Source organism: Schistocerca nitens, chromosome 2 (genome assembly GCF_023898315.1).
Source record: "Schistocerca nitens isolate TAMUIC-IGC-003100 chromosome 2, iqSchNite1.1, whole genome shotgun sequence".
In the NCBI taxonomy this organism is placed as follows: domain Eukaryota; kingdom Metazoa; phylum Arthropoda; class Insecta; order Orthoptera; family Acrididae; genus Schistocerca; species Schistocerca nitens.
The window spans coordinates 1,062,641,308-1,063,555,298 of NC_064615.1; the positions used below are offsets into that span (position 1 = coordinate 1,062,641,308).

General features: G+C 42.6%; 3 protein-coding genes, 1 non-coding gene and 1 pseudogene across 4 annotated transcripts; 1 reads left to right on the forward strand and 4 right to left on the reverse strand.

The window, feature by feature from the left end:
* Nucleotides 1-124,530: 124,530 nt before the first annotated feature.
* Nucleotides 124,531-124,648, reverse strand: LOC126237786 (5S ribosomal RNA; annotated as a pseudogene).
* A 110,918-nt stretch (nt 124,649-235,566) lies between these two features.
* Nucleotides 235,567-578,329, forward strand: LOC126237437 (protein quick-to-court). Its single transcript, XM_049947552.1, has 9 exons — nt 235,567-235,617; nt 384,462-384,528; nt 403,020-403,241; nt 492,752-493,042; nt 516,792-517,333; nt 527,201-527,375; nt 532,294-532,389; nt 551,225-551,314; nt 577,959-578,329. Exons 2-9 carry the CDS (start codon nt 384,514-384,516, stop codon nt 578,169-578,171), a joined length of 1,644 nt encoding a protein of 547 aa, XP_049803509.1. The 5' UTR covers nt 235,567-235,617; nt 384,462-384,513; the 3' UTR covers nt 578,172-578,329.
* Trnaa-cgc (transfer RNA alanine (anticodon CGC)) lies at nt 473,106-473,188 on the reverse strand. Its single transcript has one exon. It is a non-coding gene; the product is annotated as a tRNA-Ala (tRNA).
* A 204-nt stretch (nt 578,330-578,533) lies between the features above and the next one.
* LOC126237436 (mitogen-activated protein kinase kinase kinase 7-like) lies at nt 578,534-747,681 on the reverse strand. Its single transcript, XM_049947551.1, has 12 exons — nt 747,490-747,681; nt 738,206-738,437; nt 725,780-725,897; nt 708,990-709,132; nt 691,751-691,937; nt 680,101-680,234; nt 678,328-678,408; nt 677,889-677,998; nt 647,656-647,851; nt 603,129-603,253; nt 595,168-595,329; nt 578,534-580,853 (listed from the first exon to the last, which is right to left on the reverse strand). Exons 1-12 carry the CDS (start codon nt 747,565-747,567, stop codon nt 580,725-580,727), a joined length of 1,695 nt encoding a protein of 564 aa, XP_049803508.1. The 5' UTR covers nt 747,568-747,681; the 3' UTR covers nt 578,534-580,724.
* A 60,822-nt stretch (nt 747,682-808,503) lies between these two features.
* Nucleotides 808,504-822,467, reverse strand: LOC126235541 (serine/threonine-protein phosphatase 6 regulatory ankyrin repeat subunit C-like). The gene is made up of 5 exons (XM_049944258.1): nt 822,267-822,467; nt 822,012-822,143; nt 821,677-821,871; nt 821,433-821,577; nt 808,504-808,889 (listed from the first exon to the last, which is right to left on the reverse strand). The coding sequence occupies exons 1-5, from the start codon at nt 822,465-822,467 to the stop codon at nt 808,504-808,506; spliced, it is 1,059 nt and encodes a 352-aa protein (XP_049800215.1).
* Nucleotides 822,468-913,991: the final 91,524 nt, after the last annotated feature.

Sequence of the window (913,991 nt, forward strand, 5' to 3'; positions counted from 1 at the left end):
CTAGTGATACGAGGCCGTTGGGATCCAGCACGGCGTTCCGTATTACCCTCTTGAACCCACCGACTCAATATTCTGCTAACAGTCATTGGATCTCGACCAACGCGAGCAGCAATGTCGCGATACGATAAACCGCACTCGCGATAGGCTACAATCCGACCTTTATCAAAGTCGGAAACGTGATGGTACGCATTTCTCCTCCTTACACGAGGCATCACAATCACGTTTCACCAGGCAACGCCTGTCAACTCCTGTTTGTGTGTGAGAAATCTGTTGGAAACTTTCCTTTTGTCAGCAGGTTGTAGGTGTCGCCACTGGCGCCAACCTTGTGTGAATGCTCTGAAAAGCTAATCATTTATATTTGAGAATGCCGCGATTCATTGCATTCACGGATAAGTAGAGTTTTCAGGGGTTTCTCTGGCTCACGTAGTACTGGATGTAAGAGTTTGCCACCAGAGCAACACAACCAACCGTTTCTCCCGTTTAATGTGTTGCAGTGCCCATATTTTTGATCCACGCCCCTAAGATTATTAATTTATGATTAGCATAGTCAGTTAATAGATCATTATCAAATGCAGGCTCGCAAAACGCCTCTCGCGCTCCACATGTACGACGTTCTGCAGCGAAATGTCGGTCGTCATGAGATTGCTCTGAGGTTTGTTGGATTCGAATAACTTTCGCAGCTGCACTAAATCAGACTTAACGTTTGCGAGGTTTATAAATATGGTTCCCGGGCTCACTATCCGATTTTATTGTTGTTATCTCCACGTAAGCTCCAGGTATGCCAGATGGTGTAAGAACTCTATATCACAAACAACGCGCTCACAGTAACATTGAATTTGCACTGTCACGGAATACTCTACAGACACTAAGAGTCACCAACCATCGCGCCAGATTTGTCTACGTGCCACTAGTGTATACCGTATTTAAAAATGTTAATGGTACTCAAAATGATACAACTTTCTAAAGTAGCCTCTCTATACCGGTTCAGCGGTAGAGTCATAAAAATGTGAGTTATTTTCGCAATTAGTAACACTGGTATTAGTATGGAAGTATAGATTAAACATGTTCAGAACTGAATAAGCATTGAATTGATCGTGCTGAATGGTAATACATAGAACATGTCAACCAATAAAAGCATTTTCACAAATGTGATAAAGTTCAAAAGTGAAAGAGTAAATAGCTTTTTCAAACAGTAAATATTTTTCCTTAATTTGCGTAAAATTTTTCAAATCAATAAATATCTTGTACTACAACTTTGTAAAGTAGCTTGTCTTCTTCATCAGGATTCAAGATACCTCACCCCAAATTTCATGGATGTCGTTCAGCACTTTAGTCGTTACAGGCTAACTAATTATTAGTGTGGAGTATGGATTGGCATGGATTAAATACTTCGAGGATTGTATAAGCATTGTGTTCTAACTGCTACCCACGGCTGCGCTAGCGTAACAGTAAAAAGAAATAAAATGTGCATATGGCTTTATTGGCTAGGAGACCACAGTTGAGAGGTTCGGGAGCTTGGTGCAAATGTTTTTATTTGACGCCACTTCGGTTACTTGTGCGTCGATGATGACAAAATGATGACACACATATCCAGAATGAGAGCACGAAACAATAACTCACCGAGGAACCCATCATCGTATAACAACAACGCTAACCGCCAAGACCACGGGCTATTCACGCGAATTTGAATGCAACAAAGTAGTTATAAGAGAAGCATGACGCTCAACTTCTAAAATGTGACGCGTTTGTGAGTAATATTAGTATGAAGGTATGATTAAATATGTTGAGACTTGTAGAAACATTGTATTCATTATGTTGAATTGTATGATGTAGAACATTTCAAACAATAAAGGCATTTTCACGACTATCATTAAGTTAATAAGTCAAAGAGTAAATAGCTTTCTCAAAGAGTAATTATTGTTCAATATTTCGCGTTATATTCTTCAGATGAATAAATTTACTGTAATACACACTTTCTAAAGTAGCCTATGTTCTTCCTCAGCGTTCAGGCTATCTCCAAATCAAATTTCATCAAAATCGATTCAGCGGTTTAGCCGTGAAAGCGTAACACAGTTACTTTCGCATTTATAATATTAGTATGAATCTTATCTAGGATTGCCATCCGTCCCGATATATCAGGACCGTCACCGTTATGGATGTTCTTGTCCCAACATGACCCAATTTTGTCCCGACTTTGCAAAAGCAGTTAGGAGCTTGGGTCAAGTACTGCATTATCGCCATATGTTAGCACAACATGTACATGCAGTTGGAATTAGTTTTTATTTATGTCAACTAGTTGATGTTGACAAGACCCTCTCACAGAAGGCATTGCGTGTTGCGTATCCTGTATCGACGATGCGAGCACCTTCTAGAGCCAGCGCCATCATTCGGAAAAATACTACTCCAGTAGCACGGGGGTTGAACTATTGAAGTAGCGCCACGCAGAAGAATCGGGCAGTTCTCATTTGAATAGCGATCTGATAAGACGATTCTTTCTAAATGTGATACGAACAATTAGTGCAAGTTAGTAATGTTTGAAGTGTTTACTGCGGATATACGAGGTGTGGCTAGAAAAAAACCGGACTAGTACTGGTGAAACAATAAAACGAATGCAATAAGGCTGAAAGTCGCGTGGCCTGTCACGTGACTCTCGCTCCGCCTGCTGCTCGAGTTTCATCTGCCTCCTGCACTCAGTCTGCCCGTGGCGTCTGTTTTAAGTAGTTGACGTTTTGTCTGTGCGTCGGAAAATTTTGTTTCAAACTAGGAAAATCTGCAAGTGAAACGTTTGTAATGTTACAACAAGCGTACGGCGATGATTGTTTATCGCGAACACAAGTGTTTGAGTGGTTTAAACGATTTAAAGATGGCCGCGAAGACACCAGTGATGACACTCGCACTGGCAGACCATTGTCAGCAAAAACTGATGCAAACATTGAAAAAATCGGTAAACTTGTTCGACAAGATCGCCGTTTAACAATCAGAGCAGTGTCTGAGTTAACAGGAGTTGACAAGGAAAGTGTCGAACAAGTTTACCGATTTTTTCAATGTTTGCATCAGTTTTTGCTGACAATGGTCTGCCAGTGCGAGTGTCATCACTGGTGTCTTCGCGGCCATCTTTAAATCGTTTAAACCACTCAAACACTTGTGTTCGCGATAAACAATCATCGCCGTACACTTGTTGTAACATTACAAACGTTTCACTTGCAGATTTTCCTAGTTTGAAACAAAATTTGATGTTAACATGCTGTTCTTTCTGTACACTCAACATTTTCCGACGCACAGACAAAACGTCAACTACTTAAAACAGACGCCACGGGCAGACTGAGTGCAGGAGGCAGATGAAACTCGAGCAGTAGGCGGAGCGAGAGTCACGTGACAGGCCACGCGACTTTCAGTCTTATTGCATTCGTTTTATTGTTTCACCAGTACTAGTCCGGTTTTTTTCTAGCCACACCTCGTATAGTGCGTGAAGTGTATAGTGACGGGTACTTCAATGACTAAAGTGTTATTGAGGGGTCTGGTAAACTTATCACAACTTACGAAAAGGCCACTGTGGATAGAGTATTTTCGCTGATGTATGCCCAGTACCTCAGTGGACTGATGAAAGAAATCGACTGCTGCCAGGGACTGTGGAATCAATCTTACAGTGCTAGTTTAACAAGGCGCCGATTTGCACGAGTTTCGTAAATACGTAAAAGAGAAAGAAGACTTGCTGGAAAAGGTGAAATCTTCCGAAAAATATGTCAACGAACTTCTTTTGCCCAACAAGATCCATATAATTGTGTTCTAAATAAAAAGTAATTATATTAAATAAATTTCTTACTTCATTTATACACCCCCATCTCAGAGTGTCCCGACGAGGTCCCAGCTACGTATGGCAATCCTAATCTTATCAGATGTTAATAATCAATGACACATTCCGAAGAATTTATTCTTGCGTTGTGTATCAAGAATTGTAATCTTTGCTGTTTTGTACATACGCAATAAATCATTAGATGCTGAAAAAAGTATCACAGGATTATTATCATTAATTATTGTTATTAATTGTGCATGTACAATCCTGCTAAGTGTAAATGTTGACTTGAAAGATCGTACATATTAACACAGTCGCAGCTGTTTCTTGCTATACTTAACGTATTCGGCGCCAAGTTTTTTTTTTACCATTCCTTTTTACAATACCATACACCAAGCCAAAAGGACGAAGAAAGGTCATGTTTTGCTCTTGGACCTCCTACTAAGCGGTAGCTTCCGCTTCGAATGGAAAAGTCTCCAAGACCAAAATTGTTGATTCCATGCTCCATGTATCATTTACATGGTTTCTTTCAAAACGTGTAGAACAAGTTTGTTATTCGGTGCCTACGCACAGAATAGGTTTATGGGAAACATCTGTAGGCTGCACGGAACAGTTAATCTGCAGGGAACGCAAATTGGAGACGCACACGAAGGCTTGAATAGAGTTGGTAGGTTCAAACGGATGTTTGAGCCAGTAATTTTGCAGATATGAAAAGACCCATAAGAAGGCTACGCTAACAGCCGCCGAATCGTTGGTTTCACCAACAATAGTTATTTATATTATGACGCGATACCATGCCCAGAAAACATTTATTTTGACTGGCTCTGGCCGTGGAAGTCTAAACTGTAAGAAAAGACTTTTTTTAAAAATTAGAATAGCGTGAAGGCTGCATCAAGCCAGTAGCAGACTAACAACACCAGCAACGACAACACATGAACTGCTTGTGTGTAAAAACGAACATATTAGGCTCTCATATCAGATGTTTCTACTGAAATACGCTTAAATTTAACAACAGCAGTAAATATCTTTGCCTTGTGCATTACACATGCTACAAGTTTTTAAATATAAATCCATCTCAGAAAGGGAAAGATCTGACCAGGAGTAACGATTTCGGGTTAGATTAAAATATTAATTTGTTACCGTGCAAGTGAACAGACATTTTAGGGTTGGACGTTAAACTTATTTCTGAATCACCGCCAGTTTCAGTGATAAGTAATCAAGTTAACTAGTTTCTTCGACTGTTGTAGCTATTGCTTTCAAAAGCTAAAGACAATTTTAATTAACTCTTAACATGTGATCAGCATGCCCATTACATAGATAATGCGCTACACATTATTCTCACTTTAGCTTTTATTCCGTTAATAGTTTCTTCCAAAATGATGAACTACCCTTGAAATATTACGCCTTAGGCTGAGAAATTAATGAGTGGCAATGTGTAGAACATGTTAAGTTGTTCCCGAGACAAAGAGGTCAACTTGGTTGTTTGATAATTGCAATAGTAAGTTTCTTCCACTCCCAATTTTCATCCCTCTGTACATCCAAAATTTTGAAATATTCTGGCCTCCTCACTAATTGCTGTCCATGTGCTACTTCCATCATTGTTATTGATATGTATGTTGCACAGAACTGAATGTACTGTTTCCCTTTTGTTTCAGGACTAAGGAAAATCTCATTTTCAGAGAGGTACTTTACATTTACTTGAAAGCATTTGAGATATTTTCTTCTATTTCTGACTTTCTAATAGGGTTAATTGAAACAATCTTCGTACTAGACTGGTACTTAGTGAAAACGCATTAAATGTTTTGCAATTTTTATCAGATAACACTTGCTAATAAACAATGCCTTGTATTCGTAAAATTTAACATTTAAACTAACATCACTCACGAAGTCATTCATGTATGATGAGAACATGAGTGCTCATATCATTCTTCCTGGCAAACACTGCAAATTCTTTCTGTGCTGTGAGTGAGACGTCCAGGATAAATTTTACTTAGACTATATGTGGATAAATCTAACGCAATGAAAGGATGCAGATTACTGTTGTAAAATCGCCTTTTCTAAAGTATGCGAAATGTGTTAAATTTCTAAACCTCTCGACAGAATGCGTTTACTTGAATGCATGTTGCAATCCGTGTAAGGTCCGGAGTAGCGGCAAAAGTGAACCAAGTAAACGTCATAGGGAATATTTCTTACGTTTTAGTATCCTAAAAAGCTTAAAGAAGCAGGTGGTACAAAGGAGAAAGCGTATACTGGTAAGATTACGAGCTGAACATTGGCATTCCTAAGCAATTTATTTCTCTCTTCATTACAGGGAGTTACGGAACTTTTACAGGAGTTTTCCTTTCAAGATTCAAGAGTCCTGTCGTAATAAATATGCAAACAAGTGAAATGAAGTTACACAGAGATTTAATTTACTACTTCAAGTTGGCAATTACGGCAAGCTGCGAGCAACTGACAGCAACTCCGTATAACGTGTTTATGCTGCAGCAGAACTGGTTCTGCTCTCTGTAGCAGATATAACCTTGTCACATAAAACTTCTGTTACAGCATGCTCTGGCCACATTAACCCGATCAGACGAACCATCCACGATGATGATACAAGTATTAGCGCGTGTTTTATTACGTGGATTAAACAAAATGATTGCTTTCTCGGTTAGTAGGTGCGAATAAACGTAAGGCGGAATAAGGTATACTTAGTCTAATAGCAGAGAACTACTCCACGAACCTTCATCACAGCTATCATTCGCTTTGGCGTACACTTGTCAAGTTAGTGACGCAGGGGACACATCACTCTGACTCATCACTTTTCATTTTTTTTTGTTGAGCTTGGTGTCCATACCAGTCACCGGCGCCTTTTCATGTAAGTAGTACATCTGACGAAGAAAAAAATTCTGTGTAGAAGAAATTAAGTTATATCATTAATTTTGTGTTCGTTTGCGGGTAATGTTACATGTATGCAGTCCTGGTACCCATTAGAATAGTCGCGGCACACAACTGCAGCACGTCGCTAGAAGAGCCAAATCAAAATGGCGGAGGCCACACGAGTGACATAAAATTGATAAGCTACAACTGGCGTTCGGCATTTGCCTGGCGTTCGGGTCACGTGACGTCCTTCGCTCGCTGTGTTGTACGATCTTTGTCTCGACCGCCGAATTTACGAAGGCATTGTTAACGATACCTTCCTCGAGACAGAAACGCTTCTGTCCACCAATCAGCACGGATTTAGAAAGCATCGCTCGTGCGAAACTCAGCTTGCCCGTTTCTCACGTGATATCATACGAACTATAGATGGAGGGAAACAAGCAAATTCCGTATTGCCAGATTTCCGGAAAGCATTTGACACGATGCTCCACTGCAGACTGTTGACTGTTGACGAAAATACGAGCACATAGTTGAGTTGCCTAGATATGTGATTGGCTCGAATACTTTTTAAATAATAGAACCCAGTACGTTTTCCTCGACGGCGAGTATTCATCAGAAACAAGGATACCGTCAGGAGGGTCCCAGGGGAGCGTGACTGAACCGCTTTTATTCTCTATATACATAAATTACCTGATGGTCAGGGGGAGCAACAATTTACGGCTGTTTGCTAATGAAACTGCGGTGCACGAGGAAGTGTTGTCGTTCAGTGACTGTACGAATGTACAAGGTTACGTTGACAAAATTTCTAGTTGGTGCGATGAATAACAGCTTGCTCTAAATGTTGAAAAATTTAAGTAAAAATTAATGAATAGGAAAAAAAGTCCTGCAACGTTCGAATACAGCATTAGTAGGGCGCCCTTTGAGGCAGTCACTTCGATTGAGTATCTTGGTGTAACGTTGCAAAGCGATAAGAAATGGAACGAGCACCTCAGATTGGTAATACGGAAGGGGAATAGTCGACTTAGTTTCATTGGGAGGACTTTGGGAAAGTGTAGCTCATCCATAAAGGAGACGCCGTATACAACGCTAGTGCGACCCATCCTTGAGTACTGTTCGAGTGTTAGGGATCCCCACCAGGTCGGATTAAAGAAAGACATCGCAGCAACTTAAGAGGCAGGTTGCTAGATTTGTTTCCGGTAGGTTCGGTCAGCACGCAAGTATTTCGGAGATGCTTCGTGAACTCAAGTGGGAATCGCTGGAGGGACGACGATCCTCTTTCCACAAGGCACTGCTGTGCAAATTTAGAGAGCCGGCATTTTAGGCCGACTGCAGAACGATCCTGCAGCCACCACCGTACATTTCGCGAAGAACAATGAAGATAAGACGTGAGAAATAAATCATACGAAGCCTTTTACACAGTCGTTTTTACTCGCTCTATTTCGGAGTGCAATTAGTAGTGGGGCAACGTACCCTCCGCCACGCACCGTACGGTCGTTTGCGGAGTGTAGATTCGATAGCAGCTAAATATTTGTGACAAGCTAGAATATAAATGTCCTTGCTGCTTCTTTCACTCGCTACCCACTTAGGTTCGTGTGTAACCACACCATCGGTAATCGCCACGGAAAAAAGGGCCAAATATTTGTGACTATAAAGAATACAGATAGCATTGCTGCTCGTTTCACTAGCAGGAGTTTTACTTAGACTGAACTCAAAAAATCGAAGAAACTTGTTCCTGGCAGAGCACACTCTTATATGTAAATGACATCGGTTATTGCGGAACATACTTCTAGTACATGAATAAAAAAGAGCTAGAGCCTGTTACCAATGCGAAGATGGAAAAAAGACATTAACATGTAGCAGGATGCAAACATACTTCCTTCGAATCCATGAACACACATCTCTAACCACAGGACCACTGTGATCACATACAACTCTGAGCAGGAGTATAGTTTATCTTAGGATCTCCGAAACGCTTTTTACCACCCATCTATCGTTAACTGACAGTTAATTATAACAAATCGTACCAAGAGTGTCATTTGTAACAAATCTTCAGTGTGCCATTGCCTTGAAACAGCACACTGTCGTAAGAATAATTCAGAACTAACAAAATACGATGAAATCCAATATGGCGTCTCCAAAGTAGCGGGCGAAGGACATCACGTGACCTTTCCCGGTCCGGATTTTAAATCATTCTTCTGATAAGCTGGAGATGAACTGTGTCGTTTTCGTTTGTCTTCCCTCTAGCAACGTGCTGCGGTTGTGTTTCGCGTCTATTTCTAAGTGCACTGGTACTGCATGCATATAACTTACCTGCAAACAAACAAAAAATTAATGGTACAACTTAATATTTTTATGTGATAATTGAAACTACTACATGCGCAAATTCAGTTGACACTCGGCCCAGGGCTAATGAGAGTGTTCGTACGGACATTTCCGATTTACAGCAATTCACATGAGCCACCGCGCCGAGCGTCAATTTAGTTTGCACATATAGTATACGAATATTCTCGCAGCTGGTGACAGATCACACTACCACATCACAGTAACTGGAAACTATCTCAGTTCCTTTAGATTAGGGCGGAAATTAAAGTGAAGAACAGAACAAATACACTAATTTGTTGTGAAATAAAACTGATGCCTAGTCTTTTGCTTAAACGATGATGTCCATAAATTGAGAGATTAAAAAATGAGTTCAGTCGAAAATATCGCCTGAGAGAAACAGAGTTATAGTACGGAGTCTCTCTGTGGTAAGAACACACTCAACTATATGTGCAGCATACAATCTTCTAAACAGCAAATGATCATTCTGTAAGTTGTTAAATTTGCTGGTGCGGGAGTAGTGATGAGACCAAGGAAGTTAGTGTGTCAGGTTTGTTCGTTTCTCGGTCAAAGTGACTTGTTGGTCGTGCTACCAGTAAAACGAACAATGTATCTATGTACAAGGTGTAACGCGTATAACTGCAGATATTAGGTTGGTCTGTAATTTCGTAGTGTTTTTGTTTTTGCATGCTGGTATTCCGGTTGCCATGGTTTATTTATCGATTGTCATTTTTTATTTGTACACTACTGGCCATTAAAATTGCTACACCAAGAAGGAATGCAGATGATAAACGGGTATTCATTGGACAAATATATTATACTAGAACTGACGCAGTTTGGGTGCATAGATCCTGAGAAATCAGTACCCAGAACAACCACCTCTGACCGTAATAACGGCGTTGATACGCCTGGGCATTGAGTCAGAGCTTGGATGGTGTGTACAGGTACAGCTGCCCATGCAGCTTCAACACGATACCACAGTTCATCAAGAGTAGTGACTAGCGTATTGTGACGAGCCAGTTGCTCGGCCACCATTGACCAGACGTTTTCAATTGGGAAGCAGGGCAGCAGTCGAACATTTTCTGTATCCAGAAAGGCCCGTACAGGACCTGCAACATGCGGTCGTTTATTATCCTGCTGAAATGTAAGGTTTCGCAGGATCGAATGAAGGGTAGAGCCACGGGTCGTAACACATCTAAAATGTAACGTCCACTGCTCAAAGTGCCGTCAATGCGAACAAGAGGTGACCGAGGCGTGTAACCAATGGCACCCCATACCATCACGCCAGGTGATACGTCAGTATCGCGATGACGAATACACGCTTCCAATGTGCGTTCACTGCGATGTCGCCGAACTCGTATGCGACCATCTTGATGCTGTAAACAGAACCTGGATTCATCCCAAAAAATGACGCTTTGCCATTCGTGCACCCAGGTTCGTCGTCGAGTACACCATCGCAAGCGCTCCTGTCTGTGATGCAGCGTCAAGGGTAACCGCAGCCATGGTCTCCGAGCTGATAGTCCATGCTGCTGCAAACGTCGTCGAACTGTTCGTGCAGATGGTTGTTGTCTCGCAAACGTCCCCATCTGTTGACCCAGGGATCGAGACGTGGCTGCACGATCCATTACAGCAATGCGGGTAAGATGCCTGTCATCTCGACTGCTAGTGACACGAGGCCGTTGGGATCCAGCACGGCGTTCCGTATTACCCTCCTGAACCCACCGATTCCATATTCTGCTACCAGTCATTGGATCTCTACCAACGCGAGCAGCAATGTCGCGATACGATAAAACGCAATCGCGATAGGCTACAATCCGACCTTTATCAAAGTCGGAAACGTGATGGTACGCATTTCTCCTCCTTACACGAGGCATCACAACAACGTTTCACCAGGCAACGCCGGCAACTGCTGTTTGTGTATGAGAAATCGGTTGGAAACTTTCCTCATGTCAGCACGTTGTAGGTGGCGCCAACCTTGTATGAATGCTCTAAAAAGCTATTCATTTGCTTATCATAGCATCTTTTTCCTGTTGGTTAAATTTCGCGTCTGTAGCACGTCGTCTTCGTGGTGTAGCACTTTTAATGGCCAGTAGTGTAGTTCATTGTTGCTATATGAGTTTACATATTGTGTTTTGTCATCTTGAGATAGTGAGTGGAGCTGTGGACGCTTGAAAATGGAGTGCCAAGTGCAGAAATCGTAATAACTCCTACATATTCTTCTGTTTGAGTTCGATAAAGGAATGACAGCAGCGGAGGCAGACAGAAACATTTGCGCTGTGTGTGGGGATAATGTCATCGGACAGAGCATTGCAAGAAGTTGGTTTTCTCGTTTTAAGAAGAATCGTTTTGATATTAGTGACTCTCCACATTCAGGAAGACCTTCAGAGTTTGATGAAGATCGTTTAAATGCAATAATCCACCATGATCATCGTCAGTGCACAACAGAACTGGCAAATTTGATGAACAGTGGTCATTCCAGCATCGTGAACCATTTGCATTCAATGGGGAAGGTTCAAAAATCCAGTGTATGGGTACCGCAAACTCTAATCCAAAATCACAAAAATCAGCGGCTGGCCATGTCTGCATATCTGCCTGGTCATCAATTGGCTCATGACCAACACCAACCATTCCTATCCTGTATCGTAACTGTGACGGGAAATGGTGTCTTCATGATAACATAAGAAAAGAAAAGAATGGTGCAGCCCAAACAAAGGAGCAACTCTGCCTACAAAGACCTGAGCGCATGCGACGGTGTGATGTACTACGAATTGCTTCCCTGAGGTGTAACCATAAATGCTGACATTTATTATTAACAGCTGAGATGTCTTGCAGACGTAATCCAAGAACAACAACCAGGAAAACAATAAACTGGTAGCCAAGATCGTAGGAATTCTTTTTATTCCATGATTACCGGTTTCGGCGAAATTAAAGCCGCCGTCATCGGATCTTAGGACACATACAGGTTACAACATCAAGGCAAACAATGGTGATATGTAATAACCTGTATGTTCCTAAGATCCGATGATGAAGGCTTTAGTTTCGTCGAAACCGGTAATCATGGAATAAAAAGAATTCCTGAGATCTTGGCTACCAGTTTATTGTTTTACAAGCACCTAGATCGCTCCCACGTGAGCACAATGTGCTCGATACAAAACCAGGAAAACTACGTGATATGATACTACTCCACAATAATGCCCGTCCGCATTGTGCTAGACTGAAAAGAAAAAAAAAAAAACACTATACAGGGATTGAGCTGGGAAGTCATGCCGAACCCGCCTTACTCACCGTATCTCGAGTCCTTAAATTTTCACCTTTTCCGCACTCTATCGAACAACATTCAAGGAACTTCCTTTCCAGATGAAAATGCGCCCCAAACGGGGTTCGGAGATGCCTTCGCCTCAAAACCACGTCAATTCTATAGTCGTGAATCGAAAAGATACCACAGCGTTGGCAAACTGTTGTTAACAGCGAAGGATAATACAGTATGTGTTTGATGACTAAAGCCTCTTCATGAGGTTGTCTCCATACTCCTACATGTCCATCCGCTCAATACAATTTGAAACGAGACTCGTCCAACCAGGCAACATGTTTGCAGTCATCAACGGTCCAATGTCGGTGTTGACGGGCCCAGGCGAGGCATGAAGCTTTGTGTCGTGCAGTTATCAAGATACATGAGTGGGCCTTCGCCTCCGAAAGCCCATATTGGTGATGTTTCGTTGAATGGTTCGGACGCTGACACTTGTTGATGACCCAACATTGAAATCTGCAGCAGTTTGCGGAAGGGTTGCACTTCTGTCACGTTGAACGATTCTCCTCAGTCGTCGCTGGTCCCTTTCTTGCAGGGCCTTTTTCCGGCCGCAGCGATGTCAGAGACTTGATGTTTTAGCGGATTCCTAATATTCACGGTACACTCATGAAATGGTCGAACGGCAAAACCCTCACTTCATCGCTACCTCGGAGATGCTGTGTCCCATCGCTCGTGCGCCGGCTATAACACCACGTTCAAACTCACTTATATTTTGATACCCCGCCATTGTAGCAGCATTAACCGATCTAATAACTGCCACAGACACTTGTTGTCTTATGTAGGCCATATTCTGCCGGTTTACATATCTCTGTATTTGAATACGCATACCTATACCAGTTGGCCGGCCCGGGGTGGCCGAGCGGTTCTAGGCGCTACAGTCTGGAACCGCGCGACCGCTACGGTCGCAGGTTCGAATCCTGCCTCGGGCATGGATGTGTTGATGTCCTTAGTTATGTTTAAGTAGTTCTAAGTTCTAGGGATGTACGCGTGGTCTAGGGGTAGCGTCTTTGATTCATAATCAAAACGTCTTCGGTCCCGCGTTCGATCCCCGCCACTGCCTAAATTTCGATAAATAATCAGCATTGGCGGCCGAAGACTTCCGGCATAAGAAGTCAGCCTACTTCTGCCAACGGCCTTGTCAAAGAGGGCGGAGGAGCGGATAGAGGTTCAGGGCACTCTCTTGTCCTAGGGGTGGGATATTACCCCCAAAGGCGGAAGAATCAGCAATGATCAACGACATGAGGATGCAGAAGGCAATGGAAATCACTGCATTAAAGACACGTAACGTGTATCCACAGGACATGTGGCCTGTAATTGAAGAAGTGTCATGATGATCTCTCCATTGGCAAAAGATTCCGGAATAGTCCCTCATTCGGATCTCCGGGAGGGGACTGCCAAGGGGGAGGTTACCATGAGAAAAAGATTGAATAATCAACGAAAGGATAACGTTCTACGAGTCGGGGCGTGGAATGTCAGAAGCTTGAACGTGGTAGGAAAACTAGAAAATCTGAAAAGGGAAATGCAAAGGCTCAATCTAGATATAGTAGGGGTCAGTGAACTGAAGTGGAAGGAAGACAAGGATTTCTGGTCAGATGAGTATCGGGTAATATCAACAGCAGCAGAAAATGGTATAACAGGTGTAGGATTCGTTATGAATAGGAAGGTAGGGCAGAGGGTGTGTTACTGTGAACAGTTCAGTGACCGGGTTGTTCTAATCAGAATCGACAGCAGACCAACACCGACAACGATAGTTCAGGTATACATGCCGACGTCGCAAGCTGAAGATGAACAGATAGAGAAAGTGTATGAGGATATTGAAAGGGTAATGCAGTATGTAAAGGGGGACGAAAATCTAATAGTCATGGGCGACTGGAATGCAGTTGTAGGGTAAGGAGTAGAAGAAAAGGTTACAGGAGAATATGGGCTTGGGACAAGGAATGAAAGAGGAGAAAGACTAATTGAGTTCTGTAACAAGTTTCAGCTAGTAATTGCGAATACCCTTGTAAGTAGGCTGTTTAGGTTTTTCTTATTGGTAACGCCACGTAGCGCTCTGTATGAAAATCACTGGCTGTGCTGTGTGCAGTCTGTAGCTAGTTTGCATTGTTGTCTGCCATTGTAGTGTTGGGAAGCTGGATGTTAACAGCGCGTAGCGTTGCGCAGTTGGAGGTGAGCCGCCAGCAGTGGTGGATGTGGGGAGTGAGATGGCGGAGTTGTGAGAGCGGATGATCTGGACAGAGACAGTAAATTTGTAAGACTGGATGTCATGAACTGATATATATATAATATGACTTTTGAACAATATTAAGGTAAATACATTGTTTTTTCTCTATCAAAATCTTTCATTTGCTAATATGCCTATCAGTAGTTAGTGCCTTCTGTAGTTTGAATCTTTTATTTAGCTGGCAGTAGTGGCCCTCACTGTATTGCAGTAGTTCGAGTAACGAAGATTTTTGTGAGGTAAGTGATTTGTGAAAGGTATAGGTTAATGTTAGTCATGGCCATTCTTTTGTAGGGATTTTTGAAAGTCAGATTGCGTTGCACTAAAAATACTGTGTGTCAGTTTAAGCACAGTCCTGTAAAAATTTTTCAAAGGGGAAGTTTCATATGGCGACCGTGCCAGGTTAACTCACTGGAATCTTCTGATTTTTTTCTTGTAGTTTGTGTAATTAGTGTAGCTATTGTTTATTGCTAGTGCGTAATTGTAGAGAGAATCTTCTTTGTAGTTGCAGTCTTTCATTGTTGTTGTGGCATAAAAGGATGTTGGAAACCAAGAATCGTACTTTAAGAGTTATGAAATGTGTGTAAATGCGTGAATGTATCACAATGCCGGCGAAAATTTTTTTGACAGTGTTATATTCATAAGATTTTGTTTCTACACATTTGCAACGCAAATTCTCGACCTGTGAAATTTATTATATGAGACTGTCACTGTAATGCAAACTGGTGTCATAAATATTTCAATAAGAAAGTTAAGTGGCCACCTTCACGTAATGAGTCGTGGGCACCCAGCTGTGCGACAGTCGCCTGGAAAAAAGCCATTAGTGTGTGCCTTTCAGAGGCACAGGTGTAAAAAAAAAAGAGACCATTATCCTTGCTATTGACATTCCTTTGTAGAAAGCATCGCAAATACGACACGCTCATTACTTGGAAACATATGATTACTCGTACTTTGTGCTACTTATGCTTATGAATTGATGGGAAATATTCGCACATCTGCACACCTGATTAGGACAAGTGTCTTTCTACAAGAATTGAGAGAATTTCTACTAACGTATGAAATGCCTCATGACTACTGAATGATGTTCTTATGCTTTACTTTGAACATAATTGCTTATTTCCTTTGATATCTGGTTTCCAGCTGTCTTGCAGCATTGGTTTCATAAAATAAAATTAAATGCATTTGCTAATGTGAACACTTTCTGTCAACAGATCTATTAAATAATTATTTTATGATCCACATTCTTCGAAAAAGGAGCTCTTGGAATGGAAAGAACAATAAGAAGGGACTAATAACAGTAACTGCATATATAATTTTCTTTTCAAGTACTTGGTAATTTTTTGTAGAATTAGGTTTTGTGGTGCACCACTTTAATGACATAGATATTAAGATGTGAATAGACATTTCCCTTATCTGCATTGTTGTCTTTAGTGTACTATTTTTTCTGCTTGAGCTTTGTCATGTTTATGTATAAGTTATTGCATTTGCTGCTGCTGCTTGCCAGGCATAGTGTTACTGAATTTGATTTTGTATTACTCTGTTAAGCCAGTTTTACTACTGATTTATTTTTATTGTTTGCTGCACTTTGCTTTATATTAGTTGTAATATTGCAATTGCTCTGCTAATTTATTTTACTGCTGCTTGCTTTGCCATTTGTATTTTTTATCATTGCTGTTTGTGTTAATTGTTTTGTGCTGCTGCATTGCCTCGTTCCTTAGTTTAGCATCTGAGCTCAGTAGATTTAAGTTAGCTTAAGATGGGGTAGGCTGTATGAGAGAACGAGTTGTGATGAATTGGAAGAAATGCATTGAGAAGCTATGAGAAAGTGGTTTGGCCAAAAATAAAGTAGTGTACAGTGGAGAAAAACTATTTTTGAAAGAGGATGTGAACAGAATACAGAAATCAGGCTTAGATAGGACTTTCGGGAATAATGATGAACGAAGGGAGATCTCCATGCAAAATACTGCAGTAAAACAAACCCTGTCCTTTCCTTGTGTTATCCCACTATGTGTTTGTGTACCCTTCTATATTTGTGTTTTTCCTGTCTTTATGTGTTTAGCTGATCCGAGTTATGTTGTAGAATTTTTCTAATAATACACTCCTGGAAATTGAAATAAGAACACCGTGAATTCATTGTCCCAGGAAGGGGAAACTTTATTGACACATTTCTGGGGTCAGATACATCACATGATCACACTGACAGAACCACAGGCACATAGACACAGGCTACAGAGCATGCACAATGTCGGCACTAGTACAGTGTATATCCACCTTTCGCAGCAATGCAGGCTGCTATTCTCCCATGGAGACGATCGTAGAGATGCTGGATGTAGTCCTGTGGAACGGCTTGCCATGCCATTTCCACCTGGCGCCTCAGTTGGACCAGCGTTCGTGCTGGACGTGCAGACCGCGTGAGACGACGCTTCATCCAGTCCCAAACATGCTCAATGGGGGACAGATCCGGAGATCTTGCTGGCCAGGGTAGTTGACTTACACCTTCTAGAGCACGTTGGGTGGCACGGGATACATGCGGACGTGCATTGTCCTGTTGGAACAGCAAGTTCCCTTGCCGGTCTAGGAATGGTAGAACGATGGGTTCGATGACGGTTTGGATGTACCGTGCACTATTCAGTGTCCCCTCGACGATCACCAGTGGTGTACGGCCAGTGTAGGAGATCGCTCCCCACACCATGATGCCGGGTGTTGGCCCTGTGTGCCTCGGTCGCATGCAGTCCTGATTGTGGCGCTCACCTGCACGGCGCCAAACACGCATACGACCATCATTGGCACCAAGGCAGAAGCGACTCTCATCGCTGAAGACGACACGTCTCCATTCGTCCCTCCATTCACTCCTGTCGCGACACCACTGGAGGCGGGCTGCACGATGTTGGGGCGTGAGCGGAAGACGGCCTAACGGTGTGCGGGACCGTAGCCCAGCTTCATGGAGACGGTTGCGAATGGTCCTCGCCGATACCACAGGCGCAACAGTGTCCCTAATTTGCTGGGAAGTGGCGGTGCGGTCCCCTACGGCACTGCGTAGGATCCTACGGTCTTGGCGTGCATCCGTGCGTCGCTGCGGTCCGGTCCCAGGTCGACGGGCACGTGCACCTTCCGCCAACCACTGGCGACAACATCAATGTACTGTGGAGACCTCACGCCCCACGTGTTGAGCAATTCGGCGGTACGTCCACCCGGCCTCCCGCATGCCCACTATACGCCCTCGCTCAAAGTCCGTCAACTGCACATACGGTTCACGTCCACGCTGTCGCGGCATGCTACCAGTGTTAAAGACTACGACGGAGCTCCGTATGCCACGGCAAACTGGCTGACACTGACGGCGGCGGTGCACAAATGCTGCGCAGCTAGCGCCATTCGACGGCCAACACCGCGGTTCCTGGTGTGTCCGCTGTGCCGTGCATGTGATCATTGCTTGTACAGCCCTCTCGCAGTGTCCGGAGCAAGTATGGTGGGTCTGACACACCGGTGTCAATGTGTTCTTGTTTCCATTTCCAGGAGTGTATGTTATTTTCTTTGTAAAGATGTTTATAGACATTATTAATTCTGTTCTGTTTCAATTCTCGTGTGTGAAAAACTATTCTCATTATTTTATATATTTACTAATGTCATAATTCCTGTAACACTGATGTATATGTTTATTTCTATTCTTTTGTAAAGCCTGTGTTACTACAAATGTTGGTTGTAGTATATGTACAATATGTGAAACAAAAAGAGAACTGTTAGTGCTTGCATGTGTGTTAATAATTCAGTAAGGGACTGGTTAACAGCATTGCTGGTGCTAAGGTCAACTCCAAAAACTTTGTGAGTGCACAAGTGATGGTTTATGGACTTGCTATATTGTCCGCAAGACTCTTCGATGGTGATTGTGCTCCTGCACAGTCGCAACAGATGGCTGCTGGCCATTTCTACAAGGACTATAGTTGGTCTACAACTTTGCTGACTCACCAATACCATTATTTCTACAAGGACTACAGTGGGTGTGCACCTTTGATGACCCACCAATACCATTATTTCTACAAGGACTGCAGTGGGTCTGCACCTCTGGTGGCCCACCAATACCATAATCACTAGTAGGACTACAATGGGTCTGCTCTGTGATGACCTACCTACCAATATTTTTCAAAACTTCGAATGACTCTGCTGTGGGTTTGCTCTGTTGTGGCCCATTACCTGTCTGCATGTCAAGAGTCAGCACTGTCTTTCCGTTGGAAGGACAACACTACTTCTCCAAGACTGCATGGAAATCCACTACTTCCGTGTGCATTTTCTTTTACTGCTAAGACTTTGAGAAAAACACTGCTATTTCACTGTGATGATCGATCAGGACTGTCTTTATGGACTGTGAGAAAATTTTAGCTTTTGACCAACATTGTATCAATAAGTGTGTGCATTTGATATCTTTGTTATTGTAATTATGAAAAATTTTATCAAATCATTATTGGCCAGTGCCCAAAACAATTTGTAAAATTTTTTGTGGGGAGCATGGGGACTATGTTAGTAGGCTGTTTAGGTTTTCTTATTGGTAACGCCACGTAGCGCTCTGTATGATAATCACTGGCTGTGCTGTGTGAAGTCTGTGGCTACTCTGCATTGTTGTCTGCCATTGTAGTGTTGGGAAGCTGGATGTTAACAGCGCGTAGCGTTGCGCAGTTGGAGGTGAGCCGCCAGCAGTGGTGGATGTGGGGAGTGAGATGGCGGAGTTGTGAGAGCGGATGATCTGGACAGAGACAGTAAATTTGTAAGACTGGATGTCATGAACTGATATATATATATAATATGACTTTTGAACAATATTAAGGTAAATACATTGTTTTTTCTCTATCAAAATCTTTCATTTGCTAATATGCCTATCAGTAGTTAGTGCCTTCCGTACTTTGAATCTTTTATTTAGCTGGCAGTAGTGGCCCTCGCTGTATTGCAGTAGTTCGAGTAACGAAGATTTTTGTGAGGTAAGTGATTTGTGAAAGGTATAGGTTAATGTTAGTCAGGGCCATTCTTTTGTAGGGATTTTTGAAAGTCAGATTGCGTTGCGCTGAAAATACTGTGTGTCAGTTTAAGCACAGACCTGTATAAATTTTTCAAAGGGGAAGTTTCCCCTTTTCAAGAATCACAAGAGGAGGAGGTATACTTGGAAAAGGCCGGGAGATACGGGAAGATTTCAATTAGATTACATCATGGTCAGACAGAGATTCCGAAATCAGATACTGGATTGTAAGGCGTATCCAGGAACAGATATAGACTCAGATCACAGTATAGTAGTGATGAAGAGTAGGCTGAAGTTCAAGACATTAGTCAGGAAGAATCAATACGCAAAGAAGTGGGATACGGAAGTACTAAGGAATGACGAGATACGTTTGAAGTTCTCTAACGCTATAAATACAGCAATAAGGAATAGCGCAGCAGGCAGTACAGTTGAAGAGGAATGGACATCTCTAAAAAGGGCCATCACAGAAGTTGGGAAGGAAAACATAGGTACAAAGAAGATAGCTGCGAAGAAACCATGGGTAACAGAAGAAATACTTCAGTTGATTGATGAAAGGAGGAAGTACAAACATGTTCTGGGAAAATCAGGAATACAGAAGTACAAGTCGCTTAGGAATGAAATAAATAGGAAGTGCAGGGAAGCTAAGAAGAAATGGCTGCAGGAAAAATGTGAAGTCATCGAAAAAGATATGATTGTCGGAAGGACAGACTCAGCATACAGGAAAGTCAAAACAACCTTTGGCGACATTAAAAGCAACGGTGGTAACATTAAGAGTGCAACGGGAATTCCACTGTTAAATGCAGAGGAGAGAGCAGATAGGTGGAAAGAATACATTGAAAGCCTCTATGACGGTGAAGATTTGTCTGATGTGATAGAAGAAGAAACAGGAGTCGATTTAGAAGAGATAGGGGACCCTGTATTGGAATTTAAAAGAGCTTTGGAGGACTTACGGTCAAATAAGGCAGAAGGGATAGATAACATTCCATCAGAATTTCTAAAATCATTGGGGGAAGTGGCAACAAAACGACTATTCACGTTGGTGTGTAGAATATAGGAGTCTGGCGACACACCAAATGACTTTCGGAAAAGCATCATTCACACAATTCCGAAGACGGCAAGAGCTGACAAGTGCGAGAATTATCGCACAATCAGCTTAACAGCTCATGCATCGAAGCTGCTTACAAGAATAATATACAGAAGAATGGAAAAGAAAATTGAGAATGCGCTAGGTGACGATCAGTTTGGCTTTAGGATAAGTAAAGGGACGAGAGAGGCAATTCTGACGTTACGGCTAATAATGGAAGCAAGGCTAAAGAAAAATCAAGACACTTTCATAGGATTTGTCGACCTGGAAAAAGCGTTCGACAATTTAAAATGGTGCAAGCTGTTCGAGATTCTGAAAAAAGTAGGGGTAAGCTATAGGGAGAGACGGGTCATATCCAATATGTACAACAACCAAGAAGGAATAATAAGAGTGGACGATCAAGAACGAAGTGCTCGTATTAAGAAGGGTGTAAGACAAGGCTGTAGCCTTTCGCCCCTACTCTTCAATCTGTACATCGAGGAAGCAATGATGGAAATAAAAGAAAGGTTCAGGAGTGGAATTAAATTACAAGGTGAAAGGATATCAATGATTCGATTCGCTGATGACATTGCTATCCTGAGTGAAAGTCAAGAAGAATTAAATGATCTGCTGGACGGAATGAACAGTCTAATGAGTACACAGTATGGTTTGAGAGTAAATCGGAGAGAGACGAAGGTAATGAGAAGTAGTAGAAATGAGAACAGCGAGAAACTTAACATCAGGATTGATGGTCACGAAGTCAATGAAGTTAAGGAATTCTGCTACCTAGGCAGTAAAATAACCAATGACGGACGGAGCAAGGATATCAAAAGCAGACTCGCTATGGCAAAAATATCAAATACCGGCCTTAATTTGAGGAAGAAATTTCTGAGGATGTACATCTGAAGTACAGCATTGTATGGTAGTGAAACATGGACTGTGGGAAAAACGGAAGAGAACAGAATAGAAGCATTTGAGATGTGGTGCTATAGACGAATGTTGAAAATTAGGTGGATTGATAAGGTAAGGAATGAGGAGGTTCTACGCAGAATCGGAGAGGAAAGGAATATGTGGGAAACACTGATAAGGGGAAGGGACAAGATGATAGGACATCTGCTATGACATGAGGGAATGACTTCCATGGTACTAGAGGGAGCTGTAGAGGGCAAAAACTGTAGAGGAAGACAGAGATTGGAATACGTCAAGCAAATAATTGAGGACGTAGGTTGCAAGTGCTACTCTGAGATGAAGAGGTTAGCACAGGAAAGGAATTCGTGGCGGGCCGCATCAAACCAGTCAGTAGACTGATGACCAAAAAAAAAAAAAGTTGTAGGGGACTGATGACCTCAGAAGTTAAGTCCCATAGTGCTCAGAGCCATTTGAACCTTAGTGGCGAGGCTACATTCAGCGTATGAGGTTGTTCGCACCATACTCGGTATGGTTGAGCGAGTGCGCCACTAAATGATACGTAGATGTCAGGCATGCCTCGACGCTGGAGGCAGGAAGTTTGAGCACCTACTACACTGAGGCGGCAAAGAAACTGATATAGGCATGCGGATTCTCGGATAGCACGCCCTCTTTCCGTGCAAACTCTAATTTCTCATAGTTTACTGCAATGGTTGTATCTCCCTAGGTAGAAGGGAGTCCACAAAATGTTTTCGCATCGGGGAGACGGGAACGTTGGTGATCGAAATTTCATGCAAAGATTTCGCTACAACGAAAACGCCTTTGTTTCCATGTCTGTCACTCCAACTCGCTTATCAGATCTGCGACACTATCCCCCATATTTCGCGATAATACAGTACTAGCTGCCATTTTTTTTAACATTTTCGATTTCCTCTGTCAATCATATCTCCTGAGGATCTCATATTGTGCAGCAATACTCCAGAAGAGCCACACAAGCCCAGTGTAGGCAGTCTCTTTAGTGGATTTGCTGTATTGTCTATGTGTTCTGCCAGTAAAACGTAGTCGTTGGTTCGCTTTCTCCACCATTCGCCATGTGATGAATCCATTTAAATTGTTCGCAGTTGTAATCCATAGGTATTTAACTGAATCTACAACTTTTCAATTTGTGTGGTTTATCGTTCAGCTTAAATCCAACGGGTATTTTTTAATACTTATGTGGAGCACCGCACCTTCTTTATTTTTTAGTATCAGTTGTCACTTTTCATAACAGAACGTACTCCATATTTCTGGGTTATTGAGAGGCGACAGTACGATGGTAAGCTGAAAAGTAATGCCTCCGAATTTTTTATGGGAAAACTAGTAAAGCTTTTTAAATGAAATAGCCTTCGTTAACACTTTACATCTGTTTTGTTCTGCACGTCTACATATTTATTTCTCAACACAGTCACCCTGGTGCCGAACACATTACCCCCACGACAGACAAGTTTGTTGAAACCGTCACTGCACGTTTGTTCACGCAGCCACATCCACACCTCTGCTTGCACCGCTTCATCACTATCAAAGCCAAGTCCTCGAAGGTGTCCTTTAAGGTTTGGAAACAAATGAAAATCGGATGGGGTCGGGACTGTACGGGGAATGACCGATGCCAGCGATGCCTCGTGTAAGAAGGAGAAATGCGTACCATCGTTGCACATGTCGTAGCGCTCGTGTGTGGTCTGTCGCTGTCGTGCTGAAAGAGACGGTGCTCACTTGGGTAGACGAAAGTTTTCTGTGGTTACAAACTCGACCTTCTCTCTCACGCACCGACACAGTTACGTCACACACCGCAACGTTACACGGTACAATTCAGAGCCCTCTAGCGGCAGAGGGTTGCAAGTTGCGTCAGAAATGCGGGAAAGTCGGCCGAGTAATATACACTACTGTCCATTAAAATTGCTACACCACGAAGATGAGGTGCTACAGACGCGAAATTTAACCGACAGGAAGAAGATGCTGTGATATGCAAATGATTAGCTTTTCAGACCATTCACACAAGGTTGGCGCCGGTGGCGACACCTCAAACGTGCTGACATGAGGAAAGTTTCCAACCGATTTCTCATACACAAACAGCAGTTGACCGGCGTTGCCTGGTGAAACGTTGTTGTGATGCCTCGTGTAAGAAGGAGAAATGCGTACCATCACGTTTCCGACTTTGATAAAAGTCAGCAGAATATGGAATCGGAGGCTTCAGGAGGGTAATACGGAACGCCGTGCTGGATCCCAACGGCCTCGTATCACTAGCAGTCGAGATGACAGACATCTTATTCGCATAGCTGTAACGGATCGTGCAGCCACGTCTCGATCCCTGAGTCAACAGATGGGGACGTTCGCAAGACAACAACCATCTGCACGAACAGTTCGACGACGTTTGCAGTAGCATGGACTATCAGCTCGGAGACAGTGGCTGCGGTTACCCTTGACGCTGCATCACAGACAGGAGCGCATGCGATGGTGTACTCAAAGACGAACCTGGGTGCACGAATGGCAAAACGTCGTTTTTCGGATGAATCCAGGTTCTGTTTACAGCATCATGATGGTCGCATCCGTGTTTGGCGACAACGCGGTGAATGCACATGGGAAGCGTGTATTCGTCATCGTCATACTGACGTATCACCCGGCGTGATGGTATGGGGTGCCATTGGTTACACGTCTCGGTCACCTCTTGTTCGCATTGACGGCACTTTGAACAGTGGACGTTACATTTCAGATGTGTTACGACCCGTGACTCTACGCTTCATTCAATCCCTGCGAAACCCTACATTTCAGCAGGATAATGCACGTCCGCATGTTGCAGGTCCTGTACGGGCCTTTCTGGATACAGAAAATGTTCGACTGCTGCCCTGGTCAGCACATTCTATAGATCTATCTCCAATTGAAAACGTCTGGTCAATGATGGCCGAGCAACTGGCTCATCACAATACGCCAGTCACTACTCTTGATGAACAGTGGTATTGTGTTGAAGCTCTGTTTGACTCAATGCCGAGGCGTATCAAGGCCGTTATTACGGCCAGAGGTGGTTGTTCTGAGTACTGATTTCCCAGGATCTATGCCCTCAAATTGCGTGATAATGTAATCACATGTCAGTTCTAGTATAATATATTTGTCCAATGAATACCCGTTTATCATCTGCATTTCTTCTTGGTTTAGTAATTTTAATGGCCAGTTGTGTACATGAAATGTAACATCTCAGCTGATATTGAGGACAGAAAAAAATTCGTAGCCATTACTCTTCAGCAGACCCTCGTACATTTGACAGATGTGTATCTTCCAGTACTAATGCCCTGAGAGAATGGGTATGCAGACTTACTGCGTGTATACCATCTCCTTGTTGTCTCGATTGTAATTCAGAACACCGGTCTGGTGTAGACCTACACACTAATTTATCCTGTGCAAACCTCTTCATCTCTGAATAACTACTGCAACCTACATCTGTTTCTGCCTGCTTACTGTATTCGTCTCTTTGTCTCTGATGTGTCGACAGAGGTGCCGACACAGTGTTTTTGAGGGGGCCGAAATGCACGCTATAAGCGCACGAAGGATGGCGTGAGGTCTGAAACAGGATACGTAATGAATGCTATAAAGAAAAGTACGTAGCTGCTATAATACTTAATTTTAATCCATCATTTGTATACAGCATTCTTGATGATACAAGTGAGACTGTTTAGATTCATGAAGTAACTATTGGCGCCTTGCTAGGTCGTAGCCATGGACTTAGCTGAAGGCTATTCTAACTGTCTCTCGGCAAATGAGAGAAAGGCTTCGTCAGTGTGATCGCTAACAAAGTCGTCGTACAACTGGGGCGAGTGCTAGTCAGTCTCTCGAGACCTGCCGTGTGGTGGCGCTCGGTCTGCGATCCTGACAGTGGCGACACGCGGGTCCGACATGTACTAATGGACCGCGGCCGATTTAAGCTACCACCTAGCAAGTGTGGTGTCTGGCGGTGACACCACAGTCTCCCTCTACAATTTTTGCCCACCTCCACCCCATTCCCCCCCCCCTCTCCCCCCGACTCCAAATACTGAACTGATGTACGGCTTTCAGTGGGGCTCTAATATTGACTTTGAGAGCAAGTGTAGATCTGCAACTGCACCTGAACTTCTCTCACACGTGCAATACTGGCTACAAGAATTGCACTCCTGGGTAACAAGCAAACTAAGTTCAGCTCAGGACGACACATACTCATTCATAAGATCACAAAATTGTAAGCAGAACCAAATAGTAATTTAACTTGTGTCACAAAAGTTGTTTCTCACATAACGACAAGAGAGTGAAAAAAAACTGCAATATTACAACGTATCAGTAATCACTACTACACTACAACATCAATCAAACATGTATTATAGGCCAATGAAGACACCTCACAAATAAAAAGATGAAAAACGCTTATGGTACAAACAGCCCTTTATTTAGTTGCACAGACGGACCACATCTTCTTAAATGAAAGCAACTGAGGAACGACGGAAAACATAAAAAGTTAAGGTAAAATAATGTTACATTTCTCCTAAAGACAAAAGGCAAATTGGAACATTTGCTTGTCCGGCAGGACGAAAAAGGCGTTTTATTTGACAGTACCTGACACTTCCATCAAAGGACTTCTTACTCTGTGTACTTGAAACGTCCCCAGAAAATCACAGAACTTGTACGGCTTCCGCCATCCCCTGCACACAGTTCCCCTGAGGATACGCAGTTATGGTGATGCGGTGTGTAATTCACATGGTAGCCGCCAAAAGAGGAAAGAATTTGAATTTTCTTGGCGTGCAGTAAGGGGTGAAAGCGGCTCGGCTGGAATATATGTCGGTTCTACGTCGGTAAGAGCGCTTGTTTCACGACCATGCGCATTTCCCATTTACACTGAAGCGCCAAAGAAACTGGTATAGGAGTGCATATTCAAATACAGAGATACGTAAACAGGCAAAAGTCGGTGATGCGGTCGGCAACGTCTGTGTACGACAACAAGTGTCTAGCGCAGTTGTTAGATCGGTTACTGCTGCTACAATGGCAGGTTATTAAGATTTAAGTGAGTTTGAACGTGGTGTTACAGTCGACGCAAGAGCGATGGGACACAGCATCTCCGAGGTAGCGATGTAGTGGGGATTTTCCCGTACGATCATTTCACGAGTGTACCGTGAATATCAGGAATCCGATAAAACATCAAATCTCCGACATCGCTGCGGCCGGAAAAGAGCCTGCAAGAATGGGACCAATGACGACTGAAGAGAATCGTTCAACAAGACAAAGGTGCAACTCTTCTGAAAATTGCTGCAAATTTCAATGCTAGGCCATCAACAAGTATCAGCGTGCGAACCATTCAACGAAACATCATCGATATGGGCTTTCTCAACAGAAGGCTCACTCGTATATATTGATGACTGCACGACACAAAGCTTTACGCCTCGCCTGAGCCAGTCAACACCGACGTTGGACTGTTGATGACTGGAAACATACTGCCTGATCGCACGAGTCTCTTTTCAAATTGTATCGAGCGGATGGACGTGGACGGGTATGGAGACAACCTCATGATTCCACGGACCCTGTATGTCAGCAGGGGACTGTTCAAGCTGGTGGAGGCTCTGTAATGGTGCGGGGCGTGTGCAGTCGGAGTGATGTGGGACCCCTGATAGGTCTAGATACAACTCTGACAGGTGACACGTACATAAGCTGATCACCTGCATCCACTCATGTCCATTGTGCATTCCGGCAGACTTGGGCAGTTCCAGCAGGACAATGGGACACACCACACGACCACAATTGCTACAGAGTGGCTGCAGGAACACTCTTCTGAGTTTAAACTCTCCCGCTGGCCACCAAACTCCCCAGACATTATTGAGCCTATCTTAGATGCCTTGTAATTTGCTGTTCAGAAGAGATCTCCACCGCTCGTACTCTAAAGGATTTGTGGACAGTCCTGCAGGATTCGTGAAGTCGATTCCCTCCAGCACTACTTCAGGCAATAGTCTAGTCCATGCCACGTCCTGTTGCGGCGCTTCTGCGTGCTCGCGGCGGCCCTACGCGATTTTGCTATGCTGAAATGTTTATTATGTATATGGTCCAATACGAAGGGAGTGAGTGGATGCTAACAATACATTAAGGTAACACAGTTCTAAGCAAATTTCCGCTGTAACATCCGGTCGATCCATTTGAGAGCTGCACTGTTCGCTCGCTGTTTTGACTCACGAATTTGAGTCACTTCCACATTCAACCACTCAAGTCCACTGGTCATCCATTCGTGAGCGTAGCTGTTACATAATTTGTTCCGTCCACATGACGCGGCGGATTCACGCAGATATGAGCTTACATCATGCACGATTCGGCTTAAGTTTTGAATTCCACGAACTGTCGGCGCTATAACGCGACACACATGCGTACACGCACCGCCCCGTTAGTAAGTGTTTTTTAATACAAAATTCATTAAGACTATCAGGGAACATTAAACACGTACAAAGAAAAGCAGCACGAATCATCGTAGGTTTGTTTGACTCACGGGCGAGCGTCACTGAAATGAAAAACCTGAACTGGCAGACGTTATAATGTTACTTATAATTCGTCTTGATTGCAAAAATGTTTATTCACATGACCGGTTTCGGTTCCTCTAGAACCATCTTCAGATCTGCAGTTTCGGTTACAGGAGTAACCCGTCCACACACAGCAACCTTCAATGCGTCACATGTGAAGGTTGCTGTGTGTGTGGACGGGTTACTCCTGTAACCGAAACTGCAGATCTGAAGATGGTTCTAGAGGAACCGAAACCGCTCATGTGAATAAACAGTTTTGCAATCAAGACGGATTACAAGTAACATTGTATAACCAGTGATTGCGGTATCTCATCAGACATTATGTCTGTTTTTTCAGTGACGTTATAATATAGACGCCAAATATCCTGCGAAAGTCTGCTTTGAATGCTTTAAGAACCATGCGCGTTCGGTGAAATTTATGAGATATTCAAGCAGTCAGTGCTGATTTACATGCGAACGTTTTCGCGGCACGCCGATGCAATGGACTCTTCTCGGCTTCCTAACAGCGTCAAATCCGCAGGGTGCGTCCACGACGTTTCGGGAGGCAAATTCGCTCCTCCCGCTTTATTGGTTGCGATACGATTAGTTTCTGGGGGAGCTTAATTAAGGAGGAAATTGAAATCCGGGTGACACCGAATCTCGTCACTCGGGATAAGGATTTGCGCTCAGCGCGGCTTGCCAGTCCGTGTCGCGTGCGACGAGACAGGAGTGACGTCATGCTGCATGTCGTGTGACAGCGCGGGTAAACATGGCAGCCGTTACGTCACACTGCTGTGGAGCAGCCGTCACATGAATAACTCGCGCTCCGCCACCGATGCCTACATGAAGTTCGTTTTACACGCCAGCGTACTGCAGCGCCCCTGGTGTGTTATTCTTGTACTGAGACCCGCCTGTCTCGAGTAGGAACATAAAAAAGTACCGATACTTTTTGGTATCGAGTACTTTCATCACGACACCGATATCTTCTTACCCTTAATTCGACAGTTTTCTACCGATATTTTTACTCACATTAGCACTTTACTGCAAGTTCCGTATCGAATGACCCTAGTAATAATTTATTATTATTTACCCAAAATTTTCGCTGCATGACTCAGCTCCAACACTTTCAACAACCGAACGCAAGAGAAGCAAAAGGCCAACAACTGAATGAGTAGTGTGCGTGCGAACCACAAGCGTCAGGTGTACGGAAACATTTGCGACGCCTCGCCAAGCAGGGAAATGTTTCGTTCACTTGGGAAACGCTTGTTTTAAGCATTCGACTGACTTGTGTGTTTTTGTATTGTGTTGAACACAGTGCAAAGACTGCTGAATCAGTAGAAAGAAAGGCACTACCAAATGTGAAACTTGGCAGTATTTTCATGAACTAGGCGATACTGAAGTGAGGTGCAAAATCTGTTTCAAAAATTTTAAGCATTCAGATAATACTTCAACCTTGAGAAAGCATTTAAGAAAACACCCCACCACTACAGCAAGGTAAAATTTACTCAGTAAGTTTGTAAGAGAGTTAATTAAGCGTTACATTTTTTTTAGTATAAACAGTATGAATGGAAGAAGAACGAAAAAAAATAGTATTGAGATAACAGAGTTGCAACAATTATGGTATTAAAAACTGTGATAAGATATTACACTTAGCAATGTAACCTGCCATTATAAGCTTGATTAACAACAAGAATTCACCCCAAATTCCTTTCTTTTCACTTATTACGATACCTCAGATGAGAGAATTATCAACGATTGCAGCAACCTACCACATCGCAATCAGAGCACTTAAAATTATTCTCCAGAGTGAAATTCGGATTGATTAATAATTCCTCCGACAACTCTTCCGTATCGGCGTTTTCGAGTCCTTCCTCGGGCATGGGTGTGTGTGTTGTCCTTAGCGTAAGTTGGTTTAAGTTAGATTAAGTATCGTGTAAGTCTAGGGACCGATGACCTCAGCAGTTTGGTCCCACAGGAACTTACTACAAATTTCCAAAAAACTTTCGGCATAAGAAAGATACATTACAGTTGAACACTAGGATTCGCTAAACTGTGCTCCACAGCTGTGATACCGCGTGGTTATGAATAAGGTCACAGAAGTCCAGTATGCGGTGTAATTATCGTATGGCGGCGAAACTTGGTAGATATTCTAGTGTGTTAATGAGCAACAGATTTACACTGAACAAAAATTAGTTCACATTTTGGCCACCAGGTGCGTATCTGGCACTGTGAATCCAAGGAAGACGTATAGCAATTTTTCCACATGTAATGGATTAGGAACGCGAAGTGGGCAGAAAGGGTCTAACAAGTGACAAAGGCATAATGTTGTTTTTATTATTAACCGCCACTTGTACAATTTGTTCTCTACGAGCACCGGAGACGTCGATGAAATGCTATACAGCACCAGATTTGCACGTGGTTGCAAAATTGGAACTATTTTTTTTTTTTTCAGCATTAATCGGTGACACGTTAACGCATTACCGTATCTACCAAATTTCGTTGCCATATGATAATTACAGCCCACACTGGACTTCGGTGAGCAGCTACTCTTTAATTTAAACACCCAGTATACTGCAGGAACGACATTGTGAATAACACTGGCAACTGTTGAACCAAACGTCTTACCACTACCAGTTCACGCCTGATGATCGTCTTCAGACACAGAACTTGAATTTCATATCTTGCGTGCATTGGCGTCCACAATGGAGAGCAAAAAGGGGGGAGGGGGCGATGGTGCACATACTACCTCCTGAAATCTGTTCACACACTTTTTATTTGTTACATAACCCTGACGAATTTATGGCAATACTCAAAGCCGCAATACATCAGACCAGCCAAAGAACTATCGCCAAACACTAATGAGCGCTATTTATAACTTCCTTGTACGAATTCTATACAGTCGGATTAGTCCAGTGATCTTTCAAAACCATCCTATTGAGCAAGCTCGATTCCGCCGACCAGGACGGAGCTGCGGTGAACAAGTTTTATCATTACCAACATTTACTGAAACAGCATAACCGATGAAGCAGAGGATATCAGTTGCTTTCTTGGATCTAAGTGCAGCATGTGACACGGTTTGGAGGAATGGGCTGCTTTATAAATCACTACAACGAAACTAACTGAAGTGTTAGCTGGAAGGATATTTAGAGTGAAACTGTAGGAAAAAACCTGTCCAAAAGTACTAAATAATGGTTTACCACAAGGATTCGTTCTTTCTCCTCTTTTGTTTAATTTATATACAGAGGGGTCCAAAAAAATGTATCCACTGTTAAAAAGTCCATAACTTGCAAACTAATTGACGGAGTTGTCTCATTTTTGGTGAAAGTGTAGCTTAAAGTCCAACTTAAAGATATCACTGTAGGTGTTCGAAATGGTCACAGCATCCACACACAAACGATGCCGCCGAACTGCAGCACGAACTACTGATTGTTCAGTTGGATATTTGCACATGAATGTACGATGGATTCTCGAAGTTCATCCAATGTGCGTGGCTTTTGTCGATAAACGACGTCCTTTTGTGTTCCCCACTGGTAAAAGTCCAGAGGAGTTAGGTCTGGGGAACGTGGTGCATACTCCACAGCACCTCTACGGCCTATCCATCTTCCTGGTAGATTTTCGTCGAGATACGACCTAACACGATTTTGGTAGTGGGCTGGGGCACCATCTTGTTGAAAGTAAACTCTTCCACCTCCTTACAAGTCTAGGATGGCAGGTAAAATAGATGTCTGAAGCTTCTGAAGGTACACCTCACTGGTAACTGTGCCGTCAAAGATGAATGGCCCGATCAAGCCCCGGTAAGACAACCCACACCACACATTTACTCCTAGCAAATTCACAGCTTTGTCTACATGGACGTTCGGATATTCTATGGCCCAGTAGACGCAATTGTGGCGATTTACTGTACCATTGAGTTTGAACTGTGCCTCATCAGACCACACAATCATCGCTGCAAACTCCTCATCATTGTGCACCATGTTAGTAAACCACTCTCAGTACTCCATTCTATAATCTGGATCGTACTCGTTCATTGCTTGTAGCAATCGTGGGATGTAGCACTTCCACTTTGCTGTCTTCAAAATTCGCCAAACACTTGGGCGATTCACTCCAGTTTCATGGGCACACTGTCTCACAGACTTCTGTGGTGAGCGAGTAACTAGGTGCAACTAAGAACAAAACACTGACTATCTGGCGACTGTCATCTGACAAAACAATGCAATACAACGCTTGTGTGACGATTGCCGGAACTACAAACTATTACACTACCAAAGATGAGACAACTCCCTCAATTAGTTTGCCAGTTATGGACTTTTAAACAGTGGATACATTTTTTTGGGCCCTTCTGTATATGAGGGTAAATCAACAAGTATTTGCCCCCATTTTTAGTAGACAAATATACATCCTATTCTATTTCCCTTACACCATTTTTCTACATAATCCCAACACCGGTTCACACATTTGTCCCATCGCAGCACTAAATTTGAGATGCTCCTGAGGTAGTATTCATCTGGCTGACTATGAAACCACTGTCGCTGTCCTGCCAGGAACTTCTTCAGCGGTCCGAACACATGGTCATCACTAGGGGCGAGGTCTGGACCGTATGGTGGATTTTCCAGTGAAATGCCTGGAGCTTTTCGGCAGTTCTGATTGCCACAAGTGGTCTCGCTTTGTCATGAAGCAGAATCACATTGTCCACACCGAGAATTCCTCAGTAATTTCACCTGATGGCAGCCCTCAGATGTGACAGTGTGGAACAATAACTGTCGGCATTGATGGTTGCACCTTGTGGTACGAAGCCCAGCAGGAGCGGTCCACAGCTATCCTAGAAGGCCGTTAATATCCCTTTCGCAACGGGTGGCGCTGAACAGAATTTTTTTGATACAGGGGAACCAGGATGTTCCCTTACCATGATCTGCTGCTTGGATTCCGTTTCATCCCAAGTAACAATGCGGTCCAGGAAACCTTCAACCTCCTTGGAGTACCGTTCCAGGTGATTCAGTGAAACATGATTTGCTTGTCTTTCATCATGTCATCCAACTGCTTAGGCACCCACCGACATGAAACCTTCCAGTACCTTAGGGACACACGAACGATGTCGTAAGCACTCCCATACAATATGCCAAGCTTAAGGGAAATGGCCATGATGTGCACACACCGATCTGCTTTCACCACTGCATCCACGCGGGAAATGTCAGTCAGCGACGAACGCAGCCTCATCGTCCGCTCGTTGTCACGCAAGATTTTATGGTTGTTGTCGAACTCACAACACCACCTCACAGTTTTCAAAGCGAGACAGTTTTCCCCATATGTGGGGAGCATTCTCCTGTAGATCTAGATGAGCGTTCGTCCCTTGCTCCGCAGAAAATTAATCACACTTCGCTACTCTGACGCATTGGACGTCTGAAGCACAACCACCATCTTTTAACAACCGATAGCACCGCCGTGCGGCGGAGCTACCGGCAGATAAGGGCGGCACGAACCAAGAAAGGTCGAACACTGGGAATGGATAAGGTGACTCCGCATTCACAGCCGTAATTTGGCTGAAAAAACATGGGGAAAGACTTTCTGATTTTCCCGCGTATACATACACTGAAGAGCCAAAGAAACTGGTACACCTGCCTAATACCGTGTAGGGCCCCCGCGACCACGCAGAAGCGCAGCAACAATACGCGGCATGGACTCGACTAATGTCCGAAGCAGTGTTGGAGGGAACTAACACCATGAATCCTCAAGGGCTGCCCATAAGTCCGTAAGACTACGAAGAGGTGGAGATCTCTTCTGAACAGCACATTGCAAGGCATCCCAGCTGTTCTTCATAATGTTCACGTCTGGGGAGTTTGGTGGCCAGCGGAAGTGGTTAAACTCAGAAGAGTGTTTCTGGAGCTACTCTGTACCAATTCTCGACGTGTGGTGTGTCGCATTGTCCTGCTGGAAATGCCCAAGTCCGACGGAATGCACAATGGTCATGAATGGATGCAGGTGATCAGAGAGGATGCTTACATACGTGTCACCTGTCAGAGTCGTATCTAGACTTATTAGGGGTCGATATCACTCCAAGTACACACAACCCACACCATTATTCGCACGCTGACACTTGCTGACGGCCCAACAGTGAAATCTGCAGCAATTAGCCGAAGGGTCGCACTTCTGTCACGTTGAACGATTCTCTTCAGTCGTCGTTGGAACCGTTCATGCAGGATAATTTCCTGTCCGCGGCCAATGTCGTAGGTTTGATGCTTTACACGATTCCTAATATTCGCGGTACACTCGTGAAATGGTCGTACGGGAAAATCCCCACTTCATAGCCACCTCGGAATAGGTGTGTCCCTTCTCTCCTGCCCCTACTATAACACCAGGTTCAAACTCACTTAGCCGGCCGCGGTGGTCTCGCGGTTCTAGGCGCGCAGTCCGGAACCGTGTGACTGCTACGGTCGCAGGTTCGAATCCTGCCTCGGGCATGGATGTGTGTGATGTCCTTAGGTTAGTTAGGTTTAAGTAGTTCTAAGTTCTAGGGGACTGATGACCACAGCAGTTGAGTCCCATAGTGCTCAGAGCCATTTTGAACCAAACTCACTTAAATCTTGATAACCTGTCAATGTAGCAGTAGTAACCGATCTAACAACGGCGCCAGACACTTGTCTTATACAGGGTGAGTCACCTAACATTACCGCTGGATATATTTCGTAAACCACATCAAATACTGACGAATCGATTCCACAGACCGAACATGAGGAGAGGGGCTAGTGTAATTGGTTAATAAAAACCATAAAAAAATGCAGGGAAGTATGTTTTTTAACACAAACCTACGTTTTTTAAATGGAACCCCGTTAGTTTTGTTAGCACATCTGAACATATAAACAAATACGTAATCACTGCCGTTTGTTGCATTGTAAAATGTTAATTACATCCGGAGATATTGTAACCTAAAGTTGACGCTTGAGTACCACTCCTCCGCTGTTCGATCGTGTGTATCGGAGAGTACCGAATTACATAGGGATCCAAAGGGAACTGTGATGGACCTTAGGTACAGAAGAGACTGCAACAGCACATTACGTCCACATGCTAACACCTTTTTATTGGTCTTTTTCACTGACGCACATGTACATTACCATGAGGGGTGAGGTACACGTACACACGTGGTTTCCGTTTTCAGTTACGGAGTGGAATAGATTGTGTCCCGACATGTCAGGCCAATAGATATTCAATGTTATAAACTACACTCTTTGTTTTGCTTTTGGGTACAGATACGAATAATTTTGTCCAACACGCTACACACAGATGTCCATGCGAGAGAAACGAGTCTTTTAAATTCATTCTGCAATATTGGAATTTTTGCCCTTATGCCGTTTTGTGCTCATACTGCACGCTAATTGTACCAGAAGTCGAAGTTTTTTGAAGTAGAATTACTGGTTGGAATGATGGAACTCGTGGTACAAATACTGACTTACCTTTTTCTTATATCGTTAATACTTCCGCTTCTATCACGTTTAGAAGCATTTTGGAGAGTACATACAGGGAACATTGGGCGAATGTAGAAATCCTTCTTCAGTCAAAACTTCCCGCCTGAGAGATTGTGGTCGGTTCATATACACTATAAATGGAACCAGCGGAGAGAACAGAGTCATACACAGCGCTGACAGGGCACTGAACGACACAATGTGACCGTAGCACGGGATGACTACCATCTTGTTTGCTTGGCTGTAACGGACAGATGTTGGCGAGACGTAGGAGCACTGTAACGGGTGTGGGCACGTCTGCGTCGTTTCGACGCCGTCTGCTGCGGGCTGTAGTAGTGGTATGTATGCCACTGACCAAAACCAGCCAGTGCCGCAGACTGCAATGGGCACATGAAATCCGACACTGGCGTGGCGAGTGGCAAAATGCAGTGTTTTCGGATGTGTCCCGCTTCAGCTTGCCCTACAGTGACGTTCGCACACGCGTTCGACACCACTATGGTGAACGCAGTAGAGTAGACTGTACTGAGCGGCGTAACGGATAAACACCATTACATGTAAGACACGATTTCGCCTCCTACGTCTTGAGCACAATCCGAATGTTGTTGTTGTTGTGGTCTTCAGTCCTGAGACTGGTTTGATGCAGCTCTCCATGCTACTCTATCCTGTGCAAGCTTCTTCATCTCCCAGTACCTACTGCAACCTACATCCTTCTGAATCTGCTTGGTGTATTGATCTCTTGGTCTCCCTCTACGATTTTTACCCTCCACGCTGCCCTCCAATGCTAAATTTGTGATCCCTTGATGACTCAAAACATGTCCTACCAACCGATCCCTTCTTCTAGTCAAGTTGTGCCACAAACTTCTCTTCTCCCCAATCCTATTCAATACCTCCTCATTAGTTACGTGATCTACCCACCTTATCTTCAGCATTCTTCTGTAGCACCACATTTCGAAAGGTTCTATTCTCTTCTTGTCCAAATTGGTTATCGTCCATGTTTCACTTCCATACATGGCTACACTCCATACAAATACTTTCAGAAACGACTTCCTGACACTTAAATCTATACTAGATGTTAACAAATTTCTCTTCTTCAGAAACGCTTTCCTTGCCATTGCCAGTCTACATTTTATATCCTCTCTACTTCGACCATCATCAGTTATTTTACTCCCTAAATAGCAAAACTCCTTTACTACTTTAAGTGTCTCATTTCCTAATCTAATGCCGTCAGCATCACCCGATTTAATTTGACTACATTCCATTATCCTCGTTTTGCTTTTGTTGATGTTCATCTTATATCCTCCTTTCAAGACACTGTCCATTCCATTCAACTGCTCTTTCAAGTCCTTTGCTGTCTCTGACAGAATTACAATGTCATCGGCGAACCTGAAAGTTTTTACTTCTTCTCCATGAATTTTAATACCTACTCCGAATTTTTCTTTTGTTTCCTTTACTGCTTGCTCAATATACAGATTGAATAACATCGGGGAGAGGCTACAACGCTGTCTCACTCCTTTCCCAACCACTGCTTCCCTTTCATGCCCCTCGACTCTTATAACTGCCATCTGGTTTCTGTACAAATTGTAAATAGCCTTTCGCTCCTTGTATTTTACCCCTGCCACCTTCAGAATTTGAAAGAGAGTATTCCAGTTAACGTTGTCAAAAGCTTTCTCTAAGTCTACAAATGCTAGAAACGTAGGTTTGCCTTTTCTTAATCTTTCTTCTAAGATAACAATCCGAATAGCTACCGCTAAATCAGGGAGGTGTTACAGCCCGAGACACTGCCCATCCTGCAGGCCGTTTCATATGCCATATTGCGGCATGACAACGCTCGACCGTATGTGGCGAGGATTGGATAAGACTTCTTCGAAGAACAATGGGTACCATTGCTTGTCTAGTCTGCCCGTTCACCTGACATGTTGCCCACCGAACTTGTCTGGGATATGGTCGGGCGACAAGTCCAGGTCCTCCTGCAACCGCCGTTGGTGTTTTGTGGACATCCCTGCAAGCTACGGGGCACATTAAACCCTGGAAACATAAGCCACACACAATTGCAATCTCTGGCGTAATGAATGTCGTACACGCCACAGTACATCTGGTGTAATGTCGCCGCAGGCTGCCACAATACGTTGTTTCACATCCTCTGGGGTTATAGGCACATCACGGTACACATTCTCCTTTAACGTACCCCACAGAAAGAAGTCCAGAGGTGTAAGATCAGGAGAACGGGCTGGCCAATTTATGCGTCCTCCACGTCCTATGAAACGCCCGTCGAACATCCTGTCAAGGGTCAGCCTAGTGTTAATTGCGGAATGTGCAGGTGCACCATCATGCTGATACCACATACGTCGACGCGTTTCCAGTGGGACATTTTCGAGCAACGTTGGCAGATCATTCTGTAGAAACGCGATGTATGTTGCAGCTGTTTGTTACAACACGCAACTGAATGTCGGAGGTTTCAAGCGTCAACTTCAGGTTAAATATCTCCGGATGTAATTAACATTTTCCAATGCAACAAACGGCACTGATTACGTATTTGTTTATATGTTCAGATGTGCTAACAAAACTAACGTGGTTCCATTTAAAAAAACGTAGGTTTGTGTTAAAAAACATACTTCCGTGCATTTTTGTATGGTTTGTATTAAACAATTACACTAGCCCCTCTCCTCACGTTCGGTCTGTGGAATCGGTTCGTCAGTATTTGATGTGGTTTACGAAATATATCCAGCGGTAACGTTAGGTGACACCCTGTATAGACGTTGCCGACCGGAGCGCAGTATTCTGGCTGTTTAATTACCTCAGGTAGACCACGTAACTAATGAGGAGGTATTGAATAGGATTGGGGAGAAGAGAAGTTTGTGGCACAACTTGACTAGAAGAAGGGATCGGTTGGTAGGACATGTTTTGAGGCATCAAGGGATCACAAATTTAGCATTGGAGGGCAGCGTGGAGGGTAAAAATCGTAGAGGGAGACCAAGAGATCAATACACTAAGCAGATTCAGAAGGATGTAGGTTGCAGTAGGTACTGGGAGATGAAGAAGCTTGCACAGGATAGAGTAGCATGGAGAGCTGCATCAAACCAGTCTCAGGACTGAAGACCACAACAACAATTACCTCAGTATTTGAATACGCATGCCTATACCAGTTTCTTTGGCGCTTCAGTGTTGTTCAGAAAGTTGGCTATGCGAACGACTGGGCAATGTAGATCCAATACAAAACCTTTTAAACAATTGAATAAATCCTATCTTTTGATTTAGACATCTTAAGACAATAATTCCGCATTGCAGGTTACAACTAAACTCAAATAGGTTAGCACACGGAGCCCTTGATGTCTATTTTCAGGGAGACAAACTTAGTCATACGGTACATTCAAAATAGTTTGGAATCACGTTATAGAGGACATTTCCTTTTAATGTGCCCTTGACACGAGCATCTGCTAAGGTGAAAAGCAGAAATAGCATTCCCTGTAAACTTTGTGTGACAAGTTGGGAATCCTAAGCAGACACTCCTCTATTAGCAACTCCCGGACTGGTATTTTCAACTGCAGAGTATTGTACGTCCGTCTAGCTTCATAGTTCATGCGTAAAAGAAAATGATAGCTATACAACTTAAGGGCGCCTTGCGCGTTTTTAGTGGATCTGATGTCAGGCGGAAGACCGCGCTACTGTGTGCATACAAAAAGATTGCTGGTAACACCGACCTTCCAGCATCGAACGATGTATTCCCCGCGGGGCGAAACAGGCTAATATCCAAACATTCCACTTTTGTTACAGCCAGGACTTCACGGAAATTGAATTCAATGCCGTCGATGAATGGAAACGCTGCTGGCTACAGAAATGCGCTCCGCAATCCTGAAAGCGCCATGCTTGCAGAAGAACCCCCCCCCCCCCCCCCCCCGCATAAGACCAGCCTCGGGCAACCCTGAACCGAAAACGAACGGGCCATGGAAGATACGTAAATCATCAGGTTACCTTCGATTTGGAAAGTGGATGCACTCAGCGACAGTATGTGACTTATAGAGTGCAGCAATCAGTCGTCTTTTTTAGATTTTATTATGCAAAACCAGATTTCGGGTAGTACCTAGCCACTCTCAATGCGCTATTCAAAGAACTGTGACTGAAGCCCGAACAAGAGGGACTTACATGCATTGAGAATAAAAAATAGCGCGTGGAGAATGGCCAGCTACTAGCTGAAATCTGGATTTGCATAATAAAATCTAAAAAGGACGACTGATTGCTGCACTCAATAATTTATAAGATATGTAGACACTCTCCCCAGGTAGCGGGAACCTTCATCACCATCTTGGAACTGCACTGCGTAACGACAGACAGTTGTTGACATCAAATGAATTGCAACTGCGAATGAGGTCAGCCATCAGCTGTAGAATGGAATGACGACAAAGAAAATTTGTGCCAGACCGGGACTCAAACTCGGATTTCCCGCTTATCTCGAGTGGTGCCCTTACCTTTTTTTTGCATTATTTATTTATTTATTTATTTTTCGTTTTTGATCGCTGTGTTTGGTCGTTGCGGACGTCACATCACATCCGTTCAAGTTCGTTGTTGATCCTTCCACTCAGTTTTTTTATTACAGAGACCAACCAGCTCTCTGACCGAACACGGTGAGCTACCGTGCACGACTCACGGCCACACCCGAACTTCCATATGTCGTCAGCCTAGCGTCTGAATATACGTAATGGGTGTACGAGTACAGGTCGCAGACGCAAGGTTCACGACATATGATAGATAAATAACTGTCTGCAGCTCCATGAAACTGCAGACTTAGCATTTCCAAGTGCCAACAGCAAATACAGTGACTTTAGTAGTCACTATATACAAAGTGATCCATTTGCAACGTCAGAAACATAAAATACTACACACAAGGAACTTCGCAAATTTATTCTTTTTATCGAGACATACATGTGTAGGAGAGTCTGGACTTTGTGTATCTCAGCACATTAGCAATGAACTTGTCCGCCACTGCGAATGCGGCGCGTATCATACCTCGCGTCCAAGTTGCGACACGTGGCGCTGAGCGTTTCTGGAGTGATTTTCTGGAGGGCCGTTGTAATCCGTCTGCGAAGGTTCACCAGATTCTGTGGTCTTTGTGGATATACTGTTGACTTGAAAAATCTAAAGGCGTTAGGTGGGGGCTGTTAGGAGTCCATGAGATAGGTCCATCACGGCCGCACCACCGATCGTTGAATATCTAGTTTCATTGTTCCGGCACTATAACAGCCCAGTGCGGTGGGAATGTCGCAGTGTGCATAGATAATTGTGTCCAGTATCCCGTCTTGTTTAACTGACGGACGACATACTACTCGATCACTTCAAGGAAACTGACTGCACTAACAGTCTCCCCCGGGAGAAAGATGGACCATACACTTTCTCATGGGTCATTCTACACCACACATTCACTTTACAGCTGGCTCTTTCTAGTTCATACGAGACATGTGAATTGTCAGTTCACAAAATGATGCAGTTAAGCGTTTTGACTCGTCCACTCACACGAAATATCGCTTCGTGAATGAACATCCATCGACTTAAGCATATGGTCCGCGTCCTTAGACCCACACATCGTAACAAATTGGCGTCGAGGTCATTAATTCAGCTATGTCAGTGCTCGCGTGCGCTGAATACGGTATAGATACGTGTTAAGGCACCGTCTAATAATCCTCAAACATGCTGTATATGATGTATTCTGTTCTGCTGATAAACTGCGGAGTAACTTTCGAGATTAGATTAGATTATTTTTCGTTCCATAGATCCGTGTTGAGGAGATCCTCGTGAATGTGGAACATGTCAATTTTTTTTAAGCTAAAATAACAATACTAATATTATGAGTGTATACAATACATAATTTTTTTAAGCTGAAATAACAATACTAATAGTATGAGTATATACAACACATCATTTATTTCTATTGAAAAATTCGTCAATGGCGTAGAAGGAGTTGGCCACTAGTAAGTCTTTCACGCTCCTTTTAAACTGATCTTTATTTGTAACTAAATTTTTTGTGTTTGCTGGCAAATTATTGAAGATGAGTGTCCCTGGCTAGTGGACCCCTTTTTGAACTAAAGTAAGTGCTTTTAAGTCCTTGTGCAGATCATTTTTGTTCTTGGTATTGTATGTATGAACTGAGCTGTTTGTTGGAAAAGAGATATATTATTTAGGACTAATTTCATTAAGGAGTAAATATACTGAGAGGCAGTATTTAGTACACCCAGTTCTTTGAAGAGGTTTCTACAGGACGTCCGTGAATTTACTCCGCAAATAATACGTATTACACGCTTTTGGACTCTGAAAACTTTTGTTTGACTTGAAGAGTTACCCCAAAATATTATATGACAGTAGGGAATGAAAGTAGGCAAAGTATGCAAGCTTTTTCATTTTTATGTCGCCTATGTCTGCTAACACTCGAATTGCAAATACAGATTTGTTAAGGCGTTTCTGCAGTTCTGTGGTGTGCTCCTCCCAACTGAATTTATTATCAAGTTGTAATCCCAGGAATTTAAGACTGTCCACCTCTTGTATCTGCTCTTCTTCATACTTTATGCATATGCTGGGTGGAAATATATATATATATATATATATATATATATATATATATATATATATATATATATACACTCCTGGAAATGGAAAAAAGAACACATTGACACCGGTGTGTCAGACCCACCATACTTGCTCCGGACACTGCGAGAGGGCTGTACAAGCAATGATCACACGCACGGCACAGCGGACACACCAGGAACCGCGGTGTTGGCCGTCGAATGGCGCTAGCTGCGCAGCATTTGTGCACCGCCGCCGTCAGTGTCAGCCAGTTTGCCGTGGCATACGGAGCTCCATCGCAGTCTTTAACACTGGTAGCATGCCGCGACAGCGTGGACGTGAACCGTATGTGCAGTTGACGGACTTTGAGCGAGGGCGTATAGTGGACATGCGGGAGGCCGGGTGGACGTACCGCCGAATTGCTCAACACGTGGGGCGTGAGGTCTCCACAGTACATCGATGTTGTCGCCAGTGGTCGGCTGAAGGTGCACGTGCCCGTCGACCTGGGACCGGACCGCAGCGACGCACGGATGCACGCCAAGACCGTAGGATCCTACGCAGTGCCGTAGGGGACCGCACCGCCACTTCCCAGCAAATTAGGGACACTGTTGCTCCTGGGGTATCGGCGAGGACCATTCGCAACCGTCTCCATGAAGCTGGGCTACGGTCCCGCACACCGTTAGGCCGTCTTCCGCTCACGCCCCAACATCGTGCAGCCCGCCTCCAGTGGTGTCGCGACAGGCGTGAATGGAGGGACGAATGGAGACGTGTCGTCTTCAGCGATGAGAGTCGCTTCTGCCTTGGTGCCAATGATGGTCGTATGCGTGTTTGGCGCCGTGCAGGTGAGCGCCACAATCAGGACTGCATACGAACACTGGCCGTACACCACTGGTGATCGTCGAGGGGACACTGAATAGTGCACGGTACACCCAAACCGTCATCGAACCCATCGTTCTACCATTCCTAGACCGGCAAGGGAACTTGCTGTTCCAACAGGACAATGCACGTCCGCATGTATCCCGTGCCACCCAACGTGCTCTAGAAGGTGTAAGTCAACTACCCTGGCCAGCAAGATCTCCGGATCTGTCCCCCATTGAGCATGTTTGGGACTGGATGAAGCGTCGTCTCACGCGGTCTGCACGTCCAGCACGAACGCTGGTCCAACTGAGGCGCCAGGTGGAAATGGCATGGCAAGCCGTTCCACAGGACTACATCCAGCATCTCTACGATCGTCTCCATGGGAGAATAGCAGCCTGCATTGCTGCGAAAGGTGGATATACACTGTACTAGTGCCGACATTGTGCATGCTCTGTTGCCTGTGTCTATGTGCCTGTGGTTCTGTCAGTGTGATCATGTGATGTATCTGACCCCAGGAATGTGTCAATAAAGTTTCCCCTTCCTGGGACAATGAATTCACGGTGTTCTTATTTCAATTTCCAGGAGTGTATATAGTGAATCTTTTCGAAGTTTAATGTCAGTGAGGTGGCTTTAGACCATTTATTAATATCGATGAAAATATCATTGTCAGATCTTTCTAGAACTACACTCGACATACTATGCAATACTTGTCTCATCTGCAAACAAAACGAACTCTGCTTCTGGCAGTGTAACTGATGAGAGATCATTAATGTACACAAGAAAAAGCAATAAAAGCAATGGCCCTAAGATGGATCCTTGTGGGATCCCTCGTGGACTCTTGAGTCCTGACTTGTCGAATATCTTCCTCTTTGTATCTATAAGCTGCCTTCCGCCCCTGTGAGGCATCCGTAATCAATTATCCAAGAACATGTTGTTTTTGTCTCGACCTGATGGGGCATACCTACCGTTGTACCCGGTGCCGGATTAGCCACATAGCGGGAGTTAGAAAATGCTACAGGCACGCACATTGGGGGGGGGGGGGGGGCGCTGGTCGCGAAAGCTGTTGTCAAGTTAGAGGTCTTTTTTTCTTTTCTTATTCGTCAGTCATTTCAAGTGTAGCACTTATTTGTTGCAAGTAGACTAGTGAAAGAGGTGAATTATCTCACCTTTTGGTTAAGTTCGCAACATTCTGCCAACTGATTAATCATGTTTCTGGCGTCACGATGAAGAACAGGGTAATCGGTGCGTCGAAGCTAAACTCGATGGCCAGCAATAGCTTCTTAGCGACATTTAGTTCATGCAACAAACGCCTTGCATGCAACCAACGCCACACAGTACAACAATTACAAATGTAAAAGCGTGGGAGTGTTGACATTGGCAACGGCGATTCAAAAAGGGCAGTCCACAGAAGTCCCGAGAGGTAAAGACATCTAACAGTCGGTGCTTGGAGGCCAATCGTCAACTTCTTTTACAAAGTAGAAGATTATTAATTGGGTGACATGGATTTTATTTAGTGTTTCCAAAGTTGCTGACTGAAAAGAGGGAACCACTGAAGCATAAAGTAAGGTCCTTGTTTGTCCATATATATCCTGAAGTTTAAACAATAAATTATTTGGATGATTTCGAATACAGTAGACATTTATTTAGCACTCAGAATTTGTTCAGCCTTAGTACAGGTACATACTTAGAGTTTTTAATACCACAATGGAAAGTCATCGACTTGAAGTCATATTTTAAAGAAGTAAACAGAACACTGGTGAAATAACAACCTTGCAATCGATTCTGCGTAAAAATTTGAGCAATAATTTTGATAGTGCGCGGCTTTGACCATCTGTGATGTACATTTTAAGTATTAGCACGTTGCAATGCTCCGCCCCGCTGCATCCCCTTAATGGTAAAGCGTGAAGACGAACACAACTAATTGGTTAAACAATTATTTTAGTGACAGGTTAAAAATGTTCAATTTATAAATCCGTAGCGTTGAAGAACGGTGTAGCTCTTGAATCTGTACTTCACGTTAATATTGTCAGCTTTACAATTCAAAGGAAGTATTCCCTTACGGTACCTCTAACAATTGTTCAAATGGTGGTGATCTGGAGTGACGTCCACCCAGCTACTCAAGACGTTGGCAACGAAAATCATTCAATATTGGACATAGCTGCTTTGCTGCATAAGTCCGAACTCTCTGAATAATGCGCTCAGTGGCTTCCACTGCATTGTGTATTTACACATATAATAAAACTGTAAATTGAGGTATTTAAGAAAACACTATGAGGGTGTTTTTTATAGCAGCTATGGAAGCGAAAAAAAAAACATTTTTAGAATTCTTGTGTGTATTCCTGTACACACACCACGCAAAAACGAATGCACGGAATTGTATGCGATTTTCAGTTGCATTTTTGCAGGTCTTACTTAAAATGTGATACAGTTTTAATTCTGACACGCCGGGTAGAATCAAAGTTGTCGCAGTTTTGCCATAAAATCATGCGCTGTTACACACCATTGTCGCTCGCTGCAAACAATCAAATGTGGTGGCATGACGGCAAAGCTTTGTGAGCCGTTGCTCGCGCTGGCGTCTTTTATGCGCGGACGAAGTCACGGGTAAAGGCTAGACGCAGTATAGAAATGTACAAAGCAAAGATGTCTCTGGCACAAGTTACAGACTAACAAAGCAAGTGAAGTCTCAAAACTACATTTCGCGGGAAGTGGCGAAAAAAACATGTGTACAGGAGAGCGGTTAAGTGTGCGGGGCATGTCCGTTGAACGAAACTACGCACGCAGCTGTCACCAGTTAGTACATTTTTAGCAAAGAGTGTTTATTAATGTGTTGTTTTCAATCATGCTGATTTCTCCGACAACAGAAGCAAGTCTGGGATAATTTCAGGCAGTCCCTGCCCCCAATGGGCAGCCTTGCATGCGGTCAATGCGAAGACAAATCCGGAGAAAGCCAGACTTGTGACAACTCTAAACCAGTAGGCAATCTTCTTCTACCTGGTTTTACCGTCATTCCAGAAACGGCAGATTCTTTAGTTCCATGTTCTTCATTCATTGACAAGGTTTTGTGACGTGAAAACTTTTACGGAATGAAAACTATTCTACTGTAATCTTGGATGATTTTAGAAAACACGTCTTCTCGCGACATCCGTCAGTATTCCTTGTCTATAAAACGACCTGTCTGCTAAAATATGATCCCCATAGAACAAATTTTGCTCATCTCGTGCCACTAGTATGCGCGTAGCTTCTTTTAAAAGTAGAAACAGAGGCGACACCAAGTGTCGAATCTGCAGTTACCGCTGGCATGTTGTGTAGCTTTATACAGTATTACTGACGCACAGACTACACGAGTGTGTCATACTTCGTCCCTTTTTGATAGGACGACGACCATACGTGATTTCTAAAATAAAAATACGCTTATATATATTCTGTCCATCGAAAACTCACAAATTCATAGTAGCTAGGGTGTCGTTGAAAAATTCTTTACACACAGTAAATATGACTCTTTCGTAACGATACCTAGTTGTTTTGTTGTAGTAAGATGGGTTACCTTTCGCACCACAATAGAACTCTTATTGAATACGTACACCCACGTAACAGACTGTTTTTAAAAATTGATCCCACTTGTATTGTGGCTATAACGTCCGTTTGCTCAATATGTTAACGTCGCGTACCGTCACGTTATTGTAGTATACGGTATTAAATTTATGTAAATCGATTATGATAACGTATGAAAACATTAGCACAAGCATTCATCGCTTTCTACCCTGTTTACTGTTAATTTACAGTTCGTTTTTGTTATAATAATTAAAAAAATCTTGACGGCCCTGAAAGATTCAATTCTTTATAGTCTTCCAGAAAGTGACAGACCGTTTCGTATAACCCTTCGCTATCATCTCGAGCTATCACTGATGACTTCAATCTCCAGAACAGGCTTCATTACCACTTACGTCCTCATTTTAGCGTCCATTGCCCTTATCACCATTGGAGGTTATAAAGAAGCATCGAACGTCAGTCCATTATTTGCATATTCATTTGGAAAGTTGTCTATGATATCTGCAACGAAACTGAAACGTATAAATAAGAGCGCGAAGAAAAGCCCATACACTTCCATTTCCACGTGAAATAGCCGGAAAATAATGATTTTAGTCAGTGATGTCTTCCCTAGCTTTACATTCACCTGTTTCAATTTAAAGTCGAGGTTACGTGTCTAATTCGCGCTTAGGCTTAAAATGGCTGCAGTGGGGCGGAGCGAGTGACGAACAACCAGTGCGCACGACTGTAGCCAGGTGTTAACTGCATATTTTCACTATATGGCACACATTCTCAAGCTAGGTCGTTTGTGGGAGCCGATATTTTACTAGCTTCCCTTATTAAATAAAAAAAAACATGAAGCCAAGTGGGTGATGTTTTGTTGAGAGCGCTAGTTACTAATGATGTGCCTGAGTTTGTATTCATGGGTAGATAGCAGCTGAGAGCTCACTCTCAACTCGTTTTCTTCTTCCTGCGTAATTTTTATGGGCAGGGATTCAGTAGATCTCGATAGGCGGGAAGCTATAGTGGTCTAAACTCTCGGACGGCGATTGTCGGTTTCGCCTCCCTCTCGTATAGTGCTGGTGAGCAGACTCTCGCTTCTGCTTACACGGCACGTGTCATTCGCAAAAGCTCTATGGGTGAAAAACTCTCCTATATAAAGCTTAGCATTTGCGCAGTCAACTGGCACTGTCTTCAATAGAAAATGGACGTATATTATTTATGATGCTTACACGTTACGCAATCCGATTAAATAGTGGTGTTCCATTTTAATGGGTAATTTATTTTCCCTTCTACACGTATCGAGCCAACCACCATGAGCAGCAGACATGGAGATACTGGACGCCACTAAGCTCCTGGATGTGCAAAGCGTAATGCAAGAGATGAAAATAGAGAAAGGCACATGCTGTTATATCTAAAACACGTAAACTGTCTGAGTTTTTTAATGTTCGGAAAGATTTTGCCGAATATAAAGAAAATGAAGTACAAAATACAAAAGCTGTAGTTGGCTGTAAAGATGATAGTTATACTGCAGAAGATTAGTCAGAATATGCAACTCTTTCCAATGTAGTTACGTTTTCCACAAGTGACACAGATATTGAACAGACGGCACGTCTTCCCCGTTCAACCATATCGTCTGCAAGCCAAACTGAAGTCGAAAAAATGTTACAGGCTTCTGATGTCACTGCATCTTGTACAAATGGAACACAAAGTGAAAGTAAAATGTACTCTAACGATATTGGTGAGTGCCCAAACAACTTTGACAGAGATTATTGGATTATGAAAGGAAGCAGCGAAGTTCAGCATATGAACAGTAGTTTTTTGTCTCCAATGAAAATGTATGAGAAGGAAAATAAGCCAAGATTCTGTGGAAAGTCGTTTTTCACATATAAACATAAACTAAGAAATAAAACTTAAATGAGAGATTGGTTTTGCTATTCAGAAAGAAAAGGGCGACCGTTCTGTTTTGTTTGCAAAGTGGCAGATTCTGATGGCTCGCCACGGTTTACGAAAGACGGATTAGATGACTGGAAGGACGCAAATATTTTGCTGAAGAGACATGAAGAAATTTCCCTGTTAGTTCTGAAAAACGAGGATGCACGTGTCGATTCTCAACTTGTAAGCCAAATTGAGAGCGAACAAAAGTATTGGCGAACACTCTTAGAACGAATTGTTGTAGTTATAAGTTTTTTAGAGGAGCGAGGGCTAGCATTTCGAGGTAGTGACGAATTTGTTGGTTCATCCCACAACGGAAATTGTTTAGGGTTATTACAATTACTAGCCAAATTTGCTGTGTTTCTGGCCCATCATATACTTATTTAAGTAAGTAAAGGAAAGGGGCATACGAGATATTTGTCGAAAACAACGGGACAGGAATTTATCCATCTAATGCATCAGCAATACTGGATGATATTATTTGCGAAATTAAGAGATTCAAATACTATTCAGTCTCATTGGATTCTACTCCTGGTACATCTCACATAGATGAACTGACTCGAGTGCACTACATCCTATCATCCGGAGCACTGGAAAGATTTGTGAAGTTGTTGGATATGGGTTCTACTGCTGAACAACTCTCTCAAAGCTTTTTTAACAGAGAATGGCATTAACATCAGAAATTGTCGTGCGCAAAGCTATGACAATGCCAGTAACGTGAGTGGCTGGTACACCGGCTTAGAAGCACGAATTAAGGATATAAATAAGTACGCTGAATATATTCCCTGTTTTTCACATTCGCTAAATTTGGTCGCCAAAGTGTACTGCAGAATGTTGAACAGAAGCATCCATTTTTTTTGATTACCTTGAAAGCCTCTATAAATTTTTTTCCGCTTCTACCTATCGATGGGGCCTTCTTTTGAAAGCACTGAAAAATGGTAGGACTAAAATTCCGATTTTGAAAATATTATCGAACACTAGGCGGTCGGACAGAGCTGATGCTATAGAGGCTCTTTTATTTGGTTTTCATATGCCCAAACAAGTTTTGAGTGACATATCTACTAATATGCATCAAAACGTAGAGTGCCCTAATCAGGGTTATGGACTGGTTTTGAAAATGAGTAAGTTGGAAACGGGAACATGTGTGCCGCACGGAACAGAATCCTAGAACACTTGCAAGCGACTGGCATTTCGCTGCAGTCGTCTGATCGAGATCTGAGCACCGGATATGCACATCATAAATCCTTACATGGATGTAGCCAAATCCCTGACTAGCTGTGAAGAATATCAGCAACAAACTTCAAGACGACACTAATGAAATACAAAGTACGACCATTTTAGTGGATCAATTACACTCGATGAAGTTGTAGAAAATCTTAAATCTCTTACAGCAGAAGAGATCTTGAAAAGAACTCCTAATATCGTGAATGCTTCCCCAGATGATTTAGAAGAGTCGCTAGGCGACGAACTGATAGCGTTCGCTGAGCTACAAAAAATATATCACCGCTGCTGCCATTGACAGAAAAAGGAATGAAAATTTGGAACTAAAAATTTTTAATGAAAAATTCGTTAGGATCGTGTTTTTACTTTTTCTTCTCTTTTTTTGTGGTAAGTTCCTATGGGACCCAACTGCTTAGGTCAGTCCCTAGGCTTACACACTACTTAATCTAACTTTAACTTACGCTAAGGACAACACACACACACACCCCTGCCCGAGGGAGGACTCGAACCTCCGATGGCGGTGGGGGGGGGGGGCGGGGGGGGCGGGGGGGGGGAGCCGACCCGCACGAATCGTGCAACCTTGGCAAGGCGCTTCTAACAAGGGAACCTCCCCATCGCACCCCCCCCCCCCCCCTCAGATTTAATTATAAGTTGGCACAGTGGATAGGCCTTGAAAAACTGAACACAGATCACTCGAGATAACAGGAAGAAGTTGTGTGGAACTAGGAAAAAAATAAGCATAATATACAAACTGTGTAGTCCATGCGCAAGATAGGCAGCATCAAGGATATCGTGAGCTCAGGAGCGCCGTAGTCCCGTGGTTAGCGTGAGCAGCTGCGGAACGAGAAGTCCTTGGTTCAAGTCTTCCCTAGAGTGAAAATTTTAACTTTTTATTTTCAGACAATTTTCAAAGTTCAGGTACTCACACAAAATAAACTTCGCTCTCCAAAATTCCAGGAAATGTTCAGATTTGCTTGGACATATGCAGGATTTGACGGTCTACACACGGAAAAATTTGAAAACATTAAAAACATATGTTTTGACAGAGCACAGGGAAAACTGAGCGACTGTGAAACTGTTGCATTCATTTGTTGCAGCTTATGTGACAAACTCTTATGTTTTCATCACTTTTTTGGGAGTGATTATCACATCCACAAGAAAACCTAAATAGGGCAAGGTACATATTCCTGTCATGTGACGCACATGCCGTCACCATTGTCGTATAGAATATATCAGACGTGTTTTCCTATGGAGGAATCGGTTGACCTATAACCTTGCAATCAAATGTTTTCGGTTCCCATTGGAGAGGCACGTCCTTTCGTCTACTAATCGCACGGTTTTGCGGTGCGGTCGCAAAACACAGACACTTAACTTATTATAGAGAACAGAGACGTCAATGAACGAACGGACAGATCATAACTTTGCGAAAATAAAGAAAGTAAAATTTTCAATTGAGGGAAGACTTGAACCAAGAACCTGTTGTTCCGCAGCTGCGCACTCTAACCACGGGACCACGGCGATCCTAAGCTCATACTAACATTGATGTTGCTTATATTGCGGATGGACTTGTCAGTTTGTATATTTTGCTTATTTTTTTCATAGTTCCATACAACTTCTTCCTGTTTTCTCGACTGATCTGTGTTCAGTGTTCGAAGACTTATCCACTGTGCCAACTTATAACTAAATCTCAGGGGGTTGCGATGGGGAGGTTCCCTTGTAAGCACGCAGCTACCCCTCGCGACTCGTGTTTTCCAAATGTAGAAAAAGCATTACAAGCGCATTAAAAACGAATGAAGAAATACGATGGGACAGGAATGTCTAAATGACCTCAGTATAATGAACACTGAATACGATTTGCTCAGAGACATTGATCTAACTTGTATTACTTCTTAACTTTCCGAAATTAAACCGAGAAAAGTTTATTTGTAACAGTCTTGTTTTATTTTATATCCTAACCGTACGACCTAAAGAAACCAAGAATCACAAGTTTGTTTGTGTGGCTATCCTCCGCAGCAAGCATATAAATGCTTGTTTTGTAAATAAAACTGCCTTTTCCTGCTGATAGTTACTTTATTTATCCCATACCTGTTTCGCCTTCTCCTGTTCTAAGGCATCATCAGTGGGATCTATAACGATACAGTTTTGTTAGATTATCAAACAGTTCACTTCGCGATTTTTTGTAAAAAAAGTAGTTACGATTTGCTGACCTGCGTTTCCTCACATCTGGCCTGGAGGTCGCACCACCACTTTTATCACTGCCATATGATCACATCTTTGTGTTCTCGCCCACCACAAAAAAGAGTGAGAAACATGGTGAACAGTGCGTGGAAGGCGAGAACACAAAGATGTGATTATATGGCAGTGATAAAAGTGGTGGTGCAACCTCCAGGCCAGGTGTGAGGAAACGCAGATCAGCAAATCGTGAGTAACTACTTTTTTTACAAAAAATCGCGAAGTGAACTGTTTGATAATCTAACAAAACTGTATCGTTATAGATCCCACTGACGATACCTTAGAACAGGAGAAGGCGAAACGCGTATGGGATAAATAAAGTAACTAGCAGCAGGAAAGGCAGTTTTATTTACAAAAAAAAAGTATTTAAACCAAGGGTCCCTTCTCAGAAGGCCGAACGGTTGTAGGCGCTACAGTCTGGAACCGCACGACCGCTACGGTCGCAGGTTCGAATCCTGCCTCAGGCATGGATATGTGTGATGTCCTTAGGTTAGTTAGGTTTAAGTTGTTCTGAGTTCTAGGGGACTGATGACCTCAGATGTTAAGTCCCATAGTGTTCAGAGCCATTTGAACCATTTGAAGCCTTCTCAGAATTTGCTACGGTGTCCGCATTTTCTTAATCCGGCACTGGTTATACCGAAATCTAAAAGCTCGATAGGTTTCTAGGACACTTGAAAATTTCGCATATCATACGACACATCCAGCGCATTGTTGCAACTAACAACGATTTTCGCTTAACAATCGAGACACACTTAGCGCACTAACTTGTGTCACGGCCGTACAACTTTTTTCTTGTAATTGTGATAATTGTGACATTAACAAGGGGAGGCTACCAATTGTGAAATTCAGATTCGATTCATACTGCGCATAACAAAAGCTCATGGCCAGAGGTGTAATGTGGCAAAGCACCAAGATGCACTTCTCAGCCGTTGTCGAGAAAATCGACAGTTAAAAGAAACCGTTGTGGTGAAATACTCTCTACGATTAATCATTTTCTACAGCGTCGTGGTGCAGCGGTAAACGCTCGGGTTCGTAATCCGAAGGTCGCCGGATCGAATATTGCGCCATGCAACATTTTTTTTATTCGCGGCAATCAGTTGCAACAATTATGCATATAACAAGTTGTTGAAAGTCGTTTCTCGTGGAAAAACTGGCGACTTCGAACATCATTATGTTTTCCGCAAACAAAGTTGTATTTCACAAATGTTATTAGTTGTCTTCATAATGTTAACCACGTATAGTTAACGGAAGACGTAGAAACGATATTCCGAAACGAATACGTATAGTGTAAGTCAAACGTTCGAATTAGAACAGAGACCCCACGAACACAAATCTGCTGTGGCAGGTATGAAATATAAACTCCGTTACTCGCTCGTTACACATGAAGGACAGATGTTGAATGGGCCGAAACGAGCAGCCGCATAACAGCGTAGTTGCCTGCTAACTTCGAAAGAAGGTAGATGCGGTCCCTAGCGCAACGCCGGCCGCGGTGGTCTCGCGGTTCTGGGCGCGCAGTCCGGAACCGTGCGACTGATACGGTCGCGGGTTCGAATCCTGCCTCGGGCATGGATGTGTGTGATGTCCTTAGGTTAGTTAGGTTTAAGTAGTTCTAAGTTCTAGGGGACTGATGACCACAGCAGTTGAGTCCCATAGTGCTCAGAGCCATTTGAACCTAGCGCAACTTATAACATCGTCGAAAATCAGTGCGGACGGGAGAGCTTTGGTACACCCTGTTAAACAAACGGAAAAATGGAGGCGGTACAATTGGAGAGCGATCCGCCTTCACCAACATGCATAAGCAATTCATTAATAGTTTATATATATATATATATATATATATATATATATATATATATATATATATATATATTTGAATTACAAAAAACTAATAAAAAATTGCATAGCGCGAGATTCGATCCGGCGATCTTCGGATTACGAACCCGAGCGCTTACCGCTTTTCTCGACAACGGCTGAGAAGTGCATCTTGGTGTTTTGCCACATTACACCTCTGGCCATGAGATTTTATTATGCGCAGTATGAATCGAATCCGAATTTCACAATTGGCGGCCTCCCCTTGTAAGTCACGCAGGAAGAATGTGACCACCTAGGAAATAGATAGAAGAACTGCGCAACTGCTTTACTGGTCACTAAATAAGAAGCCACCAGCTGATAAATCAATGACTTTATGTGACGTGTTTCGGATAGAACCCATCTTCAGACTGTCTGAAGGCCAGCTGTGCCACTCAATGAACGTCCAGTTACGGTGGTGTGCAAATTCCAGCCGTCGTCGCCGATGAACAGTAGTGAGCACGGGTGCAGGAGCGAGTAGTGTGCTGCGGAGGCCCATAGGCAGCAACATTTATTGAACGATCGTAGAGGAGACACTGTTCGTAGCCGCTTGGTTCATCTGGCGGTCAGTTGTTCAACAGTTGCACATCTCTTCGTCCATGCACATCTCCGCAGCTGATGTTCACCCCTGTCATCAACGGCCTATGGTGGACCACAATTGCCTCGGCGCGGGTTGTGGGTAGTGGCATTTTGCCATGCATGGTATACACTACTGGCCATTAAAATTGCTACACCAAGAAGAAATGCAGATGATAAACAGGTATTCATTGGACAAATATATTATACTAGAACTGACATGTAATTACATTCTCACGCAATTTGGGTGCATAGATCCTGAGAAATCAGTACCCAGAACAACCACCTGTGGCCGTAATAACGGCTTTGATACGCCTGGACATTGAGTCAAACAGAGCTTGCATCGCGTGTACAGGTACAGCTGCCCATGCGGCTTCAACAAAGTACCACAGTGCATCAAGACCAGTGACTGTCGTATTCTGACGAGCCAGTTGCTCGGCCGCCATTGACCAGACGTTTTCAATTGGTGAGAGATTTGGAGAATGTGTTGGCCAGGGCAGTAGTCGAACATTTTCTGTATCCAGAAAGGTCCGTACAGGACCTGCAACATGCGGACGTGCATTATCCTGCTGAAATGTAGGGTTTCGCAGGGATCGAATATGAAGGGTAGAGCCACGGGTCGTAACACATCTCAAATGTAACGTCCACTGTTCAAAGTGCCGTCAATGCGAACACGAGGTGACCGAGACGTGTAACCAGCGGCACCCCATACCATCACGCCGGGTGATACGCCAGTATGGCGATAACGAATACACGCTTCCAATGTGCGTTCACCGCCATGTCGCCAAACATGGATGCGACCATCATGATGCAGTAAACAGAACCTGGATCATCCGAAAAAATGACGTTTTGCCATTCGTGCACCCAGGTTCGTCGTGGAGTACACAATCGCAGGCGCTCCTGTCTGTGATGCAGCGTCAAGGGTAACCGCAGCCATGGTCTCCGAGCTGATAGTCCATGCTGCTACAAACGTCGTCGAATTGTTCGTGCAGATGGTTGTTGTCTTGGAAACGTCCCTATCTGTTGACTCAGGGATCGAGACGTGGCTGCACGATCCGTTACAGCCATGCGGATAAGATGCCTGTCATAACGACTGCTAGTGATACGAGGCCGTTGGGATCGAGCACGGCGTTCCGTATTACCCTCCTGAACCCACCGATTCCATATTGTGCTAACAGTCGTTGGATCTCGACCAAAGCGAGCAGCAATGTCGCGATACGATAAACCGCAACCGCGATAGGCTACAATCCGACCTTTATCAAAGTCGGAAACGTGATGGTACGCATTTCACCTCTTTACACGAGGCATCACAACAACGTTTCACCAGGCAACGCCGGTCAACTGCTGTTTGTGTATGAGAAATCGGCTAGAAACTTTTCTAATGTCAGCCCGTTGTAGGTGTCGCCACCGGCGCTAACCTTGTGTGAATGCTCTGAAAAGCTAATCATTTGCATATCACAGCATTTTCTTCCTCTCGGTTAAATTTCGCGACAGTAGCACGTCATATTCGCGGTGTAGTAATTTTAATGGCCAGTAGTGTACTTTAGCCGAAGCGATATGCGAAAGGTTTAGCCGTTTCCGAAATGCTTCCACCCTAGGCCTGATGGTCAATGATCATACCCTTATGGACGCCAGATAAATCAATCCGATTACGTATTACGACAACAGCTGTACTGTTTTCCACGTCTGCCCCCTCCCCTCCTCCCTCTCCCCCATCCGAACGCTTTATGTACCCTCCAGTCCTAGAGATTCCCCCTGCCGTTGTGAGAGTGGTAATTCCACATTGGCGTCAGACACAGGCTGTTACGTTAATATGACTGGGTCGTATACAAAACAGTTATGCCAAAGGCTAAAATATCGTAATATCATTTCGTGGTGAATAAAGCTGTCTAATCTAATAGCAGAAGGTGCTAATCACAATGTCGTTCGTTCAACACTAGTATTGTTTCTCTAACAAGGCCGACGCTAGTATTGTTTCTCCAACAAGGCCGACGCTAATCCCTTCCACCTTTGCTCTCCAGCCTAATCGCTGGTATAAATAACTTGTGACCGTCTTCGTGGCTGACTGGTGAGCGCAGCTGAGAGGCATGTGGGGAGCCGGGTTCGATTCCCATACTTCCAGGGATGCTTCCTTGGTGGGAGGACTGGCACAGGGAGCATCCTACTCGGCTGGTCAGTAGCGGCTCCAAGGTCAAGAAACCCGACACCGGCTGTTAGAGCGGTGTGCTGATCACATGACTCTCCATACCGCATTCGATGACATCATTTGTAGTGAATGACATGGCGGCCGATCGGGCCTGACTGCCCCATTTAGAAGCAGAACACGGAACTTCACCTTTTACTTTGTAAGTAAATTCTAAAACGAACTGAAATTATATCTGCTTGACAACTCCTAAATGGCTCTGAGCACTATGCGACTTAACTTCTGAGGTCATCAGTCGCCTAGAACTTAGAACTAATTAAACCTAACTAACCTAAGGACATCACACACATCCATGCCCGAGGCAGGATTCGAACCTGCGACCGTAGCGGTCGCTCGGTTCCAGACTGTAGCGCCTAGAACCGCACGGCCACACCGGCCGGCAACAACTCCTACTCCACGCAAAAATTTCTGCGTGCGTGTGCGTGCGTGCGCGCGCGCGTGTGTCTGTGTGTGAGTTTAAGAGAGAGATACACGGAAGACTCAAAGAAACTGGTACACCTGCCCCACGAGCACGCAGAACTGCTGCAACACGACGTGGCATGGACTCGACTTACGTCTGAGCGAGTGCTGAAGGGAACTAACACCATGAATCCTCCAGGGCTGCCCATAAATCCGTAAGAGTACGTGGGGGTTGAGATCTCTTCTGAACAGCATGTTGCAAGGCATCCCAGATACGTTCAATAATGTTCATTCCGGGGAGATTGGTGGCCAGCGGAAGCGTTTAAACACAGACGTGTGTTCCTGGAGCTACTCTGTTGCAATTCTGGACGTGTGGGGTGTCACATTATTCTACTGGAATTGCTCAAATCCGTCTTAATGCACAAAGCAGGTGAATGGATGCAGGTGGTCACATGTATGTGTGACCTGTCAAAGTAGTATCCAGACGTATAGGGGTTCCGTATCTCTCAAACTGCACACGCGCCACACCGTTAAAGAGCCTCCACTAGCTTGAACAGTCCCCTGATGACATGCAGGGTCCATGGATTCATAAGGTTGTCGCCATGCCCGTACACGTCCATCGGCTCGATACAATTTGAAACGAGACTCGTCCAACCAGGCAACATGTTTCCAGTCATGAACAATCCAATGTCGGTGTTGACGGGCCGAGGCGAGGCGTAAAGCTTTGTGTCGTGCAGTCATCAGGGGTACACGAGTGGGCCTTCGGCTCCGAAAGGCCATATCGATTAATGTTTCGTTGAATCGTTCCCACACTGACAGTTGTTGATGGATCAGCATTGAAATCTGCAGCATTTTGCGGAACGGTTGCAATTCTTAACGATTCTCTTCAGTCATCGTTGGCATCGTAATTGCAGCGTCTTATTCCGTCCGCAGCGATGTCGGAGATTTGATGTTTTATAGGACTGCGGTTATTCGCGATACACTCGTGAAATGGTCGTACGGGAAAATCTCCACTTCATCGCTATCTCGGAAATGCTGTGTCTCCAACGCTCGTGCGCCGACTATAACACCACGTTCAAACTGACTTAAATCTCGATAAACTGCCATTGTAGCAGCAGTAACCGATCTAACAACTGCGCCAGCCACTTGCCGTCTTATATAAGCGTTGCCGACCGCAGCGCCGTATTCTGCCTGTTTACATAACTGTGTATTTGAATATGCATGCCTATACCAGTTTCTTTGGCAGTTCAGTGTTCAAATATAGATTAGCACAGATCACTGTATGTAAAAAGAAGCATAAGACAATCACGTTAAGGGGCTCCGGAACGCCCTATACTTGCAATGTTAAAATAACGCTTATAAATTACATCTTTCCTCACAAAGTATGTGAGGTAGGAAGTTGAACTTTTTACAGATTATTTATTGGAATATGGGCTACAACTTAACACAGGGATTTTACAAAATTTTAGTTCAGTTATTAAAGATAATTTTGTTTTCAATTGTAATGAAAATTCACAACATTTTTTTGCAATTTTTTATTTATATATTCAAAAATATACAGTTTTTTGGAAAAAGGCTGTGTTAAATTATGCAGAAGATACTGTGTAACATTTACTGAAAGTTTGAAACAAATATGTTTGGAAGATCCTTAGAAAACATGTAATTAGTATGAGAAAATAAAAGTTTTGGGAATCGAGCGACAAAGATTGGATTAACTTTTTAGTGCATTCCAGGTCCATAGGATGGATTATCTTCATCCTCTGCAAACTTCTCCTCCAGCTTCCTCTTGTTCCTCCTCCTGTTTACTCTTGCTTGTATTTCTAGACTCTTTACAGCCCTGACTGCAGCCCGAAGGCGTTCCTTGTCTAAAGCAAGCATCGCTCGTACCATGTTAGAACCTATCTTCATTCCCATATTTCTAAATACCTTGCACCTTACAATGTTGCCATCATTGAAAGTCGCAACAGCATCATACACACCAAAGTGAAGTGTTTCTATTCCAACAAATACAGTCTTGGGGATTCTCGACCATATAACACTATTTACACTTTCATTGGGGTTTTGAGTTTTTCCGTGAATACACTTTTTCAACAGTTCAGGTGCTGCTAAGTCTCTGAAAATAGGTTTTATACTTTATCTCACATCACTAAAATGTACCTGATGAACACGGACGTTAATAATAACACCATTTGACAGCAGTTTAACAGCGCCACTGTGGGTCACGCCCACGTAGAACACATTTCAAAAAAAATTTAAAAATAGTTGTAGTCTTCGGAATTGAATAAATTATATATCTATTAAAAGGTAATAGTCTGCAGATTCAGAAAACGCAAAAAAGTAAAAATTGAACTTTTCATGATTTTGAGCCTTTCCGGAGCCCCTTAATGGTCTGCATGTTGCAACATAATTCACAGAAAAAGTTCACTGTCTGATTCCACATCACTGCGAGAGGTCGCAGGATGCAAGTAACTGAGGAAAAAAAAATCACAGCATCAAGAAGGAGCTGTGCGATTTAAACGAAAAGTGGTAGGCGTGTTTCTACATTTGAATCATAACGTCTTTTCAAATTTCGTGCCAGTCGCATAAAAGTAGCGCTATTAGTGCCACTATTAGGATGCAAGCCAGGTGTGCTTTAAATATCCGCTGTGACGGTCGCGAGCGTTAGTTACCTTTCAGGTTGGACGTGGTGAGTTGATGTTAGTCAAGAATGCCTTTAAGGTCACGAAAACTCCATTATCAACACCTTACTGAGGTTTAACGAGGTCATGTAATAGGGCTACAAGAAGCTGGATGTTCCTTTTGTGATACTGCAGAAAGACTTGGCAGGACTGTAGCCACTGTACATTATTGCTGACAGTGGTGGTTACAGGAACGTATGATCACAAGAAAGCCGGGTTCTGGACTGGCAGGCGACACTACCGAGAGGGAAGACCATCGTGTTCGACGTATGGCTGTGGTGCATCGTACTGCATCTACAGCAGGAATCTGATCAGCAACTTGCCCCACAGGGACACAACAAAATGTTATAAGTAGGTTATTTCAAGAATAGCTCCGAGCCAGACGCCCTGTAGCGTGCATTCCACTGGTCCAAAACCACCACCATGTGCAGCTTCAATGGTGTCAAGCGAGAGCTCATTCGAGGGCAGGGTGGAGGTCTGTTGTGTTTTCTGATGAAAGTTGGTTCTGCCTCCGTGCCAGTGATGACCATCTGTTCTACATCTACATTTATACTCCGCAAGCCACCCAACGGTGTGTGGCGGAGGGCACTTTACGTGCCACTGTCATTACCTCCCTTTCCTGTTCCAGTCGCGTATGGTTCGCGGGAAGAACGACTGTCTGAAAGCCTCCGTGCGCGCTCTAATCTCTCTAATTTTACATTCGTGATCTCCTCGGGAGGTATAAGTAGGGGGAAGCAATATATTCGATACCTCATCCAGAAACGCACCCTCTCGAAACCTGGCGAGCAAGCTACACCGCGATGCAGAGCGCCTCTCTTGCACAGTCTGCCACTTGAGTTTATTAAACATCTCCGTAACGCTATCACGGTTACCAAATTACCCTGTGATGAAACGCGCCGCTCTTTTTTGGATCTTCTCTATCTCCTCCGTCAACCCGAACTGGTACGGATCCCACACTGATGAGCAATACTCAAGTATAGGTCGAACGAGTGTTTTGTAACCCACCTCCTTTGTGGATGGACTACATTTTCTAAGCACTCTCCCAATGAATCTCAACCCGGTACCCGCCTTACCAACAATTAATTTTATATGATCATTCCACTTCAAATCGTTCCGCACGCATACTCCCAGATATTTTACAGGAGTAACTGCTACCAGTGTTTGTTCCGCTATCATATAATCATACAATAAAGGATCCTTCTTTCTATGTATTCGTAATACATTAAATTTGTCTATGTTAAGGGACAGTTGCCACTCCCTGCACCAAGTGCCTATCCGCTGCAGATCTTCCTGCATTTCGCTACAATTTTCTAATGCTGCAACTTCTCTGTATACTACAGCATCATCCGCGAAAAGCCGCATGGAACTTCCGACACTATCTACTTGGTCATTTATATACATTGTGAAAAGCAATGGTCCCATAACACTCCCCTGTGGCACGCCAGAGGTTACTTTAACGTCTGTAGACGTCTCTCCATTGATAACAACATTGATAACAACATGCTGTGTTCTGTGTTGGTTAGAAGGAGGCCAGTTGAGAGCCTTCACCCAACCTGTCTGCGTGCTAGGCACTGGAGTTACGGTCTGAGGTGCGATTTCGTAGGACAGCAGAAGCTTTCTCGTGATTATCCTACGCACGCAGTCCGCAAATCTGTACATCAGTCCGGTGATTCGACCTGTTGTGCTCGCCATTCGTGAACACCATTCCAGGGGCTGCTTTCCAACAGGGTAACGTTCGCCCACATACCGCTGTCGTCACGCGACATGCTCTACAGAGTGTCGACACGTTGCCTTGAACTGCTCGATCGCCAGATTTGTCTCGAATCGGGCACATACGGGACATGTATTGACCGACCAAGTGTAACAGACACGAAACTACATCCCACAAATTGGCATCCGGCACCTGTACAACACAATACATGCACATTTGCATACTTGCATTCAACATTCTGGCGCTTAAACTGGTTGTTGTTGTGGTCGTCAGTCCAGAGACTGGTTTGATGCAGCTCTCCATGCTACTCTATTCTGTGCAAGTTTCTTCATCTCCCAGTACCTACTGCAACCTACATCTTTCTGAATCTGCTTAGTGTTTTCATCTACTGCTCTCCCTCTACGATTTTTACCCTCCACGCTGCCCTCCAATACTAAATTGGTGATTCCTTGATGCCTCTGAACATGTCCTACCAACCGATTTCTTCTTCTAGTCAAGTTGTGCCACATATTTCTCTTCTCCCCAATTCTATTCAGTATCTCCGCATTAGTTATGTGGTCTACCCATCTAATCTTCAGCATTCTTCTGTAGCACCACATTTCTAAAGCTTCTATTCCCTTCTTGTCCAAACTATTTATCGTCCGTGTTTCACTTCCATATATGGCTACACTCCATACAAATACTTTCAGTAACGACTTCCTGACACTTAAATCTATACTCGATGTTAACAAATTTCTCTTCTTCAGAAACGCATTCCTTGCCATTGCCAGTCTACATTTTATATCCTCTCTACTTCGATCATCATCAGTTATTTTGCTCTCCAAATAACAAAACTCATTTACTACTTTAAGAATCTCATTTCCTAATCTAATTCCGTCAGCATCACCCGATTTAATTCGACTACATTCCATTATCCTCGTTTTTCTTTTGTTGATGTTCATCTTATACCCTCCTTTCAAGACACTATCCATTCCATTCAACTGCTCTTCCAAGTCCTTTCCTGTCTCTGACAGAATTACAATGTCATTGGCGAACCTCAAAGTTTTTATTTCTTCTCTATGGATTTTAATACCTACTCCGAACCTTTCTTTTGTTTCCTTTACTGCTTGCTCAATATACAGAATGAATAACTTCGGGGAGAGGCTACAACCCTGCCTCACTCCCTTCCCAACCACTACTTCCCTTTAATGTCCCTCGACTCTTATAACTGCCTTCTGGTTTCTGTACAAATTGTAAATAGCCATTCGCACCCTGTATTTTACCCCTGCCACCTTCAGAATTTGAAAGAGAGTATTCCCGTCAACGTTGTCAAAAGCTTTCTCTAAGTCTACGAATGCTAGAAACGTAGGTTTGCCTTTCGTTATCTATCTTCTAACATAAGTCGTAGGGGCAGTATTGCCTCACGTGGTCCAATATTTCTACGGATTCCAAACTAATCTTCCCCGAGGTAGGCTTCTACCAGTTTTTCCATTCTTCTGTAAAGAATTCGCGTTAGTATTTTGCAGCCGTGACTTACTAAACTGATAGTTCGGTAATTTTCATATCTGTCAACACCTGCTTTCTTTTGGATTGGAATTATTATATTCTTCTTGAAGTCTGAGGGTATTTCGCCCGTCTCATACATCTTGTGGTAGAGTTTTGCCAGGGCTGGCTCTCCCAAGGCTGTCAGTAGTTCTAATGGAATGCTGTCTACTCCCGGGGCCTTGTTTCGACTTAGGTCTTTCAGTGCTCTGTCAAACTCTTCACGCAGTATATCTCCCATTTCATCTTCATCCACATACTGGTTATTAACGTACAAACATTTCATATTTGCAGTGGCTTGTCTTACACTAACTACCTGTGATCTTACAACGTCAAACAGTTAAATATCTTAGCTAGACAAATGTATTCCAGAAATTTCATTAGTGTACGTTAATTATTTTTTGATGTACCTAAGTAACTGACTAACCAGTAAGCTCTATAGTGCTCCATTCCTAATATCCAGGATGCCGATGGGACATTCGACTCCAACCATCCTTCCTTCCTTCTCCATCTAGCGAAGTCAATAGCTATTGAGTTAATCATATAGAGCATCGACTGCTTGTTAGCCTCTGAATATAGAATTATGCATGTTCCTTCTCGCCAGTATGTAGCTGGCCGTGGCCATACTGTGTGAGGCAAACATGCCGCTACTGGAGCGACGAGCTGCTAAGTGAGCCATCAGGCAGCATTTACGCTACGAGCTGCGCTTTTGCCTGTCCCTAATTTAGCGGTAGGTCGTCGCTGTATCTCGCCGCGTCCCAGCGTGCTCTTAATAGCTTCTTTAACGACGTTAAAAATGGCGCCTTAATTACGGTACGTCCCGTCCCGGACGCGCGTAGCAGGATAGCAGAGAGGTTCACCGTCCTGCCGCGAACGGCAGGCGTACAGTTTTAACCGTCATCTCGAAAAAATAAATTAAATACAGGGCGATTCAAAGAGAAAGAACATGTGTCAGTAGTTTGTTGCAGAAAAAACTATAAAAGGCAGAAACACATTGCGCATGCCAGTAACAGATAAAGGTTCAAAGTTTTGACAAAGGTGCCCTGTTATTTGTGTGTAGCAAGACAAGAGACTGGATTGGAAGAGTTGGGGGGCAACAAGATCTTGTTCATTGTTTTGGCGTCCCAGGGCACCAGACCTCACACCTTGCGATCTTTTTTCCGCGGGAGTGCATAGGAGACAGAGTCTTTGTACCAACTGTGGCAGCTACTCTTCGAGGTCTAAGAAATCGAATCGTTGAAACTGTCGATTCAATAAATAGGGACCTAATTAATTCGCGAGTGGAATGAAATGTACTACCGTTTTGATGTTTCTATAGAAACGCATGGTGCTCATGTTGATTGTATAATATAGTGTCTACGCAGTCATAAAACTTTGAACTTCCTTCTATCCAGTGACATGTGCAGTGTGTTTCTATCTTTTACAGTTTGTCAATAATAAAGAACTGAAATCTGTTCTTTCTTTTTGGATCACCTTTTATTTGTTTGTCTCTTTGCAGCTACTCCTTCAGTTTCGAGACTAGGTTAGTAAGAAACAGATAAACGTTAAGGTGGTGGTTTTCATGCTTCAGGTGTTCCACATAGCCTCACCCACTTGAGTCCAACGCACAGAACACTCATGCAACCACGTGAAACTATCAGAAACGTCCCTCTGTGAGTTGTTGTTCAACATGTCCGTCACATTCGCACCTCCTTCGGTCTTGGCGAACCGTCAGAGCCCCTTTCTGCACGATGTCATTTTGTGGGCGATTCCTGTACGACCAAGTCTCGTCACCCGTAGTGACCTGTTCCAAAAAAGAACCACGTTTTTCACTTCAATCAAATCTCGGCAGACGTTCAAAAATGGTTCAAATGGCTCTGAGCACTATGGGACTTAACATCTGAGGTCATGTTGTTATCAATGGAGAGACGTCTACAGACGTTAAAGTAACCTCTGGCGTGCCACAGGGAAGTGTTATGGGACCATTGCTTTTCACAATATATATAAATGACCTAGTAGATAGTGTCGGAAGTTCCATGCGGCTTTTCGCGAATGATGCTGTAGTATACAGAGAAGTTGCAGCATTAGAAAATTGTAGCGAAATGCAGGAAGGTCTGCAGCGGATAGGCACTTGGTGCAGGGAGTGGCAACTGTCCCTTAACATAGACAAATGTAATGTATTGCGAATACATAGAAAGAAGAATCCTTTATTGTATGGTTATATGATAGCGGAACAAACACAGGTAGCAGTTACTTCTGTAAAATATCTGGGAGTATGCGTGCGGAACGATTTGAAGTGGAATGATCATATAAAGTTAATTGTCGGTAAGGCGGGTACCAGGTTGAGATTCATTGGGAGAGTGCTTAGAAAATGTAGTCCATCCACAAAGGAGGTGGGTTACAAAACACTCGTTCGACCTATACTTGAGTATTGCTCATCAGTGTGGGATCCGTACCAGATCGGGTTGACGGAGGAGATAGAGAAGATCCAAAGAAGAGCGGCGCGTTTCATCACAGGGTTATTTGGTAACCGTGATAGCGTTACGGAGATGTTTAATAAACTCAAGTGGCAGACTGTGCAAGAGAGGCGCTCTGCATCGCGGTGTAGCTTGCTCGCCAGGTTTCGAGAGGGTGCGTTTCTGGATGAGGTATCGAATATATTGCTTCCCACTACTTATACCTCCCGAGGAGATCACGAATGTAAAATTAGAGAGATTAGAGCGCGCACGGAGGCTTTCAGACAGTCGTTCTTCCCGCGAACCATACGCGACTGGAACAGGAAAGGGAGGTAATGACAGTGGCACGTAAAGTGCCCTCCGCCACACACCGTTGGGTGGCTTGCGGAGTATAAATGTAGATGTAGATGTAGATCAGTCCCCTAGAACTTACAACTAGTTAAACCTAACTAACCTAAGGACATCACACACATCTATGTCCGAGGCAGGATTCGAACCTGCGACCGCAGCGGTCGCGCGGTTCCAGAGTGATGCGCCTAGAACCGCTCGGCCACGGACACAGTTTCCTTTAAAACCGTCTGGAGAATAACTTGAGAACTTGTTTTAGGGATAACGGACATAAATTTCTTCTCAAACCATTTCGAAAGTTCTGCACACTGTAAGACAGAATTGTAGAAAGTAATTTATTGTACAAAATACCTTTACATGTATTCAATACAATTTCCATGCTTGCTTGTTACACCTTCCGAACGTTTCGGGCTACTTCTGTATTCCAGACAGGGCACCTCATTGTTAAGCTGTCTGATTACTCGGGGTCACCTCACTGGAAGCTTCATAAATTGTATCAAAACGTTTTCCACGGAGTTGTTCCTTCAATTTGGGAAACAAATCAGAGTCTGTCGGACTCGTATCAGGACTGTATGGCGGTGAGGAAGTACTTCCCATCCAGATTTGTCGAGCGTTTCTCACACTGGCTGGGTAATATGTGGTTTTGCATTATGATGCAGAATGACGACACTAGATGCAAGCATGACAGGCTTTCTTTGACTAATTTTTGGGCGCAAAATATTTTACAGAAATACACTCCTGGAAATTGAAATAAGAACACCGTTAATTCATTGTCCCAGGAAGGGGAAACTTTATTGACACATTCCTGGGGTCAGATACATCACATGATCACACTGACAGAACCACAGGCACATAGACACAGGCAACAGAGCATGCACAATGTCGGCACTAGTACAGTGTATATCCACCTTTCGCAGCAATTCAGGCTGCTATTCTCCCATGGAGACGATCGTAGAGATGCTGGATGTAGTCCTGTGGAACGGCTTGCCATGCCATTTCCACCTGGCGCCTCAGTTGGACCAGCGTTCGTGCTGGACGTGCAGACCGCGTGAGACGACGCTTCATCCAGTCCCACACATGCTCAATGGGGGACAGATCCGGAGATCTTGCTGGCCAGGGTAGTTGACTTACACCTTCTAGAGCACGTTGGGTGGCACGGGATACATGCGGACGTGCATTGTCCTGTTGGAACAGCAAGTTCCCTTGCCGGTCTAGGAATGGTAGAACGATGGGTTCGATGACGGTTTGGATGTACCGTGCACTATTCAGTGTCCCCTCGACGATCACCAGTGGTGTACGGCCAGTGTAGGAGATCGCTCCCCACACCATGATGCCGGGTGTTGGCCCTGTGTGCGTCGGTCGTATGCAGTCCTGATTGTGGCGCTCACCTGCACGGCGCCAAACACGCATACGACCATAATTGGCACCAAGGCAGAAGCGACTCTCATCGCTGAAGACGACACGTCTCCATTCGTCCCTCCATTCACGCCTGTCGCGACACCACTGGAGGCGGGCTGCACGATGTTGGGGCGTGAGCGGAAGACGGCCTAACGGTGTGCGGGACCGTAGCCCAGCTTCATGGAGACGGTTGCGAATGGTCCTCGCCGATACCCCAGGAGCAACAGTGTCCCTAATTTGCTGGGAAGTGGCGGTGCGGTCCCCTACGGCACTGCGTAGGATCCTACGGTCTTGGCGTGCATCCGTGCGTCGCTGCGGTCCGGTCCCAGGTCGACGGGCACGTGCACCTTCCGCCGACCACTGGCGACAACATCGATGTACTGTGGAGACCTCACGCCCCACGTGTTGAGCAATTCGGCGGTACGTCCACCCTGCCTCCCGCATGCCCACTATACGCCCTCGCTCAAAGTCCGTCAACTGCACATACGGTTCACGTCCACGCTGTCGCGGCATGCTACCAGTGTTAAAGACTGCGATGGAGCTCCGTATGCCACGGCAAACTGGCTGACACTGACGGCGGCGGTGCACAAATGCTGCGCAGCTAGCGCCATTCGACGGCCAACACCGCGGTTCCTGGCGTGTCCGCTGTGCCGTGCGTGTGATCATTGCTTGTACAGCCCTCTCGCAGTGTCCGGAGCAAGTATGGTGGGTCTGACACACCGGTGTCAATGTGTTCTTTTTTCCAATTCCAGGAGTGTATTAATCAACATTGCTAAGTTGAGGTTCTTGCTCAACTCCATGAGAAAATAAGAAAAAAAAAGAACGACTCGACTTGTGGAAGAACGAGTCATGGGCTCCGCATCAAGACAAAGCACCGACACATCCCTCGCCCCACATATCCCGTTAAGAGGATTCACGGGAGTACATCATTCGAGTGTTAGACCTCTCACCTTGTTAGCCTGACCTTGCGCCATCTGTCTTATCTGTTCCCCAAGGTCAAATATGCTTCAAGAACATCACGGAGGAAGACTTCCAGCACTGTTTCTATCAATGGAGCGCTGTAGGGATAGAGGAGGGAAGTATATTGAGGGTGACAATAGCTAGCTACTGCATGGTTTCGAAATAACATGTTTTACGGCAATAGTCCCGTTATTTTGTAGCCACACCTCGTATCAGTCTCATAGAGGGACCACATTACACTCATAATGCACATTGGTTTGCCAGTAAAAATGAAAATTTAAGATCCACATAGATCCAAAAGTGGTCGCTGAAGTGAAATGGCGTAGATGTCAAATTAATCGTCGTAAACCGACAACATGAAGATAGGAACTCTTTTTTTTTTTTTTTTGTTTACGACGTAACATTTTTGACACCTAAGCTGTTTCACTTCAGCGAACACTTTTGGCAGTGTGCGTATTTTATATATTCATCTTCTTATTACTGACAAACGAATGTAATTACGCCGCATTATGAGTGGAGTGTGTTTCCACTATGTCATTAATATGTATGCACTTTAAATTTCCAAAGATCAGATGATGACAACAAGCTTCTGTCGAAACCAGTCATCGTGAGAAAAATAACAGTTTGCGATCTTGGCTACAGAAGAAATTTCTTTCCATTAAATCGACAGATCACCACTCCTATCGTATAACACGTGTAACCTACGATTTAGGGATGTTCAGTTCGTTACTCCATTGCGATTTCTGATACAACAACGTTGACACAGTACGGCCGTCCGTCCACTACATAAAGTAACTGGTCGGATGCACTTCTGTTGTTTGCAGTTGTTTGGTCACGCTGCATACTTACTGCGCTGCCGTCGCTTATACGTCAGGAATAAAATCAGCCTCGAAACTTTTGGCACAGATGGTGCAGGCGTACATGTCAGGTGCTCCGGGACGTACTGGAACACTAGCACCACAGTGCTGAAACATGCTGTTAAGAGGTTCAAAAATGGCTCTGAGCACTATGGGACTTAACTTCTGAGGTCATCAGTCCCCTAGAACTTAGAACTACTTAAACCTAACTAACCTAAGGACATCACACAGATCCATGCCCGAGGCAGAATTCGAACCTGCGACTGTAGCGCCTAGAACCGCTCGGCCACCACGCCCGGCTTGTTAAGAGGTGCCACAACAAAAAGGCACAACCCATTGATACATCTACATCTGCATCCATACCCTACAAACTACTATGAAGTGCACAGCAAAGAGTACATCCTATTCTATTAGTTATTAGGGCTTTCTCCCTTTCCGTTCCGGTACGGAGTTCAGATAGAATACACAAAAAGCCGATGAACTACGAAAGAATTATCCGAATGGGACGAAAACTCGTAGATGTGACGTACATGCAAAGACAAACATATGATTACAGTTTTAGAAAAGTTGGATGATTTATTCAAGAGAAAGAGCTTCACAAACTGAGGGACTCAATAACGCGTTGGTTCGTCTCTGGCCCTTATGGAAGCAGTTATTCGGTTTGGCATTGGTTGATGGAGTTGTTGGCTGTCTTCCTGAGCGACATCGTGACAAATTCTTGCGGGCGGTAATTATCTTGCCGAAATGTAAGCCCAGAATGGCTTGAGATGAAGGGCAACAAAACGGGGCGTAGAATGTAGTCGACAAACCGCTGTGCTATGAGATTGCCGCAGATGACAACGAAATGGGTTCTTCTATGAAAAGAAGCACGCCTTTGCTGGACATTGGAGCTCAGTTCGAAGGGGCTCATCATTGCAGACAACTGTACTCCAGTTAGATTCGAGGCAGACAGGCGAAAACGTGTCCGTAGACGCCCCAGACAGAGGCCGTATGGCGCGACAACCAAGAGTGATTTCATATCACAACAGGAACGCGTTGGTTGTCATCCGCGGCGTACTTAGAGTACAGCGGTACCTCGATATTATTCTACGTCTCATTACGTGCCCTTTCATGGGAAGCCATCCTGAGCTTCAATTTCAGCAAGATAATGCACGCCCGCACACGGCGAAAATTCTACTGCTCGTCTTCATGGTTACCCATGCCTACCTCTGCCAGCAAGATCACGGGATCTCTCCCCAAATGAGAACTTTTGGAGTTTTATGGTCAAGGCCCTTCAACCAGCTCGATATTTTGACGCCAGTTGGGCAGACTTTGGCACTCTAACTCCCAGCAGGACATGCAACAAGTCTGTCAGTCAATGTGAAGTCGAATAATTACTTGCAAAGGCAGGAGCGCGAGCAATGCGTTGTTAACTTACTTAGTTTGTGGAGCTCTTTTTCTCGAATAAATACATCAGCCAGTTTTTCCTGAAATTTTAAACATTTGTTTTTACGTCACATCTACCGACTTTAGTCCCATTCGGATAATTCTTCACGGTGCGTCGTGAGAGGATTACCGAGCTGTAGTTCCTTTACTGCACCGAAAGAGGAAAATGCTGCAACAATTCATGCCGAGTCGCTGGAAGTGTACAGCAACAGTGCGCCATGATATGACACAGTTGGTAGGTGGCCCAGACGCTTCCAGTGTGGTCAAAGCATCCAAATGACGAAGAACGAAGTGGCAGACTGTCTCTCTGTAACGAAACAGGGATCACAAAAGAAGTCGAGGACATAAGGGAATGTTCGCGAAGGAAACCAAGAAATAGTAAGACAATTTGGATAATTTTTTGGGAAAAACATTATAAATAACAATAGCGATGATGCAACGAGTTTTATAAAACGACTCTATAATGCATTCATCAAAGCAAGAGAGGCAAATGAATTGCAGAAACTTTTCTAGGGATTTACAGACTGTAATGGACAAAGTTCTTGCAAATATTTTGAAAATGATAGCAAGGTCGACCAGGTTTTAAATTGTAAGACATTTCCAGGGGCAGATGTGGATTCTGACCACAATCTATTGGTTATGAACTGCAGATTGAAACTGAAGAAACTGTAAAAAGGTGGGAATTTAAGGAGATGGGACCTGGATAAACTGAAAGAACCAGAGGTTGTAGAGAGTTTCAGGGAGAGCATAAGGGAACAATTGACAGGAATGGGGGAATGGGGGAAAGAAATACAGTAGAAGAAGAATGGGTAGCTCTGAGGGATGAAGTAGTGAAGGCAGCGGAGGATCAAGTGGGTAAAAAGACGAGGGCTAATAGAAATCCTTGGCTAACAGAAGAAATATTGAATTTAATTGATGAAAGGAGAAAATATAAAAATACAGTAAATGAAGCAGGCAAAAGGGAATACAAACGTCTCAAAAATGAGATCGACAGAAAGTGCAAAATGGCTAAGCAGGGATGGCTAGAGGACAAATGTAAGGATGTAGAGGCTTGTCTCACTAGGGGTAAGATAGATACTGCCTACAGGAAAATTAAAGAGACCTTTGGAGATAAGAAAACCACTTGTATGAATATCAAGAGCTCAGATGGCAACCCAGTTCTAAGCAAAGAAGAGAAGGCAGAAAGGTGGAAGGAGTATATAGAGGGTTTATACAAGGGCGATGTACTCGAGGACAGTATTATGGAAATGGAAGAGGATGTAGATGAAGATGAAATGGGAGATAAGATACTGCGTGAAGAGTTTGACAGAGCACTGAAAGACCTGAGTCGAAACAAGGCCCCGGGAGTAGACAACATTCCATTAGAACTACTGATGGCCTTGGGAGAGCCAGTCATGACAAAACTCTACCATCTGGTGAGCAAGATGTATGAGACAGGCGAAATACCCACAGACTTCAAGAAGAATATAATAATTCCAATCCCAAAGAAAGCAGGTGTTGACAGATGTGAAAATTACCGAACTATCAGTTTAATAAGTCACAGCTGCAAAATACTAATGCGAATTCTTTACAGACGAATGGAAAAAGTGGTAGAAGCTGACCTCGGGGAAGATCAGTTTGGATTCCGTAGAAATGTTGGAACACGTGAGGCAATACTAACCTTACGACTTATCTTAGAAGAAAGATTAAGAAAAGGCAAACCTACGTTTCTAGCATTTGTAGACTTAGAGAAAGCTTTTGACAATGTTGACTGGAATACTCTCTTTCAAATTCTAAAGGTGGCAGGGGTAAAATACAGGGAGCGAAAGGCTATTTACAATTTGTACAGAAACCAGATGGCAGTTATAAGAGTCGAGGGGCATGAAAGGGAAGCAGTGGTTGGGAAAGGAGTGAGACAGGGTTGTAGCCTTCCCCGATGTTATTCAATCTGTATATTGAGCAAGCAGTAAAGGAAACAAAAGAAAAATTCGGAGTAGGTATTAAAATTCATGGAGAAGAAGTAAACTTTGAGGTTCGCCGATGACATTGTAATTCTGTCAGAGACAGCAAAGGACTTGGAAGAGCAGTTGAACGGAATGGACAGTGTCTTGAAAGGAGGATATAAGATGAACATCAACAAAAGCAAAACGAGGATAATGGAATGTAGTCAAATTAAATCGGGTGATGCTGAGGGGATTAGATTAGGAAATGAGACACTTCAAGTAGTAAAGGAGTTTTGCTATTTAGGGAGTAAAATAACTGATGATGGTCGAAGTAGAGAGGATATAAAAAGTAGACTGGCAATGGCAAGGAAATCATTTCTGAAGAAGAGAAATTTGTTAACATCGAGTATAGATTTAAGTGTCAGGAAGTCGTTTCTGAAAGTATTTGTGTGGAGTGTAGCCATGTATGGAAGTGAAACATGGACGATAACCAGTTTGGACAAGAAGAGAATAGAAGCTTTCGAAATGTGGTGCTACAGAAGAATGCTGAAGATAAGGTGGGTAGATCACGTACCTAATGAGGAGGTATTGAATAGGATTGGGGAGAAGTTTGTGGCACAACTTGACTAGAAGAAGGGATCGGTTGGTAGGACATGTTTTGAGGCATCAAGGGATCACAAATTTAGCATTGGAGGGCAGCGTGGAGGGTAAAAATCGTAGAGGGAGGCCAAGAGATGAATACACTAAGCAGATTCAGAAGGATGTAGGTTGCAGTAGGTACTGGGAGATGAAGAAGCTTGCACAGGATAGAGTAGCATGGAGAGCTGCATCAAACCAGTCTCAGGACTGAAGACCACAACAACAACAACAACAAACAGCAAGGTCGACGAATTTGCAGTGGAAGCCCAAGCGACACCGAGTCAGCCAAAACCGTCAGAGAGCCACGATGCCACATACGTCCACGCCTTATAGCACAAAAACTACCAAAACATATTCAAAAGTCACACATACGTGTGCAAAGCAAATTGAGAGAAAGTTATGTCTTGACTGTGATGGTGCAAGGGGCATCGTGAGCTGAACCCTCATTCTGTGACATCCTACTAATGGTGCTTGTGGTCCCTGAAGCACCAGTTGCATGTCAGACAGAGAAAATAATGTATCCAGGATCCTGAGTGCATATATGACGACTGCTGGGGTCTCCCGTCGTGTCGCCTCTCTAGGTCGACTGCTTCCTTGCTGACGCTGTGTTCGCCCAGGGTTCACACATTCCTGCGAACATCGTCGAATAGTGACGTTGCCCTTTGAGCGCAGCAACACTCCCTCTGTAAAATACTGACCTCTTTCTATAGCATTCACGCGCCTGTCAGCGAGGCATAGTTACTGTCCAACCGAGTCCACGGAATGAAATTCGCAGAGACTTTATGCCCTGGTATCGGCATGCCCATTGTTTACTATCTAGCTTAGGTGAGCGGTGAAACTGCGCTGCAGTGTCACACATTCTACCATCGCTCGGCAAAGTTTACAAATTTGCGTTTTCCGTCAATACGTATATACAGGGTGTTTCAAAAATGACCGGTATATTTGAAACGGCAATAAAAACTAAACGAGCAGCGATAGAAATACACCGTTTGTTGCAATATGCTTGGGACAACAGTACATTTTCAGGCGGACAAACTTTCGAAATTACAGTAGTTACAATTTTCAACAACAGATGGCGCTGCAAGTGATGTGAAAGATATAGACGACAACGTAGTCTGTGGGTGCGCCATTCTGTACGTCGTCTTTCTGCTGTAAGCGTGTGCTGTTCACAACGTGCAAGTGTGCTGTGGACAACATGGTTTATTCCTTAGAACAGAGGATTTTTCTGGTGTTGGAATTCCACCACCTAGAACACAGTGTTGTTGCAACAAGACGAAGTTTTCAACGGAGGTTTAATGTAACCAAAGGACCGAAAAGCGATACAATAAAGCATCTGTTTGCAAAATTTCAACGGACTGGGAACGTGACGGATGAACGTGCTGGAAAGGTAGGGCGACCGCGTACGGCAACCACAGAGGGCAACGCGCAGCTAGTGCAGCAGGTGATCCAACAGCGGCCTCGGGTTTCCGTTCGCCGTGTTGCAGCTGCGGTCCAAATGACGCCAACGTCCACGTATCGTCTCATGCGCCAGAGTTTACACCTCTATCCATACAAAATTCAAACGCGGCAACCCCTCAGCGCCGCTACCATTGCTGCACGAGAGACATTCGCTAACGATATAGTGCACAGGACTGATGACGGCGATATGCATGTGGGCAGCATTTGGTTTACTGACGAAGCTTATTTTTACCTGGACGGCTTCCTCAATAAACAGAACTGGCGCATATGGGGAACCGAAAAGCCCCATGTTGCGGTCCCATCGTCCCTGCATCCTCAAAAAGTACTGGTCTGGACCGCCATTTCTTCCAAAGGAATCATTGGCCCATTTTTCAGATCAGAAACGATTACTGCATCACGCTATCTGGACATTCTTCGTGAATTTGTGGCGGTACAAACTGCCTTAGACGACACTGCGAACACCTCGTGGTTTATGCAAGATGGTGCCCGGCCACATCGCACGGCCGACGTCTTTAATTTCCTGAATGAATATTTCGATGATCGTGTGATTGCTTTGGGCTATCCGAAACATACAGGAGGCGGCGTGGATTGGCCTCCCTATTCGCCAGACATGAACCCCTGTGACTTCTTTCTGTGGGGACACTTGAAAGACCAGGTGTACCGCCAGAATCCAGAAACAATTGAACAGCTGAAGCAGTACATCTCATCTGCATGTGAAGCCATTCCGCCAGACACGTTGTCAAGGGTTTCGGGTAATTTCATTCAGAGGCTACGCCATATTATTGCTACGCATGGTGGATATGTGGAAAATATCGTACTATAGAGTTTCCCAGACCGCAACGCCATCTGTTGTTGACAATTGTAACTACTGTAATTTCGAAAGTTTGTCTGCCTGAAAATGTACTGTTGTCCCAAGCATATTGCAACAAACGGTGTATTTCTATCGCTGCTAGTTTAGTTTGTATTGCCGTTTCAAATATACCGGTCATTTTTGAAACACCCTGTAAATGCCAGTTTGTAACAAATTTGCATAACTCCTACGTGGTGTGTCTCTTTTTTTTTTTTTTGTTAGACTCTACTTACATTTGTAGGGGTTAAAATAAAAAAGGTTATATACTCACAAATTAAAAAATAAATATAATAGTAATATAATAGTATATTCAAAAGTCATTCAGGCACCGACCGAGGTGGCGCAGTGATTAGCACACTGGACTCGCATTCGGGAGGACGACGGTCCAATCCCGCGTCCGGCCATCCTGATTTAGGTTTTCCGTGATTTCCCTAAATCGTTCCAGGCAAATGCCGGGATGGTTCCTTTGAAAGGGCACGGGCGACTTCCTTCCCCGTCCTTCCCTAATCCTATGAGACCGATGACCTCCCTGTTTCGTCTCTTCCCCCAAAACGACCCAACCCATTCAGGCACAGGAACATGGTTACAGAAGCCGGCAGATGAGCAGATTTTCTAGTAGCTGACTTAAATATCATATCTGTTCGGACTAGGGTTGTTTATAAAATATCGATATATTTATGTGTCCTCACTTTCTCCAAAAGATATTAAGGTATTTCTTTTACAATATATATCGATATCGAAACGCCAATATTCTACTTTTTGAGCTTTCATCACGTCCACTCTTTCTCTTTGACTCTGTGAAGCAAGTGTAGGTGGCACAAAAAAAAAATGGTTCAAATGGCTCTGAGCACTATGGGACTCAACTGCTGTGGTTATCAGTCCCCTAGAACTTAGAACTACTTAAACCTAACTAACCTAAGGACATCACACACATCCATGCCCGAGGCAGGATTCGAACCTGCGACCGTAACAGTCGCACGGTTCCGGACTGCGCGCCTAGATCCGCGAGACCACCGCGGCCGGCTGGCACAAAGAAGAAGTCCAATTGCACTGGTAGGAGGAGTGAGAGGGAGGGGGGGGGGGATGGCAGTGTGAATAGAATAACAAGATTTCCGATGTGAAGAAACAGCACACCAGTTGCGTTAAAAACAATTTTTAACGTAACTAGTGTGCTACTTTTTCAGATTGTCATTCATCAAAAACAGTTGCTAAAAATTATGAACAAAACTTTAAATGCGAAGATTGGTCTCTGGGGTGGGCGGAAACGATTGAGGGGAAATTCTGACGTAATAAGCGCTCAAAGCTACTAACAGAAACTGCTACGTTTCAATTTTGGTAAACATTTTTGGAATACAGTGATCAATAGATTATTATATTTTGACTAAAGTTCAGTCTTGATCACGCCATTTATGTTTCAATGATATAGGTAACCAGTTTCGGTTATTTTCACATAACCATCATCAGACTTCGTAGCAGCTGAGGAGAGCTCCGCCTACCATCCTAAGGGAGCCATGGGTCTGATGATGGTTATGTAAAAATAACCGAAACCGGTTACCTATATTATTGAAACATAAATGGTGTGATCAAGACTGAACTTTAGTCAAAATATGCTACGTTTCACTTCACGATGCAATTTTGACACTACAACTGCTGGGTCGCTGGCGATTGCAGAAATGAAAAGAACAGGGAAGTCGACATGAAGTGTTCCAGAAAAATCCAGTAGGTGACGAAACCGAACACTGGACCCATCGGACAGCTTTTATTGTGCCACTTGCCTGCAGTTGCCATCGTTAGCAAAGTGGTTATCGCCAAGTGTGAACGTGTATCGTTTTCCTTTCAGTTCTTTCTCTAAGGGGTATAACCAGACTGCTAGCTTGTTCATGTACAAAATATCTAATAATAAATCGACACTTAAAGATACAGCTCTGAAACCGGCAGTGTATTTACAACGTGCAGCTGATATTTTTATAGGCCAGCACGTCGACATTTTTTCGTCGATATATCTATACTTTTTTCGACATATCGGGGGCCGATAATTATATTTTTTTTAAAATACCAATATATCGGATTCCCGACATTCTGAAAAATATCTTCACCTTCTCTTCAGGTATTAGGCAGGAATTGCCTGTTACGGAACCCATCTCTATCGGGGTCATCCTCTGTCTCTTCTCCCATAGCGCTTATAATTTCTTGCCTTTAAGGGAAGTCTCTCACTCTCCATTTTTTGTAGATGTTCAGTCCATTTTCTTCTATAATCTCGAATTTTAACCTTGAGGCTAAAGACTTGCAGTTCTTCTCTAATATCTTGATTTCTTGTCTTCTCTTCTGCAACCTTTAACACCTCTAAGGGATCACATTTCTTGTGCCTGAATCCGGCTTTCTTGCTACTTGGTAATCACCCATGTCTCACTTCGATAGAACAGTGTGTGAATTCCAATATTTTTGTAAAACTTAATTTGACTGTCTCTCTTGGTTTTTTTTTTAGGTTCCTGTTGATTGTTCCACATACCCGACTGAATTTACTAAGCTTAATTTCAATATCTCTCCTGTAGCCATATGTCATTTCACATCCGAGATAGTTGAAGTAGCTTACTTGCTCTAAAATCTTCTGCTCTATCACTATTTTAGTTCTGATTAGTTCTTTCCCCATGAAGGCCATTGTCTTAGTTTTTCCTTTTGAAATTTCGATGTTAAATTTTGCACTTATTTATTTTAGCAAATAGAACCCTTTCTGAAGGTCATCTTCCTTATCTGCTAGGATCACTGCATCATAAGCATATAGTAAATTATTTAAAAGAATGTTCCTATCTAGGTAGATGCCTTTCTGAAATTCTGATTTCCATATATGTATTATTTCATTAATGTAAACGCTTAACACAGCTGGAGAGATGCAGCAGCCTTGTCGTACCCCTATGCTAGTTGGTATCTCATTAGATGTTTTAACACTGAGATCTAGAGTGATATTTGTCTCCTGATATAAACTTTTTATCGCATTTACTAGATGTTTTGCATATCCATGATTTGTCATTATTTCTCAAAGTTAACGTCTATTGACATTGTCAAAAGTTTTTTTAAAGTCAATAAAAGCAATGTGTGTTTCTTTATTATACTCTCTCTGTTTTACTATTTTTTGAAGTAAAATAAAAACTGCATCTATTGCGGAGCGTTCTTTCCTAAAACCCATTTGTACCTCATGCAGTACTGTTTCTGCTATGTTTTTAAGTCTTGTATTTAAAATCTTAGCATACACCATGTATGCCAAGTCTAGTAAAATTATTCCTCTGTAATTACTGCATAGGCTTTTATTTCCTTTTTTAAAAATTGATGTCACTCTCTCTGTTTTCCAGTCTTTGGAAATACTCTTCTTCTTCCAACATTCACTGAATAGATGTAGCAGTCGTTGATGTAGCATCATTCCTCCATATTTTGATACTTCAGCATTAATGCCATCTTTTCCTTTTGCTCTGAGAAATATCAACATTCCTATTATGGTCAGCCAAAGATGTGGTGTCATATCAAATGCAGTAATTGTTCCTTGTAGAAACGCAGTCACAACACAAAAGGAGACCGTGGTAATGTTGTTGTTGTTGTTGTTGTTGTTGTTGTGGTCTTCAGTCCTGAGACTGGTTTGATGCAGCTCTCCATGCTACCCTATCCTGTGCAAGCTTCTTCATCTCCCAGGACCTACGGCAACGTACATCCTTCTGAATCTGTTTAGTGTATTCATCTCTTGGTCTCCCTCTACGATTTTTACTCTCCACGCTGCCCTCTAATACTAAATTGGTGATCCTTTGATGCGTCAGAATATGCCCTACCAACTGATCTCTTCTTCTAGTCAAGTTGAGCCGCAAATTTCTCTTCTCCCCAATTCTATTCAATAACTCCTTATTAGTTATGTGATCTACCCATCTACTCTTCAGCATTCTTCTGTAGCACCACATTTCGAAAACTTCTATTCTCTTCTCGTCCAGCTTCCGGAGTGGCCGAGCGGTTAAAAAGCGCTACAGTCTGGAACCGCACGACCGCTGCGGTCGCAGGTTCGAATCCTGCCTCGGGCATGGATGTGTGTGATGTCCTTAGGTTAGTTGGGTTTAATTAGTTCTAAGTTCTAGGGGACTTATGACCACAGCAGTTGAGTCCCATAGTGCTCAGAGCCATTTGAACCATCTTCTCGTCCAAACTATTTATCGTCCACGTTTCACTTCCATACATGGCTACACTCGATACAAATACTTTCAGAAACGATTTCCTGACACTTAAATCTATACTCGATGTTAAGAAATTTTCTTCTTGATAACCGCTTTCGTTGCCATTGGCAGTCACATTTTATATCCTCTCTACTTCGACCATCATCAGTTATTTTGCTCCCCAAATAGCAAAACTCCTTTAGTACTGTAAGTGTCTCATTTCCTAATCTAATTCCCTCAGCATAACCCGATTTAATTCGACTACATTCCATTATCCTCGTTTTGCTTTTGTTGATGTTTATCTTATACCCTCCTATCAAGACACTGTCCGTTCCGTTCAACTGCTCTTCCAAGTCCTTTGCTGTCTCTGACAGAATTACAATGTCATCGGCGAACCTCAAAAGTTTTTATTTCTTCTCCATGGATTTTAATACCTACTCGGAACTTTTCTTTTGTTTCCTTTACTGCTTGCTCAATATACAGATTGAATAGCATCGGGGAGAGGCTACAACCCTGTCTCACTCCCTTCCCAACCACTGCTTCCCTTTCATGTCCCTCGACTCTTATAACTGCCATCTGGTTTCCGTACAAATTGTAAATAGCCTTTCGCCCCCTGTATTTTACCCCTGCCACCTTCAGAATTTGAAAGAGAGTTTTCCAGTCAACGTTGTCAAAAGCTTTCTCTAAGTCTACAACTGCTGGAGACGTAGGTTTGCCTTTCCTTAATCTATCTTCTAAGATAAGTCGTAGGGTAAGTATTGCCTCATGTGTTCCAACATTTCTACGGAATGCAAACTGATCTTCCCCGAGGTCAGCTTCTACCAGTTTTTCCATTCTTCTGTGAAGAATTCGCGTTAGTATTTTGCACCTGTGACTTATTAAACTGATAGTTCGGTAATTTTTACATCTGTCAACACCTGCTTTCTTTGGGATTGGAATTATTATATTCTTCTTGAAGTCTGAGGGTATTTCGCCTGTCTCATACATCTTGCTCACCAGATGGCAGAGTTTTGTTAGGCCTGGTTCTCCCAAGGCTGTCAGTAGTTCTAATGGAATATTGTCTACTCCGGGGCCTTGTTTCGACTTAGGTCTTTCAGTGCTCTGTCAAACTCTTCACGCAGTATCGACGTGGTAATAGCAGGCGGTAAAAGGAACCTCCACAAGTGAGTGAAGAATATTCTCCACAGCGGAGTAATGGAGCTGCGTGGAGCGGCGCTGAGCAGTCGTGTACAAACAAGTGTCGCACCCCGGTCCGTTGACTGCCCGTCTGGTACGGTGCCAGAGAGGACCACAGGGCCGCGCGCTGGCAGGGCAGCCCACTTCTCTGCCGTGCCAAAAGCTGTAGACCGCGAGCGACCATCTGCTGCTCGTTCATCAGCCGGAGCGCTGACTCAGTGCCGCTGTGTTTCAAAGGGATGCGAACTTATGACGCTACCCTGCTATATTACAAGTTGAATAGCACCGTATTAATTTTCTTAATTCTCTCTCAGTCACAGCTAACGAATGTGACTCATTTACAGTTCATCACTGTGACTCTTGTTATTTAGGTTCAGACTTGAGCAGGATTTGTTTCTCAAATTTAAAGTCGCTTTTACACGTGATGAACTCTGGTATTTATTGAGAATAAAGATTGTAGCAAATTAGAACATATTTATGAACTTCTCTTGATACTCTTATATCAGAAATCATTGTCATTTCATTCCACAACTCCACGTACAGAGACAGAACGTACTGCTACGAGACACCCACGTTCCGCAAGCAGCGCCGGCTATTGGTGGCCGAGCGGTTCTAGGCGCTTCAGTCTGGAACCGCGCTGCTGCTACGGTCGCAGGTTCGAATCCTGCCTCGGGCATGGATGTGTGTGATGTCCTTAGGTTAGTTAGGTTTAAGTAGTTCTAAGTTCTAGGGGACTGATGACCTGGGCTGTTAAGTCCCATAGTACTCAGAGCCATTTGAACAATTTGTTCCGCAAGCAACACAGTCGACCTACACTATTCCTTTCTTTCTTTTTTTCCCCTTTTTCCGAGAGGGTGGGGCCTTCAGTCTTCTGGCTGTTTTGGTATGCCCTGCCACGACTTCCTCACCTGTGCCAACCTCTTCAGCTCAGTGTTACAAATGGTTCAAATGGCTCTGAGCACTATGGGACTTAACATCTGTGGTCGCCAGTCCCCTAGAAGTTAGAACTACTTAAACCTAACTAACCTAAGGACATCACACACATCCATGCCCGAGGCAGGATTCAAACCCGTGACCGTAGCGGCCACGCGCTTCCAGACTGAAGCGCCTAGAACCGCACGGCCACACCGGCCGGCCCAGTGTTACACCCTACGTCCTCAGTTACACTGGGGTGCCAAAGAAACTGGTATAGGCTTCCGTATTCAGATACAGAGATATGTAAACAGGCAGAATAGAGCGCTGCGGTCGGCAACGCCTGTATGAGTCAAGTGTCTGGCGCCGTTTTTAGATCGGTTACTGTTGCTACAATGGCAGGTTATCAAGATTTAAGTAAGTTTGAACGTGGTGCACGAGCGATGGGACACAGCATCTTCGGGTTAGCGATGAATTGGGGATTTTCCCATACGACTATTTCACGAGTGTACCGTGAATATCAGGAATCCGGTGAAACATCAAATCCAACATCGCTGCGGCCGGAAAAATGTCCTGCAAGAACGGGACCAACGATGACTCGAGAAAATCGTTCAACTTGACAGTAGTGCAAAAATGCTGCAGATTTCAATGTTGGGCCATCAACAAGTGTCAGCGTGCGAACCATTTAACGAAACATCATCGATATGGACTGTTGATGATGGAAACATGTTGCCTGGTCGGCTTAGTTCCGTTTCAAACTGTATCGAGCGGATGGACGTGTAGAATATGGAGACAACCTCATGAACCCATGGACCCTGCATGTCAGCAGGGGACTGTTCAAGCTGGTGGAGGCTCTGATGAGTGAAGCGCCATTTCTGGCCGCTCTTAGACAAACGACAATGGGCAGATAGGAGGTGGTACTGTTGGATGGAATGAACAGTCTAATGAGTATATAATATGAATTCAGTGTAAACCGGAGAAAGACAAAGGTAAGGAGATGTAGCAGAAATGAGAATAACGAGAAACTTAATTATCATAATTGGTGATCAGGAAGTAGACGAAGTGAAGTAGTTCTGCTACCTTGCAAGCAAAATAACCCATGACGGACGAAGCAAGAAGGACACAAAAGGCAGCCTAACACAGATAAAGAGGACGTTCCTGACCAGGGGAAGTCTACCAGTATCAAACATATGCCTTAATTTGACGAAGAAATTTCTGAGAATGTACTGTACACTTGGAGCATGGCATTGTATGGTAGTGAATCTTAGATAGTGAGAGAACCGGAACAGAAGAGAGTCGAAGCGTTTGAGGTGGTGCTACAGAAGAATGTTGAACTTAGGTGGACTGATAAGGTAAGGAATGAGGAAGATCTCTGCAGAATCGGCGAGGAAAGCAACTTACGGAGAACGATGGCAAGAAAAAGGGACAGCATGACAGGACATGCGTCGAGACATCAGGGAGTAACTTCCGTCGCACTAGAGGGAACTGCAGGAAGTATAAACATGAGGAGGGAGACATGGTTTGGAATGCATCCAGCGAATACGCTGAAGAGCCAAAGAAACTGGTACAACTGCCTAAGCCAGCCGGGGTGGGCGAGCGGTTCTAGGTGCTACAGTCTGGAACCACGCGACAGCTACGGTCGCAGGTTCGACTCCTGCCTCGGGCATGGGTGTGTGTGACGTCCTTGGGTTAGTTAGGTTTAAGTAGTTCTAAGTTCTAAGGGACAGATGACTTCAGAAGTTAAGTCCCATAGTGCTCAGAGCCATTTGAACCATTTGAACACCTACCTAATATCGTGCAGTGCCGCTGCGAGCACGTAGAAGTGCAGCAGCACTACGTGGCATGGACTCGACTAATGTCTGAAGTATTGCTGGAGGGAACTGACACCATGAATCCTGCAGGGCTGTCCGTAAATCCCTAAGAGTACGAGGGAATAGAGATCGCTTCTGAACAGCATGCTCCAAGGCATCCCAGCTGTGCTCAATAATGTTCATGTCTGGGGAGTCTCGTGGCCAGCGGAAGTGTTTAAACTTAGAAGAGTGTTCCTGGAGCCACTCTGTAGCAATTCTGGACGTGTGGCGTGTCTAACTGTCCTCATTGGCCAAGTCCGTCGGAATGCACAATGGACGCGAATGGATGCAGGTGATCAGACAGGATGCTTACGTACGTGTCACCTGTCAGAGCCGTATCTAGTCATTTCAGGGGTCCCATATCACTTCAACTGCACACGCCCCGCACAATTACAGAGCTTCTACCAGCTTGAACAGTCCCTTGCTGACATGCTGTGTCCGTGGGTTCATGAAGTTGTCTCCATACCGTACACGTCCATCCGCTCGATACAATTTGGAACGAGACTCGGCCGACCAGGCAACATGTTACCATTCATCAACAGTCCAATGTCGGTGCTGACGGCCCAGGCGAGGCATAAGGCTTTGAGTCGTGCAGTCATCTAGGGTACACGAGTGGGCCATCAGCTCTGAATGTCCATATCGATGATGTTTTGTTGAACGGTTGGCACGCTCATACTTGTTGCCGGCCCATTATTGAAATCTGCAGCAGTTTGCGGAAGGATAGCACTTCTGTCACGCTGAACGATTCTCTTCAGTCGTCGTTGGTCCCATTCTTGCAGGCTCTCTTTCCAGCCGCAGCGATGTCCGAAATTTGATGTTTTAGCGGATTCCTGATATTCATGGTGCACTCGTGAAACGGTCGTCCGGGAAAATCCCCACTACATCGCTACCTCGGAGATGCTGCGTCCCATCGCTCGTGCGCGGACTGTAACACCACATTCAAAACTCACTTAAATCTTGACAACCTGCCATTGTAGCAGCAGTAACCGCTCTAACAACTGCAGCAGACACTTGTATACGCGTAGCCGATTGGAGCGCCGTATTCTGCCTCTTTACATATCTCTGTATTTGAATAGAGAAGCCTTTGGCGCTTCAGCGAAGAAAATACCATCGGCAAAAAAGAGAGGCATGTAAAATGACAGTTAGGCAGAAAAAAATTCCAGAACAGTTAGATAAATTCAAACCCTCATATAAAGTTACATAAATAAAACAGTCGAGGCGTAAAGCTATGTGTCACGCAGTCATCAAGATTACACGCGGGGGCCTTCGGCTCCGAAAGCCCATATCGACGATGTTTCATTGAGTGCTTGTCAAGCTGACACTTGTTGATGGCCCACCACTGAAATCTGCGCAATTGCAGAAGGGCTGCACTTCTGTCACGTTGAACGATTCTCCTCAGTCGTCGTTGGTCCCGTTCTTGCAGGATGTTTTTCCGGCCACAGCGATGTCGGAAATTTGATGTTCCACAGGATTCCTGATATTCACGCTAAACTCGTTAAATGGTCTTACGGGAAAATCCCCACTTCATCTCTACATCGGAGAGGCTGTGTTCCATCGCCCGTGCGCCAATACCTCGTTCAAAGTTGGTTAAATCTTGATAAGCTGCCATTGTAGCAGGAGTAACCGATCTAAGAACTATGTCAGACACTTGTCTTCTAATATAGGCGTTGCCGACTGCAGTGTCGCATTCTTACTGTATTCTCTGTATTTGAATAGGCATGCCTGTACCAGTTTATTTGGCGCTTCGGTATATTTATCTCTTACTGGGAAAGAAATCTTTCAAATATCTTTTGACCTGGTTAGGCGTTTGTTTATCAGATGTGCCACAAGGACATTTGGAGCTTCAAATAAATATTTTCGGATACTGTGTCCAAATTCCAATTAGTTTCTTGTACAACTATGAAAAGGCGGATTGTCAGTGTGAAAAAAAAAAAATACAATTCTGAGTCTTTTATCGGTGAACAACAGGCATCCAGTGATACCAAAGGATTCGATAGCACAGGCACAGCCGTGGAACGTATACGGCATTTAGTGTTGGAAGAACTTGGTGAGATGATTTTTCAGATCTGGTAAAACGGAAATGCGGTGTGACTAGGGCCTCCCGTCGGGTAGACCGTTCGCGTGGTGCAAGTCTCCGGAGTTGACGCCACGTCGGCGACTTGCGTGTCAGTGGGGACGAAATGGTGATGATAAGGACAACACAACGCCCAGTCTTGAGCTGAGAAAATCTCCGACCCACCCAGGAATCGAACCCGGGCCGGTAGGTATGACATTCCGTTGCGCTGACCACTCAGCTACCAGGCACGGACTTCAGATCTGGTTCTATTGAATGATTTTGATGTCAATCGCCGCTTTTCTACAATCAAGCTGTAGTCGCCAGTACGTTATTAATTCTATTCCCTAAGATTCAAATGGCTCTGAGCACTATGGGACTCAACTGCTGAGGTCATAAGTCCCCTAGAACTTAGAAGTACTTAAACCTAACTAACCTAAGGACAACACACACATCCATGCCCGAGGCAGGATTCGAACCTGCGACCGTAGCGGTCGCGCGGTTCCAGACTGTAGCGCCAGAACCGCTCGGCCACCAGCGGCCGGCTATTCCCTAAGACTTACCAATGTACTGAAATACACCTTTACACGAATCAGGACATTCAAAGGATCACCCGTGACAATTTGAAATCCTGCTGAATTATGTTTTATATTGTCTTTGCCGTCGTGTAAATTACGTGAAGAAATTTCATTCATTTTATGTGCATGGTGTTAAAAAAGCAATGTTTTAAGCCTTTCCTTACAGATTATCATTATTGTAATTATTTTATATGGCAATAATGACTTACTTATTATTCTCAATTAACAAGAGACTCGTATGTGAAACGATAAACAAAAAAAAACATGAAAGTAAAATGTAAAATAATAGTTTAAAAAGTAAAAAAATATAAGTAAAATAAATAATTAGAATAGTATTGAATGTTTAGATATTTTACTCTAGCTTAGGAAATGTTATGGGATAGTGAGGCACAGATGGCAGAGGTGTGTTGTATGCGCTCCATATTCCCTCTGTGCTAGCTGTAGTTGTATGCAAGACCTACTGATAACTGGTTGTGCAAGTGATTTGTGTCACATACAACGTCGTCGTGAACTGACGCTCTTCCAACTGGGTATGGTGGTCGCTGCCCGACGGATGGAAATTTCGATTTCGGCAGTGGTGCAGGAATTCGGCTTCACACGCCCAACCGCATCGCTCACACATCGCCCGAGAGTGGTTCCAGAGACATGAAGAGGAGATCCAAAAACTGAGATGGCCACACCGAAGCCCAGATTTGAACCCCATCGACAGAATCTGGGATGTCATGGAACACAGGCTCAGTGCCGTGGATCCTGCACCCACGAACAGACAAGAATTGGCTGCCGCTCTGCAAACGATTTGTTGTTAGCTGCTTCCAGAGGAGTACCAGCGTCTTGTAGACTCACTTCCACGGCCAGAGGAGGCCTCACGCGATATTAGATGCCCGTCCCAAGACATGTCCTAAGTCACTGTAATTAGGTACGTTGAAAATACTCCGACAGTATATTGTGTACAGCTTATTTTCCAAAAGTGGTACTTCCAGATCCAGCTTTATTGCACGGTGATGTACGCGGCTTGAAAGCTTTGTTAATTTATGTTGTAACAGAGGTTTTTCTTTCAAAATTAATTAATGTTGGCGGAAACTAGGAAATTTGGGGTAAGGTCTTATGGGACCAAACTACTGAGGTCATCGGTCCCTAAGCTTACGCACTACTTAATCCAACTTAAACTAACTTACTCTAAGGACAAATCACACACCCATGCCCGAGGGAGGACTCGAACCTCCGACAGGTGGGAGCCGCGCGGACCATCACAAGACACCTCAGACCGCACGGCAATGTTGGTGGCTTATTTTGTAAAATTTCGAATTCTTATAAACGTTGATTGTACAGTTTTCAAGGACATTAATTACATACCAGATTTTATATGAAAAACATTTCTATATAAAATCGTTTCAAAGCTTTCCCTCCAAACCTAAAATGCCTAGTTACCTTTCGGGATGTGTTTTACACATTAAAAGTGAAATTCGGCACAAAAATAGTACGTATTGCACTGTTTTGCTTCCTCTACACACCCGCCAGTTTTCATCAAGTTAGTTTACTGACAATTGGGAATACTCCCTTGTTACTTTCACTATATAGCGTATCCGTAAAACTAGACCTTAATCAAACAGCGATTTTTGGGAAGTATTTCACTATACAGAGGGGCATAAACATCCAGATGATACGTCATAGAATGTAGGGAAACATACAGTTTCCTTTTTGTAACAGTTTCACATCCATAAGTACTCAACAAATTGATTACATCTATAATATAATCGTTCGTCTGTAGCTTCTGCATCACTGAATAAAACTGGGCCAAGAATTTAATCAACTCAAAATGCAACTTAAGTATGATTCTAAATTTCAAAGAAATTTTTATCATCATAAAGAGTATTTGTTCCTTTTTTATATTTTACCTAGGAACAGAGTAGAAACACCAGTTTTTTACGTAATGCGCACGTTATAAATAATGTTACTAGTTACTTATTTGTTGTGAATTTCAGCGTTTTGTCCAGTACAGCTTGGATTAAGTTAATTAAGTTAAACATTTTTCTAAGCGCAACCACCCTCCGCCGCCCAACAGTAATCATATGAATATATGAATATGAACGTCCACGATCCGGCCATTCACTTCAAGTGATTTGCACCTTACGATATCTCTAACCACCCTAGTCATATCGTTCCGTTATTTCATTCCCTAGAAATTAGGTTCAAGCTAAGAGAATCGTCAGTAAGACAGATTCGTAGGCAGGAGCAAATGTCCGCAGCACACAATTCGACGAAAGCAGCTTCTATTTTGTGTGAAACGAAACAAATACGGAATCATTTACTGCATTCAGTATTACGGATGCGAACAAAAGACAATGAATAAATTCACAACGCAAATCAAAGAGTGAAACACGCACATGCACACACACACACACACGCGTATGTTGTCACAGACAGACGCTGAAAACCAAGTGGATTGATTACATGAAAAATCTGGGAGTACTACACAGAATCCGAACGTGTGGAAAACATGTACGAGAAGAGTGGTTCCCAAACTTTCTTGGGCGATTACCCCTGAGTGCAATTAGACATTAGCTCTACCCTGTCCTTCCCCCCTCCCCCACCCGTGCCGACTGGTGCCCCCTTCTCCCGACACCCAACTTTAGGACCTAAATAAACTGTAGATTGAAAGACATTTCATGGAACACTTTTCTTTTTAAAATGATGAAAGATGAATGATATTCAGTTTTTTTTAGTGTGTGTGTGTGTGTGTGTGTGTGTGTGTGTGTGTGTGTGTGTATGTATGTATGTGTGTGTTAAAATGAATGACGAATGAATTCATGTTGCATCGCAAGTGTTACCCTTAACCCCTTATAAAATGCAGCTAACTATCCACGGTGAGGGTGCACAGTTGTTACAAAGCAAACTTCCCTGCACTTGCTTGACCTGCACACTGCAACTAAATTTAAAATCAAACAGGTTGCGTTGAGTGCATTATACTTACTTTTTGTAAATCACTTGATTGCTGCACTCCTTACTTCTGAACTGGCAGAAATTGGAAGATTTCAGGCTGTTAATACTTTGTGTCTGATTGCAGGCACTAATAGTAATAATAACAATAATAATGGGCACTAGTTGTAGTAATTCCACAATATACTAACTTATTTTGAGTTACTTAAGTGCTGTTTTATTATCAGTTAAGCAGTCCACAAATTTATTTCATTATTCATTGTATTATGAGTTTCATCTTCCAGCATTTCTATCAGGGAAGACGCAACGCTTCGATGCGGTACCGATTCGCCATTGGCGTGATTTCATTACTAATTTGCAATGTCCATTCTTACTTATTGTGTGTGAGGAACCTGCAACCATTCAAATAAGAAGTCCGAGTTCTTTCAGATCAGTTATACAGAACAGACCGACTACCAAATCACGATACGCAAATTCCTAAAATTCTACGAAATTCTAAAATATTTGAGTTGGTGGAGGTAAACGTCAAACGCACAGAGTGCGATCTTTGCATATACTCGTATATTACTTTCGAGGGCTCATAACTCTTGTCGCAGATGTATCACATTTGTGAAATTCATATTTTCTCGTTTGTGCACTTCTCGATTACTCTATAAAACAAACTTACAACAAACAACTAACAATGAGGTAGCTGTTGCACGCTCGCAAACTTTCGAAGAAAAGCGAAACGGTATTGCTTCCGAAATTTATCCAATGATTCCGAATTCAGTTGTAGTAGGTATAGAAATTCTATTTATTTGAAACACATGAAAATTTTTGGCGGTGCGGGACACGAACCTCGATTTCCAGCTTATCGTCAATGGTCACCTTAACCATACCGGCTAGCTGTGCACGCTTCCGACACCGATTTAAACCTCCATTCCGCACATTGTCTGCACACCGTGACGCTCGCACCTTACTGGATTGTCGCAACGAGGAGCATGAGACTTCAAGGAATGAAGACCAATGTTATTTTCGTCGTTTTTGCCCGTCGGGGCTTGTAATAATTATTTTATTTTTACAATAGTTATTCGTTTAGACAGGCATATCTGAAGGAATAGATATTGTAAAAAAAATGAAAAGAGATACTGTTTTCGCACAGATATGTGACTGCAGCGCTGTCATTGAGGGAAATAGGAAACCTAGGTGACAGCGAGAGACAAGAATTTCCAGACAAGGAGAGAGATAGATGCTGCACTGCAGTACGAATTATTCTCCATCCTTGGTCGACAACATCGGCAACCCTTCAACAATAAGTCGGCAACTATCTGCAACATGAGCAACGTTGCCCGGCCAGGCCGTAAAATTGTTGTGTATTGCAGCCACATTACAGCAATGATGGCCTTACGCTATTGCGGACAAATATTGCCATGAAATATGGTCATTGTAAACGCACTTTAAGAAGCAGGTGCGACTACTGCTGGTGCAAATGTTGTTTGGAGCAGTCTGGCGGTAGCATCGTGGGAAGCGGGTGGCGTGTAGCTGAACGGGCAATGAGCGGAACGTCACGGTCCACGACTGCAGCGGTCTCCGGTTCAGACCCCGCGTAATAACCACTGCCGTTACACGGCGTGACCGGCTGCTGAACCGACCGGATGCGCGCTTTTTCGCGGCACGAAGACAACCTCAGTCTTTGTTACCACAGTTTCAAGAAATGCGACACGAGCGAAACTCGAGCTGCTCATTTCCGTGTGTCTGATAGAACGCAAGAGACGTCTGCAATAATTTGGGCAGTAGCCGACGTAATTACGATTGTTAAACATTTCATTCGTAATTTTGACTACACAGTGAGTTTTCTGGGCCTGGTACGTCACACCACCTGCCTCTCACAGTTGATAATCCTTCAGGCAAGCGCGTTGCAGGCCATTAATGCTCAGAAGTGCCTCACCAGAAACAATTCGGCAGCAAAGAGGCTCTCTGCTACTACTTAGGCTCTTAAATTAATGGTGAAACAACGCTCTGGTGGGCGGTTTGCGGGTTTAAATCACCGCGGGGTATGACCATGCGGTGCATTTGACCTGCGGTCGTCGCACGGTGGCGCTGGCAGCAGTCCACATACTCAGAGGTGTGTTGGTGCATGTCAGAGTACGGTGCAGCGAGTAAGTGTGCAGACGTTTTCAGACGTGCTTATGGTGACTCTGTGTTGAAAATGGCCCAAAAAACACATATTGACGACGTTATGAGGGGTAGAATACTAGGGCGACTGGAGGCTGGTCAAACACAGCAGATCGTAGCACGGGCCATCCATGTGCCACAAAGTGTGATCTCAAGATTATGGCAACGATTCCAGCAGATAGGAAACGTGTCCAGGCGCTACAGTACGGGACGTCTACACTGTACAACACCACAAGAAGACCGATATCTCACCATCAGTGCCCGCAGACGGCCACGGAGTACTGCAGGTAGCCTTGCTCGGTTCCTTGCCGCAGCCAATGGAACAGTTGTCACCAGACACACAGCCTACAGACGACTGAACAGCCATGGTTTATTCCCCCGGAGACCTGCAAGATGCATTCCACGGACCCCTGGTCACATGAGAGCCCGAAAAGCCTGGTGTCAAGAACACAGTAGAAGGTCATTGGAACAGTGGTCCCAGGTTATGTTCACAGACGAGTCCAGGCATAGTCTGAACAGTGATTCTCGCCAGGTTTTCATGTCGCGTGAACCAGGAACCAGATAACAAGCCCTTAATGTCCTTGAAAGGGACCTGTATGGAGGTCGTGGTTTTATGGTGTGCGGTGGGATTATCATTGGTGCACGTATACGCCTGCATGTCTCTGGCAGAGGAACAGTAACAGGTCAGGTGTATCGGGATGTCATTTTGCATCAGTATGTTCGCCTTTTCAGGGGTGCAGTGAGTCCCACCTTCCCCCTGATAGATGATAACGCACCGAGCTGCCACCGTGGAGGAGTACCTTGAAACAGAAGATATCAGGTGAATGGGGTGGCCTGCCTGTTCTCCAGACCTAAAGCACATCGAGAACGTCTGGGATGCTCTCGGTCGATGTATCGCTGCACGTCTTCAAACCCCTAGGACACTTCAGGAGCTCCGACAGGCACTGGTGGAATAATGTGTGGCTATACCCCAGCAGCAGGTAGACTACCTGATCCAGAGTATGCCAACCCGTTGTGCGGCCTGTGTACGTGTGCACGGTGATCATATCCCATACTGATGTCGGGGTACATGCGCAGGAAACGTCGCGTTTTGTAGCACGTGTGTTTCGGGACGGTTGTCTCAACTTATCACCAAAACCGTGGACACACAGATCTGCGTAGTGTGTGGTCCCTATGTGCCTATGCTATTAACGCCAGTTTTGTGTAGTGCCACGTTGTGTGGCACCACATTCTGCAATTATCCTTAATTTATGAGCATGAATGTATTTTGTACGCCATTTATTCGGTGTAGGCTTGAGTGTAGAAAATGTATGAACGGTATGTTCGAGAATAGAGAAGTTCCACTTCAAACTGCTTCATCATACATTGCTGACAGCTTGTGCAGATTGTCGGACTTAAAATTCCGCTCTCTAATTTCGCCTTTATCCGTAATACACTGTCCAGGCCACATTAAAGTGACCAACTATCAAAAGCGTGAATAATGAACTTCTGCAGTGCGAACCACTGCGAGAAGTGCAGGAAGAGAGTCATTGAGATTCTGGAAGCATCCGGCAGGTATGTGGAGCCACGTTGAGTCCAGTGGAGTGGCCAACTGCGCTAGGTTTCTCGGCTGATAATCATGGAGCGTACAGCCCGACCGAAGTGGTCTCACAGAACCTCGGCTGGGTTTAAAGTCGTGGAGTTTGGTGGCCACGGAAGTAGGGAAAACTCATTCCGGTGCTCTTCGAACGACGCACGTACACTGTGAGCTGTGTAAAACGTTGCATTGTCCTGCTGGCGGATGCCATCGTGCCGAGTATAAACAAACTTCACGTAGGGGTGGACATTATCCTCAAGGATAGATGCAAACTTGTTTCGAACCGCTGTCCGTTCCAAAATTATGATGTCAGCCATGGAATACCGCGATAATCCCCAGACCATAACGCTCCGTACTTATTTGCTTTCAGTTGCCGCGCGGGGTAGCCGAGCGGTCTGCAGCGCCTTGTCGCAGTTTCACAGTTCGGCGGTCCCCCCCCCCCCCCCCCCCCCGTCGGAAGTTCCAGTCCTCCGGCTCGGGCATGGTCCCATAAGACCTTAACGAAAATTTCCAAGTTATTAGCTTTCAGACGTTTCACGCCAAACTTGCCAACGGCCGTCTGGCCGATGGAACATAAAACGTGATTCGTCTGGAAAGGCCACCTATCGCTTGTCAATGGACGTCCATTGCCGGTATTGGCGTGGAAATTCCAGTCTTCGTCGCCAATGAACAGCAGTCAGCATGGCTGCATGAACCAGGTACGAGCTGCGGAGGCCCATACGCAACAATTTTCACTGAATCGTCGTCGAGAAGACACTGTTGGTAGGCCCTTGATTCATCTGTGCGGTCAGCTGCGTTAACAGTTGCACGTCTGTTCACCCGCACGCATCTCCGCCGCTGTCGTCCACACCTGCCATCTATGGCCTGTGGCGCACCACAGTTGCCTCGGCGCCAGTTTTGGATAGCGCCAGTTTGCCATGCACAGTATACCTTAACCTCGGCGGCAAGCGAACAGTTTACGAACTGTTTCCGAAATTCTTCCACTCATGTCCGGAGAGCCAGTTATCACGCCCTTTTGAATGTCAGATAAACTGCTCCATTTCCGCATTACGTCAACGACTGCAGTAGTTTCGAGGTCCCCCTCCCCCCCGCCCCCGGCCCACTCCACCGACACACTACGCACCATTGCTAGTGGTGCCATCTGTGAGTGGTTATTGCTCGTTGTCGTCGGACATAGACGGTGGTCACATTAATGTGACTGAACCATGTAGAAGCACTCTTCACTGTCATGCGCACGTTACATACACAGCTCTGCCACGAGGAGCTGTTTGTCTTTCGCATTATAACTTCGGACAAATGGTAATAAGAAACTTTCTGTTTTGTCCTGAACATACATACGAGGTGCGGCTAGAAAAAAACCGGACTGATGCTGGAAAAAACATTTATTTACAATTATTTACAATTTCATGTTATCTCCTTCAATGTACTCTCCTCCTCGGTCTCTACACCGCTCCATACGAATTTTCCACTGTTCATGGCAATGCTGCAGATCATTTTCGGTAAGTCCATACATTACTTCCGTCGCTTTTTCTTTTACTGCTTCAACAGTCTCAAATCTAGTTCCTTTCAAAGCTGACTTGACTTTAGGGAAAAGAAAAAAGTCACAGGGGGCCAAATCAGGTGAGTAGGGTGGATGATCTAAGATGGGAATGTTGTGTTTTGCCAAAAACGTCTTCACTGACAACGCACTGTGAGCTGGGGCATTGTCTTGGTGAAGGATCCATGACTTTTTTCTCCACAAATCGTTCCGTTTTCTCCGTACTCGCTCACGTAGGGTAGCCAGGACGCTAATGTAGTAATGCTGATTCACTGTTTGTCCCTCTGGTACCCAATCAATGTGCACAATCCATTTGATGTCAAAAAAAAACAATCATCATTGCCTTGAATTTCGATTTTGACATTCGTGCTTTTGTTTGTCGTGGAGAACCAGGAGTTTTCCAATGCATCGATTGGCGTTTAGTTTCGGGATCGTAAGTAAATAACCACGATTCATCGCAAGTAATAACATTTTGTAAGAAGGTGGGATCACTTTCAATGTTTTCCAGGATGTCAGAACAAATCATTCTTCGGCGTTCCTTCTGTTCAATTGTGAGACACTTTGGAACCATTTTTGAACACACTTTGTTCATGTTGAAACTTTCATGAAGAATCTGCCTAACACTTTCCTTGTCAACTCCTATTAACTCAGACACTGCTCTGATTGTTAAACGGCGATCTTGTCGAACAAGTTTACCGATTTTTTCAATGTTTGCATCAGTTTTTGCTGACAATGGTCTGCCAGTGCGAGTGTCATCACTGGTGTCTTCGCGGCCATCTTTAAATCGTTTAAACCACTAAAACACTTGTGTTCGCGATAAACAATCATCGCCGTACACTTGTTGTAACATTACAAACGTTTCACTTGCAGATTTTCCTAGTTTGAAACAAAATTTGATGTTAACACGCTGTTCTTTCTGTACACTCAACATTTTCCGACGCACAGACAAAACGTCAACTACTCAAAACAGACGCCACGGGCAGACTGAGTGCAGGAGGCAGATGAAACTCGAGCAGTAGGCGGAGCGAGAGTCACGTGACAGGCCACGCGACTTTCAGCCTTATTGCATTCGTTTTATTGTTTCACCAGTACTAGTCCGGTTTTTTTCTAGCCACACCTCGTATAACTCTGTTTGTCCAATTTTTCATACCCAGTCAGAACACGTCACAGTGATGCCCTCACAGCCAATGTACACATTTCCTCTGGTCGGACTGTCCACACTCGTGCACAGACATTTATTATGTGCAAACCACTGTAAAGCGCACATTGTTAAACACCGACCTCTGCAGCAGACGACCTCTACGTGTTTACATGTTAACCCAACGACATCGTCAATTACGACTGGACTCGGCACCTTTGATTATTTGCTTGATTTGGAGGAGGGGACCAAACAGCGAGGTCATCGGTCCCATCTGATTAGGGAAGGATAGGGAAGGAAATCGGTCGTGCCCGTCAAAGGCATTAGCTGAAGCGATTTAGGGAAATCACCGTTGGGCATGGGATCGCGGAGGTTGAACCGTAGATCAGTGGTTATGTGTCACCTGGTCGGTTGAACTGCGTTTCTCGCTACACCAGGTCGATGGTCGTATCAGGATACTCTGTGGTTCAGGTGAAAGGCTTTCTCATACATGCAACGCACCACGTACGCAGGCCGGTCTTTTGGGTGACATTCACTGGGGCTTCCATACGACCTGCGGCAGTAGTCGAAAGCACCATACGGCTGTGGACTACGTCAACGTAATTGTGCACTATGTCCATCCATTCATGCTTCATGCTATGGCATCTTCTAGCAAAATAACTGTCAGCATTAAAAGGCCAGAACCGTAATACAGTGGTTTCAGGAGCGTAATAGTGAACTCACGTCACTTGGCCACTAAATTCGCCTGATCTGAGCTCGATGGATCACATCGTGGGTGATATAGGGTGCTGAGCCGTGCGCGGCTCCCGGTCATGCCGTTTGTTGCTCGTCATCTTGTTTTTGTGGTTCCGTCGCCAAGTTTTTCTTTTAATTCGATTTACTGGCGTCACTAGGTTGCTGGTTTGCTTGCCCGTGAGTGGCAGCAGCAGCACTTACCGATAAGTGCGCTGTCGTACCATCTCTCGAGCGACCGATAGTATTTCCGGGTCGTCGTGTGTCGTCGAGTTCAGTTGTGGACGGACCACCAGTGGAGGCAGTCGGGTACGGCAGTTCAGTCGGGACGCAGCAGTGAAGTCGGGGACGGAGCGCCACTGACAAGGGGAGGCCGCCAATTGTGAAACTCAGATTCGATTCATACTGTGCATAATAAAAGCTCATGGCCAGAGGTGTAATGTGGCAAAGCACCAAGATGCACTTCTCAGCCGTTGTCGAGAAAATCGACAGTTAAAAGAAACCGTTACTGTGAAATACTCGCTAGGCCAAATAACTTTCTACAGCGTCGTGGCGCAGCGGTAAGCGCTCGGGTTCGTAATCCGAAGGTCGCCGGATCGAATCTCGCGCAATGCAATTTTTTTTAATTATTTGTTTTTTTTGTAATTCAAATATATATATATATATATATATATATATATATATATATATATATATATATTTGAATTACAAAAAAACAAATAATTAAAAACACACACATATATATATATATATATATGTATATATATATATGTGTGTGTGTGTGTGTGTGTGTGTGTGTGTGTGTGTGTATATATACATTTGAATTACGAAAAAAAACAAATAATAAAAAAAAATTGCATGGCGCGAGATTTGATCCGGCGACCTACGGATTACGAACCCGAGATCGTCCACCACCAATTGTCTTCTATGATTTTTGCCGATATGATACGATACGCATGGTATGCATCAAACTTGACGAACGATAGAACAATTTTTCATAATATCAATCAGGTGTGTTTCCCAACAGATAATTTAAAAAACGATTGTTCTTGTAAAAACGCATTGTTTATCAGATGTGCTCGATGTCGTGCTGTTTTCTGCTTTCCATGTTTCTATGATAACTATCACTCTGGTTCGTGCGATACTCCAGCTACCTCTGGTCACTAATTGTTAATTATGTGTGAGTGTATACCGAACTTTTCAATAAATTGTATCCACTTGAATATTATTTTTGATATTGTATTTTATTTCAAGTTTTATTTTTTCACGACAAACGACTTTCAACAACTTATTATATACATAATTGTTGCAACTGATTGCCGGGAATTATATATATATATATATATATATATATATATATATATATATATATATATGTGTGTGTGTGTGTGTGTGTGTACATTTGAATTACAAAAAAACAAATAATAAAAGAAAGTTGCATGGCGCGAGATTCGATCCGGCGACCTTCGGATTACGAACCCGAGCGCTTACCGCAGCGCCACGACGCTGTAGAAAACTTAATCGTAGAGAGTATTTCACCGCAAGGGTTTCTTTTAACTGTCGATTTTCCCGACAACGGCTGAGAAGTGCATCTTGGTGCTTTGCCACATTACACTTCTGGCCATGAGCTTTTATTATGCGCAGTATGAATCGAATCTGAATTTCACAACTGGCGGTCTCCCCTTGTGAGGTGTGGACAGCCAGTGCTCGCCGACCGCTGCCGACAGGCACGAACTGTCCGGCGGAAGGAGATGGAAGCGGGACGACCGTTGGTTGGTCGTTCGGTTGGTCGTCTCATCGGACGGCGTGTATTTGGTCGCCGACCGCTTGTGGAAACTCTCTGTGTGTCTAATTGATTCGTCCTGTGTGTGTTGTCTTGTGTGATCCCCAGTTCTTTAATGTCTTCTTCTGCTTCAGTGATCCTCTTTGTCTTGTTTTTGCTGTTGTTCACTATCTCAAAGATTTGTCTTGTGAGCCTGCTTTTATTCATCCTGCTGATATATCCATAAAATTTCATCCTTCTCTTTCTAATAGTGTCTGTTTTTGTTTCTATGTCTTTGTAAATCCCTCTAGTTGGCCACTTCATCCAAATTCCTTCCCGAAACACTGGTCCATATTTTTTTCTAAGAATTTTTCTTTCCTGCTTTTCAATCTCTCTGATCTTAGTGTGACCATGAATCACCTAGTTTCTGCAGCATAAAGGGCTTCTGGTAGGACTACTGTGTTGTAATGCCTTAGTTACGCATTGACAGAAATATATTTCTTATTATAGTGATTCCAAATGAGCTTGTATGCTTTTTGTAATCTGGAGATTCTATCTTTATTGGCTATTGAGTTCAGTCCAGATGGTTGGATTATCTCCTCCACATATCTGTAATGGGCAACTTGTGCGGCTTTCCAGTGGTCCATTGATCGTGACCGGGCCAAATATCTCATGAAATAAGCGTCAAACGAAAAAGCTACAAAGAACGAAACTTGTCTAGCTTGAAGGGGGAAACCAGATGGGGCTACGGTTGGCCCGCTAGATGGTGCTGCCATAGGTCAAACGGATATCAACTGCGTTTTTTTTAAATAGGAACACCCATTTAAAACATGTTCGTGTAGTACGTAAAGAAATATGAACGTTGCAGTTGGACCACTGATTTCCCCCTTCAAGCTAGTCGAGTTTCGTTCTTTGTAGTTTGATGCTTATTTCGTGAGATATTTGGCCCGGTCACTATCAATGGACCACCCTGTATACCGCATAGTACGTCACATACGACAGATGGATTAAGTAATGAAAATAAATTTCGCAGGAACGCAATTAAAAAAAAAATGGCCAGACGCCAGCAGGACTCGCGTTGTTAGGGCTCCGTACAAACTTAATTATGTATACAGACAGTTCACTCGCTGCAGTAATCGATAATCCCAACGGTTTTTGCCCGTTATCCACATTGATACTGGCAAGGTATCTGCCCTGAGGATTCCAAGACTTTAGAGAATGTTTTCCATTCAAATTTGAGATCGGATAACAAATGGCTACATTAAGGAGAGGCAAACCTACGTTTCTAGCATTTGTAGACTTACAGAAAGCTTTTGACAATGTTGACTGGAATATTCTCTTTCAAATTCCGAAGGTGGCAGGGGTAAAATACTGGGAGCGAAAGGCTATTTACAATTTGTACAGAAACCAGATGGCAGTTATAAGAGTCGACGGACATGAAAGGGAAGCAGTGGTTGGGAAGGGAGTGAGACAGGGTTGTAGCCTCTCCCCGATGTTATTCAATCTGTATATTGAGGAAGCAGTGAAGGAAACAAAAGAAAAGAAGTTTGGAGTAGGTATTAAAATCCATGGAGAAGAAATAAAAACTTTGAGGTTCGCCGATGACATTGTAATTCTGTCAGAGAGAGCGAAGGGCTTGGAAGAGCAGTTGAAAGGAATGGATAGTGTCTTGAAAGGAGGATATAAGATGAACATCAACAAAAGCAAAACGAGGACCACCCTATAAAAAGACCACCCTATATATATATATATATATATATATATATATATATATATATATATGTGTGTGTGTGTGTGTGTGTGTGTGTGTCTGTCTAGTCAATATCAATGTGGCTACCACAAAATCTTTCTGCAGTATCACCTTCGATTTCTGTAACTTCTTTTACTGTTCTTTTAGATCCCTGATATGCGTTCCAAGTGTTTTAATTCTGTCAGTCACAGAAAAAAAATTTTTGAGAACGGGAAAATAGTATGTTTGCTTTCAAAAATACCTCGATTAATTCGTTTCCTTGTGTTCAGAGCGGAATTTATACTACACGTACATCTATTCAAAAAATGGTTCAAATGTCTCTGAGAACTATGGGACATAACGTCTGAGGTCATCAGTCCCCTAGAACTTAGAACTACTTAAACCTAACTAACCTAAAGACATCACACACATCCATGCCCGAGGCAGGATTCGAACCTGCGACCGTAGCGGTCGCGTGGTTCCAGACTGCAGCACCTAGAACCGCACGGCCACTTCGGCCGGCCGTACATATATTTTTCTTTTTTGTAGATGCTACAGTAAAACTAAACAACAATGGAAATACAGAACTCCAAAAGACCTAGTTAAGGAAGTTCAGTTGTCGGGAGCAGGTAGCGGTGTTTCCTGTATGACATCCACAGAGAAATTGCTTGCTGTGCGCGCCAGCCTGCGTCTGCAGATAACAGCGGCTACGCGGGCAGCAGCGCAAGCCGTGAAAATACGAGCGGTGCGGGAAGCGCTCGGCCGTTAGTTAGCACGTCCCGCGGCGGTGCTGCGCTTGCTGCAGATAAGCCAGGGGCGTGCCACATGCTCTCGGGTCGCCGTGTACTCTGCGGAGCGAAACGTATCTCGCCCATGATTCCTGGTCACTTGTAATCCAATTTCGCCGCACTTTTCTGGTTCTGATTGGCCGTGCTTGAGTACCTGCATTTCCTTGCAAAGGACACCACACACAACGGGTGCTCGGTCAACTCTGATTCTGATGATTTCGGCTACGCCGGCCGCTGTGGTCGAGCGGTTCTAGGCGCTTCAGTCCGGAACCACGCGGCTGCTACGGTCGCAGGTTCGAATCCTGCCTCGGACATGGATGTCTGTGGTGTCCAAGTTAGGTTAGTTAGGTTTAAGTAGTTCTAAATATAGGTGACTAATGACCTCAGATGTTGAGTCCCATAGTGCTTATAGCCATTTGAACAATTTTTTGATTTCGGCTACATCCCGGGCATACACTGATGAGCCACCTGTTTAACAGTGTGGTGGTTCACCTTTGAAACACAGTACGGCAGCGATTCTGCGTGACCTGAATGCGACAAGTCGTTGGCAGTTTCCGAGAGTAATGTACGCTATAGGGCTGTTGATAAAATACCGAAACTTCGATATATATTTTTTTTCCGAGCAATGTCGATATATATGGGCGAATATCCGCTACTGATGAATAGATATCAAAACGGCAGTATGGATGGCCGATATTTTTATTTTATATTATACTCTTTTCACAATTTTCGGAAAGTATTGAAACGTCCCCTTTTGAAAAATTATATACCTGACTGTGCTTAAACTGACACACAATATTTTTAGCGCAACGCAATCTGACTTTCAAAAATCCCTACAAAAGAATGGCCCTGACTAACATTAACCTATACCTTTCACAAATCACTTACCTCACAAAAATCTTCGTTACTCGAACTACTGCAATACAGCGAGCGCCACTACTGCCAGCTGCCGGCCGGTGTGGCCGTGCGATTCTAGGCGCGTCAGTCTGGAACCGGGTGACCGCTACGGTCGCAGGTTCGAATCCTGCCTCGGGCATGGATGTTTGTGATGTCCTTAGGTTAGTTAGGTTTAAGTAGTTCTACGTTCTAGGGGACTGATGACCACAGATGTTGAGTCCCATAGTGCTCAGAGCCATTTGAACCATTTGAAGTACTGCCAGCTAAATAAAAGATTCAAACTACTGAAGGCACTAACTACTGATAGGCATAGTTAGCAAATGAAAGATTTTAATAGAGAACAAACAATGTATTTACCTTAATAGTCATAATATATATAGCAGTTCATGACATCCAGTCTTACAAATTTCAAAACTCCGCCATCTCTCTCCCCACATCCACCAGTGCTGGCGGCTCACCTCCAACTGCGCAACGCTACGCGCTGTTCACATCCAGCTGCCCAACACTACAATGGCAGACAACAATGCAAACTAGCCACAGACTGCACACATCACAGCCAGTGATTTTCATACAGAGCGCTACGTAACATTGCCAATAAGAAAACATAAACAGCCTGCTTACAGTATTTGAAGTTGTTCCTTTAAAATTGTAGTATGACAATTTTACTTTCACTTTGCCAAAGGAGTATTACTACTTTCTGAGCTTTCATCACGTCCAATTTTTCTCTTTCACCACGTGAAGCAAGTATCGTATATGTGGCACAAAAGAAGAACTTCGATTGCACTCTGGCGCGGGGGATGCGGGTGTGAATGAAACAACAATTTTTAACGCAGCTAGTGTGGTATTTTTTCACATCGACATTCTTCAAAAACAGTTGCTGAAAATGACGAACAAAAATCTGAATGACAAGACTGGTCTCTGCGGTGGGAGGAGACTTGTGAGGGGAAATCCTGACGTAATCGGCGCTCGGCGCTACCAATAGAAATTGCAACGTTTAGCTTCACCACGTAATTTTGACACTAAAAAAAAAAAAACAGGGAAGTCGACATGAAGTGTTCCGGACAAATCCCATATGTGACGAACGACGGACCCATCGGACAGCTTTTATTGTGCCACACTTACACGCAGTTACCATTGTTAGCAAAGCGGTTATCGCCAGGCGTGAACGTGCATCGCTTTCCTTTCAGTTCCTGCTCTAAGAGGGATAGGCGGGCTGCTAGCCTGTTCATACGAGGTGCGGCTAGAAAAAAACCGTACTGATGCTGGAAAAAACATTTATTTACAATTATTTACAATTTCATGTTATCTCCTTCAATGTACTCTCCTCCTCGGTCTCTACACCGCTCCATACGAATTTTCCACTGTTCATAGCAATGCTGCAGATCATTTTCGGTAAGTCCATACATTACTTCCGTCGCTTTTTCTTTTACTGCTTCAACAGTCTCAAATCTAGTTCCTTTCAAAGCTGACTTGACTTTAGGGAAAAGAAAAAAGTCACAGGGGGCCAAATCAGGTGAGTAGGGTGGATGATCTAAGATGGGAATGTTGTGTTTTGCCAAAAACGTCTTCACTGACAACGCACTGTGAGCTGGGGCATTGTCTTGGTGAAGGATCCATGACTTTTTTCTCCACAAATCGTTCCGTTTTCTCCGTACTCGCTCACGTAGGGTAGCCAGGACGCTAATGTAGTAATACTGATTCACTGTTTGTCCCTCTGGTACCCAATCAATGTGCACAATCCCTTTGATGTCAAAAAAAAACAATCATCATTGCCTTGAATTTCGATTTTGACATTCGTGCTTTTTTTTGTCGTGGAGAACCAGGAGTTTTCCAATGCATCGATTGGCGTTTAGTTTCGGTATCGTAAGTAAAAAACCACGATTCATCGCAAGTAATAACATTTTGTAAGAAGGTGGGATCACTTTCAATGTTTTCCAGGATGTCAGAACAAACCATTCTTCGGCGTTCCTTCTGTTCAATTGTGAGACACTTTGGAACCATTTTTGAACACACTTTGTTCATGTTGAAACTTTCATGAAGAATCTGCCTAACACTTTCCTTGTCAACTCCTGTTAACTCAGACACTGCTCTGATTGTTAAACGGCGATCTTGTCGAACAAATTTACCGATTTTTTCAATGTTTGCATCAGTTTTTGCTGACAATGGTCTGCCAGTGCGAGTGTCATCATTGGTGTCTTCGCGGCCATCTTTAAATCGTTTAAACCACTCAGACACTTGTGTTCGCGATAAACAATCATCGCCGTACACTTGTTGTAACATTACAAACGTTTCACCTGCAGATTTTCCTAGTTTGAAACTAAATTTGATGTTAACACGCTGTTCTTTCTGTACACTCAACATTTTCCGACGCACAGACAAAACGTCAACTACTTAAAACAGACGCCACGGGCAGACTGAGTGCAGGAGGCAGATGAAACTCGAGCAGTAGGCGGAGCGAGAGTCACGTGACATTCGTTTTATCGTTTCACCAGTACTAGTCCGGTTTTTTTCTAGCCACACCTCGTATACAGTATACCTAACAATAAATCGTCTCTAAAAACAGCAGTATATTTACAATGTGCAGCCGATATTTTTATTGGCAGGTACGTCGATATTTTTCCGTCAGTATAACAATTTATCGATACTGTTTTCGACATAACGTTTCAGATATTGATCTTTTTCTTAATATCGATATATCGTATTCTCCACTTTTTAAAAATATCAACAGTCCTAGTGCACCGGATGTCTACGCACAGATCACGGATTACGGACCAGTGGTTTGCGGGCGCGGACCTCGCGCCCGATAGCGTCCAATAACTATTTCACGGGTTACACATCAGGCGACCTTGGTAGTCAACACATCAGCGTGAGTTCAATTTCCTGCTCCTCAAACCACTGTAGCACCATTCTGGCCTTTTGACACGGACAGTTACCCTTTCTGGAAGATTGCACAGCAATCTGGGATTTCGATAAGCATGAAGGGGAATGTTAACGTAGTCCGCAGTTGTCATGGTACCTTCCCTTGGAGGCCCTTGTGACTCTCCCCTATACCGTATTACCGCTTCACACCGGCGGGTCTCCACTGCGCGGTGGACATTTCGAGGAGCCGTTCGCCTGGGTGCAGGTCTGTCTCATACGACCATCGACCTCGTCTAACAAGAAAGGCGATCCACCTCGCTGGTCCCACGCCTACTGCAATCGTAACTGACTATATACGAGGGCTATTCCGAAAGTAAGGTCCGATAGGTCGCGAAATGGAAACCATGGTAAAAATCAAAAATGTTTTATTTGCAACAGTTAGATACACCTTGCAGCTACTTATCTCCATAGTCGCCGACCCGACTTAGACGTGTATCGTAGCGTTGTACCAACTTTCCCATACCCTCGCTATAGAAGGCAGCCGCCAGTGCTCTCCGCCAATTCTCTACGCTGGCCTACGGCTCGTTGTCTTGTGCCGAAATGTTGTCTTCATAACCAGCGGTTCATGTGACCAGAGCTGAAACTCAGAGGGAGACAATTACGGGCTGTATTGTGGGTACTCTCACATTTCCATTTGAAAACGATGCAGGAGCATCTTCATTGCCCCTGCAGAATGCGGCTGAGAATTGTCTTGAAGACGAAACAGCACGGCAGTTATGTAATGTTAGCTGCATAGCTTCAGGGAAATTTCTCACCAGGCCCCCGTACTTGGCGGCAGACACTATTTTCTAGACATCTTTACGCACTCACTGCGAGCTGAGAAATGAGAAGAGCGACGTGATGCTAACTGGGGTTATACTAGAGACACTACCCAACACATCTGTGCAAAGCTTTATCGGATTTTCATAGTCGTTTCCATTTCGTGACCGATCGGACCTTACTTTCGGAATAGCCCTCGTACTTGAGTCAACACCTGAAAACACATAGGGATCGTCTGATGTGGAGCTTCATATTCAATGACGTGCGCTGGACAGTGTGCTCCGAAACACTTGTGCGTGAACCGGTATTGTACTATGTCGCCCGCTCTGCCACAGGTCACCATTCTTGAACCACTTTCCGTGGAGCTGACGACGGTAGTACACGAACAGCCGATCAGCTTGGCTGTTTACGATATGCACTTTCCCATTTGCCATGCCATAACAATCTGCCCTTTGTTGAAATCGCTTATGTCAATGGATTTCCCAGGAGGGGGAGAACAGTGTTTAACGTTCGGACTACACTGAGGTCCTTAGAGACGGAGCACAAGCTCGGATTCGGGAAGGATGAGGAAGGAAATCGGCCGTGCCCTTTGTCAAAGGAACCACCCCGGCATTTGCCTGAAGTGATTTAGGGAAATCACGAAAAATCTGAATCAGGATGGAGGACCCGGGTTTGAACCGTCGTCCTCCTGAATGCGAGTCCAGTGTGCTAACCGCTGAGAAACTCCACTCGATCGTGGGTCTCTCGAATCGACACTCCACTTATACAGTGTGATTCAGCCGTCCCTACACATAGATTTTATGCAACCCACATCGCCTTTAAATATCACGTGCAAGATTTTCGAATCCTCTCATTCACTATGTGCTAACTATTAGTCCTACAGAAATTGTGAACATAAATTTTATGTAGTTAAATTTTGTACTGGGATGCGTTCTCGTGAGAGGCCATAGTTTTTTAATAATTCAAGAAAAACGAACAGAAGTGACCTTCAAACGGGTTTTTCTCGAATAATCTGAAAACTGTGGCCGCCAGCGAAAACGTACCCTGTACAAAATTTAACTATATTAAATTTATTACGAAATTGTCCTGTTCATTTTTTTCTATAGGACTAATGGCTAGTTTGCGCGTAGCAAGCGAGAAAATATGGAAGTGTCGCATGTGGTTTTTGAAGGCATTGCGGGTTGCATAAAACCTATCGGTAGGACCAGCTGAACCACCCTCTATACTTTACTCGCCGTGTCATGTACCGTCTGGCGGCATTAAATCTTGGAATGGCAGCGGCCGTAATGTTTTTTCTCACCAGTGTTTAGACAGCTATGGCTTTCAATCAGTCTTACAGCAGCCGCCTGCCGTTCGCTGTTGAATACTGGCAGCAACACCGGTAGCTGTCAAGGGTCATGGAGCATAATCTTTTCAATATGAAGTAAATATAAGGTGTACAACTTTGCTTCCGCCGTTTGCCGATAGGTGGCGGAACGGTAGGCAGCGGTCGAAAGAAACAGATCGCAGACGTCAGGCAGTTAGCTGGACCTCGGTCAAAATAACCTCATTCAAACATTAATCGATTTATGCCTGCGTCATAAAGTTGTTCTTGATTGCAAATGTCAGTTTACGAGCATAATTCTCGTCATTTGCGGGAGGTGTTTTGTTCCAATATGAAGAAAATAGCGGCTCATCGAATGCTCTCTAGTAAGTATGTTAAGGACGCTATTAGTGAAAGAACGTGTCGTGAGTGGTTTCAGCGCTTCAAGAACAGTGATCTTAACGTCGTAGACCGGCAAGTGGTGGAAGAGAGAATGCTTTCAAAGATGCAGAATTGGAGACATTGCTGATTGAAGACTCGTGTCAAACTCAAGGAGAATTGGCACGATTACTGGGAGTGACAGCGCAAGCCATTTCAAAACGTCTCAAGGCTATGGGCATGATTCAGAAAGAAGAAACTTGGATAGCGTGTGAGCTGAAACCAAGAGGCGTTAAACGGCGTTTGTGTGTTTGTGAACTGTTGCTTCAGAGGCAAAAACAGAAGGGATTTCTGCATCGCATTGTGACTGGGGACGAAAAATCGGTTCATTACGATAACCCCATGGGGATATCCCGGCCATGCTTCCACGTCTACGGCCAAACCGAATATTCACGGCTCCAAAATCATGCTCTGCATTTGGTCGGAGCCGGCCGGAGTGGCCGAGCGGTTCCAGGCGCTACAGTCTGGAACCGCGCGACGGCTACGGTCGCAGGTTCGAATCCTGCCTCGGGCATGGATGTGTGTGATGTCCTTAGGTTAGTTAGGTTTAAGTAGTTCTGAGTTCTAGGGGACTGATGACCTCAGAATTTAAGTCCCATAGTGCTCAGAGCCATTTGAGCCATTTGAGCCATTTGGCGGGACCTGCTCAGCATCGTGTACTATGAGGTTTTAAAATCAAGTGAAACAATCACAAGTGCTCGTTATCCAACGCAATTAATACGTTTGAGCAAAGCATTAAAAGACAAACGGCCGCAATACAGCGAGAGGCACGATAAAGTGATTTTTCAGCGCGACAACGCTCGACCCCACGTTGCAAGAGAGGTCAAAACGTACTGGGATACGTTAAAACGAGAAGTCTTATCCCACCCGTGGTATTCTACAGACATTGCTCCCTCTGACTATCACCTGTTTAGATCAATGGCGCATGGCCTGGCTGACCAACACTTCCGATCTCATGAAGAAAATTGGATCGATTCGTGGATCGCTTCAAAAGATGAACAACTTTTTCGGCGCGGGATTCGTACACTGCCCGAAAGATGGGGGAAGTAGTTACCAGCGATGGGAAATACATGTGTAACCAATTTGTTTCATTAAAGCCTCAAATGTTGGGGAAAAACGGCGGAAGCAAAGTTGTACGCATTGTACATTAAATAAAATTATCCGTATGTTGGAAACTCGACTGAAGTGTACGAATGTACCAATTGTTAGATCCTGTGCAAAATTATTATTACTCTTATTTAACAAGGAAATTGCGCCCCATAAATAGAATACAAAGCAACAAACGTCATACCATCGAAGTGAACAGAGGCAAGCTTATTTTTAAAGAAATATTAGGCCTTACCCGTGGACTAGGGGTAGCGTCTTTGACTCATAACCAAAACGTCTTCGGTCCCGGGTTCGATCCCCGCCACTGCCTAAATTTTGATAAATAGTCAGCATTGGCGGCTGAAGACTTCCGGCATAAGAAGTCAGCCTCATTCTGCCAACGGCCTTGTCAAAGAGGGCGGAGGAGTGGATAGAGGTTCAGGGCACTCTCTTGTCCTAGGGGTGGGAAATTGCCCCTAAAGGCGGAAGAATCATCAATGATCAACGACATGAGGATGCAGAAGGCAATGGAAATCACTGCATTAAAGACACGTAACGTGTATCCACAGGACATGTGGCCTGTAATTGAAGAAGTGTCATGATGATCTCTCCATTGGCAAAAGATTCCGGAATAGTCCCCCATTCGGATCTCCGGGAGGGGACTGCGAAGGGGGAGGTTACCATGAGAAAAAGATTGAATAATCAACGAAAGAATAACGTGCTACGGGTCGGGGCGTGGAATGTCAGAAGCTTGAACGTGGTAGGGAAACTAGAAAATCTGAAAAGGGAAATGCAAAGGCTCAATCTAGATATAGTAGGGGTCAGTGAAGTGAATTGGAAGGAAGACAAGGATTTCTGGACAGATGAGTATCGGGTAATATCAACAGCAGCAGAAAATGGTATAACAGGTGTAGGATTCGTTATGAATAGGAAGGTAGGGCAGAGGGTGTGTTACTGTGAACAGTTCAGTGACCGGATTGTACTAATCAGAATCGACAGCAGACCAACACCGACAACGATAGTTCAGGTATACATGCCGACGTCGCAAGCTGAAGATGAACAGATAGAGAAAGTGTATGAGGATATTGAAAGGGTAATGCAGTATGTAAAGGGGGACGAAAATCTAACAGTCAGGGGCGACTGGAATGCAGTTGTAAGGGACGGAGTAGAAGAAAGGTTACAGGAGAATATGGGCTTGCGACAAGGAATGAAAGAGGAGAAAGCTAGTTTCAGCTAGTAATAGCGAATACCCTGTTCAAGAAACACAAGAGGAGGCGGTATACTTGGAAAAGGCCGGGAGATACGGGAAGATTTCAATTAGATTACATCATGGTCAGACAGAGATTCCGAAATCAGATACTGGATTGTAAGGCGTACCCAGGAGCAGATATAGACTCAGATCACAATATAGTAGTGATGAAGAGCAGGCTGAAGTTCAAGACATTAGTCAGGAAGAATCAATACGCAAAGAAGTTGGATGCGGAAGTACTAAGGAATGACGAGATACGTTTGAAGTTCTCTAACGCTATACATCAGCAATAAGGAACAGCGCAGTAGGCAGTACAGTTGAAGAGGAATGGACATCTCTAAAAAGGGCCATCACAGAAGTTGGGAAGGAAAACATAGGTACAAAGAAAGTAGCTGCGAAGAAACCATGGGTAACAGAAGAAATACTTCAGTTGATTGATGAAAGGAGGAAGTACAAACATGTTCCGGGAAAATCAGGAATACAGAAATACAAGTCGCTGAGGAATGAAATAAATAGGAAGTGCAGGGAAGCTAAGACGAAATGGCTGCAGGAAAAATGTGAAGACATCGAAAAAGATATGATTGTCGGAAGGACAGACTCAGCATACAGGAAAGTCAAAACAACCTTTGGCGACATTACAAGCAACGGTGGTAACATTAAGAGTGCAACGGGAATTCCACTGTTAAATGCAGAGGAGAGAGCAAATAGGTGGAAAGAATACATTGAAAGCCTCTATAAGGGTGAAGATTTGTCTGATGTGATAGAAGAAGAAACAGGAGTCGATTTAGAAGAGATAGGGGATCCAGTATTAGAATCGGAATTTAAAAGAGCTTTGGAGGACTTACGGTCAAATAAGGCAGAAGGGATAGATAACATTCCATCAGAATTTCTAAAATCGTTGGGGGAAGTGACAACAAAACGACTATTCACGTTGGTGTGTAGAATATATGAGTCTGGCGACATACCATCTGACTTTCGGAAAAGCATCATCCACACAATTCCGAAGACGGCAAGACCTGACAAGTGCGAGAATTATCGCACAATCAGCTTAACAGCTCATGCATCGAAGCTGCTTACAAGAATAATATACAGAAGAATGGAAAAGAAAATTGAGAATGCGCTAGGTGACGATCAGTTTGGCTTTAGGAAAAGTAAAGGGACGAGAGAGGCAATTCTGACGTTACGGCTAATAATGGAAGCAAGGCTAAAGAAAAATCAAGACACTTTCATAGGATTTGTCGACCTGGAAAAAGCGTTCGACAATATAAAATGGTGCAAGCTGTTCGAGATTCTGAAAAAAGTAGGAGTAAGCTATAGGGAGAAACGGATCATAAACAATATGTACAACAACCAAGAGGGAATAATAAGAGTAGACGATCAAGAACGACGTGCTCGTATTAAGAAGGGTGTAAGACAAGGCTGTAGTCTTTCGCCCCTACTCTTCAATCTGTACGTCGAGGAAGCAATGATGGAAATAAAAGAAAGGTTCAGGAGTGGAATTAAAACACAAGGTGACAGGAAATCAATGATACGATTCGCTGATGACATTGCTATCCTGAGTGAAAGTGAAGAAGAATTAAATGATCTGCTGAACGGAATGAACAGTCTAATGAGTACACAGTATGGTTTGAGAGTAAATCGGGGAAAGACGAAGGTAATGAGAAGTAGTAGAAATGAGAACAGCGAGAAACGTAACATCAGGATTGATGGTCACGAAGTCAATGAAGTTAAGGAATTCTGCTACCTAGGCAGTAAAATAACCAATCACGGACGGAGCAAGGAGGGCATCAAAGGCAGACTCGCTATGGCAAAAAAAGGCATTTCTGGCCAAGAGAAGTCTACTAATATCAAATACCGGCCTTAATTTGAGGAAGAAATTTCTGAGGATGTACGTCTGGAGTACAGCATTGTATGGTAGTGAAACATGGACTGTGAGAAAACCGGAACAGAAGAGAAAAATGGTTCAAATGGCTCTGAGCACTATGGGACTCAACTGCTGAGGTTATTAGTCCCCTAGAACTTAGAACTAGTTAAACCTAACTAACCTAAGGACATCACAAACATCCATGCCCGAGGCAGGATTCGAACCTGCGACCGTAGCGAACAGAAGAGAATCGAAGCATTTGTGATGTGGTGCTATAGACGAATGTTGAAAATTAGGTGGACTGATAAGGTAAGGAATGAGGAGGTTCTACGCAGAATCGGAGAGGAAAGGAATAGGTGGAAAACACTGATAAGGAGAAGGGACAGGATGATAGGACATCTGCTAAGACATGAGGGAGCTGTAGAGGGCAAAAACTGTAGAGGAAGAAAGAGATTGGAATACGTCAAGCAAATAATTGAGGTCGTAGGTTGCAAGTGCTACTCTGAGATGAAGAGGTTAGCACAGGAAAGGAATTCGTGGCGGGCCGCATCAAACCAGTCAGTAGATTGATGACAAAAAAAACCTTAAAAAAAGAAGAAACTGGCTCTTTTGGGCTGCTAATTTATTAGGTGTGTATTCAGTTTAAAAATGGTTCAAATGGCTCTGAGCACTATGGGACTTAACATCTATGGGCATCAGTCCCCTAGAACTTAGAACTACTTAAACCTAACTAACCTAAGGACATCACACAACACCCAGCCATCACGAGGCAGAGAAAATCCCTGACCCCGCCGGGAATCGAACCCGGGAACCCGGGCGTGGGAAGCGAGAACGCTACCGCACGACCACGAGATGCGGGCGTATTCAGTTTATTTCTGTTGCTAACTTCCATCTTGCTTTATGGGTAATATTCGCCCATTTTTGCTGGTCATTATTCTATGACTGAGAATCAATATTGTAATATGTGTAATTATGATAACTGCAAAGTAAGGTACGTATTATTCCGAAGTTTTACTCATATTTCTACCTTGCATTGGAAGAATAATAAGACGAAAGTTGTAATAGGCGTCCTAACGATTACAAAGCAGAACAAAACGTCAAACTGTGTGTCGATGCTTTTTATTCGTGGAAGACCACGTGATGATGTTACAAACTTTCAAGGACGATGGAGAAGAGTAAATTTATCAGCCAGAGGTAAGGGATCCTATACCGGAAACGTCCGTGTCAAAGGTACAAGTTGTGTCCAAATGTAAAGGAGACTACAGGTGCATGTAAAGAAATTTTTATAACAATATTATAATTAGACTTTAAGTGGAACAGTGCAACTGTATGTAACTACCATTGATATCGATGCACGGATCACAGCACGTAGGAAGGGAATAGCTGGCTTCAGTGTAGAGATTTCTAGGCTGCTGACGAATCCATTTTTCCACGGTGCTCGTCACTTCCTTGCCACAGATTTACATCTGATGTTCTAGAGATTGTTTTAAGACGTCAAAGATACGCGAGCCACTTGGGAGACATCGGGGTGTAAGGAAGATGTTCCAGGACCTTCCACTGAAATTTTTGAAGGAGCTCGAGGGTCCTCTTGGCCACACATCGCATCTCATAACGTTGACACCACCGCATATTGATCATCGAGCGAGACACTGCTCTCCATACACCTCTTTCATCTTGCGATATGTTTGTAAAGCATACTGCCCTTCTGCGCGAAGAAATTGGATAACTGCTCTTTGTGCTGATCGGTAGAAATCCATCATGCAACGAACTGCGGGAACAACTCTCCAGAATTGAGGAAAGTGTTGCGAAGCCGTCAACTCCGCTTGTGCAACTGGGAATAGCACTGCACCATCTCACGGTAAACTCACTTGAATGACATACAACTCCGCTACAGCGATGGTCTCATTTCCGATTGAGCATACATTATACAAGCGAAAACGGCCTCAACTTCCGCATCTTGAGCATAGCGTATAAAATTCCCGCTGAATACTCCCCAATAGCCACAGATAACTTCCCCTGTGGATAGACTAGCAGTGGCACACGCAACTTGAAGTCAGAGAGATCGAAAATTCTAAGCCTACGGAACAATAATAATGAATTCCGTTTAACTGCACAGGTTTCACAAGCTACTAAATTTACTACAGTTGTTCAAAGTGGCGTCCTCTAGCGTTAATACAGTAGGACATCGACGCACCAAGTTCTGTTGTAGCCGTTCTAATTTAATCGGAGTCATCTGAACAGCGTCAAAGCACGCACTTAGGGGAGTAGCTGCATTTCCCTTTATACTCGCCACACAGTACTCTGCAAAACATTCATTTCACGTGCAACTGACCGAGTGCTGACTGCAGGCGTCTCATACACTTAACAAGAACATTCGTTCTGCCTTCACTAAACAATTTATGCCAACGAAAAACTTGAGCTCTTGACATAAACTCCTCTCCAAAAGCCTTCTGAAGCTTACCGTCGCGTTTTGTCGTCGCGTTTTCACCCAATTTAACGCAAAAAGAAATGGCATGCCGTTGGCAATATTATGCGGTTCCATTTCCGCGACGAGAGATACAAACACATGTTGACTTATTACAGTACAACTCACGATTGAGCAGTTGCATCGATGTGCCTCTTGGAGTAGAAGCAGATTATAGACCAAGGGCCGGCCGAAGTGGCCGTGCAGTTAAAGGCGCTGCAGTCTGGAACCGCAAGACCGCTACGGTCGCAGGTTCGAATCCTGCCTCGGGCATGGATGTTTGTGATGTCCGTAGGTTAGTTAGGTTTAACTAATTCTAAGTTCTAGGGGACTAATGACCTCAGAAGTTGAGTCCCATAGTGCTCAGAGCCATTTTTATAGACCAAGGTCAAAGATATCGTGCCTACGCTAGCCTGCACGGTTGCCACAACTTGAAAAGAAAATCAGTCTCGTTACTTTATTGTCGCACCTCGTATAAGCGGTCACGTGAACATTCTCACAGCCACAGACGGGGTTCTGGACGTTCACATACCACAGACAGCCCCCAGGATCGTCGTATTGTGAGGGCAGTAATGGCAGATCGTACAGTGACCACAGCACAAATAAGGGAGCATGTGAACCCAGACGTGTCAACACGAGCCGTTGAGAACCGGTTATTAGCAGTGGGAGTAGGGACGCGCACGCCTCCAGCCCGTCATCCACCCACGCCACAGCACCGACGTGCACGGTTCGACTGGTGGCTTCAGAGGATCACTGACAAGGTGGAGCGGCGCGCCGTCGCCTTCAGCGATGAAAGTAAATTCTGCCTTCACGCAAGTGGTGGTCGTTTTCGCGTGCAACGTAAACTGGTGAGCGCTGTCTCGTACAGTGCATTCGTCCAAAACTCACTGGCCTACCCCACGGCTTATGGTCTGGGGTGCCATAAGCTACAACTCTTGTTCACCTCTGGTGTTTCTGGTGCGCACGCTATCTTTTGCCGTTCTTTCAACAGGAAGGTGATGTGTTGTTCCAACAGGATAATGCTCATCCACACATTCCCCCTGAAACTCAACGCGCTCTGCAAGACATCTACATCTACGTCTACGAGGTGTGGCTAGAAAAAAACCGGACTAGTACTGGTGAAACAATAAAACGAATGCAATAAGGCTGAAAGTCGCGTGGCCTGTCACGTAACTCTCGCTCCGCCTACTGCTCGAGTTTCATCTGCCTCCTGCACTCAGTCTGCCCGTGACGTCTGTTTTAAGTAGTTGACGTTTTGTCTGTGCGTCGGAAAATGTTGAGTGTACAGAAAGAACAGCGTGTTAACATCAAATTTTGTTTCAAACTAGGGAAATCTGCAAGTGAAACGTTTGTAATGTTACAACAAGTGTACGGCGATGATTGTTTATCGCGAACACAAGTGTTTGAGTGGTTTAAACGATTTAAAGATGGCCGCGAAGACACCAGTGATGACACTCGCACTGGCAGACCATTGTCAGCAAAAACTGATGCAAACATTGAAAAAATCGGTAAACTTGTTCGACAAGATCGCCGTTTAACAATCAGAGCAGTGTCTGAGTTAACAGGAGTTGACAAGGAAAGTGTCGAACAAGTTTACCGATTTTCTCAATGTTTGCATCAGTTTTTGCTGACAATGGTCTGCCAGTGCGAGTGTCATCACTGGTGTCTTCGCGGCCATCTTTAAATCGTTTAAACCACTCAAACACTTGCGTTCGCGATAAACAATCATCGCCGTACACTTGTTGTAACATTACAAACGTTTCACTTGCAGATTTTCCTAGTTTGAAACAAAATTTGATGTTAACACGCTGTTCTTTCTGTGCACTCAACATTTTCCGACGCACAGACAAAACGTCAACTACTTAAAACAGACGCCACGGGCAGACTGAGTGCAGGAGGCAGATGAAACTCGAGCAGTAGGCGGAGCGAGAGTCACGTGACAGGCCACGCGACTTTCAGCCTTATTGCATTCGTTTTATTGTTTCACCAGTACTAGTCCGGTTTTTTTCTAGCCACACCTCGTACATCGATACTCCGCAAGCCACCTGACGGAGTGTGGCGGAGGGTACCCTGAATACCTCTATCGGTTCTCCCTTCTATTCCAGTCTCGTATTGTTCGTGGAAAGAAGGATTGTCTGTATGCTTCTGTGTGGGCTCTAATCTCTCTGATTTTATCCTCATGGTCTCTTCGCGAGATATACGTAGAAGGGAGCAATATACTGCTGGACTCTTCGGTGAAGGTATGTTCTCGAAACTTTAACAAAAGCCCGTACCGAGCTACTCAGCGTCTCTCCTGCAGAGTCTTCCACTGGAGTTTATCTATCACCTCCGTAACGCTTTCGCGATTACTAAATCATCCTGTAACGAAGCGCGCTGCTCTCTGTTGGATCTTGTCTATCTCTTCTATCAACCCTCTCTGGTACGGATCCCACACTGCTGAGCAGTATTCAAGCAACTTCCCTGGCCAGCACGATCTCTGGACTCGTCTCCAATCGAACACGTGTTGTATTGTTGGACGAGAAGTGACCCGTGCGACTCGCCAACCAACAACTCTTAGAGACCTGCGTGAACAGGTCAAACATGCGTGGCAGGATGTACCCCAAGGACAGTATTTGCCATCTGTACGATCTACTATATGGCAGCTTCTGTATTGCCGCCCGTGGAGGCTACACCACGTACTAATACGGGTGATTCAGCATGGGTCGATACCTGGTACATCAGAATCACTTGCGCTGTTCGTCCGCAAATGTAATCATTTTATGTGCTCCATATGCACTGTTGCAACAATAAATCCTGAGTAAGTTGGAAAACTCTAAAAGATTCTATTAATTTCTTTTCCGGTAGTGTATTTTCTCACACGTTCTGCTGTGAGGGCGCGGGAGCTGCATCTCGAAGAGGACAGTTGTAACTGGCATTTACTAATCATATGCATTGAGTAGTGTTTCGCAGTAGCTTAAGATAATGAGCTCACATGAACTTGGGAAAATCAGGATTCAAATTCCTTTCCGGCGCTCCTTTTTACATTTTCTATGGTTTCCCTAAATCATTGGAGGCGAATGCTAAGATAGTTTCATAAATAAGATCGCTAATAATTTCCTTGCTTTTCCAGTCGAAGCAGGTCGTCTGTCTGTGATGACGCTGTCGTTGATGGGCCGTTAAACCCTGCTGTTCCCTTCTAATCATCTTGTCAACGGGACGTCAAACTATCTGATCTTTCTTCATTCCTTTGAGAACCTTCATCTACCTTCACAGGTGGAAAACACAATTTGAGTAGCAGACTACTCCTTATATTTACCATATGCAAACATACTAGAAAACACTCTAAAAGTGAACTCGTCGTATCACATGGACAGAGGAACATCTTCTTCCGATTAGCTGATTTTATAGAGATTTAGCTGCAGTAATTCTACAAGCCATGTTTACGGAGCTTCTGCAGTAGTGTTTTCATTGACTCTGCATTCTCTAGACGCATATTAAGCTCATCACTGAGTGCAGTGTATGGTGAATAATAGTAGCATACGGAGTTCATGACAAAGCGTCGTCTCCAAATATAAGAGCAGAAGAAAAATTAAACTTAATGGAATGTTTAATGTAAGCGTAGGCTTCCGCGGCCGTTGTCTTCTTCAATAAAATTCTTCAGGGTATCAGACCGCATCGTCATAATTTAAAATGCGCCAACGTTTCGGCCAGCGTTGCAGCTAGCCTTCATCAGGGCCTTACGTTAACTGCTAAATGAACACACTTGGTTCCTTAAATAGCTGCACGAGAAAACCGTGTCGTTACTTGATTGGCTGTAAAAGGAGGAGGTGGAGGGGTGAAAGGAATGCTGTATTGGTGTTTCCTTTATTATCTGTCATTGGCTGAAATAGCTGTTTTCTATTGGTCTTCATATTAATCCACCCCATTGGAGGAGACGGACGAATAGCGAACAGGTGATGGCTGTGACGTCACACTGTTTCCATGCTGTCCAGAAGCCGGCTGCGGCGTGCCATTCCTTTGTGTGCTCGCGACCACTACTGCGGCTCTCCGCGTGTCTGCATGGGCCGCCACGGCTCTGCCGCCGCTCCGTAGCCCTGCTATTGCAGGCAGCCAAGACCTCGGAAGCTTGTACCCGTCCTCTCTATTCATGTTGGCGGGAATGTTTAAGGTAATTTTCTTTTATTGTTCCGACTCAGTTGTACATTTTTCATTAGATTGCGTGTTTTTAACGCTCATGATCATCTTCAGATGGAAGCAGTTGCGCCAGCAGCCCGTCTTGTCTATTCTGAACCACATGTCAGAGTCCTCCCTCGGACATGGGTGTGTGTGTTGTTCTTAACATAAGTTAGTTTAAGTAGTGTCTAAGTCTAAGGACCGATAACCTAAGCAGTTTGGTCCCTTAGAAATTCACACATTTGAACATTTCAAACATTACAATCGCAAGGACATGCTGGAGCTTGTTACTCGTCATACAACACATTACGCACTTCATAAATCGTATCCTAACACGTGGGAAGAATATAGGATACGTAAAAGGAAGGATTCGTCGAAGAACACGCATATTCGCACTAGCAAACAACATAGAAAGAAGAATAGATTCCATAACGATAATTCCGATCACCGAACTTACGCGCACTGATCCGGACAGTAACTATTCTTACTGGTCTACGAAACTCGCAAAATGAAATGAAATGGAACAACAGAAAAAGAAATTCGAGAACAAACACATTGAATATACACAACGCATTCACACATAACCGACACACACAAGCTGAACGGAGATATTTAAGTTGTGGTAGGACAAGAATCGAGTTAAGGAAACTGGACGTTAATAAACATGGAACCACTCCCTAATTGAAATAAATTCTACAGTATGATTTGCAATGGTTACATGTGAAAGAAAAGTCTTACAATTCCAAGTTCCTGACTTACTTTACTGGAGATAACACCCTAACTTACCGAAGCTCCAGATAACGCTACCGGATCGAAGTCGATAGGTAGCAGTGGAAACGTCAGAGAAAATACGCCTCAGTTAAGTGTACCAACCTACCAACCTACACAATAGCTGCTGACCAGTGTTCAGTAATACCTCTTTGACCCAGCTGAATTCTAATTAACTCTACAGATAAACTTGGATAAACTGCCACTACTATTCAAAGAACGCATCCCCATGATCCGAACTACAGGGTAGTTACAATGAAACTTTCGCTACTTGAGAGGGCCCCCACGAAAAACGAGTGATCGTACGAAAATGAAACTTCGTGGGAATATTTGTAAGGACATGTGGAAGAGAAATCACGAATAAACCACTGAAAGAAACATATTTTAATTTCCAAATGAGAGGTTAACATTTGTTAATTGCGTACCATGTTTACGTTCCATACTACAAACGTTGCTCAGTGTGACGACCATCTGCATCCGCGGCAGCTTGGAGCCGCGCTAGTTCAGTACTTGTGACACATCTCGTGCACTGCTTGAAGATCGCACACTGTCTGCAGCATTTTCAGCCGTAGCAACTGTAACTTCTTCAACAATTTGGCGCCGTTGGCCTCTCCTAGAAGCAATTCTCAAATCGCCAGTTAATTCGAACTTCCGAATCGTGTTCTTCAACTCCGTTGAAGAAAGAGGTGCTCCGTTGATGCGTCGACACTCGCGAAGAGCAGCAGTGCTATCGCTGTTGACTCGATAGAACAGCTTTAAGAGTAAATAACTGTAATATCTGACAGATTAACGGATATTACATACCACTAAAAAGGGCAAGAAAATGGACCTTCTAGAGGAACTAGAAATATACATTCACGCCCAAACTCACCCCAATACATTCTAAATGAACAGCTGGAGGTAGAAAATAAACACTTTCTAAATAATTTCCATGGACTGTTCACAGAAATCAAACACAAATTGCCCGCTAACAGTCACACCACTTCAGTTTAAGATACCAATACATAATTATATAACTATAAATTACCGTGATGAACAAATGCGTTGCTCTCATCTCATCCTTCAACTTTTTTATTCTATATTTCCTGCAATTAACTTATGAACTGTAGTGTTAATCAAATATCTGTATTATACAGCAGTTGGCTTGACGTATTCAGTAATTTCCGTTGGCAGTGAAAACAAAAATTATCCTCCTGTCTTTTAATAATAAGTTTATACTTAAGGTGCAAACATTTTTCTATTATTAACATGTCACATGTTGCACATCTCACACATCATCTTTGTTCTGTTTACATCCTTGGTCAATACTTTTGCATTGTAAAGTAAAACATCAAGTGTATAACACATGTGCGTTGCTCAACAAGCATTTTAAGAATATTATCAAGTGTGTCAGAGTGATTTATTTACAATATGTGTGCTATGGTGGAATTCAAGAACATATACATCGAGATATAAAACCACATGGACCACAACAAACAGATCGCTATCTACTGGAACGTATGTAAGTGAACACAACTATTTTGCATCAAATATTAGCAGCACTTTAGCGTATTTTTATTAATGAAACAACTGATAAAGTGACACTTAATGCTCTTGTGCAGTGTGGCGCAGGCGATATGCTGTTGATCAAAACATCTATGTGACGAAAAGTATTATCCATCTGAAGATGGGCATTTTAATCCGAAAGCGCTTATGGCACTAAAATAAAACATGTAAAAAGTGTTTGTGGCTAGTTGCGTCATTCACCAATTATCATTAACGGCCACGGAGTTCACAAGACCCAACAAAAATAAAACAACATAAACATGGTTATATACACATATACATTTTAACAGATATGTAACTGTGTGAAACATAAAATATAAGTTGAGAAAACACAGGATCTGCCTGTCTGATGAAATGCTCTGCAGTTAGTCTTTTTCCCCAGATCAAAAGCACAGATGCAGCGACAATTACATGTGCTAAAATGTGTCAGAAGGCCGAAGTCAGCTCAACACAACCAATGGAACGGCTCAGAGAGAGACGTTTCAACAGTTTATTCAAAATGGCGGCAACCGTTAAAAATTGATCAAGTCTTAAACGAGCATCTTCTTCCTTGTGGTAGGCGTAATGATAAAGTGAAAACCGTCTTTCCAGTATTTGCGGCTGAGCCAGTATAGGAAATCCTGTGGCAAAAAGGAAAGCTACTATGCCTGAGCAGGCAGGCTCTGGCTCCTTGGCCTCCCATGTAGTTGGCTATGGCTCTACTTTTTGAAGTCGGAAGACTACCAGAGTGTGGCGCCAGCTATGCCACAAAAGGTCTGGCCGTAACTACACTCCTGGAAATGGAAAAAAGAACACATTGACACCGGTGTGTCAGACCCACCATACTTGCTCCGAACACTGCGAGAGGGCTGTACAAGCAATGATCACACGCACGGCACAGCGGACACACCAGGAACCGCGGTGTTGGCCGTCGAATGGCGCTAGCTGCGCAGCATTTGTGCACCGCCGCCGTCAGTGTCAGCCAGTTTGCCGTGGCATACGGAGCTCCATCGCAGTCTTTAACACTGGTAGCATGCCGCGACAGCGTGGACGTGAACCGTATGTGCAGTTGACGGACTTTGAGCGAGGGCGTATAGTGGGCATGCGGGAGGCCGGGTGGACGTACCGCCGAATTGCTCAACACGTGGGGCGTGAGGTCTCCACAGTACATCGATGTTGTCGCCAGTGGTCGGCGGAAGGTGCACGTGCCCGTCGACCTGGGACCGGACCGCAGCGACGCACGGATGCACGCCAAGACCGTAGGATCCTACGCAGTGCCGTAGGGGACCGCACCGCCATTTCCCGGCAAATTAGGGAAACTGTTGCTCCTGGGGTATCGACGAGGACCATTCGCAACCGTCTCCATGAAGCTGGGCTACGGTCCCGCACACCGTTAGGCCGTCTTCCGCTCACGCCCCAACATCGTGCAGCCCGCCTCCAGTGGTGTCGCGACAGGCGTGAATGGAGGGACGAATGGAGACGTGTCGTCTTCAGCGATGAGAGTCGCTTCTGCCTTGGTGCCAATGATGGTCGTATGCGTGTTTGGCGCCGTGCAGGTGAGCGCCACAATCAGGACTGCATACGACCGAGGCACACAGGGCCAACACCCGGCATCATGGTGTGGGGAGCGATCTCCTACACTGGCCGTACACCACTGGTGATCGTCGAGGGGACACTGAATAGTGCACGGTACATCCAAACCGTCATCGAACCCATCGTTCTACCATTCCTAGACCGGCAAGGGAACTTGCTGTTCCAACAGGACAATGCACGTCCGCATGTATCCCGTGCCACCCAACGTGCTCTAGAAGGTGTAAGTCAACTACCCTGGCCAGCAAGATCTCCGGATCTGTCCCCCATTGAGCATGTTTGGGACTGGATGAAGCGTCGTCTCACGCGGTCTGCAGGTCCAGCACGAACGCTGGTCCAACTGAGGCGCCAGGTGGAAATGGCATGGCAAGCCGTTCCACAGGACTACATCCAGCATCTCTACGATCGTCTCCATGGGAGAATAGCAGCCTGCATTGCTGCGAAAGGTGGATATACACTGTACTAGTGCCGACATTGTGCATGCTCTGTTGCCTGTGTCTACGTGCCTGTGGTTCTGTCAGTGTGATCATGTGATGTATCTGACCCCAGGAATGTGTCAATAAAGTTTCCCCTTCCTGGGACAATGAATTCACGGTGTTCTTATTTCAATTTCCAGGAGTGTACATTCGACTCCTTCAGTTTGTGTTTCGAGATGAACTGAAAGCTGCAGCTATTGTCACCGTCGTGGCCGCCATGCTGTAGTAGCAGTTCAGCTGTTCATTTCTTTGAATAGAAAACATCAATGTCGATCGAATACTCACGACGTTTCGTTCACTTGGCGAACGCGATTATCTGGCGCTAGGACTGCAACCCAATGTTGTCAGCCATGTGCCAATAGCCACCGAAATCTCCTCTGTCACCTTCGACTGTTTCTCATGGTTCAGCATTCTCTCTCAGACTTTATCGTACTATTGTGTCTATAGATAAGATTCAACTCATGTTTTCTGTGACGTTTATCATTGTGTAACGTCAGAGGCTTCCCACGGCTTAATGTATGTCGGGAATCAGAACATACGTATTCTAAATATGGATGTACAGGGTATGTACGTATGTTCCACATCACCTCCTAAACCACAGGACCGATTTCAACCAAACTTGGTACACGTATCCCTTACTGTCAGGTAACAATCGCTGTTGGGATAATAACCACCAACTCATGATAGTTCAGGTGATGTGACGTCATAAACAACAAGAGTCGCGAAAAGTTGGTGCATCATGCATCATGTAGTTTATTACTTCTGTGCTACTAACTCTATTCGCAGTAAATTTCACAGATAGTATCCACATATACCGCTAAATGCACATACAAAATTACGTCATTCTATATGACGCCTAGGCCAGGAGATATGACGTCATAGACACTGAGACGTGTGAAAAGCTGTCGCATCATGGATGACGTATAAAATTATTACTTCTTTGCTACTAACTTTTTTTCCAAGCATATTTCGAAGACAATATTCACATCTGTAGCTGAGTGTATCTACACGCATATATCATTCTATGCCACACAGAACAAGAGATATGACGTCATAAACACTGACAGGAGTGATCAAATGCCGCATCATGCACGGAATCTTAATACACTTATCTTTCGCTAGTAAAAAGACACACCTATAGTTCAGTCAATTTAAGCATATTCCTGACACCTAGCAGCACTTTCAACAGTTTTCAATTGCGAAGTGCAAACGGCTGTAAGTGAAAACAATAGTCGTCTATAGAGCTATGAAGAGGCGTTGCCATAGAGACGTTTACAAAACCGCGTTGTTAACACACGAAGGAGCTGCACCCAGCTACCTAGACATGTAACTACAAATATTGTTTATAATCAAGTTCTGAATTAAATAAACATTACAGAATTTGTATTCTGCATCTGACGTTAGTTTATTTCGATATTGTTGCTATGCAGTTGTACATTATACATATTTGTTTGTACGATTTCTTTTTATTTCAAAAGTTATTTCACAAATACGTCGAAATGAAACTTTTTCCACATTACTCTACAAACAGTTCTTTTTTTGTTTCTTACAGAAAATTGGCAAAATGAATACCAGGGCACTGCCTTATTTCTTAGCCAGTACGTTAATATTTTGTTTTGCTCAATTCTGAATTCTGAATATAACTCTCTTTACTCTGTTTTTATTACTTCTTAAGTTCTGTCTTATTAGTGTTGTGATATCCTCTCACTTTTCCCAGTATCCAAACAAACCAGTGTCTCCCCGTAAGTAGGAACGTTGCAGACGCCTTACACAGGCGGATACTGGATAGGAAATACATTTGAAGTCCCCGTCGACTGTCAATATTTACCGCGGCCGCAGACTGGGGCAAGCGCCTTTCATTTTCACCGCCCCTGATTGCAAGAGCTGTGGGAAGCGACTGGGTGAGGTAGCGCTAAATTTAACCCTGTATCTTTGGTAAACGGGAGGTCGGACGACCCTTAATTAGACCGGCTTTAATAGTGTAGCAGCGCAGATAATTAATACGGATACGCCAATAAGAGTCTGCTCGTTAATCTTCGGAGCAGTACGTTGCGTCATTTTGTCTCGCGTGCCGCATACTGATGGCGGAATCCCACCAGACAGCGGGGAAGTGATATCGGCTTTTTACCTGCTGTTCCTACACGTCCCACAGGCCAGTCTAGGTATAACAGGGCGCGGGAGTGGTCGGAAAACCTGTCACATATTCTTCCAGCCCGATGAACTACGTAGGATCGTTCTACTGACGGCGATGTGACTCGCTTGGTTAAAATCAGTTCACGGAGTCTGTAATGTTCTGGAAGTCCAGTGTGAAGTTGATTTCGACACACGAAACTTTTTAGCTCCTTGACATACTTGGCTTCAAGATGATGTGGGGCTTTAACCTAACTTCCCATTTATTGTCCTTAAATTTTCAAACGCCTCCTTGGGAAAAAAAAAATCTGCAAAGCTTGAGAACTACTTCGCGTTAAACATTTCAATAAACTTTATGTCAGGCAGCGAATTAAATCTGTTGTTTAACAGCATGATTATAGTATCTAATATCTAAAGGTACATCATCTTGTAGTTATTCTATACAGTTGTTTCTGTGCCCTTTTCCTATCTTCTCTTGCTTGGTATGCCTTCAGCATTGCATCATATTTCCATTGTACCCCCTAGTGCGCAGACTTTCCTTCAAGTCTTCCACTTTTTTCTGTAAAATTAAAAAAAAAACAACTAAAAGCTCTTCTCGAACAGGCCATGAAGGCCCAACGGTACCGACCAGCGGCCATGTCATCCTCAGCCCACAGGCGTCATTGGATCCGGATATGGAGGGGTTTGTGGTCAGCACACCGCTCTCCCGGCCGTACGTCAGTTTCCGAGACCGGAGCCGTTACTTCTCAATCAAGTAGCTCCTCAGTTTGCCTGACAAGGGCTGAGTGCACCCCGCTTGCCAACAGCGCTCGGCAGACCGGATGGTCACCCATCCAAGTGCTAGCCCAGCCCAACAGCGCTTAACTTCGGTGATCTGACGGAAACCGGTGTTACCACTGCGGCAAGGCCGGTGGATGTAAAATTTAAGTAAAAAAATGGTTCAAATGGCTCTGAGCACTATGGGACTTAACATCTGAGGTCACCAGTCCCCTAGAACTTAGAACTACTTAAACCTAACTGACCTAAGGACATCACACACAGCCATGCCCGAGGCAGGATTCGAACCTGTGACCGTAGCGATCGCGCGGTTTCAGACCGTAGCGCCTAGAACCGCTCGGCCACTCCGGCCGGCTAAAATTTAATATCTAAGTAATTTGACTGCACAAAAGGAAGTTAAGTCGAAAAACTCTAACAGCGTGAGAAATCCACAAGCTTCAGTAACGGCAGTTCTATCCCAATATTGAGGATTTTCCTAAAGTACTTGTACAAATCTTCAACCCTATGACTTGCTAGTTTGTACCAAGAGACTTGCACAACTCCATCTTGTTGGTGTAAGTTTTGGAAATCAGTTCTTCAGTATTACATCTAATAAGTTTATTTTCTTCGATGAATGGACAAAAAAAGTTACAAAACCACTCAGATTAGCAAAAGCACTCTACACGCACTACACAACTTGTGAGCGTAACAGTGTGTAAATGTGGCTTGTGGAATTACTTTTCCTATTTTTGTTTGCACGCCATTGAAATGTTCCGTCATGACGGCCCTCACATCAAACGTCTGCGCCATCAACTTATATTTTTCATTCAAATTCTTCAGGACACCTCTGTTATTGTTTCTGTCGGTATACGGCTGCTAACGTCACTAAACCCCACAAATCGACCGTAAACTTCTCCCTTGCATGTATATACAGGGTGTCCTGTCCCAAGAGTCGTCAGACGAATTTTCTCCACTGTTACGGCAAATATTTGCAATTTCTTTTTGGCAATGTATAGCTGGAGTCAGCCCAGATATATACTGCTCATCAAGTCTTTCATGCAACGCTCAGTGCCAACAGAAAGTGTTGGTTTTGTTACGAGCAAAATGATTGTTAGAGCGGACTTTTGTGTGCCCAATCGATTGAGCGGTCCCAGATTAATCTAGCGCGGTATTTGTTTCATCGATATGTATTAACAGGGACAGTAAAATAAGAAGGATAACCAGTAGCCCGCCGCTGTGGCCGAGCGGTTCTAGGCACTTCAGTCCGGAACCGCGGTGCTGCTTCGGTCGCAGTTTCGAACCCCCCTCGGGCATGGATGTGTGTGATGTCCTCAGGTTAGTTAGGTTTAAGTAGTTCTAAGTCTAGGGGACTGATGACCTCAGAAGTTAAGTTTCAAATTGTTCAAATGGCTCTGAGCACTATGGGACTCAACTGCTGAGGTCATTAGTCCCCTAGAACTTAGAACTAGTTAAACCTAACTAACCTAAGGACACCACAAACATCCATGCCCAAGGCAGGATTCGAACCTGCGACCGTAGCGGTCTTGCGGTTCCAAACTGCAGCGCCTTTAACCGCACGGCCACTTCGGCCGGCCAGAAGTTAAGTCCCTTGGTGCTCAGAGCCATTTGAACCATTTTTGATAACCAGTACTCCAGCAGCAGCGATTGAGCAGCGCTGCTGCTGACACGGCAGTCAGCATGGGCCAGCTAAGGATGCGGTTTGAACTTTTTCTTTGGAGGAGAGGTGGTGTGGGGCCACTCCAGGTATTGCCGCTTTGCTTGCGTTTCGGAGTGATGAACCGATGTTTCAACGCCTGTGACAAAGCTCAACAAAAAATTGTGAGCAGCAGCCTCTCAAGACACAAGCAATTCCGCACACATGGTCCTTCATTGCTCTTTATGGACTTCTGTTAGCATGCTGTCTTCAGGCCACAAGTGGCCCATCGGCACCATTCGACCGCCGTGTCATCCTCAAATGAGGATGCGGATGGGAGGGGCGTGTGGTCAGCACACCGCTCTCCCAGTCGTCATGATGGTTTTCTTTGACCGGAGCCGCTACTGTTATGTCGAGTAGCTCCTCAATTGGCATCACGAGGCTGAGTGCGCCCCGAAAAATGGCAACAGCGCATGACGGTCCGGATGGTCACCCATCCAAGTGCCGGCCACGCCCGGCAGCGCTTAACTACGGTGATCTGACGGCAACCGGTGTATCCACAGCAGCAAGGCCGTCGCCATGGACTTCTGTTAGGCTGCGAGAAACTCAGCGAGTACACACTTTTGAGTACCCCAACTGGTAGACGAGTGTGGCAGTAATACCAGCAGAGAGGGCAGGATGTGGGGCACAAAGCGCACTGAAGCATGAGGCTTGTGGTTTGTCCTTATCCACTATCACAGGACGTATCTTCTGTTATGAAGCCCCATCTCTTCAGGTTGTCTCTGGATCGCCCAACTCCTGATCGTAATCTATTTAAAGATTTCCACACCAGCCAGCTCTCATTGCGTCCAGGTGGTAGTTCTTCAGCTTCTGGCATCCATCCATATAGGTGAGGCGTCGACTTCTTCCATAACTCCAGCCTTGCCTTCTCTGGTGAAATGGTGAGCTTCTCGGATGTCCTCAGGAAGCTCTTTCGCGAGCTCAGCCGTTGCTGTGGTGGATTATGTCCGTGCAGTGGGTGGGCACTGTTCTGTTCCACTTTCAGTCTCTACTTGTTGGCAGCCACTGCTCTGCGTACCCAGCCAGGTAGTAAAGCTTATCAGTTGGGGTAGGTCTTAACCAACTTGCGATCAACCTGCAGGTTTCGTTGAGAGCAATGTCCACTTGTCTGGCATGAGATGACCTGTACCAGACTGGGGAAGCATATTCCGCAGTAGAGAAGCACAGTGCCATTGTAGAAGAGCGAATAGTTTGTGGATGTGATCCGCACTGTGTCCCTGCTAGTTTGCGAATGAGATTGTTTCGAGTGGAGAGCTTCATTTTGGTGTTCTTGCAGTGAGTTTTGAATGACAGAGTTTTGTCGAGAGTGACTCCAAAGTATTTAGGGGCGTGATGATGCTGGATTTGGATGCCTGACCACTCAATATGTAGCTCACGATTAGCTTCCCTGTTCCTTAAATGAAAGGCACACACTTGTGCCTTCGAAGAGTTTGGTCTGAGTTGGTTCCGATTGTAGTAGCTTGACAGTGTTCTAAGTGCAGTTGTCAGGTTTCTTTCCACTCTTTCAAAGCATGAGCTCTGCGTAGCAAGAGCTAGGTCATCTGCATATGGCTCTGAGCCTATGGGACTCAACTGCTGAGGTCATTAGTCCCCTAGAACTTATAACTAGTTAAACCTAACTAACCTAAGGACATCACACACATCCATGCCCGAGGCAGGATTCGAACCTGCGACCGTAGCGGTCTCGCGGCTCCAGACTGCAGCGCCAGAACCACGCGGCCACTTCGGCCGGCATCTGCGTATAAGAATCTCCTTGTACAGGAGGTGAGTGGCTCGTCATTGGTATAAAGGTTGAAGAGAAGTGGAGCCAAGACGCAAACGGGCGTACCTTGGGCGTCAGATTTCTCTGGCGGATGATCCTTTCACACCAGAAACATCATCTTGGTCCTTTTCAGGACCACAGTTGACCATCATATCGGTGAATATAGAAGTTGAGGGCAGTTATGAAGCGAGGTGTTTGATTGGGATCCGTCAATCACCTCGAGTGAGAGTGTCCGCACGTTCCAACACTGCAGGAGTCACAGCTGTGGTGGGATGGCCGGCGTGCGGGAGATAAGGCAGGATTGAGCTGCCTTTGGATAATGACAGGTGCCTCGTCCAACGACTTACCTTACTTCTTTTCACTACCAGGTCTCCATAGACATTATGCAAGCGCCTATGAATATCTGCGATGCTCTGGTTCTCCACCAAATAACAGGTCCCTGCTTGGAACAAACCTCCATTACACATGCCATTTTGAAGGCTATGTATATTGTCGCCACCTATCGGAACTTCATTGAACTGTAGGGGCTGAAGCGGAAATATTCCACGATACCCCACAACAAATTCCGCATTTTTTCAACCGAAATTGGACGAGGAAAAAAGTATTGAACGCAGCAAGCAACTTTCGAACATTCTTCAGTGCCGTTTCCCAACATTGACTGATCACAGTCACATGTCTGACAGTGCATACGAAAAAATGTTGGTATAAAATTAAAATTTCATCTTTCTATAATCTTGGGGACGGGCTGATTAGAGAATACAGTGTGCCACCTCGCTCGGGGCAAAAGCACGACTCGTTGGTCTACAATACACGCCTCCAGTCAGCTACTGTCCACTTACTTCGTCGTTTGGTCCATTGTAGAAGTGCGTATTTGTTCAAATGTGTGTGAAATCTTATGGGACTTAATTGCTAAGGTTATCAGTCCCTAAGCTTACACACTACTTAACCTAAATTATCCTAAGAAGATACACACCCATGCCCGAGGGAGGACTCGAACCTCCGCCAGGACCAGCCGCACAGTCCATGACTGCAGCGTCTCAGACCGCTCGGCTAATCCCGCGCGGTGAAGTGCGTATTTATGCGCTGTTGCAAGCAATGGTGTTCTGCGTAGTACCTGACTTCTGTTTCCAGTGCCTGTCGGTTAGTATCTTCTTAACACACCATTTATACGCCCTGTTAAATGACTGCCAGCTATGCACCATTCCTTGTGAACACGTTTTGCACTCCATGTTGATACACCAACGATTACAACAACAACCAGGGGGTGCTCGTGTTAATGAACAAACACGATACCTCCATTCTGCTATTCGGTCACGGCTGACCATCTTACTGAGGTTATTTTATACAACCGACTAGCACACAGTCACGACTTCACCGCCGAAGCTTACGTCAGCGATAGAGGATCACATGACCTTCAGGAATCATTTCCTCGGCATCTACAGCACTACAAAATCCCAGTCTGTTCTTTTACGGGGGTGCCTAACGCACTATCTAGTAACATTAATGGGACCACCTGTTAAAAGCCTGAACAACCACCTTTAACAGCACGGACCGCTACGAGACGTCCAGTAAGAGAGTCAGTGAGAGGTTCTGGAAGGTACCGCCAGGGGTGTGGAGCTATGGCAACTCCAATTCCGTGACCAGCTGCGCTAGGTTTCTCGATTGAGGATCCATGACGTGAACAGCCCGACCGAGACAGTCTCACGGATTCTCTATTGGGCTTAAATACGGGGAGTTCGTGCTGAGGGGAGTACTGGTGCTCTTGGAACCACCCACGTAAACAACGAGCTGGGTGGTACGTTGCATTGTCCTACTGGTAGATGTCATCGTGCCGAGGAAAAGTAAACTGCATGTAGGGGTGGACATAGTCCCCCCAAGGATAGATGCATACTTGTGTCGATCCACCATGCCTTACAGAGTGACGAAATCAGCTAGGGAATGCCACAAAAACATTCCTCAGACCATAACGCTCCTTCATATGGCCTGCTTATGATTGTTGCAGGACGCTTCTTTCAGTCCCGTGGAGCAAGAAACGTGATTCATCTGAAACGGCCACCTGTCGCCACTCATTTGACGTCCAGTTACGGTATTGGCGTGCAAATTCCAGCCTTGTCGCCGAATATCAGCAGTCAAATGGGGTACATGAATCGGGCGCCTGCTGCGGAAGCCCATATACGAGTACACCAACGTTAAAAAAAATGGTTCAAATGGTTCTGAGCACTATGGGACTTAACTTCTAAGGTCATCAGTCCCCTAGAACTTACAACTACTTAAACCTAACTAACCTAAGGACATCACACACATCCATGCCCGAAGCAGGATTCGAACCTGCGACCGTAGCGGTCACGCGGTTCCAGACTGAAGCGCCTAGAACCGCTCGGCCACCCCGGCCGGCTACACCTCGCTGAACGGTCGTTGAGGGGGCGCTGTTGGTAGCCCCTTGTTTCATCTGGGCGCTCAGTTGCTCAACAGTTGCACGTCTATTCACCCGTACACAACTGCGCAGCCGTCGTTCACACCTTTCATCTATGGCCCGTGGTACAGCACAGTTGCCTCAGCCCAAATTTTGGATCACCATTTTGTCATGCACCGCAAACTTTAATACCGGCAGTACGCGAACAGCCCAAACTTAGCCGTCTGGGAAATACTTCCTCCGTTGCCCCGAAAGCCAGTGACCATGCCCTTTGGACGTCAGATATATCGCTCCATTTCCGCATTACGACAACGACTGCTCTGGGCGCCTACCAGACTCGCTTTAGTGTATATATGCTCCACTGTTACTGCTTCCATTTGCTGTCTTTGGGTGGTTATTGAATGTTGACGTCGAACATAGGCGTTGCTCGTATTAATGTGACTGGACAATGTTTTTTGTCCGGTCATCTCACGAGGAAAGGGGTAGATGCTTGAGCATTACTGAGCCCAAGCTGACGTAGCTATAGAAGGGAATTAATATTCTTAACATAGGAATCATACAGTAAACCGGATGCAAATAATTGTTTGGTACAATGACCTAGCTTTCGACACCTCTAAGGATATTTTCATCAGAATGAAATTTTGAGAAATCACGTTGCAAGAAAGCAATGGTGAGAATTAACAGCCCAGGTATACTCAAGTCAAAAAATAAAATAAAACACGTTCCAGCCTGTGGCACGTCTACCTAGCTAGGAACAATATCTGATTTTCCTAGCTAGGCACGCATGCCAAAAGCTGGAACGTATATATATATATATTGAGCATATCTGCTCTTAATTCTGACCAATGCTTTCTCGCAATGTAATTTTACAATTTCTCAAAATTTCATTCTTATGAAGGTACCCTTAGAGGTCTCGAAATCTAGGTCAGTGAACCAAACAGTTATTTGCAACCGGTTGGCTATATGATTCCTAAGGTATGTTGACTCTAATATACGCTTTCTGAGAAACAGCCATGTTTAAAACTGGAATTAATAATGTGTCTGCCTACTGAAACACACCGACAGCGGACCCCCCTACCGAACTGTGGTCTTCCCGATCTGGCAGCGAGGACACCGCGGCGGCGGGTATTGATCTCTCACCGACACGGCGCTGTGTTTTTGCCCGCCCCGGGCTTACAAGGTCCCCTCTGCGGCGCAAAACCAGAGAGCGGCGTCCCAGACCAGCGCTACCTGCCGTCTTCCTGACTTCCCTCTGGTTTTCTAACTAGAACAAGTGCACATCTGAAGCTAGCGCATCGCTACGATTGTCATAAGGACGCGAGTTCTAACTGAAAAGGAAGGAACAGAGACTACAGTTTGACGGCCCATCGCCGTCGAGGTCATTTGAGGTGAATACTGAAGCTCCTGATTTCATTTGTATGCACCGCATTGTACATCACATACGACAAATGGATTAAGTACATGAGAATAAATTTCGCTGGAGCGCAATTTCAAAAAAAAGTGGCCAGATGTCAGCAGGACTCGCGCTGTTAGGGTTCCTTACAAACTTAATTATGTACACAGACAGTTCACTCACTGCAGTAATCGATAATCCCGACGGTTTTAGCCTGTTACCCACATTGATACTGCCAAGATATCTGCTCCGAGCATTCCGAGACTTTCGAGAACGTTCCCAATTCGAATTTGAGATCGAATAACAAATGGCAAAAGAAATAATTTTTTTACAGGTTAACGATTTTTTGTTTTTTTTTTTTCTTAACTTGTACTATGAAACATTCCATCTTGCCAAATTTCACGATTGTAGGTAACGAGATGTACCTTACAGGTTCTGACGAGTCAGATTGCGAGAGTCAAAATAAGCGACATAAATGACCTCATCGGATTGACTTAGAAGCATAAATTTTTTCACCGCCAAGGAATCATAGACGAGACATAAATTTCAACTTGATAGGTCTATTCTTTCCTGAGAAAAAGGGATCATAGCAGACGGGCAGTCGGATAACACACAACAAAGAAATTTTTTCATGTGATGTAATTACAAATTAACACTTTTGGGATTTTTTCCTTTACTTGTGCAGTGAAATCATACTTCTTGCCAAATTTCATGAATCTATGTGAAAAGAAAGAACCCTGAATTTGCGAGCATAAAAATAAGTGACGTAAATGGCCGTACCTATTGGTTGCATTGACTTAGGAGCGCCAATTTTTTAGACGGACAAGGGACTGTAGGACTTGGTATGTAGCATAAATTTCTACTTGATACATGTACTTGTTCCTGAGAAAAAGGGCTTTTAACAGTCGAACCGACGGACAGAGAGGCAGACTGACGGATAACAATGTGATCCTGTAACTGTTTTGTTTTTACTGATTGATGCACGGAACCCTGAAAATAGAAGAGCATATCTCAAACGTCTAAGTAAATGAATTTGAAGGCAGTATTTGCAGAAATGGGAGAGGAAGTAAATGTACATGTGATAGAGATATGCAACCGCGAGAACAATATGGGAGAGCACTGAAAGACCTACGTAGAAACAAGGTCCTTGGAGTAGACGACATTCCCTCAGAATTATTGAAATCATTGGGAGAGCCAGCCGTGACAACATTATTTCACCTGGGGCGGAAGATGAGACAGGGAAATGTCCTCAGACTTAAAGAAGAATGTAATAATACCAATTCCAAAAAACGACAGATTCTGACGTAAAAACTACCGAACTATCAGTTTAATAAGACATGGTTGCCAAATGCTGAAGCGAATTATTTACAGAAGAATGGAAAAACTATTATAGACCGATCTCGAGATTTCTATGAAACGCACGAACACGCAAGGTACGTAATACTGACTCTACGACTTGTAAAACAGTCTAAAGTAAGGTACAACTATGTTCATGGTATTTGCAGATATAGAAAGCACTTGACTGTCTTCACTGGAGCACAAGTTTTGAAATTATGTTCTTTATTCAAATGGTTCAAATGGCTCTGAGCACTATGGGACTTAACATCTGTGGTCATCAGTCCCCTAGAACTTAGAACTACTTAAACCTAACTAACCTAAGGACATCACACACATCCATGCCCGAGGCAGGATTCGAACCCACGACCGTAGCAGTCGCGCGGTTCCGGACTGCGCGCCTAGAACCGCTAGACCACCGCGGCCGGCTGTTCTTTATTCCTGCTAGGAATAAAGCACAGGAAACGAAAGGTTATTCACGACTTAAAGCAGATTGCACTTGTAGGAGTCGATAGAAAAGAAACGGAAGTAGTGCTTGGGAAGAATGTCAGACAGTTGCAGTCTGTCTCCGATGTTATTCAATCTGTACACTGAGCAAGCGGTAAAGGCAACCACGGAGAAATTTCAGAGCGGAAATTAAAGTTCAGAGAGAAGAATTAAATCTTTCGCGATTGGGCGATGACGCTGTTAATTGTCAGAGGCGGCAAAGAAATTGGTAGATCATTTGAACAATGGATATTAAGTTGAAATCAACAAAAGTAAAAAAAAGTCGATGCTGAAGAAATGAGGTTAAGAAATCAGACACGGAAAATAGTAGACAAGTTTTGCTATTTGGGCAGTAAAATATCTGAAACGACGTGTAATGCACACCGGCTATAGCACGAAAAGCACTTCTGAAAAAGAGAAATTTGTTAATATCTATATTACTACTATCAAACCCGGCAATGCTTCACAATTGTTAAATATGTATGGGAATGGCACATACATCCTAAATTCCTTGCACGCTCTCTCTACCCACCTTCTCGAACCCCCTCTCACCAAACATGTAGTCCTCCCCCATCTCTCTCCGTATAACCTCCTCGCCCCTCTCTCTGTCCATCTCTTACCCCACCCCCAACCCCACCCCTCTCTATGTCCATTTCCGTCTGACAGTTCATTTAGAGTATCGCGTAAAAATTTATATATATATAAAACACGCAAACATATTTTTTGTGAAAACACGTGACAACAGCACTGTCAAACTGAATGCAAAATATTTTTTATTTTATTTTTCATACCAAGAGTGCCATTACCAGCCACAATCACAAACACAGCACATGTGATGACCTCTCAGAATTGATTTTAATTTCCGACTTTTCCGGCGGATTTTCCAAAATTTTCTTTCATACAAACCTTGTCCTGACAATTATGAACGCAACAGAGGCAAAAACGAAACGTATTTGTCCCGTGTCTGTCGAGTCTTTCTTAACAGATGATGATGATGATGTTTGGTTTGTGGGGCGCTCAACTGCGCGGTCATCAGCGCCCGTACAAAGTCCCAATTTTTACAATTCATTTTCTTTTCACAATCCAATCTAGTCAATCACAAACGATGATGATGATGAAATGAGGAGGACAACACAAGCACCCAGTCCCCGGGCACAGAAAATCCCCAGTCCGCCGGGAATCGAACCCGGGACCCCGTGATCCAGAGACAGCAATAATTGATGATATTTCGTACACACGGCGATTGATGTTAATTTCAACTTTTCCTTTAGATTTTGCAAAAATTTTCTTTCATATAAACCTTATCCGGACAGTAATGACTGCAAAAAAAAGAAATCAAGCAACTTGGTCAAACCGTTCTCACGATCTCTGGTACATGCGGCAATAGACTTTTAATTATATAGATTGGGTTGGGGTAACTTTCCGATTCCGCGACTGTAGAAATCACGTGGTTTTGAAGCGAAGAACTCGTCGAGCCATGTTTGGAGCGCATTATCTTCCGGAAAGGAAGATGCTTGAACGTTGTTCGATAGAGAGCTGAAAACCTGAGGGCGTAAGACGAATGACTTCCCAACTCCTACATTGTGTTTTTTGTCGTCAAGCACGATGCGAGCGTTATCGTGGAGTAGCATCACTTCACACAGTCTTCCTGGCCGTTGTTCTTGGATAGCGTCTGCAAGACGCCTCAGTTGTCGACAACAAATATCAGCAGTAATAGTTACATCTGTGGAAAGCAATTCGTAGCGCACTACACCGTCGGTGCTCCACCAGATGCATAACATCATCTTTCGTGAATGCACGCACGTCTTTTACAGCGAATTTCTGTTTGTTTGGGCTCAATCACTCCTTTCTTATCCTTGTGTTTGCATAAAGACGCCAGTGCTCGTCACCAGTAACGCCATAGGACAGGAATGGTCGCTGTTTTTCACGAGCCAATTGATGACAAGCAAACACAAGATACACACACGGTCACCCAATGAGTTTTAGGATTTTGGCTTAGAGCTCCACTCACTATCTAAATGGTTCAAATGGCTCTGAGCACTATGGGACTTAACAGCTATGGTCATCAGTCCCCTAGAACTTAGAACTACTTAAACCTAACTAACCTAAGGACATCACACAACACCCAGCCATCACGAGGCAGAGAAAATCCCTGACCCCGCCGGGAATCGAACCCGGGAACCCGGGCGTGGGAAGCGAGAACGCTACCGCACGACCACGAGATGCCACTCACTATCTCCAAATAACAAAATGACAATATGTGAACTCAAATAGAATAGCAATAGTGAACAACAAATACAAAAAATGACAATCGATAACCAAACCCATAGCAACAGGAATACCAACATACAAAATGAAAACGCTACGAACTTATGCTCCATCCTAATTCTCGTACATAAAGACGAAAGTCATATGCTAAGTCTCCAGCTACTCGCAGATCCACTTGACGGTAGACATGATATTCTAAGTTTGATACAGTGGTATTAACGACGCCTGCATTACTTCTTCAAGTATTGGGCCAACGAATATTTTTTATATAAATAAAACTACTGGTGGGCCCGCACCGCCCACCCTATATTTCACTAGTGGTACTGCTAGCTTTAGTCCAGGGGTGGCCAAGAATTCTGCTCACGATCCGTGTTCTGGCACGAGCGCCATAGCGGTCAACCTGGCAGGCACGTTTCCCCCTCCGCCGCGCCACGGTGTCGGGGAAAGAGGGGAACGGCGAACGCGTCGCGTTTGAACGGCAGTTCAGTCGCACTGCATACGACTAGTTTTATATTTTACATTTCTCAGCAACACAGATCAAAAACAAAAGAAATTTTCAGTATTACTTAATTACTTTTTGCTTGTGAAGACTTTTTTTTTTTCTGATACAAGCTGTCGGTGTACGGACAGACACTGACAATTTCACAGATTTTCGGACTCTTGTTACCACGTTATCATGACTTATTTAGTTTCATAATTGGAAAAACTGTCGGATGCCTGCACGGTAGCTCAGCGTGTTCGGTCAGAGAGCTGGTTGGCCTCTGTAATAAAAAAACCGAGTGGAAGGATCAACAAACGAACTTTAACGCATGTCATGTGACGTCCACAATGACCAAACACAACGATCAACAAAAAAAAAAAAAAAAAAGCGGTCAGCGCGACAGATTGTCAATCCTAAGGGTTCCAATGGTACAAATGGCTCTGAACACTATGGAACTTAACATCTGAGGTCATGAGTGCCCTAGAACTTAGAACTACTTAAATCTAACTAAGCTAAGGACATCACACACATCCATGCCCGAGGCAGGATTCGAACCTGCGACCGTAGCAGCAGTGCGGTTCCGGACTGAAGTGCGTAGAAACGTCCGGCCACTTTTAAACACACCTAAAATACCTTGTAATTCAGTTAGGCGAACTTTTTAAAGTGACGAAACAATACAGCAAATGGTTGGTTCAAATGGCTCTGAGCACTATGGGACTTAACTTCTAAGGTCAACAGTCCCCTAGAACTTAGAACTACTTAAACCTAACTAACCTAAGGACTTCACACACATCCATGCCCGAGGCAGGATACGAACCTGCGACCGTAGCGGCCGCGAAAACAATACAACAGAAAAAGAGAGGAAGCGGAGACTCGACTAAACCAGGGCCGGTCTTTTCACTCGTGCAGCGTGTGCGGACCGCTTACAGGCCGAGGCCCGGCCCTTCACTCCGCTTTTCTCGGCCCTTCTCGGAAATATCCGGAATAACGCGACATTTCATTTAACAGAGCGGTGCGGCATTTTCCCGTCGGCACAGCTCTCTCGGTTCTGTAGAATCGTTGTGTCAGAACAGTTTACCCTTTGCTATTTGTTCGTGGTACGAAGGGCTTGCCGGCACGGTAGCTCAGCGTGTTCGGTCAGAGGGTTGGCAGCCCGCTATAATAAAAAAAACTGAGTTAACCGATCAACAACGAACCTAAAACGGCTGTCTTACGATGTCCGCCCCGAGCAGATGCAACGAACAAAAGCGAACAAAATGAGATTAAAAAAAAAAAGGGGGCTTTGGTCGTACGGTAGCGTTCTCGCTTCCCGCGCACGGGTTCCCGGGTTCCATTCCCGATGGTGTCAGGGATTTTTTCTGCCTCGTGATAACTTGGAGTTGTGTGATGTCCTTAGGTTAGTGAGGTTTAAGTAGTTCTAAGTTCTAGGGGACTGATGACCATAGATGTTAAGTTCCATAGTGCTCAGAGCCATTTGAACGAGGGGCTTTCACGTGTGCAGTGGCTGTTTGCACAAAAGGAGTCAGTCTAGTGATCTTCGTCACGGTTCATTAACCATCCCTCTGCAATGTATGGGTCAGAATGTCCCGAGAGCGACAAATACGTGCATGTATCAGTGGCAGAGGGGTGAAGTATGTATTTAAAAAAAAATTGTACGTCATTGTTTTCTAAAATGCTGAAAATTACACATGCAACTTAAAAAAAATGAGTGGGGGCAAAAAGACCCGACATTGTAGCACATGTCCTGGCATTTCACACGTAGACTGAAGGTTAAAAATGAATAGGAATGACAAAACAGAAGGATGAGAATTCTCATTTCGCTTAACCTACGGGAACTGCATATTTGCTATGAAGCGACAGTACAGTACCATGAACAAAGTATGAAAGAGCAAAAAAAATTCAAAGATCCGCAGACGGGATTGATTGTTCTGTACATGAAGAAGCGCTTTATACTAAATTTGCAGGCAACGAGCACATGAAAATTGGCGGTATGAATAGTGAAATTTTTGAAGTCGCACGCACTATTCCATTTTCAGTTGCAACAGTTTTCAATGGAACTGAATGAAGGGGATAGAGACTTCATATATCACTGCAAAGTACATTTGTTAATTCCAGGGGCATGGCTGAAACGATTTTTGGATTTAAATCTCGCTGTTGTTGAGTTCCCTAAGCTCAGGCGTTAATGAAAAGCCCAGGTCTGAGTAATTCAAAGAAGTACAACGATAGTTTCCTAAACGTTTTGAGGGCATTATCAGTCTATTTTCAAGCTGTTTTCGGGACCGTTTGCTGTTTGCTTTCAACGAAAGCGCCATTGTGCACTTGCAGATGTGACTGTTTGATCTGCAAGGTAATTCCCTTTTTAAACGCAAATACCTCTAACGTTAAAACTGTCCAGGACGTCTACATTGGTTTCTTCAGGTAGAGTTTCCACGCCTCCATAATGAGATTGCAAAAGAGCTACAATATTTCTATCAAAATATGTGTGTGAAAGAAGGTTTTCCAGTATCGTGTGACTAGGGCCTCACGTCGGGTAGACCGTTCGTCGGGTGCAAGTCTTTCGATTTGACGCCACGTCGGCGACTTCCGCGTCGATGGGGATGAAATGATGATGATTAGGACGACACAACACCCAGTCCCTGAGCGGAGAAAATCTCCGACCCAGCCAGGAATCGCCGGCCAGTGTGGCCGATCGGTTCTAGGCGCTTCAGTCTGGAACCGCACTGCTGCTACGGTCGCAGGTTCGAATCCTGCCTCGGGCATGGGTGTGTGTGATGTCTTTAGGTTAGTTAGGTTTAAGTAGTTCTAAATCTAGGGGACTGATGACCTCAGATGTTAAGTCCCATAGTGCTTAGAGCCATTTCAAACATTTGTAAGGTTAGGTCTTAGCTTCCACTTCCTTAGCCAAGATTCCAAACTGTTTATAAATTCTTCGACAGCATATTATGCATCGTGGTGTAAACAAAGATGCTGCTTGTGTCGTATAAGCTTGCACATGCACGTTTACTTCACAGTGTATAGTATTTTAAAAATCTTGCCGGCGCCTCCCCTTGAGAATGCCTGAGACGTTGTCAGTTCAAGACTTAAAATAGCGTATCTCCATATTTCTCAAAATACGAAGTGTCTTATATCAATATGAGAATTCCAATTAGACATCCGTTTTACGCAAATATGATAAGTAACTGAGCCTGCTTTGGTGAACTTATTTCGTCGACAATATTGCACCATAGCTGTTAATACTTAAACGAAGATAAAACCAGGTGAAAATATGTAATATTCAAGTGTCGTTATTGTCGCAAAATGTAAAGAAGCAGTATCGTCCAAAATCACGTGAGTAGCCCGGTTTAATGCACTGGGTGTTCAAAAGGTCTCTCGGCAGTGCGTGCCGTATGCCGCAGTGAATATACCGAAATGAAACTCAGTAAAATACAAATTATTTATTTATTGAATATTCATTTTTACTTTCATATTTTCACATTAAAAGTTGAAAGTGTCCCTCCTGTTGTTGAGTACACAGTTCAGTTCGTCTAATCACGTTTCCAAACACAAGTTGCAACATTTCTTCTGTAACAGAAGCAGTGTAAGTGAATATTGCAGTTTTCAATTAATCGATCAATTTTGGACGGTTTTTATAGACAGTTGCTTTCGCTGCACCCCAGAAGAAAGATTCAGGTGGTCTTAGGTCAGGTGACCGTGGAGGCCAAAGTCCCTGTGAAATTACGCGATCACCAAAAACATCAGCAAGCAGTGACATTGAAACGAGAGCTGTATGCGCGGTTGCACCATCTTGTTGGAAATAACTGTTCAGTATTTCACTTAATGCAAGTTCTCCTATGAATGGGTACAGAATATCACTGCACTATCGTTGTGCGTTTATTGTTTCGTTGAAAAATATGGGACCCACAATCCGACGTCTAGAAATTGCAACCCAAACTCCTATTTTTACAGAATGAAGTGGTTCCTCATGAATACACAATGGATTTGCAGTACTCCACATACGAGAATTTTGCGAGTTCATGTACCCGAATAAATGAAACCACGCCTCATCAGTGAAAAACGTTTCATTAAGAATATCGCTTCCGTTTTGTTGAATAAAATTTTTGAACCATTGACAAATGGAGTCTCTATTTTTCAGTTCTTGCACTACTGTCACTTTGTATGGGAAAAGTTCTAATTTTTTCGTTAGAGCTGTGTGGGCCGTTCCGACACTAACATCGATTTCCTGGGCGAGTTTTCTTACTGACTTGTTCAGACTCATGGACATTTATCGGACGACCACTTCTCGGTGCATCTGCCCCTGGACCCGTACTTCGAAATTTGTTAATCAAATCTCGCACAGTATCGCGATGTGAAAACTGAATTAAATGTTTGACGAACTGAAACTCTGTATTTACCGCCAGCTTTGAACACTTGTTCGGCTAAAAACACACGTTCTTCAATAGTTAGCATTTTAACAGTGACAAAGACGAAACAAACGAACAAAGGAACTAAACTTAAACGTTCACGTCAACACGTAACGACACACACCAACGATACTACTGACGCTGGCTGAGATAAACGAAACAGTGGAATGTTGGGAGAGTCCACTTGAAGGGAAGTAACCCAGGCAGGAGAACAATCACACGGCACGCGCGGCTAACAATCATACGGTACTCGGGAGACACTTTGTACAGCCCGTAGAAAACATGCGGAATGGGCTACGCTTAGTAAACAGATATACAGGGTGTCCCAGCAGGAATGGTCTATTCAGGCATATGACAGTAAGGATCACTTGAAGCAAAAAGGTCTAATAAACATGGGCGCTAAAATGCATACCCTAAGAGCTATGAGCAACTGTTCAGTAGAAGAGATGTGTTTCACAGTGGCGAATATGAAGGCTCATAGCTCGTAAGGCGTGCATTTTAGAGGTCATGTCTACTGGATTTTTTTTGCTTCGAATGATCGTTCCTGTTACGTCCCTGAATATTGACCATTCGTCCTGGGACACGTTCCACAGTCACAGTGGTCAATTCTTCGACTTGCAGTTGCTTTCCTGACGAAGAGGATGGTGGATATTGTCCAAAGCTCAGATTTAACAGAGTACTGACTCGACAAAAGCACCGAAAACATTTAACACGATTATGTGAAACACAACTCATAAACGCACATGTAGAAAAACAGAGAAATAAAAAGAAAATATGCGAAATGAACTACAAAACTGTTGAAATAGAGATTACTCACCTCTTGGATGTAGCTATTCTTCGGTTTTACACAACTGGTCGTTCTCACTGCGACGGAGCAGAATTCCCAGTTCGACACGGTTGTCCCGTGGCGTCAGTCAATACAGGCTCGACTGGTGTTAACTTGCCGACCGACTGCACCACGATTCGCCGCCGGAACGTGATACAAAATTTTTGACAACTGTTGAAGTACCTACCCGTCACTATGTGGTAAACCACACTCCGGAGCGTTTATGGTCAGCATCTCATCATATCATCTGCCTCAAGCCATCGGCACTTAAGACTTCACAGTTGCTTCAGTGTGTAATAGCGACGGAGTGGTACGATGCGGTGCGGTACGGTTTTTCTTATTACGTAGGTGTTCGATCACATGAGAATCACGGGAGTTACACATTTTAAATTTTTAAAAAATTCCTCATTTTTTCCATTTTCCGTCGCTCCTTAATTGCTTCAAAATTCATGGAGGTATGTTCCATCTTTGCAATTTAATGAAAGGCAGTTTGTCTTTTGCCATACCCGTTCCGCTTCTTTTATTTATGGAGCATCTTAAGTTGCCTTTAATGCATGCTTGTTCTTATATACACAATAAATTTCTTATGCAGCAGTTAAAAATATGTTACCGTGTTGAGTTCGCTCACGTTTTTCTCTTCTTTTTCACATTAGAAACACCTTCTGTAGCACGAGTTTTCGTGAGGTTACATTGTCTTTTGGCGTTACTTACGATTTCCAATGTTACTAGTCCACGCGTGTGGCCCTGAAGATATGTCCATTAGGTTCTCATACTACAACTGACCGATTGCCATTTATTACAATACATCACCGGCACTTTTCATTCTACTCTCTCTCTCTCTTTCTCTACGTCTCTCGACGCCCCCCCCCCCCTCCACCCCACAATATACCCCCCCCCCCCGCGCACACACATATATACACAAAAGCTCCCTTGTTCTCTAACAAGGACTGACACAATCACACATAACAAAAAACACACACATAAATACACACAATAAATGAAAAATATCGAACCACAAACACATACACACAAACAATAGACGAAAAATAAAGACACATCGACAGTTGGCAATTCTACACGCTGTAAACACACACATGTTGTCACACAATGAATAGTGCAAGTGATGCGTTGTAATGAATGTGGATGAAAAAACGCTGGAAATCTGCCAGCTGAAGTATGGGGACCGAATGAACACATCTCAAGCACCACACGTGGACTAGCTACGTTGCAAACCGTGAGTAACACCAAACGATAATTTAACCTGACGAAATGTGTGCTACAAAAGTTGTTTCTAATCTGAAAAACAAGATAAAAACATGAGAAACGTGACACAGTAATGTACATGTAACTACTATATATTTTACAGGCCACTGAAGATGGGGCCGGCCGGAGTGGCCGAGCGGTTATAGGCGCTACAGTCTGGAACCACGCGACCGCTACGATCGCAGGTTCGCATCCTGCCTCGGGCATGGATGTGTGTGATGTCCTTAGGTTAGTTAGGATTAAGTAGTTCTAAGTTCTAGGGGACTGATGACCTCAGAAGTTAAGTCCCATAGTGCTCAGAGCCATTATGAACTGAAGATGTTACATAAATTAAAGGGTATTACCGGTTACTGAAGATGGTTCAGATGGCTCTTAGCACTATGGGACTTAACATCTGAGGTCATCAGTCCCCTAGAACTTAGAACTACTTAAACGTAACTAACCTAAGGATATCACACACATCCATGCCCGAGGCAGGATTCGAATCTGCGACCGTAGCAGCAGTGCGGTTCCGGACTGAATCGCCTAGAACCGCTCGGCCACAGCGGCCGGCGACTGAAGATGTTTCATAAATAAAAGGAATGAAACGCGTGTGGCAAAAAAACAACCTGCCTATCGTTTAGTTGCAAAGACGAAACGTACCTCCATGAGTTTTAAAGAGTTTCTACAGCGTTTTCACAGAAGAGTAATGGTACCTTAACGGCAATAGCGAACGCTGTGGTAATGTGGCGTTGCGCCACACGTAACGTTTTCAGGCACTACAGGACAATGTGCACTGCGCTTCGTTAACTCACGCACTACTGAGGCCGAAGGCGACAATAGACGGACCAGATCTCGCGGCTTGCGCAACGGCCTTTGTTTCGGCGCTGCTTTATCGCCGGAGATGATGCCTGATCAAACAACCCGCTGGAGCTCTGTCTGTCAGTCGGAAGTACGGCGGCCCTGCAAAGGGAATGAGATGCGAAAGGCGAGGGTGCGCAGTCAGCAGCCGGCCTCATTAAAGAGCCAGGGTTCAGCCAGTTATAATGCAGCCACTGCGGAACTAGCTCTCGTTAAGGGAGCTTCCGCTGCATGCTCGCCATAATGCAGACGAATATTAAAGGCTGCGAATAGCGCTGCTGCTGCTGCTAGAGCTAATGTTTTCACGGTCTCTCTTCTGCACCACCTGAATGAGGCGTCTAATGTTGATGGCACAGGAGCGAAGGACTGCGGCATCGAGGAGAGAAAAATGAAATGAAATGATCGTGTGGCATTGGTGGCCGAGAGGCCCCATCTGAGGAAGTTCGGCCACCGGGTTGCAAATCTTATTTCAGGAGACGCTATACTGGGCGACTGGTGTGTCGGTGATGATGAAATGGTGAGGAGGACAACATAACATCCAATCCATGAGCGGAGAATATCTCCAACCCGGTCGGGAATCGAACCCGGCCCTCTAGCCTGGTAATCAAACACGTTACCACGCAGCTAAGCAGGCGGACAGCAGCGAGGAGAGGCAGTTTAAGATAGCGCGCAACACGTAGCTCTGATGGGTCCATATTCAGCAATATGTGCTCACAACCCCGCGCTGTTTAAGGGGTCTTGCCACGGCCCGGGCGGCTGCCCCCGTCGGAGGTTCATTCGAGTCCTCCCTCGGGCAGGGGTGTGTGTGTGTTGTCCTTAGCGTAAGTTAGTTTAAGTTACGTTAAGTAGTGAGTAGGCTTAGGGACCGATGACCTCAGCAGTTTAGTTCCTTAAGAATTCACACACATTTGAACATTTGAAACGTATTATTTTGCTCATATGTCAAGGTAAAGTCAAATAAAAATTTATTTCTCTCATTTCAGCGCTGATGCTACGCACTTTCGAGTTTTTGAGCACTTAGTTTTTAAATTACTGAGTCTCTATAGCCTTTGATGATGTCTGCACCATTTAGAGACGAAACGTTACGCAGACAACGAGAACACGGCAAGGGCTACAACTCGATTTTCCAGAAACTTCGCTCAGTGGAAGAGGAGTCAAAATAATCGAAAACGTGTACCTGCTTATTCGAAGATAATCGACCGTTTCTGAGAAAACAAAAGTCAAAGTCTTTGATGTATTTATATGCCGTTCAGCGTGTTACTGCCTCAGTCGACGTGTTGACAGAGTTCGTAGTATCGCATGTGGACGCTTTCGAGCCCTGTGTTCGAAGCCCCATTATTGTTTTCTTTTCTTTTTTTTTTCTTCCTCATTTATCTACCCATGTCCGTAGAAGGTTTCAAAATGGTTCAAATGGCTCTGAGCACTATGGGACTTAACATCTATGGACCTCAGGCCCCTAGAACTTAGAACTGCTTAAACCTAACTAACCTAAGGACATCACAGAACACCCAGTCATCACGAGGCAGAGTAAATCCCTGACCCCGCCGGGAATCGAACACGGGAACCCGGGCGTGGGAAGCGAGAACGCTACCGCACGACCACGAGCTGCGGACGTAGAAGGTTTCCTGTCAAGTTAGGGGATACGAGGGCGTTATATTAATTGTAAAGTAAGAACTGGGTTTCACAGTAAGCACACATTTATTATGTAATATATGTGTGTATGATCCATTGCTGTCTGTTCGCTTTGAGAACTAATTCAGGTGTGATGTGTTTCCCTTACAGATTCGCTCAAGAGGACAAGACTAACTGGACAGGTCAGAATAAATTAAACTGAAGACCATCCTTGCAGGCTGCAGGAATAACCGGGTATACTTGCTCGCCGACGGAAACCCATTTCTCGCAAACAAGTAGACAACACTACTAATATCATTGACAGGCTACACAACACGAATTTGATTAAAAACATTTTCAAATTTTTCTCGTTCATTTATTGTTTTCCACATTCGTGTAGTAATCTTGTACAGAGCAAAAAATTAAAAAATAAAATGAAAGCAATAATCGGATTTCAAATATGGTGCGCAAACAATGCAAAGCCGCGACACCTGAACTGGTTATATGCTGAACGACATATAAAACGCCTCAAAAACTTGTCGCTTCCTCAGGAATGGTAGGGTGTCCATAGGTAAGACAAAACACGCCTTCTCTTATTTCTGCTCGTCTTTCACCGAGCAAAGTTTCTGGGAAATCGGGTTATGGCACTTGCCGTGTTCTCCTCGTGAGGCATCGACCCATCGAGTGTGCCTCAGGGAAGTTTGCTTGGACCCTTTTTGTTCATTTTGTATATCAATAACCTTGTAGACATTGAGGACAATATTAATATTAACCAAAGAATTTTCACACATGATGCAGTCTTATATAATTAAATACTGTCTTAAGAAGGTGCCCATATTTTATGCCATTTACAGTCTCTCCCATCTGCCACCGCGCTGAGCGTCAGCTTGAACTGCGCGAATTGTACCGTACCTAGCTAATAAACTGAGCAGCTTTGCATTTGCAATATAAATACACTACTGGAAATGGAAAAAAGAACACATTGACACCGGTGTGTCAGACCCACCATACTTGCTCCGGACACTGCGAGAGGGCTGTACAAGCAATGATCACACGCACGGCACAGCGGACACACCAGGGACCGCGGTGTTGGCCGTCGAATGGCGCTAGCTGCGCAGCATTTGTGCACCGCCGCCGTCAGTGTCAGCCAGTTTGCCGTGGCATACGGAGCTCCATCGCAGTCTTTAACACTGGTAGCATGCCGCGACAGCGTGGACGTGAACCGTATGTGCAGTTGACGGACTTTGAGCGAGGGCGTATAGTGGGCATGCGGGAGGCCGGGTGGACGTACCGCCGAATTGCTCAACACGTGGGGCGTGAGGTCTCCACAGTACATCGATGTTGTCGCCAGTGGTCGGCGGAAGGTGCACGTGCCCGTCGACCTGGGACCGGACCGCAGCGACGCACGGATGCACGCCAAGACCGTAGGATCCTACGCAGTGCCGTAGGGGACCGCACCGCCACTTCCCAGCAAATTAGGGACACTGTTGCTCCTGGGGTATCGGCGAGGACCATTCGCAACCGTCTCCATGAAGCTGGGCTACGGTCCCGCACACCGTTAGGCCGTCTTCCGCTCACGCCCCAACATCGTGCAGCCCGCTTCCAGTGGTGTCGCGACAGGCGTGAATGGAGGGACGAATGGAGACGTGTCGTCTTCAGCGATGAGAGTCGCTTCTGCCTTGGTGCCAATGATGGTCGTATGCGTGTTTGGCGCCGTGCAGGTGAGCGCCACAATCAGGACTGCATACGACCGAGGCACACAGGGCCAACACCCGGCATCATGGTGTGGGGAGCGATCTCCTACACTGGCCGTACACCACTGGTGATCGTCGAGGGGACACTGAATAGTGCACGGTACATCCAAACCGTCATCGAACCCATCGTTCTACCATTCCTAGACCGGCAAGGGAACTTGCTGTTCCAACAGGACAATGCACGTCCGCATGTATCCCGTGCCACCCAACGTGCTCTAGAAGGTGTAAGTCAACTACCCTGGCCAGCAAGATCTCCGGATGTGTCCCCCATTGAGCATGTTTGGGACTGGATGAAGCGTCGTCTCAGGCGGTCTGCACGTCCAGCACGAACGCTGGTCCAACTGAGGCGCCAGGTGGAAATGGCATGGCAAGCCGTTCCACAGGACTACATCCAGCATCTCTACGATCGTCTCCATGGGAGAATAGCAGCCTGCATTGCTGCGAAAGGTGGATATACACTGTACTAGTGCCGACATTGTGCATGCTCTGTTGCCTGTGTCTATGTGCCTGTGGTTCTGTCAGTGTGATCATGTGATGTATCTGACCCCAGGAATGTGTCAATAAAGTTTCCCCTTCCTGGGACAATGAATTCACGGTGTTCTTATTTCAATTTCCAGGAGTGTATTATCAACCACAACTGAAATGGACATACGAAAAGAAGCATATACAAGTTACTCCGAATCTGTTATTGATTATTGTATTGTCTGAAGGGGAAAATCGGTTTACTTAGTGCGAATACTAAAGACACAGAAATAAAAAAAAAACATTCGAAATATGTCCACTGTACATCATAAAGAACTGTGACACCCATTATTTGCGAACCTACAAATTCTAACTTCCCCATCTCTCCTTGCAACCACTACCAGTACACATGTCTCTGCCAGAACATTTCGCGTCAGTTAAATCAGACTCTAAATGTATCCCACTTCAGTCATGGCATAGTCGAGAAGGAGTTTGTTGGCGTATGGATCATGATGGTCAGAAACGTCCAGGGTGATGTTCTCCGACGAATCCCACTTCATTGTGGCACGTGATTCTGGTCAACACTTAATAAGTGTGGTGAAAGAGGAGAACACGTTACACAAAACAGAATGTTAATGAACATCATAATTATCGCCTAGACGTCATGTTGCGAACAGGCGTAATGCACAGTGGCCGAAAACCGCTGCATAATTTTGCATGAGGTATGTTACAGCACAGCAGGGAGATTATTTTGGATCATGTCCGTCTGTTTAGGGGTGCGGTAGGTCCCGACTTTCTGCTTGTTGACAACAATGCCCTCCCACATATAACAGCTGAGGTGTCGGACACACTGCAAAGTTAACATAATGAACGTGTGGATTGGCTTGCGTATTCTGCTCACCTAAACCATATAGAGCATGCTTGGTATTCTTTACTGAGTGTCCGATATCGACTTTTATGGTGGGAAGTGTTATTTATGTCTGTTATCCAGCTTTCCCATGTGGTAAAATTTGTACCATAGTTCGTTATAAATATACCACTCCACCTCTACACTGAGGGGACAAAACTTTTGGGATAGCGATATGCATGTACACAGATGGCTGTAGTATCGCGTACACAATGTATGAAAGGACAGTACATTGGTGGAGATATCACGTGAACTCCGGTGATTTATGTGGAAAGTTACTTTTGAATACATTGTGGGAGTGAACAGTGATCAATATGTTACAAATATTTACTATCAAAAACAATGTGAGACCTGAGTTTCTCCTGGCGTATACAACTTTCAAATAACTTCCGGGAATTCAGCCAGGTAACACTTTCAGCAACCGCCGATATTTCGGCGGGAGAACACCCCGCCATTTTCAAGGCAAACTGCAACGGACAGGCGGCGTACATGCAAATTTAATACCTCGGTTCTCCGACAGGAGCAGGAAAGATAACACACACACACACACACACTGAACACTAGTGCCACCAAAGATGACCAAAGTCAGAGCTATCGATAGTGAGACTATGAATTCGCAGGTGAGGCAGCATTGACTCTGTTCCTCTGTTCACACGTCCAATAAGATCGGTCGTATTTTACGGAAATACGATGTGAAATGTGTTTTCCGACCTCCATCTAAAATTAGAGCACTTTTGAGTTCCGTTAAGGATGATCTTGGACTGCGTAAGGCGGGTGTATATCGCATTCCTTGTAGCTGCGGCATGGCATATATTGGTCAAACTATCAGGACCGTGGAGGACAGATGTACTGAGCATAAACGGCACACACGATTACAGCAGCCAAATAGATCTGCTATTGCCGAACATTGCTTGGATACTGGTCACCCCATGTTATATAATAACACCGAGATATTGGCATGCACGTCCAGCTATTGGGACAGTGTCATTAGGGAGGCAGTTGAGATTAAATTAGCGAGCAACCTCGTTAACAGGGATGGAGGTTTCTGTTTAAACTCTGTTTGGAATCCGGCTCTCTCCCTTGTCAAAAAACAGAGGAACAGAGTCAATGCTGCCTCACCTGCGAATTCATAGTCTCACTGTCGATAGCTCTGACTTTGGTCATCTTTGGTGGCACTAGTGTTCAGTGTGTGTGTGTGTGTGTGTTATCTTTCCTGCTCCTGTCGGAGAACCGAGGTATTAAATTTGCATGTACGCCGCCTGTCCGTTGCAGTTTGCCTTGAAAATGGCGGGGTGTTCTCCCGCCGAAATATCGGCGGTTGCTGAAAGTGTTACCTGGCTGAATTCCCGGAAGTTATTTGAAAATATCAAAAACAGTCTTGACCACAATTTTTTTATTACGGTGACCGGTTTCGACCACTACTGTGGTCATCTTCAGACGAATGAGTAAGAACCTCCTTCTGGTGGTAAATCAGTTGTGATCAAGACTGTTTTTGATAGTAAATTATGTGGAAAGGTTTCCGACCTGACTGTGGCCGCACGAGGCGCATTCACAGACTTTGAACGCGGAGTGGTAGCTGGAGCTAGAGGCATAGGAATTCCATTTCGAAAATCGTTAGGGAATTCAAGATTCCGCGATCCACAGTGTCACGAGAATACCAAATTTCTGGCATTACCTATCACCACGGACAACGCAGTGGACGACGGCTTTCGCTTAGAGACCGGGAGTGTAGAGTCGTCAGTCCTAACAGACAAGCAACACTGCATGAAAGAACCCCAGAAATCAGCGTGGGACGTACAATGAATATATCCGTTAGGACAGTGCGGCGAAATTTGGCATTAATGGGCCACAGCAGCAGACAACTGCCGCGAGTGCGTTTGCTAACAGCACGACAGCGCCTGCAGCGCCTCTCTAGGGCACGTGACCATATCGGTTGGACCCTGGACAGCTGGAACACCGTGACCTGGTCAGATGAGTCCAGATTTCAGACTGCACGAAGCCATGGACTCCGAGCTGTCAACAAGGCACTGTGCAAGCAGGTCGTGACTCCGTGATGGTGTGTGCTGTGTTTAGATGGATCTTTGGCTGGAAATGGTTATGTTCAGCTACTTGGAGACAATTTGCAGCCGTTCAGGTACTTCCTGTAGCCAAATAACGATGGAATATTTTGTGACGACAATGCGCCAAGTCACCGGGCCAGGATTATTCGTGATCGGTTTGAGGAACATTCTGGACAGTTCGAGCCAATGATTTGCTCGTCCTGATCGCCCGACATGAATCTCATCGAATATTTATGGAACACAGCCGAGAGCTCAGTTGGTGCACAAACTCCTGCGCCGGCAACACTTTCACAGTTATGGACGGTTCAAATGGTTCAAATGGCTCTGAGCACTATGGGACTTAACATCTGTGTTCATCAGTCCCCTAGAACTTAGAACTACTTAAACCTAACTAACCTAAGGACATCACACACATCCATGCCCGAGGCAGGATTCGAACCTGCGACCGTAGCAGTCGCGCGGTTCCGGACTGAGCGCCAGAACCGCTCGGCCACCAACGGCCCGCTAAGTTATGGACGGCTATAGAGGCACCGCGACTCACAAGGGAACCTCCCCATCGCACTCCCCTCAGATTTAGTTATAAGTTGGCACAGTGGATAAGCCTTGAAAAACTGAACACAGATCAATCGAGAAAACAGGAAGAAGTTGTGTGGAACTATGAAAAAAATAAGCAAAATAAACAAACTGTGTAGTCCATGAGAGAGATTGGCAACATCAAGCATAATTCGAGCTCAGGAGCGCCGTGGTCCCGTGGTTAGCGTGAGCAGCTGCTGAACGAGAGGTCCTTGGTTCAAATCTGCCCTCGAGTGAAAAGTTTAATTTTAGTGTGTGAGTAGACGTGATTACCATTCATCCAGGTTGTACACCTCTTGTGCAACCGGTAGATGTGTTTGGCTTTCGGCAAGTGAAATACTTTGTGAAAAGATTCTATGATTTTGCGGAGCTGCACAGGTACACAGAGCAGTATTGCTTACGTGATCGTGTGTCAGTTATCAAAGTTCAGGCACTCACACATAATCAACTTCGCTCTCCAAAATTCCAGGACATGTTCAGATTTGCTTGGACATATGCAGGATTTGACGGTCTACACATGGAAAAATTTGAAAACGTTAAAAACATATGTTTTACAGAGCACATGGAAAACTGTGCGACTGTGAAACTGTGAAACTGTTGCATTCATTTGTTGCAGTTTATGTGACAAACTCTTATGTTTTCATCACTTTTTTGGGAGTGATTATCACATCCACAAGAAAACCTAAATCGGGCAAGGTAGAAGAATCTTTTTACCCATTCGCCAAGTGTACAAGTTAGGTGGGTCGACAACATATTCCTGTCATGTGACGCACATGCCGTCACTAGTGTCGTGTAGAATATATCAGACGTGTTTTCCTGTGGAGGAATCGGTTGACCCATGACTTTGCTATCAAATGTTTTCGGTTCCCATTGGAGAGGCACGTCCTTTCGTCTACTAATCGCACGGTTTTGCGGTGCGGTCGCAAAACACAGACACTAAACTTATTACAGTGAATAGAGACTTCAATGAACGAACGAACACATCATAACTTTGTGAAAAAAAAAGGAAGTAAATTTTTCACTAGAGGGGAGACTTGAACCATGGACCTCCCGTTCAGCAGTCGCTCACGCTAACCACGGGACCACGGCGCTGCTGAACTCTCTTTCGCCTTGTTGTTACATATCTTGCACATGGGCTACTCAGTTTGTATATTTTGCTTTTTTTTTTTTCATAGTTCCACACAACTTCATCCTGTTTTCTCGATTGACCTGTGTTCAGTTTTTCAAGGCCTATCCACTGTGCCAACTTATAACTAAATCTGAGGGGGGTGCGATGGGGAGGTTCACTTGTCAGTACTTCTCGGGGGGCCGGCCGAAGTGGCCGCGCGGTTCTGGCGCTGCAGTCTGGAACCGCGAGACCGCTACGGTCGCAGGTTCGAATCCTGCCTCGGGCATGGATGTGGGTGATGTCCTTAGGTTAGTTAGGTTTAACTAGTTCTAAGTTCTAGGGGACTAATGACCTCAGCAGTTGAGTCCCATAGTGCTCAGAGCCATTTGAACCAACTTCTCGGGGGCCTTCCAACGACTGAGTCCATGCCGCGTCGAACTGCTACACTACGCCAGGCACAAGGAGGCTCGACACGATATTAGGACGTATCTTATGACTTTTGTCACCTCAGATAATTTCGCGTGTGCTGTGGTTCATGTTGTCAATCGTTCAATTATTCAAAAACAGTCTTAATCACATTTATTATTATTGTATCGCCTACCGGTTTCAAGCTGACCTAGGGGTCATCTTCTGGGCGTTTACACTGTGAAATTATAGATATCCGTCAGAAAGACTCCATTATACAACAGCTAAAATTACGTAAATTTAAAATATGTTACCCATTGATCGACTGCTGGTGGCATCTATCGGAAACCTACCACTACAGATACCATTATCCCTGCAAAGTGATGCCACTCAAATGGATAAAAAAAATCTTTCTTCTTCACAATGATACAGAGGTTGAATAGAATACCTCTAATACCGGAACAGAGACAGAAGCAGACTAACATATTAAAGCAAACTGCAATATCTAATGGATATAATGCAAATATAGTAGAGACGATTCAACAGAAAATACACTTCACACAGGCGAAAATATCCGGAAAGAGAACTTTTGCGAAGATGCTGTATATGGGGATTATATCAGATAAGATAAACAAACTGTTCAAGAATTCGGATGTTACGATTGCTTTCTCTCCAAATACCATAGCTAATAGTCTTAGGCATAGTATAGGAGATTTTAAAAACAAGATGCTTGCTAAATCAGGAATTTATAAATTGACTTGTAAAGACTGTAGCAAAATTTACATCGGGCAAACAGGGGGCAGTTTTAATACCAGATTTAAAGAACATGCTACTGGAACAGCACGTAATAAATCACTCTTCGGACAGCATTTAGATATGGAAAAACATGAAGAAATCAATATAAGGGAAAATCTGAAGATACTGCATGTAACCCAAAAAGGACCTATGATGGATATTCTAGAGAGCCTGGAAATTTTTATACATAATAAACGGAATCCAGCAGCGATGCTGAATGAACAAATAGAGTCACGATAACAATTTTTTCGAGCTATTCGAAAATATTATTTGTAGACAATGATGCTACTTTTCCTTTTATTATTTTCCTCGATACACAGACTAGAGGGCGCCTGATATACGCTTTATAATCCATGGCAACGGCGTCCTCACCACAAGGAATAGAGGGCTTTGTAGTCCTTCCATATTAGCCGTTTTAGTAAACTGACTCAAATGTTTTCTACGTAAATGTACGAATAGATAATTTATAATACAAGACGACACCAGTTTTTGTGTCACAAATTGTTTTACTTTATATTGTGGCACATAATCTAATATGGCTCTGAGCACTATGGGACTCAACTGCTGTGGTCATCAGTCCCCTAGAACTTAGAACTACTTAAACCGAACTAACCTAAGGACATCACACACATCCATGCCCGAGGCAGGATTCGAACCTGCGACCGTAGCAGTCGCACGGTTCCGGACTGCGCCCCTAGAACCGCGAGACCACCGCGGCCGGCCATAATCTAATATACTTTTACGAATTTTACGAGTTGACTACGGAACATTTGTTATTATTTCATAATTAACACTATAAATGTAACTCTTTTTACATGGAATGGTTCCGTTTTCTGTTATTTACTGTCTCTTAAATTTATGTTAAACCAAGGTGACTGGGACTTACATAAAATAAACAGGATTAAAGGCCGTTGATCGTCGCTGGGAGTGTTGCCGTCTACTCACGTGATCACAGCACGCTATTTAAGCCCATACGAAGGGCTAGTCTCGCATAGTTTCCTGCCGTTATGTAGACAGGAGTGACACCACCAGCAGTCGACCAGTGGGTAACATATTTTAAATTTACGTAGTAATATCTGTTGTATAATGGAGTCCTTCTGACGGTTATCTATAATTTCACAGTGTAAATGCCCAGAAGATGAATCCGGTTGGCGGTATAATAATAATAAATGCTATTAAGACTGTTTTTGAATAATTGATTAATCATACTAATCGCTGGTTCATCTCCACAACCATGTTGTCCAAAAATCATTGTAAATCGTTGCCTGTGATCGTTCCTGTCCAACAACGTCCCTGTTCCGTAGAAATGATCAAGCAGTGTAGCAGCTACGAGAACGCTCTAAAGGCCTGGCCAGACAGAATCCGGCCTGCCGCTGAGACGGACGGCGCAGCGGGAGGCCGGGCCAGTCAGCGGCCAGGGGCGCCACACAGGCAACGGCCGGCCGCAGCGACTCTTGATGCGTCGGCTGTTACACTGTAGAAAGGGCCGAACCTCATTATTAAGCTTGCGTGCGTAGCGCAATTGTCTTGGCGTTAGACGATTTGGAAGCTTCACGCGGGACACGTTATCTTTGTGCGGGTTATTATTATTATTATTTTTTTTAAGTGCAGAAATGAGTAGCTCGCACTAGCCATACGAAATTGCACCAAGAAGAGGTGGTGTTGGGTGCACGACATTAATAGCAAGAAAGAAAGCTTAGGAGAAAACTATCATCTGTGTATTGATCTAGAGTCTGACGAAGATAGGTTCTTCAAATATTTTCGTATGTCGCGAGAATGTTTCGAGGAACTGCATCGCCTGATAAAAAAGGTAGCACCGAGAAGTGCACAACGAACTGGAGAAAGCCAGTTGATACAGGGCACAGACTAGCCATTTGTTTGCGGTAAGTTTTACCATTTTTTGCCTTTTTGTGCTTCAAACGGAAGTCTTATAATTTATTCCATTTCAGTTTTGCTGTATCATATGAAAGATTCGGCGGAAGAAAATGCTATCCCACAACGTAGTTACGAGTGGAGTGATAAATTTATCTGCAGTGTTTACGAATACAGCAAACGATAGTTACATCTAGTTCCGTATGTCCCGCTAGAGAGAACTTTCTACTTAATAGATTGTTTTGTTTCATTGTATTCATAACATTGTCATTGAATTTAAACAAACATATCTTTCATCGTTAACTCATCTATTCGTTCTATCGGCATAAGATACTTGACTACAGGCAACAGTCACCAGACCATAGCTTTTTGTTTTCGGTTAGGACGTTCAACAGTCTCAGAAATTGTGAAACAAGTGTGCCAGGCAATATGGACTGTTCTACAACCCAAGTATTTACCCACTCCTACAACAGAGATGTGGAAGAAATCTGAAAAGGATTTCTAGAACTTTGGGGGTTTCTGAACTGCCTTGGAAGCATAGACGGAAAACATATCAGGTTAAAATGCCCGAAGGATAGTGGATCCCAGTTCTTCTGTTACAAACAGTTCTTTTCGCTGGTTCTCCTGGCGATCGTTGATCCATACTACGAGTTTACAGTAGTTGATATTGGAAATTATGGACGTCACAGTGACAACACTATTTCTGAGAATTCAGCTTTCTATCAAGAGTATATCGAGGGCAAAATTATTCTACCTCCAAATCAGGATTGCGTGTATCGTTCAAAAAGTTGTATTGTCTCACCTCTTCTATAAGTCTTTCTGTGTCCATGATGCATGCCCAACGAGCTGCAAGACAAAAACCGCCTCACGCAGCTGCTTCCAGTGTGACCACAGAGCGGTTGAGTGCGCCAACGGAGGCAAGCAGCCGCTCCGGCTTGCGGCGAATCTGTAATCTGTGACAACCCGGCGGCGACCGGTGCGGCAGGCCGCGTGCCGAACCCGGCGGCGGCCGGTGCGGCAGGCCGGCTGCCGCTGCGTCAGAGCCGCACTCTGTGTGACCGCCGCCATACAGTAACGAGCGATTCAACAGTGCGGCCTGCCCGCTGCGGTTCAAGGCCACAGGCCGGACGGCCAGGCCGCATTCTGTCTGGCCAGGCCTTAAGAGAGCATGTCGACAGGCGGCCGCGCTTTTGGGACATCGGCATACATTTGCCCGGCGCTGAGAACAAGAGCGCCTTTCCGCGCATAGCCACGCTATTTCACACGTGCTCTACGTCAAGAAAGAGTGCAGCCAGCTGGGTGACCGTGGGACAGAGCGCTCGCCCGCCGTGTCACGCGAAAGCGGCGCTGGAAGCACGCTACCCCGGTCACGCTCCGCGTCTGCCCACTCGCTTATAACAGACCGCGCTGGCAGCTCTTCTGCATCTTACACAATGGAACTCCTCGGCGTGCCGGGCCTTATCGCACCGGCCTGTCCTTCTTATCTGATGTGCAGAGCTTCAGAAACAGTCCTTTCGGTACGCTCGTTAGGAGAAACCATGTGACGGCGCTGTGCTGCATGTCTTAGGACGCGCAGGAGAAGGCAGGAATAGAATTACACTCCCTTCTCTGGAGAAAGCGTTATCGTAAGCAGGCCGCTGTGTGAGCTGCACTCTACTATGCCTTCAAGAATACATCGGGCAAATTACACTCTAAGGAAAAAGAAAAAAAAGAAGTAATAGACGCACCACGAAGAGTTATCGGAATGGGACGGAAATCGGTAGATGTTATGTACATGTACATGAAACAATTAACAACAATTTCAGAAAAACTGAATTATTCATTCAAGAGAAAGGGCTCCACAAATTGAGCAGGTATACATCTACATCTACTTTTATACTCCGCAAGCCACCCAACGCTGTGTGGCGGAGGGCACTCTACGTGCCACTGTCATTACCTCCCTTTCCTGTTCCAGTCGCGTATGGTTCGCGGGAAGAACGACTGCCGGAAAGCCTTCGTGCGCGCTCGAATCTCTCTAATTTTACATTCGTGATCTCCTCGGGAGGTATAAGTAGGGGGAAGCAATATATTCGATACTTCATCCAGAACCTCGAAACCTGGACAACAAGCTACACCGCGATACAGAGCGATTCTCTTGCAGAGTCTGCCACTTGAGTTTGCTGAACATCTCCGTAACGCTATCACGCTTACCAAATAACCCTGTGACGAAACGCGCCGCTCTTCTTTGGATCTTCTCTGTCTCCTCTGTCAACCCGACCTGGTACGGATCCCACACTGATGAGCAATACTCAAGTATAGGTCAAATGAGTGTTTTGTACGCCACCTCCTTTGTTGATGGACTACATTTTCTAAGGACTCTCCCAATGAATCTCAACCTGGCACCCGCCTTACCAACAATTAATTTTATATGATCATTCCACTTCAAATCGTTCCGCACGCATACTCCCAGATATTTTACAGAAGCAATTGCTACCAGTGTTTGTTCCGCTATCATATGATCATACAATAAAGGATCCTTCTTTCTATATATTCGTAATACATTACAATTGTCTACGTTAAGGGTCAGCTGCCACTCCCTGCACCAAGTGCCTATCCGCTACAGATCTTCTTGCATTTCACTGCAATTTTCTAATGCTGCAACTTCTCTGTATACTACAGAGTGATGCGTTGGTCCACCTCCGGCCCTTATGCAAGCAGTTATTCCTTTGGCACTGATTGATACAGTTGTTGGATGTCCTAAGTGATATGGTGCCATATTTTGTCCAATCGGCGAGTTGCATGGTCAAAATCCCGAGCTGGTTGTAGGATCCTGCCCATAATGGTCCAAAGTGGGGAGATATCCGTCAACCTTGCGGGAGACGTTAGAGACACGTAAGCACGAAGAGAAGAAGTAGAAACTCTCGCCGTATGCGGGCGGGCATTATTTTGCTGAAATGCAAACTCAGGATGGCTCGCCCCGAACGGCAAAAAAGCGGGACGTAGGACATTGTCGACGTATAGTTGCGCTCTAAGTGTTCAGCGGATGACAACCAAAGGAAATGGCACCACAGATTATCACTCCAGTTTGTCGGGCTGTATGTCAAGGTATAGTCAGGTTGGTATTCCACTACTGTCTCGAGCATCTCACTGACTGAAGTAGAATTGTCTTCAGTGATGAGAGCCCCGCTTCGAACTGATCTCTGATGACGTGTCTGGAGACGGCAGTGAAATACCAATCTGTCTGTTGCCCGACATAGGGCCCAACAGCCAGTAGTGCTGATGGTATGGGATGCCATTTCTTTTCTTTGGCTATTATCCGCGAAACCCTTACAGCACTCGTGTACGTCGACGCCAGTGTACGTCCCGTGTTGTTGCCATCCATGAAAAGCCATCGGGGCTTACATTTCAACAATATCCGCCCCCACGTGGTGAGAGTTTCTACTGGTTGTCTTCGTAGTTGCCAAAGCGTCCGTTGGCCAGCAAAGTCGCTAGATGTCTCTCCAATTGAAAATTTTTGAGGATTTTGGGCAAGGCCCTCTAAGCAGCTCGGGATTTTGACTAGTCAGCGTGCCAGTTGGACACAATTTGGCATGTTATCCCTCAGGAGGACATCCAACAACTCTATTAATCAATGCCAAGTCGAGTTACTACTTGCAAAAGAGGCAGTGGTGGACCATCTTTACTGACCTGCTCAATTTGTTAAGCTCTTTCTCTAGAATAAATTACCCAATTTTTCTGAAATTGTAATCACTTCTTTTCCTTCGAAGTGCGTCTTTTTTTTCTTTTTTTTCTTTTTCTTCATCCAGTGGAGACGTCGCGCTAATACCGTATAACACTGCCAACTGCCTTGACAAAGGCACCAATTCGGCGAGGAAGAGGGTTCACAAGTTTCTTCAGCCACACCGTATCCCGGTGAAGCCACTCAGTGATTGTTAGATCCGATAGTGCTACTAAACTGAGGGTATCCTGACTGCTCAATTTCAATGGTGTTGCAAATAGTCCCAGACATTGCCTATGGGATTAAAATCGGCTGATTTAACGGGCCATTCGAGGTCCCGTAAGGTGCCTGATTGTCGGTCAGACCCGAAAGTATGCGTTCAACACCGTGAACACGGCTTTCGTCACCTTGGAAGATAGCAATGTCCTCAGTACATACTTATCACGAGAGCGTCGAGGAAACGGTAGCAACTGGTTGAAATAAACAGCCCCGGTTCATGTCCACGGTAAACTGAACAAAGACCATTTCATGATACAAGAAACAGCCCCAAAACATCACACGACCACCTCCGGCCTGAACTATAAGGGGCGATCAAAACGTTTGATTGCACTGGTGCAGCGTATACACAACTTAGCGCGACTCCTATGCGGGTATACAAGTACCGACATGCAGACAAGAGAACGACAGTGCGGCTGAGCCGTGGCTGGCGCTAGGGTGTTCTACTTGCATCGCTGATATCGATATTCGGCTGTCTCGCTGTCTTTGACTGCTCCCCCCCGGCAGGTTTTCCGGGTGATCGTGTGACGGGAGAGTCTCCGGTCGGCGTTCAACGAGCCACATTGTGTTGAAAACAAGCCGGCGTCCCTAACCGTGGTGCATGGGCCTCGCCGTGCTCGCCTTTTGTCGCGTCGGATGTACGGTGCCGATCAGTGGGCGCCTTGACATGCAAATTAGTGGTGGGTTCGTCGTCTCGCCGGCCGCGGTGGTCTAGCGGTTCTAGGCGCTCAGTCCGGAGCCGCGCGACTGCTACGGTCGCAGGTTCGAATCCTGCCTCGGGCATGGATGTGTGTGATGTCCTTAGGTTAGGTTTAAGTAGTTCTAAGTTCTAGGGGACTGATGACCATAGATGTTAAGTCCCATAGTGCTCAGAGCCATTTGAACCATTTCGTCGTCTCACGCTGAACAGCTTCCCAACTCGTAATTTGCAAGCTCCAAGTTATTCTGTGTTTAACTAAGAAGGTTGTTGAAACTTATTGTGGTATGGGTAGCTGCCGGAGTTGGTTCTGACGTTGGTTCCACAGCGGCTACTTTAAGGAGGCTGATGTTCCTCATTTCGTTTCTCATCATTTGTGGAGTGTGTGTTTTAAGTGGTTTTCACGCAAGTTTTAACTTGTTTTAGGACATATTGACCGCTTGGGGACTGGTTGCCGTTGTGTACGCGCCCGGCAGCCGTAGAGTTAATGGTTTAATCATTTGTCACGGCAGGATTTGGTACGTTTATTTAATGTTGTAAGTGCCTTAAGGCAACTGCAAGTGATGTCTAAGTTTCCTGCTAATTTACTGGGAGACGGGTATGTCAGAGTAATTGCTCCATAAGAATTTGGGGGCATGCTTATTATATATTCCAGTGTGGCTGTGATTTGACCTTATGTTCATTGCAACCTATTTGTGCTGCAGGCCATTTGTTAAGTCTGCTCGTTTCCTGGCTTCGGTGTGGTTATGGATTCGTGTCAGGACCGCGCATTGTGAAGCCGGTCGGATTATATATATATATATATATATATATATATATATATATATATATATATATATATATATATATATATATGTGTGTGTGTGTGTGTGTGTGTGTGGTCAGATTGTGATTTTGATTTTCTAAAGAAATGAGTAGTACCACGGTTTAGTGGCATTCGTGTCTTTCTGACGTGAGTGCGGTGAATGCGGAAACCTGAACTATGGCGACGTTATTACCAAATGCGTCCAAACAGGAACAACGTGCTGTTATTCTGCTTTTGGCTGCTGAAGGACAAACACTGGTGGACGTCCATCGGACGATGGACAGTGTACATGGGGCAACATGTCTGTCGAAGACTACCGTTGTGGAATACGCGGCAAGGGGTGCTGCTGCTCCATGGCAAATCGCAAATGTCGTAACACACAAGTCACGCCAAATCAAGTGGGGGAACTCTCCTCATGCGATTATCACACCCTCGGTCTCTTGAAAAAGGACCCTGGACGGCTGACAATTCTGTCGGGCGAGGATGTGCAGAAGACAGTGACGGACTTCTCCACGCAGCACGATACGGTGTTTTATCAAACGCGCGTTATCTTCAACCTGGTGCGTCTGTGGAATGTTTGCCTCAATGCTCACGGTGATTTTGCATCACTGGCGTAGTGATTCTGGACTGTACGGCCTTCGAACGGAAACTTTTTGAATCCTCGTTACACACCCTCTACACATTGCGGTTTGAACGTAGGCTCTCGGTCAACCCGACGTCTTGCGTCATTTGGAAAGCGGTAGAACCGCGTCTTGTGAGACCACACTACACGTCTCAAGTACGGTCCATTCTCTATGTTATTCAGCTCTTCGAGACGCGCAGCTTCGTGCGCCGCTGCGAACAATAGCATTTTTCGAAATCCCCTTCGCCATTGGAGCAATTCTCTTCACTATGTTCGCTCCTAAACTGGTTGAGACGGATCATCACTAACAACTGGAATTCCTGTAGTGTTCGAAATCGATTGTCAGTGACGAGGCGTGGTACTCGTTTCCGTTTCTTATCGTTTAGGATGTTTTTACGGCCACTGTGCTTACAGTGGGTTACATCACCACAAGTGAGACACCGTTCCTGTTAGACACGTTGGAGAGTCCACGTTGATACGCCAACATCTCGGGCAACATATTCGCCGGGTGGTCATTGGCTCATCCAAATAACATAGATCGTCTGAGTTTGTCTCTCACGTCACCAAGTCGACTCATACTACAGCGCTGACTCCACTCAACCGAGTGGCGCGCACACGTCTTGCAACGTAACTTTGTCAAGTAAATAACGCATATGGCGAGACCATAACGTCTGTCCAGACACGTCCCCACCACAAAGGAAGAAAGAGCAATAAAATGAATCCTTTAATTCTCATCACAGATTCGAGATCCCAATGAAATTCCGAGTAAAATGCTATCAAACACAGATCGATCGTCTAAAGTGTTGTGCTGTGGAGCATCATGTATGGTTAGAAATGGAAGAACACACTTCGTGATCGCAGTATAGAAACTTTTATTGTTTCAAGACGGCGCTTTAAACAGTCTTATGGGCCTTCATCTGATCTAAGGGAGGAACATGAAATTATAACGGAGGGAGGGGGGGAGAACTTCAATTAATTTTACCTATTATGTAAAAACAAAAAATTTCACGTACCTTATGGAACTTCTCATTAAAGTTGAAAGGTCTCTGTTGGATTCCTTTCATGTTAATTTCTTAAATCTGTTGTCATTTACGGCATAAATTCCTCTTCTAAATTTACTGTGGCGTTTCTGACTATCTGGGAGGAGACTGAGTAGTGGAACGTGTTACTTTTACACATAAACAAGAACGATCTGTCACACTACTACACTTTAAAACACAGTTTATATGTAATTCATGTCACACAGTCTCATACGGAACCTACATCCGCTTTCTTTTATATACTGTATATGATAACATATTGTCATCCCCCTTCCCTTCTGTGTGAGAGGATGAATGAGCAAATGTATTTCTAGTTGCATGCTTGAGGGTAGCAGACAAGCCTGTCTGCTAGAGAACAGTAGGACCAACGTCGGAACAGGTAGCTACGCTTTCTAAAAGCAAAGAGGTTTCTATCCTTAGTATGGTCCTGTCCGTTCCTTGTGATGTTGGTATAGGGAGCTGCCTCTCTGGTCACTTCCGTTTGTATTTGTAAAGCACGCTCGGTAGGAGCCCAGCAGGTCAGTCTGTCCGCAGCGAGCGTCTGAAGTGGTAAGATCTCCGGCTAAGCGCGTGTCTGCTAAGTCCGTAGGACAATGGATTTCTTAAGTTCAGCCTAACTGAAAATTTAATCACCTTTATTTCAGGTTTAGCTCTAAAATATCTAATGTTATCTTAAATTGCAACGCAGTGTAATTCGAGTGTGAAGTTCAGAATATATTCCGGTAGTTGCTTTGTCACTACTTTGTGAGTAAAGTGGAACCACGTGTTGATCAGTAACTCTAAGTTCATCAATCTTAAATGCGAATGTGCGTGAGATTATAACGTCTCGTCTTGACAATATTTTTCAATACAGCAACTTTTCTTTATGTTCAACCCACGTGGGTTGTACTTTGTGAGACCAGTACCACGTGCTTATACAATTGTTTGACCCATCAGGTTAATAGTAAGACGATAGTAACCAGTTCGAGGTTTTTCTTTTGTAAATTGGTTTTCGATCTAATTTATTTTAATTATCAAAATTATTGTGGAGTTACACTCTTTGTGTAAACCAAGCTGACCACGTGAAGCATGTGGTGTAATCATCAAAGTAGCCCTCAGCTATTCTTTTCGGGAAGATTTCACAGAGAGTTAGTACGAATTTTGTATACCAGTGTGTGGTAAATACATGACGGACAGGATTACGCTACGAACGTAACTTCTTTGGGTGAAAATTGAATCGGTTGGTTGTGGTTCATTTTCCTCTTGCATATGTTTCAACGTTCTTCGTGTGTTATTTTATGAATGCAGTGTTGTATGCAGTCTCCCAATCTTGGCTCCATATTTGATGTGTTCCGTAAGATTACAAACTCACATTTTCACAGTCCTAAATAAGGCACCAGCTTAGTTATGACTCACGTTTAATATGCTGAAATTTCAATGATCAATGTTAAAATAAATTTCCAAATATAAACTAATTTATTTCTTTTTATTTAAATTCTCTTATATATATATATATATATATATATATATATATATATATATATATATATATATATATATATATATATATATATATATATATCACCGGTTGTCGTGTGACTATTAAAAGATTATAATTAATGTTAGTCTGGTTGGTAATTTGGTAAGCTAGACTGGATACCTGGTGAATCAGTTGCTCAGTAATGCAAGGTTAACTTCCCCAGACAGCTCACAGCTTTTAACCCGCTTTTATTGTCTATCAGCACCGTAATCAGAACAAATTAAAGCAGCAACATTACAAGGTACCATCTTACATTACATGATTCCAGAGCACAAAAGGCAGTCCACACCGTGCAGAGTACAGCACTATGGGTTTAGGTTAGCACTAGCCGCCTAGGCCTAGGTTGGTCATGCTTCCTCTCGGCGGTATGTAATGAAACGTTGTGTGGCGAGGGCCTGGTGAAAGTCTTTTTAATTGACGTTACTTCGGCGACTTACGTGTCGATGTAGATGATATGATGATGATGATGACCCAGCCAGGAACCGAACCCGCGCCCCGCGCATGGCATTCTACCGCGCTGACCACTCAGCTATGGAGGCGAACTTATCGGCGGTGAGACAACCTCTCGTGGGGTCGCTGGACATTAGCTGGAGCCATATGGCCCGAGGAGGAAGTAGGACGCAGCGGAGTGCTGGAGTTGTGTTATGGACGAGCAAGTGGCGGAGCGGAGTGTTGGGCATGACTATAACGCGCCGGCTGGAAGTGAAGCTTGTTTCCCGATGACGCTGTGTCACTGAGATACTGTGTTCAACCAATGTACCAACCGGCCTACATTCTGTTCATTCGTCTGCAGCGCGCTGCTCATGGATGACTGATTTGTTTCTTGTGAGTCTTGAATTATTTACCCCCGGCAGACCGATTTTGAGGATGCAAGAATAAGGTCTGTGTGCCTTGTTGTACGAGCAGGTCGCCTGTGGAAAATTTTTGGAAATTTGTCGTAATTTCCTATGGGACCAAACTGCTGAGGTCATCGGTCCCTAAGCTTACACACTACTTAACCTAACTTAAATTAACTTAACGCTAGGGATAACACACACACCCATGCCCAAGGGAGGACACGAACCTCCGACGGGAGGGAGCCGCGCGAACCGTGGCAAGGCGGCTTCAGACCACGTGGCAGGACGCGTGTGGATATTGATACTAACTCCCTCTTTCCAAGCATTTATCCCGACTTGCGGGGTCTGCTGATTAATCGGATGTGACACGTTAATTTTAAGGGGTGGCCGGATGCCCTTCCTGTCGCCACCCCATACCCGCCGGGAAGGAATTAGTGTACCCCAACTGTCTGCGTCTAGTGTAATCCATGGAATAGTGCGAATGTGTTGAGATGTCTGCGAGTCGTGTAACTGAGGCGGAACGTGGGAACCATCCCGGTATTCACCTAGCGGGATGTGGAAAACCGCCTGAAAACCACATCCAGGCTGGCTGGCACACTGGCCCACATCGTTAATACGCCAGTTGGATTCGACCCAGGGCCGGCGCACTTACCAGAGTCTAGCAAGTAGCGCGTTAGCGCTCTTGGCTACCCTGGCAGGTGATATTGATACTAACTAGTATTCACAAACTAGGCTACGGTCGCAGGGTCGAATCCTGCCTCGGGCATGGATGTGTGCGATGTCCTTAGGTTAGTTAGGTTTAAGTAGTTCTAAGTTCTAGGGGACTGATGACCACAGAAGTTAAGTCCCATAGTGCTCACAGCCATTTGAACCATTTGAACAAACTAGCTTCGTGCCCTGTTACTATTTATAGAAACGTCTGTGTTTATGCATTGTGCATTGCTGGTGTCTAATACCGCCCTGTTGCAGGTGCGGTCTAGGTTGTTCTCTCTCTCTCTCTTTTTTTCCAAGGTGGTACGATTCGCATTCGAGGACTGGATGAAAGACGAGCGCCACTAGGAATCCACACCTATAAAAGGAAAGGGAAAGAACCGTTACTAGTGTTTTATATACTACCATATTTTGGGGTATGGGCTATTACACCTCTGTGTAATCCTGTTCATAATTGTTTGGAGTATGTAAATTTAATGTGCCTCAACGGTATTTGTTCCTTAGTTATTGCGTTGGTTCAGACTCTCCTTCCGAACAAGCCTTCGAAGGCCCAGGGGTACCGACCGGCCGCCATGTCATCCTCAGTCTACAGGCGTCACTGGATGCTGAGATGGAGGGGCATGTCCAGCACACCACTCTCCCGGCCGCATGTCAGTTTACGAGACCGGAGCCACTACGTCTCAATCAAGTAGCTCCTCAGTGTACCTCACAAGGGTTGGGTGCACCACGTTTGCCAACAGCGCTCGGCAGACCGGATGGTCACCCATCCAAGTGCTAGCCCAGCCCGACAGCGCTTAACTTCGGTGATCTGACGGGAACACGCGTTACCACTCCGGCAAGGCCGTTGGCGTCTTAGTTCAGCTCAAAGTCAAAATATGACGATTATAGCTTCTAGATATCATTTCTTGACTGTTATGATGAATCTCTGTACTGGACAACACATAAACATATCTTGATAAAATGCACACAGTTGATAACCTTCTCGTACCATCCGTGCATGTCGGCGTCGGACATGACTCTCCCAAGTTCGCCGCACTGCACTGTGCTACAGGCGGAGTGTTAACACAGAGACGGCTGATCCGCTACAAAGTTACCTATTCCTCCGTTGAATGGTGTAAGCAGCACATGCTAAATGATCAGATGCTGAGGTTGCGAGCAGTGTATAGCGGTGCACCAGAATGAAGGTGGATTTTTTTAAAATGCCCCCCCCCCCCATTTATAGTAGTTTCTGACACACGGCATGAATCACAGATATCCGTCGCACACCGTCATGACATTTACGCACACGCATTGTTACGACCCATTCATACCTTTAATTTTATTGTAGTTGTCTACGCTGCTTTTTACAGTATACCTCAATTCAGACACCTTGCACCCAGTAGGCTCGCATCTCTGTGAGATGGCTCTTGAAGTAAGTTCAGCTCCGCGTGATTTTTACTTACGCTAACCCCTTTCATGGGTGATACTTTGCGGGACCCTTCCAGGTCTGACCGGCTTAACATTCGCACTCGTACCACTGCGATTTTATCTTTACGTCATGTTAAGTGGTTAATCAAAGGTGTAGAATATTTCTAAATTTTTTACGAATATTTTGATTATCACAGTAATTTTCTCTCTGTACAATAACAGAATGTATGACTAGAGATTTATGATGAGGTCCCATACTCCGAGGAGCGTAGAGAACGATGCGGGAGACCCGCACCGCCGTACTAGGCAAGGTCCTAATGGAGGTGGTTTGCCGTTGCCTTCCTCCGACCGTAATGGGGCTGAATGATGATGATGAAGACAACACAACAACACCCAGTCATCTTGAGGCAGGGAAATCCCTGACCACGCCTGGAATCGAACCTGGGACCCCGTGCGCGGGAAGCGAGAACGCTACCACAAGACCACGAGCTGCGGACTTTATAGCGTAAGCCCATGGTAATTTTAAATTTATGATCAGTTGGCATTCCGTAAAGTTATATTGGGCATTTTGAAAAATCCACCTCTATTTCTGATGCACCGCAATGCATTGCTTGTAGCCTCAGCATGAGGTCATTTAACATTTACGCCATTCAACGGCGAGGTGGCTAACTTTTTAGCGGATCTGTCGCCTCTATGTTAACAATCTGCCTGCAGCACAGTGCTGTGCGGAAAACTTGGAAGAGTCATGGCCGGCGCCGGTATGCACTGGTGGTATGAGGGTGTAGTATTAACTGATTACTTAAGGTGTGCATTTTATCAACTGTGTATTTTTGATCAAGAGACGTATATGTGTGGAGTGACTTTGGCGTTTTGACTTCATGTTATCGACTTCATGTTACGCAACATGGTACTTTTACAAGTTCCTTCAGATACGTGAAATTTTGTAGCTTGTATGTATAACAGGTGAAATTAATTGTAGTGTCCCCCTACTCATTATCTTCATGTTCTCTTCTCAGATCAGACGTTGGCAGCATAAGACAGTTTAAACCGGTCATTGTATTGTTCATAAATGTTTCTGAACCGGGACCGCAGTGTAGGAAGTGTGTTCTTCACTTCGTTCCTCATAGTCCGATCGGTTACTTAATTATCAAGTCGTCAACCTTAAGTAATCAGTTAATACTACTAAAGTAATTTTCTCAGGTCCGCAGACACTACCGAGTTATTGTCTAGGCAGGTGGCGGATACACACAAAGTATCCCGCGTTCTCGGAATCCACGGCAGTTCGGGCCACCAAACTTGAAGGCAGGAACTCGGGCGCTCCAGTCGGCCACAGCCGCAGGAACAGCTACAAGGACCTTCGTGTACCGCGGAGTTGTTCGTCGACTGAGGCTTTAAATAATTCAGAGAGCGGCTCTTCAGCTGATTCCGTTGCATCAGTCTGTGGTTGCAGTTACTAAAGGTGTCAACTTCGCGAGGCTCATCGTACAGCAGTTACCGCCATTTTGCGGCAAAGTGCCGTCTTCCATTACCTTGGGAGCCGCCTTGTGGTAATTATACGAAAGTTACTCGTGATGTTTAGAATTACGAAGCACGATGCAACTACGATGGTTGCGTCTGTGCTATCGTCGCGTTTGCACAGCGAGATATCGGCGCTGCAAATTAATGTGTAGCGTGGAAAGGTCTATTTTCCGACCCCTGTCACTTTCATTACATTATTGACCCATGGCTAACGTCTTTGTTGTAGTGATTCATATTAATTCATTTTTCGCTCTCTCTAGCGAATGGTCTTTATTCTGATGACATTATTGTTTGTGTAAACTTTTGCTCTTTTCAGTTGTCCTATAAGAAGTCCATTACTCATGCAGCGGCTGCTTTATTGCGAATAATAGTTTAGGAAACTTGTGACAAAGTTACCACTCAGTTATGCGTCCATTTCTAAACGCGAATGGCCTTCATTAAGAAATACAACACATTTTTATAGCCCAGTTTCAATTCCAAAAATGCGGAATTTCTCGCGAGACATCATGGAATATTTCCGTTTCAACCCCTACAGTCCTTTAGTTTCATGAAGTTCCTAAAGGAGGCAGCGATATATGGCGATATATGGCGTCTGTAACGGAAGTGCTTTCCAAGCAGAGAGCTGTCATTGAGTTTCTTTAGGTCGGAAACATAACACCGTAGATATTCAGAGCCGCTTGGATAATGTCTACGTCGACCTAGCAGTGAACAAAAGCACGGCGAGTCGTTGGGCGAGGCGTCTGTCATCATCACAACAACGTCGTGCAAACCTGTCCGACCTCCCGCGGGCCGGCCAGCACACACAGCTGTGACTCTTACAGTGTCTCCATCGCCACAAAAATGCAGACGAATTCGTCCTTCTCCACAACAACGCAAGGCCTCACACAAGTCTGCGCACCCGAGAGGAGCTCACGAAACTTCATTGGACTGTCCTTCCTCATCCACTCTACAGCCCGGATTTCGCACCTTCTAACTTCCACCTGTTTCTCCCAATGAAGGGTGCTCTCTGCGGAAAGCAATACGTGGATCATGTGGAGGTTATTGACGCAGGAAGACGCTGGTTCTGACGTCGACCAGTAGAGTGCTACCATGCGGGCCTGCAGACCCTTCCGGTAAGGTGGTGGAATGCCGTCGCATTGAACGGAGATTGTTGTTGTGATCTTCAGTCCTGAGACTGGTTTGATGCAGCTCTCCATGCCACTCCATCCTGCGCAAGTTTCTTCATCTCCCAGTACTTACTGCAACCTACAACCTTCTGAATCTGCTTAGTGTATTCATCTCTTGGTCTCCCTCTACGATTTTCACCCTCCACGCTGCCCTCCAATACTAAATTTGAGATCCCTTGATGCCTCAGAACATGTCCTACCAACCGATCCCTTCTTCTAGTCAAGTTGTGCCACAGACTCCTCTTCTCCCCAGTTCTATTCAATACCTCCTCATTAGTTATGTGATCTACCCATCTGATCTTCAGCATTCTTCTGTAGCACCACATTTCGAAAGCTTCTATTCTCTTCTTGTCCACACTATTTATCGTCCACGTTTCACTTCCATACATGGCTACAATCCATACAAATACTTTCAGAAACGACTTCCTGACGCTTAAATCAATACTCGATGTTAATAAATTTCTCTTCTTCAGGAACGCTTTCCTTGCCATTGCCAGTCTACATTTTACTCGTATATCCTCTCTACTTCGACCATCATCAGTTATTTTGCTCCCCAAATATCAAAACTCCTTTACTACTTTAAGTGCCTCATTTCCTAATCTAATTCCCTCAGCATCACCCGACTTAATTCTACTACATTCCATTATCGTCGTTTTGCTTTTGTTGATGTTCATCTTGTACCCTCCTTTCAAGACACTGTCCATTCCATTCAACTGCTCTTCCAAGTCCTTTGCTGTCTCTGACAGAATTACGAAGTCGTCGGCGAACCCCAAAGTTTTTATTTCTTCTCCATGGATTTTAATTCCTACTCCAAATTTTTCTTTTGTTTCCTTTACTGCCTGCTCAATATACAAATTGAACAATAATGGCGATAGATTACAATCCTGTCTCACTCCCTTCTCAGTCACTGCTTCCCTTTCGTGTCCTTTGACTCTCATAACTGCCATTTGGTTTCTGTACAGATTGTAAATGTCCTTTCACCCCTGTACTTTACCCTTGCCACCTTCAGAATTTGAAAAAGAGTATTCCAGTCAACATTCTCAATAGCTTTCTCTAAGTATACAAATACTAGAAACGTAGGTTTGCCTTTCCATAACCTATATTCTAAGATAAATCGTAGGGTCAGTATTGCCTCACGTGTTCCAACACCTCTACAGGATCCAAACAGCTTCCCCGAGGTCGGCTTCTACCAGTTTTTCCATTCGTCTGTAAAGAATTCGTGTTAGTATTTTGCAGACTGGCTCTCCCAAGGCTGTCAGTAGTTCTAATGGAATGTTGTCTACTCCCTGGGCCTTGTTTCGACTTAAGTCTTTCAGTGCTCTGTCAAACTCTTCACGCAGTATCATATCTCCTATTTCATCTTCATCTACATTCTCTTCCATTTCCATAATTTTGTCCTCAAGTACATCGCCCTTGTATAGGCCCTCTACATACTCCTTCCATTTTTCTGCTTTCCCTTCTTTGCTTAGAACTGGATGTCCATCTGAGCTCTTGATATTCATACAAGTGGTTCTCTTTTCTCCAAAGGCCTCTTTAATTTTCCTGTAGGGATTATCTATCTTACCCCTAGTGAAATAAGCCTCTACATCCTTACATTTGTCCTCTAGCCATCCCTGCTTAGCCATTTTGCACTTCCCGTCGATCTCATTTTTGAGACGTCTGTATTCCTTTTTGCCTGCTTCATTTTCTGTATTTTTATATTTTCTCCTTTCATCAATTAAATTCAATATTTCTTCTGTTATCCAATGATTTCTACTAGTCCTCGTCTTTTTACCTATTTGATCCTCTGCTGCCTTCACTACTTCATCCCTCAAAGCTACCCATTCTTCTTCTACTGTATGTCTTTCCCCCATTCCTGTTAATTGTTCCCTTATGCTCTCCCTGAAACTCTGTACAACCTCTGGTTCTTTTAGTTTATCCAGGTCCCATCTCCTTAAATTCCCACCTTTTTGCAGTTTCTTCAGTTTAGTCTACAGTTCATAACCAATACATTGTGGTCAGAGACCACGTCTGGCCCTGGAAATGTCTTACAATTTAAAACCTAGTTCCTAAATCTTTGTCTTACCATTATATAATCTATCTGATACCTTCTAGTATCTCCAGGGTTCTTCCATGTATACAACCTTCTTTCATGATTCTTGAACCAAGTGTTAGCTATGCTCTGTGCAAAATTCTACCAGGCGGCTTCCTCTTTCATTTCTTACCCCCAATCCATATTCACCTACTACGTTTCCTTCTCTCCCTTTTCCTACTGACGAATTCCAGTCTCCCACGACTATTAAATTTTCGTCTCCTTTCACTATCTGAATAATTTCTTTTATCTCACCAAACATTTCATCAATTTCTTCGTCATCTTCGGAGCTAGTTGGCATATAAACTTGTACTACTGTAGTAGGCGTGGGCTTCGTGTCACCATACTGGCACCGAAACGGACGATGACAGGCTCGCTCTATTTGTCCATGAAGTCCAAAGCGCCATAGCTGATGCCGTGTTCCTTGGTTTCCGAAAGGCATTCGATACAGTTCAAACCCTGTCGTTTAGAGAACAAGATACGAGCTTACCGAATGTCGAACCGGATTTGTGACTGCATTCAGGACTTCATTTGCAGATAGAACTCAATGCATTATTCTTAATGGGATGAAATCGACAGATGAAGGATAATTTCTGGGGTATCCCAAGGGAGTGCTATAGGGCCATTACTGTTCGCAATATATATATAAAAATGATCTAATGGATAACGTCGATAATATTGCTGCACCTGTTTATTCAAAAAGATTTCGGGCTTGCAGCCGGTCGTCGTTAGCTTCCATCCAGCTAATGACGACCGACTGCAAGCCCGAAATCTTTTTGAGTATTTAGTTCGCCGGGAAAATTTTAAATTTTGCATTACTGCACCTGTTTTCAAGGTCAAGGCTGATCATGTGGAATGTACGAAGTACCACCCAATCCGGCTGCTCTCCCACACTATGAAGATAATCGAACGTATGCTTGAGGAGCCTGCGAATATATTCCAGCTCTCAATAAATCAATGTATGTTCGTGAATGAATGTAGCAAAACAGACGCAATTTTTGTTGCGCTCTAACTGTTGGAGAAATTCCGAAAGAACAGGAAGTCACTACATCTTGCCTTTCCTGACCTCGAGAAGCCATCGACTACCACATCAGATGTTTTTTTATGCTCTTCGCGATCATCGAGTTTCTGAAACCAACATCAACTGGAAAAGGTGCAGTACAGAAACACCAGCAGCCGGGTGCGATGTTCTGCCTGGCTGCATGTCAGCTCCCCTGTGACAGCTGGCGTTAATCAAGGCTGAGCTCTGTCTCTGCTGCTCTTTGTTACCGTTTAATCGATACCATAATGCGCAACTTACGGAAGTGTGTGCCGTGGACAATGCTATACACTGGTGCTGTGGTGCTTGTGGCGGATACCAGGGAGCATCTTGAATCTCAAATCTGAACATGGTATAACCATCTACAAAGATTTGGACGCCGTTTAAACATCTACGAGACAGAGTACCTCGAAACGATTCCGTGTCCTGGAACTATACACATTAATGGAGTTTCTTTTACAAAGGCGGACACATACTGATGTCTAGGTTCTCGACTACAGAGTGGCTGTGCGAATGAGGACGTGCGAGCAAGAATCAAAGAGATCTGGATGTGATTCAGTCACTGGTTTTCTTTGTGTTAAGATGCCAACCCACCTACTAGTGCTGAGCAATTGCAACATGTCATGGAAACGTGGGTACTGAAAAGATGATTACGTATTCTTCAGCTAGCGCACATCAACAATGCAACAATCCGACGACTAGCTGAAATCACTTGGGCGGTATGGACACATCATACGGGCATCAGCTCAGCCTATCGTCTCTCTGTCGAAGGCCAGAGACAACGTGGAAGACCTAAATTACGGTGGCTAGGCACTACAAACGCAGATCTAGGATGAAGGCTAAATCTACAGGAAATGTTGGAGAATAAGAAATGGCGTACATTATCCTAAAAGCGCATCCCGCTCCAACTGGAAGGCGCTAAGAAAACGAAATCGTTGATAGGATGGTTTGAGTACTAGGAGACTGTTGTGAAATGTAGAAATATCTGCAGAGGAGTTTGGTGCAGGAACTGGCAGTTGAATCTGAACGCAAATAAATGTAAGACATTGCGCGTTAACAGGCGAAGAGATCCGGTACTGTTCGATTACGCTACTGGAGAAACATCTCTGAAAAGAGTAACAACCATGAAATAGCTTTGAATAATTGCCCGGTGGAACCTTCAGTAGAACAGCCACATAAAACAAACTCTGGGAAAAGCAGCTGGTGGATTGAGATTCAGTGGGAGAACCTGAAGCAAATGTAATTCATCCACGAAAGAAGTGGCTTACAAAATGTTTGCGTGCACTATTATTATTGTTCATCAGTCTAGGGACCTTACCAGGTAGATCAAGTTTGTTGACATTATCAGCCAGATCTTCTGTAATTTTTTTAATGTTATAAATTGAATTGCAACGGCTTTGCCGCAGTGGATACATCGGTTCCCGTGAGGTCACCGAAGTTAAGCGCTGTCGGGCGTGATCGGCACTTGGATGGGTGACCATCCAGGCCACCCTGCGCTGTTGCCATTTTTCGGGGTGCACACAACCTCGTGATGTCAATTGAGGAGCTTCTCGACCAAATAGTAGCGGCTTCGGTCAAGAATACCATCATAACGACCGGGAGAGCGGTATGCTGACCCCACGCCCCTCCTATCCGCATCTTCCACTGAGGATGACACGGCGGTCGGATGGTCCCGGTAGGCCACTCGTGGCCCGAAGACGGAGTGCTTTTATAAATTGAATACACATGAATCAAGATCTCACAGGAAACCCAGCTATTTTCAAATCATAATACATTATTGAGTGGTGTTGTTGCCATTACGGCTTCACACATCGTTAAAGTCTTTCTTAAAATGGCAACATCTATACGTGACATAAATAAAAACAGATCTTCGTTGTTTTTGACCAGTGTAATTGAACGACCTTCATCAAAGGAGGCGTTATGCCGTTGCAACTTAATAACTTGACACAATCAATTTTTACATCATTTCGTAACAGACATCATATAATATACGACATCATACATACACCGGTATTGATGTTACAGCAACATACACACTGACAATCCAAACTATTATAACCACTGCCCACCGTGACGTTGGATGCCGCCTGGTGGCGTTACGGAGACGTGACGCGGTAACTGAAGAGTATGTAAGCGGAGCAATAACGGACGGGGAAGGTATGGGCTGCAGATGGTGAAATCCATTGACACAAGCGACTTTGACAAAGGGCAGATTATTATTACGCAGAGCCTGTGAACAAATGTCTCAGAAACGGCGAAGCTGGTGCAATGTTCACGTGCTACTGTCGTGATCATCTACGGGAAGAGGTAGAAGGACAGTGAAACTACCACTAGGCGCTAAATACGCTCATGCTCATAAATTAAGGATACTTGCAGAATGTGGTGCCACACAACTGGCGCTAGTAGCATAGGCACATAGGGAACACACACGACACAGATCTGTAAGTCCACGGTATTGGTGATAAGTTGAGAAAACCGTCCCGAAACACATGAGCTACAAAACGCCACTGTTTCCTGAGCATGTACTCCGACATCAATATGGGATATGATCACCATGCACACGTACACAGGCCGCACAGTGGCTTGGCATACTCTAAACCAGGCGGTCGAGCAGCTGCTGGTGTATAGCCTCCCATTCTTGGCACCAGTGCCTGTCGGAGGCAGGCGATGTCGACCGAGAGTATCCCAGACGCGCTCGATGGGGTTTAGGTCTGGAGAACAGACAGGCCACTCCATTCGCCTGATATCTTCTGTTTCAAGGTACTCCTCCACGATGGCAGCTCGGTGGGGCAGTGCATTAGCATCCACCAGGAGGAAGGGCGGACCCATTGCACCCCTGAAAAAGCGGACATACTGGTGCAAAATGACGCCCCGATATGCCTGACCTGTTACAGTTCTTCTGCCAAAGACATGAAGGGGTGTACGTGCACCAATCATAATCCCACCCCACACCATCAAACCACGACCTCCATACAGGTCCCTTTCAAGGACATTAAGGGGTTGGTACCTGGTTCCTGGTTCACGCCAGATGAAAACCCGGCGAGAATCACTGTTCAGACTATACCTGGACTCGTCCATGAACATAATCTGGGAAACGGCCGGAGTGGCCGAGCGGTTCTAGGCGCTACAGTCTGGAACCGCGCGGCCGCAACAGTCGCAGGTTCGAATCCTGCCTGGGGCATGGATGTGTGTGATGTCATTAGGTTAGTTAGGTTTAAGTAGTTCTAAGTTCTAGGGGACTGATGACCTCAGAAGTTAAGTCCCATAATGCTCAGAACCATAACCTGGTACCACTGTTCCAATGACCATGTACTGTGTTCTTGACTCCAGGCTTTACGGGCTCTCCTGTGACCAGGGGTCAGTGGAATGCACCTTGCAGGTCTCTGGGCGAATAAACTATGTCTGTCCAGTCGTCTGTAGACTGTGTGTCTGGATACAGCTGTTCCAGTGGCTGTGGTAAGGTCCCGAGCAAGGCCTCCTGCAGTACTCCGTGGCCGTCTGCGGGCACTGATGGTGAGATATCGGTCTTCTTATGGTGTTGTACACTGTAGACGTTCGGTACTGTAGCGCCTGGACACGTTTCCTGTCTGCTGGAATCGTTGCCATAATCTTGACGTCACATTTTGTGGCACACGGAGGGCCCGTGCTACGACCTACTGTGTTTGATCAGCCTCCAGTCGCCCTAGTATTCTACCCCTCATAACGTCATCAATATGTGTTGTTTGAGACATTTTGAACACACAGTCACCATAAGCACGTTTGAAAACAGCTACACACTTACTCTCAGCACCGTACTCTGGCATGCACCAACACACCTCTGCGTATGTGAACTGCTGCCAGCGCCACCGTGCGACGACCTCAGGTCAAATGCACCGCATGGTCAAACCTCGAGGTGATTTAAACCCGCAAACCGCCCACCACAGTATTGTTTCACGATGTATCGTCATTATCCGTAATTTATGAGCATGAGTGTAGTTGGACGTCCAGGACTCTTCACAGAACGGGGAGTTCGGAGGCTTGTCTGATCTGAAAAGTAGGAGAGATGGTGATCTGTGACATCTCTACCGAAAGAGCACAATGCTGATGCACGCATAAGTGCTTCGGAGCACACCGTTCATAGTACATCGTTGAACACGTGTTCACATGTGGATTCACCGACATCGTCAATTACGACTGCAGTGAGCACCGGACCATCGGGATTCGACCATCGGTCAATGGAAACGAGTCGGCTCTTCGGGTGAACCACATTTTTGCTACACTAGGTTGATGGTCATCTCCACAAACGCTGTCATTGAGGTGAACGGCAGCTCGGAACGTGCAGCGCGCCACTGAAGCAGGGTGGTGGGAGAAGTATTATGTTATGGGGGACATTCTTCTGCTCTTGCATGGGAGCTGTGGTAGTAATCGAAGACATGCTGACAGCTGCGAACCGTCTGCATCCTTTGATGCTTGAAGCCTTCCTCGAAGGCAATGTCAGGATTAAAATTGTCCATGTCTTGGAGTGAGAAGAGTGTTACAGTTGTTTGAGGAGCGTTATAGTGAACTCACGTTGATGCCTCAGCTACCAAATTCGCCTGATGTAAATCTTCAGAAAATGGTTCAAATGGCTCTGAGCACTATGGGACTTAACATCTATGGTCATCAGTCCCCTAGAACTTAGAACTACTTAAACCTAACTAACCTAAGGACATCACACACATCCATGCCCGGGGCAGGATTCGAACCTGCGACCGTATCGGTCGCGCGGGTCCAGACTGAAGCGCCTAGAACCGCTCGGCCACACCGGCCGACTGATGTAAATCTTATGGAAGCCATCTGGGTCACCATCGGGCTACACCATAGCGTAAGCAAATCAGTGGTCCATTATTTACGCGAATTACATGATCTCTGCATAGACATATACTACAAATCTATCAACAAACTGTAGGATCCCTGATACACAGAATCAGTTATATATTTCGTTCCAAAGACGGAAAAACAAGCTATTAAGCAGCTGGTTATAATGTTTTGGCTCATTAGTATGTATGATGACCTCTCTACGAAATGATGTAAATACTGATTGTCTCAGTTACTAAGTTGTAACGGCATAATGCCTTTGTTTTATGATCGTCGTTCAATTACACAGGTCAAGAACGATGAAAAGCTGCTTTTAATCACGTTTTGTAAGAACGCTGCATTTTAAGGATTTTTACGACGTGTGAAACCGTAATGGCACCAACACTAATCAAGAATGTATTATGATGTGAAGATGACTAGACTGTTATCCGAAATTAGCCGTGGCGGCTGGCGCTAGGGTGTTCCACTTGCATCGCTGATATCGATTTTCGGCTGTCTTGCTATCTTTGACTGCTCCCCCCGGCGGTTTTCCGCGTGAACTTGTCATGAGAGAGTCTCCGGTCGGCGTTCAACGAGCCAACTCGTGTTGAAAACAAGCCGGCGTCCGTAACCGTGGTGCATGGGCCTCGCCGTGCTCGCCGCCCTTGTCTTTCGTCTCTCCGGATGTCCGGTGCCGATCACAGGGCGCCTTGACGTGCAAAATTGTGGCGGGTTCGTCGTCTCACGCTGAACAGCCTCCCAGCTCAAAATTTGCAAGCTCCAAGTTAAGTATGACTTTCACTCTGTGTTTAACTAAGAAGATTGTTGAAACTTATTGTGGCACGGGTAACTGCCGGAGATGGTTCTGAACTTGAATCCACAGTGGCTATTTTAACGAGGCTGATGTTCCTCATTTAGTTTCTCATCATCTGTAAAGTGTGTGTTTTAAGTGGTTTTCATTCAAATTTTAACTTCTTTTAGGACATATTGATCGCTTTGGAACTGGTTGCGGTTGTGTACGTGCGCGGCAGCCGTAGAGTTAATGATTTAATCATTTGCCACGGCTGGATTTGGTATGTTTATTTAGTGTTGAAAGTGCCTTAAGGCAACTGGAAGTGATCTCTAAGTTTCCTGATAATTTACTGGAAGACAGTAATGTTAGAGTATTGCTCTATAAGAATTTGGGGGCATGCTTATTATATATTCCAGTGTGGCTGTGATTTGACCTTGTTTTTATTGCAATCTATTTGTGCTGCAGGCCATTTGTTAAATCTGCTCGTTTCCTGGCGTCGGTGCGGTTATGGATTCTTGTCAGGACCGCGCATTGTGAGGCCGGTCGGACTATATATAAATATATACCGCCTGCGTGTGAGTCTGTGCACAAGCTGTGGGGAGTGAACGCTCGTGTTGCCTGCCGGTCGTAGCGTTATTGCTTCCAAATGCTACTGTGGGCCTTAACGCTGTTCTCTAAAATTAAGTGCAATTTGCGAATCATTGAGTCATTATGTCCGTTAGGTAAGTGAGGCAACATTGTTAATATTAGCGTTTCTGTAAGTCATTTTACTGGCTGAGTTATTACTAGCCATTCTTATTTAACGCTTATGTTAATCATTTGTTTATCTTTAATGAATGTGCAACTTGTTATTTTTCCTGTGTGCCAGTTTTGCGACCTTGGTTGGCCCACTGTGCATTTTTAGTATAAGCATGCTTCACTGTGGACCTTTATGTGGGCAGTTCAGTTTTATTAAGCTTTAAGGTCTTTGTTTTTTTAATGAAGTTGTGGTATTATGTGGCTGTGTAACTTTGGGTTGGAAGTGGATAGTGTTACTAGCCTTTTGAGATATGGTTAAACAAGAACGATTGTTTATGATTGATTATTCACCGTGCCTACTGTCTATGTTTTTGGTTGTGGGCGCAAAATATGATTCTTATTCGTGTTTATGTTATTCAATTACAGTGAAGATTTGTATATTGCATCAGTAAGAGTGCAAATGTCCGAATTGAAGTTTATAATAAAGTCTGTTTTAAGTCAAATTAAAATTGTAAAACAATCACAAGCTTGTCCATCATCAGTGGTCCCGAGTTTCCCATTTCCTTCAAATAACTGTGGTGAGATTGTAATTTTTGATTTTCTAAAGAATTGAGTAGTACCACGGTTCATGAAACTAGTAATATATCCAAATAAAGAAGATTTCATGTACGAGCTTGACTTCATGGGTTTTCGGTCCCTAACAAAATAAAAAGAACGTTACCAAGTAAGTTTAACAGAAGAGCCAGGGAAGATCCAACGAAGAGCGGCTCGTTTCGTCACGAGATACTTCAGTAAGCGTGAGAGCGTTACGCTTGTGCTCAACAAACTCCAATGGCAGACGCTACAAGAGAGGCCTTGTGCGTCACGGAGAAGATTACTGCTGAAATTCCGAGAGCGTACGTTCCACGGAGAGTTGGGCAACATATTGCTTTCTAACGTATATGTCTCGCGAAATAATCAAGACCAAAAAAATCAGAGAAATTAGAGCTCATACGGAAGTTTATCGGCAGTCGGCACCATTCGCGAATATAACAGGTAAGGGGGATATACTTGCAGAGTGTAGATGTAGATACAGACTAGTGCAGACTCGGAGGTCCCGTTAGGGCCCTGGAGCACCTGCGGGCAGAGCACGAGTGTGTTTCTCCACACCTGCTGGTCGCAGCCCGGAAGACGGCGCTGCTTCTTTTACGTACCCAGCTCTTCTGGTAGGCTCCCCCTAATTATCTGTGTGGGGCGCCGTTAGGCGTTCTGCACGGCGGAAGCGTCCGTAACGAGGGTGTAGCAGCTTCAAGAGCTGCACGCAAGACACTCACAACTGATTTCCAGCCTGCAGAAGGGACTGCAGAAACGATAGCGTGTAACACCGTAAGCCGCTATCAAAAGTGTTCTTTTATGAGGGACCATTTTCCAACACTTGTTGTACTAAAGTAATGCATACAGACGCTGCCAGCCGAAATGTGCATCTACATACCGGGTGATCAAAAAGTCAGTATAAATTTGAAAACTTAATAAACCACGGAATAATGTAGATAGAGAGGTAAAAATTGACACACATGCTTGGAATGACATGGGGTGACTCACTACCAGACAGACGACGACCCGGAAATATATCGGGTTCCCCAAAGATGGTACGACAGTGCACTTATCGATACGTGCTGCTGCTGCTCCCGCTCACGAACAAAAGCAGGAAGCTAGTGAGGCCAGTTAATGGAATAACAAAACGAGGCGGCAGTACCGTAATAGAAGATGACAAACAATAAATGGCATGAACACGAGCCATGCACAGCACAGATATACTCCGCAAGACACCGTAAAGTTCTTGGCGGTCTGCTTGGTGGTCTGCTGAGCACTGACACCAGGATCAGTCGGGAAAAGTTGGCAGCCAGCAACAGTCGGGTCCGTATGGTGTTAGTATTCGGCGGGACCGCTGTCGGCGAAAGCGGGCTGCCGTTGGTCGTTTGCTCTGCCGGTCGTCTTAGTCGACGACGTCTTTGATCCTCAGGATGAACACCATTTTCCGAGTCTGGATGTGGTTGGACCTTGTTGGTTCGTTGGAACTGAGCAGCGACGCAGTCCCCACAGCGCGAAGCCAGGCTGGGGCTTTTGGCGGCGGGCACGCACTGTTGCATTTCGAGGCGCTAGCTGCGAGAGCGACTTTTCGCTTTCCTCCGAAGCAGGATCCTCAAGTTGAGTAATTAGTTACTTCTTTTTAAATCTCGACTGTTACGATTTGTTCGTTATTTGTGGAGTGTTGTTTCCTCAGCCGTTCACGCGTGTGATAACAAGTGGTGTGTGTTGTTGTCTACAACCCGCAGCCTTCTTCCTCAGTGATTCGACAGTTGTGACTTGTGTTTTCTGTATTCTTTAAACTCGTCTTCAGTGGTTTGATGCCTTGATCTTGGTGGGGCCGAGTTAGAAGGTGTAGGTATCTTGGTTTACTCGACATCGGCCGACATTCTCTGTTGTTTGTGCAGTTGCATCCGAGGGGCGGAAATCGGTCAGATTGTCGGTCGGAGTGCTACTATGTCTGTCGTTCGGAGCTGCCTCTGACATGTTTGTCGGATTCGGTGTGTTAACGAATTTATTGCTTGGAGTGTAACGGCCTAATTCCTGAAATATATTTTTATCTTGCCTATCATCTTGAGAGGCGGTATATATGTACTGTAGAGCATGTTAACTCGTTTGGCCAAGCTTGTATAATTTTTTATAAGATTGCATTTCATGGCCTTTTATTTAAATGGTCATTTTAGTATATAAAGTTGCCACCCTTCCACCGTAAGACTTTTCTTAGAAGTTAAAATCAACTTGCACCTTCGGTCGCAAGTTAATCTTTTAATTTTAGTGTTTTGTACCATTTCCATCCCTCCTATGGGGTGCATAGTTTTTGTGCTTGTATGAATTGTTAAAACTTTGCTTTAAGGTAATCTGGTGTGTTGCAGACTTGCACCAGTGTAGTCTTTCAGAGGTTGTTGTGAGCGGTCGTGACTACGGCCGCGCTACGGTCGCAGGTTCGAATCCTGCCTCGGGCATGGATGTGTGTGATGTCCTTAGGTTAGTTAGGTTTAAGTAGTTCTAAGTTCTAAGGGATTGATGACCTCAGAAGCTAAGTCCCATAGTGCTCAGAGCTATTTGACTACGGCCGTGTCAAAAGGGACCGGCAAGGTTCTCAGCCCGAAAGCTCATACACTCAAAAATTTGTTTCTTTCTGCCTCTGAATAAATTGTAACTTGATATTTAGAGAGTGCTTTCTGCTTATAATTTTAAATATGTTTCTTAAAAAAGGCTTTTAGGAATAAAATTCCCATTTGTTAAAAGCAATTTGATTTTGATTTCATCACTTACTCCCTGGCAACTACTTCCACGCTCACATAGTGTGATTAAATGTGTTAATGTTCTTGATGAATCGCTAGTAAATAAAATAAAATTTTAAGAATATTCTGTGAAATTAAATCCACGGTTCAACATGCTTGTTCCATTTCATATCTCTTCGCAACGTTACGCCCAGAAATTTAAACTACGTGACTGTGTCAAGCAGGACGCTACTAATGCTGTATTCCAACATTACAGGTTAGTTTTTCCACATTAACTTACATTTTTCTATATTTAGAACCAGCTGACATTCATCATACCAAGTAGAAATCTTGTCTAAGTCATCATCACTCAACTTCGACCCCTTTCCATACACCACAGCATCATCAGCAAACAAAAAAAAATGGTTCAAATCGTTCTGAGCACTATGGGACTTAACATCTATGGTCATAAGTCCCCTAGAACATAGAACTACTTAAACATAACTAACCTAAGGACACAACACCCAGTCATCACGAGGCACAGAAAATCCCTGACCCCTCCGGGAATCTAGAACGCTACCGCACGACCCATCAGCAAACAATCGCAGACTGCTGTCCTCCCTGTCCGCCAAATCATGTATATTATGTATACATAAAATGTGGTCCTATTTGATGTGTCGGCAGAAGTGCCAACACCGTGTTGTTTGAGGAAGCCGAAATGCACGCTATAAGCTCACGCAGGATGGCGTGAGGTCTGAAACAGGATACTTAATGAATGCTATAAAGAAAAGTACGTAGCTGCTGGAATACTTAACTTTAATCCACAATTGGTGAACATTGGTCTTGTTACTGTACATGCTTCATTAGATACATAGCAAAGGATAAATGGCGCCTTGCTAGGTCGTAGCAATTGACTAAGCTGAAGGCTATGCTAACTATCGTCTCGGCTAATGAGGGCGTAATTCTCAGTGAACCGTTCCTAGCAACGTCGGCTGTACAACTGGGGCGAGTGCTAGTAAGTCTCTCGAGACCTGCCGTGTGGTGGCGCTCGGTCTGCGATCACTGACAGTGGCGACACGCGGGTCCGACATGTACTAATGGACCGCGGCCGATTTAAAAGCAAGTGTGGTGTCTGGCGGTGACACCACACTATTACACTTCCATGGAGCTCTCCTGGCGATTCCCTCGTCTCCGATGAACACTCGCCTTCGAGGACAGATACTGGGTTCTGTAAGTAAAAAGGTCTTCGAGACACTCGCAAGTCTGGGAACCTATTCCATGTGCTCCTACCTTCGTTAACAGTCTGCAGTGCGGTAACGTGTCAAATGTTCTACGGAATAGTTCGCAGTGTATATTGTGTGAAAATAACAAGCTGAGTTTCACGCTAGCGATGCTTTTAAAACGGTGCTGATTCGTGGACATAAGCTTTTCTATCTCTAGGAAATGTATTACATTCGAACTCAAAAATATGTCCTAGAATTCTGCAGAAAAGTAATGTTAAGGATATTGGCCTGTAATTTTGCGGTTTCGTTCTTTTACCCATCTTATACACAGAAGTCATCTAAGCCTTATTCCAGTGGCTTGGGATTTGCGCTGAGGGAGAGGTTCGCGATAAATGCAAGCTAAGTAAGGATGCTATGCCGTACATTCCTCTTTATAAAGCCGAACCTGGCGACTTACTTGTTTTCAAATTATGTTTCAGAATTACAGCAAAAATACAGTCAAACATGTTGTTGTTGTTGTTGTTGTTGGTGGTGGTGGTGGTAAGTTCCTATGGGACCAAACTGCTGAGATCATCGGTCCCTAGGCTTACACACTGCTTAATCTAACTTAAACTCACTTACGCTAAGGACAACACACACACACACACACACACACACACGCCAATGCCCGAGGGAGGACTCGAACTTCCGACGGGGGAAGCCGCGCGAACCGTGACAAAACACCTACACCACGCGGCTATCCCGTGCCGCTTGTTGTTGTTACTGTCTTCAGTCTCAAGACTGGTTTGATGCTGCTCTCCATGCTAGTCAGTGCTGTGCAAGCCTCTTCACCGCTACATAGCTACTGTAACGTACAGCTGCTTTAGCCTGCCTACTGAATACAAATCATGGTCTCCCTCCACACTTTTTACCACACCCCGTCCCCCTTTCCTCATACAAAACTGACGATGTGTCCTATCAACTGATCTCTTCTTTTAGTCCGGTTGTTCCAAAAATTTCTTTTTTCCGCAATTTGATTCACTACTTCCTCATTAGTTATTCCATATAGCCATCCAGTTGTCAACATTCTTGTGTAGAATCACATTTCAAACGTTTCTACAGGATGAGTCAGGAAACGAGGAAAGATATATGCTTTGAGGAGTGATTGTCACTACTGGACATTAAAATTGCTACACCACAAAGGTGACGTGCTACAGATGCGAAATTTAACCGACAGGAACACGATGCTGTGATATGCAAATGATTAGCTTTTCAGAGCATTCACACAAGGTTGGCGCCGGTGGCGTACCTACAACGTGCTGACATGAGGAAAATTTCCAACCGATTTCTCATACACAAACAGCAGTTGACCGGCGTTGCCCGGTGAAACGTCGGTGTGATGCCTCGTGTAAGGAGGAGAAACGCGTACCATCACGTTTCCGACTTCGATAAAGGTCGGATTGTAGCCTATCGCGATTGCAGTTTATCATATCGCGACACTACTGCTCACGTTGGTCGAGATCCAATGACTGTTAGCAGAATATGGAATCGGTGGGATCAGGAAGGTGCTGGATCACAACGGCCTCGTATCACTAGCAGTCGAGATGACAGGCATCTTATCCGCATGGCTGTAACGGATCGGGCAGCCACGTCTCTATCCCTGAGTCAACAGATGGGGACGTTTGCAAGACAACAACCATCTGCACGAACAGTTCGACGACGTTTGCAGCAGCATGGACTATCAGCTCGGAGACCATGGCTGCGGTTACCCTTGACGCTGGATCACAGATAGGAGCGCCTGCGATGGTGTACTCAACGACGAATCTGGGTGCACGAATGGCAAAACGTCATATTTTCGGATGAATCCAGGTTCTGTTTACAGCATCATGATGGTCGCATCCATGTTTGGTGACATCGCGGTAAACGCACATTGGAAGCGTGTATTCGTTATCGCCATACTGGCGTATCATCCGGCGTGATGCTATGGGGTGCCATTGGTTACACGTCTCGGTCACCTCTTGTTCGCATTGACAGCACTTTGAATAGTTGACGTTACATTTCAGATGTGTTACGACCTGTGGCTCTACCCTTCATTGGACCTATGCGAAACCCTACATTTCAGCAGGATAATGCACGACCGCATGTTGCAGGTCCTGTACGGCCCTTTCTGGATACAGAAAATGTTCGACTGCTGCCCTGGTCAGCACATTCTCCAGATCTCTCCACAACTGAAAACGTCTGGTCAATGGTGGCCGAGCAGCTGGCTCGTCACAATATGCCAGTCACGACTCTTGATGAACTGTGGTATCGTGTTGAAGCTGCATGGGCAGCTGTACCCCTACACGCCATCCAAGCTCTGTTTGACTCAATGCCCAGGCGTATGAAGGCCCTTATTACGGCCAGGGTGCCGACCGGTGTAGCCGAGCGGTTCTAGGCGCTACAGTCTGAAACCGTGCGACCGCTACGGTCACAGGTTCGAATCCTGCCTCGGGCATGGATGTGTGTGATGTCCTTAGATTAGTTAGGTTTAAGTAGTTCTACGTTCTAGGGGACTGATGACCTCAGAAGTTAAGTCCCACCGTGCTCAGAGCCATTTGAACCATTTGAACGGCCAAAGGTAGTTGTTCTGGGTACTGACTTCTCAGGATCTATGCACCCAAGTTGCTTGAAAATGTAATCACATGTCAGGTCTAGTATAATATATTTGTCCAATGAATACCCGTTTATCATCTGCATTTCTTCTTGGTGTATCAATTTTAACGGCCAGTAGTGTATTTTCACTAATGGTAGCAAAGTCATCAGTGAATCTTACTTTTGGTATGCATTCACCCTGAATTTTATCCAACCCTTGAACCTTTATTTTATTTGAGCCATCGCTTTTTCGATGTATAGTTTAGGGGTGATTATAAAATACGATATATCGATATTTTTCCTAGAGACATTCAATTGTGTAGGCCATACCTTTACCCCAGATATATCGATATCAAAATGGCATTATCGAGTGCCGATATTTTTATGTTATATTACATTTTTTTCGCAATTTTCGGTAAATATTTGAAGTTGTTGTTTTCAAACTGTAGAAGAACGTAATTTTACTTTTACTCTGTGAAAGAGTCTTAGTACCTTTTGCATTTTCGTTAGATCCAGTCTTTCACTTTGACTGTGTGAAGCAAGTATATGAGGCACAAAAGAAGTCCGATTGCACTAGGGGTTGCGGTGTCCATTGAATAACAAGTTATGCGATGTGAAGAAATAGCACACCCTAGTGCTTTAAAAAAATATATTTAACGCAACTAGTGCCCTATTTCTTCACATCGGTATTCTTCAAAAACAGTTGCTGAAAACGATGAAGAAAAATTTAAATGACAAGATTGGTGTGTACGGTGGGCGGAGACGTGTGAGGGAAAATATCGACGTAATCGGCGCTCGGCGCTACCAACACAAACTGCAACGTTTAGCTTCACCATATAGTTTTGACTCTACAACTTCTAGATCACTGGCGTTGGCAGAAATGGAAATAAGGAAGTCGACTTGAAGTGTTCCGGATAAATTTGATACTTGACGAAACCGAACGACGGAACCATCGGACACCTTTTATTGGATCACTTACATACAGTTACCATTGTTAGCAAAGTGGTTATAGCCAAGAGTGAATGTGCATCGTTTTCCTTCCATTTCCTTCTCTAAGGGAGATAGGTAGGCTGCTAGCTTGTTAATGTACAGAATATCTAATAATAAAACAATACTGAAATATACAGCTGTAAAATCGGCAATATGTTTTTAATGTGCAGCCGATATTTTTATAGGAATGTATGTCGATATTTTTTCAGTCAATCGACCGTCTTGTCGACTCTTTTTCAATACGTCGGTGGCCGATAATGCTGCTTTTTAAATATCGATGTATCGCATTTCCGATATTTTTAAAAATATCGACAGTCCTAGTATGGATTGAACAATAGGGGCGAAAGACTGCACCCCTGTCTTGCACCGTTTTTAATTCGACCACTTCTCTCGGTCTACTAATCTTATTGTTCCTCACATATTCAGGCTGTCTGAATGTGGAAGACGTGTGGTTTACACATGAGATGAAGTGGTTACTAATTTCTAATACGATGTTTTCGATCTCAGATTGCAATGCCGCTGTATTACTCCACGTATGGATGAACATATGGAATGGTTTTTTCGATTGTATGACAGCAAGTGCGGCATATCGGGTACTGCTTTTGAATAAGCGGTGGAAAATGACTTAACAATCAAGACTGGCCAATCGCACAACAAATAAAGGATAACTGTGCAGCCTACTACGGACAGTGTCTTCTTTCACAAAATTCTTGGAGGCTATGGACCCACAGAGGAACAAAATATTAAATTTCTATACTCACGTTTTGCCGAAGTTTCCTACCCTTTACGAAACTCGTTTGAACTAAGACCACTATCTCTTCTAAAAAGTTCTTCGGTGTATTCCTATCCAGAACCTTTAGTCTCTTCATTTGTGATAAGTAAACCTAATAAAAGCTTGCGGGGATCCCGTCTGGTCCGGGGATTTACTTTTATGGCCTTATTCGATCACGTCTTCCACTTCTTCGTCGATTTCTTTTGTTAAACTCTCTTAGTTCTTCCTCAATCTTCCTTGACGGTTTATTGTCATACGAATTGTTCATGGTGCGAACTCAAGAATGTCCTACAGAGGCCTGTTCACTGAATAAGTACTGCTTCCCTATGTAAATATATCTTATTGAAATTTGTCATAAATAATAGATCTTTTCTTTAAACCAACCTCTCAGTTTGATGTGTTAATATGAACAGTGTAAATAAGTGTTGTAAACTACATGCTGTTTGATAGAAGTTCATAATGGCTTGTAATACCTACTCAGAACAGAATTCTAGTCAAGGAAAAGAAAACTGAGGCTATTACGATAATGAATGTCATAGTCGTACTCGAATTGGTAGGAGTGGTAAAACTCTGACACCTAAGAAAACGATACTGTACTGATTGCTAATGAAGAAAGGCATAAAAGAATACGGATGCACATGAATAAAAATACATTGCTATGAAATACTGACCTGGAATAGATGAAGAAATTTCTAAACATGCTCGTGAATAGACAGCGGTAAAACTGGATGGGAAAATTTCGAGGCTTTTCAAATTTTGTCACAAATATTAAATAACTTAGACTTGAAGCATCAGTTCCGAAATAGAGTAACATATTCCTCTTTAAAATTACACTTCAGTTCTTCAAGGATGTATATATTGTTGATTTGAAATCGAAAAGCACTGCTGGAATATCCCGTGGTTGTTTTCAACGAATTTACTGCACAGAAAGAAAGTTACATCGCCAGTCAATATCCTTTTGAATAAAAAGATTTTCCAGCAGCTGTCATTATTTCCCCACAAAACAAATGCAAGCGCTTGCGGTCAGCCGTCCGAATAGCCAGCCACTGCCCTCCGGCGAAATCTTTTTTATCGCCTGGAATGTGAGTCTTACAGAACACCCGCACGGAAGTTTGATTGCTGTTGTCCGTGCGCGTTGACTACGAGGAAAGCAATTCCTTCGCGTTCAGCTTTATGTCTCGTCGGCAATAAAATCTGACTTTAAAATGGCCGAATCGAAACCATAGCCTCCTGTCTGAAGCGATATAGTCCGATTCCGTAGCGCTGAAGTGAAGTATTCACCCTCAGGAGGCATAAGCCAAATTTAACCCGAAAGGTGCCTCTCCTGCACTTGTTTGTAAGATTAAGGTCACATCACAAGTGGGAATTTCAATTATTGCATTGACGGATGACATACAAGTAGACGATCTTCGTTAAACGTTGTTCTGGCGTCAACAATGTGCAGAGGGCAGAATATTCTCAGTGAGAAAAAACTGCCACACTGACCGTGCTTCGTTGAGTTAAAATATTCTTTTTCTTTGTATTCTTCACTGCTGTAAGTTTCGGTTGTGTAGCCATTTTTATGAGTGCAACATGCCAAACGAACATATAAACAATTAAACGAAGTCAACATTAGCGTAGGGAGAGACTTGCGTGAAGTGTTCAACGAATTCGAAAGTAAAATTCTGTCCATTTTCTTGACAGGAAATCCGTAGAAGTTTTGGTCTTATGTTAAATCAGTAAACGGATCGAAGGCATCTGTTCAAACATTCTATGGCCATAATGACATTTAAACGGAGGACGACACAGAAAAGGTTGTACGAGGTGCATTCAAGTTCTAAGGCCTCCGATTTTTTTTCTAATTAACTACTCACCCGAAATCGATGACACTGGCGTTACTTCTCGACGTAATCGCCCTGCAGACGTACACATTTTTCACAACGCCGACGCCATGATTCCATGGCAGCGGCGAAGGCTTCTTTAGGAGTCTATTTTGACCACTGGAAAATCGCTGAGGCAATAGCAGCACGGCTGGTGAATGTGCGGCCACGGAGAGTGTCTTTCATTGTTGGAAAAAGCCAAAAGTCACTAGGAGCCAGGTCAGGTGAGTAGGGAGCATGAGGAATCACTTCAAAGTTGTTATCACGAAGAAACTGTTGCGTAACGTTAGCTCGATGTGCGGGTGCGTTGTCTTGGTGAAACAGCACACGCGCAGCCCTTCCTGGACGTTTTTGTTGCAGTGCAGGAAGGAATTTCTTCTTCAAAACATTTTCGTAGGATGCACCTGTTACCGTAGTGCCCTTTGGAACGCAATGGGTAAGGATTACGCCCTCGCTGTCCCAGAACATGGACACCATCATTTTTTCAGCACTGGCGGTTACCCGTAATTTTTTTGGTGGCGGTGAATCTGTGTGCTTCCATTGAGCTGACTGGCGTTTTGTTTCTGGATTGAAAAATGGCATCCACGTCTCATCCATTGTCACAACCGACGAAAAGAAAGTCCCATTCATGCTACCGTTGCGCGTCAACATTGCTCGGCAACATGCCACACGGGCAGCCATGTGGTCGTCCGTCAGCATTCGTGGCACCCACCTGGATGACACTTTTCGCATTTTCAGGTCGTCATGCAGGATTGTGTGCACAGAACCCACAGAAATGCCAACTCTGGAGGCGATCTGTTCAACAGTCATTCGGCGATCCCCCAAAACAATTCTCTCCACTTTCTCGATCATGTCGTCAGACCGGCTTGTGCGAGCCCGAAGTTGTTTCAGTTTGTTGTCACACGATGTTCTGCCTCCATTAAACTGTCGCACCCACGAACGCACTTTCGACACATCCATAACTCCATCACCACATGTCTCCTTCAACTGTCGATGAATTTCAATTGGTTTCACACCACGCAAATTCAGAAAACGCATGATCGCACGCTGTTCAAGTAAGGAAAACGTCGCCATTTTAAGTATTTAAAACAGTTCTCATTCTCGCCGCTGGAGGTAAAATTCCATCTGCCGTACGGTGCTGCCATCTCTGGGACGTATTGACAATGAACGCGGCCTCATTTTAAAACAATGCGCATGTTTCTATCTCTTTCCAGTCCGGAGAAAAAAAAATTGGAGGCCATAGAACTTGAATGCACCTCGTACTACCACCTTTAAATCGTCGCACGAACGCCAAAATAAGTGACTGAGGGACAGAAAAGCAACTGAAATCGCTTGGTAGACGGAAGGCCGCAGCACATGACGGGATACCAGTACGGTTCTGCATGGAGTATGCGGAAGAGCTGGGCACTAACGCGCCACTCTGCAGTGGCGAAGTGCTCCTGATAGTTGGAAAAAAGCACTGGTCGCGCCGTTTTCAAGAACGGTCGTCGAAGAGACGCACAAACTGGAGGTCTATGTCTCTGACGTCGGTTTGTTGTAGAATTTTGGAACGTGTTTTATACTCGCCTATTATGACTTTCCTGGAGATCGAAACCCTCCTCTGACTTGCAGTCCGAACGAAACACTTAAGCTACGAATTCACGACAGCCAAAAATATATAGCCCCAGTATGCCAATATCTTTTTTTTTTTTTTTTTTTTTTTTTTTTTTTTTTTTTTTTGAGAATTGCATATGGGGCGTGAAGATGCCATAATGATTTGCCGAAACTTGTAACGAAATTAAAATAGAATATCATCTCAATTGCACGGCTGTCTGGCGAATTTCATTGTTAAATATTTGACCAGCTGCTGTCCCATGTCCACAACAGAGTCAACAGAGACTATTTTTTCGCATGTGTCTGTTTCTTATTATTTGAAGCATCGCCGTGCAAGAGAGTGACGTCACAGGGCGCCACACGTTTATCCCATTACAGAGGAAGGTTGTAGGCGCCTTTGAGCCAAATTTCAAATTTATGCGTCTCAATGGGAGAAATTTACGGAATTTCAAATGAGTGATCCATTAATAGTGTCGTACGGTGTTTATAAACAGAACAGAGACGAATGCTATATCACTTACACGATGATACGGGCTTCAAAGAAGGACTCCACTGACATAAAAGACTTTGACAAGTGGCAGATTGTTTTGTCCCGGAGCTTGGGAACGAGCTTATCGTAACGGCGCTGCTGGTCAGCTGTTCGCGTGCTACTGCCGTGGACACGAGACTGAAGGACAATGAAACCACGAGGAGGCTACAAGGTGTTGGGCGTCCACGCCTTATCAAAGAACGTGGAGGTCGGAGACTTTCCCGCTCCGTAAAGCAGGATAGACAGCGGTCTGTGGTAGGTCTGAAGACAGAGTGCAATTACGGTGCAGGCACATATGTTTCGGAGTACTCCGTATAGCGCACATTGTCGGACGTGGGACATGCAGCGGACCTAACGACATTGCCAATAGATGCTGTCGGCCTGTATCGCTTGAAACGTCTGAAAGCAAATGGGTACAGGCCTGAGGAGGGAGCTTTATCGCCTGTAGAATGTTTTCGTGGCATTTTCTGGGTGTCTCGTCATTCCGGAAGGCGCACTGGATCAACACAAGTACGCATCTATCCTTGGAGATCATGTCCACCCCTAGATGCACTTTGTTTTTCCTCCTCACGATGGCATCTACCAGCAGTACAATGCGACATGTCACACAGCTCGCAATGTACATAGTGATTCGAAGAGCACCATGACGACGCCTGTATATAAGAAGGGTACAAGGACGGATCCTCAAAATTACAGACCAATATCCCTAACATCGGTATGTTGCAGGATTCTCGAACATATTCTCAGTTCGAATATAATGAATTTCCTTGACTCAGAGAAGTTGCTGTCCATGCATCAGTACGGCTTTAGAAAGCATCGCTCCTGCGAAACGCAACTCGCCCTTTTCTCACATGATATCTTGCGAACCGTGGATGAAGGGTATCAGACGTATGCCATATTCCTTGACTTCTGGAAACCGTTTTACTCGGTGCCCCACTGCAGACTCCTAACTAAGGTACGAGCATATGGGATTGGTTCCCAAATATGTGAGTGGCTCGAAGACTTCTTAAGTAATAAACACAGTACGTTGTCCTCGATGGTGAGTGTTCATCGGAGGTGAGGGTATCATCTGGAGTGCCCCAGGGAAGTGTGGTAGGTCCGCTGTTGTTTTCTATCTACATAAATGATCTTTTGGATAGTGTGGATAGCAATCTGCGGCTGTTTGCTGATGATGCTGTGGTGTACGGGAAGGTGTCGTCGTTGAGTGACTGTAGGAGGATACAAGATGACTTGGACAGGATTTGTGATTGGTGTAAAGAATGGCAGCTAACTCTAAATATATATATATATATATATATATATATATATATATATATATATATATATATATATATATATATATATAAATGTAAATTAATGCAGATGAATGGGAAAAAGAATCCCGTAATGTTTGAATACTCGATTAGTAGTGTAGCTCTTGACACAGTCACGTCGATTAAATATTTGGGCGTAACAATGCAGAGCGATATGAAGTGGGAAAAGCATGTAATGGCAGTTGTGGGGAAGGCGGATAGTTCTCTTCGATTCATTGGTAGAATTTTGGGAAGATGTGGTTCATACGACCTATTCTTGAGTACTACTCGAGCGTTTAGGATTCCTATGAGGTCGGATTGAGGGAGGATATAGAAGCAATTCAGAGGCGGGCTGCTAGGTTTGTTACTGGTAGGTTTGATTATCACGCGAGTGTTACGGAAATGCTTCAGGAACTCGGGTGGGAGTCTCTGGAGGAAAGGAGGCGTTCTTTTCGTGAATCGCTACTGAGGAAATTTAGAGAACCAGCATTTGAGGCTGACTGCAGTACAATTTTACTGCCGCCAACTTACATTTCGCGGAAAGACCACAAAGACAAGATAAGAGTGATTAGGGCTCGTACAGAGGCGTATAGGCAGTCATTTTTCCCTCGTTCTGTTTGGGAGTGGAACAGGAAGATGCTAGTTGTGGTACGAGGTACCCTCCGCCACGCACCGTATGGTGGATTGCGAAGTATTTATGTAGATGTAGATGTAGAGACTTTAACAAATGGCAGATTGTTTTGTCCCGGAGCTTGAGAACGAGCTTATTGTAACGGCGCTGCTGGTCAGCTGTTCTCGCGCTACTGTCGTGGACACGAGACTGAAGGACACTGAAACCACGAGGAGGTGTTGGACGCCCACGCCTTATCAAATAACGTGGAAATCGGAGACTTTCCCGCTCCGTAGAGCAGGATAGACAGCGGTCTGTGGTAGGTCTCAAGACAGAGTGCAATTATGGTGCAGGCACATGTGTTTCTTAGCACTCCGTATAGCGCACATTGTTGAACGTGGAACATGCAGCTGACCAAACGACATTGCCAACAGACGGCTGTCGGCCTGTATGGCTTGAAGCATCTGAAAGCAAATGGGTCCATGCCTAAGGAAGGAGCTTTATCGCCTGGCGAATGTTTTCAATATGTTCAAATGTGTGTGAAATCTTATGGGACTTAACTGCTAAGGTCATCAGTCCCTAAGCTTACACACTACTTAACCTAAATTATCCTAAGGACAAACACACACACCCATGCCTGAGGGAGGACTCGAACCTCCGCCGGGACCAGCCGCACAGTCCATGACTGCAGCGCCTGAGACCGCTAGGGTAATCCCCCGCGGCGGCGAATGTTTTCGTGGCATTTTCTGGGCGTCTCGTCATGCTGGAAGGCGCACTGGATCAACACGAGAACGCATCTACTCTTGTAGACCATGTCCACCCCTAGATGCACTTTGTTTTTCCTCCTCACGGTGGCATCTATCAGCAGGACAATGGAACATGTCACACAGCTCGCAATGTACATAGTGATTCGAAGAGCACTATGGTGGCCGATCGGTTCTAGGCGCTTCAGTCCGGAACCGCGCTGCTGCTACGGTCGCAGGTTCGAATCCTGCCTCGGGCATGGATGTGTGTGATGTCCTTAGGTTAGTTAGGGGACTGGTGACCTCAGATGTTAAGTCCCATAGTGCTTAGAGCCAATTGAAGAGCACCATGGCGAGTTTACTGCACTCCCCTGGCCATCAGACTCCCGTGTTTTAAACTCAGTCGAGAATATGCGGGACCACACTGGTCAGACTGTTCGCGCCATATATCCTCAGCCGAGGAATTAGCGCAGCTGTTGCAGCTGCAGTTGCCACGGGATGATCGAGATTGCATCGTGTCACAAGGTCGTATGAGTCGTGTTTCTTGTTACAACAGATCGATAGCCGTGTCTGGATACGCAGGCATTCAGGCTATCGGCTGCTCGAAACACGCACCACGCCGCGGATGCATGAGCTACCACTGGGACCCGTCGAAGGCACAATCAAAGCTGTTGACTACGTGAATACTTTTGCGAACCACCCGTATCCTTTCATGGTTGATGTCTTCCGCGAAGGCGATGACATACCTCCCCGTGCCACAAGGCCAGAGTCGTGCTGTAGTGGTTTGAGGAGCATCACAGAGAACTCAACGTTGATCTGTTGACCACCAAATTCGCCCGATCTGTACCCGATGCAACATATTCGGGACGATATCGGGAGCCAGCTCCGTGCCCCAATCCATTGACGCGCAATTTACGGGAATTTTGTGAAATGTGCGTAGATATCTGGTGCCATATACCTCTGCAAAACTACCAAGGAGTTGTCGGATTCAAATGGTTCAAATGGCTCTGAGCACTATGGAACTTAACATCTGAGGTCATCAGTCCCCTAGGACTTAGAACTACTTAAACCTGAGTAACCTAAGGACATCACATACATCCATGCCCGAGGCAGGATTCGAACCTGCGACCGTAACAGCAGCGTGGTTCCGGACTGAAGCGCCTAGAACCGCTCGGCCACCGCGGCGGCGTTGTCGGATTCACGTCATGCAGAATCGCTGCTGCGATGCGTTCTAAAGGTAGAGCAACATGCTGTTAAGGCAAGGTTCTCATTCAAAATGGTCGAAAATTCTATTTTTTTTATAATTGCAGTTTTGAAAGGTAGTCTCCGTGCGGTACAAAAGTTTCTACAGCCCATCGTTCGAAGCAGTGTCACGGTTACCGTGGAACACTTTCAGCAGGAGACGCCCGGTCCAGATAGAAAACTTGCCGTGCCGCGACGTACGTTCAGAAAATGATTTATACTGCAGTATGCACGCAAATATATTCGCCGAAAAGGCTGACGTACAACGTGTGCAGACAGCCGAACGCAGCATATACAGCTCAGCCAGAACGGCGTTTCTCGCCAAGAAAAACGAGAGAACTGCTCTCCAGGAACAATTCGAGTTAGAGGAAGGGTTGATATACGGTCCTGGAATTACAGACTAAATGTAAGTGACGAAAACACTGTTCTGGTCAAATTTTACTCAAAATTGGCCAAAATATAATTTTTGGTCTCTCATGTTGGATTAGCCATTTTCAGTTTTGAAAATCTGGCTTCAGATTCATGTTCAGCGACATCAAAAATGTATAATAACACGTAGTTTATGCAAATTGAACTAATAATACATATAAAAGTTTACCCTAAACTTTAAGCAGGTTTTTCTCGACAAACAATTTTTCAAAACAGCGTGAACCAAAAATAAAAACGCTTCATCCTATTAACTTTTAGTTTTGACCCCGAAAAGTACACACTTTTCTTCGGAGTTCATACCTATAATATCTGAAATTTGTTAATATCAACTATATTTTGTAAAGCCATAAAGAGTGAAACAAACCCCCAAAAATCGAACTCAAGAGTTCGAAGTAGCACCATATCGTTGAACTTAACGTTATTTCAATGTGGTTACGTACAGCCTCCGGTAAATTTAATGTAGCATGGACTGATGTTATCCGTTTCTGATTTCAGATAACTCCTGCGGTGCTACACTGCACGCAGTTTGCGTACCTGAAACTCACATGCCCTTGATCAAATCATAATTACAGGCGCCGTTTTGTTTTTGTATTGAAAATCTAAAATAAAGTTCACAGTATCATCAATCACAATCCGCAAACATATCGTTTGTATGTCTTTCCACTTTCTCAAAAAAATTTCCAAACTTTGCCTATTTTTTGCTCATTTGAATGAGAACCTGGTCTTAACCAGATGGTCAGAATACTTTGGCTCATCACTATACATGAAGATAAGCTTGATTTGTTGGTGACTACCGATCAGTCAAGATAGAGAGCTGCTGCGCCTGCCTGTACGACACAGCTCTTCAAATCTGAACTACACATTACTGGTCCGCTCAGTTCTAAGTTTGAATTGATGCGGTTCATTTTTTAAAAGTATTGCATTAGTGTGCTGCCATAGCACAAACCCGATGGACATAGCCATATTCGATTAAACTTCACACTAAAGCTTATAGGAGTTTCAAGATTCGCCTTGTAAATCATCAAAACGTCGATGGAAAACATTTTTATAAAGGAGTAAAAACTCTCTTCCCAGTATCTAAAATTTGGAGGTGGAAGGCTATATACATGAGCTACGGCGATCATACTATGTAGCGACAAGCGTGTTTATCTCGATGGACAAGCCACGCCTTGTTCATTGTGCACAACTCAACGTTAGGTGCATTTGCTAGAACTGCTTCTTTTTAATTCATCCTGCTTTGTTCATTGTTGCAACATGACTGCATTGCAGGAACGGATGCTCGCCTACATACTGAATGCCAAGACATGTGACGGTGTTCGTGCCGTAGCTATACCTACACTTGTGCATAGCAAGTTCAAGAAATGATTATTCCAAGAGGGGAACCGAGTTCGAACAAATGTGCGGCTTCGACCACATCTCAAACAGAAGAGTAGCACAGATATGAAGTTCGTCGAAGAGGAAGTGGAATTCGTCGAATGCCCAGTTCAAGACTGGGCGTCGTCGTGAGAGACTAGGAGCTCCGAAACATATTTCCTCGTCGGTTGTCACAAATTGGCTTCAGTGATTGCTGACTGCTACGCCTGCATCGAACCATTTGAATTCCAGAAAGCGCTCGTGTCTCAGGAATGAGTGTGGGAAAATTATGCAGACTGAGGTAGAAATCAATAGGGCCGAACTGGCGGCTAATACGTTTCCTTTTCTTATGTTGTTACTGTGTAGACTTTCAGAGGATTATATTTAAGGTACTAGAGATTACAAAAGGAAATCAGATCTACGTGGGAGAACAGAGAAGGTGGTGCGTCGCCATATTGAATCAGGTAAACGGGGAACCTTGGCACACCAGACGAAAAGTTGGTCGCTCCAGGAGACATCACGCTAAAATAATGAGACACCGTCTATATTTAGTCTTGAAAATGGGATCATTTCTGCGAGGTTGTGAGTCAAGAAGTTTCTTCAGGTAAGCCGTATCCCGCTGTCGCCAATCATTGATGGTTACGTCCCCCACAGCTACTAGATTGTAGGGATGTAGACTGTCGTGTTTCTCGCGCTGTCCCAAACAGTCCCAGATATTTTATATGGGTTTAAGGTCAACACTGTTCTTGTCATGTTCTAAGACGGAAGTATGTAGATTGCGTACGTCGTGAAGATATGCGAGGACGGTTGGAAAGTAATGGCTCCGGATTTTTCATTCTGTTCTCAAATGGTTCAAATGGCTCTGAGCACTATGGGACTTAACATCTGAGGTCATCAGTCCCCTAGAACTTAGAACTACTTAAACCTAACTAACCAAAGGACATCACACACATCCATGCCCGAGGCAGGATTCGAACCTGCGACCGTAGCGGTCGCGCGGTTCCAGACTGTAGCGCCTAGAACCGCTCGGCCACCCCGGCCGGCATTCTGTTCTCAATATCGGTTGAGGTATTACATGTCATGCATGTTACTCGGTCGATTTTCCGGCTAAAGTCAAGCGAGTTGCAACCCTCTGCAGCTCGACGGCTCCGAATTGTAGCGTCTAACACGATGGTAGGGTAAAGCAACTATGTTGGTGCGTGAGGAACAGCATGCTGTAATCGAGTTTCGAATTCTAGAGTTCGTCCACACATGGAACACCCTCTCTTTCAGCATGACCATGCCAAACAACACACGAGCGCTGCGACATCTGCAACAATCCGACTCCTGGGGTTCATTGTCAGCGACCATCCTCCAGCCAGTCCCGAATTGGCCCCAACCGATTTTCTGCTGTGTTGGCAGAAGAGCCAACACCGTATTGCTAGAGGAGGCCGAAATGCACGCGTTTAATTACACGCAGACTGGCGTGAGGTCTGGAACAGGTCAGAGAAATGAGAACTTAGAAAAGCGGACGCAGTTGCTGGAATACTTACCTTTAATCCATAATTGGTGTACATCGCTCTTGACTGTACATTATTTCCATTTCAATATAAACTGGTAATGGCGCCTTGCTAGGTCGTAGCAAATGACGTAGCTGAAGGCTATGCTAACTATCGTCTCGGCAAATGAGAGCGTATTTGTCAGTGTAGCATCGCTAGCAAAGTCGGCTGTACAACTGGGGCGAGTGCTAGTAAGTCTCTCTAGACCTGCCGTGTGGTGGCGCTCGGTCTGCAATCACTGACAGTGGCGACACGCGGGTCCGACGTATACTAGCGGACCGCGGCCGATTTAAAGGCTACCACCTAGCAAGTGTGGTGTCTGGCGGTGACACCACATTTTCATCTGTTCCCAAAACCTAAAGAACAATTTCGAGTACTTCACTTTTATAGCGATGAAGCGTTGCAAGCAGAGGTGAAGTTTTGGCTCTGTCAACAAAGTAAACATTCTACAGTGACGGTATCAACAAATTGGTTTGTCTTTGGGAGAAATATGTTCGTCTCCAGATTGACTGTTTGGGATATAAATGTGTAAATATGAAGAATAAAGATGCGGAATGTTAATAAAGTTCTTATTACTTAAGAAGCATTAGGAGTTTTCACATAAAAAAATTCGGAGGCATTACTTTTAAGCACGTCCTCGTAGGAGAAAGAGCAAATCTTGGTCACTGAGTATACTGAATCTCACATCCTGGTTAATTTTTAGAGTAAAGTGCATCACTAGGCCCAATTCATGGTACGAGAAATAGCCCCAAAACGTCACAGAACCGCCTCATGTCTGAATTATACTCTCCACACAATGTGTAAAAGTGACGTCTTGTGTTATTTGAAAAGAGGCATAGCTGCGTCTCGTCAGGTCATGTTTCACACCTCCAGTCAGATGCTTTCTTCTCTGTAGCTTCATCCATTAAAGATGAGCAGCTTTCATGTGCTGTTCGGGAAAATGCCCTTTTGATATGTACCCGTCCTTAAATGTCCACTCCATGCAGTTCCCTCCGCAGAGTACATTGGGAAACTGGTAGAGACGGACCTGCCTTCACTAACGACAGGAATTCCTATAGGATCCGAAACCGACTTTCATTGTCAATGACTGAAACTCGTCTCTGGTCCTTGTCGTCAAGAAACTTTTACGACCACTGTTATTATGCCGTATTATATGGCTGCGAGTGGAACGCATTCCTTGTGGAGTATGTTGGTGAATCGGTGCTGATACACAAACAGTCGGGCAATTTCATTCACTGTGTTCTCATGGACATGTCCAAACACGAGAGCCCATGTCAGCCATTCTGCTATGTCTTCACATTGTAAGAGGTCCATGACTAAGGAATTTGTTGAAGCCCACTCGAGCAGATGTGATTTCGATGGATTGTTCACGCGCTGCCTGCGATATGTAAGCTATAAGAGAATCTCAGACCAGAGAGCAGTGTTGGCTGCAGTAAGAGCAGTGTCGGTAGGATAAGTAGTAGCTAGCAGTCTGGTGTATCGAGATGGCTGGGCCGGTCGTGGGGAGCGATGGCGGTGCCTGAGCGATGTAGTATAAGGTAAAAGCAACCTCGCACATAAGTACTATTGTTATATCAAGTCCCATGTAAATGTTTAAAAAAACTCTTAATAATAATCTTTCTTATAAAAATTGACTTTTGACAATCATTCATCTCAATTTAAAGAATTTACTAATTTCTCCAATACATGGTCAACCCGATTGTTGTAAAGAAAAATCAGTTGTTTCTTTTTATACATGACAAATCTATCGGCCAGCATCGCACTGGGCTGTGCGAGAAAAATTTCTTATAGGAGCAGATATATATTGCGTTATCCGGCATCCGGCGACTTCATTGAGGTAATAATTTTCAATTTATTCAGTATGATCTTTCAGGGCCATGACGCAGCACTGCTGACGTCCAAAATTTACCAGTTTAAATTCACAGTTAATTATTGAAAGGTTATATAAGTGAGCCACATTTTTTATTAGGAGGTTAGTCACATTCCATTATTGGTAGGCTACGGAATTTATCTGTTGGGAGGTTGCACTAAATGTTAATGAGATAACTATATATTTTTTATCTGTAGGGAGGTTACAACATGGACCTATCCTATTGCGCTGACTCCATACAAGCGACCGGCACACACACACACACACACACACACACACACACGACTTCACTGACATGACTTGGATCAGAGGTGAAGGGTCACGTGACCGCCTGGTACCAGTTCTACGTCGTCTACAGCTCTCCAGAGCGACCGGCGTGCTCTTTTAAGGAAGTTTCTAATGTCTGTCCAGTGAGTTTAGTTGAGGCATATCAGCAATACAAAGAATGTCTGGGTGTCCTTATGGAACGGTGCTTGTACATTCCTGCAGATCGACGAAAGACGTAGGAATATTTGCCGTTACTGCCAGCACTAAAGCGGATTGCCAAACTTCAGTTACAAAATCTTGGTTTGCTAGTTAGCCCATTTTGTGCTTTCGACCGTACTTTCGAGTGTTTTATTAAAATTTTGTTTCTTCCTTTACAAAAGGATGAGACAAAATGCAGTTCAACACGTTGTTGTTGTTGTGGTCTTCAGTCCTGAGACTGGTTTGATGCAGCTCTCCTGTGCAAGCTTCTTCATCTCCCAGTACTTACTGCAACCTACATCCTTCTGAATCTGCTTGGTGTATTCATCTCTTGGTCTCCCTCTAGGGTTTTTACCCTCCACACTGCCCTCCAATACTAAATTGGTGATCCCTTGATGCCTCAGAACATGTCCTACCAACCGATCCCTTCTTCTAGTCAAGTTGTGCCACAAACTTCTCTTCTCCCAAATTCTATTCAACACCTCCTCATTAGTAATGTGATCTACCCATCTAATCTTCAGCATCATTCTGTAGCACCACATTTCGAAAGCTTCTATTCTCTTCTTGTCTAAACTATTTATCGTACATATTTCACATCCATACATGGCTACACTCCATACAAATACTTTCACAAACGACTTCCTGACACTTAAATCTATACTCGATATTAACAAATTTCTCTTCTTCAGAATCGCTTTCCTTGCCAGTCTACATTTTATATCCTCTCTACTTCGACCATCATCAGTTATTTTGCTCCCCAAATATCAAAACTCCTTTACTACTTTAAGTGTCTCATTTCCTAATCTAATTCCGTCAGCATCACCAGACTTAATTCGACTACATCCCATTATCCTCGTTTTGCTTTTGTTGATGTTCATGTTACACCCTCCTTTCAAGACACTGTCCATTCCGTTCAACTGCTCTTCCAAATTCTTTGCTGTCTCTGACAGAATTACAATGTCATCGGCGAACCTCAAAGTTTTTATTTCTTCTCCATGAATTTTAATACCTACTCCGAATTTTTCTTTTGTTTCCTTTACTGCAGTTCAGCACACCAAGTGAAAATGTTGTCTAAGTCGTTCTCCTTTTCCTTATGCGGGTGGTGGACAAAAATATGGTAACACCAATCACACAACACAATATTATCTCTAACACACTGTGGGAAAACCGTCGGTATTTAAAACGGCTTCCAGTCCAATGAAGGTTCTGTATGGTTTTCAAGGGAATCTTATACCAATGTTCCCGAAAATAGTGGCAAATTCATGTAACAATGACGGAGATCGCATCCTTCTCTCCAAAGTAGACACGAAGGCTGAGTAATATTGACATCTGATGACTGCGGAGGCCAGGGGAGATGCGACAATTGACCCTCGTGCTCACAAACCAAGTCCTGGACGATGCAAGCTGTGGGAACAAGGGCGATGTCGTCTTGGAACACAGCGTCACTACAAATATTGTACTATGGGAGCGATCTGATCAGCCAAAATGGTCACATAATCCTTCGCGGTAACGCGATTTCGCAGAGAAACCGTGGGGCCCATGGTATGCTACGGCATGGCTGCCAAAATCGTCACCGAACCCCAGCCAAGTTTTACCCTTGGGACGTGAACGAGGCCAGAAGTTGGGAACAGTGTAAAATAAGATTCATCCCGCCAAATTAGTTTCTTCCTTTGCTCCTTAGTCCAGGTTTTGTGACTTCGGGCCGGCCGCTGTGGCCGTGCTGTTCTAGGCGCTTAAGTCTGGAACCGCGCGACCGCCACGGTCGCAGGTTCGAATCCTGCCTCGGGCATGGATGTGTTCATGTCCTTAGGTTAGTTAGGTTTACGTAGTTCTAAGTTCAAAGGGACTGATGACCTCAGAAGTTAAGTCCCATAGTGTTCAGAGCCATTTGAACCATTTTTGTAATACTAAAACAAATTACTTTCCACGATATTCCAGTTGTGATTCTGGATACCACTTACCTTCAGCCGAACGCGCAGCGAAAATTATTCTACAAGCTGAATCGAGGTTCATCTGTCAAGAGCAAATTCCTCCCATTGATTTCTGCTCCGATCTGAATCTACCACAGGCAACGCACATATTACCGCACACTACTGGCCATTGAAATTGCTATACCAAGAAGAAATGCAGATGATGAATGGGTAATCGTTGGACAAATATATTATACTAGAACTGACATGTGATTACATTTTCACGCAATTTAGGTACATAGACTCTGAGAAATCAGTAACCAGAACAACCACCTCTGGCCGTAATAACGTCCTTGATACGCCTGGGCATTGAGTCAAGCAGAGCTTGGATGGCATGTACAGGTACAGCTGCCCATGCAGCTTCAAAACGATACCACAGTTCATCGAGAGTAGTGACTGGAGTACTGTGACGAGCCAGTAGCTCACCCACCACTGACCAGACGTTTTCAATTGGTGAGAGATCTGGAGAATGTGCTGGCTAGGGCAGCAGTCGAATATTTTCTGTATCCAGAAAGGCCCATACAGGACCTGCAACGTGCTGTCGGGCATTATCCTGCTGAAATGTAGGGTTTCGCATAGATCCAATGAAGGGTAGAGCCACGGGTCGTAACACATCTGAAATGTAACGTACACTGTTAAAAGTGCCGTCAATGCGAACAAGAGGTAACCGAGACGTGTAACCAATGGCACCCTATAGCATCACGCCGGGTGATACGCCAGTATGGCGATGACGAATACACGCTTCCAATGTGCATTCACCGCGATGTCGCCAAACACGGATGCGACCATCATGATGCTGTAAACAGAACCTGGATTCATCCGAAAAATGACGTTTTGCCATTCGTGCACCCAGGTTCCTCGTTGAGTACACCATCGCAGGCGCTCCTATCTGTGATGCAGCGTCAAGGGTAACCGCAGCCATGGTCTCCGAGCTGATAGTCCATGCTGCTGCAAACGTCGTCGAACTGTTCGTGCAGATGGTTGTTGTCTTGCAAACGTCCCCATCTGTTGACTCAGGGATCGAGACGTGGCTGCACGATCTGTTACATCCATGCGGATAAGATGCCTGTCATCTCGACTGCTAGTGATACGAGGCCGTTGGGACCGATTCCATATTCTGCTAACAGTCATTGGATCTCGACCAACGCGAGCAGCAATGTCGCGATACGATAAACCGCAATCGCGATAGGCTACAATCCGACCTTTATCAAAGTCGGAAACGTGATGGTACGCATTTCTCCTTCTTACACGAAGCATGACAACAACGTTTCACCACGCAACGCCGGTCAACTGCTGTTTGTGTATGAGAAATCGGTTGGAAACTTTCCTCATGTCAGCACGTTGTAGGTGTCGCCACCGGCGCCAACCTTGTGTGAATGCTCTGAAAAGCTAATCATTTGCATATCACAGCATCTTCTTCCTGTCGGTTAAATTTCGCGTCTGTAGCACGTCATCTTCGTGGTGTAGCAATTTTAATGGTCAGTAGTGTAGTATTAGTTCGCAGTGCCATGTTACGTAGCACTGCACCGTTTGCGTTTCTGCCTTTCATTGCTCTGAGGTTGTGTAGCAATGCTCGCATCATACCCTGATGCTTGTTATCTCGGCAGTACACCTTATGGACATTCTGATTAGCACACCACACCAGAGCTTGACTTCTCTGCTCTGAGCACATCTGGTGGAACTTTTTTTTAAAAAAAAATGAACGTGCACATTAAATTACTCTGCTGCACACTGCGAGCTCAATACAAGACATTCCTGCAGATGAAGAATGGCGTAACTAAGTAGTTGATGGCTGCTGAGTGAGATACGGGTTACTGGAAGTCTGCAGGTGGCGACTGGAACACAGCGTAGCTCCATATTTAGCAGTTATATACAACCGCTCGCTCACAGAAAGTTCCGTACCTAAAGACTGCAAAGTTGCTCAAACCACACGAATACCCAAAAAAAGAAATAGGAGTAATCCGCTGACTTATAGGCCCATATCACTAACGTCGATTTGCAGTAGTGTTTTGGAACATATTTTGTAGTCGAGCATTATGAAGTACCTCGAAGAAAACGATTTACTGACACATAGTCAGACGGATTCAGAATATATCGTTCTTGCGGAACGTAACTAGCTCTTTATACTCATCAGGTGACGAACGCTATCGACGGGGGATGTCAAATTGACTCCGTATTGTAAGATTTTCAGAAGGCTTTCGACACCGTTCCTCACAAGCCTCTTCTAACCAAACTACGTGCCTATGGAATATCGCCTCAGTTGTGCGACTGGATTCGTGATTTCCTGTCAGAAAGGTCACAGTTCGTAGTAATAGACGGAAAGTTATCGAGTGAAACAGAAGTAATATCCGGCGTTCCCCAAGGAAGTGTTATAGGAACTCTATTGTTCCCGATCTATATTAACGACATAGGAGACAATCTCAGTAGCCCTCTTAGATTATTTGCAAATGATGCTGTCATTTACCGTCTTGTAAAGTCATCAGATGACCAAAATGAATTGCAAAATTATTTAGATAAGCTATCTTTGTGGTGCAAAAAGTGGCAATTGATCCTGAATAAAAAAAGTGTGAAGTTATTCACACGAGTACTAAAAAAAATCATCTAAATTTCGATTACGCGGTAAGTCATACAAATCTGAGGGCTGTAAATTCAACTAAATATTAGAGATTAGAATTACAAATAACCTAAGTTGGAACAATCACATAGATAATATTGTGGGTAGAGTAAACCAAAGACTGCGATTCATTGGCAGAGCACTTAGAAGGTGCAACAGATATACTAAAGAGGCTGCTTACACTTGTCCGCCCTATTCTTGAGTATTGCTGTGCGGTGTGGGATCCGTATCAGGTGGGACTGACGGATGACATCGAAAAAGTTCAAAGCAGGGCGGCTCGTTTTGTACTATCACGAAATAGGGGAGATAGTGTCACAGACATGATACGTGAATTGTAGTGGCATTCATTAAAACAAAGGCGTTTTTCGTTGCGGCGGGGTCTTCTCATGAAATTTCAATCACCAGTTTTCTCCTCCGATTGCGAAAACATTTTGTTGGCACCCACCTATATAGAGAGAAATGATCATCGCGATAAAATAAGAGAAATCAGGGCTCGCAGAGAAAAATTTAAGCGCCCGTTTCCCGCGCGCCGTTCGAGAGTGGAACGGTAGAGAGACAGCTTGAAAGTGGTTCATTGAACCATCTGCCAGGCACTTAATTGTAAATAGCAGAGTAATCACGTAGATGTAGATGTAGATGTAGATGTAGATGCCCAGAGGATGTGCATATGCAGCTTATCGCCATAGTTCTGAACATGAGATTGGTCGAATCATTGGAAACATCATATCGACAGATCGCACAAGTAGTTGTCTCTAGTTAAATGATTACAGAACCTAGTGGTGATGACATGAACGCTGTACAACACTGTGGCAAGAAGAATAGGCACGAATCTTTCCAGAAGGGCTGTACCACGAGAGGATCGTAGGATCATTCGAGTGTCTGTGACAAACACACGGATGAAAACAACTAGAATATGGGCAGAAGGTATGGCTAAGTATCACCACGAACCTTCGGGAATAGATTGTTGTAAGCTGGGATGCGTTCTCGAGTTGCCGTGCGACGCTTAATTCTGACAACGTACCACAAGAAACTGAGACTTGCTTGGCATAGAGCCAGAGTCAACTGGAGCATCGACTGGCAGTCTGTGGTGTTCAGCCCTGAGTCTCGCTTCAGTTTGTGGCGGTGAGATCGACACCAACGTGTCCATTGATGACCTGGTGAAAGGTTGCAGGAAGCACCAAGTCCCGAGACTCATACCTCTCCAGTTTCTGGAATCGTGGCGTGGGGAGCTATTGGGCATGACAACAAGACTGGTTTGGTAGTTTTTGAAGGGAGCCTGACCATTATGAGGCAAGAATGGTCGTCGCTGCAGTCATACACGTCATGACCAGACTACAAAATGGCATATTACAGCAGGAGAATACAGGAGCCTACACTCAAATGCCTTGAGTAATGTATGGATCCTTGACAGATCTGTCCAGTGCCCTGATACTTCCCGAGTGGGGGAGGGAGTCACACGTCATACTGATATTAATAATGGATATCAGTACCGAATGGAATAAAAGTTTAATCATTTCAGATCCATTATAGAGGATGATACCGTGATGATAATACAAACTTTCAAGAATGATGAAGACGGGTATATGTTTCAATTTAAGGTGAGGGAACCTGGTCTGGAAATGACAGAGTCGAAATTTATATTCGGGAGGACGACGGTTCAATCCCGTCTCCGGCCATCCTGATTTAGGTTTTCCGTGATTTCCCTAAATCATTTCAGGCAAATGCCGGGATGGTTCCTTTGAAAGGGCACGGCCGATTTCCTTCCCAATCCTTCCCTAACCCGAGCTTGCGCTCCGTCTCTAATGAACTCGTTGTCGACGGGACGTTAAACACTAACCACCACCACCACCTCGAAATTTATAAGCGAAAACCGTTCTGATACCTCCTACAGTGGATCTCTTCTCGTGCAAGTTCTTTGCTTTCAGTATGTTGGGAGGAGGCAGTATGAACTAAAGCAAGAAAAAATTGCGTAGTAAACATGGGCTCTAGAAGGCATACCTTAAGAGCTATGAGCACACACTTCTTCTACCGAACAAGTGCGCATAGCTCCTAAGGTATGCATTTGAGACCACGTATTTACTGGTCATTTTGATCTTGTTTACATCCGCAGTACCTCCTCCAAAAATATGGAAACCAAAGAGCTTGCAGCAGAAGAAATTAGTTTCACAGTGTCGAAGATGAAACAGTACTGATAGCCGGCCGCTGTGGCCGAGCGGTTCTATGCGCTTCAGTCCGGAACCGCGCGACTGCTACGGTCGCAGGTTCGAATCCTACCTCGAGCATGGATGTGTGTGATGTCCTTAGGTTAGTTAGGTTTAAGTAGTTCTAAGTCTAGAGGACTGATGACCTCAGATGTTCAGTCCCATAGAGCTTGGAGCCATTTGAACCAGTGCTAATAGCTCTTTAGTCCCCATGTTTACTGGACAATTTTTTTCTTGTTTTGCTCCATACTATCTCCTCCCAAAATATGGAAAGCAAAGAGCTTGCAGTAGAAGGAGTCCACCGTCGGACATATCAGAATGATATTCGCTTGTTAAGTTTCGACTCGGCAGTTTCCGCAACAGGGCACCTTACCTACAATTGGGACATCTACCATTCTTCAACATCTGTGGAAATTTGTAACATTATCACGAAATCACACTGTATGATGAACATTTCCACAAAGTTTGATAAATATTGGACAGGCACTTCATGCTGTAACACTTTCCATTCCGTCAGTGTATTCACATTCATGAGTGGTTACTCTTATCCGAATTCATAGTGGTCTCCGTAGAATATTTCCTTGCTCGGAACCGCCGCTAAAACAACATTTTGTGGTCCATTCGATGTAGACGAAATCGATCTGCGTCGGAATTACTTCAAGGAGTCGGAAAATTCTACACTACAAAAGCGGCTTCGAATGGTGTCTTTGTGGAATTATACAATTCGCAACAAAACTGTTAACACGACTAGACATTATGGTTCTTATACAGTGCTTTTCGGCATCTTCCAGTCACATCCACTTTTAACTCAGACTATTTCTCTGCGCTAATGTGATGTTCTTCAGAGTTATACAGACGTATTTGGCTGTGATCTCCCAGTTCTCGTTACCGCTGCCTGTTGTTACGAGTTAGGAGCCCGATTTTCTCGCGCACTTCACTGCACTTCGCATTAGTACCGCTTGGTTGGCTGTAATTTGTTCCGCAATCTGGTCTGCGAGAAATTCGATGCCGCAACACTGGTGAAACATGTTTGGGCTGGAACAAATAAACATTATGCTCTTGTATGGAGACAGAGAGCACTACCCAATGAGTAAATCAACGCATTAAATATGAATAATAATGAAAACAAGCGGAAAGCATAATCAAGGGCACTGGTATTGTTCCTGCAGCGTAATACCCCTCTGTAGTTTATGGAACGGATGAAGTAAACTTGCGTCATAGATTTCGATGTCATTTGCATAACACATACGTCAACACAACCATAAACTGACTACAAGAGATATTAACTTGTAAATCCTAGCAATGAACCAAAGGAACACTTCAACGTGTATCATAACACAATAACAGAAAACGCGAGCACCCAAATGGTCGATCGGAGGTGGCAAACAACACGCTCTTAAATTATTTGAGTATAAGACATATAGTTAAATATAGCCATAGGACCCAATCTTCTTTCTCTGGCATATCTTACGATCTGCCCAATTTCTTCATCCTTACCTCTACCTCTTATTCTTAGATCTATCTACCATCAGTGGCTGCCAACCTGGCGTATTTACCTCCTGAGAGGTGAGGCGTAATTTTCTGAGCGGTAAAAACAAAAAGAGTTTAATTTTGTTTCCGCGCGAAATTAAATTATTTATTTAAAGAACTTTATTATTATCACAATTTCGTGAGACTGTAATACTATTTACTTAAGTTACCAATAATTAATTTTTTTCCAAACACCCTAGACTCTCATTTAAAATCAACTGTATGAAAACGTGTGCGCTTTTCTTGAGCCTTGATTACTGGACTCCTTACTTCTGAACTGGCGGAAATTGGAAAACTTCAGGCTGCCAGTGCTTTATGTCTCATCACTGTCACTAATAATAATAATATAGCGTAGGTTCTACAACAGTGTAATAGTCATTACATAGTTACTATTGTGTTGTACTGTCAGTTAGTACCTTTATTGTAACGAAGTGGATAATGAGGCAGTTTCAGGTCTTCTGTGGGAACTACCTACAACTCGGAGAAGACACTTTCAGCATATTTGATGTATATGCTTCAATTTTACTCTCATACATGCATGATTGAATGTGCAAAGTATGTGTTTAGTGAGTGGTCTATTGTGAGACACATGTTGTTCACACATCTTTTCCATTGTCAAATTTAGTTAGGTGCTAATGTTGACGATGTTGGGAAAGGAGGGGATACTACACTACTGGCCATTAAAATTACTACACCAAGAAGAAATGCAGATGATAAACGGGTATTCATTGGACATATATATTACACTAGAACTGACATGTGATTACATTTTCACGCAATTTCGATGCACAGAGACTGAGAAATGAGTACCCAGAACAATCACCTCTGGCCGTAAGAACGGCCTCGATACGCCTGGGCATTGAGTCAAACAGAGCTTGGATGACGTGTACAGGTACAGCTGCCCATGCAGCTTCAACGCGATATCACTGTTCATCAAAACTAGTGACTGGCGTATTGTGACGAGTCAGTTGCTCGACCACCATTGACCAGACGTTTTCAATTGGTGAGAGATCTGGGAAATGTGCTGGCTAGGGCAGCAGTCGAACATTTTCTGTATCCAGAAAGGCCCTTACAGGACCTACAACATGAGGTCGTGCATTATCCTGATTAAATGTAGGGTTTCGCAGGGATCGAATGAAGGGTAGAGCCACGGGTCGTAACACATCTGAAATGTAATGTCCACTGTTCAAAGTGCTGTCAATGTCAACAAGAGGTGACCAGGACGTGTAACCAATGGCACCGCATTCCATCACTCCGGGTGATACGCCAGTATGGCGATGACGAATACACGCTTCCAATGTGCGTTCACCGCGATGTCGCCAAACACGGATGCGACCATCATGATGCTGTAAATAGAACCTGGATTCATCCGAAAAAATGACGTTTTGCCATTCGTGCATCCAGGTTCGTCGTTGAGTACACCATCGCAGGCACTCCTGTCTGTGATGCAGCGTCAAGGCTAACCGCAGCCACGGTCTCCGAGCTGACAGTCCATGCTGCTGCAAACGTCGTCGAACTGTTCGTGCAGATGGTTGTTGTCTTGCAAACGTCCCCATCTGTTGACTCAGGGATCGAGATGTGGCTGCACGATCCGTTACATCCATGCGGATAAGATGCCTGTCATCTCGACTGCTAGTGATACGAGGCCGTTGGGATCCAGCATGGCGTTCCGTATTACCCTCCTGAACCCACCGATTCCATATTCTGCTAACAGTCATTGGATCTCGACCAACGCGAGCAGCAATGTCGCGATATGATAAACCACAACTGCGATAGGTTACAATCTGACCTTTATCAAAGTCGGAAACGTGATGGTACGCATTTCTCCTCCTTACACGAGGCATCACAACAACGTTTCACCAGGCAACGCCGGTCAACTGCTGTTTGTGTATGAGAAATCGGTTGGAAACTTTCCTCATGGCAGCACGTTGTAGGTGTCGCCACCAGCGCCAACCTCGTGGGAATGCTCTGAAAAGCTAATCATTTGCATATCACAGCATCTTCTTCCTGTATGTTAAATTTTGTGTCTGTAGCACGTCATCTTCGTGGTGTAGCTAATCTGTGATTGCACTTAGGAAACGGTCTCTGAAAAATTTGGGAAATCACAGATTTACGCCTATACACCGCAAGCCTCGTTGCGGCGTGCGGCGTGCGGCGTGCGGCGGAGGGTACTAATGGTTCAACTCCTATTTTCCCCTCTTTCCTGCTCCTTTACAAATGCACACACACACACACACACACACACACACACACACACACACACACACACACACACAGGTAAACGTAGAGATAATACAAAATCTGCAGGGGGACTTCCTCGAAATCACAGATAAAGTAAACGGAGGCCCACTATTATTGCACTGTTTGGAAGCACGGACAGACGGGGAGAAATTTTGGAAATATGAAGTTTCAAATCAAGAAATTGATGTATACAAGCAAACCCGGTGCCAGTTGCCAAAGTAGTAGCCTTCAAAAGGACTGGGCAAGATGAAACTGGAGAACGTATTCATTACATCGATTCCAGCCACTTGACGTTACACGCAGTTGCCATCAAAACATACAAAACCCGGGAAAAATGCTGAAATTAAAAGTGAAAATATTTGAAGAACCTATGGGACCAAACTGCTGAGGTCATCGGACCCTTAGTTTACACACTCTTTAATTTAACTTTAACTTACCCCAAGGACACCACACACATCACACCCATGCCCGAGGGAGGAGCCGAACCTCCGACAGGGGGGAGCCGCGCGCACCGTGGCAAGGCGCCATAGACCGCGCGGCTATCCCGTGCGGCTAAAGGTAAAATATTGCGTTCTTAAGCACAGCCGTTTTTAAGTTGGTTCAAATGGCTCTGAGCACTATGGGACTCAACTGCTGAGGTCATTAGTCCCCTAGAACTTAGAACTAGTTAAACCTAACTAACCTAAGGACATCACAAACATCCATGCCCGAGGCAGGATTCGAACCGGCGACCGTAGCGGTCTTGCGGTTCCAGACTGCAGCGCCTTTAACCGCACGGCCACTTCGGCCGGCTTAAGTTGTAATGATCAAAAGAAACAGATAAATTGTGTTGTAATGTTTAAAACCCAACCACTGGCAGTGCTTTGCCAGTAAGAGCCAAAAAGGACTGCTCGGTTATGATGAACGTCAAGCCAACAGGTACTTTTCTCAGAAATACAACTTTTATGAATCATGGATAGATGAATTTAAGAAATATGCGTTATTGGATCCTTGGGAATCTGCACTGGCTGAGAAAAATTTAAACATCATGGACAGAGGAATGTATATGCTCCGTCATTACAAGCACTTAATGACATAAACGTGATTTTATGAAAATGTCTACGATCACTTTTTTTCGATTTCCAATTTTTTTCCTTTATTTTTTTTTTGTAATAAAAATTTTACAGTGAAAGTGTTTATCTCCAAATTAAACTCAATGTGTTACTAATACGAGAGCTGAGTGAAAAGTATTGCCTCCGAACGTTTTATCTGGAAACATTCTACCTCTGTTTATTCTTCAACTCTACATATTTGCGGCTCTCTTCCACTAGCGGGTTCCGCTAGAGGGCTCACAATTGCATGGTGTAACAAGGAGTTTTGTACAGTAAATACATCTGTGTGTGAGAAACGGTGCACCGTAATCGAGTTTCGAATTCGAAGAGTTCGTCCACACAGTGAATACCCCTCCCTCCAGTATTACAATTCTAGCGCACACACGAGTGCTGCGACATCTCAGCAGTCCGATGCCTTTGGTTTACTGTCATCCCCAAAGACCTTATAAAAATAACCAGATTCCCCGAGGGCACTGTAGTCGCGGGATTTTTTGAACCTTTGGCTGGACGCCTTTGTGATGGCAGGAGTCCGTTAAGTAGAAGTGCGATGTGGCGAAAGGACACAGAGCGAACATTACGCATTTATCGGGGAATATACAGTATATACTGAAACTGCTGGTCGTAGTTGTACTGTCTACACAATGGTGAAGACTGGCGCAGCATTTAATGTGGCAAATAAATTCGAGAAAGGCACTAATATTACCTTTCATAGGTACGCGGATCTTTTTAGATACTTTGTATGTTATTGCAGTTGGCTGGGAAAAGCGTCTACAACATGATAGCATAATGACTGTGCGTTTAATTGCAGGTTCGCTGTTCAAAGCCACATTATTTAGAAAAATGGTTGAATGCTCTCAGGAGGCAAGGTTCCCGATCCACAGATAGCCGTTTTCTTTGTTCGGAACATTTCGGGGGAAGAAGTTTCCTTGTGACCATGTAAATTTCAGAAAGACGAAAGATGTTGCTGTTCCATCTGTCTTTCGTTTACCGAACCGCATGTAGCAGAATGTAAATCATTTTTGTAAACAATAGGGTGTATTGTGTTTTATTTTAGCCGTGGAATTTCAAACACACTGAAGCGCAAGCAAGAGGTGACTTCGCGTTTATCTCCACAATGGCCGCTATTCAATTTGTCTGGTGTACACTTCAGACCACTTACGAGATTGCGGGGCCTTGCCCATCCATCAAACTTCATGCAGTCCTGACTTGGCCCCATCCGATTTTCATCTGTTTCTAGCACTCGATGAACACCTTCGAGGACTTCAATTTGATATTGATGAAGCAGTGCAATGCTCAGACTCTCTCAGCTACGTCAACATGGAGCACTTGAAACTTATTTATTTAAATGTGTGTTTCTGTACTTAAATTACTGAATGACTGAGAAGATGAAACTTCTATGTTATTTGATTCTGAAACAGCTGAGTAAAACTGAACGTATTGAGCCTACTTTCTCTTTACTTTTTCTTATCATGTCAACACTGACCCACAATATTCTAGCGCAACGCAATCTGACTGCTCAGAAAAATTACAACCTGACTTCAAATAATTAATCCGAAAGAATGGCCATGATTAAAAAGAAATCTTAACAATAACCTGTACATTTCATTAAGCACTTACCTCACAAAAATCTTCATTACGCGAACTAGTGCAATACAGCGGACGTCAATACTGCCAGCTAAATAAAAGATTCTGACTACTAAAGCCACTAACTACGAGGGTCACTCCAAAAGAAATGCACACTATTTTTTTTAAATCCATCTTTTATTCTACATGTTTGAAAGTTTTACAGTGTAGATACATCCTTTAGGACCAATATTTTCATTTTTCAACATAATTTCCATCCCTCTCAACTGCCGTACGCCATCTCAGAATCAGCGACTGTATACCCGCACGGTAAAATTCTGGACCAACCTGTTGGAGCCACTGTTTGGCAGCGTGCACAAGGGAGTCATCATCTTCAAACCTTGTTCCACGAAGAGAGTCTTTCAGTTTCTCAAAGAGATGATAGTCACATGGAGCCAGGTCAGGACTGTAAGGCGGGTGTTCAGTGTTGTCCATCCGAGGTTTGTGATCGCTTCCATGGTTTTTTGACTGACATGTGGCCGTGCATTGTCGTGCAACAGCAAAACATCCTGCTTTTGCCGATGTGGTCGAACACGACTCAGTCGAGCTTGAAGTTTCTTCAGTGTCGTCACATATGCATCAGAATTTATGGTGGTTCCACTTGACACGATGTCCACAAGCAAGAGTCCTTCGGAATCAAAAAACACCGTAGCCGTAACTTTTCCAGCAGAAGGTGTGGTTTTGAATTTTTTTCCCTTGGGTGAATTTGCAAGATGCCACTCCATTGATAGCCTCTTCGTCTCTGGTGAAAAATGATGGAGCTATATTTCATCACCTGTCACAATTCTTCCAAGAAATTCATCTCCACCATTCTCGTACTGTTCCAAAAGTTCGCTGCATACCGTTTTTCTTGTTTCTTTGTGAGCCACTGTCAACATCCTGGGAACCCACCTGGCACAAACCCTTTTGCAACGCCGACACTTTCAGTACTCTGCAAACACTTCCTTCCCTTATCCCAACGTAGCCTGACAATTCGTTCACTGTGATGCGTCTGTCAGCAGTCACCAATTCATTAACTCCTTGCACATTGTCTGGAGTGTGTGCAGTACGAGGCCTGCTGCTGCGAGGACAATCGTCAATATTGCCGTGCCCGCTTTCATCACGTAACCTGCTTGCCCACCGACTAACTGTACTGCGATCGACAGCAGCATCTCCATACAGCTTTCTCAACCTCTTGTGGATGTTTCCCATTGTCTCGTTTTCACAGCACAGGAATTCTATGACAGCACGTTGCTTCTGACGAACGTCAAGTGTAGCAGCCATCTTGAAGACATGACGTGACGGCGCCAGTCACGGGAACAGGTTGAACTAAGTTTGAGAACAAGCGGGAAGGATGCATCTTGAAAGGTGGCTACACTGAGCCACAGCGCCAGAGATCGCTAGAGAGCATTGTTCCGCCGCCTCCACTGGCAGTGATTATTGAGATGTCGTAGTGGGAGTGCTTGTCGAGGACTCGTAGTAGTCAGTTCATGTTGAGATGTGCTAGTAGAGAGTGCTTGCTGAGATGTGATACTGAAAAGTTCTTGTTGAGATGTGGTAATAGCGAGTCGGTGTGGAGATATATTGTAATGATTAGAGTGATTTTGGTCAATATATGAAGGTAACGAAACCTGATTTATTTCTCATTATTTCAATGTCCTGAATAATGCGTCATTACAGGTTCAGTCAACAAAGCATCTGGCTTGTGTTCTTGTATTAGAGTGTAATTCTGGTTTTCTTGAGTAATTATGGTATTTCTATTTTCTTTAATTAATTCAGTATAAATGATATTTAAAATTTCTTGTGTTGTTGAAGAAGAACCGTGCCAGATGCGTACGTTGAGTCATACTTCCACACACAGAACAGTTACACTTGTGCTTTGGTTTCGTAGGTTTTATAGTTGCTGGGGACTTAATTAATTAATTGTGTTAATGAAAATTTCCATTTCATTCTTTGTTATTGTTCTATGCAGTCAGATAGCGTAATAATACTAGTCAGGGCCAACCGTTACGAGACTTCGTAATCGAACAGACAGCTACTAAAATCAAAAATTAAAATTATTTTCATTATATATTAATTAAGCCCCCATGCACGTGGCGACCGCTGCTTCGGATCGTCCCTTGGAATCCTCTGATTGTATAAATAGTAGACAGTAGCATTGTTGTAGTAATTTGTAGTTTAGTAATTATAGTCTATTTTGCATGTGTAGATTTGGTAATTGTCATTCTTGTAATGGTATTTTTTCTCTGAATTTGATTTGTTGTCTTGTATACGCGTTTGACGATTTAGTGCAATTATTTCAATTGTTCGTTAATCGTGTTTGAAGGAAACATTTCGTGTAAATGGTATTGTTGGAGATAAGGTGTCATTGTGTGCAATTTTCATATAGTGACGAGTTTTGTATATTCTGTAAATGATTACGCGATCAATGAAAAAGGCAAAAATGATGAATAGTGAGAATGACGAAATTGTTAACATGGCGAACTCGCCAACAGAGGAAAACAGTGTGATGAATAATGAAGTGGAAAACAATGTAATAAGTCGGGAAAATAGTCCGGAACCATTTCAAAATTATTCTCAATCAGAAAATTCACAGAATACGAGATTAACGATAGAAGATTCTGAAACAGTATCGAACACAGATAGCTTTACAGCCATGCAGAAGGAAGTTAGTTTTGCGGGAAATGTTAGGGGCGAAAAGAATTTCGAACCGGCTATTATGGAGCAGTTGATGGGTGCAATATTAAATCTGGGATCACAAATGGGAACAATGGTAACACAGATGGGAACAATGGAAGCACGGTTAGACTCACGAATAGGAACAATGGAAACACGAATGGAAACTTTGGGATCTGAATTAAAAAATGATATGGGAACAATGGAAACACAGTTTAGATCTGAATTAAAAACACAGATGGGGACAATGGAAACACGGTTAGGATCTGAATTAAAAACAGTGGCAACACGTTTAGAAACAGAGATGGAAACAATGGAAACACGGTTAGACTCACGAATAGGGACATGTTTCAAAAATATGAAAGATGAGTTAAAGAAAGAAATCAGAGAAGAAGTACAACCGATTTTGAATTCTCACAATAATAGATTAATTGCAGTAGAGATTAGACAAAGAGAACAAGATACAGAACAGGAAGAAAGAGATCGCGTGATAGTACAAAAATTTTCAGAGTTAAATTTACAACGTGCACACGATAAGGAAGAAATATTTGAGAGAATCGAGGAATCCGTACCAAATGACAGAATAAATAACTTAACGCAACAGTGTGAACAGTTAACTACTAAATGTGACAATACTGAAACCCGAGTCGCGACACTTACGGAAGACGTAAATAAACAGAAAGAGCAATTAGGTGACTTATCGGAGAGAGTTGAGGAGATTTCAGATAAATTGACAAGTCTTAGTTTAAATGGGGACAGAGAATCGGATGATACAGCTCCATTGCCATTTGCAGAAACCGAAGAGTACCAGAACATAAATAAACATGTTGAAAATCAGGGAAAATTTAATGAACGCGTTAAAAGGGAAGTTGAGGCATTACGAATGCAAGTCAAACAAATTGAAGGCGAAATCGTAGGAAAAGACAGCAAAAGAAATTTAGAATCACAGATACCATGGGGGTTTGAAGAAAGTAATTTGTTTCATTTACGGGATGCAACAAGAGAGCGCCAGACGCGCGAATTTGACAATAATCAACACTGGGACTGGGACAGACGCGGTAGGTCTTTGTCGCCACGAGGCGAAAACTTTGACTATAAACACTTTTTGACTGTTCGGAAATTTAAGATCTTCCGCAATTCTAAGAATGACATACATCCATGTGCATGGCTAGATCAATTTATGTATGCACTCCCACCAAATTGGCCACTAAGTCACAAACTGGAATTTATGTGTGGATACTTAGAAAACGAACCGGCGACGCGGATGCGCGCACTCATTAGAGATTGTAATAATCTGAATGATTTTTATCATGCATTTCTATCGGCATATTGGTCCGAAAACACACAAGACAGAGTCAAACATAGTCTGATTATGTAGTGTAATTTTAAACAGTCTGAGTTCCGCACGCCGGCAGAATACTTTGAAGACATGATTCGAAAGAATCAGTTCCTGTCCAACCCTTATAGCCCGACTGAATTAATTCGCATTTGTTTAACTAAGCTGCCACAATCCATAAGACAAATTGCTTTAGCTGGAAGATGTAAAGGTACGTTTACACTGGGATACATGTATCGCGACATGTATGAGCGACATGTCAATTTGACATGTCGCGATACATCACCTCATACAAAAATTCACGGAACTTGTATGCGGACCCTCCAGCTCATACATGTCGCGTATACATTTTGTATATCGCTTTTTGGCCATATACGCGACATGTATGAGCGACATTTGAAGAATTTGCGCTTGCGCAGTACTATCATTTCCTGTCGTCTTGTCGACTGCCGCTTATTTCGACGATTAGCGCATGCGTAGTACCAGGCTCTTTGGCGGCTGTTTGAGTTTTGAAGGTGCCGACTGTCGTTTCGACGTTAATGTATCTGCATAGAATATCAAAAAGTGCCATATGCAACATTATTCTTCGTGTTTGCGAGGCCATTGTGCAAGTTTTATCCCAAGAAGTGAAGGTGAAAGTTTTATATATATATATCAGTGTATGTAATTCATTATATAATTTTTTCACGCATCTGGCACGTATATCAATGTTTTGCTATTATTCCGGCGGCCTCGCGTGATAATGTTGACAACGGATGCCGACAATCGTGTGTGAGACGTTGGCATTAGCAATCGCGCGACAATGCAAATATTTGTCATGAAATCTTCGTTTTACGAGGAATCCCCAGTGGCTAAAAAACGAAGTGTTACTGCCAACTGATCCTCTCGTGGAATTGCTTCCTGAAAGTTTGTGTTGGTTTTGGACACAAGAGGAGCCACAAGTGATAACAAACCGCGGAAATCTTCCATATTCGTCCTAACATAATTTCTAAAATATGCGCCATCCTCTAGCGTTAATTCGCGAGAAACTCTCTGTCCCACCATCTACGCTTCCTCCGCCTTTTCTTCCTATCATCTTCCAAAAGAGCAAGTGTATCAGCACATAAAAATGTGAAATCTTCCAAATCGTCGTCGGAAACTATCGCACAGTGATACATATCAACCAGTGTAAACGCACGCTCATACATGTATGAGGTTGATACTTGTCAACTCATACAAGTCGCGATACATGTCACAAAGTCGCATATACATGTATCTCATACATGTGCCGATACAAATCGCAGTGTAAACGCACCTTAAAGACGACATTGAGACTTTTAAGACTTTGTTACAAGAACTTGAGTATGACAACGACGACGGGACTTCTTGTAACTTTTTCAGTAACAGTAATTACGATAGATTTTCAGAGAAAAGGGATAGTGATCGGAACGGGCGTTATATGGGTAATTTTGAGAATGACAGATGTAACAGACAGGACAATAGATACCAGCCCTATGACAATAACAGACGTTCTAACAGAAATTACACAGACAATTATAATGACGGTAATTCGTACCGGAATGATCATTCATACGGAAACAGTAATCGGTATCATCAAGACAGAAATTATCCATACAGTAATAGAAATTCTTACTACAGAAATAACCAGGGTAGTAGGTCTAACAATAATTTCAGAAGTGACAGTCGAAATTATACAAGAAGTAGTTATGCACACAGACAGGAAAACAGAAATTTTAATAACAGACACAACCAAGAATTTGCATCTAACAGACAGGAAGGACCTAATTGGCATCCTCCGCGTGACAGAAATTCAGAGAGACAAGTGGAAATAGTAGAAATTGATCCGCGAAATGTCGGGAATAATCAAAGACGTGACGCAAACAATCGACAATGACTAGCAGCTTCGGCTTCTGGCAGCAATATAGACGGTTCAGAAAGTAATTACACTACAGCTTTACACTACGTACGCCTGGAAGATATGAGAGACATTTTGCTAGATGAAAAGGAAAATAATGTAGACGCATTTTTACATCCTGTTATTGAAGTATGTGTGGGTAAGAATAAGTTCACGGCAGTTTTAGATTCTGGGAGCCCATTGAACGTCATTAGTGAATCAGTTTTTCGTATATGTGAAAGAACTATTGACTGTCCTGTGTTACCTATTTCTAAAACTACAATTCGAGGAGCGATTTCTGGAAAAGGTGTGGAAGTTAAACAACAGACCAACCTAGATTTCATTTGTCAAGGATACGAATTGTCTGCTAATTTTATTATTGTTCCATTACTCAGTACACGGATTATATTAGGTATGGAGTTTCTTAACACACATAAGGCAATTTTGAACTTTAAAGAAGGAAGTGTGAATTTGACTGTTGCCGGAATGCCGGAATGTTTGAAATTTTTCGAGTGTTTAGCAAGATCTGAATCAGATACAAAATGTTTAAGGTTTCTTACTTCTGATGTTTTCGTTGAGCATTATGACGACAGTGTGTTTATTCATGACAATGACAATAGATACAGAGACGCGATGGAGGATATAATTAGTAGCGAAGAATTAATTAATGAAAAGGTTGAAAAAGCTGAAGTGCCAGATGACGTTGCAAAAGAAGAGCTGCACCATATTTTGACTTCACATGCTACAGTGTTTAGTCATCACACAGGAACTATACAAGGCTTACAATATTTATTTAAGGTAAAAGAACACATACCATTTCGCGGGAAAACGTACGCTATTCCTTTGGCTTACAGAGACAAGGTTAAGAATGAACTTCAATACATGTTAGATCAGGGCATTATTGAGCCAGCTGTCAGTCCTTATACCAGCCCACTACACGTTGTTCTTAAAAAGGATGGGTCAATTCGTTTGGTTCTGGATTCCAGACAGATAAATAATATCATCATTCCTGAAACTGACCGCCCACAAAATTTAGATGAACCTCTTCAACATTTCCATGGAATTAAAGTTTTATCCACGATTGATATGCGCGCAAGTTTTTGGCAAATAGAACTCCACCCTGATTGTAGAAGATATACTGCCTTTTTAGCCTTTGGTAACTGTTACCAGTTTCGGAAATTACCGTTTGGACTTACTGTATCTTCTGCAGCATTCATTCGTAGCTTAAATGAAATTTTACCTGTTTATCTTCGTGACAATATTACTTCATATGTTGACGATATTCTTATTGCTAAACGTTCTTGGAGTGAGCACAACAAAATTTTGGATTCATTATTACGTATTTTTGCACGAGTTGGCATGACAGTGAACTTGGAAAAATCTGAATTTGGTCGTTCTCAGGTGAAATTTCTAGGTCACATTATTTCTACAGAAGGTATTCTCCCTGATCCAGAGAAACTAGACGCTATTCGTAATTATGCTGTTCCTACCACAAAACGTGATGTTCGTAGTTTTCTTGGTGTCTGTAATTTTCTTAGACGCTTTGTTAGATTGGACAATTTGGCTACACCTCGTTTATGTGAACTATCTGGAAAGAATTCTAATTGGTGTTGGGATGAGGAAGCTCAGTCAGAATTTGAACAACTTCGTGATGCTTTAGTTGCTGCTCCACTTCTTTCACATCCGGATTTATCTAAAGATTTTTGTTTGGCGACGGACTCATCATACAAAGGCCTAGGTGCACATTTATTTCAAGAGATAGAAGAAAACGGCGTTGTAGTACAGAAGACTATTGCATTTGGAAGTCGTGTTCTCTCTAAATCCGAAAAGAATTATTCGATTACGGAACTTGAAGCTTTGGCTGTTGTTTGGGCTTTCACAAAATTTCGCACATTTTTGTTTGGTAGACATACTAAGGTTTACACTGATCATCGAGCTTTGGAATTTCTTATGTCGACAAAATTAACTCATGGCAGATTGTCACGATGGGCGCTGTATCTACAGGAATTTGATTTTAGTATTGTTTACATACAGGGATCTTCAAATATTGTTGCTGATGCTTTATCACGTGCACCTATGGGTTTGAAACAAAGTGCTGAAGAGGACTGCAAAGAAAACCATTATTGTTTGATGTACATTCAAGGTGTTGCGTTTGAGAACTTTATTTCATCTTCGCTCCAGGACATCGCTAAGGAGCAAAATAAGGATCCAATCTGGAAGGACATTAAGGAGAAGTGGAGGAGAAAGGAAAGCGTAGCGATCAGACAGTATTATTTAGTTCGCAATGATATTCTTTTCAAACGAAAATCGGTCGACAACTCTGTTTGGTTAGTTTGTATTCCTGATGAGTGGGTCAATAAATTGATTTGGTACACACATTTTAGTTATGCGCACTTTGGTCCCAGAAAATGCTTTCATAAATTACGAGAAAATTGCTACTTCAGTAATATGGAAAAACGTATTCGATCTGTTCTTGCCAAATGCAAATTATGTCAAAAGGCTAAGCCGCCAACAATTTCTCACAGAGCACCGTTGTTTCCTATCATTCCAGCGAAATTAAAGGAGATGGCTGCAGTTGATTTGTTCGGTCCAGTGGTTCGATCTACTAATGGTTTTGCGTACATTTTTGTAGCAGTGGAATTGACATCAAAATATGTGTGTTTTACACCGTTACGCAAAGCAACAGCTCGTTCAGTATCTAATGCTTTCATCAAACATTTTCTTAAAGAAGTGGGTCATGTTGATAAGGTTATATCAGATAATGGATCACAGTTTCGCTCTAAAATTTGGCTTCGTACTCTACGGCGTCGTAAAATTAAACCAATCTTCATTTCACTTTTTCACCCTCAATCTAACGCTTCAGAAAGATGGATGAAGGAAATCAATAAATTGTGCCGTCTTTATTGTCATCAGAATCACAGAACTTGGGATCAGTATCTTCATATTTTTCAAAACATTCTGAATGAACTTCCTAATGACTCAACTTCTTTACCGCCTCTATTGATATTAAAAAATAAAGTACCAACAAATCGCATTTCTGAAATCGTTCCTTTTCCGCCTTCACGGAAACTGCGGCATTCTGAAGTTGTCAACCTGGCTCTACGAAATATTGCATCTGCGGCTGCTAGAAGAGAGAAATCAGCTAAACGTCCTGGTCGTTTAAAAACTTTGTCAGTTGGTCAGAAGGTATTAATTAAGTCTCATCGTTTGTCTCGCAAAGGAAAAGGCTTGTGTCGCAAATTTTTTCTGCTTTATAACGGTCCATATAGAGTTCGCAAAATTATTCATGATAACACTGTCGAAGTAGAAACTCTTAAATCTCGACGCTCTAAGGGAATACATCATATATCGAACGTAAAAATTTTTGTGGAATGACATACTTTTGAGAAACCAACAGTTATACGTAAACAGGTGGAGAATGCAAGGATACCGCGCCGTGTTCCGGCGGCGGCAGATACTCAAAGCAACAGTGAAGTCTGCGCGCCGCAAAAGGCAGTCGCTGACCGCAAACAATTACTTCATACGTCACGCGCCTACAGCTGATCGAGCGCACAGTGTGAATGCACTGACAGCCGTAAATAAATACACAGTCTAATTTTTCCGACTAAATTCTGTATAATGCTATGGTGACTTTATAAATTATGTTATTAACGTTCAGTATTTTTCAGGATACGGTTGTGTAAAATATTTAAGACCTTTAGGTAAATTCTGTGCGTGTCCGACGTTAAGACGACTTGCTATGGAGAAAATTTCAGGAAGAATGTAATTTCGAAGAAGAAACTAATAAACTAAAAAGGGTAACTATTAATTGAGTTTATTTTTCAGGTAACATATTTCCACTTAGGTACGTACTTTAGACGTAATTTGCTGCTTGCGATTACGTGACTCATACTTTGTGCTAAATTTCATGTTCTATGAATTTACTAGTGAAGCGACGTGCTTGCGCACATTAACTGATTTTGACAATGATTGACTAATGAACAGGGTTGTTATTTGTATATATTATGCATTGCTTGGCTGCACTGCTTTTTCACTGATGTCATATTTTTTAATTATGTGCCTGCTGTGCTTATTTATTTAAATTGTAATTGTCACCTGATTAATTGTGCTGATATGGTTATGTATGTAGGTTACACTTTGTGATTTCTCTGCTTGCGCCTTCATGTTTACTTATTAAGATTACATACGGACATTTATTTGCTTATGCTGATATGATGCTAATGACTTGTTTATTACGTAAGATATATGTTTGCTGCTTTTTGTATGGATTGCATATTTACACATTTCTGTTTTGTTGTCATAACTACTCTTCAATTTGGAATATAGCAATGATGATGTACAGTGTACGAACATAGAGTTTAGGTTACACTGTGGTATTAATTATAGATTGTTCGCTTGGCAGAGCCTCGTTGTAAGAACTGTGCTGCATCCACTTGTTGACATTCTGTTCTCTACTGGTATATTTACTCGCTATTGCATGTTTTGCTTATGCTCAGTGCCTTATATTTTTAAGATAAGAAAATGAACTGCTATAATTCGACGAACGACATTAGTACAAGAAAGTCATAGAAGTCACATGAGCTGAGGTTTTATGGAAGCTGTATAAATTTATGCTAATAGGAAGGAAGCTAACGACATGACATACCAAAACTAGGTTTAGACCATTGACAGTATTACACTGCATTTTTCGTGAGCAATTGAAATAGGAAGTGACACTTGACACAAAAAATACTCCACATGTTTGCTTCTGCTATGATTCTTGAAGTGGGTACTCACTGTGTAATATTATGATCATTCACACTCCGTAATCGTACTTAATTACTGAGAGTTATTCGAACTAAGTCTGTTAGAGCTCATGTATGCATTTCTTTTATTTAATGATGGACAAGGAACCAAAATGTATCTTACAATTTATAATGAGTAGAAAATTTGGGTCAGATGGATTACACAGAGGTTGTGTGTAGACACTGTGTCTTCGGATTGTATGGGATGATGAATTGAAGTTGCACTAGGATTTTGTCTGTACTTGTTCGAGGAGACTGACTAGAGGAAAGAGTTGTTATGGAAGTGAAATGATATTGGTGCTGAGGTTTATATATATATCGACGTAGTGAAGAGGTATTATTGAAGTATTAAGATTAAGTGATGATTATTGGAGTTTTCGTGGACAAGAGGTAAGGTAAATGATATTGATGATAAGGTTTATATGTATCGACGTATTGAAGAGGTATTAGTGAAGTATTGAGATTATGCTGATGATTATTGGAGTTTTGGTGGATAAGAGGTAAAGTAAGTGAGGAGCATATTTTTTTTGTTGGTCCATATGGAACAAGGAGGATGAAGATGGCAGACTAGAACACTCAAGTAGAAGGAAGATTGTCTACACACACACTTTGTCAAATCACAAAGCAGTATATACTTTTTTTTGAGAGAGGAAGCATTTGCATATCTTGGTACACTGACAGTTGTTCAGCAACCGTACATTTTGATCTGGCTTGGCAAATATTGGTCTTGACATGATGACTATGACGTTGACTTAACTATTATTGACTGTTATACATTGCTGCCACTACTACTTGGTACACATGATGAACATCAAATCTTGGACAGAGTTACATTTACACAGTTAACGCTATTCAATTACACAGTAGTACTTAATGTGGTTGAAAGATGAGTGAGTGTGTTTTGTGTGTTTTCCTTTCCTAATCCTACCCACCTATCTCCTAAATATTTTATTTATTGGTAGTGGCTTGCACTGACACCCATAAATGTTATAGCTTTACTGGTATTTGTGTATTGTAATAGTTAATAGGACAATTATCTGATCTCATTTGTGTGTTTGTTATGATTTGTATGTTTAGTGTAAAAGCATTGTATGTGTATTCAAACTATTGTTCATGCCTGAACTGTCTGATTAGTGATGGTGCTGCACTTTTCAACATGATGTGTGACATTTAGTCATGTTTAATTTCTGCTGATGAACTGTGTGATCAGTGATTGTAAAAATTATGGACTGTTACTTGTACCTTTTCTACATGATTGGTGCCACTAGGACATGTTTAATTTCTGCTTATAAACTCTGATGAACAGTGTGATCAGTGATACTGAATTTTATGGAACTGCTTCTGCTGAGAAATGTGACTTGTTGCTGTGTGTACCTGCTCAACATTGCTGGGTACCACTGATGGACTGCTTCTACTGAAATGATGTTGCTTCTTGCTGTCTGCACCTGGTCAACATTACTGGGTGCCACTGATGGACTGCTTCTACTGAAATGGTGTTACTTGTTGGTGTCTGCACCTGCTCAACATTGCTGGGTGCCACTGATGGACTGCTTCTACTGAAATGGTGTTACTTGTTGGTGTCTGCACCTGCTCAACATTGCTGGGTGCCACTGATGGACTGCTTCTACTGAAAAAATGTCACATGTTGCTGTGTGCATCTGCTCAACATTGCTGGTGCCACTAATGGAAATGCTTATACTGAAATGGTGTTACTTGTTGGTGTCTGCACCTGCTCAACATTGCTGGGTGCCACTGATGGACTGCTTCTACTGAAAAGATGTCACCTGTTGCTGTGTGCACCTGCTCAACATTGCTGGTGCCACTAATGGAACTGCTTATACTGAAATGGTGTTACTTGTTGGTGTCTGCACCTATTCAACATTACTGGGTGCCACTGATGGACTGTTTCTATTGAAAAAATGTTACTTGTTGGTTTTTGCACCTGTTGACCATTGCTGGGTGCTACTGCTGGAACTGTCAACTGCTTATTCTTGAGCTATGGAAAGCGTTTATGTGAATATTTGTATAAACTGATTTTTTGTGTATTACTGGTTGTGAAAAGTTATGAGACTCTTACCTGCACATATTCGTCATTGCTGACGCTATTGATTGAATGTTTAACCACATAATACTTGTGTAAACTATTATGTAAAGTCACATGTATGAAAGAATTTGTATTGCTTACTGTATTCTATATAATAGGTTATTGAAAGGTCAGTGCAAAGCCAAAATTTTATCTAGTTATATGATATTTACGTATTAATATTATCTTTTATTTTTGTCTGTATTTTTTGACGAATTTGGTGGTATTTTCACCACCAATGCTGGCAAAAATACCATCAAATTCTAGCCGTGGAGGAAGGGCATATGAAAGGTGGCTACACTGAGCCACAGCGCCAGAGATCGCTAGAGAGCATTGTTCCGCCGCCTCCACTGGCAGTGATTATTGAGATGTCGTAGTGGGAGTGCTTGTCGAGGACTCGTAGTAGTCAGTTCGTGTTGAGATGTGCTAGTAGAGAGTGCTTGCTGAGATGTGATACTGAAAAGTTCTTGTTGAGATGTGGTAATAGCGAGTCGGTGTGGAGATATATTGTAATGATTAGAGTGATTTTGGTCAATATATGAAGGTAACGAAACCTGATTTATTTCTCATTATTTCAATGTCCTGAATAATGCGTCATTACAGGTTCAGTCAACAAAGCATCTGGCTTGTGTTCTTGTATTAGAGTGTAATTCTGGTTTTCTTGAGTAATTATGGTATTTCTATTTTCTTTAATTAATTCAGTATAAATGATATTTAAAATTTCTTGTGTTGTTGAAGAAGAACCGTGCCAGATGCGTACGTTGAGTCATACTTCCACACACAGAACAGTTACACTTGTGCTTTGGTTTCGTAGGTTTTATAGTTGCTGGGGACTTAATTAATTAATTGTGTTAATGAAAATTTCCATTTCATTCTTTGTTATTGTTCTATGCAGTCAGATAGCGTAATAATACTAGTCAGGGCCAACCGTTACGAGACTTCGTAACCGAACAGACAGCTACTAAAATCAAAAATTAAAATTATTTTCATTATATATTAATTAAGCCCCCATGCAATCTACACACTGTAAAACTTTCACACATGCAGAATAAAAACTGTATATTTACAAAAATAGTGTGCATTTGTTTTGGAGCGACCCTCGTACTAATAGACATTTGGTTAGCAAAGGAAAGATTTTGTTGCCAACCAAATAATGTAATTTTTTTTTTACCTTAATAATGCGATACCCAGCTCAGACACGAATATAAATGGTCATTGACATCTAGTAAAAAGGTATATAATCATGAATAATATTCAATCTCCAAGTCGAACATGTACAGATCCTTAGCCTACGCCGGCCGGGGTGACCGAGCGGTTCTAGACGCTACAGTCTGGAATCGTGCGACCGCAATGGTCGCAGGTTCGAATCCTGTCTCAGGCATGGATGTGTGTGATGTCCTTAGGTTAGTTAGGCTTAAGTGGTTCTAAGTTGTAGGGAACTGATGACCTCAGAAGTTAAGTCTCATAGTGCTCAGAGCCATTTGAACCTTAGCCTAAGCTAACACCTCAGACCTCTACCCCCCATCAATGTTAACTTCTCACATCTAACATCCATCACTGCTAGCTGTTCACCTACAACCACCCAACAGTACCTTCATCACTGCTGGCGACTAACTTCCAACTGCCCAACACTACTGGCGATTAGCTTCCAACAACGAGTCCAACCAGCCACAGAGTCTCTTACAAAGAAAGCGCTGTCAGAGGTCCAATGCAAAGCGCTACACAGCGCTGCCAACACAGAAGCAGCCCACTTACACACTCCTTTAGGAGGAAGTGACAGTTCCGTATAATACAATAATGGATCTGATTTTCAAAACAGATACACGAATCAGCCAGAATAATTATGACCACCGACCTACTATCGATATAAACCTGTCCAGCGTCACCTGGCGAGGAATGACTGCTAGTTCGACGTACCCTAAGTGTATGTAGTATCAATGAGCGTGCTGTCCGTGTGTAGAATGGGGAAGGCGCGCGATCTATATGTGTTTGACCGTGGGCAGATTGTGATGACCCGGAGGCTCGGCACGAGAATTTACGAAACTGCACGACTGTCGAGTGTTCGATAAATGCTGTGGAGAGCGTCTTCAACACGTGGCGAAACCAAGGTGAAACCACGTTCAGATGTCGTGGGATCGGACGGCCCCCCTTCATTACAGATGTCGGACGTCTTAGACTGGCCAGACTGGTAAAACAGGACAGGCGGCGAAATGTGCCGAAACTGACATCAGACGTTAATGCTGGACAGAGTACATGCGTGTCTGAACGCACAGTGCACCGAACGCTCCCAACGATGGGCCTCCGCAGCCGACGACTCATGCATGAGCCAATGTAAACACCAGGACATCGGCAACTACGAATAAAATCGAGACATGACTATCGGCACTGGACGTCGGCGCAGTGGCAGAGCGTTGCATTGTCTGATGGATCCCGATACCTTCTTCATCATGCTGATGGGAGGGCGCGATCCGTCGTCTTCCAGGGGAAAAGCTCCTTGACACCTGCTCTGGGGGACGGAGACAAGCTGGCTCCATTGTGCTCTAGGGAACGTTCACGTGGGCCTCCGCGTGTCCAGTGGAGCTCGTGCAAGGCACCATGACGGCCAACGAGTATCGTACACTGGTTGCACACCACATACACCTCTTCATGACGAACATGTTTCCGGATGGCAGTCGCATTTTGCAACAAGATAATGTGGCACAAGACCAGGAGAGTAATGTGTTGACCCCCAGCTCGCTAGATCTAAACCCGATCGAATATATCTGGGATGTGGTTGAACTCGGTATCAGAGCTCATCGTCCCCCTCCACGGAATTTACGAGAATTAGGTGACTTGTGTGTGCAAATGTATGCCAGCTCCATCCAACGACCAACCAAGATATCACTGCTTCCACGAGACGACGCGTCGTCGCTGTTATCCGTACCAAAGGTGGACATACCGGCTATTATATAGGTGGTCATAATGTTCTGGCTGGTCAGTGTACATCCGAAGTACTAAATATTGCGAATTATATATTCTAATACTACACTACTGGCCATTAAAATTGCTACACCACGAAGATGATATGCTACAGACGCGAAATTTAACAGACAGGAAAAAGATGCTGTGATATGCAAATGATTAGCTTTTCGGAGCATTCACACAAGGGTGGCACCGGTGGCGACACCTACAACTTGCTGACATGAAGAAACTTTCCAACTGATTTCTCATACACAAACAGCAGTTGACCGGCGTTGCGTGGTGAAACGTTGTTGTCATGCCTCGTGTAAGGAGGAGAAATGCGTACCATCACGTTTCCGACTTTGATAAAGGTCGGATTGTAGCATATCGCGATTGCGGTTTATCGTATCGCGACATTTCTGCTCGCATTGGTCGTGGTCCAATGACTGTTAGCAGAATACGGAATCGGTGGGTTCAGGAGGGTAATACGGAACGCCTTGCTGCATCCCAACGGCCTCGTATCACTAGCAGTCGAGATGACAGGCTTCTTATCCGCGTAGCTGTAACGGATCGTGCAACCACGTCTCGATCCCTGAGTCAACAGATGGGGACGTTTGCAAGACAAAAACCATCTGCACGAACAGTTCGACGACGTTTGCAGCAGCATGGACTACCAGCTCGGAGACCATGGCTGAGGTTAGCCTTGACGCTGCATCACAGACAGGAGCGCCTGCGATGGTGTACTCAACGACGAACCTGGGTGCACGAATGGTAAAACGTCATTTTTTCGGATGAATCCAGGTTCTGTTTACAGCATCATGATGGTCGCATCCGTGTTTGGTGGCATCGCAGTGAACACACATTGGAAGCGTATATTCGTCATCGCCATACTGGCGTATCATCCGGCGTGACGGTATGGGGTGCCATTGGTTACACGTCTCGGTCACCTCTTGTTCGCATTGACGGCACTTTGAACAGTGGACGTTACATTTCAGATGTGTTACGACCCGTGGCTCTACCCTTCATTCGATCCCTGCGAAACCGTACATTTCAGCAGGATAATGCACGACCGCAAGTTGCAGGTCCTACAGTGGCCTTTCTGGATACAGAAAATATTCGACTGCTGCCCTGGCCAGCACATTCTCCAGATCTCTCACCAACTGAATACGTCTGGTCAATGGTGGCTGAGCAACTGGCTCGCCACAATACGCCAGTCACTACTGTTGATGAACTGTGGTATCGTGTTGAAGCTGCATGGGCAGCTGTACCTGTACACGCCATCCAAGCTCTGTTTGACTCAATGCCCAGGCGTATGAAGGCCGTTATTACGGCCAGAGGTGGTTGTTCTGGGTACTGATTTCTCAGGATCTATGCACCCAAATTGCGTGAAAATTTAATTACATGTAAGTTCTAGTATAATATATTTGTCCAATAAATGCCCGTTTATCATCTGCACTTCTTCTTGGTGAAGCAATTTTTAATGGCCAGTAGTGTACTTACCGGATTAAGGAGATTGAAACTCATTTGAATTCGTCACTTTGAGAAAAAGCGAAGCTGACAGCGATATCTCTGTAATTAATGGACTTATGACCAGAAACTATAAAATGTGTAGTAAATTTCTATTTCTTAAGCGGTTCCATATACATTTGAGGTGAATTAGTTAGCTGAATCACACTATATTGACAGGGATACCTTTCTCTAAAGTTAGTGAAGTAACGTGATCGCTTAGAACGAAGTGGTAGGGGAAGAATAACAGTTGAGGAGTGTAGGTGGAAGACGAATGCGTATTTTAAAAGTTGTTGCTTTTCTCCAAATATGTTTATAAAAAATATTCTAGAAGTACTTGTATGATGGTCAATGTGAGTAGATTCGCACTAGTTGCAATTTGTTCTGAGCATACTTCACAGAGACAGAATACAATGGCTGATTCTGCTTGTTAACGTTAACTCTATCCTCCCACATTTGTGAAGTATCTCCTTCATGATGGGGTTTAAGAGACACATTGTGTGGATGGGCTATGACCCACCGTTCTGCAACGATTGAGTTACACGGCATTAATTATTTGACTATTTCACGTGGTATATTTCCGCTCGCATCTTCGAACTGTTCGTTTTGCATCCTTTCCGAGTATAAGCATTTGATATTCTCCACGCCTTTTACAAAATTTGTTTATTTGGGATCATTAGGATTTCTGTCCTACGCATCCTGCAAAGCTTGTTCAGACATAGTGGCGCTGTTCTGCAAACAACTGCACCTCTGCCAGATTACACAGGGTGAGTCAATAACTGTTGCCACCAAGAAAAACTCCGAAAGTATGATAGGAGCTGAAAAGTTTGTGCGACAGGAATTGCATGGGACAACGGGGGCCATAATATGACGTTGGTTTTTTGTTGCTAGGTGGGGTCGCGCAGAGATATGAAGGTCAGCGAAGGTCACAAAGGTGGCATGAGCGTCCATTTACAGAGGGTGTTCGAAGTGTAGACGATGGGTATCAATGCAGTGCTGCAGTCTTCTTATCATGGATTGATTGGTATTCCTTATCAGATCGGCACTTATCGAAACACATGCTCTGACAATTCTCTCTCTCATATATCTTCAGGTGTAGTTGGAACGTCTTAATCAACAACGTCTTTTACAAATCCCCACAAGAAAAAAGTGCAGAGGCGTCAAATCTGGCGAACGATCCGGCCACGACACAGCCCTCCGCGTCCAATCCAACGATTTGGAAATTGTTTCTTGAAGTCATTTCTAGCCATCAGCGAAAAATGTGCCGGACACCCTCCGTTTTGATATCACATTCTGTTCCTTGTTCCTAAAGGTGTTACTTCCAATAACAGACCTAACGTTTCTTGCAGTAATGTGGTGTATTCCCTACCATTAAGATTTCCTTCGCTGAAATAGAGCCCTATAATTCTGTCCTCCAGAGTCCCACACCATACATTCACCGACCACGGTTTTTGGTGTGCAACTTGCCGCAGCCAACATGCATTTTCAGTTACCCAATAATGCAAGTTATACAAATTAACGTTTCCATGTTTTGTGAATGTAGCCTTGTCATTAAATAAAATCAAATTAGAAAATGTGTCATCCCTCTGAATCTGAAATTGAACCCATCGGCAGAATTCAGTGCGACGCATACAATCCGTACCACTTAATTCTTGGTGGAGACTGATATGTTAAAGGTGATATTTATGGCGATGCAGAACACGAACAACACTACTCTGGCTCATGCCAGATTCCCTTGCGATTTGACGCGAACTAACAACAGAATATTAAAGCGGTAATACAATATAACCCAACTGGCGAGAGGAACTTGAGACGTCTCTTAAAGAGATGATGTGAACAATTCTGAGGCGGAAAGGGCCAAATGGACTAATCCTTGAAGACGATGATAATGATGATAATGAATCTCGCCACCTTCTCCTCCCGCATATTCCTTAACTGTGTGTTATCACATTAATCTTCCCCTTTTTTGCCCATTCCTTTGTTCGTGCTAATGCTGATAGCACTCATATTTAAAATCCTACCGTATCGTAACCTGTAATTATTGTTGTGTTTACCATGTACGAATATAACTGTGTGTATGGTTTTCTTATCTGTACTATTGTAATATTTATTTTTCTAACTTAAATATAACATACTAACAGTGATATATGCAATGTAAAATATGTAGAACCAATGATGTCCCTCATATTGCCAGGATAAATAAATTAATGTTACGTTAGTGCGTAAGTTGGTAGCGTTTTTGTTTTGCATGTTGGTATTCCGATTGCTATGCATTTATTTGTCTAGTGTCATTTTTTATTTCTAGATGCTGTTGCTTGTTTTGAGTTCAATGGAGGGGGGACACAGCAGCGGAGGCAGCCAGAAATATTTTCACCGTGTATGTGGTTAATGGCACTAGACAGATCACGGGAGGAAAATGGTTTTTTCTGTTTAAGAAGGATCGTTTTGACATTAGTGACTCTCCATGTTCAGGAAGACCTTCTGGGTTTGATGAAGATCATTTAAACGCATTAATCCATAATGATCCACGCCAGAGTACTCGAGAACTGGCAACTGTGATGAACTGCGATCATTCCACCAATGTGCGACATTTGCATACAGTTGGGAAGGTTCAAAAATTGGGTGTATGGGTAACGCACGGTCTGAGCCAAAGTTTAAAAAAAAAACAGTGCCTGATCATACGTGCATCTTTGCTTGTTCGTCATCAGTTGGCTCCCGAACAATACTGACCATTCCTGTCGTTACTGGTGACGAGAAATGGCGTCTTTATTCTAATATAAGGAACAGGAAGAAATGACTAAGCCTAACGAAGCAGCAACTCCCCATACAAAGACGTGCGCGAATCCACAAAAGTCAATGCATCTTGTCGAACAGCGACGGAGAAGTGATTCTACTCCACGTTACCACCTGCCCGCATTCTGCTGGATTGACAAAAAACACTGAACAGGCGTTGGATTGGGAAGTCGCTCTCAGGTTTTCACCTTTTCCGCTATCGAATAGTCATCAAGGAACTTCCTTTCCGGATGAAAATGCCCTCCGAACATGGCTCTACGAGTTCTTCGTCTCAAAACCGTGTGATTCCTACAGTCGCGGACCTGAAAAGCCCCAGCGTTGGCGAACTGTTGTAAATAGTGTAGGAGAATATATTATTGAAGACTAAAGTCTTTGTCATGTGTGTCTGTTGTGTTTATTAAACTTATGGAAAAATGCTTCGAATTTACTTATGCACCGGTGTAATTAATAAAAAAATCAACTTACAATGCAGTGTAGATAAACAATTAGAAATCGTGTAAGAGGGTATTTCTGTTTAGCATTTGTTTGTGAAACCAGAGAAACAACTTCAGCAGTGTGATCGGAATTACGAGAGCACCTTCATTTTCAATACTAGTACAAAATAATAGCGTCGATAATTGTATGTATAAACGCACTGTAGACCAATAGGCCTGTTGCAGCGTAACAAGTTTCAATGATTGTACATTGTAGAGTTGACATTATAAGGTTCCTATTATCACTGATGGAAATCGCGTTTGTTGCCGTTCACAGCGTAGCGCTACCAAGCTTTGCTTCCCTTTCTCTGACGCCGGCAGACGAGACGTTGCTATGGCAACTGGGAAAGCGTTGCTTCGCGCATGCGCCGTGCGACGCTACTCGTGTCAGCTGATCGACGCGTGGATGTAGGTGGCTCTGGCACCGCAACGCGCTTCAGTAGTGCTGACGCAGCCGTCGAGGAAGGACTGTTGCGGCGAGCGCCTCTGAGGCTGTCTCAAGTTTAAGGTAAAGCCAATAATCAGCGACTGATAGAACAATTAAAATTAAAGTGCGGCAACGTTTGTTGATTGTTGCCAGGGTCACTCTGTATAATTTTTGTTTTTTTGTTTTTACAGTTTTCGGTTTGTTATACGAAAACACATTTGCATCGAAAAACGAAATTGTGATATCGAATTGATTCGCGCTGTTTTGCTAAATGTGTAATAATTGTGTTTTATACGTTTCACCTGCTCCGAATAATCGCCAGAATTGTCTGTCTGTCGATGTCGTCCAGAATATGTTAGCGAAAGTGAAGGTGTAAGATACGTGGCCAAAACCAGCGCTACAGCCGCAAAGTTGCGTAACTGCCCGGTTCGCTTGTCGGATCGGCGCTTCATTCAAAACTGGTTTCCTGACTTTCTCACCTTCATCTGGCTCTCGATACGAGTATGTTTTTGCATATTACCTTCAGGATGATAATCCTGTCCCTTTTACGGAAGAGAAAGTGGTTCCTAATACGGGTTCCGGAGGACGTACTAGGTTTTTTTGCTGTTAACAGTGGTTAGTTATGGTTACTCGTTCGATGACATACGGATTTGCAACGTATCAAAGCAAAGTTCTAAAGTGTTTGTGTGTTTCTAGTAGCAAACAAAACTTTTCTTTTTCTCTCTTTGTAATGTGTTTTTCCTAAGGCACATCGAGCATAAAATATCTCCTTGAAGGCTGCTTTTTAATCTTCTTTGAACACATATTGTGTTGTCACTATTTATTTACGACCAAAGTATTGCGCATGTTCTAAGTTAAAAACAACGACAGTGCTCTGTAGTACACATTATTTCACCACATACTAAATTTGCATGTTAGTAACTTGGTTGTATATTCCAATAGACATTAACGGCACAAACGCCCGGGTTGTCAGAGCGTTTTGCGTTTAAAGAGTGTGGCACAACTTCGCCTACACCATGCTTGTTACGTCCGCCTCATGTTTTTCATTCTGTCGTGATGGATGTGAACGGAAAGCGAAAGACGTCAATCTGATGTTTTGCACGGTCAGACTGAGAAGCACACTGGTGGCCGTATCGATTTAACTCCAGGCGCCCGCCACCGCAAGATTCATAAAGCGCCGGGAGCGGTGCTGAGTAAAAACAACTCATTAAGCAGTTCCGTGGACGCACATCACGTTTCCTGCAGGATATATAACAAGGCTGTGCTATGGAGCATTGATTCACTCACCCAAACTCCGCGTCTCGATTTAAAGTGAGGCGGTTACAGCGAAGCTCTTGTTTTACAGTATTACGTTACGTTTTTTCTTGAACTGCTTATATTTACTACGAAGTAGCATTATATGTGAGTCATAGAATTCATTGCTTCTGAATTTCTGCGCTGCTTATCGGTCAACTGAAATACCTGCACGGGACAATTCGTGGGGCTAAAAGTGGAATCACCACATAGGCTCAATCATAGGTAAGGCAAATGGAAGGCTTTAGTTTACTAGGTTACTGGAAAAATTTAACCAGCCTACAAACGAGAACTGTGCGTCACATCTTAGAATATTGCTTAAGTGGGTGGAACCCATACGAAATATTTTTTATAGTACCAACAGAGAATATTGAACGTATACCAGAAGTTTCACAAACTGCGACATTGTCGCGAATAAAACAGTGACCCGTATATACAATAAGTTTCCTTTAATTTACATCTATGGTCACAAACTTTTTTTATCAGATTACCGGTTTCGGTCTATAATGACCATCATCAGATCTGCATCAAAAAATGGGAAAAACATAAATACACTCGCAGATTGTCTACAGCTTAAAAACGCTACATTTACGACAATGACAATTACAAATGGTACCAGAAGGGCTGCACGAAGAGAGAGCGTCATCGAAACGCCGAAAAGCCTGAACTGGCGTCAGCTGTCCTGTGAAGCCTGCTTACAAATTTTCAAGAATCATTGTTAAGTGAGAAATCTAGGTATATACTACAATCCCAGTAGTATCGCTTCCGTGGAGACTGCAAAAACAAAGAACTAATGTCGAAATTATATCTGTTTGACCTCAGACTGAATTAACAATTACAAGATTTTTGTGGTTGGAGTAAGATAGTGGCAACTCTTGATACATCTAAAACAAAAGCCTGTCTATTGTTCGCATAACTTCCTCACCTCAGTGTTCGTTGAGGAGGGCGGATAAACCATCGTAGCATTTTTGTAAAAGAGCGCGCATTAAATCGCTGTGACGATTCAGACAACTGAAGTTGATAACTCTAGTTAATGTATTCCTCATTGTTGAATATATGAATGCATTGTTGTGTATGTTGTCAGATTTCCTGTTAAGACAGCTCTAGGTAAGTAATTTAAAAGATTAAATTTTTAACTCATTTCAGTATTGGTTCTCCTGGTTAGTAAGCTCTTCCTGCACCGGATATATTTTGGAGACTAGAGATCAGCAGTGCGAAAGCGATAGATGCACAGCCGTGTTGAGACAGCTGTTGTGGTGATATTTATTTGCGTCAATTCCGAAAAAGTTATGGTGACGAGTGAGACTCTAATACTAGTTTCCATGGTGAAGTGAAGGCAATGAAAAACACAGGAACATCTTTGAGGGAACGTCTCTTAGTCGATATTTGGCCGTTGGTTCTACAGCATTTAGGTATGACGTACCGCTAAAAAACGAGAAAGTTGTTTTACAGTACATAACAAATGACATCCGTGATAAAGATTGCTTACTCCTAATCGAACAAAAAAACAGAAAACTTAACCATCTTCGGAAGCAGACGTAAGTGAAACCTGCGAATGTTAACAATGCTGCACAATAGGAATAAATTATAGTTTTTACGTACAAAAACGTTGGAAACCTCTTAATAAATAGGAGTAATTGCTTCCTTTCAGCAATCGTTATTTCAACGTAACTGAATCAAACTATGCACTTCAATTTGTAAGTTCTTATGATGGTTATTGATTCTCGTAAACTTTCGCCTTTCATACCAATAACCGTAGAATTCTACTGTCAAATAGCGAATTTTTCATAAAATTACGAGCTTTGCGGTGAATGATTTATTGTCCTTTTAATTGTTGAGTTTATATTTCTTGTTCGTTTCATATTTACTATGTTGAGTTATGTTGCGACTTCGGTTCGCACTGTTGCTTTTGTTTCTAGTTGTCCTAATATTTCTCTCTTCTCCATAGATATATGCTTTTCTGTGTATACTGTTTTCATGGTTTCTCCACAAATCTTTTCATTTTAAAATGCTTATTTCCGATTGTTGAGCCTTATTTCTTTCCAGGTCTTCCTTGGCCTCTTTAATGTCTTAATTGAGTGAAAACTGCTTTCTTAAGCAGCGCAAAACAGATAATACGTATTTTCCTACGTGATAGCGAATCTGAATGTTAGTTCAACGCTTTACTTCCCAGGTCATTTTTTTGTCCCACTCTGTCCCAGGTGCGGTCTGACACACCGCTATGTTTAAATAGCCATAAAAATTACAGTAAAACAGTTCAGTTTTTATGTAAAAGATTACATTAATACGACACAAAAAATATATTCAAATAAATTTTAAAGTTCAATATTTACGAAAAAATTGCATCTCAACAGAAGACTGCGCAAATTGAACATAATATTACATGATAGCATTATTACTAAGAAAATTCAAATAATCTGCGCTCTTTAAATTTTACTCTTTGCTGTTACTTACTATACACGTAACAATAAGAGCATAAACTCCCACAAAACAAGAAAAAATGAAAATTACACTAGTAATTTTCAAGTTCATAGTTTTCTTTGCACCCGCTGAAAATTTTTGTAGAGAACTCAAGCTAGATTGCCTTCTTGCAACAACGACAAATAGAAGCCGTCTTTCTCTTCTTTTCTTGGGTCACAAGTGGAGTATGCTTTGCGTTCTTCCAATCGTTCCACAACGACTTCTACTCTTGGTTCCGCTAAATCCAAAAACCACGGTGAATAGATACACGAAGTTCACGGGCTATGTGATAGCTGTTGAGTAGCAATTTATCTGTGGCGTCACCAACGAGTTTGCAAGCTTCTTCAAAAAATTAAAGCGGCTCACCTGAGTATCGTTTTTGTAGGACTTGTGAAGGCCAAAAGCACTCACTCCACTTATGTCCAGCATGCGGAAAAATAATACCATTGGCCATCGTTGGAAGGCTTCGACGGCCAGCAATATTTGTTTCAGCCAAATATATTTCTAGGATAACTTTTAGTTAAAGATTCAGTGTCTACAATTCTGGCTTTGATCACTCGTCTCATTCATGGATATCACAGGTGGCAAAACAAAATTCGTCTACACTTTCGCGCTCTTCCTGTTATGAATTACGTTCACTTACAATTTCGTTGTCATTGCCTAATCCAACATCGCTTCCTAAACTGTCCTCAAATCATTTTAAAACAGTATCGTGAAAGTCAGGATCCGTAACATGAACAGCAGATTAAGACTTGGCTATTGAATCCATAACGCAAAGTACCACGGGTGATCTCAGAGACCGCTAGCTCGAAAGAAGCAGTAATAGTATAGGTTCACGTCATATTAAAGTGGCTACTGACAAAGGAAATCACTGCAGCTTCCAGAAGGAACAACTAGATAACGCTGTAATCTCCTACCCCACCCATACGCATTATCAACAGAGTAACAATAAACGCTAGCGGTCTGCGAGACCGCACCTGGGACGTTAAGGGTTAAATGTCCAGTGACGGGAAACTAGCATTGCAAATAATTTTCTCACCACACAACAAAATCCACATTGATTTCCTGATTCAATGTGTACGCAATATGTTGTGTCGATTCCCTAAGGTCTCGACACAATGAGTGGCTAGGTGCACGCGAAACTAACGCAGACGGGCGTAAATTCTGAAACAGGAGACTGGATGAAAAACTATAAAGAAAAGAAGAGAGATTGTCATCTACTTAACTTTTAATGATGTTCTTCTTGTTGAAATACATCTCTTGCATAGTAGTAAGCAATTAGCAATGATACACATGGCGCCTTGCTAGGTAGTAGCGATGGACTAGCTGAAGGCTATTTAATCTGTCTCTCGGCAAATGAGAGGAATACTTGGTAGGTCTAGTCGCAAGCTATGTCGTCCGTACAACTGGGGCGAGGTCAAGTCCGTGTCTTGTGACCTGCCCTGTGGTGGCGCTACGTTTGCGATTACATAGTGGCGACACGCGGGTCCGACATGTACTACAGGACCGCGGCCGATTTAAGTTACCACCTAGCAAGTGTGGTGTCTAGCGGTGACACCACATTCCTCCCCCGCAAATCGGCGAACGGTCGTGAGATAAGGCTTCCGCCCGCCGTGGGGAGGACCCCATGTTGACGTATGCGATGAGGTGGGGAGCCTAACAACAGGCGAGGCTGTGCCACCCGCACCCGGCCATTCGGTCCGAGGGGAGCTAGGAAACGCCTGCAAACCTAGTCCAGGGTGCACGTCAACATGAGGTGTATGCGCACGTAATGAGACAGAAGGGTCGACCTCCATGTGGTCGGAGCACCCGACGGGCGAAGACGACATCTGGTCCGGAGCGGGCAAGAAGTCCATGGCGGAGGACGGCTGGTCACGGGAAGCGCGCGGCGGCGCGTGACCCAGGGAGGCGCCATGCGGTTGCAGCGAAGCGTCCGCTGCGGGCGGCGCCGGCGGCGGCTGCGGCGGCGCGACGCCATGAGGCAAAATGGAAGGCAGCGTCGGTAACACCTGGGGATGAGGCGAGCCAGTAGATGGGTCCCCAGGGCGCTGACCTGACGGCTCCGTCGCTGAAAGCAGACGGGGAGCGGCAGAACCCAGGCGACGACAGAGGCGCAGCTGATTGAGATGCCGACGCACCTCACCAGAGGCCCCCAAAACCAAATACATCGCGCGGCCGAGGCAGCGAAGAATGCGCCCTGCGAGCCAACGCTGTGAACCGCGATAGTTGCGATAATAGACAACGTCGCCAGGAGCAAAAGCAGGAGTCTGCCGCTGCACAGGAACCTGATGTGGCGGATGCAGCAAAGACATCAGAGTTCGATGAGGACGACCATGGAGCAACTCAGCCGGCGAGCGACCATCGCGGGGCTGAGAGCGATATGAGGACAAAAAGAGCAACAAAGCGTCCTCCCGAGAATGCGACTCTTTCAATTTCAACATCTGTGACTTGAAAGTCCGGACCAATCGTTCCGCGGCACCGTTTGACTGAGGCGAAAACGGCGCGGATGTCAGATGTTGAATACCATTGGCCTTGCAGAACGACTGAAATTCTGCGGACATGAATTGTGGGCCATTGTCGGAAACAATAGTCTGCGGAAGACCTTCAATGCAAAAGATAGCAGACAAGGCTTGGATGGTGGCAGAAGACGTCGTGGAAGACATCCGGACAACAAAAGGAAAATGACTGAAAGCATCGACCACAACCAACCATCGAGCATTCCAGAATGGACCAGCAAAATCGATGTGCAAGCGTTGCCAAGGGGAAGTGGCTTTCGGCCATGCAAAGAATTTCCGCGGCGGTGCGGATTGTTGTTCGGCACACGCCACACAAGAGGAGCACATATTCGTAATCGCAGCATCGATTCCGAACCAAGTACAGTGCTGTCGAGCAAGTTGTTTCGTACGCACTATACCCCAATGTCCTTGGTGAAGAAGCTTTAAGACAGAGGACTGTAACGAACGTGGGACCACGACTCGAGACTGATCATTATCGGAACGCAACAACAACACACCACGTCGTACAAAAAGTCTCTCCTTGTGAGCAAAAAATCTGCGAACCAAAGGATCCTCGATCCGTGACTTTGACAAGGGCCATTGCGTAGCAACAAAACGCAAAACGGGAGCAAGGACAGGGTCAGCAGCTGTGGCTGTAGCTACACGACGAAAATCAATCGGAAACGATGCGACCACGTCATCGGCTTCCGAATCAATGAACATGCAAGCAAGTGCGGAAGAATCGAATGCTTTATCCTCAGCAACAGGCAAACGGGACAACGCATCAGCGTTGCCGTGCTTAGCAGTGGACCGATACAAGATATCGTAGCGGTACTGCGAGAGAAAAAGTGACCAGCGAATGAATTTCTGCGCTGTACGTGGAGGTACAGGCTTGTTCGGATGAAAAAGCGATGTCAAAGGCTTGTGGTCCGTGATGATGGTAAAGGGACGACCATACAAGAAATCGTGAAACTTTGTTACACCAAACACAAGAGCCAAAGCTTCCTTCTCTATTTGTGAATAATTTCTTTGCGCAGATGAGAGCAATTTGGACGCAAAGGCAATAGGGCGATCATGCGAGCCATCCTTGTGCGCAAGCACAGCACCGATCCCGAAATCCGATGCATCGACCATCAACAAAAGGGGTTTTCGGGGATCGAATGGCGTAAGGCAAGTATTTGAAAGTAACGCCGATTTCAACTGGCGAAAGGCGCGTTCGCATTCCGTCGTCCAGACGAACGGAACACCTTTACGGCGTAAGCGATGAAGCGGAGCTGAAATGGAAGAAGCATTGCGCACAAATCGGTGATAATAATTTACCGTACCCAGCACACTCTGTAGCTGTTTTAAGTTCCGCGGTGACGGCAAGTCCTGAATGGCACGAAGGTGCTCTGGACTCGGATGTATACCTTGGGCATTTATGACATGCCCCAGGTACGGTAAGTCACGAGCAAAAAACACACATTTGTCCTTCCTCAAGCGAAGCCCATTCTGACGCAAGACCTGAAATAATGTCCGGAGATTCTGCAAATGTTCGGCTTCTGTCTTTCCTGAGATTACAATATCGTCCAGATAGTTCGCAGCCGTAGGGACCGACGCACAAATAGTTTGTAAATATTGCTGAAATAAAGCAGGGGCGGATGCACACCCGAATGGCAGTCTTTTGAAGCGATACAAGCCAAGATGCGTGTTGACCACTAAGACGCGCTGGGATGCTTCGTCCACAGGTATCTGCAAGTACGCATCTGCTAGGTCCAATTTTGAAAAATATTTTCCCGGGCACAGTTTGTCAAAAAGGTCTTCCGGGCGGGGCAAAGGAAAAGTAGCAGTCACTAGTTGGGGATTCACAGTTGCCTTGAAGTCCACGCAAAGTCTCAATTTTCCGGAAGGTTTTGGCAAAATGACTAAGGGTGAGGCCCAGAGAGAAGCCTGCACACGTTCAATTACACCTTGAGATTCTAATTCGGCTAACGTTCTTGCGACCTCATCACGCAATGCGTGGGGAACATTGCGCGCTCTGAAAAATTTTGGTTGCGCGTTAGCTTTCAGTTCCAAATGCGCTTCATAGTTCTTAGCGCAACCAAGGCCCGGTGCAAAAATGTCTGCAAATTCTTCACAAAGACTAGAAACACTGGCGGAAGGCACAGTCTGATTCACTGATAGGACCTGATTTACAATAGACATATTAAACAATTGAAACAAAACTAAGCCAAACAAGTTCACTGCACTAGAGGAACGAAGAACATAAAATGACACAAGTTTTGTCTGTCCCTTGTATGTTGCAAGAAGGCTGCACTGTCCTAACACAGGTATATGCTGTCCTGAGTAACTAGTTAACTTAGCATTTGCGGCACGCAATGGCGGTTGGCCCAGTTGTTTGTACGTGTCGTGATTAAGCAATGAAACAGCAGCTCCGGTATCGAGCTGGAATGGTATCACTTTTCCTGCAAAGTCTAAGTCCACAAAAAGTTTATTGTCTTGTTGACGACAAGAGGGACTGTCTCGTGCAATGTGAACTGAGACAGGTACAGAAGCACTTGCGACTTTACGGGATTTCCGGCGACGTCGACGCACACTTTGGGTGGGACGAACACAGTCACTGTTAGCTAAAGTGTCACTGGACGGGTGGAAATGAACTACATTAATGTCCATGGGCGAAGGTCCACGAGCCTGATTGTCCTGGATTCGATTCCGGCGCGAAGCAAAAGGCCTGGAATTTGTGTGATTGTCTGTTCTTAGCTTTTTCTGGCAAACACTTTGTACATGTCCTTTCTTTTGACAGTAAAAGCAAATAGCTTGGCGTGACGGGCAATTTTCACGCGAATGTCTAGTGGCACACCGCGGGCAAGATTTCACTGCATTTGCTTGCTGACGCGGCGCACGTGGTTGCAAGCTAGGCGGCCGCAGCGAAGTCGGGCGCGAGGGCCGCTTAGCGTCCCGCGCAGCGGGCCCGGCGGGCCGATTAACGTGACACACTGCCGGCGAAGGTTCAAATGATGCCTGAGCAAAGTCAAGTGTGTCTTGCCTGTCCAATATGTCTATCACTTGTTGCAGGGAGGGATTAACGAGTTTCAAAATCTGTTCCCTTATGCGAACATCAGAAACGTTCTGTGCAATTGCATCACGCACCATAGTATCTGAATATGGGAGGCCACATTCACAGGCAAACGCGCAGTCTCTAGTAAGGCCTTGCAAAGTTGCTACCCACTCCCTGTTAGTCTGACCGGCCGTACGTTTTGTACGAAAAAACGTATACCGTTTGGCAACTACATTTACTGTTTCTTTGAAATAGGCATCCAAAGCAGACAAAATTTCTTCGTAGGACAGAGTTGCTACGTCGCGTCGGGGAAACAATTTCACTATCACACGGTAGGTAGACACACCGACACAAGAAAGCAAAAACGGCTGCCGCTCTTTACCTTGAATTCCATAAGCTGTGAGGTGGAACCGGAACTGATCGGCCCACTCAGTCCAGCTTTCGGTTGTGGCGTCAAAGGGCCGAAATGGCGGTGCGACAGCGTTGTGTGGCTGCGGTAGCGATGAAGCGGCGGGTGCCGCATCGGTTTGCAGCGCACGTTGACCCTGGACGAGCTGTCCAAGGGCTTCCAATAACGCCTGCGTCTGCTGATTCTGCAAGCGAAAAAATTCGGACAGTACATCTGGAGAATGCGGCGAAGCCATGACACAAGCAAATTAGAGCAAGTATAACACAAAGACTGCAACGTGGGCGCGGCACCACTCCTCGGCGCCAAAATATTGTTGTGTCGATTCCCTAAGGTCTCGACACAATGAGTGGCTAGGTGCACGCGAAACTAACGCAGACGGGCGTAAATTCTGAAACAGGAGACTGGATGAAAAACTATAAAGAAAAGAAGAGAGATTGTCATCTACTTAACTTTTAATGATGTTCTTCTTGTTGAAATACATCTCTTGCATAGTAGTAAGCAATTAGCAATGATACACATGGCGCCTTGCTAGGTAGTAGCGATGGACTAGCTGAAGGCTATTTAATCTGTCTCTCGGCAAATGAGAGGAATACTTGGTAGGTCTAGTCGCAAGCTATGTCGTCCGTACAACTGGGGCGAGGTCAAGTCCGTGTCTTGTGACCTGCCCTGTGGTGGCGCTACGTTTGCGATTACATAGTGGCGACACGCGGGTCCGACATGTACTACAGGACCGCGGCCGATTTAAGTTACCACCTAGCAAGTGTGGTGTCTAGCGGTGACACCACACAATAAATCGAAGCAACATTAATAATTATCTCATCATTATTTACAAAAACTTAATCATCTTAATGAGTTAAGTTGTTGCAATGTCTGTGTAAACCAAGATTTCAAAGAACGAAAGTGAAGATGTTCCACTGCACATTCCCTGGTTATGCCTGAACGGGATTGTGATTTACTTTTACATCGCATGAGAATTTCCGGAGGGATTGAGAAGCGGGAAGTCGCTTATCCTAATAACCAGAATTTCCTGAAGAATTTTTGGAAATATTGGGAATAGTAACGCAGTAATTTAGTGTCTGGGGGACTGCATATTGAGATTACAGTATACAAAGAAAACTAACATTTGGTGCTGCAACACATCTTGTTATTACAATAACTCTGTGTACGTGTATCTGTGTACATTGGATTATCTTTTCTCTCTGTGATTGTTTAAAGGTAAATGAAATCATTACGGAGTGACCTTTAGTGACCGATGACATTTTCAGTGTTGTTACCCATGAGTGGGCGCGATATCAGACAGTAAAGTCTCAAAATGCATTGTGGTTTACCGTTTTTGCGATAACGTATGTGGCTTTATTCGCTGGCGCCGTGGAGGTTTGCTGTAATCGAAGGGAGGTCGCACCGCTATCACGAATCTTGCTTTGCTGAGACCTGCTTGTTCAGTTCTGTATAACATAGGTTTTTATTCTCTTTGGTTGAAATACTCTGGGCCACCAAAAACATATCCTTATGACCGTTCATTTCGTGAAAATTATAGTTTTGATGACAAGAGTTCAACTCTGGCATGTATGCATGCCGTATGCGATTAGAACATCGCACGCAGTTTTTTTTTCCAAGATTATAATTATTTGATAATGTGGGGGATTTTAAGTACAAAACCTTGAAGGTTATGTTTTTAAAAGCCTCTCAACTTTAGAGCATTATTTCATTTTAACACTGTCACCCTAAATTACTATGAGATGATTTCAGGATGGTGATAAAAACTCTTGCCGCTGATTATCCCTGGTATGGAGCACTTACTTCAGATCCTGTCAAGACATATTCTTTACTTGGACATATTCGATGCTCATCGATATTTACAAAATATCGAAGGTTGTATTGAAACATTGATCTACATATATACTCCGCTAGCCACCGAGCGGTGTGTGGCGGAGGGCACAATTCGCGCCAGTCATATTCCCTCCCTCCCCCCCCTCCCCCTCCCTCTGTTCCACTCGCGACTCGCAAGAGGGAAAAACGACTGTCTGAACGCCTCCGTACGAGCTCTTAATTTCCCTTATCTTTGAATGGTGATCGTTGCGCGATTTGAAAGTTGGTAGTAATAATATATGCTCTCCATCCTCGGCGAAGATCGGATTTCGGAATTTAGTGAGCAGCCCCTTCCGTTCAGCGCGTCGTTTATCTGCGAGTGTATCCCACTTCAAAATTTCTATGAGATTTGTAACGCTCTCGCGATGGCTAAATGTACCAGTCACGAATCTTGCTGCTCTTCTTTGGACCTTCTCAATCTCTTGAATGAGACCCAACTGGTAAGGGCCCCATACAGAAGAACAATACTCTTAACACTGGACGAACTAACGTATTATAAGCAATTTCCTTTGTTGAAGGACTGCATCGCTTCAGGATTCTACCAATAAACGGCAATTTAGAGTTCGCCTTGCCCGTTGCTTGTGTAATCTTATCATTCCATTTGAGGTTATTTCGAATAGTCACACCCACATACTTGACGGATGTACCGCTTCCAAAGACTGGGCATTTATTTTGTACATTAATGAGGATTTTCGCCTTGTTATACGCAGTAGGTTACACTTACTAATATTGAGAGATAACTGCCAGTCATTACACCACGCATTTATTTTCTTCAACTCCTCATTGATTTGTCACTACTTTCGTCTGATACTTCTTTCCTGATATTGCAATATCGATACCGAAATTTTGAAACGTCGCAACGTCAATGTTTTTCGACGAAATATCGACCTTCGATGTTGGCAAAAGAAGGCTGCATGCTACCGCTGTCAATGTTTTCGCCATTTAAACGATTATTTTTCTGAACATGTGTCAGCCAACACCAGAACAACGCATTTGGAAGTTAAACGTGACGACGGAGTGGTAGGAGCAGCAGTATTTTTGAACGAAGACCGGAACATTGACGATTGTTGTAGTTGAGGGTCGAGTAAAGCTCCCCGTAAGCGACCAAATAATTTGTCAATCTTTACTAGTTATGTGAAATATTTGACAGTATGCGGTTTTGTTTGGCGTGTTTATTCAAATGTAAAGCGTATTTAACAGAAATTTTGACGGACGTCAGAGTCGGCAAGACGGTGGACGTTTTTTGTATTGATGTTTCGCCAACTATGGAAACTACGATCAAGGATAAGAACAAAATGGCACGGGCTATCGCCAAAATTCTAAAGGTGTAGCGTCTTTCCCAGCCGTATATTACGCAGCGAGACGTTAAGAAGATCAATATTCTACGCACAAGATACAAGGGGGGGAGCGCAATTAAATTAAATCGAAGCACTCTGGTTCTTTCACTGACGATATACGGTATAATTTTCAACGATAGTTTCTGGTGGACAGTTGTCAGAGGATCAGGTAGAACATAAATTTTCTCGTATTTGTGTCTTCATTTTCAACGTTAGGGTGGAGAAACAAATAACGCATTGAAAGTTTGACTGTCAGTTCCGAAAAAGTTAACGTAATCATCATGTTCTGAGCGTAATATTTCCTTTAGCAGATTTTCATGAGTATATTTCTCTCTCAATTTGAACCATTGCGTAGACCAATATCTTGTTTTCCTTCGTGTTCTCAGAGCAGATTATGTTCTCTTTCAACAGCGCAATCGACTGAAGGGGAATCCTCTCTCAAAAATGTGTTAATAAACTGTAAACAAAAAGTTATGGGATTTGTAATATTAATTATTGCTGTATTTGTTGATTAATAAATATTCTAAATCTATTTGTATCTTCCTTTTTGCGCCTTTCTATAAATTCATCATGTAACATTTCTTTGAAATCGATTGCTATCAGTTGTCGATTTAGCATCGATGATGTACTCGAGATGCGCTTGTTTGTTCCGTATTCCCTTAATTGTATTGAGCGATTTAAGTACTGTGCGAGTATGTTCCAGTGTGGTTATATGTCTTTAAGATTTTAGAAAATATGAGCAAAATGTGTCTTTTTCAAAGAAAACGTTTTGTGGCATAAGCTTTTAGTGTTTTACATGCGTGAAAGCTCTGTCGTCAATAATTAGGGCTCGAAGGCCAAACCGGTACTTGAATTTCGTAAAATATGCTCAGAGTACACACCGCTTTTAGCAGTTTTCACAATTTTGATTATTTTCCTTGTTCTATAATCTGCTGTACCCGTGACAGCTGAAACATTCTCTGATACATAGGAGTTTCTATTCTTATGTAGTAACAGGGGGAGTTTTGACTGAATGGCAGATTATTCCATATGTACATATATTTTTATAAGGGATTAAAATGCATATTCCGCCAAATTTCTCTTAGTTAAATAAAAAGGAAGCGTCATTTACGAAATGCAGCCACAACAGTTAGCTTGACATGGTAACGTAATTATGCCTTGAAGACAAACGAAGTCTTCACTCCTATAGGCAATTGTGTGCTGTTTTGAAAAAACACTTCAATACATGCCTGATACACGTTTTGTTCAGAATTAAGTGCATGCAATAATTTTCAGCGCAAAGAAGTTGTTCGTAAAAGCTTGTTAGAGAGCAAACTTTTCACGGAATTGTTTCGAACCCTATTTAACAAGAGCGTCGCATAGTTTGACGCTGCTTTATTTACTACTGTAGTTGCTTGAAGTGTTACGATGGCATATTTCTCGTAGCACTATGTAAACCTCAAGGCAACTTTTACCAATCCAGTCTGCCACTCTACGTGCGGTGTGACCAAGACTTTTCATAATTCAATGTAATGTTCCAGGAACCTGTGCTCGTATTTAGCCCTTTTGTAGTGGCATTGCAAGATAATTGTTTTAAAATAAGTAAGATGAAGTCGTAGACTGTGGGGCTGCGTTCTATTCATGATGTCTCCTCTATGCTAGCAAGGAAATCAGGGAAACATTTGAAGAACTATTTTGTATCGGCATTACTGCGATGGAAATCTAGAGTCTAAAGTAATGTGAAACGGAGACAACCAAAATACTTGACATTCCTGGAAGATTTCACGCTGACACTCTTTCAGCAAATGTGGTTCTAACATGACGGCATACCCGCACATTTTGCACGCGGCTTCCGCTAACGTCAAACGCGGTTAGGTCGAGGTGGACCAACTCCTGTGGCAACCATGATCGCCAGATTTGACTACTTTTGACTTATTCTCGTAGGGCCGTATGAAGAGTCTCTACTAAGAGAGTCCGCAGCTCGTGGTCTCGCGGTAGCGTTCTCGCTTCCGGAGCATGGGGTCCCGGAGCATGGGGTCCCGGGTTCGATTCCCGGCGGGGTCAGGGATTTTCACCTGCCTCGAGATGAGTGGGTGTTGTTGTGTCGTCATCATCATCATTCATTCCCATTAAGGTCGGAGGAAGGCAATGGCAAACCACCTCCGCTAGGACCTTGCCTAGTACAACGGTGCGGGTCCCTCGCATCGTCACCTACGCTCTGTCAAGGAGTATGGGACGTAATTATCTATTATGAGACTCCTGTAAGAAGAAGATCACTTTGCACGAGTTCTGGCGGCATCACAAACTGGGGTTTGTGGTCCGTGTGCACGCGAGCAGCAAGGTCACTCTGCACATACCGTAAAGTGGGAGATTTGAAAGAATTCCGCTCTTGAAACTTATTTTACATGCAATCGGTACATTTCTGTACGTTGGTTGTTTGTCACAACTGTATCAATGAAGTCCTCTATTATCCACAGAATCCCGCAACAGGAATTACAATAAATCCGTAAAAATTATCTAGAAGATTCCTCAGAAGAGCAAGGCAGCGAAGATGTCACCGAGGAACCAGTTATCGCACGCACCAATCATCGGCATGCGTTGATATGTTGTTAGGGTATGCAGGACCAAATTCGTTCAGCTATACTGAGTGTTTTTTACTCTTCGGGAAATGTGTAGCGTCGTTGGCAAGGAAGTGAATGGAAAACAACCGGAAAAATGGAAGAGTATTTCCCGAAAACGAACTGAAAGCAACTGATAAGAAACACAGTACGTGTCAAGCTTAATTCTGTAAATAACTTGTCAGTGTCCGGCGTGTAAATCGTAAGTACTACCCAACCACAATATTACTGAACCTCGCCTCCCGTGACCAAACAAGCGGTGACGTTACAGTAAACAAAAACCATATCCATTTTTTCGACTTTATATACATTGTGGGAGTCCGAATAGCTTCACGAGCAAGGACAACAGAACACATTCTGATGGCTTCAAACGCACAGGTAAACACACGAGCCGACCGAAGCGCCATCACCCCCAGATTCAATAATGTTGTGGTCGACTATAGTTCAATTCTTTTATCTTGGCGGCTCGCGCATGCCCGCCTAGACGCGGGAGATTGCTGCGTTGCCAGTTGCACACGACGCACGCGCCAAGAGAAGCAGCGCCATAGTATAGCATAGTTTGCAAGCTTACGTTTAGGGGGGAGCGCGCAGTTCATGAAGTAAAGCCACCACGGCCGCATTAACCCTTTCGGTGCTACAAAGACGTGCTCCCTGCATTCCGCGCTGTGGGCGATTTTGTCACTGCACTGCTCGCCTGTGCAGATACATTGTTTTCCGACTGCTTTGACACTCTTTATCATTCGATTCCACAAAAACTATTTGGCTCAAAAATTAGATTTTTACCTATCTTCTTGACTGATACCTTCCCCCCATAAATGACTTAATTTTGTTTCGATGTTCAACGCATTTATTATGCAGCATTAAATATAGTAAACCATTACACGAAATTTTGAAGAGTTTGCAGAGGTAAAGTCCACAGAGTATACTTTCCGGATGGTCGATTTTAGTTGCCACAATGTTGAGAATGAAATGTGGACAAGATACCTATATATTTCATTTAATTTAAGTACCACATAAGTGTCGTATGTAATATTGAGAAATATTCCACCTTTCGCGACTGTAACAAAAGTTTGACCTACACTGGGCACGTTTGGCTTTATTTTAAAGCACTTCAATCAATCAAAAGGAAGTAGACAAAATACATTAATCAAAACTGTGAACTTACAAAAACATTAGGATTTCAATGTACCGTCTGTCAGTGAAGTGCTCAGAGCTATGTCAAATATAATTTGGCACACACAAACAGCATTTATTTGCTAAAACACTGATGAGCCAACACAAACGTTGAATATTGTGCTACCACAGCACAAAACTACGAAAGGTGACTTGGCAATGGAGGACACAAAATACAGTCCTCTTATGATGCTTCAAAAGAGAGAAACGCGTCTGGTCTAAATAAGTCGCTTAATACAGTTGCAGAAGAGGGATATATTTCAATACCATTGGTAAAACTGCGACTGTGGAACAAAAACAAGAAATAGAACATGAATACCATTGTGTATGTACCATACCTTTCACCGATGGAAGTGCTTTAAAATAAAGCCAAACGCGCCCTGTGTAAATAAAACTTTTATTACAGTCGCGAAAGACGGAATATTTCTCAATATTACATACGACACCTATGTGGTACTTAAATTAAACGAGATATTGTTATACAGTAAATACTATATAAAATTTAGGTATCTTGTCCACATTTCATTCTCAACATTGTGGCAACTAAAATCGACCATACGGAAAGTATACGCTATGGACTTTTACCTCTGCAAACTCTTCAAAATTTCGTGCAATGGTTTACTACATTTAATGCTGCACATCAAAACAAAATTAAGTCATTTATGGGGGGAAGGTATCAGTCAAGAAGACGTGTAAAAATCAAATTCTTTGGCCAAATAGTTTTTGTGAAATCGAATGATAAGTGTGGCAAAGCAGTGGGAACACCATGTGTCTGCACAGGCGAGAAGTGCAGTGATGACAAAATCGCGCACAGCGCGGAATGCTGGGAGCACGTGTCTGCAGCAGCGAAAAAGTTAATGAAGAGTCAAAGCACTAGAAATTTCATTCAAACTAATAAAATTCGTGAAGTAAGGGACTCCAATATTATTTTTAAATAAAGAAAATATTAAGCACCACACAAGGTTTGAACTCATAACCTTTCACTTGGCAGCCCAACACCTTAACCGTTCCGCTACCTCAGCTCGTCAGACAGTGTAATTACATAAGGACTCTAACACCTCACGCAACTACTTATAAACACTGTTGGTATGACTATGAATTACTCACGCTTCGTCGAAGTACAATATGAAATAAACAATTACCGCTGTTCTTTATTGCGAAAAGCGATTAGTGAGAATGATACTAACACCTTTCCTTGCTGTCGCCTAAATTAGGAGGCTTATTGGTTGTTTGGTTTAATTAATTAATAGAATATGAAGCAATTGGTATAAAGAATGCTTTTTCCAAACTTTCTATAAAAGAAAGTCTGCTATCAAGACATTGCTTTTGTTCAATTACTTTATTTATGACTGAACGTTTCTAAAACTGAACACACTCGTCAATGCTCTGCACTGCAGTCGAGATCTGGCAACGTCGTTCTCTGTTCATTGGCTGACTGTTTTGTGACGTCAGATGCGCAGAACGAACCTAAACTCGGCCGCCAAGATATATGACGCGCACTTTAGCAGTGCGGTGTGTTGTCAAATGTGACACGCTTGTGCTGTAAATACAGTATATAGCAGTTTCCTGTAAAAACGTGTATTTTGGATTATGTGTGCAGTGTAGCGTCCGCAGTAACCTGGATAATTGGGAGATTCCTGTGTATCGAGTAAAAGATATGACAGACTGTCGTGAGCGAGGTGAAATTACCACTGACGTTAGAAATGGTGCATTTCTCTCGAACGTTAGCAGAGTGGTGTGTGCGCCACCTGTGCAAGTTTTCTATTTGTGGGAAAGCTATGTGCAGAGCGCTGAAATAGAGAACGGACTAGTAGGCGTGGAGTACAAAGTGGGAGTTTCCGTGGCGGCGCAGCACGAAGAGCTGCTCCCGGTGCAGGAAGTGTGTGTGTGTGTGTGTGTGTGTGTGTGTGTGAGGGGGAGCCTGCAGATAATGCGCCAACGCTATTAAAGCAGCGCCCTAGGACAGCGTGTTCACAGTTTCACTCCTGCACTTTAGCCACCAGCGTTACAGTGCATGCTACGGGGTATCCACGTTCGATCCTCTAAATCGCTTTTTAGCGCTTAGTGGAGAAAACAGTCACTTTTCCCTTTTACTCAGTCCAAAGATGAAGGCATTGGATTATGTCAAATGGAAGAAGAGAAAAGTGTGCGGTGTGTGTGTGTGTGTGTGTGTTGTAATTTCTCCCCTCCTTCCCAATTCCAGTTATTGTCCACAATAAGCAAAGCCTTTAATGAAAAATTTGAGAGGAGCGAGGATTACAATAAATTTTCTAGTTTACTTAGCTTTTCGTGTAGAGTTAGCTCCAGTTATTCTTGTCTAGGAGTCGGGTTCTTGGAGATGAAATTCTCACATTTTAGGTTCTCATGCTTGACTTAATCTAACCCGCCAGGGTAGCCGAGCGCGCTAACGCGCTGCTTCCTGGACTCGGGTAGGCGCGCCGGCCCCGCATCGAATCCGCCCGGCGGATTAACGACGACGACCGATGTGCCGGACAGCCCGGATGTGGTTTTTAGGCGGTTTTCCACATCCCGCTAGGTGAATACCGGGCTGGTTCCCAGGTTCCGCCTCAGTTGCACGGCTCGCAGACATCTGAACCCTTTCGCACTATTCCATAGATTGCACTCGACGCAGACAATTGGGGTACACTAGTTCCGTCTCGGAGGGGTACGGGGCGGCGGCAGGAAGGGCATGCCAAAGCCAATTAACGATGGTTGACCCTGCGTAACTGTGGGACGTGGCTCAAGCGATAGATAGATAGAACAGTGACGATGTAACAAAATAAACACACAGTTCCTAACTGTAATACTAACCTGATTCTGTTAAGCTTTTAACATAAGATTATTCCTATTAATGCGTAGATTATGACAGCATTTAAAATTTTTAAATTCAGTCAATAATTACGCGAATTATTGAGTCAGTTTTTTGTAGCCCTGTATGCTGTTAGATACGCAACTTGCACCTGGTCCAGGGTATCATGAACCAGGTTAGCCGTTTAGTAACACTGATGCTCAGGCACTGTTTCTACCGATAGTGTGCGAGAAAGTGGCTATTTCGCTGTGGAAAGGATAAGTGTAACATCTCGTCGACGGCAAGGTTTTTAGTGACGAAATGAGGGGTGTTCAAAAACGTACGAAACGACACTGAGGGCATAACTGAAGTCTTTACTCAAAGGTAATCACAAAAGGCCTGCGCAGAACTATCCTCTGTTTCACGGGGCCGAAGTATTCTGTGTTTCCAGAATTTCTGTGACTGTGATAGGAGCCAGTCTCCTCCACTGTGCCTTCAGTTCGTCGGTAGTGTTGAAATGCCTTTAAATAGTTTTGGGCCAAACACATCAAAGTCGCAGGATGACATGTCCGGGCTGTAGGACGAATGCTCAATCTGCTGCCACTTCATCTTGGCCATAACACTTGGTGTGACCTTGGAGTCGTGTGGACGCGTGTTGTCGTGGAGCAGAATCACTGGCCCCGTGAGAAACCTAGGCTGTTTCGTGTTGATGGACTTAGGTTAATGATTTTTCCGTGCTCGAGGTATTCGATGAGTACCGAATCTCGGATGTCGACAAAGAGGGTGAGCATTATCTTGCCTGTCGAGGGCACAGCTTTGAACTTCTTAGGGGGAAGTGATGATGTATGCTTCCACTGCCTAGATGTCACTACTTCATCAAAAAAAAAAAAATGGTTCAAATGGCTCTGAGCACTATGGAACTTAACATCTTAGGTCATCAGTCCCCTAGAACTTAGAGCTAGTTAAACCTAACTAACCTAAGGACATCACACACATCCATGCCCGAGGCAGGATTCGAACCTGCGACCGTAGCAGTCTCGCGGTTCTGGACTGCGCGCCTAGAACCGCGAGACCACCGCGGCCGGCACTACTTTATCCCAAAGCAGCATATGCAAATTTCAACCGGTGTGGTTGTTACAACGTTCCGTACCTGTTTATTTGAACAACAACACGGACAGCGAAGGAAATCTGTCAGATCCTATTCAATGAAATCATCGAAACATTCGTTTCAGTCGATTTAGGGAAGCAACGGAAAACCTAAATCTTATCGCTTGACAGAAATGGGATTTCAGTCTTTCTCTCGATTGAGAGTCCACATCGGACTCATTAAACTTGTTTAGTGTAAAGATCCCTGCAGAATCTCCATACATACATGCCTCCCAGTCACCACATCGGGCTCGTTATACTTGTTTCGTGTACAGATTCCTGCAGAATCTCCACACGTACATGTAGCAGATTCTATCATCGAGCTGTTTGGTTTGCGCTTCTGTCATCAGGGCAGGAGGAGGAGCCAGTTTCTTTGGCTTTTTAATGAGGTTCATTGTATCTTCTGTATGTGGTTGCTTAATGGTGGAAAAGATGTAAATGGTTCCGGCTCCGTCAACAATAAATCGCTGTCAAAAATAAATTGTTTCTTGTCGCAACAGAAGAGCAAATCGTACCTAATGACCTCAGACATTTATTTAAATGTGTCTACATGCAAGGTAATCTCATTACAAAGACAAAGAACACGATTAGCGGTAAAACTCAGCAATCTGTTATCATTGTAAAAATATCGAGGTGCTGTACTGTGAAACGATATGGAATGGGACGAGAATAGTGTAGTAGGAAAGACGAATAGAAAGCTTAAAATGTGTTGAAGTAGTGGTCCATTTGTAAATGAAACTGCATAAAAATCGCTAGACCTACCAATTCTAGAGCACAGTTCCAACATTTGGAATCCACATCGGGCAGGTATGACATCCTGTAAGAAAGTGTAACAAAGATGCCCTGGGAACTTAACTAGAAATATTTGGAAGAAAAGTTATTCTCTAGGAACCCTATGGGGTAAATTTAGGGAGCTGCCACATTAGAAGATATTCTCACCCGTCATGCACTGAACAGTTGCTGACACGTTTACAGGAGGTATCCAAATTAAAAGAGAAAACAGACGCGGATGAAAGCATACCACAAAAGAAGCAAAAGCGTTCCAGTAAACTTTGGTGCGCAAACGAGCTGTCTGCGAGGTAACAGCGAATGTGTGGTTACCTCAGTATGAAATATTGTTGTACTTAGTACAAAGGCATTTCTCTGAAATTTAAGCATTATAAGCCCCAATTGAATTGGGCTCAAAATACACCCGTGGACTACCTCAGCAGGAAATACATTATCTTTTTAAAACTATCCTAATACCTATTAGTGGACATTAATATCTGGTGTGTCCACCCTTCGCGTTTATGACGGCTTGAAATATACTGGGAATCCTTTCAGTGAAGTGTCTCAACGTCGGCCGGCTACTGGCCGAGCGGTTCTAGGCGCTACAGTCTGGAACCGCGTGACTGCTACGGTCGCAGGTTCGAATCCTGCCTCGGGCATGGATCTGTTTGATGTCCTTAGGTTAGTTAGGTTTACGTAATTCTAAGTCTAGGGGACTGATAACCTCAGATGTTAAGCCCCATAGTGCTTGGAGCCATTTGAATTTGTCTCAGTGTCTGCGGAGAAGAAGCAGTCCATTCGTCCGCAAAAGCTGAAACCAGAGATGATAGACAAGATAGCTGTATGGTACAAAAATTGGCAATTAACCCTAAATAATGATAAGTGTAAGGTTATCCACGTGAGCACTAAAAGGAATCCGTTAAAACTTCGGTTGCACGAAAAATCAGTCAAATCGAAAGGCCATAAATTCAGCTAAACACCTAGGACCTACAATTACGAATAACTTAAATTGGAAGGAACACATACAGAAAATGTTGTGGGGAACGCTAACCAAAGACTCCGTTTTATTGGCAGGGCACTCAGAAAATGAACAGATCTACTAAGGAGACTGCCTACACTACGCTTGTCCGTCCTCTTTTAGAATACAGCTGCGCCGTGTGGGATCCTTACCAGATAGGACTGACGAAGTACATCGAGAAAGTTCAAAGAAGCCAGCACGTTTTGTATTATCGCGAGATATGGGGGAGAGTGTCACTGGAATGATACAGGATTTGGGCTGGACATCATTAAAACAAAGGCGTTTTTCGGTGCGACGGAATCTTCTCACGAAATTCCAATCACCAACTTTCTCCTCCGAATGCGAAAATATTTTGTTGACACCGACCTGCATAGGGAGGAACGATCACAACGATAAAACAAGGGAAATCAGAGCTTGTACGGAGAGATATAGGTGTTCATTCTTTCCTCGCGCTATACGACATTGGAATAATAGAGAATTGTGAAGGTGGTTCGATGAATCCTCTGCCAGACAAATGTGGTTTGCAGAGTATCGATGTAGATACTGATGTAGGACGCTGGGATCCGGAGCGAAGTCGGCGTTCTAACTCATCCCAAAGGTGTTCCATTTGGCTCAAGCCGGGTCTCTCAGCAGGCCAGTCGATTTCAGGAAGGCTGTTGTCTACAAACTATTGCTTAACAGGTGCTGCTTTGACTGGATGCAGTTTCATGCTGACACAATCATCATTTCCGAACTATTTCTCTTCTGTACCCAGAACATAATGCTATAAAAAGTGTTTTTATCATTCAGCATTTTCTTAGGTACGTTAGGGTGCTCACACCGAACCACGTAGAGCACCTTCCCCTACCGTGAGACCATCTCCTCCGTACTTTGTTGGCACTACGCACTATGGCACCAAGCGAGATGGCGCAGTGGTCTCTCATTCGGGAGGACGACGGTTCAAAGCCGCATCCGGCCACTCTGATTCAGGGTTTCCATGATTTCCCTAAATCGCTTCAGGCAAATACCGGCATGGTTCCTTTGAAAGGGCACGTCCGATTTCCTTCGCCATTCTTCCCTACTGCGATGGGTGCGATGACCTCGCTGTTTGGTCCCCTCCCCAAAATCAACCAACCAACAAACACACGATGGCAGGTGAGATTCTCCAGGCATTCGCCAAAGCCAAACCCTTCCATCTCATTAGCACAAGCTAGAGGCGTGATTCATCATTCCAAATCAGTCGTTTCCAGTTATCCACTCTCCAGTGGCGCTGCTCTTTATACCACCTCAAGCGTTGCTTCGTACTGACAACAGAAATGTGTGGCTCACCACTGTACCCCATTCTTTTTAACTTCCTGCGTACAGTCACTGTGCTGGCTGCACTCATGGTAGCACACGTTTTCCTCTCACTAATTTCATGCGATTTTTAACAACCATCGGTAGTACCTGTCCGTCAGTACATGAGATATACCTGGTCTTGGCTTAGCTTTAGTTCTTCCTTCGCGTCTCCACTTCTCAATCACTCCACCAGTAGTCGACTTTGGCACCTTTAGAAGAGACGTAATGCGCCTCAGGTGACGTCCAAAGACTAGTACATGTCCGAAGCCATTGAGCCCTCTTGACTGGCACCTACTGTTAATGCGTCTACTGACTACACAGTACTGCCCGTCTCCTTTTATACTGGCGCCTCTGCCGCTCTTGACGTCTGGTGGTCAATTCCGCATTACGTAGCAGTGTCAGGATACTTCTCATGAGATAGTGCCCCTCCAGCGAGTATTCTTTCAAACATCCCCAGATCATCTCATGACACAACTGCACAATTCGCTACTCCAATTCTTCAAGCGTATCAACGGGATTTGTGCACACTTCACTTTTGACGTAGCTCACAAGGGGACCAAACAACAATCGGATTTTTTATTTTTTTTATATTAATTGTACGTAAAGTTCTCAACTTAAATACGAGGGGCGTTTGAAAAGACAGTGCGAAAATAAAAAATTACATACATGTTTGGGGTAAACCGTTTTTATTTTTCGACATAGTCTCCTTTTAGACCTATACACTTCGTCCGCGGTGTTCTGATTTGTTGATCCTTTCCGAATAATAGTCCAAGTCTGCAAAGTAGCTATTAGTTGCTGCAATCACCTCTTCGTTTGAATAAAATCTTTGTCCCGCCAGCCATTTCTTCAAATTGAGCAACAAATAGTAGTCTGCGGGAGCCAAGTCTGGAGAATAAGAGGGGATGTGAAACGAGTTGGAATCCTATTTCCATTAATTTTGCGACCACAGCTGCTGAGGTGTGTGCTGGTGCATTGTCATGATGGAAAATACCTTTTTTGAGGTCCACTCGCTTATGTTTTTCTTCCAGCTCGGTTTTCAAACGGTCCCTTTTGCAGATAGTCGATGAGGATTATCCCTTCCGAATCCCAAAAGACAGTCGCCATAACCTTTTCGGCCGAAGGAATGGTCTTTGCCTTCTTTGGTGCAGATTCTCCCTTGGTAACCCATTGTTTAGATTATTGTTTGGTCTCAGGAGAAAAGCAATGTATCCATGTTTCATCCACAGTAACGAAACGACGCTTAAAGTCCTGCGGATTCTTCCTGAACAGCTGTAAACCATGCTTACAACACTTCACTCGATTCCGTTTTTGGTCAAGCGTGACCAATCGCGGAACCCATCTTGCAGATAGCTTTCTCATGTCCAGATGTTTTCTTTAAACATTATGTACCCGTTCATTCGAGATGCCCACAGCACTAGCAATCTCGCGCACCTTAACTCTTCTGTCATCCATCACCAAATCATGGATTTTAACAATGATTTCTGGAGTCGTAACCTCCACAGGGCGTCCAGAACGTTCTGCATTACTAGTACCCATATGACCAAGATTAAGAAATACTAACCTTGCGACTTATCTTAGAAGAAAGATTAAGGAAAGGCAAACCTACGTTTCTAGCATTTGTAGACTTAGAGAAAGCTTTTGACAATGTTAACTGGAATACTCTCTTTCAAATTTTGAAGGTGGCAGGGGTAAAATACAAGGAGCGAAAGGCTATTTACAATTTGTACAGAAACCAGATGGCAGTTATAAGAGTCGAGGGGCATGAAAGGGAAGCAGTGGTTGGGAAAGGAGTGAGACAGGGTTGTAGCCTCTCCCCGATGTTATTCAATCTGTATATTGAGCAAGCAGTAAAGGAAACAAAAGAAAAATTCGGAGTAGGTATTAAAATTCATGGAGATGAAGTAAAAACTTTGAGGTTCGCCGATGACATTGTAATTCTGTCAGAGACAGCAAAGGACTTGGAAGAGCAGTTGAACGGAATGGACAGTGTCTTGAAAGGAGGATATAAGATGAACATCAACAAAAGCAAAACGAGGATAATGGAATGTAGTCAAATTAAATCGGGTGATGCTGAGGGGATTAGATTAGGAAATGAGACAATTAAAGCAGTAAAGGAGTTTTGCTATTTAGGGAGTAAAATAACTGATGATGGTCGAAGTAGAGAGGATATAAAATGTAGACTGGCAATGGCAAGGAAATCGTTTCTGAAGAAGAGAAATTTGTTAACATCGAGTATAGATTTAGGAAGTCGTTTCTGAAAGTATTTGTATGGAGTGTAGCCATGTATGGAAGTGAAACATGGGCGATAACCAGTTTGGACAAGAAGAGAATAGAAGCTTTCGAAATGTGGTGCTACAGAAGAATGCTGAAGATAAGGTGGGTAGATCACGTAACTAATGAAGAGGTATTGAATAGGATTGGGGAGAAGAGAAGTTTGTGGCACAACTTGACTAGAAGAAGGGATAGGTTGGTAGGACATGTTTTGAGGCATCAAGGGATCACAAATTTAGCATTGGAGGGCAGCGTGGAGGGTAAAAATCGTAGAGGGAGACCAAGAGATCAATACACTAAGCAGATTCAGAAGGATGTAGGTTGCAGTAGGTACTGGGAGATGAAGAAGCTTGCACAGGATAGAGTAGCATGGAGAGCTGCACCAAACCAGTCTCAGGACTGAAGACCACAACAACAACAATGACCACTCCGAAAATTGGAAACCACTTATAAACTGTTCTAATCGAAGGTGCAGAGTCACCGTAATGTTTATCAAGCTTCTCTTTAGTTCCTGAGGCATTTTGAATTTCATAAAGTAATGTTTAATCACCATACGAAATTCTTTTTCGGCCATTTTTGGACAATCAATCGACTTCCTTGATTCACACGAATGCCAAACACAAAGAAATAGACCAATATAGCTGAAACTTGGTGTTCGTTCTTTCCAAAGATACTACTAACTAAACATGACCTCGCTACGCGCCGGTCCTGCCATCTCTAGAACTTTCCACGGACTTTTCAAACGCCCCTCGTATAGGCTACATCTCTCAAAACACTTCGATGCAACTGTCAAAAATTCTCGAGAAGATGACTTTGAAGTTTTCAAATGATGTTTAATGTGGTAAAAACAAGAAGCTACATAGTTTCCGACGTGCAGTGTGGCTCCGTCGTAGAGTGCATGCCTGACAAATGGAGGGGGGGGGGGGGGGGGGGCGAGGGTCCTAGGTTCTATTCCTGGTGGAATCAAATTATTAAATAAATGTGCATGTTCTACGAGGATTTCCGTGAAGCGTAGGATACAAAAAGCACACGAGACTCGTAATCACTAGATCGAGTCTAGTTTCGGTCATTATATTTTTTCGTTCAGTTCGAATACCTAGGTCATTTAAATATAGAATTCATTAAATATATGCTAATTAACACATCTTATTATTATTTTTGTGAAAATGAGTCTTCTTATTTGTAATAATATCATCAGCAGCAGCAGCAGCAGCCAGTTCAATCACTTTGTTGTGCGGCCTCCTCGAGTCGGCATACAATATAAGATCACTGCAGGTTCTTGTATTTCTGCCGATGTTGAGCTTCTTGTTGCCAAATCATTCCGACTCTGTCCAATTAGTTCGGTGGTGTTCCTCTTGGTCTTTTTGGTAATTTGGGCTCCAATATAGTACTTACTTTGACCACCTGCCATCTTTTCTTGGAACGATATGATCAGCCCACTGCTATTGAAGGTATTCACTGTCCTTTCTCTTCTGTCTGACATAAACTGTATTCATTCTTTCTTTGTGTGTCCCAACTTCGATCTTTTCATTCTTCATTGGACTGTTCTTAGCTTTCTAACAATGAATCCATGTGTCACAGCCTTAAATTATTATAGATAGTATACAGTGGTCAAAAACTGTTCTTCAGCTCGGCCGACATCTAGTCTAGTTTAATATGTCGAAATATTTCTGGTTTTAGGTCTCCTTTTCTATTTAGCAGTTGAGCTAGACATACATATTCTGTGACCCTTCGCAGTTGCGTACTTCCAACAGCTATATTTCCTTCAGGTGTCCATTCATTCATTATGATCTTGGTTTTATCGTAGCTCATTCTTAAGCCATTTTCACAGCAAACTAACGCAAGTTCACTAATGCGTATTTGAAGTTCTATACTATTCGCAATATATTGCACATGAAAATCCAGTTTTCATTGCAAACAACAATTCTTAACATTATCATGTTTTTGGGTGGGGTCCGACTTCAGTAAAACACAATTTTGTTTGTTTTCCCAGACAGCAGTTGCAGCATCATCAGTGGGTTTTTATTATTATGGCTTCTTACCACATGGTGCCGTTTTCCTGCTGTATTACGTTTTTACAGTGTCAGTTTTCCTTTACAGTTTGTCATCTGCAAGTTTTCTGTTTTCGTCATCTTCTTCATTGTCAAGTTCTGCGTGTTGAGTTGTCACTGTCACTGTTTTCCAGCTATAAAACAGAATAACTGACGCTGTAAAAACGTAATACAGCAGGAAAACAACACCATGTGGTAAGAGCTATAATAATGAAAAACCCACTGATGATGCTGCAACTGCAGTGAAACATTTCTGGGACAACAAACATAATTGTGTTTTGCTGAAGGCGGACCCCGCCCAAAAACATATGATATTGTTAAAGAAAATACAGACAAAAGCGTCTCAACCTCAAGATGAAAAATTCTTAATTATCAATCTATTATAAGAGATTGTTAATCAAGATTAGAATATAAAAAATTAAAAGTTAAATTTTTTCTATCTATATGTATATTAAGCTTCAAAGGAAGTATCAGTGCGGCCCAATATGTGAACATCTTTTACACCTCTGGTTTAGCATATTAAAAACGTTTGAAACAGTCGAAAGTCGATTTTCTCAAGTGTTTTTGAGAGTTGCATCGAACTGCCTTAGGAGATGCATATATAAGTTCTGAACTTAACGCACTATAAATACAAAAAAAAATTGCAAAAATTGGATTGTCCTGCGGTCGCCTCTTCAGACGGAGAAGTCCAGAGGAATGAGGTCAGGTGATTTTGCAGGCAAAGTGCAGGGCCCTACACGAGCTATCCACTATGCACCATAAAGGCGCGTTACAAGTCGTCTTACAGCATTAGCCGGTACCCAACATACACGTATCACGTTCCCCGACGTTCCGAAAGGGACGTGGGTAAAATTTGAACCCGCACAGACGGACAGTTAATCGAAAAAGTTTACTTCCCAGATATTTTTCTATTAAGTAGGTTAATATTCCATACTGAAACCAGTGGTTGTTAGTAACCAAACATTCGAAATTACCTCGCAAACTGTTTGTTTGCAGCTTCATGTTTGCTCGACGTTTTTGCTTCTACTGTCGTATACATTAATCCCAGTCGGCTTTCGCTGTTACGATAATCCCTGTGTATGTACTATATAACATCATATAAAGCGACCGCTTTTTTAGGAACTTATCAAGTAAGGAAGCAAGAAACGATATCTATCCAAGAAGCCATCTCAGAAATGTTCGGGTGATTAAGTTTGATGTCGTAGTTATTAGTAATGCTTTGAAAAGCAAACAATTGGAGGGAAATTTTTCTCTTTTGGCAACTTCATTAAAAAATTAGACGAATTGCAGCTTACAGCTTCGTTAAAGATTTTGAAGAAAAAAGTTCTGAGAATGTACATCTGGAGCACAGTCTCGTATTATAGTAAAATATGGGCTGTGGGAAAACCGAAACAGGAAAGGATCGAAGCATTTGAGATATGATGCTACAGACGAATGTTGAAAACTAGCCGGACTGGTAAGGTAAGGACTGAGGTAGTTCTCCGCACAATTGACGAGGAAAGGAATACATGGAAAACACTGACAAGAAAGAGAAAGGGACAAGATGATAGGATACCTCTTAAGGCAACAGCGAATAACTTCCATGGCACAACAGGGTAAAAACTGTAGAGGAAGACATAATTGAGGATGTAGGTTGCAAATGCTACTCTGAGATGAAAAGATTGCCACAGGAATGAATTCGTTCGTGATTTGAACCAGTCAGAAGACTGAAAAACTGTGAGACAGAAATGTGATACCAAACTAGCGTTCTTGCGAGAGTACTCCTAGAAAGTTGTGTTCAGGTACCAAATCATGTCGTCTGTTCAGGATGAAATTTTCACTCTGCAGCGGAGTGTACGTTGATATGAAACTTCCTGGCAAATTAAAACTGTGTGCCGGACCGAAACTCGAACTTCGGACCTTTTCCTTTCGCGGGCAAGCGCTCTATCGACTGAGCTACCCAAAGCACGATTCACGACCCGTCCTCGTAGCTTTACATCCGCCAGTACCTTGTCTCTTACCTTCCAAACTTCACAGACGCTCTCCTGCGAAACTTCCAAGGCTAGCACTCCTGGAAGAAAGGATCCACAGTTTTAATCTGCCAAGAAGTTCAATTTCGTCTCTTGTTCCTTCGACGAAGCGTGCCGCTCACGCTGAACTGTAAACGACGCTCCATTAAATACCCGGATGAACCCACTGAACGCCTGGCCATCTGAGCATGTGACAGAGGAAAATGCTTGTCTAATATTACCCCCATTAGTGCCTACCCTGAGTGTGTGTGGTCGTTAATGACGGGTATTTAGCCTCCACTAATCTGAGAACCGGAGTCCCCATTCGGTCCGCCGTAGTCGGCGGAGCATAGGCGCGAGTGATGCAGAAATGAGCTTCGGGGTAACGGCCGGCCAAATGTATTGGGGTCACGCGAGCCGTGCTAAAGGGTTGCTAACCCCAGCCCCGTGGGCTGGCACTTCCGTATCGATCGCTCGGCGCCTGCCCGCCAGACCCCTGCAGCTCACGACATAGACGCCCTGCGGGGCTAGCACGCCGTGTTAAGCGCTCGCCTCATTGTGCGACTGGCGTCACTCAACAATAGCAGGCACTTCGACGACGCCCAGGCTGTCATAAAAGCACTGCTCATTACGCAAGAGACATCGACGCGTTGTACGAGATCTGTTCAAACAATTCCGCAAAATTCGCAATTTCGCGCCTGTTTTAGGAAACAGCTGTCATGCGAGACACAGCAGGTCCTCTTTGTGCATGATATACAACAGGCTCTAGATACCGGCTCCCAGGTTGATGCCGTATTTCTCGACTTTCGAAAGGCGTTCGACTCAGTTCCGCACTGTCGTTTGCTACAAAAAGTGCGCGCTTACGGTCCATCCGATGACATATGCGGTTGGATAGAAAGTTTTCTAACAGACAGGGAGCAGTATGTCGTCCTGAACTGGGTGACTTCAACAGAAACAAGAGTAACTTCAGGTGTGCCCCAGGGCAGCGTAGTAGGTCCTCTGCTTTTTACGATTTACATAAACGATCTTGTTGATGGTATTGACAGCGGCCTTAGACTGTTTGCCGATGATGCTGTAGTCTACAGGAAAGTAGTATCACACGAAAGTTGTGAACAAATCAGTGAGGATTTGCAGAAAATAAATGCGTGAAGTAATGACTGGCAGTTATCTCTCAATATTAGTAAGTGTAACCTACTGCGTATAGCAAGGCGAAAATCCTCATTAATGTACAAAATAAATGCCCAGTCTTTGGAAGCGGTAACGTCCGTTAAGTATCTGGGTGTGACTATTCGAAATGATCTCAAATGGAATGATCAGATTACACAAGTAATTGGGTAAGGCGAACTCTAGATTGCGGTTTATTGGTAGAATCCTGAAGCGATGCAGTCCTTCAACAAAGGAAATAGCGTACAATACGTTAGTTCATCCAGTCTTGGAGTATTGTTCGTCTGTATGGACCCTTACCACTTGGGTCTGATTCAAGAGATTGAGAAGGTCCAAAGAAGAGCGGCAAGACTCGTGACTGGTACATTTAGCGATCGCGGGAGCCCTTAGGGTGTCCCCGTAAGTTTTTACTGTGGCTAATATTACGATTATCTCCTTCCGTACAAGATCCTATATTTTCTCCAGGATCGTGCTGTCTTTCAGTTTCACTTCCGTCATTTTGAAGCAAACAAAACAGAAAATGAATTTACGATTCTGTAGTGCATTATTAGTGAGAGGGCCTTGAGTATCCTCTTGGAGAGACAAGCTCTTTCCAAAGTTTGCGCACCTGCTGTTCATTGCAGGGTTTTCGTGTGCGTTGAGCGATTATCCAATCTCCAGATCATTAAATTAATTCGTTTTAGCCTGGGTTATATCGGAGCGAATACAAGCGAACGAGAATTCTCTCTGGTATAAACGGTAGACGACCATGAGCGAATAATATGCGGTCACTTTCGCATACCTTTCGCTTGTGCTCGCTCATGTTTTTGTGGTTGTCGGTTTTTCAGCGAATCATCGAACGACGTTCCCCTTCTGTCCGCTTCGGCGCTAGTAGCAGAGAGGGTATTTGTCTCGTAATTTGCGTGGTAATTACTTTCATGGGAGATATGAGTTGTGTGAGAGATGGAGTCACAACAGCGTTAACCCATTACGGCCACATGTCACTACTCAAAACTCCTGCTCAAATCGAAAGTTTAAGTACACCTCAGTTGTTTACACTTGTTAATTCAAGATGCCACCATAGTTATTCACTGGCGTCGTGTGCGCCAGGAATATAATCAGTCAAGGAACTTTTAGGACGGATGATGTAAATGCTAGACTTTCTTTAAGTTACGCTGCTCGTCGGGAATTACTGTTATGCTGTTAAATTTCTTTCAAGTTTTAATTAGAAGTCAGCGAAAAGCTTCAGCCGGCCATATTTGGGAAGTTTTGGATTAATGCTAAAGAAGGCTGTTGTTGCATTTCAGTTTGAAGCGAATGTCTACATGTTTAAAGCTTACGTGTTCACCCACACACGTACATTTTTCTTTTCCTGCGCTATTTTGCTTAAACAGCGCGCTCACCGTGCGAGTAGTCTAGCATCACGTTTTTGCATTGTAGCTATGACTTGCGGTGTACTGAGGGAAACGTGTGACGTTTCTAAGTGCGGAATAGTAGAGTTCCGTAGATTGATACAGTTATGCTGTTTCTCTCGTGCTCTTTTCCTTTCCTCTAGTATAAACGCTTCTTCACAGATACAAACGAAAGATTGTGAATACTGGCGAATTATCTGTAAATGCTCTTTCCAGTTCGCTCCGGTGTAAACGAGGATATTTCTGTCAATTTCTCCTCCAGGGAAAAGAATGAATAGGGTGCCTCTTTGATGTTATCACATTTCGAAATAAATAGCACATTGAATAAATATTTAATGGACGGACGCCCCTCACTCGAAACTTTTTTCTGCTGCCACGAATAGTCAGTCTTGCCTTGTAGATTTAATGAGGAATCCAAGTAAGCCAGAGTACATGTGAAGGACTCGCGTGACAGGTGTGCTGGAGTGTATGTAACGTGCAGATAAGGTATCGCTCGGCGCCATTGCGCTAATGGTCTGTCTTGTCACTCGGAGTGTTCGGAAGTGGCCGAATTCAGCGTACAATTCTAGCACAGAAATCCATGGCCTTCGCGTGCTACGCCCGGCTTTGGCGTGCAGAAGGAGCTGGTGGTATTTTTGTCATAGAAATAAAATTTATGTCAGCAATCGCTGATACGTTCATGGCTGTGCAGCCTATTCAGGAAGGAGGAGTGCACTCGAAGAACGTGAAACGGGAGGGCTCGTGGTCGTCGAGGGAGACAACTTAAATTAGTCAGACCCGTAGGACCACACTACGATTGCCTATCGGTACAAACAGGACGACATTGACAGTGTTCCATATCGGCGCTGCTGTGCACAGGACAGTTTAATAATAATAATAATTATTATTATTATTATTTAGTCTGGTGCAAGTAGTTCAATCGGACGCCACTTCGGTGAGTTGCGTGATCCTAACCTGTCCCAGTAAAAGGGGACCTATAATGCAACGTAGAATCTTAACCACGTGTCGTTGCTGTCGAATCTTCGGAGCACTGAGAGGTGAAATTGCATGATCCGACTGTCATTCGAGCCCGCATTTACCGCAATATCAACACGCTCTACTGGTGCTGTAATAGTACCAGAACTATTGTACTTGTTAATAAATTAGGTGCCGGCCGCTGTGGCCGAGCGGTTCTAGGCGCCTCAGTCCGGAACCGCGCTGCTGATACGGTCGCAGGTTCGAATCCTCCCTCGGTCATGCATGTGTGTGATGTCCTTCGGTTAGTTAAGTGTAAGTAGTTCTGAGTCCCATAGTGCTTAGAGCCATTTCAACCATTAGTGCCAGTTAGTAAATATTGGTAAGTTCTTCGTTTCTCCAACTGTGATTTCGATTAACCTTTCCCTCCATAATTCGTTCTGCACACTGTTCCGTACATTACTCTATTCGCAACAATGAAGTATGCCACTCCTCTGACATACTGTTGTGTTTAGATCGCATTGTTACGATATGCCAATCCGCTTTCACCTCACGAGTTTCAATGAGCCTAGGCGAATTAGAGTTGAGAGGTAAAACCTTACAAAGGGCTGTCAGTGCTGTTACCGTAAAGCGTATGTTGGTAACACCTGCCGCGAGCGGTGACGGGTATAAGATGGCGGAAGAGCTGATTTATGTAGACAATAATAACGACGTTTTGGTTTCGAATGCGGAATAAACAAATGTTGCATTTTTGACAACATCCTTTAGCACAATACGTATAGTTATGGCAATGGAACTTAACGGATACACAAAAACACGTAATAAAAGATTTAACCGAAGTGATATATCTACTGTATATTCTTGGAGATGTGGCCTCGCTATGGAACAAAACAAAATTTTGTTTTCAACATACACAATTTCGCTACTTTGTATTTACAAAACGCCATGTATTTCAAGCCATTAATTATATTTCGTAAATAAAAGGAAGCGAAACGTGTATGACAAAAACAAACGGCTTTTTATTTAGTTGCATAGACGGGCCACATCTCCAAGAAAATAAAAATATAGAGACAACGAAGGAATTCTTAAAACCATAAAAACAATAACCCCACGATTTTATTGAAACCGACACATCACACAAGGGCTTATACACTATTGCTGCACTCTTCATGTATAAATAAATTGAGCTTTTGAGAGGACCTTCTGCGTCACACGTTTTCGAATAAGTGACTGCCAAAAATTTTTTTACACTGTCTGGTACCGTGAAGTGATCTGCTTATGGGCGAGCAGGTGCCTTCGGTACTACTAGTGTGTGTGCCCGTTTCGGTATCTTTAAATGTCGTTAACTGTAATATGCTTGAATCCTTCATCGTTCAAGCTTTTGTAAGACCGAAAACAGTTTGAAATGGTAGTCGTTCCTGGAAGGATGTATTCCTTGATGATACCGAACAGCACCTTCGTACGCCTGCTAACAACTTTGAAAAAATGCTTGTGGGTTCCTCGATGGATTCCTCAGAAAACCCATATTCCTGTTTTTTTGCTCCCTCTGCCGTATCTTCTTCTTCCGAACATAGCCTCGTCGATCTCAACAGTGACTCCGTCGCCACCAATTTTTCCACTTCCGCTGAAGCACATTTCAATAGCTTGTTCTCTGCAAAAGCTTTAATCAGTCTACCTCTTGTCTTCTCGGATAACTGTAGTTCACCAGTAATAAAGTTTCTGCTCCTTTTGACCCAGGGACGAGTTATTTGTAGATTTTTTGCGATACGTAACTTGCTTGAACCATTAAATCACGAATTTTTCCTAATACTGCAGAAAGCTTTGTAATCAGTCATTCTGCAGCTCCATTGCACCCCCTTTCGTACGAGAAATATAGTCCCACCACACTTCGGACACTTACTACGACTTGCCATGAAACCGTGGGACATACACAAGTTAACTACTGTACATTGCCTTCCTGTTCCACAAGGACAAGGTCCCTATAGCGAACTCGTTCGGAGACAATGGAGTCTACATCTACATAGATACTCCGCGAGCCGCCGTACGGTGCGTGGCGGAGAGTACCATGTAGCACCACTAGTAATTTCCTTTCCTGTTCCACTCGCATATAGACCGAGGGAAAAACGACTGCCTGTATGCCTCCGTATGAGCCCTAATTTCTCGTTTCTTATCTTCGCGGTCCTTGCACGCAGTGTATGTTGTCGGCAGTAGAATCGTTCGGCAGTCAGCTTCAAACGCCGATTCTCTAAATTTTCACAGTAGTGTTTCTCGGGAAGAACGTCGCCTTCACTCCAGGAATTCCCATTTGAGTTCCCGAAGCATCGCCGTAACACTTACGTGTTGTTCCGACCTACCGGTAACGAATCTAGCAGCCCGCCTCTGAATTGCTTTGATGTCTTCCTTTAACCCGACCAAGCACGGATCCTGAACACTCGAACAGTAGTCAAGGATAGGTCGCACCTGCTGTCTCCTTTACATGTGAACCACACGTTCCTAAAATTCTCCCAATAAACCGAAGTCGACCATTCGCTTTCCCTACCACAGTCCACATGTTCGATCCATTTCATATCGCTTAGCAACGTTACGCCCAGATATTTAAACGACTTCACTGTGTCAAGCAGGAAACTACTAATACTCTATCCGAACGTTACAGGTTTGTTCTTCCTACCCAAATTGAACTGTGCGCTCAAAAGTGGCTGAGTGCAGCATTAATATCTATGGTTGTCTTATAAGGTGATTAGAAATAATGAAACTCAGGTCAGAAAATTAAAAGGTAATATCTTCGAAAATAAATACACTTCCGTAATTTTAGGTTAGGGCGAAGTACCACCCCCCCCCCCCCCCCCCCCCGTTCTGTAAACCCACCCCCTTTCGTTGTGATCCGGTCAGAAGAATCTGTGCAACTCAGAAAAAACTATCAATGTAGCTTAAACTAGTACCTATTTATCACTGCCAATACTGTTACAGGTTGAGACACATCGCTCTTACATAAACCTTGGGCTAAGCTACATGTCAGTCCGACAACATAACTAGTTTGCCAGCTTTCAGATTCGTTGGCTTCGCAAACTCACAACCAAACTGTTGCCTCCCAACCTAACCTAGGCCTCGGGCTACGCTACAGGTCAGCCTGACACCACAACCAGTTTTTTTTGCTTTCTCATTTGTTGGCTTCGTCAACACACAAACTGTCAAATTACCACCTAATCTAGATATCGCTAGAATACAGATCATAATAAAAATACCAATATACTGTAACCGCAAGAAGTAAAGGAAAGCTCATCTACACAACGCATGTAATTCATCTCTCTTCGCAACCAAAATTGACTATTGTAGACAATATACTTCCGATCAGAATGTCACAGAACAAAAATATCTGTAGTTTAGACATACCGCGTAATAACTTCAACATTAAAAACGCCAAATTGCCTATATACATCGATAAGGCGAGTAATTCATTGCTGTCACCAACACAACATTACACATTTAAGAAAAAAATCATTAGCAATATTTCACCTGCCTCAGGCATGGATGTGTATGTTGTCCTTAGGTTAGTTAGGTTTAAGTAGTTCTAAGTTCTAGGGGACTTATGACCTCAGCAGTTGAGTCCCATAGTGCTCAGAGCCATTTGAACCAATATTTCACCATACAGATTGCTGGATACATCGATAATAGAAACATCAATATGCTGGAATAGTAAAAATTAAAGAAAGGGCCGTCTATACAACGCGAATAATTCTTGTGCTTCCGTTAGCACAAGTGAAATATGGTATTGTGCTCTTTATTTTCTTCATAAACGTAGATATCCTGCGAAAAACGTATGTGTGAAAATAACGCGAGTCATTCGTATTTTCTCATTTGCTGGCTAACTCATTAGTTCTAAAACCGCTTGTCTCCAATTGGCTACCACCAATGATACAAGCAGAAGTGTTACCAACATTTAGGCTGTACCGCTAACACGAGCGGCTCGTGGACGGCCCATAGTAAAGTTGGACCGTTAGACCACACTGTTGCGTCTTCCTGCAGTGTGTTAGCTTTGTCAGAAATTCTGCCAAGGAAATCACTTTCTCAAAATTAGGGCACCGAAGTCCATTTTGTAATCCTAATACCCTCTAATCATGAGATTTGTTTTCTTTGGGAGAGGAAAGCCTTTGAAAGAAAACCAGTATTTCAATACGTTCAAAATTACGTTTTCATCTCCAAGATAAAACACGCTATACTCAAAATTAGCCATGAAAATAGGAGCATTCGCTAATATTACTGAGCTTCGCACTGCTGGCGAATGTCGAGCTGTTACTTCTACCGCCTTTTGTTTGCGTTAATTTCTCGGAATAATAAATTGAGATAGAATAAACAAACAGCGGTCTTTCTTTCTATTTTAAGCATGTACATAGATAAATTAAAAACAACAATTTTAGAGATAATTCAACATTAAAAAGTACAAATAGTGACGCAACGAACTACAAATAGATAATGAATATTCGCAGTGTCATTTAACCAGTTCGACAGGAAAGTCAGTGAAAGTCGGGCTTCTGGCGGTGGTGCTGATATTGAACCGCCGACGTCAGCAACGAGATTACGCTCAACGCCACAGTCTCTTACGTCATTTGAGCTTCCTACATGCCACACGTTGAAATAGATAACATTTATCTTCACCAAGTAACCGTAAGTATATCTGCGAGGTAATGTTTTCAGTCATATCGATCTGCTATATTAATCTGTAAGCGAATTGAAAGCATGGAACTTCCCGTTTCCAAACTCGGTATTCATTTGTTTTGTCATACGCTTATTGAATTATTTATTTATATTTGGTGCTATTAACAAGTGCCTCTGTCACAGAGCGAAGATTATTTGTGTATGATCTGTACTTTATAGAAACAAAAACAAAAATGCTAATATGAAACTTCCTGGCAGATTAAAACTGTGTGCCCGACCGAGACTCGAACTCGGGACCTATGCCTTTCGCGGGCAAGTGCTCTACCATCTGAGCTACCGAAGCACGACTCACGCCCGGTACTCACAGCTTTACTTCTGCCAGTATCTCGTCTCCTACCTTCCAAACTTTACAGAAGCTCTCCTGCAAACCTTGCAGAACTAGCACTCCTGAAAGAAAGGATACTGCGGAGACATGGCTTAGCCACAGCCTTTCTTTCAGGAGTGCTAGTTCTGCAAGGTTTGCAGGAGAGCTTCTGTAAAGTTTGGAAGGTACGAGACGAGATACTGGCAGAAGTAAAGCTGTGAGTACCGGGCGTGAGTCGTGCTTCGGTAGCTCAGATGGTAGAGCACTTGCCCGCGAAAGGCATAGGTCCCGAGTTCGAGTCTCGGTCGGGCACACAGTTTTAATCTGCCAGGAAGTTTCATATCAGCGCACACTCCGCTGCAGAGTGAAAATCTCATTCTGGAAACATCCCCCAGGCTGTGGCTAAGCCATGTCTCCGCAGTATCCTTTCTTTCAGGAGTGCTAGTTCTGCAAGGTTTGCAGGAGAGCTTCTGTAAAGTTTGGAAGGTAGGAGACGAGATACTGGCAGAAGTAAAGCTGTGAGTACCGGGCGTGAGTCGTGCTTCGGTAGCTCAGATGGTAGAGCACTTGCCCGCGAAAGGCATAGGTCCCGAGTTCGAGTCTCGGTCGGGCACACAGTTTTAATCTGCCAGGAAGTTTCATATCAGCGCACACTCCGCTGCAGAGTGAAAATCTCATTCTGGAAAAATGCTAATATTGGTCTCTCTCGCGCTCGAGACATTTTCAGTGTTTCGCTCTCTCAGGCTTTGTGATAAGTCAATCTATTAGAAAGCCGGCCGCGGTGGTCTAGCGGTTCTAGGCGCTCAGTCCGGAGCTGCGCGACTGCTACGGTCGCAGGTTAGAATCCTGCCTCGGGCATGGATGTGTGTGATGTCCTTAGGTTAGTTAGGTTTAAGTAGTTCTAAGTTCTAGGGGACTGATGACCATAGATGTTAAGTCCCATAGTGCTCAGAGCCATTTGAGCCAATCTATTAGAAAACCGTCTCGGTTAGCACACAGTTTACGAAACAATGCTTGACTTAATTTCCTTTAAAATATCGTGTGGAATTGGAACAGCGTGGGATTGCTGCCTATACGGGGCAGGACTTTACTTTCAATTTACCACGAGCAGTTAGCATATCGCTGAATGTGCGGAACAAATGAGGGTGTTCAGACATATGCAGTCTACAGATTGACTCAAGTAAACGGAAAAAGAACGCTCCACAGACGCATTCGTCAATTCGTACTCTAAGTCCTTTCATTTCCCAAAATCTGTTAAGGCACAAACGATTTACAAATCGTGGTTTTCCAACTGCACTAGCACTCCATTTCTGATAATATTTATGTCAAACAGTGCTTCCTTCGCGTAAATCTTTTAGAATTATTAACGTAATTTCTTAAATTTACTTGAATTATGGTGCAGTCAACGTGCCACTAACTTCTTTTTCTGTCTTTGTCAGGAGAGGAGAATAATACAGTGTGTAAAACGCTTTTGTTACGATGAAAGTATCTAAACTCGAGCGGTTACGTTACAACGGAATAAAAATTATTTTAACCCTTTCGTGAGCGAATTAATCAAAATTTCGCATATTACTGTAAAAATTGGTTTTCTGCTTTTGGAATGGATGCTGAGTGAGGCCATGTTTCTAAATTTCTGTTGGTGTTGATAGTTTTATAATTATTTTAAAAATGGTTCAAATGGCTCTGAGCACTATTGGACTTAACATCTGTGGTCATCATTCCCCTAGAACTTAGAACTACTTAAACCTAACTAACCTAAGGACATCACACACACCCATGCCCAAGGCAGGATTCGAACCTGCGACCGTAGCGGTCACGCGGTTCCAGACTGAAGCGCCTAGAACCGCACGGCCACACCGGCCGACAATTATTTTAAGTGGGACACGTATGTCCCGCTGTACTGGAGGAGGAATAAATGGTTCCCTAAATTTATTCCTGCTAGAGTCGAGTGAGACGTATAAGTCACATTTAAAATATATTTTTTTTAGCTAGGGAATAGGGTAGGATCTGTAAAAAAAAGGAAGTAAGTACCTTTATTATGTCAAACAAATTCCAAGATAATACGTGAGTTGCAGTTTTGTCATCACCACCCGAAAGATACATGATTCGGCACAAGAACAAACCTCAGCTATATCCTGCCCTACATCCGTAGCAGAGAATTGAACACAGAGATGTAATGTAGCTGTAGATCCATTCGAGTAACGATAGGTCCCTCTAATTGCGCCAACGACTTAATTTTTTTTTCGGGCGATCCAATAGTAGTTTAATTGTGTGGAACTGTAATAATGGAGGAAAAAGTGACGAACTTTTTTCAGCTTGATTTTGTAAGGCAGCTTTCAACTTGGAGAAATACAAGGGGAAGGGGAAGGCAAGCTTTCATCTCAAATCAAGCGAAATAAGATTACAGCACCGAATAAAATACACAAATGTAAAAATTTAGACACAGATATGAATAAAAGGCACACTTATAAGTTCTCTACATGACAAGTCTCCAAACTGACCAACTCATTTATAACAAACATGACTGACAATTTGAGTCTTACAGCCCCCCCCACCCCACCCCACCCCCCCCCCCACTCAACCCTCCATAAATCAGTTTCTGCTGGGGACCATGCAATATATTAAAGAGTGATAGTTCCCAAAACGGAAGTTGCTGTGTTATCGTAAGTTCTTCCATTATTCGTCATCGAACTGAATTGATAGTGTAGTGTATCGAATTGCGGAAATTGGAGATTTGTGGTAAGGACTATGGGACCAAACAGCTCAGATCATCGGTCCATAGTCTTACGCACTACTTAATGTAGCTTAAACTAAGTTACACTAAGGACAACACACACACCCAGGCACGAGGGAGGACTCAAGCCTCCGGCGGCGGGGGGGAGGGGGAGCGTGCGAACCGCACAGGACGCCCAAGACCGCACGGCTACCCCGAGCGGCACGAATTGCGTGTTCCATCACTGTTGACGTATATTGTCAAGAAATGAGATTTCTTTCAGACTCAGTCCAAGAACAGCGACGAGGAAGATATGTGGAGTGGTGCTACTCCACGATAACGCCCGCTCGTATTCTGCTAGACTGTCAGAAAAACACTATATAGGAGTTGATTTGGGAAGTAATTACCCTCCCACCTTATTCACCTGATCTTGCGCCCTTGGATTTACACCTTTTCCGCTCTCTATCGAACAACTTTCAAAGGAACTTCCTCTCCTGACGTAAATGCGCTGCGAACATAAAGTTCAAATGGCTCTGAGCACTATCTGAGGTCATCAGTCCCCTAGAACTTAGAACTACTTAAGCCTAACTAACCTAAGGACATCACACACAACCATGCCCGAGGCAGGATTCGAACCTGCGACCGTAGCGGTCGCTCGGTTCCAGACTGTAGCGGCTAGAACCACTCGGCCACTTTGGCTGGCGCTGCGAACATCGCTCGTTCGCGTCAAAACCACGTGATTTCTATAGCCGCGGAATCGAAAAGTTACCCCAGCATTAACAGATTGACGTAAATATGAAGACTAGATTACTGATGCCTCTGTTACGTGTATCTGTTGTGTTTATTAAGCTTATGGAAAAACGCTACCAACTTATGCACCAACCCAATATTTTTATTTTATTATGTTCAGTGCGGCAGTAGCCGTCGCGTGTGATTCCACGTTAACTGCCCTGGTACGTGCGAAGCAGTACTTGCGAAGCGCCCACTTAGGAACTGTAGCGCCTTGTGTTCCTTTTTGTTTCCGCTTGGCCCTCTCGCCCCGCCTGCGGCTGTACCGCTGCCTGTGCTGTGCTGTTGTGCTCCTGCCAGACGGCTTGGCACCGCGCCGCCCTGGGCCGGCAGCGTCCATTGCTCTCAATTGCCGATCCCGCCCCACTGCCGGCCTCGCCGCCTACGCACACATTCGGGGACCTAGTGTCGCCACATCCCCCACCGATATACCCTCCGTGGAGCAGTTAGCCGCAGGACCAGTCCAACGAAACTACGTACAAGAGAACTGCCCATAGCACTGCCCCCTCCCCTCCAAAAAAAAAAAAAGTTCAAATGTGTGTGAAATCTTATGAGACTTGACTGATAAGGTCATCAGTCCCTAAGCTTACACACTACTTAACCTAAATAATCCTAAGAACAAACAGACACACCCATGCCCGAGGGAGGACTCGAACCTCCGCCGGAACCAGCCGCACAGTCCATGACTGCAGCGCCTCAGACCGCTCGGCTCATCCCGCCCCCCTCCCCCTCCCCCTTCCCCATAAGATTTAGTGGTAAGAGGGCCCAGTGGAAAGCCCGTCAAAAACTGAACGCAGATAGATCAAGCATGCAAACAGGAAGGAGGTGTACTGAACTGTGAAAAAAAAAAAAAAGAAAGATGGAAACAGTGAACGGTCCAAATGCAAGAAGTGCAAATGGACGCCGGCACGGTAGCTCAGCGTGTTCGGTCAGAGAGATGGTTGGCCTCTGTAATGAAAAATTGAGTGAAAGGATCAACAACGAACTTCAACGGATGTCATGTGATGTCCGCAGCAACCAAATACAACGATCAGCCACAAAAAAAAGTGGTCACGATGTTGGACTGGTAAGCAGGCGACCCATGCTCAAAGCTCCCTCGTGCCAATTTTTTTTTTCACCAACTGTATTCAAATTCGTCTATGCCATGATGTAAGATCCATTACCAACAACGAGGTTAGCGATCTACGGGGTGTTCAAAAAGTCTCTCCGCAGTGTAGTATGATTGTTAGCCGCGCGTGCCGTTTGCCTCAATGAATATAACGAAATGAAACCCATTGTCAGTAAAATACAAGTTATTAATTTATTGAATATTCATTTTTACTTACAAATTTTCACATTAAATGTTGAAAGTGTCCCCCCTGTTGTTGAATACACTGTTTTGACTACGACAGACACTTTCAATGTATTAAGTACACTGCACAGCTGCCGTTCACGGTCAAATGCAACAGCACAACCTGTAGGCTTGGTTAGCAATTGCATTTATGTTCTCGCATGCATTTCTCACGGTGAGCCTGCTTATTATATTCATCTCTTGGTCTACCACCTACAATTTTACTTCTATACTGTCCTCCAATTGGAAATTGACGATTTCTTTACCCCTGAGGATGTGTTCTATCAACCGATCCCTTCATTTAGTTGTCATAATTTTTTTTTCCTCACTTCCAGTCAGTACCACTTCATTCGCTATTCGATGTACCCATGAAATCTTCAGCTTCTGTATTGCCATATTTTAAAAGCTTCCATTGTATTCTTGTCTGTACTGCTTATCGCCCACAAACACTTCCGTACGTGACTACACAAGAATACCTTCGGAAATGACTTCCTAACACCTTCTTTAATATTAGATATAAACAAATTCCTCTTTTTCAGAAATACTTTTCGTGCTGTAGCCACTCTGCATTGTATATTCTCTGCTTCAGCAGTTGTTTTGCTGCATAAATAGCAAAACTCATCGACTTTTGGTTCCTCATTCTCTAACCCTCTAACCTAATTCCATTACCAGGAGTACCTTCTTTCCCGGACCAGTGTTGCAGCTGTGAGAGGCCAATCCAGAAGACTTCTTTACCGATTTCAGATGATCAGGCACAGCTCCAACATTTCCGATGCTCCACCAGTGGTCTGCGCGGTTTTGTTTCGGCGCCCCTAACGGCGTTCTACGGTGCTGGCGCGGTGATTTCATCGTGGCCAGGACTGCAGGCAACTATTACAAACAAACAAAAAATTACTTACGTAACTATTTTTTTTCAGTGTGGTAATTGCAACGTTGACTAACGCTCGTATATCTGTCACCTTGCGATTCTTCTCTTCCAAAAAACTACCCCCGAACAGGCCATGAAGGCCCAAAGGTACAGACCGGCCGCAGTGTCATTCTCAGCCCAAAGGCGTCACTGGATGCGGATACGGAGGGGCATGTGGTCAGGAAACCGCTCTCCCGGCCGTATGTCAGTTTCCGAGACCGGAGCCGCTGCTTCTCAATCAAGTAGCTCCTCAGTTTTGCCTCACAAGGGCTGAGTGCACCCCACTTGCCAACAGCGCCCGGTAGACCGGATGGTTACCCATCCACGTGCTAGCCCAGACCGACAGCGCTTAACTTCGGTGATCTGACGGGAACCGGTGTTACCACTTCGGCAAGGCCCTTTAAATACAGTTTTCAGCAACGACTCGTGTCGTAATATTCTATCTCTTCGACTGATAATCAGCTTTTTTGGGTATTTTTTTCTCGTTGACACCGTGAAAGACTTGGTCATTCCATAGCCAATCAAATGGCTTGATCTTTCCTTAACACTTCATTCCAAAGGCTTCTAATCGTTTCACATCTCTCTTCCCACTGTCCATTTGTCACATCTACTCAAAACCAGCTGTTCCTGAATCTTTTTGTAGTCTCGTGGTGTAAATTTGTGGATGTCGACAGCTGCTCAGTACATTAATACGACCACCTGCCAAAAACCGCAATAACCACCTTTTACAGCACGGACCACTGCGAGACGGGCAGGAAGGGAGTCAGTGAGGTTCTGGAATATACCGACAGGAATGGGAAGCCATGTCGAATACAGTGCAGTGGCCAGGTGCACTGCTTCTATGTATTCAGCATCCATGGTGCGAACAGCCCGATCGAGGTTGCCTCACACATTGTCGATTGGATTTAAATCCGGGGTATTTGGTGGCTAGTGAAGTACGGTAAACTCGTTCTGATGTTCTTCAAACAGCGCACGTACTCCGCAAGCTATGTAGCACGAACAACGCACGTACACCGCAAGCCATGTAGCACGACGCGTTGTCCTGCTGGTAGATGCCACCGTGCCGAGGAAAACGAAACTGTATGTAGAGGTGGATATGGTCCCCAATGACAGATGCATACTTGTGTTAATCCATTATACCTTCCAGAATGACGGGATCATCCAGGGAATGCCTCGAAAACATTCCCCTTCCGACGCTTGTTGCAGGAAGTTTTGCTTTGAGACGTTTTCACGCAGCACACCCAAACGGCCCTCTGCCCGATGGAGCATAGAACGTCATTCGTCTGTAGGTCACCTGTCGTCACCCAGTGGACGTCCAATCGCGCTACTGGTGTGCAAATTCCAGCCTGCGTTGCCGTCGAACGGCAGTCAGCTTCGGTGCATGAACCAGGCTTCTGTTATGGAGGACTATACGCAACAACATTCGCCTAACGGTCTTCGATGAGATGGTGTTGATAGGTCGTTGGTTCATATGGCCCGTACACATCTCTGAAGCCGTCGCTCACCCATGTCATCTCATCGGTTTTGGATAACCTTTTGCACAGTACACGTTACTGACTTAGCTGTTTAGAAAAAGTTTCCATCCTTGTCCCGTACTACGACAACGACTGTACTGTTCTCAAGAGTCCCCCCCGACACGCTTTATATACCTTCCACTGCTGGTGCCGCCGTCTATTAGTGGCTATTGACGCCGAAGATAGGTGGTGGACACATTAATGTGACTGGACTGTTAAGGAAGCTTTTTTGTCTTTCATTATCCTTGGCGCTACGACTTCTGACATCTACACTCATGCTCATAAATTAAGGATAATGCTGATACATGACGAAACAACGCTCTGGTGGGCGGTTTGCGTATTTAAATCACGTCGGGGTATGACCATGCGGTGCATTTGACCTGCGGTCGTCGCTGGGTGGCGCTGGCAGCAGTACACATACGCAGAGGTGTGTCGGTGCATGTCAGAGTACAGTGCAGCGAGTAAGTGTGCAGACGTTTTCAGACGTGCTAATGGTGACTGTGTGTTGAAAATGGCTCAAAGAACACATATTGATGACGTTATGAGGGGTAGAATACTAGGGCGACTGGAGGCTGGTCAAACACAGCAGGTCGTAGCACGGGCCCTCCTTGTGCCACAAAGTGTCATCTCAAGATTATGGCAACGATTCCAGCAGACAGGAAACGTGTCCAGGAGCTACAGTACGGGACGTCCTCAGTGTACAACACCACAAGAAGACCGATATCTCAACATCAGCGCCCGCAACGGCCACGGAGTACTGCAGGTACCCTTGGTCGGGACCTTACCGTAGCCAATGGAATAGTTGTCTCCAGACACACAGTCTACAGACGACTGAACAAACATGGTTTATACGCCCGGCGACCTGCAAGGTGCATTCCACGGAGCCTTGGTCGCAGGAGAGCCCGTAAAGCCTGGTGTCAAGAACACAGTACATGGTTATTACCGAGCGAGGTGGCGCAGTGGTTAACACACTGGACTCGCATTCGGTAGGACGACGGTTCAATCCCGTCTCCAGCCATCCTGATTTAGGTTTTCCGTGATTTCCCTAAATCGTTTCAGGCAAATGCCGGGATGGTTCCTTTGAAAGGCCACGGCCGATTTCCTTCCCAATCCTAGCCTAACCTGAGCTTGCGCTCCGTCTCTAATGACCTCGTTGTCGACGGGACGTTAAACACTAACCACCACCACCACCATGGTTATTGGAACAGTGGTCCCAGGTTACGTTCACAGACGAGTCCAGGCATAGTCTGAACAGTGATTCTCGCCCGATTTTCATCTGGCGTGAACCAGGAATCAGATACCAACAACTTAATTGTCCTTTAAAAGGACCTGTATGGAGGTTGTGTTTTTATGGTGTGCGGTGGGATTATGATTGGTGCACGTACACCCCTGCATGTCTTTGACAGAGGAACTGTAACAGGTCAGGTGTATCGGGACGTCATTTTGCACCAGTATGTCCGCCTTTTCAGGGGTGCAGTGGGTCCCAACTTCCTCCTGATGGATGATAACGCACAGCCCCACTGAGCTGCAATCGTGGAGCAGTACCTTGAAACAGAAGATATCAGGAGAGTGGGGTGGCCTGCCTGTTCTCCAGACCTAAACCCCATCGAGCACGTCTAGGATGCTCTCGGCGGACATATCGCTGCACGTTTTCAAACTCCGACGACACTTCAGGAACTCCAACAGGCACTGGTGCAAGAATGGGAGGCTACAATCCAGCAGCTGCCCAACCACCTGATCCAGAGTATGCCAACTCGTTGTGCGGCCTGTGTACGTATGCATGGTGATCATATCCTATACTGATGTCGGGGTACATGCGCAGGAAACGTGGCGTTTTGTAGCACATGTGTTTTGGGACGGTTTTCTCAACTTATCACTAATACCGTGGACTTACTGATCTGTGTCGTGTGTGTTCGCTATGCGCCTATGCTGTTAGCGCCAGCTTTGTGTAGTGTCACTTTGTGTGGCACCACATTCTACAACTATCCTTAATTTATGAGCATGAATGTATCTTGTGTTTGCCGTGTGGCATGTATTCTACTTCGGATATAGCAAAATTTGCCTTATTATACACGAGTCTCTCGTCCAAGTTGAAGATTCAGCTGTGCAGATTATTTGGTTGGTTGATTGATTTGGAGGGAGGAGACCAAACAGCGAGATCACCAGTCCCACAGAATATCTGTGTCGTTTAACTTCACTGGGGCCTATAGTGCTGTGCACCACGGGTGTTTTCACGGAACACAATGATATGAAGTGAAGTGCCGTGTCTTGACTGAGGAGCGAGGAGCGTCCGCTACACGTTACGTGACGAGGGCCTGCGTGGTCGCGCGGCTAGTAACTGGGTTGGCGCTTTTTTGCTGCTGACGTCGTCGTGCTGAAAGAAGGCTGATGGCATTATCTTCAGCACTTTGCGCCGCCGCCTGCCTACACCGCGAGGCAACAGTGTTCACCGCATCACCAAGTTTTTCCCTTCCCCTCCCCACCCCCCTTAACTGTCCTTCAGCGAATACCGTAGAAGGTTTGTTCTTCCTGCACGTGCAGATACATTGATGTTCGGGAAGCACCGTTCGCTGTACGATGAAGGCTGCGTCGTATACGTTTCCCCGTTCTCTCACAGCAAGAGGAAGTCGTCTGTCTGAATCTTCCAATGCAAAACCGCTTCTCTTTGTATCCAGTTCTGTGATACGTATCAGGACGGCAAAATAGTCTCACGTACTAAGTCTGTTTTATCGGTAACTGGTGTCGAAATCTGTCGTCCTTCTCGCAGAAAATCGCGTACGGTTTCGGAGAATGCGTTTCCCTGTTCTCTGAACTGACTTTTCGTCCCTGCCCCCGCCCCCCCCCCCCCCTTTAAACTTATTCCACTTCTTGCTTTTCAGAACAACTTGTAATTCGCAGTCACACTTTTTTTTTATTTGAATCATCAGTCTTCTGAGTGGTTTGATGCGGCCTGCCACGAATTCCTGTCCTGTGCCAGCCTCTTCATCTCATAGTAGGTTCAAAATGGCTCTGAGCTCTTTGGGACCTAACTTCTGAGGTTATCAGTCCCCTACAACGTAGAACTACTTAAACCTAACTAACCGAAGGACATCACACACACCCATGCCCGACGAGGATTCAAACCTGCGACCGTAGCGGTCGCGCGGTTCCAGACTGTAGCGCCCAGAACCGCTCGGCCACCTCATAGTAGGACTTGCTACCTACGTCCTCAGTTATTTGCTGGATGTATTCCAATCTCTGTCTTCCTCTATAGCTTTCACCCTCTACACCTCCATCTAGTAGCATGGAAGTTATGCCCTGATTTCTTTACAGATGTCCTACCATCCTGTCCCTTCTTCTTGTCAGCGTTTTCCATATAATCCTTTCCTCGCAGATTCTGCGGAGTGCCTGCTCATCGCATACCGTATCAGTCCATCTAATTTTCGACATTCGTCTGTAGCACCCCATCTCAAGTGCCTCCTTTCTCTTCTGTTCCGGTTTTCCCACAGTCCATGTATCACTACAATACAGTGCCGTCACTAGAATGTTATTAATTCTTTATTTCAGATGCCACACTTGCGTTTCAATGACAACATTGTCACCAAAACGAGTGAATTTTTTTCTCCAGTATAGGAAGAATAATTATTTATTTGGTTAATAATCATTTATTTAGTGATCAATATTTTTTAAAAAATGTGTGAATTCCTAAAGTCCCAAACTGCTGAGGTCATCGGTGCCTAGACTTACACACTAGTTAAATTAGCTTATGCTAAGAACAACACACACGCCCATGCCCGAGGGAGGAGGCCACCAATATTAAAACAATAAGTAATTCAGTCCTATAAGCTGCGACAAAGTCGCACATAAAGGCAGTTATGTAAGAGGTACAGCGTTTGTTTCCTTAATTCCACTTGGTAATCACAAAATTGACGTCAGACTCTCCATTTCGGACCGTATTGACAATCTTGAGATCTAACTAAAAAAGAAGGATCCTTGTATTAGCCTAAAGTGACAAAACCAGAGTGACACGGTCGAAAGATATAAAAAATATTAACTCGAATACATGTAATAATATAGTGCAAAAGTGTCACAGTGACGGTAAAATCGTAATCTGAACGGCGCTACTGTTAGTACCAGTTTGGTTACGGTGGGAGGAACTGTACGAGGAAATGTCACTAAAAGCAGTAGATGAATATTGATAATTCAGCAGCAAAAACTAATGATGGCGGAAGTGGATATGATAATGAAATACGGACTAGCAATAACAAGAAAAGCATTTACGAAAGAGAAGTTTCTTAACCTCGAATGTAAATGTTAGGACGTCTTTTCTGAAGATGTTTGTCTGTAATTAACCTTGTTGTCTGTAGTGTAGCCTTGTACGGAAGCGAGACGTGGACGATAAACTATTCAGACAAAAATAAAATAGAAACTGTTGAAATTTAGTGTTACGGGAGAATCTTGAAGATTAAGATAACTGACGAGGAATCACCGAATCAAATTGGGGAGAAAAAAATGACTAAAAGAAGTGGTCGATTGATAGACACATCGTGAGGCACCAAGGAATAACCAGTTTGGTTATCAAGTGCGGGAAGCAAAATATGTATAGGGAGACAAAAACTTTGCCGGCCGGAGTGGCCGCGCGGTTCTAGGCGCTACAGTCTGGAGCCGAGCGACCGCTACGGTCGCAGGTTCGAATCCTGCCTCGGGCATGGATGTGTATGATGTCCTTAGGTCAGTTAGGTTTAATTAGTTCTAAGTTAAGTCGCATAGTGCTCAGAGCCATTTGAACCATTTGAACAAAAACTTTGATGGCAGTAAACAGCGACGAAAGGATGTGGGTTTCAGAAGTTATGCAGAGATGAAGAGCCTCGCACAGGAAAGACTAGCGTGGAGGTTTGCATCAAGCCAATCTCAAGAAGACGACTACAACCTAATATCGTGTCGGACCTCCTTGCGTAATGCAGCAACGCGACGTGGCGTGGACTCAAAAGTCGTTGAAAGTCTCCCGCAGAAATACTGAGCCATGCTGCCTCTACAGCCATTGAGCGAAAAAGTTGCAGCTGCAGGGTTTTGTTCACGACTGGATTCCATAAATGTTCGATGGGATTCATGTCGGGCGATCTGAGTAGCCGTATCATTCGCTCGAACTATCCAGAATGTTCCTCAGACCACTCGTGAACAATTGTGGCCCGACGACATGACGCATTGTCATCAATAAAAAACCCATCGTTGTTTGCGCACAAATGGTCTCCAAGTAGCCGAACATAATCATTTCCTGTCAATGATCGGTTCAGTTGGGCCAGAGGATGCAGTCCATTCCATGTAAACGCAGTCAGCACCATTATGTAATATGTCAGCTCATTTTAGGTTGACATGGCCTAATAGCCATAACATCTTCACCTGATAATGGTCTAAGGCCGATATTGCAATCGTGAAATAATGAAAGTGTTCAGTCACTGGCGTAAATATGATGTCTTTTATACAGGGTGATTCAAAAAGAATACCACAACTTTAGGAATTTAAAACTCTGCAACGACAAAAGGCAGAGCTAAGCACTATCTGTCGGCGAATTAAGGGAGCTATAAAGTTTCATTTAGTTGTACATTTGTTCGCTTGAGGCGCTGTTGACTAGGCGTCAGCGTCAGTTGATGCTAAGATGGCGACCGCTCAACAGAAACCTTTTTGTGTTATTGAGTACGGCAGAAGTGAATCGACGACAGTTGTTCAGCGTGCATTTCGAACGAAGTATGGTGTTAAACCTCCTGATAGGTGGTGTATTAAACGCTGGTATAAACAGTTTACAGAGGATGGATGTTTGTGCAAAGGGAAAAGTTGTAGACGGCCGAGAACGAGTGATGAAAATGTAGCACGCATCCAGCAAGCATTTGTTCGCAGCCCAGGAAAATCGACTCACAGAGCTAGCAGAGAGCTGCAAATTCCACAATCAACTGTATGGAGAGTCCTACGAAAAAGGTTAGTTGTGAAACCTTATCGTCTGAAATTGGTTCAAGCACTGTCTGCAGCTGATACGATTAAAAGAATCGATTTCTGTGATTTTATCCTTGCTCAAATGGAAACAGATGAATCTTTCGTTTCAAAGATTGTGTTTAGTGATGAAGCAACTTTCCACACCAACGGGAAAGTCAACCGTCACAATGTCTGTATATGGGGCACTGAGAATCCGTGGGAAACAACTCAGTATGAACGTGACTCGCCTAAGGTGAACGTTTTCTGTGCCATTTCAGCCAATAAAGTTTTTGGTCCCTTTTTCTTCGAAGGTGCTACTGTAACTGGACTACAGTATCTGAAGATGTTAGAGAATTGGCTGTTCCCTCAGCTCGAACAAGAAGCACAACAATTCATATTTCAGCAGGATGGAGCGCCACCACATTGGCACTTATCTGTCCGTAACTAACTGAACGTCAACTACTCGAGGCGATGGATCGGCCGCCAGGCAGCCCGTGACAGAGCACTTCATCACTGGCCTCCAAGAAGCCCTGATCTTACCCCCTGCGATTTTTTCTTATGGTGTTTCGGCCACCTCTCCCAGCCACCATTGATGATTTGAAACGAGAAATAACAGCAGCTATCCAAACTGTTACGCCTGATATGCTACAGAGAGTGTGGAACGAGTTGGAGTATCGTGTTGATATTGCTCGAGTGTCTGGAGGGGGCCATATTGAACATCTCTGAACTTGTGAGTGAAAAAAAACCTTTTTAAATACTCTTTGTAATGATGTATAACAGAAGGTTATATTATGTTTCTTTCATTAAATACACATTTTTAAAGTTGTGGTATTCTTTTTGAATCACCCTGCACTTAGTCGGAAGTTAGTCTTCAGAGAACTGTTCTGAGCTGACTGAAGGCACTGAACTGAACTGTTTAACTGCTGAATTGTTACTGCCTGAGTCTCCGCGGCACGTCGTGTTTTGGTGCGTGTCAGCGGAAGGATTTCCATGTGCGCCAGTATAAGTTCGAGTTATATGGTGTTACAGTGGGCGCACGAGAGATGCGACACATTATCACCGAGGTAGCGATGAAGTGCGGATTTTGCCGTACGGCCATACGAGTGTACCGTGAATATCAGGAATCCGGCAAAACATAAAATCTCCGACATCGCAGTGGCTGTTAAATGATCCTGCAAGAACGGGACCAGTGACGACTGAAGATAATCGTTCGACAGAACAGAGACCAATCCTTCCGCGAATTGCTGCAGATTTCAATGCTGGGGCATCAACAAATGTCAGCGTGCGAACCGTTCAACGAAACATCATCGATATGGACTTTAGGAGTCGAAGGCCCACTCGTGTACACTTGATGACTGCACGACACAAAGCTTTACGTCAACACAGACATGGGACTGTTGATGACTGGTAACATGTTGTCTCGTCGGACGAGTCTCGTTTCAAATTGTATCGAGCGGATGAGCGTGTACGGTTATAGAAACAACCTCATGAATCCATGGACTTTGCATGTCAGCAGGGTGCTGTTCAAGCTGGTGGAGGCTCTGTAAAGGTGTGGGGTGAGTGCAGTTGGAGTTATACGGGACGCCTGATAAGTCTAGATACAGTTCTGACAGGTGACACGTACATAAACACCCTGTACAGTCACCTGCATCCATTCATGTCCACTGTGCATTCCGACGGACTTGGGCAATTCCAGCAGGACAATGCCTTACGCCACACGTCCAGAATTGCTACAGAGTGGCTCCAGGAACACTCTTCCGAGTTTAAACACTTCCACTGGCCACCAAATTCCGAAGACATGAACATTATTGAGTATATCTGGGATGCCTTGCAACATGCTGTTCAGAAGAGATCTCCATCCCCCCGAACTCTTACGGATTCATGGATATCCCTGCATGATTCACGGTGTCAATTCCCTCCAGCGCTACTTCAGGCACTAGTCGAGTCCATGCCACGTAGTGTTGCGACACTTCTGCGTGCTCGTACGGGCCCTAAACGATACTAGGCAGGTGTACCAGTTTATTTGGCTTTTCATCATATAACACTAACTGTATAACTCTATCTTTGAGTATGCACGAATTCATGAATAAGGTATCCGATGAGAACGTCGCATTTTTTCACTTTTGAAGGCCTTCGGAAATCCATTAAGTCTGCCTCGTAACTTTAATTCTACAACTTATCGCCTAACATGTATGAAAAGAATTAACTCATGGAGGAGGAGGAGGAGGAGCTTAGTGTTTAACGTCCCGTCGACAACGAGGTCATTAGAGACGGAGCGCAAGCTCGGGTGAGGGAAGGATGGGGAAGGAAATCGGCCGTGCCCTTTCAAAGGAACCATCCCGGCATTTGCCTGAAGCGATTTAGGAAAATCACGGAAAACCTAAATCAGGATAGCCGGAGACGGGATTGAACCGTCGTCCTCCCGAATGCGAGTCCAGTGTGCTAACCACTGCGCCACCTCGCTCGGTTATTAACTCATGTTATGATTGTATTTATTTGCCTGACCAATGTTTCGTTAGTTCTTCCGTCAGTCTTTAGCGCACCTTCCAGTCACATGAAAGTGACCACCGACTGTGTTCGACCTCAACGTGCAATAAGCACTCACAGAGGGCAGGTGGCAGCACCAGCAGTGGAGGATATATAAAGCGTATCGGAGGTTGAGGAAACAGTGCTGTCATTGACGTAATGCGGCAACAGAGTGACTTTTCTGACGTCCCAAAATGCATGATCAGTGGCCTTTCGGCCATAGTTGCCAGCATTTCTGAAACGGCTAAGTTTGTAAACTGTTCACGTGCCGTCGTGGTTAAAGTCTACTGCGCATAGCAAAATGGCGTTATCCAAAACTGGCGCTGAGGGAACTGTATACACCACAGGTCATGGCTGACACGAGTGAACGGCGGCTGCAGATGTGTGTTCGGACGAATAAACGTGCAATTATTGAGCAAATAACCGCCCGGAGAACCAAGTGCCTGCCAACAGTGTCTCCTCAACGACGGTACATCAAGTGTTGCCTCAATGACGGTACATCAAGTGTTGCCTCAACGACGGTACATCAAGTGTTGCTGCCTGTGGGCCTCTGCAGCAGGTGTGTGGTTCATGCGCCCGTGCTGGCTGCTGTTCTCCGACGCCGAAGCCTGGAATTTACACTCCAGTGCCGCAACTGGAGGTCCAGTGAATGGTGCTTTGTGCTCCATCGGAGTGATTGCCGTTGGCGTGTTAAGGCCTGAAACGTCTGAAGCAAATACCTAGCAACAGTTCTCGGAAGGGTCCAGGCCGGAGTAGGGGGCGTTATAGCCTGGGGAATGTTTCCGTAGCATTCCATGGGTGATCTCGTCATTCTGAAAGACACAATAGATCACCAACAGTATGCATGTATCTTTGGGAACTATGTCCACCCCTATATGTAGTTCATTTTCCTCGGTACGATGACATCTACCAGCAGGACAATGCAATGTCACACAGCTCGCGTTGTACGTTTGTGATTCGAAGAGCATCGGGATGTCTTTACAGCCACCAAACACCCTGGATTTAAACGAAGTCGAGAATCTATGGGACCAGCTCCATCATTGTTGTACACACCCTGGATCCTCAACCGAGAAACCTACTGCAGTTGGCCACGGCATTGGAGTCGATATGCCTCCACATCCCTGTCGGTACCTTCCACAGCTGGATCTCGCGGTAACCCACTAAAGCTGACCCGTTTTCCCCCTAGCAGTTCCTACTCCTATCAACGACATGTTACTGAAGGGGGCCATAAGATTTCGTAGAACAAGAAAGAACGTAGCAAAGGCCGTGCCCTCTTGAAAGGAATCATTCCAGCTTTCGCCTTAGTGATTAAAAGGAAAACCTATATATGGTTGACCATACACTCATTCTGGACCTTCTTGCTCTATTATTTGAGACTCCATCACACGTGTTCATACGGTTGATAAATAAATCCATCGTCTCGTAAATGCCACCAAAATGGGCTCGTATAGCAAATTCTCGTGCTGGTTTTCCTGATATCACAGAGACATTCAAGTTCGTGTTCGACAGACTTGCATTCTAGCGTTAGTAACCCAGTTGGTGACACTTATCTTCGCCGTTGGTTGCCTTTGCATTTATTATCAATTTAGCATATCTTACTGCTTCGTGACAGTCATTTCCCGGTTTAGGTCCGCTATATGTTATCGGCAGAACACGTCTTAATCACACGAAAGACGTCTTATGCGAAAATACTGTTTAATTGGTTGAGCAAAAACGTAACTTCTAATTTCGCAAGCACAATTTCATAACCACTCTATGCCAGTCTGTGACTGAATGGTCACCATCAACCATTTGACATCCTTTGGCCTTTCCAGGCATTGCAATGTTCAGCTGTACGCATTCATTAGGGTGTCGGGCGTTTTCTAACGCTATCTACGCACCTTCCGTTTTTTGGTCGTCTAGGTCATTGCTTGTCGCTTGTGTTCCAGCACAGAACTTGTTCGTATGCCTGCCGTTCATTCGCTTGCTTATATATTCCGCCCGCTCCTATTTCATTTTCATTGCAATCACAATCGCGTCTTTCATTTGTTCTTGGATCCATTTCTCCCCTATTAATTGCCAACATGCATTTCCTTCCCACAGGTCAACCATCTGTTTCTGAATGATACTTCCATTAAAAGTCCATGCCTCACTTCCGTAAGTCTAAATTGACAGTACACGTGACTGACAAAATTCCTATTCAAAATACATTGTAAACGTAGTTTCAAAATTATTGTAAGCACACCGGACAAAAGTCACCTCCAGAAGACATCACGCAAATAACGTGTGACGCAACTTCATACAAGCCTTGCGCGAGTGTCACGTATGACAACACAAACCTCTGAAAACGACAGCAATCGATTTCATCTTCAAAACGGACAAACCCCAAGTTCTAAATATTCTTATTTTTCCGAAACTAGTAACGGGATTTTGAAGAGTCAAGCGCCATTGAATGTGTGTGTTTTAGAACTACGATACTAACAAAAGAAATTACTTTAAGCTGATACAGATCTCCAACTAACATAGCTGTGAAAAGAGACTATGCGTCGTTTTGCGAAGACTTTTCACAATTCATCTGAGTGTAAACAGAATTACATTATCTCAAACGGTTCAGAAAATATTTTAGATTCAATTATGTTAACGCGCAGCTCTTACGAAAAACATGTTTTTCAGCTGTGACACCTATCTCGTTATGATATCTACTTTTAAATTTAAAAAAAAAGTGATTCTCCTCCCTTCACGCCCAATAAGTGAATGTGTATGCAAGTATATGCAGCTGTACTCCCCTCATGTCGTTGCCGTCTCGGACACACACCACATCAATACGCAGTGTTTGCGTTAACTAAGTTTGGACACCCTTGAAAACACTAAAACAATTTCTGTATTTAAACTTCACGCTGAGTACTAAATGCAGTATCCGCATTAAGCTATACAGAAATGGAACATTTTATTGCATTGGGAACGCCTTTATGTATTATGCTGCAAAATTACAGAAATAACGATTATTAAATTTCGTGGCCTTAAACAGTTATCGAAGAGCAAATGAAATAACGAACTGTCTGTGTTACAGATGTGATGTTTCCTGTGAACTTAACGCAATCCTAGATAGAACACAAGGCCTTGCTGCTTTTGGAAAAAAATAGAAAAAGTTAATTTGTGAGAAGATTGCTACGAGTTTAAGTATTCCCGCCAATCAGTTTAGCAGCTAAACGTTGTATACCGTACACTTTCACCCCTTACGTCAGTTATTACTATTTGATGACTGTGTTGCAAGTATCTCATATTTTCCTAATAACCGGTGGTTTAAGAATAGAATCTTTTTTTTTTTTTTTTCTTCAAGATTTCTCAAGTATTTTTGTCGGCTCTGTAATGCGGAGGGTGTGTTAAATTCGTGATGTCTAGACACACTTCCTCGCAGCTGAGCGGTACGGAACAATCCGTTCGATATCGTAATGGAATCTGCAGAGCTGGTTGCGTGAACAGGTATTGCTCGACACACGCAAATCGCTAGTGTTAAAATGCCCCCCCCCCCCCCCCCACACAAGGAATGGATTGCAGCATTCCATCACCAGGTCACGCGATATGTCCGCAGATCGCACGTGTGTGGCCGAATCGCAGACAGAGCGATCGATTGCTCGCAATTGCCATGCGTTCCGGTAAATTGCATACGACGTGTGGCCATATGACTACCTGTCTGCGGCTCGTTTGTCTAAACACTAAGCATAGTTCTGTAAATTTGTTTCGTTTAGATACACGCACATGGAACGGGAACTTTACGCTAGTATATGTAGATATTCAGGGAGCACAAGCCACTCCGAGAAGGAAGCTGAAGCCTGAGATATCACTTATATTAAGAAGGAAAGCAAATCTAAAAACCCCGATACCCTCAGATTTTGCCGTGATTACCGTTTTGTAGCTTGTGCCGTAGTAGAAATTGTTGCTAAATTCATAGCAATGGTTTCGATTGCTGGACTGCGTCCGGTGATTTTTACTTATTTACGAAACAGCCAGGTACATTCTTAAAGTTTCTAACTGCTGAACAAAGTAAGGTAACATTACGAGGACATTTTAGTTTAAATGATTAGGGCATAATAATACCACAGCTACACTTAAGTTCCTTGTCATTTCATGTAATCTAATTCTTCCTCACACAACTTATAACAAAAGTTATTGATACCACAACAGTGCAGCATTTGATAACATTTCTGTAGACATATCGGAACTGCAGAGCTGTCCAGAATGAAATTTTCACTCTGCAGCGGAGTGTGCGCTGATATGAAACTTCCTGGCGCAGGGAGGAGAGCTTGTGTGGAGTTTGGAAGGTAGGAGACGACTGTAGGCAGAATATGGAATCGGTGGCTTCAGGAGGTTAATACGGAACGCTGTGCTGGATCCCAACGGCCTCGTATCACTAGCAGTCGAGATGACAGGCATCTTATCCGCATGGCTGTAACGCATCGTGCAGCCACGTCTCGATCCCTGAGTCAACAGATGGGGACGTTTGCAAGACAACAACCATCTGCAAGAACAGTTCGACGACGTTTGCAGTAGCATGGACTATCAGCTCGGAGACCGTGGCTGCGGTTACCCTTGACGCTGCATCACAGACAGGAGCGCCTGCGATGGTGTACTCAACGACGAACCTGGATGCACGAATGGCAAAACGTCATTTTTTCGGATGAATCCAGGTTCTGTTTACAGCATCATGATGGTCGCATCCGTGTTTGGCGACATCGCTGTGAACGCACATTGGAAGCGTGTATTCGTCATCGCCATACCGGCGTATCACGCGGCGTGATGGTATGCGGTGCCATTCGTTACACGTCTCGGTCACCTCTTGTTCACATTGACGGCACTTTGAACAGTGGACGTTACATTTCAGATGCGTTACAACCCGTGGCTCTACCCTTCATTCGATCCCTGCGAAACCCTCCATTTCAGCAGGATAATGCACGACCGCATGCTGCAGGACCTGTACCGGCTCTTCTGGATACAGGAAATGTTCGACTGCTGCCCTGGCCAGCACATTCTCCAGATCTTTCACCAACTGAAAACGTCTGGTCAATGGTGGCCGAGCAACTGACTCGTCACAATACGCCAGTCACTACTCTTGATGAACTGTGGTATCGTGTTGAAGCTGCATGGGCAGCAGCTGTACATGCCATCCAAGCTCTGTTTGACTCAATGCTCAGGCGTATCAAGGCCGTTATTACGGCCAGCGGTGGTTGATTTCTCAGGATTTATGCACCCAGATTGCGTGAAAATGCAATCACATGTCAGTTGCAGTATAATATATTTGTCCTATGAATACCCGTTTATCATCTGCATTTCTTCTTGGTGGAGCAATTTTAATGGCCAGTAGTGTATATGTAATTTAATTTTATGATATGTCTGTATTAGCCATACATTAAATAAATACTACACAATTGTGCTCGAAACATTGTTTAAAACTGTTAAATCGATCGTGTACGGGACCCCTTAGATCGAGAACTTGTACTAGCTTGCTAGCGTGGTGAACTTCAAATAATTTCCGAAAGGCTGCTTACAGACTTATCCTCATATCAGCCTTATTTTGCTGTGCCGACTGACAGTTGCAGCTTGAAACACGGAATTCACTGTTACGAAATCTTGTCACGCGACTTCAGTAAATTGATTATACTGTTCGTAGCTCATCATTTGATGTGTTTCAGAAATCAAGCAATAGTCGAGGAAACGAAAGCGCAAGGAAAAGATAGTAGAAAGATAAACATTTCCGTTACATTTTTTTAGGTGCGCCAATTAGCAGAAGTCGAGACAGCAAGAAAAACTGTTCGGTCGTAACTGGCGGAATCCAATTGTGGAGTTGTACGTGCTCGTCAGAGTGACGGTACTGCGCAAGAGCGCTTCGCCTACGGACCAATTTCGCACCACTGGTGCCTAATCTGCTAAACAGGCATCTCTTCATTATTCACTTAAGGCGCTCGTTAAGTGGGCCACGACAGCATCATTGACCGCTGCAATGCGGGGTCACCTTGTGACAAGCTCAGCGCTGCATCTGGACCACTCCTCCGCCCTCACCAAACGGGAAGACGCAGTTGGTACCACCGGAGTAGTAATCAGTAGAAGCAGAATTCAGATCCCATCTCCTGACGTACAATTATTGGCGAAATGGGTAAACGCGTACTTTATTGTACCGGTACACGTGCTATTAACCCTATCAGTACCAATTGGGAGGAGGTGGGGAGAGTAGATCCTTATGACCATTTTCTATATACATTTTGAAAAAGTATTTATTGGTTTTAATGAATTCCTCTGCCATATTCTATAACTGATATACATTATTTTTCAGTTAGTCTTAAATTTTTGGATTAAATTTAAGGTGGCCGTAGTGTCCCCTTCGTTACTAGTAGATGAAACTTTTCACAAAGAATGTGAAATTTAATAGTTGAGTTGCTGGACCCTAGTTACACGCCAGTATATCTTTAACAGGTATGTTGTTAATAAAAGTAATTAAAGGAATATGTATTTTTAAGGCGGTCATAAAACACCTCCGTATCCCCTCCCCCACCCCTCCGGTGAGTTGTCAGTATAGTATTATTTTGTTTCAGTATTGTATTGTTTCTATTCAGAAGCCATTGTTGATGTGGCTGGACACAGTTACACTATAAAAGAGGGTTTAGTCGTGACGTGTGTGAGTGCCCAAACTTCCGCAGACAGGGCAAACAGTGACAGAGCTAATTAGTGCGTGTAGAGATCGCTTTAGTAAGCCCATACGGTGGAATGCAACCATGTTTGATTGGGAGAAATGTGATTTTGTACCCGGCAGCGTCAAAGACGAATCTACGCAGTGGACATACGAAAATCCTGTACCGACGTCGCTCAATCAGCTGAGTAGTCTGCGATGTAATATCAGCCGCAAAAGGGCAGCAACAGTGCATGTTAACATTAGTAGTAGTAATAAAATGAAAGGATTTATAAGATGTACCAAAAAGAAAGAGAGACTACAGTTATATCCAAAGAAATTTAAATAACAATATTATCATTACAGTTTGTATGGAATAGTGTAACTACAATAATTAACAGCTGACATTGATACACCAATCCCAATATTTAGGAAGAGAGTGGATGACTTCATTGTAGAAACTCCTGGGTGGCTGACGGATCTAGTTTTATATGGTGACTTGCACTACTTTGTCACAGGTGAACCTCTGACCATTGAGAGTTTAAGTGGCCGAATATATGCGAGTTACATGGGGATACATCGAAGCTGGAGGATGTTCCAGGACCTCCGATTGAAATTTTTGAAGGAGTCTGACGGTCTTCGTGGACACATGTGGCGTAGCATTGCCCTAAATACTTACGGATTACAATTACGAATAACTTAGGTTCAAATGTGTGTGAAATCTTATGGGACTTAACTGCTAAGGTCATCAGTCCCTAAGCTTACACACTACTTAACCTAATTTATCCTAAGGACAAACACACTCATGCCCAAGGGAGGACTCGAACCTCCGCCGGGATCAGCCGCACAGTCTGTGACTGCAGCGCCTGAGACCGCTCGGCTAATCACGCGCGGCTACGAATAACTTAAATTGGAACGATCACATAGATAATGTTGTGAGGAAAGCAGACCAAAAACTGCAATTTATTGGCAGAAGACTTACAAAATGTAACAGGTCTACTAAAGAGACCGCTTACACTACGCTCGTCCGCCCTCTTGCTGTGCGGTGCGGTTTGGGATCCGCATCAGATAGGATTGTCGGGGGACGATGAAAAAGTTGAAACAAGGGCAACTCGTTTTCTATTATCGCGAAATAGAGGAGAGAGTGCCACCGATATGATACACGACTTGGGGTGAAAGTCATTAAAACAAAGGCATTTTTCGTTGCAAAAGTACATTCGCATGAAATTTCCATCACCAACCTTCTCCTCTCGAGTGTGAAAATATTTTGTTGGCGCCCACCTACATAGGGAAAAATGATCAGCATAATAAAATAAGAGAACTCAGAACTCGAACGGAAAGATTTAGGTCTTCATTTCTTGCGCCCGCTGTTAGGGAGTGGCACGGTAGAGAGGTAGCTTAAAGGAAGTTCGATGAACTCTCTGCCAAGCACTTTATTGTGAACTACAGAGTAATCATGTAGATGGGGAAGCACTGTTCGATTAGAGGGGTTGTCCTTGATGGCATGTTCGAGTATCAGCAAAGTGTTGCTGTTCCTTCCTCCGCATATCTCAACACATGGGTCAGGAAAACACCCATTCTCGCCATCGTGTAATTCTCTGAAAGATGCCTGGGACACCCAGTGTGCACAAACTTTGCCATCACGAAGCTTCTCGTGAATTTTGTGATACAGTTTCTTTTCTTATCGACAGTTCAATAGCAATGTCACGTTCGGTGATCCGACGATGCGTCCGTATGAGATGATCCACAGTCGAAATCGTGCCGTTGGAGGTGACGAGGTGCGCCTGCCCAGGGCATGTCCTTGACGTTTACACGTCCTGCCTCTTAACTTAGACACCACCACAATACTGCGTACCACGCGGGACACTGCTCTGCGTACACCTCATTCGTTATACGATGCATTTGTGAATCACGCTCGCCTTTTGCATGAAGAAATTCGATAACCGCTTTTCATGCTGATCGTGAGAAATCCATCATACAACGAACTACGGAAACAATCCTCCAGAAATGAGGGAATGGGTGTGAAGCTATTAACGCCGCTTGTGCAACTGGGAATATCACCGCTTCATCTCTCAGGAGGCACTGAGATTACATACACTGACCCTACTGCGAAGATCTCCTTTTCAGCTGGACTTGCCTTACAGACCGTTTGTGGATAGATCAGCTGATGACGACATGGAGCAGCTAGATCCCGCCCTCAGTGCTTTGTTGGCGCAATTTCAGGATGCCGCATCTCGCTTAAGAGTGTTATTTTACAACGAGTGTGCGATACATCATAGTTGGCAAAGGAATAATGTGGTTTCTGGTCTAAAGAAATTCCCATATGTGCAGGAATCTGAAAGTAAGCACTCGTGTTATGGTATGGGCTGGGATGACAATTCCTGTTCGGAACATATTGTTTTGAAGGCTACGTGAATGGAGGACCCTATTTGGACATGTTGCAAATGTGTTTAATAACAGAGTTCGAACAAAAGGGATCATATGGACTAACGATCATGTGTGGTTTCAGCAGGACATGTGTGGTTTCACCAGGTCAAAGCTCCTTCACATGTTTCTATTCTGGTGCGTGTGTTCTTCATGTACAATTTAGAGGCCACTGGATAGGGTGCGTTTCAGCAACGTCAGCAGTTCTATCAAAATAGCTACCACAAAGCCCGAACCTTACAACGGCAGGCAACTGATTGTGATGGACAATGAAGCCCCATGTGGCTCATCGTTGATACAAGATTAATAAATACTTGCGGGAAGGTTCTGAGGAAACCTTTCGAAAGGTAACTCCTGAGATACTCCGCAAGATGTTCAGGACGAAGTGGAGACGAAAAGATCTCTGTGTAACGCAGAATGGTGCACATGCAGGTACTTTAGGTACATATTTTTTATATAGCGTGTAACTAAATTAATTTTACAGATTTCGAGGACTTGTAGTACGGACCAAGGTAGTTAAGTTTAGCATAAGAACTCACGTCTGGAAAAATGCAGTTTTCACGCTACACAGAATGTCACAACACATGTTGCTTTCTGACTCTTGAGGCTTGTCGTCTGGGTCCACTTAAAAGTACGGATCGATAGTGCTCTAGCAGGTTCAAGTCAGGAGAACGTGCAGGCCAAGCAACCAGGCCACCACGACCTGTCAGTTGTTGCACAAATCGTTAGTCCATATGATCTGAGAACGCACGTGGAAAATGAGGTGGTGCGCCAGCGTGCTGAAATCACATGTTCTGACGCATATGCTGTGGCACATCTTCGTAGAGCCCAAGGAATCAAAAGTACGCGCACCTGTGATATGTGATGGAAGAAGTTATGGCCCAATCACATGACCATCCAAGAACTCCCCCCAAACGTTCAGACGGTATCGTTCCTAAAACCCTCGAGGGCCTGCAGCATGCTGGTTTTCATCAGCTCACACATGACTGATGTGGGAACTGAAGACACCTTCCCTGGGGATCGTGGCTTCGTCCGTGAAACGCAACCGCCATGGGAAGTTGGGCTCGTCCACACAACGGTGCAAGAACCACCTGCAGAAGTGGGCTCGTGGTGCAAAATCCTGTGGTTGGATTACCTGTATCTTCTGGGAATGTAGGGATGTAGCGCTGCACATGTAGAACACGCAAGACAGTGTGATGATCCACATTCAGTCCACCTGCTATGTTTCCGAGACTCATCTTCGCGTCATCTTCCACTGCATGGAGTACAGTCTGTTCAAACTCGGGTGTACGGGCACCACGGTCGGACCTGCTGTTGGTGGATGTAGGCGTCTCAGAGGCCCCCTGGTACACCATAGCAAAGAGAGAGTGCGAAGACGTCTAGTGGAGTGGAAAACGCTCCGCATACAACTGACCAGCAGACATCCCATTGTGCCAAGCTTCGCCGTACAGTGGCATCGTATCGGTGAATTCCGTGGATTGTGTAGAACACCATGGTCAACAATAATACGCTGAAAATGATATGTACGTACAGCTTTTGTGTGCTGTAGTCAACGACTACTATTGTACAATAGTACAGTATGAACAGAGACCACAAGCACAGCAAGCGTTACAAAACACTCTTGGCAGATCACTACCTCAACTTATGGCGCGTAAACAAATCTGTAGTGGACATGTGACATCAGGTGACCGCTTAATGATCTACATAATACCCTTCTCAGTGGCGCCGAAAATGCGGAAGATGTGAACGTGCGCTGTGGTATTCTGCGTGTAGCGAGAAAACGGCACGTTTCCAGATAAAAGTTCCTACGTTATACGTAACCTTCCTGGACATCAGTATAAGTCCCGAACGTCGGTAAAGGATTACACCCAGTACTTAAGTACTCCATTGTACAATGTGCTGTTCTGACCTACAGTAGAGATGGCGAAAGAAGATCCTTGACAGTTGCTGTGGGCATGGCGCAGCTGCTTGCGTACCTGCATAGGTTTACATGGCCTTCTCAGACATATTGTAGGCTCAGAATAGAGTTATACAGAATGGAAACGCGGCTGCAATCCATGCGCCAAAATATAGTGCGCAAGCGTGAAGTCTGCATATTAAAACCGAGTAAACCGCTGTGTCTGAAGCCAAAGTCGGATGGATACGTTTTGTTTATTTTATTAATTGCGTATTTTAGCTGCTGGGCTGACCTACAAGTAAACACTTTTTTGATGTACTGTTAAATTTAGAGATATACAATGAGCAGTGGTAGGAGAAAAAGTCAACACAGGAAAATAACGAACGGTTCCCACAAAGTGGCTGATAGCAGTACACGATAAAAATGAGTTTCCCAAGATAGCAGTACACGAGAAAAATGAGTTTTCCGATTTTATTGCTGTGAACAATAAAAACCCATTAAACTGCAAAAATACTGTATGTAAATGAAGCAAAGCTACATCCAATCTTGCAGTTAGTTTTTCCGTAGAGGTTCTGCTTTTCCTATAAAAAACTAAAAACAACTTCCAGAATGATATTTTGACTCTGTAGCGGAGTGTGCGCTGATATGAAACTTCCTGGCAGATTAAAACTGTGTGCCGGGCGGAGACTCGAAATCGAGACCTTTGTCTTTCGCGGGCAAGTGCCCTACCATTTGTGCTACCCAAGTTTGGAAGGTAGGAGACGAAGTACGGGCAGAAGTAAAGCTGTGAGGACGGGGCGTGAGTCGTGCGTGGGTATCTCAGATGGTAGAGCACTCGCCTGCGAAAGGCAAAGGTCCCGAGTTCGAGTCTCGGTCCGGCACACAGTTTTAATCTAACAGGAAGTTTCTTAAGAACAACTTGTTTCACGTTGTGAGCGTTTCCTTCACTACTGTATATAACATCCCTCATACGATTCTGAGGAAACTGACACACCAAATTGATTTATTTCATATCTTATTGTTTTACTTCACAGCTCAGTGATCAACTGTATATTTTTTCGATATTGATTGTTGTTACTGTGACACTTACTTTCGAAGTACTCTGCAGCATGAAATTGGGTTTGCAGTGGAAAATGTGGTCACTGGCTACTTTACGTTTGGTTCATTTTAGGCGATACGTTGCTGTGTGCTAAATGTAGCTAACATCTGTAGAAATTGTTCTTTAAGTTGGAAGGAAAGCTACAGCTTAGTACAGCACGGAGAAGATAGAAGTTGAAGAATTTCTTTTGATCACGCTTCTGACGGCGCAAGTAAGTAGCCTGCCGCTCAGTCACGAACAGTTCCTGCAAGGAGATGCATGTTTCTCAAATTAGTGATAGCGAGTTATTGTTTTACTGTGGTGTCACCGCTAGACACCACACTTGCTAGGTGGTAACTTAAATCGGCCGCGGTCCTGTAGTACATGTCGGACCCGCGTGTCGCCACTGTGTAATCGCAAACCTAGCGCCACCACATGGCAGGTCACAAGACACGGACATGACCTCGCCCCAGTTGTACGGACGACATAGCTTGCGACAAGACGTATCACGTCTTCCTCTCATTTGCCGAGAGACAGATTAAATAGCCTTCAGCTAGTCCATCGCTACTACCTAGCAAGGCGCCATGTGTATCATTGCTAATTGCTTACTACTATGCAAGAGATGTATTTCAACAAGAAGAACATCATTAAAAGTTAAGTAGATGACAATCTCTCTTCTTTTCTTTATAGTTTTTCATCCAGTCTCCTGTTTCAGAAATTACGCCCGTCTGCGTTAGTTTCGCGTGCACCTAGCCACTCATTGTGTCGAGACCTTAGGGAATCGACACAACAATATTTTGGCGACGAGGTGTGGTGCCGCGCCCACGTTGCAGTTTTTGTGTTCTATTTGCTCTAATTTGCTTGTGTCATGGCTTCGCCGCATTCTCCAGATGTACTGTCCGACTTTTTTCGCTTGCAGAATCAGCAGACGCAGGCGTTATTGGAAGCCCTTGGACAGCTCGTCCAGGGTCAACGTGCGCTGCAAACCGATGCGGCGGCAGCCGCTTCTTCGCTACCGCAGCCACACAACGCTGTCGCACCGCCATTTAGGCCCTTTGAGGCCACAACCGAAAGCTGGACGGAGTGGGCCGATCAGTTCAACTTCCACCTCACTGCTTATGGAATTCAAGGTAAAGAGCGGCAGCCGTTTTTGCTTTCTTGTGTCGGTGTGTCTACCTACCGGGTGATAGTGAAATTGTTTCCCCGACGCGACGTAGCAACTCTGACCTACGAGGAAATTTTGTCGGCTTTAGATGCCTATTTCAAAGAAACAGTAAATGTAGTTGCAAAACGGTATACGTTTTTTCGTACAAAACGTACGGCCGGTCAGACTAATAGGGAGTGGGTAGCAACTTTGCAAGGACTTACTAGAGACTGTGCGTTTGCCTGTGAATGTGGCCTCCCATATTCAGATACTATGGTGCGTGATGCAATTGCACAGAACGTTTCTGATGTTCGCATAAGGGAACAGATTTTGAAGCTAGTTAATCCCTCCCTGCAACAAGTGATAGACATATTGGACAGGCAAGACACACTTGACTTTGCTCAGGCATCATTTGCACCTTCGCCTGCAGTGTGTCACATTAATCGGCCCGCCCGGCCCGCTGCACGGGACGCTAAGCGGCCCTCGCGCCCGACTTCGCTGCGGCCGCCTAGCTTGCAACCACGTGCGCCGCGTAAGCAAGCAAATGCAGTGAAATCTTGCCCGCGGTGTGCAACTAGACATTCGCGTGAAAATTGCCCGTCACGCCAAGCTATTTGCTTTTACTGTCACAAGAAAGGACATGTACAAAGTGTTTGCCAGACAAAGTTAAGATCAGACAATCACACAAATTCCAGGCCCTTTGCTTCGCGCCGGAAGCGAACCCAGGACAATCAGGCTCGTGGACATTCGCCCATGGACATTAATGTAGTTCATTCCCACCCGTCCAGTGACACTTTAGCTAACAGTGACTGTGTTCGTCCCACCCAACGTGTGCGTCGACGTCGCCGGAAATCCCGTAAAGTTGCAAGTGCTTCTGGACCTGTATCAGTTAAAATTGCACGAGACAGTCGCTCTTGTCGTCAGCAGGACAATAAACTTTTTGTGGACTTAGACTTTGCAGGAAAAGTGATACCATTCCAGCTCGATACCGGAGCTGCTGTTTCATTGCTCAATCACGACACGTACAAACAACTGGGCGCCCCGCCGTTGCGTGCCGCAAATGTTACGTTAACTAGTTACTCAGGACAGCATATACCTGTGTTAGGACAGTGCAGCCTTCTTGCAACATACAAGGGACAGACAAAACTTGTGTCATTTTATGTTCTTCGTTCCTCTAGTGCAGTGAACTTGTTTGGTTTAGATTTGTTTCAATTGTTTAATATGTCTATTGTAAATCAGGTCCTTTCAGTGAATCAGACTGTGCCTTCCGCCAGTGTTTCTAGTCTTTGTGAAGAATTTGCAGACATTTTTGCACCGGGCCTTGGTTGCGCTAAGAACTATGAAGCGCATTTGGAACTGAAAGACAACGCGCAACCGAAATTTTTCAGAGCGCGCAATGTTCCCCACGCATTGCGTGATGAGGTCGCAAGAACATTGCACGATTTAGAATCTCAAGGTGTAATTGAACGTGTGCAGGCTTCTCTCTGGGCCTCACCCTTAGTTATTTTGCCAAAACCTTCCGGAAAATTGAGACTTTGTGTGGACTTCAAGGCAACTGTGAATCCGCAACTTGTGACTGCTACTTTTCCTTTGCCCCGCCCGGAAGATCTTTTTGACAAACTGTGCCCGGGAAAATATTTTTCAAAATTGGACCTAGCAGATGCGTACTTGCAGATACCTGTGGACGAAGAATCCCAGCGCGTCTTAGTGGTAAACACGCATCTTGGCTTGTATCGCTTCAAAAGACTGCCATTCGGGTGTGCATCCGCCCCTGCTTTATTTCAGCAATATTTACAAACTATTTGTGCGTCGGTCCCTACTGCTGCGAACTATCTGGATGATATTGTGATCTCAGGAAAGACAGAAGCCGAACATTTGCAGAATCTCCGAACATTATTTCAGGTATTGCGTCAGAATGGTCTTCGCTTGAGGAAGGACAAATGTGTGTTTTTTGCTCGTGACTTACCGTACCTGGGGCATGTCATAAATGCCCAAGGTATACATCCGAGTCCAGAGCACCTTCGTGCCATTCAGGACTTGCCGTCACCGCAGAACTTAAAACAGCTACAGAGTGTGCTGGGTAAGGTAAATTATTATCACCGATTTGTGCGCAATGCTTCTTCCATTTCAGCTCCGCTTCATCGCTTATGCCGTAAAGGTGTTCCGTTCGTCTGGACGACGGAATGCGAACGCGCCTTTCGCCAGTTGAAATCGGCGTTACTATCAAATACTTGCCTTACGCCATTCGATCCCCGAAAACCCCTTTTGTTGATGGTCGATGCATCGGATTTCGGGATCGGTGCTGTGCTTGCGCACAAGGATGGCTCGCATGATCGCCCTATTGCCTTTGCGTCCAAATTGCTCTCATCTGCGCAAAGAAATTATTCACAAATAGAGAAGGAAGCTTTGGCTCTTGTGTTTGGTGTAACAAAGTTTCACGATTTCTTGTATGGTCGTCACTTTACCATCATCACGGACCACAAACCGTTGACATCACTTTTTCATCCGAACAAGCCTGTACCTCCACGTACAGCGCAGGAATTCATTCGCTGGTCACTTTTTCTCTCGCAGTACCGCTACGATATCTTGTATCGGTCCACTGCTAAGCACGGCAACGCTGATGCGTTGTCCCGTTTGCCTGTTGCTGAGGATAAAGCATTCGCTTCTTCCGAACTTGCTTGCATGTTCATTGATTCGGAAGCCGATGACGTGGTCGCATCGTTTCCGATTGATTTTCGTCGTGTAGCTACAGCCACAGCTGCTGACCCTGTCCTTGCTCCCGTTTTGCGTTTTGTTGCTACGCAATGGCCCTTGTCAAAGTCACGGATCGAGGATCCTTTGGTTCGCCGTTTTTTTGCTCACAAGGAGAGACTTTTTGTCCGACGTGGTGTTTTGTTGTTGCGTTCCGATAATGATCAATCCCGAGTCGTGGTCCCACGTTCGTTACAGTCCTCTGTCTTACGGCTTCTTCACCAAGGACATTGGGGTATAGTGCGAACGAAACAACTTGCTCGACAGCACTGTACTTGGTTCGGAATCGATGCTGCGATTGCGAATATGTGCTCCTCTTGCGTGGCGTGTGCCGAACAACAATCCGCACCGCCGCGGAAATTCTTTGCTTGGCCGCAAGCCACTTCCCCTTGGCAACGCTTGCACATCGATTTTGCTGGTCCATTCTGGAATGCTCGATGGTTGGTTGTGGTCGATGCTTTCAGTAATTTTCCTTTTGTTGTCCGGATGTCTTCCACGACGTCTTCTGCCACCATCCAAGCCTTGTCTGCTATCTTTTGCATTGAAGGTCTTCCGCAGACTATTGTTTCCGACAATGGCCCACAATTCATGTCCGCAGAATTTCAGTCATTCTGCAAGGCCAATGGTATTCAACATCTGACATCCGCGCCGTTTTCGCCTCAGTCAAACGGTGCCGCGGAACGATTGGTCCGGACTTTCAAGTCACAGATGTTGAAGTTGAAAGAGTCGCATTCTCGGGAGGACGCTTTGTTGCTCTTTTTGTCCTCATATCGCTCTCAGCCTCGCGATGGTCGCTCGCCGGCTGAGTTGCTCCATGGTCGTCCTCATCGAACTCTGATGTCTTTGCTGCATCCGCCACATCAGGTTCCTGTGCAGCGGCAGACTCCTGCTTTTGCTCCTGGCGACGTTGTCTATTATCGCAACTATCGCGGTTCACGGCGTTGGCTCGCAGGGCGCATTCTTCGCTGCCTCGGCCGCGCGATGTATTTGGTTTTGGGGGCCTCTGGTGAGGTGCGTCGGCATCTCAATCAGCTGCGCCTCTGTCGTCGCCTGGGTTCTGCCGCTCCCCGTCTGCTTTCAGCGACGGAGCCGTCGGGTCAGCGCCCTGGGGACCCATCTACTGGCTCGCCTCATCCCCAGGTGTTACCGACGATGCCTTCCATTTTGCCTCATGGCGTCGCGCCGCCGCAGCCGCCGCCGGCGCCGCCAGCAGCGGACGCTTCGCTGCAGCCGCCTCGCGCCTCCCTGGGTCACGCGCCGCAGCTTGCTTCCCGGGACCAGCCGTCCTCCGCCATGGACCTCTTGCCCGCTCCGGACCAGATGTCGTCTTCGCCCGTCGGGTGCTCCGACCACATGGAGGTCGACCCTTCTGTCTCATTACGTGCGCATACACCTCATGTTGACGTGCACCCTGGACTAGGTTTGCAGGCGTTTCCTAGCTCCCCTCGGACCGAATGGCCGGGTGCGGGTGGCACAGCCTCGCCTGTTGTTAGGCTCCCCACCTCATCGCATACGTCAACATGGGGTCCTCCCCACGGCGGGCGGAAGCCTTATCTCACGACCGTTCGCCGATTTGCGGGGGAGGAATGTGGTGTCACCGCTAGACACCACACTTGCTAGGTGGTAACTTAAATCGGCCGCGGTCCTGTAGTACATGTCGGACCCGCGTGTCGCCACTGTGTAATCGCAAACCTAGCGCCACCACATGGCAGGTCACAAGACACGGACATGACCTCGCCCCAGTTGTACGGACGACATAGCTTGCGACAAGACGTATCACGTCTTCCTCTCATTTGCCGAGAGACAGATTAAATAGCCTTCAGCTAGTCCATCGCTACTACCTAGCAAGGCGCCATGTGTATCATTGCTAATTGCTTACTACTATGCAAGAGATGTATTTCAACAAGAAGAACATCATTAAAAGTTAAGTAGATGACAATCTCTCTTCTTTTCTTTATAGTTTTTCATCCAGTCTCCTGTTTCAGAAATTACGCCCGTCTGCGTTAGTTTCGCGTGCACCTAGCCACTCATTGTGTCGAGACCTTAGGGAATCGACACAACATTTACTTACTGATGGAAGCAAATGATGAATAAGAAGAAGTCATTCCACACCACTAGTTATATAATGGAACAGCTGAAACACATTTCGTATTTAGGTTAAACCTTGACAAAAGTTTCTTTGTGACGCTTATCAATCGTCATTTATTAAACGAATTAGTGATAGCGAGTTATTGTTTTACTTACTGATGGAAGCAAATGATGAATAAGAAGAAGTCATTCCACACCAGTAGTTAGATAATGGAACAGCTGAAACACATTTCGTATTTAGGTTAAACCTTGACAAAAGTTTCTTTGTGACGCTTATCAATCGTCATTTATTAAACGAATTTGATTAATATTGTATAATTTGTTAGAGTGAACTTACAGGTCTGGAACTAATTCATAACATTTGCATAAATTAAAGTTTTATGCAGCTTACTGTCTTCATTTAAAGTAACATCTACGTGTCACTTTGAAGTCGGAAACATCAAGAAAATTTTAGCACATATACACACATTGAAACTCCTACAAAGGTCTCCCATAATAGCTGTTTCTGTTAAAAGCGAAGTTGATTTATCAACGTAAAGTCCCAAAAAAGAACATTTGAAAAGTAAAATGAAATTGCTGCAAGGAGAAATAAAGATATTTATAAAACAAAATAGCTTCATGGTCATCTGAAGCTAAAGCTTGCACGTGCGAGCAGTAATGAATTTAAAAACTTATTTGATAAGTTTTTTGCTAAAGATTTATCACAATTTGTTTCATTAGTGTTTCCTTTCGTAAAAGTTTTAATTTCGTCGGTTCGATTACGTCCGTTTCGTAAGACTGCCCATTTCGAGCGGAAATAGTAAGCAGCTGTCGTTTCGCGTTTACTTGGTTTCAATGCGCAACGCTTGGCTGCATACAAATCATAGGAGCCGCACGCTACTTTCCTTTCTGTACACTGTCTATTCAGTGCCGTAGATCTCCATGTTTTTCGTAATGCTCTAGAGGCAAGTGTCGGGATGTTTTCTCTTTGTATTGCCCTCGATGACAGAACACGTTAAGCTCTTGACTTTCGCCGCGTTCCCAATCCATCTTTGGCATGTGCACATACTGAACTTCCTGCATTGCACCCACCCAAATGACAGTCGTCCTCCACTTTTAGCCGCTCTTCGGCGGACTTTTAACTCTCCCAGCTCCCAACCTTCGGTGTTGAGCGACGATGCCTCAGCAGCAGCTTTAGTTATAAGTTTTATCAGTGAGAGTGGGTTTTATACTTCTATGTAGGTTTTAGCGCATGCCCTTTGGCCCGCAGTGTCCTCCACCCTAGTGCTTTTAGGGTGGAAGTTTTAATGTGTTGCAGAGTGGCTGCCTTCTGGTGGTCGGCCAGCCACTGTAATCTACTTTCTTGTTTTACTCTCTTCTGTTTCTAGCGTCTCTGTTGTTTTCTTGTCCTCTTTTTTTCCTTTTAGGGTTCGTTGCCTTTCCTTCGTTCTTGTGGTTTTTCCTTTCTTTCCGTTTTGTGTTATATGTCTCGTCCGTTTTATTCTCATACGTGTTGCATTGTTTTATTGGGAACAAGGTACCGATGGCCTCATACTTTGGTCCCTTCCCCCTCTTTTAAACCAATAACAACATTGCACCCATGACTCAAACTTTAAAAAAACCGAACCTCTTCAAAAGTTTGCAAAAAATGCTCAGTTTTCTTCATCCTGGGCATGGAACATCGTGAAGTCTGTCACTGCTTTCATAATTGCCTCGAAATGAACATAATTTTTTTCGGGCCTATATTTCAGTGTCTTACGTATCATGACGAAATATTTCAAACCAGCTTGACAGGTGGCTAACGTTGCACACTTCGGGCTGGGCAGGTGCTTGATTTCTCAACTCATTTAGAATTATTAATTTCGTTTTTCAGGATGCACATTAACTCGTTCTTTCAGTATGATATTTTCACTCTGGTGGCTAGTGGTTAAGTGTGTGAAGTGAATAACTTTGTCTCTGATCATTACTTTTAAGGGATTTTTATTTTTTAAATGGTGCTTTCAGTTAGATTATTCTCGGTGTAGTGAATAGCCACTGGTGTACTTGTATTTTGTATCACTGAGGTCTTCTCTTTCCCTTAATTAGTACATTCTTGATTCTGCTATCGAAGCTGTCGTTTTTGTAGCACTGATTTTAAGGGGTGTTTTCCCAACGGCGTGTTTTTCACGTCTCGCCTTCTGGCCGTAAACTGTAACCATTGCAGAAAATTGTTGAAGCTTTCGAGGCAGTTTGTTCACGTATTACCGACTGGCTTTTATCTCGAGATCTTGGGCCTACGTTTAACGATTTCTTGACGTTTCGCCAGCACGAGTAGCTGGTACTGTCAGAGCTCCACCCTTTAACGCTGTTGGCTGACTGGAGCCCGCGGCCGGATATTAAATTCACCTGTCGCGCCAAGTTCTGAGGGCTTTTTCACTTTCTCCCCTCGATGCCTGTAACTGTCGTCGCTGCGGCGAAGGAATCGAGGATCCCTTTACCTAGAAATCTTCCTCTTGTTGAAAATGTTGTCATATTTGTGAATGTATATAGCTTCCCGAACAAACGGGCGTGGTAGCTCGTCTTCACAGAGAGAACCAGCGTGTCGGCGAATTTTATTAAGTGATCGACCTCACACAACGCATGCTGCACCACGGCCAATTTCTGCACCTGTCTCGACCTGCAGTACCGCTTATGTTCGATGATCCTGGTATTTATGGATCGTCCAGTCATTCCAGCATAGAATTGTCCACCTGGACACGATGTGCTGTATATTCCCGACATAGAGTCCGGGTTCCCTTTCTTCTTTGCCGATCTTTGATCTTGATCGGTTTACGCCGCGTTTGCGCGAATACGGTCGCCGATTCTGGATACGTGTGGCAGGAAGGCCGTAACCGGACTTGTTTTCTTCCGACGCGTCACTTCGCCAGGTATTAAACCTGACTCTTCTTACGCAACTAGTACCCATTGCTCCTCAGAACGTATTCCCGGTGTTGTATCCCGCGTTCGAGGTTCTGCGGCTCGTATATTCGTCTTGAGCGCTTTTCCAGCGTATTAATCATTCCTCTTTTCCGGCTTGGGTGATGTTTTGAAAGTTGATGCAGGTATCGCTCTATGTGTGTCGATTTTCGATAAAACTGGTGTCAAACAGGCAATACGTCAATTTCGATTGTAACTGTCTTTTAATTTTCATTTTCTTCAATTTTCATTTGGAGGAAAATATCTTCAATTTCCGCCCTGCGCTCGGTACAGATTCCACTTTGTGGTCGATGAAGTCTTCACACCTTATCTTTGTGTGTCCAGGTCCTCGAAAAATTGCTTATCCGAACTGCCGTATCTTTCACGAATCTTAAGCCCATTTTTGTTCATTTTCTCTTCTGTATTCGTTGTCATGCTTGGCCCGGTTACGAGCTTCAACTGTGTAACATCATTCCAGGCCCTGCCGTCGAGTCATCCTCTTGGTTGTTCAATGCCGCCACAGCGTGTATCTGGTATTGTTCAGTCCAGACCCGACGGTCTTTCCGTAATTCTTCTAAAGAGGTTTGCGGTCAGACCCCGCGAAGCTTACTTAAGGACTAGTGCGTATACCATGAAGGCTGATGTTTTCGACCACATGTTGAGGAAATAAATACGCAAAGAGTCCTGTCAGGGAGCAGAATTCTCCGGAGACGTGCTGTTAGTGGAGTAGAAAATGACCAACGCAAATGCCTGCATTATTTGGCTGAAAGGGCTGAATGAAAAAACCATTTCTGGAGCTTCTTTGAGCTATTAAAATTGACAGGTCTGCTGGCAGCCCTTTCGTATGGGAAGCCAGGATGTGTTCTCTCTGGGGCGCATGTGCCCTTTGCTTTACCTTAGGGAGTGACTTGCATTTCTCAAGTTTGTAATGAGCGATTCTAACCAATCAGCTCAATTATTTTTCCATTACCGAAAACCTGCAAGAATTCGAAAGCCTTTCCTGTTTTGTCGAAAATTTTCATTTGAAACTGTGGTTGTATACAAAAAATCGGTTGATTCTTTCACAGAAGAAACTGATAATGCTATGTATTGACACAAATAGCGCCGTAACCGGTTTCGAACCGACTGATTCATCTTCAGACGACTGTTGACCTCAAGATGCATATTTGCTGAAGTTTTTGCCCTTTTATTACCGCATGTGGTGAAAGATACTTAGATGGTCGTGTCCTACAGTAAAAAACGATGTTAGAAAAGACGTATTTAAACGTAACTGTTCTTCAGAATGGTTCGAACACAATGTAAACAAATCCTTAATACTGAATTGTTGTAGATGTATTTTACTTATGTCCAACATCCTATGTCATTGTGTTGTAATGTTGTTGGCCTCAATTCACGAAATATTGTAGGATATATGCACGACTTATTTGATTAGTGTATAATCACATTGCGTAAAGCCGCACACAAGCACCAAAAAGGTTTTGCCACATTGGAAAGAAAATCTCTTACAGAGAGATCGCATTATTTACATTGATTTGACAGTAGAAAATTTACAAAGAATAAACGTTGCATTATAGGCATTTAATATTCAATGAGCATTGGTTACAGTTTAAGTCAACAAATGTAGTAACCATTTGTTAGGAAATGTTACTTGAATGATACTATGTAGATATTGTAGTATACACAGGGAATAAATTAATTGATGATGATAAATAAAAATTACAACAGTGGAAATTATATTAACTTATGGTGGCTGGTTGAAAATTTAAGTTAGTTTAGCAGTTGTGTTAATATGTGAATGAGCACGCTGCTATGTTTTAGTGTAGTGTTTCTACTGGATTACTGACTGCATGTTAATTTCAAAGGGAGCAGTGTTTATTAATATTTTAAACTGGAGAGTAGGTAAGTGAAATTTTGTAGAACTGCTGCACTGACTAACTGTCAATTGATAAAGAACATCAGAAAATACTGCGTAGACCTAACAAAAAACTTGAGGCCCTGAAAACGAAAAAAAAGAAAAAAGAAAAGGTGGCTTCATTGCCAAAAACTCCCGTGACAGACCACATCAGTTCCATGTAAGAGTTAAAAAATGGTTCAAATGGCTCTGAGCACTATGGGACTCAACTGCTGAGGTCATTAGTCCCCTAGAACTTAGAACTAGTTAAACCTAACTAACCTAAGGACATCACTAACATCCATGCCCGAGGCAGGATTCGAACCTGCGACCGTAGCGGTCTTGCGGTTCCAGACTGCAGCGCCTTTAACCGCACGGCCACTTCGGCCGGCATGTAAGAGTTATTAACTCATCTAACATCAGTTTTACAAATGGTGAACTTGCACAACATGGAGCCAAAACTTAATGGCAACAACTTAAACAGCCTTATTGCATCCACTAAGCTTGTATGTGATGCTTTGCTTTCACTCACCTAATGTCGAATTTAAAACATAAATAAACACTGCACCCTTTGACAGTAACATGCAGTCAGTAATCCGGTATAAAAACTACTCTAAAATACAGCAGACTGCTCACTCACACACTAAGACAATTGCTAAATTAATTAAAACTTTCAACCAGCCATCATGTGTTAATATAATTTCTACTGTTACAAGACTTATTTATCATCATCACTTATTCTGTTTCACCGTGTATACCACAATATTTACGTAATATCATTCAATTCCACGGAAACCAATGCAATAGCCTTCGAAGACAATAAACTACAAGGAATCACAAGACACCTAAAAAAAAATTCACATAAAAACAGTGACCTAAAGACACTAAATTGTATCAACTCCAGATTTTCTTACAGTTAAGCTCTAATGGTCTAGGCAGACAAAGGTAACAGTGCAGTTGACATGTAAGAAAATAAGACTGAATACTCATATGTTGACAAAACCTTGGAATTCAAGTGGTTCAAATGGCTCTGAGGTCTATGGGACTTAAATTCTGAGGTCATCAGTCCCCTAGAACTTAGAACTACTTAAACCTAACTAACCTAAGGACATCACACACATCCATGCCCGAGACAGGATTCGAACCTGCGACCGTAGCGGTCGCGCGTTCCATACTGTAGCGCATAGAACCGCTCGGCCACTCCGGCCGGCAAACCTTGGAATTAGACTTTGGTTCCACTGCTAAGTTTCAGGCCAACATTAAAAAACACTTTATAACTGTAATCCCGCTTAACTAAGTGGGATATGCGCGACTATCAGTATGAAGACCGCTGCACCTCAACTTTGGTCACAGCAGAAAATCTGCAAACAAAATTATCCAGTCAGTAATTCTAGGAACAGGCCTTCATATAGATCAAGTAAGAAACTGAAGACCTGTTATACCTTTGAAGAAAACTACCCCATTATGAACATGTATGAACAAATTGACAAAATTAAAGACGTGCACATCCCACCAATCGCCAGATTTGCATCGCTTCACATCATAAACCTTTACACTAACATTCCTGTAGCGGATGCTTTTATCCCTGTGTTCTGATTGGTTGGAAGAGCTGTATTTTAAATATTTTCGTGGAGCGGTGGGGGCTCACGAAATTGTGGAAGTTGACTGGAAGCTTTCATGGAGTGAAGCTGCCAACCGACGAACTTCGACAGCGGAGGTGTTTCTATTTATGCAGTCGGGAGTAGGCTGTCTTTTGCGATCATTCAAGTGATAGAGTGTTGTGTGAAAACAAAGTGCATTTACTACATGCAGGCACAGATATCTGCTTCAGTACTGTCCTGCTCTTCTCAGAGTGTTGTAAATTAATGAGTGGGGACAGATTCGGCAACGAGAGGCCTCAGGGCCGGGTGTGGCCCTTTAGCTAGCAGGAGGTATCGTCGAATAGAAAGTGACGGACTACATGAAGGTTAATTCTTGTCAATAAATCTAGCTCTTTTCTGTGAAAATCTGAGAGTGATGGTTTCTGAGAGACCATTTCCCTGTAGACATTTGAATTGCGTTCCCATTTGGTTGGTAGGGTAATTATAGACGGGAATTTCTAACAGCCAGTTGAAGGTGATTTATTGAAGTGTTAGCGAATAATGCTTCCAATCCATTGGTTGGATTGTGGAAACTTACCTGAAAGAATCGTCCTGCCCGGACTCAGCAACTTGTACCTGCTGATGGAAAACGGAGCGCCCGAGTTCGGCTTCTCTTCCCGAACCGCCCTATCAGCGGCACGCACGGACTTGGCAGCTTCTACGTGATGGTAGCAGACCAGCTTCACAAACTAGGCGAACTCTTCCAAATCTGAACGGAGCAAGTGCATGACTTCCGCCACTATTTACATCGTTCTTACAGAATATCGTAAGTACTGTACCTATGAACAATGTATAAAAGAAGACAAATTATACATAAACACAAAGATTTTATTACAAGTTTCACATACAAAAATATTTCCTGAAAACGGCTGCATTTCTTTTGTCACATGTTCTGCTCATGGTTGCTTTGTATGAAACACGCTTCAAAAATTCTAATTTGTCGATTTGACAATTTCTGAGTAAATCTGATTTCTGTTATTGGAAAGCTTGTATCTTTCTGGTTGTTGAGTCCGTTTCGATGATGTGACCGGTTTTTTCTCTGACGTAGGTATCAGTTTGTTCATGCTTCAGACTTTTCCCAAACGTGAAGATGTCTGGGTGAGGAGATTTACACGTAGCATTGAAACGGGAGTGAGAGCGATAACAGGTCTTAGTCGTTCTCATTAAGGGAACACAATCTACTGCCCAAACGTGAGGAGGAAATGACGCATTTTCCTCGTCATCAATGTAATGTTCAGTTACATAATCGGCAAATTTGGCGAGTTTTCGGTCTTGTGGCTGTATGCTGAGCTTGTCAGCAAAAACATCAGTAACATCTTGCGGATTTAAATAACTAAGCCCAATGATGTAATGGAGCCATTGGCCGTTATCACTGTTCTGGTCTTTCTACATCGAACCAAACCAAGTGTTTGTATTTTTCGCCACCTGAACTACGTAGAAAAAGGTGTTGGTGGAAATTTAAAATGAATTTTTTTTTTTAAGATCCACAATTTAAACAATATACACGAGCTTTCGTAGCGTGAATGATGTATGGCTAATTTTAGGAATAACTGTGTTCTACCATGCTTTAGAAAACGCAAATAGTATCCTATATTAATTACGGCCGTTCATCGTTCAACAGCAATACGGTTTTCTTTAAGTAACAATTAAAATTTTACGTACCTGTTACCAAACTTGAGCCAGGTGAAACTGACAACCAGAATTGTTGACTGATGGGGAGGTAATCTTGATATTCGTGGATGGATTGTTCGAAGTCAGTTAACAGCGTTCTTCGATTAAAAGACAGTTGCCTCTTCCTACATACATCTTGAACACATTATAAGGCTAAACAGTAATGGTATCTAAGAACCTCCACAGTAATTGTGGATCGAGAATAACTGGTGAAACTGTTTCGGTGCATAGTAGATTGGAGTGTATTGAAGGGAAAAAAACACGAGCATTTTCCGTATCATTATTATGGACAAGGCTTCGACAGTTGTAGTTGTCACCTCTGTGTAAGGCAAACCTAATTTCGATCGCGGATTTTGCCACTTTCGGCACACTTTTCGAACGAGCGTCAGTAATATTGTTGCCTCGTTAATGTGTTCACGGTTGACAGACTGCCATTTACTAATTTGCGTATCACCTTTGATGGCCTTTCAGCCAAATCTTTGACTTTTGTTTTAACAGAATTCGGTAACATTCTGCTGTTTAAAAAGTGTTGTCATGAGTGCCTTCCAAAATGCGAGAATAAGTTTTCGTTGCCAACTGTAAATAATTTAATAGAACACGGCGAATTTTTACCACAGCATCGCCATCCACATTCTTCAGTCCCAAAAATTCTTCTGTATGACTTGCATTTACAACCATCGCAGTTTAAATGTGTATTACCATGATCACTGAAAATAGGTTTTAAAACGTGACTTTCTGCCATATTTTTCGGGTCGATGACGGGAACTACGCCCGTCGGTGTGGCCGAGAGGTTCTAGACGCTTCATTCTGGAACCGCGCGACCGCTACGGTCGCAGGTTCGAATCCTGCCTCGGGCATGGATGTGTGTGATGTCCTTAGGTTAGTTAGGTTTAAGTAGTTCTAAGTTCTAAGGGACTGATGACCTCAGATGTTAAGTCCCATAGTGCTCAGAGCCATTTGAACCATTTTTGAACTAGAACTACAAAAGAAACCTGTGTAATTCTTTAGATGTTAGCAAGGTGCTGTCGTTCACAGGACTGACGAGTTCGGTTAGGGCCAGGAGCACCTCCCCCGTTGACTCATACAGCCCGTGCAAATTCCGTGGCCGGTAGATGCGCAGGCTGCAAAGGGCACAGCAGGGCGCGCGTGGGGAGAGCCGTAGTGGTGGGCGTTGTGGGAAGGCGGTGTAGGGGAAGGGGAAGTGCTGTTCTAAACTGAAGCCTACGCTCACATTTCTTGTAAATATTATGTGGGTCCCTCCACGCCCATACTTGCATGGTGACTATTCAGAAAGGTCTATTGTCACCTCTGCTTTGGTTAGTATCTGAAAAGGATTCCGCCGAAAATGCAGCGATTTATTTTCGTCTGGCTTGTTAACCATTTGAACCTTTCAGAGAAGCGTCATGAGTGGCGTATTTTGAATAAAACCCACACATTTCTCTGGTTTGGCGTGTTAAAATTTACTCCTTCTGCCAAAACACTGTGGAGTCTATACAGTCTTATGTCAGTGACATGTTGTGCAGACAGAACTATGAGAGAATTCTGAAACTGTGGGTAATTGAGTTTATTAAGTGAGGAACTAAGGAAAAGCAATGTCAGCATCTTACTTAAAACCACATCCTCGTTACAAAAAAACGACTATATTGTTCCAAAACCCGTAGCATTTCTTTTTTCATCAGCCATTGATGCCCCTTAAAAATTAAATTCTTTCATCGAAAAAGTCTGTAGTTAGTGGTATAACACGGCAGATAATAAAGTTATGCATAATAACCATAAGTAAAAATGCTCTCGTCTTTACATCCTATCGTTTGCCAAAACCTCATTTCGATATTTCAAACCGTTTATGAAGTATGAGGAATGTTGTGGATATGTCACTCTGGCTTTATCGCTGGCGCAGCGCGATCGGAAGTGACTGTGCTACGTCGGATCAACTTTCTCGAGATTGGTGACAGATAGACCTTTACCCAAGTCTAAAGGAAAATCCCGTATGTCAGCTGAATTTCATACACAACAACACATACTGAAGAGCCAAAGAAACTGGCGCACCTGCCTAATATCGTGTAGGGCCCCTGCGAGCACGCAGAACTACCGCAATACGACGTGGCATGGACTCAACTAATGTCTGAAGTATTGATGGAGGGAATTGACACCATGAATCCTGCAGGGCTATCCATAAATCCGTAAGAGTACGAGGGGGTGGAGGTCTCTTCTGAACAGCTCATTGCAAGGCATCCCAGATATGCTCAATAATGTTCCATGTATGGAGAGTCTGGTGACCATCGGAAGTGTTTTAAACTCAGAAGAGTGTTCCTGGAGCCACTCTGTACTAATTCTGGGTGTGTGGGGTGTCGCATTGTCCTGTTGGAATTTCCCAAGTCCGTCGGAATGCACAATGGACATGAACGGATGCAGGTGATCAGATAGGATGCTTACGTACGTGTCACATATGAGATTCGTATCTAGACATATCAGGTGTCCCATATCACTCCAATCACTCCAACTGCACATGCCCCATACCATTACAAAGCCTCCACCAGCTTGAATTGTCCCCTATTGACATACAGGATTCATGGATTCATGAGGTGGTCTCCATATCCCGACACGTCCATCCGCTCGATACAATTTGAAACGAGACTCGTCCGACCAGGTAACATGTTTCCAGTTATCAACAATCCAATGACGGTGTTGTCAGACCCAGGCGAGGGGTAAATCTTCGTGCCGTGCAGTCATCAAGTGTACACGACTGGGCCTTCGACTCCGAAAGTCCATATAGATAATATGTCGTTGAATGGTTCGCACGCTGCCACTTATTGATGGCCCAGCATTGAAATCTGCAGCAGTTTGCGGAAGGGTCACACTTCTGTGACGTTCAGCCCATCTCTTCAGTCATCGTTGGTCCCGTTCGTGCAGGATCTTTTTCCGGCCGCAGCGATGTCGGAGATTTGGTGTTTTACCGGATTCTTGATATTCACGGTACACTTGTGAAATGGTCGTACTGAGAAATACCCCACTTCATCGCTACCTCGGAGATGCTGTGTCTCATCGCTCGTGCGCCGACTGTAACACCACGTTCAAACTCACTAAAATCTTGATAACCTGACATTGTAGCAGCAGTAACCGATTTAGCAACTGCACAGACTTACATAGCCTTCGCCAACCTCAGCGCTGTATTTTGCCCGTTTATATATCTCTGTATTCGAATCCGCATGCCTATATCAGTTTCTTTGGCGTTTCAGTGTATTACGTAATGTGCACCAAACGCAAAATCATAGCGACCTCTATTCTTCATTTGAAACTTTTCCGAATTTCGCGCAGTGTCTTGCTCCCATGTAAATATCAGAATAACTCAAGAAATGTTCATAAGTGTGTAAATTCCTAATGGACCAAACTGCTTAGGTCATCGGTCCCTAGACTTACACACTACTTAAACTAACTTATGCTAAGAACAACACACACATCCATGCGCGAGGGAGGATTCGAACCTCCGCCGGGAGGGTCCCCGCAGTCCGTGACATAACGCCTCAAACCGCACGGCATAATAACTACGACCATTAACGAAATGATGGGGAAATCATCATGAACCTGACGTATAAAGCTATAAGTAAAGCAAAAATGAAATTTTTTTACTGAATAGTTTCTGGAAAATTTTTTGAGAAAATTGCAGGGTGTGCTCCTCGATTCTGTCATCGCGACCGGCCGGAAGGTGGAAGATACTTGTCAGCCATGCTTTCGAACAAACGAATGAAATCACTCAGTGCTCTGGACGAAAAGTGATCCCTGCGCGTCGGCCACTGTATCCTGTGCGGCCTTTTTTATTTTTTTCTCCTACGTGGCGTCGGACCGTCCTATCTGCGTACATGTGATTATTTTTTAATAATAACCGGTTAGCTTAAATTCTTTGTTTTTGAATAAATATGTTTTAAAAAACGAGTGATTTTTATTCGCAAAATACGGAGTGTTCAAAAAGTCCCTCCGCAGTGCCGTATGGTTGTTAGCTGCGCGTGTCGTATGCCGCACTGAATATACCGAAATGAAACTCAGTGAATTAGAAGTTATTAATTTATTGAATATTCATTTTTACTTACAAATATTCACATTAAATGTTGAAAGTGTCTCCCCTGTTGTTAAATACACAAATTTGTCTAATCATGTTTCCAAACAGAAGCTGTGACATTTGTTCTGTAACAGAAGCAGTGAAAGTGGATATTGCAGTTTTCAATTCATTGATGGATTTTGGACGGTTTTTGTAGGCAGTTGCTTTCGCTGCACCCCAGAAGAAAATGTCATGTGGTGTTAGGTCAGGCGATGGCGGAGGCCAAAGTCCCTGTGAAATTATGCGATCACCAAAAACATCAGCAAGCAGTGACATTGAAACGCGAGCTGTATGCGCTGTTGCACCATCTTGTTGAAAATAACCTTTCAGTATTTCAGTTAACACAGGTTCTGCTATGAATGGGTACAGAATAACACTGCAGTATCGTTGTGGGCTTATTGTCGCGTTGAAAAATATGAGACCCACAATCCGACGTCTAGAAATTGCAATCCAAACTCCTATTTTCACAGAATGAAGTGGTTCCTCATGAATACATAATGGATTTGCAGTACTCCACATACGAGAATTTTGCGAGTTCATGTACCCGGATAAATGAAACCACTCCTCATCAGTGGAAAACGTTTCATTAAGAATATCCCTTCCATTTTGTTGAACGAAATTTTTGAACTATTGACAATAATGCAGTCTCTTGCCATGATCAGTATTTTTCAGTTCTTGCACGACTGTCACTTTGTATGGGAAAAGTTCTAATTTTTTCCTTACAGCTGTGTGGGCCGTTCCTACACTGACATCGATTTCCCCGTACTTCGAAATTTGTTAATCAAATCTCGCATATAATCGGGATGTTGGAGTGTTGTCTCCGGGAAAACTGAATGAAATGTTTGAGGAACTGAAACTGTGTATTTACCGCCAGCTTTGAACAGTTGTTCGACTTAAAACACACGTTCTTCAATGGTTAGCATTTTAACAGTGACAAAAACGAAACAAACGATCAAAGGAACTAAATTTAAACGTTCACGTCAACACGTAACGACACGCACAAACGATACTACTGACGCTGGCTGAGATAAACTAAACAGTGGAATGTTGGGGGAGTCCACTTGAAGGGAAGTAACCCAGGCAGGCGAACAATCATACGGCACGCGCGGCTATCATACGGTACTGCGGAGAGACTTAAAAAACCCCGTAGAAGGGAGAAGGTGAAACCCTGTGCCGGCACATAGCGTACTAGCACCAAGGGAACCGCCGAACTTGACTTCCCCATCCGACGGACGGGTCACCACCAACAGTATCACAGTGTCACTTCATGAGACACTGCGGAGAGATTTGGTTTTTAAACCCAGGACATTCTCGCAGTCTGGTGATCGGGACTTTACGCCACCAGCTCTTCTACCCTTGCTGGCAAGATACTGGCAATGACAATTTTATGCACCACCAGGATCGAACCGACTTATCCCAGAGTCGAGCGCCACCGTAGAGACGTGCATTAGCGACTTTTTTCTTTATCTCATTTTGTTCGTTATTGGTCGTTCCCATTGTTCGGGGCGGACGTCCCATAACACCCGTTCTAGGTCATCGTTGAGTCATTCACTGTTTTCTTTCTACAGAGGACAGTTAACCCACCGACCCAACACACTGAGCTGCCGTGCTAGCTGACCTCGACCACGTAGGCGAGTTGCACGTATCCGTTATATTTGTGCGAAATCATTGTTGGGGGACGCCATCGCGCGTTGCTCTGCCCACGTGGATATCTGTAGTATATCATCCTACGTTCTTTACAGTTATTACTGTTTTGTAGCTTCACAATGGCCAAAGGATGAAATTGACTAAATGCTAAATTATTAAATAGAGTATTTTTCAAAATAAAACATCAACCCACGCAGAAAAATGACTTCCCTCAAGCTGCCAGCATATACGAGGCTTGGAACTTTAATAGTGGCAACTATTTATTTACAGCTCGTACAAAACAGATACGTGTTTCAAAGTTTTACTGACCTTCAAAGTAGTCACCAGCATTGGGTATAACCCGTTGCCAGAGATGTGGAAGTCGTAGCATACTCTTAGCAGTGCCAGTTGTGTTGACGGTTCGAGCGGCGCGGTCTCTTGCCCGACGAATTTGTAGCGGTTCTGAAGTGAATGTCGTGAAGAGTTGAACTCACGAGGGCTTAAGTCAGGGGAGTGCAGTATCTTGTATAACACTTAGCAGCCCCATCAGTCAAACAAATCAGTAACAGCTTGCACTGTACGTGCTTCAGCATTATCCTGCAAAAAGGTGGTCAGGACCTTCAGAAAGTGTCATCACTTCTGTCTCTAAGCTGTTCATTTTTGGAACACAACCTACGACCAGCTTAAAGACAGGATTGATGACACTTTCTGCAGGACCTGACCATCATTTTGCAGGACAATGCTCAAGCACGTACAGTGCAAGCTGTTACTGATTTGTTTGATTGATGGGGCTGCTAAGTGCTGTACCAGATACTGCACTCCCCTGACTAAGCCCTCGTGAGTTCAACTCGATTTCTAAACTGAAAGAAGCACTTCACGGCATTCGCTTCAGAACTGCTACAAATTCGTCGGGCAATAGACCGCGCCGCTCGAACTGTCAACACAACTGGCACAGCTAAGAGTATCCTACGACTTCCACATCGCTGGCAACGGGATATACACAATGCTGGTGACTACTTTGAAGTTCAGTAAAACTTTGAAAACACGTATCTATTTTGTACGAGCTGCAAATAAATAGTTGCCAGTATTAAAGTTCCAACCTTCGCATGTGAGGGTGTGCTGAAAAGTAATACCTCCGATTTTTTTTATGTGAAAAACTCTTCAAGCATTTTAAATAAGACAAACTTTATTAACATTCTGCATCCTTAATCTTCATGTCTACATATTTATTTCTCAATGTAGTAACCCTGGCGACGAACACATTTCTCTCAACAAGAGACCAGTTTGTTGATACCGTTACTGTAGAATACTTGACTTTGTTGATGAAGCGACAGACTCATATCTGCTCGCACAGCTTCATCGCTACAAACCTCTTGTACTCGAAGGTGTTTTTTAAGTTTTGGAAACACATGAAAATCGGATGGGGCCAGTTCGGAACTGTGTGGAGAATGATCGATGACAGTGAACCCAAGGCCTCCTGTAATCGCAGATGCAGCGCTCGTATGTGGTCTGGAATTGTCACTGTGAAGGACAGTGAACTCCAAGTGTGGGCTAACTGTTCGAATTCCAAACTCGATTACATCACGCTGTTTCTCACGCACGGTTACACACCGCCATGTTACACACTTCAGTTTAGAGCTTTCTTTGGGCAGAGTGCTGCAAATATGTATACGCGAAGAATAAATGTGTAGAATATTAATGGTAATAATAATGGCGTGTGACGGGGGCCTCCCGTCGGGTAGACCGCTCGCCTGGTGCAAGTCTTTCGATTTGACGCCACTTCGGCGACTTGCGCGTCGATGGGGATGAAATGATGATGATTAGGACAACACAACACCCAGACCTCGAGCGGAGAAAATCTCCGACCCAGCCGGGAATTGGACCCGGGCCCCGTCGCGCTGACCACTCAGCTACCGGGGGCGGATAATATTAATGGTGTTTGTTATATTTAAAAAGCTTCGAGGATTTTCACATAAAAAATTCGCAGGCATTACTTTTCAATACGCCCTCGTTAATACGAATGCATTTTTGAACAGTCGTGTTTTGTACATTACCATTGGATTAGTCGAGCGGTCTAAGGCGCTGCAGTCATAGACTGTGCAGCTGGTCCCGGCGGAGGTTCGAGTCCTCCCTCGGGCATGGGTGTGTGTGTTTGTCCTTAGGATAATTTAGGTTATGTAGTGTGTAAGCTTAGGGACTGATGACCTTAGCAGTTAAGTTCCATAAGATTTCACACACATTTGAACATTTTTTCTTTTTTACCAAGTTCATTTCAAAGTAGAACTTTACAGACTTCGTCGTAGCGCCATGCTTAAAGTTAATAAATACCGTATTGTGAAGAGCCTCAGTGTTACCAGAGTGTATTAATACAGGGTGACAATTATTGAACTACATGAAAAAAAGTAGTTTTGTTACGAACTACGGTATGAACACACTTTATTCAACATGTAAACGTCACTACAGATATTCGGATTTAGGTTATGACATGTTTGATATTCCTACCATCATTGGCGATGATGTGGCGCAGACGAATAGCGAAATTCTGCGTGACCCGCTGAAGTATCGGAACATCATGCTGTCGATGGCCTCCTGAATGACTGGTTTCAGCTGAGCAATGGTTTTGGGGTTATTGCTGTGCACCTTGTCTTTAATACAGCCCCCACACAAAGGATTCGCATGTGTTCAGATCCGGAGAACACGGTGGCCAATCGAGGCCCATGCGGTCCCCAAAATGATCCTCCAGGACATCACCTTCCTGCTTCGATGCGGTAGAGCTCCGTCTTGCATGAACCACATGTTGTCGAAATCAGGGTCACTTTGGATAATAGGGGTGAAGTCATCACTATCGTTCGGTAGTAAATGGTTCAAATGGCTCTGAGCACTATGGGACTTAACATCTATGGTCATCAGTCCCCTAGAACTTAGAACTACTTAAACCTAACTAACCTAAGGACATCACACAACACCCAGTCATCACGAGGCAGCGAAAATCCCTGACCCCGCCAGGAATCGAACCCGGGAACCCGGGCGTGGGAAGCGGTTCGGTAGTAATTGTGCCATCAAGGAAGATCGCGCCTATTATTCCTTGACTGGACATTGCACAGCACACAGTCGCCCATTGAGGGTGAAGAGGGTGAAGAGACTTCTCGATTGCGAAATGCGGATTCTCAGTCCCCCAAATGCACACATTTTGCTTATTGACGAACCAGTCGAAACGAAAGTGGGCTTAGCCGGCCAGTGTGGCCGAGCGGTTCTAGGCGCTTCAGTCTGGAACCGCGCGACCGCTACGGTCGCAGGTTCGAATCCTGCCTCGGGCATGGATGTGTGTGATGTCCTTAGGTTAGTTAGGTTTAAGTAGTTCTAAGTTCTAGGGGACTGATGACCTCAGATGTTAAGACCCGTAGTGCTCAGAGCCATTTGAACCATTTGAAAATAGGCTTCGTCGCTAAACCAAACCATGCATGCGCATACTAATTCCCATGTGCCCCGGCGCAATCGTGCAGTTTGAACGTCCTAACGCACACCATTCAGAAGTTATGACAATTTTATTTCATGTAGTTCCATAATGGTCAGTCTGTATTACATTCCAGTGTTAACCTTTTTTCTGCAAACGTTTCTCATCCATTTGACATTATCGCCCAATTACACTGCATGGCATGGAATGTTGGTGGACATCGATAGTGTAAGTATACTACTGTTTTGATGTCCAGCAGTTGATTTAGCCATATTCCTTTCAATCATTATACTCTGTTACTTTGTTAACAGTTTTTTGTGCTGTTTCTAATATGTTGTTAAATTTGGGAGTCAGAGTGAATAAGTACTACTGCAAATTAGGAGCAGCCCCTAAGGTGTTCTAGGCGCTTCAGTCTGGAACCGCGCAACCGCTACGGTCGCAGGTTCGAATCCTGCCTCGTGTATGGATGTGTGTGATGTCCTTAGGTTAGTTAGGTTTAAGTAGTTCTGAGTTCTAGGGGACTGATGACCTCACATGTTAAGTCCCATAGTGCTCAGAGAGAGCCCTAAGGTGTTCTGACCTACGAATCCCAGGCGGCTTCGTTTGCCGTTGTTGGTGCGTGCTGTGTTATTAATTACTACGACTGTACGTTATTTCTTGAACAAAAACATCAACCCCTTCCTTTATATCTTGTTTTCAGTCCTAACTGAATTTGCATTAATCACCAATAGGTCGTGTGGCAACTCAATCACGTTCATTTGCAGCTATGAAAACTAGTAAAGTGAAAGTTGCACTCACATACAACAAAAATTGGTTAGGGCAAAATTGGAATTTTGCCCTTCAAGTATCTGGACGTCTTAATGAACTCGGCCACCTTGTCTGGAAGACGGGCTACGGTTGCAAATGTGAGCAGCGCTTAGAAAACCGGTAATGTTTTATAACGGCTTTCTTGGCACAGCAACAAGAATATTTCACAAATGATATAAGAAATATTGCGAGGAATTTGCAGCATGATTACTCTTCGTAACTGTTTAAGCTGCTAGAACTGAAGTAACTTTTTTATGGCCCTACTTAATTTTTAACGACACTCGATGGCCTCTAAAATAGTTTGATTGTAAAAGTGTCTATGAAATAAAACTTTTCGTGAAGGAAACCGGAAAATATGCTAAATATAAAGACCAGCGTTGCCGGCATCGGACAAGTGACTACCATTCCGCAATTGGTCGTCGTCGGCAATTGTCATCTTCAAACGTTACATGCCAATTTTTTTAAAAAAATAACATATCCGCAGATAAATAGCGTTGGCCTGCCATCCATATAACGACACACGAGTCACTGCGCGTTTACGTACTTTCACATATCGAAACCCTTCCTACGAGTCTTGTAATGAATCATACCAAAGCGAAACCGTAGGCGAGATTATGAGTCAGATGCGATAACTGACATAATACACTACTGGCCATTAAAATTGCTACACCACGAAGATGACGTGCTACAGACGCCAAAGTTAACCGACAGGAAGAAGATGCTGTGATATGCAAATGATTAGCTTTTCAGAGTATTCACACAAGGTTGGCACCGGTGGCGACACCTACAACGTACTGACATGAGGAAAGTTTCCAACTGATTTCTCAAACACAAACAGCGGTTGACCGGCGTTGCCTGGTGAAACGTTGTTGTCATGCCTCGTGTAAGGAGGAGAAATGCGTACCATCACGTTTCCGACTGTGATAAAGATCGGATTGTAGCCCATCGCGATTGCGGTCTATCGTATCGCGACATTGCTGCTCTCGTTGGTCGAGAACCAATGACTGTTAGCAGAATATGGAATCGGTGCGTTCAGGAGGGTAATACGGAACGCCGTGCTGGATCCCAACGGCCTCGTAGCAGTCGAGATGACAGGCATCTTATTCGCATTGCTGTAACGGATTCGTGCAGCCACGTCTCGATCCCTGAGTAAACAGATGGGGACGTTTGCAAGACAACAACCATATGCACGAACAGTTCGACGACGTTTGCAGCAGCATGGACTATCAGCTCGGAGACCATGGCTGCGGTTACCCTTGACGCTGCATCACAGACAGGGAGCGCCTACGATGGTGTACTCAACGACGAACCTGGGTGCACGAATGGCAAAACGTCATTTTTTCGGATGAATCCAGGTTCTGTTTACAGCATCATGATGATCGCATCCGTGTCTGGCGACATCGCGGTGAACGCACATTGGAAGCGTGTATTCGTCATCGCCATACTGGCGTATCACCCGGCATAATGGTATGGGGTGTCATTGGTTACACGTCGCGGTTAACACTTGTTCGCATTGACGGCACTCTGCACAGTGGACGTTATACACTCCTGGAAATGGAAAAAAGAACACATTGACACCGGTGTGTCAGACCCACCATACTTGCTCGGGACACTGCGAGAGGGCTGTACAAGCAATGATCACACGCACGGCACAGCGGACACACCAGGATCCGCGGTGTTGGCCGTCGAATGGCGCTAGCTGCGCAGCATTTGTGCACCGCCGCCGTCAGTGTCAGCCAGTTTGCCGTGGCATACGGAGCTCCATCGCAGTCTTTAACACTGGTAGCATGCCGCGACAGCGTGGACGTGAACCGTATGTGCAGTTGACGGACTTTGAGCGAGGGCGTATAGTGGGCATGCGGGAGGCCGGGTGGACGTACCGCCGAATTGCTCAACACGTGGGGCGTGAGGTCTCCACAGTACATCGATGTTGTCGCCAGTGGTCGGCGGAAGGTGCACGTGCCCGTCGACCTGGGACCGGACCGCAGCGACGCACGGATGCACGCCAAGACCGTAGGATCCTACGCAGTGCCGTAGGGGACCGCACCGCCACTTCCCAGCAAATTAGGGACACTGTTGCTCCTGGGGTATCGGCGAGGACCATTCGCAACCGTCTCCATGAAGCTGGGCTACGGTCCCGCACACCGTTAGGCCGTCTTCCGCTCACGCCCCAACATCGTGCAGCCCGCCTCCAGTGGTGTCGCGACAGGCGTGAATGGAGGGACGAATGGAGACGTGTCGTCTTCAGCGATGAGAGTCGCTTCTGCCTTGGTGCCAATGATGGTCGTATGCGTGTTTGGCGCCGTGCAGGTGAGCGCCACAATCAGGACTGCATACAACCGAGGCACACAGGGCCAACACCTGGCATCATGGTGTGGGGAGCGATCTCCTACACTGGCCGTACACCACTGGTGATCGTTGAGGGGACACTGAATAGTGCACGGTACATCCAAACCGTCATCGAACCCATCGTTCTACCATTCCTAGACCGGCAAGGGAACTTGCTGTTCCAACAGGACAATGCACGTCCGCATGTATCCCGTGCCACCCAACGTGCTCCAGAAGGTGTAAGTCAACTACCCTGGCCAGCAAGATCTCCGGATCTGTCCCCCATTGAGCATGTTTGGGACTGGATGAAGCGTCGTCTCACGCGGTCTGCACGTCCAGCAAGAACGCTGGTCCAACTGAGGCGCCAGGTGGAAATGGCATGGCAAGCGGTTCCACAGGACTACATCCAGCATCTCTACGATCGTCTCCATGGGAGAATAGCAGCCTGCATTGCTGCGAAAGGTAGATATACACTGTACTAGTGCCGACATTGTGCATGCTCTGTTGCCTGTGTCTATGTGCCTGTGGTTCTGTCAGTGTGATCATGTGATGTACCTGACCCCAGGAATGTGTCAATAAAGTTTCCCCTTCCTGGGGCAATGAATTCACGGTGTTCTTATTTCAATTTCCCCGAGTGTATTTCAGATGTGTTACGACTCGTGGCTCTACCCTTCATTCGATCCCTGCGCAACCATAGATCTCAGCAGGATAATTCACGACTACATGTTGCAGGTCCTGTACGAGCCTTTCTGGATACAGAAAATGTTCGACTGCTGCCCTGGCCAGCACATTCTCCAGATCTCTCACCAATTGAAAACGTCTGGTCAATGGTGGCCGAGCAACTGGCTCGTCACAATACGCCAGTCATTACTCTTGATGGACTGTGGTATCGTGTTGAAGCTGCATGGGTAGCTGTACCTGTACACGCCATCCAAGCTCTGTTTGACTCAATGCCCAGGCGTATCAAGGCCGTTATTACAGCCAGAGGTGGTTGTTCTGGGTACTGATTTCTCGGGATCTATGCACCCAAATTGCGTGAAAATGTAATCACATGTCAGTTCTAGTATAATATATTTGTCCAATGAATACCCGTTTATCATCTGCATTTCTTCTTGGTGTAGCAATTTTAATGGTCAGTAGTGTAGAAGAAGATATTGCTTGAGTAAAACTTTCACTCTATAGTGGAGTATGCGCTGATATGAAATTCGTGGCTGATGAAAACTGTCTGCCGGACAAAGACTCCGCCGGCCGCGGTGGTCTAGCGGTTCTGGCGCTGCAGTCCGGAACCGCGGGACTGCTACGGTCGCAGGTTCGAATCCTGCCTCGGGCATGGGTGTGTGTGATGTCCTTAGGTTAGTTAGGTTTAAGTAGTTCTAAGTTCTAGGGGACTTAAGACCTAAGATGTTGAGTCCCATAGTGCTCAGAGCCATTTGAACCATTTGAACAAAGACTCCAACTTGCGACCTTTGCGTTTCGCGGGCAGTTGCTCTAACAACTGAGCTACCGAAGCACGCATCACGACTCTTCCTCACAGCTTTACTTCCGCCAGCACCTTCCAGTGTCTACACAATATCCTTTCTTCCAGGAGTACTAGTCTTGTAAGTTTCGCATGACAAGTTGTGCGAAGTTTGTAAGGAAGGAGATGTAGTGGCGGAAGTAAAGCTATGAGAAAGGGTCGTGAGTCCTGCTTGGGTAGTTCAGTCGGCAGAGCTCATGCCTGCGAAAGGCGAAGGTCCGGGGGTTCGAGTCTCGGTCCGGCACACAGTTTTAATCTGCCCGGAAGATTCAAGATGTTGCTTGACTATGCAGGGACGATAACATACGACCAAATCAAATATTGCAATGGGTTCGAGCGAAATGGCTATACAAACTTGGAGGAAGGAAACTTCTTTGACAAGAACGGGTGGAAGATGAGATGTGGTGTTGGTGCAGTAGTTATTTTCTTGAGTCTTCTCACGTGCACGCGATGCGGTGTTGGCACGTCTTGGTTCATGTTGCTTCTTGGCCAATGTATTACACAGTTCAGAGTTATCGATTCAGTTTTTTTTGTGTTTATATAAGAGAAACGGAATTTATGTATAAATGTGTTATTAGTCGCGCCAGGCGTGTGAGCCAATGCAGCGACCGTATAACTTCCGCTGCGCGTCTGTTACGACATAGTTTATCGTTCTTATCTTTGATGCTGCATCGTGAGATAGAAAACACATGTACTCGATATCAGTCAGATTAAGTGGAACCCGTCTTTATATTTCAAATAACTGCCGGCTTATTCGGCCAGTCACACTGCCCACGTTAAAGAAAAACCTACAAAATCTGAAATAGTTTATATCGAACCGATCCTAGTATTCCTTGTTTCTACTGACATACACTCCTGGAAATTGAAATAAGGAAGGGGAAACTTTATTGACACATTCCTGGGGTCAGATACATCACATGATCACACTGACAGAACCACAGGCACATAGACACAGGCAACTGAGCATGCACAATGTCGGCACTAGTACAGTGTATATCCACCTTTCGCAGCAATGCAGGCTGCTATTCTCCCATGGAGACGATCGTAGAGATGCTGGATGTAGTCCTGTGGAACGGCTTGCCATGCCATTTCCACCTGGCGCCTCAGTTGGACCAGCGTTCGTGCTGGACGTGCAGACCGCGTGAGACGACGCTTCATCCAGTCCCAAACATGCTCAATGGGGGACAGATCCGGAGTTCTTGCTGGCCAGGGTAGTTGACTTACACCTTCTAGAGCACGTTGGGTGGCACGGGATACATGCGGACGTGCATTGTCCTGTTGGAACAGCACGTTCCCTTGCCGGTCTAGGAATGGTAGAACGATGGGTTCGATGACGGTTTGGATGTACCGTGCACTATTCAGTGTCCCCTCGACGATCACCAGTGGTGTACGGCCAGTGTAGGAGATCGCTCCCCACACCATGATGCCGGGTGTTGGCCCTGTGTGCCTCGGTCGTATGCAGTCCTGATTGTGGCGCTCACCTGCACGGCGCCAAACACGCATACGACCATCATTGGCACCAAGGCAGAAGCGACTCTCATCGCTGAAGACAACACGTCTCCATTCGTCCCTCCATTCACGCCTGTCGCGACACCACTGGAGGCGGGCTGCACGATGTTGGGGCGTGAGCGGAAGACGGCCTAACGGTGTGCGGGACCGTAGCCCAGCTTCATGGAGACGGTTGCGAATGGTCCTCGCCGATACCCCAGGAGCAACAGTGTCCCTAATTTGCTGGGAAGTGGCGGTGCGGTCCCCTACGGCACTGCGTAGGATCCTACGGTCTTGGCGTGCAACCGTGCGTCGCTGCGGTCCGGTCCCAGGTCGACGGGCACGTGCACCTTCCGCCGACCACTGGCGACAACATCGATGTACTGTGGAGACCTCACGCCCCACGTGTTGAGCAATTCGGCGGTACGTCCACCCGGCCTCCCGCATGCCCACTATACGCCCTCGCTCAAAGTCCGTCAACTGCACATACGGTTCACGTCCACGCTGTCGCGTCATGCTACCAGTGTTAAAGACTGCGATGGAGCTCCGTATGCCACGGCAAACTGGCTGACACTAACGACGGCCGTGCACAAATGCTGCGCAGCTAGCGCCATTCGACGGCCAACACCGCGGATCCTGGTGTGTCCGCTGTGCCGCGCGTGTGATCATTGCTTGTACAGCCCTCTCGCAGTGTCCGGAGCAAGTATGGTGGGTCTGACACACCGGTGTCAATGTGTTCTTTTTTTTTCCATTTCCAGGAGTGTATTTTCACTGTATTTTTAGTGCCCCGTCTACACTGGGGATATGTGTATTTAGTGACAGGGATTGTATTTATTCCTCAAATACGACGTTTATTGGCTAAACACTTCAAGGAGATATTTTATTTTTTAACTGACAAAAAACGAGAGCGAACAGCGAACAGGAAACATTTCCCGTTTGAAATTCGACGTTCTTAAAAAGCCCGAACATTATGCAAAATACTTGAGTAATTCAAAGTTATTACGAAACAAGGGTACTGTAGTGGAGTTAACCGTCTTCGTAACCTTGCTTGATAACATGCGACAGTATTGCGGCCCTTTGCAAAGAAGTAATTTCTTCGAGTAATGCTAAGACAAGAAAACTTCCTCACCAAAATGGCCTTTCCAAGATAAGATAAGATTGGGTGAGTGCCAGATAACCATACTGTGTGGCATTAGTTGGGTTATATGTCAATACTTCCGTGCAGTCACTGGTGTAGGTAGGGTATGTGACACAGGTCATAGGTAGCGTCCGTCCACCGCATGACAACATTAGGCTTAGTAGCAGCCTTGCTGGAAATCGAGAGTGGAAGACGATATCACTTTTGTTTTTCTATTTACATAATCGTCGATAGCAGTAGAAAAACAACACGGTGGGAATGCGCATGCAGTCATCGACAGTACACAGGTACACACCGAACTGAGTAGGGGAAGCCTGTTTGTATTTCAGAAGTGCCTACGAACAACCGCGAAAAAGCCTCACAAGCTTCAGTTTCAGAATAATTAAGTCATTCCATATTTCATTTACTACGTCGTTCATGAGTTCGGTGGATAACGATAAAGCAAAGAAAGTAGAAAGAACGCACAAAACATCTTAAGTCACCTGCAGTTTATATCTATCGAGCTCAATGTACTTTTTTCAGCGTTTGTAAAACGAATAGAAACAAAAGGCGACGGGGTCTTTTGGAAATGTTCGACGCATTGATGTCTCGCGTTCTTTGGATATTCGTAGAATTGTGGCGTCTGCAGCTGTCAGCATCGACAATGATGGTTGCCTGTTTCACTTGGAATACAAATGACCATTTGCACAATGTGACGACGTGCGATAAAGGACGGATGTTGATTATGAGAATCAATGAAAGGGCTGACAGTTTCCATCCATTGTTGCCATATGTCCATCGGCACAGACTACCGTATCAGTTTGTGCCGCGGAAGTTAGCTCACATCTTCCGCTTATTCGCGATTGATGGGGCCAACATTACCTTCCACATGCCGACATCCTCACACACCGAGATCGCACTTATTCAGTGTCGCCTTTCATTGTGCTTACAGACGGTCCACCTGAATATGCGGCATCAACAACAGATACCGCGTTTTTTAATTACTTAAGCTTTATTGCATTACCTGTATGCTGCCGTTTCGTTGCTTTTGAATTTACCATTCATACTACCGGGTGATCAAAAAGTCAGTATAAATTTGAAAATTGAATAAATCACGGAATAATGTAGATAGAGAGGTAAAAATTGACACACATGCTTGGAATGACATGGGGTTTTATGCAGGATGGCGCTCCACCCCATATTGCTAGACGCGTGAAAGATCTCTTGCGCGCGTCGTTTGGTGATGATCGTGTGCTTAGCCGACACTTTCGTCATGCTTGGCCTCCCAGGTCTCCAGACCTCAGTCCGTGCGATTATTGGCTTTGGGGTTACCTGAAGTCGCAAGTGTATCGTGATCGACAGACATCTCTAGGGATGCTGAAAGACAACATCCGACGTCAATGCCTCACCGTAACTCCGGACATGCTTTACAGTGCTGTTCACAACATTATTCCTCGACTACGGCTATTGTTGAGCAATGATGGTGGACATATTGAGCATTTCCTGTAAAGAACACCATCTTTGCTTTGTCTTACTTTGTTATGCTAATTATCGCTATTCTGATCAGATGAAGCGCCATCTGTCGGACAGTTTTTGAACTTTAGTATTTTTTTGGTTCTAATAAAACCCCACGAAATTCCAAGCATGTGTGTCAATTTGTACCTCTCTATCTACATTATTCCATGATTTATTCAGTTTTCAAATTTATACTGACTTTTTGATCACTCGTTACTTTTGATTTTTCCTTTGTCATTTCCTGTCCTGTATTTATATATTAAAAAAACGCTTAGTACTTGTAAATATAACAATCAGATTAAAACCTAGGACATCCGCTTTACTAAACAGTGAAGGTGCCCCATACCTGCTCAGGCCGGCTCAGTAGTTAACACTGATGTGGCAGTCATGTGATACTTCCTAACACGATGTCGGACTCCCCTTTGTCCGGCTTAAGTGCAGCAACTCGACGTGGCATCGCCTCAGTAAGTCTTTGGAAATCCCCTGCTGAAATATTGAGCTAGGCTGGTGCGCACGAACTGACGTCTCTATTATGCCCCATAAATGTTCGATGGTATTCATTTGGGGCGATCTAGGTGGCCAAATCATTCGCTAGAATTGTCTAGAATGTTCTCCAAACCAATAGCGAACAATGGTGTCGCGGCGACATGGCGTATTGTTGTGCATAAAACTTGTATCATTGTTTGCGAAGAAATGGTCTCAAAGTAGCCGTACATAACAATTTCCACTCAGTGATCGGTTTAGTTGGACCAGACACCCAGTCCATTCCATGTAAACACAGCCCACTCCACTGTGGAGCCACCACCAGCTTGCACAGCGCCTTGTTCGTAACTTGGGTCCAACGCTTCGTGCCGTCATCGCCATACTCGAACCCTACCATCAGCTCTTACTGACTAAAATCGGGACTCATCCGACCAGGCGACGGTTGTCGAGTCGCCTAGGGTCCAACCGATACGGTCACGAGCCGAGAAGAGGAACTGTAGGCCATGTCGTGATGTTAACAAAAGCACTCGCATCCGTCGTCTGCTGCCATGGCCCATTAACGCCAGATTTCGTCACACTGTCCTAACGTATATGTTCATCATGCTTCCCACACTGATTTCTCCTGCTATTTCAGGCAGTGTTGTTTGTTTGTGAGCACTGACAACTCCACGCAATCGCCGATGCTCTGAGTCGGCCACTGCGTTGCCCGCGGTGAGAGGTAATGCCTGAAATTTGGTATTCTCGGCAAGCTCTTGACACTGTTAATCTCGGAATATTGAATTCCCTACGATTTTCTAAAGGTGGCAGGAGTAAAATAAAGGGAACGAAAGGCTATTTACAATTTGTACAGAAACCAGATGGCAGTTACAAGAGTCGAGGGGCACGAAAGGGAAACAGTGGTTGGGAAGGGAGTGAGACAGGGTTGTATCCTATCCCCGATGTTATTCAATCTATATATTGAGCAAGCAGTAAAGGAAACAAAAGAAAAATTTGGAGTAGGTATTAAAATCCATGGAGAAGAAATAAAAACTTTTGAGGTTCGCCTATGACATTGTCATTCTGTCAGAGACGGCAAAGGACTTGGAAGAGCAGTTGAACGGAATTGGCAGTGTCTTGAAAGGAGGATATAAGATGAACATCAACAAAAACAAAACGTGAATAATGGAATGTAGTAGTCGAATTAAGTCGGGTGATGCTGAGGGAATTAGATTAGGAAATGAGATAAAGTAGTAAAGAAGTTTTGCCATTTGGGGAGCAAAATAACTATGATGGTCGAAGCAGAGAGGATATAAAATGTAGACTGGCAATGGCAAGGAAAGCATTTCTGAAGAAGAGAAATTTGTTAACATCGAGTATAGATTTAAGTGTCAGGAAGTCGTGTTTCTGAAAGTATTTGTATGGAGTGTAGCCATGTATGGAAGTGAAACGTGGACGATAAATAGTTTGGACAAGAAGAGAATAGAAGCTTTCGAAATGTGGTGCTACAGAAGAATGCTGAATATTAGATGGGTAGATCACATAACTAATGAGGAGGTATTGAATAGAATAGAGGAGAAGAGGAGTTTGTGGCACAATTTGACAAGAAGAAGGGACCGGTTGGTAGGACATGTTCTGAGGCATCAGGGGATCACAAATTTAGCATTGGAGGACAGCGAGGAGGGTAAAAATCGTAGAGGGAGACCAAGAGATGAATACACTAAGCAGATTCAGAAGGATGTAGGTTGCAGTAGGTACTGGGAGATGAAGAAGCTTGCACAGGATAGAGTAGCATGGAGAGCTGCATCAAACCAGTCTCAGGACTGAAGATCATAACAACAACAACACGATTTCCGAAAAGGATTATCCCAAGCGTCTGGCTCCAACTACCATTCCGCATTCAAAATCTGTTAATTACCGTCGTGCGGCCACAACCACGTCTGGAACATTTCCACATGAATCATCGGAATGCAAATGACTGCTTCGCCAATACACTGCCCCTTTGTAGCTCGTGTGCGCGATACTACCGCCATCTGTATACGTGCATACCGCTATCCTATGACTTCTGTCAGCTCAGTGTACTTTCCGTCACGAAAGCCCTTGAATCAGTGTCTTAATCTCTGCGTATCTACTGCAGTCTACATCCTCTTGAAACTGCCTACTGCATTCATGCTTTATCTCCCTCTCCTCTTTTTACCCAGGACACGAGCTCCGTCACCATGTGGACTATTCCTTGATGCCAGAGTATATGTCCTAGCAACCCAGACCTTCTTTTGGTCAACCCAATTGGATTCCGCATTCCATTAGTTCTTCGATTTAGCCCCCCAATTTTCAACATTTTTCTGTAGCACCAAATTCTATTCTTCTTTTATTCTTTCGTTGTCCGATCTGCTTACTGCCCACTTGAACACAAGGCCACACTCCATACAAATATCTTGAGAAAGGTCTTCCTAATACTTAGTCTCATTTGATACTAGCAAACTTCTCTCTTCTTTTAAAAGAAAGCTTCCGTTGCTGTTGCTAGACTGCGTTTCCGATCCTCTTTACTTCGGCCAGTCAGTTATTTTGCTGCCCAAATGGCAAAAATCATAGGCTATTTTCAGTGATATTTCCTAATCTAATTCTCTCTAATTCTCTTAGAATGTAATTAGACTACATTCCATTATTCTTCTTTTACTCTTGTTAATGTTCATCTCATAATCTCCTTTCAAGCCACTGTACACTCCCTTCAAGTTCCTTGCCGTCTCCAACAGAATTACGATGTCATCTCAAACCTCTCAAGTTAATTCTATTTCCCAAATTCTCCTTGGTTTCCACTGCTGCTTGCCGAGTGTAGAGATTAACTACCGTCTCAACCAATACTTCCATTTCCATCCCTTCGACTCTTGTAACTGCAGTCTAATATGTTGTACATAGCTTTTCACTCCCTGTGTTTTATCCCTGCTCCTCTAAGAATCTCAGAGTGAATTCTAGTCAATATTGTCAAAAGCTTTTGCTAAGCCTGCAAATGCTATAAATGTAAACACAGCTCATCTTCTAAGATAAATCGTAAGGTTAGTATTGCCTCAAGTGCTCCTACATTTCTCCAAACCCAAAGTGATCTTCGCAGAGGTCGTCTCCTACCAGTTATACCCTTCTTCCGTACGTAATCCGTGCCAGCATTTTGCAAGCATGACTTATTAAACTGGTGGTTCGTTGACATTCGTATTTATCAGGGCCTGTATTCACTGGAGTAGAACGTATTATATTCTTGTTGAAGACTGAGGGCAGTTTACTTGTTTGATATATCGTACATAGAACGAGGAATAATTTTGTCATGATTGACTCAAAGATCTCAATAATTCTGAAGCAGTGTCGTCTACTCCATGGGGCTTGTTTCGACTTAGGTCTTACAAAGCTCCCTTCTCATAGTATCATATCTCCCATTTCATCTTCGTTTACGTCCTCATCTCTTTCTGTAATGTAGTCTTTACATTTCTTTGCATTAGTTCCACGTTTGCCGGCCGAAATGGCCGTGCGGTTAAAGGCGCTGCAGCCTGGAACCGCGAGACCGCTACGGTCGCAGGTTCGAATCCTGCCTCGGGCATGGATGTTTGTGATGTCATTAGGTTAGTTAGGTTTAACTAGTTCTAAGTTCTAGGGGACTAATGGCCTCAGCAGTTGAGTCCCATAGTGCTCAGAACCATTTGAACCATTTAGTTCCACGTTTCAGCTTTCCCTTCCTTGCTCAGTAAAATTAAAGAAAGTTATATATATGCGTTGCTCCATAGTTGTAGCACGATTCTTCGCAGCCATCACATTTGTGATGTCGTCAGTCATACGACCACACCGCCGCCTGAGAGATCGATCCGCCGGATGCGATTCTCTCGATAAACGGAACAGAAGAACAGCTGTGCTAGCCAAAGAGTACACAGCCAGTCGCAGTACTTACGCTCGCCGCGAGGCGCCGCTACGCCACTTCATGTGTAGCAGGAGTGTAGTGCAGTCGTGCCAAAAGTCTACAGTTCGTAGACGCGCTCAGTGGTCAGCCAGCGCCGATGTTAGTCAGTCATCGTCTGCAGCTCAGTCATTGCTGCCATCAAGTCTTTGTAGTCCAGTTCCAAGTTAGAACTGGCAACGGCCTTGCCGCAGTGGATACACAGGTCCCCGTCAGATCACCGAAGTTAAGCGCTGTCGTGCGAGGCCGGCACTTGTATGGGTGGCCATCCGGGCCGCCATGCGCTGTAGCCATTTTTCGGGGTGCAGTCACCCTCGTGATGCCAATTCAGGAGCTACTCGACCGAATAGTAGCGGCTCCGGTCAAAGAAAACCATCATAACGACTGGGAGAGCGGTGTGCTGACCACACGCCCTTCCTATCCGCATCCTCAGCGGAGGATGACACGGCGGTCGGATGGTCCCGATGGGCCACTTGTGGCCTGAAGACGGAGTGCTTTTTCCAAGTTAGTCTTCAAATTCACAGGATTCGACATTCAAGATTACGGGAGATTAATTCGTCACTGCAAGATTTGTGACTTGTAAATTATGTCATTCTACAGACGCTTAATCTAGTCGCGTCTTCTATAATTGTCAACCAACAGATCATGCACTACAATAAATTAAGTAATAAATGCTTTCTTATTTTGTACTTATGCTAATTGTGTTTTTCTGTTGTAGCTACCAAGCAGTCTTTGCATAGTAGAACCCACGTTTCCACCCCCTTGGTAAAATCATATTTGCTACCTCATATTGATGGACTCGGTTATGGTGGAAGATCGAGAGCCATCAACATTGGACTCGCCTCAGCAGATAAAACTGCTTCAAATGAGTGTTTTAGACGCTTCTTGACATGCTATGTGCATTCGAATACATGAACTTTTACTCGTAATACGCAACGATTTCAATATTGGTCCTTCACAGAACGTTTTAAATGCACCATGTACTTTAGGAGTAGACGAGCTCATTCGTAATGGCCAGCTTTACTCTACAGCACTCGTTCCCAACCTCTCTTAGACTCTCGCCCTTGAGCGCAATCAGACATTAGCTAGTACCCCTGCGCTCCCCCTCCCCCCTGTTGCCCGCCCCCTCTCCCCACATTGTCACGAAATTTAGCACCTGACTAAACTGTAGAGTGAAAGGAACACATTTCTTTTTAAAATGATGAAAGACGAATGGTATTTTGTGTGTGTGTGTGCGCGGGGGGGGGGGGGGGGGGTAATTAGAATGAATGACGAAGGAATTCGTGGTGCATCGTAAGTGCTACCCACAACTCCTTCTCAGATAAGAAAGCTAACTATCTACACTGAGGGTAGGAACTTGTTACAAAACAATCTCCCCCTGCATTATTCCTCTTCATTGCGGTACTTGCTTGACCTGCACACTGCAACACCATTTAGAATAAAACAAAGTCAGATGTGTGCATTACACTTACTTTTCGTAAAGCAGTTGATTGCTGCACTCCTTACTTCTGAACTGGCAGAAATTGGAAGACTTAATGCTGTTAATGCTTTGTGTCTAACCACTCTAATAATAATAATAATAGTAATATTACTTTGTACAGCACTATAGTAGCCCTTAATTAGTTACTGCTGTGTCGTGCTGTCAATCAATTCATTTACCTCTTTCGAAGCGATTAATGAAGCAATTTATGGAGTACTGTAGGTATTCTCTACAACTTGCAGAAGCCATTTTCTTGAGATATTTCGCATCTGTTACGTCTATGTCTCACTTTTATCAGAAGCGATGTAAGGGAGAAAGCACAACACATGTGCGTAGTGGGTGAATTATGTGGGAACCTGTAACCTCCACTGCATTAATGCTACTAACAAGAAAAAGTAATCGCTGATAACTTATATAATCAGTATTGAGACTTACAAAAATGTGACAGTAGTAATGATCTTTTGAAAATAATTTAGTTTTGTTAAGAAGGAGAATGGAATCTTTTAGTTGTTACCCCTCAGAAAATTTCATATTACCTCCAGGTTGGAAACTACTGCTCTACAGCCATTGTTTTGAAAGGAATTCTGTCGTTAGCCGTGGCGAAACCTTGTGGCCACTTGGCTGCACGCCTTTGTCGGGTATGACTTTATCTAGACATGTCAAGAGCGCTTTTAGCGCTGTGTAACGACTCAACGGGTAGTTCAAAAGCCTGGGACACGTCGAGAGTTTAAGAGATAGTGTACAGTCGTCTAGACGTAATGGTTTACATGAGACATTGCTATCCTTGCTCGTGCCCCACATATTGGGCGAACACTTTTAAGAATATCCGGCTATCTTCATCTAACTCTGGAAGGCTGGAATACTCGAAATTTATGCCGTGTTAGTTTCCCACGTCCTCTTCGGAAACCCAAGGCATGAACAATCAAAACAAGGATGTTTGAAGTACAGAGTTTTAACGAGTCATAACGACATTTCTCAAATATCTGCAGACAGATGACAGCATGACGCAAGGAACTGTTTGCTTACGCCGATGGCTTTAAGAATAACCGAGGTATGGAATGCGCCTTTGTTGTCGGCGAAGAGTTTTTTAGATATCGCCTGTCAGACAAGTGCTCGATTTTTATTGCAGAGCTGCTTGCCCTGTATGAGGCCACCTTTTACATCCATCTGTAAATCTGTCATTTGGTCTGATCGCCTCCCCCGAACTCGGCAACTTCTACCTGCTGATGGAAAATGAAACTCTCGAATTCGGCAACTCTTCTCAAAGCGGCTACTGAGCGGGTCGCACCAACTGAGCAACTGCTACAGCCTCGTGGCACACCAACAGCACAAACTAGGCAAACTCTTCCAAATCTGAGCAAGTACACGACCTCCGCCAGTACTTACAACGTTCGTAAGGGACATTGCAAATATTTGACCAGTGAACTACATATTAAAGAAAACAAATTGTACATAAACACAAAGGTTTTATTACAAACTTCACATAAGAGATGTGATCAAAAAGTAAAGAATTTTTGTTTTTGTTAAAGACTCTTTATTTATTCATCAACAACCACTTTTCCCCTTCATAGTAAACATCCTCAAACATAAAAAACTTGTGCCCCCACTTTTCCCAATCTTCGAAGCGCTTTTGGAACTCATTTTTCGTACAGGTGGTTAGATCCTTCGGCGATTTTGTTTTTAAACAATCACTGGTGGCAAAATGATTTACTTCTGTGGTTCTTTTGAGCCTAGGCAATAGAAAGAAGTCGTAGGGGGCCACGTCCGGGAAATAAGGTGGCCGAGGCAACGTAACGGCGTTTTCTTCCAAAAAACCACAAACAAGCATTGAGATGTGAGCGGAAGCGTTATCATAATGCAATTTTCAGAAGGCTTTTGATGCCGTTCTTCACAAGCCACTATTAATCAAATTGCTTGCATATGGAGTATCGTCTCAGTTGTGTGACTGGATTCGTGATTTCCTCTCAGAGAGGTCAAGTTCGTAATGATAGACGAGAAATCATCGAATAGAACAGAAGTAATATCTGGCGTTCCTCAAGGTAATGTCATAGGCCCTCTGTTGTTCCTGATTTACATAAATGATCTAGGTGATAATCTGAGCAGCTGCCTTAGATAGTTTGCAGATGACGCTCTAATTTACCGTCAAGTAAAATCATCAGACGATTAATTCCAATTACATAATGATCTAGAGAGAATTTCTGTATGGTGCGAATAGTGGCAATTGGCACTAAACAAAGAAAAGTGCGAGGTCATCCACATGGATACTAAAAGAGATCCGATAAATTTTGGTAGTACGATAAATCGCACAAATCTGAGGGCTGTCAAATTACAATTACGAGCAACTTAAATTGGAAAGACCGCATAGATAATATTGAGGGGAAGGCGAAACAAAGACTGCGCTTTGTTGGCAGAACACTTAGAAGATGCGACAAACCCACTGGAGAGACAGCCTACATTACACTTGTCCGTCCTCTACTGGAATATTGCTGCGCGATATGGGATCCTTACCAGGTAGGATTCACGGAGGGCATCGAAAAAGTGCAAAGAAGGGTAGCTCGTTTTGTGTTATCGCGCAATAGAGGTGAGGTGTCACTGATATGATACGCGACTTGGGGTGGCAGTCACTGAAACAAAGGCGGTTTTCTTTGCGGCGAGATCTATTTACGAAATTTCAATCACCAACTTTCTCTTCCGAATGCGAGAATATTTTGTTGACACGCACCTACGTAGGGAGAAATGATCATCATAATAAAATAAGAGAAATCAGAGCTCGAACGGAAAGATTAAGGTGTTCCTTTTTCCCGCGTGCCATTCGAGACTGGAATGGTAGAGAAGTAGTATGAAAATGGTTCGATGAACCCTCTGCCAGGCACTTAAATGTGAATTGCAGAGTAACCATGTAGATGTAGATGTAGTGGCTTTGCCACAATTCTGATCGTTTTCTTCGGAGTTCTTCACGCAAACGGCACATAGTTTCCAGGTAGCATTTCTCACTGACTGTTCGATTACAAGGCGAGAACTCCTGGTGCACTATCCCATTGTAATCGAAGAAAACAGTGAGAAGAACCTTCACATGTGACCGAAGTCGTCAATTTTTTTTTTTTTTTCGGTGTTCGCTCTTCAGGCAGTTTCCATTGGGTCGATTGGGCCTTGGTTTCGATGTCATACCGTATCCCTATGTTTTGAAGTTCTGAATCGTTGTCGACATCATTCAGCAGTTCCCGAGCGATATCTATGCGACGTCATTTTTAGTCGAAATTCAACAGTTTTGGAACAAACTTTTCCTGCTACATATTTCATGCCCAAAAAATACTAAAAAATTGCATGGCATGAGCCAAAATATCTACAACACCAGTGATCTCTCTGATAGGGATTTGGCTATTTTTCAGTACATTTTCCTTACTTCTTTCCCATTGTCATCAATAATCGATACTCTAGGGCTTCCACAGTGGTCCTCGTCGTCAACGTCTAATTGATACTGTTTGAAACGTCAATACCACTCCTAAACTCTTGTCTGACTCATAGTAGATTCGCCAAAAGCCGCATAGTAGATTTGCCAAAAGCCGCAGTTCAAATGGTTCAAAGCACTATGGGACTTAACTTCTGATATCATCAGTCCCCTAGACTTCGAACTACTTAAACCTAACTAATCTAAGGACATCACACACATCCATACCCGAGGCAGGATTCGAACGTGCTACGGTAGCAGCAGCGCGGTTCCGGGCTGAAGCGCCTAGAACCGCTCGGCCGCAGTCGCCGGCTAAAGCCGCAGTTAACATTCCTAATGCGATGCTGGATTTTATTCCATTTTTCAAGAAAAATTTGATGCAAATTCTTGATCCATCAGTTTCGAAAGTAAAAATGCCGAGCACTCAGAAACACACACAACCTTTTCGACTTTCAGCAATAAAGTAAATATTCAAAACAGCTGAAAATGAAAACATACGTCAGGAACATGTGTACAAGAAGACAAAAAAATCTGAAAATATGCTGTATAAAGCCTGCGAAATTTAAAAAAAAATCCGTTATATTTTGATCCACCTCCTGGGAATATATTACCTGAAAACAACTGCACTTCTTTTAACTTACGTTCTGCTCACGGCTGCTCTGTATGAAACGCACCTTACAAATTTTGGTTTGCCAGTTTCGCCATTTGTTGAGTAAATCTAATTTTTGTTGTAGGAAATCTTACCTCTTCCTGGTTTTTGAGTCAGTTTTGATGATGTGGCCATTTTTTCAGAGTTAATTGATACGTAGGTATTAGTTTGTTCATGAAGCATCGAAAGAGGAATAAAAGCTTTTACAAGCACTAGTCGTTCTCCATAATCTGCTGCCCAAACGTGAGGAGAAAACAGCGCTTCTTCGTCATCAGTGTAATTTTCAGTTTCATAATCGGCATATTTGGCGAGTTTTTAGTCTTGTGGCTGTATGCTGATCAGGTCAGGAAAAAACATCAGGAACGGGATTTAACTAATTAAACCCAAATATGTAATGTAGCCACTGGCCTTTTTCACTACTCTGGCGTTTGTTTATCGAAGCCAAACCAAGTGTTTGTATGTATCGCCTCCTGAAAGGTACACAAAAAAGTGTTCGTGGAAATTTAAAAGGTAAAAGTCATTTGAGGTCCGGATCTTAAGCAATGTACACAACCACTGACAGCGTGAATGATAATATGTAAATCTAATTGTAGGAATAACCTGATTTTAGAAATAACTCCCGCCGGCCGCTGTGGCCGAACGGTTCTAGGCGCTTCAGTCCGGAACCGCGCTGCTGCTACGGTCGCAGGTTCGAATCCTGCCTCGGGTATGGATGTGTGTGATGTCATTAGGTTAGTTAGGTTTAAGTAGTTCTAAGTCTCGGAGACTGATGACCTCCGACGTTAAGTCTCATAATGCTTAGAGTCATTTGAGCCAGAAATAACTGCCGTGTTTTGAAAAAGGAAAATAACGCCTCTGTATGAATTATTCCCGTCTATCGTTCAACAGTAATATGAATTTCTTAAAATAACCATTAAAATCGTACTCTGGAGCTAGATGAAACCGACAAGAAGTAATCTTGACTGCTAGGAGGGCAACCTTGACACTGTCGTGGATGGAGTGTACGAAATCAATTACCACCGTTTTCGGTTTGAGACAGTTGCCTCTTCCTACTTTCACCTTGAACACACTGTATAATTTTCAGATACGTTTCCTTCTTCTTATCCTTTAAACACTGGACACTAATTGTATATATGAACCTCCAGAGAAACTCATAAATGTTTTCAGTTTTAAAAGTCCCCCCCCCCCCCAAATCACAAATGCTCAGTAGTACGTACGCACGCACGCAGTTTATCACTCGAGGAACATCTAAGCGATACTTCATTTTAACTTTCCACGCACGCCCCAACATCTCAGCAGTGATGTTCAGCTTGGTTGCTCGGATGTGCTGCATCAGTTCCAGAACACTCGCTGGCAGAGGAGTGACAACGACTTGATTTTTATGGTTCACACCCCCCCCCCCCTCTCAAAGTAATAAATCGCACGGTGGTCTGGTGTACTGGAAACTGATCGCCGTTGTCCCGCGTTCGACTCATCGCTATGGTTTGAAACACATTCTGTCCCTTGCGTGGAAATGAAGTGTGCAGTGTCCTGCTGCAGTGTGAAGTCGTCACTGTCATCAGTCAGCTAGTGTAACAGACTTTCTTTAAGCGTGTCCAGGGGTGTCAGTCTCGACTCTGTTCTGCGAAGAAGAATGGGCCGTAGACTTTTCTCCTGTCTTCAGTACACTGAGGGACTCACGGACATGATTCACGTAACTGTGGGGTTTTCTGTTCCCCAGATGCGATCGTTTTGTAAATTCACGATTCTTCGTCGTTGAAAACTAATGTCACACGAAAGTTACCTTCTTCCACGCGGTCTTGTATTGCGATTCTAACTTTCGAATATAGTCTTTTATCACTGCCTGTTAAAGCTGGACTGAGTTGCAAGTGAAATGGCTTTACTTCCGGCGCCTCCGAAACGCATACTTAATGTGATTTGAGATACAGTCAGTTCGCTGTTGCCTCTTGTAATCGATCTTATAAGGCTACGGAGATAAGTTACCTTGATCCGATTTACTGCCGCTTCTGATGCGGTGTGACGTCCACCGCTTCTCCCTTCCGCAAATATAGCGAACCATGTGCGAATAGAGTTGTCGAAGGGAGAGTTCTTCTCATATGTCTTTCTAAAATAGCGCTGGTCTGTGGTAACGGTCTCGTGTTGATATTCGAGACTGCAAAATACTTTATCTATGGCAGCCATTTTATGAATATTGTTGTACCTGCCATCTGACAGTAACTGAAGCAACTAGAATCGATACAGAACAAAATTTCGAGAGTTTGTGTATCTTTTCTGCCTCACTAATAATCACGAAACCCTGGCACTATAGACTTCACTGCATCATACCAGAAGGTCTAACCGGCTCGCACTTGCCAGCACATAAATCTGTTCCTGATCAGCTAACTGGATTGCCTGTGACTTGCCAAAACCATTGGACGCTCTTATAAAAGTTGCTATTAGCAGCGTAAATAGTTCTGTGCAGTAGAATAAATAGTTCTGTACCGTCCACAAATCTTTGCTTGTTATTACGGCGAAGTTGGTACTTGCAGATCTTAACAGTCGTCCCTCGCTATAGGGATTCATCTGTGTGACCACAGTGATCATGCTGGTTATGGTTAGTAATAATAATAATAATAATAATGGGATATTCTGTCGGAGGAGGAACGTAGACATATTAAAAACTTAAATGCAATGTATTGATGTTCCACAATAATTGTTTTGTCCCGGATAAAGCTCCTGTTCGTTTGTCATCGTAGAACCGCCGAAAGAAAATCACGGAGTCTTTCACGGTCCATGAAGTTTATTTAAAAAGCATTTGAGCATCCGGTTTTTGGAGGCAAATGCAAGGAGAAATGTGTGTAAGGTAAGTGACAGGAGATATTTATGAACCAGCAACAGACTCCTTGATGATACGTCCCTGAATCCTCTGAGTTCCTCATTCCTTACCAGTCCACCTAATTCTCAGCATCTTTGTATTGTATATTTGGTTCTCTTGGACGATTTGCCTACAGTTGATGATCCACTTCCATATAAAGTTGTGCCTAAACGTACATTTTGAGAAAAGGCCAATGTTTGATGCTAGCAAACACCCTTTTTGCCTCCGCTAGTCTGTTTTTTTTTTTTTTAAATCCTGTCTTCGTCCGTCCCATATTATTCTCCTTTAAAGGTAACAGAATTAATTCACTTCGTCTGTACCGTGGTCTCCAATTTTCATAAGTTTATCGACAGACTCATTTCTGCTACTCCTCGTTACTTTCGTCTTTCTACGGTTTACCCTCAATCTGTACTGTGTGCTCGTTACGGTGTTAATTCGATCTAACAGGTCCTGAAACTCTTCTTTACTTCCGCTGAGTATACCAGTGTCACCAGCGAATCTTACCATTGATAGCCTTTACTCTTGAATTTTATCTCACTCCCAAAGATTCTTTTCTCTCATTGCTTATCCGATGTATAGATTTAATAATAGAGAAGAAAGACTACATCCCTCTCTTACATCATTTCTAACCACGCCAATTCGTTCTGGCCATCTGTTCTTACTTTTCCCTATTATTTCTTGCACATATTGGGTATATACCGTCTTTCCGTGTAACTTATACTTGTTTTCCTGTGTTTTCCGAACATCTTGCACCACTTTATATTGTCGAACGCCTGTTCAAGATCGAATAATCATATTAACGTGTCCTGATTTTTCTAAAGTCTTGCTTCAATTATCAAGCGCAACGTCAGAGTTACCCCTTTGATACCTTTAAATTTGCTAAAGAAAAACTAATCGTAATGGCTAGACGCAAAAGAGGGCCGTAATCTTGCCAGGATAAATAAATAAATACAGAGGCCTGCCGAACGTAGAGGGATTCTCATCTTTACTGCTAATAATCTTAGCAACAAATTTTTCAGCCAGTATCTACATACACCAGTGAACGTATCTTCAAATTACATAATTGTATGACACACTATGTCGGGAGATAATGACATCATAGACATTAAGATGTTTGAGAAACTAGCTTTCCTTAAAAAGGAGCGCAATTTACCCAGACCACTCATCCAGTGTTCCATAATGAGAGCACTTGGTGACTTTCAGCAATATTTAACCGAACAGTTCAAATTTCTAGATATTCAGATAGATAGTAAGCTGTCGTAGAAAGCCCACGTCGAGGATCTTGTTCAAAGACTTAATACTGCCATTTTTACTATTCGAACGATATCAGGAGTGAGTGATCGTTCGACACGAAAATTGGTCTACTTTGCTTATTTTCATTCGCTATTGTCGTATGGTATTTTATTTTGGGGTAACTCTTCTCATTCTAAAAGGATATTTTTGGCTCAGAAACGGGCGGTTCGGGCAATAAGAGGTGTGAGTTCACGAAGCTCTTGTCAACCTCTGTTTACGAGTCTGGGTATTTTGACATTGGCCTCTCAATACGTATATTCCCTATCGTCGTTTCTTGTTACCAATGTTAGTTTATTCCCAAGAATAAGCAGCTTTCACTCGGTTAATACTCGGCAGAAATCAAACCTGCATTTGGATCGGACTTCCTTAACTCGGTCTAAGGTGCTGCAGTCATGGACTGTGTGGCTGGTCCCGGCGGAGGTTCGAGTCCTCCCTCGGGCATAGGTGTGTGTGTTTCTCCTTAGGATAATTTAGGATAAGTAGTGTGTAAGCTTAAGGACTGATGATCTTAGCAGTTAAGTCCCATAAGATTTCACACACATACTTCCTTAACTCTTGTGCAAAAAGGTGTGCAGTATACTGCTGCATCCATTTTCAATAAGTTGCTACTCGAATTCAAAAATGTTAGCAGTAATCCACGCGCTTTGAAATCGAAACTGAAGAGTTTCCTCATGGGTCACTCTTTCTATTCTGTTGAGGATTTCCTTGAAAAATTAAGCTGATTTTTTATTATATTGCTGATAGCGTTTACTTTAACTTATGGACTGATTTTTTTAACGTTTATGAACATTTATTTTTATTTGTTATTACGCTTATGTTGTAATTTCATGTACTGACACGTTCCATGACCTTGGAGATTAGCTCCTCAACTTGGTCCTACGGAAGCTGACGAATAAAAAAAGAAAAAACTCATTTATAATGCATTCAGACGTTTGAAACTGTTTTATGCAAGCGAGTTCGATTCTTTAAAGAATCGGACGTAGTGTGTTACTCTCTCCCTCTCCCCGCTTCCGTTTGCCCATAATTTGCCAAGATAAAGGCACAATACAGAACGTGCGGTGTCTCTTCCGTCGTGAATTTCGCCGGCCTGCTACGTTTGTTCGATAACGTCTGGCAGGCAGGTAGGTATCTATCGATTGGTCGCGGGGTCAGCGTTACGGCTCGCGACCTCCTCCCCTTCAGCACAGGGCTGTGTGTTACGACGACGGCGAGGACATCCAAGCAAAGCAAAGCTGTGGTTGAACTCGGCCGTGACAATCTGCGATGCGGTACTTGGACTAGTCAGTTACGCGTTTCGTATTTGGACTACATATTATGATGGCCTTTTTTGCGAGATATATGTAGGACGAAGAAATACATTGGTTCACTCTTCGAGGCACGAGTTCGTTGTAATAGACGGAAAGTCATCGAGTTAAACAGAAGTAATATCCGGCGTTCCCCAATGAAGTGTTATAGACCCTCTATTGTTCCTGATCTATATTAACGACATAGGAGACAACAGTAGACCTCAGCTTTATCCAGAACGCCTCTCGTGTAGCGTCTGCATGCCAAATTTAAAAGAACGCAAAATCCCCTAGATTGGCAAAGTTTAACAGAAGTTCGAAATCTACCGCGTACTTCAATGCGAGATGCTTTCAACAATTTCCACAACGAAATTCTGTCTCGAAATCTGGCAGAAAACCCAGAGAGATTCTGGTCATACATAAAGCACGCCAGTGGCAAGACGCAGTCAGTACCTTCACTGCGCGATAACAACGGTGAAGTCATTGATGACAGTGCCACTAAAGCAGAGTTATTAAACACGGTTTTCCGAAACTCCTTCACCAAAGAAGACGAAGTAAATATTCCTGAATTCCAATCAAGAACAACTGCCAAGATGAGAAACACAGAAGTAGATATCCTCAGTGAAACAAAGCAGCTTAAATCACTTAATAAAGGCAAGACCTCCGGTCCAGATTGTATACCAGTAAGGTTCCTCTCAGAGTATGCTGATAAAATAGCTCCATATTCAGCAATTATATACAACCACTCGCTCACGGAAAGATCGTACATAAAGACTGGAAAATTGCTCAAGTCACACCAATACCTAAAAAGGGAAGTAGGAGTAATCTGAATTACAGGTCTATATCACTAACGTCGATTTGCAGTAGTGATTTAGAAAATATACTGTATTCGAACTTTATGAATTACCTCGAAGAAAACGATTTATTGACACATAGCACGGATTCAGAATATATCGTTCCTGCGAAACACAATTAGCTCTTTATACTCATGAAGTAATGAGTGCTATCCACAGTGGATGTCAAATTGACTCCATATTTTTAGATTTCCAGAAGGCTTTCGACACCGTTCGTCACAAGCGTCTTCTAACCAAACTGCGTGCCTACGGAGTATCTCCTCAGTGGTGCGACTGGATTCGTGATTTCCTGTCAGAAAGGTCACAGTTCGTAGTAATAGACGGAAAGTCATCGAGTAAAACAGAAGTAATATCCGGCGTTCCCCAATGAAGTGTTATAGACCCTCTATGGTTCCTGATCTATATTAACGACATAGGAGACATTCTTAGATTGTTTACAGATGATGCTGTCATTTACCGTCTTGTAAAGTCATCAGATGATCAGAACGACTTGCAAAATGATTTATCTAAGATATCTGCTTGCTGCTAAAAGTGGCAATTGACCCTGAATAAATAAAAGTGTGAAGTTACTCACATGAGTACTAAAAGAAATCAGCTAAATTTCGACTACGCGATAAGTCACACAAATCTGAAGGCTGTAAATTCAACTAAATACTTACGGATTCAATTACAAATACTCTAAATTGGAACGATCACATACATAATGTTGTGGGTAGAGCCAACCAAAGACTACGATTCACTGTCAGAACAATTAGAAGGTGCAAAGTCTACTAAAGAGACTGCTTACACCCCGCTTGTCCGCCCTTTCTGGAGTATTGCTGTGCAGTGTGGGACCCGCATCAAATGGGACTGACGGATGACATCGAAAAAGTACAAAGAAGGGCAGCTCGTTTTGTATTATCGCGAAATAGGGGAGATAGCACCACAGACATGATACGTGAATTGGAGTGGCAATCATTAAAACAAAGGCGTTTTTCGTTGCGACGGGATCTTCTCATGAAATTTCAATCACCAGTTTTCTCCTCCGATTGCGAAAACATTCTGTTGGCACCCACCTACATAGGGAGAAATGATCATCACGATAAAATAAGAGAAATCAGGGCTCGCACAGAAAATTTAAGTGCACCGGAGTTGGCTGAGCATCTCTGTGACGCTTCCGTGCTTACCAAATCAAATTGTAGCTAAACGCGATGCTCTTCTTTGTATCTATTTCCTGTAATTTTTGCGGATCCCAAACTGACGAGCAATATTCAAGTACTGGTCGAATGAGCGTTTTGTAAACTATTCTCTTCGTGGGTGGACCACACTTCCTGAGAATTCTTGCACTGAATCCGTCTGACATCTGCTTGACCTGCGATTAGTATGTTTATTCCAATTTAAATCACTCTGTACGCATACTCCTAGATATTTTATGGCCCTGTCCGTACCAGAGGACAAAAGGAAGATTAGGGTTAACGTCCCGTCGACGACTAAGTCATCGGAGACTGAGCACAAGGTCGTACAGCGGAAAGATGAAGGAAGGAGTCGGCCGTACCCTTCCGGCCAATAAACTGCGGTTGGTGAAGTCAACAACTCGGCCGTGGCGTTCGTCTTGCCGGTTGCTCAGGCGGGAAGAAGTGACCCTCACGCGTCTTCGGACTGGGCATTGTCCTCTCACACATAGCTTTCGATTACGACCGGAGGATCCTCCGTTTTGTGATGCTTGTGGTGTGCACATTTATGTCCGCAACATTTTAACAAACTGCATTTTATACCGTGATGCAAGGGCAGGAGCACAAGTTGCTGGGGATCTGCCCTGTGTTTTAGCTAATGATGAGACGTGTGTGTCTAGGGTTTTAAAGTTTTGTGATGTGTCTCGACTCTGGCCTAAACTTTTAGGCTGGAGGTTTTAGTGGATTGCAGAGTGGCTGGCTCCTCCCTTTTTTCCTTGCGGTCAGCCAGCCACTTCCATCTGCTATATTGTTTTAGTTCCCTCTACCACTTTCTTCCTGTGTTGTCCATGTTTTACTGCTGGCGGCATGCTTCGTCCCACGCTTCGGTGTGGGTAGACACATATTTTTCCAAGCTTGTTTCCTGTATCTTACGTTCTGTTTGATCTTATTGTTCTGAGTCTTTTCTTGACACCCGTCTCAATCTGTTACTGAGCGGGCGCTGAAGACCTTGCCGTTGTGCGCCCTTAAAACCCTCTCCATCCATCCATCCTTTCGAAGGAATTACACCTAAGCGATTTAGGGAAATTACAGAAAACCGAGATCTTGATAGCCAGGCGGGATTTTAAACCACCGTTTCCACGAATACGAACCCACTGTGCTAACTGCTACGCCACCTCGCTCTGCCCGTTACGCAGGAGAGGAATTGAAATTCACTGTACTGAGCTACGTATTCTGCGGTTTCCCTATGACACTAATGGTGAGTGCATGCTTGGTCCTTTAAACAAAACCAGTCCAGTTTCCGTCCCAACTCTCGCCAACGTCTAGCTTGTGTCCTGTCTCTAATGACGTCGATAGCGACGGAACGGTAAACTCTTAAGCTGGCTTTTCCACTTGCGTCTTGATTTGCGCCATATTGCAGTAGAACCTCGCTAATCCGCCCCCTACGGGGCCGTAAGGATAGTAGGAACAAAAAAAGCCTGATTATCAGAGCAACAGTTTTATTGATCCGTGACATCACAATACAGCACAGTATAACTTCAACTGGAGGTTCACTATCTTTTGGTTAAAAAAATCGATTTTTTTTTAAATTGCATTTTTGGATCCATAAAAGTTTTTAGAATCCACCCCTGAAACAGTTTTTCCGAATACGGAACGGAAGTGTTTGGTATTCGCGGTTGAACAAAAGAATTCACCTGCCTGAAATCGGCCTTTCTCACGCACCAATTTTTTTTCTTTCGGAGGAAGAGCTATAGTACCGGTGCTTGGGAGGAAACACGCACAATTCAAATGAAAGTTTGAACGCGTGTGTTTGGAAGTTAGCCCCCAAGCATTTGCATTCTGGTGCGAAGACTGTGGAGATTGCGAGTCTCCTGGCAGTGAGCAGCTTCAAGGAAGGGTATTCAGCAATTCTGATGACGATGACAACGGTGGACGTCACCCTGGGACTCGAAGCAGTTCGCCAAGCATTTGGACGACCACAGGACTCAAGCTGCTCAAAACCGCTTGCACCGGCCGTACGATCGGCACTGGAGCAGCGCAGGATGGCCCAGATCTAGGAAGAACGCCCTCTATGAGGAAGAGGAAGGACTAGTTTCAGGACCCGGACTAGCAGATTGAACGTACGTTGCATAATATTGCATTTATATGTAGTCAAAATTTCAAACGCGTTTTTCTCGAAATGACGTTTTTGTTTCATCGCGCGGTATGGTAAGTTCAAATCTACTGCACCGATTGGCATGATTCTTTGTTTCCGACGAAGCTAACTAAATTGTCTAGGAGTTGTACCACTTTCATTCCGATCCATCAACTATAAATATTTGCACTCGGCCGACGAAGTCGAAAAATTGATGAAAAAACCCTATTCTTTTCAAATGGCCAACATGTTGTTCCTATGGTCCAAATAACTTAAGCGAGGTACAACTCTTAAAGAATCTTATATACTTCTCTAACGTCAACTCACTTTTGATTTCAGACGAGCCGGCTGACCTGTGACATACCACGCGTGGAGGTCTACATCGAAATTTTTTTCGTTCCGACTGCACTTCCGCCTTTACTCTTCGACATTTCCGGTCGAAAAAATTCCAGTTTGTAGAGGAAATATCAATAAACATTATGACCAAATTTGACATTGATATCTCTAACACATTTCGAGAAAATTCTCAAAGAACATGCTTTTCTTGGGCCAAAGATAGTAAACCTCCCCTTAACCTACTGCCTAGAATACTGTTACGTGTTAAAACAGTAACAAAACGAGAAGGTAAAGCCGACACACTAAAAAATCATACGTGGAAGTGTAATTTACAGTAGAGCGTGTAGTGTGAAATACTTCTGTATCGTATGGTAAGATACTGTTACTGTGAACAACAGTTTAACAGCTGTATGTTCCTTATTACAGAACTGCAGTAACGCACAACTGACAAATTTTGTACAGCAAGATTTCTTGTGGGGAGCAGTTTGTAGCTTAAGGCAGAATCGTGAATATTATAGACTCATCGAGGATCAGCATAAGCTCGTTAGCTGAGTTTTCGAATCTCCGTACAAATTCGATTGCAGTTGTTTCGTCAGCAGACAGTTTCTCGATGGAAATAAGTATATTTGCCGCGAATGTAACCAGCTTTCACTCGCTGAAAACTTTTCACTTTCATTGCATCCTACTAATTTTTCATAGAAAAGCAGTGCCTTTTCTTTTATGATTGGTCCAGAGAACGGATTTCCTTTTCTTCTCTCCTACTCAAACCACACCCACAAAGCACTGTGTAGAATTTCACTTTCAGGTTTCTTCAAAGTCTTGTTTTCCTTAAGTCCTTTCTCATCATCAGTGTTCATTGTATGACTTTCAAGAGTTTTCCTATCTTTCCTCTGGTTGTTACGCCAACTCCCATCTCACTTGCAATGTTTCAAAGAGACTCGCCTTCGTCTAACCTTTCATGCACTTTCAGTTTCTGCACTGGAGTCATCATCGCATTTTTACGTTTAGCTGACGCCAAAATTTAGTTTTACAAACTTTAATGTACAAGAACAACACTTTCACTAACCTATAAATCAAATGCGTGCACAATAACGCTTACCGAGACAAAAAAACTATTTCGGGCTAAAACTTATCGAACTACCGCACTTACCAACGGTCAACTGGCTACTGATCCATATCGCGGACGATGGGTCATCAACAAATGAAAACAAACTGCCTACATTAGATGGTCGGAGTAAGCGGGAAGTGGGATCACACGACGTTCTTCTGTACTGACTCCGAGCGCAGAGTTTGTGATCCTTAGTTGTGTACTGACTCTGGCCCATGTGTTAAAAGAGCAAATACGTGGAATAGTATTCGCAGAAGGCAGTAGAATGCCCTTGACCGCGATTTACTGTCGCTACTTTCATTTTCAATTACCCTGTAACGTGGTTTGTTTCAGCGTGATCTCCATTTTGTTTACGTGCCACTCGTACTGCTGTTAAAAGCGTCAAGCTCAGAGCAGTGCCTTGCGGTGATGACGCTGTAGCGCCTCACTTAGAGCCGATCATATAACTCAACGTTAGATATACTGTACGTCAAAATCCGACCCCACTTCAAGCGTAGATATTTTGCATTTTAAATTTCTAATATAAAACGAATGTTCGCTGGCAGCCGTTTCTCCAAAGTCAGTTCTGGCCGAATGCTTCTACACTCCCGTCTAGCCTGTCAATCGCCCACCCTATAATTTTTTGCTGATGCTTGTGTTATGGCTATCTTTATTTGTTATTGGCATGTGCTATTGGCATGTGTTGGGGTGTCCGCCCCCGGTAGCTGAGTGGACAGCCGGCACGGTAACTCAGCGTGTTCGGTCAGAGGGCTGTGTGCTCTCTGCAATAAAAAAGCTGAGTCAAGGAATCAACGATCAACATGAACGAATGTCTTGTGGCGTCCGCCCAGACCAAACGCAACGAACAAAATGAAAAGAAGAAGGAAAAAGAAAAAAAAGTGGTCAGCGCGACAGTCAATTCTAAGGACCCGGGTCCGATTCCCGGCTGGGTCGGAATTTTCTCCGCTCAGGGACTGGGTGTTGTGTTGTCCTAATCATCATCATTTCATCCCCATCGACGCGCAAGTCGCCGAAGTGGCGTCAAATCGAAAGACTTGCACCAGGCGAACGGTCTCTCCCGCCGGGAGGCCCTCGTCACACACCATTATTATTATCATGTGTTGGGGTCTCTTACACCGCACCTCGTGAACTACGTCTACGTACCTGTTTTCTTCGATTTATTGCAAAACGTGTTTGCAGGAACATGTCAGTTTTAACGATCGTAAGTTTGATGAAATTATTAGTCGGTGGATGGAGGAAGATGTCAGTGATATACGAGATCAATAAATAGACAAAACTATTTTGCAGTAGCCAGTCATCACACTTTTGGCATCGAACAAGAGGATCGTTCAGAAGAAAGAGCTTTGGGACAGTTGTGATGGGAACCTTTCTGTTTCTGCAATAAAATATTTAGAGTTAATTAAAAACAAATGTATTGTGAGTAGTGATAAAAATGAAGGTCGTAGCACTGAAAGCCAGCCTTGAAAACTTTTGTTTTGTACCTATCTAGAGCAATTTTTATATTCAGGTTTAAACCCTGGAATTTAGGTATGTGTGAAAATTTAGTTAGTATAATTTTCCGCAATGTAAATTCCCTAACAGTTCGCGTATGCATACTATCTAAGAAAAAAAAAGGCATGAAATGTGATTTTGTGTGATGAAAAGTAAACTACCGCAAGTGTTATCTAGTGCAATAAAATCAAATAGTAGTAGTTAAACAGCGCTTAAACAATTGTAAAAATAATGTTATGCAGAGTGTTTCGTAAGACCGTACAGAAATTTAACAGGACATAGAGGGTGCTACACTGAACAGGTTGAGATATAGGGAACCTGGTGTCGGAGAAGCCATCTTAATAAGATAATAGGAATAAAATCATATTACTGTGTAATTTTTTTTATTTACATTAGTTAACTGCAAAGACATCACTGACACAATGAACGTACCATCTGTACTGTTGAAACGTCCCCATTAGAAAATTATGAATTATTCTGCTGGTGAACTTCTACGTTATTCGATACAGAGACAGCTGAGTTAAACTGAACGTACTCAGACAGTTCTCTCTTTACTCTTTCTGATTATCACTAAACTGATACACAAATTTTTTTAGCGCAACGCAATCTGACTTTCAATAATCACTACAAAAGAATGGCCCTGGCTAACAATAACCTATACCTTCATGAATCACTTACCTCACAAAAATCTTCGTTACTCGAACTTCTGCAATACAGCGAGCGCCAATACTGCCAGCTAAATAAAAGAGTCTAACTACTGAAGGCACTAACACTAACTACTGATAGGCATATATATAATCAGTTCATGATATCCATCATTACAAAGTTACTCTTTCTGATCGACACGTCCAGATCGTCCGCTCTCAAAATTCTGCCATTTCTCTCCCCACAACCGCCACTGTTGGCGGCTCACCTCCAACTGCCCAACGCTACGTGCTGTTCACATCCAACTGCCCAACACTACCCAAGCGAATATTCCAACAATGAGTCCAACCAGCCACAGACTGCACACAGCACAGTCAGTAATTTACATACAGAGCGCTACGTGGCGTTACCAACATAAAAATCTAAACAGCCTACTTACACTGTATCTTACAAAATGTGCGAAAGTGATGGCCGTCAGCCTAAACACAATCATGACATCGCCGAACAAGATTCTGACGCAGCCTGACAAATATCCCTGGTGTGTTTCGAATAGCATCACAAGCAGCTACAATTCTGGAAAGTAATTCCCGCTCCATATCCACTGGGGACTCATACTCAAGTGACTTTAGATATCCTCATAGGAAATAATCAAGGGGATTCAGGTCATGTGATCTCGCAGGTCATGGAGTAGGACCTCCCCTTCCAATCCAGCAATCAGGAAATACTCCACCGGTACTGCTCCACTGTATTGTACGCCAGGGGTCTCCAAAGTTTTTAGTCCGCGGGCCACATGATCACCGTAATGTAAGGCTAAAGGAAAGATGAAATCGCAAAAGCTAAGGTTGTGGGAATAGCTAGCACTGAAACAAACTACGATTTTTATTTAATTACATAATTTTGATTGGTGGACGTACCTGACCGAAATTCTGGCGAATTTCACTGACAAAAAAGTATGTCATTGCACATTCGTCACGAAAGCGTCCTGCAAAGTTAACGAAATCTCAAAATCATTGTTAGCAACACTATTACTGCAAGACGTAACAGAGGTAGAGTATGTCAAGGCATTGTTATTTCAAGCGGCGCAACAATAAATTTAGTTATCCAGTCTTGTAGCGAGTAGCAGATCCGCCAATGTCGCGGTGTATTGGTCGCGATAGGCCTCGAAACTCAATTGTTGGCAGTATAGGTACCACCTCAAAAAAAGTGGTTCAAAATGGCTCTGAGCACTATGGGACGTAACTGCTGAGGTCATCAGTCCCCTAGAACTTAGAACTAATTAAACCTAACTAACCTAAAGACATTAACACATCCATGCCTTAGGCAGGATTCGAACCTGCGACCGCAGCGGTTCCAGACTGTAGCGCCTAGAACCGCTCGGCCACCCCGGCCGGCGGTACCACCTCAAATATTTGGCGGGCCGGATACGGGGGATGTCCGGTTTGCCTGCTCTCGCGGGCCGGTTTCGGGCCGCGGGTCGTAGTTTGGAGACCCCTGTTGTAGGCTATTGTGCATCTCTGAATAGCACTGAGTGATGGACGGGGGTCTGTCCTTGATACATAGCACGTTCTCTCATGGGACACTGTAAATACAACAGAGCCGCCGGCTGTGGTGGCCAAGCGGTTAAAGGCGCTACAGTCTGGAACCGCGCGTCCGCTACGGTCGCAGGTTCGAATCCTGCCTCGGGCATGGATGTGTGTGATGTCCTTAGGTTAGTTAGGTTTAAGTAGTTCTAAGTTCTAGGGGACTGATGAACTCAGACGTTAAGTCCCATAGTGCTCAGAGCCATTTGAGCCACAACAGAGCCGCCTTACGGACAAGTAAAGTAAACATCAGGACTTCCTAGTGATCAGGCTCATCCCCCCTGTTTCCTTGTAGGAAATAAAGAATGAACATGTAAATAAGCAGCACAATACGTGTAAACTTGTACGCATTTTAATTGTAAATAAGCTGGAAAACAGTAATGCTTACAAAGCGGTATACAAGTTGCTTTCATATCTCCTTAAAAATAGTTCAAATGGCTCTAAGCACTATGGGACTTAACATCTGAGGTTATCAGTCGCCTAGAACAGAACTACTTAAACCTAACTAACCTAAGGACATCACACACATCCATGCGCGAGGCAGGATTCGAACCTGCGACCGTAGCAGGAGCGCGGTTCCGTACTGAAGCGCCTAGAGTCTCTCGGCCACAGCGGCTGGCGCATATCTCCTTAAGCTGACTTCTCCGACCCCCGGTTCCGTATCTCAAATTATGCCCTGTTACATTTTTGCACGCTCTTACGGAAACACCCTGTATAACATAAACAGAAAATTTCAAATGATTTGCGTCTTAAATCTCGGTTTAAACATAGGGGTTCCTGCGAGTCCACCTGGTAGTATACCTTACAGAAGAGCCGTTCTGTGAGTTAGGGGCTAAGCAGTGTTCAGTGCTACACCAAACCATTGTTGGGCACGGAACTAACGGCAAAGTGTGCCAGAGCCTAGTGTGGTGGCGTTTGCCCGACCCCGCAGTTTTTGTTGTTGCGACACCTTCAGCCGTAGCGAGCGCCGCCGCGTCCGCAGTGTCCGGCAAATTATTTACAAAACAGCGCTTCCACAAATACACGGCGTGCCTGCGGCCGAGGACAAATGGGAAAGCGGCTGCCTACTGCGGGCAACTGACTCGCGCCTACGTGGGAACTCGGTCACCTCCGTAGCGCGCGTTCCATTGTCTGGTTCTGTTGTCTGCAAATGAGACGCAGAGCCAGGAAGAGTGTCGAAGCCTCAGCAGTCGCTTTAGAGTAACCTGATTTTGTTTACTAGTCCAACACAGTAGCTTGGGAGATACGTCCAAATGCTTTACGGATTGCCATTCTAAGATAGTGAGTCCAATGTCCCTCATCCAAAACTGCAGAAACTTCTTCGTCTCACTTTGGGCAATTACCGTTTTGCGAGACCGCACTGAAAAGTTTTTGTGTGAAAGCTCTAAAGCTTTTTGAATGAAGCTCACATTATTAACATTCTACATGAAACTTCCTGGCGGATTAAAACTGTGTGCCGGACCGAGACTCGAACTCGGGACCTTTGCCTTTCGCGGGCAGGTACTTTACCGTCTGAGCTCAGATGGTAGAGCACTTAATCTGCCAGGAAGTTTCATATCAGCGCACGCTTCGCTGCAGAGTGAAAATCTCATTCTACATGTTTATTCTTCATGTCTACACATTTTTGGTCAACATAGGCACATTGGTGATGAACAAATTTTTCCCAACGAGAGACCACTTGTTGATTCAGAGACTGTAGGATCTTTGACTTTGTTCACGGAGCCAGGGATGAAACCCCTTGTCGCCTTGGTGTCTTCAGAGGCCCAAAGAGATTTTAAGCTTGACACGAAACAAGAAAACTTGCACTCCAGATTACGTTTTTACGACTTTGTTTTCTTCCATTTTAAGTACGTACCACAGTTTTATCGTTGTTTATACAGATGGTTCATATGGCTCTGAGCACGATGGGACTTAACATCTGAGGTCATCAGTCCCCTAGAACTTAGAACTACTTAAACCTAACTAACCTAAGGACATCACACACATCCATGCCCGAGGCAGGATTCGAACCTGCGACTGTAGCATACAGATGAATCCCAGCAAGAGAATGTCCTCGATTGTTCTGCTGTTTTCCGATAGTGTTTTTAAAGTGCATCTTCCAGTACAATTTACAAATTACGGTGTGGATGATGATGATGTTTGGTTTGTGGGGCGTTCAACTGCGCGGTCATCAGCGCCCGTACCAAGTCCCAATCTTGACACAGTCCAATCTAGCCACGTTCACGAATGGTGATGAAATGATGAGAATAACACAAACACCCAGTCCCTGGGAGAGAAAATCCCGAACCTGGCCGGGAATCGAACCTGGGACAACGTGGTCCAGAGGCCGAAACGCTAGCCACTAGACCACGAGCTGTGGACTTACGGCGTGGAGCTATATTCCATTATGATGGCACTGGAGAGGATTCACAGGCATCATTGGACAAAGTTTCTTGTCTGTTCCGACTCGCTTAGTGCCCTAACAGCACTACGTCAAATGTAGCGAGAAGACCAGTTGATGCAGCAGATTCACGACTCCTTACAGTGGCTCCAACATCATGGCAAAGAGATGACGTTTTACTGGGTACCTGGCCACATCGGGATACAAGGAAAAGACGTGGCCAACAAAGCAGCGAAGGAAGCATGTCGGGATGGTGTTGTCCATCAGTGTCCCATCTCGCTGCACGCCGTCATGTCACTTTCTGACAGACGCGTCTTGCGTCAGTGGGAGACTGAATGGTTGAAGGCGACAGAAAACAAGCTGCGTTCGCTCAAATCGATCTCACAGGTATGGTGGACTTCATGTCAGCCTCAGCGCTGGACGGAGGTTCTTTCTACCAGGCTGCGCATCGGACATAGCCCCCCCCCCCCCCCCCTCTTAACACATGGCTTCCTCCTCCGGCGAGAGGATCCACCACTCTGTGAGGATTGTGGTATGGCACTTTCAGTTTAGTATATTTTTTCAGTACGTGTCTTATATACTGATACGAGGACAGAACCTCAGTCTCGATGGAGATCTGTCCACCATCCGCGCCGATACTGATTCCAGTGTTACAAGAGAGGTGAAATTCTGTGAACTGTCAGGCCTCGTCCCTCAATTGGTGGGGAAGCGAGACAGGTTTTAATGCATTCTAAACTGCTCGGCATGGGGGGACAACCTTCGTCGCCACCCATGAGACTGTCGTACAGACTTTTCGTCAAGGTGCTGATGACAATTATGTTGAGGGGTCCTCACCTAAAATCATCGTCATCATCACACCGTCATGTTACACTCTACAATTCGCAGCTCTACTTCTACGCAGCTAAGTGGTTGGAGCGCCCAACTCCTATGCGGGGGACCCGGGTTCCATTCTTGGTATTACCAGAGTTTTTTCCCCTTGGTGGGAGAACTGGAGCAGTGCAGTCAGCCTCGTGAAGACAGTGAGTAGAAAGCAGCGGCTCCAAGGTCTGGAAATCCGACGCCGACCGGGAGAGTAGTATACTGACCCGACGCCACTCCACACTGCATCTGAATGACGTCATTGGTACAGTACAACACGGCGGCCGGTCGGTGCTGAATAGCCGGACAGTGCCAGTAGACGGAGCTTCAGTCTTTTAACTAGTATCGAACATAGTCCGTGTCTTTAGGGAGAAATTTCTGAGAATGTTCGTTTGGAGCACAGCATGGTAGTGAACCATGGACAGTGGGAAAAACAGAAGAGCAGTGAAGTGTGCTATATGTTGTTGAAAATTGAGTAGACTGATGAGGTAAGGAATGTGGTGGTTGTCCGCAGAATCAGCGAAGAAAGGAACTTATTGAGAAGACTGACAAGAAGGGAGGACAGGGTGATATGACATGTGTTAAAACCTCAAGGGATGTAGAAGGGACCAGAGGATAAAAACTGTAGGTGTAGGGGAAGACAGAAACTGGAATACCCAACAAGTAATTGAAGACGTTGAATGTCACAAGACTGAATATGAAGAAAAAATAATAATTAAGTCAATGCTTTGATTTTATAAAAGTGGCTGTCGTTGAAACGAACTGCTCAGATTTGATCTTGTGGCAAGGACCCCGGTATTGCTTTGGCGACTATCAATTGCACAATAACCACCATCATTTCTTGTCGCTCATGGAAAATCGTGGGCCGGCCGCTGTGGCTGAGCGGTTCTAGGCGCTTCAGTCCGGAACCACGCTGCTGCTACGGTCGCAGGTTCGAATCCTGCCTCGGATATGGATGTGTGTGATGTCCTTAAGTTAGTTTGGTTTAAGTAGTTCAAAGTCTGGGGGACTGATGACCTCAGATGTTAAGTCGCATAATGCTTGGAGTCATTTTGGAAATGCTTGGAGTCATTTTGGAAATGCTTGGAGTCATTTTGGAAAATCGTGGGGCAACACAGAAGGAGCTGCAATTTATTTTTAGCAAAGACCATTATCAAATTCCCATCCCTCTCGTAATTGTTGCTAAGTGGAGTGTTTCCAACTGTCTCGTTGTCTTTCACGTGTTCTCCTTTCTAAACACTTTATTTTTCTTTTCCTTGCTTCCACATTAACCAGTCCTGCGTAGTTGTCTTCCTTATCTCCTCATTTTAAGGCACCTCGGTGCACGTACGTTGATGATTTGCCGAAGACAACCATTTATGAATGAACACTTGTGACTGCTGGATTAAATGTGAACTTGAATGCGTACCTGTGTTCAAGCCTCCCTCTACCACGACTTTTACTTCTTCCTTTCCTCTTTTCGTTAGGGTTAATATTGGTGTATGGCTACTCTGCCATAGCGGCATCACTTCCATTGATATACGTGCCACAAATTTATGTCTTCATGCTTCATACTATTGATACGCTCACATTCATCTCATTTCTTGCATACCTAGTGGACCTAAATCCGGCGATCGTGGCAACCACTTTATAGGTCCTATACAGACTGTCCATCTTCGGGAAACAGGATATCCAGGTACACCCTGACAACTAGAGCGTTAGAGCGTGAAGATATGGAACACCACCTTGCTGAAAGGAAGCTGGAAAGTCCTGTCTTCAGATAGTAGCGACAGCAACACATCTTGTGGCAACTCTAGATGTCGGGCTGTTGTTAGTGTAGTCTGAATGAGAAACGGCCCAGGAATGCGACAACCCATTATATCGTCACTTTCGATAGGCGAACTCCCTTCGATCGATCCATCCAGCGAGGGTTGACATTTGACAAGTATCTGTGATTCTCTTTATGTGCCTCAGCTTCATATGTAACCAAACCGTCAAAGGGGAAACGACGGTTTTCGTCCAGTTTGTGTGTCATTCATTCTGTACACTGAACTGGAAGATGTGGTCTTTCTTGGTAGGATGTTCTAGCATTTTCATTTTGTAAAGGTGCCATTTGTATGTGGCTGAAATTCTCATTATTCGCACATGGCTGACCCCAATTTCCTGCGAGATGCTGCGAGCATTGCGCGTTGCACTCTGGATTGTAGCTGAACGTTGCGAGAACAGCGGTTGACGACGTCGCTTCATCCGTAGCCGTTACAGATAGTCCAACTTTCTGCTTGATTGCGACTGAGTCAGTTCTGTGGAATTCCGCGAGAAGTCTCAGCACCGCACTGCGGGTAACAGGTGGTCTCTCTGGGTGGTGTTAGTCGAAATTATCTGCTGTAATCGGGTTCTCGTCTCTTCTGATATCAGGACGATCGAAGTGCGTTATGCAGGAGTTAACGCCATCAGCTTTCGCGTCACGCGTAAGGAAGAAACACTAGTCATAACCCGAAGATGAATAAAGCTATGTCTTAAAAAGTTTCCCCTCCTCTCCTATCTAATCTCGTAACTTCTGTTTACCCACCAGTTTCTTTTTAGAAGAACGCTTCCACGTCTATGGATCACCCCGTAGATTATTAAGGTTTCATGCGTAACTCAGTGTTTGATATACACTCATGCTCATAAATTAAGGATAACTGCAGAATGTGGTGCCACACAACTGGCGGTAATAGCATACGCACATAGAGAACACACGACACAGATCTGTAAGTCCACGGTATTGGTGATAAGTTGAGAAAACAGTCCCAAAACACATGTGCTACAAAACGCCACTGTTTTCTGCGCATGTACCCCGACATCAATATGGGATATGATCACCATGCACACGTGCACAGGCTGTACAACGGGTTGGCATACTCTGGATCAGGTGGTCGAGCAGCTGCTGGGGTATAGCCTCCCATTCTTGCACCAGTGCCTGTCGGAGCTCCTGAAGTTTCGTAGGGGTTTGAAGACGTGCTGCGATGCGTCGACCGAGAGCATCCCAGATGTGCTCGATGGGGTTTAGGTTTGGAGATCATCAGGAGGAAGGTGGGACCCGCTGCACCCCTAAAAGGAGGACATACTGGTGCAAAATGACGTCCCGATACACCTAACCTGTTACAGTTCCTCTGTCAAAGACATGCAGGGGTGTACGTACACCAATCATAATTCCATCCCACACCATCAAACCATGACCTCCACATATGTCCCTTTCAAGGACATTAAGAGGTTGGTATCTGGTTCCTGGTTCACACCAGTTGAAAACCTGGCGAGAATCACTGTTCACACTATACCTGGACCCGTCCGTGAACATAACCTGGGACCACTGTTCTAATACCATGTACTGTGTTCTTGACACCAGGCTTTACGGGCTCTCCTGTGACCAGGGGTCAGTGGAAAGCACTTTGCAGGTCTCCGGGCGAATAAACCGTGTCTGTTTAGTCGTCTGTAGACTGTGTGTCTGGAGACAATTGTTCCAGTGGCTGCGGGAAGGTCCCGAGCAAGGGTACGTGCAGTACTCCGTAGCCGTCTGCGGACACTGATGGTGAGATATCGGTCTCCTTGTGGTTTTGTACACTGTGGACGTCCCGTACTGTAGCGCAGGACACGTTTCCTGTCTGCTGGAATCGTTGCCATAATCTTGGGATCACACTTTGTGGCACACGAAGGACCCGTGCTACGACCTGCTGTGTTTGACCAGCCTCCAGTCGCCCTAGTATTCTACCCCTCATAACGTCATCAATGTGTTTTCTTTGAGCCGTTTTGAACAGTCACCATTAGCACGTCTGAAAATGTCTGCACACCTACTCGGTGTACCGTACTCTGACATGCACCAACACACCTCTGCGTATGTGGACTGCTGCCAGCGCCACCGTGCGACGACCGCGGGTCAAATGCACCGCATAGTCATACCCCGAGGTGATTTAAATCCGCAAACCAACCACCAGAGCGTTTTTTCACCATGTATCAGCATTATCCTTAATTTATGAACATCAGTGTAGGTTATCAGATTAGTGTGACGTTTGTTCGATGAGATGTGTTTGTGCTTTTTTGACGATGAGAATCTAAATGAAAATACTGAAAGTCCCCTGGCACTCGAATAATCAGGTAGCGACAGAACGTGTCAGGCTATCCAGATTTAGCTTTTCTGTAATTTTCTTAAATCGCTAAAAACGAATGCGGAAATTGGTCCTTCGGCAGAGAACCGCCGATTTCATTCCCCAGTCTGAACGGACACTACGTCTCTAAGAACCTCCAGTGAAGTAAGTACCGTGATTAGGCAAGACGGCCCTATCTGTATGCTACAGACTAGTCAATAAGTTCTCATAATTTCCTTTTGCACCAACTGTACTAGTGGCTTGTTTTTTTTTTTTTTTTTTTTTTTTTTTTGTGCACTTCTAAATTTACTTAGGGATCGATGACCTCAGCAGTTTGGTCCCGTAGGAACGTACCACAAAAATTCCAAATTTACTGTTTCTTGATTGCAATGCTCTCAACGTTTAGAAGCTTAGTTTTCTATATCTTGATTCAACATTCAACAAAAGCGTCGGAAACCATGGTTGAACTGGCTTAATTGAAAGTTGTGCAGGAAACGTTTATTGCAAAGGATCTCATGCTACGCTTCCCTTCGGCTCCGCGAATCACATACAGTATTCTTCGATAGCAAATATAAAAATATACTGCTTTTACATCTTGTCTTGAAAGTTTTCGGGTTAACTTACGATGATTTAGTCTAAAGATCATTCGTTCAGTGGCTTGTGAACTAAGAGCGTTTACTTCCTCTTTTTGGGGTGGAGGAGGGGGGGGGGGACGGGGGGAATAGATTTTGGAGAATCCACATACTGTAGGTGAGGGAGTGTGGTGAATAAACATCGAACTGACGTCATTAATAAAAACTGTCAGGCAATAATGAAATGTAATTTCTTTGTAGTCTCTCTCTGGTAGTCATGCAGACCTATTAGGTTACACGAGGTGCATTCAAGTTCTAGGCCTCCGATTTTTTTTCTAATTAACTACTCACCCGAAATCGATGAAACTGGCGTTACTTCTCGACGTAATCGCCATGCAGACGTACACATTTTTCACAACGCTGACGCCATGATTCCATGGCAGCGGCGAAGACTTCTTTACGAGTCTGTTTTGACCACTGGAAAATCGCTGAGGCAATAGCAGCACGGCTGGTGAATGTGCGGCCACAGAGAGTGTCTTTCATTGTTGGAAAAAGCCAAAAGTCACTAGGAGCCAGGTCAGGCGAGTAGGGAGCATGAGGAATCACTTCAAAGTTGTTATCATGAAGAAACTGTTGTGTAACGTTAGCTCGATGTGCGGGTGCGTTGTCTTGGTGAAACAGCACACGCGCAGCCCTTCCCGGACGTTTTTGTTGCAGTGCAGGAAGGAATTTGTTCTTCAAAACATTTTCGTAGGATGCACCTGTTACCGTAGTGCCCTTTGGAACGCAATGAGTAAGGATTACGCCCTCGCTGTCCCAGAACATGGACACCATCATTTTTTCAGCACTGGCGGTTACCCGAAATATTTTTGGTGGCGGTGAATCTGTGTGCTTCCATTGAGCTTACTGGCGTTTTGTTTCGGGATTGAAAATTGGCATCCACGTCTCATCCATTGTCACAACCGACGAAAAGAAAATCCCATTCATGCTGTCGTTGCGTGTCAACATTGCTTGGCAATGCCACACGGACAGCCATGTGGTCGTCCGTCAGCATTCGTGGCATCCACCTGGATGACACTTTTCGCATTTTCAGGTCGTCATGCAGGATTGTGTGCACAGAACTGACAGAAATGCCAACTCTGGAGGCGATCTGTTCAACAGTCATTCGGCGATCCCCCAAAACAATTCTCTCCACTTTCTCGATCATGTCGTCAGATCGGCTTGTGCGAGCCTGAGGTTGTTTCGGTTTGTTGTCACACGATGTTCTGCCTTCATTAAACTGTCGCACCACGAACGCACTTTCGACACATCCATAACTCCATCACCACATGTCTCCTTCAACTGTCGATGAATTTCAATTGGCTTCACACCACGCAAATTCAGAAGACGAATGATTGCACGCTATTCAAGTAAGGAAAACGTCGCTATTTTAAGTATTTAAAACAGTTCTCATTCTCGCCGCTGGCGGTAAAATTCCATCTGCCGTACGGTGCTGCCATCTCTAGGACGTATTGACAATGAACGCGGCCTCATTTTAAAACAATGGGCATGTTTCTATCTCTTTCCAGTCCGGAGAAAAAAATCGGAGGCCTTAGAACTTGAATGCACCTCGTAAAACTCACTCACTGCGGGAGGTGCATTACGCTTATCATTCCCCCAACACGTGATCCGGTATGCATTTCTGCGACGCAGTATCCTTCATGTCGCCACGACGTAACCTGAGCATTGTCTGACCGTAACCTGTCCGTCCATACAGCGTGTATGCGAATGTAGTTCTTTAACTGACGTGCATAGAACACATAAACGTCGACGCAGCTTGGTTCTCTCCCTCGCAAGCGTGCTGGGCTCCTTAAAACTCGTAGGAAAGCTGGTCGGTGGTCAGCTTGTCCGTGTAGCAGATGTTACGCCAGTCCTTTGGCAGGCAAATCGCTCAGACCAAACAGTCTAGTCTACTTGTTTCTGAGACACGCACTAAACGGGTGGGGAAAGTAGTCAGCTTAAGGTCCGTTATGAGATGTAATTGTGTGTATTGTGTGCGTCCGGGCACTGCTGCTTTTCTGTACGTCCAACATGACAAGTATGAACGTAGAAAGCGAGGAAGAAAGCCGTTACGCTCATTCAGCACGCTATCCAGTTTCGCTTACTTTCAGTACGGCGGTGGAGGCGAGCAAGATTTTCAACTCCACTAATAATACCTGGTTGTGAGAATAGAACGAAACAAGAATGGGACAAATTTCTGAAATTTAAAACCTCTATAACATGGACCACGTGTGTTATAATAATGTTTGTGTAAACACTACATCAAGAATACTGCGTATTTAGATGCACTTGGAAATTGGCCATGCCAGAAACTAGTGGGGCTGAATAAAGTGAAAGTTCGAAATACAGCCCGGCGGAATAACATCTGTACTCAAATTCTATTGGGGGCGTCGACTGTGACGAAAATCTCTCTGCCGCTGAAAAAGACTAATGCTGGTCCCCTGATGGGACGGATGCTTGGGTTTTAGGACAGCGCGCGCAGAAGAAAACGTTGCAGGAGAATATGGGCTTGGGACAAGGAATAAGAGAGGAGAAAGATCAACTGAGTTCTGTAATAAACTTCAGCTAATAATAAATACTCTGTTCAGAAATCGCCTGAGGAGGAGATATGCTTGAGGCCGGGTGATACGGGAAGATTTCAGTTAGATTACATCATAGTCAGGCAGAGATTCCGAAATCAGATACCGGATTGTAAGGCGTACCCAGGAGCAGATATAGACTCAGATCGCAACATGGTAGTGATGAAGTGTAGGCTTAAGTTTCCTCGGGCATGGATGTGTGTGATGTCCTTAGGTTAGTTAGGTTTAAGTAGTTCTAAGTTCTAGGTGACTGATGACCACAGATGTTAAGTCCATAGTGCTCAGAGCCATTTGAACCATTTTAGGCTGAAGTTTAAGGGGAGTTGGAACGCTCTATTCCGACAATGTTAAATTTAGTGACTTGGCTTCCCTGTATTCTAGGAACCACTGTAGCCATTGTCATGAAACTTTTACAGGACATTAAACTGTATGCTCTGAGTCTATTGAACTACAATAATAGCATTTCAGTCACTGCTTTCGGATATACAATTTTTAACAACACGGTTAAAATTTTATGTACTTTTCTTGTTCGCTATCCTAAAATAATTTTAATTATGCATAACATTATGTTCTTCTTTTAGTTCAGTAGACTCATGATTTGTATGTTATTACTCCCTGAAAATTTGAATACCCTACTCGAAGTGGTTTCTGAGATTTAGGGAAAAATGCAGCAGAAAATGTAAATATTCAGGAACAGCTCCTAAAGTTTCAGAAGACTGTAACTCGCTTAATGTTTTTAGTCACTCAGAAGATCCCTGCACCATACTGTATATCATCCTTTTGATCTTTTTCCAAATTTTTTCTTCATTTATTCTTTCTGGACTCCTTAGTGGCCAACTGTGCTGCGTACTCTGCTTTATCAATGCGAACATTGTCCATCCGTTCCAGTTCTCTGATGCAATTTGCTTCAGGTTTAATTCCCATAGCCGGCCGCGGTAACCGTGCGGTTCTAGGCGCTGCAGTCCGGAACCGCGAGACTGCTACGGTCGCAGGTTCGAATCCTGCCTTGGGCATGGATGTATGTGATGTTCTTAGGTTAGTTAGGTTTAAGTAGTTCTAAGTTCTAGGGGACTGATGACCTAAGATGTTAAGTCCCATAGTGCTCAGAGCCATTTGAACCATATTAATACCCATACGCTGTAGCACTTTCACCCTACCAATGTTGCCTTCATTAAAAGCAATAATAGCCTCACTGACCCCCACTTTAGTGTCTTCATTCTAACAAAAACATTTTTTGGTAAGCGAGTCTATATAAGATTATTGAACGACTCATTGGGTTTTGGGTCTGACGATCCAGACACTTCTTCAGCAATTCAGGATTTGCCAGGTCTCTGTAAATAGCTTTTATGATATCCATGACTGCTGCTGGGATGGAATGTGTATGGCTGAATGGTTTGAGTACTGGGCATTGCGGTAATTGCACCAGGAGGGCAAAGGTGGTGTACTGGGCAAAGGTGGTGTACTGGTTTTTCATCAGTTGACAGTCTATGGAAGAAGGTAGCCCATACTGCCTGCTTCATTTTCAACAAATCCGCGGTATTACTTCTAATGACCATCCCATGATACTGCTGTAGTTCATCTGTCATTTTGTCTGTCAGCCTTCCTCTTATATTTTTACCATGAGAAAGTTTCCTGTCTCTCAAACTTTATTTTAACTTCCTCAACCTCGTGCCCATCCTCTTCTGGACATGACCAACACATTCTAGTTTTGTGATAATCTTCTCATCGATTTTATTAAATCTTGAAGTAAAGCACGTAAAAATTTAAACATTTTCAACCGGTGTAGATTACATTTAAAAAATAAAATAAAATACTTCCCATGTGAGTTTATATATATAATCACTTTATTCGGAAAGTTGCAAATTTTATAATGAGATAAAAATCCGGAAATGTGAAAAAAATTTCCGTTCTAACTTCCCTTAAAACATTGCGGATGCGCTAGATGACGATCAGTTTGGCTTTAGAAAAGGTAAAGCCACCGGAGAGAGAATTCTGACGTTGCGGTTAATAATGGAAACAAGACTAAAGAAAAATCAAGACACGTTCATAGAATTTGTCGACCTGGCAAAAGCGTTCGACAATGTAAAATGGTGCAAGATGATCGAAATTCTGAGGAAAATAGGACTTAAACCCAATCGAGAATGTGTGGGATCACCTCGATCAACCTGTTCTCGCCATGGAGTCTCTACGCGCACATGGCCGCAGCACTGGAGTCAGGATGGCTCGACATCCATGTCGGTATCTTCCAGAAACTCACTGACTCAAAAGTTCGTTATTCAGGCTTTCGACAAGTGGTCACGTTAATGTAATCATTGCGCCAGTTGCCTTCTACCAGTTATTCCTTTGTTGTTTTCAGTAGCTCACCTGAACTTTTATTTTCTCAATATTAGACCTACTGCCGCATTACCCTTTTGTGTTGATAACCATGTACTCACATGATCAGAAGTCCCACTCTTCCTGCGAGCACTTTTCACTTATATCCATCTTAAATCCATCGCGTTTCCCTTTCAACTTGTCTTATCTACCTACAAGATTAACGAACCCAGCATTCCAAGCTCTATCGTGTAGAACATAATCATTTGTATATATTTGAAGATAGTAACTGTTCTCGAAAGAACAGATATCACTGATGACCGTGCAGCTTCTCTAGAATAAATGATAATTAACTGAAACCCTCAGCTGCCTACAGGTGTTGTTGATATACCTCGATGGGGACAGCTGAAAAAGTGTGCCCCGACCAGGACTCTAACCCGGGATGTCCTACATACATGGCAGACTCTCTGTCCTTCTGAGCCACCGAGGACACAGATGAATAGCGCGACTGCAGGGACTTACCCCTTGCACGCTTCCAGTGACACCTATATTCCCAACTGTCCACAATCTACATACATAATATACCTAACAGATATTTGTCCCCATCGAGGTATATCAACAACACCTGTCGGCAGCTGAGGGTTTCAGTTAATTATCATTTATTCTAGAGAAGCTGCACGGTCATCAGTGGTATCTGTTCTTTCGAGAACAGTTGCTATCTTCGTATGTATAATTAACGTAAAGGCTACTCACCCATTGACCTTCGTCTGTGCGAATGCGCACAGATTGCCCGAACTCTTTCGGGAATCGTCACCGTAGTGTGCGCGAGTAATGAGTGGATGAGCAAAATATGTATTAGGTACATTACGTATGTAGATTGTGTACATTTGGGAATGTGGGTCGCCCGCATCTCGTGGTCGTGCGGTAGCGTTCTCGCTTCCCACGCCCGGGTTCCCGGGTTCGATTCCCGGCGGGGTCAGGGATTTTCTCTGCCTCGTGATGGCTGGGTGTTGTGTGCTGTCCTTAGGTTAGTTAGGTTTAAGTAGTTCTAAGTTCTAGGGGACTTATGACCACAGCAGTTGAGTCCCATAGTGCTCAGAGCCATTTGAACCATTTGAATGTGGGTCTCACTGGAGGCGTGCAAGGGATAAGTCCCTGTAGTCGCGCTATTCATCTGTGTCCTCGCTGGCTCACAAGGGGAGGCCGCCAATTGTGAAATTCAGATTCGATTCATACTGCGCATAATAAAAGCTCATGGCTAGAGGTGTAATGTGGCAAAGCACCAAGATGCACTTCTCAGCCGTTGTCGAGAAAATCTACAGTTAAAAGAAACCGTTGCGGTGAAATACTCTCTACGATTGATAATTTTCTACAGCGTTGTGGCGCAGCGGTAAGCCCTTCGGTTCGTAATCCGTAGGTCGCCGGATCGAATCTCGCGCCATGTAACCCTTTTTTTTTAGTATTTGTTTTTTGTAATTCAAATGTACACACACACACACACACACACACATAAAAATTCCCGGCAATCAGTTGCAACAATTATGCATATAATAAGTTGTTGAAAGTCGTTTGTCGTGGAAAAACTGGCGACTTCGAACATCATTATGTTTTCCGCAAACAAAGTTGTATTTCACATATGTTATTAATTGTCTTCATAATGTTTACCACGTATAGTTAACGGAAGACGTAGAAACGATATTCCGAATCGAATACGTATAGTGTAAGTCAAGCGTTCGAATTAGAATAGAGACCCCACGAACACAAATTTTCTGTGGCAGGTATGAAATACAAACTCCGTTACTCGCTCGTTACACTTGAAGGACAGATGTTGAATGGGCCGAAACGAGCCGCCGCATAACAGCGTAGTTGCCTGCTAACTTCGAAAGAAGGTAGATGCGGTCCCTAGCGCAACTTATAACATCGTACGTGAGAGCTTTGGTACACCCTGTTAAACAAACGGAAAAATGGAGGCGGTACAATTGGAGAGCGATCCGGGCCCATGAAAGTGATGTGATCGAAAAAGATTCTATACACAGTGAAGTGGCGAAACAACAATTGAAAGATGCGTTGGTGTATTTTGAAAGCCTCCATAGTAACAGTAATCGCATCGCAGCAGAACCGTCATCATCAATCAACGAAGAAGCCATGGTAATTGGGGAAGAAATGTTCCAGAATACGCTGCGAATGCTCGCCGAAAAAACCCTCGTTCATGATGAGGAACTGATAGTCATTAATGAAATCGACGATAATAATGCCTACGAAGACGTTGAAACGAGTCCCATTGCCAACGAATCATCAGACGAATACGAGCCGGACGAGAAGAAAAAAAAAGGGTACTACTATATTTCTCTGGATTACAAAATTAGAGCTATCAATCTGGCCAAAGAACATCCAGGCTGGAGTCTCAAAACTCTACAAAAAAAAGGGGGTGCTCTCGTTTGAAAAATATGGGCTATTTATCCAGGTGGGTAGAGCGAATCAAAAGTGGCGCTAGCAAATTTGATAAATATTGTACCATCGATTCATGGGTGCATGATCGCTTCGTAGAAGCTGGACAAAACGTCCAGCAAGTTACTACCAGAAACCTGCAGCAGTGGGCCTTGGGCGCTGCATGTCAGTTCCCAGATTTCAACTTCAAAGCTTCAAAAACATGGGTCACCGAATTTAAAAAGAAGCATGGGATTCGGCAACGGAAATTCACAAAATTTGTTTCCAGGAAAGAGACGGCTACCCAAGACGAAATTCTGGCCGCAGCGGACACATTTCGGATCCAGACGCGAACGTTGATAACTAACTTCGACAAAGATTTCATAATTAATACTGATCAAACAGGTACGTAAAGAGCTGTTCACAAATGTCATATGACATGGTGATAGAATATGATAATCTGATATATGATAGACAACACAGATTTCGTACATTTCTTATACAAACGATATTTTTATATTTTGTTTGTCAGGGTGCCAGTACCAGTCCACGTTCAACAGAACTCTCGCCGAAAAAGGGTCAAAGGCTGTCCTGGTAACGCGACACGACATGAACAAGGTGACGCATTCGTACACGGCACAATATTCAATCACGATGTCTGGACGAGTCTTGCCTCTTGTTTTCGTATGCCTCCAAGAGTCCACAGGTACGTTTGGACCCAGAGTACGCCAAGAAGTATAACAACGTTGTTATTTCATCCTCCAAATCCGGTAAACTAACAACGGGTTTGTTCATGGACTTCTTGCGTAATGCTTTGCAACCATACGTACAAAAGAAAGAATTTCTCCTTCTGATCGACTCTTGGGGTGGGCAAACGAACCCGGCGTTATACGATGAGATGTTCCAGGACGATAAGAAGTTACCAACGTGCACTATAAAAGTCATTCCTCCAAAGTGCACTCCTCTCGTCCAACCGTGTGACGTGTATTTTTACCGGCAGGTAAAAAATTTGATCAAGTGCCTTCAAAATTGTGCTTTTTTTTTATCGAAACCGTGACATCAACTCCAGAGACGATTGTATAAAAACTCAATCCATCGTCCACCACCAATTGTCTTCTCCGATTTTGCCGATATGATACGATACGCGTGGTATGCATCAAACCTGACGAACGATAGAACAATTTTTCAAAATGTCAATCAGGTGTGTTTCCCAACAGATAATTTAAAAAACAATTGTTCTTGTAAAAACGCATCGTTTTATCAGATGTGCTCGATGTCGTGCTGTTTTCTGCTTTCCGTGTTTCTATGCTAACTATCACTGTGGTTCGTGCGATACTCCAGCTACTTCTGGTCACTAATTGTTAATTATGTGCGAGTGTATACCGAACTTTTCAATAAATTGTATCCACTTGAATATTATTTGTGATATTGTGTTTTATTTCAAGTGTTATTTTTCCACGACATACGACTTTCAACAACTTATTATATGCATAATTGTTGCAACTGATTGCCGGGAATTATATATATATATATATATATATATATATATATATATATATATATATATATGTGTGTGTGTGTGTGTGTGTGTGTGTGTGTGTGTGTATGTGTATACATTTGAATTGCACAAAACAAATAATAAAAAAAAAGTTGTATGGCGCGAGATTCGGTCCGGCGACCTTCGGATTACGAACCCGAGCGCTTACCGCTGCGCCACGACGCTGTAGAAAATTATTAATCGTAGAGAGTATTTCACCGCAACGGTTTCTTTTAACTGTAGATTTTCTCGACAACGGCTGAGAAGTGCATCTTGGTGCTTTGCCACATTACACTTCTGGCCATGAGCTTTTATTATGCGCAGTATGAATCGAATCTGAATTTCACAATTGGCGGCCTCCCCTTGTCAGATAGATAGAGCGTCTGCCATGTAAGCAAGAGATCCCGTGTTCGAGTCCTGGTCGGGGCACACATTTTCAGCTGTCCCCATCGAGGTAAATCAACAAAACCTGTCGGCAGGGTTTCAGTTAACTATCATTTATAATCATTTGTTATTTCCAGTGATAACATCCTCCTGAGTAGTCCCCTCCATAGATGGTGGTGGTGGTGGTTAGTGTTTAGCGTCCCGTCGACAACGAGGTCATTAGAGACGGAGCGCAAGCTCGGGTTAGGGAAGGATTGGGAAGGAAATCGGCCGTGCCCTTTCAAAGGAACCATCCCGGCATTTGCCTGAAACGATTTAGGGAAATCACGGAAAACCTAAATCAGGATGGCCGGAGACGGGATTGAACCGTCGTCCTCCCGAATGCGAGTCCAGTGTGCTAACCACTGCGCCACCTCGCTCGGTCCCTCCATAGAGATGCGATCATTAAATCACACAGTAAAGCTGCGTATTCTCGGGAACGGATGTAGTTTACCTTTGCTTTCAGCCATTCACTGTACTAACACAGCAATACCATGTTCAATAATGTTACCATGCTACGTCAGTCTACCATCCAGACTGGTGCCCCTGCAACTACTGTAAAGGCTGCTGGCTATCTGCAATAACCTCAGTGACCCCTCTACAGACTAAGGGCCCGGGTTCGATTCCCGGCTGGGTCGGAGATTTTCTCCGCTCAGGGACTGGGTGTTGTGTTGTCCTAATCATCATCATTTCATCCCCATCGACGCGCAGGTCGCCGAAGTGGCGTCAGATCGAAAGACCTGCACCAGGCGAACGGTCTACCCGACGGGAGGCCCTAGCCACACGACATTTCGCCGGCCGTTGTGGCCGAGCGGTTCTAGGCGCTTCAGTCTGGAACCGCGCGACCGCTACGGTCGCAGGTTCGAATCCTGCCTCGGGCATGGATGTGTGTGATGTCCTTAGGTTAGTTAGGTTTAAGTAGTTCTAAGTTCTAGGGGACTGATAACCACAGATGTTAAGTCCCGTAGTGGTCAGAGCCATTTGAACCATTTGATTTGAACCCTCTACAGATATCCCACCGCTGAGGTTGCACCTACAGTACGGCTACCTGTATTATCGAGCGTGGCACTACGGCTAGGTCCATTGTCCTCGGTGGGAGCTGGCTGTAGTAATACGGAAGCCTCAGCAGCGTCACATTTTCATAACGGTTGCGTAACACTGTGAGAGCAATCTGCAGGGAGAACATGACTGCCGGGCCTGCTGAGGAAAGCGACGATGTGCCACGGAGCCGGGGGAGAGTCGGCGACATGCAGTTGCTCCACCGTGTTAGTCAACCCGAGCGCCGCCGGCTAGAGTGCATTGTCCCGTGGCGGCAGCGGATGCAGTGTTGCGAGCGTCGGCAGTGAAAGCACCTCGTCTGTCTGTCCGTCTGTCTCGAGGCCAGGCAGCAGGAAGTATCTCGCCAAATATAGCTGCTCCAGCACGCTGCTCTGTACAGCTGTGCACTTTCCTTCCTGCCGCAACTGCAGCGAGAGCGACATTCCATCTACAACCCGCCGCTACCATCATTGGTGTTTAAGGGAAGAAATTAAGTAGTAGTTTCGCCGCAGATACTTGAGGGCGCGGTTGCGGGAGTGATCAAGAGTCTGGAACGCGTTACTGAAACGTTAGTTAATGGTCGATTTCAAACTAAAAGTCCTCACTATTGTGAATAAAGTCATTGTGTACAGTGAACCAGGTGCAGAGTTGAGAAGTAAGTTTTTTTCATCGATGTTTTCGGAAGGTATCTGTGGTGTCACCGCCAGACACCACACTTGCTAGGTGGTAGCTTTAAATCGGCCGCGGTCCGTTAGTACATGTCGGACCCGCGTGTCGCCACTGGCAGTGATCGCAGACCGAGCGCCACCACACGGCAGGTCTCGAGAGACTGACTAGCACTCGCCCCAGTTGTACGACGACGTTGCTAGCGACTACACTGACGAAGCCTTTCTCTCATTTGCCGAGAGACAGTTAGAATAGCCTTCAGCTAAGTCCATGGCTACGACCTAGCAAGGCGCCCTTTGTACCATTGCATGTATCTCAAGATAGTCTCACTTGTATCATCAAGATTGCTGTATACAAAAGGACGATATAAAAGTTAAGTGTTCTAGTAGCTACGTTCTTTTCTTTATCACATTCATTACGAATCCTGTTCCAGACTTAACGCAAGACGGCGTGAGTTTACGCGTGCCCTTTCGGCTACTTCACTGTGGACTGGCTGCCTTAACAGTCCACTACAGTATCTACACTACGCAATAATTTTAAGGGCTCAGTTTTTCGAAACCCCGTAATTCTCTCCCATTGCGAGGCAGATGCTTGAAATTTGGCTGAAAGTTACCCCACAGCCTTCCTATGTGATGCAACAAAATTCATATAAATACTGACTGAACTTGAACATTTAAATGTTGTAATAAACTGCTCATTAATAGATTAAAGGTTTAACACAATAACTCGAGTATTAAAGTTAGAAACTGTATGTCTTCAGGCAGCGTAATAGCGGGCGCCGAGATTACGCAGACTTTATCCATTCAGTATTTGAAAATGAAGAATTTAGCGACGCCGAACAAACTCTGCATACAGTTTCAAGCTTTTTCGAAACTTTTTCTCGCTGACACCCCCCACAAAATAATACAACGAAAAAAGTTTATTGCTTAGGTAATACTCAATACACGAAATCATCTGTAAAGCAATGGAACGTGTCAATTTGTTCCATAGATGGGAATTCAATTCTTAAAAGAATCGGGCGTGGGGTTATTGGTTCCATGGAAAAGATCATTTTCGTACAGGCGGGTAGTAATGTTTGAATTCGGAATAGGTTCTAAGATTGTGATACAAAAAGACGTGCTCGTATAGCTTAACGCGCAGCACGCTAGCTTCCCAGACGTCCATTGGTCTGGTACACCGGCCAGCCTGAGAATGGTTTTTAGATGGCTTTCGATGGTCTTTTATGTAGGTTCCCAGTCCCCACTTAGAAAATATGGCACACAAACGTTAAAATACGGTAACACACAGGAAAACGTTTACACAGTTCACAAGACAGCTAATACACACAATTTCCCTACCTTAGGGCACTCTCTCGACTGCGGCGATAGGAAATTTCCAAATCATGAACACTACCGACCTTGTACGACGGGATAAGTGCTGGAAAGGAGATTTTGCCACAGATAGATGTGAATAATATAAGATGCTTGTTCTGTGGATCATCTCTACTTTTTTGTCGATGGGTATGAGCGATGCGTCTTTCCAGACATTACTCCGCTCACAGAATCTCCAGTGATAGGTGCTCTCGGGGCGTAATTGACTTTTATTGATTTAAGCTGTAGTCTGGGAGACGAATCTTTCTTAATGACGGCTGAGTAGCGCGTTTCGTTGCGAGCTCACAAAGCAGGCCAATGACGGAGACGCTCGAGCGGGCAGCACGAACCACGCTGCCGCGCTGCAAACCAGACGCACGCGCGAGTTTCTCGTGTGTAACCGATGATGTCGATTCGCTTTGTGTAACTAGAAGTTAACATTAATTACAAAGGAAACTATTAATTTTACTTACTTTACTCGTCAGTCACGTGTTCTTCATGGACTATTCGGCTGGCTGTATTGGCTGCCGAAAGCAGTTCTTGTTCCCCGTAACCCAGGGTACAGTAGATATATCTCTGAGGAATATTGGGTCAGAGAAGGTTGAATTTTCTCACACAGTCGCCAATTTTGGAAGTACAGTGGAGGTACGTTTCGACCCTGTCTCCACGTCGGCTGTCTCTATTAATCGACGATATGACAGATTTCCAGAGGCGCTCTATATTCTGTATGTGGATTGATGGATCGTCGGAAGGGACAAATTTCCCAGAATGGTTTACAAATTCATGTTGGAATCCTTATTTCTTGAAGGTGTTCTACGACTTAAAAGCCGTCTGTGCTATAATTTTGGTCCCTGTCAAGATAAAGCAATTTGTGAGAGACACTGAAGTTTTCTTGCTTCTCGAATGTACTAGAACTATGAAGCACAACCAGGACTTCCTTTCAGTGCATTCGAAGGTCCGTATTAGTTCAATTCTGATTTTAGTGGTCGTCCTTACGTGTATTTTCGTGCGATTCGTCTACTTCAGCTATCTTATTTTGTCCAGCGGTAGAGCTCTGTCGTACGTGACGATCACGTAGCAGACTTCTCGACAGAACCCGAAGTAGTCATAAGCGGAGTCGGCTGATAACTGGGACTGATGACCCCAGAAGTCAAGTCCCATGGTGCTCAGAGCCATTTTTGTAGATAACTCAGTTTCGGAAACGGTCGCTGGTAGGGTGTACTCAACACGAGACTACAATAATGCTCTTTTCGATGAACAACTCACAGTTGTCGAACCTTGTGTTTTTCCTTATCGATGACCTTTTCTGACACACCGCGCGCTGTATAATAGAAGTGGAAAATCAGCATCGGCGCCTTTCTTACGAAGTTTCACACAGCTGCCTGCATGAGAATTCACACAATTCCTGAAATCGTCATTTGGCAGCAATCCATATTCCCGACAGAAATCCATATAAGACTGCACACTACACGATCGAGGAATTAGTGTTCTCGGTGAGGGCAGATGGTAGGGTTAGAGGGTGGCGCAGACCCCATGAACCCGCGGATCCAAGTTCTCAATAAGGCTGTTGGTGGCTCCATAACGGTGGAGGCTGTGTTTGCATGGAATGAACGGTACCGGCCGCAGTGACCGAGCGGTTCTAGGCGCTTCAGTCTGGAACCGCGCGACCGCTACGGTCGCAGGTTCGAATCCTGTCTCGGGCATGGATGTGTGTGAAGTCCTTAGGTTAGTTAGGTTTAAGTAGTTCTAAGTTCTAGGGGACTGATGACCTCAGATATTAAGTCCCATAGTGCTCAAAGCCATTTGAAACATCTGAAGACCGATATCTCACCATCAGTGCCCGCAGACGGCCACGGAGTACTGCAGGTAGCCTTGCTCGGGACCTTACTGCAGCCACTGGAACAGTTGTCTCCAGACACACAGGCTACAGACGACTGAACAGACATGGTTTATTCGACTGGAGACCTGCAAGGTGTATTCCACTGACCCCTGATCACAGAAGAGGCCGTAAGGGCTGGTGTCAAGAACACAGTACATGGTCATTGGAACAGTGGTCCTAGGTTATGCTCACGGATGAGTCCAGGTATAGTCTGAACAGTGATTCTCGCTCGGTTTTCATCTGGCGTGAACCAGGAACCAGATACCAAACCTTAATATCCTTGAAAGGAATCTGTATGGAGGTCGTGGTTTGATGGTGTGGGGTCGGATTATGATTGGTGCACGTTCACCCCTGCATGTCTTTGACAGAGCTATCAGGCGAATGGAGTGGCCTGCCTGTTCTCCAGACCTAAACCCCATCGCGCACGTCTAGGATGCTCTCGGTCGAAGTATAGCTGCACGTCTTCAAACCCCTAGAACACTTCAGCAGCTCGGACAGGCACAGTTTCAAGAATGGGAGGCTATGCCCCAGCAGCCGCTCAACCACCTGGTCCAGAGTATGCCAACCCGTCGTCCGGCCTGTGTACGTGTGCATGGTGATCATATCCCATATTGGTGTCGGGGTACATGCCCAGGAAACAGTGGTGTTTCGTAGCACATGTGTTTCGGGACCGTTTTCTCAACTTATCACCAATACCGTGGACTTACAGATCTGTGTCGAGTGTGTTCCCTATGTGTCTATGCTATTAGCGCCAGTTTTTTGTAGTGCCATGTTGTGCGGAACCACATTCTGCAATTATCCGTAATTTATGAGCATAAGTGTAGTTCCTGTAAATAAATTCGGCATATAGATGAGATACCCATGTTGTCACTTGCTTTTTGTTTTTGCCGCTAGCGTATGTAAGTCGTAGCGACCAGGGTGCAATACGCCACTTATATGAACAGTGCCACTTGGCAGTCTAAAATGTCAGTACCAGCAATTCATCTCACTGACTATATTGTTCAACACTTCGAGTACTGATTACTCTATGCCTAATAATCGGAGCGGTGCGGTTATGATGGTGACTTTTCGTGATTTTCCTTCGTAAAGCAACCTTTAAAGATAAAATGGAACATTTCGTATTTGCTTTGCTGTTTTATATTTCACGTCTTGCATTGCCTGGATTTGGTTTTTATGACATTAACACTCTTCACACATGTCTGTGATAATATTTCGTTATGGTAGCTATCACTATCTTCACGTTTTGTCCCCCCTTTGGCCAAGAGAATTTCAGCCCACGTACATGTATGTGGATTTGTGCTTTGTTTTGTAGCTGTAGAGTAGTGGGCGCTGTTTCTTACGAAACTTTCTGATATTGTCCGTAAAACGAGGGTGATCCTTTGCATCTGTAATTATTGTGTCAGGTGCATATTTTCTCAGAATTTGATCGCCAATTCAACTACAGTACAGTGGGTTTTCATTGCCTGTGTCAAATTATTCTTCAAATTATTCTATCTTCTTTCTGAGAAACCATAGAATCACCTCCTTATACACACATTAAAAACAGTTTTGCATCACCCCGGTTCCCAGAACTGAAGATAGACGTTCACTGTGGATATGGTTTCACACACATAGTTCCTTTTACTGTTCAGAGATGTCACTAAAATGGCTCAAAGTTGTAAACAACCATGGTAGAGCCTATTAGACGGAGGGGGTCCGACAGCCGATCGGTTCCAGTCATTCCACCAGGAAGGAGGTACACGTCTCGTATTGTCTGTAGTTCTACCATGCCTAGACGGTCAATACCACGGTTCGATCGCGTCCACATTGTTGCTTTTTGCCACAAAGGGCTCTCAACAAGGGAAGTATCTACGCGTCTCGAAGTAAACCAAAACGATGTTGTTCGGACATGGATGAGATACAGGAACTGTCGATGACATGCCTCGCTCAGGCCGCCCAAGGGCTACAACTGCAGTGGATCACCGCTACATACGGATTATGGCTCGAAGGGACACTGACAGCAACGCCACCATGTTGAATAATGCTTTTCGTCTTGTTACGACTCAAACTGTGCGCGACAGGCTGCATGATGCGCAACTTCACTCCCGACGTCCATGGCGAGGTCCATCTTTGCAACCACGACACCTTAGACACACTGTCCAGCGAGTGCGGCAAAGATGGAGGTTCCCTGCTGTTTTGGGATGGCATTATGTGGGGCCGACGTACGCCGCTGGTGGTCATGGAAGGCGCCGTAACGGCTGTATGATACTTGAATGCCATCCTTCGACCGGAAGTGCAACCGAATCGGCAGCATATTGGCGAGGCGTTCCTCTTCATGGACGACAATTCGCGCCCCCATCGTGCGCATCTAATGAATGACTTCCTTCAGGATAAAGAAATCGCTCGACTACATCTACGTGATTACTCTGCTATTCACAATAAAGTGCCTGGCAGAGGGTTCAGTGAACCACCTTCAAGCTGTCTCTCTACCGTTCCACTCTCGAACGGCGCGGGAGAAACGAGCACTTAAATTTTTCTGTACGAGCCCTGATTTCTCATATTTTATCGTGATCATTTCTTCCTATGTAGGTGGGCGCCAACAGAATGTTTTCGCAATCGGAGTAGAAAACTGGTGATTGCCATTTCATGAGAAGATCCCGTCGCAACGAAAAACGCCTTTGTTTTAATGATAACCACTCCAATTCACGTAACATCTTTATGGCACTATCTCCCCTACTTCGCGATAATACAAAACGAACTGCCTTTCTTTGTATTTTTTTGATGTCATCCGTCAGTCTCATCTGATGCGGATCCCACACCGCACAGCAGTACTCCAGAATAGGGTGGACAAGCGTGGTGTAGGCAGTCTCTTTAGTAGACATGTTGAACCTTCTAAGTGTTCTGCCAATGAATCGCAGTCTTTGGTTGGCTCTACCCACAACATTATCTATGTGATCGCTTCATTTTTGGGTATTTGTAATTGTAATCCCTAAGTATTTAGTTGAATTTACAGCCTTCAGATTTATGTGACTTATCGAGTAATCGAAATTTAGCGGATTTCTTCTAGTACTCATGTGAATAACTTCACACTTTTCGTTATTCAGGGTCAGTTGCCACTTTTCCCATCATACATATATCTTATCTAAATCATTTTGAAATTCGTTTCGGCCATCTGATGATATTATAAAGCGGTAAATGACAGCATCATCTGCAAACAATCTTAACACGGCTACTGAGATTGTCTCCCCTGTCGTTAATACAGACTAGAGTGGCCAGCATGTTCTCCAGACATGAACTCTACCGAACATGCCTGGGATAGACTGAAAAGGTCTGTTTATGGACGACGTGACCCACCAACCACTCTGAGGGATCTACGCCAAATCGCAGTGAAGAGTGGGACAATCTGGACCAACAGTGCCGTGATGAACTTGTGGATAGTATGCCACGACGAATACAGGCATGCATCAATGCAAGAGGTCGTGCTACTGGGTATTAGAAGTACCGGTGTGTACAGAAACCCGGACCACCACTTCTGAAGGTCTCGCTGTATTGGGTACAACATGAGCAATAAAAAGGGTGGAAATGATGTTTATGTTGATCTCTGTTCCAATTTTCTGTACGGGTCCCGGAACTCTCGGAACCAAGGTGATGCAAAACTGTTTTTGATGTGTGTACATTTTACTAAACATGTAGACTTCAATGCTTACTTTTCTAACGTCATGATAACTTTCCCAGTCTTTGTGTGAACATCCGAAGAGAGATCTACTCTGCTGTCAACAACTCTAGCATGTTTCCATCAAAGGTAGGTTTGCCGACAATGTATTCTAAGCAATATTGTGGGAAAGCTTTGTTTGAAAGAAATTTTCCTCTATTCTAACAATTGAAATTCCAGGATGGAATGATGACAGTATTATGTAAATGGTAGTTCGCTACTCACCATATAGTGGAAATGTAGAGTCGCAGACAGGCACAACAAAAAGACCGCTAAAGAAGTATGCTTTAAGCCAAATAGCCTTCTTCTGTAATAGACAAAAAAACTCTCTCTCTCTCTCTCTCTCTCTCTCTCTCTCTCTCTCTCTCTCTCACACACACACACACACACACACACACACACACCGAGACACACACACACACACACGCGCAATCAGTTCTGACACACATGACTATTGTCTCTGGATGTCGAGGCCAGACTCCTCTATTCTGCAGCTAGCTTACGGAGTTGTAATTCACCCAGTCAATTGTGAAGTGATCAAAATCTCTGTAGTCGTCCCCTACTTTTGCAGATGAGTCTGTTAGCCGTTCGAACGACCCAACCATTTTCCGATGTTTCTTTTATTCTCTTTAAAATTACCAACATTTTTACTTAACGCCCTCCGTTTCGTGTAAGTAATTTGCAGTTTCTATTTTTTTGTAATTTTCCTTTTAACTCATTTCTTTGATTTTATTTTCTGAAAGTACCATTCACTTGTTTAATGGAAAAATATTATTACATGATGAGAACTGTAAAATGAACCACCTGTTTTAAAATTATGGTAAAAGGTTTTTAAATATGCAATAAATAAACGAAAAAATGAAAAAGCGCCTTCCAGTTTCGCTGTACATAAACCGACCGACTGATTTGTTATATGAAGTCTGAAACCACTGAACTGGTTGAAGACTTGGAGGTCCACGGTACTCTGCGGTATTGTGAGGTAGTGTATATACTCGCCTGTATAGCCCTAGACGAATGCAAGTGCGGTGGCACCAAGATGTAACCAGCTGGGACCTGTGTGGTGGCAGAATTTTTCGTCAGTAGCATATGGCTGGAAAAAGTTGAATTCAGTATTCTGGGTTAAATTCGGAATTTGTTCGCAGTGGCGTAGATGAGGAGACTCCGTTATTGTTCAGTTGTGTGCTGGAGAAAATCATGTGTGAATGGAACAAGATATAACAACGATCTGTTAAGATTGGAAGAAAGATTCGACTTAAGTGCCTTGCATTTGCAGATGATTTGGCGCTGTTAGCAAACAATATTGATGAAGCAGAGGTTCAGATAGAACAACTAGAACGGTCAGCGGCAAAGGTTGGATTGCAAATTTCGTTTGAGAAAACAGAAATGATGCCTAACTTCCCAGTTGACACAACCTTATCATAGTCCATAATGTTCAAAAAATTAAAGTAGTAAAAAAGCTTAAATATCTTGGTGAGATTATTACCTGGCATGCTAATGAAAGAGCGTCAATAGATAGTAGAACATTAAATCTACAGCGAGCGCAGAGAACCACATGGCCAACCTACAAAAAACGATCTCTCCCAATAAATGCTAAATTTCTACATTACTCCTCCGTCGTTAAACCGGAAGCAACATACGCAAGTGAAACACTATTCAAACTAAATACTCAAGCAACAACTTACAAATTGCGGAAAGTTGATAGAAGAATACTCCGAACAATTACCAGTAAAAAAAACATCAAGTTAATTGGCAGTGGAGACTTTTGCCCAATCCAGTAGTGCATAAAGAAAGTGAATCCATTATTGATACAATGCGGAAAAGAAAGATTGCATTGTTCGGCCACATATCTCGCCTACCAAGTACTAGAATCCTGAAGCAACTTTTTGACTGCTTCTGGAACAGTAAAACCAAAAACACCTGGTTTAAAGAATTACAAAGTGATCTGGATGAATTGAACATCACCACACACCAAAATCAACACAGAGAAGGGAAACTGCTTCTGAAGAGCAAATATACACGGCTGACATTCAGACCATCAGAACGGAAGAAGTATGTCATATCTGCAGAAGAACGGGTAGCCAGATTACAGCGAATGAAGAAATTTTGGGAAACGAAGAAATTGCTGACTGATAAGATCTAAACCATTGTAGACTGTTGTATTATGTTTGATTTTAGTGCTCCAATGTGGGTTTAAACTATATAAATAAACGACAAATGTCATGCGTATGAGAAAGAAGAGTAACCTCTCTCAAAAACCTATGACACCTAGGGCAGCGTTCACGTAGCGGAAGGGTGAAGATAAGCAACACTCAACGACGACGAATAGTTGTGTACGCTTTGCGACAAGCGCCTACCGGCGTACTTCACAAACCTTGTAACATCGCCAGTTGTGACTAGCAGCTGACGTCAACGAAATGTCATATCAGCCGTCTTCTGAAGCACATCAAAGGCTATTAGGCGCTAATTGCATCTGGAACTACTTGGTTTTCCCCCCTGTAAACCTGACGTAAAATTGGGTACTCCAGGAATTCAACAAAGGCACATGAAGACTCCCAAAGTGTATTGTGGTGCGATCAGGATGTTACTTATGAACTGTTCATAAAAGCTGGTGTGTGTAATGTAAATATTACTCGGAAAGTCAACCCGTGACTGTCGAAAGTCACTGTAACTTGCTCAGACGACGTATCGATTTTATTTTAAATAAATCTACTTGGTGAGTTCATTTTCGGAATTCAGGGAATATAGTGTTGCACCCCTCCTGCTGCTATGAAAACATATTTGCTACCAATTCAGATTTTTACTAAGCATGATCAAACACAGGAAATTTTTCATTTACAGCGTCTGTATGGAGATGTACCAGCTGTTGCACCCCACTCTGCATAACGTCGGAAACACGAAATGGACAACAGATCTCAATACACAGGCTTTAAAAACTGTTCAGGTGATTAAGTATGTCATTAATATAATAGTACACTGCAACAAACATCTGGAGCCTTGCAAATTGTTAGAATGTCATCACTGTTGGACGACTGAGCCAAAACTCCTCCGAAACGTTTAGTGAGTAAATAAAATAGAAGTTACCGGTTGCAATCACTTGTGTATTTCAATTGATATTCATGAGTCACTGTTGGTCCAAGCCTTAAATACGCACGTTCAAACTATAGTCACCATTACAACTATGTTGGGAGGTCGTCTACGTTCTCAGGACCTCTCAGATGCCATCAGACTTATACTTCACGTTCATCAGGCGTCAGTTTCCAGTCTGCTGCCTTCGCTACGAGGATTAGTTCCCAAGATGAGACTCTTATCTTTCCAACCTCCAGCTGAAGGGTTAGTGTTACCCACACTGGCAGCTAATGGCCTGCTTTCAGGTTCTGAGTAGAAACAAAATTAATGTTGTCCAGAGTCAAGGACAGTAAATATTGTCCTAAAGTCTTTTTCGCAAGCAGATCTCGACTAGTCGTCTGCTGTGACAACTGCAAATTGTGCCACACCGGGAATGCAACCAGAATGTTTTGCTTATCACGAGCGATTGTTGTAACCAATCAAGCCATACTGGCATGTCTCGAAGACCAACCCAGACTTTGTGATTTTTCCCTCCCATTACTTTCGCGCATTAAGCACCTGCGATTACTTTATTAACTTAGGACGTGCAATGGAATTTAAAGATCTTCGTGAGAAACGGCTTATGATTATTTCCTTGGATATTGTTTAAAGGTGCACCTTCAGCTTTCCACACCTACGAAGGACGAGTAATCGGCTAATTAATAATACAAGTAAAGGCGTTTCCAAGCGCAACTACCTAAGATTTCGCTCATAATTGTTGCTAAGATCATCTGCCTCACAAACCTTCGTACACAGCAGGGCTGCCAGTAACGGGCATTACCTCCAACTGTCGTAGCACCGCCAATTGTGCTGTGTCGTGGGTTCCCAGGTGTTGGAACGCGATGTGCCACTGAGGTAGACGCACATCTAGCCCCAGTAACTTTTGAGAGTCGTACTATTTAACAAAGCAGTAACGCAAAAAGGATAAAAATGATTAAAACCGAACTGTCAATGTGGTTAGGAAAGTCGTCGGGTCATGAGGCTGCTCGACGGGTGTAGGCAGTACAACGACACTGATTACAAACCCAACTCGACACCGCATTGCGGTAGCGATCATCTGTCACCTACAAGAAACAGACGCATCTGGCACATCGCAGGTGATAAGTGGCAAGCCACTCCGCTAAGATGTTCACAAGAGAACTATGCGGGATGTTCCACAATGTTCTCGAGGTCAGCAATGAGTACAAGGCTTCAGCCAACCATTTAGTCAGTCATCATAATGTATCCCGAATAATTTGTCTAAACAGTAGCCAGCTACATGTTCCCTTTTCCCGCCTAGCGGTGTGCTTTCCAAAAACGTCTTTCACACAGGATAATTCATTCATTAAAAGTACTAAACAACGGTTGTTTGTCAAGAGTTAGCAACTGTTCGTCAAGAAATTATCGCCGTAGCTCCAGTGGTAACGGAATGCCGTTCCGTTACAACGTGCTAAATGTGGAGGCAGATATACTGTGCTGCAGCTGTCTGGACTGTGTGCGACATCGGGAGAAATCGTATCCAAATATTAGTCAAGCCACGCAAATCTCTCATTTCAAACATTATATTACTACACTACACTGTTCCATCTCTCGGGTGGTCATCTGGGCAGTCGTTTCCCTTGCGGTTGTCCATCTTTACAAATTTTAGCTAGTCTTGAAAGATCTGCATCTACATGGATACTCTGCAAATCACACTTGAGTGCCTGGCAGAGGGGTGATCGAACCACCTTCGCAATAAATCTCTGTTATTCCAATCTTGAACAGCGCGTGGAAAAAATGAACGTCCTTTCCACATGATCCTTCCAATTTCTTTTTCTTGTCTTCATCCACTTATTTTTATTTTGTATTCCACACTGTTCCCTTATCGACAAATTTGTTCTTTTGTCCCACATGGTTACTCCTTGGATCTGTCTTTGTAGCTTCATTTCCACTGCCGTTAACTTTTGTTTCATTTTTTTCGTTTCTGATCCAATTTCTAAAGCATATGTTAAAATAGGACGCACCATTGTTTTGTATGTTTTTATTTTATCTTCATTTGTCATAAATTTCTTTCTCTGTGCAGTATTTTGCACGTGTCTGGTTACCCTTGCTGCCTTTGTTACTTGATTTTTCACTTTCATGGGTAAGTCTTCATAGCTGGTGATAAAAGTCCCTGGATAACTACAGGTCATCACTTGTTCAATTGACGCACCGTGTTCTCCTAATTTACGTGGTACAGGTGCTTTTGATACTACCATACTCTTAGTTTTGTACATCAGATTTCTATGTTATATTGCTTAGCGGTTTTATTAATTTGGTGAAGTAACCTTCGTAAATTATTCTCATTGTTTGCTATTTGTATAGAATCGTCAGTGCAATACGTAGTATTTACCACTTTATTTCCAGTTTTCTAGCCCGGTTTCTTACTTATATCATCAATGACGTGATCCGTTATTAAATTGAACAGGAGTGGACGTAATGAGTCTCCTTGTCTTATTCCTTTACCTAGCATAATTTTATCTGTGACTCCTTCGTCTGTTTTAATTCTAGTTTCATTACCTGTCATTTTCACAAAACCCTTTGGTACTCTCTGTCGTTTAAGGTTTGAATCATATGCTTTCTTATCCTATCAAAGGCTTTTGGCAGATCAACGAAGCATAGGTAGGCTGGCTTGTTAAACTCTTTGGATTTCTCCATAGTCTGTCTTAAAGCGAAAATAGCATCTATTGTGCTCCTGTATTTCCTGAATACTTGCCGTTCTTCTGCTATTCCCATATAATTCAGCATTCTGATTCTATTTAATGACGTTAACACTTTTAAGGTGGTATCAAGCACGGTAATTTCCCAGTAATTATCTAACATTTCTTTATCTCCTTTTTTATACACTGCAATTGTAATACTTTCTTTCCATTCTCTTGGCATCCTGTCTTCCTTCGTGATAGTATTAAGCAAAGTATGCAGCAGTTCCTATAATGCCTGCCTCCATATTTTATTAATTCGATATGCCTGGAGATTTTCTATTTTTAATTATTTTTATTGCGGAGCATATTTCCTCCAGTGAGAAGTATATTTGCCTGTCGTTTTCTGTGCTTCGGTGACTAGTTTTTAATATTCACCTTTTCTCCGTCTTTATACTGTAATTTAAAGTAATTTTCCCTTTAAATCGCCCGATCTTAATCCGATAGGAAATGCCTGTGCCGTTGGAATAGAGGGTGAAACGTAGGATCCCCGCTATTTATTACCTCTACTTGATCTAATCATCAACTTGTCGCTCCATCTGCGTATGACATAGGTGAGGAAACTTGCAGACACTCTTAATCACCGATCTGAGACCATTATCAAAGCTAGAGGCAGTGTGCCACTATGTTAGCATGATGTCTCCAAAGAGTTACAAATATTTTGTCCAGCGTTGTAATTTTGTTCTGACGTTTGATGTTTAAAATGAAATTGCAACTCATTATGACCGATAGAAACAATTTTTCGAAATGGAAGCGTTTGCTGAGTGATGGGTATTCCAGTGTTAGGGAATACCGGAAGAGTCAGACGTTCGCATGCCGTGGAGCAATTCCGCCGACTGATGGAGAGCCGCGATTAGGAGGGAAGTGGAGGTAGTGCAGTGTGCAGAGCACAGGCAATCCCTGCTGTCCGAGTCTGCAGCGGAGGCGTAGTTCGTGCAGGGCGGCTCTTTTTTCTGCTTTGTGTTCCGTATTCGAATATGGGGCGAAACTCGGGCTCCTTCCTGCCTGGCGCTAATGAACAGAGTTTGAGGGAGTTTCTCGCGTGAGCCGATTTGCGGCCCAGATAAACGGCCGGAACTCTGCCCGAGTTGCATCCTGTCGGTTCTGTTCCGTGGTTTGCTTATAACATACTCTCTGTAGAAGTATCTGTTATATCGCTAGCTGTAAACGCAATACAAGGGCCGGTAGGTGATTCAGCTAAATTTTGACGAAAGCGCGGGATATTTCATTAAATATTCTTCCTTTCAATTTTTTATAATACTTATACGACGCAGTCATATGACAGTTTTACAATTCACATTTGTTATATATATATATATATATATATATATATATATATATATATATATATGACACAATCACTTCATTTCCAAAGACAGTACGTAATTTGCTCCAAAACTGCGTTAAAGTGCACCATTGCTAGTACGCAGAATTTATCTAACAAGGGGGCCGCATGGAATGGTATATAACCCAGGGCTTTCAAGCTGTGCCCGAACATCAATTTCCTAAAGCAGCAGGGCGAAAATAAAAAAGAATTCAATTAAATCGCCTTTCAAAATTAATTTCCAAGCTCTGATAAGTGCAAAACATTTCTAGCTTAGCAAAATAGTCGTCGGTAGCTCAGTGCATAGCGTAAAAGTCTTTGTCATCGTAAAGCAGATGGTTCAAACTTCATTAATAGCAACTTCTTTATACATTTATTTGAATTTCGTATCTATTAACAAATGTAAATATAATCAAAAATATTGAAACGTAAGTTTGCAATAAAAATAGTCTTTTTTTAAACTGCTAATCACATGAAAATGTGGGTTTTCAAAACAAAAAATACGAAAAATATACTTCATGTGTGCAGACTGAACAGTGTATTGGTGATATATAAACTTTTAACAAAACGACATTTACAGAAAGATATTTAGCATGTTGGTGTCAAATTTCATTTCCATACAACCAGTAATTGATAAGTGAAAGACTTGTTTAAAAAATTATGATTCAGTGTTTCTTAATTAAAATTTTCATTTGAAAATAAATATAGAACTTCAATAAAATTAACAAAGTAAGTTCAGTCTATCGAGAATCGAATACCAAAGACTTCAAGATTACGAAGTTGTATGCTACACACTGTTAGAACCGACTAAGGTTTGAACGTTAGACCTTTAGGATTTTAGTCATTAAGCCACTCAGCCACCAAGTTACACACTACATTCAGCTACTGGCGAGTGATGTATAAGTGTTTTGTCTTAACGCTTTTAAAGGCGATTTTTCAATGTGTCGTACTGCTTTTAAGAAATTATGTCCAGGCATTGGCCTTCAGATTCAATAAATATGAAGAAGTCGAAGAGAATCAGTCCTTCAGGGTCATCTAAAAGGCTTTTGCTGAACACTTCAAATCAATACGACTTGTAGTTCTTTGGTGACCATTTGAAATGACGCATGGCGTATTAATAAAAATAAAAAAATAATAAAAAAATCGTGATGATGTTGAATGTCCGAGCAAGATGACACAGTGATGAAGACAGTAGACTCACATTCGGTATAACGATTGTTTACCGCTGTTGTAATTAATTTTGAGCTGTTTTGCAAGTTCCACCTACCACTTGTGCCGTTGTCTGAAGATGAGTTCAAGCTTGAAACTAATGACGAGTGGTAAAATCACGCGGTCGATGAAACGGTTGTAAACAAAGTTAACTCAGATCGTGACCCAAGGTTCAGCTCAATATCTGATTATCCAAAATAACAGTCTAACTTTTACCATGTCATTCGTTCCGTCTCCACTTTCTCGTTAACGTGTCTTAGCTATTACTCTTTAACCTCAAATAATTTACTGTCATACTTATTTCTTTTCACTGCATATCGACAATAACCACTCTGTGGATAGTAACATCCCAGGTTACGTCACAAATCAAAATTATCTTCTCTAGGAATCGTAGCTTTGTACGGAACAGGTGAACACAAGAGAACACAGTTTTTGTAATGTTTCCAGCATTGTACACAAATATTGCAATACCGTACCAGATGCTTTTGTTTCACCGTGAAGTAACCGGCTGGAGGGGGCTGAATGCTACGGACGCACCAGATACTCCCTATGCTCTGTGAGGTTTTGCGGTTCCCTCGAGTCATTTGAAGCTCCGTCCGCAAAAAGGAAGATAGCAGAGAATGAAAACCGCCAAAGGCGTGCCAAGGTGGCGCAAATGAGACGCAATGTCTAGCTATCTGTTTCGTTACCATCATCTGCTCTGCAGTTACCTAAGCCGACACGATACTTGATACACCAGTTCTTGTTGCAGTCCAACTGCATTCATGATCTGTGTAGCTCTTTTGATCGCTGCTTTTCACTGAAATCTGAGAGAATACTATCTGTCGTCAATAGCTGGTGGAGCAAGTATCTACATCTACATATATACTCCGCTAGCCACCAAGCGGTGTGTGGCGAAGGGCACAAGTCGTATTTCCACCCCTCTGTTCCACTCGCGGATCGCGCGAGGGAAAAACGATTGTCTGAACGCCTCAGTACAAGCTCTTATTTCCCTTATCTTTGAATGATGATCATTGCGCGATTTGAAAGTTGGTGGTAACAATATATGCTGTACATCCTCGGTGAAGATCGTATTTCGGAATTTAGTGAGCAGCCCATTCTGTTTAGCGCGCCGTCTGTCTGCAAGTGTGTCCCACTTCAAACATTCTATGAGATTTGTAATGCTCTCGCGATGGCTGAATGTACCAGTCACGAATCTTGCCGCTCTTCTTTGGACCTTCTCAATCTCTTGAATCAGACCCAACTGGTAAGGGTCCCATACAGACGATCAATACTCCAAGACTGGACGAACTAACGTATTGTAAGCTATTTCCTATGTTGAAGAATTGCATCGCTTCAGGATTCTACCAATAAACCGCAATCTAAAGTTCGCCTTACCCGTTACTTGTGTAATCTGATGATTCCATTTGAGATCATTTCGAATAGTCACACCCAGACACTTGACGGATGTTATCGCTTCCAAAGACTGATCATTTATTTTGTACTCGTACATTAATGGGGATTTTCGCCTTGTTATACGCAGTAGGTTACACTTATTAATATTGAGAGATAACTGCCAGTCATTACACCATGCATTTATTTTCTGCAAATCCTCATTGATTTGTTCACAACTTTCGTGTGATACTACTTTCCTACAGACTACAGCATCATCAGCAAACAGTCTAAGGCCGCTGTCAATACCATCAACTAGATCGTTTATGTAAATCGTAAAATGCAGAGGACCTATTACGCTGCCCTGGGGCACACCTGAAGTTACTCTTGCTTCTGTCTGTTAGAAAACTTTCTATCCAACCGCATATGTCATTGGATAGACCGCATTTTTTGTGGCAAGCGACAGTGCGGAACTGAGTCGAACGCCTTTCGAAAGTCGAGAAATATGACATCCTGGGAGCCGGTATCCAGAGCCTGTTGTATATCATACACAAAGAGGGCCAGCTGTGTCTCGCATGACCGCTGTTTCCTAAAACCGCGCTGGTTTCTGCAGATGAGCTTCTCAGAGACTAGAAATGTCATAGGTGAAGATTAGACTGACAACACAGCCGTATCGGCGCACACTGTGTAAACTCTACGAATTTATACACTTTCTCAATAATTTAAATGTTCACAATATTCATCTTGAAGTTATGAGTAGTGGTGCAGCCTCTCAAGCTAAAAATGCGGAGTGTGATATACAGGGTGAGTCACCTAACATTACCGCTGGATATATTTCGTAAACCACATCAAATACTGACGAATCGATTCCACAGACCGAACGTGAGGAGAGGGGCTAGTGTAATTGGTTAATACAAACCATAAAAAAATGCACGGAAGTATGTTTTTTAACACAAACCTACGTTTTTTTAAATGGAACCCCGTTAGTTTTCTTAGCACATCTGAACATATAAACAAATACGTAATCAATGCCGTTTGTTGCATTGTATAATGTTAATTACATCCGGAGATATTGTAACCTAAAGTTGACGCTTGAGTACCACTCCTCCGCTGTTCGATCGTGTGTTTTGGAGAGCACCGAATTACGAAGGGATCCAAAGGGAACGGTGATGGACCTTAGGTACAGAAGAGACTGGAACAGCACATTACGTCCACATGCTAACACCTTTTTATTGGTCTTTTTCACTGACGCACATGTACATCACCATGAGGGGTGAGGTACACGTACACACGTGGTTTCCGTTTTCAATTACGGAGTGGAATAGAGTGTGTCCCGACATGTCAGGCCAATAGATGTTCAATGTGGTGGCCATCATTTGCTGCACACAATTGCAATCTCTGGCGTAATGAATGTCGTACACGCCGCAGTACATCTGGTGTAATATCGCCGCAGGCTGCCACAATACGTTGTTTCATATCCTCTGGGGTTGTAGGCACATCACGGTACACATTCTCCTTTAACGTACCCCACAGAAAGAAACATGTCCCTGCGGATGGCTCTGAGCACTATGGGACTTAACAGCTATGGTCATCAGTCCCCTAGAACTTAGAACTACTTAAACCTAACTAACCTAAGGACAGCACACAACACCCAGCCATCACGGGGCAGAGAAAATCTCTGACCCCGCCGGGAATCGAACCCGGGAACCCGGGCGTGGGAAGCGAGAACGCTACCGCACGACCACGAGATGCGGGCCCCTGCGGATGCTGTTCGCCGACCGTGGCCCGTGTTTGTTACAACACGCAACTGAACGTCGGAGGTTTCAAGCGTCAACTTTAGGTTACAATATCTCCCGATGTGATTAACATTTTACAATGCAACAGACGGCACTGATTACGTATTTGTTTATATGTTCAGATGTGCTAACAAACCTAACGTGGTTCCATTTAAGAAAACGTAGGTTTGTGTTAAAAAACGTACTTCCGTGCATTTTTGTATGGTTTGTATTAAACAATTATACTAGTCCCTCTCCTCACGTTCGGTCTGTGGAATCGGTTCATCAGTATTTGATGTGGTTTACGAAATACATCCAGCGGTAACGCTAGGTGACTCACCCTATATTGATCAGCCAAAACATAATGACCACTGCCCACCGCGGCGTTGGATGCCACCTGACGCCGTTGCGAGCACGTGATGAGGTACGCAAGAGGAGCAGACACGGACGAGGTATCACCCTAGCAAAGTTGCAGGCTGAAAATGGGGAAATTCATTGAGGTAAGCGACTCTGACAAAGGGCAGATCCTCATTACACAAAGCCTGTGAACTAGTATCTCGAAAACGGCAAAGCTGGTCGAATGTTCACGTGCTACTGTCGTGAGCATCGACGGAAAAAGGTGGGACAGTGAAACTACCGCCACGGGCTAAATGGTTGGACGTCGTCCACGACTCTTCACAGAAAGTGTGGTTCGGAGTCTTGTCTGCTCTGTAAAATAAGACATGGTGATCTGTGTTATCTCTGCTAAAAGAGCACAATGCTGGTTCACACACGAGTGCTTCTGAGAACAAGACAGCGGACCCACCTCTACGTGTTCACACATGTTGACCCAACGACATCGTCAGTTGAGATTGCAGTGGGTACGGACCATCAGGATTCGACCGTCGATCAATGGCAACGTGTCGGCTTTTCGGGTCAATCACATTTTTGCTAGACTAGGTCGCTATACCCGTTTACAAACCTGGAGTTACTTTCCTTTTCAATTTGGGTATTCCTAGGTTGCACTGTTTAGCCTCAAAGTATCTATCTCCATAGTAATCCCATGTTACTCGAATGTTATGAAGTGTTTTTCTTACCTAAAATGCATCCTGGAACTGGCCACATCAGTTCTTTCTTCCTCGTGCGCGGGAAAAACACGGCGCTTGAAATTAATGCATCACGGAACCTTTTACAACGCTTGATGCTCCGGTGGGAATGAGAAGTTTCGTGAATTCTTTTAATATAGAATACACGCGTTTGAAAACTTGAAGGCCGCGCTTGGCACCTTGTCATCAGTCTTGTGACTCGCTCTGAAGATGGCCGGACGATACGCGGCCGAAATATCAGTAGAAGAAATTTTATTTGCGCGGCTGCATGCCCGAAATTTAATGGATTAACTTGAAATAGATTTCACCATTTCGCTACGAAATCGATTTTGAATATTACCACTACGAATGGTCGCAGTGCCATGAGCAAACGGCAAATACAACAGATACTCTGACATTTCTTGCTTAACGACCGTGTTGCCTTTCTTACGATACCATGAACGTTAGCTACTCAGCAACAGCACCGCAAACCAAAACGTCAGCGTCGAAGGACTGGTCTTAAGTAATGCTTCTGTTTTAAACGTCCTGCGAGCAGACGTGTCAAATGAGATCTCAGGCAGGCCCGCTTTGACCACATCTGGATTATTTCGAACAGCTTCACCTTCCAGCATACTAATCTGAATTTACTGTGGCTGTTGCAGTGTCAACGTATGCAGATAACGTATTGGTCAATACATTTTTCCACACAGGTCGTTTAAATCCTCGCCAGATTGTCACCGAGTGTACACAGAGAAACAGTCGATACCGCCACCTTCAATGCTCCACCAACGGCCTTGGCACCAGCACGTCACGTTGGCTGACAGTCTGATAAAGAGCTGCCCGTCCTCTCACGACTCTACTGCTGTGTTTATGATTTTATTCATGATTATCTATCTAGTAGATAGGAGCGTTCACGATTCCGATGCGTAAAGAGGATAAGATAAAGGTGCTGAATTTTAGTAAATGTGATAATGATAGACCATAAGTTACTTAGTTTTTATAGATGTTTTATCTCAAGTACCACTTACAAGTTCTGTATCGATATTGGAGGTAGTCACCTGCTACAAAATATGATTCCTTTGCACTACTCTCCCTGGCGACACTTGATTCACCCACACCCTGCACCCCCATTTCGTATCAACCAAGTAAAAGTGCGTGCACTACACTCTTTGTTAAGCAATTGATTGCTGGACTCATTACTTCTGAAATGGTGGAAATTGGACGACTTTAGGCTGCGAATACTTCATTTCTGACCACTGTCACTAATAATAGTATTAGTAATCATAATCATCATCATCATCTACATCTACATTTATACTCCGCAAGCCACCCAACGGTGTGTGGCGGAGGGCACTTAACGTGCCAATGTCATTACCTCCCTTTCCTGTTCCAGTCGCGTATGGTTCGCGGGAAGAACGACTGCCGGAAAGCCTCCGTGCGCGCTCGAATCTCTCTAATTTTGCTTTCGTGATCTCCTCGGGAGTATAAGTAGGGGGAAGCAATATATTCGATACCTCATCCAGAAACGCACCCTCTCGAAGCCTGGACAGAAAGCTACACCGCAATGCAGAGCGCCCCTCTTGCAGAGTCTGCCACTTGAGTTTACTAAACATGTCCGTAACGCTATCACGCTTACCAAATAACTCTGTGACGAAACGCGCTGCTCTTCTTTGGATCTTCTCTATCTCCTCTGTCAACCCGACCTGATACGGATCCCACACTGATGAGCAATACTCAAGTATAGGTCGAACGAGTGTTTTGTAAGCTACCTCCTTTGTTGATGGACTACATTTTCTAAGGACTCTCCCAATGAATCTCAACCTGGCATCCGCCCTACCAACAATTAATTTTATATGATCATTCCACTTCAAATCGTTCCGTACGCATACTCCCATATACGTTATAAAAATGTACAGTGTGCGTGCCGATAAAACTCAGAAACGAGTCCCGCTACGACCAAGGGAGTTGTACGATGTGGTAGCCCTCTATTCTCCAGCCATGAAGGAGGTTACCATTTTTACATGGAGGGCGTGCTTTTCAGGATATAAGGGCTGGAAAATTTCGCCCTTTAGACATTTCTAGACCATTCCAGAACATTCGAGAGCATTCAATAACATTCCAGAATGTTCCGGAATATTCAATATTTGTGCGGGATCTTCTGAAATGTTCGGGAATAGTCTGGAACATTCGGGAAGATTCTAGAATGTTCGGGATCATCACGGAACATCCCAGATTATTGTGGAACATTCTAGAACACTCTCCACTGCTGTGGAATGTTCCGGAATATTGTGGACTATTCGAAGCGTTTTTGTACGTTCTGGAAGGAATTCGCCACTGGGGGGTGGGGGGGGGGGGGGTGGTAGTGGTAAGCTTTCGTAGGGGTGTATAAAGCAAGACCCACTGTGTGTTCGAACGTCAGTTTCTTATCATTTACGAATGGAGGAACCGAAAAAATAGTGCAGTGAGTGAATAAAAACAAACAGTGAAGTGTGAGTACTCAGTAATAATTCGAAAATAAAGTGTGTAAAGCGTACTTAGTATACTTGTTTATAAAAAGTTGGTTTAATTTATACTTTAGACAACGCCAAACCTAAAAGAGGAGTAGATCATGCCAGACAACCTCATGTCAACTCCCTGAGCGATGCCAGCTACCCCAGCTAGTGATGATGACAATGATAGCGACATACGTAGAGCAACTCGAAACCATGCATTGGATCGAGCCAGTCAAAAAGTATTTAAGGGAAGACTTACATAAGTCCATTCGATATTTTCAGCAGAAACTTAGACAGACAAACAATTAGCAGCTGGAAAGTACTAGCAGAGAATGAAGTCACCACTAGACCAGGGACAAAGTAGACTGAAGAAAGAAAAAGAACACAGAGATTAAAAATGGGAGCTGCTTGGAAATTCCGAAGATTGAAACACTGTAGCAATGCGTGATCTGCCAGGGGCCAATCACTCGTAGTAATAACAACACTGTGTAGGCCCTACAGAGTGTAGCAGCCACTACGTAGCTACTGTTGTGTTATTCTGTCAGTTAATTCCGTTATTGTTGCGAAGTGTATAATGAAACAACTTCTAGTCAGTTTCGAGAACCAGATGCAACTCGCAGAAAGCATTTTTATGAGATGTTTAAGCGTATGTGATGTATACATCTGAATTTTATTATCATAGCTGTGTGGTACAAAGTAGTAGTGAGTAGACAATGTGAAGAAGACGATGTTCACACAGTGCTTTCACAAGCTGTAATCTCCACCACATTGTGTCACGCGTTCATGCTAGTACTTGAAAAAATTTAACTATTGGTAACTTACGAAATAATGATTACAGTAAAGATTTTTTTTAAATATTTTTTTCCGAAGGTATGATAGTATATGAAAATTTCGTGGGACAAATGTTGCATGGGACAACGGAGGCCATAATATGACGGATTTTTGTAGCTAGGTTGGATCGCACCAGAGATATGAAGGTCAACTTTGTTTTTTCAAATGGGATGCTATAGTTTGGTACTTATTTTCTGATAGCGGCTATCGAGACGAATCTAATGATATGTTACAGTAAGGTCTTTGAAGGTCAACGAAGGTCACAAAGGTGGCTTGAACGTCCATTTACAGAAGGTATTCGAAGTGATGACCATTGGCATCAGTACAGTGCTGCAATCTTCTTATCATGGATTGTGTGGTATTCCTTATCACTTTGGCACTTATCGAAGCACATGCTCTGACAATTCTCTCTCGTATATCGTGCAAATAGTAAATATTCGTCGAATACGGCGCATCCATCTAACGTGCCATTGACATGTAAACACCATTCGACGTCGCAATACAAAACTAATAGGAACGGTAAGACTAGTATCGTCGAATCAAGCGAATGTGAATGATGTATTCCTTCGAAGAACAAGTCGATATGTTTCTCATTTACGGAGAATGCCAACGAAATTCAGTGACAGCTAGAGACCTGTACCCTGAAATATATCCTCAACGCACTCGCCCTAAACGTCGTACATTTAAATATGTGTATGATAAATTGAGAACAGCTGGATCTTTAACGCTTCGGAAACATATCCGTCAAAGGAAAGTTACTAACGAGGAAACAGAAATTGGTACTTTTTCCACTGTGGTTCGAGATCCTCGTGTTAGTTAGAGTCAAATCGCAAGGGAATCTTGCATGAGCCAGAGTAGTGTTGTTCGTGTTCTGCACTGCCATAAATATCATCCTTACCACATCAGTCTGGTACGGATTGTATGCGTCGCATTGAATTCTGCCGATGGGCTCAACTTCAGATTCAGAGGGACGACACATTTATTAATTTGATTTTATTTACTGACGAGGCTACATTCACGAACCATCGAAATGTTAATTTGCATAACATGCATTACTGGGCAACTGAAAATGCATGTTGGCTGCGGCAAGTTGCACAACAAAAACCGTGGTTAGCGAATGTATGGTGTGGGATTCTGGAGGACAGAATTATAGGCCCCTATTTCATCGAAGGAAATCTTAATAGTAGGAAGTACACCGCATTCCTGCAAGGAACATTATGTCTGTTATTGGAAGAAATGCCTTTAGGAACAAGGAACAGGATGTGGTATCAACACGATGGGTGTCCGGCACATGTTTCGCTAATGGCTAGAAATGAGTTGCAAAGACAATTCCCAAATCGATGGATTGTACGCGGAGGAGAGGTGTCGTGGCCGGCTCGTTCGCCAGACTTGACGCCTCCGGATTTTTTATTGGGGGGATTCGTGAAAGACATTGTTTATAAAGACATTACAACTACACCTGAAGATATACGAGGGAGAATTGACAGAGCATGTGCTTCGATAAGTGCCAAAGTGATGAGGAATACCACTGAATCCATGATAAGAAGATTGCAGCACCGCATTGATACCAATGGTGATCACTTCGAACACCTCCTGACGTTCAAGCCACCTTTGTGACCTTCGTTGACCTTCAAAGACCGTACACATCATTGGATTCGACTCGATAGCCGCTATCAGAAAATCAGTACCAAACTATAGCATCCCATTTAAGAAAACAAAGTTGACGTTCATATCCCTGACGCGACCCCACTTAGCAACAAAGAACCAACGTCATATTATGGCCTCCGTTGTCAAAAAATGGTTCAAATGGCTCTAGGCACTATGGGAGTTAGCATCTGAGGTCATCACTCCCCTAGACTTAGAACTACTTAAACCTAACTAACCTAAGGCCATCAGGATTCGAACCTGTGACAGTAGCAGCAGCGCGATTCCAGTCTGAAGCGGATAGAACCGCTCGGCCACAGCGGCCGGCCCCTGTTGTCGCATGCAACTTTCGTCCCACAAACTTTTCAGCACCTATCATACTTCCGGAGTTCTTCTTGGTGGGAACAGATAGTGACTTACCCTGTACAACCAGCGTATAGTATGACAGACGCCAAGACCACTGAAACAGAATAAACATTTCAATGACTGGACGGACAGTTCATAGTGCTGTGAAAAAAATAATAACAAAATAAAAATTGATGGCATGAGATAGGTTTGAACACGTCTCATCTGCGTTATACTCCAACACTGTGACCATGTTTTTTCCAAGAAATCTCATTTTGTCAGTTATTGTTCGCTACATTTGGTTGGGGTGGACGTCACATGACACCCTTTCAATTTCTCCGTTGATCCATTCACTCACTTTTTTTTTCTCCTTCTTACAGTTCAATACACCTCCTTCCTGTTTTCATGATTCAGTTTTTGTCGGGCTATCCACTGGGCTATCTTACAATAATCTGAGGGGGTAGCAATGGGGAGTTTCCCTTGTCAGTTGCCTATTTGCCACTACAACATTCAACTAATCCCTTAACGTGTAAAATAATAACATGTGGGAAGTAAGCGGACCCTTAAAATGATAGGACATGTATTACGGCATAAAGGAATTAGTTATGGGATACTCGCGAAATTTTCTTTTTACGTGTCCATTTGTTGTGTGAGAGTGTTCGTTGTTGGAGTAGGCTAGTGCCCGGACAATGTCCCCTCTTGACGGCGCGCCTGTGTGCCGGCAGGCGATGAGCGGCGCAGAGCAGAGTGGCGCCTCCGCCCCCGCTACCGCCCCCGCCGCCACCGCCACCTCGCCCACCGGCAGCTGCAGCAGCGGCGGCAGTAGCAGCCGCATACCCGTGGCACGAGCCATGCGCCGCAGCCACTCGATGCGCCTGCGCGGCGAGCAGCAGCGCGCCTGCTTCCCCATAGCGGAGACCGAGGCGCCCGTCAGGAACCGCAGCATGGTGAGTACTGCTCGCCTGTCCTCGTTTTACGGTGCTGACCTCCTGTAGCGCCTGTGTGTAACTAGTGTCCCGCAGCGTAGTCAGTATCCGCCACTGCGCAACCTCGTCTCATTAACGGTGCTGACTTCTTGTAGCACCGATGCGGAACGCGTCTTCTCCTGTCCGCGCTTAAGTGAACGAGCAAACAGTTTGTCAAACTTAACTAGCTGTGTCAAATATTTGGCGGTGTGGGGCTTCTTCTGACGCGTCTGTCAAACACAGATCGCAATTTACAGAAATCTTGATTGGCGGCAGTTTTGACAAGATGGCGGAGGTTGTTTGGGGTACGTTTCACTGCGCATGTTTACCGAAAAACGAATTTTATTACAATGTATCTATTGTATTGTGAGACAACGGTAAAATACAATAAAAGAGCACTGACAATTACCAAAATGGTGGAGGTGTTGCGTCTTTCCCAGCCATAAATTACACAGAAAGACTGAGGAGGAAATCGATATTCTGCGCACAACATACAAGCGGGAGCACAACAAAATAAAATAAAATCTTCCACGAGCGATGTGTGTGTTCGTAAGTTGTGGTATTCTAATGACCTTTCGTTAGATGATAAAGTAGGAGAGAAACTTTCCCGTACTTGTCTTTTTTAATGTGAATGCGAAGTAATTCTGGCACATTATTAAAAGGTTGACTGTCCATTCGGAGAAAGTTAGATTATGACACCCAGACCTCCAGATGTCAGTCAGTTAGATCGGCACCAAACGTTGTTTATCGACAGAGTATGGACCAGAACTCCGATATTGTTTGTGGTATGCGCTGTCGTCCAGGAGAAAGTGCGTAAACGGTAAGTAATAAGTAACACATGACCTATGGAGCACAGGAGAATGAGCTAGGGCACAGGATACTTTTAAGGTGCCCCTTATTTGCAGATAAGAGCGCATTTTACTTTATTTCAAGTTTTGCTATTTCACTTACGTGAAGTGAATGTATCAGCGCTGCAGTACTTAAGGAGTACTGTCCCCACGTACGCGTACACCATAATTACCACGCAAACATTGGGGTTACACTCGTCTGGTGTGAGTCGTTCCCGAAGGGTCCACTGGGAGCCGAAACGCACCCTGGGTTCGGTGTGTGGCTGCGGCGGAGTGAGTGGACTGCTGTAGCCTGTTGTGAACCACTGTGGCAACGGCGGGACGAAGCCTCTCCGTTGTTTGTAGGTCCCCAGTTCCATACAGTACAATACAATACCGTTAATAACTGTCTTCTCGAATGTTGCCGCTGATAGATTGGCCTGTTTGGCTAGATGTCATCATATTACATGGCATGACCTTTTCATACATGACCAAAACATCGTAAAATACGTGAGCTGAAACAGACTAAAATTCAGCACATTATGGAGAACCCAGTGCGTCAGCTGTAGTGGACTTTGACACTTCGAGGAAACACAGTTTTGCAACACCACAGAGCAAAGTCTTCACAAAAGCGCGTCCGTTATGCTTATTCCACAAGTTCTAGAATAATACGGGGTGTACAAAAAGTCTCTCCGCAGTGCCTGATGATTGTTAGCCGCGCGTGCCGTATGCCGCAGTCAATATACCGAAATGAAACTCAGTGAAATAAAAGTTATTAATTTACTGAATATTCACTTTTAACTTAAATGTTTTCACATTAAAAGTTGAAAGTGTTCCCCCTCTTGTTGAATACACAATAGTATTCGTCTAATCATGTTTCCAAACACAAGCTGTAACATTTCTTCTGTAGCAGAAGCAGTGAAAGTGGATATTGCAGTTTTCAGTTCATCGATGGATTTTGGACGGTTTTTATAGACAGTTGCTTTCGCTGCGCCCCAGAAGAAAAAGTCATGTGGTGTTAGGTCAGGCGTTCAAAATGGTTCAAATGGCTCTGAGCACTATGGGACTCAACATCTTAGGTCATAAGTCCCCTAGAACTTAGAACTACTTAAACCTAACTAACCTAAGGACATCACACACACCCATGCCCGAGGCATGATTCGAACCTGCGACCGCAGGAGTCCCGCGGTTCCGGACTGCAGCGCCAGAACCGCTAGACCACCGCGGCCGGCAGGTCAGGCGTCTGTGGAGGCCAAAGTCCCTGTGAAGTTATGCGATCACCAAAAACATCAGCAAGCAGTGACATTGAAACGCGAGCTGTATGCGCGGTTGCACCATATTGTTGAAAATAACCGTTCAGTATTTCACTTAACACAAGTACTCCTATGAACGGGTACAGAATAACACTGCAGTATCGTTGCGCGTTTATTGTTTCGTTGAAAAATATGGGACCCACAATCCGTGGCTAGAAATTGCAATCCAAAATCCTATTTTCACAGAATGAAGTGGTTCCTCATTAATACACAATGGATTTGCAGTACTCCACATACGAGATTTTTGCGAGTTTATGTACCCTTATAAATGAAACCACGTGTCATCAGTGAAAAACGTTTCATTAACAATATATCTTCCATTTTGTTGAACGAAATTTTTGAACCATTGAAAATAATACAGTCTCTTGCCATGATCAGTATTTTTCAGTTTTTGCACGTCTGTCACTTTGTATGGGAAAAGTTCTAATTTTTTCCTTACAGCTGTGTGAGCCGTTTTGACACTAGCATCGATTTCCTGAGCGAGTTTTCTTGCTGACTTGTTCGGACTCACGGACATTTTATCGGAAATATCAAGTAGTTTACCCTCAGACAAAACGCTAGGACGACCACTTCTCGGTGCATCTGTCACTGGACTCGTACTTCGAAATTTGTTAATCAAATGTCGCATAGAATCGGGATGTGGGAGTGTTGTCTCCGGGAAAACTGAATTAAATGTTTGACGAACTGAAACTATGCATTTACCGCCAGCTTTGAATACTTGTTCGCTTAAAGACACACGTTCTTCAATGGGTAGCATTTTAACAGTGACTAAACAAAGGAACTAAACTTAAAGGTTCACGTCATCACGTAACGACACACACCAACGATACTACTGACGGTGGCTGAGATAAACGAAACAGTGGAATGTTGGGAGAGTCCACTTGAAGGGAAGTAACCCAGGCAGGCGAACAATCTCATACGGCACGCGCGGCTAACAATCATACGGCACTGTGGAGAGACTTTTTGAACACCCCGTATTACTACGGAGCACCACCTGAATACTGCCACTTCTGTAGAACGATTTTTCGCCGGGAACCTGTTGGTATAGTGGTCGCCTTAGCATACAACACGCCATCGAGGACTCCAAAGCCACTCTTCGGATCGGGCGCGAATCACACACTGACGCGATAGCCACACGTCCGCCGACTCCGGTCCTCGATTGTCACTGCACTTCCAGCTTCGCGCTCACTGGATACACACCTCGCTCGCCGGCGATGTACGATGACTCGCAGGAGGAAGTAGTGCCAACCTCAAGTGGCGTGCCAATCACGGCACACAGCCATCTCGTTCTAAGAAGGGGCCCTTACGGGTTGGTCCTCTCCAATTTTGTTCATCCGTACATGACTGAGGGTCACTGTCCAGACATCAATTTCGCAAACCAGCAGACGCAATTAAAAAAAAATCGCCTTTGAGGATTAAAGAATTTCAGAGCCCTGTTAAGTACAAAACGTTTATAGTCCGTTAACTAATAAGACCACATTGCTAATTTACATACCCGTTTGTTAATCAAATTCTGATACATAATTCTTTAAAAAACATCTGTTTATATTTAATTATATTCACATGAAAATGCGCCTATTTGCAATCAATTAAAATTTGGTACAAAAATGAGAAATATCAGATAGAAAATGAAGTCCTTATTTGCTGTAGAAAGGCAAAGTAGAGACTGTGCCGCAAGTCCGTGACCAGGTAGAGTTGCACCCTTTCTTCGGAGTGTCACTAGCAGGGGGAGGGTGGCGGACACTTCGCCGCGGCCCGCCTTTCACTTCCAGGAAAGGTCCTCGGTACTCATTTAATAGCAGGCTGGGTGGACCCGTGGCCGCCCTGGAGGGTCTGCAACAGGGGAAGAAGGTCCCCTACCCTATCTGGGGCTGAATCCGGGACCTCCAAGGCAAGTCTTTTTTGTTAGCACTTTGGCTGCGGCATCGGTGCAGGCGCGCAACTCTCCAGTGGGGCCCGGCAACGTGCGAGTGCAGGCCGGTAACGCTCTGAAACGGCAGGCACCGCTCGGAGCCGACGCTCCTAAGCACACCTGAGCTACAGGCTGACGTCAAGACCTTGCAAGATCTGTAGGATCGTGTTCTATACTGACTTAATGATGACACCTTAGATGCATTACTTCAAATAAGCTTCGACTGTATTGTGGTCATGTTTTAAAGTCTGTTTGCTGTCTGACACCCATAGGGGTCACAGGCGTCATTCAAATGTTCGTGATATCTTAATAATATAACAAAAAATACAATTCAAACAAGCAACAGATCCATTGCATTCAGGAAAAATTTGAATTCCAAAACCCAAATTGTTAAGAAGGATAAAAAGGAAAAAGGAAACTAGATTCATTTGAAATTATATTTACTTCAAATGCGCATTTTTAAGATTGACTCTGATAGAGGTCGTCAATTTAGTAGCATATTTGCTCCTGGTATGAGAGAATTAGCCGTCTACATTTATCATAGACGCCTAGAGGACGCCCGGATGTATAGAAATTAGTAACCGAAACACACCCTACGTGGAGGCTTCTCTCGTGTCCCCCATCACTTCAATTGCGGTGCTATTAAAACAAATTTAGCACAACAAATTCTTTCATAAAAAACTGAAGTGAACGCTTTACAACGCAATAAGAAATAAGTCGACTTAACACAAAAGAAAACCTTATTTTCTGAGTGCTCGTGAAAAAAAGTTCTAACCTTTCAAGTCATAAAAAGAAACCATGCAGTGTCAAAAGAACTTGTCTTTGATAATCGGAATTTCCCCGATATTATCGCGTTTTTGCTACTTACGGGAAATTATACAGCAGTTCAAACAGTATCCAGGTTTGTCTGGGCAGGTTGTACACTCGTATGGTGTATCAGTGCGCTTGCCTTGTTCCGCGCACTTCTTACACCGCTTCCCCATAACTTGCTTCTTCCCTGCCGTAGCTTCCCGCTTTTGCACAACGTGTGTTTGTTTGTGATGTTTCTTGCTCACATTTCGTGGAACGTCCATTGGTGGAAGAAAGCCTTTATAATGTTCATTCTGTAATCGTACAACGTCATTTTATTTCCCGAGTACTTGTTTTACAGATATAGAGAATTGAAAACTAGCATGTCAATGAATGAAAGAATAATTTTTACGGCCAGCGGATAGTCTTTCGCTCACACAAATAATACGATAACATCTGATCTTGTTTACCAGTCCCAGACATACACGCATTGTACCTAATAACAGGCAAAGGTTTCGTGACTATTTGCTGGCGCGCATTCGTCACTTGCTCCGTAACATTTAGATGTTGTATGGAAATGTAGGAAACCTCTCGTCGATTCTTCTATTTTCCAATCATAACTCCATTAGAATACGACGCAATTGTCTCTCCTCTCCCAAGTTTTCCGATACAACGTCTTCGGGGGTATATTTCCTATTTAATTTCAGAGTACCTGTGGAAAGTGTTTTTAGGTTCAACAGAGTTGTAGCTAAATGAAAACTGTTATAATAATTGTCCAAGTAAATGTGATGACCAACATGCAGCTTCTCTGACATCAAATGCAAAACGACCTTTTCAGCGTGACCTTTTCCCCCCATATCTCCACTACTTCCCGTGTACACAGCGCACTTATTTATGAAACCGTCTGGATTGTTGAGCATGTATATCTTAATGCCTTATTTATTACGTTTGATTTTTATGTATTGTCTAAATGACAATCTTCCCTCCAAATAATCATTGATTCATCTATTGATAAAACTCTTCCCGGGTAATGCACTTGAGACATTCTCGTGTTAAAATAATCCAATATAGGTCTATCTTATATATCTTTCCTGGAAGTGTATGTTTTGCAAAATGCAGAGAGCGTAATATGATCAAATACCGGTCTCTGCTTATACTCATTGCTATTCCTCTATTCTCAAACAGCGGTTCTTTATTCCAGTAGTCTTGTAATCGCGGATATTTAACGTTACCCATTTGTAACGAAACACCCAGGAAAACTAGTAATTCGCCTATACTTAGAGGTTTCCATTTACAGATCTTAGATCCCTCTTTTGTATTTTCGCTCGGCAATATGTTGACTGCGTTATCGTTCGTTTCGTCAACTACAAGTTGCAACAATTCGTCTGTTACCAATAATCTGAAGAAATCCATAGGAGAATTGCCAGAAGGATGAATTTGCAAAACTTCTTCCTTCGTAAATGGGTGATACTGCATATTATGTGGTTGTTTATGCCAGGACTCGCCTGGATTATCTCCGTGTGACAGGTCGGGCTCCTTTTCGTCGTCGATTTCCACACAATCGACGTGATCCGTATCGTCAGATTCGGAACTGTCACGAAACAGATTCGAAAGCTGTGCTTCCTCGCTATCATCGCTCTGCAATTCTCCTGCAGCCTCTAAATGACAATCTCCGTGCTATGCCTCGCCCTCACTACACAGAAAATCACTGTCGTCTAGTACACTAAGTAACTATTCTTCTGTCAGTTTAACACTTTTCTTGCTCCTTTTCTCATTGGAAGGTCCAGGTGTTGGTTCATTAGCCGCCTTTACGAACAATATACGTTCGATAAATGCCCACACAAAACGAAGGTGTACACGCTTTGATGCTAGCTTAGACGCTGCAACTAGACTGAGTAATCCGACAGTGAGGGGCACTGGCTCGTGGCTTCTTGTAACGCTTATAAGTAGACCGCGGATTTTAGGTAAAAACCTATTTTGTTCCTGAGTTCCTATTTGCATAAAAATTTGTACTTATGCGTTTCATGACTATTTACACTTAATAGCTTTAATTTTATAGGACCTAAAAAGCCTATTTGGACGTTAGTGCCTATTTTTGCCTATTTCGGCTTTAATATCCTAAAAAGTGCCTATTTCATCATATAATACAGTGGCTCCAAGTTTTTCCACACTATACGACATATGGAAAAAATATTTTCTGCCCAGCGTGCAGCAAGGTGGCTAGTTGATATGCGCCCATGCTTCGTATTTGCCTAACACTTCGGTATTTTTTTATTTTTTTATATCACTATCCCTGTTAATACCAAATACTCTTTATAGGTGTTTTATTATTCATATGTAAAAAATAGATCACCGATCTTTAGGTTAAAACCTATTTTTTCCCTAAGCTCCAATTTGCATATAAGTTGATACTTATGCGTTTCATGATTAACTAAACTGAATTCCGTTAGTTCTATAGGACCTAAAATCGCGTATTTCGAAGTTGACGCCTAATTTTGCCTATTTCGACATCAAAATCCTAAAAAGTACCTATTTCGTTAATGTGACCAAGAGTTCTTGTGTTTTCAAAGATAAGAAAAAGGAAGTAAACTTAGGGCTTTACGTCTCATCGAAGGCGAAGGTCGTTAGAGACTGTTTACAGTTCCTTTGCTTGTCTTACTACCAACAGCACTCGGCACGGTTGAATGGTCATCCATCCAAGTACGCGCAGAGCGCGACAGTGCTTAACTTCGGTGAGCGAATGGTCAAAGATTTGAGTTACACATTAGAATCGAACGTGGGAGTACTACGTGTTATATTTGAAATTTGTTCGTAGGATTCTGGCCAGCTGTGTATCTTCGCAAAGAAACGGTTTCGTAGACTTTAAGCTCATCACGGATTAAAAAATCACAATGTTAATCGTAGACGCCCTCTACAGCTAAATTACTGCCCTTCGCGCATTTTCTCGTTGCTGTCTACAGGCAGTCCTTTCAAACTACTCTGTTTCGTGAAAGGTATTATACGTGAATTTTCCGGTTCGAAAAATAATTTGCCAGCAGTGAGATGTTTTCATCTGAAGCACCGGTAGATTCCATTCCCTTGTTCAGAAGGGGCGGCCATCTGTCAGGTGCCATATGTCCAGCAACGAGTACGGTACTTCCCCTACCGCTCCCCAGTAAAAGGAAAAAAAAAAGTCATCGTTCACTTTTTCCCAGCGAAAACAAATCAGTACATTGTATAGGACCGACGTGTTAAGTGTTACTGACGTTCTAAGTGCAAAATAAATTCTAGTTTCTGTGTGAGAATACTACGCCATGCCGAAAACAGCTAGTTCAAAGTCTACTTATATAAGGCAGTGGCTGCAAGATTTTCCGCATTTACCGAGCGAGGTGGCGCAGTGGTTAGCACACTGGACTCGCATTCGGGAGGACGACGGTTCAATCCCGTCTCCAGCCATCCTGATTTAGGTTTTCCGTGATTTCCCTAAATCGCTTCAGGCAAATGCCGGGATGGTTCCTTTGAAAGGGCACGGCCGATTTCCTTCCCAATCCTTCCCTAACCCGAGCTTGCGCTCCGTCTCTAATGACCTCGTTGTCGACGGGACGTTAAACACTAACCACCACCACCACCACCGCATTATACAACGGATGGGAAAATTATTTTCTGCCAAGCATGCAACAAGGAGTTGATGTTTTCCTTAGACTTCTTATTTTCCTGTCACTTAGGATTATTTTTTATCGCTATCCTTTAGTAATACGAAATACTCTTTATATGCGATTCCAAACTGCATTTCCCTTTTCTCTCGTATTAGGTGTTAAGAAATCTCACTTAACTAAGCATGAAGATGGAATCGCACATAAGGCTAATGTTGAACGAAAGTCAAAATTGAAGCAAACTCTTTTAACCAATAAATCTGGTGAATCCTCCGAAAAAACAAGTTCTGCAGTGATTTGTGTCATGCACTTGCGGCAGCAAACATCCCCTTTCGGAAACTAGAGAACCCTATTTTCAGAGGTTTTCTTGGGAAGTGCTGCCATCAGTCTATTCCTGCAGAGTCAACTTTACGTAAGAATTATGTGGCTTCAGCGTACAATGCTGCGTTGCACAGAATCCGAGAAGATGTTGGAGAATCTTGTATATGGATTTCTGTGGATGAAACTACTGACAGTCTTGGCAGTTACATTGCAAACCTGATTATTGGCAAGCTAGATCCAGATGCTCCATCCAGTGCTCGTTTGATTTACGCAAAACAGCTTGCAAAAACTAACCAACAAACAACAGCACAGTTTGTGAACAATGGGCTTAAGGTGCTATACCCAAACGGAGTGGATGAGAATAAGGTGCTTCTGGCCGTCACTGATGCTGCTGCATATATGATAGCAGCGTTTCAGCTATTAAAAGTATTCTACCCATTGATGCTGCACGTAACTAGTGTAGTGCATGGGATCAACCGCATAGCAGACCAAGTAAGGCTACAATTTCCTAAAGTAAATAAAGTAATATCTATGGTGAAGAAAATTTTTGTTAAGGTTCCATCAAGAATACAGGCATTCAAAGAACAGCTTCCAGATGTCCCATTGCCGCCAGAGCCTGTTGTCACCCGCTGGAGCACGTGGCTGATAGCAGCAGAATACTACAGTACGCATCTCTCAGCTGTCCAGAAGGTGGTTGAAAATATACCGGAGGATGCTGCATGCGTAACTGCAGCAATGGAGTTACTCAAAGATTGTTCTTTAAAACGGGACTTATCTTACATTAGGGCCCACTACACATTTATGGCAAGAATAATTTCACAATTAGAAGGCTCAGGGAGACCTATCTACGACAATATTTCTTTGCTTGAAGAAGTCAAAATGAAAATTAATGAAGCGCCAGGTGAAGTAGGGGGAAAAGACGTGCAAAAATGCAAACGGTTTTGCAGAAGAACACTGGCCTGAAGGAGTTGTGTGCAGCTGCCGACATAGTGGAAAATCCAGCACTCCTGACTGCAGCATTCCTGTCCAACATGTGCCGAAAATGAAGTACACTCCTGTCACATCTGTTGATGTAGAACGTTCTTTTTCAGCGTATAAATTGATTCTGACTGACAAGCGCCACAGTTTTTCACTAGAAAACCTAGAAAAGATTTTGGTTATTTATTGTGAAGCCAACTATGGTCAGAATATGTGAAACTACGAATGTATTAATTAAACCATTGCCACATCTTTTTTACGGAGATCTTTAACTTGCAGGAACTCAAAAATATTTGGAGTTACGTTCAACATTAATGTTGTAGATTGCTGTGCTCTGTAACTGTGTAGCCGGCCGTGGTGGCCGAGCGGTTCTAGGCGCTATTACTGGAACCGCGCGACCGCTGCGGTCGTAGGTTCGAATCCTGCCTCGGGCATGGATGTCCGTGATGTACTTAGGTTAGTTAGGTTTAAGTAGTTCTAAGTTCTAGGGGACTGATGACCTCAGAAGTTAAGTCCCATAGTGCTCAGAGCCATTTGAACCATTTTGTAACTGTGTAAATATTCATTCTCATTGTTTTAATGACGAATAAGATGTTCATACTGTCAACACTGTGTATTTTAATTTATTTTTATTTTCTCTGCATCATTTTTATTAGAGCCTATTTTAGGTTTTATATAGCCTAAATGAACTACTGAAGGAGCTTATTTTAGGTGCCTAAAACACACTTTTTTGCGACCTAAAAATCCGTGGTCTACTTATAAGCGTCAGCCGCAGCGAAAGTGTTAAACGAAATATATTATAATCGTGCTAGTCTGAATCAAAATGTAAATTGAATTCATACGACTATGCCATCTCTCCATTCAAAAATTATTTTTTGTGCAGTGTGAGATTTGAAAACCGTTAATTGTTGATGCAGATTTTCTTTAAAAATCTTGTTGCAGATTGTCTTTATAAATCGTAGTGAAATAGCTTCTATTTTTTTGACCACAATAATGCAGTTAATAATATTAATTATTACTATTTGCCGGCTAAGCTCAGTTATATTGCGTTTAGAATATTACCTATAACAATTTCTTCGTAAGATGGAGAGAAGCACAGAGATTCGCATTGGCCTGCGTAAAATTTGTTTAGCATCTGTAGTAATAATTACTGTTATATTAGTTTATGCTTTCATTGATTTTACATAGGAAAACTCTTTACCGTACACAAAAAGTATTGTAAGTGCCTACGTTAGTCCAGGATAAGTCTCAAGTTGGGCTTTAAGTGAAAATTCAGGAAGAGAACGTGTAGAAATTTTACTGCTCAGCTTCTTTGCTGTTTCGAAAATGAAACAATTGAAATCGGTGCGTGTCGTGCGCCTTTTGCACGGTTAGCTTAAATTCATATTTGTTGCGTAATGACAGCTGCTGCAGCTCGTCAGCGATGATGCTGGAACAGATAAAAATGCTAAATGCTGAAAAATCTTAATGAATTTGACATGGAAGTGTATTTACAGTAGTTAAATAATTCCAGCAAATGCTCTATAAACATATATTGAAATACTTAACAGATGCCTCGCATTCGGGAGGACGACGGTTCAATCCCGCGTCCGGCCATCCTGATTTAGGTTTTCCGTGATTTCCCTAAATCGCTCCAGGCAAATGCCGGGATGGTTCCTTTCAAAGCCGGCCGCTGGTGGCCGAGCGGTTCTCGCGCTACAGTTTGGAACTGCGCGACCGCTACGGTCGCAGGTTCGAATCCTGCCTCGGGCATGGATGTGTGTGTTGTCCTTAGATTAGTTAGGTTTAAGTAGTTCTGAGTTCTAGGGGACTTATGACCTCAGCAGTTGAGTCCCATAGTGCTCAGAGCCATTTGAACAATTTTTTTCCCTTTCAAAGGGCACGGCCGACTTCCTTCCCCATCCTTCCCTAATCTGATGAGACCGATGACCTCGCTGTCTGGTCTCCTACCCCCAACAAAACCAAACCAAAACTTAACAGATTCGCGTGCGCGCACGCACACACATCTACACACACACACACACACACACACACATCTGATTACTCAAACAGATAAAGTTCGACCACTAACATCGAAAGTAAATAGAAGAGAGAGCAAAATCTGTAATGACGTACTCAAACAGATAAAGTTCGACCACTAACATCGAAAGTAAATAGAAGAGAGAGCAAAATCTGTAATGGCGCTCTTTTTATATGTATATATATATATCTTTAACATATAGTTATTCTTTGATGATTACATCAATTACAAAAATAATTTTTGGTAAATAAAATACATATAACGTTTTCAACACGCAGTGATTCTTAGGGTTTTGTGAATGTATGTTAGAAAAATGTTTACGTTTTTGTTTTTTTTTCCATCGTTCGTAAGGGCATTTTTTACCACCAGCAATTAAAAATAAAACATTAGGATTCAACATTTGTAAATCATCTTTTCCATTTGTTAGTAGTCAACATTTGTTAATCATCTTCTCCGTTTGTTAATAAATGTAAAATTCAAAAATTCGACAAGTGACCATATGATATCAACCTTATTAAGCTACGAAGTTTTATTATTAAGACAGGTACCGATAATAAAATAAATATACCGTATACAGAATAGTAAGGGGTATGATTGTTGTACGACCGGACGTTGTGGCCGAGCGGTTCTAGGCGCTTCAATCCGGAACCGCGCTGCTGCTACGGTCGCATGGATGTGTGTGATGTCCTTAGGTTACTTAGGTTGAAGTAGTTCTGAGTCTATGGGACTGATGACCTCAGATATTAGTCCCTTAGTGCTTAGAGCCATTTTTGAATTTTTGTACGAAAAGCGAAATAGGAAGACTCACACTGGACTAAGCTAGTAGTGCATTTTGTTAAGCTACGTAAGTTTTGTGCGTAACAATACTCGGAAAGCTTGTAACATTCAAAGACGATTTTTAAGTTTAGGATGCCGTCGTATTGCTTTACGATTTTGGTATCCAGGTACAGACATTCAAATCTTGTAAGTACAGTCAGCGCTCCACGGTGTTGATACACTCAATTTAACTGACATTTGCTTTTCTTATCAGGGTGGAAAACTTCAGCATTCCTCGTATAAAAATAATGGAGAGGCACAGTCCAGGAAATATGTAAGACAGATTAAGCAGATGCGGTTAGCGTCTTAGCTGAGAAAGCGGAACATAAAGACAGGCCTGGACGTAAAGTACTGTGCTAGAGTCCTGTACTGAGCGGAGCCAATTATTTTTATCAATTCGAGTCACCACAGCGCGGGGCCGTGTCATTTCAGCTGCTAATGGACATCTGGCTCTCATCCTAAGCCCGAGGTCGTGACGTAATGGCATCGCGCGTTGGGTCTGGAGAGCTGAAGTCTCACATGTGTTCCGTTGCCAGCTAGTCGCTGTTAAATATCTTTCACTACCTCTTCCTCCTCCTCCTCTCTTCTTCTTCTTGTTCCTGTGTTTAGGGCTTCATACTCTGTCAATTTCCATATCGATAGAGATGTAACGTTGTTGTTGGAGGTGGAACGTGATTTCGCGCAAGAACAGTCCAATCTCTTGGAGCGATTTTTTTTTTTTTTTTAGTTTCCTTTACATTTGGTGTCCAAACAACGTCAGTAGCACGAAAGCCAGTAATTTTATGTCATGCTGAGGTCTGTTTGTTGTTTCTCCCTTAGTCCTGGGTGCTTTTTTCGTGTTTTTTTTTTTAGATTTGCTATATTTTTTTATATTGTGCGCAGTGGATAGGTACTTATTTTGTGTGCGGATACAAGCAGAATTGGCCGCTGCTCAGAAACTGCTGAAATGTGCGTTGGCCACGGCTGGCAGCCTTCAGGCTACTGCTCAAAGCTGCAACGACATCCTACGGTCTCAGGTTCGAATCCTGCATCGGCCATGGATGTGTGTGATGTCCTTAGGTTAGTTAGGTTCGAGTAGTTCTAAGTCTAGGGGACCGATGACCTCAGATGTTAAGTTCCATAGTGCTTAGAGTCATTTTTTTGGCAACGACATTGGGGCACCATTGGCGGAAGCAAAGACACCTTTGGTCCCGTTGGGAACATCGTCTTGCGATACGAAACTTCTGCCAAGTCTGTTTTCACTCGAAGGTGAGTGGTGGACAGTGGTGGATTCGCGTGTTTCTGTGCGGAGGGTGAAAGTGGGAATTGGCAGCGCATGTGGCTCCTTACGTCTTAGCCAACAGATACTAAGTGCTACCTGTGGTGTCACCGCCAGACACCGCCGGTCCGGTAGTATACGTCGGACCCGCGTGTCGCCACTGTCAGTGATTGCAGACCGAGCGCCGCCACACGGCAGGTCTAGTCTAGAGAGACTCCCTAGCACTCGCCCCAGTTCTTCAGCCGACTTTGCTAGCGATGGTTCACTATCTACAGACGTTCTCTTTAACAGAGACGACAGTTTAGCACAGCCTTCAGCTACGTCATTTGCTACGACCTAGCAAGGCGCCATATTAAGTTACTATAATTACTCCAAGAATGTATTCTGAACAGATAATATTGTGAATCATGTACCGTCAAGAGCGACGTTTATCATTAATGGATTAAAGTTAAGTATCAAACTAATTACGTCCGCTTTCTGAATTCTAATTCCTTGTCAGTTCCAGACCTCACGTCAGTATAGTTCTTCCCTCCCCACGCCAGCCTGCGTGAGCTAAAACACATACATTTCGGCATCCACTCGTAACACGGTGTTGGCTCCTCTGCTAACACAAAACTACCCAGTGTTTATAAAACGACGGAGTCAGCACGGCATTTGTATTGTATGTTAACGGTAGACCTAGAGAGGCTCCGTCCCCGCCGCAGCCGCAGTGGTCCACAACCCCACGACGACTACCACAGTTCACTTCACCCCTCCGCCGCCTCATGCCGAACCACTCTTTCAGGGTTATTGTGCGGTTCGGCCCCCCGGTGGGCCTCCCCTCCCCAGGGAACGTCTCACACCAGACGAGTGTAACCTCTGTGTTTGCGTGGTAGAGAAATGGTGGTGTACGTGTACGTGGAGAACTTGTTTGCGCAGCAATCGCCGACATAGTTTAGCTGAGGCGGAATAAGGGGAACCAGCCCGCTTTCAGCGAGGCAGATGGAAAACCGCCTAAAAACCATCCACAGACTGGCTAGCTCACCAGAACCCGACACAAGTCCGCCGTGCGGATTTGCTCCTGCCCAATCCGGAACAGCACGGGATGGCTCTCCTGTTGGGCCACTGGCCGATTTTCCTGCCCAGTTCTGACGAGAGCAGATGTGGAGTCATTGGGAGCGAGTCATTAGGCGGGTGATTGAGCCTATCAGGTAAACAGCAGGCACCGGAAAGTACACCAGTGTGAACTCAGTATGATAGGTCTCGTGCGAGATATGGGGAAGTCTCTGCCGGCAGCTGTCGCGCGCATTTGGTGCGCCGTGTGGGATTAGCCGAGCGGTCTGAGGCGCTGGAGTCATGGACTGTGCGGCTGGTCCCGGCGGAGGTTCGAGTCCTCCCTCGGGCATGGGTGTGTGTGTTTGTCCTTAGGATAATTTAGGTTAAGTAATGTGTAAGCTTAGGGACTGATGACCTTAGCAGTTAAGTCCCATAAGATGCCACACACATTTGAACATTTGATGCAACCGGCTGCAAATCGTGGCTGATGGCGGCACGAATGACGCCTGGCGTTTGGGTTCTAATACGATCCTCGGTTCCTTTCGGCGGATGGCTAGTTTGGTGGATGCAGCTAGCACCGCATGCCGGGTGCACAATCAGCTCGCTGTTTGTCTCATCGTACACAGAGTCGATAGCGGTCCTCTCGTTTGGAGCGGAGTGGAAGCTCTAAACCAGAGGCTCATACGATTGTGCGGTGAACTGGATGCGAATTTACCGACCGCAGCTATAAGCAATGAGCCTATTTGAGGATGATGCGGTAGTGTGTAGGAGGGTAGCAACGCCAGAAGACTCTGCAGGAAGACTGGCAGAGGTGATGTAGGGACTGGCAGTTGACTATGGAAATGAGCGTTTGGCGTCATTGGCCGGGAGGCCCCTTGCGGGGCAGGTCCGGCCGCCTTGCTGCAGGTCTTATTACATTCGACGCCACATTGGGCGACATGCGCGCCGGATGGGGATGAAATGATGATGAAGGCAACACAACACCCAGTCACTGAGCGGAGAAAATCTCCGACCCAGCCGGGAATCGAACCCCGGCACGTAGGACGGCAATCCGTCACGCTGACCACTCAGCTATCGGGGCGGACGGCAGTTGACTATGAACGTAAATTATGTAACATATTGTGCATGCGTAGAAGAAATCCACCATAGTACAATTACAGTATTGATGACAAATCGCTGTGACTGTGACTGTAAATTAGCTATGAGTGACCATCCGTAGCGACCTAAAATGCAATGATGACATAAAAGAAGTAGTAAGAATGGCAGATTCCTGGCTGAGACTCCTCGTTGGCAGACTTTTAAGGAAATGTAATTCATCCACGAAAGAAGGTGCTTACAAAACACTTTTAGAGAAATTCTGGAGTATTACTCGTTGGTCTGGCATTTTTAGCAGGTTGGCTTAATAGAAGAGATAGACAAGATCATACGGAGAGGAGCACGTTTGTCACGGGGTTGTTTAGCGGTCGCGCGAGCGTTACGGAGCTGATCAACAAACACCAGTGCAGGACGCTACAAGAAAAGCGTTGTGCATCAAGCAGAGATTTGATATTGAAATTCCGAGAGTACTTTCTCACATATGTCTCGTGAAGCGGCTACGACAAGAAACACTGAGAAAGTAGAGGTAATAGAAGTGTTACCCATAATCATCCTTCCCACGCGCCACGGAATGGAACGCGCGAATAGAACAGGGAAAGCCGAATCAAGCAGTGGTACGAGAAGTATCCTCTGCCAAGCACTGCCATCGGGAAAGTTAAAGTCTAGCCTTTACCCACTACCTCACCAGTCTATAGCCAGAATGTAAATTAATCATACCTTCAGCATTCGTAAAAATATCGAAGCTGCAGATTTACATGCTGTTGCAATGAAAATACGTAATAGGCTCTGTTGCAACCGCCGCTGGGACCACGTGCTCCACTGTGGCGCCCTCACATTATACACGCGGGCCAGGAGCGCACGCGTAGCCACGGCTTATGGCGGGACGGCTGGAGAGACCTGCATGCCAGATGGCGCGGATTTGAAAGCCCCCCCCCCCCCCCCCCCGGCGCTCAGTACCAGACACTCTTAAGCTCTAAGACAAAAAAAGAAAAACAGCGCGCCACTAAGAAATTACCTGAATGGGACGGAAATCAGTAGATGTGACGTACATGCATAGACAAACAAATGATTACAATTTCAGAAAAATTGGATGATTTATTAAAGAGAAAGAGCTTAACAGATTGAGCAAGTCAATAACGTTTTGGTCCACCTATGGCTCTTACGGAAACAGTTATTCGGCTTGGCATTGATTGACAGAGTTGTTGGATGTCCTCCTCAGGAAAATCGTGCCAGATTCTGTCTTTAACTGCCGCGTTAGATCCTCAGAATCCCGAGCTGGTTGGTGGAACCTGCCCATAATGCTGCAAACGTTCTCTATTGGAGAGAGATACGGTGACCTTGCTGGCCAAGGTGAGGTGTGGCAAGCGAGAAGAGAAGCAGTTGAAACTCTCGCCTTGTGCGGGCGGCCATTATCTTGCTGAAACGTAAGCCCAGCATGGCTTCCCATGAATGGCAACAAAACGGGGCGTAGAAAATCGTCGACGCACAATTGCGCTGTAAGGGTGCCGCAGATGATCATCGAAGAGATCCTGCTATAAAATGAAGGGGTACCCCAGACCCCCATTCCTAGTTGTCAGGATGTATGGCGGGCAATAGTCAGGTCGTCCGCTGTCGGTAGCGATCTCCTGCTTGTCGGGCCGTATGACTGGTAACAGCCAGGTCTTGGGGAGTTTCCGCTTGGCATCGAGGCTCAGTTCGAAGCAGGAGTCATCGTTGAAGACAATTCTACTCCAGTCAATCAGATTCCAGGCTGAACACGGACCGAGTGATGGCCTGGGGTGTCATTTCTTTTCATAACGGGACCGTTTGGTTGTCGCCCATGACACACCTTGCAGCACAGTAGTGCATCGACGATATTCTACACACCGTTTTGTTGCCCTTCGTAGCATCCATCCTGAGCCTACATTTCAGTCAGATAATGCCAGCCCGCACACAGCGAGATTTTCTACTGCTTGCCTTCGTGCTTGCCAAACACTATCTTGGCCATCAAGGTCGCCGGCCCCAATTGAGAACGTTTGGAGCTTTATGGGAAAGACCCTCCAACCAGCTCGGAATTTTAGCGCGCTAATTGGACAGAATTTGGCACGATGTCCGTCAGGAGGACGTTCAACAAATCTGTCAATTAATGCCAAGCCGAATAGCTGCTTGCATAAGGGCCAGAGGTGGGCCGACGCTCAGCTTGTGAAACTCTTTCTGTCCAATAAATCATCCAATTTTCCTGAAATTATCTTCATTCTTTTGTCTGTACATATACGTAATTTTACCGATTTCCGTTCCGTTCGGATTATTCCTTCGTGGTGTATCGCTTTTTCGTTCTCTTAGAGTAGATTTAGGGGGATGGCAATAAACGTACGAGGATAGTGACAAAGTCTTAATTATCACCTCAGTAGATGGTCAAATGGTTCAAATGGCTCTGGGACCTAACATCTGAGGTCATCAGTCCCCTAGAACTTAGAGCTACTTAAACCTAACTAACCTAAGGACATTACACATATCCATGGCCGAGGCAGGATTCGAACCTGCGAGCGTAGCGGTCGCGCGGTTCCAGACTGACGCGCCTAGAACCGCTCGGCCACAATGGTCAGACGATACTCACAATGTTGATGTATACCTACCTCCCTTCCTCAGCGTATAGCACACCCAAGAAACAGATCCCATTCGCTAACGTGAACACTGTAATGATTGACAGGACACGCAGCTTTCTTGCTGACGAGGCTAACAGCGCCACGCAGGTTCCAGGAGTGACCGTTCAAGATCCGTGGACACATTAACGATCAGTCTAGTTTATAAAAGTGTACGTATATAGACAGATGCATAATCAGGTAGGTTTTCCACTCTTTACATCTTTGATGTACAGTGTAGAAATCGGACAGAGCGTCTTCTCTGTGTTTTTATTTATTTATTGTTTATTTAGCCTGACCATATTAGGTCATTAAGGCCCCCTCTTACATCTGACTAGGAACAACTCATATCAAAGATATTAAAAAAACGTTCACAAGAATAATAGTAGTAATGATAACAGTAATAATATTAATAATAGTGGTATATATAGTAAGCCCCCCCCGGTTAGCCATTCGGTCTAAAGCACGGCTTTCCGGAGTGGGAAGGAGCGCCTGTTTCCCCCGGCACGAATCCGCCCGGCGGACTTGTGTAGAGGTCCGGTGAGCCGGCCAGTCTGTGGATGGTTTTTAGGCGGTTTTCCATCTGCCTCGGCGAATGCGGGCTGGTTCCCCGTACTCCGCTTCAGCTACACTATGTCGGCGATTGCTGCGCAAACAAGTTCTCCACGTGCGCGTACACCACCTTTACTGTACCACGCAAACATTGGGGTTACACTCATCTGGTGTGACACGTTCAATGGGAGGGGGAGGGGGGGGGGAGGGCACGGGGGACCGAACCGCACAATAACCTGAAAGAGTGGTTCGACGTGGGGCGGCGGAGGCGTGAAGTGGACTGCGGCAGTCGTCGTGGGGTTGTGGACCACTGCCGCTGCGCCGAGGACGGAGTGCTGAGGCAGGGGAACCGCCGCTCGCCATCCGGCGGAAACTCATCATGGTGCGAAGGGTGTGTCAATTCCTTGCCTTTCCTACCTCCCCTGCGTACCCTACTGTTGCCCGACCGCCTACGGAACGTCTCTTTTTCCAGTCGTCCAAGGGCAACGAGACCATTTGGGATTCGTGCCAAGCATTTGCTTGAGTCCCTTGGTGTGGAGCGTGTGGCACCCCAGCTCCAGGGTTTTACCCGCCTGCCTCCCTGGTTGCTCCAGAGGCCCAGCGTCCTTTTAGACTTGTCAGAGTACCGGAGGAGCTGCACTCCTGCGGCCGGCCGCTGGTGGCCGAGCGGTTATAGACGCTTCAGTCTGGAACCGCGCGACCACTACGGTCGCAGGTTCGAATCCTGCCTTGGCCATGGATGTGTGTGATGTCCTTAGGTTAGTTAGGTTTAAATAGTTCTAAGTTCTAGGGGACTGATGACCTGAGATGTTAAGTCCCATAGTGCTCAGAGCCATTTTTTTTTGCACTCCTGCGTTTGTTTTTACCTCCTTATTTTACGATATTTTAAACCAGCATCCCGACCATGTACCAGTATTTACGGATGGCTCTAAACAGAGGGACTCTGTTGGTTGTGCTGTTGTTTTCCCTGATCGAGTCGTCAAGTTACGGCTTCCTGCGGCGTTTACCATCTTTGATGCCGAATTGTTTGCGATCTTGCGGGCATTGGAGCAGATGAGATGTGTTCCCAGTCTTAAGTTTCTCACATGTTCTGACTCCCTGGGTGCCCTTCAGACCATGCAACACTTGTACCCAGCGGATACGGTCGTCCAGAACATCCATGATGCCCTACTCCACCTGCAACGGCAGGGGAAGGAGGTTTCCTTCTGCTGGGTGCCGGGGCACGTGGGTATTAGGGGAAACGAACTGGCGGATGTGGCTGCCAAAGATGCGTGTTCCCTCCCTCACGTTGTTGAATGTGCCGCCCCCCTCCATGCTGTTACCTCCCTTTTGCGTTTTCGTGTTATGCGTCAATGGGAAGAGGAGTGGCTGGCAGTCAGTGAAAATAAGCTGCGTCTGGTCAAGGCCACCACGCGGCCATGGCGTACGTCCTACCAGTCATGCAGGCGGTATGAGGTTCTCCTCACTCGCCTCCGCATCGGGCACAGTCCCTTAACGCATGGTTTTTTACTCCGGCGGGAGGACCCCCCCCCCAATCTGCAGTGCTTGTGGCGTCCAGATTACTGTCCGCCACATTTTACTTGACTGTCCCTCATTCTCTGACCAGAGGGCGGTGGTTTCCTTGCCACCGGATTTGCCCTCTATTTTGCAAGACGACGCAACGACTGTGGTTAAGGTCTTACGTTTTGTGTCCTGTCCAATTTGTTGCCTCGGATTTTAGGGAGAGGATTTTAATGTGCTGCTGGGTGACTGGCTCACCCAGGTTTTAGGTAAGAGGTCCGCCAGTCACGATTACCTTCTTGTTTCACTTCGATTTCTGTTCTCTTTTCCTTGTGTTTCCTTTCCTTTTTAGTGCGTTTCTTTTCCTCTTGTTTTGCCTCTGCATAAGAGGATTTGGAACTGCGTCAGGCCTGTGTCTTTTAGCCGTTCTCCTTGTTCGCTGTCCGTCTTCGTCCCTTCACCGCATGTGTTCCTGTTTCTATGCGTTTGGGCGCTGATGACCACGCTGTTTAGCGCCCGAAAACCTCAAACCACACACACACACACACACACACACACACACACACACACACGGAGCCTCTCCGTCGTTTCTAGGCCCCTGGTTAACATACAATACAATACAATAGTATAATAATAATAGTAGTAAAGGGGATTAAGACTGATACAGATTATTTAGTACATTAGAATACACGTTTAGTATTATAGATGTAGTAGGGATAAATGAAGATAAGGAGATTGTAATGAACGGTGACAATGGCTTTAGAAAAGAACTCTGTGTGCGCTCATAAAACATGTTCTCTAGTGTTCATCTCTCTTGCAAGTTTTTCACACGTTTTCCTTCATCTATCAAAGCACAGGAAAATGCTGGAGGAAATAAGATGAATCGGAGATTAATTTACGGAAGCCGCACAGTACAAAATCCATTCTACCGTGACTATCTTAAAATCTAAAGTTCTCTAAGACTTTCGTAATTAATACATAATATATTAGTCATCTCCAATTTCTTCCTGTCACTTGTCAGGCAAAGAAATACCTGGTTTCGACCACTTTGTTTCTTGACCCATATTCCACTCAGTGTCTTCATAAATGTTCAAATCTGTGAGAATTCCTAAGGGAGGCGCTGAGGTCATCGGTCCCTAGACATACACACTACTTAAACTAACTTATGCTAAGAACAACACACACATCCATGCCCGAGGGAGAACTCGAACCTCCGGCGGGAGGGGCCGCACAGACCGTGACATGGCATCTCAAATGACGCTGCCCAGTGTCTTCCATTACTATAGCAGTGAGCAGTGCTAGGTGATAAATGGCCTGTAAACGTTCAAACACCACTTTCGATCAGTGACAGCTGGTGATGTGTCCTCTCGCAACTGCCGATTCGATTAAGAAAGCTGTGGAAAAAAAAAAAATCCGCTGCTCTACTGATGGCGGAAGGTTCAATCGAATCATTGTCAAGAACGTTCCAGTCACAAAAGTTTAAGTGGTAGAGGAAGACATCTCGTAGCCTCTAAGATGCTATGTAATAACATATGCGCCTGTGTCCTATTCCCTTGCAATCTGTCATTTCTGCACTCCACAAGAAGCGCATGGAGTTGTGGGAGGAAGAATGGCTGACAGTGACGACCAAAGTGACGACCAATAAACTTCGGTTGGTGAAGTCAACAGACTGCATTTTATACCGTGATGCAAGGGCAGAAGCACGAGTTGCTGGGGATCTGCCTTGTGTTTTAGCTAACGATGAGACGTGTGTGTCTAGGGTTTTTAAGTTTTGTGATGTGTCTGGACTCTGGCCTAAACTTTTAGGCTGGAGGTTTTAGTGTATTGCAGAGTGGCTGGCTCCTCCCTTTTTTCCTTGCGGTCAGCCAGCCACCTCCATCTGCTACATTGTTTTAGCTCCCTCTACCACTTTCTTCCTGGGTTGTCCATGTTTTACTGCTGGCGGCAAGCTTCGTCCCACGCTTCGGTGTGGGTAGGCACATATTTTTCCAGCCTTGTTGCCTGTGTTTTACGTTCTGTTTCATCTTACTGTTCTGAGTATTTTCTTGACACTCGTCTCAATCTGTTACTGAGCGGGCGCTGAAGACCTTGCCGTCGTGCGCCCTTAAAACCCTCTCCATCCATCCATCATGCATCGGCATTTCAAAATATCATTTTAGCTTCTTTTTAGCGGCGGCGAGAAGGAAGTCAAAGCGGAGACATAGAGAAAGAGAGCAGAATGCAGTGTGTGCTACGTTAGCAGAGTTAACCGTTGCAAAACGTTGGACTTGATACAAAGTTACTAGCGAGTGATTAACTTTGGGTTGTACTTGATCGGAAGTGGTCCTGATCCACCACGGCTGCCCGGCGATCCGAACAGAGATTCACTGGCGGAAGGACTTTTGTCATTGCTCGTGCTTGATTGTAGTCACACCAAGCTGAGTGGGAACATCGCTAAACTGATGGAAAATGTTTCAAGTTTCGGCGTCCAACTCCTGCTGAGATTGTGCAGCAGCAGGTAGCAGTTTCAGCGGCGGCTATCAATACTGAACGTAACTGAACAGGAGCTGCAGGAGTACTGCCATAGTTCAGTTTCCGCAACCTGAAAAAATGAGTTATACAGATGGTAGTGCCAGAGACATTGAGAAACAGCTGAAATCACTAATACTGAACAAACCTCCAGGGATGGATGGATCCATATCATATTCTCCAAGAAAAAGATTGCGATTGAGTTGCCCCCCTCTAACCATAATACGAGGGATGTTCAGTAAGTATTACAACACTTTTTTGTGAAAGCAGGTTGGTTTTATTCAGGACTCCAATACACCATATTATTCCCCATTCTTTTGGCTACAGAACCCTATTTTTCAACATAATCTCCGTTCAATGCGTCGGCCTTCTGCCACCTTACTGTGGAGGGCCTGCATGCTTGCATGGGACCATTCTATTGGCCGACAGAGGAGCCAACGCCTTGCTGCATCAACAGATGGAAGTCGGAACGTGCCAGATCCGGGCAGTAGGATGGATGAGGAAGAACAGTCCAATGGAGGTTCGTGAGCTCCTCTCGGGTGCGCAGACTTCTTTTGCATTTTTTGTGGCGACGAACACGTTGAAGTTGTTTCTTCAATTTCCTGAGGATAGGCAGTACACTTCAGAGTTGATGGTTGCACCATGAGGGAGGATATCAGGTAGAACCCTTCCAAGTTCCAGAAGACCGTAACCGTGACTTTACCATTGCGTGTGTGAGGGTTTAAACGTTTTCTTCGGAGGAGAGATGGTATGGCGCCCTTTTGATTTCGGTTTAAAGTTAAGAACCCTTGTTTCATCGTCTGTGATGATGATCGACAAAAATTGTCACGATCAGCCTCGTAACGCGCAAGCAATTCCGCACAGACGGTCCTACATTGCTCTTTATGTTCTTCTGTTAGGTGGCGAGGAACAAAGCATTCGCACACCTTTGGGTACCCCAGCTGGTGGACGAGTGTGTCAGCAATACCAACAGAGACATCCCGTTGTGCAGCGAGATGCTTGTGATCCGTCGATCGCCTCGAGGGAGTGAGAGTGTCCGCACGTTCCAACATTGCAGGAGTCACAGCTGTCTGCTGCCGGCAGGCGCGCGGGAGATCGGACAGGTTTGCGCGACCTCGTTGCGACGACGATAGACGCCTCGTACAACGACTTACCGTGCTTTTGTTCACTGCCATGTCTCCGTAGACATTGTCTAAGCGCGTGTGAATATCTGAAATACTTTGGTATTCCGCCCAAAGAAACTCGATGACATCTCTGTGCTTGGAACGCATCTATCGGAACTTCATGAAACTATGGGGGCTCAATCGGGAATATTCCACCATGCCCCACAACACTGCCTGAATTTCCAACAGAAATTGGCCGAGCAAAATGTGTTGCGTTGCTTATTGAACGACCCTCGTACATCGTAGATCCAATGAACGTATAACTGTGCCCAGTGTGCGGAAGACAGCGTAGGTCACACCAGTCCATAAAGAAGGGTGGTAGAAGTGATTAAAAAATATATGCAATATTCTTGACATCCATCTGTTGCCGAATCTTGTAATGCATTCTAGAGTCAAACGTAATAAGGCATCTCGAAAAGAATGATCACCTCCATGTCAAACAACTTGGATTCCAAAAACATTTGTTATGCAGAAGCTAACTCGCGTTGTTCTCACAAGACATCCAAAAAGCCCTCGCTCAAGGCTGTCAGAGAGATGCAGAATTTTTTGTCTCCCGAAAAGCGTTTGACTCAGCACGACACCAACGCTTACTAACATAAGTTCAATCAAATGGGGTATGAAACGAAATTTATGACTGGATTGAGGATTTCTAGGTAGGAAGCTGCGTCTCATCTCGAATGGAGAGTCGTTGGCATTGTAGAATTTTGATGAGGACTGGGTCCACAGGCTTCGTGTTTTTTTTTTTTGGAATGAAGCCATTCCGTTTTAGGCTTTTACATTATTATTTATTAGCACCTGTTTCTTTCCTACATTTGTGTATTATTTAATTTTACCACACTCCGATTGCCTGCGCTTGATTTGCGTATGTGGACCACTTGGTGTGTTGTGGAATAAAATAGATGACCAAATCACAGGAAAAAACCTGTGATTTGGTCATCTGTTTTATTTCACAACAATCTGAAGTGAATAAGTCATGCTAATTGCCTGTAAATTAGCCTATTACGCAAATGTTCTCGCATTTACTTTTGACTAAGTTGGTTTATATATGCGATGAACGTATTTTGATGCTGACTTGTGTTGTACTAAAATCTAATGATTTTTTGATACTTGTAAACACTTGATAATGGTCTAAGGGCTAAATCTAGATTGTGATATAAAATATGTTGTACTGGAAGTGGCGGTTATATGCTTAAAAACAATTTCTTTTAATTGTCCATGACTCATCTGTACAAAATTATGCGCTCAGAGTTTCAGCCATTTTTATTTTGGTCGGTAGTGACAACTTCGTTTCCTTTATCAACGTGCTTAATTTAATAATAGTGACTTTTCTAGGCTGTACCCTTCTTATTTCTTCCTCAATGATGATTTCCTCTCCTGTCAACACATTAGTCTTCATTCTTCCAAAATTTTTGTTTCCTTCAAATTTAGCCTTAGACTAACCTTTTCACTTCCTTTTTCATATGGTTTTCAGGATACTTTTCAGTGTCTTCTTCACTGCACACTATAAGTGTGAAGTCATCTACACATATTACGTTGTTAGTTGAATGCCCTCCAATTTTAATTCCAGTTTCCGCATCTGTTAGACCTACATCTCTCACTGCTAATTCACCATTCAAATTGGGGAAAAACAGCGGCAGTATACTCTCACATCCATGACTGATTCCTTTACCTTTTTCGAAAATTTCTGTACATTCCTGCTGTAGTTTACTGTTGCTTCTTGGTTTGGTATAGATATATTATTACCTGTATAAGGCGCTCTTCCCATAAAGCCTAGTACTTCCCACTTTTTTGAGTGACTTACACAGTCTTGCCCTACATAAGCTTTACGGATAAACCGCCTCTGATTAGATTCCTGTCCGCAGCTCGTGGTCGTGTGGTAGCGTTCTCGCTTCCCGCACCCGGGTTCCCGGGTTCGATTCCCGGCGGGGTCAGGGATTTTCTCTGCCTCGTGATGACTGGGTGTTGCGTGTTGTCCTTAGGCTAGTTAGGTTTAAGTAGTTCTAAGTTCTAGGGGACTGATGACCATAGATGTTAAGTCCCATAGTGCTCAGAGCCATTTGATTAGATTCCTGTGGCGGGTCTTGGTTGGAACGCTCTGACAGACATACAAAATCGTACTGTGTTTTATAAAATACCATAGCACCTGCAAAAGAGCGGCTACAGTGTGGGGTTCTTGATAAATAAGGCAGTCGCTCTCAGTGGCGGATACATATGGGGCGCCCGTGACGCCCCCCCCCGAGGCCTCCCGTATTGTCACCCGCGCCTTCTCCGCCAGTCAGCCCGCACGCTATTCACTCGTTTCTTTCGTCAGCGACTCTGCTGAATCGAGTTATCGAGTAGTTGTACTTACCTATGTAGCATGCGCGTCCGCGTCATCGTATTTTATACGTTTCTGTCTGGCACATAGATAGCTAACTCATACCTACGAGAAAAGTCGCGACCATTCTAGTGATCTCGATACGTTATGCAGGAGGATCGACTTAATGGCTTAGCTCTGTTGAACACTCACCCGACATTGATTGTCCTATTGACGATGTAATTAACCAATTTGCCAGGAAGAATAGGCGCAAGGACTTCATCATTTAAAGTTCAAATGGCTCTGAGCACTATGGAACTTCACATCTGTGGTCATCAGTCCCCTAGAACTTAGAACTACTTAAACCTAACTAACCTAAGGACATCACACACATCCATGCGCGAGGCAAGATTCGAACCTACGACCGTAGCGGTCACGCGGTTCCAGACTGAAGCGCCTAGAACCGCACGGCCACACCGGTCTGCAGCCCTTAATCGATTGTATGCCAACTTTGGTGATTGTTTCTGGCACACACTAACCTGAAATGGAGTACATTCAGACTCGTGAGGTCCAATAAGGATCTTCTTGCGTAAATGAATCAGAAATTGGTACAGAAGCTGTCAAATGAGAAAGTTTGCATCAAGCTGTGAGATGCATGGTATTTGTTTCATTCGACTGTGGAAAGTATAAACATCGCCATCACAGGGCTTCTTTTACCATCTTCAGATATTTATATGGCGACCAGATATTTATATCTGTTATTTGCAGCGGCGCGGGATTAGCCGAGCGGTCTCAGGCGCTACAGTCATGGACTTTGCGGCTGGTCCCGGCGGAAGTTCGAGTCCTCCCTCGGGCATGGGTGTGTGTGTTTGTCCTTAGGATAATTTAGGTTAAGTAGTGTGTAAGCTTAGGGACTGATGACCTTAGCAGTTAAGTCCCATAAGATTTCACACACATTTGAACATTTTTTGTTATTTGCAACGCTTGTGAAGTGTTAGACACAGTTCTAAAAATCAGTATCAACAGCGTGAGAATCAAAGTGAATAACAGAATAAACCGGTCATCGATTGTGGCGAACTCGCTGCCGATGGTGACAAAACACAGAGTGGGATAAAATACCAGGCTTATATAAGGAATCCTTGTACGCGAACAATGACCTGCTTGAAACTGTGTCATTCAGATTCCTGGATAACGCAGGATGGTGATGAACATGGGAACTGGCGCGGAGCGTGGGAAAAGGCCTACAAACTGCAGTGTGTTGCTGCTGCTGCTGCTGCAGCTACAACCTAACTAGCGTACTTCCTATAACTTACCGCCTGTCAAAACGAGCACTCCATGTATGTCCATCTACAGCTTGCATTACAGATCACGGTTGCTCACACTGAGCGTGTCATTCAAGTAATTAGGACTCTGGCATTGTACAAATACAGAGTGTCCATAAAACAATGTTCAAGTTTCAGTGGTGTATTATGTTTAATTTAGATTATTTACAGCAAATCATACATCAAATTGAAGGCAAACTAACCTGGTATTTCTTACTAATGTTCAGTATGTGCACCTTTAGTTATATGGCGCACCTCGAACCTTCCCACACTTTGGTAAACGAGTCCAGAATAAAGGAAGCCATAGCTACTTCAAATCCGTGCGTCAACTGTGTATCATTAGGTAGTGGCGGAATATAGATACGATCTTTTATAAAGACTCAAAGGACGAAATCACACGGCGTGACGTTGTCAGGTGAACGTGGGGACCAGCGGGAAAGAGCTTTGTCGTATTGACCACTACGACCAATCTCACCAGCCCAGTGGTCAGGAACTTAGACGTTCAATAGTCTAATTCAAAGAGTTGTCAATTGGGAGAGGCTCCATTTTGTTGCCAAATGAGGTTCACCTTCTAATTGGGGAAAGACCCATTCTTGCAAAATATCCAGATAAGCCACCATATTACTGTAGTTTCAGCGAAAAGTATTGTCCCGTGCATTTTAATGTCGGGACACAGTGCAGGAACGTTTAATTTTGGGGAATCTCTTCGATATTGTACAAGTTCATGAGGATGTTTTGATCCCAAATACGAACATTATGATGGGTATTTATCTTCCCACACAGATGAAAAGTTGTCTCATAAGTGAACACCATACGATGAAGAAAGTCGTCTTCCGGCTGCATCACTTCATTTGCAAAGTTATGAATGTATGCCATAGTCGTCTGGCTTTAAAGCATATACAACTGTAACCACTAGAGAGACATATGTGAACATTTGCTTGAGACCTTCCACACTAGCGTCGTTAGCAATTGAAGTTCATGGCTTGCATTCTGAACTGATTTCTTAATACAGCAAAGGTAAGATACTGTGACGCGGTCAACATCCTTTTCAGACGCATCAGGTCGTCGTGTGCTTTTCCCTTTACACTAATATCCGCTGATTTCGAACTGACTACATGATCGCCGGATAATTTTACGACACGGGGGATCACAGTTAAACTTCAAACGAAATGCGGGCAGGACTGAAATTACAGATTCACTAGCAGCACACACAATTTTTTACGTTCACCGGCAGGTGATGTTTGAAGTGATTGCCGTCTCAAAAATCTACGGACACCAATGACTGAATGCTGGCCGCTATTTTGGCTTGACCCGAGATGGGAATCTTCCTAACGTCGGTCAGGGGGCCTGAAGATGGCGTAATATATCGCCGAAAACGGTAGCCACATAAAATAAGAATGTGGAACTTTAGGCGCTGAAAGCCGTTTGGTTTGACATTCTTTACGGAACAGCCGGGTCCCGCAACCATCTGTGAAAAGATGGACGAGACTTTCTGAGAACTGTCGCGTTACTCTGTATTTTGTGTTGCATGTTTTGGTAATTGCATATTACCGGTTTTGTCGTGTTGTCGAATAAATAATTATATTATTCCTCTATAACGAATCAACGGAGAACACGAATCTCACACCTTCCTCAGTCCTGAGCTGAGTTTTTATGAATGAAAAGTTTATATTGGTGGGCAGTCCTGGGACAAAAAAGAGATTTAACTTGAAGATGTTGTTGTCATTCACCAGGGCAGGTGAGTCCATAGACCGAATATCCTCTCGTTTCAAGAATTCTTCCACATACGCTGTTCGATGCAGTGACCCATTGTCATCCGTAAAAATAAAGTCGAGGTCGAATGCACACATGAAAAGACGCACGTGGAGAGGCAGTACAGTGTCACAATAATGTTGACCGGTGACTGTACCGCATCCAAAGATTTGAAAGTCAGTACGGCAATGTAACATGTGCCCCTCTCCCACCATAATATGTGGATCAGCACAACTGCCATGTTCGACAATGTTCTCGGTCGCATCACGTGTTCCTGTCTCTCGCCATTTAAGGGGAGGTTTACTATCTATCGCCCGAAAAAAGCATGTTCTTTGAGAATTTTTTTCTCGGGATGTGTTATACATATCACTGTCAAATTTGGTCAAATGTTTATTGATATTTCCTCTACAAACTAGAATTTTTTCGACCGGAAATGTCGAAGAGTAAAGGCGGAAGTGCCGTCGGAACGGAACAAAATTTCGATGTAGACCTCCACGCGCGGTATGTCACAGGTCAGCCGGCTCGTCTGAAAACAAAACTGAGTTGACGTTAGCGAGGTATATAAGATTCTTTAGGAGTTGTACCTCGCTTAAGTTATTTGGACCATAGGAAATAAAATGGCGGCCATTTGAAAAAAATAGGGTTTTTTTTACCAACTGCGACATGGTCGCTTATACAAACAGTGATCTAATACTGTCAAATGTTATTCATTCCAGTCTTTGATCACAATATGAATTCTTTAGACGATGAACGGTTTCAGTCCGTAATGACCATCCTCAGATCTTTTTTACGCCGTGGCCTTATCACTTTAGGACATGGTGTAAAAAAGGTCTGAGGATGGTCATTACGGACTGAAACCGTTCATCGTCTAAAGAATTCATATTGCGATCAGAGACTGGAATAAAAAACATTTGAGGGTTTTTTCATCGATTTTTCGACTTCGTCGGCCAAGTAAAAATATTTATAGTTGATGGATCGGAATAAAAGTGGTGCAACTCCTAGACAATTTAGTTAGCTTCGTCTGAAACAAAGTATCATGCCAATCGGTTCAGTAGATTTGAAGTTACCATACCGCGCGATAAAAAAAAACATTTCGAGAAAAACACATTTGAAGTTTTGACTACATAAAAATGCAATATAATGCAACTTACTTTTAATCTGTTATTTCAGGTCCATAAACTAGTCCTTCCTCTTCCTCATAAAGGGCGTTCTGCTCGATCTGGGCAATCCTGCGCTGCTCCAGAGCCGCTCGTACGGCCGGTGACAAGCGGTTTCCGGCCGCTTGAATCCGATGGTCGTCCGAATGCTTGGCGAACTGCGTCGAATAGAGACCCAGGGTGACGTCCATCGTTGTCATGGCCTTCAGAATTGCTGAAAACCCTTCGTCGAAGCTGCTCACTACCAGGAAAGTCGCAATCTCCACAGTCTTCGCACCAGAATGCAAATGCTTTGGGGCTAACTTCCAAACACAAGAGTACAAACTTTAATTTGAATTGTGTGTGTTTCCCCCCAAGCACCGGTACAGTAACTAGTCTTCCGAAAGAGAAAAGCTGGTACGTGAAAAAGGCCGATTTCAGGTAGGTGCATTTTTATGTTCAACCGCGAATAACAAACATTTCCGTTCCGTATTCGGAAAAACCGTTTAGGGGTGGATTCTAAACACTTTTATGCTTCCAAAAATGGAAAATCGATTTTTTAAACGAAAAGATAGTAAACCTACACTTACGAATAAATTCACGATTGTCGAACGTGAACCTTTTGGTGATGCAGGTGTTATGGTACCAAGCGAGTCGGCGCGGTGGTTAGCACAATGGATTCACATTCGGGAGGACCCGCGTTTGGCCATCTTGTTTTATGGTTTCGGGATTTTCCTAAATCGCTTCAGGCAAATAGCAGGAGTGGTTCTTTTGAAATCGCACGGCCGACTTCCTTCCTCATCCTTCCCTAATCGTTTGGGACCGATGACCTCGCTGTTTTGCCCCCTTCCGCAAATCAACCAACCAGGTGTTATAGTGTGGGGAGGCATGTTGTTGCATAGGCAAGCTGACCTCCAAATTTAAACACAGGACATTCATCGGTCAACGTTATTATGAAACGGTGAGCAACTTTTCAGGGGTGCATTCGGCCATAGCTTCAGTTCTGTGGATGAAAATGTACGACCGCGTCGGACATTGCAGGTGCAGGAGCTCTTGGAAACTGAGGATATCCGGCGAATGGTCTGGGCCGCCCGTTCTGCCGACTTAAATCTCATCGAGCACGTGTGGGATGCGTTCCGGACATTTATTGGAGGAAGTCCAGATGCGCCAACGACCATCCGTTCCTCGTCAGACGCGCATGCCAAGGAATAGCAAGCCTTGTCACAAGAACTCGTTACCAACAATGTGAGCACCAACCATGGGAGCACGTTCCAGAGCCTGTATTACCGTCCGTGGTGATCATACACAGTATTGAGACCCATGTCCCGCCTTTCGTGAAGCCCAGGGGACCACCATGATTCGTGGTGACTTCAGTGTAATTATTGTTTTCGAATGAAAACTTAATTTCATTGTCTGTTTCTTCCACTTTCATTCTGTAATATACTGGAGGAGTTCTTTCTGTGTATGGTCAAGTTTCGCCCTAACGTTTTGCACATCACTGTATTCATTTGAAGTATCACAAAATGTTATTTCATTATTATATGTGAAAATACAGTGCCGGCCGTTGTAGCCGAGCTGTTCTAGGCGCTTCGGTCTGGAACCGCGCGACCGTTACGGTCGCAGGTTCGAATCCTGCCTTGGGCATGGATGTGTGTGATGTCCTTAGGTTAGTTAGGTTTAAGTAGTTGTAAGTTCTAGGGGACTGATGACCTCAGATGTTAAGCCCCATAGTGCTCAGAGCCATTTGAGCCATTTTGAAAATAGTCAGAAGGTCTGCTGTTTTTATGGAGTTTTGTCGAATGTGGAACCACTGATCTATCGAAAAAAAATCTATCGCTGTATCGTTGTGACAAAATAAACACTTGCTTGTTAGTTTAGGGTATATTGGCATATTACAGCACCTTTAAATAGGTTATAGTTCAAACTTACTAGAAACAAAAGGAAATCACATTTATTTTTCTGAGCATTACTGACACTGCGATGGACTGTTTTCTTCAAGCAGACGCTGCCACTTACTGGGAGCATGTAGATAACAAATGTTACATAGGAAGCACGTGGTGTAAAGTATATGTCACTATCTGGCACGCTAAACTTAGGTTATTCTCTGAGCTAGAAAAAAATTAGAGTTGGATTAACATAAGTAGTACGTAAGGACTGAGGAGGTTACATCAAAATACTCGGAAAATATTACTGAGCAGCCACGGAAGTTTTCTCGGGTTCTCCCAGTGGATCTTCAATACGTCAAATATCTACCGCAATGTTCCACTTAAATGCCGTAATTTCGTGGCGACACGCCCTAAGGTGCCCAGTCTGTGGCAGGATATAAACAAACAACTCGGCCTGGTCATTGTATTGTGAAACCGTCGGCCGATGTCATCATTTGTTGGCGCTACTGGGGTGTGGCATCGCTGCGCAGACAGTTGTTCGCGAGGTAAACATTAGAGGACGGCGTAACCCAGTAACACAGTGGCAGGTCGTTAACAGATGTCTGCCGGGGCATCAGAACACTGCGGGAAGGGAGGTGGGTGCATTGCGCTCGCCGTGGGAAGCGGATCGAGGGGGGCAACGGGGCCTCAAGTAGCGGGAACCCTATCACCGGCTTGTCAGTCGACGCGCGCAATCCTGCTGGGTTGGAGCTGTCACCGCACCAGCCGGCGCAGCCGCCTCGAGACTGGTGTGAGGGGGACCAGCCCAGGGGTAAGTACAAAGGTACCGCGCTACCATTTTCTCCAACACCGTCGTTATGACGCTAGTGAACTGAGAAACGTTCAAGCGACGAAATAATTGTTTCACTAGAATGTCTCCCCAGTGGTAATTTGCCAGACTGCAGATCTAAAAGTCAGGTGTTCGATTCCCGGACATCTCTAGAATTTTCCTCTCTCGACTACTATACCTTGTCCATCATAAGAATAAACCTGATGTAAACAAACACAAACGCGATGCTTGTTCCGCAGCCGTAGTATACGTACACTGGTGTTATTACGCTCTTGGATGTAGATCCCACTGGCCTGCCGCTGTGACCGACCGATTCTAAACGCTTCATTCTGGAACAGCGCGACCGCTACCGTCGCAGGTTCGAATCCTGCCTCGGGCATGGATGTGTGTGATGCCCTTAGGTTAGTTAGGTTTAAGTAGTTCTAAGTTGTAGGGGACTAATGACCTCAGATGTTAAGTCCCATACTGCTCACAGTCATTTGAACCATTTCGTAGATTCCACTGTACCTATCAGATATCTTATTACTAACAAGGGAAACTCCCCATCGCACCCCCCTCAGGTTTAGTCGTAAGAGCGCCCAGCGGACAGCCCGTCGAAAACTGAACACAGATCAAGCGTGAAAACAGGAGTAAGGTATGCTGGACTGTGAAAAAAGGCAAAATAGAAACAGTGAATCGTTCAAGAACAAAAATTGCAATACAGTGCAACTGGGAACAGAATTAGCGTCGTGGCTGAGTGATTACGGTGTTGGGACTGCCAAGCTGGTTTTTTCGCTGTTCGCTTTATTCAAATTTGTGTCTCTCTCGTGGTGTAAAGTTCACTTGCAGCAGGGAGGTGTTCTGTAGGGACCTTTAATGACAGTTGATTCTGTACGACTACACTACTGCAGCCTAAAGCAGGTGCCTTTCAAACGGGAACCGCAAACGTTTGATGACACGGCGACAATTCAACCGTATCATCCACCGGAAAACACGTCTGGCGTGTTATATAAGGCATTAGTGACAGTACGTATGTCATATAACAGTAATCTCTTATAAACGCATCTGATAAATGAGTGAGATATGCCTTGACATAGGTGTTCACGTTAATGTGTGATCACTCCCGAGGAAATGATGAAAACACAATAGTTTGTAACATAAGCTGCAACAAGTAACGCAAGATTTCACAATCACGCAGTTTGTCTGTGCTCTATAAAAACATATGCTTTAACGCTTTTGATGTCGGGTTCCGTTTTGAAAGTTTCGACTCTTGAATTCCTTTGTTGTAACATAGTTCAGACCCTTTTATTTGTTGTTTTCATTTTTGTGAGGCGTCTATGTCGTTACCCGCCTGCTCTCACTACTCAGTTATTTCCGATGGTTACGTGTTCTTACCAAATGACTCATATTTTGTAGCAATGTATAGTATGACAACTTTCAAAGCTGCAGAAAGAGAACAAACGTCTCAATGACCGAACGGATAGTTAATAATGTTGTTAAAAAATGGTACGAACGAGTTTTGAACACGGCTCGCCCGCTTGGTAGTCCGTCACTGTAACCATTTAACCACGACACCATTCTATTCCCCGTTGCTCTACATTCCACTTCTTGTTCTTGGCTGACTCTGCTTCATGCTATGTAGTGAAACAAGCGCGTGGAACATCGTTTAGCCGGCCGGTGTGACCGTGCGGTTCTAGCTGCTTCAGTCTGGTACCGCTCGACCCTACGGTCGCAGGATGGAATCCTGCCTCGGGCATGGATGTGTGTGGTGTCCTTTGGTTAGTTAGGTTTAAGTAGTTCTAAGTTCTAGGTGACTGATGACCTCAGATGTTAAGTCCCATAGTGCTCAGAGCCATTTGAACCATTTTGAACATCGTTAAAAAGTGGCCAGAAACTGGTTATTCGTAATCTTTTTCATAAGTTTTACAAAAGGCTGTAGATTAAGGTTGTTTAAATTAACAAAACTTAACAAATTAAATTTTTAGGACAAAAATAAAAAATCAAATAGTCTTTATTTGCACTATGTCCATTGTTTTATACTACAGATGTGGTCTCACACGAACCAGAGTGATAAGCATTGTAGAAACATGGGAAAAAAATTAGCACAGCATTGAGCACAAGGTACGAATTCTACATTTTTACAATTGCTATCGTTCCACTGCAATGTGAACGCAGCAGAACTGATCTGCAGCCAAGTTAAGGGATTTTTCGCGAGAAATAACAAGACATTTCAGCTACCAGATGTACTGGACCAAATGCCGGAAGCTTTGTCACACGTCACTGCCGAACGCTGGCGGGATACAGAACAATAGGCTACGTCAAATAAAAGGAGAAAACGTGGCGATTGAGTTGTTGATCGCCAGTTGAGTTTTTCCAGTACTGAAATTTATTTCCCCTATTGGGATACGGAGCGAGTTCAAAACTACCAGATGACTGTAAGTAATACCTTCAGTGGCTTCAATATTTAGCTATACAATGAAATCCCTACAATACGTTTTTGCGTCACACACAGCTCGCTCAGAAAAATTACCCCGTGTTTCAGGAATTTCCATCACCCCCTTTTTTTTTAAAAAAAGTTTCAGTACTGTGCTAGCTAAGAACGAGAGCGTGTTATGCCTTCCGTCTTGTTACCAAGAAGTGTGCGTTATCGCTGGAGTTTTTACGGATTTATTCCTTGCACGCTTCCCGTGAGACTCGCATTCCCAACTGTGCACAATTCTACATATGTAATGTACCTTATAGACATTTGCCCACCCACTCATTACTCGCGCACTGTGTCCTCGGTGGTTCAGATGGATAGAGCGTTTGCCATGTAAGCAGGATATCCCGGGTTCTAGTCCCGGTCGGGGCACACCTTTTCAGCTGTCCACATCGAAGTATATCAACAACACCTGTCGGCAGCTGAGGGTTTCAGTTAGTCATCATATATTCCAGGGAAAAGCTGCACGGTCATCAACAGTATTCTGTTCTTTCGAGAACAGTTACTGTCTTCATATATGTAGTTAAAGGCTACCCAGCCATTGACCTTCGTCTGTGCGAATGCGCACAGGTTGCCCAAACTCTTACGGGAATCGCCAAAGCGTGCGCGAGTAATGAGTGGATGGGCAAATGTCTATAAGGTACATTACATATGTAGAATTGTGGACAATTGGGAATGTGAGTCTCACGGGAAGCGTGCAAGGGATAAGTCCCTGCAGTCGCGCTATTCATCTGTGTCCTCGGTGGCTCAGATGGATAGAGCGTCTGCCATGTAAGCAGGAGATCCCGGGTTTTTACGGATGTTGGTTCCTGGCTCATTCTGTTTACAAATTAAATGACAGTTGAATCTCGCTCTCTCTCTCTCTCTCTTTTTTTTTTTTTTTTTTACTGCAGCTGCTAGCATCACAGCGGGTTAGTTGCAACAGCTGGCTGGCATGTGCTGTCCTAGTTAAGCGCCGGTAAAGCTGTTGTCCCGTACTGTCGCTCAGTCATATGCGCATAGCACACATCAGAAAACGTTTTCTGACCTACCTAACTGTACCTCAGACGGTTTGGCTTCTGGTGCACGTGAAACAAAATCCATTTAGATTCCGGTTTATTCTTATTGTGGACGCAATGTAGAACTTTGCATCCGCATGACGAAGCCGAGTGAGCAGCAGTCGTTTCTTATTTACAGTGTTTTTTCTTACGGCATCACAGTCCGCGGAGATGTGCAAACCGCCTACACTTGCTACCTCCCCCCCTTCCCCCCCCCCCTCTCTCTCTCTCTTGCTGCTGCACTTGGCGTGAATCCGAAGGCGAGTCTATATCAGAGCATGGAAGCCATACGATGCTCCGATAGCAGCCGAAGGGTTTACTAAGGTTGCGTTAGCAGTCGCACCAACAACAGTCGCCAGACATCGTCCGATATCATCGGCCGACAGCATGGTCACGGTGCGTCCGACTTTTTCGCGAGGTCAAGAATGTCAGGTTAGAACTTACCCCATATATGAAGTAGGTTAATTTTAACCTCCTAAGGTGGAATGTATACCACGACGCCTCTGTGCTTTTGCTTTTAAAAAGGTACCGAATGTGTGTGAATGAGCTATATCTGTCTCGAAAATAAAAGCGGCGAGTACTGAACACGCTGTCTTAAATCGTCAGAGTAACCATAGAGGTGAAGGAAGAAACGTTCTTTTACATACTCGAGATGATTCGTGCTGACCTTGAAAAAGCCAGATTGCAAACACTGTGTTTTGCTATATTTATTTGAAACTGTGCAGTAATTCGTCAGTTAACCTTCAGCATTCGTGGTGTGAAAAACAAATATGAAGTTTAAAATATGATATTCTGAACGCCTAAAGCATTGAAAAATGGAAACACACAGTACACAACATTTGCAAACCATTTCGTATAACATAATCACCGCCTTACTAGCACAAAAACGACAGTAAGCAGTGATAATAATTTCTAGACAGCTGATACCTACTACCTTAACCTAAATATAAGCATAAGATACCTCATTAGCATAAGATACCTCACCCTTCTCACTTGAACATACACTGAGGTGACAAAAAGTCGTGGGATATCACCGAAAATAGTGTCAGACTTTCTTTTGCCTCACAGAGTGTAGCAACTCGACGTGACGTACCATTGACTCAACAAGTCGTTCGAAGACCCCCAGCAGGAATATTGAGCCATGGTGCCTCTATAGCCGACCATAAATGCGGAAGTGTTGCCTATGCAGGCTTTTGCCCACGTACTGACCTCTCGACTGTCCGCCCCCAGTAGCTGAGTGGTCAACGCATACGACTCCTCAGCAGTTATATATTCAGTAAAGCGTACTATATGGCCCAACTATTTCCAGTCCCCAAGATGCATGCCAAACACGTGATGAAACTCTCTAATAGATTTATCTGGCAAGGGCATCTGTTCAAAGTGAAATACACCACGCTGACGTCTTCCAGACAGGCCGGCGGACTAAACATGCCTGACATTATCCGAAAGTGTACTGCGTTATATATTAAACGAATCACCCATTTGTTGGACAAGGAACCTCTCAGCGTAACCAGTTGGCTCTTCCTAACCTTACAACCCACCGAGACGCATCCACCCATTGATGTAGGTAAAATGCATTACAAACTACGACATGTCAAGCAGTTTTTTCTTGAAGTAAGCTATATTGATGGACATTATTTCACGCAGGATTTACCGACGACGCACCTGTTATTAAAAAGATGGACATCTCCAATAGTCCGGAATCCCATTGAACTTAAATACCCGAGTGTTCATTGGAAGGCAGTTTGGGACAACATAAGTTTAACCGTCCACACTGCTGAAGTGGCGTCCACATGGTATAAAGTGGTAAACGATGTTATACCCACTAATGAAAGGTTGCATAGAATCGGTTTAAGTGACAGTGATAAATGCGTCCGCTGTGGTCTGGTCGACACCTTACGCCATCGCTTCACTTGTGGCGGTCATCTCATTAACTGGAAATGGGTGCAGCAGAGGCTGGGCCTGATTACCCGCAGCAGCCCAGCCAGCCACTGCACCGACATCCTCCTCTGGCCGGACACCAAACATTTTCCCGCTACTAAGGACAACACCGTGATGTGGATGTTAGGACAGTTTGTGACATATATCATCATCCACAACAGTGAAGATAATCTCATTAGTTTCGAGGCTTACATGAGAACGGCACGTTGGAAGGTGAAACGTTACCCAAATTTCAGGAAGATGTTTGCTAACATGTTAGACATAATTTTTGAAAGACAAGGCGTAGGGTAATTCTCGACGCCGTTAAGGACACAAATCACATGCAAGACTATGTAGCGAACAAAATACACAACGAATAAGGGGTTACACCTGTTCCTAGGACTACTCCCGACTTCTCAATGGTGTTATTAACTTCATTATGACGTTTTCATTAATTTATGTTCCTGTGCATCTCTTGTTAACCGTTTGTGTGCTCCAAATGACTTTGGACGGTTATGAATTAAATGACAGAACTGTCATTCCAGTTAAGACAATCAATTGTATATATGTTTGCCTTTCGGGTCTATGTCTCTGTCTGGACTGAAGAGGCTATTGTCAGTTTACTATTTATGTTCTATTTTGTAAGCTTACAAATGACACTATATTGAAATGTGTTCTTCAGTCTATTGTAGGATACAATTCGTGTTGAATCAGTTACAGCACTTCAATATTTTGTTTTTGTGCTTATGTACATATATGGTTGTTTTAATAAAGGAAAAAAAAGGTAAAAAAAAGTGGTCAGCGCGGCAGAATGTCAATCCTAAGGACCCGGGTTCGATTCCCGACTGGGTCGGAATTTTCTTCGCTCAGAGACTGGGTGTTGTGTTGTCCTAATCATCACCATTTCCTCCCCATCGACGCGCAAGTCGCCGACGTGGCGTCAAATCGAAAAACTTGCACCGGGCGAACGGTCTACCCGACGGGAGGCCCTAGTCACAAGACATTTGCACACCTCGACTATTTCCCATAAATGTTCGATGGAATTCATTGCGGGTGATGTGGGTGGCCAGTTCATTCGCTAGAATTGTCCAGAATGATCTTCAGACCAAACACGACCAATTGTGGACTGGTGACATGGTGCCTTGCCATCTATAGAAATTCCATTGTTGTTTGAGAACATGACAACCATGAATCGCGGGAGGTGGCCTCCAGTTATCCGAACATAACATTTCCCAATCGATGATGGGTTCAGCTGGACCAGAGGACCCCATTCCATTACATGTGAACACAGTCGACACGACCCTGCACCGTGCCATGTTGACAACTTGGTTCCGTGGCTTTGTGGGGTCTGCGCCACGCTCGAACCCTACCATCAGCTCTCACGAACTGAAATAGGGAACTCGTCTGACCAGGCTACGGTTTTCCAGCCGTGTAGGGCCCAACCGACATGGTCACGAGCCTTGGAGAGGCGCTGGAGGCGAAGTCGTGCTGTTAGCACAGGCACTCGCGTCGGTCGTCTGATATCGTAGCCCATTTGAGAGGCACCCACTTGCCTTTCTCATACTGTGGCAACAAGCAGTCAGGCCTGCAAGATGAGTGGTTTGCCAAGCGAGTGGATTCTTCCTTAATTTATCGAGCAACATGAATTCTCATATCTTACTATTTAGTTACAAATTATCCTCCTGCATGAATAATACTCAACGGAAACACGCATCTGACTATCAGTGATTTATAGAACTCTGACTGCACACTACGCACTGGCAATACCACATTTACTTTTTGTCTTTGATTTAACGGCTTTTATATAAATTCGGGACATTATGACAACATACAATTTAATGAAAAAGGCCACCAATCTCTTTCTATTCACTATCTGATTTATTCCTAAACACACAAATTCTACAACCTACAACAAAATCACATGAGAAATTCCGCCCAGTGGGCATGGCTTTACGTTAGTGAATCTCTATACTATGGTCTCGTAATCTATTTACCGCAACAGTGCACTCCCTGGATCGGATGGTGGATCTTTTATTATACCTCACACTTCGCCTCTCACAATCATCCTCACGAGACTTTCCTCCAGATCGAGCGATACAGAAGGAACAGGCATACCCACAAATCTTTCGAAACTACCTTGCTACCCCCATGCAAAACACACATACCCAAATTACATGACATATACAACACAACAGTATGAAATGCAACACAAAGAACTGTTACAACATCATCACTTTCCGCTTTCCCACTTCAATCAATATCTATCCCAGTTTCACACGACACTGCCCCACTTTGTAATTCTACTTTCCTACTGTGAACTCTGGAGATAAACGCACGTCTTCCTGTGCAATGCAAGCCAACTGGCGTTGCTGGAAAAACGGCCGACTCACCTTGATTCTCTCTCAGAGTTTAAATTTAGCGTCACACGGAATGATATTTCTTAAATACTTCAACTTATGATACACACGCCATTTCTTAAATATTTCAGCTTATTGTACACACGCTATTAATTCTTAAATATTTCAGCTTATTGTACACACGCTAGTATCTCAACTTATAACTACATGTGGGCTCATTGTGACCGTTGGTTTACTACAATCCCCTTAAAATTACCTGCCTCACTTTGTAATTTTCCCCACAAAAGTTCCTGGGAAAGAGAAATGATTAGTTCTAACTACTCTTAAATATTCCACATCCATACCATGCCTCCACACTTTCATTACGGAGCACAACAAAAAAACAGGTCTTTACAGCAGAAGGTTCAGCGCCAGAGAGTCGAAAACATGGCCGTATTCCGGTTCTCTCGCACCTCTGTCGAAGTGGGAGAAGCACCTTGCTACCTTATTGGTCAGCCACCTTTCAGACGCTCAAAGCTCTGGTAACTTCCATCTCTTTGGTCCCACCAAAGGTAGCCAAAGGATCGACTCAAAGATGATCATATATTCCGATTCACTATCTGTGGTTAGCAGACGACCATACATTCATTCATTTCACAGATCTCACCAAACTGGATGTAGGGATTTATTTTGAGGGAGTGCACATGTGATCAATTAAATAAATAAATTGTCATTCTTTCCCACACTGGTATCCGGCTTCGCTGTATTAATTGAAATTGAGTTACTTTTACACAAAAAATGTGTTGTTCTGACAAGAATTTCGTACCTATTTTCAATGTTGGGCGGTACTGTACCCTTTCACATTAACGCCATGATTTCGCCGCACTATCCTAACGGATACGTTTGTGGTACTTCTCACATTGGTTCCTGCGGTTATTACTTATCTGTTAGCACTAACAATTCTACGCAAACACCGCTGCTCTCGGTCGTTTAGTTACGGGCATCGGCCACGGCGTTGTGCGTGGTGAGAGGTAATGCCTGGTACTCTCGGCAGGCTATTGACACACTGTGGATCTCGGAATATAGAATTCACTAAAGATTTCCGAAATGGAATGTCCCATGGCCTAGCTCCAACTACCATTCCGCGTCCAAAGACTGTTAAGTTTCCGCGTGCGGCCGCGATCACGTCGGACCCTTTTCGTGCGAATCACCTGAGTACAGGTGGCTGAGCCGCCAATGCGCCGCCCTTGTACACCTTGTGCGCATTATACTGCCGCCACCTGTGTGTATGCATATCGCTAGCCCATGGCTTTTCTCGTCACAGTCTTATTACATTTTGAGGCTATAATGTACGCCTAAAATTTGCGGTAAGATTTTGCCTAGTTATGGCTTTCCCATAAAACTTCTATATCAGTCCATAGGTTCGAAAGTACATCCCGATTATGATATTTTCATCCTCAGGATGCCACAAACCCATCACCGATTGTCGCCCGAAGTCTGTACTGTGGGGCGGCGGTTTAGGAAAAATAATGATTGCTGCTGTATAAATATGTTTGAATGTAAAATCAGTTCCTATTATTTAGAATGTTATTTATGCTGTCTTTCGCCGTTCTCAACACTGGCTTTCTAATTACACTTTAGCAACCAGAAAGTGATTAGCAAAACGTGAAGCCTGTAATTAGAATTCCAAGTGCCCACTTCATCTGAGAATACACTTATAGCTGCAGCTTATAGCTCTGAGGAATTAGGAGATTGTCCGGGATTTATAATCAAAACGATTTTCCAAAATAGTTGAGTATATTCTGAAAGTCACAGGTGAAAAACACAAGTATCCATACAACCTAACTAACAGAGCAGTTCAGAGTCTAACGCGCTGATGCAACTATAAATGTCCGAATAAAATGTTAAAACGAATGCTCACCATAATTTGATGATTAGTTTCATCAAACGCCACGCTAAATAATTGGTAGAATGTCTGTCCCGCGACGGCACGTGAAAATACGACAATACGCAAACTGAAGCTAGATAATGAAAGTCAACCCAGAATTAACACTTCACTTGAAAATGATTTCCTGGTTACGCGCATCTCGAGTAACTGAATACGGCATCCGAGGTTATTTGTAGCAGTGATACCGACGCGACGCGACAGATGGCGTGTTATTCAGCGTCTGGAGAGAACTGGGGCCTTTCTTCCTCGCGCAGCGTTCTTATATATAAAGCCGCGGTGCGGACGCCTAAGGGAACGCCTGATCAAATCGGCTCTCCCGACTAGCCGCTGGGCTAGTAATGCACCACTTTAAGTTACCTAATAAATCATAGCTTCTCTTGCTGATGGCCGATGAAGCTCTTAATTTAAATGTGCATTCAGCACACAGGTAAGTATTGATAATAAATTTTTGACGTGGCTAAGTTAAATATTTTGGGCGAGAGAATTAATTTAATTACACTGCACGCAGTAGATGAGCTCTGAACTGGCCCTTTGGAGATACGCTATCGCTATAATTTTATAGGTATTCAAATGAAACTTTTCACATCTTCATAGCTATAGCGGATCTCCAACCTATTTAAATCTAAACATCCTAGCCTTATTTATTAGCCTACTTAATCTATCTTGCTTCCTTAAGTTTTGAGACGAAAACCAGAAAATCATGGTTCAAATGGCTCTGAGCACTATGGGACTCAACTGCTGAGGTCATTAGCCCCCTAGAACTTAGAACTAGTTAAACCTAACTAACCTAAGGACAACACAGACATCCATGCCCGAGGCAGGATTCGAACCTGCGACCGTAGCGGTCTTGCGGTTCCAGACTGCAGCGCCTTTAACCGCACGGCCACTTCGGCCGGCGAAAATCATGAATTTCCACTAAAATTTTAATTTGTGAAATCCAAAGTACTGTTTTTATTAAATTATTATGAAAGATGAATCTAAATATAAATTTTGAAGTCCCTAGCTCTTTTTAGTTGCGCCAATGATTTTTACAGAAAAACGTCCAAATTTCGAAAATGGCTTAAGTTATCGAACTGATATTCAACACATATTAATTTATTATTACTCCTGACATGCTAGAAATGTTTTAGGTTATTTGCTTGATTTTTAAAGTATTGCGCAACATTTATGACGTCAGAGCTAGTTACAACGGACTGGCTGGCACACAATGGAAAGACTGATGTGAATTTCCTACAGCATGAGTAGGCTGCTTCCCTACAGTACGTTTGTACAATGAGATCGGCTACAGTGAGACCGCGCTTATTGCGGCGTACTGAGTTGAAAAGTCCGGCAGTCTTCGTCCAATGTCTATCGCTGGGTTGAACATTTGTTGTGGCGTGAACGCGACGCAGCTGTGTACTGTGTTCCGTGACGATTTGTTGTTGCACTCATACCGTCCGTTTCCAGACACGTGTTCGATTTGTTGTTGCACTCATACCGTCCGTTTCCGGACACGTGTTCGATTTGTTGTTGCACTCATACCGTCCATTTCCGGACACGTGTTCGACGTTTTTTCCTCCATTTCCAGTCAGGAATCCGTACGTGCAGTTTGTTGGTTTTATTAAGTTCACCCTGTATAGACGGTGTAGCACTGATAAAGCTTTTGCGCCATAAGAACAAAAGATGTCAGGAGCATGCATACCTGCTCCAGTCTCAAAATCGACGAAGGAGTATTTAGCCCTTACGGTTCTCAGCTTCTCATTTTGTTTCCACTGCTTTAGCGTCGTACTGTGGTATTGTGGACCGAGGTTTCCATCGTGTTCCAGGGATGCAGGCATGCGACCGCAAACAAACTAAATATTAGTTTTAGTTTTTTCAAGGTGACCATGATTAAAACTTCGTGTCCAACCCTTGTACTTGTGTATATCCATATTTTCTGCTCGTCAGCCTACAAATTGCTTTCCGTCTGACGACATGGAGCGATTCCCTCCAGTGTGTTCGTTCGGAGCGACTGTTCTAGACATCTCGCTGCAAAAACATTCCTCACAGCGAGGCGATGTTTAGCTTATAAGAGCCAGGACACGCGACCGCGGCCCTAATCCAGTGTGGTGTTCTTTGGATCCCGATGCTGTCTCGGTTTGGATGAAGGCCCCGGACGCCCGTTGGCTGATTGTAAACGCGCAGAGTATTCTACAGTTCAACTATGAAATCCGCCGCTTTCAACACAGGATGACATTCGGCACTTCAGTAGGCAACCACTCCACGACGTGGGCCTTGCGCACAAGTCGAGTACGCTACACTTCGCAGGCAATTCAAAGAGCTCTCCCACCCTCCTCCACCCACTTGTACCAAACCTCCAGAAATGTCTCAATTAGTTCGTAGAAGATGGAATAAGAAGCATACAGTATAGCAGGCCGCGCTTTTCCTTCGAAGTTTTGCGGAGATTAAGAAAAAAAACGGCTCTGAGCACTATGCAACTTAAATTCTGAGGTCATCAGTCGCCTAGAACTTAGAACTAATTAAACGTAACTAACCTAAGGACATCACACACATCCATGCCCGAGGCAGGATACGAACCTGCGACCGTAGCGGGCGCTCGGCTCCAGACTGTAGCGCCTAGAACCGCACGGCCACTCCGACCGGCGGAGATTAAGACTTGTGTCCTTGGGCTACCTTACTGAGTCGTCGTGTATGATACTTTCCACCTCTTTTGCCGAGAAGCTCTGGGAAGTTTACGTCCCTGGCAGAATCAGCGCCGTCGGAATTCCTGTAAAGTGTAGTTCTACTTGCAGTGGTTGTAACTGACAAGGGAACCTCCCCATCGCACCCCCCTCAGATTTAGTTATAAGTCGGCACAGTGGATAGGCCTTGAAAAACTGAACACGGATCAATCGAGAAAACAGGAAGAAGTTGTGTGGAAATATGAAAAAAATATGCAAAATATACAAACTTAGTAGTACATGCGCAAGATATGCAACATCAAGGATAGAATGAGCTCAGGAGCGCCGTGGTCCTGTGGTTAGCGTGAGCAGTTGCGGAAGCAGGGGTCCTTGGTTCAAGTCTTACCTCCAGTGAAAAGTTTACTTTCTTTATTTTCGCAAAGTTATGATCTGTCCGTTCGTTCATTGACGTCTCTGTTCACTGTAATAAATTTAGTGTCTCTGTTTTGCGACCGCAACGCAAAACCGTGCGATTAGTAGACGAAAGGACGTGCCTCTCCCATGGGAACCGAAAACATTTCATCGCAAGGACATAGGTCAACCGACTCCTCCACAGGAAAACACGTCTGATATATTCTACACGACACTGGTGACGGCATGTGCGTCACATTACAGGAATATGTTGTCGACCCACCTAACTTGTACACTTGGCGAATGGGTAAAAAGATTATTCTACCTTGCCCGATTTAGGTTTTCTTGTGGATATGAAAATCACTCCCAAAAAAGTGATCAAAACATAAAGAGTTTGTCACATAAACTGAAAATAAAAAATTAAACTTTTCTCTCGAGGGAAGACTTGAACCGAGGACCTCTGCTTCCGCAGCTGCTCACGCTAACCTCGGGAGCACGGCGCTCCTACGCTCGAACTATCCTAGATGTTGCATATGTTGCGCATGGCCTCCTCAGTTTGTATATTTTGCTTATTTTTTCATAGTTCCACACAACTTCTTCCTGTTTTCTCGATTGATCTGTGTTCAGTTTTTCAAGGCCCATCCACTGTGCCAACTTATAACTAAACCTTAGGGGGGTGCGATGGGGAGGTTCCCTTGTGAGGAGCAGGAAGCTCTATTATTCGAAATAACGTTCGGAAGGGATGCCATTGTGGTTACTAAATACCATAAACTGATAACATCGACACGATGAATAATGAATAACTGAAAACTAACAATTTCCTGAGAGCATGATCTTACAACAGAACTAGATCGGGAGGTATCCCATCGGCGACTGACTAATGCGGCGCGCATCCCGTGCCTCGTACTGAACCTCGTGATATTTCGTAGCCGTTCGTACATTTTACGATGGCGTCAACATTCTTCCTTTACTTATTAAGACGATCGATTTATGGCGTTTCAGTGTCGCTGTAAGAAAGTACTTGTGATCTGTAGGCCCCTGCTAATATCTGTAATGGAAAAAAGCGACTTTTATTAGCAAATATTTATTAAGACCGATTACTTGCATCGCGTCAGAATAACTGCTTTCCCTAAGTACGTACGTCGCTGCTGACGTAATGGGAGTTATGACTAGCTACAGCGCCCCACACCACCATACACTTGCAACACCATATTGTCCACCGGCTCCTACAGCCAGCGCGGGAACTGAAATCTTACTCCTGACTGCATTCTGCAGTATCGCTTTACTCACTGAATATTGAGATACCTGCAAATACGATACGAAATTTTAGAACTGGAAAGTAAGGGAATAAAATGAAGCTTGAACACAGGGCCGTTTCCACCTAATAAGCAAGACAAGGCGGCAAAGTTTTAGGGATGGCAAAGAGCGGCAAAGAATTGCTTTAAAATCAAAACCGCGAAAAAATTGAGAAAATAAGGAGGAAAAATACTGGATCGTTTTCAAAAGCATACGGAACAGTTGCTTAATAAGCCTCTACGTCGACGAACACATTGGCTCTACATACCTCGAAACTAAATCAGCCGCTGCTTAGTGCGAAATGGAAACAACGGAAGGAGCCACTGCCTTTTCACAACCACAAAATCCGTCCCTCACCGGGTATGCGGCTAATAAAAGTTGTAGTGCTCTAAATAGAAACTGGAAACAAGGTGTTATTTATTTATTTCATAGCAAGAAAGTGGGTGCTGAAAAAGATGAAATTTATTGCTGAGAAAGGTGATTTATTCCTCTTTCTAAAAATATTTCAATTAAAACACAAACGAAATAACACCACGATTATCCAGATGACCTAAAGAAAAAATTCATTTGTACCAGGAAATAGTTAGACGGTTCCATTTGTCCATTACTTTTCAACGAAATAAATAATTGATGTTAAATTTGGATGCACCGGTATATTCAGTCGAGCTCTAATTTAAAATGTTCAGCACATTGTTCCTATTTCAGTTATTTTAGGATCTTTGAGAAATTGAGGACAAAAAATAAGAAATCGTCATTTGTGGTCCTTAATCAGTTTTAATGCTATTAAGGAGAAAGCATGAAAGATGAAGCCCGTCACCAGCAATGAGGACGCCTGATCACCTAACTTTAATGATTGAAAGTATAATAGTGAGATTTGCATTGTTGTGCCGTTGGACGTTAGTGTAAGAGGGGAGGGGGAGAATCGGGGAGACCGATAGTAGTAAGAAAGAGGAGGCGTCATTTTTCGATTCTCGCCTTGGACTGCAAAACACCTAGCAGCGGCCCTTCCACACTTCTCTGCAACTCGTCCGTCTACACTCTCAACATCAAGGCGACACTCTAAGCAGCTGCAACTTCCTCTGTATATACTGTATTTAAACACCATCAGAAGGCGACTGAACTTTCTGTTATCTTTGTCTCACCTTCTTAGCCTAGTAAGCTAAAATTTTGAGAACCTGTTTTTCTATTTATCTTTGCGGTTTATTTTTTTCTGTAGTTGTTAGGATTCCTATTGTCCCCCTATTCAGTCATTTCTGGTTGAATTTACACCGTAACAACGTTCTATCTTCGTTTCATATGTTTGTATTTATTTAACGTCTTTCCCATGGGGCCTCGCAGACTGAGTCGATGGAACGGCTAAGGCACTGCACCAGTGGTCGCCAGATCACGCACCGCCGTATTTTATAGTGATATGCATGAAGAAACTCACAGCCAAATCCAAAAGCGCCAAGTAACGTTAAGAGCTTGTTAAGGGGGGAAACCACATTAGGATGCTTAACTATCCAAGAATACGCTGACAAAATTTCAAAACGAAATTCGCATTCGTTTAGATTTTATGATCAGAGAACCGAGTGCATATCTTCCAATATACACTCCTGGAAATTGAAATAAGACCACCGTGAATTCATTGTCCCAGGAAGGGGAAACTTTATTGACACATTCCTGGGGTCAGATACATCACATGATCACACTGACAGAACCACAGGCACATAGACACAGGCAACAGAGCATGCACAATGTCGGCACTAGTACAGTGTATATCCACCTTTCGCAGCAATGCAGGCTGCTATTCTCCCATGGAGACGATCGTAGAGATGCTGGATGTAGTCCTGTGGAACGGCTTGCCATGCCATTTCCACCTGGCGCCTCAGTTGGACCAGCGTTCGTGCTGGACGTGCAGACCGCGTGAGACGACGCTTCACCCAGTCCCAAACATGCTCAATTGGGGACAGATACGGAGATCTTGCTGGCCAGGGTAGTTGACTTACACCTTCTAGAGCACGTTGGGTGGCACGGGATACATGCGGACGTGCATTGTCCTGTTGGAACAGCAAGTTTCCTTGCCGGTCTAGGAATGGTAGAACGATGGGTTCGATGACGGTTTGGATGTACCGTGCACTATTCAGTGTCCCCTCGACGATCACCAGTGGTGTACGGCCAGTGTAGGAGATCGCTCCCCACACCATGATGCCGGGAGTTGGCCCTGTGTGCCTCGGTCGTATGCAGTCCTGATTGTGGCGCTCACCTGCACGGCGCCAAACACGCATACGACCATCATTGGCACCAAGGCAGAAGCGACTCTCATCGCTGAAGACGACACGTCTCCATTCGTCCCTCCATTCACGCCTGTCGCGACACCACTGGAGGCGGGCTGCACGATGTTGGGGCGTGAGCGGAAGACGGCCTAACGGTGTGCGGGACCGTAGCCCAGCTTCATGGAGACGGTTGCGAATGGTCCTCGCCGATACCCCAGGAGCAACAGTGTCCCTAATTTGCTGGGAAGTGGCGGTGCGGTCCCCTACGGCACTGCGTAGGATCCTACGGTCTTGGCGTGCATCCGTGCGTCGCTGCGGTCCGGTCCCAGGTCGACGGGCACGTGCACCTTCCGCCGACCACTGGCGACAACATCGATGTACTGTGGAGACCTCACGCCCCACGTGTTGAGCAATTCGGCGGTACGTCCACCCGGCCTCCCGCATGCTCACTATACGCCCTCGCTCAAAGTCCGTCAACTGCACATACGGTTCACGTCCACGCTGTCGCGGCATGCTACCAGTGTTAAAGACTGCGATGGAGCTCCGTATGCCACGGCAAACTGGCCGACACTGACGGCGGCGGTGCACAAATGCTGCGCAGCTAGCGCCATTCGACGGCCAACACCGCGGTTCCTGGTGTGTCCGCTGTGCCGTGCGTGTGATCATTGCTTGTACAGCCGTCTCGCAGTGTCCGGAGCAAGTATGGTGGGTCTGACACACCGGTGTCAATGTGTTCTTTTTTCCATTTCCAGGAGTGTATATGAATATTTATCAAGGGATGAATTACTGGAGATATGTTTAGGTGGCCACATACAAAGTGCGAATGAAAGTTTTAATTTCACTATTTGGTGATCAGCTCCTAAATACTCATTGAATTGGCATCGTATTTAGCAGCACCTTCTTCAAAGAAGGAAATTCATCACTTCTGATGGTCACGAACGAGGCAGGAATTGTAGTAGGCACGCAGAGCTTCAGTTATGCCGAACAAATGGATAACCAGCGCGTGAGCCGGCAGAATCGACGTAGCTTATTATAATCGAAGGAAGGTCGGAAACACTGCTGCCAGCAGAAAAAAAAGCGTATGACGAAGCATGCTGCTGCTGGAATCGCAGATTAATCGGTAAGCATTTTACATTATTGTTAACTTACCTGAATTTCTAGTTTCCGAGAATTTATTTTTCAAGCGCGTTTATCTCGAAATGAGTTTTTTCGCATTTGAGTGCAATCTAACTCAAAAAGTATAGAACCGATCATTATGAAAATTGATAGTATGATTCTTTATAAAATTACAAATTATATGAATCAACTTGTGAGATGATATCGTGATTTTAAGTGTATTTTTCTTTGCATAATTAGAGAAAAAAAATCGTGAAAATCGAATTAAATTGTTCCAACGCCTGCAAAATCTTTAACCTTTCTGATTTCAGATGAAATTTGAGAACTATACTCACAACCTTCAGCGGACATGATATCGTAACTTTGTTATTTTTCGCTGAAAGTATTCAAAAAAATTCATTAAACTGTTCGAAATATGAATGAAATTATGTCAAAATTTGATTAAATTCTAATTAATTCTTCCCACGCAAAAAAATCCCAAAAAATCAGTGTCAAACATCCTCCTAATGTGGTTTCCCGCTTTGAGAGTAGTTTTCCTGCTCGGTAACTAAAAAAGACAGTAATTAAATATTTTAAGATGCGCTCTATTCGAACTGAAGTTGGTGAATTCGGCCGGGAACTGAGTGAAGTTCGCTGTTGGCTGCCTACCTCTGGTGGAGACGGTTGAGAGAGGCGTGCCACAGATATTACCCACCTGGCGGATTAACAACGAGGCTCGGTGTGCTGGCTAGCCTGGATGTTGTTTTTAGGCGGTTTCCCACATCACACTAGGTGAATACTGGTCTGGTACTCACATCCCTCTCAGTTATATGATTTGCAAACGTTTGGAAGACGATTTTGCTTTCGCGGGGTTCCACAGGCTCTGAGTGATTAATAAAAGAATACATTGTCCGTTGTAGGCTGTATTGTGCTTTATTAAAATCGTGCCATTGCCAAGCGCCTGAAATAAACCAACGTGGAAGAGCGTCACTCGTCTGCATACATCGTCACATATAAATTAAGCGTTGCATAACTAACATTAACATAATCATAGTTACAGTGCAATAACATTACTTATATTTGCTATGTCATGTGTTGCATATTGTGCTCACCACATCCTTTTGTACATAAAACCAGAAGTCGTACTCCAAGGTAACATACTCTTTAAGTGCTGCAGCCTGACGACTAAAACAGCTGTTATTGTCAAAAATGCACTTACTTTGAAACACTGTAAACCTATAAATGGCTATGTGCAATTGCATTACATTTACTGCTGGCGTGCTAGACTTAGTTGAAGTACTGTATACTCGGTAATCGGTGACCAAAGCTCATTTAATGGTATATACATTCTTTGCAGTACTTTAAAATCATTTATGAAAGTGGTAATATCATGAAATATTATTACTGGCGTGCCAGACGTAACGAAAATATCGTAACGTGGTCATCAGTGACTTAAGGTTACATGCAGATGTATGGAGAGCAGAATATACTGGGGACAGGCAAAATAATGTGAACACCTGAATTTACTAGGGAATCGTTTATTGTAAGGAGTTAGACCCCCATTTGCCCGTAATACAATTGTGATTCTTCTTGGAATACAGGCGTATAATTATTGTATAGTCTCTAGTGGAATGTTGTGCCACTCTTCGATCAGAACCTCTTCTAACTCCTTTAGTGACGATGGAGGCGGAAATCTGCTCCGGAGTCTGCGCTCCAATGCCGCCGACAAGGGTTCGATACTGTTCAAGTTCGGGGACTGGCCATGGAAGATGCTGCAGTTCAGTTGCATGCTCCTCATACCACGATTGTACTGTTCTGGTTGTGTGATTGGGTGCATTATCGTCCTGAAATAGGACATCGTTCTTGGGGAACAACATTTGAATCATAGGGTTCACCTGATCACTTAAAATGTTTACGTAATCGTTGGCTGTAACACGGCCTTTGAGAGTAATTATGGAACCAGCAGAAGAGCCTGATACGGCTGCCCACACCATCACACTTCCACATTCATGTTTAACCGTTGGAATCAAGCAACAACCAGGATTGTAGGCTTCTTTTGGCGTTCTCCAGACGTAAACCCGGCCCGATGTTGGAAGTATCAGAAACGTTGACTCGTCGGACCATATGACGTGTTTTCACTGATCAGACGTCCAGGATTTATGCTCCTGGCACCATGTTTAACGCTTCTTTCCGTTGGTTGTCGTCACTAATGGTTTCGGTACAGCAGCTCGTCCATGAATATTCGCTTTATGGAGTTCTGGGCGGACAGTGTCCATAGATATGGGGTCTGCAGTCACTTATGCCGCCGTAGTTTTCTGTTGTTTTCACACAATTCGTGTTAGCGTACGACGATCTCTCTCATTTAGTTTCGATTTGCGCCCACTATTACCTTTACACGTTGAGGTTTTTCCATGTTTCGTGTGGGTTGTCATGACTGTTGAAACAGTTGCTCATGAAACATTCAATTAGTTGGCTGTGTTACTGTTGCTCCAGCTAATCGGGCCCCCACAATCTGCCCTCTTTGGAACTCTGTTAGGTCTTTCATTGCACGTCGATCTCGGCCTATAAATGCAAATACTAAGTGTACACTACTCGTAACCTCGCGGGGTAGCCGCGCGGTCTGAGCCGTCTTGTCACGGTCCGTGCGGCTCCCCCCGTCAGAGGTTCGAGTCCTCCCTCGGGCGTGTGTGTGTGTGTGTGTGTGTTGTCCATAGCGTAAGTTAGTTTAAGTTAGATTAAGTAGTGTGTAAGCTTAGGGTTCGATGACCTTACCACAAATTTCCACTACTTGTAAGCCGGCCGGAGTGGCCGAGCGGTTCTAGGCGCTACAGTCTGGAACCGTGCGACCGCTACGGTCGCAGGTTCGAATCCTGCCTCGGGCATGGATGTGTGTGCTGTCCTTAGGTTAGTTAGGTTTAAGTTGTTCTAAGTTCTAGGGGACTGATGACCTCAGAAGTTAAGTCCCATAGTGCTCAGAGCCATTTGAACCATCTGAACCACTACTTGTAAACAACCTGCAATGATGCCTAGTCCGTACTGAAAACACACACAGTCCAGCGTGCTTTCCCTGCGTTGTTGTCCACCAGACACAACTGTCCCATTACTACCACTGTTCACATTATTTTGACTTTTCCCTGTATATGCCCTTAAATGACCTTGGGTCACCGATTACCGATTACACTGTACTTCAGCCAAGTCTAACACGCGATCTGTAAATGTAATACATGTAATGTAATTGCACATAGCTATTGATAGGTTCCCAATGTTTCAAAGTAACGGCAGGGTCAGGGATTTTCTCTGCCTCGTGATGACTGGGTGTTGTGTGATGTCCTTAGGTTAGTTAGGTTTAAGTAGTTCTAAGTTCTAGGGGAGTGATGACCATAGATGTGAAGTCCCATAGTGCTCAGAGCCATTTGAACTATATTTTTTTCAAAGTAAGTGCATATTTGACCAGCTGTTTTAGTTGTCAGGCTGCAGCACTTGGAGTTTGTTACGATGGAATGAGACTTCCGATTTTATTTATGTGACATAAAAGAATGTGATGACCACTATATGTAAAATATGACATAGCAAATGCAAGTAATGTTACTACACTGTTAATTTGGTTACGTCAATGTGAGGTATGGAATGCTTGATTTGTATATGACGACCTATGCCGACATGTGACACTGTTCCACGATGGTTTACTTCAGGTGCTTGATACTGGCTCACAGCAGAAATAAGCTAATAGCACAATCTTACAAAACACAATACAGCCTAAAACAGACAATTTATTCTTTTATGTGGAAGACTTTTTCACACTTTCACATGGAATAGCACTAGAAGCAGACAGATGGGTTACACACACATTTGTCATGGGGCTCAAGGGGTGACGACAGATAGGGCATCTGGATACCTTCTTCCGCTAACATCGACAAATCCAGACTAATATGCCGGCTCTGTTGAGACAAGCGATAAGCTCAGGCAACAGCATAGGCTAGTAGTTCTAGCAGCAGTAGAAGTAGTAGTATTGATTCTTAGCTTCATCATCAGTATAGTGTAGAGTGCTGGAGTATCTCAGAATATACAGGTACGTACAAATGAAATATGAAGTGTCAAGCTCCAAGGTCAAATTATTGATTGAGTGTTGATGTCACAGAACATGTTGAGACGTGTGTTGTGTACAACTTCGCACACAACTTTTAGGAGAGGTGCGCTACACAGTGGTGCAGCAACTGTCGTCGCAGGGGAGCTGGACAGGAGTGAAATGATTAATGAACCATTTAACACAATAAATAGATTATTTACTTTACTTGTATTTCTCGAAATGTACGAAGACACATTTCAAATGATGCGACAAGAAATAGAGTCCAGCTCATACAATAACAACGATGATGTTGGAGCCGAGACTAGGCGCCGTCTGCGTGGCATACTGTAGCGATATGCCTGCAAGCGCGAGCGAGCTGAGCCGCTGCCGCTGGCCGTCCTGTATTGCGGCTACAGAGGGCGCTCAAAGACAGAGCTGCTGCAAGTAGCGGACGCGCTCCATTGGGTCCGCCGGATTCTGCACGACCGCTTCCGGAATTGGACGAACACTTAAAAATTCCATTGCTATGATGCCCGTCGGGTGTCTTGATACTTATACCACAACACGCTATTAACGTTTCCAACGTTGAAACCTCGCTGCTGTTAATGGCACAAATATAATTACTGGCTCGTGGTTGAAATTAACCCGGAACGTGATGGACAGTAGCTTTGTTTCCCAGTTTTTTCACGTTACGACCTCCAGGTGGTGCCTCTGGCAGGCTCCTTTATGGCGCTGTCGCTAGCACGGCGCGGCCTCGAGTGTTGGTCAGGAAGGAAAGAAAGAAGGCTATGGTTTAACATCTATCGTCGACGAGGTCGACAGAGACTGGGCTAAAGTTCTGATCAGTTGAGGTTAGAGGAAACTGATCGGGTGTGTTCTTTTGTAAGCAACCATTCCCCGAATTTTGGCTCAAATGGGACTTACATCTGAGGTCATCAGTCCCCTAGACTTAGAACTACACTACTGGCCATTAAAACTGCTACACCACGAAGATGACGTGCTACAGACACGAACTTTAACCGACAGGAAGAAGAAGCTGTGATATGCAGAAGATTAGCTTTTCAGAGTATTCACACAAGGTTGGCGCCGGTGGCGACACCTACAACGCGCTGACATGAGCAAAGTTTCCAACCGATTTCTCATACACAAACAGCAGTTGACCGGCGTTGCGTGGTGAAACGTTGTTGTGATGCCTCGTGTAAGGAGGACAAATGCGTACCATCACGTTTCTGACTTTTTAAAGGTCGGATTGTAGCCTATCGCGATTGTGGTTTATCGTATCGCGACATTGCTGCTCGCGTTGGTCGAGATCCAATGACTGTTAGCAGAATATTGAATCGGTGGTTTCAGGAGGGTAATACGGAACGCCGTCCAGGATCCCAACGGCCTCGTATCACTAGCAGTCGAGATGACACGCATCTTATTCGCATTGCTGTAACGGATCGTGCAGCCAGGTCTCGGTCCCTGAGTCAACAGATGGGGACGTTTGCAAGACAACAACCATCTGCACGAACAGTTCGACGACGTTTGCAGCAGCATGGACTATCAGCTCGGAGACCATGGCTGCGGTTACCCTCGTCGCTGCGTCACTGACAGGAGCGCCTGCGGTGGTGTACTCAACGAGGAACGTGGGTGCACGAATGGCAAAACGTCATTTTTTTTTTCGGATGAATCCAGGTTCTGTTTACAGTATCATGATGGTCGCATCCGTGTTTGGCGACATCGCGGTGAACGCTCATTGGAAGCGTGTATTCGTCATCGCCATACTGGCGTATCACCCGGCGTGATGGTATGGGGTGCCATTGGTTACACGTCTCGATTACCTCTTGTTCGCATTGACGGCACTTTGAACGGTGAACGTTATATTTCAGATGTGTTATGACCCGTGGCTCTACCTTTCGATCCCTGCGAAACCCTACATTTCAGCAGGATAATGCACGACAGCATGTTGCAGGTCCTGTACGGGCCTTTCTGGATACAGAAAATGTTAGACTGCTCCCCTGGCCAGCACATTCTCTATATCTCTCACCAACTGAAAACATCTGGTCAAAGGTGGCCGAGCAACCGGCTCTTCACCATACGCCAGTCACTACTCTTGATGAACTGTGGCATCGTGTTGAAGCTGCATGGGCAGCTGTACCCGTACACGTCATCCAAGCTCTGTTTGACTCAATGCCCAGGCGCATCAAGGCCGTTATTACGGCCAGACGTGGTTGTTGTGTGTACTGATTTCTCAGGATCTATGCACCCAAATTGCGTGAAAATGTAATCACATGTGAGTTCTAGTATACTATATTTGTCCAATGAATACCCGTTTATCATCTGCATTTCTTCTTGGTGTAGCAATTTTATTGGCCAGTAGTGTACTTGAACCTAAATAACCTAAGGACATCACACACATCCATGCCCGAGGCAGGATTCGAACCCGCGACCGCAGCAGCAGCGCGGTTCCGGACTGAAGCGCCTAGAACCGCTCTGCCACAACGGCGTGCTTGGCTTGCCTAAATGGGGTATCACTAAAGTTATCTCATTGTTATTCTGTTTAATTACTACTCCGTTTGATTTCTTTGTTTCACATTTTTATTATTGCAGTGCGCCTTCACAATCTGCACGTGACCGAGCAACGTGGCGCAGTGGTTAGCACACTGCACTCGCATTCGGGAGGACAATGGTTCAAATCCACATCCGGCCACCCTGATTTAGGTTTTTCGTGATTTCTCTAAATCGCTTCAGGCAAATACCGGGATGATTTCTTTGAAAGAGCACAAGCAACTCTTTCCCATCTTCCCCTAACGATGGCCTCGCTGTTTGGTTCCCTCCCCCAAATCAACTAACCGGCCTATCTACACGTGAATTGCGTTAACAATCATTTTATGTTGAGGTTGCATGAAATGATCTTAATGACATTATTGACCTGGAGACCCAGTGGGTTATTCGGCCGCCTGGTGAAAGTCTTTCTGTTTGACGCCACGATATTCACTTCGATGAAGTCGAGATGGGAATGCGTACGGAGGTACGACAACGCCTATTTCTTATGCGATTTCGAAGACCTGTACTGCCTTTCAGCTCTGTAATCCAGCAATGGGCATGTTGTCGCATTCTGCCCATCCTAAACGCCGTGTCAGCTGATGATTTACCGGCCTCTTGTGTAGTGCGTTGCAGGAAGTCTTGTCGTTAGTACTCAAACGGCTCCATCTAAACGTTGCTGCGAAAAGTTTGTGCAGAGGAGTTTATTGCGTATGCTTGTTAATGGCAGAGACCGTCACAGTTATTTAAGGTGTGGACTATTCTGTCCGATTTTTTGCCTTGACATTAGGTCAACATTCGTAAAAGCCAATATTAAATAACACGAGGCTTTTCTAATGTAAATACGACAAGAACTATCTGGACAGCGTGCAGTGGCCTGAATTAAGACATATTTCTGTAGATTCCTCCTCATCATTGCGTGCGGTTAAAGGCGCTGCAGTCTGGAACCGCAGGACCGCTACGGTCGCAGGTTCGAATCCTGCCTCGGGCATGGATGTTTGTGATGTCCTTAGGTTAGTTAGGTTTAACTAGTTCTAAGTTCTAGGGGACTAATGACCTCAGCAGTTGAGTCCCATAGTGCTCAGAGCCATTTGAACCTCATCATTGCAATGTAAATTATACCAGCGCAGTATTATTTTTCTGCCAAACGCTTTACCTGATACGCTGTAGCACACTTTTCATTCGATGCTTTTAAGGATTTAAGAAGAGGCAGTAACAGCAGTATTTGTCGGTCGGGAGAGCTAACTGATATCGATCGTGCACTAGTCATTCCGTATCACCTGCGTAACAAATCGATCAGGGTCATTTCAACCCTTCTGTAGCTGCTCAAGCAGACTCTTGGTAATTGGATTGTGAAACGGAAAAGAGAAGCAACAACCACGACTAAACCGAGAGCATTCTGACGTCCTGTGCTGACTGACGGAAACCATCGAGCAATGCGAGGGAAAAAAAAAAAGATCGCGCAAAATCAGCGGAATGAATCTCTCGTGAGTTCCGAAGTGCCACCAGTAATCCAGATAGCACAATGACCGTGCTTAGGAAATTAAAAAGACTGGAGGTACAGTGAACGAGCCGCACGTTTCTGGAGCTAATGCTAAGGTACGCGTGAGGCGGTGTAAAGAGTGACGCCCATAGGACGGTGTATGATTGGAAACAAGTGATTTGAAGTGATTAATGTTGCTATACCTTGTGGAAATCCAATTGAACGGTTTGGGTTTGGCGCGTGCCTGGAGAACGTTACTTGCCATCATGTTTGGTGCCAACACTGGAGTACGGAGCAGGTGGTGTTACGGTAAGAGAGTGTTTTTCAAGGTTGGCTTGTGTTCCCCTTATTGCGCTTACGAAAGCGCTAAATGCGGAAGGATTTGAGCACACGTGACAGTATTGTGTACTGCTGCTGCTGCTGCTTACAACAGAGGAACAATCCTACGATGACTGTTTTTTATCATCGTGATAATGTACCCTAAGGCAGCATCTTTTACTCAATGCTTTGTGGACAGTAACGTTCCTGAAATGGACTGCCCTGCCCAGAGTCCCGACCTCAACCCAAGGAGCATCTTTGGGATGAGTTAGAGCGTCGACTTTGCTCGAGACTCCAGCGTTCAACCTTCTCTAGTTTCCGCATTTAAGGAAGAATGGGGCGCCATTACTACACAGGGACTGACACTAGGGCTGTTAATGTATTCAAAAAAAATATCGGTATTCCAATATATCGATGTTTAAGAAAACCCCATTATCGGCTCTCGATATACCGAAACCAGGATATCGGTATATCGATAGACAAACGAAAAAAAATATCGACATATCAGATTATAAAATAATCGACTGCACATTGTAAATATACTGCTGGTTTTAGATCTGTATGTTTAAGTATTGATTTATTATTAGATATTCTGTACATCAACAAGCTAGCTGCATGCTTATCACCCTTACGAGCAACAATTGAACAGAAAACGATGTTCGGTCGCGCTTGGCGATAGACAGTTTGCTAACAATGGTAACTCATGTAAGTGGCAGGATAAAAACTGTCCGATTGGTCCGTCTTTCGGTTTCATCACATATCGGACTTGTCTGAAACACTTCATGCCAACTTTCCTGTGTTTTCATTTCTGCAAATGCCAGCGATCTTGTAGTTGTAGTGTCAAAATTGCGTGCTTAAGTTAAACGTTGCAATTTCTGTTGGTAGCGTCGAGTGCCGAACACGTTAACATACTCCCTCACACGTCTCCGCGCACAGCAAAAACCAATCTTGTCATTTAGATTATAGTCATCTTTCTGAACAACTGTTTTTGAAGAATGCCGATGTGAAGAAATACCCGCACTTGTTGCGTTAAAAATGGTTCGGAGTTCTTCTTCGTGCCACCTTTGCTTGGTTCACATAGTCAAAGAGAAAAAGTGAGCGTGATGGGAGCTCAAAAATTAGCACGACCCCTTCACGCCGTGAAAGTAAAATTATGTTCTACTAAAATTTCAAAAGAACACTTTCATATATTTACCGAAAAAATATAATATAAAATAAAAATATTGGCACTATATTGTCATATCGATATATCGGGGAAAAATATATCGGTTATATATCAATACTTTTGGAAAAAATATTTGTGTATCGGTATTTTATCAACAGCCCTAATTGTCACTCCTCTGAAACTGTCCCCAGCAAAATTTAAGCAGTCATAAAAGCGAAGGGTGGACATACTTCATATTAATTACCACTAATAGGTGTTCGGGTACTTTTGATGGGACAGTCTTACTCTTTTGTCAGAATCTTCTAACAGTTTTCGGGGTGAAAGATAATGAGGCCGCGACAAAACGTAATCAAAAGAATCTCCTTCTTCTTGATTGTCGCCCTCGACTATGTCAATAATAGTTAGTACATCATTCCATGCCAGCCGCAGTGGCCGAGCGGTTCTAAGCGCTACAGTGTGGAACCGCGCGACCGCTACGGTCGCAGGTTCGAATCCTGCCTCGGGCATGGACGTGTGTGATGTCCTTAGGTTAGTTGGGTTTAAGTAGTTCTAAGTTCTAGGGAACTGATGACCTTAGAAGTTAAGTCCCATAGTGCTCAGAGCCATTTGAACCATCATTCCGTATTTACAATGCTCTTTTTCTTTTAACAATTCCTCCCGCCGGAAGTTTAAGGCCTCCCTCAGGCATGGGTGTGTGTGTTGTCCTTCAGGTAAGTTAATTTAAATAGTGTGTAAGTCTAGGGACCGATGACCTCAGCAGTTTGGTCCATTAGGAATTCACAAACATTTTTAACAATAACAGACGCATCTCGGTTCGTCTTAACCATCATTGATCAGGTTACAAACTTTTGTGGCGGCGTTCGTAGCGACAAACAATTCGCTGTAGAAACGGCTTACGAAGTCACCGCCACACTTTTAATAGCGGGCCGATCGGTCCGCTGGAACAGTGAACAGAAAGATGAAAACCCAAACACTCTGATTAAATAAAAGTCGGTACTTATCTTTATTAACGACGATACAGGAACACAGTAGTGAACTCCGTGTCTACAGAAATCTGTCTAGTTCGAATCGGAGCGGCTAGGTCAGCGTCGGCTGACGACAAACAACAACTCTGCTGCGATGAACACACAACTGACTAGCAAGTACACAATTCGGTGGCGAGTATACAACTGAGCGGGGAGTACAGAACTGTCCTAGCGCTCGCGACTCCAGCGCTTAAGAAGCCAGAAGCCAGCGGTGGCGCGCGCAGACTTGCGGCGATTTCCTGTCTCGCTGGCGCTGCTTATGCGGACGGCGTCCGGACTTTGATGCTGCCAACCTTTTGGCAGCGGTCTCGGGTGGCATTACTGGCTAGGATATAACACAAACAGTGCTCTCATCTCATTTTCTGAGACTCACTCATCTTTTCTAAGACGCTTTCGGAAATTCATCGTTCGACTATTCGACTTCATTTCATCTCACGGCTCTGAAATTCCTCTTGTTAGTTGGAAATTACTAAAAACAAAATTTGGAAGTAAGGGGTACCTGTTTTCACAATCTGAGAGTAGCGCGAATTTAATTCTGTCCGTTTTCGTGTTTAAATCTCTGTGCATTGTGTTTCCAAGGCGTAGATAGAGAATCAAAACTGTATTTACCTTTTCGGATGTGATATACGAATTAAAGGCCACCCACTGCCGTTACTGTGACACGGATTCATGCCCGAAGAAGATGGGGCCCCTCCACGCCCGCACCAACGTGGTGACCAAACCAAAAGTTCTACTGTCACCTCCGTCAACATGTTAGTTATCTGATAGGTGGATCACAGGATGCTGGGCTGTGATGTTATCCGTGAGTCTGGGTAAGACTACGCATTAACACGGTCCATCAGGTGATAGATAGGGGACGAAACGCGAGTGAGTGTAGCAATTTGAAGAGCAGAGGGAAAAAAGTGCCAAGGCTCGTGCCGTGGGAAAAAAACCTCTGCGAATTCATGCCCGTGTAAACTGAAGGCCGGTGGACTTCGCGCAAGCTCACTTCTATTTGAACTATTTGGGTTTCAGACGAAGAATTACTGATAGGTCTAATTTTATGTCGTATTGTTACATTCTATACTGGCAAGTGAAACTGTTTTTAGTAATTTACAACTGACAAGGAGTCCAGAGCCGTGAGATGAAATGAAGTTGAACAGTCGAATGATGAATTTCCAAAAGTGTGATGGGAAAGTTGAGTGAATTTCTGAATAATGGATGAGATGAGTGCACAGTTTGTAAGCTGGTAAATGATTGTTAGGACGAACCAGGGGACTTCTGTTATTATTAAAAGAACATTGTTACTTAAGATCTATAGATTATTAACATCAGTATCTGCGGTTGTGCCTAGGATCACGTAAGTTGAATCACCATCCCTGAAGGTAACTTATGCGCCATAATCAGACTATAAACATGAAGAAGAAATAAGAAGAGAGGTAACCAAACCGAACATAGATCACACGGCGGAGGTATTATCTGAGCTCCACGTAAATTTTAAATCTGTGTTTTAATCAGAGTCCGGTGTTGTACCGGTCTCGCAGTGCTTGTCCGAAGCTGATTTCGCTACCCTTCCTTGTCTTCCAATGTAGCGCTCTCCGAGCAGTTGGAATGCAGTCAGAGTAATTTGGTCAGTTGTACACGACGTGGATGCAACGACGACAGTAACAACGCGCTCACTGCTTTGTTTGTAATCGGCCATTAGGCGGTGTGGCCCCGGTCACGAGTCATCGGCTGCAACGCCGCTGTTTACGACCGGCACCCCGTTCTCTTGCGGTTTCGAGTTTCTCCGTGGTCACCTCTCCGCGTTGGCTGCAAGAGTCGGGTTTCTCCCCGTAACAGAATATTCTAAAGAACTTGTCAAACACTGCGGAAACAACTGTACGCTGCCTGATGGTCAAAAGTGAACCGTTTACTAATATAGTCGTAACAGCTTGAGATCTATCAGAAGAAACAATGGGCGTAACGTTCGAAAATCCTCGCAGATAAAGTATTACTGTTTCCTGTTACACTCACTTTCGAGATTGTAACCAAAAGTACCCGAAACAGATTAATGTAAGTTATTGCGTCTTACCTAGATGTTATTTTGTACCTTTAAAGTAGTCTAGTCTCCTTGGGAGAGTCTACACCGCTCCCAATGTTCGTGTCACATTTGAAATGCAGCCTGGAAGTGTTTCTTTGTTCGGGTGTATAGTACCTCTGCAATTCCGCTTGAATCGTCTGTACACAATAAAATCTTTTCCTCTTCGACTTCGTTTTAATCTTAGGGAAGAAGTAGTAGCCACACAGATTGAATAAAGCGGGCAGGAAGCAACTCCTAGGTCGCTTTTCGTCAAAAATTCCTGAATAATGTGGACGTTTTCTCGTCATATCCTCCGGAAACCGTCCTGCAACATCGCGATAGAACGCTTTATTAACCATCTGACGAGGAAGGATGCACTAATCCTGAATAATCCCGTCAATACGAGGTGCGTTCTAAAAGTAACGGAAATTTTCTAATTTTGTGTGTTGTGTTTGATTTATGCAGTTCTTTCGTTGTGTTTATGAAGTTGTCTGAAAAATATCTGTATAGTGTGATCTAGAGAACTTTATTGGGTCAAATTCACTTACTTATATGTATACATCTGTATATATTTCCCGCCGGCCGGAGTGGCCGAGCGGTTAAAGGCGCTACAGTCTGGAACCGCACGACCGCTACGGTCGCAGGTTCGAATCCTGCCTCGGGCATGGATGTGTGTGATGTCCTTAGGTTAGTTAGGTTTAAGTAGTTCTAAGTTCTAGGGGACTTATGACCACAGCAGTTGAGTCCCATAGTGCTCAGAGCCATTTGAACCATTTTATATATTTCCCAGGTGGTCCATTGAGCGTGACCGGGCCAAATATCTCACGAAATAAGCGTCAAATGAAAAGCTACAAAGAACGAAACTTGTCTAGCTTGAAGGGGGGAACGAGATTGCGCTATGGTTGGCCGCTAGATGGCACTGCCATAGGTCAAACGGATATCAACTTTTTGTTCTTTCTTTTTTAAATAGGAACCCCATTTTTTTACATATTCGTGTAGTACGTAAAGAAATATGAATGTTTTAGTTGGACCACTTTTTTCGCTTTGTGATAGATGGCGCTGTAATACGTTGGTTGGTTTGAGGAAGGAGACCAGACAGCGAGGTCATCGGTCTCATCGGATTAGGGAAGGACGGGGAAGGAAGTCGGCCGTGCCCTCTGAAAGTAACCATCCCGGCATTTGCCTGGAGCGATTTAGGGAAATCACGGAAAACCTAAATCAGGATGGCCGGACGCGGGATTGAAGCGTCGTCCTCCCGAATGCGCTGTAATAGGCACAAACATATAAGTACGTGGTATCACGTAACATTCCGCCAGTGCGGACGGGATTTGCTTCGTGATACATTACCCGTGTTAAAATGGGCCTTTTACCAATTGCGTAAAAGGTAGATATAGTGTTGATGTATGGCTATTGTGATCAAATGCCCAACGGGCGTGTGCTATGTATGCTGCTCGGTATCCTGGACGACATCATCCAAGTGTCCGGGGCGATGACAGATTTTTTGCACGCGTTCTATTTAGCGACAAAGCGTCATTCACCAACAGCGGTAACGTAAACCGGTATAATATGCACTATTGGGCAACGGAAAATCCACGACGTCTGCGACAAGTGGAACATCAGCGACCTTGGCGGGTTAATATATGGTGCGGCATTATGGGAAGAAGAAGAATTGGCCCTCACTTTATCGATGGCAATGTAAATGGTGCAATGTATGCTGATTTCCTACGTAATGTTCTACCGATGTTTCTACAAGATGTTTCACTGCGTGACAGAGTGGCGATGTACTTCCAAAATGATGGATGTCCGGCACATAGCTCGCGTGCGGTTGAAGCGGTATTGAACAGCATATTTCATGACAGGTGGATTGGTCGTCGAAGCACCATACATACCATGGCCCGCACACGCCAGCATCTGGTGGTCGTGCGGTAGCGTTCTCGCTTCCCACGCTCGGGTTCCCGGGTTCGATTCCCGGCGGGGTCAGGGATTTTCTCTGCCTCGTGATGGCTGGGTGTTGTGTGCTGTCCTTAGGTTAGTTATGTTTAAGTAGTTCTAAGTTCTAGGGGACTTATGACCACAGCAGTTGTGTCCCATAGTGCTCAGAGCCATTTGAACCATGGCCCGCACGTTCACCGGATCTGACGTCCCCGGATTTCTTTCTGTGGGGAAAATTGAAGGATATTTGCTATCGTGATCCACCGACAACGCCTGACAACATGCGTCAGCACATTGTCAATGCATGTGCGAACATTACGGAAGGCGAACTTCTCGCTGTTGAGAGGAATGTCGTTACACATATTGCCAAATGCACTGAGGTTGACGGACATCATTTTGAACATTTATTGCATTAATGTGGTATTTAAGGTAATCACGCTGAAACAGCATGCTTTCACAGAACTGATAAATTCTCATAGGTACATGTATCACATTCGAACAACCGAAATAAAATGTTCAAACGTATCTCCGTTCTGTATTTTAATTTAAAAAACCTACCTGTTACCAACTGTTCGTCTAAAATTGTGAGTCATGTTTGTGACTAATACAGCGCCATCTATCACAAAGTGAAAAAAGTGGTGCAACTAAAACATTCACATTTCTTTACGTACTACACGAATATGTAATAAAAAATGGGGATTCCTATTTTAAAAAACGCAGTTGATATCCGTTTGACCTCTGGCAGCTCCATCTAGCGGGCCAACCATAGCGCCTTCTGGTTTCCCCGTTCAAGCTAGACGAGTTTCGTTCTGTGTAGTTTTTTCGTTTGATGCTTAATTCGTGAGATATTTGGCCCGGTCACTATTGATGGACTACCCTATATATGTACTGGGAATGCCCCAATTGGCAGGAAGATCCTCGAATAATGCGCCTAAATTGTACGATAGTCGTGTGCGGTACAATGCGTGGTGGCGGAACGCCTCATGAGTCGTTGTCAGGTGGACCCACAAGTCCAGAGCGTTTTCTGGAGCGGCTTGCAAAATGTAATACAACACCATGCCCTTCAGCCAGTTGACGGCGTTCGTTCTTGTAGTGGGGAAATAAGTGGTATCTGGGTGTAGGAGTCCGTCTGGCGTGACAGACTCCGGCTGTCGCCGCAACAGGAGCGCCAGCATACTTTGTACAAGATCCCAGCATCTGTCTGTCACGGCACATGTCAGGCGGTGCGCATCCGAATCGGCGACGGCACAGTGCGGACACAAAGGGTCGTCGGTGAAGTGGATGGAATGGAGGCGCTGGTGTGTGACTGATTTGCCGTTCACCACCATATACCACAGGAACGAGCGTAGGGGGGCAGACATGGGGACAAAGTGAAATCACGATCGAAAAATCTAGACATGGTGGGTCACATGTGCCAGATTTTAACGGTATATTACAACACGTGTTCCTGTTACGATGTAGAATGATCAGTACGGCATCCATTCTGGATCTCAAGACCGGAAAAAGCTCGACATGGGCGGTCAGATGTGTTAGATTTTAACAGCATATTGCAACACGTGTTCCTGTTAAGAGGTTAAGTGTGGCATACTAATAGAAGCTTAAACGCCGTTTGCGTCAAGCAGTCTGAAGGAAAAAAAATGGCGAAACATTTTAATTGCTTTTGCTCCACGATAACGCACCTGCTCACATTTCGTTGCCTTTTTATATAAACTATACTGTAATTATGCTCCATCTTCCAACCTCGCTAGACATGGCCATATATGACTTTTGTTCCCAAAAATCAAAGAACCTTATGGGGCCGTCGTTTTGCAGACATATTCGTAGATGAGATCATGAAAGCATCGCTGGGGAAGCTAAAAGCTATTCCAAAGTTAGAGTTTTCAAAAGAGTTTCGGGGACTAAAAAACGCTCTCTCCCTCTCTTCCTTTTGAGAAAACTTTATATGCATATGTATGACTGTAAATACCACGAGACAGTAAATGTACACATACGACTGTAAATAATACGAGACAGCAGAATTCAGTTTTTTCTGCGCGACGTCACAGTGAAAGTCCTTTGATACTTGACTGATGCCTTGAAGTTGAAATATTACTTTTAAATGTATATTGGCGAGAAATAGAGGGTTTTCGGGTTACACATATAACAATATAAGATGTAAATGAGAAATAATTGAGATATTTATTTATGGCACGTTTCTACAAGTGCAGTAACTAAATGTTTTGTTACACACACAATACACCACGATATACACACCATTAGTGGCGCGATAGGCGTCTAATTTGTATTTCACTTCTCTCAAAGTGTTTTGCGGCATTGAAGGTGTAAAATTTGCGAATGCTGTACAAATGCGACGGCGCACGTATGGTAGATCACGAACTAGTGTCTGGTAAACTTGATTCATGATCAACCAACAAAACAAAAGTAAATGTCGTTATGCCTGGGCTTCTAGAGGGCCATAACCTCTAGAACTGCATGCTTGGCAGGGGTGGCCCAACATCGAAAGCAAACTCTGTTTCCCGTAGCCGCTTGTTCTATTTCTTAATTGTTAAAAGCATACACAACGCTCTCTGATGTGGAGTCCACAATTCCGCATGGGAACTGGCGCGTGTTTACCCCGCGCATGCGCACGCAGTACCTGCTGGCGCAAGACAACACGGAAAACATTTTGAGTTACCATACTTGTTGAACCAAATCACAATAAATATCTCAATTACATGTCAAGGTATTACATTTTATATTATATGTTTAACCCATATAATCTGTGTACACTATTGAAGGAGCAATAAATAGACGTAAATTTGCCATTTGTTTCAATTATGCAATACAATGAAATAAATTTTATTAGTGAGTACGTGGATGAATTTTTATAATACATGTAACAGTTCTTACTAAAAAAAAAAAAAATCTCTCGCATCTTGTAGCCTCCAGCGTCATATTCACGTTGAACTGCTTATCATTTCGTTAATGTTCACAGTTATTGTGATATTTTGACATTACGTAATCTGCCGCAGGAAATCGAATAGTTTGCTATGAAAACTAGGGGTTACATTCGGTGTATTTTAGGTCATGCAAGGCAGCCTACAAAATGTAGCAAACATGTTGAATTCTTCTTTAAATTTAAGAGGATATGTATATGCATCACCAATCTCGAGAAAATGGATTATGTTTAGAGCAGTCACTGTCTCTCGTGCCGGCAAACAATAGAATGAAAGTGAAATATTCATAATGTCCATCATATCATATAAAGGTTAGAGTTATCGAAACGAGTTTTAGTATATTATGATTTGGTTTTTGGCAAATAATACTTTGCAGAAATTATAATTTGCAAAGTGGAGAGAATTTCGTCACATGAGTAATATGCAAAACTTCATTTGCCACAATATATGAGTAACTGGTCATCAATATTTGATGAAATGAAAAAATTACGCGTTTGTATTTATACCAATCATGAACTTATAAGCTATTACCTACGTATCCTCAGTTGTATATTTAATAAGAGATTGTTTCAGGATTCTGTCGCAATTATGAGTGCATTAGCGTGAGATTACGTAAACACCATTGGGTTTTGGGCACATTTCAACATGACAACAAGAGAAAGAGAAAATGGTTGACAAGTCAGACAAATAAATCGCTCCTTCTGTTGCCATTTCAGAGTAATCCTGTAACCCCTTGTGTTTTTGTTAATAAACGGTTGAACTGTTGAATTTTTTTTGTACAGGCAGAATCTGTTAATATTATCGTGTGTAGACTAGCTAGCTGTAGTTTCCAAGTTCTGCTTGTGAGGAACCCTCAGATGAACTGCACCTCCCGTTCCATGCGATGGCCGTCCGCTGTGCAAACCCGAACAACAACCACCACCACCACCACCACCACCACCACCACGCCGTCTTCACAAGTACGGACTATTACAATAAAGGGCAAGAGGAAAATACGTTCATCTGCACTCAGCTTTTGTGGACTAAAATGAAGTTTAGTAACGTGTGCATGTGTAAGGTAGTTTGTCTCTCACTGCAGCATTAAAAAACACATCTCTTAAAGGTAAAAAAATATATATTCTTTTTCTACACGTCGTTCAGATAGTCAGCTCGAGGAAGAATTTCATGATATAGTCGAATTTGTCCAGGAAACAAAAAACCATTACACAAAAACATGCCGGCCGGAGAGGTGGTGGTGGTTAGTGTTTAACGTCCCGTCGACAACGAGGTCATTAGGGACGGAGCGCAAGCTCGGGTTAGGGAAGGATTGGGAAGGAAATCGGCCGTGCCCTTTCAACGGAACCATCCCGGCATTTGCCTGAAACGATTTAAGGAAATCACGGAAAACCTAAATCAGGATGGCCGGAGACGGGATTGAACCGTCGTCCTCCCGAATGCGAGTCCAGTGTGCTAACCACTGCGCCACTTCGCTCGGTCCGGCCGGAGAGGCTGAGCGGTTCTAGACGCTACAGTCTGGAACCGCGTGACCGCTACGGTCGCAGGTTCGAATCCTGCCTCGGGCATGGATGTGTGTGATGTCCTTAGGTTAGTTAGGTTTAAGTAGCTCTAAGTTCTAGGGGACTGATGACCTCAGCAGTTCGAGTCCCATAGTGCTCAGAGCCATTTGAACCACGGAAACATAATTCGTCAGAACTCTATTCAACAGCACTAATTTTGCACGAAGTTAACTACTGGAACTCTTCAGTTGCGTTCGTTGCACCATTTTCCTTCAGTTTCCAGCAATGTAAAATTAATCATTCGATTTTCCCGTATTGGTTTCCCTGAAATCCCTTTTACTCGAAAAAGAACATGCTCAGTTTTTTTAGAGAGAAAATACGAATAAAGTATGCCCGAGGCAGCCTGTAAACTTTTATGTTTCTGGGTATAAGCACTTCCCTCAGGCAAATTGTTAGTTCACGGTTACGTTCACGAGCATATTTACATGTGCTCCACCGGAGGATCAGTTCTGCGTATCCCACAACGTCGGTTTGAAACAAGTGATTGTATAGAAGCTCTGACTAAAATTTGCCTCGAAATATTGGTAGAAAATGATTTGCAAAAGTTAGTTTTAGAGTTCCATTTCTGTCGCCAGTTCTTTGGTTTTTTTTGTATCAACAGCGTTGTCCAGAATCTTATTGTCAGCTTTCGCTACTACTGATTACTTTTCTTTGGGATTTTAATTGCGTCATAAACTCGAGCGTTGTAGTTTCATCATTGCATTGTTGTTCACTCTGGCCTCGTTTTACTGTTTGGTCTTCGTCCTTTTACATTTATTACGTTCCCAAAGAGTCAGTCACGCTGTCTTAGGAACAAGGAACACTTTTAAAAAAGAGAACACAGCTGTCGTATTGAAAGAGAGAAGAAAAAGTATGTAGAAAATAACTTGCGAAGTCAACCTTCGAGCAATCTGTGGCATTTGTTTTTGTGCCAAAGCAACTATTGAGACCCGAGAGGCAGTACTGGCGAGGTCGGGAAGTGGTTTTCCACAGAGATTGTGTTTGTGCTACAAGCCCCGCACAGCCAAAGCTGAGTTCGTGTAGATCTGCCGCCGATCTGAGGAAACTCACTGCCTTCGTTTTGCAATAACTGCTGAGGGATGAAAACTGTGTGTGTGTGTGTGTGTGTGTGTGTGTGTGTGTGTGTGTGTCTCCCCATTCGTAAATGGTGCTTGGGAAAAAAGATCGTTGGTGCGCTGGAATCCCTCTAATGTTAGCTTCAAGGCCTTTTCTCAACGAATGTATAGAGGGAGGAATATATGGGCTGACTCTTCCATAAACATACGCTTTAGTAATTTTAACTATCGACCCGTCAACCACTCTGTGTGATACACTCTCTTGTAGCGCCTGCCACTGCAAGTGGCTCAGCATCTCCGTGACGCTTTCATGCTTACAAGGGAACCTCCCCATCGCACCCCCTCTGATTTAGTTATAAGTTGGCACAGTGGATAGGCCTTGAAAAACTGAACACAGATCAATTGAGAAAACAGGAAGAAGTTGTGTGGAACTGTGAAAAAATAAGCAAAATATACAAACCGAGTAGTTCATGGGAAGATATGCAACATCAAGGACACTGGGAACGCAGGAGCGCTGTGGTCTCGTGGTAACGTGAGCAGCTGCGGAACGAAAGGTCCTTGGTTCAAATCTACCATCGAGTGAAAAGTTTAATTTTTTATTTTCAGTTTATGTGACAAACTCTTATGTTTTCGTCACTTTTTTGGGAGTGATTATCACATCCACAAGAAAACCTAAATCGGGCAAGGTAGAAGAATCTTTTCACCCATTCGCCAAGTGTACAAGTTAGGTGGGTCGACAACATATGCCTGTCATGTGACGCACATGCCGTCACCAGTGTCGTATAGAATATATCAGACATGTTTTCCTGTGGAGGAATCGGTTGACCTATGACCTTGCGATCAAATGTTTTCGGTTCCCATTGGAGAGGCACGTCCTTTCGTCTACTAATCGCACGGTTTTGCGATGCGGTCGCAAAACAGAGACACTAAACTTATTACAGTGAACAGAGACGTCAACGAACGAACGGACAGATAATAACTATGCAAAAATAAAGAAATTAAAATTTTCACTCGAGGGAAGATTTGAACCAAGGACCTCTCGTACCGCAGCTGCTCACGCTCACCACGGGACCACGGCGCTCCTGAGCTCACGTTCTCATGATGTTGCCTATGTGGCCCATGGACTACTCAATTTGTATATTTTGCTTATTTTTTCAGAGTTCTACACAACTTCTTCCTGTTTTCTCAATTGATCTGTGTTCAGTTTATCAAGGCCTATCCACTGTGCCAACTTATAACTAAATCTGAGGGGGGGTGCGATGGGGAGGTTCCCTTGTTAGTAAAAGAACCGGTGACGAAACGCGTTGCCCTTCTCTGAATTCTTTTATTTCGTATATCAGTTCTATTTGGAGTGGATCCTACAGTGAGTAGCAGTATTAAAATATCGAGCGAACGATGACTTTGTAAGCTACTGTCCCTTCACGGCTAGACTGCACTTCAGGAGGATCCAGCAAAGAGCCTGTCTGACATAGGCCATTCCTGCAATCACTGTTGCGTTATCGTCCCACACGCAGATGTTTAACCGTTGTGACAGGTCTCTTTGATTGTTTGGCACTCACGTAATCAAACAATAATGGATTTTACGCCTATTTAGACGCGATAAATAACATTTGCTTGCATTGAGAGAGTCAGCTACGAATCTCTGCGCCAAGCGTCGACTCTGCATGACTTCCTACATCTCGTTATAGTTTCCTATACTTGACACTTCTTTAAATGAAACACAATCCGCAAAAATCCTCATGGAGGTTCCAAAGTTATTCGCTAAGTCATTTTTATACAGGGTGTCCCATTTATCTTGACCACCCTAAATAACTCTTTGTCTAGATGCAAATTACAAAAGGTTTCAAGCAAATGTTCGTTAGCCGTCAGGGGGACATCAATCAGCATGATTGCCTTCATTGTAGCTTTATTTTTTACAGAGATATGAACAGCAGTATGACTTGGCACAATGTATTTTTTATTCGGTAATTCATTGCCTCTGCTAAAGACCTATTCCAAAATATATCACAGTGTACCATTCACTGAAACACAACGTTATTAATTAGATAACATAACATTGACTTTGAGCCTGGGATCACAAACTCGTTCACTTGCTGGAGTTGTCAGAAAACAAATGAAAACTAAATAAAAACATAACACAAAATTGACTTTGACTCTCCTGTACCATTGGCCAGGAGTAGAACATTCAAAGGCGATCAAAGTGGTGACCCCGGACACCGATACACTGGTGCACCCATTGAATGAAAGCATTATTTACTGCTTCCAGTGTTGCCTGCTGAAGAGAATTACAAGCAAGCACGATACGTTCCTGTATGCCCCCTGGAGTTGTTGGAATATCGCGATAGATAACGTCTCTAATGCATCCCCAAAGAAAAAAGTCCAGTGGATTGAAATCAGGAGACCTAGCAGGCCAAGTAACTGTTCCTCCTCGACCAATCCATCTGGCAGGATACCATGAGTTCAGAACACGACGTGCACGCAATGCATTATGTGCTAGACATCCACCGTGTTGATACCACATAAGAATTCTGGTTCTTAGCGGCACTTCATCCAGAAGAGGAAGAATTCATCTGAGGAAGTTGGCATACACTGTGCCGTATAGACTTCCATTGATGAAATGAGGGCCAATAATTGTAGTACCAAGGGTCCCACGCCAGACGTCATCTCTCCGTTGACACTGATGTTCCACCTGTCTATGCCATCGTGGGTTGTCGCTGGACCAAAAATACTTGTTTCTTGTATTTATTTGTCCTTTGTTTGAGAAGGAACATTCATAGGTAAATAGAACATTGGGTTGGCGAGGATCTGCTGGTGTGCCCACTGACAGGTCTGTACACGATTCTGGAAATCATTCCAATACAATTCATGATGTAGGTGTACATGGTAAGGATGGAACCGGTGCCGTGTAAGAATACGATGTACACCGGTTTTAGGAATGCCAATCTCGTGTTCAAGCTGTCGTGTGCTCACATGTGGATTCATAGCAACGGAAGCGCGAACAGTAACTTCGGCAGCTTCGTCAGTGCGAATGCTACGACGATTGCGTTGTCGTGCGTTGAAACTTCCCGTTTCCTGAATCGTCGCAAGACGAGAAAACGTCTGTTGGGAAGGTGGATTCTTGTCAGGATATCGCTCTCTGTACAGTTCCGCTGCCTGCGTAGCATTTCACCTACCTTCAGAAACAACAACAATAAAAGAAACGTTATGTCGATACAGTTCGTAGGAAGGACAGCCTTTACTGTATGCCTACTCTACATAAGAGTATTAAGAAGGACTTAACTACTGTACTAAATGTACCCGTACATAAGAAAACAGTATTGCAATTACTGTTCTGCTAACTTACATGCCCCATAGATGAGTAGCATTTCTACCTTCTCTTCGTTGGTGTACATTCTACTCACACAACTCTTCAACTGACGATGATTGATGGAATGCGGGTGTGCATTCTACTTGTGTTTACATTTGTCCTCTGTCAACGTCAACTCGTGGATATGTTCCCTTACCCGGAGTACCTGCACTAAGCGCTGGGAGCATCCGCGTCAATGTTGTGTTATGTAATTAATACGTTGTGCTTCAGTGAATGGTACACTGTGATACATTTTTGAATATGTCTTTGGGAGAAGAAATGAATTACAAGTGTTTGAAAATCATTTATGCAACTAAACATTTTGGTTAATAGTGTTGCATCTTCTAATGTAGGTATTGCTTTGAGAATGAACAGAAGTGTCACAAACTAACCACCAATAAAATATTAGCCTACATGCGACTGTGACAGAAACCTTAATTAATTAATAATAATTAATTATTTTAATATATTTTATTTTACTTTTTCGCTGGTTTCGGAGCTTCTGCGACGTGCAGTGTGTCGTGACGTGAGCGTTTTTACCTGTGTTATTGAGAAGCCTGCGGCCGCAGCGGCTGCGTCCTGCCACCGCCTGGTGGAACAAAACGCCGCTGCCCTGACAAAACACTGTCGTCATTTCTTGGCTGCGTGCACTTAGGCCATTTTCATAACCAAACAAAGGAATTATAGTCCTGGTCCAGTTGTCCAGTGGCCTGAAAACACCTAACTGGAACTGAAGGTCAGGAAACTTATTTTTGGTGGAACCACTTGAAATATATAAAAAAAATAGGTTTCGCAATAAAATTTTGCTTCCTGTCTGTTACTTTGCTTGCCTATTATGTACACTACAGGCCATTAAAATTGCCACACCACGAAGATGACGTGCTCCAGACGCGAAATTTAAACGACAGGAAGAAGATCATGTCATATGCAAATGTTTAGCTTTTCAGATCATTCACACAAGGTTGGCGCCGGTGGTGACACCTACAACGTGCTGATATCAGCAAAGTTTCCAACCGATTTCTCATACACAAACAGCAGTTGACCGGCGTTGCCTGGTGAAACGTTGTTGTGATGCCTCGTGTAAGGTTGATAAATGCGTACCATCACGTTTCCGACTTTGATAAAGGTCTCATTGTAGCCTATCGCGATTGCGGTTTATCGTATCGCGGCATTGCTGCTCACGTTGGTCGAGATTCAATGACTGTTAGCAAAATATGGAATCGGTGGGTTCTGGAGGGTAATACGGAACGCCGTGCTGGATCCCAACGGCCTCGTATCAGTAGCAGTCGAGATTACAGGCATCTAATCTGGATGGCTGTAACGGATCGTGCAGCCACGTCTCGATCCCTGAGTCAACAGATAGGGAAGTTTGCAAGACAACAACCATCTGCACGAACAGTTCGACGACGTTTGCAGCAGCATGGACTATCAGCTCGGAGACCATGGCTGCGGTTACCCTTGACGCTGCATCACAGACGGGAGCGCCTGCGATGGTGTACTCAACGACGAACCTGGGTGCACGAATGGCAAAACGTCATTTTTTCGGATGAATCTAGGTTCTGTTTACAGCATCATGATAGTCGCATCCGTGTTTGGCGACATCGCGGTGAACGCACATTGGAAGCGTGTATTCGTCATCGCCATACTGTCGTATCACTCGGCGTGACGGTATGTGGTGCCATTGGTTACACGTCTCGGTCACCTCTTGTTCGCATTGACGGCACTTTGAACAGTGGACGTTACATTTCAGATGTGTTACGACCCGCGGCGCAGGATAATGCACGACCTGACCGAGCGAGGTGGCGCAGTGGTTAGACACTGGACTCGCATTCGGGAGGACGACGGTTCAATCCCGCGTCCGGCCATCCTGATTTAGGTTTTCCGTGATTTCCCTAAATCGCTCCAGGCAAATGCCGGGATGGTTCCTTTCAAAGGGCACGGCCGACTTCCTTCCCCGTCCTTCCCTAATCCGATGAGACCGATGACCTCGCTGTCTGGTCTCCTTCCCCAAACCGACCGACCAATGCACGTCCGCATGTTGCAGGTCCTGTACGGGCCTTTCTGAATACAGAAAATGTTGGACTGCTGCCCCGGCCAGCACATTCTCCAGATGTCTCACCAATTGAAAACGTCTGGCCAATGGAGGCCAAGCTACTGGCTCACCACAATACGCCAGTCACTACTCTTGATGAACTGTGGTATCGTGTTGAAGCTGCATGGGCAGCTGTACCTGTACACGCCATCCAAGCTCTGTTTGACTCAATGCCTAGGCGTTTCAAGGCTGTTATTACGGCCAGAGGTGGTTGTTGTGTGTACTGATTTCTCAGGATCTATGCACCCAAATTGCGTGAAAATGTAATCACATGTCAGTTCTAGTGTATTTGTCCAATGAATACCCATTTATCATCTGCTTTTCTTCTTGGTGTAGCAATTTTAATGACCAGTAGTGTAATTCAGTATTGCACTGAGACTCACTAAAAATTTATCTGTGATCTATCGAGGTCGACGGAAAAACAAGGATACAAAGAAGTGCTCACCGGTTGCTTTGGAGCGCTGTAAATTGTGTACAGCTGGTCGTGCAACTCTCCACAGGTTACGTGAATGGTTGCAGTATGGACTAAGCGTAAAAAGATGTGCTGACGCGATAGAATGGCGAAAAGCAGCTGTCGTCTCTGGACGGCATTGCGACGGAAACTATATGCAGTGGTCATTTGAAGTTGGTTACCTCCCAAAAGTGACCATCCTCCGTATTGTTGGCACGTAGCTCCCCGCGTTTGGTCAGGAGGATGGCTAGCCTCTGTAATAAACTCAAAGAAGGGAAAAAAGAGAGAATGGGGCGGACATTGATCGACGTGGCGTACACGTGCAGACAAACAAGTGATTACAATTTCATAAACATTGGATTAATTATTCAAGAGAAAGAGTGTCGCAAATTGAGCAAAGTCGGTAACCCGTTGGTCCATCTCTGCACTTATGCAAACTGTTATCCGACTTGGCTCTGAATGATAAAGTTGTTGTTGGGGGATATCGTGGCAAATCCTGCCCAGTTGGCACGTTAAATCGTCAAAATCTCGAGCTGGTTGGAGGTCCCTGCCCACAGCGCTCCAAACGTTCTGAATTGGGGAGAGATCCGGGGACCTTGCTGGCCGAGGTAGGGTATTCCAAGCACGAAGACAAGCATGAGGAACACCCGCCGTGTGCTGAAACATAGCCTGGGGCGGCTTACCATGAATGTCAACAAAACGTGGAATGTCGCCGACGTACCGCTGTGCTGTAATGGTACCGTGGATGACAACCGAAAGGGTCCTCCTACGAAATGATATGACACCCCAGACCGTCCCTCCTAGTTGTCAGGATGTATGTCGGGCAGCAGTCAGGTCGTCACCGAGCCAGCGTGTGAATCGGAAATTCAAAGAAGCTACGATGCCCCTTGAAAATGTCCTCGACTGATCGGTACGAAATCTTGGGTTTTAAGGTGAATCCATTCGACCATGGCGTGAAATCCCGGAACATTTTATTAATTGTGAATTTTTTTTGTTCCTCCCTTTACTCATGCATGTTTCTGTAATTTTACACCACCATCAGTGAGTTCCCCTTTATTTTTCTCAACGGCACATTTTGCTGTTAAAGTTTTTGATTGTCATATGCAGTAAATCTGGTATTTTTACATAGTTTCGTTGTTGGCGGTAGTGGTTTCGATGCTGTCAACCTCTTATGAACTGCGTTCATGACAGTCACTGTTCATTATACACTACCACCAACAGAGGGCAAACTGTGTTAAAATATCAGTTGTACTGCGGGCGATAGACAGCAACGTGAACGACAACTTCCGTGTTGAGCAACGGGAATGGCTCTCCTGGTGCTTTAACCTTGTCGTACCATGTATGAGTGAAGAGGTAAAAGCAATAAATTACGCTTTTCACAAGGCAGAATCCTTATGATACAAGGTGTTCCAGAAAGACTCATCCAATTTCGCAAGACTTCATCATTCTGCATGAATGAAGATAGAAACTTGGGGTAAATTTTACTTTACGAGTGGAAAGGATACATTATTTTCATCTTGAAAATAACCATCCGGCTTTTACGCTATCTTTACGCTATCTTTGGCTGGATGGTTCTAACCACTATGGGACCTAACATCGTAGGTCATCAGTCCCCTAGAACTTAGAACTACCTAAACCTAACTAACCTAAGGACATCACACACATCCATGCCCGAGGCGGGATTCGAACCTGCGACCGTAGCAGCAGCGCGATTCCGGACTGAAGCGCCTAGAACCGCTCGGCCACAGCGGCCGGGCGATACATCTTTCACATCGTCACAGACCAGATGACGAAAATGGCACTCTATTGAATAGTATAGAGTATAATATCGAGAGTTTGAGAAATGACTCAAATAAGTTTTGATAGAAGATAAGACTAGCGACGAAACTGGACAGAATTATAGAACCAGCAACGACATGAACTGGCTACTTACAACTGGCACCAAGGTAAACTTCTGGTTAAGATGCGGAAGTTAAAATTCATGCCAAGTTTCTGTTTTCGTTTGTGAAGAAGATATAAATTTTTACCTAAAACACATGATACCCGCTCTGGTACCGTGAAACTTGAGTTAGGGACTGTAATGCATTCATCTACAGTACCAACTGAAAGTACAAACAAAATGATAGGTTCATATCACCTAATTTTCTGGAATTTTCTTTAGTTTCACTATCACATATTTCTGACATAATTAAAATTAAAAGTACTTTGTAAAATTATTTTTTCATCGTGTTTTGGTTTTGTGACTGTTTTGGAGAGACAAAGAATGAATGGAGGTCATATGCAAAGTGAGAATGAGATATTTTATTAAAACCATGTAAATGTATGCGCGAAAAAGTTGTTGTGACATATGTCCGAGTGACCTTGATTTTGTTAAAGTCAGCCAGAACGGACGTTGAGTATCAAATTTGTTATTAATCTATTTTGTGGAAGCGAATCTTACTTTTTTTCATTTAAATTCATTTAGTTTCGGAATTACGAGATTTCTAGTCGAAATTACGCGTGGTAATCTGATTGGCTGACATAATAAATATCGCGAGTATAGATGTGCTCGAAATGATTTGATTGGTTGCTTAATATACTAGCCAACAAGAAATCAGCATTTCCCGATCGTGAAATCGGATGAATCTTTTTGACTCACCCAGTGTACTTGTTGTTCAAGCAAACAGTGACGCAAATGGTGAGCATCCCTAAAGAAAAATCGCCCGAATACGATTGTGTATAATACTAATATACTGCGCCCAGTGGCAACACTGTGAAGGCGTGTTGCAAGGCAGGCCCAAACAGGTGACTTGTTTGTCGAACAGCGACTTAAGGTAACGCGGTGGCTCAGTGGCGGGACGCCTTAGCCGTCACTTACGTGGGGAGGAATGCGGGGCTGTGGCGCTCTGCAACTCAGCAGGTAGTCAGTCACCTGCTGACCAGAGCGGTCGGCCGTTCCGCCAGCTGTACGTTCCTTCTACTTCAGTCGGTGCTCCTGTTACGGCGGTGTTGCTTTCACCCGAGGTCGACGAACCGGCGAGCGCGGGAGGGAAGACTCGTGTAGTGCGGCACTGTCTAGTGTTACGGACGTTTGATGTTGTTGTAAGTATGGATATCTGTGATATCGATACTAAGTATTTATACTTTATAGTACTGTAAGGCATATTAGCCTCAATGTGAGAGGTGTGGAATGGTGGCGGGAGAAACTTTAGCCTTTCAGTATTAATTTAATGGGAATGAAGGTGTGTGCAATTATCTATGAAATATACAGTAAAAAATAAAATGCAACAGTAACTAGTACGAAGAAGTTCTGAGAACTGGTTTTATAATCAATATATACATCTACATCTTCGTGATTGCTCTGCTATTCACAATAAAGTGCCTGGCAGAGGGTTCAGTGAACCACCTTCAAGCTGTCTCTCAAACGTTCCACTCTCGAACGGCACGCGGGAAAAACAAGCACTTACATTTTTCTGTGCGAGCCCTGATTTCTCTTATTTTATCGTGATGATCATTTCTCCCTATGTAGGTGGGTGGCAACAATGTTTTCGCAATCGGAGGAGAAAACTGTTGATTGAAACCGCAACGAAAAACGCCTTTGTTTCAATGATTGCCACTCCAATTCACGTATCATGTGTGTGACACTATCTCCCCTATTTCGCGATAATACAAAACGAGCTGCCGTTCTTTGTACTTTTTCGATGTCATCCGTCAGTCCCACCTGATGCGGATCCCACACCGCACAGCAATACCCCAGATAGGGCGGACAAGCGTGGTGTAAGCAGTCTCTTTAGTAGACCTATTGCACCTTCTAAGTGTTCTGCCAATGAATCGCAGTCTTTGGTTTGCTCTACCCACAATATTATCTATGTGATCGTTCCAATTTGGTTATTTGTAATTGTAATTCCTAAGTATTTAGTTCAATTTACAACCCTCAGATTTGTGTGACTTATCGCGTAATCGAAATTTAGCTGATTTCTTCTAGTACTCGCGTGAATAACTTCACACTATTCTTTATTCAGGGTCAATTGCCACTTTTCGCATCATACAGATATCTTATCTAAATGATTTTGCAAGTCGTTTTGGTCATCTGATAACTTTACAAGACGGTACATGACAGCATCATCTGCAATCTAAGACGGCTACTTAAGATTGTCTCCTATGTCGTTAATATAGATCAGGAACAATAGAGGGCCTATAACACTTCCTTGGGGAACGCCGGATATTACTTCTGTTTTACTCGATGATTTTCCGTCTATTACTACGAACTGTGACCTTTCTGACAGGAAATCACGAAACCAGTCGCACAACTGAGGCACGTAGGCACGCAGTTTGGTTTGAAGACGCTTGTGAGGAACGGTGTCGAAAGCCTTCTAGAAATCTAAAAATATGGAATCAATTTAACATCCCCTGTCAATAGCACTTATTGCTTCATGAGTATGAAGAGCTAGTTGTGTTTCAGAAGAACGATATTTTCTGATTCCGTGCTGACTATATGTCAATAAATCGTTTTCCTCGAGGTACTTCATAATGTTCGAATACAGTATATGTTCTAAATCCCTACTGCGAATCGACGTTAGTGATATAGGCCTGTAATTCAGCGGGTTACTCCTACTTCCCTTTATGGGTGTTGGTGTGACTTGAGCAATTTTCCAGTCTTTAGGTACGGATCTTTCTGTGAGCGAGTGGTTGTACATAATTGCTAAATATGGAGTTCTTTTATCAGCTTACTCTGAGAGGAACCTGACTGGTATGCAATCTGGACCTGAGGCCTCGTCTTCATTAAGTGATTTAAGCTGCCTTGTTACACCGAGGATATCTACTTCTATGTTTCTCATCTTGGCAGTTGCTCTTGATTGGAATTCGGGAATATTTACTTCGTCTTCTTTGGTGAAGGAGTTTCGGAAAACCGTGTTTAATAACTCTGTTTTAGTGGCACTGTCATCAATGACTTCACCGCTGTTGTCGCGCAGTGAAGGTATTGATTGCGTCTTGCCACTGGTGTGCTTTATGTATGACCAGAATCTCTTTGGGTTTTCTGCCAGATTTCGAGACAGAATTTCGTTGTGGAAATTATTAAAAGCATCTCACATTGAAGTACGCGCTATATTTCGAACTTCTGTAAAACTTTGCCAATCAAGTTGGTTCTTTGAAATATACCAAAATTGCTTATTTTGCCTTGTATTCTAAATGAGTCCTATTGTTATAAAAAAAATAAGATTACCGTTAATGGATGCTTTTCTCTTAAAGAAAAACTTGCAATAAAGGCAGATCCTTGTAGCATAAAATTTGGTCTGCAATCGGTTTGCCATCGGAATATTGGTCCTACACTGCTTACTTTGATTTTCAACTCACGTTGGCTTGTGGCGGGGTGGGTTAGTCTCTCACTATCCTTAAAACAGTCAGTCGACCTATCTGGATAGGCTTCAGCTTGTCTGCCGCTCCCCTGTGTGATGGTAGATACTGGTTGAGCCGACAAAAGCAGCGTTGACGAAAATTCGGCTAAATACCTAACACGCAATGTCCAAATAACTCCAGTCCATGGGCAGTAGCTGAAAGTCAGTTAAACTATCCAGTGTCCGGGACTCTTGCATGACTCGTTTGAAAAGAAGTCTAAAATTCCCTTGAAGTTGGTTTATTGTCTTTTAAAACACGGAAAATGGCTATCAAGTCCGTCTTTAATATCCCGACATGAATTATGCAATATTGCTGTTTCTGCTACAAGTTAACACCCGAAAGCAGCCAGAAGATATTTCGCCCTACCCGATATTCGCAACGTCCTAAACAGTCACTGACCCACGACTACTTGCCCAGTTGACACATTCAGTCGTTCAGCAGGCTTCATGTAAAGAAGTCTCGCAATGTGCACGAAACACTCCACGAGAAGTTTATGTTCGACTTGAAATGTTCACACGCGAATGTCGTCTAAAGTAAAGCACTCACAGCGCTCAAACTTTCACAAAATACTCAATACTGTACTCGCTTTTTCTCAACAACACGAAAACCTATCAAAAACGCAAATTTCTTCATTTTGGAAGAATTTGATCAGCGCAGTTTAACGTACACGTTTACCAGAAGACGGCTCCCGAGCGACTCTATCGATTCCCAGATCTGAGGCGCAAAGTCCCACCCAGACGCGCGGGAGATGATGATTTCTTGTTGGCTAGTATGTTAAGCAACCAATCAAATCATTTCGAGCACATCTATACTCGCGGTATTTATAATGTCAACCAATCAGATTAGCAAGCGTAATTTGGACTAGAAGTCTCGTAATTCCGAAACTAAATGAATTTTAATGAAAACAAAGTAGCATCTGTTCTGTGTGACTACGTTAGAACAGTGTTGAAATGCGTAAAGAAATTTGCACAATGTTGCGTATATAACCATAAAATAAATTAATCATATTCTTATTTGCAGATACTGAAATTACAATCGGTCGAGAACGTCGACCGAACGTCCTCACTTCCACATAAAACGTCAGGCCAAATAAGGCAAAGCTATAGGCTAAAAATGACTTCAGTTTGAAAGGTAACTTGCGGTGATCAGATTACTTGAATGAAAAACGAGATTATTTTTACGGTGGTGGTATTGAAATAAAGCAAAAAAGGTTCAAATGGCTCTGAGCACTATGGGACTTAACATCTGAGGTAATCAGTCCCCTAGAACTTAGAACTACTTAAACCTAACTAACCTAAGGACTTCACACACATCCATGCCCAAGGCAGGATTCGAACCTGCGAGAAATAAAGCAGCTCACACTTATACAACATTTACATGTGTCACTTCGATGCATCAAGGGGGAGAGAGGTAAAGTGATCATGAATCATCGTTTTATAATCATTACATGAAAAACAAACTCGGCACGATAATGTACAGAACATTACGTAATAGTTTCTTTGGATTATGGTTACATTTCTTTTATAAATGACAAGGTTATCCATTTAACAAACATAGTTACGAACAACGGCTTAAAATATTAACCTGTCTAAAATTAGTAAAAGGAGTGCCACACGGGATATCAGTGAGACTGGACGGTAGTTCTGTGCATCACTCCTGTTCCCTTCTCTTAGACTAAGTAATCTGACAGGATTGCATCGGCTTCTGGAGCCTTGTCCAATTTCAGTGATTTCAGCTGTTTCTCAAAACCATAAAATTGATGCCTATGTTATTCATTTCCACCTCGTTTTCTAGATAAAGGCTTTTTGTGCAAGAAATGTTTAAAATTAGGTAAAAGTAGATACCTTAAGATACTTTCAGTATAGATACTTTTGCTCCGCAGTTCTCAAGGTTTCGATACCACTTGAGGTATTGATATCCATACTGAGGTTATAAGCATGGCTGATTCGAGATTAGTCCTCCACAAAAGCACCATATGATCCCTCCCCGCCTTCCCCCCTCCCCCCTCCCTCTGTCATTCATGAGACAGGAATCGCCTCTCCTTGGGCTTTTGTGGTAAGACTTTTAAAAATAAATTAAAAATTAATGATCGTGTAAATGGGTTATGTTCTTTCCAAATAAATACCGCATATACATTTCAGTGTTCAAAAATGGTTCAAATGGCTCTAAGCACTATGGGACTTAACATCTGAGGTCATCAGTTTCATAGACTTAGAACTACCTAAGGACATCACACACATCCATGCCCGAGGCAGGATTCGAACATGCGACCGTAGGAGCAGTGCGGCTCTGGACTGAAGCGCCTAGAACCGCTCGGCCACAGCCACCGGCCATTTCAACGTAACAGAAATAAATTTCTGAATGTCATTCCAGTACCGATATTAAAAGAAAAAGAAAATAAAGAAATCCATTTAAGGTAATTTCTGATACCTTTAAAAACTTTTAGTGAAAGTAGAAAGAGCTACACCTATTGTCTTTTTTGGCAATAAAAAATGCTAACTATTAAACGGCGTGGAAAGAAGAAAAATATAATACTTTCAGTTCTATTTATGGGAAAAGTGGGACAGTAATTAAAAAAAATAAAGATAATACACTGTTTTAACTGCTTAAAGCGTGTGTCTTACGTAACGGAAACTAATCAACAAGTAAACTTTTGAAAAGTTTGCACGCGGAAAAATTTGAAAATTGACAAACAGTCATTCTTTTTACGCGCCAAAAGCGTTCAGAATGTAACCTGAAACTATTGACTTCTAGGTACCGTTTTCGAAGGGTAAAGTCGACAGTCCACACCATTTTTCTTGAGAAAATGCCGACCTAAGGTACGCCTTACGTTTTGAAAAACTCTTTTCACCACATCTGATGTGCTGTAGAAGCGAGCTTCGTGAAAGTCATGATGGCAGTTCTCTTTGATCGCGCGAGGACCCACTGGACAGTGACTGCCTGGAACACTGCGCCAGTGGACGCACAGCGGCACGTGGACACTATGCTCAAACTGAAGTCTACCATCAAGTCCAAACGCCCAGGAATTTTGCAGTACACCTTATTGTGTTGCAGGGTAACGTCCGGTCACATGTTGCCTAGGGTGTTTAGACTACGCTGCAGGAGTATCTTTGGGAAGCCTTCACACATCCTCCATGGACTCCTAGCCTGTTCCCATGCGATTTAAATATTTTTGGACCCGCGAAGAAAGACATTCGTGGCCTTCGATTTGGTGCGGACGAAGAGGTGCACAAAAAAAGTGTGTGAAATCTTATAGGACTTAACTGCTAAGGTCATCAATCCCTAAGCTTACACACTACTTAACCTCAATTATCCTAAGGAAAAACACACACACACCCATGCCCGAGGGAGGACTCGAACCTCCGCCGGGACCAGCTGAAAGAGGCCCACAGCTGGGTACAATAATAGTCCTGTAGGCAACGGCAAACATTTGTCCATTAAGGCATTGACCTTCTTGTCTCGCAGTTAAACAAATGTCGTAACAGTTATGGTGACTACTTTGGAAATAATAAAGTTTGCTCACTACTTTGCGTCGGTCTCGTTTTCTTTGACTGCCCTTTATACGAGGACGTGTTGAAAAGTAATGCCTCCTAATTTTTTTATTCTGTTCTCAACATCGGTTCAGGTATTACATGTTGTAAATATTACTCGGGCGACTTTCGAACTTTGCTGACGCAAGCTGCAACCATTGATCGCTAAAGGACTCTCTCCTTCGGCTCTATAATGCCGGACGACACCCGAGCGCTGCGACATCTCTAACAGTCCGACGCCTTGGATCACTATCGTCGATCACCCTCCACACAGCCCGGACTTGAACCCCACAGATTTCCATCTGTTTCCATAGGTTAAGGAACACTGGGAGGAATTCAGTCGGATAGTGATCGAGCGGTGCAAGCAGAGGTGAGGTTGTGGCTCTGTCAACAAAGTTAAATTTTCTGCCGTGACGCTGTCAACAAACTGGTCTGTCTTTGGGAGAAATGTTTTTATCGCCAGAGTGGCTATGTTGGGAAATAAATATACAGACATGAAGAATAAAGGTGTAGAATGCTAATAACGTTTACTTTATCTGAAAAGTTTTTAATAGTGTACATACAAATTCGGAAGCATTAGTTTTCAGCACGCCCTTATATTTCTTGTTGAGGTAGAAGCTGGTTGAAATTCAGAACCCAGTTAGATTGGGACTTCATCGAAAAGTTTGTACTTCGTATACATTTATGCTAAGCAGATTTAGTGGCGGCTCGTAACCACACATTAGCAAATATCTCGCAACCGGAGTGTTTGTGGAGCCCTGTTTGCTGGAACGTTTTTGTTTCTCTTGTCGTATCCTTTTCCCTGTGTCAGTGTCCTTCCCCGGTAGCTGAATGGTCAGCCGGCACGGTAGCTCAACGTGTTTGGTCAGAGGTCAACGATCAACTTGAGCGCATGTCTTGTGACGTCCGCCCAGACCAAACGCAACGAACTATATCGAACAAAAGTAATAATAAAAAAAGTGGTTAGCGCGACAGACTGTCAATCCTAAGGGCCCGGGTTCGATTACCGGCTGGGTCGGAGATTTTCTTGGCTCAGGGACTGGGTGTTGTGTTGTCCTAATCATGATCATTTCATCCCCATCGACGCGCAAGTCGCCGAAGTGGCGTCAAATCGAAAGACTTGCACCCGACGAACGGTCTACCCGACGGGAGGCCCGAGTCACACGACATTTACATTTACCTGTGTCAGTTTTCGCTTCTATTAGGGTTGGCGCATAACTTCGTAGCGTTTTTGTTTTCTTTCTGGTATTCCGGTTGCTATTGGTTTATTTATTGTCATTTTTATTTTTTGTTCACTGTTGCCATTTGAATTTACATATTGTCATTTCGATATGGTCAGTGGAGCTGTGCGCTCTAGATAATGGAGTGCCAAGTGGAGAAATCAGAACATTTCCGACATTTTTCTCTGTTTTGAGTTCATGGCAGCAGCGGAGGCAGAAATATTTGCTCCGTGTATGGGGATAATGCCACTGGACAGAGCACGACAAGAAAATGATTTTCTCGTTTTAAGGAGGATCGTTTTGACATTAGTGACTCTGCACATACAGGAAGAGCCTCGGGATTTGATGAAGACCGTTTAAACGCATTAATCCACAATGATCCACGTCAGTGTAGTTGAGAACTGGTACAGATGATGAACTACGACCATTCGACCACCGTGCGACATTTACATGCAATGGGGAAGATTCAAGAATCGTTTATTTGCATCGCATGCTCTAAGCCAATATCACAAAAAATCTGCGAGTGACGATCTGTCCCTCTCTGCTTGCTTGTCATGAACTGGCTCGAGATAGCACCAAACATTGCTATCCTGTATCACATGGTTCAAATGGCTCTGAGCACTATGGGACTTAACTTCTGAGGTCATCAGTCCTCTAGAACTTAGAACTACTTAAACCTACCTAACCTAAGGACATCACACACATCCATGCTCGAGGCAGGATTCGAACCTGCGACCGTAGCGGTCGCGCTGGTCCAGGCTGTAACGCCTAGAACCGCGCGGGCACTCCAGCCGGATATCCTGTATCGTTACTGGTGACGGGAAGTGATGTCTTTAACCTAACGTAGGCGAAAGAAAGCAATGCTTGAGTCTAAAGAACTCAGCAACTCCACGCAGAAAGACATGCGCGCATCCACAAAAGATAGTGTTATGGACTCGGTGGAACAGCTACGGTGTGGTGTACTAGGAATTGCTTCCACGACATGTAACCATCAGTACTGATACACTACTGGCCATTAAAATTGCTACACCACGAAGATGACGTGCTACAGACGCGAAATTTAACCGACAGGAAGAAGCTGCTGTGATATGCAAATGATTAGCTTTTCAGAGCATTCACACAACGTTGGCGCCGGTGGCGACACCTACAACGTGCTGACGTGAGGAAAGTTTCCAACCGATTTCTCATACACTAACAGCAGTTGACCGGCGTTGCCTGGTGAAAGGTTGTTGTGATGCCTCGTGTAAGGAGGAGAAATGCGTACCATCACGTCTCCGACTTTGATAAAGGTCGGATTGTAGCCTATCGCAACTGCTGTTTATCGTATCGCGACATTGCTGCTCGCATTGGTCGAGCTCCAATGACTGTTAGCAGAATATGGAATCAGTAGGTTCAGGAGGGTAATACGGAACGCCGTGCTGGATCCCAACGGCCTCGTATCACTAGCAGTCGAGATGACAGGCATCTAATCTGGATGGCTGTAACGGATCGTGCAGCCACGTCTCGATCCCTGAGTCAACAGATAGGGAAGTTTGCAAGACAACAACCATCTGCACGAACAGTTCGACGACGTTTGCAGCAGCGTGGACTATCAGCTCGGAGACCATGGCTACGGTTACCCTTGACGCTGTATCACAGACGGGAGCGGCTGTGATGGTGTACTCAACGACGAACCTGGGTGCACGAATGGCAAAACGTCATTTCTTCGGATGAATCCAGGTTCTGTTTACAGCATCACGATGGTCGCATCCGTGTTTGGCGACATCGCGGTGAACGCACATTGGAATCCTGTATTCGTCATCGCTATACTGGCGTATCACCCGGCGTGATGGTATGGGGTGCCATTGGTTACACGTCTCGGTCACCTCCTGTTCGCATTGACGGCACTTTTGAACAGTGGACGTTACATTTCAGATGTGTTACGACCCGTGGCTCCACCCTTCATTCGGAGTAACTGGCTCGTCACAATACGCCAGTCACTACTGTTGATGAACTGTGGTATCGTGTTGAAGCTTCATGGGCTGCTGTACCTGTACACACCATCCAAGCTCTGTTTGACTCAATGCCCATTCGTAACACGGCCGTTATTACGGCCAGAGGTGGTTGTTCTGGGTACTGATTTCTCAGGATCTATGCACACAAATTCCGTGAAAATGTAATCACATGTCGGTTTTAGTATAATATCCGTTTATCATCTGCATTTCTTCTTGGTGTAGCAATTTTAATGGCCTGTAGTGTATATTATCGACGACTAAAGTCTCAGTTATCTCTATCTGTGTGTTTATTAAACTTTGGCAAAACGCTAAGAACTTAAGTACCAACCCAGTAATTATGATACTCCCTACTTCTGGCGCCCCCCTCGACATGGCGCACCAGCTCGTGTTGTGACTGTGCGGAACGCGCGTGCCTTTGTTGCAGTCGGTGAGCGCGACCAGCACGCCGCGCCTGTCGCGCCGCAACCCGCCGGGCGACCGACGTGCCAACACGAGCGCCGCCGCAGACGAGTCGGAGGACGACGCGGACTCCGTGCGCAGCTTCGGCAGCGCCTGCTCCTCCATGTCGTGCGACCACGCCTACTTTGCGCGCAACGGCACCACGTTTTCCGGCCGGCGCATGCGCTACGTCGTCCACTGCTCGCCGCACACCGACGACACCGAGGAGTACCTCACGCCCACGCAGCGGGCTTCTCGGCAAATACGCCGTCTCAAGGTAAGCCTGTAATGTGCCCTCTAGCGCGGCAGCTATTAGTGGTGTAGACGAGAGGGCGAAGACTGCAGTGGAATACGTAAATGTTTTGGAACACTTCTCGTGGAAAAACAGTGGTCTGGCTAAAACTGCGAGGGTCATTCAATAACTAGAGAGACAAAATGGTCTCGGAGAAAAACTGTCAGTAGGGCAAGTTTGGTACTTATATGGCTTTAAGTTCGCATCACTGTGTTGAGCCGTGATCAGCTCACGTATCAACATTTTTTGTTTATAACCTCAAAAATACATTTCAAGATGGCGAGTCCGCTTTGAAACGTCCACATTAGTCGAATAGCGTTCTGTTATTTGATTTTACTTCCTGATTATGAGAAACCAGTGAATATACGAGGGCCACTCCAAAAGAAATGCACACTATTTTTTTTTTAAATCCATCTTTTATTCTACATGTTTGAAAGTTTTACAGTGTGTAGATACATCCTTTAGGAACAATATTTTCATTTCTCCACATAATTTCCATCCCTCTTCACTGCCTTACGGCATCTTGGAACCAGCGCCTGTATACCCGCACAGTAAAATTCTGGACCAACCTGTTGGAGCCACTGTTTGGCAGCGTGCACAAGGGAGTCATCATCTTCAAACCTTGTTCCACGAAGAGAGTCTTTCAGTTTCCCAAAGAGATGATAGTCACATGGAGCCAGGTCAGGACTATAAAGCGGGTGTTTGTGTTGTCCATCCGAGTTTTGTGATCGCTTCCATGGTTTTTTGACTGACATGTGGCCGTGCATTGTCGTGCAACAGCAAAACCATCCTGCTTTTGCCGATATGGTCGAACACGACTCAGTCGAGCTTGAAGTTTCTTCAGTGTCGTCACATATGCATCAGAAATTATGGTGGTTCCACTTGGCATGATGTCCACAAGCAAGAGTCCTTCGAAATCGAAAAACACCGTAGCCATAACTTTTCCAGCAGAAGGTATGGTTTTGAATTTCTTTTTCTTGGGTGAAATTGCATGATGCCACTCTATTGATTGCCTCTTCGTCTCTGGTGAAAAATGATGGAGCCATGTTTCCTCACTTTTCACAATTCTTCCAAGAAATTCATCTCCACCAGTCTCGTACTGTTCCAAAAGTTCGCTGCATACCGTTTTTCTTCTTTCCTTGTGAGCCACTGTCAACGTCCTGGGAACCCACCTGGCACAAACCTTTTTTAACACCAACACTTTCAGTATTCTGCAAACACTTAGACCCGTATCCCAACGTACTGTGACAATTCGTTCACTGTGATGCGCCTGTCAGCAGTCACCAATTCGTTAACTCTCTACACATTGTCTGGAGTGTGTGCAGTACGAGGCCTGCCGCTGCGAGGACAATCCTCAATATTGCCGTGCCTGCTTTCATCACGTAACCTGCTTGCCCACAGACTAACTGTACTGCGATCGACAGCAGCATCTCCATACACCTTTTTCAAACTCTTGTGGATGTTTCCCACTGTTTCGTCTTCACAGCACAAGAATTCTGTGACAGCACGTTGCTTCTGACGAACGTCAAGTGTAGCAGCCACCTTGAAGACATGCTGTGACGGCGCCACTCACGGGAACAGGTTGAACTAAGTTTGAAATCCAGTGGGAAGTATGTATCTACACGCTGTAAAACTTTCACACATGCAGAATGAAAACACCTTTTTTTACAAAAATAGTGTGCATTTCGTTTGGAGTGACTCTCGTATACTGTAGAATGTCAAAAGTTTATGGTGAAGGTTGTATGAATCGTGCAAATTTTTACTAGTGCGTAGAGCAGTTCAAAACCGGTCGCGACTCAATGACTGACGAACATCGTTCTGGCCGACCAGTTGCAGTTTCAACTCCCTCACTTGAAATACGAATGATGACATTATTCGTGCCGACCGCCGTGTGGCTGTGGAAATGATAATTGATAAGGTTCAAGTTAGTACTAGCACATTTCATAACATTATCTGTAATAAGCTGAAGTAGCGCATAACATGTGCAAGATGGGTCCCAAAGGAGATGATGCACCTACATAAGAAACCAAGGTTGAGCCTGTGCATAGAGCTAAAGGAACGTTATGAAAGAGAAGGTAAGCACTTCCTCAACAAAATTTTAACTTGTGATGAAACGTGGGTTCACTATTATGAGCCAGAATCAAAAAGGCAAAGCATGGAGTGGAAGCACACCAACCCACCTCTCAAGAAAAAAATCAAAACCCAAGCATCAGCAGGAAAAGTCATGTTGACAGTGTTTTGGGTGATGAACGTTCAGTTTTTTGTGATTATCTCGATGAGCAGCGTACAATGAACAGCCACTATTACTCGGATTTGCTTTTAAACAAGGTGAAGCCAGCCATGAGAGATAGATGTAGTGGATCTCAGAGGAGAGGTGTGGTTCTCCAGCAAGACAATGCATGTCCTCATATTGCTCAACCAACCTGTGAAACCATAGACAAAATGGGCTGGGAAGTACTGCCTCATCCCCCTTACAGTCCTGATTTAGCGCCTACTGATTTCCATTTGTTTGGTGCACTGAAGAAGGCATTACGTAGGAAGAGTTTCCAGGACAATGAGGACGTGAAAACGTTTGTGGGAAATTGGTTCAAACATAAAAATAAAGAGTTCTTAGCAGCCGGAATGAAAGAGCTTGTAGTCCGTTGGAACAGTGCATAAATGTTCAAGGGGATTAAGCTGAAAAGCGGAAAAATATTGTTTTGTAAAATCAAACGCTTTTTTCTGCAGACCAATTTGTCTCTTTAATTATTCAATGACCCTCGTACTTTAAAAATGGACACTAGCAGTATCGACCGCTAGAAGAATGTAGTGGGTGTCCCAGGAGGAATGATCAGTATTCAGGGAAATTACAGGAACGGATCGTTCGAAGCGGAAAAGTGCAGTAAATATGGGTTCAAAAATGCATGCAGTAACCGCTATGAGCACGTGTTCATTGCGAGATTTTAGAACAGTTTGTGGTGACAGTCAGTGCGGGTTGTATACATGGCAGGACGCTGTAACATCGTAGGTACGTTCATTAATCGGTGCGCTCGCAGTGTATGCTGAATAGTAGTTCTAGTGATGGGCTAAACTGCGATTTTCCGATATCAGTGATTTCTGTGAATGCTACTTTTCAGTATCTGTTATTCTTAACTGTGATTTGTCGCAGTTAAGAGTCGCAGTTAAGGAACCTAGGTCGTGTATCCCTCCGCCACTGCTACTTCTGCGATTTCTGCTACTTCCGCGATTTCTGCTACTTCCGCGATTTCTGCGACTTCTGTGATTTCTGCTACTTCCGCGATTTCTGCGACTTATACTACTTCTGCGACTTCTGTGATTTATGCTACTTCTGCGATTTCTGTGACTTCTGCGATTTCTGCGACTTACCACCGTATGAAAAAGTTACATCTGCCCACACAGAAAATTGCATCTCAACAAACCTGTCATTGGTAAGTATGTTTTACGTTTGTTCTTCCGTTGGCGTTAATTTTGTATTGAAGAAACAACTGTGAAAATATTAATAGTGTAATTAATATGTAAGTAGCCATACAGTAGCGTAATAGTTCGTGTTTATAAAATGAATTCTACCATATTGTTATGTTCACAGGTACGCAAACTACATTTTAGTCACTCAAAATATCATTGTCAACAGATCTGGAGAAATTGCCACTGCGTCTTTAGACCGTTTTCGTCAGACGAGAGGTTAGTTTCTTAGTGTTTCGATGGACTTAATTACTTCAGTGAGATCGTTCTTGCAAATGTGAAATATACCCCATTGAGTGGCTTTCATTAGAGCAAATTTTAGCAATCTACTCTGTCGATTATATTACTTGTAATTAGTGACAGCAAAAATTGTTTAATAATCCTTGTGATTTTGCAGACACAGTTCTGACTCTGATTACTGGTTGCTGTACGTATCTATCCACATCAAGGCTGTTGAGAGAGACTCGTAAAGATTCAAGACAGCTCTTAGAAGATTTTGCAGTTTAAAAGTGACATAATTGTGAAATAAGTGTGCAGATGAGTGATTAAACTGTGTTTTATTGAAGTTGTTGTGCGATTTTAAAGGAATAATAAACGTTAAATGCAGTGAGTGAATAATGAAAATCTCATTTTCCACATGTTTAAGCCGTCCTATACCCGTAATTTTCCGCCACTTATTTACTAGTAAACACTAGTTGGAGAGTGACATGCCGCCCCACCCCCCTCCCCGTCTCCACAATCTTGGTGTGACACTGACCTGTAACATATGCCAAAGTCTACAATATGCATTTTGAGGCTGTTGATATGAAAGTGGGAAGTACAGATCTTCCATTTAAATCAGGAATAGGTTAAGTGCATTACTTGAAAGTAACACAGGAAAAGCTTACTTATGTAGGTGGTAGTAGTGTCGGCAAAAAGTTCTTGTGTGTGAAGTTGCCATGTAGAACACCAGGTGTAAAACTCTTATCCCGAGTCTTGAACTGTGTCGGAACAAAAGTGAGGCATTCATATGACCCAATAATACTGATTTCATTTCACTACACTTATACAGATGTCTGAGTTCCTCTGTGTTAACATTGCAAAGTCCTGTAGGTATGTGGAGTATTAAGCAAAACTGTCATATTGGAAGCAGAATCAAACACATTTGTTACGTTACTTGATATTTTCGGGAGAAAAAGGCAATGTTGCTTCTTATTAATATAATACTTTCAGAGTCACAGCTGTGTTTGACCAACCATAACTGATGCTGAATGTGCATGTCGTCATATAATGTGAAGGGCTTATTTCAATAGTGGTACAAGTCCATTACCGCCACTTTTCTGTCTATAATGCTTCTGAAATTAATGATCCAAACAAACATAGCAAGAAGCCATATGCTTGAATATTTCTGGTATCTCAACTGCAGATTTTTCAGCGCTCATTTAACTTTACGACTCTGTATCTCAAAATGAACAAAAATGGACTTGTACCACTAATGAAATAAGTCCTTCATATGCACACACAGCACACCGATCTCGTGAGGCACAAGGCTCTCATAACGAAGTACGTACGTCGTTCAACAGATGGCACTAGGAAATGAATGTTAACTGCGCTTTTTAGTTGCTACTTGCGACTCTTAGTTCGATTTGTCACAGAAATCGCAGTTTCTCGGTGGCGAATAGCGTAGTATGAACTTTGCTCAACAGATGGCACTGCTAACTGCGCTTTTTAATTGCTACTTGCGACTCTTAGTTGCGACTTGTCACGGAAATCGCAGTTGGACTCGACTGCGAATCGCAGAGACAAGCGTAGAACAAACTTTGGCCAACAGATGCCACTGTTAACCGCGCTTTTTAGTTGCTACTTGCGACTCTTAGTTGCGACTTGTCACTGAAATCGCAGAAAGCAGTGCTAAATTCGACCAATAGATGGCTCACGTCTTTGAATGTGAAATACTACTTGCGACTGCTAACTGACTGAAATCGCAGTTAGATTCTGTAAAGTTGTTATTGTGATATCTGCGACTTCTCAGTCACTGTGATTTCTAACAGATACGCGATTTCCTGCCCACCACTAGTAGTTCCACTTTCTGCCGCCAGGTGAAAATTTGGCGCTGTAAGCAGTCAGAATATGGTCACAGGTTTCAGCATACCCCGTGAGCGTACCGATTAATGAACGTACCTAGAATATTTCGACGTCGTGTGGTAAATACAGCCCAGTCTACAGCACCTGGAACACCGTCAGTTTAAATTATAACCATCTGATACAATCCTTCACACGAGATTTATGGCTAATAATGCTGACTCTTTAAGAATGGCATGCAACATTCACCCATCGATGACTAATACAAAGGAACAGAAAAAGTCCGCGTGGATAAGATCTTGCAGTGCTACAAAAGGTATAAACCGAACTGCAGATTCCATCGTCAGTGGGCTTCCAACATAAATGAATAAAGCTACCGAACAATCTCAGTTTTACAAATTTCAACTTAAGTCATCGTTAAAGCACAATTCCTTTAATTTTGCACAGGAAGTTTCGCTGTCCTCTAGGCTCTGAGCACTATGGGACTCAACAGCTTAGGTCATAAGTCCCCTAGAACTTAGAACTACTTAAACCTAACTAACCTAAGGACATCACACACACCCATGCCCGAGGCAGGATTCGAACCTGCGACCGTAGCAGTCCCGCGGTTCCGGACTGCAGCGCCATAACCGCTAGACCACCGCGGCCGGCTGTCCTCTAGGGTAGCTATTCTTAAACTGTATTCCGCTGTAATCCAGGGGTTGTGTGCTTACTTACGTGCATTTTTTCAGAACATTTAAGAAATTTGGTTAAAAAGTTATCGCCTTTAGGAAATTAGAAAAAGATTGAATAACAAGCTAACCGCGCTCCCATTTAACTAATTTGTGCAGTTGGTGTGACTGCGACAACGATGGCGGGTGTGGCTGTATTTGTCGTGTGATTGTATTAGGACTTTCACCATTTCCAACCACATATATGTGCGAAACAAAGTTCTCGGCTTATTTGTCGACAAGAAATGCATACCGCAGCAGACTCGATGCCGAACCTGCTATGTTTAAAGAATATGTGGACTATTGATTCGCTTCAATTTCGCTTAAAATAGTTACGCGGCACAAGGTGATTTTTGCCCAGTTGCTACCTTTGCCAGCTGTAATTGCCTTCCTGACGTTATACGAGTGAATGGCGCCACGCCGTTGCCCATATAGTGCAGAGACCCGAGCGTGAGCAGACGGCAATACTTGGCTTGCAGGTTAGGCTGCGCGTGCCTGCAGACCCATCCAGTCGACCCGAGTAAACATAACAAACACACTACACGGCCGTTGACGCTCGCCGGAGAATATTTGGTGCTCAGAGATGCCCAAAGACGCTACCCACGTAACGAATTATTATAAAACATTAACAGTCAATCGAATTTAAGTAACTCCCATGAGATGAGGGAAAGCACGGCGTACTCGATTACTGGACGATTATCTAACACTAATTTTCAGTGAACGCTGCACGTTTCGAGTGGGGAGTTCTAAATTTCTACATCCACCTTGCATGTTTTTGCCCTCTACAGCTCCCTCTAGTACCAAGGAAGCCATTCCCTCATGTCTTGCCGGCCGAAGTGGCCGTGCGGTTAAAGGCGCTGCAGTCTGGAACCGCAAGACCACTACGGTCGCAGGTTCGAATCCTGCCTCGGGAATGGATGTTTGTGATGTCCTTAGGTTAGTTAGGTTTAACTAGTTCTAAGTTCTAGGGGACTAATGACCTCAGCAGTTGAGTCCCATAGTGCTCAGAGCCATTTGAACCATTTCCCTCATGTCTTAGCAGATGTCCTATCATCCTGTCCCTTCTCCTTATCAGTGTTTTCCACATATTCCTTTCCTCTCCGATTCTGCATAGAACCTCCTCATTCCTTACCTTATCAGTCCACCTAATTTTCAACATTCGTCTATAGCACCACATCTCAAATGCTTCGATTCTCTTCTATTCTGGTTTTCCCACAGTCCATGTTTCACTACCATACAATGCTGTACTCCAGACGTACATCCTCAGAAATTTCTTCCTCAAATTAAGGCCAGTATTTGATATTAGTAGACTTCTCTTGGCCAGAAATGCCTTTTTTGCCATAGCGAGTCTGCTTTTGATGTCCTCCTTGCTCCGTCCGTCATTGGTTATTTTACTGCTTAGGTAGCAGAATTCCTTAACTTCTTTGACTTCGTGACCATCAATCCTGATGTTAAGTTTCTCACTGTTCTCATTTCTACTACTTCTCATTACCTTCGTCTTTCTCCAATTTACTCTCAAACCATACTGTGTACTCGTTAGACTGTTCATTCCGTTCAGCAGATCATTTAATTCTTCTTCACTTTCACTCAGGATAGCAATGTCATCAGCGAATCGTATCATTGATATCCTTTCACCTTGTATTTTAATTCCACTCCTGAACCTTTCTTTTATTTTCGTCATTGCTTCCTCGATGTACAGATTGAAGAGTAGGGGCGAAAGGCTACAGCCTTGTCTTACACCCTTCTTAATACGAGCACTTCGTTCTTGATCGTCCACTCTTATTATTTCCTCTTGGCTGTTGTACATATTGTATATGACCCGTCTCTCCCTACAGCTTACCCCTACTTTTTTCAGAATCTCGAACAGCTTGCACCATTTTATATTGTCGAACGCTTTTTCCAGGTCGACAAATCCTATGAAAGTGTCTTGATTTTTCTTTAGCCTTGCTTCCATTATTAGCCGTAACGTCAGAATTGCCTCTCTCGTCCCTTTACTTTTCTTAAAGCCAAACTGATCGTCACCTAGCGCATTCTCAATTTTCTTTTCCATTCTTCTGTATATTATTCTTGTAAGCAGCTTCGATGCATGAGCTGTTAAGCTGATTGTGCGATAATTCTCGCACTTGTCAGGTCTTGCCGTCTTCGGAATTGTGTGGATGATGCTTTTCCGAAAGTCAGATGGTATGTCGCCAGACTCATATATTCTACACACCAACGTGAATAGTCGTTTTGTTGCCACTTCCCCCAATGATTTTAGAAATTCTGATGGAATGTTATCTATCCCTTCTGCCTTATTTGACCGTAAGTCCTCCAAAGCTCTTTTAAATTCCGATTCTAATACTGGATCCCCTATCTCTTCTAAATCGACTCCTGTTTCTTCTTCTATCACATCAGACAAATCTTCACCCTCATAGAGTCTTTCAATGTATTCTTTCCACCTATCTGCTCTCTCCTCTGCATGTAACTCTTAATGTTACCACCGTTGCTTTTAATGTCACCAAAGGTTGTTTTGACTTTCCTGTATGCTGAGTCTGTCCTTCCGACAATCATATCTTTTTAGATGTCTTCACATTTTTCCTGCAGCCATTTCGTCTTAGCTTCCCTGCACTTCCTATTTATTTCATTCCTCAGCGACTTGTATTTCTGTATTCCTGATTTTCCCGGAACAAGTTTGTACTTCCTCCTTTCATCAATCAACTGAAGTATTTCTTCTGTTACCCGTGGTTTCTTCGCAGCTACCTTCTTTGTACCTATGTTTTCCTTCGCAACTTCTGTGATGGCCCTTTTTAGAGATGTCCATTCCTCTTCAACTGTACTGCCTACTGCGCTATTCCTTATTGCTGTATCTATAGCGTTAGAGAACTTCAAACGTATCTCGTCATTCCTTAGTACTTCCGTATCCCACTTCTTTGCGTATTGATTCTTCCTGACTAATGTCTTGAACTTCAGCCTACTCTTCATCACTACTATATTGTGATCTGAGTCTATATCTGCTCCTGGGTACGCCTTACAATCCAGTATCTGATTTCGGAATCTCTGTCTGACCATGATGTAATCTAATGGATGCTTACGTAGCCGAAACATTCGGTATTTCAAGAGGCACCGATCGAAGAGTTATACTACGCACAGGGAAAGCCGAAAAACATTAACTGCGCCTGAAAATATATGTTGAGTGCTCGTGACAGACGGTTATTGAAAAGGACTGTGACGCAGATAAGAGGACGGCAGCTGCAGAAGCCACTGCAGAACTTCAGACACTCCACTCCTTTTCACATTCGTCAGACATCAGCAAAAACACCCTGTGAGTGCATTAGCGTCACTAGAATAAATTACTGGGGTTAGGAGTGGACCCTTATTCTATGACAGAGCACATCGGTGTTCAGCTGTACAAGATTTGTGTAATTTCTGTGTTGTTGTCAGTCTGCAGCTCGTGGTCTTGCGGTAGCATTCTCGCTTTCCCGGGTTCGATTCCCATCGGGGTCAGGGGTTTTCCCTGCATCGAGATGACTGGGTGTTGTTGTGTCGTCTTCATCATCATCATTATTCATCCCCCATTACGGCAAACTGTGGTATCGATGGCTACGACGCCACAATGTAGGTCCGTTCTGCTAAGTTGTCACTACGAGAGACACAGGCGACAGCGCCCTCTAGTCGGTGCTGTCGAGGTCTACGAGCTCCGCGACTGCTTCAGCCCATTTCATCAGGCGCAGCCAGCCAGGACATTTCGATTCAGCTTCGCACCACCTTGCAAGTTATGTAATATGTTGGCATATGTTTATCCACTAGTAAAGATGCTTTAACTGTATTGGCAGTACCGACGTAATTTTCCTTTTCCCGTTCCTACCCACGCGCCGCCTCCTAGGCGGGATACAAAAGCAACCACCTCCGCTAGCACCTTGCCTAGTATGGTAGTGCGGGTCTCCCGCATCGTCCCCTACGCTCCTCGGAGTATGGGACCTCATCAGACACTGCTGTCAGAAAATTACACTGGTTTACATAGATTGTGACCTGACAATTTCAGGACAGTTGTCAAGATAATGTATTACGTCCTGATTAGCAGAAATAACACTATAATGTATTACGTCCTGATTAGCAGAAATAACACTGAACAGAACAATATCAAATTTAAATAGAAGGTTCTCTACAAGATTTTTCTTACATCTAGACAGTGAAGCACTGTCTAAGTTGTCAATATTACGTCAATCATCCGATTCTAGCACTGTTTAGGATGACAATCAAGTCGACGGAGGATGGTTAATTTTTGTGACATGATGTGCAAAAGATTACTCAAGATTGCTCATGTTCACAGTGGACGCAAACAGGTGATTCAACAGTTTTACGCCTCTGCCAGTGGCATTTACCTTTAGCTGCACGCGCTATCGGATGCATGGCTGCTCTCGCCCCCTTTAAAATCCTATAAAAAGCTAATCAAAATTTTTACTGATTTTATCACCTGAATCTGCCCTATGTTTCTTGTTAGGCGAGAAAACATGCACTCATCCCTATTCTGGAATATACGGCGATATACATGTGCACAGATGGAGCAGCGTGTATACTTCAGCATCCTCTCAAGAACAATTAACTACGTGGCTGTTTCGTTTTTCCGGTGTCGGAGCTCAACGACATTTCAGGTAATTCCTAGCTGAATGTCAGCCAAAATGAACGGAGTGTTCACACAAAACTCTTCTTTTGGCGTTGTACAGAGCGTGATGCACCCTATACCACACTTGACGCTGGTTCAGAGGAGAATCCCCGAACTTTTTGGTATTGTGTCTTTCGTAGTAAACTGTCCCCCAACTGTGTCCTTTTGTGCTTCACGTCACAGCTTTTTCAGACCAATGGGAGCGTTCCTTTCATCTTGTGGAAACTGCTCCTGCCAGTCGCAAAGGGCCTACTTTTAAACTGCGTCGAAATATCGCCACCTCTACTCCTTCAGAGTTTATTTCAGCCAATCAGATATTTTGTGCCCTCTCCTGACGCGTAAAAGTTACACGCGTACATCACGAGAGCACCACGGACCTTTCACATGACAGTAACTGTAACTCTCTTTTTAACTGCGTCTCCGGCTTGTTTGTATCCATCTGGAAATTCCGCAACGCAGTTTTCTAAAGAATTTCTCCGTCACAGGCAGTGCTGGGCCGCTACCTTCTCCCCTCGATGTATCGCCTGGCGCATTCATTGTCTCTCTCGCCGCGGGTCACCGACACCTGTTAGAAGCCTTTCGTTGTATGGGGGCCGTGGCGGCGCAACTCGCATCCGTCGCCTAACTAAAGCGTTTCTTCCAGCAACTCTTTCACCTTTTGCTCACTGACATGCAGGATTTGGGTTCGGTGTGTTAATACCATCGAATCGAATGGTATCCCTTTTGGCATTACCTATTGTACATTTTAATAGGCAAATTTGCTCACTGTCACTAAGTATATCAGGTGATATATCCATCTACTTGTTGTGACGTATTTATAAAAATCTCGTGTAAGGTGCGAAATTAACTTTCATTCAAGCTGCCACCTTACAAACTGAATGTTGCACTCGTAAACCACGTCAGCATCAAAGAAACACAAAGGGAGCCCCATAAATAGAGAATTTCTGGGAAAGGTGGAATTCTGAAACCACTCATCAATGATGATGCAAATGTCCATAAAAGGAAAACTTGGCGCTGAAGCTGTAAAACCCGGACTACGGAGCATTGGAACAATGTCACTTGGTCGGATGAGATTTGTTTCGCACTTTTTCCAACTTCGAGCTGAATTTATGTCCTGAGAATGAAATGTGGTGGGGGGTTCGGTGATGATGTTGGCAGCCATATGGTTGTATTCTATGGGCTGCTTACTTACTCTGCAAGATTGCATTACTGACAAGATTTATGTGACCACTCTGACTAATAAGCTACATCCCATGGTACACTGTTTGTCTCCCAGTGGGAGTGCTGTGTTCCAAGACGAAAAGGTAGTTGTTCACACACCTGGCATCTTCCAGGGCTGGTTTTACGAGCATGAGGATGAATTGTCGTATTCCCCATGGGCACCACAGTCACCAGATCTCGATATATTAAGCCTTTATGGTCTACTTTGGAGAGAAGAGTGCATGATACTTATCCACTTCCATCATCGTTTCCGGAACTGGTCACTATTTTGCAGGAAGAATGGTACAAGATTCCCCTGCAAATAGTTAAAAAATGTTAAACAGAGGAACAGTGTAATTTAGTATGTAAGTCAAATAAAATAATTAAAAAACGAATTATCAATTGTGAAAGCGAGTATCAAAATTAGTTAATCTGAGGCTGTAAGAAAAGGAAATGTTAATAGTGAAAGGTGACAAGAGGAACACAGCCATCATTATGAAACAAGAAGATTATGTTGGTAAAGTTGATAGGGTTGTAGAAGGAAAATATGACTACACCAGAAGGTTTCAAGCAGGGCTTTATCGAAAAAGAAATAGAAAACCTTACTGTAACTAACCTGTAAGCTCCATACCTCGACTGTAGGATAAAGGCTCATGGTTGGGAGACCCGTGAGGCACAGGAGAACGGGACCTGAAGCAAAACTAATTAAACAGTTAAGTGAGTTGCTGCATAAATGGTATATGTATAGATGAAACCTTTTATGTTAAAAGTACTACAGAGCTGGTACACTGACAAAAAAGTGCAAACTAACAAAGGTGCAAAGTTGGCTTGATTATACATAATTGATTTGTATGCATTAATGCCGGTTGAGAAAACATAAAAAATACACAACACAACTTACTTTAGCACAGAAAAATATCTGAGGTGGAAATAGATGTATTTATAGGATTGTTAAAGTTTGTCTTATCGTTCAACTACTGTAAGTTTAGTGGTAAGTTTTACATATGAGAAAATGCCTTAGCAATGGGATATACAATAACAGGGCACATGGCAGATACGTTTTTGGATTCATATGAACAACTTTTTTAAACAGTTTAAGTACAGAGATAAAATACGGGTTTACAGAAGATGAATTGACGAAATACTACACTAAAAGTGCTCCAAGGATCTGAGGAGGAAATATGTGAATTGACAAGTGACTTTAACAAGATGTTTGAAAACCATATTTGCAGCAGAGTATGACCAACAAAGAAGTTTAAATTATCTTGATGTGATTATAGAGAGATTCGACACCACGCGGAGGCTTATCGGCAGTTGTTCTTCCTATGAACCATTCGCGACTAGAGCAAGAAAAGGGGGCAAGCGACACTGGTTCACAAAGTATAGGGTGACACAGAAAAACGGGAACAGTGTTGTTATTGTGTTTCCCCGTTCATTTGCGAAAAAATACGGCCCGATAATCCCAAGTGATGAAACACACCACCATACTGTCACTTTACTAGCATGTAAAGGGCGCTCATGAACGTCATTAAGATATGTGTTTGCCCAGTAACGGTATTTCTGTTTATTTACATAACCTGTGAGATGAAAATGTGCCGCATCTGACAAACTTGTTTAGAAATTCATCGTCATTGTTTATTTTTGTTATCATTTGTTGACAGAATCCTAATCGTAACCAGTAATCGTTGTCCTTCAATTGTTGCACCATCTTCAGTCTGTACGGATGAAATTTTAAATCAAGAAGAAGAATTCTGCGAACACTCTCCCGGGACATTCCAACCACTGCTGCTTGCTTACGAATTGAACGCCGTGGGCTCCCTAAGACAAGACATCAATGTTCGCTGGAGAATTCACACTTCCTGGCCGTCCTGTTGGTTTCTTCTTCAGGGCAGACCCAGTCTCTTGAAAGTTATTAATCCAAAATTTTATCGCGTGTTTCGACGGAACGGCATCATGACGATATAAATTATAAAAACGTCGAAACTCAGTCTGCGCCGCTACCAAACTATCATTGCTTTTATAAAACATTTTTATGGCTAACGCACGCTGTTGTCCGTTCCACTGATCCATGATTACTGAAATGGCGGACTGTTTACTCACTGTCACGAACCCGCAGTGCTACCACCTGCCCATGGCTGCCACTACTCATTTCAAACATTCCCTTTATTCTGTGTCACCCTGTACCTTCCCACACACGTCAGAATGACTTACGGTCTATAGATGTAAATGTAGATGAAAACCTGTATTTACCCATTCCGAGACGACTCGAGGCTGTTTTGAATGCCGAAGGTTTCGATGCAGCGTATTGGGCACACTAATGTGTTGTGTTTGTGGTGATTCCATATTTTGGTCCACCTCCTGTAAGTCTCGTTTATAGCGAAACAGCTGCCCATTTATCCCACGATAAGGGGGATTGTAATAAAGTTTTAACTATCACTGCGGATAAAGAAAACCTGCGACTGTGAAACCGGACGTGGTCTCTGTCCTTCTCTTCATACTCACCCTTCAGTGCAAGAAACTTTTTCCATAATAATAGGCGACTAGGCGAAGATTTTGATTCTAGAAGTCTGCATTTTGAATGTTCAGGGAACGATTCAAATTGAAAATCGCCTCATCGTCATTCTGGAAATGGCTGCCAAACAAAGGTATCTTCATCTGAGAACAACAATCCATGTCAGGAGAATATCAAAATGAGGCAAAATTTGTTAGCCCAAAGAAGCAGCATGTGGGGGGGGGGGGGGTTGTTTTTGTTGTTGTGCAGCAGAAACACGCTTTTGGGCAGCTTCCCGCGACACGTGTTCTTCACAACCTCCCATAACATCAGTGATTTTATAGTAAAATGCTTCTGTGACATTTGTTACTTACGAGCATAGTATGTTAGCACATCATCATGCCAATCACAAAAGTACACGCAGCATCATCTTCCTCGGATCTTTGCGTTTTTCGACAGTGGTGAATAAATCTGCTTCCACTGCTTATTTTGATCTTTTGTCTTGGGCTCATAATGATACACCTCGCTCTCGTCTAAGGTGATTAGGCAGCTAAAGAAGCCATCTGGTTTAGCCTGACACACCTTCAACACTTCAGCTACTGCCTCGGTTCAGCGACCAGTCGCCAAATTCAGCAGGCGACCTTTGTCTCGTTCACAATGTCGTGAAAGATATTTGAAAATGATCGATGACTAATTTTCACGTTTTCCACCAATGCCTCGATCGTGATACGCTGGTCTTCGAGCAGCAGCGTCTCTATTTGTCTTGAGATGCCTGGTTCTGGACAGTGGCCGAAACTGAAGATTGTGATACCAACCGTCGGCTTTGACTCTTGGCACCATCGACAGGGCGGACACCACAGTTTCATGCTTGGCGACCATAACGTCACGATAAATATTTAATTGCAGAAATAACATGAAACTAACGGGACAACCACGGAAATTATGGGATATTGTGCAAGGACACACAAAATGTACGACAGTCCTAATAACGAAAACTTACTACAATAAATACTAAAGCAAAAATCAAGCAAACGAAATCCTTCACAGTTGACAGAAGCCCAATAAACAAATTGAAAAAATGGTATCGCTAAATTTCATTTAACATACACTGATCAGCCAAAACATTATGACCACCTACCTCGTAGCCGGAATGTCCACCTTTGGCACGGATTACGGCTGCGACGCATCGTGGCATGGAAGCAGGGAGGCCTTGGTAGGTCACTGGAGGGAGTTAACACCAGCACCACATCTGCACGCACAAGTCACCTAATTCCCGTAACCCGTAAACTCTGAGGAGGAGTAGGAGGGGGGGGGGGGGGGAGGTGATGAGCTCAGACGCCATGTTCAGTCACACTACAGGTGTGTCCGTTAGGGTTCAGATTGGGCGATTTTGGGGGCCAACACATCAATTGGAACTCACCACTGCGTTCCTCGAATGACTCAGTCACCCTCCAGGCCTTGTGACATGGCGCATTGTCTTGCTAAAAATGCCACTGCTGTCGGGAAACATGATCTCATGAAGGGCTGTACGTGGTCTGCAACTACGAGGTGCATTCAAGTTCTAAGGCCTCCGATTTTTTTTCTAAGTAACTACTCACCCGAAATCGATGAAACTGGCGTTACCTCTCGAGGTAATCGCCCTGCAGACGTACACATTTTTCACAACGCTGACGCCATGATTCCATGGCAGCGGCGAAGGCTTCTTTAGGAGTCTGTTTTGACCACTGGAAAATCGCTGAGGCAATAGCAGCACGGCTGGTGAATGTGCGGCCACGGAGAGTGTCTTTCATTGTTGGAAAAAACCAAAAGTCACTAGGAGCCAGGTCAGGTGAGTAGAGAGCATGAGGAATCACTTCAAAGTTGTCATCACGAAGAAACTGTTGCGTAACGTTAGCTCGATGTGCGGATGCGTTTTCTTGGTGAAACAGCACAAGCGCAGCCCTTCCCGGACGTTTTTGTTGCAGTGCAGGAAGGAATTTGTTCTTCAAAACATTTTCCTAGGATGCACCTGTTTCTGTAGTGCCCTTTGGAACGCAATGGGTAAGGATTACGCCCTCGCTGTCCCAGAACATGGACACCATCATTTTTTCAGCACTGGCGGTTACCCGAAATTTTTTTGGTGGCGGTGAATCTGTGTGCTTCCATTGAGCTGAGTGGCGTTTTCTTTCTGGATTGAAAAACGTCTAATCCATTGTCACAACCGACGAAAAGAAAGTCCCATTCATGCTGTCGTTGCGCGTCAACATTGCTTGGCAACATGCCACACGGGCAGCCATGTAGTCGTCCGTCAGCATTCGTGGCACCCACCTGGATGACACTTTTCGTATTTTCAGGTCTTCATGCAGGATGGTGTGCACAGAACCCACAGAAATGCCAACTCTGGAGGCGATCTGTTCAACAGTCATTCGGCGATCACCAAAACAATTCTCTCCACTTTCTTGATCATGTCGTCAGACCGGCTTGTGCGAGCCTGAGGTTGTTTCGGTTTGTTGTCACACGACGTTCTGCCTTCATTAAACTGTCGCACCCACGAACGCACTTTCGACACATCCGTAACTCCATCACCACATGTCTCCTTCAACTGTCGATGAATTTCAAATTGGTTTCACACCAAGGAAATTCAGAAAACGAATGATTGCACGCTGTTCAAGTTAGGAAAACGTCGCCATTTTAAGTATTTAAAACAGTTCTCATCCTCGCCGCTGGCGGTAAAATTCCATCTGCTGTACGGTGCTGCCATCTCTGGGACGTGTTGACAATGAACGCGGCCTCATTTTAAAACAATGGGCATGTTTCTCTTTCCAGTCCGAAGAAAAAAAATAGGAGGCCTTAGAACTTGAATGCACCTCGTAGTCTATAGACTCCTTAGCCATCATGGTGCCTTGCACGAGCTCCACTCGGACCACGGATGCCCACGTGTTGGTTCCCCAGTGCATGATGGAGCCAGCTTGTCTTCATCCGGCAGCAGAGGTGTCAAGCAGCTGTTGGAAGGCGAGGGATTCGCGCCCTCCCATTGGCATGATGAAAAAGGTATTGGGGTTCGTCAGACTGTGCAACGCTCTGCCACTGCGCCAGTGTCCAGTGCTGATGGCCGCATGCCCATGTCAGTCGTACTTGCCGATGTTGTGGTGATAGCATTGGCACAAGCATGGATCATCAGGTGCGGAGGCCCATCGTTAGGAGTGTTCGGTGCATCGTGTGTTCAGACACACTTGTAATCTGCCCAGCATTAAAGTCTAATGTTCACCTACAGCAATAATGAGAAAACCACTGTTGAGCTGAAAACAGCCATCGACAGCATCGATGTTCCAACACTTCAGCGGGTCGCGCAGAATTTCGCTATTCTTCTGCGCCACATCATCGCCAATGATGGCAGGCTGTTATAACCTAAATCTGAATACCTGTAGTGAAGTTTACGTGTTGAATTAAATGTGTGGAAGCTGTAGTTTGTAACTAAATGGGACTTAACATCTATGGTCGTCAGTCCCCTAGAACTTAGAACTACTTAAACCTAGCTAACCTAAGGACATCACACAACACCCAGTCATTACGAGGCAGAGAAAATCCCTACCCCGCCGGCAATCTAACCCGGGAACCCGGGCGCGGGAAGCGAGAACGCTACCGCACGACCACGAGCTGCGGACCAGTTTGTAACTAATTTACGTTTTTTTTCATATAGTTCAGTAGCCTTAAATCACTTAATAAAGGCAAGGCCTCCGGTCCAGATTGTATACCAGTCAGATTCCTCTCAGAGTATGCTGATAAAATAGCTGCATATTTAGCAGTTATATACAACCACTCGCTCACAGAAAGATCCGTACCTAAAACTGGAAAATTGCTCAAGTCACACCAATACCCAAAAATGGAAGTTGGAGTAATACGCTGAACTACAGGCCTATGTCACTAACGTCGATTTGCAGTAGGGTTTTAGAACAAATACTGTATTCGAACATCATTATGTCGAAGAAAACGATTTCTTGACATATAGTCAGCACGGTTTCAGAAAATATCGTTCTTGTGAAACACAACTAGCTCTTTATACTCATGAAGTAGTAAGTGCTATCGACAGGGGATGTCAAATTGATTCCATATTTTTAGATTTCCAGAAGGCTTTCGACACCGTTCCTCACAAGCGCCTTCTAACCAAACTGCGTGCCTACGGAGTATCGCCTCCGTTGTGCGACTGGATTCGTGATTACCTGTCAGAAAGATCACAGTTCGTAGTAATAGACGGAAAGTCATCGAGTAGCCGTCTTAGATTGTTTTCAGATGATTGTGTCATTTACCGTCTTGTAAAGTCATCAGATGATCAAAACGACTTGCAAAATGTTTAGATAATACCGGGTGATCAAAAAGTCAGTATAAATTTCAAAACTGAATAAATCACGGAATAATGTAGATAGAGAGGTACAAATTGACACACGTGCTTGGAATGACATGGGGTTTTATTAGAACCAAAAAAATACAAAAGTTCAAAAAATGTCCGACAGATGGCGCTTCATCTGATCAGAATAGCAATAATTAGCATAACGAAGTAAGACAAAGCAAAGATGATATTCTATACAGGAAATGCTCAATATGTCCACCATCATTCCTCAACAATAGCTGTAGTCGAGGAATAATGTTGTGAACAGCACTGTAAAGCATGTCCGGAGTTATGGTGAGGCATTGGCGTCGGATGTTGTCTTTGAGCATCCCTAGAGATGTCGGTCGATCACGATACACTTGCGACTTCAGTTAACCCCAAAGCCAATAATCGCACGGACTGAGGTCTGGAGACCTGGCAGGCCAAGCATGACGAAAGTGGCAGCTGAGCACACGATCACCACCAAACGACGCGCGCAAGAGATCTTTCACGCGTCTAGCAATATGGGGTGGTTCTAATAAAACCCCATGTCTTTCCAAACATGTCTGTCAATTTTTACCTCTCTATCTACATTGTTCCATGGTTTATTAAGTTTTCAAATTTATACTGACTTTTTGATCACCCGGTATATCTGTATGCTGCGAAAAGTGGCAGTTGAACCTGAATAAGGAAAAGTGTGAAGTTATTCACATGAGTACTAAAAGAAATCAGCTAAATTTCGATTACGCGATTAGTCACACAAATCTGAAGGCTGTAAATTCAGCTCAGTACTTAGGGATTACAATTACAAATAACCTAAATTGGAACGATCACATAGATAATATTGTGGGTAGAGCAAACCAAAGACTGCGATTCATTGGCAGAACACTTAGAAGGTGCAACAGGTCTACTAAAGAGTCTGCTTACACTACGCTTGTCCGCCCTATTCTGGAGTATTGCTGTGCGGTGTGGGATCCGCATCAGGTGGGACTGACGAACGAGATCGAAAAAGTACAAAGAAGGGCAGCTCGTTTTCTATTATCGTGAAGTAGGGGTGATAGTGCCACAGACATGATACGTGAATTGGAGTGGCAGTCATTAAAACAAAGGCGTTTTTCGTTGCGACGGGATCTTCTCATGAAATTTCAATCACCAGTTTTCTCCTCCAATTGCGAAAACATTCTGTTTCCACCCACCTACATAGGGAGAAATGGTCATCACGATAAAATAAGAGAAATCAGGGCTTACACAGAAAAATTTAAGTGCTCTGTTATCCCGCGTGCCGTCCGAGAGTGGAACGGTAGAGAGACAGCTGGAAGGCAGTTCGTTGAACCCTCTTCCAGACACTTTATTGTGAATAGCAGAGTAATCACGTAGATGTAGAATTGTCAGCCTGTAACGTTACAATTCACAGTTTGCGTTAGCTCCAAATGCTCACAGAATAGTTACTTTTTGGAGCTCGCGCATAATATTTTGGGAAATAATTCTTCAATGTTGTTGTTGTCTTCAGTCCTGAGACTGGTTTGATGCAGCTCTCCATGTTACTCTATCCTGTGCAAGCTTCTTCATCTCCCAGAACCTACTGCAACCTACATCCTTCTGAATCTGCTTAGTGTATTCATCTTTTGGTCTCCCTCTACGATTTTTACCCTCCACGCTGCCGTCCAATACTAAATTGGTGATCCCTTGATGCCCCAGAATATGCCCCACCAACCGATCCCTTCTAGTCAAGTTGTGCCACAAATTTCTCTTCTCTCCAATTCTATTCAGTACCTCCTCATTAGTTACGTGATCTACCCATGTAATCTTCAGCATTCTTCTGTAGCACCACATTTCGAAAGCTTCTATTCTCTTCTTGTCCAAGCTATTTATCATCCATGTTTCACTTCCATACATGGCTACACTCCATACAAATACTTTCAGAAACGACTGCCTGACACTTAAATTTATACTCGATGTTAACAAATTTATCTTCTTAAGAAACGCTTTCCTTGCCATTGACAATCTACATTTTATATCCTCCCTACTTCGACTATCATCAGTTATTTTGCTCCCCAAATAGCAAAACTCATTTACTATTTAAGCCTCTCATTTCCTAATCTAATTCCCCCAGCATCACACGATTTAATTCGACTACATTCCATTATCCTCGTTTTCCTTCTGTTGGTGTTCATCTTATATCCTACTTTCAAGAGACTATCAATTCCGTTCAGCTGCTCTTCCAAGTCCTTTGCTGTCTCTGACAGAATTACAATGTCATCGGCGAACCTCAAAGTTTTTATTTCTTCTTCATGGATTTTAATTCCTACTCCTAATTTTTCTTTTGTTTCCTTTACTGCTTGCTCAATATACAGATCGAATAACATCGGGGAGAGGCTTCAATCCTGTCTCACTCCCTTCCCAAGCACTGCTTACCTTTCATGTCCCTCGACTCTTATAACTGCCATCTGGTTTCTGTACAAATTGTAAATAGCCTTTCGCTCCTGTATTTTACCCCTGCCACCTTCAGAATTTGAAAGAGAGTATTCCAGTCAACATTGTCAAAAGCTTTCTCCAAGTCTACAAATGCCAAATGCCAAACGTAGGTTTGCCTTTTCTTAATCTAGGTTCTAAGATAAGTCGTAGGAACAGTATTGCTTCACGTGTTCCCATATTTCTACGGAATCTTCCCCGAGATCGGCTTCTACCAGTTTTTCCATTTGTATGGAATTCGCGTTAGTATTTTGCAGCCGTGACTTATTAAATTGATAGTGTCACAGTGAATTGGAGTGGCAGTCATTAAAACAAAGGTGTTTTTCGTTGCGGCGGGATCTTCTCATGAAATTTCAATCACCAGTTTTCACATCTGTCAACGCCTGCTTTCTGTGGGATTGGAATTATCATATTTGTTGTGTACATAGTTCCGCGTAGTCAGCGCGTACACAACTTTCCCACTAGGGCGCACCCCGCTAAGCACAACAGCGCAGGCGCAGCGCTCGTCCGTCTCCGCTCTACGAGATGGCGCTGCCACAAAGACGGACCAAATTCTGCTTCCGCCGATCCGCGTATTAATATGTAACGCAGCCAGTGAGATTCTTGCTAACGTAGAACCTTTTCTCCTCGCGGATCACACTCGCGCAGTGATACATGAACGCGCGAGGTATTATAACGAGTGTACAGACCTCCGATTAGCCAGTCTGCATGAGTCTGCATTTGTCTGTACCAGTCTATAGTCAAGTTTCAGTCTGCGCCTAATAAGATTACCATATTCCTGTACATAGCCATGAAGATAAATGAATTGACAGTTTTGTCAAGTATCAGAGAGATGTGAGAATAAGATTAACGTACCAAGACCAAAGGAACTTCAGATTGTCAATTGTAAACAGCATCCACAATCAAGTTACGTAATGTCTATGTTATTTATTATTTTAATAAATGTGTGTGAAAATTAATCAACTTCTGTTTAAAGTTGGTCACCGTCAATCTGCTACTCTATGCGTGCAAGACGCATATCTATCGTCTGACCTAACGGCAGAAGATAAACACGCCACGATAAGACCACGAGACATATTGCTGACACTCGCCTACTTCGTTAGAGCGACAAGTCAAATAATCTGATGGTGTGTGTACCGAAGGTCTTACAGTACGCACACCACACTATTCTTCTTGAAGTCTGAGGGTATTTCGCCTGTCTCATACATTTTGCTCACCAGATGGTAGAGTTTTGTCAGGGCTGGCTCTCTCAAGACTTGTCAGTAGTTCCAATGGAATGTTGTCTACTCCCGGGGCGTTGTTTCGACTTAGGTCTTTCAGTGCTCTATCAAACTCTTCACGTAGTATCATATCTCTCATTTCATCTTCATTTACATCCTCTTCCCTTTCTATAACATTGCCCTCAAGTACGTCGCCCTTGTATAGTCCCTCTATAGACTCCTTCCACCTTTTTTCTTTCCCTTCTTTGCTTAGAACTGGGTTTCCATCTGATCCCTTGATATTCATAGAAGTGGTTCTCTTTTCTCCAAAGGTCTCTCTAATTTTCCTGTAGGCAGTATCTATCTTACCCCTAGTGAGATAAGCCTCTACATCCTTACATTTGTCCTCTAGCCATGCCTGCTTAGTCATTTTGCACTTGCTGTCGATCTCATTTTTGAGACGTTTGTATTCCTTTTTGCCTGCTTCATTAACTTCATTTTTATATTTTCTCCTTTCATCAATTAAATTCAATATTTCTTCAGTCACCCAAGGATTTCTACTAGCCCTTGTCTTTTTACCTACTTGATCCTCTGCTACCTTCACTACTTCATCCCTTAAAGCTACCCATTCTTCTTCTACTGTATTTCTTTCCCCCATCCTTGTCAATTGTTCCCTTACGCTCTCCCTGAAACTCTGTGCAACCTCTGGTTTAGTCAGATTATCCAGGTCCCATCTCCTTAAATTGCCACCTTTTTGCAGTTTCTTCAGTTTTAATCTATAGTTCATAACCAATAGATTGTGGTCATAGTCCACATCTGCCCCTGGAAATGTCTTACAGTTTAGAACCTGGTTCCTGAATGTCTGTCTTACCCATTATATAATCTATCTGAAACCTGTCAGTATCTCCAGGCTTCTTCCATGTAAACAACCTTCTGTAAAGAATTGGTGTTAGTATTTTGCAGCCGTGGCTTATTAAACTGACAGTTCGATAATTTTCACATCAATATTCCGTAATAATTTATTTTTTTTCGAGTTTTATGACCGTCACGCTGTCGTTCCCCCTTAAGCTAAACGGTTCGACGAACACTGCTCTGTGCCGCTCTAACGCCAGTCCTACTGTGGTGACGGGTGGTATTTGTGTGGTGGCGCAGGCGCTGCTGAACGAGACGAGGAAGGACCTGGAGAGCAAGGACCGCGACATCCTGCGCCTGACCAAGGAGGTGGTGGAGCTGCGGCTGTTCAAGGCGTCGCTGCAGGCGGCCGAGGACGTGGCGAGCGGCGCGCCGCCCCCGCGCGGCGCCGACAGCAGCGACGACGAGCCCGACGCCGCCAACACGGCGTCCGCGTCGGCGTCGCCCGCGCTGCCCACCGGCGCCGCTTGCGGGGACGCCAAAGGGGGTGCGCGGGCGGCCGAGGCGGAGGCCGAGGAGGAGGCGGACAAGGCGGAGCTGCCCGGCTCGCTGGCCGACTCGGGCCACTTCGAGGACGTGGGCTCCTCGTCCGGCTTCTCGCTGGGCCGCTCGCCCGCCAAGCTGGACGACCGCGAGGGCGAGCGCACGCGCATCGTCAACATGTACGAGCGCCGCCTGGCCGAGCTGCGGCGCGCGCACGTCGACGACGTGCAGGATATGAAGCAGCGCCACAACGACAAGGTCGAGGACCTGCTGCAGCGCCTCTCCGACACCAACTCCAGGTCGGTGTACCGTACGAGCTGCTGCTCTCGTCTCTTAGGCCGGTATTACACTATCAAATTTCTTTGTCAAAGATTTGATCAAAGATGTGATCAAATATTCCGTCAAATATATTTGACAAAGATCTTTGACGTAGCGCCAGAAGGGGTATTACACTGTCATATTTTTCGTCAAAGTTCAAGATGGCTGACAACAACAACTTGTTATTAACCGCAGCAGTTGCATGTACCACAATTACACTGTGTGCACATGCGAAGGAAAAGTGGGGGAAAAACAGGAAACATACCTCGGTGAAGCCGTGGGTTTTACGACAACACGATGTTTTACGACAACACGATAAAAGCATTCAACAAAACTTGTTACGTGAGCTTATAGTGGAGGACGTAAAGTCGTACATCAGTTACTTACAAGGGAACCTCCCCATCGCACCCCCCTCAGATTTAGTTATAAGTTGGCACAGTGGATAGGCCTTGAAAAACTGAACACAGATCAATCGAGAAAACCGGAAGAAGTTGTGTGGAACTATGAAAAAAATTAGTAAAATATACAAACTGAGTAGTCCATACGAAGATAGGCAACATCAAGGACACTGCGTGTCACGGAGCGCCGTGGTCCCGTGGTTAGCGAGAGCAGCTACCAAACGAGAGGTCCTAGGTTCAAGTCTTCCCTCGAGTGAAAAGTTTAAATTTTTATTTTCAGTTTATGTGACAAACTCTTATGTTTTCATCACTTTCTTGGGAGTGATTATCACATCCACAAGAAAACCTAAATCGGGCAAGGTAGAAGAATCTTTTTACCCATTCGCTAAGTGTAGAAGTTAGGTGGGTCGACAACATATTCCTGTCATTTGACGCACATGCCGTCACCAGTGCCGTATAGAATATATCAGATGTTTTCCTGTGGAGGAATCGGTTGAACTATGACCTTGCGATCAAATGTTTTCGGTTCCCATTGGAGAGGCACGTCCTTTCGTCTACTAATCGCACGGTTTTGCGGTGCGGTCGCAAAACACAGACACTAAACTTCTTACAGTGAACAGAGACGTCAATTAACTAACGGACAGATCATAACTTTGCGAAAATAAAGAAAGTAAAATTTTCACTCGAGGCAAGACTTGAACCAAGGACCTCTCATTTCGCAGCTACTCACGCTAACCATGGGACCACGGCGCTCCTTATGCTACGACCTCCTTGATGTTGCATATGATGCGCATGGACTACTCTGTTTGTATATTTTACTAATTTTTTCCATAGTTCCACACAACTTCTTCCTGTTTTCTCGATTGATCTGTGTCCAGTTTTTCAAGGCCTATCCACTGTGCCAACTTATAACTAAATCTGAGGGGGGTGCGATGGGGAGGTTCCCTTGTTAGGAATGGATGAGCATACATTTCTGTATGTCCTCAATGAAGTGTATCCTCATATCAAAAAGCACAATATTCACTTAAGAACTGCTACATCTGCAGAAGACAGGCTCACTGTAACACAACGATTGATTCCTTGCTACAGGAGAGGGTTAGGTTAGGTTAGGTCAGGTCAGGTGAGGTGAGGTGAGGTGAGGTGAGGTCAGGTCTCCAATCGTCTTAATCTATTTATGTATTCAGCGTGCGTCACATTGTAAAGCGCCTCATCAGCTTCATACATCTCTCTTAATTTTGCAGTTGTCGCAACACACCAATTCTATTTACCAGCAGTGTTTATTAAAACACTACAGACGACAGAATGCTGCAGCGATGCTAGCGCTCCAGGTGGTAACATGTCACATTGCAGTGAACAGAAGACAAGCGACTTCTTTGATCAGATCTACAGCGAGGCCCTAGATTTGATCAAATATTGGACGAGATTTGACAAGGTTCCCTATTACACCATCAAATATCTTTGACAAAGATATTGGACAAAGAAATTTGATAGTGTAATACCGGTCTTACTTTCTCTTTTTTGGGGAAGTGTGGGGGGGAGTTCACTGCCTTTCGGCTTTTACTCCCTTGTATACGTGTGTGTGTGTGTGTGTGTGTGTGTGTAATTGTTTGGTGTCTGTGAAATGTGACGATTGTTTTGTTTGTGTCTGGTACTTGCCTCAGGTTGGCGAGATGATTAGTGTTATGTGGGAGGGAGCAGGATTAGGGATTGGATATTGGGATTTTCTCTTCGACTTAATCGTCGAAGATCGTCATGGGTAGGGTGACCAGATGCAGTTGTTTAAAAAGGACAAACAGCTTCAAAAAGGAGGACACATCAATGTGATGCTCAAGATCTTGGCCACCTGTGCAAGAAATTTAACATTTCAGTGACAAAGCAACATACATTTCGTTTTTTAGCGTTCAGGCAGGCAATAAGTTGCGTGTTTCTGCCGGGAATTAAAACTAGTTGTCAATTGTTACTGATGGTCAGATGGTGGTTAACTGAGCAGTATTAAAAAATTAAAAACATTGACTGTGGTGACAGTGTGGCGTCAATTGTTTTGTTATGTCAACAACACGGAATTGTTAACAAAGCAAAAAACGTAAGACCATTCACCTCCCTTCATTCGACGCACCGCTACCAACATCTACAACTCAAGCAGCAGCTGACGACATGTAAACTGCACTTTACCCTTCCGAATACAAATAAACTGAATGACTATCAAACAATGAAATAAAACCATGACAGTTGATCTGTCGAGTTATTTTTTACCTTTATTGGCCACTGAGACGTACGTTCCAGCTCCACATATCTTTCATTCCACTTCAAATTCATTTCTCCCTTTCTTGAAAGCCGGATATTTGCACGAAAGGACATCCGAAAATGTACACTTTCTTTTAGGCATAGCCAAATAGTTTACGTAACTCACTAGGTTAAAAATTACACTCACAAATCACACGTGCACTACAGGAAGCCAAGCCAATACAGAGTGAAGGTACGAAACGAAAATTTTAAATAATCGATATTTGCATTCAGTTGTAGGTCGATCAACGATAACATCGATGATCCTGGTGCCACCCACTAACACCGCCTTCGTGCGTGTTTATCATGAAGGCTGTGCCAATAGATAAAATATTTAAGAAAAGAGCAATAGAAAGGGACGAATTGTAAATTTAACTGTATTACGCTCAACTTTGCGAAAAAGCCGGACACTGTAAAAATCCGCCCGGACTCCGGACAAAGAGCTAAAAAGGAGGACATGCCCGGATTAATCCGGACGTCTGGTCACCCTAGTCATGGGGCGCTTGTGCTTGTCGCGGGACATGTCAACCGACCTAGGGAGTGAATGAGGGCATTTCCTGATCTGGAAGAGCCTTCATACAAGGCCCTTGCCAGATCTTGGAAACACTCTCTCAGGAGTGGGATTTCAGCTGCAGCGTGCAGATCATCTGTGGGGAATCCGAGAGGTAAATGCAGTGCCCTCCTTAGGGCGCGGTTGTCCAGGTGCTGCTTCGCCGCGTATCCCCAGACAGGGCACGCATTCTCCATTACTGGCCGGATCAGGGCCTGATACACGTTCACTCCTACTGAGAAGGGAAGGGAGCTGGATGAGTTGAGCATTGGGTACAGGATGGACATTCTCGCACAGACCTTCCTGTGGACCTCGTCTGTGTGGGGTTTCCACGTAAGACGAGAGTCAAAGGTTACGCCAAGGTACTTGGTCGTTTTGCGCCAGAGGAATTGGGTTCCGTTTAGGTGAAAGTGGAGGGGGCGTTGAGGAGGTTCGCGCCTTCCGAGCCTACGGGTAATCAGCACGGCCTGCATCTTTTCGGAGTTGATAGTGATGAGCCAGTGACGGGCCCAAGTTTCTGTGTCATCTAAAACCCTTCGTAGCCTACGGATGGCCAGGGGGGCCGTTGGTGTGTCCGCAGTGTACAGACTGTACAAAACGGGCCCCAGGACCGATCCCTGTGGCACCCCGGCACAAATACACCTTTTGGTGGAGGTACTACCGTACGAGCATAAGAATAAACTTGACATAAACTTCACACCAGTGTATTCATCCGCCTTTGCTTGAATCTCATTGGATATCGTTTCACGTGGAGCGGGAGCCAAGCCGTGTCCTGTACAGTCAAGTACGATCATAAGGGCTTGTCTTACGCTGTGTTACACGCACATAGACTCAGTGGCGGATCTAAAAATTTTACACCCCTAGGCACACCGTATTATATGCGCGACGGGAACCGGTGTTACCACTGCGGCAAGGCCTCCAAAAAAGAACATGTTTTAAATAATTACTATTACCCAATCACATCATAATTGCTGTTTTGGGTGGCAGACAAATAATATAGCTTCCAAGGTCATTTAATTTTTAAACGGAATCAGATAACATACGGCAAAACTCCAGCACTACCGCATGCTTCTTAGATGACCCGATGGGGATCAACATGCTTTCCTTCTCACCTAACATACTATTCTAATTACAAACAAGAGTGATGAAACATAGGGTAATTTTTCTGAGCGAGCATACTGCACTGATTTCACCGTATTGTTGACTACTGAAGCCACTGGAGGCAGTTACAGTCAGTTGTCTGGTAACCTCTTAGCTCCTTCCTTAACGAATCCGAGAAATACATTTCATTTCTGTAACTGCCATCTGCAGAGTTGATAACGAGTCGATCAATAACAGAATCCACGAAGCCATCCAGGCGCCGCATTTTCTTATCTTCTTTTAAGACGTGCCGTTCTACATCCCACCGGCGTTCAGCATTGCCAAGTGAAAAAGCTGCGGGCGTTAGTTCCAGTACGTCTGGCAGCTTAACTGTTATTTCTCGCGACAAATCCCCTAACTTGGCTCCAGATCAGTTCGTCTGGGTTCCTATTGTAGTGGTACAGTGGCAAAAGTAGAAGTGCAGCTTTTGTATGGTGAGCTTGATGCATGTTTCTACGTCACGAATAACTCCCTGGTTAGTGTGAGCCTACACCTGTGGTATAAAGCAGTGGACATAGTCCAAATAAAGAATATTTGGTTTTCCATTTCTGTACGGAAAATTAAATTGTTATGTTTTCTTAATTGAAGCAACCTTTACCAACAATCTTTCATAAAATGTAGATAATTAAAACTTATATTTGAAATGAAAACAGGAATTTCGCGTGCAATATGTAATTAGAAACAAGACGACGTGCATTATTCATAAAAAAGACAATGAATTTTACAATTACGAGTGTAGGCATTCCAAATCGAATGGGAAAAAAGGACGATCGTAGCTAGATTTGAACCAGAACCCCAAGGACTGCTTTTGATTCATGAATCTACTACACTACTATTTTTATTTTATTTTGTTCGTTATTATTTGTTATATTTGGTCGTAGCGGACGTCAGATGACATCCGTTGAAGTTCGTCGTAGATCTCTTTACTCACAGGGGAACCTCCCCATCGCACCCCCGTCAGATTTAGTTATAAGTTGGCACAGTGGATAGAGCTTGAAAAACTGAACACAGATCAGTCGAGAAAACAGGAAGAAGTTGTGTGGAACTATGAAAAAATAAGCAAAATATACAAACTGAGTAGTCCATTTGCAAGATAGGCAACATCAAAGAGCGTGCGAGCTCCGGAGTGCCGTGGTTAGCGTGAGCAGCTGCGGAACGGGGGGTCCTTGGTTCAAGTCTTCCCTCGAGTGAAAAGTTTAATTTTTTATTTTCAGACAATTATTTTCTGTCCGTCCGTCCAACCGATGCGATCACTTTTTGCGAGTGATTATCACATCCACAAGAAAACCTACATCGGACAAGGTGGAAGAATCTTTTTACCCATTCGCCAAGTGTACAAGTTAGGTGGGTCGACAACATATTCCTGTTATATGATGCACATGCCGTCACCAGTGTTGTATAGAATCTATCAGACGTGTTTTCCTGTGGAGGAATCGGGTGACCTATGACCTTGCGATCAAATGTTCTCGGTTCCCATTGGAGAGGCACATCCTTTCGTCTACTAATCGCACGGTTTTGCGGTGCGGTCGCAAAACACAGACACTAAACTTATTACAGTGAACAGAGACGTCAATGAACGAATGGACGGATCATAACATTGCGAAAATGAGGGAAGTAAAATTTTCACTCGAGGAAAGACTTGAACCAAGGACCTCTCGTTTTGCAGCTGCTCACGCGAACCACTTTTTTTTAAATTTTTTTTTAAATTTTTACCACGGGACCACGGCGCTCCTGAGCTCCTTCCCTTCTTGATGTTGTCTATGTTGCGCATGGACTACTCAGTTTGTATATTTTGCTAGTTTTTTCATAGTTCCACACAACTTCTTCCTGTTTTCTCGATTGATCTGTGTTCAGTTTTTCAAGGCCTATCCACGGTGCCAACTTATAACTAAATCTGAGGGGGGTGCGATGAGGAGGTTCCCTTGTCAGTTATTTTATTATACAGCCAGCTCTCTGACCAGACGGGCTGGGCTGCAGTGCAGGCGCTGTTGATTCCACTATATGCCCAGTATGTAGTTGCATGTCAGCTATATCAAATACAGTTCTTCGGGAAACTTTCCAGCCAATTTTTTCTGGAAATTTATGAAAAACATAAGAACAACCTATTTCTCGGCACTTCGTAACCATGTTCCACAAAGGAGCAGGAAGCAGCCTCACTCATTTTCTCACTGCGTATTAATAGCGCGACAATCAGAGCACAGCAGTACAGAGACTGTGACTGTACACTATTTTTAAAATAAAAACTACGTAGCATAAGCGTGGTTAAGAAAAACGGCGACGGCTGTTAATACACTGGAATGTTTTAAAGTAACTAAGTAACAAGATATATAATGCCTAAATAGGACCTACTTCCAAGAGCGTAACATCAGTGTACAAGTGCTACTGCTTCAGACCGATCATCACGTTTGTTTACATCAGGTTTATTCTTATGATGAACAGAGTACACCATAAGTAAGCGTACTCTACGGTAGTTTGCCTTCTTAGTAACTTTCATCAGTTAATGTCGCACCAGCGTTACCTGTACGCTAGATGTGTTGCACGCCTATTGTGCGTTACCTCCTGACGGTCAGTTTCTTTAAGTATGTGATCAGTCTCTTACTAGATTCCTCCAAAAACCAGAGGCACTAACTCATTTAGTAACTGAGTGACGATGTACACTGAGGTCACAAAAGATGTGGGATACCTCATAATATTGTGTCAGATCTCCTTTTCCCCTGCAGCAGCTCGATGTGGCATGAATTCACCAAGTTCTTGGAAACCCCATGCAGAAATATTGAGCCACGCTGCCTCTATATTTGTCCATATTCGCGAAAGCTTTGCTGGGGCAGGATTTCGTGCACGAACTGACCTCCCATAAATGTTCAGTGGGACTCATGTTGGGCGATCTGGGCGGCCAAGTCATTCACTCAAATTGTCCAGAATGTTCTTCAAACCGGTCGCGAACAATTCTGCCCAGTGAAATGGCGCATTGTCATCCATAAAAAATCGTGTTTGTTTGGGTGCACGACAGACTGCAAGTGGTCTCCAAATAACCAAACATTTCCAGTCAATGATCGGGTCAGTTGGAGCAGAGGACCCAGCCCATACCATGTAAACACTGCCCATACCATTAAGGAGCCACCACCGACTTGCACAGTGCCTAACTGACATCTTGGATCCATGGCTTCATGCAGTCTGCACCACACTCGAACCATACCATCAGCTCATACCAACAGAAATCGGGACTCATCTTACCAGGCTACGGTTTTCCAATTGTCTAGGGTTCAACCAATATGGTCACAAGCCCAGAAAGAGCACTGTTAGCTAAGATACTCACGATGGTTAACTGCTAGCCTATTAAAGCCAAATTTTGCTGCACTGTTTTAATGAATACGTTCGAGGTACATCCCACATTGATTTCAGCAGTTATTTCACGCAGTGTTGCTTGTCTGTTAGCACTGACAACTCTATGCAAATGCCACTGCTCTCAGTCTTAGTGAAGGTCGTCTGGCACTACATCATCTGTGGTGAGAAGTAATACCCAAAATTTGTTATTCTTGGCACACTCTTGATAGTATGAATCTTGGAATACTGAATTCTCTAATGATTTCCTAAATGTTTCCACCAATGATTTTCACACACTACTGCCAGAGGTTCTCTCTCAGGAAAACTTGCTCATATATATAAAATAGAGGGAAACATTCCACGTGGGGAAAAATATATCTAAAAACAAAGATGATGTGACTTACCAAACGAAAGCACTGGCAGGTCGATAGACACACAAACAAACACAAACAATTCTAGCTTTCGCAACCAACGGTTGCTTCGTCAGGAAAGAGGGAAGGAGAGAGAAAGACGAAAGGATGTCGGTTTTAAGGGAGAGGGTAAGGAGTCATTCCAATCCCGGGAGCGGAAAGACTTACCTTAGGGTGAAAAAAGGATGGGTATACACTCGCACACACACACATATCCATCCACACATATACAGACACAAGCAGACATATTCAAAGACCAAAGCTAGCATGCCACAGAGTCTTTGAATATGTCTGCTTGTGTCTGTATATGTGTGGATGGATATGTGTGTGTGTGCGAGTGTATACCCGTCCTTTTTTCCCCCTAAGGTAAGTCTTTCCGCTCCCGGGATTGGAATGACTCCTTGTCCTCTCCCTTAGAACCGACATCCTTTCGTCTTTCCCTCTCCTTCCCTCTTTCCTGACGAAGCAACCGTTGGTTGCGAAAGCTAGAATTTTGTGTGTATGTGTGTCTATCGACCTGCCAGTGCTTTCGTTTGGTAAGTCACATCATCTTTTTTATATATATATATATACTATTTGGTGAGTGGTCACCTTGACTCCTAAATTGTGAATTCAAATTCTTAAACCACTTTCTCAAATATTGTTACATATATTAACATATGAAATGTCTGATGCCAAAATACACTGAATATTTAGTTTATCTACATATACTCCCTGCTTCTCAAATACTTCCTTTGTTGGGAAAGCAAATGGTCAGCAACCCTGTTTACTAGTTGCTGCACTTGTAAATGTCAGTATGATTTAACCCTTTGCAGTCTGTAATGCAGAGACAGGGTGCTTCCATGCACTCTTACTTAAATTGCCATCACTCAGGCAGCTAGCATGCCACAGAGATTTGCACTAGCCTCTTTGTGGATACATTGAGGCCACTCACCAACATTAGGGTATACATTAAAACAAAAAGTGGGCTTTCACTCAAATATATTTACACAAGCATTACAATACAAAACTTTTCATTATGTGATACTTTTTGGAACTCTTCAGGATGGTCTGTTTCCATCGTCATTTCACTCAAATTGTTTGCAAATCAATCATTGTCATCATCAAAATCATTGTCACTCTTGTTTTCACTTAGACATTCCTCTAAAAGCTCTATGATCTCTTCCTCAAATGAATGTGCTGGAAGAACTACCTATTTCGTGCCTGCTAGCTGGAACATAATAATTACAGCCTTCCTCTCAACACAGCAGCTACAGTTCTACACAGAGTTACCACATGCTACCCTAGGTGGTAGCACTATGCACATTGATGCCTACTGCAGTCAGATTTGAGACTAGCAGGTGAGAACTGTGAAAAATTGTATAAAAGGAGACTCGACATTGGAGTGGGAAATAAAATTGTCAGTGTTGAGTGCGAGTTGCTGTTGAAGTGGGAGGGGTTAAGTTCAAAGAGTGATGGTGTTTTGGGAAAGTAGCATATTTAAATCATTTACTAATAATTGAAGGAATGACTTGTCTCCCTCCCTTCTTACTTCCATGCTTCTCCACATGCCTTCCTCTCTACTTCCCTCCTACATTTCTACTTATCTTCCACCCTATCTATTGCCGTCTCTTGATCCCTCTCTACCACCCACTCTATTGCCCTACCTTGCCCCCCCCCCCCCCTCCCATCTATCTTGACTCTTCCCAGTACCACAAGTGTTCAGTTGTATTGCATACTTTAATGACAATTGCTTGTTCACAGGTATTGTGAACTACGAACTGAATATGACAAAGCACAGGATAAGATCAGAGAACTGGAGAGGGAAACAGAGAGCCTGCGTAAAAACATGGAGGAGCATGAAGAGAGGAATAAAAATATGTATTTGAAAATGTACATGAAGGGACAAGAGGCTGCCAAGTTTGAGCATGCAGATCAGGTAATAACTTTTGTCTCCCTTTTCATCTTCTATCTGAAGTGTGATCTTGCTTTATGCAGCTCTCCAGTCTGATAACTGCCTAGCCATACAGTATGCTGCTACACACTAAAATTAATAGAAATGATTTTTTTGGAAAATGTTTCACCAGACTGTGAATTCTGTAAATATATTCCTTGATTTCTTAAAGGTGTGCAACACAGTGTGGGTGTGTAAACCGTCCTACTGTTTTGGTTTTAGCTTTTTTTGCACATTATGCATTTTAGCTTATGTGTTGGAACATGTTAATTCTGTGTTTATATGATCCTAAATAACTCACTCAGAAGTATGGAAGGATGCTTTAAACCCATAATCACATAAGCAATTTACACTTGTTGACGATACTTCACCTGTGATTCAAAACTTTGTAACATTACCTGAAGAATAAAATCTATCAAAAATGAGGTTCATTCACTCTTCAAAAATCAATTATGATAATGCATCTCATCTTTGTCCATTATACTCATATTATAAGAGAAACTGGAAACAGTTTTCCTTACCTGAAAAATAGAATCTGTCAAAAATGAGATTCATTCACTCTTCAGAAATCAATTAATTGGATCTTCATCAATTATGCCCATATTCTGACAAAAACTGGAAACAATTCTCAGTTACAGCTAGTTACAGAGCCTTTGCAAAGTCACCTGCAAACTTCCTTTATGGGAAATGTGAAGAAGCTTGAATCTGGATTTCTGTGGGATAATACAAATGTTTTGAGCAGAGTGAATTCAGTGAGAGAAATCCAGTATATATCTGCATGAATGCAATTAGGTTATGTAACATATCTATGCAAACAGAAATTGATATGTTACATTTCCATTATTATAAATTGTGGAGGATTTTTATAAAACAGTTCATCTACACTGAGTTCTGTGTTCCTTTTTTTGCTTTAGATGTCTTTATCTGTTAGATAATTCTGATCTAAGAGAGACATGGCTATCTCTCCACACACAGCAATGAGACACAAGTAATTTTTCGTTTTTTATTTTTTCTCATATGTCATTTGCAGTACAGTTAATACTCTCAGCCATTTATAGTTTTTCTATGTTATTCTTTAAACCGATAACAGAAAGCAAAAGTGCTTGGCATTGTAAATCCCAGAAAGAAATTGTGATTAGAGAAAGAAACCTCTGCCACAGACTTTGTTAAGCTCTTTAATACAAATGCTTGCACTTGATTAATTAGAACCTTAGCCAGTTTATTTATTGACTCATATCTCATCATCATCATCATCATCATCATTTAAGACTGATTATGCCTTTCAGCGTTCAGTCTGGAGCATAGCCCCCTTATAAAATTCCTCCATGATCCCCTATTCAGTGCTAACATTAGTGCCTCTTCTGATGTTAAACCTATTACTTCAAAATCATTCTTAACCGAATCCAGGTACCTTCTCCTTGGTCTGCCCCGACTCCTACCCTCTACTGCTGAACCCACGAGTCTCCTGGGTAACCTTGCTTCTCCCATGCCTGTAACATGACCCCACCATCTAAGCCTGTTCGCCCTGACTGCTACATCTATAGAGTTCATTCCAAGTTTTTCTTTGATTTCCTCATTGTGGACGCCCTCCTGCCATTGTTCCCATTTACTATTACCTGCAATCATCCTAGCTACTTTCATATCTGTAACCTCAACCTTGTTGATAAGGTAACCTGAATCCACCCAGCTTTCGCTCCCATACAACAAAGTTGGTCGAAAGATTGAACGGTGCACAGATAACTTAGTCTTGGTACTGACTTCCTACTTGCAGAAGAGAGTAGATCGTAGCTGAGCGCTCACTGCATTAGCTTTGCTACGCCTCGCTTCCAGTTCTTTCACTATGTTACCATCCTGTGAGAATATGCATCCTAAGTACTTGAAACCGTCCACCTGTTCTGACTTTGTTCCTCCTATTTGGCACTCAATCCGTTTATATTTCTTTCCCACTGACATTACTTTCGTTTTAGAGATGCTAATCTTCATACCATAGTCCTTGCATTTCTGATCTAGCTCTGAAATATTACTTTGCAAACTTTCAATCGAATCTGCCATCACAACTAAGTCATCCGCATATGCAAGACTGCTTGTTTTGTGTTCACATATCTTAATCTCACACAGCCAGTCTATTGTTTTCAACATATGATCCATAAATAATATGAAAAACAGTGGAGACAGGTTGCATCCTTGTCTTACCACTGAAACTACTCTGAACCATGAACTCAATTTACCGTCAACTCTAACTGCTACCTGACTGTCCATGTAAAGACCTTTAATTGCTTGCAAAAGTTTGCCTCCTATTCCATAATCTCGTAGAACAGACAATAACTTCCTCCTAGGAACCCGGTCATATGCCTTTTCTAGATCTATAAAGCATAGATACAATTCCCTGTTCCACTCATAACACTTCTCCATTATTTGCCGTAAGCTAAAGATCTGGTCCTGACAACCTCTAAGAGGCCTAAACCCACACTGACTTTCATCCAATTGGTCCTCAACTAATACTCACACTTTCCTTTCAACAATTCCTGAGAAGATTTTACCAACAACGCTGATTAAAGAGATGTAGTTGTTACAATCTTTTCTGTTTCCATGTTTAAAGATTGGTGTGATTACTGCTTTTGTGCAGTCTGATGGAACCTGTCCCGACTCCCAGGCCACTTCAATTATCCTGTGTAGCCATTTAAGACCTGACATTCCATTGTATTTTATGAGTTCCGACTTAATTTCATCCACCCCAGCTGCTTTATTGCACTGCAATCTATTGACCATTTTCTCCACTTCCTCAAATGTGATCCTATTTCTATCATCATTCCTATCCCATTCTACCTCAAAATCTGAAACATTACTGATCGTATTTTCACCTACATTGAGCAACTCTTCAAAATATTCCCTCCATCTGCCCAAGGCATCCACAGGATTCACCAGCAGTTTTCCTGACCTGTCCAAAATACTTGTCATGTCCTTCTTACCTCCCTTTCGAAGACTGCTAATTACACTCCAGAATGGTTTTCCAGCAGCGTGACCCATAGTCTCCAACCTGTTTCCAAAGTCTTCTCAAGATTTCTTCTTGGATGCTGCAATTATCTGTTTGGCTTTGTTTCTTTCTTCAACATAACTTTCTCTGCCTACCTGAGTTCTAGTATGTAGCCATTTTTGATATGCCTTCTTTTTCCTTTTACAGGCTGCCTTGACTGTGTCATTCCACCAAGCTGTTTGCTTCATCCTACTTTTACACACTACTGTTCCAAGACATTCTTTAGCCACTTCTAGTACTGTGTCCCTGTACCTTGTCCATTCCTTTTCCAATGACTGTAATTGACTACATTCAACTAACTGGTACCTTCCTGAGATCGCTGTTATGTACTTGTGCCTGATTTCCTTATCCTGAAGTTTCTCCACTCTTATCCTCCTACATATGGACCTGACCTCCTGCACTTTCGGCCTCACAATCACAATTTCACTGCAGATTAAATAATGATCAGTGTCATCAAAGAATCCCCTGAATACGCGTGTGTCCCTCACAGCCTTCCTGAATTCCTGATCTGTTATTATATAGTCAATGACAGAACTGGTTCCCCTGCCTTCCCAAGTATACCGGTGAATGTTCTTATGTTTAAATAAGGAGTTTGTGATTACTAAGCCCATACTGGCACAGAAATCCAAGAGTTGTTTCCCGTTCCTGTTGGCCTCCATATCCTCTCCAATTTACCCATAACCTTTTCATACCCTTCTGTTCGATTTCCAATCCTGGCATTAAAATCACCCATGAGCAGAACACTGTCCTTGTCCTTTACTCTAACAACTACATCACTGAGTGCCTGATAAAAACTATCCATCTTATCTTGATCTGTCCCTTCACAATGTGAATATACTAACACAATCCTAATTTTCTTGCTAGACACTATCAAAACTATCCACATCAGTCGTTCGTTTACATACCTTATTGCAACTACGCTGGGTTCCATTTCTTTCCTGATGTAAAGCCCTACACCCCATTGTGCTATTCCTGCTTTGACTCCTGACAGGTAGACCTTGTATTCTCCCTCTTCCTCTTCTTTCTCACCCCTTACCCGAATGTCACTAACAGCTAAAACGTCCAGCCACATCTTACTTGCAGCCTCTGTCAGCTCTACCTTCTTCCCAGAGTAGCCCCCATTGATATTAATAGCTCCCCATCTCATTACCATTTGTTTCCCAAGTCATATCTTAGGAGTCCCTGGTTTATCAGTTAGAGGTGGGACTCTGTCACCTCCAAAGGTCCGAGGCATTTTGCTCTGATTGTTGCCAGCATCATATTTAAAGTACCAGGGAAGCAGGTTGCTAGCCTTACTTGCCCCAAATCCCATTGGGTTTTACCCCTAACGGTGACCACGACTCAGAATATGTCCGAGATGCCCAGCCATCTTCCAAAGTAACTTGTGTCCCAACTGTCGGGACCACTTACTTGGCCACTCATATGTTGCCCGTGGTTCATGAACTAGGACATGACTACAGGAACCCACACCATGAACCATGACTCATATCTTTCTCCATCAAATGTATTTCATTTAATCCACACCTGTTTTTGTTAACTTCATTACTGATGGAACATTGTGCCCATAAAAAGTGTAATTTTATTTGTAGTAGTGTGTTAAATATTAATTATTGTATTGTATGTTACATATTGAAATTCAAAAATGGAGTGGTAAATAAAACTTCTGACATCCAAGCACTCTGCCTTCCTATGCTGCATCTGGAGGATACAACAGTATCTTGCAACTTTTGGAAGTTGTTTTTCCTATTAGAATTCTAGTTTTAACATGATTACGTACTTCTCATAAATTAACTTTGTCTTAACTTAACACAGCTTTGACATTCATGTTACAGTAAAAGCAGATAAATAATAACACACATGCTATTTCAGGTACTGGAGTTTGCACATAAGGCACCAAATAGGGTGTCAGTTCCAGAATTATTAAAACAGTTGCAGACAACAGAAAATGAGCTGGAACATATCAAGGTGAGGCTTTGTGGTGTGCTTTTAATGTGTTGCATGGTACATCCTGGTGGATGCATTTCTGTTTCCCCAGCAGACTTTCTCACAGTCCCTTTAATGTTTTGTCCTAGTGTAGTTACAAATTTTGAATGGCAGCATTAAATGTGTTGTTTCTCTTGCACTTTTAAAAAAATAAACTGAAAATTATTCTAAAATAATGGTACCAGAATTCAGGTAAAACATACGAAATGGGGAAGGTAACTTTATAATTTACTAACACACACTGTTGCACACCCAGCAATATGGAAGCTCTGAAATGCCTAGAATATTTGAACCGTACCTATTACTATATCTATTTGAGAAGAGTGTTTTTAAAGGGTGCAGTTGTGATATGTTGAATGAAGATACACTTTATAATTTTCCAATTTAAGAAATGAAGATACTTCTGGAACACATTATTCTTATCAAGAACTTTCTACTATCGTGACTGTTAGTCTGTCATACGTCTGCATCACCTACATATGTACTCCACATTGTACTGATATGGTTGAAAAGCACTATGTTATGGTGAAATTTCCATTACTGTGCTGAATGAAAGTGATTTCAGTTTGAAGTTGCAATGGAATGACAGTACAAAATAAACTTCATCTATCATCTGGTGATAGACACATCAAGGAAAGATGAAAAAAGTGTTAGGTTTCAGATCCAGCAGTTCCTTCACATGGCAAAATATGGGAAAGAGTTTAGGGAAAATGGGTGTTTGCATTATTAGATATTCTCCAGCCAGTTAGAAGCAGTGATACTCTCCATATAGTAGTGGTAATGAAGCTGATTACTTTCTTCAGGAAAATAATATGTGGTGTTAAACTCAATTTGGGAATGCACAAAATAAGATGGTAATTTGTTTGTGAAAAGCTGAAGTTTTAGAAGCAAGAGTGACAATGTGGAAAAAACACAGTATGTTATTTTCTGACATGATGATAATGCACTTAGAGGGGACACTGAGAGAACAAACATCATCACTAAGGAATTAAAGTAGAAACTGTGTGCCACAGGATGGTTTTGATGTGGGAGATGTTTGTTGGTGATAAACGTTAAAGATAGGCAGCAGCAATGAGAAAACTTAAGAAAATAAACTGGGGCCTGTCACACATACACATTATCTACATACATACTCTATAAGCCACTGTATGATGCATGGCAGAGGGTACCTTGTAACAATATTAGACATTTCCTTTCCTGTTCCACTCCAAATACATCAAGGAAATTGACCATCCGTGGTCCTTAGGTAAAATGTACGTTGGTGGCAGTAGAATATTTCAGCATTCAACTTCAAATGCTGGGTCTTTAAATTTAATCAACAGCATTTCTTCCACCCAGAAATTCTCCTTAGAATTCACAAAGCATCTACGTAATACTCGCATGTTGATCAAACCTACTGGTAACAGGCCTAGCAGTGTGCCTATGAATTGCTTCAGTGTCTTCCTTTAATCTGCCTTTGCGAGGATCCCAAACACTCAAGCAGAACTCAAGAACACAGTGTGCAATTGTTTTGTATGTGACCACCTTTATACACGAGCTACAGTTTCCTAAAATTATCCCAATAAAATGTAGCTGGCCATTCGTCTTCACTACTACCATTATCATGTGCTCATTCCATTTACTATCACTTCGCAGCATTATGCCTAGATAGTTAACCGATGTGACTTTGTTATGCAGCACTCTACTAATACTGTACTCAGAAACACAAGTGTGTTTCCTACTCATCTGCATTATTACATTTAGAGCTAGCTGCCGTTCATCCTGCCAACTAGAAATTTTGTCAAAGCCATCTTGTATTTTCCTGAAGTCACTTAGTGATGATACCCCTGTACACTACAGCGTCATCAGCGAACAGCCACAGATTGGTACTTGCCTGTTTGTTAGATCATTTTGTTTATAGAGAATAAGAGTGGTTCTAGTACACACCACTGAGGCACTCGTGACTGTATCCTTGTCTATAATGAACCTTCTTCATTGAGAACAGTGTACTGGGTTCTATTACTTAAAAAGTCTTCAAGCCACTCATGCGTCTGGGAACTTATTCTGTATACTCATATTTGCATGAAATTTGCCATAAGACACTGTGTCAAATATTTTCTGGAAATCTAGGAGTATAGAATCTGCCTGTCATCCTTCATCCATGATTCACAGGATATTATGCAAGAAAAGGGCAATCCAAGTTTTGCCTGAGTGATGCTTTTTAAATCCATGTTGATTTGTGGACAGAAGATTTTCCATCTCAAGGAAATGTCTTGTATTCAAACTGAGAATGTGTTCAAGAATTCTGCAGCAAAACGATATTACGTACATTGCTCTGTAATTTTGCTGGTCCATTCCTTTTCCCTTCTTATATTCTGGAGTCACATGAGATTTTTCACAGTTGCTTGGGACATAGCATTAGGTGACAGATTCATGATAAAGCAAAGTAATAGGCCAGTGTCACTGATATGCACTGTAAAACCAAATTATGATTCAATCAAGATCTGGTTACTCATTTACTTTCAACTCTTTCAGTTGCATCTCTATGTCAGGGATGCTTATTACTATGTCCTCCACATGGGTTTCTGTTTAACAATCCAATGACAGTATGTTTGTACAATCCCCCAGCATGAATGATTTCTTACATGCAAAATTTAAAATTTCAGTTTCCCAATTGCTGTCTTCTATCACCACACCAGAATGGTCAACAGTTGATGGGATAGAAGCCTTCAGACCAATTAGCAATTTTATAGGAACAGAATTTTCTCAGGTGCTCAGCGAGATCTTTTGCTAACATTTGACGGTGGTTTTAGTTGTACACTTTACTTGGAACATACTTCTCCAGAGTGCAATTTCCAATCCGTTTACATGCTTTTCTGATAGGGTGAACCTATTGTGCATGCAGGCCTGAAAGGAAATAATGATTTTGGCACACATTCTGAGAATGGCGCATCAGCAGAAAAGGCTTCTGTCTCTGTGCTGTTATCAAAACTAGACCCATATTAATTGGAACTGCTTACTCCAGTGTGCTCTCTTTATATCATCATTGAATAGACCAGAGTTGGTGTATTTAGTCAGAATCAATGAATAACACATACATCACAAATATTTTAGAAGTACACCTGAAGGTTTGTCCGTTTTTGTGTTTATTCTTACAGCCAAGTGGAAGGTGCCAGACAGACAGACAGACAGACAGACATACATATGTTAATATTCATGTCTAGGGAAGATAAGAAGATGAACAGACAATACCATATGTTACATAAGTATAAGTACACCCAATACCTGGTCACTCATCTGCTTTCTGTAACACAGTATTTTGTCTGCCTTAAGCTGAGGGTTCACGCTGCATATTCTTGAGACAGATGCACATTATTTTGGTTTCACTTTATGTAACATTTGTTTACTAAGAGGCTCTATTTACGAATGAAAGTTGCATAACAACCATCTTCACATAATGATTTTCAGCTTATGCATGATGGAAACTATGTTGGCAAATACCCAAGCAGGTAACCAGGCCTATGTTGGAATGACACACACTCTCCATATATCAAATTACGAGGTGCCTAGAACATCAGCAACAGTGGAGAGTTGGAGCTTCTGAAACCCTCAAAACTTCACACTAAGAAGCAGCACGTAGTTGGCATGCTGAGCATAAACACAATAGCTAAAATTGGTAAATTCAGACATGGAACCAGAAAAATGAAAGATCACATCTGCATATACATGCTACAGAAAACCAGTTCCCTAATCAGTTATAAGTGTGGAATCAGCATCATGAAAATTATCGAACCTGATTTCTATATCCAGCAAAAAATTGTCCACAATCATAGACAGACTTGCTACTGTGAACATCAAAAACTAGAGGAGTCCTGAAGACTTTTAACTGTTTCGGGAAGAACTTGAGGAAACATGCATCCAAATATCACAGCACCAGGTGATAATTGTAGATGATTTCAATGCACAAATAGGCCCTGAAAAGAAGCATAATAGGTGGTTTTGCAGTTCACAGACAAGTCAGCCTTAATGGAGAAGGTTTTATCAAATACTACAGATAATTGAACTTAAAAATAATGTCAATACACTTCAAACAAGTGCCCCAGAGTGACTATATGAGTATCACAATAATATGGAGAGGATAGATTTTTATCACACAGAGGAGACAAGTGCAGTAAAAAAGACTGCTAAAATATTAAAGCTTTTGGACAGAGTCCTTCTTATACAGCAGACAACACACACACACACACATTCACACAAGCACAACTCTCTCTCTCTCTCTCTCTCTCTCTCTCTCTCTCTCTTACACACACACACACACACACACACACACACGCGGCCACTGTCTCAGTACTAGAGCCTTGATTGCTATGGCAGGTAACACTCTATACTTTCCATATTGTTTTTATTCCATCCTGGATTTTTTTTCCATTGTTGAAACGAATATCAACGCACACTTAGTTAACCAAATGACAGTTACATCACACGAGCATTAAAAAAAAATGAAAAATGTGAAATTAACTGGAAAGTGTCAAAATCCAAGCTGTGAAGCTGAACTGGATGAATTAGAAGAGAACTTCAGAAAAAAAAGCCTCAAGACTTTACACTTTGACAGCTACACTTCAGAGGGGCAGTAAATAATAAAAATATCTAAAATCTTTTCTGAATATGCAAAGGAGCTATTGATCTTCAAAAGGTCACTATAAACAAACCTGTTTAATGTAAAGTATTTTGACAATCAGACGATACATTGAAGAAAGAGGTAAAAAGAATGATCAAGGGCAAAAGAATAATAGTGGTATAGGAGAACATCAAATTTGAGCTGGAATTATAAAATGGGCAGGTAATAAGATGATGATAAATACTATAACTCCTGAAAGATATCTGGAAAAAGTAGAGAATACCATAGGATTAGAAGCTGGTAATCATCACCATTAAACAAGTAAAAACAACACAAAGCTGTAAATAACTACAGAGGGATATTTCTGCTAAATAGGATAGAAAAAGAGACCGAAAACAAGATTGGTGAAAACAAAGCAGTATTTTAAAGAAGAAAGGTCAACCCCTTCTTTTATCAAGTTGTGCCACAAATTTCTTTTCAGTTAGTACCTCTTCTTTAGTTACTTGTCCTTCCCATTTATTCTTTGGTATTCCAAAATCTTTTATTCTCTTTTTGTTTGAGCAGCTTATCATCTATCTTCCCTGATATACAAGGCTACACTTAGACAAATATCTTCAACAAGGACTTCATATTACTTAAATTGATATTAAATGTTGATACATTCCTCATTTTCAAAAAATTTTTTCTTGCTATGTCAGTCTGCATTTTATATCCTCTTTACTTTGGCCATTGTCAGTTAATTTACTGCACAAATAGTTAAACCCATCTACTACTTTTAGTATATCTTTCTCTAAAGTGACCCCTCAGCATTGCTGATTTAATTAGATTACATTCCATCACTCTTGTTCATCTTGTAATCTTTTCTCAAGACACTTTTCTTGCCATCCACTTACTCTTTCAAGTCCTTTGCCGTCAGTGAGAGAATTACAATGTCAACAACAAACGTCAAAGTTTTCTCCTTAGTTTCCTATATTGCTTGCTCAATGTACAAATTGCATAATTTAAGTGATAGGCTACAAACCATGTCTTACTGTCCTCTCAGCTACTGCTTCCCTTTGATATCCTTTGACTCTTTATAATTACAGTCTGGTTTCTCTAAAAGTTATAAATAACACTTCAACCCTTGTATTTTATCCCCACTGCCTACAGAATTTGAAAGAATGTAGTCCAGTCAACACTGTCAAAAGCATTCTCTAAATCTGCAAATGCTGCAATTATAAGTTTGCCTTTCTTCAATCTTTCTTGTAAGACAATACATAGATTTACTATAAAAATTCGGAAGTTGGAAAACAGGCAGTCAGTCTCTAAATTTTTAGGTTTTAATGTGAAGTACAACTCAATAGACAAATGTTAGTTGACATCATAGGGAAGTTTTGTGTAGGCCACAAGATTGGAGATCTTATCATGCAGACAAAAATACCAAGTCTAAAGTATGACCTCAGGGAGTAGCATCAGAACCTTTTGGTATCAGGAGAGGAGTGATACAAAGAGACATGCTATCTCATCAGTACTGTTTAATTTAGTTTTGGGAAAAAATAATCTGGGAATTGAGAGAACAGTGGCAAAAAGAAGCACAGCTGTTATAAAGTGGGTTCACAAGAACAATCTAAGCATATTCTGTTCATACTTTGCTGATTAGTGGTCCTAATTGAAAGAGAGGATCGGGGAAAAACGCTGCTGCAATGACATCTCAGAAAACACTCTTGAAAATTTCATATAAAAAGACAGAAGCAATGAAAATGCTGATGGACTTTAAAACAGCACACATAATAATAAAAGGGAGTTGAAAGTGGAGTGCAAATGAAGAAATGGACGAGACAAAGAAAATATTAAAAACATAATTATGAAAATGGAGTTTCTCTTAAAGGCTCATACAACTGATTTACATGAAATCAATAACCATAAAAACTAATTTGCGGCACTTGAACTTGGTGATAAGACCAGAAGTGCTGTTTGAATCCAAATGTCTTGCCCACTACAGGAAAACTGAATCAAAGGACATCAGGAAAGTAGAGACTAAAATACTAAAGTAGTATTGGGCCCCAGAAAGGAATGTGACATTTGGAAGAAAAGGCAAAATAAGAAGCTGTATACACAGATTAGTGAACAGACAGATGAAAAGACAAAAAGGTGACTGAGGCTAGCCTGTGTATGTATATAATAAGCAACAGCAGTTTACCCAAGAGGATGTGGGAGTACACTTAGAAATGCTAGACCACCACAGTGTGGAAGGAAGGTTACAAAAGATGTAGAGGAACTAAGCCTGGCTAGGGAAAAGTGTTGTTGTTTTTGTGGTCTTCAATGTGAGGACTGGTTTGATGCAACTCTCCACGCTGCTCTATCCCATGCAAGCCTCTCCATCTCCAAATAACTACTGCAACCAATATCCTTCTAGATCTGCTTAGTGTACTCATCTCTTGGTCTCCATCTACAATTTTTATCCTCCACACTTTCCTATAATAACTAAATTGGTGATCATTTGATGATGTCTCAGAATGTGTCCTATCAACTCATCCCATTATTTAGGCAAGTTGTGTCACAAATATCTTGTGTCCCAAATTCTGTGATGCGATCTAGCCATCTAATCTTCAGCATTCTTCTGTAGCACCACATTTCAAAAGCATACAGCGACACATACAGATGAGTAATAGACACAAAGATGGCAGATGACCATAACTGACCTTACAGATGGAGATCATAAGTCAGCATATGAAGAAAGTTTGGGAGTGGAGTGGCAGAAAACTAAAAAAGCATTAGTTAAACGTAGTCCACAAAAGGCATGAACTATCTTAATCAGTTGTCATTAACATATTACATCAAATCTGTGATGGTTCATTTCAAAAATGTATACATACCGAATGTACCATATGTTTGGAAGCTGAAAGACTGCCGGAACCATGCAAAGTTTTCTCCCCTTCATAAAAAAAGTAATAACAGATTTGCCATTACATCTATCTTCCAGAAGAGTGCTGTGGTTATTGTAGAAATGTTACTTATTTCTGGTACTGAAAATATCATGTCTTGTGAAGGATATCAAATAACATGTGTTGACTCCTTGTATGATTCCCTATAACATGGCTTCTTATCAACCCGTAAAGGCTGCACCTTAACACATTGATCAGTACTCTCCATTTGTAACCTCTTTCTTAAAGTCTACAGGTAATATAAATTAATTCTACCCAGATCTTGAAAAGATGATCTCTTGATTTTGAAAGACTTCAGATTTTTTATCCAGTATATTGCTGAATGTGTCTTGTCAAGGTATATAGATTTCTAGTTTCTAGTTTCACTCTTAGCAGAGAAACACTGGTAAATCTTCCAGATACTATAAATTCATTTATCATGTATTGAAAAACTCATTTTAAGACTAATAATGAGTAGTCCAATGAAATTATGTGAGGGCAAGCAGGTGAGGTGATATAAAACATACCAGTAATGCAAAAGTGTGTCACCTTTTATTATTTCTTTCTTTACTTCAGTAGTGTGTCTGGATTAAGACTCAACAGTCATTAACAATGTTTTAACTGTTGCTGGCTGTATATTTATAACCAAACATTTCTTGCTGAATCAAGATGTTTGCTAGTGTTAAATATTCACACAGTGCTTTTTTGCATTTTGCTTGTAAATTGCTTATCTAAAACAGTTTATGCTAACAGTTTCTTAAAAGTCTGTTTCCTTAAAGTTAAAATAACATATCACACTCTTTTTTTAAAAAAAATTGTGCTGTATATTTTAATGTGTTTGTGTGCTTATTAGTTAGTTTTGACCAGGCAGTATCAGATAATACCAGCCAATAAAATTTAATTTGTGCATTGGGTCTTTGATGGAAACAGCTCATCTTTGATTCAGAAGATGTTGTACACAAAAATGGCCATTAATGTGCAAGGTTAGCTCTAGTTATTAGCTGTTTCAAGTCCTCTGAATTGCCCCAAACCTTTTTACATATATTTCATTCTTGGAGAAAGGTCAGAGAAGGCACAACTGTTTTTCTTGTCGTTTGCGTATTGTTGTTGATAGTTATTTGTAAATCCAACAGTAGTCAGCAAACATCAGTTCACCCCATTTCCCACATCTCTTTCCTAAATCTTTAGTGAAAATGTGCCGTAATTCATTCTTTTAAACACCACAGTTCTGGTGGAAAAAGCTGAATGCAAATACAACCAACAACAACAACAACAACAACAACAACTACTACTACTTTAAGCACTTGCTACACACTAGCCACTCTGTACATTGCAGAATTCAACTGCTGTAATCTAGATGCCAACAAGTCTGCAATACTTTTAGGCTCTAGGTGGCTTACACAATCATTTAACTCTGTGTTGTTTTATGTTACCGTGTGGACTAATTTAACTAGAAATGAGAGTGGTATTGTGCTCTGTTGCAATGGTAATGTATTAGCTCTAGATTCACCATTACCCTCATCAATTACTATATAGGACTCAAATGAGACTGCAACAGATTTCGTGAAGCACTGGCTGCATTGCTAACTGTGTACTGAGAAAAGTCAGTGCTCCCTTTTATTCTTTGAAAGGCCATGTGATAATGATGTTGTCTTTCTAAAGCAACTATCTTACGCAGTTTGAGGGATCTCTCCAGGACCCATGAATGACTTTTTATGATTCAACCAAGGACCTTGCATATGAAACACATAGCAGATGCAAGGATCTCTAAGCTGGTTATGGTCGCAAATATTATCATTGGCATGGCTGTTCATGTTGTAGTTTCAAAATTACATTTCTGCAAATATAGAAAAATGTTTAACAGATTTTATGTTTCTTAATGACACAGAATGACACCATACTTCCTAATCACTGTACACAAGCTAAACTAAATTGTAGCACTATTATAGAATCATTGTCACATATTTCATTGCACATACAACAAAATTGGCTAAATATTCAGACAGAAATTGAACTTTAATGTACCCTTCAATGTGTCTGACACAAACCACACAGTACACCCCTCCATTGCTGTCATACATCCAGGCTAAAATTAGACTACAAAATAGCAACAATTAATGGAAATTACTTCTTGTGGGCGTCATAACACTGTTTACTGTGCACAGTACTTCAAAGATAATTTTGTGAAGGTCACGGTGAATTCCCCCTGCAGAGACTCACACACAACACTTTAAAACTAGAGCTAATCAGAGATTTTAGTGGTAATTTTGTGAGCTAAGAGTTTGATTTAGCAAGGAGCAACTTGTTTTATTCATAATAAATTTTTACTCTTCACCAGTGTAACAAGCAGTTGTCCTAAGACAGTTTGTCAGATAGTGTTGTACCCTCTTAATACTTAGCATGGTGGCTTTTTTAACATGTCAAATTTTCATAAAGATGCATCTGGCTCATTTGTGAATATAGGCCTTTTACGCACCACACTTTACAAAAGAATGTCAGACAGTTCAGAAATAGAATGCATTTATTTAAAAATTATGATGGCGTTGCATATCCCTGAAGTCACTATTATTTTTGGAAGGAAATGTGAGCATCCCTAATTGTAGTTGAAAACATGGAATTTAGCTAAAATGGTTTTACTTAGGTAAATAGGCACTTGACGACAATTCACATTAGTGATGGAGAAAATAATTTTTCTGCAGACAGTTCTGAGGAAAGGAAAGATATCAAAAGTTAGCATAGATAATGAAGGGTAAAATAAAGTTTACTGTAGTACTCCTCCTTCCTTTCATTTTGCCCTTTAACAGTGGGAGAAGGACCAAGTTTCATAAGCTTGAGAGCTAGTGAGCTTTCTGTGGTACCATTACTTCTATTTCTTGTGATATTTTGTGAAGATGGTGCCCCACAGCTTCTAAGTACTTTAGAGAAAGCTCTTGTTCAACTACCAAGAGCTGCTGATAAATATTTCTTCATTGACAGCCGGTTTCAATCTCAAGATTATCATCAGGTATCTTAAAAATATGAAGGAATATAGTAATATAATAGAGGGAAACATTCCACGTGGGAAAAATGTATCTAAAAACAAAGATGATGTGACTTACCGAACGAAAGCGCTGGCAGGTCGATAGACACACAAACAAACACAAACACACACACAAAATTCAAGCTTTTGCAACAAACTGTTGCCTCATCAGGAAAGAGGGAAGGAGAGGGAAAGACGAAATGATGTGGGTTTTAAGGGAGTGGGTAAGGAGTCATTCCAATCCCGGGAGCGGAAAGACTTACCTTAGGGGGAAAAAAGGACGGGTATACACTCGCGCACACACACACACACACACACACACATATCCATCCACACATATATACACACAAGCAGACATCTCACAAGCAGACATATGCTTGTGAGATGTCTGCTTGTGTGTGTATATGTGTGGATGGATATGTGTGTGTGTGTGCGAGTGTATACCCGTCCTTTTTTCCCCCCTAAGGTAAGTCTTTCCGCTCCCGGGATTGGAATGACTCCTTACCCTCTCCCTTAAAACCCACATCCTTTCGTCTTTCCCTCTCCTTCCCTCTTTCCCTCTCCTTCCCTCTTTCCTGATGAGGCAACAGTTTGTTGCGAAAGCTTGAATTTTGTGTGTGTGTTTGTGTTTGTTTGTGTGTCTATCGACCTGCCAGCGCTTTCGTCCGGTAAGTCACATCATCTTTGTTTTTAGATATATAAGGAATATAGTAAGTTGTAAAAGACTAAATCGAGCTAAGTACAGTAAAAAAGAACAAAACCAGGTGAAGTCCTGATTTCAGATATCTTAGTCATTTATAATAGCTGAAGTAGTGAAATATATTAAATTGTCAATAACAAAATGACCAGACACTGTTAAAAGAGATTTAGCATTCTTATAATCAAGCTTAAGGTATTATAAGAACAAAACTTTCTTGTGTACTGGAACCTCATTCTTCATATGCACATAGTCATTAATGATAGCAGAATAACTCCGAAGAAAACACGATTAATCAGTTCAAAAGAAGCATCACCCTTCTGTCTGAACAAATGTGCCCTTACCATTCACAGGAACATTTGTCAAGTCTCCCAACTTCTGTTGAATGAACATTACATTGTGGATGGTTGCATTTGGTTGGCTGTGGGATGAGAGGGAGGAGACTGTGAGGAATGATGTTATGATAAGATCATTACTAGAAGTTTTTGCAGAAATTGTGTGGTGCAGTTAGGTTATATTTGGCACTAAAAGACTTGATAGCATTGCACATTGCTCACTTGTAGTTTCATAACCATGAAAAGAACTATGGAGGTTTCTCTGTTAGACTAATATCCACATTTTCTACTGTTATCTGACTCTCTAATACCCCACACTTACAAGTACTGTAGCTACTTTTTAAATACAAAATACTCTGTGAGGTTGTTATATTTATATTCAGTTTTTAATACTGCCTCATAACCAACTGGTGAAATTTGTTTGTTTTAAAAAATTGTACAAGATAAGTTCAAAATTTGCACCATAGTTTGTGTAAAAGAATTTGTGCACAGTCTTTGCAATTCTAAATGTGTGACACTTCTACTAGACATTACTACTTTCTGTACAAGCTATTTTCTTTTCAGTTTAGGATTAATATTGGAAATATCTCAAATCTTCACTTAAATAAGCTCTTAGAATAATGCTTTTAGACTTCTTAAGATTAATGTTCCCGAAAGTCTTATGGCCCAATTAATTCAGTTGGGTATATTATGGTTCAGTACATTCTGCATATTTCAGTTCCTTTAAAGCAGGATTGGCCACAGTGTGCAAAAAATTTCATGCATGTACTATGTGCTGCACACATGCTGCCAGAGATTCAGCCTGTCTCACCACTACTCAGTATATCTCGACTTTGCTTGGTCCTTTTTAGAACTACTAGGTAAGGCATGCCATTTCATTTACAGTACGATGTGACACTGTTTCTTCTGACATTTGGTGTGGCATTTTTCGTCAGCACAACTTTCTTTATAGTGTGGCAGGATCACAGTGTCAGACTGTTTACCCCTAGCAGTTGCTTTTTTTGAAGTTCACATATCCAGTGCCTGTTTGCACAGAAAGTCTAATGATCTAACATCTCAAGCATGTAAAAATGAATGAGAATCACTCTTCTTTTCAGAGAGAAGGATGAGAATCATGACATCTATTATGCTGTTGTGTAACCGAAGGGTACTGCAGTTTTGCTATACAGCAGCGTTACAACACCATGCACAATTAATTTTAAGATTTAATTGTCAATGAAAGAGCAAAAAATCAAAACGGTCAACAGGTGATATTCACGGGATTCATTGTTTTGTGCGTCAAGAGCTAAATTCTCTGGCATGGAGCACATGATGAAGTTGCTGGTGTGAGTAGTAAATTTTCTGAAAAAGTTTATCAAGCCTAGAAAACAACTTATTATAATGGGTACACAACTCATGGGGAAGTTCACAATAACCATCTGATAACGCATGTGCTGAGGTAAATACGTAACTGTATTAGAACTGGCTGGTCTCATCTTTAAAAAGTGACAGCTGACCAGCGGAGTGCACGGACAAGAGGATTCGCGCGCATCTGTGAGATGCAACCTCTGACAGTGGTTGATCTTCCAACTACATCTGCTGACTTATGACTATGACTATGATCTTGGGTGTGGATCTATGCAGGTCACTACCTCCCTACCCCTTGGAGGGCAGAACATTGCTGATCGCCAGGGAGAGTTATGTATGGCCATGATATGAAGACTGTATCCGTGTCCACGGAGGCAAGAGGAAAGAGCAACCCCCAGTCGCTAGAGATCTGGGGATATAGGCGATAGTGGCCAGAGCTGTGATGCCCCCCATCATAGCAAGACGTGACAGAACTGGAGACTGACAATCCAGGTTGGGACCCATGGTGATGTCTGGCAGCAGTGTGGAAGATGAGGTGACACCACCGCAGCCTGAGTCTGACAGTGTGACATTGAAAAGGCAAGGAGTATGCACTCTGGCTGGAATGCTACCGGAGCTGCAGCTGGTGGCGGGAAAGGTGTAGGCTCTTCAGGTGAATGTGCTACTGCAGGTGGAAAAGGAGGCTGGAATCCTTGTGGGTAGGTGCACACACCGACTGGGGTAGTGATGAACATGTGGCTAGGGTAGGGGATTGAGTGCTCACTCAGACAAGGAACAGACTCTTATGGCACTGAACCACCCAGTCCTTTGTCCATAGGGTTTAGATGAAGCGGCCATTCTGTTGCGTGATGACTGCTGTTATCCAATGGAATTGCTGACCAAAACCATGCCCCCAGACTGCTGACCCCAACATTAACCATGTACACTGGAATACAATGGCCGGCAGGATCCAGGACAGAGGTGTTGGAGCAGTATCCATGGCTGGTGCCCGTGGAGAAGCTACTCTGGGCTCTGGGAACCAATAGGTATCATCTGGTAGGCCATAAAAAAAAATTGTGGGAAAGTCATGCATGCGGGCTTTAAACGTGTGAACCAAGGGGATGGCCTCTCTGTGAACATGGTGAATGCCTTGCTGCACACACAAATCATGAAGCACCTGAGACAGTAGCTGGGGTCTATTGTCATAAACGAGGGTAGCTGGACAGTGACTTTGGTAATGGCCAAGGGACACCAGACTATGTGTGGAAAATATGAAAATGTGTCAGTGAGAGTCAGCCTGAACACATTCAGAAACTGACCACAAAATCAACATGAATGCATTCCCAGGCCTGGGTTGCTGGAGGCTATGGAGAGAATGATGACCTGGGAGCCACATGTTGACTAGCATGCTGGAGAGGCACAGTAGCCAAGTTCTCCAGCTCTTGGTCTATGCTGGGCCAGTACTGAGTCTGTGACCCAAGGCTTTGTTGCGGGAAGCATCCCAGTGCCCCTCACATAACCACTGTAAAACGTCCCACCACAAACTCCCAGGGTTGACCACCTGGAAAGTTGTATCATCTGTGGAGATGAGGAGGACCCCATCTAAGATTGAGAAACAACGACGTAAGACAGAGTATTTGTGAAGTGGACCAGATAGGCACCCTGGAGGATGAGAATACCAACACTGGTAAACTACCTGCCTGAGAATGGGGTCAATCACTGTTGCCTGGGAGGAGACATCCAAATGAAAATACATGAGCTCCTGTCAGTCGAACTTGGGTCCAGGCCAACTGGCGTCTGTGATAACTCATCCACATTGGCATGGCACTGCATGAGGTGAAATTGAATGTCGTAGTTGTATTTGGAGAGGAACATGGCCCACTGCTGCAATCTGTGGGCTGCCAAGGCTTTTGTGCCCCGTAATCAGTTGGAATTTAGTGCCATACAAGAAAATGTGAAATTTAGTGACTTCATACACTATGGTCAGAGCCTCCTTCTTGCCCTGGATGCAAATGCCAATGGCTGCTCTGAGCCATCTCAATTCCGTTGTGGGCGGACTGCCTCCACACTGTGCTGCGAGGCATCAGTAAACAAAACCAGTGATTTGTTGGGTGCCAACAAGTAGCATTCCTTCAGTGCAGTGAAGGCCTGGCCACACATTGGAGACCAGACAAAGGGAGTACCTTTTCGTAGAAGGAGATGCAGTGGGTGGACACCCTGAAAATGAACCTCTGATAAAAAGCAGTTTTACCTGAAAAAGCCTGCAGACTCGCACAATGGTGAGCGAATGCAGCAGGTCCATAATAGCCCTGATGATGCTCTTCATTGGTTGGATGCCATGCCTCAATGTGACATGGCCCAGTTACTCAAGATGTGGTTGGAAATTTTGGACTCTGCAGATTAAAGGGCAGACCCACGACCAAGAGTTTTTGAAAGAGGACCCAGAGGTTGTGCAGATAGTTGCTCATAGTACATTCTGTAATTAAAGTGTCATCCAGGTAGTTGAAGCAGTGTGGAATATTGTACAGTACCTGTTCCAAACACCACTGAAAAGTTGCTGAGGCATTTGCCACCCCAAACATCAATAATTGGTACTCATAAAGGCTGAACGGCATGTTAACAACCATAATACACTTGGTCTCATAATACAGGGCTAACTGGTGATATGCTTCAGAAAGATCAAATTTGGGGAAGAACTGACCACCTGCTAAGCATGTGAACAGGTTGTCAGGATATGACAATGGGTACGTGTTGATCACAGGCTGTGAATTCAAAGTGGCCGTAAAATAGCTACAAAGGCACAGTTTACCAGAGGGTTTCTTAATGGTGACAAGATATGTGGCCCATTCACTAAACGAAGTGGGAACTGCAACCATAAGAGAGATGAACCAGCCCAACTATGCCTTGACTTGGGAGCAGTGGTCCAGAGGATTCTGCCTATCTTGAAAAAATATGAGACGAGCAGACTGCTTCAAGGTTATGTGGGCTTGAAAGTCTGCGGTGCACTCTAGGCCTTCTGCAAAGGTATCCTGAAATTCTGAGCACTGTGATTCCAAAGGCTGATAGGGGACCTCAGCAGATACCAATTCTATGGAATCTGTAACCAAAAAACCAAAGGTCCGACAGGCATCAAACCAAAAAATGTTTGCTGAACTAATGTTCTGGACAACAATAAAGGCAACAGATTTATTCATTGATTTGTAGGTGACTTCCACCATGAATTGGCCAAAGGGGATTTGTGGGTTACTGTATCCCCTGATGCGCCTGTTTACTAGTGACAACTATGGAGAGCCAAGATCTGAAAATGTTTGTGCTTTGAGCAGGGAAATACCATGCCAGTGTCTACCTACATTTGCAGCTGTCATGAGAGAACCGAAACCTTGATAAAAAGCTTGCAGGAATCATGATTGGGAACCAGCCCTGACAATGACACTTTCTGAATATCCATATCCATGGTCTCTGATTCTATGTTCTGTGCAGTTGAGTGGCAGACTACTGCAGCATGCCCCACCGGATTGGCTGGATTGCACTGCTGATTTATCATCGTCTGCTGCGTACAAAGTGGACACAGCTGCACCACCTTGTACTACAGCTGTGATATTACATCAGGCTTCCAGTTGCTGACCAGTGGCTTATGAGAATTCATATGACAGGGAAATGTAAAAAACTTCTTTGAGGGATGGGTTCTCTAACTGAAGAGCCCATTGACAAACCACCTTATCCAGGGCAGAGCGGACAAGACATCACAAACCACAATGTCCGTGTGTGACTTCTGAATTGGCTGTGAGAAAATGGCACTTGAGACTAAGGCTATGGAGGGCTGCAGCCCAGGCACAATAAGACTGACGGGGCCACTTCTTACATTGGTAAAACTGAATCCTAGCAACCACGACAAGTGTGTCATGGCGATAGTAGGAAGATAGCAATGATCAACTTGATACAAGGTGGCAGAAATTTATGACAAAAACAATGCATGATATAACTCCGCATCTGTAAGGTGGAAGGCGTGAAAACACTGCCATAGGCTGTGTGCATATACCTCCAAATCTTCTTCTGCCTCATCGAATGAAGGGAACTGAGGAGAAAATGGAGCGATGAATTTTTGGAGAGCAATGCCGGCAAAGCCTGCTGCATGACCATGAGGAGGTCCTTCTGTTGCTGCTTCATGTTTGAATCGTAAACTCCATGCTATGACAAAATGTGAAAAGCAACTGCACAACGAAAACTGTGAAGATGCGACCTTACTCATCGCTGATGTATTCTAATCACACAAGAGAACACTACACAATGACTGACACAATAAACTTTACTGAGTCTAGAAAGCAACTTATTTCAATGCGTACACTGGCCACAGAGTGGCTCACAATAACATTGCTATAACACACATGTAGAGGTATACATCTAACTGTGTTAGAGATGGCCGGGCTGGTAGAGTGCGCAGATGAGAGGCTGTGTGCAGCAAGTGGCAGCCTCTGACAGTTGTCCTACTTCTAGCTATATCTGCCAATTTCTGTAGCATGCCTTATGACTGCATGCCCGTGTATCGCATGTGGATCTATGGGGGTCACTACACCATCAGTTTCAACAGTTTTTGATGGAAATGAAAGAAGGGTATGGAGATGTATATTACTGTAATTTTTTTAAGACCCAAATTTGTGAAGGAAAAGGAAAGCAGGAACCAAAAGAAACAGAATCGCATGAAGACTTCATATTTTAAGTGTGCTTGACCACACATTGCCCTTAGTAAGATGTTGCAAAGTGAGAAGAGACTTATATCTGATTTGATGGAGCAAGTGGATGTATTTAAAAAGAAAACTGCGCTATGGAAGAGACAACTTCTGATACAGCACGAGATCCATTTCCTGGTGCACATTGGTGTTAAAGTGTGCAGTCAGGCAGATAGAAATCTGCACATGTGCAGAGTTTGTGGCTATCCTTGCTGTAAAGGAAATTTTAGACAAACCCTTTTGATTCCAACAAAATGCAGTTGACACTTGAGCATTAGCGTCATGGTCCCCAGCAGCATTTGGTTGTAACAGGTTTTAGACCTAAATCATAATCAAATGAAACCATACATTTTTCATGAAAATTCTCGTATTGCTGTGAAAAAAATGTGCTTTTTCTAAAATAGTAAATAATGCTCTCTATACTATATGTTTTTGTCTTGTAAACAAAATGAATGCATCATACCACTCAGTGTGGTGCACAGAAGTCAGTTTACATTCTGCTATTTAAAAAGGAATGCAAGCAGCCTTTGAACAATAAACGATCTCATGGGAAGTGTATGATGCTAAGTGAATATGGATTTTGCCATGAAACTAGGTAAGCTGTAAAATTAATCATTCTTGTATATTATGATTGTGGCAGTTTTCTCATGACTATGAAGTAAAGTCTTTATTAAATATAGGATTGAGTTCTAATTTCATCTCCACAAAGTTATTGGGCAGAGACAAATCCACAACATAGTAATTTCCCATTTGCAGTACAATAACAATTCCTGCATGATTAATACGCATCTGATATAGCTTCTGAATTTCAGTGTAACATGGTGTTTGGGAAGTGTGTGTGCTATTGAATGGAATACTAAGAGTTGAACTTTAACTATAAGGGCCAAGAAGGCATGAGGGATTTCCCCTTCCCCTCCCTCTTTTTCTTCTTAAGAAATGCCTCAATGGCCGGTGAATTCTACTGCTTCTCTAGCAGTTGATGAAGAAAGTCCAATCATAAGTGTGCCATAATTATTATAGTTTTGCAGTAACTATTAGTATTCAATGCATTCAGTGCCATCTTTCATTACAGATTAGTAGTATTTAATATATTCACCAAACTTTCGATTCTCACAATACATTGTGTCCAGTTCTTTCTGGAAGACCAAATTACAAGACTAATGCCTGTCATTTTTTAAAAAAATATTTTTCTCCATGGCGGCGAAATTGGCAGGAAGTGGATCAGCAACAAACAAGCAATTCAAAGATACCTTTGCTAAGTGCAAAGGAGGCTGTTACACTGTGGCTACTTGGCACTCGTAAGGTATGTTTACAGGACTTCCATCATCGCATAGAGAAGCGGTATGCCATAACCATGCATGACATTGCAAATGAAGTTGCTAACTAACAGCATGCAAAGCAGTCTTCTTCGATGCACTGAACCCTTTGTATTACAGTATCACTACCACTTAAAAATTAGCAATAAGCAACAAAGCTTCTCATCCTTGTTTACAGATACCAGTTTATATTTGGCTCCATTGTAGAGGGACTTGTGCATGATACAACTAATTTCCTGGTATTTTTTGCTTCCAATTGTGAGATTATTTTTTTAAATTATGACAGTTGCTAGCTATTACAAAATAAGATATTCTACTTTTCAAAGAGATAGTTATGCTAGTTATATGCTTAAATGTTGCCATTGTGGCCAGTATGTTTCAGCTGTTACATGCAGTTTTGTTTAATTCATTAATGCCTTCTGACAATGCGATCTTTCCTTGTTAGTCAGGAGTTAAATGATATTTTCTAAATACTAAAGTTTATAATCATGTGCTATAACTGAAAGTCAACTATCATTCTCATACTTGATACTATGAGGTTTGTTTAAGATTAAGCTGACGGGCTACTGGTTTTCTAGACCCACTGGAAGTTGAAATCTCTTCATTGTAAGTCAAGTTAAAATGATACTTCTACAAATATGGTATAGGTGAAAGTGTTTGGACAGTAGTACCGAAATGCAAAATGCAATCATCACAAACAACTTTCTACATTAAAGTAAAAGTATCAACCAGTTGGTTGCATGCATGTAAATTGTGAGTCTGGGTGAATGACGTCTATGATTTCACAAATCACATATGAATGATGGTTATGGGTTTTGATTGACCTTTTTCTGTCCATACTGTAAATATTTAAGAAGTACACACATTGCTGCTGTTTGGATTAATGTGCATGACACCACATCAGTAGTACATTAGCACAAATGAATAAAGATAATAGTGAGTATATTTTAAAATACAATAACATTTGTCAAATTAGACAACGATAGTAATAAGTGAGTAAAAATGACAAACCAAACACCCTTACTTAACAGTTTAAGTATGTGTTGGAGTTCACATAAAAATTCAATACTCACATGACAGAATGTTTCAATAAATTTGTAAATTTCCCATAACAAGCTACAAGAAGATACGATTTCTAGAGTTAATGAAACGTATAGCGAGAAGTGTCATCCAAAACAGGTTTATTATGAACATGAACAATTCACTGAAATTTTTAGTAGAAGATATTGGTATAATAGAAAGTGTGAAAAATTTAAAATATTTGAGAGAAATAACTCAAGAAAATGATATTAAAAAAAAAAAATGCTGTAAATGAATGGTAAAAGCCTGTGGTCTCCCAGAAATTCTTATCTAACAACCTTGAAATAAAGATCTAAAATGTAGTGATGAAAGCAGAATGGCTATATGCAAGTGAATGCTTAGGACTGCTCTATAAGTTAAGTAAATGTAAAACGTCAATTAGAATACCACAGTGCTTTGCTAGGCTTAGCCCATGCCTCCCTGTGACTTTTAACTGACTGACCCACCACTGACAGGTGACCCTACATTTCATTGTGGACTCTGACACTGGTACAATTTGGCATTGTTGATATACAAAGTCAGGTCATTACCGTAGGTGGTAAGTAACAGAAAAATAAATCCTAAGACCGACTATGCATTGCAACATCTTTGGATTTGTAGTCTGACACATATCCAGTGAGCTACCAAACCACATTATAAGTTAGATAAACTTGAAATATTTGAAAGAAGGATCGCAAGGAAGATATCGGGTTCACTAGAAATAACACTTTAAAATAAAGAAATAATGCTGAAATATAGTAGGTGCAACAAGAAAGAGGAGACTGATATTACTTGCTCATATGCGAGAACAGATCAACCACATTTTTTCCAAATAGATTTGGCAAAAGAGATTAACAATCAATCTTTTCCTAGAGATCAAGAAAGATTTACTGAGAGACAACATAAAAGTAGACTAAAAAAAGACAGAGATAATGTTGGAATGAAAGCGTTGGAGAAAAATTCAAAGGATTCAATGGTGATATTAGAGGGACACTGTTTGTAGAGAGAGAGAGAGGGGTGGAGGGAGGGAGAGAATAGAATATGTAGAACAGAGATTGCCACTTGGTCACCAGAAAAGGAGAGAAAGAGAAGAAGAATATATACAAGGGTGCTTTGATAAGTCTGGTAAATTTCTGTGAAAGAACGGAACATTTTTGTTGCACTTTCATAATTTGAAAACTTAATTATTCCAAGTATTGTATAAAGAATTTTGACAATGTACAGCATGTAGTTCATTGCTGACAGCCATAAGTAAGTAAAAATGACAAACCAACCAAGGAAGATATTGGGTTCACTAGAAATAACACTTTAAAATAAAGAAGTAATGCTGAAATATAGTAGGTGCAACAAGAAAGAGGAGACTGATATTACTTGCTCATATGTGAGAACAGATCAACCACATTTTTTCCAAATAGATTTGGCAAAAGAGATTAACAATCAATCTTTTCCTAGAGATCAAGAAAGATTTACTGAGAGACAACATAAAAGTAGACTAAAAAAAGACAGAGATAATGTTGGAATGAAAGTGTTGGAGAAAAATTCAAAGGATTCAATGGTGATATTAGAGGGACACTGTTTGTAGAGCGGGGGGGGGATAGAATATGTAGAACAGAGATTGCCACTTCGTCACCAGAAAAGGAGAGAAAGAGAAGAAGAATACATACAAGGGTGCTTTGATAAGTCTGGTAAATTTCTGTGAAAGAACGGAACATTTTTGTTGCGCTTTCATAATTTGAAAACTTAATTATTCCAAGTATTGCATAAAGAATTTTGACAATGTACAGCAGATAGTTCATTGCTGACGGCCATCTGAATTTGTTAGTGTTTCTGCTGCGATTGAAAATAGAGAAAACAGAGTTTCATGCTTCTACTAAACATTGTCATTTGAAAGGTTGGACTGCAGCAAAAATAAAAACAGACTTGGATGAAGTTCATGCAGGATCTGCAACATCATTGAAGACCATTTACTTTTGGGGCAATGCATTTATATGTGGTTGGCCAAGCACTGAAGACTAAGAATGCTCCAGCCGTCCAATTGAGGTCATCACAAAGGAACCACGCAAATGTGTGACCCTTGACCTGACATAAGCAGCCGTTCCAACTCCAAATTAACTCTCTTGACAGAAGAGTTAAAATGAAGTCGGTCATGGCGCCCAAGAACAGATAGAAACTCAACACTAGTATGCTTCGATGCTGATGCAATCTTTGCCGGGTCACATTCTATACTGTACCCAGGATCTCTGTCAATACTATTACCTGGCTGACCCACTATAACCACGGTGTCTTCATTAGTGAAATCTTTGCACAGTGATCCTAAATCCTCTGTCAGCTGCTCCAGCCCAGAACTAGGTTTAAAAAAATTGGTGACCTGGTATTCTGATCCTAGTTCATCCTGCAAAAGTTGGCCAACACCTCTTCCATGGGAACTACCTAACAACAACACTTTCTTTCTTTTTACTGATTTCCCTACATTCTTACTTTTCTATTTGCTGCTGAAAGTTTGTTGTGCTCTGTCGACACCTGCAACTGCTTGAGGCTCACCAGCTTCTAACTGAAGCAACAGGTCAAATCTATTTTCCACATACCACGAAGCTGTCAGACAAAGTTCTAGGCCTGTTCCTCCTGTTGCCTGTTGCCACTTCCCACCTCTCTTTACCCTTCTCCCTCCTTAACCTGTCTATCTCCCCTGGCCTTGTCTAACTCAGCCTGAAGGGTTGCAATTTTCCCCTCCTGTTCTAGTATCTTCCTCTCTCTACTACATATCCTACAAAACCACTGATGAGTCTCATTTACTTCCCCTATTCCCAGGCCACTACAGTCACCAACATGGAAAAAACTACAGCACCTGTCACACCAAAGCCCCAACCTAACAATTCTACAGCAAGTCAAGCTCTTTTCACTCATGATAAATGTAATAGTTTTGTAAGAATAAGTCAATTAAATTTTCTGGGGGGGGGGGGGGGGTGAAAAAGCTGGAGGGTTGCTGGACCAAGTGTGTATCCCACAAAGAAGACTACATTGAGAAGTAAGGTGAGTTGTTTATGAAACAAATATTTTTTTCTCACTTGTTTACCAGACTTACCAAATAACTCCCATACAACTCAGCAACCACAGGCTGCCGAGCAACCACAATGCCATCCTCTGCATACAGTGCCATTGGATGCGAGTACTCAGTGTGAGCTCACTGCTCATATTATTCACCCTTGTAAAAGAACAGTGTGCTACACTGACATAAGTCATGGCGTTGAATTGGTCTCTATGTGTCGGTATGAAAACAGAATAGTGTGGCAAATAGGAACTATTGTGCAAAAAGGAGCTATTGTGTTTGGATGTGCCTGTGACCAGATCAAAGGAGGAGGAGGCTGATTTGGTGGTTATGAACATGGCCCATCCAATGTTTCTACAAGGAATGGTGTACTACTCACAGCCATGTAACTTGGTGTAAGGATAGTGGTTGTAACAGTTCCAAACCGACAAGGATCAGAAATGAACATAAAACATTGATTTCCTATCCAACAGAAATTGCTGCTGTCAGTGACCGCAGTTCCATCTCAAGCAGTTTCCATGTGAACATTGTGAACGGAACTGCATGTAGTAGACGTTCAGAGTTAGGTACCTCACAAAAGGCCATTGCCCACAGCGACACATAAAGCTGTGTGTCTTGAACGGGGCCTAACAACACAGAATCTGAACGGCTACACAGTAGCTTGCATGTGATGTTATCCAGTGAGTCACCATTTTGCTTCTTTTCAAATGATGCAAGGCATAAATCACTCAAACAGCCCATGGAGATATTTAACTAAAGTGTATGAATGGTTTGGTTCAGAGCAGAGGGGGTTCTGTGACGTTTTTGGGGTTTTCTCCATATCATGACTTAAGCCAATTCATTCTGGTTACTGTGGACATGGACCAGAATGTTGATTTCAACATTTTCAGTGACTTTCATCGTCGCACAGTGAGATTAGTGTTGACACTCCCATCTTCCAAGTTGATAACAGCCGTTTTTACAGGGCTGCACAGATACATTCTTGGTTTGAACGACAGTGAGGCACACTATTGTATATGGACAGGCATGGCTAAATTGCCTGAACTTAGCCCTATAGAAAACGTCTGGAACAGTGGGTGGAAGATAACTATCCACAACCTCACAATTTAACAGCTCTGTAGGATCCAGTTGTCAGTGGCAGCTCGAACTGGATTTGGTATACCTGAAAATACAAGTGGACCATTTTACTTGATGAACTGAGATGATTCTGAAGGCTGTAGGTTGTGTTAAATGCTATTAGCGTAATGTCTTTTAAAGATAATTTCTGTCTGGTGTGCTATTCGTGATTAATATTGGCCTTTGGGTGACACTCACTACTACACTTTCTGTTATTCTCCAATGCTGGGTACACCTTTTCCTTGCTATTCTGGGGGGGGGGGGGAGACAACAGATCTTGACAGTGCCAGGGATTATGAGCGGGGGGGGGGGGGACAGTCAGGTGTTTTAACTGTTAGTATACTACTTGTGCAACGTGACTCTACTGCTGTGAAATAAGAATGCAGGCATGTGTTGACATAGAAATAGTGAAACTGCAGAGGAAGAGGGTACTTTAATTCCTCAATTTCAAAACGTTATTGACACTGAGCATGTGTAAGCTTATATATCACATAATTTTATGTCATAAAAACTGAGTTATTATAGTGAATAATCAAATATTTTTAAAAACCACTGTAAGCTGTCAGTTTTGTTAGGAGATACCTTTCTTGCACTATGTATATATAACCTGTTATTGGCTAGTTTTGGCCTTGACAATTTTCAAATGTATGTCATGGTTTTTTTTGTGTGTGTGTATATGTATATATATATCATGGGTTTGTGTGTGTGTGTCTACATTTAAAACCTGTTTCATGCTATGTGCAGGTACATATCCCCCCTCCCCACACACACATGTCGACATGTCGAATGTTTCACATTATGGCCTTGCAGATCACAATCTGCTTCCAAGCATACATTTTTCCATTAAATGAATTTGCAAAGAACTGGAAGCTTGCTGTTAGTAGTGTTTTTACATACATGACATATTGTGTATATGTCTTCTGTCATTGATCTACTGTTTTTTTTTTTTAACCATGACAGTATATTCTCTTATCATGAAGCTTTATTTCTTTTAGTAGGATGACATTAAACAATGTAGAGTACAACAGTGCATTTAGCCAGGAGATAATGATATTCATCTGCATCACCGTTCTGTATTGTTAATTATTGCTTGCTGTTTCTGTTATATGTGCAACTTAAGGATATTCTGTATGAGTTTTCTACTCTGAGGTCATGTGATTTAATTATTTCATTGGAGGGCTCTCTGTCTACTTATTGAACAAAAGAAAAGGTCAAGAGTTATTTTATAAAACAGTTTAAAGCATAATATCTCGTATGTGGACCCCTTCAGCAATAAGGCAGACAGCCTACCACAAGTCTGTGACTGAGCAATGTGAATGCCTGCTTCTCTTATTACTGGTGGGCCCTTTATGAAGTTTTATTTCATGATTGTGCTTCCAACAGTGTGTCAGTGATTATAAATAGACTGAAGCTTACATACCTAATACCTTATAATGATCTTCTACTGGATGAAGAGTGGCGTGTTGCAGGTTGGTCCACAGTCGCAACACAGATGGTCATGTAGGGTTCTACATTGAGCTTAGCTTCTTCATGGTGGTTAGTGTCAATGATCTTCAGATACGTATCTCCTAACCTGCTTACCATGTCCCCCTAACCCTGCTGGAAACCACAATAAAACTGCATCTTCTCTACTATGTATTAATTCACACTGAAAGTCACTAAACTGCCTTGATTTTAGAATCTAGAAAATATTAGGACTCTGTACCACCACTATACTTTAGTCACCAAACAGAGAGACGGCCAGTAAACACATTGAGGTGCATGACCACAGTGCTGACGCATCTCTGTAACACTTGCAAGTTATGTTTGAACCTACCAGTAAAAAATCCAGCAGCCCGCTTCTTCTTTCTTTAATCTGACATGGCACAGATCCCTATCACTCGAACAGTACTGAAGTATAGGTTGCACTAGTGCCCTGCATCTGGTCTCCTTTAGAGATGAATCACACTGTCCCAGAATTATCCCGATAAAATAAAGTCATCCATTTGCCTTCCCTATCACACTCCTCACATGCTCATTCCATTTCATATCACCTTGCATTGTTATGTCCAGGTATTTAAACAATGTGAGTGTGTGAAGCAAGAAACTGCTAATTCTGTATTTATACATTATAGATTTCTCTTTTTTCTCTTCCAAATGTTGACTTCCATATACACAGAGAGAAAAATAAGAAAAATCAGAATTCACACAGGAAAATTTAGGTGTTAATTTTGCCCATGTGCTATTTGAGAGTGGAGCCGAGGAGAAATAGTCTGAAAATGGGTCTATGAACCCTCGCCATGAAATGTACAAAGCAACAGGAAATTCGTGCTTGTTGGTGGTTCACGGACAGATACATAGTGGTACACTTAATTTGCAATGGTAGCCACTTGTTAATTCCCTCTGTAGAGTTGTAATTTGAAATAATCACAATATGTCTACTATTATATGTACATAGCAACCGTATAGTGTGTGGCGGAGGAACTTTGTCCACTGCTAGTCATTTCCTTTCCAGTTCAACTCACAAATGGAGCGAGGGAAAAGTCACCGTCTATATGCCTCTGTATGAGCCCTAATTTCTCTTACGTTGCCTTTGTGGTCCTTACTCAAAATGTATGTTGGTGGCAGTAGAATCATTCTAGTCAGCTGCAAATTCCTTTTCTCTAAACTTTCTTAGTAGTGTTCACGAAAAGAATGTCATCTACCATCCAGGGATTCATATTTGAGTTCCCAAAGCGTCCCTGTAACACTAGCATGTTGACTGAGCCTACTAGTAACAAATCTAGCAGCACTCCTCTGAATGCTTAGTCTTCCTTTAACCTGACCTTGTCGAGGATCCAAACACTCAAGCAGTCCTCAAGAATGGGTCGCACTAGTGTCCCGTATGTGGTCTCCTTTATAGATAAGCTACACGTTCCTAAAATTCTCCAAATAAACCAAAGTCATTCATTCACTTTCCATACTACCATCCTTACTGCTCGTTCCATATTGCTTTGCAATGTTATGTCTATATAGTGATGTGACTGTGTCAAGCAGCATACTGCGAATACATTATAGGATTGTTTTCCCTATTCATCTGCATTAATTTACAATCGTGGCCCCCGGGTGCACCGAGGCATGCCACGACTGGAGACTTGTTCTATACATTTTTAACTGTCATCCTACGATGGCAAACAGTATTCATTATAAACATTTCAGTGCTCAGTGTCATCAAATTTTTCAGTAAAGATAGTAGCTGAAATTCCTTTACAAGTTATTTTCACAGTTTTCACTCCCTATTCCGTCATGTGGGGCAACCGCCATCGGCTTTCTGGCATCAAGGTTCATTCCCCAATTTCTACCGTAGCAGATGATGTCATCACGGACACAGTTACCATCTCCAGCATCTTGAGCCACTATTTTGCAGAGATTTCCAGCTCCACCAATTATCACCCCACCTTCCTCCCTCAGAATCGAATGGAGGAGGCTTGGTTAATATACTTCTCCTGTCAGAATTATGAATGCTAGAATGCCACCTTTGCTGTGAGGAAGTGTGACCATGTCTCACCTCATCCCAGTCTTCCAATCCAGGGCCAGATGATGTTCACATTCAGATGTTGCGGCACCTTTCTCTTGTGGGCAGTCTCTTTCTCCTTTGTTTGTACAACATGTTTGAGCAGATTGCATATTTCCCAGAAGCTCACATGAAGCCCCTCTTATATCGATACCTAAGCCCTGTAAGAGCAAATACCTTTCTTATAGCTTGCCCCATGTCTCTCACCAGCTGTGTTTTGCAAGGTGATGCACATATGATTCATGGCTGTCTGGTATGTTGGTTGAAGTCTCACAATCTACTAACTACTGCACAATGTGGATTTGTGCGAGCCATTCTGCAGTTGATCATCTTGTCACTTTGTCAACCCATGTCATGAATGGTTTTCCACCAGACTGTGGCCACGTTTTTTGATTTGGAGAAAGCCTATGACACCACGTTTTGGTTTGGCCTTGTCTGACATCTTTATCAAGGAGAACGGTGTGCCTCAGGGCTCTGTCTTGAGTCATCCACTTTACTGTAGCTACTAACCCTATCATGGACTGTCTCCCATCAGGTATCTCCGACTCCCTTTTCTTAGATGACTTTGCAATCCAGTGGAGTTATCCATTGACTTCTCACCTTGAGCGGTGTCTTCAGTGATGGCACCATCATCTTTACTTGTGGAGCATTGATAATGGCTTTTGCTTTTCCACTGACAAAACTATTTGTATTAATTTTTGGCAAAATGGACTTGTTCCACTGTTTTTACACCGTGGGCCTGTTGCTCTTTCTTTCACTGGAACTATGAAATTCCTGGGGTTCATGTTTGATCGGGAAATTTCTTGGTCCTCCCTTGTGTCTTTACCTGGCCGCATGCTGTACCCTGTCCCTCAATGTCCTAAGCAGTAATTCCTGGGGAGCGGATCGGACCAGCCTCCTCCATTTATACCGATCCCTTGTCCATTCGAAACTAAACTATGTGTGCTTCATTTATTCATCTGCCCATCATATGCAGTGTTAACATAATCCACCATTGTGGAATATGTTTGGCCACTGGTGCCTTTTACACTAGACTGACTGAGAGTCTTAATGCAGAAGCTGCCAAACTACCACTGTCATACCAGTGTGATGTCCTCCTCAGTGGATACGCATGCCATTTTTATGCAATGCCCGGCCACATGCCCTATGCCTCCTTTTTCAGTGAATCCTTTGGCCGCCAGTATGGGGCGTGCTCTTCTTCTGTTACCTCCTGGAGTTCGCTTTTGGCTACTTCCAGCCGCTTAACTTCATGCTACCTGCCATGTTCCCAATGGGTGTGAACCCTTTACCACCTTGGCTTCGTGTGGTGGCCTGTGCTCATCTTGAACTTCATTCACTTCCCAAGGACATTTCTCAGGACATGATCTATCACTTTAAGTATCTTGACCTTCGCACACAACTTACAGATAGCACTTTTGTGTCCACTGACGGCACTAAGACTGACTGTGATGTTGAGTGTACCTTCGTGATTGGTGCTGACCTTTTTCGATAGTGGATTCCAGAATACTGCTTGAATTTTACAACAGAGCTCTGTCAGGAGTTCATCTGGGACACAGGATTTTAATGGTCGTTTGCTCCTATTCTCTCAGTGCCCTTCAGAGCATCTGTGTGCTGTACACTATCTGTCCCATATTGCAACAGATCCAAGAAAGCTTCTGCTTACTTACTGTTGAGGAAGCCATCGTGACATGGGTAGTCACATCGGTTTGATGGGAAATGAAGCTGGTGCCATGGCTCCAGTCCTCTAACTTGACCTGCTAGCTCTTCCATTCCTTCAAATGAGCTCGGTGTTGCTGTCTGTCAGCAGATAGCTGTGTCACTTTGGCATCACCACTGGTCTTCACTTCATGGTAGCTAGCTAGCTCCAGGAAATTAAACCCCTGCCAACCTCCTCTCTGCCCTCTCATCATGAAATAATTCTAGATAGGTTGCAAAGTGGGCACTGTCATTTTAGCTATCATTATTTGTTACAAGGTGATCCCCCACCACTTTGTGCTCATTGTCTTTAACCTTTGATGTTATGGTATTTTCTGACCCAGTGGGCATTTTTTAACCGCTTCTGTTCCAGTGTATATTTGCCGTCTGAGTTATCAGCCATTTTAGCGGATAATGCACAGGGTGTAAACCAATTTTTACTTTTTGTCCTTCATAGCAATATGGCGAATCACATTTAATCTTCAGTTACAGACCTCCACTGTCTCTACAATGCATTTTGTGGACCTTTCCGCAAGGGAAGTCCTTGTTTTTTTGTTCCTTCCTTCCGTCATTTGGCCGTAACGTATGGTCGCCTTTAACTTATTTCACTTTTTGGCGTTCTAAGGTTATGTCATAGGAGCTTATAACCTCAGCTGTTTTTGTGGCCTTAAAAAAGAATCCAAAGATTCCTCATCAAACAGAAATTAACATAAATTTATCATATATTGCTGAACTTGCAGAAATATAGGAGTATACCATGTGGAAACATAAGAAATTAGATAAAAACAATCCTATCTTCACTCTAAACTTCCCCTTACTGGCACATAATACCCTATATTTAATTAAAAAGAACTGGAAGCCTACACTGATCAGCCACAACATCATGCCCACCTACCTGATAGCTGGTATGTCCATCTTTGTCATAGGTGACAGCAGCGACGTGTCACGGCATGGAAGCAATGAGGCCTTTGTAGGTCACCGGAGAGAGTTGGCACCACATCTGCACACACGGTCACCTAATTCCTGTAAATTACGGGGATGGGGGTGATGAGCTCTGATGCAACGTTCAGTCTCATCCCAGATGTGTTTGATTGGGTTCAGTGACGAGCTGGAGTATCAGCACATCAACTGCAACTCATCACTGTGTACCTTGAACCAGTCCACCACACTCCTGGCCTTGTGACATGGCGCATTATCTTAATGAAAAATCCCAGTGCCATTGGGAAATATGATTGTCACATGAAGGAGTGATGTGCAACTAGTAAATGCCATCATAGTGCCTTGCACGATTTCCACTGGATTCGTGGATGCCCACGTCAGATTCCCACGTCATAATGGAGGTGCCGCCAGCTTGTCTCTGTCCTGCAGTACAGGTGTCAAGGAGCTGTTCCCCTGGAAGATGATGGATTCGTGCCCTCCCATCAGTATGATGAAGAAGGTATTGAGATTTATTAGAGCGTACAATGCTCTGCTACTGCACCAATGGTCACATGCCCATTTCAATCGTAGTTGTCGATGTCATGGTGGTAACATTGTCTCATGCATGAGTTGTCAGCTGCAGAGGCCCATCGTTAGGAGTGTTCGGTGCACTGTGTTTTCAGACACACATGTACTCTGCCCAGCATTAAAGTCTGATGTTAGTTCCGCCACAGTTCATCTCCTGTCCTGTTGTAACAGTCCGACCAGCCTACGATGTCTGACATATTTAATGAGGGGTAGCGGCCCAACCTGTGATATCTGGAGATAGTTACTCCTTGGTTTCACCACATGTGGAAGACACTCACCACAGCAATCCTCGAACACCTGGAAAGTAGTGTAGTTTCCAGAATGCCCATGCTGCGCCCCCAGGCCATCACAATCTGCCCTTAGTAAAACTCGGATACATTGTGCGCCTTCCCCAGTCTACACACAGCCAGCATGCTCACTGATACGACGCGCAGCATGTGTATATATGACTAGCAGTCAATGCTGCTAGCATCTGGATGGGTTTATATCGGTAGTAGGCTGGTTGTCATAGTGTTCTGGCTGATCAGTGTACGACACGCCAATTACAATCTGACAATGTACAAATACGTCCTCAAGACCAGGGAACACAAATAATAAAGTACTTTAACATCTCAATGGCAGTAGTAAAAACTCTATTATAATCTCTCTCTCTTTAATGTGGGATATGATCGTTTTGAGTCAGAGTGGGAACTACCATCAGTAACCAATACATGCAGGTTATCAGTTGTGAGCACTACACTTTTTGCGAATGCAGTAAATGACATAGTAACCTCAGTGGGACCTATAGTCCCGCCAGAATTACAAAATTGATTATCTTTGTTTATACTATTGTCACATATCCATATGCACAGCAGAACTCCAACTCCAGACATCCATACACAAGATGCTAAAATGGGTGGAGAACAATAGATACAGACAGTTTTTCATCACCTACGTCATGTCACGTACTTTCATAGAAAATGACCTGCCCGTGCTCATCCAGAACTATACTTTGAAACCCAACTGCTGAAAGTAGTGGAACAGTATAATTTTCTGATTTCTGTTGATAAAAACTGCTACTGCCTTTACGACAACTTAAGGCAACCTAAATGAAGGAACTTGATACTCCCCATTTCCTAGGCACCAGTTCCTATGAAACAGATTGAGTATGTTTACAAACATTCTATAAAGACTGATTTGATGCTGTTTAGACTATAAAACATTGTTTTTCATCAGCTCATGACCCATCCTCACAGCTTTACTTCTGCCAGTATCTCATCTCGTACTTTCGAAACTTCACAGAAGTTCCCTTTTGAAATATGTGGGACTTGCACTCCTGGAAGGAAGAATATTGCAGCTTTTCTAGAATATTTGTTGTTTGAAAGGTAGGTGATGAGGTACTGGCTTTTCTAGAACATTTGTTGTGTCTGAAAGGTAGGTGATGAGGTACTGGTGGAAGTACAGCTCTTAGTACGGCCATGAGTCGTGCTTGGGCATTTCAGTTACTAGAGCACTAGCCTGCGAAAGGCAAAGGCCCAGAGTTCGAGTCTTGGCCTTGCACACAGTTTTAATCTGCCACGAAGTTTCAAAGACAGTTTAGATCACAATTTTTATTCTGTGAATTTACATCTGTTGTCAAAGAATATTCCTATTTTAGAGTCTTTTACACAGATGGTTCGGATGGTACGACTGTGCGTAAGTCCACATATTGAATCGAGTAAAATGTTCTCTACCAAAATAAATGCAATGCTCATACTGCAGAATTAATAGCCATACACAGATCCCAAAAATATACATACATTAATTTTGCTCACAAGAATTTCATTGAATAAAGTAACTCGTTGAGCACATTGCGAGCAGTAGATAAGTACTATCCAAGATGTCCAGTGATCTCTACTGTCCATTACTACATTCCCTGTGCTGTACAGGAATATCCAGTCTTTCTGTGGACTCTGAGTCAAGTCTGCATTTTAGGCATGACCTGGCTGATGAACTAGCAAAAGAAACAATGGGGATGGAAACACTACAATTAAACATTCCAGGTGCTGAGTGCTGACTTAAGAACATACATGTGATGCTGCATCCTGGAGTAATGGGAAGAACAGCAAAATACTGTAAAATCTAAAAAAACCACAAACAGTAAAAACCACCACCATTGTTTGGTAGACATTGCTACAAAGCTCAAGAAGGGGAACACAACGCCCCCCATCCCTGCGGTGTCAGGGTTAGAATAGAGCTGCAGTTATTCCTTGTCTGTCATAAGAAGCAACTAAAAGGAGTCTTATACCTATTCAAGCTTTCATGTTCATGACTACCCATTATTTTAGCACCCATGAGCCATCAGTTTTAGCTCATTTCACAGCATTTCCTTCAATGTTTTTGCCTTGTTTACACCTCCATCTTCCTACATTTCTCACAATTGTGGACCGTTTGGGGAAGGACACCTGACATGGTGCAAAAGAATTTATCCACTGCGCAGTATCATCTTATACACCTCCTATTATGAGTGGATTTTTATTCACACCCGAAGTCCAGTGTGGCTCCAATCCATCGTGGGGGGTGGGGAAGTAGGGCAGTCATCATGCACTCTCGTGTTGTAGCCCCTGGCAACGCAGGGAACACAGTGCTGTTGCCTCAGCTGTAATCTTCTCATGTATATTGAGGACTAGATGCCTGTTTTATCTGGGACACTGAAACAGCAGGCAATGGCTGCTTTACGTGGTAGCCTTTGTTGTGGCTGGGTGGCACCCCCAGAGAGAGCCGCAGACCGGAGTTAGTAACTTGAGGGTCTTTGAACACGCTTTGGAATGAGCCAAGCAAGGAGTAATTGAGGTGGACAATTCTCCCAGTTCTTGGTATGTTCCAGAACTGATGGAGAATCTTTTGCACCAACAAAAACCTACTGTTTTTTTGTGGAGAATATTGAGTATTTGAGTATTGCTTTGGAGAATTTGCTGCAATAAAGAAGATGAAAAATGGACCTAAGTTGATCAAAACATTGAACGCTAACCAGTTACAGGCATGAGGCCTGTGACAAGCTCGAGGATACACCAGGTATCATCACTCCTCATAATCAACTTAGAAGGATTCAAAGTGTCGTATTCTGCCGGGACGTAATGCTACAACTGCATGCTAACTTAGTTGTTAGAGCAGCATGGAGTCCATGTTGTTTTTCATAACCAGAGAGATATTAATGATAATAGGGTGGACACTAGAGCTTTCATCTTAGCCTTTAATGGAAATTTTTTAGCTGAGAAAGTTAATGTTATCATTCATATGTGTGACGTCAAGCCTGACTTCCTCTTCCTATATCTTTTCGGTCCCCGAGGTTCGATACACATCCTCCCTGATAATGAAGCTACTTGTGTGGCATGTGGCAGGACAACAAATCAGGGCAGTCCTTGTGAACAATGCCCTACATGTGTAAACTGCACGTGACACCATCCCCCTCATTCACCGACATGTTCAGTACTCAAGAGGAAGAAGTAAATCCGCTATGGGATCATCAGGGATGAGGATTCCTGCCAATGAGGCCCCCTCGCAGGATGCCTGAGAAGTCAAGACAGGTAAATCTTCAGGACAAACAGGATAAACCGAAAGTTCAACTGAAGTCAAGCCTATGAATATCAACGCATAACTGCACATTCTGGTGGAGCACAATTCACCACCTAGCAGCTGAACTCATTGTCAATTAATGGCTACTTACACTGCAGTTGGCATGACACTTCAGAAGACATGGTTCTCAGAAACACAAAATGATACTTTCAAAAATTCTAATGTACAAATTGCATTAATGATAAGAGGTCATCTGGAGGAGTCTGCATGTCCACTAGATCTGACACTTTCAGTGAGCAGGTGCCATTAACCAATGCATTAGCAGCTGTGGCTGTTATGGTCAGTTAGGGTAACAGTATGTAATATCTGGCTGTCCCCAGCCAAACCTGTACCATATCACAAGCTGGTGGATATAGTGGAACAGCTTCCCCCACCCTTCCTCCTACTGGGACACTTCAGTGCCCACACTTCTCTGTGAGGCAGCCAAATCACAACCAGCAGTGTCCAAGCAATAGAGCAGTTAATTTCAGAATTGGAAGTCTGCTTCCTGAATACTAGAGCTCCAAAACATTTCAGTAAATCCCACAGATCTTACTTAGCAATAGATATTACAGCCTGCAGTCAAAGCATCTCACCCGTAACTCAGTGGCACCCTCTCTCTTTCTTGGTCCATTGACCAACGGAACACCACCACATTAGTCACCTCGGAAAACCAACTATAGGGTTTCACCTCCAGAGCAACTTTTGAAACCAGTGAAGAGAAGGAAATTGAAGGAGTGGTACAACATGCTGTTGACAGGATTTTACAAGCTGTGGAAACAACAATATCCTATTCTTCTGTCTCTTCCCGACGGACATCGTTCCCATGGTGGTCTGAAGAAATAACTGCAGCAATCAGAAAGCATTGCAGGGCACTTTATCAACAAAAGTGTCATCCCTCTATGGAACATTTAATAACATTTAAGACTCTTCAAGTGAAGGCACTTTTTTTCCTTAAATGAAGAAAAAAACAGGATTGTCAGTAATAGTGTGTGTCATCTATGGGAGCCCACACCCCACCATCTCAAGTACGGACTAAATTCCACTGTCAACAGTAATTCCTGTCAACACCCTCAATGGCAACATCTGTACTTATACCCCATCACCACTAAATGTTTTGCAGCACACTTCACCAAAGTGTCTGCGTGCAGTAACTACCATCCTAATTTCCTGACCCAGAAATGCGTGTCAGAGTGAAACTCCTTATTCTTCCATGCACAAAGCTTTGAATTGTACAGTGTTCCATTTAGAGTTTGAGAGTTCCACAGCACTTAACAATCCATAATCAAATGCTTAAACACTTCAGCAATGATGACATAAAACAGATCCTTTGGTTTTACTTTTGTATTTGGTAGGAAGGGGAGTTCCACTCCCATGGCAGGAGGGTACTGTCATTCTTATCCTGAAACTGGAAAAGAACCTCAACTTTTAAATAATTATTGACCAATCTGTCTAACGAAAGAGCTATGCAAATTATTCAAAATAATGGTCAGCTGATGACTGTGTTGGTGCCTGGAAGCCAGAGGACATATATTACAGGTTCAGAGTGACTTTTAGGCATTCCAGTCCACCATAGACCATCTGATTCATTCGGAATGTTCAGTGCGAAATGCTTTCACGCATTGCCAACCTGATTGCTGTGCTCGTTAACCTACAGAACATACATAATACCACCTGGCACCATAGCATCCTGACCACACTATGTGTGGGATGTCTGGGTGTGTTTACCTATTTTTATTCAGAATTTCCTATCCCTCCGATTCCATTCCAGGTAAGTTTGACACTTAAGCAACCAATACTTAAAGGAAGCTGGGTCCCACAGGAATTGTTTCTGAGCATAGCTCTCTTTGTCGTTACAATCACGGAAGCTTAATACCCTCTGATCTCTCAGCAGCACCTCTCGGGGCACAGACTGCACAGTTCTGCGATTTCATGAAGACTTGATTTCATCACAACTGAACTCCTAATGTGTTGTCTACAGGTTGGCAGCACAATCAGTACTGAGCTTGTTAGACCAGAGCAGTTGGCAACTGTGGAGTGCAGTTGGCAACTGGAGCCTTCTGTAAGAGTGCTCTAGAGAGCCTCCTGCTGGAAATGGTGTCCCACTACTGAGGGTCAGATGCCAGCAGCTCTTGACAAACTAAGTGGTATGTGCCCAAAAATGGGTAGACCAGCTGAGATAAGATTGGAAGCTCTATGCAAGAACCCAAACTGCCTCCTCTTGTCTGTGTCCATAGCATTCCCTCTCGGCAGCCACACTCACCATCCCCCATGGTATGAATCTAGTCTTATGATATGGATGGACCTCTTTGGCAGCCTGAACAGAAATATTGATACCGCCATCCTGAGGCATGTTCTGTTCAGTTCTCTACGACTACCCAAATTTGACATGCATCTACACAGGTTGATCGAAAGTCAATGATGGGCAGTTATTGCTTTTGCACACGCAAGGGGCCATGAGACTTTTCTCTGCCGAGTGCATGCAGTGTATAAATGAAACCTCACAAACTCCACAGCTCTGGAATTCATCTAGGCACGAGCCATGTGGGTATTCTGGGAAATGAATTCGCTGAAAATTGAGCTAAAGAAGCAACTAAATGAGACAAACTTGAACTCGGAGTACAGGACGCAAACCTAGGATTGCAACAGCAACATAACATTTTGAAAACCTGGAATATGGAATGCCAAGCTACCATAACCCTCAATAAGCTGAGAGCAACCAAAGGAACCGCCATGGCGTAGCATACTTTTATCCAGACTTCTCAGAAGGATACCATCGTATTATGTTGACTGCATATCAGCCACAGCAGATTTAAACTTTCCCCACCCCCAGAGTTTTATGCCAAGACAACTCAACTTTTGTACACAGTCATCTTAGTTTTTACCTTAGTGATAATTAAAAGTTTAGTTAACCATTGATTTACCATTAATCATTACTATGGGAGGGGTTGTGCATGCACGGGGAGGGGTGTGGGTGTGGGTGTGGGTGTGTGGGGGGGGGGGGGGGCACATGAGTGAAGTATCTATGTAGATGTAGAAGGTGAAGGTCTTGTACCTATGTAACATTACAGTGCTATGAGATAATGAAAATGCCTGAACCTAATTTGCTTTGAGGATGATGATGATGATGTACTGCTTGCCTGTAGTGCAGATTAATTTCATCAGCCGGTAGAAGAACTTGACAGGGCAAATATGAAAGTAATACTGAATATCAGTTACCATAAGACTAAAATTATCTTCAATGATTGGCAGTGAATTCATAGAACTAGTTCCCCCCCCCTGCGGGTCCGGGGATTAGAATAGGCCCGAGGTATTCCTGCCTGTCGTAAGAGGCGACTAAAAGGAGTCCCTCCCCCTCAAGGGGGTAGTTAGCGCCTGCGTCCGGAGACGGACGGTTCCACGACCTCTATTTGCGGTCATTTTGCTTTTTCACTTCTCGTTTCTTCCTTCCTTTGGTTGGTTCCTTTCTTTGCTCTTCTCCATCTCACTGTCTTCCTTACTCTTTCCCTTGTCTTCTCATTGCCTTCTTCTCCTTGCCTTCTCTGGTCTCCGCCTCGGCATTTGAGACAGTCTGTCCTCTCTCTCTCCTCCTTTTCCTCTTCTTCCTTCCTCCCTGTGCGCGCCTGAAGGCCGACCCACGCGTTCGCACGCGTAGCCGGTGAGGGGGTAACGCATAATTCCCCGCCCTGGGTAGACATGTAAGGCACGCACGTACCCCCTGGTAAAGGCCAGGCCCAGGGAGGGGTGATTGCCTGAGCTGATACCTTCTGACCATGCCGATTGGTCCCTCCGTCTGTTTCTCGGGAGGTGTGACCTGAGGTGTAACCATTCACCTAAGGCGGGAGTGCCCTCTGAGAGGGTCCCCACAAGGAAGGAGCGCGCCATCGGAGACGCTGGCAATCATGGGGGATTCCTCCGCAATGGATTTCACTCCATCTCTCTCGACTTCTGCCCAAAAACGGAAACTTGACCAGCCACCAGTGACAAAAGTACTACCGCCTGCCCCACAGTTCCTCGTCGTTTCTCGATCTGAGGACGGAAAGGATTTTTCCTCTGTCAACCCTTTCGTTATCCAGAAGGGCGTAGATGCCATAGCCGGATCTGTCAAATCTTGTACCAGGTTGCGTAACGGTACCTTATTACTAGAAACTGAGAGCACCTTTCAGGCACAAAAACTGCTTCGGGCCACACTCCTGTACACGTTCCCTGTCCGGGTGGAGGCTCACCGAACTTTGAATTCGTCTCGTGGTGTGGTCTATACTAGATCCCTCGACGGATTGACTGACGAGGAGATTCAATCTTTCCTCGCTGAGCAGGGCGTGACGGCTGTCCATAGGGTCATGAAAAAGGTCAACAATGACCTTGTACCGACCCGGACACTTTTCTTGACCTTTGATAGTGTTAAGCTGCCATCGCGCATCAAGGCAGGCTACGAAGTTATTTCTGTTCGCCCCTATGTCCCGACACCTACGCGCTGCTACCAGTGTCAGCGTTTCAATCACACTCGACAGTCTTGTTCCAATGCGGCTAAATGTGTCACTTGTGGCAGGGATGCCCATGAGGGTGACTGTCCACCTCCGTCTCCTCGTTGTGTGAACTGTCAGGGTGACCATGCAGCATCCTCCCGCGACTGTCCCGTCTATAAGGAAGAACGCTGTATCCAAGAAATTCGGGTCAAAGAGAAAGTGTCCACCTCGGCTGCTCGCAAGCTATTGGCTAGTAGGAAGCCCACGCTGCTCCCAGCTGGGAAATACAGTACTGTCCTCGCCTCTCCTCGGACTACCAGGGAGGTGGCAACCCAGACATGCGATCTGACCTTCAGCACCACGGTCGTCTGTTCGGCCAGTGCTAAGATCGCGCGGTCGACGTCTCCTCTTCCTCCCATCACCCCACAGACAGCAGCCCCTTCATCAGCTTCTGCTAAGACGAAGACCCAGAAGTCAGATGCACGGGCCTTCAAGAAGGAACCGTCCCGTGCAGACTTCCTACGTACCTCGACCTCCCAGCCATCGACCGGTATTTCCACCAAACGAGCTTCCAAGAAGGCTCATAGGAAGCACAGTTCTCCTTCTCCGCCATGGCGCATTTCTCCTCCTGCGCCACCCAGCGGTTGCCGCCCCAGGCCGTCTTCCGTTTCGCCTGGCCGCACCGCTGGTAGCCGAACATCTGGCCGTTCAACGGCGGAGGAAGCTCCCCCTCCCGGCCATCTTACCAAGATGGCCGATGAACCTATAGAACCAATGGACGATGACTGTCCGCCTACTGATAGCGGCGGCAGTGCTCGCTCGAAGCCAGGCCCTCAGCGGCCTTCGAGGTGACCCCTTCTTTCATCTTCCTTTTCTTCTTACGATGGCACTTATTCACTGGAATATTCGCAGCATTCTCTCCAACTGAGAGGACTTGAAGTTGCTGCTCCGCTTGCACCGTCCGCTCGTCGTAGCCCTCCAGGAAACGAAGCTACGCCCATGCGATCAAATTGCCTTGGCACACTACACCTCTGTGCGTTTTGACCTACCCCCTGTGGTAGGTATCCCGGTCCATGGAGGGGTTATGTTGCTGGTCCGGGATGATATTTACTACGATCCCATCACGTTGCACACCGGCCTGCAGGCAGTTGCCATCCGAATTACTCTCCCCACTTTTACATTTTCCATTTGTACCGTTTACACTCCATCGTCGTCTGCCGTTACCAGGGCAGACATGATGCAACTTATTGCTCAGCTACCTGCACCATTTTTGTTAACTGGAGACTTCAATGCCCACCATCCCCTTTGGGGCTCTCCAGCATCCTGCCCGAGGGGCTCCCTGTTAGCAGACCTTTTCAACCAGCTCAATCTTGTCTGCCTCAATACTGGCGCCCCTACTTTTCTTTCGGACACATCTCACACCTATTCACATTTAGACCTCTCTATATGTACTCCCCAACTTGCACGCCGGTTTGAGTGGTATGCACTTTCTGATACGTATTCGAGCGACCACTTCCCGTGTGTTATCCATCTCCTGCAGCATACCCCTTCTCCGTGCTCATCTAGTTGGACCATCTCCAAAGCAGACTGGGGGCTCTTCTCTTCAAGGGCGACCTTTCAGGATCAAATCTTCACAAGCTGCGATCATCAAATCTTCACAAGCTGCGATCGTCAGGTCGCACATCTCACAGAAGTAATTCTCACTGCTGCTGAATATTCCATCCCTCACCCTACTTCTTCTCCACGTCGCGTACCGGTTCCCTGGTGGACCGCAGCATGTAGAGACGCTTTACGTGCTCGTCGACGTGCTTTACGCACCTTTAAACGCCACCCTACAGTGGCGAATTGTATCAATTATAAACGATTACGTGCACAGTGTCGTCGTATTATTAAAGAAAGCAAGAAAGCCAGCTGGGCTGCTTTCACAAGCACCTTCAACAGTTTTACTCCTTCTTCTGTTGTCTGGGGTAGCCTGCGCCGGCTATCTGGCACTAAGCTCCACTCACCAGTTTCTGGCTTGATGGTCGCGAATGACATCCTTGTGGCCCCTGAGGCTGTCTCCAATGCCTTCGGCCGCTTTTTCGCAGCGGTTTCGAGCTCCGCTCATTAGCACCCTGCCTTCCTCCCCCGCAAACAGGCAGAGGAGGCTAGGCCACCTAACTTCCGCTCCTCGAATCGTGAAAGTTATAATGCCCCATTCACCATGAGGGAACTCGAAAACGCACTTGGCCGATCACGGTCTTCCGCTCTAGGGCCTGATTCTATTCATATTCAGATGCTGGAGAACCTTTCTCCTGTGGGTAAAGGTTTCCTTCTTCGTACTTATAATCGCATCTGGATTGAGGGACATGTTCCCGCATGCTGGCGTGAGTCTATTGTTGTCCCGATCCCTAAGCCGGGGAAGGACAAGCACTTGCCTTCCAGTTATCAACCCATCTCGCTTACCAGCTATGTCTGTAAAGTGATGGAGCGAATGGTTAACTCCCGTTTGGTTTGGCTGCTCGAGTCTCGACGCCTACTTACCAATGTACAATGTGGATTTCGTAGGCGCTGCTCTGCTGTTGACCATCTGGTTAATTTGTCGACCTTCATTATGAATAACTTCTTGCGGAAGCGCCCGACCGTGGCTGTGTTCTTTGATTTGGAGAAGGCTTACGACACCTGTTGGAGGGCGGGCATTCTCCGCACCATGCATACATGGGGCCTTCGCGGTCGCCTCCCTCTTTTTATTCGTTCCTTTTTAATGGATCGACAGTTCAGGGTACGTGTGGGTTCTGTCCTGTCCGACACCTTTCGCCAGGAGAATGGGGTGCCACAGGGCTCAGTTTTGAGCGTCACTCTCTTCGCCATAGCGATCAATCCAATAATGGATTGCCTCCCAGCTGATGTATCAGGCTCCCTTTTCGTGGACGATTTTACAATCTATTGCAGCGCGCAGCGTATGTGTTTCCTGGAGCGCTGTCTTCAGCGTTCTCTTGACCGTCTTTACTCCTGGAGTGTCGCCAATGGCTTCCGTTTTTCTGCCGAGAAGACGGTCTGTATTAACTTCTGGTGCTACAAAGAGTTTCTCCCACCGTCCTTACGACTCGGTCCCGTTGCTCTCCCATTCGTGGAGACAACAAAATTTTTAGGTCTTACATTTGACAGGAAACTTAGCTGGTCTCCACATGTGTCATATTTGGCTGCCCGTTGTACCCGTTCTCTAAATGTCCTCCGTGTTCTCAGTGGTATGTCGTGGGGAGCGGATCGAACCGTCCTACTTCGCCTATATCGGTCGATCGTCCGCTCCAAGCTGGATTATGGGAGCTTCGTATACTCCTCTGCACGGCCATCCATCTTACGCCGCCTCAACTCCATACAACATCGGGGTTTACGACTTGCGATCGGAGCGTTTTATACTAGTCCCGTCGAGAGTCTTCATGCTGACGCTGGTGAATTGCCACTCACCTACCGGTGCGATATACTGCTTTGTCGGTATGCCTGTCGGCTACTGGCAATGCCCGACCACCTGTCTTATCGTTCCTTTTTTGACGACTCTCTCGACCGTCAATACGGGTTGTATGTCTCTGCCCTGCTACCCCCTGGAGTTCGCTTTCGTCGCCCCCTTCAACACCTTAATTTTTCACTCCCTGCAACCTTTCGAGTGGGCGAGAGCCACACGCCACCTTGGCTCCAGGCTCAGGTTCGCGTTCACCTTGACCTCAGCTCGCTCCCAAAGGAGGTTACCCCCGGTTCAGTCTACCACTCCCGTTTTGTCGAACTTCGTTCGAAGTTCATTAATATGACCTTCATTTATACAGATGGTTCTAAGACCAATGACGGGGTCGGGTGTTCTTTTATTGTCGGGGCACAAAGTTTCAAATACCGGCTCCATGGCCATTGTTCGGTCTTCACAGCTGAGCTCTTTGCCCTCTACCAGGCTGTTCTTTACATCTGCTGCAACCGACATTCTGCATATGTCATCTGCTCCGATTCCCTGAGCGCCATCCAGAGCCTCAGTGATCCGTACCCGGTTCACCCTTTCATACACCGGATCCAACGCTCTCTTCAGCAGCTGGTGGACGTCGGTTCTCCGGTTAGCTTTATGTGGGTTCCTGGCCATGTCGGTATCCCTGGGAACGAAGCTGCAGATGCTGCGGCCAAGGCTGCGGTCCTCCAGCCTCGGACAGCTTCTTGTTGTGTCCCTTCGTCAGATTGTAGCAGGGTCATTTGTCGGCGCATTTTATCGCTGTGGCATGCCGATTGGGCTGCACTTACAGACAACAAGCTTCGGGCCTTGAAACCTCTTCCCGCAGCTTGGACGTCCTCCTCACGCCCTTCTCGGCGGGAGGAGCTAGTTTTGGCCCGGTTACAAATTGGACACTGCCGGTTCAGCCATCGCCATCTGCTGACGGCTGCACCGGCGCCGTTCTGCCCATGTGGGCAATTGCTGATGGTCCGCCACATTTTCACGTCCTGTCCGGATTTTAACACACTGCGGCTTCATCTTGGCCTGCCATGTACTCTAGAGGCCATTTTAGCGGATGACCCACGAGCAGCTGCTCGCGTTCTTCATTTTATCAACTTGACACCCCTCTCTAAGGACATTTGATTATGCTGTTTTTTTTTTTTTTTTTTTTTTTTTTTTTTTTTTTTTTTTAAATCCTATGCCTGTCAGTCTGTCTTTTATCGTGTTTTCCGTTTCGTTGCTGTTTTAAACTTGTGACTCGCGGTGCATTCCTAACGTAGTCTGGGCACTAATGACCGTTGAAGTTGTGCGCCCTAAAAAATCATAGAACTAGTTGTAATGGGTGTTAAGGGGAGCTGAAGACAGTCACTGGATGGGCAGCAAAAGAAATAAACAGAAGAGTAAACATGGTCTATAGTGCTTTTCGAAATGGGGAGAAAATTAATAAATGGATCAGAGAACAGAGGGGAGTGGAAGACATATTTATGACTAATGAAAATCAAATGGAAATCGACAGGATGCATAGTCAAGGAAAAATGTGATAATGCACCATATTAGTTCTTTGTTGGATTCTACAAGATCAGAATACCTAACAGAAGGTGGGTAGACAGCACTACAAAAATTATTTCATTTTATGGTCTGTTTCAGTGTTATTTTTGCCAATTTTGATGCTATTTTTTTTTCCAACTATGCTGTTATTTTCTGACTGCTTACTTTTCATTTATTCTTTGAAGGTCAGTTCTTTATTTTTGTCTCACATCAAAATTTCTTAGTGTGATGTTAAAATAAAAATACAGTTAAATTATATTTATACCACATTACATTTATTTACAGTATTGGAAAAAAAAACCATTTACGTTAAACCTATCAAATCTTAATTGTTTGGAGGAGGAGGAGGAGGAGGAGGAGGAGGAAAAAAAGTGGGGAGGGGGGGGGGGAAGGGCTTCTGAAGTTTTACACGGGCAATCTATCAACACTTAACAATAAAGTGAAAATGGCCACTCTGTCTACATATTTAAATGTGGAAGACAAATTCCTTCAGCACAACAGCAGACATCTGACTATGTTCACATTTTCTGCTGGCATAGGAAGTTGGTTCAAATGGCTCTGAGCACTATGCGACTTAACTTCTGAGGTCATCAGTCGCCTAGAACTTAGCATGCCCATGGCAGGGTTCGAACCTGCGACCGTAGCGGTCATGCGGTTCCAGACTGAAGCGCCTAGAACCGCACGGCCACACCGGCCGGCGCTTTTCCATTAAATTCTGAGGGGATTTGTATCCTTTCAGAATAACTACATTGCTGAGACCTGCCAATCCGTGTCTACATAACTCTTTGCCATGCCAACATTAATTGAAATAATAATAATAATAATAATAATAATAATAATAATCCTAGGCTTAAGGAAGATTCTAAGCCCGTGAACACAAACTCAAAAATCTCTGCCTTCTAATTTACATGAGTGTGAGTAAAGCACCAAATTTTGCGATATGGGCAAAACAAAATATTTGCTGTTATTTTTGATATTTTATTTTGAATGGAATTTTCATGTATGAAGAATCTGGAGGCAGCCTCATTCAGCAGTAGATATCACATAAGTAATGGTGGATTTTTAGTTCCTGAGAGAGAATATGATGCTTTGTTTTTACCTTGTTTGTTAATGAGTTGATTCTTCCTTATTTTTATTTATAGCAAGGTAGAGTAGGTCCTATGCCTTGAGCATTACTAGGTGCTGAAGACATACCCACCAAAGTCACCCCAGAAAGACCGAGATTTATTTAAAATAAAGTTCCTCCGGCCACAGAACCCAAACATGTTGTTGCACACTATTTGCTTGCACTATTATTACCATGTACTTTGTTTGTTGTCAGGAAGGTTTCTGTTATAACACAGTTGTATATTGTAAAACAGTCCACGTTGAAATTTATGTAGCCTGATGATCAATCCACAGTATCTCCTGTCCTTGATGTGTGTAGCGCAATACCCCATGTGGTGTGACACACACACACACACACACACACACACACACACACACACACACTGCATAACAAAGTCCTTTTACTGTTCAACAGGTCCACAAAAAGCAGATCCAGAGTGCAGCATGTAGTAATTTGAGAGACTAAGCTGCTCGTCTGTTCTCTCTCCTAATCCAAAAGGAAAGTAAATAATTAAGTCATTTTTAATTTTTGCAGGCTTTGTATCGACGCCTTGTGGAGGCACATGCAAGTAAAGGTGAAATGGATCCAGCAATGACTCTTCAGTTTTTGAAGTCTGCTGTCTACTACTTCCTCACAGACAGGGAAAATCATCAAGGTCATCTTAATGCGATTAAAAGCATTTTAGGTTATACTGAGTCAGAAAAAAGTAATATTGAGAGAGCTTATAAAGCTTATTTGAGGAAATAAGACTTATTTAAACAAGTTGTGTACTGTAGTGATAATTTTGGAATGAATCTGTATATTTTGCTTTGGTTGTTCTCCAGAAAGAAGTGTATATATATAGGAGAAACTTTTTAGATCTATATGTATCCTGTGCAAAATGCATCAAATGATATGAATAATATATTACAATAAAATGTTTTAGTATAATTCATTGTATTAACAGTATTTGGACTATGAATAAGGACTTTAAAGACTATCCCACTGTAGAGGCATGCATACATTTTTCTTTCTTTTTTTTCAGGTGAATGTAAAACATTCAACACATTTAGTAATAAAAAAGTAAATATGCACTAGATTATTGATAAGAACAGTAATGAAACATGTGGTCACAAAGAATATCAAAATGTATTTACATTATGGACATACAATTTACAGTTAGCTGAATATGACAAATTTACATCTCTTTACAAAAGGTCAGTCATACAGATAATACAGGAACTTTCACAAGACACCTAATGAACAGTATAACATGCTGCCCGCAGCATTAGAGTAATATTTGCATACCCTAAAACGGTTTCTCGCAGACTGTCAAATTCAGTCAATATTTTGGCATATTGTTTCAGAAACAGGTGCATTCAATCAACAATGTAAATCACTTCACTTTACTAGACTAGCACTGTTATGGAATGAATACACGGTAGTCCATTTACTAAAACACATTGCAGTTTTACTTTAAACAGTGGTAATGCATGTCAACATAAAATGTTCTTTGACAAGCATACTTTAATTTAGTTTTCAGTATTGTCTACCAGGACTTAGTGGCAAGTATGCCTGCTCTACAACTTGTGTGTTTTATAATTCACTTCATACACAGCAGGAGACATATGGTCAAAACATATGCAACAACGATCTCTCATGCTTCACTCAGATGGAAAATTAAATATGAAACAAAGATTGCTTAAGCCACTACAAATAAACTTCCTTGTTTCAATCCTTCTACATGAACAAGAACATAACAAAAGTTCAAACTAAGTGCAGGCCAGCAAACATAGAACTTTTACCTGACTGTAAATAAGTAACAAATAAAGGGTTTGACTTTTACACTGAGAATATTTTGAGTTGTATTATACTGACATAAATATTTAAACCAAATGCACATTTTGACAAAATCACAAAAATAAAACATAATTACACAATAGTTTTGTTTACGTGAAGTATTTAGAATGTTGATACTGCATTAGCATGATCCTCCAACTGTAGATCATACTAATTTGTCCAGAGTCAAGTGTGTTCAATAACTTGAGCAAAGAATTTGAGCCACAGATTATTTCAATTTGAAGACCAACTCATGTATTGCTACATGCTTAGAAAGTAATCTAGTGGCTTTAAAATGGCAACCACTTGTTTAGTTTTTGAAATCTTATAAGAAACTGACATAGTTACTTTGCATACACAATATGCAATGTCCCTGACTTGCAGGTTGCCACAAAATAATGGGAATGGCTGCACATTTAAAAAAACTCTCCCATCTCCAATTTTCTTGAATTCTGCTTATGCATCAGTATGCATTCCAGTATAAAATTTTGTTTACAATAATCAAAACCCCATTCTGTCTCCACTGTTCATATGTGGTTACTTATAAAATGAATGGCCTAATGTAAATAAATTAGTGTAAAACTACTCACCAGTACTCTAAACAAAGAGGCCATTGTTCATAAAAATTGGCTAACCTTCAAATAGGTCACATCTGAGGAAATGTTATCAGACTAACACCATTACCAGTTTGGTATACTTCTTGCCATTGGTTTCTCTAACAACTTAAATTTTTTTACACCTGTTCCAGCCACACCTCAGCATTTACAGGACAATACAAACAAAGGGCTCACAATTAAGTCTGTCACTTGAACAGTTAAGTACAACAGAAAAACATAATGCAATAGTTTTTTCATAAATATGGTTGTGTCCAGTCTATAATTAACATGAAGTCATCTTGTAAGCAAACACAAAAATACTATTCAACAGTCTTTCTTGTGTACACTTACTCAACATTAAATATTAGTGCAATCCACTAACTTTAATTGTCATTATTTCCTTAATAACTACCTCATGAAAACTGGCATGTTGTCACAAGAATATTTTGTGAATGCTTCCTTTTGAGTCATATGACTTCACTTGAAGATATTTTAATTTTTTATAAATATGAAAACAAGAAACAGATCTATATAAGGATTTGAGCAATACAATGGTAAACTGACAGATAAATCAAGTCACAGATGTTGTTGCTGAAAATTACAGGCAAGGCAAATGAAAACACCTTGCAGACTGGAGAAAGAACACTCCACAGGGCAATCTGCGGTTTTCATTGAAAAACAAAATAAGATACAATAAAATACACACATCAGTCTGACACAAATACTATAAATGCTTTTTTTACAGGTCAGCAATTAAAAGTTTTAGTAGTATTAACGGAACACAAATCATCGAGGACCAAACTTATTACTTTCACTTTTATATGCATTACAGTCACATTCACTCTTGGTATAAAAATACAGTACTTGGAGACACGCTCAGCAGCAGCTAAGTTAAGTGAGAGTGGTCCTGGTGTGGCACCACAACCCATCCATCATTTCCAACACTCTCTCTTCGTTGACCCTTAATAAGTTCCAGTTGTCGTTTAAGATTTCTATGAAGTTTTTGTAGGTTTTCCTGTTTCAAAGAATAAATAAATCACATAGCATTATTGAATGAAAGTGTTAAATTGAAAATGAAATACTACATCTGCCTGGAATTAAAGTTACTCACTAAATCACATGCAGTATGTGATATAAAATATATGAAGGAGCTCACTGTCACAGAGTTGCAGTTATGAATAACCGTCTCTCTCTCTCTCTCTGAAATTTATCAATCCAACATATTTATTTCAATCATATTAAACTTGTGCATATATTTTAAAACACAAACATTCATTCATTCACTTTTTGATGAAGGCAAGATTTGCAAGAAAGATTAAGCACAGTTGCATCAGCTGGACTAATGAGTGCAGTGCAATAGACAGGAAATAACCATTTTACAAGGACTGAAGTCAAATATGACAAAATGCAACTGTATTCTTCGAACTTCGGATTGGAACAAATTGCCAACCTAGTTACTCTACAGACCCAAAGTTATTTTAGATTTAGTCAACATCACGCCACGAACCACGAACGTTACCGAGATGGAGTAGTTCATATTGTTGACACACGCAGACAGCTGTGGAAGGGTACCTGTGGAGAGACCAGACTAACCTGTGGTTCATGAAGACTTTTCAGTGGCTGGAAGTGCAACAGTCTGGATGATTGATGTGGCCTTGTATGATTACCCAACATGACCTGGCTGTGTTGGTGCTGTGAACAGCTGAAAGCAAGGGGGGAAACTATAGGAACTGATGACCGATGCTTTATCCCAGTATTCTTAGCAACAGAAAAACATCTAAACCAGCTGCTACTGTAACCTGTCAGTGAATGTGTGCATTGTTTAAAGTGTTGTGTAGTATCTCCATCTACAATACGTACTCTGCAAGCCACCGTATGATGCATTGCAGAGGGTACCCTCTCCATAATTAGTCATCTCCTTTCCCGTTCCACATACAAAAAGAGTGATGGAAAAACTACTGTCTATATGTCTCCATATGAGCCCTAATTTCTCATATCTTATCTTCATGGTCCTTACGTGAAGTGTATGTTGTTGGCAGTAGAATTGTTCTGCAGTCAGCTTCAAGTGCTGGTTCTGTAAATTTTCTCTTTAATGCCTCACCAAAAAAAAAAAAAAAAAAAAAAAAAAAAAAAAAAAAAAAAAAAACAGTGTCTTCCTTCCAATAATTCTCATTTGAATTCCCAAAGCATCTGCGTAATACCTGTGAGTTTTTCAAACCAAACGACAACCGATCTAGCACGCCACCTCTAAATTGCTTCGCTGTCTTCCAAATCCAACCTGGTGCAGATCCTGAGCACTTGTGCAGCACTTAAGAACAGGTTGCACTAGCATCCTATGTGCTGTCTCCTTTATAGATGAACTATACTCTCCCAAAATTCTCCCAATAAACTTAAGTTGACCACTCACCTTCTCTACCACAATCCTCACATGCTTGTTCCATTTCATACTGTTCTGCAAAATTACACCCAGTTATTTAAATGGTGTTTCTGTGTCAAGCAGCATACAACTAATACTGTCCTCAAATCATTATGGCATTATTTCCTCTACTCATATTCATTAACTTAGATTTTTCTACATTTCGAGCTAGTTGCCAATCAGACCAACTAGAAATTTTGTCTAAGTCATCTTGTATCATCTCATCAATTAATCATCCTTTAGAGAAGTAAAATGCTGAATACACATTTTTCTAAGCTCTTGTTTCAGGAAGATGATCTTCATCTCAATGTAATTGTATTTATTGTGCTTTTCAACTATAATTACCAAATTTTCTGCCTGTTGTACGCTACTTACACAAAAAACTTTTCTCTATTTCTTTATGTCATGATGGTTAATGGTATGTTGTTGACTCTTGAAATATAAATGTTTTTGATTTTGCCTCCGTACCTACAGATGTGGCAATCTACATTAAAACTCTTTGACTGGAGGTACTGAAGTGGATATTAAATATTCTCGTTCTTGTGCTACTGATGACTAGGGTAATGAATTTGGTATCGACTGAGCAATGACATACTATTTGTTGTACAGTTTTAAGTTGCCTTGCAATGTCTAGGCAGCCAGTCAGTAACTATTTACCTTCCAGTTTCATGAACATTTATATAATAAGTTAGCGTTAAATGTATTAGTGAAATGAAAGTGTATAGTTGTTTTGCTTAAGCTGACCAATGTTTGCATATAGAGGACACCTGAGGTATCACAATTAGAAATGTATTTGAAGGACGTAAAAAAACATACACAGGGTGTATACGTGGACAAGGAAAAAAAATTCCCGGATTTTTCCCGGATTTCCCGGTTAAAAATACACTTTTTACCGAGTGAAAATATGCTTTTTCCGTGTTAAGTGACAGTATACTGTTCCTCGGCACTGTAAACCTCGTCAATCTTTTGAATGTTTATGGTTTTATATACCGACGTAGAATTTCCCCACACTTTAGAAAACCTAACTCAGGGGAAAAACATGTTTTGAAAGACCTTTGATGTGCAGCAACATGTATGCTGCATATTTCCTTATTACGAAGGTATAAGTTTGAATTCCACCACACACCGCATGCCACTTTCCGAAGCTTTGAAATTGAGATTGCGATGCGCTTTTGTAAGCCAGTCACAGCTCATGTCACGTGATCTCACCAGCTGATGACAGCATAGGACACATGATGTAGTCAACCAATAGCAAGATCACTTTCAAGTAGCGCAAAAACACAAATAAGAAAACTTAATGGTTTAAACTAATATACATAGCATTCACATATAATATTGGTCTCGAAGATTAATAAGCTGGAAGAGAAGCTAAGCTTCCACATATAATTCTGATCTTTTTTGTGCGTGTTACACTATAAGATACATCATACAAATGTGGCAGTAAAATTTTTAATAACGACGTAAATGTCTGATCTTCTGGGCTCGAAATTCTTCTAAATGGTCGTCCTCAAAGAGTGGATTTTTAAATGAGAGTCAAACGGTTTGTGATTTAAGAAATTCATCGTACATTCTCGCACATAGTTCATCTTGCGTAAAAGGAAATTTGGTTTGAATTTAACACTTTTCAAACCAACATTTGCAATATTTTCCAGCGACCTGTTAGAAATAAGTTCGTTTCATCAGTTGGAAGAGAGCGCCAGATAACAGACGTCACTGTGCTCGCGCGACTACGATGATGCAGGAAGCCTCCATGTTCGTACGTGTAAAACATTAAAAGAACTTGCATTATGTCATAAAAGAAACAAGACATCAGAGGATACTTTAAGCGCATCGGAATTTCGTGAACCATACTAAAATGCATAATTCGGCTTAAAATGCACATTCGTAGGTAAATTTTCTTGGAGTACCAGTACTGTATCATCTAATGCTTGGTTCTTTATTATGGCATAACGCCATACGTGCACTTGAAATTCAGCGAACAGTTGAAACTAGCTAATCGTGTGAAATTAAACACTTCGTTTCAAGTAAATTGACTGCCTCAGCAGAAAAGATTAATGAAAGCCAAATCTCTTTAGCAAACTGACAAAAATAACTTCATTGTTCTGCAAGGCGATTAATGCTTGACTGTCAGGAAAGTGGAAATAAAATCTAAAACTAATAACATATTTTGCCTTCCATAATTATGCGAATGTATTTTAATTCATTTGATAGCTTCCGGCCGCAAAAATCCGTTTGTTATCACTTAACGTGAGAGCAATAAACGAAGAGGAAACAACAAAATCACTGAACGTAAACACGTCACATGGAGATGACCCATCTCCCCACCATAACTCAGACTGCTCTGGGCATCAGCCCCAGATTTACTATATTTCCGAACCGCGGCAATATTAAATAGTGGCGCCCAGTCACACTTCTGTAACCAGAGGCGAGAGAAGGTACTACTCTTACACGACTCAACTGCGCAAGCCCAAGAGCCCGCCCGCAACTGCTCAAACATTCTAATTTAAACAGTTGTCACGTCACGATCTGAGGCAATTTGTTGTTATGAAGTATTGCATAGTCTTCCTAAAGCCTTTGACACACTTTGCTGTTGGCAGACGCTTGTATGAGCACTGTGATTTGTTGTATACGGAGCATTTCCTTTGCAATTTAAGTTTTATTTTTGTTGTTTTTTTTTCCCCCTCTCCTTCATTTTGTTGCCGCAGTTTTAACTGCAGTAGCTGGATACAGTAATATCCTTTGTTAAGAGTAATGGTTCTTACCAGTCAAAAATCACAAAAATTTAACTGAAAACTAAAACAATGAAAAATTCCCGGAATTCCAAACAATTCCCGGGTTTTTCCCGGTTTTCTCCTGGATGAAAAAATTCCCGAATTTTTCCCAGATGTCCCAGTTGTCCCGGGTCGTATACACCCTGATACATCACTACAAGTTCAGAAGGTATTTTCAGTGGTGCTGAGATACATAAAAGGAAAATTATAATATATTTTGAACTGTCTGAGAGGTGAATGATAATGATACTATTTTTCTATGTAAACATGATTGTTCTCATAGGAGAAGTTAATGATAGATATGAGCTATATGCTACAGAGATTTAATTGGACTGCATTAAGTACTTTTTTTTTTGCACTATTTTCATTGTCATCTCTACAGAGGAATTTTGATATTATTGTTTCAATTATATTTCCGCCATTTGACCGTACAAACTTTTTTATTTTATGTTACTATCATGACTTCTGTCTTAAGCCTTTACAGAGGCTGGCTTCTGTAATCATCAATTATGCAACACACACTTACCACTTATGCTGTTCATCTTTGAGCACCAGCCAACCAGTAACATCCACAGTATTTTTTCAGACCATATTCACTGCAAATGTAACTACTGTATTGATGTTCACTCTGTGGCTCAGTTGTTTTATGGCTGGAAAACATGTTTGCCACCTGTCTGTCATACATTTACGTGATTTTGTACTTATTTACACACTGCGACACCCAGTTCAATAGATCTTGATGATGACTTTACTTGATGAAGTCTAATCACAACCAAAATTGTTATATGCAATAATGGCTTAAGGCCTAAATCATGACAGTAATATAAAATTAAGAAGTTTTTACAGACAGATAGTGGAAATATCATTCAAACATTATTACATGACTATTGCCCATAAATATGAAAAGATTTGATATTTTTATTGTTTTGTAATCTAGTTATGTGACCAATTTGGTTTCCATGTATATTCTAAGTCTACTTATCACCTATATAAACAGATTTAATTTTCGGTGCAGGGATGAGGGAATGTGAAGAGTACCTGGTATTATTATTATTATTATTTCTTTCCTTGCTCAGACATTATGTCTGGTTAAAAATGGAAAGTGACGGCGGACCTTGATCAAGTGTGACTTCCTTTTAAGTGTACGGTATATGTTACACTGCATTTACGAACTTTTGGGTAACTGAACATGTATCAATAATACAGATTTCTGTAGTTGTATATACATGTTTGGATGTAGCTGTATTGCGTTGATGTACTGGTGGATATTGTGTGGTATGACTCCTGTAGTTGATAGTATAATTAGTATAATGTCAACTTTATCCTGATGCCACATGTCCTCGACTTCCTCAGTCAGTTGGGGGTATTTTTCAATTTTTCCTCCTGTCATCTTCTGTATATTTGTTGTATTGGGTATGGATATTTTGTTTAGTTTTGTTAATTTCTTCTTTTTATTGGTGAGTATGATGTCAGGTTTGTTATGTGGTGGTATTATTATTATTATTATTACTACTACTATTGGATTAAAGTGTGACAACTCAAGACGGAACCATTGCTCAGTTGTTCATTGTTGTGTGATTATTTGTTTCTCTGGGGATCTTGTTGGGGTTCAAAATTATCTTCGAGGTTTCTTTTTGGGTTTCAAAAAACTCTCATCTGTCATTTTTTGAAAAATTCTACTGGGAGGATATAAGGAGTACACTTATTCATGCTGTCATGACATAGTAATATCATACATTTTAATCATCACTGGAATTTTTGAAGCTGAGCACGCCTGCCTTTCTCTGATCAACAATTCCAGAGTGCTACTAGTCATGTGACAAGTGAGTATGGAGTTACGAATGGAGCAATTGGGCACGGCCATGTTGGGTTTAAATGATCTCAAGAGTTTAAACAGTGGGACATCCAGGATGTGATAACAACAATATGAAATGGATACATCACTACTCACCACACAGAGGAAGTGTCGAGTTGCAAACAAGCACAAGGAAAAGATTACTAAACATTTAAGCTGTGGGAAATGAAAGTTACTATTTGTATTTGTGTATATCTGTACAATTTTTCCCTGGTTAGGTTGCCATGATAATATTATCATCTTTGGAATTAACAACAGAAGAATGTTGTCACTCTATTATTGTTGTTACTCAATTTTCATTGTGTTTGAAATGAAAAAGTAAATAAAAGGAAAGGTCCATACTGAACTGAATCTCCTTGATGAACTTAGTGTGCAGCAAAATGGTGACCCTGACATGATTGCCGAAACAATGACATCTGCAAAGTACTTTTTTAACTTATCTCATCGGATACTGTGTTTAAAACTATGCAAAAGTCAACAGAAAATGTACGTAAAGGGAATAATACCAAATGTAGGTTGCAAACTGATAAGGTATGCATTAAGCTAAAGCTACCACTGTTTTGACTGAGAATCCATACATCTGGTTTTGCCAAGTCGAAACACAATTTACGATTGCTGGTATAGTTAGCAAGTGGGCCAGAAAAAAAAATCTTATGATACAAAACTATTAACCATTTATTTAGGGATTAAATACAATTTTGAATCGCCATTCATTGTTATCACTTATCAAAAGTCATATTGGAGGTAACCACTGTGAAAGCTACAGACTCGGTAAGCTCACTTTATGCAGCATGCCAGATTTCCCAAACTTTTGCAGAAATTTCCTGAACTAACTAAACCATCCATAGTATCAAAAGTGTTGTTTATAAAATGCAGCAGCATATCATTACGTCTACAGGTCTACCAGTCTAGTATACAGTAAGGCTAACAAATTGGACCCACTTAAATCGCAAAATAGAATTTAAGTTTCTGTTAAAGAATGGTGCTAAGTCCATCACAGGCACAATGGGCCAGTCCACTACACCTTATTATGAAGCCAAATTGTCAGTGGTGAGTTTGTGGAGATTACTGCATCAGAATGACAAGACATTCCCACACCAGGATCCAGTTTCATGACTAGATGTAAATTTTATGCTTGAAAATAAAAAGATATTTTCAAAGACTGACCTAGTCAAAGCCTACTATGTAATTCCATTAGCTGAAGAAAATAAACCAAAATCAGCTGTTATTGCATTTTTGGTCTTTGAGAATTTAATGATATGTCCTTTGGACTTCACAATGCACACAGCACATTTCAGAGGTTTATAAACGAAATTGTAGGACTACTGGAATTCTGTTTCCCATATTTGGATGCTATTTTAATGGCATCTGAATATCCAGAGCAACATGCAGAGCATCTAAACTTACTCACTAAACAACTAATTAACTGTGGCCTTGTAATAAGTGTTGGAAAAATCACTATTTCGTGTAAAACAGCTAACATTCTTGGGACATTAATTACACCTGCAGGAATAATGCCAGATCCAGAAAGAGTTGCAGCAATAACAAACTACAAAAGACCCGAAACACGTCAGCAATTTAGAGCATTCTTATGGACCATAAATATCTATGATCAGCATTTGGAACATGCTGCTGAAAACAAAGCTTTGCTGAATGATTACATACAAGGAACAACAAAAAATCCCGAGAGATTTATTGACAGAACAGAAGAAGGAATCACTCAGTTCCTAAAATGCAAAAATCTCACAAATGCCATGCTTTTGACATTTCCTGGTCTGTACAATGAACTCACCTTAGTTGGAGATGCCTCAGATTTTGTGGCAGGCACTGCAGTGCAACAGTGGCAAGATCAACAGTGGAGACAAAAGTTCACAATGGCACAGTAGTATTCCATGCATGACAAGAGAGCTGCTTAGTGCATACACAGCTGCAAAACATTTGTTAGAAGGAAGAGACAATGCTCATCTAACATATGCAGTTAAGCAAAAGAATGAGACAGCAACACTAACCCATTTACATTATCTGCAGTACATTTTGCAATTTATTGCAGATCTGTGACATATTTCTGGCAAAGAAAATGTTGTTGCTAGTAGCTTAGTTCCAATTCACTCTGAAGACTAGCCCAAGCACAAAATGATGATGATGAGCTTCATTCAGTTGTCACACATCAGTTAAATTAAAATACCATTTGACACATGGGAGGAAACAATTGTGTGATGTGTCAACTCAAATTACTCACCCTTGTATTCCTGAAACATTTAGATATCTCATTTTCCAAAACTATCATAATTTGGCTTGTCCAGGCATTAAGACAGCTGTAAACACGATCTCATTCAAAGTTTGTCTGGGTCAGTATAAAAAAAGATGTCCGAAATTGGGTGAAAACATGCACTATTTGTCAGAAAAACAAACTATCACAACATGTTCAAGTGTCATTAATAAACATTTCTAGTAATGACAAGTACTTCAAAATAATTCTCCTTGACTTGAAAGAACCAATGCATCTTTCTGCTGAATACACTTATTGATTAACATACATCAATAGAGTTAGCATTGGGCAGAGGTAGTACCTCTTCAGGGTGTAAAAGCACAAGCAGTTATCAACTCTTGCATCATTAGATTTGGAATGTCATACCAAATAGTGACTGCCCATGGAGGACAGTTTAACACTGAGCTATTCTAAGTAGTATCAAAAATGTGTGTTTGTAACCAAACAATAGCATATCATCCTGTGAAATGGAAAAACTGAAAGATTTCATCAAGTGCTTAAAGCAGCCATCTGTGCCCATGCACCTCCTAAATAGATTCAAATAATACCTGTAACCCTTCTTGGTCTTGGATGCTCCATCAGAGAGAACACTGGTGCTACAACTGCAGAAAGTAACTGAAATGATCCCAATTTTTTTTTTGGACTTAAAATGAAAGACCAGCAACGAATGCCTCCATCTGTCGATGAAAACTCACAGACCTGATAACCAGACGAATGAGAATCGTTAACAACCTGAAGGCTCTAGCGTTGAACTGCCAGATCAAGACAAATAAACAGATTCTACAGTCATGAAATTTGATTTCTAGCAAGATTAGTTGAAGTTCTAAAGTGACTATGCTACTGAGGGGAGGGGGGGGGGATATGTAGGAACACAACAAATTGCTATTTGTATTTTGTGTGTGTGTGTGTGTGTGTGTGTGTGTGTGTGTAGAATGTTTGCTTTGGTAACATTGACATAATAGCATAATTATTTTTGGGATTTAACAAAAACAGATTGCTGTAACTCTATTGTTGATGTAATTCAGGTTTTTCATTGTGCGAGAATAAAATGGAAATAAATGGAAAAGGACATGTCAAATTGAGTCTTTAATGAACTTAAGGTTCACCACAGCTTTCTGAAAAAAGCCTTTTTTCCGCACGCTCTTCTGCTTGTGTGTTAATCTGTACTATTATTCTTTCAAAGAGACATTTTCCATTTCATAATTAAAAAACTAAAACATCAAATTATAAGGGATGCATGTTCATATTAGGCACATGGTCAAGTTATTTTATAACAAAGTTTGTTCTCTCAGTACAGCTACCAGACTCGAGTCTGTTAGTTCCAAAACTAAGTTAACAAACTACAGTTACAAGGGACGTATTTTCTTTACCAACAGAGCTTCTAGTAAGGCAGTACACAATTATCAACACAAAATCACGTATGGTAATGCAGAAGTAGAGCAATAATGAATAAGAAAATAGGGTTTCAGGTATACAACTATGAGTGGCTTAGTGATCACATTACTGTAGCCAAGACAGACAAAATCAAAAATCTACAGCAGCTGCAAAAATTTAAATGTCAATTGTGGGTGAAGAAATTGAAAGATTGTGTGACGAGATGAAGGGAATTATTTAAACAGTTAAGCGAGACGAAAATTTAATTGTGATGGCTGACTAGAGTTCACTGGTAGGAAATGGAAGAAAAGGGAAATTAGTAGAACACTGGTGAGATAAAGGCATGAAAGGGAAAGCAATTTAATCATCACCACCACTTAGTTTACGAATCACGAGAGATGTTCAGATTCGTTGATGAAACCTTTGTGATATGGACCAAGGCTGAGGACACCCTATCCATTTTTCTCTAGAACCACACCTTTTCTCCCATTGATTTCACCTGGTCCTCCTCAACCTAACAACCTACTTTCCTCAATGTTGACCTCCACCTCAAATATGGCTACATCAGTAACTTCTTCGTATCAAACCTACCGACCACCAGCAATACCTCCACTTTGACAGCTGCCACCCATTCCACATCAAGAAGTCCCTTCCATACAGCCAAGCTACCTGGGGCCGAGGCATCTGTAGTGATGAGCAGTCCCTCTACAATAATATAACAAGGGGCTCATTGAGGTCTGCAGAGACTGAAATTACACAGATCTCCAGTGGCTCGTCTCTCCAGTTACCTCACACTTCCACATACACACCATCCAGCCACAAACAAGCAACCGCTCATGACTAAGTGCCACCCAGGACTGGAGCAACTGAATCACATTCTCTGACAGGGTTTTGACCACCTCTCGTCATTTCCTGAAATGAAGAATATCATACCCACTATACTTTCCACCTGACCCACAGTGGTATTCTGCTGTCCAATGAACCTGTGCAACATCATTGATCTTTTCACATCCTTACTCCACCCTCATCCCAATCCCTTGCCTGATGCCTCATATCCCACCCGATAGACCTAGATGCAAGACATGTCCCAGACAGCCTCCCACCACTACCTACTCCAGTCCAGTCACAGACATCTCCTATCCCATCAAAGGCAGAGCTACTTGTAAATGCAGTCATGTGATTGACAAACAAATGTTGTGATTTATATGTGGGCATGACCACAACAAAGCCAACAGCCTTGCTGCAGTGGCAACACCGGTTCCTGTCAGACCACTGAAGTTAAGCACTGTCGGGCTGGGCTATCACTTGGATGAGTGACCATCCGGTCTGCCAAGTGTTGCTGGCAAATAAGGGTGCACTCAGCCCGTGTGTGGTAAACTGAGGAGCTACTTGACTGAGAAGTAGTGGCTCCAGTTTCGTAAACTGACATATGGCCGGGAGGGTGGTGTGCTGACCACATGCCCCTCCATATCTGCCTCCAATGACCCCTGTGGGCTGAGGATGACATGGTGGTCAGCCAGTACCATTAGGCCTTCATGGCCTGTTAGGGCATTTAGTTTTATGACAACAAGCTGTCTGTCTGCATGAATGGCCATTGACAAACTGACCATCCAGTCGCTGAATATGCCACCTCACACAATGTACTTCACTTTGATGTCTACTTCACAGCATCCTTCCTGCCAATGTCAGCTGTTTTGAATTGTGGAAGTGGGAACTCTCCCTGCAATTTATTCTGCATTCCTATGACCCCCCCCCCCTCCCTGGCCTCAACTTTTGTTAGTCTCTTTCTTCCTCCTGCCTATCCCTTACCTGCTCCCACTCTAGCACTACACAGCCTTCAATTCCACTAACACTCCCAATCGTCTTTTTCCCTTTCTCTTCTTTCTGCTACTGCCCTCTCCAACCCTCCCAACTGCACCTGGCAGCCTTACCCTGTCTCCACCAAATCCCTGCACACTCTCAGAAGCAGCACTAAACCCCCCTCCTCACTCCTACCTAGCTATCCCTCCCTCCCATTGCACCTCCTTACCCCACCACTCATACTAAATCACTGCTTCCATCCAATGCAGTTGTCTGCAGTCTGGCCACAACTGCCATACAGTGGTCGTGTGTGTGAGTTGTGATTGTGTGAATATGTGTGTGTTTTCCACTTTAGAAGATGGCCATTTGGTTGAAAACTTGAATGTATAGCAGTCTTTTTGTTGTGTCTCCCTGTAACACAACATCTGCTCTACATTGTAGAGCATTTTATCCTTCTCACGATCGTTGTTATTCTATACTGGACTTTCCACTGTTTGGTTGTATACATGGAAGTGATCTGAATATACTGGAAGGTTTCAGATTAGTTATACGATGATAAGACACCGTTTGAAATCTGGTTTTAAAATACTTAAGAGTTTCCAGGGGCTGATGTTGACTCTGGCCATGATTTACTGGTTATGAATTGCAAAAAAGTAGGAAATTAAGGATATAGGACCTAGATAAATTGAAAGAACCAGAGGTTGTTGAGAGTTTCAGAGGATACATTAGGCAATGTTGGACCAAAACAGGAAAGGAATACAACATAGAGAGAAAATGAAGGAAGCAGCAGAGGATCATATAGGTAACAAGACAAGGTCTAGTAGAAATCCCTGGATAACACAAGTGATACTGAATTTAACTGATAAAAGAAGAAAATATAAAAAAGCAGCAAATGAAGCAAGCAAAAGGGAACCCAAAGATCTAAAAACAGATTCTGGAAAGTGCAACATCGCTTGAGGACAAATGCAAAGCTGTAGGAGGGTGCACAACTAGGGTAAAGATATATGCTGCCTAAATGAAAATTAGAGAGGAGTTGTTTGTGTGTGAAAAGCTCAGATGGAAATGGCAGTACTAAGCAAAGAAGGGAGGGCTGAAAGTTGGAAGAAATATATAGAGGGTATGTCTATGGGAAACAAACTTAAGGTCAATATTATAGAAAGAGCGGAAGAAGTAGGCAAAGATGAAATGCGTGATATATTGTGAGAAGAATTTGACAGAGCACTGGAAAATCTTCCTGGAAACATGGACCCTGGAAAAGATGACATTCCTTAAGAATTACTGAGGTCTTTGGGAGAGCCACCCATGTCAAAATTATTACACCTGACGTGCAAGATATATGAGAATCGTAAAGTACCATCAGACTTCAGGAGTAATGTAATAATTCCAATTCCAAAGAAGACAGGTGTGAATCCTACCAAACCATCAGCTTAATAAGTCGTGACTGCAAAATATTGACACTAATTATTTAGGAAGGACGGGAACATAGCAATCAATTGCAACCCCACTAGATTTTTATTATTCTTTCTTATCCAGATTTCAGCTATAAATAGCCCTCTTCAGTGTTAAAATACAAGGAAATTACAGAATCAGCAGTGATTTACATAAAGCAATAAGCAAAACACAATGTTATCCAGTAGCAATGATTCATTCTAGTCAATATACCATTTGAGTGACTTAACCATCCAATCAACTCACAGAAGTAAATATCTATTAGTAGTACAGAGTCTCAAGTTTCATCCCACGTACAGGTCAGTAATAATGTAGAACTGGTCACACCAACATGTGCGTTCACAGTGGAGTGCTATTTTCACTATGGCGAATCTGTCATGCGTATGCAACATGCCTTTCATGAGCTTCAAACATGAGTGTGACAGTTTACAGGCAAGCCTTTGTCATTCGTTACAAAAAAGTGCCCAAAGGACTAGTCGAGAAGCTTGCAAGAGCTAAAAGATCAAGTTCTTGTTGACATTTCCATACTTCGTCCAGCAGCTACGAAAGGTGTTCAAAAACTAGGTGAAACGCCTCGAGTATTGTATAGCTGTGAATGGTCATCAGATGTCCAATGTAGTATTTCATAACTAAAAGTGAATAAATGATGTATCTTGCGTAAAATGTTCAACTCTGTTCTGTGATTAGTTCGTGTGTTATTTGAATTGGATATTGTCAAAATATTATGAAATCCCTGTAGCATACAGATGTCACATTTAAATGAATTGCAAGTATTTTATATTCAGATGACAGGGCAGATATTAATTTAGCAACTTATCTGCTCCTCCTTTAAGTAGATGATTCGAAAAATGCTGGACAGATTTTTAAGGTTTGTTGAATATTCTACCTTGTTCTTACACCAGATTTCACATCAGATTTTAGAAAAAAGACTAGCTTCACAATTTTACACTCTATGTGAATGTTTGTGTTTGACAATTGTATTTTTAGATGAGTTTATCCCATGTGCAGTTTTCAGCTTTACACATTTTAACCAACTTCTTTAGAGATTATATTTGTGAGGTCGTTACTAAAGCTAAATGTCTTACTTAATTATATTTCAACTTAAATTGCCACTGATTGCTGGTAGCGGTATATCACTGCCAGATGGAGCACATTTACTGCAACACTGTTGTGTCATTCTCTTCTGTACAGAAGATCCAACAAGGGACCACGTGGATTCAATAAAAAAAATGGCAATAAATTGGATGATGCCTGCCCCCCCCCCCCCCCAAATACATTACAAAGTTTTTTTCTAAATTACACTTTAATTTAAGAAATAACACATACTTTTGAAACATCGTGTTTTCCATTGATTCATGACAGATGAATGTAAGTCAATGTAAATGTGTCACCCACCTTTTCATTTTCAAGTTTGCGTAACTCCTCTTGCAGCCGCTCCGAGTCCTGTTGGTCCAACTGGCTCAGGCCCTCGGCCTCACTAAGCCTTTCTGCTAACTGATCCATGTGTCGAGACAGGTAGGCAATCTCAGTTTGCACCTTTAGGTATTCTTGTGCCAACTGTAACACCAAATATCATGCTCACATTTCACATATTATGTAAAGCAGAAAATTGCTAAGAGATACTGATAGGACTTCCATGAGAATCAGGACAAAGCAGTATAGAATGGAATACAATTTGCATTAGTTGTCACTTAATTAGAGATCTATCACTGTACGGAAAGACACAATAAAATCTTATAAAGTTGTTAATTCCTTCATCTGTGTAATGCTGTCTCATTATATGCTCAAATATAATGAAATGGTAAAAGGTGGTTTTTTGAAGTTGTTGGTGTCCAGTTTTGAAATAATGTCTGAGAGATCCCAGCCATTAACAAAAATACGGGTTCCATATATTTTAACAGCAAAGATTTGAGTCAAGTGTATGTACAAGAAAAGAAAATTATACAAGGCTACGGAGAAAATCGGCAACTGAATTGTGCTGATACCAATGATATTTTGTTTGCTTCTTCTTGATACATTTTACATTATACGTAACTCAAATTTCGTTTTGATCTGTGAAATATTTTTCTTTGTGTAGCTTTTTTGAAGCGTTGTGTTGTGTGCGTATTTAATTGAAATGCATAAACAGGACAACTGTGTCGTCATAAAATTTTGTGTGTTGTCAAAAATAATTTGTCCAAAGTTGTCAAGATTTAGCAAAAGCCCACATCATTACTTCCAACACTTAAGAAAAACATCTAAATTCAAATATGGCCTTATCTAACTTGAAGATGACCCACACCAGACATCCCAAACTACATTTGAAAATAGTAAGGCAATGTACAACATGGTACTGGACTAGCAGCAATTAAGGGTAAATGAAATGGCTGATACCACAGTCATATCAGAAGATACAATGAAGTGCGGTTTACCATGAAGTATTAAGTTTTGTGTACAACTGGAATCAGATTTCATGTATGCTGACCGAAAGTAAATGCAATGTTTTCACAGTTTTAAAAGTCCAAATGATTTTCCGTGTAATTTTGTTTAGTGGGGAAAAGACATGGGTCCCAAACTCCCAAACAGAAATGAAACAACAAAATGATGGAGGGAAGCTAGGTTCCCTGACATTCTGAAATCCACATGAAAAAATTTGCAATACTTCAGCAGTTAAAAAGTATTCAGAATAAACTGTAATTTTATTGAGTACATTGTTCTTAATTTTTTTTCCGTATTCTGGAGAGAAAATTTGTTATTCTTGTAGCAATTTCAAAGATGATGTCTGAGACTATGTTCACAAAAAGCAGTAAATTTCCAGCATGTGTTTTAAAAGGAGGTATACAGAAAAAGATAAAATGATACAAATGTGGGAAAAAAACACGTGTCTTTTTTTTCTTTTTCTTGTATTGACTTTCTTTCTTGTCTCGAATAATTCTCCAGCAATAGTCTGCCAACACTGTAGGCACCCACTTCCCTTCATACCATTTTTCCATGGTAGATGTGTCTTTATGGAATCTTTTTCTGTGTTGGTGCAGTACATCAGTACATCTCTCTGGGAAGAAATGTACTTTCAAAGACATGTTGCACTCAAGATCTTGATAAATGTTGATCATTTGATTTACTACTTCCTTGGGAAACACTACCAAGCTCATGCTCCTACTTCAGTTGAGCATGTTCCAAAATTTTGATCTCGCTGAAGTTCCTGGAGGCGAGGGCCCACAAATATAGCTTTTATTTTTGCTGCTGAGAAATGAAGAAATTTTTCAGCAAGATTTGCAAAGCCTCTGCCAGTTCAATCCACTGCCTCTAGAAATTGTTTAATCAAACAGAGTTTGATATGACAAGATCAAAGACGGATATCTTCAAGAGCTAGCATAGTTTGATGTTGAACATTTATTTCATCCACTTTCCAATTTTGCTCAGGCCATTTCTTTTTTATGACCGGGACTTTCTATCACAACTATCCTATTCGTAAAGAAAACAAGCATATTCCGTGTAGCCTTGTTGAGTTCCCAATTAAAATGCAATTACTTTTAAACTACAACAAATCTTCCATTTATGCTCACTGTATTTAATTAATATGACAATAGTTTCTAAAATCTTGTCTTTCTTCAGCCAAACTGACTTATGCAATTGGGATAGGGGGCATTTATTTCTACTGAGACTTATTTATGATGCATCTGTAGAGTGTCACTACTCCTGTGGAGTGTATTTGAAGTCGAGTACTTTCATTAAGCCCACAGCACTATTGCCAGTGCACCATCACTTGCGATGTAGTAAATGAAAATATGTCCTGTGAGTCTAAATCCACAGATGTTAGCACTTTGGTGGAGAAAAATTGCTGTAGCCTTGAATCAGTAGTTCTGCATTTTGTTTACTTTGTCATACATCACACATGATATCATTTAAATCTGATTGTGTTAAGAGCAGCATTGAACAACTACATTTGTCCTGGCACAGATCATATCTTAATCACTTTAGGCACTGTAACACATGGGCCTTCCTGCAGTGACTACTGGATTAGGGGCTGATGAAAGCTGCATTTATCACAGTACACAATCAAGACGAAAGTACCACTATCTGAATACAGTGGTCATCAATGAAGAAGTTAATCTTGCCAATTATTATTTTCAAACTTTTTCTCTATTTACCGCAAATAATGGCGTCCTTACTATATAAACTTTCAAATTACAGGAAAACTATCCCTGATTGTGAATTTTTAATTTTCTGATCAGAATTTTTGATTAAAAATTCACACAGAATTGTGCATTTTTATCCCTGAAATAGAACCATCATAGAAGAATATTATTTGCCTTGTTTCAACAGAGATACTATAACTACTGTTTATTAGTGAATCAGCAGACACTGTAGTCCTTCTATGGTAACTTACACAACATTGTTGAATCTGAAACTGATTAGTAAACAGGTTAAGAAAACAAGCAATAATTCGAATATCTTGATAGACCCAATGTTCTGAGTAGACTATTAGCAAAATTCCATTCAGCTCTTTGGAATTACTCAGGAAAATTATTTCAAGATACCCACTTACAATAAGCAACACTGCGACTGTTGATGAAGTACTCAAATACAGATACTTTTGTTGCAGTATTACTAACACATATTATGCACTAATTTTTATCAGAAAGCCTATAAATCTGTTTGTTGACCATCACATTGTCTGTCAGAAATCAAATTAATTCAAAGCACAATTTCTGTCTGAAATTGTAGTCAGTATGAAATACTGCATTAAGAATATTTAGAATGTAGAGAGTGAGATGATGTAAAGTGAGATGATTTGTATGAACGCATATCATATCAGAAGGGAGTCGCTTTGAATCAGCAGTCATTGCTTCTGTTGCCGCTTGTTTAGGCTGCAGTGTGAGAATGAATATAATATAAAATAGCAAAGAGATAAAAATGGAATGACTTAAAAATTATGCTTGGGAGTAACTGAGCTTCCTTGAGAATGGATCATGTTTCTGAAACTGATTCGGCTTTCAGAACTCAAAAACATACAGAGACTTTTTTGAGGAAATTTGGAAGCACAAATTCGGGCAAAATTAGAAGAGCAACATGACTTCAGAACAGGAAGGTCCACGGTGGATCTAATTTTTGCTGTAAGACAACTGCAGGAACAGCACTATGAATATGGCATAGATCTACTAATGGGAGGAGAGAGATCAGCTTGGATTGAACAGAAGAATGGCTTGATGCAGGGAAGTGCACTTTCACCATTACTCTCCATTGTAATGTTTGAAGATATAATGAGTACAGTAGCACAAATAATTGGTGAAAGGAAGATGAAAGCTATGGTGTTTGCAGATGATCTGATAATTTGGGGGAATAAGGAGGAGGAAGTACTAGAGTAACTGGAAATATGTAAACGAACAGTACAAGAATATGGGATGAAATTTAGTATAAGTAAGAATGAGATGATTATCAAAACAAGGAAGAAGGAGAGAGGAACAACTGGAATAACAATTGGTGGGGAACGATTGAAAGGAGTGGAGAGTTTCAAGTACCTAGGAATCCCGATACAGGAAGATGGAGATAATGACAGAGAAATAAACGAGCGGGGGAGAAAAGAGGAAGGATTTCGGAAGAGTGTCAGAAGCGTGATATGGAGCAAGGATGTACCCCAAATCAGTAAAAATGTTCTATACCTGTCACACTGTATCCTGATCCTGACATATGCATCAGAAACCTGGATATGAAAGGAAGAGAGAAAAGCAACGTACACGCTGGTGAGATGAAATTCTCGAGAAACAGGATTGAAGTGACAAAGATAGACAGGTTAAGATATGAGAGGATCAGAGAGTTAATGAAGGTGGAGCCATTACAGGAGGAGATAGAGAAATCAAGGCTGAGGTGGCATGGACATGTTAAGAGAATGGAGGAGAAGAGGATACCCAGGAGGACACATGAGATGAAACTGGAAGGAAAGAGACCAAGAGGAAGAGACAGGTGGATTAAAGGAGTAGAGGAATGCGTCCAGAAGAAAGGAGAAGACCAGACCAGGGTGAAGACGGAGAGATGGTGGCAAGACAGAAGAAGATGGAGAGGCCAATGTTCCATACAGAACCGGCCAGAGGCTGGAAACTGTCCAAGATTATGATAATAATGATAACATTTTCATGTTGGGGGAAAAAAAACCACCTTGAAGGTTACATGTCGTGTAATTTTCTACAATTACATAATTCATTATACTCACTGAATGGAGATGGCTGTGATGGCAAGCACCTCCAACTGTAAATTCTGGAGAAAGACCTAAAGGCCTCCTGAAGATTTCCGAGTCATCTAAATTGTTGGCACTACTCCTTTATGACATGTAATTTATGTATTAAGTACGTCCTGATTCTTTTTGAGCAAACCCTCTATGTCACTTGTGTTCTTATTCTATATTCACTGGAGAGAGAGAGAGAGAGAGAGAGAGAGAGAGAGAGAGAGAGATAAGGGAAGTATAGTGCCCGACAAATACTCATACTTCCTTGCCTTCCGTGAGCAACTTTCTTACGAACTAATCTTGACAAGGCTCCATAGTCAAACTCAAAGCATCAATATGCCATAAGCTCTCTCATGCTTTTCAAACAGCAATACAGAGAGTTTTGAAATACAACCCACAACACTGATACATGTTACAGTGTGCTAGAGCTGTACACCGGCACCTCTGCTTTGATTGATAGCATAATTATTATCCCATCACCATGATTTACTCAGACTAACTCCGAGTTGGACACCGTTACAAGTTAGTGAGTTTCTAGCAGAATCAATCCATTAATGTTTTAGCATGAGTAGCAAATTCAAATTCTGTTTTAGCTGGATTTTACAGAGATTTTCTGTTCTGAAAAGGAAGAAAGGTTCGAGTTTAGCGTCTTGTTGGTGAGAATGTCATTACAGACTGTAAACAAGCTTGGATTGAACATGATTGAGGGAAGAAATCACTCTTGGCTTTTCAACGTATGGAAGCTATGTGGGTGGTGAATGGCTCTTCTGAGTGTTGGGGGGAGTAATTTTATAATGCTAATTTCATTCATGGGTACACAATCTCATTAACATAGTCTAATTTAGAATAATATTCTGTAACACAATTAATACTCATCTTTTCCATCGGGGAAATTGTTTATTGGTTTGGAATGAACCACAGTGACCCAACAGATTTGCTTCCACAGAAGCAACTCACACACGGCGGCAGTCTCTGACAGCTGAAACCAGTTTCAGTTGCCCGAGACTGCATTCATGTGTGCATATGTGTATCTATTGTTGATGAAGACCTTAATGGCCGAAAGCTATAATTGTGAGAGTCTTTTTGTTGAGCCTAACTGTGACTCAGCATGTCTGCTATATGGTGAGTAGCAACTTTTCTTCTCATAATATTGTTACACTCCATCCTGGATTTTCCATTGTTAGATCTCTCTCAGTCTAACAGGCCCTGTCCACAGAGTCTTCAATATAGCAAACTGTAATTTGGAATTTAATATTTGTAGTAACTCTGAAGGCATCAAAAGTAGGTAAAAATACAACAGTACATACATATTTGTATGTGTAAAATTTTAAGTTAAAATTAGTAAGCAGTGCATGCAGTTTCAGTGCTGCCCCTGGGCGCACACGCACCCGGGTGCCATTTAGCTTGTCTGTGAGCATATGCGGGTACTTTAGGCTACCCACCAGGTGGCTCTATTTGCATGGGTTCTACACATCACAAGCCTCTTTGACACAACTGCCACCTGGCCCTCAGCCAGGGCAGTATGATTACTCAAGCTACAGCATGGTTTCCTGATTGCCCACGTGTCAGCTGATTGGGTGTTTGCTCACCCCAGCCCACCTGTATCCTGGGCACTCAGCTGCTCACGGGTGGGCACCTGAGTTGGAACAGCCGAGAGTAATGGGATATGAGATACAAGCATGATACCAGCATATCACATCACACTGAACTGATCTGTACCCACAATAGAGAGAGAGAACTGCATCCCGTTAAGGAAAAGGCCTAAAGGCAACGTTTTTGTGAAAACAATCTGTTTTTCTCCATTACAAAAGAGAGAGACGCCTGCTAAATATCTGATAAATTTAAAACTGATAACCAAATTGCAAATAAAGGACAAAGAAAAACACTGAAAAAAACACATGAGCTGCATTTGGGGAACACACAGGCAGACAATAAAGTGTGTGTAATCTCGAAATTCATTACCCCAGGGAGTTGGTATGCTACAGCATTTATGTGACATGAAGAAGGCATATGAAATTGCATCATGCATTGTTCAATATTGCAGTGAGAATCTGGATAATGTTGTCGAGGATATTGCAACATATTCTGATATTTGTACAAGGAGAGTGGGTTATCCTTGGTTCTCAAGCACACTACAGCCTAAGGTGTTGTAAACCAATAGAAATGAAAATTACGGAGACGCAGTTTGAGAATCTCAAGAACTACTTCCTTAGATACCCTCTGTGTATCTTGCCTTCTAGCAGACTCTATCATCAAAGAATGGAGTCACTGAAGAAGATGAGAGATATGTTGCTGAAGGTGGAGATGAGTAAATTAGCAGCTCCAAGTTTGGCAGTGAAGGAAATGTGGTTTAAAAAATGTTTGTGTGTGCTGTAAATTTATGGCATTTGTATAAAAAAATCTTCCAATGAAAATGGATAGTGTGGGAATGGTCCAGTTTCCCTAAAATTACCAACTGTTCTACAAAAAGAGTGAAAACTTGAATATAATCAAATAATGTTTTCTCCTGTGTTATTTATATTATTTGCATAAAAGAAAGAAAAATTCATAAGTGTGTTTCTACCAAAATTGTGGCTATGACACTTATACTTATCAAAGTGTCCAATTGTGGAAAAGTACACAAATGATGATGTGGTGGTACCAAAAAGTATTTCATTAGTGATCCTTGCTTAAGAGCTTGGAACACATTTGGCACCATCTGATGTCATGTCTTATTTTAATATTTGGCCTATTTCTTTGTTTGGATTTAGATGGTTTCAGAATGTTATTAACGATTCTGTTACATCTTGTGTTCTTTTCCTTATTAACTCCTGCTTCAGCAGACTGTTACTGCAGACTATAAGACATAGTCTACCTGCCCCCCCCCCCCCCCCTTCCCAGTAATGTGTTAACCAAAACTTTAACAAATTCTTAAATTCTTTGCCACATTTATCGATTATTTAACTTTCCCATTTAGATATCATACAAGGCATTACTAGATAACACAAAGAGCAGTTTTATAATAAATTCAATGTCAGTTAAGACAGATGTTAAATAACCATTTGTCATAAAGAAACTACCTGTAGTAAACAAATGTTCCAGCAGAAGTTCATTAGTAAATTATATTCATTAGTACAGAGCACAACAAATAACTCTATGTACATGTTTCACATACCCGCTTGTGCTCCTCGAAGATTTGCACCGATTCCTTACATGTGTTGTCTGGAGAAATAGGATGCAACTGAGGATCCAACATTAGATACACATTGTCCAATTCTTCGTGTGTCGTGCTGCTGCTGCCTGAAAGAGAACAGTTGTACAGCATTTATTTATTTCACACACATTTTGAAAATGCCTATTTCTAACTGTTGAATGCCAAAGGGGACGTGTGTGAAATCCATTCCTGTTCTGCAGGAAGCAGATGGGAACAGTGTCTCTAGCTTCAGATTTTTTTTCAACAGCTTTAAAAATTACAAATAGTTTGCAGAAAGTTTATACATCATTACGTACATGTTTGCTGGTAGAGTTAAAGTCCTACTGATCTGGACTATTAGTTTGAATGCCTATGAAAAAGTTGTTCAGTAACAGTTATATGTATAATTTGGAGGACATTCCACTTCTAATCTATATGTAAGGCAATAATTTGTTTATGTTCAAATACTATATTTTTAAAGCTTACTGGACCATTAGAACCATGACAGCAAAAGAAAATAAGATTTTAACATTATAGCATACATCTGCCTCTTTCACGTGAAACTTATTACAATGAAGGTGCCTAGTTATATATATTTTCTTCAGACTTAATCAGATGAGATACAGAGTATGGAGTTTTTTAATTGTGATTTTGATGACGGCTGTGGGCAAAATTCATTAAAGTGTGTTTTTAAAAAAAGGTATAATAGCAATCATGAACAGACAATTAGGTTGTTTACAATAAGTAGGCCTATTCAGTATGCTGAAACACTATTGGACTAAATTAATATATACTAGCCTCTGAGAAACTGTAATCCCAGTACAATGAATTAAGTTAAAAGTTGATTTACATAAGAAGATACTCCAGGCACTTTCAAAATTGTCAATAAAATGAGAAAGGCAATAGTTCCAAGTCTGGTGAGCTGTTCATACACAACTCTGAACGTAACACTTCATGTCAAAGGGTATCACAGATGATGATCTCGCGCGCGCGCACACGCACACACACACACACACACACACACACACACACACACACACACACACACACACACACGGTATGAAAAATGGCTGGAGTAACAAGAGTGATAAAGAATTCTCTACTGTCTATCAATAAACAGGTTCTACTTTTTCATCAAGTAAGTCACATTTTTAACTTGAAACTAAGTATTTTAAGTTCACCTGCTGAAGTGTACAGGTAATTTCCATTTTGTGCCACAGAACCACCACTTAATAGTGCATTCCATGAATGTGAAAGTTAATATAAAATGTGTCCAATTTATGGAGTCCTAATGCAAATGTTATGCTTGTAACTTTGCTATCCATTTCCTTATTTCTGTATTATTTTCCGCCAAACTGTAACTGATTACATGAAATGTGGAATAAAGGTTCTATTGTCAACTTCTGTCACTAAAGTAAAGAATTGAAATAACTATACAAACTCGATTTATGCTGACTGTACTGCCAAAGTTTTATAACTATAATTTAAATACTTATTTTATTATTGTGTATTGGAGGAAATGGGTTCTTTTAAGAGGCCGAACAGAAATATCACAATGTAACATCCATAAGAAATTACAAAGAAACACAAATCGTGCATGTGTCACAACATACATCACAAGTTCACTTACTGAGAACCATCCAACTATAGCGAACAGTATCACAGGTGAAAGCACAATCAGCCATTGCACGGCAAGGCAGTGAACTGGGAAGGCGTCAGGCCAACACAAACCACTCTGCTGCTATATCTGGAGGCCTGAGTCATACAACAGGGGCCTGCTAAAATTGGACTGCCCTTCCCCACACAACAAGCACAGGAGGCACAAGCATTATCCCTAGCATACTGTCTTCTACTACCAGTCAGACAGCAGCAATTGCCAAATGAGATAGCTGTGATTAATGAGCTACACTCTGTGCCTCAGTAACATCAAATACACGTGTTTGCTGGAAAGGGCACGTTCTTTAATCACACGAAGAAAAGAGAAGTATCTATCAGTCAAATGATACAATCAATAACACAGCCCAATAAACGCTTCATACAAAAGTTCTTTTTTCTTATGCCCTACCACATAATTGTAGACTGTGTTCAAAGTGAACTTCAAATTGTCTGATCAGTGAAGATGTACATAGTAATTAGTATCTGTGTACATTTCATCGAACTGAGAAACACACACAGAAGTGACAATTTTCTATCTGTCACAAATGGTGTTAATAGTTAATGAATTGTGAATGTAGCATCTGTATTTAGTTTGTGTTTTCTAGTAAAAAACACATAGTTCCCAGTGTATTACTTAAAACAATGACACTGTTTTAATTAAGAAAATAAACACCACTAAATCAAGAACTACTTACTGTACATACAGTGAATATTATCGATGTAAAACATCCCCAGTTGCAAACACACTACAATTGTATTAGCAAGAAGTAAATCCATAACATTTCACCACATCACCGTTTGCAAAAACTCAGGCTCACAATTTAGTAAGTTGAGGATTCTCTGTATTACAATATATTCCATGTTGTACAACATATATATGATGGCAATGTTGTGTGCTGCACTGGAAAAAGACATGCAATTTCACCTTTTCGCAAGACCACAACACATCATTTGCCAGTCTTACAAATCACGTGTCTTGTATATTTTCAATGCAGGCAAGTTGAAAACTATCCCTTTGATTTATTCCACAAAATACAGTCAGGGGCTCATTTCAATTCTAGTTTGGCCAATACTACTACATACACTATTTTAACTGCCATCTGCAATGAAACAGTAAGAACTGTAGTTTCTTTCATCACATACAACTGATACTGAAAAGTTAGTAAATTTCACGAAAAAGAAATTGGCCGACACTTTTAAAGTAGAATCATTAAAACTCATTTTATTTTAATTATCAATATGTTCTCTCCTCTAGCGATCGATCAATAACCTAACTTCCACCAGTGTACACCCGAGAAAAGTTCGTCTGCTTCCCCATGTCTGACGGAAAGATTATTACTACCGTACTACTACTACTACTACTACTACTACTACTACTATTATTTTGTAGCTTCTCGCAAGTCCTTTAACAGTTCCCCGACAAGGACGACAGCCATTTTACTTCGACAAGCTTTACGTTTTCGTATATGGCAAAATTTTTCTCTGCCACAATGCTCCGGTGGCGCGAGGGAATCGTGCTGTCGCTTGTAAAGTGATGCTCATAAGAAGAAGAAACGTGATTTTTGTGCCTCCTGACATAAAAGCAAACGAACACTTGAATGCTTCACGCAATTCAACTTGAAATATTATGTAATCTGGTGGATATGCAAATGGGTACATATCACTAGAGACTTTAATTATTTATTATCCGGGACTATTACATTAAAAATTGTGATGTTTGAAATGACGTTATGTTTGCCATTGCGCTGATGTCAAGTTTCATTGCAAAGGGTGGTACTGACATAATGTATGGCAGACGCCTTCAAGTTTCTGCTGATTGTGTTGAAGCGAGGCGCTAATAATCTCGTTAGGTTTGCTAACTTCACAAAACACACACACGACGACGACAAAGTACACTAATAGTATAAGGCCTATTGTGCCGAAGCCAGTCTTTCTAAGGATTGCATTCAGTTGAATAGGTACCGTTATGTAGTTGACTTGATGCTCTGAAACGGACAGTTCGAAAAAGACAGAATCTTGTAGGGCCTCGCCATTGGAAATTCTCTAGGAGCTTATATTTTTGCGGACTGTTCCTAAAACCGCTGATATTCCATATTATTCGCCAAGGTTTCCACAACCTCATTTCGTAACTGACAGGCTTTTGAATTAGACAACTATCCCGACAAAGCCTACTTTCAAAGTTTGAAGAACCAACTTTAATTGACAATTCTGTGAATATACCGCAATCTATTATGTATCGCTCACATAGCGATCGAGAGGACGAGATAAGATTAATTACAGCACGCATAGAGACATTTAAACAATTAATTCTTCCCGCGCCCAATATATGAATGGGGTAGGAAGAAACCCTAATAGCTGGAACAATGGGACGTGCCCTCTTCCATGCACTTCACAGTGGTGTGCAGAGTATTGCTGCAGATGTAGAATGCTACTTCAATTTTGTGAAATCGCATTTCCGCCAGGCAATTCTCATATATAATTTCCATTTTTAGTCACACTATCTTCTGTTAGTTATCTTAATAATTATCCACGCATTATTAAACGAGTACCAGTTAATTTAGGATCATAACACTGATATCAAGCACAGCAGCTTACCCAATAAGCACGCAAGGATGCCTAATTGGACGAAATTGTACTGTTGCGTCGGACACTCGTATTGGAACGAATAATTTGAATTATGGCGAGATGTTTGGGTCTACTAAGGACGTGAGAGATACCGGGTATTAATTTATACTTTGTAGCGGCGGAAAAAAATATGTTATCAACGAACTGTGTCTGCACTACGTTGTAATTAAGCAAACATTGTTTAAATCCAATGTCACAGCGCGTAAAACTGAAAAAAATTCCAACGATGTATCGCTTGCTTAACGATGAAAGGTTCACTTATATTGCGGAAATTAAATGTTCTCGCACTTTTCACCTCGCCTCCAAAAAATTTATGAATAATAAACTCAAGTTACAAAAATGATGTTTTAAAATTTTGTACACGGCTAGAGCATCGACCGTAAGGTGAAATCTTCTATAAGAAATAATAAAAGCCGATTAGTTTCAAAACTTGATGTATTATTGGTCCAAAGGATGATGAAATTGGGCTAATAAAATGTTGGATCACAGTGGTATTTACAGTGTCCATGTACGACATTTTTGAGGGACGCGTTTACAAATAATCACCGACCTCATAATTGTTACGATGTGTACTGCTGGTCCCTAAACTAGAGACAGACTAGCATCTTGAACCAGAATCTGTACCTGTGACATCGTGCAGCCTTGTAGGTCTAAAGGGGAACCACCTTACGCTGCTCGGATGGGCCTGCGCTGCATGCGTCCTTCGTCTTTCACCTTGGCACCGTTTGACCGTTTCAATTTTGCAACGAGGGTCACAGCTAGACCCGAGAATGTCGATTACTTCATCTGGCAAGCCACCTTTACCTCAGAGACAACCCAACAAATAGAATCTGTCTGTGAACACTGTAGTCATGATCATCTTTCGCATCTGTTCAACGTATACAAATACCAGCGGTATGTTGGGTAGTTATTGCAGCTATCATTCTCCTACAGAATATCAATCTCATTCTGCAACATAAATAATGGTCTTGCCCCAGTAGCCTACAATAACTAGGAAGCTCTACGTTCCATGCTCCTACAAATTTTTATTTTTTAATTCTGTATTTGTAGTGCGACGTGGTACTGCCCTTCCCATTGATATCCTCCTGCAAGAAAATGATCAGCATTTTCAACGTAGAGAAGAACGTAGCATATGTGTTAGAACAATGCCCAGAATTCGCACGGCAAAAACCTTGTCATCTGACTTCCCGCTAACTGTTGACGTAGAACGACCGCATATTAAGTCGTTGCTTTTTCTGTTTAAAAACTTATTTGATGAACAAAAACTGCTTCTTCATTAATAAACGCTTTGTCACCCAGCATCATTTCGTTAAGTTTCAATGCCAAATGACTATGCAGCAATTTCTTGTTCAGTTGTGTACCGCAGCTCCCAGTAATCATGTGTCTAGAGCTTGCTCATTTTCTTTCTTTCTGGATAATGAAGCTAAATTATGGACCACTTTTAAACAGTTTCGCATATAGAGTAGAAAATAAAGTAGCTATCACTCAAGACGCACGAGCTACTACATGTCTGAATACGGGACCAAAGCAATCACCTGCTTGACGGAGCGGCGGAACGTTAAATATGCCGTAACCAATTTATAAGCTATCCTGCTGCAACGGACAATTGAGCGCGTAAATACAGTAAATAAAGGTTACTGTTATGTTCCTATAAAAAGACTATGGCGTCTTAAGTCGATTGTTATATACTGTAGTTTTATGTACACTCCAGCGGCCCGAAACGGATGAAATCGATTCACGGCAGAACTCTTTGATGGTCCATTTCGAGCTCGGCCGTAGTTATTTTCATTGGCTTTGCCGAAGTGAGTCACTTGGTTAGCAAAGCCTATAATTAACTGGTCACAGAGGAGGGCTTTTAAAAGCGTCACCAGTTCCGCAGGGAATCCCTAGCTTCCAACTTGGGCGACTCCGCTTTGCTGCCGTCGTAAAAATAAGTACACAAAAAGCCCGCGCACACTACGCAAGGGCAGAGCGGCCCTGTGACAGCGCACGCTCTCTTACAAGTACACCACGCAGATTTACGCTTACCACTTCCTCTTCCGCATATCCTGAGCAATCATCGAAATTAAATAGAGCACACGAAAAATCAAACTGTGCAGTGTTGCACACAGCGGAAAAGACTAGTCATTTCCAATAGAATCTCCGATCTTCACATTTAGCAGACCAATAATCATCTAACCAGTCAATGAACCTCACTTCAAAGAAGTTAGGTTGCTAACAGAGGAAAGACAACACGCTGCATATGTAGCGTAAATTAAGCGGAAAGACTACTTCGGCTAGCTAGCTTGCAGTAAACAACAAAAGAACTAAATGCAATAGTGGCGTGGCACTTGCCTAAAAAAAAAAAAAAACAGTAAGACTGAGAGCCACAGAAAAAATGTAGCACTTTTTATAACCCCTTTTAGTCCCCTTCCTGAGATTTTATAACTATGAATTGTAACTGACAACCCAGACTCTCCAAAGGTCTTTCAAACACTGACGTGTCATTAAAAATCATTGCAAAACATATATACAAATTAAAACTGTGCCAAAATAAACAACTATGACTTAGGTAGCAAATATAACAATTAAAACCGTGGCAAATCAAAACAACTACGAATTAGGTAGCTACCTTCACAATCGAACGAGTTCACAGAATATTTTTACCGTCACAAGTGTTTATAAAAGGTTTTTTTCCCTTTTTGTCGAAACAGAACTAATAAGGCTGTCAATATCTGCAGGAGTCTATAGCACAGAACAGCAGAGAATTTTACAAAAGGATGGAAAGCATAGCAATGGAATCTGAGAGTTTTGCTCAAGGTATACTGAAAGTCACTGTATGGAGCCCTCGTCATTTAGTTATAACAGATTCGTTATGACACACACATTATTTAATTGCACTATACATGACACTATTTTTTTTACTGAAATGATATGTTGTATTTCAGGTGAATGCATTTTCAGAAACATTTGTTGACACCTAATCAGAAGTATGAAAGAACACAACCTTTTTTTTTACAGCTAACATAAGTCAGTCATTTAAATGTTGTGAGGAAGCAGAATTAATGCAAGTGGATGGCACATTGCACCGGTGTATAACAGGCAACATGATATGCTGTACATTGAACTCTATTTCATTGGATTGCTATTTATATTGGCTCCATCAAAATTATACCTCCTTCTCTTGCCTCTGTACACAAAAAGAGTGTTGACACAAGGTAGGGATCATAGGGTGAGTAGCCGTAAAGTTCCCAAAAGAAATGCTGAGTGTTGTTCTTGGTATGTGCTTGGTTTGTGAATGGGAATTATTGTGTAGCAGAACTATAACAGAAAATTTTTTCTTGCTGTTGATTCTGAATGGCATAGCTCACTTCGATAAGGATTTTGTAAACACATAATCTGAAATTCGCAATTATATTGATCATGTTGCTATTGTGGTCAACTTGTTACATAATTTCATCAGTATGGAAACTGGATCTGCCACTCAGTCCATCATCATTCATGTTTTTAAGGATTCTTTTAAAGTCTTGACATCATTACTAAATATTTGCTTCACTCAATACTTTAGGCCTTAAACTAGACACAAATACTACTGAATCTGTACAGCTGTAGGTCCTTTTGTTTGTAAAAATGGAATTACAGCATGCACTTTGTACTTTATGGGTGCAATGATTTTCTAAACCATTGTTGTTCACTTTTATCCACAGTCAGACGAGTACTGAATCAGAACAATTTCTTCACGAACAATCAATACAACGCACTGCACTAGTGCATTTTTATTATGAGCTGCTAATATTTAAATATAAGCACACAACCCTTACTTTTCAAATTGCTTTATACAGTTATACATCATCTTCTCCACTGCCATCCAGACCATGTGTAACTCTGCACAAAAGCCCTTTTTGTACCAAAGGGGACACCTCAGAGGACTCAAGGGAGTGTCCTACTGTTATATCAATGTACACATTAACATAATAGCAATTTCAGGTAACACATAATAAAAGAAATGTTTAAAAAATGTTATGGATTATTGCTACTTATATAGCAGAGATGTTTAGTCACAGATAGGCACAACAAGGAGACTCTCAAAATTACAGCTTTCAAACGTTAAGGCCTTCTTCAGCAATAGACACACACACACACACACACACACACACACACGCAACTGAGACTGTGTGTGTGTGTGTGTGTGTGTGTGTGTGTGTGTGTGTGTGTGTGTGTGTGCATGCAGGTGACACATTTGGAGTAGCAGTACAACTGAAGACGGCAAATGTAACACTGATGACTGCCCCAACAATCAGTCTTTCCTTCTCATCCTGTGCAGTAAGTCTCTGCTGACCTGAAGTTCTGGACAACTTTCCCTGACCTGAAGTTCTGGACAACTTTCCCCAAAGTCTACCCCTTTTCCTAGACCTCTCCAGTCCTTTTCCTTCACCCCTATTCCTTCTCTGTCAACCCTTCTGCCTGAAGAAGGAGCCACTGGCTGCGAAAGCTTGCCAATTACAACCATCTTTAATGCGTGTGTGTTCTGCAGCTGCTTGGAAAGTAGATTTTTTTTTATCTATTCAGATAAATTATTTTGTCAGTCATTGATTGTTTACAATGATATAAAGTGTTTGATTGAAATAAAAACACTTCATTTCTAATTAGGCACATGGATTTACCCCTAAGAGTCTTCTAGCCAACAGAGAAATTATTTACCAGTAATTATAAAAAACTGAAATACTTAGTCAAAAGTCACAAAAAACCTACTTTAACTACACTGATTCATGCATCCTACTCATGGACAGAGATCTCTGTGATGTGGAAAGAAGACGATGGAATTAGTTTCTATGTTTATACCCTGCTAATCTTGATACTGCCAGTCTGCACTTTATATCTTCCCTACTTCTGCCATCATCAGTTATTTCATTATGCAAACAACAACTTACATCTATTAATTTAGTGCATTACTTCCTAATCTAACTGCATCAGTACTGCCCGACTTAGTTCTGCTACATTTCATATCCATGTTTTACTTTTGATGATATTCATTTTTTACATCTTTTTAAAACATTATCCACTATGTTCAACTGTTCTTCCAAGTCATTTGCAATCTCTGATAGAATTGCAGTAATATATTTATTAACTGTGACTACAAATTTAAGTGTTAGGAAATCTTTTCTGAAAGTATTCATTTGGAGTGTGGCCTTATACAGAAGTGAAACATGGACAATATGTAGTACATAAAAGAGAAATATAGATGCTTTTGAAAGCTGACACTACAAAAGAATGCTACAGATTAGATGTGGAGATTGGATAACTAATGATAATGGATCAAACTGGAGGGGGGGGGGGGGAAGAAATTTATTGCACTATTTGACTAAAAGAAGGGGCCTGTTGAATGGGCACATCCAGAGAGATCAAGGAATCGTCAGTTTGCTACTGGAGGAAAAGCTGGGGGGGGGGGGGGATAAAAATTGTAGTGGCAGTCTAAGGCTACATACATTAAGCAGATACAAATGGATTTATATCTGCAGGGATGAAGAGGCTTGCACAGGTTACGTAAGTGAGGACAGCTCCATTGAGCTAGTATTTGGACTGATGATGATGATGATGATGACGATGATGATAACAACAACAACAACAACACAACACTGTTAATCACTATGCAGTGCATGATAGATAGTGCTGTTTATTGTACTACATATTAAGTTTTCTTTCAACACGATTCATAAATGCAGCATGGTAAAAATGATGGTCTGAACGTTTCTGTATGAGATGTTCTTAGTCAAATTTCATCTGTTCAATTACTAAGGGATAGGAACCTCTAGGCTGAACAATGATGAAGTTTTTGCCCTGAAAGAGAGTTCTTGAAGTTTTCTAAGCAGTTCTTCATGAGATATACACAGTCTTTCTTTGAGTTATTTGACAATTAAGACTTTTCAACATTTCTCTTAATCTATCACAGGTCAAACAAGACTGTGACCATTCATGCCATTCTTATACATACACACGTGCTCGATATTCCCTGTTAGTCTGATCTCACACGGAGCCCAAGCACTCAATCAGTAATCTAAAGTACAGGTATGGGCCACACAAATGCTTTACACACAGTCACTTTTGTTGTGAAGTTTCCTTAGTAGTCAACTAATAAATCGTAGCCTTCCATTTACTTTTACCTACAACCAAACCTATGTGATTATCTGGTTCATGCATATATGAAACATTACTCTTAAATACATCTATAAAATGACTTGCTAATAGTGGGTCATTAATCACCTAGTCAAAGGATAACAAGCTTTTATGTTCTGTGCTGTGTACAACTTTGCATTTCTCTAAACCTAGTTGCTAGTCTTTGCCCCAAGTTGGTATTTGGCGAGACGCATATGGATAATTTTCTCCTAAGCATAGCATGGACAAAAATTGACCTTTGGGGAAAACAGATATTATTTCAGAGTCTCTTGATGGCTTTCTATCGAAGATAATGTGTTCCTTCCAGTCTGTGAGAAAATTACCAATGGTATCATAAATCTAGTATGGGCTTGTACTTTTTTAGGTGTTAGTATACTGAGTCATACGCTTTTTCAAAAGTCTGGAAACACTGAATCAATTCAGCTTCCTCTATCGATGGTACTGATAAGTTTAAAGGGTGAATTGTGTTTCAAACAAGCAATGTTTTCGTAACCCCTGCTCAGTTATATGAAGAATATAATTTTCTGCCACATAGGTCATCATATTTGAATTCAGAACATCTTTTTGGCTCCTGCTACAAATATGTGAGTGATTAGGAAGATAATTTTATGGGACAATTATACAGCACCAGGGAACATGTCTCTGCTCAAGGGATACACAGTAAATCATCAATAGTGGAGATAATTTACTCGGAAATTCTGTTTAGAACTTCACAGGGATTCCATCAGGCTATGGGGACACACTGAGTTTTCACAATTAATGCTGCTTTTCAATGCCACCAACAGTGGTTATTATGTCATTTCCGTGTTCGTGGTTTAACTTCTGTTTATTAAAACATTTTCTGATTTCCCTTTGGGAAGGGACAAAGAGAGAACATTTTTGGGGGTCTTGGGATAATATTTTGCTATGGTAGTTATTGATGGTTTCACACGTGATCCTCCTAGTAGTAAAGTATGTTTCAGTTACCTGCATACCTGTAGATTAATGGTTTGTTTTGTAGCTGTTGTGCAGGTGGTGCTATTTCTTAAGAAGCTTACTGACATTGTCTGTGTACCAAGAGGGATCTGTAACATCTTTAATCATTTTGTTAAGTACTTATTCTTCTACAGCTTGGTTGACATTTATTTGAACCTGAGCAACAGCTCCTCTACAAGTTCATTGTCTGAGAAATGAGATAACCTCTTTCTTATCCATTCTTCTGAATATGCAAACTTTTTTGCTTTCTCTTCTAATCCTAAGCACCTTGATGCTACTTGCTGCTGCAATTGCCTTATCATCACTGATCCTAGTCCCAAAGTGAACATCCTGAAAGAGGTAGGGTCTGTTTGTTGTTAAGTATACTATACTTCCACCATGAGCAGGTTCTGAATCACCAGTCCTAAACAGTTTTTAGGGAGAGGTTTTATAATTCTTCAGCAGGCGGTTGTTTTGTACATCATGTATGAAGAAATCAATTATGAGGTGGCTTGTACTGGAGTACAAAAAAAGTAAATATGATCTCTTTTAAAAGACTCTGATTGAAAACTGGGATATCAATTGCCTCATTCTACCTTCCTCAGCACCTTTAACAAATTTCCCAAAGATCTGGCTTGTGAATATATTCATGCTGTCTTTAACATACAGTTCACCTCCCAGTCCCACAATCTCCCCTAATTGTAACTCGCTCACACTCTCTAGTCTATCGCTGTAAGTCACTCTTACCCATCCACTCCCACTTGACCATTCTCACTCACTCATTCAGCACAACTCACTGTCATTACCTATTTGCCTCTCTCTAACTGCCACTGTTTCCTATTTCACAGACACAGCCTCCTCCATCTGTCCTATTACAACTGCCTCCTCTCACTGCTGCAGTCTCTCTCTTGCTTTCTTTAATTGCTATTATCTCATTCTTTCCTTCCTACTGCTGCTGTCTCTTCTCACTGTCACTATCTCTCTGTAGCTCATTATCACTACCACTCTTTCACTTTCCCCTTATCTTTATTCCTATCCCACTGGCACTGGCTCCGCCACTCTTTTCCTAGCACTGTTCTGCCACTGTAAAATATGTTCCACTGCCACTGCCCCCACCACCCACGCCACTGCCACTGTCCCCCCTCCCGTGTTGCCACTGTGTCCTTCACTCTTTTTATACCACGACCACTGTCTATTAGCCTCCAGTATTTAAACATTTCTGTCTGCTTTCCACTGCCACTGTCTCCTCCTCTCTCAGCATAAAAAAACGTGAAAATATTCACACGCCAAATTTTTGGGAACATTTTAAAATGTGGTGGGGAAGGTAGAATGAGGCAGCTGTATGATATTTTTCAGTCAGAGTCTTTTAAACAAGAGCATACTAGCTGTTTTGTGCTTCGATAGGAGCATTTTTCCACTGATTCCCATCTTTCCCCTGCCACAGCAGGGCATGTCACTCATAGGAAAATAACTTTATGTGTCGGTAAAATTTTGATAGTTTACGTATGTGTGACTGAAATAAAGTAAAACTGATTTTACACCTCTGACCAGAGTTTACGTGCGCAAAGTTTTATATATGCTTCAGTATTACAATATGGGGTTCCCAGAACCCTTCTGATGATAATGGAGAAACTTTACAGCATATTTCTCCATGCTATGTCAGTTTATAGATGACGTTTTTGCCTCACACCAGACTTTACATGAGTATTTTACCTAAACAAGTATGGGAACTTTGACTCTCTGCATCTCATAAATGGACTGAGATATCAAGAAGATTTTCAAGGTTGTTCGAGATCGCAATGTTAGGAATATCTGGTAAAAATTACACCTATTTGCTGTACATAGCTGTTTTGGAAATCGAGGCTTGGTTTTGGTATGAAATAATGGGGAAAAATCACTTTTTTTGGTAGTTTTCTAAGGACCTGCCTATGAGCTAATGGTGCCTCCATAAGCCCATTAAGGTCCACCGTAGACCACATCGAATGGAAAAAGAACCAAACAATTTGCTCCATTTGCCATTTTGACCCTGTAGTGGTGCTAAGATTGTCCTTCTGTTGTGTACAAATGGTCCCCAGCACAGGACTACACAAAACACTTGACCCTGCATTTAATATCACCAATAGAACCCAAGATATGAGCTCAAAGGATTCAAACACACCAAAATCAAATCACACACTGATTCAGTTCTTATCTCAGGGTCTTGTCTATTGTTACTAATACACCATCAGTTATCCCGTCCTTACAGAGTGTGAGTTCTCAGGAAACTGAAGTTTGCCCCAAGGAGCCTACTACTATCAATTTCTGCTTTCAGCCAAGTCTTAGAGCTAAATATTCAATGGACCCCACAGCATTCCAACAGTGCTTCAAACTCTGGCACTTTTTGGTGGATGACTCTAGACTCTTCCATTTATCATCAATATCTAGATACTATCATCTATTTGGGACATTTCAGTTGTTAATATTTGAGTCCTCTGCAGCAATGTTTATCCTTGGTAGAGTGAGAGTTACAATTTATTTTACCATGAAAAGGCCCTACTGGAGGAAGTTAGATCATGGTGGGACATGGTTTAACTGAAACAGAGGTTGCCATCAAAAGTACAAAATAGGACTTCCATGCACAAAATGTATATGATATTGCTATGCAAACTGGACACATCTGAGTGGAAACAACCACAGGGAATTAAACCATCAAATTGACACTGTATTTCTTGGTGCTTTAAATATTAAAATGTTTGTACTGTTTAAGATACCTATTAATAGTAGGATCATGGATCTTTTTATTTATTCTTCGATGCATGGGCTGGGAGAAGAAAATGCAAATTCACAGTATAACATTTCCATTGACGCAATTATATTGTTTGTGGACTTTATCTATTGGGAGATAAAGAACAACAACAACAGGCAAAGCAAGGTGACTATGAGGTTGTCTCTAAAGAGATTTAATAATTTTTCAATGGAATATGTGGAAGTTCTGTAATGTTCAAACCAATTTTTGGAATGACGACTGTTTTATTTTGTGCCTGTAAAAAGTGGCATACATGGCAGCCACAAAGGAATGACATTAGCAATAGAGATGTAGGCCTGTTATCATTTGAGATAGGACTGATGGGGTCACTATAGCCTCCTCCTTTGAGCAAATAATACTAAGACAACAAGTACGTTCATAAGCTGTCCCACTTCACGTGTGTAAAGAAACTAATTCAATGCTTAGAATTGTGTATGCAATGTTTCCTTTACATAATATATAGCAATGTGTCACAATACTAGATTAACCGTATTTTTGTCTTAAAAAGACGATCTAGTTACTTAATAGTAATGATATTGACAAGCATTCTCCCTGCACAATACACATGAAAGTTCTGAATGGAAATATGTACTGATACGTTGGTCCTCGATCAAGTGTGTCAATGGTGTTTTGTAGTAATCATTCTGAAGACTGGTATGATGCAGCTCTCTACAATAGACTATCTTGTGGAAGTCTTTTTATATCTGCATGTTTATAACAAACTGCATCCAAAGAACCTGCGTACTGTCTCCCAGCCTTTATTTCCCACTTCAATTTTTGCCCCTGCATTTTCATCCATTAGCAAATTAATTATTCCTTATGCCACGGAGCATATGACATCATCATATCCCTTCTTTTAGCTATGAAGCTCTTTTCTCTCCAATTCAATTCAGTGCCTCTCTATTACTTACTTGACACATCCATCTATTCTTCAAGATTCTTAAGTAACACCATTTTCTGAAGCTTCTATCCTCTTCTTGTATGTACTCAATAACAGTAGTGATAAATATAATAATCCCACATTTTTAATGAACTGACGTTATACATCATACATTTACCCACAAACGTAAGAAGTCTTCATATATGCATATTGCATGATAATTCAGAATGTGTTAAGGACAACAACTGAAATTTGTCAACAGTATTTCTTAAATTCTATAAAAATATTACATTAACTGCTGTTGATGTCATTAGAGATGGAATACTAAGTAAGGCTGGGTACCATCCCAGGATTTGTGTGAAGTGACTTGAGGAAGCCATGGAAAATTTTAATCACATTAACAAAGTGGAAGATTTAAGCTTTATTTCTCTCAAACTGTACCCTCTAGAGTCATTTTACATACTATAATAATTTGAGAGGGGGGGGGGGAATTTGTTCAAATTTTGTCGATAGTTATTCAATGGCACTGAATTTCTTGCAGATGATAATGCAAAATTTCATATAGCAGTTACCAATTAACCCACTTAATAAATTCTGAGGGAATGTGTAACTGTCAGTAAACAGCTGGCTTGATAGCCTGGAACTCAAGAACTTATTACAGAAGATATATGAATGTCCATACAGGGTAACGAGTGACAACAGCATGTCTCATGCTGCTTCAGAAATGTTGTCAAAGAATATATGGAGGTATGTCAATTAATAACCACAAAAACCCTTTACTGAAGATTTGTATTAAGTGTCCTTCTGATCAGTGCCTGTAAATATAAATGCAGTTTCTACAAATAGTTCAAACTAATTTTTTTCATAATTTCATGATGTGTACTCATCAAAGAAAACAATGGTACAATATTTTCATCATTACTTTTATCCAGCAGCAGTGTTTATATAATATTATACATTACAAAGTCATCTGTTCCAGAGACCAAGAATTTTATTTGATTTCTAATCTCTTCCTCATATGCACCATTCACTAGATATATAAGGAAAACCATGATTTTGAAGATTTGAACTGTAACAGAATGCATACACATTTGATGCCTAAAAATAACGTCACAGTAAGTCTGCCAATATCAAGGCATGTCTTAACAACAAACTCATACTTGTGTCAGAAAAATGACTGATTATAAGACATGAAGATTACTAACTTGCTGCATAAAACCATGCCTGACCTTAACAAGGGAAAGGAAGATGATCCTTATAAACTATTATGATTAGTACTTTCTTTCAGAAAACCTAAAATGGCGTATTTTATACAAATTATTTAAGATTTTAATGAAGCCTACCCAATAAAAGAAACACAGTACACATATTTATGCAACTCTGCAGTTTCACAAATTTGGAAAATTGCATTTATAAGCATATATTTCTAAGAAATTTTTTGTTAAGTGAGAAATAATATAAGGCTGAAACTAAATGGACTACATGTTTGCCTCTTTGAATATGCTGAGCAGAAGCACAAATAAGAACTTGTGTACATATATACTGAAACACAGATTTACAATACATAAGAAGCTCTAGCTATGGAAAGTTCACAAAAATATTATTAAAAACGCAATCTTAGAAACTCCTGCCAGAGCACAGGTTGTTTCAGTTCATGTCTCTTCTGAAGACACCAGATGCACCAATAATTACAAAAAGCAGACTACTGAGACTGAAGGCTTTACTATTTACAGTATCAGTATTTTTAAAGTAATGACGCAATGACTTTATACACAATGGGATGCAATTTGCTGTAAGATCTGCAGACAAGTGCCAAAGTAAACAATTTGTCTATGACCTTGAAAGAGTGATGCATACTTACTCATGCGTACGCTGTGCGAGCCTCATGTCTCAACACTGAGCCAGCAGAGTGTGGGTTGCCCGGCCAGAGACAGGCAGTCTGGGACTGCCGCCCTCCCCTACTGCTCCCCACCACACAGCTGTACCCAGTTTATTTCCAACATCTATCATTACCCCCACTATGTGCATTTAAAATTACAGGCAGTTGTAGTGAAGTCACACGCAATGCTAATATGAAGTGTTATGAGACTGAGGGAAAATTATTAACAGAACATGGAGTGAAAAATCATATACAGTAAATAATTCTGAAGATCATATATAAACAGCTATTCTCTGACAAGTTTTTGTTACAATTTCTTATATTTATGACATGGCACACACTCTCAGTTAAAATGAAAAGGGAAAAGAAGAAGGAGAAGAAAAATAAAGATGAATTTTAGTGTATACAGCTTAAAGGTTAAAAAAACTATCACAATTTGTACAACACAAAAGAACTATAGGAGCGAAGAAGCACCACGTCTGACATTAGTAAGATGAATGTACAATTAATTGTGTAGCTATGAGGATAAGTAATAGCTAAATCTGTATGAACAAACTTGAATAATAGATATAACATTTGTAATTCAATATATTGAAGAAATGAAGTTGAAGTTTATTTTTGTTGTACCCATAATAGGATACTATTCATATACTGAGAAAATAGTTTAAGAGCCCCATGTCAATAATAGTTTTTTTTAATAAACTTTGTCAGCTGACATACTAATTCACAATCATTTCTATGTCTGAAGAATGTAGAGCAATATTCTGTTAGATTTCTTCCCAGAAAATTTAAACGTAGACTGATTACATTAGATTGGATATTAACTGAAAAGTTTTTTTTTACATTAAAATGCTTGAAAAAACACAATTAAGTTATATAACTAATTTTTATTTTATTTTCCACTATAGCTATACTACACAATAACTGGATCATAAAACTTCCCACATTATCTCCTGACTTGACTTTGTGCAACAAAGACCCACTATCCATTACTACTGGAAATAGTCCAACACAGTGAGTCATGCTTGATCTCCTGCCTCTACACTACAGCAGCCAACAGATGCCAAGAAGGGCGCACATCACAAGGGACATAAAGGAAAATTTATAGCTAGTCCCGCACTGAATAAATTATCAAGCGTGGCCTTTCACAGATTACGACCAGATCACAAAAGAATAAATTAATATTAACCGGTAATGAGAAATAATATGAGAACAAGATAAAAAAAAAAAAAACAGAGCTTTTGTAAACACAGAAAAAGAACAGCTGTCATCTATAATTATCTACATCACAAAGCTGGCTTATTTTTCTGCACCCTACGAAGGGTAGGAACTTACCCAAAGAACTAATTAGGCGCACTGCACACCTTGCAATGCTAGTAATACAATGTGTCTGAGTTTTGGTTCATAAGTTACAAATATATATCTGTCACTTAAGTTATTTAAGGAAAATCAGTCGGGATTAAACAGTGCCGACAGCTTTTTGTAAAAATAATATTTTGTTTTACATGCAAGCATGAGAATAGAATATGCCCTATATAAACAGTTTTTTATTATATCAAAATTGCAATTTTCTTTTTGAAATAAGCATTTAAGATAAATTTGTTATTTCATGTTGCGAGTGGAATGCAAATTAGTTACTTCACATACGTCATGCAGAGGTTATTGAAACCAACTTGGCTATATTTATGGCAGTATCTTTTATGTCAACAGTATTTTAAGGCTCTGAGTATACAACTAGAAAGTTCTTTGAGGATTGATCTTTCCACTTACCCTTTACTGAAGACTGAAAAGTTTCTTCTTTCAGAATAATACTTGTACTTGAACATGCACGATAAGGGCAATTTACTGACTCACAAACTGTATGCATCACTCTCGCCTTAGTCACTCCTGGCTCTCTCACTCTACTGTGGCTTGGCAGGCCCATCTGTTCATGCCCTCTGTTTTTGTGAGCCTTTATATTTTGAGTCTCTCCTCTTTCCTGTTTTTGCTCCTGGTGAGTCACTGGGAACACCGCCAGCTTATGTACAGGACTCTCCATGAGTAACTGCACGCAGCATCTTTACTGCCTTAGAGATAAAAACTCTTTCTATGATTGGAACTGGTTTAGTAATGATCTTCACTTACAGCGTGACGAGAAATTACTGTATTTCATTAAAGAATACACAAGTTATGGGTACAAGGATTTTCCATGTAAGTGTTCGTATTCAGGAAAGAGCTTGTTAATGAAAGTGCAATTAGCAAATTACTACAGCTTCAGTCCCATTGAATGGATTTAGTTTTGACTGTATAAAAGTTTTCACTAATCAATCCAACCCCCACCAACTTTTTACGGATTCTGAGTAGAATGAAAACAAAGTAACATGTAGTTTTCTACTTTATTAGATTTTTTTGGATTCACTATGGTAAGTATTGAGAAGACATTACTATTGCTCCTGAAAATTGGTTACAATGATGCCAAGTAGGAATTTATAACTGTAAAAGGAAAAAATAAACTTCAGTACTAAAAATTATATTTCCAGGAAAATAAACAGATTTTTGTAATATGTGGAGTTATTGAAGTCTACAAAAGAACCAAAGTGTACAATCATGTAGTGTTGCTCATAACATCAACATCTCCTCTTTCTGTGTTACCTCAGTGCTTTTAGATCCCCACCATGCCACCTTTAAATGCAATTTCTTTCTATAATAAAATCTCCCAGTAATCTGATCATGAGCCTCTCTCTTTTTCATAAAGTATGATTCAAAACTATCTCTTAGAAAAAAACTAGCCACTAGTATAATGGCTACCAGCTTTGTGCCTACAGATTCTATCAAATCTCTGGTTCAATAGGAAAATGTATTTGTCAGAAAGGACAACAAGAAACAAGCGGTAGGTTCTTGGCATGATTAAAAATCATGGTTGATAGTGAGATATGCCATTAGTGGGAGGAAGCAATTATTCAGTCATCAGCAGCTGTAAACCTACAATATTACCACGTGACATGAGAAACAACTGCACATGGCATAATAAATTATTCCCATGATAAACTGCTTACAATATTCTTTAACAGTCAATCACCAATGTGCACAATCATCTAGCTGATCAAGTGTCATCAATTACTCATGTTCTACAAACAACTGAGTAAATGCCGCACGTCCAAGTTATGGAGGAGAGCCCATGTGGTGACCACTGAAGCCAGATAAACCTATGATTGATCTAAAAAGCAGCACACTGATATTCTTTCTTAGCCATCCGTACAAGTAGTAGACTGATCTGACAAGTTTTAAAATCGATTATCGCAAGCCATAGCGCCTGCCCTTGTTCTACAAGAAGCTATTTGAAACATAACAATGGAAAGTCGACAGACGAACTTGCTTGAAATATCACAGAATCTGTGTTTAGACATTTACTCATAAGAGCAGCTTACATCAACACTCTTGGAAGAAGTACACCATCTCTCAAAAAATTTCACTCTAGAAGGGTGATAGAACACATTCTACAAGATCATTCTGCTGATTTTCAAGGTCAATATACTCAACGCCAAAATTAAATAATAAAATAAGAAAAGTCTCCTGCAGGCACTGTGGTAGGACTTATCCTCCTCAACATCTAAGAGGTGAAATCAAAAAGTAATGGGAATTTTTTAATTTTGTAGGCTTTATACATCTGATTTTCAAGTCTTTTTTATCTTGTTGGAACACATCTTCCTGAAGTACGTTTGCATCTTTGGCTGTTTTGAATATTTAGTTTACTGTTGACAGTAGAAAAGGTTATAATGTTTTTGAGTGCTTGGTGAATTTTTAATTTCGAAAAAGATGGATCAAAGAATTTACATTAAATTTTGTGTGAAAAATGGAATAAACTGCAGGACCACATTTGAAATGTTGCCTGTGGCTTGCGGTGAATCTACTATGAGTAAGACAGGAATTTACGAGTAGTATAAACATTTCAAAAATGGCCGAGAAGACGTTGAAGATGACAGCCCCGGATGCCCTAGCATATCAATTATTGGTGACAATGTGGAAGAAGTAGAGAAAATGGGTCTGGAAAATTGTAGCAGAAAAGTTTGTTCCAAAATTGATGATTTTCAACCAAAAATGATGTCCGATAGACATTGCTCGGAAAGTCGGTAATGATCCAGAACTTCTAAAGAAGGTTATAACAGGTGACAAAACACAGGTATACGGGTATGATGTCGAAACAAAGTCCCAATCGAAACTGCCTGGAAGACCGAAGACTGAAAAAAATTCTTTAGGTTTGATTACATGTGAAGGTTGTTCTCAATATTTTCTTTACTTACAATGGGATAGTGCATCATGAGTTCCGGCCTTATGGTTTGTGAAGCTTTCTCCTGAATAAATCATCCAATTTTTCAAAAACTGTAATCATTTGTTTGTCTGTACATTTATATCACATGTACTGATTTCCATCCCATTTGAATAATTCCTCCGTGGAGCATTGTGTATTTTCATGATGATGAGTAATGTGTATGTTGGCACCCCTGAGATCAAGCTTGTTGCCATTCGATTCCACTTATTTAACTACACTCATTAATAGCAGAACACACAATATTGATAGGGGACACCTGTGGTCTTCAAAAAGATGAAATACAAATGGTATTAAAGATACATATTTCTCAATTTCATTATTTACCGGTCAATGTGTTGTATGGTCTGACATATGATACACTTTTAGATCCAATTATCCTGGATGGACAAGTAGAGATGCAGTTTGCAAGATATAATGGTAAGTCATTTGGAATGTGTGTGTTTGGTAATATGACCTTTTATGTACTTTCAGCGATACAGAGCTTTCCTTCTTTATTGGAACTCTCGAGGGGATCACTTCTCAGCATAGTACTTAATGGCTGAAAAACTGGTCTGACTATTATGTGACAAACTAAGCAAACATAGCCATTATCTGTAATGACATGTAGTGACCGAGAGAAATTAATGTACAGATAAACTAATAAATATTATGTATAATTTTTGTGTGACTAGTAATGAGAACTGCTTTTGATCTTGACTTCTCATATGATGGCAGTGCAGTGTAGGGTTTATTCTGCCGGTATATTCTTGTTTACTTCAGGATGTCATTATCTTTACATTAATTTGTAATGGTTGCCATGTCTCCAGGAGATGATGCCTGTTTTTGTTAAGTTTGTGGCTAGCCAGGCTACACGAGTCTTCCTTAAATATTTGAGATTGCAGCTAAAGCTGATAAGAGTCAATATGAGGATTAAATTTAACTGTGAACGCTTACTATATGGCATTATCCCAAAGTGCATTACAATAGTATAGAAAGCTGATTGAAACCTGGAACTGATGGCAGTGAGATTTTTGGGGAAAATTTAAGTGTATATCGAAAAAATTGGCAAATGGGAAATGGAGGTGGTGCATTATTTGTTGCAATAGATAAGAAACTCAAATCTACTGAGACAGAAACTGAAGTTGCATGTGAGATTGTTTGGGCAAGACTCGGTATCAGGAGTGGGCATACAATGATAACTTGATCCTTCTATCGCCCACCAGACTCATCTCCTGATGTAACCTTTAGAGAAAACCGCAGTTCACTTGTACATAAGTTCCCCAATCATACTGTAATCACTGGTGGAGACTTTAATCATCCAACAATTAACTGAGAAAATTATTGTTTTGTTAGTGGTCGGCATGATAAGACATCCTGTGAAACTACCTAGAACAGATAGTTAGGAAGCCCATTCATGATATCACAGTACAGAAATGTCTACAGAAGCAGAGATTGCCAAATAATAGGTGTAAAACAAAGCTTAGAGCTATGGATAGAGAGCTATGGATGCTGAATGGAATGAGCTTGGTTGTCAAGAGAGCAATGCATGATGCCCTCAATGACCATGACGCCTTCAATGAGGACCGTAACAGAATAATGTCAAATGATCTCCCACAGAACCCAAGGAAATTCTGGTCATTTCTATACGGCTGTTAGCAGCAGCAAAGTTAATGTTCAGTCCCTAGCGAATCAGGCAGGAACTGCAATTGAGGGTAGCAAAACAAAAGCTGAAATGCTTAAGTCAATTTCCAAATGTTCCTCTACAAAGAAAAACCCAGGAGAGTTGGCCCAATTTAATACTCGTACCACTGAAAAGATGAAGAAATAAGTATTAGTGTCAGAGGTGTTAAGCAGCTGAAATCATTAAAACTGAACAAAGCTTCAGGACCTGATGGAATCCTGTCACAATCTATATTGAAATTGCGGCTGAGTTCGCCCCTCTTCTAACTATAATCAATCACAGATCCCTCGAACAAAAAACCATGCCTAGTTCCTGGAAAAAAGGATAAGTCACACCTATCTCCAAGAAGGGTATTAGAAGAGATCTACAAAACTACTGTCCAATATTCTTGACATCGATTTGTTGCAAAATCTTAGAACGTATTCTGAGCTCAAACACAATGAGGGATCTTGAACAGAATAACCTCATCAATGCCAACCGTCATGGATTCCGAAAACATCCATTAAGTGAAACCCAACTCATACTTTTCTCACATGACATACTGAAAACTTTGGATCAAGGCAATCAGGCCGATGCAGTATTTCCTGATTTCTGAAAAGTGTATGACTCAGTACCACACCTATGCTTATTGTTAAAAGTACGATAAGCTCAGATTACGGGGGACGGGGGGATGGGGAAGGAAATGGGCTGTGCCCTTTTAAAGGAACCATCACGGCATTTGCCTGTAGCAATTTAGGGAAATAATGGGAAACCTAAATCAGGATGACTGGACATGAGTTTGAACCAAATGTGAGTCCAATGTGCTAACCACTGCGCCACCTCCCTTGGTGGTAGTGAGGATACAACATGTTATCTTAGATGGAGAGTCATCGTCAGATGTAGAACTTCGAGTGCACCCCACAGAAGTGTTTTGGGGCCCTTGCTGTTCATGTTGTATATCGATCTTGTAGACAATATTATTAGTAGCATCTATCGTTCTGCAGATAATGCAGTTATCTATAATGAAGTACTATCTGAAAGAAGCTGCATAAATGTTCAGAAATGTAAACTGTGCACTTCACAAAATGAAAGTGCATAGTACCCTATGAATATAATATCCATGAGTCACAGTTGGAATTGGCCAATTCAAGTCATACAAATGCCGGGGTGTAACACTTTGTATGGATACGAGATGGAATGATCGCATTCGTTCAGTCATGGCTAAAGCAGGTGGTAGACTTTGGTTTATGGCTAGAACACGGGAAGTGCAATCAGTCTGCAGAGGAGATTGCTTACAAATCACTTGTGGGACCCATCCTAGAATGCTGCTCAAGTGTGTCAGACCTGTACCAAATGCGACTAACAGGGGATATTGAATGTATACAGAGAAGGGCAACATGAACAGTCACATGTTTGTTTAATCCATGGGTGAGTGTCACAGTGACACTGAAGGAACTGAACTGGAAGACTCTTGAAGACAGATGTAAACTATCCCAAGAAAGTCTATTAATAAAGTTTCAAGAACGGGGTTTAAATGATGACTCTTGGAATGTACTGCAATCCCTTATGTATCGCTCACATGGGGATTGTGAGGATAAGTTTAGAATAATTATTGCACACAGAGAGGCGTTTAAACAATCATTTTTCCCATGCTCCATACACATATGTAATGGGAAGAACCGGTATAGTGGGATGTATCCTCTGACATGCAAGTGACAGTGGTTTGCAGAGTGTAGATGTAGAATGGGACCGTGGAATACATCCTATGTTGCACAGGGCACATTATATGAAGCTGAGATCTGAAGTTACTTGCTCTTGTTGACAGATTGAAACTAGTAATAAAAAGGCTTAAAATACAACCTCTGGTGGTTTGTCTTTATATTAATTGCAGAGAAACTACTCTGGCCCACTTTGGATGCCCTTGTCATTGCAAAGGAATATTGAGGTGATCTTTACTCTTCAATAAATCATCTTTTCCAAAGAATGGAAAAATGAATTGAAGAAACCTGTGAATTCTTTGAAACTGCCTTTGAATTTACCAATAACACCCTGGAACATTTGTAGCACATGAGTTATCACAGTATTTATGCTTCATGTGATTTAGGAAACAAAAAATTAAAATGTTTGGATAAGGCTTTGAATACTGCATCTTCCCTATATTAAGCCATTGTGTTGATTGGTTGGTTGGCTGGCTGGCTGGGGGTTAAGGACATAAACAGTGATTTTATGAGTATCACAGTTAAGAGGAGTTCATATGGAGTCAATGTCATCAGCCAGAAATTTGATCAGTTTATGAAAGAATGTAGGAGTGGTAAAATCCAGGCACTGAAAGCAACATTGATGCCAGAGCTGAGAAATAATTTAAGTAGTAAAAATGTGGGACAAACTGATACCTAGGTCAGAGCACAGGGGGGATCTCCCAGGTCTTCTCTGTGGTGAAAGAACCCACCCGCAGCCAACCCTCTGCCTACTGGGTAAAGGGTGAAGACACTTACAGACTACAGAATATCTTCTAGCCAGGAGAGTCGTAAGAGCTAAAAATGTAATGGACATCAATTGGACCTTTAATAATAAAACAAGATGAGAGAAATAATCAGGTCAGCAGGTAACTGGGCCAGGTGAATGTCTCATGGGGCATTGCACACATTGGGGGACACCACTTCCACTCTCAATTTGTTATAGTCAAAGTGATAAAGAGGGAAACTGCAACAACATGGGGGTGGTTCGTTATATAAAATAAAACTATAAGTTAGCATGACCTGATCGGTGTATTGGCAAAATAGGATGGTGGATTCCCTCCAGGAGGGACGAAAGGAGGAGCACCATGCAACAGTAGTCTCCTTGACAGTGTGGAGTTTATTGTTACGAGGGTGTGCTGAAAAGTAATGACTCTGAATTTTTAATGAGAAAACTCTTACAGCTTTTTAAATAAAACGAACTTTATTAACATTCTACACCTTTATTCTTAATGTCCACATATTTATTTCTAAACATAGTCTCCCAGCTGACAAACACATTTCTTCCAATGAGAGAACAGATTGTTGATACTGTCACTGTAGAATGCTTGATTTTGTTGACAGACCCACAAACTGATCCCTGCTTGCCCATTGCTTCACTAGCGAAGTGAAGTCCTCGAAGACGTTCTGTAAGATTTGGAAACATATGCAAATCGGATAGGACCAAGTCAGGGCTGTATGGAGGATGTTTGGTGATGGTGAACCCAAGACAATGGATTGTTGCAGATGTTGCAGCATTTGTGTGTGGGCTGACATTCTCATACTGATGAAGAGGACGCTCCATGTGTGGATGAACTCTTCAAATTTGTGCTTTCAGAAACCTGACTGCAGCATGCTGTTTCTCATGCACTGACAGTTACATTACACATTGCCATATTACATGCCACAAAATGAAGCCCACCAGTGGCAGAGGGTTGCAACTTGGTTCAGCGAAGAGGGACAGTCAACAAAGTAATAAGCATGACATGTAATAACTCAATTAATATCGACAACAGAATAAAAAAATTCAGAGGCATTATTTTTCAGCACCTCCTCCTAGTTAGAGCAACAGCCCATCAGATATTGTTCTGCATGAGAAGAGGACTTATTTGAACCCACAAATCTGTACCTGGGACTGACAAAGTGAACTTTGGGTGAGTAATCATTTTTCTAGACAAACAGTTGGCCAGTTCGTTACCTGAGATATCCACAAGACCTGGGACACCAAAGAAACAGAACTGAGCAGGAAGTATGACAACAAAAGCATATCCCATCACACCAACAATTTTAGAGCAGTCAGTGTAAATGACGGTAGCTAAGACATGAAAAGACACTGACCGGTCAAAGACCAGTCTACTTCAAGGACCTAATTTGTGGTTTGGGTTGTTGTTGTTGTTGTGGTCTTCAGTCCCGAGACTGGTTTGATGCAGCTCTCCATGCTACTCTATCCTGTGCAAGCTTCTTCATCTCCCAGTACCTACTGCAACCTACATCCTTCTGAATCTGCTTAGTGTATTCATCTCTTGGTCTCCCTCTACGATTTTTACCCTCCACGCTGCCCTCCAATACTAAATTGGTGATCCCTTGATGCCTCAGAACATGTCCTACCAACCGATCCCGTCTTCTGGTCAAGTTGTGCCACAAACTTCTCTTCTCCCCAATCCTATTCAGTACTTCCTCATTAGTTATGTGATCTACCCATCTAATCTTCAGTATTCTTCTGTAGCACCACATTTCGAAAGCTTCTATTCTCTTCTTGTCCAAACTATTTATCGTCCATGTTTCACTTCCATACATGGCTACACTCCATACAAATACTTTCAGAAATGACTTCCTGACACTTAAATCTATACTCGATGTTAACAAATTTCTCTTCTTCAGAAACGATTTCCTTGCCATTGCCAGTCTACATTTTATATCCTCTCTACTTCGACCATCATCAGTTATTTTGCTCCCCAAATAGCAAAACTCCTTTACTACTTGAAGTGTCTCATTTCCTAATCTAATTCCCTCAGCATCACCCGACTTAATTCGACTGCATTCCATTATCCTCGTTTTGCTTTTGTTGATGTTCATCTTATACCCTCCTTTCAAGACACTGTCCATTCCATTCAACTGCTCTTCCAAGTCCTTTGCTGTCTCTGATAGAATTACAATGTCATCGGCGAACCTCAAAGTTTTTATTTCTTCTCCATGGATTTTAATACCTACTCCAAATTTTTCTTTTGTTTCCTTTACTGCTTGCTCAATATACATATTGAATAACATCGGGGAGAGGCTACAACCCTGTCTTACTCCCTTCCCAACCACTGCTTCCCTTTCATGTCCCTCGACTCTTATAACTGCCATCTGGTTTCTGTACACATTGTAAATAGCCTTTCGCTCCCTGTATTTTACCCCTGCCACCTTTAGAATTTGAAAGAGAGTATTCCAGTCAACATTGTCAAAAGCTTTCTCTAAGTCTGCAAATGCTAGAAACGTAGGTTTGCCTTTCCTTAATCTTTCTTCTAAGATAAGTCGTAAGGTTAGTATTGCCTCACGTGTTCCAGTGTTTCTACGGAATCCAAACTGATCTTCCCAGAGGTTGGCTTCTATTAGTTTTTCCATTCGTCTGTAAAGAATTCGTGTTAGTATTTTGCAGCTGTGACTTATTAAACTGATGGTTCGGCAATTTTCACATCTGTCAACACCTGCTTTCTTTGGGATTGGAATTATTATATTCTTCTTGAAGTCTGAGGGTATTTCGCCTGTTTCATACATCTTGCTCACCAGATGGTAGAGTTTTGTCAGGACTGGCTCTCCCAAGGCCGTCAGTAGTTCCAATGGAATGTTGTCTACTCCCGGGGCCTTGTTTCGACTCAGGTCTTTCAGTGCTCTGTCAAACTCTTCACACAGTATCGTATCTCCCATTTCATCTTCATCTATATCCTCTTCCATTTCCATAATATTGTCCTCAAGTACATCGCCCTTGTATAGACCCTCTATATACTCCTTCCACCTTTCTGCTTTCCCTTCCTTGCTTAGAACTGGGTTTCCATCTGAGCTCTTGATATTCATACAAGTCGTTCTCTTATCTCCAAAGGTCTCTTTAATTTTCCTGTAGGCAGGTTTGGGTACTAAACAAGGATATTTGGGGATGCAGGAAAACTTGGGGAGAACAAGCTGAGGTGCTTAGATGGAGGCCTGTCAGAGTACCTGAAGGTGCATTCCAATTGGTAACCCCAACTGAGGTGGCAAGGAGGGTATCAGGAGGTCAATGCCCATTGTATGCAAAAAGAATCTGATACGCTGGGTGATTAGGAAATTGTTGGATAGTGATTACATTGGTGAGCAAGGATTGGTACTATGGGAACTGAGCAGGTAAGATCCCTTCTTTAGCAAAAAGCTGAAGGTTCTCTTGAGCCATAAACCTCTAATCAAGATGAGAGCAGGTCTCTGTAAATATGGAGAGGAACAGTGCAGTCACTACCCCAAGCAACGTGGTCAAGGAAACAAGAGACTTGCCACTAGTCTTCAGGTAACACTTATGGGGCAACCATGGCAGCTTTTTATGAAACCAAAGTCCCAAAAATTGGGACAACAATGTCCAACCACTGGACATCCAAGTTCTGGGTCAGAACAGGCTGTGGTATGACGACAGAAATGCATGACTCGCATTTTCAAAGGGTAGAACTGCAAGTCAAGGCCAAGGATCCAAGTGGCGACTCTTTGGATGGCACCTTGGAGCTGGCAGCCAAGGCTACTGATTGAGAGCTATACCAAATGCAAAAGTCATTGACTTATAGCATGGGGTTGTTCAGTGGTCTGCTGGAAGTAACTACTTCATCGATAGTGGTGAAGAAAAGTGTAACACTTGACACAGAGCCCTGTGGGGACAGTTCTCTTGGACCCGTGGGCCACTGAGCGATGTACCAAATCTAACGTGAAACAACCAATGAGATAAAAACTGATGAATAAAAGTTGGCAGGGTGCCAAGAAAGCCCCAGTCAAGGAGCTTAAGTAAAATGTGTCATGAAGCAGTTTTGTATGCTTTTCGGCAGAGACGCATAGATCACCATCTATCCTACTTTACAGAGCAGACAAGCCTCCGAACCCCAGGTTCTGTGAAGAGTCGTGGACACCCAACCATTTAGTTCACTTTCCAAGGAGGGATTCAGCGAAGACTAATAGAAAGACAGCAAAGGGTACAACAGAAGACACAGGGGTAGCTGTGAAACATTTCATAGTGAAGCAGCAGAGGAAAAACTGGGTCAAGATACAAGGTTCAGCAGAAATCCTTGGATAACATAGGACGTATTAAATTTAGACGATGACTGAAGAAAAAACAAAAAATGTATTAGGCAGAATGGCATACAGAGAGCTAAAAAATGAGACATAGAAATTGGCAAAGCAGGAATGGCTAGAGGAGAGACAGAGCTGTAAAAGGAAGCACGAATATAAAATAATATAAATATCACTTACAGGAATATTAAATGAAAAGAGAAGTAACAATATGAATATCAACAGTTTAAGATGGCAAGCCAGTACCATGCAAAGAAGAGAGAGGGCTGAAAAATGGAAGAAATATACAGAGGACTACAACTTGAAGACAATATTATAAAAAGGGAAGAGCAAATAGCTGGAGATAAGTGATATAATATTGTGAAAATAATTTGACAGAACGCCTGTCTACTTCCTAATTTTCTCCAGAATAACTATCGTGTCCCACGGAAAATGCAGGATACAGCCTACAAAGAAGAGCACTGACCTGTCTAAAATCAGGCAAAGCTTAGTAAGGCCAGATACCAAAGAGAATACAAACAACAATGACTATGTTATGCTTCCTTCCTTACGTCACAGAAACAGTTTCCAAGTGGGCATCCACCTGCCAAAAAAAGCCAAACAGAACATTATGAAAGTAATGTTCATCATCATTCACTGTTTTTAGGACTATAGCAGTGTTTAAAGACAGATCAGAGGCTGTGAATGTTTATCTATATTGCCACACACCCTCTTCATATTCAAGTTAACTCTTTGAGCCCCAGTGGTTTCTGCCGCAACTCACCGTTTTATTAATTTTGTTTTGAAGTACTAGTGCCTTTAGCATGAAATTGCCAGTCTCACAAAAGCCCTGATTCACAGCTTTCATAGCACTGGTACTTCAAACAAAATGAATAAAACAGTGGGTTGCAGCAGAAACCACAGTGGCTCAAAGGATCAAATACCGCATAACATTTTTCAAAAAATCATCAAAAATTGTTGCTACTCTTGTGCTTCCATTTATTTCTGCGACAGCTCTTGCCTGACCCCATGTGACTCGGTGAAGAAACTGTATGCTTGCTGTGTGCAAGCAAGCCATTTCATAACAGTAACCATTAGATGGTAAACGGTTCTTTTTCTGGCACGTTTACATGTTTGACGCCAAGTGCATTTGGTGAATATTATAATAACTATTAACTAGGATGTCCCTTCTGCATCCTCCTCCTCTTATAAATGCAGTCTAGTTTCTGTACAAGTTGTGATAACTTTTCGCTCCCTCCATTTGATCTCTGATAACTTCGGGTTTTGCTGAATCTACAAATACTACAAAAATGGTCTTGTCTTTTTTCAGCCAGTCTTTTGAGACAATCCTAATGAGGGGCTGTCTTTCTTCAATCTTTTTTCTGAGGTACATTGTAGGATAATGATTGCCTCATTTGTTGATACATTTCTCCAGAACCCAACCCGATCTTTCCCCAGGTAGGCTACTACCAGGCCTTCCACTCTTCTGGTGCCAGAACAAGCTACCCCACACAAAAAAGAGCTTTTGGGCCATTTGGACAGCTCAAACCATCTGTTAACAAGTGTTGTGATAAAATAACAACCCCAAACCTACTACTTCAGTCCTTATACAAATGACAAATTACATCCTGACATGTAACTACTACTCCTTTGAGGGAAAGATGTAAGGAATCCACAGCACGAACAAAGGTACCTGCATCCTAGCTTTTGAAAATGTTATGTTTCTTTCTCAGGGAATAAATTCCTGCCCAACCAATCCTTCTTTCCACCCAATGGAAGCAATTAACAGTTTCAAAAACTAGTATAGTTTTTGTATTTTAATATCTGTCTACTGGCAATACTTACATTTTTGCCTAGTCTTCTCAAGTTAATTTCCACATTGGTATGTACATTACTTTTGTTAAGCTTTTTTTCCTCTACAACAGAAGCAGTTCTGATGCCTATATCTGGCAAGATACATTCCATTGTTTCCTTCTATTAAGTATCTTTCATATGAATACTAAAATTTGTAACTCTACTGTGGTCTTACAAAAAGCAATGGAAAGAGAATTCAATTCTGACATAACATCACATGCCTGCATAATCCCATTGAACTGGTTCGCAACACATTTCAAACTAATGCCCCCCTCCCCTCCCAACTTTAAATTTCTTTCAACTTCTTTGTGAGATATTCATGTGGAGAATACTGTGTGTAATTTTGCATGATTCAACAACAACAGAATCAATCACCATGTGGTTTTGCAGTTCTTCTTGTTATGTCCGTGCTTGCCACGAAACCCCACCCCCAACAATAGAATTTTCTATATGGAATAATATGTAAAACAAAGGAAAGGCAACCAAGCTGAATGACGTGTGGCACACATAAATGTGCAACAGGAAAGTATTTACACTAGGTTTTGAGCTTCTGCTCTTTCTCTAGTGAAAGTACACACTTTCACAAACACAACCACACAGACATCCAAATGCACTCGCACGTGGCTACTAGAGAAAGAGCACAAGTTCGAAAGCTACTAGAAATAGTTTTCTGCTGCTTGCTTTTAAGCACCACACATCAGCCAGGTAAAGTGGTTGCCTTTCTTTTATTTTACACATTTTTTCATGATTCAGACAGAGGAAGGACCAGTATTCTCTGCTGCATACAATACACATTTTTTCATGATTCAATCATGGGAAGGACCACTATTCTCTGCAACATACAACGTTCCACTACCACACTGGAAGCTAGGTGCTACAAAGCTTATGAATGGTGGAGAACTGGTGGCGTTGTTCAAGCACCAGCTCAAAAATCTAGTGGCATCAAGCCTGCACCCAGTGAACTGTTCATCATGTGGCACCATCAGGATGGAGGCAGCAGTCACATGTAGCTTAACAGACGTGAGGCAGGTAGTAAACACTGCCCTTTCCATTATGAATTATGATTTAAAGCTCTCGGTGATTCTGAGATTCTTTAAAATAAAATGAAAATTATAGGCAAAATGTGCACATCACACCTACCTTGTCACCCCATTGACTGCTTCCAGCGCACGATGAAGTCTACCTTAAGCCATCCTACAGATTTAAATTTTGTAAATAAATGACAGCTGAGAACATCATACAAGAAAGACTATGACCTGGACTCTTGTCTTTATTTCAGAATTATCAATCTTCCAATCTCCTGGAGAATGATGCCGATGATGAAAACTGAGTGGCGGTAGCATTTCACATTAGTTCTGCTTATAAATAAATAAGTCAGTATTTCTCAGCATTGTTGGTGAAGGTTAACACTGGCACTGCGTGAACTTCTATTTGCCATTTCCTCTCCCAAATTACTCCAATCCTGATCTCTTTGTGAGGACATCTTTTCTTCTTCTGTAGTGGTCAATCCAAGGATTGGTTTGCAACAGCTACAATGGCAGCTTGGCTCCATTCTGTGCGTCTTTCAGCTTTTCTCTTCATTTCTTTATAGGTGTTACATCCCACATCTTTCACGATTTGATCCATGTACCTCAGCCGTGGTCTTCCTCTTGGTCTTTTTCCCTCGACATATCCCTCTATGATTGTGTTCAGGAGTCCTTTATGTCTTAATAGATGGCCTGTGAGGACATCATGTTCTTTAAAATCCCTTTAAACAGTGTTTCTCCCATATGATTATTAAAATTAACTACTATGTTCTTGGATCACAAACTTGAAATAACAGACACACTTTTGAGGGAGTATAGTAAATATACACAACTACAGTTTCACTTTGTAGTGGAGATTGTGCTGAAATGAACTGTTTTGAAAGACGAGACTTGTGTAGTGGACCAGAAGTGATAACCAAGTCACTGATTTTATAGGCAATGCTCTACAAATAAGTCAAATGATCAATGAAAAAAATCATAGCTTCAATTTGCCTTAAATTCTCTTCTACATACCCAAATTCCACAGAAGCTCACCTGCGTACTGGAGAAATGACATGGCAAAATGGATTTACCCACCCTTTATTTAGAATTGGTACCAGAACGACACTTTAGTTCAGCAACAGAGATTGTAGTATGACAAGCCTAGCACACAGATTAAAATTACATGGTAAACTGTGGGATGTACCTAGATCTTTTGCTTTCACATGAATACTCTCTACCATGTGAGCTAATTGAATAATCCACCACAAAGAGATACAGAGAGATTAAAGCTCCATTCAGTTCACAAGCTATAACATTATAGCTTGATACAATGCTTTATAGGAAAGGACAATATCAGATTTTCACTCCTAGTCTCTCTCTCTCTCTCTCTCTCTCTCTCTCACACACACACACACACACACACACACACACACAAACACACACAATACTGTATTTACCTAATTATAAGACAAGGTTTTTCCCTGAATTTGTCATTTGAAAAATCCGGGGTCATCTTATATTCACAAATTAAACTATTGCTACTGAGGTCAATGTTTTTACATTGTTTAGTAGATTAATATAGGGGTCACCTCACATTTACAAATGAAGTTTTGAGTACTGAGGTTTCGTACAAATTTATTTTGAAAAATTCCGAAGGGTAGGACTTCGCAAACAATGCTTTCGTTCGAATAAGACTAAGACTTTCCGATACAGTATTGACATTGCTCGAACAAGCATGTGACATTAGACTCGTGGTGCTAGGATAAGTGAGAAACTATGAACTAGCCACAACAACCTAATGCTCTGCTTACAAGATTGAAAATTTTGTGAAACACATGAGGAAATAGCATTAAATTCTATCAACTTACAAACTTTTGTTGTATTTGTACAGTTTTGGAATAAAATTTCTCTTATGTGTGTGTTCTTGTTGTGGTCTTCAGTCCACAGACTGGTTTGATGCAGCTCTCCATGCTACTCTATTTTGTGCAAGCCAGCCTCTTCGTCTCCGAGTAACTACTGCAACCTACATCCTTCTGAAGCTGCTTAGTGTGTTCATCTCTTGGTCTACCTCTACAATTTTTACCCACCACATTTCCCTCTAGTACTAAATTGGTGATCCCTTGATGCTTCAGAATGTGTCCTACCAACCGATTCCTCCTTCTCGTAAGGCTGTACAACAAATTTATCTTCTCCTCAATTCTATTCAGTACCTCCTCCTCATTAGTTATGTGATCTACTCGTCTAATCTTCAGCATTCTTCTGTAGCACCACATTTCGAAAGCTTCTACTCTCTTCTTGTCTTAACTGTTTATCATCCATGTTTCACTTCCATAAATGACTACATTCCATACAAATACTTTCAGAAAGTACTTCCCAACACTTAAATCTATACTCGAAGTTTCTCTTCTTCTGAAAAGCTTTTCTTGCCATTGCCAGTTCACATTTTATATCCTCCCTACTTCGACCATCATCAGTTATTTTGTTTCCAAAATGGCAAAACTCATCTACTATTAAGTGTCTAATTTCCTAATCTAATTCCCTGACTTAATTCAACTGCAAGGGCAATTCGAAAAGTAAAGATACAATGGCTCACAGCCCTTAAATAGAACATTTATTTAGGAAACGTCAGTTACATCTTATTAACTGGATTATTTGTTATTTTTCGACACAACCCTGTTACCCAAACATTTGTTAAGTCGGTGCACAAGCTTTTGTATCCCACAGTCATAGAAGGTTGCCGCCTGTTGTCGGAACCACATTTCAATTCATCTTTGATCTCTTCATCGTCGTGGAATGATCTTCCACTAAGATGTGACTTCAGGTAATGGAAGACATGGAAGTCGGTGGGCGCAAGGTCCGGGCTGTATGGCGGATGGTCCAATACGTCCCATTTGAATTGTTTGAGTAGTGCTTTGGTTACAAGCGCTGCGTGAGGCCGAGTGTTGTCATGAAGCAAGCAGACTCCACTTGTCAGCATTCCCCTGCATTTGTTTTGAATTGCCCTTCGAAGATGTTTCAAAGACTGGCAATATGCAGCAGCATTAATTGTCGTTCCAGGATGCATAAATTCCAACAGAAGAATGCCTTGTCTGTCCCAAAAAAGCAGAAGCCATGATTTTCTTCGCTGAAATCGACGTTTTGCATTTCTTGGCTTTTGGTGAATTCGAATGGCGCCATTGCATTGATTGTTGCTTGTATTCAGGTGTATGGTGATAAGCCCAAGTCTCGTCACCTGTCACAATGTGATCAAGGAACTTGTCACCTGCTTCAGCTTGGCGTGTGAGGAAGTCGAATGCAAAGCCCATCCTTTTCTTTTTGTGTTCTTCCGTTAACAGTTTTGGAACCCAGCGCGCACACAATTACCTGTACCCTAACTTGACAGTCACAACGTCATAAAGAGTTGTCATTGACACGTCCGTTATGATCTGATGCAATTCTTTCAATGTGAGATGTCTATTCGCATGAATTGCTTCCTCCGTTCTCCGAAGAAGGGCATCAGAGATCACAGATGGCCGACCTGTTCTTTGTTCGTCATGAACATCAGTCCTACCTTCAGAGAAATGACGACATCATTTCGTTACATTTTGTCGATTCATAATGTTTCCATAAACAGCAACAATTTCTTTGTGAATATCCGTTGGTCGCTGACCTTTTGCATGAAGAAAACGTATGATGGAGCGCACTTCGCATTTGGCGGGATTCTGAATCAGTGCAGCCATTTTAAACACGACCTATCCAACCAGAAGCAACGTTCAACTGCCGAACAACCGCGAGGAGAAAGCTAACGGTTCAAGGTTAACACCAGTGTTGTCAACTTGCTCACCAAAACTCTTCTGTTCCTCTGGCGTACAGTGTATCTTTACTTTCTGAAATACCCTCGTACATTCCATTATTCTCATTTTCTTTTTTTGATGTTCATCTTGTATCCTCTTTTCAATACACTGTTCATTCCGCTCAACTGGTCTTCAAGTCCTTTGCTGTCTGTGACAGAATTACAATGCCATCAACAAATTTCAAAGTTTTTATTTCTTCTCCGTGGACTTTAATTGCTACTCTAAATTTTTCTTTTGTATCCTTCACTGCTTGTATCAAAATACAGATTGAATAACATTGGGGACAGGCTGCAATCCTGTCTCACTCTCTTCTCAATTACTGCTTCCTTTTGTGTTCTTCGACTCTTGTAACAGCCATCTGGTTTTTGTACAAATTGTAAATAGCCTTTCACTCCCTGTATTTTACCCCTGCCACCTTTAAAATTTGAAAGAGAGTATTTCCAGTCTACATAGTCAAAAGCTTTCTCCAAGTCTATAAACGTAGTTTTCCCTTTCCTTAAACTATCTTCTATGAGAAGTCGTAGGGTCAGTAATGCTTCGCGTGTTCCTACATTTCTCCGAAATTCAAACTGATCTTCCCGAGGTCAACTTCTACCAGTTTTTCCATTCTTCTGTAAGGGATTCGTGTCAGTATTTCGCAAATGTGACTTATTAAACTGATAGTTCGGTAACATTCACACCTGTCAGCACCTGCTTCCTTTGAAATTTGAATTATTATATTATTCTTGAAGTCTGAGGGTATTTCGTCTGTCACATACATGTTGCTCACCAAATGGAAGAGGCCTGTCATGGCTGGCTCTCCCAAGGCTATCACTAGCTCTAACAGAATGTTGTTTACTCCCAGGGCCTTGTTTCGACTCAAGTCTTTCAGTGATTTGTCAAATTCTTCATGCAGTATCACATCTCCCTTCTCATATTCATCTACATTCTCTTCCATTTACATAAAATTGCCCTCAAGTACACCTCCCTTGTACCCTTGTACAGACCCTCAATGTACTCCTTCCATCTTTCTGCTTTCCCTTCTTTGCTCAGGAATATTTTTTTTTTTGCGCTCTTGATATTCATACAGGGGTAGTTATCTTTTCTCCAAAGGTCTCTTTTAATTTTCCCGTAGGAACCATCTATCTTACCTCTAGTGATTTATGCTGCTACTCCTTACTTTTGCCCTCTAGCCATTTGTGCTGAGCCATTTTGCATTTCCTGTCTACCTCATTTTTTAGACAACTGTATTGCCTTTTGCCTGCTTCATTTACTGTAATTTATATTTTCTCCTCTCATTGATTAAATTCAATATCTCCTGTGTTGCCCAAGGATTTCTACTGGCCCCTGTCTTTTTACCTACTTGATCCTCCGCTACCTTCACTATTTCATCTCTCAAAGCTACCCATTCTTTTCTGTTGTATTCCTTGGCCCCCTTCTTGTCAATTGTTCCCTCCTAATGCTCCTTCTGAATCTCTCTACAACCTATGATTCTTTCAGTTTATCCTGGTCCCATCTCCTTAAAACCTGCCATTTTCGCAGTTTCTTCAGTTTTAATCTGTAGTTCATAACCAATAAACTGTGGTCAGAATCCACATCTGCCCCTGCCCCTAGAAATGTCTAACGATTTCAAACCTGATTCCGAAATATCTGTCTTACAACTGTATCATCAATCTAAAACCTTACGGTGTCTCCAAGTCTCTTTTACTTATGCAACCTTCTTTCAAGATTCTTAATCCAAGTGTTACCTACGATTACATTACGCTCTGTGCAAAATTCTACCACGTGGCTTGCGCTTTCATTCCTTTCCTCCAGTCCGTACTCACCTATTATTTTTCTTTCTCTACCTTTTCTATTATCGAATTCTAGTTCCCCACGACTATTAAAGTTTTGTCTCCCTTAACTATCTGAATAATTTCTTTTATCTCATCATACATTTCCTCAATCTCCTCCACATCTGTGGATCTAGTTGATAAAACTTGTACCACTGTGGTGGGTGTGGGCTCACATCTATCGCAGCTACAATAACACGTTCACTATACTGTTCATAGTAGCTTATTCATGTTCCTCATAATGTAGGGATACCACATATAAACATTTATGCTGATTTTCAAGTAAAGGTACCATTCAAAGGAGAAAAGCTTGTTCTTCAAAAACCATTACGCAATTCTGAACAGAAATCAGTTTCTATTTGGTTACGAGAGACTGCAATGATTTACCAAGTGAGTTGCAAATGAGAAATTCCATCACTATTTATGTAATAGAACACCAGGAAAAACATCACCAGCATTTAACCAGCTTCAGAACAAGGTGGTGACATTCAGATGAAACGAAAAAGAAAATTAATCAAGAATTGAATGCCTAACAGATGAAATAAATTTCATTACACAGACTGCAATTGTTATCGCAAGAATAAATTACAATGGAAACACGGGCTGCGGATATAGTATCACAGACTTCACTAGGTCACAGGACGAGTGAAAAGTCGAGAACTGAACTCAATTGTGATTGCGATCTTTTCTTTATGTACTAGTTGCTATTGTTGTGTATGACCCGCACCCTAGAAGATACTGCTGACTGTGTTTCGCTTTTGTTCAAGCACAGCACCACAGAAGGCTTGGAGGGGGAACAGTGACACCAGCTTGGCTGAGGCTGAGAACTATGATGAGTGGGAGGAGGCGAGTGGAAAAATTTCGTCATGCTGCCAACCATGGGAATCTATACTATGTACTTTGGCTTTTTCTGAACACTTTTTAACTTCAGTTTGCCTGAATCCATTTGTACTCGGAATCAAACTACTTTAAAATCTGACAAATAGTCAATAATAGCATACATTTCTGCAGGAGATGCTAAAAGTCTAGATTGGGTCCAATGGCATACTTACATATTTGATGCAGTGATGTTGTCGATGCTCACTGTGGGGTATGACGGGAACAATAGGGGGTGTGACCGCTTCTGGTTCTACTCAAGCAATGAGAGACTGAGGGACATTGTAACATTCACATCAGCATAGAAACAAAATCTGCTGTGTGTTTAAAATACAGTTGTTCTCAGGTCCCACCATAACCATAACCTCAGAAATAGGAATATATTTGGAAGAAATAGCTGAATATTTGCGACAACGATAATATAAATAAGTTTCAAAGCAGCTGTCCTGTTAGGATGATGTCAATGTTGATGATTAAAAATGGTGATACCACAGATGAAAGTAAACAACAGACAGTGAAGGTAATGTAAACTATTTCTTTTTGTTTATTTTATTTCTTCTCGTATGATCAAAATGTAGACAGTGAATAATGGTGCACATTTAGAATAGATGCAGTATTAACTTTTTAAGCTGATACCTTACATCTACAAAATTGTAATTTTGATTAATCAGAATGTTTCAAAAATAATTTTTTTCTCAAGGAGCCCTTTAAAAAAAGGGGGGGGGGGTCATCTAATACTCGGGTAAATACATTACTTATCTTTCAGAACAGTTAATGGTATGTGACACTCATGAAAACCAAGGAAGAAAGCAACAATTTGTGAGGCAAAGCTCATTGTTCCCGATGAAATAATTAAGATCTTAAAGCAAGATAATTAGGAATTTTTACTCAGTGTGGCAATGTGATGGAGGCAAAGTGAAGAGTCTTCCCTAAAAAGGTCACTATAGTTCACATCACAAAATGCCTCCTAAGTGAAGTATTTGTACTGCTTTCAATTTCTTTTCATATAGCAATATTTTCAAATCATCCAATGTGTTCCATATGTTACAGTAAAGATCTTGGTACCTAAAGGTTAATATTCAATTATTATGCTTCACCAGGAAGTTCTATGTTGCCTTCAGCCTAGGTATTTTGGAATCTTATCTGCACAAGGGATATCTGTGTTTATTTTCCTGCCTCTTAATCTCAACTTATGCTCCTGTTCTTTGTATGCCATCTGAAACTGCTATGTACAACATCTTACGGCCTGGGGTTGGTTACAGGCATTCTGTTACAAACATCCTGGCTCACTCCAAGTAGACTCAACCTGCCAGACATGCACACAATTCCTCCAAAATAGATGTTGGAAACTTCATTGTGAGAGCCTGGGAAAGAGGTTTAACTCAAAAAGGACACCGCATTGTACACACCAGTTGTTGATGACAAACTACCAAATGATGTTATTCTCTGCAGTAACTTTTAGTGTTTATGTTTGTCAAGTGAACAAGGAAATTTAAGGTACAACTAAAATTTGTTCACAGCCAAGTGTGTCACAGTGGGACAGAAGTAATCCTCTCCATAGTATACTTGTTCCATTGGGTTCTCTGTTTCTAAAGTGATATGCACAAATTAGTGTTTAGCCAAGGTACAGAGCTGTAAGTATCTGACATCATAACTGCTTCTTAGAGTTCCCAGAACCTGTATTCCACTTATTTCCACTTCCCAAATACACTGCTGGCCATTAAAATTGCACCAAGAATGATAGCAAATACGAAAATTTTACTTATTGTGCTTATACAGCACAGTAGGACACCCACACGATTCAAATTTGCAGTTGATTTGGGAGTATACAAGACGTGAAGTTTAGCACAGAGATATGCCACTTTAGATAGCAACAAAAGGTCGAATCCAGCTGGATGTGAGTCAAAGTGAGCTTGGACGACAGATACTCTGATCAACCAGAACATTATGACCACCCACCTAACAGCTGGTATGCCACCTTTGGCACGGATAATAGTAGCGATGCATTGGAAGCAATGAGGTCTTGGTAGGTTGCTGGAGGGAGCTGGCACCACACCTGCACACACAACTCACCTAATTCCCATAAATTCTGGTGAGGGGGCAGTGAGCTTTGATGCCACATCTATGCAATGCTCTGCACTAGGCCAACATCCAGTGCCAATGGTCATGTGCCCATTTCAGTCATAATTGCCAGTGCCGTGGTGTTAATATCGGCACATGCATAGATCATTGATTGTGGAGGCCCATCATTAGGAGTGTTTGGAGCACTGTGTGTTCAGGCGCACTTGTACTCTATGCAGCATTAAAGTCTGATGTTAGATCCACCACAGTTCTTAGCGTGTCATGTTTTACCAGTCTGCCTAGCCTACGACGTCTGACATCTGTAATGAGGTGTGGCCACCCAACCCCGCAATGTCTTCCGTGGTTTCACCTTGGTTACGTCACATGTTGAAGACACTCATGACAGCACTCCTCACCACAGCACTCCTCGAATGCCCAACAAGTCATGCAATTATCTAAATGCTTGTGCCGAGCCTCCAGGCCATCACAATCTGTCATTGGTCAAAGTCATGCCTTTCCCATTCTACACACAGACAGCATGCTCACTAATACAACATGCACTGTGTGTGTGTGTGTGTGTGTGTGTGTGTGTGTGTGTGTGTGTGTGTGTCTAGCAGTCATGCCTCGCCAGATGATGCTGATAATGCCTGGATGGGTTTGTATCAATAGTTGGTCAGTGGTCATAATGTTCTTGCTGATCAGTTACTGTAATTCCATGCAGCTTCAAGTCCATGGCAGAGTTCATCAGTCATAGTGGCTGGTGACTTGTAACTTGCCATTCTCTTGGTAACCCACACCCAAGTGTTTTCGTGAACTGTGCTGGCCAGGATTGAACTTTAACACTCTCTTTATCAAAGTAGATTGGGACAGCAAGGGCAGCACGTGGTCTCGGTTTATCTGGTTGACAGATAATTTTATGGAAGTCTTGACGACAGAGCACAGCCACCAGTTTTAATACACCAACAATATAATGGTTTAGTCGCAAATTACCGAATATACGAACCAAAGGTGTTCATGTAATGTAACTTATGGTACTCCTTTTCATCATGCAACATAATGAGCCTGTATGATGATAAAGGATGCCGTCTGGCAACATTCGGCCTCCTAAGAGCATCAACAACCTGATAAACAATCCATCATGCTCCACACAGAACTGAGACTCGTCCGAAAAGATGCTGTAGTGTCATTCTTGTGTCCATTGCTCTCTTGGGTGCACCACTGCCAGCATGTGTCACTCTGCTATCCCATCATGGGAACCTGCAAAACTGTTTCCTTTGCTGATAGTCCATGGTGATCCAGACTTTGTCACAGTGTGAATCCAACATGGCTCAGCAAATAATACGTCTGTCCTCTTGGGCATCAGCATGTGGGGCCTTTTGAGACCCTGCATGATGTTGAGTGTGGCCCACCTGAACCCATACATTCCATATAAATATGAGAGAATGTGGGATCTCAACCAATGCAAGCAGCCATATCGTGGAACAATGAACAGCAGTATTGGTAAGGCTTCAATACAGGGTGAGTAAAAGGGGACTACACAACTCTGGAATGATACAGAAATTTATTGAGATAGAATTGGCAGATGTATCATCTTGTAGCAAACAGCTTCAAGTTTCACATAAAAGGGTCAAGTGTCACTTCAGTTTGATGTGACTACCATTTGTGATGCGGCAAACATCTCACCAGTAATCAATTTCTTCCCTCACTCATTGCAGCAAATCAAGCGTAACTTGTGCAGCCTCGATTTGGTTTTTCAGGTTGGCTCAATTGTTTGGTATGGGAGGAACATACAAACAGTCTTTAATGAAATCCCAGAGAAAGAAATCCAATGGTATCAAGTCTGGGGAGCAAGGTGGCCATGCGATTGGCCCATCTTAGCAAATCCACTGACCTGGGAAACAATTACAGAGCAAACCTCACACTTCCGTGAGGAAATGAGGTGGTGCACCATCTTGCTTGTAGTAAACCATATTTCTCAGTGGTATTCATCAATCTGTGGAATTAAAAAGTTTTCAAGCATGTCCAGATACACAATACCAGTGACAGTTTTCTCCATGAAAAAGAAAGGGCAGGACGCTTTCAATTTGCTAAGGGCACTAAACACATTAACTTTGATGTTGTCACGAAAGTTTTCCAGGGTTGTGTGTGGATTTTTATTGCCTCGTTTTCTGAAGTTGTGGGTGTTCACCATACCACTGATACGAAATGTTGACTCATCACTGAAGATTATTATGTTCAGGAATATCTTGTCGTCATCTATCCAATGCAACATTTCTGCACAGAATTACCCATGAGCAAACTTAACTGCATCTCTAATATGCTGTGCCTTAACTGCATCTCTAATATGCTGTGCCAATGGTTTCAGTGTAAATGTCTACACAGTGCTTGCCAAACTGTCTTTTGTGGAATGCCAGTTTCGTGAGATGCGTGTTGCACTGATTTTGAAGTTGTTTGTAACAAAATGACTCATCTACCAATTCTGTAAGTTTCTTCAATAAATTTCTGTATCATTCCGAAGTTGTGAAGTCTTTTTGACTCATTCTGAACTAAGCTATCAAATGATGAAATGCACTATTAGAAATTGCTCCATCCAATGTGAGGTATAACACTGTCTTCTCACAAATAGCCAACATTCAACTGTGATTTATGAAACAGAAACCAGATGAGTCATCTTTTCTTATATTTAGAATACAGGTAGTGTTACTCTCCTACCTATATTGTGCAGTTGGCTAAACTGGTGATAATTTGCAGATGCAAGTATGAAGTGCATTTCATACCAATTTGACATCTGTCGCATGCAGCCTTCATGGTGCTGCTATTTTAATGTTGAGCACTGTACTTCACCTTGGGCAAAAATGATGTCATCTACACAGCTAAAATATCTTTTATTATCGCAGTCTGGCTTTATTAATGTAAACGGTTCAGTGAAGTCTCGTTACTTCTTTCTGGATACGTGAACAAAGATCACCACTTAATACACAAAAACAACATGTGTGTCGTGTGCTACTTCTGGATTTATGCATCACTGGACCATAAAAATAACTTAATATTGCCACATAAAGAAAATGTATCACAGACCCAAACAGTCACTGGATTTATAGAACACTTCTTACCTGACCACATATACGAGCTCCCAATGTCCCCTAACCTTATTAGTCACATTCTCTTCTGCGGATTTTACTTAAGGACAGTCTCTATTTAAACAAAATGAATACATTACCAGATTTAAAGCACAGTAATCTAGAAGAAGCACAATTACTAGTGGAAAGATGTTACTGTGAATCATGAGTTAGGGTAAAGAGGAAACCCTTGCAACGAAGTGTATCACCACCATCACTGGTAAATTACATGCAAATTATAGTCATATCTGCACGACATGTGGTCCTGAGATCTTTTTAAGTGTTGATGTATGATCTGCTACTAAATACTTACCACTTGTTGGTGCATTTTGTACAGGCACTGACTTGTCAGACCTAGTTGTCTTCATTATTTCTATAGTGCCAGGTCTTGTCTTCCTCATATCATCATCTGATTGCCAACCTATATACGGGTTGGGTTCCCTCAACCTTATTCCTTCAGTGGATCTTCTGCCTCTATCTTGATCCTTCGGTTCCAGTGTCCAAGGATACTGCAAAGGTAAACATTAAAAATATTATACTTGTACATGATCTTTTTGGCAGAATAGATAGGACGACTGAACGACGTGTTTATCAAAAGATGTGGTAAAATGTGGACATCCACATTGTGTAAAAAGTTCATTTTTTATGTTTAACCTATAACTTTAGTAGTGTTCTGTATCTCTCAAAACTACAGAGCAAAATGGAACATATTTCAGACTGTGCATACTTTAGTGAACTGTACAGTCTGGGCACTGTGGCTAGAGCTTGGAGACATGCACACATACTAGCTTCAATCTGGTTTGTTAAGGTAGGGGAAAAAGTTGATTGAGACTTGCTGCACCTATCTCTGCATTCACAGAGCCTATTCAATGCAGTCCAGAAACACTTAGTGAATTAAGCACACCAGAGGAAAAAACTGTCACCTTAAGACGACATGATACTAACACCATATAAAACACTGCCTATGCTCTGATAATCATCTCAAATCCACAAATTTCTTCAAACTGCGGGGATGTTGACAGTTACGTCTCACCTGCAGTTCCTTTAGTATCCAATATTGATTCCAACTTCCTGTCTAGTCTAAGTATTGCTAGGGAAAATATGTCAGACATACATGGACTACAGATGATAACCTTGCTTGCACCTCCCTGATATACAGCAGCCACGGCAAGCAAACAATGTGGTGCTACCCTCTGACAAGTGTTTTAACGCTAAATACCGCAGGCCACCTATTGCTAGGCAGTCTCTCACTAGTCTCTGAAGCCTTTAGTTATGTCCCATTGATTAACAGAGTTTTGACCTTGCCCGATTTACATTTGTGATTTGGAATGTCCCTGGACTTTCGTATACACTTAAGACAACTTTGCTATGCTCTGGAATTGTTTTGAGTGTCTGTTCACTTTGTTACCTCCACTGTCATTTACTTCTGGAACCACCTATTTTGTTCTGCCAGTCTCTATGTTAGCAGGAAAGCAAGTTATCATGAACTGTGTTCTACTTATGCAGAGTAGGATAGAAAAGTGGCAATGATAGTTTTCTCGCCATGCAACTATTTCAGTGAAGTGTGAATCCTGAATTTCTAAACCTGTGGCAGCAGGAGTTGCAACAGCAGGAAAAACACTGGGATTTCCAGCAGCAACATCAACTACAGAAACAGCGAGAAAAACATTAAGAATTCCACGAGCAATACTGCTGTTACGGCTGCTGCAAAATCAACAACAGTGGGTGGCAGTAGTTTGCTTGCCTCCACCTGTGACATTTGCTTGTTTTGATGAACTGCTTCTCTGCAAGGCAAGTCAAATAACTGACCCTGGACATCTGTGTGCACTCTTACCATCTTCTAACAGTAAACTGTATGAAGTGGTGCAAAAATTATGCCCTCTCCCAGATCCTAGTAGTTTGACATTTTCTGATGTTTGTGGTTTGCTGAGTGGTTACTACAGTCACTAAATTCACTTCATTGTAGCTAGGCTCAAGTATAATTAATGCGTTAAGCTATCCTACTCAACACTGGCTGATGACTTACCAGGCTTGGCATGCAAGTCTGATTTTTCCAGTAACAGTGTGATACTTCGTATGCAAACACCTTAATCTGTGAGGTTATTATCCGTCTCGCTCCTGATTGAGAAATCAATGTGACGGCTTTAGAGGCATCCGATTTCACCTTGAGTGACATGTTAAAAATTGCCAAAACTTACAAAGTAAGAGCATCAGCGCAAGCTATGTTTCACAATTCTTCTGGTGTCGACATAGTCAGTAGTGTTAGTCACCGTTGTGCTCTACAATCAACTGGTGGCTTCAAAGCAATGCCATCATCCGATTTACCAAACACCCATTCATACAGGAGTGTACTGACACAAGATTCAGTAGTTAGTGGATCCCCTGCACCCATCTTCGGTAGATGAGCACCAATGGAAGCACTTTATTCACCATCAGTGTGTCCCAAAGCGAGTGGGGGCTAATGCAACGTTTTCTTTCCCATCACTGTCAAAGGACACCCAAAAAGTTGGTGTCATCAAAGCATGTTCAAATTGCAGCCCACACCATCAATGATGTAACTGCCATTTCTATGACACCATCTGTTTTGCATGTCACAAACCAAGGCATCTTGCAACTGTCTGCTTTGGCCTGTGTGCAGTAAGTACATCAGTTGTCAGCACACTACATGCTATCTTGCACCCATACCCATAACAGCAGTACACAAGATGCAGCCTCTCACATTGCACCTGGACATTACTGGGACAATGGTGGATTTCCAGTAAGACACAAGCGTGGCAGTATGTCTGGTTAGTGTGGACACATGCTGGAGCATTGGTTCCTTGCAGCTGCAGTCTCCTCAGTAAAAAGTGATGATGCACAATGGCCAGTCGATCCATTGTGAGGGCACATCATAATCCAGGCTAAGTATAAGAATGTAACTCAGCACTATCCTTGCTAGTAGTCACCACTATTTAGAGTTTTGTGAACATTTTGGTAGTAAAATGAATTGATTTGGACATTGAAAACATCTTTAAAAACAAATTTAAATATATGCCGGTATGCAGTAACAACCGTGTTTGCATTGACCCAGAAGCGTGACATGCGGAAAGAAACAAGGTTTCACAGTACAACTGAAGGAAAGTAACAGTTTTTAATTTGTAATTACATAAGACAAAAAACAGCTTTCCTCTGAGTTCCTTTAATTGGTTTTTCAGTTTGTATTTCCGTCTTTGAAGGCATTTTTCCCTGGGAAAGAAAGTGTGTATTAAGTTGAAACTGACATCACGTACTAAGGTCGGTGGTTGCTTGGCGGTATCAAAGTTTGAAGCGTGTAAGTGAAGGGAGCGAGGAGTTAGGGTAATTTATGCACTCGCGATGTGTCTAATTTATGCGATTCTCTTACTGTCACTTGTTTGGACTTGTCCCGTTATAACGGGGCAGCTAGCAAGCGGAGCACAGCGGAGTCGCATGCAAAGTCGCTTGCTAAGTCTGGAAGCAAACAGGGAAGCCATGAAACAAAAACTTCTGCATGAAAAATGGGTTCTTGAGGAAACTAAAGAGGCCAGAGTAGCACAGAGGAGCAAGAAAAAGAAGAGACAAGATGAGGAACACACAGATGAAGAATATTATGCAACTGAAGGGTTTTAAGAACAACAGATGTGAGTAACAGATGAAATGTGCCTTTAAACTGAATTTCCCAAGAATCAAATTTTCTGACATATTTATTTTATGCAATTAAAAAAAAAAAAACTATTTGAGCTAGAGGTCTGAAATTTTTTGTGATATTTCAGGCTATCATTTGGAGAAAGGTAGACTACAGACACCAGCTTACTATCACCAGGAGGAAAAACATACCCTTATTAATTCTTTAAAAATTACCTTGATTTTAATTGTCTAATTTATGTATTTATAGTATAAAAACTATTGACTGAAATCATTTGATTGTAGTCTACTTTTTAGATAACAATGTCATAAACGTAGGCACAAAGTTTTAAGCATATAGGAAAAGTATTTAATAAGTCTATAGACTTTAAATAGGACTGGAAGGAACAATTTTAAATTACTGACCGACATAAATGTTTATATATAAAAGTTTATACCGAAGCTATTCTGATTATTCTTATACCAAAATCTTCATCCTCAAAACACTTTCATTGTCCTAAAATTTCTTTGCATTCAGAGTTCACATTATGTAGTTAGACCCTCATAAACTTTTATGAAAATTATTACTGTTTTTCCAGCCGTTCACTGGCAATTTACCTTAAGCCTTACCAGTCTATTTTCTTCCAACTCTTTTCTCTCATTTATCAAAAGAGGGAACCACTGGTTTCAAAAGGAAACAATTTTACGCTTGTCTACATGTTTGCACCTGCTACTGTCTGTCAAGCACATTTTTCTTTTATCTGTATATAATTTGACAATTTTTCGGAGAAATATTTCCAACAATAATGTTCAAAATAATAAAAAATACTTGAAATATTTAAACTGATGTTGTCTGTGGCAAACATGGACATTTAGCTCTTAAGATTACCTCCCGACACTCCAGATTTAAACACAATCACACTCATATGGTCTACAGAGTATGAAAATAAGGTATTTACATTCATAATGCAATGAAATTACGTTAATGGAAGGAAACTGTTTTACAGTGAGAAAACAAAGACGACCTTCATGTTAGTCACAGATATAAATGTCAAGAGGATTACTTTTCAATACACCACACAGTTAATACAATGAAACATGAAACTGTCATTAATTTATGGTCAACAATAATAATGACAGTGATAATGACATCATTAGTAGGTATGATAGTGGTGCAAAGTACCAAGTCAGCAATCAGCAGTAGTAAGTCCAAAATCCGTGGAATCCAGCCACTATACTTCTGTGGAATAGTATTTGGCATTAGACAAGCATTTGTTTTTAGATGGGTACCAGTAGAACATATTCTCTTCCCATGTGCAACTGCTAACTTCCCATGACAGGCAGCTCACAGCTTGGGCAATGAATTTTTAAAATGTACTAATATGAAATAAATAAACAATAAATCAACATCTTGCTGACACACTTCAAAAATAATCTTCTCACAATGGATCTGCAAATCTGTGTAATTTTTCAATATGAGAAAGTGTCTTACTTTTAAGGTTAACTATAAACCAAACAAAAACTGGCACCATTTTGAACTCACAGCAACTATGAATAAAGACACAAAATGGGTCAAGTTGAAAATTTGTGCTGGACTGAGATTTGAATGCAGGTATCCTGCTTACCAGACAGATTGCTGACCACTATGCCATCCAGACACAGTGTCACCACAACTGCACGACTACCCAGTATGCCTCCCATCAAACTCAAATTCTCAACTTATACCACACACTACTCACGTAGTGCCCGTGCTCATGAGCACTACATCACTAGCATGTAGTATAAGTTGAGAATTTGTGCCTGAGGGTAGGCATGCTTCGATAGTCACGCAGTTGCAGTGACCACTGTGTCTGGATAGTGTAGTGATCAGTGCATCTGATTTACACTGGTGATGAAACTCAGCTTTCGACAAAGCTGGATTGTAATAAAGTAATCAAGAACAGTGATCTCCTTAGATGTCAGCTGTGACCTACAAATTATAAACAACTATTTCCACTGAGTCATTTTCTCAAGCAATTCAAGAATTTCACACACCAGGTATGGTTTCAACTGAAACACAACAGCTAAATATTAGTCACATTTTCACCTTTCTGGGTGGTGACTTGCCCATTATTAAGCTTTGCAAAATGATGTACAATCTGATGCAAGATGTTTATTATTAGCGTTGTACATCTACATCTCCACATATATCCATACTCTTCACAAACCACTGTACCAGTTACTAAGGCCTGTTCCCATTCCATTCATGTATAGAGCGGCAGACTGCTTAAAAGACTCTGTGCATACTGCAATTAGTCTGGTCTTCTCTTTGCTACTACAATGGGAGTGACATGTAGGGTGTTGTTGTATATTCTTAGATTCGTCACTTAAGGTTGGTTCTTGAAACATTACTAAGTAAGCTTTCATGGGATAGTTTGCATCTGTTTTTAACTGTCTACCATTTAAAAAAAAAAAAAAATTTTTTTTCAACTCTGTGTCGCCCCCAGTGGAACAAACAAACATTTGACCATTATTGCTGCCCTTCTTTTTATACATTCATTATCCCCCTTTAGTTCAATTGGGTACATGTCCCACAATGCCTATGTGACTTTTCCATTTCATATCTCAACAAATTGGTACACTCAGGTGTTTGTAAAAGATGACCATTTCCAACTGTGATTCACTGATACTGTAGCCTTAGGATCCTATTGTTGTTACTGCTATTACTGTTATTATCACTTACTGCCATTTTCAGTTTCTTATTTCGTAGTTCAATGCTTACAATAAATAAAAATAAGGAACCACTCACTCACACCAGACACACACAAATGCACATATTTACAACTGTGTTCTTCATGGATTCAGTGTTAGCCCATCCCACCTGATCATATCAATTTGTGAAAGTTCTGATAAATTTAGCCTCCTTTTAAGCACACAGAGAAGTACAAGGCTCTACTAGGTCACATAAAAACTATAAATAATTATCTCTCTCAAATAGGTATTATCCTTGAAGCTATATTTATAACAAGCGTCACTGTGTGACACCCCCCCCCCCCTCGCCTAACCAAATCAATCAACCTATATTTATAACAAATTTACGGCTCATATTGCTTTTGTTTGTACCTTGTTCAGCAAATATCTGCAATCTACTGCTTAAAACATTAAGTCATTTACTAAAATTTGCAACTATTTCACAAGACATCTGAAATCTTCAGTTCTCCCAGGTCCAACTGGATTGCCACATTTCAACAATGGTACATTAGTACTTGCATGGTACAGACACAAGCAGACATATCGGCTTGTGTCTGTATATGTGCGGATGGATATGTGTGTGCGTGCGCGCGAGTGTATACCTGTCCCTTTTTCCCCCCTAGGTAAGTCTTTCCGCTCCCGGGATAGGAATGACTCCTTACCCTCTCCCTTAAAACCCACATCCTTTCTTCTTTCCCTCTCCTTCCCTCTTTCCTGATGAAGCAACCGTGGGTTGTGAAAGCTTGAAATTTGTGTGTGTTTGTTATTGTCCCTATCAACGTACCAACGCTTTCGTTTGGTAAGTTATAGAATATTTGTTTTTAGATATATTTTTCCCACGTGGAATGTTTCCCTCTTTATAAAAACAAAGATGATGTGACTTACCAAATGAAAGTGCTGGCAGGTCGACAGACACACAAACAAACACAAACATACACACAGAATTCAAGCTTTCGCAACAAACTGTTGCCTCATCAGGAAAGAAGGAAGTTATAATAGAGGGAAACATTCCACGTAGGAAAAATATATCTAAAAACAAAGATGATGTGACTTACCAAATGAAAGTGCTGGCAGGTCGACAGACACACAAACAAACACAAACATACACACAGAATTCAAGCTTTCGCAACAAACTGTTGCCTCATCAGGAAAGAGGGAAGTTATAATAGAGGGAAACATTCCACGTAGGAAAAATATATCTAAAAACAAAGATGATGTGACTTACCAAATATATATATATGTTTGTGTCTGTTTATGTGTGGATGGATGTGTGTGTGTGTGTGTGTGTGCGCGCGAGTGTATACCTGTCCTTTTTTCCCCCTAAGGTAAGTCTTTCCGCTCCCGGGATTGGAATGACTCCTTACCCTCTCCCTTAAAACCCACATCCTTTTGTCTTTCCCTCTCCTTCCCCTCTTTCCTGATGAGGCAACAGTTTGTTGTGAAAGCTTGAATTTTGTGTGTATGTTTGTGTTTGTGTGTCTATCGACCTGCCAGCGCTTTCGTTCGGTAAGTCACATCATCTTTGGTTGGTTGGTTTTTGGGGAAGGAGACCAGACAGCGTGGTCATCGGTCTCATCGGATTAGGGAAGGATGGGGAAGGAAGTCGGCCGTGCCCTTTCAGAGGAACCATCCCGGCATTTGCCTGGAGTGATTTAGGGAAATCACGGAAAACCTAAATCAGGATGGCCGGACGCGGAATTGAACCGTCGTCCTCCCGAATGCGAGTCCAATGTCTAACCACTGCGCCACCTCGCTCGGTCACACATCATCTTTGTTTTTAGATATATTTTTCCCACGTGGAATGTTTTCCTCTATTATATATATATATATATAAACAAAGATGATGTGACTTACCGAACGAAAGTGCTGGCAGGTCGATAGAAACACAAACAAACACAAACATACACACAAATTTCAAGCTTTCGCAACAAACTGTTGCCTCATCAGGAAAGAGGGAAGGGGAGGGAAAGACGAAAGGATGTGGGTTTTAAGGGAGAGGGTAAGGAGTCATTCCAATCCGAGGAGCGGAAAGACTTACCTTAGGGGGAAAAAAGGAAAAAAGGACAGGTATACACTCGCACGCACACACATATCCATCCGCACATACACAGACACAAGCAGTCTGGCTGTTCCCTTTAATTGTTGGTATGTCTAGCCTTCAAAAGTGAAGAAGTTGTGGGTCAGGATAAAGCTGGCTAAGGTAATGAGGAAAGAGGTTTTAGGTAGGGAGGCAGGTGATCGGCGTGAAAGGAAGTGCTCCATCGCAGCGAGGCCCTGTGTAATCTCCCCACTGGAAAATTACCCTCTATCACGCAATAATTAATAATGGTCAATCAAATCATCCACAGTTATTTACGTTTGAAAAGTATCTGATCAGATTTCCTAGTAATATATGCGCCGACAGCTCGTCGACGCCAAGGTATTTTTCTAGTACGTTTATTCCTTGGAACAACAGAGGTACGAAAATGTATGCTCCATGGTGATTGTAGTTATAGAGAGAGAGAGGAACAGCTTCGGAAGTATTCGTTTGAAGATTATAGGATTGCTAAAAGAGTTTTATTTATCCTTCTTCGCGCTAAAGCGAGCTAGGAAAGAGTATCGTTTGTGCCGCTAGCGCGATAGTAAAGAGAAAGATAAACCTGTACACAAACTAATTGAAAGAGACTGGGAACCAACACCAAACAGGACATGTATGGAAATGAACCAATATAATTTTGCCTCAGAAATAAGGTTTGTGAACATTTTATTCTAGTGTGAATGATGAATGAGTTCTCTGTCTGAATCATTAATGATTGTCTGGGCCCTGTAATTAATTGGGAAGTTTCAGCTGTGACGAAGAGAGCCTGCAATCTCTGAGTTTAGAAATCGTCCAAAAAGGCTTCGTCCACATCTGAAATTTTAGATCTGTCGTAAACTGAACGAATGGTTCAAACGATCGATTTTCCCAACTGAATGCAGCGCTTAATAATAATAACCAATGCAAAGATCTTTTCTAGCAAGCCAGCCGCTGAATATTAAGACGAAGGGCTCCACCAGAGATTCTACTAGGCTGATTTCAAGTAATTTATATAGTTTAAACTATATACAGATAAAGAACATTTCTGTGTGAGAGTGAAAGAGCGATAAAGGCGACAGATACACTTCTGTACAGACAACATATTACACCGAGTTAGCGGCAAGCTGCATTCACCACATATAGACTTTCATCCATTTTAAAAAAAGTAATCAAAGAATTCAATTATAATGGCCAATCCGTGACAGGACACGTTTTTGGACGTTGTTAAAATAATTTTGTTCTCTGTTTCATGTGAACTACGACGAGACAACTTAACTTGGAAAAGAGAAGAGATACTCGCAGGCGAATTAGTTGGATCTTCAAAGAAAAGCAGCACGCTGGGCGCAGAAAAAAGGCCAGATCTATAATTTTGTATTAAAGCTTGCTAGTATTGAGGAAGTAGACGTAGATTTCAACATTTATGAATTGTGTGCATGCTACATCTAGATTGGTTGAACTGCCCTAGTTGCATTTACCTGAATAAGTACTATAAGAAAGTAGCCACACAGAAGTATTATTGTGTGAAAGGAGACATATACATATTGACCGTAGAATATTTATATGGTTTTAACTAGAGCAATGTTTAAGATGAGTCAAGCAGAGCAGAGCAACATGCAACAGCCTTCAGCTGTGAGCACGGATGATAGTGATGTAGTAAGAAGTGTGGTAGAACCGATCGCTACAGATAGCGTAATAGAACGCCCTGTAGACACGGCTGGAGAGGTAACAGCAGGTATGCAACATGGATTAGATCCATTAGTAATTATCATGAGACAGATGCAGATGATAACCGAGAGCATGAATAATATGAAAATCGACATAAACGCGAAATTAGCCTCAGTTACCGAGGGGCAAAAAGATTTGAATTCGAAGTTAGCCTCAGTTACCGAGGGGCAAAATGATTTGAATTCGAAGTTAGCCGCAGTTACCGAGGGGCAAAATGATTTAAATTCGAAGTTAGCCTCAGTTAATGAGGGGCAGGAAAATCTGAAAGCTGAGATTAAGCAGCAGTTACACGACAGTTTTTCCGAATTAGAGCAGCGGATAGAGGCGAAGACAAAGGAACTTAAAGATCAGGCCGAAGAGACGGAACGAAAATTAACTGCACAAATAGAATTGGTTAAAGCTCAATGTGAGGAATCTACTCACCGCGTACGTGTAGAAATGAAGGAGTATGTGGCTATTAAGATAGACACCGTACGGGAACAGGTGGAAATGGTTCCGCAATTAGTACAGAAGCAAGATGCCATGTCATGTGCAATTGCGCAACTTCCTGAATTGGCACGTACGCAGACGAACTTAAAGGAAAGTGTGGAACATCTGACAGAACGTCAGGACGTTATAGACCACCAAATTAATGTATTAACGGGTAAACTATCCGAAATCACACTAGAAAACAAAAGGCTAATGTGTGAAAACGTTGAGCAAAATGTTAAAGCAGCATTCCAGAGTCTATGCGGCAAACAGGAAGAGAATTTGTTTGCGAAAGGACTTGAGGAAGTGCGACAGCAGTTAGGTGCTGATTTTGAGCAATGGAAACAAACGATAGCAGAGTCGATACGCGTTTCACAACAAGGCTCAGAACAAATGAATACCGGCCAGCAGCAGAAGTTGCCAGCGACTATAGAGCCAGTTACTGCACATTCGCACACAATACCGACTTGTGTGAGTAACTCGAATATTAAATTGCCACGAGCTAGTTGTTCGCGCGAAGTTTTATCGGACGGAGATTACGAGAGCCTGTGCCATGCTGAAGAAAAAATGATAAAGCATCGGCAATTTCAGATTTTTAACACTGACAAAAGGGGGGTCCATCCGATTGTTTTTATCAGGAGTTTTAGAGGAGTGCTACCCAGAAATTGGTCGGAGTGGCAGAAGATCAGTTTCGTTACTGGGTATATACAAGGTTCGGGGGCGATCTGGGCCTCGGACATGACGTCTGTTTGCTCGACCTATGACGATTTTGAGAAAGCGTTTTTAGCAAAATTCTGGTCAGAAGGGGTACAGGAACGCCTAAGGCAGGAGGTGCTCTACCCAGAGCCTTTCTCTTTTTCGAAAGGAAGCCTTAGGAAGTATTTTGAGAAATATATAAATAAAACTAGATATTGGGACAGACCTATGCCTTTGCCAGATATAATAAACATACTTAAGGCAAGACTACCAACTAGTATACGGAATCAATTAATTTACGGCAATGATAAAGACTTGGAGTCGTTCCTCACGACGTTAGATCATATAGACATTATAGAAGAGAACAACCAGAAAGCCCGCAACAATAGATTCCAATAAAGGGAGATAGAACCTCCGCCAAATGGTAGGCAAGGGAACGCACAGAGATCGATAAATAGTGGAGAAACCCCTCAAAATATCAACAATAATACTGGCAATAGTCTTGCGAGGGGCTATCCAAGGAACAACAGGAATGGGAAACGATACAATCCCGTATGGGGGAACGAAAGGAATTTCAGACCGCAAGCATGGAACAATAATGGTAATAGAAAGTGGAACCAACCGGGGGGAATAAACTCAAATAACCAACATCAGTGGGGACGGACATCTACGAATCAACCGGTGATTACCGAAGTGACGGATGATGTCAACCACCAGGCGAATCAAAATTCAACAAACTAGTAAGGACCCACTCGTGCCCCGGAGGAGCGCTCAACAATAGGTTGAGGGGCAACAGGATATGTGTACCAATGCTAACGTACAATGATGGACGATTACTGGCAGATGAATTGACCGAGGACTTAGAACCCAAAGATGAGGATAAGGAACAGGTGGCAGTAGCCGAAGTGCAAGTCATTTTGGAGACTGTACCTATAACGGCGGTTTTAGACACAGCTGCAACCACGAATGTTATTTCGGAGGCTCTATTCAACAAGATCAGAAATATAAGACGAGTACCAATTTTTCCAGTTCAAAATTGTAGAATAATAGGCGCCGTTGGGGCCAGATCGGCTAATGTAAAAGTGCAGTCACTACTTAGTGTAGAAGTAGGAAATGTAGCAATATTAAGCACATTCCTTGTTGTGAAAAATTTGGTGGTGGACTGCATTTTCGGAGTCGACAGCCTACGTCAATACGGATGCAGAATAGATTTTAAAACAGGAAAAATTTGGTTAAATTTAAATAAACAAGAAATTGAGTTGGACTTGTTGAAAAAGGAAAGCCTTACCAGAAAATATGATAGTGGGATCAGCGTGCAAGTAATCGGGACTGCACAGAATTCTAAACAGCACGTAAATAATGAGGTCCAAGTCAAAGGGGATTTCGGTCAATTAGTGTATGAGAAATTAAATGAATCCGACTGCATTATTGAAGATCAGAAGCAGTAGCTCAAAGAATTATTATTAGCGTATGAAAACGTGTTTGATGAGAGGCCAGGAGTTATTAAGGGATACATATGCCATCTCTACGTTAAGCCGCATGAAACATATTGTAGAACTTTCTATCCTGTTCCCTGGAGGCTAAAGGCTCAAGTCCAAAAAGAAATAGATCGCATGTTGAAATGGGGTTTGATCGAACCCTCCACAAGCCCATACTGCTCCCCATTGTTGGTCGTGACATAGCATACCCGGGATCGAACAAAAGAAAAGGGTTATTTTCACATAACGACTGAAAGCAATATAATGAAGATTAGAAGATAGTGAGGAATGGTGTTCCGAGTGACAGAAATGAACGCTCGTAAAAAACATAACCATAAACTCTGTGTGTAGTGATAGAAACCTTTAAATTGAAATAGTTAATCAGTAACATAGAGTATAGAAATAGTGACTAACTATTATTATCGAGTGTTGTAAAGAAGATAGTGGAGATAGGCTTCACCTGTGTTGGGGTGAATATAAGACTTTAGCATTGCTAATGTCATCAAGAATGATTAAGGATCTGACTGAACTTCAAGAAAATGAAATGTTTCACGCAAATGACGCTGAATAATCTAAAGAGGTTCCGAGTGAATATTCATATAATCTCATGTGAACGCTTAGATGTGTAAACGTGTGAAGGAAGGTGTTGTGGTAGTGAATTGCGAGTGACGGTTAGCGCCGCAAAGATAAATTTCCGCGCAAAACAGTTGACGTCGGCGCCAGAATTAAAATCGATATAGACGATACAGAGATGCTTTGTAAGAGACTCGCACCAAACGCGTGAATAAACTGATTCATGTTGCACTTTAAAAGGAATAGGTGTTATAATTAGAAGTTAAGAGTTTTTAATTTATTAATGAATGATTAAAGAAAGTAAATATTCATAGATTCAGTAGTAATTTAATGGTTTGTGTTCGTTTGAGAATTTTTTTGTGAAAAATCCATTTCCATATATGAGCATGGATGAACACCGTATGAATCAGAGAGTAAATGAAAGAGGTGAATCCGCATTTCTCAATGCTAATAACTTTTACATTTCAGCGCTCAAACGTAAAAATATATGTATTTAAAATAAAAGGTTTTGAGTATAGTTAAATTATATGACTTATCCAGGAAATGTGGATGATGTCTTGGTATAAAATGAACTACACTTTCCATTATTCGATGATTTGAATCCAAAATCTATAGTAAGTTACATGAATCCTTTAAATTACGAAGAACAAATCAATGATAGAAAATCTGTAAAAACTTTTGGACTTATAAACACAAGTGGGGAGGCAAAGTAAAAAAGAGTATTCAAACGAAAAAATCGGATGATGTTTTTGGCAACATCATTAAGTAATCGTTGAATTCCGTGAAGTATGTCGTAACAAAAAGGATCCATGAAGCCATAAGGATTTTGCTTTCAAAAAGGAGAATCTTGGACGGTGCAACCCAATCAGTTCTCTTACAGGAAGAGTTTCCCTTTTGGTCATTGCTAATTCTTTTGGAATGAATGTTGCATGTGAATTCGAGTATCCCCGTTCCTTCTAATCTTCCCATTGTGGGCCGCGTAGAAGATCAACTACAGAGTGGGCCGCGTAGAAGACCGACTACAAATGTGGACGTCGGGGACATGCAAGACCCGGGGGAGTTTAGCACCGCAAGATATTGTACTAGAAGCAAGATTGTAAAACGCGAATTCACGTTATTTATTGTAAAACTTTTTTTTTGCTAGAGGCACAAACCACTCTTCTCCAAATTGTGATACAAATTGATCCCTGTCTTTCCTTTAGAGATGAATTTCAAAATTATTTTTGTTCTTCTATAGGCTTTCCTATCTTCTATGTACCGTAGGCTGGGGGTCTAAGCTTAAGAGGTTTTCCAAGGTTTCCCTACTTAAGAAAGTTCCCGAATGGGTAGACCCTGACATCAGTTTATAAAAGATCATCTTCCTTGGTTGTGAACAGCAAACATAACACCTAGATGCACGTAAAAGCAATACAGCCGCGGTACCTGTCTCTTCATTTCTTCTGTCTTCAACATTTCTTTTCTTCGTCTGTCTCAAACATAACATTCTTTTTCAGTCAGAGGACTGACAATCATCACTTCCGGGTTATCCACGCTAATAGATAGCTCGCGAAGTGTGTTCGGTGAATCAAAATGGGGCTCACAAACTTCGCTCGCTGCGAGGGGCATTGTAATCTCCCCACTGGAAAATTACCCTCTATCACGCAATAATTAATAATGGTCAATCAAATCATCCACAGTTATTTACGTTTGAAAAGTATCTGATCAGATTTCCTAGTAATATATGCGCCGACAGCTCGTCGACGCCAAGGTATTTTTCTAGTACGTTTATTCCTTGGAACAACAGAGGTACGAAAATGTATGCTCCATGGTGATTGTAGTTATAGAGAGAGAGAGAGGAACAGCTTCGGAAGTATTCGTTTGAAGATTATAGGATTGCTAAAAGAGTTTTATTTATCCTTCTTCGCGCTAAAGCGAGCTAGGAAAGAGTATCGTTTGTGCCGCTAGCGCGATAGTAAAGAGAAAGATAAACCTGTACACAAACTAATTGAAAGAGACTGGGAACCAACACCAAACAGGACATGTATGGAAATGAACCAATATAATTTTGCCTCAGAAATAAGGTTTGTGAACATTTTATTCTAGTGTGAATGATGAATGAGTTCTCTGTCTGAATCATTAATGATTGTCTGGGCCCTGTAATTAATTGGGAAGTTTCAGCTGTGACGAAGAGAGCCTGCAATCTCTGAGTTTAGAAATCGTCCAAAAAGGCTTCGTCCACATCTGAAATTTTAGATCTGTCGTAAACTGAACGAATGGTTCAAACGATCGATTTTCCCAACTGAATGCAGCGCTTAATAATAATAACCAATGCAAAGATCTTTTCTAGCAAGCCAGCCGCTGAATATTAAGACGAAGGGCTCCACCAGAGATTCTACTAGGCTGATTTCAAGTAATTTATATAGTTTAAACTATATACAGATAAAGAACATTTCTGTGTGAGAGTGAAAGAGCGATAAAGGCGACAGATACACTTCTGTACAGACAACATATTACACCGAGTTAGCGGCAAGCTGCATTCACCACATATAGACTTTCATCCATTTTAAAAAAAGTAATCAAAGAATTCAATTATACCTGGACGTGTGGAATATTTGTGTATAAGGAAGTGGCATCAATGGTTACAAGGATGGTTTCCGGGGGTAACAGATTGGGTAAGGATTCCAGGCGTTCGAGAAAGTGGTTGGTGTCTTTGATGAAGGATGGGAGACTGCATGTAATGGGTTGAAGGTGTTGATCCACGTAGGCAGAGATACGCTCTGTGGGGGCTTGGTAACCAGCTACAATGGGGCGGCCGGGATGGTTGGGTTTATGAATTTTGGGAAGAAGGTAGAAGGTAGGGGTGCGGGGTGTCGGTGGGGTCAGGAGGTTGATGGAGTCAGGTGAAAGGTTTTGTAGGGGGCCTAAGGTTCTGAGGATTCCCTGAAGCTCTGCCTGGACATCAGGAATGGGATTACCTTGGTAAACTTTGTATGTGGTGTTGTCTGAAAGCTGACGCAGTCCTCTCAGCCACATACTCCCGACGATCAAGTAGCACGGTCATGGAACCCTTGTCCGCCGGAAGAATGACGATGGATCGGTCAGCCTTCAGATCACGGATAGCTTGGGCTTCAGCAGTGGTGATGTTGGGAGTAGGATTAAGGTTTTTTAAGAAGGATTGAGAGGCAAGGCTGGAAGTCAGAAATTCTTGGAAGGTTTGGAGAGGGTGATTTTGAGGAAGAGGAGGTGGGTCCCGCTGCGACGGAGGACGGAACTGTTCCAGGCAGGGTTCAATTTTGATAGTGTCCTGGGGAGTTGGATCATTAGGAGTAGGGTTAGGATAATTTTTCTTTGTGGCAAAGTGATACTTCCAGCAGAGAGTACGAGTGTAGGACAGTAAATCTTTGACGAGGTCTGTTTGGTTGAATCTGGGAGTGGGGCTGAAGGTGAGGCCTTTGGATAGGACAGAGGTTTCGGATTGGGAGAGAGGTTTGGAGGAAAGGTTAACTACTGAATTAGGGTGTTGTGGTTCCAGATTGCGTTGATTGGAATTTTGAGGTTTTGGAGGGAGTGGAGCTGGAAGTGGGAGACTGAGTAGATGGGAGAGACTGGGTTTCTGTGCAATGAGAGGAGGTTGAGGTTTGCTGGAAAGGTCGTGAAGGGTGAGTGAGTTGCCTTTCCGGAGGTGGGAAACCAGGAGATTGGATAGTTTTTTGAGGTGGAGGGTGGCATGCTGTTCTAATTTGTGGTTGGCCTGTAGGAGGATGCTCTGAACAGCCGGTGTGGATGTGGGAGAGGAAAGATTGAGGACTTTTATTAAGGATAGGAGTTGACGGGTGTGTTCGTTGGCTGAGTTGATGTGTAGGTGAAGGATTAGGTGGGTGAGGGTAATGGATTGTTCAGTTTGGAACTGGTATAGGGACTGATGGAAAGAAGGGTTGCAGCCAGAGATGGGAACTTTAAGTGTGAGGCCTTTGGGGGTAATGCCAAATGTCAGACAAGCCTGAGAAAATAAAATATGGGAGCGTAATCTGGCTAGGGCGAAGGCATGTTTGCGGAGGGAATGTAAATAAAACTTAATGGGGTCGTTGTGGGGGTGTTGTGAGGGTGACATGGTATTAGAAGGTGGAAAGTGTAACATGAGGTTGAAATGAAAATGAAAATAAAAATTAAAATAAAAATATATGGGGAAGGATAAAGGTGAACTAGAAAGCAACTGGAGATCTGGTATGGAAAAAGGCGAAAAAGTGTTGGTTAAGTTGATCCTGTGGTGAACTTGGGTTGGTAGACAGCGATGTGCATAAAGGTTAGGTGGTTGTGTTGCCGCTAAAACACGTTAAAGGACGGAGAAATTCGGGAAAATTTCCAAAGAAACGTGTAAATGTATTAAAAGGAGTGGTGTTGTGGTGAAAGATTACGAAAATGGGGCTAACAATTGTCTGACGAAGAAATAATGACGTTAAAACCTGTGGGGAGCGGCTAAAAATGATCAGTGATGTGCGAAAAACGGAAGTGGAAATAAAGTGAAAGTTATTAGAACTAGCCGAAATGGTTGTTTAATACGCGAAAGCAGCTGTTATTGAACTAGAAACGGTGGATTTTATAGCAGCGGTAGTGATGAAAGCGGAAAATAAGATTTTTTTGGTTATGGTTTGGAAGTGGGTTATGTATTATTGAGTATATATAGGCGGGATAAAATTGTATAGTAGATTACGGTAAAAAGGGGAAGGTGAATACAAAGTGACACTACTGGTAAAAACAGAAAGAGAAAATAAAGAGAAAATAAGACGACAGGAAAGATTTCGAAATGCAACAGCGACAATAACAAACGTAATTGTTGGGTTCAGATTAATGATATGATTATAATAGAGGGAAACATTCCACGTAGGAAAAATATATCCAAAAACAAAGATGATGTGACTTACCAAATGAAAGTGCTGGCAGGTCGACAGACACACAAACAAACACAAACATACACACAAAATTCAAGCTTTCGCAACAAACTGTTGCCTCATCAGGAAAGAGGGAAGGAGGGGGAAAGACGAAAGGATGTGGGTTTTAAGGGAGAGGGTAAGGAGTCATTCCAATCCCGGGAGCGGAAAGACTTACCTTAGGGGGAAAAAAGGACGGGTATACAGGTTAGGTTAGGTTAGTGTTTAACGTCCCGTCGACAACAAGGTCATTAGAGACGGAGCGCAAGCTCGGGTTATGGAAGGATTGGGAAGGAAATCGGCCGTGCCCTTTCAAAGGAACCATCCCGGCATTTGCCTGAAACGATTTAGGGAAATCACGGAAAACCTAAATCAGGATGGCTGGAGACGGGATTGAACCGTCGTCCTCCCGGACGGGTATACACTCGCACACACACACACACATATACAGACACAAGCAGACATATTTAAAGACAAAGGGTTTGGACAGAGATGTCAGTCGAGGCGGAAGTGCAGAGGCAAAGATGTTGTTGTATGACAGGTATGAGTGGCGGCTACTTGAAATTAGCGGAGATTGAGGCCTGGTGGGTAACGGGAAGAGAGGATATACTGAAGAGCAAGTTCCCATCTCCGGAGTTCGGATAGGTTGGTGTTGGTGGGTAGTATCCAGATAACCCGTACGGTGTAACACGGTGCCAAGATGTGCTGGCCGTGCACCAAGGCATGTTTAGCCACAGGGTGATCCTCATTACCAACCAACACTGTCTGCCTGTGTCCATTCATGCGAATGGACAGTTTGTTGCTGGTCATTCCCACATAGAATGCATCACAGTGTCAGCAGGTCAGTTGTTAAATCACATGGGTGCTTTCACACGTGGCTCTGCCTTTGATCGTGTACACCTTCCGGGTTACAGGACTGGAGTAGGTGGTGGTGGGAGGGTGCATGGGACAGGTTTTACACCGGGGGCGGTTACAAGGATAGGAGCCAGAGGGTAGGGAAGGTGGTTTGGGGATTTCATAGGGATGAACTAACAGGTTACCCCAAAACCTCAAAATTCCAATCAACACAACCTGGAACCACAACACCCCAATTCAGTAGTTAACCTTTCCTCCAAACCTCTCTCCCAATCCGAAACCTCTGTCCTATCCAAAGGCCTCACCTTCAGCCCCACTCCCAGATTCAACCAAACAGCCCTCGTCAAAGATTTATTGTCCTACACCCGTACTCTCTGCTGGAAAAATCACTTTGCCACGAAGAAAAATGATCCTAATCCTACTCCTAATGATCCAACTCCCCAAAACACCATCCAAATTGAACCCTGCCTGGAACAGTTCCGTCCTCCGTCGCAGCGGGACCCTTGCATCTCAATCCTTCTTAAAAAACCTTAATCCTACTCCCAACATCACCACTGCTGAAGCCCAGGCTATCCGTGATCTGAAGGCTGACCGATCCATCGTCATTCTTCCGGCGGACGAGGGTCCCACGACCGTGGTACTTGATCGTCGGGAGTATGTGGCTGAGGGACTGCGTCAGCTTTCAGACAACACCACATACAAAGTTTGCCAAGGTAACCCCATTCCCGATGTCCAGGCGGAGCTTCAACGAATCCTCAGAACCTTAGGCCCCCTGCAAAACCTTTCACCTGACTCCATCAACCTCCTGACCCCACCGACACCCCGCACCCCTACCTTCTACCTTCTTCCTAAAATCCACAAACCCAATCATCCTGGCCGCCCCATTGTAGCTGGTTACCAAGCCCCCACAGAACGTATCTCTGCCTACGTAGATCAACACCTTCAACCCATTACATGCAGTCTCCCATCCTTCATCAAAGACACCAACCACTTTCTCGAACGCCTGGAATCCTTACCCAATCTGTTACCCCCGGAAACCATCCTCGTAACCATTGATGCCACTTGCTTATACACAAATATTCCACACGTCCAGGGCCTCGCTGCGATGGAGCACTTCCTTTCACGCCGATCACCTGCCACCCTACCTAAAACCTCTTTCCTCATCACCTTAGCCAGCTTCATCTTGACCCACAACTTCTTCACTTTTGAAGGCCAGACATACCAACAATTAAAGGGAACAGCCATGGGTACTAGGATGGCTCCCTCGTACGCCAACCTATTCATGGGTCGCTTAGAGGAAGCCTTCTTGGTTACCCAGGCCTGCCAACCCAAAGTTTGGTACAGATTTATTGATGACATCTTCATGATCTGGACTGACAGTGAAGAAGAACTTCAGAATTTCCTCTCCAACCTCAATTCCTTTGGTTCCATCAGATTCACCTGGTCCTACTCCAAATCCCATGCTACTTTCCTTGACGTTGACATCCACCTGTCCAATGGCCAGCTTCACACGTCCGTCCACATCAAACCCACCAACAAGCAACAGTACCTGCATTATGACAGCTGCCACCCATTCCACATCAAACGGTCCCTTCCCTACAGCCTAGGTCTTCGTGGCAAACGAATCTGCTCCAGTCTGGAATCGCTGAACCATTACACCAACAACCCGACAACAGCTTTCGCATCTCGCAACTACCCTCCCGACCTGGTACAGAAGCAAATAACCAGAGCCACTTCCTCATCCCCTTGAACCCAGAATCCCCCACAGAAGAACCACAAAAGTGCCCCACTTGTGACAGGATACTTTCCGGGTCTGGACCAGACTCTGAATGTGGCTCTCCAGCAGGGATACGACTTCCTCAAATCCTGCCCTGAAATGAGATCCATCCTTCATGAAATCCTCCCCACTCCACCAAGAGTGTCTTTCCGCCGTCCACCTAACCTTCGCAACCTGTTAGTTCATCCCTATGAAATCCCCAAACCACCTTCCCTACCCTCTGGCTCCTATCCTTGTAACCGCCCCCGGTGTAAAACCTGTCCCATGCACCCTCCCACCACCACCTACTCCAGTCCTGTAACCCGGAAGGTGTACACGATCAAAGGCAGAGCCACATGTGAAAGCACCCACGTGATTTACCAACTGACCTGCCTACACTGTGATGCATTCTATGTGGGAATGACCAGCAACAAACTGTCCATTCGCATGAATGGACACAGGCAGACAGTGTTTGTTGGTAATGAGGATCACCCTGTGGCTAAACATGCCTTGGTGCACGGCCAGCACATCTTGGCACAGTGTTACACCGTCCGGGTTATCTGGATACTTCCCACCAACACCAACCTATCAGAACTCCGGAGATGGGAACTTGCTCTTCAATATATCCTCTCTTCCCGTTACCCACCAGGCCTCAATCTCCGCTAATTTCAAGTTGCCGCCACTCATACCTCACCTGTCATTCAACATCATCTTTGCCTCTTCACTTCCGCCTCGACTGACATCTCTGCCCAAACCCTTTGTCTTTAAATATGTCTGCTTGTGTCTGTATATGTGTGGATGAATATGTGCGTGTGTGCGAGTGTATACCTGTCCTTTTTTCCCCCTAAGGTAAGTATTTCCGCTCCCGGGATTGGAATGACTCCTTACCCTCTCCCTTAAAACCCACATCCTTTCGTCTTTCCCTCTCCTTCCCCTCTTTCCTGATGAGGCAACAGTTTGTTGCGAAAGCTTGAATTTTGTGTGTGTGTTTGTGTTTGTTTGTGTGTCTATCGACCTGCCAGCGCTTTCATTCGGTAAGTCACATCATCTTTGTTTTTACATATATTTTTCCCACGTGGAATGTTTCCCTCTATTATATATATATATATATAAAACTCACTGCATATTCAACAATGGATGGATAATGAAGTCATGAAAGAGCTTCAGTGAAAATGTTTATTCAATCACAGACAGTTTACACACACAAGAAATGGTACTGTTTTGGAGGATATACTCTTCAAAATAAAATACAAGCCTACATTTGCTGCCACTGCTACCATGGAGAACTCTGCATTTACCATTTTGGTACCTACACTGTCAAAAAAGGGGGAAGCATCTACAAGGAAAAGAGGAAGCGAAATTAAATTTTACGGGTTGAGAGGGCAAGTGACATTTTATTTAAGTGATTACAAAGTGACTCAAATTTACAAAGAACTTGGCACTATGAGCCCACTTGTCAGTATGATGTTGCAAATAAATAATACTGGCAAAGAAAGGTGGACATGGTTCTGCCAACATGGGTATTTTGAAACGACAGTTGAGGAAGAACTAGAAATACCCTGGTTTACACTGAGAACAAATTATTCAGAATGACATACAGACAAATTCTTAATGATTACCCTACAAAATTGCTTTACAGATTTGTTTACCAACATTCTGATCATCCAGTGACACAGCAATGGCATGACAACTTAAGACCGGGTGCGACATTCACTGTAGTTATAAGTTGCAGCATGTATTGTTGCAATGGCCATGTCACAATTTACATTGAAATGAAAGGACAGAGTGTTTACTTCCAGTTAAAAGCCACAAATCCCACAACTAAGCTTAACAAATTTGGGAGCACAATGAATCAGTTGGCTCCCTTAAGGAAAATCAAATGAAATCCCATTACTACTGTTATTAGGGTGCAACATAAATTTAACTTACAGTGATTTAATCAACAATCATGTTAACTGTAGAACTGGTCTTGGCCAATGAAATTTAAATGAAGGGGAGAGCCTCTCAAGATAGCTTGCACAATTATATTAGGACCGCAGAAGAAACAGTTCATGAACTCAACACTCGTATGGTTTATTTTACAGTCTGCAATTCTACAAAGGACAGTAACTATAGTATTATTCTGCAAGTAATGGCCCACCTGGCTGGATTAGTGACTCCTATACATAATAAGGACAAAAGAATGAACCCGCAAAATTACAGATCAATATCCATAACTTTGGTTTGCTGTGGAATCCTTGACCATGTTTTCGGTTTGAATATAATAAACTTTCTTGACACTGAGAACCTTACATCCAGGAATCAGCATGGTTGGTTGGTTTAAAAGAGGGGGGGAAGGGACCAAACTACGAGGTCATTGGTCCCTTGTTCCTGATAAAACAATGCAACAAGTGTGAGAATAAACCAGACGAGACATGTAACACAAAAAAGAAAGAAAGGAAAAACCACAAGAACAAAGGAAAGGCAATAAACACTAAAAGGAACAAAAGAAGACAAGAAAACAACAGAGACGCTAGAAACAGAAGAAAGTAAAACAAGAAAGCAGATTACAGTGGCTGGCCGACCATGAGAATCAAAAGGAAAAGTCAGCCACTCTGTGACACACTAAAACCTGGAGGACACAGAGGGACAAAGGACATGTGCTAAAACTTAGATCAAATAATAAAACCTACCCTCATGAATAAAATGTAAAACTAAATCACTCAATGAGGCGTTGTCAGATAAAATGAGCAGCAACGAGTCCGGTAACCCAAGATTTCGTAGCTGGGCAGTCAAAGTGGGACATGCACCAGAATATGGGACACTGTCAACCGGGCGCTGCACCGACACTGAGGCGAGTCTTCACGGCGCAAGAGGTAACTGTGGGTCGCCCACGAGTGGCAAGTGCGAATCTGGCAGAGGACAACTGATTCCCTGCGAGAGGCCTGCATGGAAGACTTCCACACATTCGTAGTCTCCATAGTGACACGAAGTTTGCTGTGCGTATTGTTATGCCATTCCGTCTCCGAAAGTCGAAAAACCCTGCAGCGTAATTCAGAACACAGGTCAGGTTCACATGTGCCCATCTCCAGAAGCAGTTTCTGTGTAGCCTGTTTGGACTGCCTGGGATGCTGACGTGTCCTGTGGTCCACATAAACACCACTGAACAATGGGACCGGTCCAGAGCGTAGATGGACTCCTGCATGGACGCCACCAAAGGATGGCGAGGGTAGCACTGGTCGATAGCTTGTAGGCTGCTCAAGGAGTAAGTACACAGAAGAAACGATTCCTTGGAGCATGAACGGATACGGCCACCAGCTCTGCAGTGAATACACTTCAGCCATCGGGCAAGGAATGCTGTTCAATATGGCCTCAGTGGACAAAGGCGAAGCCAACATTACCATCAGCCATCGAGCCGTCGGTGTAAACCACTTCAGAGCCTCAGAACACTTCAAGAATCAAGAGGAAGTGACAGTTAAGAGCCGCAGGGTTAATGGAGTCCTTAGGGCCACGCGAAAGCTCCAGGCGAAGCTTCGGCCTACAGCTACACCACGGAGGTGTATGTGAATGGACCTCGAGGAGAGGTGGTGAAGGGAAGAACTCCAGTTCAGACAGAAGAAATCGCAAGCAAACAGCAATCGTTAGCCCTGGGCTGGGCCGCCTGTGCGGGAGGTGAACTGCTGTGGTTGGGAAAAGAAGGCAGTAATCAGAATGTTCAGGTGAGCTATGAATGTGTGCAATGTAACTGGTGAGCAGTTGTGCACGTCTGATCTTCAATGGAGGGACTCCAGCCTCCACCAGTACGCTTGTCACCGGACTCGTCCTAAAAGTTCCTGTCGCTAGCCGAACTCCGCAATGGTGCAATGGGTCAAGCAAACGCAATGCTGAGGGTGCTGCCGAACCATAAATCACACTCCCATAGTCAAGGCGGGATTGAACAAGAGCTCTGTAGAGCTGCAGCAGCGTGGAGCAATCTGCACCCCAGTTGGTGATGCTCAGGCAGCGGAGGGTATTGAGGTGCTGCCAACACTTCCGTTTAAGCTGACGAAGCCAAATCAAATGAGCATCGAAAACCAGACTTAAGAATCAATGTGTCTCCATTACAGTGAATGTATCGTCATTACGGTAAAGAGCTGGTTCCGGATGAACGGTACATGATGCCGACAGAAATGCATGAAACACGTCTTCATGGTGGAAAGCTGGAATACATGGGCTAGAGCCCATGACTGCGCCTTGTGAATGGCTCCCAGTACGCGACATTCAGCAACATCAGTACTGTAGCACCAGTACGGAATGCAGAAGTCATCTGCATACAGAGAAGGTGAGACGGAGGGCCTGACAGCTGCTGCTACACCGTTAATTGCCACTAAAAATAGAGACATTTAATGCATAGCCCTGTGGGGCTCCATTCTCCTGGATATGGATGGGACTATGGGAGGCACCAACTTGGACACGGGAAGTACAGAGCGACAGGAAGTTCTGGATAAAATTGGGAGCGGAATCCGGAGACCCCACTCATATAATGTGGCAAGGATATGATGTCGCCAGGTCGTGCTGTATACTTTACGTAAGTCAAGAAAGACAGCAACCAGGTGTTGGCATCTGGAATAGGCTGTTCGGATGGCAGACTCAATGGACACAAGATTATCAGTGGTAGAGCAACCCTGGCGGAAGCTGCCCTAACATGGAGTCAGTAGGCCACGTGACTCCAGGACCCAACCCAACCGCCGACACACCATAGGTTCCAGCAGTTTACAAACAATGTTGGTGAGGCTGATGGGCCAATAGCTATCCACATCAAGTGGGTTTTTACCGGGTTTGAGCACCGGAATGATGGTGATCTCCTGCCATTGTGACGGGAAGTCGCCGTCACACCAGATCCGGTTGAAGATCATGAGGATATGTCGCTTGTAGTCAGATGAGAGATATTTAATCATCTGGCTGTGGATCTGATCAGGCCCAGGAACTGTGTCAGGGCAATGTGCAAAGGTACTAAGGAGCTCCCACTCTGTAACTGGGGCGTTATAGGATTCACTGTGGCGTGTAGTGAATCAGAGGACTTTTCCTTCCAGCCACCATTTGAGAGTGCAAAAGGCTGGGGGTTAATTCTCCGACACAGAGGCTCGAGCAAAGTGCTCAGCAAAGTGCTTGGCAATCGCGTTTGCGTTGGTAGATAACATGCCATTTATGGTAACACTGGGAACACCTGCTGGAGTCTGGTACCCGAAAAGACGTTTGATCTTTGCCAAGACTTGGGAAGGTGACGTATGGCACCCAACGGTCGAGATGTATCTCTTCCAATACTCCTGCTTCTGTTGTTTGATAAGTTGGCAAACGTGGGCACGGAGCCATTTAAAGGCTATGAGGTGCTCCAGGGAAGGGTGCCACTTATGCTGCTGTAGAGCTCGCTGACGCTCCTTAATTCCGTCAGCGACTTCCGGCGACCAGAGGCACCCTAAAGAGCAAGGGATTGCGGTTTCTGCCGCAGAAACAATTGTTGTAGTCATGTGCTCAACCATCACATCAATGTCACCGCGTGGGGGAGATTCAACGGTGACAGCAGAGGTGAAAGTTTCCCAGTCCGCCTTGTTTAAAGCCCATCTGGGAGGGCGTCCGAGGGCCTGACGCCGGGGCAGCAACAGGAAGATGGGGAAGATGCTCTCCAGTGGATAGATGGGAGAAGTCCGGGGCTGCAAATTGATAAACCAATGGCCGAGTAACTACCATGAGTCACAGTGAAATGTGTGGCGACCCCAGTATTTAAGAGGGAGAGGTTGAACAGAGACAGTAAAGTTTCGACATCTCTACCTTGGCCAGTAAGCAGGGTGCCACCCCACAAGGGGTTATGGGCGTTAAAATCTCCCAGAAGTAGGAAAGGTTTAGGGAGTTGATCAATCAGTGCAGGTAATACATTCAGGGGTACTGCATCATCTGGAGGAAGATATACATTGCAGAAAGTTATTTCCTGTGTCGTCCTTATTCTGACAGTCACAGCTTCAAGAGGGGTTGAAGGGGCACAGTGTCACTACAGACTGAGTTTAGGACGTAAACACAAACTCCACCTGACACTCGATAACAGTCGCTACGGTTCTTGTAATATCCCCTATAGATACGGAGGGCAGGGGTCCGCATTGCTGGGAACCAGGTTTCCAGGAGGGCAATGCAGATAGCAGGAGTAAAAGCTTAACAGTTGCCGTAGCTCAGCCAGGCGGTGGAAAAAACCGCCGCAATTGTACTGGAGGACGATGTCATTGTGAGGCTGGGAAAGCATGGAACATTCAATGAGGCAGTTTATGCCTCAGAGCCACCTGCTGACACAGACTTATTCCCTGAGCAGTATATCCATTGTGTCTGAGGATCTGGCGAGACCTAGGTCCTCAGCGGACACCAGAATCTCCACCCCATCCTCAGAGACAGAGCTCGTAGGTGTGGGTGCCATCGCAATTTCCTTAGTCTTAGGGGTCTTCTTTTTGGATTTCTCTCGCTGCTCCTTGGGTTTCCCCGACTGGGAGGACTTCACTGGCTCAGTCTCCGGGACGGAAGATGAGCATGAAGTCCTATGACCAGCTGCTTTTGAGCTCTTCAGCCACTGGTGGGTGTCATCTTTCCCACTAACAGAAACCTGGGAAGGGAGTGACCCAAGGGACCCCTTCCTAGCGAGAGAAGCCAAAAAGACTTATGCTTCTCCGGCTTAGAAGTGTGGACGGACGTCCCTGATGGTTTGGGGGGTGTTCCTCCCAACAAAGGTGGTGCGGGAGCAACAGGGAGGGAAATGCCTCCACCATCAAGGGGGCAGGTATAGTTTTCCGGCTCTGAGTGGTGACTGGGGTTGGCAGAACTGATGGAGCCAGAACTGTTGTAGCAGTGTCGTAAGATGATGTCATACGTACAGGATGCAGGTGTTCAAATTTTCTCTTAGTCTCAGTGTAGGTCAGTCGGTCCAGGGTCTTGTACTCCATGATTTTCCTTTTTTTCTGGAGAATCCTGCAGTCTGGTGAGCAAGGCAAATGGTGCTCTCTGCAGTTGACACATATGGGAGGCGGGGCACATGGTGTATAGGCATGTGAAGGGCATCCGCAATCTCGACATGTGACACTGGAAGTACAGCAGGAAGATATATGGCCGAACTGCCAGCACTTAAAGCACCGCATCAGGGGAGGGATATAGGGCTTTACATCACAACGTTAGACCATCACCTTGACCTTCTCGAGAAATGTATTACCCTCGAAGGCTAAGATGAAGGCACCAGTGGCAACCTGATTATCCCTCGGACCTTGGCGGGCATGCTGGATGAAATGTACACCTCGCTGCTCTAAATTGGTGTGCAGCTCATTGTCAGGCTGCAAAAGAAGGTTCCTGTGAAATATAATACCCTGGACCATATTTAAGCTCTTATGAGGCATGATGGTAACAGAAACATCCCCTAACTTGCCACAAGTGAGTAATGCCCGTGACTGGGCAGAGGATGCTGTTTTTATCAAAACTGACCCAGAGCGTATTTTTGACAAGCCCTCCACCTCCCCAAACTTGTCCTCCAAATGCTCTACAAAAAACTGAGGCTTCATGGACATGAAAGATTCCCCATCCACTCTCATACATACGAGGTACCGGGGCGAATAAGCTTCACTGCCATCCTTAGCCTGGCGTTCCTCCCATGGTGTGGCCAGGGAGGGGAACGACTTGGGGTCATATTTCTTAGCATTGTAGTTAAGACTTTGCCCGCTTAGAGACAGCTGGTGGCGCACCACCAGCAAGAGATGACGTACTATGCTTAATGGCGTGTCATCCGCACTGATGCCACCCATTCCAACCAGGGGCCCTCCCCACGGACGCCAACCAGCCACAGCAAAGGACACCTGACAGGATGGCCATTGCCAGGCGTCCCAATGCCCCAGGGGGATGGTCATCTACCCCTTGCCATACGTGGGGAGTTAACAGCGCAGGCATCAGCACAGCAAGCCGTGTGTGGTCAAGGGGCTACAACCAACAGGGTACATGGCGGCCCCACCACAACAGACTGGCTACCATGCTGGATATCAGGTTCAAAGAAGTCCATCGTCGACGGAGAAAGCGACACTCTGAAACTCCTTTTAGTCACCTCTTACATCAGGAAAGAATACCTTGGGCTTATTCTTACCCCCGGACCCGCAGGAGCAGAATCAGCACGGTTTTCGAAAGCATTACTCGTGTGAAACTCAGCTTGCCCTTTTCTCGCATCATACACAGCGAGCTAAGGATGAACGGCAACAGGCTGATTCCATAGTTCTAGATATCCGGAAAGCATTTGACACGGTGCCCCATTGCAGAGTATTAATGAATGTATGAGCATATGGAATAAGTTCATAGATATGCGAGTGGCTCAAAGACTACTTAAGTAATAGAATCCAGTATGTTATTCCCAACGGCGAGTGTTCATCAGAGACAAGGGTATCATCAGGAGTGCCCCAGGGAAGTGTGACAGGACTGTTGTTGTTTTCTATATACATAAATGACTTGGTTGACAGGGTGGGCAGCAATCTGCAGTTGTTTACTGATGATGCTGTTGCATATGGTAAGGTGCCAAAGTTGACTGACTGTAGGAAGATACAAGATGACTTAGGTAAAATTTCTAATTGGTGTGATAAATGGCAGCTAACTCTAAATGTGGAAAAATGTAAGTTAATGCAGATGCATATGAAGACCAAACCTGTAGTGTTCACATACATTATAAGCAATGTCCTGCCTGACACAATCAAGTTTTCTACATATCAGGGCACAACGCTGAAAAGTGATATGAAATGGAACAAGCGTGTGAGAACTGCAGTAGAGAAGGCAAATGGTCAACTCTGGTCTATCGGGAGAATTTTTGGAAAGTGTGGTTCACATATAAAGGAGACCGCATATAGGATGCTGGAGTGACCTATTCTTGAGTACTGCTCGGGAGTTTGGGATCCGTACCACATTGGATTGAAGGAAAACATCAAAGCAATTCAGAGCTGGGCTGTTACATTTGTTACCAGTAGGTTTGAACAACATGTAAGCATTACAGAGATGCTTTGGGAACTCAAATGGGAATCCCTGGAGGGAAGGCGACATTCTCTTCGAGGAACAATATTGATAAAATTTAGAGAACCAGAATTTGAAGCTGACTGCTGGACAATTCTATTGCTGCCAACATACATTGCACTAAACGACCAAGAAGATAAGATATGAGAAATTAGGGCTCATACGGAGGCACATAGACAGAGGTGTTTTTATCTTGCTCTGTTTGCGAGTGGAACAGGGGCGGGTATGACCAGTAGTGGTACATGGTAACCTCCACTACGTATTGTATGGTGGTTTGTGGAGTGTATCTGTAGATGTAGATGTAGTAACTGTCGTAAGCTGACACATTGGTGATGCACTGATTGAAGCTGGATGATACATCAGTACTATGGTTATGAAAACTGATGCCTCACAATAGACTATTTTAAATGAATCTCAGTTCTTAGTACATTATTACTTCTTAATGTTATCTACTACTTCTCCTTATCCAATAAATGCCGTCCCTTGAGCCCCTGTGCCCATTATTGCTTTTTTAAAAAAATTGCTGCTCATCTTTATTCTGATGAATTTCTCTCTCTGTGTGTGTGTGTGTGTGTGTGTGTGTGTGTGTGTGGGCGCGCGCGCACGCAGTTGTTCTTGCTTCAGCAGCTGGTGTATTTTCAACAAACTTTTACTTACAGGATCAACTTCAATTTGTAGAGGTTTCTTCAGACTCTCTGCCACCAGCTCTGTTTTTCCTTGTGTCATAATAGAACCATTCATTGTTGATGTTGAAGAGACTTGGGTCTCTGAAAAATAAGGAATATAGTCTGAGTTTTACTGACCACCAGGAGTAAATGAATTGAATGAAAGAGGCATAAGCAAGAAAAAAATTATCTACATCTTTCAACACTGAAAAGCTAATATATCATCAGTTACCCCTCAATGCTATTTTAAAAATGAACCTTACATACTTCAACAAAAGACATAACTTCTTGGAATAAGGTAACAAAAAATGCTATTTTAAAAATGAACCTTACATACTTCAACAAAAGACATAAAAAATGCTATTTTAAAAATGAACCTTACATACTTCAACAAAAGACATAACTTCTTGGAATAAGGTAACAAAACTCACTTGAACGATCTGTCAAAGTTGTTCCCATTTCAGCTTGTGTGTCTTCATCATCTGAGTCATATTCTTCTGGCAGAGCACTACCTAAAAAATAAAAGTGAATGTATCAGTATATGTGATAAATTTGATATACAACTATTTAGCATTTATTTCCAGTCAATTTCTTCCAAAAATTTATGGGGATGAGATACTTAAAAAATGTGCGCTCAAATTACAACACCAAATGGTTTCTGTAATATGAGGCAGTAATCCTTGTACTCTACATCAGTTTCATGTTATACGTCATCCATACAACACAAAATCTTTTAATATCCATGAACACAAATACTGATAATAGTAATAAAAGTCAAACTATTAATTTATATGATGTAAACTCCTATTCATCACTGATGATTATTCACAAGGACATATATGTGTGGTCTCAAAATGAGACAATTAAATAAAGTATTTTAATTTCTGTGATAATATCACTGCTGTCTATCAGCCATACTACATTGCAAGTGCTGCACCTGTTTGTTCTTTGTATTGTGCTATGAGGATCTGAATCATTTGTGGCAAAGACATAAAAAAGTCACTTGCTTCTGGTGACATTAGCACCATCATCTCAGTGAAACCCTGACTGGTAATACTGGAATAGTTCCATGCTCACTGGGCTTATGGACATTTAACCACTTGATACAGATAATGTCTGCAAAGACTTGTTGATTTCTAGTGGTATTTTGTTAGACTCACACAGCAGTCACTCGTCAGGAACTTAAATGTTATCATAGATGAGTGTAGTATAAAAACTCCTAAGTTCCATTGAACAATTAACTAGAGTTAGTTACATAAAATAAAGCTCACTTGCAAAACCCTAAATAAAATATGACTGTGTTTCGTGTGTTCAGTAGTACCTCTCTTTTGAATGTGAAAGTATTAAAAATTCTTGTACGTATCACACATAATACAGCTTACAGTGATAACATCTAGATTATTTGAAAAGTAAGAGCCAATAAATGAAAATTACTTTCATTAGAAAATCTTTTTATGGTTGATTTAGTTTATTGAACACCTATCTTACTTTTCTACATAATCATTATTCCCTTCTAAGCATTTTTTGAAACACTGCACTAGTTTCTTAAACCCTTCTGCATTCATCCTCATCACCTTCAAACTGTTGTCCTCCAAGCCACCGTCTGAAGTGTCAAAGAGTCACTGGGCATAGGGTTGGGGTTGTACTTAAGTGGATGAAAAATTCCCAACAGAAATTTTGAATCTTATCCCCTAATTTATTTAATCCAAGGATCATCTCTAAGTGATATAGGTGGTGTACATTAACTCCTGATGAATTTCAGCAACTGTACATCTTTTAGCACGCAAATTTTGAATTACAGCACACACTTCGCGACTTACAGGAGCAATGATTTCCAAAGCCTTTTTTAACAGTCATATTACTTCTGCAGTTTCATAAACAGTCAATTGATAGCACTACTTACTGTAAACTTGCTCTGGGCTGTCAACAATCATATATAAGCAAACAACCCTTGCTTTTCAAATATGCTTTGTATTTAAATAAAGACAATATTTAACAATTAAAATCATGAGGTTAACTTCAAAGACAAGAACTGCCTTGCAGATTTTCTAATAATTAGATGTGAACAATAACTTGGTTCAATTGCAAGTGACCCATAGTTTTATCCCACACAAACTCTTAAGGTTGTTCCAGCAATAGTATATTTCTATATGGCAGAACAATCACACATTCAAGTACTTGACTGAGCATTTGCCAGCACATACCTTGAGAAGACTCTTCATCTCCAGAAGAATATTGTACAGGTTCATCATACCCAGTAAAGAATGGAAAAAGTGCATTCATTATATGAACAACTTCATCCATTGATGGTCTGTTTGCTGGATTTTTGTCCCAACACCTACAAGATTAAAAACAAGAACTGTTAGAGATAATCTACAATTACTTCCTGGGCCTCTTCAAAGAAACAGAAACATTCTCTGTTTGACATGTCATTTTTCAGCAATGCAAAAATAAGGGAAGACCTATACCAGTTTAACAGTAGAGACAAACTAAAACTGTTGTGATTCAGGTCATGCAAGGAGTGTGTCTGTAGATTAACAAAAACAAGATGCAAAAAGATTAATGTTGAGGATGAGAAAGAGGAAGTGGAGGAAGGAGAATAAAATAAAGAAAAATAAAATGTTCCATTTAGAAACCACCTTCATAATTCTCCATTATTCCAATCTTGTATAGCACACGGAAAGAATGAACACCTATATCTTTCCGTACGAGCTCTGATTTCCCTTATTTTATCGTGGTGATCGTTCCACCCTATGTAGGTCGGTGTCAACAAAATATTTTCGCATTTGGAGGAGAAAGTTGGTGATTGGAATTTCGTGAGAAGATTCCGTCGCAACGAAAAATGCTTTTCTTTTAATGATTTACAGCCCAAATCCTCTATCATTTCTGTGACACTCTCTCCCATATTTCGCGATAATACAAAACATGCTGCCTTTCATTGAACTTTTTCGATGTATTCTGTCAGTCCCATCTGGTAAGGATCCCACACCGCGCAGCAGTATTCTAAAAGAGGACAGACAAGCGTAGTGTAGGCAGTCTTCTTAGTAGGTCTGTTACATTTTCTAAGTGTCCTGCCAATAAAACACAGCCTTCGGTTAGCCTCCCCCACAACATTTTCTATGTGTTCTTTCCAATTTAAGTTGTTTGTAATTGTAATAACTAGGTATTTAGTTGAATTTACGGCTTTTAGATTAGACTGATTTATCGTGTAACTGAAGTTGAACGAGTTCCTTTTAGCACTCATGTGGATGACCTCACACTTTTGGTTATTTATGGTCAACTGCCACTTTTCGCACCATTCAGATATTTTTTCTAAATTGTTCTGCAGTTTGTTTTAATCTTCTGATGACTTTATTAGTCGATAAATGATAGCGTCATCTGCAAACAACCGAAGACGGCTGCTCAGATTGTCTCCCAAATCGTTTATATAGATAAGGAACAGCAAAGGGTCTATAACACTACCTTGGGGAATGCCTGAAATCACTTCTGTTTTACTTGATGACTTTCCATGAATTACTATGAACTGTGACCTCTCTGACAGGAAATCGCAAATCCAGTCACATAACTGAGGCGATATTCCATAAGCACGCAATTTCACTACGAGCCACTTGTGTGGTACAGTGTCAAAAGCCTTCCGGAAATCCAAGAATACAGAATTGATCTGAAATCCCTTGTCAATAGCACTCAGCACTTCATGTGAATAAGGAGCTAGTTGTGTTTCACCGGAACGATGTTTTCTATACCCATGTTGACTGTGTGTCAGAAGATCGTTTTCTTTGAGGTAATTCATAATGTTCGAACACGATGTATGTTCTAAAATCCTGCTGCATATCGATGTTAGCGATATGGGCCTGTAATTTAGTGGATTACTCCTACTACCTTTCTTGAATATTGGTGTGACCTGTGCAACTTTCCAGTCTTTGGGTACGGATCTTTCATCGAGCGAATGGTTGTATATGATTGTTAAGTATGGAGCTAATGCATCAGCATACTCCAAAAGGAACCTAACTGGTATACAGTCTGGACCAGAAGACTTGCTTTTATTAAGTGATTTGAGCTGCTTCACTACTCCGAGGATATTTACTTCTACGTTACTCATATTGGCAGCTGTTCTCGATTCAAATTTTGGAATATTTACTTTGTATTCTTTCATGAAGGTATTTCGGAAGGCTGTGTTTAGTAACTCTGCTTTGGCAGCACTGTCTTCGATAGTATCTCCATTGTTATCGCGCAGAGAAGGCATTGAATGTTTCTTGCCACTAACATACTTCACATACGACCAGAATCTCCCTGGATTTTCTGCCAGGTTTTGAGACAAAGTTTCGTTTTAAAAACTGTTATAGGCTTCTCCCACTGAACTCCGGGCTAAATTTCGAGCTTCTGTAAAGAACGCCAATCTTGGGCATTTTGCGTCTGTTTGAATTTGGCATGTTTGTTTCGTTGTTTCTGCAACAGTGCTCTAACCCGTTGTGTGTACCAAGGAGGATCAGCTCCATCGTTTGTCAGTTTATTTGGTATAAATCTCTCAATTGCTGCCGATACTATTTCCTCGAATTTAAGCCACATCTGGTCTACACTTATACTATTAATTTGGAATGAGTGGAGATTGTCTCTCAGGAAGGCGAGTGAATTTTTATCTGCTTTATTGAATAGGTATATTTTTCGCTTATTTTTTGAGGATTGGGGGATTACAATATTCAATCTCGCTACGACAACCCTGTGTTCATTAATCCCTATATCGGTTTTGATGCTGGTTATTAACTCAGGATTATTTGCTGCTAAGCGGTCAAGTGTGTTTTCACAACCGTTTACTATTCGCGTGGGCTCATGAACTAACTGCTCGAAATAATTTTCAGAGAATGCATTTAGCACAATTTTGGATGATATTTTATGTCTACCTCCGGAATTAAACATGTATTTTCGCCAACATATCAAGGGTAAATTAAAGTCACCATGAACTATTATTGTATAAGTCAGGTACGTGTTTGAAATCAAACTCAAGTTTTCTTTGAACCTTTCAGCAACTGCATCATCTGATCTGGGAGGTCGGTAAAAGGATCCAATTATTATTTTATTCCAGTTGCCAACAATGACCTCTGCCCATACTAACTAACAACAAGTTGAACTACTTCTGACAGCAACAAACACGCCACCACCAACCGTGTTTAGCCTATCTTTTCAGAACACCGTTAGGTTCTTCGCAAAAATTTTGGCCGAGCTTATATCTGGCTTTAGCCAGCTTTCAGTGCCTATAATGATTTGCGCATCAGTGCTTTCTATTAGCGCTTGGAGCTCTGGTACTTTCCCAACACAGCTACGACAATTTACAATTGTTATACCAATGGTTCCTCTATCTACGTTCTTCCTGTGTTCAGCCTGCACCCTTTGTGACTGAAGCCCTTCTTGTGTTTTCCCGAGACCCTCTAACCTAAAAAACTGCCCAGTCTACGCCACACAGCCCCTGCTACTCGTGTAGCTGCCTCCTGCGTATGGTGATAACCTGAACTATTCAGCGGAACCCAAAACCCAACCACCCTTTGGCATAAGTCGAGGAATCTGCAGTCTACACAGTCGCAGAACTGTCTGAGCCTCTGATTCAGACCCTCCACTCTGCTCTGTACCACAGGTTCGCAATTGGTCCTGTCGACTATGCCGCAAATGGTCAGCTCTGCTTTCATCTTGCAAGCAAGACTGGCAGCCTTTACCACTTCTGTTAGCCGCTCGTAACCAGAGAGAATCTCTTCTGACCCAAAGTGACACACATCATTGGTACCGATGTGAGCAACCACCTGCAGTTGGCTGCACCCTGTGCTCTTCGTGGCATCTGGAAGGACCCTTTCCACATCTTGAATGACTCCACTCAGAATGCACACGGAGTGCACATTGGTTTTCTTACCCTCCTTTTCAGCCAAGTCCCTAAGGGGCCCCATAATGTGCCTAACATAGGAGTTCCCAACTACCAAAAATCCCACCCCCTGTGATTGCCCGGATCTTGCAGGCCGAGCGGTTTCTTCTGAAACAGGACAGGCGACAGCATCCGGCTCAGCGACAGTGTCAGCCACAGACAGCACCTAGAACCTGTTTGTCAGGCAAAGCAGAGAGGCCTTACATGCGGCCGCCTGGGAAGTCTTTAGCCGCCTGCTTCGCCCTGGGGCGACCTCCCACTCGACCACAGGTGAGGGGTCAGCCTCAGTGCGAGCAGTAACTGGGTTTGCCACCGGTGAGGACCGATTGGAGGACTCTGACGTGCTGGACATCCATTGGATCTCCACGACTGGCTCACAACAGTGGTGCCCATCCACTGCAGCTTCAAGCTGTGTAACCGAAGCCATCGCAGCCTGAAGCTGAGAGCAAAGTGTCACCAACTCGGCTTGCATCCACACACAACAATTACAATCCCTGTCCATACTGAAGACCATGGAAAACTAAACATTCAGATAAACGGACTATCAGCACGTGCTGCGCAACTCTACTGTAGACCCTGACAAAAACGCACAAACTGTATCTAGTAATACGCAGATATTCAAAAACCTAACTACCGAAGCACTCAAGTGAAACTAAATAATTTGCCCCTGGTTAGGAACTGTTAATATGTCACAGAATCGGTTTACTTTCTGACACAAAGGAAAACGTGAGAACTGTGGCTATTAGATGTTAAATTTACACGCAGAAACTCAAGAAACTAAACTATTAAAGCCCACAGATGATACAATAAAATTCGCTCCTGATTAGGAACTCATAAATGACACAAAAACGTTTACTTCCCTGTTGCTGCATCTGTCTCGGTCGGCTACTACTGGCTGGCTGACTTTCTTTTGTAGAATGAAATTTGCCTCTGCAGAACAGCCACTCTGCATTTAGCTTTCACAAGATGAATACTGCCCATGTCTAGAAGCTGCAGGTAACTTGCACATTTAGCAGGAAGAAACACAAAATCAGATGTTCCAGAGAGATGACATTAAAAAGAATGATGCTGCTGCAATCATCTCAACATTTAAACTTCTGAAACTCTTTGTACAAATTTCAGCAGTCACTCAGGCACTGCAAATAAAATGATACAAGCACAGAGATGTTTTTCTGTTTTGAAGCCAAGTGAGAATTTAAAATTTTCCAATCATTAATGGCAACATCTTTTCACTGGCATTACTACTAACACACAATAGGGCCATCATTCTTCCTTTGCTTTTTTGCCTCTGTGATATTTTCCCCTCTGAACAGAATATACTTAGGCTTTTTGATGGAAGTAAATTATAGCAGACCCCAGTTCTGTATCTGGGTTCATATATGTTATCAGCGATGGCAAAATATTCGTCTTCCAATCTTAAATACTTTACAAGTGCACTGCCTTTTTCCACTTAAATGTTTTCCAATTAAATGTTAACGCAGTTTACATCTTCTTGCCAATGTTTGATATGGTGAAATCTTCACTATGGAGGTACCGAGAAAGTTTCTTTGGCCTCTCATAAAACATTTCTACTTATGGGAACATTTTCACTTGTCATTTCAAGAACTGATCTGATTAGTATGGTGGTGGTTTTTAAACACTTAAGCAGCCTGCACGTCTTCAGTTTAGCTGTGCAGCTTATCACAGGTTATGTCAAGTTTAACCGACGAACTTTACCTGAGATAACTGCCATCTGCCTACATGAGAGATTACTCTTTAATGACGATAAACTATATAGTTTCCTCTAGAAACTATACAGTCTTAGTTTCACCAGTCTTGTGAACCTCAACCTGTTCCCATTACTACCACCACAGAAGACAGTACAGATCACATCTGTCTCCAAGAAGGATAGCAGAAGCGATCCACGAACTACCATCCAGTATCTGACATCTACATCTACATGAATACTCTGCAAATCACATTTAAGTGCCTGGCAGATAGTTCATTGAAACACCTTCACAATAATTCTCTATTATTCCAATCGTGTGCAGCTTGCAGAAAAAACGAACACCTATATCTTTCAACGCGAACTCTGATTTCCCTTATTTTATTATGATGATCGTTTCTCCCTATGTAGGTTGGCATAAACAAAATATTTTCACATTCGGAGGAGAAAGTTGGTGACTTAAATTTCGTGGAAAGATCCTCTGACGAAAAATGCCTTTGTTTTAATGATATCCACCCCAAATGCTGTATCATTTCAGTGATAGTCTCTCCTCTATTTCGTGATGATATAAAACATGCTGCCCTTCTTTTTCAATGTACTCCGTCAATCCTGTCTTGTAAGGATCCCACACCGTGCAACAGTATTCTAAGAGAGGATGGACAAGCATAGTGTAAGCAGTCTCTTTCATAGATCTGTTACATTTTCTAAGTCTCCTTCCAATAAAATGCAGTCTTTGTTTAGCCTTCCCCACACATTTTTTGTGTGTTCCTTCCAATTTAAGTTGTCTGTAATTGTACTTCCTAGGTATTTGGTTGAATTTACGACTTTTAGCTTCGACTGATTTATTGTGTAACCAACATTTAATGGATTCCTTTTAGCTCTCAAGTGTATGACCTCACACTTTTCATTATTTAGCATCAACTGAAAATTTTTGAACCATACAGGTATCTTTTCTAAATTGTTTTGCAATTTGTTTTGTGATCTTCTGATGACATAACTAGTTGATAAATGACAGCAACATCTGCTGCTCAGATTGTTTCCTAAACTGTTTGTACAGATAAGGAAAGCCTACCAGAATGGATTTCGAAAACATTGCTCCTCCAAGACAATCAGAATCGATGCCGAAAACATCAATCATATGAAAGCCTTGCACTTTTCTCACATGACATACTGAAAGCAATGTGTCAGGTAGTCAAATAAATGCACCATTTCTGAAAAGCATTTGACTTAATAACCACATCTATACTTATTATGAAAAGTGCAATCGTATGGGGTATCAAATGAAATTTGTGATTGGATTGTGGATTTCTTGGTACGGAGGACACAATATGTTATCTTGGGTGGGAGTCATCGACAGATGTAAATGTGGAGAGTGTCCCAGAGAAATGCATCAGGACTCTTGCGATTCATGTTGTATATTAATGACCTCGTGTCCAAAATTAATAGTAACCTCAGACTTTACTCAGTCAATGCAGTCATCTATAACAAACTGCTGTCCGCAAGTGAGCAGTTTTGTGAACAAAATGTAACAAGTGCTCTGTTTCACTACCAGTCCAACGGAGAAGCAGAATGCTTCGTACGCACTTTCAAGCAACATGTAGCCAAGCTTTGCACCACCCACACACGGGAACAGGCACTGCAGCTCTTTTTTGCCTCCTATAGCTCCCACCTACGAGACGGACCATCACCAGCTGAGCTTCTGTGTGGCCACCGCCATCAGATGCTGCTACACTTGCTACATCCACCGCAGCATCTCGCACTGCCAATAGTCCACACGTTTTGCTTTGCACCGAGGAATCTCGTTCTTTTCAGGGTTTATGGCAACCATGGGAACTGGAAAAGGCATGATTCAGGAACACATTGGCTCTTTTATGGAACAGCGCGACCTTCACAGCCACCCGCTGGTGGCACTAGGGCACCCCAGGAGGAGTGGAGGAACGATGTGCTCTCACCCCCGCCATCGCCGTCATTGCTCTAGGACACTCCCTCAGGCCTGGACATATGTCCTGGCAGCAGTTTTCTGGAGGATGTTCCTGTTGCCTCACAAGCCAGATGGCAGGGACGGTCGTGAGTACGTCATCATCCACAGTCATGGCTCCCGGCTCATCTCAATGTACAGTGTCCTGCCTCCCTCCCCACTGTCATGCGCATCCTCCCTACACAAAAATGGTGCTGTATTTTAGTGGGTGGGTGGGGAGGGGAATGTGCTTGCGTAGCTTTTCCAGCACACCGATCAGCAAGGATGTTACGAGAAGATTGATAGTAGGTGCTGTATCAAGCACGCCTATCAGGAGAGAGGCCAAAGACAGACACATGGATAATCATTTCATTGTACACACAGTATTCGTATGACATTTAACTTTTCGCAGACCTAATCAGAGAAGTTGCACAATTTTCCAGAGGTAGAAGACTATTTATACTCACAATCATTAATGCCCGCTTAACGCTCTGGTATATCAATAGAACAGACACTAGAGGACATCATAAATGAGTACAATCTTTTTGTATTAAATGGGGTAAGACAAGCACCAACATACTGTGGTAGCACTGGAGGAATCAGTAATATAGACATATCGCTAGCAAACAAAAACTTTCTAGCACACATAGCAAAATGTGAAGTACACACACACACACACACACACACACACACACACACACACACACACACACACACACGCTAAACAACCTTGAAACATTGCCGATTACTTCTAGGTAAGGCAAATTGGCTGATTATTACACACACAGTAGAAGATTTTCATCAACACATTATCCAAGGTAGCACAGACTACAAAATGCATATTCTAAGAGACTTACTCCAAACAGCGTAGTCAGCAGCCATTCCATGAGAGAAAGCCAGACGGAAACATAAACTACCATGGTCTATATACTATACTATCAAAGAGCCAAGATGCACAAGAACAAGAACTCGGACTTAGCTATACCACGATGTGAAAAAAAAGTACAAAAAGAACTAAACAAAACAGGGCAAAACCACTGGGGCAACTTTGTTAAAACACAACTACAGAACAACATATGGGGGAGACACAATAATTAAGATCGCAACAGTTTTGTCAACATTACAACAGGAAAACAGTATGATGACGAAGGGCTGGAGATGCTCAGCCGAGTTTCTGCTAAGCAAGCACCTCCGTGATAACAAAGAAACACATGACCAACAACACCATATGGACTTACATGACCAAATGAGCAATTTAACAAAAATGGTGCATTACCATCCTTTCGCCCAGGAAGAGGTAGTGCTAGCAATAGCTAGATTTAAAACTAGTACGAAGCAATTCCCAGTTGGAATACTTTAGGAAACTCTTAAAAATACTATCACACAGATCAACTCCATTCTAACAGACATGCTAGATGACACCTTACAACAAAGAAGTGTCCTGGAAAACAGCCAATGTAGTCATTATTAGGAAATCAGAGGATAGGGATTCATCAACTGCCTCCAAAATGTACAGGGCAATCTGCCTTCTAAACACACTGACTGAAGTACCACATTTACTTGAATTTAAGCCGCACTTTTTTGCGGTTTTTGTAATCCAAAAAACCGACCGTGGCTTAGAATTGAGTGCAAAGTAAGCGGAAGTTCTGAAAAATGTTGGTAGGTGCCACCACAACTAACTTCTGCCGTCGAATATATGCAGGGCTACACAGGCATCCTTTGCAGGCACAAAGATAAATACTGGCGCCACAACCTCTGCGTCAGTAAATAACTAAAATGAAAGGTAGAAGACGAGCTTTTCTCCTCTGCCCCGAGTTTCAACCACTGCATTTTCATACATTATCCAACGAAGTAAACAGAAATTCCATATTGTTCATCTTCGAATGTAGCAGCCTTTCAAATATTCGTAGCAACAAAAATAAATTTCTTTACACAGAAATACCAACAATGCACAAGGCTTTAGGAGTTGCACGAGTTGATACACTGCGGCTCATTAAAATTTCACATAGCAGCACCTATTGCTTCGTGGAATTTTGTGAAGTGCTTGTTGGTGTTAGTGAACCATAATGAAGCACTTTCATTATAGTGCCAAATTCAAGAGGGGAGTTATTTCTTTTTAGGAACAAAGCTCTAATTGTGCTGCAGGTCTGCGATACAGGATTGATGAGAGCAACATCAGGTGTTGGCGACTGCAAGGAGACAAATTATTTGAATGTTCAAGTAGCAGGAAAGCATTTAGTGGGCCAAAGTGTGACCGATATCATGTAGTAGAAGTGATTGGAACTGCGTCAGAAATTCCTGCCTGTGAACACCGAAATTTTAAGAATTAAGGCACATGAAATTGCTAGAGAGCAAAAAATTGAAAATTTTAGGGTTAGCCGCAGCTGGATTGATCTGTTTATGAAGCGCTGCGGTTTTTCACTTCGGAGGCGAACTTTACTTGCACAGAAGCCGCCGAAAAATTATGAAGAAAAACTTGTGGAATTTCAACGCTTCATAATTAGGCTGCGTCCGCACCCGGTAGCTGAGTGGTCAGCGTGACAGAATGTCAATCCTAAGCGCCCGGGTTCGATTCCCGGTTGGGTTGGAGATTTTCTCCGCTCAGGGACTGGGTGTTGTGTTGTCCTAATCATCATCATTTCATCCCCATCGACGCGCAGGTTGCCGAAGTGGCGTCAACTCGAAAGACCTGCACCAGGCGAACTGTCTACCCGACGGGAGGCCCTAGTCACACGACATTTCATTTCAATTAGGCTGCACACAGAAAAACAATACCTTCCTGGTCAGATAGGAAATGCTGACCAAGCTCCTATATATTTTGAAATGCCGTCAAATTATACGATTGACGCCAAAGGAAAGAAAGACATAAATGTTCTTACATCAGGGGGTGAAAAACAGCGGATGTCCGTCATGCATGCTTGCACAGCAGATGGTCATAAATTACCCCATTCATAGTTTTCTTCAAGTGAAAGACTTTATCAAAATCGGAAGTGTTTCCAAAAACTGTAATTGTATGAGCAGAAGAAACTGGGTAGTTTTCGGAGGACATGTTTCTTATTACATGCAAATTTTGGACTAATGGGTAGAGCATATCAGCATAATCAGTCGGAGCATTTTTAGGACCCCCACCTGGTTTAGTGAAACTTTGCTTTTGAAATCAAACTTCAAAAATTATTTTTGACAGTAGTTGCCATCTTCTCAATTTTTCATTTTTATGCCAAGCTTCATTAATAAGAACACCAAAATAACACTGAGACTCCATTGTTAAACTGCACACTTCAAGACATCGTTGTTAACTGAGTGTGAGTGAACAGGTGGTGGTGGAATGGGCAAGACAACACACCGACATGTATAGGCTTGTCTGTGAGCCTGTATGGACTTGCAGCTGCTGTCTGCTAGCCTGCTTAAACTTTCTGCAGAGAACAGTTTCCACAAATAATCATACGTCACCTTAATTTCATGTGTTTTTTGTGTTTAAATTAATCATTGATATACTTTATTACATTACTCCAGATATTACTTTATTACATTAAGATATGTATTTTTTGCTCATATTTGTAATTTTTTTCCATGACTTGACAAAGCTGAAATTTATACTGAAGTTTGATATCATTAAGGTGTATTAAGTGTATAATTTTCAGATTTTTATCTGGTCTCCCAACGAAGATATTGAAGCCAAAGAATGAAAAAATTTTAAAAAATCCATTTAAAAAAATAGTATATTGAAGTGTCAGCTTCTTACCATTGATACTCTATAAGCAACTACATTATGTAGTGTAATAGCACAAAAATATTAAGGCTGAGAAATTACTTCTCCTTTGGAAAAATACTGTTTAAAAATTTGAGTTTTTTAATTTGTGACCAATAACTTTGAGCCATTAAAAATATATTAGCAAATACATTCAGCCAGGTGATCATGGTTTTAATTGATAGTCCGTTGTGTGCTGAACTAAAATTCTTATCTGAAAGGTCTGGGGCAATCCTTACTGAATAATTCTAAAAACAGCAGATGCTCATAAATGCAAAAAACTGCTCGCAGCCTGAAACAAAAATGACTACTGTTCCTATATGATAAACAATAAATTTAAAAAAATAAAAAGTTTTGAGCCCACTAAACATTTGGGAATTCACCCAGCAAATATCAATTTTTTCTGAGACAGTTGAGCAACCAACTATTTTTTTTTTCCTTGACCACTTGGTATGGAATGAGCTGAAAGTACAGTATTATTACACTGTATTAACAACAAAAACAAACCATAGTAATTTGAAAAACTTTAAAGAAAATACCTGGTCATAAGAGATTCAATGGGTCGTGGGCATCCTTCTATCAGGGGTGGTCGTTCACCAGTATGCACAGCCCACATAATTCTGTAAGCTGAGCCACCAATGTCATCAAAAGGCTTCCGCCTGCTCAAAACTTCCCACAGAATAATTCCCCAACTAAAGACATCACATTTTTCGGTATAGCTTGAACCTGAAAGGAAGCCATAGCACTACTATAGGAAAAAAACCACATGAAATATTTGGAATAAAAACTAATCTGAGAATACAAATCGTCAATAAACAAATTAAACAATGGAAACTCCACTTAGGAATATCAACAATGTAAGAAAAGATTGACTGTTACTTACCGTAAAGAAGACACATTAAGTTGCAGATAAGCACAATTGCTCTCCAGCACCTGGAGGAGCATTCTAGACACCACCTCCAAAAGTTATCTACCCTGCCAACATCCTACAGCTGCTTCAGGGCACCACTATCCAACCGCTATCCTACCTACAATGTCCCTCTTCGTTTACCCCTCACAGCACCTAAACCCTGCCTAACTGACCTTTTCAACTTGTCACATCCCCTAAAGCTCCCTACCAACTCTCCATCAAATCCAGAGCCGAAACATTCTCCAAACACAGTTGTTAACATTTCCACCAAAACCCTCAGCTCACAGAAGTTTCACTCCAATCCAAAGGCCTCACCTTTAGCCTTACACCCAAATTTAAGCATGCTGGGCTTGTCAAAGACCTACTCTCCTTCTTCTGATCTCTGCAATGGAAGCACTTCTTTGCCACCAATTCCTCCAACCAAAACCAACCCAATTACAACACTGAACCCTGCCTCGCACAGTCCATACCACCATCCAATCATGATCCTCCCCCCTCCCACCCACCACTCACTGGTCACCTTCCAGGAATTCCTTACTTCCAACTTAGCCTCACCACTCTTCCCCTGGTCCCTTCCTCCGAACACCACCCTTTCAGCAGAAGAAGGAATAGCCATACACAACCTCAAAATAAATCCTGACCTAATAATCCTACCTGCAGTCAAAGGTTCCATCACTGTGGTTATGAGTTGCAGTGACTACCTGGCAGAAGGCCTCCACCAATTATCTGATTCCTTCACCTATAAACTCTGCCAGAGTGATCCCATCCCAGAAGTCCACTTCCAATCCCAAGCCCAAGGGCCTTCCCAGAACCTCCCCCTGAATCCGTTTCCCTCCTCACCACTATGACCCCCTGCCCTAAACACCTTCTACATGCTCCCCAAAATCACAAACCCAACGATCTTGGACACCTGATTGTGGCTGGTTATTATGTCCCCTCCAAAAGAATGTCGGCCCACAATGACCAACACCTTCAATCACTTGCCCATAATCTAGCCTCCTTCACAGACTCTCCACCATCCCCATTCCCTTAATCTCCTGGATCCCTACTTGTCACTGCTGATGTCATCTCCCTATACATCAACATCCTTCATATGCTATGGTCTTACCGCTATTGAATACTAGCTTTCCCAATGTCCTCCAGACATTCCTTCTCATTCCTCATACACTTTACTAACTGTATTCCACAGCACAGCCGTGGGCAGCTGCATGCATCCTCCTATGCTAACCTGTTTATGGGCCACCTGGAAGAGACCTTTCAAGCCATCCTAAATCCCAAACCCTTAGTCTGGTTCAGGTCCATTGATGATATCTTCATGATCTGGACTTAAGGGCCAAGACAACCTATCTTCGTTCCTTCACAACCTCAACAGCTTCTCTCCCTCTGCTTCACCTGGTCCTCCTCAACCTAGTGAGCCATCTTCCTAGACACTGACCTTCTCCTCTCTGACAGCTGCATCCGCACCACTGTACATACTAAACCCACCAACAGTACTTGCACTTCGACAGGTATCAATGCTTTTATGCCAAAAAAATCCCTCCCATGCAGCCTGGCCACCCAGGGAACAGCGCATCTTCTGCAGTGACAAGAACTCCTTTGCTCAGTATGCTGAGAGTCTCACCAAGGCCTTCACACAGGCACTATGCCCCACGCCTAGTCCTCAGAAAGATCTCCTGTGCCATTTCCCCTGATACACCCAACCCCCCCCCCCTCCCCCAAGAACTGGTCACAATGGTGTGCTCCCTTCATCACCCAGTATCACCCTGGACTGTAACAACTCAACCACATTCTTCGCCAGGGCTTTGATTACCTATCATCATGCACTGAAATGAGGGGCATCCTACCAGAGATTCTTCCCACCCTACTAAAGTAGGAAACAACAATTGTAGCCTCCTGGAAGACTTGCTCAATCCACCAGCCCAGCACTTCCTATTCCAGTCCCGTCACAGGTTTATCCTACCTCATCAGGGGGTGGGTCACCTGTGAAAGCAGCCATGTCATTTACCAGCTCTGCTGTGCTTTAACCACTGCACAGCTCTTTATATCGATATGACTACAAGTAGCTGTGCACTAGGGTCAATGGCCACCACCAAACTGTAGCCAAGATCAAAGTAGGCCATGCTATGGCACTAAATGCAGTTGACCATAGCATGCTTGATTTCAATGGCTGCTTCACTACCCAAGCCATCTGGAGCCTCCCTTCCACCACCACCTTTTCTGAACTGTGCAGATGGGAGTTATACTTACAACACATTCTCTACTCCAGTAGTTATCAAGGCCTCAGCATATGGTAACATACTGTCCCACACCTTCCACCCAACAGTTTCCACCCCATCTGTCCTACATCTCCTCCTATTCTTGTCTCCTAGTCTCTTCGTTTGTTGCCCTCCGCCAACGCACCCACCCATCTTTCCCCACTCTTCTACTTTTTCACTCCTTTCCCCATCTCACTGCCTCACAACCTCTTGATGCTACACCCGTTGGCATTCTAGTCCCTGCACACACTCGCCAGACAGCGTTCCTTTGTCTCCCCACCTGTACACTGCTAACCCTTCCCCTTCCATGTTCCCTCCAGATTGCTACTGCCATCCCATGTGACAGCTCCAGTCTGGCCTGAGATGCTGGAATTGGCACTCATGTGTGCATGAGGTGTGCTTGCTTGTGTGTATAAATGGTGTGCGTTTCTCTCTGTTTCTCTTTTGCTGATGATGGCTGTGGCCACAAGCTTTGCATAAGTGTCCTTTAATTGTGCCTGTCTGCAACTTAATGTATCTTCTTTACAGTAGGAAGTAATCTATCTTTTCTTACATTGTCAATAAACAAATTAAATGATTTTATACAATGTTGTAACAATAATCTAAAGAAGTTTCCATTACTTAAGTAGATAGATACATAGATAGATATATAGATAGATAGATAGAGAGAGAGAGAGAGAGAGAGAGAGCGCAGCTTAGCATAGTCGTCAAAATACATTCCTGACATGCAGAAGGTTGTAGATTTGAATCCTGTCAATTGATTTGAAATTTTTTTATTTTTAAATCATTATCAAAATGACTTTCATCATTATTTTTTATTTAAATGGTTTAAATGTAATTTTTTATTTCTAATCTTTTGTCACATCATTTTAATCATTGTATTGACTTCTTATTTGCTCACATTTTTTCCTTCTATCATTCTTTTATCATTTGGAATAATTGAGGAAATGAAGAAAATAGGGAAAAGTTGAGTAATCACTGAAAATGACAATTGAGACTACCCCACAAAGCAAAATTGGACCACCCAAACTGAGAAGGAGGTATCCTTGCTATGAACTTACACTCGATTCAAATTTAAAGAATACTTTTGGTAAGACCCCACAGTCTCAATCACATACACATTTTTGTTGTGAGCGGACTGTAGCCTCTTGGTAAGTTTACATTATAATACCAGAAAAATACTATTAGGCTCATGTTTCACAGGGTAGAACTCTCAGACATGTTGATGCAGGTCAGACACAATTCATAGCCTCAGCATCAGTGAATATGTCACAAACTGTCATTTTAATGGGTATGGCATGGTTGTGAGACACACAGGTTAGAACTAGGCCAATTAAAAGTAATCACTCCACGACTGAACTGATGTCTGGCCTTATTACCATGATGAAATCCCAACTGCTTCACGACTATTGCCTGCAGGACTTACAGTTGACTGTTTAGTTGCATTCTGTTGACTAATTTTGTACTGAAGGCTCAGAGCAGATAGTTTGTGTGCCATATGCCCAGCAGTGTATGTACCAATCACTACTGTGCAAGAGCAGAGCCATTTATTGTGGAGTCAACACAATATCAAGACTGGATGAAGTACAAACAGAGGAATGATCATGATAACTTCTGCTTCACTTTCAGAGGGAAAGTGAAGTCATATATTACAGTCTGATAGTGGTAATCACAACAGCATTGTGGAGAGAGACCAATTTGGTAGTAGTGAAAACAAGAATGGAGAGTGTATATAAGGCAAATCCACAAAGTAAGTTCCATTTGGTTATATAAAACAAACATGTACAGATACAGAAAAAATATTTATTGTACAAAAATCTACAACTGTTAAACTACTTTTCTACATAGCTTCTGAAATTTTGTAGCCACTTGTCATAGCATGCCACAAGTTTTTGTATGCCTTCTTCATAGAAGGTTGCCGCCTGTGTATGTTCTTTCAGCTCATCATCATCGTTGAAGTGTTGACCACAAAGGACAAATTTTAGGTGTAAGAAGAGATGAAAGTCGCTAGTAGCGAGGTCCGGGCTGTACGGAGGATGATCAAACGCATCCCAGTGAAATTTCTGTAAGAATTGTTTCGTCACATTCATCGTGTGAGGTCCTTCACGTCCTTCATTGAACAGTCTCACCCATCTTCTAACCATGGAATCACTCATAGCATTTTGTCCGTAAACCTAGCAGATTTGTTGATGAATTTACTTTGGTTTAACTTTCTTTGCATTTAGAAAACAAATCACAGATCTGATTTCACACGCGGCGGCATTTTCAATTACGGCTGACATTACAAAGAAGCACTACAAAGCACACGTTGACAGAAGTGATCTGAAAATAGTGTACACGTCTTCTCCTTGAGTCAGAGTAACTGCCACGCATGCTCAGAACTGCGATCGTAGTGCTGCCATGGATAGAAATAGAAACGCAACTTACTTTGTGGACGACCCTTGTATTAAGACTGTGCACAGTTGTTAGTGCCCTTGTTAAAATAGACCTAGATAAATGTTCTTAAAATGTGGAAAATGTGGAAAGTTTAAAACAGAAATTCATTTCAAAGTGGACTCACTCTCATCCAAACAACTACCCATACTGTAATACTTACAATGTAAAGCTGTAAACCCTATCCCTATCCTAAAAGCTGGATAGAACAACACAATATAGACTAAAACAATGACTTAGGATGATGAGATCCACTGATCACTTACAAACACATTTATGAGCCATCCACTGCAACAACACATTGAAACGTTGTTTCTAATAATTTAGGAAATACTGTACAATATATTAAACGTTTCACAAAATCTTAAAATTTGCACAACGTTCATCTCTTGATATGCTAAAATACAGGTCACATCTATTAGCACAATGGCCTCTCGTCTCAATAAGAAAAACTATCAGTTACAATGTAGCTTATCAAAAACAATACATCACAGAGTAGCACTTGCAACCTACGTCCTCAATTATTAGCTGGATGTAATCCAATCACTGTATTCCTTTACAGTTTTTGCCCTCTACAGCTCCCTCTAGTACCACGGAAGTCATTCCCTGATGTCTTAACAGATGTCCTATCTCCTGTCCCTTTTCCGTGTCAGTGGTTTCCACATGTTCCTTTCCTCTCCGATTCTGCGCAGAATCTCCTCATTCCTTACCTTATCAGTCTACCTAATTTTCAACATTCGTCTGTAGCACCACATCTCAAATGCTTCGATTCTCTTATGTTCCGGTTTTCCCACAGTCCATGTTTCACTACCATACAATGCTGTACTCCAGACGTACATTCTCAGAAATTTCTTCCTCGAAGTAAGGCTGCTATTTGATATTAGTAGACTTCTCTTGGCCAGGAACACCCTTTGTAAAAATATTGTGATTGAAATATAAGAAAGGTTCCGGAGTGGAATTGAAATTCAAGGTGAAAAGATATCAATGGTACGATTCGCTGATGACATTGCTATCCTGAGTGAAAGTGAAGAAGAATTACGTAATCTGCTGAATGGAATGAACACTCTAATGAATACAGAGTATGGATTGAGAATAAATTGAAGAAAGATGAAGGTATTGACAAGTAGTAGAAATGGGAACAGCGAGAAACTTATCAGGATTAACGGTCACGAAGTAGATGAAGTTAAAACAATTCTGCTACCTAGGCAGTAAAATAACCAATGGCGGATTGAGCAAGGAGGACATCAAAAGCAGATTAGCAATGGTAACATGTTACCATTGCTAATCTGCTTTTGATGTCCTCCTTGCTCAATCCGCCATTGGTTATTTTACTGCCTAGGTAGCAGAATTGTTTTAACTTCATCTACTTCGTGACCGTTAATCCTGATAAGTTTCTCGCTGTTCCCATTTCTACTACTTGTCAATACCTTCATCTTTCTTCAATTTATTCTCAATCCATACTCTGTATTCATTAGACTGTTCATTCCATTCAGCAGATTACGTAATTCTTCTTCACTTTCACTCAGGATAGCAATGTCATCAGTGAATCGTACCATTGATATCTTTTCACCTTGAATTTCAATTCCACTCCGGAACCTTTCTTATATTTCAATCACTGCTTCCTCAATGTGCAGATTGAACAGTAGGGGTGAAAGGCTATATGCTTGTCTTACACCCTTTTTAATACGAGCACTTCGTTCTTGGTCGTCCACTCTTATTATTCCCTCTTGGCTGTTGAGCTTATTGCATATGGCCCGTCTCTCCCTATAGCTTACCCCTACTTTTTCCAGAATTTCGAACATCTTGCACCATTTTACATTGTTGAATGCTTTTTCTAGGTCGACAATTCCTATTAACGTGTCTTGATTTTTCTTTAGCCTTGCTTCCATTATTAACTACAACGTCAGAATTGCCTCTCTTGTGCCTTTACCTTCCCTAAAGCCAAACTGATCGACATCTAGCACATCCTCAATTTTCTTTTACATTCTTCTGCATATTATTCTTGTAAGCAACTTGGAAGCATGAACTCTTAAGCTGATTGTGTGATAATTCTCACACTTGTCAGCTTCAGCTCTTGCCGTCTTCGGAATTGTGTGGATGATGCTTCTCTGTAAGTCAGATGCTATGTCGTCAGACTCATAAATTTTACACATCAATGTGAATAGTCATTTTGTTGCCACTTCCCCCAATGATTTTAAAAATTCTGATGGAATGTTTTTACCTCTTCTGCCTTATTTGATCTTAAGTCCTCCAAAGCTCTCTTAAATTCTGATTCTAATAATGGATCACCTCTCTCTTCTAAATTGACTCCTGTTTCTTCTTCTATCACATCAGACAAATCTTCCCCCTCATTGAGGCTTTCAATGTATTCTTTCCACATATATGCTCTCTCCTCTGCATTTAGCAGTGGAATTCCCATTGCACTCTTAATGTTATCACCCTTGATTTTAATGTCACCGAAGGCTGTTTTGTCTTTCCTGTATGCTAAGTCTGTCCTTCCGACAATCATTTCTTTTTCAATGTCTTCACATTTTTCATGCAACCATTTCATCTTAGCTTCCCTGCACTTCCTATTTATTTCATTCCTCAGGGAATTGTATATATATATATTCTTGAGTTTCCCGAAACATTTTTGTACTTCCTCCTTTCATCGATCAACTGAAGTATTTCTTCTGTTACTTATGGTTTCTTCGCAGTTACCTTCTTTGTACCTATGTTTTCCTTTCCAACTTCTGTGATGACCCTTTTTAGAGATGTCCATTCCTCTTCAACTGAGCTACTGAGCTATTTCTTATTGCTGTATCTATAGCCTTAGAGAACTTCAACCATATCTTGTCATTCCTTAGTACTTCTGTATGTATCCCACTTCCTTGCGTATTAATTCTTCCTGATTAACGTCTTAAACTTCGGCCTACTCTTCATCACTACTATATCGTGATCCGAGTCTATTTCTGCTCCTGGGTACGCCTTACAATCCAGTATCTAATTTTGGAATCTCTGTCTGACCGTGATGTAATCTAACTGAAATCTTCCCATATCACCCGGCCTTTTCCAAGTATACCTCCTCCTCTTGCGATTCTTGAACAGAGTATTTGTTATTACTAGCTGAAACTTGTTACAGACTCAATTAGTCTTTCTCATCTCTCATTCCTTGTCCCAAGCCCATATTCTTCTGTAACCTTTTCTTCTGCTTCTTCCCCTGCAACTGCATTCCAGTCCCCCATGACTATTGGATTTTCGTCCCCCTTTATACACTATATTACCCTTTCAATATCCTCATACACTTTCTGTTTCTCTCTTCATCTTCAGCTTGCGACATCAGCATGTATACCTGAACTATCGTTGTCGGTGTTGGTTTGCTATCGATTATGATAAGAACAACCCTGTCACTGAACTGTTCACAGTAACACACTCTTTGCCCTATCTTCCCATTCACAACTAATCTTACTCCCATTATACCTCTTTCTGCTGCTGTTGATATCACCCTATACTCATCTGACCAGTAATCCCTGTCTTCTTTCCATTTCGCGTCTGACTCCTACTATATCTAGCTTGAGCTTTTGCATTTCCCTTTTCAGATTTTCTAGCTTCCCCAACACGTTCAAGCTTCTGACATTCCACGCCCTGGCTCATAGAACATTATCCTTCTGTTGATTACTCAATCTTTTTCTTATAGTAACCTCCCCCTTGGCAGATCCCTCCCGGAGATTCGAATGGGGGGGACTATTCCGGAATCTTTTGCTAATGGAGAGATCACCATGACACTTCTTCAATTACAGGCCACATGTCTTGTGGATAAACGTTATGTGCTTTTAATGCAGTGGTTTGCATTGCCTTCTGCATCCTCATGTCATAGATCATTGCTGATTCTTCCGCCTTTAGGGGCAGTTTCCCACCCCTAGGACAAGAGAGTGCCCTGAACCTCTCTCCAATCCTCCGCCCTCTTTGACAACTTAGAATGAAGGTGACTTCTTATACCATAAATCTTCAGCCACCAATGCTGATTATTAATCAAAATTTAAGCAGTGGCAGGATTCGAACCTGCCACCAAAGGCATTTTGATTATGAATCAAAGACACTACCCCTAGACCACAGGTGACCTTATCTATGTGACCAAATGAAAGTATGTCACAGCTGAATAATAGACCAGCCAAAGAATCCTATCACTCACAGCTGAGCTGGCCACTTTCGTGTCTCCCTTTTGGTGACTGCTCAGTCTCCTATCTGGTAGGTAATCAAATCGGGCGCTGGCCACTGGACTGCGTATCATTAACTGCCTCCCACTGAGTATTATGTGTGAGTGCTAGATGCCAAACTGAAATAGCTCTTTCGTGAGAATTGCAGTGTAACTGCTAAAGTGTGTGACATGCCGTTATCCTTGGCAGCCCACTTCTTTGTCCTCATCTTTCTTGTCTCATTGCTCCACCACTGTCCCAGTACTGTAATACATTTTCCTCCACAACATTCTGTTCCTCCCTCTCTCTCTCATGGCACATTCTCTCACTTTGGTTATTATTTAAGTGTCATTTTGTTGCTGAGTGTGACTGTGATGTTGGCCCTCCTTGTCCCACACATTCTTACTCCCTCTCCCCCCTTCCTTGCCACTGCACAAATTAGCCTATCTATAAAACAGCTCACAAACAATATCAACTCTGTGTGTGTGTGTGTGTGTGTGTGTGTGTGTGTGTGTGTGTGTTTTTGTGTGTGTGTGTTTTTGTGTGTGTGTGAAAGAAAAAGAGAGAGAGAGAGAGAGAGAGAGAGAGAGAGAGAGAGACGGACGAGAGCTGCAGCAAATGAATGATTGCCTTCTGACAATTTTCTTTATTGCTTAAAAACTAAAATTTTCATTCTCTAAGATTACAATAAATTACTGGTTTCTTGGACGAATCTCTTCCTCAGTAACAGAGTGCACGTTATTCTGAAATTTTATGACAGATTACAATCTAGTGCCTGACAGGAATTCAAGCTTAGACCCTTGCAATTTGTGGTCAATGCTTTTAGAGGCTACTCTAAGTCACCAAGACAGGATTCACAACCAACCTTCAGAGCTTCAATTTTGCATTACAGCTTCTTTTCAATGTTTCACAGAAGTCCTCCAGCACAGCTTGCTGAACTAGTTCTCCTGTAAGAAAGAAGACCAGGAAAAAAGGTGGCATACAGCCTTTTGGGTTTTGTCTCCAGAGCCTCAGCTGATGTTTGTTTAGTGTTTTGCCAGCATTGTGACTAGAATTCTCAAAGAATCACCTCCATTACTGGTAGCAGACTGGAGTCGAGCCTACTGTGGAGGTTAAACATACTCTCCACGCTGATGTCCATGGGGGTGTTTCCCTAGTCATTATCACTGTAGCTCCTCCATCGTTATTTGCAAGGGTGATTCAACGCAGCACGGAAATTCAGGATACATTTTTCTTGATGATTTCTTCTTTCTTGTTACAATTACTGTCATGTTTATGAATTTCGATGGCTATTCTGAACAAATGGGTGTGGTAGCTCTTCTTCACACTGAGAACCTACACGATGATGAATTTTATTACATGGTCGATATCTCACAGCACATCATGCTGCACCTGTCCCAATCTGTAAAAAAGTTTATGTTCAATGATCTGCTACTGATTCACTGTATAGTCATTCCAACATAGACTTTTCCACAAGTATACTCCTGACATTTTGAGTGAGACTGTATTGTCCTTTGTTGATCTGAGACACTATCAGAACACCAGAGTTACATTTGTATGTAGTCTTCACACTGAGTTTTCACAATTTACAGCTGATTCTGTCCATCATCCTGACATTGTCTGGCAGAATAGCCCTCCCCAACATTCCTTCTTCTGGAACGACACTTTGCTAGTGAAAAGCCCCCAGGTAGCTGCAACATCATCTTTTCTTCCACAAGTGCAAATCCAGCAATGTATGATGGAGAATATATGTGAATTCTGGGATGTAAAGTTAGGTATTGTTGTTGTTGTGTTGTTTTTGGGGAAGGAGACCAGACAGTGAGGCCATTGGTCTCATCGGATTAGGGAAGGACGGTGAAGGAAGTCGGCCATGCCCTTTGAAAGGAACCATCCCGGGATTTGCCTGGAGCGATTTAGGGAAATCACTGAAAACCTAAATCAGGATGGCCGGACGCGGGATTGAACCGTCATCCTCCCGAATGCGAGTCCAGTGTCTAACCACTGCGCCACCTCGCTCGGTAGGTATTGTTAGAACTGAAGATACCAACATCAGCTGTGAGTTGATACAAGAATTTATTTCCCATAAATAGCAATGATCTTTTTTTCAATAATCCCTACATTTGCCTATCTGTATGAAGGTGGGAAATGCCATCCAGAAGAATCATGCCTGCTGCCAACAGTCCAAGTCCTGTCATGGTTCCCAGAGTAGTACTGTAGGACTGGCATTTACAGTCTTAAAGTGACGGTGTATTCATGCTCCAAAACACTGTATTCATAATATTGTATGTTGATGCAATCACCTTCAACTTCTTCTTCTTCTCCTCCTCCTCCTCCTCCTCCTCCTCCTCCTCCTCCTCCCCCGTCACCCTCACTGCTTTTCTTTGTTGAAGAGGAACAATGCTTCTATTCCATGGATAATTGCTTTGATTCAGATTGGGAATGGTGTGTTAAGAAATATAATCTCTTTCACTGTAATAATTTGGTGTTGCATATACAGGCCAATTCTGTTTCATTTGTACTTTGAAATCCACTGGCGGGGGACCCAATGTGCACAAATTTTCTTTCACAGTGCAGAAAACTGTGCTTCAGTTATCATCTACCTGGTTGTACTGTCACCTTCTACAAATGCATGGACTGAGACTCGAACCCAAGACCTTTGCCTTTCATGGGCAAGTGCTCTACCAACTGTGCTCCCCAAGCACAACTCAAGACCTGTCCTCACTGCCTTACTTCCACCACTACCTGAACCTTCATATCAGTGCACACTCTGCTGCAGAGTGAAAAATTCATTCTGGAAACATCTCCAAGGCTGTGGCTGACAGACACGCATGTCTCCTTAATATCCTTTCTTCCAGGAGTGCTAGTCCTGCAAGTTTCACAGGAAAACTTCTGCAAAGTTTGGCAGGTAGGAGATGAGGTACTGGCACAAGCAAAGCTGTGAGGACGGGTCGTGAGTAATGTTAGGGTAGCTTAGGTGTTAAGAGCACTTCTCTACGAAAGGCAAAGGTTCTGGGTTATGGTGATTATGTAAGAAAGACTAACACCATCACCATCTTTTTTTGTTTTTGGTGATAATTAGAATTTTATGGCTACCCTCCTAAGTTTATTGAAGGAGATAATGGAGGGGGAGGGGGAGTATGAGGGGGTGGGGAATGCATGCATGAGGGGGGGAGAGGGGGGGAGAGGGGGGGAGGGGGAGAGGGGGGAGGGTGGGAAAGGGTGGGAGAGGGAGGGGGAGGGAGGGGGAGAGAGGGGGGGGGGAACTACAATAATTCCGACACATCTTAATTTGTACAGTGCACAATGCAAGTCTGGTGATAGCAAATAAGCAATTATAATAAGTCTGCAAAGTAATAATAATGTTGTTGTTGTGGTCTTCAGTCCCGAGACTGGTTTGATGCAGCTCTCCATGCTACTCTATCATGTGCAAGCTTCTTCATCTCACAGTACCTACTGTAACCTACATCCTTCTGAATCTGCTTAGTGTATTCATCTCTTGGTCTCCCTCTACGATTTTTACCCTCCATGCTGCCCTCCAATGCTAAATTTGTGATCCCTTGATGCCTCAGGACATGTCCTACCAACCGATCCCTTCTTCTAGTCAAGTTGTGCCACAAACTTCTCTTCTCCCCAATCCTATTCAGTACCTCCTCATTAGTTACGTGATCTACCCACCTTATCTTCAGCATTCTTCTGTAGCACCACATTTCGAAAGCTTCTACTCTCTTCTTGTCCAAACTAGTTATCGTCCATGTTTCACTTCCATACATGGATGGCTACACTCCATACAAATACTTTCAGAAATGACTTCCCGACACTTAAATCTATACTCGATGTTAACAAATTTCTCTTCTTCAGAAACGATTTCCTTGCCATTGCCAGTCTACATTTTATATCCTCTCTACTTCGACCATCATCAGTTATTTTACTCCCTAAATAGCAAAACTCCTTTACTACTTGAAGTGTCTCATTTCCTAATCTAATTCCCTCAGCATCACCAGATTTAATTTGACTACATTCCATTATCCTCGTTTTGTTTTTGTTGATGTTCATCTTATATCCTCCTTTCAAGACACTGTCCATTCCGTTCAACTGCTCTTCCAAGTCCATTGCTATCTCTGATAGAATTACAATGTCATCGGCAAACCTCAAAGTTTTTACTTCTTCTCCATGGATTTTAATACCTACTCCGAATTTTTCTTTTGTTTCCTTTACTGCTTGCTCAATATACAGATTGAATAACATCGGGGAGAGACTACAACCCTGTCTCACTCCTTTGCCAACCACTGCTTCCCTTTCATGCCCCTCGACTCTTATAACTACCATCTGGTTTCTGTACAAATTGTAAATAGCCTTCCGCTCCCTGTATTTTACCCCTGCCACCTTCAGAATTTGAAAGAGAGTATTCCAGTTAACATTGTCAAAAGCTTTCTCTAAGTCTACAAATGCTAGAAACGTAGGTTTGCCTTTTCTTAATCTAGCTTCTAAGATAAGTCGTAAGGTTAGTATTGCCTCACGTGTTCCAACATTTCTACGGAATCCAAACTGATCTTCCCCGAGGTCCTCTTCTACCAGTTTTTCCATTCGTCTGTAAAGAATTCGCGTTAGTATTTTGCAACTGTGACTTATTAAACTGATAGTTCGGTAATTTTCACATCTGTCAACACCTGCTTTCTTTGGGATTGGAATTATTATATTCTTCTTGAAGTCTGAGGGTATTTCGCCTGTCTCATACATCTTGCTCACCAGATGGTAGAGTTTTGTCATGACTGGCTCTCCCAAGGCCATCAGTAGTTCTAATGGAATGTTATCTACTCCCAGGGCCTTGTTTCGACTCAGGCCTTTCAGTGCTCTGTCAAACTCTTCACGCAGTATCTTATCTCCCATTTCGTCTTCATCTACATCCTCTTCCATTTCCATAATATTGTCCTCAAGTACATCGCCCTTGTATAGACCCTCTATATACTCCTTCCACCTTTCTGCCCTCCCTTCTTTGCTTAGAACTGGGTTGCCATCTGAGCTCTTGATATTCATACAAGTGGTTCTCTTCTCTCCAAAGGTCTCTTTAATTTTCCTGTAGGCAGTATCTATCTTGCCCCTAGTGAGACAGGCCTCTACATCCTTACATTTGTCCTCTAGCCATCCCTGCTTAGCCATTTTGCACTTCCTGTCGATCTCATTTTTGAGACGTTTGTATTCCTTTTTGCCTGCTTCATTTACTGCATTTTTATATTTTCTCCTTTCATCAATTAAATTCAATATTTCTTCTGTTACCCAAGGATTTCTATTAGCCCTCGTCTTTTTACCTACTTGATCCTCTGCTGCCTTCACTACTTCATCCCTCAGAGCTACCCATTCTTCTTCTACTGTATTTCTTTCCCCCATTCCTGTCAATTGTTCCCTTATGCTCTCCCTCAAACTCTCTACAACTTCTGGTTCTTTCAGTTTATCCAGGTCCCATCTCCATAAATTCTCACCTTTTTGCAGTTTCTACAGTTTCAATCTGCAGTTCATAACCAATAGATTGTGGTCAGAATCCACATCTGCCCCTGGAAATGTCTTACAATTTAAAACCTGGTTCCTAAATCTCTGTCTTACCATTATATAATCGTAATAATAATAATAATAATACCAGAACCTATGGGAAGTAAGTTAACTGTAAGTACTATCACATTTGCCAAAATCAAGACAAGAGCTGTTTAAATTATGTATTCAATGTTTTGTTAAGTCACAAAATAATAGTGCATGTTGAATATGATTTTATAAAATATGATTTTTAAACAGAAGTGACACAGCTAAATATGTCTACATTTTAGGCAGCTTTTATATTATAAATCAGACAGACTTCTTTTACACCTTTTGCACTTTCCTCTCCACCTCTCTTGACACAGTTAAGTCACAAAAGCATGTCACTTATTGAAATAAATAAGAGCAACAACCACTAATACTTGTTTGTCAACCTGACTGCAAGTACTTAAACAGAAACAATGGCCTGTCAATGAGGGTACTATGAATACCACTTAATAATGCCCAGCCTGCTCATACAAATGGAGTGATCCTCCCTTTTATAAGGGAACACAAAACTACTGTTTGACAGTGTTCAGCCTCCTGAAGAAGATCACAGCAATTGGAGCAAAACAATGAGTTACAGAAGAAACACAAGAGCGAAATGACACAACAGATTTCAGTTTTATTGACATTTGCTGACACATACTCATGCTTTATTTCTAATGGTAAACTATGAGATCAAAAGTATCCGGACCCCCCCCCCCCTAAAAAAAGCAACATGTTTTTCATATTAGGTCCATTGTACTGCCATCTACTGCCAGGTACTGCATATCAGCAACCTCAGTAGTCGTCAGACATCATGAGACAGCACAATGGGGTGCTCCGCGGAACTCGCAGACTACGAACGTCGTCAGGTGATTGGGTGTCACTTGTGACACAGGTCTGTAAGTGAGATTTCCACACTCCTAAACATCCCTAGGCCCACTGCTTCCTATGTGATAGTGAAGTGGAAATGTGAATGGACACATACAGCACAAAACCTTACAGGCCGACCTCGTCTGTTGACTGACAGAGACCGCCGACAGTTGAAGAGGGTCATAATGTGCAATAGGCAGACATCTATCCACACCATCACATAGGAATTCCAAACTTCATCAGGATCCACTGTAAGTATTATGACAGTTAAGCGGGAAGGGAGAAAACTTGGATTTCATGGTCGAGCGGCTGCTCATGATGTTTTAAGCACCTTCTTGCTTCCCAGTGTTGAAGAGCAATTCGGGGATGGCGATTGCATCTTTCAACACGATCAAGAACCTGTTCATAATGCACGGCCTGTGGTGGAGTGGTTACATGACAATAACATCCCTGTAATGGACTGGCTTTCACAGAGTCCTCACCTGAATCCTACAAAACAATTTTGGGATGTTTTGGAATGCCACGCCTCACCAATTGACATCGATATCTCTCCTCAGTGCAGCACTCCGTGAAGAATGGGCTGTCATTCCCCAATAAACATTTCAGAATGTGATTGAATGTATGCCTATGAGAGTGGAAGCTGTTATGAAGGCTAAGGGTGGGCGAACACCATACTGAATTCCAGCATTACCGATGGAGGGCACCATGAACTTGTAAGTCATTTTCAGCCAGGTGTCAGGATACTTTTGATCACATAATGTATTTGTGTCCACAAAATTTGAATGGTATTTCCCATAGACTTATTGAATTTTTTAAATATTTTTAAGTAGACGAATTCATAAAAAATGATACGAACAAGATACGGAAAGTTCTTAGTCGAACATGAATATTTTAAGGAGTAAAGATAACAACTGACCATATGGTAGACGCATTGAGTTGTCAACAGTTTACAAAGTACATTTCTGGGTTTCAGACAAATCCTTCTCCAGACCTATACAGAACACATCCCTATGTAAAGCTATGCACTGATATTGCAGCTAAAATGGGGTGAATGTCAACCGGCATGAGCTAAGAGAGGGAGGAGGTAGTGGGAGAGAGAGATGGTCGGGGACAGGTGGCTCACAACTGGGAGGGAGAGGCAACAGTTGCACAGGATAAAAATATGGCACTGGTGAGCTCGTTATGGCCACAGGCACATGGAGCTGTGCTTAGCACATACAGCTTGGAGGAATGAAGTGGAAGGGGAGGAAATAGAATGGAGCAAACACGAGACTGTGGAGAGAGTGAGTGCAGGATCAGTGAAGTTAGGGTCACGGGGCCTGGGTGGAGGGGCTGTCTGGTGGAGAGAGAGACCAGGCGGGTGTGCCAGTTGATGTGTTCGAGCCTCAACAATTTGACGAATAGTTACATTCAATCCTTAGATTATTCAGAAATGATATGGTTAATTACCTCCTTTAGACTAGCTTCTGAATTACACAATTTCATTATTAGCAGGAAACAATGAAAAACAAAAAATGAATGTCTACGCAGAAAGTATAAATAATTATCACTACAGCTAATAGTGAAAAAAAGAGGAACTTGCCTTCAAACACTTCAGGAGCCATCCAAGCAGCACTCCCTTTATTGTTTGTCATATAGGTTTTCTTATCACAGGCTGTTCCAAAGTCACATATTTTGAGTACTTTTCCACCCATTATGAGAAGAAGGTTTGGTGGTTTAAGATCCCTGTAATAAGAAAACATGATTCTATCAATTTCACTGTTAAAATAAAGATTAGTACTAAAGCAGTTGCTGAGTAAATAACTGAGCATGAATGATGTTACAAACACAAGAAAACATTAAGAGTAAATCATAAGAAAACTTCATCACTATCACTTTGACACGTGTGTTGCTTATAGAGGCATAGACTACCAAATAACCTCTGAAAGCACTGCACACAAAATACAATACTGATTCTGATGCTGTCATGTACACATCCTATTCCTATCTTCAACAGACCAGTGAATACAGTCTGATAAAAAATTATTGTCTCACGACAAACATACTTGGATAAAAATAAGCAAAATAAACAAAATTACAGTATCATTTATTTAAAAAGGGGTAACCGCTACTGTACAAGCAGAATAGTTTCTAAATTTCATACATTCACATACAACAGTGCTCACATTATGCCTATTTCCTGTCTTTTAATCTAATAAAAAAGTGGGGAAAAACGCTTGATCAGTAGTAAAAGAGAAAATGAGTATGACAATAGTTTTTATATCGTGTTATGGAATAACTCATCCTGTAGTTGCAAAATAGTTCTGGAAAAGTAAAAGGCTCAAAATGAAGGTCACAAGCAACCCCTTGCTGGAACTGCAGTTTCAAGACATAATTAAAATGAAATCATACCATCACACATGTAGATGTAGTCTACAGACTTTGTACTATGTGTTGACATACTGCATTGTCGTTAACTTATATCTTGTGACCACAGGCTTTTGTTTTGTTTTGGCAGTGAGCTGTCATTGAAATCCTTGTCAAAGAGAAAAAAAATGAACCTTAAGACTTCAGCCTGCACATGGTCATTTGCGCACAGGTGACAGCAGTGTTATGACGTGTATGAAGTACATCAAAGATGGCAACACAAGCACGTAAGCAGCAGTATCCCTCAAACAGTTTCCATGATACTCAACACATGACTTGAAGAGCTCATGGACAAAAGACACGTCACCTGTCAATGAAATCTCAACAAAATTTGCAACAGAAATACTAAGTTATCAAGAAGTATTTAATGACTGTAAGCTACAAAGTTCACAGACTCATAGCCCGAAACTAGAATGTCCAATATGGAATACCAATATTATGAGGAGGAAAGATTGCTAGCCAACCACATAGTAGAGGTGCTGAGTTGCAGTCAGGCACAATCAAAATATCTTTTCACTGTGATTGCTGCAACTCAATATGCCTCTATATGGTGAGTAGTACACAAAACATCAAAATAACGAATGGCATGATTTGGATTAGCCATAAGAAAAGAGCAGGAAGAGAGTGATCTACTGGAAAAATATGGACAGTCTTCTGTGATGCAGATGGTTGCATTCTGGTTGATTTTCTGGAACCTGGCCACATCATAAATGCTGTCCAATACATCTCAACATCTCTGAAGCTCCATCGAGCATTGTAGACAAAAAGAACAAACTGCAGCCTCGTATGCGTCCTAATACTGCATGTGTCACCATGGGGAAAATTAAGAATTTTGATGGGGAAAGTCTTCTGCATCATCACTACAGTCCTGACTTGGCATGCTCTGGCTACCATGTTTTCACTTCTATGGAAGAATAGCTATGAGGTCAATGCTGTAAGATAATGAAGGATCTTGCAGAGCCAGTGTCTTCCTGGTGAAACAGCGATTAATAAAATATGTACAATAACACCAGACGCGTATATTATGTATGTAGATAGTGCATCCACCCCGGGAGTCGAGAATCTCAATTATTTTTGCCTGTTATTGATATCGATAGTGACATGATAATACTGGCATGATATTGGTCCTCGGAATTCCAGAACTTTCAAGAACATTTTGATTTTGAAGTTTTACATTTAAACTTTTAGTTTAATTGCAGATTTGGTGTTGTAATTTTTGCATTTACTTTATTAATTCTGGAGCCATGTTAACATGCTACACTAATTAGCACCACAATTATTTAAACTTTCTTAAAATTCACTGCTGAGTAGTCTTTGAGTTAGAGGAATCAAAGTTCAAAGATCAGTGAGCGTAATTTTTTGTGATCCTATGTGCTCAAACATCATTTAAGTTATTAAATTATAATAATAAAAGTAATTTAATCATGATAGAAACTGAGTAATAGATACTGACACTTGACAAACCACAAGGAATTTTGAAATTTAACCAAAGGATTAAATTCCCACTGAAACTAAAAGTAGCTATTTTACTAATAGATATCTCCTCCCTCCCCCCATTAATGTCTTTAAGGTGAGAGTAATTAGGTATTTACAAGACCGGAGCACCTTCAGGATTATCTTCACTCATAATCAGAGGAGACTGCAGTCAAACCCACTCACACAGAAGCTTAAATTTTTTTACACTGTTATGGGACCTTTGACCAGAGTATGTGACATACATTTCAACAGTTTATGTCTATTCATTCCTGAGAAAAATTATCTTGACAAATGGACACACATACAGTTAATGCATGACAAATTAATATTTTTTTCATGAGACAATTACAAAATAACAGTTTTCGGACTTTTCCCTTTACTTGTACTATAAAACCTTGCTTCTTGCCACATTTCATGATTCTAGGTCAACAGGAAGTACCCTATAGGTTTTGATGAGTGAGTTTGCAAGTATCAAAATATTTGACAGAAATGGCTTTTTTTATTGCACTAACTTAGAAGCTTTACTTTTTACACTGCTAAGGGATCTTACCTATTCCTGAGATAAAGGTGTCTTAATAGTTGGACAGACAACAAAGTGGTCCCATAAGGGTTCTGTTTTTACTGACTGTGGTACGGAGCACTAAAAATGGTGCACACATTCCAAAACAAAGTGTCTAAAATGATTTTATAATAATCAGTGGTTTCACAATTTAAAATGTTGTAGTTTCAAGATACACCATCAATGTTCACTGAGGAATAAAAACTCATCAACTAAATATGCAATAGAAAAACATACTGGAAGCAAAACAAAGCCAAAGAGGAAGTGTTAATTCTAACACTGACTAAAAAGCAGTTTTTGCCCATATGGGAACACATTTACCACAAAGCTGTAGTGAAGAAATCATCATCAATGAAACAAGAAGTGTGATCTAAATGGTGACAAACATATTTGCGGTACTACAAGTAGCCATAAGTACCATTATCCATAGATCACTGAGCGATAAATATGCACACAAAATAAACTGTCGAACCAGAGAAGAGAGTAATACACTAACAACAATATTTGTAGATCCAAATCATTTCAAAACCACAGACTGTTTACCACAGGGTGGTCTGTGTTTGAACAATTTAAGGTCTACAGAATTCAGCCAGATGTTTATCGACATCTGCAAAAATTAAAAATAGTAAGGGGAATTTAATGTGAGTAGTGGGGGTGACAAGTTGCCTGATGAAATAACAAGTGAAAATATTATAAGAAAAGCTGTACTTAAAAGTATAAGTGAATGTACATTTTTTCATGAACATAAGCATTTATGGCCTACATATAAAACATGTAAATAGCAGGGAGGTAAAAACTATTGAGTGTTAAGCTATTAATTTATGTCAGAAGGGAGAAATATTACAGTTTTTCCTTGAAAGAACATAGCCTAAAGAAATCCTGCATCAAAATGCTTAATAAATTAGAGAACTATATTGCAGGTAAGAGCCTTTGAGGAGTAAGAAAATTCATGGAGGTTGCTGCATACTTATTAAAATTTCTTTGACATTTAAAGACAGATGATTTTAATTTTCTCTATCATGAACATACAATATATTTTCTTTGACAGTTGCTGTTTGGAATTAAGAGGGGCAAAAATATTGAAATAATTTTGACATATAGAACCCAGGTAAACAAATAACAAAAATATCTTTATTTAAACTCTGGAATCTCTTACAGACACCAACGATAAAGAAGAAGATAAGGATTAGATAGCTGCTATTTTAATATAAGCATAATAAATGAATCCAGTAAATCTGCACAATTTATTAACGTGATTCAAGTATTTGGTTTCAAGCTAAACTTCACAGAATTCACAAGAGAGAGTAGGTGAACTACAACTTGTATAAATGCTATTCTGGCAAGTTACAAATTTCATGATACAAGAAAATTTGATGTATGTTTAGGGATTTCTGATTATTTTGTATCGGTTTGGGCCTATGAAATATAAAGGCACCAGATGGAAAACATACAACACACAATAGTTCAGTAAAAAAAATATATATACATATAATCTTGTTCTATCATGATTAGCAGAAGTAAACTGGCTATTGGCACAGCAGAAGTAAACTTGCCATTGGCACACTGTAGAACAAGCCCTAAAAACTCCAGCAGATTTCTTGAAAGCTTTATTGCATGTTTTTAACAAAACAACCCCCCCCCCCGTTGTCTGCCATAAAAAATAAGTAAACTAAAATGGATAACAGCTGGAATAAAAGTGTCTAGAACTAGAAATAGAAATTTACACACTGAACTGTAAAGTAATACAACTGTAGAATTATGAACTAAGTAAACCAGAATAAAACTATATGTAGATGGGTGATAAAGACAGCAAAAGAAATGGTACACAAAAAGTTCATTCTGAATCATACAAATCATAACTCAAAGTCACAGAATAAATGATACAATCTAAACTAAACAACTGACAATCCACAGATCTCCAAAATTAAGTCAGGTGACAAGTTCATTGAAAACCCTTCAGAATGAATGAATCAAAATCAGATGCTGATTTAAGTGACTATCTAGGTAATGTCCCTATCTTCAGTTAGCCGAAAGTTCTAACTAAACATAAAATTGCAGTTAAATGTGTAGAAAAAGCAGTATTATCTTTAAAAAATAAAACTTCAACTGAATGGGATGAAATAACCTCCACAGTAATTAAAACAGTTCCTAGTATACTATGAAGACCCCAAACCATAACAATTAATCAGTCATTTGAAGAAATACGTTTCGTAGGTGCTCTAAAGGCTGTTATTCAAGAAGGGTCATCCCAACCAGCAGTTCACTTCCCAAACTTTACAAAAGTATTCGAAAAAATTTTATAGCACAATCTAATGTTGGCATATCAGACTAGCTTTGTGACTGGACTGAAGAGTTTCTAGCAACTAGAACACAACATGTCATTTTCAATGAAAAGATATCTTCACACATAGAAATAACTTTGAGCATACTCCACAGGGGTGTTACAGTGTATTCCTTCACACAATACTCACAAATGGCCAAAAGGATAACGTCGGAAGTTCCATGAGGGTGTTGTGGACAGAGATGTTGTATTGCTAGAAAATTGTAGAGATGATTAGATGGTTGATTTTGGAGAAGGGACCAAACCGTGAGGTCACCGGTCCATGATCTAGGATGGCAGAAATATGGGAGGAACAACACAAACAGCACAGCCCAGTCAAGGGGAAGGGACAATCATGCAAAACGTACGGGCAGCAGGAAGAGGAAAGAACAGGAGGGGGGTGGATGTAAATGGGAAGAGCAGTGGTGCCTCAGAAACGATACACATGATGGGGCACCAGCACTGCCACCGAACCCAACATCCACACCGTATTACACCAGGGTGTATACGCGAACAAGGAAGAAAAATTCCCTGATTTCCCGGTTAAAAATACACTTTCTGCCGGGTGAAAACACACTTTTTCCATGTTAAGTGACAGTAAATTTTCCCTTATTAATCCTTTATACACGGGCGTAGAATTTCCCAGCACTTTAGAAAATGAAACACAAAGAAAAAGACACGTTTTGGAAATATCTTTTATGTGCAGCAACATGTGCATTGCGTATTTTTATATTACAAAAGTATACATTGGAATTCCACCAAACACCACATTTTACTTTCCGAATCATTGAAATCAAGATTCCGATGTATTTCTGTAAGCCAGTCATGCTCATGTCACGTGATCTCGGCAGCCGATGACAGCGGATATTCAGAGCATAGGACACGTGATGATGTCAGTCAACAGCAACATCACTGTTACATAGCATGAACACACAAACAGGGAATGTTAATAGTTTAAATTAATATACATAGTGTTGCTACAAGAAAAGCAAAGCTTTCACATTTAATATTGGTCTCTAAGGTTAATCAGCTGCAAGAGCAGCTCAGATTTCGCATGTAATGTTGATCTTATTTGCGCATGTTACACTTTAAGATATATCACACAAATGTGTCAGCAAAATTTTTAATAATGACATAAATGTCGGATCAGGGTTCAAAATTCTTCTAAATGGCTCGTCATCAAAGAGCGGATGTTTAAATGAGATTCAAACGCTCTGTGATTTAAGAAATTCATGGTACATTCTCGCACATAATTCAACTAATGCAAAAGTATATTTACTTTGAAAGTAACGCTTTTCAAACCACCATTCACAATATTTTCCTGCGACCTATTAGAAATAGGTTCGTTTCGGCAGTTGCCAGAGAGCGTAGATAACAGGCGACATCGCACTTGCGCAGCTACCATGACGCAGGAAGCCCTTATGTATGTACGTGTAAAACATTAAAAGATCATACATTACGTCACAAAAGAAACAAGACCTCAGAGGATACTCCAAGAGCATCAGAATTTCTTGAACCATACTAAAATGTGTATATTTAAAGTGCATATTTGAAGTGCATATTCGTATGTCCAGATTCCCAATGAAGTAGACCTTGACTTGATATTAAGCTTTTCAGTGTGGTTTTCGGGATGTAAATTTTCTTGGAGCACCAGTACTGTATTATATCATGTTTGGTTCTTTATTATGGCATAATGCCATACGTGCTAGAAGATGAAAATGTGCACTTGAAATGCAGCAAACAGTTGAAACTAGCCTGTACTGTGGAATTAAAAATTTCGTTTCAAATACATTGACTGCCTCTGTGGATAAGGTTGATAAAAGTCAAATTTCTTTAGCAAACAGACAAAAATAACTTCATTGTTCTGCAAGGTGATTAATGCTTGACAGTCAGAAATGTGGAAATAAAATAAAATCTGAAACAAATGACATATTTTAGCCTGCCGTAATTATGTGAATGTATTTTAATTCACTTGATAGCACCCTGCCACAGATATCTGTTTTGTTTTCATTTGACGTGAGAGTAAATGAAGGGGAAACAGCAAAATCGCTAAATGTAAACACGGGTCACGTGAAGACTACCCACTATAACTCTGACTGCTCTGCGCATCAGCCTCGGATCTACGATATTTGTGAATCGGGTCAATACTAAGAAAATCGAATTCTCAAAAATATGTTCATCTTATAGCGCACATCTTTCTGAAAAGTCTGAAACATAAAAAATATATGTTCGAAGAAATGTAAGACCTGTTACTTGGTCTTAAGTGTGTCAAAGTGCAGTGCCACGCCTCTTCACAAAGCATTCTTCTATCGGATATCACTGTATTTCGCTCTGTGGAATTGAAAGGTGTATATTTTGTAATGGATGCCATCAAACTATATTCAGGACAGTGGAAATTGAAACGCCCTGTGATGCCTCTCCTGCTCCCAGTCGGCCGGTTTGACATCCTACCCCCGCCCCCCCCCCTTTTCCTTAAAAAAAAAAAAAAAAAAAAAAAAAAAAAAAAAAAAAAAAAAAAAAAAAAAAAAAAAAAAAAAAAGAGCAGATGGGATCATTTATAAGCGGGAGAACAAGAACTCTTCAGAAAATTTTCACTCTTTATTAGCTAATAACTTGCTGTTGTTTGTGACATAAAATGAAACATGTGATACATAAAACCAATAAAGAAGAGAGACAAGCAAGAAAGTACACATTTCTTCAATCCTTAGCTCTTAGCATTTTTTTCTCTCTAATCTTGCTACACCTTTACATGGCATGATTTCCTTTCTGCAAAAGAATCTATTACTTCAAAGCTCGTCAAACGTTTCGCTACATGAAAAATCGAAACTTTGTCATCTAATAAGGAAAAAGGTGTTAACACAAATAATACCTAAGACTGGTGTGGTTTCTTGATCTGACTACATCTATTATGTCACTGTCTGCTAGATAAAACAAAATATGCCTTTCTAATATTGGAGCAATTTTGTAAGACACACCAAATAAACAAGACTATTTTGGCACAAATGGTCATTTTTATAATATGACAGAATACAGTTGACGAAGTGCCAATATCAAATGCCTATTAGGCCTACTACAAGCAAAAGGCTTTATGTTAGGAGATAGTTTCACATTTCATTCATACGCACCAGATTCTCAAACATAAGATCGAAAAGTAGTATTAAAAATTTTTTATATAAATTTGGAATCTTCTTATTCTTCCATAATTTGTGTGATGTCCCCGTTTCTTCTCCTTCCTCGTTCTAACAAACAATCTTGTCATCACCAATTCTGCAGCTATTCCTGCCATTGTCAAAATTTGTTCACTGAGTAATTTCACTAACCCTGCCAGAATCACAGGTTTAGTATCCCGCGATTGTCTTCCGGTTAGGAATTATTACACATTCATACAACACGTTTTCCGCGTTACTTCCAGAATAGAACTGAAGTGGCTGCTAGCCTGGGACTGTGCAACTGGTCCTTACTATTGTAGCGATCTGGCCAAAAAATTTCTGTCAAAATTTCATTTTCTTGGGTACACTGAGAAGATAGTACAAAATATTTCTCACCTGTTATTTCTGTCAGTCGTTTATTTCCATTATGGTAGTCTGAATCTATGGATTTCACTAGTAATTATAACAACACTGATCATTCGCAAACCCAATCAACCACATAATCAGACAGCGATTGGCATTCATCCATTCAGCTTTACTCCGCTCATCTCATACAGCCCCGTCCCCTTTTGTTTGCGGAACGTTTATTTCTAGATGTGACGAGGATTCTCCTGACAGACACATCACATATACTATGCACGCTTTCAAAAATCAACTTATGATTCATACAGAAAACAAGTTAAAATGTGTTAAAAAATGTTCAAAAAGCCACAGGGAAGCGTTTCAAAATCATATGGATAATCGATAGACAAACGTGTGCTGGATGCTAGGCTTTGTGAAACAAGTATTTTTTTCCCTCGAGAATATGAATTTGGCGCCCCCTTTCCCCCGGTAGCATCTAGCTGCTTGCTGCAACTGCTTGCACAGCCAATAGCCACATTCCTGTAGCCGGAAGCGAGAGAAACTACTGCTCAAACGCGACTCAACTGCGCATGCGCATGAGCCTACTGATAACTGCTAAAACGAAATCTAATGTAAACAGTTGTGACCTCACGCTCATCGGAAGCAATTTGTTGTTATGAAGCATTGCATAGTCTTTCTAAAGCCTTTGACACATTTTGCTGTTGGCAGATGCTTGCATGAGAACTGTGTGTCGTCGTATATGGTGCATTTCCTTTGAAATTTAAGTTATTTTTTTTTTTTCTCTCTTTAAGTTTTATTGTTGAAGTATTATTCCACAGTACGGGGATACAGTAATATCTTCGATTACAGTAATGTCTTTAGGATACACTCCATTACACACTTTTACGACATGCTTCATTAATAATAACACCAACAGAACACAGAGACACCATTTGTCAACAGCACACTTCAAGAACTTCTAGTTAAACAAGTGTGAGTAGACAATTGTTGGTGTATGGTGGAAGACAACAATCAGACTTGTATAGGCTTGCAGATGCAATTGTTAGCCTGCTGATACATTTACCACAGCATTGTTTCGACAAATAATCATTACCTAGTGTTATGTGGTGTGTTACATTATGCAATTAGTATACTTTATTTAATTAGCCTACCAGATATCACACATGTTAAAAAACGTATTTTTGGCTCGTGTTCGTAATATTTTTTCCATAACTTCCAATTGAATCTCAAAGTTGGAATTTATACTGAAGTTTGATATCATAAAGGTCTATTAACTGTGAAATTTTCAGATTTTTATCTGGTCCCCCAACAGAGATATTGCAGGCCACAAAATGGAAAAATTCAAAAAAAAATAGTTTTTAAAATAATGTATTTTTTAAAGTGTACGCTGCTCACCATTGATACTCTATAAAAAGTAACTATACCAAACAGTGTAACAGCAGAAAAAATATTAAACTTGAGAAATTAATGTTTCTTTGGAAAACTACTGTTCAAAAATTGAGTTTTTTTTAATTTGTGGCTGATAACTTTGTACTATTAAAAATATATTAAAGAATACATTCAGCTAAGTGACGATGTTAATTTGTAGCGCAAAGTGCGTTGAACTAAATGCATTTTATCTTAAAGGCGTAGGACAATCCACTACTGAATAATTGTAAAAAAAATGTAGATGCTCTCTAATACGAAAAAACGCATGCAGCCTGGAACAAATATGGAGGCCATTTAAAAATAATAAACAATAAATAAAAAAAAAATATTTTTGTGGCTACTAAACATTGGGGAATTTACCTACAAAATATAAAATTTTTCGACTCGATGCACACCTATTCTCATTTGGACCTATGGGTCACAATCCATATCAGGTGGTCCAGCACTGGTTGTTTGACCAAACAACCAGTGCTGGACCACCTGATATGGATTGTGACCCATAGGTCCAAATGAGAATAGGTGTGCATCGAGTGAAAAGGAACGTGGGTGCTCCTGTGTTAAGGCAGAAGAGGTTAAGTTGATTGAGAAGGTCGAGTGCACCTCTCTGACAGGGGATGGTGTGCATTAAAGTCACCGAGTAGCAGAAATGGTTGCGGTAGCTGCTCAGTAAGCTGGAGGAAGTCTGCCCTGGTGACATCGAATGGCGGAGGGATATAAATGATACGAAGATAAAATGTCAAGTGAGGAAGGAAAAGGCGAACTGCAACAGCTTGAAGATGGGTAGACAGGGAGGAAGAGTCGACTGTGAACGTCATCCCATATGAGCACCACAACTCCCCCATGAGATGGAATGCCAACCTCGAGGGGTCACAGTCGTGAGGACACAGTTTTGTATCCTGAAGGCAGAGTGCAAGTGGACACTGTGATTCTAAAAGCGAAGCGGCTAAGTCCGCTTCAAGGTCACCCACCTAGCGAGCAACCAAGACTCGCACGGCCACCAAATTATAAGTGAATATTGTTTTTAATTAAAAAAAAAAAAATAATCTCACGGGATAGATAAGGATGGTTCTCGGGTAGGACAAACTTTATTGTCTGTAATATAACATACAGTCACCATTTATCTTTATTTTACAATTACCATTACCAACTTTAGCCCATATAAAAAGATACTCATCGGCATTTAGTTTCTTCTTCCTTCTAGTACTCAACACAAATGGCATACCGGGAACAAGTGTACCATATGGAACTTTTGCTAAGAGTCCTGTTGTCTCTGCTATACTCCATGTCTTCCATGTAAGAATATTTGCATCTGGAAAAGCTTCAAGGCCACCATAATCACAATGGTTGCCCCATACTACAGCAAGTGTCAGCCATGTACTACCTCCAAACACGGCTTGTACATCACATGTAAAGTTCAAACGGAGTCCACGAAATACGTTTGGACCTCCAATTAATTGTTGTTTATTGAACTGTCCAGAAAGATCAATATCTATCGCCTTCAAAGCACGATAGACAGGAACGCTGCGCCGCCAGCGACGATGGTAACCATGTCGCCGAGGCATTGCTGTGGAGAGTCATCATGAGGAAAAAAGGAAGGGGTGTCACCTCAGCAGCTGCCGAGAGCCAGCTTGCGAATACTTGCTGCTACAGGGGACAGAGGCAGGAGGATACTGCTCCATGAGGTGCACAGAAGTGTCGGCTTTCTTGTGTTGTCGGCCTGCGGAGTCCAACGCAGAGAAACGGTCGGTGATGCGTACTGGCGACACTGAGGCCAGCTGGGTGGAGGTATCAAGTGCCAACATTGCCGAAGAGGACCTACGAGTCAGCGAAGGAGAAGACCATTTGCGTTTGTTGGACTTCTTTGAGCCTTTCCTGTTAGCAGAGGAAGACTTGGGTGTTGGTTGGATGGAGGGACATGGGAAGTCTTCACACGAGTACCCCTTCTGTCCTTTTTGGCCTGGCGGTTTGAGGTCACATGTCAGTGTGGCCATGTCCTTCATGGAGCAATATGTAGCAAGAACAGTAATATAAGTGCTAGATGGTGGAACACAGGGTTTGCAACTAGCTGGTGACTTAGCCCTGTGAGGTGAGTGTTGGATGGCTAGTTGCACAGCTGGACGAGCGATGGTGAAGCCACCATGACACTGGGTGATTTCACAACCTCAGAGCTGAATTTGAGGTCACATGTCAGTGTGGCCATGTCCTTCATGGAGCAATATGTAGCAAGAACAGTAATATAAGTGCTAGATGGTGGAACACAGGGTTTGCAACTAGCCAATAACTTGCAAGTGACAGGGTAAGGAACTTTTACCTTTACCCGGATCTCCTGGACAGCCAACTCATCAAGATACATGGGACAATCTTGAGACGAGGTGACGTGGTCACCATTGCAGTTGATACAGTGGGGAGAAGGAAGTGGACACTTGCCCTTTTGTGCATCCCTACCACAGGTTACACATTTGGCCGGGTGTTGACAAGACATTTGAGTGTGGTTGAAATGATGACACTGTTAGCAGTGCATCAGGTTCGGAATGTACAATCGGATGTTGATAACCTCATAGCCTGCCTTGATCTTGGATGGAAGCACCACTCTATCGAAGATGAGAAAAATAGGTCACATGTGGGCACTAAGGAGGCATCCGATGGATGAAAATGACACCCTGATCAGAGCGATATGCTTGGATTTTGGCCTTGGTCAGACTGTCAAGCAGCCTATTGTAAATAACACTACAGGAAGAGTACTATGGGCATCGACACAAACAGGACAGCCATGGAGAAGCAAAGTAGCAAGCAGTATCATCTGCTGGCCAGTCTGATGGTGGCCATACATGTTGACAGACAGTAGATTGTGTGGCTGCTCTCACAGGGGCCCTGCCTTTGAGGGGGAAGGAACAGGCATGCAACTCATCCTTGGCCCACTATCCACTTCAGCTAGAAAATGCCCGACACGGTTGCAGTCAGGGCTTAGTATCAGAGATAACAGTGACAGTGTGTGTGTGTGTGTGTGTGTGTGTGTGTTTTCTACTTCTGAAGCTGGACTTTGTACAAAACAGGGTGTATACGCGGAAAAGGAAAAAAAAATTCCTGGATTTTTCCTGGATGTCCCAGTTAAAAATACAATTTCTCCCTGATGAAAATACACTTTGTCTGTGATAAGTGACAGTATACTTTCTCTCAGAACTATAAAACTTATCAATCCTGTGAAGGGTTAAGGTTTTATGCACAGGCTTGAACTTCACGGCACATTAGTAAATGACCGTGAGCGAAAAAAAGAGAGATATTTGATGTGCAGCAACAAGTACGCTGCATATTTTCATATTACGAAAGTATAAATTCGAATTCCACCAAACACAGTACATTAGTTTCCGAAGTGTTGAAATCGAGATTGCAATGCCCTTTTGTAAGTCAATCATAGCTCATGTCACGTGATCTCGCCAGCCAATGAAAGCAGATATTCAGAGCATAGAACATGTGATGTAGTCAGTCAACAGCAACATCATTGCTAAGTAGTGCGAACACACAAGCAGAAAAAGTTAATAGTTTAAATTAATGTACAAGCATGGCTACAACAAAAGCTACGCTTTCACATACAATACTGATCTCATAGATCGATAAGTCACCAGAAAAGCTACGCTTTCAGGCATAAATTGGTCTGTTTTATGTGTGTTACACTTGAAGATACAGCACACAAATGTGCCAGTAAATATTAAATAATGACATAAATGTCTCGTCTTCTGGGCTCAAAATTCTTCTAAGTGGCGGTCCTCAAAATGTTAAGTTTTAAATGAGAGTCAAACACACTGTGTTTTACGAAATTCATCACACATTTTCATATGCAACATAATTCATCTTGCGTAAAAGGAAATTTACGTTTTTCAAACCACCATTCACAATATTTTCCTGCAAGCTATTAGAAACAGGTTCATTTCAGCAGTTGCCATTGACCGCCATAAAACAGTCGTTACTATGTGTGTGCAGCTACGATGATGTATGAAGCCGTTATGTTTGTATGTTTAAAGCATTAAGACATCTTACATTATGGCATAAAAGAAACAGGACTTCAGATGATATTCCAAGAACATCGGAATTTCATGAACCATACTAAAATACATAACTCTGCTTAAAATGCACAGTTGTATGTCCAGATTCACAATGAAGAAGGCTCCAACCTGATATTAAGCTTATAAGTGTGGTTTTCAGGATATAAATTTTCTTGGAGTACCAGTACTGCATTATCTCATTTGTGGTTGTTTTTTAAGGCATAAGGCAATATGTGCCAGAAGATGAAAACATGCACTTGAAATCCAGCAAACAGTTGAAACTAGCCAATAGTCTGCAATGAAACACTTCATTTCAAATAAATGGACTGCCTCAGCAGAAAAGATTAATAACAGCCAAATGTCTTTAGCAAACCGATGAAAGTTACTTCATCATTATGCAAGGCGATTAATGCTTGACTGTCAAAAACCTGGGGGAGGGAGGGGGGGGAACTAATAATGTATTTCTGACTTCCATAATTATGTGAATGTATTTTAATTCAATTGATGGCTCCCAGCCACAGAAATCCATTTTGTTTTCATTTGACGTGAGAGCTGTAAACAAAGAGGAAACAACAAAATCACTGAATGTACACACTGTGTGCCAGAAAAATTTTTTAAGGTAGCATCTGGCTGCTTGTTACACCTGATACAGTCACACCTCAAGTAGCCAGAAGCGGGAGGGAGAATGTAATGTTCATACGCGACTCAACTGTGCAGGCGCATGAGCCTGCTGGCAACTGCTCTAACGAAGCTATTGTAAACAGTTGTGATGTCACACTCATCACAAGCAGTTTGTTGTTAAGAAGTATTACATAGTCTTTCGTCCTAATGCCATTAACACATTTTGCTGTTGGCAGATGCTTGCATGTGCAGTGTGTTTTGTTGTAAATGGCACATTTCCTTTGCAACTGAAGTTTTACTTTTTTTCCTCTCATTTATGTTGTATTGCTGCAGTATATTTCTGCAGTAGCAGAATACAGTAATATTCTTTGTTAGACTATCAGTTCTTAGCAGTCAAAATTCCAAAAATTTAAACAAAAGCTAAAACACTGAAAAATTCTCAGAATTCTAAAATATTCCCATGTTTTTCCCGGTTTTCTCCTGGATGAAAAAATACTTGGGGTTTTCCCGGATTTCCCAGGGCGTATACACCCTGGCAAAAGCTTAAAATATTTGTAGCATTATTTTTCACAGTGCTTGTCTGTGATTCAATACCTTCTCTATGTGATGAGTAGCACTCTATCCTTTCCATGTCATTATAACAATATTCTGAGAAAAGAAAGTTGCTACTCACCATGTAGTGGACATGCTGAGTTGCAGATAGGCACAACAAACACATTTTCACACTTAAAGTTTTTGGCCAATGGCCTTTGTCAACAACAACAACAACAACAACAACAACAACACACACACACACACACACACACACACACGACTGTTGTCTCAGGCAACTGCTGCGAGCAGCAGCACCTGATGGGGATGGCGATTGGTTGGGGGAAAGGAGGAGGTATATAATACAGCTGGCAGAGTCCTTCCACCAGGTAATCCTTGCGGTTCAGAACAACAGTGGTGGAGCCTTTGTCCGAGTATAGGATTATAGATGGTGGACTGCAGTTCTTTCTGCGGATGAAAGGTCAGTCTGCATGTTGAGGGATTTCGGCAATGATGGTGAGGCAAGGTTTGAGGTTAAGAAACTCTGGAACGTTAACAGGGGGTGGTTTGGAGGCAGTGGGGGTGGATCACAGTTGGATGGAGGAGCAAACTGAGTTAGGCAAGGTTCAGTATTGGTCTTTGGTTGAGTCTGATGGGTAGGGTTGGTGGTGAAAAAGTGTTTCCACTGTAGGGACTGGGAGAAGGACAGAAGACCTGCATAACTGAATTTGGGAGTGGGGCAAAAGATGAGACCTTTGGAAAGGACTGAATTTCTGTGGGCTAAGGCTTCTGGAGGAAGGGTTCATGACTGTGTTGCGGGTCTGTTTAGGTTCTGGATTCTGTGTGGTGGTGGGAGGGAGTTTTGGAGGATGAGGTAAGTGTAGTAGGTCTGTGAGACAGTGTTTGTCAGTTATGAGGGGCCATGGGGGAGCTTGGGAGTATGGAGGTTGTTGTAGAGGTGGTGGACAGTGCCACTCCAAGATGGGAGTAGCAAGTGTGCAGGATGAAAAGCTTTTTGACATGGCGTCATGCATGTTGCTCAAGTTCCTGCAGGGCAAGAGTTTCAATGTGTGTTGTGGGTTCCAGGAATTTGGGATTGCATAGCAGAAGAATCTTGCGGATGGAGAGAAGGTACTGCAAGGAGGTTTGGGCTTGGTTGATATGGTTTTGCAGGACTATGTAGGAGAGGGCTAAGGATTGGCAAAATTTGAACACGTGGATGTCATTGACAAAGGCCACTGGCCGAAAGCTTTAAGTGTGAAAGTCTTTTTGTTGTGCCTATCTGTGACTCACCATCTCTGCTATATGCTCAGTAACAACTTTTCTTCTCAGAATATTGTTACAGTCCATCTCAGATTTTCCACTGTTTGATTCTTTCCATGTCATTGTTAGTCCATCCTGAACTTTCCACTGTTTAAATAATAATAATAATAATAATAATAATAATATCCATTAGTTTAGATTATATAAATTAATTACCTGTGTATTAATGCTTTTGGTTTCATGTTGTGCAGATAAGCTACACCATTAGCACACTGCAATGCCCAACTCATAGCATGGCCTGCAGTATATTTAGGTAAAGGTCGACAGTGAAGAACTGTAAAAATAAAAAAATATATATATACTAAAACTACCTTAAACTGGATGTGTCAATTTAACTTTTTATGCTATGCCAAAGCTAAGGCTCAGAATAAATTCCCTACCAATGTTTCAGGGTGCAACAGCATTGGAATATATAAAACTTGACTGCTCTGTCAACCACTGCACATAAACAAGGTTACTTGTAGTGTGGCATTTCACTGCAAGACACAATAGTTCAATCAATATGAAAGCAAAATCTTATTTGCTGAATTGTCACAAAAGGAAAAAAAGAATGCTTTGACATTTTTATTCTATGAAAAGTGAGCTAACAAATTAAAATCAGCTTTTCTGTTAGTTAATGATCACACTAACAAATAAATGCAGAAGGCAAAGATGGCTGGCATGCTAATTTCTATCTTTCAAAACAAATTTAACTGAGAAGATGATCCCACAATTTCTCCCCTAAGACTAAGATACATCCCAAAGTAGGAAACCAGAAGAGCAGCAGCCTACTAGTTTATGAATAGTGCATGTCAAAACTGAGAACAAATATTCATGTTATGGCAAATGTACAGCTTGACATCTAAACAAAAGACTGGACAGGGGAAGCTCCTCAACAAACTACTAGAAACTACAATGAAGGACATTGAGGATGCAAATAAATAAATAAATAAAATGTAGAACACAACCTCTATTCTAGAGGATTCAGGGCTCTACCATGATCCCTAATTTGACAAGTCAAAGATGTTACTAATCTATAATCATTTTTGAGTGAAGTTGTGTAACTGGCTTATTTATACAATAAAATTCAAATGTCCTACTGAAAGTCAACTAACCTTCCCATGATGACTAAGTAAGAACCTTCCTCAAGTATTTCTCAGGTTCAGGAATAATTACCTCAATAGCTCAAACTGATATATGAGTTGCCAGTTGTCATCATCATCATAAACTACTATGCCTTGTTGATTTAGCCACGTCCCCCTCTCTCCATTGTCAACCTCTTCAATTCTTCATATGATTTTATCTCCATATCATCTTTGATGTTATTAAAATGCGTTGCTCTTGTCCTGCCTCTTGGTTTTTTCCCTAAAACGTTTCCTTCAAATACATTCTTTAGTAACTGGTTGTGACTCATTATGTGCCCTATCATTTTTTATTTTCTTCTTCCTATATAATTTAGCAGCATTCTGTTCTCATTCACTTCTCTTAAGACCTGTTCATTACTTTTTCTATCTACCCAGCTTGTTTTCGTCATTCTTCTCCATATCCACATTTCCATTGCTTCCAGTCTCTCTTTCTTTGCCTTTCCCAGAGTCCACACTTCACATTCGTAAGTTAAGACACTCCAGACAAAAGTTTTGGCAAACTTTTTCCTACTTTCTAGGCTTATATGATTGTTTGTTAGCAAATTCCTTTTATTTTGGAAAGCTTGCTTTGCGAAGGCTATTCTTCTCTTTATATCTGTGATACATTTATTGTCGTCAGTCATTGTGCTCCCCAAACAACAGAAGTTCTCAACCTGCTCTAGAATATCATCTTCTAGTTTAATATTAACTTTACCATTTTCTTTTGTCTTCCCTACTACCATAGTTTTAGTTTTCTTCTTATTTATTTTTAGATTAAATTCTCTTAGGATTTGGCAAATTTTAGCAACATAAACTCCATTTCCTTTACTGAGTCAGCAAGTTCTACTATATCATATGCAAAACGGATACAGTGTATTCGTTCCCCATTAATTTTTTTTCCTTTGGTTATTCTTTTCAATTTTTCAATGGTTTTTTCAATAAATAAGTTGAACAAATATGGTGATAATGGGCATCCTTGCCTTACTCCCTTGCTTATTTTTGCTTTCTTCTTCACACCATTCACTTCTATCTCTGCTTCCTGCCTTTTATATAGGTTCCAGGTTAATCTTCTGTCCCTCCAACCAAGATTTATTTCCTTTATTGTTCGGAATAACAATTTCCAATTAATCATGTCAAATGCTTTTTGTAAATCTATAAAGGTCAAGTAGGTTTTCCTATTAACTCCAATTCATCTTTCTAACACCATCCTCAGAGCTAGTATTGCCTCTCTAGTTCCTTTTCTGGATCTGAAACCAAATTGGTCTTCTCCTAGGTTTGCCTCAATTTTCTTTTTTATTCGATTTTTTATTATGTTGAACATTATTTTGGAAGTGTGGGATAGTAAGGAGATAGTTCTATAGTTCTCACAGTCCAGAGCATTTCCTTTTTTTGGGATTATTACTGTTTTGCTGTTAAGCAAATCTGTAGGTGGTTCTTTTCCATCTTCATAATACTCTTTAATAAGTTTATATAAGTACTCTTTTGTTGATTCTCCAATTTCCTTCAGCATTTCTGGTGGGATTTTGTCTGTGCCTGTCGCTTTGCCATTACTTAGATCATTCAAGGCACTGTTGAATTCCTCTTTAGATATAGGTGGCCCTACCATGTCGATATCCACACTGCTCTCTTCTTCCAAAATTTCTCTCTCATTAGCAATATCTTCTCCTTCATATAGTTCCTCAATATACTCTTTCCATCTTTTGCATACATCCTCTAATACGAAAAGTAGGTCACTGTTTTTATTCTTGACCATATTTGTTTTTGTTCTTGGCTTTATCTGCATTGATTTAATTTTAGAGTAGGCTCTATCAATTAGATCTCCACTTAGACCTTGTTGAATTTCCTTATGTTTGTCGTGCTTCCACTTTTCTTTTTCAAATCTACATTTCCGTGTAATTGCGTTTTTTACTCTTTTGTACTTATCGAAATTTTTCTTCCTCAGCCTATTTTGTTCTTCAATAAGGTCTAGTATTTCCTTGGTCATCCATGGTTTCCTCAGTTCTAGTTTCCTTAATCTTACTAGTTCTTTAGCAGCTACTTCTAAAGTCTCTTTGAATCCTTCGCATCCTTCCCTGTTATCTATCAGGTTATCGGTCAATTCTTTCATGTCCGCAGTTACTTGTTTTTCCTTAAGTTTTTCTACTAACCATCTGTGTTGGTTAGTTCTTTTATATTTCTTAAATCTGCTACTATAGTCTGTTATCACTAGAACATGGTCACTGTCAATATCATATCCAGGTATGAGTGGCTACACTTTATTTGATTCATAAATTTCTTCTTGATTAGGATATAATCTATCTGATACCTTTTGCCATCTGCTGGACTTTACCATGTATATCTTCTTCTCTTGGGCATTTCAAAACACGTGTTGGTGACTATCAACTCATACTGTTTACAGAAATATAGCAACCTTTCTCCTCTAGCATTCACTTTTCCTAGCCCGAACTTGCCATTCCATAATCCTTTGTTATCTTCACCAATTGGTGCATTGAAATCACCAATAATGATAAGATTGTCCTTTTCTTTAACCAGTTTCATTAAATCATCAATTTGCTCATATACTACTTCTACTTCCTCATCCTTGCCATTTGTTGTTAGTAAGTAAACTGCAATTACACAAAAATCGGTGGGTTGTGCTTTAATTTCAATCATCATTATCCTATCACTGCAGTGGTATGTGTTCAACATGTTGTTCTTTCATTTTCCTCTCAAAATTATAGCGACGCCATTTCTTCCTGTTCAAGCACTACCACTGTGAGTGATCCTGAAATCCCCTGACATAAAATCACCATTACCGCCCCATCTAGTTTCACAGATTCCTAATATGTCCAGCTGTGACTTTTCCATCAGCATCTTAACCGCTTCTAGTTTCCCAGCTTTTAATAGGGTTCTGACATTCTATCTTCCAACTCTCATCTGTTCTTTTATTCCTTTACTCCTTACAGCCTTGCCCAAGGCATCGCCCCCCCCCCCCCCGCCCCCCGGAGATTCAAATGGGGGAATTGAAACTCCGGAAAATTTTGAATTGGACGTAGCAACATTTCTATTTGGGAATCCTGTATGGGATCGTTAATGCACTGCTTTCCCATTGCCTTCTGCATCCTCCTGCCGTTGACCATGTTGATGGTTCCTCCGCCTTTAGGGACAATTTCTCATTCTTGGGACAAGGGGGCGTCCCTTCCTTACCTGCTCATCCACCCCTTACTGGCCGTTGGCACTTGGTAAGGTTGGTCTCCTTATACCGGGAGCCATTTGGTTAACAGCCATGTGTTAGAAAAGAAAAACAAAATGTTATTGTCAGCTTTATGGTCGCAGAAATTGCATTATGAAAAACTATCTGGCGTAAAGATTCCCAAGCACAAAACCAAAATCTTGTTTTGAACTCCTTCTGAAATTTGCAAACAAAATTTATATTTCTCACATACAGTACCATTGTTTTTAGATACTGTTTTACCCATAGTTGTTTTCAAGTTTTCTTTTTCTAATACCTTTCAGCACAATAAACACTACATAAATTTTTGAGGAAGGAAATGGCTGCTTAACAGACTGCTCGAACAATGAGGCAAAGTGCGAACATAAGAGCGCCATGTGTACTGTACGTTGTTCCCACTAATTTTTGTTCCCATGAGCCTGCATGAGTGCAAGGAGAAAGAGACACCATGTGGACATATCTGTATAGGAATAATTATAGGAATAAGAAATGTGCGATTTGCTAGCATATAACAACATTTCTGGAGACTAAACAACTATAAGGACCAATATGGATTGCACATCTACCAATTACGTGGAATTCAGTACTCTGACTTGTTCATGGTATTCAAAAGGCTAGAGAATGTGAAAACTGATTATGTATTTCTTGACTTCAGCAAAGCTTCCAATGTGTCCTGCACAGTCATTTAGTAAGTAAATTTAAGCTTAAGGAATGTCAGGCGCGATATGCAATTTGACTGGAGACCTCGGCAAGTAGAACACAGCATATTTTCTTAAATGGGAGGTATTGTCTAAAGCAAAAGCAGCACTGTGCAGACAAAGAGAGGTGTTATAGGGCTTTCATGACGCATATAAAAGACTAGGCTGTAGCTTACAGGTGCTGTTTATACGTGATGCCATTGTGTACAGATACACCACACATTATAGAATGCTCCCGACTTTGAGGACCTAGATATAATCAAAACTTATTGCAGAGACTGCCAACTGATTGTAATGCAATAAAAGTAATACAACTAGGAAATATAAGTGAAAAGAGATAGTTTAAATACGCCTCTGCCAATAAGTCCCAGGATCAGTTACAAATTTCCAATACCCGGTGGCACTCATACAGAATAATGAGGTGAGACAATCACATAACCAGTAACCAGAAAGTGCAAATATTTCAAGACATGTCAAGAAATATATTACTGTACATCTTCCAAAAACTCCTGAAAGGGAAGAGGGAAGGAGAGGGAAAGACGAAAGGATTTGGGTTTTAAGGGAGAGGGAAAGGAGTCATTCCAATCCCGGGAGCAGAAAGACTTAACTTAGGGGGAAAAAGGACGGGTATACACTCGCACACACACACATATCCATCCACACATATACAGACACAAGCAGACATATACAGAGGCAACTCGTTTCAGTATATTGTGAGTAATGTAAACTTTTTAACATTTCCCGTGGGTCCATTTCATCTTAACAGATTGAGTAAAAAAAAAAAAAAATCTCAATGCTTTCTTATATTTGATCAGAAGTTTTGCAAGTGTGTTTCCCGTCAATTAATTAATAGAACAGATTTTTAAAAATACTACTGAAATTAAAGAAACATGGCATCCAACTGATCAGTTTTGTCTGCAGCATTGTGGATTGCATAGAGTGAGTTGTGTATCACACAACTGTTGCTTTTAAAATGAAATCCGATTCCAACATACAAGGTGATTAGACTTAAGTTGATTGCAAAATGTGTTGCAGGAATATATGTCAACCTAGCAGCAGCTGCACAGAGCTGCAGGTCAAGACCACTAGCATCCTAAACAATAGGAGTGATCTGAGATCTCTTCCTAATTACACAAGGGATACATTGTTTCTGGTACTATTGTAATATGTTGCGAATATAATGACTTGTACATTGTTACACTTAAGGCTTTTTGGAGCCATCAAGGACACTCCACGGTAGGAAACCAGAGACACAATACAGAGTGCAGGCAAAAGTGGTAGCGTTTAGGTTACTGGAGATAACTAGTAACATTAGAGTCGTGCAATTTGCAGATGCTCTGGACAGCTGCCCAGGGGAGAAGTTTCACTTCAGAGAATTAACTGGTAACCCCATCAACCACTTAGACACTGTCGTGAGGCATCACTGTAGAAGATGGTCATGAGAAGGCACATCTTAGCAGAGGTAGCAAGCTTGATACTTGCTCCTGAAAACTGCAATGTCAGTGGCTTTACGCAAGTTAGGGTGCTACTACAGCAATCCCACCAACAGGAACACTGTTGATACCAAACTTGGAGTTTGTTAATGTAAAATACAGAAGCATCACGACCTATTGAGTAGGAGTAGGGGAGGAATCTAACTGTGGTTAGCCAGAGGCGCCCTGGAGATGCAGAATGACTCACCAGATTTGTCGAAGCTTGTTACGTTCCAGCGAATTGGTAGGCTGACGACAGAAAGGGAGAAATGGTGTGCCGCCTTGATTCTTTAAAAACCCATGTTTTTGTACTCAAAGGGGTTCTCAGTCAGATTGCTGCAGCACCAACTCTGTATCACTTACGGCCAGCCTCAGTAAGCTCCAACCGGCCTGCTTTTCTCACTTGGAGTGCCACTCTCAAGTTTGTACTTAACATGCTGCTAGTCTTCGCTATTTCTGTTAGCTTCTGCCCCCGTCACTCCAGACACTGACTTTTGTTGTGCAACCAACTGCTGGCTTTGATTTTTCTAATGTTTAGAATTAACCTTCAGTGTGTTAGTCTGATCACAAGTAAATAGTGTTTGACTCCTGAATTCCATGAGTCTGCATTTGCTCCTCGCTGCTTGAAAATTGCAGACTGACCTTATACCCCATCTTCCCTCCACCCTGTGCCAGGACACAACACTATCCATGATAAATAATGAAGCCAATGCAATGACATATTCAATGAAAAACTGGGTCCAGTTGCTTAGTTTTAACCCACGGATTTTAGCTGCTTTTTAAATCTATTATTAAACAATGATAAACATTTATGACTCCCACTATCATGGCTGGTACCAATTCTTTCAAAACCTTTTGAATAAAGAGTTTTAAACTTACTTTCTTAAGTTTTCTACACTTCCTTTGTCAGAAGGGAATGTTTACAATTGACTATGCAGGTAATTTATGATTTGTCTTGAAACAAATCTTGAAAACAATGAGACTACTGTTTCATTTACAATTTCTTCACTCACAATATTCATTTTGTAATGACTGAGTTATGGTTGCAGATACATATATCTGCATTAATTATACTGAACAGGTGAAGTAGGTTAATACACAGATCATCTAAGAAGTTGGTAAATGATGTTTTTTTTTAAGATAATTTTAGAGAAAACACTTAGCTCAATTTTTTTTTATCCCTGACACTTGTGAAATAAGTTTAACTCTCCTAGTCGACACATGTCAAACAGAAATCATCCTCTTACTACTGTCATGTGATTATAAAATATTTGCACACTTTTTGAATACATAAATTAAATAATATCTGCATCAAACAGAAAATTCAATTAAGAAAACTGTAGAAAGATCTTTGTCTACCCCCATCCTCACAACAGGTGGGGACCTCCAATCTGAAGACTGAGTGACCTGCCTCTCCTTTCCAAAATATCTCAAACAATCCCCCATGCCTATCTGTGGTAGGAACATACAAGTTGTGAGAGTTAGAAATAGCCTTTTCTACTTTTAAGTGTTTTTATTGGTAATGTCTGGAACTTCAGTTTCTGAAGGTACGTACTGTCCAGTCAAACAACGCACACCATACAGCCCTTTTGTACAGCACTTGCGGCAGTATCACTGTGATGGGATTATCAATGACAAACAATCCAAGGTGCCTCTTCCAGTCACAGATGATGCTAAGGTTGGGACAAAAATGACATGCTTTGGAAAACAAACATTTTGGATTAAGAAAATCGTACTAAATCTTTTAAAAAGATAAAGATGAAGTGTATATGTGGTTAGACCATTCGCTTGGTCTTCAAGTGTGAACTGGCATCATTAAAGACATAAAAATGTATCCGCAGTATGTGTAGTGTATTACAGAAACCAATAATGGCCATCTAATTTACATAAAACCTTCCAAAGATAAGCCAGTTGGATGTCTGGGTGGACACTTCAAAAGAGGAAGTTACCAGGAGAGTGCATGAGGCCAAAATTCAAAAATTTGTTGTGTGAAATAATAAAAATGTTATAACATGGAGGAAACTAAAAAACCTGGAAGAAATACGACACAGAGACTGACACTCAAAGCCAGTAGACATATTTAGTTGAATGAAAACAGGAGACAGGCTCTAGTCAATTGAGTGTAGCATAAGTTGTGAAACTGCCATCAAGCAAAAGCCTTGAGGTGTGATGTTTCAACAGAAGGGGAAGGAACCATAATAATAACAGTAATAATAATAATAATAATACCAAAGGGAAGTTTGTTGTTGTTGTGGTCTTCAGTCCTGAGACTGGTTTGATGCAGCTCTCCATGCTACTCTATCCTGTGCAAGCTTCTTCATCTCCCTGTACCTACTGCAACCTACATCCTTCTGAATCTGCTTAGTGTATTCATCTCTTGGTCTCCCTCTACGATTTTTACCCTCCACGCTGCCCTCCAATACTAAATTGGTGATACCTTGATGCCTCAACACGTCCTACCAACCGATCCCTTCTTCTAGTCAAGTTGTGCCACCAACTTCTCTTCTCCCCAATCCTATTCAATACTTCCTCATTACTTATGTGATCTACCCATCTAATCTTCAGCATTCTTCTGTAGTACCACATTTCAAAAGCTTCTATTCTCTTCTTGTCCAAACTATTTATCGTCCATGTTTCACTTCCATACATGGCTACATTCCATACAAATACTTTCAGAAATGACTTCCCGACACTTAAATCTATACTCGATGTTAACAACTTTCTCTTCTTCAGAAACGCTTTCCTTGCCATTGCCAGTCTACATTTTATATCCTCTCTATTTCGACCATCATCAGTTATTTTGCTCCCCAAATAGCAAAATTCCTTTACTACTTTTAAGTGTCTCATTTCCTAATCTAATTCCCTCAGCATCACCCGACTTAATTCGACTACATTCCATTACCCTCGTTTTGCTTTTGTTGATGTTCATCTTATATCCTCCTTTCAAGACACTGTCCATTCCGTTCAAATGCTCTTCCAAGTCCTTTGCTGTCTCTGACAGAATTACAATGTCATCGGCGAACCTCAAAGTTTTTATTTCTTCTCCATGGATTTTAATACCTACTCCGAATTTTCTTTTGTTTCCTTCACTGCTTGCTCAATATACAGATTGAATAACATCGGGGAGAGACTACAACCCTGTCTCACTCCCTTCCCAACCACTGCTTCCCTTTCATGTCCCTCGACTCTTATAACTGCCATCTGGTTTCTGTTCAAACTGTAAATAGCCTTTCGCTTCCTGTATTTTACTCCTGCCACCTTCAGAATTTGAAAGAGCATATTCCAGTCAACATTGTCAAAAGCTTTCTCTAAGTCTACAAATGCTAGAAACGTAGGTTTGCCTTTCCTTAATCTAGCTTCTAAGATAAGTCGTAGGGTCAGTATTGCCTCACGTGTTCCAACATTTCTACGGAATCCAAACTGATCTTCCCCGAGGTCGGCTTCTAATAGTTTTTCCATTAGTCTGTAAAGAATCCGCATTAGTATTTTGCAGCCATGACTTATTAAACTGATAGTTCGGTAATTTTCACATTTGTCAACACCTACTTTCTTTGGGATTGGAATTACTATATTCTTCTTGAAGTCTGAGGGTATTTCACCTGTTTCATACATCTTGCTCACCAGATGGTAGAGTTTCGTCAGGACTGGCTCTTCCAAGGCTGTCAGAAGTTCTAATGGAATGTTGTCTACTCCCAGGGCCTTGTTTCGACTCAGGTCTTTCAGTGCTCTGTCAAACTCTTCACGCAGTATTATATCTCCCATTTCATCTTCATCTACATCCTCTTCCATTTCCATAATATTGTCCTCAAATACATCGCCCTTGTATAGACCCTCTATATACTCCTTCCACCTTTCTGATTTCCCTTCCTTGCTTAGAACTGGGTTTCCATCTGAGCTCTTGATATTCATACAAGTGGTTCTCTTTTCTCTGAAGTTCGCTTTTATTTTCCTGTAGGCTGTATCTATCTTACCCCTAGTGAGATAAGCCACTACATCCTTACATTTGTCCTCTAGCCATGCCTGCTTAGCCATTTTGCACTTCCTGTTGATCTCATTTTTGAGACGTTTGTATTCCTTTCTGCCTGCTTCATTTACTGCATTTTTATATTTTCTCCTTTCATCAATTAAATTCAGTATTTCTTCTGTCACCCAAGGATTTCTACTAGCCCTTGTCTTTCTACCTACTTGATCCTCTGCTGCCTTCACTACTTCATCCCTCAAAGCTACCCATTCTTCTTCTACCGTATTTCTTTCCCCCATTCCTGTCAATTGTTCCCTTATGCTCTCCCTGAAACTCTGTACAACCTCTGGTTTAGTCAGTTTATTGAGGTCCCATCTCCTTAAATTCCCACCTTTTTGCAGTTTCTTCAGTTTTAATCTACAGTTCATAACCAATAGATTGTAGTCAGAATCCACATCTGCCCCTGGAAATGTCTTACAATTTAAAACCTGGTTCCTAAATCTCTGTCTTACCATTATATAATCTATCTGAAACCTGTCAGTATCTCCAGGCTTCTTCCATGTATACAACCTTCTTTCATGATTCTTGAACCAAGTGTTAGCTATGATTAAGTTGTGCTCTGTGCAAAATTCTACCAGGCAGCTTCCTCTTTCATTTCTTACCCCCATTCCATATTCACCTACTACATTTCCTTCTCTCCCTTTTCCTACTGCCGAATTCCAGTCACCCATGACTATTAAATTTTCGTCTCCCTTCACAATATGAATAATTTCTTTTATTTCATCATACATTTCTTCAATTTCTTCGTCATCTGCAGAGCTAGTTGGCATATAAACTTGTACTACTGTAGTAGGCTTGGGCTTCATATCTATCTTGGTCACAATAATGTGTTCACTATGCTGTTTGTAGTAGCTTACCCACATTCCTATTTTCCTATTCATTATTAAACCTACTCCTGCATTACCCCTATTTGATTTTGTGTTTATAACCCTGTAGTCACCTGACCAGAAGTCTTGTTCCTCCTTCCACCGAACTTCACCAATTCCCACTATATCTAACTTTAACCTATCCATTTCCCTTTTTAAATTTTCTAACCTACCTGCCCAATTAAGGGATCTGACATTCCATGCTCCGATCCGTAGAACGCCAGTTTTCTTTCTCCTGATAACGACATCCTCTTGAGTAGTCCCCGCCGGAGATCCGAATGGGGGACTATTTTACTTCCGGAATATTTTACCCAAGAGGACGCCATCATCACTTAACCATACAGTAAAGCTGCATGCCCTCAGGAAAAATTACGGGCGTAGTTTCCCCTTGCTTTCAGCCGTTCGCAGTACCAGCACATCAAGGCCGTTTTGGTTAGTGTTACAAGGCCAGATCAGTCAATCATCCAGACTGTTGCCCTTGCAACTACTGAAAAGGCTGCTGCCCCTCTTCAGGAACCACAAGTTTGTCTGGCCTCTCAACAGATACCCCTCCGTTGTGGTTGCACCGACGGTACGGCTATCTGTATCGCTGAGGCACGCAAGCCTAACCGCCAACGGCAAGGTCCATGGTTCATGGGGGGAGCAAAGGGAAGTATCAGTGCTGAAATAACAAAGAGATGAAAATGCAACGCATAACCTATGAAGTATTTTAGGTTATTCAAGAAAGGAATACCTCAATGCAATGGATGTGAGGGGTAACTACAAGTAATATAGAAATTAAATCAACAAGACGTACACAGAATTACAATTTAGAAACATTTGTGTTGCACACAGAAATGCCTACAATGAAGCAAATAAAGGCAATGACATCCAATGCACAGTTTCATTTGAGGGAACAGAATTTCTCAAATTAATCAGAGGGACTGTAGCTAGTATTAAGATTCTAGAAGCATTCTGAAAAATAATCCAAAAGCATATGTTTAAAATAAGTGTACAAGGCTCAGTGGGTTGGTTAGCTATTTGCACATTCAATGGATCATAACTGCCTCTCACTATGGCACAGAAGAAGTCACTTTTACAATTATAGTACACCTTCTTAGCGGAAAATATGGCAAAATGCTAAACATTTACACATTTCCTTACGGTTTTTTAATTTTTTTTTTCCAGAACAGCATCATTTCAAATATGAAAAGAGTGCAAGGCACACTCACCATTGTACAGTGAACCTCCCTCTGCATATTCCATCACAAGACATACTGGATTTGGATTTTGAGTGCAGGCACCATAAAGTTTTACAATATTGGGATGATTTATCCTTGACAGCTGTCTCACTTCAACTGCAAATGCCTTCTTTTCTGCTTCAGAATCTATGTGTTTTACAGCTACATCAATGTTCCGCCATTTTCCTTTCCAAACAACACCAAATGAACCTTTCCCTACAACCTGTAAGAATAATGGCACATCAAAAAAGGAAACTGTACTGTCAACACAATACTCTTAGCTTTAGAAAAATAAATATGTTAATATTTGTGGAAATCCCAACACCCAGAAAGAATGTCCTGAATTAATCTGAACTTGTAGTGCATGTAGAACACTGTATATGCTGTAAGTAATAAGGCTGCAACAACTTGGCATCCACATATGGCCAGCATCATCATGTTTTGTGTGACAGGAAATGTCATTGTTACCCCTTGAAGAATGTCACACAATATGGGAAAATGAAAGCAAATGAGAAAGAGGAGTGCTCTCTGTGAAATGAGTGGCATACACAGTAAACAGCACAGGATAAATAAGTCTTAATGCAATCTGTCCTACAGTGTCTGCTGCATAAGTGTAGGACACTACCATGGTATCCTACATTTCTGAGCAGCACAGCTCACAAATCTTGTGTGTGATGGTTTGTTGCACTGTAGAATGCAACATGCACACTTGATTCTTAAATACTGAAAGTATTCTGAAAGCCAATGACTGATGGTTGGCAAATACGGTTGGTCAACAAGCACTGTTAATTAAAAATTTTTGACACGAAGGAAATCAGTAATCATACTTACTACAGAAATAAAAATCAGTGGTAGAGATTACAAATTTATTTTGTATATAAAGTTGGTAACAACATTCACTCATTACAACCATTACAATTATTACAGACCAAGGCACCATATGACAAGAGGGGGCAGTGCCCGGAGCCACTATGTGATATCAACTGGCACTTCACTGAGCAGTTCACAACAGATACCAGTTGGCTGTCTGAAAACCTCAATTATTATATTTTTCTTCCTCCTTTTATTACCCTCTTGTCATCTAGTGGTGAGAAATCAATCATAATGTTTCAGTACAGAAAAAATAGTGACAGACAACAGTATTCTCTAACTCATTTCTGTGATTCAGTTCAGCTGATAATTTCTCCTTTCACCAACACTTTTTGATTTAAGGATACTGAGCTTATCATCTGCCTGCTTTTCTGACATACTCATTATAAGTGTAGGCTTATAACACACCATCAAATTACTTTCTAGGCCTATAAAACACATTAGAAGTCTCTTCCCTTCACAATAAGGCACTCTCCCAAAATTTGTAAGAATCCTCTTTACTTTATATATATATATATATATATATATAAAAGAAACTGCTCCACAACCAAATTCTCCTCCATTTCCACTCTTTAGTTGTGATCGGTAACATAACTCTGACTACATATGAAATGAGGGTAATTGTTTTGGGCTCTCCAAATTTCTTGATCCCCTGTTCCTTTGGTATTGGAATCATTACCACCGCCAAATAGTTATCTGGCCATTGACTACTGTTCTATACTTTCTGTTACACAACATCAATATTTTCTTTATTCTTTCTTCGTTCAAATGTTTAGTTATTTTTCCTGGTATCTTACCTGTACTTATTGCTTTCTAATTTTTCATTGCAGCAACTGAACTCTTTACTTCCTCTATAGTGATTGGTGGTCTGTTCATATCACATATAGCTCTTTTAAATAGTCCTCCCATCTCTGAGCGACTCTTTCACGATCTTTGTGCACAGTATTTTCATCTTTGCAGAAAATTTCCACAGCAGCTCCTCTAGGCCTTTGTTTTACACTATATCACACCTTCCCTTTGTATACAGTTCCTCAATTGCATAACAACCTTCTTTTAGCCGTTTTCCCTAATTTGCTTCACTTCTCTAAGCAGTTTGTTACCCAGTCTTCTATATGTCTTTCTTGCATTTTTCACTGTCTTTATTTTTGAGTTCTCTTCTCTCATTCATCTTGGAAATCAATTCTCTAAGCAGTTTGTTACCCAGTCTTCTATGTCTTTCTTGCATTTTTCACTGTCCTTATTTTTGAGTTCTCTTCTCTCATTCATCTTGGAAATCTTTTTCTGGGCAATCCATAGCTTTTTTCGCCATTTTTCCCTTTTGCAGTTTATTTACATTTCTGTCCTGCTTTCCTGATTCCTCCTTTCAGCACTTGTCAGATGGTCCACTGCTAATAAGCTGAGGTGGGAACATTTCTGACATATTTTAATTACTCATGCTCATTTTTCTTCTCTAGGTCACTCAACTTCATCACAACAGCCTTCTTCAGATGCCTTTTTTTTTTAAATTTCCATTTCTGCCGTAAGTAATTTGTTAACTGTTAATATCTGCACTTGATAATGTATGCACCTTCTTCACTTCATTTTATTTCTATAGGGTAAGGTGTCCTAAATATGATACAAACTCACAAAATGTGTTTTCATTTTTTAAAGAAAAAGAGTACCTGAAAGGAAAAAATGTATATGAAAGACAATGTTAGCTGCTTTAAAATGGCACTGTGTTTAATTCTTTAGAGCTGCAAATCTAAACAAAAAATAAATAAAACACTGTGTCATTTTTTTGGACTGAAAATCTTAAATATGATACGACTGGTTCAAAATATGATACACATGAGATATTCGTAAGTAGCAACAATGACGATAGAAAAATGATACTTATGTATAACTGGGAGTTTTCTTTCACAGATTTTTTAAGGATATTTATGACATGAAAGGAACATTGGTGTCAACTACAAAAACTTCTTCAGGTTTTCCATCTTTAAAACGACTGGTCAAACCATTTTGTTCCACAAAGTGTTGATCAACCAGCAACACTTCAGCTCTTGTCATTGGAAATCCCCATTTAGCAAGTGTCTTCAAGTGATCAGATAAAGTTGTTTCTTGATCTGCTGTCAAGTCTGTTTTCCTAACTTGCACACCTGAGTGAGCACCATGTACCCTTCTGTGCAGGAACATTTTATCTATTTTATATTTCAATGCAACCTGCCAGAGTGAAGCTCCATCTTTCACCACTTTTATGGCTGAAGAAATATCTTCTTTACTATATGGCCTTCCGTTTTTCCTATATGAAGGTGCCATACTGTTCCTGTCATGACCCAAAATATTCCAATTTAATATTATACAATATTGGCATAAAATAAATTTAAGAACAGTTGGGACCTATTTTAGATGAAACCTATACTTAGGCCTACCTGTAAAAGAGACCTGAGAGGAATAGCAATACACCACTAACTCAAAACTGTAACACAGTCTATATCCTCTGCTGCTGCTTTTGCTGCACTAATGTCAACAATAGCATGACAACTGCTGCATTATTGCCTTAACAACAATGGCAAGAAACAGAGCACAACAACTGTTGCATTATTGCCAATTGCAGCAAGTAACACACATTTCAGTGAACAGAATGGCATGATTAAAAAAAAAAAAAAAAAAGAATGTACCACTTTTAGGAAACATCTTTTGGGACTGGAGCATATCATATTTAGGGATAATATTGACTGTTTATTAATTAACTCCATATAATAAATGTGAAGGTAATGAATAATCCAGCAGACAGAGCACATCTTTCTGTCTATGTAATCCAAATTTGGTGGGTACAGAATCAATATTTACAAGATAGTGGCAAATGTTGTAGAACTGTGTGCACATTTATTTTCGATGTGAAAAATGGTGACTACATTTTTTATGGCACTGCTAAGTTAATAATGGAAAAAAACAAAATATGACTGGCTATTCCCAAAGAACAGCAGCACAAATAATAGTAGGAACATTTGTGATAAGTACGGTTTTCTTATGAATAGACTGGGTGTACCATTTTTTGGAAAATTTTTGCTGTATCAGTTTTAGGACACATTATCCTATCTTTCTTCCACCTGATCAGTATATAATAAATTTAGTTTCTATAATCATAGCCTAATGACTTCAAAGTGTAGATCATTCACCAGTGATTTCTGAACCACGTGTTTTACACTGCTAGCTGTCTTTCCCTTTTTGTCACTCTTCCTTGGAAGACCCTGACTGCATCTTGCACTATCACACTCATAATAAATATATATTTCTATAATCTTTCCTGCCTTATGTTGATAACCCTGTCATTTACATAATCTTCATTTTCCATTTAATCATTTCCTTCGTCAAAATACTCCTACTCCATACCTTCCTTAAAGTTGTCCTCCTCAGTAGTACATTACGTATCTGTCTGTCAGCGACTCTCCATGTCCACTCCACCTTATCTTAGCAACTCCAATCAAGTTCATATTATTCTGTGCCACATTTCTTCTAAAGTTTTATAGTTTTCCTGCTTTGAGTTATATTCCACATTCCAGGTACTGACCCCCTTTCTCTTATTGTGACTATTCTAAGCCCTACTCCCCCATAGATCTAAACACGGGACTATTTTACCTACGGATGTGAAGGAGCCACATTTTGTATATAAAATGGAGACAGAGTTAAGCAAGTAAAATAAGTTGCAGTGGCATTTTGTTGTCTTCCAAGATTATGAAGGCTGCTATTAACATGGGATACAGATGCCTTTTGCAAGTGCCATCTCTGGATTAGGTGCTGCAATGCCTATTGGTCTACGGAAGTTTCTTTATTGTCCTCCCAACATCAGTATTTGGGAGGCATTCCCTGATCCTCAGATCCACAGTAAATTTTCCATAACTATCACTACCAATGGAAGGGAAATTCAACTCTGATTCCATTGAAACTACATATGCCGAGAATGGTGCTTTTGTGTAATGTAAGAAGTAAGAACAGGGTTTCATGTACCATCAAATGTAATGGCATTAGAGATTCAGCATAATCTCATATTGGATCAGGATGCTGTGGAAAAACAATTTTCTAGTTTCAAAGAAGCCATCCCAAAATCCACCATTTCAATGATGTGGGTTTGTATCCTACTTGTCTAAAATGTGAGTCTAGTGCCTTAATCACTCATCTCTTGCTTTGTCTTTGAGGTGCAAAGTGGTGCCAGAGTGGTTGAGACACTCCTACATAGTAAGAAATAATCAGGCCATTTGGTTTTATACATGAAAATAGAAGCAAGGATGTCAGATGTAGGCTTTCTAGTGTACAGTAGTGTTACATGTTACACTCAAATCTCAAACCTGCTGGAACTTACTCGTTGCTTTGACAATATATACTGATGGCTATCAGCAGAACAATGAAAGAAATAGTATACAATGAAGTGGGCACAAGACTGTAGATTCTCATTGAAGACTAAGAGCAGACATTGTCTTGAAAGTCCCTCCCACTATGGTGGTAACCGGTAAATATTGTTCAAGGAATCCTAATGTTAACAGCTTTAATGGCCCATTTAAAATAAGAAAGCACTGATCTAATCAAGATCCTGATATGGGTTATGATGCACCAGTTATCCAGACAGCAGAATGTAAATGAAAACAAGACTTACATGCCAAATCATGGACTCAAGTGGTATCAGTGTTGAAACAGAAAACTCAATTCTAAGGGTAATTTACAACCATAAATTCTTGTGCATTTCAGTATTTAGGGTCATATGACAAAAAAGATCCATGCACCTAACAATTCACTGCGACTGAATCATCCCGAACAAGACATTCTGCATCTTATTATGGAGAAATGCATTAATGTGCATACACAGACATTACTTAAGCCAAAAAAGAACTCTACTGATGTAATGATAATCCTGGAGAAATAATGTCAGTGAAGTTAAAATACTGCTTCAAATGTTTTTCTGGTATATGTTTGAAACCATGATTTCCTTTATAAAATTGTGCTGCTTCATTAAAAGATACACAGCAAAAAAACTTATTAATTGGTAGTGACTGTTATAGAAGAATGGAAATTAGCTTCAGTGTCTTAAGAATTAAGTTTCCGTTGTGTTTATGTTATTGCGGTGTCGTTTGATGGTATTGGTTTGCTGTTTGTTGCGCGGTAAGTTGTTTAATTCAATTTGTGGCTTCTTTTGTCAGGTATGGATATGACTTCTAAGTTTAATAGTGCACGTCTGAGGGCTGAAATGGGGGACGACATGTTGTCTGTCATTAAGTTTCTGCAACTTTTTGGGCTTGTGGCAGAGATAGTGAAATGCGGCATACGCAAGCAGAATATGGGGGTTTGTTTTGGTTGTGTTTGTGTATGTGAGTGTGTGTGATTGGGGTGCCTGCTCTAGTGTGTAGCGCCGGAAGTTTTTGGGGTAAGTAGTCGTTTTTTTGGGTCTATTGTTCGCGTGTTATGATGTTTGGTGGGGTTTTTATGTGTTGTCGGGTCAGTGTTACTTAGTGCATGTGTTGGCGGTTGATATTTTGGTATCGGCACTTGTGGTTAATTTATGTATCTTATAGGAAGTGCTCAATTTAAATTGTTTTGGTATCGTCAGTTGTATTTGAGTTATATAGGTCCTGGGAAAGTGATCGATTCCAATGTGTCGTTGCAGCTATGTGTGCTTTGGTATCGTGAGCTGCTGTTGACCTATATAGATCAAGGGAAGTGCCCGATTCCAATTTTTGTTATTTTAGGTGTTGGTTTTGTGGTATCGTCAGTTTCGGTGTGATTATAATTTTTGGAATAGTTGGTTTCTATTTTGTGGTATCGACAATTGCGGTTGAGCTATGTAGTTGAAGGGAAGTGATTGATTCCTGTTGATATTGTTAGTGTAGCAGAATTTTGTGGTGTTTTTATGTCGTCATTTTGTGTGGTTTGGAACCGTGGTGTGTGTCTGTACGTGTTTATAATTAGTTTGTCCCCACCCAAAAACCCCCAATTTTCCGCAATGGTCCCATTAGTTTGACTATAATTTTGGAGGGAGATGTGTTTGTTGGTTTTATATGTATTTTCTTGTTTGTTGTCATGTTTACGTAATGTCATAGGCGCCATATTGGAGACATTGAGAATTGGTGACGTCATGGGTCAAAGCAGATGGATGGAATCGGATGCTTCTGTGTTCTCGAAAACAGCTTGGATGAGTGTTACACGCAACACCCCACAGTATGAACTACATAAAAGACCCACAGTGTGAACTACATAAAAGACCCCCATTCCCAGAAGCAAATTAAAACTTTTACTTGGGCTCATTCTGTTTACAATGAGAACGAAATTTAGAAGTCGATCAGTACAGAAACATATTATCGAAATACATGGCTATAATAATCAAAGTGTGAATATACCAAGAGAGAGAGAGAGAGAGAGAGAGAGAGAGAGAGAGAGAGAGAGAGAGAGAGAGAGAGAGAGAGAGAGAGAGGTAGCTTTTTTCCTTGTTGTGATTTCTCTGTTTTGTACATTTCAAAATAGCAAAACACATGTAACTAACTGAATAAGAGTGAAGTTTGGAAGACATTAAGAACAATATTAAGCACAAACAATGGTGGATCAATGAAGGCTAAGTATCATATTACAAAAACTAATTATTGGGTTGTAATCCCCACTTGGTTTTAAAATTTGTTTCTTCTTTCTGGCAATTAATTTTATGTTCAGTTCTTTGTGTGTTTCTAAAAGCTTTGCTACACCATGGTGTTGACTTCGTATTAAACTGTAAGTTGTATGCTTTTCAGGCTGGACAGAAGAATAGGTCATGTCACTTCAGATGCCTATTACTACCTAAGCCACACAGAAGATAGCTATCACTATTTACAAATAAAAGTTGTGAGGTCTCAACACTCTCAAGCACAAACCAAGGTGCTTGGCAATTCACTGACTCAATAGCATTGCTTTTCAAAAGCTATAGAAGCTGTATGGGAAGTGTTCAATGCAAAATGCCATCAAAGAATTATTAAGAGAGGAAAAATGTCCTAGAATACAGATAAATAACACATTTCACAAAAAAGTTCTCAACTAGTATTAGGAACTCCTGAACAGAATAGGAAATGTGTGCAACAAGGGCCTTTCAACTTACATTTGAAACCTTAGCGTTAATCATTCAATTTTAGCAGTTCTGTTGGAAGCCTACTGCAAATGCCACCGCTGAATAGCGCACAATTTTCTGCATAATGATTAATGAACTGAAACCTAAGTGCTCACTCAGACTGTAGTAACTGTGACAGTGTAACTAAATAAATGATGTAGTACAGCAGTAGTCAGAAAGTATTAGATTAACTTTTCTGGGATGGATGAAAATATATCTAACTAGGATTACATACTGTTTGAACCTATCTGCAAGTGTCTTGGGCCACTACAGTTCATAGTCATCCTGTTCCCCAATTAATAAGATAGTTAGCAATGGGCAATCCTCCTGTCATGTGAACCACAGCACTGTCTTTGTGTAATGTATTTTTTTCTTATTCAAATTCATGTCACATAATTTGAACTCTCAAAAAGTGATTAAAAACTAACAAAAATTAACTATGTGAAAATGTACAAGTCAGACTTGATCAGAGGAAAATATTACTCATTTTATTTTCCAGACTTTGGTCAGAGCAGACTAAACATGACAAACCCAAAACAGTTAAATTCGCCAGACATATATAACAATCATGAAAAACACTCTTCTTAAAGGGAGGTGGACTGATGAGAGAAATAATGTGCATGTGAATGTATTACTAGCACCAGATGCACAATATCACTATTCCCTATTCAGCCTCTCTTACACTTCTGCTTGAAAAACTAGTCCACAATACAGACAGAACTTCAACAACGTATCTATTTGTAATACTTCCTCCATTTTTGAATAATATGTGTCAACTTTTAATTAGTTGTGTTTCAACCTCTAACAACATTCTAGACTGTAGCTTTGATCTGAATATTTGTATACAAATTATGTACTTCAATGACGTCAATATTGACATTTTTAGCACATAAATATATTACAAATTTCTATAATATGTAACTTTCAATAGCATTTCCAAACAAGTGGTCAAGTAAGCCATCTGTTATGTGCTTAAGGTTATGTACTTTCCTTCAACTGAAATCCATATTTGTCACGACATCGCTGCTGATACCATAAAATTTTATGAAATGAAGTAATAACATAACATTAAACAGTTTCTGGCCACTAATGATTAACTTAAATGAAAATGCTTAAGTAAAAAACAGACGTGATTGAAACAAGAGAAGCACTGGAAATGCCATTGTTTGTACGGTATTTGTGTCAATGACAGCATAAGAAAACTGACGAACAATAACTTTTACGCTTAACGCATATGTGTATAAACATCACTGATGACAGCGGGTAAACCCTGGAGACACAACAACAAAAATAGACAGAAACAAACCTGTATCTTTTTTATTTCATTGTAATCAATTTCTTCGACAAAGTGCTGAGGTTGGACATTTCCTTCCTTGCACGCCATGTGTTTTTCCCACCATCACATAGTTTATAATATTGTCTGATTATTTACATAAATCACATTCCCATTTCGGTTCACTTATCAAAATACTTTTTTGGTGCCATCTTTGATTTCAAAGATGCCAGTGCACAGATTGTTAACACAACCGTTTTTGTCTCTTGTGCGGCAAAGTAGCATTCGCTGTCGAATGTTACAACGCCATTGCCGGTTCACGTGAATAGACTATATTGATAGATGTGTGTAATAGCCCCATCTCTCGAAACGATTCACTGCAAGGAAGCAAGGGTAAATAAATTTAGCTCGGCCTTCTTCTAAAATAAAACTGTTATTCGATGAGTTGTGCGTTCTTCAGCACGTCTCTCCTCTTTTATACATATACTTATTTCGCGATGGAAATTGTAGCATTCTACATTTTCATCAGAAAGTGAGCTTTCTATACACTTATGCTGATTTAGGGTGCGAGTTTCAGTAGCAGGTTCTGTAGTTCAGTATTTTTGCATTTAGCGGCTCAATGTGCTTTGAAACCCGTCCGCACGCAATGATTTGTCCACTCACATAACTTCTGCGCAGACAGACCGTAGCATGTGAACAGCAGATTTGCGCATATATTAAATAAGACAGGAGGTTGAAGATTACAGCAAAACTGTTCATATCTGTGGGTTCAAATCATATTGGCGCAGAGACGAATAGTAGCGGGCAGACAGGAGATCGACACAAAGCTGACGCGTGAAACGCTTTTTTCCATCAAGGATTACGGTGATCAAGGCAGCTGTCTATAATTCTTTAATAGAGAACATAAGAGCAGTTGAGCCTTTGGATCCGTCCAACGATCTGTCTGCACAGGTATTTGCAAAAATGTCTGTGCATGCAACAGATAGTTGCAAATGGGGTATGCTCACACAAATCAACTTCCAATATATTGCTCGCCGGCCATCTAGCGGTGTGGAAAGGAAATTTCAGTGGGTGGCAATCGATTATGCTCTCGTGACCCCAAAACTTATTATTTACTCAGAATTAGAAAAAAAACCACAGAAAGACCACTTAATCGAAGGCAGCTTTCACAGATAAATTTACTTCACGATTTGCAGGCTGAACGCAACGACTAGTGTAATTTTTTGCGGATGGATTTGGAAATGTATAATTACCTATCGACGCTCTTAACTCTTTGTATAATAAGGAAAATGCTTGTTATGGGGAGGAAAATTTTCTCCACATGAGCCGCTAATAGTGACATTAAGATTCGTGGCAACAGGAAAGAGCTACAAGGAACTACAATTTTCTATTGTAGTTTCGAAACAAGCATTTAAGGATAGCATACCCAGAACATGTGAAACTATTTACGCTGTCCTGAAAGTTGATTTCACGAAGGTGAGTAGAGTATCGTAGCCCAACTCAATTGCGACAAGTTAAAGATGCCGTTTTTTCAGGTTTCAACGTGTTGGAAACGCGGTATATTCCTGTACGTGTGGCCAATAAATTATAGTTTAGTTTTTTCTGAGTCCGGATTTTCAAGTCCCTGCCTGAAGTCTACCAGCAACCTGTTCATGTCTTTTGCACTGGAATATAAAATTCCCTCCCAAACTCTAGACAGGTTTTCACAGCCCACTTTGAATGCTTTAGTTCTTGTATTGTAGAATATATTGTGGATTTGTAGCGATCGAGGCCAGCAGTACAAAGGCCAGCAGTTCAATACAGTGTTTCAAGTGTCTCGTGGCGCAAGTGTTCGATTTCGTGCTGTCAAGATAGTCCCGTGCCGGCTGCAAGGAGCACTGTGTTTTGTCTATAAATCCCGTGTCGTTTACTCTTAGTGAACAACAATTTATGTGTTCATGTTTACTCTCTGTTTAGTTCTGTGATTGTACATAGCACTTAGTAAGGGGTCAACAAGAGTCTTATTCGTTCTCTCGCGAGTTTGTCTTTGTGTACACAGCATCTAAAAGACGTTCTATATTATTTGACCTACGAATTAATAAAGTCGTTGTCATACCAGCAAAGAATATACCGATATTTATCGTAAACTAAGCAACCTAACCGGTCGGAGAGGCCATTGCTCACCCCTACGGGTAAACTGGTGACCCCAATGTGGTTTACGCCTATGTGATGCACGAGTTAAAGGAAGTACTAGTGCAGGATGACGAAGAATCCGGCAACGGCCAACCCTGCTGTGTCCAGGCTCGCCATACGATTACCGCCCTTCTAGCCTCATAACCTGGCGCTTTGTTTTGCTCAGTTGAAGCCAGTTTTTTTTATCTTGGAATAACTATCGACGCCACCAAGTTCGCACTGGTTGTGAGACAACTTTACCATCAATATGCAGCTGCAGCACAAGATGTGTTAAATTTTTCTCGCCCGCATCTGCTACGGGCAGGAGAAATTCAAGAACCATTAATAGCTATGCTCGCAGGTTCAAAATGCAAAAGGAACACAGTAATTTCTTGGAGATGTCGCATGGCTGCTGTGTTCAAACACGTAAAACAAGCGATAGCGGATGCTACACTGTTGGCGCACCCTGATCCAAGCGCGTCGTTAGTATTGGTGGTAGATGCGAGTCAGGCGGCAGTGCGTGCTGTGTTGCAGCAACACGAAAATGATGCGTGGCAGCTGCTAGCCTTTTTCTCACAGAAACTATAAAAATCTCAATAGAAATGGAACGTTTATGACCATGAACTATTAGCAATATACTTCCAAACTCAGCTGGAAGCCTATGAGTTTACAGTCTTCACTGACTACAAGCCACTCACATATGCATTTCGACAGAACAACATCAACTGTTCACTGCGGCAACATAACCAACTTATGTTTATCACACAGTTCAGCATAGACAACCAAGAATATCCAGGACCGAGAATGTGGTAGCAGACTATCTCTCCTGAGTCAGTAGCATCTCCACTATTGACTACTCAGAACTCATGGAAGCACAGTGTACTGACTGGGAACTGCAAGACCTGATGCAGGAAACAACTTCATCGTTAGACTTGCAATTAATCAACATTCCTGGCACTAACATCAAGTTATACTATGAAGTATCAACATCAAAATCATGGCCATTTTTACCAGCTAAGATTTTGGAAGAATGCTTTAGAAATTTTACACAACCTATGTCACCCCAGTGTACCATCTGTGATACGCCTCATTACAGATCGTATTGTTTGTCTAGGGATGAAGAAAGACTGCTGCAAGTGGATGGACATGATCTTGTGTACAATGTCAGCATTGCAAGATCAGCTGGCATGTACAAGCGCTGATCGGCAGCTTTCCCAACACTACCATTATGTTCACAAGGATGTCGTGGCATCACTACCACCTTCAAACATTCAGCAGTACCTGCTGACAATGGCTGATCATTCACCTGTTAGAAGAAGCACCTGTGGACAACATCTCTGAGGAAGCTTTACCGGATGCCTTCATGCTAAACTGAATATCACATTTCAGCTGTCCTGCACGTTAAAACAGACTGTTGGAAGCAGTTCGAAACAGAGTTGTTCGCCAAGCTGGGAGCATTCTGTGACATGAATCATCAGAAAACAGGCAGCTACCACCTGGCAAGCATCGGAATAATAGAATGTTGGCACCAAACGCTAAAAGCAGCCCTAATATGCCATGCTGCCAGATGGACATAAGCTCTGTCAATGGTTCTGCTTGGCCTACAGAAGACATACAAACTCGATCTGGACAGTTCTTCTGCAGTACAGATGTACAGAGAGTCGCTACGATTGCCTAGCGAATTTATAGATGTGTCTCTGCAGCCTGATACAGACCGATGCACCTTTGTTGGTCGCCATAGAGATCACTTCAAGAAGCGCTGACCTCCACAGCCGTCCAGACACAGAACTGTTGCCATGTTTGTCTACAAAGACCTCGGCATGTGCACACACATAATGTTAGGTACTGATGGCGACGAACCAGCCCTACAAGTACCATACATTTGGCTGCAGTGTGCTGTCAAGAGGGGAGATCAAATCCTGGATATTCTGATCAATGGCAAACACATTACTCTTACAATAGGCAGGATCAAGCCAACACAGGTCTTCAACGAGCAGCCAGTCAATAAGACTCAGCGGAAAGAGCCTTTCTCAGCACCCAAATAGTGGGACAAAAGGGGAAAGAGCGCACTTTGATATCAAATTGATATCAAATTAATTATACAAGTTAATTAATTAAGCAATCAACTATCCACCCTCAATGATGTGATGGGTTTTCTCCAGCCAGCACATGGATCGAACTCCCCTCCCCCTACCCCTGGAAATGGCAGGAAATTGAAATTTTGGCGGGAAATTCAAAAAATGGTGGGAAATTCAAATTTATTGGCGGGATTATATAAAATTTTTTATGTTCACCTTGAGATTCAGAACAATTTATCTAGTTCACAACACCATCACCAGAGAGTGCTGTTGGCCCTCCCCCACTGCCCAATCCCTCTTCCCAACTCCCTACCCTCCCACATCTGGAAATTGGAAGGAAAAGGACTCAGTCTGTGCTAGGCTGCCGGATAAGACAGAGGTAAGTCTTTATTTGGTATGCAGTGCAGAATATTGTTCATTTAGACAATATGAAATGATTGAGCACTAGTCAGTAGCTCCCTTCAGTTTCGTGAACATCTGCTGGATGTGGAGTGGATATTTTCGCTATTAGTCTAGCGCTAGAGAGTTGGTCCAGACAGTCTAGTCAGTCGCCTTATATGGTAAGAATGGGTAACACTGATAGGACAGCAGGCTATCACTGAAGTACAGGGGAGTAGCCTCCTGCCGATCTACAAGTGAATAGGCGTAGGGAGGAACATAAGGATATGTAATAATAATATTAGAATAACAACTGACTGTCCCACTGCGCCTTAAGACCCTGCCTCCATATACAGGACTCCTGCAGCAACATCATTTGCGAATGAAACACACTTATGCGTAATTACGAGTCACAGTTTGCATCTTAACCAACACAAACATGGGAAATATATATTACAATATTTTTTATGAATGTAGTGCTCATTATATTACCCGAACACGGTGTCTCAAGACGAAAAGAAAATGGACCAGTTACCTCCAGGCTAGTCCAGGGCCATCTACTGAGTGTGTTATGTACCTGAAGAGCTGGCCCACTGGGACAGCCATGTGCCGTGATGACTATAAGCGTCAACTTCTGGTCGCCCAACGCCCTTGAGTTCACTCCCACCGCTGACTGTGAAACAATGTGGCACAACGAACTAACTGGAGCTCCACTCCTGACATGGACTCATGTGCGGATGTCGTCTTTTGTCAATACACCTCGTATTTCTCACGTGAAATGTAGATTTCCCAGTTTATACGAGTTATTTCCGAATATAGAAGAAATGACCATACACACATCGCTAAAGTATCGTTACTTGTTGTGAAATTCATGTACAACACTCTAGCATAGGTTATATTTCTCCTAAGTATTATCTCATCAGATAGAAACCTTTCTTTTATTATCAGCTTAATATCTGCTATATCCTGCATCACAGGACCAGAATATTAAACTCATTTTTGGCTCGTGGTGGAGTGCTAAGAGCATGCTCTACCTTTGTCACAAAATGCATCCTCACATTCGAACTCTCTTAAAGAAAGCATGTCTCATCATACATGAAGACTCTCAAGGTCACTGCACAGAGAAGTTGCAAATATCAGGTTTATACTACGTATCACTTTATAAATTCGGTAATATAGATAATTTCACTACTGTGATCATCTCTCTCTCTCTGAGTAGGTGGGAGATTGAAATCCGTTAAAAGGTCTCATGGCAACGAAAAAGCACCTGATTAGCGCTCCCACTCTCAAATCATATCTGTGGTACTCCCACTGCCACTTCCACCTGTCCGGCGGCACATCACTGATAAGAAACTGATAAGCTAATTAATTACATTAATCATAAGAGTCCCTCTGCATGGCAAGTAATTTTTTTCCTGTAGTCGGATTACATTTGCCAGGTAATCATTACAGACTCTTCCGTGACTTCTCACAGGCTAAGTGGTCACATCCTCTGACACCAAAATGGGCGGTAACCGTAATCAAATGGCTGAAGACATTCAATGCTAATTGCGTACTGTCTCTCGGTTGGTTGTCATGCTGGTGGAAGTAAGCCACTTAAAATTCTGGTATACTCCTCCCAAACTAATCGTGCTGAGACATGTCAGTCTATGAGGGAAGCAGAATGTTTCGCCCCCTTATCCACCCCCACGACGCCTCCACCACCTGACTGCATGTGAAAAGCTGCCACCACCGCCAACAGATTGCAAACCTCCACAGACACACCAGGGCTGTACCACTCTAGCCCGACAAACCCCTTCTTGCCGGGCTGGACACTCTTAATACCAGACTCGCAAAACTTTTCTTATCCTTCACAGTAGAACTAGGTGCTCTAATGTCACTGGGGTAAATACCGGGATGTTGAACAATATCTTTCCCCTCATCCCTCCTGCAAACTGAAACTACCTGAGATGTGTTTTCGAAATATCCCAGAAAGGCTGATTCGGTGAGCAATAACAAAATACCTATCTACTGACTGCCACATCCCAAACGTCTATGAGTCTGTAGATCTAGGTTTCCCTTAGAACACAGCCCTGTAGAAGCGCTCCTATTGGCTTCCACCAAATTAGTGGGTGGATGCTTCGAGAACTGAAATAGTAATCCCTGGAGGGAAGACGATTTAATTTCGAGGAACACTATTGAGAACCGACATCTGTAGCTGACTGCAGAAGGATTCTACTGCCGTCAACATTCATTTCACATAAGGACCACGAAGGTAATATACGAAAAAGTAGTTCGTAAGGAGACATATAGGTAACTTTTTTCCTCACTCAGTTTGTGAGTAGAATAGGAAAGGGAATAACTAGTAATGGGAAAAACTATCCTCCGCCACGCTCTTTATGACGGCTTGTGAAGTAAGTATGTAGATGTAAATTTAGTCTGCCTATTAAGAAGTCAGTCCTTCCGTTTATAGGCACACAAAACTCACAGAAGAATGTTGTCTATTATTTATCGAGAAAACAACAGGCGGAACTTCTGAAGATATACTTCAAAGGTTGTAATATGATTGCTCTCAGTACTAAAAGAAACAGTATAGAGCTTACCTCTCAACTCCTATTTCGCCAGAGTATCGCTTACCTGCCGTATTCTCATGAATCTTCCAGTCCTCAATATATAGCATTTGAATCCACCTGATTTCGGCGAGTAAGAGATGTCCCCTGCCAAGTTACAGGCCCCTGCTACCCCTCTCGAAATCCTGTCACGTTCTGAAAGCATTATTCCATTAGTTAGAAGGCTGACAGGTAGAGACATAGCACAACGAGAAAAATGCATTCTACCAAGATAGAAGGAAATACACAACCACGCACAGTATACACAGGCTGCACAAAGAAATACAGAACCGTAACATGTACAATTCATCGATATCGAATGACAGTCTATAAATATCACCCTGTAAATGTTCATATCTCCTTTTTCGTGTTCCTATGATTACCACGCTAGAAGTGCGGCAGTGTTGGTGTTCAAGACTTCACTGACAGCACAGTCTCTCCCTCTCTCTCTGTCTCCTTATTTTTTTAACATCCAATGGAATAAAATTATGAATTATGAAAACTTCACTAACGTTACCTGCTACAGAATTCAACAACATTTTACTATGACTCTTTCTTCCGATATATTGTGAAACAAATACCATCTGCTTGTTGACTTTGACCATGTGTTGTGCTCCCATTAAATATACATTTATTGGTCCACTGTAGCAAGTACCTGTGATACCAATCGCTTCCACTGATGTGTGTTAAGTTTTGTCACTTGTACTGGAAGAAGACCATATCGACTATCAGTCACAAGTAGAAGGTTTCTGGGTTGTTGTTTGTAAGCAGTTCGATACATTGCTTTTTGCTGCAACAGATCGAAGCAGTTTTGACTACAGCTGTGTACACAGTCATACATTTTTCTGCCATGACTTCGACGTCTGTGTCAGAAGCTGAACCAATGATAAAACATTACCAACCACTGACTCTGACAAAAATCTGATCACCAGATGGTGTAAACCATGTTGCACCCACAACATAACAGTATGGTTGAAATAAAAGAAAGGGCCGGTGTTTCTTATTGACAAAAATGTGGAATGTATAGCAACGTATGGAACCTGAAAGAGTTTGTGGCATTGTGGAGCATTTACAAACAGCTGATCTCTACATTTAATTTCATCTTCCACATTGGCAGGGAGGCAGATCTCTCAGCATTTCATTTTGAAGAGGCTAAGAGCATTGATTCCTCATATTGCAGCCGTGTACACGATCACTGTTTCGGTGATGGCCATCTCCAGAAGGTGTTGCTTCCACCAACACACTCTCCATGGTAATCAATAGTGTGCCAGTGGATAGATGAGATGGAAAGACACTGTTGATATGGGATGTTGTACTGTAATAAGCACCACAGTAAATCAATTTTAGCAATTTTACCAGTTTTTCCGTAATTTCAAGGCCAGCCAGTGACACAAAAACATGTTTCCCAATTTCTGTATCATCACCAAACCAGCCACCCCCCACCCCCCACCCCCCGGCCTCGTCCACTATATTTCAAGTACTGTAGACTAGACTGCAAATGTAGATACTTAAATGTACAGTACGTCCATTCACGGTCAATTCTCAGACATATATACCAAGGTACACCAGACAGCATTCTGTATCGAGGCAGTTAGGTTATCTGCATATTCCTAGTAATTCGACCAGAGTACAGAATTTACGATTACGATTGGCCATATTTCCCTATCTGGAAGGATGTCATAGAGTATTGTTGCATTCACAGAAAAAAGTTGGAGATTGACAGATCTCCCCACAATGTCTTTGACCGATGCTCCCTGCAACACTGTCACCATTATCATTTGCAACTGACCAGAAATAGGAGGCTACATTCCACATCCTCGTGAAGGAACTGAGCGAGCTGCTCTTCAGCAAAGACTCCTCTACACCAGTCTTAGTCATGGCACACATCCAAGTGCACAAGATCTCTCTAGATGCATGCATGTTGTGGAGGCAGGCTCCACTTATTGACGTAGATTTGAGGGTTTTGTGGTGATACAACAGACAGTTAGGAAGAAACATTTGGTTAATGCGTGATGGATCTCCAGATGGGCGAAGTTTGAAGCATTTTACGTAAATCAGCTGTGACATCAATTCTGAAGTATTATTCTAGTGTCTGGGGTCAGTATCAAGAAGGTACTGGCAAGAGGGAAATGATTGTAGAACATAAACATATGCACTCCTAAGGCTAAAAAGTTCTGCACTTAAACTTGCTATAATGTTAAAGCCATGTGGTTTCCGAAATATTAGTAATGCAGACTGCAACATTCATAATACTCTAATACAGGACATATATGTCCAACATGTGACGTTCATCCACCCTACAAGTTTTCTCTCCCACTCACTACGGTGACAAACTTTAAGATGATGAAACTACTTTCTTCTGCACCAAAGGAGAACATAGATTCTTTGTGATATATGCACAATATACTTTCCAGGGCTGTATAGAGCCCAGTGCTCACATACGCTTATGGTTTAGTAATTATGCTATGCTCATATCAGTCCTATGAAATGGTAGCCAGCAATGGAAAATGCATCTTGAGGAAACAGACAAATGCATAGCGTCAGTGTTCACATGCGAAATTACACATCGTGTGGCAGTAACTGCACACATAGGACAACTGTCAATCAAATGTACACACATAAGGTTTGCAGGGCTCACAACTTCTGTCAGTGACTTAGAAAAGGAGTTTCAACCATTTTCCATGAATCACTTGTGCCAACAGTTCTGAAGTATTGTTCCAGTATTTGGTGTCCATACCAATAAGGTACTGGAAAGAGAGAAATAACAGTCTACACAGTTCTACACTTAAACGCGCTATAATGCTAGAGCTGTGATGCTTCCAATATATGGTATTAGTCATGTGGAATGTAATTCTGTTAATATTCCAACGTAGGACATATATTACCAGAGCATGATGTACGTTCTGCCTGCAAGTTTTTCTCTGATAAACTATGCCAACAAAATGTAAGCTGATAAAACAACTAACCTTGCACACCAAAAAAAGCATCGATTCTTTGTAACATGAACACTATATAGGTTTCTGGATGTGTATGATGGCTGCTGTTTATGACATTCAAGGGGAATTACGGTTCAGAAATTATGACATGTTCAGAACAGTCCTATAAAATGACCGTTGGCAGCTGAAAATGCGTAACAAGAAACAGCAACATCTTACGAGGGAAATAAACACCACGATCAGTAGCCAGAGGGGATTTAACAGTCTTATAACAGTTTACCACAGCCGCTGTTAACCTTCCTGTTACCCACAGAGGTCATGGTCCGATGTTAGGTTGTACTATTCATGTGCAGGATAATATGGCCGTTTCACATTGGTACGTCTGCAGAATGCGAATTAAGATGTATGTATGTAGCATCAGTCCACTCTCCTCCAGAACACGCAATTTTATTGTATTCGTTCAGTACTCATTTAAAGTATTTTTTCTCTAATCTTATGTATTATAAACCAGTTTCCTAATTTTCCTAGGTTTTCGCGATTTTAAATATTTCACCATATTTCCCTCACTTTTGTTACGTATTTCACATCAGTTTTTCGTGACTATAGCAGGCATTTCTCGAATTTTACCGATTTACTGTAATTTTTTATATTTTTCGACAATTTTCCATATGTGTATGGTGGTATTGCTGACACACCCATGTGCTGTTTGATTTTCTATGAGAATATTTGTGCGTCTTATACACTAACCTACTAAAAAGCCCTAGGACTTTCCTTCTTCCCCATGACCCACGTGCAAGCATTACGCATAGGACGATCATGAAAAGCATAGCAACAGTCGCTCCATATCTATATTAGAGTCAAAGAGTGGTGCAAATGATGGATGTATTAGAAACTCGAAATATATATACAATTCCAAGTATTGTTCTGACCCACCAGAGAGCATGTTTGTAGACTCATGTAATGCTGCACTTGATGGCTACTCAAAGTCTGGAAACAGTTGTACATGTTCATTTGACCTCCACTCCATTATGCAGGGATCTGCAACAGCGAGTTGGCATGTTTACCTAGTTGATTTATTTTGTTTGCTCAGAAGGTTTTTCCATTACTATATGTTCTTATTGCTTACGAGATTTCTTCGCTATTTCTGTTTATATCTTCCAACTCTGATATGCACTAAAGTCCTGTAAGGAGATCTACAAACTATAGCTTTCGAGTATTTATTTTTATTACCCCAGTAACAAGTTATTCATTAGTTGACAGTGTATCGACTGCAGGTCGCATCTTGGACCATGATAATTTCCCTTCTACCTATAGAATGCGTCTCCCCAGCAGCGTCATTTATAGATAAACAGCTAGCAAGTTATGCATCTGAACCACAACCATCCACCAGGGACAGCTCTAGACAAATACACATAGAGACTCAGTACACATATTGGCAATCGCGAAGTCTCGATTTCAGCCACTTGCACGTTTTTTTCAACAGTGCTACAGCTCTATAAATAACGGAATACTTTTGCAAAACGGTTCTGCAGTGGGTGTAAACACATTTAAATTCATCCTGTTAAAGAGCATAACATCATCGATATAATTTATATAACCGCTATTTATAACAAGACGACTAGATTCTCCAGTAACAACAACCATCAAAGACAGCCCGATGCACCTATCACACCTCTTTTTATACTCTAATGAACTGTGATGACGACACATGATCACACCAGTCAAACTATTTTGTGTGCTAGATGTCCATTGGATGGAGGGAGACAGTCCTTCGTGACTATCTTTCTTATGTACAAGACAGAACAGCACTTTAGTCAGACATTATAGTATGACACTGCACTCGAATGCATCCAGTCACATCCAACCACATATTCTACAGTTACACTACGTTTTCTCTATGTTTTGTATGTCTGTGTCTGTGCATGTGTCATGGATGGCTCCCATGATCCATAGTAGACCTGAGTTAGTGTTCGAATGTGGATGCGCAATGCATTATTTCCGTAGTGATCGCCAGAGGCGGATCCACAGTATGCTACATTCATGGTAGGGTTTGAAGGTGGATCCGCCACACACTATATCCAGAGTGACGTTGGGAGGCAGATAAACAATATTCTACGTTCATGACAGGATTCAAAAGTGGATTCACCATGCCTTATATCCAGAATAATGTCTAGAGATGGACACACAATACGTTATGTCCTGGATAGGGATAAGGTTCAAAGATGGTTCCATCACGTCTTACATTTAGAGACATGTTCAGTGTCCAAAGGTGGATCTACCAGCGGAAGAACTGGGTTGTGAGAGCCATCTGCAACACACGCACAAATGAAGACATACTGAAAATAGAGCAAGTGCACTGCAACTGTTGCATGTGTGCTTGAAAATGACTGGTGCTGTTCTATCTTGTACATGGGAATGATACTCATGAAGGACTGTCTCCCTCCATCCAATGGACATCTAGCACACAAAACAGTGTGGCTGAGGTGATCATGTGCCATCATCATGGATCTTTAGCATATGAAAAGAGGTGTGGTAGATGCAGCAGGATGCCTTGATTGGTTGTTGTTACCAGAGCATCTAGACAACCTTATTACAAATATCAGTAATATAAATTATATCGATGATGTTACACTCTTTAGCAGGATGAATTTACATGTGTTTACATCTACTGCAGAACACTTTTGCAAAGAATATTTCGCTATTTACATAGTTGTAGCACTGCTGAAAATAACGTACAAGGGAACAATCCTGTCGGAGGAACATCCACAACTGAGCGTTATACCAGAGGTTGAAAATATCGATACAGTTGTAAGGTTCTTTTATTTTTTGAACAAGACCAGTTTTGCGCTCTTATACAGCCATCTTCAAGTGTTGTAACTTCGTGCTCTGACTCCGAGTGCCGCACATGTGCTACCAGCGAGTTGACTCCATGCTCTGTGCTCGCTGGTAGCACACTGCATCTTGTACTCATTCACCACCGCACTCGGAGTCATACCACAAAGTGACGACATTTGAAGATGGGCGTATAAGAGCCCGAAACCAGTCGTGTTCAAAATAAAAGAACTTTGCAACTGTAGCGGTATTTTCAACCACTGGTAACCTACAAGTAGTTGAAATTGAGACTTCATGATTGGTAATATGTGTGCAGAGTATCTATATGTGTGTGTGCAGAGCTGTCAGTGGTGGATGCTTGTGGTTCAGATGCACAACTTGCTAGCTGTTTATCTATAAATGACGCTGCTGGGGAGACGCATTCTGTAGACAGAGAGAGAGGGAAGGGGAACTATCATGGTGCAAGGTGCTACCTGCAGTTGACACACTGTCAACTAATGAATAACTTATTACTGGGGTAATGAAAATAAATTCTCAAAAACTATCGTTTGTAGACGTCCTGACAGGGTCATGGGTATGCATCAGTTGGAAGGTATAAACAGAAATAACCAAGAACATCTAGTAACCAATTAGAGCACATACATATAGAAAAAAATCAGAGCAGCAACAGAAATCAACTCGGTAAACATGTCAACTCGCTGTTGCAGATCCCTACGCAATGGAGTGGAGGTCAAATGAATTTGAGATGCCATCAAGTACAGCATTACATGAGTCTACAAACATGCTTTTTGACGCGTCGGAACATTACATGGAATTGTATATATATTTCGAGTTTCCAATACATCATCTGCACCACTCGTTGAGTCTCATATAGGTTTGGAGCGACTGTTGCTATACTTTTCATGATAATCCTATGCATAATGCATGCATGTGGGTCATGGGGAAGAAGGAAAGTCCTAGGGCTTTTTAGTAGGTTAGTGTATAAGATGCACAAATGCTCTCATGGAAAATCAAACAACACATGGGTATGTCAGAAATATGACCATATACATATGGAAAACTATCGAAAAATATGAAAAATGACATTAAATCGGTAAAATTCGAGGAAAGCCTGCTATAATCACGAAAAACTGATGTGAAATACGTGAAATTGAGGGAAATATGGTGAAATATTTAAAATCACAAAAAACTAGAAAAATTAAGGAAATAATACCATTAATGAGAAGTGACCGAATACAATATAATTGCGCGTTCTGGAGGAGAGTGGACTGATGCTACATATACACATCTCAATAAGAGAACAAAGAGGCATTCTGGGAAGGAAAGTCATAAACAGCAGGCATCATACACATCCAGAAACCTGTACAGTGTTCATGTTACAATGAATTGATGTTAATTAATGTGCAAGGTAGTTGTTCCATCACCTAACAGTTTATTGGCATAGATCATTATAGAGAAACTTAAAGGGAGAACGTATGCATGCACTGGAAATATATTTCCTACATTGGAATATTAACAGCATTGCATCCCACATGACTAATATACCACAAGTCACACAGCTCTAACATTATATCATGTTTAAGTCCAGAACTAAGTAGTGCTTGGAATGTGTTTATGTTCCACTATCATTTCTCTCTTTCCAATACCTCCTTGGTATGGACACCAAATACTGGAACAATACTTCAGAACTGTTGGCACAAGTGATTCATTGAAAATGTTTGAAACTCATTGGTTGTGAGCCCTGCAAACCTTATGTGTGTACATTTGATTGACAGTTGTCCTGTGTGTGCAGTTACTGCTACACGGTGTGTAATTTTGTGTGTCGGACACTGCTGCTATGCATTTGTCTGTTTCCTCATAAGATGCGTTTTCCATTGGTGGCTTCCTTTTCATAGAACCTATGAGCATAGCATAATTTCTAAACCATAACCAGATGTGAGCTCTGAATACTGTACACCTCTGGAAAGTATGTAGCACATGTATCACGTCTATGTTCTCCTTTGGTGCAGAAGGAAGTAGTTTTATCCTCTTAAAGTTTGTCACTATAGTGAATGGGAGAGAAAATTTGTAGGTTGGATGTACGCCAGATGTTGGAAATATATGTCCTACATTAGAGTATTATGAGTGTTGCAGTCTGCATGACTAATATTTCGGAAACAACATGGCTTTAACATTATAGTGTGTTTAAGTGCAGGAGTGTATAGCTTTAGGAGAGCGTTTGTTTATGTTCTACGATCATTTCTCTCTTGCCAGCACCTTCTTGATACTGACCCCAGACACTAGAATAATACTTCAGAATTGATATCACAGCTGATTTACGTAAAATGCTTCAAACTCCGTCCATCTCGAGCTCCACGCCGGCCGTTGTGGCCGAGCGGTTCTAGGCGCTTCAGTCTGGAACCACACGACCGCTACGGTCGCAGGTTCGAATCCTGTCTCGGGCATGGATGTGTGTGATGTCCTTAGGTTAGTTAGGTTTAAGTAGTTCTAAGTTCTAGGGGCTGATGACCTCAGATGTTAAGTCCCATAGTGCTCAGAGCAATTTGAACCATTTTTGGAGCTCCACATGCATAAACCTCATGTTTCTTTTTAACTGTCTGTTGTATCATCACAAAACTCTCATATCTAAATCGATAAGTGGAGCCAGCCTCCTCACATGCACACATCTGGAAAGATGGGTGCCGTAACTAAGACTGGTGTAGAGCAGTTTTCGCTGAAGAGCAACTCGCTCAATTCCTTCATGAGACGTGGAGTTTAGCAAGTATAGTACCCTCCTATTTCTGGTCAGCTGCAAACGATAATGGTGACCGTATACAGTGAGGATTGGTCAAGGACATTGCGGGGAGATCTGTCAATTTACTCTGTGACATCCTTCCGCATAGGGAAAGAAGGCCAATTGTAATCATAAATTCTGCACTCTGGTCGAATTACTAGAAATATGTAGATAACCTAACTGCCTCAGTATAGGATTCTGTCTATATGTACATGTCTGACAATTAACTATGAATGGCTGTACTGCACACTTATCTATCTACATTTATATTTGAACAGGTTTTATAAACAACTGAAATTTTTGCCATACATAAAACCTGTTTTATTACCACATTATCACATAACAGGCTCATAAAAATCAAAACCTAGCCTAATTTAATACAATTTTAATTTTGAAAGATGAGAAGAGAATAATTTTTCAAGCATTTTAAATGCTTTCAAAATGTACGTAAAAGGTGCAAAGACTTAAAGGTTTCAATTTATACAACTTCCGTGCACTCTGTTTTGTACTGAAATAAGCCAGTCACTGAACTAAAAATGTGCTTCACTCCTTCAGTATCTTCCTTTGATATAGAGTGATGCCTTACTGTTGAACAAATAGGAACTGGAGCACTTATAATCTTCAAAACATTGTGAACAGGAACTGATGGCGTTGTTGCTGTCCTTCAGCTGGGAACCTATATCCAGCAGCTGGTCCATGTGATATCATGAAGTTCACTACAATTTCGTTTAACTCATAACTGGTGCCTATAATCTCTGCAATCCACCAGTCACAGTCATACACACATGCCACAAACATCCCCCCTCTCAGGTTGTGAATCTGAATATTATTTCTGAGGTGTTGGCCAAATAAACAAAATTTCTTCTTTCTTGCTCTTTAAATTGTGTAAAATATATGTTCACCCATCACTTTCAGTCCAAAAGTGTGTGTTCTGAATTCCTTTCACACGAGTAGTTTGTTTGGACCATTGTTCTTTTTTCTGCTCGTGGAATTCTTCGATTTCCTCTTTGGGCAAAAGAATGAAGGCTGTGGATGTGTAAGATTTCACAACTTTCGTAAAATACTCAGCATTCTGAATCGCAGCTGTATTTGGTCTGTAAATATTATGTTTCGTAGCATGATGATTCAGCAGGCCTCCTACACCATCACAAGTCCTCTTCCTGTGACTAGTAGCACTGTATACCCAGTCAGTTGGCACAAGTGACTTACTCAATTTAAACAGCTGGTAACGATTTTTAAAATGACTAGGAGCACCATCAGAAATAATGATGATTTTCTCTGCCCCTGTTTGCAGTTGGAGAATTTTGCACATTGCTAGCAAAGTATGTGTTGAATCATGTCCTGTGTCATCACTTATAACTGCAACACTTGTGGTCTTGTTTTGAATATAAGTCACTCCTATAAAAATTGAAACCTGGTCATTACTCCAATGATACCTTTCTACTTCTTGTAGGAGAACTACAGACCAGTTCTGAGCAAAATCACAGTGAAGCACCAAACATAGTTCTTCAGCCTGTACACACCCTTTCACTGCTGCAATGTGTTGCTGTTATTTCTTCAGATGCTGGTGTGTTCCTGCTTTCACTGACCATTTACCGAGTTCATCAATGAAATTGTCAAAGGCAACAGTTTTCTTAATTAGTTTATTTTCCTCCCATGTTGCATATGTAATTTCTGCAGAGTTACCTGCTACGTCTTCCAGGCCAAGTGTCTGTAAAACAGTCCTCCCTTTTCCAGGGCGGTCACCACATTCTTGAAACAAACAAGTCTCTCGCTTTGCGTCACAGACTACTAATGACTTCACATTCCCAACCAAGGTGTCATATATCACATGCTCCAGCACGTTCTTCAAAGTTACCACACAAGTTGAAAATTCGCGCAGTACACACATAAACAGTCATCTCTAGGTGGGTGTGGAAGCAACCACTGAAGTCATAATGCATAACATTTTGATCTTCCAACATGTGAAGTTGTATAGTTGCTCCTATAAACTACAAAAATTTCTTTAATACTGCGAGTCATGTACCTCTTCACTTTCAAAACTTTTTGACCTTCAACTGTTACAGTTGTAATGTCTTTTTTGTTGGGACTCTGGTGAGAACAGTCCCATTTATCTTTCAGATAAAATGACTGCACTATTTAAACTTGAGTTGCTTCTACAGGTTAACCGTAATAGGGATCTGGTCTTCCAAAGACTCCTTTTACAAACCTCACATTTCTTTATTTGCCTACCATGTATTTCGATACTGATGGAATCTGTTTCAAAATTGTTTTCTTTGAAAATGTCTCTGCAATAATAGTTAAAACTTGCACCTTTTCACTGTAGGATGCACAATATTCAACAGCTGAATTGAGATTTGTGAAAAATACGTGGCAAGAGGTGCAAGAGCACTTTGGTTCATTTTCTTCTGAAGATGGAATTTCTACTTTGAAGAGTGTGGTCAGTTTTTCTGTAGTGTATTCATCCATAGCTTTAGTAATTTCTCTGCGCTTTCTTGATCCACAGAGCTTATGACTCAACTTCACTGAGCAGTTTCTTAACAGGACTAACACCTACCTCTATAGGTATTTACTTGTATTTACTTGTTCCGGTATTGATGCAAAATCTGCATCATTCGCACCATGACAGGCATCACCTTGTTCAGATACTATCATTGTTCTTATTATGTCAGAACATTTAGAATATAAAAAGTCATCACTGGAAACATCTTCACTCTGAAACAGAGTCTTCAAATGAGAACACTTATTACATTACGTTTTTATTGGTCATTTTGATCATTAAAAATGTAAAGTAATAAGTGTTCTCATTTGAAGACTCTGTTTCAGAGTGAACATGTTTCCAGTGATGACTTTTTATGTTCTAAACGTTTTGACATAATAACAACAGTGATAGTATCTGAACAAAGTCTATTTTTGTTTGTCTTATATCACTATTTTTATGGATATGCAAATAATCAGCGCACTTCACTCTCGTGTGACCCCAGTCAGAAGATGTTCCAAACAGTCATTTTCACAAAACACACTGCAACTGTGTCAAATGGCAAATTCCTCTCGAAAATACAGTACTCACTGGATGGTCTCAGATTTCTTAGAAGCCTCTTCAGTAAACAAATTAGCACTGAACCCCCACAATACGGAAACCTGCAATGGACAACCACAAAAAAACTGACAAGAAACTACAACGAAGTATAAGAAATATCTGCAACAATGAAAGTGAAAAAATAACTGTACCAAAGACAATAGAAATACATATTTTAACAGAGAAATTAGTAAGAAACAACTTCTGTGAAGACATACATTACGCTTGAAAGTTAAAAAAATGATTTTTTAAATTAAAACTTGCCTATCTTAAAAGTGGAAGCTCTCCTTTACAGAGAATTTAGTACTAATAAACAGAAAAAATCTGACTTTTCTGGACTGGCATTTAAAAAAAAAATTACCGCAAATTATAAAAAAATTCAAAAGGCGATAGTGAAAGAACTTTGAGAGATATGTCCAAACGGAGGATTTCATTGTAATCATAAGTCTTTCGAATAAAAAAAACTTCTAAGAAATACTAGAACTTTTACAGATATACAGCATTTTTTTTAAAAAATTGTGATCTTTGGAGGCTTGTATCTTGGGGCACGAATTTTTTTGGAGAAAACAAAAAAGTACATGTTTCTTACTTACTTCTGATTTTTCACATTTGCTAAATTTAATAACATCTGAGACTGTGAAGCTAACCCCCCTACCTGAAGTGATATGGATTACGCCAAAAACTTATAACAGTATTCCAAGTAAACAGCTTGGATGCGTGTTACACACAGCATGCCACAGTATCAACTAGATACAAGACCTCCATTCTCAGAAGATCTATGTACTGGTGATCGAGTGGGCGTTGTCAGTGTGTTGCTTGCGAGTCTGTCTTTGGTTTCTCTCCCGATAGGTGCTCTTGATTCAGCGTTTATTCTCGATCTTCAAATAATTGAATTGCAATATTTTCCACAAATTGTAAAATGCATGTTGCGGTGTGCGACAATCTAACCTGCGGCGACTATTATGAGAGGGCTTTTTACCACCGCCTTTTTTGATTAAGCCAATTCAGATGGGTATGTGGCTATTCGAAATGATGCCTCTGAAAGTAAATTTACTCCTCTGTTATTTCAACTATAGTTGGATCTCCAAGCATCATCACATTTTAAGCAAATGTTACTCGATGGATTACCCCAGTGTAGAGGCATTATTATTTAAACGATTGTGTGGCATCTATGGCGCATATTTTTCATTATACAAAGCCACTAACCAACAGAAGGAATCATGTAAGACCCAACGAGAGGTTTTTCCCATAACAAAGATTCCTTCTCAGAGAATTGCAGCTCTAAACGTGCCAGTTACATTCTTTGTTTGACAAACGATTATGACGGTTGGATGAAACTGATGTGGACACATCGAATGATCCTAACATTATCCAAATCGAAAATGAAGCGATTGCTATGCCAATCATAAAGAATAGGTTCAAAATCCTTGGACACAAGATGATTAAATTTTGTATTGTTCATTTTATTTGTTATGTCTTATAAATTTCGTAATGTTTTATTTATTCTTGATTTTATGGAGAAAATTATATAGAAATATACAAATAATTTTGGAAGTGCCGTTTTAATTCAATAATTTCCAAATTTAATACTGTAAAATATGTTATGTCACACCAGAGGAGGCGTAGGGGATTCACACAGGTGTGACCACCTGTGAGAAGAAGCGAGGGCTCCAAAAATCATGGAGTCATTTGACGTAATTTATTGATGCCCCATAAATTCAATTTCAGACCTGTGGTCGTTGTGCACCCTATCCCAGTAGGGATGGTCTGTTTGAAGTTGTATAAGAATCTTCGTCGCCGATATTTTTCACGCAAATAGAGGTGACACAGTGGCCAACAGTTCCTAATTGTGAGGCTGTGCACCAATATACTGGTTTGATTTGAACCAGCACTGTAGTATGTCACGGAGAGATGTCGTCTGATATTTTTGTCAGGCTGCTGAATTAATATCAGTAAGTGGTCCCTTCTGATTCAATTTTGAAAAGGGTAACACATTTACCAGCATTCGATTTCAGACTCTCCTAATATCACCATCAACAACAAACAACAACAGCACAAGTAGTCAGTCTAGCGTAATCGTTACTGCTGTCTAAGCTAAAAAGGCTACAGTATATGTTTAGGCACTACATTCATATCTCCAAAGGCAAAACGCATATGGGCAAAAGACAGCCCTTCTACTAAGGTGGCTTAACGTATCCATCAAGAATTCCATGGTTCTGATGTAAGTCAATTGGTGTCAATAAATTTGTATTTTACAAAATATCAGTTTCAATGATGTTGGCGGACAAATGTTACAGTACCATATGGTAATAAGTTGAGAACAATTTGATTTTTTGGCAAGAGTACAGTTATTCATCCATGACTTTTAGTATGCACTGACTATGTGCGCCGAAGCATGGGCAATGTATTTTAGTCAATGGGTTCCACATTGAGACCTGGCTCCAAATAAATGGAGAAAACCATGCATGTGATAAAGTTCATGTTTGGAGTTGTTGACTGCTACCCAACAGCCAGGCATTAATATGAGTCAGTGTTTCTTGGACTTCTGCCTTTGCACTCTATTCGGACGACACCATTCAGATTCGCAATCAACTCACTCTATAACACCAGACTTCAACTTTGTGCCCCTCTGCTCTGCGATCACGTTGCTATTGTCCTTCTCTATGCGTTTGAACTAACTGTTGATAAACATCTGCTGATGTTGATACAAAACTCGAGACTACTACGACATTTCTACGCTATAGGAGGGCACCCGCTGTCGTTGTCATGGCGTCAAGTCAAGCACCGGCACGCCAGTCGGGAACGGGAGATCAGAGAGGGCTACGGGAAGACGTCAGCCAAGTGCACGCTGATCGATCCCTCTCCAGGACGACAACAGTGGGCGCTATGTGATGGCATAAGCGCCACGACCAGTGGCGCCAGACTGGTCGCGACACAGTTGAAGAGTAGTTTCAAGACTAGCCACTTGGATAGAAGTGTCAAATATAATCACTTGCTTGTATTGTCTATGTAACATAGACTTGTGATTGTTTGGTTTTATAAGTCGCCCTTTCCTTGCGACACATCTGTGTAATCGCCAGGTTAAGTATTGTCTCTTTTCATTTTGTAATAAAACTCATTAATAGGATTTGTTTGAATGTTGTCTAGCGATCCGAGAAAGCATGTTTCCTAGACACCCCGTAATTGATGACTAGGCTGGATTTAACAGTGGTGGTGGTGGTGGTGGAGGCGGAGTGGAGGCGTTTGCCCCTAGTGAGAATTCATTTAGTTTACGAGTATGAAAAAGGACCTCTAACTGCATGACTCGGATGTTTATGACATGAAGTACCTGGAAAATTATCACTAGAATGTCCTGACAACATCCATTAAAATGACTTAAAAACAATACAAATCATATACGAACTGAGTTACAGAATAAAACAGAGTAATGAAAATTTTTTTCAGATTGGATCTGAAATTACAAGAACGATAATTAATTTAAAATTCCTATGATTTTCTTTAAGAAATCTCATTCTTTTATGACATGAAATACCTGGAAAATTATCACTAGAATGACCTGAAAACATCCATTAAAATGACTTAAAAACAATACTAATCATATACGAACTGAGTTACAGAATAATACAGAGTAATGAAAAATTTTATTTCAGATTGGATCTGAAATTACAAGAACGATAATTAATTTAAAATTGCTATGTTTTTCTTTAAGAAATCTCATTCTTTGAAGAAGCCCAAAACTTGTATAACCATTGTAGAGCTAATGCAGACTATGACAAGCAACATGCCAAGGTTCTCGAAAGTGAGGGAATTTCTGTTGTTTCAGTATCCATACCTCATAGGAGAAACTACCGACAGGAATTCTCCAACAACACTTCACCTAGAGAGAATTCATTTAGCTTACGAATATCAAATGGACCTGTAATCTTACGACACAGATTTTTATGACATTAAAAACATGGAAAAGTATCATTAGAATGACCTGAAAATATCGATAAAATGACAAAAAAAATAATATAAAACACATGTAAGGTGAGCTATAAAATGAAATAGAATAACGAAAAAGTTTATAGGAGGCTGGAACTGAAATTAGAAGATTGATGATTAATTTAAAATTGCTATGTTTTTCTTAAGAAATCTCGTTCTTTGAAGAAGTATAAAAACCATATAACCACCATAGACCTACTGCAGTATGTGACATGCAGCATGCTGAGGTTCTCGAATGAGGCAAAATGTCGATATTTCGTTTCAATATCCATATCTGGTAGAAAGGTTAGCTACAAGACTCCCCACTCAACAAGTCCCTCCTATCGACACACATACCAGCACAGTGACATAAGTGTTTGGTATACCGGTACAAATTAACATCGGTACGTGATGTGACAATGATAACATGCAAATGAACCATCAATTTATTTTCAACATGCATGAATACATTCTAGATGAACACTGTTGCGTTTTTCCTAGCGGTACTGCATTGTTCGTTCTTGCTAAAAGAATGAATAAGTGTGCCGTAAAGAAAAACTAAACAGACTCATGTAAAAAAGGAAGTAAACTCTTGAAAATGAAATCATCTTTGAAAAATTAAATTTACATTTCTATACCCACAAAATTCGGAATTTTAGTACTTGTGAACAATGCATATCTCATAAGTGTAATACCAAAACCCCTTGGGACCCTACATCCTCTTCCAATCTCATCTCCACTCTCCCGAGGAGGGCATATATATATATATATATATATATATATATATATATATATATATATATATATATATATATATATATATATATATATATATATAGGGTGTCCCAGCTATCTTGTCCGCCCAAAATATCTCTGGAACAATAACAGCTATTGGAAAACGACTTTCACCGGTATCAATGTAGGGCTGGGGCCCATGAATGTACATATTTGGAAACATTCTAAAACGAAAGCATATGTGTTTTTTAACACAAACTTATATTTTTTTAAATGGACCTCCTATATTTTTTCTTCAGCAATCCATAGCATGACAAAGCAGATACACAATGGCGTTGATTGAATCGCAATATTCCCATTACATCCCGAGATATTAAGACACGAAGTTGACACTTGAAACACCCGACATCGGCTGCTAGCGCACGTCCTGAGGCTCAGGCGTGAACCCCATGCTGCCCGTAATCGCGATGTGATTGACATGTGTAATCATACCTCAATACTTATCAAGAGGTCCGAAACGAATAATACGGTCTGCTGCCATCAACTCTCATAAGCACATAATGGTTTCCCTCTTGCACGTTTTACGTATCTACGTACACAATATGAACCAGTACCGATCGGTGTACACCTGTCAGGTTGTCTTATTTATCTTGCACACCCAAAATAAGGTTTATCGAATGCGTTATATGACCCATTGTGCCTGTCGCGCAGGGCCTAGCTCTACCTAGTCAAGTGTCCAACGTAGTTCCCACTACTGCCACAGTTACCACTTCGCCTTGTTTATGATTTGCGACCCATGCAAACTCCTGTATTCCACCACCCTCCGAGCATCCCATTTGTTGTTGCTTTGGCGTGCAGTACACCGCTTGCCAGTGTAGTCGTGCATCAGAGTAATCTAGTGACGGCACGGAGGTAGTACACATTGTGAATAAACGTTGTGTTGTGGAACTTATACTGTACAGTATAATGTACACACATGAAGATATGGTAGAAATGCTGCTGATCTATGGAGAATGTACGTTGACGGGAAATACGTTATGAGATTGCTTGTTTGTTGATAGTACTGTTAGCGAACATTATGATTTTTAAGTTAATATGTCTGTTTTCCACCCTACTCTACATACCTGTACTGTACCCTGTTGTAGGTGGACGAAATGCTGTTCAGGCAGAACGACTGTACAGAAGACGATTCCCTGACAAGCCATCGCCTTCGCGCCGGATGTTTGGTCGTCTCACATCTCGTCTACGTGAAACGGGAAGCTTAAATCCAAGACCTCGACATCGTCCTAGAACACGCACAGATGAACGTGCTGAAATTGCTGTGCTCGCTACCATAGCTGTGAATCCTCAAATCAGCACATGTCAAATTGAACGTGAAGTTGGTGTGTCGAAATCAAGTGCACAGCGTATTCTTAAACGTCATAAATTTTATCCTTACCATGTTCATTTACACCAGGATCTTCATGGAAATGACTTCCGCAATAGGGTAACATTTTGTCGGTGGGCTCACCAAAAACTTCTGACTAATCCAAATTTTTTTGCAGATGTTCTCTTTACTGACGAGGCATCATTCTCCAACAAAGGAATTGTCAATATGAGGAATATGCATTATTGGTCCGCAGACAATCCAAAATGGCTCCGTCAGATAGAGCATCAACGTCCGTGGAAAGTTAATGTTTGGTGTGGGATTATTGGAGATACCATTATCGGACCTTTCTTTATAAATGGCAACCAAAATGGCAGACAATACTCCAGATTTATACGACACAATCTTCCTGTTCTCTTGGACACCGTACCTCTGAAGCGGAGAATGGTCATGTGGTATCAGCATGACGGATGCCCTGCACATAACGCCTTACGAGCACGACGACTTCTGAACCATAAGTTCCCTGGTAGGTGGATTGGACGAGGTGGCCCAGTTAGGTGGCCTGCCCGATCTCCGGACCTTACACCACTGGATTATTTTCTTTGGGGAGCAGTGACGGATGCTGTTTACCAACATGAACCAACAACACCAGAGTACATGAAGCAACGCATTATTGATGCTTGTACAGCCATCAAAGAGGAAACGGTAACACGAAGTAGGGCATCCTTCATCCGCAGAGTGACCCTATGTATGCAAGCCAATGGGCATCACTTTGAGCATGAGATGTGAACGCTATGTTTAGTATGTAGTGCTGGTATCACAGTGGAAGTTTCTACAAAGGGCTATTTTACCCAGTGATGTTAAGAAACATTTGTTCGCAACAATTTGTCATTTAATGCATTAGATAAACATAACATTGATAATTATGTGATAATAAAACTAATTGGTTAAACATGTGTACATTCATCTTCTATGTCCTACCTGAACTTCCCAAATCAAAACATTTTTACCTAAACAACGGTAAAACTTTCAGTCCACTTGCTCGTTTCACTAAAACCATCAACATGAATTTTACTATTACGAGTGAATGATTAACTGTCACTTGCGGTAGATCTACAGTAAAGTAAAGTTTTAACGTTGAACGGCATTACCTTTTTAGTAACGGATTAACGATAAGCGAAGTTAACTTTGTGACTAACGTTGCGGTACACAGATATGTTACAGAACCGCATCACCCCTAGCCTATGGGATAAGTACCTACTAGAATGTACGACGTTAATGCAGGATGGCAGCAGACCGTATTATTCGTTTCGGACCTCTTGATAAGTATGGAAGTGTGATTATGCATGTCAATCACATCGTGATTACGGGCAGCATGGGGTTCACGCCTGAGCCTCAGGACGTGCGCTAGCAGCCGATGTCGGGTGTTTCAAGTGTCAACTTCGCGTCTTAATATCTCGGGATGTAATGGGAATATTGCGATGCAATCAACGCCATTGTGTATCTGCTTTGTCATGCTATGGATTGCTGAAGAAAAAATATAGGAGGTCCATTTAAAAAAACATAAGTTTGTGTTAGAAAACACATATGCTTTCGTTTTAGAATGTTTCCAAATTCATGGGCCCCAGCCCTACATTGATACCGGTGAAAGTCGTTTTCCAATTGCTGTTATTGTTCCAGAGACCTTTTGGGCGGACAAGATAGCTGGGACACCCTATATATATTATTTATTATAACGATTGTTCCCCTTTAGGAGAGCGATTGAACTTGAATTCATAATTTCATCTTCGGATGTTTTTCTTCTTTGCTTCCCAAAACCTCCTCATCCTCTCAGAATGCTCCTTCTTCCATTCCTCTGTCCATTTTTTACCAGGCTGACGCGATGTTCTTTCCCCAAACTTCACACTTGTGATTTTATGCCGGCACTCGGTGCGATCTTCGAGATTTTTTATGTTGATCTGCTGTAGATCCTTCTGGACTTCTTTCAGCCATTCCGTGCCACATTTACTCCTTGTTATAATATTGAATAATTTCTTTGCTGTTCTGGAGTCTTCCATCCTGTAGATGTGTGTATACAATTTGGCTCGGCGCTTTCTGATTTCATCTGTTACTATGCTGATCTTTCTATAGAGCTCGTTTTGTGGTCTCTTCATCCAAATGCCATTTTTGTTGATTGGACCGTAAATCTTCCTGAGAATTTTTCTTTCCTGCTTTTCTATTTCCTTAATTTTAGAATGACCATCAGTCACCATTGTTTCAGCTGCATAGATTGCTTCTGGAAGAATCACTGTTGTATAGTGCCTTAATTTTGCGTCTGTCGAAATGCACTTCTTGTTGTAATGCGTCCATGTTAGCTTGTAGGCTTTCTGGAGCTTGGTGATTCTTTCTTCATTTGCAATTCGGTTTAATCCTGAGGACTGTATAGTTTCACCGAGGTATTTAAAATGGCAGACTTGTACAATTTTACCATATTTTGTTATTAAAGGGGATTTATTTTTTGGCTGCCTTTCCATATATTGTTTTTTTTTCATAAGATATCTGTAGTTCGGTTTTTTGTGAAATTTCATGTAGTTTTTCCACTGCGTGAATCGCTTCTGTTCTGTTATTGGTGATAATTGCAATATCGTCAGCGAAAGCAAGGCACTTGACTTTAATTCGGTTCTCTTTCTTGATACCGATTTGGATACCCTTTACGTGAGGTTCCCATTCCCTGATTATCTTTTCTAGAACAATATTGAAAAGGATTGGGGATAGTCCGTCCCCCTGTCGGACTCCAGATTTGATTTCGAAGGGTTCTGATACTTCGCCCATGAATTTCACTTTGGCCGTTGTTCCTGTAAGTGTCTGTTCTGTGATTTTTCGTGCCTTTCGGTCGATCCCAAATTCTTCCATGATTTTAAACAGGGTTCCAAGGTCCACTGAATCATATGCTTTCCTGAAGTCGATGAATGTAACTATTGTGTTTCTGCATTTCCTCATTTGTAATATTGTCTTTAAGCACCAGATCTGTTCCGCACATGACCGTCGTTTTCTGAATCCGGCCTGGTATGCACCAATTAGTGTATCTGTTTGGGATTCTATCCTATTTAAAAGCGCTTTGGAAAGGATTTTGTAAGCGACTGGGAGCAGGGAAATTCCTCTGTAATTGTTCATGTCTGTCTTGTCGCCCTTTTTGTGTAGCGGGTGAATTAGAGCGCATTTCTAGTCCTCTGGTATCTGCTCCGTTATCCATATGTCTGATATTATACGGTGTAATTTCTGCATAAGTATAGGATCGTTTAGTTTCCAGAACTCAGCAATGATCCCATCTTCTCCTGGTGCTTTGTTATTTTTCAACTGCTTGACTATCTCCATAATTTCTTCAAGATCCGGGGCATGTGAGTCTGGGTGTGTGAATACTGGAGAAGAGAAGACAAGTTTTTCTTGGGGTGGTTCGCAGTTGAGGAGGGAACTGAAATATTGGGCTAAGATTTTGCAGTTATTTTTCGTGTTGGTTTCCAAAGAGCCATCGGGTTTCTTGAAGCACAAGCTAGGCGCTTGGTATCCCTGTAAGTTTTCTCTGAAAGTCTTATAAAAATTTCTTGTATTATTTTTGATGAAATCCTGCTGGATTTCAGAGAGTCTGTTGTTGTCATATCCCCGTTTTTCTTTTCTAATTATTTTTGAGGTCTGTTTTTGGGTTTTAAGAAAGTTCTCCCAGTTTTCTTCAGTTTTGTGACTGCTAAATTTTTCGGTTGTCAACTGCCTCATCACAGGTTGCATTCCACCAGCGATGTTTCCTGTTGCGAGGGGGTTGTCCTAATTTGAGGGCTTCCTGAATTTTCTCTGTTAGTTTCTTCCAGTCTGTTGATTTTTCCTGATTAATTTGCATGATGATTTTTTCTTTGTTCAGTTGCAGATATTCCGAATCTGGTTTGGTACTTTTGGGTGGCCTTTTTAGCATTCTGTTGGGTTGGAATTTTGTTTTTATTTGGAGAAGATGATGATCTGATTCAAAGACACCTTTGCGGGTTCTGATGTTTTGAATTTCTTTTTTGTTTTCTTTGGAAATTGAGACATGGTCTATTTGGTATTCACCCTGTCTAAGACTGGGTGATCTCCATGTGGTTAATTTATGTGCAAGTTTTTGAAACTGGGTACTCAAGTCCAAAGCTTCTGCAGAAGTCGATTAGTTTTTCACCATTCTTGTTGGTACGTTTGTGTTTGGTGTGGGGTCCAGTGGTATCTCTGAATTTTTTTTTCCTTCCCTAATTGTGCATTAAAATCGCCTACTAAGATTTTTACATGGTGCTTAGGTACTTTATTTGTTGTTTCTTCTAGTGTTTCCTAGAAATTGTCCACTGTTTCAGGGTAGATTTTATTGTGGTGATTTGTGGGGGCGTGCACATTGATCAGAGTGTATGCTTTATTAGCTGATTTTACTGATAACAGGGAGACTCTTTCATTGGGAGACGTGAAGTCAATAACTGAGTCGAGTACGGAAGTGTGTACGGCGAATCCTGTTCCGAAAAGTGGTAGTTTGTCTCTTACTTTTATGGCAGGTTTGCCCTTGTAGATCCTGTAATTCTCTGTGCTAAAGTGTCCTTCATCTGTGAATCTTGTCTCTTGCAGTGCAGTGATTTTCAGGTTAAATTTTCCCATTGCGTTGGTGAGTTGCTTTAATTTGCCTGTTTTAGTGAGGGTGTTCACATTAATTGTACCAATAAAATTCTTACGTTTCGTTTTGAGAGTGTGACGAGTTTTTGAGAAGCTCCGATTCTTCTCCGCATGGTGTCCCTGATCCCCCAGAATCCGATGATCAGGTGAATCCAGTCTATCGACTGGTGCCTGGGGTAGTGACTCTGTGGTTGTCTTTTCCATCATGCGTTCAAGTTGAATTTTAGTTTTTGTGGTGATCTCTGTTGAGACCACAGGTATTCGACTCGATTTTTGAGTTCGAGAAAATTTTGTGCAGCCGCCTCAACTAGAGGAACAGACGCTGACCACTGGCCGCCAGATGCTGAACAGACACCACTGGGTTTGTTGGTTTTTGGTCCGCCCTGGGTATTTCATTTCCCCAGTACCACCTATATCTAGGAAGCTTTCCCCTATCCACCACCCGGGGAGGCGCCCGAAGGGGGTACCAACAACCCCACACGGGCCTATATATATATATATATATATATATATATATATATATATATATATATATATATATATATATATATATAATGTTAGTAACTTACACTAATTTAAACTGTTGTTTTGATATTGTGTGCATTGTGTCTCATCAGTAAATGGAATGAAGGAAACATGTTGGATTAAACACTAATGTACCATTGTAATTAACACACAATACAATCTTCAGGCACATGGTAAGAATGATTTCCCTTTTGTATTTATGGTGTAATTAACGATTAAAGTTTCGGTATTTTCAAGTCACTTTTATGTTTTGAAGCCAGAAATTGTTTGATTCCAAAATAAAAATATGACACAATGATTTTTCAGTCAGAATCAATCATACTCATGTTTTAATTGGTGTTATTTAATTAATAATAACTAGAACTGTAATTATGACCACACAGAAATGTAAATTTTACTTGTAAAAAGATTAATTAGTTGCATCTAGGCCTTTTGTTCGATAAAATTAATCACTCTGTACACTTGAAAATAATAGCATGATTTTTCTTGGAGTCATTTAATTACTATATGCAAATTAAAAGAATATATTGTTGCAATGATAAAACTATGTAATTTATAGACTTAATAGAAATGGATTCTTACCTATCTTTGTGTTGAATTATCTACTTTTATTATATGTAAATTTCTATGTAATTTGGGAAAATATTTGTAAAGATTTTAATTGTTTTTATGTAAAAATCAATATGTAACAATGACAGTAATTGTTTAAAAACATATACATAAAGGCGATTTGTAGGCCAAATTTTGTGTCAATAGCATGTAGTCATACTTTGTTTTGACACATTGTAATCTTTTTCATAACTAGAAGATGTTAATTCTATGATGTAAAATACTTTCATCGCTGAATATCTTGCATGCGAAATGAAAACTTCTGTAAACAAGAAAATAATTTACTAAAACTTATTTCGACCAATTCATAATATCCATGTGGCAATGCAGTAACATCAAAATGAACCTACAGTAGCATCAAGAAGCAGCACCCCATATTACAGAGATACGTATAATTACTTGCAAAACTTATACCACCCTAACTGAACTTTGTTTAATTTTTGATATTTTGCAGTTACATCAATAACCAACCAATCAACAAACTGTTGGAGGGTTATCTGAATGCTGATAATGTGTTGTAAAACGTGGTATAAAATAATTAGATAGTGACTGAATATTGTTTTTTTGTGTTAAATTACGATGCATATCCCAAACTTCACATAAACATTTTCACCACGTTTTATTACATAAGGAAACAAAGATTACACGTTAACCGACACAGGGCACTACTTATGAGCTATAATAGAATGAAATTAAGCGGCATACCGACTACGTTACGAAACTACTGGGTTATGTATGTGGTCCCATGAAGTAGGATAGCCATGGTGAGAGTTCTGTCTCTGAAATGTTGCCTTCCTAGGGAACGAAAAAGATATCTAGCCAGTTCCCAAATCAGTAGGTCCGCACATCCTTACGTATGCAAATGGCGTAACAGTCCAGGCACTGATCGATATGGAAATATGGTAACTGATTAGTGACATAGTTATCGAGATAATGATGGCCTGGATGTAATAGAGTGAAATGGCAGAGGCTTGGAAATGAGTTGGTCTCAATCCTCTAGCAGCCACAGTGGCTGCCCGTGTTTACAGTCTTCGTTCTTGTAACAGGCCCCGATGTTTCTGATGCACTGGTTTCAGAACAAGACAGGAAAGACACAAGTTGGTTGCCAGCATCTTGTATCGTTCGAGGAAAGCATAGAGCATTCGGATGTGCAGCTTAAGTCACGTGATTTTGAGACAGGCGCGTTTTAGCTCATATGGTGCTTAGAATATTTTGAAAGGAGAAAAGGAAGGAGGAAGATTGGGTTTAACGTCCCGTCGTCATCGAGGTCATTAGAGACGGAGCATAAGCTCGGATTATGTCAAAGATGAGGAATGAAATCGTCCGTGCCCTTTCAAAGTAACCACCTCGGCATTTGCCTGGAGCGATTTAGGGACATCATGGAAAATCTAAGTCTGAATGGCCGAACGCGGGTTTGAACCGTCGTCCTCCCGGATGCGAGACCAATGTGCTACCCACTGCGGCGTATTTTGAGTGTTATTACTTTGCTGTTATTGAGAGATCACCTTCAGAAGTACAGCGAAACAATGTATATGTGTTTTACAGACTTCTTAACAATCTGATACCAGGAACACTAGTTGCCTTAAAGATATGAAGAACAATGGCATTGCGCTTTTTCTCCTCAATATTACAGCTCAGATGACACTTTATTTCGTCTTTTCGGTAACGGGATGAGAAGTGACAGCCACCAAAATTTTTTTTGCGTTTTCTATTGCACTTATTCATACTGTCGAATCTGTGTTCTGACTGATTACGTTGCAGTGACACTGTAGACGGCGCAGAAGTGCCACGAAAAACACAGCATTTCGAACTATGAAGTTGTTACAGCACGTATGGTAAGCGATTTTCAGTACCTGCTTGTCTATTATTATTTTCAGTTTTTCTTTACTTACTCTCTTGTTTTTTATAGACAACTGAAATATCTACAAAAATTTTTCGCCATCTCATCGGAAAAGTAAAGCCTTACACTACTCACAAAAATTAAAAAAATACAAGATCAATGCTCGAATTATCGAGTATAAAAGAAGTGTCAGCTAACAATATTGTTTTTTGTTTTCTATTGCACTGATTCACATAGTCGAATCTATTCTAATTAATTATGTTACAATGACACTGTATAGGAAACTGTCTTATCCCGAAATAGTTAGATACCCGCAAGGGTTTGAGAACCTACAGAAACTGGATGAATTTAATCAGATTGTCATGTATAAATTTTATCTGCATATGAACATAGCACCAATCTGTATAGACTGACTGGCAGTTTATTCGTACAGATTTTCAAACTTATCTAGCATTTTTCTCGTAAACACATGAACACAAAATCCCCAGAAATTACCACAATAGAAGACTATAAAACTATGTCTCCTTTTTTTCAACATATAAAGTACATGATATCAATATGACGTTTACAATTATACATTTGTTATACATACATATGAAAAGTAAGTGGTCCTCCTTTCACATACTTCTCTTACATTCGTAGCAACGACAATATTACATCACTGCTGTTACTAAAACCAAACGTGCAGAAACGTATACAAAACAAGGCGAATACACGTAATTTCAAGTTTCCCTATTACCGCAAATTGTAGACAAGCAGCTTCGTCCCAAAATCACTTGACTAGCCCGGTTTGATGTTGAGAACATGCGCAGTAGACTATTCTCACTCCATAGATACACATAGTCTGTGGAGGAAAGGTGGGATGCCAGCTTCGATGGCAACTTAGCGACTCTGATGAAGTACGTGACCTGTAACGATCGCCGCAAAGATATGCTCTGTAGCACTTGCATCTTCTGTACCTCGTTTGAAGCAGATGGACACGCGTTCTCCAAAATGGTGTCACATCACCCGAAACGATCATTCGCGTCTACTACACAACGCAATTGTAGAACATTGTTGTTAGGTGCTTTCAATGTAGCTTTCACTTTAATGAGAGTAAAATTGACGAACTTAACAAAGTTGAATGTAATGACCTGTTTTTTTTCGTACCGCTAAGTCCAGTTGCGTTCAGTGCATGGGCTGTGATCAGGCGTGAATCTAGAGGGCTGGAGGGCGGGACTGGGGAACAGTTGCCCCTCTCTCCTTCCTTGTTCGTGACTGATGTGCTCTGTTTTAACGAATTCCAAAATTTTGAAAAAGTTGTAAGCACATCCAGCTTACAGCAGTGATCCCTCCCCTTTCCTTTCCTTTCTTCTCCTCTCCTTCTTCAATTTACGTACAATGTATAACAACTGCAAATTCTGTGTGGTGTCTGTTCTTTCGGAATATATAATTTATAGGCCTAACTGGGCAATGAATCCACCTTCTTCCGTCCAGATGTACAAACACGTTCGACCTCCTGTGGGGATTTCAGAAGGGCGAACATAGAGGAAATGGACAGGGCATGTGGGTCGGCCGTGAGATGTGCCGAGAGAGTCTGTGCGGTTTCGATGCACACTGTGTCCCGGATGGCGCAGTGGTTACCACACCTACCCAGTAAGCAGGAGATCATGGGTTCGAATCCCGGTCTCGTACACATTTTCAGTCATCGCCCTGACTCTGCGCGATGTCACAATACAGCTGGCAGCAGTTATTCCTTCCCTTTCCTTCCCTTTCTTCCCCTCTCCACCTTCAATTTACATATAATGTATAACAGCTGCGGATTCTGGTTGGTGCCTGTTCTTTCGGACATGTCCGAATGAACAGACATCACACATTACACATTAATATACACTGAAGCGCCAAAGAAACTGGTATAGGCATGCGTATTCAGGTACAGAGATACACTCCTGCAAATTGAAATAAGAACACCGTGAATTCATTGTCCCAGGAAGGGGAAACTTTATTGACACATTCCTGGGGTCAGATACATCACATGATCACACTGACAGAACCACAGGCACATAGACACAGGCAACAGAGCATGCACAATGTCGGCACTAGTACAGTGTATATCCACCTTTCGCAGCAATGCAGGCTGCTATTCTCCCATGGAGACGATCGTAGAGATGCTGGATGTAGTCCTGTGGAACGGCTTGCCATGCCATTTCCACCTGGCGCCTCAGTTGGACCAGCGTTCGTGCTGGACGTGCAGACCGCGTGAGACGACGCTTCATCCAGTCCCAAACATGCTCAATGGGGGACAGATCCGGAGATCTTGCTGGCCAGGGTAGTTGACTTACACCTTCTAGAGCACGTTGGGTGGCACGGGATACATGCGGACGTGCATTGTCCTGTTGGAACAGCAAGTTCCCTTGCCGGTCTAGGAATGGTAGAACGATGGGTTCGATGACGGTTTGGATGTACCGTGCACTTTTCAGTGTCCCCTCGACGATCACCAGTGGTGTACGGCCAGTGTAGGAGATCGCTCCCCACACCATGATGCCGGGTGTTGGCCCTGTGTGCCTCGGTCGTATGCAGTCCTGATTGTGGCGCTCACCTGCACGGCGCCAAACACGCATACGACCATCATTGGCACCAAGGCAGAAGCGACTCTCATCGCTGAAGACGACACGTCTCCATTCGTCCCTCCATTCACGCCTGTCGCGACACCACTGGAGGCGGGCTGCACGATGTTGGGGCGTGAGCGGAAGACGGCCTAACGGTGTGCGGGACCGTAGCCCAGCTTCATGGAGACGGTTGCGAATGGTCCTCGCCGATACCCCAGGAGCAACAGTGTCCCTAATTTGCTGGGAAGTGGCGGTGCGGTCCCCTACGGCACTGCGTAGGATCCTACGGTCTTGGCGTGCATCCGTGCGTCGCTGCGGTCCGGTCCCAGGTCGACGGGCACGTGCACCTTCCGCCGACCACTGGCGACAACATCGATGTACTGTGGAGACGTCACGCCCCACGTGTTGAGCAATTCGGCGGTACGTCCACCCGGCCTCCCGCATGCCCACTATACGCCCTCGCTCAAAGTCCGTCAACTGCACATACGGTTCACGTCCACGCTGTCGCGGCATGCTACCAGTGTTAAAGACTGTGATGGAGCTCCGTATGCCACGGCAAACTGGCTGACACTGGCGGCGGCGGTGCACAAATGCTGCGCAGCTAGCGCCATTCGACGGCCAACACCGTGGGTCCTGGTGTGTCCGTTGTGCCGTGCGTGTGATCATTGCTTGTACAGCCCTCTCGCAGTGTCCGGAGCAAGTATGGTGGGTCTGACACACCGGTGTCAATGTGTTCTTTTTTCCATTTCCAGGAGTGTATGTAAACAGGCAGAATACGGCGCTGCGGTAGGCGACACCTATATAAGACAAGTGTCTGGCACGTTGTTAGAGTGGTTACTGTTGCTACAATGGCAGGTTATCAGGATTTAAGTGAGTTTGAACGTAGTGTTATAGTCGGCTCACGGCCGAGGGGACACTGCATCTCCGAGGTAGCGATGAAGTGGCGATTTTCCCGTACGACCATTTCACAAGCGTATCGTGAATATCAGGAATCCGGTAAAACATCAAATCTCCAACATAGCTGCGGCCGGAAGATGAGCTTACAAGAACGGGACCATCGACGACTGAAGAGAATCGTTCAACGGGACAGAAGTGCAAGCCTTCCGCCGATTGCTGCAGATTTCAATGCTGGGACATCAACAAAAGTCGGCGTGTGAACCATTCAACAAAACATCATCGATATGGACATTCAGAGCCGGAGGCCCACTCGTGTACCCTTGATGGCTACACGACACAAAGCTTCACGCCTCGCCTGGGCCCGTCAACGTCGACGTTGGACTGTTGATGACTGGAAACTTGTTGCCTGGTCGGACCAGTCTCATTTCAAATTGTATCGAGCGGATGGACGTGTACGGGTGTGGAGACAACCTCATGAATCCATGAAAGCTGCATCTCAGCAGGGGACTGTTCAAGCTGGTGGAGGCTTTGTAACGATGTGGGGCGTGTGCAGTTGGAGTGATACAGGACCCCTGATACTTCTAGACACGACTCTGACAATTGACAAGCACTTAAGTGTCCTGTCGGATCACCTGCATCCATTCATGTCCATTGTGCATTCCGACGGACTTGGGCAATTCCAGCAGGACAATGTGGCGCCCCACATGTCCAGAATTGCTATAGAGTTGCTCCAGGAACACTCTTCTGAGTTTAAAAACTTCTTCTGGCCACCAATCTCCCTAGACATGAACATTATTAAGCACATCTGGGGTGCTTTGCAACGTGCTGTTCAGAGGAAATCTCCACCCCCTCGTACTCTTACGGATCTATGGACATTCCTACAGGATTCACGGTGTCAGTTCCCTCCAGCACTAGTACAGACATTACCCTACACGATATTACGAAGGTGTACCAGTTTTTGTGGCTCTTCAGTGTAATTTCACATAACATCCTTGCCTGTTTGCAAGGATCCTTATGAACTTATCACTATACTGTACCTAAATCGTTCGATTAAGTGTGTTTCACTTGACATTATTAATACGAGCAGTTTGATAGAATCATTGAAGCATCAAATCCCCAAGACTGTTGCCCTCAGCGAGACAAACTAACGGCGAGGGGGGGGGGGGGGGGGGGGAAATGCGAGCGAACTCCACGGGAAAGTTGTGAACTGCCCAGTAACTTGTTCGTCATAGTGTTTGAAGTAACACTTCTTTGCCTTAATCAATAACAATAACTTTGTGACCCTCCCTCCACAACTAGCAGCAGACCAGTGCTTTTCCTTGGTCATTCACACAGCAGACCAAACCATATTGTAGGAGTGTAGCAATTTTAATCTAAATATCTTAATACAAAAAGCTAAATTATTTTCTAAAATGCCCTAACCGACATAAGGTTGAAGAAAAACTTGTTTAAATAAAGGAAGTGTGTAACAACCCGACACAATTGCGAGTATTTTTATTCAGAAGATGTTTTTAAGTTAACGATAATATTTATTAGTTGTATGCAACCCATTTAAAAGCGTGCAGTCCCTCAGCATCTTGCCATTGCAAAATTTTATTCGGGATGAACACTTGTTACCGTTTAGCTTTCTTGTCTGTTTTTGGAAAGTAACAAGAGCCGACGCTATTTTGCCGATTGACCTATTGAGCTGGTGCGTAACTTCGTAGCGTTTTTCCGCAAGTTTGATACATACGACAGTTACACATAAAAGAGACTTTAGTTGCCAATAATATGTTCTCCGTCACTGTTTATAACAGTATGTCGCTGGGGTAACATTCGATTCCGCGACTGTAGACGTGACATGGTTCCGAGGCGAAGAACTTGTCGACCTATGTTAGGAGAGCATTTTTATCCGGAAACGAAGTTTCTTGAAGTTTTTCGATAGAGAGCGGAAAGGTGAAAATCCGGGGGTGCGAGTTCAGGTGAATAATGTGGGTGAGGACTGACTTCCCAACCCAGCTCCTGTACAGTGTTTTTTGTCAGTCTAGCAGAAAGCGGTCGGGGGTTATCGTGGAGTAGCATTACTTCACGCAGTCTTCCTGGTCGTTGTTCTTGGACAACGTGTGCAAGACGTCTCAGCTGTTGACAATAAGTGTCAGCAGTGATGGTAACATCTCGGGGAAGCAATTCGTAGTACACCATAACCATAGCTGTTCCACCAGATGTATAACATCATCTTTTGTGGGTATGCGCAGGTCTCTCTACGGGGACTGGCTGATTTTGCTTTGTTTGGGCTCAAGAATTCCCTTCTTTTCCTTATGCTGGCATAAAGACACCACCATTTCTCGTCACCATTAACGATACAAATAGGAATGGTCGGTACTGTTCACAAACCAATTGATGACGAGGAAGCAGAGGTGCACATATGGTCATCCGCAAATTTTTGTGATTTTGGTTTAGAGCATTCGATACTTATACACCCGATTTTTCAACCTTTCCCATTGCAGGCAAATATCGCACGATGATGGAATGATCACATTTCATCACATTTGCCAGTTCTCGAGTACAATGATGTGGTCATTGTGGCTTAACGCTTGTAAACGATCTTCATCAAATCCCGAAGGTCTTCCTGAACGTCGAGAGTCGCTAATGTCAAAACGATCCTTCTTAAAACGAGGAAACTATTTTCTTGCCGTGCTATGCCCAGTGGCATTGTCTGCATACACGGCGCAAATGCTTCTGCTTGACTCTGGTGCTGTAGCCCCTCTATTGAACTCTAATACAAGAATATGTCGGAAACGTTCCGATTTCTCCACTTGGCACTCCATTTTCTAGCGCCCACAGCTGCACCCACTATCTCCAAACGACAATATGTAAATTCAAATAGCAACAATGAACTACAAATAAAGAGTGACACTCGTAAGTAAATCCATAGCAACCGAAACAGCAACGTGCAAACCAAAACGCTTCGAACTTATGCACCAACCCAATAATTTGTTACTTGCAAACATTTAATGTGAGGGTGACAAAAGGGAACGTTCAAACTGTAAATATAAGGCACTATGTGCCTTCTAACTGTACATATCTGCATGCTGGTGTATCTACATGTGTGGCTGCAACGCACAACTCTGGTACTTCTCAACCTTTCTCCTCTTGTGCCTAGATGGTACTTGTACACCTAGACAAATATTCAATTCTTTTTCTGTAGCCTTTGGAATAATTCTCGTAGAGCATAAAAATAACATTTTATTGTCAATTTACATCTACATCTACATCTACATCTACATCTACATTCATACTCCGCAAGCCACCCAACGGTGTGTGGCGGAGGGCACTTTACGTGCCACTGTCATTACCTCCCTTTCCTGTTCCAGTCGCGTATGGTTCGCGGGAAGAACGACTGTCTGAAAGCCTCCGTGCGCGCTCTAATCTCTCTAATTTTACATTCGTGATCTCCTCGGGAGGTATAAGTAGGGGGAAGCAATATACTCGATACCTCATCCAGAAACGCACCCTCTCGAAACCTGGCGAGCAAGCTACACCGCGATGCAGAGCGCCTCTCTTGCAGAGTCTGCCACTTGAGTTTATTAAACATCTCCGTAACGCTATCACGGTTACCAAATAACCCTGTGACGAAACGCGCCGCTCTTCTTTGGATCTTCTCTATCTCCTCCGTCAACCCGATCTGATGTACAGTCATTACCGTGAGCTGATTTGGGAGTCCCAAAGTGTACCAACGGCGTTTATCATTTCTCTGTGTTAGCAGTAAGATTTTCTACATCTACATCTAGATGGTTACTCTGCAATTCACACTTAAATGCCTGGCAGAGGGTTCATCGAACCATTTTCATACTACTTCTCTACCATTCCACTCTCGAATGGCGCATGGGAAAAAGGAACACCTGAATCTTTCCGTTCGAGCTCAGATTTCTCTTATTTTATTATGATGATCATATCTCCCTACGGAGGTGGGTGTCAACAAAATATTTTCGCATTCGGAAGAGAAAGTTGGTGATTGAAATTTCGTAAATAGATCTCGCCGCAAAGAAAACCGACTTTGTTTCAGTGACTGCCACCCCAACTTGCGTATCATATCAGTGACACTCTCACCCCTATTGCGCGATAACGCGAAACGAGCTGCCTTTCTTTGCACTTTTTCGATGTCCTCCGTCAATCCCACCTGGTAAGGATCGCACACCGCGCAGCAATATTCCAGCAGAGGACGGACAAGTGTAATGTAGGCAGTCTCTTTGGTGGGTTTGTCGCATCTTCTCAGTGTTCTGCCAACAAAGCGCAGTCTTTGTTTCGCCTTCCCCACAATATGTGTGGTCTTTCCAACTAAAGTTGCTCGTAATTGTAATTCCTAGGTATTTAGTCGAATTGACAGCCCTTAGATTTGTGCAATTTATCGTATACCCAAAATTTATCGGATTTCTTTTAGTACCCATGTGGATGACCTCGCACTTTTCTTTGTATAGTCCCAATTGCCACTTTTCGCACCATACAGATATTCTCTCTAGATCATTTTGTAATTGGAATTGATCGTCTGATGATTTTACTAGACGATAAATTACAGTATCACCTGCAAACAATCTAAGGTGGCTGCTCAGATTATCGCCTAGAACATTTATATAAATCAAGAACAGCAGCGGGCCTATGACAGTACCTTGCGGAACGCCAGATATCACTTCTGTTCTACTCGATGATTTACCGTCTATCACTACGAACTGTGACCTCTCGGAGAGGAAATCACGAATCCAGTCACACAACTGAGACGATACTCCATATGCAAGCAATTTGATTAATAGTCGCTTATGATGAACGGTATCAGAAGCCTTCTGGGAATCTAGGAATATGGAATCGATATGAGATCCCTTGTCGACAGCACTCATTACTTCATGGGAATAAACAGCACTCATTACTTCATGGGAATAAGCGATATTTTCTCAATCTGTGTTGGTTATGTATCAATAAGTCATTTTCTTCAAGGTGATTCATAATGTTCGAGTACAGTATATGCTCCAAAATCCTACTGCAAATTGAGGTCAGTGGTATGGGTCGGTAATTCAATGGGTTACTCCTATTTCCTTTCTTGAATATTGGTGTGACCTGTGCTACTTTCCGGTCTTTAGGAATAGACCTTTCGTCAAGTGAGCGGTTGTATATGATTGCTAAGAAAGGCGCTCTGAAAGAAACCTGATTGGTATACCATCTGGACCGGAAGACTTGCCTTTTTTAAGTGATTTGAGTTGTTTCGCAACACCTAAGATATCTACTTTTATGTCACTCATGCTAACAGCTGTTCTGGTTTCGAATTCTGGAATATTTACTTCGTCTTATTTTGTGAAGGAATTACGGAAATCTGTATTTAGTAACTCGGTTTTAGTGGCACCATCATCGGTAACATTTCCATCGCTATCGCGCAGTGACGGCATTGACTGTTTTTTGCCATTGGTGTACTTTACATACGACCAGAATCTCTTTGGGTTTTGTACCACATTTTGAAACAATGTTTCATTGTGGAAACTATTAAAAGCATCTCGCATTGACGTCCGCACTAAATTTCGAGCTTCCGTGAAACTTAGCCAGTCTTAAGGGTTTTTTTATATGATACTGCCCTCATGTATCCTGTTGTGTACCATTTCGTCTTGTTTACTTGTTTTAGTACACTCTGATTCTAAAACTTATGTTATGTCAAACCAGTCCTTCGTTAATCCTATGTCACATCTTACCTTGGTACGACATAAAATAATGTCTAGCATGAATTGTCAAAAAATATCATTTCCTGTGTTTGGATGGCTGAATGGCGTGTTGGGAAAGACAATAAATTAAAAAAAAACAATGTCAGGGCGAGTCTCTTCAAATCAAGATTCAAAACGGGAATGAAAACTGTCACACACACTTGTTCTACGAAGTGCGCAGCACTCTGCAGTCCAAATACAAGGTGAGAAAGACGCATTTTCTTCATCAGTATAGTTTTATACAGGCAGTCAGGGCGCTTCCAATGGCAGGGGGTAGGGGGGAGGGGGGAGGGGGGGATCGGGCACAGGCGGAGAATCTTTTGTCCATCCTTCCAGCAGCAGGGCATGATACAATAAAGCCCACATCTGTTCACAACTTTAGCGAGTTTACAATAATCACTCAATCTGAAAAGAAACATGAGTCGACGAGACACGTCGAACCGAGACAATCAGTGAGAGAGTGAAGAAGAGGCGATCAGTCAGACGTGGCAGTAACATAAATTTCTAAAATTTATCTCTTTTGTTCGCAGTATTTTGTCACAGTATGGCAAAAAAGTATATCGAAAGCAAAAGGATGTGAGAAACAGAATGTTAAGCCTGGTTCACACACGCAACTAATGTGGCACCACAGCTGGAGGCTTCCTGTAGTGGCATCATGAACTCCTGTTCACGCAGGACGCCACAAATTCTACGTCGTTGCGCAGCTTTCAATATGGCATCAGTTGAAATCATATGGGCAGGTAAGAGTGTTATAGTGCAGGTTATGGCATAAGAGCTGTGACAAGGATGAAATACAAGAAAGCCGAAACCCAAATGTTGGATCTGAAAATAGATTTTGCACAGGGATAAACATATTTATAAAGGAAATCATAGTCAAGAGACTAAAATGCTGTCTACGGTGGGTATAACCAACAGCTGGCGTATCAACATCACCTGCAGACACGCCACTCTTCCACAATTTTAGAATGCTATTGTATTCCTTGGTATAGGCATTTCGAATAACTAATTTTTAGTTTAACAGCTGCCACATCACTCTAGGGAGCTATTTCCTGCGTATAATTCATAATTTACACGATGCTTGGTCTTAACAGATAACGAAGTTTATTCGGTTCACTTTCTTGGTTACATATATTATGTTTCTTTATTTATTCATCAAAATTTTTTTTGAGATTGTAGGATACGTCATTGGTTTGCAAATAATGCCCCCCCCCCACACGCACACACATACATTGCTGCAGAAAAACAAAGGTTGCTGTTCTTGTAATTGTAGAATCTGAGAAAGTGCACCTGTCGACCACAGTTTTCAGAACTAAAAAGAAAACACACTGAAATCGAATGGATTACACTAGCAATTACTCCATGATAACTGTGTCAGAATACTCATGTTTCGAAATACTGCCATGATGGAGCCTTGGTGAAAGGAAAGTGGCCCAACAAAGTACAACCAAGTTGAACTATTTGTGGCGTGACAACTGTCACATCTCTTAAGTTGCGCCACTAAAAATCGGGAGTTCTCACGTGAAGCTGCAGCATGTCACTAGCTGTGGCGACACTTTTATGGTGTGTTTGGATCCAGCTTTATGTATAAATCTCCAAAGACTTTGGTGGAGCAGAGCACTCGTCAGAATGCTCAGGCAAGCTACATTTGTGTTAAAAAATCAACCCAAAACGAGAGAATTTGGCGTTTATTTCGAAAAAATTCGTAAGATAACTGAATTTAGTTGGACATATTACAATGACATACAAGCCGGAACTAACACGAATAATTAGGTATACACTTTACTTAACGAAGGTTTATTCAGCACTTGCACATACAAAAGTGCAGAGCAAACTGACTCCAGCCCGAACGCATACAGTGTATATACAGGTACAGAACATTCCACTACAATGATTCTTGCCATTTGTGGATACTTCTAGAATGTACTCGAACCGATTATAGAAATTAAAATGGTACAGTCCAGGTGAATTTCGATCTCACGACCGTCCATGCAACATTTTAGTATCACATCCACTACACCACAGTGTTACTCAGCTTCTTCTGTGACATTGCTATCTCCTTAAGAGAACAACCTCTCGGTGTACGTCGTCACAAACAGCCTCTCTGTGTTACGTCGTCCTAGTCCGGGAACGAGTCATCGGTCCCCCATACTCTGGCTCCTGATGACTGATTCTTGACCTGGCGGTGATCTAAGAATCTTTTGCCGCTACCTTCTTCGTCACCTTTCTGCTTGTTGCCTGTCGCTGGAGCTTCGAATTTACCCTGGGTTGCAGTATCCTTATAGGGCTTCATTCGAAGGACGTGGACCGTATCTCTGATCTTTCGTCGTCTTGTGTCGGGGGCGAAATCTTCAACTTTGTAACATCAGACAACTGTGTTATAAACTTATAAGGTCCAAAATACCGCCTGAGGAGCTTCTCAGAGAGACCAACCTTTTCACGGCTTCTGTAATGGCATAGCATGTCAGATAATCAGTGCAAACAATAATCCAACTATTGACACTAGCAGACGTTGGAAATCGTCCGACGAGGTCAATCCCAACACGCTGGAAAGGCGTTTCGGCTGGTGGAATTGGTATGAGTCGGCCAGGTGGTTACTGAGGAACTGCCTTTCTTCTCTGGCACTCTCGTCAGCGCGACATGTAGTAACGGATACTCCTAAATAAACCTGCCCAGAAAAACATCTTGGCCGGCCGAAGTGGCCGTGCGGTTAAAGGCGCTGCAGTCTGGAACCGCAAGACCGCTACGGTCGCAGGTTCGAATCCTGCCTCGGGCATGGATGTTTGTGATGTCCTTAGGTTAGTTAGGTTTAACTAGTTCTAAGTTCTAGGGGACTAATGACCTCAGCAGTTGAGTCCCATAGTGCTCAGAGCCATTTGAACCATTTTGAAAAACATCTTGCAGATTATATTGTATGTCTTAATAAATCCTAAATGTCCGGCCTTAGGTGTGTCATGGAATTTCTGTAGAGCATCTAAGTGCATGTGTTTGGGAATCACTGGTAGCCACCTCCTTCCAAAAGGATGAAAGTTTTTCTTGCAAAGTAATCCATTAACTACCTTAAATTGTCCTTTTACATCCTCTGACCGATTTAAGGCAAGCATAATTAGAGATATCTTGGCATCCTTCTTCTGCTCAGCTGAGAGATCCTGGAGTGCAGCGAGACGTTCACTGTCTTCATCAAAGTCTCGATGATCTTGCACAGGGTTTCTTGAGAGACTGTCGGCATCTTGGTGTTTTATTCCAGTTTTGTACACTATGATAATGTCATACAATTGAAGGCATAGTGCCCACCTGTCGAGTCGTCCTGCTGGATCCTTAACACCTGTCAACCAACAAAGAGACTGATGGTCTGTAACAACTGTGAATGGCCTTCCATAGAGATACTGTCGAAATTTGCACATGACCCAGATCACAGCAAGACATTCTCTTTCTGTAACTGAGTAATTGAGTAGTTTCTCTTGGATTTTGTAAGTGTTCTAGAAGCGTAAGCTATAACCTTCTCTTTTCCATCCGAAATTTGCACCAGAACAGCACCGATCCCATACCCACTGGCATCTGTATGTAGCTCTGTAGGTTCTCTCTCATCATACAGACCAAGTACAGGGTCAGACGTCAGAGCTTTTCGCAGCACATCGAAAGAATCTTGTTGAGCACCACCCCAGATAAATTTAGCATCAGCTTTTAACAACTCTTGGGGTGGCCTGGCTTTGATACAACAGTCTTTGATAAAACGACGGTAACAAGAACATAATCCGATGGAGCTTCTCAAATCTCTAATACTTTTAGGAATAGGAAATTCCGTTATAGATCTTACCGTTTCTGGGCCTGGTCGCCCACCTCCGTTTGACACAAAGTGTCCAAGTATTTTGATTTCTTGTGCTCCAAACAGACACTTTCTTGGATTAAGTACCAGTCCGCCATGTTGGAGACACATCAGAATGGCCAGAACTCTTTTTATATGTTCATAACATGTCTGTGAGAACACTATAATCTCATCTAAATAACAAAGGCACATCGTCCACTTCAGGTGCCTTAGAAGATTATCCATCATCCGTTCAAAAGTTGCTGGTGCATTACACACGCCAAATGGCATTACCTTGAACCCATACAGGCCCTCAGGGGTGATGAACGCAGTTTTCTCACAATCAGCTGCATCTACTTCGATTTGCCAGTATCCTGAATACATGACCATGATTGAGAAAAACTTAGCCCCATCCAGACAATATAGTGTATTGTCAATTCGTGGAAGAGGGTAAACGTCCTTTTTAGTTGTCTTATTAAGCTTCCTGTAATCAACGCAAAAGCGCCAACTGCCATCCTTCTTCCTGATGAGGACCACTGGTGACGACCATGGGCTCTGCAAAGGCTGAATGATGTCATTCTCTATCATTTGCTCTACCTCGTCGCGAGTTATTTGATGTTCCGTTGCTGACAAAAAATGGTTCAAATGGCTCAGAGCACTATGGGACTTAACATCTGTGGTCATCAGTCCCCTAGAACTTAGAACTACTTAAACCTAACTAACCTAAGGACATCACACACATCCATGCCCGAGGCAGGATTCGAACCTGCGACCGTAGCGGTCACGTGGTTCCAGACTGAAGCGCTTAGAACCGCACGGCCACACCAGCCGGCCTGTTGCTGACACACAGTATGCTCTCTGGCTTATTGGTTGATGGTCTCCAGTGCTAATCCGGTGCTTCCCCGACGATTTGTCTAATTTGCTCTTCACCTGTGGATTAAAGCATTGAGAGAAGTCTTGAGGAATGGCAAGTAGCTTCTTATATTGTTCCTGAGTGAGATCTGGTGATAGTCGAGCTAGAAGCTCTTGTCTCGTAGTGGTAGCGCTAATTTCGCCCACAGACTCGGCATGTGATGTTTTTATGACACTGAGCTGTTCTTCAATTAACGGCTCATCGTTTGCTACGCACATGCATCTTGGAAGGATCTGCGTTTCTCGGCGATAGCTGACTATCCACAATTCACCGAATCCGTTCTTAAACGAGACGACAGAGGCTGGGATGACCAAGTCATTCTTCAGTGGTATGCTTCTCTTACATTCAACTACAAGATCCATGGGTTGATTTATGGCTTGACACGTGACAGTTACCTTTCTAGCGCTGACTGCAGGAACGATCACTTCATCCAGCAAACAAAGTCTCCACACACTCGGATGCGCATCTTCCTGTCCACAGTACCTCATCTCGTCTAGCATAATCTTCGAGCGACCACAATCTATAATTGCCTGAGAAGCTTTCAAAAAGTTCCATCTGAGAATGACGTCATGACTACACTCTTGTAAGATGATGAATTCTAAGAGCTGTGTATGGCCACTTATACCCACACGAATGGTTCATATTCCTATAGATTTTACATATTTCCCGTTAGCCACCTTCAGCGGAGATGTTTTGCTGTCGACAAATATGGTTTCCTGCAACTGGCGACGGTACTTCTCCGATATGACTGAATATGATGCTCCAGAGTCCACAAGAGCTTGGGCTCGTCGGCCATCCATGAGGATTTCGACGTAGTTTCCTATCATCTTTGAAGTGATCGACGGCGGAGGATTTTTCTCTTCAGCGGCATCACCTCTAAGGAAGGTCGCACCCTTTAGTTTTACAGGTTTTGGTGGCTAGGTGTCTGTTCGACTTCCTCCCTTATGACCTCTTGAAGCGTCTCAGTTGTTTGCTCGTTGTACAATCCAAGTGCCTTCTGAACTTCCTCTCTCACTATCCGACGAAGAACACTTGTGAAATCAGTTGCTTCCCCCATCAGAGACATCGATACGACGTTTGGAAGCCGTTCACACTTCTTGCGCGTAATTCTTTTTTGATGCATTGTCTTGATATACTGGCACCATTTTATGAAGTCGTCTGCTGTCGAAACCTCCTTGAGGAGTAGAGCTTGATACTTGTCCTCAGCAACACCCTTCATGAGATGTGCAACCTTATCTTCTTCCTTCATTCAAGGATCCACTATTTTACACAGCTCCAAGACGTCTTGAATGTAGGATGCTGTAGTTTCTCCTGGACGCTGTGCCCTGCGCTTTAATTTATCTTCAGCCTTGCACTTCTGTCGTTGTGTGTCGCCGAAATACTTGCGCAGTTCCGCCTGGAAGACTTCCCAGCTTGTGAATCTCTCCTCGTTGTTCTCATAACATTGCTTGGCAGTGCCCTCCAAGTAGAAAAATACGTTAGCCAAACACACGATGTCATCCCATGTGTTAAATTTGGCTGTACGCTCATATACCTTCAGCCACTTGTTTGGATCTTGGCCGTCATCACAAGAGCACCCAGACGGATGTCTCATGTGGTGCACACAGCTGGTGTCATCGTAATGTCCTCTTCTTCTTCGGTCTCCGATAGATTGCGATGTGTTGAATACGGCTCGAACTTGGGTTTCTCTCCACGTAAACGGCGCGGCGGCTCTGTGGTGTCCTATGGGAGCCACTGTGTCGTCGATAATGTGCGCTATCACAAGTTCCCATACCCAGCGTCTCCACCAGAATAATGTCACGTAGGAGAAGGTGTAATTAGATAAATGACGAACACTACCTTCACTTAACTAAGGTTTATTCAGCACCTACACATACAAGAGCGCGGAGCGAACTGCCCGCGGCCCGAACACATACAGCTACAGAACATTCCAGTACAATGATTCTTCCCATTTGTGGATACTTCTAGAATGTACTCGAACCGAATATAGAAATTAAAATGGTACAGTCCAGGTGCGTTTCGAACGCACGACCGTCCATGCAACAGTTTAGTATCATATCCACTACACCACTGTGCAACTCAGCTTTTCCTGCGACAATATATAGGGAGATTTTTTCCAATATGTACAAACTGTAGAGATTGATCAATGAAGCCGGTCGCTGTGGCCGAGCACATGTATGTGTGTGCTGTCCTTAGGTTAGTTAGTTTTAAGTAGTTCTAAGTTCTAGGGGACTGATGACCTCAGATGTTGAGTCCCAAAGTGCTCAGAGCCATTTGAACCATTTTTTTGATCAATGACAGTATATGGAACAAAAAAGGTCTAATGAACTTATGACCGGAAATGCTTGGTTCCCATGCTAGAGACTATTTATTCAATCATACATTGTTACAGAGACGGTGGTACCATGCAGCCACAGTTATAGTATGTGATAAAAATGAGATGGGCCCACAACCAGGAATCGCATGGGTCGAGATCTGGAAAGTAAGCAGGCCTTGCTACTGGACCCCCTCATTCAATCCATCGTTGAGGGATGACAAGACTGAGATGCATCCATAAATTAATGGTGAAGTGGGCTGTAGCACCATCATGTAGCAGCCACATAACCCTTTCAGTCATCAATGGCACATCTTTCAGCAGGGGAGGCGGAGCCACCTGCTAGAAATGCTGACAGTTTCAGCCTATTAGGCGACGTGGATGAAAATATAGTCATCAATTGTCCCAGCCCACACATTCCAGTTGCATCAGTGCTGATGATTCGCTGTCACCATACCATGGGGGTTCCGCATACTATCCCATAGATGACTGTAATGAAAGTTGAAGAAACGACATCTCTAAACAGGATGGATGACAAAAATCCCAGAATTGTGGTTGCCTGGTCAAGAAACCAGCGACAAAACTGCTCCCAATGTGGAAAGTCTGTCGCTAGTAAGCACTGCACACGTTGCAGATGATAACGATAGTAACAACTGTCATGGAGAACGTTCCACACTGTTGTCTACCCTACCCTTTACTGGTGTGAAAACTGCCTGGTACTGTCACAGCGGTAGCCATCCAAAGTTTTAAACACATTTTCCTCCAAGTCTGGTGTCCGAACATTCTGGGTACATCCTTTATGATTTCCTGCTTCCTGAAACGACCCTATCACAGGCAAATGGGGAAACACGGTTGCAAAAATTGAATGCTGTGGTTGTTGTCGGCGGGGATAGGTCTCCTCGTACAACGTTGCTGTCTGCCGCCTGTTGCCATTTGCCTTTCCATAAGCAAACACCATGTTGGCAAGCTCTCCATTCGAATAATGGATCCACTATGTACAACGTTCTATCACATCCCCTATAAGGTGAGTCAACAAGAGAGGTGAATCGGAAACAACATGGCCAGTTACTATGGCAGGAGAGGGCGCTAGGACATGATGTGTGAGGAACACTACCAGCCTCAAGGAGGAAACCATGCATATTGTAACTGTGGCTGCATGGTACAGCACGTATTAGGCAGCAGTCTCTGAAACAAAATATGATTAAATATATGGGTTCTAGCGTGGAAACCGTGCATTTCCGGAGACAAGTTCACTAGACCTTTAGTGTTCCGTATCCTCTCATCGATCAATCCCTAAAGTTTGTACACGGTGGAAAAAATCACCCTGTATATATATGCTATGTGATCAAAAATATCTGGACACCCCCAAAAACATACGTTCTTTTTATTAGGTGCATTTTGCAGTCAGCTAGCGCCAGGTACTCCATATCAGTGACCTCAATAGTCATAAGACATCGTGAGAGAGCAGAATGGAGCGCTCTGCGTAACTCACAGACTTCGAACGTGGTCAGGTGATTGGGTGTCACTTGTGTCATACGTCCGTACGCGAGATTTCCACACTCCTAAACAGCCCTAGATCCACTGTTTGCGATGTGATAGTGAAGTGGAAACGTGAAGGGACATGTACAGTACAAAAGCGTACAGGCTGACATTGTCTGTTGACTGACAGAGACAGCCAACAGTTGAAGAGGGTCATCGTGCGTAATAGGCAGACATCTATTCAGACAATCACACAGGATTCCAAACTGCATCACGATTCACTGCAAGCGCTGTGGGAGGTGAGAAAACTAGGATTTCATGGTCGAGCGGCTGCTCATAAGCCACACATCATGCTGGTAAATGCCAAACGACACCTCGCTTGGTGTACGGAGCGTAAACATTGGACGATTGAACAGCAGAAAAACGTTTTATGGAGTGATGGATCACGCTACACAATGTGGCGATCCGTTGGGTGGGCATGGCGAATGCATGGTGAACGTCATCTGCCAGCGTATGTAGCGCCAACACGTGGCACTATCACAGCACAGACCTACATAGATGTTTTAAGCTCTTTCTTGCTTCCCACTGCTGAAGAGCAATTCGGGGATGGCGACTGCATCTTTCAACACGTTCGAGCACCTGTTCATAATGCACGGCCTGTGGTGGAGTAATTACACGACAATAATATTCCTGTAATGGACTGGCCTGGACAGTGTCCTGACCTGAATCCTTTAGAACACGTCTGGGATGTTCTGGAAGGCCGACTTCATGCCAGGCCTCATCGACCGACATTGATACCTCTCCTCAGTGCAGCACTCCGTGAAGAATGGGCTGTCATTCCCCAAGAAACCTTCCAGCACCTGATTGAACGTAAGCCTGTGAGAGTGGAAGCTGTCATCAAGGCTAAGGGTGGGCCAGACCATACTGAATTCCAGCATTACCGCCACGAACTTGTAAGTCTGTGACACATTTTATATTCTCTCTAGTAGTCGGGAAAATATGGAGGCTAATTTTAATTACGACTGGCAGCATGCGGAAAATGTAGCTCATCAATTGGACATCAATCTCAATATTTCTCGGGTCCTTCGCTACAGTGAACGTCGGATTTATTGTGCCAATCGTCAAATAAAGTCAACCAAGGAATATTATGGAACTTCAGTCTATACACCCTTACTAGACTTTGTAGTGAAACATCTGCGAAAAATATTGTTCTGATACCTTGGTGCTGTTAATAAGAGAGCAAATCCTGCTTTCAAAGATCCTGGGCGGCGACTTCCGCTGTGTCAGCATACTAAATACACATACCTGCGCCAGTTCAGCTAATACTGGGGTGTCTTATGACACCCTCCCTGTGAAGCATTTTTGTTGAGGCAATCACAGGAACATGCAGTTTCGCCAGGTGATGCAAATAGCGAGTTTCGTACGTGTATTCCCTAATCCACGACATTGTGCTAAGGTATACCCCACAAAAGACAGGAGCCTTTGAAATTCTCAGATCCCTCCTTGGCAACAAATTACATAAGCATCTGAAGCAGTACAAAGTCCTAATAGACACTTGCGAAATGAGAGAGAAAATTCAGATTTGCACCACTCATTCCAGTGTCGGTAATTTTCGAATCTAAAATCTGTGGCCTTGGCAATAGGAGCGACGCAAGCAAACAACTGCTAAATTGCTGCTATAGTCCGATCCCCGAACGATGGCGGTTCGCGCATGTCGAGTCACGGACGAGGATTGCAATGTCGACAATTCCAAGCGACAGTAGCCGGCCGCTGTGGCCGAGCGGTTCTAGGCGCTACAGTCTGGAACCGCGCGACCGCTACGGTCGCAGGTTCGAATCCTGCCTCGAGCATGGATGTGTGTGATGTCCTTAGGTTAGTTAGGTTTAAGTAGTTCTAAGTTCCAGGGGACCGATGACCTCAGAAGTTAAATCCCATAGTGCTCAGAGCCATTTGAACCAAGTGACAGTTGCGGTAGCGCATGCGCGAGCTTTCCGCTTGAAGAAAGCGTGTATCCTGCCTTTCCCTTTCTTATGCGAAGTATATCACTTACCAATGACACTTACCGATGACAAATCCCAACAAATGAAATAGAAGTTCTCTAAACGTCTTGCTACGACCACGTTTAATGCGCGCAATAGCTACGGCATTCAGAGCAGAGCGCTCAGAACACTGCTGTACGCTCATTGGCTGTCGGAGAATGCGTAACATATATGCGCAGAACAAGCCTAAACTCGACGGCCATCGATCGCGTCTCAACTACAACGGTTTTTATTCCAGAGAATGTCATTGAGGCTCTCTTGGTGAAAATGACAAAGTTACAGAGACCCTCATCGATCGCTTCGGATTGCTTCTTGACATCGATAAGGGTGTTGTTTTCCTTCTGTTAAAAGATGAAATGTTATTCTGCAAATGTTCCTAAATGGAAAAAGGGGCTTCCCATAATTGCTCTTGATATCCAGGCTGTTCCAGGAGGAATGGTCACTATTCGGGGATGAGGAACTTCGCTCGAAACAAAAAAAGGTCTACTAAACATGGGCTCTTAAAATGCATACTTTAAGGACTATGCGCAATTGTTCATCTTCGCTACTGTGAACCACGTTTCTTCTACTGAAAAGTACTACTAGCTTTTACGGTATACATTGAGAACTATACATTTTAGAACCCATGTGTACTGTACTTTTTTGATCGTTCCTGAGCCGCCTTATAGTGGCTACAATCTGTTCATTGTAAAAATAAACCTGATGTAAACAAACACAAACGCGGTGATTGGTGAGAAGCCGCAGAACACGTACATTGGTGTTGTTATGCTCTTGGAAGCAGGTCCTACTGATGTATTAGATATCTTATCACTAAGTTACGTTAAATGAAATTTTGGATATATTGTAATGCGTTAAAAACCGTCAACGTTTTTCTTAATCATGCTTTCGCTATATAGTTTTTATTTCAAAAATAGAGTGTAGTCACAATCTCTTTACTGTTATGCTGTGATTGTCGCGCTCTTAATACGCAGTATGAAAATGGATGAGGCTGCTTTCTGCTACTTTGTGAAACAAGCGTGTGGAACACGGTTAAAAAGTGCCCGGAAATAGGTTGTACTTAACGTTTTTCATAAATTTGCAGAAAAAAACCGGATTGGAATTTTTCTGAGGGATAAGTGTCGTAGAAACATGAAAAACAACCAATATCACATAATCGAGCACACCATACAAATGCTGCACTTTTGCATTTGTCACCGTAGTACTATTACAATACGAACCCAACAGCACTGATGTTGAGTCAAGTGATAGGATCTGTCCGTAGAAATAACAAGACTGTTAAGCTGCCAGACGTACTGGAACTAAAGCACGCAGCTTTTTCACACGTCACTGCCGAACCCTGGCAGGATATAGAGCGGCATGTCATAAAAGAAGAGGATAAAATAAGGCGCCTGGGTGGCTTCGTGGATTCTGTCGTTGATCGAGTCATTATCAACGTAGAACATGACACTTCCAGAACTGAAATGTATTTCTCGTATTCGGATATGAAAGGAGCTAAGAGATTACCTGACGACTGACTGTAATGAATACCTTCAGTGTTTTCAGTATTCAATAAGACGGCGAAGTCCCTGCAGTATGCTTTTGCATCACACATGGCTTACTCAGAAAAATTACCCTGTGTTTAAGTTAGGAATTTTCATCACTTTTCGATGAGGTTTCGGGACTGCAGCCGGATCATGTTGACTTCTTGCCACGATATTTCGGCTGGCAACAGACCAGCCATCTCCAGGTGAGTGTCCATCACTGGAGACTGCAAGTTTTTTTTCTTGTTTTTATTTAATGGGTTTCGATTTACCCGGAGGGGCGGGCTAGCAGCAGCTTAGTACGCCGCTCTTCAGCCTACAGATTATTTAAAAACATAATAAGAAAATAATAAACAATACACAAGGCGATAAAAAGGGTGACTTTTTAAATTGTAAAATGGCGGAAATTTGTGGAAGTTAAAATATAAAAACAAAGGGTTGGTTATGCTAATTACGACGCACAGTAAGCAGGCAGGTACAATAGTAGACAGACAATTAAAAAACATAGCGACATTCTGGTTTCTGCTCGCAAGAGATAAAAACATCACACCTAGGGACAGTATGGTTTCTGTTCGCAACACTTCAAAAAAGACGTACAACGCTTAACACTCACTTAAACACTGCGCTAAAGAGCAGACACGGAGTTGACACACCACAGCTTAAGGCAGATGGGGGCGGGAAGGGTTGGACCCAGACAGATGAGGGGGAAAAATGGGGGAGGAGAGGAAAAGGTAAAGGTGGGAGGAGCTGATGGAGGGAGAGGACTCATGAAGGGGGGAGGGAAAGGCGGACGCGAGAGGGAGTGGGGAAGGCAGAAACAACATGAGCCCGATGTAGCAACGTTCCAAGAACGCCGGTAGTTTGTGAAGGATGGCAACTCGACACTTGCAGATTAAGGTCCTTATGTGTGGGCTTACGGTAGACAGAATGGCCTAATGACCCATCCACTCTCCTAGTAACCAAGGCGTCCAAAAACGGCAAGGAACCATCCTTCTCTATTTCCATCGTAAACTGGATTTTGTAGTGGATTGCATTCAGATGTGAGACTTCTGGCTGTGAGCATTCCCTATTAAAGAGTAGACACAAATGTCGCTCTGATAGCTATGCCACTACGCTGTCTGTTGGCGGACACCGTTGAAACCATTATCAGTACATTTACTATCTCCCAAATAGCATATGTCTTCATCGGATCAATATCGACAGACCTCTTTCCGGGTGTACTAGTTTTTTTTTTTTTTTGCAGTGCTTATAAGTGACAGCAATGGATCCGGCGTTAGAAAAAATCTTGGAAATTCAACAGCAGCACTGCAACATCAAAGTCCACTGCACCAGCAGCAACTAGAGCACCAACAGCAGCATAAGCCTCTGATCACACAGCAACTACAACAGCAAGAGCAACAGACTTGTGTCTTGCTACTGACGAGCAACAGTTCCAGGCGACTGAAGGAAGCTCTGGAAATATGAACTTCAGCGATTTTTGCGTTGCACTCAACACGAAGTCACCTTGATTTTTACAGCCGATAAGCATACTGTGTTATAACTAAGATTTTATAAACTCACTGAAATTAAAAGCATTTGCAAAGGCATGGTGTTCTATTATACATATTATATTACATTCTTCTTCTCCGCTGGTGACAGAAATTAATTCTAAAATCGTGCTACACTAAATACTTTCTTCTTCGAATCCTGCCTCGGGCATGGATGTGTGTGATGTCCTTAGGTTAGTTAGGTTTAAGTAGTTCTAAGTTCTAGGGGGCTGATGACCTCAGCAGTTAAGTCCCATAGTGCTCAGAGCCATAAATACTTTCTTCCTGCGTATCACGGGCACTTATCGTTTTTAATGTTTTAGTTAGGAGGACAGCAGCAAATGCAACTTTCGAGAAACAGAAAAAATCCAGAATTGTGCTACCGAGAACATTCGTAAACTCGAGTTCTTCAAAAGAAATAACTTATCTCTTTTGCATCAAACTTTCCACTTTATTACACACTTTAGCTTCTCTTTCCACCAGTTTAATTTTCATGCATATACTTTTTCTCTGTACCTTGTGACTGTGCCATGCACAGTACAGTTTTCTCTGTGAAAGCCAGGAATTGCTAAATTATTCAGCTAAATCTGCTATACGCATGTGAGGACGTATTTTACCTACTTCCGCGAAGACTATAACGTCACCTCTTGATCTTGGAAGAAGGAAAGTACAAAGAAAACATTTTCCGCATGTCGTCAAGCACAAAGATCAAAATTAATTTAAAAGTATTACAGTTGGTTCGGTCGATAAAAGTACAGTCTCTACTATAGTTTTTCAGCACCTCAACTTGAGAGCTGTTTATATTAATAATTAGGAAAAAGTCTTATTTTCTCTCTAGGCTGCTTACGTTTTGTGACTTGCACTACAAAGTATAGCTAGTGATTATCTATATTTTTATTTTTTCATTCATCCTTTGATCGCTCCTGGTTATGTAAAGATATACAGGGATGTGATACAAAGTATTGGGTATGTACATAAAGAGACAGATATACAATACATTTCAGGCATTTGTAAATGACATTTAGAGTTTATACCATATAAGTAAGACTACAAATGCATTTGCAAAGAGCAGCATCAAACACAGTTAAAATATATACAATTGAGCACAGATACAGTGCCCAACACAATGTCCTTACATTATTTACAGAAAAAAATCCAGAATTGTGCTACCGTGAACATTCGTAAATTCGAGTTCTTCAAAAGAAATAACTGCTCTCTTTTGCATCAAACTTTCCACTTTATTACACACTTTAGCTTCTCTTTCCTCCAGTTTAATTTTCATGCATATACTTTTTCTCTGTACCTTGTGACTGTGCCATGCACAGTACAGTTTTCTCTGTGAAAGCCAGGAATTGCTAAATTATTTAAGATTTAGTATACTTCATCGAAGAACTCCTTTGCGTTGTAACAACAGGCTGACATCTCACGAGGTGAGGCCATGACGTTCGGATATGGATTTACTTCAAACTTTGTGCATCTTTAGTAGGCCATTGAAACAACAAATGTACAAGTCAAACCTCGATAAATAACGATGCGAATGACGTTACAGTCAGTAACATAGTAAGTCACAATGTGCCAGACCACAAGAGTAATGTACAATTACTCGTCGGATGTGCTCTCGACGTCATACGTTGTAGGATAGTATTTGTCATTCACACACGGAAAACGTGTTTTTGATACTTCATGCAAATACACGTGTTTTTTTTCTCATTTTATTACCTCTGAAATGTCGTGTAAATTAGCTGATATGACCATTGATGATAAAGGAAAATTAATGATCATATTCGAGGGAGGATCGAACCGCGCTTCACACACGCTCGTCTTTATGAAGCTCGAATGCGTCGCTTGACCCCCATGACCTCTAACGTCCGGCCCCTACGCGCAGATACGTAAGCCACGTAATAGGCGTGTAAAACTTTTCTTGTGGTTTTCTCGGAATCTCCAGAGTAGTGCATCTTACTACTTGCGAATTGTTGTTGTTGTTGTTGTTGTGGTGGTGGTGGTCTTCAGTCCTGAGACTGGTTTGATGCAGCTCCCCATGCTACTCTATCCTGTGCAAGCTTCTTCATCTCCCAGTACCTACTGAAACCTACATCCTTCTGAATCTGCTTTAGTGTATTTATTATCTCTTCGTCTCCCTCTACGACTTCTACCCTCCTCGCTGCACTCTAATTCGTGAACCCTTGATGCCTCAGAACATCTCCTACAACCGATCCCTTCTTCTAGTCAAATTTCTCTTCTCCCCAATTATGTTCAATACCTCCTCATTAGTTATTCCATGTTTCACTTCCATACATGACTAGACTCCATACAAATGCTTTCAAAAACGACTTTCCAACACTTAAATCTATACTCGATGTTAACAAATTTATCTTTTTCAGAAACACTTTCCTTGCCATTGCCAGTCTACATTTTAAATCCTCTCTACTTCGACCATCATCAGTTATTTTGCTCTCCAAATAGTAAAATTCATTTACTACTTTAAGTGTCTGATTTCCTAATCTAACTCCTTCAGCATCACCTGATTGTTATGCTACTACACTCCATTATCCTCGTTTTGCTTTTGTTAATGTTCATCTTATATCCTTTCAAGACACTGTCCATTCCGTTCAGCTGCTCTTCCAGGTTCTTTGCTGTCTCTGACAGAATTACAATGTCATCGGCGAACCTCAAAGTTTTTATTTCTTCTCCATGGATTTTAATACCTACTCCCAATTTATCTTTTGTTTCTACATCTACATCTACATTTATACTCCGCAAGCCTCCCAACGGTGTGTGGCGAAGGGCACTTTATGTGCCACTGTCATTACCTCCCTTTCCTGTTCCAGTCACGTATGATTTGCGGGAAGAACGACTGTCTGAAAGCCTCCGTGCGCGTTCTAATCTCTCTAATTTTACATTCGTGATCTCCACGGGATGTATAAGTAGGGAGAAGCAATATATTCGATACCTCATCCAGAAACCTGGCGAGCAAGCTACACCGCGATGCAGAGCGCCTCTCTTGCAGAGTCTGCCACTTGAGTTTATTAAACATCTCTGTAACGCTATCACGATTACCAAATAACCCTGTGACGAAACGCGCCGCTCTTCTTTGGATCTTCTCTACCTCCTCCGTCAACCCGATCTGGTACGGATCCCACACTGATGAGCAATACTCAAGCATAGGTCGAACGAGTGTTTTGTAAGCCACCTCCTTTGTTGATGGACTACATTTTCTAAGCACTCTCCCAATGAATCTCAACCTGGTACCCGCCTTACCAACAATTAATTTTATATGATCATTCCACTTCAAATCGTTCCGCACGCATACTCCCAGATATTTTACAGAAGTAACTGCTACCAGTGTTTGTTCCGCTATCATATAATCATACAATAAAGGATCCTTCTTTCTGTGTATTCGCAATACATTACATTTGTCTATGTTAAGGGACAGTTGCCACTCCCTGCACCAAGTGCCTATCCGCTGCAGATCTTCCTGCATTTCGCTACAATTTTCTAATGCTGCAACTTCTCTGTATACTACAGCATCTTCCGCGAAAAGCTGCATGGAACTTCCGACACTATCTACTAGGTCATTTATATATATTGTGAAAAGCAATGGTCCCATAACACTCCCCTGTGGCACGCCAGAGGTTACTTTAACGTCTGTAGACGTCTCTCCATTGATAACAACATGCCGTGTTCTGTTTGCTAAAAACTCTTCAATCCAGCCACACAGCTGGTCTGATATTCCGTAGGCTCTTACTTTGTTTATCAGGCGACAGTGCGGAACTGTATCGAACGCCTTCCGGAAGTCAAGAAGAATAGCATCTACCTGGGAGCCAGTATCTAATATTTTCTGGGTCTCGTGAACGAATAAAGCGAGTTGGGTCTCACACGATCGCTGTTTACGGAATCCATGTTGATTCCTACAGAGTAGATTCTGGGTTTCCAAAAACGACATGATACTCGAGCAAAAAACATGTTCTAAAATTCTACAACAGATCGACGTCAGAGACATAGGTCTATAGTTTTGCGCATCTGCTCGACGACCCTTCTTGAAGACTGAGACTACCTGTGCTCTTTTCCAATCATTTGGAACCCACCGTTCCTCTAGAGACTTGCGGTACACGGCTGTTAGAAGGGGGGCAAGTTCTTTCGCATACTCTGTGTAGAATCGAATTGGTATCCCGTCAGGTCCAGTGGACTTTCCTCTGTTGAGTGATTCCAGTTGCTTTTCTATTCCTTGGACACTTATTTCGATGTCAGCCATTTTTTCGTTTGTGCGAGGATTTAGAGAATAAACTGCAGTGCGGTCTTCCTCTGTGAAACAGCTTTGGAAAAAGGTGTCTAGCATTTCAGCTTTACGCGTGTCATCCTCTGTTTCAATGCCATCATCATCCCGGAGTGTCTGGATATGCTGTTTCGAGTCACTTACTGATTTAACGTAAGACCAGAACTTCCTAGGATTTTCTGTCAAGTCGGTACATAGAATTTTACTTTCGAATTCACTGAACGCTTCACGCATAGCCCTCCTTACGCTAACTTTGACATCGTTTAGCTTCTGTTTGTCTGAGAGGTTTTGGCTGCGTTTAAACTTGGAGTGAAGCTCTCTTTGCTTTCGCAGTAGTTTCCTAACTTCGTTGTTGTACCACGGTGGATTTTTCCCGTCCCTCACAGTTTTACTCGGCACTTACCTGTCTAAAACGCATTTTACAATTGCCTTGAACTTTTTCCATAAACACTCAACATTGTCAGTGTCGGAACAGAAATTTTCGTTTTGATCTGTTAGGTAGTCTGAAATCTGCCTTCTATTACTCTTGCTAAACAGATAAACCTTCCTCCCTTTTTTTATATTCCTATTAACTTCCATATTCAGGGATGCTGCAACGGCCTTATGATCACTGATTCCCTGTTCTGCACTTACAGAGTCGAAAAGTTCGGGTCTGTTTGTTATCAGTAGGTGGAATTATAATATGCATTTATCTCGGTTTTATTCTTCTCTTTATCTTGGTGCATTGTTGACAACATCAGTAAGTTTTTACTTGGTTTCGTTTTTGCTATGTAGGACACCAAAGTTACTGGAGGCCTACCTGTTGATGGGTCTGTGAACAAGAACATTGATGAATATAGCTCTCGATTTGACGTGTTCTTCATTATGTCTGGAATATGCTTCCTGTTCGACTGGAGAGTTCCTACTGCAGTAACTTTGTAGTCTTGGTATAACTCTTCCGCCAAATCCACCGATGTGTAGTATCGGTCTGTAGTAACATTTCGACCAGTATTTTTCACAGGTGCTACCAGATGTTTGACGACAGCTGCTGAACCCCGTTCTTCTTTTGACAAATTCTGAACATTACCTGCACAGGGTTCCATATTCAAGACGTATCTGTCAACTGCATCGGACATCATGCGTACATGGATGCCATACTTGTCCAGTTTATCCTTTATAAATACTTTGAAGGGACAGCGCCATCTCATCAATGGTGATGTGGACCCCTGGTTTATACAGTAGTGGAAACCTATCATTCACTTTGTTGAAAACATCACGGATTGCTGTGAACTTGTCTGCTTCCCTTCTTAGCTGGCGGGTACTTTTGTCATCAAACTTTATGATTGTAATAAGTTCCTTGAAACGTTCTCTTCCCATAATACCCTTGTAAACTGGCTGACCCATTAGGTCTGACCAAAGATCATGTACACTGACAGAATTGTCCTTATTTGCCCCCATAAGTCTCAGGATTCCTATAAAGGCATACAACTATTTCTCATAAGTCAAAGTAACATTTTGCCTAACTGCCTCTTCATTTGAATGTTTTACTATAACATCCATGATGTCAGGCATAAGAAGTAACTTCAAGGCTTCTCCAGGTGAATGGCAAACACCAGCTGGAGTTACTCCTGCCTGCTCTCTTACCATATTAGCAACAGACCGCCGAGGAGTTCTAGACTGTGTGGTTACGTATCTTCTTCCAGACAAGGCCACAATAACATCCTCATGGTGACTGCCTGAAGCTGCACTATCTTCATCTTCTCTAACATCCAAATCACTTTCCCGATCTGAATCATACTCCATAACACCATCCTTATATTCACTTTCACTCCCCGAGTCAGAATCTTCATCTAAAATTTCATTCAGAACTGTTTCTAAAGATGAGTCACGTATTCTTTTAGTGATTTCTGAGTCTGGGTGTGAACAGTAGGGAACTGCACTAACTCACTGCAAGTTTACAAGATAAATAACAGCTGACTGATATCAACAATCACTTTCTCTGAAAGTAAACTGATTGTTGTGAATATGAAGAATACAAACCAACAGGAAACTAACTTCCATTATTGTAGAGATGAGCAATACGAAATCCTGCTAAGGGAAATTTTCTATAGCATGGAAGCATAAGGTGGGGGGGTGGGGGGTGGGGGGGGTTGTTGGACCCATAATGAGTTTATTTATTTATTTATTGTTCCATGGGACCAAATTAAGGAGAAGTCTCCATGGTCATGGAACGAGTCTATACATGAAATTATAACACAATATTAGAAACAGATAAAATGAAATACAAAAAAAAAAAAAAACATATTCAGGTGACAAGTCTTAAGTTTAAATAAAGAATATCAACAATGTAACACTGGAATTTGCTTAATTTTTTAGCTCTTCCAGGAGCTCCTCGACAGAATAGAAGGAGTGAGCCATGAGGAAACTCTTCAGTTTAGACTTAAAAGAGTTTGGGCTACTGCTAAGATTTTTGAGTTCTTATGGTAGCTTATTGAAAATGGATGCAGCAGAATACTGCACTCCTTTCTGCACAAGAGTCAAGGAAGTGCATTCCACATGCAGATTGGCTTTCTGCCTGGTATTAACTGAGTGAAAGCTGCTAACTCTTGGGAATAGGCTAATATTGCTAACAACAAACAACATTAAAGAAAATATATACTGTGAGGGCAATGTCAGAATTCCCAGACTATTGAATAGGGGTCGACAAGAGGTTCTTGAGCTTACACCACATATAGCTCGAACAGCCCGTTTTTGAGCCAAAAATACCCTTTTTGAATCAGAAGAATTACCCCAAAAAATAATACCATACGACATAAGCGTATGAAAATATGCGAAGTAAACTACTTTTCGTGTTGAAGTGTCACTTATTTCAGATACTGTTCTAATGGTAAATAAAGCAGCATTTAGTTTCTGAACAAGATCCTGGACATGGACTTTCCACAACAACTTACTATCTATCCAAACGCCTAGGAACTTGAACTGTTCCGTCTCGCTTATAATACGCCCATTCTGTCTGATCGAAATATCAGTTCTTGTTGAATTGTGAGTTAGAAACTGTAAAAACTGAGTCTTACTGTGATTTAGCATCAAATTATTTTCCACAAGCCACGAACTTATTTCATGAACTACATTATTTGATACTGTTTCAATATTACACACAAGATTCTTCACTATCAAGCTGGTGTCATCAGCAAACAGAAATATTTTTGAATCACCTGTAATACTAGAAGGCATATCATTTATATAAATAAGAAACAGCAGTGGCCCCAGCACCGACCCTTGGGGAACGCCCCACTTAACAGTGCCCCATTGGGACTGAACATCACTACCACTCTCAATATTGTGGAGAATTACCTTCTGCTTTCTGTTCTTAAAGTGAGATGTGAACCAATTGTAAGCTACTCCCCTTACTCCATAATGGTCCAACTTCTGCAGTAATATTTTGTGGTCAATACAGTCAAAAGCCTTCGGTAAATCAAAGAAAACACCTAGCATTCGCAACCTTTTATTTAATCAGTCCAAAACCTCACACAGAAAAGAGAATATAGCATTTTCAGTTGTTAAACCATTTCTAAAACCAAACTGAACATTTGACAGCAAATTATGTGAATTTAAATGCTCCAGTAACCTTGTATATACAACCTTCTCGATACCTTTAGCAAACAATGATGGCATAGAAATAGGTCTAAAATTGTCAACATTATCAACGTCTCCCTTTTTATAAAGTGGCTTCACTATCGAGTACTTTAATCAGTCAGGAAGCCGACCACTCCTAAAGGAAAAGTTACAGATATGGCTAAGTACTGGGCTAACATACATAGAACAATACTTCAGTATTCTGCTAGATACCCCGTCATATCCATGAGAGTTCTTGGTCTTTAGTGATTTAATTATTAACTCAATCTCCCTCTTGTCAGTATCATGGAGGAGCATTTCAGGTAACAGTCTCGGAACACTTTTTTCTAAGAGCGCTATATGATTCCCTGTTGGGACTAGGTTTCTATTTAGTTCACATGCTATATTCAGAAAGTGATTATTAAATACTGTACATATACGTGACTTATCAGTAACACGGACATTCCCACTACGCACTGATTCTATATCCTCGACCTGTCTCTGCAGACCAGCCACTTCCTTTACGACTAACCATGTGGTTTTAATTTTATCCTGAGACTTAGCTATTCTATCTGCATACCACATACTTTTTGCCTTCCTAATAACATTTTTAAGCACCTTACAATACTGTTTGTAATGGGCTGCTGCATTTAGATTTTGACTGTTTCTGACGTTTTGATATAATTGCCACTTTGTTCTACAAGATATTCTTATCCCTCTAGTCAGCCACCCAGGCTGCCTGTTTGTGCTAGTACCCTGTTTTGAACGTTCTAACGGAAAGCAACTTTCTAAGAGCATGAGAAAAGTCTTGGGAAAAGCATTATATTTATTGTCTACTGTATCAGCGCTATAAACATCTTGCCACTCTTGTTCCTTGATGAGGTTTACAAAGGTCTCTACAGCAACTGGATCAGCTTTCCTAAACAGCTGATTACTATATTTAACACGTGATGCAGCACAAAAATCTTTTAGAGTTAAAATTTGTGCATCATGATCTGAAAGGCCATTCACCTTTTTGCTAACAGAATGACCTTCTAGTAATGAGGAATGAACAAAAATGTTGTCTGTGGTTCTTCTACTGTTCCCTTGCACTCTTGTTGGAAAGAATACGGTTTGCATAGGATTATATGAATTAAGGCGGTCTACCAGCATCCTCTTCCTTGCACAATCACTTATACAATTAATATTGAAGTCACCACATATAACTAACTTTTTGTATTTCCTATAAAGTGAACCAAGAACCTCCTCTAGCTTTAGCAAAAATGTTGTGAAATCAGAGTCTGGGGATCTATAAATAACAAAAGTTAGAAGTTTAGCTCCGTTAAATTTAACCACACCTGCACAACATTCAAACACCTTTTCAGTGCAATACTTTGAAACATCAATAGACTCAAATGGGATGCCATTTTTCACATACATGGCTACTCCCCCACACCGCAAAGAGCTCCTAGAAAAGCTGCCAGCCAACCAGTATCCTGGTAAAGGAAGCCTCTGAATTATCTCCTTATTTAAGAAGTGTTTAGATATGCCAATAATTTCAGAGTCAACATCTATAAGCAGTTCACTAACTTTATCTCTAATACCTTGTATATTTTGATGAAATATAGTAATTCTCTCATTAATCGGATACCTAAGCTTTGTCGAAAGTGATTCCCTTGTTAGAGAGACTTCCCTTAAGCAGGAATACCTATCAGCTGACTTCAATCTAAAAAAGGTGCAGCTCTAACACCCACTACTGCAGGAATTTTCCCATGAGTGATCCCACCAACCCCACCTATGCTGTCACCTATAAGCTTTGCCAACCTCCCCTTCCCATAACTGTTGAGGTGCAGGCCGTGTTAGGCTTGTGTGCCTCGGCGATACAGATGGCTGTACCGTAGGTGCAACCACAACGGAGGGGTATCTGTTGAGAGGCCAGACAAACGTGTGGTTCCTGAAGAGGGGCAGCAGCCTTTTCAGTAGTTGCAGGGGCAACAGTCTGGATGATTGACTGATCTGGCCTTGTAACACTAACCAAAACGGCCTTGCTGTTTTGGTACTGCGAACGGCTGAAAGCAAGGGGAAACTACAGCTGTAATTTTTCCCGAGGGCATGCAGCTTTACTGTATGGTTAAATGATGATGGCGTCCTCTTGGGTAAAATATTCCAGAGGTAAAATAGTCCCCCATTCGGATCTCCGGGCGGGGACTACTCAAGAGGACGTCGTTATCAAGAGAAAGAAACTGGCGTTCTATGGATCAGAGTGTGGAATGTCAGATCCCTTAATCGGGCAGGTAGGTTAGAAAATTTAAACAGGGAAATGGATAGGTTAAAGTTAGATGTAGTGGGAATTAGTGAAGTTCGGTGGCAGGAGGAACAAGACTTTTGGGTAGGCGAATACAGGGTTATAAATACAAAGTCAAATAGGGGTAATACAGGAGTAGGTTTAATAATGAATTAAAAAATAGGAATGCGGGTAAGCTACTAAAAACAGCATAGTGAACGCATTATTGTGGCCAAGATAGACACGAAGCCCACACCTACTACAGTAGTACAAGTTTATATGCCAACTAGCTCTGCAGATGACGAAGAAATTGAAGAAATTTATGATGAAATAAAAGAAATTATTCAGGTAGTGAAGGGAGACGAAAATTTAATAGTCATGGGTGACTGGAATTCGGTAGCAGGAAAAGGGAGAGAAGGAAACGTAGTAGGTGAATATGGATTGGGGGTAAGAAATGAAAGAGGAAGCCGCCTGGTAGAATTTTGTGCAGAGCATAGCTTAATCATAGCCAACACTTGGTTCAAGAATCATGAAAGAAGGTTGTATACATGGAAGAAGCCTGGAGATACTAAAAGGTATCAGATAGATTATATAATGGTAAGACAGAGACTTAGGAACCAGTTTCTAAATTGTAAGACATTTTCAGGGGCAGAAGTGGACTCTGACCACAATCTATTGGTTATGAACTGTAGATTAAAACTGAAGAAACTGCAAAAAGATGGAAATTTAAGGAGATGGGACCTGGATAAACTGACTAAACCAGAGGTTGTACAGAGTTTCAGGGAGAGCGTAAGGGAACAAATGGCAGGATTGGGGGAAAGGAATACAGTAGAAGAAGAATGGGTAGCTTTGAGGGATGAAGTAGTGAAGGCAGCAGAGGATCAAGTAGGTAAAAAGACGAGGACTAGTAGAAATCATTGGGTAACAGAAGGAATATTGAATTTAATTGATGAAAGGAGAAAATATAAAAATGCAGTAAATGAAGCAGGCAGAAAGGAATACAAACATCTCAAAAATGAGATCGACAGGAAGTGCAAAATGGCTAAGCAGGTATGGCTAGAGGATAAATGTAAGGATGTAGAGGCTTATCTCACTAGCGGTAGATACTGCCTACAGGAAAATTAAAGAGACCTTTGGAGAAAAGAGAACCACTTGTATGAATATCAAGAGCTCAGATGGAAACCCAGTTCTAAGCAAAGAACGGAAAGCAGAAAGGTGGAAGGAGTATATAGAGGGTCTATACAAGGGCGATGTACTTGAGGACAATATTATGGAAATGGAAGAGGATGTAGATGAAGATGAAATGGGAGATACGATACTGCGTGAAGAGTTCAACAGAGCACTGAAAGACCTGGGTCAAATCAAGGCCCCGGGAGTAGACAACTTTCCATTAGAACTACTGACGGCCTTGGGAGAGCCAGTCCTGACAAAACTCTACCATCTGGTGAGCAAGATGTATGAGACAGGCAAAATACCCTCAGACTTCAAGACGAATATAATAAATGCAATACCAAAGAAAGTAGGTGTTGACAGATGTGAAAATTACCGAACTATCAGTTTAATAAGTCACGGCTGCAAAATAGTAACGCGAATTCTTTACAGACGAATTGAAAAACTAGTAGAAGCCGAACTTGGGGAAGATCAGTTTGGATTCCGTAGAAATATTGGAACACGTGAGGCAATACTGACCCTACGGCTTATCTTAGAAGCTAGATTAAGGAAAGGCAAACCTACATTTCTAGCATTTGTAGACTTAGAGAAAGCTTTTGACAATGTTGACTGGAATACTCTCTTTCAAATTCTGAAGGTGGCAGTGGTAAAATATAGGGAATGAAAGGCTATTTACAATTTGTATAGAAACCAAATGGCAGTTATAAGAATTGAGGGGCATGAAAGGGAAGCAGTGGTTGGGAAGGGAGTGAGACAGGGTTGTAGCCTCTCCCCGTTGTTTTTCAATCTGTATATTGAGCAAGCATTGAAGGAAATAAAAGAAAAATTCGGAGTAGGTATTAAAATCCATGGAGAAGAAATAAAAACTTTGAGGTTCGCCGATGACATTGTAATTCTGTTAGAGACAGCAAAGGACTTGGAAGAGCAGTTGAACGGAATGGATGGTGTCTTGAAGGGAGGATGTAAGATGAACATCAACAAAAGCAAAATGAGGATAATGGAATGAAGTCGAATTAAGTTGGGTGATGTTAAGGGTATTAGATTAGGAAATGAGACACTTAAAGTAGTAAAGGAATTTTGCTATTTGGGGAGCAAAATAACTGATGATGGTCAAAGTAGCGAGGATATCAAATGTAGACTGGCAATGGCAAGGAAAGCGTTTCTGAAGAAGAGAAATTTGTTAACATCGAATATTGATTTAAGTGTTAGGAAGTCGTTTCTGAAAGTATTTGTATGGAGTGTAGTAATGTATGGAAGTGAAACATGGACGATAAATAGTTTGGACAAGAAGAGAATAGATGCTTTCGAAATGTGGTGCGACAGAAGAATGCTGACGATTAGATGGGTAGATCACATAACTAATGAGGAGGTACTGAATAGGATTGGGGAGAAGAGAAGTTTGTGGCACAACTTGACTAGAAGAAGGGATCGGATGGTAGGATATGTTCTGAGGCATCAAGGGATCACCAATTTAGTATTGGAGGGCAATGTGGAGGGTAGGAATCGTAGAGGGAAACCAAGAGATAAATACACCAAGCAGATTCAGAAGTATGTAGGTTGCAGTAGGTACTGGGAGATGAAGAAGCTTGCACAGGATAGAGTAGCATGGAGAGCTGCATCAAACCAGTCTCAGGACTGAAGACCACAACAACAACAACATTTGAGAATATTTTAAAATGTTTAAAAGCATTATTTAAGATTAAAAAATATTCATAAAAGCTCAACAATGTAGATAAATCTCGAACTTTTGTTCTTATAATATACATCGATGTGAAAGAGATGTGGGGTGTCCTGGTAGCCACCACATGTGATAGCTACCACTTCAAATACTCATGTCTCCAGAAATTGGTTTCACTATATTCCATATTTAATTAACTTGTTCTATCACAATACTTGCTTATGAACAACATTTGTGATTTAGTTATTTGATGAGTAGATAGTAAATTCTGTGGGTTTCCAATCCCTTAAAAAAAAATTGCAGTTTTTTAAATAGAAAGGCAGTTTGGAACGTACAAGCAGAATTCTCGGAATAAATGCTGTTCTTCCTTTATCTTTTTCCGATGTTGTTGTTGAGGTTTTCAGTCCTGAGACTGGTTTGATGCAGCTCTCCATGCTACTCTATCCCGTGCAAGCTTCTTCATCTCCCGGTGTCTACTGCAACCTACATCCTTCTGAATCTGTTTAGTGTATTCATCTCTTGGTCTCCCTCTACGATTTTTTCCCTCCACGCTGCCCTCCAATACTAAATTGGTGATCCCTTGATGCCTCAGAACATGTCCTACCAACCAATCCCTTCTTCTTGTCAAGTTGTGCCACAAACTTCTCTTCTCCCCAATCCTATTCAGTACTTCCTCATTAGTTTCGTGATCTACCCATCTAATCTTCAGCATTCTTCTGTAGCACCACATTTCAAAGGCTTCTATTCTCTTCTTGTCCAAACTATTTATTGTCCATGTTTCACACCCATACATGGCTACACTCCATACAAATACTTTCAGAAACGACTTCCTGACATTTAAATCTATACTCGATATTAACAAATTTTTCTTCTTTAGAAATGCTTTTCTTGCTATTGCCAGTCTACATTTTGTATCCTCTCTACTTCGACCATCATCAGTTACTTTGCTCCCCATATAGCAAAACTCCTTTACTACTTTAAGTGTCTCATTTCCTAATCTAATTCCCTCAGCATCGCCCGACTTAATTCGACTACATTCCATTATCCTTGTTTTGCTTTTGTTGATGTTCATCTTATATCCTCCTTTCAAGACACTGTCCATTCCGTTCAACTGCTCTTCCAAGTCCTTTGCTGTCTCTGACAGAATTACAATGTCATTGGCAAACCTCAAAGTTTTTATTTCTTCTCCATGGATTTCAATACCTACTCCGAATTTTTCTTTTGTTTCCTTTACTGCCTGCTCAATATACAGATTGAATAACATCGGGGAGAGGCTACAACCCTGTCTCACTCCCTTCCCAACCACTGCTTCCCTTTCATGCCCCTCTACTCTTATAACTGCCATCTGGTTTCTGTACAAATTGTAAATAGCCTTTCGCTCCCTGCATTTTACCCCTGCCATCTTCAGAATTTGAAAGAGATTATTCCAGCCAACATTGTCAAAAGCTTTCTCCAAGTCTAATGCTAGAAACGTAGGTTTGCCTATGAACCAATAGCAAAAGTTAAAACATTATCGCTAGAAATGTTATGTGAAAATGCAGCTGTTAGGTTAACATATTTAAATTTAATAGTTGTAGCTTTGTACTCAACTAAGACTGGAGGCAATTCAACAGATGATTTTGTTAACAAGTTAGTGTCTTTATGTGAGACAGTCTGTAAGTATAAGTGTAGGATACTAATCTGTAGAGATTTCAATTTGAATTTTCAGTTGTCCACTATCTATAACTCATTTGTAAATAATTTATTAAATTCTTTTGGTCTTTATATTACAACCATTGAAATAACAAGGCCATATTATAAAGGTACTGGTACCTGTATTGAAAATATAGTTGTATCAAATGAGTTAATGCATCTCAAGTCAGAGGTAATTAAGACCTGGGTATCTGACCACTGGCCACTACTTCTTAGAACAGATATAACAAGAAATTGTAACACTGACTCAGTGCACATGGCAGGAAAGAAAGTATGTGTGGTCAATTATGATATGTTTAAGTCTCATATTGATAAAAGTAATTGGTTGCAGGTTTATCGAGAACATGCAATAGATATAAAGGTGGAAAAACTCATATATACTCTTTCTGCATTTGCTAAAGATGTCCTTTCCCATTAAGTTACTAAATAATACAAAGGCACTTAGAGTAAATAAGGTCAAGGATGAAAAGGTGTTGCAGATCAAGAGGGAGTGTGATCAATATTATGACTGGTATAGAAATACAGGTTCTAAAGTATTTAAAGACATGCTCACAGTGAAAAAGAAAAAAAAAATAAGACAGGCCTCAAAGGAAGCTAGGTGTAAAAAAAAAAAAAAAAAAGAAGATATAATACTGACATCTGAAAATACGACACGTGCAATGTGGAATATCATTAACAGTCAGTGCAACAGGAAAATGACTTCACAGGCTGAAAGCAGTAATCTGAATGCTGCACAGTTAAATACATTCTTCACTGAGAAGATGCAAGAAATAATAAAAGTGATTGGCACTTCCAATATAGCCACTGACCATAAATACTACCTCAGAAACACCACAAAGCCTGAAAGTACATTTAGCTTTAAACGGGTCAAGGTACAGGATGTTACTAATATACTGAGGAAAATGACGAACAGTTTTAGTGATGACGTTTATGGTTTAAGTTCAGCCACTTTAAAGTGTGATTCAGTTCAACTGCCAGAATCGATAACACATGTAGTAAATACATGTATTTTGGAGGCTCAGTTCCCAAAGGCACTCAAGTTTGTTAAAGTCACTCCAATACACAAAAAAGGCAGCCTCTCGAGTTGTGATAATTTTAGGCCTGTTTCAATTGTGCCAATCTTGTCTAAAGTGATAGAAGCTATATTAAATAATCAAATAGTAAAATACTTTGAAGAAAACAAAATCTTCACTGATAGTGAATTTGGCTTCAGATTAGGATTAGGAACTGTTAAATCTGCCTTATCACTATTAATACAGTGTGTGAAGCAACTAGAAAGCAAGCTAGTGGTTCAGAATAAACTCTTTGATTTATCAAAAGCTTTTGACACTATGTCTCACGAAATCTTATTGAACAAACTGCAATTCTATGGCTTTACAGGAAGTGCTCTGGAATTGATAAAATCTTATCTAAGTAATAGAGTGCAGAAGGTGGTTTTTAATGGTGCAGAATCAGATTACTTACCTGTGGGCATGGGTGTCCCACAAGGTTCTGTACTTGGCCCAATTCTATTTATTGTAAATGACTTACCATGTAACATAGTTGGGCCGTCAACTAGGACTTACTTATTTGCAGATGATCTTGCAGTCTGTATAACTGCAGAAACAGCACAGAAGGTGAAATATTAAGCAGGCCAGTGCACTGTCAAAGTTGAAAATTGGTGTAAAGCTAATTTCCTTTGTGTCAACTGAAAAAAAAAAATACAAGACCTGTATGTTTGGTGGAATAATAACACTGAACTTGAGTAGAGCTCAAATGCTGTTAATTTCCTTGGAATCTCAATTGATTCAAAATTATCCTGGGGCAGCCATATAGAAAAAGTGGGAAGCAGCATTAGCAAAGGAATATTTGCTCTAAGGAAGCTGCGTCTTTGTCTAAATGTGCCAGTACTTAAAGTGGTTTATTTTGCTTTAATACATAGTCACATTTCCTATGGTACAATACTGTGGGGTCATCAAAGCAAGGTAGCTAATGTCTTCAAACTGCAAAAGAAGGCAATAAGACTGATATGTAGCTTGGCACCCAGAGTCCACTGTAGGTCAAGCTTTAAAAAATTACAGATTATGACCCGGCCATCAATATTTATACTACAGTGTGTAATGCATAATAAGGAAAACTATCCGAGTTATCAACAGTATGACATGCGACATAATTATAACACAAGAAACAAGCAGGACCTAGTTTCTTTCCGATGTAACTATAAAAAAACACAAAAGTGCTTCTTATACAAGTCCATAAAATTTTTTAATGCCATACCCCAACATATCAGGGATATTCCGATTAAAAAAAAAAAAAAAAAGTAAAAGAATTTCTTCTTGAGCTCAGCATTTATGAAACTGATGAATTTTTAAGGGAGGCAAAGAATATGGTATGACTACACTTTGTGATCAGTTTTTATATGCTTCTATAAGTAAGTCTGTAATTGGCTAAACTTACTATGCAATATCAATTTGTACCAGAAGTTTCTCTATTTTGTTTTTGTGTGAAGGTACCATAATTATTTGTGTAACATTTATATTGTGCAATATTTTTCTTGTTTTTGTAAATATTTGTGTAACATTTATACTATGTAATATTGACTTTTGTAATGCCTCAGATGATCTCTGAGGTCTCTACAACAATAAAAATCAATCAATCAATCAATCAATCTATATTAATAAAATAGAAAGAAACATTCCACATGGGAAAAATATATTAAAAACAGAGATTCCATGACTTACCAAATGGGAAAGCGCTGGTAGATAGGCACAATAAAAAACACACAAACACACACACAAAATTTCAAGCTTTCGCAACCCCCGGTTGCTTCGTCAGGAAAGAGGGAAGGAGAGGGAAAGATGAAAGGATGTGGGTTTTAAGGGAGAGGGTAAGGAGTCATTCCAATCCCGGGAGTGGAAAGACTTACCTTAGGGGGAGAAAAGGACAGGTATACACTCGCACACACACACCTATCCATCCACACATATACAGACACAAGCAGATATATTTAAAGACAAAGAGTTTGGACAGAGATGTCAGTCGAGGCGGAAGTGCAGAGGCAAAGGTGAGGTATGAGTGGCGGCAACTTGAAATTAGCGGAGATTGAGGCCTGGTGGATAACGGGAAGAGAGGATATATTGAAGGTCAAGTACCCATCTCCAGAGTTTGGATAGGTTGGTGTTAGTGGGAAGTGTTAACACTGTGCCAAGATGTGCTGGCCGTGCACCAAGGCATGTTTAGCCACAGGGTGATCCTCATTACCAACAAACACTGTCTGCCTGTGTCCATTCATGCAAATGGACAGTTTGCTGCTGGTCATTCCCACATAGAAAGCATCACAGTGTAGGCAGGTCAGTTGGTAAATCACGTGGGTGCTTTCACACGTGGCTCTGCCTTTGATTGTGTACAACTTCCGGGTTACAGGACTGGAGTAGGTGGTGGTGGGAGGGTGCATGGGACAGGTTTTACACTGGGGGCGGTTACAAGGGTAGGAGCCAGAGGGTAGGGAAGGTGCTTTGGGGATTTCATAGGGATGAACCAAGAGGTTACGAAGGTTAGGTGGACGGCGGAAAGACACTCTTGGTGGAGTAGGGAGGATATCATGAAGGATGGATCTCATTTCGGGGCAGGATTTGAGGAAGTCGTATCCCTGCTGGAGAGCCACATTCAGAGTCTGATCCAGTCCCGGGAAGTATCCTGTCACAAGTGGGGCACTTTTGGGGTTCTTCTGTGAGAAAACAAAATCTTCTTCAACGATGGGGGATGGAGGGGGATGGGGCTGCAAAATTTGCTTGTGAAGTTTTCGCAGCACAGACAGACATAGCACAATTACTTTTATTATATTTATTGATTGAAATATTTTTAGATTAAATGAAACATGCAACAATGATAAATGTTAATTATTTCTTTCTTTGTGACTGTGGGTTGAAGACAGCCTTACAGGATTTATGACACGCACAGCTCTCATCTTCTCTACAAGTTCAGGATGACCATACTGTTTAGCTGTATCTCGGGGTGTACGGCCATGGTGGTCTTTTACTTTTGTATCAGCTCCTGATGCTACCAGGAACTCAACAATGGGCTGATTGCCAGTCTGCGCAGCAACATGTAGAGGTGTCTGCCCATTGATAGTGTTGCGCATGTTTACACTAGCCCCACGACGCAACTGGAAAACAATATTCGTCTCTACAGTGACAAACTTTACAAAACTACTCAATTTTTTAGTTGATTATACATGGAGCTTTGAAAGTAACACCATGACTACCAGCATTTTTATTGCATCAATACTTGATTTTGTGTTTGCTGATAGAATAGCTTCAGAAAGCAGACTCATTCCTTGACTGTTAATGCAGTTGATATTTGCCTCATTCTTCAGAAGAGCATATGTGACAGGTGGATTTGGGGATGTAATGACTGCTGTACATAGTGCATGTTCCCCAAATGTATCCATAGTGTTGACCTTAAAAAAAGAAAGCATTTGATAGTACCACTATCAAAATTTGAGTAGATTTTCAGCTTAAATTTATCAATAATTTTACTAAAAGTTTATTGTCTCTTTATAACCATCTTGAATTTACATACTGAAATGAGGTTACTTACTCTTGCACCATAAGATAGCAATATTTTTACAATGCCAGATTTCTTTTTAAAAACAGCCACATGTAAAGGCGTCCTGCCAAAAATGTCCGTACAGTTCACATTTGCTCCTTTGTCTAATAGTTTTTTCATAATCTAGAATCAAATAAGGATTGCATGTCTCATGAATATCAGCATAGTATGGTAGAGAGTGAGATTTTCATCAATGACTTAAAATTAGTAAACACCTTGTTTAATAGTAACAGTTCATATAGTTACCAGTTTATGTTCATTTTGTGTGGCAATCAGAAGTGCTGTGTCTCCAAACAATGTTTTCGAGTCAATACACTTGTTGCTGTGTTTGAGAAGAATATCGAGCATTTCTTCATGACCTTTCTCTGCAGCTATATGCAGTGGTGTCAGCATATCTTCATAATGACAGTCAATGTTTGCACCTTGTTTCAAGCACCATTTCACCATTTTAGTATTTGCATTTATTGAAGCTTCAAGAAGGTTTTCGTCTATGGGATCTTTCACTGTGTTAATAGATATTAAAATTAGTAATTATCTTCCTCAAAAAATTTCATATACGAGGGCAGTTCAATAAGTAATGCAACACATTTTTTTTCTGAAACAGGGGTTGTTTTATTCAGCACTGAAATACACCAGGTTCTTCCCCAATCTTTTAGCTACACAACACTATTTTTCAACGTAATCTCCATTCAATGCTACGGCCTTACGCCACCTTGAAATGAGCGCCTGTATGCCTGCACGGTACCATTCCACTGGTCGATGTCGGAGCCAACGTCATACTGCATCAATAACTTCTTCATCATCCGCGTAGTGCGTCCCACGGATTGCGTCCTTCATTGGGCCAAACATATGGAAATCCGACGGTGCGAGATCGGGGCTGTAGGGTGCATGAGGAAGAACAGTCCACTGAAGTTTTGTGAGCTCCTCTCGGGTGTGAAGATTTGTGTGAGGTCTTGCGTTGTCATGAAGAAGGAGAAGTTCGTTCTGATTTTTGTGCCTACGAACACGCTGAAGTCGTTTCTTCAATTTCTGAAGAGTAGCACAATACACTTCAGAGTTGATCGTTTGACCTTGGGGAAGGACATCGAACAGAATAACCCCTTCAGCGTCCCAGAAGACTGTAACCATGACTTTACCGGCTGAGGGTATGGCTTTAAACTTTTTCTTGGTAGGGGAGTGGGTGTGGCGCCACTCCATTGATTGCCGTTTTGTTTCAGGTTCGAAGTGATGAACCCATGTTTCATCGCCTGTAACAATCTTTGACAAGAAATTGTCACCCTCAGCCACATGACGAGCAAGCAATTCTGCACAGATGGTTCTCCTTTGCTCTTTATGGTGTTCGGTTAGACAACGAGGGACCCAGCGGGAACAAACCTTTGAATATCCCAACTGGTGAACAATTGTGACAGCACTACCAACAGAGATGTCAAGTTGAGCACTGAGTTGTTTGATGGTGATCCGTCGATCATCTTGAACGAGTGTGTTCGCACGCTCCGCCATTGCAGGAGTCACAGCTGTGCACGGCCGGCCCGCACGCGGGAGATCAGACAGTCTTGCTTGACCTTGCAGCGATGATGACACACGCTTTGCCCAATGACTCACCGTGCTTTTGTCCACTGCCAGATCACCGTAGACATTCTGCAAGCGCCTATGAATATCTGAGATGCCCTGGTTTTCCGCCAAAAGAAACTCGATCACTGCCCGTTGTTTGCAGCGCCCATCCATTACAGACGCCATTTTAACAGCTCCGTACAGCACTGCCACCTGTCGGAAGTCAATGAAACTATACGAGACGAAGCGGGAATGTTTGAAAATATTCCACAAGAAATTTCCGGTTTTTTCAACCAAAATTGGCCGAGAAAAAAAAATGTGTTGCATTACTTATTGAACTGCCCTCGTACATCCAAATATTTTCGTTCTTAGAATTTATTTAAAGTGATCTGAAGGACAATCAAACTGTGAACTCAAAAGCATCTCAAGCAGCAAGGTGATTTAATGAAAGACAAAGACCAAATACAATTACATCACACATATTCAGACAGGCATCACATGTACCACTTAGGGAGGTGAGTTTCAGTGAGAAAATCTTTAAAAAAGTGCACAAAACCGATTACAGATCCATTAGCTCACTGGAAATCAATAATTACCCTATCTGTAATGGTATATCAACACTATAAGGAAAAGTATGGATTACTATTCACTTTGAAGATGACACTTTGAGTTGCAGACAGGCACAATGGAAAGACTTCTACACATTTAGCTTTCTGCCAAAGCTTTCTTCAGAAAAGAAAACACACACACATCTCGTGCAGCGTATAGTACAGAATAACAAAACAAACAATAATTAATTATGTATAGTGCATACTATTTTCATACATTTGTTTTTCAGATATGACTTATCATTATCATTGACCACTATAGTAGAGAATAACAGAACAAACAATAATTAATTAATTATAGTGTGTACAGGCAGAGTATTTTCATACATTTGTACAAATATGAATTATCATTATCATTGACCACTATGAATAAGAGAACAAACAATAATTAATTAATTATAGTGTGTACAGGCAGACTATTTTCATACATTTGTTCAATATTCTGTAACACTGTAAAAACATTCTCTTAATAACATTTTTAAGCCGATTTTTAAAAATGTAAAACTTTTCTATCTTTTTGATACTTAAGGGAAGAACACTAAAAAGGATTTTGGGGTGATACATTGCACTTTTGTGATATTGGGCTCTGTTTTGTGTGTTTCTCTGTGGAAATCATTCTTGTGTCTTGTTGGGTAGTCATGGCACTCACTATTTAAAGAAGAAAATTGGGGGTGAGAGTTGAAAAAGCAGATACTTTTGTAGATATATAAAGATGGAAGCGACATTATTTGAAATTCTTTGAAAATTTCCCTGCAGGGCTCTCTTGGTGCAGCCCCTTTCATTATTCTTAATGCTCATTTTTTAATAATGCCCGGGATTGTGGTCATGGGTGTGTGAACAAGCACACATTTGTGTGAATCAATGTGTGCTTGTTTTCTTTTCTGAAGAAGGCTTTGGCTGAAAGCTAAACATACAATGGTTTTCTCATTGTGCCTGTCAGCAAATTAACGTGTCATCTTTAAAGTGAGCAGCAATCTATCCTTTTTGTCATATTGTTGATATTCCAATCTGGAGTTTCCCTTATCTATTATGGTATTTCATACAAAACCATAAGATCCTGTATTGTATTTTACAGCTCATTGCCCTTCAGCTATATTGACAGTATCAGGTCTAAACTTCTTCCTTATATAGTTCTTTGCATTGATAGAAAATCCAGAATAGAACAGAATGTGTATGCGGGGATAAGTTACTAATTGTTTAAATGTAATCTTACAAGAAATTCACTGTATGCAGCTCCAAACAACAAATTTAGTTTTTGTGTGACTCTTAGCCTGGTAACATCAACATTCTACAACTGAGTGTCATGTCAAATCTTTATACCTGTCTCCTCGATATGGCACCTGTAGCAAGCAACCTGCAATGTGTCATGCGGTGTACACCAGTAAAGTAGATCTATAAAATGAGTGTTTGTGTGGTTTGTTAATCAGAAACCACATATTTGATTTGTATAATCTTTACAGGTATGGGGGGGAGTGTTTATGAAACAGCGAAGTTTACTGAGTAGACCTTAACATAATATGACTATTTGGAGAGTGATAATATGGTGTACATAATTTTTTATTTAACTGTCTTCATTGCAAAGTTTTTTGATCAGAATTATTTGTTTCAGCGGTGCAACAACTATCTTCAGAAGCTTCAATGGAAGTAAAAGAAAAAAAAAGAACATTACTGTCTACTGCATTAAGAGGCTAAAAAACAGAAATTATAATGTAAAGAAAATACACATCTCATTCTGTTGCACTGCAACAAATCATAACCATGTAAAATTAGCATGAGTAAAAGTTGCCCTGCATGCTTCAAGCATATAAGGAATAAAAATGCTATCATAGAGGTTACTGATGTATGCATAATGTATAGATAATTGTACAAAGTAATTTAAAAAGGTTCATTTAGAAGTACAGTTTTTAAAAATATCATTAGTTATATGCAAATGAGCAAAAGTTTATTTTTATATTTAGCATATAAAAAGAATGGTTCATATGTTTACATTTAAAATAACTGAGTATAACTGGCTATAAATTTCATTTCAGAACCCTACTAAACTAAGGGAAAAACCACAGGTTTGTCATGGAATTGCAAAGAAGCTGAGAGGTACTGGGAAAAGTAATCTGCCACAAGGTAACATATTAGTTTTTCCTATCTAATACTCTTGCCAGTACAAATCACCAAGAAAAATGACTCAACTTGACATGTGTCAGTATATCCCAGCTGAAAAAAGGAATTTCTATCAGCAACCACCAAGTCAGTAGTATATCTGCATGTCTTCTGGCAAAATTGATGTAAGCACAGGTCCATGCATACCAGCCATGGTTGTCATTTAAATCACAGTGGGAGAAAAGTTTTGGTTGAAGAAATCTGCCATTTAGCAAATTTGAGTCACAACAAGCATAATATAGAACAGTCCAAAGTACTTTGGACAAATGTGTCATTAAGAAAGATGCAATGTCTTACAAAAAGGGCAAAAGACATTTTTTAGGGAAGTAGACTGTATCACAAAAAAATGTGATGCAGAATTAAATTGCAAATACACGATGAAGATTGTACACCAGAATGTACAGTAATTAACAAACAAAGTTGGTGAAATAAATATACTCCTCAATAGTGAATGTAAAGATGTTTCAATTTTATGTTTTTGTGAGCATTGGTTACAAAACGAGTATTTTAAATACTTAAAAATATTGCATTTTAAACTTGCATACTGCTTTTGTAGAATGGAATCAAAACATGGGGGAACTTGTATATATGTAAAAGAAAATGTAGCCTCTGTTTGCAAACTTGTTTGTGAAAGAGACTTTGAAATCTCAGCTGTTGAGTTAATTTCTGAAAAAAAAACAAAAACTATTATTTTATGTGTGTATAGGTCTCCTGTTAGCAACATAAGTGTTTTTTTTTTCAGGAAACTGGAACTTGCCTTAGGTAAACTTAAGACAACTGGGAAAACAGTGGTACTATGTGGAGATTTTAGTATTGACTTTCTGAGCCATAGCCCTCACAGGGACAAGTTATTAAATATTACAAAAGCCTACAATCATTGTCTGACTGTTAGTTCTCCAACACATGTAACAAAAACTAGTGTCACTCTCCTTGATCAGGTATATGTAAACATGGACAAGTGTACATCAGAAAACTTTGATACTGGCTATAGTGACCATCTTTCGCAATTACTAACCACACCTGCAAATCACATTTTGACCAGTGTACAAAATATTATCCATAAAAGGATTTATAATATGAAAATTATTGAATACTTCCAGTATCTAATCAGTGAACAATCTTTGAGAGAAGTATTTGATACCTCTATTCCCAACAAAAAGATGGAAAATTTTTTGAATGTTTTCAAGCATAACTTTGACATAGCTTTTCCACAAAGGAAAGTGATTTCCAAAAGCACAGATATATTCACAAATTGGATTACATCAAGCATTAGAGTATCTTATAAAAGGAAGTGGGAACTTTTTCTGCAGTCTAAAACTGACAACAGTCCAGAATTTCTTAGTTATTTCAAAAAATACAAGCTAGTTTTGAAACATGCCATAAAAGAGGCAAAAATTGAGGAAAATGACAAATATAATATGAAGTCATTCAATAAAATTAAGTCCATGGTGAAAGCTGTGCAGGATCTTATGGGGAAGAAGACATCTCATAAAAATATTGTGATATCACATGATGACAAGAATGCCACTGACCCTAGGGTAGTTGCAAACATTTTCAATTCTTATTATGCAACTGTTGCTGGAAAATTATTGAAGGAAAAATTTGGAAATCCTCTTAATACAACATGGAAAGAACTTTCATCAGTTGAAATAAATAATGTATACACATTCCTCTGTCCAATAGGCCCAGCAGAGTTCCTAAATATCATTAATTCACTGAAGAGTAATTATTCAACTGGTATTGATGATGTTCCAGATTATATTATAAAAATAACAGCAAGACAAATACTTTCACCTTTATTGGACATATGCTATTCATCCTTATCATAAGGTGTCTTCCCACAGCAACTGAAAATGGCAAAGGTAATATCCCTATATAAAAATGGTGATCAATGTATGGGTCACTATAGGCCTGTCTCTCTTCTGTCAGGGTTTTCAAAAATTATTGAGTAAGTGTTCCTTTCAAAACTAACTACCTTCTTTGACAAGAATAATATTATTTCTGGATGACAAAACGGCTTTTGTCCACAGTGATAATTTGAAACAGCCACTTTGAATTTGATAAACCTTGTCTTAAATGCAGTGGACAACCACAGAAATATCTCAGGTTTATTCTTGGACCTAACAAAAGCTTTTGATGCGATTGATCATTCTGTGCTCCTGAGGAAGCTTGAACGGTATGGTGTAAGAGGTGTGCCAAATCAATGGGTTAAATCATATTTGCAATATCGCTCTCAGGTAACTGAAATTAAGTACATGTAAGAAATGAACTCCAGGTACACCTTTCAGAACCATGTTGACTTATTCATGGTATTCCACATTTTAGGTCCCTTTCTTTTTTGGTATACATTAGTGATTTCCCATCACATGTTAGGGATTCTGAACTAGTACCGTTTGCAGATGACACCAGTCTATTGACTGAAGGGTATAAGGAAGAAAATCTTACTACATCTGCAAAAGATATTAAAAATGGAGCGTCTGAATGGTTTACCAGAAGCAGGCTAATAGTTCATCCCAAAAAAATGGTACTCATGATTTCCACACCAATAAAAATAAAAATGTACAACCCATAATATGTATAGATAACCAAAACATTAGTGCTGTCACTGAAACTAAATTTCTTGCGATTCATATCCAGGAAAATCTTAAATGGAGCACTCATATCACATCCCTAAATTCAAAACTAGCAAAAATGAACTATGTAATAAGAATTCTTTGCAACAACACTAGTGCAGAAACAGTTAGGGCTGTATACTTTGCACCTGTGCATTCAATACTGAAGTACGGTATCATTTTCTGGGGAAATGCAACAGGCAATACAGTTTTCAGGAAACAAAAGGCAATTATAAGAGTAGTGAAACAAGCCTACCTTCTGAAAAACTGCTACTATTCAATCTCACAGTGTCTTATGCAAGAAAAAAAATGTAATTTGTATCTTTAACTGTAGAAATAAGCTATAAATATACAGTATTTTGCCGGCCGGTGTGGCCGAGCGGTTCTAGGCGCTTCAGTCTGGAATCACACCACTGCTACAGTCGCGGGTTCGAATCCTGCCTTGAGCATGGATGTGTGTGATGTCCTTAGGTTAGTTAGGTTTAAGTAGTTCTAAGTTCTAGGGGACTGTTGACCTCAGATGTTAAGTCCCATAGTGCTCAGAGCCATTTGAACCATACAGTATTGTAAAAAATTTGTAATTATTAACTTTATAGATCCAATTTGTTATAAAAATTTAAATAATGTACGTCTGACATTTGAAAAACCAATAGATAAAACGGTCCAATATTCTGTGTATGATATATGTTCTGAGAAAGAGATTTATAATGACAAATAAACAAAATAAAGAAAATGTAATGCTGAATGTACATGTTTGGTGTAATTGTAACTGGAGTTGTACCAAATTTTTTCTGCTGGTGACAGCAGATTTGTATTTGAATAAATGTTATGAGCTTTTACGAGTGTTGTATTTTCTCAAAATAAGCTATCTATTTCTGCAGTAAGTACCACAGAAAAGCCGTTGCGTTTCAGCAGTACAAGATTGTAAATACCCAGATACAACATTCTTTCATCCAGGAAAATTGTAATAGACAAGGGAAGCAACTGTGTGATAACTGTTTGTGTACAAACTGTTACAGAAATATGCAAAATTGTTTTTTACCTTGTATTTGCTGCCTGCATTAAGTAAGCCAAAATAGGTCAACATAAAACAGATCTTTTAGCTACAGACCTTTTTCAGTTACAGTGTTCTTTAGGTGAATGATTCAATTGTGTTTCAAATAAGGTTCTTCTTCCTATTTTCCAGCGCTTTCATTCCATCACTCTTCCGTTATTTTTGTCCCAAGGCGAAAATTCTTTCATGTTTCTTCTCTTTATCTTGAAATCTTTGAAATTTTTTATTTCAATTCTGAATTTTTCTCTGTTTTGAATATTTCCTTTACTTATGCTAATCTCTAATTAGGTCTTTCATCCATTTATTTTTGTTCCTTTTGTTATTGAAATGCTCGAAGATTCCTTTAGTTAATCTATTGTCCTTCATTCTTTTCACATGTCTAAAGCAACAGAGCACCCTTCTCGAGATTGTGTCTGTGAGTTTGGGATATTTCTTATAGATTTTCTTGTTGTTTCTTAATTTGTAGTTGCCATTCTTGTTTACTGTGGATCCCAGAATGTTTTGGAGGATTTCCCTCTCCTTCATCTCCATTTTTCCCTGTTTCACCAACATTTAATGTGACAACACACACAACTACATAGAGCATAGTGTTCAGTTTTCACAGTAATGCACATTGACTTTATTGTAGATGTCATCGGAGAGTTGATATGCCATCTTCTATGATTTGGCATAGTTCGCTTATATGATCAGTCAATTAATTCAAATGATTTCTATGGGCTATTTACATTTTTGAACTTTATTAATTTTTCTGTTTAGGAAAAAGTCCTTTTTTTGCAATGCTTCTTCCACCATCAAACTTTTGGAATCTGTTCACTGCTGTAAATTGTTTTATTCATTTCTCCATTAAAATCCAGCTCTAAACAGCACATATTTTTTGCGATGTGTCACACCTCAAATGTAGCGGGGACACAATTGCAATGTTAATTTAATTTTCAAATCTGTCACCCTCTTCATCAATGTGATGGTTCGAGTGTGCTTTGAATCATTTCCAAACTTCTTCATACTTCTTCATCTATGATAATCAGTGCTGTACACACTTCACTGATTAAAAATAATTCATCAACTAGTACTACATGACAGCCTAAGAATAAAGAAACTTTCTCAAATATTTCCTTAAATCAGTTCACTTTCAGTATACACCAATTCTTGAGGCACTGTTACTTTGGAAAGTCATGCATGGCACAAGCAATTTTCAGTCATTTCATGCATCACCAAATTACATTCAGATTGCAACATATGTAATCCAGCAAATAAACTAGTGGAGAAATCTTAATTTACTTCACTTGCAGGTAAATATTTTAGGAGTGATCACTTTTGTTGCTAAAATTTGAAGTTTGTATAAAATCTTGATCACATGGCTGCAAAACACTTGTGGTGTTCAGAAGCAAAAACATAAGCTTTATTAATTTTAACATATCATCTGTGTGTGACAGACAGTTGTCAGCAGTAATTGCACTTGATACTCTTATCATAAATTGAAAAATGGTAGGATATGCAGTCTCTGTCAAGTTCACATTGTGTGGGGAAAAAAAAGATCATGCAGCCAATTTGGAGATGCAAGCAATCCAAAATCAGCAAAACTCTACTCTCTGCAGTTTCTGTGCTAATTTCAGAATAAATTAAAGTAGGGTGATGCAACTTTATGCAGAAAAAGCAAAGACAGTTTTTGCTGTTCTTCAGTTTTCTGCAACCCCAGATCACCTGGTTAAATAATGTTTATTTTTTTATATACAACAGAAGCAGCTCTATGCCAGTGATGGAGCAAGTGGTGGGACTTCAGGTGGTGGTGGGAAACTGGAAGGATAAGGCAGGGAGAATTGTTTTTGTACAAGGTTGGGAGGATAATTACGGTCTGTGAAGGCTTCAGTGAGACCTTTGATATATTTTGAGAGGGACTGCTCATCACTGCAGATGTGATGACCATGGGTGGCTAGGCTGTATGGAAGGGACTTCTTGGTATGGAATGGGTGGCAGCTGTCCAAGTGGAGGTATTGCTGGTGGTTAGTAGGTTTGATATGGACAGAGGTACTGATGTAGCCATCTTTGAGGTGAAGGTCAACATCTAGGAAGGTGGCTTGTCAGGTCGAGCAGGACCAGGTGAAGCAAATGGGCGAGAAGTTGTTGAGGTTCTGGAGGAATGTGGATGGGGCATCCTCACCTTCAACCCAGATAGCAAAGATGTCATCAGTGAATCTGAACCAGATGAGGGGTTTAGCATTCTGGGTTTTTAGGAAGGATTTCTCTAGATGGCCCATGAATAAGTTGGCATAGGATGGTGCCACATGGGTTACCATATCCATACCTCGGATTTGTTTGTAGGTAAAGCCTTCAAAGGAGAAGTAATTGTGGGTGAGGGTATAGTTGGTCATGCTGACTAGGAAGGAGATTGTTGGTTTGGAATCTGTTGGGCGGTGAGAAAGGTAGTGTTCAATAGCAGTAAGGCCATGAGCATTAGGGATGTTAGTGTAAATGGAGCTGGCATCAATAGTGATGAGCAAGGCACTGTTTGGTAAAGGGACAGGAACTATGGAGAGTTGGTGGAGGAAATTGTCGGTATCTTTTACATAGGAGGATAGGTTACAGATAATAGGTTGAAGGTGATGGTGTATGAGAATAGAAATTCTCTCAGTGGGTGCACCGTAACCAGCCACAATGGAGTGTCCTGGATGGTTGGGGTTATGGACTTTAGGAGGCATGTAGAAGGTAGGAGTGGGGGGATTGGTAGGGGTGAGCAGAGAGATGAACTCTGGGGAGAGGTTCTGGGATGGGCCTATGGATTTGAGGACTGCTGGATTTTTGGAATGGGGTCACTGTGGCAAGGTTTGTAGGTGGATATATCTGACTGCTGCCTTTTTTGTTGTGTCTATCTGCAACTCAGCATATCCACTATATGGTGAGTGGCAACTTTTCTTCTCATAATATTATAATACAGCTTCACATATTTCTGGTTCACAACTGTTTCATTACATGTTCCCTTGACCAAGTCTGTCCCACTACTCCTTGCATGTGCTCTTGTAAGTGAAACTGCTTTTGCAACATGACAATGCCCTGTTAGCTGGAAAAGGCAGGAGAGTACAAAAAGTTCTAGAGAGTAAGGCTTGCCAGCTAGCACTTGTTGCTACATAGCTCACTGACAAGAACATCAATCATAATATCTTTACAACCCCACTTTTTACTGTTTTTGCAAAATGCAAAATTTGTCAAAAATAATGGCTCAAAACGTTATGAAATTTACAGAAAACACACCTGTATCAAAATACAACACTAAACAACAAAATACTTGATCCATTGTCTATGAGTTTGCTACATTTTTCAACCAACAGAGCAACACTGCCAACTCATTCACATACTAAAATGTAACAACAATTTATGGCTTTGTCTTGAATTGATTTAAGCTACATAAATAAAAGCAGATATTATTAGTATCAAAATGTCACTCAATTATGAAACACTAAATATCACATAAATTGAATAATGACAAGCATATAGAAAGGTATAACATTTTGAAAAACTCAGGAAATCCATAGTTGTGGATTACATAAATATTGAAAGATGTGCCTTGTGTGTAATTTTGTTCAACTAGTCATGTTAATTATCTAAACCTCTATATATGTTGTATGTGAAATGTAAATAAACAAGAATTGAAATCCTGTTCAGCAAAATTTTAGAGAACACAAGAGTGTAAATAACCAAGATTAGCGCATTAAACACATAATGAACACATGTAGCAAGCATAAACATTGGTCTTAAATCTACAATTTATTAAACAGTCAGTGCACAGAAACAACCTAAATACAAAATCAGTCACATTTATAATTTTTCCCTTTTCATAAATCCTGTCAGAATGTTCCTGGCTAAAATATTATTACTAAGCAAGATATGCATAAACAACAATGAATTAGGCTTAATAATAATGTTTGTAAAAGTCTGCTGTAAAAGAAGCAAAAGTAAAAACACTCATCTGAATTATTAATGCCTCGCACCTTTTCTAAACACTGCACTTTGTTTATGTTTGCTGCTCTCACTAACACCTAAAATTCTAATTGTACTGGAAAAGCTGGTGTGTGAGTAGGTGCAGAGAATGGAACTTACCATAAAGAAGACACGTTAAGTTGCAGACAGTCACAATTAAAAGACACCTACATAAGCTTTTGGCCACAGCCTTCATCAGTAAAAGAGAAACACACACAATTAATACACACAATATAGCACACCTCACACATACCTGACCACCAACTCCAGCATCTTGGATCAGAATGCAGTTGTTTGCAACTTGACGTGTTTTCTTTATGGTAAGTAGCAATCTATCATTTATTAGATTGTTGATATTCGTGGAGTTTCCATTGTTTGATACGCAGAAGATGGACAGACCCAAAAAAGATAGATTCCATAGTGAGGCAGATGGAAGAAGGAGCAGCCAACTTGGCAGAGTCCCTGAATTTAGACAGTATGATGTACAATGAGTTTTGAAAAGCTTTCCTAGATAAATATAGGTCACAGCAAGTGCAAAAGGTCAAGGATGAACTGAGACTAAAAACATACAATACACAGTTGTGTGAGTCACTAGTTGGTGTGCTGGAGAAGTCACTAGAATTAAATAGATATTTGGATCCCCCCAGTGTGAGAGAAAACATTAATAAGATGGGTAATGAACAGAATATCAGTGTGAAATACAGGTATGGCATATGGTCTTATGATCAAGAAAGCAGGGCAAGCAAAACTGAATTCAAAATGAATAGAAGAAAGAGCAAAACAGTGAATACAGTGGCAAATGGTCAGCAGTGGTATGACAATAATCCGCATCACAAAACATAGGACGACTGACAGCAAAAAGGCAGAGGTAGCTACATGAGAGAAAATTACGAACAATGCAGTGGGGGCATCATCAGATACAGGCTTTCCCGTGCATGAACAGGAGATGAGAGTACTAATGGATGAAGCACGGTATAAAGAATATCGTGAGAACTCTGGAGGGTAGTGCAAAACCTTGATATGTAATGGGAGACAATAAGTCATGCTGAAAAGAGAGGAAGAGCTGTGTATACCCTGACAGGAAAACAGCAGAGAGAAATGAAAATCAGGAAAACATAGATTAGTTTGCTCCCACTACTCCTTGTGTGCTCACTACTAACTTCATGGTTGTCTGAACACAACAATGCCCTGTCCACGGGGAGAGGTGGGAGACTACAGAAAGTTCTAGAAGGCAAGGCTCACAAGCTAGCACCTGTTGCTATGTAGCTCACTGTCAAGGATATCGATCGTGGTATCCTTACAAAAGTTGCCTGAGCTTTTCATAGAGTCTGCAGGATGCAATTTTTCTGTAGTTAAATGTACCTTTACCTTGTAATTGTTTCTTTAGTTTGGTTTACAGTGGTTAAACTAGATGAACTGTTCATTAATAGTGGTAGCACAGTGCTATAGTTCCCAAGAAATGCTTTAGAGAGACTGTGTCATGATTCACACAGTTTTTTTCACTGTGCATTTGCAGTATATGGTATATGCTTGTGAGTACTTTTTTGTTTAGTTTCAGGTTGATGCTATGACTTCCAGGAATCTTTTTTGGTGTTGGTTTGGGATAGTGTGATTGTGAGCATATTGAATCATGCTTGTAAACTGCCTATGTGCATATTTTGGCATTCCTGGCAAATGGCAGCAAAAACAAATGTGAAATTGAAGTCAACTTCAATCTGCTGCACTAGACCTGGTAGGAATCAGGTGCTTAGGGCTACAAGTGTTTTGTGTCCAGTCACTGCCAACTCTGGGGATCTAAAAATACTGTACCTGTGTGAACTGTAACCATTTTGAATTGATTGTCATACTCTGCCATACTGAAGCAGTAAGCACATATGCAGTGACAGCACTGTATGAGGAAAGTACAGCATGTTCCCCACACTGCCTCTCTCCCTGCAGGTGTCCATGTGTTGGACTCCAGTAGGTGAAGATTGTTCCTTTTGCTCTCTGCACCTCCTTGAAAACCTCAATCAGGACTGCACGAATGAAATATAACTATCACTGATGTAAAGATAGATTGCTACATACCATAAAGAAGACACATCACAATTAAAGGACACTCACATATAGATTTCGGCCACAGCCTTCATCAGTAAACACACACACACACACACACACACACATACACACACACACACACACACACACACAAGAAAAAAACATTCACACAGATATACACACAAGCAAAGTCACCTCATGATTGCCAATTCCAGCATCTCAGGCTGCAGCGCCAACTATAACTATCATTCTATTTCTGGAAACTTAAGTGCAGCTAACACATTGAACTGCTGAATTGAAGCAACATTCAGAGTCCTGTGCACTAAGAAGTAGGTCTATCTGTCATTATTGTTATTTGGAGGCATCTGTATCAGTATATTTATTTTATGTTCATATTATTTTCTTTTGACAATTTCCTCTGTCACTGTTGCACAATTAAGAAAATGAAATATTTAACAAAAAATTAGTTTTAAAATTATTATGAGAAGTTAATAATTAAGTGCCATAAAGAAACTTTTTCAAGAATGGCAGCAATTTTAGATGCTCATTCTAAAGTTCATCTTCTTTCATAGCTTTGGTAGCTAATAACCAGTGGAAAATTGCTCCTATTTGAGAACAAAAAGGCAGATATGCTCCTCTTTAAAAGACCGACAGAAAAGTAGGGAATCAGCTTCCTCAGTCCTCATTCCACCTTCCTCAGCAAAAATTTTGGCATGAGAACATATTCACACTCTTTTAACACAGAACATTCTAAACCTTTTTACTTAGTCTCTTTTCATATTCAGCATCTCCCTCTCACTGCCACTGTATTTATACATCTCTCTCCCATTGATTTACAGTATATCAAACTGTCACTGGTACCTCAATTTACACTGTCTCCTTTTGCCTTTCCTTTGCACTGTCACTGTCTCCACTACATCTCAGCAACTCAAAAACTCTGGGGGTCCAACTTCTCCCCTGTACCCAAGTGATTGTTTGCAGATGATACTGTCATTTACCATCATGTAACGTCAACAGATGAGCAAAACTAATTGCAGAATGATTTAGACAAGATATCATATGGTGAAAAAGTAGCAATTGACTCTAAATCATGAAAAGTGTGAAGTCATCCACATGATCACAAAAAAGAATCCACTAAATTTCTGGTTATATGATAAATCACTCAAATCTAAAGGCCATAAACTCAACTATATACTTAGGGACTACAATTGCAAATAACTTGAACTGAATGATCACATAGATGATGTTGTGGGGAAAGCAAATGAAAGACTGCAATTTATAGGCAGAACACTTAGAAAATGGAACAAGTCTACTGAAGAGACTGCTTACGCTATGCTTGACTGCCCTCTTCTGAAGTATTGCTGTGCAGTGTGGGATCTGCATCAGATAGGATTGATGGAAGGCATTGAAAAGTTCAAAGAAGAGCAGCTCATTTTGTATGATTGTGAAATAGAGGGAGAGTACCACAGATATGATACATGAATTAGGGAGGCAGTCATTAAAACAAAGGTGTTTTTCGTAATGCCAGGACCTTCTCATGAAATTTCAGTCACCAACTTTCTCCTCAGATTGTGAAATTTTTTTTTTTGGCAGCACCTACATAGGGAGAAATGATCATTATAATAAAATAAGAGAAATTGGAGATTGCACATAAAGGTTTAAGTGTTCCTTTTCCCACACATTTTTTCGAAAGTGGAATGGTAGAGAAGTAGCTTAAAGGTGGTTCAATGAACCCTCTGCCAGGCACTTAATTGTGAATTGCAGAATAATCACATACATGTAGATATAGATGTCTAAAATTTCGGTCATAATGCATCCTCCCTTGTAGCTATGTGGTAAAGTCTGACAGTCTGGGAGGGTCCAGACCTAAGCCTAAGTATATTTTCCACTCATATATATTTTTCATTTCCACTGTCTGCTCTCTTTTTTGCCCCCATTGCTTCTATCTACATGCATTCCTGTTTGTCTTTTACTGCCACTGTCCCTTACTGACCATCAATATCTCCTCTCTCTCTGCTCTCATTGTTACTTCATCCATCTCTCTTTCTCTTTTACTGACTTTTTTTCTCACATCATCACTGTCTCCCCTTTCTTTCTCTCCCGCTAGTACTGTCTCCTCTCTCTTCCACCATCACTATCTCCTCTCTCTTCGACAATCGCTGTCCCCCTGCTACCATCTTTCATCACAGAAAAGCATGAATAAGTTCACATGCCAAAATGCAGAATGACAATTGAGGCAACTGGTTCTTCACTTTTCTGTAACAGTCTTTTAAAGAGGGATGTACCTGCATTTTTTGTGCTGCAGCAGGAAGATTTTTCTGCTGGTCTCCTTCCTTTCCCCACTGCAGGACATGCTGCTAATGTGAAATGAAATCTGTGGATAAGTAAATTTTTGACAGTTTATTTATATACTTTGACACAATAGAAAACAGAACACATTTCAGAAAGGCAGTTCAAAAGGCAGAATTTCAGGAGAGAAAGAAAATAACTAGACGAAAGTGGACTCAAGAAGAAAGGGAACAACACTATAAAAGGATGAAGGAAATTTGGAAACTGAAGAAATGTAATACAATGAAGAGTAGCCAAAGTTGATTAATCGTACCCTCCAAATGGGTTATTTGAAAGAAAAAAAAAAAAACTTTGACATGTTTATACACTTTGACACATATAAACAATAAATAAGAATAGGGTTAACAAAAAAATTGCATGCTTTACATTTTTTTCTGGACACTTTGCTCATCAAACACTATTAATCTGAAGTGCCAGTCTTATGATTTGTATCTCAGTTTTACATAATTTTTTGCAGTTATTTCAAGTTCAGACCCTTTTTAGCCAATTTTTTTTTTGTTACTGCAGTACCACTTTGGGCATATTTGTTTAGACATGAAGTACCCGTTATACAGAGACAGGATGTCATAAAATTTTATTGGTGGAAAATGCTGACTAAATACATATAACAATGAAAACAATCAATTATTGATAAAATTATTTAATTGGATAGATAAAAAATCTACTCACCAAGCAGCGGCAGAACACACACACATAAAAGACTGTTGTGATTGGCAAGGTTTTGGAGCCAGTGGCTCCTTCTTCAGGCTGAAGGGTTGAAGGAGAAGAAAGAAGGGTGAAGGAAAAGAACTGGAGAGGTCTAGTAAAAGGGGTAGATTTTGGGAAAGTCATCTGGAACCATAGGTAAGGGAAGACTTATCATACAGGATGAGTAGGAAAGACTGATTGTTGGGTACTGCATCGAACGAGACTTGAAAACCTGAGAGCAAAACCCGAAGTGCAAAACAGGGTAATATGCAAGACAGAAATTACTACCAAAACATTGAGCACTAGTTAATAGCAGTGAGAAGCTATGTGCATTGTGTAGCAGAGGTGGGAGGGGGCGGTGAAAAATAGATGGGAAAGACAATGAAAGATGTAGGAAATTAAAATGGACTGAAGTAAAGAGTAGTTACAGTGCAGAAAAGCTGAGAGGGAAGAAATTAACCTAAATTAAGGCCAGGTGGGTGGCAAGAACCAAGGACATGATGTAGTACTAGTTTCCACTTGTGGAGTTCTGAGAAACTGGTGTCTGGGGGAAGAATCCTGATGGCACGTTTTGAAACAGGTGCCAAAGTCACGAATATCATGTTGTAGAGTATGCTCTGCAGCAGGATATTGTGAGTTGCCAGTATATACCCTGTACCTCTGCCCATTCATCCTAATTGATAAGTTGGTGGTAGTCACGCCGATGTAGAAGGATGAACAGTGTTTTCATAATAGCTGGTATATGATGCATGTCATTTCGCAGATGGCTCTCCCTTTGATGCTATATGTTTTTGCCAGTTACAGGGCTATTATCAGTGGTGGTAGGAGGGTGCATAGTGCAAGTCTTGCAGCAGGGATGGACACAGGGGTAGGAGCCATAGGGTAGGGATATGGGTGCAGAAGGAGCATAGGGTCTGACAAGAATATTGTGGAGATTGGGAGGGTGTCAGAAAGCTACTCTAGGTGTGGTGGGCAACATTTCAGACAGAGTAGATCTCACTTCAGGGCATGATTTTAGGAAATCATGGCCCTGTCAAAGTAGTTAATTAACACATTCCAGACCTGGATAAAATTGGGTCACAATGGTGTGCTCTGAAGCTGTCCCAGTCCCAGGATTGGATGTGATGGCCAAGGAAATCATCTTTTTAAGTAGACTGGTGGAGTAATTATGTGCAATAAAGGCTGGGGTGAGAATGCTGGTGTATTGCTGTTGTAATACCACTACCCCTTTTGGGACCCTGTATCCTTTTCCAGTACCATCCCGACTCTCCCAAAGAGGGCAGATGTGTAATGTCAGTAATTTACACCAATTAAACTGCTGCTTTGACTTTGTCTTTCCTGGTTGTCTGGATTCAAATACACCAAAGATTTTTTTATGGAGTAAATTAGTAATTTGCACTAATTTAAGCTATTGTTTTGACATTATTTATGTTGGAGCTCACCAGTATGCAGAATGAAGGAAACATGTTGGATTAAAAGTTAATGTACCATCACAATTTGTACACAATACAAACTACAGGCACATGGTAGGAATAATTTTGCTATCGTAATTATGAATTAATTAACAATTAAAGCTTCGAAATTTCTGGTCATCAAGGGACAGCTATTTTTAAGTTTTCAAGCTAAAAATTGTTTGTATCCCAAATATAAATATGACATGATGATTTTTCAGTCAGAATTAAGCATACTCATGTTTTTGGTTAACAGAACTGTAATGACGACTATATAAAAATGTAAAATTTTACTAGTACAAAATTTAATTAATAGAATATAGGCCTTTCATTCAATAAAACTAATCCCTGTGTTCACCTGAAAATGATAGGGTGATTATCCTTTAAGTAAGTCTTCTTCTTCTTCTTCTTCTTCTTCTGTGTGATCAGGCCCAGTGGACTGCACGCTGCTACAAGTTTCCTTCTCCATTGGATTCTGTCCATTGCTGCTATCTTCCATCTGTCTACATCTATTGATGCTTGGTTTAAGTCTTCATGGAGGCAATCCCTCCAACACTTCTTGGGTCTCCCTGGAGGTCTCTTTCCCATAGGTGTGAAATCCAGGAGCTTCCGAGACCATCTACGATCTTCCATCCAGGCCACACGGCCGGTCCACTGCATTCGTTTGGCTTTGACAGTTTCTGCTATGTTGGGCTACTGGTATAGTTCCTCAAGCTCTTGGTTCTGTCTGATCCTCCATTCCACTGTGTCTACATCCAGAACCAGACCAATGATCTTCCGAAGCACTTGTCTCACAGCCATATAGAACAACAGACTGGACCAGGGTTTTGTATAGTCGAATCTTGAACTGTCTGGAGAGATATCTGGACTGAAGCAGTTGTGCTAGGCCATGGTAAGATCAGTTTCCTGCTTGCATTCTGGCATTGATCTCTGCTTCACGTGATGAGTTCTCAGTGAAAAGTGTCCCTTGGTATTTAAATTCATGCACTCTCTTGTAGGACTGGTCTCCCTCCCACCTGCAGTGATTGTAGGTGACTAGTAGTTTGACTTTGGCCACACTCATAATGAGGTACTCTGTCCTAGCTCTCTTTATGCTTAGCCCAAATTTGTTGTCAGTCTCCTTTAGTGTTCTGGTCATTTGCTCCAACTCCTCTTCAGACCTAGAGAATAAACAGGTGCATAAGCTAAGTATGCCAGTCTCTTTCCTTCAATTTCAATCCCTTCATTCTCTTGGAACATCTCGTGTACAATCTTCTTGAGGGCAAAGTTGAACAGGATAGGAGACAAACCATCTCCTTGCCTGAGTCCTGTCAAAATTTCAAATTCCTCAGGTACGCAATTTCCCATCTTAACCTTTTCACATGTTTCGCTCAGACAAATATTTATCTGATTGATGAGTTTCTCTGCCATGCTAAACTCCTTTAAACAGCTGAGCAGGCTCTTGTGATGTATAGAACCATAGGCCTTCTTAAAATCAATGAATAAAATATGCAAATCTATACCATATTCACCCAGTTTCTCAGTGAGTTGCCAGAGATTGAGGATGTGATAGACTGTTGACCACCCTGATCGGAAACCTTACTGGTACTCCCCAATCACGAATTCTGCCACAGGATGAATTCTATGTAGAAAGCAATTGGACAGGATCTTATAGCAGATGTTAAGCAGGATGATTTCTCAATAGTTGTCACATTTCAGTTTGTCACCCTTCTTATTTATTGGACAAATCAGAGCTGTTTTCTGTTCTCAGGGCAGTTCTTCTTTGGTTCATATTACCTGTATCAGTCAGTGTATTCTTCCTGCAAGTTTCTTTCCTCCTGCCAGTATTATTTCAGCCTGTATTGCATCTTCAATTGGACTTTTATTATGTTAAGGTGTCTGATTCTGGTTTTTATCTCATACAAGGTAGGAGGGGGGTAATCTGCATTGGCTCTAATTGTAAGTAAGTAATATGATAATTATATCTAAAAAACAAAGATGATGTGACTTACCAAACAAAAGCGCTGGCATGTCAATACACACACAAACAAACACACACAAACATACACACAAAATTCTAGCTTTCGCAACCAATGGTTGCCTCGTCAGGAAAGAGGGAAGGAGAGGGAAAGACGAAAGGATTTGGGTTTTGATTTGGGTGTGTGCGAGTGTATACCCGTCCTTTTTCCCCCTAAGGTAAGTCTTTCCGCTCCCGGGATTGGAATGACTCCTTACCCTCTCCCTTAAAACCCAAATCCTTTCGTCTTTCCCTCTCCTTCCATCTTTCCTGACGAGGCAACCATTGGTTGCGAAAGCTAGAATTTTGTGTGTATGTTTGTGTTTGTTTGTGTGTCTATCGACATGCCAGCGCTTTCGTTTGGTAAGTCACATCATCTTTGTTTTTTAGATATATTTTTTCCCATGTGGAATGTTTCCTTCTATTATATTAATATGATAATTAAAATGATACATGCAAATTAACAAAATATAGTGTTGCAATGATAAAACATGTACTTTATGGTCTCAATAGAAATAGATTTTGTCCTGTCTTTGAATGAAATTATTCACTTTAATTTCATGTAAATTTCTATCTAAGTTGGGAAGATGTGTGTAAAAATTTTAATTGTATAAATCTAAAAATTTAATATGTAACAGTGACAGTAATTGTTTAAAATCATATAAATAGAGGTGATTTGTATGCTGCCATAGGTCGGTCTGAGGTCAGTCTTACGTCAGTCATGAGACAGTGTTAAGTCAATTTTACGCATGTAATTTGCCGACAAACATCTAGCATGAGAAATAAAACTTATTAAGAACAAGAAATACTGGAACTTATTTCAACCCCTCCTTTCTGGGGATTACATGAGAAGGGAGGTGGTGGAGGAGAAACTCCAAAGGCTAAGGGAGACAACCCCAACAGAAAATCCTTTCTTGCGTTAGGCCTAGCAAGCCAGTAGGAAAGTCTTCATATATTGCTTTCAAAACACAGACAAGCCTCAGAACGAACCACACAGGATTTGACCCCACTGCTTCTTCAAGTACTGGTGCAAATGATGGGAGACCTGATGATATTCATCAGTACAAGAAGATGAAACCAACTGGACTAAAAAATAACCTAAATATTGGCACCCTTAATATATTAACCCTCAAAGGAAAATGGAAGAAATGACAGATGTACTAACAGAGAGGAAGTTAGATATATTGGGATTAAGCGAAACAAAGTGGAAGGGAAAAGGTGAGAAGAATTTGAGAGGAGGAGAAAAACTGTACTGGAGTGGGAATAACAGGTCTGGAAGAAATGGTGTGGCAGTGATCGTGAATAAGAATGTACAAAGCTGTATTGAAAATGTGAGATATATATCAGACAGGATCATAATCTTAAACCTGAGATTCCAAAAAGAAACACTAAAAGTAATCCAGATTTATGCACCTCAAGTGGGATGTAGCGAAGAAGAGAAGATGGACTTTGAAAATGTGTTAGAAAACCATATAGAGTGTGCTAATATAGTGATGGGAGATTTAAATGCACAGGTAGGCAAAGACATAAAGGGATTTGAGCAAGTATTAGGATGTTTTGGATATGGAGGCAGAAATGAAGAAGGGGAAAGACTCCTGGATTTGTGCCAGAGGAATGGAATGAATATAGCAAACAGCTGGTTTATGAAGAGAGAAAGTCATGTTATCACCAGATACAGTTGGGATGGAAGAACGAAGAGTGTAATTGATTATATTCTAGTAGATAGGGAATGGGGAGAGAAAGTAACAAATGTGAAGGTAATTCCAAGTGTGAGTGCAGATGGAGACCATAGATTACTGGTGGGACAATGGAAAATGAATCAGTGTGTGAAAAATAGAAAACAGAAGAAAGTGATGAGGATACGGGATTGGAAACTGAAGGAGAGTGAATGTGCTGAGAAGTACAGAGAATTAATCACACAAAAATTTCCAAAAGAAGTTTTATGTGATGTAGAAAAAGAATGGAGTTTATTCAAAGACACTTTAGTCGAAGCAGCACAAAAAGTATGTGGCGGTAAGGAAAAAATAAGACAGGCAAGTTGGTGGGATGATACCACAATCCAAGCAGTTAGAAGAAAAAATGGAGCATGGAGAAAGTGGTGGAAAACTAAAAATGACGAAGACCATAAAAGATATATAGAGGAAAAGAAGTGCAAAGAAATAGTGGAAACAGCAAAGAAAAAGGCATGGGAAGATTTTACAAAAAAACTTGAAGAAGATGTGAAGAGCAATAAGAAAATGTTCTATAAAATCATGAAAAATAAAAGGAAGGCTTCTGAAGTACCAGTAAAGATGGAAACAGAGGACGGTAACATTATTGAAGATCCAGGGAATATAAAAGATCTCTGGAAAGAACATTTTAAGAAGCTGTTAAATGCTGAGGAGCAGGTACATGAGGAAACAACAAATAATGGAGAAACTGAGAGAAGTTGGGAAGCAGAATTAGGACAAATTACACGGGAAGAAATGGAAAAAGCTGTGAAGCAGATGAATGGGGGGAAAGCCCCAGGACCTGATGAAGTATCAGTGGACATGATAAGAGCAGCAGGTCCAGTGGGAATGCAGTGGCTGTATAGAGTACTATCAAGCATGTGGAGAAATAGTACAATACCTGACGACTGGAGAACAAGAGACATTGTTCCCATCTTCAAGAAAGGCAATAAAAGACTTTGTAAAAACTACAGAGGAATAACCCTTACGAGTCATACAGCCAAGATTTTTGAAAGAATTTTACTAAATCGAATAAGTGAAAAGATAGAAAAGGAGCTGAGTGAAGAACAGCATGGGTTTAGGAAAGGAAGAAGCATGATCGACCTGATATTTTCTATCCGTCAATTGATGGAAAAAAGTTGGGAGTATAACAAAAGGGTGGTGATGGTTTTTATAGACATAGAAAAGGCATATGATGTAGTTGACAGGGAAAGACTCTGGGAAGAAATGAAGAAGATAGATATAGAAGATGGATACATTATTGTTATAAAGACAATGTACAGAGGACACAATTGTAGAATTAGAACACCATTGGGAAACTCTGAATACTTTGAAATAAGACAAGGACTTAAGCAAGGAAGTATTCTATCTCCTGCACTTTTTAATGTTGTGATGGAGGGAATGAATAGGACAGTTAAAGATGTAGTAAAAGAAAAAGACAAAAAGATGATTTTTGCAGATGATATGGTAATATGGGGTGATAAAGAGGTAGATGTAGAGTTACAGCTTGATGCGTGGAAGGAAATAATGAAAAGGTATGGATTAAAAATAAATAAATATAAGAGTGAAGTAATGGTATTCGAAAGAGAGAAAGGAATCAATGGAAATATTACCTTGAATGGAGAACCTCTCAAAGTGGTAGAAAGTTTCACTTATTTAGGGAGTGAAATATCTAGGGATGGAAGAATAACTAACGAAATTAATAGTAGGTTACAGAAGGGAGGCAATTTCTACCAAACAATAAAACACCTGATTTGGAATAAAGAAGTTTCAGAAAGAGCAAAACTCCTTATGTATAAGAATTATTACATCCCAATTGTCACCTATTGTGGAGAAACATGGACAATGACAAAAGGGACTGGAGCAGACTGCAAGCAGGTGAAATGAAATTTCTCAGAGCAGTTAAGGGAAAAACAAGAATGGACAGAGTAAGGAACGTAGAGATCAGAAAGGACCTCAAACAAGAAAGTATGAGAGAAGAAATTGAAAGAAAGAGATTAAGATGGTATGGGCATATTAAGAGGATGCGTGGGCAGAGACTCCCCAAAATTATGGAAGAACTAAAGATGGATGGGAAAAGACCTAGAGGGTGCCCAAGAACACGGTGGAAAACGGGAGTGAGAATATCTGTAGAAAGGAGAGGTGTGACCTGGCAGCAAGTGGAGGAAGAAAAGTGGTGGGAGGACTGAGCCAAATGGAGAGGACTCATCAGCACCCAGACCCGGCAGTAGCTGGAGTGGGATTCTGATATAGATAGATAGATTTCAACCATTACATTACTCCTGTGTGGCAGTGCAATAACATCGAGATAAACTTATGGCAGCCTTAAGAAGCAGCACCCTGGATTACACAAGATATGTCTTATTTATTTTGTGGAGGATATCCACAATATGACATGGTATATTGTTTTTCTTGTGCTAAGCAATGATACATATCCAAAACTTCACCACACAAAAACACATTTTCACCACGATATATTACAACATGGTAAAAGGAACTGGGATGTGTATAATGCTGCATCGTATGCTAATGGTTATTACGTTTCAGGTGAAATAATTGTTTACAATATACTGTGCCATATACCAGTATTGGGATGTGAATGGAAACAAGGATCTGTATGGAAGAAGTGAATGTGTGAGTCAGTGGACCAACATCAACAGCCAGCAATCAGCAGCACGGATTGTCAGATGAGTACCAAAACAGTATTTACATAACAGAGTAGTGAAACAGTGTACTGTTAGGAAGTGGAATTGCATGCTTAAGTCAGGCAAAAATAATTGCGTGTGACATACTCTGAAAATATTACAGGAAAGATAGTTTTCAGAAGTGGTTTTTTTTATCATCTCATCATGTCATCCAAAAAATTAGAAGCAATATATTTTCTGTACATGACCAAGTCAGAATCACAACAAGATCGGGTGGGCAGCTGCATGCATCGAGGCCGAATCTGAACACTGAAAGCCATGAGTAGCCATCAAGTAGTTTAATTTCACCTTTCCATGGATTTCAACAATCCAAAGAAATACTAGAAAATTTTTTTAAGTTACTAGGTAGTAAAGTGTTTGAACTTAATTTTAGAAAAATAGACAATACCTGCATAAAAATTGACCAGAACTACACACAGCTACAGAAGTTTTGCATCATCCTGGTTCCCAGAACTCGTGAAGACAGACACTGACTGTGGATATTGTATCACAGACACAGTCCCTTTGACTGTTTGGAGATGTCACTAAACCTACCCAAGATGTAAACGACCATGCACGAGCAGCGCCTATTAGACAGAGGGGGTCCGACAGCTGATCAGTTCCAGTCATTCCAACAGGAAGGGCATACATGACTTGCATTTTCTGTAGTTCAACCATGCCTAGATGGTCAATATTGCAGTTTGATTGCATCTGCATTGTTATTTTGTGCCAGGAAGTACTCTCAACAAGGGACATGTCCAGGCATCTCAGAGTGAACCAAAGCGATGTTGTTCGTACATGGAGGAGATACAGAGAGAGGGGAACTGTCGATGACATGCCTCGCTCAGGCCGCCCAAGGGCTACTACTGCAGTGGATGACTGCTACCTATGGATTATGGCTCAGAGGAACCCTTACAGCAATGCCACCATGTTGAATAATGCTTTTTGTGGAGCCACAGGAAGTTGTGTTTCAACTCAAACTGTGTGCAATAGACTGCATGACGTGCAACTTTACTCCCGATGTTCATGGCAAGCTCCATCTTTGCAACCACGACACCAAGCAGTGCGGTATAGATGGGCCCAACAACGTGCCTAGTGGAGTACTCAGGATTGGCAATCACATTGTCTTCGCTGATGAGTGTCGTATATGCCTTCAACCAGACAATCGTCGGAGACGTGTTTGGAGGCAACTAGGTCAGGCTGAATGCCTTAGACACACTGTCCAGCGAATGCAGCAAGATGGAAGCTCCCTGCTATTTTGGAGTGATGTTATGCGGGGTCGACTTACCCCGCTGGTGGTCATGGAAGACGCCATACGATATGTGAGTGCCATCCTATGACCAATAGTGCAACCATATAGGCAGAATATTGGTGAGGCATTTGTCTTTATGGATAATTCGCTCCCCCATCATGTACATCTTGTGAATGACTTCCTTCAGGATAATCACATCACATGATTAGAGTGGCCAGCATGTTCTCCAGATATGAACCCTGTTGAACATGCCTGGGGTAGACTGAAAAGGGCTGTTTATGGTCAATGCGACCTGCCAACCACTCTGAGGGATCTCCTTATGGGGCGGGTCCGGCTGCTTTGATGCAGGTCTTATTACATTCGACACCACATTGGGCAACCTGCGATCCGGATGGGGATGAAATGATGATGAAGACATCTCAACACCCAGTCCCTGAGCAGAGGAAATCCCTGACCCAGCTGGGAATTGAACCCGGGCCCCTTAGGATGGCAGTCCATCATGCTGATCATTCAGCTATCGGGGCGGACATTATGCTATTGAAAATATGGAGTAATTAAAGCTTCAATATTTCTAGTCATCAAGAGACAGCAATTTTTTGTTTTCAAGCTAAAAATGGTTTGCATCCCTAATAGAAATATGACATGATGACTATTCAGTCAGAATTAAGCATACTCATGTTTTTAGTTAACAGAACTGTAATTATGACTATATTAAAATGTAAAATTTTACTCGTACAACATTTAATTAGTTGAATCTAGGCCTTTCATTGAATAAAACTAATCTCTTCATTCACCTTAAAAGTGATAAGGTTATAATCCTTCAAGTAAGTAAAACGATACATGCAAATTAACAAAATATAGTGTTGCAATGATAAAACATGTAATTTATGATATTAATGGAAACAGATTCTGTCCTGTCTTTGTATGAAATTATTCACTTTAATTGCATGTAAATTTCTATCTAATTTGGGAAGATGCATGTAAAAATTTTAATTGTATAAGTCTAAAAATTTAATATGTAAGAAGAAGAGCAATTGTTTAAAATAATACAAATAGAGGTGATTTGTATGCTGCCATAGGTCAGTCTGAGGTCAGTCTTAGGTCAGTTATGAGACAGTGTTAAGTCAATTTTACACATGTAGTTCACTGTCAAAACATCTAATGTGCGAAATAAAGAGCTGTTTGAAACCCCCATTTTGTCCTTTTATTGGGTTTTGTGTGATTTACCGAAGCTGCCAAACAGTTAATTATTATGATTATATGACCATGTTCTTAATGGATGAAAGGCTATCGGTTTTTCTGCTGTGGTTTCAGGGTTATTTCAACCAAGTGTGGCTGTTCTGAGACAGAATAGTTAATGATTGAAAGTTTGTCTATTATTAAAGACCATAAAGGTTGTGATGTACAAACTGATATGTATTTCCACTAACACACAAATTCTGAGGCAGTTGCTACCTTCGCCTTACACATTTAATTATGGTTATATCTTTTATTGGTTGCTGATTTTAAGTACTTCAACACATGCAATGATAATGACTAACATTCACAACAATCCTCACTGCAATCCATGGTTGTTGCTGGCCGACGTGGTTGACACAAAACACGTAATTAGGCACTTGTCACTTTTGATTTCATATCACTCGCAAATTGGTATTGGTGAAGCTCAACCCCACGACGATCAGGGGCATGCGCTCATTCGTCATACTCCAGTGAATTTATTGTTTACTACTCACATGACCAACATTCTTGCCTGCCTCCCCAGTACCACTTCTCATTCTACACTAGTCTGACTGCCTCCTGCAGCGCTCGACAATCGACTCCTGTCTGCTATTGACCTGGGTGGCGGATACTAGCATCTATGTTCCTGGGGTCACGGATCCCTTACAGGTTCTCGGTGCTACAGTCTGGAACCATGTGACCGCTACGGTCGCAGGTTCGAATCCTGCCTCAGGCATGGATGTGTGTGATGTCCTTAGGTTAGTTAGGTTTAAGTAGTTCTAAGTTCTAGGGGACTCATGACCTCAGAAGTTAAGTCCCATAGTACTCAGAGCCATTTGAACCATTTTTTTTGAGAAATAAAACTTTTTGTGAACAAGAAATATGGAACTTATTTCAACCATTACATGATACCTGTGTGGGGTTGCAGTAACATCAATATGAACCTATTGCAGCCTTAAGAAGCAGCACCCTGGATTACACAAGATGTGTATTATTTATTTGGTGGGGGATATCCACAATATGACATGGTATATTGTTTTTCTTGTGTTAAGCAATGATACACATCCCAAACTTCACCACACAAAAACACTTTTCACCATGTTACATAACACTGTAAAGAGTTTACATCCGAACAAATACGTTTGCCTCAGATGCCAAGGCTGTATGGGAGGGAACATTTGACATGGAAAGGATGGCAACTGTCAAAATGTAAGTTAGAGTTGTTTGTTGCTAGGTTTAATGTGGACAGAAGTGTGTAGCTGGCCTTCGGTAGGATTAGATCAACATCAATGGAACTGGCATGAGATTCTGGATAGGACCATTAGAAATTTGATTGGGAGAAGGTACTCAGAGTTTCCAGGAATTTGAGCAGGTCAACCTCCATGTGATAAAGATGTCATCAATGTATCTAAACCAAACCAGGAGCTGAAAACTTATGGATCCCAGGAAAGCCTTTTCCAAGCAACCCATGAAGAGGTTGGCACAGGAAGAAGAAATCCTGGTCCCCATGGCCGTACCCCTGATCTGTTTGTATGTCTACCCCTCAAAGGTCAAGCAATTGTTGGTAAGTATAAAGTTGATTTAGGTGAGTAGGAGGGATGACCGAGGAAATGTTCAGCAGCAGACAGACCATGTACATGGGAAATGTTGGTATCGAGGGAGGTTGCATCAATGGTGACGAGCAAGATGTGTGGCTGGAGTGGGACGGGCACAGATTTCAGACAACCTAGGAAACGGTTGTTATCTTTGATGCAGGAGTTTCTGTTCTATAGGTTGCAGGTGTTGAATAACTAAGGCAGATATACGTTCAGTGAGTGCTTTGAAGCCAGCAACTACAGGACAGCCAGGATGATTGGGTTTGTGGATTTTAGGAAGAAGATAAAATTGGGGGTGAGAGGTTCTGTGGATTGATATGTAGACCTTGTGAGCAGTCTGAGGTTTTAAGGAGAGACTGCAGGTCCGTTTGAATCACAGGGATGGGATATTGATGTATGTAGAGGTGTCAGACAGCTGGTGTAGTAGACCTTCACTAACATACTCCTTTTGGTCAAGTAGTACAGTGGTAGATCCTGTGTCTGCTGGGAGAATAATGATGGAGTCATCAGCTTTTAGGGAACGTACAGCCTGGAGTTCTGCAGAGGACAGGTTAGGGTCATGCTGAAGGGACCTGAGGAAGGGTTGTGAGGCAATTTTGGACGTGAGGAATTCTTGGAAGGCTTCTAAGGAATGATTTTGAGGTAGTGGTGGTGGCTCAAGTTGGGATCATGGTCCGAATTTTGCAACGTGGGGTTCAATGTCAGGTTTGCTGTTGGAAAGGTTTTGGAGCTGGGTTGCAAAGTGATATTTCCAATGGTATTACATGTGAAGGAAAGGAGCAAAGCAGGATGACCAAATGCAGGTTTTGAGCTGAAAGGAGGACCCTAGATAATACAAAAAAACTGATATGTGGTTGCAGCTACTTGAACTTGCTTGTCATAGTACTGAGTTAATGCCGCGATTACTTTGCTATAGCTAAGTTCATCAGGAAACGCAATTGGGAATAGTTTTTGTATTAAGACAAACACTGGGGTCGCCACAATTGAAAGGAAGCATTGTAGCTTCACACTACCTTGAACCTGATGAACTGCACAATGAGCTTGGAACTGTGTCAGGTATTCATGCCATTCCTCTTTTGTGTTGTTAAATTGCCAGAACGATTGTATGTTGGTCGGTGGCACTTGTTGGGTGTGTTGGTCGGCTGGCTTCTGTTGTTGGGTGGCCGACACTGCTTGTACAGTTGTGTTAGATCCATTATAATGGGCGTCTGTGGCTGAGACACAGTGGCAGGGGGTGGAAGGGCAGGGTAGCAATGTTTTACATATATATATTATAGCAAAACAAAGGAACTAAAGCCTCTGAAAAGAGAAAGTTGATTAGTTCTGCAGCTCCCTTCCTGGAATGCTTGCAAGAGCAAACAACAAAGTATGAAACATTTGACCAAGAGCATCCCTGCAATCTGAAACACAGGAGTTGTTGTTGTTGTGGTCTTCAGTCCTGAGACTGGTTTGATGCAGCTCTCCATGCTACTCTATCCTGTGCAAGCTTCTTCATCTCCCAGTACGTATTGCAACCTACAACCTTCTGAAACTGCTTAGTGTATTGCTCTTGGTCTCCCTCTACGATTTTTACCCTCCACGCTGCCCTCCAATGATAAATTTGTGATCCCTTGATGCCTCAAAACATGTCCTACCAACCGATCCCTTCTTCTAGTCAAGTTGTACCACAAACTTCTCTTCTCCCCAATCCTATTCAATACCTCCTCATTAGTTACATGATCTACCCACCTTATCTTCAGCATTCTTCTGTAGCACCACATTTCGAAAGCTTCTATTCTCTTCTTGTCCAAACTGGTTATCGTCCATGTTTCACTTCCATAGATGGCTACACTCCATACAAATACTTTCAGAAACGACTTCCTGACACTTAAATCTATACTCGATGTTAACAAATTTCTCTTCTTCAGAAACGCTTTCCTTGCCATTGCCAGTCTACATTTTATATCCTCTCTACTTCGACCATCATCAGTTATTTTACTCCCTAAATAGCAAAACTCCTTTACTACTTTAAGTGTCTCATTTCCTAATCTAATCCCCTCAGCATCACCCGATTTAATTTGACTACATTCCATTATCCTCGTTTTGCTTTTGTTGATGTTCATCTTATATCCTCCTTTCAAGACACTGTCCATTCCGTTCAACTGCTCTTCCAAGTCCATTGCTGTCTCTGATAGAATTACAATGTCATCGGCGAACCTTAAAGTTTTTATTTCTTCTCCATGGATTTTAATACCTACTCCGAATTTTTCTTTTGTTTCCTTTACTGCTTGCTCAATATACAGATTGAATAACATCAGGGAGAGGCTACAACCCTGTCTCACTCCTTTGCCAACCACTGCTTACCTTTCATGCCCCTCGACTCTCATAATTGCCATCTGGTTTCTGTACAAATTGTAAATAGCCTTTAGCTCCTTGTATTTTATCCCTGCCACCTTCAGAATTTGAAAGAGAGTATTCCAGTTAACGTTGTTAAAAGCTTCCTCTAAGTCTACAAATGCTAGAAATGTAGGTTTGCCTTTTCTTAATCTTTCTTCTAAGATAAGTCGTAAGGTTAGTATTGCCTCATGTGTTCCAACATTTCTACGGAATCCAAACTGATCTTCCCCGAGGTCCGCTTCTACCAGTTTTTCCATTCGTCTGTAAAGAATTCGCGTTAGTATTTTGCAGCTGTGACTTATTAAACTGATAGTTCGGTAATTTTCACATCTGTCAACACCTGCTTTCTTTGGGATTGGAATTATTATATTATTCTTGAAGTCTGTGGGTATTTCACCTGTCTCATACATCTTGCTCACCAGATGGTAGAGTTTTGTCATGAATGGCTCTCCCAAGGCCATCAGTAGTTGTAATGGAATGTTGTCTACTCCCGGGGCCTTGTTTCGACTCAGGTTTTCAGTCCTCTGTCAAACTCTTCACGCAGTATCTTATCTCCCATTTCATATTCATCTACATCCTCTTCCATTTCCATAATATTGTCCTCAAGTACATCGCCCTTGTATAAACCCTCTATATACTCCTTCCACCTTTCTGCCTTCCCTTCTTTGCTTAGAACTGGGTTGCTATCTGAGCTCTTGATATTCATACAAGTGGTTCTCTTCTCTCCAAAGGTCTCTTTAATTTTCCTGTAGGCAGTATCTATCTTACCCCTAGTGAGACAAGCCTCTACATCCTTACATTTGTCCTCTAGCCATCCCTGCTTAGCCATTTTGCACTTCCTGTCGATCTCATTTTTGAGACGTTTGTATTCCTTTTTGCCTGCTTCATTTACTGCATTTTTATATTTTCTCCTTTCATCAATTAAATTCAATATTTCTTCTGTTACCCAAGGATTTCTATTAGCCCTCGTCTTTTTACCTACTTGATCCTCTGCTGCCTTCACTACTTCATCCCTCAGAGCTACCCATTCTTCTTCTACTGTATTTCTTTCCCCCATTCCTGTCAATTGTTCCCTTATGCTCTCCCTGAAACTCTGTACAACCTCTGGTTCTTTCAGTTTATCCGGGTCCCATCTCCTTAAATTCCCACCTTTTTGCAGTTTCTTCAATTTCAATCTGCAGTTCATAACCAATAGATTGTGGTCAGAATCCACATCTGCCCCTGGAAATGTCTTACAATTTAAAACCTGGTTCCCAAATCTCTGTCTTACCATTATATAATCTATCTGATACCTTTTAGTATCTCCAGGATTCTTCCAGGTATACAACCTTCTTTTATGAATCTTGAACCAAGTGTTAGCTATGATTAAGTTATGCTCTGTGCAAAATTCTACAAGGCGGTTTCCTCTTTCATTTCTTCCCCCCAATCCATATTCACCTACTATGTTTCCTTCTCTCCCTTTTCCTACTGATGAATTCCAGTCAGCCATGACTATTAAATTTTCGTCTCCCTTCACTACCTGAATAATTTCTTTTATCTCGTCATACATTTCATCAATTTCTTCATCATCTGCAGAGCTAGTTGGCATATAAACTTGTACTACTGTAGTAGGCATGGGTTTTGTGTCTATCTTGGCCACAATAATTCGTTCACTATGCTGTTTGTAGTAGCTAACCCACACTCCTATTTTTTTATTCATTATTAAACCTACTCCTGCATTACCCCTATTTGATTTTGTATTTATAACCCTGTAATACACCTGACCAAAAGTCTTGTTCCTCCTGCCACCGAACTTCACTAATTCCCACTATATCTAACTTTAACCTATCCATTTCCCTTTTTAAATTTTCTAACCTACCTGCCCGATTAAGGGATCTGACATTCCACGCTCCGATCCGTAGAATGCCAGTTTTCTTTCTCCTGATAACGACGTCCTCTTGAGTAGTCCCCGCCCGGAGATCCGAATGGGGGACTATTTTACCTCCGGAATATTTTACCCAAGAGGACGCCATCATCATTTAATCATACAGTAAAGCTGTAGATGAGATGTAAGCAAATTCATTTTCAATTAAGGATTCTCATCACCATCTATCCCATCCTCATCATCATTGTTTATGTCATCTCATTGTTTCTGTAGAGCTGTACCATAGGTGCAAGAAGAAGACATTGTTTGATGGCTGGTATCCTCTTTCTATAACACAAACTGCCCAAAATTGTTAACTGGGTCCTTTACTAACATAAAAAAGAGCTACTTAACTTAAGCTTCCATGTGCTGTGGTACAAGCTCTCTGTTCTAGTCCACTTTAGCCTCACTGTTGGTGAAGTGCAACTGTTATGGTTGCTATGTGCTGCCTGTCTCTGAGTTAGCAGCAGTGACTGCAACTCTGACTCGGTGCCTCATGAATGACAAACTCGAAGTCACTTAAACTAACATGGCATAACAGGCTCAAAATAACTAACCCTCTGGTTCATGGCAGTTATCTAAATACTGGTGGTTGAGGGGGCACTGGCGATGTATTTCCAGTGAGCCTGTTATTGGCCTCGATCAATCTTCTTTTGACCTCTATGATCCATGGTGTGCTGGCACCAGCTTATGCCTGCACAATTCCATCACATCTCTGCTCTGGTTTGACTGTTACTAATTGATACTTGAACATAAAACGATAAACAATACTCATTTTGTAATTTATGAGTACCTTCCACAAGAAGTGAAACTAGCTCTTCATTAGCATTGATGTAAGGACTGCATGCACAGTTTAAGAAAATTTTTCAACTAATAATCTTCATTATATAAGAAACTGATAAAAACATTGTTGACAAACTGATTTTATGTGATTCAATACTAAAAGCTAAAAGCCATGTAAAGCTTTATGGTGCAATGTGAGAGAAACAAATTGATACATAATTTGATGATGTCAGTCAGTATACACTAGCAAGTTTATGATTGTAATCTATAAATTTTCTGTTTTTAATAATGAATAACATAACCAGTAGTGAATCAGCCATCAGGATCTCAGTTTTCTGACAGTTTTTGTGAGCTAGTTTTGTAACTGTATCTCACACGATAGACATGTAATTCTGAAGAGAAATATCGTGGCAACTTTGATTTCTCTTGGTGCTACCAAATCATTAGCTACACTGTCAAGAACACAGCAAGTTGCAGCACATTTTCGTGGAGCAGATATCCACAAATTCTTGAACAGCCACTGCAGCAGTAGAAATCACCAAGAAACAAAGATGAGTATTTGCTATTAACTGTTACTCCCTGTTGCACTGCAAGCAGATCGTCTGCACGATGCAGCATACGGTAGGGGTGAACCGACCATCTGCCAGGTGGGTATCAGACCCACTTCAGGATTATTATCCACTCCTCCATCGTCTCTCCTCTCAGATGGTTTTGTTCTCCAGTTGACAGAAGAGTTTTCCCTGCATCATGGCTCCAGAGGCACTGCAGTGGAAGTTGCTACATTTATTGCATCAGAGTCACTGAGGATCTCTCACTTGAAACTGGTGGCACACCTTAATGTAATATGGCCGGATATCGATTGGGAGGTGGAACACTTTGTCATGGCCTGCAACAAGTGTTCAGTTCAGCATGTGGCACAACACACGTTTTTTGCCATAATTATTACACCTTTGGGAAAAGAGCCCACATTGATTTTGCTGGTCCTTTGTTAGGCACTTTCTGGTTGTTGATGACTTGATACTTCTTCTCATTTTCCTTATATCATCATTGTCGGTCTGTGACAGCAGATGTGACTGTCAAGGCCCCCTTCCCAGCTGTCACTGACTGATGCTTTATCTCAGTTTCTATGTCATTCATTATCAGTCTGTAATGGCAAATATGGTGTCAAAGCCCTGTTGAATATATTCTCTATCAAAAGCTTGCCTTGCTCTTTGGTTCTGAACAATGGTCCTCAGTTTGTGGTTCAATCTTTCAAGGACTTTTGCACCCACTATGGCATTCACCATATCACAATGCCTCCTTTCCATCCACAGTTGCATAGGGAGGTGGAATACCTTGTCTGGATGTTTACGAAACAGATGCGTAAGTATGTGGCAGATTTTCCCTCTGAGAGGGCTCTTACAGTTTTCTTAAGCTCATACAGAACAATGCAGATTGGGGCCAAGAGCCCTGCTAAACTCCTACATCACCTTCAACTGTGGATGCTGTTTAACTTCTTGCTACCTAGTGAGTGTGCTGCATTAGAGTTGATTCCAACAAAGTTCCTGCCCATCGAGACCCGAGGTTTTGGAAAGTCATCACCCACAGTGAGTTGATGCCGTGTCTTCACAGTTTGCATTGATGATTGACTGGTGGCACTCCAGAAGAAACTCGTGCATCCCTGGATGGGTACCAGTTCTTCTCCATGGGATGGCAGCCCCAGACCAACTTTCATCCAGCGGTGCCTGTTCATATGCTACTGCCTGTTCATCCACCACTACATGATCATCTGCCACTGCCTGTTCATCTGTCATCACACATTCATCTTTTGTTACCAGCTCATCTGTTGTGGCCTGCCCAACTCCCATTCAACCAACTCTGCCTCTTCATCTGGCTACCTCTTGCTCATCTGGCACCTCCTGCTCATCTGGCACCACCTGTTCATCCAGTGCCACTGGTTTCCACCACTGCTTTCTGTGGTTGGTGCCAATCACTCTCTCTGCACTGAACCTGCACCACCTGCAGCACCAATTGCAACTGGGTCACCTTCTTTCATAACTCTCCTCGCTGATTCACCATTGTCAGTCCCCGAGTTGGTGCCCTACATTATGGACTCCAATGCTGAGATGTTGTCCCTTCCATTTCCAGTCCTGTCTACCGGGCAACCATGATAGCAGGGATGCCCTCGTTCCAGTAACTTTAGCCCACAAGCACCAGTTTCAGCAGATGCAGGTACGGACACCAAGATGTCTTGGCAGGTGCATCATCATGAATGGCAATGCCTGGAGGAGTGTAGTACCTCTACACCTATCACAGATATAAGCTGGGCCACTATGGAATGTGTAGTGTGCACCAGCATTTCAACAATGGGTAACACAGTAACTGAGACAGCTGCCAGAGTTGGCCCAATCACCAAAAGTGGTCACATGCTGCATGTAGTACCAGTGACACTTACAAGGAATTGTATGTTTACATGTGCATACTTGGACCTCCAGTTCTATGTTGTCAGTGTTATTCCAATCTCCATGTACTCATGTTTTTGTTGCCCCTCCATGTACCAATAAAACTTAATTACTGAAAACTGTACATTTCCTTGTGTTCTTAGTTAAACCATATGAGTAATAAAGATTGTGTAAATATAGTGTTATTGACTGCCATGTATGTTTTTATTGTAAATAAAATCTTTTATCTGGTTGTATCACAAGTGGAGTAATTTCATTTGGGCACTTATAACATGCTCATAACTGGATAATATTTATTAAAAATGTTAAATTGGGTTAGCAAAATACATTCTGATAATTCACTATAAGAAAAAAAGACACATCATGAACCACAATGAATCATCTGAATGGGACGGAAATCAATAGATGTGATGTGCATGTACAGACAAAAAAACTGTTACAATTTCAGAAAAATTGGACAATTTATTCAAAAGTAAAAGCCTCACAAGCTGACCAAGCCAATAATGTGTTGGTCCATTTCTGGCCATTATGCAAGCAGTTATTCAGCTTGGCATTGACTGACAGAGTTGTTGGACATCCTCTTCAGGGATATCATGCCAAATTCTGTACAATTGGTATGCGAGATCATCAAAATCCCAAGCTGGTTGGGGGCCCTGCCCACAATGGTCCAAACATTCTCAATTGAGGAGAGATCTGGCGATTTTTCTGGCCAAGGTAATGTTTGGCAAGCATGAAGACAAGTTGTAGAAACTCTCACTATTTGCAGGAGGGTATTATCTTTCTGAAATTTAAGCCCAGGACAGCTTGCCATGAAGGGCAACAAAATGGGGTGTAGAATATCATTGACACACCGTTGTGCTGTAAGGATGCTGCAGATGACAACCGAAAGGGTCCTGATATGAAAATAAATGACAGTCCTGACCAGCAATCCTGGTTGTTGGGCTGTATGGTGGGGGACAGGAAAGTTGGTATCCCATCGCTGCCTGTGGCGTCTCCAGACATGTCTTTGCTGATCATCAGGGCTTAATTTAAAGCACTAAAGACTATTCTACTCCAGTCAATGAGATTCCAGGCCTAAGATATGTCCAGGCTTAAGATACATCTGGAGACATCCCAAATAATGGTGGAATAGCAAAGTGATGTCATCCGCCATACAGCGCAACAACTAGAGTGATGGTCTGCGGTGCAATTTCTTTTCATAGCAGGACCATTTTGTTTCTCACATGCAGCACCCTTATCACAGAGGTACTTTGACAATATTCTACACCCCATTTAGTTGCCCTTCAAGCCAAGTCATCCTGGGCTTACATTTCAGCAAGTTAATGTCAGCCTCCACATGGCAAGAGTTTCTGCTGCTTTTCTACAAGCTTGCTAAACCCTGCCTTGGCCAGGAAGACTGCTGGATCTTTTCCCAACTGATAATGTTTTTGGTAGTACAGCTAGGGCCTCGAACCAGCTTGGGATTTTGACAATCTAACATGGCAATTGGGCAGAATTTGACATAATTTCCCTCAGTAGGACATCCAACAACTCTGTCTGTCACCACCAAGATGAATAACTGCTTGCGTAGGGGCCAGAGCTGAATCAATGGATTAATAACTTGTTCAATCTGTGACATTCCTTTTCTTGCTCATCATTCTTTTTTTTTTTGTTGAAATTGTAATTATTTGTCTGTCTGTACATGTACATCACAGTTAGTGATTTCTGTCTCATTCACTCATTCAGATAACTCCCCTTGTTTTTTTTCTCTCTCCTAGAGTGTATAAATGATAAAAAAAAAGTCATACAAAAAGTACTGTTGAAATTTATATGATCCTAATAAATCATTAAATGTCTCAAAACAAGAATAATGTTACACCACTTGGGCATTAAAAGGCATTTTACTTGTCATGACTCACTATCAATATGGACTTGGTTGTCTGGCATTAGTTAGTAAATACGCAGAAAGGAGTTCGATAGATCTTTAAATTTATTATGATTAAAAAGTATTTGTGGTATGTAGGTGACTGAAAGTGAAGGAAACAGTTTCCAGTCTTATGATGGAAATTTAACATTCCAGTGTCCGATAAATTCATTACTTTCAACTAGGTGTAACTTATCGTTAAATTGGTTGCAAGTAAAAGACTGAATTAAAAAGCTGAGAGCCTAATTATATATTGCAAAAAAGTATATTAATGGCAGTTAGCTTACCATTTATAAACTTGTTTATGCTGAATTGCTGAAAAGAGAAATTTCATTAAGTCTCTTTTATCTCTGTAACCATCATGTAAGTCACACACACTTAAGTACTTACTGATTTTAGTTTTTCTCGGACATTGTTTTGGTTGATGAAAGATAAATCCTGGAACAGACAAAACTTTGATTTAATTTGAATACATATGTTGTAAAAAATTCCCTGTTTTATTTGAGACAAAACAGCCTTTTTGTTGATAGTGCTAAAAACTGTGCCAAAGAATACCCAAAGCAAGTATATAACTCCATATCATAGTTAGGATTAGTGCAAACTTTAATTCATATTATGTGATGATTTAGGTTCTTCACAGTTCCTCTACCTAATGAGACACAGAGCCATTGTTTTGAAGTATCTATGGCTAAAACTTTCCCCTTCGTGAGCTAGATAGACTGCCATAGACTGAGTTATATATATATAATAGAGGGAAACATTCCACGCGGGAAAAATATATCTAAAAACAAAGATGATGAGACTTACCAAACAAAAGCGCTGGCAGGTCGATAGATATACAAACAAACACAAACATACACACAAAATTCAAGCTTTCGCAACAAATGGTTGCTTCATCAGGAAAGAGGGAAGGAGAGGGAAAGACGAAAGGACGTGGATTTTAAGGGAGAGGGTAAGGAGTCATTCCAATCCCGGGAGCGGAAAGACTTACCTTAGGGGGAAAAAGGACAGGTACACACTCGCACACACACGCATATCCATCCGCATATACACAGACACAAGCAGACATTTGTAAAGGCAAAGAGGTTCGGCAGAGATGTCAGTCGAGGCAGAAGTACAGAGGCAAAGATGTTGTTGAAAGACAGGTGAGGTATGAGCAGCGGCAACTTGAAATTAGCAGAGGTTGAGGCCTGGCGGATAACGAGAAGAGAGGATATACTGAAGGGCAAGTTCCCATCTCCGGAGTTCTGACAGGTTGGTGTTAGTGGGAAGTATCCAGATAACCCGGACGGTGTAACACTGTGCTAAGATGTGCTGGCCATGCACCAAGGCATGTTTAGCCACAGGGTGATCCTCATTACCAACAAACACTGTCTGCCTCTGTCCATTCATGCGAATGGACAGTTTGTTGCTGGTCATTCCCACATAGAAAGCTTCACAGTGTAGGCAGGTCAGTTGGTAAATCATGTGGGTGCTTTCACACGTGGCTCTGCCTTTGATCATGTACACCTTCTGGGTTACAGGACTGGAGTAGGTGGTGGTGGGAAGATGCATCGACAGGTTTTACACCGGGGGCGGTTACAAGGGTAGGAGCCAGAGGGTAGGGAAGATGGTTTGGGGATTTCATAGGGATGAACTAAGAGGTTACGAAGGTTCGGTGGACAGCGGAAAGACACTCTTGGTGGAGTGGGGAGGATTTCATGAAGGATGGATCTCATTTCAGGGCAGGATTTGAGGAAGTCGTATCCCTGCTGGAGAGCCACATTCAGAGTCTGATCCAGTCCCGGAAAGTATCCCGTCACAAGTGGGGCACTTTTGTGGTTCTTCTGTGGGAGTTTCTGGGTTTGAAGAGACGAGGAAGTGGCTCTGGTTATTTGCTTCTGTACCAGGTCGGCAGGGTAGTTGCGGGATGCGAAAGCTGTTTTCAGGTTATTGGTGTAATGGTTCAGGGATCCAGGACTGGAGCAGATTCGTTTGCCACAAAGGCCTAGGCTGTAGGGAAGGGACCGTTTGATATGGAATGGGTGGCAGCTGCCATAATGGAGGTACTGTTGCTTGTTGGTGGGTTTGATGTGGTCGGACGTGTGAAGCTGGCCATTGGACAGATGGAGGTCAACGTCGAGGAAAGTGGCATGGGATTTAGAGTAGGACCAGGTGAATCTGATGAAACCAAAGGAGTTGAGGTTGGAGAGGAAATTCTGGGGTTCTTCTTCACTGTGAGTCCAGATCATGAAGATGTCATCAATAAATCTGTACCAAACTTTGGGTTGGCAGGCCTGGGTAACCAAGAAGGTTTCCTCTAAGCGACCCATAAATAGGTTGGCGTACGAAGGGGCCATCCTGGTACCCATGGCTGTTCCCTTTAATTGTTGGTATGTCTGGTCTTCAAAAGTGAAGAAGTTGTGGGTCAGGATGAAGCTGGCTAAGGTAATGAGGAAAGAGGTTTTAGGTAGGGAGGCAGGTGATCGGCGTGAAAGGAAGTGCTCCATCGCAGCGAGGCCCTGGACGTGCGGGATATTTGTGTATAAGGAAGTGGCATCAATGGTTACAAGGATGGTTTCTGGGGGTAACGGATTGGGTAAGGATTCCAGGCGTTCGAGAAAGTGGTTGGTGTCTTTGATGAAGGCTGGGAGACTGCATGTAATGGGTTGAAGGTGTTGATCTATGTAGGCAAAGATACGTTCTGTGGTGGCTTGGTAACCAGCTACAATGGGGCGGCCAGGATGATTGGGTTTGTGAATTTTAGGAAGAAGGTAGAAGGTAGGGGTGCGGGGTGTCGGTGGGGTCAGGAGGTTGATGGAGTCAGGTGAAAGGTTTTGTAGGGGGCCTAAGGTTCTGAGGATTCCTTGAAGCTCCGCCTGGACATCAGGAATGGGATTACCTTGGCAAACTTTGTATGTGGTGTTGTCTGAAAGCTGACGCAGTCCCTCAGCCACATACTCCCGACGATCAAGTACCACAGTCGTGGAACCCTTGTCCGCCGGAAGAATGACGATGGACCGGTCAGCCTTCAGATCACGGATAGCCTGGGCTTCAGCAGTGGTGATGTTGGGAGTAGGACTAAGGTTTTTTAAGAAGGATTTAGAGGCAAGGCTGGAAGTCAGAAATTCCTGGAAGGTTTGGAGAGGGTGATTTTGAGGAAGAGGAGGTGGGTCCCGCTGTGACGGAGGACGGAACTGTTCCAGGCAGGGTTCAATTTGAATAGTGTCTTGGGGAGTTGGATCATTAGGGGTAGGATTAGGATCATTTTTCTTCGTGGCAAAGTGATACTTCCAGCAGAGAGTACGAGTGTAGGACAGTAAATCTTTGACCAGGGCTGTTTGGTTGAATCTGGGAGTGGGGCTGAAGGTGAGGCCTTTGGATAGGACAGAGGTTTCGGATTGGGAGAGAGGTTTGGAGGAAAGGTTAACTACTGAATTAGGGTGTTGTGGTACCAGATTGTGTTGATTGGAATTTTGAAGTTTTGGAGGGAGTGGAGCTGGAAGTGGGAGATTGAGTAGATGGGAGAGACTGGGTTTGTGTGCAATGAGAGGTGGTTGAGGTTTGCTGGAAAGGTTGTGAAGGGTGAGTGAGTTGCCTTTCCGGAGGTGGGAAACCAGGAGATTGGATAGTTTTTTGAGGTGAAGGGTGGCATGCTGTTCTAATTTGCGGTTGGCCTGTAGGAGGATGCTCTGAATAGCCGGTGTGGATGTGGGAGAGGAAAGATTGAGGACTTTTATTAAGGATAGGAATTGACGGGTGTGTTCATTGGCTGAGTTGATGTGTAGGTGAAGGATTAGGTGGGTGAGGGCAATGGATTGTTCAGTTTGGAACTGGTATAGGGACTGATGGAAAGAAGGGTTGCAGCCAGAGATGGGAACTTTAAGTGTGAGGCCTTTGGGGGTTATGCCAAATGTCAGACAAGCCTGAGAAAATAAAATATGCGAGCATAATCTGGCTAGGGTGAAGGCATGTTTGCGGAGGGAATGTAAATGAAACTTAATGGGGTCGTTGTGGGGGTGTTGTGAGGGTGACATGGTATTAGAAGGTAGAAACTGTAACATGAGGTTGAAATGAAAATGAAAGATAAAAATATATGGGGAGAGATAAAGGTGAACTAGAAAGCAACTGGAGATCTGGTATGGAAAAAGGCGAAAAAGTGTTGGTTAAGTTGATCCTGTGGTGAACTTGGGTTGGTAGACAGCGATGTGCATAAAGGTTAGGTGGTTGTGTTGCCGCTAAAACACGTTAAAGGACGGAGAAATTCGGGAAAATTTCGAAAAAACGTGTAAATGTATTAAAAGGAGTGGTGTTGTGGTGAAAGATTACAAAAATGGGGCTAACAATTGTCTGACGAAGAAATAATGACGTCAAAACCTGTGGGGAGCGGCTAAAAATGATCAGTGATGTGCGAAAAACGGAAGTGGAAATATAGTGAAAGTTATTAGAACTAGCCGAAATGGTTGTTTTATACGTGAAAGCAGCTGTTATTGAACTAGAAACGGTGGATTTTATAGCAGCGGTAGTGTTGAAAGCGGAAAATAAAATTTTTTTGGTTATGGTTTGGAAGTGGGTTACATATTATTGAGTATATATAGGCGGGATAAAATTGTATAGTAGATTACGGTAAAAAGGGGAAGGTGAATACAAAGTGAGACTACTGGTAAAAACAGAAAGAGAAAATAAAGAGAAAATAAGACGACAGGAAAGATTTCGAAATGCAACAGCGACAATAACAAATGTAATTGTTGGGTTCAAATTAATGATATGGTTATAATAGAGGGAAACATTCCACGTAGGAAAAATATATCTAAAAACAAAGATGATGTGACTTACCAAATGAAAGTGCTGGCAGGTCGACAGACACAAAAACAAACACAAACATACACACAGAATTCAAGCTTTCCCAACAAACTGTTGCCTCATCAGGAAAGAGGGAAGGAGAGGGAAAGACGAAAGGATGTGGGTTTTAAGGGAGAGGGTAAGGAGTCATTCCAATCCCGGGAGCGGAAAGACTTACCTTAGGGGGAAAAAAGGACGGGTATACACTCGCGCACACACACACATATCCATACACACATATACAGACACAAGCAGACATATTTAAAGACAAAGAGTTTGGGCAGAGATGTCAGTCAAGGCAGAAGTGCAGAGGCAAAGATGTTGAATGACAAGTGAGGTATGAGTGGTGGCAACTTGAAATTAGCGTAGATTGAGGCCTGGTGGATAACGGGAAGAGAGGATATATTGAAGAGCAAGTTCCCATCTCCGGAGTTCGGATAGGTTGGTTTTAGTGGGAAGTATCCAGATAACAAAGACGGTGTAGCACTGTGCCAAGATGTGCTGGCCGTGCACCAAGGTATGTTTAGCCACGGGGTGATCCTCATTACCAACAAACACTGTCTGCCTGTGTCCATTCATGCGAATGGACAGTTTGTTGCTGGTCATTCCCACATAGAATGCGTCACAGTGTAGGCAGGTCAGTTGGAAGATCACGTGGGTGCTTTCACACGTGGCTCTGCCTTTGATCATGTACACCTTCTGGGTTACTGGACTGGAGTAGGTGGTGGTGGGAAGATGCATCGACAGGTTTTACACCGGGGGCAGTTACAAGGGTAGGAGCCAGAGGGTAGGGAAGATGGTTTGGGGATTTCATAGGGATGAACTAAGAGGTTACGAAGGTTTGGTGGACAGCGGAAAGACACTCTTGGTGGAGTGGGGAGGATTTCATGAAGGATGGATCTCATTTCAGGGCAGGATTTGAGGAAGTCGTATCCCTGCTGGAGAGCCACATTCAGAGTCTGATCCAGTCCCGGGAAGTATCCTGTCACAAGTGGGGCACTTTTGGGGTTCTTCTGTGAGAGGTTCTGGGTTTGAGGGGATGAGGAAATCGCTCTGGTTATTGTCGGGAGGGTAGTTGCGGGATGCGAAAGCTGTTGTCAGGTTGTTGGTGTAATGGTTCAGGGATTCAGGACTGGAGCAGATTCGTTTGCCACGAAGACCTAGGCTGTAGGGAAGGGACCGTTTGATGTGGAATGGGTGGCAGCTGTCGTAATGGAGGTACTGTTGCTTGTTGGTGCGTTTGATGTGGACGGACGTGTGAAGCTGGCCATTGGACAGGTGGAGGTCAACATCAAGGAAAGTGGCATGGGATTTGGAGTAGGACTAGGTGAATCTGATGGAACCAAAGGAGTTGAGGTTGGAGAGGAAATTCTGGAGTTCTTCTTCACTGTGAGTCCAGATCATGAAGATGTCATCAATAAATCTGTACCAAACTTTGGGTTGGCAGGCCTGGGTAACCAAGAAGGCTTCCTCTAAGCGACCTATGAATATTTTGGTGTACGAAGGGGCCATCCTGGTACCCATGGCTGTTCCCTTTAATTGTTGGTATGTCTGGTCTTCAAAAGTGAAGAAGTTGTGGGTCAGGATGAAGCTGGCTAAGGTAATGAGGAAAGAGGTTTTAGGTAGGGTGGCAGGTGATCGGCGTGAAAGGAAGTGCTCCATCGCAGCGAGGCTCTGGACGTGCGGGATATTTGTGTATAAGGAACTAGCATCAATGGTTACAAGGATGGTTTCTGGGGGTAACAGATTGGGTAAGGATTCCAGGCATTCGAGAAAGTGGTTGGTGTCTTTGATGAAGGATGGGAGACTGCATGTAATGGGTTGAAGGTGTTGATCTATGTAGGCAGAGATACGTTCTGTGGGGGCTTGGTAACCAGCTACAATGAGGCGGCCGGGATGACTGGGTTTGTGAATTTTAGGAAGAAGGTAGAAGGTAGGGGTGCAGGGTGTCGGTGGGGTCAGGAGGTTGATGGAATCAGGTGAAAGGTTTTGTAGGGGGCCTAAGGTTCTGAGGATTCCTTGAAGCTCCGCCTGGACATCAGGAATGGGATTACCTTGGCAAACTTTGTATGTGGTGTTGTCTGAAAGCTGACGCAGTCCCTCAGCCACATACTCCCGACGATCAAGTACCACGGTCGTGGAACCCTTGTTTGCCGGAAGAATGACGATGGACCGGTCAGCCTTCAGATCACGGATAGCCTGGGCTTCAGCAGTGGTGATGTTGGGAGTAGGATTAAGGTTTTTTAAGAAGGATTTAGAGGCAAGGCTGGAAGTCAGAAATTCCTGGAAGGTTTGGAGAGGGTGATTTTGAGGAAGAGGAGGTGGGTCCCGCTGTGACGGAGGACGAAACTGTTCCAGGCAGGGTTCAATTTGGATAGTGTCTTGGGGAGTTGGATCATTAGGGGTAGGATTAGGATCATTTTTCTTTGTGGCAAAGTGATACTTCCAGCAGAGAGTACGAGTGTAGGACAGTAAATCTTTGACCAGGGCTGTTCGGTTGAATCTGGGAGTGGGGTTGAAGGTGAGGCCTTTGGATAGGACAGAGGTTTCGGATTGGGAGAGAGGTTTGGAGGAAAGGTTAACTACTGAATTAGGGTGTTGTGGTACCAGATTGTGTTGATTGGAATTTTGAGGTTTTGGAGGGAGTGGAGCTGGAAGTGGGAGATTGAGTAGATGGGAGAGACTGGGTTTGTGTGCAATGAGAGGTGGTTGAGGTTTGCTGGAAAGGTTGTGAAGGGTGAGTGAGTTGCCTTTCCGGAGGTGGGAAACCAGGAGATTGGATAGTTTTTTGAGGTGAAGGGTGGCATGCTGTTCTAATTTGCGGTTGGCCTGTAGGAGGATGCTCTGAATAGCCAGTGTGGATGTGGGAGAGGAAAGATTGAGGACTTTTATTAAAGATAGGAGTTGATGGGTGTGTTCATTGGCTGAGTTGGTGAGTAGGTGAAGGATTAGGTGGGTGAGGGCAATGGATTGTTCAGTTTGGAACTGGTATAGGGACTGATGGAAAGAAGGGTTGCAGCCAGAGATGGGAACTTTAAGTGTGAGGCCTTTGGGGGTTATGCCAAATGTCAGACAAGCCTGAGAAAATAAAATATGCGAGCGTAATCTGGCTAGGGTGAAGGCATGTTTGCGGAGGGAATGTAAATGAAACTTAATGGGGTTGTTGTGGGGGTGTTGTGAGGGTGACATGGTATTAGAAGGTAGAAACTGAAACATGAGGTTGAAATGAAAATGAAAGATAAAAATATATGGGGAGAGATAAAGGTGAACTAGAAAGCAACTGGAGATCTGGTATGGAAAAAGGCGAAAAAGTGTTGGTTAAGTTGATCCTGTGGTGAACTTGGGTTGGTAGACAGCGATGTGCATAAAGGTTAGGTGGTTGTGTTGCCGCTAAAACACGTTAAAGGACGGAGAAATTCGGGAAAATTTCGAAAAAACGTGTAAATGTATTAAAAGGAGTGGTGTTGTGGTGAAAGATTACAAAAATGGGGCTAACAATTGTCTGACGAAGAAATAATGACGTTAAAACCTGTGGGGAGCGGCTAAAAATGATCAGTGATGTGCGAAAAACGGAAGTGGAAATATAGTGAAAGTTATTAGAACTAGCCGAAATGGTTGTTTTATACGTGAAAGCAGCTGTTATTGAACTAGAAACGGTGGTTTTTATAGCAGCGGTAGTGTTGAAAGCGGAAAATAAAATTTTTTTGGTTATGGTTTGGAAGTGGGTTACATATTATTGAGTATATATAGGTGGGATAAAATTGTATAGTAGATTACGGTAAAAAGGGGAAGGTGAATACAAAGTGAGACTACTGGTAAAAACAGAAAGAGAAAATAAAGAGAAAATAAGACGACAGGAAAGATTTCGAAATGCAACAGCGACAATAACAAATGTAATTGTTGGGTTCAAATTAATGATATGGTTATAATAGAGGGAAACATTCCACGTAGGAAAAATATATCTAAAAACAAAGATGATGTAACTTACCAAATGAAAGTGCTGGCAGGTCGACAGACACAAAAACAAACACAAACATACACACAGAATTCAAGCTTTCCCAACAAACTGTTGCCTCATCAGGAAAGAGGGAAGGAGAGGGAAAGACGAAAGGATGTGGGTTTTAAGGGAGAGGGTAAGGAGTCATTCCAATCCCGGGAGCGGAAAGACTTACCTTAGGGGGAAAAAAGGACGGGTATACACTCGCGCACACACACACATATCCATACACACATATACAGACACAAGCAGACATATTTAAAGGCAAAGAGGTTCGGCAGAGATGTCAGTCGAGGCAGAAGTGCAGAGGCAAAGATGTTGAATGACAGGTGAGGTATGAGTGGTGGCAACTTGAAATTAGCGTAGATTGAGGCCTGGTGGATAACGGGAAGAGAGGATATATTGAAGAGCAAGTTCCCACCTCCGGAGTTCTGACAGGTTGGTGTTAGTGGGAAGTATCCAGATAACCCGGACGGTGTAACACTGTGCCAAGATGTGCTGGCCGTGCACCAAGGCATGTTTAGCCACAGAGTGATCCTCATTACCAACAAACACTGTCTGCCTGTGTCCATTCATGCGAATGGACAGTTTGTTGCTGGTCATTCCCACATAGAATGCGTCACAGTGTAGGCAGGTCAGTTGGTAGATCACGTGGGTGCTTTCACACGTGGCTCTTGCCTTTGATCGTGTACACCCTCCGGGTTACAGGACTGGAGTAGGTGGTGGTGGGAGGGTGCATGGGACAGGTTTTACACCGGGGGCAGTTACAAGGGTAGGAGCCAGAGGGTAGGGAAGATGGTTTGGGGATTTCATAGGGATGAACTAAGAGGTTACGAAGGTTAGGTGGACGGCGGAAAGACATTCTTGGTGGAGTGGGGAGGATTTCATGAAGGATGGATCTCATTTCAGGGCAGGATTTGAGGAAGTCGTATCCCTGCTGGAGAGCCACATTCAGAGTCTGATCCAGTCCCGGAAAGTATCCTGTCACAATTGGGCACTTTTGTGGTTCTTCTGTGGGAGGTTCTGGGTTTGAGAGGATGAGGAAGTGGTTCTCGTTATTTGCTTCTGTACCAGGTCGGGAGGGTAGTTGCGGGATGCGAAAGCTGTTGTCAGGTTGTTGGTGTAATGTTTCAGGGATTCCGGACTGGAGCAGATTCGTTTGCCACGAAGACCTAGGCTGCAGGGAAGGGACTGTTTGATGCGGAATGTGTTGCAGCTGTCGTAATGGAGGTACTTTCCGGGACTGGATCAGACTCTGAATGTGGCTCTCCAGCAGGGATACGACTTCCTCAGATCCTGCCCTGAAATGAGATCCATCTTTCATGAAATCCTCCCCACTCCACCAAGAGTGTCTTTCCGCCGTCCACATAACCTTCGTAACCTCTTAGTTCATCCCTATGAAATCCCCAAACCACCTTCCCTACCCTCTGGCTCCTACCCTTGTAACCGATCCCGGTGTAAAACCTGTCCCATGCACCCTCCCACCTCCATTTACTCCAGTCCTGTAACCCGGAGTGTGTACACGATCAAAGGCAGAGCCACGTGTGAAAGCACCCACGTGATCTACCAACTGACCTGCCTACACTGTGACGCATTCTATGTGGGAATGACCAGCAACAAACTGTCCATTCCCATGAATGGACACAGCCAGACAGTGTTTCATTTGGTAAGTCACATCATCTTTATATAGAGGGAAACATTCCACGTGGGAAAAATATATCTAAATACACAGATGATGTGACTTACCGAACGAAAGTGCTGGCAGGTCGATAGACACACAAACAAACACTAACATACACACGAAATTCAAGCTTTCGCAACAAGCTGTTGCCTCATCAGGAAAGAGGGAATGAGAGGGAAAGACGAAAGGATCTGGGTTTTAAGGGAGAGGGTAAGGAGTCATTCCAATCCTGGGAGCGGAAATACTTACCTTAGGGGGAAAAAAGGACAGGTATACACTCGCACACACACACATATCCATCTGCACATACACAGACACATATATGTATGGGGGAGGGGTGTTTTGACAAAGACCTAGTTGGCCGAAAGCTTTGACAGTCTTTTTATCATGCCTATCTGTGACTCAGGCACCTCTACTATACGGTGAGTAGCAACTGTCCTTTTCATAATACTGTTACATTCCATCCTGAATTTTCCATTGTTTGATAATCAAATATTAACAAGATACTGAAAAAAATCATTTATAAAAGACTTCATAGAAAAGAAGATTATCCTCTGCTGTAGTCAGTAGGCTCCTATAGAAACAAAAGTGCTGAAACAGTTATTTTTGATTTTTTTAAAGAAGCTCTAATCATAATAGATAAAAAAGATCACATAATGGAATATGTCTAGAAGAATGTGCATGAGAGTGATAAAAAAGTTCATAATGCTCTACCTCTAGAAATTAAATGTAAATTTGATGAACAGTCTGTGTTTCCGGGCACTCTGAGGCAACTTCTTATGACAAGGTCGTTTCACAACTTGGAAGAGTTTTTAAATCACGGTGAAAAATGCTACTAGAACTATAAAATTTATATATGATGTAATATAATAGAAGACTGAACAATAATGTAGATACAGTTTTATAGTCTGCAAGAATTTCTAAATCAATACCCTTCCAGATGTATAAAATCTATGTGTGATGGAACATTTAATGGTTGTGTAAATACTAATATAACATACCTATTTCTTTTTAGTAGTGTCCTCTTTACATTTGACTTTCTGTGACTACCTTATAGTGTAATACGTCAGCTTACCACTTATGTGTAATTTTAATGGAATCTTATTTAGCCCTAAGTGTCCCAGCTGCAGTCTCACAGACTTCTAGCATTTCTTGTTACTCTGTTGCTAATGCATAGGCATGGGGTATTTCATTTCATTTATTATCATCCTTTTCATCATTTACATGATATAGGAATTGTCATAATATTGTCCAGAATATGCACAGCAGAATATTAGAAATTTCTATCAAACACACAAAATTAACATTATGTTGAAAATTAAAACACTGAATTAAAACACATAAAATTAACATTCTATAATACCTTGAAAACTAAAACATTGAATGAATGTGTTGTTCTTCTACATGCTCTTTTAACATGTACTGTATGTGATGGATTTATATATATTTAGTACATTTTGGAAAACACATATTACACATAATTTAAGAGTTAAAAAGAGTATAAATGATACATAGAACTGAGAATGAGAACAACATGATATTGACAATACAATTATCAGTTAGTGATTTAAGGATTCAAAAAATCCTCTATGCTATAAAAACATTTCTTTATCATAAACTTTTTTAATTCTGACTTAAATTTTCCTTCAACTTCTGTTCCCCTGATGCAGAGTGGCAGAACATTATAAAGCTTTATTTCATAGTAGCTCACATGTTTTTGAGTTTTTGTTTTTCTTGTTCTTTCTACATGCATATTCTTACAGATATGTGTATTGTAGTCATGAAGATCTGCATTTACACGTAAACTACTCAAGTGTGCTCTTGTATGCAGTATGCTTTTAATATGTACAAAGATGGTAGTGTAAGTATGTTTAGCTGCATGAATAAGGGCTTGCAGTGTGTTTGTGGGGAGCTGCGTGTAATAATTCTAATGGCCCTTTTCTGTAATTTAAAAACCTCTCTCAAGTGACATTTGGTTGCACCCCAGAATGTTATTCCATAGGATATAATAGAATTGAAATAAGCCATATACACTAATCTTGTACACTCTGCACTGCAAACTCTAGAAATTACTCTCAGTGCAAAACATACTGAATTGAGTTTTTTGGATATGTGTGTGACATGGTCTTCCCAGCTCAAGTGCTGATCAATGTACAGGCCCAAAAATTTTGTAGACCGGACTTTCTCTATTTCATGGTCACTCAATGATAAACGGTGATCATCCTTCTCATTTACTTTGCCATACTGTATGTAATTTATTTTATTTAAACTGAGTGTTAACTTAAGAGCGTAAAACCACTGTTGCACACTCTTCAGAACCTTCTCAGCTGTTGTGAATAAGGATTTGCTGTCATCACTTATAATTATGCTTGTATCATCTGCAAATAACATAATTTTTGATGATCTGTTGGGCCTTTCAGTGTCATTTATATAGATTAGGAATAATAAGGGGGCCAAGAACACTACCCTGAGGGACACCTACTGCCACTTTCTTAGCATCAGAAACCCACTTTATTTTTTGCTTGTTTTGAGATGAGGTGAGTTCCACAAACTGAGTTCTATCTTGGCAATAGGATTCAAATCATTTCCTCCCAATTCCTCTGATGCCTATTGCCTCCAGTTTGTCAAGGAGAATTTGATGATCTATTGTATCAAAGGCCTTGGAAAGATCTAGGTTGATTCCTACCACACATTTGTTATTGTCTAAATTTCTAATAATTGCTTCCGTATAGGCCTGTATGTCTAGTGGTTCCGTCTTGAAGCTCCCATGGTTTCTTTTGTCGGTAGCCTCTTGAGCATGATGTGACTGATACTATTACTGCTATTTTCATGTTAGCAGTCTCTGAAACTGCATCTGGGACTTTGTGTTACAGATTCAGTAGCCAGGTCTTCATCTACTGTTCATTTTACTGACCGTGACTTTGAGGATATTGTTTTAAAGTGGTTTGAAGACAGCTTATGAAGTGATGTTCTATTAGATGGCCACAACAAAATTTAAAGTGAACATAATTCAGAATTGGAACAGTGTGAAAGTGAAGAAAAATGTGTTCTGCCACCTGTGAATTCCTTGAGTGAAACAAGTGGTCAAAGCGATGAAGACATAAGTGTAGAGATTGAAACTTTAGCTAAAGATTCTGCTAGAAATGTATTTGGTCAAAACAAATATTGCTTGTCATCGAAGCCTTCTCTCAAGCAATTTCATGTTCAGCAGCATATATCATTCATTTGCCAACAGTGTGACCACCTGCCCAAGGAGGCAATAATCTAGAGTCTCTTACTATTTGGATTTAGTTTATGACTACAGTGTTTGAACACCATTCTGAAATGGACTGATGTAAAAATAAACAAAGTAATCAGTGAGAATGGTGCAGATGTTCAATATGAAGCTGATTTATATGAACTAAAAGCATTTTGTGTGCTTTCATTTGCTGTGTTTTGGGTGTAGCAGAACCAAGAGTATAAGTTGTTGCAGACCAATTGGAAAAACGCAAAATATGCTCCATCTGTGACTCAGATAAGACAAGGGATACACATTATGTTTGTCATTATTGCAAGAAGCCAATATGCCTTGAACACTAGACAAAAATTTGCTGTGAGTGCAAAAAAAAACTTGTGTGAAGGAAATTAAAAAGTGCTAGTGTAATTTTTATTTTTTGAATATTTTGTGAGGGTTTACTATGTTTTTACTATTACTTGTATAATAAACAACAAATATATATGGCAAAAAATTAAATTTAGATTTCTGGACATTTGCGTTTTAAAGCATTACCATGTGCAGTTTTCTCTTTAAATACATCTTGTTCATTAAAATAAACTTTAAAATTTATTTGAATATATTTTTTGTGTGGTATTACAATCTGAATTGTTTTGCTGAACTTACTGAATATAAATTTTATGGCTATTAATATATAGAATTCTGTCAGATTATACCTAGGACAAAGTGTGACAAAAAAATGACCTGGCAAACTAAGTGTTAATTGCCATCTCTTTTGTGATATTTCTATTTATCTAATTGTTTAAAAGCACCATGTGTTCTCTACTAATGTAAAAACAATTATGCACTCTATATCTGTTCCCATACTAATGTAAAAAAATTGCACACTCTATATCCTTTGAGCTTTTCATAGATGGACCAGTGGAGTAAGAAAGAAAATAAATAAATCATGATGCCTGCCAAAAAAAAGAAAAAAAAAGTAGAGCAGATAGCTGATGTCAGATGCCAATAGGGGACAAGCATAAGGCCCAACAATTCCGAAGGACAATGTCTGTTATGTGATGTGCCATACATATTTGTTATTGGATCAACAGTGTTCTTACTTTTGATAAATTATGTAGGATCAGTTAGATCATTAAGCTGTTGATGACACCACAGAACTGATCAACTGATCAAAGCAAGGTTTGCCAAATATTTTCAGACTTAAATAGAAATGTGCACTTTGTACATTGAAGAGTTGTAATATTCACAGACCTGATAATAAATATACAAGCCCTTTCACAAAATAAAGAATGACCACCCATTAGCACCTACTGAAAAAAAAAATCCTTGGAAATGTTTGTTACAAAATCCTATGGAATATTGATTAAAAATATGCAAGATGCAAAACACACACACAGCATCATCTTCTTGCTAGCAATGTCCTTGGTCATGGGATGCATTTGTATCTCATGCAATCCAGCTCACCTTGTCCGTCCATGAGACCCAGAACTAACCACATACTGGTGTCCAGATTGATACCATGTGCCTTGACTTCTGGACCAGTTCCACCCTGTTGCCTATTGGACCAAATATGAGCATTTAGACTTGCACACCAGTTTTTGATTGGATGTAATAGGTCCTAGCAAAAAGAACAAAGCATATCATTCTTGTGGGAAAACAAAATGAGCAATACTGTTCTGAACAAACATAAATGATCTAGATGATAATACCCGAAGCTCTATGTGGTTGTTCAAAAATAATGCTGTTGTGTTGTAGAAAAATTACAATGCTAGAATATTGTAGCGAAATGTAGGGAGTTCTGTAGAGGATCCAGACACAGTTCATAGAGTGGAAGTTGACTCACAACATAAACCAACGTAATGTTACGTGCAGCAATATATGAAAAGGCACATTATTATTTAGCTACACAAATGTCAAACAAATGCTGCAAACCAGCACATTGATTAAATATCTGGGACTATGTGTAGAGAATGATTTAAAATGAAACCATCTCATAAAACTAAATGTAGGAATGGCAGATACCAGACTGAGTTCATTGGAAGAATCCTTAGGAAATGTAGTCACCTTTACTTGGTAGGATCGAAGTGGGGAAATAAGAAACAAAGAAAAATAGTGCACTTTTGTCGTGTGTTTATTTAATAAGGGAAAAAGCATAATCGGGACATTCATTCAGTTACAGTGCAGGCACTACAAGAGAGGTGTTAACACAGTATGGTATACTATTAAAATTCTAATGATTCCAAGAAAAATTAACTAACAAGTTACTTAGTATAACTCACTAAAAGATCACTAAGGCAAAGTAAGAGAGGTTCAAGCTCATACAGAGGCTTACCAACAGTTGTTCTATACATGCAATATATGTAACAGAAACAGGATGGCGGAGGGTGTGGGAGTGACAATGGTACGTGAAGTACCCCACACTATAAGATGGTTTTCAGAGCAGAGACATGGATGATTTGACAATTGTTTGTTTTAATTTCATGTCTAGATACCCTTCAGACCACCATGCACCAGTTAATTTAAGCAAGATAGGCCATGTCTTCTGACGGTATGTGATTTGTGCAGCTTTGACTTGTATGTTATCATAACTCAGCAGTATGTGTACGATTTTTTGTGAGACAGATATTGAGAACTAGCCAGGTGTTTACTATACAAAAGCCTCACTAATATTAGCTAATGTGCTAAACTAACAATCATGAAATTTTATAACAAACATACAGGGTGCGATTTGTGCTTTTACCAGTGGGGGGGATGTCTTAGGGGGTTAGTAGAATTATATATGCTACTAGCGAGGACCGTGGCGTTACGCATGGTTAAACAGCTATTTATAAATAGATGTTAATGCCGAAACTCACTATTCACGCGTATGCACTATCAGAAAAGCCATCCCTTGTTATATCTTTAAAAAGTACATTATAGGTAAAGGTTATTTACAAAATCATCTACATACAGGTATACGAGGGGAATTCAAAAAGTAGAGGCACATTTGTGAAAAGCTGTACTTACTCTGATGACAGAAAACTGAAACATATTAATAGTAAGACTTATTAAAAACTTTCAGTGTTCAGCTCCACAAATTTAAATTATATGTATAGTTTTACTCCAGTGCGTAGGAGATAAACATCCCAGGTTGGGAGGCATAAACTAAAACCAGAGGAGGGGATGGTCTGATGCAGAGGGGGGGAAATCCCCCCCTGCAAATCGCACACTGCAAACATCCAAAGAATTCAAAAAGCTAAAGTGGAAGCAACTGTAAAATGTCATTGAGGGAGTTTCTTATCAATAAATATTTTTATAGTATTAAGGAATACGTTTCAGCTGAGTAGAATACTTTCATTTGTATCATTAGCATTTACTAGTACCAGTAAACAAGATACATAGCATTTTTAGGGTTCAGTACCTCAGTTGGTGAAAATGGAACCCTTACAGATCACTTTGTTGTCTGTCTGTCCAACTGTTCAAAATTCTTTTCCTCAGAAATGGGTGTAGATGAATCAAGTGGAAATTTGTGTCACATATTGAGGTCTAAGGTCCCTTGGTGATGTAAAAATCAAAGCTTCTAAGTCAGGTCAGTCAGAAGATACTGCCATTTATATTGTATATTTTGATACTTGCAAACACAATCATCAAAACATATAGTGTACTTCCTGTTGACCTAGAATCATAAAATTTGAAAAGAAGCTAGATTTTACACTACAACCAAACTAAAAAATCTGAAAATTGTTAATTTATAAGCATAATCACATGAAAAAAAACTTTCTTGTCTTTTAATGTCAGCTGTCTGTCCATCTGTCTGTTAAGACCACTTTTTTCTCAGGGATGGGTAGATGTATAAAATTTAAATTTGTCACAGACAGATGTGCCCTTTGGTGGTGTAATAATTTTAAGCTTCTAAGCGAATGAAATTAAAAGATACAGCCATTTATATCACATACTTTGCTATTTGCATACTCATTAAAACTTACAGGGTACTTCCCTTTGACATAGAATCATAAAATTTTGCAAGAACAAAGGTTTCACAGTGTAAGTAAAGGAATAGAATCAGAAAACTGTTAATCTGAATTCACATCAGATGAAAAGAATTTTTTTGTGATTTGTATCAGATTATCTGTCTGACTATCCATCTGTTGAGATCCCTTTTTCTCATGGACAGGTACACATATCAAGTTGAAATTCATGTCACATACTGAAATCCATGGTCCCTTAGCAGTACAATAAAAGTTAAGTTCTAAGTCAATGTAATCATTTGATGATGATGATGAGATAATGAGGTCCCATGCTCCAAGGAGCGTAGGGGACGATGCTGGAGACCCCAACCGCTCTTCTAGGCAAGGTCCTAACGAAGGTGGTTTGCCATTGCCTTCCTCCGACCATAATGAGGATGAATGATGATGAAGACGACACAACAACACCCAGTCATCTCAAGGCAGGAAAAATCCCTGACCCCACCGGGAATCGAACCTGGGACCCCGTGCGCGGGAAGCGAGAACGCTACCGCAATCATTTATGTCACACATTTTCATTCTCGCAAACTCACTCATCAAAACCTACAGGATACTTCCTGTTGACCTAGAATTATGAAATTTGCTGAGAAGCAAGATTTCACATTACAACCAAAGGAAATAATCAAAAACTGTTAATTTTTAATTATATCACAGGAACAAAAAATTGTCAGTGTTTTTCTGACAGTCTGTCCCTCTGTCTGTTAAAAACCTTTCTTCTTAGGAATGGGTGGACGTATCAAGTTGAAATATACAGCACATACTCAGGTCCATAGCCCTTTGGTGGTGCAAATATGTTACACTTCTACATAGATGAAATCAAATTATATCAATTTATGTCACATATTTCGATACTCACAAACTCATTAAAACCTACAGGGTATTTCCCCTTGACAAAGAATCATGAAATTTGGCAAGAAGAATAGTAAATTGCTTTATTATTCCTGTCTCTGATCACAAATGAATTCTTTAGATGGTGATCGGTTTCAGTCTGTAATGACCATCTTCACATCTAAAACATATAAATATATACATCTAGTGAGCAGTGTGTCTTTTAACATAAAACAGCAATATGTATCACAATATACTGTCATACAACAGGGAAATGTACAGATAAAATATGGTATAACGTATCTTTTTTACACCATGTCCTAAAGTGATACGGCCATAATGGCATCATCAAAACATATAAATATAATCAGCATAGCATCGTCACATAGATTTAAAATATGGTGTAGAATAGGCCACATCATCCACATACTGATTATTGCCAACTAGCTACTGAGGTACAGTAGCATCCAGAAATTTACAGTATTGGATCACAGATTGTACACGCGATTATGTCGCAGTTGGTGAAAGAAGATAGTGTCACTGAACAAGTAAAGGAAAAGGATCAGAAAATTGTTAGTCTGTAATTATAACACACAAAAAAAATTTTCTTTTGTCGTTTGTTATCTGGCTTCAAACTTGACATTACAAAATTCTCAGAATATTTGGAATCCCTAGGACCAATATCTTGCCAGTATCAATGTCACTAGCAACAAAAAATAATAAAGAATCTCATTTCCTGTAATGGATGGATTGTCTATATACATAATTAAGTTTCCATGGAACCCTCAGTGCACCAGTTCTACTCGCACCTAGTCAATTTGCTTTATTGTTTGTAATTGTTCCCACAGAGTTATGATGCAACTTTAAAATATGTCCACAATCCAAAATAAATCCTGTATTTGCCTATGGAGTACAAATAATGTCATTAATGCAGCATTTGGATTAAATAAGGAAATAAATAAAATACCATAAGCACTGTGCAAGTTGCAGTTTAAAAACTATCTATTATTGGATCAACATTATTTCCAGATGCACATCAAACGAAAACAAACACAGAACTTAAAATTTAAAACACATTCATCAAAATAGGGTCTACTTGGTTTGTTTCTATCACAATCACACCACAGGATACATGACATTATGCAAATGTCAGTCAGTGAAGTGTTGATAAATTGGTGAAATAATGTCTCAGAAAAGAACTTTAAAGTTATGACAAAAATTTGCAAAACTTTCAAGCATATTTTTTCTTTGAACGATTTTATTTACTAGGTTTTATGTAATTCCTACTTCCTTTGGTGTTTCTATATAAATAAAGAAATTGGTGCCTATAAATATAATATAATTGATAAGTATACTTTGATTTTCTACATAACAATGCAAAAAAATAAAATAAGGCAGTAATAAGGAATATATGGTACTTTAAATATAACCTGTTATGAACAAATATCAACACTGATAAAGAAAATAACACAAACTTGCAGAAAAAACACCAAAAATGGCAAAAAACACTTCAATTGGTAATAAAGTAAAATTCTTTTTTCCTGACCCTAATAATAAATCACTACAGAACAATAGTATAAAATAAGTCATAGGAAATCACACAAGCTGTCAAAAATCACTTGTTGCAAAAATGCTTTCACAGTGTGGAATAATATCTGGTAATTCAAAGATAAGAACTTGAACTATAGTAAATCCTTTTTAATCAAAACTGCATGGACATAAAGTAGAATAAAAGTAGGAAAACGTAAATCATATGTCAACATATTCAATAAGAATGAAATTTATGATTTGCAAATGTGAAAATACTCAGAGAATGTAGTTAAAACATAGTTTATTGCAGATTTTTTGCAATTAGATCCTCAACTGATCATCTCACACTGTACCATGACATTAATCCATGCCACAGTTTTCATCGCTCTGTCTGGTGTAAAACATAACACCACTCTTTTGACTAGCTCTACATCATACTGAACATCAAATGATCAGAATGTAATTATACTGATGCAAATAATTTAAATTGTGGTAGAGTCAATATACGTAAAGGTAAACTAAAATAAAGTTTAATTTAGTATATTTTCCAAGATATGTTATTGTCCATAAACTTAAATACCTAAATTAGTTTCCATTTACAGCTACCACAAGAAATTTTCCACTGTATTGAAAATTGTGCTGTGATTACTTATACATTCTGTTTGTGAACAATTGCATTTCTGAATAAGAATATAGAGTGCTTTTTTCCTTTTTATGTACAGGGTGTCCCACTTATCTAGATCATGTCTCACAACATTTCATCAGAACCATAAGAAAAATGTATCAAGCAAATGAAGTTTAGCTATCAGAGGGACATTAACTAATTTGATTGCCTTTTATGTAACTTTGTTTGTTATGCAGGGACTGTTGACAAGGGCACTGATAGAATTTTGACATCTGGTTCCTTGGCGTGGTGGAACTGTGCTGATGGTGAAAGCACTGGCTGCATGGTTGGGGATGCTGGGGCACTGGTATTGAAGAGCCAAAAGGTGCCATCTTGGTGGCAAAATCACCAGTGGCAGCAAAGCATCACAGGAAGGCAGCTGGCATCCAGGCGCTGGACCCTACAGGAGAGACAGTAGGTAGTGACATCTGCTACTGACATCTGCCAGGAGGGTAAGTCCACATTTGCAGCAGGGACACCCCACGAGCATGGAATAGGCACTGATGTAGGAGGCGGAGGTGGCGGCGGTGGCCCCGCAATTCTGACATTGGCACAAGGATGCAACTGCTTGTGGTCTGAAATGGAACCACCTTCACATTTCTATCCTTCCCATTACTATGTACTGATCCTAGTGCCTACTTTCAGTTTTTTGCAAATTATGGGCAGATCTTAATTACGCATTTTACTATGTGCAGATCTTAGTGTCTACTTTGTTTTATGACAATTGTTAATCAAATCTTATTATGCATTTTCTAGTGTGCCAGAATTATCGATATTAATTTTAGTGGTTAAATCATTGATCTTCCATTTCCAAAGATGTTAATGTTTTTGTCAATTGTTTGTTCTTTGGAGGAGATGTGTTTTGGAGTGAAGTTGGAACGGCAGTGGAATGCACGTGGCTGCTGTGGATGGAATGGTTGGACTTTCAAAATGTTTTGTATTTTTCGTGAATAAACGATAATGACTCAAAATTCTGCACATTATTATTGCAACACACACATATAGGAAGACCAGCTGCAGCAACGTACATCCAGAGGAATTTAGGTTAAGCATTCCTTAACCAGCAACAAAGAAACATGTGCTTAATTCTGTAGGTGCCAATATTACTATTTGACGCAATCTTTAACATCGATAGTAACTGGAATGCTTCCCAAGGCAGAGGGAACATTTCAGGTCCTGCACCACTGTTGCACACCATACAGAGGCAGTAAGTAGCCTCAAGAGCTGTGGACCGTGGCTGGAATCCACTTTGGTTGGCAGCCAAACCTCTGAGCCCAGACCGTGGAGACAGTAGCAAACCGTGACAATGTCTTCACTGATGGGTGATGAGCAGATGCAGGAGGGTGTGTGGCTGGTGATGATGGAGCATATTGGCTAGACTCTGATCCCCCACTGACGTAAACCTGCAGGAAATCAAGAAGCATGTCAAGGTATCTGTGGAGCAGTCCATGGCATACTTACACATTTGAACCTTGAATATATGGATGAGACTTTCAGCCTTGGGAGTGAAAAGAAGGAGCAAATGCCTTGACAGGTGCAAAAATTTTGGATGGCATGAGACACAAACTGTTGAGCATTATCCATTACGAGCCTGTATAAACTGTTGTTAGTTCTTCATCTGTTTGTATAATTCTTCGGAGAAATATGCCGCCTCACATCTCCCGTACCTCCGTGAGTTACTGAGACGAAACAGCAACAAATCTCACTCAATGCGTCCTGATCGGTATGTTCTTTCTTGACAAAAGACCACTCTTTTTTGTAACCATCCGAAGAGCGGCACTTTCTCTTTCCATTCTTGGGTATTTTCGTAAGTTATGATAAGATCAGTTTAATACAAGTTAAACAGTCGACAATAAAACATTAATAATCGAAGTACTTGTCGCTATAAACTTCATGCCTTATTTACCTGCAGTAAACACTTCCAGAATTACTGACTTGCACTCGTTGTTCGTATTAGGTTTAGAAAGAATCTTTTATCACATCGCTATTCAAACGGGAACTGCCTGATTCTTCCGCTTAAATAGTTCCAGCCCCGTACTACTGCAGAAGTCAGGTATTTTCTCGAATGAACTACAAGGTGCTTGTATCGTCGATACAGGATACGCAACATGCAACACCATCTGTGGGACGACCTTATCAATGTAAACTTGTTGACATAAATAAAACTAACTGAGGCTACATTTACATGTTGCGCTAACAGATGGTATTACTTTGAGCCAAGCTTGTAACAGTATATTGCAAAGTCGCAGAAAATTGAGTCATGTCGGGACAAGACGATCCATAACGGTGAAGGCCCCAATGTATCGGGACGGATGGCTACTCTAATCCTATTCTAAATTTGGCTGCCAAACTTGTGACAGGGAGGTGGGGCTTGTTCCTCCCTCCGTTCGTCTCAGTGAGCGAGGTGGCGCAGTGGACTTGCACTTGGGAGGACGACGATTCAAACCCGCGTCCGGCTATCCACATTTAGATTTTCCGTGGTTTCCTTCAGGCAAATGTCGGGATGATTTCTTTGAAAGGGCATCGCCGATTTCCTTCCCCATCGTTCACTGATCCGAACTTCTGCACTTCTGCTGCGTCTCTAATGACCTCGATGCCGACGGGACATTTAACGCTAATCTCCCCCTCCTCCTCCATTCGTTTCTCCGTGTGTAGTCAAAGTTCTCATTTGTTTACACCGCGGTTGACCATCATGGTATAGTATGATGGACCAACAGAGATCACGGTATAGTTCCCGCATTCAACGTATGACACAGTACAGCCAATGTAGATTTAAACACAACAAAAAGCTTGCCATGGCAATACGTGCAATAATCGTAGGTGTCCTATCACGTATTTTAATGACACGATAGTTATAGACAAAGGTGACAGTTACCACGTTCATTTACTCAGGGTGGATACCTTAAACATGACCAAATCATCACCTGAATTCCACTTGTATAAAAAAAGTGGTGATCGGATGCCTTCGAAGTATCTGACCTCGGTAGCATGATATAACACACCTGTAAACGCCAGAAAGGCTATTCAGTCCACTTACACGTCAATGCAGTGTCCATCCACAACGTACCAACTCTTAACTTTCAACGAAACTTGATGTTGACGGCAGGACATATGCCTTCAGCGATAGCGACTTACGCGACGAATTATTAGATAGCCGATATCCTAAATGAGACAGACATAAATACTCGGAAAACTACCCTACAACAGTCGCACAAGCTAGATTAATTTCATGCCTCGAGATCACAGACACAACTTCTTGTAGCAGTGCTAATTACTGCATTTGATGTAGCGTCGCTTTAAGTACGATAATTATTAATAGTTTCAAACTTACATAAATTGTGTGACGTTTAGAATTCATAATTGTGAGACAGCAAGCTTTATCACATAACACGTGAAGTACCGAGTACAGACGTAGTACTGTTTTGCAGCGGGGCTGTTCCAGCAACTTCTCGTTGCCATTTTATAGGCTATTCCGTGACGTCCATAAATTACCTTCCTCCTCCACAGGCGATTTACTGTTACAGTACAGAGATCCCGCACTGGAGTGATCTCTACATTAGATCGCCAGTTGCTTACAAAAACTGGAGAAATCTAACTGGAAAAATGTATTAATTCAAATGTCAAGTTAAGAATTATGCATTTATTTTACGTGACACTAATAGGTTACGAAGGCTGCCTTTTAAAATTTTACAAAACCAATGAAAGAAAAACATTTTTATGCTACTCCTTTTATCGTTTCTCAAATACGGTACTTGTTCCACTTTTACATGCATTCGAACTGGTTCTCGACACTTTTCCTATCATGATGTTGGTACGATACCTCAAAAACATAATTTTGGAAGGATTCAACAACTTTTTGAGGTGATGAAAATCACTGTCCACATAAATTTTGTCTTTGTCGATAATTTTCTCCATACAATAATCAAATGTTTTTGTGCTGTGTTGTGGCTGACATTGCCATGAAGAACGATGCGACGTTTTCAGTTGTGTTTCTTGATTTCATCGTTGACTTGAGGCAAATAAGTTATTGTTTACCATTAAGCATTAACTGTTCTTCGATGCGCTAAACCAAAGGTTGTCACGTGTGCACGATGCGCAGGGAAGAAAGCTATCATTTTCTTTGAAATGCTTCGTCGTTTTGATTCTCCTTTTCCTATGTTATATGAGTCTTCGGATTTTACATTTCCTTGGTCGAATGTTGTGAGCATTTCCTTACAGTGATCGACACGAGACTGTTTCTGAATTTCAGTCAATTTACGCAGAATCCACCGCTATCAGATCTACTTCACAGCTAAACGTTCAGGCAAACTCGAATGTCGCACTTGACTACTACTACTACTACTCTCGGCTCTACAGCCCTTGGAGGGCCTTGGCCTGCATCACAATATCCTGCCATTCTATCCGATCCATGGCTTTCCGTCTCCATCTTCTGACACCCAGCTTTTTCATGTCTTCTTCAACTCCATCCACCCATCTCTTTCTGGGGCTCCCCCTCGGCCGTCTGCCTCCAGCCTTGCCATTAAAAATCCTCTTACATGCTCTGTATTCTTCCATTCTGACCACGTGCCCTGCCCACCGCAGTCTTCTTATTTTAATGGTAGTAACAATGTCAGATTCTTCAAAAAGGTGTTGTAGTTCTGCATTCGTACGAATGCGCCAACATTCTTGCTCATATACTGGGCCATATATTTCACGTAGCACCTTTCTCTACCATATGCTAAGGATCCTTTCCTCATTTACAGTCATGGTCCACGTTTCGGCACCATACATAACAACTGGTCTTATAATTGTTTTGTAAATGAGGGTTTTGGATTTACGTGATAGAAGCGAACTCCTAAGCATGGGTAATGCGGCAAAGTAGCATCTGTTACCTGCTGCTATTCTGGCTTTCACCTCTATGCCAATGTCATTTCTCTCAGTGATAGTCGACCCAAGGTGTTTGAAGTTTCTCATCCTTTCAAACTCCCTGTCGGCTATCCTGAGATTTGGTAGGTTTTGTTGGTTGGTCATTGCGATATACTTCATCTTTTCATGTTGACTGTCACGCCAAGTTCCCTTGCACCTTTCTCCAGTTGTTGATAGGCTTCGCCTAGCACAGCAGTGTTTCGTGCGAATAATGCCACATCGTCAGCATAGGCTAGGTACTGCAGTGAACGCTTTAAGAAGGTTACTCCTTTATTTAACTCTATCTGACTTATGACTTTTTCTAGGCAAAGGTTGAATAGCAATGAGGAGATATTGTCACCCTGTCTAAGTCCCTTCTTCTCTGGAGATTTCGCCCTGTATTTTTACTTTACAGTTGGTTTCGCTGAGGGTCATCATAGAAAGTTTAATGAACTTCTTAGGTATTCCAGCCTCTTCCATTACATTCTTCAATGTCATTCTTGAGATGCTATCATAGGCTTGTTTAAAGTCAATATAAAGCTGGTGCATGTTAATTTGATGTTCGTAACATTTTTCAAGTAGCACGCGCAATGTGAATATCTGGTCAGTTGTTGACCTATTTCTTCTAAAGCCACTCTGATAGTCTCCACCTCTCTCTTCCACATATGGAGTAAGCCTGCTGGTTAGAATCTTGGAGAAAACTTTATATATAGTATTTAGTAGGGAGATTCCTCGATAGTTCTGGCAGTTTAATTTATCTCCTTTTTTATGTATGGGGCACATTATAGTTGTTTTCCACTCCTTTGGCATGCTCTCCTCTTGCCAGATATTCAGTATTATTTTATGAATTGTTTACCACAGCGTTTCCCCACCATACTTGAGAAGTTCGGCCTGGATCTGATCTTCTCCAAGTGCCTTATTGTTTTTTAAGGTCTTAATGGGTTGCATCACTTCCCCCAGTGTAGGTTCTGGTGTTAAAACCTCTGGTCCATAGTAAGTTAATTCCACCTGTTCTTCTCGTTCTAACCCTTCTACTTCTGGGTTCAGTAAGTCTTGGAAGTATTCTGCCCACCTGTCAAGTATTTTATTACCCTCCCCTATCAAATCCCCTTCTTTGTTCCTACACATATTTGTTCTGGCTTGGAACCCGGTCTTTCCTTCTTTAATCTTTTGGTACATTTCACGACTTTGCTTCTCTTCTCCTAGCTGTTGAATTTCTTCCAGTTTTTCTTTTCTAGTGCTCTTTTCTTCTGTCTGCAGACCCTCTTTGCTATACAGCGCTTTTCATTATATTCATTCAGATTTGCTCGAGTAGTTCTCTGCAATAATTTCATTCGTGCTATATTACGTTCCTCAATTCTTCTCATACATTCTTCGTCAAACCAATCTTCCTTTCTTTGAGCCCGTTCATGTCCTAAAACCTCTCCAGCTGCCTCGAGGATTGCAGTCTTACGTCGTTTCCACATTACTTCTATATGTTCATTTGATGTGTCGGTCTCATTCTTAATCCTCTCTTCTAGGCCGGCCGAAGTGGCCGCGCGGTTCTGGGGCTGCAGTCTGGAACCGCGAGACCGCTATGGTCACAGGTTCGAATCCTGCCTCGGGCATGGATGTGTGTGATGTCCTTAGGTTAGTTAGGTTTAACTAGTTCTAAGTTCTAGGGGACTAATGACCTCAGCAGTTGAGTCCCATAGTGCTCAGAGCCATTTGAACCTCTCTTCTATTTTCATGTGATATGCTTTCTGTATTTCTTCTAACTTCAGTTTCTTAATGTCAAACTTCTTTTGTTTGTGGCCTTTTTGTTTGCTCAATAGTGAGATCCTTTGTCTATATTTAATTCTCACTAGATGGTGGTCTGAATTGCAGTCAGCTCCACGTTGGCTCCTAACATCCATTATGTCTAATCCGTGTCTCCGATCAATCAATATATGGTCTATCTGATTTCTGGTTTGCCCATCTGGTGAAATCCATGTTTCTTTGTGTATTTTTTTATGTGGGAAACATGTACTGCCAACAGTCATGTTTTTGCTTATAGCGAAATCTACAGTCCTAAGTCCATTGTCGTTTGGTATTTCATGGAGGCTATGTCTTCCTATGGTTGGCTGAAAGGCCTCTTCTTTTCCTATTTTTGCATTCAGGTCTCTTATTAATATATTGACATCATATTTGGGAGCCTGATCATACAGTTGTTCTACCTTGCTGTAAAACTCGTCCTTTTGTTGTTCATCTGCCTCCTCTGTGGGTGCATGTACATTTATGGGTGTAATGTTGAAAAATTTTCCCCTTAATCGTAATATGGACATCCGTTCATTGATTGTTTGGAAGCACATCACCGCAAGTTTCAGTTCTTTAGCGACCACAAAACTTGTTCCAAAGGTATTCATCCTCCCACCACTATAGAAGATAGTGAAATTTCCTGCATCCATTATGTCACTTCCCTTCCACCTAATTTCTTGGAGAGCCAATATTTTTATACTGTAGTTGTTTACTTGTGTTAGCAGCTGACGTAGGGCTCCAGCTTGGTATAGGTTCCGCACATTCCATGTTCCTATGTACATATCTCTTATCCATTTTTTATTTGCTGGGGTCGTCATCGAAACATCTGTCCGGCTTATTCCTTTGCTAGCATTCGCAACAATTGATGTTTTACAAGAGGAGTTTGTTAATCTTTCGCCCAACCATTTGAGGGGGGGGGGGGGGGGTTGCCCCTTACAGCTCGCAGGGTAGCTGGCTCCATGTTCAGGGGAGCATCCTTAGCCTTTGTAGATCCCTCTACCAACTGCAAGGCAGCAGGTGATTTGTATTGGGTTTACTCCCTTAGGGAGACTGGCTTCACCACGCCTCTAGAGCCCTCCCTGCCCTAAGTTGTAGGATGTTATGAATGATAAAGGAGAGGGATAGGCTCAGGATAGGATCGGACAAGAGACAGGAGATAGGTCGTTGTGGGACACACTTCGTCTGGCTCCCCTCCTCCCCCCCCCCCCCCTTTGGCCTTTCCGGCTTGGGTGGCCCTGCTGGTAGCTACGCTACCGCCGGCATAGCCCTCTGGATCCAGAGCGCGCAAACCTCGCCCGCACGAACAGTGCTACGTTAAGGCTGTGTCCCCTGAGGAGGCGAATGTCGCACAGTCTTTTTAATACTCCTAAGGGTGCTGCCTCATGGGAAGTCACATGCTGCTTGAACCACGTTGCCCATTGATGATTTCTGGAACGACAAACGATTTTGTTTGAACTTCACGAGAATCTCGCTGAGGCAGGAATAACTACGAAGAAATTCTATAGACAAATTATAAAAGCTACTTTGTGAAGGTAATCAGTAGCTATCACAGCAATCTACACTCCTGGAAATGGAAAAAAGAACACATTGACACCGGTGTGTCAGACCCACCATACTTGCTCCGGACACTGCGAGAGGGCTGTACAAGCAATGATCACACGCACGGCACAGCGGACACACCAGGAACCGCGGTGTTGGCCGTCGAATGGCGCTAGCTGCGCAGCATTTGTGCACCGCCGCCGTCAGTGTCAGCCAGTTTGCCGTGGCATACGGAGCTCCATCGCAGTCTTTAACACTGGTAGCATGCCGCGACAGCGTGGACGTGAACCGTATGTGCAGTTGACGGACTTTGAGCGAGGGCGTATAGTGGGCATGCGGGAGGCCGGGTGGACGTACCGCCGAATTGCTCAACACGTGGGGCGTGAGGTCTCCACAGTACATCGATGTTGTCGCCAGTGGTCGGCGGAAGGTGCACGTGCCCGTCGACCTGGGACCGGACCGCAGCGACGCACAGATGCACGCCAAGACCGTAGGATCCTACGCAGTGCCGTAGGGGACCGCACCGCCACTTCCCAGCAAATTAGGGACACTGTTGCTCCTGGGGTATCGGCGAGGACCATTCGCAACCGTCTCCATGAAGCTGGGCTACGGTCCCGCACACCGTTAGGCCGTCTTCCGCTCACGCCCCAACATCGTGCAGCCCGCCTCCAGTGGTGTCGCGACAGGCGTGAATAGAGGGACGAATGGAGACGTGTCGTCTTCAGCGATGAGAGTCGCTTCTGCCTTGGTGCCAATGATGGTCGTATGCGTGTTTGGCGCCGTGCAGGTGAGCGCCACAATCAGGACTGCATACGACCGAGGCACACAGGGCCAACACCCGGCATCATGGTGTGGGGAGCGATCTCCTACACTGGCCGTACACCACTGGTGATCGTCGAGGGGACACTGAATAGTGCACGGTACATCCAAACCGTCATCGAACCCATCGTTCTACCATTCCTAGACCGGCAAGGGAACTTGCTGTTCCAACAGGACAATGCACGTCCGCATGTATCCCGTGCCACCCAACGTGCTCTAGAAGGTGTAAGTCAACTACCCTGGCCAGCAAGATCTCCGGATCTGTCCCCCATTGAGCATGTTTGGGACTGGATGAAGCGTCGTCTCACGCGGTCTGCACGTCCAGCACGAACGCTGGTCCAACTGAGGCGCCAGGTGTAAATGGCATGGCAAGCCGTTCCACAGGACTACATCCAGCATCTCTACGATCGTCTCCATGGGAGAATAGCAGCCTGCATTGCTGCGAAAGGTGGATATACACTGTACTAGTGCCGACATTGTGCATGCTCTGTTGCCTGTGTCTATGTGCCTGTGGTTCTGTCAGTGTGATCATGTGATGTATCTGACCCCAGGAATGTGTCAATAAAGTTTCCCCTTCCTGGGACAATGAATTCACGGTGTTCTTATTTCAATTTCCAGGAGTGTATCTTTTCCTACATTGTTGATATTTCTATCTGAAGTTTCCATTGTTTGATTTAATCGATAACTATTTGTCAGATGACCGAAGCGGCTCGATACTTCGTTGCTCTGTGCTTGCTCTCCTCGCTGGCTGCTCCCACCGACTGTAGAGTCGGTTCAAAATTAGTTCAAAGTTCAGACTTCGGCAGGAGCACATGGAGGCGCGGAACAGAGATGCCACTTCCTGCTCGGAAAACAGGCATAATCTTACATTTCATCCAACTCCCTCAAACAGGCAAACCATTCACTTTATTAATATGGTAATTGCGTCTGTTTGTTCTGGAAGAGTTACTCTACGTTTTGATTTTAGTTTTATTTGCGGCAACAAGTTACTAAGACGGTATACGGATACTATGAAAATGCGTTTTCCCTCGACGTTATCGAATTTTCAGTATGCGGCCAACGTTTTTGTTACTGGAAATGGTGAATACATTATGTGAATGGAATCTTAAGAATATATAATATTATCATATCTTCGAATCCAGAACTCTCTCGGAGATCTCTAACGCCAGATACACTGAAGCGCCAAAGAAAGTGGTACATGCATGCGTGTTCACATACAGAGATATGCAACCAGGCAGAATACGGCGCTGCGGTCGGCAACGCCTATATAAGACAACTAGTATCTGGTGCAGTTGTTAGATCGGTTACTTCTTCTACAATGGCAGGTTATCAAGATACAAGCGAGTTTGAATGTGGTGTTATAGCCGGTGCACGAGAGATGGGACACAGCGTCTCCGAGGTAGCGATGAAGTGGGGATTTTCCCGTACGACCATTTCACGAGTGTAACGTAAATATCAGGAAACTGGTAAAACATCAAATCTTCGACTTCGCCGCGACCGGAAAAAGATCCTGCTAGAACGGGACCAACGACGACTGAGGAGAATCGTTCAGCGTGACAGAAGTGCAACCCTTCCGCAAATTGCTGCAGTTTCAATGCTGGGCCATCAACAAGCGTCAGCGTGCGAACCATTCAACGAACCATCATCGATATGGGCTTTCGGAGCCGAAGGCCCACTCGTGGATCCTTGATGACTGCACGACACAGAGCTTTAAGCCTCGCCTGGGCCCATTAACATTGACATTGGACGGTTGATGACTGGTGGAAACATGTTGCGTGGTAGAACGAATCTCGTTTCGTATTGTATCGAGCGGGTGGACGTGTACGGGTATGGAGACAACCTCATGAATCCATGGATCCTGCATGTCAGCAGGGGACTGTTCAAACTGGTGGAGGCTCTGTAATGGTGTAGGGCGTGTGCAGTTGAAGTGATTTGGGACCCCTAGATATGGCTCTAACAGGTGACACGTACGTGAGCATCCTGCCTGATCACCTGCATCCATTCATGTCAATTATGCATTCCAACGGATTCCAAGAGGACAATGCGACAGCCCATATTGCCAGAATTGCTACTGAGTGGCTCCAGGAACACTCTTCTAAGTTTAAACACTTCTGCTGGCCACCAAATTTCCCAGACGTGAACATTATTGAGCATTTCTGGGATGGCTTGCAACGTGCTGTTCAGAAGAGATTTGCACCTACCCTCGTACTCTTACGGGTTTAGGGACAGCGCTGCAGCATTCGTGGTGTCAGTTCCCTCCAGCACTACTTCAGATATTGGTCGAGTCCATGCCACGTCGTGTTGCGGCACTTCTGCGTGCTCGCGGGGGCCCTACACGATATTAGGCAGGTGTACCAGTTTCTTTGGCTCTTCAGTGTAATTTCAGTTAAATATGACTCACACAGGCCGGCTCACGCCTCTACTACTGATCGGTCGCCGTTACGGTTTCGATACGAGAAGCAGATCGCTATAGGTTTGTAATGAAACTGTTATTAATTTTTCCGATCCACCTACTTAATTCTTATCCGCCTACTTAATTCTAACGCAACAAAAAATAAGACTAAGCGCGTTTATCACGGTAAGAAAATATGTCTTAGGCCAATCTCTATCGTGGAGAAAGAACGATACAAATAATAGGGCCTCTTCTTCGGGCCTCTTCTTCTTCTTCTTCTTCTTGCGTTACGGCCTCCTAGGACCACGGGTAGCTCCTTCGTGGACTGCATTTTCCTCTTCTTCGCCCAGAACCTCTTCATTCTTTCTGTTCTTCTCTCCCGCTCTTCTTCCGAGATCTTCAGTTTCCGTTTCTGCTGGCGGCTCCACTGGTGACATTCTAATCTTTTCCTGTATTCTTCTCTGTCATTGATCTCCGGCATGTTTGTCGGTGTATATTTGTTCCTCCAATTTTCCTTTCCTTCGACCTTGATCCCCAATTCCAACCAGTCCTTCCGAAGTTCAACAACCCACTTGGTTCCTGGCTTTCCCCTTCTCCTCCCTGTTGTTTCCCACACTCTCTTCGTCATTCTGTCCATACTCATCCTAACTACATGCCCAGCAAACCTTGGTCTTTTGAGTCTGATTTCCCAGGATATTGTTTTCATGTTCCAGTACAATTCTTCCCTAGGTCTTCTCATCCACCTATCTCCACCTCTTTTGGGACCTAGTATTTTTCTCAGTATTTTTCTCTCTTCTTTCTCTAGTCGTTCTGCCCCATTTCTTCCTAGTGTCATCGTCTCAGCAGCATATAATACTGCATTCCTCACTGTTGCCTTGTAGTGGCTTATCTTTGCCTCTGTGGATATATTCTTTGTATTGTATATCTCTCTCGTCATGCAGAAGGCTGACCTCATCTTCTACTTCTACATCTACATACATACTCCGCAATCCACCATACGGTGCGTGGCGTAGGGTACCGCGTACCACAACCAGCATCTTCTCTCCCTATTCCACTCCCAAACAGAACGAGGGAAAAATGACTGCCTATATGCCTCTGTACGAGCCCTAATCTCTCTTATCTTTTCTTTGTGGCCTTTCCGCGAAATATAAGTTGGCGGCAGTAAAATTGTACTGCAGTCAGCCTCAGATGCTGGTTCTCTAAATTTCCTCAGTAGCTATTCACGAAAGGAACGCCTCCTTTCCTCTAGAGACTCCCACTCAAGTTCCTGAAGCATTTCCGTAACACTCGCGTAATGATCAAACCTACCAGTAACAAATCTAGCAGCCCGCCTCTGAATTGCTTCTATGTCCTCCCTCAATTCGACCTGATAGGGATCCCAAACGCTCGAGCAGTACTCAAGAATAGGTTGTATTAGTGTTTTATAAGCGGTCTCCTTTACAGATGAACCACATCTTCCCAAAATTCTACCAATGAACCGAAGACGACTATCCGCCTTCCCCACAACTGCCATTACATGCTTGTCCCACTTCATATCGCTCTGCAATGTTACGCCCAAATATTTAATCGACGTGACTGTGTCAAGTGCTACTCTACTAATGGAGTATTCAAACATTACAGGATTCTTTTTCGTATTCATCTGCATTAATTTACATTTATCTATATTTAGAGTTAGCTGCCATTCTTAACACCAATCACAAATCCTGTCCAAGTCATCTTGTATCCTCCTACAGTCACTCAACGACGACACCTTCCCGTACACCACAGCATCATCAGCAAACAGCCGCACATTGCTATCCACCCTATCCAAAAGATCATTTATGTAGATAGAAAACAACAGCGGACCTGCCACACTTCCCTGGGGCACTCCAGATGATACCCTCACCTCCGATGAACACTCACCATCGACGACAACGTACTGGGTTCTATTACCTAAGAAGTCTTCGAGCCAGTCACATATTTGGGAACCAATCCCATATGCTCGTACCTTAGTTAGAAGTCTGCAGTGGGGCACCGAGTCAAACGCTTTCCGGAAGTCAAGGAATATGGCATCCGTCTGATACCCTTCATCCATGGTTCGCTAGATATCATGTGAAAAAAAGGCGAGTTGCGTTTCGCAGGAGCGATGCTTTCTAAAGCCGTGCGGATGCATGGACAGCAACTTCTCTGTCTCAAGGAAATTCATTATATTCGATCTGAGAATATGTTCGAGAATCCTGCAACAAACCGTTGTTAAGGATATTGGTCTGTAATTTTGAGGATCTTCTTTATCCTCTCTATTATTCCCCCTTGCTCCTGTTCCTTCCTGTTATTAATTCTCCCAGATATTTAAATTTGTCCACCATTTGCACAGTGTCTTCTGGTGTTTCCCAGTCTGCAGTGGGTGTTTAATGTCTTTGTCTTGTTATAGGCGATTCTCAGTCCCACCTTTCTGGCTACCTTACTTAAGTTGTCGAGCTGTGTCTTTGCGTCTTCTTCCGTCTCACTTACTATTGCTATGTCATCTGCAAAGGCTAGGCAGTCCACTTGAGCCCTGTTGTCCTTTTTGTCCCCCACATGGGTCTTTGGTATTCCCATTTCCTCGTTTATTGCTCTCCACTGCCTGATCACTTCGTCCAGTGCAATACTGAACAACAATGGTGACAATCAAACTCCCTGTTTAACACCAGTCTTGATCTCAAATTCTTCTGACAGTGCTCCTCTGAATCTCACCCTTGCTTTTGTGTCTGTCAGAATTTCTTTTATGAGGGCCTCTGTAATACAGCAGTTATATTGTAAACAGTAATATTTATTTTGTGTGATGCAGACTGAATTCCTGAGTTGCACTTCATTTGGAATTAGTTGCTATTAAGGTCTTCTTATTAAAATTTCAAAATTTTGACGGTATAATTTTGGTATGTGGGTACTTATAGATGTAAACTGTGTACACGAAACGGGCAGCTGAATCCGAGTGTGCTACTTTGTCCATTAGTCTTAAAGCACATTTTATTGTCTTGCCATCAGACAGTTTTGTGTTACCCAGCTTGGTTTTTAGGTTACGCAGACGTGTTCCCATCCTTTACTTGACACGTCCTACACACTCAAGTTTTTGTATAGGAACATGTACTTCTAGACTGTGTAGTTCTCAAGATATGACTGCTGAATTGTGACAGTATACGTGTAGCTGCGAAATTTGACAGTAACATGTCGACATTCAGAATATTATTTGAAGGTCTCACAGCTGTCTGATTTTAATGTACACTCCTGGAAATTGAAATAAGAACACCGTGAATTCATTGTCCCAGGAAGGGGAAACTTTATTGACACATTCCTGGGGTCAGATACATCACATGATCACACTGACAGAACCACAGGCACATAGACACAGGCAACAGAGCATGCACAATGTCGGCACTAGTACAGTGTATATCCACCTTTCGCAGCAATGCAGGCTGCTATTCTCCCATGGAGACGATCGTAGAGATGCTGGATGTAGTCCTGTGGAACGGCTTGCCATGCCATTTCCACCTGGCGCCTCAGTTGGACCAGCGTTCGTGCTGGACGTGCAGACCGCGTGAGACGACGCTTCATTCAGTCCCAAACATGCTCAATGGGGGACAGATCCGGAGATCTTGCTGGCCAGGGTAGTTGACTTACACCTTCTAGAGCACGTTGGGTGGCACGGGATACATGCGGACGTGCATTGTCCTGTTGGAACAGCAAGTTCCCTTGCCGGTCTAGGAATGGTAGAACGATGGGTTCGATGACGGTTTGGATGTACCGTGCACTATTCAGTGTCCCCTCGACGATCACCAGTGGTGTACGGCCAGTGTAGGAGATCGCTCCCCACACCATGATGCCGGGTGTTGGCCCTGTGTGCCTCGGTCGTATGCAGTCCTGATTGTGGCGCTCACCTGCACGGCGCCAAACACGCATACGACCATCATTAGCACCAAGGCAGAAGCGACTCTCATCGCTGAAGACGACACGTCTCCATTCGTCCCTCCATTCACGCCTGTCGCGACACCACTGGAGGCGGGCTGCACGATGTTGGGGCGTGAGCGGAAAACGGCCTAACGGTGTGCGGGACCGTAGCCCAGCTTCATGGAGACGGTTGCGAATGGTCCTCGCCGATACCCCAGGAGCAACAGTGTCCCTAATTTGCTGGGAAGTGGCGGTGCGGTCCCCTACGGCACTGCGTAGGATCCTACGGTCTTGGCGTGCATCCGTGCGTCGCTGCGGTCCGGTCCCAGGTCGACGGGCACGTGCACCTTCCGCCGACCACTGGCGACAACATCGATGTACTGTGGAGACCTCACGCCCCACGTGTTGAGCAATTCGGCGGTACGTCCACCCGGCCTCCCGCATGCCCACTATACGCCCTCGCTCAAAGTCCGTCAACTGCACATACGGTTCACGTCCACGCTGTCGCGGCATGCTACCAGTGTTAAAGACTGCGATGGAGCTCCGTATGCCACGGCAAACTGGCTGACACTGACGGCGGCGGTGCACAAATGCTGCGCAGCTAGCGCCATTCGACGGCCAACACCGCGGTTCCTGGTGTGTCCGCTGTGCCGTGCGTGTGATCATTGCTTGTACAGCCCTCTCGCAGTGTCCGGAGCAAGTATGGTGGGTCTGACACACCGGTGTCAATGTGTTCTTTTTTCCATTCCCAGGAGTGTATTATACATCAAAATGTTCAGGAAAGTCCAAAGTACATTATGGAGTAGAAAACAGAAAATGTCAAATTTCAACGAATTTCACGTAAAACGTTAAGGTCATCACTTACATCGAAATTATGAACCTGAAGCCAATAAATCATTTCCTTCTTATGGTTTTGCCGTGGTGGGTTCCTTTTTAACAACAAGTGAATGGTAAGGAGTATTGCCTAGAACAACTGCTGACTGTTTTTCGAGATTTTGTATCAGTGAATTTTCGAAGCAGTTTGTAAATGTTTTCTTTGATTTAAAAAGCAGGAGACTGGATGAAAACCGTGCGAGATGCATGTATGGAGAAGAATAGGTCTGTCCACCTTGCCAGAAGGAGTTTCCATTGTTCCTTTAGCTGTACCATCTGTTCAGCCCTACTTAGCAACATGACCAGAACTGACCCACATTTCGTCAAGCCACGCCATTTCGTCGATATTTATGCTATGGATGTCCCTTAAAAATCGGCATCTCCATGCAGTTATATCCTCCCTCTCCATCAACAGCTTACGGCCGCAGAAATGTCCATAGTGAAAGCCTATGTTGTGTTAAACTGTGGACAAGGATGTGCAACTGTCTTGAAAAAGCCTGATTATTTAACTGTGACCGTCGGCTTCCTGAGTGTCGGATGTTCCTTCTTTCGATAACAGTCATAAAAATGACGAAGAATCTCATCCTTTGCAAGCCAATGGGTATTGGTAATCTGGTTATCCATAGGGCTTTTTTCCCCCCAGAGGTCTTAAGTTTCGATGGTTCTTCAGCTTCCTTTGCTTTGTCAAACATTTCCTTCCCAATCTTCGCAACAGTGTTTTTGTTTATATTCAAAGCTGCAGCAGTTCTCTCGATTACACTACTGGCCATTAAAATTGCTACACCACGAAGATGACGTGCTACAGATGCGAAATTTAACCGACAGGAAGAAGATGCTGTCACATGCAAATGATTAGCTTTTCAGAGCATTCACACTAGGTTTGCGCCGGTGGCGACACCTACAGCGTGCTGACATGAGGGAAGTTTCCAACCGATTTCTCATACACAAACAGCATTTGACCGGTGTTGCCTGGTGAAACGTTGTTGTGATGCCTCGTGCAAGTAGGAGAAATACGTACCATCACGTTTCCGACTTTGGTAAAGGTCGTATTGTAGCCTATCGCAATTGCGGTTTATCGTATCGCGACATTGCTGCTCGCGTTGGTCGAGATCCAATGACTGTTAGCAGAATATGGAATCGATGAGTTCAGGAGGGTAAAACGGAACGCCGTGCTGGATCCCAACGGCCTCGTATCGCTAGCAGTCGAAATGACTGGCATCTTATCTGCATGGCTGTAACGGATCGTGCAGCCACGTCTCGATCACTGAGTCAACAGATGGGGACGTTTGCAAGACGACAACCATCTGCACGAACAGTTCGACGACGTTTGCAGCAGCATGGATTATCAGCTCGGAGACCATGGCTGCGGTTACCCTTGACGCTGCATCACATACAGGAGCGCCTGCGATGGTCTACACAACGACGAACCTGGGTGCACGAATGGCAAAAGTCATTTTTTCGGATGAATCCAGGTTCTGTTTACAGCATCATGATGGTCGCATCTGTGTTTGGCGACATCGCGGTGAACGCACATTGGAAGCGTGTATTCGTCATCGCCATACTGACGTATCACCCGGCGAGATGATATGGGGTGCCATTCGTTACACGTCTCGGTCACCTCTTGTTCGCATGGACGTTAGATTTCAGATGTGTTACGACCCGTGGCTCTACCCTTCATTCGATCCCTGCGAGACCCTACATTTCAGCAGGATACTGCACAACCGCATGTTGCAGGTCCTGTGCGGGCCTTTCTGGATACAGAAAATGTTCGACTGCTGATCTGGTCAGCACATTCTCCAGATCTCTCACCAACTGAAAACGTCTGATCAATGGTGGCCGAGCAATTGGCCAGTCACAATACGCCAGTCACTACTCTTGATGTACTATGGTATCGTGTTGAAGCTCCATGGGCAGCTGTACCTGTACACGCCATCCAAGCTCTGTTTGACTCAATGCCCAGTCGTATGAAGGCCGTTATTGGGGCCAGAGGTGGTTGTTCTGGGTACTGATTTCTCAGTATCTGTGCATCCAAATTGCGTCAAAATGTAATCACATTTAAATTCTAGTATAATATATTCGTCCAATGAATACCCGTTTATCATCTGCATTTCCTCTTGGTGCAGCAATTTTAATGGCCAGTAGTGTACTTTGTCTACGGAGAGCAGCGAGCGTTGAGACCGTTGAGTACTGCACAACAAATCACGGTAACAGTGAATAACAGAAACAACGAACGAACGAGTAATTGCTCTGTGGCAGCCATTACCACAGCCGTGGACGACAGCACAGCAATTGCAGACGACGCTGCCAACGAGCCGACATTCGCCCGCAGGCGCCACCACGCAGAAGTACCGTTACGCCAAAGCTCGACAAGGAAGCGGCGCCCATGGGCGCGCAGGACACAAAGAGCGGCAGCAGTGCGAGCTACCAGCCCATACCTCACGGACGTCTATGCCGTTCTACGATTTCGCGAGCCGCGGTCCACGTGGGTCGAGCACAACGCGCGCTCGTCACCGTCGCGTACGCAAACCCGACAGCCACCACTCTTTCGCTACGTTTCTCGCGCTCGCGAATTAAATGGTATCTGCGAGACGGGAGACCAATCTCACCCTCCGCCGTTCTCGCGTCCATTGTCCTTCTGCGCCCACTGCGGGCCCCATCACTAAGGAGTGTGTACCCTACGGGATTAGTGGTCGAACCGTTCAATACGGTAGGGTGATCGCCCTTGCGGACATTCCGGGAGTGAATATTACGAGTTTATATTGCTTACAGTTTTAGTCAAGTTTACTACTGTCTCCTTCAAAGTGGTTCCCTTCTGATTGCAAACACGTTTTCCAGCGCTTCTGCTATTGATGGTAACATTTCTGGAACTCATCTTCTGTAATATCCTCCAAGACCCTCGACACAGTTTTTTGGACATCTTGTCTTGTTTGAAAATGGTGTTCCTTGACCGCCGTTTTGACTCTTGGAAATAGAAAAAAAGTCGCACAGAGCGATATCTGGTAAATAAGGTGGCTGTGGTAGTACTGAAATTTGTTTTGAGGTTACAACTTGCTGTACTGACAGAGCAGTATGGGATGGCGCATTATCGTGATGCAGAATCCAATTATCAGCAATGTTGGCACGGCTTTTACGAAGTCTTTCTAAAATTTCTTTATAGTAATATTGGTTAACTGTTTGTCCAGGAGGCACCCACTCTTTATGAACAATTCCCTTGGAATCAAAGAAGCACACATGCATGCATTTCACTTTTGACTTTGACATGCGAGGCTTTTTTGGTCTGGGTGATCCCTTTGAGCACCATTGCGAACTTTGGCGTTTTGTGTCTGGGTCATACTGAAAAAACCAACTTTCATCACCAGTGATAACACGACTCAACAATTCTGGATTGATTTCCGTTTGCTCTAACAGATCGGCTGCCACATTCTTCCGTGTTTCTCACTGTTCTGGTGTGAGATTTTTGGGGACCATTTTTGCACACATCTTTCTCATACCAAGATCTTCTGTTATTATTAGATGAACCGTTTCTCGATTGATGTTCAGTTCTTCTGCAATCATTTTCACGGATAATCTTCGATCAGATCGTACGTGTTCACGCACCCTGGCCAAGTTGACATCCGCCCGTGAAGTCGATACTCGTCCACTGTGGTCTTCATCTTCAATATTCGTTCTGCCTTCACTAAACATTTTATGCCAACGAAAAACTTAAGCTCTTGACATAACCTCCTCTCCAAAAGCCTTCTCAAGGTTACTGTAAGATGTCGCGTTTTCACCCAATTTAACGCAAGAAGAAAGGCATACCGTTGCTCAATATTATGCGGTTCCATTTCCGTGACAAGAGACACAAACACGTATTAACTTATTACAGCACAACTCACGACTGAGCAGTTGCATCTATGTGCCGCTTGGATCAGAAGCAGCTTGTAGACCAAGGTCAAAGATATTGTGCATATGCAAGCCTGCAGGGTTACCACATCTTGCAAAGAAAATCAGTTTCATTACTTTATTGTCACACCACGTCAGGGTCACCGCTGAAGTGTGCGAGTGGTTTTTGCTGCTTACAAAATTGTCATACTGTGAGCCAGCTTACTGCAGCGCCCAAGTGCTAGTGTCTAGAGCTTGGACTTAGCATTTGGGCGCTGCAGTAAGCTGGCTCACAGTGTGACAATTTTGTAAGCAGTAAAAACCACTCGCACACTTCAGCGGTGACCCTGACGTGATTTCTGCTTGGCAAAAAACGCGGTGACCGACTCGTTCGGGGTGAGTGATCAGGAGCCGCGATTGGACTCACTTTCGAAAGTTTCTGTGCTCGCCAGTAGTCTCGCGCGGACAACATTTGGACCTTGAACGTTTATTCCTTTTTGTGTGTATTTTCCTGGAGTGTGTCTCAGTAGTTTTAGTGTCTCAGCTTAGTACAATAGGACAATGGCTGCTATGGAGGATCTCCAAACGCAACTAGAGGAGATGTTGGCGTGTAATTGGTTCCTGGAAAGCGAGCTACAGGCATGGCCATGTGCACAGACCCTGCCCACCCAGAGCCAGCCCATGAAAATTCGTGTACACAAAGCAGGGCCACACTGCCGCCCTCTATTGCTGCAGGAGCAGCAACCAGCACCGGATGTTTGTTGGTTAGGCTGCCCCCTCCCCCCTCTCCTTTTTGACCCTGTGACCCATTCATGTGGTTTGGGCAAGTAGAGGCAGTCTTACTAAGCAATAATATCACATGCGACCTCGCAAATTTGGACATGACGTGAGTTAGATGGACAATTTCACGGCCAAAGTGCGAGACCTGTCCCACCGACACAGTCCTCCTACAAACAGCTTGAGGAAGAGTTGATACGCCAGATTTCGTCATCCGAGGAGCAGCGAGTACAACAACTGCTGCACTGACAAGAATGCCACAACTGGAGGTCTTCGCAGTTCCTGCTCCACGTGCAGAGCCTTGTGCAGTTGGACATGGTTCCAGATTCGCTGTCGTGCGCTGTCTTGCTCAGGTGCAAGCAGACATAGCAATGCCGACTGACATGCAACTGGACGCCTTAGCGGATCTTGCAGACGGGGTGCATGATTCCCTGTCAATGGCACCAATCATGGCATCTGCAGCTGTCTTCACTTCGTGGCGACACACGCTTCCTCCAGGCCTGGCAATGGACATCTTCCTGCAGCATGATGCCCTGGCAGCGGTACCAAGCACAGCATCAGCCTCAACAGTCGACATCACCCTGCAGCACCTTGTGCAGAACTTGGCCACCCAGGTCACAGCACTCAGCACACAGGTCAACTGGTTGGCACGCTCACAGCAAGAGGGCAGCATACATTGCAACAGCAGCAGACCACATCATGGGCAGCGTCGCTTGTGCAGTTAGTGATGCAGAAACAGCTACTACCACGGTACCCTGCTAATGTCGGATCATTCTCCAAGTGGCATCTGCTGGTATCACACCCATTTCGGCAATGAAGCGACCAAGTGCCACGCCCCTTGCTCGCACCCAAATGCTAGCTGCAACCGGGCCTAGATGCACCTTGTTGCAGTGCTTTGTCGAAGCATCTGTTTATGGCAGAATGGCGTGGGGTGTGAAGTACCTCATAGATACTAGTTCGGATTTATCAATTTCTCCCAGAACCATGCTGGAAGACAGCAGGAAGGCCAAAACACTATGTCTCACGGAGGTAAAAAATTCCGCCATAAAAATGTATGGCACTCAACATCAAAATGTGGATTCTGGACTGCGCCGCTCATTCATGTGAAAGATCACTGTGGCTGATGTCAGTGAGCTGATCCTGGGTGCCAATTTCCTCCGACACTACAAGCTGCTTGTGGATACAACAAATGCCCAGTCTGAAGATAACAGGATAGCTATGGCAGACTGCCTTCTTCACCATTGAACCCATGGCTGCTCTATACCATTCACAGATGTTCTAAACAAATGTCCAGAGCTAATTCGCCCAACTGGGGCGCTGTAGGCATCAAACATTCGGTGCTCCACCATATTATTACTATCCCGTACCTTCTGTCTCATGTCACCAATGTCGCCTTCCACCCGACAGGTTGATGGTTCAAATTCCAAGTTCGAAGGAATGTTGTAACATGGTGTCGCCCAACTATCAAGCAGCCTGTGGTCTTCCACCTTACATTTGGTGCCTAAAAAGGATAATTCATACCGGCCATGTGGGCACTACCATATGCTAAATTCAAGGACAGTGCCAGACAGATATCTGTTGCTGCACCTGCTGGACTTAAGCCATGCCTTGGCAGGCATGACTATGTTTAGCAAAACTGACTGTGGGAAGGCATGCATGCAGATCCCTGCGGCACCTGAGAACATATTTAAGAAAGAAAAAGAAGAAGAAGAAAAAAAAAACATGATTCACCCCCCCCCCCTCCTCCTTTCTGGCTCTTTGAGAGCATGTTTATAACGTTTGGCCTTAGGACTGCTGCCCAGACTTGGCACCATTTCCTAGATGGTGTGTGGCATGGTTTATCATGCTGCTTCACTTACCTTGATGAGATCTTTGTGTTCTGAGAGGTCCCCGAGCTCCAATGCAGCCACGATTTCTACCATCATAAGACTCCGCTTCGATCATGTCTCTTTCCCACAACATCTACATCGGATCAACGTTTACAGTTCACCAGCATGTGAGTGTGATCCTGAGTCGGAAGCCGATGTCAACCACATCTTATTTATGTGCCCCAAATTTGACCGTGAATGGTTGGTCTTTCTGAAGACATTGCTGAGTATGGGCTACCATATTCCTCAATCAGCTCAGCTTCTTCTCTTTTGTGTACTAAAGACGTTCGTCTATATAAAGTGATAGTTAACTTCATCAAGAGTACTGGTCACAATCTGTAGGTTTTAATGGTGTACGTAAATTATAAATATGTCTTGCTGATGAAGATCTTTCGGAATTGGTGTGAATTGTAAGCCAAGACACTTTTAATTATTTTCCAATTCAATTCAATTCAATTTTTAAAACATTATGTACAAAACTGTAACAGTTAAGCTTTTTATTCTTGTAAATATGCATTTCTGTATTTGTTTATTAAATTATGTGTACATTGTCACTATGTGTTGCCGATGGCTAAATTGAGTACACACTCAAAGGCCAAATAAACAAAAAAAAGGACTGTAAAGAAACTGTTTGGCAAAAAACTTTGATTCTTGCACGTCATATAGCTTTAATTCTCAGCTTCATGATGAACTGCGTTTCATTTCGTTAACAGTCATATTTTAGCTAAACTACTGCAAGAATTTCGAAAAGTTTGCTATGAAAAGAAAAAGAGGTCGCTATGAATTTGCATTTGGCGCATGTTAGGACATATGTTGCTCCATATGAAATGTAACTAACATATTCAATCTTTCTTTAAACTTTGAAGGATCTAGCTGTCTATCACCAATCTTGAGGAAATGGGTCGTACATAAAGTGCTTCTTCCTGCGCTCACTTACCAGCGAGAAAGCCTGAATGAAATATTCACAAAAATCCTCGTATATTGTAAACAATTTCAGATATTGAAACAGGATTTTGGCAAATGACAGCATGCAAAGGGGAGAGTATTTCGTCATAAGATTAATGTGCGAAGCTTCTATATCTACCAGGATATTCAAGCGAGTGCAGATTGTTTTCAATGAAACGACATAATATTTAAGAGCCATCGATAGCTAGAGGTATGAGAATTACTGTGGATTTGGAATAGCATATGTGGAAGAAATTACACTTTATTTTTATAGTGATAATGGGCATTTACATGAACTATTGACATATCTTTACATCAACTGCTGTTTTATAATTCTGTCGCAATTTCGATCACTCTGAATGAGGTTCAGCGTTTGAAGTAGCCATCACCCTCGGCTGCTAGCTGACAGTCATGTGCACCATCTGGTAAACTTGCGGAGAACCTTACTCCGCGTGAGACAGGTTTTACGGGAGACGAATGGGCAACTGCTAGCGCGATCAAAGCATGTACGGGCCTTTCTCGACTGGTGTGCGTGCAGAGACATGATGTCCTGGCCAGCACGGTTTCCAGCACACCTGTAGTCAGTGGACGGCACGCTCAGAAGGCTATTTTTCGTCAGATATGTGTTATGGTGAGTGTTTTAAGCAAGCTTTTTTCCGCACAGTCAATCAGTTTAATGAGATATTTTACAGCAAATATGCAGGAAAGTTGTCGCAATCAATCAGAAGTACCTCAATATTTCCAGGCAACCAATGGGTTGTGGAGTTGATGCAGTAAGGATTTTGATCTAACTGCTCCATTATTCACCAGTGGGGTATGAGATAATGTCACAAGAGTGGAGGTATTGCAACTGAGCTACTTCCCGCCAGTTAATGTCAAACATGGTGCATGATGGCTCTCGATCTTCACCATAACCGAGTCCATCAACATGAGGTAGCAAATATGACGTATCCAAGGAGGTGGAAACGTGGGTTCTACTATGCCACGACTGCTTGGTAGTTACAACAGGAAAACACAATTAATTAGCAGGAGTACAAATTAAGAAAGTATTTAGTACTTTGTTGTAGTCCATGATCTCTTGTTTGACAATTATAGAAGTCGCGGCTGGACTAAGCGTCTGTAGAATGACATAATTTACAAGTCACAAATCTTGCAGTGACGAATTAATCTCTCGTAATCTTGAATGTCGAATCCGGTGAATTTGAAGACTAACTTGGAACGGAGCTACAAAGACTTGATGGCGCCAAGGACTGAGCTGCAGTCGATGACTGACTAACATCAGCGCTGGCTGACGACTGAGCGCGGCTAAGAACTGTAGACTGACACAACTGCACTACACCCCTGCTACACGTGATGTGGCCTAGCGGCGCTCTCGGCGAGCATAAGTACTGCGACTGGCTGTGTACTCTTTGGCTAGCACAGCCGTTCTTCTGTTCCGTTTGTTGAGAGAACTGCATCCGACGGATCGATCTCTCAGGCGGCGGTGTGGTCGTATGACTGACGACATCACAGTGCATCATTTCCAGGAGGGGAGGGATGGGGAGGAGGAAGGCTGAGTGATTTCCCAGAGGGGGAAAATTGGTTAAGCACTGAACTGGGAAGGGTGGGTGGGTGACAAGCCCTTTTCCCAAGGGGGGAAGAGGAGGGGAGGGGGAGGGATAGAGGTTTCTCGGGAGAATGGATTATCGCCAGGTGATCATAAATCAACCACAAGGGGATCATAAATCAATTAGCGTAACAACAGGTTAAGGGGAGGGGCTGGTTTAATTGATGAATTTAATTAATTAGAACATCAATTTTACGTCAAAAGTGGTGCAGAACTCTCTTTGCCCCAGTACTGTCAGTCTTATAAGTAGAATATTTTTCCACAGGAAGATAGGTAATGTGTACACTTACCTGGTTCTGTCATTTTGCTATGTGCCTGTGTCTGCATTACAGCGTTATGGCTGAATTTGCTTATTGCTTCCTTTTAATTCTTGTTGCAGTGCTTGAGCCATTCAATGAAGTGTTGAGTGGTACTTAAGTAAATAAATCAGTGAAATCAAAGTGAACTAGAAATTAGGATGTAAATGAAAAACTTGGTTTAGTTTAGAGAGTTACATACTGGCATTCAGCGGGCAAAACAGCAGAACAGAAGAGACAATGACCATGAAGTCAGCAAGTTCCACATAAGCGGGCGCTGTCGATTCAGCCGCCAGGGCATCGCCCGACCGGCTCACGTGTTTCTCAGTTGTCGTATGTGAGCAAAGGCCCTCGCCTACATCCCAAGAGCCAATGACCGACGTTAAGAAGATTCTTCGAGAAGCTTTTCAACGTGACAGAAGAGGCAATGACCGGCTCACGTGTTTCTCAGTCGTCACATGTGATCAAAGGCCCTCACCTACATTCCAAGAGCCAACGACCGACGTTAAGGAGATTCTTCGAGAAGCTTTTCAACGTGACAGACGAGGCAATGACCGTGAAGTCGTTCACCTCCAGTAAACTGAAGTGAATAAATACGCGAGACGCAGTGGGCCAGACAGATGAAGACGGAGACAGATGAAGACGGAGACAGATGAAGACGGAGACGGGGACGGAGACGGAGACGAAGACGGAGACGGAGAGAAGAGACGAAGAAGACGAAGAAGTTTTCAGTCAGTTTCGGTGCTGAAGACCGTCATGCAAGAAGAGACTGCATCATGCACAGACGCACCAAGTCCGCCGCTGTAATGGAATAGCAAGCAGCAGCCGCTGCGCCAGAAGACAGAAGTTAAAAGGTATTTGAAGTCTGGTTTTTACGTACCCGGGTGACTCGTGAGGACGGGAAGGAGACGGCCTCACCTCAGCAGTCACCTGTGAGCTGGGATGAAGACCTGACAGCCGAAGACTGGGAAGCGGGAGTCCGTGGTTCGAGTCCGGGACACTGGCCTTGCTCCGCCGCGCCGCTCCGCTGGTCGACGCACAACACACGCGGCCGCTTAGAGAAGAGAAACACTGGGACGCCACACCCAAGGTATCATCCGATGCACGACTTCGCTCGCAATAATTAAACGGGCCACCTCACGCTGCGCGTCTCCAGTCAGCTGGGCGAGACGGCGACACGAGATACTCACCGCTACGCGTAATCAGACGCCGCCGCCGCCGCCGCTGCCGCAGCAGAAGACTTCACAAACGACACAGCTGCCGCTCTCCGAACCAGAACATCCCGTAAGATACAGTTGTACAAATCTTCAATAAAAGTTATCTTATGTAAAATGATGTTTCATTCGACCTCATACCCGAGCCAAGGAAGAACCCACCCTGCCCACATGTTGTTAAGAGAGAAAAGTTAAATTATTTAATATTTTCACCCTGACAGAATGCTTTAGAATGCTCATCCTGACAATTGACTTGCATCAAAAGAGAAAACCCAGTTACATTTAGTGACAGAAGTGTCACATTTAGTAACACAACTGTTACATTTGGTATCAGAAGCTGTTTTAGTTGTTACAGAAGCACAGAGATTTTTTGGTCAGAGGAGATGTTAACAGTATCTGTAATATGATAATCTGTAGCAGTGTACATTTCTGTAGTCATATGGATGTAGTAGTAATTAATGTTTAATTACTTATTATAACTGTGTATAGAGTCTATATGTCATAACTTTCCCAATTTTCATCGAACAAATTTCTGTGAAGTGTTGGTTAGCTCAGCTCATTGATACTAATAAAAGTATGTGTTTATGTTCTGTAGCATTAATCGTTAATACATAATTTGATCATTGCTGGATACAATGTCTTGGTCTTCCACAAGCGGCAGCTTCCATCAGTGAAAGTTATCCGAGAGTTTTCACACAAAATGTGCGTGTGGCACTCCATATTCTCTCACGTTGGTACGCAAACCAGAACACCCAGCCAACTGCCTACAGGGCACTGAGTCGCACCTTTGGTTTTGCCGTGCACTTTTACTACACTCCAGATCCCACCACTACGTAATCCTTGGGTAGTGTTGATGATAGCGGTTTACCTACCGCCGTCACATCACAGGGGATTGGATTCGAAGAAGACAAAGTGGTTTTGATGGACTGTGTCATTGAAACTTCCGATCTGAGCACTACGGTAAGTCTTTGGAACAAACAACAACGTCGATATTGTCCCAATGAACTAACCAAAAATCTCACAAGAAATCCTTGAGTGCGAGGTCGCAAAAGGCCAATGATGTTTTTGATATTCGACGGCTCACATATTGCCTACCACGCGACCACAATATTGGCTGCTAATGGCAACAAGGGTAGGGAGTGGAAGTATCAAGTGGTGAGCACCGCACAAATCTACGAAGCGTAGCTGAATTGCTCAGTCGATGAGTGACTCACAACAGTGTATAGTGTTATAGTGGCGTTTTACAAAGCAGAGCAGTGCCAACAATAAACAAAGCATCCAACGCGTTATATCTACAACGACAGTTGCCGAAGTTGACATTTCGTCAGAAAGGCCCCCAAGGAATTTCGCAGGGTGTGAAAGAAGTGGTAGATGACATATTAGCATTTCTGCAAGATGAGTCAGTGGAATGTATGGTGTTCTATACGTTCGACTGTGCGAACAATGTAGATGAGGAGTACAATGATCATGATACGTGCTTACCAAGTGAAAGTGACAATCAAACTTGTGTCGAGCCATGTAGTCCATCATCCCTGTCGGACAGGGAGCCACAAATTCCGTCTCCAGTGAAACGTAGTAGAGGACAATCATTGTCCAAGGAGTGGTTACCGAACATAATTATGTACACGGAAGATCATCCGCAGCAATATGACAGTGTAGTGCATAAGAAAGACTACGGATATTCAAGGGAGGACAAAGAGCGCTTGTTACAAAATTTGGTGTTTGCGCGTTTCAAGGACGCTCGACACACTTTACAGGATATGCAAGAGAGCGACCTACTACGTTTTGCACATCAAACTGCGTGCGGCATAGATTACAGTGATTTCAAGGGAGGCAGCACATGGTTACATAACTTCAAATGATACTATAGAATTGGAAGACGTAAGATACCGACATTTCAAACAAAGTGTCAGCTTGACGGTGCACAGCAAACTGCGGAATCAGCCCGAAAATTTGTAGATGAGATAAACAAACTTACCGCATCGTTCAGTAACGAATTTCTTTTCAATTCCGACCAATGGGGATTTGAAGGGGAAATGCATATGAAAGGAACCCTGGAAATAGAGGTACCAAAACAGCTGTATCAAGAATAGCTAACATCATTGCCGCAACGCATTCATATACAATTATGCCGACTGTTAATGTGGATGGTAGATTGGCTGGAAAGATATTTACTGAGCTGCTGGAAGTTGGAGGTGCTCTGTCCCCTACGATTCTTTCTCGTGTACATGATCTTGCAAGGACAGTAGGGAATATTTACGTCACTGCGAGCAAGCGTGGGAAAATGGGCGTAAGAAAACTACACCTATGGTATGAGCACTGCTTTTGTCCAATAGCTGGTCAAAATAAGTTGCTTTTGTTTGATGCCTTGCCTGCGTATAAAAATCATACTCCTTTAGAGAACGTGTATGACATTGCAGTTCGTATCTCCTGGATTGAGCCTCTGGCTGTTTGTTTCCTCCGTGCCAATGAAACATAATTAAAATTGGAAATTTGTGGTAAGGTGTTATGGGACAAAACTGCTGAGGTCATCGGTCCCTAAGCTTACGCACTACTTAATCTAACTTAAACTAACTTACGCTAAAGACAACACACACAGCCATGCCCGAGGGAGGACTCGAACCTCCGACGGAGGGAGACGCAAAACATAATTACTATCACGCTATCTGCAGTTACTCCCTAATGGATAGGCAGTTTCACGATAAGCTCGACGACAGGCTGATTTGAATTCGGTTGAATGTCATCACAATCCATCCATTCTCATCACAGCGTACACCAATATGATTCTTTATGTATTCTTTAAAAGTGGAAAATATTGGCACCATTCATACGAACCTGCATCCTCCTCAGCTCTGGTGCAACAGTGGAACACATCGCAGGCAGGGTTGACAGTCCGTAGCCGTTTATTACGGCTTGGGTTACGTGCGCGTCGTCCTTTTTTCCGTCTACCTGTGACGAATGTACATAAACTTGCTAGACGGCAACAGTGTACGGAACGACGTCATTGGGGACACGAATGACGTCAGGTAGTGTTTTCCAACGAATCCAGGTTTTTTCCAGAATGAGATTTTCACTCTGCAGCGGAGTGTGCGCTTATATGAAACTTCCTAGCAGATTAAAACTGTGTGCCCGACCGAGACTCGAACTCGGGACCTTTGCCTTTCGCGGGCAAGTGCTCTACCAACTGAGCTACCGAAGCACGACTCACGCCCGGTACTCACAGCTTTACTTCTGCCAGTACCTCGTCTCCTACCTTCCAAACTTTACAGAAGCTCTCCTGCGAACCTTGCAGAACTAGCACTCCTGAAAGAAAGGATATTGCGGAGACATGGCTTAGCCACAGCCTGGGTGATGTTTCCAGAATGAGATTTTCGCTCTGCAGCGGAGTGTGCGCTGATATGAAACTTCCTGGCAGTTTAAAACTGTGTGCCCGACCGAGACTCGAACTCGGGACCTTTGCCTTTCGCGGGCAAGTGCTCTACCAACTGAGCTACCGAAGCACGGCTCACGCCCGGTACTCACAGCTTTACTTCTGCCAGTACCTCGTCTCCTACCTTCCAAACTTTACAGAAGCTCTCCTGCGAACCTTGCAGAACCAGCACTCCTGAAAGAAAGGATATTGCGGAGACATGGCTTAGCCACAGCCTGGGGGATGTTTCCAGAATGAGATTTTCGCTTTGCAGCGGAGTGTGCGCTGATATTAAACTTCCTGGCAGATTAAAACTGTGTGCCCGACCGAGACTCGAACTCGGGATCTTTGCCTTTCGCGGGCAAGTGCTCTACCAACTGAGCTACCGAAGCACGACTCACGCCCGGTACTCACAGCTTTACTTCTGGCAGTACCTCGTCTCCTACCTTCCAAACTTTACAGAAGCTCTCCTGCGAACCTTGCAGAACTAGCACTCCTGAAAGAAAGGATATTGCGGAGACATGGCTTAGCCACAGCCTGGGGGATGATTCCAGAATGAGATTTTCACTCTGCAGCGGAGTGTGCGCTGATATGAAACTTCCTAGCAGATTAAAACTGTGTGCCCGACCGAGACTCGAACTCGGGACCTTTGCCTTTCGCGGGCAAGTGCTATACCAACTGAGCTACCGAAGCACGACTCACGCCCGGTACTCACAGCTTTACTTCTGGCAGTACCTCGTCTCCTACCTTCCAAACTTTACAGAAGCTCTCCTGCGAACCTTGCAGAACTAGCACTCCTGAAAGAAAGGATATTGCGGAGACATGGCTCAGCCACAGCCTGGGGGATGTTTCCAGAATGAGATTTTCGCTCTGCAGCGGAGTGTGCGCTGATATTAAACTTCCTGGCAGATTAAAACTGTGTGCCCGACCGAGACTCGAACTCGGGATCTTTGCCTTTCGCGGGCAAGTGCTCTACCAACTGAGCTACCGAAGCACGACTCACGCCCGGTACTCACAGCTTTACTTCTGCCAGTACCTCGTCTCCTACCTTCCAAACTTTACAGAAGCTCTCCTGCGAACCTTGCAGAACCAGCACTCCTGAAAGAAAGGATATTGCGGAGACATGGCTTAGCCACAGCCTGGGGGATGTTTCCAGAATGAGATTTTCGCTTTGCAGCGGAGTGTGCGCTGATATTAAACTTCCTGGCAGATTAAAACTGTGTGCCCGACCGAGACTCGAACTCGGGATCTTTGCCTTTCGCGGGCAAGTGCTCTACCAACTGAGCTACCGAAGCACGACTCACGCCCGGTACTCACAGCTTTACTTCTGGCAGTACCTCGTCTCCTACCTTCCAAACTTTACAGAAGCTCTCCTGCGAACCTTGCAGAACTAGCACTCCTGAAAGAAAGGATATTGCGGAGACATGGCTTAGCCACAGCCTGGGGGATGATTCCAGAATGAGATTTTCACTCTGCAGCGGAGTGTGCGCTGATATGAAACTTCCTAGCAGATTAAAACTGTGTGCCCGACCGAGACTCGAACTCGGGACCTTTGCCTTTCGCGGGCAAGTGCTATACCAACTGAGCTACCGAAGCACGACTCACGCCCGGTACTCACAGCTTTACTTCTGGCAGTACCTCGTCTCCTACCTTCCAAACTTTACAGAAGCTCTCCTGCGAACCTTGCAGAACTAGCACTCCTGAAAGAAAGGATATTGCGGAGACATGGCTCAGCCACAGCCTGGGGGATGTTTCCAGAATGAGATTTTCGCTCTGCAGCGGAGTGTGCGCTGATATTAAACTTCCTGGCAGATTAAAACTGTGTGCCCGACCGAGACTCGAACTCGGGATCTTTGCCTTTCGCGGGCAAGTGCTCTACCAACTGAGCTACCGAAGCACGACTCACGCCCGGTACTCACAGCTTTACTTCTGCCAGTACCTCGTCTCCTACCTTCCAAACTTTACAGAAGCTCTCCTGCGAACCTTGCAGAACCAGCACTCCTGAAAGAAAGGATATTGCGGAGACATGGCTTAGCCACAGCCTGGGGGATGTTTCCAGAATGAGATTTTCGCTTTGCAGCGGAGTGTGCGCTGATATTAAACTTCCTGGCAGATTAAAACTGTGTGCCCGACCGAGACTCGAACTCGGGATCTTTGCCTTTCGCGGGCAAGTGCTCTACCAACTGAGCTACCGAAGCACGACTCACGCCCGGTACTCACAGCTTTACTTCTGGCAGTACCTCGTCTCCTACCTTCCAAACTTTACAGAAGCTCTCCTGCGAACCTTGCAGAACTAGCACTCCTGAAAGAAAGGATATTGCGGAGACATGGCTTAGCCACAGCCTGGGGGATGATTCCAGAATGAGATTTTCACTCTGCAGCGGAGTGTGCGCTGATATGAAACTTCCTGGCAGATTAAAACTGTGTGCCCGACCGAGACTCGAACTCGGGACCTTTGCCTTTCGCGGGCAAGTGCTATACCACCTGAGCTACCGAAGCACGACTCACGCCCGGTACTCACAGCTTTACTTCTGCCAGTACCTCGTCTCCTACCTTCCAAACTTTACAGAAGCTCTCCTGCGAACCTTGCAGAACTAGCACTCCTGAAAGAAAGGATATTGCGGAGACATGGCTTAGCCACAGCCTGGGGGATGTTTCCAGAGTGAGATTTTCATTCTGCAGCGAAGTGTGCGTTGATATGAAACTTCCTGGCAGATTAAAACTGTGTGCCC

What these genes read in the sequence shown, in the direction of transcription:
- LOC126237437 (XM_049947552.1), top strand. An exon ending in CCGTCAGGAACCGCAGCATG is followed by an intron (nt 403,242 to 492,751) that starts GTGAGTACTGCT and finishes CCTTTGTTGCAG; the next exon opens with TCGGTGAGCGCGACCAGCAC. An exon ending in CTCTCCGACACCAACTCCAG is followed by an intron (nt 517,334 to 527,200) that starts GTCGGTGTACCG and finishes GCTTGTTCACAG; the next exon opens with GTATTGTGAACTACGAACTG.
- LOC126237436 (XM_049947551.1), bottom strand. Translation starts at nt 747,567, where the DNA reads ATGGCGTGCAAGGAAGGAAATGTCCAACCTCAGCACTTTGTCGAAGAA. An exon ending in TACAAATTGAAGTTGATCCT is followed by an intron (nt 647,852 to 677,888) that starts GTAAGTAAAAGT and finishes TTACCTTTGCAG; the next exon opens with TATCCTTGGACACTGGAACC. An exon ending in GCAAACTTGAAAATGAAAAG is followed by an intron (nt 580,854 to 595,167) that starts GTGGGTGACACA and finishes TCTTTGAAACAG; the next exon opens with GAAAACCTACAAAAACTTCA.
- LOC126235541 (XM_049944258.1), bottom strand. Translation starts at nt 822,467, where the DNA reads ATGGTGAAATGGTGCTTGAAACAAGGTGCAAACATTGACTGTCATTAT. An exon ending in TTGATGCAATAAAAATGCTG is followed by an intron (nt 821,578 to 821,676) that starts GTAGTCATGGTG and finishes ATTGTTTTCCAG; the next exon opens with TTGCGTCGTGGGGCTAGTGT. An exon ending in AGTAAAAGACCACCATGGCC is followed by an intron (nt 808,890 to 821,432) that starts GTACACCCCGAG and finishes ACTCATCTTTAG; the next exon opens with AAACAGTTCTGAATGAAATT.